Here is a 1,044,256-nt window from a genome sequence, read left to right as displayed (position 1 = left end):
GGGGGGGGGGGGGGGGCGGGAGTGAACAGCCAGTAATTGCAGTCAACTGAAGTACCGGCGGCAGAATGAGAGAGATGATAAGAATTTGGAGAGCTATAGGCAGGAAATTAGAACATAGAACACAGACAGTGCAGAAGAAGGCCATTCGGCCCGTCGAGTCTGCGCCGGCGCTTGGAACCTCACTTAAGATTCCAAGACCTCACTTCCACCCTATCCCCGTAACCCAATAACCCCTCCTAACCTTTTGTTTTGGACACTATGGGCAATGTAGGAATGTCCTAGCAAGCAGGACCTCAAAAGTAGTAATCCACTGATTATTCCCAGCTCCATGTGCAAGTGAGTACAGGAATAGGAGGACAAAGCAGATTAATACGTGGCTGAAACGATGTTGCAGGAGGGAGCGTTGGAGTTTCCTGGGACATTGGGATCAGGTCTGGAGGTAATGGAGACCATTTAGGCCGGAAAGGTTACATCTAAATGAGCCAAGACCAATTTGCCGGTGGGGTGATTTGATGGTGCGAACAGGGAGCCTTAAACCACCTTGGCAGGGACGTGAGATCCAGGAGAAAATATCAGGGAGGAATATCAATGTTCACAGAACTTTGGGAGAAATAGATAGCACTGCCGTGGGTAATAGTAAGTTATTTTGGAGTGTGAAATTGAAGAAAGGGGATTCCCTCCGGCTTCCTGCCTACCTCAATCACGCAGCAATTTTACACTGGAGCAGACAGGACCTCGAGTGAGAAACCCGCCCTTGTCCCACTTCAGACCCTCACATGGTCAATTATTATCTACTTGGGGCCTACGTTTAGGCTGGTGGGGGGATTGAGCCGGCATGGGTGATGTCTAAAAAATAATGGGCCGAGGTCAGAGAGGAGAGGTAGTTGGAGGTGGAGGGCAGACACCTCCATCCGAAGCCAGCTTCAGATGGAATGTGCTCCCCATTAACGTCCAGTGGAGTCACTGGCTCTTTGTCCCCATCCGGCCTTTTATCCAACACCCTGATTGCCCCCTTTATCACCCCCAGGCCTTCTCAACCCTCTCTGTCCTGGGCCCCCTGAAACTCACCTTTTCCTCTTCTTCCGGATTTGGTCCACTTCCTCTTCAGTCCATTGTAGCTCTTGCTGCAGGCACACGAAGGCTGTTGGCCTATCAGATTGTCCGGCAGCTCTCAAAGGTGGGACGTCCTCCCAGGTGAGGGGGCGGAGGTGCTGCCTGCAAGCACTCAACGCTCAGTCTAGTGTGAATAGGGGCTCTCGGAATCCCCGGGGATGTGTCCCCACCAACTCTTTGAAAGGCGAGAAGGGAGACGCCCATCGTGTGAAAGCTCAGGGAAGTTTGGTTAATATCAGAGTGAGTTGCGGACGCAGATAATCGCCTGGAAATATGAGGCAAGAGCTGAAACATGGCTCAAAGAAATATTAAATATTGCTGGATGAAATGAGCAGGATATTCCTCCCCCCCCCCCCCCCCCCCCCCCCCCCCCCCCCCACCCTCCCTTACATGGCTCGCCATTGGCCGCTGGCAGGTAGGGCCTGAAAATCCCACCCAAGATGTTCAGGAAACTTGGGAAAGGGGGAGGATGACAGTGTTGTTTCAGGAGAACACTGCAGCGCTGACGATAAGGAGGGATCGAGGGCACCAACCTATTCAACTGGAACTGAGAGATAAAAAAAGGTGCGATTACGTTCCTCGGTGCAGTCTATTGGCCACCAACTGGCAGGAAGAATGCAGAGGTGTGAGAATTATAGAGTAATGTTACCTGGACTTGATGGTCTGAGATATAAGGAGAGGCTGGGACTTTTTTCCCTGGATCGTAGGAGGCTTTGGGGTGATCTTATAGGGGCCTATAAAATAATGAGGAGCATAGATAAGGTAGAGAGTCGACATCTTTTCCCAAAGGTAGAGGAGTCTAGAACTAGAGAGCATAGGTTTAAGGTGAGACGGGAGAGATACAAAAGAGACCAGAGGGGAAATTGTTTTTCACCCGCAGAGGGTGGTGAGCGTCTGAAACGAGCTGCCAAGGCAGTGGTAGAGGCGGGTACAATTTTGTCTTTTAAAAAGCAGATAGACAGTTACATGGGCAGGGTGGGTATAGAGGGATATGGGCCAAATGCGGGCAAGTGGGACTAGCTTAGCGATAGAAACTGGGCGGCATGGACAGGCTGGGCTGAAGGGCCTGTTTCCATGTTGCAAACATCTATGGCTCTATAACTCTAATGATAGTAGGAATACAAAGAGCAGGGAGTGTTTCCTGAGTCTGTCAGGCGAATTGGTTTACAGCAACATGTCTCCAGTGTCAGTGAGAAAGAAGTACTGTTAGACCTTGAAATTAGGCGGGCCAGGTTTTTTAAATATTTGTTTATTCGTCCTTGGATGTTGGCATCGCCGGCTGGGCCAGCATTTGTTGCGCATCCTAATTGCCCTTGAACTGAGCGGCCATTTCAGTGGGCGGGGGCAGTTCAGAGTCAACCCCATTGTTGTGGGTCTGGAGTCACATGTAGGCCAGACCGGGTAAGGACAGCACAGTTCCTCCCCTAAAGGACATGAGTGAACCCGATGGGTTTTCCTGACAATCGACAATGATTTCATGGTCATCGTTAAGAATTTCAATTGCAAATATTATATTGAGCTTAAATTCCACCACCTGCCGTGGTGGGATTCGAAACCAGGACCCCAGAGCATTACCCTGGGTCTCTGGATTACTCATCCCGTGGCAATACGACTATGCCACCGCATCAGCAGGCGAACATTAATGATCGTTGTAGCATAAGATTCAGGCTGACTGTGTGAAAGGGCAAGGAACAGTCCACAGTTCGAATAATTAACGAGGGGAACATCGGTTTTAATGGTGTGGGAATGGATCTGACCCAAATTAGTTGGAATCAAAGATTGGCAAGTGTTACAATCCCCTGGGCTAGTGCGGGGTCAATTCCAGCCCCATTTGACCCAGAGTCACAACACAATTGAAATTAAATAATAATTCTTAGAGAAACACCCAAAGTCTTGGGCCCTGAGTTGCCCAATGACTACATTCACCTGTTTGTAAATTCAAACACAATAACTATAATTAAATAGGCAGCAAATACAACAGGTTAACTATGATCTAAATCCTGACCCCCCCCCCGCCCCGTTTAACTCACCCCGCCCTCTACATGCACACACAAGGCAGACAGACAAGCACAGAGGGGAAAAGAGGGGTGTGAAACTAATGCTGACACGATAAGGATAAGAATCTTTTATCACATGGTTGGCTTCTTGCACACCTTCCTTCAGTTTAAGCTTTCAGCTGGAGTTTCTGCTTTCAGTCGATTTTTACAGGTTCTCTGTCGTTCAGAAATACAGCAGCTATGCAGTTTTTCCAGGGAGAGAGAGAGAGAGAGACTCACAACTTCTTCTCTGAATGTCCAGGACACGACTGGGCTCTCCTTGATTCTCTAAACACCATCCCATTTGGGTAGAACCCAATCACCGCCTGTTGCTGGGCAGAATGTGGCCTTTTGACCAATTCATTGGCCACCAGTCAACCAATCAAACCAAGTCCCTCCGATCTCACGGGTGCCACAAAGTCTGAGTTCTGCCGTTCAAAGGCAAGCGCAGTGGACTATATTGCAAGTTTTGAGCTCCTCGCTTTCTCTGCTCGACTTAAAGATATCTGTCCATCAAACATCCATGGATCGAAAATGATAACGGCAAAATAAAAGAAATGGGAAATAATGGAATCAACTGGAAGGACCCTCATACAAGAAAAACTGTAACTGAATAAGACCCTGTCTTTCGAAAAAATACTTGGACAAGTGCTGGAGCTTGAGATTTGATGAGGTAGCAGAAAGGGTTAATGAGGGTGTTGCTGTTCATTTGGGATATGACGGACAAGACGTTTGATGGAGTTTTGCACAACAGACATAGAATCATAGAATTTACAGTGAAGAAGGAGGCCATTCGGCCCATCAAGTCTGCACCGGCCCTTACAAAGAGCACTCTACTCAAGCCCACGTCCCTACCCTATCCCCGTAACCCCCATTTACCCATCTACCCCGCACCCCGCCACGGGCCACACGGAGGCCCGACCGGGTCTACATCAAGACCCGACCCCAGTATCGCCCAGGGAGGGAACAGACTATGGGACCCAGCCCAACCTGCCTCAGGAAGCCCCTTCCCACCACCCAGGACCCCCAAAATGGAGGAGACCCCACGCGAGGACCCGAACGCTCCTCCTGGTGCTTGGATGTGGCGACCTACCGCTCTCCGGACCTGGAATACCTGACCGTGAAGTACCGCTCGTACTACCTTCCACGTGAGTTCACTTCAGCCATTATCACAGCGGTCTACATCCCACCCCAGGCAGAAGCGAGGAAGGCGCTGGACGAACTGTACACAGTTAGAAACAACTACGAAACAGAACACCCGGAGGCCTTGTTCATCGTGGCCGGAGACTTCAACAAGGCCAACCTCAAGAGTGTACTGCCAAAATTCCACCAGCACATCTCCTGTCCAATCAGGGGCGACAACACTCTTGACCACTGCTACTCAAAAATCAAGGGCACCTACCGTTCCATCCCCCGACCGCACTTTGGGAAATCAGACCATAAGACGGTGCTCCTTCTCCCGGCATACAAGTATGGTAAACCACTGTGTTCTGATATTAGAGGTTGTACGGTAGAACCTGCACTACAGGTTCACCTGTGGCCCCTGCATGCTAGCTCCGCCCAGGAGGCGGGGCATAAATATGCGTGGCCTCCAGCTCGCAGCCATTTTGCCAGCTGCTGTGGGAGGCCACACATCTGATACTAATAAAGCCTCAGTTTGGATTCAAATTCGTCTCCAGTCAAATTGATCGTGCCTCAATTTATTAGTATCAGAATCAGAAGATGGACCTCCAGATTAAACCAGATCGCCTGCAGCTGGATCCACACTCAAGCGACGCCAGAAAGGACTTCCAGCACTGGCTAGCTTGTTTTGAAGCGTATATCAACGCGGCGCCGACCCCTGTTCCAGAGGCTCAGAAGATCCAGATCTTATACTCCAGACTCAGCTCCAAAGTCTTCCCGCTGATCCAGGATGCGCCCAATTACGCTGATGCCATGACTCGACTCAAGGAAAATTGTGAACAGAAGACGAACACGCTCTTCGCCAGACACGCGCTCGCAACGCGTACTCAACTACCTGGTGAGTCAATCGCGGACTTCTGGAGGGCCCTGATCCCACTAGTTCGGGACTGTGACTGGCAGGACATTACAGCTAAGGAGCACTCAGATCTCCTTATGCGGGCTTTTATGACTGGGATTGGGTCTGATATTATCAGGCAGCGGCTCCTAGAAGGGGCCATGCGCGAATTCGCAGAGACTAAAACATTAGCGCTCTCCATGACGGTCGCCCTGCGCAACTTCCAGTCCTAGGCCCCGAACCGCGCGGCCCACTCCTCCTACGCTTCATGGGCCCCACACGCAGCCACCCCAGCGGGGGCGCTACCCACCCAACATGCCTGCGCTACGCGCCAGCCAGCGATCCCAGGGGGACCCCGATGCTACTTTTGCGGCCAGCTAAAACACCATCGCGAACACTCGCCCGGCCTGCGCTGCCCTTTGTAAGGCCTGCAGGAAGAAGGGCCACTTCGCTGCGGTGTGCCAGGCCCGCTCAGCGGTCGCGGTCGCCCCCACCCTCCCGGTCACGGACAATGGGCGCTGCCATCCTCCTCTCCGCCCCAGGCTATGTGCGACCAATGGGCGGCGCCATCTTCTCCTCCGAGCAACACGTGCGTTTCATGGGCGGCGCCATCTTCTCCTCCGAGCAACACGTGCGTTTCATGGGCGCCGCCATCTTGCTCCACCCCCGCAACGTGCGTTCCATGGGCGCCGCCATTTTGTAACCCCCAGGATCTCCGGGCACCGCCATCTTGTCCACCCCGCAGCACATGACACCAATGGCGTTCCAGGACCTCAACTCAACGGCTGCCTCACTACCCGACGATCAACCACGGCTCGCCTCCATGGCAATCGACCAGTCCCGACCACATAATCTGACCAACGCATCCACCAGCGTAAAAGTCAACGGCCATGTGACCTCCTGCCTACTGGACTTCGGGAACACCGAGAGCTTTGTACACACAAATACGGTAAGGTGCTGTTCCCTTAAGGTACACACTACCAATCAAAGTATCTCCCTGGCCTCTGGATCCCATCGCAGCGATCCAGGGGTACTGTACGGTCACGTTCACAGTCCAAGGCGTAGAGTTCCATGGCTTTCGCCTCTACGTCCTCCCTAACCTCTGCGCTGCACTTATCGTCGGCCTGGACTTCCAGTGCAACCTCCAGAGCCTGACCCTTAAATTCGGCGGACCCTTACCACTCCTCACTGTGTGCGGCCTCGCGACCCTAAAGGTCGATCCCCCTTCCATCTTTGCCAATCTAACTCCAGATTGCAAACCCGTCACCACCAGGAGCAGACGGTACAGCACCCAGGGTAAGGCCTTCATCAGGTCCGAAGTCCAGCGGTTGCTTCGCGAAGGCATCGTCGAGGCCAGCAACAGACCCTGGAGAGCTCAAGTGGTAGTGGTTAAATCTGGGGAGAAAAACCGAATGGCCGTGGACTACAGCCAGACCATCAACAGGTACACGCAGCTCGATGCGTACCCCCTCCCATGCATATCTGACATGGTTAACCAGATTGCACAGTACCGGGTCTTCTCAACGGTGGACCTGAAATCCGCTTACCACCAGCTCCCCATCCATAAATCGGACCGTCCACACACCGGCTTTGAAGCAGATAGCCAGCTATATCACTTCCTTAGGGTCCCCTTCGGCGTCACAAATGGGGTTTCGGTCTTCCATAGGGAGATGGACCGAATGGTCGACCGGTACGGTTTGCGGGCCACGTTTCCGTACCTAGACAGTGTGACCATCTGCGGCCATGACCAGCAGGACCACGACGCCACCTCGCTAAATTTCTCCACACCGCCACTCTCCTCAACCTCACGTATAACAAGGAGAAGTGTGTGTTCGGCACAAACCGCTTAGCCATCCTCGGCTACGTGGTCCAGAACGGAGTTCTGGGGTCCGATCCCGACTGCATGCGCCCCCTCATGGAGCTCCCCCTCCCCCACTGCCCCAAGGCCCTCAAATGCTGACTGGGGTTCTTCTCATATTACGCGCAGTGGGTCCCAAACTATGCGACAAGGCCCGCCCACTCAGATAGTCCACTCACTTCCCCCTGACGGCTGAGGCCTTCGCTCGGATCAGAGCTGATATTGCCAAAGCTGGAATGCATGCCGTAGATGAAACACTTCCCTTCCAAGTAGAAAGCGACGCATCAGACGTCGCTCTGGCCGCCACCTCAACCAGGCAGGCAGGCCCGTGGCATTCTTTTCCCGCACCCTCCATGCCTCTGAAATTCGGCACTCGTCCGTCGAAAAAGAGACCCAGGCTATCGTTGAGGCTGTGCGACATTGGAGGCATTACCTGGCCGGCAGGAGATTTACTCTCCTCACGGACCAACGGTCAGTAGCCTTCATGTTCAACAACACACAGCGGGGCAAGATCAAAAATGATAACATTTTGCGGTGGACAATCGAGCTCTCCACCTATAATTACGAGATTAGATATCGCCCTGTCAAACTCAACCAGCCCCCAGACGCCCTCTCCTGAGGTACATGTGCCAGCGCACAAGTAGACCGACTCCAGACCCTGCACGACAGCTTTTGTCACCCAGGTTTCACTCGGTTGTACCATGTCATTAAGGCACGAAATTTGCCCTACTCCGTCGGGGATGTAAGGACAATCACCAGGGATTGCCAGGTCTGTGCGGAGTGCAAGCTGCACTTCTACTGGCCGGACCGCGCGCGCCTAGCTGGTGAAGGCCTCCCGCCCCTTTGAACGCCTCAGCATTGATTTCAAAGGCCCCCTCCCCTCCTCCGATCGACACACATATTTCCTCAGTGTGATCGATGAATACTCCCGGTTTCCCTTCGACATCCCATGCCCCGACATGACATCTGCCACCGTCATTAAAGCTCTTAATTCTATCTTCACTCTGTTCGGCTTCCCCGTCTACATCCACAGTGACAGGGGATCCTCATTCATGAGCGATGAGCTACGTCAGTTCCTGCTCAGCAGGGGTATCGCCTCCAGCAGAACGACGAGATACAACCCCCAGGGAAACGGACAGGTAGAAAGGGAGAATGGGGCGGGATGGAGGGCCGTCCAGCTGGACGTGTGGTCCAGAAATCTCCCGGCCTCCCGCTGGCAAGAGGTCTTCCCTGATGCACTACATTCTATTACTCTGCACTGCCACTAACAGTACACCACATGAACGTCTTTTTGCCTTCCCCAGGAAGTCCACATCCGGGGTATCGCTCCCGACTTGGCTCACAGCTTCGGGAACCGTGCTTCTCCGTAAACATGTGCGGCTCCACATGGCGGATCCGTTGGTGGAGAGGGTGCACTTGTTCCACGCAAACCCCCAGTACGCCTACTTGGCATTCCCCGACGGCCGCCACGACACCGTCTCCCTCAGGGAACTGGCACCAGCAGGTTCCACATCCACACCACCCCCGTCGCTCCCAGCGCCACCCTCCCCTCCCCCGCCGCTCCCATCAACCTCCCTAGGACCGTCCATCCTCAACCTGCCCACCCCAGTTGATGAAGAGGATTTCGGCACGCTCCTGGAGTCAACTTCGACCACGACAGCGCCCACATCGACGTTACCACTTCGCCGATCTCAAAGAACCATCAAGGCACTGGACCGGCTGAACCTCTGACCGGCCCGTCGGATGCCAAGAGACGTGTTTTTTGCCTCTCTGTAAATATGAAAATTTCTAATTGTATCTAGCTGTCCACCACCCCCACCGGACTCAATTTTAAAAGGGGGTGAATGTGGTAAACCACTGTGTTCTGATATTAGAGGTTGTACGGTAGAACCTGCACTACAGGTTCACCAGTGGCCCCTGCATGCTAGCTCCGCCCAGGAGACGGGGTATAAATATGCGTGGCCTCCAGCTCGCAGCCATTTCGCCAGCTGCTGTGGGAGGCCACACATCTGATACTAATAAAGCCTCAGTTTGGATTCAACTTCGTCTCCAGTCAAATTGATCGTGCCTCAACAAGCAGAAACTCAAGCGAGAGAATGCGGCTAAGAAGTTCATGCAGTGCTGGCCCGAGGAAACAGAAGAGCTCTTACATGACTGCTGAGAGATCGTAGACTGGTCCATATTTAAGAACTCACCGACCAACTTAAATGAGTATGCCACCACCGTCACAGACTTCATCAGCAAATGTGTGGACGACTGTGTGCCAAAGAAAGCAGTACGTGCATTCCCCAACCATGGCTCAATCACAAGATTGACTCCCTACTGAAGGACAGGTCTGAGGCATTCAAGACAGACGACCCTGACCTACACAAGAAATCCAGGTTCGACCTCCGCAAAGCCATCCGAAATGCCAAGAGAGAATATCAAACCAAGCTAGAGTCACAGACTAGCGTTCCAGACTGTCAGTGGTTGTGGCAAGGCCTAAACAACATAACGGGATATGAAGCGAAGCCGAACAGTATCTCTGGCAGCGGTGCACCCCTCCCCGATGAACTCAATGCATTCTATGCTCGGTTCGAGCAGGAAACCAACGATCCGCTGTCGAGTGCCCCAGCAGCCCATAATTCACCCATACCCACCATCACAGCTTCCGAAGTCAGATCCGCTTTCCTGAAAGTGAACCCTCGGAAGGCGACGGGCCCAGACGGGATCCCTGGTCGTGCACTCAGAGCCTACGCGGACCAGCTGGCAGATGTGTTCGTGGACATCTTTAACCTGTCCCTACTCCACTCAGAGGTCCCCAACTGCTTCAAGAAGACCACCATCGTATCGGTACCAAAGAAGAACGAGGCAACTTGCCTCAATGACTACCGTCCGGTGGCCCTGACTTCAATCGTAATGAAATTCTTCGAGAGGTTGGTCATTAAGTGCATTACCTCCATACTCCCAGAACGCCTTGATCCACTGCAATTCGCATACTGCTGCAACCGGTCCACATCAGACACCATTTCCCTGGCCCTACACTCATCCCTAGAGCATCTCGAAAACAAGGACTCCTACATTAGACTCCTATTTACTGACTACAGCTCCGCCTTCAACACCATAATCCCAGCCAAGCTCATATCAAAGCTCCAAAACCTAGGACTTGGCTCTTCACTCTGCAACTGGATCCTCAACTTTCTGACAAACAGACCACAATCAGTAAGAATAAACAGCACCTCCTCCACAATAGTCCTCAATACCGGGGCCCCGCAAGGCTGCGTACTTAGCCCCTGTTACCCCCTGTACACACATGACTGCGTGGCAAAATTTGGTTCCAATTCCATCTACAAGTTTAGAATCATAGAAGTTTACAGCATGGAAACAGGCCCTTCGGCCCAACCAGTCCATGCCGCCCAGTTTTTACCATTAAGCTAGTCCCAGTTGCCCGCACTTGGCCCATAACCCTCTATACCCATCTTACCCATGTAACTATCTAAATGCTTTTTGAAAGACACAATTGTACCCGCCTCTACTACTACCTCTGGCAGCCCATTCCAGACACTCACTACCCTCTGAGTGAAGAAATTGCCCCTCTGGGCCCTTCTGAATCTCTCCCCTCTCACCTTAAACCTATGCCCTCTAGTTTTAGACTCCCCTACCTTTGGGAAAAGATGTTGACTATCTACCTTATCTATGCCCCTCATTATTTTATAGACCTCTATAAGATCACCCCTAAGCCTCCTACGCTCCAGGGAAAAAAGTCCCAGTCTATCCAGCCTCTCCTTATAACTCAAACCATCAAGTCCCGGCAACATCCTAGTAAATCTTTTCTGCACTCTTTCTAGTTTAATAATATCCTTTCTATAATAGGGTGACCAGAACTGCACACAGTATTCCAAGTGTGGCCGTACCAATGTCTTGTACAACTTCAACAAGACGTCCCAACTCCTATATTCAATGTTCTGACCAATGAAACCAAGCATGCCGAATGCCTTCTTCACCACCCTGTCCACCTGCGACTCCACCTTCAAGGAGCTATGAACCTGTACTCCTAGATCTCTTTGTTCTATAACTCTCCCCAACGCCATACCATTAACTGAGTAGGTCCTGGCCTGATTCGATCTGCCAAAATGCATCACCTCACATTTATCTAAATTAAACTCCATCTGCCATTCGTCGGCCCACTGGCCTAATTGATCAAGATCCCGTTGCAATCCTAGATAACCTTCTTCACTATCCACTGTGCCACCAATCTTGGTGTCATCTGCAAACTTACTAACCATGCCTCCTAAATTCTCATCCAAATCATTAATATAAATCACAAATAACAGTGGACCCAGCACCGATCCCTGAGGCACACCACTGGTCACAGGCCTCCAGTTTGAAAAACAACCCTCTACAACCACCCTCTCTGTCTTCTGTCGTCCAGCCAATTTTGAATCCAATTGGCAACCTCACCCTGGATCCCGTGAGCTTTAACCTTCTGCAACAACCTACCATGCGGTACCTTGTCAAAGGCTTTGCTAAAGTCCATGTAGACAACGTCTACTGCACTGCCCTCATCTACCTTCTTGGTCACTCCCTCAAAAAACTCAATCAAATTTGTGAGACATGATTTTCCACGCACAAAGCCATGCTGACTGCCCCGAATCAGTCCTTGCCTCTCTAAATGCTTGTAGATCCTGTCTCTCAGAATACCTTCTAGCAACTTACCTACTACAGACGTTAGGCTCACCGGTCTGTAGTTCCCAGGCTTTTCCCTGCTGCCCTTCTTAAACAAGGGCACAACATTCGCCACTCTCCAATCTTCAGGCACCTCACCTGTGGCTGCCGATGATTCAAATATCTCGGTTAGGGGACCCGCAATTTCCTCCCTAGCCTCCCACAACATCCTGGGATACATTTCATCAGGTCCCGGGGATTTATCTACCTTGATGCGCTTTAAGACTTCCAGCACCTCCTCCTCTGTAATATGCACACTTCTCAAGACATCACTATTTATTTCCCTTAGTTTCCTAACATCCATGCCTTTCTCCACCGTGAATACCGATGAGAAATATTCATTCAGGATCTCACCCAACTCTTGTGGCTCTGCACATAGATGTCCTTGTTGATCCTTAAGAGGCCCGACTCTGTCCCGAGTTACTCTTTTCCCCTTTATGTATCTGTAGAATCTCTTTGGATTCTCCCTTGCATTATTTGCCAAAGCAATTTCATGTCCCCTTTTTGCCCTCCTGATTTCCCTCTTAACTCTATTTCGACAATCTCTATACTCTTCAAGGGATCTACTTGATCCCAGTTGCTTATGTACGTCATATGCCTCCTTCTTCTTTTTGACCAGAGTCTCAATATCTCGAGTCATCCAGGGTTCCCTACTTCTACCAGCCTTGCCCTTCACTCTAAAGGGAATGTGCTTACCCTGCACCCTGGCTAACACATTTTTAAAAGCCTCCCATTTACCAGCCGTCCCTTTGTCTGCCAATAGTCTCCCCCAATCTACCTCTGCAAGTTCCTGTCTGATACCATCAAAATTGGCCTTGCCCCAATTAAGAATTTTAACTCTTGGGCCAGACCTATCATTCTCCATAGCTATCTTAAAACTAATGGAATTATGGTCACTTGTCCCAAAGTGATCCCTCACTAGCACTTCTGTCACTTGCCCTTCCTTATTTCCCAAGACGAGGTCAAGTTTTGCCCCCTCTCTAGTCGGTCCATCCACATACTGAATGAGAAATTCCTCCTGAATACACTCAACAAATTTCCCTCCATCCAAGCTCTGGCTGTCCCAGTCAATGTTGGGAAAGTTAAAGTCCCCTACTACTACCACCCTATTATTCTTGCAGCTATCTGTAATCTCCTTCCATATTTGCTCCTCAATTTCCCGCTGACTATTTGGGGGCCTGTAGTACAGTCCTACCAAGGTGATCTCTCCCTTCTTATTTTTCAGTTAAACCAAGTTTGCTGACGATACGACCATAGTGGGCCGGATCTCGAATAACGATGAGTCAGAATACAGGAGGGAGATAGAGAACCTAGTGGAGCGACAACAATCTCTCCCTCAATGCCAGCAAAACTAAAGAGCTGGTCATTGTCTTCACGAAGCAAAGTACTGTACACATCCCTGTCTGCATCAACGGGGCCAAGGTGGAGATGGTTAGCAATTTCAAATTCCTAGGGGTACTCATCACCAAAAATCTGTCCTGGTCCACCCACGTCGACGCTACCACCAAGAAAGCACAACAGCGCCTTACTTCCTCAGGAAACTAAGGAATTTCGGCATGTCCACATTAACCCTTACCAACTTTTACAGATGCACCATAGAAAGCTTCCTATCTGGCTGCATCACAGCCTGGTATGGCAACTGCTCGGCCCAGGACCTCAAGAAACTTCAGAGAGTTGTGAACATCGCCCAGTCCATCGCACAAACCTGCCTCCCATCCATTGACTCCATCTACACCCCCTGCTGCCTGGGGAAAGCAGGCAGCATAATCAAAGACCCCTCGCACCCAGCTTACTCACTCTTCCAACTTCTTCCATCGGGCAGGAGATACAAAAGTCTGAGAACACGCACGAACAGACTCAAAAACAGCTTCTTTCCTACTGTTCCCAGACTCCTAAACGACCTTCTTACGGACTGACCTGATTAACACTACACCCTGTATGCTTCACCCGATGCCGGTGTCTATGTAGTTACATTGTGTACCTTGTGTTGCCCTATTATGTATTTCCTTTTATTTCCTTTTCTTTTCATGTACGAAATGATCTTTTGAGCTGCTCACAGAAAAATACTTTTCACTGTACCTCGGTACACGTGACAATAAACAAATCCAATCCAATCCAATTTAACCTTTTTGGTCACTAAAGGTAATTTAACATGGCCAATCCACCTAACCTGCACGTCTTTGGAGTGTGCGAGGAAACCGGAGCACCCGGAGGAAACCCACTCAGACATGGGGATAACATGCAGACACCACACAGACAGTGACCCAAGCCGGGAATCGAACCTGGGACCCTGGAGCTGTAAAGCAACTGTGCTAACCACTATGCTACCGTGCTGCCCTTATGTGGAATTCGATAAAAGGGACAATAGTAGCAGCTCACACACATTCTCTCAATTGTGCCACAAACTGCAGATTCCATCACACAATTTGTACATTTGATTACAGATCGTTTTATATCAATTGGAGACAGTATCGCTTCTAACATAAAGCCCTGGGTACATGACAGTATGACACTCCCCCTTGGTATCACTCCACTCCATTCACGACCTTCCACCTTTCAACTCATTCTCAGCAGTTTTTCCAATTTTGCAATTTGCAATTCTCTCTAGATTGTTAGTATAATGTTATTAAAACAAATGTTACACGCTAGATGGATTGAAATGATTTTGATCAGTGCAGCGTTCAGGGGTGGAGCAGCAGGCTACGTTGAGTTGCTATGATCAGCCTGTCGATGGCAGGTAAAGAACTGAAACGGCTGGCAGCACTCCAGGAAGAGAAGTCGCCAGGCCCAGATGGGTTGTATCCTCGATTGCTGAGAGAGGAAAGGGAGCGTATTGCGGAGCCGTTGACAGTAATTTTCCAGGCCTCTCTGAACACAGGATTAGCCCGGTGGCTGGAGGACTGTAACTGTGACTCTGTTGTTTAAGAAAGGGGTAAAGGATAACCCAGGAAACTACAGACCTGTCAACTTGACATCAATAGTGGGAAAACCGATGGAGGCCATAATACGGGGTGAGATAAATATACACTTAGAGAAAAACAAGTTAATACTAGACAGTCAACATGACTTTGTCAAGGGCAGGTCATGTCTGACAAATTTAATTGAGTTGGTTGACGAGGTGGCACAGGCAGTAGATGAAGGTAGTGCCTTGGATGTTGTATATTTGGACATTCAGAAAGTATTTGATACAGTGCCACATGGCAGGTTGATTAGAAAATGAGGAGAGGTGGCGGTGTAGTGGTATTGTCACTGGACTAGTAAACCAGAGAGCCAGAGTGATGCTCTGGGGTCCAAGGTTCAAATCTCGCCACGGCAGATGGTGAATTGAATTCAATAAAAATCTGGAATTATAAGTGTCTAAAGATGACCATGAAACCCTTGCCGATTGTGGTAAATGCCCATCTGGTTCACCCTTTAGTGAAGGAAATCTGCCATCCTTACCTGGTCTGGCCTACATGTGGCCCACAGCAATATTAACCCTTAACTGCCCCCTCAAGGACAATTAGGGATTAGCAATAAATGCTGGCACAGCCTGCGACACCCACATCCCCTGAATAGAAATTGGAAATGTTTGGGATTGATGGATCCTTGACAGCATAAGAGATAGGAATGAGAGGACTGGTATCGATGGGCATTTCTCAAACAGACGAGTTGAAAATGGTGTTCCTCAGGGCTCAGTTTTTAGACCCTTGCTTTTTCTGATTCATATATAAATGATTTAGAAATGGCTGTTGAGGCCAAAATCTCAAAATTTGCAGATGATACTAAGCTTGGGCGAATAGTGAATTGTGAGGATGATGCTGAGCGACATTGGAGGGACATTGACAAGTTGGCCAAATGGGCAGACACCAGGCTGATGAACTTCAATACAGTGAAATGTGAGGTAATGCATTTTGGTGGAAGAAACATGGGGAGACAATCGAGGCTCAATGGTACAACTTTGAGGGAAGTACAGGAGCAGAGGGACCTCGGGGTTCAAATGCATCATTCTCTGAAGGTGGCCAGGCAAGTTGAAACAGTTGTTAAGAAGGTTGATAGCATCCTTGGGTTTATAAATAGAGGCACAGAGTATAAAAGCAAGGAAGTGATGCTACATCTCTACAAATCATTGGTCAGACCACATTTGGAGTATTGTGTTCAGTTCTGGGCATCTTATTTAAGGAAGGATGTTAAAGCCCTGGGGAGAGTGCGGAGGAGATTTACTAGAATGATACTAGGAATGAGGAATTTTAGATACAAGGAAAGATTGGAGAAATTGGGCTTGTTCTCTTTGGGGCAGAGAAGATTAAAAGGCGACCTTATTGAGGTGTTCAAAATTCTGAACAATTTTGACAGGGTAAAGAAGGATATTCTGTTTCCGCTGGTTGGTATGTCAGTGACCAGGGGGGGTCACAATTTCAAGTTGGTCAGCAAGAGAGCTCGGAATGAGGTGAGGAGAAACCTCTTTACTCAGAGAGTTGTTGGGGTTTGGAACATGCTGCCTGTGAGAGTGGTGGAGGCAGATTCCACAGGAGGTTTCAACAGAGAGCTGGACATATATTTGAAAGTGATGAATTTAGAGGGCTACAGAGAGAGGGCTGGGGAATGGGACTAGCTCTTTCGGGAGCTGGTGCAGACACGATCGGCCGAATGGCCTCCTTCTGTGCTGTAAAACTCTAGGTTTGTATTAATTACCTGTGGCAATAGGAGTACACTCCATTTCCGTTTTCCTGATAAAACATGTGGAAATACAAACTTGTAATCTATCAGTTCTTCAAGAAGTTCCTCCTGGAGAGACCGATAATCTGTGAAGTACAAAGGGGAGATTTTGTAGCATTTTAACAAAGGCCGGGCACAGTGTTTGTATTATTTGACATGCTGCATTGTAAAAATCTGCAATATTGGAATCTTCCAGCCCCAGCTCCAAGTTTGGGGAGGCTTCAACAGTGGCAGCCCTCGGTGTCAGCGTGACCAAACATTGCATTGCTCAGCACCAGCAGAGCACAGCTGGGAGCTAACTTCAAACAATGCTGTTCCAGTACCTAAACATTGCCAGTATTTTACACTCTAAAACGATGCTATTCCTGTACCAAAACAGTGCCAGTGTTATACACTCTAAAACCATGCTGTTCCTGTAACTAAACAGTGCCAGTGTTATACTCCCTAAAACAATGCTGTTCCTGTACCAAAACAGTGCCAGTGTGATACACTCTAAAACAATGCTGTTCCTGTACCTAAACAGAACCAGTGTTATACACTCTAAAACAATGCTGTTCCTGTAACTAGTCAGAGCCAATGTTCTACACTCAAAATCAATGCTGTTCCTGTACATAAACATTGCCAGTATTATACACTCTAAAACCATGCTGTTCCTGTACCTAAATAGAGCCAGTGTTATACACTCTGGAACAATGCTGTTCCTGTACCTAAACAGAGCCAGTGTGATACACTTTCAAACAATGCTTTTCCAGTACCTAAACATTGCCAGTATTTTACACTCTAAAACGATGCTATTCCTGTACCAAAACAGTGCCAGTGTTATACTCCCTAAAACAATGATGTTCCTGTACCTAAACAGTGTCAGTGTGATACACTCTAAAACAATGCTGTACCTGTACCTAAACAGTGGCAGTGTTATACACTCTAAAACAATGCTGTTCCTGTACCTAAACAGAGCCAGTGTTATACACTCTAAAACAATGCTGTTCCTGTACCTAAACAGAGCCAGTGTAATACACTCTAAAACAATGCTGTTCCTGTACCTAAACAGAGCCAGTGTGATACACAGTAAAACAATGCTGTTCCTGTACCTAAACAGTGTCAGTGTTATACTCTCTAAAGCAATGCTGTGCCTGTACCTAAACAGTGTCAGTGTGATACACTCTAAAACAATGCTGTTCCTGTACCTAAACAGTGTCAGTGTTATACTCTCTAAAGCAATGCTGTGCCTGTACCTAAACAGTGTCAGTGTGATACACTCTAAAACAATGCTGTTCCTGTACCTAAACAGTGCCAGTGTGATACACAGTAAAACAATGCTGTTCCTGTACCTAAACAGAGCCAGTGTGATACACTCTAAAACAATGCTGTTCCTGTACCTAAACAGAGCCAGTGTTATACTCTCTAAAGCAATGCTGTGCCTGTACCTAAACAGTGTCAGTGTTATACTCTCTAAAACAATGCTGTTCCTGTACCTAAACAGAGCGAGTGTGATACACTCTAAAACCATGTTGTTCCTGTACCTAAATAGAGCCAGTGTTACATACTCTGGAACAATGCTGTTCCTGTAGCTAAAGAGAGCCAATGCAATACACTCTAAAACAAGGCTGTTCCTGTACCTAAACAGAGCCAGTGTGATACACTCTAAAACAATGCTGTTCCTGTACCTAAACAGAGCGAGTGTGATACACTCTAAAACAATGCTGTTCCTGTACCTAATCAGAGCCAGTGTGATACACTCTAAAACAATGCTGTTCCTGTACCTAAACAGAGCGAGTGTGATACACTCTAAAACCATGTTGTTCCTGTACCTAAATAGAGCCAGTGTTACACACTCTGGAACAATGCTGTTCCTGTACCTAATCAGTGACAGTGTGATACACACTAAAACAATGCTGTTCCTGTATCTAAACAGAGCCAGTGTTATACACTCTAAAACAATTCTGTTCCTGTACCTTAACAGTGCCCGTGTGATACACTCTAAAACAATGCTGTTCCTGTATCTAAACAGAGACAGTGTTATACACTCTAAAACAATGCTATTCCTGTACCTAAACAGAGCCAGTGTTACACACTCTGGAACAATGCTGTTCCTGTACCTAAATAGTGTCACTGTGATACACTCTAAAACAATGCTGTTCCTGTACCTAAACAGAGCTGGTGTTATACAGTCTAAAACAATGCTGTTCCTGTACCTAAACAGAGCCAGTGTGATACACTCTAAAACAATGCTGTTCCTGTACCTAAACAGAGCTGGTGTTATACAGTCTAAAACAATGCTGTTCCTGTACCTAAACAGTGCCAGTGTTATACACTCTAAAACAATGCTGTTCCTGTACATAAACAGTGTCAGTGTTATACACTCTAAAACAATGCTGTTCCTGTACCTAAACAGAGCCAGTGTTATACACTCTAAAACAATGCTGTTCCTGTACCTAAACAGAGCCAGTGTGACAGACTCTAAAACAATGCTGTTCCTGTACCTAAACAGTGGCAGTGTGATACTCTCTAAAACAATGCTGTTCCTGGACCTAAACAGTGCCAGTGTGATACACTCTAAAACAATGTTGTTCCTGTACCTAAACAGAGCCAGTGTTATACACTCTAAAACAATGCTGTTCCTGTACCTAAACAGAGCCAGTGTTATACACTCTAAAACGATGCTGTTCCTGGACCTAAACAGTGCCAGTGTTATACACTCTAAAACAATGCTGTTCCTGTACCTAAACAGTGGCAGTGTGATACTCTCTAAAACAATGCTGTTCCTGTACCTAAACAGAGCCAGTGTGATACACTCTAAAACAATGCTGTTCCTGTACATAAACAGTGTCAGTGTGATACACTCTAAAACAATGCTGTTCCTGTACCTAAACAGTGTCAGTGTGATACACTCTAAAACAATGCTGTTCCTGTACATAAACAGTGTCAGTGTGATACACTCTAAAACAATGCTGTTCCTGTACCTAAACAGAGCCAGTGTGATACACTCTAAAACAATGCTGTTCCTGTACATAAACAGTGTCAGTGTGATACACTCTAAAACAATGCTGTTCCTGTACCTAAACAGAGCCAGTGTGATACACTCTAAAACAATGCTGTTCCTGTACATAAACAGTGTCAGTGTTATACACTCTAAAACAATGCTGTTCCTGTACCTAAACAGTGTCAGTGTGATACACTCTAAAACAATGCTGTTCCTGTACCTAAACAGTGTCAGTGTGATACACTCTAAAACAATGCTGTTCCTGTACCTAAACAGAGCCAGTGTGATACACTCTAAAACAATGCTGTTCCTGTACATAAACAGTGTCAGTGTGATACACTCTAAAACAATGCTGTTCCTGTACCTAAACAGTGTCAGTGTGATACACTCTAAAACAATGCTGTTCCTGTACCTAAACAGTGTCAGTGTGATACACTCTAAAACAATGCTGTTCCTGTACCTAAACAGTGTCAGTGTGATACACTCTAAAACAATGCTGTTCCTGTACATAAACAGTGTCAGTGTGATACACTCTAAAACAATGCTGTTGTGTACATAAACAGAGCCAGTGTGATACACTCTAAAACAATGCTGTTCCTGTACCTAAACAGAGCCAGTGTTATACACTCTAAAACAATGCTGTTCCTGTACCTAAACAGAGCCAGTGTTATACACTCTAAAACAATGCTGTTCCTGTACCTAAACAGAGCCAGTGTTATACACTCGAAAACAATGCTGTTCCTGTACCTAAACAGTGTCAGTGTGATACACTCTAAACCAATGCTGTTCCTGTACATAAACAGTGCCAGTGTGACACACTCTAAAATAATGCTGTTCCTGTACCTAAACAGTGTCAGTGTTATACACTCTAAAACAATGCTGTTCCTGTACATAAACAGAGCCAGTGTGATACACTCTAAAACAATGCTGTTCCTGTACCTAAACAGAGCCAGTGTGATACACTCTAAAACAATGCTGTTCCTGTACATAAACAGTGCCAGTGTGACACACTCTAAAACAATGCTATTCCTGTACCTAAACAGAGCCAGTGTGATACACTCTAAAACAATGCTGTTCCTGTACCTAAACAGTGTCAGTGTGATACACTCTAAAACAATGCTGTACCTGTACCTAAACAGAGCCAGTGTTATACACTCTAAAACAATGCTGTTCCTGTACCTAAACAGAGCCAGTGTTATCCACTCTAAAACAATGCTGTTCCTGTACCTAAACAGTGCCAGTGTTATACACTCTAAAACAATGCTGTTCCTGTACCTAAACAGAGCCAGTGTGATACACTCTAAAACAATGCTGTTCCTGTACCTAAACAGAGCCAGTGTTATACACTCTAAAACAATGCTGTTCCTGTACCTAAACAGTGTCAGTGTTATACACTCTAAAACAATGCTGTACCTGTACCTAAACAGAGCCAGTGTTATACACTCTAAAACACTGTTGTTCCTGTACCTAAACAGTGGCAGTGTTATACACTCTAAAACAATTCTGTTCCTGTACCTAATCAGAGCCAGTGTTATACACTCTAAAACAATTCTGTTCCTGTACCTAAACAGAACCAGTGTGATACAATCGAAAACAATGCTGTTCCTGTACCTAAACAGAGCCAGTGTGATACACTCTAAAACAATGCTGTTCCTGTACCTAAACAGTGTCAGTGTTATACACGCTAAAACAATGCTGTTCCTGTACCTAAACATTGCAAGTGTGATACACTCTAAAACAATGCTGTTCCTGTACCTAAACAGTGTCAGTGTTCAACACTCTAAAACAATGCTGTTCCTTTACCTAAGCAGTGGCAGTGTGATACACTCTAAAACAATTCTGTTCCTGTACCTAATCAGAGCGAGTGTGATACAATCGAAAACAATGCTGTTCCTGTACCTAAACAGAGCCAGTGTGATACACTCTAAAACAATGCTGTTCCTGTACCTAAACAGTGTCAGTGTTATACACGCTAAAACAATTCTGTTCCTGTACCTAAACAGAACCAGTGTGATACAATCGAAAACAATGCTGTTCCTGTACCTAAACAGAGCCAGTGTGATACACTCTAAAACAATGCTGTTCCTGTACCTAAACAGTGTCAGTGTTATACACGCTAAAACAATGCTGTTCCTGTACCTAAACATTGCAAGTGTGATACACTCTAAAACAATGCTGTTCCTGTACCTAAACAGTGTCAGTGTTATACACTCTAAAACAATGCTGTTCCTGTACCTAAACAGAGCCAGTGTTATACACTCTAAAACAATGCTGTTCCTGTACCTAAACATTGCAAGTGTGATACACTCTAAAACAATGCTGTTCCTGTACCTAAACAGTGTCAGTGTTATACACTCTAAAATAATGCTGTTCCTGTACCTAAACAGTGTCAGTGTTATACACGCTAAAACAATGCTGTTCCTGTACCTAAACATTGCAAGTGTGATACACTCTAAAACAATGCTGTTCCTGTACCTAAACAGTGTCAGTGTTATACACTCTAAAATAATGCTGTTCCTGTACCTAAACAGTGTCAGTGTGATACACTCTAAAACAATGATGTTCCTGTACCTAAACAGAGCCAGTGTTATACACTCTAAAACAATGCTGTTCCTGTACCTAAACAGTGTCAGTGTTATACACTCTAAAACAATGCTATTGCTGGACCTAAACAGTGCCAGTGTGATACACTCTAAAACAATGATGTTCCTGTACCTAAACAGAGCCAGTGTGATACACTCTAAAACAATGCTGTTCCTGCACCTAAACAGAGCCAGTGTTATACACTCTAAAACAATGCTGTTCCTGTACCTAAACAGAGCCAGTGTTATACACTCTAAAACAATGCTGTTCCTGTACCTAAACAGAGCCAGTGTGATACACTCTAAAACAATGCTGTTCCTGTACCTAAACAGAGCCAGTGTTATACACTGTAAAACAATGCTGTTCCTGTACCTAAACAGAGCCAGTGTGATACAATCTAAAACAATGCTGTTCCTGTACCTAATCAGAGCCAGTGTTATACACTCTAAAAGAATGCTGTTCCTGTACCTAAACAGTGTCAGTGTGATACACTCTAAAACAATACTGTTCCTGTACCTAAACAGTGCCAGTGTTATACACTCTAAAACAATGCTGTTCCTGTCCCTAAACTGAGCCAGTGTGATTCACTCTAAAACAATGCTGCTCCTGTACCTAAACAGAGCCAGTGTGATACACGCTAAAACATTGCTGTTCCTGTACCTAAACAGTGCCAGTGTTATACACTCTAAAACAATGCGGTTCCTGTACCTAAACAGTGCCAGTGTGATACACTCTAAAACAATGCTGTTCCTGTACCTAAGCAGTGCCAGTGTGATACACAGTAAAACAATGCTGTTCCTGTACCTAAACAGTGTCAGTGTGATACACTCTAAAACAATGCTGTTCCTGTACCTAAACAGAACCAGTGTGATACACTCTAAAACGATGCTGTTCCTGTACCTAAACAGTGTCAGTGTGATACACTCTAAAACAATGCTGTTCCTGTACCTAAACCGAGCCAGTGTCATACTCTCTAAAACAATGCTGTGCCTGTAGCTAAAGAGAGCCAATGCAATACACTCTAAAACAAGGCTGTTCCTGTACCTAAACAATGTCAGTGTGAAACACTCTAAAACAATGCTGTCCCTGTACCTGAACAGAGCCAGTGTGATACACTCTAAAACCATGTTGTTCCTGTACCTAAACAGAGCCACTGTTATACACTCGAAAACAATGCTGTTCCTGTACCTAAACAGAGCCAGTGTTATACGTCGATTTCGGCGTGAGAACAGCTGGTGAGTCAGTTTCAGCGGGAGCATTGTTGAAGGAGGTTGCTGGGAGGTAAGTCAACCTTTAAAAGCACTTGTCTTTGCAGGGGCAGGCCAGTCGATTTCAGCGTGAGTACAGCTGGTGAGTCAGTTTCAGCGGGAGCATTGCGAAGGAGGTTGCTGGGAGGTAAGTCAACCTTTAAAAGCACTTGTCTTTGCAGGGGCAGGCCAGTCGATTTCGGCGGGAGTGGAGCTGGCTGGTTAGTCAATTTCAGCAGGAGCTGAGAATTTTTCTTTTTTTTTAAATTAGTTTTTTAGGCGGGAACAGGAAGTCGACCCGCGGACGTCTGGGAAGACCCTCACCAATAAATACTGGTGGAGAGGAAACCCGAGACACTACACGTGTAGTGTCTCCCACCCACCCTCCTCCTCTAACCTAATAATAAAACCCATTGGTCGGAGGTAAGTACCATATTTTATTATATTATTATTATTTTTTATAAAAATTTAATTTTATTAAAAGCTTGATCTTGGTAGAAAGTTAGAGGAATTGCAGGGAAGGGAGTGCAATGTTCCTCCTGCAGGATGTTTGAGGTGAGGGATGCAGTTAGTGTCCCTGCTGATTTTACCTGCAGGAAGTGCTGCCATCTCCAGCTCCTCCAAGACCGAGTTAGGGAACTGGAGCTGGAGTTGGAAGAACTTCGGATCATTCGGGAGGCAGAAGGGGTCATAGATAGCAGCTTCAGGGAATTAGTTAACCAAAGATTGGAGATAGGTGGGTAACTGTAAGATGGACTGGGAAAAAACAGTCAGTGCAGGAATCCCCTGCGGTCGTTCCCCTGAGAAACAAGTATACCGCTTTGGATACTTGTGCGGGGGGGGGGGACTTACCAGGGGTAAGCCATGGGGTACGGGCCTCTGGCACGGAGTCTGTCCCTATTGCTCAGAAGGGAAGGGGGGAGAGGAGCAGAGCATTAGTAATTGGGGACTCTATAGTCAGGGGCACAGATAGGAGATTTTGTGGGAGTGTGAGAGACTCACGTTTGGTATGTTGCCTCCCAGGTGCAAGGGTACGTGATGTCTCGGATCGTGTTTTCCGGGTCCTTAGGGGGGAGGGGGAGCAGCCCCAAGTCGTGGTCCACATTGGCACTAACGACATAGGTAGGAAAGGGGACAAGGATGTCAGGCAGGCTTTCAGGGAGCTAGGATGGAAGCTCAGAACTAGAACAAACAGAGGAGGTCACTAAGATGATTGATGCAGGTAGGGCAGTAGATGTTGTCTATATGGACTTCAGTAAGGCCTTTGACAAGGTCCCTCATGGTAGACTAGTACAAAAGGTGATGTCACACGGGATCAGGGGTGAACTGGCAAGGTGGATACAGAACTGGCTAGGCCATAGAAGGCAGAGGGTAGCAATGGAGGGATGCTTTTCTAATTGGAGGGCTGTGACCAGTGGTGTTCCACAGGGATTAGTGCTGGGACCTTTGCTCTTTGTAGTATATATAAATGATTTGGAGGAAAATGTAACTGGTCTGATTAGTAAGTTTGCAGACGACACAAAGGTTGGTGGAATTGCGGATAGCGGTGAGGACTGTCTGAGGATACAGCAGGATTAAATTGTCTGGAGACTTGGGCGGAGAGATGGCAGATGGAGTTTAATCCGGACAAATGTGAGGTAATGCATTTTGGAAGGGCTAATGCAGGTAGGGAATATACAGTGAATGGTAGAACCCTCAAGAGTATTGAAAGTCAAAGAGATCTAGGAGTACAGGTCCACAGGTCATTGAAAGGGGCAACACAGGTGGAGAAGGTAGTCAAGAAGGCATACGGCATGCTTGCCTTCATTGGCCGGGGCATTGAGTATAAGAATTGGCAAGTCATGTTGCAGCTGTATAGAACCTTAGTTAGGCCACACTTGGAGTATAGTGTTCAATTCTGGTCGCCACACTACCAGAAGGATGTGGAGGCTTTAGAGAGGGTGCAGAAGAGATTTACCAGAATGTTGCCTGGTATGGAGGGCATTAGCTATGAGGAGCGGTTGAATAAACTCGGTTTGTTCTCACTGGAACGAAGGAAGTTGAGGGGCGACCTGATAGAGGTATACAAAATTATGAGGGGCATAGACAGAGTGGATAGTCAGAGGCTTTTCCCCAGGGTAGAGGGGTCAATTACTAGGGGGCATAGGTTTAAGGTGAGAGGGGCAAGGTTTAGAGTAGATGTACGAGGCAAGTTTTTTACGCAGAGGGTAGTGGGTGCCTGGAACTCACTACCGGAGGAGGTAGTGGAAGCAGGGACGATAGGGACATTTAAGGGGCATCTTGACAAATATATGAATAGGATGGGAATAGAAGGATACGGACCCAGGAAGTGTAGAAGATTGTAGTTTAGTCGGGCAGTATGGTCGGCACGGGCTTGGAGGGCCGAAGGGCCTGTTCCTGTGCTGTACATTTCTTTGTTCTTTGTTGTTTGTAGTTGTTATCTCTTGGTTGTTGCCCGTGCCACGTGATAGTGAGATGAGGAATAGGGAGAGAGAGCATTTAAACACGTGGCTACAGGGATGGTGCAGGCGGGAGGGATTCAGATTTTTGGATAACTGGGGCTCTTTCTGGGGAAGGTGGGACCTCTACAGACAGGATGGTCTACATCTGAACCTGAGGGGCACAAATATCCTAGGGGGGAGATTTGTTAGTGCTCTTTGGGGGGGTTTAAACTAATGTAGAAGGAGCATGGGAACCTGGATTGTAGTTTTAGGGTAAGGGAGAATGAGAGTATAGAGGTCAGGAGCACAGATTTGATGTCGCAGGAGGGGGGCAGTGTTCAGGTAGGTGGTTTGAAGTGTGTCTACTTCAATGCCAGGAGTATACGAAACAAGGTAGGGGAACTGGCAGCATGGGTTGGTACCTGGGACTTCGATGTTGTGGCCATTTCGGAGACATGGATAGAGCAGGGGCAGGAATGGATGTTGCAGGTTCCGGGGTTTAGGTGTTTTAGTAAGCTCAGAGAAGGAGGCAAAAGAGGGGGAGGTGTGGCGCTGCTAGTCAAGAGCAGTATTACGGTGGCGGAGAGGATGCTAGATGGGGACTCTTCTTCCGAGGTAGTATGGGCTGAAGTTAGAAACAGGAAAGGAGAGGTCACCCTGTTGGGAGTTTTTTATAGGCCTCCTAATAGTTCTAGGGATGTAGAGGAAAGGATGGCGAAGATGATTCTGGATATGAGCGAAAGTAACAGGGTAGTTATTATGGGAGACTTTAACTTTCCAAATATTGACTGGAAAAGATATAGTCCGAGTACAATAGATGGGTCGTTTTTTGTACAGTGTGTGCAGGAGGGTTTCCTGAAACAATATGTTGACAGGCCAACAAGAGGCGAGGCCACATTGGATTTGGTTTTGGGTAATGAACCAGGCCAGGTGTTGGATTTGGAGGTAGGAGAGCACTTTGGGGACAGTGACCACAATTCGGTGACGTTTACGTTAATGATGGAAAGGGATAAGTATACACCGCAGGGCAAGAGTTATAGCTGGGGGAAGGTCAATTATGATGCCATTAGACGTGACTTGGGGGGGATAAGGTGGAGAAGTAGGCTGCAAGTGTTGGGCACACTGGATAAGTGGGGCTTGTTCAAGGATCAGCTACTGCGTGTTCTTGATAAGTATGTACCGGTCAGACAGGGAGGAAGGCGTCGAGCGAGGGAACCATGGTTTACCAAGGAAGTGGAATCTCTTGTTAAGAGGAAGAAGGAGGCCTATGTGAAGATGAAGTGTGAAGTTTCGGTTGGGGCGATGGATAGTTACAAGGTAGCGAGGAAGGATCTAAAGAGAGAGGTAAGGCGGGCAAGGAGGGGACATGAGAAGTATTTGGCAGGAAGGATCAAGGAAAACCCAAAAGCTTTCTATAGGTATGTCAGGAATAAGCGAATGACTAGGGAAAGAGTAGGACCAGTCAAGGACCGGGATGGGAAATTGTGTGTGGAGTCTGAAGAGATAGGCGAGATACTAAATGAATATTTTTCGTCAGTATTCACTCAGGAAAAAGATAACGTTGTGGAGGAGAATGCTGAGCCCCAGGCTAATAGAATAGATGGCATTGAGGTACGTAGGGAAGAGGTGTTGGCAATTCTGGACAGGCTGAAAATAGATAAGTCCCCGGGACCTGATGGGATTTATCCTAGGATTCTCTGGGAGGCCAGGAAAGAGATCGATGGACCTTTGGCTTTGATTTTTATGTCATCATTGGCTACAGGAATAGTGCCAGAGGACTGGAGGACAGCAAATGTGGTCCCTTTGTTCAAAAAGGGGAGCAGAGACAATCCCGGCAACTATAGACCGGTGAGCCTCACGTCTGTAGTGGGTAAAGTCTTGGAGGGGATTATAAGAGACAAGATTTATAATCATCTAGATAGGAATAATATGATCAGGGATAGTCAGCATGGCTTTGTGAAGGGTAGGTCATGCCTCACAAACCTTATTGAGATCTTTGAGAAGGTGACTGAACAGGTAGACGAGGGTAGAGCAGTTGATGTGGTGTATATTGATTTCAGCAAAGCGTTTGATAAGGTTCCCCACGGTAGGCTATTGCAAAAAATACGGAGGCTGGGGATTGAGGGTGATTTAGAGATGTGGATCAGAAATTGGCTAGCTGAAAGAAGACAGAGGGTGGTGGTTGATGGGAAATGTTCAGAATGGAGTACAGTCACAAGTGGAGTACCACAAGGATCTGTTCTGGGGCCGTTGCTGTTTGTCATTTTTATCAATGACCTAGAGGAAGGCGCAGAAGGGTGGGTGAGTAAATTTGCAGACGATACTAAAGTCGGTGGTGTTGTCGATAGTGTGGAAGGATGTAGCAGGTTACAGAGGGATATAGATAAGCTGCAGAGCTGGGCTGAGAGGTGGCAAATGGAGTTTAATGTAGAGAAGTGTGAGGTGATTCACTTTGGAAGGAATAACAGGAATGCGGAAAATTTGGCTAATGGTAAAGTTCTTGAAAGTGTGGATGAGCAGAGAGATCTAGGTGTCCATGTACATAGATCCCTGAAAGTTGCCACCCAGGTGGATAGGGTTGTGAAGAAGGCCTATGGAGTGTTGGCCTTTATTGGTAGAGGGATTGAGTTCCGGAGTCAGGAGGTCATGTTGCAGCTGTACAGAACTCTGGTACGGCCGCATTTGGAGTATTGCGTACAGTTCTGGTCACCGCATTATAGGAAGGACGTGGAGGCTTTGGAGCGGGTGCAGAGGAGATTTACCAGGATGTTGCCTGGTATGGAGGGAAAATCTTATGAGGAAAGGCTGATGGACTTGAGGTTGTTTTCGTTGGAGAGAAGAAGGTTAAGAGGAGACTTAATAGAGGCATACAAAATGATCAGGGGGTTGGATAGGGTGGACAGTGAGAGCCTTCTCCCGCGGATGGATATGGCTGGCACGAGGGGACATAACTTTAAACTGAGGGGTAATAGATATAGGACAGAGGTCAGATGTAGGTTCTTTACGCAAAGAGTAGTGAGGCCGTGGAATGCCCTACTTGCTACAGTAGTGAACTCGCCAGCATAGAGGGCATTTAAAAGTTTATTGGATAAACATATGGATGATAATGGCATAGTGTAGGTTAGATGGCTTTTGTTTCGGTGCAACATCGTGGGCCAAAGGGCATGTACTGCGCTGTATTGTTCTATGTTCTATGTTCTATACACTCTAAAACAATGCTGTTCGTGTACCGAAACAGAGCCAGTGTTATACACTCTAAAACAATGCTGTTCCTGTACCTAAACAGAGCCAGTGTGACACACTCTAAAACAATGCTGTTCCTGTACCTAAATAGAGCCAGTGTTATACACTCTAAAACAATGCTGTTCCTGTACATAAACAGTGTCAGTGTGATACACTCTAAAACAATGCTGTTCCTGTACCTAAACAGAGCCAATGTTATACACTCTAAAACAATGCTGTTCCTGTACCTAAACAGAGCCAGTGTTATACTCTCTAAACAAATGCTGTTCCTGTACATAAACAGTGTCAGTGTGATACACTCTAAAACATTGCTGTTCCTGTACCTAAACAGAGCCAGTTTTATACACTCTGGAACAATGCTGTTCCTGTACCTAAACAGAGCCAGTGTGATACACTCTAAAACAATGTTGTACCTGTACCTAAACAGAGCCAGTGTTATACACTCTAAAACAATGCTGTTCCTGTACCTAAACAGAGTCAGTTATTAACACTCTATAACAACGATGTTCCTGTACCTAAACAGTGGCAGTGTGATACACTCTAAAACAATGCTGTTCCTGTACCTAAACAGTGCCAGTGTTATACACTCTAAAACAATGCTGTTCCTGTACCTAAACAGAGCTACTGTGATACACTCTAAAACAATGCTGTTTCTGTACCTAAACAGTGCCAGTGTTATACACTCTAAAACAATGCTGTTCCTGTACCTAAACAGAGCCAGTGTTATACACTCTAAAACAATGCTGTTCCTGTACCTAAACAGAGCTACTGTGATACAGTCTAAAACAATGCTGTTCCTGTACCTAAACAGAGCCAGTGTTATACACTCTAAAACAATGCTGTTCCTGTACCTAAACAGTGCCAGTGTTCAACACTCTAAAACAATGCTGTTCCTGTACCTAAACAGAGCCAGTGTGATACACTCTAAAACAATGCTGTACCTGTACCTAAACAGAGCCAGTGTGATACACTCTAAAACAATGCTGTTCCTGTACCGAAACAGAGCCAGTGTGATACTATCTAAAACAATGCTGTACCTGTACCTAAACAGAGCCAGTGTGATACACTCTAAAACAATGCTGTACCTGTACCTAAACAGTGCCAGTGTTATACACTCTAAAACAATGCTGTTCCTGTACAAAAACAGTGTCAGTGTTTTACACTCTAAAACAATGATGTTCCTGTACCTAAACAGAGCCAGTGTGATACACTCTAAAACAATGTTGTTCCTGTACCTAAACAGTGCCAGTGTTGTACAATCTAAAACAATGCTGTTCCTGTACATAAACAGAGCCAGTGTGATACACTCTAAAACAATGCTGTTCCTGTACCGAAACAGAGCCAGTGTTATACACTCTAAAACAATGCTGTTCCTGTACAAAAACAGTGTCAGTGTTTTACACTCTAAAACAACGATGTTCCTGTACCTAAACAGAGCCAGTGTTATACACTCTAAAACAATGCTGTTCCTGTACCTAAACAGAGCCAGTGTTATACACTCTAAAACAATGCTGTTCCTGTACCTAAACAGAGCTACTGTGATACAGTCTAAAACAATGCTGTTTCTGTACCTAAACAGTGTCAGTGTTTTACACTCTAAAACAATGCTGTTCCTGTACCTAAACAGTGTCAATGTTATACACTCTAAAACAATGCTGTTCCTGTACCTAAACAGAGCCAGTGTTATACACTCTAAACCAATGCTGTGCCTGTCCCTAAACAGAGCCAGTGTTATACACTCTAAAACAATGCTGTTCCTGTACCTAAACAGAGACAGTGTTTTACACTCTAAAACAACGATGTTCCTGTACCTAAACAGAGCCAGTGTGATACACTCTAAAACAATGCTGTTCCTGTACCTAAACAGAGACAGTGTTTTACACTCTAAAACAACGATGTTCCTGTACCTAAACAGAGCCAGTGTTATACACTCTAAAACAATGCTGTACCTGTACCTAAACAGAGACAGTGTTTTACACTCTAAAACAACGATGTTCCTGTACCTAAACAGAGCCAGTGTTATACACTCTAAAACAATGCTGTACCTGTACAAAAACAGTGTCAGTGTGAGACACTCTAAAACAATGTTGTTCCTGTGCCTAAACAGAGCCAGTGTGATACACTCTAAAACAATGCTGTTCCTGTACCTAAACAGAGACAGTGTTTTACACTCTAAAACAACGATGTTCCTGTACCTAAACAGAGCCAGTGTGATACACTCTAAAACAATGTTGTTCCTGTGCCTAAACAGTGCCAGTGTTATACACTCTAAAACAATGTTGTTCCTGTAGCTAAACAGAGCCAGTGGGATACACTCGAAAATAATGCTTTTCCTGTACCTAAACAGTGCCAGTGTGATACACTCTAAAACAATGCTGTTCCTGTACCTAAACAGTGCCAGTGTGATACACTCTAAAACAATGCTGTTCCTGTAGCTAAACAGAGCCAGTGGGATACACTCGAAAAAAGTGCTTTTCCTGTACCTAAACAGTGCCAGTGTTATACAATCTAAAACATTTCTGTTCATGTACCTAAACAGTGCCAGTGTTATATATTCTAAAACAATGCTGTTCCTGTACCTAAACAGAGCCAGTGTTATACAATCTAAAACAATGCTGTTCCTGTATCACAGAACATAGAACATAGAAAATACAGCACAGAACAGGCCCTTCGGCACACGATGTTGTGCCGAAACTTTGTCCTAGATTAATCATAGATTATCATTGAATTTACAGTGCAGAAGGAGGCCATTCAGCCCTTTGAGTCTGCACCGGCTCTTGGAAAGAGCACTATACCCAAACTCAACACCTCCACCCAACACCAAGGGCAATTTGGACATTAAGGGCAATTTATCATTGGCCAATTCACCTAACCCGCACATCTTTGGACTGTGGGAGGAAACCGGAGCACCCGGAGGAAACCCACGCAGACATGGGGAGGACGTGCAGACTCCGCACAGACAATGACCCAAGCCGGAATCGAACCTGGGACCATGGAGCTGTGAAGCAATTATGCGATCCACAATGCTACCGTGCTGCCCTTAAGAACAAATAAATCTACATTATATCATTTTACCGTCATCCATGTACCTATCCAATAGCTGCTTGAAGGTCCCTAATGTTTCCGACTCAACTACTTCCACAGGCAGTGCATTCCATGCCCCCACTACTCTCTGGGTAAAGAACCTACCTCTGATATCCCTCCTATCTCTTCCACCTTTCACCTTAAATTTATGTCCCCTTGTAATGGTGTGTTCCACCCGGGGAAAAAGTCTCTGACTGTCTACTCTATCTATTCCCCTGATCATCTTATAAACCTCTATCAAGTCGCCCCTCATCCTTCTCCGCTCTAATGAGAAAAGGCCTAGCACCCTCAACCTTTCCTCGTAAGACCTACTCTCCATTCCAGGCAACATCCTGGTAAATCTTCTTTGCACCTTTTCCAGAGCTTCCACATCCTTCCTAAAATGAGGCGACCAGAACTGTACACAGTACTCCAAATGTGGCCTTACCAAAGTTTTGTACAGCTGCATCATCACCTCACGGCTCTTAAATTCAATCCCTCTGTTAATGAACTCGAGCACACCATAGGCCTTCTTCACAGCTCTATCCACTTGAGTGGCAACTTTCAAAGATGTATGAACATAGACCCCAAGATCTCTCTGCTCCTCCACATTGCCAAGAACTCTACCGTTAACCCTATATTCCGCATTCATATTTGTCCTTCCAAAATGGACAACCTCACACTTTTCAGGGTTAAACTCCATCTGCCACTTCTCAGCCCAGCTCTGCATCCTATCTATGTCTCTTTGCAGCCGACAACAGCTCTCCTTACTATCCACAACTCCACCAATCTTTGTATCGTCTGCAAATTTACTGACCCACCCTTCAACTTCCTCATCCAAGTCATTAATGAAAATCACAAACAGCAGAGGACCCAGTACCCTGCGGTACGCCACTGGTAACTGGGATCCAGGCTGAATATTTGCCATCCACCACCACTCTCTGACTTCTATCGGTTAGCCAGTTCGTTATCCAACTGGCCAAATTTCCCACTATCCCATGCCTCCTTACTTTCTGCATAAGCCTACCATGGGGAACTTTATCAAATGCCTTACTAAAATCCATGTACACTACATCCACTGCTTTACCTTCATCCACATGCTGGGTCACCTCCTCAAAGAATTCAATAAGATTTGTAAGGCAAGACCTACCCCTCACAAATCCGTGCTGACTATCCCTAATCAAGCAGTGTCTTTCCAGATGCTCAGAAATCCTATCCTTCAGTACCCTTTCCATTACTTTGCCTACCACCGAAGTAAGACTAACTGGCCTGTAATTCCCAGGGTTATCCCTAGTTCCTTTTTTGAACAGGGGCACGACATTCGCCACTCTCCAATCCCCTGGTACCACCCCTGTTGACAGTGAGGACGAAAAGATCATTGCCAACGGCTCTGCAATTTCATCTCTTGCTTCCCATAGAATCCTTGGATATATCCCGTCAGGCCCGGGGGACTTGTCTATCCTCAAGTTTTTCAAAATGCCCAACACATCTTCCTTCCTGACAAGTATTTCCTCGAGCTTACCAATCTGTTTCACACTGTCCTCTCCAACAATATCGCCCCTCTCATTTGTAAATACAGAAGAAAAATACTCATTCAAGACCTCTCCTATCTCTTCAGACTCAATACACATTCTCCCGCTACTGTCCTTGATCGGACCTACCCTCGCTCTAGTCATTCTCATATTTCTCACATATGGGGTTTTCCTTGATCCTACCCGCCAAAGATTGTTCATGCCCTCTCTTAGCTCTCCTAATCCCTTTCTTCAGTTCCCTCCTGGCTATCTTGTATCCCTCCAATGCCCTGTCTGAACCTTGTTTCCTCAGCCTTACACAAGTCACCTTTTTCCTCTTAACAAGACATTCAACCTCTCTTGTCAACCATGGTTCCCTCACTCGACCATCTCTTCCCTGCCTGACAGGGACATACATATCAAGGACACGTAGCACCTGTTCTTTGAACAAGTTCCACATTTCACTTGTGTCCTTCCCTGACAGCCTATGTTCCCAACTTAATCTAAACAGAGCTAGTATTATACACTCTAAAACAATGCTGTCCTGCACCTAAACAGAGCCAGTGTTATACACTCTAAAACAATGCTGTTCCTGTACCTAAACAGAGCCAGTGTTATACACTCTAAAACCATGCTGTTCCTGTACCTAATAGAGCCAGTCTTATACACTCTGGAACAATGCTGTTCCTGTACCTAAACAGAGCCAGTGTTATACACTCTAAAACAATGCTGTACCTGTACCTAAACAGAGCCAGTGTGACACACTCTAAAATAATGCTGTTCCTGTACCTAAACAGAGCCAGTGTTATATATTCTAAAACAATGCTGTTCCTGTACCTAAACAGAGCCAGTGGGATACACTCTAAAACAATGATTAACAACTTACTTACCTTGCAGGTCAGCTGTTTAGTTCGGCAGCGAGAGAGAGCCGGGACTTTAGAAACAGCGCGGGAATTTGAAAAAGCGCGGGAGCTGCGAGGCAGAGTGGACCGCTTAAAAGGTCGCTGCCTGGGTGAGGTAAGTACTGATTAACAACTTACTTACCTTGCAGGTCAGCTGTTTAGTTCGGGAGCGAGAGAGAGCCGGGACCTTAGAAACAGCGCGGGAATTTGAAAAAGCGCGTGAGCTGCGAGGCAGAGGGGACCGTTTAAAAGGTCGCTGCCTGGGTGAGGTAAGTACTGATTAACAACCTACCTACCTTGCAGGCCCAGTCGATTTCAGCGGGAGCGGAGCAGGCTAGTCCATTTCAGCGGGGGCAGTGCGGTAGTGATTTCTGGGAGGGAAGTATCTCCTTTCAATTTTTTTTTTTTTTTCCATTTTAGTGTTTAAGGTGGAAACAGGAAGTCGACCCGCGGACTTCTGGGAAGACCCTCACCAATAAATTCTGGTGGAGAGGAAACCCGAGACATTACACGTGAAGTGTCTCCCTCCCGCCCTCCCCCTCCTCCTCTAAACTAATAATAAAACCCATTGGTGTGAGGCAAGTACCATATCATATATACACTCTAAATCAATGCTGTTCCTGGACCTAAACAGTGTCAATCTTATACACTCTAAAACAATGTTGTTCCTGTACCTAAACAGAGCCGGTGTGATACACTCTAAAACAATGCTGTGCCTGTCCCTAAACAGTGCCAGTGTTATACACTCTAAAACGATGCTGATTCTGTACCGAAACAGAGCCAGTGTTATACACTCTAAACCAATGTTGTTCCTGTACCTAAACAGAGCCAGTGTGATACACTCTAAAACAATGCTGTTGTGCACATAAACAGAGCCAGTGTTATACACTCTAAAACAATGCTGTTCCTGTACCTAAACAGAGGCAGTGTGATACAATCTAAAACAATGCTGATTCTGTACCTAAACAGAGCCAGTGTTATACACTCTAAAACAATGCTGTTCCTGTACATAAACAGAGCCAGCGTGATACACTCTAAAACAATGCTGTTCCTGTACCTAAGCAGAGGCAGTGTGATACAATCTAAAACAATGCTGATTCTGTACCTAAACAGAGCCAGTGTTATACACTCTAAAACAATGCTGTTCCTGTACATAAACAGTGTCAGTGTTATACACTCTAAAACAATGCTGTTCCTGTACATAAACAGAGCCAGTGTGACAGACTCTAAAACAATGCTGTTCCTGTACCTAAGCAGAGCCAGTGTTATACACTCTAAAACAATGCTGTTCCTGTACATAAACAGTGTCAGTGTTATACACTCTAAAACAATGCTGTTCCTGTACATAAACAGAGCCAGTGTGACAGACTCTAAAACAATGCTATTCCTGTACCTAAACAGAGCCAGTGTTATACACTCTGGAACAATGCTGTTCCTGTACCTAAACAGTGCCAGCGCGATACACTCTAAAACATTTCTGTTCATGTACCTAAACAGTGCCAGTGTGATACACTCTAAAACAATGCTGTTCCTGTACCTTAACAGTGCCAGTGTTATACATTCTAAAACAATGCTGTTACTGTACCTAAACAGAGCCAGTGTTATACACTCTAAAATAATGCTGTTCCTGTACCAAAACAGTGCCAGTGTTATACACTCTAAAACAATGCTGTTCCTGTACCTTAACAGTGCCAGTGTTATACATTCTAAAACAATGCTGTTCCTGTACATAAACAGAGCCAGTGTTATACACTCTAAAACAATGCTGTTCCTGTACCTTAACAGTGCCAGTGTTATACATTCTAAAACAATGATGTTCTTGTACCTAAACAGAGCCAGTGTGATACACTCTAAAACAATGCTGATTCTGTACCTAAACAGTGCCAGTGTGATACACTCTAAAACAATGCTGATTCTGTACCTAAACAGAGCCGGTGTTATACACTCTAAAACAATGCTGTTCCTGTACATAAACAGAGCCAGTGTTATACACTCTAAAACAATGCTGTTCCTCTACCTAAACAGAGCCAGTGTGATACACTCTAAAACAATGCTGATTCTGTACCTAAACAGAGCCAGTGTGATACACTCTAAAACAATGCTATTGCTGGACCTAAACAGAGCCAGTGTTATACACTCTAAAACAATGCTGTTCCTGTACCTAAACAGAGCCAGTGTTATACACTCTAAAACAATGCTGATTCTGTACCTAAACAGTGTCAGTGTGATACACTCTAAAACAATGCTGTTCCTGTACCTAAACAGTGTCACTGTTATACACTCTAAAACAATGCTGTTCCTGTACCTAAACAGAGCCAGTGTGATACACTCTAAAACAATGCTGTTCCTGTACCTAAACAGAGCCAGTGTGATACACTCTAAAACAATGCTGTTCCTGCACCTAAACAGAGCCAGTGTGATACACTCTAAAACAATGCTGTTCCTGTACCTAAACAGAGCCAGTGTGATACACTCTAAAACAATGCTATTCCTGTACCTAAACAGTGGCAGTGTTATACACTCTAAAACAATGCTGTTCCTGTACCTAAACAGTGCCAGTGTTATACACTCTAAAACAATGCTGTTCCTGTACCTAAACAGTGCCAGTGTTATACACTCTAAAACAATGCTATTCCTGTACCTAAACAGTGTCAGTGTTATACACTCTAAAACATTGCTGTTCCTGTACCTAAACAGTGTCAGTGTTATACACTCTAAAACATTGCTGTTCCTGTACCTAAACAGAGCCAGTGTGATACACTCTAAAACATTGCTGTTCCTGTACCTAAACAGAGCCAGTGTGATACACTCTAAAACAATGCTGTTCCTGTACCTAAACAGTGTCAGTGTTATACACTCTAAAACAATGCTGATTCTGTACCTAAACAGTGCCAGTGTTATACACTCTAAAACAATGCTGATTCTGTACCTAAACAGTGCCAGTGTTATACACTCTAAAACAATGCTGTTCCTGTACCTAAACAGTGCCAGTGTTATACACTCTCAAACAATGCTGATTCTGTACCTAAACAGTGCCAGTGTTATACACTCTAAAACAATGCTGTTCCTGTACCTGAACAGAGCCAGTGTGATACAGTCTAAAACAATGATTAACAACATACCTACCTTGCAGGCCCAGTCGATTTCAGCAGGAGCGGAGCAGGCTAGTCCATTTCAGCGGGGGCAGTGCGGTAGTGATTTCTGCGAGGTAAGTTACTCCTTTAAATTTTTTTTTAAATTTTAGTGTTTAAGGTGGGAACAGGAAGTCGACCCGCGGACGTCTGGGAAGACCCTCACCAATAAGTTCTGGTGGAGAGGAAACCCGAGACATTACACGTGAAGTGTCTCCCACCCGCCCTCCTCCTCCTCCTCTAACCTAATAATAAAACCCATTGGTGTGAGGTAAGTACCATATTTTATTATTGTTATTATCATTATTTTTATTTACAAAAAATTTAATTTAGTTTTTAGCCAGATCTTGGTAGAAAGTTAGAGGGATGGCAGGGAAGGTAGTGCAATGTTCCTCCTGCAGGATGTTTGAGGTGAGGGATGCAGTTAGTGTCCCTGCTGATTTTACCTGCAGGAAGTGCTGCCATCTCCAGCTCCTCCAAGACCGAGTTAGGGAACTGGAGCTGGAGTTGGAAGAACTTCGGATCATTCGGGAGGCAGAGGGGGTCATAGATAGCAGCTTCAGGGAATTAGTGACACCAAAGATTGGAGATAGATGGGTAACTGTAAGAGGGACTGAGAAAAAGCAGTCAGTGCAGGGATCCCCTGCGGTCGTTCCCCTGAGAAACAAGTATACCGCTTTGGATACTTGTGGGGGGACACAACTTACCAGGGGTAAGCCATGGGGTACGGGCCTCTGGCACGGAGTCTCTCCCTGTTGCTCAGAAGGGAAGGGGGGTGAGGAGCAGAGCATTAGTAATTGGGGACTCGATAGTCAGGGGCACAGATAGGAGATTTTGTGGGAGCGCGAGAGACTCACGCTTGGTATGTTGCCTCCCAGGTGCAAGGGTACGTGATGTCTCGGATCGTGTTTTCCGGGTCCTTAAGGGGGAGGGGGAGCAGCCCCAAGTCGTGTTCCACATTGGCACTAACGACATAGGTAGGAAAGGGGATAAGGATGTCAGGCAGGCTTTCAGGGAGCTAGGATGGAAGCTCAGAACTAGAACAAACAGAGTTGTTATCTCTGGGTTGTTGCCCGTGCCACGTGATAGTGATATGAGGAATAGGGAGAGAGAGCAATTAAACACGTGGCTATAGGGATGGTGCAGGCGGAAGGGATTCAGATTTCTGGATAACTGGGGCTCTTTCAGGGGAAGGTGGGACCGCTACAGACAGGATGGTCTGCATCTGAACCTGAGGGGCACAAATATCCTGGGGGGGAGATGTGTTTGGGGGGGTTTAAACTAATGCAGCAGGGGCATGGGAACCTGGATTGTAGTTTTAGGGTAAGGGAGAATGAGAGTAGAGAGGTCAGGAGCACAGATTTGACGCCGCAGGAGGGGGCCAGTGTTCAGGTAGCTTGTTTGAAGTGTGTCTACTTCAATGCCAGGAGTATACGAAATAAGGTAGGGGAACTGGCAGCATGGGTTGGTACTTGGGACTTCGATGTTGTGACCATTTCGGAGACATGGATAGAGCAGGGACAGGAGTGGATGTTGCAGGTTCCGGGGTTTAGGTGTTTTAGTAAGCTCAGAGAAGGAGGCAAAAGAGGGGGAGGTGTGGCGCTGCTAGTCAAGAGCAGTATTATGGTGGCGGAGAGGATGCTAGATGGGGACTCATCTTCCGAGGTAGTATGGGCTGAGGTTAGAAACAGGAAATGAGAGGTCACACTGTTGGGAGTCTTCTATAGGCCTCCAAATAGTTCTAGGGATGTAGAGGAAAGGATGGCGAGGATGATCCTGAATGAGTGCGAAAGTAACAGGGTAGTTATTATGGGAGACTTTAACTTTCCAAATATTGACTGGAAAAGATATAGTTCGAGTACATTAGATGGGTCGTTTTTTGTACAGTGTGTGCAGGAGGGTTTCCTGACACAGTTTGTTGACAGGCCAACAAGAGGCGAGGCCACGTTGGATTTGGTTTTGGGTAATGAACCAGGCCAAGTGTTGGATTTGGAGGTAGGAGAGCACTTTGGGGACAGTGACCACAATTCGGTGACGTTTACGTTAAGGATGGAAAGGGATAAGTATACACCGCAGGGCAAGAGTTATAGCTGGGGGAAGGGAAATTATAATGCCATTAGACGTGACTTGGGGGGGATAAGGTGGAGAAGTAGGCTGCAAGTGTTGGACACACTGGATAAGCGGAGCTTGTTCAAGGATCAGCTACTGCGTGTTCTTGATAAGTATGTACTGGTCAGGCAGGGAGGAAGGTGCCGAGCGAGGGAACCGTGGTTTGCCAAAGAAGTGGAATCTCTTGTTAAGAGGAAGAAGGAGGCCTATGTGAAGATGAGGTGTGAAGTTTCAGTTGGGGCGATGGATAGTTACAAGGTAGCGAGGAAGGATCTAAAGAGAGAGCTAAGACGAGCAAGGAGGGGACATGAGAAGTATTTGGCAGGAAGGAACAAGGAAAACCCAAAAGCTTTCTATAGGTATGTCAGGAATAAGCGAATGACTAGGGAAAGAGTAGGATCAGTCAAGGACAGGGATGGGAAGTTGTGTGTAGAGTCTGAAGAGATAGGCGAGATACTAAATGAATATTTTTCGTCAGTATTCACTCAGGAAAAAGATAATGTTGTGGAGGAGAATGCTGAGCTCCAGGTAAATAGATTAGATGGCATTGAGGTACGTAGGGAAGAGGTGTTGGCAATTCTGGACAGGCTGAAAATAGATAAGTCCACGGGACCTGATGGGATTTATCGTAGTATTCTCTGGGAGGCTAGGGAAGAGATTGCTAGACCATTGGCTTTGATTTTTATGTCATCATTGGCTACAGGAATAGTGCCAGAGGACTGGAGGATAGCAAATGTGGTCCCATTGTTCAAAAAGGGGAGCAGAGACAACCCCGGCAACTATAGACCGGTGAGCCTCACGTCTGTAGTGGGTAAAGTCTTGGAGGGGATTATAAGAGACAAGATTTATAATCATCTAGATAGGAATAATATGATCAGGGATAGTCAGCATGGTTTTGTGAAGGGTAGGTCATGCCTCACAAACCTTATCGAGTTCTTTGAGAAGGTGACTGAACAGGTAGACGAGGGTAGAGCAGTTGGTGTGGTGTATATGGATTTCAGCAAAGCGTTTGATAAGGTTTCCCACGGTAGGCTATTGCAGAAAATACGGAGGCTGGGGATTGATGGTGATTTAGAGATGTGGATCAGAAATTGGCTAGCTGAAAGAAGACAGAGGGTGGTGGTTGATGGGAAATGTTCAGAATAGAGTTCAGTCACAAGTGGAGTACCACAAGGATCTGTTCTGGGGCCGTTGCTGTTTGTCATTTTTACCAATGACCTAGAGGAAGGTGCAGAAGGGTGGGTGAGTAAATTTGCAGATGATACTAAAGTCGGTGGAGTTGTCGATAGTGTGGAAGGCTGTAGCAGGTTACAGAGGGATATAGATAAGTTGCAGAGCTGGGCTGAGAGGTGGCAAATGGAGTTTAATGTAGAGAAGTGTGAGGTGATTCACTTTGGAAGGAATAACAGGAATGTGGAATATTTGGCTAATGGTAAAGTTCTTGAAAGTGTGGATGAGCAGAGGGATCTAGGTGTCCATGTACATCGATCCCTCAAAGTTGCCACCCAGGTTGATAGGGTTGTGAAGAAGGCCTATGGAGTGTTGGCCTTTATTGGTAGAGGGATTGAGTTCCGGAGTCAGGAGGTCATGTTGCAGCTGTACAGAACTCTGGTACGGCCGCATTTGGAGTATTGCGTACAGTTCTGGTCACCGCATTATAGGAAGGACGTGGAGGCTTTGGAGCGGGTGCAGAGGAGATTTACCAGGATGTTGCCTGGTATGGAGGGAAATTCTCATGAGGAAAGGCTGATGGACTTGAGGTTGTTTTCGTTGGAGGGAAGAAGGTTAAGAGGAGACTTAATAGAGGCATACAAAATGATCAGGGGATTGGATAGGCTGGACAGTGAGAGCCTTCTCCCGCGGATGGAAATGGCTGGCACGAGGGGACATAGCTTTAAACTGAGGGGTAATAGATATAGGACAGAGGTCAGAGGTAGGTTCTTTACGCAAAGAGTAGTGAGGCCGTGGAATGCCCTACCTGCTACAGTAGTGAACTCGCCAACATTGAGGGCATTTAAAAGTTTATTGGATAAAAATATGGATGATAATGGTATAGTGTAGGTTAGATGGCTTTTGTTTCGGTGCAACATCGTGCGCCGAAGGGCCTGTACTGCGCTGTATCGTTCTATGTTCTATGTTCTAATGCTGTTCTGTACCTAAACAGTGCCAGTGTGATACACTCTAAAAGAATGCTGTTCCTGTACCTAAACAGAGTCAGTGTTTTACACTCTAAAACAATGCTGTTCCTGTACCTAAACAGAGCCAGTGTGATACACTCTAAAAGAATGCTGTTCCTGTACCTAAACAGAGCCAGTGTGATACACTCTAAAGCAATGCTGTTCCTGTACCTAAACAGAGCCAGCGCCCTACACTCTAAAACAATGCTGTTCCTGTACCTAAACAGTGTCAGTGTTATACACTCAAAAACAATGCTGTTCCGGTACATAAACAGTGTCAGTGAGATTCACTCTAAACCAAAGCTGTTCCTGTACCTAAACAGTGCCAGTGTTATACACTCTAAACCAAAGCTGTTCCTGTACCTAAACAGTGTCAGTGTAATACACTCTAAAACAATGCTGTTCCTGTACCTAAACAGTGTCAGTGTTATACACTCTAAAACTATGCTGTTCCTGTACCTAAACAGTGTCAGTGTTATACACTCTAAAACAATTCTGTCCCTGTACCTAAACAGAGCCAGTGTGATACACTCTAAAACAATGCTGTTCCTGTACCTAAACAGAGCTAGTGTTATACACTCTAAAACAATGCTGTTCCTGTACATAAACAGTGTCAGTGTGATACACACCAAAACAATGCGTTTCCTGTGTCTAAACAGAGCCAGTGTTATATACTGCAAAACAATGCTGTTCCTGTACCAAAATAGGGCCAGTGTTATACACTCTGGAACAATGTTGTTCCTGTACCTAAACAGTGTCAGTGTTATACACTCTAAACCAATGCTGTTCCTGTACCTAAACAGAGCCAATGTGATACACTCTAAAACAATGCTGTTCCTGTACCTAAACAGTGCCAGTGTGATACACTCTAAAACAATGCTGTACCTGTACTAAACAGTGTCAGTGTTATACACTCTAAAACAATGCTGTTCCTGTACCTAAACAGAGCCAGTGTTATACACTCTAAAACAATGCTGTACCTGTACTAAACAGTGTCAGTGTTATACACTCTAAAACAATGCTGTTCCTGTACCTAAACAGTGTCAGTGTGATACACTCTAAAACAATGCTGTCCCTGTACCTAGAATGTATCACACTGGCTCTGATTAGCTACAGGGATAGCTTTGTTTTCGACTGTATACCACTGACACTGTTTAGGTACAGGAACAACATTGTTTTAGAGTGTGTCACACTGGCTCTGTTTAGGTACAGGCACAGCATTGTTTTAGAGTGTATAACACTGGCACTGTTTAGGTACAGGCACAGCATTCTTTTAGAGTGTATCACACTGGCTCTGATTATGTACAGGAACAGCATTGTTTTAGAGTGTATAACACTGACACTGTTTCAGTACAGGAACAGCATTGTTTTAGAGTGTATCACACCGACACTGTTTAGGTACAGGTACAGCATTGTTTTAGAGTGTATAACACTGACACTGTTTCAGTACAGGTACAGCATTGTTTTAGAGTGTATCACACTGGCTCTGATTATGTACAGGAACAGCATTGTTTTAGAGTGTATAACACTGACACTGTTTCAGTACAGGTACAGCATTGTTTTAGAGTGTATCACACTGGCTCTGATTATGTACAGGAACAGCATTGTTTTAGAGTGTATCACGCTGGCTCTGTTTAGGTACAGGTACAGCATTGTTTTAGAGTGTATAACACTGACACTGTTTCAGTACAGGAACAGCATTGTTTTAGAGTGTATCACACCGACACTGTTTAGGTACAGGTACAGCATTGTTTTAGAGTGTATAACACTGACACTGTTTAGGTACAGGTACAGCATTGTTTTAGAGTGTATCACACTGGCTCTGTTTATGTACAGGAACAGCATTGTTTTAGAGTGTATCACACTGGCTCTGTTTAGGTACAGGAACAGCATTGTTTTAGAGTGTATCACACTGACACTGTTTAGGTACAGGAACAGCATTGTTTTAGAGTGTATAACACTGACACTGTTTAGGTACAGGAACAACATTGTTTTAGAGTGTATCACACTGGTTCTGTTTAGGTACAGGAACAGCATTGTTTTAGAGTGTATCACACTGACACTGTTTAGGTACAGGAACAGCATTGTTTTAGAGTGTATCACACTGGCACTGTTTAGGTACAGGAACAACATTGTTTTAGAGTGTATCACACTGACACTGTTTAGGTACAGGAACAGCATTGTTTTAGAGTGTATCACACTGGCACTGTTTAGGTACAGGAACAACATTGTTTTAGAGTGTATCACACTGGTTCTGTTTAGGTACAGGAACAGCATTGTTTTAGAGTGTATCACACTGACACTGTTTAGGTACAGGAACAGCATTGTTTTAGAGTGTATCACACTGGTTCTGTTTAGGTACAGGAACAGCATTGTTTTAGAGTGTATAACACTGGCTCTGTTTAGGTACAGGAACAGCATTGTTTTAGAGTGTATAACACTGGCTCTGTTTAGGTACAGGAACAGCATTGTTTTAGAGTGTATAACACTGGCTCTGTTTAGGTACAGGAACAGCATTGTTTTAGAGTGTATAACACTGGCTCTGTTTATGTACAGGAACAGCATTGTTTTAGCGTGTATAACACTGGCTCTGTTTAGGTACAGGAACAGCATTGTTTTAGAGTGTATAACACTGGCTCTGTTTAGGTACAGGAACAGCATTGTTTTAGAGTGTATCACACTGGTTCTGTTTAGGTACAGGAACAGCATTGTTTTAGAGTGTATCACACTGACACTGTTTAGGTACAGGAACAGCATTGTTTTAGAGTGTATCACACTGGTTCTGTTTAGGTACAGGAACAGCATTGTTTTAGAGTGTATCACACTGGCTCTGTTTAGGTACAGGAACAGCATTGTTTTAGAGTGTATAACACTGGCTCTGTTTATGTACAGGAACAGCATTGTTTTAGCGTGTATAACACTGGCTCTGTTTAGGTACAGGAACAGCATTGTTTTAGAGTGTATAACACTGGCTCTGTTTAGGTACAGGAACAGCATTGTTTTAGAGTGTATCACACTGGCACTGTTTAGGCACAGGAACAGCATTGTTATTGAGTGTATAACACTGACACTGTTTATGTACAGGAACAGCATTGTTTTAGAGTGTATAACACTGGCTCTGTTTAGGTACAGGAACAGCATTGTTTGAGAGTGTATAACACTAGCTCTGTTTAGGTTAAGGAACAGCATTGTTTTAGAGTGTATCACACTGTCTCTGTTTATGTACAGGAACAGCATTGTTTTAGAATGTATAACACTGACACTGTTTAGGTACAGGTACAGCATTGTTTGAGAGTGTATAACACTAGCTCTGTTTAGATACAGGAACAGCATTGTTTTAGAGTGTATAACACTGACTGTTTAGGTACAGGAACAGCATTGTTTTAGAGTGTATAACACTGGCTCTGTTTAGGTACAGGAACAGCTTTGGTTTAGAGTGAATCTCACTGACACAGTTATGGTCGTGGCCGCAGATGGTGACGCTATCGAGGTACGGAAACATGGCCCGCAAACTGTACCGGTCAACCATTCGGTCCATCTCCCGTTGGAAGACCGAGACTCCATTTGTGACACCTAAGGGAACCCTTAGGAAGTGGTAGAGCCGCCCATCTGCTTCGCATGCAGTGTACTAGCGGTCGTCCGGACGAATGGGGAGCTGGTGGTATGCGGAATTTAGATCCACCGTGGAAAAGACCTTGTATTGTGCAATCTGATTGACCAGATCATGTATGCGAGGGAGAGGGTACGCGCCGAGCTGAGTATACCTGTTGATGGTCTGACTATAATCGATGCCCATCCTGTGCTTCTCCCCGATCTTTACAACCACTACTTGAGCTCTCCAGGGGCTGTTGCTAGCCTCAGTAATACCTTCCTTCAGTAACCGCTGGACTTCCGACCAAATGAAGGTCCGGTCCTGGGCACTGTACCGTCTGCTCTGGGTGGCGACGGTTCGCAAAAAGGGACGGTGGATCGACCTTGAGGGTGGCGAGGCTGCAGACAGTGAGGGCCGCCGAATTTAAAAATTAAACTCTGGAGGTTACATTGGAAATCTAACCCGAGGAGCGTGGCAGCGCAGAGGTGAGGGAGGATGTAGAGGCGGAAATTTAAAAATGCCCTTCCCTGGGCCGTAAGGTTCACTACGCAGAACCCTTTGATCACTACAGAGTGAGACCCGGAGGCCAGGGAGATGTTTTGGTTAACTGGGTGGATGGGAAGAGAACAGCGCCTTACCGTGTTGGGGTGTATGAAGCTCTCAGTGCTCCCGGAGTCGATCAGGCAGGATGTCTCGTGCCGATTGATGAGCACGGTCATCGTCGTGGTCGAGAGCGTTCGGGGCCGAGACTGGTCCAGGGTCACCGAGGCGAGTCGTGGCAGAAGTTGGAGGTTTTCCTCCGGCGGTGTGTGGTCACCCGAACCGGGGTCCTGAGACTCTAGCCAAGATGGCGGCGCCCACTGATCGCACATGGCTGGGGGTGTGCAAGATGGCAGCACCCATCCGTCGCATGTGGTCCCCGGGGAACAAGATGGCGGCGCCTGGGGCCTGCACGTAGCTCTGGAACAGGAAGATGGCGGCGCCCGCTGGCCGCACGTGACTCGTGGAGAGGGTTGGGGTGGCGGTCCCGGTTCGCCCCCGGAGACCACGGTGACCACCCGGGCCTGGCATACCACCACGAAATGGCCCTTTTTGCAGGTGGAGGAGCAGCGCTGCCGGGGGTGCTTGGCTTGCCCGCAAAAATAGCAGCGGGGCCCCCCCCTGGGTTGCCTGGTAGTCGCGCAGTGCAAGCTTGTGGGGGGATGGGGAATGCATCGGAGTTGGCCGCGGAGGGATTCCACGCTACCCAAGGGGCTGCTGCGCGGTCGGGTACGTAAATGCGGGCGTTTCGGGAGGCCACATCCAGGGAGCAATCAAGGGCTTTTGCTTCCTTGAGGGGCTAGTGTCTCTTTTTCTAGCAGCTGCTGGCAGATTTGGGAGGACAGCATACCTGCAACAAAAGCGTCCCGGATCAAAAGTTCTGTGTGGTCTCTGGCCGAAACTTGTTCCCGACTAACACCAGGAGTGCGCGGTAGAATTCCTCCAGCGATTCCCCGGGGATCTGTCGCCTCATCGCTAGCAGATGTCGGGCGCAGACCTGGTTTTCTGGGCGAATATAATGTCCTTTCAGCAGGGTCATTGCGGCCTCGAAATCGTCCACATCCTCGATGAGGGTGTAGATCTCTGGGCTCACTCTCGAGTGGAGAACTTGCAGTTTCTGGTCCTCCATAGGTTCAGTCGTGGCCATCCTGAGGTACCCTTTGAAGCACGGCAGCCAGTGTTTGAAGGTTGCCACTGAGTTTGCCGCGTGGGAGCTGAGTTGCAGACACTCCGGCTTGATTCGGAGCTCCATCCTTTAAAATCTACTGCAATAAATTGATGCTCGATCAATAACTCCAGAAGCGAGATTAGAGACAATTGAAGGCTTTATTGAACTAGATGTTTCCACCAGCAGCGCAGGTACAGAAGGCAGCAGCTAGGGAGACACAGACTCTCATACTCCGCCTTACTGGGCGGAACCAGCAGGCAGGCTTCACCAATGATATTGCTGTCATCTTCCTGTTCCAGAGCCACGTGCGGGCCCCAGGCGCCGCCATCTTGTTCCCCAGGGACCACATGTGACGGATGGGCGCCGCCATCTTGCATAGGGGCTGGTTTAGCACACTGGGCTAAATCGCTGGCTTTTAAAGCAGACCAAGGCAGGCCAGTAGCGCGGTTCGATTCCTGTACCAGCCTCCCCGAACAGGCGCCGGAATGTGGCGACTAGGGGCTTTTCACAGTAACTTCATTGAAGCCTACTTTGACAATAAGCGATTTTCATTTCATTTTCATTTCTCAGGTGCCTCCCACACCAATGGTCTTACAGCATCAACCTGGGTACAGTAATACCCCTAATACCGACTACCACAATGCTGCCTTGATGACACGGGCTGTTACTCTCTCCTGCCCTGAAGTGAACCCTGTGGGCACCGACTGGGAGGAGGGGGTGCTGGGTGCCCACCCAGAACCACCCTACAGAGTGGCCACCAGCTCCGCGATGCCCTCTCCACTGACAACGCCATGTCTTGGAGTCAGCGCCCGGTACAGTGCAGCACGTTGGGGCATGTGCCACCGGCAAGTGGGCCGGAGCCCACCAGCCCCCAGAGCTCCCAGAGAATGCCCACCAGGGGCATCAAAGGTCATGGGACGCGGTAAGCAGCAGACTGCCTTCACCCCTGATGTGTATCCTGGGGGCACACCTGGGCGAAGCGGTGGAGCACGGAATGATAACTGAGAGGGCACTGGGGAAGGGGGGTGAAGGGATAGAACAGAGAACATACAGTGCAGAAGGAGGCCATTCGGCCCATCAAGTCTGCACCGACCCACTTAAGCCCTCACTTCCACCCCATCCCTGTAACCCAATAACCCCTGCTAACCTTTTGGATACTGAGGGCAATTTATCATGGCCAATCCAACTAACCTGCACATCTTTGGGGAGTGGGAGGAAACCGGAGCACCCGGAGGAAACCCACGCAGACACGGGGAGAACGTGCAGATTCCGCACAGACAGTGACCCAGCGGGGAATCGAACCTGGGACCCTGGTGCTGTGAAGCAACTGTGCTAACCACTGGGCTACCGTGCTGCCCAAATAACGGTGCAATGGTGGGGGAAGGGGTGGGGGAGGAGTTGGGGGGGATGGGGAAGGTGGGGTGGCACCATTGGGGGAGGGGGGAGTTGGGGGCACATATGTACAGCATGAAAATAAGTCGCACTCCAGAAATATGATGCCCTCTGACACTTTCCTCCACAATGCGGCCGAGCCCCCCGGGTATGGGGATCCTGGGTGCCTCTCCCTGAAACATTACTGAAACTATTTCACCATTAAAGTGTTGATTATTATTTCAAGATTTGTTCTCAGTATTTAGGGGAGAGTAACAGTTTCCTCCCTCACCTGAATCAGTTCCTTGTCCACTTGAAGAAGTTCCTTTAATGTGGGAACGCCACTCAGCTCCTGTTGGATGATCGATGGGCCTGGAGCTGGGGGCAGTTATCGACCTCCCACTTCTGAACGTTATCAGATCATCGTCCGGAGTCCCTTCAATCTCTGCTGCTGAACGATTTAAAACCCAGCACCAGGTCAGAAAGACCAGGCACACATTGCGGGCAAACATTGCGAATAATCACAAGCCTTTACCCTCCAGCTCACAGCTCCCTCCCTTCATTAACACAGATTTCTCTGCCTCTCCTCCTCGTCAATCTCTCTTTCCCTCTCCGGGTTACCCTGTCCTTCGTTCTCTGTCAATCACTCCCTGTCTGTTCCTGAGTCTGTGCCAGCCTGTGATTCACGTCAGAAATAACTTTGTAACTTCCCCAGCCTTTCCCAGGAGGTGGGAGGAGGTTAGAAAACATCAAAACCCTGAACAAGTTGGCAGAAGAGCCAAGCAGACTGGGGGTCAAGGCGTTTGGCTGCTACACTGCAAACGGCACCAACGCGGGTACAGAATTCAACATTCTTAGGCTTCTGACGCCTGGGAATGTGGTGGAGGCAGGTTCAATCGAGATAGGTTCAATCCAGATAGGTTCAATCCAGATAGGGTCAATCGAGGAAATTGGGGAGTTTTCACCAGGAAATTGGATCAAAACAATGAGTTTGCAGGACGAGGAGAAATAAAGCGGGGAGTAAATTGCTCCCACAGAGCTGACATGGACAAGACAGTGGCCTCTCCCTGTCCTTTGACCGCTCTCTCGAATGCTGAGATTCGTGGTCCCTAATTCTGCACTTATCCTTCTGCTACTCCACTATCAGCTGTGATATACCTTCTCTGAAACCCCCCTGCCCCAACCCCCCAAGTCCCCCGCCTAGTTGCTCCTTTATTCATCAACCAGCATCCCCCTCCCCTACCCCCCCCCCCCCCCCCCGGCCCCGGCTCATAACTTCCATTCCCGACTATCCGTGTATTCAATTCCCATGACTTGTGTCCCACTTTCTGCTGACTGACCTCCGACCCCCAGTGAAACACTGTGGAACATGGACACTTTGTCATTTCAGGACAAGATATACTTCACGTTCCGATGGGGAAACCCACACTGAACATTTGCCTGTGTGCTTTTCTGATGGAGGACATTAAGCGCACGGTAACTAACCCTCAGCCTGAACTCGTGTAACATTCAGCAACAAACCCACCGTCCTGAAGAATTTACATCGCCAGCAATGTTGTTTTTTCTTCTTCCCAGTTTGTTAAATAAAATCTCACTGGCTGCAGTTTACACAATGGTTCAACTGTTTAAACAGAGGGATCTGTGCTCTTTCTGTGTTGTGGACGGCGCAGTGGTTAGCATTGCTGCCTCAGGGGGCCTGGGATCGATTCCAACCTTGAATGTCTGCACGTTCTCCCCGTGCCAGCGTGGGTTTCCTCCGGGTGCTCCGGATTCCTCCCACAGTCCAAAGACGTGCAGGTTAGGTGGATTGGCCGTGATAAATTGCCCTTAGTGACCAGGGATGTGCAGGTTAATTGGGGTCGCAGGGATAGGATGGGGTATGGGTCAGGGAGAATGCTCTTTCGGAAGGTCGGAAGGTCGGTGCAGACTCGATGGGCTGAATGGCCTTCTTCTGCACTATAGGGAGTCGATGGAATTCAACTACCTTGCAAGAACACAACCAACAGCAATGTGTGTTTATGTAGCACCATTAATGTAATTAAACATTCCATCTGCAGGAATCTTGTCAAACATAATTTACTGACAGAAGTGACTCTCTCTTGACAACCAGATATCTCATGGGATGATAGTTTGTGCCTTAACAATCAAATGTTCAAATAAACTGGAGTATCATAGAATCCCTACAGTGCCGAAGGAGTCCATTCAGCCCATCGAGTCTGCGCCATTCGGCCCATCGAACCTCTGAAAGAGCACCCTACCTCGGCTCATTCCCCTGCCCTATCCCCCTAACCCCACCCAACATGCACAGTTTTGGACACGAAGGGCAATTTATCAAGGCCAATCCACCTATTCTGCACATCTTTGGGCTGTGGGAGGAAACCGGAGCACCCGGAGGAAACCCACGCAGACACAGGAAGAACGTGCAGACTCCGCGCAGACAGTGACCCAGCGGGGAATCGAACCTGGGACCCTGGCGCTGTGAAGTCACATTGCTATCCACATGTGCTACCGTGCTGCCCAAATAACGGTGCAATGGTGGGGGAAGGGGTGGGGGAGGAGTTGGGAGGGATGGGGAAGGTGGGGTGGCACCATTGGGGGAGGGGGGAGTTGGGGGCACAATATGTACAGCATGAAAACAAGTCGCACTCCAGAAATATGATGCCCTCTGACACTTTCCTCCACAATGCGGCCGAGCCCCCCGGGTATGGGGATCCTGGGTGCCTCTCCCTGAAACAGGACTGAAACTATTCACCATTAAAGTGTTGATTATTATTTCAAGATTTGTTCTCAGTATTTAGGGGAGAGTAACAGTTTCCTCCCTCACCTGAATCAGTTCCTTGTCCACTTGAAGAAGTTCCTTTAATGTGGGAACGCCACTCAGCTCCTGTTGGATGATCGATGGGCCTGGAGCTGGGGGCAGTTATCGACCTCCCACTTCTGAACGTTATCAGGTCATCGTCCGGAGTCCCTTCAATCTCTGCTGCTGAACGATTTAAAACCCAGCACCAGGTCAGAAATACCAGGCACACATTGCGGGCAAACATTGCGAATAATCACAAGCCTTTACCCTCCAGCTCACAGCTCCCTCCCTTCATTAACACAGATTTCTCTGCCTCTCTTCCTTGTCAATCTCTCTTTCCCTCTCCGGGTTACCCTGTCCTTCGTTCTCTGTCAATCACTCCCTGTCTGTTCCTGAGTCTGTGCCAGCCTGTGATTCACGTCAGAAATAACTTTGTCACTTCCCCAGCCTTTCCCAGGAGGTGGGAGGAGGTTAGAAAACATCAAGACCCTGAACAAGTTGGCAGAAGAGCCAAGCAGACTGGGCGTCAAGGCGTTTGGCTGCTACACTGCAAACGGCACCAGAGCGGGTACAGAATTCAACAGTCTTAGGCATCTGACGCCTGGGAATGTGGTGGAGGCAGGTTCAATCGAGATAGGTTCAATCGAGTTACGTTTAATCGAGGCGACTTCAATCGAGGCAGGTTCAATCGAGATACGTTCAATCGAGATAGGTTCAATCGAGGCAGGTTCAATTGAGATACGTTAAATCGAGGCAGGTTCAATCGAGGCAGGTTCACTCGAGGCAGGTTCAATCGGGATAGGTCCAATCAAGGCAGGTTCAATCGAGATAGGTTCAATCGAGGCAGGTTCAATCGAGATAGGTTCAATCGAGATAGGTTCAATCGAGATACGTTCAATCGAGGCAGGTTCAATCGAGGCAGGTTCAATCGAGATAGGTTCAATCGAGATAGGTTCAATCGAGGCAGGTTCAATCGAGGCAAGTTCAATCGAGGCAGGTTCAATCGAGATAGGTTCAATCGAGATAGGTTCAATCGTGATAGGCTCAATCAAGATAGGTTCAATCGAGATACGTTCAATCTAGGCAGGTTCAATCGAGAGAGGTTCACTCAAGGCAGGTTCAATCGAGGCAGGTTCAATCGAGGCAGGTTCAATCGAGAGAGGTTCAATCGAGATAGGTTCAATCGTGATAGGCTCAATCAAGATAGGTTCAATCGAGATAGGTTCAATCGAGGCAGGTTCAATCGAGAGAGGTTCACTCGAGGCAGGTTCAATCGAGAGAGGTTCAATCGAGATAGGTTCACTCGAGGCAGGTTCAATCGAGGCAGGTTCAATCGAGGTAGGTTCAATCGAGGCAGGTTCAATCGAGGCAGGTTCAATCGAGGCAGGTTCAATCGAGGCAGGTTCAATCGAGATAGGTTCAATCGAGATAGGTTCAATCGAGATAGGTTCAATCGAGAGAGGTTCACTCGAGGCAGGTTCCATTGAGATAGGTTCAATCAAGGCAGGTCAATCGAGATACGTTCAATCGAGGCAGGTTCAATCGAGATACGTTCAATCGAGGCAGGTTCAATCGAGATAGGTTCAATCGAGAGAGGTTCAATCGAGATAGGTTCAATCGAGATACGTTCAATCGAGGCAGGTTCAATCGAGGCAGGTTCAATCGATGCAGGTTCAATCGAGGCAGGTTCAATCGAGGCAGGTTCAATCGAGATAGGTTCAATCGAGATACGTTCAATCGAGGCAGGTTCAATCGAGGCAGGTTCAATCGATGCAGGTTCAATCGATGCAGGTTCAATCGATGCAGGTTCAATCGAGGCAGGTTCAATCGAGGCAGGTTCAATCGAGGCAGGTTCAATCGAGATAGGTTCAATCGAGATAGGTTCAATCGAGAGAGGTTCAATCGAGGCAGGTTCAATCGAGATAGATTCAATCGAGGCAGGTTCAATCGAGAGAGGTTCAATCGAGATAGGTTCAATCGAGATAGGTTCAATCGAGGCAGGTTCAATCGAGGCAGGTTCAATCGAGGCAGGTTCAATCGAGATAGGTTCAATCGAGATAGGTTCAATCGAGGCAAGTTCAATCGAGGCAGGTTCAATCGAGGCAGGTTCAATCTAGATAGGTTCAATCGAGATAGGTTCAATCGAGATACGTTCAATCGATATAGGTTCAATCGAGGCAGGTTCAATCGAGAGAGGTTCAATCGAGGCAGGTTCAATCGAGATAGGTTCAATCGAGATAGGTTCAATCGAGATACGTTCAATCGAGATAGGTTCAATCGAGGCAAGTTCAATCGAGGCAGGTTCAATCGAGGCAAGTTCAATCGAGATAGGTTCAATCGAGGCAAGTTCAATCGAGATAGGTTCAATCGAGATAGGTTCAATCGAGATAGGTTCAATCAAGATAGGTTCAATCGAGATAGGTTCAATTGAGATAGGTTCAATCAAGATAGGTTCAATCGAGGCAGGTTCAATCGAGGCCTTCACCAGGAAATTGAATCAAAACGATGAGTTTGCAGGACGAGGAGAAATAAAGCGGGGAGTAAATTGCTCCCACAGAGCTGACATGGACAAGACAGTGGCCTCTCCCTGTGACCGTTCTCTCGAATGCTGAGATTCGTGGTCCCTAATTCTGCACTTATCCTTCTGCTACTCCACTATCAGCTGTGATATACCTTCTCGGATACCCCCCTGCCCCAATCCCCCCAAGACCCCTGCCTAGTTGCTCCTTTATTCATCTGCCAGCATCCGCAACCTCCCACCCCCCTCCCCCAACCGCCGCCCCGTCTCATAACTTCCATTCCCGACGATCCGTGTATTCAATTCCCGTGACTTGTGTCCCACTTTCTGCTGACTGACCTCCGACCCCCAGTGAAACACTGTGGAACATGGTGTTATATCGGAGAGCACTGCAGATACACTTTGTCATTTCAGGACAAGATATACTTCACATTCCGATGGGGAAACCCACACTGAACATTTGCCTGTGTGCTTTTCTGATGGAGGACATTAAGCGCACGGTAACTAACCCTCAGCCTGAACTCGTGTAACATTCAGCAACGAACCCACCGTCCTGAAGAATTTACATCGCCAGCAATGTTGTTTTTTCTTCTTCCCAGTTTGTTAAATAAAATCTCACTGGCTGCAGTTTACACAATGGTTCAACTGTTTAAACAGAGGGATGTGTGTCCTTTCTGTGTTGTGGACGGCGCAGTGGTTAGCATTGCTGCCTCAGGGGGCCTGGGATCGATTCCGGCCTTGAATGTCTGCACGTTCTCCCCGTGACAGTGTGGGTTTCCTCCGGGTGCTCCGGATTCCTCCCACAGTCCAAAGACGTGCGGGTTAGGTGGATTGGCCGTGATACATTGCCCTTAGTGACCAGGGATGTGCAGGTTAATTGGGGTCGCAGGGATTGGATGGGGAGTGGGTCAGGGAGAATGCTCTTTCGGAAGGTCGGTGCAGACTCGATGGGCTGAATGGCCTCCTTCTGCACTATAGGGATTCGATGGAATTCAACTACCTTGCAAGAACACAACCAACAGCAATGTGTGTTTATGTAGCTCCATTAATGTAATCAAACATTCCATCTGCAGGAATCTTGTCAAACATAATTTACTGACAGAAATGACTCTCTCTTGACAACCAGATATCTCATGGGATGATAGTTTGTGCCTTAACAATCAAATGTTCAAATAAACTGGAGTATCATGGAATCCCTACAGTGCCGATGAAGTCCATTCAGCTGATTGAGTCTACGCCATTCGGCCCATCGAACCTCTGAAAGAGCACCCTACCTAGGCTCATTCCCCTGCCCTATCCCCCTAACCCCACCCGACATGCACAGTTTTGGACACTAAGGGGCAATTTATCACGGCCAATCCACCTATTCTGCACATCTTTGTGCTGTGGGAGGAAACCGGAGCACCCGGAGAAAACCCACGCAGACACGGGGAGAACGTGCAAGCTCCGCGCAGTCAGTGACCCAGCGGGGAATCGAACCTGGGACCCTGGAGGTGTGAGGCAGCAGTGGTAAACACTGTGCCACCGTGTCGCCCTATCCTGCCGCATCCTCTCCTGGGCACAGAACTGGATAATAATTTATACAGAGACAGACAACCGAAATGCTCATGAAAGAGTTAGGTTTTATAGAGCCTCACCAAGGTGGAATGAGGGATGAAAAGGTTCGGAAGTAAATTAGCCAGCCTGTCTGAAGGTTCAAATCAGGATTCCTCAAGAGGCTGGCATTTAGCGGGGGTTCAGCTCTGTGTTCCATGTTCTTTCCTGGGATGTGGCAGGGGCTGGTTTAGCACTTTGGGCTAAACAGCTGGCTTGTAATGCAAAACAAGGCCAGCACCGCGAGTTCAAGTCCCCTACCGGCCTCCCCGAACAGGCGCCGGAATGTGGCGACAAGGGGCTTTTCACAGTAACTTAATTGAAGACTACTCGTGACAATAAGCGATTATTATTATTATTACCACCCCTCACTGCCCCGGAGAGCAGTTGAGAGACAACCTCGTTACTCTGCACACGAACATAAGAACAGGAGCAGGAGGGGGCCATTCAGGCCCTGGTGGCTGCTCTGCTATTTAATACCATGCCAGCTGATTGCCACTTTCCTTGCTCCGTAACTCTGCACTCTCTTCTCAATTACAATGCCCTCTGACTCAGCCTCGACTATATTCAATGACCTGGCCGGCACTGCTGTCTGGGAAAGAAAATTCCAAAGACAAGTCACTCCCTGTGACATTCCTCTGCATGGGTGACCGCTGACTTTTACACTGTTCCCCCCCACCTCCCCCCCCCCCCCCCCGAGGGCTAGATTTCCATGACAGGAACATCCTCTCCGAATCTAACTCTTCAGAACCTTGGCTGAAATTCTCCGGCCGTTGGGATTATCTGTTCCTACCGACAGAGCATGCCACCCGCGGGTTTCCCAGCGGCGTGGGGCGGCTTCAACGGGAAATCCCATTGACAAGCGGCAGGAAGACAGAATCCCACCGCCAGCGAACGTCACGCCGCTGAGGAACACGCGACTGGGAGAGCGGGCAATCCTGCCCCTTGTGTTTCAATAAGATCACCTTTCGGGCTTCTAAATTCCAATGAGTATAGACCAAGAAATCAACTGAGCAAACTTTCTTTGAATTGCTTCCATTGTGAGTATCTCCTCCCTCAGTAAGGAGGACAAATGTGTACACAGAGCTGCAGTAGCTCAAGTGCACCAGTGGATAGTGAATGTTCAAGTAATCTTGGTGGTGGCACAGTGACACAGGGGTTACGTTAGGTGGGGTAATGGGGATAGGACGAGGGAGTGGGCCTGGGTAAGGTGCTCTTTTGGAGAATTGGTGCAAACTCAATGGGCTGAATGGCCCCCTTTGCATTGCAGTGATTTACAATCATAGACTTACAGTGCAGAAGGAGGCCATTCGGCCCATCGAGTCAGCACCGACTCTTTGAAAGAGCACCCCACCCAAGGTCAACACCTCCACCCTATCCCTGGAACCCAGTAACCCCACCTAACGTCGTGGACACTAAGGGCTATCTAGCATGGCCAATCCACCTAACCTGCACATCTTTGGATGTGGGAGGAAACCGGAGCACCCGGAGGAAACACACACAGATAGTGCAGGAATCCCCTGTGGTTGTCCCCCTCTCGAACAGATATCCCCCTTTGGATACTGTCGGGGGGGATAGCCTATCAGGGGAAAACAGCAGCAGCCAGAGCAGTGGCACCACGGCTGGCTCTGATGTTCAGAAGGGAGGGTCAAAGCGCAGAAGAGTAATAGTAATAGGGGACTCTATAGTCAGGGGCACAGATAGGCGCTTCTGTGGACGTGAAAGAGACTCCAGGATGGTATGTTGCCTCCCTGGTGCCAGGGTCCAGGATGTCTCCGAACGGGTAGAGGGAATCCTGAAGGGGGAGGGCAAACAGGCAGAGGTCGTTGTACATATTGGTACGAACGACATAGGCAGGAAGGGGCATGAGGTCCTGCAGCAGGAGTTCAGGGAGCTAGGCAGAAAGTTAAAAGACAGGACCTCGAGGGTTGTAATCTCGGGATTACTCCCTGTGCCACGTGCCAGTGAGGCTAGAAATAGGAAGATAGAGCAGACAAACACGTGGCTAAACAGCTGGTGTAGGAGGGAGGGTTTCCGTTATCTGGATCACTGGGAGCTCTTCCGGGGCAGGTGTGACCTGTATAAGATGGACGGGTTGCATCTAAACCGGAGAGGCATAAATATCCTGGCTGCGAGGTTTGCGAGTGTCACACGGGAGGGTTTAAACTAGTATGGCAGGGGGATGGGCACGGGAGCAATAGGTCAGAAGGTGAGAGCATTGAGGGAGAACTAGGGAATAGGGACAGTGTGGCTCTGAGGCAGAGCAGACGGGGAGAAGTTGCTGAACACAGCGGGTCTGGTGGCCTGAAGTGCATATGTTTTAATGCAAGGAGCATTACGGGTAAGGCAGATGAACTTAGAGCTTGGATTAGTACTTGGAACTATGATGTTGTTGCCATTACAGAGACCTGGTTGAGGGAAGGGCAGGATTGGCAGCTAAACGTTCCAGGATTTAGATGTTTCAGGCGGGATAGAGGGGGATGTAAAAGGGGAGGCGGAGTTGCGCTACTTGTTCGGGAGAATATCACAGCTATACTGCGAGAGGACACCTCAGAGGGCAGTGAGGCTATATGGGTAGAGATCAGGAATAAGAAGGGTGCAGTCACAATGTTGGGGGTATACTACAGGCCTCCCAACAGCCAGCGGGAGATAGAGGAGCAGATAGGTAGACAGATTTTGGAAAAGAGTAAAAACAACAGGGTTGTGGTGATGGGAGACTTCAACTTCCCCAATATTGACTGGGACTCACTTAGTGCCAGGGGCTTAGACGGGGCGGAGTTTGTAAGGAGCATCCAGGAGGGCTTCTTAAAACAATATGTAAACAGTCCAACTAGGGAAGGGGCGGTACTGGACCTGGTATTGGGGAATGAGCCCGGCCAGGTGGTAGATGTTTCAGTAGGGGAGCATTTCGGTAACAGTGACCACAATTCAGTATGTTTTAAAGTACTGGTGGACAAGGATAAGAGTGGTCCGAGGATGAATGTGCTAAATTGGGGGAAGGCTAATTATAACAATATTAGGCGGGAACTGAAGAACATAGATTGGGGGCGGATGTTTGAGGGCAAATCAACATCTGACATGTGGGAGGCTTTCAAGTGGCAGTTGAAAGGAATACAGGACAGGCATGTTCCTGTGAGGAAGAAAGATAAATACGGCAATTTTCGGGAACCTTGGATGACGAGTGATATTGTAGGCCTCGTCAAAAAGAAAAAGGAGGCATTTGTCAGGGCTAAAAGGCTGGGAACAGACGAAGCCTGTGTGGCATATAAGGAAAGTAGGAAGGAACTTAAGCAAGGAGTCAGGAGGGCTAGAAGGGGTCATGAAAAGTCATTGGCAAATAGGGTTAAGGAAAATCCCAAGGCTTTTTACACGTACATAAAAAGCAAGAGGGTAGCCAGGGAAAGGGTTGGCCCACTGAAGGATAGGCAAGGGAATCTATGTGTGGAGCCAGAGGAAATGGGCGAGGTACTAAATGAATACTTTGCATCAGTATTCACCAAAGAGAAGGAATTGGTAGATGTTGAGTCTGGAGAAGGGGATGTAGATAGCCTGGGTCACATTGTGATCCAAAAAGACGAGGTGTTGGGTGTCTTAAAAAATATTAAGGTAGATAAGTCCCCAGGGCCTGATGGGGTCTACCCCAGAATACTGAAGGAGGCTGGAGAGGAAATTGCTGAGGCCATGACAGAAATCTTTGGATCCTCGCTGTCTTCAGGGGATGTCCCGGAGGACTGGAGAATAGCCAATGTTGTTCCTCTGTTTAAGAAGGGTAGCAAGGATAATCCCGGGAACTACAGGCCGGTGAGCCTTACTTCAGTGGTAGGGAAATTACTGGAGAGAATTCTTCGAGACAGGATCTACTCCCATTTGGAAGCAAATGGACGTATTAGTGAGAGGCAGCACGGTTTTGTGAAAGGGAGGTCGTGTCTCACTAACTTGATAGAGTTTTTCGAGGAGGTCACTAAGATGATTGATGCAGGTAGGGCAGTAGATGTTGTCTATATTGACTTCAGTAAGGCCTTTGACAAGGTCCCTCATGGTAGACTAGTACAAAAGGTGAAGTCACACGGGATCAGGGGTGAACTGGCAAGGTGGATACAGAACTGGCTAGGCCATAGAAGGCAGAGGGTAGCAATGGAGGGATGCTTTTCTAATTGGAGGGCTGTGACCAGTGGTGTTCCACAGGGATCAGTGCTGGGACCTTTGCTCTTTGTAGTATATATAAATGATTTGGAGGAAAATATAACTGGTCTGATTAGTAAGTTTGCAGACGACACAAAGGTTGGTGGAATTGCGGATAGCGATGAGGACTGTCTGAGGATACAGCAGGATTTAGATTGTCTGGAGACTTGGGCGGAGAGATGGCAGATGGAGTTTAATCCGGACAAATGTGAGGTAATGCATTTTGGAAGGGCTAATGCAGGTAGGGAATATACAGTGAATGGTAGAACCCTCAAGAGTATTGAAAGTCAAAGAGATCTAGGAGTACAGGTCCACAGGTCATTGAAAGGGGCAACACAGGTGGAGAAGGTAGTCAAGAAGGCATACGGCATGCTTGCCTTCATTGGCCGGGGCATTGAGTATAAGAATTGGCAAGTCATGTTGCAGCTGTATAGAACCTTAGTTAGGCCACACTTGGAGTATAGTGTTCAATTCTGGTCGCCACACTACCAGAAGGATGTGGAGGCTTTCGAGAGGGTGCAGAAGAGATTCACCAGAATGTTGCCTGGTATGGAGGGCATAAGCTATGAGGAGTGATTGAATAAACTCGGTTTGTTCTCACTGGAACGAAGGAGGTTGAGGGGCGACCTGATAGAGGTATACAAAATTATGAGGGGCATAGACAGAGTGGATAGTCAGAGGCTTTTCCCCAGGGTAGAGGGGTCAATTACGAGGGGGCATAGGTTTAAGGTGGTGAGAGGGGCAAGGTTTAGAGTAGATGTACGAGGCAAGTTTTTTACGCAGAGGGTAGTGGGTGCCTGGAACTCGCTACCGGAGGAGGTAGTGGAAGCAGGGACGATAGGGACATTTAAGGGGCATCTTGACAAATATATGAATAGGATGGGAATAGAAGGATACGGACCCAGGAAGTGTAGAAGATTGTAGTTTAGTCGGGCAGTATGGTCGGCACGGGCTTGGAGGGCCGAAGGGCCTGTTCCTGTGCTGTACATTTCTTTGTTCTTTGTTCTTTATATGGGGAGAACGTGCAGACTCCACACAGACAGTGACACAGAGGGGAATCGAACCTGGGACCCTGGATTTGGGACCCTATCCAGCATTGGGCCCTCCACCATGTACCCTCCCCTGCACCCCCGTGACCCTATCCAGCATTGGACCCTCCGCCATGCACCCTCCCCTGCAATCCCCGTGACCCTATCCAGACATTGGGCCCTCCACCATGTACCCTCCCCTGCAGTCCCCGTGACCCTATCCAGACATTGGGCCCTCCGCCATGAAGCCTCCCCTGCAGTCCCCGTGACCCTATCCAGACATTGGGCCCTCCGCCATGCACCCTCCTGCAGTCCCCGTGACCCTATCCAGACATTGGACCCTCCGCCATATACCCTCCTGCAGTCCCCGTGACCCTATCCAGACATTGGGCCCTCCGCCATGAAGCCTCCCCTGCAGTCCCCGTGACCCTATCCAGACATTGGGCCCTCCGCCATGAAGCCTCCCCTGCAGTCCCCGTGACCCTATCCAGACATTGGACCCTCCACCATGCACCCTCCCCTACACCCCCGTGACCCTATCCAGCATTGGGCCCTCCGCCAAGCACCCTCCCCTGCACCCCCGTGACCCTATCCAGCATTGGGCCCTCCGCCATGCACCCTCCCCTGCAGTCCCCGTCACCCTATCCAGACATTGGACACTCCTCCATGCACCCTCCTGCAGTCCCCGTGACCCTATCCAGACATTGGACCCTCCGCCATGCACCCTCCTGCAGTCCCCGTCACCCTATTGCGACATTGGACCCTCTGCCATGCACCCCACTGCAGTCCCGTGACCCTATCCAGACATTGGGCCCTACGCCATGCACCCTCCTGCAGTCCCCGTGACCCTATCCAGCATTGGGCCCTCTGCCATGCACCCTCCCCTGCAGTCCCCGTGACCCTATCCAGACATTGGGCCCTCGGCCATGCACCCTCCCCTGCACCCCCGTGACCCTATCCAGACATTGGACCCTCGGCCATGCACCCTCCTGCAGTCCCCGTCACCTTATTCCGACATTGGACCCTCTGCCATGCGCCCTCCTGCAGTTCCTGGGACCCTATCCAGCATTGGACCCTCCGCCATGCACCCTCCTGCAGTCCCCGTGAGCCTATCCAGACAATAGGACCCTCCGCCATGCACCTTCCTGCAGTCCCCGTGACCCTGTCCAGCATTGGACCCTCCGCCATGCACCCTCCCCTGCAGTCCCCGTGACCCTATCGAGACATTGGACCCACCGCCATGCACCCTCTCCTGCACCCCCGTGACCCTAGCCTGCATTGGACCCTCCGCCATGCACCCTCCTGCAGTCCCCGTGACCCTATCCAGCATTGGACCTTCGGCCATGCTCCCTCCCCTGCACCCCCGTGACCCTATCCAGACATTGGGCCCTCCGCCATGCTCCCTCCCCTGCAGTCCCTGTGACCCTATCCAGCATTGGACCCTCCGCCATGCACCCTCCCCTGCACCCCCGTGACCCTATCCAGACATTGGGCCCTCCGCCATGCACCCTCCTGCACCCCCGTGACACTATCCAGCATTGGGCCCTCCGCCATGCTCCCTCCTGCAGTCCCTGTGACCCTATCCAGACATTGGGCCCTCCGCCATGCTCCCTCCCGTGCAGTCCCTGTGACCCTATCCAGACATTGGTCCCTCCGCCATGCACCCTCCTGCACCCCCGTGACACTATCCAGCATTGGGCCCTCCGCCATGCACCCTCCTGCAGTCCCCGTGACCCTATCCAGCATTGGACATTCGGCCATGCTCCCTCCCTGCAGTCCCCGTGACCTTATCCAGACATTGGACCCTCCGACATGCACCCTCCTGCAGTCCCCGTGACCCTATCCACATTGGACCGTCCGCCATGCACCCTCCCCTGCACTCCCCGTGACCCTATCCAGACATTGGGCCCTCCGCCATGCACCCTCCCCTGCAGTCCCCGTGACGCTATCCAGAAATTGGGCCCTCCGCCATGCTCCCTCCCCTGCAGTCTCTGTGACCCTATCCAGACATTGGGCCCTCCGTCATGCACCCTCCTGCAGTCCCCGTGACACTATCCACATTGGACCCTCCGCCATGCACCCTCCCCTGCACCCCCGTGACCCTATCCAGCATCGGACCCTCCGCCATGCACCCTCCCCTGCAGTCCTCGTCACCCTATCCAGCATTGGGCCCTCCGCCATGCACCCTCCCCTGCAGTCCTCGTCACCCTATCCAGCACCGGGCCCTCCGCCATCCACCCTCCCCTGCAGTCCTCGTCACCCTATCCAGCATCGGGCCCTCCGCCATCCACCCTCCCCTGCACTCCCCGTGACCCTATCCAGCATTGGACCCTCTGCCATCCACCCTCCCCTGCAGTCCCCGTGACCCTATCCAGCATTGGACCCTCCGCCATCCACCCTCCCCTGCACTCCCCGTGACCCTATCCAGCATTGGACCCTCCGCCATCCACCCTCCCCTGCAGTCCTCGTCACCCTATCCAGACTCATTTCTATTCGGCCAGCGCAATATCACAATCTTCCATTGATCTCAGGCGGGACCAAGATACATGATGCGACCATCGATTCACTCGAAGACACGTGGAGAAGTAAACCGTGGTTTTAATCAGCTTAGAACTGAGCCTGCCTGCGACCCGGTACAACACTGAATGCGGCCCCGCAGGTCAGCAGCTCTTATACTTCCTGTAAAGGGGGTGGAGCCATGGGCGGAGCCCGTACATGCCCCGACATATCCCCTGTGGGTGAAGCCACACAATGGCCCATAGGTAGAGCCCACAGGGTTAATAACATAACACAGTGCACTGGTGAATTATCAGTAATTATACATTCACCACAAGACACAGCCGCTTCCCACCCCGCCCGCTATGCTCGCACATCACGGGATAAATTCAGGCCTTTGAAAATACATTTCAAATCACTTCTTAAATATGATCAGCATGTTAAAGTGAAGATTCACTTTGAAATATAACATGGAGAATGTTGAGCTTCAAGAGTTAATTACAGAGGGTAATTCAAATGCACAAAATGCACAGATGGTTACAGATTGGGAAGGAAAATGATTGATTCTTCCTTTTGGACATCACAGGTTCAATTACACTCATTGAAGGCACAAGGTTGAATCTTCAACATCTGTTTTATTTACACAATATTTACCCATGGACGGCACGGTAGCACAGAGGTTAGCTCTGTTGTTTCACAGCTCCAGGGTCCCGGGTTCGATTCCCGGTTGGGTCACTGTCTGTGCGGAGTCAGCACGTTCTCCCCGTGTCTGCGTGGGTTTCCTCCGGGTGCTCTGGTTTCCTCCCACAAGTCCCGAAAGACGTGCTGTTAGGTGAATTGGACATTCGGAATTCTCCCTCTGTGTACCCGAACAGGCGCCGGAATGTGGCGACTAGGGGCTTTTCACAGTGACTGCATTGCAGTGTTAATGTAAGCCTACTTGTGACAATAAAGATTATTGTTATTATTTTAAATCTTAGAGAATATCATGCAGTGTTCCAGTCTCCACTCCCTCCCCAGGCCGTGCATTCCACATTCTGACCACCCCCTGAGTGAATAAAAAAACCTCAAATCCCTTCGGAATCTCCTGCCCTCACCCTAAAACAATGCCTCGTGTGATCAACCCCTCAACCAAGAGGAACAGCTGCTTCCTGGTTTCCTGTCCAAACCCCTCATACTTTCATACACCTCAATCATATCCCTCCTCAGCCTTCACCGCTCTAAAGTAATCAATCCCAGCCTATCCAGCCTCTCCTTATAGCTCAGAAGTTCCACCCCAGGCAACATCCTGGTGAATCTCCTCTGCACCCTCTCCAGTTCAAGCACCTCCTTCCTGTAGTGAGGTGACTAGAACTGCACCCAGTACTCCAGCTGTGGCCTAACCAAAGTCCTGTGCAGCTCCAACACAACCTCCCTACTCTTATATTCTATGTCACGACTGATAACGGCAAGATCCCGTCTGACTTCTTACCATCCCGATTCACCTGCTCTGCGCGCCTTCAAGGATCTGTGAACAAGTTCCCCAAGATCCATCTATTCCTCAGAGCTTCCTAGTGTCCTGCCATCCATTACATCCTCCCTTGTCCTGTTTCCTCTTCTAAAGTGCATCACCTCACACTTACCAGGGTTAAACACCATCTGCCACAGCTCTGCCCATCTGACCAACCCATCTAAAATCTTCCTGTAGCCTGCGACCCTCTTCTTCACTGTTAACCACTGATTTGATTTGATTTGATTTATTGTCACATGTACCGAAGTACAGTGAAAAGTATTTTTCTGCGGCCAAGGGAACGTATACAGTACGTACATAATGGACAAAAAGAATAATCGACAGAGAACATTGACAAATGGTACATCGACAAACAGTGATTGGTTACAGTGCGGAACAAGGGGCCAAACAAAGCAAATACGTGAGCAAGAGCAGCATAGGGTGTCGTGAATAGTGTTCTTACAGGGAACAGATCAGTCCGAGGGGGAGTCGTTGAGGAGTCTAGTAGCTATGGGGAAGAAGCTGTTCCTATGGCTGGGTGTGCGAGTCTTCAGACTTCTGTATCTTCTGCCTGATGGAAGGGTCTGGAAGAAGGCAATGCCTGGGTGGGAGGGGTCTCTGATAATGCTGTCTGCACCCTACCAATATTGATGTAATCTGCAAACTTACTAATGATCCCCCCCCCCCCCCCCCCCGGTCTCAGCTATATAATGTATATATAACAAACAACAAAGGTCCCAGCACTGATCCCTGTGGGACGTCACTGGACACCGGCCTGCAGTTACTCAAACAGCTTTCTACCACTGCCCTGTGTGTCCTATTACTGAGCCAGTTTCAGATGCATCTCAACAAGTCTCCTTGAATTCCATGTGCTTCAACCTTCTCAACCAGTCTGTCATGTGGGGCCTTGTCAACGGCTTTGCCAAAATCCATATAAACTACATCAACTACACTTCCTTCATCCATACACTCAGTCATCTTGTCAAAAATATTCTATCAAATTTGTTAGGCATGACCTCCCTCTGACAAAGCCCTGCTGACCATCCCGAATCAACCCATGTCTTTCCAAGTGGAAATTAATTGTCTCCCTCAGAATTTTCTCCATTAGCTTCCCTCGCACTGACGTGAGACTCACCGGTCTGTAACTCCCTGGTTTATCTCTCCCACCCTTTTTGAAAAATGGAACCACATTAGCTGTTCCCAGTCCTCTGGCACTGCCCCCATGGCCAGAGAGGAATTAAAACTTCCGTCAGAGTCCCTTCAATTTCCTGCCTCGCCTCGTGCACCCTGGGATACAATTCATCCGGGCCTGGGGGTGTGTCTATTTTTTAAGCCCGTCAAGGCCTCCAATACCTCCTCACATAGAAAATCGAAGCAGGAGGAGGCCATTCGGCCCTTCAAGCCTGTTCCACCATCAAGGCTGATCATCAAGTTCAATACTCCGATCCTGCCTTCCTCCCATATCCCGTAACCTCTTTTGCCCCAAGAGCTTTGTCTAATTCACTTCCTGTGTCCCACTGCTCAAGGTCCTCACAGTCCCATTCTGCAACTACATCCTCATTTTCCTGAGTGAAGGCTGATGAGAAGTATTCCTGTAACCCTAGCAACGTCCTGCTGCTTCACACACGTATTGCCCCTTGGTCTCTAATGGGCCCTACTCTTTCCCTGGTTAACCTCTTCCTCTCAATGTATTTATAGAATAACTTACGATTCACCCTCAGCTTATTGGCAAGTCCTTTTTCATGCCCCCTTTTTGCTCTTCTAAGTGCTGGTGTTCTCCAGAGCGCAGTGTTGGGACCCTTGTTTTTCTGATTTATGTAAATGATTTGCTGGGTGGCACGGTAACACAGTGTTAGCACTGTTGCTTCACAGCTCCAGGGTCCCAGGTTCGATTCCCAGCTTGGGTCACTGTCTATGCAGAGTCTGAACGTCCCCCCCGTGTGTGCGTGGGTTTCCTCCGGGTGCTCCGGTTTCCTCCCCCAGTCCAAAGATGTGCGGGTTAGGTGGATTGGCCGTGCTAAACTGCCCTTAGTGTCCAAAAAGGTTGGGCGGGGTTGCGGGGAGTGGATGGAGGTGTGGACTAAAGTAGGGTGCTCTTTTCAAGGGCTGGTGCAGACTCGTTGGGCCGAATGGCCTGCTTCTGCACTGTAAATTCGATGAAATCTATGAAAGTGGGTGTTGAGGGCAAAATCTCCAAATTTGCAGATGATACTGAGCGAGGGAGGATAGTGGTCCTGTGCTGTAAAATTCTTTGATTCTACTTTTTTTGAAACCTCTATCCTCACCTGCTGGTTACTGTTAGGTTTATCCACCATGGGCTGGATTCTCCAAAAATGGGGCTCTGTGCCCACGCCAGCGTAAGAACACCGATGTTTCACTCGGGACTTTCCTTAATGGCTACGGATACGGGGCCCTGCACTTCCGGTCCGGAGATCGTGCATGTGCACGGTGCGGCCTGCAGAATGTAGGCTCCCCCCTAGATGCGCTCGCCCGTGGATCCCTGCCGCCCGATCGCTCCCTCGGACGTCAATGAGCCCCCCCCCCCAGTGATAGATCCCCCGCCCCTCGCCCCTCGCCCCCCGCGCCCTGACCAGGGCGGCCACAGACTGAGTCCGCAGCCGCCACTCAAGGTTCCCGCTGGCCAATATGTGGTGAGAACCACGCCATCGGGAACTCGGAGAATCGCGGTGGGGTGGGGGGTGGGGGGGGGGGGGGGGGGTGGGATGTTAATGGCCTCTGTCAATCGCGTACATCAGGTGCGAGTGACTCGCGAGCGATTCTCCGTCAGCGGCGCAAGTCCTGATTTCCGGGTACATGGCCATTCTCCGCCCCCACGATTTCGGCACAGAGGCTCGGAGAATCCTGCCCCATGTCCCTTCCTGCCGCACTCTGGACAGCATCTCCCTGATTCCTACCTCGCTTAGAATCATAGAATTTACAGCGCAGAAGGAAGTTGTTCAGCCCATCGTGTGTGCACCGGCCTTTGGAAAGAGCACCCTACTAAGCCACAACTCCACCCCATCCCTGTAACCCTTTTCACAGTAACGTCATTACAGTGTTAATGTAAGCCTACTTGTGACAATAAAGATTATTATTATTGTCACGCAGACTGTTAGATTTGGCAAGAACATTGCAGTTAACATTACCTGAGATAACATTTAAAGTTGCCTGAGATACAGTTTGACTCATTGGAAATGGCAAAAATTGCAAATCAAACAAATGGAACATGAGAAAGAATTAAAGCAGCTTGAATATGAAAGAGAGAGAGCGGAAAGAGAAAGAGAGAGAGGGGAACAAGAAAAGGAGAGAGAAGAAAGGAGAAAAGAAAGAATAACCCTAGCAGAACAAAAAGAAAGAGAGTGGGAGATACAGATCATGGAAAAAGATAAAGAGAGAGAGTTTGACCTTCAGAAAATGGCCATGAAACATGACAGTCAGTTAAAATTGGCAGACGTGAAGGGAAACGTACAGTTGGATGATAGTGATGAGGATAGTGACAAAGAGCGCCAAGGCGAAGTCTTGGTGGGAATCTATTTAAATATGTCCAAGCATTGCCAAGGTTTGACGAGAAGGAGGTAGAAGCCTTTTTCATTTCATTTGAGAAGGTAGCTAAACAAATGAAATGGCCACAGGACATATGGGTATTACTGATTCAAACAAAGCTGGTAGGTAGAGCTAGTGAAGTGTTTGCGTCACTACCAGAGGAGGTATCTGAGACGTATGAGGAGGTGAAAAAATCAATCTTAGGTGCATATGAACTTGTGCCTGAAGCCTACAGACAAAGGTTTAGAAATTTAAGGAAAGAATTTGGTCAAACATACAGGAAGTTTGAAAGGCTCAAACAGAGTAATTTTGACAGGTGGATAAGGGCTTTGAAAATAGACCAAATGTATGAAGCTCTCAGAGAAATTATACTTTTGGAGGAGTTTAAAAATTAAATTCCTGATGTAGTGAGAACTCATGTGGAAGAGCAGCGGGTTAAAACTGCGAGGTTAGCAGCAGAAATGGCAGATGATTATGAATTAGTTCATAAATCAAAGTTTGGTTTCCGACATCAGTTTCAGCCTGAGGGATAGAAACTGGGGACATGAGAAATACTCAAGTGGTAAAGGTAAAGGTGATCTGATGGGAGATAATAATGAGAGTGTACCTCAGATTTTTTTTTAAAATCCAGGAGGGTGGAAAAGAAATGAAAAGGTTCAAATGTTTTCACTGTAAAAAATTAGGCCATGTAAAGTCACAGTGTTGGTGGTTGAAGAAAAGCACTGGGAAGGCTGATGTAGTAAAACAGGATAAGACAGTGGGGTTTGTTAAAGTGGTAAAGGAAAGCCCAAGTGAAGCGAAGTGCAAAAGATTGTACAGCCTGATCAAGAGGTGATTGATACGAAGGTGCCAGATCTCTTTAAAGAATTTACTTGTGTGGCTAAAGTGTACTCATGTGTATCAGGAGGAGCAGGTAAAGAAGTCACAATTTTAAGAGGTACGGGAGCTAGTCAATCTTTAATGGTAAGAGATGAGGAGGTATGTAGTTTGGGAAGAATGTTGCCAGAAAAGATGTGGAATTCAGGGTGAGACCAAGGGAACCGTGGTTTACTAAAGCAGTTGAAACACTTGTCAAGAGGAAGAAGGAGGCTTATGTAAAGATGATGTGGATGCCGGCGTTGGACTGGGGTGAGCACAGTCAGAAGTCTTACAACACCAGGTTAAAGTCCAACAGGTTTGTTTCGATGTCACTAGCTTTCGGAGCGCTGCTCCTTCCTCAGCTGAATGAAGAAGTATGTTCCAGAAGCATATATATACATGAATCTGTCTATATATATGTTTCTGGAACATACCTCTTCATTCACCTGAGGAAGGAGCAGCTCTCCGAAAGCTAGTGACATCGAAACAAACGTGTTGGACTTTAACCTGGTGTTGCAAGACTTCTTACTATGTAAAGATGAGACATGAAGGTTCAGTTCGGGCGCTCGAGAGTTACAAGTTAGCTAGGAAGCACCTAAAGAGAGAGCTAAGAAGAGCCAGGAGGGGACATGAGAAGTCTTTGGCAGGTAGGATAAAGGATGACCCGAAAGCTTTCTATAGATATGTCAGGAATAAAAGAATGTCTAGGGTAAGAGTAGGGCCAGTCAAGGACAGTAGTGGGAAGTTGTGCGTGGAGTCCGAGGAGATAGGAGAGGTGCTAAATGAATATTTTTCGTCAGTATTCACACAGGAAAAAGATAATATTGTCGAGGAGAATACTGAGATTCGGACTACTAGACTAGAAGGGCTTGAGGTTCATAAGGAGGAGGTGTTAGCAATTCTGGAAAGTGTGAAAATAGATAAGTCCCCTGGGCCGGATGGGATTTATCATAGGATTCTCTGGGAAGCTAGGGAGGAGATTGCTGAGCCTTTGGCTTTGATCTTTAAGTCAACTTTGTCTACAGGAATAGTGGCAGAAGACTGGAGGATAGCAAATGTTGTCCCCTTGTTCAAGAAGGGGAGTAGAGACAACCCCGGTAACTATTGACCAGTGAGCCTTACTTCTGTTGTGGACAAAGTCTTGGAAAGGTTTATAAGAGATAGGATGTATAATCATCTGGAAAGGAATAACTTGATTAGAGATAGTCAACACGGTTTTGTGAAGGGTAGGTCGTGCCTCACAAACCTTATTGAGTTCTTTGAGAAGGTGACCAAACAGGTGGATGAGGGTAAAGCAGTTGATGTCGTGTATATGGATTTCAGTAAAGCGTTTGATAAGGTTCCCCACGGTAGGCTATTGCAGAAAATACGGAGGCATGGGATTCAGGGTGATTTAGCAGTTTGGATCAGAAATTGGCTAGCTGGAAGAAAGCAAAGGGTGGTGGTTGATGGGAAATGTTCAGAATGACAGTACAGGCCCTTCGGCCCTCGATGTTGCGCCGACCCGTGAAACCATGCTGTAGCCCATCTATTCTATTCCCTTATCGTCCATATGTCTATCCAATGACCATTTGAATGTCCATAGTGTTGGCGAGTCCACTACTGTTGCAGGCAGGGCATTCCACGCCCTTACTACGCTCTGAGTAAAGAACTTACCTCTGACATCTGTCCTATATCTAGCTCCCCTCAATTTAAAGCTATGTCCCCTCATGCTAGACATCACCATCCGAGGAAAAATGCTCTCACTGTCCACCCTATCCAATCCTCTGATCATCTTGTATGCCTCAATTGAGTCACCTCTTAACCTTCTTCTCTCTAACGAAAACAGCCTTCCCTCATAAGATCTTCGCTCCATACCAGGCAACATTCTGGTAAATCTCCTCTGCACCCTTTCCAATGCTTCCACATCCTTCCAATAATGCGGCGACCAGAATTACACGCAATACTCCAAATGCGGCCGCACCAGAGTTTTGTACAGCTGCAACATGACCTCATGGTTCCAAAACTCAATCCCTCTACCAATAAAAGCTAACACACCGTACGCCTTCTTAACAACCCTATCAACCTGGGTGGCAATTTTCAGGGATCTATGTACATGGACATCGAGATCTCTCTGCTCATCCACACTGTCAAGAATCTTACCATTACCATTAGCCCAGTACTCTGTCTTCCTGTTTTTCCTTCCAAAATGAATCACCTCACACTTTTCTGCATTAAACTCCATTTGCCACCTCTCAGCCCAGCGCTGCAGCTTATCTATGTCCCTAACATTTAAAACATCTGATGGAGTTATTCGATCGACTTCTGGAGGCGAGTTTGAAAAGCCCGAATCACTTTCCTTGAGGAGTTTCCGATACCTTAGAGACAAAGGGAAATAATGCGATTTCTTGGCATGAGAGGGTTTGATCGATCACTTGTGCAAACATTTTGCAGCGTGATTGCTCCACTGATGGACTTGCTGAAGAACCGTCGCAAAGTTCAATGGACAGCGGACTTTCAACAGGCATTTGACTGCCTGAAAACTGTGATAACCAAAGCTCCTGTGTTGGAGAATTACAAGGGACTCTAGGATCAGATTGAACTAAATTATCTGACTGTAAAGAGAAATGCCGAGGCGTAGAGAAATGGATGGATCGTGCAAGGACCTTCTTGTTCAAAGCGACGGTCAATCGAGACGAATTTCAGTTGGAAGAAGAAGGAATAAAATGGATTATAATATTGTACCTGTTTGCGTGTGGTTTTTTTTTTGAACAAAAAGTATATTTACTGTGGCATTTTGTAAAGGATGGTGAAAAGGTGAAAAATGAAACCATCTTGAAGTTGATGGGGTTTTTTTTCTTGGGGGGGAGGTGTCACGTGAGAGTACCCTTTAGGAAATGGGTGTTTAAGAAATGTACCTTTAAGAAATGGAGCTGCTCATGTTACTGGAGTGATGTCAGAGTGTGGGTGGAGCTGAGTTCCACTTCTGCTTTTTTAGTTTCAGTTTGAGAAGAGCTTGGGCGTGTCTGTATTCTGTCTGTGAGCTGCACTGCTGTTGATCTCTGCCATCCAAAGACTATCTATGGATCATTTGGAGAACTCAGAATTGTAAAAAGGTCTCAGTATTGAATATAAATCTAATGTGCTCCTGTTTGACTGTTTGTTAAGTCTTTTGGATGGTAAAAAGGACAGCATACAGATTATTTAGTGTTTTATTCTTTGGGGGTGTATTTGATTTACTGGTTGCTAAGATGTTCACTGTTTGTTTTAAAAAGGTTAACTTGAGTTCATAGAATAAACATTGTTTTGTTTTAAAAACTACTAGTCCATTTTCTGCTGTACCACACCTGTAGAGTGGGCCGTGTGCTCCTCATACCACAATCTGTTAAAAGTTGAACCTGTGGGTCAGGTGAACCCCATGATACACTTTGGGATTCTCTAAACCATGGCCCATAACATTATTATTATTATAACCCAGTAACCCCACCTAACCTTTTGGACAATAAAGGAGTTTATCCTGGCCAATCCACCTAACCTGCACATCTTTGGACTGTGGCAGGAAACCGGAGCACCCGGAGGAAACCCACTCAGACACGGGGAGAACGTGCAGACTCCGCACAGACAGTCTTCTTGTCTTCTCTATTTCATGAGCAGCACGGTAGCACAGTGTTTAGCACTGTTGCTTCACAGCTCCAGGTTCAATTCCCGGCTTGGGTCACTGTCTGTGCGGAGTGTGCATGTTCTCCCCGTGTCTGCGTGGGTTTCCTCCGGGTGCTCTGGTTTCCTCCCACAGTCCAAAGATGTGCGGGTTAGGTGGATTGGCCATACTAAATTGCCTTTAGTGTCCAAAAAGATTGGGTGGGGTTCCTGGGTTATGGGGATAGGGTGGAGGTGTGGGCTTGGGTAGGGTGCTCTTTCCGAGGGCTGGTGCAGACTCGGTGGGCTGAATGGCCTCCTTCTGTACTGTAAATTCCATGATTCTAGTTATCAAATCTTCCCCAATTGGATCGCTTGGCCGCAGCATTTAGTTTAAAACCCTTTCTCCTCCCATTATCTGACTTGCCAGACCACTGGTGCCAGCACAGTTGAGGTGAAGGCAGTCTCAATGGTGCTGTCCCCCTTGCCCCAGTGCTGATGCCAGTGTCCCGTGAACTAAAATGCATTTCTCCCACACCAATCTGACACTCTCATCGTATTTACTCGACGTCAGTTAGCTCGTGGCTCAGGTAGTCACCCAGAGATTATTAACACCTTTGAGGTTCTGCTTTTTAATTTAGCCCCTAGATGCTCATACATTCTCAGCAGAGGCCTCTTTGCTCGTTCTACCCATGTCGTTGGCACCGACATGGACCACGATCCCTGGACCTTCCCTCCGAATGCAACACTTATCTGGCTTCTTGAACCATGGCAAATTTGCTGATCTGCCCTGCAAACATTGCTTTCCAATTGTAAGCTAGGGAACCTCAAACATTTTTTACAAAGTCTGAGGCTCCTCCACTTCTACCGGGCCCCATACTTCCCTCACTCGCAAACGGGCGCCCCGTCCCTGACCACTGACCAAATGCGAAGACCCTGACCTAAGGGGTGTGACTTCTCCCAGGTACAAAGTGTCTGGGAAAATTCCACCTCCGTCTCACCTCCCCCCCCCAGTCCCCCGGTCCCCTTTCTACCTGATAGTCCAGATGTTGCTGATTGTCTCTGTGTCCCCTTTCTATCCGTTGGTCCAGATGTTGTTGACTGTCTCTAAGTCTCCTTTCTACCTGATCATCCAGATGTTGCTGACTGTCTCTGGGTCTCCTTTATACCTGATCATCCAGATATTGCTGACTGTCTCTGGGTTCTCTTTCTACCCAATCATCCAGATGTTGCTGACTGTCTCTGGGTTCTCTTTCTACCTGATCATCCAGATGTTGCTGACTGTCTCTGGGTCCTCTTTCTACCCAATCATTCAGATGTTGCTGACTGTCTCCAAGTCCATTTTTCTCAATTCGACTGGAAACATTAATACTGTGGCTACCAGGGCAGGTCAGAGGCTGGGAATTGTATAGTGAGTAACTCACTCCCCCAAACCCCGTGCACCATGTACAAGTCAGAAGTGTTTTTTAACATGAAATGTGATCATTGGTCAGTATGTTTATTGCCCATTCCTAATTACCCTTGTGAAGGTACTGGTGAGCTGCCTTTTGAATAGCAGCCCCTGTGATGTAGGTACACCCACAGTGCTGTTAGCATAGTGGTGGTATAATGCCCTCCCCTTGCTTCGATGAGCACAGCTCCAACAACACAACACCACCCAGGGCAAAGCCCATTTGGTTGGCATCTCATCCGCCACCTTTAACAATCACTCCCTCCACCAGAGACACAGAATGGCAGCCACAGAAACATCTGCAAGATGCACTGCAGAAGTCTTACTCAACAGAAATTTCCAATCCCGCGACCTCTACTGCCAAGAATGTCAAGGGCAACAGGTACCTGGGAGCACACCTGGAACTGCCACTCACCACCCTGACCTGGAAATATATCACCGTGCCTTCACTGTCACTGGGTCAAAATCCTGGAACTCCCTTCCTAACAGCACAGTGAGTGTACCTACACCCAGGGACTGCAGCTCACCACCACCTTCACAAGGGCAATAAATGCTTGCCTAATCAGCAAGATCCGTGAAACGAATAAGCAAATAAAAAGAAATGAAGGGAGCAGACTGGAGTGGAGTATAAACACTTCATGGTGTTGTTTGGATGAATGTTTTTGTGTGATTGACTCTGTCATGTGGGAGTACCTTTAAGAAATGGATGTAAGCAATGTACCTTTAAGAAATGGAGCTGATCATATTACTGAAGTGATGTCAGAGGGTGGGGGGAGCTGAGCTGAGCTCACTTCTGCTTTCGGTTTCAGTTTGAGGAGAAAGCTGGGAGTGTCTGTGTGTTTTGCTGAGAGCTGCAAGAAGAAACAGAGCTGGTCTGTTGATGTCTGCAAATCCAAAGACTATAAATATATTGAATGTAACCTCATGTCTGTTTTTGAAGGTTGAAGACTTCTGGATGTTTAAAGGAACAGTTTGAAGGATTATTTAGCGTTGTAGTCTTTTGGGGTTATCTTTGAAGTTAATGGGTGTTAAGATATTCAATGTTTGATTTTTAAAGGTTAAATTGAGTTCATAGAATAAACATTTTTTAAAACAAAACACCATTTGTCCATGATTGCTGTATCACACCTGGAGAGTACGCCGTGTGCTTCCCACACCACAAGCTATGAAACGTTGTGGGTCGGTTGAGCTCCATGAAACACTTTGGGGTTCTGTAAACCCGGACCCATAACAACTCCATAATATTCACTACCTCCTGCAGATGTGTCCTACTCAGGCAAGACTGGTGCTACCAAGTCCATTTTGGTGATCAACATTAAAATCCCTCATCTGGAGTCCAGTCTATGCTCATTCCACCCAGTGTTTATTCCAAGTAATATTCATGGAGGAGGTGTGGAGGATTACTGATTCACCGTCTGGGGGAGGAGGGTGGTGGGTGGTAATCAGCAGGAAGTTTTCTTACCCCTGTATGACCAAATGTTGTGCGTTTTTATGATGTTTGGAGTGCATGATGAGGAATGGGTGTACGGGTCTACAGATCTTTGAAAGTGGCAACACAAGTGGACAAGATAATCAAGAACGCATATGGAATGCTTGCCTTCATTGGATGGGGCATCGATATTAAAAACTGGCAAGTCATGCTGCAGTTGTACAGAACTTTGGTAAGACCGAACTTGGAATATTGCACACAATTCTGGTCGCCACACTACCAGAAGGATGTGGAGGCTTTGGAGAGGGTGCAGAGGAGGTTTACCACGATCGTTGTCTGGTCTGGAGGGTGTTAGCTATGTGAAGAGGCTGAATAGACTCGGATTGTTTTTATTAGAAAGAAAGAGGTTGAGGGGTGAGCTGATCGAGGTCTACAGGATTCTGAGGGGCATGGATAGAGTGGATGGGCAGGCACTCTTTCTCAGGGTGGCATAGGTTTAAAGTCCATGGGGCACAGTTTAGAAGAGGTGTGCGAGGCAGGTATTCTATGCAGAGGGTGGTGAGTGCCTAGAGTGAGTTGCCAGGGGAGGCTCTGGAAGCAGATACATTAACGCCGTTCAAAAGGCATCTCGACAAACACATGGATAGGATTGGTATAGAGGGATTTTCCGGGAGCGGGAGAGAGAAAGGGAGCCGGGCGCATCGAGTGCAGCTTGGGATTCAGGTAGGTGTTTTAACTTGCCCCCAGGTTGCAGCGGCCTTCATTTTTCGGAGCGGGATCGAGAGAGGGAGCGCAGCGAGTGCAGCTTGGGATTAAGGTACGTGTTTAAACTTGCCCCCAGGTTCCAGCGGCCTTCATTTCCGGGAGCGGGAGAGAGAGAGGGAGCCGGAGCGCAGCGAGTGCAGCTTGCGATTCAGGTAGGTGTTTAAACTTGCCCCCAGGTTCCAGCGGCCTTCATTTCGGGGAGCGGGAGAGGGAGCCGGAGAGCAGCGAGTGGAGCTTGAGATTCAGGTAGGTGCTTAAACTTGCCCCCAGATTCCAGCGGCCTTCATTTCCGGGAGCGGGAGAGAGAGAGGGAGCTGGAGCGCAGCGAGTGCAGCTTGGGTTTCAGGTACGTGTTTAAACTTCCCCCCGGGTTCCAGCGGCCTTCATTTTCGGAAGCGAGAGAGAGAGAGGGAGCCGGAGCGCAGCTTGGGATTCAGGTACATGGCTAAACTTGCCCCCAGGTTCCAGCGGCCTTCAGTTTCGGGAGCGGGAGTGAGAGCCGGAGCGCAGCGCGTGCAGCTTGGGATTTAGGTAGGTGTTTAAACTTGCCCCCAGTTCCAGCGGCCTTCATTTCCGGGAGCGGGAGAGAGAGAGGGAGCCGGAGCACAGCGAGTGCAGCTTGGGATTCAGGTAGGTGTTTAAACTTGCCCCCAGGTTCCAGTGGCCCTCATTTTTCAGAGCGGGAGAGAAAGAGGGAGCCGGAGCGCAGCTTGGGATTCAGGTACGTGTTTAAACTTGCCCCCAGGTTCCAGCGGCCTTCAATTCCGGGAGCGGGAGAGAGGGAGGATGACGGATCGCAGCGAGTGCAGCTTGGGATTCAGGTAGGTGTTTAAACTTGCCCCCAGGCTCCAGCGGCCTTCATTTCCGGGAGCTGGCGAGGGAGAGGGAGCCGGAGCGTAGCGAGTGCAGCTTGGGATTCAGGTAGGTGTTTAAACTTGCCCCCAGGTTCCAGCGGCCTTCATTTCCGGGAGCGGGAGAGAGAGAGGGAGCCGGAGCGTAGCGAGTGCAGCTTGGGAATCAGGTCGGTGCTTAAGTGTTTGATTTTAACCTCTGTTTAAGTTGGGCGACTGCTAAACCCGAGACACTACACTTCTAGTGTCTCCCACCCTTCCACATCCTCTAAGCTAAGGGGGTGAGTGAATATCAGGTAAGCTCTCTGCTTTCTTTTTCTTTTATCCGCAAGTTATAGCTTCAGATTTTCGGCGGGAGCAGTGGCCAGAGGTCTGTCGGGAAGGTAAGTTTACCCTTTAAAACTTACCTTGCAGGAGAAGTGGCCTTCAGATTTTCGGCGGGAGCAGTGGCCAGGGGTCTGTCGGGAAGGTAAGCACCTGGGAGAAATTTAACTTTTCCTGGATTGGTAAGTATTGTGATTGGTAAGTAAAATCCTTATTGTTTTCACTTATTCATTATTTGATATTATATTTGTAATCAGTTAAGGTAAAGTGTAAAAATGGCAGGAGATCCCAGACCCATGTTATGCTCCTCGTGCTCAATGTGGGAGATCAGGGACGCGGCCGATGCCCCTGACTCCTTATTGTGCGGGAAGTGTGTCCAGCTGCAGCTCCTGTTAGACTGCAAGATGGTTCTGGAGCTGCGGATGTACTCACTTTGGAGCATCCGCGATGCTGAGGAGGTCATGGATAGCACGTTCAGTGAGTTGGTCATACCGCAGATTAGGGTTGGTGAGGGAGACAGGGAATGGGCGACCAAAAGGCAGAGAAAGAGCAGGAAGGCAGTGCAGGTGTCCCCTGCGATCATCTCCCTCCAAAACAGGTATACCGTTTTGGATACTGTTGGGACAGAGGACTCACCAGGGGAAGGCAGTAGTAGCCAGGCTCATGGCACCGTGGCTTGCTCTGCTGCACAGAAGGGCGGGAAAAAGACTGGCAGGGCTATAGTCATAGGGGATTCAATCGTAAGGGGAGTAGGCAGGCGTTTCTGTAGTCAAAAACGAGACTCCCGAACGGTATGTTGCCTCCCGGATGCACGGGTCAGGGACGTCTCCGATCGGCTGCAGGACATACTGAAGGGGGAGGGTGAATAGCCAGTTGTCGTGGTGCATATAGGCACCAACGATATAGGTAAAAAACGGGATGAGGTCCTACAATCAGAATTTAGGGAGTTAGGAGATAAGTTAAAAAGCAGGACCTCCAAGGTCCTATCTCAAGATTGCTACCAGTGCCACGAGACAGTCAGAGAAGAAATTCAAGAATAGTCAGAATGAATACGTGGCATGAGAGATGGTGCAGGAGGGAGGGGGTTCTGATTTTTGGGACATTGGAACCGGTTCTGGGGGCGGTGGGACCATTACAAATCGGATGGTCTACACCTGGGCAGGACTGGAACCAATGTCCTATGGGGTGCTTTTGCTAACACAGTTGGGGAGGTTTTAAACTAATGTGGCAGGGGGATAGGAACCAGATTAGGACGTTAGAGGTCAGTAAAGAGGCAGCAACTAAAGCCAGTAAGGTACTCGATAATAAACTCAATGTGACTAAGGGGAAGAGTAGACAGGGAAGCGATGATGAATGCAAAGGACAGGTGGTCTGAGGTGCATTTGTTTCAATGCGAGAAGTGTAGCAGGTAAGGCAGATGAATGTAGGGCTTGGATTAGTACCTGGGAATATGATGTTATTGGTATTACGGAGACTTGGTTGAGGAAAGGGAAAGACTGGCAACTAAATATCCCAGGGTATAGATGCTTCATGAGTGGTAGAGAGAGAAGTAAATGGGGTGGAGGAGTTGGATTACTGGTCAGAGATGACATCACAGCTGTGATTAAGGAGGACACGATGGAGGATTCGAGCACTGAGGCAATATGGGTAGAGCTAAGAAATAGGAAGGCTGCAGTAACATTGTTGGGACTTTACTACAGGCCTCCCAAAAGCAAGCGTGAAGTAGAGGTACAAATATGTAGACAGATTATAGAAAAATGTCGGATCAATAGGGTGGTCGTGATGGGAGATTTTAACTTCCCCAGCACTGAATGGGACTCATGTAGTGTTGGAGGCGTAGATGGAGCAGAATTTGTAAGGAGCATCCAGGAGTATGTATGTGAATAGTCCAACTCGGGAAGAGGCCACACTGGACCTGGTATTGGGGAATGATCCCAGCCAGGTGGTTGAAGTTTCAGTCGGTGATTACTTTGGGAATAGCGATCACAATTCCGTAAGTTTTAGAATACTCATGGACAAAGACGAGAGTGGTCCTAAAGAATGAGTTACTAAATTGGGGAAAGGCCAAGTATAACAAAATTCGGTAGGAGCTAGTGAATGTGGATTGGGAGCAGTTCTTTAAGGGTAAATCCACATTTGAAATGTGGGAGTCTTTTAAGGGAAGGTTGATTAGAGTGCAGGACAGACATGTCCCTGTGAAAATGAGGGATAGAAATGGCAAGATTAGGGAACCATGGATGACGGGTGGAATTGTGAGACTAGCTAAGAAGAAAGAGGAAGCATACATAAGATCTAGGTGACTTAAATCTGATGAAGCTTTGGAGGAATATCGGGTAAGTAGGACAAATCATAAAGCGCATTGAAGAGTACTAAAAGGGGTCTTGAAATATCTTTGGCTAACAAGGTTAAGGAAAATCCCAAAGCCTTTTATTCATATATAAAGAGCAAGAGGGTAACTAGAGAAAGGATTGGCCCACCCAAAGAGAAAAGAGGGAATTTATGCGTGGAGTCAGAGGAAATGGGTGAGATTCTTAATGAGTACTTTGCATCGGTATTCACCAAGGAGAGGGACATGACGGTTGTTGAGGCTAAGGATGGATGTTTAAATACTCTAGGTAAAGTCGGCATAAGGAAGGGGGAAGTTTTGGGTATTCTAAAAGGCATTAAGGTGGACAAGTCCCCAGGTCTGGATGGGATCTATCCCAGGTTACTGAGGGAAGCGAGGGAAGAAATAGCTGGGGCCTTAACAAATATCTTTGCAGCATCCTTGAGCACGGGTGAGGTCCTGGAGAATTGCTAATGTTGTCCCTTTGTTTAAGAAGGGTAGCAGGGATAATCCAGGGAATTATAGACCAGTGAGCTTGACGTCAGTGGTAGGCAAACTGTTGGAGAAGATACTGAGGGATAGGATCTATTCATATTTGGAAGAAAATAGACTTATCAGTGATAGGCAGCATGGTTTTGTGCAGGGAAGGTCATGTCTTACAAACCGAATAGAATTCTTTGAGGAAGTGACAACGTTAATTTATGAGGGAAGGGCTGTAGATGTCATATACATGGACTTCAGTAAGGCGTTTGATAAAGTTTCCCATGGCAGGTTTATGGAAAAAATGAAGTCGTATGGGGTTCAGGGTGTACTCGCTGGATGGATAAAGAACTGGCTGGGCAACAGGAGACAGAGAGTAGTGGTGGAAGGGAGTGTCTCAAAATGGAGAAAGGTGACTAGTGGTGTCCCACAGGGATCCGTGCTCGGACCACTGTTGTTTGTGATATACATAAATGATCTGGGCGAAGGTATAGGTGGCCTGATTAGCACGTTTGCAGATGATACTAAGATTGGTGGAGTTACAAATAGCGAGGAGGACTGTCACAGAATACAGCAAAATATAAATAGATTGGAGAGTTGGGCAGAGAAATGGCAGATGGAGTTCAATCCAGGCAAATGCGAGGTGATGCATTTTGAAAGATCTAATTCAAGAGCGGACTATACGGTCAATAGAAGAGTCCTGGGGAAAATTGATGCACAGAGAGATCTGGGAGTTCAGGTCCATTGTACCCTGAAGGTGGCAACGCAGGTCGATAGAGTGGTCAAGAAGGCATACAGCATGTTTGCCTTCATCGGACGGGGTATTGAGTACGAAAGTTGGCAGGTCATGTTACAGTTGTATAGGACTTTGGTTAGGCCACATTTGGAATACTGCATGCAGTTCTGGTCGCCACATTACCAGAAGGATGTGGATTCTTTAGAGAGGGTGCAGACGAGGTTCACCAGGATGTTGCCTGGTATGGAGGGTCCTAGCTATGAAGAAAGGTTGAGTAGATTAGGATTGTTTTCGTTGGAATGACGGAGGTTGAGGGGGGACCTGATTGAGGTCTACAAAATTATGAGAGGTATGGACAGGGTGGATAGAAACAAGCTTTTTCCATGATTGGGGGTGTCAATTACAAGGGGTCACAATTTCAAGGTGAGAGGTGGAAAGTTTAAGGGAGATGTGCGTGGAAAGTTTTTTTACGCAGAGGGTGGTGGGTGCCTGGAACGCTTTGCCAGCAGAGGTGGTAGAGGCGGGCACAATAGCATCATTTAAGATGCATCTGGACAGATATATGAACAGAGGGAGGTAGATCCTTGGAAAATAGAAGACAGGTTTAGATAAAGGATCTGGATCGGCGCAGGGTGGGAGGGCCGAAGGGCCTGTTCCTGTGCTGGAATTTTCTTTGTTCTTTAATTCTAAGCTGACAAATAACTCGATGTTGATTGCACAATTTACTAGAAAGAAATGAGGTTCAACATCATCACAACGAAAAGGCTGAGTTTTCCTTCCTGTGATTTGTTGCTACAGTGGAGTTTTGTCTCTTGTTTCTGAGTAACTTTATTGAAGTGTCTCTTATCCAACACCCTTCCCCATTCTATGTAGGGTTTTGATACAAGGTAATACACAGAACAGAGATATGTAACATTTGACGATTTTGTATAATTGACAAGGTCATTGTAGTTTGTTGGTTGATATCTGGATCTGTAGAGAAAAAAGAAAGGTTTAGTAAATGGCCTTTGGTTTGGCAGAGAAAGAACTGTCAACTAAGTTATTCCTCCTTTCCGATTTAATACACTCCCTCGCTGCTGTCTAGTACTGTGGAAATTACATTTATGAAAATGAGATTGTTATCGCAGAAAAATACCGTGATAGACTTTGTAGGAAGTTGTATTTCACCTTCTAGAGAATAGTGCTATATCTGAGATGCTGGACATGTGTGTGGTGGGGTATCGTGTATCATTCAAGCAGAATAATGCTGAACTCAAGGCACACCTCGCTTTGTGTTCCAGGCAGGAATGTTTTGGTCATTCTGCAGCCCCCATCTGCCACCCTCCTCCAGATGGAAGAATAGTGATGGAGCCAGGAGGAAGTGGGTGACGAACTGGGATAGGTGCAATGGAAAACTGGGAAGTCCCAATGAAGAGTGGAGGGAATAGAGATTCCTGACTCCAGCGAATGGCATGACACTGAGAAAAACATGGCTGTGGTATGGTGAATCCAGCCCCAGAGCTTAACAAGGTCTGGTCGGGCAGCACGATGGTACAGTGGGTTAGCCCTGCTGCCTCACGGCGCCGATCTAGTTTTGATCCCGGCTCTGGGTCACTGTCTGTGTGGAGTTTGCACATTCTCCCCGTGTTTGCGTGGGTTTCGCACCCACAACCCAAAGATGTGCAAGCTAGGTGGATTGGCCATGCTAAATTGCCTCGAATTGGAAAAAATGAATTGAGTACTCTAAATTTATTTAAAAAGGAAGAAAAAAAACCAAGGTCCTGGTCGTAGCGGTTTCATCAGTTGCTCCGAAATAAGGACGTGGGAGGTGAAGAAGCACAGAAAAGGGGAGTGTGGGTGAAGGGTTAATGGGAAACTCCCTGAAGCAGGAATTTTGAACCTCAGGTTGAATCAGTGGCTGTGAAATCAGCTCAAATGTATCAGGTCACCAAAGAAGATAGTTTCATGAGAATGTCGCTTTCAGAAATGGTTAGCTGCTCATGTTACTGCAGTGATGTCAGAGTGTGGGTGGAGCTGAGCTCTGTTTCTGCTTTTTAGTTTCACTTTGAGAAAAGCTTGGATGTGTCTGTGTTTTTGGTTTGAAGGACAAAATTCCATTCGCCGTCTTAATCACCTGTTGCACCTGTGAACCAACTTTTTGCGACTCATGCACTAGCACACCCAGGTCTCTCTGCACAACAGCATGTTTCGCTATTTTATAATTTAAATAATAATCCCTTTTGCTGTTATTCCTACCAAAATGGATAACCTCACATTTGTCAACATTGGCAGTTGGAATACAATGTTGACAAATGTGAGGTTATCCATTTTGGTGTTGCAGCTGAAGTCAGGCAAAGCAGCTGTACTGTTGATCTCTCTGCCATGAAGGACTATCTCTTGGTTATTTGGTGAATTCAGAAATTTAAATGTTCTCAGTATTGAATGCAAACCCTGATGTGCTTCTGTTTAAAGGTTGTTAAGTCTTTTGGATGTTTAAAGGACAGCTTAAATGATTACTTAGTGTTGTATTCTTTGGGTTACCTTTGAATTAATGGTTGCTAAGATATTCACTGTTTGTTTTAAAAAGGTTAACTTGAGTTCATGGAATAAACATTGTGTTGTTTTAAAAAATACTTTTCCATTTCTGCTGTACCACACCTATAGAGTGGGCCGTGTGCTCCCCTGACCACAATCTAGTAAAAGTTGTGGGTCAGGTGAACTCCATGATACACTTTGGGGTTCTCTAAACCCTGACCCTGACGGGGCTCGTCCGGGATAAAAGTGTATCCATTGGATTGGCTCAGTGAACTTAAAGACAGTGAGGGGTGAGCATATTGTGGTTGCTTTTCAGGTGTGGTATTTTAGTTTAAGTGGTGTTAGACGTTTTAGTTGCTGTGAAATGAAGAGCCTAAAGTTTGTGTTCCTTTTCAACAAATACCATTTATTTCACTTCCACAGCCTCTGCACAAAATTCTTAACAACACACCACCTGACAGAGGCCACCTGAAGCCCCTTTACATATCAGTGTCAATTAATGGATACTTAACATAAATGAGACAACTAATTGCAATGCCTCTTAACCCATTACTTAACAGTCTCCCCTTCCTTGGAGAAAAAAAAACAACATTTCAAGAAACTCAAAAACACACACATGATTTCCCCCATTTTTTTTGGACGAGAAAAAAAAACAGTCACAGAAACAAGCGCCCTTCATTAACAATATCCAAAAGTTTCTGTGAACTCGCCCCTCTTTTCGTCAAACAGTCTGAAAGTTGATAGCTCCTGTCGATCCATTTAATTTTTGTTATTTCCCCTCTGTCCAACATCTGCTTCAAACTTGCGATGTCTATCCGTAACCTCTTTTCATTGACACTTTTTGTAGAGGGCACATTTTCCCACAGGGATTTATTGTCAATGTGACAGTCAATAGGTATATTACCCAAATCCCCTAATCCCAAAATTTCTGTCAATGTCATACTTATATAAAAGGCCATATCCACCGCCTCTACAAGGCTTAACGTCTCAGCAGCCAAAGTGCTTTTTACCACTCTCCTTATTTTCTTTGTTTCCCACACAAGCGGGCAACATTTACCATTGTTCCCCAAAAGGAAAATTATAAAACCTCCTGCGCTTGAAACCCCATCACATAAATTTGTATAGGACACATCACTATAAACTATGAGTTTCAAGTGCTTAAGGTCACCTAAAACCGGGAACTTCTAAACACACTCCTGTATTTTTAGTTTGGCCAACGCTTTATTTGCTCTTATTATGTCTTCCACTTTGGGATCATTCACTTTTGTACTCAACTCTAAGACATCAAAACTCACGTCCGGTCTAGTCTGTCTACCTAACCAGTTCAATTGCCCAATTAAACTTCGAATTTGCTCTTTTTCTACCTTTGAAACCATTGCGTCTTTTTGTGAAACTCGGCCACGACTAATTGCTATTGGGGTGATGCTTTCCAAATAAGATTGCTGACGTAAAGTTGCCCCTAATTTAGTCTGTCCAATTTCCAGTCCAATATATTTAAATGCACCGGAAGCCTGACTTCCAACCCTGAATTCTTTCCTCAAACCAGAGATTACAATAGCTTCAAAATCACTAGTCCCACCCCACAAAAAATCATTGACATGCATCATAAAAATGGGGCTGGTATAGCACAGGGCTAAATCGCTGGCTTTTAAAGCAGACCAAGGCAGGCCAGCAGCACGGTTCAATTCCCGTACCAGCCTCCCCGAACAGGCGCCGGACTGTGGCGACTAGGGGCTTTTCACAGTAACTTCATTTGAAGCCTACTTGTGACAATAAGCGATTTTCATTTTCATTTCAAATGCCAGAAAGGTTTCCTTTATAGTGCCAGCAAAACATTGCAGGATCTGCTTTCAACTGGCAACAGCCTAACTTTAACAAAACTGACCTTACCGAAAATGACCAGACTCTAGATGCATCATTTAATCCATATACACGTTTGTTCAACTTCCAGAGTACCCCTTCTGTGTTAGCTGCTTCTTTAGGAGGTCGGAGAAAAATGTCTCTCTGGAGCTGATGCCCCTGCAAAAAGGCAGCTTTTATATCTATAGATTTGCATTTCCATACCTTTGTGGCTAATAGAGCCAAGAAGGTCTTTAAAATAATCTTTCCTGCTGCAGGTGAATCTACCCTTAAATCCTGATCTTCTAAGATTTCTTCAAATCCCCTTGCCACGAGCCTGGCCTTTGCCTTATAAGTTCCATCCGGAAGAACCTTTTCCGTGCAAATCCATCTGTGGGCTAGAGCTCTTTGTCCCCTATCCGGTACTTCCCTGTATACCCCAAATTCACTCCAACTGTGCAGTTCTTGCTGTTTAACTTCTTTAATAACTTTTTCATCTAATTTATTTGAAGCCACCAAAATCTCACGTGCATGTGGGCTTCTATTCCTATTAGTATTCGTAGTCTTACTCATGTTCCGAGATCTTGTCAAACTATGTCCCCTCTCCTGCCTGGTATCTCGTTCTGTACTGCTACTGCTTGATCTTTCCCTTCTGCTGTGGGATGTCCTTTCAATAGTTCTCGACTTTTTCCTGCGGACCTGTTCACTATCTGATGTACTATCTGAACTGGCACTGCGTTACTGTGCCCTCCATTTTTAGACTTCGTTTTCCCAATCCATTGTCTTGACTCCTTCCCCTGAATGCTGTACATTCAACCAATGTTTATACTTTCCAGTGGCCTTCCCTGCTCTACTAATAACAGTTGCATCCTTCCATTGACTAGACCCTTCAGGCAAGTGTGTCACTTTTGTACCAACTTTTGGCAGTTGCCCTTTGGGAAAAATGGCCTGTTCTAATTCACCAGAAGTGTTGTGTTCCTCCACAGAAACCCTGTCTATATCAGTTAATTGGTCCTCATAGTTCTGTAACACATGCGTACCAGATGACTGGTTCCTCGTCATGTCTGTCTGCTCTGTCTAAATTTGAAAATTTGTCATCTGTACCCATTATCCTTGATGAATGCACCCTAACAGTTTGATTGCCATGTTGCAAAATAATTGTTTTGCCATCTATGCCTATGATGTTCCCTGGGCCTTTCCATTCATTAGAATTGTGGCAGAGTAAGACATGCCAAGCTCCTCTCTGGAGCTGACCAGTTCAGGAAGGGGGGTCAGCAATCCTGGAATCTGCACCCGCCCACCATTTTCAAAGGGTTCCAAACACATCATGGCTCAATGAAATTTAAGCTCGTTTGGTCAGATTACTAATTCCTTGGCCACAGGTCTTAAACGCTGAAAGAGATGTAAAGAGGTGGAGGGGCGTTGGTTGGACATTTCACAGCATGAGTTCTTGGCACATAATAATAATAATAATCTTTATTAGTGTCAAAAGTCGGCTTACATTAACACTACAATGAAGTTACTGTGAAAATCCCCTAGTCGCCGCATTCCGGCGCCTGTTCGGGTACACTGAGGGAGAATTCAGAATGTCCAATTCTCCTAACAAGCACGTCTTTCGGGACTTGTGGGAGGAAACCGGAGCACCCGGAGGAAACCCCCGCAGACACGGGGAGAACGTGCAGACTCCGCATAGACAGTGACCCAAGCTGGGAATCGACCTCGAGGTCCCTGGTGCTGTGAAGCAACAGTGCTAACCACTGTGCTCCCGTGCCCCCCCCCCCCCCCCGAAGACACAGTCACAGATGGTTGAGCAATCATATTGTGGAATGTACAAGGGGCCAGAATTAGAGGAGGTTAAGTATCTTGGAGGGCTGTGGGGCTGGAGGAAGTGCAGAAATAGAGAGGCTGAGACCATGGAGGGATTTGACACAGGGATTAAAATTGTAAGGTCAAGATGTTGCTCGACCACAAGCCATTGTAGGTGAGCGAGCACAGGGGTTTTGGTGAATGGAACATGGTGCATGTTGAGACACGGGCAGCAGAGTTTTGGATGAGCTCAGCGTGTGGGAGACGGCCTGAATTGTATGCTGACCTGTACCTCTCTTGACCTCTCCACTAATGCTAAATTACCAGACTGCGTATCTGACACCCATGAGCATTAATTTCCTCCAATTAAATGTTGGCAAGATGTTCTGCATTTGGATGAATCATCGAGGGATAACAGGTAGATGAAAAGGAGGGGGGTACAAGGATCAATCCTTGTGGGGCGCCAGAGGTAACAGTCCAGGAGCAGGAAGAGAACTGTACTGAAAAATTGGAAAAATATGACATTTGAAACATGAAAGTAACACTGAGAATGCCTGAGGCTTTTAATGAAAGGGAGAAGTCCCACAAGGGGTTAACAGCAGCAGTTTGTTTGAAATGCAGACAGCTTCACAGACGTGAAGGAAAACAGCTAGGAACAATTCATTCTGATTTACAAGTTAAAAAGTAATTTGATCGACTTCAATTCTTAAGTTCAATGTAAGGGAATAGTATTTCACAATTCTTTAAGCAATTAATTATTTTATTGAACAATTAAGAAGAGCAGCCAGAATCTAAGGTTTAAAATAAGGCACAACTGTTAAGCGTGAAAACGTGCTGACACCAGTAATAGAACAAAGAACAAACAAAGAACAAAGAAATGTACAGCACAGGAACAGGCCCTTCGGCCCTCCAAGCCTGTCCCGACCATGCTGCCCAACTAAACTACAATCTTCTACACTTCCTGGGTCCGTATCCCTCTATTCCCATCCTATTCATGTATTTGTCAAGATGCCCCTTAAATGTCACTATCGTCCCTGCTTCCACCACCTCCTCCGGTAACGAGTTCCAGGCATCCACTACCCTCTGCGTAAAAAACTTGCCTCGTACATCTACTCTAAACCTTGCCCCTCTCACCTTAAACCTATGCCCCCTAGTAATTGACCCCTCTACCCTGGGGAAAAGCCTCTGACTATCCACTCTGTCTATGCCCCTCATAATTTTGTAGACCTCTACCAGGTCTCCCCTCAACCTCCTTCGTTCCAGTGAGAACAAATCGAGTTTATTCAACCGCTCCTCATAGCTAATGCCCTCCATACCAGGCAACATTCTGGTAAATCTCTTCTGCACCCTCTCTAAAGCCTCCATATCCTTCTGGTAGTGTGGCGACCAGAATTGAACACTATACTCCAAGTGTGGCCTAATAAGATAAGACAACTGATTCACAAATAAAGAAACCCATAAGATAATACGGTTACACTATAACATACACCATTTTGACGTTAAAACCTTTTAGAAAATGGCCAAGCCAGATAAGAATAGAATCAAAACGTGGTAACCTGAACATGACATTAGCTTGACCCAAAGATGACCCGGGTTAAGACTGAAAAATATCATTAAAAAAGACATATCTGAAAAGTTACTGACTAAGACACAGGCAAATTTATTGCATGTCAAGCAAAGTGAAAAAGTTCAAAGTAAATAATGGTGAGCTGGTGGAATGAAGCTGCGCTGTTGCGAGATGCCACGCTTCTAACCGATAGAAACTAGCTTTCAACTGTTAGGCTCAAGCAGCAGAGGGGAGTCATTTGTGAAGGTCAGGCTGCACAAATTGCTATAAAAACTCTGATAAGTGAGCAGAAGTTGAGAGAATCTTCCTCGGTGATGGGACGAGCAGCATCTGAAGACCGAGCAGCCCAGAGAAGCGAACAGAAGACCAAAAGTTAAAGAATAACGATTGACAAGATAGACTTGAAAGTCTTATAACTGGACCGAACAAGAAAAGATCTTTTTACCTTTCTGTAAAAGTCGTTTTTATCTTTTTAACTTGCAAATAAAGTTAAGTTTAAATTGATAACCTGAAAGAGTGGTTATTATTATTATTATGTGGAGATGCCGGCGTTGGACTGGGGTGAGCACAGTAAGAAGTCATACAACACCAGGTAAAATTCCAACAGGTTTGTTTCGATGTCACTAGCTTTCGGAGCGCTCCGAAAGCTAGTGACATCGAAACAAACCTGTTGGACTTTAACCTGGTGTTGTAAGACTTCTTACCATTATTATTAGAAAGTTTACTCTACTTAGCAAGCCGGACCCGTGTGTAAACTACTGAGCGGTAAGTAGACGGAATCTCCAAGGAAGGTATGGATTATACCGGGAGATAACTTGAAATAATAGTTTGACCTGATTGGCATCCACCTCAGTCTGCCTAGGAGTCAGGGAAAGCAAGGGAATCCCTGGATCACCATTTAGAATTACAGCGCTCCATTGACTATTGGGGGAATTCTAAGAATAGTGGTGAGGTTTTTACTTCAGAACCCATAGCCAATGGGTCTCTGGCCGTGATGAGACAGGTAAGATTGGAATCAGGTGAGAGCAGTGCAACTATCTGCAACACAGTGAAGAGATGAGATGGTTAGTGTGGAAGGGAATTTAATGAGTTGCCAATTTAGAAGCATGCTGGGAAATGCTTGACTATAGTTAACACTGCTTTTTCGTGAAAATAAGTAGGTCAGGTAACATTAACAAAGTACTGCTTAATATTCTGGTCTCGGCCTTATTATGAAAACACATTGTCCTCCGAAAGATAACAAAATGTGTACTCGAGTTGTTTTTAGCCAAGGGCAAGAACATACGTACTACGTATTTCAACTTACGTACTTTCCAACGTCTATTTAATATAAACATGCCTGTTTACTTCAAGCTGTTATTTCAGATTATAAAACATGCTTTCTTCAATCAAATCTCAGGGCGCAGTGCACTGGCTTTGCAGCTAGAACACTCTCTCTCCGCAAATATATTTGTGTAAATAAATTTCCTTAAATCGAACCTCGAGGAATTTATTATGATTTCCACGACAGTTAGCCTTGTGTAAAAGGCTCCAGGCAGGTGGAGAAAGATCAGGAGGGAAAGTTTACATTTGTCACAGACACAAATGATGTAATTTGTGACTTTGACAAGAGTTGATTCGGTGCGGTGACAATGCCTGAAACATTTCCCACAACTCATTGACTTATATCTCAGAATATGGCAGTCACCATTGCCCATGTTGCCACTGCTGTGGAAGTGACCTAGAGATTGTAGGAGGATTGATAACGTTTCCAAGTCAGGATAGTGTGCGACTTGGAGGGTAAATTGGAGGTGATGATGTTCTCTGGCACCACCCACTGTCCTTGTCCTTCTGGGTGGATGTCACAGGTTTGATAGTTAAATTGCCAAAGCCATGGCAAATGGGCTTGGGTCAATGTTTCAAACGATTGGCAGGTAGATATTTCCTCCACTACAATTTACCAGCAGTTAGATGTGAATGAAATTTGGCCCCGTCACCAACACTTTCATCCCTGGCCAGCTGACTTCAATGTCTTTACATTTATAATCGTTATTGAAGGTTCCGGTACTTACTGGTTGGAGCTGTTAGACTGTGATTGGTGGGGATGCATCCTGTGGTCGAGTAGAGGGATCATACTCATCTCTAAATGGAGAAGAAATCACTTTGAGCTTGTTGTCCAGTCACAGATCAAAAGATCATAAGAAATGGCAGATCTAGAAACATTAATTAACATTCATAGTTCAACCAAGGTGCTAGCCAGATTGATAAAGGTGGAAAAGGTTCATTTTTTCTTAGATCATGGATGGGTATCGAAGACCTGTTGGTTGCAATACAGTGCCATGGGGAACATTAAGACACTTGAGGGAACCATGGGGGGTAGGAAGTGTCTCCAGCTGTACCAGATGTGCTCAGGATTTCCAAGGGGCATCTGGAATCAGGGTGGAGCATCATGGAGGGCGAACCATCCTCAATCAAACATTGGCCACTCCACTGGCACCAAGAGTTTAGTAGGAACATAGGAATGGGAGTAGGCCATTGCCCATCGAGCCTGCTCTGACTTTCAATTAGATCATGGGTGAACATTTACCTTGATGACACTTCCCTGAGCTATCTCAATGCCCTGTGGTTTCCTTTGTTTCCAGGAATCTGTGACTTTCTGTCTTGAACATATTCAATGACTGAGCTTCCATGGCACTCTGGGATGGAGAATTCCAAAGATTCACAACCCTCTGAATAAAGAGATTTCTCCTCATCTCAGTCTTAAACGGTCTACCCCTTACCCTGAGATTATGTCCCCTTGTTTCAGACTCCAGCTAGGGGACAAATCTCCTCGACATCCACCCTGCCAGACCTTGTAAGTTTCAATGAAGTCGCCACTCGATCCTTGAAACTGTAATGAATACAGACCCAGTCTCTGCACTTAACTCTCTTTGATGTGGTTAATGTCTGGCATTGTTGGGGGGGGGGGGGGGGGGAGGGGGGGGGGGGGAGGGGGGGGGGGAGGGTAACACTCAGGTGGACTTGGCACACGGTGAGGTCCACCACGTCAGGGCCATGTTTGTCTCGACCTGTTGTAACCCATGCCCATGTGACTCCCTGCCTGGAGGACAGGAGAATCTGGTGCCTGGCTCGCTAAGTGGATGCGAATTGGTCATTGAGACCCATTTACATTCTCCCACTGACATGGGGGTGAGATTCCCGATCCCTCCGCCAGCGGGGGGAGGGGGCGGAGCATAGCGCTCGGTTCGGCGTCCAGTGTGAACCTTGATTTCGGCCGGTTGCCCGATTCTCCGCCTGATTGCGATCCGCGTTGCCGGTGTTGCGGAGCGGAGAATCCAGAATAAGGTCTCACCAAGATTCTATAAAACTGCAGTAAGACATATTTACTCCTCTACTCAGATCCCCTTTAATGGAGGTCAGCATACCTTTCACCTTCCTCATTGCTTACTGAATACTCATTGTAGCTTTTGGTGACGTGTGTACGGGTCCTTCCAGTTTGTTCCTGTGTATTACCTTATTTCCCCTTCCCTTTACTTTTGCTGTTACATTTTTGATCCACGGATGTTTAATCAACCTGCGACTTTAAGACATCTGTACGTCAACTTTAATCCAAACAGAAGAATCTAGAAGACTGCTGATTTGAATTGGTGATTGCAGGTGAACCAGTAACAATTTAAAACAAAATTTAGACTGCCCAATAATTATTTTTCAATTAAGGGCCAATTTAGCGTGGCCAATCCATGTACCCTACACATCTTTTAGTTTGTGGGGGTGAGACCCAGGCAAACGCGGGGAGAATGTGCAAACTCCACACGGGCAGTGACCCAGGGCCGGGATCGAACCCGGGTCCTCAGCGCCATGAGGCAACAGTGCTAACCACTGTGCCACCGTGCTGCTCCCTGGACCAGCACCAATGATATCAGCGAAGACTCACTTTGATTGATTTGGCTGGTGACCAATTAATTGGCTCAAAAGGGCTGTGCTCTGCCCGGTAACACGTGGTGATTGGATCTGATCCAACTGCAATGTTTCAGAGCTTCACCGGCTGGGTTTTGCTTTCAGCTTGATTGCTGGCAGCTCAGAGGAAGGACTGCTGTCCTCTCTCCTCTCTGTTGTTCTCCAGAAAGGCTGTGTTTCCGAACTGGCGGGGAGTCTGGATGAGTCTATGTACAGGAGAACCGTGCCACGCTGTACAAACAGGGGAGGACCAACCACCTCACTCAGCAGAAAGGCTGAGGCCTGGAAATAAACCATGAGCTGAAAGCAGAGTTTGATGTGAAGCAAAGGGGCCTTTCCAGGATAAGCTGTGAGTAATACATTTCTAAACTCCAGAGAACTATAGAGAATTACAGAGGGCAGCATGGTGGCACAGTGGTTAGCACTTTTGCCTCACAGCACCAGGGACCTGAGTTTAATTCCGACCTTGGGTGACTGTGCGGAGTCTGCACGTTCTCCCCGTGTCTGCGTGGGTTTCCTCCGGGTGCTCCGATTTCCTCCCACAGTCCAAAAATGTGCAGGTTAGGTGGATTGATCATGATAATTTTTCCCCTTAGTGTCTAAAAGTTTACGTGGGGTTACTGGGGTACATGGATAGGGTCGGGGTGTGGGCCTAGGCAGGGTACTCTTTCCAAGGGTTGGGGCAGACTCGATGGGCCGAATGGCCTCCTTCTGCACTGTCGAGATTCTATGATTCCATGAGAAGATAATTATGCTGCAAACCAGATATTTTAATCAGTGAGTGGGCAGTGAGGAAAGTATGCTCAAGAACCGCCATTGGAAGCAAAGACTCTTATCCTTTGACCTTCGTCCTCATTATTTTCACACCTTTTGCACCCCTCCTCCCCCGGTCTGTGTTTGTCTGTCTTGTGTGTGTGGGTAGAGGGTGGGTAAAGGGGGTAATAGGTCAGCTTATTGTTATACAGCTAATTCACTGTTTAATATTTCAATATTATTCCTGTTATAAATAAACAGTAATTGTGTTTCAACTTACAAACCCGGTGACTGTAATTATTGAGCAGCCAAGAGCCAAAGAATTTGGGAATTTTTATAATCTGCTTGTCTTGTGACTCCAGGGCATGTGGGCTGGAATTGACTGCACACCCGCCCAGGGTGTGTAACATTTGTGAACAAGGACACCATTTGCACACTCACACTACCCAAACTCACCATTGAAGAAATACTCTGCCTTTCTGTTATTTCCACCAAAGTGAATAACTTCACACTCATTCACATTGTATTCCATGTGCCATATTTTAGCCGATACACCTAGCCTTCAAATCCTCCTCACGACTCCCATTCGCCAGCTGTTTAGTGTCACCAGCAAAATTGAGAATATTTCAATTGGTCCCCACATCCAAATCATTTCTCTAGATTGGGTTATGGGTCAGGGTTTAGAGAACCCCAAATTGTATCATGGCGTTCACCTGACCCACAACTTTTAATAGATTGTGCTATGGGAGCACACGGCCCACTCTACAGGTGTGGTACAGCAGAAATGGAAAAGTAGTTTTTAAAGCAAAACAATGTTTATTCTATGAACTCAAGTTAACCTTTTTAAAACATACAGTGAACATCTTAGCAACCATCAATTCAAATATAACCCTCAAAGAATACAACACGAAGTAATCCTTTAAGCTTTCCTTTTAACATCCAGAAGACTTACAAAAGGTACACCTTTTATCAGAAGTACATCAGGTTAAAGTCGCTGCTGAAAACATTTATAATTCTGAATTCACCAAATGAACAAGAGATAGTCTTTTCATGGCAGAGAGATCAACAGTACACCCGCTCTGTCTGGCTTCAGCTCCAACACTGAAAACTAAACTAAAACACACCCTGCAGCAAACAGCCTAAAACAAAAGTAAAAAGCTGACAGACAGCCCAGCTCCACCCACACTCTGACATCACTGATAAACACCCATTTCTTAAAGGTACATTTCTTAAACACCCATTTCTTAAAGGTACTCTCACATGACAATTGTGAACAGTTGTGGCCCCAGCACTAATCCTTGTGCTACTCCAGTAATAACAGCCTGTCCTCATAGAATTACCTATTTATTCCTGCTCTCTGATTTTCTGATTTTGGCTGCCAACCACTTCTCAATACAGACTAGTATTTTTCCCCCAATCCCATGCACTCTAATATCATTTACCAATTTCCTGTGTGGGTCCTTATCAAAAGCCTTCTGAAAATCTAAATACACCACACTACTGGTTTTTCTTTATCTATGCTGCAAGAAACATCCCCCCAAAACTTCAACAGGTTTGTTAAACAGGATTTCCCTCTCATAGATCCATGTTGACTCAACACAATTTTACCACTCTTTTCTAAATGTGCGGCTATCACATCGTTTACAACTGCTGGCATCAAACTAACAGGTCTGTAATTCTTCATTCTCCCTCATCCTCTTAAATGGGGTTATATTTGCTACTTTATAATCTGAAGAACCTTTCCAGGATCTATAGAATTTTGAAAGATAACTACCCTATTAACTCTATCCATCTCCTTCAACACTGGGATGAACCTCATTTAGTGAGTGGATTTATCAGCCTCAATCCAGTTAACCTTTTAAGTACTTCCTCCTTGCTAATACGTTTTTATTGTTCCATAGTTTCACAATTCCCTTAGTTGCTTATATCTGGGAAATTTTCTGTATTTTTGTTTGCAAAGGCTGATGCAAAGTAACATTTAAATTCTCTGCCATTTTCTTGTTCTCCGCTATACATTTTCCAGTACTCACCTGCAATGGGCTCACGTTTGTTCTTTTTCATTTCCCTACATAAGCTTTTTTGGTCCACCTTTATGTTCCTTGCTAGTTTCTTTTCATATTCTCTTTTTCATTTCTTCATCAGTTTCTTGGTCCTCCTTTGCCAGATTCCAAATTGCTCCCAATCCTCAGGATTACCACTTTTTAATGCATCCTGATAAACCGCTTTGTTTGGTCGAGTAGATGGATGGTCATCTTTGACAAAGAGTGATGCAGGTTTGAAATGTTAGCTCCGTTCTCCCTCCACAGACGCTGTTTCTGTTCCATATTCCAGCATCCGCAGCAGTTTGCTTTTATGTTTGTAGAAGACATCTGCTTGGGGCTGGAGAGGAACTTGCAATGGGAGGGACTGGATTCAGTGATCATGGTCCACGTAGGTATCACTGAGAGAGGTAGAATTAGACAAGAGATTTTGCTCAGGGAATATGAGCAGATGTGGGCTAAATTCATTGGGTTAAACTACTTGAGCCACAAGAAAATTGGTTCAGAGTGAATCAGGTTAAAGAGTTAAATGTATGGCTCAAAGATTGATGTTGGAGGAACAGGTTTTGATTCATGGTGAGTCACTTGGGTAGCACGGTGGCACAGTGGTTAGCACTGCTGCCTCACAGCGCCAGGGAGCCAGGTTCAATTCCGGCCTTGGGTGACTGTGTGGAGTTTGCATGTTCTCCTCGTGTGTGCGTGGATTTCCTCCCAAAGTCCAAAGATGTGCCGGTTAGGTGGATTGGCCATGATAGATTTTCCCCTTAGTGTCCAAAGCTATGTAGGTTAGATGGTGCTATGGGATATAGGGGCTAGGCTGGGAGTGGGCCCAACTCTATCAGAGGGTAGGTGCAGACTTGAGGGGATGAATCTTCTGGACTGTAGGAATTCTATGGTTCTATGGATGTGGAGAGAATGTTTCCTCTTGTGGGGCACTGTTTAAAAATAAGGCGGAGCCTGTTTAAAACGTAGATGAGAATTCTCTCAGAAGGTGGTGCGTCTTTGGAATTCTCTTCCTGAAAGGCTGATAGAAGCAGAGTCTTTGGATATTTTTAAGCCAGCGGTGGATAGATTCTTGGTAAGCAAGGAGGTAATAGGTTATGGGGATAGATGAGATGCAAATTGGAGGTACTGTCAGATCAACCATGATCCGATTAAATGGCAGAGCAAGCTCGAGGGGCTGGATGTCCTACTCCTGCTCCTTGGCCGTATGTTTGTGTGTTCATGTTCACTCCGTCCACCACTGGCACACGGCACACAGGAGCAGCCGTGTGTACCACCAACAAGATCCATTGCAGGAACTCATCAAGGCTCCTTAAGCAGCATCTTCCAAACCCACGACCATGACCAATTAGAAGGACAAGGGCAGCAGGTTTATGGGAACGCCACCACCTGGAGGTCCCAACTTGCTACTTTTAGAACAATAATCTTTTATTGGTGTCACAAGTAGGCTTACATTAACACTGCAATCAAGTTACTGTGAAAAGCCCTAGTTGCCACATTCCGGTGCCTGTTCGGGCACACAGAGGGAGAATTCAGAATGTCCAAATTACCTAACAAGCACGTCTTTCGGGACTTTTGGGAGGAAACGGGAGCCCCCGGAGGAAACCCACGCAGACACGGGGAGAACATGCAGACACCGCACAGACAGTGACCCAAGTCGGGAATCAAACCCGGGACCCGGGACCCTGGCTCTGTGAAGCAACAATGCCAACCACTGTGCTAAGTGGTAGTAAATAGGCCTTGTTAAGAACAGTGGGGTGTTATGGGTGAGGCATTTTCCGAACCCCAAAATGTATCATGGAGTTCAACCAACCTCTCCCTTTAATGGATCTGTTGCTTTTCCGAGCACACGGCTTTTTCCCTAGGTGTGGGATTACAATTATGGACACGTGGGTTTTTAAACACAAAACACTGTTTATTCCATGAACTCAACTTAACCTCTTAAATAAACATTGGATCTCTTAACACCCCTTACTTCAAAGATAACTCAGACAATATCAGGGGCTGGTTTAGCACACTGGGCTAAATCACTGGCTTTTAAAGCAGACCAAGGCAGGCCAGCAGCACAGTTGAATTCCCGTACCAGCCTCCCCGAACAGGCACTGGAATGTGGTGACTCGAGGCTTTTCACAGTAACTTCATTGAAGCCTACTTGTGACAATAAGCGATTTTAATTTCATTTCAAATATTACAACAGTAAATAGTTCCTTCAAACTTCCAAAAGACTTCCAACGTACACCTTTAAACAGTATCACATCAGGTTAAAGGGTATATATTTTTTCTGTAGAATGGCAGAGATATATTAGCTTGGCTGACTTCAGCTCCAGCACCTTGCTTTCTTCCGGCAAACTGCAAAACTAAACTGCAGAACAAAACTGCAAAATGGCTGTCCTGACCTCAGCCCCATCCACTCTCTGACATCACTGTTTTCTTAAAGGTACATTGCTTAAACATCCATGTCTTAAAGGTACCCTCACATGACAGGGGTGATATATGCTGAAAGGTACAGGGCAAGATTTGAATAATTGTAGAGCACTTTACATTGTGTTTTGCACAGGTAATGGATGAGGTGTACGTTGAGAGGTAGCAAGAGCTAGAAAGGTTGGCTCTGCTCAGAATGTGTCGGTCGCCGGGTCTGCAGGACTGGAGTTCCAGGTTGTGGGAATAATCTGGGGTGGAGACAGCGGAAGATCTTCCCATGAATCTCTCTTTGTCCCTTCTTAAGGGGAGGCGCCTGAGGATTGGAGAGTGGCAAATGTGAACCTTTATTCAAGAAAGGAGAGAAGGACACTTCCACAATCTGCAGGCCATGTAGCTTAACATCAGCGGAGAGTAAGGTTTTATTGAAAATTAATCAACAGGTGCTTGCATTCCTGCCTGTGTTCATGACGGAGAGTGAGCATGGATTTGTAAATTTGTAAATTGTGCTTGAGGAATCTATTTGAATTTGTTGATGAAGTGACAGAAAATGCGGAAGAAGGAAATGCACTGGATGTTGACTATATGGATTCTGGAAAGGTTTCTGATAAAGTGCCACATACAAGGCTCATGGACAAAATTAAACGTTTTTTTAAATTCATTTTTTTACGAGATGTGGGTGTCGCTGGCTAGGCTAGCATTTGTTGCCCATCCCTAATTGCCCTTGAAGAGGTGGTGGTGAGCTACCTTCTTGAACTGTTGCAGATCATGGTATGTAGGTACACCCACTGTGCTTTTACATCGGGAGTTCCAGGAATTTGATCCAGTGACAGTGAAGGACGGTGAGTGACTTGGAGGGTAACTTCTAAGTGATGGTGTTCCCATCTCCTGTCCTTGTCCTTCTAGATGGCAATGGCCGTGGGCTTGGAAGGTGAACAAAGAACAAAGAAAAGTACAGCACAGGCACAGGCCCTGCGGCCCTCCAAGCCCGTGCCGACCATGCTGCCCGTCTAAACTAAAATCTTCTGCACTTCCGTGGTCCGTATCCCTCTATTCCCATCCTATTCATGTATTTGTTAAGATGCCTCTTAAACGTCACTATCGTCCCTGTTTCCACCACCTCCTCCGGCAGCGAGTTCCAGGCACCCACTACCCTGTGTAAAAAAACTTGCTTCGTACATCTCCTCTAAACCTTGCCCCTCGCACCTTAAACCTATGCCCCCTAGTAATTGACCCCTCTACCCTGGGGAAAAGCCTCTGACTATCCACTCTGTCAATGCCCCTCATAATTTTGTAGATCTCTATCAGGTAGCCCCTCAACCTCCATCGTTCCAGTGAGAACGAACCGAGTTTATTCAACCTCTTCTCAGAGCTGAGGACCTCCATACCAGGCAACATCATGGTAAATCTCTTCTGCAACCTCTCTAAAACCTCCACATCCTTCTGGTAATGTGGCGACCAGAATTGAACACTATACTCCAAGTGTGGCCTAACTAAGGTTCGATACAGCTGCAACATGACTTGCCAATTTTTATACTCAATGCCCCGGCCAATGAAGGCAAGCATGCCGTATGCCTTCTTGACTACCTTCTCCACTTGTGTTGCCCCTTTCAATGACCTGTGGACCTGTACTCCTAGATCTCTCTGACTGTCAATCCCCTTGAGGGTTCTACCATTCACTGTATATTCCCTACCTGCATTAGACCTTGCAAAATGCATTACCTCACATTTGTCCGGATTAAACTCCATCTGCCATCTCTCCGCCCAAGCCTCCAAACGATCTAAATACTGCTGTATCCTCTGACAGTCCTCATCGCTATCCGTAATTCCACCAACCTTTGCATCGTCTGCAAGCTTACTAATCAGACCAGTTACATTTTCCTCCAAATCATTTATATATACTACGAACAGCAAAGGTCCCAGCACTGATCCCTGCGGAACACCACTTGTCACAGCCCTCCAATCAGAAAAGCACCCTTCCATTGCTACCCTCTGCCTTCTATGACCTAGCCAGTTCTGTATCCATCTTGCCAACTCACCCCTGGTCCCGTGTGACTTCACCTTTCGTACCAATCTGCCATGAGGGGCCTTGTCAAAGGTGCTGCTGAAGGAGCATTGCTGAGTTCCTGTAGTACATTTTGTAGTTGGTACACACGGCTGTTACTGTGCGTCGGTGGTGGGTGGTTTGAATGCTTGTGGAAGGGGGAGCAATCAAGCGGGATGCTTTCACTGGATGGTGTCGAGCTTCATGAGTGTTGTTGGAGCTGCACTCATCCAGGTAAGTAGAGAGTATTCCATCACACTCCTGACTTGCGCCTTGTAGATGGTGGACAGCGTTGGGAGGTCAGGAAGTGAGTTATTCATCACAGGATTCCTAGCCTTTGACCTCCTCTTATAGCCACAGTATTAATGTGGCAAATCCAGTTCTGTGTCTGATCAATGGTAACCCCCAGGATATTGATAGTGAGGCTTTCAGCAATGGTATTGCCATTGAATGTCATGGGGCAATGGTTTGATTCTCTCTTAATAGAGATGGACATTGTGTGGCACACATATTACTTGCCACTTTTGTCCAGGTCTTGCTGCATTTGGACATGGACTGCTTCATTATCTGCGGAGTCGCGAATGGTGCTGAACATTGTGCAGTCATCCGCAAACATCCCCACTTCTGATCTTATGATGGAAGGGAGCTCATTGATGAAGCAGCTGAAGAAGGTTGGGCCGAGGACACTACCCTGAGGAACTCCTGCTGTGATGTCCTGGAGTTGAGATGATTGACCTCCAACCACCACACCCATCTTCCTTTGTGCCGGGTATGACTCCAACCAGCGGAGAGTTTTCCCCCTGATTCCCATTGACTCCAGTTTAGTTCGGGCTCCTTGATGCCACACTCGGTCAAACGCTGCCTTGATGTCGAGGACAGTCACTCCCACCTCACCTCTGCATTCAGGGCTTTTGTCCATGTTTGAACCAAAGCTGTAATGAGGTCAGGAGCTGAGTGACCCTGGTAGACCCCAAACTGAGGGTCCGTGAGCAGGTTATTGCTGAGTAAGTGCTGCTTGATAACACTGCTGATGACCCCTTCCATCACTTTGCTGATGATGGAGAGTGGTTATGGGCTGGGTTGGATTTATCCTGTTTCTTGTGCACAGGACACACCTGGGCAATTTTCCACATTGCCGGGTAGATGCCAGTGATGTAGCTGTACTGGAACAGCTTGGCTAGGGGTGCAGCAAGTTCTGGAGCACAAGTCTTCAGCACTATTGCCGGAATATTGTCAGGGCCCAGAGCCTTTGCAGTGTCCAGTGTCTTCAGCTGTTTCGTGATATCACCTGAAGTGAATCGTATTGGCTGAAGACTGACATCTGTGATGCAGGGGACCTCCGGAAGAGACCGAGATGGATCATCCACTCGGCATTTCTGGCTGACGATTGTTGCGAATGCCACAGCCTTGTCTTTTGCACAGATGTGCTGGGCTCCTCCATCATTGAGGATGGGGATATTTGTGGCGCCTCCTCCTCCAGTGAGTTGTTTAATTGTCCACCAACATTGACAGCTGGATGTGGCAAGACTGCAGAGCTTAGATCTGGTGCGTGCATTGTGGAATCGCTTAGCTCTGTCTGTTACTTGCTGCTTCTGCGTTTGGCACACAAGTGGTCCTGTGTTGTAGCTTCACCAGGGTGACACCTCATTTTTATGTACCCCTGGTGTTGCTCCTGGCATGCTCTCCTGCACTCTTCATTGAACCAGTAGCAGAGAAGAGTGTTGATGGAGAACACTGCTGGGCTAAGGAGCCCCTTTGTGGAGACATCTCTTCCTTGCTGATGCCTGAAGAGTGAACATGAATCAGCTTAGTTAGGAAGGAGAAGAAGAGAATCATAGAATCCCTACAGTGTGGAAGGAGGCCATTCAGCCCATTCAGTCTGCACCGACGCTTCAAAAGAGCTCCCCACCTCGTCGCACTGCCCTAGCCCTAGCCCCGTAACCCCACATAAAGGGGTAATTTATCATGGTTAATCCACCTGACCTGCACATCTTTGCGCCATGGGAGGAAACCGGAGCACCCGGAGGAAACCCACGCAGACACGGGGGAACGTGCAGACTCTGCACAGACAGTCACCCGAGGTCGGAATTGCACATGGGTCCCTGGCACTGCAGAAGGCAGTGCTCAGCACTGTGCCACCCTGCCACCCACAGATCACCATGGGAAGAAAGATACTGAAAGTCAAAGCCTCTATTTGCACTGATAAAGGAATACTCAAAACTCAATGGCTTCACAGCACAGATGCTGCATCTCAGCCGTAACACAGAGGACTGTAGACTTTTTTGCAGGCAATAGTGAAGGAGATACAACTGCATTGTATATTCCTTCAATGAAGGCCAGTCACATCTTCACCAGAATTGACATCCCCTCGTTCCCCATGAGCAACTGATTGCTCATTAGTCCGCCACATGATAGCACAGTGGTTAGCACTGTTGTTTCAGAGCGCCAGGGTTCCAGGTTCGACTCCGGGCTTGGGTCAACGTCTGTGCGGAGTCTGCACATTCTCCCCGGGACTGCGTGGGTTTCCTCCGGGTGCTCTGGTTTCCTCCCACAAGTCCCACAAGACGTGCTTGTTCAGTGGATTGGACGTTCTGATTTCTCCCTCGGTGTACCCTGTTATTGAAAATATGGGAAGATGTGTCATTTGAAACATGGAAGTCTGGCAATATCTGGTCTGAGAGAAACATGAGAGGATACAGGGAAAGATCCCACAAAGGGTTAACAGCAGCTGCCAGGGAAGGATTGTAAAATGCAGATATCCTATGTCAAGCATTAGACCTTGAGAAACAGGATTTTGAATGAAGCCAAAAACAATGGCTCACACCTTCATTAAAAGTAACTATCTTAGTCAGCAGCTGGAAAAGAAAGGATGAGATTCTCGGTGTAAAAATTTGCTAATGCCAGGTAAATTAAAGAAAACTGGAGGCTATCAGTCTACGAGAAACATAATTCAAAGCCAAAATCAAAGTCAAAATTGAGCTGAGGACACAATTGGAAAATAAAACTATAGAAATGACAGGAATTAAAAGTAACACTTCTTGAAACCAAAGCATTTTGAACACCACAGAGGACACAATGTAATCAGATCTATGAGATGAGGTTATGTCAAAATGAATGTTTAGACCAAAGATACTTCTTACAATCAAAGCAAATTAAGAGTTACTTTGCAATCAGGTCATAAAAACTAGATAACTGAGAAATATATAAAAACCCGAAGAAAAGTGGACAGCCGGCAGAGCCAGCTCTCATAGCTCGGTTCATGGGAAAGATAGGACACAGCAACCGACCTCATCAGCGAATTCATCTAAAGAAGACCAGATTTTAAAAAGAAGATTGATTGTCAAGTTGGGCCTGAAGGTCCCTTCAACCAACCAGAAGGATCCAAAAGCAAGATCTTTTTACTTTTCTGTAAAGACAGTGATTGCAACTTTTAAAAAGAGAAAAAAATATATAATAATAAAATAACTTTAAAATTTTAACCCGAAACAGTGGTTATTAGCCTACTTTACTTACTTAGCAACGCAGGACCCAGGATATCAATGCTACTGAGGGATAAGTAGGTAAAATTCTTTGGTGAAGGTATGGGTTATACCGGGAGACAACTTGAAAATATAGTTTGACCTGAATAGCACCCACTGAAGCTTGCATCGGAGTCGGGGAGTGAGAATCCCTGATCACCATTTAGAATGTCGGCCCTTTTTGGTATAGGGGGAATTCTAAGAATGGTGGTGAGTTTTTAAAAACATGGCGCCCGAACAGGGACCTAGAATATTAGAAGTTTCTAGGTAACGCGAGGCTAGAATATTAGAAGTTTCTAGTTGAGCAGAATTGGGGCTAGAGTGGGGGCTAGAATATTAGAAGTTTCTAGTTCCCAAGAAACGGTTGGAATATGAGAAGTTTCTAACCAGCACATAGGCTAGAATATTAGATGTTTCTGGTCTATGTGTGAGTCAGACTTTACCTGCCGAGTTTAGTCTGGAAAGTCATGTGTGATTGACTTTTGTAAGGATATTCTGTGGATCGAGGGGACTGAAGCTCAGGTTGGGTGTGTAAAATCAGCAGACTAGAAGATGCTGACCCTGAGATAAAGTCTGCAAGACATCTTGGTGACATCACTAAAAATCGTGCATCCATTACTGGTAAAATGAGGCCAAAAAATAAATCATCTTTAGAGTAAGCCTAGAGAAATAGGGGACACCTAGAACCTTTAGAGACCAATAACCAATCGACCCTTAACTAAAACAGGAAGATAGTGCCTTAGTCAGCCTTGGATAGGGCCCAGAAAGGGTACTTATCCTTAATTTCAGATTGCAACTGAAAGAGACAACCAGGAATGACAAATGTGATATAAAATAGTTACTTTAGAGATATTAGTTAATGTAATGTAGAGATAGGCCAGTCTAATCCTGGTGAGTTCACAGACAAAGGATTTCAGACCGCATGGCAAAGCAAAGGAAGAGGTGTGTCCACCAAAGGAGGAGAAAAGGATGCTGGGTAATAGGGGCCAGAGGAAGGGATTGGAAGTGAGCCAATTAGAGTGTATGGATAGGTCAGGAGGGGTATAGGATGACCTATGGGAATCGTGTATGTGAAACTTGATGCCATTTGAATGTATCAGTAGAGATTTATTTGTTCTACAGACTCACTTGATTCCAGATGTGTACGAAGCAAGATGTTTTTTGTACCGCTGTGAACTGAGTCAGGCTTGCAAGCCAAATAAAATAACTAATGCTCTACCTGCAAATCCATCTCGACTTTTATTGAGGCCAGACTGACGGGTAAAGACATTTGGGATTTGTCATTTGGTGCCGAAAACCCGGGATTTCTCAAGGCGGTTCTGACCAACTGCGAAATCAGAATTAGACTGATTATGAACAGGAGGATGGGAAAAAGGGGCCCACAATGTACAGCTGGAAAATGACCGCGCATTGATTTTTCCCCTCTTCTTATCGTCTGATTAGTCTGGTCACTCGCAGTTGGTACGGAAAGATCGTCTCGACGAAATCAAAGGTCAGTCTGGGGATTAGAAATTTAATTGATGGGATTTCATATTGTTGATTGGGCTTGGGTTAGGTTTTGGGTTGATGGGACATCTAAAATGATGATTCAATTCCAAGTATAAGTGTTTTTATGGCTGATGTGACTTCAGTAGATGGAGGTTCAGTTAAGTAAGTGTTTTTATGGCTGATGTGACTTCAGTAGATGGAGGTTCAGTTAAGTAAGTGTTTTTATGGCTGATGTGACTTCAGTAGATGGAGGTTCAGTTAAGTAAGTGTTTTTATGGCTGATGTGACTTCAGTAGATGGAGGTTCAGCTAAGTAAGTGTTTTTAGGGCTGATGTGACTTCAGTAGATGGAGGTTCACCTAAGTAAGTGTTTTTAGGGCTGATGTGACTTCAGTAGATGAAAGTTCAGTTCAATAAGTGTTTTTAAATCTGAAGAAGATTCAATTCCATGTGTGAGTGTTTTAAATCTATAGTTGATTAAGCTAAAATTGTACCCTTGGACTGTAATGGCGAAAAACGCAGTTCTGAGGGCTAGTTGAGATTATGGGGAATTCCTTGGATAGCACAAATGATCCAGGCATTCCACTGCAAATATTATGTGATTATGTATCCGGAGAAAGCAAAAGATTTCAGGAAAATGTCAGCAACGTTAAGGAGTAAAATGGGGATGAATGGCCACTAGGGGGCACCAAAGACCTAGAGATTATTAAGATAATTCAGGGACACATCTGGAAAAAGAGTCAAAGTATGAAAGCAAAAGAATTAATTGGATTATGGAGACAATATTGTCAAGAGGAAAGAGATAAGATCATGTTATCAAGTTGGCTAGACAATGCCTTTAAAATGGGAATTCCAATTAGTGAACAGGGTAACCAAAAAACATTGCCGGTCTTGAAAAAGGAATGTGCATTCAAAAAACGCGCAAGTAAAGACAGGAAAGGCTCGGGTCAAACAAAAGATGGGCTACGTAGTTCAATGGCTGGCCTTGAATTGACAGAAAATGATCAATTCGATGATTTAAAAATGTCAGTAAAAGTTCCGACTGCACCTGTAGCATTGCCTGCACTAATTCCAGAACCACCAGAGTATAATAATTTATATCCAGTCACTGCTCCCCAGATTCCAATCATGCCAGTAACTCCAGCCCTTTTGGTTGATAGCGTGGGTCCCGATATACCATCTTTACGATCAGTAGGGGAAGAGGAGCTCTGTTCCGCAAGCCCAGTTAGCTCTAGGACCAGATCTCGGACAGCGAGAGAAGGGCTTGATCCTAACCAGAAACAATTAAGCATACCACCTAAATCCCTCCAGACCAAGGGGAAACCGCTAATTTTGAGAACAAAGGGAGATGCCACAGATGATTTTGAAGAGAAAGAACTCCCTCTAGTGACAGGGAGGGACGTCGAAGTCTTGGAAGAACCAGAGGAAATAGCTAGAGTGCCCCCTGGTGAGACTCGGAGACAGTTGCCGATTAGGAAGATACCAAACCCGGACGCGGTGACTGCCGGGGCGCAGCCCACGATAGACGTTTACTTCCCATGGACACCCAGTGAGATGATGGCTATTATGGCTACAATCCCAGATAGAAAAAAATCTCCTGCTGCTTTCGTGGATTCCTTGAGAAGTACCATCTCAATTTATCACGCTGATTCTAGGGACCTCTGGGCCCTAGTCCAGCAGGTTTTAACCCCAGCAGAGTACTGCAATTATCTTAATCACTTGAATTATGCTAGCCACGCTGCACTTCAGCAAGCCCATGCGTTAGACGACGATAGACGGACACAAATCCTGAATGCGTTGAATAGCACATTTCAAAAGCCCATAAATATTTCTGCTATCTTAGACTTACAACCTAAGAAGATTGAAGAGCCAGAGGAATTTCTGGAGCGTTTTAATGAAATCTACCGTGGGCAGTCAGGCGACTTGCCATATCAAAATGGTCAGAATTCCCCTCAATATTGTGCTATGTTAATGCATTGCCTACCACCTTCTGTGGCTACTGCTGTGAAATGTAATAACATGAATTGGACAGAGAACGACCCTTCCCAGATGGCAAGGGCAGTCAGATTTTATTGGAAGGAGGGTGAAGGCCAGGAAGCAGGCTCAGTTACAAAGGTTAAGACTGAGTATGTAATGAAAAAGGATGATCTGCGACCCCAACAAGCGGCAGAAATGGTAGCTTACCAGCTGGGGCCCCAATATTGTGACTTTGGGTGGGTGGATCAGCGAGGGGGAGGATATCAAACCCACCCAAAAGGACCCTCAGCTCCTTTTTATGGCCCACCGTATGCATCAACAGCTTTACAACCGCCGCCCCCTCTGAGGGGCCATTGGTCTACTGGGAGACGAGGACGGGGCAGATATAGAGGGAGCAATGCATGTTTTAATTGCTGCCGTGCAGATCACTGGCAACAGGAATGCCCCTTTAAAAGACAGGCAGCAGAAGGAGATTATCCGACCCAAAGGAGGGGGTACCTACCAAGGGGAGGACAGACGAGATACACCGACTTCTCCTAGGCAGACCCTTTCCCAACACAGGATTGACTAGCTAATTTAGTCATAAGGACTCTCCAATCGGACAGGGAACCTATTATCTCTCTGCAGATAGGAGATCAACATCACTCATTTGTAATCGACACTGGAGCAGCCATGTCTTCTGTGCAATCAGAACTTCGACTACCATTATCTGACCACACGCAGCAATTGTCGGGGTTCCAAGGACAGGTGTGTGAGTATCCTATTTCTGAACCTGTAACAGTCACTTACGAGAATAAGTCTGCAGATCATCAGTTTGTAGTGACTACTGGATTGGACTGTAACTTGTTGGCTCGAGATTTACTGTGTATCTTCCAGCTACAGCTAGAGTGCGGAGACGAGGGGGTAACGGTTAAATCATGGAGGATGAGAAAACAGTGCTATATTTCTATCACCCCCCCAGTGGTGGACGTTAGACATTGAACATTCACTGCATCACGTTACCCTGGCCTATGACAGAACCGGACAAAACAGGGAGTTGGAGGACAAATACCGGCCATTAATTGGGACCGAATGGCCAGTCAAGGTTACAGTCACAGTCACGGGAAAAGAAGGTACAGCCGATTTTGTTACAATATCACCACATTTATGGCCACAGTCAGCTTCGGTAAGCCCTCATATTACACGTCGGGTCCACGACCAGTACCATGCCAGAGATCTGGGGCCTATGGTAAGGAGGGCAGTGGATCATTCGGATCCAACAGAGTACGCACTTCAAGTCATGCCGGACGGCACTGCCATAAAATATTTTGAGGTCCCTGAAACAATTAACACTCGACTGCAGCATCACTCGGGACATGATATTTTGGAATATGTCAATCCACAGGTCTGGGCGGAATACCCATCACAAGTGGGAAAGACAAATGTTACACCTATTAAGGTAATGATTAAGGATCATGTAAAGCTACCTTCCATTCGGCAATACCCCCTGAAATCCCAAGCTGTTCCATCTATCGACAAATTAATTCAAGAGCTGTTGCAATAGGGTATTTTGGTCCCTTGCCAATCAGAATGTAACACCCCCATACTTGCTGTGCCTAAACCAGCCAAACCAGACCAGTACCGATTAGTACAGGATTTACGTTCAATCAATGCCATTGTACAGCCGTTACATGCTCTCGTCCCTAACCCTGCCCACATACTGGCTCAAATTCCAGCTCAAGCCCGGGTCTTCGCCATAATTGACCTTCAGCACGCCTTCTTTGCCCTCCCACGTGCAACTGAAAGCCAATATTTGTTTGCCTTCACTTACAATGGACAGCAGTATACCTGGACCCGACTGCCACAGGGGTTCGTCAACTCACCTACACTCTTCTCCAGGTGTCTGTAGACCCAACTCCAGGCCTTGACATTGGAGCATGGTTCCACTCTAGTGCAGTATGTAAATGACATATTGGTAGCAAGTCCTGACGTGCCCAATAATAGGGATGATGTGATCCAATTATTAAACCATCTATCCTCGTTGGGTTATGTTGTCTCACAAGCAAAGGTCTTGGTGGCTCAGAGAAAGGTTAAGTTCTTAGGAGTTTTACTTACAGCCACAGAAAGAAGTCTCGAACCCAGTAGGATTGAACCAATATGCCAATTCCCCGCCCCTACAATAGCCAAGGAGGTCCGTCATTGGCTGGGTATGGTGAATTATTGGCGGCAGTGGATACCAAACATCGCTGTCTATACAAAGCTGCTGACGCCTTATACTAGTGAAGAGGGGAACTTTACTCTCACCACCGAGGCACTCGAGGCCTTCCGTTGCCTGAAGCAGGCCTTGTTACAAGCACCGGCCCTCGGGAGGCCCTTGTACGACCGACCATTCCAGATATACTGTACTGTTCTGGAAGGATGTTCAACAGCGGTACTCACCCAGCAACATGGGGACAAGCACCGGCCCGTAGCATATTACTCTTCCAAACTCGACCCAGTGGCGTTGGGCCACCCTGTTTGCACCCAGATCTTGGCAGCGATATACAATAGTTTGCAAGCTGCTGCCAATATCACTCTCCAACAGGATATTATGGTATATAGCTCCCAATCGGTAATCGCACTATTGGGGCAACTTCAAACTCAACATCTTACCGCAGCTCGTCAGAATACGTATGAGATATACCTTTTGAACAATCCACGTCTGACATTTAAATACTGTACCACGATCAATCCAGCCTGTTTTCTTAGCGGTCCCCCTGTCCATGAGGACGCACCTGGTCACGACTGTTTAGCCTTGATTCAGGAAACTACAATAAGGGACGATCTGAGTGATATTCCGTGAGAACAACCTGACATGATTATGTATGTTGATGGCAGTGCATTAATAAGCCCCACTGGCCGGAGATTGTCCGGTTATGCAATCGTAGAACAAGATGGTCTGATTCTAGAAGCGGCAGCTTTCCAGACCCCTTATTCAGCTCAACAAGCCAAACTTTTTGCCCTCACCCGTGCATGTATACTTGGGGTAGATCGTCGGGTAAATATTTACACTGACTCCCGATATGCTTTCGGGGTAGTTCATGACTTCGGACAACTCTGGAAGAATAGGGGATTCCTTACCTCGGCAGGCACGGAAATATCCCACCGGGGTTTAGTTAAGGACCTACTGCAGGCACTCCTTATGCCCGCGCAGATTTCCGTTATTAAATGCGCTGCCCACACAAATGGTAAGACCCCAGTTGACGTTGGCAATGAACAAGCAGGTTGTGCAGCGCGGACAGCCGCACAAATTCAGCAAGTGATGGTGCCTAAAATGTTAAGTCAGACTAAACCATCTACTATAAATATGTCTGCTTCTGACAAGTTAATGCCAACCATAAACAAATGTGGAAACGGTTAGGTTGTACATATGATTCTGTTTCCTCTTTATGGACCACGCCAGCACATCAGACTTGTATGTCTGAGTAACTGGCTTTATGGGTCATCGAATGTGTACACTTTGCAACTCATTGTGGGGCTCGGGGGATTAGTGATTTGTTGCTGGACACTTGGTGGCACCCTAAAATGCAGGGGTTGGCCCAGAGTATCAGTAATCGGTGTTTGATTTGTCAGCAATATAACACCGGAAAAGGTATCCCTTGTGGGATAGGGCAAACCCCGTTGCCCAGTGGTCCCTTTGAGACGCTCCAAATGGATTACATTGAGTTGGAAAGGTGTCAATGTTATAAATATGTTTTGGTCATTGTGGATGTGTTCAGCAGATGGGTCGAGGCGTATCTGACTATCGATAATAAAGCTGCTACTGTGGTTAAAGTTTAGATGCGGGAAATCATTCCCCGGTACGGTATACCAGCTCAGTTAAGTTCTGATAAAGGGCCTCATTTTATTGGACAAATTAACAAGGAGTTTTGCTCCCAGTTGGGCATACGCCAGCAGTTACACTGTGCTTACAGACCGCAGGCGGCCGGGTTGGTTGAGAGACACAATCAGACCCTCAAAACTAAATTGGCTAAATTAAGAGCAGACACGGGACTGACATGGCTTAAGTTGCTCCCCGTTGCCCTATTCCAGCTGTGGGTTACACCTGCGGGACCGGCCCGGCTCTCTCCTGCCGAGATTCTTTATGGCAGGCCTCTTAGAACTCCCTGGAGCCTGCAGGTTCCCAGACTGGTTCAGTTTCACCATATGACTGAAGAGATGACCACCAATGTTCTAGCCCTCACGCAGGTGCTCAAGAAGCTCCATGGCCAGGTCTGCGCGGCTCACCAGCCATCGCCCCCAGTACCTAGCTCACTTTCAGTCCAGCCCGGCAGTTATGTCATGATCAAAAATTGGACTAGGAAGGGGTCGGAGCCGCAATGGGACGGGCCCTTCCAAGTTCTCCTTACTACCCCCACAGCAGTTAAAGTGGAGGGGCGAAGTGCTTGGGTCCACCTCCATCACTGTAAATTGGGTCCATCTCCACTCCTGTAAAAGGTCGGTTACTAACCTGCCTCCCTTCTCCAGTGCCATTTTACAGGTGTGGAGCATGATGGGGTGGCTACGCACCGTCTGTGTGATCTACGGCCTCACCTCGCTTGGAGTGTTATTGGCGACGGATATGGGAAAGGGAAATATTATCTACATTTGTAACCCCAACCAATCTACAAGGATATTTCATCTATGCAAAGGTGATGTTCTTTGCTGCCCCCATATACGAGGACATGGTATCGACTCATGGAAGGTCGTCAAAGTTAAGGAGAATGCAGGACTCATGAAGCAATTGCACCGGTCCCGGCGATGGGAAGGGAACATTATATGGACATTGCCTTGTTTTTGGAATAAATGTCAATTTGATTTTGGATGTGTTAAGATTGGTGCAATAAAGGTAACATCAGGCCGTCAGGAGAGCGTAGGAAGAGGCTGTGAGAGAGAGAGAGAGCCTAGAGAGAGGACGGGGCGTGTGAGAAGGGACGTACAGCTAGAACGTAGGTTATCGGGAGATACACTTAATTTAGTTAAAGGCCAAACTGAGGAAAACGTGGGTAGTATGAATCTCTTCTACCAGATTTACCACCGCTTGTATGGCCAGGGACGGGTTGTCTGCTACCCGAACCCCGCAGCGGTGTCTAGGTTATTTTCTGTTTCACCGCTTTGGGGCACTCCCCAAACGGTGGTTCATTGTCAGCGTTCCGAGCCACCGCCCGAGCAAGTCACTCTTCCTTACGATCCGGGTTCAGCACCACCGGCTATTTGCCTTCCCCTTCCTCGGGATAATTCCCACTCACAGTATGATAGGCTGCAACGGTGGAGGGCGTATATACCTAGCCACTTCACTCCCAATAGGGATTCCCGGTCGTACGAGAATTGTTTCAGCAGTGAAGGATACGGCTGTTTGCTGGTAGAGGTGGAAACGAATATAACATGTCTGCTCCCCACCTGTACGGACAGGAGGTGTCATATCACCCAGGCGTCTGGCCAATGCGTTTGTTGCAACACCACTTGCGTTCCATTGAACGCCAGCCTCCAGCTCCTCTGTGGCTGGGCGAATGTCTCTCATATCACTGTTGGGACTAGGGCTTTCCGCATTGCTAGGCAGCCCGAATGGGCGTTCTAAAGCTGGATAAACTGGGCTACTGGGGGATCCTTACGCAACCGATATACTGATTGTGATGCTAGCCTGCACACGGAGCAAGGATACTACTTTTTATTCAATGGCACAGCGACCAATGTTTTGTCACCCCCATTTCCCCGCCAAATTGCTATTGGGACTCTAGTCCCTACCACAGTCCCCTGCCCTTCGGCGTGGATGCTGCATAATCAGTTAGCACGCCGGGCAGCCTCGGCTGAATTTTGCGAGAACTGGAAAAAACCTCAGGTTCTCGCACCCAACCGGGGCCACTCAGCCGGATGGGGGGTTCTGAGCGTCTTGACACTGCGAGGTGTGGGGGGTTCCTTGGCTGTCAGAAATAGGAATTATTTTATTTGTGGCCTTACCATCTTGGGAAATGAAACCTTGGGAGCCCTTGGGGCAATAACCAAGGAATTGTCTCAGCTACGGTTGTTTGCAATGCAGAACCGGTATTCTCTTGACTATCTTCTGGCCCGTGAGGGTGGGGTATGCACCATAGTACAGGGCAAGTGTATCATGGGAGTTCAGGACTTGACCGCTAACATCACTAAATTTATGGATCACATACGGGATCACCTGGACGGAATGCAGGATCCTGGTTCTTGGGGTAACTGGGGATTTGGAGGTTGGAAGGACTGGTTGATAAATATGGCCATGTATTTAGTGGTGGCTGTCGGCTGCATCTTTGTGGGCCTGGCCATCCTTAAATGTGTGATGGGTAGAATGCGGGGTGCACTGGAACAGATCAACGTCCCTAAAATCTTAGCAGTCAAAATCCATGAGGGTGCACCAGATGACGGGGGGCTACGCCAGGAATTGGAAATGCAGCGACGGATCTTTTTAGATGAGGGCCCGTAGCTATGGATTGTATAGTCCGGTTATCATGGAATGATAATAGGAGGGAATGACGAATGTGATATAAAATAGTTACTTTAGAGATATTAGTTAATGTAATGTAGAGATAGGCCAGTCTAATCCTGGTGAGTTCACAGACAAAGGATTTCAGACCGCATGGCAAAGCAAAGGAAGAGGTGTGTCCACCAAAGGAGGAGAAAAGGATGCTGGGTAATAGGGGCCAGAGGAAGGGCTTGGAAGTGAGCCAATTAGAGTGTATGGATAGGTCAGGAGGGGTATAGGATGACCTATGGGAATCGTGTATGTGAAACTTGATGCCATTTGAATGTATCAGTAGAGACTTCTTTGTTCTACAGACTCACTTGATTCCAGAGGTGTACGAAGCAAGATGTGTTTTGTGCCGCTGTGAACTGAGTCAGGCTTGCAAGTCAAATAAAATAACCAATGCTGTACCTGCAAATCCATCTCGACTTTTATTGAGGCCAGACTGACGGGCAAAGAAATTTGGGATTTGTCAGGAACAGAACTTAGAATTCCGAAAAATGGCAATTAGAATAATCCTCTTGCTCTGAAACACGGTCAAGAGAGTTGAAGCAATGAAACAAAAGTGGAAGAAATTAACAGAGGCAAAAAAATCCTGCATAAGTGAAACTTTATCATCACGGAGGGGTCTCAATTTTTGTTCAAGTAACTAAAACCCCACTGACGAGAGGTCCAAGATCTCAGTGGATAAATGAGTGTGTGTTTAATAAGGATTTGTGAAATCCTGCAAAGTAGCGATCCAAGATCTGAGTGGATGAATGAATGTGTGTCTGTCTGATAAGGAATTGTGAATTTCCTTTGGTGTTTGTATTTTTAAAAAATGTTGTATTTTGTAAAATCGAGTTTCACATCAATTGGAAGTTATAAATGGCAGGTAGAAATGTGATCAGTATTATGAGGTAGTAAATCGCATTTTCAGAACTAAATTAGTCTTAGAATAAACGGATAAAGAGTTTGTACTGGCCAGCAGTCAGCTGCTAGCAGGCTTTGAAACTGAGCATTGAAATTGATACTGCATAGCTCCGCAGGGTCCTAGTGCCCGACGAGCTCAAGATCTTCTCCAGCAAAGATAATGATGTTTAGAAAAAATACATGGAAGAAGGAGCTTTAGAGAATAAAGATTTTGGATCAAAAGAGAATTACTAGCAGTATAAGGAAATGAGAATCTGATGGCAGGAAAAGATTTAATAAAAATAGATACAGGTAAAATTAAGATATTAAAACAATTGATGACAGAGGAAGTTTGGGTGAAGCTACCAACTAAGACTGCAGGGAAAATAATCAGTGAAGCTGTAAAATGTAAAGATAAGATTGTTCAGAATCTGGGTAAACATGCAGTTGACTTAGAGAAGCATGGTGTCTGGAGCAATAGAAATTGTATCACAATTAAAACATATAACCAATTGGTGGGAAGACAGTGAATTAAAACCCGTTAGGAGCATTGATTGGACAGATGATAACGTTAAAATGTCATGTTTGGAACATACCTTCATAAAAATCCGGTCGTAATCAAAATCAAGTAATTAAAGTAAATGCAGTAGCAATATCAGGAATGCATCAGGGTAAGGTTTCAATAATTGGATCACTGAGTGAGCAAAAGGGGAGGAGTTTGAGAGTCTTCGAATCTCACTCAGGGGTGCAATGGCAAAAGGAGGAGGCTTAACAGGCTTTAATTGTATGAAGGACATAAAGGATACGGGGAGGATTCAGTTGTTGTGGTCTATGTCGGTACCAGCAACATAGGCAAGTCTAGGAGAGAGGACCTGTTTCGAGATTATAAAGAACTAGGATTCAAATAAAAAAACAGGTCCTCAAGGGTCATAATCTCCGGATTACTGCCCGAGCCACGTTCAAATTGGCATAGGGATGCAAGAAAAAGGGAAGTTAACACATGGCTGAAAGAGTGGTGTGGGAATGAGGGGTTCCTTTTCATGGGACACTGGCATCAGTTTTGGGACAGGGGGGACCTATACCGTTGGGATGGTCTCCACCTGAACCGAGCTGGGACCAGTGTTCTGGCGAAAAGAGTAAATAGGGTGGTCAATAGGACTTTAAACTAAAGATTGGGGAGGGGGGGGGGAGCGAAAGTCAGGGAACCAAGAGGTGAAGTAATCAGTGGAGAGCGTAGCTGCTTAGGAATACAAATAAAACACGAACAGACAAAACTCAAGAGTGGTTACGATAGTCCCCATCCCACAAAATATGACACAGTGTATGGAAAGGCTCAGTAAACCAAGGTCCACCACACTAAGAAAACAAAAAGGGACGGTCAATAGAGAATTAAAGGTGATATATTTAAATGCGTGCAGTGTACGGAACAAGGTAGATGAGCTTGTGGCCCAGATTGTGACAGGCAGGTATGATGTGGTAGGCATATAAGAGACATGGTTGCAGGGGGTTCAGTACTGGCATTCAAACATCCAGGGATTCACAACCTATCGAAAAGACAGGGAGGTGGGCAGAGGGGGCGGGGTTGCCTTGTTAATTAGGAATGAAATTAAATCAATAGCACTAAACGACATAGGGTCAGATGATGTGGAGTCTGTGTGGGTAGAGTTGAGGAACCACAAAGGCAAAAAAACCATAATGGGAGTTATGTACAGGCCTCCTAGCAGTGGTCAGGACCGGGGGCACAAAATGCCCCACAAAATAGAAGGTGCATGTCAGAAAGGCAAGGTCACAGTGATCATGGGGGACTTCAATATGCAGGTGGACTGGGTAAATAATGCTGCCAGTGGACCCAAGGAAAGGGAATTCACTGAATGTTTACAGGAGGGTGTTTTGGAACAGCTTGTGATGGAGCCCACGAGGGAACAGGCCATTCTGGACTTAGTGTTATGTAATGAGCCAGACTTGATTAAAGATCTTAAAGTAAGGGAGCACTTTGGAGGCAGTGATCATAATATGGTAGAATTCAATCTCCAATTTGAAAGAAAGAAGGTAGAATCAGATGTAAAGGTGTTACAGTTAAATAAAGGTAACTACAGGGGCATGAGGGAGGAACTGACGAAAATCGACTGGGAGCAGAGCCTAGTGGGAAAGACAGTAGAACAGCCATGGCAGGAGTTTCTGGGAGTAATTGAGGACACAGTACAGAGATTCATCCTAAAGAAAAGAAAGGTTATCAGAGGGAGGAATTAGGCAGCCATGGCTGACAAAGGAAGTTAGGGAATGCATCAAAGCAAAAGAGAAAGCCTACAATGTGGCAAAGAGTAGTGGGAAGTCAGAAGATTGGGAAGGCTACAAAAACAAACAGAGGATAACAAAGAGAGAAATAAGGAAAGAGAGTATCAAATATGAAGGTAGGCTAGCCAGTAACATTAGGAATGATAGTAAAAGTTTCTTTAAATACATTAAAAACAAACGGGAGGCAAAAGTTGACATTGGGCCGCTCCAAAATGACGCTGGTAATTTTGTGATGGGAGACAAGGAAATAGCTGAGGAACTGAATAAGTACTTTGCGTCAGTCTTCACAGTAGAAGACTTGAGTAATATCCCAACAATTCCGGAGAGTCAGAGGGCAGAGTTGAATATGGTAGCCATCACAAAGGAGAAAGTGCTAGAGAAACTAAAAGGTCTAAAAATTGATAAATCTCCGGGCCCAGATGGACTACATCCTAGAGTTCTAAAGGAGATAGCTGAAGGAATAGTGGAGGCGTTAGTTATGATGTTTCAAAAGTCACTGGAGTCAGGGAAAGTCCCAGAGGATTGGAAAATCGCTGTTGTAACCCCCCTGTTCAAGAAGGGAACAAGGAAAAAGATGGAAGATTATAGGCCAATTAGCCTAACCTCGGTTGTTGGCAAGATTCTAGAATCCATTGTTAAGGATGAGATTTCTAAATTCTTGGAAGTGCAGGGTCAGATTAGGACAAGTCAGCATGGATTTAGTAAGGGGAGGTCGTGCCTGACCAACCTGTTAGAGTTCTTTGAAGAGATAACAAATAGGTTAGACCAAGTAGAGCCAATGGATGTTACCTATCTTGACTTCCAAAAGGCCTTTGATAAGGTGCCTCACGGGAGACTGCTGAGTAAAATAAGGGCCCATGGTATTCGAGGCAAGGTACTAACATGGATTGACGATTGGCTGTCAGGCAGAAGGCAGAGAGTTGGGATAAAAGGTTATTTTTCGGAATGGCAACCGGTGACGAGTGGTGTCCCGCAGGGTTCAGTGTTGGGGGCCACAGCTGTTCTCTTTATATATTAACAATCTAGATGACGGGACTGGGGGCATTCTGGCTAAGTTTGCCGATGAATCAAAGATAGGTGGAGGGGCAGGTAGTATGGAGGAGGTGGGGAGGCTGCAGAAAGATTTAGACAGTTTAGGAGAGTGGTCCAAGAAATGGCTGATGAAATTCAACGTGGGCAAGTGCGAGGTCTTGCACTTTGGAAAAAAGAATAGAGGCGTGGACTATTTTCCAAACGGTGACAAAATTCATAATGCTGAAGTGCAAAGGGACTTGGGAGTCTTAGTCCAGGATTCTCTAAAGGTAAACTTGCAGGTTGAGTCCGTAATTAAGAAAGGAAATGCAATGTTGTCATTCATCTCAAGAGGCTTGGAATATAAAAGCAGGGATGTACTTCTGAAGCTTTATAAAGCATTAGTTAGGCCCCATTTAGATTACTGTGAGCAATTTTGGGCCCCACATCTCAGGAAGGACATACTGGCACTGGAGCGGGTCCAGCGGAGATTCACACGGATGATCCCAGGAATGGTAGGCCTAACATACGATGAACATCTGAGGATCCTGGGATTATATTCATTGGAGTTTAGGAGGTTGAGGGGAGATCTAATAGAAACTTACAAGATAATGAATGGCTTAGATAGGGTGGATGTAGGGAAGTTGTTTCCATTAGCAGGGGAGACTAGGACCGGGGGGCACAGCCTTAGAATAAAAGGGAGTCAGTTTAGAACAGAGATGAGGAGAAATGTCTTCAGCCAGAGAGTGGTGGGTCTGTGGAATTCATTGCCACAGAGGGCGGTGGAGGCCGGGACGTTGAGTGTCTTTAAGACAGAAGTTGATAAATTCTTGATTTCTCGAGGAATTAAGGGCTATGGAGAGAGAGCGGGTAAATGGAGTTGAAATCAGCCATGATTGAATGGTGGAGTGGACTCGATGGGCCGAATGGCCTTACTTCCGCTCCTATGTCTTATGGTCTTATGATAAGGAAAATAAACAGTTCAAAAAGAAAAAAAGGAACGAAATGTTGGCAAAAGAAATCCGGTAGTCCTGGAGAGGGCACTTCTGGGGAATTCAAACGAAGATAGAAAGTACAAATTAAAGATTAGGGCCCTCTCCACCCTTGACCTGTTCATTTGATTTTTCAGATGTGAAAAATAAATAACAGACAAACCAGTTCACAAGAAAAGAATGTTTTAGATAAGATTGGGGGGAAATTAATGATACAATTGGTTACATATTTGAGGGAATTAAATGACAAGAGCCCGTAGGAAAACTTTACGGGTTAGAAACAAATCGAAATATCAAATTATTACTGAGCAGTGAAACCTCCGGTCAGACATCTCTATTTGGACATCAGCTGATGGATGATCTGTGGTCTCCATGGGGTATGTACTACACGATGGAGTTATTAAGGGTCTCGGCAGACAGCAGTGACTGACGAGGAACCCCAATGTGATAAATGACAAAAGTTTAAGAATTTTTGTAGCTTGATGCCATGGTGGGAAATTGTTACCAATGCAGCAAACAAGATTGCATTGAAGAGCTGTAAACATTATTAAAGAAGAAATGTCATGTAAATTGGTAGGGACTGTTATGTATGATAATGGGGATATGTGTGCCATTCAAGGACCTTGATCAGCATTTCTAAACTGTGTGAATGTTTTAATAGAGGGGGAATAGTGGTAGTTTAGTGTGTTTTCTTGATTTAACTACATAGGACATCACAAATAATATTGATGTTGTTTACACGCCATATTTAGTATGTAAGGACTATTGGTCCCAAAGCCTAGAAGGGATGTGTCGATATTGTACTTTATTTTTAGTATTGAAATTGTAATAACAGTTGCAAATATGTAAAGTTGTAACACACGGTCTATTTGTGTGGTTAGATGATGAGTAATGTGTTAAGATGAGACTTAATTTTTTAAAAACTGTATTTAACAATAGGGGAAATGTATTTGGAAATAGTTATAGTTCGATGTGGTTTTGTGAATACTGTCAGCATATTGTATTGCAAATGTTGTAAGGGAAATGATAACAGATGAAAGGGATTTGAAGGAAATTTGTCAGAAATATATTCTGTCCTGTACACCAGGGGCTGGCAGACATACATGGTTCAGGACAATGTTAGACATTAATGTGGGAGAAGTCAGGGATAGAAGCAGGATCAATTGAACCTTTAAATTAATGAAGCAAGGGGTGATACATGATATTATAATTTACCATTCCGATGAGAAACGGAAAGCAATTTGGATGACAGAAAATGGGACACTTAACAGCCAGTGATGGACAAAAGACCATTTTGGTTACTGATGGACTGAGTTGTGTGCTGTTTCTAAGGGGCATGAGGAAGCTTCTACGGTGCTGCTACCCCAAGGAAGTAAAATGCTTTGGAGGTAGTGGAACACACGGATATAGCTATTGTGTTACCTTCCTGAGCAACTGCGGCTATGGTTCACAGTGATTGGACTTGAGGAAAGAACGGAAAAAATACACTGGCCTGTGAAATGGATACAATTACGAATTGATTTTGGTGCACAATTTAAAATCATAAAACATGTACATACAAAAGAGAAAGATCGGGGATAAATGTTAGTCAGTACAATTAGATGGGGGGATAATTGACCAAATGATATAGTTATGTTTCAAATGTCAAGACGGGGTGTTACTGAAAATATGGAAAGATGTGTCATTTGAAACATGGAAGTCTGGCAATATCTGGTCTGAGAGAAACATGAGAGAATGTAGGGAAAGATCCCACAAAAGGGTTAACAGCAGCTGCCAGGGAAGGATTGTAAAATGCAGATATCCTTGGTCAAGCAGGCTTAGCGAACAAGACAAACAGGATTTTGAATGAAGCCAAAGGCAATGGCTCACACCTTCATCGAAAGTAACTAACTTAGTAAGGAACTGGAAAAGAAAGGATGAGATTCCACGTGTGAAATTTTGCTAATACCAGGTAAATTAAAGAAAACTGGAGGCTATCAGTCTACGAGAAACATAATTCAAAGCCAAAATCAAAGTCAACATTGAGCTGAGGACACAATTGGAAAATAAAACTGTAGAAATGACAGGAATTAAAAGTAACACCTCGTGATACCAAAGCATTTTGAACACCACAAAGGACACAATGTAATCAGATCTATGAGATGAGGTTATGTCAAAATGAATGTTTAGACCAAAGATACTTGTTACAATCAAAAAGAGAATCAAGAGTTACTTTGCAATCAGGTCATAAAAACTAGATAACTGAGAAATATATAAAAACCCGAAGAAAAGGGGATAGTCGGCAGAGCCAGCTCTCATAGATCGGTTCATGGCAAAGATAGGACACAGCAACTGAGCTCATCAGCGAATACCTCTAAAGAAGACCAGGGGCGAAATTCTCCGGAAACGGCGCGTTGTCCGCCGACTAGCGCCCAAAACGGCGCCAATCAGATGGGCATCGCACCGCCCCAAAGGTGCGGAATGCTCCGCATCTTTGGGGGCCGAGCCCCAACATTGAGGGGCTAGGCCGGCACCGGAGGAATTTCCGCCCCGCCAGCTGGCGGAAAAGGCCTTTGTTGCCCCGGGCGGCGCATGCGCGGGAGCGTCAGCGGCCGCTGACAGTTTCCCACGCATGCGCAGTGGAGGGAGTCTCTTCCGCCTCCGCTATGGTGGAGACCGTGGCGGAGCCGGAAGGGAAAGAGTGCCCCCATGGCACAGAGCCGCCCGCGGATCGGTGGGCCCCAATCGCAGGCCAGGCCACCGTGGGGCACCCCCCGGGGCCAGATTGCCCCGCACCCCCCCAGGATCCCGGAGCCTGCCCACGCCGCCTTGTCCCGCCGGTAAGGTAGGTGGTTCAATTTACGCCGGCGGGAAAAGCAATTTATCGGCGGGACTTTGGCCCATCCGGGCCGGAGAATCGAGTGTGGGGGGGCCCGCCAACCGGCGCGGCGCGATTCCAGCCCCCGCCGAATCTCTGGTGCCAGAGACTTCGGCAACCAGCAGGGGCGGGATTCACGCCAGCCCCCGGCGATTCTCCGACCCGGCGGGGGGTCGGAGAATGTCGCCCCAGATTTTAAAAAGAAGATTGATTGTCAAGTTGGGCCTGAAGGTCCCTTCAACCAACCAGAAGGATCCAGAAGCAAGATCTTTTTACTTTTCTGTAAAGACAGTGATTGCATCTTTTAAAAAGAGAAAAAAATATATAATAATAAAATAACTTTAAAATGTTAACCTGAAACAGTGGTTATTAGCCTATTTTACTTACTTAGCAATGCAGGACCCAGGGTATCAATGCTACTGAGGGGTAAGTAGATAAAATTCTTCGGTGAAGGTATGGGTTATACCGGGGGATAACTTGAAAATATAGTTTGACCTGAATAGAACCCACTGAAGCTTGCATCGGAGTCGGGGAGTGAGAATCCCTGATCACCATTTAGAATGTCGGCCCTTTTTGGTATAGGGGGAATTCTAAGAATAGTGGTGAGTTTTTAAAAACAACCCGAACAGTGGCGCAGGAATGTGGCGACTAGGGACTTTTCACAGTAACGTCATTGCAGTGTTAATGTAAGCCTACTTGTGATAGTAATGAAAATTATTATTATTACATCAGAGCTCGGAGCTAGTTTGGGGTTAGTCATCTCTTTTAAAAATTCATTCATGGATGTGTGCCACGCTGGCTGGGCCTTGAACTGAGTGCCTTTCCAGATGGTTCCAGAGAATTTAAGAGTCAGCCACATTGCTGTGGGTCTGGAGTCATATTTATGTCTGACCAGGTAAGGATGTCAGATTCCCTTCCCTGAAGGCCGTGAGCGAACCAGATGGGTTTTTATGACAATCGACAATGGTTTCCTGGGCATTTTTAGACTTTTAATTCCAGAGCTTCATTGAATTCAAATTTACCATCTGCCCTGGCGGGATTCGAACCGGGTCCCCAGGGCATTGGTCTGATTGGTGTTGAAATGGGTATTTACACCATACTATCCCACACAAGGGGTGGGATTCTCCGAAATGGAGGCAGAGTGTTTGCGCCGTCGTGAACGCCGTCGAGGTTCACGACGGCGCGAAACGGCCCCTATCCCGACCGATTCAGGGCCCGATGATGGGCTAGGAGCGGTGCCGCGTCATTTACGCGCGCCAGGCCTTGGCGCCGCATACATGACGCGGCCGGCGCCGCATATCTGGTGTCACCCGCGCTGTTCCCGCCGGCAGCGACCGGGTGTGGACGGCGCCGGGGGGGGGGGGAACCCGACTTTTTGGGCAGGCCGCTCGGCCCATCCGGGCCAGAGAATAGCAGGGGTGCTGGAGAATCGCCATTTTGGGTGTTTTGGGCGATTCTCCGGTCTGCGCCGCGCGGAACTCGACGGGGCCGTTCTCGCCGCGTGGGAGAATCGCAGGAGGGCGTCGGACCGGCATCGCGGGAAAATTTGGCCACCCAGGCGATTCTCCCAACCAGTGCGGGAGTAGATAATCGCGCCCAGGGCTCCAGATGTTGCACGTCTGGGATCACATCTTAGTCACCTCAATGCGGGTGCTACTGTCACAAGTTGCAGCTGTGCAGCCTGACATTTCCCCGGGGTTTCAGATTCAGACAATCACTGCTGCGGCCCTTTAATTATTCTTGTCCTCAATGTTTCATTTCAGAGAGAAGACAAAAGGACCAATGGCTCTAGGGCCGAATGTAATGGAGGAGACGAGGCTAGGAGAGGTGATGTGGAACACAGCTTCAGCCCCCCCTGAGGAACAAGGGGAGCCCGAGCACGGGCAGGAGATTCAGGAGGAGAGATAAAGAGAATGGAGGCAATGTGAAATCGAAGAATTTTAAAGTCTCCTATTTACAAATAAGGGCGAGGCAACATTGAGCACATCTGCGCTTACAAACACAGATATATTCTGCCCCTTTAGTCTGCTCCACCATTTGAGAAGCTCATATAACATACAGTGCAGAAGGAGGCCTTTTGGCCCATCGAGTCTGCACCGACCCACTTAAGCCCTCACTTCCACCCTATCCCCGTAACCCAATAACCCCGCCTAACCTTTTTTGGACATTAAAGGGCAATTTAGCATGGCCAATCCACCAAACCTGTGCATTTTTGGACAGTGGGCGGAAACCGGAGCAAACCCACGCAGACACGGGGAGAACATGCAGACTCCGCACAGTGACCCAGCGGGGAATCGAACCTGGGACCCTGGCGCTGTGAAGTCACAGTTCTAGCCACTTGTGCTACCGTGCTGCCCTCTGTGTTTGTGCAGAATTCCAGGGGCATGAGGGGGGGACATGAAGGGGAACAGTTTGGTGACCCCTTAGCAGGGTGTCACTCACCTGGTGGGGAAAGGGGGCGGAGGCAATGGGATCGACAATTGGGGTGGGGGGCCTTGAGGCCGGTGAGCAGGGGCAAGGTCTAATGGCCCCAATGACAGTGATCCTTGGCGGGTGTATGGGTGGTCTGCACTCTAACTTTGAAACCTTTTCAAAATGGAGCCCCGATGTGTGTGTGTCCGGGTGTGCTGGCCTCTGTGGGTCCCACAAATCACTTGTTGACTGGTTTCACTCCAAGCACTAAACAATTGACTGACTGTGGGAGCGTTGAGATGGGATAGCAGCAGAATTGGCAGCACGATCTGCACCAGCTTTCCCATCCGCAATAACACTGAGGGGTAGGTTCTCGCTGCCAGAGTTTCTGATGTGGTGAAGAATCGTGTATTGGGTAAAAAACGCGATTGGTGCCCCATTTCAATGCTCTGGCTCCCCGCAGGCGGCAGCAGGAAGCTACCAGTCACATACCGATGGCAGGATGCAAATACTTTGGGCTGGATTCTCCAATTCTGGGGCTATGTTCCCACGCTGGCGTGGGAATGGTGGGGTTTTGTCGCAGAACAGCCACCGATTCCCTGTTTTGCCGGGGGCTAGCCTGCCGGCAGAGGAGAGCACCGGGCTCTAGCTGCCGATACGATCCGGAGAATTGCATGCACGTGGCGGCGGCGGCACCGTGCTTCCTGGCGGATTCCGCTCGCGGGATTTCGGCATCGGCAACGGTAAGATCCCGCCCTTTATTTCCTCCCATTTGCACCCGATTAACGGACTGGACTCGAGATTCTCCAGATCTCTGTATTCTCCGGCCGTCTCAGCAGAATGCACATCGGCGAGGATTGGTGTCAGCGTAGCCCTGACGCCGTTCGCCTCTCCATGGATAAAGGGGCCCCAACGTCCATTGAAGGCTTTCCTCCTGCACACAACCCAGATCCTGCCCATCCCTCCTCTGTCAGACCCCCCTATCAAACCCCCCCATCAGACCCCCCCTATCAAACCCCCCCATCAGACCCCCCTATCAAACCCCCCCATCAGACCCCCCTATCAAACCCTCCCATCAGACCCCCCTATCAAACCCTCCCATCAGACCCCCCCTATCAAACCCCCCCATCAGACCCCCCTATCAAACCCTCCCATCAGACCCCCCTATCAAACCCCCCCTTTCAGAGCCCCCCTATCAGAGGCCCCTATCAGAGCCCCCCATCAGAGCCCCCCTATCAGAGCCCCCATCAGAGCCCCCCTATCAGACCCTCCCATCAGACACCCCCAATCAAACCCACCATTAAACCCACCAGTCAGACCCCCCCATCAGACCCTCCCATCAGAGCCCCCCTATCAGACCCTCCCATCAGACCCCCCCAATCAGACCCTCCCATCAGACCCCCCATCAAACTCCCATCAACCCCCCCCTTCAGAGCCCCCCTATCAGAGCCCCCCTATCAGACCCCCCAATCAGACCCTCCCATCAGACACCCCCCATCAAACCCCCCATCAGACACCCCCTTTCAGACCCCCACATCAGACCCCCCCATCCGAATGCCCCATCAGACCCCCCAATCAGACCCCCCAATCAGATCCCCCTGTCAGACCCCCCTATCAGACCCCCCCATCAGACCCCCCCATCCGAATGCCCCATCAAACTCCCATCAGACCCCCCAATCAGACCCCCCTATCAGACACCCCCTATCAGACCCCCCCCCATCAGACCCCCCATCCGAATGCCCCATCAAACCCCCATCAGACACCCCCATTAGACCCCCCATCAGACCCCCCCTATCCGACCCCCCCCATCCGAATGCCCCATCAAACCCCCATCAGACCCCCCTATCAGACCCCACCATCAGACGCCCTCTATCCGACCCCCCCATCCGAATACCCCACCAAACCCCCATATCAGACACCCCCATCAGAGAAACCTCACACATATACGCAGAGCCCCATATGAGCCCCTCCTCTATGAGAGTCCACACCCCCCCCCCCATCACATACCGTCACCCCATCTCAGAGTATGTTGTGAAATCTAATTCGAGGAGCTGTGGCTTATTCCTCGATGTGTTATTAAAATAGTAAAAGTTATAGTCCATTGAGCCAGGGTTCCATTATGAAATCTTCCTGGAATCGTAATCCTTTTCACAATCTGTCTCCTGATCCATTCCAAACTCTCTCCTGATCACATTCCCAGTCTCTCTCCTGATCGTCTCCCAGTCTCTCTCCTGATCCTCTCCCAGTCTCTCTCCTGATCCTCTGCCAGTCACTCTCCTCATCCTCTCCCTGTCTCTCTCCTGATCACATTCCCAGTCTCTCTCCTGATCCTCTCCCAGTCTCTCTCCTGATCACATTCCCAGTCTCGCTCCTGATCCCCTCCCAGTCTCTCTCCTGATCCTCTCCCTGTCTCTCTCCTGATCATATTCCCAGTCTCTCTCCTGTTCCTCTCCCAGTCTCTCTCCTGATCACATTCCCAGTCTCGCTCCTGATCCTCTCCCAGTCTCTCTCCTGATCCTCTCCCTGTCTCTCTCCTGATCCTCTCCCTGTCTCTCTCCTGATCCTTTCCCAGTCTCTCTCCTGATCCTTTCCCTGTCTCTCTCCTGATCCTTTCCCAGTCTCTCTCCTGAGCCTTTCCCAGTATCTCTCCTGATCACATTCCCAGTCTCTCTCCTGATCACATTCCCAGTGTCTCTCCTGATCCTCTCCCAGTCTCTCTCCTGATCCATTCCCAGTCTCTCTCCTGATCACATTCCCAGTCTCTTTCCTAATCACATTCTAGTCTGTGTCTTGATCTTTTCCCAGTCTCTCTCCTGATCCTCTCCCAGTCTCTCTCCTGATCACATTCCCAGTCTGCTCCTGATCCTTTCCCAGTCTCTCTTCTGATCATTTTCCAGTCTCTCTTTTGATCCCATTCCCAGTATCTCTCCTGACCCAATCCCCATCTCTCTCTTGATCCCGTTCCTTGGTCTCTCCGTTGATCTTGTTCAACTAGTCTTTCTCATCATCCAGTCATCACAGTCTCACACAGATCCAATCCCAAATCTCTCTTCTGATCCCGTCCCAGTCTGTCTCCTGATCCTTTCCCAGTCTGTCTCCTGATCCTTTCCCAGTCTGTCTCCTGATCCTTTCCCAGTCTCTTTCCTGATCCATTCCTCAGTCTCTCGGGCTACAAGTTCATAGCTCCTTGAAGGTGGAGTTGCAGGTGGACAGAGCGGTGAAGAAGGCATTCAGCATGCTCGGTTTTATTGGTCAGAATATTGAATAGAGGATTTGGGACGTCTTGTTGAAGTTGTACAAGACATTGGTAAGCCCACACATGGAATACTGTGTTCAGTTCTGGTCACCCTATTACAGGAAGGATATTGTTAAACTAGAAAGAGTGCAGAAGAGATTTACGAGGATGCTACCAGGACTTGATGGTTTGAGTTATAAAGAGAGGCTGGATAGGCTGGGACTTTTTCCTTGGAGCGTCAGAGGCTTTGGATTGAACTTATAGAGGTCTAGAAAATAATGAGGAGCATAGATAAGGTAGATAGTCAACATCTTTTCCCAAAGGTAAGGAGTCTAAAACTAGAGAGCACAGGTTTAAGGTGAGAGGGGAGAGATACAAAAGAGACCAGAGGGGAAATTGTTCCACGCAGAGGGTGGCGAGCGTCTGGAATGCGCTGCCAGAGGCAGTGGTAGAGGTGGGTACAATTGTTTCCTTTAAAAAACAGTTAGATAGTTACATGGGCAGGGCGGGTATAGAGGGATATGGGCCAAATGCAGGCAAGTGGGACTAACGTAGTGATAGAAACTGGGCGGCATGGACAAGCTGGGCCGAAGGGCCTGTTTCCATTCTGTAAACATCTATGACTCTATTGTCAAAGGCCTTTTGGAAATATACGTAAATCACATCCACTGGTTCTCCTTTGTCTAACTTTCTTGTTACCTCCTCAAAGAACTCTAACAGATTTGTCAGACACAACCTCGCCTTGACAAAGCCGTGCTGACTCAGTCCTATTTTACCATGCACTTCCAAGTACTCTGCGATCTAATCTTTAATAACGGACTCTAAAATCTTACCAATGACCAAAGTCAAGCTAACCGGTCTATAATTTCCCGTCTTTTGCCTCCCTCCCTTCTTAAACAGCGGTGTTACATGAGCCACTTTCCAGTCCTCTGGGACCCTTCCTGCCTCCAATGATTCCTGAAAGATTACCACTAATGCCTCCACAATCTCCTCAGCTAATTCCTTCAGAACCCTGGGTTGTAGTCCATCCGGTCCAGGTGATTTATCCACCTTCAGACCTTTCAGATTCCCCAGAACCTTCTCCTTAGTAATGGTCACTGCACCCACCTCTGGCCCCTGGTTCTCCTGGAGCTCTGGCATCCCACTGGTGTCTTCTACCATGAAGACTGATACAAAGTAATTATTCAGTACCTCTGCCATTTCTTTGTTTTCTGTTATTACTTCTCCAGCCACATTTTCTAGTGATCCAATGTCTATTTTTGCCCCTCTCTTACCTTTTATATATTGAAAAAAACTCTTCCAATCTTCCATTATATTACTAGCTAGCTTGCACTCATACTTCATCTTCTCCCCCCTTATTGCTTTTTTAGTTGTCCTCTGCTCGCTTTTAAATGCTTCCCAATCCTATGGCTTCCCACTAAACCTCGCCACTTTGTATGCCTTTTCTTTTGCTTTTATGCTGTCCATGACATCCCTCGTCAGCCATGGATGCCTCAGCATGTGTCCTCCTCCTTGGGATGAATTTCTGTTGTGCCTCCCGAATAACCCCCCAAAACTCCTGCCATTGCTGTTCCACTGTCTTCCCTGCTAGGCTCCTTTTCCCATCAACTCTGGCCAGCTCCTCCCTCATGTCTTTGTAGTTACCCTTATTTAATTGTAATACCGTTACATCGTTACAGTGTGAGTCATCCTAAAGTCTGTATAACAGACAGACAGAAAGCGCACATTAGTAAGCATTGCGCAGGTCAAGGAGACACAGCCTGAGTGAGAGAGATACAGACCGAGTGAGAATTTGGTAATTTGGTGCAGTGAGGTAATTCGGTGAAGAGTGGGAGAAGGTGCTTTTTCACTACTGTTTTGTTCTCTCTCTTTCTTCGGGCCTAATTTCGGGAGCCGTTCGGAGGAGGAGGAGCAGTCTCTGTGAGTATAAAAACCTAACGGTAACTTCCTGTTTTCCAGGTTTTTTTCCAAAAGTGACGTCAGAGGGAAGCTGTGATCTGAGTGGTTGATAGCAAATCTGCCCCAAATTTAAAAAAAAAACACAGCTAAACTCATAAACTTAAATTAAACTAATTAATTAATTAGTGATGGCTGGTCAGGTGATGTGCTTGAGCTGCTTGATGTGGGAGCTGGCAGATCCCATTGTGAGCTGCAGCGACCACATCTGCAGTAAGTGTTGGCTGCTCGAAGAGCTCCGGCTCAGAGTTGATGAGCTGGAGTCTGAGCTTCAAACACTGAGGCACATGCGGGAGGGGGAGACTTACCTGGACACTGTGTTTCAGGAGGCAGTCACACCTGTCAGAGTAAGTAGTTTAAATCCTGCCAGTAGCCAGGGACAGCAGGGTGTGACTGCAAGTCAGGCAGGTAAAGGGAACCATCAGTCAGGAACTCAGGAGCCTCAGCCCTTGACCCTGTCCAACAGGTATGAGGCACTTGCTCCCAGTGTGGATGGCGAACAGGGCTGCAGGAAGGATGAGTCAGCTGACCAAGGCACCATGGTTCAGCAGGCCATTCAAGGGGAGGGAGTAAATAGGCAAGTTTTAGTTGTAGGGGATTCTATCATCAGGGGGATAGATAGTATCCTTTGTGAGCAGGATAAAGAGTCCCGCATGGTATGTTGCCTGCCCGGTGCTAGGGTGCGGGACATCTCTGACCGGCTTGAAAGGATACTGGAGAGGGAGGGGGAGGATCCAGTTGTTGTGGTCCATGTTGGTACCAACAACATAGGCAAGTCTAGGAAAGAGGACCTGTTTAGAGATTATAAAGAGCTAGGATTCAAATTTTTAAAAAAACAGGTCCTCAAGGGTCATAATCTCCGGATTACTGCCCGAGCCACGTGCAAATTGGCATAGGGAGGCAAGAATAAGGGAAGTTAACACGTGGCTGAAAGAGTGGTGTGGGAAAGAGGGGTTCCTTTTCATGGGACACTGGCATCAGTTTTGGGACAGGGAGGACCTATACCATTGGGATGGTCTCCACCTGAACCGAGCTGGGACCAGCGTTCTGGCGAAAAGAATAAATAGGTTGGTCAATAGGACTTTAAACTAAAGATTGGGGGGGGGGGGGGGGGGGGGGGGGAGTCAGGGAACTAAGAGGTGAAGTAATCAGTGGGAAGCGTAGATGCTTAGGAATACAAAAAAGCACGAAAAGACACAACTCAGGAGAGGTTACGATAGTCCCCATCCCACAAAATATGACACAGTGTATGGAAAGGCTCAGTAAACCAAGGTCCATTAAATCAATAGCACTAAATGACATCGGGTCAGATGATGTGGAGTCTGTGTGGGTAGAGTTGAGGAACCACAAAGGCAAAAAAACCATAATGGGAGTTATGTACAGGCCTCCTAACAGTGGTCAGGACCGGGGGCACAAAATGCACCACAAAATAGAAAGTGCATGTCAGAAAGGCAAGGTCACAGTGATCATGGGGGACTTCAATATGCAGGTGGACTGGGAAATAATGCTGCCAGTGGACCCAAGGAAAGGGAATTCATTGAATGTTTACAGGGGGGCTTTTTGGAACATCTTGTGATGGAGCCCACGAGGGAACAGGCCATTCTGGACTTAGTGTTATGTAATGAGCCAGACTTGATTAAAGATCTTAAAGTAAGGGAGCAGTTAGGAGGCAGTGATCATAATATGGTAGAATTCAATCTCCAATTTGAAAGAAAGAAGGTAGAATCAGATGTAAAGGTGTTACAGTAAAATAAAGGTAACTACAAGTGCATGAGGGAGGAACTGGCGAAAATCGACTGGGAGCAGAGCCTAGTGGGAAAGACAGTAGAACAGCAATGGCAGGAGTTTCTGGGAGTAATTGAGGACACAGTACAGAGGTTCATCCCAAAGAAAAGAAAGGTTATCAAAGGGGGGATTAGGCAGCCATGGCTGACAAAGGAAGTTAGGGAATGCATCAAAGCAAAAGAGAAAGCCTACAATGTGGCAAAGAGTAGTGGGAAGTCAGAAGATTGGGGAGGCGACAAAAACAAACAGAGGATAACAAAGAGAGAAATAAGGAAAGGGAGGATCAAATATGAAGGTAGGCTAGCCGGTAACATTAGGAATGATAGTAAAATGTTCTTTAAATACATTAAAAACAAACGGGAGGCAAAAGTTGACATTGGGCCGCTCCAAAATGACGCTGGTAGTTTTGTGATGGGAGACAAGGAAATAGCTGAGGAACTAAATAAGTACTTTGCGTCAGTCTTCACAGTAGAAGACATGAGTAATATCCCAACAATTCCAGAGAGTCAGGGGGCAGAGTTGAATATGGTAGCCATCACAAAGGAGAAAGTGCTAGAGAAACTAAGAGGTCTAAAAATCGATAAATCTCCGGGCCCAGATGGACTACATCCTAGAGTTCTAAAGGAGATAGCTGAAGAAATAGTGGAGGCATTAGTTATGATGTTTCAAAAGTCACTGGAGTCAGGGAAAGTCCCAGAGGATTGGAAAATCGCTGTTGTAACCCCCCTGTTCAAGAAGGGAACAAGGAAAAAGATGGAAAATTATAGGCTAATTAGCCTAACCTCGGTTGTTGGCAAGATTCTAGAATCCATTGTTAAGGATGAGATTTCTAAATTCTTGGAAGTGCAGGGTCAGATTACGACAAGTCAGCATGGATTTAGTAAGGGGAGGTCGTTCCTGACAACCTGTTAGAGTTCTTTGAAGAGATAACAAATAGGTTAGACCAAGGAGAGCCAATGGATGTTATCTATCTTGACTTCCAAAAGGCCTTTGATAAGGTGCCTCACGGGAGACTGCTGAGTAAAATAAGGGCCCATGGTATTCGAGGCAAGGTACTAACATGGATTGACGATTGGCTGTCAGGCAGAAGGCAGAGAGTTGGGATAAAAGGTTATTTTTCGGAATGGCAACCGGTGACGAGTGGTGTCCCGCAGGGTTCAGTGTTGGGGCCACAGCTGTTTTCTTTATATATGAACGATCTAGATGCCGGGACTGGGGGCATTCTGGCTAAGTTTGCCGATGATACAAAGATAGGTGGAGGGGCAGGTAGTATGGAGGAGGTGGGGAGGCTGCAGAAAGATTTAGACAGTTCAGGAGAGTGGTCCAAGAAATGGCTGATGAAATTCAACGTGGGCAAGTGCGAGTTGTTGCACTTTGGAAAAAAGTATAGAGGCATGGACTATTTTCTAAACGGTGACAACATTCATAATGCTGAAGTGCAAAGGGACTTGGGAGTCTTAGTCCAGGATTCTCTAAAGGTAAACTTGCAGGTTGAGTCCGTAATTAAGAAAGCAAATGCAATGTTGTCATTCATCTCAAGGGGCTTGGAATATAAAAGCAGGGATGTACTTCTGAAGCTTTATAAAGCATTAGTTAGGCCCCATTTAGAATACTGTGAGCAATTTTGGGCCCCACACCTCAGGAAGGACATACTGGCACTGGAGCGGGTCCAGCGGAGATTCACACGGATGATCCCAGAAATGGTAGGCCTAACATACGATGAACGTCTGAGGATCCTGGGATTATAGTCATTGGAGTTTAGGAGGTTGAGGGGAGATCTAATAGAAACTTACAAGATAATGAATGGCTTAGATAGGGTGGATGTAGGGAAGTTGTTTCCATTAGCAGGGGAGACTAGGACCGGGGGGCACAGCCTTAGAATAAAAGGGAGTCAGTTTAGAACAGAGATGAGGAGAAATGTCTTCAGCCAGAGAGTGGTGGGTCTGTGGAATTCATTGCCACAGAGGGCGGTGGAGGCCGGGACGTTGAGTGTCTTTAAGACAGAAGTTGATAAATTCTTGATTTCTCGAGGAATTAAGGGCTATGGAGAGAGAGCGGGTAAATGGAGTTGAAATCAGCCATGATTGAATGGTGGAGTGGACTCGATGGGCCGAATGGCCTTACTTCCGCTCCTATGTCTTATGGTGTTCTGGTCTTATAGTCTGATTCCAGCTTCTACCTCTCAAACTGAAATGAAAAAAATGAAAATGAAAATCGCTTATTGTCACAAGTAGGCTTCAATGAAGTTTCTGTGAAAAGCCCCTAGTCGCCACATTCCCGCGCCTGTTCGGGGAGGCCGGTACGGGAATTGAACCGTGCTGCTGGCCTGCTTCGTCTGCTTTAAAAAACAGCGAGTTATCCCAGTGTGCTAAACCAGCCACAATATTCATATTGTGGTCACTGCTCCTTCAGGGTTCCTTCACCTCAAGGTCCCTAATCAAGTCTGCCTCATTACACATCACCAAACCCAGAATTGCCTGTTCCCTAGTCAGCTCTGTCACAAGCTGCTCCAAAAAAAATCCTGATCCCATTTCCCAATCTCTCTCCTTTTCCCAGTCCCTCTCCGGAGCAATTCCCCAGTCTCTATCCCGGTCCACCCCCCATTAGCAGCCCCAGCTACATATTGTGATTGTTTTAGAAGTTGGCGGTTTGTGGAAGCCTTGTTCTCTGGGGTTTCTCTGTAGCTCTGGGATTTCTCTGCAGCTCTAGGATTTCTTACCGAATATCACAAGTCAGATTTGGAGTTGGAGAGTATAAACTCGGTTTCTGACACACAATCCCTTCCTTTGCCAGAATCTTCGAGGCAACATAGGTTAAAACTGCCAGTGTCAATATGGGCACAATGAGTGTTGGGGCAAGTTTATCTCGAGTTTCTTTATCTGGGGGAGAGAAGAGAAATAGGTCAGGCATTTCCAACATTCCCAATGATACGACACAGGCATCAGCTCATTAATAAGATTTACCCTGCAATTAGGCAATAGTTTGCATATAGTTGCTGATCATTGACTTGTGTCGCCCAATCCCCTGGGACAAACAGGAAAGTATTGCCAATGCCACAAGTCTAAAACTGATTATACTGACACAATCTGTGAAAGAGATTAACATTTCCAGACTGTGACCCTTTATCAAAACTGAGAAAAGATTGAAATGTAAAATGGGTTTGAGAAAGTTTGTTTTTAAAAATCCTTTCATGGATTGTGAGTGCCGTTGGCTGGACTCGCATTTGCTGCCCACCACCTCGTTGCTCTTGAACTGAGTGGTTGGCTCGGCTGTTTCTGAAGGTATTTAAGAGTCAGCCACATTGCAGTGGGCCTGGAGTCACATGTAGGCCAGACCGGGTAAGGACGGCAGATTTCCTTCACTAAAGGACGAGTGTGAACCAGATGGGTTTTTACAACAATTGATGGTCATTTCTTGGTCTCATCCGAACAACATGGACTGCAGCGGCTCAAGAAGGCAGCTCACCACCACCTTCTCGAGGGCAATTAGAGATGGGCAATAAATGCTGGCCTCGCCAGCAAAGCCCAGACTGATTGAGTGAATTTTAAAACTTCAAACAACAGGCCTATGTAGGACATTGTATATGTAAAGTTCCATCAGCAGTTTTCTTACTAACATGTATCAAGTGAATGTCTCATGGTGCACTTTATACTTGTGTCTTGTTACCTCAGCTTTAAGACATGAATTACCATTAAGCATTGATTTTATACATATTTTGTCTCAATTTTATGCCTGAAATAACTAATTTCTGATCAGTTTAAGGCTGTATGCCACTTTGCACTGTTAAATAATTGTTCCAACCACTAGCAGCCATGACAAAACATACACTAAAAGACTGTTCCCTTAACCAAAACATATTGTTGGAAAATATCGATTGCGCTTGACCTCAGGAGAACTCTAGAGCATGTCTCTGCACCAATCTGTTTTTCGCACAATATGTCCAAATGATAATCGCTGAGACTTGACTCCCGAAGCTCTCTGTATCAAATAAGTGGACAAAGAGATCATCTTCTGTTTTTAAAAAAATGTATTCACAAGATGTGGGCCTCGCTGGTTAGGCTAGCAGTTTTACTCATCTCTCATTGCCTTTCGGAAGGTGGGGGTGAGTTGCTTTCTTGAACCGCTGCAGCCCCTGAGGTGTAGGTACACCCACTGTGCTGTTAGGGAGGGAGCTCCAGGATGTTGCCCCAGTGACAGTGAAGGAACGGCGATATATTTCCAAGCCAGGGTGGTGAATGACTTGGAGGGGAACCTCCAGGTGGTGGGGTTCCCAGGTATCTGCTGCTCTTGTCCTTCTAGATGGCAGTGGTCGTGGGTTTGGAAGATGCTGACTAAGGAACCTTGGTGAGTTACTGCAGTGCATCTTGTAGATGGCACACACGGCTGACACTGTTTGTTTTTGGTAGGGGGTTTGAGTGTTTGTGGAAGGGGAGCAATCAAACCGGCTGCTTTGTCCTGGATGGTGTCGAGCGTCTTGAGTGTTGTTGGAGCTGCGCTCATCCAGAAAATTGGAGAGTATTCCATCTTATGGTTCCTCTCATCTTAGTATAAGATCATAGAAATTAATGCAACAGCTGGAACTTTTATAATGAGAGGCCTATTCCACAAATAATCGACATAACAGTGAACCAAAGAGGAAATGACATCAGTAGATGACCATCCGCCTTAAAAAAACGATCAGAAATTGATGACTATCAGTGACAGTCAGAGGCGAGGGTGAAGCTGGGGGTGAAGAAAGAGCATCCAGAAATGATTTTCATTGTCATATTGATTGCTTATTAAATGGGAGTCTACACCTGTCAGTAACGGTCAGTGTCAGTCTATATTTATCAGTAACTGTCAGTGTCAGCCAGTAACGGTCAGTGTCAGTCTATATCTATCAGTAACAGTCAGTGTCAGCCAGTAACGGTCAGTGTCAGTCTATATCTATCAGCAACGGTCAGTGTCAGTCTATATCTATCAGTAACAGTCAGTGTCAGTCAGTAACGGTCAGTGTCATTTTGCTCCATCAGTAACGGTCAGTATCAGTCCATATCCGCCAGTAACGGTGAGTTTCAGTCTATATCTATCAATAACGGTCAGTGTCAGTCTCTATCTATCCGTAACGGTCAGTGTCAGTCTGTATCTGTCGGTAACGGTCAGTGTCAGTCTGTAAAGGTGTCAATGACAGTCTATATTTATCAGTAAAGGTCAGTGTCAGTCTGTATCTGTCAGTAACAGTCAGTCTCAGTCTATATCTGTCAGTAATGGTCAGTCTCAGTCAGTAACTGTCAGTAACGGTCAGTTTAAGTCTGTATCTGTAAGTAACGGTCAGTGTCAGTCTATATTTATCAGTAACGGTGAGTGTCAGTCTATATCTGTCTTTTACGGTCAGTCTCAGTCTATATCTATCAGTAACGGTCATTATCAGTCTATATCTGTCAGTAATGGTCAGTGTCAGTCAGTAACGGTGTGTGTCAGTCTACATGTCAGTAACGGTGAGTGTCGGTCAGTAACGGTCAGGGTCTGTCAGTAACGGTCAGTGCCAGTCTGTATCTGGCAGTAACGGTAACTGTAAGTCAGGAACGGTTATTGTCAGTCTATATCTGTCAGTAAAGGTCAGTGTCAGTCTATATCTATCAGTAAAGATCAGTGTCAGCCTATATCTACCAGTAACGGTCAGTGTCAGCCAGTAACGGTCAGTGTCAGTTTGTCTCTATAAATAACGGTCAGGATCAGTCCATATCTGCTAGTAAAGGTCACAATCAGTCTATATCTATCAGTAACGGTCAGTGTCAGACTATATCTGTCAGTAACGGTCAGTGTTAGTCTATATCTGTCAGTAACGGTCAGTGTCAATCAGTAACGGTCAGTGTCAGACTATATCTGTCAGTAATCGTCAGTGTCAGTCTATATCTGTCATTAACGGACAGTATCAATCTATATCTGACAGTAATAGTCTATATTTATCAGTAACGGTCAGTGTCAGTCCATATCTTTCAGTAATGGTCAGTTTCAATCTATATCTGTCAGTAACGGTCGATATCCATCTATGTCTGTCTGTCTACTCAGGTTTCTGGATAACTGGGGCTCTTTCTGGGGAAGGTGGGACCTCTACAGACAGGATGGTCTACATCTGAACCTGAGGGTCACAAATATCCTGGGGGGGAGATTTGTTAGTGCTCTTTGGGGGGGTTTAAACTAATGCAGCAGGGGCATGGGAACCTGGATTGTAGTTTTAGGGTAAGGGAGAATGAGAGTATAGAGGTCAGGAGCACAGATTTGACGTCGCAGGAGGGGGCCAGTGTTCAGGTAGGTGGTTTGAAGTGTGTCTACTTCAATGCCAGGAGTATACGAAACAAGGTAGGGAAACTGGCAGCATGGGTTGGTACCTGGGATTTCGATGTTGTGGCCATTTCGGAGACATGGATAGAGCAGGGACAGGAATGGATGTTGCAGGTTCCGGGGTTTAGGTGTTTTAGTAAGGTCAGAGAAGGAGGCAAAAGAGGGGGAGGTGTGGCGCTGCTAGTCAAGAGCAGTATTACGGTGGCAGTGAGGATGCTAGATGGGGACTCTTCTTCCAAGGTAGTATGGGCTGAAGTTAGAAACAGGAAAGGAGAGGTCACCCTGTTGGGAGTTTTTTATAGGCCTCCTAATAGGTCTAGGGATGTAGAGGAAAGGATGGCGAAGATGATTCTGGATAAGAGCGAAAGTAACAGGGTAGTTATTATGGGAGACTTTAACTTTCCAAATATTGACTGGAAAAGATATAGTTCGAGTACAATAGATGGGTCGTTTTTTGTACAGTGTGTGCAGGAGGGTTTCCTGAAACAATATGTTGACAGGCCAACAAGAGGCGAGGCCACGTTGGATTTGGTTTTGGGTAATGAACCAGGCCAGGTGTTGGATTTGGAGGTAGGAGAGCACTTTGGGGACAGTGACCACAATTCGGTGACGTTTACGTTAATGATGGAAAGGGATAAATATACACCGCAGGGAAAGAGTTATAGCTGGGGGAAGGGCAATTATGATGCCATTAGACGTGACTTGGGGGGGATAAGGTGGAGAAGTAGGCTGCAAGTGTTGGGCACACTGGATAGGTGGGGCTTGTTCAAGGATCAGCTACTGCGTGTTCTTGATAAGTATGTACCGGTCAGGCAGGGAGGAAGGCGTCGAGCGAGGGAACTGTGGTTTACCAAGGAAGTGGAATCTCTTGTTAAGAGGAAGAAGGAGGCCTATGTGAAGATGCGGTGTGAAGTTTCAGTTGGGGCGATGGATAGTTACAAGGTAGCAAGGAAGGATCTAAAGAGAGAGCTAAGACGGGCAAGGAGGGGACATGAGAAGTATTTGGCAGGAAGGATCAAGGAAAACTCAAAAGCTTTCTATAGGTATGTCAGGAATAAGCGAATGACTAGGGAAAGAGTAGGACCAGTTAAGGACAGGGATGGGAAATTGTGTGTGGAGACTGAAGAGATAGGCGAGATACTAAATGAATATTTTTCGTCAGTATTCACTCAGGAAAAAGATAATGTTGTGGAGGAGAATGCTGAGCCCCAGGCTAATAGAATAGATGGCATTGAGGTACGTAGGGAAGAGGTGTTGGCAATTCTGGACAGGCTGAAAATAGATAAGTCCCCGGGACCTGATGGGATTTATCCTAGGATTCTCAGGGAGGCCAGGGAAGAGATTTCTGGGCCTTTGGCTTTGATTTTTATGTCATCATTGGCGACAGGAATAGTGCCAGAGGACTGGAGGACAGCAAATGTGGTCCCTTTGTTCAAAAAGGGGAGCAGAGACAACTATAGACCGGTGAGCCTCATGTCTGTAGTGGGTAAAGTCTTGGAAGGGATTATAAGAGACAAGATTTATAATCATCTAGATAGGAATAATATGATCAGGGATAGTCAGCATGGCTTTGTGAAGGGTAGGTCATGCCTCACAAACCTTATCGAGTTCTTTGAGAAGGTGACTGAACAGGTAGATGAGGGTAGAGCAGTTGATGTGGTGTATATGGATTTCAGCAAAGCGTTTGATAAGGTTCCCCACGGTAGGCTATTGCAGAAAATACGGAGGCTGGGGATTGAGGGTGATTTAGAGATGTGGATCAGAAATTGGCTAGCTGAAAGAAGACAGAGGGTGGTGGTTGATGGGAAATGTTCAGAATGGAGTACAGTCACAAGTGGAGTACCACAAGGATCTGTTCTGGGGCCGTTGCTGTTTGTCATTTTTATCAATGACCTAGAGGAAGGCGCAGAAGGGTGGGTGAGTAAATTTGCAGACGATACTAAAGTCGGTGGTGTTGTCGATAGTGTGGAAGGATGTAGCAGGTTACAGAGGGATATAGATAAGCTGCAGAGCTGGGCTGAGAGGTGGCAAATGGAGTTTAATGTAGAGAAGTGTGAGGTGATTCACTTTGGAAGGAATAACAGGAATGTGGAATATTTGGCTAATGGTAAAGTTCTTGAAAGTGTGGATGAGCAGAGGGATCTAGGTGTCCTTGTACATAGATCCCTGAAAGTTGCCACCCAGGTTGATAGGGTTGTGAAGAAGGCCTATGGAGTGTTGGTCTTTATTGGTAGAGGGATTGAGTTCCGGAGTCGGGAGGTCATGTTGCAGCTGTACAGAACTCTGTACGGCCGCATTTGGAGTATTGCGTACAGTTCTGGTCACCGCATTTTTGGAAGGACGTGGAGGCTTTGGAGCGGGTGCAGAGGAGATTTACCAGGATGTTGCGTGGTATGGAGGGAAAATCTTATGAGGAAAGGCTGATGGACTTGAGGTTGTTTTCGTTGGAGAGAAGAAGGTTAATAGAGGCATACAAAATGATCAGGGGGTTGGATAGGGTGGACAGTGAGAGCCTTCTCCCGCGGATGGAAATGGCTGGCACGAGGGGACATAACTTTAAACTGAGGGGTAATAGATTAATAGATATAGGACAGAGGTCAGAGGTAGGCTCTTTACGCAAAGAGTAGTGAGGCCGTGGAATGCCCTACCTGCTACAGTAGTGAACTCGCCAACATTGAGGGCATTTAAAAGTTTATTGGATAAACATATGGATGATTCTGGGAGGTGAGTAGTTAGTTTAAAAGCTCTTACCTTTACAGGAGCAGCCCATTGGATTTCGGCGGCAGCGGTGCGCAGGGGCCTTCTTGGAGGTGAGTAGTGAGTTTAAAAGCACTTACCTTTACAGGAGCAGCCCTTTGGATTTCGGCGGCAGCGGTGCGCAGGGGCCTTCTGGGAGGTGAGTAGTTAGTTTAAAAGCTCTTACCTTTACAGGAGCAGCCCATTGGATTTCGGCGGCAGCGGTGCGCAGGGGCCTTCTTGGAGGTGAGTAGTGAGTTTAAAAGCACTTACCTTTACAGGAGCAGCCCTTTGGATTTCGGCGGCAGCGGTGCGCAGGGGCCTTCTGGGAGGTGAGTAGTTAGTTTAAAAGCTCTTACCTTTACAGGAGCAGCCCATTGGATTTCGGCGGCAGCGGTGCGCAGGGGCCTTCTTGGAGGTGAGTAGTGAGTTTAAAAGCACTTACCTTTACAGGAGCAGCCCTTTGGATTTCGGCGGCAGCGGTGCGCAGGGGCCTTCTGGGAGGTGAGTAGTTAGTTTAAAAGCTCTTACCTTTACAGGAGCAGCCCATTGGATTTCGGCGGCAGCGGTGCGCAGGGGCCTTCTTGGAGGTGAGTAGTGAGTTTAAAAGCACTTACCTTTACAGGAGCAGCCCTTTGGATTTCGGCGGCAGCGGTGCGCAGGGGCCTTCTGGGAGGTGAGTAGTTAGTTTAAAAGCTCTTACCTTTACAGGAGCAGCCCATTGGATTTCGGCGGCAGCGGTGCGCAGGGGCCTTCTTGGAGGTGAGTAGTGAGTTTAAAAGCACTTACCTTTACAGGAGCAGCCCTTTGGATTTCGGCGGGAACCGGAAGTTCGACCTCTGGCAAGTCCCCCCCCCCCCAATAAATTCTGGTGGAGAGGAAACCCGAGACACTACACGTGTAGTGTCTCCCACCCACCCTCCTCCTCTAACCTAATAATAAGACCCATTGGTGGAAGGTAAGTGCCATATTATATTATATATTATTAGCATTGTGCAGGCCAAGGATTGGAGGTGGAGGAGCAGTCTCTGTCAGCGAGAGAACCTGAGAACATCTCAGAAGGTAAGCAAGTGATTTTTACTTTTATACCTTTTTTCAAATTGTGTGTGTCGGGGGGGGACAGAAAAGCTGTGACCTGAGTGGCTGGTTGGGATTCTAACCTAAATTTTTTTGACTATTTGGGAACTAATTAAACATAATAACTTAATTATAATTTAGAGGATATCTAAGCCAGAGATCGGAGGATATTATAGTTAGCTATCGCATTTCTATTAGAAATCTAGTGCTAGGAAACAGATAGTTGACAGTAACTTTGTAATTTAAAAAAAAAAAAAGTATTTATAAAAAAAAGACAAATTTTAATTTTAATTAATTGACGCAATGTCAGTTAGAGGGGTGCTGTGCTCTGACTGTGAGATGTGGCAGGTCCGGGAGGCTTCCAGCGTCCTGGATGGCTTCATCTGCAGAAAGTGCACCCAACTGCAGCTCCTCACAGACCGCATGGTTCGGTTGGAGCAGCAATTGGATGCACTTAGGAGCATGCAGGTGGCGGAAAGCGTCATAGATCGCAGTTATGTAAGTGTGGTCACACCCAAGGTGCAGGCAGAGAAATGGGTGACCACCAGAAAGGGCAGGCAGTCAGTGCAGGAATCCCCTGTGGTTGTCCCCCTCTCGAACAGGTATACCCCTTTGGATACTGTCGGGGGGGATAGCCTATCAGGGGAAAACAGCAGCAGCCAGAGCAGTGGCACCACGGCTGGCTCTGATGTTCAGAAGGGAGGGTCAAAGCGCAGAAGAGTAATAGTTATAGGGGACTCTATAGTCAGGGGAACAGATAGGCGCTTCTGTGGACGTGAAAGAGACTCCAGGATGGTATGTTGCCTCCCTGGTGCCAGGGTCCAGGATGTCTCCGAACGGGTAGAGGGAATCCTGAAGGGGGAGGGCAAACAGGTAGAGGTCGTTGTACATATTGGTACTAACGACATAGGCAGGAAGAGGCATGAGGTCCTGCAGCAGGAGTTCAGGGAGCTAGGCAGAAAGTTAAAAGACAGGACCTCGAGGGTTGTAATCTCGGGATTACTCCCTGTGCCACGTGCCAGTGAGGCTAGAAATAGGAAGATAGAGCAGACAAACACGTGGCTAAACAGCTGGTGTAGGAGGGAGGGTTTCGGTTATCTGGACCACTGGGAGCTCTTCCGGGGCAGGTGTGACCTGTATAAGATGGACGGGTTGCATCTAAACCGGAGAGGCATAAATATCCTGGCCGCGAGATTTGCTAGTGTCACACGGGAGGGTTTAAACTAGTATGGCAGGGGGGTGGGCACGGGAGCAATAGGTCAGAAGGTGAGAGCGTTGAGGGAGAACTAGGGAATATGGACAGTGTGGCTCTGAGGCAGAGCAGACGGGGAGAAGTTGCTGAACACAGCGGGTCTGGTGGCCTGAAGTGCATATGTTTTAATGCAAGGAGCATTACGGGTAAGGCAGATGAACTTAGAGCTTGGATTAGTACTTGGAACTATGATGTTGTTGCCATTACAGAGACCTGGTTGAGGGAAGGGCAGGATTGGCAGCTAAACGTTCCAGGATTTAGATGTTTCAGGCGGGATAGAGGGGGATGTAAAAGGGGAGGCGGAGTTGCGCTACTTGTTCAGGAGAGTATCACAGCTATACAGCGAGAGGACACCTCAGAGGGCAGTGAGGCTATATGGGTAGAGATCAGGAATAAGAAGGGTGCAGTCACAATGTTGGGGGTATACTACAGGCCTCCCAACAGCCAGCGGGAGATAGAGGAGCAGATAGGTAGACAGATTTTGGAAAAGAGTAAAAACAACAGGGTTGTGGTGATGGGAGACTTCAACTTCCCCAATATTGACTGGGACTCACTTAGTGCCAGGGGCTTAGACGGGGCAGAGTTTGTAAGGAGCATCCAGGAGGGCTTCTTAAAACAATATGTAAACAGTCCAACTAGGGAAGGGGCGGTACTGGACCTGGTATTGGGGAATGAGCCCGGCCAGGTGGTAGATGTTTCAGTAGGGGAGCATTTCGGTAACAGTGACCACAATTCAGTAAGTTTTAAAGTACTGGTGGACAAGGATAAGAGTGGTCCGAGGATGAATGTGCTAAATTGGGGGAAGGCTAATTATAACAATATTAGGCGGGACCTGAAGAACATAGATTGGGGGCGGATGTTTGAGGGCAAATCAACATCTGACATGTGGGAGGCTTTCAAGTGTCAGTTGAAAGGAATACAGGACAGGCATGTTCCTGTGAGGAAGAAAGATAAATACGGCAATTTTCGGGAACCTTGGATGACGAATGATATTGTAGGCCTCGTCAAAAAGAAAAAGGAGGCATTTGTCAGGGCTAAAAGGCTGGGAACAGACGAAGCCTGTGTGGCATATAAGGAAAGTAGGAAGGAACTTAAGCAAGGAGTCAGGAGGGCTAGAAGGGGTCATGAAAAGTCATTGGCAAATAGGGTTAAGGAAAATCCCAAGGCTTTTTACACTTACATAAAAAGCAAGAGGGTAGCCAGGGAAAGGGTTGGCCCACTGAAGGATAGGCAAGGGAATCTATGTGTGGAGCCAGAGGAAATGGGCGAGGTACTAAATGAATACTTTGCATCAGTATTCACCAAAGAGAAGGAATTGGTAGATGTTGAGTCTGGAGAAGGGGGTGTAGATAGCCTGGGTCACATTGTGATCCAAAAAGACGAGGTGTTGGGTGTCTTAAAAAATATTAAGGTAGATAAGTCCCCAGGGCCGGATGGGATCTACCCCAGAATACTGAAGGAGGCTGGAGAGGAAATTGCTGAGGCCTTGACAGAAATCTTTGGATCCTCGCTGTCTTCAGGGGATGTCCCGGAGGACTGGAGAATAGCCAATGTTGTTCCTCTGTTTAAGAAGGGTGGCAGGGATAATCCCGGGAACTACAGGCCGGTGAGCCTTACTTCAGTGGTAGGGAAATTACTGGAGAGAATTCTTCGAGACAGGATCTACTCCCATTTGGAAGCAAATGGACGTATTAGTGAGAGGCAGCACGGTTTTGTGAAGGGGAGGTCGTGTCTCACTAACTTGATCGAGTTTTTCGAGGAGGTCACTAAGATGATTGATGCAGGTAGGGCAGTAGATGTTGTCTATATGGACTTCAGTAAGGCCTTTGACAAGGTCCCTCATGGTAGACTAGTACAAAAGGTGAAGTCACACGGGATCAGGGGTGAACTGGCAAGGTGGATACAGAACTGGCTAGGCCATAGAAGGCAGAGGGTAGCAATGGAGGGATGCTTTTCTAATTGGAGGGCTGTGACCAGTGGTGTTCCACAGGGATCAGTGCTGGGACCTTTGCTCTTTGTAGTATATATAAATGATTTGGAGGAAAATGTAACTGGTCTGATTAGTAAGTTTGCAGACGACACAAAGGTTGGTGGAATTGCGGATAGCGATGAGGACTGTCTGAGGATACAGCAGGATTTAGATTGTCTGGAGACTTGGGCGGAGAGATGGCAGATGGAGTTTAACCTGGACAAATGTGAGGTAATGCATTTTGGAAGGGCTAATGCAGGTAGGGAATATACAGTGAATGGTAGAACCCTCAGGAGTATTGAAAGTCAAAGAGATCTAGGAGTACAGGTCCACAGATCACTGAAAGGGGCTACACAGGTGGAGAAGGTAGTCAAGAAGGCATACGGCATGCTTGCCTTCATTGGCCGGGGCATTGAGTATAAGAATTGGCAAGTCATGTTGCAGCTGTATAGAACCTTAGTTAGGCCACACTTGGAGTATAGTGTTCAATTCTGGTCGCCACACTACCAGAAGGATGTGGAGGCTTTAGAGAGGGTGCAGAAGAGATTTACCAGAATGTTGCCTGGTATGGAGGGCATAAGCTATGAGGAGCGATTGAATAAACTCGGTTTGTTCTCACTGGAACGAAGGAGGTTGAGGGGCGACCTGATAGAGGTATACAAAATTATGAGGGGCATAGACAGAGTGGATAGTCAGAGGCTTTTCCCCAGGGTAGAGGGGTCAATTACTAGGGGGCATAGGTTTAAGGTGAGAGGGGCAAAGTTTAGAGTAGATGTACGAGGCAAGTTTTTTACGCAGAGGGTAGTGGGTGCCTGGAACTCACTACCGGAGGAGGTAGTGGAGGCAGGGACGATAGGGACATTTAAGGGGCATCTTGACAAATATATGAATAGGATGGGAATAGAAGGATACGGACCCAGGAAGTGTAGAAGATTGTAGTTTAGTCGGGCAGTATGGTCGGCACGGGCTTGGAGGGCCGAAGGGCCTGTTCCTGTGCTGTACATTTCTTTGTTCTTTGTTCTTTGTTTGTTGATAATGGCATCGTGTAGGTTAGATGGCTTTTGTTTCGGTGCAACATCGTGGGCCGAAGGACCTGTATTGCGCTGTATTGTTCTATGTTCTATGTTCTATGTAACGGTCAGTGTCAGTCAGTAATGCGGCTGTTTAGCACAGGGCTAAATCGCTGGCTTTGAAAGCAGACCAAGGCAGGCCAGCAGCACGGGTCAATTCCCGGAACAGCCTCCCCGAACAGGCGCCGGAATGTGGCGACTAGGGGCTTTTCACAGTAACTTCATTGAAGCCTACTCCTGACAATAAGCGATTTTAAAAACATTTTTTTTTAATGGTCAGTGTCAGCCTATATCTGTCATATAACGATCACTGTCTGTCAGTAACGGTCAGTGTCAGCCAGTAGCTGTCAGTGTCAGTCTATAACTGTCAGTAACGGTCAGTGCCATTCAGTAACGGTCAGTGTCAGTCTATATCTGTCAGTAACAGTCAGTGTCAGTCAATAACGGTCAGTGTCAGTCTATATCTGTCAGGAACTGTCAGTGTCAGTCCCACTCGATCAGCATCGATCAGTGTCAGTCTATATCTGTCAGTGACGATCATTGTCTGTTAGTAATGGTCAGTATCAGTCAGTAACCGTCAGTGTCAGTCTATATCTGTCAGTAACGGTCAGTGCCATTCAGTAATGGTCAGTGTCAGTCTATATCTGCAGGAACGGTCAGTGTCAGTCTATATCTGTCAGTAACTGTCAGTGTCAGTCAGTAGCGGTCATTGTCAGTCAGTAACCGTCAGTGTCAGTCTATATCTGTCAGTAACGGTCAGTGCCATTCAGTAATGGTCAGTGTCAGTCTATATCTGCAGGAACGGTCAGTGTCAGTCTATATCTGTCAGTAACTGTCAGTGTCAGTCAGTAGCGGTCATTGTCAGTCTGTAACGGTCAGTGTCAGTCTATATCTGTCAGTCACGGTCAGTGTCAGTCAGTAACCGTCAGTGTCAGTCAGTAACGGTCAGTGTCAGTCCATATCTGTCAGTAACGGCCAGTGTCAGTCAGTAACAGTCAGTGTCAGTCTATATCTGTCAGTAACAGTCAGTGCCATTCAGTAACAGTCAGTGTCAGTCTATATCTATCAGTGACGGTCAGTGTCAGTCTATATCTGTCAGAAACTGTCAGTGTCTGTCAGTAACGGTCAGTGCCATTCAGCAACTTTCAGTGTCAGTCTATATCTATCAGTGGCGGTCAGTGTCAGTCTATATCTGTCACTAAAGGTCAGTATCAGACCTTCTCTATCAGGAACGGTCCGTGTCAGTCTATATCTGTCAGTATCGGTCAGTGTCAGTCTGTATCTATAAGTAATGGTCAGTGTCAGTCTGTATCTGTCAGTAACGGTCAGTGTCAGTCTATATCTGTCAGTAACTGTCAGTGTCAGTCAGTAGCGGTCATTGTCAGTCAGTAACGGTCAGTGTCAGTCTATATCTGTCAGTAAGTGTCAGTCAGTAACGGTCAGTGTCAGTGTATATCTGTCAGTCAAGGTCAGTGTCAGTCAGTAACGGTCAGTGTCAGTCTATATCTGTCAGTAACGGTCAATGTCAGTCAGTAACGGTCAGTGTCAGTCTATATCTGTCAGTCACGGTCAGTGTCAGTCAGTAACGGTCAGTGTCAGTCGATATCTGTCAGTGACGGTCAGTGTCAGTCAGTAATGGTCAGGGTCAGTCTATATCTGTCAGTCACGGTCAGTGTCAGTCAATAACGGTCAGTGTCAGTCTTTATCTGTCAGTGTCAGTCCCACTCTATCAGCATCGGTCAGTGTCAGTCTATATGTGTCAGAAACGGCCAGTGTCAGTCAGTAACAGTCAGTGTCAGTCTATATCTGTCAGTAACAGTCAGTGCCATTCAGTAACAGTCAGTGTCAGTCTATATCTATCAGTGACGGTCAGTGTCAGTCTATATCTGTCTGAAACTGTCAGTGTCAGTCAGTTACGGTCAGTGTCAGTCTATATCTGTCACTAAAGGTCAGTGTCAGTCCCTCTCTATCAGGAACGGTCAGTGTCAGTCTATATCTGTCAGTATCGGTCAGTGTCAGTCTGTATCAGTGGGAGACTAGAGGACTGGGAAATCTTTAGTGGGCAACAGAAAGCTACTAAAAAAGCTATAAAGAAGAGTAAGATAGATTATGAGAGTAAACTTGCTCAGAATATAAAAACAGATAGTAAAAGTTTCTACAAATACATAAAACAATAAAGAGTGGCTAAGGTAAATATTGGTCCTTTAGAGGATGAGAAGGGAGATTTAATAATGGCAGATGAGGAAATAGCTGAGGAAATGAATAGGTTTTTTGGGTCGGTCTTCACAGTGGAAGACAAAAATAACATGCCAGTGAGCTTAACTTCGGTAGTAGGGAAGATGCTGGAATCTATCATCAAGGAAGAAATAGCGAGGCATCTGGATGGAAATTGTCCCATTGGACAGACGCAGCATGGGTTCATAAAGGGCAGGTCGTGCCTAACTAATTTAGTGGAATTTTTTGATTAATTAACAGTGCTGTAGATAACGGGGAGCCAATGGATGTGGTATATCTGGATATCCAGAAAGCTTTTGACAAGGTTCCACACAAAGGTTTGTTGCATAATAAAGATGCATGGCATTAAGGGGCAAGTAGTAGCATGGATAGAGGATTGGTTAATTAATAGAAAGCAAAGAGTGGGGATTAATGGGTGTTTCTCTGGTTGGCAATCAGTAGCTAGTGGTGTCCCTCAGGGATCAGTGTTGGGCCCACAACTGTTCACAATTTACATTGGTGATTTGGAGTTGGGGACCAAGGGCAATGTGCCCAAGTTTGCAGACGACACTAAGATAAGTGGTAAAGCAAAAAGTGCAGAGGATACTGGAAGTCTGCAGAGGGATTTGGATAGGCTAAGTGAATGGGCTAGGGTCTGGCAGATGGAATACAATGTTGACAAATGTGAGGTTATCCATTTTGGTAGGAATAACAGCAAAAGGGATTATTATTTAAATGATAAAATATTAAAACATGCTGCTGTGCAGAGAGACCTGGGTGTGCTAGTGCATGAGTCGCAGAAAGTTGGTTTTCAGGAGCAACAGGTGATTAAGAAGGCAAATGGAATGTTGTCATTCATTGCTAGAGGGATGGAATTTAAGACTAGGGAGGTTCTGCTGCAATTGTATACGGTGTTAGTGAGGCCACACCTGGAGTATTGTGTTCAGTTTTGGTCTCATCACTTGAGAAAGGACGTACTGGCACTGGAGGGTGTGCAGAGGAGATTCACTAGGTTAATCCCAGAGCTGAAGGGGTTGGATTACGAAGAGAGGTTGAGTAGGCTGGGACTGTACTCGTTGGAATTTAGAAGGTTGAGGGGAGATCTTATACAAACATATAAGATTATGAAGGGAATAGATAGGATAGATGCGGGCAGGTTGTTTCCACTGGCGGGTGAAAGCAGAACTAGGGGGCATAGCCTCAAAATAAGGGAAAATAGATTTAGGACTGAGTTTAGGAGGAACTTCTTCACCCAAAGGGTTGTGAATCTATGGAATTCCTTGCCCAGTGAAGCAGTAGAGGCTCCTTCATTAAATGTTTTTAAGATAAAGATAGATAGTTTTTTGAAGAATAAAGGGATTAAGGGGTATGGTGTTCGGGCCGGAAAGTGGAGCTGAGTCCACAAAAGATCAGCCATGATCTCATTGAATGGTGGAGCAGGCTCGACGGGCCAGATGGCCTACTCCTGCTCCTAGTTCTTATTTTCTTATGTTCTTTTCTAGAAGCAATGGTCAGTCTATATCTGTCTATATTCACCAAAGAGAAGGAATTGGTAGATGTTGAGTCTGGAGAAGGGGGTGTAGATAGCCTGGGTCACATTGTGATCCAAAAAGACGAGGTGTTGGGTGTCTTAAAAAATATTAAGGTAGATAAGTCCCCAGGGCCTGATGGGATCTACCCCAGAATATTGAAGGAGGCTGGAGAGGAAATTGCTGTGGCCTTGACAGAAATCTTTGGATCCTCGCTGTCTTCAGGGGATGTCCCGGAGGACTGGAGAATAGCCAATGTTGTTCCTCTGTTTAAGAAGGGTAGCAAGGATAATCCCGGGAACTACAGGCCGGTGAGCCTTACTTCAGTGGTAGGGAAATTACTGGAGAGAATTCTTCGAGACAGGATCTACTCCCATTTGGAAGCAAATGGACGTATTAGTGAGAGGCAGCACGGTTTTGTGAAGGGGAGGTCGTGTCTCACTAACTTGAAAGAGTTTTTCGAGGAGGTCACTAAGATGATTGATGCAGGTAGGGCAGTAGATGTTGTCTATATGGACTTCAGTAAGGCCTTTGACAAGGTCCCTCATGGTAGACTAGTACAAAAGGTGAAGTCACACGGAATCAGGGGTGAACTGGCAAGGTGGATACAGAACTGGCTAGGCCATAGAAGGCAGAGGGTAGCAATGGAGGGATGCTTTTCTAATTGGAGGGCTGTGACCAGTGGTGTTCCACAGGGATCAGTGTTGGGACCTTTGCTGTTTGTAGTATATATAAATGATTTGGAGGAAAATGTAACTGGTCTGATTAGTAAGTTTGCAGACGACACAAAGGTTGGTGGAATTGCGGATAGCGATGAGGACTGTCTGAGGATACAGCAGGATTTAGATTGTCTGGAGACTTGGGCGGAGAGATGGCAGATGGAGTTTAATCCGGACAAATGTGAGGTAATGCATTTTGGAAGGTCTAATGCAGTTAGGGAATATACAGTGAATGGTAGAACCCTCAAGAGTATTGAAAGTCAAAGAGATCTAGGAGTACAGGTCCACAGGTCATTGAAAGGGGCAACACAGGTGGAGAAGGTAGTCAAGAAGGCATATGGCATGCTTGCCTTCATTGGCCGGGGCATTGAGTATAAGAATTGGCAAGTCATGTTGCAGCTGTATAGAACCTTAGTTAGGCCACACTTGGAGTATAGTGTTCAATTCTGGTCGCCACACTACCAGAAGGATGTGGAGGCTTTAGAGAGGGTGCAGAAGAGATTTACCAGAATGTTGCCTGGTATGGAGGGCATAAGCTATGAGGAGCGATTGAATAAACTCGGTTTGTTCTCACTGGAACGAAGGAGGTCGAGGGGCGACCTGATAGAGGTATACAAAATTATGAGGGGCATAGACAGAGTGGATAGTCAGAGGCTTTTCCCCAGGGTAGAGGGGTCAATTACTAGGGGGCATAGGTTTAAGGTGAGAGGGGCAAGGTTTAGAGTAGATGTACGAGGCAAGTTTTTTACGCAGAGGGTAGTGGGTGCCTGGAACTCGCTACCGGAGGAGGTAGTGGAAGCAGGGACGATAGGGACATTTAAGGGGCATCTTGACAAATATATGAATAGGATGGGAATAGAGGGATACGGACCCAGGAAGTGTAGAAGATTGTAGTTTAGTCGGGCAGTATGGTCGGCACGGGCTTGGAGGGCCGAAGGGCCTGTTCCTGTGCTGTACATTTCTTTATTCTTTGTTCTTTGTTGTCATTAACGGTCAGTGTCAGTCTATATCTGTCTGTCAGCAAATGCCAGTGTCAGTCAGTAACAGTCTATATCTATCAGTAACAGTCAGTGTCAGTCTATATCTGTCAGAAACAGTCAGTGTCAGTCAGTAACAGTCAGTGTCCATCTATATCTGTCAGTAACGGTCAGTGCCATTCAGTAACAGGCAGTTTCAGTTTATATATTTCAGTGACGGTCAGTGTCAGTCTATATCTGTCTGAAACTGTCAGTGTCAGTCAGTAACGGTCAGTGTCCGTCTATATCTGTCATTAAAGGTCAGTGTCAGTCCCTCTCTATCAGGAACGGTCAGTGTCAGTCTATACCTGTCAGTAACGGTCAGTGTTAGTCAGTAATGGTCAGTGTCAGACTATATTTGTCAGTAGCGGTCCACCTCAATGGATACCTGTCCGTAATGGTGAGTGTCAGTCTGTATCTCTCAGTAACGGTCAGAGTCAAACTATATGTGACAGTAACGGTCAGTGTCAGTCTATATCTATCACTAGCGGTCAGTGTCAGTCCATATTTGTCATATAACAATCATTGTCTGTCAGTAACAGTCAGTGTCAGTCAAAATCTGTCAGTAACGGTCAGTGTCTGTCAATAACGGTCAGTGTCAGTCATTAACGGTCATTGTCAGTCAGTAACGGTCATTGTCAGTCGATAGCTGTCAGTAACTGTCAGTGTCAGTCTCACTCTATCAGCACCGGTCAGTGTCAGTCTATATCTGTCAGTCACGGTCAGTGTCAGTCAGTAACGGTCAGTGTCAGTCTTTATCTGTCAGTAACAGTCAGTGTCAGTCCCACTCTATCAGCATCGGTCAGTGACAGCCTGTACCTGTCAGTAACAGTCAGTGCCGTTCAGTAACAGTCAGTGTCAGTCTATATCTATCAGTGACGATCAGTGTCAGTCTATATCTGTCAGTCACGGTCAGTGTCAGTCAGTAACGGTCAGTGTCAGTCTTTATCTGTCAGTAACAGTCAGTGTCAGTCCCACTCTATCAGCATCGGTCAGTGACAGCCTGTACCTGTCAGTAACAGTCAGTGCCGTTCAGTAACAGTCAGTGTCAGTCTATATCTATCAGTGACGATCAGTGTCAGTCTATATCTGTCAGAAACTGTCAGTGTCAGTCAGTGACGGTCAGTGTCAGTCTATATCTGTCACTAAAGGTCAGTGTCAGTCCCTCTCTATCAGGAACGGTCAGTGTCAGTCTATATCGGTCAGTGTCAGTCAGTAACAGTCAGTGTCAGTCTATATCTATCAGTAACAGTATGTGTCAGTCTATATCTCTCAGAAACTGTCAGTGGTAGTCAGTAACAGTCAGTGTCAGTCTATATCTGTCAGTAACGGTCAGTGTCAGTCTATATCTGTCAGTAACGGTCAGTATCAGTCTATATCTGTCAGTAACGGTCAGTGTCAGTCTATATCTATCAGTGACGGTCAGTGTCAGTCTATATCTGTCAGTAACGGTCAGTATCAGTCTATATCTGTCAGTAACGGTCAGTGTCAGCCTATATCTGTCAGTCACGGTCAGTGTCAGTCCATATCTGTCACTGACAGTCAGTATCAGTCAATATCCGTCAGTGTCAGTCAGTAAAGTCAGTGTCAGTCTGCTTCTGTGGGTAACGGTTCGTGTCAGTCTGTATCTTTTTTTTTAATAAACGTTTTATTGAGGTCATTTCTTTAGCAGTTTAACAGGAACAAAACCACAGTATAAATAACAAGAAAGTAAAATATCTACAGAGTGCAAATTCCGCCACTCTCTCGCGCAGGTCCTGCCATTACTTCCCCCTCTACGCTACACTAACCTAACTTACCCCACTACGCTACACTAACCTAACTTACCCCCTACGCTACACTAACCTAACTTATCCCCCTACGCTGCACTAACCTAACTTACCCCTCTACGCTACACTAACCTAACTTACCCCACTACGCTACACTAACCTAACTTATCCCCCTACGCTACACTAACCTAACTTACCCCCCTACGCTACACTAACCTAACTTACCCCACTACGCTACACTAACCTAACTTATCCCCCTACGCTACACTAACCTAACTTACCCCCCTACGCTGCACTAACCTAACTTAACCCCCTACGCTACACTAACCTAACTTACCCCCCTACGCTACACTAACCTAACTTACCCCTCTACGCTACACTAACCTAACTTACCCCCCTACGCTACACTAACCTAACTTTCCCCCCTACGCTACACTAACCTAATCCGCCCCCCCCCCCTATTCTTACGTTTAATTCCCTGCGAGGAAGTCGACAAACGCTTGCCACCTCCGGGAGAACCCTAACGGAGACCCTCTCATGGCGAACTTCATTTTTTCCAGACAGAGGAAGCCAGCCATGTGAAAGCCAGGTCTCCAATTTCGGGGGCTTTGAATCCCTCCATGTCAGCAATCTCCGCCTCCGCACTATCAGGGAAGCAAAGGCCTGCACATCCGCCCCTTTCTCCTCCTGGATTCCACCTCCCTCGCCAACAGGGCCCTGCCCACAACAAAGAAATCTATCCGGGAATACATCTTGTGAACGTGAGAGAAGAAAGAAAATTCCCTGGCTCTCGGCTGCCAAATATCCACGCCCCCCCCCCCCCCCCCCCCCCTCCCATCTGCTCCATGAACCCTAATCTCCTCCAGCCCGACCGGGGCCCCCAACCAGCTCCCCGTCCACCTTCGGGAAAGTCAGCCCATCCAAAAAGTGCCTCATCCCCTCCGGCCTCCAGGAGGTTCCGGTCTATACAACCTACTGTAAAAGTCCCGAAAGTTCTTGCTCACCCCCTCCGAATCCCCAACTAAGTTCCCATCCCCGTCAACCACTTTCCCGATTTCCCTAGCTGCCTCCCTCTTTCTGAGCTGCTGTGCAAGCAACCTTCTGGCCTTTACCCCGTGCTCGTACACCGCTCCCTTCACCTTCCTGAGCTGCTCCACTGCCCTTCCTGTAGTTAACAAACTAAATTCCGCCTGCAGCCTCCGGCGTTCCCTCAATAGCCCCGCCTCTGGAGCCTCCGCATAACTCCTGTGCACTCATAGGATCTCTCTTACCAGTCGGTCCGTTTCTGCCCTATCCGTCCTGTCCCTGTCAGCCCGGATCGAGATCAGCTTCCCTCTCACCACCGCCTTCAGCGCTTTCCAGACCACCGCTGCTGAGACGTCCCCCGTATCGTTTACCTGCAGGTAGTTCAGCATGCACTTCCCCAACCTCTCGCAGACCACTTTGTCCGCCAATAGCCCCACATCCAATCTCCAGTGCGGGAGCTGCTTACTATCCATACTGACCTGCAGCTCCACCCAGTGCGGAGCAAGGTCCAACCCCCCCCCCCCCCCCCCCCCCCCCCCGCCCAACTATCTGCTCCATGAACCCTTTCAGCTCCTTTGCCATTGCTGGCACCTTGCCCGTTCTCGAACATGACTGGTCCATGCCTGGATCAATAACCGTGTTGAAATCCCCACCCATAATCAGCCTGTGCGATCATCCCAGGTTGAGGGTCCCACTGAACTGTTAACTGTGGGAAAGGTTGACATAAACAGGGTTTATTTCTGCTGTTGCACGGTATGAAAATTCAACAATAAATGTATCCCCCACAAAAGACAAGGTAAAAGTGATATGAAAACAAAAAATGCTGAAAATGCTCAGCTGGTCTGGCAACACCTGAAGAGGGAGAAAAAAATGTCAACACGTTTTCAGCAGATGGGAGGTGATTAAAAATAGTGGGAAGGTCTGTCACAGGGTGGAAGGCAGGAGAAATTAAATGACAAAAGAGTTGTCAATGTGGCGAATGGGACAAGATGTGACCAGAGGAGGTGTGAATCGCAGAATGATGAACAGCTGCTGTCTCAAAGCAGAAACAGGAGAAAAAAGGGTTAAAATCAAAACTTTGCAAAGGAAAAGGAACCAAAATGGGGCCTGAGATAATGATGTAAAATTGTTGAACACGGTGTTGAGTCCGGGATTCTATAATGCGCCTCATCGAAAGTTGAGGCGGTGTTCGTCAAGCTCCATTGGAATAACGCTGATCAAGGACAGAGAGATCAGCAAGACATCAAGGCTAAATGAAGGAGATGCAAGCTGAAATGTTGGACACTGGAATAAAGTAGAGCGACTTCACATGTCGGGGTCATGGATTGGGGGTGGCGGAAAGTGATTGAAGTAAGTTACTGCAAAGTGTCACTAAGCTCAACAGTAGAAGCAGGTCCCCAAAAATATGTGTTTCATTGGAGAATGAAGGTTGAGGAATATTGTCAATCAATAGGGTAACATTCCATAAAATACGGGCAGGTTTATGAGAGTTGATTGTCTTTTCCCTGTCACCTTACTGACTTTGTATAAACATTTTAGAGCACCAATTATTGTTTATTTCCAATTAAGGGGCAATTTAGCGTGGCCAATCCACCTAACCTGCACATCTTTGGGTTGTGGGGGTGAAACCCACTCAGACATGGGGAGAATGTGCAACCTCCACAAGGACACTGACCCAGGGCCGGGATTCGAACCCGGCTCCTCATAGAACATAGAACAGTAGAGCACAGAACAGGCCCTTCGACCCTCGATGTTGTGCCAAGCATTGTCCGAAACCAAGATCAAGCTATCCCACTCCCTGTCATTCTGGTGTGCGCCATGTGCCTATCCAATAACCGCTTGAATGTTCCTGAAGTGTCCAACTCCACTATCATAGCCGGCAGTCCATTCCACACCCTAACCACTCTCCGAGAAAAGAACCTACCTTTGACATCCCTCCTATATCTCCCACCCTGAACCTTATAGTTATGCCCCCTTGCAACAGCTACATCCACCCAAGGAAATAGTCTCTGAACGTCCACTCTCTCTATCCCCCTCATTATCTTATAAACCTCGGTTAAGTCACCTCTCATCCTCCTCCGCTCCAAAGAGAAAAGCCCTGGCTCCCTCAACCTTTCCTCATAAGACCTATCTTGCAAACCAGGCAGCATCCTGGTAAATCTCCTTTGTACCCTTTCCAATGCTTCCACATCCTTCCTATAATAAGGTGACCAGAACTGCACACAATACTCCAAATGTGGTCTCACTGGGGTCATGTATAGTTGCAGTATAACCCCGCGGCTATTAAACTCGAGCCCCCTGTTAATAAACGCTAACACTGTGGTGAACCACTGTAATAGGAGATGTAAGGTAGGACCTGCACTACAGGTTCGCCGGTAGCTCCTGCCGGCTGGCTCCACCCACAGAGAACTGTATAAATATGCATGACCTCCAGTGCCCTGCCATTTCGCCAGCTGCAGCAGGAGGCCACGCATCTGACTGTAATAAAGCCACAGTTGTACCCAATCTGCGTCTTTGTGCAATTGACCGTGCATCAATCTATTACAGTCAGATTTTTCACAGAATGGATATCAGAATTAAGCCCGATTGCCTGCAGCTGGACCGTCACTCGCCCGACGCCAGGGAACACTTTACTCACTGGCTAGCATGTTTTGAGGCCTACATCAAGGCTGCCGCGCTGCCCACCCTTCTACTCCTTCCTACCCCTCCTGGACCCCGCCGACGACCTCCTCAGCTGGGACCCTGCCTTCCCAATACGCCTGCACCGCACGCCGTTGCACGCACCCCAGGGGTCCCCGCTGCTACTTCTGCGGTCAGCAGAAGCACCCCCGCCAACACTGCAGTTTGTAAAGCCTGCAGTAAAAAGGGCCACTTCTTGGCTGTGTGCCAGGCCCGCGCAGCCGCTGCAATCGCGCCCGCTATCGCCCCCTCCCCCACGCCAGACGCACAATGGGAGCCACCATCTTCTCCTCCCGGGTCCATGTGCAACCAATGGGCACTGCCATCTTGTCCCCCTTTGGCCACATGCGCCCCATGGGCGCCGCCATCTTGTCCCAACCCCGCAATGTGCGCACCATGGGCGCCGCCATCTTGTCACGACCCTGCAATGTGCGCACCATGGGCGCCGCGATCTTGTCCCCCACAGGGCCTCCAGACATCGGAACTGCACACGCTCGCCACCCAAAACATGCGAATGCTACCCACAGCTCGCTTCGATGACACTGGACCAATCTCGCCCGCACAACCTGGCCACCGCGTCGACGACGGTTAAAATCAACGGCCACGCGACCTCGTGCCTGCTGGACTCCGGGAGCACCGAAAGCTTCATTCACCCAGATACGGTAACGCGCTGCTCCCTTGTGGTCCACCCTGCCAATCAAAGGATCTCCCTAGCCTCCAGATCCCACTCCGTCCCGATCCGAGGCTTTTGTACAGTCACCCTCACGGTCCAGGGCGTAGAATTTAGCAACTTCCTCCTCTATGTCCTTCCTAATCTCTACGCTGCACTCATGTTGGGCCTGGACTTCCAGTGCAACCTCCAGAGCCTCACCCTCAAATTCGGCAGGCCCTCACCCCCCCTTACCGTTTGCGGCCTCGCGACCCTCAAGGTCGATCCCCCCTCCCTTTTTGCCAATCTAACTGTGGATTGCAAGCCCTTTGCCACTAGGAGCAGACGGTACAGCACCCAGGACAAGACCTTCATCAGATCCGAAGTCCAGTGGCTGCTTAAGGAGGGTATTATCGAGGCCAGCAACAGCCCCTGGAGAGCCCAAGTGGTAGTGGTTAAAACTGGGGAGAAACACAGGATGATCGTGGTCTACAGCCAGACCATTAATCGGTACACGCAGCTCGATGCGTACCCCCTCCCACGCATATCTGAAATGGTCAATCAGATTGCGCAGTACCGGGTCTTCGCAACAATTGACCTGAAATCCACCTACCACCATCTCTCCATCTGGAAGTCGTTCTGGCCATACACTCCCTTCGAGGTGGACGGTCACCTCTACCACTTCCTTAGGGTCCCTTTCGGTGTCACAAATTGGGTCTCGGTCTTCCAAAGAGAGATGGACCGAATGGTCGACCAGTACGGTTTGCGGGCCACCTTTCTGTACTGAGATAATGTCACCATCTGCGGTCATGACCAGCAGGACCACGATGCCAACCTCGATACATTCCTCCGCACTGCCACTCTTCTCAACCTGACCTACAACAAAGAGAAGTGTGTGTTCAGCACGATCCAGTTAGCCATTCTCGGCTATACGGTAGCATAGTGGATAGCACAATTGCTTCACAGCTCCAGGGTCCCAGGTTAGATTCCCGGCTTGGGTCACTGTCTGTGCGGAGTCTGCACGTCCTCCCCATGTGTGCGTGGGTTTCCTCCGGGTGCTCCGGTTTCCTCCCACAGCCCAAAGATGTGCAGGTTAGGTGGATTGGCCATGTTAAATTGTCCTTAGTGTTGGGTGGGGTTACTGGGTTATGGGGATAGGGTGGAGGTGTGGGCTTCGGTAGGGTGCTCTTTCCGAGAGCCGGTGCAGACTCGATGGGCCGAATGGCCTCCTTCCGCACTGTAAATTCTATGAAATTCTATGAAATATAGTCCAAAATGGATTTCTCGGGCCCGACCCCATGCGCCCCCTCATGGAACTTCCCCTCCCCCACTGCCCCAAGGCCTTCAAACGCTGCCTGGGGTTCTTTTCCTACTACGCTCAGTGGGTCCCAAACTATGCGGACTAGGCCCGCCCACTCATTCAGTCCACCCAATTCCCCCTCGCGGCCGAGGCACGACACGCTTTCGCCCGCATCAGAGCAGACATCGCCAAGGTCGGGATGTGCGCAGTGGATGAGTCACTGCCTTTCCAAGTAGAAAGCGATGCTTCAGACGTCGCCCTTGCCGCCACTCTAAACCAGGCAGGCAGACCCGTGGCATTCTTTTCCCGCACCCTTCATGCCTCTGAAATTCGACACTCATCCGTTGAAAAGGAGGCCCAAGCTATCGTTGAAGCTGTGCGGCATTGGAGGTATTACCTGGCCGGTAAGAGATTCACTCTCCTTACGGACCAACGGTCGGTAGCCTTCATGTTCAACAACACACAGCGGGGCAAGATCATAAATGATAAAATCTTGCGGTGGAGAATCGAGCTCTCCACCTATAATTATGAGATCTTGTATCTCCCCGGTAAACTCAACAAGCCCCCAGACGCCCTCTCCCGAGGTACATGTGCCAGCGCACAAGTGGACCAACTCCAGGCCCTACACGACAGCCTTTGTCACCTGGGGGGTCACTCGATTGTACCATCTGGTCAAAGCTCGCAATCTGCCCTACTCCGTCGAGGAAGTAAGGACAGTCACCAGGGACTGCCAGGTCTGTGCGGAGTGCAAACCGCACTTCTACCGACCAGACCATGCACGCCTGGTGAAGGCTTCCCACCCCTTTGAACACCTCAGCATGGATTTCAAAGGGCCCCTCCCCTCCACCGACCATAACACGTACATTCTCAGTGTGGTCGATGAGTACCCCAGATTCCCCTTCGCCATCCCATGCCCCGATATGACATCTGCCACCGTCATCAAGGCCCTCAGCACCATCTTCGCTCTGTTCGGTTTCCCCGCCTCCATCCACAGTGACAGGGGATTCTCATTCATGAGCGATGAGCTGTGTCAGTTCCTGCTGAGCAGGGGTATAACCTCCAGCAGGACGACCAGCTACAACCCCCGGGAAAACGGGCAAGTAGAACGGGAGAATGGGACGGTTTGGAGGGCCGTCCAGCTGGTCCTACGGTCCAGGAACCTCCCAGCCTCTCGCTAGCAGGAGGTCCTCCCTGACGCTCTGCACACCATCAGGTCACTACTGTGCACCGCCACTAATAACACACCCCATGAACATGTTTTTACCTTCCCCAGGAAGTCCGCATCTGGGGTGTCGCTCCCGACTTGGTGCGCTGCTCTAGGATAGGTCCTTCTCTGTGGGCACGTCCGACTCCATAAGGCGGACCCCTTGGTGGACAGGGTTCACCTGCTCCACGCCAACCCTCAATATGTTCCCTGACAGCCGCCAAGATACTGTCTCACTCAGGGACCTGGGACCGTCAGGTTCCACTCCAACACCACCCCCCCACACCAATGTGCCCCCCCCACCTCCCACCGCGCCGCCAATATTGACCCCACCGGACCACCCCCCCTCCCCTTTTCCACACAAGAGGATGAAGAGGACTTCTGCATGCTCCCTGAGTTCCCCGATGACTGGCCAGCATCAGCACCGCCACCACCGCCATCGGCCCCATCTCCACCACCGCCAGCACCGACTTCGCCACCGTTACGCCGCTCCCAACGAAGCACCAAAGCACCGGACCGGCTGAACCTTTGACGAACTCCGGACCGTCAACATGGACTTTTCTTTCCCTACCACTGTACATAATTGCACTAATTGTATATAGTTTCACGTCACCCCCGCCGGACTCATTCTTAACAGGGGGTGAATGTGGTGAACCACTGTAATAGGAGATGTAAGGTAGGACCTGCACTACAGGTTCGCCGGTAGCTCCTGCCGGCTGGCTCCACGCACAGAGAACTGTATAAATATGCGTGACCTCCAGTGCCCTGCCATTTCGCCAGCTGCAGCAGGAGGCCACGCATCTGACTGTAATAAAGCCACCGTTGTACCCAACTTTAGCCTTTGTGCAATTGATCGTGCATCAAACACACTATAAGCCGTCTTCACAGCTCTATCCACTTGAGTGGCAACCTTCAGAGATCTGTGGACATGAACCCCAAGATCCCTCTGTTCCTCCACATTCCTCAGAACCCTGCCGTTGACCCTGTAATCCACATTTAAAATTTTCTACCAAAATGAATCACCTCGCACTTATCAGGGTTAAACTTCATCTGCCATTTTCGGCCCAGCTCTGCATACTATCAATGTCTCTTTGCAGCCTACAACAGCCCTCCACCTCATCCACTACTCCACCAATCTTGGTGTCATCAGTAAATTTACTGACCCACCCTTCAGCCCCTCCTCCAAGTCATTGATAAAAATCACAAATAGCAGAGGACCCAGCACTGGTACACCGCTGGTAACTGGTCTCCAGTCAGAAAATTTTCCATCCACCACCACTCTGTCTTCTCAGTGCCGCGGTCCCAGTGCGAGTTACTGTGCCACATTCCGCCCCTTTCACCTGACTTCAGCAAAACGGTAGGGGCAATATTTAAAAAAAAGTTTTTAAAAAACAATTATAACTAGTTTAACTTAAATGATTAGCAATCTGCTGATATCATCCAGTAAAGTTACTTGAGACTGTTGAAATATGGTAGATAAATACAAATTGATTGTTAGTTACCTTTGTACAGACAAGTTATGCCAAGGTAGTGGGGAAATGGGGTGAGGCCAATTATTTTTCTATAATGAATAGATAAGCGGTTGGGGAGTGGGTTCCTTAAATAAAAGAAGAGGCAAGTTGAGGGAGGCATAGATTATTCAGGGGTTGGGCTATCACTGCTGCCTCACAGCGCCAGAGAACTGGTTTCAATTCCTGCCTTGGTAGATTGTCTGTGTGGCGTTTGTATGTTCTCTCCGTGTCTGCGTGGGTTTCCTCTGCGTCCTCAAGTTTCCTCCCACAGTCCAAGGATGTGCACATTAGGTGGATTGGTCATGCTAAATAGTCCCAGATGTGCAGATTAGGTGGATTGGTCATGCTAAATCGTCCCAGATGTGCAGATTAGGTGGGGTCTCAAGGATTGGGCAGGGGAGTGGGGCTAGATCGGGTGGTCTTTCAGAGGGTCGGTGCAGACTCCCTGGGGCAATTGGCCTCCTTCTACACTGTCGGAATTCTATGGTTTTATAGTTCTATCGGGCTGAAGGTGCAGCATGGCCCAGCAATATTGGACACAAGCAGGCTAGTCAATGAAGCCAATCGATTCACTTTGCTGCAGCAGAAGCAGAGTATCCAGGGGAACATACTAATCCCACAGCCCATCCTGAAGGACATTATGATCTGCTGCACATCACAATATGCAGCATGTGCTTCCATGTCACTTTGTCCTCTTTTCAATATTTGAAGATAATTGGTAAGGGGGTAGAAAAGACCAATGGAGATTTTTATGTACTACAGACTTACATGTACGCTCGGAGGCTGAGACTTCGTCACTTTCCGTCTTGTCTGGGTAGATGGCAGTAAGGGAAACATCATATAAGGTGTCAGGATCCAGGTTATCTAAAACCTGGCTGGTCTCATTCCCATTTATAATCATCTGGAAGAATAGGCATAAAGCGAAGGTCAAGATAGGTTCAGTGCATGAAACCAATTTGTTTTCTGAAAACTGATTCCCTTAATTAAATGGGGATGTTTGAATTTGATATCACTCAGGGGCCACAATGACCTTAAAATCCTTTACCAGCCCTTGGCTGCAGCCACCTTTCCCAGTGGCATTCCCTAGTGGCCATGTGGAGTATTTCTGCAGAAAATTAAATTGAAGGAATAAACTAATTTGGACTGTTTTGGCCATTGCGCCAATGCTCTTCTTTGAGTGGGTCAACTGAGCCCAACATCTTAATACTAAGGAGCATATGGTCCATGCGGAAAGCAGCTTTCTGATCACGGTGTAGTACAGTAATGCCATTCGGAAAGAATGTGCTTATGTTTTTGCAGGTTATGGTTTAAAGAGCTCATCCCACCCAATTGAGTTTTGGCAGATCTCCAAATGTTCCAGTCATTCCCGTCACTTTGCCTGTCCCTGTTGGGAATGGAAAATACCTGCCGTTTTCAATGCGATCATGCCCCCACGACCAGCAGAGAATGCAACTCATTAGCAAGTGTGGAAAGGATGACAAGGATTCAAGGAAACATCTTTGCTGGAAAGGAGGAACATTTTCATACAGAGAGATCTGTCTAACAGCGGTTTTGCTTCACACTCGCATGTTGCAAGGCAAATTTAAAAATCAGCTGGAGCTACCCAGAAGCAGAACGCATGGATTTCATCACCTCTTTTTTGTCCGTTCCCCCAGATGGAACCCAGCTGAGTCTGTAGTGGACCACATCCGGCGATCCATGATCCCAGTTAATCTGGAAACGGTTCCCCCTGATGTCCGAGAAGCGTAGGTTTGATGGTCCTCGGTCAACCACTGTGTGAGAAGAATGAGATCTTAAATGTGCACATGGAGCAGAAATGTAACAGCATCTGACAGAGTAGAAATGGTGAGGGAATAGAGGCCATGAGTAAAGAATTGAGATACTAGCACTGTTCGCCAATAACTTGCATTTATATAGTGCCTTTAATGCAGTAAAATGTCCCGAGGCACTTAAGAAAATAGAACATTGAACATTACAGCGCAATCCAGGCCCTTCGGTCCTCGATGTTGCGCCGACCTGTGAAACCACTCTAAAGCCCATCTACACCATTCCCTTATCGTCCATATGTCTATCCAATGACAATTTGAATGCCCTTAGTGTTGTCGAGTCCACTACTGTTGCAGGCAGGGCATTCCACACCCTTACTACTCTCTGAGTAAAGAGCCTACCTCTGACATCGGCCCTATGTCTATCTCCCCTCAATTTAAAGCTCTGTCCCCTCGTGCAAGTCATCAGCATCCGAGGAAAAAGGCTCTCACTGTCCACCCTATCTAATACTCTGATCATCTTGTATGCCTCAATTAAGTCACCTCTTAACCTTCTCTCTGACGAAAACAGCCTCAAGTCCCTCAGCCTTCCCTCATACACTTTGCTGCAGCAGAAGCAGAGAACCCAGGGGAACATACTAATCCCACAGCCCATCCTGAAGGACATTATGATCTGCTGCACATCACAATATGCAGCATGTGCTTTCCATGTCACTTTGTCCTCTTTTCAATATTTGAAGATAATTGGTAAGCGGGTAGAAAAGACTAATGGAGATTTTTATGTACGACAGACTTACATGTACGCTGGAAGGATGAGACTTCGTCACTTTCCGTATTGTCTGGGTAGATGGCAGTAAGGAAAACATCATAAAAGGTGTCAGGATCCAGGTTATCTAAAACCTGGCTGGTCTCATTCCCATTTATAATCATCTGGAAGAATAGGCATAAAGCGAAGGTCAAGATAGGTTCAGTGCATGAAACCAATTTGTTTCCTGAAAACCGATTCCCTTAATTAAATGGGGGTGTTTGAATTTGATATCACTCAGGGGCCACAATTACCTTAAAATCCTTTACCAGCCCTTGGCTGCAGCCGCCTTTCCCAGTGGCATTCCCTAGTGGTCATGTGGAGTATTTCTGCAGAAAATTAAATTGAAGGAATAAACTAATTTGGACTGTTTTGGTCATTGCGCCAATGCTCTTCTTTGAGTGGGTCAACTGAGCCCAACATCTTTATACTAAGGAGCATATGGTCCATGCGGAAAGCAGCTTTCTGATCACGTTGTAGTACAGTAATGCCATTCGGAAAGAATGTGCTTATGTTTTTGCAGGTTATGGTTTAAAGAGCTCATCCCACCCAATTGAGTTTTGGACGATCTCCAAATTTTCCAGTCCTGCCCGTCACTTTGCCTGTCCCTGTTGGGAATGGAAAATACCTGCCGTTTTCAATGTGATCATGCCCCCACGACCAGCAGAGAATGCAACTCATTAGCAAGTGTGGAAAGGATGACAAGGATGCAATGAAACATCTTTGCTGGAAAGGAGGAACATTTTCATACAGAGAGATCTGTCTGACAGCGGTTTTGCTTCACACTCGCATGTTGCAAGGCAAATTTAAAAATCAGCTGGAGCTACCCAGAAACAGAACGCATGGATTTCATCACCTCTTTTTTGTCCTTTCCCCTACATGGAGCCCAGCTGAGTTTGTAGAGGGCCACATCCGGCGATCCATGATCCCAGTGGACCTGCATACGGTCCGCACTGATGTTCGAGAAGCGTAGGTTTGATGGTGCTCGGCGATCCACTGTGTGAGAAGAATGAGATCTTAAATGTACATATGTAGCAGAAATGTAACAGAATCTGACAGAGTAGAAATGGTGAGGGAAGGGAGGCCATATGAGCAAAGATTTGAGATACGAGCACTGTTCGCCAATAACTTGCATTTATATAGTGCCTTTAATGCTGTAAAATCTCCCAATGCACTTAAGAACATAGAACATAGAACATAGAACATTACAGCGCAGTCCAGGCCCTTCGACCCTCGGTGTTGCGCCGACCTGTGAAACCACTCTAAAGCCGATCTACAGTATTCCCTTATTGTCCATATGTCTATCCAATGACCATTTAAATACCCTTAATGGTGGCGAGTTCATTACTGTTGAAGGTAGGGCATTCCACGCCCTTACTACTCTCTGAGAAAAGAACCTACCTCTGACATCTGTCCTATATCTATCTCCCCTCAATTTAAAGCTATGTCCCCTCATGCTAGATATCACCATCCGAGGAAAAAGGCTCTCACTGTCCAGCCTATCTAATACTCTGATCATCTTGTATGCCTCAATTAAGTCATCTCTTAACCTTCTTCTCTCTAATGAAAACAGCCTCAAGTCCCTCAGCTTTCCCTCATACACTTTTCTACAGCAGAAGCAGAGAACCCAGGGGACAAAGTAATCCCACAGCCCATCCTGAAGGACATTATGATCTGCTGCACATCACAATATGCAGCATGTGCTTCCATGTCACTTTGTCCTCTTTTCAATATTTGAAGATAATTGGTAAGGGGGTAGAAAAGACTAATGGAGACTTACATGTACGCTGGGAGGCTAAGACGTCGTCACTTTCCGTATTGTCTGGGTAGATGGCAGTAAGGGAAACATCATATACGGTGTCAGGATTCAGGTTATCTAAAACCTGGCTGGTCTCTTTCCCATTTATAATCATCTGGAAGAATAGGCATAAAGTGAAGGTCAAGATAGGTTCTGTGCATGAAACCAATTTGTTTTCTGAAAACTGATTCCCTTAATTACATAAGAACATAAGAACTAGGATCAGGAGTAGGCCATCTGGCCCCTCGAGCCTGCTCCGCCATTCAATGAGATCATGGCTGATCTTTTGTGGACTCAGCTCCACTTTCCGGCCCGAACACCATAACCATTAATCCCTTTATTCTTCAAAAAACTATCTATCTTTATCTTTAAAACATTTAATGAAGGAGCCTCTACTGCTTCACTGGGCAAGGAATTCCATAGATTCACAACCCTTTGGGCGAAGAAGTTCCTCCTAAACTCAGTCCGAAATCTACTTCCCCTTATTTTGAGGCTATGCCCCCTAGTTCTGCTTTCACCCGCCAGTGGAAACAACCTGCCCGCATCTATCCTATCCATTCCTTTCATAATCTTACATGTTTCTATAAGATCCCCCCTCATCCTTCTAAATTCCAACGAGTACAGTCCCAGTCTACTCAACCTCTCCTCGTAATCCAACCCCTTCAGCTCTGGGATTAACCTAGTGAATCTCCTCTGCACACCCTCCAGCGCCAGTATGTCCTTTCTCAAGTAAGGAGACCAAAACTGAACACAATACTCCAGGTGTGGCCTCACTAACACCTTATACAATTGCAGCATAACCTCCCTAGTCTTAAACTCCATCCCTCTAGCACTGAAGGACAAAATTCCATTTGCCTTCTTAATCACCTGTTGCTCCTGCGACTCATGCACGAGCACACCCAGGTCTCTCTGCACAGCAGCATGTTTTAATATTTTATCATTTAAATAATAATTCCTTTTGCCGTTATTCTTACCAAAATGGATAACCTCACATTTGTCAACATTGTATTCCATCTGCCAGACCCTAGCCCATTCACTTAGCCTATCCAAATCCCTCTGCAGACTTCCAGTATCCTCTGCACTTTTTGCTTTACCACTTATCTTAGTGTCGTCTGCAAACTTGGACACATTGCCCTTGGTCCCCAACTCCAAATCATCTATGTAAATTGTGAACAGTTGTGGGCCCAATACTGATCCCTGAGGGACACCACTAGCTACTGATTGCCAACCAGAGAAACACCCATTAATCCCCACTCTTTGCTTTCTATTAATTAACCAATCCTCTATCCATGCTCCTACTTTCCCCTTAATGCCATGCATCTTTATATTATGCAACAACCTTTTGTGTGGCACCTTGTCAAAGGCTTTCTGGAAATCCAGATATACCACATCTATTGGCTCCCCGTTATCTACCGCACTGTTAATTAATCAAAAAATTCCACTAAATTAGTTAGGCACGACCTGCCCTTTATGAACCCATGCTGCGTCTGTCCAATGGGACAATTTCCATCCAGATGCCTCGCTATTTCTTCCTTGATGATAGATTCCAGCATATTCCCTACTACCGAAGTTAAGCTCACTGGCCTATAATTACCCACTTTCTGCCTACCTCCTTTTTTAAACAGTGGTGTCACGTTTGCTAATTTCCAATCCGCCGGGACCACCCCAGAGTCTAGTGAATTTTGGTAAATTATCACTAGTGCATTTGCAATTTCCCTAGCCATCTCTTTTATCACTCTGGGATGCATTCCATCAGGGCCAGGAGACTTGTCTACCTTTAGCCCCATTAGCTTGCCCATCACTACCTCCTTGGTGATTTCAATCCTCTCAAGGTCCTCACCTGTCATAGCCTCATTTCCATCAGTCACTGGCATGTTATTTGTGTCTTCCACTGTGAAGACCGACCCAAAAAACCTGTTCAGTTCCTCAGCCATTTCCTCATCTCCCATTATTAAATCTCCCTTCTCATCCTCTAAAGGACCAATATTTACCTTAGCCACTCTTTTTTGTTTTATGTATTTGTAGAAACTTTTACTATCTGTTTTTATATTCTGAGCAAGTTTACTCTCATAATCTATCTTACTCTTCTTTATAGCTTTTTTAGTAGCTTTCTGTTGCCCCCTAAAGATTTCCCAGTCCTCTAGTCTCCCACTGATCTTTGCTACTTTGTATGTTTTTTCCTTCAATTTGATACTCTCCCTTATTTCCTTAGATATCCACGGTCGATTTTCCCTCTTTTTACCGTCCTTCCTTTTTGTTGGTATAAACCTTTGCTGGGCACTGTGAAAAATCACTTGGAAGGTTCTCCACTGTTCCTCAACTGTTTCACCATAAAGTCTTTGCTCCCAGTCTACCTTAGCTAGTTCTTCTCTCATCCCATTGTAATCTCCTTTGTTTAAGCACAAAACACTTGTGCTTGATTTTACCTTCTCACCCTCCATCTGTATTTTAATTTCCACCATATTGTGATCGCTCCTTCCGAGAGGATCCCTAACTATGAGATCCTGAATCAATCCTGTCTCATTACACAGGACCAGATCTAGGACCGCTTGTTCCCTCATAGGTTCCATTACATACTGTTCGAGGAAACTATCGCATATACATTCTATAAACTCCTCCTCAAGGCTGCCTTGACCGACCTGGTTAAACCAATCAACATGTAGATTAAAATCCCCCATGATAACTGCTGTACCATTTCTACATGCATCTGTTATTTCTTTGTTTATTGCCTGCCCCACCATAATGTTACTATTTGGTGGCCTATACATTACTCCTATTAGTGACTTTTTCGCCTTACTATTCCTGATTTCCACCCAAATGGATTCAACCTTATTCTCCATAGCACCGATGTCATCCCTTACTGTTGCCCGGATGTCATCCTTAAATAACAGAGCTACACCACCTCCCTTACCATCCACTCTGTCCTTCCGAAAAGTTTGATACCCTCGGATATTTAACTCCCAGTCGTGACCGTCCTTTAACCATGTTTCAGTAATGGCCACTAAATCATAGTCATTCACGATGATTTGCGCCATCAACTCATTTACCTTATTCCGAATACTACGAGCATTCAGGTAAAGTACACTTATGATGGCTTTTTTACCTCTGTTCTTAATCTTAACACCTCGATCAGTAACCTCTCCTAAGTTATATTTCCTCTCAACCTTTCTCCTAATTTTCCTTGTCGTCGAACCCACATCTTCCTGTAACAACCTGCCGTATCGCTTACCATTAATGTTTTCACTTCCCGTTTTATTTCTTTTAGTATTCCTGGTCCTATTCACTGAGCTCCCCTCAGTCACTGTACCTTGTACTGTCGCCCTTTTTGATTTTTGACTATGGCTTCTCTGCCTTACACTTTCCCCCTTACTGCCTTTTATTTCTGTCCCTGTTTTACTACCTTCCAACTTCCTGCATGGGTTCCCATCCCCCTGCCACATTAGTTTAAACTCTCCCCAACAGCTCTAGCAAACTGCAGCTCTAGGACATCGGTTCCAGTCCTGCCCTGGTGCAGACCGTCCGGTTTGTACTGGTCCCACCTCCCCCAGAATCGGTTCCAATGGCCCAGGAATTTGAATCCCTCCCTCTTGCACCATCTCTCGAGCCACGTATTCATCCTCTCTATCCTGACATTCCTACTCTGACTAGCTCGTGGCACTGGTAGCAATCCTGAGATTACTACCTTTGAGGTCCTACTTTTTAGTTTAACTCCTAGCTCCCTAAATTCAGCTTGTAGGACCTCGTCCCGTTTTTTACCTATATCGTTGGTGCCTCCGTGCACCACGACAGCTGGCTGTTCACCCTCCCCCCCCAGAATGTCCTGCAGCCGCTCAGAGACATCCTTGACCCTTGCACCAGGGAGGCAACATACCATCCTGGAGTCTCGATTTCGTCCGCAGAAACGCCTGTCTATTGCCCTTACAATTGAGTCCCCTATCACTATAATTAAATGGGGAGTTTGAATTTGATATCACTCAGGGGCCACAATGACCTTAAAATCCTTTACCAGCCCTTGGCTGCAGCCGCCTTTCCCAGTGGCATTCCCCAGTGGTCATGTGGAGTATTTCTGCAGAAAATTAAATTGAAGGAATAAACTAATTTGGACTGTTTTGTTCATTGCGCCAATGCTCTTCTTTGAGTAGGTCAACTGAGCCCAACATCTTAATACTAAGGAGCATATGGTCCATGCAGAAAGCAGCTTTCTGATCACGGTGTAGTACAGTAATGCCATTCGGAAAGAATGTGCTTATGTTTTTGCAGGTTATGGTTTAAAGAGCTCATCGCACCCAATTGAGTTTTGGCAGATCTCCAAATTTTCCAGTCCTGCCCGTCACTTTGCCTGTCCCTGTTGGGAATGGAAAATACCTGCCGTTTTCAATGCGATCATGCCCCCACGACCAGCAGAGAATGCAACTCATTCGCAAGTGTGGAAAGGATGACAAGGATGCAATGAAACATCTTTGCTGGAAAGGAGGAACATTTTCATACAGAGAGATCTGTCTGACAGCGGTTTTGCTTCACACTCGCATGTTGCAAGGCAAATTTAAAAATCAGCTGGAGCTACCCAGAAGCAGAAAGCATGGATTTCATCACCTCTTTTTTGTCCGTTCCCCCAGATGGAACCCAGGTGAGTTTGTAGAGGGCCACATCCGGCGATCCATGATCCCAGTGGACCCGCATACGGTCCGTACTGACGTTCGAGAAGCGTAGGTTTGATGGTGCTGGGACAATCACTGTGTGAGAAGAATGAGACCTTAAATGTGCACATGGAGCAGAAATGTAACAGAATCTGACAGAGTAGAAATGGCGAGGGAAGGGAGGCCATGTGAGTAAAGATTTGAGATATTAGCACTGTTCGCCAATAACTTGCATTTATATAGTGCCTTTAATGCATTAAAATCTCCCGAGGTACTTAAGAAAATAGAACATTGAACATTACAGCGCAGTCCAGGCCCTTCCGCCCTCGGTGTTGCGCCGACCTGTGAAACCACTCTAAAGCCCAGCTACACTATTCCCTTATCATCCATCTGTTTAACCAATGACCAATTAAACGCCCTTAATGTTGGCGAGTCCACTACTGTTGCAGGCAGGGAATTCCACGCGCTGACTACTCTCTGAGTAAAGAACCTACCTCTGACATCTGTCATATATCTATCTCTTCTCAATTTAAAGCTATGTCCCCTCGTGCTAACCATCACCATCCAAAGAGAAAGGCTCTCACAAGGGCAGCACGGTGGCGTAGTGGTAGCACTGCAGTCTCACGGCGCCGAGGTCTCGGGTTCGATCCTGGCTCTGGGTCACTCTCCATGTGGAGTTTGCACATTCTCCCCGTGTTTGCGTGGGTTTCACCCCCACAACCCAAAGATGGGCAAGGTAGGTGAATTGAACATGGTAAATTGCCCTTAATTGGAATAAATGAATTGGATACTGTACATTTATTCAGAAAAAGGCTCTCACTGTCCACCCTATCTAATCCTCTGATCATCTTGTATGCCTCAATTAAGTCACCTCTTAACCTTCTTCTCTCTAACAAAAACAGCCTCAAGTCCCTCAGCCTTCCCTCATACACTTTGCTGCAGCAGAAGCAGAGAACCCAGGGGAACATACTAATCCCACAGCCCATCCTGAAGGACATTATGATCTGCTGCACATCACAATATGCAGCATGTGCTTTCCATTGTAGCCACTTAAAATGGCAAACTCCCGATTCAAAATGGCGAACGGCAAAGGCTGATGGGAAAATAAGCCAACAGGACAAAAATGAGCAGCTGCAGGTTGACTGTGTAGTCACCTCTGGGAAGGCCAGACAAGATCGATACCAGTAACCACCAGTATAACAAAACACCAGACATCTGCATATTAATGAGCAATCCCCGGGAACAATAAGCAACATTTATACACACCAAGCCAACCCAGACTCATCGGCGCCAGCAGAAGCCTACACAAAGGGAGGTGAACGATCACCTCAAGACCGCCCATCGATCAAGGAATCGCTCCAGCATTGGCGAAAATCGAACCAAGTGACTTGGAACCAGGTACAGGGTCCGCCCCGAAAGGCGGGAAGCCCCTGGGGACTATAAGAATCAAGCCCAAGTTCAAATCGTTCTTTTTGACCGGATCACTCAGCAACGCGAACCAACCTTTGACAGTGACCGGTCCAGCCACCGCTGATATCCAGTAAGTCTTACTTCAATGCTCGCTACGAGATAGGCGCTCCTAGCTACCAATCTGTACCAACTTCGAATCCCGCAGGCTCAGAACCCGAACAAAAGGCCATTCGTTTCCCTGACCTGGTGGGCCAGTTCCGAGTTAAGTATTGGCCTGTTAGCAGTAGCAGTAGCTTAGACGTAGAATTTATGCATGAGTAGTGATTACTGTGTATAATAAATGTGCTTTGATTTAAATCTTACTGAGCGGTGTATTGGATTATTGATCATTACTCGGACTTGAACCACGTGGCGGTATGAGAAAGATACCTGGCGACTGAAGAGCAAAGGTGATAAAACAGAGCAATTAAACTAAGGCAAAAGTTAGCAACATTATGTCACTTTGTCCTCTTTTCAATATTTGAAGATAATTGGTAAGGGTGTAGAAAAGGCAAATGGAGACTTACATGTACGCTCGGAGGCTGAGACGTCATCACTTTCCGTCTTGTCTGGGTAGATGGCAGTAAGGGAAACATCATATAAGGTGTCAGGATTCAGGTTATCTAAAAGCTGGTTGGTCTCATTCCCATTTATAATCATCTGGAAGAATAGGCATAAAGCGAAGGTCAAGATAGGTTCAGTGCATGAAACCAATTTGTTTTCTGAAAACTGATTCCCTTAATTAAATGGGGATGTTTGAATTTGATATCACTCAGGGGCCACAATGACCTTAAAATCCTTTACCAGCCCTTGGCTGCAGCCACCTTTCCCAGTGGCATTCCCTAGTGGTCATGTGGAGTATTTCTGCAGAAAATTAAATTGAAGGAATAAACTAATTTGGACTGTTTTGGTCATTGCGCCAATGCTCTTCTTTGAGTGGGTCAACTGCGCCCAACATCTTAATACTAAGGAGCATATGGTCCATGCGGAAAGCAGCTTTCTGATCACGGTGTAGTACAGTAATGCCATTCGGAAAGAATGTGCTTATGTTTTTGCAGGTTATGGTTTAAAGAGCTCATCCCACCCAATTGAGTTTTGGCAGATCTCCAAATTTTCCAGTCCTGCCCGTCACTTTGCCTGTCCCTGTTGGGAATGGAAAATTCCTGCCGTTTTCTATGTGATCATGCCCCCACGACCAGCAGAGAATGCAACTCATTAGCAAGTGTGGAAAGGATGACAAGGATTCAATGAAACGTCTTTGCTGGAAAGGAGGAACATTTTCATACAGAGAGATCTGTCTGAAAGCGGTTTTGCTTCACACTCGCATGTTGCAAGGCAAATTTAAAAATCAGCTGGAGCTACCCAGAAGCAGAAAGCATGGATTTCATCACCTCTTTTTTGTCCGTTCCCCCAGATGGAACCCAGCTGAGTTTGTAGAGGGCCACATCCGGCGATCCATGATCCCAGTGGACCCGCATACGGTCCGCCCTGATGTTCGAGAAGCGTAGGTTTGATGGTCCTGGGAAATCAGTGTGTGACAAGAATGAGACCATAAATGTGCACATGGAGCAGAAATGTAACAGAATCTGACAGAGTAGAAATGGTGAGGGAAGGGAGGCCATATGAGCAAAGATTTGAGATAATAGCACTGTTTGCCAACAACTTGCATTTATATAGTGCGTTTAATGCAGTAAAATCTCCCGAGGCACTTAAGAACATAGAACATAGAACATTACAGCGCAGTCCAGGCTCTTCGGCCCTCGGTGTTGCGCCGACCTGTGAAACCACTCTAAAGCCCAGCTACACTATTCCCTGATCATCCATCTGTTTATCCAATGACCAATTAAACGCCCTTAATGTTGGCGAGTCCACTACTGTTGCTGGCAGGGAATTCCACGCACTTACTACTCTCTGAGTAAAGAACCTACCTCTGACATCTGTCATATATCTGTCTCTTCTCAATTTAAAGCTATGTCCCCTCGTGCTAACCATCACCATCCGAAGAAAAAGGCTCTCACAAGGGCAGCACGGTGGCGCAGTGGTAGCACAGCAGTCTCACGGCGCCGAGGTCCCAGGTTCGAGCCTGGCTCTGGGTCAGTCTCCGTGTGGAGTTTGCACATTCTCCCCGTGTTTGCGTGGGTTTCACCCTCACAACACAAAGATGGGCAAGGTAGGTGACTTGAACACGCTAAATTGCCCCTTAATTGGAAAAAATGAATTGGATACTGTAAATGTATAAAGAAAAGGCTCTCACTGTCCACCCTATCTAATCCTCTGATCATCTTGTATGCCTCAATTAGGTCACCTCTTCACCTTCTTCTTTCTAACGAAAACAGCCTCAAGTCCCTCAGCTTTCCCTCATACACTTTGCTGCAGCAGAAGCAGAGAACCCAGGGGAGCATACTAATCCCACAGCCCATCCTGAAGGACATTGTGATCTGCTGCACATCACAATATGCAGCATTTGCTTTCCATTGTAGCCACATAAAATGGCAAACTCCCGATTCAAAATGGCGAACGGCAAAGGCTGATGGGAAAATCAGCCAACAGGACAAAAATGAGCAGCTGCAAGTTGACTGTGTATTCACCTCTGGGAAGGCCAGACAAGATCGATACCAGTAACCACCAGTATAACAAAACACCAGCCACCTGCATATTAATGAGCAATCCCCGGGAACAATAAGCAATATTTATACACACCAAGCCAATCCAGACTCGTCGGTGCCAGCAGAAGCCTACACAAAGGGAGGTGAATGACCCCCTCAAGACCACCCATCGATCAAGGAATCGCTCCAGCATTGGAGAAAATCGAACCAAATGATTGGGACAAAGTCCAATCACTTGGAACCAGGTACAGGGTCCGCCCCGAAAGGCGGGAAGCCCCTGGGGACTATAAGAATCAAGCCCAAGTTCAAATCGTTCTTCTTGACCGGATCACTCAGCAACGCGAACCAACCCTTGACAGTGACCGGTCCAGCCGCCACTGATATCCAGTAAGTCTTACTTCAATGCTCGCTACGAGATAGGCGCTCCTAGCTACCAATCTGTACCAACTTCGAATCCCGCAGGCTCAGAACCCGAACGAAAGGCCATTCGTTTCCCTGACCGGGTGGGCCAGTTCCGAGTTAAGTATTGGCCTGTTAGCAGTAGAAGTAGCTTAGACGTAGAATTTATACATGAGTAGTGATTACTGTGTACAATAAATGTGCTTTGATTTAAATCTTACTAAGCGGTGTATTGGATTATTGATCATTACTCGGACTTGAACCAGGTGGCGGTATTAGAAAGATACCTGGCCACTGAAGAGCAAAGGTGATAAAACAGAGCAATTAAACTAAGGCAAAAGTTAGCAACATTATGTCACTTTGTCCTCTTTTCAATATTTGAAGATAATTGGTAAGGGTGTAGAAAAGGCTAATGGAGACTTACATGTACGCTGGGAGGCTAAGACGTCGTCACTTTCCGTCTTGTCTGGGTAGATGGCAGTAAGGGAAACATCATATACGGTGTCAGGATTCAGGTTATCTAAAACCTGGCTGGTCTCATAACCATTTATAATCATCTGGAAGAATAGGCATAAAGCGAAGGTCAAGATAGGTTCAGTGCATGAAACCAATTTGTTTTCTGAAAACTGATTCCCTTAATTAAATGGGGATGTTTAAATTTGATATCACTCAGGGGCCACAATGACCTTAAAATCCTTTACCAGCCCTTGGCTGCAGCCGCCTTTCCCAGTGGCATTCCCTAGTGGTCATGTGGAGTATTTCTGCAGAAAATTAAATTGAAGGAATAAACTAATTTGGACTGTTTTGTTCTTTGCGCCAATTGGATTGGATTGGATTTGTTTATTGTCACCTGTACCGAGGTACAGTGAAAAATATTTTTCTGCGAGCAGCTCAACAGATCATTAAGTACATGAGAAGAAAAGGGAATAAAAGAAAATACATAATAGGGCAACACAACATGTACAATGTAACTACAAAGGCACTGGCATCGGATGAAGCATACAGGGTGTAGTGTTAATGAAATCAGTCCATAAGAGGGTCATTTAGGGGTCTGGTGACAGTGGGGAAGAAGCTGTTTTTGAGTCTGTTCGTCCGTGTTCTCAGACTTCTGTATCTCCTGCCTGATGGAAGAAGTTGGAAGAGTGAGTGAGTCGGGTGGGAGGGATCTTTGATTATGCTGCCCGCTTTCCCCAGGCAGCGGGAGGTGTAGATGGAGACAATGGATGGGACGCAGGTACGTGTAATGGACTGGGCGGTGTTCAAGACTCTCTGAAGTTTCATGCGGTCCTGGGCCGAGCAGTTGCCATACCAGGCTGTGATGCAGCCTGATAGGATGCTTTCTGTGGTGCATCTGTAATAAGTTGGTAAGAGTCAATGTGGACATACCGAATTTCCTTAGTTTCCTGAGAAAGTATAGGTGCTGTTGTGCTTTCTTGGTGGTAGCGTCGACGTGGGTAGACCAGGACAGATTTTTGGAGATGTGCACCCCTAGGAATTTGAAACTGCTAACCATCTCCTCCTCGGCTCCGTTGATGCTGACAGTGGTGTGTACAGTACTTTGCTTCCTGAAGTCAATGACTAGCTCTTTAGTTTTGCTGGCATTGAGGGAAAGATTGTTGTTGCTACACCACTACACTAGGTTCTCTATCTCCCTCCTGTATTCGGACTCATCGTTATTCAAGATCTGGCCCACGATGGTGGGCCGCAATGCTCTTCTTTGAGTGGGTCAACTGAGGCGAACATCTTAATCCTAAGGAGCATATGGTCCATGCGGAAAGCAGCTTTCTGATCACGGTGTAGTACAGTAATGCCATTCGGAAAGAATGTGCTTATGTTTTTGCAGGTTATGGTTTAAAGAGCTCATCCCACCCAATTGAGCTTTGGCAGATCTCCAAATTTTCCAGTCCTGCCCGTCACTTTGCCTGTCCCTGTTGGGAATGGAAAATACCTGCCGTTTTCAATGCGATCATGCCCCCACGACCAGCAGAGAATGCAACTCATTAGCAAGTGTGGAAAGGATGACAAGGATGCATTGAAACATCGTTGCTGGAAAGGAGGAACATTTTCATACAGAGAGATCTGTCTGACAGCGGTTTTGCTTCACACTCGCATGTTGCAAGGCAAATTTAAAAATCAGCTGGAGCTACCCAGAAGCAGAAAGCATGGATTTCATCACCTCTTTTTTGTCCGTTCCCCCAAATGGAACCCAGCTGAGTTTGTAGAGGTCCACAGCCGGGGATCCATTATCCCAGTGGATCTGCAAACGGTTCGCCTTGATGTCTGAGAAGCATAGGTTTGATGGTGCTGGGACAACCACTGTGTGACAACAGGGCTGTTTGGCACAGGGCTGTTTGGCGCAGGGCTGTTTGGCGCAGGCCTGTTTGGCGCAGGCCTGTTTGGCGCAGGCCTGTTTGGCGCAGGCCTGTTTGGCACAGGGCTGTTAGGCACAGGGCTGTTTGGCACAGGGCTGTTCAGCACAGAGCTGTCTGGCACAGGGCTGTCTGGCACAGGGCTGTTTGGCACAGGGCTGTTTGGCACAGGGTTGTTTGGCACAGGGTTGTTTGGCACAGGGTTGTTTGGCTCAGGGCTGTTTGGCTCAGGGCTGTTTGGCTCAGGGCTGTTTGGCTCAGGGCTGTTTGGCTCAGGGCTGTTTGGCTCAGGGCTGTTTGGCTCAGGGCTGTTTGGCTCAGGGCTGTTTGGTACAGGGCTATTTAGCACCGTGCTGTTTAGCACAGTGCTGTTTGGCACAGTGCTGTTTGGCACAGGGTTGTTTGGCACAGGGCTGTTTGGCACAGGGCTGTTTGGCACAGGGCTGTTCAGCACAGGGCTGTCTGGCACAGGGCTGTCTGGCACAGGGCTGTCTGGCACAGGGCTGTTTGGCTCAGGGCTGTTTGGCACAGGGTTGTTTGGCACAGGGTTGTTTGGCACAGGGTTGTTTGGCTCAGGGCAGTTTGGCACAGGGCAGTTTGGCACAGGGCAGTTTGGCACAGGGCTGCTTGGTACAGTGCTGTTTGGCACAGGGTTGTTTAGCACAGAGCTGTTTGGCATAGGGCTGTTTAGCACAGTGCTGTTTTGGTCAGGGTTGTTTGGCACAGAGCTGTTAAGCACAGGGCTGTTTAGCACAGGGCTGTTTGGCATAGGGCTATTTAGCACAGTGCTGTTTGACACAGTGCGGTTTGGCACAGGGTTGTTTGGCACAGGGCTGATTAGCACAGGGCTGATTAACACAGGGCTGTTTAGCACAGGGCAGTTTGGCACAGGGCAGTTTGGCACAGGGCAGTTTGGCACAGGGCAGTTTGGCACAGGGCAGTTTGGCACAGGGCAGTTTGGCACAGGGCTGTTTGGCACAGGGCTGTTTGGCACAGGGCTGTTTGGCGCAGGGCTGTTTGGCGCAGGGCTGTTTGGCACAGGGCTGTTTGGCACAGGGCTATTTGGCACAGGGCTGTTTGGCACAGGGCTGTTTGGCACAGGGCTGTTTGGCACAGGGCTGTTTGGCACAGGGCTGTTTGGCGCAGGGCTGTTTGGCGCAGGGCTGTTTAGCGCAGGGCTGTCTGGCACAGGGCCGTTTGGCCCAGGGCTGTTTAGCGCAGGCTGTTTGGCGCAGGGCTGTTTGGCGCAGGGCTGTTTGGCACAGGGCTGTTTGGCACGGGCTGTTTGGCACGGGCTGTTTGGCACAGGGCTGTTTGGCACAGGGCTGTTTGGCACAGGGCTGTTTAGCACAGAGCTGTCTGGCACAGGGCTGTTTAGCACAGGGCTGTTTAGCACAGGGCTGTTTTGGTCAGGGTTGTTTGGCACAGGGCTGTTTAGCACAGGGCTGTTTAGCACAGGGCTGTTTGGCACAGGACTGTTTGGCACAGGGCTGTTTGGCACGGGCTGTTTGGCACGGGCTGTTTGGCACAGGGCTGTTTAGCACAGGGCTGTTTAGCACAGGGCTGTTTGGCACAGGGCTGTTTGGCACAGGGCTGTCTGGCACAGGGCTGTCTGGCACAGGGCTGTCTGGCACAGGGCTGTCTGGCACAGGGCTGTCTGGCACAGGGCTGTCTGGCACAGGGCTGTTTAGCACAGGGCTGTTTTGGTCAGGGTTGTTTGGCACAGAGCTGTTTAGCACAGGGCTGTTTGGCATAGGGCTATTTAGCACAGTGCAGTTTGGCACAGTGCGGTTTGGCACAGGGTTGTTTGGCACAGGGCTGATTAGCACAGGGCTGATTAGCACAGGGCTGTTTAGCACAGGGCAGTTTGGCACAGGGCAGTTTGGCACAGGGCAGTTTGGCACAGGGCAGTTTGGCACAGGGCTGCTTGGTACAGTGCTGTTTGGCACAGGGTTGTTTAGCACAGAGCTGTTTGGCATAGGGCTGTTTAGCACAGTGCTGTTTTGGTCAGGGTTGTTTGGCACAGAGCTGTTTAGCACAGGGCTGTTTAGCACAGGGCTGTTTGGCACAGGGCTGTTTGGCACAGGACTGTTTGGCACAGGACTGTTTGGCACAGGGCTGTTTGGCACGGGCTGTTTGGCACAGGGCTGTTTAGCACTGGGCTGTTTAGCACTGGGCTGTTTGGCACTGGGCTGTTTAGCACAGGGCTGTTTGGCACAGGGCTGTTTAGCACAGAACTGTCTGGCACAGGGCTGTCTGGCACAGGGCTGTCTGGCACAGGGCTGTTTATCACAGGGCTGTTTTGGTCAGGGTTGTTTGGCACGGGCTGTTTAGCACAGGGCTGTTTAGCACAGGGCTGTTTGGCACAGGACTGTTTGGCACAGGGCTGTTTAGCACAGGGCTGTTTGGCACAGGGCTGTCTGGCACAGGGCTGTCTGGCACAGGGCTGTCTGGCACAGGGCTGTTTGGCACAGGGCTGTTTAGCACAGAACTGTCTGGCACAGGGCTGTCTGGCACAGGGCTGTCTGGCACAGGGCTGTTTATCACAGGGCTGTTTTGGTCAGGGTTGTTTGGCACGGGCTGTTTAGCACAGGGCTGTTTAGCACAGGGCTGTTTGGCACAGGACTGTTTGGCACAGGGCTGTTTAGCACAGGGCTGTTTGGCACAGGGCTGTCTGGCACAGGGCTGTTTGGCACAGGGCTGTCTGGCACAGGGCTGTCTGGCACAGGGCTGTTTAGCACAGGGCTGTTTTGGTCAGGGTTGTTTGGCACAGAGCTGTTTAGCACAGGGCTGTTTAGCACAGGGCTGTTTGGCATAGGGCTATTTAGCACAGTGCTGTTTGGCACAGTGCGGTTTGGCACAGGGTTGTTTGGCACAGGGCTGATTAGCACAGGGCTGATTGGCACAGGGCAGTTTGGCACAGGGCAGTTTGGCACAGGGCAGTTTGGCACAGGGCAGTTTGGCACCGGGCTGCTTGGTACAGGGCAGTTTGGCACAGGGCAGTTTGGCACAGGGCAGTTTGGCACAGGGCAGTTTGGCACAGGGCTGCTTGGTACAGGGCTGCTTGGTACAGTGCTGTTTGGCACAGGGTTGTTTAGCACAGAGCTGTTTGGCATAGGGCTGTTTAGCACAGTGCTGTTTTGGTCAGGGTTGTTTGGCACAGAGCTGTTTAGCACAGGGCTGTTTAGCACAGGGCTGTTTGGCACAGGACTGTTTGGCACAGGGCTGTTTGGCACGGGCTGTTTGGCACGGGCTGTTTGGCACGGGCTGTTTAGCACAGGGCTGTTTGGCACAGGACTGTTTGGCACGGGCTGTTTGGCACTGGGCTGATTAGCACAGAGCTGTTTAGCACAGGGCTGTTTGGCGCAGGGCTGTTTGGCACAGGGCTGTCTGGCACAGGGCTGTCTGGCACAGGGCTGTCTGGCACAGGGCTGTTTAGCACAGGGCTGTTTAGCACAGGGCTGTTTAGCACAGGGCTGTTTGGCGCAGGGCTGTTTGGCACAGGGCTGTCTGGCACAGGGCTGTCTGGCACAGGGCTGTCTGGCACAGGGCTGTTTAGCACAGGGCTGTTTAGCACAGGGCTGTTTTGGTCAGGGTTGTTTGGCACAGGGCTGTTTAGCACAGGGCTGTTTAGCACAGGGCTGTTTGGCACAGGGCTGTTTAGCACAGAACTGTCTGGCACAGGGCTGTCTGGCACAGGGCTGTTTGGTACCGTGCTGATTGGCACAGGGCTGTTTGGCACAGGGCAGTTTGGCACAGGGCAGTTTGGCACAGGGCAGTTTGGCACAGGGCAGTTTAGCACAGGGCAGTTTAGCACAGGGCAGTTTAGCACAGGGCAGTTTGGCACAGGGCAGTTTGGCACAGGGCAGTTTAGCACAGGGCAGTTTGGCACAGGGCAGTTTGGCACAGGGCAGTTTGGCACAGGGCAGTTTGGCACCGTGCTGTTTGGCACAGCGCTGTTTGGCACAGGGCAGTTTGGCACAGGGCAGTTTGGCACAGGGCTGTTTGGCACAGGGCTGTTTGGCACAGGGTTGTTTGGCAGGGGCTGTTTGGCACAGGACTGTTTAGCACAGGACTGTTTAGCACAGGGCTGTTTAGCACAGGGCTGTTAGGCACAGAGCTGTTTAGCACAGGGCTGTTTGGCACAGCTATATTTGGCACAGGAATGTTTGGCACAGGACTGTTTGGCACAGGACTGTTTGGCACAGGACTGTTTGGCACAGGACTGATTGGCACAGGACTGTTTGGCACAGGACTGTTTGGCACAGGGGTGTTTGGCACAGGGCTGTTTGGCACAGGGCTGTTTGGCACAGGGGTGTTTGGCACAGGGGTGTTTGGCACAGGACTGTTTGGCACAGGGCTGTTTGGCACAATCTGTTCGGCACAGGACTGTTTGTCACAGGACTCTTTAGCACAGCGGTGTTTGGCACAGGTCTGTTTGGCACAGGACAGTTTGGCACAGGACTGTTTAGCACAGCGGTGCTTGGCACAGGTCTGTTTGGCACAGGGCTGTTTGGCACAGGACGGTTTAGAACAGTGCTGTTTAGCACAGGACTGTTTCGCACAACACTGTTTGGCACAGGGCTGTTTGGCACAGGACTGTTTGGCACAGGACTGTTTGGCACAGGACTGTTTGGCACAGGGCTGTTTGGCACAGGGCTGTTTGGCACAGGGCTGTTTGGCACAGGGCTGTTTGGCACAATCTGTTTGGCACAGGTCTGTTTGGCACAGGGCTGTTTGTCACAGGACTCTTTAGCACAGCGGTGTTTGGCACAGGTCTGTTTGGCACAGGACAGTTTGGCACAGGACTGTTTAGCACAGCGGTGTTTGGCACAGGGCTGTTTGGCACAGGGCTGTTTAGAACAGTGCTGTTTAGCACAGGGCTGTTTGGCACAGGGCTGTTCGGCACAATCTGTTCGGCACAGGACTGTTTGTCACAGGACTCTTTAGCACAGCGGTGTTTGGCACAGGTCTGTTTGGCACAGGACAGTTTGGCACAGGACTGTTTAGCACAGCGGTGTTTGGCACAGGTCTGTTTGGCACAGGGCTGTTTGGCACAGGACGGTTTAGAACAGTGCTGTTTAGCACAGGACTGTTTGGCACAGGGCTGTTTGGCACAGGGGTATTTAGAACAGGGCTGTTTAGCACAGGGCTGTTTGGGTCAGGGTTGTTTGGCACAGGGCTGTTTGGCAAAGGGCTGTTTGGCACAGGACTGTTTAGCACAGGACTGTTTAGCACAGGGCTGTTAGGCACAGAGCTGTTTAGCACAGGGCTGTTTGGCGCAGGACTGTAGAGAACATGGGTGTTTGGCACAGGTTTGTTTGGCACAGGACTGTTTGGTAAAGGGTTGTTTAGCACAGGGATGTTTGGCACAAGTCTGTTTGGCACAGGACTGTTTGGCACAGGACTTTTTAGCACAGCGGTGTTTGGCACAGGTCTGTTTGGCACAGGTCTGTTTGGCACAGGTCTGTTTGGCACAGGACTGATTCGCACAGCGGTGTTTGGCACAGGACTGTTTCGCACAGGGCTGAGTAGCAGAGGGCTGATTGGCACAGGGCTGTTTAGCACAGCGCTGTTTGGCACAGGGCTGTTTGGCACAGAGCTGTTTAGCACAGAGCTGTTTAGCACAGAGCTGTTTGGCCTAGGGCTCTTTGACACAGGGCTGTTTGACACAGGGCTGTTTGGCACAGGGCTGTTTGGCACAGGGCTGTTTGGCACAGGTCTGTTTGGCACAGGGCTGTTTGGCACAGGGCTGTTTGGTACAGGGCTGTTTGGCACATGGATGTTTACCACAGGGCTGTTTGGCACAGGGCTGGTTGGCACAGGGCTGGTTGGCACAGGGCTGGTTGGCACAGGGCTGTTTGGCACAGGTCTGTTCGGCACAGGGCTGTTCGGCACAGGGCTGTTTGGCGTAGGGCTGTTTGGCACAGGGCTGATTGGCACAGGGCTGTTTAGCACAGCGCTGTTTGGCACAGGGCTGTTTGGCACAGAGCTGTTTAGCACAGAGCTGTTTAGCACAGGGCTGTTTGGCACAGGGCTGTTTGGCCTAGGGCTGTTTGGCACAGGGCTGTTTGGCACAGGGCTGTTTGGCACAGGTCTGTTTGGCACAGGGCTGTTTGGCACAGGGCTGTCTGGCACAGGGCTGTCTGGCACAGAGCTGTTTGGCACATGGATGTTTACCACAGGGTTGTTTGGCACAGGGCTGGTTGGCACAGGGCTGGTTGGCACAGGTCTGTTTGGCACAGGTCTGTTCAGCACAGGGCTGTTCAGCACAGGGCTGTTTAGCACAGGGCTGTTTGGCAGAGGGCTGTTTGGCAGGGGGCTGTTTGGCACGGGGCTGTTTGGCACGGGGCTGTTTGGCACGTGGCTGTTTGGCCCAGGGCCGTTTGGCCCAGGGCTGTTTGGCACAGGGCTGTTTGGCACAGGGCTGTTTAGCACAGGGCTGTTTGGCACAGGGCTGTTTGGCACAGGGCTGTTTAGCACAGGGCTGTTTAGCACAGGGCAGTTTGGCACAGGGCAGTTTGGCACAGGGCAGTTTGGCACAGGGCAGTTTGGCACAGGGCTGCTTGGTACAGTGCTGTTTGGCACAGGGCTGTTTGGCACAGGGCTGTTTGGCGCAGGGCTGTTTGGCGCAAGGCTGTTTGGCGCAGGGCTGTTTGGCACAGGGCTGTTTGGCACAGGGCTGTTTGGCACAGGGCTGTTTGGCACAGGGCTGTTTGGCACAGGGCTGTTTGGCACAGGGCTGTTTGGCACAGGGCTGTTTGGCGCAGGGCTGTTTAGCGCAGGGCTGTTTAGCGCAGGCTGTTTGGCGCAGGGCTGTTTGGCGCAGGGCTGTTTGGCACGGGCTGTTTGGCACGGGCTGTTTGGCACGGGCTGTTTGGCACAGGGCTGTTTGGCACAGGGCTGTTTGGCACAGGGCTGTTTAGCACAGAGCTGTTTAGCACAGGGCTGGTTAGCACAGTGCTGTTTGGCACAGGGCTGTTTGGCACAGGGCTGTTTGGCACAGGGCTGCTTGGTACAATGCTGTTTGGCACAGGGTTGTTTAGCACAGAGCTGTTTGGCATAGGGCTGTTTAGCACAGTGCTGTTTTGGTCAGGGTTGTTTGGCACAGAGCTGTTTAGCACAGGGCTGTTTAGCACAGGGCTGTTTGGCACAGGACTGTTTGGCACAGGGCTGTTTGGCACGGGCTGTTTGGCACGGGCTGTTTGGCACAGGGCTGTTTAGCACAGGGCTGTTTAGCACAGGGCTGTTTAGCACAGGGCTGTTTGGCACAGGGCTGTTTAGCACAGAACTGTCTGGCACAGGGCTGTCTGGCACAGGGCTGTCTGGCACAGGGCTGTCTGGCACAGGGCTGTCTGGCACAGGGCTGTCTGGCACAGGGCTGTTTAGCACAGGGCTGTTTAGCACAGGGCTGTTTTGGTCAGGGTTGTTTGGCACAGGGCTGTTTAGCACAGGGCTGTTTAGCACAGGGCTGTTTTGCACAGGACTGTTTGGCACAGGGCTGTTTGGCACGGGCTGTTTGGCACGGTCTGTTTGGCACAGGGCTGTTTAGCACAGAACTGTCTGGCACAGGGCTGTCTGACACAGGGCTGTTTAGCACAGGGCTGTTTTGGTCAGGGTTGTTTGGCACAGAGCTGTTTAGCACAGGGCTGTTTAGCACAGGGCTGTTTGGCACAGGGCTGTTTAGCACAGAACTGTCTGGCACAGGGCTGTCTGGCACAGGGCTGTCTGGCACAGGGCTGTCTGGCACAGGGCTGTCTGGCACAGGGCTGTTTAGCACAGGGCTGTTTTGGTCAGGGTTGTTTGGCACAGAGCTGTTTAGCACAGGGCTGTTTGGCATAGGGCTATTTAGCACAGTGCTGTTTGGCACAGTGCGGTTTGGCACAGGGTTGTTTGGCACAGGGCTGATTAGCACAGGGCTGATTAGCACAGGGCTGTTTAGCACAGGGCAGTTTGGCACAGGGCAGTTTGGCACAGGGCAGTTTGGCACAGGGCAGTTTGGTACAGGGCTGCTTGGTACAGTGCTGTTTGGCACAGGGTTGTTTAGCACAGAGCTGTTTGGCATAGGGCTGTTTAGCACAGTGCTGTTTTGGTCAGGGTTGTTTGGCACAGAGCTGTTTAGCACAGGGCTGTTTAGCACAGGGCTGTTTGGCACAGGGCTGTTTGGCACAGGACTGTTTGGCACAGGACTGTTTGGCACAGGGCTGTTTGGCACGGGCTGTTTGGCACAGGGCTGTTTAGCACTGGGCTGTTTAGCACAGGGCTGTTTGGAACTGGGCTGTTTAGCACAGGGCTGTTTGGCACAGGGCTGTTTAGCACAGAACTGTCTGGCACAGGGCTGTCTGGCACAGGGCTGTCTGGCACAGGGCTGTCTGGCACAGGGCTGTTTAGCACAGGGCTGTCTGGCACAGGACTGTTTGGCACAGGGCTGTTTGGCACAGGTCTGTTTAGCACAGGGCTGTTTGGCACGGACTGTTTGGCACGGGCTGTTTGGCACAGGGCTGTTTGGCACAGGGCTGTTTGGCACAGGGCTGTCTGGCACAGGGCTGTCTGGCACAGGGCTGTCTGGCACAGGGCTGTTTGGCACAGGGCTGTCTGGCACAGGGCTGTCTGGCACAGGGCTGTTTAGCACAGGGCTGTTTTGGTCAGGGTTGTTTGGCACAGAGCTGTTTAGCACAGGGCTGTTTAGCACAGGGCTGTTTGGCAGAGGGCTATTTAGCACAGTGCTGTTTGGCACAGTGCGGTTTGGCACAGGGTTGTTTGGCACAGGGCTGATTAGCACAGGGCTGATTGGCACAGGGCAGTTTGGCACAGGGCAGTTTGGCACAGGGCAGTTTGGCACAGGGCAGTTTGGCACAGGGCAGTTTGGCACCGGGCTGCTTGGTACAGGGCTGCTTGGCACAGGGTTGTTTAGCACAGGGCTGTTTGGCTCAGGGCTGTTTTGGTCAGGGTTGTTTGGCACAGAGCTGTTTAGCACAGGGCTGTTTAGCACAGGGCTGTTTGGCACAGGACTGTTTGGCACAGGGCTGTTTGGCACGGGCTGTTTGGCACGGGCTGTTTGGCACGGGCTGTTTAGCACAGGGCTGTTTGGCACAGGACTGTTTGGCACGGGCTGTTTGGCACAGGGCTGTTTGGCACAGGGCTGTTTAGCACAGGGCTGTTTAGCACAGGGCTGTTTGGCGCAGGGCTGTTTGGCACAGGGCTGTCTGGCACAGGGCTGTCTGGCACAGGGCTGTCTGGCACAGGGCTGTCTGGCACAGGGCTGTTTAGCACAGGGCTGTTTAGCACAGGGCTGTTTTGGTCAGGGTTGTTTGGCACAGGGCTGTTTAGCACAGGGCTGTTTAGCACAGGTCTGTTTAGCACAGAACTGTCTGGCACAGGGCTGTCTGGCACAGGGCTGTTTGGTACCGTGCTGTTTGGCACAGGGCTGTTTGGCACAGGGCTGTTTGGCACAGGGCAGTTTGGCACAGGGCAGTTTGGCACAGGGCAGTTTGGCACAGGGCAGTTTAGCACAGGGCAGTTTAGCACAGGGCAGTTTAGCACAGGGCAGTTTGGCACAGGGCAGTTTGGCACAGGGCAGTTTAGCACAGGGCAGTTTGGCACAGGGCAGTTTGGCACAGGGCAGTTTGGCACAGGGCAGTTTGGCACCGTGCTGTTTGGCACAGGGCTGTTTGGCACAGGGCAGTTTGGCACAGGGCAGTTTGGCACAGGGCAGTTTGGCACAGGGCTGTTTGGCACAGGGCTGTTTGGCACAGGGTTGTTTGGCAGGGGCTGTTTGGCACAGGACTGTTTAGCACAGGACTGTTTAGCACAGGGCTGTTTAGCACAGGGCTGTTAGGCACAGAGCTGTTTAGCACAGGGCTGTTTGGCACAGGTATATTTGGCACAGGAATGTTTGGCACAGGACTGTTTGGCACAGGACTGTTTGGCACAGGACTGTTTGGCACAGGACTGTTTGGCACAGGGGTGTTTGGCACAGGGCTGTTTGGCACAGGGGTGTTTGGCACAGGGGTGTTTGGCACAGGACTGTTTGGCACAGGGCTGTTTGGCACAGGACTGTTTAGCACAGGACTGTTTGGCACAGGGGTGTTTGGCACAGGGCTGTTTGGCACAGGGCTGTTTGGCACAGGGGTGTTTGGCACAGGGGTGTTTGGCACAGGACTGTTTGGCACAGGGCTGTTTGGCACAATCTGTTCGGCACAGGACTGTTTGTCACAGGACTCTTTAGCACAGCGGTGTTTGGCACAGGTCTGTTTGGCACAGGACAGTTTGGCACAGGACTGTTTAGCACAGCGGTGCTTGGCACAGGTCTGTTTGGCACAGGGCTGTTTGGCACAGGACGGTTTAGAACAGTGCTGTTTAGCACAGGACTGTTTCGCACAACACTGTTTGGCACAGGGCTGTTTGGCACAGGACTGTTTGGCACAGGACTGTTTGGCACAGGACTGTTTGGCACAGGGCTGTTTGGCACAGGGCTGTTTGGCACAGGGCTGTTTGGCACAGGGCTGTTTGGCACAATCTGTTTGGCACAGGTCTGTTTGGCACAGGGCTGTTTGTCACAGGACTCTTTAGCACAGCGGTGTTTGGCACAGGTCTGTTTGGCACAGGACAGTTTGGCACAGGACTGTTTAGCACAGCGGTGTTTGGCACAGGGCTGTTTGGCACAGGGCTGTTTAGAACAGTGCTGTTTAGCACAGGGCTGTTTGGCACAGGGCTGTTCGGCACAATCTGTTCGGCACAGGACTGTTTGTCACAGGACTCTTTAGCACAGCGGTGTTTGGCACAGGTCTGTTTGGCACAGGACAGTTTGGCACAGGACTGTTTAGCACAGCGGTGTTTGGCACAGGTCTGTTTGGCACAGGGCTGTTTGGCACAGGACGGTTTAGAACAGTGCTGTTTAGCACAGGACTGTTTGGCACAGGGCTGTTTGGCACAGGGGTATTTAGAACAGGGCTGTTTAGCACAGGGCTGTTTGGGTCAGGGTTGTTTGGCACAGGGCTGTTTGGCAAAGGGCTGTTTGGCACAGGACTGTTTAGCACAGGACTGTTTAGCACAGGGCTGTTAGGCACAGAGCTGTTTAGCACAGGGCTGTTTGGCGCAGGACTGTAGAGAACATGGGTGTTTGGCACAGGTTTGTTTGGCACAGGACTGTTTGGTAAAGGGTTGTTTAGCACAGGGATGTTTGGCACAAGTCTGTTTGGCACAGGACTGTTTGGCACAGGACTTTTTAGCACAGCGGTGTTTGGCACAGGTCTGTTTGGCACAGGTCTGTTTGGCACAGGTCTGTTTGGCACAGGACTGATTCGCACAGCGGTGTTTGGCACAGGACTGTTTCGCACAGGGCTGAGTAGCAGAGGGCTGATTGGCACAGGGCTGTTTAGCACAGCGCTGTTTGGCACAGGGCTGTTTGGCACAGAGCTGTTTAGCACAGAGCTGTTTAGCACAGAGCTGTTTGGCCTAGGGCTCTTTGACACAGGGCTGTTTGACACAGGGCTGTTTGGCACAGGGCTGTTTGGCACAGGGCTGTTTGGCACAGGTCTGTTTGGCACAGGGCTGTTTGGCACAGGGCTGTTTGGTACAGGGCTGTTTGGCACATGGATGTTTACCACAGGGCTGTTTGGCACAGGGCTGGTTGGCACAGGGCTGGTTGGCACAGGGCTGGTTGGCACAGGGCTGTTTGGCACAGGTCTGTTCGGCACAGGGCTGTTCGGCACAGGGCTGTTTGGCGTAGGGCTGTTTGGCACAGGGCTGATTGGCACAGGGCTGTTTAGCACAGCGCTGTTTGGCACAGGGCTGTTTGGCACAGAGCTGTTTAGCACAGAGCTGTTTAGCACAGAGCTGTTTGGCCTAGGGCTGTTTGGCACAGGGCTGTTTGGCACAGGGGTGTTTGGCACAGGGGTGTTTGGCACAGGGGTGTTTGGCACAGAGCTGTTTAGCACAGAGCTGTTTGGCCTAGGGCTGTTTGGCACAGGGCTGTTTGGCACAGGGGTGTTTGGCACAGGGGTGTTTGGCACAGGGGTGTTTGGTACAGGGGTGTTTGGTACAGTGCTGCTTGGCACAGGGCTGTTTGGCACAGAGCTGTTTAGCACAGAGCTGTTTAGCACAGAGCTGTTTGGCCTAGGGCTGTTTGGCACAGGACTGTTTGGCACAGGGGTGTTTGGCACAGGGGTGTTTGGCACAGGTGTGTTTGGCACAGGGGTGTTTGGTACAGGGGTGTTTGGTACAGTGCTGCTTGGCACAGGGCTGTTTGGCACAGAGCTGTTTAGCACAGAGCTGTTTAGCACAGAGCTGTTTGGCCTAGGGCTGTTTGACACAGGGCTGTTTGGCACAGGGGTGTTTGGCACAGGGCTGTTTGGCACAGGGCTGTTTGGCACAGGGGTGTTTGGCACAGGGGTGTTTGGCACAGGGGTGTTTGGTACAGGGGTGTTTGGTACAGTGCTGCTTGGCACAGGGCTGTTTGGCACAGAGCTGTTTAGCACAGAGCTGTTTAGCACAGAGCTGTTTGGCCTAGGGCTGTTTGGCACAGGACTGTTTGGCACAGGGGTGTTTGGCACAGGGGTGTTTGGCACAGGGGTGTTTGGCACAGGGGTGTTTGGTACAGGGGTGTTTGGTACAGTGCTGCTTGGCACAGGGCTGTTTGGCACAGAGCTGTTTAGCACAGAGCTGTTTAGCACAGAGCTGTTTGGCCTAGGGCTGTTTGACACAGGGCTGTTTGGCACAGGGCTGTTTGGCACAGGGCTGTTTGGCACAGGGCTGTTTGGCACAGGGGTGTTTGGCACAGGGGTGTTTGGCACAGGGGTGTTTGGTACAGGGGTGTTTGGTACAGTGCTGCTTGGCACAGGGCTGTTTGGCACAGGGCTGTTTGGCGCAGGGCTGTTTAGCACAGGGCTGTCTGGCACAGGGCTGTCTGGCACAGGGCTGTTTGGCACAGAGCTGTTTAGCACAGAGCTGTTTAGCACAGAGCTGTTTAGCACAGGGCTGTTTGGCACAGGGCTGTTTGGCACAGGGCTGTTTAGCACAGGGCTGTCTGGCACAGGGCTGTTTGGCACAGGGCTGTTTGGCACAGAGCTGTTTAGCACAGGGCTGTTTGGCACAGAGCTGTTTAGCACAGGGCTGTTTAGCACAGAGCTGTTTGGCCTAGGGCTGTTTGGCACAGGGCTGTTTGGCACAGGTCTGTTTGGCACAGGGCTGTTTGGCACAGGGCTGTCTGGCACAGGGCTGTCTGGCACAGAGCTGTTTGGCACATGGATGTTTACCACAGGGTTGTTTGGCACAGGGCTGGTTGGCACAGGGCTGGTTGGCACAGGTCTGTTTGGCACAGGTCTGTTCAGCACAGGGCTGTTCAGCACAGGGCTGTTTAGCACAGGGCTGTTTGGCAGAGGGCTGTTTGGCAGGGGGCTGTTTGGCACGGGGCTGTTTGGCACGGGGCTGTTTGGCACGTGGCTGTTTGGCCCAGGGCCGTTTGGCCCAGGGCTGTTTGGCACAGGGCTGTTTGGCACAGGGCTGTTTAGCACAGGGCTGTTTGGCACAGGGCTGTTTGGCACAGGGCTGTTTAGCACAGGGCTGTTTAGCACAGGGCAGTTTGGCACAGGGCAGTTTGGCACAGGGCAGTTTGGCACAGGGCAGTTTGGCACAGGGCTGCTTGGTACAGTGCTGTTTGGCACAGGGCTGTTTGGCACAGGGCTGTTTGGCGCAGGGCTGTTTGGCGCAAGGCTGTTTGGCGCAGGGCTGTTTGGCACAGGGCTGTTTGGCACAGGGCTGTTTGGCACAGGGCTGTTTGGCACAGGGCTGTTTGGCACAGGGCTGTTTGGCACAGGGCTGTTTGGCGCAGGGCTGTTTAGCGCAGGGCTGTTTAGCGCAGGCTGTTTGGCGCAGGGCTGTTTGGCGCAGGGCTGTTTGGCACGGGCTGTTTGGCACGGGCTGTTTGGCACGGGCTGTTTGGCACAGGGCTGTTTGGCACAGGGCTGTTTGGCACAGGGCTGTTTAGCACAGAGCTGTTTAGCACAGGGCTGGTTAGCACAGTGCTGTTTGGCACAGGGCTGTTTGGCACAGGGCTGTTTGGCACAGGGCTGCTTGGTACAATGCTGTTTGGCACAGGGTTGTTTAGCACAGAGCTGTTTGGCATAGGGCTGTTTAGCACAGTGCTGTTTTGGTCAGGGTTGTTTGGCACAGAGCTGTTTAGCACAGGGCTGTTTAGCACAGGGCTGTTTGGCACAGGACTGTTTGGCACAGGGCTGTTTGGCACGGGCTGTTTGGCACGGGCTGTTTGGCACAGGGCTGTTTAGCACAGGGCTGTTTAGCACAGGGCTGTTTAGCACAGGGCTGTTTGGCACAGGGCTGTTTAGCACAGAACTGTCTGGCACAGGGCTGTCTGGCACAGGGCTGTCTGGCACAGGGCTGTCTGGCACAGGGCTGTCTGGCACAGGGCTGTCTGGCACAGGGCTGTTTAGCACAGGGCTGTTTAGCACAGGGCTGTTTTGGTCAGGGTTGTTTGGCACAGGGCTGTTTAGCACAGGGCTGTTTAGCACAGGGCTGTTTTGCACAGGACTGTTTGGCACAGGGCTGTTTGGCACGGGCTGTTTGGCACGGTCTGTTTGGCACAGGGCTGTTTAGCACAGGGCTGTTTAGCTCAGGGCTGTTTGGCACAGGGCTGTTTAGCACAGAACTGTCTGGCACAGGGCTGTCTGGCACAGGGCTGTTTAGCACAGGGCTGTTTTGGTCAGGGTTGTTTGGCACAGAGCTGTTTAGCACAGGGCTGTTTAGCACAGGGCTGTTTGGCACAGGGCTGTTTAGCACAGAACTGTCTGGCACAGGGCTGTCTGGCACAGGGCTGTCTGGCACAGGGCTGTCTGGCACAGGGCTGTCTGGCACAGGGCTGTTTAGCACAGGGCTGTTTTGGTCAGGGTTGTTTGGCACAGAGCTGTTTAGCACAGGGCTGTTTGGCATAGGGCTATTTAGCACAGTGCTGTTTGGCACAGTGCGGTTTGGCACAGGGTTGTTTGGCACAGGGCTGATTAGCACAGGGCTGATTAGCACAGGGCTGTTTAGCACAGGGCAGTTTGGCACAGGGCAGTTTGGCACAGGGCAGTTTGGCACAGGGCAGTTTGGTACAGGGCTGCTTGGTACAGTGCTGTTTGGCACAGGGTTGTTTAGCACAGAGCTGTTTGGCATAGGGCTGTTTAGCACAGTGCTGTTTTGGTCAGGGTTGTTTGGCACAGAGCTGTTTAGCACAGGGCTGTTTAGCACAGGGCTGTTTGGCACAGGGCTGTTTGGCACAGGACTGTTTGGCACAGGACTGTTTGGCACAGGGCTGTTTGGCACGGGCTGTTTGGCACAGGGCTGTTTAGCACTGGGCTGTTTAGCACAGGGCTGTTTGGCACTGGGCTGTTTAGCACAGGGCTGTTTGGCACAGGGCTGTTTAGCACAGAACTGTCTGGCACAGGGCTGTCTGGCACAGGGCTGTCTGGCACAGGGCTGTCTGGCACAGGGCTGTTTAGCACAGGGCTGTCTGGCACAGGACTGTTTGGCACAGGGCTGTTTGGCACAGGTCTGTTTAGCACAGGGCTGTTTGGCACGGACTGTTTGGCACGGGCTGTTTGGCACAGGGCTGTTTGGCACAGGGCTGTTTGGCACAGGGCTGTCTGGCACAGGGCTGTCTGGCACAGGGCTGTCTGGCACAGGGCTGTTTGGCACAGGGCTGTCTGGCACAGGGCTGTCTGGCACAGGGCTGTTTAGCACAGGGCTGTTTTGGTCAGGGTTGTTTGGCACAGAGCTGTTTAGCACAGGGCTGTTTAGCACAGGGCTGTTTGGCAGAGGGCTATTTAGCACAGTGCTGTTTGGCACAGTGCGGTTTGGCACAGGGTTGTTTGGCACAGGGCTGATTAGCACAGGGCTGATTGGCACAGGGCAGTTTGGCACAGGGCAGTTTGGCACAGGGCAGTTTGGCACAGGGCAGTTTGGCACAGGGCAGTTTGGCACCGGGCTGCTTGGTACAGGGCTGCTTGGCACAGGGTTGTTTAGCACAGGGCTGTTTGGCTCAGGGCTGTTTTGGTCAGGGTTGTTTGGCACAGAGCTGTTTAGCACAGGGCTGTTTAGCACAGGGCTGTTTGGCACAGGACTGTTTGGCACAGGGCTGTTTGGCACGGGCTGTTTGGCACGGGCTGTTTGGCACGGGCTGTTTAGCACAGGGCTGTTTGGCACAGGACTGTTTGGCACGGGCTGTTTGGCACAGGGCTGTTTGGCACAGGGCTGTTTAGCACAGGGCTGTTTAGCACAGGGCTGTTTGGCGCAGGGCTGTTTGGCACAGGGCTGTCTGGCACAGGGCTGTCTGGCACAGGGCTGTCTGGCACAGGGCTGTCTGGCACAGGGCTGTTTAGCACAGGGCTGTTTAGCACAGGGCTGTTTTGGTCAGGGTTATTTGGCACAGGGCTGTTTAGCACAGGGCTGTTTAGCACAGGGCTGTTTAGCACAGAACTGTCTGGCACAGGGCTGTCTGGCACAGGGCTGTTTGGTACCGTGCTGTTTGGCACAGGGCTGTTTGGCACAGGGCAGTTTGGCACAGGGCAGTTTGGCACAGGGCAGTTTGGCACAGGGCAGTTTAGCACAGGGCAGTTTAGCACAGGGCAGTTTAGCACAGGGCAGTTTGGCACAGGGCAGTTTGGCACAGGGCAGTTTAGCACAGTGCAGTTTGGCACAGGGCAGTTTGGCACAGGGCAGTTTGGCACAGGGCAGTTTGGCACCGTGCTGTTTGGCACAGGGCTGTTTGGCACAGGGCAGTTTGGCACAGGGCAGTTTGGCACAGGGCAGTTTGGCACAGGGCTGTTTGGCACAGGGCTGTTTGGCACAGGGTTGTTTGGCAGGGGCTGTTTGGCACAGGACTGTTTAGCACAGGACTGTTTAGCACAGGGCTGTTTAGCACAGGGCTGTTAGGCACAGAGCTGTTTAGCACAGGGCTGTTTGGCACAGGTATATTTGGCACAGGAATGTTTGGCACAGGACTGTTTGGCACAGGACTGTTTGGCACAGGACTGTTTGGCACAGGGGTGTTTGGCACAGGGCTGTTTGGCACAGGGGTGTTTGGCACAGGGGTGTTTGGCACAGGACTGTTTGGCACAGGGCTGTTTGGCACAATCTGTTCGGCACAGGACTGTTTGTCACAGGACTCTTTAGCACAGCGGTGTTTGGCACAGGTCTGTTTGGCACAGGACAGTTGGGCACAGGACTGTTTAGCACAGCGGTGCTTGGCACAGGTCTGTTTGGCACAGGGCTGTTTGGCACAGGACGGTTTAGAACAGTGCTGTTTAGCACAGGACTGTTTCGCACAGGACTGTTTGGCACAGGGCTGTTTGGCACAGGACGGTTTAGAACAGTGCTGTTTAGCACAGGACTGTTTCGCACAGGACTGTTTGGCACAGGGCTGTTTGGCACAGGACTGTTTGGCACAGGACTGTTTGGCACAGGACTGTTTGGCACAGGGCTGTTTGGCACAGGGCTGTTTGGCACAGGGCTGTTTGGCACAATCTGTTTGGCACAGGTCTGTTTGGCACAGGACTGTTTGTCACAGGACTCTTTAGCACAGCGGTGTTTGGCACAGGTCTGTTTGGCACAGGACAGTTTGGCACAGGACTGTTTAGCACAGCGGTGTTTGGCACAGGGCTGTTTGGCACAGGGCTGTTTAGAACAGTGCTGTTTAGCACAGGGCTGTTTGGCACAGGGCTGTTTGGCACAATCTGTTCGGCACAGGACTGTTTGTCACAGGACTCTTTAGCACAGCGGTGTTTGGCACAGGTCTGTTTGGCACAGGACAGTTTGGCACAGGACTGTTTAGCACAGCGGTGTTTGGCACAGGTCTGTTTGGCACAGGGCTGTTTGGCACAGGACGGTTTAGAACAGTGCTGTTTAGCACAGGACTGTTTGGCACAGGGCTGTTTGGTACAGGGGTATTTAGAACAGGGCTGTTTAGCACAGGGCTGTTTGGGTCAGGGTTGTTTGGCACAGGGCTGTTTGGCAAAGGGCTGTTTGGCACAGGACTGTTTAGCACAGGACTGTTTAGCACAGGGCTGTTTGGCGCAGGACTGTAGAGAACATGGGTGTTTGGCACAGGTTTGTTTGGCACAGGACTGTTTGGTAAAGGGTTGTTTAGCACAGGGATGTTTGGCACAAGTCTGTTTGGCACAGGACTGTTTGGCACAGGACTTTTTAGCACAGCGGTGTTTGGCACAGGTCTGTTTGGCACAGGTCTGTTTGGCACAGGTCTGTTTGGCACAGGTCTGTTTGGCACAGGTCTGTTTGGCACAGCGGTGTTTGGCACAGGACTGTTTCGCACAGGGCTGAGTAGCAGAGGGCTGATTGGCACAGGGCTGTTTAGCACAGCGCTGTTTCGCACAGGGCTGTTTGGCACAGAGCTGTTTAGCACAGAGCTGTTTAGCACAGAGCTGTTTGGCCTAGGGCTCTTTGACACAGGGCTGTTTGACACAGGGCTGTTTGGCACAGGGCTGTTTGGCACAGGGCTGTTTGGCACAGGTCTGTTTGGCACAGGGCTGTTTGGCACAGGGCTGTTTGGTACAGGGCTGTTTGGCACATGGATGTTTACCACAGGGCTGTTTGGCACAGGGCTGGTTGGCACAGGGCTGGTTGGCACAGGGCTGGTTGGCACAGGGCTGTTTGGCACAGGTCTGTTTGGCACAGGTCTGTTCGGCACAGGGCTGTTTGGCGTAGGGCTGTTTGGCACAGGGCTGATTGGCACAGGGCTGTTTAGCACAGCGCTGTTTGGCACAGGGCTGTTTGGCACAGAGCTGTTTAGCACAGAGCTGTTTAGCACAGAGCTGTTTGGCACAGGGCTGTTTGGCACAGATCTGTTTGGCACAGGGCTGTTTGGCACAGGGCTGTTTGGCACAGGGCTGTCTGGCACAGGGCTGTTTGGTACAGGGCTGTTTGGCACATGGATGTTTACCACAGGGTTGTTTGGCACAGGGCTGGTTGGCACAGGGCTGGTTGGCACAGGTCTGTTTGGCACAGGTCTGTTCAGCACAGGGCTGTTCAGCAAAGGGCTGTTCAGCACAGGGCTGTTCAGCACAGGGCTGTTTAGCACAGGGCTGTTTGGCAGAGGGCTGTTTGGCAGGGGGCTGTTTGGCACGGGGCTGTTTGGCACGGGGCTGTTTGGCACGTGGCTGTTTGGCCCAGGGCCGTTTGGCCCAGGGCTGTTTGGCACAGGGCTGTTTAGCACAGGGCTGTTTGGCACAGGGCTGTTTAGCACAGGGCTGTTTAGCACAGGGCTGTTTGGCACAGGGGTGTTTGGCACAGGGGTGTTTGGCACAGGGCTGTTTAGCACAGGGTTGTTTGGCAAAGGGCTGTTTGGCACAGGGCTGTTTAGCACAGGGCTGTTTAGCACAGGGCTGTTTGGCACAGGGCTGTTTAGCACAGGGCTGTTTAGCACAGGGCTGTTTAGCACAGGGCTGTTTGGCAAAGGGCTGTTTGGCACAGGGCTGTTTAGCACAGGGCTGTTTAGCACAGGGCTGTTTGGCACAGGGCTGTTTAGCACAGGGCTGTTTAGCACAGGGCTGTTTAGCACAGGGCTGTTTGGCACAGGGGTGTTTGGCACAGGGGTGTTTGGCACAGGGCTGTTTAGCACAGGGTTGTTTAGTACAGGGCTGTTTCGCACAGGGCTGTTTGGCGCAGGGCTGTTTGGCACAGGGCTGTTTGGCACAGGGCTGTTTGGCACAGGGCTGTTTGGCACAGGGATTTTCGGCCCAGGACTGTTTGGCACAGGGCTCTTTGAATCAGGGCTGTTTGACAACGTGTTGTTTGGCGCAGGGCTGTTTGACACAGGGCTGTTTGACACAGGGCTGTTTGGCGCAGGGGCGTTTGGCGCAGGGACGTTTTGCGCAGGGCTGTTTGCCGCAGGGCTGTTTGGCGCAGGGCTGTTTGGCGCAGGGGCGTTTGGCGCAGGGCTGTTTGGCACAGGGATCTTTGGCGCAGGGATCTTTGGCGCAGGGCTGTTTGGCACAGGGCTGTTTGGCACAGGTCTGTTTGGCACAGGGCTGTTTGGCACAGGGCTGTTTGGTACAGGGCTGTTTGGCACATGGATGTTTACCACAGGGTTGTTTGGCACAGGGCTGTTTGGCACAGGGCTGGTTGGCACAGGGCTGGTTGGCACAGGGCTGTTTGGCACAGGTCTGTTCAGCACAGGGCTGTTCAGCACAGGGCTGTTTGGCGTAGGGCTGTTTGGCGTAGGGCTGTTTGGCGTAGGGCTGTTTGGCACAGGGCTGTTTGGCACTGGGCTGTTTGGCACAGGACTGATTCGCACAGCGGTGTTTGGCACAGGACTGTTTCGCACAGGGCTGTTCAGCACAGGGCTGTTTAGCACAGGGCTGTTTGTCAGAGGGCTGTTTGGCAGGGGGCTGTTTGGCAGGGGGCTGTTTGGCACGGGGCTGTTTGGCACAAGGCTGTTTGGCACGGGGCTGTTTGGCACGGGGCTGTTTGGCACGGGGCTGTTTGGCCCAGGGCTGTTTGGCCCAGGGCTGTTTGGCACAGGGCTGTTTGGCACAGGGCTGTTTGGCACAGGGCTGTTTAGCACAGGGCTGTTTAGCACAGGGCTGTTTGGCACAGGGGTGTTTGGCACAGGGATGTTTGGCACAGGTCTGTTTGGCACAGGGTTGTTTAGTACAGGGCTGTGTAGCACAGGGCTGTTTTGCGCTGGTCTGTTTAGGCGCAGGGATATTTGGCGCAGGGCTGTTTGGCGCAGGGCTGTTTCGCACAGGGCTGTTTGGCGCAGGGCTGTTTGGCACAGGGATGTTTGGCACAGGGCTGTTTGGCGCAGGGCTGTTTGGCGCAGGGCTGTTTGGCACAGGGCTATTTGGCACAGGGATTTTCGGCCCAGGACTGTTTGGCACAGGGCTCTTTGAATCAGGGCTGTTTGACAGCGTGTTGTTTGGCGCAGGGCTGTTTGACACAGGGCTGTTTGACACAGGGCTGTTTGGCGCAGGGGCGTTTGGCGCAGCGACGTTTGCCGCAGGGCTGTTTGGCGCAGGGCTGTTTGGCGCAGGGGCGTTTGGCGCAGGGGCGTTTGGCGCAGGGGCGTTTGCCGCAGGGCTGTTTGCCGCAGGGCTGTTTGGCGCAGGGCTGTTTGGCGCAGGGCTGTTTGGCGCAGGGCTGTTTGGCGCAGGGCTGTTTGGCGCAGGGCCGTTTTGCACAGGGCTGTTTATCACAGGGCTGTTTAGTACAGGGCTGTTTAGCACAGGGCTGTTTAGTACAGGGCTGTTTAGTACAGGGCTGTTTAGCACAGGGCTGTTTAGTACAGGGCTGTTTAGCACAGGGCTGTTAAGCGCTGGTCTGATTAGGCGCAGGGATATTTGGCGCAGGCTGTTTGGCACAGGGCAGTTTGGCACAGGGATTATTGGCTCAGGACTGTTTGGCAGAGGGCTGTTTGGCAGAGGGCTGTTTGGCAGAGGGCTGTTTGGCAGAGGGCTGCTTGGCACAGGGCTGTTTGGCAGAGGGCTGCTTGGCACAGGGCTCTTTGGCAGAGGGCTGTTTGGCAGAGGGCAGCTTGGCATAGGGCTCTTTGGCAGAGGGGTGTTTTGCACAGGGCTGTTTATCACAGGGCTGTTTAGTACAGGGCTGTTTAGCACAGGGCTGTTTAGTACAGGGCTGTTTAGCACAGGGCTGTTTAGCGCTGATCTGATTAGGCGCAGGGATATTTGGCACAGGGCTGTTTGGCACAGGGCTGTTTGGCACAGGGACTTTCGGCCCAGGACTGTTTGGCACAGGGCTCTTTGGATCTGGGCTGTTTGACAGCGTGTTGTTTGGCAGAGGGCTGTTTGACACAGTGCTGTTTAGCGCAGGGCTGTTTGGCGCAGGGCTGTTTGACACATGGCTGTTTGGCGCAGGGGCGTTTGGCGCAGGGGCGTTTGGCGCAGGGACGTATGGCGCAGGGACGTTTGGCGCAGGGCTGTTTGGCGCAGGGACGTTTGGCGCAGGGCTGTTTGGCGCAGGGCTGTTTGGCACAGGGCTCTTTGGCGCAGGGCTCTTTGGCGCAGGGCTCTTTGGAGCAGGGCTCTTTGGAGCAGGGCTGTTTGGGACATGACTGTTTGGCACAGGGGTGTTTGGCACAGGGGTGTTTGGCACAGGGGTGTTTGGCACAGGGGTGTTTGGTACAGGGGTGTTTGGTACAGTGCTGCTTGGCACAGGGCTGTTTGGCACAGAGCTGTTTAGCACAGAGCTGTTTGGCCTAGGGCTGTTTGACACAGGGCTGTTTGGCACAGGGCTGTTTGGCACAGGGCTGTTTGGCACAGGGCTGTTTGGCACAGGGCTGTTTGGCACAGGGCTGTTTGGCACAGGTCTGTTTGGCACAGGTCTGTTTGGCGCAGGGCTGTTTGGCGCAGGGCTGTTTGGCGCAGGGATCTTTGGCGCAGGGATGTTTGGCGCAGGGCTGTTTGGCGCAGGGGCGTTTGGCGCAGGGCTGTTTGGCGCAGTGCTGTTTGCCGCAGGGCTGTTTGGCGCAGGGCTGTTTGGCGCAGGGCTGTTTGGCGCAGGGCTGTTTGGCACGGGCTGTTTGGCACGGGCTGTTTGGCACAGGGCTGTTTAGCACAGGGCTGTTTAGCACAGGGCTGTTTAGCACAGGGCTGTTTGGCACAGGGCTGTTTAGCACAGAACTGTCTGGCACAGGGCTGTCTGGCACAGGGCTGTCTGGCACAGGGCTGTCTGGCACAGGGCTGTCTGGCACAGGGCTGTCTGGCACAGGGCTGTTTAGCACAGGGCTGTTTAGCACAGGGCTGTTTTGGTCAGGGTTGTTTGGCACAGGGCTGTTTAGCACAGGGCTGTTTAGCACAGGGCTGTTTTGCACAGGACTGTTTGGCACAGGGCTGTTTGGCACGGGCTGTTTGGCACGGTCTGTTTGGCACAGGGCTGTTTAGCACAGGGCTGTTTAGCACAGGGCTGTTTGGCACAGGGCTGTTTAGCACAGAACTGTCTGGCACAGGGCTGTCTGGCACAGGGCTGTTTAGCACAGGGCTGTTTTGGTCAGGGTTGTTTGGCACAGAGCTGTTTAGCACAGGGCTGTTTAGCACAGGGCTGTTTGGCACAGGGCTGTTTAGCACAGAACTGTCTGGCACAGGGCTGTCTGGCACAGGGCTGTCTGGCACAGGGCTGTCTGGCACAGGGCTGTCTGGCACAGGGCTGTTTAGCACAGGGCTGTTTTGGTCAGGGTTGTTTGGCACAGAGCTGTTTAGCACAGGGCTGTTTGGCATAGGGCTATTTAGCACAGTGCAGTTTGGCACAGTGCGGTTTGGCACAGGGTTGTTTGGTACAGGGCTGATTAGCACAGGGCTGATTAGCACAGGGCTGTTTAGCACAGGGCAGTTTGGCACAGGGCAGTTTGGCACAGGGCAGTTTGGCACAGGGCAGTTTGGTACAGGGCTGCTTGGTACAGTGCTGTTTGGCACAGGGTTGTTTAGCACAGAGCTGTTTGGCATAGGGCTGTTTAGCACAGTGCTGTTTTGGTCAGGGTTGTTTGGCACAGAGCTGTTTAGCACAGGGCTGTTTAGCACAGGGCTGTTTGGCACAGGGCTGTTTGGCACAGGACTGTTTGGCACAGGACTGTTTGGCACAGGGCTGTTTGGCACGGGCTGTTTGGCACAGGGCTGTTTAGCACTGGGCTGTTTAGCACAGGGCTGTTTGGCACTGGGCTGTTTAGCACAGGGCTGTTTGGCACAGGGCTGTTTAGCACAGAACTGTCTGGCACAGGGCTGTCTGGCACAGGGCTGTCTGGCACAGGGCTGTCTGGCACAGGGCTGTTTAGCACAGGGCTGTCTGGCACAGGACTGTTTGGCACAGGGCTGTTTGGCACAGGTCTGTTTAGCACAGGGCTGTTTGGCACGGACTGTTTGGCACGGGCTGTTTGGCACAGGGCTGTTTGGCACAGGGCTGTTTGGCACAGGGCTGTCTGGCACAGGGCTGTCTGGCACAGGGCTGTCTGGCACAGGGCTGTTTGGCACAGGGCTGTCTGGCACAGGGCTGTCTGGCACAGGGCTGTTTAGCACAGGGCTGTTTTGGTCAGGGTTGTTTGGCACAGAGCTGTTTAGCACAGGGCTGTTTAGCACAGGGCTGTTTGGCATAGGGCTATTTAGCACAGTGCTGTTTGGCACAGTGCGGTTTGGCACAGGGTTGTTTGGCACAGGGCTGATTAGCACAGGGCTGATTGGCACAGGGCAGTTTGGCACAGGGCAGTTTGGCACAGGGCAGTTTGGCACAGGGCAGTTTGGCACAGGGCAGTTTGGCACCGGGCTGCTTGGTACAGGGCTGCTTGGCACAGGGTTGTTTAGCACAGGGCTGTTTGGCTCAGGGCTGTTTTGGTCAGGGTTGTTTGGCACAGAGCTGTTTAGCACAGGGCTGTTTAGCACAGGGCTGTTTGGCACAGGACTGTTTGGCACAGGGCTGTTTGGCACGGGCTGTTTGGCACGGGCTGTTTGGCACGGGCTGTTTAGCACAGGGCTGTTTGGCACAGGACTGTTTGGCACGGGCTGTTTGGCACAGGGCTGTTTGGCACAGGGCTGTTTAGCACAGGGCTGTTTAGCACAGGGCTGTTTGGCGCAGGGCTGTTTGGCACAGGGCTGTCTGGCACAGGGCTGTCTGGCACAGGGCTGTCTGGCACAGGGCTGTCTGGCACAGGGCTGTTTAGCACAGGGCTGTTTAGCACAGGGCTGTTTTGGTCAGGGTTGTTTGGCACAGGGCTGTTTAGCACAGGGCTGTTTAGCACAGGGCTGTTTAGCACAGAACTGTCTGGCACAGGGCTGTCTGGCACAGGGCTGTTTGGTACCGTGCTGTTTGGCACAGGGCTGTTTGGCACAGGGCTGTTTGGCACAGGGCAGTTTGGCACAGGGCAGTTTGGCACAGGGCAGTTTGGCACAGGGCAGTTTGGCACAGGGCAGTTTAGCACAGGGCAGTTTAGCACAGGGCAGTTTAGCACAGGGCAGTTTGGCACAGGGCAGTTTGGCACAGGGCAGTTTAGCACAGGGCAGTTTGGCACAGGGCAGTTTGGCACAGGGCAGTTTGGCACAGGGCAGTTTGGCACCGTGCTGTTTGGCACAGGGCTGTTTGGCACAGGGCAGTTTGGCACAGGGCAGTTTGGCACAGGGCAGTTTGGCACAGGGCTGTTTGGCACAGGGCTGTTTGGCACAGGGTTGTTTGGCAGGGGCTGTTTGGCACAGGACTGTTTAGCACAGGACTGTTTAGCACAGGGCTGTTTAGCACAGGGCTGTTAGGCACAGAGCTGTTTAGCACAGGGCTGTTTGGCACAGGTATATTTGGCACAGGAATGTTTGGCACAGGACTGTTTGGCACAGGACTGTTTGGCACAGGACTGTTTGGCACAGGACTGTTTGGCACAGGGGTGTTTGGCACAGGGCTGTTTGGCACAGGGGTGTTTGGCACAGGGGTGTTTGGCACAGGACTGTTTGGCACAGGGCTGTTTGGCACAATCTGTTCGGCACAGGACTGTTTGTCACAGGACTCTTTAGCACAGCGGTGTTTGGCACAGGTCTGTTTGGCACAGGACAGTTTGGCACAGGACTGTTTAGCACAGCGGTGCTTGGCACAGGTCTGTTTGGCACAGGGCTGTTTGGCACAGGACGGTTTAGAACAGTGCTGTTTAGCACAGGACTGTTTGGCACAGGACTGTTTGGCACAGGACTGTTTGGCACAGGACTGTTTGGCACAGGGCTGTTTGGCACAGGGCTGTTTGGCACAGGGCTGTTTGGCACAATCTGTTTGGCACAGGTCTGTTTGGCACAGGACTGTTTGTCACAGGACTCTTTAGCACAGCGGTGTTTGGCACAGGTCTGTTTGGCACAGGACAGTTTGGCACAGGACTGTTTAGCACAGCGGTGTTTGGCACAGGGCTGTTTGGCACAGGGCTGTTTAGAACAGTGCTGTTTAGCACAGGGCTGTTTGGCACAGGGCTGTTTGGCACAATCTGTTCGGCACAGGACTGTTTGTCACAGGACTCTTTAGCACAGCGGTGTTTGGCACAGGTCTGTTTGGCACAGGACAGTTTGGCACAGGACTGTTTAGCACAGCGGTGTTTGGCACAGGTCTGTTTGGCACAGGGCTGTTTGGCACAGGACGGTTTAGAACAGTGCTGTTTAGCACAGGACTGTTTGGCACAGGGCTGTTTGGCACAGGGGTATTTAGAACAGGGCTGTTTAGCACAGGGCTGTTTGGGTCAGGGTTGTTTGGCACAGGGCTGTTTGGCAAAGGGCTGTTTGGCACAGGACTGTTTAGCACAGGACTGTTTAGCACAGGGCTGTTTGGCGCAGGACTGTAGAGAACATGGGTGTTTGGCACAGGTTTGTTTGGCACAGGACTGTTTGGTAAAGGGTTGTTTAGCACAGGGATGTTTGGCACAAGTCTGTTTGGCACAGGACTGTTTGGCACAGGACTTTTTAGCACAGCGGTGTTTGGCACAGGTCTGTTTGGCACAGGTCTGTTTGGCACAGGTCTGTTTGGCACAGGTCTGTTTGGCACAGGTCTGTTTGGCACAGCGGTGTTTGGCACAGGACTGTTTCGCACAGGGCTGAGTAGCAGAGGGCTGATTGGCACAGGGCTGTTTAGCACAGCGCTGTTTGGCACAGGGCTGTTTGGCACAGAGCTGTTTAGCACAGAGCTGTTTAGCACAGAGCTGTTTGGCCTTGGGCTCTTTGACACAGGGCTGTTTGACACAGGGCTGTTTGGCACAGGGCTGTTTGGCACAGGGCTGTTTGGCACAGGTCTGTTTGGCACAGGGCTGTTTGGCACAGGGCTGTTTGGTACAGGGCTGTTTGGCACATGGATGTTTACCACAGGGCTGTTTGGCACAGGGCTGGTTGGCACAGGGCTGGTTGGCACAGGGCTGGTTGGCACAGGGCTGTTTGGCACAGGTCTGTTTGGCACAGGTCTGTTCGGCACAGGGCTGTTTGGCGTAGGGCTGTTTGGCACAGGGCTGATTGGCACAGGGCTGTTTAGCACAGCGCTGTTTGGCACAGGGCTGTTTGGCACAGAGCTGTTTAGCACAGAGCTGTTTAGCACAGGGCTGTTTGGCCTAGGGCTGTTTGGCACAGGGCTGTTTGGCACAGATCTGTTTGGCACAGGGCTGTTTGGCACAGGGCTGTTTGGCACAGGGCTGTCTGGCCTAGGGCTGTTTGGCACAGGGCTGTTTGGCACAGGGCTGTTTGGCACAGGGCTGTCTGGCACAGGGCTGTTTGGTACAGGGCTGTTTGGCACATGGATGTTTACCACAGGGTTGTTTGGCACAGGGCTGGTTGGCACAGGGCTGGTTGGCACAGGTCTGTTTGGCACAGGTCTGTTCAGCACAGGGCTGTTCAGCAAAGGGCTGATCAGCACAGGGCTGTTCAGCACAGGGCTGTTTAGCACAGGGCTGTTTGGCAGAGGGCTGTTTGGCAGGGGGCTGTTTGGCACGGGGCTGTTTGGCACGGGGCTGTTTGGCACGTGGCTGTTTGGCCCAGGGCCGTTTGGCCCAGGGCTGTTTGGCACAGGGCTGTTTAGCACAGGGCTGTTTGGCACAGGGCTGTTTAGCACAGGGCTGTTTAGCACAGGGCTGTTTGGCACAGGGGTGTTTGGCACAGGGGTGTTTGGCACAGGGCTGTTTAGCACAGGGTTGTTTGGCAAAGGGCTGTTTGGCACAGGGCTGTTTAGCACAGGGCTGTTTAGCACAGGGCTGTTTGGCACAGGGCTGTTTAGCACAGGGCTGTTTAGCACAGGGCTGTTTAGCACAGGGCTGTTTGGCAAAGGGCTGTTTGGCACAGGGCTGTTTAGCACAGGGCTGTTTAGCACAGGGCTGTTTGGCACAGGGCTGTTTAGCACAGGGCTGTTTAGCACAGGGCTGTTTAGCACAGGGCTGTTTGGCACAGGGGTGTTTGGCACAGGGGTGTTTGGCACAGGGCTGTTTAGCACAGGGTTGTTTAGTACAGGGCTGTTTCGCACAGGGCTGTTTGGCGCAGGGCTGTTTGGCACAGGGCTGTTTGGCACAGGGCTGTTTGGCACAGGGCTGTTTGGCACAGGGATTTTCGGCCCAGGACTGTTTGGCACAGGGCTCTTTGAATCAGGGCTGTTTGACAACGTGTTGTTTGGCGCAGGGCTGTTTGACACAGGGCTGTTTGACACAGGGCTGTTTGGCGCAGGGGCGTTTGGCGCAGGGACGTTTTGCGCAGGGCTGTTTGCCGCAGGGCTGTTTGGCGCAGGGCTGTTTGGCGCAGGGGCGTTTGGCGCAGGGCTGTTTGGCACAGGGATCTTTGGCGCAGGGATCTTTGGCGCAGGGCTGTTTGGCACAGGGCTGTTTGGCACAGGTCTGTTTGGCACAGGGCTGTTTGGCACAGGGCTGTTTGGTACAGGGCTGTTTGGCACATGGATGTTTACCACAGGGTTGTTAGGCACAGGGCTGTTTGGCACAGGTCTGTTTGGCACAGGGCTGTTTGGCACAGGGCTGTTTGGCACAGGTCTGTTCAGCACAGGGCTGTTCAGCACAGGGCTGTTTGGCGTAGGGCTGTTTGGCGTAGGGCTGTTTGGCGTAGGGCTGTTTGGCACAGGGCTGTTTGGCACTGGGCTGTTTGGCACAGGACTGATTCGCACAGCGGTGTTTGGCACAGGACTGTTTCGCACAGGGCTGTTCAGCACAGGGCTGTTTAGCACAGGGCTGTTTGTCAGAGGGCTGTTTGGCAGGGGGCTGTTTGGCAGGGGGCTGTTTGGCACGGGGCTGTTTGGCACAAGGCTGTTTGGCACGGGGCTGTTTGGCACGGGGCTGTTTGGCACGGGGCTGTTTGGCCCAGGGCTGTTTGGCCCAGGGCTGTTTGGCACAGGGCTGTTTGGCACAGGGCTGTTTGGCACAGGGCTGTTTAGCACAGGGCTGTTTAGCACAGGGCTGTTTGGCACAGGGGTGTTTGGCACAGGGATGTTTGGCACAGGTCTGTTTGGCACAGGGTTGTTTAGTACAGGGCTGTGTAGCACAGGGCTGTTTTGCGCTGGTCTGTTTAGGCGCAGGGATATTTGGCGCAGGGCTGTTTGGCGCAGGGCTGTTTCGCACAGGGCTGTTTGGCGCAGGGCTGTTTGGCACAGGGATGTTTGGCACAGGGCTGTTTGGCGCAGGGCTGTTTGGCGCAGGGCTGTTTGGCACAGGGCTATTTGGCACAGGGATTTTCGGCCCAGGACTGTTTGGCACAGGGCTCTTTGAATCAGGGCTGTTTGACAGCGTGTTGTTTGGCGCAGGGCTGTTTGACACAGGGCTGTTTGACACAGGGCTGTTTGGCGCAGGGGCAGTTGGCGCAGCGACGTTTGCCGCAGGGCTGTTTGGCGCAGGGCTGTTTGGCGCAGGGGCGTTTGGCGCAGGGGCGTTTGGCGCAGGGGCGTTTGCCGCAGGGCTGTTTGCCGCAGGGCTGTTTGGCGCAGGGCTGTTTGGCGCAGGGCTGTTTGGCGCAGGGCTGTTTGGCGCAGGGCTGTTTGGCGCAGGGCTGTTTGGCGCAGGGCCGTTTTGCACAGGGCTGTTTATCACAGGGCTGTTTAGTACAGGGCTGTTTAGCACAGGGCTGTTTAGTACAGGGCTGTTTAGTACAGGGCTGTTTAGCACAGGGCTGTTTAGTACAGGGCTGTTTAGCACAGGGCTGTTAAGCGCTGGTCTGATTAGGCGCAGGGATATTTGGCGCAGGCTGTTTGGCACAGGGCAGTTTGGCACAGGGATTATTGGCTCAGGACTGTTTGGCAGAGGGCTGTTTGGCAGAGGGCTGTTTGGCAGAGGGCTGCTTGGCACAGGGCTGTTTGGCAGAGGGCTGCTTGGCACAGGGCTCTTTGGCAGAGGGCTGTTTGGCAGAGGGCAGCTTGGCACAGGGCTCTTTGGCAGAGGGGTGTTTTGCACAGGGCTGTTTATCACAGGGCTGTTTAGTACAGGGCTGTTTAGCACAGGGCTGTTTAGTACAGGGCTGTTTAGCACAGGGCTGTTTAGCGCTGATCTGATTAGGCGCAGGGATATTTGGCACAGGGCTGTTTGGCACAGGGCTGTTTGGCACAGGGACTTTCGGCCCAGGACTGTTTGGCACAGGGCTCTTTGGATCTGGGCTGTTTGACAGCGTGTTGTTTGGCAGAGGGCTGTTTGACACAGTGCTGTTTAGCGCAGGGCTGTTTGGCGCAGGGCTGTTTGACACATGGCTGTTTGGCGCAGGGGCGTTTGGCGCAGGGGCGTTTGGCGCAGGGACGTATGGCGCAGGGACGTTTGGCGCAGGGCTGTTTGGCGCAGGGACGTTTGGCGCAGGGCTGTTTGGCGCAGGGCTGTTTGGCACAGGGCTCTTTGGCGCAGGGCTCTTTGGCGCAGGGCTCTTTGGAGCAGGGCTCTTTGGAGCAGGGCTGTTTGGGACATGACTGTTTGGCACAGGGGTGTTTGGCACAGGGGTGTTTGGCACAGGGGTGTTTGGCACAGGGGTGTTTGGTACAGGGGTGTTTGGTACAGTGCTGCTTGGCACAGGGCTGTTTGGCACAGAGCTGTTTAGCACAGAGCTGTTTAGCACAGAGCTGTTTGGCCTAGGGCTGTTTGACACAGGGCTGTTTGGCACAGGGCTGTTTGACACAGGGCTGTTTGGCACAGGGCTGTTTGGCACAGGGCTGTTTGGCACAGGTCTGTTTGGCACAGGTCTGTTTGGCGCAGGGCTGTTTGGCGCAGGGCTGTTTGGCGCAGGGCTGTTTGGCACAGGGCTGTTTGGCACAGGGCTGTTTGGCACAGGGCTGTTTGGCACAGGGCTGTTTGGCACAGGTCTGTTTGGCACAGGTCTGTTTGGCGCAGGGCTGTTTGGCGCAGGGCTGTTTGGCGCAGGGATCTTTGGCGCAGGGATGTTTGGCGCAGGGCTGTTTGGCGCAGGGGCGTTTGGCGCAGGGCTGTTTGGCGCAGTGCTGTTTGCCGCAGGGCTGTTTGGCGCAGGGCTGTTTGGCGCAGGGCTGTTTGGCGCAGGGCTGTTTGGCGCAGGGCTGTTTATCACAGGGCTGTTTAGTACAGGGCTGTTTAGTACAGGGCTGTTTTGCACAGGGCTGTTTAGTACAAGGCTGTTTAGCACAGGGCTGTTTAGCGCTGATTTGATTAGGCGCAGGGATATTTGGCGCATGGCTGTTTGGCACAGGGCAGTTTGGCACAGGGATTATTGGCTCAGGACTGTTTGGCAGAGGGCTGTTTGGCAGAGGGCTGTTTGGCAGAGGGCTGTTTGGCAGAGGGCTGCTTGGCACAGGGCTGTTTGGCAGAGGGCTGCTTGGCACAGGGCTCTTTGGCAGAGGGCTGTTTGGCACAGGGATTTTCGGCCCAGGACTGTTTGGCACAGGGCTCTTTGGATCTGGGATGTTTGACAGCGTGTTGTTTGGCAGAGGGCTGTTTGACACAGTCCTGTTTCGCGCAGGGCTGTTTGGCGCAGGGCTGTTTGGCGCAGGGGCGTTTGGCGCAGGGACGTTTGGCGCAGGGTCGTTTGGCGCAGGGCTGTTTGGCGCAGGGCTGTTTGGCGCAGGGCTGTTTGGCGCAGGGCTGTTTGGCGCAGGGCTGTTTGGCACAGGGGTGTTTGGCACAGGGGTGTTTGGCACAGGGGTGTTTGGCACAGGGGTGTTTGGTACAGTGCTGCTTGGCACAGGGCTCTTTGGATCAGGGCTGTTTGACAGCGTGTTCTTTGGCAGAGGGCTGTTTGACGCAGTGCTGTTTGGCGCAGGGCTGTTTGGCACAGGGCTCATTGTTGCAGGGCTGTTTGGCACAGGGCTCATTGTTACAGGGCTGTTTGGCGCAATGGCGTTTGGCGCAGGGGCGTTTGGCACAGGCTCGTTTGACGCAGGGCTCTTTGGCGCAGGGCTCTTTGGCGCAGGGCTGTTTGGCGCAGGGCTGTTTGGCGCAGGGATGTTTGGCGCAGGGCTGTTTGGCGCAGGGCTGTTTGGCAGAGGGCTGTTTGGCACAGGGCTTTTTGACACAGCGCTGTTTGGCAGAGGGCTGTTTGGCAGGGGGCTGTTTGGCACGGGGCTGTTTGGCACGGGGCTGTTTGGCACGTGGCTGTTTGGCCCAGGGCCGTTTGGCCCAGGGCTGTTTGGCACAGGGCTGTTTAGCACAGGGCTGTTTGGCACAGGGCTGTTTAGCACAGGGCTGTTTAGCACAGGGCTGTTTGGCACAGGGGTGTTTGGCACAGGGGTGTTTGGCACAGGGCTGTTTAGCACAGGGTTGTTTGGCAAAGGGCTGTTTGGCACAGGGCTGTTTAGCACAGGGCTGTTTAGCACAGGGCTGTTTGGCACAGGGCTGTTTAGCACAGGGCTGTTTAGCACAGGGCTGTTTAGCACAGGGCTGTTTGGCAAAGGGCTGTTTGGCACAGGGCTGATTAGCACAGGGCTGTTTAGCACAGGGCTGTTTGGCACAGGGCTGTTTAGCACAGGGCTGTTTAGCACAGGGCTGTTTAGCACAGGGCTGTTTGGCACAGGGGTGTTTGGCACAGGGGTGTTTGGCACAGGGCTGTTTAGCACAGGGTTGTTTAGTACAGGGCTGTTTCGCACAGGGCTGTTTGGCGCAGGGCTGTTTGGCACAGGGCTGTTTGGCACAGGGCTGTTTGGCACAGGGCTGTTTGGCACAGGGATTTTCGGCCCAGGACTGTTTGGCACAGGGCTCTTTGAATCAGGGCTGTTTGACAACGTGTTGTTTGGCGCAGGGCTGTTTGACACAGGGCTGTTTGACACAGGGCTGTTTGGCGCAGGGGCGTTTGGCGCAGGGACGTTTTGCGCAGGGCTGTTTGCCGCAGGGCTGTTTGGCGCAGGGCTGTTTGGCGCAGGGGCGTTTGGCGCAGGGCTGTTTGGCACAGGGATCTTTGGCGCAGGGATCTTTGGCGCAGGGCTGTTTGGCACAGGGCTGTTTGGCACAGGTCTGTTTGGCACAGGGCTGTTTGGCACAGGGCTGTTTGGTACAGGGCTGTTTGGCACATGGATGTTTACCACAGGGTTGTTTGGCACAGGGCTGTTTGGCACAGGGCTGGTTGGCACAGGGCTGGTTGGCACAGGGCTGTTTGGCACAGGTCTGTTCAGCACAGGGCTGTTCAGCACAGGGCTGTTTGGCGTAGGGCTGTTTGGCGTAGGGCTGTTTGGCGTAGGGCTGTTTGGCACAGGGCTGTTTGGCACTGGGCTGTTTGGCACAGGACTGATTCGCACAGCGGTGTTTGGCACAGGACTGTTTCGCACAGGGCTGTTCAGCACAGGGCTGTTTAGCACAGGGCTGTTTGTCAGAGGGCTGTTTGGCAGGGGGCTGTTTGGCAGGGGGCTGTTTGGCACGGGGCTGTTTGGCACAAGGCTGTTTGGCACGGGGCTGTTTGGCACGGGGCTGTTTGGCACGGGGCTGTTTGGCCCAGGGCTGTTTGGCCCAGGGCTGTTTGGCACAGGGCTGTTTGGCACAGGGCTGTTTGGCACAGGGCTGTTTAGCACAGGGCTGTTTAGCACAGGGCTGTTTGGCACAGGGGTGTTTGGCACAGGGATGTTTGGCACAGGTCTGTTTGGCACAGGGTTGTTTAGTACAGGGCTGTGTAGCACAGGGCTGTTTTGCGCTGGTCTGTTTAGGCGCAGGGATATTTGGCGCAGGGCTGTTTGGCGCAGGGCTGTTTCGCACAGGGCTGTTTGGCGCAGGGCTGTTTGGCACAGGGATGTTTGGCACAGGGCTGTTTGGCGCAGGGCTGTTTGGCGCAGGGCTGTTTGGCACAGGGCTATTTGGCACAGGGATTTTCGGCCCAGGACTGTTTGGCACAGGGCTCTTTGAATCAGGGCTGTTTGACAGCGTGTTGTTTGGCGCAGGGCTGTTTGACACAGGGCTGTTTGACACAGGGCTGTTTGGCGCAGGGGCGTTTGGCGCAGCGACGTTTGCCGCAGGGCTGTTTGGCGCAGGGCTGTTTGGCGCAGGGGCGTTTGGCGCAGGGGCGTTTGGCGCAGGGGCGTTTGCCGCAGGGCTGTTTGCCGCAGGGCTGTTTGGCGCAGGGCTGTTTGGCGCAGGGCTGTTTGGCGCAGGGCTGTTTGGCGCAGGGCTGTTTGGCGCAGGGCTGTTTGGCGCAGGGCCGTTTTGCACAGGGCTGTTTATCACAGGGCTGTTTAGTACAGGGCTGTTTAGCACAGGGCTGTTTAGTACAGGGCTGTTTAGTACAGGGCTGTTTAGCACAGGGCTGTTTAGTACAGGGCTGTTTAGCACAGGGCTGTTAAGCGCTGGTCTGATTAGGCGCAGGGATATTTGGCGCAGGCTGTTTGGCACAGGGCAGTTTGGCACAGGGATTATTGGCTCAGGACTGTTTGGCAGAGGGCTGTTTGGCAGAGGGCTGTTTGGCAGAGGGCTGTTTGGCAGAGGGCTGCTTGGCACAGGGCTGTTTGGCAGAGGGCTGCTTGGCACAGGGCTCTTTGGCAGAGGGCTGTTTGGCAGAGGGCAGCTTGGCACAGGGCTCTTTGGCAGAGGGGTGTTTTGCACAGGGCTGTTTATCACAGGGCTGTTTAGTACAGGGCTGTTTAGCACAGGGCTGTTTAGTACAGGGCTGTTTAGCACAGGGCTGTTTAGCGCTGATCTGATTAGGCGCAGGGATATTTGGCACAGGGCTGTTTGGCACAGGGCTGTTTGGCACAGGGACTTTCGGCCCAGGACTGTTTGGCACAGGGCTCTTTGGATCTGGGCTGTTTGACAGCGTGTTGTTTGGCAGAGGGCTGTTTGACACAGTGCTGTTTAGCGCAGGGCTGTTTGGCGCAGGGCTGTTTGACACATGGCTGTTTGGCGCAGGGGCGTTTGGCGCAGGGGCGTTTGGCGCAGGGACGTATGGCGCAGGGACGTTTGGCGCAGGGCTGTTTGGCGCAGGGACGTTTGGCGCAGGGCTGTTTGGCGCAGGGCTGTTTGGCACAGGGCTCTTTGGCGCAGGGCTCTTTGGCGCAGGGCTCTTTGGAGCAGGGCTCTTTGGAGCAGGGCTGTTTGGGACATGACTGTTTGGCACAGGGGTGTTTGGCACAGGGGTGTTTGGCACAGGGGTGTTTGGCACAGGGGTGTTTGGTACAGGGGTGTTTGGTACAGTGCTGCTTGGCACAGGGCTGTTTGGCACAGAGCTGTTTAGCACAGAGCTGTTTAGCACAGAGCTGTTTGGCCTAGGGCTGTTTGGCACAGGGCTGGTTGGCACAGGGGTGTTTGGCACAGGGCTGTTTGGCACAGGGCTGTTTGGCACAGGGCTGTTTGGCACAGGGCTGTTTGGTACAGGTCTGTTTGGCACAGGTCTGTTTGGCGCAGGGCTGTTTGGCGCAGGGCTGTTTGGCGCAGGGATCTTTGGCGCAGGGATGTTTGGCGCAGGGCTGTTTGGCGCAGGGGCGTTTGGCGCAGGGCTGTTTGGCGCAGTGCTGTTTGCCGCAGGGCTGTTTGGCGCAGGGCTGTTTGGCGCAGGGCTGTTTGGCGCAGGGCTGTTTGGCGCAGGGCTGTTTATCACAGGGCTGTTTAGTACAGGGCTGTTTAGTACAGGGCTGTTTTGCACAGGGCTGTTTAGTACAGGGCTGTTTAGCACAGGGCTGTTTAGCGCTGATCTGATTAGGCGCAGGGATATTTGGCGCATGGCTGTTTGGCACAGGGCAGTTTGGCACAGGGATTATTGGCTCAGGACTGTTTGGCAGAGGGCTGTTTGGCAGAGGGCTGTTTGGCAGAGGGCTGTTTGGCAGAGGGCTGCTTGGCACAGGGCTGTTTGGCAGAGGGCTGCTTGGCACAGGGCTCTTTGGCAGAGGGCTGTTTGGCACAGGGATTTTCGGCCCAGGACTGTTTGGCACAGGGCTCTTTGGATCTGGGATGTTTGACAGCGTGTTGTTTGGCAGAGGGCTGTTTGACACAGTCCTGTTTCGCGCAGGGCTGTTTGGCGCAGGGCTGTTTGGCGCAGGGGCGTTTGGCGCAGGGACGTTTGGCGCAGGGTCGTTTGGCGCAGGGCTGTTTGGCGCAGGGCTGTTTGGCGCAGGGCTGTTTGGCGCAGGGCTGTTTGGCGCAGGGCTGTTTGGCGCAGGGCTGTTTGGCACAGGGGTGTTTGGCACAGGGGTGTTTGGCACAGGGGTGTTTGGCACAGGGGTGTTTGGTACAGTGCTGCTTGGCACAGGGCTCTTTGGATCAGGGCTGTTTGACAGCGTGTTCTTTGGCAGAGGGCTGTTTGACGCAGTGCTGTTTGGCGCAGGGCTGTTTGGCACAGGGCTCATTGTTGCAGGGCTGTTTGGCACAGGGCTCATTGTTACAGGGCTGTTTGGCGCAATGGCGTTTGGCGCAGGGGCGTTTGGCACAGGCTCGTTTGACGCAGGGCTCTTTGGCGCAGGGCTCTTTGGCGCAGGGCTGTTTGGCGCAGGGCTGTTTGGCGCAGGGATGTTTGGCGCAGGGCTGTTTGGCGCAGGGCTGTTTGGCAGAGGGCTGTTTGGCACAGGGCTTTTTGACACAGCGCTGTTTGGCAGAGGGCTGTTTGGCACTGGTCTGTTTGGCGCAGGGTTATTTGGCGCAGGGCTGTTAGGCACAGGGTGGTTTGGCACAGGGATTATTGGCTCATGACTGTTTGGCAGAGGGATGTTTGGCAGAGGGCTGCTTGGCACAGGGCTCTTTAGCACAGGGTATTTAGCACAGGGGTGTTTTGCACAGGGCTGTTTAGTACAGGGCTGTTTAGCACAGGGCTGTTTTGCGCTGGTCTGATTAGGCGCAGGGATATTTGGCACAGGGCTGTTTGGCACAGGGCTGTTTGGCACAGGGCTGTTACGCACAGGGACTTTCGGCCCAGGACTGTTTGGCACAGGGCTCTTTGGATCTGGGCTGTTTGACAGCGTGTTGTTTGGCGCAGGGCTGTTTGGCGCAGGTCTGTTTGGCGCAGGTCTGTTTGGCGCAGGGCTGTTTGGCGCAGGGCTGTTTGGCGCAGGGATCTTTGGCGCAGGGATGTTTGGCGCAGGGCTGTTTGGCGCAGGGGCGTTCGGCGCAGGGCTGTTTGGCGCAGTGCTGTTTGCCGCAGGGCTGTTTGGCGCAGGGCTGTTTGGCGCAGGGCTGTTTGGCGCAGGGCTGTTTGGCGCAGGGCTGTTTATCACAGGGCTGTTTAGTACAGGGCTGTTTAGTACAGGGCTGTTTTGCACAGGGCTGTTTAGTACAGGGCTGTTTAGCACAGGGCTGTTTAGCGCTGATCTGATTAGGCGCAGGGATATTTGGCGCATGGCTGTTTGGCACAGGGCAGTTTGGCACAGGGATTATTGGCTCAGGACTGTTTGGCAGAGGGCTGTTTGGCAGAGGGCTGTTTGGCAGAGGGCTGTTTGGCAGAGGGCTGCTTGGCACAGGGCTGTTTGGCAGAGGGCTGCTTGGCACAGGGCTCTTTGGCAGAGGGCTGTTTGGCACAGGGATTTTCGGCCCAGGACTGTTTGGCACAGGGCTCTTTGGATCTGGGATGTTTGACAGCGTGTTGTTTGGCAGAGGGCTGTTTGACACAGTCCTGTTTCGCGCAGGGCTGTTTGGCGCAGGGCTGTTTGGCGCAGGGGCGTTTGGCGCAGGGACGTTTGGCGCAGGGTCGTTTGGCGCAGGGCTGTTTGGCGCAGGGCTGTTTGGCGCAGGGCTGTTTGGCGCAGGGCTGTTTGGCGCAGGGCTGTTTGGCGCAGGGCTGTTTGGCACAGGGGTGTTTGGCACAGGGGTGTTTGGCACAGGGGTGTTTGGCACAGGGGTGTTTGGTACAGTGCTGCTTGGCACAGGGCTCTTTGGATCAGGGCTGTTTGACAGCGTGTTCTTTGGCAGAGGGCTGTTTGACGCAGTGCTGTTTGGCGCAGGGCTGTTTGGCACAGGGCTCATTGTTGCAGGGCTGTTTGGCACAGGGCTCATTGTTACAGGGCTGTTTGGCGCAATGGCGTTTGGCGCAGGGGCGTTTGGCACAGGCTCGTTTGACGCAGGGCTCTTTGGCGCAGGGCTCTTTGGCGCAGGGCTGTTTGGCGCAGGGCTGTTTGGCGCAGGGATGTTTGGCGCAGGGCTGTTTGGCGCAGGGCTGTTTGGCAGAGGGCTGTTTGGCACAGGGCTTTTTGACACAGCGCTGTTTGGCAGAGGGCTGTTTGGCAGGGGGCTGTTTGGCACGGGGCTGTTTGGCACGGGGCTGTTTGGCACGTGGCTGTTTGGCCCAGGGCCGTTTGGCCCAGGGCTGTTTGGCACAGGGCTGTTTAGCACAGGGCTGTTTGGCACAGGGCTGTTTAGCACAGGGCTGTTTAGCACAGGGCTGTTTGGCACAGGGGTGTTTGGCACAGGGGTGTTTGGCACAGGGCTGTTTAGCACAGGGTTGTTTGGCAAAGGGCTGTTTGGCACAGGGCTGTTTAGCACAGGGCTGTTTAGCACAGGGCTGTTTGGCACAGGGCTGTTTAGCACAGGGCTGTTTAGCACAGGGCTGTTTAGCACAGGGCTGTTTGGCAAAGGGCTGTTTGGCACAGGGCTGTTTAGCACAGGGCTGTTTAGCACAGGGCTGTTTGGCACAGGGCTGTTCAGCACAGGGCTGTTTAGCACAGGGCTGTTTAGCACAGGGGTGTTTGGCACAGGGGTGTTTGGCACAGGGGTGTTTGGCACAGGGCTGTTTAGCACAGGGTTGTTTAGTACAGGGCTGTTTCGCACAGGGCTGTTTGGCGCAGGGCTGTTTGGCACAGGGCTGTTTGGCACAGGGCTGTTTGGCACAGGGCTGTTTGGCACAGGGATTTTCGGCCCAGGACTGTTTGGCACAGGGCTCTTTGAATCAGGGCTGTTTGACAACGTGTTGTTTGGCGCAGGGCTGTTTGACACAGGGCTGTTTGACACAGGGCTGTTTGGCGCAGGGGCGTTTGGCGCAGGGACGTTTTGCGCAGGGCTGTTTGCCGCAGGGCTGTTTGGCGCAGGGCTGTTTGCCGCAGGGGCGTTTGGCGCAGGGCTGTTTGGCACAGGGATCTTTGGCGCAGGGATCTTTGGCGCAGGGCTGTTTGGCACAGGGCTGTTTGGCACAGGTCTGTTTGGCACAGGGCTGTTTGGCACAGGGCTGTTTGGTACAGGGCTGTTTGGCACATGGATGTTTACCACAGGGTTGTTTGGCACAGGGCTGTTTGGCACAGGGCTGGTTGGCACAGGGCTGGTTGGCACAGGGCTGTTTGGCACAGGTCTGTTCAGCACAGGGCTGTTCAGCACAGGGCTGTTTGGCGTAGGGCTGTTTGGCGTAGGGCTGTTTGGCGTAGGGCTGTTTGGCACAGGGCTGTTTGGCACTGGGCTGTTTGGCACAGGACTGATTCGCACAGCGGTGTTTGGCACAGGACTGTTTCGCACAGGGCTGTTCAGCACAGGGCTGTTTAGCACAGGGCTGTTTGTCAGAGGGCTGTTTGGCAGGGGGCTGTTTGGCAGGGGGCTGTTTGGCACGGGGCTGTTTGGCACAAGGCTGTTTGGCACGGGGCTGTTTGGCACGGGGCTGTTTGGCACGGGGCTGTTTGGCCCAGGGCTGTTTGGCCCAGGGCTGTTTGGCACAGGGCTGTTTGGCACAGGGCTGTTTGGCACAGGGCTGTTTAGCACAGGGCTGTTTAGCACAGGGCTGTTTGGCACAGGGGTGTTTGGCACAGGGATGTTTGGCACAGGTCTGTTTGGCACAGGGTTGTTTAGTACAGGGCTGTGTAGCACAGGGCTGTTTTGCGCTGGTCTGTTTAGGCGCAGGGATATTTGGCGCAGGGCTGTTTGGCGCAGGGCTGTTTCGCACAGGGCTGTTTGGCGCAGGGCTGTTTGGCACAGGGATGTTTGGCACAGGGCTGTTTGGCGCAGGGCTGTTTGGCGCAGGGCTGTTTGGCACAGGGCTATTTGGCACAGGGATTTTCGGCCCAGGACTGTTTGGCACAGGGCTCTTTGAATCAGGGCTGTTTGACAGCGTGTTGTTTGGCGCAGGGCTGTTTGACACAGGGCTGTTTGACACAGGGCTGTTTGGCGCAGGGGCGTTTGGCGCAGCGACGTTTGCCGCAGGGCTGTTTGGCGCAGGGCTGTTTGGCGCAGGGGCGTTTGGCGCAGGGGCGTTTGGCGCAGGGGCGTTTGCCGCAGGGCTGTTTGCCGCAGGGCTGTTTGGCGCAGGGCTGTTTGGCGCAGGGCTGTTTGGCGCAGGGCTGTTTGGCGCAGGGCTGTTTGGCGCAGGGCTGTTTGGCGCAGGGCCGTTTTGCACAGGGCTGTTTATCACAGGGCTGTTTAGTACAGGGCTGTTTAGCACAGGGCTGTTTAGTACAGGGCTGTTTAGTACAGGGCTGTTTAGCACAGGGCTGTTTAGTACAGGGCTGTTTAGCACAGGGCTGTTAAGCGCTGGTCTGATTAGGCGCAGGGATATTTGGCGCAGGCTGTTTGGCACAGGGCAGTTTGGCACAGGGATTATTGGCTCAGGACTGTTTGGCAGAGGGCTGTTTGGCAGAGGGCTGTTTGGCAGAGGGCTGTTTGGCAGAGGGCTGCTTGGCACAGGGCTGTTTGGCAGAGGGCTGCTTGGCACAGGGCTCTTTGGCAGAGGGCTGTTTGGCAGAGGGCAGCTTGGCACAGGGCTCTTTGGCAGAGGGGTGTTTTGCACAGGGCTGTTTATCACAGGGCTGTTTAGTACAGGGCTGTTTAGCACAGGGCTGTTTAGTACAGGGCTGTTTAGCACAGGGCTGTTTAGCGCTGATCTGATTAGGCGCAGGGATATTTGGCACAGGGCTGTTTGGCACAGGGCTGTTTGGCACAGGGACTTTCGGCCCAGGACTGTTTGGCACAGGGCTCTTTGGATCTGGGCTGTTTGACAGCGTGTTGTTTGGCAGAGGGCTGTTTGACACAGTGCTGTTTAGCGCAGGGCTGTTTGGCGCAGGGCTGTTTGACACATGGCTGTTTGGCGCAGGGGCGTTTGGCGCAGGGGCGTTTGGCGCAGGGACGTATGGCGCAGGGACGTTTGGCGCAGGGCTGTTTGGCGCAGGGACGTTTGGCGCAGGGCTGTTTGGCGCAGGGCTGTTTGGCACAGGGCTCTTTGGCGCAGGGCTCTTTGGCGCAGGGCTCTTTGGAGCAGGGCTCTTTGGAGCAGGGCTGTTTGGGACATGACTGTTTGGCACAGGGGTGTTTGGCACAGGGGTGTTTGGCACAGGGGTGTTTGGCACAGGGGTGTTTGGTACAGGGGTGTTTGGTACAGTGCTGCTTGGCACAGGGCTGTTTGGCACAGAGCTGTTTAGCACAGAGCTGTTTAGCACAGAGCTGTTTGGCCTAGGGCTGTTTGACACAGGGCTGTTTGGCACAGGGCTGTTTGGCACAGGGCTGTTTGGCACAGGGCTGTTTGGCACAGGGCTGTTTGGCACAGGGCTGTTTGGCACAGGTCTGTTTGGCACAGGTCTGTTTGGCGCAGGGCTGTTTGGCGCAGGGCTGTTTGGCGCAGGGATCTTTGGCGCAGGGATGTTTGGCGCAGGGCTGTTTGGCGCAGGGGCGTTTGGCGCAGGGCTGTTTGGCGCAGTGCTGTTTGCCGCAGGGCTGTTTGGCGCAGGGCTGTTTGGCGCAGGGCTGTTTGGCGCAGGGCTGTTTGGCGCAGGGCTGTTTATCACAGGGCTGTTTAGTACAGGGCTGTTTAGTACAGGGCTGTTTAGTACAGGGCTGTTTTGCACAGGGCTGTTTAGTACAGGGCTGTTTAGCACAGGGCTGTTTAGCGCTGATCTGATTAGGCGCAGGGATATTTGGCGCATGGCTGTTTGGCACAGGGCAGTTTGGCACAGGGATTATTGGCTCAGGACTGTTTGGCAGAGGGCTGTTTGGCAGAGGGCTGTTTGGCAGAGGGCTGTTTGGCAGAGGGCTGCTTGGCACAGGGCTGTTTGGCAGAGGGCTGCTTGGCACAGGGCTCTTTGGCAGAGGGCTGTTTGGCACAGGGATTTTCGGCCCAGGACTGTTTGGCACAGGGCTCTTTGGATCTGGGATGTTTGACAGCGTGTTGTTTGGCAGAGGGCTGTTTGACACAGTCCTGTTTCGCGCAGGGCTGTTTGGCGCAGGGCTGTTTGGCGCAGGGGCGTTTGGCGCAGGGACGTTTGGCGCAGGGTCGTTTGGCGCAGGGCTGTTTGGCGCAGGGCTGTTTGGCGCAGGGCTGTTTGGCGCAGGGCTGTTTGGCGCAGGGCTGTTTGGCGCAGGGCTGTTTGGCACAGGGGTGTTTGGCACAGGGGTGTTTGGCACAGGGGTGTTTGGCACAGGGGTGTTTGGTACAGTGCTGCTTGGCACAGGGCTCTTTGGATCAGGGCTGTTTGACAGCGTGTTCTTTGGCAGAGGGCTGTTTGACGCAGTGCTGTTTGGCGCAGGGCTGTTTGGCACAGGGCTCATTGTTGCAGGGCTGTTTGGCACAGGGCTCATTGTTACAGGGCTGTTTGGCGCAATGGCGTTTGGCGCAGGGGCGTTTGGCACAGGCTCGTTTGACGCAGGGCTCTTTGGCGCAGGGCTCTTTGGCGCAGGGCTGTTTGGCGCAGGGCTGTTTGGCGCAGGGATGTTTGGCGCAGGGCTGTTTGGCGCAGGGCTGTTTGGCAGAGGGCTGTTTGGCACAGGGCTTTTTGACACAGCGCTGTTTGGCAGAGGGCTGTTTGGCACTGGTCTGTTTGGCGCAGGGTTATTTGGCGCAGGGCTGTTAGGCACAGGGTGGTTTGGCACAGGGATTATTGGCTCATGACTGTTTGGCAGAGGGATGTTTGGCAGAGGGCTGCTTGGCACAGGGCTCTTTAGCACAGGGTATTTAGCACAGGGGTGTTTTGCACAGGGCTGTTTAGTACAGGGCTGTTTAGCACAGGGCTGTTTTGCGCTGGTCTGATTAGGCGCAGGGATATTTGGCACAGGGCTGTTTGGCACAGGGCTGTTTGGCACAGGGCTGTTACGCACAGGGACTTTCGGCCCAGGACTGTTTGGCACAGGGCTCTTTGGATCTGGGCTGTTTGACAGCGTGTTGTTTGGCGCAGGGCTGTTTGGCGCAGGTCTGTTTGGCGCAGGGCTGTTTGGCGCAGGGCTGTTTAGCGCAGGGCTGTTTGGCGCAGGGCTGTTTGGCGCAGGGCTGTTTGACACATGGCTGTTTGGCGCAGGGGCGTTTGGCGCAGGGCTGTTTGGCGCAGGGCTGTTTGGCGCAGGGCTGTTTGGCGCAGGGGCGTTTGGCGCAGGCGGTTTGGCGCAGGGACATATGGCGCAGGGCCGTTTGGCGCAGGGCCGTTTGACGCAGGGCCCTTTGGCGCAGGCCGTTTGGCGCAGGGCTGTTTGGCGCAGGTCTGTTTGGCGCAGGCCGTTTGGCGCAGGGCTGTTTGGCGCAGGTCTGTTTGGCGCAGGGCTGTTTAGCGCAGGGCTGTTTAGCGCAGGGCTGTTTAGCGCAGGGCTGTTTGGCGCAGGTGTGTTTGGCGCAGGCCGTTTGGCGCAGGGCTGTTTGGCGCAGGTCTGTTTGGCGCAGGCCGTTTGGCGCAGGGCTGTTTGGCGCAGGTCTGTTTGGCGCAGGGCTGTTTAGCGCAGGGCTGTTTAGCGCAGGGCTGTTTAGCGCAGGGCTGTTTGGCACAGGGCTGTTTGGCGCTGGTCTGTTTGGCGCAGGGCTGTTTAGCGCAGGGCTGTTTGGCGCAGGGCTGTTTGGCGCAGGTCTGTTTGACACATGGCTGTTTGGCGCAGGGGCGTTTGGCGCAGGGACGTTTGGCGCAGGGACGTTTGGCGCAGGGCTGTTTGGTGCAGGGCTGTTTGGAGCAGGGCTGTTTGGCGCAGGGGCGTTTGGCGCAGGGACGTTTGCCGCATACGGCATGCTTGTCTTCATTGGCCGGGGCATTGAGTATAAGAATTGGCAAGTCATGTTGCAGCTGTATAGAACCTTAGTTAGGCCACACCTGGAGTATAGTGTTCAATTCTGGTCGCCACACTACCAGAAGGATGTGGAGGCTTTAGAGAGGGTGCAGAAGAGATTTACCAGAATGTTGCCTGGTATGGAGGGCATTAGCTATGAGGAGCGGTTGAATAAACTCGGTTTGTTCTCACTGGAACGAAGGAGGTTGAGGGGAGACCTGATAGAGGTATACAAAATTATGAGGGGCATAGACAGAGTGGATAGTCAGAGGCTTTTCCCCAGGGTAGAGGGGTCAATTACTAGGGGACATAGGTTTAAGGTGAGAGGGGCAAGGTTTAGAGTAGATGTACGAGGCAAGTTTTTTACGCAGAGGGTAGTGGGTGCCTGGAACTCGCTACCAGAGGAGGTAGTGGAAGCAGGGACGATAGGGACATTTAAGGGGCATCTTGACAAATATATGAATAGGATGGGAATAGAAGGATACGGACCCAGGAAGTGTAGAAGATTGTAGTTTAGTCGAGCAGCATGGTCGGCGCGGGCTTGGAGGGCCGAAGGGCCTGTTCCTGTGCTGTACATTTCTTTGTTCTTTGTTTGACTGGAGGATAGCAAATGTGGTCCCTTTGTTCAAAAAGGGGAGCAGAGACAACCCCGGCAACTATAGACCGGTGAGCCTCACGTCTGTAGTGGGTAAAGTCTTGGAGGGGATTATAAGAGACAAGATTTATCATCATCTAGATAGGAATAATATGATCAGGGATAGTCAGCATGGCTTTGTGAAGGCTAGGTCATGCCTCACAAACCTTATCGAGTTCTTTGAGAAGGTGACTGAACAGGTAGATGAGGGTAGAGCAGTTGATGTGGTGTATATGGATTTCAGCAAAGCATTTGATAAGGTTCCCCACGGTAGGCTATTGCAGAAAATACGGAGGCTGGGGATTGAGGGTGATTTAGAGATGTGGATCAGAAATTGGCGAGCTGAAAGAAGACAGAGGGTGGTGGTTGATGGGAAATGTTCAGAATGGAGTTCAGTTGCAAGTGGAGTACCACAAGGACCTGCTCTGGGGCCGTTGCTGTTTGTCATTTTTATCAATGACCTCGAGGAAGGCGCAGAAGGGTGGGTGAGTAAATTTGCACACGATACTAAAGTCGGTGGTGTTGTCGATAGTGTGGAAGGATGTAGCAGGTTACAGAGGGATATAGATAAGCTGCAGAGCTGGGCTGAGAGGTGGCAAATGGAGTTTAATGTAGAGAAGTGTGATGTGATTCACTTTGGAAGGAATAACAGGAATGCAGAATATTTGGCTAATGCTAAAGTTCTTGGAAGTGTGGATGAGCAGAGGGATCTAGGTGTCCATGTACATAGATCCCTGAAAGTTGCCACCCAGATTGATAGGGTTGTGAAGAAGGCCTATGGAGTGTTGGCCTTTATTGGTAGAGGGATTGATTTCCGGAGTCAGGAGGTCATGTTGCAGCTGCACAGAACTCTGGTACGGCCGCATTTGGAGTATTGCGTACAGTTCTGGTCACCGCATTATAGGAAGGACGTGCAGGCTTTGGAGCGGGTGCAGAGGAGATTTACCAGGATGTTGCCTGGTATGGAGGGAAAATCTGGAGGTTGTTTTCATTGGAGAGAAGAAGGTTAAGAGGAGACTTAATAGAGGCATACAAAATGATCAGGGGGTTAGATAGGGTGGACAGTGAGAACCTTCTCCCGCGGATGGAAATGGCTGGCACGAGGGGACATAGCTTTAAACTGAGGGGTAACAGATATAGGACAGAGGTCAGAGGTAAGTTCTTTACGCAAAGCGTAGTGAGGCCGTGGAATGCCCTACCTGCTACAGTAGTGAACTCACCAACATTGAGGGCATTTAAAAGTTTATTGGATAAACATATGGATGATAATGGCATAGTGTAGGTTAGATGGCTTTTGTTTCGGTGCAACATCGTGGGCCGAAGGGCCTGTACTGCGCTGTATCGTTCTATGTTCTATGTTCTATGTTGCACACTATTTGTCAGTATCTGTCAGTAACAGAGAATGTTGTACGCTATCTATCAGTATCTGTCAGTAACAGGCAATGATGCACACTACCTGTCAGTAACAGGTAATGTTGGACACTATATGTCAGTAACAGACAATGTTGGACTCTATCTGTCAGTAACAGAGAATGTTGGACACTATCTGTCAGTAACAGACAATGTTGGACACCAACAGTCAGTATCTGTCAGTAACAGACAAAGTTAGAACATAGAACATAGAACATTGAAAAATACAGCACAGATCAGGCCCTTCGGCCCACGATGTTGTGCCGAACCTTTGTCCTAGATTAATCATAGATTATGATTGAATTTACAGTGCAGAAGGAGGCCATTTGGCCCATTGAGTCTGCACCGGCTCTTGGAAAGAGCACCTTACCCACGGTCAACACCTCCACCCTATCCCCATAACCCAGTAACCCCACCCAACACTAAGAGCAATTTTGGACACTCAGGACAATTTATCATGGCCAATCCACCTAACCTGCACATCTTTGGACTGTGGGAGGAAACCGGAGGAAACCCACGCACACACGTGGATGATGTGCAGACTCCGCACAGACAGTGACCCAAGCCGGAATCGAACCTGGGACCCTGGAGCTGTGAAGCAATTGTGCTATCCACAATGCTACCGTGCTGCCCTTAAGAACAAATAAATCTACACTATATCATTTTACCGTAATCCATGTACCTATCCAATAGCTGCTTGAAGGTCCCTAATATTTCCGACTCAACTACTTCCACAGGCAGTGCATTCCATGCCCCCACTACTCTCTGGGTAAAGAACCTACCTCTGACATCCCCCCTAGATCTTCCACCATTCACCTTAAATTTATGTCCCCTTGTAATGGTTTGTTTCACCCGGGGAAAAAGTCTCTGAGTGTCTACTCTCTCTATTCCCCTGATCATCTTATAAACCTCTATCAAGTCACCCCTCAACCTTCTCCGTTCTAATGAGAAAAGGCCTAGCACCCTCAACATTTCCTCGTAAGACCTACTCTCCATTCCAGGCAACTTCCTGGTACATCTCCTTTGCACCTTTTCCAAAGCTTCCACATCCTTCCTAAAATGAGGCGACCAGAACTGTACACAATACTCCAAATGTGGCCTTACCAAAGTTTTGTACAGCTGCATCATCACCTCACGGCTCTTAAATGCAATCCCTCTGTTAATGAACGCTAGCACAACATAGGCCTTCTTCACAGCTCTATCCACGAGTGGCAACTTTCAAAGATGTATGAACATAGACCCCAAGATCTCTCTGCTCCTCCACATTGCCAAGAACTCTACCGTTAACCCTGTATTCCGCATTCATGTTTGTCCTTCCAAAATGGACAACCTCACACTTTTCAGGGTTAAACTCCATCTGCCACTTCTCAGCCCAGCTCTGCATCCTATCTATGTCTCTTTGCAGCCAAAAACAGCCCTCCTCACTATCCACAACTCCACCAATCTTCGTATCGTCTGCAAATTTACTGACCCACCCTTCAACTCCCTCTTCCCAGTCATTAATGAAAATCATAAACAGCAGAGGACCCATAACTGATCCCTGAGGTACACCACTGGTAACTGGGATCCAGGCTGAATATTTGCCATCCACCACCACTCTCTGACTTCTGTCGGTTAGCCAGTTCGTTATCCAACTGGCCAATTTCCCACTATCCCATGCCTCCTTACTTTCTGCAGAAGCCTACCATGGGGAACCTTATCAAATGCCTTACTAAAATCCATGTACACTACATCCACTGCTTTACCTTCATCCACATGCTTGGTCACCTCCTCAAAGAATTCAATAACACTTGTAAGGCAAGACCTACCCCTCACAAATCTGTGCTGACTATCCCTAATCAAGCAGTGTCTTTCCAGATGCTCAGAAATCCTATCCTTCAGTACCCTTTCCATTACTTTGCCTACCACTGAAGTAAGACTAACTGGCCTGTAATTCCCAGGGTTATCCCTAGTCCCTTTTTTGAACAGGGGCACGACTTTCGCCACTCTCCAATCCCCTGGTACCACCCCTGTTGACAGTGAGGACGAAAAGATCATTGCCAACGGCTCTGCGATTTCATCTCTTGCTTCCCACAGAATCCTTGGATATATCCCGTCAGGCCCGGGGGACTTGTCTATCCTCAAGTTTTTCAAAATGCCCAACACATCTTCCTTCCTAACAAGTATTTCCTCGAGCTTACCAGTCTGTTTCACACTGTCCTCTCCAACAATATGGCCCCTCTCATTTGTAAATACAGAAGAAAAGTACTCGTTCAAGACCTCTCCTATCTCTTCAGACTCAATACACAATCTCCCGCTACTGTCCTTGATCGGACCTACCCTCGCTCTAGTCATTCTCATATTTCTCACATATGTGTAAAAGGCCTTGGGGTTTTCCTTGGTCCTACCCGCCAAAGATTGTTCATGCCCTCTCTTAGCTCTCCTGATCCCTTTCTTCAGTTCCCTCCTGGCTATCTTGTATCCCTCCAATGCCCTGTCTGAACCTTGTTTCCTCAGCCTTACATAAGTCACCTTTTTCCTCTTAAGACATTCAACCTCTCTTGTCAACCATGGTTCCCTCACTCGACCATCTCTTCCCTGCCTGACAGGGACATACCTATCAAGGACACGTAGCACCTGTTCCTTGAACAAGTTCCACATTTCACTTGTGTCCTTCCCTGCCAGCCTATGTTCCCAACTTATGTACTTCAATTCTTGTCTGACAACATCGTATTTACCCTTCCCCCAATTGTAAACCTTGCCCTGTTGCACGCACCTATCCCTCTCCATTACTAAAGTGAAAGTCACAGAATTGTGGTCACTATCTCCAAAATGCTCCCCCACTAACAAATCTATCACTTGCCCTGGTTCATTACCAAGTACCAAATCCAATATTGCCTCTCCTCTGGTCGGACAATCTGCATACTGTATTACAAAAGCTTCCTGGACACACTGCACAAACACCACCCCATCCAAACTAGTTGATCTAAAGAGTTTCCACTCAATGTTTGGGAAGTTAAAGTCACCCATGACTACTGCCCTGTGAATTCTGTACCTTTCCAAAATCTGTTTCCCAATCTGTTCCTCCACATCTCTGCTACTATTGGGGGGCCTATAGAAAACTCCTAACAAGGTGGCTGCTCCTTTCCTATTTCTGACTTCAACCCATACTACCTCAGTAGGCAGATGCTCCTCGAACTGCCTTTCGACAGCTGTTATACTATCTCTAATTAACAATGCCCCGACCTTTTACCACCCTCCCTAATCTTATTGAAACATCTGTAACCAGGGACCTACAACAACCATTTCTGCCCCTCTTCTATCCAAGTTTCCGTTATGGCCACCACATCGCAGTCCCAAGTACTGATCCACCTTAAGTTCACCCACCTTATTCCTGATGCTTCTTGCGTTGAAGTATACACACTTCAACCCATCTCCGTGCCTGCAAGTACTCTCCTTTGTCAGTGTTCCCTTCCCCACTGCCTCACTACACGCTTTGGCATCCTGAATATCGGCTACCTTAGTTGCTGGACTACAAATCCGGTTCCCATTCCCCTGCCAAATTAGTTTAAACCCTCCCGAAGAGTACTAGAAAACCTTCCTCCCAGGATATTGGTGCCCCTCTGTTTCAGATGCAACCCGTCCTGCTTGTACAGGTCCCACCTTCCCCAGAATGCACTCCAATTATCCAAATACCTGAAGCCCTCCCCTCTACACCATTCCTGCAGCCACGTGTTCAGCTGCACTCTCTCCCTATTCCTAGCCTCGCTATCACATGGAACCGGCAACGAACCAGAGATGACAACTCTGTCTGTCCTATCTTTTAACTTCCAGCCTAACTCCCTAAACTCGTGTATTACCTCCACACCCCTTTTCCTACCTACGTCGTTGGTACCAATGTGCACCACAACTTCTGGCTGCTCCCCCTCCCCCTTAAGGATCCTGAAGACAGGATCCGAGACATCCCTGGCCCTGGCACCCGGGAGGCAACATACCTTCCGGGAGTCTCGCTCGCGACCACAGAATCTCCTATCTATTCCCCTAACCATTGAATCTCCTACTACTATTGCTTTTCTATTCTCCCCTCTTCCCTTCTGTTCCCCAGAGCCAGACTCAGTGCCAGAGACCTGGCCGCTAGGGCCTTCCCCCGGTAGGTCATCCCCCCCAACAGCATCCAAAACGGTATACTTGTTTTGAAGGGGAACGGCCACGAGGGATCCCTGCACTGTCTGCCTGTTTGTTTTCTTTCCCCTGACTGTAACCCAGCTATTCTTGTCCTGTACCTTGGGTGTGATTACCTCCGTGTAAGTCTTCTCTATCACCCCCTCTGCCTCCCGGATGATCCGAAGATCATCCATCTTCAGCTCCAGTTCCCTAACACGGTCTTTGAGGAGTTGGAGGTGGGTGCACTTCCCACAGGTATAATCAGTGGGGACACCGGTGGTATCCCTCACCTCCCACAGCCTACAGGAGGAGCATGCAACTGGCCGAGCCTCCATCCCTTCTTATCTTACGTAATGTAGCTGCCCTGTGGACCAACTGGACCTCCGCCCTCCGACTCTGCTCCCAGTCAGCTGCACTCTCTGTAAACTCCTGACTCTCTCCTCACTCTTTGCGGAAATGGAGGAAACAAAATGAAAGGAGCACCTTACTCCCTCCTCACCTAACTCCCTCAGTCACCAAACTCTCACTATAGCACTCAAATGCATCAAATTCAGCACTCCCTCAGTCACCAAACTCTCACTACAGCACTCAAATGCACCAAGTTCAGCACTCAGTGCAAACAAAGTCTGCACTGTAGGGGATCACTTTTATACTGTGAATCTAGCCTCCGAAAACTGGCCTTATCCAATTAACTAATTAACAAGCTCCAGCTGCAAGTATCTACAAGTAGAAGCTTTGTTTGAAGCTGATTGAAAATTCACCTTCTTCGAAAGCAAACAGCAACTTTTAAGTTAATTAACTAAATAAAATAAAGACTATACTTTAGATAAAAATGAAGACTTATACTCCCTCGGTCACCAAACTCTCACTATAGCACTCAAATGCACCAAATTCAGCACTCAGTGCAAACTGTCAGTAGCTGTCAGTATCAGTGAATGTCTGTCAGTGTCAGGGAGTATCTGTGAGTGACAGTGAGTACCTGTCAGTATCAGTGAATGTCTGTCAGTGTCAGTGAGAATGTGTCAGTGTCAGTGAGTATCAGTCAGCATCAGTGAGTAGCTGTTAGTATCAGTGAGTGACTGTGAGTATCAGTGAGTATCTGTCAGGATCAGGGAGTGTCTGTCAGTGTCGGTGAGAATGTGTCAGTGTCAGTGAGTATCAGTCAGCATCAGTGAGTAGCTGTTAGTATCAGTGAGTGACTGTGAGTATCAGTGAGTATGCGCCAGTACCAGTGAGTGTCTGGCAGTATCAGTGAGTAGCTGTTAGTATCAGTGAGTGACAGTCAGTAGCAGTGAATATCTGTGAGTTTAAGTGAGTATCTGTCAGTATCAGTGAGTACCTATCAATATAAGTGAGTGTCTGTCTGCATCAGTGAGTGTCTGTCAGTATCAGGGAGTATCTGTCAGTATCAGTGAGCACCTGTCAGTATCAGTGAGTGTCTGTCAGTGTCAGTGAGAATGTGTCAGTGTCAGTGAGTATGGGTCTGTATCAGTGAGCATGGGTCTGTATCAGTGAATATTTGTCAGCATCAGTGAGTACTTATCAATATCAGTGAGTGTCTGTCAGTATAAGTGAGTATCTGTGAGTATCAGTGTGTATGTCAGGATCAGTGAGTATCTGTCAGTATCAGGGAATATCTGTCAGTATCAGTGAGTATCTGTTAACCTCAGTGAGTATCTGTCAGTATCAGTGAGTATCTGTCAGTATCAGGGAATATCTGTCAGTATCAGATTGTATCAGTCAGTATCAGTGAGTGACTGTCAGTATCAGTGAGTATCTGTCAGTATCAGTGAGTATCTGTTAGTGTCAGTGAGTGTCTGACAGTATCAGTGAGTATCTGTCAGATTCTGTGAGTGACTGTCAGTATCAGAGAGTATCTGTCAGTATCAGTGAGTATCTGTCAGTATCAGTGAGTGACTGTCAGTATCAGTGAGTATCTGTCAGTATCAGTGAGTGACTGTCGGTATCAGTAAGTATCTGTGAGTATCTGTTAGTGTCACTGAGTGTCAGTCAGTATCAGTGATTATCTGCCTGTACCTGTGAGTGTCTGTCAGTATCAATAAGTATCTGGCAGGATCAGTGAGTATCGATCAGTATCAGTGAGTATCTGAAAGTATCAGTGTGTATCTGTCAGTATGAGTGAGTATCTGACAGTATCAGTGAGTATCTGTCAGTATCATTGAGTGGATGTCAGTATCAGTGGGTATCTGTCAGTATCAGTGAGTATCTGTCAGTATCAGTCAGTATCTGTCAGTATGAGTGAATATTTGTCAGTATCAGTGACGATGTGTCAGTATCAGTGAGTGTCTGTCAGTATCAGCGTGTATCTGTCAGTATCAGTGAGTATCTGACGGCATCAGTGAGCATCTGTCCATATCAGTGAATGTGTGTCAGTATCAGTGAGTGACTCTCATTATCAGTGAGTATCTGTAAACATCAGTGAGTTTCTGTCAGCATCAGTGAGTACCTGTGCGTGTCAGTGAGTGTGTCAGTATCAATGAGTATCGGCCAGTAACAGGGAGTATCTGTCAGTAACAGGGAGTAACTGTCAGTATCAGAGAGTATCTGTGAGGATCAGTTAGTACCTGTCAGTATCAGATAGTGTCTGTCAGTATCAGATAGTGTCTGTCAGTATCAGATAGTGTCTGTCAGTATCAGTGAGTATCTGCCAGTACCAGTGAATGTCTGCCAGTATCATTGAGTGTCTGTCAGTATCAGTGAGTGTCGGTCAGTATCTGTGAGTGTCTGTCAGTATCAGTAAGTATCTGACAATATGAGTGAGAATCAGGCAGTATCAGTGAGTGTCTGTCAGTATCAGGTTGTTTCTGTCAGTATCAGTCAGTGTATGTCAGTATCAGTGAGTATCTGTCAGTATCAGTGAGTATCTGTCAGTATCAGTGAGTGTCTGTCAGTATCAGTGAGTGTCTGTCAGTATCAGTGAGTATCTGTTAGTATCAGTGAGTATCTGACAGTATGAGTGAGAATCTGTCAGTATCAGTGAGTGTCTGTGAGTATCAATGAGTGTCTGTCAGTATCACTCAGTGTATATCAGTATCAGAGAGTATCTGTCAGTATCAGTGTGTGTCTGATTGTATTAGTGAGTGCCAGTCAGTGTCAGATAGTGTCTGTCGGTTTCAGTGAGTATCTGTCGGTATCAGTGAGAATCTGTCAGTATCAGTGAGTATCCGTCAGTATCAGGGAGTATCTGTCAGTATCAGTGAGGATATGTTAGCATTACTGAGTATCTGTCAGTGCCAGTGAGTATCTGTCAGTATCAGTGAGTAGCTGTCAGTATCAGTGAATGTGTGTCAGTATCAGTGAGTGACTCTCAGTATCAGTGAGTATCTGTAAATATCAGTGAGTATCTGTCAGCATCAGTGAGTATTTGTCAGTGTCACTGAGTGTGTCAGTATCAATGAGTATCTGCCAGTACCAGCTTGGGTCTGTCAGTATCAGTGAGTATCTGTCAGTATCAGTGAGTATCTGTCAGTATCAGGGAGTATCTGTCAGTATCAGTGTGTATATTCCAGTAACAGTGAGTATCTGTAAGCATCAGCGAGTATCAGTCAGTATAATTGCAGAAATGTCAGAATCAGTGAGCATCTGTCTGTGTGAGTGAGCATCCGGTAGTATCAGATACTATCTGTCAGTATCAGTGAGTGTCTGTCAGTATCAGTGAGTGTCTGTCAGTATCAGTCAGTACCTGTCAGTATCAGTTTGTATCTGTCAGTATCAGGGAGTATCTGTCAGTATCAGTGAGTATCTGTCAGCATCAGTGAGTATCTGTCAGCATCAGTGAGTATCTGTCAGCATCAGTGAGTATCTGTCAGCATCAGTGAGTATCTGTCAGCATCAGAGTATCTGTCAGCATCAGTGAGTATCTGTCAGTATCAGTGAGTATATGTGAGCATTAGTGAGTGTCTGTCAGTGAGTATCTGTCAGTGTCAGTGAGTATCTGTCAGTATCAATGAGTATCTGTCAGCATCAGTGAGTATCTGTCAGTGTCAGTGAGTTTCTGTCAGTCTCAGTGAGTGTCTGTCAGTGTCAGTGAGTATCTATCAATATCAGTGTGTATCTGTCAGTCTCAGAGAGTATCTGTGAGGATCCGTTAGTACCTGTCAGTATCAGTGAGTACCTGTCAGTATCAGTGAGTACCTGTCAGTATGAGTGAGTGCCTGTCAGTATCAGTGAGTGTCTGTCAGTATCAGATAGTGTCTGCCAGTATCAGTGAGTATCTGCCCGTATCAGTGAATGTCTGCCAGTATCAGTGAGTTTCGGTCAGTATCAGTGAGTGTCTGTCTGTATCAGTGAGTGTCTGTCAGTATCCGATAGTGTCTGTCAGTATCAGTGAGTATCTGCCAGTATCAGTGAATGTCTGCCAGTATCAGTGAGTTTCGATCGGTATCAGTGAGTGTCTGTCTGTATCAGTGAGTGTCTGTCTGTATCAGTGAGTGTCTGTCAGTATCAGTGAGTGTCTGTCAGTATCAGTCAGTACCTGTCAGGATCAGTGAGTGTCTGTCAGTATCAGTGAGTATCTGTTAGTATCAGAGAGTTTCTGACAGTATGAGTGAGAATCTGTCAGTATCAGTGAGTGTCTGTCAGTATCAGTGGGTAATTGTCAATATCAGTGAGTATCTGTCAGTATCAATGATTGTCTGTCAGTATCAGGGCGTGTTTCTCAGCATCAGTCAGTATCAGTCAGTATCAGTGAGTATCTGTCAGCATCAGTGAGTATTTGTCAGTGTCACTGAGTGTGTCAGTATCAATGAGTATCTGCCAGTACCAGCTTGGGTCTGTCAGTATCAGTGAGTATCTGTCAGTATCAGTGAGTATCTGTCAGTATCAGGGAGTATCTGTCAGTATCAGTGTGTATATTCCAGTAACAGTGAGTATCTGTAAGCATCAGCGAGTATCAGTCAGTATAATTGCAGAAATGTCAGAATCAGTGAGCATCTGTCTGTGTGAGTGAGCATCCGGTAGTATCAGATACTATCTGTCAGTATCAGTGAGTGTCTGTCAGTATCAGTGAGTGTCTGTCAGTATCAGTCAGTACCTGTCAGTATCAGTGAGTATCTGTCAGCATCAGTGAGTATCTGTCAGCATCAGTGAGTATCTGTCAGCATCAGTGAGTATCTGTCAGCATCAGTGAGTATCTGTCAGCATCAGAGTATCTGTCAGCATCAGTGAGTATCTGTCAGTATCAGTGAGTATATGTGAGCATTAGTGAGTGTCTGTCAGTGTCAGTGAGTATCTGTCAGTGTCAGTGAGTATCTGTCAGTATCAATGAGTATCTGTCAGCATCAGTGAGTATCTGTCAGTGTCAGTGAGTTTCTGTCAGTCTCAGTGAGTGTCTGTCAGTGTCAGTGAGTATCTATCAATATCAGTGTGTATCTGTCAGTCTCAGAGAGTATCTGTGAGGATCCGTTAGTACCTGTCAGTATCAGTGAGTACCTGTCAGTATCAGTGAGTACCTGTCAGTATGAGTGAGTGCCTGTCAGTATCAGTGAGTGTCTGTCAGTATCAGATAGTGTCTGCCAGTATCAGTGAGTATCTGCCCGTATCAGTGAATGTCTGCCAGTATCAGTGAGTTTCGGTCAGTATCAGTGAGTGTCTGTCTGTATCAGTGAGTGTCTGTCAGTATCCGATAGTGTCTGTCAGTATCAGTGAGTATCTGCCAGTATCAGTGAATGTCTGCCAGTATCAGTGAGTTTCGATCGGTATCAGTGAGTGTCTGTCTGTATCAGTGAGTGTCTGTCTGTATCAGTGAGAGTCTGTCAGTATCAGTGAGTGTCTGTCAGTATCAGTCAGTACCTGTCAGGATCAGTGAGTGTCTGTCAGTATCAGTGAGTATCTGTTAGTATCAGAGAGTATCTGACAGTATGAGTGAGAATCTGTCAGTATCAGTGAGTGTCTGTCAGTATCAGTGGGTAATTGTCAATATCAGTGAGTATCTGTCAGTATCAATGATTGTCTGTCAGTATCAGGGCGTGTTTCTCAGCATCAGTCAGTATCAGTCAGTATCAGTGAGTATCTGTCAGCATCAGTGAGTATTTGTCAGTGTCACTGAGTGTGTCAGTATCAATGAGTATCTGCCAGTACCAGCTTGGGTCTGTCAGTATCAGTGAGTATCTGTCAGTATCAGTGAGTATCTGTCAGTATCAGGGAGTATCTGTCAGTATCAGTGTGTATATTCCAGTAACAGTGAGTATCTGTAAGCATCAGCGAGTATCAGTCAGTATAATTGCAGAAATGTCAGAATCAGTGAGCATCTGTCTGTGTGAGTGAGCATCCGGTAGTATCAGATACTATCTGTCAGTATCAGTGAGTGTCTGTCAGTATCAGTGAGTGTCTGTCAGTATCAGTCAGTACCTGTCAGTATCAGTTTGTATCTGTCAGTATCAGGGAGTATCTGTCAGTATCAGTGAGTATCTGTCAGCATCAGTGAGTATCTGTCAGCATCAGTGAGTATCTGTCAGCATCAGTGAGTATCTGTCAGCACCAGTGAGTATCTGTCAGCATCAGTGAGTATCTGTCAGCATCAGTGAGTATCTGTCAGTATCAGTGAGTATATGTGAGCATTAGTGAGTGTCTGTCAGTGTCAGTGAGTATCTGTCAGTGTCAGTGAGTATCTGTCAGTATCAATGAGTATCTGTCAGCATCAGTGAGTATCTGTCAGTGTCAGTGAGTTTCTGTCAGTCTCAGTGAGTGTCTGTCAGTGTCAGTGAGTATCTATCAATATCAGTGTGTATCTGTCAGTCTCAGAGAGTATCTGTGAGGATCCGTTAGTACCTGTCAGTATCAGTGAGTACCTGTCAGTATCAGTGAGTACCTGTCAGTATGAGTGAGTACCTGTCAGTATCAGTGAGTGTCTGTCAGTATCAGATAGTGTCTGCCAGTATCAGTGAGTATCTGCCCGTATCAGTGAATGTCTGCCAGTATCAGTGAGTTTCGGTCAGTATCAGTGAGTGTCTGTCTGTATCAGTGAGTGTCTGTCAGTATCCGATAGTGTCTGTCAGTATCAGTGAGTATCTGCCAGTATCAGTGAATGTCTGCCAGTATCAGTGAGTTTCGATCGGTATCAGTGAGTGTCTGTCTGCATCAGTGAGTGTCTGTCTGTATCAGTGAGTGTCTGTCAGTATCAGTGAGTGTCTGTCAGTATCAGTCAGTACCTGTCAGGATCAGTGAGTGTCTGTCAGTATCAGTGAGTATCTGTTAGTATCAGAGAGTATCTGACAGTATGAGTGAGAATCTGTCAGTATCAGTGAGTGTCTGTCAGTATCAGTGGGTAATTGTCAATATCAGTGAGTATCTGTCAGTATCAATGATTGTCTGTCAGTATCAGGACGTGTTTCTCAGCATCAGTCAGTATCAGTCAGTATCAGTGAGTATCTGATGGTATCAGTGAGTATCTGTCCAAATGAGTCAGTAGCTGTCAGTATCAGTGAATGTGTTTCCTTCTTCATTGGAAATTCTATGAAATCATCAGTGAGTGACTCTCAGTATCAGTGTGTATCTGAAAATATCAGTGAGTTTCTGTCAGCATCAGTGAGTACCTGTCAGTGTCAGTGAGTGTGTCAGTATCATTGTGAGTATCTGTGAGCATCAGTGTGTAGCTGTCAGTACCAGTGAGTATCTGTCAGTATTAGCGAGTATTAGGATCAGTGTCAGTATTAGGGAGTATCCTTCTCCGTTCTAATGAGAAAAGGCCTAGCACCCTCAACCTTCCTCGTAAGACCTACTCTCAATTCCAGGCAACATCCTGGTAAATCTTCTTTGCACCTATTCCAAAGCTTCCACATCCTTCCTAAAATGAGGCGACCAGAACTGTACACAGTACTCCAAATGTGGCCTTACCAAAGTTTTGTACAGCTGCATCATCACCTCACGGCTCTTAAATTCAATCCATCTGTTAATGAACGCGAGCACACCATAGGCCTTCTTCACAACTCTATCCACTTGAGTGGCAACTTTCAAAGATGTATGAACATAGATCCCAAGATCTCTCTGCTCCTCCACATTGCCAAGAACTCTACCGTTAACCCTGTATTCTGCATTCATATTTGTCCTACCAAAATGGACAACCTCACACTTTTCAGGGTTAAACTCCATCTGCCACTTCTCAGCCCAGCTCTGCATCCTATCTATGTCTCTTTGCAGCCGACAACAGCCCTCCTTACTATCCACAACTCCACCAATCTTCGTATCGTCTGCAAATTTACTGACCCACCCTTCAACTCCCTCATCCTAGTCATTAATGAAAATCACAAACAGCAGAGGATCCAGAACTGATCCCTGTGGTACGCCACTGGTAACTGGGATCCAGGCTGAATATTTGCCATCCACCACCACTCTCTGACTTCTATCGGTTAGCCAGTTCGTTATCCAACTGGCCAAATTTCCCACTATCCCATGCCTCCTTACTTTCTGCATAAGCCTACCATGGGAACTTTATCAAATGCCTTACTAAAATCCATGTACACTACATCCACTGCTTTACCTTCATCCACATGCTTGGTTACCTCCTCAAAGAATTCAATAAGACTTGTAAGGCAAGACCTACCCCTCACAAATCCGTGCTGACTATCCCTAATCAAGCAGTGTCTTTCTAGATGCTCAGAAATCCTATCGTTCAGTACCCTTTCCATTACTTTGCCTACCACCGAAGTAAGACTAACTGGCCTATAATTCACAGGGTTATCCCTAGTTCCTTTTTTGAACAGGGGCACGACATTCGCCACTCTCCAATCCCCTGCTTCCACCCCTGTTGACAGGGAGGACGAAAAGATCATTGCCAACGGCTCTGCAATTTCATCTCTTGTTTCCCATAGAATCCTTGGATATATCCCGTCAGGCCCGGGGGACTTGTCTATCCTCAAGTTTTTCAAAATGCCCAACACATCTTCGTTCCTAACAAGTATTTCCTCGAGCTTACCAATCTGTTTCACACTGTCCTCTCCAACAATATCGCCCCTCTCATTTGTAAATACAGAAGAAAAGTACTCGTTCAAGACCTCTCCTATCTCTTCAGACTCAATACACAATCTCCCGCTACTGTCTTTGATCGGACCTACTCTCGCTTTAGTCATTCTCATATTTCTCAAATATGTGTAAAAGGCCTTGGGGTTTTCCTTGATCCTACCCGCCAAAAATTGTTCATGCCCTCTCTTAGCTCTCCTAATTCCTTTCTTCAGTTCCCTCCTGGCTATCTTGTATCCCTCCAATGCCCTGTCTGAACCTTGTTTCCTCAGCCTTACATAAGTCACCTTTTTCCTCTTAACAAGACAGTCAACCTCTCTTGTCAACCATGGTTCCCTCACTCGACCATCTCTTCCCTGCCTGACAGGGACATACATATCAAGGACACGTAGCACCTGTTCCTTGAACAAGTTCCACATTTCACTTGTGTCCTTCCCTGCCAGCCTATGTTCCCAACTTATGCACTTCAATTCTTGTCTGACAACATCGTATTTACCCTTCCCCCAATTGTAAACCTTGCCCTGTTGCACGTACCTATCCCTCTCCATTACTAAAGTGAAAGTCACAGAATTGTGGTCACTATCTCCAAAATGCTCCCCCACTAACAAATCTATCACTTGCCCTGGTTCATTACCCAATACTAAATCCAATATTGCCCCTCCTTTGGTCGGACAATCTACATACTGTGTTAGAAAAGCTTCCTGGACACACTGCACAAACACCACCCCATCCAAACTATTTGATCTAAAGAGTTTCCACTCAATATTTGGGAACTTAAAGTCGCCCATGACTACTACCCTATGACTTCTGCACCTTTCCAAAATCTGTTTCCCAATCTGTTCCTCCACATCTCTGCTACTATTGGGGGGCCTATAGAAAACTCCTAACAAGGTGACTGCTCCTTTCCTATTTCTGACTTCAACCCATACTACCTCAATCGGGTGATACTCCTCGAACTGCCTTTCTGCAGCTGTTATACTATCTCTAATTAATAATGCCACCCCCCCCCCCACCTCTATTACCACCCTCCCTAATCTTATTGAAACATCTATAACCAGGGACCTCCAACAACCATTTCTGCCCCTCTTCTATCCAAGTTTCCGTGATGGCCACCACATCGTAGTCCCAAGTACCGATCCATGCCTTAAGTTCACCCACCTTATTCCTGATGCTTCTTGCGTTGAAGTATACACACTTCAACCCATCTCCGTGCCTGCAAGTACTCTCCTTTGTCAGTGTTCCCTTCCCCACTGCCTCATTACACACTTTGGTGTCCTGAATATCGGCGACCTTAGTTGCTGGACTATAAATCCGGATCCCATTCCCCTGCCAAATTAGTTTAAACCCTCCCGAAGAGTACTAGAAAACCTCCCTCTCAGGATATTGGTGCCCCTCTGGTTCAGATGCAACCCGTCCTGCTTGTACAGGTCCCACCGTGCCCAGAATGCGCTCCAATTATCCAAATACCTGAAGCCCTCCCTCCTACACCATTCCTGCAGCCACGTGTTCAACTGCACTCTCTCCCTATTCCTAGCCTCGCTATCACGTGGCACCGGCAACAAACCAGAGATGACAACTCTGTCTGTCCTGGCTTTTAACTTCCAGCCTAACCCTCTAAACTTGTTTATTACCTCCACACCCCTTTTCCTACCTATGTCGGTGGTACCAATGTGCACCACGACTTCTGGCTGCTCCCCCTCCACCTTCAGGATCCTGAAGACACGATCCGAGACATCCCTGGCCCTGGCACCCGGGAGGCAACATACCTTCCGGGAGTCTCGCTCGCGACCACAGAATCTCCTATCTATTCCCCTAACCATGGAATCTCCTACAACTATTGCTTTTCTATTCTCCCCCTTTCCCTTCTGAGCCCCAGAGCCAGGCTCAGTGCCAGAGACCTGGCCGCTAGGGCCTTCCCCCGGTAGGTCATCACCCCAACAGCATCCAAAACGGTATACTTGTTTTGAAGGGGAACGGCCTCGAGGGATCCCTGCACTGTCTGCCTGTTTGTTTTTTTCCCCCTGACTGTAACCCAGCTATTCTTGTCCTGTACCTTGGGTGTGGTTACCTCCCTATAACTCTTCTCAATCACCCCCTCTGCCTCCCGGATGATCCGAAGTTCATCCAGCTTCAGCTCCAGTTCCCTAACACGGTCTTTGAGGAGCTGGAGTTGGGTGCATTTCCCGCAGGTATAGTCAGTGGGGACACCGGTGGTATCCCTCACCACCCACATCCTACAGGAGGAGCATGTAACTGGCCTAGCCTCCATCCCCTCTTACCTTACAGAATATAGCTGCCCTGTGGACTAACGAGATCTCCACCCTCCGACTCTGCTCCCAGTCAGCTACACTTCCTGTAAACTCCTGACTCTCTCCTCACTCTTTGCAGAAATGTCGGAAACAAAATGAAAGGAACACCTTACTCCCTCCTCACCTAACTCCCTCGGTCACCAAACTCTCACTATAGCACTCAAATGCACCAAATTCAGCACTCCCTCGGTCACCAAACTCTCACTATCGCACTCAAATGCACCAAGTTCAGCACTCAGTGCAAACAAAGTCTGAACTGTAGGGGATCACTTTTATAATGTGAATCTAGCCTCTGAAAACTGGCCTAATCCAATAAACTAATGAACACACTCCAGCTGCAAGTGCCTACAAGTAGAAGCTTGGTTAAAGCTGCTTGAAAATTTACCTTCTTCTAAACCAAACAGCAAGTTTTAAGTTAATTAACTAAATAAAAGAAAGACTAAACTTTAGATAAAAATGAAGCCTTATACTCCCTCGGTCACCAAACTCTCACTATCGCACTCAAAAAGCACCAAATTCAGCACTCAGTGCAAGCTGTCAGTAGCTGTCAGTATCAGTGAATATCTGCAGTGTCAATGATTATCTGCCAGTATCAGGGAGTGTATCTCAGCATCAGTGAGTATCTGACAGTATCAGTGAATATCTGCAGTATCAATGATTATCTGCCAGTATCAGGGAGTGTTTCTCAGCATCAGTGAGTATCTGTCAGTATCAGTGAGTGACTGTCAGTGTCAGTGAGAATGTGTCAGTGTCAGTGAGTATCAGTCAGCATCAGTGAGTAGCTGTTAGTATCAGTGAGTGACTGTGAGTATCAGTGAGTATGCGTCAGTACCAGTGAGTGTCTGGCAGTATCAGTGAGTAGCTGTTAGTATCAGTGAGTGTCTGTCAGTAGCAGTGAATATCTGTCAGTATCAGTGAGTATCTGTCAGTATCGCTGAGTGTTTGTCAGTATCAGTGAGTATACGTTAGTATCAGTGAGTATCTGTCAGTATCAGTGAATATCTGCAGTATCAATGATTATCTGCCAGTATCAGGGAGTGTTTCTCAGCATCAGTGAGTATCTGTCAGTATCAGTGAGTGACTGTCGGTATCAGTGAATATCTGTCCATATCAGTGAGTAGCTGTCAGTATCGGTGAATGTGTGTCAGTACCAGTGAGCGTGTGTCAGTATCAGTGAGTGTCTGTCAGTGTCAGTGAGTATCTGTCAGTGTCAGTGAGTATCCGTCAGTATCAGTGTGTATATGTTGAGTATCAGTGAGTATTTGGCAGTATCAGTGAGTGTCTATCAGTATCAGTGAATATCTGCAGTATCAATGATTATCTGCCAGTATCAGGGAGTGTTTCTCAGCATCAGTGAGTATCTGTCAGTATCAGTGAGTAACTGTCGGTATCAGTGAATATCTGTCCATATCAGCGAGTAGCTGTCAGTATCAGTGAATGTGTGTCAGTACCAGTGAGCGTACGTCTGTATCAGTGAGTATCTGTCAGTGTCAGTGAGTGTGTCAGTATCAGTGAGTATCCGTCAGTATCATGTGTATATGTCAGTATCAGTGATTGTCTGTCAGTGTCTGTCAGTGTCAGTGAGTATCTGTCAGTATCAGATGTATCTGACAGTATCAGTGAGTAGCTGTTAGTATCAGTGAGAGTCTGTAAGTATCAGTGAAAATCTGTCAGTATATGTCAGTACCTGTCAGTATCAGTGAGTATCTGTCAGTATCAGTGAGTGTCTGTCAGTATCAGTGAGTGTCTGTCAGTATCAGTGAGTATCTGTCAGTATCAGTGAATATCTGTCAGTATCAGTGAGTACCTGTCAGTATCAGAGAGTGTCTGTCAGTATCTGTGTCTGTCAGTATCAGTGAGTGCCTGTCATTATTAGTGGGTGACTGTCAGTATCAGTGAGTGTCTGCCACTATCAGTGAGTGCCTGTCAGTATCAGTGAGTATCTGTCAGTATCAGTGAGTACCTATCAGTGTAAGTGAGTATCTGTCAGTATCAATGAGTGTCTGTCAGTATCAGTGAGTATCTGTCATTATCAGTGATTATCTGTCAGTATCAGTGAATATCTGTCAGTATCAGTGAGTATCTGTCAGTATCAGTGAGTGTCTGTCAGTATCAGTCAGTACCAGTCAGTATCAGTGAATATCTGTCAGTATCAGTCAGTACCTGTCAGTATCAGTGATGTCTGTCAGTATCAGTGAGTATCTGTCTGTATCAGTGAGTGGCTGTCAGTATCAGTGAGTATGCGTTAGTATCAGTGAGTATCTGTCAGTATCATTGAGTATCCGTAGTATCAGTGGGTATATGTCACGATCAGGGAGCATCAGTCTGTATAAGTGAGTGCCTGTCAGTATCAGTGAGTATCTGTCGGTATCAGTGAGTATCTAACAGTTGGAGCGAGTGTCTGTCAGTGTATGTGAGTATCTGTCGGTTTCAGTGAATATCTGTCAGTATCAGTGATTGTCTGCCAGTATCAGTGAGCGTCTGTCAGTATCAGTGAGTACCTGTCAGTATCAGTGAGTACCTATCAGTATCAGAGAGTGTCTGTCAGTATCAGTGAGTCTCTGTCAGTATCAGTGAGTGTCTGTCAGTATCAATGAGTGTCTGTCAGTATCAGTGAGTGTCTGTCACTATCATTGAATGTCTGTCAGTGTCAGTGAGTATCTGTCTGTATCAGTGAATGTCTATCAGTATCAGTGAGAATCTGTCAGCAGTGAGTTCTGTCAGTATCAGTGAGTATGTGTCAGCATCAGTGAGTACCTATCAGTATCAGAGATTATCTGCCAGAATGTGTGAGTATCTGTCAGTATCAGTGAGTGTCTGTCAGTCTCAGTGAATATCTGTCTGTATCAGTGAGTGTCTGTCAGTATCATTGAGAATCTGTCAGTATCTGTGAGTATCTTCCAGTTTCAGTGAGTATCTGTCGGTATCACTGTGTGCCTGTCAATATCAGTGAGTATGTGTCAGCTTCAGTGAGTACCTATTAGTATCAGTGAGTGTCTGTCAGTATCAGTCAGTGTCTGTCAGTATCAGTGAGTACCCGTCGGTATCAGTGAGTGTCTGTCAGTATCAGTGAGTTTCTGTCAGTATCACGGTGTATCTGTCAGTATCAGTGAGTATCTGTCAGCATCAGTGTGTATATGTCAGTATCAGTGAACATCTGTCAGTATCAATGAATATATGTCAGTACCGGTGAGTATATGTCAGTATCAGTGTGTGTCTTTCAGTATCAGTGAGTATCCTTCAGTATCAGGTAGTGTCTGTCAGGATTAGGGAGTGTCTGTCAGTGTCGGTGAGAATGTGTCAGTGTCAGTGAGTATCAGTCAGTATCAGTAAGTATCCGTCAGCATCAGTGAGTGTCTGTCAGTATCAGTGAGTAGCTGTTAGTATCAGTGAGTGACTGTGAGTATCAGTGAGTATCCGTCAGTACCAGTGAGTGTCTGGCAGTATCAGTGAGTAGCTGTTAGTATCAGTGAGTGTCTGTCAGTTGCAGTGAATATCTGTCAGTATCAGTGAGTGACTGTCAGTATCAGTCAGTACCTGTCAGTATCAGTCAGTACCTGTCAGTATCAGTGAATATCTGTCAGTGTCAGTCAGTACCTGTCAGTATCAGTGAGTATCTGTCAGTATCAGTGAATATCTGCAGGATCAATGATTATCTGTCTGTATCAGTGATTGTCTGTCAGTGTCAGTGAGTGTCTGTCAGAATCAGTGAGTGTCTGTCAGTATCAGTGAATATCTGCCAGTATCAGTGAATATCTGCCAGTATCAGTGAGTGTCTCTCAGCTTCAGTGAGTGTCTGACAGTGTCAGTGAGTATCTGTCAGTATCAGATGTATCTGACAGTATCAGTGAGTAGCTGTCAGTATCAGTGAGAGTCTGTCAGTATCAGTGAAAATCTGTCAGTATCAGGGAGTATCTGTCAGTATCAGTGAGTATCTGTCAGTATCAGTGTGTATATGTCAGAATCAATGAGTACCTGTCAGTATCAGTGAGAATCTGTCAGCATCAGTGAGTATCTGTCACTATCAGTGAGGTTCTGTCAGCATCAGTGCGTATATATCTGTATCATTGAGTGCCTGTCAGTATCAGTGAGTATCTGTCAGTGTCAGGGAGTATCTGTCAGTATCAGTGAGTGTCTGTCAGTATCAGTGAGTATGCGTTAGTATCAGTGAGTATCTGTCAGTATCATTGAGTATCCGTAGTATCAGTGTGTATATGTCACGATCAGGGAGCATCAGTCTGTATAAGTGAGTGCCTGTCAGTGTAAGTGAGTATCTGTCAGTATCAGTGAATATCTGTCAGTATCAGTGATTGTCTGCCAGTATCAGTGAGTGTCTGTCAGTATCAGTGAGTACCTGTCAGTATCAGTGAGTACCTATCAGTATCAGAGAGTGTCTGTCAGTATCAGTGAGTCTCTGTCAGTATCAGTGAGTGTCTGTCAGTATCAATGAGTCTCTGTCAGTATCAGTGAGTGTCTGTCACTATCATTGAGTGTCTGTCAGTGTCAGTGAGTATCTGTCTGTATCAGTGAATGTCTATCAGTATCAGTGAGAATCTGTCAGTAGCAGTGAGTATCTGTCAGTATCAGTGAGTATCTGCCAGTATCAGTGAGTATCTGCCAGTATCAGTGAGTTCTGTCAGTATCAGTGAGTATGTGTCAGCATCAGTGAGTACCTATCAGTATCAGAGATTATCTGCCGTAATGTGTGAGTATCTGTCAGTATCAGTGAGTGTCTGTCAGTTTCAGTGAATATCTGTCTGTATCAGTGAGTGTCTGTCAGTATCAGTTAGAACCTGTCAGTATCTGTGAGTATCTGCCAGTATCAGTGAGTATCTGTCGGTATCACTGTGTGCCTGTCAGTATCAGTGAGTATGTGTCAGCTTCAGTGAGTACCTGTTAGTATCAGTGAGTGTCTGTCAGTATCAGTCAGTGTCTGTCAGTATCAGTGAGTTTCTGTCAGTATCACGGTGTATCTGTCAGTATCAGTGAGTATCTGTCAGCATCAGTGTGTATATGTCAGTATCAGTGAACATCTGTCAGTATCAATGAATATATGTCAGTACCGGTGAGTATATGTCAGTATCAGTGTGTGTCTTTCAGTATCAGTGAGTATCCTTCAGTGTCAGGTAGTGTCTGTCAGGATTAGGGAGTGTCTGTCAGTGTCGGTGAGAATGTGTCAGTGTCAGTGAGTATCAGTCAGTATCAGTGAGTACCCGTCAGTATCAGTGAGTGTCTGGCAGTATCAGTGAGTAGCTGTTAGTATCAGTGAATGACTGTCAGTATCAGTCAGTACCTGTCAGTATCAGGGAGTATCTGTCAGTATCAGTGAAAATCTGTCAGTATCAGGGAGTATCTGTCAGTATCAGTGAGTATCTGTCAGTATCAGTGTGTATATGTCAGAATCAATGAGTACCTGTCAGTATCAGTGAGAATCTGTCAGCATCAGTGAGTATCTGTCACTATCAGTGAGGTTCTGTCAGCATCAGTGCGTATATATCTGTATCATTGAGTATCTGTCAGTATCAGTGAGTATCTGTCAGTGTCAGGGAGTATCTGTCAGTATCAGTGAGTAGCTGTCAGTATCAGTGAATGTCTGTCAGTGTCAGGGAGTATCTGTGAGTAACAGTGAGTACCTGTCAGTATCAGTGAATGTCTGTCAGTGTCAGTGAGAATGTGTCAGTGTCAGTGAGTATCAGTCAGCACCAGTGAGTGTCTGGCAGTATCAGCGAGTAGCTGTTAATATTAGTGAGTGTCTGTCAGTAGCAGTGAATATCTGTCAGTATCAGTGAGTGACTGTCAGTATCAGTCAGTACCTGTCAGTATAAGTGAGTATCTGTCAGTATCGCTGAGTGTTTGTCAGTATCAGTCAGTACCTGTCAGTATCAGTGAATGTCTGTCAGTATCAGTGAGTATACGTTAGTATCAGTGAGTATCTGTCAGTATCAGTGAATATCTGCAGTATCAATGATTATCTGCCAGTATCAGGGAGTGTTTCTCAGCATCAGTGAGTATCTGTCAGTATCAGTGAGTGACTGTCGATATCAGGGAATATCTGTCCATATCAGTGAGTAGCTGTCAGTATCAGTGAATGTGTGTCAGCTTCAGTGAGTACCTATTAGTATCAGTGAGTGTCTGTCAGTATCAGTCAGTGTCTGTCAGTATCAGTGAGTTTCTGTCAGTATCACGGTGTATCTGTCAGTATCAGTGAGTATCTGTCAGCATCAGTGTGTATATGTCAGTATCAGTGAACATCTGTCAGTATCAATGAATATATGTCAGTACCGGTGAGTATATGTCAGTATCAGTGTGTGTCTTTCAGTATCAGTGAGTATCCTTCAGTATCAGGTAGTGTCTGTCAGGATTAGGGAGTGTCTGTCAGTGTCGGTGAGAATGTGTCAGTGTCAGTGAGTATCAGTCAGTATCAGTGAGTATCCATCAGTATCAGTGAGTGTCTGTCAGTATCAGTGAGTAGCTGTTAGTATCAGTGAGTGACTGTGAGTATCAGTGAGTATCCGTCAGTACCAGTGAGTGTCTGGCAGTATCAGTGAGTAGCTGTTAGTATCAGTGAGTGTCTGTCAGTTGCAGTGAATATCTGTCAGTATCAGTGAGTGACTGTCAGTATCAGTCAGTACCTGTCAGTATCAGTCAGTACCTGTCAGTATCAGTGAATATCTGTCAGTATCAGTGAGTGACTGTCAGTATCAGTCAGTACCTGTCAGTATCAGTGAATATCTGTCAGTGTCAGTCAGTACCTGTCAGTATCAGTGAATGTCTGTCAGTATCAGTCAGTATACGTTAGTATCAGTGAGTATCTGTCAGTATCAGTGAATATCTGCAGTATCAATGATTATCTGCCAGAATCATGGAGTGTTTCTCAGCATCAGTGAGTATCTGTCAGTGCCAGTGTGTGTCTGTCAGTATCAGTGAGTATCTGTCAGTATCAGTGAATATCTGCAGGATCAATGATTATCTGTCTGTATCAGTGATTGTCTGTCAGTGTCAGTGAGTGTCTGTCAGAAACAGTGAGTGTCTGTCAGTATCAGTGAATATCTGCCAGTATCAGTGAATATCTGCCAGTATCAGTGAGTGTCTCTCAGCTTCAGTGAGTGTCTGTCAGTGTCAGTGAGTATCTGTCAGTATCAGATGTATCTGACAGTAACAGTGAGTAGCTGTTAGTATCAGTGAGAGTCTGTCAGTATCAGTGAAAATATGTCAGTATCAGGGAGTATCTGTCAGTATCAGTGAGTATCTGTCAGTATCAGTGTGTATATGTCAGAATCAATGAGTACCTGTCAGTATCAGTGAGAATCTGTCAGCATCAGTGAGTATCTGTCACTATCAGTGAGGTTCTGTCAGCATCAGTGCGTATATATCTGTATCATTGAGTGCCTGTCAGTATCAGTGAGTATCTGTCAGTGTCAGGGAGTATCTGTCAGTATCAGTGAGTGTCTGTCAGTATCAGTGAGTATGCGTTAGTATCAGTGAGTATCTGTCAGTATCATTGAGTATCCGTAGTATCAGTGTATATGTCACGATCAGGGAGCATCAGTCTGTATAAGTGAGTGCCTGTCAGTATCAGTGAGTATCTGTCGGTATCAGTGAGTATCTAACATTTGGAGCGGGTGTCTGTCAGTGTAAGTGAGTATCTGTCAGTATCAGTGAATATCTGTCAGTATCAGTGATTGTCTGCCAGTATCAGTGAGTGTCTGTCAGTATCAGTGAGTGTCTGTCAGTATCAGTGAGTACCTATCAGTATCAGAGAGTGTCTGTCAGTATCAGTGAGTCTCTGTCAGTATCAGTGAGTGTCTGTCAGTATCAATGAGTCTCTGTCAGTATCAGTGAGTGTCTGTCACTATCATTGAGTGTCTGTCAGTGTCAGTGAGTATCTGTCTGTATCAGTGAATGTCTATCAGTATCAGTGAGAATCTGTCAGTAGCAGTGAGTATCTGTCAGTATCAGTGAGTAACTGCCAGTATCAGTGAGTTCTGTCAGTATCAGTGAGTATGTGTCAGCATCAGTGAGTACCTATCAGTATCAGAGATTATCTGCCATAATGTGTGAGTATCAGTCAGTATCAGTGAGTATCCGTCAGTATCAGTGAGTGCCTGTCAGTATCAGTGAGTATCTGTCAGTGTCAGGGAGTATCTGCCAGTATCAGTGAGTAGCTGGCAGTATCAGTAAATGTCTATCATTGTCAGGGAGTATCTGTGAGTAACAGTGAGTACCTGTCAGTATCAGTGAATGGCTGTCAGTGTCAGTGAGAATGTGTCAGTGTCAGTGAGTATCAGTCAGCATCAGTGAGTAGCTGTTAGTATCAGTGAGTGTCTGTCAGTAGCAGTGAATATCTGTCAGTATCAGTGAGTGACTGTCAGTATCAGTCAGTACCTGTCAGTATAAGTGAGTATCTGTCAGTATCGCTGAGTGTTTGTCAGTATCAGTCAGTACCTGTCAGTATCAGTGAATGTCTGTCAGTATCAGTGAGTATGCGTTAGTATCAGTGAGTATCTGTCAGTATCAGTGAATATCTGCAGTATCAATGATTATCTGCCAGTATCAGGGAGTGTTTCTCAGCATCAATGAGTATCTGTCAGTATCAGTGAATATCTGCAGTATCAATGATTATCTGCCAGTATCAGGGAGTGTTTCTCAGCATCAGTGAGTATCTGTCAGTATCAGTGAATGACTGTCGATATCAGGGAATATCTGTCCATATCAGCGAGTAGATGTCAGTATCAGTGAATGTGTGTCAGTACCAGTGAGCGTGTGTCAGTATCAGTGAGTATCCGTCAGTATCAGTGAGTATCTGTCAGTATCAGTGAATATCTGCAGTATCAATGATTATCTGCCAGTATCAGGGAGTGTTTCTCAGCATCAGTGAGTATCTGTCAGTATCAGTGAGTGACTGTCGATAACAGGGAATATCTGTCCTTATCAGTGAGTAGCTGTCAGTATCAGTGAATGTGTGTCAGTACCAGTGAGCGTGTGTCAGTATCAGTGAGCATCTGTCAGATTCAGTGAATATCTGTCAGTGTCAGTGAGTGTGTCAGTATCAGTGTGTATCTGCCAGTGCCAGTGTGTGTCTGTCAGATTCAGTGAATATCTGTCAGTGTCAGTGAGTGTGTCAGTATCAGTGTGTATCTGCCAGTGCCAGTGTGTGTCTGTCAGTATCAGTGAGTATCTGTCAGTATCAGTGAGTATCCGTCAGTATCAGTGTGTATATGTCAGTATCAGTGTGTATCTGGCAGTATCAGTGTGTATCTGGCAGTATCAGTGAGTGTCTATCAGTATCAGTGAATATCTGCAGTATCAATGATTATCTGCCAGTATCAGGGAGTGTTTCTCAGTATCAGTGAGTATTTGTCAGTATCAGTGAGTAACTGTCATATCAGTGAATATCTGTCCATATCAGCGAGTAGCTGTCAGTATCAGTGAATGTGTGTCAGTACCAGTGAGCGTGTGTCAGTATCAGTGAGTATCCGTCAGTATCAGTGTGTATATGTCAGTATCAGTGTGTATCTGTCAGTATCAGGGAGTATCTGTCAGTCTCAGGAAGTATCCGTCAGTATCAGTGTGTCTCTGTCAGTATCAGTGAGTATCTGTCAGTATCAGTGAGTATCTGTCAGTGTCAGGGAGCATCTGTCTGTATCAGTGATTGTCTGTCAGTATCAGTGACGATCTGCCAGTATCAGTGAGTGTCTCTCAGGTTCAGTGAGTGTCTGTCAGTGTCAGTGAGTATCTGTGAGTGTCAGGTGTACCTGACAGTATCAGTGAGTAGCTGTTAGTATCAGTGAGAGTCTGTCAGTATCAGTGAAAATCTGTCAGTATCAGTGAGTGCCTGTCAGTATATGTCAGTACCTGTCAGTATCAGTGAGTATCTGTCAGTATCAGTGAGTGTCTGTCAGTATCAGTCAGTACCTGTCAGTATCAGTGAATATCTGTCAGTATCAGTCAGTACCTGTCAGTATCAGTGAATGTTTGTCAGTACCAGTGAGTATCTGTCAGTATCAGTGAGTATACGTTAGTATCAGTGAGTATCTGTCAGTATCATTGAGTATCCGCCAGTATCAGTGTGTATATGTCACTATCAGTGAGCATCTGTCTGTATAAGTGAGTGTCTGTCAGTATCAGCGAGTATCTGTCGGTATCAGTGAGTATCTGTCATTATCAGTGAGTTTCTGTCAGTATCAGTGAATATCTGTCAGTATCAGTGAGTGTCTGTCAGTATCAGTCAGTGTCTGCCACTATCAGTGAGTGCCTGTCAGTATCAGTGAGTGTCTGTCAGTATCAATGAGTCTCTGTCAGTATCAGTGAGTGTCTGTCACTATCATTGAGTGTTTGTCAGAGTCAGTGAGTATCTGTCTGTATCAGTGAGTGTCTGTCAGTGTCAGTGAGTATCTGTCAGTATCAGTGAGTGTCTGTCAGTATCAGTGTGTCTCTGTCAGTATCAGTGAATATCTGTCTGTATCAGTGAGTGTCTGTCACTATCATTGAGTGTCTGTCAGTATCAGTGAGAATCTGTCAGTATCTGTGAGTATCTGACAGTATCAGTGAGTATCTGCCGGTATCAGTGTGTGTCTGTCAGTATCAGTGAGTATGTGTCAGCTTCAGTGAGTCCCTATTAGTATCAGTGAGTGTCTGTCAGTATCAGTCTGTCTGTCAGTATCAGTGAGATTCTGTCAGTATCACGGTGTATCTGTCAGTATCAGTGAGTATTTGTCAGCATCTGTGTGTATATGTCAGTATCAGTGAGTATGTGTCAGCTTCAGTGAGTCACTATTAGTATCAGTGAGTGTCTGTCAGTATCAGTCTGTCTGTCAGTATCAGTGAGATTCTGTCAGTATCACGGTGTATCTGTCAGTATCAGTGAGTATCTGTCAGCATCAGTGTGTATATGTCAGTATCAGTGAGTATGTGTCAGCTTCAGTGAGTCCCTATTAGTATCAGTGAGTGTCTGTCAGTATCAGTCTGTCTGTCAGTATCAGTGAGATTCTGTCAGTATCACGGTGTATATGTCAGTATCAGTGAATATCTGTCAGTATCAATGAATATATGACAGTACCGGTGAGTATATGTCAGTATCAGTGTGTGTCTTTCAGTGTCAGTGAGTATCCTTCAGTATCAGTGAGTATCTGTCAGTATCAGTGAGTGTCTGACAGTGTCAGTGAGTGTCTGTCAGTATCAGTGAGTGTCTGACAGTATCAGTGAGTGTCTGTCAGTATCAGTGAGTACCTGTCAGTATCAGTGAGTACATTTCAGTATAAGAGAGTGTCTGTCAGTATCAGTGTCTGTCAGTATCAGTGAGTGCCTGTCATTATCAGTCGGTGTCTGTCAGTATCAGTGAGTGTCTGCCACTATCAGTGAGTGCCTGTCAGTATCAGTGAGTATCTGTCAGTATCAGTGAGTATCTGTCAGTACCAGTGAGTGTCTGTCAGTATCAGTGTGTATCTGCCAGTGCCAGTGTGTGTCTGTCATTGTCAGTGAGTGTGTCAGTATCAATGTGTCTCTGTCAGTATCAGTGAGTGCCTGTCGGAATTAGTGAATGTCTGTCAGTATCAGTGAGTGTCTGTCAGTATCAGTGTGTGTCTGTCAGCATCAGTGAGTATCTGTCAGTATCAGATGTATCTGACAGTATCAGTGAGTAGCTGTCAGTATCAGTGAGTATCTGTCAGTGTCTGTGAGTGTGTCAGTATCAGTGTGTATCTGCCAGTGCCAGTGTGTATATGTCAGTTTCAGTGAGTATCTGTCAGTATCAGTGAGTATCTGTCAGTGTCAGGGAGCATTTGTCTGTATAAATGATTGTCTGTCAGTGTCAGTGAGTGCCTGTCAGAATCAGTGAGTATCTGTCAGTATCAGTGAGTGTGTGTCAGAATCAGTGAGTATCTAGAGTGTCAGTGTGTGTTTGTCAGTATCAGTGAGTATCTTTCAGTATCAGGGAGTATATGTCAGTCTCAGGAAATATCCGTCAGTATCAGTGTGTCTCTGTCAGTATCAGTGAGTATCTGTCAGTATCAGTGAGTATTTGTCAGTGTCAGGGAGCATCTGTCTTTATCAGTGATTGTCTGCCAGTATCAGTGAGTATCTGTCAGTATCAGTGAGTAGCTGTCAGTATCAGTCAGTATCAGTCAGTATTAGTCAGTATCTGTCAGTACCTGTCAGTACCTGTCAGTACCTGTCAGTACCTGTCAGTATCAGTGAGCATCTGTCAGTATCAGTGAGTGTTTGTCAGTATCAGTCAGTACCTGTCAGTATCAGTGAATGTCTGTCAGTATCAGTGAGTATCTGTCAGTTTCAGTGAGTGTCTGTCAGTGTCGGTGAGAATGTGTCAGTGTCAGTGAGTATCAGTCAGTATCAGTGAGTAGCTGTTCGTATCAGTGAGTGACTGTGAGTATCAGTGAGTATCCGTCAGTATCAGTGAGTGTCTGTCAGTAGCAGTGCACATCTGTCAGTATCAGTGAGTGACTGTCAGTATCAGTCAGTACCTGTCAGTATCAGTGAGTATCTGTCAGTGTCAGTCAGTACCTGTCAGTTTTAGTGAATGTCTGTCAGTGTCAGTGAATATTTGTCAGGTTCAGTGAGTATATGTTAGTATCAGTGAATATCTGTCAGTATCTGTGAGTATCTGTCAGTATCAGGGAGTGTTTCTCAGTATCAGTGAGTAACTGTCGGTATCCGTGAATATCTATCCATATCAGTGAGTCGCTGTCTGTATCAGTGAATGTGTGTCAGTATCAGTGAGCGTGTGTCAGTATCAGTGAGTATCTGTCAGTGTCAGTGAGTATCTGTCAGTGTCAGTGACTGTGCCAGTATCAGTGTGTATCTGCCAGTGCCAGTGTGTGTCTGTCAGTATCAGTGAGTGTCTGTCAGTACCAGTCAGTACCTGTCAGTATCAGTGAGTGTCTGTCAGTATCAGTGAGTATCTGTCAGTATCAGTGAGTACCTATTAGTTGAAGAGAGTGTCTGTCAGTATCAGTGTCTGTCAGTATCAGTGAGTGCCTGTCAGTATCAGTGAGTATCTTTCAGTATCAATGAGTGTCTGTCAGTATCAGTGAGTATCTGTCATTATCAGTGAGTATCTGTCATTATCAGTGAGTATCTGTCATTATCAGTGAATATCGGTCAGTATCAGTGAGTGTCTGACAGTATCAGTGAGTGTCTGTCAGTATCAGTGAGTACCTGTCAGTATCAGTGAGTAACTATCAGTATAAGAGAGTGTCTGTCAGTATCAGTGTCTGTCAGTATCAGTGAGTGCCTGTCATTATCAGTGGGTGTCTGTCAGTATCAGTGAGTGTCTGCCACTATCAGTGAGTGCCTGTCAGTATCAGTGAGTATCTGTCAGTATCAGTGAGTGCCTATCTGTATCAGAGCGTGTCTGTCAGTATCAGTGTCTGTCAGTATCAGTGAGTGTCTGTCAGTATCAGTGAGTGTATGTCAGTGTCAGTGAGTATCTGTCACTATCATTGAGTGTCTGTCAGTATCAGTGAGTATGTGTCAGCATCAGTGAGTACCTATCAGTATCAGAGATTATCTGCCAGAATGAGAGAGTATCTGTCAGTATCAGTGAGTGTCTGTCAGTATCAGTGTGTCTCTGTCAGTATCAGTGTGTCTCTGTCAGTATCGGTGAGTGTCTGTCGGAATTAGTGAGTGTCTGTCACTATCAGTGAGTGTCTGTCAGTGAATATCTGTCTGTATCAGTGAGTGCCTGTCAGTATCAGTGAGAATCTGTCAGTATCTGTCAGTATCAGTGAGTAGCTGTCGGTATCAGTGTGTGTCTGTCAGTATCAGTGAGTGTGTGTCAGTATCAGTGAGTATCTGTCAGTTTAAGTGAGTAACTATCAGTATCAGAGAGTGTCTGTCAGTACAGTGTCCGTCAGTATCAGTGAGTCTCTGTCAGTATCAGTCAGTGTCTGTCTGCATCAAAGAGTCTCTTACAGTATCAGTGAGTATCTGTCGGTATCAGTGTGTGTCTGTCAGTATCAGTGAGAATCTGTCAGTATCTGTGAGTGTCTGTCAGCTTCAGTGAGTATGCGTTAATATCAGTGAATGTGTGTCAGTGCCAGTGAGCGTGTGTCAGTATCAGTGAGTATCTGTCAGTGTCAGTGAGTATCTGTCAGTGTCAGTGACTGTGCCAGTATCAGTGTGTATCTGCCAGTGCCAGTGTGTGTCTGTCAGTATCAGTGAGTGTCTGTCAGTACCAGTCAGTACCTGTCAGTATCAGTGAGTGTCTGTCAGTATCAGTGAGTACCTGTCAGTATCAGTGAGTACCTATTAGTAGAAGAGAGTGTCTGTCAGTATCAGTGTCTGTCAGTATCAGTGAGTGCCTGTCAGTATCAGTGAGTATCTGTCAGTATCAATGAGTGTCTGTCAGTATCAGTGAGTATCTGTCATTATCAGTGAGTATCTGTCATTATCAGTGAGTATCTGTCATTATCAGTGAGTATCTGTCAGGATCAGAGTATCTGGCAGTATCAGTGAGTAACTGTCAGTATCAGTGAATATCGGTCAGTATCAGTCAGTGTCTGTCTGCATCAAAGAGTCTCTTTCAGTATCAGTGAGTATCTGTCGGTATCAGTGTGTGTCTGTCAGGATCAGTGAGTATACTTTAGTATCAGTAAGTATCTGTCAGTATGAGGGAGTATCTGTCAGTATCAGTGAGTATCTGTCGGTATCAGTGTGTGTCTGTCAGTATCAGTGAGAATCTGTCAGTATCTGTGAGTGTCTGTCAGCTTCAGTGAGTACCTGTCGGTATCAGTGTGTGTCTGTCAGTATCAGTCAGTGTCTGTCAGTATCAGTGAATATCTGTCAGTATCAATGAATATATGTCAGTACTGGTGAGTATATGTCAGTATCAGTGTGTGTCTTACAGTATCAGTGAGTATCCTTCAGTATCAGGTAGTGTCTGTCAGGATCAGGGAGTGTCTGTCAGTGTCGGTGAGAATGTGTCAGTGTCAGTGAGTATCAGTCAGTATCAGTGAGTAGCTGTTAGTATCAGTGAGTGACTGTGAGTATCAGTGAGTATCCGTCAGTATCAGTGAGTGACTGTCAGTACCAGAGAGTGTCTGTCAGTATCAGTGAGTAGCTGTTAGTATCAGTGAGTGTCTGTCAGTAGCAGTGCATATCTGTCAGTATCAGTGAGTGTTTGTCAATATCAGTCAGTACCTGTCAGTACCAGTGAATATCTGTCAGTGTCAGTCAGTACCTGTCAGGATCAGTGAGTATCTGTCAGTATCAGTGAGAATCTGTCAATATAAGTGAGAATCTGTCAGTAACTGTGAGTGTCTGTCAGTGTCAGGGAGTGTTTCTCAGCATCAGTGAGTATCTGTCAGTGTCAGTGACTGTGCCAGTATCAGTGTGTATCTGCCAGTGCCAGTGTGTGTCTGTCAGTATCAGTGAGTGTCAGTCAGTACCAGTCAGTACCTGTCAGTATCAGTGAGTACCTATTAGTAGAAGAGAGTGTCTGTCAGTATCAGTGTCTGTCAGTATTAGTGAGTGCCTGTCAGTATCAGTGAGTATCTGTCGGCATCAGTGTGTGTCTGGCAGAATCAGTGAGAATGTGTCAGCTTCAGTGAGTACCTATTAGTATCAGTGAGTGTCTGTCAGTATCAGTGAGAATCTGTCAGTATCTGTGAGTATCTGTCAGCTTCAGTGAGTACCTGTCGGTATCAGTGTGTGTCTGTCAGTATCAGTCAGCGTCTGTCAGTATCAGTGAGTTTCTGTCAGTATCACGGTGTATCTGTCAGTATCAGTGAGCATCTGTCAGCATCTGTGTGTATATGTCAGTATCAGTGAATATCTGTCAGTATCAATGAATATATGTCAGTACCGGTGAGTATATGTCAGTATCAGTGTGTGTCTTTCAGTATCAGTGAGTATCCTTCAGTATCAGGTAGTGTCTGTCAGGATCAGGGAGTGTCTGTCAGTGTCGGTGAGAATGTGTCAGTGTCAGTGAGTATCAGTCAGTATCAGTGAGTAGCTGTTAGTATCAGTGAGTGACTGTTAGTATCAGTGAGTATCCGTCAGTATCAGTGAGTGACTGTCAGTACCAGAGAGTGTCTGTCAGTATCAGTGAGTAGCTGTTAGTATCAGTGAGTGACTGTCAGTACCAGAGAGTGTCTGTCAGTATCAGTGAGTAGCTGTTAGTATCAGTGAGTATCTGACAGTATCAGTGAGAATCTGTCAGTATCAGTGAGTGACTGTCAGTACCTGTCAGTATCAGTGAGTATCTGTCAGTATCACTGAGTGTTTGTCAGCATCAGTCAGCACCTGTCAGTATCAGTGAATATCTGTCAGTGTCAGTCAGTACCTGTCAGTATCAGAGAATGTCTGTCAGTATCAGTGAGTATCTGTCAGGATCAGTGAGTATACGTTAGTATCAGTGAGTATCTGTCAGTATCAGTGAGAATCTGTCAGTAACTGTGAGTGTCTGTCAGTATCAGAGAGTGTTTCTCAGCATCAGTGAGTATCTGTCAGTGTCAGTGACTGTGCCAGTATCAGTGTGTATCTGCCAGTGCCAGTGTGTGTCTGTCAGTATCAGTGAGTGTCTGTCAGTATCAGTGAGTATCTGTCGGTATCAGTGTGTGTCTGTCAGAATCAGTGAGTATGTGTCAGCTTCAGTGAGTACCTATTAGTATCAGTGAGTGTCTGTCAGTAACAGTGAGAATCAGTCAGTATCTGTGAGTATCTGTCAGCTTCAGTGAGTACCTGTCGGTATCAGTGTGTGTCTGTGTGTCTGTCAGTATCAGTCAGTGTCTGTCTGAGTTTCTGTCAGTATCACGGTGTATCTGTCAGTATCAGTGAGCATCTGTCAGCATCAGTGTGTATATGTCAGTATCAGTGAATATCTGTCTGTATCAATGAATATATGTCAGTACCGGTGAGTATATGTCAGTATCAGTGTGTGTCTTTCAGTATCAGTGAGTATCCTTCAGTATCAGGTAGTGTCTGTCAGGATCAGGGAGTGTCTGTCAGTGTCGGTGAGAATGTGTCAGTGAGTATCAGTCAGTATCAGGGAGTGACTGTGAGTATCAGTGTGTATCCATCAGTATCAGTGAGTGACTGTCAGTACCAGAGAGTGTCTGTCAGTATCAGTGAGTAGCTGTTAGTATCAGTGAGTGTCTGTCAGTAGCAGTGCATATCTGTCAGTATCAGTGAGTGACTGTCAGTACCTGTCAGTATCAGTGAGTATCTGTCAGTATCACTGAGTGTTTGTCAGTATCAGTCAGTACCTGTCAGTATCAGTGAATATCTGTCAGTGACAGTCAGTACCTGTCAGTATCAGAGAATGTCTGTCAGTATCAGTGAGTATCTGTCAGGATCAGTGAGTATCTGTCAGTGTCAGTGAGTGTGCCAGTATCAGTGTGTATCTGCCAGTGCCAGTGTGTGTCTGTCAATATCAGTGAGTGTCTGACAGTACCAGTCAGTAGCTGTCAGTATCATTGAATGTCTGTCAGTATCAGTGAGTATCTGTCAGGATCAGTGAGTATACGTTAGTATCAGTGAGAATATCTGTCAGTATCAGTGAGTATCTGTCAGTGTCAGTGAGTGTGCCAGTATCAGTGTGTATCTGCCAGTGCCAGTGTGTGTCTGTCAGTATCAGTGAGTGTGTGTCAGTACCAGTCAGTACCTGTCAGTATGAGTGAATGTCTGTCAGTATCAGTGTGTGTCTGTCATTATCAGTGAGTATCTGTCAGTATCAGTGAATATCTGTCAGTATCAGTGGGTGTCTGCCAGTATCAGTGAGTGTCTGTCAGTATCAGTGAGTACCTGTCAGTATCAGTGAGTACCTATCAGGAAAGAGAGTGTCTGTCAGTATCAGTGTCTGTCAGTATCAGTGAGTGCCTGTCATTATCAGTGGCTGCCTGTCAGTATCAGTGAGTGTCTGCCACTATCAGTGAGTGCCTGTCAGTATCACTGAGTATCTGTCAGTATCAGTGAGTACCTATCAGTATCAGAGAGTGTCTGTCAGTATCAGTGTCTGTCAGTATCAGTGAGTGTCTGTCAGTATCAGTGAGAACCTGTCAGTATCAGTGAGTGTCTGCCACTATCACTGTGTGTCTGTCAGTATCAGTGAGTATGTGTCAGCTTCAGTGAGTACCTATTAGTATCAGTCAGTGTCTGTCAGTATCAGTGAGCTTCTGTCAGTATCACGGTGTATCTGTCAGTATCAGTGAGTATCTGTCAGCATCAGTGTGTATATGTCAGTATCAGTGGGTGTCTTTCAGTATCAGTGAGTATCCTTCAGTATCAGGTAGTGTCTGTCAGGATCAGGGAGTGTCTGCCAGTGTCGGTGAGAATGTGTCAGTGTCAGTGAGTATCAGTCAGTATCAGTGAGTATCCGTCAGTATCAGTGAGTGTCTGTCAGTACCAGAGAGTGCCTGTCAGTATCAGTGAGCAGCTGTTAGTGTCAGTAAGTGTCTGTCAGTAGCAGTGCATATCTGTCAGTATCAGTGAGTGCCTGTCAGTATCAGTCACTACCTGTCAGTATCAGTCAGGAGCTGTCAGTATCAGTGAGTGACTGTCAGTATCAGACAGTACCTGTCAGTGTCAGTGAGTATCTGTCAGTATCTCTGAGTGTTTGTCAGTACCTGTCAGTAGCAGTGAATATCTGTCAGTGTCAGTCAGTACCTGTCAGTATCAGTGAATAACTGTCAGTATCAGTGAGTATCTGTCAGAATCAGTGAGTATACGTTAGTATCAGTGAGTATCTGACAGTATCAGTGAGAATCTGTCAGTATCTGTGAGTGTCTGTCAGTAGCAGTGATTAACTGTCGGTATCCGTGAATATCTGTCCATATCAGTGAGTAGCTGTCAGTATCAGTGAATGTGTGTCAGTACCAGTGAGCGTGTGTCAGTATCAGTGAGTATCTGTCAGTGTCAGTCAGTGTCAGTCAGTGTCAGTGAGTATCAGTGTGTATCTGCCAGTGCCAGTGTGTGTCTGTCAGTATCAGTGAGTATCTGTCAGTATCAGGGAGTATCTTTCAGTATCAGTGAGTATCTGTCAGTATCAGTGTGTATATTTCAGTATCAGTGAGTATCTGTCAGGATCAGTGAGTATCTGTCAATATAAGTGAGTGTCTGTCAGTATCAGTGTGTGTCTGTCAGCATCAGTGAGTATCTGTCAGTATCAGAAGTACCTGACAGTATCAGTGAGTAGCTGTCAGTATCAGTCAGTACCTGTCAGTATCAGTGAGCATCTGTCAGTATCAGTCAGTGTTTGTCAGTATCAGTCAGTATGAGTCAGTACCAGTCAGCATCAGTGAGTATCTGTCAGTATGAGTGAGTGTCTGTCAGTATCAGTCAGTACGTGTCAGTATCAGTGAATGTCTGTCAGTATCAGTGAGTGTCTGTCAGTATCAGTGAGAATCTGTCAGTATCATTTAGTATCGGTCAGTATCAGTGAGTATCTGTTGGTATCAGTGTGTGTCTGTCAGTATCTGTGAGTATGTGTCAGCTTCAGTGAGTACCTATTAGTGTCAGTGAGTGTCTGTCAGTATCAGTCAGTGTCTGTCAGTATCAGTGAGTTTCTCTCATTATCACGGTGTATCTGTCAGTGGCAGTGAGTATCTGTCAGCATCAGTGTGTATATGTCAGTATCAGTGAATGTCTGTCAGTATCAATGATTATATGTCAGTACCGGTGAGTATATGTCAGTATCAGTGTGTGTCTTTCAGTATCTGCGAGTATCCTTCAGTATCAGGTAGTGTCTGTCAGGAATAGGGAGTGTCTGTCAGTGTCGGTGAGAATGTGTCAGTGTCAGTGAGTATCAGTCAGTATCAGTGAGTAGCTGTTAGTATCAGTGAGTGTCTGTCAGTACCAGAGAGTGTCTGTCAGTATCAGTGAGTAGCTGTTAGTATCAGTGAGTGTCTGTCAGTAGCAGTGCATATCTGTGAGTATCAGTGAGTGCCTGTCAGTATCAGTCAGTCCCTGTCAGTATCAGTGAGTATTTGTCAGTATCAGTGAGTGTCTGTCAGTATCAGTGAAAGTCTGTCAGTATCAGTGAGTATCTGTCAGGGTCAGTGAGTATACGTTAGTATCAGTGAGTATCTGTCAGTCTCAGTGAGAATCTGTCAGTATCTGTGAGTGTCTGTCAGTATCACGATGTGTTTCTCGGCATCAGTGAGTATCTGTCAGTATCAGTGAGTAACTGTCAGTATCCGTGAATATCTGTCCATATCAGTGAGTAGCTGTCAGTATCAGTGAATGTGTGTCAGTACCAGTGAGCGTGTGTCAGTATCAGTGAGTATCTGTCAGTATCAGTGAGTGACTGTGAGAATCAGTGAGTATCCGTCAGTATCAGTGAGTGTCTGTCAGTACCAGAGAGTGTCTGTCATTATCAGTGGCTGCCTGTCAGTATCAGTGAGTGTCTGCCACTATCAGTGAGTGCCTGTCAGTATCACTGAGTATCTGTCAGTATCAGTGAGTACCTCTCAGTATCAGTGAGTATCTGTCAGTATCAGTGAGAATCTGTCAGTAACTGTGAGTGTCTGTCAGTATCAGGGAGTGTTTCTCAGCATCAGTGAGTATCTGTCAGTGTCAATGACTGTGCCAGTATCAGTGTGTATCTGCCAGTGTGTGTCTGTCAGTATCAGTGAGTGTCTGTCAGTACCAGTCAGTACCTGTCAGTATCAGTGAGTGTCTGTCAGTATCAGTGAGTACCTGTCAGTATCCGTGAGTACCTATTAGTAGAAGAGAGTGTCTGTCAGTATCAGTGTCTGTCAGTATCAGTGAGTGCCTGTCAGTATCAGTGAGTATCTGTCGGTATCAGTGTGTGTCTGTCAGAATCAGTGAGTATGTGTCAGCTTCAGTGAGTACCTATTAGTATCAGTGAGTGTCTGTCAGTAACAGTGAGAATCTGTCAGTATCTGTGAGTATCTGTCAGCTTCAGTGAGTACCTGTCGGTATCAGTGTGTGTCTGTGTGTCTGTCAGTATCAGTCAGTGTCTGTCTGAGTTTCTGTCAGTATCACGGTGTATCTGTCAGTATCAGTGAGCATCTGTCAGCATCAGTGTGTATATGTCAGTATCAGTGAATATCTGTCAGTATCAATGAATATATGTCAGTACCGGTGAGTATATGTCAGTATCAGTGAGTATCCTTCAGTATCAGGTAGTGTCTGTCAAGATCAAGGAGTGTCTGTCAGTGTCGGTGAGAATGTGTCAGTGTCAGTGAGTATCAGTCAGTATCAGTGAGTAGCTGTTAGTATCAGTGAGTGACTGTGAGTATCAGTGTGTATCCATCAGTATCAGTGAGTGACTGTCAGTACCAGAGAGTGTCTGTCAGTATCAGTGCGTAGCTGTTAGTATCAGTGAGTGTCTGTCAGTAGCAGTGCATATCTGTCAGTATCAGTGAGTGACTGTCAGTACCTGTCAGTATCAGTGAGTATCTGTCAGTATCACTGAGTGTTTGTCAGTATCAGTCAGTACCTGTCAGTATCAGTGAATATCTGTCAGTGTCAGTCAGTACCTGTCAGTATCAGAGAATGTCTGTCAGTATCAGTGAGTATCTGTCAGGATCAGTGAGTATCTGTCAGTGTCAGTGAGTGTGCCAGTATCAGTGTGTATCTGCCAGTGCCAGTGTGTGTCTGTCAATATCAGTGAGTGTCTGACAGTACCAGTCAGTAGCTGTCAGTATCATTGAATGTCTGTCAGTATCAGTGAGTATCTGTCAGGATCAGTGAGTATACGTTAGTATCAGTGAGAATAGCTGTCAGTATCTGTGAGTGTCTGTCAGTACCAGAGAGTGTCTGTCAGTATCTGTGAGCAGCTGTTAGTGTCAGTGAGTGTCTGTCAGTAGCAGTGCATATCTGTCAGTATCAGTGAATGCCTGTCAGTATCAGTCAGTACCTGTCAGTATCAGTGAATAACTGTCAGTATCAGTGAGTATCTGTCAGGATCAGTGAGTATACGTTAGTATGAGTGAGTATCTGTCAGTATCAGTGAGAATCTGTCAGTATCTGTGAGTGTCTCCAGTATCAGGGAGTGATTCTCAGCATCAGTTAGTATCTGTCAGTATCAGTGATAAACTGTCGGTATCCGTGAATATCTGTCCATATCATTGAGTAGCTGTCAGTATCAGTGAATGTGTGTCAGTGCCAGTGAGCATGTGTAGTATCAGTGAGTATCTGTCAGTGTCAGTGAATATCTGTCAGTGTCAGTGAGTGTGTCAGTATCAGTGTGTATCTGCCAGTGCGTGTCTGTCAGTATCAGTGAGTATCTGTCAGTATCAGGGAGTATCTTTCAGTATCAGTGAGTATCCGTCAGTAACAGTGTGTATATTTCAGTATCAGTAAGTATCTGTCAGTATCAATGAGTATCTGTCAGTGTCAGGGAGCATCTGTCTGTATCAGTGATTGTCTGACAGTGTCAGTGAGTGTCTGTCAGTATCAGTGAGTATCTGTCAGTATCAGTGATTGTCTGACAGTGTCAGTGAGTGTCTGTCAGTATCAGTGTGTATATGTCAGTATCAGTGAGTATCTGTTAGTATCAGTGAGTATCTGACAGTATTAGTGAATATCTGTCAGTGTCAGGGAGCATCTGTCTGTATCAGTGATTGTCTGTCAGTGTCAGTGAGTGTCTGTCAGTATCAGTGAGTATCTGTCAGTATCAGTGAGTGTCTGTCAGTGTCAGTGAGTATCTGTCAGTATCAGTGAGTGTCTGTCAGTGTCAGTGGTATCTGTCTGTATCAGTGATTGTCTGTCAGCATCCGTGAGTATCTGTCAGTATCAGATGTATCTGACAGTATCAGTGAGTAGCTGTCAGTATCAGTCAGTACCTGTCAGTATCAGTGAGCATCTGTCAGTATCAGTGAGTGTTTGTCAGTATCAGTCAGTACCTGACAGCATCAGTGAGTATCTGTCAGTATCAGTGAGTGTCTGTCAGTATCAGTCAGTACCTGTCAGTATCAGTGAATATCTGTCAGTATCAGTGAGTACCTATTAGTATCAGTGAGTGTCTGTCAGTATCAGTGAGAATCTGTCAGTATCATTTAGTATCTGTCAGTATCAGTGAGTATCTGTCGGTATCAGTGTGTGTCTGTCAGTATCAGTGAGTATATGTCAGTATCAGTCAGTGTCTGTCAGTATCAGTGAGTTTCTTTCATTATCACGGTGTATCTGTCAGTGTCAGTGAGTATCTGTCAGCATCAGTGTGTATATGTCAGTATCAGTGAATATCTGTCAGTACCGGCGAGTATATGTCAGTATCAGTGTGTGTCTTTCAGTATCTGTGAGTATCCTTCAGTATCAGGTAGTGTCTGTCAGGATCAGGGAGTGTCTGTCAGTGTCGGTGAGAATGTGTCAGTGTCAGTGAGTATCAGTCAGTATCAGTGAGTAGCTGTTAGAATCAGTGAGTGACTGTGAGTATCAGTGAGTATCCGTCAGTATCAGTGAGTGTCTGTCAGTACCAGAGAGTGTCTGTCAGTATCAGTGAGTAGCTGTTAGTATCAGTGAGTGTCTGTCAGTAGCAGTGCATATCTGTCAGTCTCAGTGAGTGCTTGTCAGTATCAGTCAGTACCTGTCAGTATCAGTGAGTATCTGTCAGTATCACTGAGTGTTTGTCAGTGTCAGTCAGTACCTGTCGGTATCAGTGAACGTCTGTCAGTATCAGTGAGTATCTGTCAGGGTCAGTGAGTATACGTTAGTATCAGTGAGTATCTGTCAGTATCAGTGAGAATCTGTCAGTATCTGTGAGTGTCTGTCAGTATCAGGGAGTGTTTCTGAGCATCAGTGAGTATCTGTCAGTATCAGTGAGTAACTGTCGGTATTCGTGAATATCTGTCCATATCAGTGAGTAGCTGTCAGTATCAGTGAATGTGTGTCAGTACCAGTGAGCGTGTGTCAGTATCAGTGAGTATCTGTCAGTGTCAGTGAGTATCTGTCAGTATCAGTGAGTATCTGTCAGTATCAGTGAGTATCCACCAGTATCAGTGTGTATAGGTCAGTATCAGTGAGTATCTGCCAGTATCAGTGATTGTCTGTCAGTGTCAGAGAGTGTCTGTCAGAATCAGTGAGTATCTGTCAGTATCAGTGAGTTTCTGTCAGAATCAGTGAGTGTCTGTCAGGATCAGTGAGTGTCTGACAGTATAAGTGAGTGTCTGTCAGTGTCAGTGAATATCTACAGTGTCAGTGTGTGTCTGTCGGTATCAGTGAGTATCTGTCAGTATCAGGGAGTATCTGTGAGTATCAGTGAGTATATGTCAGTATCAGTGAGTATCTGTCAGTATCAGTGAGTGTCTGTCAGGATCAGTGAGTTTCTGACAGTATAAGTGACTGTCTGTCAGTGTCAGTGAATATCTACAGTGTCAGTGTGTGTCTGTCGGTATCAGTGAGTATCTGTCAGTATCAGTGAGTATCAGTGAGTATCAGTGAGTATCTGTCAGTATCAGTGAGTATCTGTCAGTATCAGTGAGTGTCTGTCAGTAGCAGCGAGTATCTGTCAGTATCAGCGATTGTCTGCCAGTGTCAGTGAGTGTCTGCCAGTATCGGTGAGTGTCTGTCAGTGTCAATGAGTATCTGTCAGTATCAGTGAGTGTCAGTCAGTAGCTGTCAGTATCAGTGAGTGTTTGTCAGTATCACTCAGTTCCTGTCAGTATCAGTGAATATCTGTCAGAATCAGTCAGTACCTGTCAGTATCCGTGAATGGTTGTCAGTATCAGTGAGTATCTGTCAGTATCAGGGAGAATCTGTCTGTATAAGTGAGTGTCTGTCAGTAGCAGCGAGTATCTGTCGGTATCAGTGAGTATCTGTCAGTGTCAGTGTGTATCTGTCAGTGTCAGTGAGTGTCTGTCAGTGTCAGTGAGTGTCTGTCAGTATTAGTGAGTATCTGTCAGTATCAGTGAGTATCTGTCAGTGTCAGTGTGTATCTGTCAGTGTCAGTGAGTGTCTGTCAGTGTCAGTGAGTGACTGTCAGCATCAGTGAGTATCTGTCAGTATCAGTGAGTGTCTGTCAGTGTCAGTAAGTGTCTGTCAGTATCAGTGAGTATCTGTCAGTATCAGTGAGTATCTGTCAGTATCAGGGAGAATCTGTCTGTATAAGTGAGTGTCTGTCAGTAGCAGCGAGTATCTGTCGGTATCAGTGAGTATCTGTCAGTGTCAGTGTGTGTCTGTCAGTGTCAGTGAGTGTATGTCAGTGTCAGTGAGTGTCTGTCAGTATCAGTGAGTATCTGTCATTATCAGTGAGTATCTGTCAGTATCAGTGAGTAAATGTCAGTATCAGTGAGTATCTGTCAGTATCAGTGAATATCTGTCAGTGTCAGTGAGTGACTCTTCGTATCAGTGAATATCTGTAAATTGCAGTGAGTTTCTGTCAGCATCAGTGAGTATCTCTCAGTGTCAGTGTGTCTGTCAGTATCAGTGAGTATCTGTCAGTATCAGGGAATATCTGTCAGTATCAGTGAGTACCTGTTAGTTTCAGTGATTGTCTGTCAGTGTCAGGGAGTATCTGTCAGTATCAGTGAGTATCTCTCTGTATCAGTGAGCGTCTGTCAGCATCAGTGTGTATATATCTGTATCATTGAGTGTCTGTCAGTATCAGTGAGTATCTGTCAGTATCAGTGTTTGTCTGTCAGTGTCAGGGAGTATCTGTCAGTATCAGTGACTATCTGTCAGTATCAGTAAGTATCTGTCAGTATCAGTGAGTATCTGTCAGTATCAGTGAATATCTGTCTCTATCAGAGAGGGTCTGTCAGCATCAGTGCGTATATATCTGTATCATTGAGTGTCTGTCAGTATCAGTGAGTGTCTGTCAGTATCAGTGAGTGTCTGTCAGTGTCAGTGAGAATGTGTCAGTGTCAGTGAGTATCAGTCAGTATCAGTGAGTAACTGTTAGTATCAGGGAGTATCTGTCAGTATCAGTGATTATCTGTTAAATGCAGTGAGTATCTGTCAGTATCAGTTTGAATCTGTCAATATCAGTGAATATCTGTCAGTATCACTGAGTGTTTGTCATTATCAGTGAGTATCTCTCAGTATCAGTGAGTTTCTGTCAGAATCAGTGAGTACCTGTTAGTTTCAGTGATTGTCTGTCAGTGTCAGGGAGTATCTGTCAGTATCAGTGAGTATCTCTCTGTATCAGTGAGCGTCTGTCAGCATCAGTGTGTATATGTGTGTATCATTGAGTGTCTGTCAGTATCAGTGAGTATCTGTCAGTATCACTGTTTGTCTGTCAGTGTCAGGGAGTATCTGTCCGTATCAGTGAGTACTTCTCAGTGTCAGGGAATGTCTGTCAGTGTCAGTGAGAATGTGTCAGTACCAGTGAGTGTCAGTCAGTATCAGTGATTAGCTGTTAGTATCAGTGAGTGTCTGTCAGTATCAAGGAATATCTGTCAGTACCAGTGAGTGTCTGTCAGTATCAGTGAGTAGCTGTAAGTATCAGTGAGTGTCTGTCAGTACCAATGAATATCTGTCAATATCAGTGAGCGTCTGTCAGTATCAGACATGACCTGTCAGTATCAGTGAGTATCTGTCAGGATCAGAGGGTGTCTGTCAGTATCAGTGAGTATATGTCAATATCAGTGAGTATCTGTCAGTATCAATGATTATCTGTCAGTATCAGAGAGTTTTCCTCAGCATCAGTGAGTATCTGTCAGTATCAGTGAGCAACTGTCGGTATCAGTGAGTATCTGCCCATATCAGTGAGTTGCTGTCAGTATGAGTGAATGTGTGTCAGTATCAGTGAGTGTGTGTCAGTATCCGTGAGTCTCTGTCAGTATCAGGGAGTATCTGTCAGTATCAGTGAGTATCAGTTAACCTCAGAGAGTATCTGTCAGTATCAGTGTTAATCTGTCAGTTTCAGTGAGTATCTGTCAGTATCATTGAGTATCTGTCAGTATCAATGAATATCTGTCTGTATCAATGAATATATGTCAGTACCAGTGAGTATATGTCAGTATCAGTGAGTATCTGTCAGTTTCAGATAGTACCTTTCAGTATCAGTGAGATTCTGTCCGTATCTGGGAGCATCTGTCTGTATCAGTGAGTATCTGTCAGTATTACCGAGTGTGTACCAGTATCAGTGAGTGTCTGTCAGTATCAGTGAGTATCTGTCAGCATCAGTGAGTATCTGTTAGTATTCGTGAGTCTCTGTCAGTATAAGGGAGTATCTGTCAGTATCAGTGAGTATCTGTTAACCTCAGTGAGTGTCTGTCAGTATCAGTGAGTATCTGTCAGCACCACTGAGTGCCTGTCATTATCAGTGAGTATCTGACAAGATCAGGGAGTGTCTGACAGTATCAGTGAGTATCTGTCATTATCAGTGAGTATCTGTCAGTATCAGTGAGTAAATGTCAGTATCAGTGAGTAAATGTCAGTATCAGTGAATATCTGTCAGTATCAATGAGTGACTCTTCGTATCAGTGAATATCTGTAAATTTCAGTGAGTTTCTGTCAGCATCAGTGAGTATCTGTCAGTGTCAGTGTGTCTGTCAGTATCAGTGAGTATCTGTCAGTATCAGGTAGTATCTGTCAGTATCAGTGAGTACCTGTTAGTTTCAGTGATTGTCTGTCAGTGTCAGGGAGTATCTGTCAGTATCAGTGAGTATCTCTCTGTATCAGTGAGCGTCTGTCAGCATCAGTGTGTATATATCTGTATCATTGAGTGTCTGTCAGTATCAGTGAGTATCTGTCAGTGTCAGTGAATATCTGTCAGTGTCAGTGAGTGTGTCAGTATCAGTGTGTATCTGCCAGTGCGTGTCTGTCAGTATCAGTGAGTAACTGTCAGTATCAGGGAGTATCTTTCAGTATCAGTGAGTATCCGTCAGTAACAGTGTGTATATTTCAGTATCAGTATGTATCTGTCAGTATCAATGAGTATCTGTCAGTGTCAGGGAGCATCTGTCTGTATCAGTGATTGTCTGACAGTGTCAGTGAGTGTCTGTCAGTATCAGTGAGTATCTGTCAGTATCAGTGATTGTCTGACAGTGTCAGTGAGTGTCTGTCAGTATCAGTGTGTATATGTCAGTATCAGTGAGTATCTGACAGTATCAGTGAGTATCTGACAGTATCAGTGAATATCTGTCAGTGTCAGGGAGCATCTGTCTGTATCAGTGATTGTCTGTCAGTGTCACTGAGTGTCTGTCAGTATCAGTGAGTATCTGTCAGTATCAGTGAGTGTCTGTCAGTGTCAGTGAGTATCTGTCAGTATCAGTGAGTGTCTGTCAGTGTCAGTGGTATCTGTCTGTATCAGTGATTGTCTGTCAGCATCCGTGAGTATCTGTCAGTATCAGATGTATCTGACAGTATCAGTGAGTAGCTGTCAGTATCAGTCAGTACCTGTCAGTATCAGTGAGCATCTGTCAGTATCAGTGAGTGTTTGTCAGTATCAGTCAGTACCTGTCAGCATCAGCGAGTATCTGTCAGTACCAGTCAGTACCTGTCAGTATCAATGAATGTCTGTCAGTATCAGTGAGAATCTGTCAGTATCATTTAGTATCTGTCAGTATCAGTGAGTATCTGTCGGTATCAGTGTGTGTCTGTCAGTATCAGTGAGTATATGTCAGTATCAGTCAGTGTCTGTCAGTATCAGTGAGTTTCTTTCATTATCACGGTGTATCTGTCAGTGTCAGTGAGTATCTGTCAGCATCAGTGTGTATATGTCAGTATCAGTGAATATCTGTCAGTATCAATGAATATAAGTCAGTACCGGCGAGTATATGTCAGTATCAGTGTGTGTCTTTCAGTATCTGTGAGTATCCTTCAGTATCAGGTAGTGTCTGTCAGGATCAGGGAGTGTCTGTCAGTGTCGGTGAGAATGTGTCAGTGTCAGTGAGTATCAGTCAGTATCAGTGAGTAGCTGTTAGAATCAGTGAGTGACTGTGAGTATCAGTGAGTATCCGTCAGTATCAGTGAGTGTCTGTCAGTACCAGAGAGTGTCTGTCAGTATCAGTGAGTAGCTGTTAGTATCAGTGAGTGTCTGTCAGTAGCAGTGCATATCTGTCAGTATCAGTGAGTGCTTGTCAGTATCAGTCAGTACCTGTCAGTATCAGTGAGTATCTGTCAGTATCACTGAGTGTTTGTCAGTGTCAGTCAGTACCTGTCGGTATCAGTGAAAGTCTGTCAGTATCAGTGAGTATCTGTCAGGGTCAGTGAGTATACGTTAGTATCAGTGAGTATCTGTCAGTATCAGTGAGAATCTGTCAGTATCTGTGAGTGTCTGTCAGTATCAGGGAGTGTTTCTGAGCATCAGTGAGTATCTGTCAGTATCAGTGAGTAACTGTCGGTATTCGTGAATATCTGTCCATATCAGTGAGTAGCTGTCAGTATCAGTGAATGTGTGTCAGTACCAGTGAGCGTGTGTCAGTATCAGTGAGTATTAGTCAGTGTCAGTGAGTATCTGTCAGTATCAGTGAGTATCTGTCAGTATCAGTGAGTATCCGCCAGTATCAGTGTGTATAGGTCAGTATCAGTGAGTATCTGTCAGTATCAGTGATTGTCTGTCAGTGTCAGAGAGTGTCTGTCAGAATCAGTGAGTATCTGTCAGTATCAGTGAGTTTCTGTCAGAATCAGTGAGTGTCTGTCAGGATCAGTGAGTGTCTGACAGTATATGTGAGTGTCTGTCAGTGTCAGTGAATATCTACAGTGTCAGTGTGTGTCTGTCGGTATCAGCGAGTATCTGTCAGTATCAGGGAGTATCTGTGAGTATCAGTGAGTATCTGTCAGTATCAGTGAGTATCTGTCAGTATCAGTGAGTGTCTGTCAGTAGCAGCGAGTATCTGTCAGTATCAGTGATTGTCTGTCAGTGTCAGTGAGTGTCTGCCAGTATCAGTGAGTGTCTGTCAGTGTCAATGAGTATCTGTCAGTATCAGTGAGTGTCAGTCAGTAGCTGTCAGTATCAGTGAGTGTTTGTCAGTATCAGTCAGTACCTGTCAGTATCAGTGAATATCTGTCAGAATCAGTCAGTACCTGTCAGTATCCGTGAATGGTTGTCAGTATCAGTGAGTATCTGTCAGTATCAGGGAGAATCTGTCTGTATAAGTGAGTGTCTGTCAGTAGCAGCGAGTATCTGTAGGTATCAGTGAGTATCTGTCAGTGTCAGTGTGTATCTGTCAGTGTCAGTGAGTGTCTGTCAGTGTCAGTGAGTGTCTGTCAGTATCAGTGAGTATCTGTCAGTATCAGTGTGTATATGTCAGAATCAGTGAGTATCTGTCAGTATCAGTGAGTGTCTGTCAGTAGCAGCGAGTATCTGTCAGTATCAGTGAGTATCTGTCAGTGTCAGTGTGTATCTGTCAGTGTCAGTGAGTGTCTGTCAGTGTCAGTGAGTGACTGTCAGCATCAGTGAGTATCTGTCAGTATCAGTGTGTATATGTCAGAATCAGTGAGTATCTGTCAGTATCAGTGAGTGTCTGTCAGTGTCAGTGAGTGTCTGTCAGTATCAGTGAGTATCTGTCAATATCAGTGAGTATCTGTAGTATCAGGGAGAATCTGTCTGTATAAGTGAGTGTCTGTCAGTATCAGCGAGTATCTGTCGGTATCAGTGAGTATCTGTCAGTGTCAGTGTGTATCTGTCAGTGTCAGTGAGTGTATGTCAGTGTCAGTGAGTGTCTGTCAGTATCAGTGAGTATCTGTCATTATCAGTGAGTATCTGTCAGTATCAGTGAGTAAATGTCAGTATCAGTGAGTATCTGTCAGTATCAGTGAATATCTGTCAGTGTCAGTGAGTGACTCTTCGTATCAGTGAATATCTGTAAATTTCAGTGAGTTTCTGTCAGCATCAGTGGGTATCTGTCAGTGTCAGTGTGTCTGTCAGTATCAGTGAGTATCTGTCAGTATCAGGGAGTATCTGTCAGTACCAGTGAGTACCTGTTAGTTTCAGTGATTGTCTGTCAGTGTCAGGGAGTATCTGTCAGTATCAGTGAGTATCTCTCTGTATCAGTGAGCGTCTGTCAGCATCAGTGTGTATATATCTGTATCATTGAGTGTCTGTCAGTATCAGTGAGTATCTGTCAGTATCAGTGTTTGTCTGTCAGTGTCAGGGAGTATCTGTCAGTATCAGTGACTATCTGACAGTATCAGTGAGTATCTGTCAGTATCAGTGAGTATCTGTCAGTATCAGTGAATATCTGTCTCTATCAGAGAGGGTCTGTCAGCATCAGTGCGTATATATCTGTATCATTGAGTGTCTGTCAGTATCAGTGAGTGTCTGTCAGTGTCAGTGAGAATGTGTCAGTGTCAGTGAGTATCAGTCAGTATCAGTGAGTAACTGTTAGTATCAGGGAGTATCTGTCAGTATCAGTGATTATCTGTTAACCGCAGTGAGTATCTGTCAGTATCAGTTTGAATCTGTCAATATCAGTGAATATCTGTCCCTATCAGTGAGTATCTGTCAGTATCAGTGAGTTTCTGTCAGAATCAGTGAGTACCTGTTAGTTTCAGTGATTGTCTGTCAGTGTCAGGGAGTATCTGTCAGTATCAGTGAGTATCTCTCTGTATCAGTGAGCGTCTGTCAGCATCAGTGTGTATATGTCTGTATCATTGAGTGTCTGTCAGTGTCAGGGAGTATCTGTCCGTATCAGTGAGTACTTCTCAGTGTCAGTGAATGTCTGTCAGTGTCAGTGAGAATGTGTCAGTACCAGTGAGTGTCAGTCAGTATCAGTGATTAGCTGTTAGTATCAGTGAGTGTCTGTCAGTATCAGTGAGTAGCTGTAAGTATCAGTGAGTGTCTGTCAGTACCAATGAATATCTGTCAATATCAGTGAGTGTCTGTCAGTATCAGACATGACCTGTCAGTATCAGTGAGTATCTGTCAGGATCAGAGGGTGTCTGTCAGTATCAGTGAATATATGTCAATATCAGTGAGTATCTGTCAGTATCAATGATTATCTGTCAGTATCAGAGAGTTTTCCTCAGCATCAGAGAGTATCTGTCAGTATCAGTGAGTAACTGTCGGTATCAGTGAGTATCTGCCCATATCAGTGAGTTGCAGTCAGTATGAGTGAATGTGTGTCAGTATCAGTGAGTGTGTGTCAGTATCCGTGAGTCTCTGTCAGTATCAGGGAGTATCTGTCAGTATCAGTGAGTATCAGTTAACCTCAGAGAGTATCTGTCAGTATCAGTGTTAATCTGTCAGTTTCAGTGAGTATCTGTCAGTATCATTGAGTATCTGTCAGTATCAATGAATATCTGTCTGTATCAATGAATATATGTCAGTACCAGTGAGTATATGTCAGTATCAGTGAGTATCTGTCAGTTTCAGATAGTACCTTTCAGTATCAGTGAGATTCTGTCCGTATCTGGGAGCATCTGTCTGTATCAGTGAGTATCTGTCAGTATTACCGAGTGTGTATCAGTATCAGTGAGTGTCTGTCAGTATCAGTGAGTATCTGTCAGCATCAGTGAGTATCTGTTAGTATCCATGAGTCTCTGTCAGTATAAGGGAGTATCTGTCAGTATCAGTGAGTATCTGTTAACCTCAGTGAGTGTCTGTCAGTATCAGTGAGTATCTGTCAGCACCACTGAGTGCCTGTCATTATCAGTGAGTATCTGACAAGATCAGGGAGTGTCTGACAGTATCAGTGAGTATCTGTCATTATCAGTGAGTATCTGTCAGTATCAGTGAGTAAATGTCAGTATCAGTGAGTATCTGTCAGTATCAGTGAATATCTGTCAGTATCAATGAGTGACTCTTCGTATCAGTGAATATCTGTAAATTTCAGTGAGTTTCTGTCAGCATCAGTGAGTATCTGTCAGTGTCAGTGTGTCTGTCAGTATCAGTGAGTATCTGTCAGTATCAGGGAGTATCTGTCAGTATCAGTGAGTACCTGTTAGTTTCAGTGATTGTCTGTCAGTGTCAGGGAGTATCTGTCAGTATCAGTGAGTATCTCTCTGTATCAGTGAGCGTCTGTCAGCATCAGTGTGTATATATCTGTATCATTGAGTGTCTGTCAGTATCAGTGAGTATCTGTCAGTATCAGTGTTTGTCTGTCAGTGTCAGGGAGTATCTGTCAGTATCAGTGACTATCTGTCAGTATCAGTGAGTATCTGTCAGTATCAGTGAGTATCTGTCAGTATCAGTGAATATCTGTCTCTATCAGAGAGGGTCTGTCAGCATCAGTGCGTATATATCTGTATCATTGAGTGTCTGTCAGTATCAGTGAGTGTCAGTGAGAATGTGTCAGTGTCAGTGAGTATCAGTCAGTATCAGTGAGTAACTGTTAGTATCAGGGAGTATCTGTCAGTATCAGTGATTATCTGTTAACCGCAGTGAGTATCTGTCAGTATCAGTTTGAATCTGTCAATATCAGTGAATATCTGTCCCTATCAGTGAGTATCTGTCAGTATCACTGAGTGTTTGTCATTATCAGTGAGTATCTCTCAGTATCAGTGAGTTTCTGTCAGAATCAGTGAGTACCTGTTAGTTTCAGTGATTGTCTGTCAGTGTCAGTGAGTGTCTGTCAGTATCAGTGATTGTCTGTCAGTGTCAGGGAGTATCTGTCAGTATCAGTGATTATCTCTCTGTATCAGTGAGCGTCTGTCAGCATCAGTGTGTATATGTCTGTATCATTGAGTGTCTGTCAGTATCAGTGAGTATCTGTCAGTATCACTGTTTGTCTGTCAGTGTCAGGGAGTATCTGTCCGTATCAGTGAGTACTTCTCAGTGTCAGTGAATGTCTGTCAGTGTCAGTGAGAATGTGTCAGTACCAGTGAGTGTCTGTCAGTATCAGTGAGTAGCTGTAAGTATCAGTGAGTGTCTGTCAGTACCAATGAATATCTGTCAATATCAGTGAGCGTCTGTCAGTATCAGACATGACCTGTCAGTATCAGTGAGTATCTGTCAGGATCAGAGGGTGTCTGTCAGTATCAGTGAGTAACTGTCGGTATCAGTGAGTATCTGCCCATATCAGTGAGTTGCTGTCAGTATGAGTGAATGTGTGTCAGTATCAGTGAGTGAGTGTCAGTATCCGTGAGTCTCTGTCAGTATCAGTGATTTTCTGTCAGCATCAGTGAGTATCTGTCAGCATCAGTGAGTATCTGTCAGTATCAGTGAGCAACTGTCGGTATCAGTGAGTATCTGTCCATAGCAGTGAGTAGCTGTTGGTATCAGTGAGTATCTGTCCATATCAGTGAGTGTGTCAGTATCAGTGTGTATCTGCCAGTGCCAGTGTGTGTCTGTCAGTATCAGCGAGTATCTGTCAGTATCAGGGAGTATCTGTCTGCATCAGTGAGCATCTGTCTGGAAAGGTGAGTGTCTATCAGTATCAGCGAGTATCTGTCAGCATCAGCGAGTGTCTGTCAGTGTCAGGGAGTATCTGTCAGTATCAGTGAGTACTTCTCAGTGTCAGTGAATGTCTGTCAGTGTCAGTGAGAATGTGTCAGTGAAAGTGAGTATCTGTCAGTAGCAATGAAATCTGCCTGTCTCAGTGAGTGTCTGTCAGTACCAGTGAGTGACTGTCAGCATCAGTGAGTAGCTGTTAGTATCAGTGAATGTCTGTCAGTATCAGTGAGTATCCGTCAGTATCAGTGAGTGTCTCTCAGTACCAGTGAGTGTCTGTAAGTATCAGTGAGTAGCTTTTAGTGTCAGTGAATGTCTGTCAGTGGCAGTGAGAATGTGTCAGTTTCAGTGAGTATCTATCAGTATCAGTGAGTATATCTCTGTATCAGTGAGCCTCTGTCAGCATCAGTGTGTATATGTCTGTATCATTGAGTGACTGTCAGTATCAGTGAGTATCTGTCAGTATCAGGGAGTATCTGTCAGTATCAGAGAGCACCTGTCAGTATCAGTGAATGTCTGTCAGTGTCAGTGAGTGTCTGTCAGTACCAATGAATATCTGTCAGTATCAGTGAGTGTCTGTCAGTATCAGTGAGTGTCTGTCAGTATCAGACATGACCTGTCAGTATCAGTGAGTATCTGTCAGTACCAATGAATATCTGTCAGTATCAGTGAGTGTCTGTCAGTATCAGTGAGTATATGTCAATGTCAGTGAGTGTCTGTCAGTATCAATGATTATCTGTCAGTATCAGGGAGTTTATCTCATCATCAGTGAGTATCTGTCAGTATCACTGAGTAACTGTCGGTATCAGTGAGTATCTGCCCATAACAGTGAGTAGCTGTCAGTATCAGTGAATGTGTGTCAGTATCAGTGAGTGTGTGTCAGTAGCAGTGAGTATCTGTTAGTATCCGTGAGTCTCTGTCAGTATCAGTGAGTATCAGTTAACCTCAGAGATAGTACCTTTCAGTATCAGTGAGATTCTGTCTGTATCTGGGAGCATCTGTCTGTATCAGTGAGTATCTGTCAGTATTACCGTGTGTGTATAAGTATCAGTGAGTGTCTGTCAGTATCAGTGAGTATCTGTCAGTATCAGTGAGTGTCTGTCAGTATCAGTGAGTATCTGGCAGTGTCAGTGAGTGTCTGTCAGAATCAGTGAGTGTCTGTCAGTATCAGTGAGTGTCTGCCAGTATCAGTGAGTGTCTGTCAGTACCACTGAGTGCCTGTCATTATCAGTGAGTATCTGACAGGATCAGGGAGTGTCTGTCAGTATCAGTGAGTATATGTCAATATCAGTGAGTACCTTTCAGTATCAATAATTATCTGTCAGTATCAGGGAGTGTTTCTCAGCATCAGTGAGTATCTGTCAGTATAAGTGAGTATCTGTCAGTATCAGTGAATATCTGTCTGTATCAATGAATATATGTCACTACCAGTGAGTATATGTCAGTACCAGTGAGTATATGTCAGTATCAGTGAGTATATGTCAGTTTCAGGGAGTACCTTTCAGTATCAGTGAGATTCTGTCCGTATCAGGGAGCATCTGTCAGTATTACCGAGAGTGTATCAGTATCAGTGAGTGTCTGTCAGTATCAGTGAGTATCTGTAAGTATCACGGAGTGCCTGACATTATCAGTGAGTGCCTGTCAGTACCAGTGAGTTTCTGTCAGAATCAGTGAGTACTTCTCAGTGTCAGTGAATGTCTGTCAGTGTCAGTGAGTATCTGTCAGTATCAGTGAGTATCTGTCTGTATCAGTGAGCGTCTGTCAGCATCAGTGTGTGTATGTCTGTATCATTGAGTGTCTGTCAGTATCAGTGAGTATCTGTCAGTGTCAGGGAATATCTGTCAGTATCAGAGAGTGTCTGTCAGGATCAGGGAGTGTCTGTCAGTATCAGTGAGTATATGTCAATATCAGTGAGTATCTGTCAGTATCAATGATTATCTGTCAGTATCAGGAAGTGTTTCCCAGCATCAGTGAGTATCTGTCAGTATCAGTGAGCAACTGTCGGTATCAGTGAGTATCTGTCCATATCAGTGAGTAGCTGTCAGTATCAGTGAATGTGTGTCAGTATCAGTGAGCGTGTGTCAGTATCAGTGAGCGTGTGTTAGTATCAGTGAGTATCTGTCAGTGTCAATGTGTATATGTCAGTATCAGTGAGTATCTGTCAGAATCAATGAGTATCTGTCAGTATCAGTGAATGTCTATCAGTGTCAGGGAGTATCTGTCAGTAACAGTGAGTACCTGTCAGTATCAGTGAATGTCTGTCAGTGGCAGTGAGTGTCTGTCAGTATCAGTGAGTGTCTGTCAGTATCAGGGAGTGTCTGTCAGTATCAGTGAGTATCTGTCAGTATCAGTGTGTATATGTCAGTAATAGAGAGTCTATTTCAGCGCCTGTAAGTATCTGTCAGAATCAGTGAGTATCTGTCAGAATCAGTGAGTACCTGTCAGTATCAGTGAGGGTCTGTCATCATCAGTGCGTATATGTCTGTAGCTTTGAGTGTCTGTCAGTATCAGTGAGGATCTGTCAGTGTCAGGGAGTATCTGTCAGGAACAGTGAGTACCTGTCAGTATCAGTGAATGTCTGTCAGTGTCAGTGAGAATGTGTCAGTGAGTATCTGCATGTATCATTGAGTATCTGCCTGTATCAGTGAGTGTCTTTCAGTACCAGTGAGTGTCTGTCAGTATCAGTGAGTAGCTGTTAGTATCAGTGAGTGACTGTGAGTATTAGTAAGTATCCGTCAGTATCAGTGAGTAGCTGTTAGTATCAGTGAGTGTCTGTCAGTATCAGTGAATATCTGTCTGCATCAGTGAGTGCCTGTCAGTATAAGTCAGTACCTGTCAGTATCAGTGAGTATCTGTCAGTATCAGTGAGTGTCCGTCAGTATCAGTCAGTACCTGTCAGAATCAGTGAATCTCTGTCAGTATCAGTGAGTGTTTGTCAGTATCAGTGAGTGTCTGTCAGTATCAGTGAGTGTCTGTCAGGATCAGGGAGTGTCTGTCAGGATCAGGGAGTGTCTGTCAGTATCAGTGAGTATCTGTCAGTATCAATGATTATCTGTCAGTGTCAGGGAATGTTTCTCAGCATCAGTGAGCAACTGTCGGTATCAGTGAGTATCTGTCCATATCAGTGAGTAGCTGTCAGTGAGAATCTGTCAGTGTCAGTGAGTGTGTCAGTATCAGTGTGTATCTGCCAGTGCCAGTGCGTATCTGTCAGTATCAGTGAGTATCTGTCTGGAAAAGTGAGTGTCTGTCAGTATCAGCGAGGATCTGTCGGTATCAGTGGGTATCTGTCAGTAAAAGACAGTGTGGGTCAGTACAAGACAGTGTCGGTCAGTACAAGACAGTGTGGGTCAGTATAAGACAGTATGGGTCAGCATAAGACAGTGTCTGTCAGTATAAGACAGTGTCTGTCAGTATAAGACAGTGTGGGTCAGTATAAGACAGTGTCGGTCAGTATAAGACAGTGTGGGACAGTATCAGACAGTGTGGGTCAGTATAAGACAGTGTCTGTCGGTATAAGACAGTGTGTGTCAGTATAAGACAGTGTCTGTCAGTATAAGACAGTGTGGGACAGTATCAGACAGTGTCTGTCAGTATAAGACAGTGTGGGTCAGTATAAGACAGTGTCTGTCAGTATAAGACAGTGTGGGTCAGTATAAGACAGTGTCGGTCAGTATAAGACAGTGTCTGTCAGTATAAGACAGTGTGGGACAGTATCAGACAGTGTGGGTCAGTATAAGACAGTGTCTGTCAGTATAAGACAGTGTCGGTCAGTACAAGACAGTGTGTGTCAGTATAAGACTGTGTGGGTCAGTATAAGACAGTGTCTGTCAGTATAAGACAGTGTGTGTCAGTATGAGACAGTGTGTGTCAGTATAAGACAGTGTCTGTCAGTATAAGACAGTGTCTGTCAGTATAAGACAGTGTCTGTCAGTATAAGACAGTGTCTGTCAGTATAAGACAGTGTCTGTCAGTATAAGACAGTGTGTGTCAGTATCAGACAGTGTGGGTCAGTATAAGACAGTGTGTGTCATTATAAGACAGTGTCAGTCAGTAAAAGACACTGTGGGTCAGTATAAGACTGTGTGGGTCAGTATAAGACGGTGAGGGTCAGTATAAGGCAGTGTCAGTAAGTATAAGACGGTGTGGGTCAGTATAAGACAGTGTCTGTCAGTATAAGACAGTGTGGGTCAGGAGAATACAGTGTCAGTCAGTATAAGACAGTGTGGGTCAGTATAAGACAGTGTGGGTCAGTATAAGACAGTGTCGGTCAGAAAAAAACAGTGCCTGTCAGAATAAGGCAGTGCCTGTCAGATTAAGACAGTGTGGGTCGGTATAAGACAGTGTGTGTCAGTATAAGACAGTATGTGTCAGTATAAGACAGTGTGTGTCAGTATAAGACAGTGTGTGTCAGTATAAGGCAGTGTGTGTCAGTATAAGGCAGTGTGGGTCGGTATAAGACAGTGTGTGTCAGTATAAGACAGTGTGTGTCAGTATAAGACAGTGTGTCAGTATAAGGCAGTGTGTGTCAGTATAAGGCAGTGCCTGTCAGTATAAGGCAGTGCCTGTCAGTATAAGACAGTGTGGGTCAGTATAAGACAGTGTGGGTCAGTATAAGACAGTGTCTGTCAGTATAAGGCAGTGCCTGTCAGTATAAGACAGTGTGTGTCAGTATAAGACAGTGTGGGTCGGTATAAGACAGTGTGTGTCAGTATAAGACAGTGTGTGTCAGTATAAGACAGTGCCTGTCAGTATAAGACAGTGCGTGTCAGTATAAGACAGTGCGGGTCAGTATAAGACAGTGTGTGTCAGTATAAGACAGTGTGTGTCAGTATAAGACAGTGTCTGTCAGGATAAGACAGTGTGTGTCAGTATAAGACAGTGTCTGTCAGTATAAGACAGTGTGTGTCAGTATAAGACAGTGTGTGTCAGTATCAGACAGTGACTGTCCGTATAAGACAGTGCGTGTCAGTATAAGACAGTGTGTGTCAGTATAAGACAGTGTGTGTCAGTATAAGACAGTGTGTGTCAGTATAAGACAGTGTGTTTCAGTATAAGACAGTGTGTTTCAGTATAAGACAGTGTGGGTCAGTATAAGACAGTGTGTGTCAGTATAAGACAGTGTGGGTCAGTATAAGACAGTGTGTGTCAGTATAAGACAGTGTATGTCGGTATCAGACAGTGTGGGTCAGTATAAGACAGTGTGTGTCAGTATAAGACAGTGTGTGTCAGTATAAGACAGTGTGTATCAGTATAAGACAGTGTCGGTCAGTATAAGACAGTGTGTGTCAGTATAAGACAGTGTGGGTCAGTATAAGACAGTGTGTGTCAGTATAAGACAGTGTGGGTCAGGATAAGAGATTATTAGTCAGTATAAGACAGTGTGTGTCAGTATAAGACAGTGTGTGTCAGTATAAGACAGTGTGGGTCAGTATAAGACAGTGTGTGTCAGTAAAAGACAGTGTGGGTCAGTATAAGACAGTGTGTGTCAGTATAAGACAGTGTGTGTCAGTATAAGACTGTGTCAGTCAGTATAAGACAGTGACTGTCAGTATAAGACTGTGTGTGTCAGTATGAGACAGTGTGTGTCAGTATAAGACTGTGTCAGTCAGTATAAGACAGTGACCGTCAGTATAAGACAGTGTGTGTCAGTATAAGACAGTGTCTGTCAGTATAAGACAGTGTCTGTCAGTATAAGACAGTGTGTGTCAGTATGAGACAGTGTGTGTCAGTATAAGACTGTGTCAGTCAGTATAAGACAGTGTCTGTCAGTATAAGACAGTGTGGGTCAGGATAAGAGATTATTAGTCAGTATAAGACAGTGTCTGTCAGAAAAAGACAGTGCCTGTCAGAAAAAGACAGTGCCTGTCAGAAAAAGACAGTGCCTGTCAGTATAAGACAGTGTGTGTCAGTATAAGACAGTGTCTGTCAGTATAAGACAGTGTGGGTCAGTATAAGACAGTGTGGGTCAGTATAAGACAGTGTGTGTCAGTATAAGACAGTGTCAGTCAGTATAAGACAGTGTGTGTCAGTATAAGACAGTGTGTGTCAGTATAAGACTGTGTCAGTCAGTATGAGACTGTGTCAGTCAGTATAAGACAGTGTCTGTCAGTATAAGACAGTGTCTGTCAGTATAAGACAGTGTGTGTCAGTATGAGACAGTGTGTGTCAGTATAAGACTGTGTCAGTCAGTATAAGACAGTGCCTGTCAGTATAAGACAGTGTGTGTCAGTATAACACAGTGTCAGTCAGTATAAGACAGTGTCAGTCAGCATAAGACAGTGTGTGTCAGTGTCAGACAGTGTCTGTCAGTATAAGAGAGTGTGGTTCAGTATAACACAGTGTGTGTCCGTATAAGACAGTGTGTGTCAGTATAAGACAGTGTCTGTCAGTATAAGACAGTGTCTGTCCGTATAAGACAGTGTCTGTCTGTTTAAGACAGTGTGTGTCAGTATAAGACAGTGTGGGTCAGTATAAGACAGTGTGTGTCAGTATAAGACAGTGTCTATCAGTATAAGACAGTGTGGGTCAGTATAAGACAGTGTGTGTCAGTATAAGACTGTGTCAGTCAGTATAAGACAGTGTCTGTCAGTATAAGACAGTGTGTGTCAGTATAACACAGTGTCAGTCAGTATAAGACAGTGTCAGTCAGTATAAGACAGTGTGTGTCAGTGTCAGACAGTGTCTGTCAGTATAAGAGAGTGTGGTTCAGTATAACACAGTGTGTGTCCGTATAAGACAGTGTGTGTCAGTATAAGACAGTGTCTGTCAGTATAAGACAGTGTCTGTCCGTATAAGACAGTGTCTGTCTGTTTAAGACAGTGTGTGTCAGTATAAGACAGTGTGGGTCAGTATAAGACAGTGTGTGTCAGTATAAAACAGTGTCTATCAGTATAAGACTGTGTCCGTCAGTATAAGACAGTGTCGGTCAGAAAAAGACAGTGCCTGTCAGTATAAGGCAGTGTGGGTCAGTATAAGACAGTGTCTGTCAGTATAAGACAGTGTGTGTCGGTATAAGACAGTGTGTGTCAGTATAAGACAGTGTGTGTCAGTATAAGACAGTGTGGGTCAGTATAAGACAGTGTGGGTCAGTATAAGACAGTGTGTGTCAGTATAAGACAGTGTCTATCAGTATAAGACAGTGTGGGTCAGTATAAGACAGTGTCTGTCAGTATAAGACAGTGTCTGTCAGTATAAGACAGTGTCAGTCAGTATAAGACATTGTCTGTCAGTATAAGACAGTGTGGGTCAGTATAAGACAGTGTGTGTCAGTATAAGACAGTGTGTGTCAGTATAAGACAGTGTGGGTCGGTATAAGACAGTGTGTGTCAGTATAAGACAGTGTGTGTCAGTATAAGACAGTGTCTGTCAGTATAAGACAGTGTGGGTCAGTATAAGACAGTGTCTGTCAGTATAAGACAGTGTCAGTCAGTATAAGACATTGTCTGTCAGTATAAGACAGTGTCTGTCAGTATAAGGCAGTGCCTGTCAGTATAAGACAGTGTGTGTCAGTATAAGACAGTGTGGGTCGGTATAAGACAGTGTTTGTCAGTATAAGACAGTGTGGGTCGGTATAAGACAGTGTGTGTCAGTATAAGACAGTGTGGGTCAGTATAAGACAGTGTCTGTCAGTATAAGACAGTGTCAGTCAGTATAAGACATTGTCTGTCAGTATAAGACAGTGTCTGTCAGTATAAGGCAGTGCCTGTCAGTATAAGACAGTGTGTGTCAGTATAAGACAGTGTGTGTCAGTATAAGACAGTGTGTGTCAGTATAAGACAGTGTCTGTCAGTATAAGGCAGTGCCTGTCAGTATAAGACAGTGCGTGTCAGTATAAGACAGTGCGGGTCAGTATAAGACAGTGTGTGTCAGTATAAGACAGTGTGTGTCAGTATAAGACAGTGTCTGTCAGGATAAGACAGTGTGTGTCAGTATCAGACAGTGTCTGTCAGTATAAGACAGTGTGTGTCAGTATAAGACAGTGTGTGTCAGTATCAGACAGTGACTGTCAGTATAAGACAGTGCGTGTCAGTATAAGACAGTGTGTGTCAGTATAAGACAGTGTGTGTCAGTATAAGACAGTGTGTGTCAGTATAAGACAGTGTGTTTCAGTATAAGACAGTGTGTTTCAGTATAAGACAGTGTGGGTCAGTATAAGACAGTGTGTGTCAGTATAAGACAGTGTGGGTCAGTATAAGACAGTGTGTGTCAGTATAAGACAGTGTATGTCGGTATCAGACAGTGTGGGTCAGTATAAGACAGTGTGTGTCAGTATAAGACAGTGTGTGTCAGTATAAGACAGTGTGTATCAGTATAAGACAGTGTCGGTCAGTATAAGACAGTGTGTGTCAGTATAAGACAGTGTGGGTCAGTATAAGACAGTGTGTGTCAGTATAAGACAGTGTGGGTCAGTATAAGACAGTGTCGGTCAGTATAAGACAGTGTGTGTCAGTATAAGACAGTGTGGGTCAGTATAAGACAGTGTGTGTCAGTAAAAGACAGTGTGGGTCAGTATAAGACAGTGTGTGTCAGTATAAGACAGTGAGTGTCAGTATAAGACTGTGTCAGTCAGTATAAGACAGTGACTGTCAGTATAAGACTGTGTGTGTCAGTATGAGACAGTGTGTGTCAGTATAAGACTGTGTCAGTCAGTATAAGACAGTGACCGTCAGTATAAGACAGTGTGTGTCAGTATAAGACAGTGTCTGTCAGTATAAGACAGTGTCTGTCAGTATAAGACAGTGTGTGTCAGTATGAGACAGTGTGTGTCAGTATAAGACTGTGTCAGTCAGTATAAGACAGTGTCTGTCAGTATAAGACAGTGTGGGTCAGGATAAGAGATTATTAGTCAGTATAAGACAGTGTCTGTCAGAAAAAGACAGTGCCTGTCAGAAAAAGACAGTGCCTGTCAGAAAAAGACAGTGCCTGTCAGTATAAGACAGTGTGTGTCAGTATAAGACAGTGTCTGTCAGTATAAGACAGTGTGGGTCAGTATAAGACAGTTGGGTCAGTATAAGACAGTGTGTGTCAGTATAAGACAGTGTCAGTCAGTATAAGACAGTGTGTGTCAGTATAAGACAGTGTGTGTCAGTATAAGACTGTGTCAGTCAGTATGAGACTGTGTCAGTCAGTATAAGACAGTGTCTGTCAGTATAAGACAGTGTCTGTCAGTATGAGACAGTGTGTGTCAGTATAAGACTGTGTCAGTCAGTATAAGACAGTGTCTGTCAGTATAAGACAGTGTCTGTCAGTATAAGACAGTGTGTGTCAGTATGAGACAGTGTGTGTCAGTATAAGACTGTGTCAGTCAGTATAAGACAGTGTCTGTCAGTATAAGACAGTGTGTGTCAGTATAACACAGTGTCAGTCAGTATAAGACAGTGTCAGTCAGCATAAGACAGTGTGTGTCTGTGTCAGACAGTGTCTGTCAGTATAAGAGAGTGTGGTTCAGTATAACACAGTGTGTGTCCGTATAAGACAGTGTGTGTCAGTATAAGACAGTGTCTGTCAGTATAAGACAGTGTCTGTCCGTATAAGACAGTGTCTGTCTGTTTAAGACAGTGTGTGTCAGTATAAGACAGTGTGGGTCAGTATAAGACAGTGTGTGTCAGTATAAGACAGTGTCTATCAGTATAAGACAGTGTGGGTCAGTATAAGACAGTGTGTGTCAGTATAAGACTGTGTCAGTCAGTATAAGACAGTGTCTGTCAGTATAAGACAGTGTGTGTCAGTATAACACAGTGTCAGTCAGTATAAGACTGTGTCCGTCAGTATAAGACAGTGTCGGTCAGAAAAAGACAGTGCCTGTCAGTATAAGGCAGTGTGGGTCAGTATAAGACAGTGTCTGTCAGTATAAGACAGTGTCAGTCAGTATAAGACAGTGTGTGTCGGTATAAGACAGTGTGTGTCAGTATAAGACAGTGTGTGTCAGTATAAGACAGTGTGGGTCAGTATAAGACAGTGTGGGTCAGTATAAGACAGTGTGTGTCAGTATAAGACAGTGTCTATCAGTATAAGACAGTGTGGGTCAGTATAAGACAGTGTCTGTCAGTATAAGACAGTGTCTGTCAGTATAAGACAGTGTCAGTCAGTATAAGACATTGTCTGTCAGTATAAGACAGTGTGGGTCAGTATAAGACAGTGTGTGTCAGTATAAGACAGTGTGTGTCAGTATAAGACAGTGTGGGTCGGTATAAGACAGTGTGTGTCAGTATAAGACAGTGTGTGTCAGTATAAGACAGTGTCTGTCAGTATAAGACAGTGTGGGTCTGTATAAGACAGTGTCTGTCAGTATAAGACAGTGTCAGTCAGTATAAGACATTGTCTGTCAGTATAAGACAGTGTCTGTCAGTATAAGGCAGTGCCTGTCAGTATAAGACAGTGTGTGTCAGTATAAGACAGTGTGGGTCGGTATAAGACAGTGTGGGTCAGTATAAGACAGTGTGGGTCGGTATAAGACAGTGTGTGTCAGTATAAGACAGTGTGGGTCAGTATAAGACAGTGTATGTCAGTATAAGACAGTGTCAGTCAGAATAAGACATTGTCTGTCAGTATAAGACAGTGTCTGTCAGTATAAGGCAGTGCCTGTCAGTATAAGACAGTGTGTGTCAGTATAAGGCAGTGAGTGTCAGTATAAGACAGTGTGTGTCAGTATAAGACAGTGTGTGTCAGTATAAGGCAGTGCCTGTCAGTATAAGACAGTGTGTGTCAGTATAAGACAGTGAGTGTCAGTATAAGACAGTGTGTGTCAGTAGAAGACAGTGTGTGTCAGTATAAGGCAGTGCCTGTCAGTATAAGACAGTGTGTGTCAGTATAAGACAGTGTGGGTCAGTATAAGACAGTGTCTGTCAGTATAAGGCAGTGCCTGTCAGTATAAGACAGTGTGTGTCAGTATAAGACAGTGAGTGTCAGTATAAGACAGTGTGTGTCAGTATAAGACAGTGCCTGTCAGTATAAGGCAGTGCCTGTCAGTATAAGGCAGTGCCTGTCAGTATAAGACAGTGTGTGTCAGTATAAGACAGTGTGTGTCAGTATAAGACAGTGTGTGTCAGTATAAGACAGTGTGTGTCAGTATAAGACAGTGAGTGTCAGTATAAGACAGTGTGTGTCAGTATAAGACAGTGTCTGTCAGTATAAGGCAGTGCCTGTCAGTATAAGACAGTGTGTGTCAGTATAAGACAGTGTGGGTCAGTATAAGACAGTGTGTGTCAGTATAAGACAGTGTGTGTCAGTATAAGACAGTGTCAGTCAATATAAGACAGTGTGTGTCAGTATAAGACAGTGTCTGTCAGTATAAGACAGTGTCTGTCAGTATAAGACAGTGTCAGTCAGTATAAGACAGTGTCAGTCAGTATAAGACAGTGTGTGTCAGTATAAGACAGTGTCTGTCAGTATAAGACAGTGTGCGTCAGTATAAGACAGTGTCTGTCAGTATAAGACAGTGTCTGTCAGTATAAGACAGTGTGTGTCAGTATAAGACAGTGTGGGTCAGTATAAGACAGTGCCTGTCAGTATAAGACAGTGTGTGTCAGTATAAGACAGTGTCAGTCAATATAAGACAGTGTGTGTCAGTATAAGACAGTGTCTGTCAGTATAAGACAGTGTCTGTCAGTATAAGACAGTGTCAGTCAGTATAAGACAGTGTCAGTCAGTATAAGACAGTGTGTGTCAGTATAAGACAGTGTCTGTCAGTATAAGACAGTGTGCGTCAGTATAAGACAGTGTCTGTCAGTATAAGACAGTGTCTGTCAGTATAAGACAGTGTCAGTCAGTATAAGGCAGTGTCAGTCAGTATAAGGCAGTGCCTGTCAGTATAAGACAGTGTCTGTCAGTATCAGGCAGTGCCTGTCAGTATAAGACAGTGCCTGTCAGTATAAGGCAGTGTGGGTCAGTATAAGACAGTGTCTGTCAGTATAAGACAGTGTCAGTCAGTATAAGACAGTGTCTGTCAGTATAAGACAGTGTGGGTCAGTATAAGACAGTGTGTGTCAGTATAAGACAGTGTCTGTCAGTATAAGACAGTGTCAGTCAGTATAAGACAGTGTGGGTCAGTATAAGACGGTGTGTGTCAGTATAAGACAGTGTGGGTCAGTATAAGACAGTGTGTGTCAGTATAAGACAGTGTCTGTCAGTATAAGACAGTGTCAGTCAGTATAAGACAGTGTGTGTCAGTATAAGACAGTGTGTGTCAGTAGAAGACAGTGTGTGTCAGTATAAGGCAGTGCCTGTCAGTATAAGACAGTGTGTGTCAGTATAAGACAGTGTGGGTCAGTATAAGACAGTGTGTGTCAGTATAAGACAGTGTCTATCAGTATAAGACAGTGTCAGTCAGTATAAGACAGTGTGGGTCAGTATAAGACAGTGTGTGTCAGTATAAGACAGTGTCAGTCAGTATAAGACAGTGTCAGTCAGTATAAGACAGTGTGGGTCAGTATAAGACAGTGTCTGTCAGTATAAGACAGTGTCTGTCAGTATAAGACAGTGTCAGTCAGTATAAGACAGTGTCTGTCAGTATAAGACAGTGTGGGTCAGTATAAGACAGTGTGTGTCAGTATAAGACAGTGTGGGTCGGTATAAGACAGTGTGGGTCGGTATAAGACAGTGTGTGTCAGTATAAGACAGTGTGTGTCAGTATAAGACAGTGTGTGTCAGTATAAGGCAGTGCCTGTCAGTATAAGACAGTGTGTGTCAGTATAAGACAGTGTGGGTCAGTATAAGACAGTGTCTGCCAGTATAAGGCAGTGCCTGTCAGTATAAGACAGTGTGTGTCAGTATAAGACAGTGTGGGTCGGTATAAGACAGTGTGTGTCAGGATAAGACAGTGTCTGTCAGTATAAGGCTGTGCCTGTCAGTATAAGACAGTGTGCGTCAGTATAAGACAGTGTGTGTCAGTATAAGACAGTGTGGGTCAGTATAAGACAGTGTCTGTCAGTATAAGGCTGTGCCTGTCAGTATAAGACAGTGTGTGTCAGTATAAGACAGTGTGGGTCAGTATAAGACAGTGTGGGTCAGTATAAGACTGTGCCTGTCAGTATAAGACAGTGTCTGTCAGTATAAGACGGTGTCTGTCAGTATAAGACAGTGTGGGTCAGGATAAGAGATTATTAGTCAGTATAAGACAGTGTCTGTCAGAGTAAGACAGTGTCTGTCAGAAAAAGACAGTGTGTGTCAGTATAAGACAGTGTGTGTCAGTATAAGACAGTGTGGGTCAGTATAAGTCAGTGTGGGTCAGTATAAGGCAGTGCCTGTCAGCATAAGACAGTGTGGGTCAGACTAAGAGATTATTAGTCAGTATAAGACAGTGTCTGTCAGTATAAGACAGTGTGTGTCAGTATAAGACAGTGTGTGTCAGTATAAGACAGTGTGTGTCAGTATAAGACAGTGTGTGTCAGTATAAGACAGTGTGGGTCAGTATAAGACAGTGTGTGTCAGTATAAGACAGTGTGGGTCAGTATAAGACAGTGTGTGTCAGTATAAGACACTGTGTGTCAGTATAAGACATTGTGTGTCAGTATAAGACAGTGTGTTTCAGTATAAGACAGTGTGTTTCAGTATAAGACAGTGTGGGTCAGTATAAGACAGTGTGTGTCAGTATAAGACAGTGTGTGTCAGTATAAGACAGTGTGTGTCAGTATAAGACAGTGTGGGTCAGTATAAGACAGTGTATGTCGGTATCAGACAGTGTCAGTCAGTATAAGACAGTGTGGGTCAGTATAAGACAGTGTGTGTCAGTATAAGACAGTGTGGGTCAGTATAAGACAGTGTGGGTCAGTATAAGACAGTGTGTGTCAGTATAAGACAGTGTGGGTCAGTATAAGACAGTGTGGGTCAGTATAAGACAGTGTGGGTCAGTATAAGACAGTGTGTGTCAGTATAAGACAGTGTGGGTCAGTATAAGACAGTGTGGGTCAGTATAAGACAGTGTCAGTCAGTATAAGACAGTGTGGGTCAGTATAAGACAGTGTGTGTCAGTATAAGACAGTGTGGGTCATTATAAGACAGTGTGGGTCAGTATAAGACAGTGTGGGTCAGTATAAGACAGTGTGTGTCAGTATAAGACAGTGTGTGTCAGTATAAGACAGTGTGGGTCAGTATAAGACAGTGTCAGTCAGTATAAGACAGTGTCTGTCAGTATAAGACAGTGTCTGTCAGTATAAGACAGTGTCTGTCAGTATAAGACAGTGTGTGTCAGTATGAGACAGTGTGTGTCAGTATAAGACTGTGTCAGTCAGTATAAGACAGTGTCTGTCAGTATAAGACAGTGTGTGTCAGTATAACACAGTGTCAGTCAGTATAAGACAGTGTCAGTCAGTATAAGACAGTGTGTGTCAGTGTCAGACAGTGTCTGTCAGTATAAGAGAGTGTGGTTCAGTATAACACAGTGTGTGTCCGTATAAGACAGTGTGTGTCAGTATAAGACAGTGTCTGTCAGTATAAGACAGTGTCTGTCCGTATAAGACAGTGTCTGTCTGTTTAAGACAGTGTGTGTCAGTATAAGACAGTGTGGGTCAGTATAAGACAGTGTGTGTCAGTATAAGACAGTGTCTATCAGTATAAGACAGTGTGGGTCAGTATAAGACAGTGTCTGCCATTATAAGACTGTGTCCGTCAGTATAAGACAGTGTCGGTCAGAAAAAGACAGTGTCTGTCAGTATAAGGCAGTGTGGGTCAGTATAAGACAGTGTCTGTCAGTATAAGACAGTGTCAGTCAGTATAAGACAGTGTGTGTCGGTATAAGACAGTGTGTGTCAGTATAAGACAGTGTGTGTCAGTATAAGACAGTGTGGGTCAGTATAAGACAGTGTGGGTCAGTATAAGACAGTGTGTGTCAGTATAAGACAGTGTCTATCAGTATAAGACAGTGTGGGTCAGTATAAGACAGTGTCTGTCAGTATAAGACAGTGTCTGTCAGTATAAGACAGTGTCAGTCAGTATAAGACATTGTCTGTCAGTATAAGACAGTGTGGGTCAGTATAAGACAGTGTGTGTCAGTATAAGACAGTGTGGGTCGGTATAAGACAGTGTGTGTCAGTATAAGACAGTGTGTGTCAGTATAAGACAGTGTCTGTCAGTATAAGACAGTGTGGGTCAGTATAAGACAGTGTCTGTCAGTATAAGACAGTGTCAGTCAGTATAAGACATTGTCTGTCAGTATAAGACAGTGTCTGTCAGTATAAGACAGTGTGTGTCAGTATAAGACAGTGTGGGTCGGTATAAGACAGTGTGTGTCAGTATAAGACAGTGTGGGTCGGTATAAGACAGTGTGTGTCAGTATAAGACAGTGTGGGTCAGTATAAGACAGTGTCTGTCAGTATAAGACAGTGTCAGTCAGGATAAGACATTGTCTGTCAGTATAAGACAGTGTCTGTCAGTATAAGGCAGTGCCTGTCAGTATAAGACAGTGTGTGTCAGTATAAGACAGTGAGTGTCAGTATAAGACAGTGTGTGTCAGTATAAGGCAGTGCCTGTCAGTATAAGACAGTGCGTGTCAGTATAAGACAGTGAGTGTCAGTATAAGACAGTGTGTGTCAGTAGAAGACAGTGTGTGTCAGTATAAGGCAGTGCCTTTCAGTATAAGACAGTGTGTGTCAGTATAAGACAGTGTGGGTCAGTATAAGGCTGTGCCTGTCAGTATAAGACAGTGTGTGTCAGTATAAGACAGTGTGTGTCAGTATAAGACAGTGTGTGTCAGTATAAGACAGTGTGTGTCAGTATAAGACAGTGTCTGTCAGTATAAGGCAGTGCCTGTCAGTATAAGACAGTGTGTGTCAGTATAAGACAGTGTGTGTCAGTATAAGACAGTGTGTGTCAGTATAAGACAGTGTCTGTCAGTATAAGACAGTGTCTGTCAGTATAAGACAGTGTGTGTCAGTATAAGACAGTGAGTGTCAGTATAAGACAGTGTGTGTCAGTATAAGACAGTGTCTGTCAGTATAAGGCAGTGCTTGTCAGTATAAGACAGTGTGTGTCAGTATAAGACAGTGTGGGTCAGTATAAGACAGTGTGGGTCAGTATAAGACAGTGTCAGTCAGTATAAGACAGTGTGGGTCAGTATAAGACAGTGTGTGTCAGTATAAGACAGTGTGTGTCAGTATAAGACAGTGTGTGTCAGTATAAGACAGTGTGGGTCAGTATAAGACAGTGTCAGTCAGTATAAGACAGTGTCTGTCAGTATAAGACAGTGTCTGTCAATATAAGACAGTGTGTGTCAGTATGAGACAGTGTGTGTCAGTATAAGACTGTGTCAGTCAGTATAAGACAGTGTCTGTCAGTATAAGACAGTGTGTGTCAGTATAACACAGTGTCAGTCAGTATAAGACAGTGTCAGTCAGTATAAGACAGTGTGTGTCAGTGTCAGACAGTGTCTGTCAGTATAAGAGAGTGTGGTTCAGTATAACACAGTGTGTGTCCGTATAAGACAGTGTGTGTCAGTATAAGACAGTGTCTGTCAGTATAAGACAGTGTCTGTCCGTATAAGACAGTGTCTGTCTGTTTAAGACAGTGTGTGTCAGTATAAGACAGTGTGGGTCAGTATAAGACAGTGTGTGTCAGTATAAGACAGTGTCTATCAGTATAAGACAGTGTGGGTCAGTATAAGACAGTGTCTGCCATTATAAGACTGTGTCCGTCAGTATAAGACAGTGTGGGTCAGTATAAGACAGTGTCTGTCAGTATAAGACAGTGTCAGTCAGTATAAGACAGTGTGTGTCGGTATAAGACAGTGTGTGTCAGTATAAGACAGTGTGTGTCAGTATAAGACAGTGTGGGTCAGTATAAGACAGTGTGGGTCAGTATAAGACAGTGTGTGTCAGTATAAGACAGTGTCTATCAGTATAAGACAGTGTGGGTCAGTATAAGACAGTGTCTGTCAGTATAAGACAGTGTCTGTCAGTATAAGACAGTGTCAGTCAGTATAAGACATTGTCTGTCAGTATAAGACAGTGTGGGTCAGTATAAGACAGTGTGTGTCAGTATAAGACAGTGTGTGTCAGTATAAGACAGTGTGGGTCGGTATAAGACAGTGTGTGTCAGTATAAGACAGTGTGTGTCAGTATAAGACAGTGTCTGTCAGTATAAGACAGTGTGGGTCAGTATAAGACAGTGTCTGTCAGTATAAGACAGTGTCAGTCAGTATAAGACATTGTCTGTCAGTATAAGACAGTGTCTGTCAGTATAAGGCAGTGCCTGTCAGTATAAGACAGTGTGTGTCAGTATAAGACAGTGTGGGTCGGTATAAGACAGTGTGTGTCAGTATAAGACAGTGTGGGTCGGTATAAGACAGTGTGTGTCAGTATAAGACAGTGTGGGTCAGTATAAGACAGTGTCTGTCAGTATAAGACAGTGTCAGTCAGTATAAGACATTGTCTGTCAGTATAAGACAGTGTCTGTCAGTATAAGGCAGTGCCTGTCAGTATAAGACAGTGTGTGTCAGTATAAGACAGTGAGTGTCAGTATAAGACAGTGTGTGTCAGTATAAGGCAGTGCCTGTCAGTATAAGACAGTGCGTGTCAGTATAAGACAGTGAGTGTCAGTATAAGACAGTGTGTGTCAGTAGAAGACAGTGTGTGTCAGTATAAGGCAGTGCCTTTCAGTATAAGACAGTGTGTGTCAGTATAAGACAGTGTGGGTCAGTATAAGACATTGTCTGTCAGTATAAGGCAGTGCCTGTCAGTATAAGACAGTGTGTGTCAGTATAAGACAGTGAGTGTCAGTATAAGACAGTGTGTGTCAGTATAAGACAGTGTCTGTCAGTATAAGGCAGTGCCTGTCAGTATAAGACAGTGTGTGTCAGTATAAGACAGTGTGTGTCAGTATAAGACAGTGTGTGTCAGTATAAGACAGTGTCTGTCAGTATAAGACAGTGTCTGTCAGTATAAGACAGTGTGTGTCAGTATAAGACAGTGAGTGTCAGTATAAGACAGTGTGTGTCAGTATAAGACAGTGTCTGTCAGTATAAGGCAGTGCCTGTCAGTATAAGACAGTGTGTGTCAGTATAAGACAGTGTGGGTCAGTATAAGACAGTGTGTGTCAGTATAAGACAGTGTGTGTCAGTATAAGACAGTGTCAGTCAATATAAGACAGTGTGTGTCAGTATAAGACAGTGTCTGTCAGTATAAGACAGTGTCTGTCAGTATAAGACAGTGTCAGTCAGTATAAGACAGTGTCTGTCAGTATAAGACAGTGTCTGTCAGTATAAGACAGTGTGCGTCAGTATAAGACAGTGTCTGTCAGTATAAGACAGTGTCTGTCAGTATAAGACAGTGTCAGTCAGTATAAGGCAGTGTCAGTCAGTATAAGGCAGTGCCTGTCAGTATAAGACAGTGTCTGTCAGTATAAGGCAGTGCCTGTCAGTATAAGGCAGTGTGGGTCAGTATAAGACAGTGTCTGTCAGTATAAGACAGTGTCAGTCAGTATAAGACAGTGTCTGTCAGTATAAGGCAGTGCCTGTCAGTATAAGGCAGTGTGGGTCAGTATAAGACAGTGTCAGTCAGTATAAGACAGTGTCTGTCAGTATAAGACAGTGTGTGTCAGTATAAGACAGTGTGTGTCAGTATAAGACTGTGTCAGTCAGTATAAGACAGTGTCTGTCAGTATAAGACAGTGTCTGTCAGTATAAGACAGTGTGTGTCAGTATGAGACAGTGTGTGTCAGTATAAGACTGTGTCAGTCAGTATAAGACAGTGTCTGTCAGTATAAGACAGTGTGTGTCAGTATAACACAGTGTCAGTCAGTATAAGACAGTGTCAGTCAGTATAAGACAGTGTGTGTCAGTGTCAGACAGTGTCTGTCAGTATAAGAGAGTGTGGTTCAGTATAACACAGTGTGTGTCCGTATAAGACAGTGTGTGTCAGTATAAGACAGTGTCTGTCAGTATAAGACAGTGTCTGTCCGTATAAGACAGTGTCTGTCTGTTTAAGACAGTGTGTGTCAGTATAAGACAGTGTGGGTCAGTATAAGACAGTGTGTGTCAGTATAAGACAGTGTCTATCAGTATAAGACAGTGTGGGTCAGTATAAGACAGTGTGTGTCAGTATAAGACTGTGTCAGTCAGTATAAGACAGTGTCTGTCAGTATAAGACAGTGTGTGTCAGTATAACACAGTGTCAGTCAGTATAAGACAGTGTCAGTCAGTATAAGACAGTGCGTGTCAGTGTCAGACAGTGTCTGTCAGTATAAGAGAGTGTGGTTCAGTATAACACAGTGTGTGTCCGTATAAGACAGTGTGTGTCAGTATAAGACAGTGTCTGTCAGTATAAGACAGTGTCTGTCCGTATAAGACAGTGTCTGTCTGTTTAAGACAGTGTGTGTCAGTATAAGACAGTGTGGGTCAGTATAAGACAGTGTGTGTCAGTATAAGACAGTGTCTATCAGTATAAGACTGTGTCCGTCAGTATAAGACAGTGTCGGTCAGAAAAAGACAGTGCCTGTCAGTATAAGGCAGTGTGGGTCAGTATAAGACAGTGTCTGTCAGTATAAGACAGTGTCAGTCAGTATAAGACAGTGTGTGTCGGTATAAGACAGTGTGTGTCAGTATAAGACAGTGTGTGTCAGTATAAGACAGTGTGGGTCAGTATAAGACAGTGTGGGTCAGTATAAGACAGTGTGTGTCAGTATAAGACAGTGTCTATCAGTATAAGACAGTGTGGGTCAGTATAAGACAGTGTCTGTCAGTATAAGACAGTGTCTGTCAGTATAAGACAGTGTCAGTCAGTATAAGACATTGTCTGTCAGTATAAGACAGTGTGGGTCAGTATAAGACAGTGTGTGTCAGTATAAGACAGTGTGTGTCAGTATAAGACAGTGTGGGTCGGTATAAGACAGTGTGTGTCAGTATAAGACAGTGTGTGTCAGTATAAGACAGTGTCTGTCAGTATAAGACAGTGTGGGTCAGTATAAGACAGTGTCTGTCAGTATAAGACAGTGTCAGTCAGTATAAGACATTGTCTGTCAGTATAAGACAGTGTCTGTCAGTATAAGGCAGTGCCTGTCAGTATAAGACAGTGTGTGTCAGTATAAGACAGTGTGGGTCGGTATAAGACAGTGTGTGTCAGTCTAAGACAGTGTGGGTCGGTATAAGACAGTGTGTGTCAGTATAAGACAGTGTGGGTCAGTATAAGACAGTGTCTGTCAGTATAAGACAGTGTCAGTCAGTATAAGACAGTGTCTGTCAGTATAAGGCAGTGCCTGTCAGTATAAGACAGTGTGTGTCAGTATAAGACAGTGAGTGTCAGTATAAGACAGTGTGTGTCAGTATAAGACAGTGTGTGTCAGTATAAGGCAGTGCCTGTCAGTATAAGACAGTGTGTGTCAGTATAAGACAGTGAGTGTCAGTATAAGACAGTGTGTGTCAGTAGAAGACAGTGTGTGTCAGTATAAGGCAGTGCCTGTCAGTATAAGACAGTGTGTGTCAGTATAAGACAGTGTGGGTCAGTATAAGACAGTGTCTGTCAGTATAAGGCAGTGCCTGTCAGTATAAGACAGTGTGTGTCAGTATAAGACAGTGAGTGTCAGTATAAGACAGTGTGTGTCAGTATAAGACAGTGCCTGTCAGTATAAGGCAGTGCCTGTCAGTATAAGACAGTGTGTGTCAGTATAAGACAGTGTGTGTCAGTATAAGACAGTGTGTGTCAGTATAAGACAGTGTCTGTCAGTATAAGACAGTGTGTGTCAGTATAAGACAGTGAGTGTCAGTATAAGACAGTGTGTGTCAGTATAAGACAGTGTCTGTCAGTATAAGGCAGTGCCTGTCAGTATAAGACAGTGTGGGTCAGTATAAGACAGTGTGTGTCAGTATAAGACAGTGTGTGTCAGTATAAGACAGTGTCAGTCAATATAAGACAGTGTGTGTCAGTATAAGACAGTGTCTGTCAGTATAAGACAGTGTCAGTCAGTATAAGGCAGTGTCAGTCAGTATAAGACAGTGTGTGTCAGTATAAGACAGTGTCTGTCAGTATAAGACAGTGTCAGTCAGTATAAGGCAGTGTCAGTCAGTATAAGGCAGTGCCTGTCAGTATAAGACAGTGTCTGTCAGTATAAGGCAGTGCCTGTCAGTATAAGACAGTGCCTGTCAGTATAAGGCAGTGTGGGTCAGTATAAGACAGTGTCTGTCAGTATAAGACAGTGTCAGTCAGTATAAGACAGTGTCTGTCAGTATAAGACAGTGTGGGTCAGTATAAGACAGTGTGTGTCAGTATAAGACAGTGTCTGTCAGTATAAGACAGTGTCAGTCAGTATAAGACAGTGTGGGTCAGTATAAGATGGTGTGTGTCAGTATAAGACAGTGTGGGTCAGTATAAGACAGTGTGTGTCAGTATAAGACAGTGTCTGTCAGTATAAGACAGTGTCAGTCAGTATAAGACAGTGTGTGTCAGTATAAGACAGTGTGTGTCAGTAGAAGACAGTGTGTGTCAGTATAAGGCAGTGCCTGTCAGTATAAGACAGTGTGTGTCAGTATAAGACAGTGTGGGTCAGTATAAGACAGTGTGTGTCAGTATAAGACAGTGTCTATCAGTATAAGACAGTGTCAGTCAGTATAAGACAGTGTGGGTCAGTATAAGACAGTGTGTGTCAGTATAAGACAGTGTCAGTCAGTATAAGACAGTGTCAGTCAGTATAAGACAGTGTGGGTCAGTATAAGACAGTGTCTGTCAGTATAAGACAGTGTCTGTCAGTATAAGACAGTGTCAGTCAGTATAAGACAGTGTCTGTCAGTATAAGACAGTGTGGGTCAGTATAAGACAGTGTGTGTCAGTATAAGACAGTGTGGGTCGGTATAAGACAGTGTGGGTCGGTATAAGACAGTGTGTGTCAGTATAAGACAGTGTGTGTCAGTATAAGGCAGTGCCTGTCAGTATAAGACAGTGTGTGTCAGTATAAGACAGTGTGGGTCAGTATAAGACAGTGTCTGCCAGTATAAGGCAGTGCCTGTCAGTATAAGACAGTGTGTGTCAGTATAAGACAGTGTGGGTCGGTATAAGACAGTGTGTGTCAGGATAAGACAGTGTGGGTCGGTATAAGACAGTGTGGGTCGGTATAAGACAGTGTGTGTCAGTATAAGACAGTGTGTGTCAGTATAAGACAGTGTGTGTCAGTATAAGGCAGTGCCTGTCAGTATAAGACAGTGTGTGTCAGTATAAGACAGTGTGGGTCAGTATAAGACAGTGTCTGCCAGTATAAGGCAGTGCCTGTCAGTATAAGACAGTGTGTGTCAGTATAAGACAGTGTGTGTCAGTATAAGACAGTGTGGGTCGGTATAAGACAGTGTGTGTCAGGATAAGACAGTGTCTGTCAGTATAAGGCTGTGCCTGTCAGTATAAGACAGTGTGCGTCAGTATAAGACAGTGTGTGTCAGTATAAGACAGTGTGGGTCAGTATAAGACAGTGTCTGTCAGTATAAGGCTGTGCCTGTCAGTATAAGACAGTGTGTGTCAGTATAAGACAGTGTGTGTCAGTATAAGACAGTGTGGGTCAGTATAAGACTGTGCCTGTCAGTATAAGACAGTGTCTGTCAGTATAAGACAGTGTCTGTCAGTATAAGACAGTGTGGGTCAGGATAAGAGATTATTAGTCAGTATAAGACAGTGTCTGTCAGAGTAAGACAGTGTCTGTCAGAAAAAGACAGTGTGTGTCAGTATAAGACAGTGTGTGTCAGTATAAGACAGTGTGGGTCAGTATAAGTCAGTGTGGGTCAGTATAAGGCAGTGCCTGTCAGCATAAGACAGTGTGGGTCAGACTAAGAGATTATTAGTCAGTATAAGACAGTGTCTGTCAGTATAAGACAGTGTGTGTCAGTATAAGACAGTGTGTGTCAGTATAAGACAGTGTGTGTCAGTATAAGACAGTGTGTGTCAGTATAAGACAGTGTGGGTCAGTATAAGACAGTGTGTTTCAGTATAAGACAGTGTGTTTCAGTATAAGACAGTGTGGGTCAGTATAAGACAGTGTGTGTCAGTATAAGACAGTGTGTGTCAGTATAAGACAGTGTGGGTCAGTATAAGACAGTGTATGTCGGTATCAGACAGTGTCAGTCAGTATAAGACAGTGTGGGTCAGTATAAGACAGTGTGTGTCAGTATAAGACAGTGTGTGTCAGTATAAGACAGTGTGGGTCAGTATAAGACAGTGTGGGTCAGTATAAGACAGTGTGTGTCAGTATAAGACAGTGTGGGTCAGTATAAGACAGTGTGGGTCAGTATAAGACAGTGTCAGTCAGTATAAGACAGTGTGGGTCAGTATAAGACAGTGTGTGTCAGTATAAGACAGTGTGTGTCAGTATAAGACAGTGTGGGTCAGTATAAGACAGTGTATGTCGGTATCAGACAGTGTCAGTCAGTATAAGACAGTGTGGGTCAGTATAAGACAGTGTGTGTCAGTATAAGACAGTGTGTGTCAGTATAAGACAGTGTGGGTCAGTATAAGACAGTGTGGGTCAGTATAAGACAGTGTGTGTCAGTATAAGACAGTGTGTGTCAGTATAAGACAGTGTGTGTCAGTATAAGACAGTGTGGGTCAGTATAAGACAGTGTATGTCGGTATCAGACAGTGTCAGTCAGTATAAGACAGTGTGGGTCAGTATAAGACAGTGTGTGTCAGTATAAGACAGTGTGTGTCAGTATAAGACAGTGTGGGTCAGTATAAGACAGTGTGGGTCAGTATAAGACAGTGTTTGTCAGTATAAGACAGTGTGGGTCAGTATAAGACAGTGTGGGTCAGTATAAGACAGTGTCAGTCAGTATAAGACAGTGTGGGTCAGTATAAGACAGTGTGTGTCAGTATAAGACAGTGTGGGTCAGTATAAGACAGTGTGGGTCAGTATAAGACAGTGTGTGTCAGTATAAGACAGTGTGGGTCAGTATAAGACAGTGTGGGTCAGTATAAGACAGTGTCAGTCAGTATAAGACAGTGTCTGTCAGTATAAGACAGTGTCTGTCAGTATAAGACAGTGTCTGTCAGTATAAGACAGTGTGTGTCAGTATGAGACAGTGTGTGTCAGTATAAGACTGTGTCAGTCAGTATAAGACAGTGTCTGTCAGTATAAGACAGTGTGTGTCAGTATAACACAGTGTCAGTCAGTATAAGACAGTGTCAGTCAGTATAAGACAGTGTGTGTCAGTGTCAGACAGTGTCTGTCAGTATAAGAGAGTGTGGTTCAGTATAACACAGTGTGTGTCCGTATAAGACAGTCTGTGTCAGTATAAGACAGTGTCTGTCAGTATAAGACAGTGTCTGTCTGTTTAAGACAGTGTGTGTCAGTATAAGACAGTGTGGGTCAGTATAAGACAGTGTGTGTCAGTATAAGACAGTGTCTATCAGTATAAGACAGTGTGGGTCAGTATAAGACAGTGTCTGCCATTATAAGACTGTGTCCGTCAGTATAAGACAGTGTCGGTCAGAAAAAGACAGTGCCTGTCAGTATAAGGCAGTGTGGGTCAGTATAAGACAGTGTCTGTCAGTATAAGACAGTGTCAGTCAGTATAAGACAGTGTGTGTCGGTATAAGACAGTGTGTGTCAGTATAAGACAGTGTGGGTCAGTATAAGACAGTGTGGGTCAGTATAAGACAGTGTGGGTCAGTATAAGACAGTGTGTGTCAGTATAAGACAGTGTCTATCAGTATAAGACAGTGTGGGTCAGTATAAGACAGTGTCTGTCAGTATAAGACAGTGTCTGTCAGTATAAGACAGTGTCAGTCAGTATAAGACATTGTCTGTCAGTATAAGACAGTGTGGGTCAGTATAAGACAGTGTGTGTCAGTATAAGACAGTGTGGGTCGGTATAAGACAGTGTGTGTCAGTATAAGACAGTGTGTGTCAGTATAAGACAGTGTCTGTCAGTATAAGACAGTGTGGGTCAGTATAAGACAGTGTCTGTCAGTATAAGACAGTGTCAGTCAGTATAAGACATTGTCTGTCAGTATAAGACAGTGCCTGTCAGTATAAGGCAGTGCCTGTCAGTATAAGACAGTGTGTGTCAGTATAAGACAGTGTGGGTCGGTATAAGACAGTGTGTGTCAGTATAAGACAGTGTGGGTCGGTATAAGACAGTGTGTGTCAGTATAAGACAGTGTGGGTCAGTATAAGACAGTGTCTGTCAGTATAAGACAGTGTCAGTCAGTATAAGACATTGTCTGTCAGTATAAGACAGTGCGTGTCAGTATAAGACAGTGAGTGTCAGTATAAGACAGTGTGTGTCAGTAGAAGACAGTGTGTGTCAGTATAAGGCAGTGCCTGTCAGTATAAGACAGTGTGTGTCAGTATAAGACAGTGTGGGTCAGTATAAGACAGTGTCTGTCAGTATAAGGCAGTGCCTGTCAGTATAAGACAGTGCGTGTCAGTATAAGACAGTGAGTGTCAGTATAAGACAGTGTGTGTCAGTATAAGACAGTGTCTGTCAGTATAAGACAGTGCGTGTCAGTATAAGACAGTGTGTGTCAGTATAAGACAGTGTGTGTCAGTATAAGACAGTGTGTGTCAGTATAAGACAGTGTCTGTCAGTATAAGACAGTGTCTGTCAGTATAAGACAGTGTGTGTCAGTATAAGACAGTGAGTGTCAGTATAAGACAGTGTGTGTCAGTATAAGACAGTGTCTGTCAGTATAAGGCAGTGCCTGTCAGTATAAGACAGTGTGTGTCAGTATAAGACAGTGTGGGTCAGTATAAGACAGTGTGGGTCAGTATAAGACAGTGTGTGTCAGTATAAGACAGTGTCAGTCAATATAAGACAGTGTGTGTCAGTATAAGACAGTGTCTGTCAGTATAAGACAGTGTCTGTCAGTATAAGACAGTGTGCGTCAGTATAAGACAGTGTCTGTCAGTATAAGGCAGTGCCTGTCAGTATAAGACAGTGTGTGTCAGTATAAGACAGTGTGTGTCAGTATAAGACAGTGTGTGTCAGTATAAGACAGTGTCTGTCAGTATAAGACAGTGTCTGTCAGTATAAGACAGTGTGTGTCAGTATAAGACAGTGAGTGTCAGTATAAGACAGTGTGTGTCAGTATAAGACAGTGTCTGTCAGTATAAGGCAGTGCCTGTCAGTATAAGACAGTGTGTGTCAGTATAAGACAGTGTGGGTCAGTATAAGACAGTGTGGGTCAGTATAAGACAGTGTGTGTCAGTATAAGACAGTGTCAGTCAATATAAGACAGTGTGTGTCAGTATAAGACAGTGTCTGTCAGTATAAGACAGTGTCTGTCAGTATAAGACAGTGTCAGTCAGTATAAGACAGTGTCTGTCAGTATAAGACAGTGTCTGTCAGTATAAGACAGTGTGCGTCAGTATAAGACAGTGTCTGTCAGTATAAGACAGTGTCTGTCAGTATAAGACAGTGTCAGTCAGTATAAGGCAGTGTCAGTCAGTATAAGGCAGTGCCTGTCAGTATAAGACAGTGTCTGTCAGTATAAGGCAGTGCCTGTCAGTATAAGACAGTGCCTGTCAGTATAAGGCAGTGTGGGTCAGTATAAGACAGTGTCTGTCAGTATAAGACAGTGTCAGTCAGTATAAGACAGTGTCTGTCAGTATAAGACAGTGTGGGTCAGTATAAGACAGTGTGTGTCAGTATAAGACAGTGTCTGTCAGTATAAGACAGTGTCAGTCAGTATAAGACAGTGTGGGTCAGTATAAGACGGTGTGTGTCAGTATAAGACAGTGTGGGTCAGTATAAGACAGTGTGTGTCAGTATAAGACAGTGTCTGTCAGTATAAGACAGTGTCAGTCAGTATAAGACAGTGTGTGTCAGTATAAGACAGTGTGTGTCAGTAGAAGACAGTGTGTGTCAGTATAAGGCAGTGCCTGTCAGTATAAGACAGTGTGTGTCAGTATAAGACAGTGTGGGTCAGTATAAGACAGTGTGTGTCAGTATAAGACAGTGTCTATCAGTATAAGACAGTGTCAGTCAGTATAAGACAGTGTGGGTCAGTATAAGACAGTGTGTGTCAGTATAAGACAGTGTCAGTCAGTATAAGACAGTGTCAGTCAGTATAAGACAGTGTGGGTCAGTATAAGACAGTGTCTGGCAGTATAAGACAGTGTCTGTCAGTATAAGACAGTGTCAGTCAGTATAAGACAGTGTCTGTCAGTATAAGACAGTGTGTGTCAGTATAAGGCAGTGCCTGTCAGTATAAGACAGTGTGTGTCAGTATAAGACAGTGTGGGTCAGTATAAGACAGTGTCTGCCAGTATAAGGCAGTGCCTGTCAGTATAAGACAGTGTGTGTCAGTATAAGACACTGTGGGTCGGTATAAGACAGTGTGTGTCAGGATAAGACAGTGTCTGTCAGTATAAGGCTGTGCCTGTCAGTATAAGACAGTGTGTGTCAGTATAAGACAGTGTGTGTCAGTATAAGACAGTGTGTGTCATTATAAGACAGTGTGGGTCAGTATAAGACAGTGTCTGTCAGTATAAGGCTGTGCCTGTCAGTATATGACAGTGTGTGTCAGTATAAGACAGTGTGTGTCAGTATAAGACAGTGTGGGTCAGTATAAGACTGTGCCTGTCAGTATAAGACAGTGTCTGTCAGTATAAGACAGTGTCTGTCAGTATAAGACAGTGTGGGTCAGGATAAGAGATTATTAGTCAGTATAAGACAGTGTCTGTCAGAGTAAGACAGTGTCTGTCAGAAAAAGACAGTGTCTGTCAGTATAAGACAGTGTGTGTCAGTATAAGACAGTGTGTGTCAGCATAAGACAGTGTGGGTCAGACTAAGAGATTATTAGTCAGTATAAGACAGTGTCTGTCAGTATAAGACAGTGTGTGTCAGTATAAGACAGTGTGTGTCAGTATAAGACAGTGTGTGTCAGTATAAGACAGTGTGGGTCAGTATAAGACAGTGTGTGTCAGTATAAGACAGTGTGGGTCAGTATAAGACAGTGTGTGTCAGTATAAGACACTGTGTGTCAGTATAAGACATTGTGTGTCAGTATAAGACAGTGTGTTTCAGTATAAGACAGTGTGTTTCAGTATAAGACAGTGTGGGTCAGTATAAGACAGTGTGTGTCAGTATAAGACAGTGTGTGTCAGTATAAGACAGTGTGGGTCAGTATAAGACAGTGTATGTCGGTATCAGACAGTGTCAGTCAGTATAAGACAGTGTGGGTCAGTATAAGACAGTGTGTGTCAGTATAAGACAGTGTGTGTCAGTATAAGACAGTGTGGGTCAGTATAAGACAGTGTGTGTCAGTATAAGACAGTGTGGGTCAGTATAAGACAGTGTGGGTCAGTATAAGACAGTGTCAGTCAGTATAAGACAGTGTGGGTCAGTATAAGACAGTGTGTGTCAGTATAAGACATTGTGGGTCAGTATAAGACAGTGTGGGTCAGTATAAGACAGTGTGGGTCTGTATAAGACAGTGTCAGTCAGTATAAGACAGTGTGGGTCAGTATAAGACAGTGTGTGTCAGTATAAGACAGTGTGGGTCAGTATAAGACAGTGTGGGTCAGTATAAGACAGTGTGTGTCAGTATAAGACAGTGTGGGTCAGTATAAGACAGTGTCTGTCAGAGTAAGACAGTGTCTGTCAGTATAAGGCAGTGTGGGTCAGGATAAGAGATTATTAGTCAGTATAAGACAGTGTCTGTCAGTATAAGACAGCGTGGGTCAGTATAAGACAGTGTGTGTCAGTATAAGACAGTGTGTGTCAGTATAAGACAGTGTTTGTCAGTATTAGACAGTGTGTGTCAGTATAAGACAGTGTGTGTCAGTATAAGACAGTGTGGGTCAGTATAAGACAGTGTCAGTCAGTATAAGACAGTGTCTGTCAGTATAAGACAGTGTGTGTCTGTATAAGACAGTGTGTGTCAGTATAAGACAGTGTCAGTCAGTATAAGACAGTGTGCGTCAGTATAAGACAGTGTGCGTCAGTATAAGACAGTGTCTGTCAGAGTAAGACAGTGTCTGTCAGAATAAGACAGTGACTGTCAGTATAAGACAGCGTCGGTCAGTACAAGACAGTGTCTGTCAGGATAAGACAGCGCCTGTCAGCATAAGACAGTGTATGTCAGAAGAAGATATTGTTCCTTCAATATACGTAACCTCCCGTACATAAAAGCACAACATTCCAAAACCATTTGACACTTTTTCATGTTAAATTATTGGTTCTATTAACTTTAATATAATTGATTTCAGCTGATTAATTTTACGGAGCTTGGTAACAGAGAGTTCAAACCTTTTGCCGTTGTTGTTGCTTCGGTATTTGCAACTATCGTTGTCATGGTCGCTTTAGCTGTTGAATGAAAAAAGAAAAATGAAGTGAGATTCTGTGCTCATGAAGAGGCCAACTCGCGGGTTTAGAAATCAGGCTGAGATCAGCGTCAGAATGATGTCTATCAGTGTGATTCGGTATCAGTAATTGTCTGTCCGTATGACTGTTTCAGAGCCAGTATCATTCAGTGTCTGCAAATATCACTCACTGACAGTCAGTGTCGGACAGTATAAGACTGTCAGTCAGAATAAGACAATGTTCATCAGTATCAGACAGTGACTGTCAGTATAAGACAGTGCGTGTCAGTATAAGACAGTGCGTGTCAGTATAAGACAGTGCGGGTCAGTATAAGACAGTGCGGGTCAGTATAAGACAGTGTGGGTCAGTATAAGACAGTGTGGGTCAGTATAAGACAGTGTGTGTCAGTATAAGACAGTGTGGGTCAGTATAAGACAGTGTGGGTCAGTATAAGACAGTGTGTGTCAGTATAAGACAGTGTGTGTCAGTATAAGACAGTGTGGGTCAGTATAAGACAGTGTGTGTCAGTATAAGACAGTGTCAGTCAGTATAAGACAGTGTCAGTCAGTATAAGACAGTGTGTGTCAGTATAAGACAGTGTGGGTCAGTATAAGACAGTGTCAGTCAGTATAAGACAATGTGCGTCAGTATAAGACAGTGTGCGTCAGTATAAGACAGTGTCTGTCAGAGTAATACAGTGTCTGTCAGTATCAGACAGTGACTGTCAGTATAAGACAGCGTCGGTCAGTACAAGTCAGTGTCAGTCAGTATAAGACAGTGTCTGTCAGTGTAAGACAGTGTCTGTCAGTGTAAGACATTGTCAGTCAGTATAAGACAGTGTGGGCCAGAATAAGACAGTGTGGTTCAGTATCAGAAATTATCGGTCAGCATAAGAAAGTGTCTGGCAGTATAATACAGTGTTTGTCAGTATAAGACAGTGTGGGTCATTATCAGACAGTGTGGGTCAGTATAAGACAGTGTGGGTCAGTATAAGACAGTGTGGGTCAGTATAAGACAGTGTCTGTCAGTATAAGACAGTGTGGGTCAGTATCAGACAGTGTGGGTCAGTATAAGACAGTGTGGGTCAGTATAAGACAGTGTCTGTCAGTATCAGACAGTGTGTGGCAGTATCAGACAATGTGTGTCAGTATCAGACAATGTGTGTCAGTATCAGAGAGTGTCTGTCAGTTTGCGACAGTGTCTGTCAGTATAAGACAGTGTCTGTCAGTATAACACAGTGTCTGTCAGTATAAGACAGTGTGGGTCAGTATAAGACATTGTCAATCAGTATAAGACAGTGTCTGTCAGTATAAGACAGGGTCTGTCAGTATAAGACAGGGTCTGTCAGTATAAGACAGCGCCTGTCAGCATAAGACCGTGTCTGTCAGTGTAAGACAGTGTCAGTCTGTCTAAGACAGTGTCTGTCAGTATAGGACAGTGTCTGTCAGTATAGGACTGTGTCAGTCAGTATAAGACAGGGTCTGTCAGTATAAGACAGTGTCTGTCAGTATAGGACTGTGTCTGTCAGTATAAGACAGGGTCTGTCAGTATAGGACAGTGTCTGTCAGTATAGGACAGTGTCTGTCAGTATAAGACAGTGTCAGTCTGTATAAGACAGTGTCTGTCAGCATATGACAGCGTCTGTCAGCATAAGACCGTGTCTGTCAGTACAAGACAGTGTCAGTCTGTATAAGACAGCGCCTGTCAGCATAAGACAGTGTATGTCAGTAGACGATATTGTTCCTTCAATATACGTAACCTCCCGTACATAAAAGCACAACATTCCAAAACCGTTTGACACTTTTTCATTTTAAAATTATTGGTTCTATTATCTTTTATATAATTGATTTCAGCTGATTAATTTTACGGAGCTTGGTAACAGAGTTCAAACCTTTTGCCGTTGTTGTTGCTTCGGTATTTGCAACTATCGTTGTCATGGTCGCTTTAGCTGTTGAATGAAAAGAGAAAAATGAAGTGAGATTCTGTGCTCATGAAGAGGCCAACTCGCGGGTTTAGAAATCAGGCTGGGATCAGCGTCAGAATGATGTCTATCAGTGTGATTCGGTATCAGTAATTGTCTGTCCGTATCACTGTTTCAGAGCCAGTATCATTCAGTGTCTGCAACTATCACTCACTGACGGTCAGTGTCGGACAGTATAAGACTGTCAGTCAGAATAAGATAATGTCAATCAGTATCAGACTGTGTCTGTCAGTATAAGACGTTGTCTGTCAGTATAAGACAGTGTGTGTCAGTACAAGACAGTATGGGTCAGTAGAAGACAACGTCGGTCAATAAAAGACAGTGTGGTCAGGATCAGACAGTGTGGGTCAGTATAATACAGTGTCTGTCAGTATCAGACAGTGTGGGTCAGTATCAGACAGTGTGTGGCAGTATCAGACAATGTGTGTCAGTATCAGACAGTGTTTGTCAGTATAAGACAGTGTCTGTCAGTATAGACAGTGTGGGTCAGTATAAGCGTGTGTGGGTCAGTATAAGACAGTGTCAGTCAGTATCAGACAGTGTAGGTCAGTATAAGACATTGTCTGTCAATATAAGACAGTGTCTGTCAGTATAAGACAGTGTGGGTCAGTTTCCGACCGTGTCTGTCAGTATAAGACAGTGTCAATCAGTATAAGACAGTGTCTGTCAGTATCAGACAGTGTATGTCAGTATAATACAGTGTCTGTCAGTATGAGACAGTGTCAGTCAGTATAAGACATTGTCTGTCAGTGTCAGACAGTGTCTGTCTGTATAAGACAGTATCTGTCAGTATCAGACAGTGTCAGTCAGTATCAGACAGTGTCAGTCAGTGTCTGTCAGTATCAGACAGTGTATGTCAGTATCAGACAGTGTATGTCAGTATAAGACAGCGTTGGTCAGTCTCAGACAGTGTCTGTCAGTATGAGACAGTGTGGGTCAGTATAAGACAGTGTCTGTCAGTATCAGACAATGTGTGTCAGTATCAGACAATGTGTGTCAGTATCAGAGAGTGTCTGTCAGTTTTCGACAGTGTCTGTCAGTATAAAACAGTGTCTGTCAGTATCAGACATTGTCTGTCAGTGTCAGACAGTGTCTGTCTGTATAAGACAGTATCTGTCAGTATCAGACAGTGTCAGTCAGTATCAGACAGTGTCAGTCAGTGTCTGTCAGTATCAGACTGTATAAGACAGTGTCTGTCAGCATAAGACCGTGTCTGTCAGTATCAGACAGTGTCAGTCTGTATAAAACAGTGTCTGTCAGCATAAGACAGTGTCTGTCAGTATAAGACCGTGTCTTTCAGTATCAGACAGTGTCAGTCTGTATAAGACAGTGTCTGTCAGCATAAGACAGCGTATGTCAGTGGACGATATTGTTCCTTCAATATACGTAACCTCCCGTACATAAAAGCACAACATTCCAAAACCGTTTGACACTTTTTCATTTTAAAATTATTGGTTCTATTATCTTTTATATCATTGATTTCAGCTGATTAATTTTACGGAGCTTGGTAACAGAGAGTTCAAACCTTTTGCCGTTGTTGTAGCTTCGGTATTTGCAACTATCGTTGTCATGGTCGCTTTAGCTGTTGAATGAAAAGAGGAAAATGAAGTGAGATTTTGTGCTCATGAAGAGGCCAACACGCGGGTTTAGAAATCAGGCTGGGATCAGCGTCAGAATGATGTCTATCAGTGTGATTCAGTGTCAGTAATTGTCTGTCCGTATCACTGTTTCAGAGCCAGTATTATTCAGTGTCTGCAACTATCACTCACTGACAGTCAGTGTCGGACAGTATAAGACTGTCAGTCAGAATAAGATAATGTCAATCAGTATCAGACTGTGTCTGTCAGTATAAGACGTTGTCTGTCAGTATAAGACAGTGTGTGTCAGTACAAGACAGTATGGGTCAGTAGAAGACAATGTCGGTCAATAAAAGACAGTGTGGTCAGTATTAGACAGTGTCGGTCAGTATAATACAGTGTGGGTCAGTATAGAACATAGAACATAGAACAATACAGCGCAGTACAGGCCCTTCGGCCCACGATGTTGCACCGAAACAAAAGCCATCTAACCTACACTATGCCATTATCATCCATATGTTTATCCAATAAACTTTTAAATGCCCTCAATGTTGGCGAGTTCACTACAGTAGCAGGTAGGGCATTCCACGGCCTCACTACTCTTTGCGTAAAGAAAGAATAAGACAGTGTCTGTCAGTATAAGTAAGTGTCTGTCAGTATAAGACAGTGTCTGTCAGTATCAGTCAGTGTGTGGCAGTATCAGACAATGTGTGTCAGTATCAGACAATGTGTGTCAGTATCAGACAATGTGTGTCAGTATCAGAGAGTGTCTGTCAGTTTTCGATAGTGTCTGTCAGTGTAAGACGTTGTCTGTCAGTATAAGACAGTGTGTGTCAGTATCAGACAATGTCTGTCAGTATCAGACAGTGTCTGTCAGTATAAGACAGTGTCTGACAGTATAAGACAGTGTGTGTCAGTATAAGACAGTGTGGGTCAGTATAAGACAATGTCGGTCAGTATAAGACAATGTTGGTCAGTATCAGACAGTGTGGGTCAGTAGAAGACAGTGTCGGTCAGTATCAGACAGTGTCGGTCAGTATCAGACAGTGTGGGTCAGTATAAGACAGTGTGGGTCAGTATCAGAGAGTGTGGGTCAGTATAGAACATAGAACAATACAGCGCAGTACAGGCCCTTCGGCCCACGATGTTGCACCGAAACAAAAGCCATCTAACCTACACTATGCCATTATCATCCATATGTTTATCCAATAAACTTTTAAATGCCCTCAATGTCGGCGAGTTCACTACAGTAGCAGGTAGGGCATTCCACGGCCTCACTACTCTTTGCGTAAAGAAAGAATAAGACAGTGTCTGTCAGTATAAGTAAGTGTCTGTCAGTATAAGACAGTGTCTGTCAGTATAAGACAGTGTGTGTCAGTATCAGACAGTGTGTGTCAGTATCAGACAGTGTCTGTCAGTATAGACAGTGTGGGTCAGTATAAGACAGTGTCGGTCAGTATAAGACAGTGTCAGTCAGTATCAGACAGTGTAGGTCAGTATAAGACATTGACTGTCAATATAAGACAGTGTCAGTCAGTATAAGACAGTGTGGGTCAGTTTCCGACCGTGTCTGTCAGTATAAGACAGTGTCAATCAGTATAAGACAGTGTCTGTCAGTATCAGACAGTGTATGTCAGTATAAGACAGTGTCTGTCAGTGTCAGACAGTGTCTGTCTGTATAAGACAGTATCTGTCAGTATCAGACAGTGTCAGTCAGTATCAAACAGTGTCTGTCAGTATCAGACTGTGTATGTCAGTATCAGACAGTGTATGTCAGTATCAGACAGTGTATGTCAGTATAAGACAGCGTCGGTCAGTCTCAGACAGTGTCTGTCAGTATGAGACTGTGTGGGTCAGTATAAGACAGTGTCTGTCAGTATGAGACAGTGTGGGTCAGTATAAGACAGTGCCTGTCAGTATAATGCGTTGTGGGTCAGTCTGTCAGTATAAAAGAGTGTCCATCAGTAAAAGACAGTGCCTGTCAGTATAAGAAAGTGCCTGTCAGAATAAGACAGTGTGGGTCGGCATAAGACTGTCGGTTAGTATCAGACTGTGTCCATCAGTGTCAGACAGTGTCTGTCAGTATATGACAGTGTGGGCCAGCAAAAGACAGTGTCAGTCAGAAGAAGATAGCGTATTTCAGTCTAAGGCAGAGTGGGTCAGTATAAGACAGCATCTGTCAGTTTAAGACATTATCTGTCAGTATAAGGCAGTGTGGGTCAGTATAAGACAGTGTCTGTCAGTATCAGACAGTGCCTGTCAGTAACAGACTGTGTCTGTCAGCATAAGACGTTGTCTGTCAATATAAGACAGTTTGTGTCAGATAAGATAGAGTGGGTCAGTATAAGACTGTGTGGGTCAGTATCAGACAGTGTCTGTCAGTATCAGACAGTGCCAGTCAGTAACAGACTGTGTCTGTCAGCATAAGACGTTGTCTGTCAATATAAGACAGTTTGTGTCAGATAAGATAGAGTGGGTCAGTATAAGACTGTGTGGGTCAGTATCAGACAATGTGTGTCAGTACCAGACAGTGTGGGTCAGTATCAGACAGTGTCTGTCAGTATAGGAGAGTGTCAATCAGTATCAGACAGTGTCAGTAAGTATCAGACAGTGTCTGTAGGTATCAGACAGTGTCTGTAAGTATCAGACAGTGTCAGTCAGTATCAGACCGTGTCTGTCAGTATCAGACAGTGTCAGTCAGTATCAGACAGTGTCAGTCAGTATCAGACTGTGTCTGTCAGTATCAGACAGTGTCAGTCAGTATCAGACTGTGTCTGTCAGTATCAGGCTGTGTCTGTCAGTATCAGACTGTCTTCATATGCTGTCTTCTTCTGACTGACACTGTCTTATACTGACAGACACTCTCTTATACTGACCCACACTGTCTTATACTGACCGACACTGTCTTATACTGACCCACACTGTCTTATACTGACCCACACTGTCTTATACTGACCCACACTGTCTTATACTGACCGACACTGTCTTATATTGACCGACATTGTCCTCTCCTGACAGACACTCTCTTATACTGACCGACACTGTCTTATATTGACCGACATTGTCCTCTCCTGACAGACACTCTCTTATACTGACCGACGCTGTCTTATACTGACAGACACTCTTATACTGACACACACTGTCTTATACTGACTGACCTGTCTTATACTGACAAGCACTGTCTTATACTGATAAACAGTGTCTGTCAGTATGAGACAGTGTCAGTCAGGATAAGACTGTGTCTGTCAGTATAAGACAGAGTGGGTCAGTATAAGACAGCGTCGGTCAGAATACGACAGTGTGGGTCAGTATCAGACAGTGTCAATCAGTATAAGACAGTGTGTGTCACTAAGAGACAGTGTCAGTCAGTATAAGACAGTGTCATTCAGTATCACACTGTGTCTTTCAGTATCAGACAGTGTCTGTCAGTATTATGCAGTGTGGGTCAGTGTCAGACAGTGTGTGTCAGTATAAGACAGTGTGGGTCAGTATCAGATAGTGTGGGTCAGTATAAGACAGTGTCAGTCAGTATCAGACAGTGACTGTCTGTATCAGACCGTGTCAGTCAGTATAAGACAGTCTCAGTCAGAATAAGACATTGTCTGTCAATATCAGACAGTGTCTGACAGTATCAGACTGTGTCTGTCAGTATCAGACAGTGTCTGTCAATATAGGACAGTGTGGGTCAGTATAAGACAGTGTGTATCAGTATAAGACAATGCCTGACAGAATCAGACAATGTCAGTCAGAAGAAGACAGCATCTGTCAGTATAAGACAGTGCCTGTCAGTATCAGATAGTGTCAGTCAGTATAAGACAGAGTCTGTCAGTATACGATAGTGTCTGTCACTATCAGACAGTATCCGTCAGTGTCAGTCAGAATAAGACAGTGTCTGTCAGGAGAGGACAGTGCCTGTCAATATAAGACTGTGTGGGTCAGTATAAGACAGTGTCTGTTAGTATAAGGCAGTGTAGGTCAGTATAAGACAGTGTCTGTCAGTATAAGGCAGTGTGGGTCAGTATAAGTCAGTGTAGGTCAGAATAAGACATTGTAGGTCAGAATAGGACAGTGTCTGTCAGTATAAGACAGTATGGGTCAGTATAAGACAGTGTGTGTCAGGATAAGACAGTGTGTGTCAGTATAAGACAGTGTGTGTCAGTATAAGACAGTGTGGGTCAGAATAAGACAGTGTGGGTCAGAATAAGACAGTGTGGGTCAGTATAAGACTGTGTGGGTCAGTATATGACAGTGTGGGTCAGTATAAGATGGTGTCAGTCAGGATAAGACAGTGTCAGTCAGTATAAGACAGTGTCGGTCAGGATAATGCAGTTTGGGTCAGTTTTAGACCGTGTCTGTCACTATAAGACAGTGTGTGTCAGTATCAGACAGTGTATGTTAGTATCAGACAATGTGTGTTAGTATCAGACAATGTGCGTCAGTATCAGACAATGTGCGTCAGTATCAGACAGTGTCTGTCAGTATAAGACAGTGTGGGTCTGTATCAGAGAGTGTTGGTCAGTATAAGACAGTGTCAGTCAGTATCAGACACTGTAGGTCAGTATAAGACTTTGTCTGTCAGTATAAGACTGTGTCCATCAGTGTCAGACAGCGTCTGTCAGTATAAGACAGTATGGGTCAGTATCAGACAGTGTCAATCAGTATAAGACAGTGTCTGTCAGTATAGGACAGTGTCGGTCAGTCTAAGACAGTGTCGGACAGAATAAAACAGTGTGGGTCAGCATAAGACAATATTAGTCAGTATAAGACAGCGTCGGTCAGAATACGACAGTGACTGTCTGTATAAGACAGCGTCGGTCAGTATAAGACAGTGTCTGTCAGGATAAGACAGAGTCTGTCAGTATAAGTCAGTGTCAGTCAGAATAAGATAGTGTCTGTCAGGAGAGGACAGTGCCTGTCAATATAAGACAGTGTCAGTCAGTGTAAGACAGTGCCTGTCAGTATCGGTCACTCTAGGACAGTATAAGACAGTGCCTGTCAGTGTCAGTCAGAATAAGTCAGTGTGGGACAGTGTAAGACAGTGTGGTCAGTATAAGACAGTGCCTGGCACTATAAGACAGTGCCTTGCAGTATACTAAATGGGGACTCTTCTTCCGAGGTAGTATGGGCTGAAGTTAGAAACAGGAAAGGAGAGGTCACCCTGTTGGGAGTTTTTTATAGGCCTCCTAATAGTTCTAGGGATGTAGAGGAAAGGATGGCGAAGATGATTCTGGATAAGAGCGAAAGTAACAGGGTAGTTATTATGCGAGACTTTAACTTTCCAAATATTGACTGGAAAAGATATAGTTCGAGTACAATAGATGGGTCGTTTTTTGTACAGTGTGTGCAGAAGTGTTTCCTGAAACAATATGTTGACAGGCCAACAAGAGGCGAGGCCACGTTGGATTTGGTTTTGGGTAATGAACCAGGCCAGGTGTTGGATTTGTAGGTGGGAGAGCACTTTGGGGACAGTGACCACAATTCGGTGACGTTTACGTTAATGATGGAAAGGGATAAGTATACACCACAGGGCAAGAGTTATAGCTGGGGGAAGGGCAATTATGATGCCATTAGACGTGACTTGGGGGGATATAAGGTGGAGAAGTAGGCTGCAAGTGTTGGGCACACTGTATAAGTGGGGCTTGTTCAAGGATCAGCTACTGCGTGTGTACCGGTCAGGCAGGGAGGAAGGGAACCGTGGTTTACCAAGGAAGTGGAATCTCTTGTTAAGAGGAAGAAGGAGGCCAATGTGAAGATGAGGTGTGAAGTTTCAGTTGGGGCGATGGATAGTTACAAGGTAGCGAGGAAGGATCTAAAGAGAGAGCTAAGACGAGCAAGGAGGGACATGAGAAGTATTTGGCAGGAAGGATCAAGGAAAACCCAAAAGCTTTCTATAGGTATGTCAGGAATAAGCGAATGACTAGGGAAAGAGTAGGACCAGTCAAGGACAGGGATGGGAAATTGTGTGTGGAGTCTGAAGAGATAGGCGAGATACTAAATGAATATTTTTCGTCAGTATTCACTCAGGAAAAAGATAATGTTGTGGAGGAGAATGCTGAGCCCCAGGCTAATAGAATAGATGGCATTGAGGTACGTAGGGAAGAGGTGTTGGCAATTCTGGACAGGTTAAAATAGATAAGTCCCCGGGACCTGATGGGATTTATCCTAGGATTCTCTGGGAGGCCAGGGAAGAGATTGCTGGACCTTTGGCTTTGATTTTTATGTCATCATTGGCTACAGGAATAGTGCCAGAGGACTGGAGGACAGCAAATGTGGTCCCTTTGTTCAAAAAAGGGAGCAGAGACAACCCCGGCAACTATAGACCGGTGAGCCTCACGTCTGTAGTGGGTAAAGTCTTGGAGGGGATTATATGAGACAAGATTTATAATCATCTAGATAGGAATAATATGATCATTTATAATCATCTAGATAGGAATAATATGATCAGGGATAGTCAGCATGGCTTTGCGAAGGGTAGGTCATGCCTCACAAACCTTATCGAGTTCTTTGAGAAGGTGACTGAACAGGTAGATGAGGGTAGAGCAGTTGATGTGGTGTATATGGATTTCAGCAAAGCGTTTGATAAGGTTCCCCACGGTAGGCTATTGCAGAAAATACGGAGGCTGGGGATTGAGGGTGATTTAGAGATGTGGATCAGAAATTGGCTAGCTGAAAGAAGACAGAGGGTGGTGGTTGATGGGAAATGTTCAGAATGGAGTACAGTCACAAGTGGAGTACCACAAGGATCTGTTCTGGGGCCGTTGCTGTTTGTCATTTTTATCAATGACCTAGAGGAAGGCGCAGAAGGGTGGGTGAGTAAATTTGCAGACGATACTAAAGTCGGTGGTGTTGTCGATAGTGTGGAAGGATGTAGCAGGTTACAGAGGGATATAGATAAGCTGCAGAGCTGGGCTGAGAGGTGGCAAATGGAGTTTAATGTAGAGAAGTGTGAGGTGATTCACTTTGGAAGGAAAAACAGGAATGCGGAATATTTGGCTAATGGTAAAGTTCTTGAAAGTGTGGATGAGCAGAGGGATCTAGGTGTCCATGTATATAGATCCCTGAAAGTTGCCACCCAGGTTGATAGGGTTGTGAAGAAGGCCTATGGAGTGTTGGCCTTTATTGGTAGAGGGATTGAGTTCCGGAGTCGGGAGGTCATGTTGCAGCTGTACAGAACTCTGGTACGGCCGCATTTGGAGTATTGCGTACAGTTCTGGTCACCGCATTATAGGAAGGACGTGGAGGCTTTGGAGCGGGTGCAGAGGAGATTTACCAGGATGTTGCCTGGTATGGAGGGAAAATCTTATGAGGAAAGGCTGATGGACTTGAGGTTGTTTTCGTTGGCGAGAAGAAGGTTAGGAGGAGACTTAATAGAGGCATACAAAATGATCAGGGGGTTGGATAGGGTGGACAGTGAGATCCTTCTCCCGTGGATGGAAATGGCTGGCATTGCTGGACCTTTGGCTTTGATTTTTATGTCATCATTGGCTACAGGAATAGTGCCAGAGGACTGGAGGACAGCAAATGTGGTCCCTTTGTTCAAAAAAGGGAGCAGAGACAACCCCGGCAATTTCTGTCAGTATAAGACAGAGTGTGTCAGTGTAATGCAGTGTGGGTCATAGCTTTAAACTGAGGGGTAATAGATATAGGACAGAGGTCAGAGGTAGGTTCTTTACGCAAAGAGTAGTGAGGCCGTGGAATGCCCTACCTGATACAGTAGTGAACTCGCCAACATTGAGGGCATTTAAAAGTTTATTGGATAAACATATGGATGATAATGGCATAGTGTAGGTTAGATGGCTTTTGTTTCGGTGCAACATCGTGGGCCGAATGGCCTGTACTGCGCTGTATTGATTGTTCTATGTTCTATAAGACAGAGTGGGTCAGTATAAGACAGTGTCAGACAGTGCCTGTCAATATAAGACAGTGTCAGTCAGTATCGGTCACTGTAGGACAGTATAAGACAGTGCCTGTCAGTGTCAGTCAGAATAAGTCAGTGTGGGACAGTGTAAGAAAGTGTAGTCAGTATAAGACAGTGCGTGGCACTATAAGACAGTGCCTTTCAGTATAAGACAGAGTGGGTCAGTATAAGACAGTGTCTGTCAGTATAAGACAGTGTCGGTCAGTATAAGACAGTGTGGGTCAGTGTAAGACAGCCTCGGTCAGAATAAGACCGTGTCTGTCAGCATAAAACAGTGTATGTCAGTAGACGATATTGTTCCTTCAATATACGTAACCTCCCGTACATAAAAGCACAACATTCCAAAACCGTTTGACACTTTTTCATTTTAAAATTATTGGTTCTATTAACTTTTATATAATTGATTTCAGCTGATTAATTTTACGGAGCTTGGTAACAGAGAGTTCAAACCTTTTGCCGTTGTTGTAGCTCCGGTATTTGCAACTATCGTTGTCATGGTCATTGTAGCTGTTGAATGAAAAGAGAAAAATGAAGTGAGATTCTGTGCGCATGAAGAGGCCAACTCGCGGGTTTAGAAATCAGGCTGGGATCAGCGTCAGAATGATGTCTATCAGTGTGATTCGGTATCAGTAATTGTCTGTCCGTATGACTGTTTCAGAGCCAGTATCATTCAGTGTCTGCAAATATCACTCACTGACAGTCAGTGTCGGACAGTAAAAAACTGTCGGTCAGAATAAGACAATGTCCATCAGTATCAGACTGTGTCTGTCAGTTTCAGACAGTTTCTGTCAGTATAAGACAGAGTGTGTCAGTGTAATGCAGTGTGGGTCATTATAAGAAAGTGTCTGTCAGTCTAAGACAGTATCCGTCAGCATGATACATTGTCCATCAGCATGATACATTGTCCGTCAGTATAAGACAGTGTCTTTCAGTATTATGCAGTGTGGGTCAGTATAAGACCGTGTGGGTCAGTATAAGACAGTGTCTGTCAGTATAAAACAGTACGTGTCAGGATAAGACAGTGTCTGTCAGTATAAGACAGTGTCTGTCAGTATAAGACAGTGTGTGTCAGTATATGGCTGTGTGTGTCAGTATAAGACAGTGTGTGTCAGTATAAGACAGTGCGTGTCAGTATAAGACAGTGCGTGTCAGTATAAGACAGTGTGTGTCAGTATAAGACAGTGCGTGTCAGTATAAGACAGTGCGTGTCAGTATAAGACAGTGTCTGTCAGTATAAGACAGTGTCTGTCAGTATAAGACAGTGTGTGTCAGTATATGGCTGTGTGTGTCAGTATAAGACAGTGAGTGTCAGTATAAGACAGTGCGTGTCAGTATAAGACAGTGCGTGTCAGTATAAGACAGTGTGTGTCAGTATAAGACAGTGCGTGTCAGTATAAGACAGTGCGGGTCAGTATAAGACAGTGCGTGTCAGTATAAGACAGTGCGTGTCAGTATAAGACAGTGCGTGTCAGTATAAGACAGTGCGTGTCAGTATAAGACAGTGCGTGTCAGTATAAGACAGTGCGGGTCAGTATAAGACAGTGTGGGTCAGTATAAGACAGTGTGTGTCAGTATAAGACAGTGTGGGTCAGTATAAGACAGTGTGTGTCAGTATAAGACAGTGTGTGTCAGTATAAGACAGTGTGGGTCAGTATCAGACAGTGTGGGTCAGTATAAGACAGTGTGGGTCAGTATAAGACAGTGTGGGTCAGTATAAGACAGTGTGAGTCAGTATAAGACAGTGTGAGTCAGTATAAGACAGTGTGGGTCAGTATAAGACAGTGTGGGTCAGTATAAGACAGTGTGGGTCAGTATAAGACAGTGTGGTCAGTATAAGACAGTGTGAGTCAGTATAAGACAGTGTGAGTCAGTATAAGACAGTGTGGGTCAGTATAAGACAGTGTGGGTCAGTAAAAGACAGTGTCTGTCAGTATAAGACAGTGTCCGTCAGTATAAGACAGTGTGGGTCAGTATAAGACAGTGTGGGTCAGTATAAGACAGTGTGAGTCAGTATAAGACAGTGTGGGTCAGTATAAGACAGTGTGGGTCAGTATAAGACAGTGTGGGTCAGTATAAGACAGTGTGGGTCAGTATAAGACAGTGTGGTCAGTATAAGACAGTGTGAGTCAGTATAAGACAGTGTGTGTCAGTATAAGACAGTGTGGGTCATTATAAGACAGTGTGGGTCAGTATCAGACAGTGTGGGTCAGTATCAGACAGTGTGGGTCAGTATCAGACAGTGTGTGTCAGTATAAGACAGTGTGGGTCAGTATCAGACAGTGTGGGTTAGTATCAGACAGTGTGGGTCAGTATCAGACAGTGTGGGTCAGTATCAGACAGTGTGGGTCAGTATCAGACAGTGTGCGTCAGTATAAGACAGTGTGGGTCAGTATCAGACAGTGTGGGTCAGTATCAGACAGTGTGGGTCAGTTTAAGACAGTGTGCGTCTGTATAAGACAGTGTGTGAGTGTAAGACAGTGTGGGTCAGTATAAGACAGTGCGTGTCAGTATAAGACAGTGCGTGTCAGTATAAGACAGTGCGTGTCAGTATAAGACAGTGCGGGTCAGTATAAGACAGTGTGGGTCAGTATAAGACAGTGTGGGTCAGTATAAGACAGTGTGTGTCAGTATAAGACAGTGTGGGTCAGTATAAGACAGTGTGGGTCAGTATAAGACAGTGTGTGTCAGTATAAGACAGTGTGGGTCAGTATAAGACAGTGTGGGTCAGTATCAGACAGTGTGGGTCAGTATCAGACAGTGTGTGTCAGTATAAGACAGTGTGTGTCAGTATAAGACAGTGTGGGTCAGTATAAGACAGTGTGGGTCAGTATCAGACAGTGTGGGTCAGTATAAGACAGTGTGGGTCAGTATAAGACAGTGTGGGTCAGTATAAGACAGTGTGAGTCAGTATAAGACAGTGTGGGTCAGTATAAGACAGTGTGGGTCAGTATAAGACAGTGTGGGTCAGTATAAGACAGTGTGGTCAGTATAAGACAGTGTGAGTCAGTATAAGACAGTGTGAGTCAGTATAAGACAGTGTGGGTCAGTATAAGACAGTGTGGGTCAGTAAAAGACAGTGTCTGTCAGTATAAGACAGTGTCCGTCAGTATAAGACAGTGTGGGTCAGTATAAGACAGTGTGGGTCAGTATAAGACAGTGTGGGTCAGTATAAGACAGTGTTGGTCAGTATAAGACAGTGTGGGTCAGTATAAGACAGTGTGGTCAGTATAAGACAGTGTGTGTCAGTATAAGACAGTGTGGGTCAGTATAAGACAGTGTGGGTCAGTATCAGACAGTGTGGGTCAGTATCAGACAGTGTGGGTCAGTATAAGACAGTGTGGGTCAGTATCAGACAGTGTGGGTCAGTATCAGACAGTGTGGGTCAGTATCAGACAGTGTGGGTCAGTATCAGACAGTGTGCGTCAGTATAAGACAGTGTGGGTCAGTATCAGACAGTGTGGGTCAGTATCAGACAGTGTGGGTCAGTATAAGACAGTGTGCGTCTGTATAAGACAGTGTGTGAGTGTAAGACAGTGTGGGTCAGTATAAGACAGTGTGTGTCAGTATAAGACAGTGTGGGTCAGTATAAGACAGTGTGTGAGTGTAAGACAGTGTGGGTCAGTATAAGACAGTGTCTGTAAGTATAAGACAGTGTGGGTCAGTGTAAGACAGTGTGGGTCAGTATAAGACAGTGTCTGTCAGTATAAGACAGTGTGGGTCAGTATAAAACAGTGTGTGTCAGTATAAGACAGTGTCTGTCAGTATAAGACAGTGTGGGTCAGTATAAGACAGTGTGTGAGTGTAAGACAGTGTGGGTCAGTATAAGACAGTGTGTGAGTGTAAGACAGTGTGGGTCAGTATAAGACAGTGTGGGTCAGTATAAGACAGTATCTGTCAGTATAAGACAGTGTGGGTCAGTATAAGACAGTGTGGGTCAGTATAAGACAGTGTGTGTCAGTATAAGACACTGTGGGTCAGTATAAGACAGTGTGGGTCAGTATAAGACAGTGTCTGTCAGTATAAGACAGTGTGGGTCAGTATAAGACAGTGTGGGTCAGTATAAGACAGTGTCTGTCAGTATAAGACAGTGTGGGTCAGTATAAGACAGTGTCTGTCAGTATAAGACAATATGGGTCAGTATAAGACAGTGTCTGTCAGTATAAGACAGTGTGGGTCAGTATAAGACAGTGTCTGTCAGTATAAGACAGTGTGGGTCAGTATAAGACAGTGTCTGTCAGTATAAGACAGTGTGGGTCAGTATAAGACAGTGTCTGTCAGTATAAGACAGTGTGGGTCAGTATAAGACAGTATGGGTCAGTATAAGACAGTGTGGGTCAGTATAAGACAGTGTCTGTCAGTATAAGACAGTGTGGGCCAGTGTAAGACAGTGTCTGTCAGTATAAGACAGTGTGGGTCAGTATAAGACAGTGTCTGTCAGTATAAGACAGTGTGGGTCAGTGTAAGACAGTGTCTGTCAGTATAAGACAGTGTGGGTCAGTATAAGACAGTATGGGTCAGTATAAGACAGTGTGGGTCAGTATAAGACAGTATGGGTCAGTATAAGACAGTGTTGGTCAGTATAAGACAGTGTGGGTCAGTATAAGACAGTATGGGTCAGTATAAGACAGTGTGGGTCAGTATAAGACAGTATGGGTCAGTATAAGACAGTGTGGGTCAGTATAAGACAGTATGGGTCAGTATAAGACAGTGCGGGTGTAGTAGCCAAGTATTTCAAATACAACTAGTATAGGTAAAAGATAGCTGTTTAAGCATAAATGTTGAGCCCCAGTTTTAAATACCCATTTATACAGCATAATTCACTTTTACTGAAGTCCGTTGTTCTGGCAAATGCATATTTTCAAGATAATTTAACACTGCTTGTGCTAATTGTCAAGGACAGGGACTGAATACACAGCAACATGAAGGCACCATTGTTCAGAATGCAGATAACAGCTAGGTCAGAAAAGCTAATGTTGCACATTGAAGATGGACGGCTTGCCATCAAATCAAATGTGTTTGAGTCTAACCCAAACCAATTAGGATTATATTGGGGTGTGATTAGATGACTTAAGACAGATATGAAAGTGTATAACTGAAAAGTTTCCCCCGCCATTTTAGTTTAGTTTTTCGTGTGTTGTCTGTGGTTTTATTGTCTTTGAAGGTGTGTTGTGCTGTGTTGTCTTTCTGTTAGTTTAGTCAGTTTTTGCCTTTGATTCTAGTCTCCATTTTAGTTGATGTCTTTGGGGGTTCTGTCAGTCTACCAGTCTGTGTCAGTGATGTTAGTCCACTTTTGACTTTGAGTTTGAGTTTAGCTGAAGATTAGCTCTCTCTCTCTCTTCATGTTTCATTGCCAGACTTTGACCTTTTAAAAGTTACTTTCGAGCTGGCTGCCTAAGCAAAGAAAGATAATGTCTGTAATTCTCTGAAAGCTTCGAATTGTCTACGAATTGCCTTTTAAATGACTTTCAAATTGTAATCAAGCGACTACAAATAAAACAATTCTTTTTGGCACCTGAGGAGTTTATACTGCAAATTTCTGCTGAGTTCCAGTATTCGCAAAGTGCTACTGATAACCGAATAGCAGAGATGATATAAATTCCTTCAACTATACACAGTCGAATAATACAAGGAATCGAACAACTTAACACAGTCTAAAAATATTACAAATCTTACAACTTGTCGTATTGCGCCAGGACTTGATTCATCAACTAAGCTTCCCCCAAACTTGGTGTAGTTCGACAGGTTAAGATTCCCATAAATTAAAGATTCCTATAGTCAGTATAAGACATTGCGTGTCAGTATAAGACAGTGTGTGTCAGTGTAAGACAGTGTGTGTCAGTATAAGACAGTGTGAGTCAGTATAAGACAGTGTCAGTCAGTATAAGACAGTGTGTGTCAGTATAAGACAGTGTGGGTCAGTATAAGACATTGTGTGTCAGTATAAGACAGTGTCAGTCAGTATAAGACAGTGTCAGTCAGTATAAGACAGTGTAAGACAGTGTGAGTCAGTATAAGACAGTGTCAGTCAGTATAAGACAGTGTCAGTCAGTGTAAGACAGTGTGTGTCAGTGTAAGACAGTGTGTGTCAGTATACGACAGTGTGAGTCAGTATAAGACAGTGTCAGTCAGTATAAGACAGTGTGTGTCAGTATAAGACAGTGTGGGTCAGTATAAGGCAGTGTGTGTCAGTATAAGACAGTGTGTGTCAGTATAAGACAGTGTCAGTCAGTATAAGACAGTGTGTGTCAGTATAAGACAGTGTGTGTCAGTATAAGACAGTGTGAGTCAGTATAAGACAGTGTCAGTCAGTATAAGACAGTGTGGGTCAGTATAAGACAGTGTGTGTCAGTATAAGACATGTGAGTCAGTATAAGACAGTGTCAGTCAGTATAAGACAGTGTGTGTCAGTATAAGACAGTGTGTGTCAGTATAAGACAGTGTGGGTCAGTATAAGACAGTGGGCGACATTCTCCGACCCCCCGCAGTGTCGGAGAATGGCCGTTGGCCGCCGTGAATTCCGCCCCCGCCGCCCGCCGAAGTCCCCGAAGGGAGAAAAGTCGGCGGGGAGTCAATGGCGCCGCTGACGTCGGAGAATGGCACGGGTGGGCGCAAGGCAGCCGATTTTGGGGCTGCCGATATCCTCCCGTCCGAATGGGCCGAAGTCCCGCCGACGTGATGACGGGTCACGTCGGCGTAAATCAAACCTCCTTTTAATCAGCGTCAACCTGTGCTCAAGGTTCACGCCGACCAGCGTGGAGGTGGGTGACGGCCTGGGGGGTTGGCCGCTGGGCAGGCGATGGCGTGGCCGCAGTCTGAATGCGTGGGGGAGAGGTGTGTCTAGGGTTTTGTGAGTGTGTGTGCGGCGGTGGGGGGAGGGGGTGAGGGGGTTAGAGAGGGCTGGGCTCCGGGGGAGTGCCGGGGGGGGGGGGTGAGTGCCGGGAGGGGGATGGGGGGGGGAAGAGGTCGGTGCCGGGGAGGGGGATGGGGTCAGTGCCGGGGAGAGGGATGGGGTCCGTGCCGGGGAGGGGGTTGGGGGGACGGGGTCCGTGCCGGGGAGGGACGTGGGGTCCGTGCCGGGGAGGAGGATGGGAGGACTGGGTCCGTGCCGGGGAGGGGGATGGGAGGACTGGGTCCGTGCCGGGGAGGAGGATGGGGTCCATGCCGGGGAGGGGGATGGGGTACGTGCCGGGGAGGGGGATGGGGTACGTGCCGGGGAGGAGGATGGGGTCCGTGCCGGGTTGGAGGATGGGGTCCGTGCCGGGTTGGAGGATGGGGTCCGTGCCGGGGAGGAGGATGGGGTCCGTGCCGGGGAGGGGGATGGGGTCCGTGCCGGGGAGGGGGATGGGGTCCGTGCCAGGGAGGGGGATGGGAGGACTGGGTCCGTGCCGGGGAGGAGGATGGGGTCCATGCCGGGGAGGGGGATGGGGTACGTGCCGGGGAGGAGGATGGGGTCCGTGCCGGGTTGGAGGATGGGGTCCGTGCCGGGGAGGAGGATGGGGTCCGTGCCGGGGAGGGGGATGGGGTCCGTGCCGGGGAGGGGGGGGGTTCGTGCCGGGGAGGAGGATGGGGTCCGTGCCGGGGAGGAGGATGGGGTCCGTGCCGGGGAGGAGGATGGGGTCCGTGCCGGGGAGGGGGATGGGGTCCGTGCCGGGGAGGGGGATGGGGTCCGTGCCGGGGAGGGGGATGGGGTCCGTGCCGGGGAGGAGGATGGGGTCCGTGCCGGGGAGGGGGATGGGGTCCGTGCCGGGGAGGGGGATGGGGTCCGTGCCGGGGAGGGGGATGGGGGTCCGTGCCGGGGAGGGGGATGGGGTCCGTGCCGGGGAGGGGGATGGGGTCCGTGCCGGGGAGGGGGATGGGGTCCGTGCCGGGGAGGGGGATGGGGTCCGTGCCGGGGAGGGGGATGGGGTCCGTGCCGGGGAGGGGGATGGGGTCCGTGCCGGGAAGGGGGATGGGGGGGACGGTGTCCGTGCCGGGGAGGAGGATGGGGTCCGTGCCAGGGAGGGGGATGGCGGGGGGGGCCCTGCCGGGGAGGGGGATGGGGTCCGTGCCGGGGAGGGGGATGGGGTCCGTGCCGGGGAGGAGGATGGGGTCTGTGCCGGGGAGTGGGATGGGGGGGCGGGGGGGTTCGTGCCGGGGAGGGGGATGGGGTCCGTGCCGGGGAGTAGGATGGGGTCCGTGCCGGGGAGGAGGATGGGGTCCGTGCCGGGGAGGGGGATGGGGTCCGTGCCGGGGAGGAGGATGGGGGGGGGGGGGTCCGTGTCGGGGAGGGGGATGGGGGGACGGGGTCCGTGCCGGGGAGGGACGTGGGGAGGGGGGGGTTGGGGGAGGGGCGGCGGGCAAGTGAGTTGGTCCACTGGCCAGGTGCCAGCCTCCAACAGTCGGACCCATGCGGTCCATGCCACCTGGCTGGGGGGAGGAGGGGGTATGGGCAATGATGACATGCCGTTGTTCCCCCCCCCCCCCAGGCCGTCATGTTTTCCGGTCAGCCAGCGATGTTGGCCACCGTGGCGGCAGCCGCTAATGTCCATGTTGCCCTGGGTGAGGAGGAGGAGGAGGAGCGTGCCAGAGAGGCGGCGCAGGCTGCCGCAGAGGGACAGGCGGCAGCCGCCCAGGCTGGAGGGACACCTGACCGACAGGGGGAGGAGGGGGAGGAGGACGTCACGGCCCCACGGCAACGGAGGCACCCGAGGGCGCCCCGTGTGTACCAGCCCCGGCAGTCATGCCAGGACCTCACGGACCGAGAATGCAGGAGGAGACTCCGGATGAGGCGGGAAACCGTGGCACACATCTGCCACCTGCTAGCACACCTGTCACCGCGTGGCACTGGCGGGGGACAACCTCTCCCCGTGTCCGTCAAGGTTACAGTGGCCCTGTACTTTTATGCAACGGGGTCATTCCAGGCACCAAGTGGGGACCTGTCCGGCATCTCGCAGACATCGGTGCACTGGTGCATCCGGGCAGTGACAGACGTCCCATATGCCATGGCACACCGCTACATCCGCTTCCCTGTGGACCGGGCCAGCCAAGATGCCCGGGCCGTGGGCTTCTCTGCCGTGGCCAGGTTCCCCATGGTCCAGGGTGCGATCGATGGGATGCACGTCGCCGTGCGGCCACCTGCAGATAACAGGGCCATGTTCACCAATAGGAAGGGGACCTATTCGATGAACGTACAGGTGGTCTGCGACCACCGCATGATGATCCTGTACGTCTGCGCCCGTTACCCAGGCAGTGTACACGACTCATACGTGTTGTCGCGGTCATCCATATCCGGCATATACGAGGGACGCCATCCCCGGCTGAGGGGCTGGTTGCTGGGCGACAGGGGCTACCCATTGCGATCGTGGCTGATGACGCCTATACGGAGGCCACGCAATGAGGCGGAGAACCGCTACAATGATGCCCATGTAGCGATAAGGGGAGTGATCGAGAGGTGCTTTGGCGTGCTGAAGATGCGTTTCAGGTGCCTGGACCTCTCTGGGGGCGCCCTCCAGTATCGGTCAGATAGGGTCGGCCGCATCATTGTGGTGTGCTGCGTCCTGCACAATATAGCCCAGCAGAGGGGCGATGTGCCGCAGGCAGAGGAGGGCGGAGTGGAGGAGCAGCAGGAAGAGGCACAGTCCTCCCCAAATGAGGGGGATGGGGGTAATGGTCAGGGCAGACGGGCTAGACATGGGCGGGTGGCTGTCCACCGTTACCGGCTGGGCCAGCGGGCACGGGACAGGCTGATAGCCGCCCGCTTCACTGACTAGATGGGCGTGGGAATCGGGTAGTATGGCCACAGACTGCACACCATGGCAACAGCCGACCACCCACACCCCCCCAGCCATTCACCCACCCAGCACCCTCACCCCCCTCCCCAATCCCACCCACATCACCCGCATGCACACCACCACCCCATTGCCGATGCACCTGCGGCACAACGGCCGGGCTCACACAGTTGCCGGTGGACGCGTGCCTATTGCAGGCCATGGAGGATGACGACAACCCGCCCTGCGGTGAGCTCCTGGCTCCACATCGTTGGACTATGTCTGACCCATGGCCACAGTACCACCATCCACCCGGACCATCCCTGCATGCAGCTGTGACACTGCAGCACACGGTCCCGTCCTCTGCCCGGGGGGATGTTGATGGCGGCCCAGGGGGAAGGGGGCAGACTCACCTGGGGCTGAGGTAAGACCACCCCTCACACACACACTTGCGCTCAACGTACATGACACCCCCGCACGCTTTGGACAGAACACAAAGGCAGCTTCTGGAGGTGTAACATTGACTTTAATAACGAACGGAGTTCATGCACGTGCCCTAGCCCCTAAAACTCATCTGTGCCCTGCACCCGTGCCAACTTACTCAGTGTCTAATTGTTTGGCCTTACGGACCATATGACTACGTCTACGTGGTTCCCCAGACGGTACAGCAGAACTGGAGGTGGACTCCTGTGATTCCTGCCCTCTGACACGGGATCCCTTTGGCGGCCGTTTCCTGGGGCGTCCTGGCCTAGATGGGCCAGGCTGCGGCCCGGGCGACTGGGATGGCGCGCTGCCAGCCTGTCCTGCCCGTTGCCCACCCGATGCACCTGGGACGGAAGGGGGGGGGGGTCCGAGGTGTTGCGGTGTTCCAGGACCTCCCCTACAGAGGGACCCGGGACGGACCACAGCACCTCCTCCTCCCTCGGGGTGCCCGATGGCCCCCAGGCCTCTACATGGGTGGGGAATGCGAACGGACTGGCCATCCGACGCCCCTCCGACATCTGGTGCTGCCAGTCCTGGAGGCCCGTGCTGGTATCGACAGGGGTCTGCAGGTTTGCAGCCATGGAGCTCAGGGGATTGGCAAACCCTGTCTGTGACTGTGCGACACCGGTTCGCACACGGGCAATGGCGCTGATGCCCTCAGCGATGGTCTGCTGAGACTGGGCCATGGCCTGCTGAGACTGGGCCATGGCCTGCAGAGACTGGGCCATGGCCTGCAGAGACTGGGCCATGGCCTGCAGAGACTGGGCCATGGCCTGCAGAGACTGGGTCATGGCCTGCAGAGACTGGGCCATGGCCTGCAGAGACTGGGCCATGGCCTGCTGAGACTGGGCCATGGCCTGCTGAGACTGGGCCATGGCCTGCTGAGACTGGGCCATGGCCTGCTGAGACTGGGCCATGGCCTGCAGAGACTGGGCTATGGCATTGAGCGCCTCTGCCATCTGGCGCTGGCGCTGGCTCATGGCCTCCTGTGAGAGGGCAGCCATGTCCTGGGCCACAGACGCCGCCTGCATGGAAAGCCCCAGGCCTCACAAACCGTTCCCCATGTCTGACACCGTCGCACCCATTGCCTCCACCGCGGACGCCACCCGTGCGGTGTCGGCCTGGGTGGCACGCATGACCGGCACCAATCCCAGCTCCTGGACGCGGGTGAACTCCTCCACCTGCGACTGCAGCCGCCGCAAGCTGGCCGTCACCCTCTTTGCTCGTCTCCGGTTCGGTGGTTGCATCGGATCTATGTGTGGGTGTGGTAACTCCAGGAACCCGGGATCCATCTGGGCGGCAGATGTTCACTCGGGCTGGGCTGCCCTCCGACCACCCGGCCCCTCTGCTGCTCCTACCTCCACCTGCTGTACCGGGACGGCTGTGTTGTGCGCACCAGTGAGTGTACCAGACGCCTCATCACTAAAGTGCCCAACCGAGGTGAGTGTTTCTGCGATGGTGGAGGGTGTTGGTGACAGCAGTGGCGTTGTGTTGTGCTCTTCGTCCCACTCTGAGTCCATGGCACTTTGGGGTGGCAGTTCGTCTCCGCCCATCCAATCTGTGTCACTGTCCGGTATTTCAGTTTCCAGGGTAGGGGTGTCCTGGGTAGGGGTGTCCTGGGTAGTGGTTTCGTGGCTCGGCTGTGACGGGGGCCTGTGGCTGCCCCTCTCGTCGCTGGGTGGCACACGCCCCCGTCGTCGCACCCGCACGAGACGAGGGCATCGTCTCCCTGTTGCTCCAGGTCTCTCCATCTCCAGTGGTCTCCGAGGGGCATCCTGCAGGCGTCGCATGCTGGAGGGTGCGGGTCTCTCCATCTCCAGTGGTCTCCGAGGGGCATCCTGCGGGCGTCGCATGCCGGAGGGTCCGGGTCTCTCCGTCCCCCGTGGTCTCCGAGGGGCGTCATGCGGGCGGTCTGCATCTGCGGGGATGGTTGCCTCGACGTTTGCTGCTGCGATACACAATGAAGCATGCATGGTTAGACACGCAGGCAGTGATCAGGTGATATGGGGGAGGGGGATATGGGGGAGGGGGGATATGGGGACGGGCTGTCGGTGGCTCACTTGCTGGTGGGCCCCCGACCTCTGCATCAGCAACCTCCCGGTCCTCAGGTCCGCCAGCCAGTTCCAGGGCCCTTCCCTCATGTTCGGTCAGTGGCCTCTCATCAGCGGGCCCTCCTCCAGTCCTCACATGCTCCCTGGTGTTGTGTGTGCATTTCTCCTTTGGGGAGGGGGGGGGGGAGGGTGGCAGGGGTAAAAGGCAACAGTGTTAGACAGGTATATGAATGCACACCATCGGTTGCGCGTGCATTGCAGAGGTTAAGGTTAGGGCTGGATTCACTTGGGGAAATGGGGGAAGGCGGATATGGGGGAGGGGGAAATGGGGATATGGGGGATATGGGGAGGGGGATATGGGGGAGGGGGATATGGGGAGGGGGGATATGGGGAGGGGGGATATGGGGGAGGGGGGATATGGGGGAGGGGGGATATGGGGAGGGGGGATATGGGGGAATGGGGATATGGGGGAGGGGGGATATGGGGGAGGGGGGATATGGGGAGGGGGGATATGGGGGAGGGGGGATATGGGGGAGGGGGGATATGGGGGAGGGGGATATGGGGAGGGGGGATATGGGGGAGGGGGATATGGGGGAGGAGTGATATGGGGATATGGGGGAGGGGGGATATGGGGGATATGGGGGAGGGGGGATATGGGGGATGGGGGGATATGGGGGAGGGGGGATATGGGGGAGGGGATATGGGGGAGGGGATATGGGGGAGGGGGTATATGGGGGAGGGGGGATATGGGGGAGGGGGATATGGTGGAGGGGGATATGGGGGAGGGGAGATATGGGGGAGGGGGGATATGGGGAGGGGGGATATGGAGGAGGGGGATATGGGGGATATGGGGGAGGGGGGATATGGGGATATTGGGGAGGGGGGATATGGGGGAGGGGGGATATGGGGGATATGGGGAGGGGGGATATGGGGGATGGGGGATATGGGGAGGGGGATATGGGGAGGGGGGATATGGGGGAGGGGGGATATGGGGGAGGGGGGATATGGGGGATATCGATATCGGGCTAGGGGGGGGGGAGGCTCACCCTGGCTGCTCTGACGAGGTCGTTCACCTTCTTGAGGCACTGGGTGCCTGTCCGTGGTGTCAGGGCCACAGCGGTGACGGCTTCTGCCACCTCCCTCCACAGACGCCGGCTGTGGCGTGGGGCAACTCTGCGGCCGTGCCCGGGATACAGGGCGTCCCTCCTCTGCTCCACCGCGTCCAGGAGCGTCTCAATGTCAGGAGGCTGGAACCTCGGGGCTGAGTGGCGGGCGGCCATCCGATCGGGTGTTATTGTCGGGTGGGGGGAGCAGCGCGTCCTTAATGAGACGTCACGCGGTGCGGCGTGTATGACGCCGCACGGCATGAACCACGTGAGCCAGCGTGGATAGCGTCACGTCGCTGCTAGCCCATTTCGGGCCGGAGACTTTGCGACGTTTTCGGCGGCGTGATGCAGGTGGGATTTTCGACGTTCTTGCCGCCGGGTCTTCTGTCAGTATAAGACAGTGTCAGTCAGTATAAGACAGTGTCTGTCAGTATAAGACAGTGTGGGTCAGTATAAGACAGTGTGGGTCAGTATAAGACAGTGTGGGTCAGTATAAGACAGTGTCAGTCAGTATAAGACAGTGTCTGTCAGTATAAGACAGTGTGGGTCAGTATAAGACAGTGTGGGTCAGTATAAGACAGTGTGGGTCAGTATAAGACAGTGTGGGTCAGTATAAGACAGTGTCTGTCAGTACCAGACAGTGTAGGTCAGTATAAGACAGTGTCAGTCAGTATAAGACAGTGTAGGTCAGTATAAGACAGTGTAGGTCAGTATAAGACAGTGTGGGTCAGTATAAGACATTGTCAGTCAGTATAAGACAGTGTCTGTCAGTATAAGACAGTGTGGGTCAGTATAAGACAGTGTGGGTCAGTATAAGACAGTGTGGGTCAGTATAAGACTGTGTGGGTCAGTATAAGACAGTGTCAGTCAGTATAAGACAGTGTCTGTCAGTATAAGACAGTGTGGGTCAGTATAAGACAGTGTGGGTCAGTATAAGACAGTGTGGGTCAGTATAAGACAGTGTGGGTCAGTATAAGACAGTGTGGGTCAGTATAAGACAGTGTCTGTCAGTACCAGACAGTGTAGGTCAGTATAAGACAGTGTCTGTCAGTACCAGACAGTGTAGGTCAGTATAAGACAGTGTGGGTCAGTATAAGACAGTGTAGGTCAGTATAAGACAGTGTGGGTCAGTATAAGACATTGTCAGTCAGTATAAGACAGTGTCTGTCAGTATAAGACAGTGTGGGTCAGTATAAGACAGTGTGGGTCAGTATAAGACAGTGTGGGTCAGTATAAGACTGTGTGGGTCAGTATAAGACAGTGTGGGTCAGTATAAGACAGTGTCTGTCAGTACCAGACAGTGTAGGTCAGTATAAGACAGTGTCAGTCAGTATAAGACAGTGTAGGTCAGTATAAGACAGTGTAGGTCAGTATAAGACAGTGTGGGTCAGTATAAGACATTGTCAGTCAGTATAAGACAGTGTCTGTCAGTATAAGACAGTGTGGGTCAGTATAAGACAGTGTGGGTCAGTATAAGACTGTGTGGGTCAGTATAAGACAGTGTCAGTCAGTATAAGACAGTGTCTGTCAGTATAAGACAGTGTGGGTCAGTATAAGACAGTGTGGGTCAGTATAAGACAGTGTGGGTCAGTATAAGACAGTGTGGGTCAGTATAAGACAGTGTGGGTCAGTATAAGACAGTGTCTGTCAGTACCAGACAGTGTAGGTCAGTATAAGACAGTGTCTGTCAGTACCAGACAGTGTAGGTCAGTATAAGACAGTGTGGGTCAGTATAAGACAGTGTAGGTCAGTATAAGACAGTGTGGGTCAGTATAAGACATTGTCAGTCAGTATAAGACAGTGTCTGTCAGTATAAGACAGTGTGGGTCAGTATAAGACAGTGTGGGTCAGTATAAGACAGTGTGGGTCAGTATAAGACTGTGTGGGTCAGTATAAGACAGTGTCAGTCAGTATAAGACAGTGTCAGTCAGTATAAGACAGTGTGGGTCAGTATAAGACAGTGTGGGTCAGTATAAGACAGTGTGGGTCAGTATAAGACAGTGTGGGTCAGTATAAGACAGTGTGGGTCAGTATAAGACAGTGTCTGTCAGTACCAGACAGTGTAGGTCAGTATAAGACAGTGTCTGTCAGTATAAGACAGTGTGGGTCAGTATAAGACAGTGTGGGTCAGTATAAGACAGTGTGGGTCAGTATAAGACAGTGTGGGTCAGTATAAGACAGTGTGGGTCAGTATAAGACAGTGTCTGTCAGTACCAGACAGTGTAGGTCAGTATAAGACAGTGTCTGTCAGTACCAGACAGTGTAGGTCAGTACAAGACAGTGTCTGTCAGTATAAGACAGTGTCTGTCAGTACAAGACAGGGTCTGTCAGTATAAGACAGTGTATGTCAGTATCAGACAGTGTCAGTCAGTATAAGACAGTGTATGTCAGTATCAGACAGTGTCAGTCAGTATAAGACAGTGTGTGTCAGTATAAGACAGTGTGGGTCAGTATAAGACAGTGTAGGTCAGTATAAGACAGTGTGGGTCAGTATAAGACAGTGTGTGTCAGTAGAAGACAGTGTGGGTTAGTATAAGACAGTGTGGGTCAGTATAAGACAATGTGGGTCAGTATAAGACAGTGTGGGTCAGTATAAGACAGTGTGGGTCAGTATAAGACAGTGCGGGTCAGTATAAGACGGTGTGGGTCAGTATAAGACAGTGTGGGTCAGTATAAGACAGTGCGGGTCAGTATAAGACAGTGTGGGTCAGTATAAGACAGTGTAGGTCAGTATAAGACAGTGTGGGTCAGTATAAGACAGTGTGAGTCAGTATAAGACAGTGTCTGTCAGTACCAGACAGTGTGGGTCAGAAAAGACCGTGTCTGTCAGTAAAGACAGTGTGGGTCAGTATCAGACAGTGTGGGTCAGTATAAGACCATAAGACCAAAAGACATAGGAGCGGAAGGCCATTCGGCCCATCGAGTCGACTCCACCATTCAATCATGTCTGATTTCAACTCCATTTACCCGCTCTCTCGCCATAGCCCTTAATTCCTCGAGAAATCAAGAATTTATCAACTTCTGTCTTAAAGACACTCAACGTCCCGGCCTCCACCGCCCTCTGTGGCAATGAATTCCACAGACCCACCACTCTCTGGCTGAAGACATTTCTCCTCATCTCTGTTGTAAAGTGACTCCCTTTTATTCTAAGGCTGTGCCCCCGGGTCCTAGTCTCCCCTGCTAATGGAAACAACTTCCCTACATCCACCCTATCTTAGCCATTCATTATCTTGTAAGTTTCTATTAGATCTCCCCTCAACCTCCTAAACTCCAATGAATATAATCCCAGGATCCTCAGACGTTCATCGTATGTTAGGCCTACCATTCCTGGGATCATCCGTGTGAATCTCCGCTGGACCCGCTCCAGTGCCAGTATGTCCTTCCTGAGGTGTGGGGTCCAAAATTGCTCACAGTATTCTAAATGGGGCCTAACTAATGCTTTATAAAGCTTCAGAAGTACATCCCTGCTTTTATATTCCAAGCCTCTTGAGATGAATGACAACATTGCATTTGCTTTCTTAATTACGGACTCAACCTGCAAGTTTACCTTTAGAGAATCCTGGACTAGGACTCCCAAGTCCCTTTACACTTCAGCATTATGAATTTTGTCACCGTTTAGAAAATAGTCCACGCCTCTATTCTTTTTTCCCAAAGTGCAAGACCTCGCTCTTGCCCACGTTGAATTTCATCAGCCATTTCTTGGACCACTCTCCTAAACTGTCTAAATCTTTCTGAAGCCTCCCCACCTCCTCCATACTACCTGCCCCTCCACCTATCTTCGTATCATCGGCAAACTTAGCCAGAATGCCCTCAGTCCCGTTATCTCGATCGTTAATATATAAAGAGAACAGCTGTGGCCCCAACACTGAACCCTGCGGGACACCACTCGTCACCGGTTGCCATTCCGAAAAAGAACCTTTTATCCCAACTATCTGCCTTCTGCCTGACAGCCAATCGTCAATCCATGTTAGTACCTTGCCTCGAATACCATGGGCCCTTACTTTACTCAGCAGTCATCCGTGAGGCACCTTATCAAAGGCCTTTTGGAAGTCAAGATAGATAACATCCATTGGCTCTCCTTGGTCTAACCTATTTGTTATCTCTTCAAAGAACTCTAACAGGTTTGTCAGGCACGACCTCCCCTTACTAAATCCATGCTGACTTGTCCTAATCCGACCCTGCACTTCCAACAATTTAGAAATCTCATCCTTAACAATGGATTCTTGAATCTTGCCAACAACCGAGGTCAGGCTAATTGGCCTATAATTTTCCATCTTTTTCCTTGTTCCCTTCTTGAACAGGGGGGTTACAACAGTGATTTTCCAATCCTCTGGGACTTTCCCTGACTCCAGTGACTGTTGAAACATCATCACCAACGCCTCCACTATTTCTTCAGCTATCTCCTTTAGAACTCTAGGATGTAGCCCATCTGGGCCCGGAGATTTGTCAATTTTTAGACCTCTTAGTTTCTCTAGCACTTTCTCCTTTGTGATGGCTACCATATTCAACTCTGTCCCCTGACTCTCCGGAATTGTTGGGATATTACTCATGTCTTCTACTGTGAAGACGGACGCAAAGTACGTATTCAGTTCCTCAGCTATTTCCTCGTCTCCCATCACAAAATTACCAGCATCATTTTGGAGCGGCCCAATGTCAACTTCTGCCACCCGTTTGTTTTTAATGTATTTAAAGAAACTTTTACTATCATTCCTAATGTTACTGGCTAGCCTACCTTCAAATTTGATCGTCTCTTTCCTTATCTCTCTCTTTGTTATCCGCGGTTTGTTTTTGTAGCCTTCCCAATCTTCTGACTTCCCACTACTCTTTGCCACATTATAGGCCTTCTCTTTTGCTTTGATGCATTCCCTATCTTCCTTTGTCAGCCATGGCTGCCTAATCCCCTCTCTGATAACCTTTCTTTTCTTTGGGATGAACCTCTGTACTGTGTCCTCAATTACTCCCAGAAACTCCTGCCATTGCTGTTCTACTGTCTTTCCCACTAGGGTCTGCTCCCAGTCGATTTTCGTCAGTTCCTCCCTCATGCCCCTGTAGTTACCTTTATTTAACTGTAACACCTTTACATCTGATTCTACCTTCTTTCTTTCAAATTGGAGATTGAATTCGACCATATTATGATCACTGCCTCCTAAGTGCTCCCTTACTTTAAGATCTTTAATCAAGTCTGGCTCATTACATAACACTAAGTCCAGAATGGCCTGTTCCCTCGTGGGCTCCATCACAAGCTGTTCCAAAACACCCTCCTGTAAACATTGAATGAATTCCCTTTCCTTGGGTCCACTGGCAGTATTATTTACCCAGTCCACCTGCATATTAAAGCCCCCATGATCACTGTGACCTTGCCTTTCTGACATGCACTTTCTATTTCGTGGTGCATTTTGTGCCCCTGGTCCTGACCACTGTTAGGAGGCCTGTAAATAACTCCCATTATGGTTTTTTTGCCTTTGTGGTTCCTCAACTCTACCCACACAGACTCCACATCATCCGACCCCATGTTGTTTAGTGCTATTGATTTAATTTCATTCCTAATTAACAAGGCAACCCCGCCCCCTCTGCCCACCTCTGTCTTTTCGATAGGTTGTGAATCCCTGGATGTTTAAATGCCAGTCATGAACCCCCTGCAACCATGTCTCTGTGATGCCTACCACATCATACCTGCCAGTCACAATCTGGGCCACAAGCTCATCTACCTTGTTCCGTACACTGCGCGCATTTAAATATAGCACCTTTAATTCTCTATTGACCGTCCCTTTTTGTTTTCTTAGTGTGGTGGACCTTGGTTTACTGAGCCTTTCCATACACTGTGTCATATTTTGTGGGTTGGGGACTATCGTAACCTCTCCTGAGTTTTGTCTTTTCGTGCTTTTTGGTATTCCTAAGCAGCTACGCTTCCCACTGATTACTTCACCTCTTGGTTCCCTGACTTTCCCTTCCCCCCCAATCTTTAGTTTAAAGTCCTATTGACCACCCTATTTACTCTTTTCGCCAGAACACTGGTCCCAGCTCGGTTCAGGTGGAGACCATCCCAACGGTATAGTCCCCCCTGTCCCAAAACTGATGCCAGTGTCCCATGAAAAGGAACCCCTCTTTCCCACACCACTCTTTCAGCCACGTGTTAACTTCCCTTATTCTTGCCTCCCTATGCCAATTTGCACGTGGCTCGGGCAGTAATCCGGAGATTATGACCCTTGAGGACCTGTTTTTTAATTTGAATCCTAGCTCTTTATAATCTCTAAACAGGTCCGCTTTCCTAGACTTGCCTATGTTGTTGGTACCAACATGGACCACAACAACTGGATCCTCCTCCTCCCTCTCCAGTATCCTTTCAAGCCGGTCAGAGATGTCCCGCACCCTAGCACCGGGCAGGCAACATACCTTGCGGGACTCTTTATCCTGCTCACAAAGGATACTATCTATCCCCCTGATAATAGAATTCCCTACAACTACAACTTGCCTATTTACTCCCTCCCCTTGAATGGCCTGCTGAACCATGGTGCCTTGGTCAGCTGACTCATCCTTTCTGCAACCCTGTTCGCCATCCACACATGGAGCAAGTGCCTCATACCTGTTGGACAGAGTCAAGGGCTGAGGCTCCTGAGTTCCTGACTGCTGGTTCCCTTTACCTGCCTGACTTGCAGTCACACCCTGTTGTCCCTGGCCACTAGCAGGATTTAAACTACTTACTCTGACAGGTGTGACTGCCTCCTGAAACACAGTGTCCAGGTAAGTCTCCCCCTCCCGCATGTGCCTCAGTGTTTGAAGCTCAGACTCCAGCTCATCAACTCTGAGCCGGAGCTCTTCGAGCAGCCAACACTTACTGCAGATGTGGTCGCTGCAGCTCGCAATGGGATCTGCCAGCTCCCACATCAAGCAGCTCAAGCACATCACCTGACCAACCATCACTAATTAATTAATTAGTTTAATTTAAGTTTATGGTGGGGGCAGCTTCAGCCAATCAGACACTACCCTGCACTTTTAACTGAAAAACAGCACAATTAGATTAACCACTTACCTTTCCTGGTTACCTCACTGCATCAAACTAGCAAATTCCCACTGTCTGTATCTCTCTCACTCCGGCTGTGTCTCCTTGACCTGCGCAATGCTAATAATATAATATAATAATGCTAATAATAATATAATATGGCACTTACCTCACACCAGTGGGTTTTATTATTAGGTTAGAGGAGGAGGGCGGGTGGGAGATACTACACGTGTAGTGTCTCGGGTTTCCTCTCCACCAGAATTTATAGGTTGGGGGGTGATATTCCCAGAAGTCCACGGGTCGAAAAAAATAAAACAGAAAAGAAGTGGTTTTTTTTTTATAAAGGATAAACTCACCTCCCAGAAATCACTTGCGCACCGCTTCCGCTGAAATTGACTGCAAAGGATAAACTCATATAAGACAGTATAAGACAGTGTGTGTCAGTATCTGACAGTGCGGGTCAGTATAAGACAGTGTGGGCTAGTAAAAGACAGTGTGGGTCAGTATCAGACAGTGTGTGTCAGTATCAGACAGTGTGTGTCAGTATCAGACAGTGTGTGTCAGTATCAGACAGTGTCTGTCAGTATCAGACAGTGTGTGTCAGTATAAGACAGTGTCAGTCAATATAAGACATTGTGGGTCAGTATAAGGCAGTGTCTATCAGTATAAGACAGTGTCTGTCAGTATCAGACAGTGTGGGTCAGTATCAGACAGTTTGGGTCAGTATCAGACAGTGTGGGTCAGTATCAGACAGTGTGGGTCAGTATCAGACAGTGTGGGTCAGTATCAGACAGTGTCAGTCAGTATAAGGCAGTGTGGGTCAGTATAAGACAGTGTGGGTCAGTATAAGACAGTGTGGGTCAGTAAAAGACAGTGTGGGTCAGTAAAAGACAGTGTGGGTCAGTATAAGACAGTCTGGGTCAGTATAAGACATTGTCAGTCAGTACCAGACTGTATAGGTCAGTATGAGACAGTGTTTGTCCGTATAAGACAGTGTGGGTCAGTATAAGACAGTGTGGGTCAGTATAAGACAGTGTGTGTCAGTATAAGACAGTGTGTGTCAGTATAAGACAGTGTGGATCAGTATAAGACAGTATGGGTCAGTATAAGACATGGTCAGTCAGTATAAGACAGTGTGTGTCAGTATAAGACAGTGTGTGCCAGTATAAGACAGTGTGTGCCAGTATAAGACAGTGTGGGTCAGTATAAGACATGGTCAGTCAGTATAAGACAGTGTGTGTCAGTTTAAGACAGTGTGTGCCAGTATAAGACAGTGTGGGTCAGTATAAGACAGTGTGGGTCACTTTAAGACAGTGTGGGTCAGTATAAGACCTTGTCAGTCAGTACCAGACTGTATAGGTCAGTATGAGACAGTGTCTGTCAGTATGAGACAGTGTGTGTCAGTATAAGACAGTGTGGATCAGTATAAGACAGTGTGGGTCAGTATAAGACATGGTCAGTCAGAATAAGACAGTGTCGGTCAGTATCAGACAGTGTCTGTCAGTATAAGACAGTGTCTGTCAGTATCAGACAGCGTCAGTCAGTATAAGATAGTGTCTGTCAGTATAAGACAGTGTCTGTCAGTATCAGACAGTGTCAGTCAGTATAAGATAGTGTCTGTCAGTATCAGACAGTGTCAGTCAGTATCAGACAGTGTCTGTCAGTATAAGACAGTGTCTGTCAGTATCAGACAGTGTCAGTCAGTATAAGATAGTGTCTGTCAGTATCAGACAGTGTCAGTCAGTATCAGACAGTGTCAGTCAGTATAAGGCAGTGCCCGTCAGTATCAGACAGTGTCAGTCAGTATAAGATAGTGTCTGTCAGTATCAGACAGTGTCAGTCAGTATCAGACAGTGTCTGTCAGTATGAGACAGTGTGGGTCAGTATAAGACAGTGTGTGTCAGTATAAGGCAGTGTCAGTCAGTATAAGACAGTGTGGGGCAGTATAAGACAGTGACTGTCAGTATAAGACAGTGTCTGTCAGAATAAGGCAGCGTGGGTCATTAAAATTCAGTGTGGGTCAGTATAAAACAGTGTCAGTCAGTATAAGACAGTGTCAGTCAGTATAAGACAGTGTCTGTCAGTATATGACAGTGTCTGTCAGTATAAGACAGTGTCAGTCAGTATAAGACAGTGTCTGTCAGTATAAGACAGTGTGGGGCAGTATAAGACAGTGACTGTCAGTATAAGACAGTGTCTGTCAGAATAAGACAGCGTGGGACAGAATAAGACAGCGTGGGTCATTAAAATTCAGTGTGGGTCAGTATAAGACAGTGTCATTCAGTATAAGACAGTGTCTGTCAGTATGAGACAGTGTGGGTCAGTGTAAGACAGTGTGGGTCAGTATAAGACAGTGTGGGTCAGTATAAGACAGTGTCTGACAGTATCAGACAGTATCTGTCAGTATAAGACAGTGTCTGTCAGTATAGGACAGTGTGGGACAGTATAAGACAGCGTGGGTCAGTATTAGACATGTGTGGGTCAGCATAAGACAGTGTGTGTCAGTATCAGACAGTGTGTGTCAGTATAAGACAGTGTCGGTCAGTATAAGACAGAATGTGTCAGTATAAGACAGTGTCTGTCAGTATAAGACAGTGTCTGTCAGTATAAGACAGTGTCGGTCAGTATAAGACAGTGTGGGTCAGTATAAGACAGTGTGGGTCAGTACCAGACATTGACAGTCAGTATCAGGCAGCGTGTGTCAGTATAAGACAGCGTCTGTCAGTTTCAGACAGTGTGTCATTATAAGACAGTGTCGGTCAGTATAAGACAGTGTCTGTCAGTATAAGATATTGTGGGTCAGTATAAGACAGTGTAGGTCAGTTTAAGACAGTGGGGGTCAGTATAAGACAGTGTGGGTCAGTAAAAGACAGTGTCTTTCAGTATTAGACTGTGTGTGTCAGTATTAGACTGTGTGTGTCAGTATAAGACAGTGTGTGTCAGTATAAGACAGTGTCGGTCAGTATAAGACAGAATGTGTCAGTATAAGACAGTGTCTGTCAGTATAAGACAGTGTCAGTCAGTATAAGACAGTGTCGGTCAGTATAAGACAGTGTGGGTCAGTATAAGACAGTGTGGGTCAGTACCAGACATTGACAGTCAGTATCAGGCAGCGTGTGTCAGTATAAGACAGCGTCTGTCAGTTTCAGACAGTGTGTCATTATAAGACAGTGTCGGTCAGTATAAGACAGTGTCTGTCAGTATAAGATATTGTGGGTCAGTATAAGACAGTGTAGGTCAGTTTAAGACAGTGGGGGTCAGTATAAGACAGTGTGGGTCAGTAAAAGACAGTGTCTTTCAGTATTAGACTGTGTGTGTCAGTATTAGACTGTGTGTGTCAGTATAAGACTGAGTCTGTCAGTATCAGGCAGCGTGTGTCAGTATAAGATGGTGTCTGTCAGTATAAGGCAGTGTGGTCCTGTATAAGACAGTGTCTGTCAGAATAATACAGTGTCTGTCAGTATGGGACAGTGTGGGTCAGTATAAGACAGCGTGGGTGAGTATAAGACTGTGCCTGTCAGTATAAGACAGTGTCTGTCAGTATATGACAGTTTGGGCCAGGAAAAGACAGCGTGGGTCAGTATAACACAGTGTGGGTCTGAATAACACCGTAACTGTCAGTATAAGACAGTGTCAGCCAGAATAAGACAGTGTCAGTCAGTATAGGACAGCGTGGGTCAGTATAAGACAGCGTATGTCAGTATAAGACATTGTGGGTCAGTATAAGACAGTGTGGGTCTGTATAAGACAGTGTGGGTCTGTATAAGTCAGTGTGGGTCTGTATAAGACAGTGTGGGTCTGTATAAGCCAGTGTGGGTCTGTATAAGACGGTGTCTGTCAGTATAAGACAGTGTCTGTCAGTATAAAAGACAGTGTCTGTCAGAATAAGAGAGTGTCTGATCATAACAGACAGGGTGTGTCAGTATAAGACAGTGTGGGTCAGTATAAGACAGTGTCGGTCAGTAAAAGACAGTGTGGGTCAGTATAAGACAGTGTCGGTCAGTGTAAGACAGTGTCAGTCAGTATAAGACAGTGTGGGTCAGTATCAGACAGCAGTGTGGGTCAGTATAAGACAGTGTGGGTCAGTAGGAGACAGTGTCTGTCAGTAAAAGACAGTGTGGGTCAGTATAAGACAGTGTCTGTCAGTAAAAGACAGTGTGGGTCAGTATAAGACAGTGTCGGTCAGTGTAAGACAGTGTCAGTCAGTATAAGACAGTGTGGGTCAGTATCAGACAGCAGTGTGGGTCAGTATAAGACAGTGTGGGTCAGTAGGAGACAGTGTCTGTCAGTAAAAGACAGTGTGGGTCAGTATAAGACAGCATGGGTTAGTATAAGATGGTGTGGGTCAGTATCAGACAGTTTCTGTCAGTATCAGACAGTGTGGGTCAGTAAAAGACAGTGTGGGTCAGTATCAGACAGTGTGGGTCAGTATCAGACAGTGTGGGTCAGTATAAGACAGTGTGTGTCAGTATAAGACAGTGTGGGTCAGTAAAAGACAGTGTGGGTCAGTATAAGACAGTGTGGGTCAGTATAAGACAGCATGGGTTAGTATAAGATGGTGTGGGTCAGTATCAGACAGTTTCTGTCAGTATCAGACAGTGTGGGTCAGTAAAAGACAGTGTGGGTCAGTATCAGACAGTGTGGGTCAGTATCAGACAGTGTCTGTCAGTATCAGACAGTGTGGGTCAGTAAAAGACAGTGTCTGTCAGTATCAGACAGTGTCAGTCAGTATAAACCAGTGTGGGTCAGTATCAGACAGTGTGGGTCAGTATCAGACAGTGTCTGTCAGTATCAGACAGTGTGGGTCAGTAAAAGAAAGTGTCTGCCAGTATCAGACAGTGTCTGTCAGTATAAGACAGTGTCTGTCAGTATCACACAGGGTCTGTCAGTTTAAGACAGTGTCTGTCAGTATAAGACCGTGTGGGTGTCAGTATCAGACAGTGTCAGTCAGTATAAGACAGGGTCTGTCAGTATCAGACAGTGTCTGTCAGTTTAAGTCAGTGTGGGTCAGTATACGCAGTGACTGTCAGTATAAGACAGTGACTGTCAGTATAGGACAGTGTCAGTCAGTATAAGACAGTGTCAGTCAGTATAAGACAGTGTCAGTCAGTATAAGACAGTGTGGGTCAGTACAAGAGAGTTTCAGGCAGTATGAGACAGTCTGTTTCTGTATAAGCCAGTGTCTATCAGTATAAGACAGTGTCTGTCAGTATAGGACAGTGTGGGACAGTATAAGACAGTGTGGGTCAGTATTTGACAGTGTGGGTCAGTATCAGACAGTGTGGGTCAGTATAAGACAGTGACTGTCAGTATAAGACAGTGACTGTCAGTATAAGACAGTGTCAGACAGTATAAGACTGTGTCTGTCAGTTTAAGTCAGTGTGGGACAGTATAAGACAGTGTGGGTCAGTATCAGACAGTGTGGGTCAGTATAAGACAGTGTCTGTCAGTATAAGACAGTGTGGGTCAGTATAAGAAAGTGTGGGTCAGAATAAGACAGTGTGGGTCAGTATAAGACAGTGTGGTTCAGAATAAGACAGTGTGGGTCAGTATAAGACAGTGTCTGTCAGTATAAGACATTGTGGGTCAGTATAAGAAATTGTCTGTCAGTATCAGACAGTGTCTGTCAGAATAAGACAGTGTAGGTCAGCACAAGACAGTGTCTGTCAGTATCAGACATTGTCCGTCAGTATAAGTCAGTGTGGGTCGGTAGAAGACAGTGTGGGTCAGTATAAGACAGTGTCTGTCAGTATAAGACAGTGTCTGTCAGTATAAGACAGTGTGGGTCAGTATAAGACAGTGTCTGTCAGTATAAGTCAGTGTGGGTCGGTATAAGACAGTGTGGGTCAGTATACGCAGTGACTGTCAGTATAAGACAGTGTCTGTCAGTATAAGACAGTGACAGTCACTATAAGACAGTGTCAGTCAGTGTAAGACATTGTGGGTCAGTATAAGACAGTGTCAGTCAGTATAAGATAGTGTCTGTCAGTATAAGACAGTGTGGGTCAGTATAAGACAGTGTGGGTCAGTATAAGACATTGTGGGTCAGTATAAGAAAGTGTCTGTCAGTATCAGGCAGTGTCTGTCAGTATAAGACAGTGTGGGTCAGTATAAGACAGTGTGGGTCAGTATACGACAGTGACTGTCAGTATAAGACAGTGTCAGTCAGTATAAGACAGTGTCAGTCAGTATAAGACAGTGTGGGTCAGTATAAGACAGTGTGGGTCAGTATAAGACAGTGTGGGTCAGTATAAGACATTGTGGGTCAGTATAAGACATTGTGGGTCAGTATAAGAAAGTGTCTGTCAGTATCAGACAGTGTCTGTCAGTATAAGTCAGTGTGGGTCAGTATAAGACAGTGTGGGTCAGTATAAGACTTTGTGGGTCAGTATACGACAGTGACTGTCAGTATAAGACAGTGTCAGTCAGTATAAGACAGTGTCAGTCAGTATTAGATAGTGTGGGTCAGTACAAGAGAGTTTCAGGCAGTATGAGACAGTCTGTTTCTGTATAAGCCAGTGTCTATCAGTATAAGACAGTGTCTGTCAGTATAGGACAGTGTGGGTCAGTATAAGACAGTGTCTGTCAGTATAAGACATTGTCAGTCAGTATAAGACAGTGTCTGTCAGAATAAGACACTGTCGGTCAGTATCAGACAATGTCAGTCAGTATAAGAGAGTGTCTGTCAGTATAAGGCAGTGTCTGTCAGTATAAGACAGTGTGGGTCAGTATCAGACAGTGTAGGTCAGTATAAGACATTGTCAGTCAGTATAAGACAGTGTGTGTCAGTATAAGACAGCGTGGGTCAGTATCAGACAGTGTAGGTCAGTATAAGTCAGTTTCAGTCAGTTTAAGACAGTGTGTGTCAGTATAAGACAGTGTCTGTCAGTATAAGACAGTGTGGGTCAGTATCAGACAGTGTAGGTCAGTATAAGACATTGTCAGTCAGTACCAGACAGTGTAGGTCAGTATGAGACAATGTCTGTCAGTATCAGACAGTGTCTGTCAGTATCAGACAGAGTCTGTCAGTATAAGTCAGTGTGGGTCAGTATAAGTCAGTCTGGGTCACTATAAGACAGTGTCAGTCACTATAAGTCAGTGTCTGTCAGTAAAAGACAGTGTCTGTCAGTATAAGACAGTGTCTGTCAGTATAATACAGTGTCTGTCAGTATAAGACAGTGTGGGTCTGTATAAGACAGTGTCCGTCAGTATAAGTCAGTGTGGGTCAGTATAAGACAGTGTCAGTCTGTATACGACAGTGTCTGTCAGTATAAGACTGTGTGGGTCAGTATAAGACTGTGTGGGTCAGTGTAAGACAGTGTGGGTCAGTATAAGACAGTGTGGGTCAGTATGAGACAGTGTGGGTCAGTATGAGACAGTGTGGGTCAGTATAAGACAGTGTGTGTCAGTATAAGCCAGTGTCGTCAGTATAAGCCAGTGTCTGTCAGTATAAGACAGTGTCTGTCAGTATAAGACAGTGTGGGTCAGTATAAGAAAGTGTCTGTCATTATCAGAAAGTGTCTGTCAGTATCAGACAGTGTCTGTCAGTATAAGACAGTGTGGGTCATTATAAGACAGTGTGGGTCAGTATAAACCAGTGTGGGTCAGTATAAGACAGTGTGGGTCAGTATACGACAGTGTCTGTCAGTATAAGTCAGTGTGGGTCAGTATAAGACAGTGTCTGTCAGTATTAGACAGTGTCTGTCAGTATCAGACAGTGTCTGTCAGTATCAGACAGTGTCTGTCAGTATAAGTCAGTGTGGGTCATTATAAGACAGTGTGGGTCAGTATAAACCAGTGTGGGTCAGTATAAGACAGTGTGGGTCAGTATACGACAGTGTCTGTCAGTATAAGACAGTGTGGGTCAGTATAAGAAAGTGTCTGTCATTATCAGAAAGTGTCTGTCAGTATCAGACAGTGTCTGTCAGTATAAGACAGTGTGGGTCATTATAAGACAGTGTGGGTCAGTATAAACCAGTGTGGGTCAGTATAAGAAAGTGTCTGTCATTATCAGAAAGTGTCTGTCAGTATCAGACAGTGTCTGTCAGTATAAGACAGTGTGGGTCATTATAAGACAGTGTGGGTCAGTATAAACCAGTGTGGGTCAGTATAAGACAGTGTGGGTCAGTATACGACAGTGTCTGTCAGTATAAGTCAGTGTGGGTCAGTATAAGACAGTGTCTGTCAGTATTAGACAGTGTCTGTCAGTATCAGACAGTGTCTGTCAGTATCAGACAGTGTCTGTCAGTATAAGTCAGTGTGGGTCAGCATAAGACAGTGTGGGTCAGTATAAGTCAGTCTGGGTCAGTATAAGTCAGTGTGGGTCAGTATAAGACAGTATGGGTCAGTATACGACAGTGTCAGTCAGTATAAGACATTGTGGGTCAGTATAAGACAGTGACTGTCAGTATAAGACAGTGACTGTCAGTATAAGACAGTGTGGGTCAGTATAAGACAGTGTGGGACAGTATAAGACAATGAGGGTCAGTATAAGACAGTGTGGGTCAGTATAAGACAGAGTGTATCAGTATAAGACAGTGTCTGTCAGTATAAGACAGTGTGGGTCAGTATAAGACAGTGTGGGTCAGTATAAGACAGTGTGGGTCAGTATAAGACAGAGTGTATCAGTATAAGACAGTGTCTGTCAGTATAAGACAGTGTGGGTCAGTATAAGACAGTGTGTGTCAGTATCTGACCATGTGTCAGTATAAGACAGTGTCTGTCAGTTTCAGACAGTGTGTCATTATAAGATAGTGTGTGTCAGTATAAGACAGTGTCAGTCAGTATAAGACAGTGTCTGTCATTATAAGATATTGTGGGTCAGTATGAGACAGTGTCAGTCAGTATAAGACATTGTGGGTCAGTATAAGACAGTGACTGTCAGTATAAGACAGTGTGAGTCAGTATAAGACAGAGTGGGTCAGTATAAGACAGTGTTTGTCAGTATAAGACATTGTGGGTCAGTATAAGACAGTGACTGTCAGTATAAGACAGTGTGTGTCAGTATAAGACAGTGTCTGTCAGTATAAGACAGTGTCTGTCAGTATAAGACATTGTGGGTCAGTATTAGACAGTGTTTGTCAGTATAAGACATTGTGGGTCAGAATAAGACAGTGACTGTCAGTATAAGACAGTGTGGGTCAGTATAAGACAGTGACTGTCAGTATAAGACAGTGTCAGACAGTATAAGACTGTGTCTGTCAGAATAAGACAGTGTGGGTCAGTATAAGACAGTGTCAGTCAGTTTAAGTCAGTGTGGGTCAGTATAAGACAGTGTGGGTCAGTATCAGACAGTGTGGGTCAGTATAAGAAAGTGTCTGTCAGTATCAGACAGTGTCTGTCAGAATAAGACAGTGTGGGTCAGTATAAGAAAGTGTCTGTCAGTATCAGACAGTGTGGGTCAGTATAAGAAAGTGTCTGTCTGTATCAGACAGTGTGGGTCAGTATAAGACAGTGTCTGTCAGTATAAGACAGTGTGGGTCAGTATAAGTCAGTGTGGGTCAGAATAAGACAGTGTAGGTCAGTATAAGACAGTGTCTGTCAGTATCAGACAGTGTCTGTCAGTTTAAGTCAGTGTGGGTCAGTATAAGCAGGGACTGTCAGTATAAGACAGTGACTGTCAGTATAGGACAGTGTCAGTCAGTATAAGACAGTGTCAGTCAGTCTAAGACAGTGTCAGTCAGTATAAGACAGTGTGGGTCAGTACAAGAGAGTTTCAGGCAGTATGAGACAGTCTGTTTCTGTATAAGCCAGTGTCTATCAGTATAAGACAGTGTCTGTCAGTATTTGGACAGTGTGGGACAGTATAAGACAGTGTGGGTCAGTATTTGACAGTGTGGGTCAGTATCAGACAGTGTGGGTCAGTATAAGACAGTGACTGTCAGTATAAGACAGTGACTGTCAGTATAAGACAGTGTCAGACAGTATAAGACTGTGTCTGTCAGTTTAAGTCAGTGTGGGTCAGTATAAGACAGTGTGGGTCAGTATCAGACAGTGTGGGTCAGTATAAGACAGTGTCTGTCAGTATAAGACAGTGTGGGTCAGTATAAGAAAGTGTGGGTCAGAATAAGACAGTGTGGGTCAGTATAAGACAGTGTGGTTCAGAATAAGACAGTGTGGGTCAGTATAAGACAGTGTCTGTCAGTATAAGACATTGTGGGTCAGTATAAGAAAGTGTCTGTCAGTATCAGACAGTGTCTGTCAGAATAAGACAGTGTAGGTCAGTATAAGACAGTGTCTGTCAGTATCAGACATTGTCCGTCAGTATAAGTCAGTGTGGGTCGGTAGAAGACAGTGTGGGTCAGTATAAGTCAGTGTGGGTCAGTATACGACAGTGACTGTCAGTATAAGACAGTGTCAGTCAGTATAAGACAGTGTCAGTCAGTATTAGATAGTGTGGGTCAGTACAAGAGAGTTTCAGGCAGTATGAGACAGTCTGTTTCTGTATAAGCCAGTGTCTATCAGTATAAGACAGTGTCTGTCAGTATAGGACAGTGTGGGTCAGTATAAGACATTGTCAGTCAGTATAAGACAGTGTCTGTCAGAATAAGACACTGTCGGTCAGTATCAGACAATGTCAGTCAGTATAAGAGAGTGTCTGCCAGTATAAGACAGTGTCTGTCAGTATAAGACAGTGTGGGTCAGTATCAGACAGTGTAGGTCAGTATAAGACATTGTCAGTCAGTATAAGACAGTGTGTGTCAGTATAAGACAGCGTGGGTCAGTATCAGACAGTGTAGGTCAGTATAAGTCAGTTTCAGTCAGTTTAAGACAGTGTGTGTCAGTATAAGACAGTGTCTGTCAGTATAAGACAGTGTGGGTCAGTATCAGACAGTGTAGGTCAGTATAAGACATTGTCAGTCAGTACCAGACAGTGTAGGTCAGTATGAGACAATGTCTGTCAGTATCAGACAGTGTCTGTCAGTATCAGACAGAGTCTGTCAGTATAAGTCAGTCTGGGTCAGTATAAGACAGTGTCAGTCACTATAAGACAGTGTCTGTCAGTAAAAGACAGTGTCGGTCAGTATAAGACAGTGTGGGTCTGTATAAGACAGTGTCCGTCAGTATAAGTCAGTGTGGGTCAGTATAAGACAGTGTCAGTCTGTATACGACAGTGTCTGTCTGTATAAGACTGTGTGGGTCAGTATAAGACTGTGTGGGTCAGTGTAAGACAGTGTGGGTCAGTATAAGACAGTGTGGGTCAGTATGAGACAGTGTGGGTCAGTATAAGACAGTGTGTGTCAGTATAAGACAGTGTCTGTCATTATAAGACAGTGTCTGTCATTATAAGACAGTGTCTGTCAGTATAAGGCAGTGTGGGGCAGTATAAGACAGTGTGTGTCAGTATAAGCCAGTGGCTGTCAGTATAAGACAGTGTCTGTCAGTATAAGACAGTGTGGGTCAGTATAAGAAAGTGTCTGTCATTATCAGGAAGTGTCTGTCAGTATAATACAGTGTCTGTCAGTATAAGACAGTGTGGGTCTGTATAAGACAGTGTCCGTCAGTATAAGTCAGTGTGGGTCAGTATAAGACAGTGTCAGTCTGTATACGACAGTGTCTGTCAGTATAAGACTGTGTGGGTCAGTATAAGACTGTGTGGGTCAGTGTAAGACAGTGTGGGTCAGTATAAGACAGTGTGGGTCAGTATGAGACAGTGTGGGTCAGTATGAGACAGTGTGGGTCAGTATAAGACAGTGTGTGTCAGTATAAGCCAGTGTCGTCAGTATAAGCCAGTGTCTGTCAGTATAAGACAGTGTCTGTCAGTATAAGACAGTGTGGGTCAGTATAAGAAAGTGTCTGTCATTATCAGAAAGTGTCTGTCAGTATCAGACAGTGTCTGTCAGTATAAGACAGTGTGGGTCATTATAAGACAGTGTGGGTCAGTATAAACCAGTGTGGGTCAGTATAAGACAGTGTGGGTCAGTATACGACAGTGTCTGTCAGTATAAGTCAGTGTGGGTCAGTATAAGACAGTGTCTGTCAGTATTAGACAGTGTCTGTCAGTATCAGACAGTGTCTGTCAGTATCAGACAGTGTCTGTCAGTATAAGTCAGTGTGGGTCATTATAAGACAGTGTGGGTCAGTATAAACCAGTGTGGGTCAGTATAAGACAGTGTGGGTCAGTATACGACAGTGTCTGTCAGTATAAGACAGTGTGGGTCAGTATAAGAAAGTGTCTGTCATTATCAGAAAGTGTCTGTCAGTATCAGACAGTGTCTGTCAGTATAAGACAGTGTGGGTCATTATAAGACAGTGTGGGTCAGTATAAACCAGTGTGGGTCAGTATAAGAAAGTGTCTGTCATTATCAGAAAGTGTCTGTCAGTATCAGACAGTGTCTGTCAGTATAAGACAGTGTGGGTCATTATAAGACAGTGTGGGTCAGTATAAACCAGTGTGGGTCAGTATAAGACAGTGTGGGTCAGTATACGACAGTGTCTGTCAGTATAAGTCAGTGTGGGTCAGTATAAGACAGTGTCTGTCAGTATTAGACAGTGTCTGTCAGTATCAGACAGTGTCTGTCAGTATCAGACAGTGTCTGTCAGTATAAGTCAGTGTGGGTCAGCATAAGACAGTGTGGGTCAGTATAAGTCAGTCTGGGTCAGTATAAGTCAGTGTGGGTCAGTATAAGACAGTATGGGTCAGTATACGACAGTGTCAGTCAGTATAAGACATTGTGGGTCAGTATAAGACAGTGACTGTCAGTATAAGACAGTGACTGTCAGTATAAGACAGTGTGGGTCAGTATAAGACAGTGTGGGACAGTATAAGACAATGAGGGTCAGTATAAGACAGTGTGGGTCAGTATAAGACAGAGTGTATCAGTATAAGACAGTGTCTGTCAGTATAAGACAGTGTGGGTCAGTATAAGACAGTGTGGGTCAGTATAAGACAGTGTGGGTCAGTATAAGACAGAGTGTATCAGTATAAGACAGTGTCTGTCAGTATAAGACAGTGTGGGTCAGTATAAGACAGTGTGTGTCAGTATCTGACCATGTGTCAGTATAAGACAGTGTCTGTCAGTTTCAGACAGTGTGTCATTATAAGATAGTGTGTGTCAGTATAAGACAGTGTCAGTCAGTATAAGACAGTGTCTGTCATTATAAGATATTGTGGGTCAGTATGAGACAGTGTCAGTCAGTATAAGACATTGTGGGTCAGTATAAGACAGTGACTGTCAGTATAAGACAGTGTGAGTCAGTATAAGACAGAGTGGGTCAGTATAAGACAGTGTTTGTCAGTATAAGACATTGTGGGTCAGTATAAGACAGTGACTGTCAGTATAAGACAGTGTGTGTCAGTATAAGACAGTGTCTGTCAGTATAAGACAGTGTCTGTCAGTATAAGACATTGTGGGTCAGTATTAGACAGTGTTTGTCAGTATAAGACATTGTGGGTCAGAATAAGACAGTGACTGTCAGTATAAGACAGTGTGGGTCAGTATAAGACAGTGACTGTCAGTATAAGACAGTGTCAGACAGTATAAGACTGTGTCTGTCAGAATAAGACAGTGTGGGTCAGTATAAGACAGTGTCAGTCAGTTTAAGTCAGTGTGGGTCAGTATAAGACAGTGTGGGTCAGTATCAGACAGTGTGGGTCAGTATAAGAAAGTGTCTGTCAGTATCAGACAGTGTCTGTCAGAATAAGACAGTGTGGGTCAGTATAAGAAAGTGTCTGTCAGTATCAGACAGTGTGGGTCAGTATAAGAAAGTGTCTGTCTGTATCAGACAGTGTGGGTCAGTATAAGACAGTGTCTGTCAGTATAAGACAGTGTGGGTCAGTATAAGTCAGTGTGGGTCAGAATAAGACAGTGTAGGTCAGTATAAGACAGTGTCTGTCAGTATCAGACAGTGTCTGTCAGTTTAAGTCAGTGTGGGTCAGTATAAGCAGGGACTGTCAGTATAAGACAGTGACTGTCAGTATAGGACAGTGTCAGTCAGTATAAGACAGTGTCAGTCAGTCTAAGACAGTGTCAGTCAGTATAAGACAGTGTGGGTCAGTACAAGAGAGTTTCAGGCAGTATGAGACAGTCTGTTTCTGTATAAGCCAGTGTCTATCAGTATAAGACAGTGTCTGTCAGTATTTGGACAGTGTGGGACAGTATAAGACAGTGTGGGTCAGTATTTGACAGTGTGGGTCAGTATCAGACAGTGTGGGTCAGTATAAGACAGTGACTGTCAGTATAAGACAGTGACTGTCAGTATAAGACAGTGTCAGACAGTATAAGACTGTGTCTGTCAGTTTAAGTCAGTGTGGGTCAGTATAAGACAGTGTGGGTCAGTATCAGACAGTGTGGGTCAGTATAAGACAGTGTCTGTCAGTATAAGACAGTGTGGGTCAGTATAAGAAAGTGTGGGTCAGAATAAGACAGTGTGGGTCAGTATAAGACAGTGTGGTTCAGAATAAGACAGTGTGGGTCAGTATAAGACAGTGTCTGTCAGTATAAGACATTGTGGGTCAGTATAAGAAAGTGTCTGTCAGTATCAGACAGTGTCTGTCAGAATAAGACAGTGTAGGTCTGTATAAGACAGTGTCTGTCAGTATCAGACATTGTCCGTCAGTATAAGTCAGTGTGGGTCGGTAGAAGACAGTGTGGGTCAGTATAAGTCAGTGTGGGTCAGTATACGACAGTGACTGTCAGTATAAGACAGTGTCAGTCAGTATAAGACAGTGTCAGTCAGTATTAGATAGTGTGGGTCAGTACAAGAGAGTTTCAGGCAGTATGAGACAGTCTGTTTCTGTATAAGCCAGTGTCTATCAGTATAAGACAGTGTCTGTCAGTATAGGACAGTGTGGGTCAGTATAAGACATTGTCAGTCAGTATAAGACAGTGTCTGTCAGAATAAGACACTGTCGGTCAGTATCAGACAATGTCAGTCAGTATAAGAGAGTGTCTGCCAGTATAAGACAGTGTCTGTCAGTATAAGACAGTGTGGGTCAGTATCAGACAGTGTAGGTCAGTATAAGACATTGTCAGTCAGTATAAGACAGTGTGTGTCAGTATAAGACAGCGTGGGTCAGTATCAGACAGTGTAGGTCAGTATAAGTCAGTTTCAGTCAGTTTAAGACAGTGTGTGTCAGTATAAGACAGTGTCTGTCAGTATAAGACAGTGTGGGTCAGTATCAGACAGTGTAGGTCAGTATAAGACATTGTCAGTCAGTACCAGACAGTGTAGGTCAGTATGAGACAATGTCTGTCAGTATCAGACAGTGTCTGTCAGTATCAGACAGAGTCTGTCAGTATAAGTCAGTCTGGGTCAGTATAAGACAGTGTCAGTCACTATAAGACAGTGTCTGTCAGTAAAAGACAGTGTCGGTCAGTATAAGACAGTGTGGGTCTGTATAAGACAGTGTCCGTCAGTATAAGTCAGTGTGGGTCAGTATAAGACAGTGTCAGTCTGTATACGACAGTGTCTGTCTGTATAAGACTGTGTGGGTCAGTATAAGACTGTGTGGGTCAGTGTAAGACAGTGTGGGTCAGTATAAGACAGTGTGGGTCAGTATGAGACAGTGTGGGTCAGTATAAGACAGTGTGTGTCAGTATAAGACAGTGTCTGTCATTATAAGACAGTGTCTGTCATTATAAGACAGTGTCTGTCAGTATAAGGCAGTGTGGGGCAGTATAAGACAGTGTGTGTCAGTATAAGCCAGTGGCTGTCAGTATAAGACAGTGTCTGTCAGTATAAGACAGTGTGGGTCAGTATAAGAAAGTGTCTGTCATTATCAGGAAGTGTCTGTCAGTATCAGACAGTGTCTGTCAGTATAAGACAGTGTGGGTCATTATAAGACAGTGTGGGTCAGTATAAGCCAGTGTGTGTCAGTATCAGACAGTGTCTGTCAGTGTAAGACAGTGTGGGTCAGTATAAGTCAGTGTGGGTCAGTATAAGACAGGGTCTGTCAGTATCAGACAGTGTGGGTCAGTATAAGACAGTGTGGGTCAGTATACGACAGTGTCTGTCAGTATAAGTCAGTGTGGGTCAGTATAAGACAGTGTCTGTCAGTATTAGACAGTGTCTGTCAGTATCAGACAGTGTCTGTCAGTATCAGACAGTGTCTGTCAGTATAAGTCAGTGTGGGTCAGCATAAGACAGTGTGGGTCAGTATAAGTCAGTCTGGGTCAGTATAAGTCAGTGTGGGTCAGTATAAGACAGTATGGGTCAGTATACTACAGTGTCAGTCAGTATAAGACATTGTGGGTCAGTATAAGACAGTGACTGTCAGTATAAGACAGTGACTGTCAGTATAAGACAGTGTGGGTCAGTATAAGACAGTGTGGGACAGTATAAGACAATGTGGGTCAGTATAAGACAGTGTGGGTCAGTATAAGACAGAGTGTATCAGTATAAGACAGTGTCTGTCAGTATAAGACAGTGTGGGTCAGTAAAAGACAGTGTGGGTCAGTATAAGACAGTGTGGGTCAGTATAAGACAGAGTGTATCAGTATAAGACAGTGTCTGTCAGTATAAGACAGTGTGGGTCAGTATAAGACAGTGTGTGTCAGTATCTGACCATGTGTCAGTATAAGACAGTGTCTGTCAGTTTCAGACAGTGTGTCATTATAAGATAGTGTGTGTCAGTATAAGACAGTGTCAGTCAGTATAAGACAGTGTCTGTCATTATAAGATATTGTGGGTCAGTATAAGACAGTGTCAGTCAGTAGAAGACATTGTGGGTCAGTATAAGACAGTGACTGTCAGTATAAGACAGTGTGAGTCAGTATAAGACAGAGTGGGTCAGTATAAGACAGTGTTTGTCAGTATAAGACATTGTGGGTCAGTATAAGACAGTGACTGTCAGTATAAGACAGTGTGTGTCAGTATAAGACAGTGTCTGTCAGTATAAGACAGTGTCTGTCAGTATAAGACATTGTGGGTCAGTATTAGACAGTGTTTGTCAGTATAAGACATTGAGGGTCAGAATAAGACAGTGACTGTCAGTATAAGACAGTGTCTGTCAGTATAAGACAGTGTGGGTCAGTATAAGACAGTGACTGTCAGTATAAGACAGTGTCAGACAGTATAAGACAGTGTCTGTCAGAATAAGACAGTGTGGGTCAGTATAAGACAGTGTCAGTCAGTTTAAGTCAGTGTGGGTCAGTATAAGACAGTGTGGGTCAGTATCAGACAGGGTGGGTCAGTATAAGAAAGTGTCTGTCAGTATCAGACAGTGTCTGTCAGAATAAGACAGTGTGGGTCAGTATAAGAAAGTGTCTGTCAGTCTCAGACAGTGTGGGTCAGTATAAGAAAGTGTCTGTCAGTATCAGACAGTGTGGGTCAGTATAAGTCAGTGTGGGTCAGAATAAGACAGTGTAGGTCAGTATAAGACAGTGTCTGTCAGAATAAGACAGTGTAGGTCAGTATAAGACAGTGTCTGTCAGTATCAGACATTGTCCGTCAGTATAAGTCAGTGTGGGTCGGTAGAAGACAGTGTGGGTCAGTATAAGACAGTGTCTGTCAGTATAAGACAGTGTGGGTCAGTATAAGACAGTGTCTGTCAGTATAAGTCAGTGTGGGTCGGTATAAGACAGTGTGGGTCAGTATAAGACATTGTGGGTCAGTATAAGAAAGTGTCTGTCAGTATAAGACAGTGTGGGTCAGTATAAGACAGTGTGGGTCAGTATAAGACATTGTGGGTCAGTATAAGAAAGTGTCTGTCAGTATCAGACAGTGTCTGTCAGTATAAGACAGTGTGGGTCAGTATAAGACAGTGTGGGTCAGTATACGACAGTGACTGTCAGTATAAGACAGTGTCAGTCATTATCAGGAAGTGTCTGTCAGTATCAGACAGTGTCTGTCAGTATAAGACAGTGTGGGTCATTATAAGACAGTGTGGGTCAGTATAAGCCAGTGTGTGTCAGTATCAGACAGTGTCTGTCAGTGTAAGACAGTGTGGGTCAGTATAAGTCAGTGTGGGTCAGTATAAGACAGGGTCTGTCAGTATCAGACAGTGTGGGTCAGTATAAGACAGTGTGGGTCAGTATACGACAGTGTCTGTCAGTATAAGTCAGTGTGGGTCAGTATAAGAAAGTGTCTGTCATTATCAGGAAGTGTCTGTCAGTATCAGACAGTGTCTGTCAGTATAAGACAGTGTGGGTCATTATAAGACAGTGTGGGTCAGTATAAGCCAGTGTGTGTCAGTATCAGACAGTGTCTGTCAGTGTAAGACAGTGTGGGTCAGTATAAGTCAGTGTGGGTCAGTATAAGACAGGGTCTGTCAGTATCAGACAGTGTGGGTCAGTATAAGACAGTGTGGGTCAGTATACGACAGTGTCTGTCAGTATAAGTCAGTGTGGGTCAGTATAAGACAGTGTCTGTCAGTATTAGACAGTGTCTGTCAGTATCAGACAGTGTCTGTCAGTATCAGACAGTGTCTGTCAGTATAAGTCAGTGTGGGTCAGCATAAGACAGTGTGGGTCAGTATAAGTCAGTCTGGGTCAGTATAAGTCAGTGTGGGTCAGTATAAGACAGTATGGGTCAGTATACTACAGTGTCAGTCAGTATAAGACATTGTGGGTCAGTATAAGACAGTGACTGTCAGTATAAGACAGTGACTGTCAGTATAAGACAGTGTGGGTCAGTATAAGACAGTGTGGGACAGTATAAGACAATGTGGGTCAGTATAAGACAGTGTGGGTCAGTATAAGACAGAGTGTATCAGTATAAGACAGTGTCTGTCAGTATAAGACAGTGTGGGTCAGTAAAAGACAGTGTGGGTCAGTATAAGACAGTGTGGGTCAGTATAAGACAGAGTGTATCAGTATAAGACAGTGTCTGTCAGTATAAGACAGTGTGGGTCAGTATAAGACAGTGTGTGTCAGTATCTGACCATGTGTCAGTATAAGACAGTGTCTGTCAGTTTCAGACAGTGTGTCATTATAAGATAGTGTGTGTCAGTATAAGACAGTGTCAGTCAGTATAAGACAGTGTCTGTCATTATAAGATATTGTGGGTCAGTATAAGACAGTGTCCGTCAGTATAAGACATTGTGGGTCAGTATAAGACAGTGACTGTCAGTATAAGACAGTGTGAGTCAGTATAAGACAGAGTGGGTCAGTATAAGACAGTGTTTGTCAGTATAAGACATTGTGGGTCAGTATAAGACAGTGACTGTCAGTATAAGACAGTGTGTGTCAGTATAAGACAGTGTCTGTCAGTATAAGACATTGTGGGTCAGTATTAGACAGTGTTTGTCAGTATAAGACATTGAGGGTCAGAATAAGACAGTGACTGTCAGTATAAGACAGTGTCTGTCAGTATAAGACAGTGTGGGTCAGTATAAGACAGTGACTGTCAGTATAAGACAGTGTCAGACAGTATAAGACAGTGTCTGTCAGAATAAGACAGTGTGGGTCAGTATAAGACAGTGTCAGTCAGTTTAAGTCAGTGTGGGTCAGTATAAGACAGTGTGGGTCAGTATCAGACAGGGTGGGTCAGTATAAGAAAGTGTCTGTCAGTATCAGACAGTGTCTGTCAGAATAAGACAGTGTGGGTCAGTATAAGAAAGTGTCTGTCAGTCTCAGACAGTGTGGGTCAGTATAAGAAAGTGTCTGTCAGTATCAGACAGTGTGGGTCAGTATAAGTCAGTGTGGGTCAGAATAAGACAGTGTAGGTCAGTATAAGACAGTGTCTGTCAGAATAAGACAGTGTAGGTCAGTATAAGACAGTGTCTGTCAGTATCAGACATTGTCCGTCAGTATAAGTCAGTGTGGGTCGGTAGAAGACAGTGTGGGTCAGTATAAGACAGTGTCTGTCAGTATAAGACAGTGTGGGTCAGTATAAGACAGTGTCTGTCAGTATAAGTCAGTGTGGGTCGGTATAAGACAGTGTGGGTCAGTATAAGACATTGTGGGTCAGTATAAGAAAGTGTCTGTCAGTATAAGACAGTGTGGGTCAGTATAAGACAGTGTGGGTCAGTATAAGACATTGTGGGTCAGTATAAGAAAGTGTCTGTCAGTATCAGACAGTGTCTGTCAGTATAAGACAGTGTGGGTCAGTATAAGACAGTGTAGGTCAGTATACGACAGTGACTGTCAGTATAAGACAGTGTCAGTCAGTATAAGACAGTGTCAGTCAGTATAAGACAGTGTGGGTCAGTATAAGACAGTGTGGGTCAGTATAAGACAGTGTGGGTCAGTATAAGACATTGTGGGTCAGTATAAGACATTGTGGGTCAGTATAAGTAAGTGTCTGTCAGTATCAGACAGTGTCTGTCAGTATAAGTCAGTGTGGGTCAGTATAAGACAGTGTGGGTCAGTATAAGACTTTGTGGGTCAGTATAAGAAAGTGTCTGTCAGTATCAGGCAGTGTCTGTCAGTATAAGACAGTGTGGGTCAGTATAAGTCAGTGTGGGTCAGTATACGACAGTGACTGTCAGTATAAGACAGTGTCAGTCAGTATAAGACAGTGTCAGTCAGTATTAGATAGTGTGGGTCAGTACAAGAGAGTTTCAGGCAGTATGAGACAGTCTGTTTCTGTATAAGCCAGTGTCTATCAGTATAAGACATTGTGGGTCAGTATCAGACAGTGTAGGTCAGTATAAGACATTGTCAGTCAGTACCAGACAGTGTAGGTCAGTATAAGACAGTGTGGGTCAGTATCAGACAGTGTAGGTCAGTATAAGACATTGTCAGTCAGTATAAGACAGTGTGTGTCAGTATAAGACAGTGTGGGTCAGTATCAGACAGTGTAGGTCAGTATAAGTCAGTTTCAGTCAGTTTAAGACAGTGTGTGTCAGTATAAGACAGTGTCTGTCAGTATAAGACAGTGTGGGTCAGTATCAGACAGTGTATGTCAGTATAAGACATTGTCAGTCAGTACCAGACAGTGTAGGTCAGTATGAGACAATGTCTGTCAGTATCAGACAGTGTCTGTCAGTATCAGACAGAGTCTGTCAGTATAAGTCAGTGTGGGTCAGTATAAGTCAGTCTGGGTCAGTATAAGACAGTGTCTGTCACTATCAGACAGTGTCTGTCAGTATAAGACAGTGTCGGTCAGTATAAGACAGTGTGGGTCTGTATAAGACAGTGTCAGTTACTATAAGACAGTGTCAGTCAGTATAAGTCAGTCTTGGTGAGTATAAGTCAGTGTCTGTCAGTAAAAGACAGTGTGGGTCAGTATAAGACAGTGTTTGTCAGTATAAGACATTGTGGGTCAGTATAAGACAGTGACTGTCAGTATAAGTCAGTCTTGGTGAGTATAAGTCAGTGTCCGTCAGTATAAAACAGTGTGTGTCAGTATAAGACAGTGTTTGTCAGTACAAGACATTGTGGGTCAGTTTTAGACAGTGACTGTCAGTATAAGACAGTGTGTGTCAGTATAAGACAGTGTCTGTCAGTATAAGACAGTGTCTGTCAGTATAAGACATTGTGGGTCAGTATAAGACAGTGACTGTCAGTATAAGACAGTGTGTGTCAGTATAAGACAGTGTCTGTCAGTATAAGACAGTGTCTGTCAGTATAAGACATTGTGGGTCAGTATTAGACAGTGTTTGTCAGTATAAGACATTGAGGGTCAGAATAAGACAGTGACTGTCAGTATAAGACAGTGTCTGTCAGTATAAGACAGTGTGGGTCAGTATAAGACAGTGACTGTCAGTATAAGACAGTGTCAGACAGTATAAGACAGTGTCTGTCAGAATAAGACAGTGTGGGTCAGTATAAGACAGTGTCAGTCAGTTTAAGTCAGTGTGGGTCAGTATAAGACAGTGTGGGTCAGTATCAGACAGTGTGGGTCAGTATAAGAAAGTGTCTGTCAGTATCAGACAGTGTCTGTCAGAATAAGACAGTGTGGGTCAGTATAAGAAAGTGTCTGTCAGTCTCAGACAGTGTGGGTCAGTATAAGAAAGTGTCTGTCAGTATCAGACAGTGTGGGTCAGTATAAGACAGTGTCTGTCAGTATAAGACAGTGTGGGTCAGTATAAGTCAGTGTGGGTCAGAATAAGACAGTGTAGGTCAGTATAAGACAGTGCCTGTCAGTATCAGACAGTGTCTGTCAGTTTAAGTCAGTGTGGGTCAGTATACGCAGTGACTGTCAGTATAAGACAGTGACTGTCAGTATAGGACAGTGTCAGTCAGTATAAGACAGTGTCAGTCAGTATAAGACAGTGTCAGTCAGTATAAGACAGTGTGGGTCAGTACAAGAGAGTTTCAGGCAGTATGAGACAGTCTGTTTCTGTATAAGCCAGTGTCTATCAGTATAAGACAGTGTCTGTCAGTATAGGACAGTGTGGGACAGTACAAGACAGTGTGGGTCAGTATTTGACAGTGTGGGTCAGTATCAGACAGTGTGGGTCAGTATAAGACAGTGACTGTCAGTATAAGACAGTGACTGTCAGTATAAGACAGTGTCAGACAGTATAAGACTGTGTCTGTCAGTTTAAGTCAGTGTGGGTCAGTATAAGACAGTGTGGGTCAGTATCAGACAGTGTGGGTCAGTATAAGACAGTGTCTGTCAGTATAAGACAGTGTGGGTCAGTATAAGAAAGTGTGGGTCAGAATAAGACAGTGTGGGTCAGTATAAGACAGTGTGGTTCAGAATAAGACAGTGTGGGTCAGTATAAGACAGTGTCTGTCAGTATAAGACATTGTGGGTCAGTATAAGAAAGTGTCTGTCAGTATCAGACAGTGTCTGTCAGAATAAGACAGTGTAGGTCAGTATAAGACAGTGTCTGTCAGTATCAGACATTGTCCGTCAGTATAAGTCAGTGTGGGTCGGTAGAAGACAGTGTGGGTCAGTATAAGACAGTGTCTGTCAGTATAAGACAGTGTCTGTCAGTATAAGACAGTGTGGGTCAGTATAAGACAGTGTCTGTCAGTATAAGACAGTGTGTGTCAGTATAAGACAGTGTGTGTCAGTATAAGACAGTGTGGATCAGTATAAGACAGTATGGGTCAGTATAAGACATGGTCAGTCAGTATAAGTCAGTGTGGGTCGGTATAAGACAGTGTGGGTCAGTATAAGACATTGTGGGTCAGTATAAGAAAGTGTCTGTCAGTATAAGACAGTGTGGGTCAGTATAAGACAGTGTGGGTCAGTATAAGACATTGTGGGTCAGTATAAGAAAGTGTCTGTCAGTATCAGACAGTGTCTGTCAGTATAAGACAGTGTGGGTCAGTATAAGACAGTGTGGGTCAGTATACGACAGTGACTGTCAGTATAAGACAGTGTCAGTCAGTATAAGACAGTGTCAGTCAGTATAAGACAGTGTGGGTCAGTATAAGACAGTGTGGGTCAGTATAAGACAGTGTGGGTCAGTATAAGACATTGTGGGTCAGTATAAGACATTGTGGGTCAGTATAAGAAAGTGTCTGTCAGTATCAGACAGTGTCTGTCAGTATAAGTCAGTGTGGGTCAGTATAAGACAGTGTGGGTCAGTATAAGACTTTGTGGGTCAGTATAAGAAAGTGTCTGTCAGTATCAGGCAGTGTCTGTCAGTATAAGACAGTGTGGGTCAGTATAAGTCAGTGTGGGTCAGTATACGACAGTGACTGTCAGTATAAGACAGTGTCAGTCAGTATAAGACAGTGTCAGTCAGTATTAGATAGTGTGGGTCAGTACAAGAGAGTTTCAGGCAGTATGAGACAGTCTGTTTCTGTATAAGCCAGTGTCTATCAGTATAAGACAGTGTCTGTCAGTATAAGACAGTGTGGGTCAGTATCAGACAGTGTAGGTCAGTATAAGACATTGTCAGTCAGTACCAGACAGTGTAGGTCAGTATAAGACAGTGTGGGTCAGTATCAGACAGTGTAGGTCAGTATAAGACATTGTCAGTCAGTATAAGACAGTGTGTGTCAGTATAAGACAGTGTGGGTCAGTATCAGACAGTGTAGGTCAGTATAAGTCAGTTTCAGTCAGTTTAAGACAGTGTGTGTCAGTATAAGACAGTGTCTGTCAGTATAAGACAGTGTGGGTCAGTATCAGACAGTGTATGTCAGTATAAGACATTGTCAGTCAGTACCAGACAGTGTAGGTCAGTATGAGACAATGTCTGTCAGTATCAGACAGTGTCTGTCAGTATCAGACAGAGTCTGTCAGTATAAGTCAGTGTGGGTCAGTATAAGTCAGTCTGGGTCAGTATAAGACAGTGTCTGTCACTATCAGACAGTGTCTGTCAGTATAAGACAGTGTCGGTCAGTATAAGACAGTGTGGGTCTGTATAAGACAGTGTCAGTTACTATAAGACAGTGTCAGTCAGTATAAGTCAGTCTTGGTGAGTATAAGTCAGTGTCTGTCAGTAAAAGACAGTGTGGGTCAGTATAAGACAGTGTTTGTCAGTATAAGACATTGTGGGTCAGTATAAGACAGTGACTGTCAGTATAAGTCAGTCTTGGTGAGTATAAGTCAGTGTCCGTCAGTATAAAACAGTGTGTGTCAGTATAAGACAGTGTTTGTCAGTATAAGACATTGTGGGTCAGTATAAGACAGTGACTGTCAGTATAAGACAGTGTGTGTCAGTATAAGACAGTGTCTGTCAGTATAAGACAGTGTCTGTCAGTATAAGACATTGTGGGTCAGTATAAGACAGTGACTGTCAGTATAAGACAGTGTGTGTCAGTATAAGACAGTGTCTGTCAGTATAAGACATTGTGGGTCAGTATTAGACAGTGTTTGTCAGTATAAGACATTGAGGGTCAGAATAAGACAGTGACTGTCAGTATAAGACAGTGTCTGTCAGTATAAGACAGTGTGGGTCAGTATAAGACAGTGACTGTCAGTATAAGACAGTGTCAGACAGTATAAGACAGTGTCTGTCAGAATAAGACAGTGTGGGTCAGTATAAGACAGTGTCAGTCAGTTTAAGTCAGTGTGGGTCAGTATAAGACAGTGTGGGTCAGTATCAGACAGTGTGGGTCAGTATAAGAAAGTGTCTGTCAGTATCAGACAGTGCCTGTCAGAATAAGACAGTGTGGGTCAGTATAAGAAAGTGTCTGTCAGTCTCAGACAGTGTGGGTCAGTATAAGAAAGTGTCTGTCAGTATCAGACAGTGTGGGTCAGTATAAGACAGTGTCTGTCAGTATAAGACAGTGTGGGTCAGTATAAGTCAGTGTGGGTCAGAATAAGACAGTGTAGGTCAGTATAAGACAGTGTCTGTCAGTATCAGACAGTGTCTGTCAGTTTAAGTCAGTGTGGGTCAGTATACGCAGTGACTGTCAGTATAAGACAGTGACTGTCAGTATAAGACAGTGACTGTCAGTATAGGACAGTGTCAGTCAGTATAAGACAGTGTCAGTCAGTATAAGACAGTGTCAGTCAGTATAAGACAGTGTGGGTCAGTACAAGAGAGTTTCAGGCAGTATGAGACAGTCTGTTTCTGTATAAGCCAGTGTCTATCAGTATAAGACAGTGTCTGTCAGTATAGGACAGTGTGGGACAGTACAAGACAGTGTGGGTCAGTATTTGACAGTGTGGGTCAGTATCAGACAGTGTGGGTCAGTATAAGACAGTGACTGTCAGTATAAGACAGTGACTGTCAGTATAAGACAGTGTCAGACAGTATAAGACTGTGTCTGTCAGTTTAAGTCAGTGTGGGTCAGTATAAGACAGTGTGGGTCAGTATCAGACAGTGTGGGTCAGTATAAGACAGTGTCTGTCAGTATAAGACAGTGTGGGTCAGTATAAGAAAGTGTGGGTCAGAATAAGACAGTGTGGGTCAGTATAAGACAGTGTGGTTCAGAATAAGACAGTGTGGGTCAGTATAAGACAGTGTCTGTCAGTATAAGACATTGTGGGTCAGTATAAGAAAGTGTCTGTCAGTATCAGACAGTGTCTGTCAGAATAAGACAGTGTAGGTCAGTATAAGACAGTGTCTGTCAGTATCAGACATTGTCCGTCAGTATAAGTCAGTGTGGGTCGGTAGAAGACAGTGTGGGTCAGTATAAGACAGTGTCTGTCAGTATAAGACAGTGTCTGTCAGTATAAGACAGTGTGGGTCAGTATAAGACAGTGTCTGTCAGTATAAGACAGTGTGTGTCAGTATAAGACAGTGTGTGTCAGTATAAGACAGTGTGGATCAGTATAAGACAGTATGGGTCAGTATAAGACATGGTCAGTCAGTATAAGACAGTGTGTGTCAGTATAAGACAGTGTGTGCCAGTATAAGACAGTGTGTGCCAGTATAAGACAGTGTGGGTCAGTATAAGACATGGTCAGTCAGTATAAGACAGTGTGTGTCAGTTTAAGACAGTGTGTGCCAGTATAAGACAGTGTGGGTCAGTATAAGACAGTGTGGGTCACTTTAAGACAGTGTGGGTCAGTATAAGACCTTGTCAGTCAGTACAAGACTGTATAGGTCAGTATGAGACAGTGTCTGTCAGTATGAGACAGTGTGTGTCAGTATAAGACAGTGTGGATCAGTATAAGACAGTGTGGGTCAGTATAAGACATGGTCAGTCAGAATAAGACAGTGTCGGTCAGTATCAGACAGTGTCTGTCAGTATAAGACAGTGTCTGTCAGTATCAGACAGCGTCAGTCAGTATAAGATAGTGTCTGTCAGTATAAGACAGTGTCTGTCAGTATCAGACAGTGTCAGTCAGTATAAGATAGTGTCTGTCAGTATCAGACAGTGTCAGTCAGTATCAGACAGTGTCTGTCAGTATAAGACAGTGTCTGTCAGTATCAGACAGTGTCAGTCAGTATAAGATAGTGTCTGTCAGTATCAGACAGTGTCAGTCAGTATCAGACAGTGTCAGTCAGTATAAGGCAGTGCCCGTCAGTATCAGACAGTGTCAGTCAGTATAAGATAGTGTCTGTCAGTATCAGACAGTGTCAGTCAGTATCAGACAGTGTCTGTCAGTATGAGACAGTGTGGGTCAGTATAAGACAGTGTGTGTCAGTATAAGACAGTGTCAGTCAGTATAAGACAGTGTGGGGCAGTATAAGACAGTGACTGTCAGTATAAGACAGTGTCTGTCAGAATAAGGCAGCGTGGGTCATTAAAATTCAGTGTGGGTCAGTATAAAACAGTGTCAGTCAGTATAAGACAGTGTCAGTCAGTATAAGACAGTGTCTGTCAGTATATGACAGTGTCTGTCAGTATAAGACAGTGTCAGTCAGTATAAGACAGTGTCTGTCAGTATAAGACAGTGTGGGGCAGTATAAGACAGTGACTGTCAGTATAAGACAGTGTCTGTCAGAATAAGACAGCGTGGGACAGAATAAGACAGCGTGGGTCATTAAAATTCAGTGTGGGTCAGTATAAGACAGTGTCATTCAGTATAAGACAGTGTCTGTCAGTATGAGACAGTGTGGGTCAGTGTAAGACAGTGTGGGTCAGTATAAGACAGTGTGGGTCAGTATAAGACAGTGTCTGACAGTATCAGACAGTATCTGTCAGTATAAGACAGTGTCTGTCAGTATAGGACAGTGTGGGACAGTATAAGACAGCGTGGGTCAGTATTAGACATGTGTGGGTCAGCATAAGACAGTGTGTGTCAGTATCAGACAGTGTGTGTCAGTATAAGACAGTGTCGGTCAGTATAAGACAGAATGTGTCAGTATAAGACAGTGTCTGTCAGTATAAGACAGTGTCTGTCAGTATAAGACAGTGTCGGTCAGTATAAGACAGTGTGGGTCAGTATAAGACAGTGTGGGTCAGTACCAGACATTGACAGTCAGTATCAGGCAGCGTGTGTCAGTATAAGACAGCGGCTGTCAGTTTCAGACAGTGTGTCATTATAAGACAGTGTCGGTCAGTATAAGACAGTGTCTGTCAGTATAAGATATTGTGGGTCAGTATAAGACAGTGTAGGTCAGTTTAAGACAGTGGGGGTCAGTATAAGACAGTGTGGGTCAGTAAAAGACAGTGTCTTTCAGTATTAGACTGTGTGTGTCAGTATTAGACTGTGTGTGTCAGTATAAGACAGTGTGTGTCAGTATAAGACAGTGTCGGTCAGTATAAGACAGTGTCTGTCAGTATAAGACAGTGTCTGTCAGTATAAGACAGTGTCGGTCAGTATAAGACAGTGTGGGTCAGTATAAGACAGTGTGGGTCAGTACCAGACATTGACAGTCAGTATCAGGCAGCGTGTGTCAGTATAAGACAGCGTCTGTCAGTTTCAGACAGTGTGTCATTATAAGACAGTGTCGGTCAGTATAAGACAGTGTCTGTCAGTATAAGATATTGTGGGTCAGTATAAGACAGTGTAGGTCAGTTTAAGACAGTGGGGGTCAGTATAAGACAGTGTGGGTCAGTAAAAGACAGTGTCTTTCAGTATTAGACTGTGTGTGTCAGTATTAGACTGTGTGTGTCAGTATAAGACAGAGTCTGTCAGTATCAGGCAGCGTGTGTCAGTATAAGATGGTGTCTGTCAGTATAAGGCAGTGTGGTCCTGTATAAGACAGTGTCTGTCAGAATAATACAGTGTCTGTCAGTATGGGACAGTGTGGGTCAGTATAAGACAGCGTGGGTGAGTATAAGACTGTGCCTGTCAGTATAAGACAGTATCTGTCAGTATATGACAGTTTGGGCCAGGAAAAGACAGCGTGGGTCAGTATAACACAGTGTGGGTCTGAATAACACCGTAACTGTCAGTATAAGACAGTGTCAGCCAGAATAAGACAGTGTCAGTCAGTATAGGACAGCGTGGGTCAGTATAAGACAGCGTATGTCAGTATAAGACATTGTGGGTCAGTATAAGACAGTGTGGGTCTGTATAAGACAGTGTGGGTCTGTATAAGCCAGTGTGGGTCTGTATAAGACAGTGTGGGTCTGTATAAGCCAGTGTGGGTCTGTATAAGACGGTGTCTGTCAGTATAAGACAGTGTCTGTCAGTATAAAAGACAGTGTCTGTCAGAATAAGAGAGTGTCTGATCATAACAGACAGGGTGTGTCAGTATAAGACAGTGTGGGTCAGTATAAGACAGTGTCGGTCAGTAAAAGACCGTGTGGGTCAGTATAAGACAGTGTCGGTCAGTGTAAGACAGTGTCAGTCAGTATAAGACAGTGTGGGTCAGTATCAGACAGCAGTGAAGGTCAGTATAAGACAGTGTGGGTCAGTAGGAGACAGTGTCTGTCAGTAAAAGACAGTGTGGGTCAGTATAAGACAGTGTCTGTCAGTAAAAGACAGTGTGGGTCAGTATAAGACAGTGTCGGTCAGTGTAAGACAGTGTCAGTCAGTATAAGACAGTGTGGGTCAGTATCAGACAGCAGTGTGGGTCAGTATAAGACAGTGTGGGTCAGTAGGAGACAGTGTCTGTCAGTAAAAGACAGTGTGGGTCAGTATAAGACAGCATGGGTTAGTATAAGATGGTGTGGGTCAGTATCAGACAGTTTCTGTCAGTATCAGACAGTGTGGGTCAGTAAAAGACAGTGTGGGTCAGTATCAGACAGTGTGGGTCAGTATCAGACAGTGTGGGTCAGTATAAGACAGTGTGTGTCAGTATAAGACAGTGTGGGTCAGTAAAAGACAGTGTGGGTCAGTATAAGACAGTGTGGGTCAGTATAAGACAGCATGGGTTAGTATAAGATGGTGTGGGTCAGTATCAGACAGTTTCTGTCAGTATCAGACAGTGTGGGTCAGTAAAAGACAGTGTGGGTCAGTATCAGACAGTGTGGGTCAGTATCAGACAGTGTCTGTCAGTATCAGACAGTGTGGGTCAGTAAAAGACAGTGTCTGTCAGTATCAGACAGTGCCAGTCAGTATAAACCAGTGTGGGTCAGTATCAGACAGTGTGGGTGTCAGTATCAGACAGTGTCAGTCAGTATAAGACAGGGTCTGTCAGTATCAGACAGTGTCTGTCAGTTTAAGTCAGTGTGGGTCAGTATACGCAGTGACTGTCAGTATAAGACAGTGACTGTCAGTATAGGACAGTGTCAGTCAGTATAAGACAGTGTCAGTCAGTATAAGACAGTGTCAGTCAGTATAAGACAGTGTGGGTCAGTACAAGAGAGTTTCAGGCAGTATGAGACAGTCTGTTTCTGTATAAGCCAGTGTCTATCAGTATAAGACAGTGTCTGTCAGTATAGGACAGTGTGGGACAGTATAAGACAGTGTGGGTCAGTATTTGACAGTGTGGGTCAGTATCAGACAGTGTGGGTCAGTATAAGACAGTGACTGTCAGTATAAGACAGTGACTGTCAGTATAAGACAGTGTCAGACAGTATAAGACTGTGTCTGTCAGTTTAAGTCAGTGTGGGTCAGTATAAGACAGTGTGGGTCAGTATCAGACAGTGTGGGTCAGTATAAGACAGTGTCTGTCAGTATAAGACAGTGTGGGTCAGTATAAGAAAGTGTGGGTCAGAATAAGACAGTGTGGGTCAGTATAAGACAGTGTGGTTCAGAATAAGACAGTGTGGGTCAGTATAAGACAGTGTCTGTCAGTATAAGACATTGTGGGTCAGTATAAGAAAGTGTCTGTCAGTATCAGACAGTGTCTGTCAGAATAAGACAGTGTAGGTCAGCATAAGACAGTGTCTGTCAGTATCAGACATTGTCCGTCAGTATAAGTCAGTGTGGGTCGGTAGAAGACAGTGTGGGTCAGTATAAGACAGTGTCTGTCAGTATAAGACACTGTCTGTCAGTATAAGACAGTGTGGGTCAGTATAAGACAGTGTCTGTCAGTATAAGTCAGTGTGGGTCGGTATAAGACAGTGTGGGTCAGTATACGCAGTGACTGTCAGTATAAGACAGTGTCTGTCAGTATAAGACAGTGACAGTCACTATAAGACAGTGTCAGTCAGTGTAAGACATTGTGGGTCAGTATAAGACAGTGTCAGTCAGTATAAGATAGTGTCTGTCAGTATAAGACAGTGTGGGACAGTATAAGACAGTGTGGGTCAGTATTTGACAGTGTGGGTCAGTATCAGACAGTGTGGGTCAGTATAAGACAGTGACTGTCAGTATAAGACAGTGACTGTCAGTATAAGACAGTGTCAGACAGTATAAGACTGTGTCTGTCAGTTTAAGTCAGTGTGGGTCAGTATAAGACAGTGTGGGTCAGTATCAGACAGTGTGGGTCAGTATAAGACAGTGTCTGTCAGTATAAGACAGTGTGGGTCAGTATAAGAAAGTGTGGGTCAGAATAAGACAGTGTGGGTCAGTATAAGACAGTGTGGTTCAGAATAAGACAGTGTGGGTCAGTATAAGACAGTGTCTGTCAGTATAAGACATTGTGGGTCAGTATAAGAAAGTGTCTGTCAGTATCAGACAGTGTCTGTCAGAATAAGACAGTGTAGGTCAGCATAAGACAGTGTCTGTCAGTATCAGACATTGTCCGTCAGTATAAGTCAGTGTGGGTCGGTAGAAGACAGTGTGGGTCAGTATAAGACAGTGTCTGTCAGTATAAGACACTGTCTGTCAGTATAAGACAGTGTGGGTCAGTATAAGACAGTGTCTGTCAGTATAAGTCAGTGTGGGTCGGTATAAGACAGTGTGGGTCAGTATACGCAGTGACTGTCAGTATAAGACAGTGTCTGTCAGTATAAGACAGTGACAGTCACTATAAGACAGTGTCAGTCAGTGTAAGACATTGTGGGTCAGTATAAGACAGTGTCAGTCAGTATAAGATAGTGTCTGTCAGTATAAGACAGTGTGGGTCAGTATAAGACAGTGTGGGTCAGTATAAGACATTGTGGGTCAGTATAAGAAAGTGTCTGTCAGTATCAGGCAGTGTCTGTCAGTATAAGACAGTGTGGGTCAGTATAAGACAGTGTGGGTCAGTATACGACAGTGACTGTCAGTATAAGACAGTGTCAGTCAGTATAAGACAGTGTCAGTCAGTATAAGACAGTGTGGGTCAGTATAAGACAGTGTGGGTCAGTATAAGACAGTGTGGGTCAGTATAAGACATTGTGGGTCAGTATAAGACATTGTGGGTCAGTATAAGAAAGTGTCTGTCAGTATCAGACAGTGTCTGTCAGTATAAGTCAGTGTGGGTCAGTTTCAGACAGTTTGGGTCAGTATAAGACTTTGTGGGTCAGTATACAACAGTGACTGTCAGTATAAGACAGTGTCAGTCAGTATAAGACAGTGTCAGTCAGTATTAGATAGTGTGGGTCAGTACAAGAGAGTTTCAGGCAGTATGAGACAGTCTGTTTCTGTATAAGCCAGTGTCTATCAGTATAAGACAGTGTCTGTCAGTATAGGACAGTGTGGGTCAGTATAAGACAGTGTCTGTCAGTATAAGACATTGTCAGTCAGTATAAGACAGTGTCTGTCAGAATAAGACACTGTCGGTCAGTATCAGACAATGTCAGTCAGTATAAGAGAGTGTCTGTCAGTATAAGGCAGTGTCTGTCAGTATAAGACAGTGTGGGTCAGTATCAGACAGTGTAGGTCAGTATAAGACATTGTCAGTCAGTATAAGACAGTGTGTGTCAGTATAAGACAGCGTGGGTCAGTATCAGACAGTGTAGGTCAGTATAAGTCAGTTTCAGTCAGTTTAAGACAGTGTGTGTCAGTATAAGACAGTGTCTGTCAGTATAAGACAGTGTGGGTCAGTATCAGACAGTGTAGGTCAGTATAAGACATTGTCAGTCAGTACCAGACAGTGTAGGTCAGTATGAGACAATGTCTGTCAGTATCAGACAGTGTCTGTCAGTATCAGACAGAGTCTGTCAGTATAAGTCAGTGTGGGTCAGTATAAGTCAGTCTGGGTCACTATAAGACAGTGTCAGTCACTATAAGTCAGTGTCTGTCAGTAAAAGACAGTGTCTGTCAGTATAAGACAGTGTCTGTCAGTATAATACAGTGTCTGTCAGTATAAGACAGTGTGGGTCTGTATAAGACAGTGTCCGTCAGTATAAGTCAGTGTGGGTCAGTATAAGACAGTGTCAGTCTGTATACGACAGTGTCTGTCAGTATAAGACTGTGTGGGTCAGTATAAGACTGTGTGGGTCAGTGTAAGACAGTGTGGGTCAGTATAAGACAGTGTGGGTCAGTATGAGACAGTGTGGGTCAGTATAAGACAGTGTGTGTCAGTATAAGCCAGTGTCGTCAGTATAAGCCAGTGTCTGTCAGTATAAGACAGTGTCTGTCAGTATAAGACAGTGTGGGTCAGTATAAGAAAGTGTCTGTCATTATCAGAAAGTGTCTGTCAGTATCAGACAGTGTCTGTCAGTATAAGACAGTGTGGGTCATTATAAGACAGTGTGGGTCAGTATAAACCAGTGTGGGTCAGTATAAGACAGTGTGGGTCAGTATACGACAGTGTCTGTCAGTATAAGTCAGTGTGGGTCAGTATAAGACAGTGTCTGTCAGTATTAGACAGTGTCTGTCAGTATCAGACAGTGTCTGTCAGTATCAGACAGTGTCTGTCAGTATAAGTCAGTGTGGGTCAGCATAAGACATTGTGGGTCAGTATAAGAAAGTGTCTGTCAGTATCAGGCAGTGTCTGTCAGTATAAGACAGTGTGGGTCAGTATAAGACAGTGTGGGTCAGTATACGACAGTGACTGTCAGTATAAGACAGTGTCAGTCAGTATAAGACAGTGTCAGTCAGTATAAGACAGTGTGGGTCAGTATAAGACAGTGTGGGTCAGTATAAGACAGTGTGGGTCAGTATAAGACATTGTGGGTCAGTATAAGACATTGTGGGTCAGTATAAGAAAGTGTCTGTCAGTATCAGACAGTGTCTGTCAGTATAAGTCAGTGTGGGTCAGTTTCAGACAGTGTGGGTCAGTATAAGACTTTGTGGGTCAGTATACAACAGTGACTGTCAGTATAAGACAGTGTCAGTCAGTATAAGACAGTGTCAGTCAGTATTAGATAGTGTGGGTCAGTACAAGAGAGTTTCAGGCAGTATGAGACAGTCTGTTTCTGTATAAGCCAGTGTCTATCAGTATAAGACAGTGTCTGTCAGTATAGGACAGTGTGGGTCAGTATAAGACAGTGTCTGTCAGTATAAGACATTGTCAGTCAGTATAAGACAGTGTCTGTCAGAATAAGACACTGTCGGTCAGTATCAGACAATGTCAGTCAGTATAAGAGAGTGTCTGTCAGTATAAGGCAGTGTCTGTCAGTATAAGACAGTGTGGGTCAGTATCAGACAGTGTAGGTCAGTATAAGACATTGTCAGTCAGTATAAGACAGTGTGTGTCAGTATAAGACAGCGTGGGTCAGTATCAGACAGTGTAGGTCAGTATAAGTCAGTTTCAGTCAGTTTAAGACAGTGTGTGTCAGTATAAGACAGTGTCTGTCAGTATAAGACAGTGTGGGTCAGTATCAGACAGTGTAGGTCAGTATAAGACATTGTCAGTCAGTACCAGACAGTGTAGGTCAGTATGAGACAATGTCTGTCAGTATCAGACAGTGTCTGTCAGTATCAGACAGAGTCTGTCAGTATAAGTCAGTGTGGGTCAGTATAAGTCAGTCTGGGTCACTATAAGACAGTGTCAGTCACTATAAGTCAGTGTCTGTCAGTAAAAGACAGTGTCTGTCAGTATAAGACAGTGTCTGTCAGTATAATACAGTGTCTGTCAGTATAAGACAGTGTGGGTCTGTATAAGACAGTGTCCGTCAGTATAAGTCAGTGTGGGTCAGTATAAGACAGTGTCAGTCTGTATACGACAGTGTCTGTCAGTATAAGACTGTGTGGGTCAGTATAAGACTGTGTGGGTCAGTGTAAGACAGTGTGGGTCAGTATAAGACAGTGTGGGTCAGTATGAGACAGTGTGGGTCAGTATAAGACAGTGTGTGTCAGTATAAGCCAGTGTCGTCAGTATAAGCCAGTGTCTGTCAGTATAAGACAGTGTCTGTCAGTATAAGACAGTGTGGGTCAGTATAAGAAAGTGTCTGTCATTATCAGAAAGTGTCTGTCAGTATCAGACAGTGTCTGTCAGTATAAGACAGTGTGGGTCATTATAAGACAGTGTGGGTCAGTATAAACCAGTGTGGGTCAGTATAAGACAGTGTGGGTCAGTATACGACAGTGTCTGTCAGTATAAGTCAGTGTGGGTCAGTATAAGACAGTGTCTGTCAGTATTAGACAGTGTCTGTCAGTATCAGACAGTGTCTGTCAGTATCAGACAGTGTCTGTCAGTATAAGTCAGTGTGGGTCAGCATAAGACAGTGTGGGTCAGTATAAGTCAGTCTGGGTCAGTATAAGTCAGTGTGGGTCAGTATAAGACAGTATGGGTCAGTATACGACAGTGTCAGTCAGTATAAGACATTGTGGGTCAGTATAAGACAGTGACTGTCAGTATAAGACAGTGACTGTCAGTATAAGACAGTGTGGGTCAGTATAAGACAGTGTGGGACAGTATAAGACAATGAGGGTCAGTATAAGACAGTGTGGGTCAGTATAAGACAGAGTGTATCAGTATAAGACAGTGTCTGTCAGTATAAGACAGTGTGGGTCAGTATAAGACAGTGTGGGTCAGTATAAGACAGTGTGGGTCAGTATAAGACAGAGTGTATCAGTATAAGACAGTGTCTGTCAGTATAAGACAGTGTGGGTCAGTATAAGACAGTGTGTGTCAGTATCTGACCATGTGTCAGTATAAGACAGTGTCTGTCAGTTTCAGACAGTGTGTCATTATAAGATAGTGTGTGTCAGTATAAGACAGTGTCAGTCAGTATAAGACAGTGTCTGTCATTATAAGATATTGTGGGTCAGTATGAGACAGTGTCAGTCAGTATAAGACATTGTGGGTCAGTATAAGACAGTGACTGTCAGTATAAGACAGTGTGAGTCAGTATAAGACAGAGTGGGTCAGTATAAGACAGTGTTTGTCAGTATAAGACATTGTGGGTCAGTATAAGACAGTGACTGTCAGTATAAGACAGTGTGTGTCAGTATAAGACAGTGTCTGTCAGTATAAGACAGTGTCTGTCAGTATAAGACATTGTGGGTCAGTATTAGACAGTGTTTGTCAGTATAAGACATTGTGGGTCAGAATAAGACAGTGACTGTCAGTATAAGACAGGGTGGGTCAGTATAAGACAGTGACTGTCAGTATAAGACAGTGTCAGACAGTATAAGACTGTGTCTGTCAGAATAAGACAGTGTGGGTCAGTATAAGACAGTGTCAGTCAGTTTAAGTCAGTGTGGGTCAGTATAAGACAGTGTGGGTCAGTATCAGACAGTGTGGGTCAGTATAAGAAAGTGTCTGTCAGTATCAGACAGTGTCTGTCAGAATAAGACAGTGTGGGTCAGTATAAGAAAGTGTCTGTCAGTATCAGACAGTGTGGGTCAGTATAAGAAAGTGTCTGTCAGTATCAGACAGTGTGGGTCAGTATAAGACAGTGTCTGTCAGTATAAGACAGTGTGGGTCAGTATAAGTCAGTGTGGGTCAGAATAAGACAGTGTAGGTCAGTATAAGACAGTGTCTGTCAGTATCAGACAGTGTCTGTCAGTTTAAGTCAGTGTGGGTCAGTATACGCAGTGACTGTCAGTATAAGACAGTGACTGTCAGTATAGGACAGTGTCAGTCAGTATAAGACAGTGTCAGTCAGTCTAAGACAGTGTCAGTCAGTATAAGACAGTGTGGGTCAGTACAAGAGAGTTTCAGGCAGTATGAGACAGTCTGTTTCTGTATAAGCCAGTGTCTATCAGTATAAGACAGTGTCTGTCAGTATTAGGACAGTGTGGGACAGTATAAGACAGTGTGGGTCAGTATTTGACAGTGTGGGTCAGTATCAGACAGTGTGGGTCAGTATAAGACAGTGACTGTCAGTATAAGACAGTGACTGTCAGTATAAGACAGTGTCAGACAGTATAAGACTGTGTCTGTCAGTTTAAGTCAGTGTGGGTCAGTATAAGACAGTGTGGGTCAGTATCAGACAGTGTGGGTCAGTATAAGACAGTGTCTGTCAGTATAAGACAGTGTGGGTCAGTATAAGAAAGTGTGGGTCAGAATAAGACAGTGTGGGTCAGTATAAGACAGTGTGGTTCAGAATAAGACAGTGTGGGTCAGTATAAGACAGTGTCTGTCAGTATAAGACATTGTGGGTCAGTATAAGAAAGTGTCTGTCAGTATCAGACAGTGTCTGTCAGAATAAGACAGTGTAGGTCAGTATAAGACAGTGTCTGTCAGTATCAGACATTGTCCGTCAGTATAAGTCAGTGTGGGTCGGTAGAAGACAGTGTGGGTCAGTATAAGTCAGTGTGGGTCAGTATACGACAGTGACTGTCAGTATAAGACAGTGTCAGTCAGTATAAGACAGTGTCAGTCAGTATTAGATAGTGTGGGTCAGTACAAGAGAGTTTCAGGCAGTATGAGACAGTCTGTTTCTGTATAAGCCAGTGTCTATCAGTATAAGACAGTGTCTGTCAGTATAGGACAGTGTGGGTCAGTATAAGACATTGTCAGTCAGTATAAGACAGTGTCTGTCAGAATAAGACACTGTCGGTCAGTATCAGACAATGTCAGTCAGTATAAGAGAGTGTCTGCCAGTATAAGACAGTGTCTGTCAGTATAAGACAGTGTGGGTCAGTATCAGACAGTGTAGGTCAGTATAAGACATTGTCAGTCAGTATAAGACAGTGTGTGTCAGTATAAGACAGCGTGGGTCAGTATCAGACAGTGTAGGTCAGTATAAGTCAGTTTCAGTCAGTTTAAGACAGTGTGTGTCAGTATAAGACAGTGTCTGTCAGTATAAGACAGTGTGGGTCAGTATCAGACAGTGTAGGTCAGTATAAGACATTGTCAGTCAGTACCAGACAGTGTAGGTCAGTATGAGACAATGTCTGTCAGTATCAGACAGTGTCTGTCAGTATCAGACAGAGTCTGTCAGTATAAGTCAGTCTGGGTCAGTATAAGACAGTGTCAGTCACTATAAGACAGTGTCTGTCAGTAAAAGACAGTGTCGGTCAGTATAAGACAGTGTGGGTCTGTATAAGACAGTGTCCGTCAGTATAAGTCAGTGTGGGTCAGTATAAGACAGTGTCAGTCTGTATACGACAATGTCTGTCTGTATAAGACTGTGTGGGTCAGTATAAGACTGTGTGGGTCAGTGTAAGACAGTGTGGGTCAGTATAAGACAGTGTGGGTCAGTATGAGACAGTGTGGGTCAGTATAAGACAGTGTGTGTCAGTATAAGACAGTGTCTGTCATTATAAGACAGTGTCTGTCATTATAAGACAGTGTCTGTCAGTATAAGGCAGTGTGGGGCAGTATAAGACAGTGTGTGTCAGTATAAGCCAGTGGCTGTCAGTATAAGACAGTGTCTGTCAGCATAAGACAGTGTGGGTCAGTATAAGAAAGTGTCTGTCATTATCAGGAAGTGTCTGTCAGTATAAGACAGTGTCTGTCAGTATAAGACAGTGTGGGTCATTATAAGACAGTGTGGGTCAGTATAAGCCAGTGTGTGTCAGTATCAGACAGTGTCTGTCAGTGTAAGACAGTGTGGGTCAGTATAAGTCAGTGTGGGTCAGTATAAGACAGGGTCTGTCAGTATCAGACAGTGTGGGTCAGTATAAGACAGTGTGGGTCAGTATACGACAGTGTCTGTCAGTATAAGTCAGTGTGGGTCAGTATAAGACAGTGTCTGTCAGTATTAGACAGTGTCTGTCAGTATCAGACAGTGTCTGTCAGTATCAGACAGTGTCTGTCAGTATAAGTCAGTGTGGGTCAGCATAAGACAGTGTGGGTCAGTATAAGTCAGTCTGGGTCAGTATAAGTCAGTGTGGGTCAGTATAAGACAGTATGGGTCAGTATACTACAGTGTCAGTCAGTATAAGACATTGTGGGTCAGTATAAGACAGTGACTGTCAGTATAAGACAGTGACTGTCAGTATAAGACAGTGTGGGTCAGTATAAGACAGTGTGGGACAGTATAAGACAATGTGGGTCAGTATAAGACAGTGTGGGTCAGTATAAGACAGAGTGTATCAGTATAAGACAGTGTCTGTCAGTATAAGACAGTGTGGGTCAGTAAAAGACAGTGTGGGTCAGTATAAGACAGTGTGGGTCAGTATAAGACAGAGTGTATCAGTATAAGACAGTGTCTGTCAGTATAAGACAGTGTGGGTCAGTATAAGACAGTGTGTGTCAGTATCTGACCATGTGTCAGTATAAGACAGTGTCTGTCAGTTTCAGACAGTGTGTCATTATAAGATAGTGTGTGTCAGTATAAGACAGTGTCAGTCAGTATAAGACAGTGTCTGTCATTATAAGATATTGTGGGTCAGTATAAGACAGTGTCAGTCAGTATAAGACATTGTGGGTCAGTATAAGACAGTGACTGTCAGTATAAGACAGTGTGAGTCAGTATAAGACAGAGTGGGTCAGTATAAGACAGTGTTTGTCAGTATAAGACATTGTGGGTCAGTATAAGACAGTGACTGTCAGTATAAGACAGTGTGTGTCAGTATAAGACAGTGTCTGTCAGTATAAGACAGTGTCTGTCAGTATAAGACATTGTGGGTCAGTATTAGACAGTGTTTGTCAGTATAAGACATTGAGGGTCAGAATAAGACAGTGACTGTCAGTATAAGACAGTGTCTGTCAGTATAAGACAGTGTGGGTCAGTATAAGACAGTGACTGTCAGTATAAGACAGTGTCAGACAGTATAAGACAGTGTCTGTCAGAATAAGACAGTGTGGGTCAGTATAAGACAGTGTCAGTCAGTTTAAGTCAGTGTGGGTCAGTATAAGACAATGTGGGTCAGTATCAGACAGGGTGGGTCAGTATAAGAAAGTGTCTGTCAGTATCAGACAGTGTCTGTCAGAATAAGACAGTGTGGGTCAGTATAAGAAAGTGTCTGTCAGTCTCAGACAGTGTGGGTCAGTATAAGAAAGTGTCTGTCAGTATCAGACAGTGTGGGTCAGTATAAGTCAGTGTGGGTCAGAATAAGACAGTGTAGGTCAGTATAAGACAGTGTCTGTCAGAATAAGACAGTGTAGGTCAGTATAAGACAGTGTCTGTCAGTATCAGACATTGTCCGTCAGTATAAGTCAGTGTGGGTCGGTAGAAGACAGTGTGGGTCAGTATAAGACAGTGTCTGTCAGTATAAGACAGTGTGGGTCAGTATAAGACAGTGTCTGTCAGTATAAGTCAGTGTGGGTCGGTATAAGACAGTGTGGGTCAGTATAAGACATTGTGGGTCAGTATAAGAAAGTGTCTGTCAGTATAAGACAGTGTGGGTCAGTATAAGACAGTGTGGGTCAGTATAAGACATTGTGGGTCAGTATAAGAAAGTGTCTGTCAGTATCAGACAGTGTGGGTCAGTATAAGACAGTGTGGGTCAGTATAAGACAGTGTGGGTCAGTATACGACAGTGACTGTCAGTATAAGACAGTGTCAGTCAGTATAAGACAGTGTCAGTCAGTATAAGACAGTGTGGGTCAGTATAAGACAGTGTGGGTCAGTATAAGACAGTGTGGGTCAGTATAAGACATTGTGGGTCAGTATAAGACATTGTGGGTCAGTATAAGAAAGTGTCTGTCAGTATCAGACAGTGTCTGTCAGTATAAGTCAGTGTGGGTCAGTATAAGACAGTGTGGGTCAGTATAAGACTTTGTGGGTCAGTATAAGAAAGTGTCTGTCAGTATCAGGCAGTGTCTGTCAGTATAAGACAGTGTGGGTCAGTATAAGTCAGTGTGGGTCAGTATACGACAGTGACTGTCAGTATAAGACAGTGTCAGTCAGTATAAGACAGTGTCAGTCAGTATTAGATAGTGTGGGTCAGTACAAGAGAGTTTCAGGCAGTATGAGACAGTCTGTTTCTGTATAAGCCAGTGTCTATCAGTATAAGACAGTGTCTGTCAGTATAAGACAGTGTGGGTCAGTATCAGACAGTGTAGGTCAGTATAAGACATTGTCAGTCAGTACCAGACAGTGTAGGTCAGTATAAGACAGTGTGGGTCAGTATCAGACAGTGTAGGTCAGTATAAGACATTGTCAGTCAGTATAAGACAGTGTGTGTCAGTATAAGACAGTGTGGGTCAGTATCAGACAGTGTAGGTCAGTATAAGTCAGTTTCAGTCAGTTTAAGACAGTGTGTGTCAGTATAAGACAGTGTCTGTCAGTATAAGACAGTGTGGGTCAGTATCAGACAGTGTATGTCAGTATAAGACATTGTCAGTCAGTACCAGAAAGTGTAGGTCAGTATGAGACAATGTCTGTCAGTATCAGACAGTGTCTGTCAGTATCAGACAGAGTCTGTCAGTATAAGTCAGTGTGGGTCAGTATAAGTCAGTCTGGGTCAGTATAAGACAGTGTCTGTCACTATCAGACAGTGTCTGTCAGTATAAGACAGTGTCGGTCAGTATAAGACAGTGTGGGTCTGTATAAGACAGTGTCAGTTACTATAAGACAGTGTCAGTCAGTATAAGTCAGTCTTGGTGAGTATAAGTCAGTGTCTGTCAGTAAAAGACAGTGTGGGTCAGTATAAGACAGTGTTTGTCAGTATAAGACATTGTGGGTCAGTATAAGACAGTGACTGTCAGTATAAGTCAGTCTTGGTGAGTATAAGTCAGTGTCCGTCAGTATAAAACAGTGTGTGTCAGTATAAGACAGTGTTTGTCAGTATAAGACATTGTGGGTCAGTATAAGACAGTGACTGTCAGTATAAGACAGTGTGTGTCAGTATAAGACAGTGTCTGTCAGTATAAGACAGTGTCTGTCAGTATAAGACATTGTGGGTCAGTATAAGACAGTGACTGTCAGTATAAGACAGTGTGTGTCAGTATAAGACAGTGTCTGTCAGTATAAGACAGTGTCTGTCAGTATAAGACATTGTGGGTCAGTATTAGACAGTGTTTGTCAGTATAAGACATTGAGGGTCAGAATAAGACAGTGACTGTCAGTATAAGACAGTGTCTGTCAGTATAAGACAGTGTGGGTCAGTATAAGACAGTGACTGTCAGTATAAGACAGTGTCAGACAGTATAAGACAGTGTCTGTCAGAATAAGACAGTGTGGGTCAGTATAAGACAGTGTCAGTCAGTTTAAGTCAGTGTGGGTCAGTATAAGACAGTGTGGGTCAGTATCAGACAGTGTGGGTCAGTATAAGAAAGTGTCTGTCAGTATCAGACAGTGTCTGTCAGAATAAGACAGTGTGGGTCAGTATAAGAAAGTGTCTGTCAGTCTCAGACAGTGTGGGTCAGTATAAGAAAGTGTCTGTCAGTATCAGACAGTGTGGGTCAGTATAAGACAGTGTCTGTCAGTATAAGACAGTGTGGGTCAGTATAAGTCAGTGTGGGTCAGAATAAGACAGTGTAGGTCAGTATAAGACAGTGTCTGTCAGTATCAGACAGTGTCTGTCAGTTTAAGTCAGTGTGGGTCAGTATACGCAGTGACTGTCAGTATAAGACAGTGACTGTCAGTATAGGACAGTGTCAGTCAGTATAAGACAGTGTCAGTCAGTATAAGACAGTGTCAGTCAGTATAAGACAGTGTGGGTCAGTACAAGAGAGTTTCAGGCAGTATGAGACAGTCTGTTTCTGTATAAGCCAGTGTCTATCAGTATAAGACAGTGTCTGTCAGTATAGGACAGTGTGGGACAGTACAAGACAGTGTGGGTCAGTATTTGACAGTGTGGGTCAGTATCAGACAGTGTGGGTCAGTATAAGACAGTGACTGTCAGTATAAGACAGTGACTGTCAGTATAAGACAGTGTCAGACAGTATAAGACTGTGTCTGTCAGTTTAAGTCAGTGTGGGTCAGTATAAGACAGTGTGGGTCAGTATCAGACAGTGTGGGTCAGTATAAGACAGTGTCTGTCAGTATAAGACAGTGTGGGTCAGTATAAGAAAGTGTGGGTCAGAATAAGACAGTGTGGGTCAGTATAAGACAGTGTGGTTCAGAATAAGACAGTGTGGGTCAGTATAAGACAGTGTCTGTCAGTATAAGACATTGTGGGTCAGTATAAGAAAGTGTCTGTCAGTATCAGACAGTGTCTGTCAGAATAAGACAGTGTAGGTCAGTATAAGACAGTGTCTGTCAGTATCAGACATTGTCCGTCAGTATAAGTCAGTGTGGGTCGGTAGAAGACAGTGTGGGTCAGTATAAGACAGTGTCTGTCAGTATAAGACAGTGTCTGTCAGTATAAGACAGTGTGGGTCAGTATAAGACAGTGTCTGTCAGTATAAGTCAGTGTGGGTCGGTATAAGACAGTGTGGGTCAGTATAAGACATTGTGCGTCAGTATAAGAAAGTGTCTGTCAGTATAAGACAGTGTGGGTCAGTATAAGACAGTGTGGGTCAGTATAAGACATTGTGGGTCAGTATAAGAAAGTGTCTGTCAGTATCAGACAGTGTCTGTCAGTATAAGACAGTGTGGGTCAGTATAAGACAGTGTGGGTCAGTATACGACAGTGACTGTCAGTATAAGACAGTGTCAGTCAGTATAAGACAGTGTCAGTCAGTATAAGACAGTGTGGGTCAGTATAAGACAGTGTGGGTCAGTATAAGACAGTGTGGGTCAGTATAAGACAGTGTGGGTCAGTATAAGACATTGTGGGTCAGTATAAGACATTGTGGGTCAGTATAAGAAAGTGTCTGTCAGTATCAGACAGTGTCTGTCAGTATAAGTCAGTGTGGGTCAGTATAAGACAGTGTGGGTCAGTATAAGACTTTGTGGGTCAGTATAAGAAAGTGTCTGTCAGTATCAGGCAGTGTCTGTCAGTATAAGACAGTGTGGGTCAGTATAAGTCAGTGTGGGTCAGTATACGACAGTGACTGTCAGTATTAGATAGTGTGGGTCAGTACAAGAGAGTTTCAGGCAGTATGAGACAGTCTGTTTCTGTATAAGCCAGTGTCTATCAGTATAAGACAGTGTCTGTCAGTATAGGACAGTGTGGGTCAGTATAAGACATTGTCAGTCAGTATAAGACAGTGTCTGTCAGAATAAGACACTGTCGGTCAGTATCAGACAATGTCAGTCAGTATAAGACAGTGTCTGTCAGTATAAGACAGTGTCTGTCAGTATAAGACAGTGTGGGTCAGTATCAGACAGTGTAGGTCAGTATAAGACATTGTCAGTCAGTATAAGACAGTGTGTGTCAGTATAAGACAGTGTGGGTCAGTATCAGACAGTGTAGGTCAGTATAAGTCAGTTTCAGTCAGTTTAAGACAGTGTGTGTCAGTATAAGACAGTGTCTGTCAGTATAAGACAGTGTGGGTCAGTATCAGACAGTGTATGTCAGTATAAGACATTGTCAGTCAGTACCAGACAGTGTAGGTCAGTATGAGACAATGTCTGTCAGTATCAGACAGTGTCTGTCAGTATCAGACAGAGTCTGTCAGTATAAGTCAGTGTGGGTCAGTATAAGTCAGTCTGGGTCAGTATAAGACAGTGTCAGTTACTATCAGACAGTGTCTGTCAGTATAAGACAGTGTCGGTCAGTATAAGACAGTGTGGGTCTGTATAAGACAGTGTCAGTTACTATAAGACAGTGTCAGTCAGTATAAGTCAGTCTTGGTGAGTATAAGTCAGTGTCTGTCAGTATAAGACAGTGTGGGTCAGTATAAGACAGTGTCGGTCAGTATAAGACAGTGTGGGTCAGTATAAGACAGTGTCCGTCAGTATAAGTCAGTGTGGGTCAGTATAAGACAGTGTCAGTCTGTATACGACAGTGTCGGTCAGTATAAGACAGTGTGGGTCTGTATAAGACAGTGTCCGTCAGTATAAGTCAGTGTGGGTCAGTATAAGACAGTGTCAGTCTGTATACGACAGTGTCTGTCAGTATAAGACTGTGTGGGTCAGTATAAGACTGTGTGGGTCAGTGTAAGACAGTGTGGGTCAATATAAGACAGTGTGGGTCAGTATAAGACAGTGTGGGGCAGTATAAGACAGTGTGTGTCAGTATAAGCCAGTGTCTGTCAGTATAAGAAAGTGTGGGTCAGTATCAGAAAGTGTCTGTCAGTATCAGACAGTGTCTGTCAGTATCAGACAGTGTCTGTCAGTATAAGTCAGTGTGGGTCAGCATAAGACAGTGTGGGTCAGTATAAGTCAGTCTGGGTCAGTATAAGTCAGTCTGGGTCAGTATAAGACAGTGTCCGTCAGTGTAAGTCAGTGTGGGTCAGTATAAGACAGTATGGGTCAGTATACGACAGTGTCAGTCAGTATAAGACATTGTGGGTCAGTATAAGACAGTGACTGTCAGTATAAGACAGTGACTGTCAGTATAAGACAGTGTGGGTCAGTATAAGACAGTGTGGGACAGTATAAGACAGTGTGGGTCAGTATAAGACAGTGTGGGTCAGTATAAGACAGTGTCTGTCAGTATAAGACAGTGTGGGTCAGTATAAGACAGTGTGTGTCAGTATCTGACCATGTGTCAGTATAAGACAGTGTCTGTCAGTTTCAGACAGTGTGTCATTATAAGATAGTGTGTGTCAGTATAAGACAGTGTCAGTCAGTATAAGACAGTGTCTGTCATTATAAGATATTGTGGGTCAGTATAAGACAGTGTCAGTCAGTATAAGACATTGTGGGTCAGTATAAGACAGTGACTGTCAGTATAAGACAGTGTGAGTCAGGATAAGACAGAGTGGGTCAGTATAAGACAGTGTTTGTCAGTATAAGACATTGTGGGTCAGTATAAGACAGTGACTGTCAGTATAAGTCAGTCTTGGTGAGTATAAGTCAGTGTCCGTCAGTATAAAACAGTGTGTGTCAGTATAAGACAGTGTTTGTCAGTATAAGACATTGTGGGTCAGTATAAGACAGTGACTGTCAGTATAAGACAGTGTGTGTCAGTATAAGACAGTGTCTGTCAGTATAAGACAGTGTCTGTCAGTATAAGACATTGTGGGTCAGTATAAGACAGTGACTGTCAGTATAAGACAGTGTGTGTCAGTATAAGACAGTGTCTGTCAGTATAAGACAGTGTCTGTCAGTATAAGACATTGTGGGTCAGTATTAGACAGTGTTTGTCAGTATAAGACATTGAGGGTCAGAATAAGACAGTGACTGTCAGTATAAGACAGTGTCTGTCAGTATAAGACAGTGTGGGTCAGTATAAGACAGTGACTGTCAGTATAAGACAGTGTCAGACAGTATAAGACAGTGTCTGTCAGAATAAGACAGTGTGGGTCAGTATAAGACAGTGTCAGTCAGTTTAAGTCAGTGTGGGTCAGTATAAGACAGTGTGGGTCAGTATCAGACAGTGTGGGTCAGTATAAGAAAGTGTCTGTCAGTATCAGACAGTGTCTGTCAGAATAAGACAGTGTGGGTCAGTATAAGAAAGTGTCTGTCAGTCTCAGACAGTGTGGGTCAGTATAAGAAAGTGTCTGTCAGTATCAGACAGTGTGGGTCAGTATAAGACAGTGTCTGTCAGTATAAGACAGTGTGGGTCAGTATAAGTCAGTGTGGGTCAGAATAAGACAGTGTAGGTCAGTATAAGACAGTGTCTGTCAGTATCAGACAGTGTCTGTCAGTTTAAGTCAGTGTGGGTCAGTATACGCAGTGACTGTCAGTATAAGACAGTGACTGTCAGTATAGGACAGTGTCAGTCAGTATAAGACAGTGTCAGTCAGTATAAGACAGTGTCAGTCAGTATAAGACAGTGTGGGTCAGTACAAGAGAGTTTCAGGCAGTATGAGACAGTCTGTTTCTGTATAAGCCAGTGTCTATCAGTATAAGACAGTGTCTGTCAGTATAGGACAGTGTGGGACAGTACAAGACAGTGTGGGTCAGTATTTGACAGTGTGGGTCAGTATCAGACAGTGTGGGTCAGTATAAGACAGTGACTGTCAGTATAAGACAGTGACTGTCAGTATAAGACAGTGTCAGACAGTATAAGACTGTGTCTGTCAGTTTAAGTCAGTGTGGGTCAGTATAAGACAGTGTGGGTCAGTATCAGACAGTGTGGGTCAGTATAAGACAGTGTCTGTCAGTATAAGACAGTGTGGGTCAGTATAAGAAAGTGTGGGTCAGAATAAGACAGTGTGGGTCAGTATAAGACAGTGTGGTTCAGAATAAGACAGTGTGGGTCAGTATAAGACAGTGTCTGTCAGTATAAGACATTGTGGGTCAGTATAAGAAAGTGTCTGTCAGTATCAGACAGTGTCTGTCAGAATAAGACAGTGTAGGTCAGTATAAGACAGTGTCTGTCAGTATCAGACATTGTCCGTCAGTATAAGTCAGTGTGGGTCGGTAGAAGACAGTGTGGGTCAGTATAAGACAGTGTCTGTCAGTATAAGACAGTGTCTGTCAGTATAAGACAGTGTGGGTCAGTATAAGACAGTGTCTGTCAGTATAAGTCAGTGTGGGTCGGTATAAGACAGTGTGGGTCAGTATAAGACATTGTGGGTCAGTATAAGAAAGTGTCTGTCAGTATAAGACAGTGTGGGTCAGTATAAGACAGTGTGGGTCAGTATAAGACATTGTGGGTCAGTATAAGAAAGTGTCTGTCAGTATCAGACAGTGTCTGTCAGTATAAGACAGTGTGGGTCAGTATAAGACAGTGTGGGTCAGTATACGACAGTGACTGTCAGTATAAGACAGTGTCAGTCAGTATAAGACAGTGTCAGTCAGTATAAGACAGTGTGGGTCAGTATAAGACAGTGTGGGTCAGTATAAGACAGTGTGGGTCAGTATAAGACAGTGTGGGTCAGTATAAGACATTGTGGGTCAGTATAAGACATTGTGGGTCAGTATAAGAAAGTGTCTGTCAGTATCAGACAGTGTCTGTCAGTATAAGTCAGTGTGGGTCAGTATAAGACAGTGTGGGTCAGTATAAGACTTTGTGGGTCAGTATAAGAAAGTGTCTGTCAGTATCAGGCAGTGTCTGTCAGTATAAGACAGTGTGGGTCAGTATAAGTCAGTGTGGGTCAGTATACGACAGTGACTGTCAGTATTAAATAGTGTGGGTCAGTACAAGAGAGTTTCAGGCAGTATGAGACAGTCTGTTTCTGTATAAGCCAGTGTCTATCAGTATAAGACAGTGTCTGTCAGTATAGGACAGTGTGGGTCAGTATAAGACATTGTCAGTCAGTATAAGACAGTGTCTGTCAGAATAAGACACTGTCGGTCAGTATCAGACAATGTCAGTCAGTATAAGACAGTGTCTGTCAGTATAAGACAGTGTCTGTCAGTATAAGACAGTGTGGGTCAGTATCAGACAGTGTAGGTCAGTATAAGACATTGTCAGTCAGTATAAGACAGTGTGTGTCAGTATAAGACAGTGTGGGTCAGTATCAGACAGTGTAGGTCAGTATAAGTCAGTTTCAGTCAGTTTAAGACAGTGTGTGTCAGTATAAGACAGTGTCTGTCAGTATAAGACAGTGTGGGTCAGTATCAGACAGTGTATGTCAGTATAAGACATTGTCAGTCAGTACCAGACAGTGTAGGTCAGTATGAGACAATGTCTGTCAGTATCAGACAGTGTCTGTCAGTATCAGACAGAGTCTGTCAGTATAAGTCAGTGTGGGTCAGTATAAGTCAGTCTGGGTCAGTATAAGACAGTGTCAGTTACTATCAGACAGTGTCTGTCAGTATAAGACAGTGTCGGTCAGTATAAGACAGTGTGGGTCTGTATAAGACAGTGTCAGTTACTATAAGACAGTGTCAGTCAGTATAAGTCAGTCTTGGTGAGTATAAGTCAGTGTCTGTCAGTATAAGACAGTGTGGGTCAGTATAAGACAGTGTCGGTCAGTATAAGACAGTGTGGGTCAGTATAAGACAGTGTCCGTCAGTATAAGTCAGTGTGGGTCAGTATAAGACGGTGTCAGTCTGTATACGACAGTGTCGGTCAGTATAAGACAGTGTGGGTCTGTATGAGACAGTGTCCGTCAGTATAAGTCAGTGTGGGTCAGTATAAGACAGTGTCAGTCTGTATACGACAGTGTCTGTCAGTATAAGACTGTGTGGGTCAGTATAAGACTGTGTGGGTCAGTGTAAGACAGTGTGGGTCAATATAAGACAGTGTGGGTCAGTATAAGACAGTGTGGGGCAGTATAAGACAGTGTGTGTCAGTATAAGCCAGTGTCTGTCAGTATAAGAAAGTGTGGGTCAGTATCAGAAAGTGTCTGTCAGTATCAGACAGTGTCTGTCAGTATTAGACAGTGTCTGTCAGTATCAGACAGTGTCTGTCAGTATCAGACAGTGTCTGTCAGTATAAGTCAGTGTGGGTCAGCATAAGACAGTGTGGGTCAGTATAAGTCAGTCTGGGTCAGTATAAGTCAGTCTGGGTCAGTATAAGACAGTGTCCGTCAGTGTAAGTCAGTGTGGGTCAGTATAAGACAGTATGGGTCAGTATACGACAGTGTCAGTCAGTATAAGACATTGTGGGTCAGGATAAGACAGTGACTGTCAGTATAAGACAGTGACTGTCAGTATAAGACAGTGTGGGTCAGTATAAGACAGTGTGGGACAGTATAAGACAGTGTGGGTCAGTATAAGACAGTGTGGGTCAGTATAAGACAGTGTCTGTCAGTATAAGACAGTGTGTGTCAGTATAAGACAGTGTGTGTCAGTATCTGACCATGTGTCAGTATAAGACAGTGTCTGTCAGTTTCAGACAGTGTGTCATTATAAGATAGTGTGTGTCAGTATAAGACAGTGTCAGTCAGTATAAGACAGTGTCTGTCATTATAAGATATTGTGGGTCAGTATAAGACAGTGTCAGTCAGTATAAGACATTGTGGGTCAGTATAAGACAGTGACTGTCAGTATAAGACAGTGTGAGTCAGGATAAGACAGAGTGGGTCAGTATAAGACAGTGTTTGTCAGTATAAGACATTGTGGGTCAGTATAAGACAGTGTCTGTCAGTATAAGACATTGTGGGTCAGTATAAGACAGTGTTTGTCAGTATAAGACATTGTGGGTCAGAATAAGACAGTGACTGTCAGTATAAGACAGTGTCTGTCAGTATAAGACAGTGTGGGTCAGTATAAGACAGTGACTGTCAGTATAAGACAGTGTCAGACAGTATAAGACTGTGTCTGTCAGAATAAGACAGTGTGGGTCAGTATAAGACAGTGTCAGTCAGTTTAAGTCAGTGTGGGTCAGTATAAGACAGTGTGGGTCAGTATCAGACAGTGTGGGTCAGTATAAGAAAGTATCTGTCAGTATCAGACAGTGTCTGTCAGAATAAGACAGTGTGGGTCAGTATAAGAAAGTGTCTGTCAGTATCAGACAGTGTGGGTCAGTATAAGAAAGTGTCTGTCAGTATCAGACAGTGTGGGTCAGTATAAGACAGTGTCTGTCAGTATAAGACAGTGTGGGTCAGTATAAGTCAGTGTGGGTCAGAATAAGACAGTGTAGGTCAGTATAAGACAGTGTCTGTCAGTATCAGACATTGTCCGTCAGTATAAGTCAGTGTGGGTCGGAATAAGACAGTGTGGGTCAGTATAAGACAGTGTGGGTCAGTATAAGACAGTGTCTGTCAGTATAAGTCAGTGTGGGTCGGTATAAGACAGTGTGGGTCAGTATACGCAGTGACTGTCAGTATAAGACAGTGTGTGTCAGTATAAGACAGTGACAGTCACTATAAGACAGTGTCAGTCAGTGTAAGACAATGTGGGTCAGTATAAGACAGTGTGGGTCAGTATAAGACTGTGTGGGTCAGTATAAGACAGTGTGGGTCAGTATAAGACAGTGTCAGTCAGTATAAGACAGTGTCTGTCAGTATAAGACAGTGTCTGTCAGTATAAGACAGTGTGGGTCAGTATAAGACAGTGTGGGTCAGTATAAGACATTGTGGGTCAGTATAAGAAAGTGTCTGTCAGTATCAGACAGTGTCTGTCAGTATAAGACAGTGTCTGTCAGTATAAGACAGTGTGGGTCAGTATAAGTCAGTGTGGGTCAGTATAAGACAGGGTCTGTCAGTATCAGACAGTGTGGGTCAGTATAAGACAGTGTGGGTCAGTATAAGACAGTGTGGGTCAGTATCAGACAGTGTGGGTCAGTATAAGAAAGTGTCTGTCAGTATCAGACAGTGTCTGTCAGAATAAGACAGTGTGGGTCAGTATAAGAAAGTGTCTGTCAGTATCAGACAGTGTGGGTCAGTATAAGAAAGTGTCTGTCAGTATCAGACAGTGTGGGTCAGTATAAGACAGTGTCTGTCAGTATAAGACAGTGTGGGTCAGTATAAGTCAGTGTGGGTCAGAATAAGACAGTGTAGGTCAGAATAAGACAGTGTCTGTAGGTATCAGACATTGTCCGTCAGTATAAGTCAGTGTGGGTCGGAATAAGACAGTGTGGGTCAGTATAAGACAGTGTGGGTCAGTATAAGACAGTGTCTGTCAGTATAAGTCAGTGTGGGTCGGTATAAGACAGTGTGGGTCAGTATACGCAGTGACTGTCAGTATAAGACAGTGTGTGTCAGTATAAGACAGTGACAGTCACTATAAGACAGTGTCAGTCAGTGTAAGACAGTGTGGGTCAGTATAAGACAGTGTGGGTCAGTATAAGACTGTGTGGGTCAGTATAAGACAGTGTGGGTCAGTATAAGACAGTGTCTGTCAGTATAAGACAGTGTCTGTCAGTATAAGACAGTGTTGGTCAGTATAAGACAGTGTGGGTCAGTATAAGACATTGTGGGTCAGTATAAGAAAGTGTCTGTCAGTATCAGACAGTGTCTGTCAGTATAAGACAGTGTCTGTCAGTATAAGACAGTGTGGGTCAGTATAAGTCAGTGTGGGTCAGTATAAGACAGGGTCTGTCAGTATCAGACAGTGTGGGTCAGTATAAGACAGTGTGGGTCAGTATACGACAGTCTGGGTCAGTATAAGTCAGTCTGGGTCAGTATAAGACAGTGTCCGTCAGTGTAAGTCAGTGTGGGTCAGTATAAGACAGTATGGGTCAGTATACGACAGTGTCAGTGAGTATAAGACGTTGTGGGTCAGTATAAGACAGTGACTGTCAGTATAAGACAGCGTGGGTCAGTATAAGACAGTGGCTGTCAGTATAAGACAGTGTGGGTCAGTATAAGACAGTGTGGGTCAGTATAAGACAGTGACTGTCAGTAAAAGACAGTGGGGGTCAGTATAAGACAGTGTGGGACAGTATAAGACAGTGTGGGTCAGTATAAGACAGTGTGGGTCAGTATAAGACAGAGTGTATCAGTATAAGACAGTCTCTGTCAGTATAAGACAGTGTGGGTCAGTATAAGACAGTGTGTGTCAGTATCTGACCATGTGTCAGTATAAGACAGTGTCTGTCAGTTTCAGACAGTGTGTCATGATAAGATAGTGTGTGTCAGTATAAGACAGTGTCAGTCAGTATAAGACAGTGTCTGTCATTATAAGATATTGTGGGTCAGTATAAGACAGTGTCAGTCAGTATAAGACATTGTGGGTCAGTATAAGACAGTGACTGTCAGTATAAGACAGTGTGAGTCAGTATAAGACAGAGTGGGTCAGTATAAGACAGTGTTTGTCAGTATAAGACATTGTGGGTCAGTATAAGACAGTGACTGTCAGTATAAGACAGTGTGTGTCAGTATAAGACAGTGTCTGTCAGTATAAGACAGTGTCTGTCAGTATAAGACATTGTGGGTCAGTATTAGACAGTGTTTGTCAGTATAAGACATTGAGGGTCAGAATAAGACAGTGACTGTCAGTATAAGACAGTGTCTGTCAGTTTAAGACAGTCTGGGTCAGTATAAGTCAGTCTGGGTCAGTATAAGACAGTGTCCGTCAGTGTAAGTCAGTGTGGGTCAGTATAAGACAGTATGGGTCAGTATACGACAGTGTCAGTCAGTATAAGACATTGTGGGTCAGTATAAGACAGTGACTGTCAGTATAAGACAGTGACTGTCAGTATAAGACAGTGTGGGTCAGTATAAGACAGTGTGGGACAGTATAAGACAGTGTGGGTCAGTATAAGACAGTGTGGGTCAGTATAAGACAGTGTCTGTCAGTATAAGACAGTGTGGGTCAGTATAAGACAGTGTGTGTCAGTATCTGACCATGTGTCAGTATAAGACAGTGTCTGTCAGTTTCAGACAGTGTGTCATTATAAGATAGTGTGTGTCAGTATAAGACAGTGTCAGTCAGTATAAGACAGTGTCTGTCATTATAAGATATTGTGGGTCAGTATAAGACAGTGTCAGTCAGTATAAGACATTGTGGGTCAGTATAAGACAGTGACTGTCAGTATAAGACAGTGTGAGTCAGGATAAGACAGAGTGGGTCAGTATAAGACAGTGTTTGTCAGTATAAGACATTGTGGGTCAGTATAAGACAGTGTCTGTCAGTATAAGACAGTGTCTGTCAGTATAAGACATTGTGGGTCAGTATAAGACAGTGTTTGTCAGTATAAGACATTGTGGGTCAGTATAAGACAGTGTGGGTCAGTATCAGACAGTGTGGGTCAGTATAAGAAAGTGTCTGTCAGTATCAGACAGTGTCTGTCAGAATAAGACAGTGTGGGTCAGTATAAGAAAGTGTCTGTCAGTATCAGACAGTGTGGGTCAGTATAAGAAAGTGTCTGTCAGTATCAGACAGTGTGGGTCAGTATAAGACAGTGTCTGTCAGTATAAGACAGTGTGGGTCAGTATAAGTCAGTGTGGGTCAGAATAAGACAGTGTAGGTCAGAATAAGACAGTGTCTGTCAGTATCAGACATTGTCCGTCAGTATAAGTCAGTGTGGGTCGGAATAAGACAGTGTGGGTCAGTATAAGACAGTGTGGGTCAGTATAAGACAGTGTCTGTCAGTATAAGTCAGTGTGGGTCGGTATAAGACAGTGTGGGTCAGTATACGCAGTGACTGTCAGTATAAGACAGTGTGTGTCAGTATAAGACAGTGACAGTCACTATAAGACAGTGTCAGTCAGTGTAAGACAGTGTGGGTCAGTATAAGACAGTGTGGGTCAGTATAAGACTGTGTGGGTCAGTATAAGACAGTGTGGGTCAGTATAAGACAGTGTCTGTCAGTATAAGACAGTGTCTGTCAGTATAAGACAGTGTTGGTCAGTATAAGACAGTGTGGGTCAGTATAAGACATTGTGGGTCAGTATAAGAAAGTGTCTGTCAGTATCAGACAGTGTCTGTCAGTATAAGACAGTGTCTGTCAGTATAAAACAGTGTGGGTCAGTATAAGTCAGTGTGGGTCAGTATAAGACAGGGTCTGTCAGTATCAGACAGTGTGGGTCAGTATAAGACAGTGTGGGTCAGTATACGACAGTCTGGGTCAGTATAAGTCAGTCTGGGTCAGTATAAGACAGTGTCCGTCAGTGTAAGTCAGTGTGGGTCAGTATAAGACAGTATGGGTCAGTATACGACAGTGTCAGTGAGTATAAGACGTTGTGGGTCAGTATAAGACAGTGACTGTCAGTATAAGACAGCGTGGGTCAGTATAAGGCAGTGGCTGTCAGTATAAGACAGTGTGGGTCAGTATAAGACAGTGTGGGTCAGTATAAGACAGTGACTGTCAGTAAAAGACAGTGGGGGTCAGTATAAGACAGTGTGGGACAGTATAAGACAGTGTGGGTCAGTATAAGACAGTGTGGGTCAGTATAAGACAGAGTGTATCAGTATAAGACAGTCTCTGTCAGTATAAGACAGTGTGGGTCAGTATAAGACAGTGTGTGTCAGTATCTGACCATGTGTCAGTATAAGACAGTGTCTGTCAGTTTCAGACAGTGTGTCATTATAAGATAGTGTGTGTCAGTGTAAGACAGTGTCAGTCAGTATAAGACAGTGTCTGTCATTATAAGATATTGTGGGTCAGTATAAGACAGTGTCAGTCAGTATAAGACATTGTGGGTCAGTATAAGACAGTGACTGTCAGTATAAGACAGTGTGAGTCAGTATAAGACAGAGTGGGTCAGTATAAGACAGTGTTTGTCAGTATAAGACATTGTGGGTCAGTATAAGACAGTGACTGTCAGTATAAGACAGTGTGTGTCAGTATAAGACAGTGTCTGTCAGTATAAGACAGTGTCTGTCAGTATAAGACATTGTGGGTCAGTATTAGACAGTGTTTGTCAGTATAAGACATTGAGGGTCAGAATAAGACAGTGACTGTCAGTATAAGACAGTGTCTGTCAGTATAAGACAGTCTGGGTCAGTATAAGTCAGTCTGGGTCAGTATAAGACAGTGTCCGTCAGTGTAAGTCAGTGTGGGTCAGTATAAGACAGTATGGGTCAGTATACGACAGTGTCAGTCAGTATAAGACATTGTGGGTCAGTATAAGACAGTGTGGGTCAGTATAAGACAGTGTGGGACAGTATAAGACAGTGTGGGTCAGTATAAGACAGTGTGGGTCAGTATAAGACAGTGTCTGTCAGTATAAGACAGTGTGGGTCAGTATAAGACAGTGTGTGTCAGTATCTGACCATGTGTCAGTATAAGACAGTGTCTGTCAGTTTCAGACAGTGTGTCATTATAAGATAGTGTGTGTCAGTATAAGACAGTGTCAGTCAGTATAAGACAGTGTCTGTCATTATAAGATATTGTGGGTCAGTATAAGACAGTGTCAGTCAGTATAAGACATTGTGGGTCAGTATAAGACAGTGACTGTCAGTATAAGACAGTGTGAGTCAGGATAAGACAGAGTGGGTCAGTATAAGACAGTGTTTGTCAGTATAAGACATTGTGGGTCAGTATAAGACAGTGTCTGTCAGTATAAGACAGTGTCTGTCAGTATAAGACATTGTGGGTCAGTATAAGACAGTGTTTGTCAGTATAAGACATTGTGGGTCAGAATAAGACAGTGACTGTCAGTATAAGACAGTGTCTGTCAGTATAAGACAGTGTGGGTCAGTATAAGACAGTGACTGTCAGTATAAGACAGTGTCAGACAGTATAAGACTGTGTCTGTCAGAATAAGACAGTGTGGGTCAGTATAAGACAGTGTCAGTCAGTTTAAGTCAGTGTGGGTCAGTATAAGACAGTGTGGGTCAGTATCAGACAGTGTGGGTCAGTATAAGAAAGTATCTGTCAGTATCAGACAGTGTCTGTCAGAATAAGACAGTGTGGGTCAGTATAAGAAAGTGTCTGTCAGTATCAGACAGTGTGGGTCAGTATAAGAAAGTGTCTGTCAGTATCAGACAGTGTGGGTCAGTATAAGACAGTGTCTGTCAGTATAAGACAGTGTGGGTCAGTATAAGTCAGTGTGGGTCAGAATAAGACAGTGTAGGTCAGTATAAGACAGTGTCTGTCAGTATCAGACATTGTCCGTCAGTATAAGTCAGTGTGGGTCGGAATAAGACAGTGTGGGTCAGTATAAGACAGTGTGGGTCAGTATAAGACAGTGTCTGTCAGTATAAGTCAGTGTGGGTCGGTATAAGACAGTGTGGGTCAGTATACGCAGTGACTGTCAGTATAAGACAGTGTGTGTCAGTATAAGACAGTGACAGTCACTATAAGACAGTGTCAGTCAGTGTAAGACAGTGTGGGTCAGTATAAGACAGTGTGGGTCAGTATAAGACTGTGTGGGTCAGTATAAGACAGTGTGGGTCAGTATAAGACAGTGTCAGTCAGTATAAGACAGTGTCTGTCAGTATAAGACAGTGTCTGTCAGTATAAGACAGTGTGGGTCAGTATAAGACAGTGTGGGTCAGTATAAGACATTGTCGGTCAGTATAAGAAAGTGTCTGTCAGTATCAGACAGTGTCTGTCAGTATAAGACAGTGTCTGTCAGTATAAGACAGTGTGGGTCAGTATAAGTCAGTGTGGGTCAGTATAAGACAGGGTCTGTCAGTATCAGACAGTGTGGGTCAGTATAAGACAGTGTGGGTCAGTATAAGACAGTGTGGGTCAGTATCAGACAGTGTGGGTCAGTATAAGAAAGTGTCTGTCAGTATCAGACAGTGTCTGTCAGAATAAGACAGTGTGGGTCAGTATAAGAAAGTGTCTGTCAGTATCAGACAGTGTGGGTCAGTATAAGAAAGTGTCTGTCAGTATCAGACAGTGTGGGTCAGTATAAGACAGTGTCTGTCAGTATAAGACAGTGTGGGTCAGTATAAGTCAGTGTGGGTCAGAATAAGACAGTGTAGGTCAGAATAAGACAGTGTCTGTCAGTATCAGACATTGTCCGTCAGTATAAGTCAGTGTGGGTCGGAATAAGACAGTGTGGGTCAGTATAAGACAGTGTGGGTCAGTATAAGACAGTGTCTGTCAGTATAAGTCAGTGTGGGTCGGTATAAGACAGTGTGGGTCAGTATACGCAGTGACTGTCAGTATAAGACAGTGTGTGTCAGTATAAGACAGTGACAGTCACTATAAGACAGTGTCAGTCAGTGTAAGACAGTGTGGGTCAGTATAAGACAGTGTGGGTCAGTATAAGACTGTGTGGGTCAGTATAAGACAGTGTGGGTCAGTATAAGACAGTGTCTGTCAGTATAAGACAGTGTCTGTCAGTATAAGACAGTGTTGGTCAGTATAAGACAGTGTGGGTCAGTATAAGACATTGTGGGTCAGTATAAGAAAGTGTCTGTCAGTATCAGACAGTGTCTGTCAGTATAAGACAGTGTCTGTCAGTATAAGACAGTGTGGGTCAGTATAAGTCAGTGTGGGTCAGTATAAGACAGGGTCTGTCAGTATCAGACAGTGTGGGTCAGTATAAGACAGTGTGGGTCAGTATACGACAGTCTGGGTCAGTATAAGTCAGTCTGGGTCAGTATAAGACAGTGTCCGTCAGTGTAAGTCAGTGTGGGTCAGTATAAGACAGTATGGGTCAGTATACGACAGTGTCAGTGAGTATAAGACGTTGTGGGTCAGTATAAGACAGTGACTGTCAGTATAAGACAGCGTGGGTCAGTATAAGACAGTGGCTGTCAGTATAAGACAGTGTGGGTCAGTATAAGACAGTGTGGGTCAGTATAAGACAGTGACTGTCAGTAAAAGACAGTGGGGGTCAGTATAAGACAGTGTGTATCAGTATAAGACAGTCTCTGTCAGTATAAGACAGTGTGGGTCAGTATAAGACAGTGTGTGTCAGTATCTGACCATGTGTCAGTATAAGACAGTGTCTGTCAGTTTCAGACAGTGTGTCATTATAAGATAGTGTGTGTCAGTATAAGACAGTGTCAGTCAGTATAAGACAGTGTCTGTCATTATAAGATATTGTGGGTCAGTATAAGACAGTGTCAGTCAGTACAAGACATTGTGGGTCAGTATAAGACAGTGACTGTCACTATAAGACAGTGTGGGTCAGTATAAGACAGTGTCTGTCAGTATAAGACATTGTGGGTCAGTATAAGACAGTGACTGTCAGTATAAGACAGTGTGTGTCAGTATAAGACAGTGTCTGTCAGTATAAGACAGTGTGTGTCAGTATAAGACAGTGTCTGTCAGTATAAGACAGTGTGTGTCAGTATAAGACAGTGTCTGTCAGTATAAGACATTGTGGGTCAGTGTAAGACAGTGTTTGTCAGTATAAGACATTGTGGGTCAGTATAAGACAGTGACTGTCAGTATAAGACAGTGTGTGTCAGTATAAGACAGTGTCTGTCAGTATAAGACAGTGTCTGTCAGTATAAGACATTGTGGGTCAGTATTAGACAGTGTTTGTCAGTATAAGACATTGAGGGTCAGAATAAGACAGTGACTGTCAGTATAAGACAGTGTCTGTCAGTATAAGACAGTCTGGGTCAGTATAAGTCAGTCTGGGTCAGTATAAGACAGTGTCCGTCAGTGTAAGTCAGTGTGGGTCAGTATACGACAGTGTCAGTCAGTATAAGACATTGTGGGTCAGTATAAGACAGTGACTGTCAGTATAAGACAGTGACTGTCAGTATAAGACAGTATGGGTCAGTATAAGACAGTGTGGGACAGTATAAGACAGTGTGGGTCAGTATAAGACAGTGTGGGTCAGTATAAGACAGTGTCTGTCAGTATAAGACAGTGTGGGTCAGTATAAGACAGTGTGTGTCAGTATCTGACCATGTGTCAGTATAAGACAGTGTCTGTCAGTTTCAGACAGTGTGTCATTATAAGATAGTGTGTGTCAGTATAAGACAGTGTCAGTCAGTATAAGACAGTGTCTGTCATTATAAGATATTGTGGGTCAGTATAAGACAGTGTCAGTCAGTATAAGACATTGTGGGTCAGTATAAGACAGTGACTGTCAGTATAAGACAGTGTGAGTCAGGATAAGACAGAGTGGGTCAGTATAAGACAGTGTTTGTCAGTATAAGACATTGTGGGTCAGTATAAGACAGTGTCTGTCAGTATAAGACAGTGTCTGTCAGTATAAGACATTGTGGGTCAGTATAAGACAGTGTTTGTCAGTATAAGACATTGTGGGTCAGAATAAGACAGTGACTGTCAGTATAAGACAGTGTCTGTCAGTATAAGACAGTGTGGGTCAGTATAAGACAGTGACTGTCAGTATAAGACAGTGTCAGACAGTATAAGACTGTGTCTGTCAGAATAAGACAGTGTGGGTCAGTATAAGACAGTGTCAGTCAGTTTAAGTCAGTGTGGGTCAGTATCAGACAGTGTAGGTCAGTATAAGTCAGTGTCAGTCCGTATAAGACAGTGTGTGTCAGTATAAGACAGTGTCTGTCAGTATAAGACAGTGTGGGTCAGTATAAGAAAGTGTCTGTCAGTATCAGACAGTGTGGGTCAGTATAAGAAAGTGTCTGTCAGTATCAGACAATGTCTGTCAGTATCAGACAGTGTCTGTCAGTATCAGACAGTGTCTGTCAGTATAAGTCAGTGTGGGTCAGTATAAATCAGTCTGGGTCAGTATAAGACAGTGTCAGTCACTATAAGACAGTGTCTGTCAGTAAAAGACAGTGTCGGTCACTATAAGACAGTGTCAGTCAGTATAAGACAGTGTGGGTCAGTATAAGACAGTGTCTGTCAGTATAAGTCAGTGTGGGTCAGTATAAGACAGTGTGGGTCAGTATAAGAAAGTGCGGGTCAGTATAAGACAGTGTGGGTCAGTATAAGACAGTGCGGGTCAGTATAAGACAGTGTGGGTCAGTATAAGACGGTGTGGGTCAGTATAAGACAGTGTGGGTCAGTATAAGACAGTGTGGTCAGTATAAGACAGTGTGGGTCAGTATAAGACAGTGTCTGTCAGTAAAAGACAGTGTGGGTCAGTATAAGACAGTGTGGGTCAGTATAAGAAAGTGCGGGTCAGTATAAGACAGTGTGGGTCAGTATAAGACAGTGCGGGTCAGTATAAGACAGTGTGGGTCAGTATAAGACGGTGTGGGTCAGTATAAGACGGTGTGGGTCAGTATAAGACAGTGCGGGTCAGTAGAAGACAGTGTGGGTTAGTATAAGACAGTGTGGGTCAGTATAAGACAATGTGGGTCAGTATAAGACAGTGTGGGTCAGTATAAGACAGTGTGGGTCAGTATAAGACAGTGCGGGTCAGTATAAGACGGTGTGGGTCAGTATAAGACAGTGTGGGTCAGTATAAGACAGTGTGGGTCAGTATAAGACAGTGTGGGTCAGTATAAGACAGTGTGGGTCAGTATAAGACAGTGTGTGTCAGTATAAGACTGTTTGTGTCAGTATAAGACAGTGTCGGTCAGTATAAGACAGTGTCTGTCAGTATAAGACAGTGTGGGTCAGTATAAGACGGTGTGGGTCAGTATAAGACAGTGTGGGTCAGTATAAGACAGTGTGGGTCAGTATAAGACTGTGTGGATCAGTATAAGCCTGTGTGGGTCAGTATAAGACTGTGTGGGTCAGTATAAGACTGTGTGGGTCAGTATAAGATAGTGTGTGTCAGTATAAGCCAGTGTGTGTCAGTATAAGACAGTGTCTGTCAGTATAAGACAGTGTCTGTCAGTATAGGACAGTGTGGGTCAGTATAAGACAGTGTGGGTCAGTATAAGACAGTGTGGGTCAGTATAAGTCAGTGTGGGTCAGTATAAATCAGTCTGGGTCAGTATAAGACAGTGTCAGTCACTATAAGACAGTGTCTGTCAGTAAAAGACAGTGTCGGTCACTATAAGACAGTGTGGGTCTGTATAAGACAGTGTCAGTCACTATAAGACAGTGTCAGTCAGTATAAGACAGTGTCAGTCAGTATAAGAAAGTGCGGGTCAGTATAAGACAGTGTGGGTCAGTATAAGACAGTGCGGGTCAGTATAAGACAGTGTGGGTCAGTATAAGACGGTGTGGGTCAGTATAAGACAGTGTGGGTCAGTATAAGACAGTGTGGTCAGTATAAGACAGTGTGGGTCAGTATAAGACAGTGTCTGTCAGTAAAAGACAGTGTGGGTCAGTATAAGACAGTGCGGGTCAGTATAAGACAGTGTGGGTCAGTATAAGACGGTGTGGGTCAGTATAAGACGGTGTGGGTCAGTATAAGACAGTGCGGGTCAGTATAAGACAGTGTGGGTCAGTATAAGACGGTGTGGGTCAGTATAAGACGGTGTGGGTCAGTATAAGACAGTGCGGGTCAGTAGAAGACAGTGTGGGTTAGTATAAGACAGTGTGGGTCAGTATAAGACAATGTGGGTCAGTATAAGACAGTGTGGGTCAGTATAAGACAGTGTGGGTCAGTATAAGACAGTGCGGGTCAGTATAAGACGGTGTGGGTCAGTATAAGACAGTGTGGGTCAGTATAAGACAGTGTGGGTCAGTATAAGACAGTGTGGGTCAGTATAAGACAGTGTGGGTCAGTATAAGACTGTTTGTGTCAGTATAAGACAGTGTCGGTCAGTATAAGACAGTGTCTGTCAGTATAAGACAGTGTGGGTCAGTATAAGACGGTGTGGGTCAGTATAAGACAGTGTGGGTCAGTATAAGACAGTGTGGGTCAGTATAAGACTGTGTGGATCAGTATAAGCCTGTGTGGGTCAGTATAAGACTGTGTGGGTCAGTATAAGACTGTGTGGGTCAGTATAAGACTGTGTGGGTCAGTATAAGACTCTGTCTGTCAGTATAAGATAGTGTGGGTCAGTATAAGACAGTGTGGGTCAGTAAAAGACACTGTGGGGCAGTATAAGACAGTATGGGTCAGGACAAGAGAGTTTCAGCCAGGATGAGACAGTGTGTGTCTGTATAAGCCAGTGTCTATCAGTATAAGGCAGTATCTGTCAGTCTAAGACAGTGTCTGTCTGTATAGGACAGTGTGGGACAGTATAAGACAGAATGTGTCAGTAAACGACAGTGACTGTCAGTATAAGACAGTGTGGGTCGGTATAAGACAGTGTGGCCAGTATCAGACAGTGTGGTCAGTACAAGACAGTGTGTGACAGTATCAGACCGTGTGTCAGTATAAGACAGTGCCTGTCAGTTTCAGACAGTGTGACATTATAAGACAGTGTGTGTCAGTATCAGACAGTCTGTCATTATAAGACAGTGTGGGTCAGTATAAGACAATGTGGGTCAGTATAAGACAGTGTGGGTCAGTATAAATCAGTCTGGGTCAGTATAAGACAGTGTCAGTCACTATAAGACAGTGTCTGTCAGTAAAAGACAGTGTCGGTCACTATAAGACAGTGTGGGTCTGTATAAGACAGTGTCAGTCACTATAAGACAGTGTCAGTCAGTATAAGACAGTGTCAGTCAGTATAAGAAAGTGCGGGTCAGTATAAGACAGTGTGGGTCAGTATAAGACAGTGCGGGTCAGTATAAGACAGTGTGGGTCAGTATAAGACGGTGTGGGTCAGTATAAGACAGTGTGGGTCAGTATAAGACAGTGTGGTCAGTATAAGACAGTGTGGGTCAGTATAAGACAGTGTCTGTCAGTAAAAGACAGTGTGGGTCAGTATAAGACAGTGTGGGTCAGTATAAGAAAGTGCGGGTCAGTATAAGACAGTGTGGGTCAGTATAAGACAGTGCGGGTCAGTATAAGACAGTGTGGGTCAGTATAAGACGGTGTGGGTCAGTATAAGACGGTGTGGGTCAGTATAAGACAGTGCGGGTCAGTAGAAGACAGTGTGGGTTAGTATAAGACAGTGTGGGTCAGTATAAGACAATGTGGGTCAGTATAAGACAGTGTGGGTCAGTATAAGACAGTGTGGGTCAGTATAAGACAGTGCGGGTCAGTATAAGACGGTGTGGGTCAGTATAAGACAGTGTGGGTCAGTATAAGACAGTGTGGGTCAGTATAAGACAGTGTGTGTCAGTATAAGACTGTTTGTGTCAGTATAAGACAGTGTCGGTCAGTATAAGACAGTGTCTGTCAGTATAAGACAGTGTGGGTCAGTATAAGACGGTGTGGGTCAGTATAAGACAGTGTGGGTCAGTATAAGACAGTGTGGGTCAGTATAAGACAGTGTGGGTCAGTATAAGACTGTGTGGATCAGTATAAGCCTGTGTGGGTCAGTATAAGACTGTGTGGGTCAGTATAAGACTGTGTGGGTCAGTATAAGACTGTGTGGGTCAGTATAAGACTCTGTCTGTCAGTATAAGATAGTGTGGGTCAGTATAAGACAGTGTGGGTCAGTAAAAGACACTGTGGGGCAGTATAAGACAGTATGGGTCAGGACAAGAGAGTTTCAGCCAGGATGAGACAGTGTGTGTCTGTATAAGCCAGTGTCTATCAGTATAAGGCAGTATCTGTCAGTCTAAGACAGTGTCTGTCTGTATAGGACAGTGTGGGACAGTATAAGACAGAATGTGTCAGTATACGACAGTGACTGTCAGTATAAGACAGTGTGGGTCGGTATAAGACAGTGTGGCCAGTATCAGACAGTGTGGTCAGTACAAGACAGTGTGTGACAGTATCAGACCGTGTGTCAGTATAAGACAGTGCCTGTCAGTTTCAGACAGTGTGACATTATAAGACAGTGTGTGTCAGTATCAGACAGTCTGTCATTATAAGACAGTGTGGGTCAGTATAAGACAATGTGGGTCAGTATAAGACAGTGTGGGTCAGTATAAGACAGTGTGGGTCAGTATAAGACAGTGTGGGTCAGTATCAGACAGTGTGGGTCAGTATCAGACAGAGTGTGTCAGTATCAGACAGTGTAGCTCAGTATCAGACAGTGTCAATCAGTAGCAGCCATTGCCTGTCAGTATCGGACAGTGTCAGTCAGTATAAAACAGTTTGGGCCAGGAAAGACAGCGTATGTCAGTGTAAGACAGTGTCTGCCAGTATAAGACTGTGTCTCTCAGTATAAGACGGTGTGGGTCAGTATAAGACTGTGTCTGTCAGTATAAGACGGTGTGGGTCAGTATAAGACAGTGTGGGTCAGTATAAGACACTGTGGGGCAGTATAAGACAGTATGGGTCAGGACAAGAGAGTTTCAGGCAGGATGAGACAGTGTGTGTCTGTATAAGCCAGTGTCTATCACTATAAGACAGTATCTGTCAGTATAAGACAGTGTCTGTCAGTATAGGACAGTGTGGGACAGTATAAGACAGAATGTGTCAGTATACAACAGTGACTGTCAGTATAAGACAGTGTGTGTCAGTATAAGACAGTGTCTGTCAGTATAGGACAGTGTGGGACAGTATAAGACAGAATGTGTCAGTATACAACAGTGACTGTCAGTATAAGACAGTGTGTGTCAGTATAAGAGAGTGTCAGTCAGTACAAGAGAGTGTCAGTCAGTATAAGACAGTGTGGGTCAGTATAAGACAGTGTGGGTCAGTATAAGACAGTGTGGGTCAGTATAAGACAGTGTGGGTCAGTATACGACTGTGTCTGTCAGTTTAAGACATTGTCAGTCAGTATAAGACAGTGTGAGTCAGTATAAGACAGTGTGAGTCAGTATAAGACAGTGTGGGTCAATATAAGACAGTGTGTGTCAGTATAAGACAGTGTGGGTCAGTATAAGACAGTGTGGGTCAGTATAAGACGGTGTGGGTCAGTATAAGACGGTGTGGGTCAGTATAAGACAGTGCGGGTCAGTAGAAGACAGTGTGGGTTAGTATAAGACAGTGTGGGTCAGTATAAGACAATGTGGGTCAGTATAAGACAGTGTGGGTCAGTATAAGACAGTGTGGGTCAGTATAAGACAGTGCGGGTCAGTATAAGACGGTGTGGGTCAGTATAAGACAGTGTGGGTCAGTATAAGACAGTGTGGGTCAGTATAAGACAGTGTGGGTCAGTATAAGACAGTGTGGGTCAGTATAAGACAGTGTGTGTCAGTATAAGACTGTTTGTGTCAGTATAAGACAGTGTCGGTCAGTATAAGACAGTGTCTGTCAGTATAAGACAGTGTGGGTCAGTATAAGACGGTGTGGGTCAGTATAAGACAGTGTGGGTCAGTATAAGACAGTGTGGGTCAGTATAAGACTGTGTGGATCAGTATAAGCCTGTGTGGGTCAGTATAAGACTGTGTGGGTCAGTATAAGACTGTGTGGGTCAGTATAAGATAGTGTGTGTCAGTATAAGCCAGTGTGTGTCAGTATAAGACAGTGTCTGTCAGTATAAGACAGTGTCTGTCAGTATAGGACAGTGTGGGTCAGTATAAGACAGTGTGGGTCAGTATAAGACAGTGTGGGTCAGTATAAGTCAGTGTGGGTCAGTATAAATCAGTCTGGGTCAGTATAAGACAGTGTCAGTCACTATAAGACAGTGTCTGTCAGTAAAAGACAGTGTCGGTCACTATAAGACAGTGTGGGTCTGTATAAGACAGTGTCAGTCACTATAAGACAGTGTCAGTCAGTATAAGACAGTGTCAGTCAGTATAAGAAAGTGCGGGTCAGTATAAGACAGTGTGGGTCAGTATAAGACAGTGCGGGTCAGTATAAGACAGTGTGGGTCAGTATAAGACGGTGTGGGTCAGTATAAGACAGTGTGGGTCAGTATAAGACAGTGTGGTCAGTATAAGACAGTGTGGGTCAGTATAAGACAGTGTCTGTCAGTAAAAGACAGTGTGGGTCAGTATAAGACAGTGCGGGTCAGTATAAGACAGTGTGGGTCAGTATAAGACGGTGTGGGTCAGTATAAGACGGTGTGGGTCAGTATAAGACAGTGCGGGTCAGTATAAGACAGTGTGGGTCAGTATAAGACGGTGTGGGTCAGTATAAGACGGTGTGGGTCAGTATAAGACAGTGCGGGTCAGTAGAAGACAGTGTGGGTTAGTATAAGACAGTGTGGGTCAGTATAAGACAATGTGGGTCAGTATAAGACAGTGTGGGTCAGTATAAGACAGTGTGGGTCAGTATAAGACAGTGCGGGTCAGTATAAGACGGTGTGGGTCAGTATAAGACAGTGTGGGTCAGTATAAGACAGTGTGGGTCAGTATAAGACAGTGTGGGTCAGTATAAGACTGTTTGTGTCAGTATAAGACAGTGTCGGTCAGTATAAGACAGTGTCTGTCAGTATAAGACAGTGTGGGTCAGTATAAGACGGTGTGGGTCAGTATAAGACAGTGTGGGTCAGTATAAGACAGTGTGGGTCAGTATAAGACTGTGTGGATCAGTATAAGCCTGTGTGGGTCAGTATAAGACTGTGTGGGTCAGTATAAGACTGTGTGGGTCAGTATAAGACTGTGTGGGTCAGTATAAGACTCTGTCTGTCAGTATAAGATAGTGTGGGTCAGTATAAGACAGTGTGGGTCAGTAAAAGACACTGTGGGGCAGTATAAGACAGTATGGGTCAGGACAAGAGAGTTTCAGCCAGGATGAGACAGTGTGTGTCTGTATAAGCCAGTGTCTATCAGTATAAGGCAGTATCTGTCAGTCTAAGACAGTGTCTGTCTGTATAGGACAGTGTGGGACAGTATAAGACAGAATGTGTCAGTAAACGACAGTGACTGTCAGTATAAGACAGTGTGGGTCGGTATAAGACAGTGTGGCCAGTATCAGACAGTGTGGTCAGTACAAGACAGTGTGTGACAGTATCAGACCGTGTGTCAGTATAAGACAGTGCCTGTCAGTTTCAGACAGTGTGACATTATAAGACAGTGTGTGTCAGTATCAGACAGTCTGTCATTATAAGACAGTGTGGGTCAGTATAAGACAATGTGGGTCAGTATAAGACAGTGTGGGTCAGTATAAATCAGTCTGGGTCAGTATAAGACAGTGTCAGTCACTATAAGACAGTGTCTGTCAGTAAAAGACAGTGTCGGTCACTATAAGACAGTGTGGGTCTGTATAAGACAGTGTCAGTCACTATAAGACAGTGTCAGTCAGTATAAGACAGTGTCAGTCAGTATAAGAAAGTGCGGGTCAGTATAAGACAGTGTGGGTCAGTATAAGACAGTGCGGGTCAGTATAAGACAGTGTGGGTCAGTATAAGACGGTGTGGGTCAGTATAAGACAGTGTGGGTCAGTATAAGACAGTGTGGTCAGTATAAGACAGTGTGGGTCAGTATAAGACAGTGTCTGTCAGTAAAAGACAGTGTGGGTCAGTATAAGACAGTGTGGGTCAGTATAAGAAAGTGCGGGTCAGTATAAGACAGTGTGGGTCAGTATAAGACAGTGCGGGTCAGTATAAGACAGTGTGGGTCAGTATAAGACGGTGTGGGTCAGTATAAGACGGTGTGGGTCAGTATAAGACAGTGCGGGTCAGTAGAAGACAGTGTGGGTTAGTATAAGACAGTGTGGGTCAGTATAAGACAATGTGGGTCAGTATAAGACAGTGTGGGTCAGTATAAGACAGTGTGGGTCAGTATAAGACAGTGCGGGTCAGTATAAGACGGTGTGGGTCAGTATAAGACAGTGTGGGTCAGTATAAGACAGTGTGGGTCAGTATAAGACAGTGTGTGTCAGTATAAGACTGTTTGTGTCAGTATAAGACAGTGTCGGTCAGTATAAGACAGTGTCTGTCAGTATAAGACAGTGTGGGTCAGTATAAGACGGTGTGGGTCAGTATAAGACAGTGTGGGTCAGTATAAGACAGTGTGGGTCAGTATAAGACAGTGTGGGTCAGTATAAGACTGTGTGGATCAGTATAAGCCTGTGTGGGTCAGTATAAGACTGTGTGGGTCAGTATAAGACTGTGTGGGTCAGTATAAGACTGTGTGGGTCAGTATAAGACTCTGTCTGTCAGTATAAGATAGTGTGGGTCAGTATAAGACAGTGTGGGTCAGTAAAAGACACTGTGGGGCAGTATAAGACAGTATGGGTCAGGACAAGAGAGTTTCAGCCAGGATGAGACAGTGTGTGTCTGTATAAGCCAGTGTCTATCAGTATAAGGCAGTATCTGTCAGTCTAAGACAGTGTCTGTCTGTATAGGACAGTGTGGGACAGTATAAGACAGAATGTGTCAGTATACGACAGTGACTGTCAGTATAAGACAGTGTGGGTCGGTATAAGACAGTGTGGCCAGTATCAGACAGTGTGGTCAGTACAAGACAGTGTGTGACAGTATCAGACCGTGTGTCAGTATAAGACAGTGCCTGTCAGTTTCAGACAGTGTGACATTATAAGACAGTGTGTGTCAGTATCAGACAGTCTGTCATTATAAGACAGTGTGGGTCAGTATAAGACAATGTGGGTCAGTATAAGACAGTGTGGGTCAGTATAAGACAGTGTGGGTCAGTATAAGACAGTGTGGGTCAGTATCAGACAGTGTGGGTCAGTATCAGACAGAGTGTGTCAGTATCAGACAGTGTAGCTCAGTATCAGACAGTGTCAATCAGTAGCAGCCATTGCCTGTCAGTATCGGACAGTGTCAGTCAGTATAAAACAGTTTGGGCCAGGAAAGACAGCGTATGTCAGTGTAAGACAGTGTCTGCCAGTATAAGACTGTGTCTCTCAGTATAAGACGGTGTGGGTCAGTATAAGACTGTGTCTGTCAGTATAAGACGGTGTGGGTCAGTATAAGACAGTGTGGGTCAGTATAAGACACTGTGGGGCAGTATAAGACAGTATGGGTCAGGACAAGAGAGTTTCAGGCAGGATGAGACAGTGTGTGTCTGTATAAGCCAGTGTCTATCACTATAAGACAGTATCTGTCAGTATAAGACAGTGTCTGTCAGTATAGGACAGTGTGGGACAGTATAAGACAGAATGTGTCAGTATACAACAGTGACTGTCAGTATAAGACAGTGTGTGTCAGTATAAGACAGTGTCTGTCAGTATAGGACAGTGTGGGACAGTATAAGACAGAATGTGTCAGTATACAACAGTGACTGTCAGTATAAGACAGTGTGTGTCAGTATAAGAGAGTGTCAGTCAGTACAAGAGAGTGTCAGTCAGTATAAGACAGTGTGGGTCAGTATAAGACAGTGTGGGTCAGTATAAGACAGTGTGGGTCAGTATAAGACAGTGTGGGTCAGTATACGACTGTGTCTGTCAGTTTAAGACATTGTCAGTCAGTATAAGACAGTGTGAGTCAGTATAAGACAGTGTGAGTCAGTATAAGACAGTGTGGGTCAATATAAGACAGTGTGTGTCAGTATAAGACAGTGTGGGTCAGTATAAGACAGTGTGGGTCAGTATAAGACTGTGTCTGTCAGTGTAAGACATTGTCAGTCAGTATAAGACAGTGTGAGTCAGTATAAGACAGTGTGAGTCAGTATAAGACAGTGTGGGTCTGTATAAGACAGTGTGGGTCTGTATAAGACAGTGTGTGTCAGTATAAGACAGTGTGGGTCAGTATAAGACAGTGTGGGTCAGTATAAGACTGTGTCTGTCAGTGTAAGACATTGTCAGTCAGTATAAGACAGTGTCAGTCAGTATAAGACAGTGCCAGTCAGTATAAGACTGTGTGGGTCAGTATAAGACTGTGTGTGTCAGTATAAGACAGTGTGTGTTTTTATAAGAAAGTGTCTGTCAGTATCAGACAGTGCCTGTCAGGAAAGACACTGTGTGTCAGCAAAAGACAGTGTCTGTCAGTATAAGTCAGTGTGGGTCATTATAAGTCAGTGTGGGTCAGTATAAGACAGGGTCTGTCAGTATAAGACAGTGTGGGTCAGTATAAGACAGTGTGGGTCAGTATAAGACAGTGTCGGTCAGTATTAGACAGTGTGGGTCAGTGTAAGACAGTGTGGGTCAGTATAAGACAGTGTGGGTCAGTATAAGACAGTGTGGGTCAGTATAAGACAGTGTTGGTCAGTATAAGAAAGTGTGGGTCAGTATAAGTCAGTGTGGGTCAGTATAAGACTGTGTCTGTCAGTGTAAGACATTGTCAGTCAGTATAAGACAGTGTGAGTCAGTATAAGACAGTGTCGGTCAATATAAGACAGTGTGGGTCTGTATAAGACAGAGTGGGTCTGTATAAGACAGTGTGGGTCAGTATAAGACAGTGTGGGTCAGTATAAGACTGTGTCTGTCAGTGTAAGACATTGTCAGTCAGTATAAGTCAGTGTGGGTCAGCATAAGACAGTGTGGGTCAGTATAAGAGAGTGTGTGTCAGAATAAGACAGTGTGTGTCATTATATGACAGTGTGGGTCTGTATAAGACTGTGCCTGTCAGTATAAGAGAGTGTAAGTCAGTATAAGACAGTGTGGGTCAGTATAATACTGTGTCTGTCAGTGTAAGACAGTGTGGGTAAGTATAAGACAGTGTGTGTCAGTATAAGACAGTGTGGGTCAGTATAAGACAGTGTGGGTCAGCATAAGACAGTGTGAGTCAGTATAAGACAGTGTGGGTCAATATAAGACAGTGTGGGTCTGTATAAGACAGTGTGTGTCAGTATAAGACAGTTTGTGTCAGTATAAGACAGTGTGGGTCAGTATAAGACAGTGGCAGTCAGTATAAGACAGTGTGGGTCAGTATAAGACAGTGTCAGTCAGTATAAGACAGTGGCGGTCAGTATAAGACAGTGTGGGTCAGTATAATACTGTGTCTGTCAGTGTAAGACAGTGTGGGTAAGTATAAGACAGTGTGGGTCAGTATAAGACAGTGTGAGTCAGTATAAGACAGTGTGGGTCAGTATAAGATAGTGTGTGTCAGTATAAGACAGTGTGGGTCAGTATAAGACAGTGTGGGTCAGTATAAGACAGTGGCAGTCAGTATAAGACAGTGTGGGTCAGTATAAGACAGTGTCAGTCTGTATACGACAGCGTCTGTCAGTATAAGACAGTGTGAGTCAGTATAAGACTGTGTCTGTCAGTGTAAGACAGTGTGGGTCAGTATAAGACAGTGTGGGTCAGTATAAGACAGTGTCAGTATCAGACAGTGTCTGTCAGTATAAGACAGTGTCTGTCAGTATCAGACAGTGTGTGTTAGTATAAGACAGTGCGGGTTAGTATCAGACAGTGTGGGTCAGTATCAGACAGTGTAGGTCAGTATCAGAAAGTGTCTGTCAGTATCAGACAGTGTCTGTCAGAATAAGACAGTGTGGGTCAGTATAAGACAGTGTCTGTCAGTATAAGTCAGTGTGGGTCAGTATAAGTCAGTGTGGGTCAGTATTAGTCAGTGTGGATAAGTATAAGACAGTGTCTTACAGTATAAGTCAGTGTGGGTCAGTATAAGACAGTGTGGGTTGTATACGTCAGTGACTGTCAGTATAAGACAGTGTGGGTCAGTATACATCAGTGACTGTCAGTATAAGACAGTGTGGGTCAGTATAAGACAGTGTGTGTCAGTATAAGACAGTGTGGGTCTGTATAAGACAGTGTCCGTCAGTATAAGTCAGTGTGGGTCAGTATAAGACAGTGTGGTCAGTATAAGACAGTGTCAGTCTGTATACGACAGTGTCTGTCAGTATAAGACAGTGTCTGTCAGTATAAGACTGTGTGGGTCAGTATAAGACTGTGCGGGTCAGTATAAGACTGTGTGGGTCAGTATAAGACAGTGTGGGTCAGTATAAGACAGTGTGGTTCAGTATGAGACAGTGTGTGTCAGTATGAGACAGTGTGGGTCAGGAGAAGACAGTGTGTGTCAGTATAAGACCGTGTCTGTCATTATAAGGCAGTGTCTGTCAGTATAAGACAGTGTGGGGCAGTATAAGACAGTGTGTGTCAGTATAAGCCAGTGTGTGTCAGTATAAGACAGTGTCTGTCAGTATAAGACAGTGTCTGTCAGTATAGGACAGTGTGGGTCAGTATAAGACAGTGTGGGTCAGTATAAATCAGTCTGGGTCAGTATAAGACAGTGTCAGTCACTATAAGACAGTGTCTGTCAGTAAAAGACAGTGTCGGTCACTATAAGACAGTGTGGGTCTGTATAAGACAGTGTCAGTCACTATAAGACAGTGTCAGTCAGTATAAGACAGTGTCAGTCAGTATAAGACAGTGTGGGTCAGTATAAGAAAGTGCGGGTCAGTATAAGACAGTGTGGGTCAGTATAAGACAGTGCGGGTCAGTATAAGACAGTGTGGGTCAGTATAAGACGGTGTGGGTCAGTATAAGACAGTGTGGGTCAGTATAAGACAGTGTGGTCAGTATAAGACAGTGTGGGTCAGTATAAGAAAGTGCGGGTCAGTATAAGACAGTGTGGGTCAGTATAAGACAGTGCGGGTCAGTATAAGACAGTGTGGGTCAGTATAAGACGGTGTGGGTCAGTATAAGACGGTGTGGGTCAGTATAAGACAGTGCGGGTCAGTAGAAGACAGTGTGGGTTAGTATAAGACAGTGTGGGTCAGTATAAGACAATGTGGGTCAGTATAAGACAGTGTGGGTCAGTATAAGACAGTGTGGGTCAGTATAAGACAGTGCGGGTCAGTATAAGACAGTGTGGGTCAGTATAAGACAGTGTGGGTCAGTATAAGACAGTGTGGGTCAGTATAAGACAGTGTGTGTCAGTATAAGACTGTTTGTGTCAGTATAAGACAGTGTCGGTCAGTATAAGACAGTGTCTGTCAGTATAAGACAGTGTGGGTCAGTATAAGACAGTGTGGGTCAGTATAAGACTGTGTGGGTCAGTATAAGACTGTGTGGGTCAGTATAAGACTCTGTCTGTCAGTATAAGATAGTGTGGGTCAGTATAAGACAGTGTGGGTCAGTAAAAGACACTGTGGGGCAGTATAAGACAGTATGGGTCAGGACAAGAGAGTTTCAGCCAGGATGAGACAGTGTGTGTCTGTATAAGCCAGTGTCTATCAGTATAAGGCAGTATCTGTCAGTCTAAGACAGTGTCTGTCTGTATAGGACAGTGTGGGACAGTATAAGACAGAATGTGTCAGTATACGACAGTGACTGTCAGTATAAGACAGTGTGGGTCGGTATAAGACAGTGTGGCCAGTATCAGACAGTGTGGTCAGTACAAGACAGTGTGTGACAGTATCAGACCGTGTGTCAGTATAAGACAGTGCCTGTCAGTTTCAGACAGTGTGACATTATAAGACAGTGTGTGTCAGTATCAGACAGTCTGTCATTATAAGACAGTGTGGGTCAGTATAAGACAATGTGGGTCAGTATAAGACAGTGTGGGTCAGTATAAGACAGTGTGGGTCAGTATAAGACAGTGTGGGTCAGTATCAGACAGTGTGGGTCAGTATCAGACAGTGTGGGTCAGTATCAGACAGAGTGTGTCAGTATCAGACAGTGTAGCTCAGTATCAGACAGTGTCAATCAGTAGCAGCCATTGCCTGTCAGTATCGGACAGTGTCAGTCAGTATAAAACAGTTTGGGCCAGGAAAGACAGCGTATGTCAGTGTAAGACAGTGTCTGCCAGTATAAGACTGTGTCTCTCAGTATAAGACGGTGTGGGTCAGTATAAGACAGTGTGGGTCAGTATAAGACACTGTGGGGCAGTATAAGACAGTATGGGTGAGGACAAGAGAGTTTCAGGCAGGATGAGACAGTGTGTGTCTGTATAAGCCAGTGTCTATCAGTATAAGACAGTATCTGTCAGTATAAGACAGTGTCTGTCAGTATAGGACAGTGTGGGACAGTATAAGACAGAATGTGTCAGTATACAACAGTGACTGTCAGTATAAGACAGTGTGTGTCAGTATAAGACAGTGTCTGTCAGTATAGGACAGTGTGGGACAGTATAAGACAGAATGTGTCAGTATACAACAGTGACTGTCAGTATAAGACAGTGTGTGTCAGTATAAGAGAGTGTCAGTCAGTACAAGACAGTGTCAGTCAGTATAAGACAGTGTGGGTCAGTATAAGACAGTGTGGGTCAGTATAAGACAGTGTGGGTCAGTATAAGACAGTGTGGGTCAGTATAAGACAGTGTGGGTCAGTATACGACTGTGTCTGTCAGTTTAAGACATTGTCAGTCAGTATAAGACAGTGTGAGTCAGTATAAGACAGTGTGAGTCAGTATAAGACAGTGTGGGTCAATATAAGACAGTGTGTGTCAGTATAAGACAGTGTGGGTCAGTATAAGACTGTGTCTGTCAGTGTAAGACATTGTCAGTCAGTATAAGACAGTGTGAGTCAGTATAAGACAGTGTGAGTCAGTATAAGACAGTGTGGGTCTGTATAAGACAGTGTGGGTCTGTATAAGACAGTGTGTGTCAGTATAAGACAGTGTGGGTCAGTATAAGACAGTGTGGGTCAGTATAAGACTGTGTCTGTCAGTGTAAGACATTGTCAGTCAGTATAAGACAGTGTCAGTCAGTATAAGACAGTGCCAGTCAGTATAAGACTGTGTGGGTCAGTATAAGACTGTGTGTGTCAGTATAAGACAGTGTGTGTCATTATAAGAAAGTGTCTGTCAGTATCAGACAGTGCCTGTCAGGAAAGACACTGTGTGTCAGGAAAAGACAGTGTCTGTCAGTATAAGTCAGTGTGGGTCATTATAAGTCAGTGTGGGTCAGTATAAGACAGGGTCTGTCAGTATAAGACAGTGTGGGTCAGTATAAGACAGTGTGGGTCAGTATAAGACAGTGTCTGTCAGTAAAAGACAGTGTCGGTCACTATAAGACAGTGTGGGTCTGTATAAGACAGTGTCAGTCACTATAAGACAGTGTCAGTCAGTATAAGACAGTGTCAGTCAGTATAAGACAGTGTGGGTCAGTATAAGAAAGTGCGGGTCAGTATAAGACAGTGTGGGTCAGTATAAGACAGTGCGGGTCAGTATAAGACAGTGTGGGTCAGTATAAGACGGTGTGGGTCAGTATAAGACAGTGTGGGTCAGTATAAGACAGTGTGGTCAGTATAAGACAGTGTGGGTCAGTATAAGAAAGTGCGGGTCAGTATAAGACAGTGTGGGTCAGTATAAGACAGTGCGGGTCAGTATAAGACAGTGTGGGTCAGTATAAGACGGTGTGGGTCAGTATAAGACGGTGTGGGTCAGTATAAGACAGTGCGGGTCAGTAGAAGACAGTGTGGGTTAGTATAAGACAGTGTGGGTCAGTATAAGACAATGTGGGTCAGTATAAGACAGTGTGGGTCAGTATAAGACAGTGTGGGTCAGTATAAGACAGTGCGGGTCAGTATAAGACGGTGTGGGTCAGTATAAGACAGTGTGGGTCAGTATAAGACAGTGTGGGTCAGTATAAGACAGTTTGGGTCAGTATAAGACAGTGTGGGTCAGTATAAGACTGTTTGTGTCAGTATAAGACAGTGTCGGTCAGTATAAGACAGTGTCTGTCAGTATAAGACAGTGTGGGTCAGTATAAGACGGTGTGGGTCAGTATAAGACAGTGTGGGTCAGTATAAGACAGTGTGGGTCAGTATAAGACAGTGTGGGTCAGTATAAGACAGTGTGGGTCAGTATAAGACTGTGTGGATCAGTATAAGCCTGTGTGGGTCAGTATAAGACTGTGTGGGTCAGTATAAGACTGTGTGGGTCAGTATAAGACTGTGTGGGTCAGTATAAGACTCTGTCTGTCAGTATAAGATAGTGTGGGTCAGTATAAGACAGTGTGGGTCAGTAAAAGACACTGTGGGGCAGTATAAGACAGTATGGGTCAGGACAAGAGAGTTTCAGCCAGGATGAGACAGTGTGTGTCTGTATAAGCCAGTGTCTATCAGTATAAGGCAGTATCTGTCAGTCTAAGACAGTGTCTGTCTGTATAGGACAGTGTGGGACAGTATAAGACAGAATGTGTCAGTATACGACAGTGACTGTCAGTATAAGACAGTGTGGGTCGGTATAAGACAGTGTGGCCAGTATCAGACAGTGTGGTCAGTACAAGACAGTGTGTGACAGTATCAGACCGTGTGTCAGTATAAGACAGTGCCTGTCAGTTTCAGACAGTGTGACATTATAAGACAGTGTGTGTCAGTATCAGACAGTCTGTCATTATAAGACAGTGTGGGTCAGTATAAGACAGTGTGGGTCAGTATAAGACAGTGTGGGTCAGTATAAGACAGTGTGGGTCAGTATCAGACAGTGTGGGTCAGTATCAGACAGTGTGGGTCAGTATCAGACAGAGTGTGTCAGTATCAGACAGTGTAGCTCAGTATCAGACAGTGTCAATCAGTAGCAGCCATTGCCTGTCAGTATCGGACAGTGTCAGTCAGTATAAAACAGTTTGGGCCAGGAAAGACAGCGTATGTCAGTGTAAGACAGTGTCTGCCAGTATAAGACTGTGTCTCTCAGTATAAGACGGTGTGGGTCAGTATAAGACTGTGTCTGTCAGTATAAGACGGTGTGGGTCAGTATAAGACAGTGTGGGTCAGTATAAGACACTGTGGGGCAGTATAAGACAGTATGGGTGAGGACAAGAGAGTTTCAGGCAGGATGAGACAGTGTGTGTCTGTATAAGCCAGTGTCTATCAGTATAAGACAGTATCTGTCAGTATAAGACAGTGTCTGTCAGTATAGGACAGTGTGGGACAGTATAAGACAGAATGTGCCAGTATACAACAGTGACTGTCAGTATAAGACAGTGTGTGTCAGTATAAGACAGTGTCTGTCAGTATAGGACAGTGTGGGACAGTATAAGACAGAATGTGTCAGTATACAACAGTGACTGTCAGTATAAGACAGTGTGTGTCAGTATAAGAGAGTGTCAGTCAGTACAAGACAGTGTCAGTCAGTATAAGACAGTGTGGGTCAGTATAAGACAGTGTGGGTCAGTATAAGACAGTGTGGGTCAGTATAAGACAGTGTGGGTCAGTATAAGACAGTGTGGGTCAGTATACGACTGTGTCTGTCAGTTTAAGACATTGTCAGTCAGTATAAGACAGTGTGAGTCAGTATAAGACAGTGTGAGTCAGTATAAGACAGTGTGGGTCAATATAAGACAGTGTGTGTCAGTATAAGACAGTGTGGGTCAGTATAAGACTGTGTCTGTCAGTGTAAGACATTGTCAGTCAGTATAAGACAGTGTGAGTCAGTATAAGACAGTGTGAGTCAGTATAAGACAGTGTGGGTCTGTATAAGACAGTGTGGGTCTGTATAAGACAGTGTGTGTCAGTATAAGACAGTGTGGGTCAGTATAAGAAAGTGTGGGTCAGTATAAGACTGTGTTTGTCAGTGTAAGACATTGTCAGTCAGTATAAGACAGTGTCAGTCAGTATAAGACAGTGCCAGTCAGTATAAGACTGTGTGGGTCAGTATAAGACTGTGTGTGTCAGTATAAGACAGTGTGTGTCATTATAAGAAAGTGTCTGTCAGTATCAGACAGTGCCTGTCAGGAAAGACACTGTGTGTCAGCAAAAGACAGTGTCTGTCAGTATAAGTCAGTGTGGGTCATTATAAGTCAGTGTGGGTCAGTATAAGACAGGGTCTGTCAGTATAAGACAGTGTGGGTCAGTATAAGACAGTGTGGGTCAGTATAAGACAGTGTCGGTCAGTATTAGACAGTGTGGGTCAGTGTAAGACAGTGTGGGTCAGTATAAGACAGTGTGGGTCAGTATAAGACAGTGTGGGTCAGTATAAGACAGTGTTGGTCAGTATAAGAAAGTGTGGGTCAGTATAAGTCAGTGTGGGTCAGTATAAGACTGTCTCTGCCAGTGTAAGACATTGTCAGTCAGTATAAGACAGTGTGAGTCAGTATAAGACAGTGTCGGTCAATATAAGACAGTGTGGGTCTGTATAAGACAGTGTGGGTCTGTATAAGACAGTGTGGGTCAGTATAAGACAGTGTGGGTCAGTATAAGACTGTGTCTGTCAGTGTAAGACATTGTCAGTCAGTATAAGTCAGTGTGCGTCAGCATAAGACAGTGTGGGTCAGTATAAGAGAGTGTGTGTCAGAATAAGACAGTGTGTGTCATTATATGACAGTGTGGGTCTGTATAAGACTGTGCCTGTCAGTATAAGAGAGTGTAAGTCAGTATAAGACAGTGTGGGTCAGTATAATACTGTGTCTGTTAGTGTAAGACAGTGTGGGTAAGTATAAGACAGTGTGTGTCAGTATAAGACAGTGTGGGTCAGTATAAGACAGTGTGGGTCAGCATAAGACAGTGTGAGTCAGTATAAGACAGTGTCGGTCAATATAAGACAGTGTGGGTCTGTATAAGACAGTGTGTGTCAGTATAAGACAGTTTGTGTCAGTATAAGACAGTGTGGGTCAGTATAAGACAGTGGCAGTCAGTATAAGACAGTGTGGGTCAGTATAAGACAGTGTCAGTCAGTATAAGACAGTGGCGGTCAGTATAAGACAGTGTGGGTCAGTATAATACTGTGTCTGTCAGTGTAAGACAGTGTGGGTAAGTATAAGACAGTGTGGGTCAGTATAAGACAGTGTGAGTCAGTATAAGACAGTGTGGGTCAGTATAAGATAGTGTGTGTCAGTATAAGACAGTGTGGGTCAGTATAAGACAGTGTGAGTCAGTATAAGACAGTGGCAGTCAGTATAAGACAGTGTTGGTCAGTATAAGAGAGTGTGGGTCTGTATAAGACAGGGAGTGTCAGTATAAGACAGTGTGAGTCAGTATAAGACTGTGTCTGTCAGTGTAAGACAGTGTGGGTCAGTATAAGACAGTGTGGGTCAGTATAAGACAGTGTGGGTGAGTATAAGACAGTGTGGGTCAGTATAAGACTGTGTCTGTCAATGTAAGACAGTGTGGGTCAGTATAAGACAGTGTGGGTCAGTATAAGACAGTATGGGTCAGTATACGACTGTGTCTGTCAGTGTAAGACATTGTCAGTCAGAATAAGACAGTGTGAGTCAGTATAAGACAGTGTGAGTCAGTATAAGACAGTGTGGGTCAATATAAGACAGTGTGGGTCTGTATAAGACAGTGTGTGTCAGTATAAGACAGTGTGGGTCAGTATAAGACTGTGGCTGTCAGTGTAAGACATTGTCAGTCAGTATAAGACAGTGTGAGTCAGTATAAGACAGTGTCAGTCAATATAAGACAGTGTGGGTCTGTATAAGACAGTGTGTGTCAGTATAAGACAGTGTGGGTCAGAATAAGACAGTGTGGGTCAGTATCAGACTGTGTCTGTCAGTGTAAGACATTGTCAGTCAGTATAAGACAGTGTCAGTCAGTATAAGACAGTGTCAGTCAGTATAAGACAGTGTCAGTCAGTATAAGACAGTGTCGGTCAGTATAAGACAGTGTCGGTCAGTATAAGACAGTGTGTGTCAGTATAAGACAGTGTGGGTCAATATAAGACTGTGTCTGTCAGTGTAAGACATTGTCAGTCAGTATAAGACAGTGTGGGTCAGTATAAGACAGTGTGGGCCAGTATAAGACAGTGTGGGTCAGTATAAGACAGTGTGGGTCGGTATAAGACAGTGTGGGTCAGTATAAGACAGTGTGGGTCGGTATAAGACAGTGTGGGTCGGTATAAGTCAGTGTGGGTCAGTATAAGACATTGTGAGTCAGTATAAGACAGTGTCGGTCAGTATAAGACAGTGTGGGTCAGTATAAGACAGTGTGTGTCAGTATAAGACAGTGTGGGTCAGTATAAGACTGTGTCTGTCAGTGTAAGTCATTGTCAGTCAGTATAAGTAAGTGTGTGTCTGTATAAGACAGTGTGTGTCAGTATAAGACAGTGTGAGTCAGTATAAGACTGTGTCTGTCAGTGTAAGACAGTGTGGGTCAGTATAAGACAGTGTGGGTCAGTATAAGACAGTGTGGGTGAGTATAATACAGTGTGGGTCAGTATAAGACTGTGTCTGTCAATGTAAGACAGTGTGGGTCAATATAAGACAGTGTGGGTCTGTATAAGACAGTGTGTGTCAGTATAAGACAGTGTGGGTCAGTATAAGACTGTGTCTGTCAGTGTAAGACATTGTCAGTCAGTATAAGACAGTGTGAGTCAGTATAAGACAGTGTCAGTCAATATAAGACCGTGTGGGTCTGTATAAGACAGTGTGTGTCAGTATAAGACAGTGTGGGTCAGTATAAGACAGTGTGGTTCAGTATCAGACTGTGTCTGTCAGTGTAAGACATTGTCAGTCAGTATAAGACAGTGTCAGTCAGTATAAGACAGTGTCAGTCAGTATAAGACAGTGTCAGTCAGTATAAGACAGTGTCGGTCAGTATAAGACAGTGTCGGTCAGTATAAGACAGTGTGTGTCATTATAAGACAGTGTGGGTCAATATAAGACTGTGTCTGTCAGTGTAAGACATTGTCAGTCAGTATAAGACAGTGTGGGTCAGTATAAGACAGTTTTGGCCAGTATAAGACAGTGTGGGTCAGTATAAGACAGTGTGGGTCGGTATAAGACAGTGTGGGTCGGTATAAGACAGTGTGGGTCGGTATAAGACAGTGTGGGTCGGTATAAGACAGTGTGGGTCGGTATAAGTCAGTGTGGGTCAGTATAAGACAGTGTGAGTCAGTATAAGATAGTGTCGGTCAGTATAAGACAGTGTGGGTCTGTATAAGACAGTGTGTGTCAGTATAGGACAGTGTGGGTCAGTATAAGACTGTGTCTGTCAGTGTAAGTCATTGTCAGTCAGTATAAGTCAGTGTGTGTCAGTATAAGACAGTGTGGGTCAGTATATAATAGTGTGTGTCAGAATAAGACAGTGTCAGTCAGTATAAGACAGTGTGGGTCAGTATAAGACTGTGTCTGTCAGTGTAAGACAGTGTGGGTCAGTATAAGACATTGTGGGTCGGTATAAGACAGTGTGGGTCAGTATAAGACAGTGTGGGTCAGGAGAAGACAGTGTGGGTCAGTATAAGACAGTGTGGGTCAGTATAAGACTGTGTCTGTCAGTGTAAGATTTTGTCAGTCAGTATAAGACAGTGTGAGTCAGTATAAGACAGTGTCGGTCATTATAAGACAGTGTGGGTCTGTATAAGACAGTGTGTGTCAGTATAAGACAGTGTGGGTCTGTATTAGACTGTGTCTGTCAGTGTAAGACAGTGTGGGTCAGTATAAGACAGTGTGGGTCAGTATAAGACAGTGTGGGTCAGTGTAAGACAGTGTGGGTCAGTAAAAGACAGTGTTGGTCAGTATAAGAAAGTGTGGGTCAGTATAATACTGTGTCTGTCAGTGTAAGACAGTGTGGGTAAGTATAAGACAGTGTGGGTCAGTATAAGACAGTGTGGGTCAGTATAAGACAGTGTGGGTCAGTATAAGATAGTGTGTGTCAGTAAAAGACAGTGTGGGTCAGTATACGACAGTGGCAGTCAGTATAAGACAGTGTGAGTCAGTATAAGACAGTGTGTGTCAGTATAAGACAGTGTGGGTCAGTATAAGACAGTGTGGGTCAGTATAAGACTGTGTCTGTCAGTGTAAGACATTGTCAGTCAGTGTAAGACATTGTCAGTCAGTATAAGACAGTGTGGCTCAGTATAAGACAGTGTGGGTCAGTATAAGACAGTGTGTGTCAGTATAAGACAGTGTGTGTCAGTATAAGACAGTGTGGGTCAGTATAAGACAGTGGCAGTCAGTATAAGACAGTGTGGGTCAGTATAAGACAGTGTCAGTCAGTATAAGACAGTGTCTGTCAGTATAAGACAGTGTCAGTCAGTATAAGACAGTGTCAGTCAGTATAAGACAGTGTGGGTCAGTATAAGACTGTGCCTGTCAGTATAAGACAGTGTCGGTCAGTATAAGACAGTGTGGGTCTGTATAAGACAGTGTGGGTCAGTATAAGACAGTGTGGGTCAGTTTCGACTGTGTCTGTCAGTGTATGAATGTGTCTGTCAGTGTAAGACATTGTCAGTCAGTATAAGTCAGTGTGGGTCAGTATAAGACAGTGTGGGTCAGTATAAGACAGTGTGTGTCAGTTTAAGTCAGTGTGTGTCCGTACAAGACAGTGTGTGTCAGTATAAGACAGTGTGTGTCAGTATAAGACAGTGTGTGTCAGTATAAGACAGTGTGGGTCAGTATAAGACAGTGTGGGTCAGTATAAGACAGTGTGGGTCAGTATAAGACAGTGTCTGTCAGTGTAAGACATTGTCAGTCAGTATAAGTCAGTGTGGGTCAGTATAAGTCAGTGTGGGTCTGTATAAGATAGTGTGTGCCAGTATAAGACAGTGTGGGTCAGTATATGACAGTGTGGGTCAGTATAAGACAGTGTCTGTCAGTATAAGTCAGTGTCAGTCAGTATAAGACAGTGTCAGTCAGTATAAGACAGTGTCAGTCAGTATAAGACAGTGTGTGTCAGTATAAGACAGTGTGGGTCAGTATAAGACAGTGTGGGTCAGTATAAGACAGTGTGGGTCAATATAAGACTGTGTCTGTCAGTGTAAGACATTGTCAGTCAGTATAAGACAGTGTGGGTCAGTATAAGACTGTGTCTGTCAGCGTAAGACATTGTCAGTCAGTATAAGACAGTGTGGGTCAGTATAAAACAGTGTGGGTCAGTATAAGACAGTGTGGGTCAGTATAAGACAGTGTGGGTCGGTATAAGACCGTGTGGGTCAGTATAAGTCAGTGTGGGTCAGTATAAGACAGTGTGGGTCAGTATAAGACAGTGTGGGTCAGTATAAGACTGTGTCTGCCAGTGTAAGACTTTGTCAGTCAGTATAAGTCAGTGTGTGTCAGTATAAGACAGTGTGGTTCAGTATATAATAGTGTGTGTCAGTATAAGACAGTGTCTGTCAGTGTAAGACATTGTCAGTCAGTATAAGTCAGTGTGGGTCAGTATAAGTCAGTGTGGGTCAGTGTAAGACAGTGTGTGTCAGTATAAGACAGTGTGGGTCAGTATAAGACAGTTTGCGTCAGTATAAGACAGTGTGGGTCAGTATAAGACAGTGTGGGTCAGTAGAAGACAGTGTGGGTCAGTATAAGACAGTGTGGGTCAGTATAAGACTGTGTCTGTCAGTATAAGACAGTGTGTGTCAGTATAAGACAGTGTCTGTCAGTATAAGACAGTGTGGGTCAGTATCAGACAGTGTAGGTCAGTATAAGACATTGTCAGTCAGTATAAGACAGTGTGTGTCAGTATAAGACAGTGTGGGTCAGTATCAGACAGTGTAGGTCAGTATAAGTCAGTGTCAGTCCGTATAAGACAGTGTGTGTCAGTATAAGACAGTGTCTGTCAGTATAAGACAGTGTGGGTCAGTATCAGACAGTGTAGGTCAGTATAAGACATTGTCAGTCAGTACCAGACAGTGTCTGTCAGTATCAGACAGTGTCTGTCAGTATAAGTCAGTGTGGGTCAGTATAAATCAGTCTGGGTCAGTATAAGTCAGTGTCAGTCATTATAAGACAGTGTGGGTCAGTATAAGACAGTGTGGGTCAGTATAAGACAGTGTCTGTCAGTAAAAGACAGTGTCGGTCACTATAAGACAGTGTGGGTCTGTATAAGACAGTGTCAGTCAGTATAAGACAGTGTGGGTCAGTATAAGAAAGTGCGGGTCAGTATAAGACAGTGTGGGTCAGTATAAGACAGTGCGGGTCAGTATAAGACAGTGTGGGTCAGTATAAGACAGTGTGGGTCAGTATAAGACAGTGCGGGTCAGTATAAGACAGTGTGGGTCAGTATAAGACAGTGCGGGTCAGTATAAGACAGTGTGGGTCAGTATAAGACGGTGTGGGTCACTATAAGACAGTGTCAGTCACTATAAGACAGTGTCAGTCAGTATAAGACAGTGTCAGTCAGTATAAGACAGTGTGGGTCAGTATAAGAAAGTGCGGGTCAGTATAAGACAGTGTGGGTCAGTATAAGACAGTGCGGGTCAGTATAAGACAGTGTGGGTCAGTATAAGACGGTGTGGGTCAGTATAAGACAGTGTGGGTCAGTATAAGACAGTGTGGTCAGTATAAGACAGTGTGGGTCAGTATAAGACAGTGTCTGTCAGTAAAAGACAGTGTGGGTCAGTATAAGACAGTGTGGGTCAGTATAAGAAAGTGCGGGTCAGTATAAGACAGTGTGGGTCAGTATAAGACAGTGTGGGTCAGTATAAGACGGTGTGGGTCAGTATAAGACGGTGTGGGTCAGTATAAGACAGTGCGGGTCAGTAGAAGACAGTGTGGGTTAGTATAAGACAGTGTGGGTCAGTATAAGACAATGTGGGTCAGTATAAGACAGTGTGGGTCAGTATAAGACAGTGTGGGTCAGTATAAGACAGTGCGGGTCAGTATAAGACGGCGTGGGTCAGTATAAGACAGTGTGGGTCAGTATAAGACAGTGTGGGTCAGTATAAGACAGTGTGTGTCAGTATAAGACTGTTTGTGTCAGTATAAGACAGTGTCGGTCAGTATAAGACAGTGTCTGTCAGTATAAGACAGTGTGGGTCAGTATAAGACGGTGTGGGTCAGTATAAGACAGTGTGGGTCAGTATAAGACAGTGTGGGTCAGTATAAGACAGTGTGGGTCAGTATAAGACTGTGTGGATCAGTATAAGCCTGTGTGGGTCAGTATAAGACTGTGTGGGTCAGTATAAGACTGTGTGGGTCAGTATAAGACTGTGTGGGTCAGTATAAGACTCTGCCTGTCAGTATAAGATAGTGTGGGTCAGTATAAGACAGTGTGGGTCAGTAAAAGACACTGTGGGGCAGTATAAGACAGTATGGGTCAGGACAAGAGAGTTTCAGCCAGGATGAGACAGTGTGTATCTGTATAAGCCAGTGTCTATCAGTAAAAGGCAGTATCTGTCAGTCTAAGACAGTGTCTGTCTGTATAGGACAGTGTGGGACAGTATAAGACAGAATGTGTCAGTATACGACAGTGACTGTCAGTATAAGACAGTGTGGGTCGGTATAAGACAGTGTGGCCAGTATCAGACAGTGTGGTCAGTACAAGACAGTGTGTGACAGTATCAGACCGTGTGTCAGTATAAGACAGTGCCTGTCAGTTTCAGACAGTGTGACATTATAAGACAGTGTGTGTCAGTATCAGACAGTCTGTCATTATAAGACAGTGTGGGTCAGTATAAGACAATGTGGGTCAGTATAAGACAGTGTGGGTCAGTATAAGACAGTGTGGGTCAGTATAAGACAGTGTGGGTCAGTATCAGACAGTGTGGGTCAGTATCAGACAGTGTGGGTCAGTATCAGACAGAGTGTGTCAGTATCAGACAGTGTAGCTCAGTATCAGACAGTGTCAATCAGTAGCAGCCATTGCCTGTCAGTATCGGACAGTGTCAGTCAGTATAAAACAGTTTGGGCCAGGAAAGACAGCGTATGTCAGTGTAAGACAGTGTCTGCCAGTATAAGACTGTGTCTCTCAGTATAAGACGGTGTGGGTCAGTATAAGACTGTGTCTGTCAGTATAAGACGGTGTGGGTCAGTATAAGACAGTGTGGGTCAGTATAAGACACTGTGGGGCAGTATAAGACAGTATGGGTCAGGACAAGAGAGTTTCAGGCAGGATGAGACAGTGTGTGTCTGTATAAGCCAGTGTCTATCAGTATAAGACAGTATCTGTCAGTATAGGACAGTGTGGGACAGTATAAGACAGAATGTGTCAGTATACAACAGTGACTGTCAGTATAAGACAGTGTGTGTCAGTATAAGAGAGTGTCAGTCAGTACAAGACAGTGTCAGTCAGTATAAGACAGTGTGGGTCAGTATAAGACAGTGTGGGTCAGTATAAGACAGTGTGGGTCAGTATAAGACAGTGTGGGTCAGTATACGACTGTGTCTGTCAGTTTAAGACATTGTCAGTCAGTATAAGACAGTGTGAGTCAGTATAAGACAGTGTGAGTCAGTATAAGACAGTGTGGGTCAATATAAGACAGTGTGTGTCAGTATAAGACAGTGTGGGTCAGTATAAGACTGTGTCTGTCAGTGTAAGACATTGTCAGTCAGTATAAGACAGTGTGAGTCAGTATAAGACAGTGTGAGTCAGTATAAGACAGTGTGGGTCTGTATAAGACAGTGTGGGTCTGTATAAGACAGTGTGTGTCAGTATAAGACAGTGTGGGTCAGTATAAGACAGTGTGGGTCAGTATAAGACTGTGTCTGTCAGTGTAAGACATTGTCAGTCAGTATAAGACAGTGTCAGTCAGTATAAGACAGTGCCAGTCAGTATAAGACTGTGTGGGTCAGTATAAGACTGTGTGTGTCAGTATAAGACAGTGTGTGTCATTATAAGAAAGTGTCTGTCAGTATCAGACAGTGCCTGTCAGGAAAGACACTGTGTGTCAGCATAAGACAGTGTCTGTCAGTATAAGTCAGTGTGGGTCATTATAAGTCAGTGTGGGTCAGTATAAGACAGGGTCTGTCAGTATAAGACAGTGTGGGTCAGTATAAGACAGTGTGGGTCAGTATAAGACAGTGTCGGTCAGTATTAGACAGTGTGGGTCAGTGTAAGACAGTGTGGGTCAGTATAAGACAGTGTGGGTCAGTATAAGACAGTGATGGTCAGTATAAGACAGTGTTGGTCAGTATAAGAAAGTGTGGGTCAGTATAAGTCAGTGTGGGTCAGTATAAGACTGTGTCTGTCAGTGTAAGACATTGTCAGTCAGTATAAGACAGTGTGAGTCAGTATAAGACAGTGTCGGTCAATAAAAGACAGTGTGGGTCTGTATAAGACAGTGTGGGTCTGTATAAGACAGTGTGGGTCAGTATAAGACAGTGTGGGTCAGTATAAGACTGTGTCTGTCAGTGTAAGACATTGTCAGTCAGTATAAGTCAGTGTGGGTCAGCATAAGACAGTGTGGGTCAGTATAAGAGAGTGTGTGTCAGAATAAGACAGTGTGTGTCATTATATGACAGTGTGGGTCTGTATAAGACTGTGCCTGTCAGTATAAGAGAGTGTAAGTCAGTATAAGACAGTGTGGGTCAGTATAATACTGTGTCTGTCAGTGTAAGACAGTGTGGGTAAGTATAAGACAGTGTGTGTCAGTATAAGACAGTGTGGGTCAGTATAAGACAGTGTGGGTCAGTATAAGACAGTGTGAGTCAGCATAAGACAGTGTCGGTCAATATAAGACAGTGTGTGTCAGTATTAGACAGTTTGTGTCAGTATAAGACAGTGTGGGTCAGTATAAGACAGTGGCAGTCAGTATAAGACAGTGTGGGTCAGTATAAGACAGTGTCAGTCAGTATAAGACAGTGTGTGTCAGTATAAGACAGTGTGGGTCAGTATAATACTGTGTCTGTCAGTGTAAGACAGTGTGGGTAAGTATAAGACAGTGTGGGTCAGTATAAGACAGTGTGAGTCAGTATAAGACAGTGTGGGTCAGTATAAGATAGTGTGTGTCAGTATAAGACAGTGTGGGTCAGTATAAGACAGTGTGGGTCAGTATAAGACAGTGGCAGTCAGTATAAGACAGTGTTGGTCAGTATAAGAGAGTGTGGGTCTGTATAAGACAGTGTGTGTCAGTATAAGACAGTGTGAGTCAGTATAAAACTGTGTCTGTCAGTGTAAGACAGTGTGGGTCAGTATAAGACAGTGTGGGTCAGTATAAGACAGTGTGGGTGAGTTTAAGACAGTGTGGGTCAGTATAAGACTGTGTCTGTCAATGTAAGACAGTGTGGGTCAGTATAAGACAGTGTGGGTCAGTATAAGACAGTGTGGGTCAGTATACGACTGTGTCTGTCAGTGTAAGACATTGTCAGTCAGTATAAGACAGTGTGAGTCAGTATAAGACAGTGTGAGTCAGTATAAGACAGTGTGGGTCAATATAAGACAGTGTGGGTCTGTATAAGACAGTGTGTGTCAGTATAAGACAGTGTGGGTCAGTATAAGACTGTGGCTGTCAGTGTAAGACATTGTCAGTCAGTATAAGACAGTGTGAGTCAGTATAAGACAGTGTCAGTCAATATAATACAGTGTGGGTCTGTATAAGACAGTGTGTGTCAGTATAAGACAGTGTGGGTCAGAATAAGACAGTGTGGGTCAGTATCAGACTGTGTCTGTCAGTGTAAGACATTGTCAGTCAGTATAAGACAGTGTCAGTCAGTATAAGACAGTGTCAGTCAGTATAAGACAGTATCGGTCAGTATAAGACAGTGTCGGTCAGTATAAGACAGTGTGTGTCAGTATAAGACAGTGTGGTTCAATATAAGACTGTGTCTGTCAGTGTAAGACATTGTCAGTCAGTATAAGACAGTGTGGGTCAGTATAAGACAGTGTGGGCCAGTATAAGACAGTGTGGGTCAGTATAAGACAGTGTGGGTCGGTATAAGACAGTGTGGGTCGGTATAAGACAGTGTGGGTCGGTATAAGACAGTGTGGGTCGGTATAAGTCAGTGTGGGTCAGTATAAGACATTGTGAGTCAGTATAAGACAGTGTCGGTCAGTATAAGACAGTGTGGGTCAGTATAAGACAGTGTGTGTCAGTATAAGACAGTGTGGGTCAGTATAAGACTGTGTCTGTCAGTGTAAGTCATTGTCAGTCAGTATAAGTAAGTGTGTGTCTGTATAAGACAGTGTGTGTCAGTATAAGACAGTGTGAGTCAGTATAAGACTGTGTCTGTCAGTGTAAGACAGTGTGGGTCAGTATAAGACAGTGTGGGTCAGTATAAGACAGTGTGGGTGAGTATAAGACAGTGTGGGTCAGTATAAGACTGTGTCTGTCAATGTAAGACAGTGTGGGTCAATATAAGACAGTGTGGGTCTGTATAAGACAGTGTGTGTCAGTATAAGACAGTGTGGGTCAGTATAAGACTGTGTCTGTCAGTGTAAGACATTGTCAGTCAGTATAAGACAGTGTGAGTCAGTATAAGACAGTGTCAGTCAATATAAGACAGTGTGGGTCTGTATAAGACAGTGTGTGTCAGTATAAGACAGTGTGGGTCAGTATAAGACAGTGTGGGTCAGTATCAGACTGTGTCTGTCAGTGTAAGACATTGTCAGTCAGTATAAGACAGTGTCAGTCAGTATAAGACAGTGTCAGTCAGTATAAGACAGTGTCAGTCAGTATAAGACAGTGTCGGTCAGTATAAGACAGTGTCGGTCAGTATAAGACAGTGTGTGTCATTATAAGACAGTGTGGGTCAATATAAGACTGTGTCTGTCAGTGTAAGACATTGTCAGTCAGTATAAGACAGTGTGGGTCAGTATAAGACAGTTTTGGCCAGTATAAGACAGTGTGGGTCAGTATAAGACAGTGTGGGTCGGTATAAGACAGTGTGGGTCGGTATAAGACAGTGTGGGTCGGTATAAGACAGTGTGGGTCGGTATAAGACAGTGTGGGTCGGTATAAGTCAGTGTGGGTCAGTATAAGACAGTGTGAGTCAGTATAAGATAGTGTCGGTCAGTATAAGACAGTGTGGGTCTGTATAAGACAGTGTGTGTCAGTATAAGACAGTGTGGGTCAGTATAAGACTGTGTCTGTCAGTGTAAGTCATTGTCAGTCAGTATAAGTCAGTGTGTGTCAGTATAAGACAGTGTGGGTCAGTATATAATAGTGTGTGTCAGAATAAGACAGTGTCGGTCAGTATAAGACAGTGTGGGTCAGTATAAGACAGTGTCTGTCAGTGTAAGACAGTGTGGGTCAGTATAAGACATTGTGGGTCGGTATAAGACAGTGTGGGTCAGTATAAGACAGTGTGGGTCAGGAGAAGACAGTGTGGGTCAGTATAAGACAGTGTGGGTCAGAATAAGACTGTGTCTGTCAGTGTAAGATTTTGTCAGTCAGTATAAGACAGTGTGAGTCAGTATAAGACAGTGTCGGTCATTATAAGACAGTGTGGGTCTGTATAAGACAGTGTGTGTCAGTATAAGACAGTGTGGGTCTGTATAAGACTGTGTCTGTCAGTGTAAGACAGTGTGGGTCAGTATAAGACAGTGTGGGTCAGTATAAGACAGTGTGGGTCAGTGTAAGACAGTGTGGGTCAGTAAAAGACAGTGTTGGTCAGTATAAGAAAGTGTGGGTCAGTATAATACTGTGTCTGTCAGTGTAAGACAGTGTGGGTAAGTATAAGACAGTGTGGGTCAGTATAAGACAGTGTGGGTCAGTATAAGACAGTGTGGGTCAGTATAAGATAGTGTGTGTCAGTATAAGACAGTGTGGGTCAGTATAAGACAGTGGCAGTCAGTATAAGGCAGTGTGAGTCAGGATAAGACAGTGTCGGTCAATATAAGACAGTGTGGGTCTGTATAAGACAGTGTGTGTCAGTATAAGACAGTGTGGGTCAGTATAAGACAGTGTGGGTCAGTATAAGACGGTGTCTGTCAGTGTAAGACATTGTCAGTCAGTATAAGACAGTGTGGGTCAGTATAAGACAGTGTGGGTCAGTATAAGACAGTGTGTGTCAGTATAAGACAGTGTGTGTCAGTATAAGACAGTGTGGGTCAGTATAAGACAGTGGCAGTCAGTATAAGACAGTGTGGGTCAGTATAAGACAGTGTCAGTCAGTATAAGACAGTGTCTGTCAGTATAAGACAGTGGCAGTCAGTATAAGACAGTGTCAGTCAGTATAAGACAGTGTGGGTCAGTATAAGACTGTGCCTGTCAGTATAAGACAGTGTCGGTCAGTATAAGACAGTGTGGGTCTGTTTAAGACAGTGTGGGTCAGTATAAGACAGTGTGGGTCAGTTTCGACTGTGTCTGTCAGTGTATGAATGTGTCTGTCAGTGTAAGACATTGTCAGTCAGTATAAGTCAGTGTGGGTCAGTATATAATAGTGTGTGTCAGAATAAGACAGTGTCGGTCAGTATAAGACAGTGTGGGTCAGTATAAGACAGTGTCTGTCAGTGTAAGACAGTGTGGGTCAGTATAAGACATTGTGGGTCGGTATAAGACAGTGTGGGTCAGTATAAGACAGTGTGGGTCAGGAGAAGACAGTGTGGGTCAGTATAAGACAGTGTGGGTCAGTATAAGACTGTGTCTGTCAGTGTAAGATTTTGTCAGTCAGTATAAGACAGTGTGAGTCAGTATAAGACAGTGTCGGTCATTATAAGACAGTGTGGGTCTGTATAAGACAGTGTGTGTCAGTATAAGACAGTGTGGGTCTGTATAAGACTGTGTCTGTCAGTGTAAGACAGTGTGGGTCAGTATAAGACAGTGTGGGTCAGTATAAGACAGTGTGGGTCAGTGTAAGACAGTGTGGGTCAGTAAAAGACAGTGTTGGTCAGTATAAGAAAGTGTGGGTCAGTATAATACTGTGTCTGTCAGTGTAAGACAGTGTGGGTAAGTATAAGACAGTGTGGGTCAGTATAAGACAGTGTGGGTCAGTATAAGACAGTGTGGGTCAGTATAAGATAGTGTGAGTCAGTATAAGACAGTGTGGGTCAGTATAAGACAGTGGCAGTCAGTATAAGACAGTGTGAGTCAGGATAAGACAGTGTCGGTCAATATAAGACAGTGTGGGTCTGTATAAGATAGTGTGTGTCAGTATAAGACAGTGTGGGTCAGTATAAGACAGTGTGGGTCAGTATAAGACGGTGTCTGTCAGTGTAAGACATTGTCAGTCAGTATAAGACAGTGTGGGTCAGTATAAGACAGTGTGGGTCAGTATAAGACAGTGTGTGTCAGTATAAGACAGTGTGTGTCAGTATAAGACAGTGTGGGTCAGTATAAGACAGTGGCAGTCAGTATAAGACAGTGTGGGTCAGTATAAGACAGTGTCAGTCAGTATAAGACAGTGTCTGTCAGTATAAGACAGTGGCAGTCAGTATAAGACAGTGTCAGTCAGTATAAGACAGTGTGGGTCAGTATAAGACTGTGCCTGTCAGTATAAGACAGTGTCGGTCAGTATAAGACAGTGTGGGTCTGTATAAGACAGTGTGGGTCAGTATAAGACAGTGTGGGTCAGTTTCGACTGTGTCTGTCAGTGTATGAATGTGTCTGTCAGTGTAAGACATTGTCAGTCAGTATAAGTCAGTGTGGGTCAGTATAAGACAGTGTGGGTCAGTATAAGACAGTGTGTGTCAGTTTAAGTCAGTGTGTGTCCGTACAAGACAGTGTGTGTCAGTATAAGACAGTGTGTGTCAGTATAAGACAGTGTGTGTCAGTATAAGACAGTGTGGGTCAGTATAAGACAGTGTGGGTCAGTATAAGACAGTGTCTGTCAGTGTAAGACATTGTCAGTCAGTATAAGTCAGTGTGGGTCAGTATAAGTCAGTGTGGGTCTGTATAAGATAGTGTGTGCCAGTATAAGACAGTGTGGGTCAGTATATGACAGTGTGGGTCAGTATAAGACAGTGGCAGTCAGTATAAGACAGTGTCAGTCAGTATAAGACAGTGTCAGTCAGTATAAGACAGTGTGTGTCAGTATAAGACAGTGTGGGTCAGTATAAGACAGTGTGGGTCAGTATAAGACAGTGTGGGTCAATATAAGACTGTGTCTGTCAGTGTAAGACATTGTCAGTCAGTATAAGACAGTGTGGGTCAGTATAAGACTGTGTCTGTCAGCGTAAGACATTGTCAGTCAGTATAAGACAGTGTGGGTCAGTATAAAACAGTGTGGGTCAGTATAAGACAGTGTGGGTCAGTATAAGACAGTGTGGGTCGGTATAAGACCGTGTGGGTCAGTATAAGTCAGTGTGGGTCAGTATAAGACAGTGTGGGTCAGTATAAGACAGTGTGGGTCAGTATAAGATTGTGTCTGTCAGAGTAAGACTTTGTCAGTCAGTATAAGTCAGTGTGTGTCAGTATAAGACAGTGTGGTTCAGTATATAATAGTGTGTGTCAGTATAAGACAGTGTCTGTCAGTGTAAGACATTGTCAGTCAGTATAAGTCAGTGTGGGTCAGTATAAGTCAGTGTGGGTCAGTGTAAGACAGTGTGTGTCAGTATAAGGCAGTGTGGGTCAGTATAAGACAGTTTGCGTCAGTATAAGACAGTGTGGGTCAGTATAAGACAGTGTGGGTCAGTATAAGACAGTGTGGGTCAGTATAAGACTGTGTCTGTCAGTGTAAGACATTGTCAGTCAATATAAGACAGTGTGGGTCAGTATAAGACAGTGTGGGTCAGTATAAGACAGTGTCTGTCAGTATAAGACAGTGTGGGTCAGTATAAGACAGTGTGGGTCAGTATAAGACAGTGTGGGTCAGTACAAGTTAGTGTGGGTCAGTACAAGTCAGTGTGGGTCAGTACAAGACAGTGTGAGTCAGTATAAGACAGTGTGGGTCAGTATAAGACAGTGTGGATCAGTATAAGACAGTGTGGGACAGTATAAGACAGTGTGGGTCAGTATAAGACAGTGTGGGTCAGTATAAGACAGTGTGTGTCAGTTTAAGTCAGTGTGTGTCAGTATAAGACAGTGTGGGTCAGTATAAGACTCTGTCTGTCAGTGTAAGGCATTGTCAGTCAGTATGAGTCAGTGTGGGTCAGTATAAGTCAGTGTGGGTCAGTATAAGATAGTGTGTGTCAGTATAAGACAGTGTGGGTCAGTATAAGACAGTGTGGGTCAGTATAAGACAGTGTGGGTCAGTATAAGACAGTGTCAGTCAGTATAAGACAGTGGCAGTCAGTATAAGACAGTGTCAGTCAGTATAAGACAGTGTGGGTCAGTATAAGACTGTGCCTGTCAGTATAAGACAGTGTCGGTCAGTATAAGACAGTGTGGGTCTGTATAAGACAGTGTGTGTCAGTATAAGACAGTGTGGGTCAGTGTAAGAATGTGTCTGTCAGTGTAAGAATGTGTCTGTCAGTGTAAGACATTGTCAGTCAGTATAAGTCTGTGTGGGTCAGTATAAGACAGTGTGGGTCAGTATAAGACAGTGTGTGTCAGTTTAAGTCAGTGTGTGTCCGTACAAGACAGTGTGTGTCAGTATAAGACAGTGTGGGTCAGTATAAGACAGTGTCTGTCAGTGTAAGACATTGTCAGTCAGTATAAGTCAGTGTGGGTCAGTATAAGTCAGTGTGGGTCTGTATAAGATAGTATGTGTCAGGATAAGACAGTGTGGGTCAGTATATGACAGTGTGGGTCAGTATAAGACAATGTGGGTCAGTATAAGACAGTGTATGTCATTATATGACAGTGTGGGTCAGTATAAGACAGTGTGTGTCAGTATAAGACAGTGTGGGTCAGTGTAAGAATGTGTCTGTCAGTGTAAGAATGTGTCTGTCAGTGTAAGACATTGTCAGTCAGTATAAGTCTGTGTGGGTCAGTATAAGACAGTGTGGGTCAGTATAAGACAGTGTGTGTCAGTTTAAGTCAGTGTGTGTCCGTACAAGACAGTGTGTGTCAGTATAAGACAGTGTGGGTCAGTATAAGACAGTGTCTGTCAGTGTAAGACATTGTCAGTCAGTATAAGTCAGTGTGGGTCAGTATAAGTCAGTGTGGGTCTGTATAAGATAGTGTGTGTCAGGATAAGACAGTGTGGGTCAGTATATGACAGTGTGGGTCAGTTTAAGACAGTGTGGGTCAGTATAAGACAGTGGCAGTCAGTATTGGACAGTGTCAGTCAGTATAAGGCAGTGTCAGTCAGTATAAGACAGTGTCAGTCAGTATAAGACAGTGTCAGTCAGAATAAGACAGTGTCGGTCAATATAAGACTGTGTGTGTTATTATATGACAGTGTGTGTCAGTATAAGACTGTGCCTGTCAGTATAAGAGAGTGTCAGTCAGTATAAGAGAGTGTCAGTCAGTGTAAGACATTGTCAGTCAATATAAGACAGTGTGGGTCAGTATAAGACAGTGTGGGTCTGTATAAGACAGTGTGGGTCAGTATAAGACAGTGTGGGTCAGTATAAGACAGTGTCTGTCAGTATAAGACAGTGTGGGTCAGTATAAGACAGTGTGAGTCAGTATAAGACAGTGTGGGTCAGTATAAGTCAGTGTGGGTCAGTATAAGACAGTGTGGGTCAGTATAAGAACGTGTCTGTCAGTATAAGACAGTGTGGGTCAGTATAAGACAGTGTGGGTCAGTATAAGACCGTGTGGGTCAGTATAAGACCGTGTGGGTCAGTATAAGACAGTGTGAGTCAGTATAAGACAGTGTGGGTCAGTATCAGACAGTGTGGGTCAGTATCAGACAGTGTGGGTCAGTATAAGACTGTGTGTGTCAGTATAAGACAGCGTCGGTCAGTATAAGACAGTGTGAGTCTGTATAAGACAGTGTGTGTCAGTACAAGACAGTGTGGGTCAGTATAAGACTGTGTCTGTCAGGGTAAGACTGTGTCTGTCAGTGTAAGACATTGTCAGTTAGTATGAGTCAGTGTGTGTCAGTATAAGTCAGTGTGGGTCAGTATAAGTCAGTGTGTGTCAGTATAAGACAGTGTGGGTCAGTATAAGACGGTGTATGTCATTATATGACAGTGTGGGTCAGTATAAGACTGTGCCTGTCAGTATAAGACAGTGGCAGTCAGTATAAGACAGTGTCAGTCAGTATAAGACAGTGTGGGTCAGTGTAAGACTGTGTCTGTCAGTATAACACAGTGTGGGTCAGTATAAGACAGTGTGTGTCATTGTATGACAGTGTGGGTCAGTATAAGACTGTGCATGTCAGTATAAGTCAGTGTCAGTCAGTATAAGACAGTGTGGGTCAGTATAAGAGGGTGTGAGTCAGTATAAGACAGTGTCGGTCAGTATAAGACAGTGTGGGTCTGTATAAGACAGTGTGTGGCAGTATAAGACAGTGTGGGTCAGTATAAGACTGTGTCTGTTAGTGTAAGAATGTGTCTGTCAGTGTAAGACATTGTCAGTCAGTATAATCAGTGTGGGTCAGTATAAGTCAGTGTGGGTCAGTATAAGTCAGTGTGTGTCTGTATAAGATAGTGTGTGTCTGTATAAGACAGTGTGTGTCAGTATAAGACAGTGTCAGTCAGTATAAGACAGTGTGGGTCAGTATAAAACAGTGTGGGTCAGTATAAGACAGTGTGGGTCAGTATAAGACAGTGTGGGTCGGTATAAGACCGTGTGGGTCAGTATAAGTCAGTGTGGGTCAGTATAAGACAGTGTGTGTCAGTATAAGACAGTGTGGGTCAGTATAAGACTGTGTCTGTCAGTGTAAGACTTTGTCAGTCAGTATAAGTCAGTGTGTGTCAGTATAAGACAGTGTGGTTCAGTATATAATAGTGTGTGTCAGTATAAGACAGTGTCTGTCAGTGTAAGACATTGTCAGTCAGTATAAGTCAGTGTGGGTCAGTATAAGTCAGTGTGGGTCAGTGTAAGACAGTGTGTGTCAGTATAAGACAGTGTGGGTCAGTATAAGACAGTTTGCGTCAGTATAAGACAGTGTGGGTCAGTATAAGACAGTGTGGGTCAGTATAAGACAGTGTGGGTCAGTATAAGACAGTGTGAGTCAGTATAAGACTGTGTCTGTCAGTGTAAGACATTGTCAGTCAATATAAGACAGTGTGGGTCAGTATAAGACAGTGTGGGTCAGTATAAGACAGTGTCTGTCAGTATAAGACAGTGTGGGTCAGTATAAGACAGTGTGGGTCAGTATAAGACAGTGTGGGTCAGTACAAGTTAGTGTGGGTCAGTACAAGTCAGTGTGGGTCAGTACAAGACAGTGTGAGTCAGTATAAGACAGTGTGGGTCAGTATAAGACAGTGTGGGTCAGTATAAGACAGTGTGGATCAGTATAAGACAGTGTGTGTCAGTTTAAGTCAGTGTGTGTCAGTATAAGACAGTGTGGGTCAGTATAAGACTCTGTCTGTCAGTGTAAGGCATTGTCAGTCAGTATGAGTCAGTGTGGGTCAGTATAAGTCAGTGTGGGTCAGTATAAGATAGTGTGTGTCAGTATAAGACAGTGTGGGTCAGTATAAGACAGTGTGGGTCAGTATAAGACAGTGTGGGTCAGTATAAGACAGTGTGGGTCAGTATAAGACAATGTGGGTCAGTATAAGACAGTGTATGTCATTATATGACAGTGTGGGTCAGTATAAGACAGTGTCAGTCAGTATAAGACAGTGGCAGTCAGTATAAGACAGTGTCAGTCAGTATAAGACAGTGTGGGTCAGTATAAGACTGTGCCTGTCAGTATAAGACAGTGTCGGTCAGTATAAGACAGTGTGGGTCTGTATAAGACAGTGTGTGTCAGTATAAGACAGTGTGGGTCAGTGTAAGAATGTGTCTGTCAGTGTAAGAATGTGTCTGTCAGTGTAAGACATTGTCAGTCAGTATAAGTCAGTGTGGGTCAGTATAAGACAGTGTGGGTCAGTATAAGACAGTGTGTGTCAGTTTAAGTCAGTGTGTGTCCGTACAAGACAGTGTGTGTCAGTATAAGACAGTGTGGGTCAGTATAAGACAGTGTCTGTCAGTGTAAGACATTGTCAGTCAGTATAAGTCAGTGTGGGTCAGTATAAGTCAGTGTGGGTCTGTATAAGATAGTGTGTGTCAGTATAAGACAGTGTGGGTCAGTATATGACAGTGTGGGTCAGTTTAAGACAGTGTGGGTCAGTATAAGACAGTGGCAGTCAGTATAGGACAGTGTCAGTCAGTATAAGGCAGTGTCAGTCAGTATAAGACAGTGTCAGTCAGTATAAGGCAGTGTCAGTCAGAATAAGACAGTGTCGGTCAATATAAGACTGTGTGTGTTATTATATGACAGTGTGTGTCAGTATAAGACTGTGCCTGTCAGTATAAGAGAGTGTCACTCAGTATAAGAGAGTGTCAGTCAGTGTAAGACATTGTCAGTCAATATAAGACAGTGTGGGTCAGTATAAGACAGTGTGGGTCTGTATAAGACAGTGTGGGTCAGTATAAGACAGTGTGGGTCAGTATAAGACAGTGTGTGTCAGTTTAAGTCAGTGTGTGTCAGTATAAGACAGTGTGGGTCAGTATAAGACTGTGTCTGTCAGTGTAAGACATTGTCAGTTAGTATGAGTCAGTGTGTGTCAGTATAAGTCAGTGTGGGTCAGTATAAGTCAGTGTGTGTCAGTATAAGACAGTGTGGGTCAGTATAAGACGGTGTATGTCATTATATGACAGTGTGGGTCAGTATAAGACTGTGCCTGTCAGTATAAGACAGTGGCAGTCAGTATAAGACAGTGTGGGTCAGTGTAAGACTGTGTCTGTCAGTATAACACAGTGTGGGTCAGTATAAGACAGTGTGTGTCATTGTATGACAGTGTGGGTCAGTATAAGACTGTGCATGTCAGTATAAGTCAGTGTCAGTCAGTATAAGACAGTGTGGGTCAGTATAAGAGGGTGTGAGTCAGGATAAGACAGTGTCGGTCAGTATAAGCCATTGTGGGTCTGTATAAGACAGTGTGTGGCAGTATAAGACAGTGTGGGTCAGTATAAGACTGTGTCTGTCAGTGTAAGAATGTGTCTGTCAGTGTAAGACATTGTCAGTCAGTATAATCAGTGTGGGTCAGTATAAGTCAGTGTGGGTCAGTATAAGTCAGTGTGTGTCTGTATAAGATAGTGTGTGTCTGTATAAGACAGTGTGTGTCAGTATAAGACAGTGTCAGTCAGTATAAGACAGTGTCAGTCAGTATAAGACAGTGTCAGTCAGTATAAGACAGTGTCAGTCAGTATAAAACAGTGTGTGTCAGTATAAGACGGTGTGGGTCAATATAAGACTGTGTCTGTCAGCGTAAGACATTGTCAGTCAGTATAAGATAGTGTGGGTCAGTATAAGACAGTGTGGGTCAGTATAAGACAGTGTGGGTCAGTATAAGACAGTGTGGGTCGGTATAAGACAGTGTGGGTCGGTATAAGACAGTGTGGGTCGGTATAAGACAGTGTGGGTCGGTATAAGACAGTGTGGGTCAGTATAAGTCAGTTTGGGTCAGTATAAGACAGTGAGAGTCAGTATAAGGCAGTGTGGGTCAGTATATGACAGTGTGGGTCAGTTTAAGACAGTGTGGGTCAGTATAAGACAGTGGCAGTCAGTATAGGACAGTGTCAGTCAGTATAAGGCAGTGTCAGTCAGTATAAGACAGTGTCAGTCAGTATAAGGCAGTGTCAGTCAGAATAAGACAGTGTCGGTCAATATAAGACTGTGTGTGTTATTATATGACAGTGTGTGTCAGTATAAGACTGTGCCTGTCAGTATAAGAGAGTGTCACTCAGTATAAGAGAGTGTCAGTCAGTGTAAGACATTGTCAGTCAATATAAGACAGTGTGGGTCAGTATAAGACAGTGTGGGTCTGTATAAGACAGTGTGGGTCAGTATAAGACAGTGTGGGTCAGTATAAGACAGTGTGTGTCAGTTTAAGTCAGTGTGTGTCAGTATAAGACAGTGTGGGTCAGTATAAGACTGTGTCTGTCAGTGTAAGACATTGTCAGTTAGTATGAGTCAGTGTGTGTCAGTATAAGTCAGTGTGGGTCAGTATAAGTCAGTGTGTGTCAGTATAAGACAGTGTGGGTCAGTATAAGACGGTGTATGTCATTATATGACAGTGTGGGTCAGTATAAGACTGTGCCTGTCAGTATAAGACAGTGGCAGTCAGTATAAGACAGTGTGGGTCAGTGTAAGACTGTGTCTGTCAGTATAACACAGTGTGGGTCAGTATAAGACAGTGTGTGTCATTGTATGACAGTGTGGGTCAGTATAAGACTGTGCATGTCAGTATAAGTCAGTGTCAGTCAGTATAAGACAGTGTGGGTCAGTATAAGAGGGTGTGAGTCAGGATAAGACAGTGTCGGTCAGTATAAGCCATTGTGGGTCTGTATAAGACAGTGTGTGGCAGTATAAGACAGTGTGGGTCAGTATAAGACTGTGTCTGTCAGTGTAAGAATGTGTCTGTCAGTGTAAGACATTGTCAGTCAGTATAATCAGTGTGGGTCAGTATAAGTCAGTGTGGGTCAGTATAAGTCAGTGTGTGTCTGTATAAGATAGTGTGTGTCTGTATAAGACAGTGTGTGTCAGTATAAGACAGTGTCAGTCAGTATAAGACAGTGTCAGTCAGTATAAGACAGTGTCAGTCAGTATAAGACAGTGTCAGTCAGTATAAAACAGTGTGTGTCAGTATAAGACAGTGTGGGTCAATATAAGACTGTGTCTGTCAGCGTAAGACATTGTCAGTCAGTATAAGATAGTGTGGGTCAGTATAAGACAGTGTGGGTCAGTATAAGACAGTGTGGGTCAGTATAAGACAGTGTGGGTCGGTATAAGACAGTGTGGGTCGGTATAAGACAGTGTGGGTCGGTATAAGACAGTGTGGGTCGGTATAAGACAGTGTGGGTCAGTATAAGTCAGTTTGGGTCAGTATAAGACAGTGAGAGTCAGTATAAGACAGTGTCGGTCAGTATAAGACAGTGTGGGTCAGTATAAGACAGTGTGGGTCAGTATAAGACAGTGTGGGTCAGTATATAATAGTGTGTGTCAGAATAAGACAGTGTCGGTCAGTATAAGACAGTGTGTGTTATTATATGACAGTGAGTGTCAGTATAAGACTGTGCCTGTCAGTATAAGAGAGTGTCAGTCAGTATAAGACAGTGTCAGTCAGTATAAGACTGTGTCTGTCAGTGTCAGACATTGTCAGTCAGTATAAGACAGTGTGGGTCAGTATAAGACAGTGTGGGTCAGTATAAGATAGTGTGTGTCAGTATAAGACAGTGTGGGTCAGTGTCAGACATTGTCAGTCAGTATAAGACAGTGTGGGTCAGTATAAGACAGTGTGGGTCAGTATAAGATAGTGTGTGTCAGTATAAGACAGTGTGGGTCAGTGTAAGACAGTGTCAGTCAGTATAAGACAGTGTCGGTCAGTGTAAGACAGTGTGGGTCAGTAGAAGACAGTGTTGGTCAGTATAAGACAGTGTGGGTCAGTATAAGACAGTGTGAGTCAGTATAAGACAGTGTGGGTCACTATAAGACAGTGTGGGTCAGTATAAGACAGTGTCTGTCAGTGTAAGACAGTGTGGGTCACTATAAGACAGTGTGTGTCACTATAAGACAGTGTGGGTCAGTATAAGACAGTGTCTGTCAGTATAAAACAGTGTCGGTCAGTATAAGACAGTGTGGGTCAGTGTAAGACTGTGTCTGTCAGTGTAAGACAGTGTGGGTCACTATAAGACAGTGTGGGTCAGTATAAGACAGTGTGGGTCAGTATAAGACTGTGTCTGTCAGTGTAAGACATTGTGGGTCACTATAAGACAGTGTGGGTCAGTATAAGACAGTGTGGGTCAGTATAAGACTGTGTGTGTCAGTATAAGACAGTGTGTGTCAGTATAAGACTGTGTCTGTCAGTATAAGACAGTGTCAGTCAGTATAAGACTGTGTCTGTCAGTATAAGACAGTGTGTGTCAGTATAAGACTGTGCCTGTCAGTATAAGACAGTGTCAGTCAGTATAAGACTGTGTCTGTCAGTGTAAGACATTGTCAGTCAGTATAAGACAGTGTGGGTCAGTAAAAGACAGTGTGGGTCAGTAAAAGACAGTGTGGGTCAGTAAAAGACAGTGTGTGTCAGTAAAAGACAGTGTGGGTCAGTATATGACAGTGTGGGTCAGTATAAGACAGTGTGGGTCAGTATAAGACAGTGTGTGTCAGTATAAGACAGTGTGGGTCTGTATAAGACAGTGTGTGGCAGTATAAGACAGTGTGGGTCAGTATAAGACTGTGTCTGTCAGTGTAAGAATGTGTCTGTCAGTGTAAGACATTGTCAGTCAGTATAATCAGTGTGGGTCAGTATAAGTCAGTGTGGGTCAGTATAAGTCAGTGTGTGTCTGTATAAGATAGTGTGTGTCTGTATAAGACAGTGTGTGTCAGTATAAGACAGTGTCAGTCAGTATAAGACAGTGTCAGTCAGTATAAGACAGTGTCAGTCAGTATAAGACAGTGTCAGTCAGTATAAAACAGTGTGTGTCAGTATAAGACAGTGTGGGTCAATATAAGACTGTGTCTGTCAGTGTAAGACATTGTCAGTCAGTATAAGACAGTGTGGGTCAGTATAAGACTGTGTCTGTCAGCGTAAGACATTGTCAGTCAGTATAAGATAGTGTGGGTCAGTATAAGACAGTGTGGGTCAGTATAAGACAGTGTGGGTCAGTATAAGACAGTATGGGTCGGTATAAGACAGTGTGGGTCGGTATAAGACAGTGTGGGTCGGTATAAGACAGTGTGGGTCGGTATAAGACAGTGTGGGTCAGTATAAGTCAGTTTGGGTCAGTATAAGACAGTGAGAGTCAGTATAAGACAGTGCCGGTCAGTATAGGACAGTGTGGGTCAGTATAAGACAGTGTGGGTCAGTATAAGACAGTGTGGGTCAGTATATAATAGTGTGTGTCAGAATAAGACAGTGTCGGTCAGTATAAGACAGTGTGTGTTATTATATGACAGTGAGTGTCAGTATAAGACTGTGCCTGTCAGTATAAGAGAGTGTCAGTCAGTATAAGACAGTGTCAGTCAGTATAAGACTGTGTCTGTCAGTGTCAGACATTGTCAGTCAGTATAAGACAGTGTGGGTCAGTATAAGACAGTGTGGGTCAGTATAAGATAGTGTGTGTCAGTATAAGACAGTGTGGGTCAGTGTCAGACATTGTCAGTCAGTATAAGACAGTGTGGGTCAGTATAAGACAGTGTGGGTCAGTATAAGATAGTGTGTGTCAGTATAAGACAGTGTGGGTCAGTGTAAGACAGTGTCAGTCAGTATAAGACAGTGTCGGTCAGTGTAAGACAGTGTGGGTCAGTAGAAGACAGTGTTGGTCAGTATAAGACAGTGTGGGTCAGTATAAGACAGTGTGAGTCAGTATAAGACAGTGTGGGTCACTATAAGACAGTGTGGGTCAGTATAAGACAGTGTCTGTCAGTGTAAGACAGTGTGGGTCACTATAAGACAGTGTGTGTCACTATAAGACAGTGTGGGTCAGTATAAGACAGTGTCTGTCAGTATAAAACAGTGTCGGTCAGTATAAGACAGTGTGGGTCAGTGTAAGACTGTGTCTGTCAGTGTAAGACAGTGTGGGTCACTATAAGACAGTGTGGGTCAGTATAAGACAGTGTGGGTCAGTATAAGACAGTGTGGGTCAGTATAAGACTGTGTCTGTCAGTATAAGACAGTGTGTGTCAGTATAAGACTGTGCCTGTCAGTATAAGACAGTGTCAGTCAGTATAAGACTGTGTCTGTCAGTGTAAGACATTGTCAGTCAGTATAAGACAGTGTGGGTCAGTAAAAGACAGTGTGGGTCAGTAAAAGACAGTGTGGGTCAGTAAAAGACAGTGTGTGTCAGTAAAAGACAGTGTGGGTCAGTATATGACAGTGTGGGTCAGTATAAGACAGTGTGGGGCAGTATAAGACAGTGTGTGTCAGTATAAGACAGTGTGGGTCAGTATAAGACAGTTAGGGTCAGTATAAGACAGTGTGTGTCAGTAAAAGACAGTGTGAGTCAGTATATGACAGTGTGGGTCAGTATAAGACAGTGTGGGTCAGTATAAGACAGTGTCAGTCAGTATAAGACAGTGTCAGTCAGTATAAGACAGTGTGGGTCAGTATAAGACTGTGTCTGTCAGTGTAAGACATTGTCAGTCAGTATAAGACAGTGTGGGTCAGTATAAGACAGTGTGGGTCAGTATAAGATAGTGTGTGTCAGTATAAGACAGTTTAGGTCAGTATAAGGCAGTGGCAGTCAGTATAAGACAGTGTCAGTCAGTATAAGACAGTGTGGGTCAGTATAAGACGGTGTCTGTCAGTGTAAGACAGTGTGGGTCAGTATAAGACAGTGTGGGTCAGTATAAGACAGTGTGGGTCAGTATAAGATAGTGTGTGTCAGTATAAGACAGTGTGGGTCAGTGTAAGACAGTGTGGGTCAGTATAAGACAGTGCCTGTCTGTATAAGACAGTGGCAGTCAGTATAAGACAGTGTCAGTCAGTATAAGACAGTGTGGGTCAGTGTAAGACTGTGTCTGTCAGTATAACACAGTGTGGGTCAGTATAAGACAGTGTGTGTCATTGTATGACAGTGTGGGTCAGTATAAGACTGTGCATGTCAGTATAAGTCAGTGTCAGTCAGTATAAGACAGTGTGGGTCAGTATAAGAGGGTGTGAGTCAGGATAAGACAGTGTCGGTCAGTATAAGCCATTGTGGGTCTGTATAAGACAGTGTGTGGCAGTATAAGACAGTGTGGGTCAGTATAAGACTGTGTCTGTCAGTGTAAGAATGTGTCTGTCAGTGTAAGACATTGTCAGTCAGTATAATCAGTGTGGGTCAGTATAAGTCAGTGTGGGTCAGTATAAGTCAGTGTGTGTCTGTATAAGATAGTGTGTGTCTGTATAAGACAGTGTGTGTCAGTATAAGACAGTGTCAGTCAGTATAAGACAGTGTCAGTCAGTATAAGACAGTGTCAGTCAGTATAAGACAGTGTCAGTCAGTATAAAACAGTGTGTGTCAGTATAAGACAGTGTGGGTCAATATAAGACTGTGTCTGTCAGCGTAAGACATTGTCAGTCAGTATAAGATAGTGTGGGTCAGTATAAGACAGTGTGGGTCAGTATAAGACAGTGTGGGTCAGTATAAGACAGTGTGGGTCGGTATAAGACAGTGTGGGTCGGTATAAGACAGTGTGGGTCGGTATAAGACAGTGTGGGTCGGTATAAGACAGTGTGGGTCAGTATAAGTCAATTTGGGTCAGTATAAGACAGTGAGAGTCAGTATAAGACAGTGTCGGTCAGTATAAGACAGTGTGGGTCAGTATAAGACAGTGTGGGTCAGTATAAGACAGTGTGGGTCAGTATATAATAGTGTGTGTCAGAATAAGACAGTGTCGGTCAGTATAAGACAGTGTGTGTTATTATATGACAGTGAGTGTCAGCATAAGACTGTGCCTGTCAGTATAAGAGAGTGTCAGTCAGTATAAGACAGTGTCAGTCAGTATAAGACTGTGTCTGTCAGTGTCAGACATTGTCAGTCAGTATAAGACAGTGTGGGTCAGTATAAGACAGTGTGGGTCAGTATAAGATAGTGTGTGTCAGTATAAGACAGTGTGGGTCAGTGTCAGACATTGTCAGTCAGTATAAGACAGTGTGGGTCAGTATAAGACAGTGTGGGTCAGTATAAGATAGTGTGTGTCAGTATAAGACAGTGTGGGTCAGTGTAAGACAGTGTCAGTCAGTATAAGACAGTGTCGGTCAGTGTAAGACAGTGTGGGTCAGTAGAAGACAGTGTTGGTCAGTATAAGACAGTGTGGGTCAGTATAAGACAGTGTGAGTCAGTATAAGACAGTGTGGGTCACTATAAGACAGTGTGGGTCAGTATAAGACAGTGTCTGTCAGTGTAAGACAGTGTGGGTCACTATAAGACAGTGTGTGTCACTATAAGACAGTGTGGGTCAGTATAAGACAGTGTCTGTCAGTATAAAACAGTGTCGGTCAGTATAAGACAGTGTGGGTCAGTGTAAGACTGTGTCTGTCAGTGTAAGACAGTGTGGGTCACTATAAGACAGTGTGGGTCAGTATAAGACAGTCTGGGTCAGTATAAGACTGTGTCTGTCAGTGTAAGACATTGTGGGTCACTATAAGACAGTGTGGGTCAGTATAAGACAGTGTGGGTCAGTATAAGACTGTGTGTGTCAGTATAAGACAGTGTGTGTCAGTATAAGACTGTGCCTGTCAGTATAAGACAGTGTCAGTCAGTATAAGACTGTGTCTGTCAGTATAAGACAGTGTGTGTCAGTATAAGACTGTGCCTGTCAGTATAAGACAGTGTCAGTCAGTATAAGACTGTGTCTGTCAGTGTAAGACATTGTCAGTCAGTATAAGACAGTGTGGGTCAGTAAAAGACAGTGTGGGTCAGTAAAAGACAGTGTGGGTCAGTAAAAGACAGTGTGTGTCAGTAAAAGACAGTGTGGGTCAGTATATGACAGTGTGGGTCAGTATAAGACAGTGTGGGTCAGTATAAGACAGTGTGTGTCAGTATAAGACAGTGTGGGTCTGTATAAGACAGTGTGTGGCAGTATAAGACAGTGTGGGTCAGTATAAGACTGTGTCTGTCAGTGTAAGAATGTGTCTGTCAGTGTAAGACATTGTCAGTCAGTATAATCAGTGTGGGTCAGTATAAGTCAGTGTGGGTCAGTATAAGTCAGTGTGTGTCTGTATAAGATAGTGTGTGTCTGTATAAGACAGTGTGTGTCAGTATAAGACAGTGTCAGTCAGTATAAGACAGTGTCAGTCAGTATAAGACAGTGTCAGTCAGTATAAAACAGTGTGTGTCAGTATAAGACAGTGTGGGTCAATATAAGACTGTGTCTGTCAGTGTAAGACATTGTCAGTCAGTATAAGACAGTGTGGGTCAGTATAAGACTGTGTCTGTCAGCGTAAGACATTGTCAGTCAGTATAAGATAGTGTGGGTCAGTATAAGACAGTGTGGGTCAGTATAAGACAGTGTGGGTCAGTATAAGACAGTGTGGGTCGGTATAAGACAGTGTGGGTCGGTATAAGACAGTATGGGTCGGTATAAGACAGTGTGGGTCAGTATAAGTCAGTTTGGTTCAGTATAAGACAGTGAGAGTCAGTATAAGACAGTGCCGGTCAGTATAAGACAGTGTGGGTCAGTATAAGACAGTGTGGGTCAGTATAAGACAGTGTGGGTCAGTATATAATAGTGTGTGTCAGAATAAGACAGTGTCGGTCAGTATAAGACAGTGTGTGTTATTATATGACAGTGAGTGTCAGTATAAGACTGTGCCTGTCAGTATAAGAGAGTGTCAGTCAGTATAAGACAGTGTCAGTCAGTATAAACTGTGTCTGTCAGTGTCAGACATTGTCAGTCAGTATAAGACAGTGTGGGTCAGTATAAGACAGTGTGGGTCAGTATAAGATAGTGTGTGTCAGTATAAGACAGTGTGGGTCAGTGTCAGACATTGTCAGTCAGTATAAGACAGTGTGGGTCAGTATAAGACAGTGTGGGTCAGTATAAGATAGTGTGTGTCAGTATAAGACAGTGTGGGTCAGTGTAAGACAGTGTCAGTCAGTATAAGACAGTGTCGGTCAGTGTAAGACAGTGTGGGTCAGTAGAAGACAGTGTTGGTCAGTATAAGACAGTGTGGATCAGTATAAGACAGTGTGAGTCAGTATAAGACAGTGTGGGTCACTATAAGACAGTGTGGGTCAGTATAAGACAGTGTCTGTCAGTGTAAGACAGTGTGGGTCACTATAAGACAGTGTGTGTCACTATAAGACAGTGTGGGTCAGTATAAGACAGTGTCTGTCAGTATAAAACAGTGTCGGTCAGTATAAGACAGTGTGGGTCAGTGTAAGACTGTGTCTGTCAGTGTAAGACAGTGTGGGTCACTATAAGACAGTGTGGGTCAGTATAAGACAGTGTGGGTCAGTATAAGACTGTGTCTGTCAGTGTAAGACATTGTGGGTCACTATAAGACAGTGTTGTTCAGTATAAGTCAGTGTGGGTCAGTATAAGACTGTGTCTGTCAGTATAAGACAGTGTGTGTCAGTATAAGACTGTGCCTGTCAGTATAAGACAGTGTCAGTCAGTATAAGACTGTGTCTGTCAGTATAAGACAGTGTGTGTCAGTATAAGACTGTGCCTGTCAGTATAAGACAGTGTCAGTCAGTATAAGACTGTGTCTGTCAGTGTAAGACATTGTCAGTCAGTATAAGACAGTGTGGGTCAGTAAAAGACAGTGTGGGTCAGTAAAAGACAGTGTGGGTCAGTAAAAGACAGTGTGTGTCAGTAAAAGACAGTGTGGGTCAGTATATGACAGTGTGGGTCAGTATAAGACAGTGTGGGTCAGTATAAGACAGTGTGTGTCAGTATAAGACAGTGTGGGTCAGTATAAGACAGTTAGGGTCAGTATAAGACAGTGTGTGTCAGTAAAAGACAGTGTGAGTCAGTATATGACAGTGTGGGTCAGTATAAGACAGTGTGGGTCAGTATAAGACAGTGTCAGTCAGTATAAGACAGTGTCAGTCAGTATAAGACAGTGTGGGTCAGTATAAGACTGTGTCTGTCAGTGTAAGACATTGTCAGTCAGTATAAGACAGTGTGGGTCAGTATAAGACAGTGTGGGTCAGTATAAGATAGTGTGTGTCAGTATAAGACAGTTTAGGTCAGTATAAGGCAGTGGCAGTCAGTATAAGACAGTGTCAGTCAGTATAAGACAGTGTGGGTCAGTATAAGACGGTGTCTGTCAGTGTAAGACAGTGTGGGTCAGTATAAGACAGTGTGGGTCAGTATAAGACAGTGTGGGTCAGTATAAGATAGTGTGTGTCAGTATAAGACAGTGTGGGTCAGTGTAAGACAGTGTGGGTCAGTATAAGACAGTTTGCGTCAGTATAAGACAGTTAGGGTCAGTATAAGACAGTGTGGGTCAGTATAAGACAGTGTGGGTCAGTATAAGACAGTGTGGGTCAGTATAAGACAGTGTGAGTCAGTATAAGACAGTGTGGGTCAGTATAAGACTGTGCCTGTCAGTGTAAGACATTGTCAGTCAGTATAAGACAGTGTGGGTCAGTATAAGACAGTGTGGGTCAGTATAAGATAGTGTGTGTCAGTATAAGACATTGTCAGTCAGTATAAGACTGTGTGGGTCAGTATAAGACAGTGTGGGTCAGTATAAGACAGTGTGAGTCAGTATAAGACAGTGTGGGTCAGTATAAGACAGTGTGGGTCAGTATAAGACAGTGTGAGTCAGTATAAGACAGTGTGGGTCAGTATAAGACTGTGCCTGTCAGTGTAAGACATTGTCAGTCAGTATAAGACAGTGTGGGTCAGTATAAGACAGTGTGGGTCAGTATAAGATAGTGTGTGTCAGTATAAGACAGTTTGGGTCAGTATAAGGCAGTGGCAGTCAGTATAAGACAGTGTCAGTCAGTATAAGACAGTGTGGGTCAGTATAAGACGGTGTCTGTCAGTGTAAGACCGTGTGGGTCAGTATAAGACAGTGTGGGTCAGTATAAGACAGTGTGGGTCAGTATAAGATAGTGTGTGTCAGTATAAGACAGTGTGGGTCAGTGTAAGACAGTGTGTGTCAGTATAAGACAGTGTGTGTCAGTATAAGACAGTGTGGGTCTGTATAAGACAGTTTGCGTCAGTATAAGACAGTGTGGGTCAGTATAAGACAGTGTGGGTCAGTATAAGACAGTGTGGGTCAGTATAAGACAGTGTGAGTCAGTATAAGACAGTGTCGGTCAGGATAAGACTGTGTGGGTCAGTATAAGACAGTGTGAGTCAGTATAAGACTGTGTCTGTCAGTGTAAGACATTGTCAGTCAATATAAGACAGTGTGGGTCAGTATAAGACAGTGTGGGTCTGTATAAGACAGTGTGGGTCAGTATAAGACAGTGTGGGGCAGTATAAGACAGTGTGTGTCAGTATAAGACAGTGTGGGTCAGTATAAGACAGTTAGGGTCAGTATAAGACAGTGTGTGTCAGTAAAAGACAGTGTGAGTCAGTATATGACAGTGTGGGTCAGTATAAGACAGTGTGGGTCAGTATAAGACAGTGTCAGTCAGTATAAGACAGTGTCAGTCAGTATAAGACAGTGTGGGTCAGTATAAGACTGTGTCTGTCAGTGTAAGACATTGTCAGTCAGTATAAGACAGTGTGGGTCAGTATAAGACAGTGTGGGTCAGTATAAGATAGTGTGTGTCAGTATAAGACAGTTTAGGTCAGTATAAGGCAGTGGCAGTCAGTATAAGACAGTGTCAGTCAGTATAAGACAGTGTGGGTCAGTATAAGACGGTGTCTGTCAGTGTAAGACAGTGTGGGTCAGTATAAGACAGTGTGGGTCAGTATAAGACAGTGTGGGTCAGTATAAGATAGTGTGTGTCAGTATAAGACAGTGTGGGTCAGTGTAAGACAGTGTGGGTCAGTATAAGACAGTGCCTGTCAGTATAAGACAGTGGCAGTCAGTATAAGACAGTGTCAGTCAGTATAAGACAGTGTGGGTCAGTGTAAGACTGTGTCTGTCAGTATAACACAGTGTGGGTCAGTATAAGACAGTGTGTGTCATTGTATGACAGTGTGGGTCAGTATAAGACTGTGCATGTCAGTATAAGTCAGTGTCAGTCAGTATAAGACAGTGTGGGTCAGTATAAGAGGGTGTGAGTCAGGATAAGACAGTGTCGGTCAGTATAAGCCATTGTGGGTCTGTATAAGACAGTGTGTGGCAGTATAAGACAGTGTGGGTCAGTATAAGACTGTGTCTGTCAGTGTAAGAATGTGTCTGTCAGTGTAAGACATTGTCAGTCAGTATAATCAGTGTGGGTCAGTATAAGTCAGTGTGGGTCAGTATAAGTCAGTGTGTGTCTGTATAAGATAGTGTGTGTCTGTATAAGACAGTGTGTGTCAGTATAAGACAGTGTCAGTCAGTATAAGACAGTGTCAGTCAGTATAAGACAGTGTCAGTCAGTATAAGACAGTGTCAGTCAGTATAAAACAGTGTGTGTCAGTATAAGACAGTGTGGGTCAATATAAGACTGTGTCTGTCAGCGTAAGACATTGTCAGTCAGTATAAGATAGTGTGGGTCAGTATAAGACAGTGTGGGTCAGTATAAGACAGTGTGGGTCAGTATAAGACAGTGTGGGTCGGTATAAGACAGTGTGGGTCGGTATAAGACAGTGTGGGTCGGTATAAGACAGTGTGGGTCGGTATAAGACAGTGTGGGTCAGTATAAGTCAATTTGGGTCAGTATAAGACAGTGAGAGTCAGTATAAGACAGTGTCGGTCAGTATAAGACAGTGTGGGTCAGTATAAGACAGTGTGGGTCAGTATAAGACAGTGTGGGTCAGTATATAATAGTGTGTGTCAGAATAAGACAGTGTCGGTCAGTATAAGACAGTGTGTGTTATTATATGACAGTGAGTGTCAGCATAAGACTGTGCCTGTCAGTATAAGAGAGTGTCAGTCAGTATAAGACAGTGTCAGTCAGTATAAGACTGTGTCTGTCAGTGTCAGACATTGTCAGTCAGTATAAGACAGTGTGGGTCAGTATAAGACAGTGTGGGTCAGTATAAGATAGTGTGTGTCAGTATAAGACAGTGTGGGTCAGTGTCAGACATTGTCAGTCAGTATAAGACAGTGTGGGTCAGTATAAGACAGTGTGGGTCAGTATAAGATAGTGTGTGTCAGTATAAGACAGTGTGGGTCAGTGTAAGACAGTGTCAGTCAGTATAAGACAGTGTCGGTCAGTGTAAGACAGTGTGGGTCAGTAGAAGACAGTGTTGGTCAGTATAAGACAGTGTGGGTCAGTATAAGACAGTGTGAGTCAGTATAAGACAGTGTGGGTCACTATAAGACAGTGTGGGTCAGTATAAGACAGTGTCTGTCAGTGTAAGACAGTGTGGGTCACTATAAGACAGTGTGTGTCACTATAAGACAGTGTGGGTCAGTATAAGACAGTGTCTGTCAGTATAAAACAGTGTCGGTCAGTATAAGACAGTGTGGGTCAGTGTAAGACTGTGTCTGTCAGTGTAAGACAGTGTGGGTCACTATAAGACAGTGTGGGTCAGTATAAGACAGTGTGGGTCAGTATAAGACTGTGTCTGTCAGTGTAAGACATTGTGGGTCACTATAAGACAGTGTGGGTCAGTATAAGACAGTGTGGGTCAGTATAAGACTGTGTGTGTCAGTATAAGACAGTGTGTGTCAGTATAAGACTGTGCCTGTCAGTATAAGACAGTGTCAGTCAGTATAAGACTGTGTCTGTCAGTATAAGACAGTGTGTGTCAGTATAAGACTGTGCCTGTCAGTATAAGACAGTGTCAGTCAGTATAAGACTGTGTCTGTCAGTGTAAGACATTGTCAGTCAGTATAAGACAGTGTGGGTCAGTAAAAGACAGTGTGGGTCAGTAAAAGACAGTGTGGGTCAGTAAAAGACAGTGTGTGTCAGTAAAAGACAGTGTGGGTCAGTATATGACAGTGTGGGTCAGTATAAGACAGTGTGGGTCAGTATAAGACAGTGTGTGTCAGTATAAGACAGTGTGGGTCTGTATAAGACAGTGTGTGGCAGTATAAGACAGTGTGGGTCAGTATAAGACTGTGTCTGTCAGTGTAAGAATGTGTCTGTCAGTGTAAGACATTGTCAGTCAGTATAATCAGTGTGGGTCAGTATAAGTCAGTGTGGGTCAGTATAAGTCAGTGTGTGTCTGTATAAGATAGTGTGTGTCTGTATAAGACAGTGTGTGTCAGTATAAGACAGTGTCAGTCAGTATAAGACAGTGTCAGTCAGTATAAGACAGTGTCAGTCAGTATAAAACAGTGTGTGTCAGTATAAGACAGTGTGGGTCAATATAAGACTGTGTCTGTCAGTGTAAGACATTGTCAGTCAGTATAAGACAGTGTGGGTCAGTATAAGACTGTGTCTGTCAGCGTAAGACATTGTCAGTCAGTATAAGATAGTGTGGGTCAGTATAAGACAGTGTGGGTCAGTATAAGACAGTGTGGGTCAGTATAAGACAGTGTGGGTCGGTATAAGACAGTGTGGGTCGGTATAAGACAGTATGGGTCGGTATAAGACAGTGTGGGTCAGTATAAGTCAGTTTGGTTCAGTATAAGACAGTGAGAGTCAGTATAAGACAGTGCCGGTCAGTATAAGACAGTGTGGGTCAGTATAAGACAGTGTGGGTCAGTATAAGACAGTGTGGGTCAGTATATAATAGTGTGTGTCAGAATAAGACAGTGTCGGTCAGTATAAGACAGTGTGTGTTATTATATGACAGTGAGTGTCAGTATAAGACTGTGCCTGTCAGTATAAGAGAGTGTCAGTCAGTATAAGACAGTGTCAGTCAGTATAAGACTGTGTCTGTCAGTGTCAGACATTGTCAGTCAGTATAAGACAGTGTGGGTCAGTATAAGACAGTGTGGGTCAGTATAAGATAGTGTGTGTCAGTATAAGACAGTGTGGGTCAGTGTCAGACATTGTCAGTCAGTATAAGACAGTGTGGGTCAGTATAAGACAGTGTGGGTCAGTATAAGATAGTGTGTGTCAGTATAAGACAGTGTGGGTCAGTGTAAGACAGTGTCAGTCAGTATAAGACAGTGTCGGTCAGTGTAAGACAGTGTGGGTCAGTAGAAGACAGTGTTGGTCAGTATAAGACAGTGTGGGTCAGTATAAGACAGTGTGAGTCAGTATAAGACAGTGTGGGTCACTATAAGACAGTGTGGGTCAGTATAAGACAGTGTCTGTCAGTGTAAGACAGTGTGGGTCACTATAAGACAGTGTGTGTCACTATAAGACAGTGTGGGTCAGTATAAGACAGTGTCTGTCAGTATAAAACAGTGTCGGTCAGTATAAGACAGTGTGGGTCAGTGTAAGACTGTGTCTGTCAGTGTAAGACAGTGTGGGTCACTATAAGACAGTGTGGGTCAGTATAAGACAGTGTGGGTCAGTATAAGACTGTGTCTGTCAGTGTAAGACATTGTGGGTCACTATAAGACAGTGTTGTTCAGTATAAGTCAGTGTGGGTCAGTATAAGACTGTGTCTGTCAGTATAAGACAGTGTGTGTCAGTATAAGACTGTGCCTGTCAGTATAAGACAGTGTCAGTCAGTATAAGACTGTGTCTGTCAGTATAAGACAGTGTGTGTCAGTATAAGACTGTGCCTGTCAGTATAAGACAGTGTCAGTCAGTATAAGACTGTGTCTGTCAGTGTAAGACATTGTCAGTCAGTATAAGACAGTGTGGGTCAGTAAAAGACAGTGTGGGTCAGTAAAAGACAGTGTGGGTCAGTAAAAGACAGTGTGTGTCAGTAAAAGACAGTGTGGGTCAGTATATGACAGTGTGGGTCAGTATAAGACAGTGTGGGTCAGTATAAGACAGTGTGTGTCAGTATAAGACAGTGTGGGTCAGTATAAGACAGTTAGGGTCAGTATAAGACAGTGTGTGTCAGTAAAAGACAGTGTGAGTCAGTATATGACAGTGTGGGTCAGTATAAGACAGTGTGGGTCAGTATAAGACAGTGTCAGTCAGTATAAGACAGTGTCAGTCAGTATAAGACAGTGTGGGTCAGTATAAGACTGTGTCTGTCAGTGTAAGACATTGTCAGTCAGTATAAGACAGTGTGGGTCAGTATAAGACAGTGTGGGTCAGTATTAGATAGTGTGTGTCAGTATAAGACAGTTTAGGTCAGTATAAGGCAGTGGCAGTCAGTATAAGACAGTGTCAGTCAGTATAAGACAGTGTGGGTCAGTATAAGACGGTGTCTGTCAGTGTAAGACAGTGTGGGTCAGTATAAGACAGTGTGGGTCAGTATAAGACAGTGTGGGTCAGTATAAGATAGTGTGTGTCAGTATAAGACAGTGTGGGTCAGTGTAAGACAGTGTGGGTCAGTATAAGACAGTTTGCGTCAGTATAAGACAGTTAGGGTCAGTATAAGACAGTGTGGGTCAGTATAAGACAGTGTGGGTCAGTATAAGACAGTGTGGGTCAGTATAAGACAGTGTGAGTCAGTATAAGACAGTGTGGGTCAGTATAAGACTGTGCCTGTCAGTGTAAGACATTGTCAGTCAGTATAAGACAGTGTGGGTCAGTATAAGACAGTGTGGGTCAGTATAAGATAGTGTGTGTCAGTATAAGACATTGTCAGTCAGTATAAGACTGTGTGGGTCAGTATAAGACAGTGTGGGTCAGTATAAGACAGTGTGAGTCAGTATAAGACAGTGTGGGTCAGTATAAGACAGTGTGGGTCAGTATAAGACAGTGTGAGTCAGTATAAGACAGTGTGGGTCAGTATAAGACTGTGCCTGTCAGTGTAAGACATTGTCAGTCAGTATAAGACAGTGTGGGTCAGTATAAGACAGTGTGGGTCAGTATAAGATAGTGTGTGTCAGTATAAGACAGTTTGGGTCAGTATAAGGCAGTGGCAGTCAGTATAAGACAGTGTCAGTCAGTATAAGACAGTGTGGGTCAGTATAAGACGGTGTCTGTCAGTGTAAGACCGTGTGGGTCAGTATAAGACAGTGTGGGTCAGTATAAGACAGTGTGGGTCAGTATAAGATAGTGTGTGTCAGTATAAGACAGTGTGGGTCAGTGTAAGACAGTGTGTGTCAGTATAAGACAGTGTGTGTCAGTATAAGACAGTGTGGGTCTGTATAAGACAGTTTGCGTCAGTATAAGACAGTGTGGGTCAGTATAAGATAGTGTGGGTCAGTATAAGACAGTGTGGGTCAGTATAAGACAGTGTGAGTCAGTATAAGACAGTGTCGGTCAGGATAAGACTGTGTGGGTCAGTATAAGACAGTGTGAGTCAGTATAAGACTGTGTCTGTCAGTGTAAGACATTGTCAGTCAATATAAGACAGTGTGGGTCAGTATAAGACAGTGTGGGTCTGTATAAGACAGTGTGGGTCAGTATAAGACAGTGTGGGTCAGTATAAGACAGTGTGGGTCAGTATAAGAACGTGTCTGTCAGTATAAGACAGTGTGGGTCAGTATAAGTCAGTGTGGGTCAGTATAAGACAGTGTCTGTCAGTATAAGACCGTGTGGGTCAGTATAAGACAGAGTGAGTCAGTATAAGACAGTGTGGGTCAGTATCAGACAGTGTGGGTCAGTATCAGACAGTGTGGGTCAGTATAAGACTGTGTGAGTCAGTATAAGACAGCGTCGGTCAGTATAAGACAGTGTGGGTCTGTATAAGACAGTGTGTGTCAGTACCAGACAGTGTCGGTCAGTATAAGACTGTGTCTGTCAGGGTAAGAATGTGTCTGTCAGTGTAAGACATTGTCAGTCAGTATAAGTCAGTGTGGGTCAGTATAAGACAGTGTGTGTCAGTATAAGACAGTGTGTGTCAGTATAAGACAGTGTGTGTCAGTTTAAGTCAGTGTGTGTCAGTATAAGACAGTGTGGGTCAGTATAAGACTGTGTCTGTCAGTGTAAGACATTGTCAGTCAGTATGAGTCAGTGTGGGTCAGTATAAGTCAGTGTGGGTCAGTATAAGTCAGTGTGTGTCAGTATAAGACAGTGTGGGTCAGTATAAGACGGTGTATGTCATTATATGACAGTGTGGGTCAGTATAAGACTGTGCCTGTCAGTATAAGACAGTGGCAGTCAGTATAAGACAGTGTCAGTCAGCATAACACAGTGTGGGTCAGTATAAGACAGTGTGTGTCATTGTATGACAGTGTGGGTCAGTATAAGACTGTGCCTGTCAGTATAAGTCAGTGTCAGTCAGTATAAGACAGTGTCGGTCAGTATAAGACAGTGTGGGTCAGTATAAGACAGTGTGTGTCAGTATAAGACAGTGTGTGTCAGTATAAGACAGTGTGGGTCAGTATAAGATTGTGTCTGTCAGTGTAAGAATGTGTCTGTCAGTGTAAGACATTGTCAGACAGTATAAGTCAGTGTGGGTCAGTATAAGTCAGTGTGGGTCTGTATAAGATAGTGTGTGTCAGTATAAGACAGTGTGGGTCAGTATATGACAGTGTGGGTCAGTATAAGACAGTGGCAGTCAGTATAAGACAGTGTCAGTCAGTATAAGACAGTGTCAGTCAGTATAAGACAGTGTCAGTCAGTATAAGACAGTGTCACTCAGTTTAAGACAGTGTCAGTCAGTATAAGACAGTGTCAGTCAGTATAAGACAGTGTGTGTCAGGATAAGACAGTGTGGGTCAGTATAAGACTGTGTCTGTCAGCGTAAGACATTGTCAGTCAGTATAAGATAGTGTGGGTCAGTATAAGACAGTGTGGGTCAGTATAAGACAGTGTGGGTCAGTATAAGACAGTGTGGGTCGGTTTAAGACAGTGTGGGTCAGTATAAGTCAGTGTGGGTCAGTATAAGACAGTGTGAGTCAGTATAAGACAGTGTCGGTCAGTAAAAGACAGTGTGGGTCTGTATAAGACAGTGTGTGTCGGTATAAGACAGTGTGGGTCAATATAAGACTGTGTCTGTCAGTGTAAGACATTGTCAGTCAGTATAAGTCAGTGTGTGTCAGTATAAGACAGTGTGGGTCAGTATATAATAGTGTGTGTCAGAATAAGACAGTGTCGGTCAGTATAAGACAGTCTGTGTTATTATATGACAGTGTGTGTCAGTATAAGACTGTGCCTGTCAGTATAAGAGAGTGTCAGTCAGTATAAGACAGTGTCAGTCAGTATAAGACAGTGTCAGTCAGTATAAGACTGTGTCTGTCAGTGTCAGACATTGTCAGTCAGTATAAGACAGTGTGGCTCAGTATAAGACAGTGTCAGTCAGTATAAGACAGTGTGAGTCAGTATGAGACAGTGTGGGTCAGTATAAGACGGTGTCTGTCAGTGTAAGACAGTGTGGGTCAGTATAAGATAGTGTGTGTCAGTATAAGAATGTGTCTGTCAGTGTAAGACATTGTCAGTCAATATAAGACAGTGTGGGTCAGTATAAGACAGTGTGGGTCAGTATAAGACAGTGTCAGTCAATATAAGACAGTGTGGGTCAGTATTAGACAGTGTGGGTCACTATAAGACAGTGTGGGTCACTATAAGACAGTGTGGGTCACTATAAGACAGTGTGGGTCAGTATAAGACAGTGTGGGTCAGTATAAGACTGTGCCTGTCAGTGTAAGACATTGTCAGTCAATATAAGACAGTGTGGGTCAGTATAAGACAGTGTGGGTCAGTATAAGACAGTGTGGGTCAGTACAAGTCAGTGTGGGTCAGTATAAGACAGTGTGAGTCAGTATAAGACAGTGTCAGTCAGTATAAGACAGTGTCAGTCAGTATAAGACTGTGTCTGTCAGTGTAAGACATTGTCAGTCAGTATAAGACAGTGTGGGTCAGTTAAAGACAGTGTGGGTCAGTATAAGACAGTGTGGGTCAGTATAAGACAGTGTGGGTCAGTATAAGACAGTGTGGGTCAGTATAAGACAGTGTGGGTCAGTATAAGACAGTGTGAGTCAGTATAAGACAGTGTCGGTCAGGATAAGACTGTGTGGGTCAGTATAAGACAGTGTGAGTCAGTATAAGACTGTGTCTGTCAGTGTAAGACATTGTCAGTCAATATAAGACAGTGTGGGTCAGTATAAGACAGTGTGGGTCTGTATAAGACAGTGTGGGTCAGTATAAGACAGTGTGGGGCAGTATAAGACAGTGTGTGTCAGTATAAGACAGTGTGGGTCAGTATAAGACAGTTAGGGTCAGTATAAGACAGTGTGTGTCAGTAAAAGACAGTGTGAGTCAGTATATGACAGTGTGGGTCAGTATAAGACAGTGTGGGTCAGTATAAGACAGTGTCAGTCAGTATAAGACAGTGTCAGTCAGTATAAGACAGTGTGGGTCAGTATAAGACTGTGTCTGTCAGTGTAAGACATTGTCAGTCAGTATAAGACAGTGTGGGTCAGTATAAGACAGTGTGGGTCAGTATAAGATAGTGTGTGTCAGTATAAGACAGTTTAGGTCAGTATAAGGCAGTGGCAGTCAGTATAAGACAGTGTCAGTCAGTATAAGACAGTGTGGGTCAGTATAAGACGGTGTCTGTCAGTGTAAGACAGTGTGGGTCAGTATAAGACAGTGTGGGTCAGTATAAGACAGTGTGGGTCAGTATAAGATAGTGTGTGTCTGTATAAGACAGTGTGGGTCAGTGTAAGACAGTGTGGGTCAGTATAAGACAGTGCCTGTCAGTATAAGACAGTGGCAGTCAGTATAAGACAGTGTCAGTCAGTATAAGACAGTGTGGGTCAGTGTAAGACTGTGTCTGTCAGTATAACACAGTGTGGGTCAGTATAAGACAGTGTGTGTCATTGTATGACAGTGTGGGTCAGTATAAGACTGTGCATGTCAGTATAAGTCAGTGTCAGTCAGTATAAGACAGTGTGGGTCAGTATAAGAGAGTGTGAGTCAGGATAAGACAGTGTCGGTCAGTATAAGCCATTGTGGGTCTGTATAAGACAGTGTGTGGCAGTATAAGACAGTGTGGGTCAGTATAAGACTGTGTCTGTCAGTGTAAGAATGTGTCTGTCAGTGTAAGACATTGTCAGTCAGTATAATCAGTGTGGGTCAGTATAAGTCAGTGTGGGTCAGTATAAGTCAGTGTGTGTCTGTATAAGATAGTGTGTGTCTGTATAAGACAGTGTGTGTCAGTATAAGACAGTGTCAGTCAGTATAAGACAGTGTCAGTCAGTATAAGACAGTGTCAGTCAGTATAAGACAGTGTCAGTCAGTATAAAACAGTGTGTGTCAGTATAAGACAGTGTGGGTCAATATAAGACTGTGTCTGTCAGCGTAAGACATTGTCAGTCAGTATAAGATAGTGTGGGTCAGTATAAGACAGTGTGGGTCAGTATAAGACAGTGTGGGTCAGTATAAGACAGTGTGGGTCGGTATAAGACAGTGTGGGTCGGTATAAGACAGTGTGGGTCGGTATAAGACAGTGTGGGTCGGTATAAGACAGTGTGGGTCAGTATAAGTCAATTTGGGTCAGTATAAGACAGTGAGAGTCAGTATAAGACAGTGTCGGTCAGTATAAGACAGTGTGGGTCAGTATAAGACAGTGTGGGTCAGTATAAGACAGTGTGGGTCAGTATATAATAGTGTGTGTCAGAATAAGACAGTGTCGGTCAGTATAAGACAGTGTGTGTTATTATATGACAGTGAGTGTCAGCATAAGACTGTGCCTGTCAGTATAAGAGAGTGTCAGTCAGTATAAGACAGTGTCAGTCAGTATAAGACTGTGTCTGTCAGTGTCAGACATTGTCAGTCAGTATAAGACAGTGTGGGTCAGTATAAGACAGTGTGGGTCAGTATAAGATAGTGTGTGTCAGTATAAGACAGTGTGGGTCAGTGTCAGACATTGTCAGTCAGTATAAGACAGTGTGGGTCAGTATAAGACAGTGTGGGTCAGTATAAGATAGTGTGTGTCAGTATAAGACAGTGTGGGTCAGTGTAAGACAGTGTCAGTCAGTATAAGACAGTGTCGGTCAGTGTAAGACAGTGTGGGTCAGTAGAAGACAGTGTTGGTCAGTATAAGACAGTGTGGGTCAGTATAAGACAGTGTGAGTCAGTATAAGACAGTGTGGGTCACTATAAGACAGTGTGGGTCAGTATAAGACAGTGTCTGTCAGTGTAAGACAGTGTGGGTCACTATAAGACAGTGTGTGTCACTATAAGACAGTGTGGGTCAGTATAAGACAGTGTCTGTCAGTATAAAACAGTGTCGGTCAGTATAAGACAGTGTGGGTCAGTGTAAGACTGTGTCTGTCAGTGTAAGACAGTGTGGGTCACTATAAGACAGTGTGGGTCAGTATAAGACAGTGTGGGTCAGTATAAGACTGTGTCTGTCAGTGTAAGACATTGTGGGTCACTATAAGACAGTGTGGGTCAGTATAAGACAGTGTGGGTCAGTATAAGACTGTGTGTGTCAGTATAAGACAGTGTGTGTCAGTATAAGACTGTGCCTGTCAGTATAAGACAGTGTCAGTCAGTATAAGACTGTGTCTGTCAGTATAAGACAGTGTGTGTCAGTATAAGACTGTGCCTGTCAGTATAAGACAGTGTCAGTCAGTATAAGACTGTGTCTGTCAGTGTAAGACATTGTCAGTCAGTATAAGACAGTGTGGGTCAGTAAAAGACAGTGTGGGTCAGTAAAAGACAGTGTGGGTCAGTAAAAGACAGTGTGTGTCAGTAAAAGACAGTGTGGGTCAGTATATGACAGTGTGGGTCAGTATAAGACAGTGTGGGTCAGTATAAGACAGTGTGTGTCAGTATAAGACAGTGTGGGTCTGTATAAGACAGTGTGTGGCAGTATAAGACAGTGTGGGTCAGTATAAGACTGTGTCTGTCAGTGTAAGAATGTGTCTGTCAGTGTAAGACATTGTCAGTCAGTATAATCAGTGTGGGTCAGTATAAGTCAGTGTGGGTCAGTATAAGTCAGTGTGTGTCTGTATAAGATAGTGTGTGTCTGTATAAGACAGTGTGTGTCAGTATAAGACAGTGTCAGTCAGTATAAGACAGTGTCAGTCAGTATAAGACAGTGTCAGTCAGTATAAAACAGTGTGTGTCAGTATAAGACAGTGTGGGTCAATATAAGACTGTGTCTGTCAGTGTAAGACATTGTCAGTCAGTATAAGACAGTGTGGGTCAGTATAAGACTGTGTCTGTCAGCGTAAGACATTGTCAGTCAGTATAAGATAGTGTGGGTCAGTATAAGACAGTGTGGGTCAGTATAAGACAGTGTGGGTCAGTATAAGACAGTGTGGGTCGGTATAAGACAGTGTGGGTCGGTATAAGACAGTATGGGTCGGTATAAGACAGTGTGGGTCAGTATAAGTCAGTTTGGTTCAGTATAAGACAGTGAGAGTCAGTATAAGACAGTGCCGGTCAGTATAAGACAGTGTGGGTCAGTATAAGACAGTGTGGGTCAGTATAAGACAGTGTGGGTCAGTATATAATAGTGTGTGTCAGAATAAGACAGTGTCGGTCAGTATAAGACAGTGTGTGTTATTATATGACAGTGAGTGTCAGTATAAGACTGTGCCTGTCAGTATAAGAGAGTGTCAGTCAGTATAAGACAGTGTCAGTCAGTATAAGACTGTGTCTGTCAGTGTCAGACATTGTCAGTCAGTATAAGACAGTGTGGGTCAGTATAAGACAGTGTGGGTCAGTATAAGATAGTGTGTGTCAGTATAAGACAGTGTGGGTCAGTGTCAGACATTGTCAGTCAGTATAAGACAGTGTGGGTCAGTATAAGACAGTGTGGGTCAGTATAAGATAGTGTGTGTCAGTATAAGACAGTGTGGGTCAGTGTAAGACAGTGTCAGTCAGTATAAGACAGTGTCGGTCAGTGTAAGACAGTGTGGGTCAGTAGAAGACAGTGTTGGTCAGTATAAGACAGTGTGGGTCAGTATAAGACAGTGTGAGTCAGTATAAGACAGTGTGGGTCACTATAAGACAGTGTGGGTCAGTATAAGACAGTGTCTGTCAGTGTAAGACAGTGTGGGTCACTATAAGACAGTGTGTGTCACTATAAGACAGTGTGGGTCAGTATAAGACAGTGTCTGTCAGTATAAAACAGTGTCGGTCAGTATAAGACAGTGTGGGTCAGTGTAAGACTGTGTCTGTCAGTGTAAGACAGTGTGGGTCACTATAAGACAGTGTGGGTCAGTATAAGACAGTGTGGGTCAGTATAAGACTGTGTCTGTCAGTGTAAGACATTGTGGGTCACTATAAGACAGTGTTGTTCAGTATAAGTCAGTGTGGGTCAGTATAAGACTGTGTCTGTCAGTATAAGACAGTGTGTGTCAGTATAAGACTGTGCCTGTCAGTATAAGACAGTGTCAGTCAGTATAAGACTGTGTCTGTCAGTATAAGACAGTGTGTGTCAGTATAAGACTGTGCCTGTCAGTATAAGACAGTGTCAGTCAGTATAAGACTGTGTCTGTCAGTGTAAGACATTGTCAGTCAGTATAAGACAGTGTGGGTCAGTAAAAGACAGTGTGGGTCAGTAAAAGACAGTGTGGGTCAGTAAAAGACAGTGTGTGTCAGTAAAAGACAGTGTGGGTCAGTATATGACAGTGTGGGTCAGTATAAGACAGTGTGGGTCAGTATAAGACAGTGTGTGTCAGTATAAGACAGTGTGGGTCAGTATAAGACAGTTAGGGTCAGTATAAGACAGTGTGTGTCAGTAAAAGACAGTGTGAGTCAGTATATGACAGTGTGGGTCAGTATAAGACAGTGTGGGTCAGTATAAGACAGTGTCAGTCAGTATAAGACAGTGTCAGTCAGTATAAGACAGTGTGGGTCAGTATAAGACTGTGTCTGTCAGTGTAAGACATTGTCAGTCAGTATAAGACAGTGTGGGTCAGTATAAGACAGTGTGGGTCAGTATTAGATAGTGTGTGTCAGTATAAGACAGTTTAGGTCAGTATAAGGCAGTGGCAGTCAGTATAAGACAGTGTCAGTCAGTATAAGACAGTGTGGGTCAGTATAAGACGGTGTCTGTCAGTGTAAGACAGTGTGGGTCAGTATAAGACAGTGTGGGTCAGTATAAGACAGTGTGGGTCAGTATAAGATAGTGTGTGTCAGTATAAGACAGTGTGGGTCAGTGTAAGACAGTGTGGGTCAGTATAAGACAGTTTGCGTCAGTATAAGACAGTTAGGGTCAGTATAAGACAGTGTGGGTCAGTATAAGACAGTGTGGGTCAGTATAAGACAGTGTGGGTCAGTATAAGACAGTGTGAGTCAGTATAAGACAGTGTGGGTCAGAAGAAGACTGTGCCTGTCAGTGTAAGACATTGTCAGTCAGTATAAGACAGTGTGGGTCAGTATAAGACAGTGTGGGTCAGTATAAGATAGTGTGTGTCAGTATAAGACATTGTCAGTCAGTATAAGACTGTGTGGGTCAGTATAAGACAGTGTGGGTCAGTATAAGACAGTGTGAGTCAGTATAAGACAGTGTGGGTCAGTATAAGACAGTGTGGGTCAGTATAAGACAGTGTGAGTCAGTATAAGACAGTGTGGGTCAGTATAAGACTGTGCCTGTCAGTGTAAGACATTGTCAGTCAGTATAAGACAGTGTGGGTCAGTATAAGACAGTGTGGGTCAGTATAAGATAGTGTGTGTCAGTATAAGACAGTTTGGGTCAGTATAAGGCAGTGGCAGTCAGTATAAGACAGTGTCAGTCAGTATAAGACAGTGTGGGTCAGTATAAGACGGTGTCTGTCAGTGTAAGACCGTGTGGGTCAGTATAAGACAGTGTGGGTCAGTATAAGACAGTGTGGGTCAGTATAAGATAGTGTGTGTCAGTATAAGACAGTGTGGGTCAGTGTAAGACAGTGTGTGTCAGTATAAGACAGTGTGTGTCAGTATAAGACAGTGTGGGTCTGTATAAGACAGTTTGCGTCAGTATAAGACAGTGTGGGTCAGTATAAGACAGTGTGGGTCAGTATAAGACAGTGTGGGTCAGTATAAGACAGTGTGAGTCAGTATAAGACAGTGTCGGTCAGGATAAGACTGTGTGGGTCAGTATAAGACAGTGTGAGTCAGTATAAGACTGTGTCTGTCAGTGTAAGACATTGTCAGTCAATATAAGACAGTGTGGGTCAGTATAAGACAGTGTGGGTCTGTATAAGACAGTGTGGGTCAGTATAAGACAGTGTGGGTCAGTATAAGACAGTGTGGGTCAGTATAAGAACGTGTCTGTCAGTATAAGACAGTGTGGGTCAGTATAAGTCAGTGTGGGTCAGTATAAGACAGTGTCTGTCAGTATAAGACCGTGTGGGTCAGTATAAGACAGAGTGAGTCAGTATAAGACAGTGTGGGTCAGTATCAGACAGTGTGGGTCAGTATCAGACAGTGTGGGTCAGTATAAGACTGTGTGAGTCAGTATAAGACAGCGTCGGTCAGTATAAGACAGTGTGGGTCTGTATAAGACAGTGTGTGTCAGTACCAGACAGTGTCGGTCAGTATAAGACTGTGTCTGTCAGGGTAAGAATGTGTCTGTCAGTGTAAGACATTGTCAGTCAGTATAAGTCAGTGTGGGTCAGTATAAGACAGTGTGTGTCAGTATAAGACAGTGTGTGTCAGTATAAGACAGTGTGTGTCAGTTTAAGTCAGTGTGTGTCAGTATAAGACAGTGTGGGTCAGTATAAGACTGTGTCTGTCAGTGTAAGACATTGTCAGTCAGTATGAGTCAGTGTGGGTCAGTATAAGTCAGTGTGGGTCAGTATAAGTCAGTGTGTGTCAGTATAAGACAGTGTGGGTCAGTATAAGACGGTGTATGTCATTATATGACAGTGTGGGTCAGTATAAGACTGTGCCTGTCAGTATAAGACAGTGGCAGTCAGTATAAGACAGTGTCAGTCAGCATAACACAGTGTGGGTCAGTATAAGACAGTGTGTGTCATTGTATGACAGTGTGGGTCAGTATAAGACTGTGCCTGTCAGTATAAGTCAGTGTCAGTCAGTATAAGACAGTGTCGGTCAGTATAAGACAGTGTGGGTCAGTATAAGACAGTGTGTGTCAGTATAAGACAGTGTGTGTCAGTATAAGACAGTGTGGGTCAGTATAAGATTGTGTCTGTCAGTGTAAGAATGTGTCTGTCAGTGTAAGACATTGTCAGACAGTATAAGTCAGTGTGGGTCAGTATAAGTCAGTGTGGGTCTGTATAAGATAGTGTGTGTCAGTATAAGACAGTGTGGGTCAGTATATGACAGTGTGGGTCAGTATAAGACAGTGGCAGTCAGTATAAGACAGTGTCAGTCAGTATAAGACAGTGTCAGTCAGTATAAGACAGTGTCAGTCAGTATAAGACAGTGTCACTCAGTTTAAGACAGTGTCAGTCAGTATAAGACAGTGTCAGTCAGTATAAGACAGTGTGTGTCAGGATAAGACAGTGTGGGTCAGTATAAGACTGTGTCTGTCAGCGTAAGACATTGTCAGTCAGTATAAGATAGTGTGGGTCAGTATAAGACAGTGTGGGTCAGTATAAGACAGTGTGGGTCAGTATAAGACAGTGTGGGTCGGTTTAAGACAGTGTGGGTCAGTATAAGTCAGTGTGGGTCAGTATAAGACAGTGTGAGTCAGTATAAGACAGTGTCGGTCAGTAAAAGACAGTGTGGGTCTGTATAAGACAGTGTGTGTCGGTATAAGACAGTGTGGGTCAATATAAGACTGTGTCTGTCAGTGTAAGACATTGTCAGTCAGTATAAGTCAGTGTGTGTCAGTATAAGACAGTGTGGGTCAGTATATAATAGTGTGTGTCAGAATAAGACAGTGTCGGTCAGTATAAGACAGTCTGTGTTATTATATGACAGTGTGTGTCAGTATAAGACTGTGCCTGTCAGTATAAGAGAGTGTCAGTCAGTATAAGACAGTGTCAGTCAGTATAAGACAGTGTCAGTCAGTATAAGACTGTGTCTGTCAGTGTCAGACATTGTCAGTCAGTATAAGACAGTGTGGCTCAGTATAAGACAGTGTCAGTCAGTATAAGACAGTGTGAGTCAGTATGAGACAGTGTGGGTCAGTATAAGACGGTGTCTGTCAGTGTAAGACAGTGTGGGTCAGTATAAGATAGTGTGTGTCAGTATAAGAATGTGTCTGTCAGTGTAAGACATTGTCAGTCAATATAAGACAGTGTGGGTCAGTATAAGACAGTGTGGGTCAGTATAAGACAGTGTCAGTCAATATAAGACAGTGTGGGTCAGTATTAGACAGTGTGGGTCACTATAAGACAGTGTGGGTCACTATAAGACAGTGTGGGTCACTATAAGACAGTGTGGGTCAGTATAAGACAGTGTGGGTCAGTATAAGACTGTGCCTGTCAGTGTAAGACATTGTCAGTCAATATAAGACAGTGTGGGTCAGTATAAGACAGTGTGGGTCAGTATAAGACAGTGTGGGTCAGTACAAGTCAGTGTGGGTCAGTATAAGACAGTGTGAGTCAGTATAAGACAGTGTCAGTCAGTATAAGACAGTGTCAGTCAGTATAAGACTGTGTCTGTCAGTGTAAGACATTGTCAGTCAGTATAAGACAGTGTGGGTCAGTTAAAGACAGTGTGGGTCAGTATAAGACAGTGTGGGTCAGTATAAGACAGTGTGGGTCAGTATAAGACAGTGTCGGTCAGTATAAGACAGTGTGGGTCAGTATAAGACTGTGTCTGTCAGGGTAAGAATGTGTCTGTCAGTGTAAGACATTGTCAGTCAGTATAAGTCAGTGTGGGTCAGTATAAGACAGTGTGTGTCAGTATAAGACAGTGTGTGTCAGTATAAGACAGTGTGTGTCAGTTTAAGTCAGTGTGTGTCAGTATAAGACAGTGTGGGTCAGTATAAGACTGTGTCTGTCAGTGTAAGACATTGTCAGTCAGTATGAGTCAGTGTGGGTCAGTATAAGTCAGTGTGGGTCAGTATAAGTCAGTGTGTGTCAGTATAAGACAGTGTGTGTCAGTATAAGACAGTGTGGGTCAGTATAAGACGGTGTATGTCATTATATGACAGTGTGGGTCAGTATAAGACTGTGCCTGTCAGTATAAGACAGTGGCAGTCAGTATAAGACAGTGTCAGTCAGTATAACACAGTGTGGGTCAGTATAAGACAGTGTGTGTCATTGTATGACAGTGTGGGTCAGTATAAGACTGTGCCTGTCAGTATAAGTCAGTGTCAGTCAGTATAAGACAGTGTCGGTCAGTATAAGACAGTGTGGGTCTGTATAAGACAGTGTGTGTCAGTATAAGACAGTGTGGGTCAGTATAAGACAGTGTGGGTCAGTATAAGACTGTGTCTGTCAGTGTAAGAATGTGTCTGTCAGTGTAAGACATTGTCAGTCAGTATAAGTCAGTGTGGGTCAGTATAAGTCAGTGTGGGTCTGTATAAGATAGTGTGTGTCAGTATAAGACAGTGTGGGTCAGTATATGACAGTGTGGGTCAGTATAAGACAGTGTCAGTCAGTATAAGACAGTGTCAGTCAGTATAAGACAGTGTCAGTCAGTATAATACAGTGTGTGTCAGTATAAGACAGTGTGGGTCAGTATAAGACTGTGTCTGTCAGCGTAAGACATTGTCAGTCAGTATAAGATAGTGTGGGTCAGTATAAGACAGTGTGGGTCAGTATAAGACAGTGTGGGTCAGTATAAGACAGTGTGGGTCGGTTTAAGACAGTGTGGGTCAGTATAAGTCAGTGTGGGTCAGTATAAGACAGTGTGAGGCAGTATAAGACAGTGTCGCTCAGTATAAGACAGTGTGGGTCTGTATAAGACAGTGTGTGTCGGTATAAGACAGTGTGGGTCAGTATAAGACTGTGTCTGTCAGTGTAAGACATTGTCAGTCAGTATAAGTCAGTGTGTGTCAGTATAAGACAGTGTGGGTCAGTATATAATAGTGTGTGTCAGAATAAGACAGTGTCGGTCAGTATAAGACAGTCTGTGTTATTATATGACAGTGTGTGTCAGTATAAAACTGTGCCTGTCAGTATAAGAGAGTGTCAGTCAGTATATGACAGTGTGGGTCAGTATAAGACAGTGTCAGTCAGTATAAGACAGTGTCAGTCAGTATAAGACAGTGTCAGTCAGTATAAGACAGTGTGGGTCAGTATAAGACTGTGTCTGTCAGCGTAAGACATTGTCAGTCAGTATAAGATAGTGTGGGTCAGTATAAGACAGTGTGGGTCAGTATAAGACAGTGTGGGTCAGTATAAGACAGTGTGGGTCGGTTTAAGACAGTGTGGGTCAGTATAAGTCAGTGTGGGTCAGTATAAGAGAGTGTGAGGCAGTATAAGACAGTGTCGCTCAGTATAAGACAGTGTGGGTCTGTATAAGACAGTGTGTGTCGGTATAAGACAGTGTGGGTCAGTATAAGACTGTGTCTGTCAGTATAAGACAGTGTCAGTCAGTATAAGACTGTGTCTGTCAGTGTAAGACATTGTCAGTCAGTATAAGACAGTGTGGGTCAGTTAAAGACAGTGTGGGTCAGTATAAGACAGTGTGGGTCAGTATAAGACAGTGTGGGTCAGTATAAGACAGTGTCGGTCAGTATAAGACAGTGTGGGTCAGTACAAGACTGTGTCTGTCAGGGTAAGAATGTGTCTGTCAGTGTAAGACATTGTCAGTCAGTATAAGTCAGTGTGGGTCAGTATAAGACAGTGTGTGTCAGTATAAGACAGTGTGTGTCAGTATAAGACAGTGTGTGTCAGTTTAAGTCAGTGTGTGTCAGTATAAGACAGTGTGGGTCAGTATAAGACTGTGTCTGTCAGTGTAAGACATTGTCAGTCAGTATGAGTCAGTGTGGGTCAGTATAAGTCAGTGTGGGTCAGTATAAGTCAGTGTGTGTCAGTATAAGACAGTGTGTGTCAGTATAAGACAGTGTGGGTCAGTATAAGACGGTGTATGTCATTATATGACAGTGTGGGTCAGTATAAGACTGTGCCTGTCAGTATAAGACAGTGGCAGTCCGTATAAGACAGTGTCAGTCAGTATAACACAGTGTGGGTCAGTATAAGACAGTGTGTGTCATTGTATGACAGTGTGGGTCAGTATAAGACTGTGCCTGTCAGTATAAGTCAGTGTCAGTCAGTATAAGACAGTGTCGGTCAGTATAAGACAGTGTGGGTCTGTATAAGACAGTGTGTGTCAGTATAAGACAGTGTGGGTCAGTATAAGACAGTGTGGGTCAGTATAAGACTGTGTCTGTCAGTGTAAGAATGTGTCTGTCAGTGTAAGACATTGTCAGTCAGTATAAGTCAGTGTGGGTCAGTATAAGTCAGTGTGGGTCTGTATAAGATAGTGTGTGTCAGTATAAGACAGTGTGGGTCAGTATATGACAGTGTGGGTCAGTATAAGACAGTGTCAGTCAGTATAAGACAGTGTCAGTCAGTATAAGACAGTGTCAGTCAGTATAAGACAGTGTGTGTCAGTATAAGACAGTGTGGGTCAGTATAAGACTGTGTCTGTCAGCGTAAGACATTGTCAGTCAGTATAAGATAGTGTGGGTCAGTATAAGACAGTGTGGGTCAGTATAAGACAGTGTGGGTCAGTATAAGACAGTGTGGGTCGGTTTAAGACAGTGTGGGTCAGTATAAGTCAGTGTGGGTCAGTATAAGACAGTGTGAGGCAGTATAAGACAGTGTCGCTCAGTATAAGACAGTGTGGGTCTGTATAAGACAGTGTGTGTCGGTATAAGACAGTGTGGGTCAGTATAAGACTGTGTCTGTCAGTGTAAGACATTGTCAGTCAGTATAAGTCAGTGTGTGTCAGTATAAGACAGTGTGGGTCAGTATATAATAGTGTGTGTCAGAATAAGACAGTGTCGGTCAGTATAAGACAGTCTGTGTTATTATATGACAGTGTGTGTCAGTATAAAACTGTGCCTGTCAGTATAAGAGAGTGTCAGTCAGTATATGACAGTGTGGGTCAGTATAAGACAGTGTCAGTCAGTATAAGACAGTGTCAGTCAGTATAAGACAGTGTCAGTCAGTATAAGACAGTGTGGGTCAGTATAAGACTGTGTCTGTCAGCGTAAGACATTGTCAGTCAGTATAAGATAGTGTGGGTCAGTATAAGACAGTGTGGGTCAGTATAAGACAGTGTGGGTCAGTATAAGACAGTGTGGGTCGGTTTAAGACAGTGTGGGTCAGTATAAGTCAGTGTGGGTCAGTATAAGAGAGTGTGAGGCAGTATAAGACAGTGTCGCTCAGTATAAGACAGTGTGGGTCTGTATAAGACAGTGTGTGTCGGTATAAGACAGTGTGGGTCAGTATAAGACTGTGTCTGTCAGTGTAAGACATTGTCAGTCAGTATAAGTCAGTGTGTGTCAGTATAAGACAGTGTGGGTCAGTATATAATAGTGTGTGTCAGAATAAGACAGTGTCGGTCAGTATAAGACAGTCTGTGTTATTATATGACAGTGTGTGTCAGTATAAAACTGTGCCTGTCAGTATAAGAGAGTGTCAGTCAGTATAAGACAGTGTCAGTCAGTATAAGACAGTGTCAGTCAGTATAAGACTGTGTCTGTCAGTGTCAGACATTGTCAGTCAGTATAAGACAGTGTGGGTCAGTATAAGACAGTGTCAATCAGTATAAGACAGTGTGAGTCAGTATGAGACAGTGTGGGTCAGTATAAGACGGTGTCTGTCAGTGTAAGACAGTGTGGGTCAGTATAAGATAGTGTGTGTCAGTATAAGACAGTGTGGGTCAGTGTAAGACAGTGGGTGTCAGTATAAGACAGTGTGGGTCAGTATAAGACAGTTTGCGTCAGTATAAGACAGTGTCGGTCAGTATAAGAGAGAGTGGGTCTGTATAAGACAGTGTGTGTCAGTATAAGAATGTGTCTGTCAGTGTAAGACATTGTCAGTCAATATAAGACAGTGTGGGTCAGTATAAGACAGTGTCTGTCAGTATAAGACAGTGTCTGTCAGTATAAGACAGTGTGGGACAGTATAAGACAGTGTGGGTCAGTATAAGACATTGTCAGTCAATATAAGACAGTGTGGGTCAGTATAAGACAGTGTGGGTCAGTACAAGACATTGTCAGTTAATATAAGACAGTGTGGGTCAGTATAAGACAGTGTGGGTCAGTATAAGACAGTGTGGGTCACTATAAGACAGTGTGGGTCACTATAAGACAGTGTGGGTCAGTATAAGACAGTGTGGGTCAGTATAAGACTGTGTCTGTCAGTGTAAGATGTTGTCAGTCAATATAAGACAGTGTGGGTCAGTATAAGACAGTGTGGGTCAGTATAAGACAGTGTGGGTCAGTACAAGTCAGTGTGGGTCAGTATAAGACAGTGTGAGTCAGTATAAGACAGTGTGAGTCAGTATAAGACAGTGTCAGTCAGTATAAGACTGTGTCTGTCAGTGTAAGACATTGTCAGTCAGTATAAGACAGTGTGGGTCAGTAAAAGACAGTGTGGGTCAGTATAAGACAGTGTGGGTCAGTATAAGACAGTGTCGGTCAGTATAAGACAGTGTCAGTCAGTATAAGACAGTGTGGGTCAGTATAAGACAGTGTGGGTCAGTATAAGACAGTGTGGGTCAGCATAAGATAGTGTGTGTCAGTATAAGACAGTTTGGGTCAGTATAAGGCAGTGGCAGTCAGTATAAGACAGTGTCAGTCAGTATAAGACAGTGTGGGTCAGTATAAGATAGTGTGTGTCAGTATAAGACAGTGTGGTTCAGTGTAAGACAGTGGGTGTCAGTATAAGACAGTGTGGGTCAGTATAAGACAGTGTCTGTCAGTATAAGACAGTGTGGGTCAGTATAAGACAGTGTGTGTCAGTATAAGACAGTGTGGGTCAGTATAAGACAGTGTCTGTCAGTATAAGACAGTGTGGGTCAGTATAAGACAGTGTGGGTCAGTATAAGACAGTGTCTGTCAGTATAAGACAGTGTGGGTCAGTATAAGAACGTGTCTGTCAGTATAAGACAGTGTGGGTCAGTATAAGACAGTGTGGGTCAGTATAAGAACGTGTCTGTCAGTATAAGACAGTGTGGGTCAGTATAAGACAGTGTGGGTCAGTATAAGACAGTGTCTGTCAGTATAAGACCGTGTGGGTCAGTATAAGACTGTGTGGGTCAGTATAAGACAGTGTCTGTCAGTATAAGACAGTGTGGGTCAGCATAAGACAGCGTCGGTCAGTATAAGACAGTGTGGGTCTGTATAAGACAGTGTGTGTCAGTACAAGACAGTGTGGGTCAGTATAAGACAGTGTGGGTCAGAATAAGACTGTGTCTGTCAGTGTAAGACATTGTCAGTCAGTATGAGTCACTGTGGGTCAGTATAAGTCAGTGTGGGTCAGTATAAGTCAGTGTGTGTCAGTATAAGACAGTGTGGGTCAGTATAAGACGGTGTATGTCATTATATGACAGTGTGGGTCAGTATAAGACTGTGCCTGTCAGTATAAGACAGTGGCAGTCAGTATAAGACAGTGGCAGTCAGTGTAAGACAGTGTCATTCAGTATAAGACAGTGTGGGTCAGTGTAAGACTGTGTCTGTCAGTATAACACAGTGTGGGTCAGTATAAGACAGTGTGTGTCATTGTATGACAGTGTGGGTCAGTATAAGACTGTGCCTGTCAGTATAAGTCAGTGTCAGTCAGTATAAGACAGTGTGGGTCAGTATAAGAGGGTGTGAGTCAGTATAAGACAGTGTCGGTCAGTATAAGACAGTGTCGGTCTGTATAAGGCAGTGTGTGTCCGTACAAGACAGTGTGGGTCAGTATAAGACTGTGTCTGTCAGTGTAAGACATTGTCAGTCAGTATAAGACAGTGTGGGTCAGTAAAAGACAGTGTGGGTCAGTATAAGACAGTGTGGGTCAGTATAAGACAGTGTCGGTCAGTATAAGACAGTGTCAGTCAGTATAAGACAGTGTGGGTCAGTATAAGACAGTGTGGGTCAGTATAAGACAGTGTGGGTCAGCATAAGATAGTGTGTGTCAGTATAAGACAGTTTGGGTCAGTATAAGGCAGTGGCAGTCAGTATAAGACAGTGTCAGTCAGTATAAGACAGTGTGGGTCAGTATAAGATAGTGTGTGTCAGTATAAGACAGTGTGGTTCAGTGTAAGACAGTGGGTGTCAGTATAAGACAGTGTGGGTCAGTATAAGACAGTGTCTGTCAGTATAAGACAGTGTGGGTCAGTATAAGACAGTGTGTGTCAGTATAAGACAGTGTGGGTCAGTATAAGACAGTGTCTGTCAGTATAAGACAGTGTGGGTCAGTATAAGACAGTGTGGGTCAGTATAAGACAGTGTCTGTCAGTATAAGACAGTGTGGGTCAGTATAAGAACGTGTCTGTCAGTATAAGACAGTGTGGGTCAGTATAAGACAGTGTGGGTCAGTATAAGAACGTGTCTGTCAGTATAAGACAGTGTGGGTCAGTATAAGACAGTGTGGGTCAGTATAAGACAGTGTCTGTCAGTATAAGACCGTGTGGGTCAGTATAAGACTGTGTGGGTCAGTATAAGACAGTGTCTGTCAGTATAAGACAGTGTGGGTCAGCTTAAGACAGCGTCGGTCAGTATAAGACAGTGTGGGTCTGTATAAGACAGTGTGTGTCAGTACAAGACAGTGTGGGTCAGTATAAGACAGTGTGGGTCAGAATAAGACTGTGTCTGTCAGTGTAAGACATTGTCAGTCAGTATGAGTCACTGTGGGTCAGTATAAGTCAGTGTGGGTCAGTATAAGTCAGTGTGTGTCAGTATAAGACAGTGTGGGTCAGTATAAGACGGTGTATGTCATTATATGACAGTGTGGGTCAGTATAAGACTGTGCCTGTCAGTATAAGACAGTGGCAGTCAGTATAAGACAGTGGCAGTCAGTGTAAGACAGTGTCATTCAGTATAAGACAGTGTGGGTCAGTGTAAGACTGTGTCTGTCAGTATAACACAGTGTGGGTCAGTATAAGACAGTGTGTGTCATTGTATGACAGTGTGGGTCAGTATAAGACTGTGCCTGTCAGTATAAGTCAGTGTCAGTCAGTATAAGACAGTGTGGGTCAGTATAAGAGGGTGTGAGTCAGTATAAGACAGTGTCGGTCAGTATAAGACAGTGTCGGTCTGTATAAGGCAGTGTGTGTCCGTACAAGACAGTGTGGGTCAGTATAAGACTGTGTCTGTCAGTGTAAGACATTGTCAGTCAGTATAAGTCAGTGTGGGTCAGTATAAGACTGTGCCTGTCAGTATAAGACAGTGGCAGTCAGTATAAGACAGTGGCAGTCAGTATAAGACAGTGGCAGTCAGTGTAAGACAGTGTCATTCAGTATAAGACAGTGTGGGTCAGTGTAAGACTGTGTCTGTCAGTATAACACAGTGTGGGTCAGTATAAGACAGTGTGTGTCATTGTATGACAGTGTGGGTCAGTATAAGACTGTGCCTGTCAGTATAAGTCAGTGTCAGTCAGTATAAGACAGTGTGGGTCAGTATAAGAGGGTGTGAGTCAGTATAAGACAGTGTCGGTCAGTATAAGACAGTGTCGGTCTGTATAAGACAGTGTGTGTCCGTACAAGACAGTGTGGGTCAGTAGAAGACTGTGTCTGTCAGTGTAAGACATTGTCAGTCAGTATAAGTCAGTGTGGGTCAGTATAAGTCAGTGTGGGTCTGTATAAGATAGTGTGTGTCAGTATAAGACAGTGTCAGTCAGTATAAGACAGTGTCAGTCAGTATAAGACAGTGTGGGTCAGTATTAGACTGTGTCTGTCAGTGTCAGACAGTGTCAGTCAATATAAGACAGTGTGGGTCAGTATAAGACAGTGTGGGTCAGTACAAGTCAGTGTGGGTCAGTATAAGACAGTGTGAGTCAGTATAAGACAGTGTCGGTCAGTATAGTCAGTGTGTGTCATTATATGACAGTGTGGGTCAGTATAAGACGGTGTGTGTCAGTTTAAGTCAGTGTCAGTCAGTATAAGACATTGTCAGTCAGTATAAGTCAGTGTGGGTCAGTATAAGACAGTGAGGGCCAGTATAAGATAGTGTGTGTCAGTATAAGACCGTGTGGGTCAGTATAAGACAGTGTGTGTCTTTATATGACAGTGTGGGTCAGTATAAGACTGCGCCTGTCAGTATAAGACAGTGTCAGTCAGTATAAGACAGTGTGGGTCAGTATAAGACTGTGTCTGTCAGTGTAAGACATTGTCAGTCAGTATAAGTCAGTGTGCGTCATTATATGACAGTGTGGGTCAGTATAAGACAGTGTGGGTCAGTATAAGACAGTGTGGGTCAGTATAAGACAGTGTCAGTCAGTATAAGACAGTGTCTGTCAGTGTAAGACATTGTCAGTCAGCATAAGTCAGTGTGGGTCAGTATAAGTCAGTGTGGGTCAGCATAAGACAGTGTGGGTCAGTATAAAATAGTGTGTGTCAGAATAAGACAGTGTGGGTCAGTATAAGAGAGTGTGTGTCAGAATAAGACAGTGTGTGTCATTATATGACAGTGTGGGTCTGTATAAGACTGTGCCTGTCAGTATAAGAGAGTGTCAGTCAGTATAAGACAGTGTCAGTCAGTATAAGACAGTGTGGGTCAGTATAAGACAATGTGGGTCATTATAAGACAGTGGCAGTCAGTATAAGACAGTGTCAGTCAGTATAAGACAGTGTGGGTCAGTATAAGACAGTGTGGGTCAGTATAAGACAGTGTGGGTCAGTATAAGACAGTGTGGGTCAGTATAAGTCAGTGTGGGTCAGTATAAGACTGTGTCTGTCAGTGTAAGACATTGTCAGTCAGTATAAGACAGTGTGAGTCAGTATAAGACAGTGTCGCTCAATATAAGACAGTGTGGGTCTGTACAAGACAGTGTGGGTCAGTATAAGACAGTGTCTGTCAGTATAAGACAGTGTGGGTCAGTATAAGACAGTGTAGGTCAGTATAAGACAGTGTGGGTCAGTATAAGACTGTGTCTGTCAGTGTAAGACATTGTCAGTCAGTATGAGTCACTGTGGGTCAGTATAAGTCAGTGTGGGTCAGTATAAGTCAGTGTGTGTCAGTATAAGACAGTGTGGGTCAGTATAAGACGGTGTATGTCATTATATGACAGTGTGGGTCAGTATAAGACTGTGCCTGTCAGTATAAGACAGTGGCAGTCAGTATAAGACAGTGTCAGTCAGTATAAGACAGTGTGGGTCAGTATAAGACAGTGTGGGTCATTATAAGACAGTGGCAGTCAGTATAAGACAGTGTCAGTCAGTATAAGACAGTGTGGGTCAGTGTAAGACTGTGTCTGTCAGTGTAAGACAGTGTGGGTCAGTATAAGACAGTGTGGGTCAGTATAAGACAGTGTGGGTCAGTATAAGACAGTGTGGGTCAGTATAAGTCAGTGTGGGTCAGTATAAGACTGTGTCTGTCAGTGTAAGACATTGTCAGTCAGTATAAGACAGTGTGAGTCAGTATAAGACAGTGTCGGACAATATAAGACAGTGTGGGTCTGTACAAGACAGTGTGGGTCAGTATAAGACAGTGTCTGTCAGTATAAGACAGTGTGGGTCAGTATAAGACAGTGTAGGTCAGTATAAGACAGTGTGGGTCAGTATAAGACTGTGTCTGTCAGTGTAAGACATTGTCAGTCAGTATAAGTCAGTGTGGGTCAGCATAAGACAGTGTGGGTCAGTATAAGATAGTGTGTGTCAGAATCAGACAGTGTGTGTCATTATATGACAGTGTGGGTCAGTATAAGACAGTGTGGGTCAGTATAAGACAGTGTGGGTCAGTATAAGACAGTGTGGGTCAGTATAAGACAGTGTCAGTCAGTATAAGACAGTGTCTGTCAGTGTAAGACATTGTCAGTCAGCATAAGTCAGTGTGGGTCAGTATAAGTCAGTGTGGGTCAGCATAAGACAGTGTGGGTCAGTATAAAATAGTGTGTGTCAGAATAAGACAGTGTGGGTCAGTATAAGAGAGTGTGTGTCAGAATAAGACAGTGTGTGTCATTATATGACAGTGTGGGTCTGTATAAGACTGTGCCTGTCAGTATAAGAGAGTGTCAGTCAGTATAAGACAGTGTCAGTCAGTATAAGACAGTGTGGGTCAGTATAAGACAATGTGGGTCATTATAAGACAGTGGCAGTCAGTATAAGACAGTGTCAGTCAGTATAAGACAGTGTGGGTCAGTATAAGACAGTGTGGGTCAGTATAAGACAGTGTGGGTCAGTATAAGACAGTGTGGGTCAGTATAAGTCAGTGTGGGTCAGTATAAGACTGTGTCTGTCAGTGTAAGACATTGCCAGTCAGTATAAGACAGTGTGAGTCAGTATAAGACAGTGTCGCTCAATATAAGACAGTGTGGGTCTGTACAAGACAGTGTGGGTCAGTATAAGACAGTGTCTGTCAGTATAAGACAGTGTGGGTCAGTATAAGACAGTGTGGGTCACTATAAGTCAGTGTGGGTCAGCATAAGACAGTGTGGGTCAGTATAAGAGAGTGTGTGTCAGAATAAGACAGTGCGTGTCATTATATGACAGTGTGGGTCAGTATAAGACAGTGTGGGTCAGTATAAGACAGTGTCGGTCAGAAAAAGACAGTGTCAGTCAGTATAAGACAGTGTGGGTCAGTATAAGACTGTGTCTGTCAGTGTAAGACATTGTCAGTCAGTATAAGACAGTGTGGGTCAGTATAAGACAGTGTGGGTCAGTATAAGATAGTGTGTGTCAGTATAAGACAATGTCAGTCAGTATAAGACAGTGTCGGTCAGTATAAGACAGTGTGGGTCAGTATAAGACAGTGTGGGTCAGTATAAGACAGTGTGGGTCAGTATAAGACAGTGTGTGTCAGTACAAGACAGTGTGTGTCAGTATACGACAGTGTGGGTCAGTATAAGACTGTGTCTGTCAGTGTAAGAATGTGTCTGTCAGTGTAAGACATTGTCAGTCAGTATAAGTCAGTGTGGGTCAGTATAAGACAGTATGGGTCAGTATCAGACAGTGTGTGTCAGTATAAGACAGTGTGGGTTAGTATAAGACAGTGTGGGTCAGTATAAGACAGTTTGTGTCAGTATAAGACAGTGTCAGTCAGTATAAGACAGTGTGTGTCAGTATAAAACGGTGTGTGTCAGTTTAAGACGGTGTCTGTCAGTTTAAGACGGTGTCTGTCAGTTTAAGACGGTGTCTGTCAGTATAAGACAGTGTCTGTCAGTATAAGACAGTGTGTGTCAGTATAAGACAGTGTGTGTCAGTATAAGACAGTGTCAGTCAGTATAAGACAGTGTCAGTCAGTATAAGACAGTGTCAGTCAGTATAAGACAGTGTCTGTCAGTATAAGACAGTGTGTGTCAGTATAAGACAGTGTGGGTCAGTATAAGACAGTGTGGGTCAGTATAAGACAGTGTGTGTCAGTATAAGACAGTGTCAGTCAGTATAAGACAGTGTCAGTCAGTATAAGACAGTGTCAGTCAGTATAAGACAGTGTCTGTCAGTATAAGACAGTGTGGGTCAGTATAAGACAGTGTGTGTCAGTATAAGACAGTGTGGGTCAGTATAAGACAGTGTGTGTCAGTATAAAACAGTGTGTGTCAGTATAAGACAGTGTGTGTCAGTATAAGACAGTGTGGGTCAGTATAAGACAGTGTGGGTCAGTATAAGACAGTGTGGGTCAGTATAAGACAGTGTCTGTCAGTATCAGACAGTGTCAGTCAGTATAAGACAGTGTCTGTCAGTATAAGACAGTGTCTGTCAGTATAAGACAGTGTGGGTCAGTATAAGACAGTGTGGGTCAGTATAAGACAGTGTGTGTCAGTACAAGACAGTGTGTGTCAGTATACGACAGTGTGGGTCAGTATAAGACTGTGTCTGTCAGTGTAAGAATGTGTCTGTCAGTGTAAGACATTGTCAGTCAGTATAAGTCAGTGTGGGTCAGTATAAGACAGTATGGGTCAGTATCAGACAGTGTGTGTCAGTATAAGACAGTGTGGGTTAGTATAAGACAGTGTGGGTCAGTATAAGACAGTGTGTGTCAGTATAAGACAGTGTCAGTCAGTATAAGACAGTGTGTGTCAGTATAAAACGGTGTGTGTCAGTTTAAGACGGTGTCTGTCAGTTTAAGACGGTGTCTGTCAGTTTAAGACGGTGTCTGTCAGTATAAGACAGTGTCTGTCAGTATAAGACAGTGTGTGTCAGTATAAGACAGTGTGTGTCAGTATAAGACAGTGTCAGTCAGTATAAGACAGTGTCAGTCAGTATAAGACAGTGTCTGTCAGTATAAGACAGTGTGTGTCAGTATAAGACAGTGTGGGTCAGTATAAGACAGTGTGTGTCAGTATAAGACAGTGTGTGTCAGTATAAGACAGTGTCAGTCAGTATAAGACAGTGTCAGTCAGTATAAGACAGTGTCTGTCAGTATAAGACAGTGTGGGTCAGTATAAGACAGTGTCTGTCAGTATCAGACAGTGTCAGTCAGTATAAGACAGTGTCTGTCAGTATAAGACAGTGTGGGTCAGTATAAGACAGTGTGGGTCAGTATAAGACAGTGTGTGTCAGTATAAAACAGTGTGTGTCAGTATAAGACAGTGTGTGTCAGTATAAGACAGTGTGGGTCAGTATAAGACAGTGTGGGTCAGTATAAGACAGTGTGGGTCAGTATAAGACAGTGTCAGTCAGTATAAGACAGTGTCTGTCAGTATAAGACAGTGTCTGTCAGTATAAGACGGTGTGTGTCAGTATAAAACGGTGTCTGTCAGTTTAAGACGGTGTCTGTCAGTTTAAGACTGTGGCTGTCAGTATAAGACAGTGTGTGTCCGCATAAGACAGTGAGTGTCGGTATAAGACAGTGTGGGTCGGTGTCAGACAGTATAAGACAGCGTGTGTCAGTATAAGACAGCGTGTGTCAGTATAAGACAGCGTCAGTCAGTATAAGACAGTGTCAGTCAGGTCAGTCAGTATAAGACAGTGTCTGTCAGTATAAGACAGTGTCTGTCAGTATAAGACAGTGTCTGTCAGTATAAGACAGTGTGTGTCAGTATAAGACAGTGTGGATCAGTATAAGACATTGTCTGTCAGTATATGACAGTGTCAGTCAGTAAATGACAGTGTCAGTCAGCATAAGACAGTGTGGGTCAGTATAAGACAGTGTCTGTCAGTATAAGAGAGTGTCGGTCAGTACAAGACAGTGTGGGTCAGTATAAGACAGTGTGTGTCTGTATAAGACAGTGTGGGTCAGTATAAGACTGTGTCTGTCAGTATAAGACTGTGTCTGTCAGGATAAGACAGTGTGGGTCAGTATAAGACAGTGTGGGTCAGTATTATACAGTGTGGGTCAGTATAAGACAGTGTGATTCAGTATAAGACAGTGTGTGTCAGTATAAGACAGTGTCAGTCAGTATAAGACAGTGTGTGTCAGTATAAGACAGTGTATGTCAGTATAAGACAGTGTGGGTCAGTATAAGACAGTGTGATTCAGTATAAGACTGTGTGTGTCAGTATCAGACAGTGTCAGTCAGTATAAGACAGTGTGTGTCAGTATAAGACAGTGTGTGTCAGTCTAAGACAGTGTGTGTCAGTATAAGACAGTGTGTGTCAGTATAAGACAGTGTGTGTCAGTATCAGACAGTGTGTGTCAGTATCAGACAGTGTGTGTCAGTATCAGACAGTGTGTGTCAGTATCAGACAGTGTGTGTCAGTATCAGACAGTGTGGGTCAGTATCAGACTGTGTGGGTCAGTATAAGACAGTGTGGGTCAGTATAAGACAGTGTGGGTCAGTATAAGACAGTGTGGGTCAGTATAAGACAGTGTGGGTCAGTATAAGACAGTGTGGGTCAGTATAAGACTGTGTGGGTCAGTATAAGACAGTGTGTGTCAGTATAAGACAGTGTCAGTCAGTATAAGACAGTGTCAGTCAGTATAAGACAGTGTCAGTCAGTATAAAACAGTGTGTGTCAGTATAAGACAGTGTGGGTCAATATAAGACTGTGTCTGTCAGTGTAAGACATTGTCAGTCAGTATAAGACAGTGTGGGTCAGTATAAGACTGTGTCTGTCAGCGTAAGACATTGTCAGTCAGTATAAGATAGTGTGGGTCAGTATAAGACAGTGTGGGTCAGTATAAGGCAGTGTGGGTCAGTATAAGACAGTGTGGGTCGGTATAAGACAGTGTGGGTCGGTATAAGACATTGTCAGTCAGTATAAGATAGTGTGGGTCAGTATAAGACAGTGTGGGTCAGTATAAGGCAGTGTGGGTCAGTATAAGACAGTGTGGGTCGGTATAAGACAGTGTGGGTCGGTATAAGACAGTGTGGGTCGGTATAAGACAGTGTGGGTCAGTATAAGTCAGTTTGGGTCAGTATAAGACAGTGAGAGTCAGTATAAGACAGTGCCGGTCAGTATAAGACAGTGTGGGTCAGTATAAGACAGTGTGGGTCAGTATAAGACAGTGTGGGTCAGTATATAATAGTGTGTGTCAGAATAAGACAGTGTCGGTCAGTATAAGACAGTGTGTGTTATTATATGACAGTGAGTGTCAGTATAAGACTGTGCCTGTCAGTATAAGAGAGTGTCAGTCAGTATAAGACAGTGTCAGTCAGTATAAGACTGTGTCTGTCAGTGTCAGACATTGTCAGTCAGTATATGACAGTGTGGGTCAGTATAAGACAGTGTGGGTCAGTATAAGATAGTGTGTGTCAGTATAAGACAGTGTGGGTCAGTGTCAGACATTGTCAGTCAGTATAAGACAGTGTGGGTCAGTATAAGACAGTGTGGGTCAGTATAAGATAGTGTGTGTCAGTATAAGACAGTGTGGGTCAGTGTAAGACAGTGTCAGTCAGTATAAGACAGTGTCGGTCAGTGTAAGACAGTGTGGGTCAGTAGAAGACAGTGTTGGTCAGTATAAGACAGTGTGGGTCAGTATAAGACAGTGTGAGTCAGTATAAGACAGTGTGGGTCACTATAAGACAGTGTGGGTCAGTATAAGACAGTGTCTGTCAGTGTAAGACAGTGTGGGTCACTATAAGACAGTGTGTGTCACTATAAGACAGTGTGGGTCAGTATAAGACAGTGTCTGTCAGTATAAAACAGTGTCGGTCAGTATAAGACAGTGTGGGTCAGTGTAAGACTGTGTCTGTCAGTGTAAGACAGTGTGGGTCACTATAAGACAGTGTGGGTCAGTATAAGACAGTGTGGGTCAGTATAAGACTGTGTCTGTCAGTGTAAGACATTGTGGGTCACTATAAGACAGTGTTGTTCAGTATAAGTCAGTGTGGGTCAGTATAAGACTGTGTCTGTCAGTATAAGACAGTGTGTGTCAGTATAAGACTGTGCCTGTCAGTATAAGACAGTGTCAGTCAGTATAAGACTGTGTCTGTCAGTATAAGACAGTGTGTGTCAGTATAAGACTGTGCCTGTCAGTATAAGACAGTGTCAGTCAGTATAAGACTGTGTCTGTCAGTGTAAGACATTGTCAGTCAGTATAAGACAGTGTGGGTCAGTAAAAGACAGTGTGGGTCAGTAAAAGACAGTGTGGGTCAGTAAAAGACAGTGTGTGTCAGTAAAAGACAGTGTGGGTCAGTATATGACAGTGTGGGTCAGTATAAGACAGTGTGGGTCAGTATAAGACAGTGTGTGTCAGTATAAGACAGTGTGGGTCAGTATAAGACAGTTAGGGTCAGTATAAGACAGTGTGTGTCAGTAAAAGACAGTGTGAGTCAGTATATGACAGTGTGGGTCAGTATAAGACAGTGTGGGTCAGTATAAGACAGTGTCAGTCAGTATAAGACAGTGTCAGTCAGTATAAGACAGTGTGGGTCAGTATAAGACTGTGTCTGTCAGTGTAAGACATTGTCAGTCAGTATAAGACAGTGTGGGTCAGTATAAGACAGTGTGGGTCAGTATAAGATAGTGTGTGTCAGTATAAGACAGTTTAGGTCAGTATAAGGCAGTGGCAGTCAGTATAAGACAGTGTCAGTCAGTATAAGACAGTGTGGGTCAGTATAAGACGGTGTCTGTCAGTGTAAGACAGTGTGGGTCAGTATAAGACAGTGTGGGTCAGTATAAGACAGTGTGGGTCAGTATAAGATAGTGTGTGTCAGTATAAGACAGTGTGGGTCAGTGTAAGACAGTGTGGGTCAGTATAAGACAGTTTGCGTCAGTATAAGACAGTTAGGGTCAGTATAAGACAGTGTGGGTCAGTATAAGACAGTGTGGGTCAGTATAAGACAGTGTGGGTCAGTATAAGACAGTGTCGGTCAGTATAAGAGAGTGTGGGTCTGTATAAGACAGTGTGTGTCAGTATAAGACATTGTCAGTCAGTATAAGACTGTGTGGGTCAGTATAAGACAGTGTGGGTCAGTATAAGACAGTGTGAGTCAGTATAAGACAGTGTGGGTCAGTATAAGACAGTGTGGGTCAGTATAAGACAGTGTGAGTCAGTCTAAGACAGTGTGGGTCAGTATAAGACTGTGCCTGTCAGTGTAAGACATTGTCAGTCAGTATAAGACAGTGTGGGTCAGTATAAGACAGTGTGGGTCAGTATAAGATAGTGTGTGTCAGTATAAGACAGTTTGGGTCAGTATAAGGCAGTGGCAGTCAGTATAAGACAGTGTCAGTCAGTATAAGACAGTGTGGGTCAGTATAAGACGGTGTCTGTCAGTGTAAGACCGTGTGGGTCAGTATAAGACAGTGTGGGTCAGTATAAGACAGTGTGGGTCAGTATAAGATAGTGTGTGTCAGTATAAGACAGTGTGGGTCAGTGTAAGACAGTGTGTGTCAGTATAAGACAGTGTGTGTCAGTATAAGATAGTGTGGGTCTGTATAAGACAGTTTGCGTCAGTATAAGACAGTGTGGGTCAGTATAAGACAGTGTGGGTCAGTATAAGACAGTGTGGGTCAGTATAAGACAGTGTGAGTCAGTATAAGACAGTGTCGGTCAGGATAAGACTGTGTGGGTCAGTATAAGACAGTGTGAGTCAGTATAAGACTGTGTCTGTCAGTGTAAGACATTGTCAGTCAATATAAAACAGTGTGGGTCAGTATAAGACAGTGTGGGTCTGTATAAGACAGTGTGGGTCAGTATAAGACAGTGTGGGTCAGTATAAGACAGTGTGGGTCAGTATAAGAACGTGTCTGTCAGTATAAGACAGTGTGGGTCAGTATAAGTCAGTGTGGGTCAGTATAAGACAGTGTCTGTCAGTATAAGACCGTGTGGGTCAGTATAAGACAGAGTGAGTCAGTATAAGACAGTGTGGGTCAGTATCAGACAGTGTGGGTCAGTATCAGACAGTGTGGGTCAGTATAAGACTGTGTGAGTCAGTATAAGACAGCGTCGGTCAGTATAAGACAGTGTGGGTCTGTATAAGACAGTGTGTGTCAGTACCAGACAGTGTCGGTCAGTATAAGACTGTGTCTGTCAGGGTAAGAATGTGTCTGTCAGTGTAAGACATTGTCAGTCAGTATAAGTCAGTGTGGGTCAGTATAAGACAGTGTGTGTCAGTATAAGACAGTGTGTGTCAGTATAAGACAGTGTGTGTCAGTTTAAGTCAGTGTGTGTCAGTATAAGACAGTGTGGGTCAGTATAAGACTGTGTCTGTCAGTGTAAGACATTGTCAGTCAGTATGAGTCAGTGTGGGTCAGTATAAGTCAGTGTGGGTCAGTATAAGTCAGTGTGTGTCAGTATAAGACAGTGTGGGTCAGTATAAGACGGTGTATGTCATTATATGACAGTGTGGGTCAGTATAAGACTGTGCCTGTCAGTATAAGACAGTGGCAGTCAGTATAAGACAGTGTCAGTCAGCATAACACAGTGTGGGTCAGTATAAGACAGTGTGTGTCATTGTATGACAGTGTGGGTCAGTATAAGACTGTGCCTGTCAGTATAAGTCAGTGTCAGTCAGTATAAGACAGTGTCGGTCAGTATAAGACAGTGTGGGTCAGTATAAGACAGTGTGTGTCAGTATAAGACAGTGTGTGTCAGTATAAGACAGTGTGGGTCAGTATAAGATTGTGTCTGTCAGTGTAAGAATGTGTCTGTCAGTGTAAGACATTGTCAGACAGTATAAGTCAGTGTGGGTCAGTATAAGTCAGTGTGGGTCTGTATAAGATAGTGTGTGTCAGTATAAGACAGTGTGGGTCAGTATATGACAGTGTGGGTCAGTATAAGACAGTGGCAGTCAGTATAAGACAGTGTCAGTCAGTATAAGACAGTGTCAGTCAGTATAAGACAGTGTCACTCAGTTTAAGACAGTGTCAGTCAGTATAAGACAGTGTCAGTCAGTATAAGACAGTGTGTGTCAGGATAAGACAGTGTGGGTCAGTATAAGACTGTGTCTGTCAGCGTAAGACATTGTCAGTCAGTATAAGATAGTGTGGGTCAGTATAAGACAGTGTGGGTCAGTATAAGACAGTGTGGGTCAGTATAAGACAGTGTGGGTCGGTTTAAGACAGTGTGGGTCAGTATAAGTCAGTGTGGGTCAGTATAAGACAGTGTGAGTCAGTATAAGACAGTGTCGGTCAGTAAAAGACAGTGTGGGTCTGTATAAGACAGTGTGTGTCGGTATAAGACAGTGTGGGTCAATATAAGACTGTGTCTGTCAGTGTAAGACATTGTCAGTCAGTATAAGTCAGTGTGTGTCAGTATAAGACAGTGTGGGTCAGTATATAATAGTGTGTGTCAGAATAAGACAGTGTCGGTCAGTATAAGACAGTCTGTGTTATTATATGACAGTGTGTGTCAGTATAAGACTGTGCCTGTCAGTATAAGAGAGTGTCAGTCAGTATAAGACAGTGTCAGTCAGTATAAGACAGTGTCAGTCAGTATAAGACTGTGTCTGTCAGTGTCAGACATTGTCAGTCAGTATAAGACAGTGTGGCTCAGTATAAGACAGTGTCAGTCAGTATAAGACAGTGTGAGTCAGTATGAGACAGTGTGGGTCAGTATAAGACGGTGTCTGTCAGTGTAAGACAGTGTGGGTCAGTATAAGATAGTGTGTGTCAGTATAAGAATGTGTCTGTCAGTGTAAGACATTGTCAGTCAATATAAGACAGTGTGGGTCAGTATAAGACAGTGTGGGTCAGTATAAGACAGTGTCAGTCAATATAAGACAGTGTGGGTCAGTATTAGACAGTGTGGGTCACTATAAGACAGTGTGGGTCACTATAAGACAGTGTGGGTCACTATAAGACAGTGTGGGTCAGTATAAGACAGTGTGGGTCAGTATAAGACTGTGCCTGTCAGTGTAAGACATTGTCAGTCAATATAAGACAGTGTGGGTCAGTATAAGACAGTGTGGGTCAGTATAAGACAGTGTGGGTCAGTACAAGTCAGTGTGGGTCAGTATAAGACAGTGTGAGTCAGTATAAGACAGTGTCAGTCAGTATAAGACAGTGTCAGTCAGTATAAGACTGTGTCTGTCAGTGTAAGACATTGTCAGTCAGTATAAGACAGTGTGGGTCAGTTAAAGACAGTGTGGGTCAGTATAAGACAGTGTGGGTCAGTATAAGACAGTGTGGGTCAGTATAAGACAGTGTGGGTCAGTATAAGACAGTGTGGGTCAGTATAAGACTGTGTCTGTCAGGGTAAGAATGTGTCTGTCAGTGTAAGACATTGTCAGTCAGTATAAGTCAGTTTGGGTCAGTATAAGACAGTGTGTGTCAGTATAAGACAGTGTGTGTCAGTATAAGACAGTGTGTGTCAGTTTAAGTCAGTGTGTGTCAGTATAAGACAGTGTGGGTCAGTATAAGACTGTGTCTGTCAGTGTAAGACATTGTCAGTCAGTATGAGTCAGTGTGGGTCAGTATAAGTCAGTGTGGGTCAGTATAAGTCAGTGTGTGTCAGTATAAGACAGTGTGTGTCAGTATAAGACAGTGTGGGTCAGTATAAGACGGTGTATGTCATTATATGACAGTGTGGGTCAGTATAAGACTGTGCCTGTCAGTATAAGACAGTGGCAGTCAGTATAAGACAGTGTCAGTCAGTATAACACAGTGTGGGTCAGTATAAGACAGTGTGTGTCATTGTATGACAGTGTGGGTCAGTATAAGACTGTGCCTGTCAGTATAAGTCAGTGTCAGTCAGTATAAGACAGTGTCGGTCAGTATAAGACAGTGTGGGTCTGTATAAGACAGTGTGTGTCAGTATAAGACAGTGTGGGTCAGTATAAGACAGTGTGGGTCAGTATAAGACTGTGTCTGTCAGTGTAAGAATGTGTCTGTCAGTGTAAGACATTGTCAGTCAGTATAAGTCAGTGTGGGTCAGTATAAGTCAGTGTGGGTCTGTATAAGATAGTGTGTGTCAGTATAAGACAGTGTGGGTCAGTATATGACAGTGTGGGTCAGTATAAGACAGTGTCAGTCAGTATAAGACAGTGTCAGTCAGTATAAGACAGTGTCAGTCAGTATAAGACAGTGTGTGTCAGTATAAGACAGTGTGGGTCAGTATAAGACTGTGTCTGTCAGCGTAAGACATTGTCAGTCAGTATAAGATAGTGTGGGTCAGTATAAGACAGTGTGGGTCAGTATAAGACAGTGTGGGTCAGTATAAGACAGTGTGGGTCGGTTTAAGACAGTGTGGGTCAGTATAAGTCAGTGTGGGTCAGTATAAGACAGTGTGAGGCAGTATAAGACAGTGTCGCTCAGTATAAGACAGTGTGGGTCTGTATAAGACAGTGTGTGTCGGTATAAGACAGTGTGGGTCAGTATAAGACTGTGTCTGTCAGTGTAAGACATTGTCAGTCAGTATAAGTCAGTGTGTGTCAGTATAAGACAGTGTGGGTCAGTATATAATAGTGTGTGTCAGAATAAGACAGTGTCGGTCAGTATAAGACAGTCTGTGTTATTATATGACAGTGTGTGTCAGTATAAAACTGTGCCTGTCAGTATAAGAGAGTGTCAGTCAGTATATGACAGTGTGGGTCAGTATAAGACAGTGTCAGTCAGTATAAGACAGTGTCAGTCAGTATAAGACAGTGTCAGTCAGTATAAGACAGTGTCAGTCAGTATAAGACAGTGTGTGTCAGTATAAGACAGTGTGGGTCAGTATAAGACTGTGTCTGTCAGCGTAAGACATTGTCAGTCAGTATAAGATAGTGTGGGTCAGTATAAGACAGTGTGGGTCAGTATAAGACAGTGTGGGTCAGTATAAGACAGTGTGGGTCGGTTTAAGACAGTGTGGGTCAGTATAAGTCAGTGTGGGTCAGTATAAGAGAGTGTGAGGCAGTATAAGACAGTGTCGCTCAGTATAAGACAGTGTGGGTCTGTATAAGACAGTGTGTGTCGGTATAAGACAGTGTGGGTCAGTATAAGACTGTGTCTGTCAGTGTAAGACATTGTCAGTCAGTATAAGTCAGTGTGTGTCAGTATAAGACAGTGTGGGTCAGTATATAATAGTGTGTGTCAGAATAAGACAGTGTCGGTCAGTATAAGACAGTCTGTGTTATTATATGACAGTGTGTGTCAGTATAAAACTGTGCCTGTCAGTATAAGAGAGTGTCAGTCAGTATAAGACAGTGTCAGTCAGTATAAGACAGTGTCAGTCAGTATAAGACTGTGTCTGTCAGTGTCAGACATTGTCAGTCAGTATAAGACAGTGTGGGTCAGTATAAGACAGTGTCAATCAGTATAAGACAGTGTGAGTCAGTATGAGACAGTGTGGGTCAGTATAAGACGGTGTCTGTCAGTGTAAGACAGTGTGGGTCAGTATAAGATAGTGTGTGTCAGTATAAGACAGTGTGGGTCAGTGTAAGACAGTGGGTGTCAGTATAAGACAGTGTGGGTCAGTATAAGACAGTTTGCGTCAGTATAAGACAGTGTCGGTCAGTATAAGAGAGAGTGGGTCTGTATAAGACAGTGTGTGTCAGTATAAGAATGTGTCTGTCAGTGTAAGACATTGTCAGTCAATATAAGACAGTGTGGGTCAGTATAAGACAGTGTCTGTCAGTATAAGACAGTGTCTGTCAGTATAAGACAGTGTGGGACAGTATAAGACAGTGTGGGTCAGTATAAGACATTGTCAGTCAATATAAGACAGTGTGGGTCAGTATAAGACAGTGTGGGTCAGTACAAGACATTGTCAGTTAATATAAGACAGTGTGGGTCAGTATAAGACAGTGTGGGTCAGTATAAGACAGTGTGGGTCACTATAAGACAGTGTGGGTCACTATAAGACAGTGTGGGTCAGTATAAGACAGTGTGGGTCAGTATAAGACTGTGTCTGTCAGTGTAAGATATTGTCAGTCAATATAAGACAGTGTGGGTCAGTATAAGACAGTGTGGGTCAGTATAAGACAGTGTGGGTCAGTACAAGTCAGTGTGGGTCAGTATAAGACAGTGTGAGTCAGTATAAGACAGTGTGAGTCAGTATAAGACAGTGTCAGTCAGTATAAGACTGTGTCTGTCAGTGTAAGACATTGTCAGTCAGTATAAGACAGTGTGGGTCAGTAAAAGACAGTGTGGGTCAGTATAAGACAGTGTGGGTCAGTATAAGACAGTGTCGGTCAGTATAAGACAGTGTCAGTCAGTATAAGACAGTGTGGGTCAGTATAAGACAGTGTGGGTCAGTATAAGACAGTGTGGGTCAGTATAAGATAGTGTGTGTCAGTATAAGACAGTTTGGGTCAGTATAAGGCAGTGGCAGTCAGTATAAGACAGTGTCAGTCAGTATAAGACAGTGTGGGTCAGTATAAGATAGTGTGTGTCAGTATAAGACAGTGTGGTTCAGTGTAAGACAGTGGGTGTCAGTATAAGACAGTGTGGGTCAGTATAAGACAGTGTCTGTCAGTATAAGACAGTGTGGGTCTGTATAAGACAGTGTGTGTCAGTATAAGACAGTGTGGGTCAGTATAAGACAGTGTCTGTCAGTATAAGACAGTGTGGGTCAGTATAAGACAGTGTGGGTCAGTATAAGACAGTGTCTGTCAGTATAAGACAGTGTGGGTCAGTATAAGAACGTGTCTGTCAGTATAAGACAGTGTGGGTCAGTATAAGACAGTGTGGGTCAGTATAAGAACGTGTCTGTCAGTATAAGACAGTGTGGGTCAGTATAAGACAGTGTGGGTCAGTATAAGACAGTGTCTGTCAGTATAAGACCGTGTGGGTCAGTATAAGACTGTGTGGGTCAGTATAAGACAGTGTCTGTCAGTATAAGACAGTGTGGGTCAGCATAAGACAGCGTCGGTCAGTATAAGACAGTGTGGGTCTGTATAAGACAGTGTGTGTCAGTACAAGACAGTGTGGGTCAGTATAAGACAGTGTGGGTCAGAATAAGACTGTGTCTGTCACTGTAAGACATTGTCAGTCAGTATGAGTCACTGTGGGTCAGTATAAGTCAGTGTGGGTCAGTATAAGTCAGTGTGTGTCAGTATAAGACAGTGTGGGTCAGTATAAGACGGTGTATGTCATTATATGACAGTGTGGGTCAGTATAAGACTGTGCCTGTCAGTATAAGACAGTGGCAGTCAGTATAAGACAGTGGCAGTCAGTGTAAGACAGTGTCATTCAGTATAAGACAGTGTGGGTCAGTGTAAGACTGTGTCTGTCAGTATAACACAGTGTGGGTCAGTATAAGACAGTGTGTGTCATTGTATGACAGTGTGGGTCAGTATAAGACTGTGCCTGTCAGTATAAGTCAGTGTCAGTCAGTATAAGACAGTGTGGGTCAGTATAAGAGGGTGTGAGTCAGTATAAGACAGTGTCGGTCAGTATAAGACAGTGTCGGTCTGTATAAGGCAGTGTGTGTCCGTACAAGACAGTGTGGGTCAGTATAAGACTGTGTCTGTCAGTGTAAGACATTGTCAGTCAGTATAAGTCAGTGTGGGTCAGTATAAGACTGTGCCTGTCAGTATAAGACAGTGGCAGTCAGTATAAGACAGTGGCAGTCAGTATAAGACAGTGGCAGTCAGTGTAAGACAGTGTCATTCAGTATAAGACAGTGTGGGTCAGTGTAAGACTGTGTCTGTCAGTATAACACAGTGTGGGTCAGTATAAGACAGTGTGTGTCATTGTATGACAGTGTGGGTCAGTATAAGACTGTGCCTGTCAGTATAAGTCAGTGTCAGTCAGTATAAGACAGTGTGGGTCAGTATAAGAGGGTGTGAGTCAGTATAAGACAGTGTCGGTCAGTATAAGACAGTGTCGGTCTGTATAAGACAGTGTGTGTCCGTACAAGACAGTGTGGGTCAGTAGAAGACTGTGTCTGTCAGTGTAAGACATTGTCAGTCAGTATAAGTCAGTGTGGGTCAGTATAAGTCAGTGTGGGTCTGTATAAGATAGTGTGTGTCAGTATAAGACAGTGTCAGTCAGTATAAGACAGTGTCAGTCAGTATAAGACAGTGTGGGTCAGTATTAGACTGTGTCTGTCAGTGTCAGACAGTGTCAGTCAATATAAGACAGTGTGGGTCAGTATAAGACAGTGTGGGTCAGTACAAGTCAGTGTGGGTCAGTATAAGACAGTGTGAGTCAGTATAAGACAGTGTCGGTCAGTATAGTCAGTGTGTGTCATTATATGACAGTGTGGGTCAGTATAAGACGGTGTGTGTCAGTTTAAGTCAGTGTCAGTCAGTATAAGACATTGTCAGTCAGTATAAGTCAGTGTGGGTCAGTATAAGACAGTGAGGGCCAGTATAAGATAGTGTGTGTCAGTATAAGACCGTGTGGGTCAGTATAAGACAGTGTGTGTCTTTATATGACAGTGTGGGTCAGTATAAGACTGCGCCTGTCAGTATAAGACAGTGTCAGTCAGTATAAGACAGTGTGGGTCAGTATAAGACTGTGTCTGTCAGTGTAAGACATTGTCAGTCAGTATAAGTCAGTGTGCGTCATTATATGACAGTGTGGGTCAGTATAAGACAGTGTGGGTCAGTATAAGACAGTGTGGGTCAGTATAAGACAGTGTCAGTCAGTATAAGACAGTGTCTGTCAGTGTAAGACATTGTCAGTCAGCATAAGTCAGTGTGGGTCAGTATAAGTCAGTGTGGGTCAGCATAAGACAGTGTGGGTCAGTATAAAATAGTGTGTGTCAGAATAAGACCGTGTGGGTCAGTATAAGAGAGTGTGTGTCAGAATAAGACAGTGTGTGTCATTATATGACAGTGTGGGTCTGTATAAGACTGTGCCTGTCAGTATAAGAGAGTGTCAGTCAGTATAAGACAGTGTCAGTCAGTATAAGACAGTGTGGGTCAGTATAAGACAATGTGGGTCATTATAAGACAGTGGCAGTCAGTATAAGACAGTGTCAGTCAGTATAAGACAGTGTGGGTCAGTATAAGACAGTGTGGGTCAATATAAGACAGTGTGGGTCAGTATAAGACAGTGTGGGTCAGTATAAGTCAGTGTGGGTCAGTATAAGACTGTGTCTGTCAGTGTAAGACATTGTCAGTCAGTATAAGACAGTGTGAGTCAGTATAAGACAGTGTCGCTCAATATAAGACAGTGTGGGTCTGTACAAGACAGTGTGGGTCAGTATAAGACAGTGTCTGTCAGTATAAGACAGTGTGGGTCAGTATAAGACAGTGTAGGTCAGTATAAGACAGTGTGGGTCAGTATAAGACTGTGTCTGTCAGTGTAAGACATTGTCAGTCAGTATGAGTCACTGTGGGTCAGTATAAGTCAGTGTGGGTCAGTATAAGTCAGTGTGTGTCAGTATAAGACAGTGTGGGTCAGTATAAGACGGTGTATGTCATTATATGACAGTGTGGGTCAGTATAAGACTGTGCCTGTCAGTATAAGACAGTGGCAGTCAGTATAAGACAGTGTCAGTCAGTATAAGACAGTGTGGGTCAGTATAAGACAGTGTGGGTCATTATAAGACAGTGGCAGTCAGTATAAGACAGTGTCAGTCAGTATAAGACAGTGTGGGTCAGTGTAAGACTGTGTCTGTCAGTGTAAGACAGTGTGGGTCAGTATAAGACAGTGTGGGTCAGTATAAGACAGTGTGGGTCAGTATAAGACAGTGTGGGTCAGTATAAGTCAGTGTGGGTCAGTATAAGACTGTGTCTGTCAGTGTAAGACATTGTCAGTCAGTATAAGACAGTGTGAGTCAGTATAAGACAGTGTCGGACAATATAAGACAGTGTGGGTCTGTACAAGACAGTGTGGGTCAGTATAAGACAGTGTCTGTCAGTATAAGACAGTGTGGGTCAGTATAAGACAGTGTAGGTCAGTATAAGACAGTGTGGGTCAGTATAAGACTGTGTCTGTCAGTGTAAGACATTGTCAGTCAGTATAAGTCAGTGTGGGTCAGCATAAGACAGTGTGGGTCAGTATAAGATAGTGTGTGTCAGAATCAGACAGTGTGTGTCATTATATGACAGTGTGGGTCAGTATAAGACAGTGTGGGTCAGTATAAGACAGTGTGGGTCAGTATAAGACAGTGTGGGTCAGTATAAGACAGTGTCAGTCAGTATAAGACAGTGTCTGTCAGTGTAAGACATTGTCAGTCAGCATAAGTCAGTGTGGGTCAGTATAAGTCAGTGTGGGTCAGCATAAGACAGTGTGGGTCAGTATAAAATAGTGTGTGTCAGAATAAGACAGTGTGGGTCAGTATAAGAGAGTGTGTGTCAGAATAAGTCAGTGTGTGTCATTAGATGACAGTGTGGGTCTGTATAAGACTGTGCCTGTCAGTATAAGAGAGTGTCAGTCAGTACAAGACAGTGTCAGTCAGTATAAGACAGTGTGGGTCAGTATAAGACAATGTGGGTCATTATAAGACAGTGGCAGTCAGTATAAGACAGTGTCAGTCAGTATAAGACAGTGTGGGTCAGTATAAGACAGTGTGGGTCAGTATAAGACAGTGTGGGTCAGTATAAGACAGTGTGGGTCAGTATAAGTCAGTGTGGGTCAGTATAAGACTGTGTCTGTCAGTGTAAGACATTGCCAGTCAGTATAAGACAGTGTGAGTCAGTATAAGACAGTGTCGCTCAATATAAGACAGTGTGGGTCTGTACAAGACAGTGTGGGTCAGTATAAGACAGTGTCAGTCAGTATAAGACAGTGTGTGTCAGTATAAGACAGTGTGGGTCAGTATAAGACTGTGTCTGTCAGCGTAAGACATTGTCAGTCAGTATAAGATAGTGTGGGTCAGTATAAGACAGTGTGGGTCAGTATAAGACAGTGTGGGTCAGTATAAGACAGTGTGGGTCGGTTTAAGACAGTGTGGGTCAGTATAAGTCAGTGTGGGTCAGTATAAGACAGTGTGAGGCAGTATAAGACAGTGTCGCTCAGTATAAGACAGTGTGGGTCTGTATAAGACAGTGTGTGTCGGTATAAGACAGTGTGGGTCAGTATAAGACTGTGTCTGTCAGTGTAAGACATTGTCAGTCAGTATAAGTCAGTGTGTGTCAGTATAAGACAGTGTGGGTCAGTATATAATAGTGTGTGTCAGAATAAGACAGTGTCGGTCAGTATAAGACAGTCTGTGTTATTATATGACAGTGTGTGTCAGTATAAAACTGTGCCTGTCAGTATAAGAGAGTGTCAGTCAGTATATGACAGTGTGGGTCAGTATAAGACAGTGTCAGTCAGTATAAGACAGTGTCAGTCAGTATAAGACAGTGTCAGTCAGTATAAGACAGTGTCAGTCAGTATAAGACAGTGTGTGTCAGTATAAGACAGTGTGGGTCAGTATAAGACTGTGTCTGTCAGCGTAAGACATTGTCAGTCAGTATAAGATAGTGTGGGTCAGTATAAGACAGTGTGGGTCAGTATAAGACAGTGTGGGTCAGTATAAGACAGTGTGGGTCGGTTTAAGACAGTGTGGGTCAGTATAAGTCAGTGTGGGTCAGTATAAGAGAGTGTGAGGCAGTATAAGACAGTGTCGCTCAGTATAAGACAGTGTGGGTCTGTATAAGACAGTGTGTGTCGGTATAAGACAGTGTGGGTCAGTATAAGACTGTGTCTGTCAGTGTAAGACATTGTCAGTCAGTATAAGTCAGTGTGTGTCAGTATAAGACAGTGTGGGTCAGTATATAATAGTGTGTGTCAGAATAAGACAGTGTCGGTCAGTATAAGACAGTCTGTGTTATTATATGACAGTGTGTGTCAGTATAAAACTGTGCCTGTCAGTATAAGAGAGTGTCAGTCAGTATAAGACAGTGTCAGTCAGTATAAGACAGTGTCAGTCAGTATAAGACTGTGTCTGTCAGTGTCAGACATTGTCAGTCAGTATAAGACAGTGTGGGTCAGTATAAGACAGTGTCAATCAGTATAAGACAGTGTGAGTCAGTATGAGACAGTGTGGGTCAGTATAAGACGGTGTCTGTCAGTGTAAGACAGTGTGGGTCAGTATAAGATAGTGTGTGTCAGTATAAGACAGTGTGGGTCAGTGTAAGACAGTGGGTGTCAGTATAAGACAGTGTGGGTCAGTATAAGACAGTTTGCGTCAGTATAAGACAGTGTCGGTCAGTATAAGAGAGAGTGGGTCTGTATAAGACAGTGTGTGTCAGTATAAGAATGTGTCTGTCAGTGTAAGACATTGTCAGTCAATATAAGACAGTGTGGGTCAGTATAAGACAGTGTCTGTCAGTATAAGACAGTGTCTGTCAGTATAAGACAGTGTGGGACAGTATAAGACAGTGTGGGTCAGTATAAGACATTGTCAGTCAATATAAGACAGTGTGGGTCAGTATAAGACAGTGTGGGTCAGTACAAGACATTGTCAGTTAATATAAGACAGTGTGGGTCAGTATAAGACAGTGTGGGTCAGTATAAGACAGTGTGGGTCACTATAAGACAGTGTGGGTCACTATAAGACAGTGTGGGTCAGTATAAGACAGTGTGGGTCAGTATAAGACTGTGTCTGTCAGTGTAAGATATTGTCAGTCAATATAAGACAGTGTGGGTCAGTATAAGACAGTGTGGGTCAGTATAAGACAGTGTGGGTCAGTACAAGTCAGTGTGGGTCAGTATAAGACAGTGTGAGTCAGTATAAGACAGTGTGAGTCAGTATAAGACAGTGTCAGTCAGTATAAGACTGTGTCTGTCAGTGTAAGACATTGTCAGTCAGTATAAGACAGTGTGGGTCAGTAAAAGACAGTGTGGGTCAGTATAAGACAGTGTGGGTCAGTATAAGACAGTGTCGGTCAGTATAAGACAGTGTCAGTCAGTATAAGACAGTGTGGGTCAGTATAAGACAGTGTGGGTCAGTATAAGACAGTGTGGGTCAGTATAAGATAGTGTGTGTCAGTATAAGACAGTTTGGGTCAGTATAAGGCAGTGGCAGTCAGTATAAGACAGTGTCAGTCAGTATAAGACAGTGTGGGTCAGTATAAGATAGTGTGTGTCAGTATAAGACAGTGTGGTTCAGTGTAAGACAGTGGGTGTCAGTATAAGACAGTGTGGGTCAGTATAAGACAGTGTCTGTCAGTATAAGACAGTGTGGGTCTGTATAAGACAGTGTGTGTCAGTATAAGACAGTGTGGGTCAGTATAAGACAGTGTCTGTCAGTATAAGACAGTGTGGGTCAGTATAAGACAGTGTGGGTCAGTATAAGACAGTGTCTGTCAGTATAAGACAGTGTGGGTCAGTATAAGAACGTGTCTGTCAGTATAAGACAGTGTGGGTCAGTATAAGACAGTGTGGGTCAGTATAAGAACGTGTCTGTCAGTATAAGACAGTGTGGGTCAGTATAAGACAGTGTGGGTCAGTATAAGACAGTGTCTGTCAGTATAAGACCGTGTGGGTCAGTATAAGACTGTGTGGGTCAGTATAAGACAGTGTCTGTCAGTATAAGACAGTGTGGGTCAGCATAAGACAGCGTCGGTCAGTATAAGACAGTGTGGGTCTGTATAAGACAGTGTGTGTCAGTACAAGACAGTGTGGGTCAGTATAAGACAGTGTGGGTCAGAATAAGACTGTGTCTGTCACTGTAAGACATTGTCAGTCAGTATGAGTCACTGTGGGTCAGTATAAGTCAGTGTGGGTCAGTATAAGTCAGTGTGTGTCAGTATAAGACAGTGTGGGTCAGTATAAGACGGTGTATGTCATTATATGACAGTGTGGGTCAGTATAAGACTGTGCCTGTCAGTATAAGACAGTGGCAGTCAGTATAAGACAGTGGCAGTCAGTGTAAGACAGTGTCATTCAGTATAAGACAGTGTGGGTCAGTGTAAGACTGTGTCTGTCAGTATAACACAGTGTGGGTCAGTATAAGACAGTGTGTGTCATTGTATGACAGTGTGGGTCAGTATAAGACTGTGCCTGTCAGTATAAGTCAGTGTCAGTCAGTATAAGACAGTGTGGGTCAGTATAAGAGGGTGTGAGTCAGTATAAGACAGTGTCGGTCAGTATAAGACAGTGTCGGTCTGTATAAGGCAGTGTGTGTCCGTACAAGACAGTGTGGGTCAGTATAAGACTGTGTCTGTCAGTGTAAGACATTGTCAGTCAGTATAAGTCAGTGTGGGTCAGTATAAGACTGTGCCTGTCAGTATAAGACAGTGGCAGTCAGTATAAGACAGTGGCAGTCAGTATAAGACAGTGGCAGTCAGTGTAAGACAGTGTCATTCAGTATAAGACAGTGTGGGTCAGTGTAAGACTGTGTCTGTCAGTATAACACAGTGTGGGTCAGTATAAGACAGTGTGTGTCATTGTATGACAGTGTGGGTCAGTATAAGACTGTGCCTGTCAGTATAAGTCAGTGTCAGTCAGTATAAGACAGTGTGGGTCAGTATAAGAGGGTGTGAGTCAGTATAAGACAGTGTCGGTCAGTATAAGACAGTGTCGGTCTGTATAAGACAGTGTGTGTCCGTACAAGACAGTGTGGGTCAGTAGAAGACTGTGTCTGTCAGTGTAAGACATTGTCAGTCAGTATAAGTCAGTGTGGGTCAGTATAAGTCAGTGTGGGTCTGTATAAGATAGTGTGTGTCAGTATAAGACAGTGTCAGTCAGTATAAGACAGTGTCAGTCAGTATAAGACAGTGTGGGTCAGTATTAGACTGTGTCTGTCAGTGTCAGACAGTGTCAGTCAATATAAGACAGTGTGGGTCAGTATAAGACAGTGTGGGTCAGTACAAGTCAGTGTGGGTCAGTATAAGACAGTGTGAGTCAGTATAAGACAGTGTCGGTCAGTATAGTCAGTGTGTGTCATTATATGACAGTGTGGGTCAGTATAAGACGGTGTGTGTCAGTTTAAGTCAGTGTCAGTCAGTATAAGACATTGTCAGTCAGTATAAGTCAGTGTGGGTCAGTATAAGACAGTGAGGGCCAGTATAAGATAGTGTGTGTCAGTATAAGACCGTGTGGGTCAGTATAAGACAGTGTGTGTCTTTATATGACAGTGTGGGTCAGTATAAGACTGCGCCTGTCAGTATAAGACAGTGTCAGTCAGTATAAGACAGTGTGGGTCAGTATAAGACTGTGTCTGTCAGTGTAAGACATTGTCAGTCAGTATAAGTCAGTGTGCGTCATTATATGACAGTGTGGGTCAGTATAAGACAGTGTGGGTCAGTATAAGACAGTGTGGGTCAGTATAAGACAGTGTCAGTCAGTATAAGACAGTGTCTGTCAGTGTAAGACATTGTCAGTCAGCATAAGTCAGTGTGGGTCAGTATAAGTCAGTGTGGGTCAGCATAAGACAGTGTGGGTCAGTATAAAATAGTGTGTGTCAGAATAAGACAGTGTGGGTCAGTATAAGAGAGTGTGTGTCAGAATAAGACAGTGTGTGTCATTATATGACAGTGTGGGTCTGTATAAGACTGTGCCTGTCAGTATAAGAGAGTGTCAGTCAGTATAAGACAGTGTCAGTCAGTATAAGACAGTGTGGGTCAGTATAAGACAATGTGGGTCATTATAAGACAGTGGCAGTCAGTATAAGACAGTGTCAGTCAGTATAAGACAGTGTGGGTCAGTATAAGACAGTGTGGGTCAATATAAGACAGTGTGGGTCAGTATAAGACAGTGTGGGTCAGTATAAGTCAGTGTGGGTCAGTATAAGACTGTGTCTGTCAGTGTAAGACATTGTCAGTCAGTATAAGACAGTGTGAGTCAGTATAAGACAGTGTCGCTCAATATAAGACAGTGTGGGTCTGTACAAGACAGTGTGGGTCAGTATAAGACAGTGTCTGTCAGTATAAGACAGTGTGGGTCAGTATAAGACAGTGTAGGTCAGTATAAGACAGTGTGGGTCAGTATAAGACTGTGTCTGTCAGTGTAAGACATTGTCAGTCAGTATGAGTCACTGTGGGTCAGTATAAGTCAGTGTGGGTCAGTATAAGTCAGTGTGTGTCAGTATAAGACAGTGTGGGTCAGTATAAGACGGTGTATGTCATTATATGACAGTGTGGGTCAGTATAAGACTGTGCCTGTCAGTATAAGACAGTGGCAGTCAGTATAAGACAGTGTCAGTCAGTATAAGACAGTGTGGGTCAGTATAAGACAGTGTGGGTCATTATAAGACAGTGGCAGTCAGTATAAGACAGTGTCAGTCAGTATAAGACAGTGTGGGTCAGTGTAAGACTGTGTCTGTCAGTGTAAGACAGTGTGGGTCAGTATAAGACAGTGTGGGTCAGTATAAGACAGTGTGGGTCAGTATAAGACAGTGTGGGTCAGTATAAGTCAGTGTGGGTCAGTATAAGACTGTGTCTGTCAGTGTAAGACATTGTCAGTCAGTATAAGACAGTGTGAGTCAGTATAAGACAGTGTCGGACAATATAAGACAGTGTGGGTCTGTACAAGACAGTGTGGGTCAGTATAAGACAGTGTCTGTCAGTATAAGACAGTGTGGGTCAGTATAAGACAGTGTAGGTCAGTATAAGACAGTGTGGGTCAGTATAAGACTGTGTCTGTCAGTGTAAGACATTGTCAGTCAGTATAAGTCAGTGTGGGTCAGCATAAGACAGTGTGGGTCAGTATAAGATAGTGTGTGTCAGAATCAGACAGTGTGTGTCATTATATGACAGTGTGGGTCAGTATAAGACAGTGTGGGTCAGTATAAGACAGTGTGGGTCAGTATAAGACAGTGTGGGTCAGTATAAGACAGTGTCAGTCAGTATAAGACAGTGTCTGTCAGTGTAAGACATTGTCAGTCAGCATAAGTCAGTGTGGGTCAGTATAAGTCAGTGTGGGTCAGCATAAGACAGTGTGGGTCAGTATAAAATAGTGTGTGTCAGAATAAGACAGTGTGGGTCAGTATAAGAGAGTGTGTGTCAGAATAAGTCAGTGTGTGTCATTAGATGACAGTGTGGGTCTGTATAAGACTGTGCCTGTCAGTATAAGAGAGTGTCAGTCAGTACAAGACAGTGTCAGTCAGTATAAGACAGTGTGGGTCAGTATAAGACAATGTGGGTCATTATAAGACAGTGGCAGTCAGTATAAGACAGTGTCAGTCAGTATAAGACAGTGTGGGTCAGTATAAGACAGTGTGGGTCAGTATAAGACAGTGTGGGTCAGTATAAGACAGTGTGGGTCAGTATAAGTCAGTGTGGGTCAGTATAAGACTGTGTCTGTCAGTGTAAGACATTGCCAGTCAGTATAAGACAGTGTGAGTCAGTATAAGACAGTGTCGCTCAATATAAGACAGTGTGGGTCTGTACAAGACAGTGTGGGTCAGTATAAGACAGTGTCTGTCAGTATAAGACAGTGTGGGTCAGTATAAGACAGTGTGGGTCACTATAAGTCAGTGTGGGTCAGCATAAGACAGTGTGGGTCAGTATAAGAGAGTGTGTGTCAGAATAAGACAGTGCGTGTCATTATATGACAGTGTGGGTCAGTATAAGACAGTGTGGGTCAGTATAAGACAGTGTCGGTCAGAAAAAGACAGTGTCAGTCAGTATAAGACAGTGTGGGTCAGTATAAGACTGTGTCTGTCAGTGTAAGACATTGTCAGTCAGTATAAGACAGTGTGGGTCAGTATAAGACAGTGTGGGTCAGTATAAGATAGTGTGTGTCAGTATAAGACAATGTCAGTCAGTATCAGACAGTGTCGGTCAGTATAAGACAGTGTGGGTCAGTATAAGACAGTGTGGGTCAGTATAAGACAGTGTGGGTCAGTATAAGACAGTGTGTGTCAGTACAAGACAGTGTGTGTCAGTATACGACAGTGTGGGTCAGTATAAGACTGTGTCTGTCAGTGTAAGAATGTGTCTGTCAGTGTAAGACATTGTCAGTCAGTATAAGTCAGTGTGGGTCAGTATAAGACAGTATGGGTCAGTATCAGACAGTGTGTGTCAGTATAAGACAGTGTGGGTTAGTATAAGACAGTGTGGGTCAGTATAAGACAGTGTGTGTCAGTATAAGACAGTGTCAGTCAGTATAAGACAGTGTGTGTCAGTATAAAACGGTGTGTGTCAGTTTAAGACGGTGTCTGTCAGTTTAAGACGGTGTCTGTCAGTTTAAGACGGTGTCTGTCAGTATAAGACAGTGTCTGTCAGTATAAGACAGTGTGTGTCAGTATAAGACAGTGTGTGTCAGTATAAGACAGTGTCAGTCAGTATAAGACAGTGTCAGTCAGTATAAGACAGTGTCAGTCAGTATAAGACAGTGTCTGTCAGTATAAGACAGTGTGTGTCAGTATAAGACAGTGTGGGTCAGTATTAGACAGTGTGTGTCAGTATAAGACAGTGTCAGTCAGTATAAGACAGTGTCAGTCAGTATAAGACAGTGTCTGTCAGTATAAGACAGTGTGGGTCAGTATAAGACAGTGTGTGTCAGTATAAGACAGTGTGGGTCAGTATAAGACAGTGTGTGTCAGTATAAAACAGTGTGTGTCAGTATAAGACAGTGTGTGTCAGTATAAGACAGTGTGGGTCAGTATAAGACAGTGTGGGTCAGTATAAGACAGTGTGGGTCAGTATAAGACAGTGTCTGTCAGTATCAGACAGTGTCAGTCAGTATAAGACAGTGTCTGTCAGTATAAGACAGTGTCTGTCAGTATAAGACAGTGTGGGTCAGTATAAGACAGTGTGGGTCAGTATAAGACAGTGTGTGTCAGTACAAGACAGTGTGTGTCAGTATACGACAGTGTGGGTCAGTATAAGACTGTGTCTGTCAGTGTAAGAATGTGTCTGTCAGTGTAAGACATTGTCAGTCAGTATAAGTCAGTGTGGGTCAGTATAAGACAGTATGGGTCAGTATCAGACAGTGTGTGTCAGTATAAGACAGTGTGGGTCAGTATAAGACAGTGTAGGTCAGTATAAGACAGTGTGGGTCAGTATAAGACTGTGTCTGTCAGTGTAAGACATTGTCAGTCAGTATAAGTCAGTGTGGGTCAGCATAAGACAGTGTGGGTCAGTATAAGATAGTGTGTGTCAGAATCAGACAGTGTGTGTCATTATATGACAGTGTGGGTCAGTATAAGACAGTGTGGGTCAGTATAAGACAGTGTGGGTCAGTATAAGACAGTGTCAGTCAGTATAAGACAGTGTCTGTCAGTGTAAGACATTGTCAGTCAGCATAAGTCAGTGTGGGTCAGTATAAGTCAGTGTCTGTCAGTATAAGACAGTGTGGGTCAGTATAAGACAGTGTGGGTCAGTATAAGACAGTGTGTGTCAGTACAAGACAGTGTGTGTCAGTATACGACAGTGTGGGTCAGTATAAGACTGTGTCTGTCAGTGTAAGAATGTGTCTGTCAGTGTAAGACATTGTCAGTCAGTATAAGTCAGTGTGGGTCAGTATAAGACAGTATGGGTCAGTATCAGACAGTGTGTGTCAGTATAAGACAGTGTGGGTCAGTATAAGACAGTGTAGGTCAGTATAAGACAGTGTGGGTCAGTATAAGACTGTGTCTGTCAGTGTAAGACATTGTCAGTCAGTATAAGTCAGTGTGGGTCAGCATAAGACAGTGTGGGTCAGTATAAGATAGTGTGTGTCAGAATCAGACAGTGTGTGTCATTATATGACAGTGTGGGTCAGTATAAGACAGTGTGGGTCAGTATAAGACAGTGTGGGTCAGTATAAGACAGTGTGGGTCAGTATAAGACAGTGTCAGTCAGTATAAGACAGTGTCTGTCAGTGTAAGACATTGTCAGTCAGCATAAGTCAGTGTGGGTCAGTATAAGTCAGTGTGGGTCAGCATAAGACAGTGTGGGTCAGTATAAAATAGTGTGTGTCAGAATAAGACAGTGTGGGTCAGTATAAGAGAGTGTGTGTCAGAATAAGTCAGTGTGTGTCATTAGATGACAGTGTGGGTCTGTATAAGACTGTGCCTGTCAGTATAAGAGAGTGTCAGTCAGTACAAGACAGTGTCAGTCAGTATAAGACAGTGTGGGTCAGTATAAGACAATGTGGGTCATTATAAGACAGTGGCAGTCAGTATAAGACAGTGTCAGTCAGTATAAGACAGTGTGGGTCAGTATAAGACAGTGTGGGTCAGTATAAGACAGTGTGGGTCAGTATAAGACAGTGTGGGTCAGTATAAGTCAGTGTGGGTCAGTATAAGACTGTGTCTGTCAGTGTAAGACATTGCCAGTCAGTATAAGACAGTGTGAGTCAGTATAAGACAGTGTCGCTCAATATAAGACAGTGTGGGTCTGTACAAGACAGTGTGGGTCAGTATAAGACAGTGTCTGTCAGTATAAGACAGTGTGGGTCAGTATAAGACAGTGTGGGTCACTATAAGTCAGTGTGGGTCAGCATAAGACAGTGTGGGTCAGTATAAGAGAGTGTGTGTCAGAATAAGACAGTGCGTGTCATTATATGACAGTGTGGGTCAGTATAAGACAGTGTGGGTCAGTATAAGACAGTGTCGGTCAGAAAAAGACAGTGTCAGTCAGTATAAGACAGTGTGGGTCAGTATAAGACTGTGTCTGTCAGTGTAAGACATTGTCAGTCAGTATAAGACAGTGTGGGTCAGTATAAGACAGTGTGGGTCAGTATAAGATAGTGTGTGTCAGTATAAGACAATGTCAGTCAGTATCAGACAGTGTCGGTCAGTATAAGACAGTGTGGGTCAGTATAAGACAGTGTGGGTCAGTATAAGACAGTGTGGGTCAGTATAAGACAGTGTGTGTCAGTACAAGACAGTGTGTGTCAGTATACGACAGTGTGGGTCAGTATAAGACTGTGTCTGTCAGTGTAAGAATGTGTCTGTCAGTGTAAGACATTGTCAGTCAGTATAAGTCAGTGTGGGTCAGTATAAGACAGTATGGGTCAGTATCAGACAGTGTGTGTCAGTATAAGACAGTGTGGGTTAGTATAAGACAGTGTGGGTCAGTATAAGACAGTGTGTGTCAGTATAAGACAGTGTCAGTCAGTATAAGACAGTGTGTGTCAGTATAAAACGGTGTGTGTCAGTTTAAGACGGTGTCTGTCAGTTTAAGACGGTGTCTGTCAGTTTAAGACGGTGTCTGTCAGTATAAGACAGTGTCTGTCAGTATAAGACAGTGTGTGTCAGTATAAGACAGTGTGTGTCAGTATAAGACAGTGTCAGTCAGTATAAGACAGTGTCAGTCAGTATAAGACAGTGTCAGTCAGTATAAGACAGTGTCTGTCAGTATAAGACAGTGTGTGTCAGTATAAGACAGTGTGGGTCAGTATAAGACAGTGTGGGTCAGTATAAGACAGTGTGTGTCAGTATAAGACAGTGTCAGTCAGTATAAGACAGTGTCAGTCAGTATAAGACAGTGTCAGTCAGTATAAGACAGTGTCTGTCAGTATAAGACAGTGTGGGTCAGTATAAGACAGTGTGTGTCAGTATAAGACAGTGTGGGTCAGTATAAGACAGTGTGTGTCAGTATAAAACAGTGTGTGTCAGTATAAGACAGTGTGTGTCAGTATAAGACAGTGTGGGTCAGTATAAGACAGTGTGGGTCAGTATAAGACAGTGTGGGTCAGTATAAGACAGTGTCTGTCAGTATCAGACAGTGTCAGTCAGTATAAGACAGTGTCTGTCAGTATAAGACAGTGTCTGTCAGTATAAGACAGTGTGGGTCAGTATAAGACAGTGTGGGTCAGTATAAGACAGTGTGTGTCAGTACAAGACAGTGTGTGTCAGTATACGACAGTGTGGGTCAGTATAAGACTGTGTCTGTCAGTGTAAGAATGTGTCTGTCAGTGTAAGACATTGTCAGTCAGTATAAGTCAGTGTGGGTCAGTATAAGACAGTATGGGTCAGTATCAGACAGTGTGTGTCAGTATAAGACAGTGTGGGTTAGTATAAGACAGTGTGGGTCAGTATAAGACAGTGTGTGTCAGTATAAGACAGTGTCAGTCAGTATAAGACAGTGTGTGTCAGTATAAAACGGTGTGTGTCAGTTTAAGACGGTGTCTGTCAGTTTAAGACGGTGTCTGTCAGTTTAAGACGGTGTCTGTCAGTATAAGACAGTGTCTGTCAGTATAAGACAGTGTGTGTCAGTATAAGACAGTGTGTGTCAGTATAAGACAGTGTCAGTCAGTATAAGACAGTGTCAGTCAGTATAAGACAGTGTCTGTCAGTATAAGACAGTGTCTGTCAGTATAAGACAGTGTGGGTCAGTATAAGACAGTGTGTGTCAGTATAAGACAGTGTGTGTCAGTATAAGACAGTGTCAGTCAGTATAAGACAGTGTCAGTCAGTATAAGACAGTGTCTGTCAGTATAAGACAGTGTGGGTCAGTATAAGACAGTGTCAGTCAGTATAAGACAGTGTCTGTCAGTATAAGACAGTGTGGGTCAGTATAAGACAGTGTCTGTCAGTATCAGACAGTGTCAGTCAGTATAAGACAGTGTCTGTCAGTATAAGACAGTGTGGGTCAGTATAAGACAGTGTGGGTCAGTATAAGACAGTGTGTGTCAGTATAAAACAGTGTGTGTCAGTATAAGACAGTGTGTGTCAGTATAAGACAGTGTGGGTCAGTATAAGACAGTGTGGGTCAGTATAAGACAGTGTGGGTCAGTATAAGACAGTGTCAGTCAGTATAAGACAGTGTCTGTCAGTATAAGACAGTGTCTGTCAGTATAAGACGGTGTGTGTCAGTATAAAACGGTGTCTGTCAGTTTAAGACGGTGTCTGTCAGTTTAAGACTGTGGCTGTCAGTATAAGACAGTGTGTGTCCGCATAAGACAGTGAGTGTCGGTATAAGACAGTGTGGGTCGGTATAAGACAGTGTCAGACAGTATAAGACAGCGTGTGTCAGTATAAGACAGCGTGTGTCAGTATAAGACAGCGTCAGTCAGTATAAGACAGTGTCAGTCAGGTCAGTCAGTATAAGACAGTGTCTGTCAGTATAAGACAGTGTCTGTCAGTATAAGACAGTGTCTGTCAGTATAAGACAGTGTGTGTCAGTATAAGACAGTGTGGATCAGTATAAGACATTGTCTGTCAGTATATGACAGTGTCAGTCAGTAAATGACAGTGTCAGTCAGCATAAGACAGTGTGGGTCAGTATAAGACAGTGTCTGTCAGTATAAGAGAGTGTCGGTCAGTACAAGACAGTGTGGGTCAGTATAAGACAGTGTGTGTCTGTATAAGACAGTGTGGGTCAGTATAAGACTGTGTCTGTCAGTATAAGACTGTGTCTGTCAGGATAAGACAGTGTGGGTCAGTATAAGACAGTGTGGGTCAGTATTATACAGTGTGGGTCAGTATAAGACAGTGTGATTCAGTATAAGACAGTGTGTGTCAGTATAAGACAGTGTCAGTCAGTATAAGACAGTGTGTGTCAGTATAAGACAGTGTATGTCAGTATAAGACAGTGTGGGTCAGTATAAGACAGTGTGATTCAGTATAAGACTGTGTGTGTCAGTATCAGACAGTGTCAGTCAGTATAAGACAGTGTGTGTCAGTATAAGACAGTGTGTGTCAGTATAAGACAGTGTGTGTCAGTCTAAGACAGTGTGTGTCAGTATAAGACAGTGTGTGTCAGTATAAGACAGTGTGTGTCAGTATCAGACAGTGTGTGTCAGTATCAGACAGTGTGTGTCAGTATCAGACAGTGTGTGTCAGTATCAGACAGTGTGGGTCAGTATCAGACTGTGTGGGTCAGTATAAGACAGTGTGGGTCAGTATAAGACAGTGTGGGTCAGTATAAGACAGTGTGGGTCAGTATAAGACAGTGGCAGTCAGTATAAGACAGTGTCAGTCAGTATAAGACAGTGTGGGTCAGTATAAGACAGTGTGGGTCATTATAAGACAGTGGCAGTCAGTATAAGACAGTGTCAGTCAGTATAAGACAGTGTGGGTCAGTGTAAGACTGTGTCTGTCAGTGTAAGACAGTGTGGGTCAGTATAAGACAGTGTGGGTCAGTATAAGACAGTGTGGGTCAGTATAAGACAGTGTGGGTCAGTATAAGTCAGTGTGGGTCAGTATAAGACTGTGTCTGTCAGTGTAAGACATTGTCAGTCAGTATAAGACAGTGTGAGTCAGTATAAGACAGTGTCGGACAATATAAGACAGTGTGGGTCTGTACAAGACAGTGTGGGTCAGTATAAGACAGTGTCTGTCAGTATAAGACAGTGTGGGTCAGTATAAGACAGTGTAGGTCAGTATAAGACAGTGTGGGTCAGTATAAGACTGTGTCTGTCAGTGTAAGACATTGTCAGTCAGTATAAGTCAGTGTGGGTCAGCATAAGACAGTGTGGGTCAGTATAAGATAGTGTGTGTCAGAATCAGACAGTGTGTGTCATTATATGACAGTGTGGGTCAGTATAAGACAGTGTGGGTCAGTATAAGACAGTGTGGGTCAGTATAAGACAGTGTGGGTCAGTATAAGACAGTGTCAGTCAGTATAAGACAGTGTCTGTCAGTGTAAGACATTGTCAGTCAGCATAAGTCAGTGTGGGTCAGTATAAGTCAGTGTGGGTCAGCATAAGACAGTGTGGGTCAGTATAAAATAGTGTGTGTCAGAATAAGACAGTGTGGGTCAGTATAAGAGAGTGTGTGTCAGAATAAGTCAGTGTGTGTCATTAGATGACAGTGTGGGTCTGTATAAGACTGTGCCTGTCAGTATAAGAGAGTGTCAGTCAGTATAAGACAGTGTCAGTCAGTATAAGACAGTGTGGGTCAGTATAAGACAATGTGGGTCATTATAAGACAGTGGCAGTCAGTATAAGACAGTGTCAGTCAGTATAAGACAGTGTGGGTCAGTATAAGACAGTGTGGGTCAGTATAAGACAGTGTGGGTCAGTATAAGACAGTGTGGGTCAGTATAAGTCAGTGTGGGTCAGTATAAGACTGTGTCTGTCAGTGTAAGACATTGCCAGTCAGTATAAGACAGTGTGAGTCAGTATAAGACAGTGTCGCTCAATATAAGACAGTGTGGGTCTGTACAAGACAGTGTGGGTCAGTATAAGACAGTGTCTGTCAGTATAAGACAGTGAGGGTCAGTATAAGACAGTGTGGGTCACTATAAGTCAGTGTGGGTCAGCATAAGACAGTGTGGGTCAGTATAAGAGAGTGTGTGTCAGAATAAGACAGTGCGTGTCATTATATGACAGTGTGGGTCAGTATAAGACAGTGTGGGTCAGTATAAGACAGTGTCGGTCAGAAAAAGACAGTGTCAGTCAGTATAAGACAGTGTGGGTCAGTATAAGACTGTGTCTGTCAGTGTAAGACATTGTCAGTCAGTATAAGACAGTGTGGGTCAGTATAAGACAGTGTGGGTCAGTATAAGATAGTGTGTGTCAGTATAAGACAATGTCAGTCAGTATCAGACAGTGTCGGTCAGTATAAGACAGTGTGGGTCAGTATAAGACAGTGTGGGTCAGTATAAGACAGTGTGGGTCAGTATAAGACAGTGTGTGTCAGTACAAGACAGTGTGTGTCAGTATACGACAGTGTGGGTCAGTATAAGACTGTGTCTGTCAGTGTAAGAATGTGTCTGTCAGTGTAAGACATTGTCAGTCAGTATAAGTCAGTGTGGGTCAGTATAAGACAGTATGGGTCAGTATCAGACAGTGTGTGTCAGTATAAGACAGTGTGGGTTAGTATAAGACAGTGTGGGTCAGTATAAGACAGTGTGTGTCAGTATAAGACAGTGTCAGTCAGTATAAGACAGTGTGTGTCAGTATAAAACGGTGTGTGTCAGTTTAAGACGGTGTCTGTCAGTTTAAGACGGTGTCTGTCAGTTTAAGACGGTGTCTGTCAGTATAAGACAGTGTCTGTCAGTATAAGACAGTGTGTGTCAGTATAAGACAGTGTGTGTCAGTATAAGACAGTGTCAGTCAGTATAAGACAGTGTCAGTCAGTATAAGACAGTGTCAGTCAGTATAAGACAGTGTCTGTCAGTATAAGACAGTGTGTGTCAGTATAAGACAGTGTGGGTCAGTATAAGACAGTGTGGGTCAGTATAAGACAGTGTGTGTCAGTATAAGACAGTGTCAGTCAGTATAAGACAGTGTCAGTCAGTATAAGACAGTGTCAGTCAGTATAAGACAGTGTCTGTCAGTATAAGACAGTGTGGGTCAGTATAAGACAGTGTGTGTCAGTATAAGACAGTGTGGGTCAGTATAAGACAGTGTGTGTCAGTATAAAACAGTGTGTGTCAGTATAAGACAGTGTGTGTCAGTATAAGACAGTGTGGGTCAGTATAAGACAGTGTGGGTCAGTATAAGACAGTGTGGGTCAGTATAAGACAGTGTCTGTCAGTATCAGACAGTGTCAGTCAGTATAAGACAGTGTCTGTCAGTATAAGACAGTGTCTGTCAGTATAAGACAGTGTGGGTCAGTATAAGACAGTGTGGGTCAGTATAAGACAGTGTGTGTCAGTACAAGACAGTGTGTGTCAGTATACGACAGTGTGGGTCAGTATAAGACTGTGTCTGTCAGTGTAAGAATGTGTCTGTCAGTGTAAGACATTGTCAGTCAGTATAAGTCAGTGTGGGTCAGTATAAGACAGTATGGGTCAGTATCAGACAGTGTGTGTCAGTATAAGACAGTGTGGGTTAGTATAAGACAGTGTGGGTCAGTATAAGACAGTGTGTGTCAGTATAAGACAGTGTCAGTCAGTATAAGACAGTGTGTGTCAGTATAAAACGGTGTGTGTCAGTTTAAGACGGTGTCTGTCAGTTTAAGACGGTGTCTGTCAGTTTAAGACGGTGTCTGTCAGTATAAGACAGTGTCTGTCAGTATAAGACAGTGTGTGTCAGTATAAGACAGTGTCAGTCAGTATAAGACAGTGTCAGTCAGTATAAGACAGTGTCTGTCAGTATAAGACAGTGTCTGTCAGTATAAGACAGTGTGGGTCAGTATAAGACAGTGTGTGTCAGTATAAGACAGTGTGTGTCAGTATAAGACAGTGTCAGTCAGTATAAGACAGTGTCAGTCAGTATAAGACAGTGTCTGTCAGTATAAGACAGTGTGGGTCAGTATAAGACAGTGTCTGTCAGTATCAGACAGTGTCAGTCAGTATAAGACAGTGTCTGTCAGTATAAGACAGTGTGGGTCAGTATAAGACAGTGTGGGTCAGTATAAGACAGTGTGTGTCAGTATAAAACAGTGTGTGTCAGTATAAGACAGTGTGTGTCAGTATAAGACAGTGTGGGTCAGTATAAGACAGTGTGGGTCAGTATAAGACAGTGTGGGTCAGTATAAGACAGTGTCAGTCAGTATAAGACAGTGTCTGTCAGTATAAGACAGTGTCTGTCAGTATAAGACGGTGTGTGTCAGTATAAAACGGTGTCTGTCAGTTTAAGACGGTGTCTGTCAGTTTAAGACTGTGGCTGTCAGTATAAGACAGTGTGTGTCCGCATAAGACAGTGAGTGTCGGTATAAGACAGTGTGGGTCGGTATAAGACAGTGTCAGACAGTATAAGACAGCGTGTGTCAGTATAAGACAGCGTGTGTCAGTATAAGACAGCGTCAGTCAGTATAAGACAGTGTCAGTCAGGTCAGTCAGTATAAGACAGTGTCTGTCAGTATAAGACAGTGTCTGTCAGTATAAGACAGTGTCTGTCAGTATAAGACAGTGTGTGTCAGTATAAGACAGTGTGGATCAGTATAAGACATTGTCTGTCAGTATATGACAGTGTCAGTCAGTAAATGACAGTGTCAGTCAGCATAAGACAGTGTGGGTCAGTATAAGACAGTGTCTGTCAGTATAAGAGAGTGTCGGTCAGTACAAGACAGTGTGGGTCAGTATAAGACAGTGTGTGTCTGTATAAGACAGTGTGGGTCAGTATAAGACTGTGTCTGTCAGTATAAGACTGTGTCTGTCAGGATAAGACAGTGTGGGTCAGTATAAGACAGTGTGGGTCAGTATTATACAGTGTGGGTCAGTATAAGACAGTGTGATTCAGTATAAGACAGTGTGTGTCAGTATAAGACAGTGTCAGTCAGTATAAGACAGTGTGTGTCAGTATAAGACAGTGTATGTCAGTATAAGACAGTGTGGGTCAGTATAAGACAGTGTGATTCAGTATAAGACTGTGTGTGTCAGTATCAGACAGTGTCAGTCAGTATAAGACAGTGTGTGTCAGTATAAGACAGTGTGTGTCAGTATAAGACAGTGTGTGTCAGTCTAAGACAGTGTGTGTCAGTATAAGACAGTGTGTGTCAGTATAAGACAGTGTGTGTCAGTATCAGACAGTGTGTGTCAGTATCAGACAGTGTGTGTCAGTATCAGACAGTGTGGGTCAGTATCAGACTGTGTGGGTCAGTATAAGACAGTGTGGGTCAGTATAAGACAGTGTGGGTCAGTATAAGACAGTGTGGGTCAGTATAAGACAGTGTGGGTCAGTATAAGACTGTGTGGGTCAGTATAAGACAGTGTGTGTCAGTATAAGACAGTGTGTGTCAGTATAAGACAGTGTCAGTCAGTATAAGACAGTGTCAGTCAGTATAAGACAGTGTGTGTCAGTATAAGACAGTGTGTGTCAGTATAAGACAGTGTGTGTCAGTATAAGACAGTGTGTGTCAGTATAAGACAGTGTGTGTCAGTATAAGACAGCGTGTGGCAGTATAAGACAGTGTCAGTCAGTATCAGACAGTGTCTGTCAGTATACGACAGTGTGCGTCAATATAAGACAGTGTGGGTCAGTATAAGACAGGGTCTGTCAGTATAAGACAGGGTCTGTCAGTATAAGACAGGGTCTGTCAGTATAAGACAGGGTCTGTCAGTATAAGACAGTGTGTGTCAGTATAAGACAGTGTGTGTCAGTATAAGACAGCGTGTGTCAGTATATGACAGTGTCAGTCAGTATAAGACAGTGTCAGACAGTATAAGACAGTGTCAGACAGTATAAGAAAGCGTGTGTCAGTATAAGACAGCGTGTGTCAGTATAAGACAGTGTCAGTCAGTATAAGACAGTGTGTGTCAGTATAAGACAGCGTGTGTCAGTATAAGGCAGTGTCAGTCAGTATAAGACAGTGTGTGTCAGTATAAGACAGTGTGTGTCAGTATAAGACAGTGTGTGTCAGTATAAGACAGTGTGTGTCAGTATAAGACAGTGTGTGTCAGTATAAGACAGTGTGTGTCAGTATAAGACAGTGTGTGTCAGTATAAGACAGTGTGTGTCAGTAGAAGACAGGGTGTGTCAGTATAAGACAGTGTGCGTCAGTATAAGACAGTATGCGTCAGTATAAGACAGTGTGCGTCAGTATAAGACAGTGTGCGTCAGTATAAGACATGTCTGTCACTATCAGACAGTGTCTGTCAGTATAAGACAGTGTCTGTCAGTATAAGACGGTGCCTGTCAGTATAAGACGGTGTCTGTCAGTTCAAGAAGATGTCTGTCAGTATAAGACGGTGTCTGTCAGTATTAGACAGTGTGTGTCAGTAGAACACAGTGTCAGTCAGTATAAGACAGTGTCTGTCCGTTTAAGACGGTGCCTCTCAGTATAAGACAGTGTGTGTCAGTAGAACACAGTGTCAGCCAGTATAAGACAGTGTCTGTCACTATAAGACAGTGTGGCTCAGTATAAGTCAGTGTGGGTCAGTATAAGTCAGTGTCAGTCAGTATAAGACAGTGTCTGTCAGTATAAGACAATGTCTGTCAGTATTAGACAGTGTGAGTCAGTATAAGACAGTGACTTTCAGTAGCAGGCAGTGTCTGTCAGTAGCAGGCAGTGTCTGTCAGTATCAGACAGAGTCTGTCAGTATAAGACAGTGTGGGTCAGTATAAGACAGTGTGGGTCAGTATATGACAGTGTCTGTCAGTATAAGACAGTGTCTGTCAGTATAAGACAGTGTGGGTCAGTATAAGACAGCCTCTGTCAGTATAAGAGAGCGTCTGTCACTATAAGACAGCGTCTGTCAGTATCAGACAGAGTCTGTCAGTATCAGACAGTGTGGGTCAGTATAAGACAGTGTGTGTCAGTATAAGACAGTGTCTGTCAGTATAAGACAGTGTGTGTCAGTATAAGACAGTGTGTGTCAGTATAAGACAGTGTGTGTCAGTATAAGACAGTGTGTGTCAGTATAAGACAGTGTGTGTCAGTATAAGACAGTGTGTGTCAGTATAAGACAGTGTGCGTCAGTATAAGACAGTATGCGTCAGTATAAGACAGTATGCGTCAGTATAAGACAGTGTGTGTCAGTATAAGACAGTGTCTGTCAGTATAAGACAGTGTCTGTCAGTATAAGACGGTGCCTGTCAGTATAAGACGGTGTCTGTCAGTTTAAGAAGATGTCTGTCAGTATAAGACGGTGTCTGTCAGTATTAGACAGTGTGTGTCAGTAGAAGACAGTGTGTGTCAGTATAAGACAGTGTGTGTCAGTAGAACACAGTGTCAGTCAGTATAAGACAGTGTCTGTCACTATAAGACAGTGTGGCTCAGTATAAGTCAGTGTGGGTCAGTATAAGTCAGTGTCAGTCAGTATAAGACAGTGTCTGTCAGTATAAGACAATGTCTGTCAGTATTAGACAGTGTGAGTCAGTATAAGACAGTGTCTGTCAGTATAAGTCAGTGTCTGTCAGTAGCAGGCAGTGTCTGTCAGTAGCAGGCAGTGTCTGTCAGTATCAGACAGAGTCTGTCAGTATAAGACAGTGTGGGTCAGTATAAGACAGTGTGGGTCAGTATATGACAGTGTCTGTCAGTATAAGACAGTGTCTGTCAGTATAAGACAGTGTGGGTCAGTATAAGACAGCCTCTGTCAGTATAAGAGAGCGTCTGTCACTATAAGACAGCGTCTGTCAGTATCAGACAGAGTCTGTCAGTATCAGACAGTGTGGGTCAGTATAAGACAGTGTGTGTCAGTATAAGACAGTGTCTGTCAGTATAAGACAGTGTGTGTCAGTATAAGACTGTGTGGGTCAGTATAAGACTGTGTTTGTCAGTGTAAGACAGTGTGTGTCAGTGTAAGACAGTGAGGGTCAGTGTAAGGCAGTGTGGGTCAGTGTAAGACAGTGTGGGTCAGTGTAAGACAGTGTGGGTCAGTGTAAGACAGTGTGGGTCAGTGTAAGACAGTGTGTGTCAGTATAAGACAGTGTGGGTCAGGATAAGACACTGTGTGTCAGTATAAGACAGTGTGTGTCAGTATAAGACAGTGTCTGTCAGTATAAGACAGTGTCTGTCAGTATAAGACAGTGTCTGTCAGTACCAGACAGTGTCTGTCATTTTCCGACAGTTTATGTCAGTATCAGACAGTGTCTGTCAGTATAACACAGTGTCGGTCAGTATATGACAGTGTCTGTCTGTCAGTATACGACAGTGTCTGTCAGTATATGACAGTGTCGGTCAGTATATGACAGTGTCTGTCAGTATAAGACGTTGTGGGTCAGTATAAGACAGTGTCAGTCAGTTTAAGACAGTTTATGTCAGTATCAGACAGTGTCTGTCAGTATAAGACAGTGTCTGTCAGTATAAGACAGTGTCTGTCAGTATAAGACAGTGTCAGTCAGTATAAGACAGTGTCAGTCAGTATAAGACAGTGTCAGTCAGTATAAGACAGTGTGGGTCAGCATAAGACAGTGTGGGTCAGTATAAGACAGTGTGGGTCAGTATAAGACAGTGTGGGTCAGTATAAGACAGTGTGTGTCAGTATAAGACAGTGTCAGTCTGTATAAGACAGTGTCTGTCAGTATAAGACAGTGTGGGTCAGTATAAGACAGTGTGGGTCAGTATAAGACAGTGTGGGTCAGTATAAGACAGTGTGGGTCAGTATAAGACAGTGTGGGTCAGTATAAGACAATGACTGTCAGTATAAGACAGTGTCAGTCAGTATCAGACAGTGTCAGTCAGTATCAGACAGTGTCAGTCAGTATCAGACAGTGTCTGTCAGTATCTGTCAGTATAAGACAGTGTGGGTTAGTATAAGACAGTGTGGGTTAGTATAAAACAGTGTGTGTCAGTATAAGACAGTGTGTGTCAGTATAAGACAGTGTGTGTCAGTATAAGACGGTGTCAGACAGTATAAGACAGTGTCTGTCCGTATAAGACAGTGAGGGTTAGTATAAGACAGTGTCAGTCAGTATAAAACAGTGTCAGACAGTATAAGACAGTGTCTGTCCGTATAAGACAGTGTGGGTTAGTATAAGACAGTGTCAGTCAGTATAAAACTGTGTCTGTCAGTATCAGACAGTGTGGGTCAGTATAAGACAGTGTGGGTCGGTATAAGACAGTGTGGGTCGGTATAAGACAGTGTGGGTCAGGATAAGACAGTGTGGGTCAGGATAAGACAGTGTGTGTCAGTATAAGACAGTGTGTGTCAGTATAAGACAGTGTCTGTCAGTATAAGAGAGTGTCTGTCAGTATAAGACAGTGTCTGTCAGTACCAGACAGTGTCGGTCAGTATATGACAGTGTCTGTCTGTCAGTATACGACAGTGTCTGTCAGTATAAGACAGTGTGGGTCAGTATAAGACAGTGTCAGTCAGTATAAGACAGTGTCAGTCAGTATAAGACAGTGTCTGTCAGTATAAGACGGTGTGTGTCAGTATAAAACGGTGTCTGTCAGTTTAAGACGGTGTCTGTCAGTTTAAGACGGTGTCTGTCAGTTTAAGACTGTGGCTGTCAGTATAAGACAGTGTGTGTCCGCATAAGACAGTGAGTGTCGGTATAAGACAGTGTGGGTCGGTATAAGACAGTGTCAGACAGTATAAGACAGCGTGTGTCAGTATAAGACAGCGTGTGTCAGTATAAGACAGCGTCAGTCAGTATAAGACAGTGTCAGTCAGGTCAGTCAGTATAAGACAGTGTCTGTCAGTATAAGACAGTGTCTGTCAGTATAAGACAGTGTCTGTCAGTATAAGACAGTGTCTGTCAGTATAAGACAGTGTGTGTCAGTATAAGACAGTGTGGATCAGTATAAGACATTGTCTGTCAGTATATGACAGTGTCAGTCAGTATAAGACAGTGTCAGTCAGCATAAGACAGTGTGGGTCAGTATAAGACAGTGTCTGTCAGTATAAGAGAGTATCGGTCAGTACAAGACAGTTTGGGTCAGTATAAGACAGTGTGTGTCAGTATAAGACAGTGTGGGTCAGTATCAGACTGTGTGGGTCAGTATAAGACAGTGTGGGTCAGTATAAGACAGTGTGGGTCAGTATAAGACAGTGTGGGTCAGTATAAGACAGTGTGGGTCAGTATAAGACAGTGTGGGTCAGTATAAGACTGTGTGGGTCAGTATAAGACAGTGTGTGTCAGTATAAGACAGTGTGTGTCAGTATAAGACAGTGTCAGTCAGTATAAGACAGTGTCAGTCAGTATAAGACAGTGTGTGTCAGTATAAGACAGTGTGTGTCAGTATAAGACAGTGTGTGTCAGTATAAGACAGTGTGTGTCAGTATAAGACAGCGTGTGGCAGTATAAGACAGTGTCAGTCAGTATCAGACAGTGTCTGTCAGTATACGACAGTGTGCGTCAATATAAGACAGTGTGGGTCAGTATAAGACAGGGTCTGTCAGTATAAGACAGGGTCTGTCAGTATAAGACAGGGTCTGTCAGTATAAGACAGTGTGTGTCAGTATAAGACAGTGTGTGTCAGTATAAGACAGCGTGTGTCAGTATATGACAGTGTCAGTCAGTATAAGACAGTGTCAGACAGTATAAGACAGTGTCAGACAGTATAAGAAAGCGTGTGTCAGTATAAGACAGCGTGTGTCAGTATAAGACAGTGTCAGTCAGTATAAGACAGTGTGTGTCAGTATAAGACAGCGTGTGTCAGTATAAGACAGTGTCAGTCAGTATAAGACAGTGTGTGTCAGTATAAGACAGTGTGTGTCAGTATAAGACAGTGTGTGTCAGTATAAGACAGTGTGTGTCAGTATAAGACAGTGTGTGTCAGTATAAGACAGTGTGTGTCAGTATAAGACTGTGTGTGTCAGTATAAGACAGTGTGTGTCAGTATAAGACAGTGTGTGGCAGTATAAGACAGTGTGCGTCAGTATAAGACAGTATGCGTCAGTATAAGACAGTGTGCGTCAGTATAAGACAGTGTGCGTCAGTATAAGACATGTCTGTCACTATCAGACAGTGTCTGTCAGTATAAGACAGTGTCTGTCAGTATAAGACGGTGCCTGTCAGTATAAGACGGTGTCTGTCAGTTTAAGAAGATGTCTGTCAGTATAAGACGGTGTCTGTCAGTATTAGACAGTGTGTGTCAGTAGAACACAGTGTCAGTCAGTATAAGACAGTGTCTGTCCGTTTAAGACGGTGCCTCTCAGTATAAGACAGTGTGTGTCAGTAGAACACAGTGTCAGTCAGTATAAGACAGTGTCTGTCACTATAAGACAGTGTGGCTCAGTATAAGTCAGTGTGGGTCAGTATAAGTCAGTGTCAGTCAGTATAAGACAGTGTCTGTCAGTATAAGACAATGTCTGTCAGTATTAGACAGTGTGAGTCAGTATAAGACAGTGACTGTCAGTAGCAGGCAGTGTCTGTCAGTAGCAGGCAGTGTCTGTCAGTATCAGACAGAGTCTGTCAGTATAAGACAGTGTGGGTCAGTATAAGACAGTGTGGGTCAGTATATGACAGTGTCTGTCAGTATAAGACAGTGTCTGTCAGTATAAGACAGTGTGGGTCAGTATAAGACAGCCTCTGTCAGTATAAGAGAGCGTCTGTCACTATAAGACAGCGTCTCTCAGTATCAGACAGAGTCTGTCAGTATCAGACAGTGTGGGTCAGTATAAGACAGTGTGTGTCAGTATAAGACAGTGTCTGTCAGTATAAGACAGTGTGTGTCAGTATAAGACAGTGTGTGTCAGTATAAGACAGTGTGTGTCAGTATAAGACAGTGTGTGTCAGTATAAGACAGTGTGTGGCAGTATAAGACAGTGTGCGTCAGTATAAGACAGTATGCGTCAGTATAAGACAGTGTGTGTCAGTATAAGACAGTGTCTGTCAGTATAAGACAGTGTCTGTCAGTATAAGACGGTGCCTGTCAGTATAAGACGGTGTCTGTCAGTTTAAGAAGATGTCTGTCAGTATAAGACGGTGTCTGTCAGTATTAGACAGTGTGTGTCAGTAGAAGACAGTGTGTGTCAGTATAAGACAGTGTGTGTCAGTAGAACACAGTGTCAGTCAGTATAAGACAGTGTCTGTCACTATAAGACAGTGTGGCTCAGTATAAGTCAGTGTGGGTCAGTATAAGTCAGTGTCAGTCAGTATAAGACAGTGTCTGTCAGTATAAGACAATGTCTGTCAGTATTAGACAGTGTGAGTCAGTATAAGACAGTGTCTGTCAGTATAAGTCAGCGTCTGTCAGTAGCAGGCAGTGTCTGTCAGTAGCAGGCAGTGTCTGTCAGTATCAGACAGAGTCTGTCAGTATAAGACAGTGTGGGTCAGTATAAGACAGTGTGGGTCAGTATATGACAGTGTCTGTCAGTATAAGACAGTGTCTGTCAGTATAAGACAGTGTGGGTCAGTATAAGACAGCCTCTGTCAGTATAAGAGAGCGTCTGTCACTATAAGACAGCGACTGTCAGTATCAGACAGAGTCTGTCAGTATCAGACAGTGTGGGTCAGTATAAGACAGTGTGTGTCAGTATAAGACAGTGTCTGTCAGTATAAGACAGTGTGTGTCAGTATAAGACTGTGTGGGTCAGTATAAGACTGTGTTTGTCAGTGTAAGACAGTGTGTGTCAGTGTAAGACAGTGAGGGTCAGTGTAAGGCAGTGTGGGTCAGTGTAAGACAGTGTGGGTCAGTGTAAGACAGTGTGGGTCAGTGTAAGACAGTGTGGGTCAGTATAAGACAGTGTCTGTCAGTATAAGACAGTGTGTGTCAGTATAAGACTGTGTGGGTCAGTATAAGACTGTGTTTGTCAGTGTAAGACAGTGTGTGTCAGTGTAAGACAGTGAGGGTCAGTGTAAGGCAGTGTGGGTCAGTGTAAGACAGTGTGGGTCAGTGTAAGACAGTGTGGGTCAGTGTAAGACAGTGTGGGTCAGTGTAAGACAGTGTGTGTCAGTATAAGACAGTGTGGGTCAGGATAAGACACTGTGTGTCAGTATAAGACAGTGTGTGTCAGTATAAGACAGTGTCTGTCAGTATAAGACAGTGTCTGTCAGTATAAGACAGTGTCTGTCAGTACCAGACAGTGTCTGTCATTTTCCGACAGTTTATGTCAGTATCAGACAGTGTCTGTCAGTATAACACAGTGTCGGTCAGTATATGACAGTGTCTGTCTGTCAGTATACGACAGTGTCTGTCAGTATATGACAGTGTCGGTCAGTATATGACAGTGTCTGTCAGTATAAGACGTTGTGGGTCAGTATAAGACAGTGTCAGTCAGTTTAAGACAGTTTATGTCAGTATCAGACAGTGTCTGTCAGTATAAGACAGTGTCTGTCAGTATAAGACAGTGTCTGTCAGTATAAGACAGTGTCAGTCAGTATAAGACAGTGTCAGTCAGTATAAGACAGTGTGGGTCAGCATAAGACAGTGTGGGTCAGTATAAGACAGTGTGGGTCAGTATAAGACAGTGTGGGTCAGTATAAGACAGTGTGTGTCAGTATAAGACAGTGTCAGTCTGTATAAGACAGTGTCTGTCAGTATAAGACAGTGTGGGTCAGTATAAGACAGTGTGGGTCAGTATAAGACAGTGTGGGTCAGTATAAGACAGTGTGGGTCAGTATAAGACAGTGTGGGTCAGTATAAGACAATGACTGTCAATATAAGACAGTGTCAGTCAGTATCAGACAGTGTCAGTCAGTATCAGACAGTGTTAGTCAGTATAAGACAGTGTCTGTCAGTATCTGTCAGTATAAGACAGTGTGGGTTGGTATAAGACAGTGTGGGTTAGTATAAAACAGTGTGTGTCAGTATAAGACAGTGTGTGTCAGTATAAGACAGTGTGTGTCAGTATAAGACGGTGTCAGACAGTATAAGACAGTGTCTGTCCGTATAAGACAGTGAGGGTTAGTATAAGACAGTGTCAGTCAGTATAAAACAGTGTCAGACAGTATAAGACAGTGTCTGTCCGTATAAGACAGTGTGGGTTAGTATAAGACAGTGTCAGTCAGTATAAAACTGTGTCTGTCAGTATCAGACAGTGTGGGTCAGTATAAGACAGTGTGGGTCGGTATAAGACAGTGTGGGTCGGTATAAGACAGTGTGGGTCAGGATAAGACAGTGTGGGTCAGGATAAGACAGTGTGTGTCAGTATAAGACAGTGTGTGTCAGTATAAGACAGTGTCTGTCAGTATAAGAGAGTGTCTGTCAGTATAAGACAGTGTCTGTCAGTACCAGACAGTGTCGGTCAGTATATGACAGTGTCTGTCTGTCAGTATACGACAGTGTCTGTCAGTATAAGACAGTGTGGGTCAGTATAAGACAGTGTCAGTCAGTATAAGACAGTGTCTGTCAGTATAAGACAGTGTCTGTCAGTATAAGACGGTGTGTGTCAGTATAAAACGGTGTCTGTCAGTTTAAGACGGTGTCTGTCAGTTTAAGACGGTGTCTGTCAGTTTAAGACTGTGGCTGTCAGTATAAGACAGTGTGTGTCCGCATAAGACAGTGAGTGTCGGTATAAGACAGTGTGGGTCGGTATAAGACAGTGTCAGACAGTATAAGACAGCGTGTGTCAGTATAAGACAGCGTGTGTCAGTATAAGACAGCGTCAGTCAGTATAAGACAGTGTCAGTCAGGTCAGTCAGTATAAGACAGTGTCTGTCAGTATAAGACAGTGTCTGTCAGTATAAGACAGTGTCTGTCAGTATAAGACAGTGTCTGTCAGTATAAGACAGTGTGTGTCAGTATAAGACAGTGTGGATCAGTATAAGACATTGTCTGTCAGTATATGACAGTGTCAGTCAGTATAAGACAGTGTCAGTCAGCATAAGACAGTGTGGGTCAGTATAAGACAGTGTCTGTCAGTATAAGAGAGTATCGGTCAGTACAAGACAGTTTGGGTCAGTATAAGACAGTGTGTGTCAGTATAAGACAGTGTGGGTCAGTATCAGACTGTGTGGGTCAGTATAAGACAGTGTGGGTCAGTATAAGACAGTGTGGGTCAGTATAAGACAGTGTGGGTCAGTATAAGACAGTGTGGGTCAGTATAAGACAGTGTGGGTCAGTATAAGACTGTGTGGGTCAGTATAAGACAGTGTGTGTCAGTATAAGACAGTGTGTGTCAGTATAAGACAGTGTCAGTCAGTATAAGACAGTGTCAGTCAGTATAAGACAGTGTGTGTCAGTATAAGACAGTGTGTGTCAGTATAAGACAGTGTGTGTCAGTATAAGACAGTGTGTGTCAGTATAAGACAGCGTGTGGCAGTATAAGACAGTGTCAGTCAGTATCAGACAGTGTCTGTCAGTATACGACAGTGTGCGTCAATATAAGACAGTGTGGGTCAGTATAAGACAGGGTCTGTCAGTATAAGACAGGGTCTGTCAGTATAAGACAGGGTCTGTCAGTATAAGACAGTGTGTGTCAGTATAAGACAGTGTGTGTCAGTATAAGACAGCGTGTGTCAGTATATGACAGTGTCAGTCAGTATAAGACAGTGTCAGACAGTATAAGACAGTGTCAGACAGTATAAGAAAGCGTGTGTCAGTATAAGACAGCGTGTGTCAGTATAAGACAGTGTCAGTCAGTATAAGACAGTGTGTGTCAGTATAAGACAGCGTGTGTCAGTATAAGACAGTGTCAGTCAGTATAAGACAGTGTGTGTCAGTATAAGACAGTGTGTGTCAGTATAAGACAGTGTGTGTCAGTATAAGACAGTGTGTGTCAGTATAAGACAGTGTGTGTCAGTATAAGACAGTGTGTGTCAGTATAAGACTGTGTGTGTCAGTATAAGACAGTGTGTGTCAGTATAAGACAGTGTGTGGCAGTATAAGACAGTGTGCGTCAGTATAAGACAGTATGCGTCAGTATAAGACAGTGTGCGTCAGTATAAGACAGTGTGCGTCAGTATAAGACATGTCTGTCACTATCAGACAGTGTCTGTCAGTATAAGACAGTGTCTGTCAGTATAAGACGGTGCCTGTCAGTATAAGACGGTGTCTGTCAGTTTAAGAAGATGTCTGTCAGTATAAGACGGTGTCTGTCAGTATTAGACAGTGTGTGTCAGTAGAACACAGTGTCAGTCAGTATAAGACAGTGTCTGTCCGTTTAAGACGGTGCCTCTCAGTATAAGACAGTGTGTGTCAGTAGAACACAGTGTCAGTCAGTATAAGACAGTGTCTGTCACTATAAGACAGTGTGGCTCAGTATAAGTCAGTGTGGGTCAGTATAAGTCAGTGTCAGTCAGTATAAGACAGTGTCTGTCAGTATAAGACAATGTCTGTCAGTATTAGACAGTGTGAGTCAGTATAAGACAGTGACTGTCAGTAGCAGGCAGTGTCTGTCAGTAGCAGGCAGTGTCTGTCAGTATCAGACAGAGTCTGTCAGTATAAGACAGTGTGGGTCAGTATAAGACAGTGTGGGTCAGTATATGACAGTGTCTGTCAGTATAAGACAGTGTCTGTCAGTATAAGACAGTGTGGGTCAGTATAAGACAGCCTCTGTCAGTATAAGAGAGCGTCTGTCACTATAAGACAGCGTCTGTCAGTATCAGACAGAGTCTGTCAATATCAGACAGTGTGGGTCAGTATAAGACAGTGTGTGTCAGTATAAGACAGTGTCTGTCAGTATAAGACAGTGTGTGTCAGTATAAGACAGTGTGTGTCAGTATAAGACAGTGTGTGTCAGTATAAGACAGTGTGTGTCAGTATAAGACAGTGTGTGGCAGTATAAGACAGTGTGCGTCAGTATAAGACAGTATGCGTCAGTATAAGACAGTGTGTGTCAGTATAACACAGTGTCTGTCAGTATAAGACAGTGTCTGTCAGTATAAGACGGTGCCTGTCAGTATAAGACGGTGTCTGTCAGTTTAAGAAGATGTCTGTCAGTATAAGACGGTGTCTGTCAGTATTAGACAGTGTGTGTCAGTAGAAGACAGTGTGTGTCAGTATAAGACAGTGTGTGTCAGTAGAACACAGTGTCAGTCAGTATAAGACAGTGTCTGTCACTATAAGACAGTGTGGCTCAGTATAAGTCAGTGTGGGTCAGTATAAGTCAGTGTCAGTCAGTATAAGACAGTGTCTGTCAGTATAAGACAATGTCTGTCAGTATTAGACAGTGTGAGTCAGTATAAGACAGTGTCTGTCAGTATAAGTCAGTGTCTGTCAGTAGCAGGCAGTGTCTGTCAGTAGCAGGCAGTGTCTGTCAGTATCAGACAGAGTCTGTCAGTATAAGACAGTGTGGGTCAGTATAAGACAGTGTGGGTCAGTATATGACAGTGTCTGTCAGTATAAGACAGTGTCTGTCAGTATAAGACAGTGTGGGTCAGTATAAGACAGCCTCTGTCAGTATAAGAGAGCGTCTGTCACTATAAGACAGCGACTGTCAGTATCAGACAGAGTCTGTCAGTATCAGACAGTGTGGGTCAGTATAAGACAGTGTGTGTCAGTATAAGACAGTGTCTGTCAGTATAAGACAGTGTGTGTCAGTATAAGACTGTGTGGGTCAGTATAAGACTGTGTTTGTCAGTGTAAGACAGTGTGTGTCAGTGTAAGACAGTGAGGGTCAGTGTAAGGCAGTGTGGGTCAGTGTAAGACAGTGTGGGTCAGTGTAAGACAGTGTGGGTCAGTGTAAGACAGTGTGGGTCAGTGTAAGACAGTGTGTGTCAGTATAAGACAGTGTGGGTCAGGATAAGACACTGTGTGTCAGTATAAGACAGTGTGTGTCAGTATAAGACAGTGTGTGTCAGTATAAGACAGTGTCTGTCAGTATAAGACAGTGTCTGTCAGTATATGACAGTGTCTGTCTGTCAGTATACGACAGTGTCGGTCAGTATATGACAGTGTCGGTCAGTATATGACAGTGTCTGTCAGTATAAGACGTTGTGGGTCAGTAGAACACAGTGTCAGTCAGTATAAGACAGTGTCTGTCCGTTTAAGACGGTGCCTCTCAGTATAAGACAGTGTGTGTCAGTAGAACACAGTGTCAGTCAGTATAAGACAGTGTCTGTCACTATAAGACAGTGTGGCTCAGTATAAGTCAGTGTGGGTCAGTATAAGTCAGTGTCAGTCAGTATAAGACAGTGTCTGTCAGTATAAGACAATGTCTGTCAGTATTAGACAGTGTGAGTCAGTATAAGACAGTGACTGTCAGTAGCAGGCAGTGTCTGTCAGTAGCAGGCAGTGTCTGTCAGTATCAGACAGTGTCTGTCATTTTCCGACAGTTTATGTCAGTATCAGACAGTGTCTGTCAGTATAACACAGTGTCGGTCAGTATATGACAGTGTCTGTCTGTCAGTATACGACAGTGTCGGTCAGTATATGACAGTGTCGGTCAGTATATGACAGTGTCTGTCAGTATAAGACGTTGTGGGTCAGTATAAGACAGTGTCAGTCAGTTTAAGACAGTTTATGTCAGTATCAGACAGTGTCTGTCAGTATAAGACAGTGTCTGTCAGTATAAGACAGTGTCAGTCAGTATAAGACAGTGTCAGTCAGTATAAGACAGTGTCAGTCAGTATAAGACAGTGTGGGTCAGCATAAGACAGTGTGGGTCAGTATAAGACAGTGTGGGTCAGTATAAGACAGTGTGGGTCAGTATAAGACAGTGTGTGTCAGTATAAGACAGTGTCAGTCTGTATAAGACAGTGTCTGTCAGTATAAGACAGTGTGGGTCAGTATAAGACAGTGTGGGTCAGTATAAGACAGTGTGGGTCAGTATAAGACAGTGTGGGTCAGTATAAGACAGTGTGGGTCAGTATAAGACAATGACTGTCAGTATAAGACAGTGTCAGTCAGTATCAGACAGTGTCAGTCAGTATCAGACAGTGTCAGTCAGTATAAGACAGTGTCTGTCAGTATCTGTCAGTATAAGACAGTGTGGGTTAGTATAAGACAGTGTCAGTCAGTATAAGACAGTGTCAGTCAGTATAAGACAGTGTGGGTCAGCATAAGACAGTGTGGGTCAGTATAAGACAGTGTCTGTCCGTATAAGACAGTGAGGGTTAGTATAAGACAGTGTCAGTCAGTATAAAACAGTGTCAGACAGTATAAGACAGTGTCTGTCCGTATAAGACAGTGTGGGTTAGTATAAGACAGTGTCAGTCAGTATAAAACTGTGTCTGTCAGTATCAGACAGTGTGGGTCAGTATAAGACAGTGTGGGTCGGTATAAGACAGTGTGGGTCGGTATAAGACAGTGTGGGTCAGGATAAGACAGTGTGTGTCAGTATAAGACAGTGTCTGTCAGTATAAGACAGTGTGTGTCAGTATAAGACAGTGTGTGTCAGTATAAGACAGTGTGTGTCAGTATAAGACAGTGTGTGTCAGTATAAGACAGTGTGTGGCAGTATAAGACAGTGTGCATCAGTATAAGACAGTATGCGTCAGTATAAGACAGTGTGTGTCAGTATAAGACAGTGTCTGTCAGTATAAGACAGTGTCTGTCAGTATAAGACGGTGCCTGTCAGTATAAGACGGTGTCTGTCAGTTTAAGAAGATGTCTGTCAGTATAAGACGGTGTCTGTCAGTATTAGACAGTGTGTGTCAGTAGAAGACAGTGTGTGTCAGTATAAGACAGTGTGTGTCAGTAGAACACAGTGTCAGTCAGTATAAGACAGTGTCTGTCACTATAAGACAGTGTGGCTCAGTATAAGTCAGTGTGGGTCAGTATAAGTCAGTGTCAGTCAGTATAAGACAGTGTCTGTCAGTATAAGACGGTGTGTGTCAGTATAAAACGGTGTCTGTCAGTTTAAGACGGTGTCTGTCAGTTTAAGACGGTGTCTGTCAGTTTAAGACTGTGGCTGTCAGTATAAGACAGTGTGTGTCCGCATAAGACAGTGAGTGTCGGTATAAGACAGTGTGGGTCGGTATAAGACAGTGTCAGACAGTATAAGACAGCGTGTGTCAGTATAAGACAGCGTGTGTCAGTATAAGACAGCGTCAGTCAGTATAAGACAGTGTCAGTCAGGTCAGTCAGTATAAGACAGTGTCTGTCAGTATAAGACAGTGTCTGTCAGTATAAGACAGTGTCTGTCAGTATAAGACAGTGTCTGTCAGTATAAGACAGTGTGTGTCAGTATAAGACAGTGTGGATCAGTATAAGACATTGTCTGTCAGTATATGACAGTGTCAGTCAGTATAAGACAGTGTCAGTCAGCATAAGACAGTGTGGGTCAGTATAAGACAGTGTCTGTCAGTATAAGAGAGTATCGGTCAGTACAAGACAGTTTGGGTCAGTATAAGACAGTGTGTGTCAGTATAAGACAGTGTGGGTCAGTATCAGACTGTGTGGGTCAGTATAAGACAGTGTGGGTCAGTATAAGACAGTGTGGGTCAGTATAAGACAGTGTGGGTCAGTATAAGACAGTGTGGGTCAGTATAAGACAGTGTGGGTCAGTATAAGACTGTGTGGGTCAGTATAAGACAGTGTGTGTCAGTATAAGACAGTGTGTGTCAGTATAAGACAGTATCAGTCAGTATAAGACAGTGTCAGTCAGTATAAGACAGTGTGTGTCAGTATAAGACAGTGTGTGTCAGTATAAGACAGTGTGTGTCAGTATAAGACAGTGTGTGTCAGTATAAGACAGCGTGTGGCAGTATAAGACAGTGTCAGTCAGTATCAGACAGTGTCTGTCAGTATACGACAGTGTGCGTCAATATAAGACAGTGTGGGTCAGTATAAGACAGGGTCTGTCAGTATAAGACAGGGTCTGTCAGTATAAGACAGGGTCTGTCAGTATAAGACAGTGTGTGTCAGTATAAGACAGTGTGTGTCAGTATAAGACAGCGTGTGTCAGTATATGACAGTGTCAGTCAGTATAAGACAGTGTCAGACAGTATAAGACAGTGTCAGACAGTATAAGAAAGCGTGTGTCAGTATAAGACAGCGTGTGTCAGTATAAGACAGTGTCAGTCAGTATAAGACAGTGTGTGTCAGTATAAGACAGCGTGTGTCAGTATAAGACAGTGTCAGTCAGTATAAGACAGTGTGTGTCAGTATAAGACAGTGTGTGTCAGTATAAGACAGTGTGTGTCAGTATAAGACAGTGTGTGTCAGTATAAGACAGTGTGTGTCAGTATAAGACAGTGTGTGTCAGTATAAGACTGTGTGTGTCAGTATAAGACAGTGTGTGTCAGTATAAGACAGTGTGTGGCAGTATAAGACAGTGTGCGTCAGTATAAGACAGTATGCGTCAGTATAAGACAGTGTGCGTCAGTATAAGACAGTGTGCGTCAGTATAAGACATGTCTGTCACTATCAGACAGTGTCTGTCAGTATAAGACAGTGTCTGTCAGTATAAGACGGTGCCTGTCAGTATAAGACGGTGTCTGTCAGTTTAAGAAGATGTCTGTCAGTATAAGACGGTGTCTGTCAGTATTAGACAGTGTGTGTCAGTAGAACACAGTGTCAGTCAGTGTAAGACAGTGTCTGTCCGTTTAAGACGGTGCCTCTCAGTATAAGACAGTGTGTGTCAGTAGAACACAGTGTCAGTCAGTATAAGACAGTGTCTGTCACTATAAGACAGTGTGGCTCAGTATAAGTCAGTGTGGGTCAGTATAAGTCAGTGTCAGTCAGTATAAGACAGTGTCTGTCAGTATAAGACAATGTCTGTCAGTATTAGACAGTGTGAGTCAGTATAAGACAGTGACTGTCAGTAGCAGGCAGTGTCTGTCAGTAGCAGGCAGTGTCTGTCAGTATCAGACAGAGTCTGTCAGTATAAGACAGTGTGGGTCAGTATAAGACAGTGTGGGTCAGTATATGACAGTGTCTGTCAGTATAAGACAGTGTCTGTCAGTATAAGACAGTGTGGGTCAGTATAAGACAGCCTCTGTCAGTATAAGAGAGCGTCTGTCACTATAAGACAGCGTCTCTCAGTATCAGACAGAGTCTGTCAGTATCAGACAGTGTGGGTCAGTATAAGACAGTGTGTGTCAGTATAAGACAGTGTCTGTCAGTATAAGACAGTGTGTGTCAGTATAAGACAGTGTGTGTCAGTATAAGACAGTGTGTGTCAGTATAAGACAGTGTGTGTCAGTATAAGACAGTGTGTGGCAGTATAAGACAGTGTGCGTCAGTATAAGACAGTATGCGTCAGTATAAGACAGTGTGTGTCAGTATAAGACAGTGTCTGTCAGTATAAGACAGTGTCTGTCAGTATAAGACGGTGCCTGTCAGTATAAGACGGTGTCTGTCAGTTTAAGAAGATGTCTGTCAGTATAAGACGGTGTCTGTCAGTATTAGACAGTGTGTGTCAGTAGAAGACAGTGTGTGTCAGTATAAGACAGTGTGTGTCAGTAGAACACAGTGTCAGTCAGTATAAGACAGTGTCTGTCACTATAAGACAGTGTGGCTCAGTATAAGTCAGTGTGGGTCAGTATAAGTCAGTGTCAGTCAGTATAAGACAGTGTCTGTCAGTATAAGACAATGTCTGTCAGTATTAGACAGTGTGAGTCAGTATAAGACAGTGTCTGTCAGTATAAGTCAGTGTCTGTCAGTAGCAGGCAGTGTCTGTCAGTAGCAGGCAGTGTCTGTCAGTATCAGACAGAGTCTGTCAGTATAAGACAGTGTGGGTCAGTATAAGACAGTGTGGGTCAGTATATGACAGTGTCTGTCAGTATAAGACAGTGTCTGTCAGTATAAGACAGTGTGGGTCAGTATAAGACAGCCTCTGTCAGTATAAGAGAGCGTCTGTCACTATAAGACAGCGACTGTCAGTATCAGACAGAGTCTGTCAGTATCAGACAGTGTGGGTCAGTATAAGACAGTGTGTGTCAGTATAAGACAGTGTCTGTCAGTATAAGACAGTGTGTGTCAGTATAAGACTGTGTGGGTCAGTATAAGACTGTGTTTGTCAGTGTAAGACAGTGTGTGTCAGTGTAAGACAGTGAGGGTCAGTGTAAGGCAGTGTGGGTCAGTGTAAGACAGTGTGGGTCAGTGTAAGACAGTGTGGGTCAGTGTAAGACAGTGTGGGTCAGTATAAGACAGTGTCTGTCAGTATAAGACAGTGTGTGTCAGTATAAGACTGTGTGCGTCAGTATAAGACTGTGTTTGTCAGTGTAAGACAGTGTGTGTCAGTGTAAGACAGTGAGGGTCAGTGTAAGGCAGTGTGGGTCAGTGTAAGACAGTGTGGGTCAGTGTAAGACAGTGTGGGTCAGTGTAAGACAGTGTGGGTCAGTGTAAGACAGTGTGTGTCAGTATAAGACAGTGTGGGTCAGGATAAGACACTGTGTGTCAGTATAAGACAGTGTGTGTCAGTATAAGACAGTGTCTGTCAGTATAAGACAGTGTCTGTCAGTATAAGACAGTGTCTGTCAGTACCAGACAGTGTCTGTCATTTTCCGACAGTTTATGTCAGTATCAGACAGTGTCTGTCAGTATAACACAGTGTCGGTCAGTATATGACAGTGTCTGTCTGTCAGTATACGACAGTGTCTGTCAGTATATGACAGTGTCGGTCAGTATATGACAGTGTCTGTCAGTATAAGACGTTGTGGGTCAGTATAAGACAGTGTCAGTCAGTTTAAGACAGTTTATGTCAGTATCAGACAGTGTCTGTCAGTATAAGACAGTGTCTGTCAGTATAAGACAGTGTCTGTCAGTATAAGACAGTGTCAGTCAGTATAAGACAGTGTCAGTCAGTATAAGACAGTGTGGGTCAGCATAAGACAGTGTGGGTCAGTATAAGACAGTGTGGGTCAGTATAAGACAGTGTGGGTCAGTATAAGACAGTGTGTGTCAGTATAAGACAGTGTCAGTCTGTATAAGACAGTGTCTGTCAGTATAAGACAGTGTGGGTCAGTATAAGACAGTGTGGGTCAGTATAAGACAGTGTGGGTCAGTATAAGACAGTGTGGGTCAGTATAAGACAGTGTGGGTCAGTATAAGACAATGACTGTCAGTATAAGACAGTGTCAGTCAGTAACAGACAGTGTCAGTCAGTATCAGACAGTGTTAGTCAGTATAAGACAGTGTCTGTCAGTATCTGTCAGTATAAGACAGTGTGGGTTAGTATAAGACAGTGTGGGTTAGTATAAAACAGTGTGTGTCAGTATAAGACAGTGTGTGTCAGTATAAGACAGTGTGTGTCAGTATAAGACGGTGTCAGACAGTATAAGACAGTGTCTGTCCGTATAAGACAGTGAGGGTTAGTATAAGACAGTGTCAGTCAGTATAAAACAGTGTCAGACAGTATAAGACAGTGTCTGTCCGTATAAGACAGTGTGGGTTAGTATAAGACAGTGTCAGTCAGTATAAAACTGTGTCTGTCAGTATCAGACAGTGTGGGTCAGTATAAGACAGTGTGGGTCGGTATAAGACAGTGTGGGTCGGTATAAGACAGTGTGGGTCAGGATAAGACAGTGTGGGTCAGGATAAGACAGTGTGTGTCAGTATAAGACAGTGTGTGTCAGTATAAGACAGTGTCTGTCAGTATAAGAGAGTGTCTGTCAGTATAAGACAGTGTCTGTCAGTACCAGACAGTGTCGGTCAGTATATGACAGTGTCTGTCTGTCAGTATACGACAGTGTCTGTCAGTATAAGACAGTGTGGGTCAGTATAAGACAGTGTCAGTCAGTATAAGACAGTGTCTGTCAGTATAAGACAGTGTCTGTCAGTATAAGACGGTGTGTGTCAGTATAAAACGGTGTCTGTCAGTTTAAGACGGTGTCTGTCAGTTTAAGACGGTGTCTGTCAGTTTAAGACTGTGGCTGTCAGTATAAGACAGTGTGTGTCCGCATAAGACAGTGAGTGTCGGTATAAGACAGTGTGGGTCGGTATAAGACAGTGTCAGACAGTATAAGACAGCGTGTGTCAGTATAAGACAGCGTGTGTCAGTATAAGACAGCGTCAGTCAGTATAAGACAGTGTCAGTCAGGTCAGTCAGTATAAGACAGTGTCTGTCAGTATAAGACAGTGTCTGTCAGTATAAGACAGTGTCTGTCAGTATAAGACAGTGTCTGTCAGTATAAGACAGTGTGTGTCAGTATAAGACAGTGTGGATCAGTATAAGACATTGTCTGTCAGTATATGACAGTGTCAGTCAGTATAAGACAGTGTCAGTCAGCATAAGACAGTGTGGGTCAGTATAAGACAGTGTCTGTCAGTATAAGAGAGTATCGGTCAGTACAAGACAGTTTGGGTCAGTATAAGACAGTGTGTGTCAGTATAAGACAGTGTGGGTCAGTATCAGACTGTGTGGGTCAGTATAAGACAGTGTGGGTCAGTATAAGACAGTGTGGGTCAGTATAAGACAGTGTGGGTCAGTATAAGACAGTGTGGGTCAGTATAAGACAGTGTGGGTCAGTATAAGACTGTGTGGGTCAGTATAAGACAGTGTGTGTCAGTATAAGACAGTGTGTGTCAGTATAAGACAGTGTCAGTCAGTATAAGACAGTGTCAGTCAGTATAAGACAGTGTGTGTCAGTATAAGACAGTGTGTGTCAGTATAAGACAGTGTGTGTCAGTATAAGACAGTGTGTGTCAGTATAAGACAGCGTGTGGCAGTATAAGACAGTGTCAGTCAGTATCAGACAGTGTCTGTCAGTATACGACAGTGTGCGTCAATATAAGACAGTGTGGGTCAGTATAAGACAGGGTCTGTCAGTATAAGACAGGGTCTGTCAGTATAAGACAGGGTCTGTCAGTATAAGACAGTGTGTGTCAGTATAAGACAGTGTGTGTCAGTATAAGACAGCGTGTGTCAGTATATGACAGTGTCAGTCAGTATAAGACAGTGTCAGACAGTATAAGACAGTGTCAGACAGTATAAGAAAGCGTGTGTCAGTATAAGACAGCGTGTGTCAGTATAAGACAGTGTCAGTCAGTATAAGACAGTGTGTGTCAGTATAAGACAGCGTGTGTCAGTATAAGACAGTGTCAGTCGGTATAAGACAGTGTGTGTCAGTATAAGACAGTGTGTGTCAGTATAAGACAGTGTGTGTCAGTATAAGACAGTGTGTGTCAGTATAAGACAATGTGTGTCAGTATAAGACAGTGTGTGTCAGTATAAGACTGTGTGTGTCAGTATAAGACAGTGTGTGTCAGTATAAGACAGTGTGTGGCAGTATAAGACAGTGTGCGTCAGTATAAGACAGTATGCGTCAGTATAAGACAGTGTGCGTCAGTATAAGACAGTGTGCGTCAGTATAAGACATGTCTGTCACTATCAGACAGTGTCTGTCAGTATAAGACAGTGTCTGTCAGTATAAGACGGTGCCTGTCAGTATAAGACGGTGTCTGTCAGTTTAAGAAGATGTCTGTCAGTATAAGACGGTGTCTGTCAGTATTAGACAGTGTGTGTCAGTAGAACACAGTGTCAGTCAGTATAAGACAGTGTCTGTCCGTTTAAGACGGTGCCTCTCAGTATAAGACAGTGTGTGTCAGTAGAACACAGTGTCAGTCAGTATAAGACAGTGTCTGTCACTATAAGACAGTGTGGCTCAGTATAAGTCAGTGTGGGTCAGTATAAGTCAGTGTCAGTCAGTATAAGACAGTGTCTGTCAGTATAAGACAATGTCTGTCAGTATTAGACAGTGTGAGTCAGTATAAGACAGTGACTGTCAGTAGCAGGCAGTGTCTGTCAGTAGCAGGCAGTGTCTGTCAGTATCAGACAGAGTCTGTCAGTATAAGACAGTGTGGGTCAGTATAAGACAGTGTGGGTCAGTATATGACAGTGTCTGTCAGTATAAGACAGTGTCTGTCAGTATAAGACAGTGTGGGTCAGTATAAGACAGCCTCTGTCAGTATAAGAGAGCGTCTGTCACTATAAGACAGCGTCTGTCAGTATCAGACAGAGTCTGTCAGTATCAGACAGTGTGGGTCAGTATAAGACAGTGTGTGTCAGTATAAGACAGTGTCTGTCAGTATAAGACAGTGTGTGTTAGTATAAGACAGTGTGTGTCAGTATAAGACAGTGTGTGTCAGTATAAGACAGTGTGTGTCAGTATAAGACAGTGTGTGGCAGTATAAGACAGTGTGCGTCAGTATAAGACAGTATGCGTCAGTATAAGACAGTGTGTGTCAGTATAAGACAGTGTCTGTCAGTATAAGACAGTGTCTGTCAGTATAAGACGGTGCCTGTCAGTATAAGACGGTGTCTGTCAGTTTAAGAAGATGTCTGTCAGTATAAGACGGTGTCTGTCAGTATTAGACAGTGTGTGTCAGTAGAAGACAGTGTGTGTCAGTATAAGACAGTGTGTGTCAGTAGAACACAGTGTCAGTCAGTATAAGACAGTGTCTGTCACTATAAGACAGTGTGGCTCAGTATAAGTCAGTGTGGGTCAGTATAAGTCAGTGTCAGTCAGTATAAGACAGTGTCTGTCAGTATAAGACAATGTCTGTCAGTATTAGACAGTGTGAGTCAGTATAAGACAGTGTCTGTCAGTATAAGTCAGTGTCTGTCAGTAGCAGGCAGTGTCTGTCAGTAGCAGGCAGTGTCTGTCAGTATCAGACAGAGTCTGTCAGTATAAGACAGTGTGGGTCAGTATAAGACAGTGTGGGTCAGTATATGACAGTGTCTGTCAGTATAAGACAGTGTCTGTCAGTATAAGACAGTGTGGGTCAGTATAAGACAGCCTCTGTCAGTATAAGAGAGCGTCTGTCACTATAAGACAGCGACTGTCAGTATCAGACAGAGTCTGTCAGTATCAGACAGTGTGGGTCAGTATAAGACAGTGTGTGTCAGTATAAGACAGTGTCTGTCAGTATAAGACAGTGTGTGTCAGTATAAGACTGTGTGGGTCAGTATAAGACTGTGTTTGTCAGTGTAAGACAGTGTGTGTCAGTGTAAGACAGTGAGGGTCAGTGTAAGGCAGTGTGGGTCAGTGTAAGACAGTGTGGGTCAGTGTAAGACAGTGTGGGTCAGTGTAAGACAGTGTGGGTCAGTGTAAGACAGTGTGTGTCAGTATAAGACAGTGTGGGTCAGGATAAGACACTGTGTGTCAGTATAAGACAGTGTGTGTCAGTATAAGACAGTGTGTGTCAGTATAAGACAGTGTCTGTCAGTATAAGACAGTGTCTGTCAGTATAAGACAGTGTCTGTCAGTACCAGACAGTGTCTGTCATTTTCCGACAGTTTATGTCAGTATCAGACAGTGTCTGTCAGTATAACACAGTGTCGGTCAGTATATGACAGTGTCTGTCTGTCAGTATACGACAGTGTCGGTCAGTATATGACAGTGTCGGTCAGTATATGACAGTGTCTGTCAGTATAAGACGTTGTGGGTCAGTATAAGACAGTGTCAGTCAGTTTAAGACAGTTTATGTCAGTATCAGACAGTGTCTGTCAGTATAAGACAGTGTCTGTCAGTATAAGACAGTGTCAGTCAGTATAAGACAGTGTCAGTCAGTATAAGACAGTGTCAGTCAGTATAAGACAGTGTGGGTCAGCATAAGACAGTGTGGGTCAGTATAAGACAGTGTGGGTCAGTATAAGACAGTGTGGGTCGGTATAAGACAGTGTGTGTCAGTATAAGACAGTGTCAGTCTGTATAAGACAGTGTCTGTCAGTATAAGACAGTGTGGGTCAGTATAAGACAGTGTGGGTCAGTATAAGACAGTGTGGGTCAGTATAAGACAGTGTGGGTCAGTATAAGACAGTGTGGGTCAGTATAAGACAATGACTGTCAGTATAAGACAGTGTCAGTCAGTATCAGACAGTGTCAGTCAGTATCAGACAGTGTCAGTCAGTATAAGACAGTGTCTGTCAGTATCTGTCAGTATAAGACAGTGTGGGTTAGTATAAGACAGTGTCAGTCAGTATAAGACAGTGTCAGTCAGTATAAGACAGTGTGGGTCAGCATAAGACAGTGTGGGTCAGTATAAGACAGTGTCTGTCCGTATAAGACAGTGAGGGTTAGTATAAGACAGTGTCAGTCAGTATAAAACAGTGTCAGACAGTATAAGACAGTGTCTGTCCGTATAAGACAGTGTGGGTTAGTATAAGACAGTGTCAGTCAGTATAAAACTGTGTCTGTCAGTATCAGACAGTGTGGGTCAGTATAAGACAGTGTGGGTCGGTATAAGACAGTGTGGGTCGGTATAAGACAGTGTGGGTCAGGATAAGACAGTGTGTGTCAGTATAAGACAGTGTCTGTCAGTATAAGACAGTGTGTGTCAGTATAAGACAGTGTGTGTCAGTATAAGACAGTGTGTGTCAGTATAAGACAGTGTGTGTCAGTATAAGACAGTGTGTGGCAGTATAAGACAGTGTGCATCAGTATAAGACAGTATGCGTCAGTATAAGACAGTGTGTGTCAGTATAAGACAGTGTCTGTCAGTATAAGACAGTGTCTGTCAGTATAAGACGGTGCCTGTCAGTATAAGACGGTGTCTGTCAGTTTAAGAAGATGTCTGTCAGTATAAGACGGTGTCTGTCAGTATTAGACAGTGTGTGTCAGTAGAAGACAGTGTGTGTCAGTATAAGACAGTGTGTGTCAGTAGAACACAGTGTCAGTCAGTATAAGACAGTGTCTGTCACTATAAGACAGTGTGGCTCAGTATAAGTCAGTGTGGGTCAGTATAAGTCAGTGTCAGTCAGTATAAGACAGTGTCTGTCAGTATAAGACAATGTCTGTCAGTATTAGACAGTGTGAGTCAGTATAAGACAGTGTCTGTCAGTATAAGTCAGTGTCTGTCAGTAGCAGGCAGTGTCTGTCAGTAGCAGGCAGTGTCTGTCAGTATCAGACAGAGTCTGTCAGTATAAGACAGTGTGGGTCAGTATAAGACAGTGTGGGTCAGTATATGACAGTGTCTGTCAGTATAAGACAGTGTGGGTCAGTATAAGACAGCCTCTGTCAGTATAAGAGAGCGTCTGTCACTATAAGACAGCGTCTGTCAGTATCAGACAGAGTCTGTCAGTATCAGACAGTGTGGGTCAGTATAAGACAGTGTGTGTCAGTATAAGACAGTGTCTGTCAGTATAAGACAGTGTGTGTCAGTATAAGACTGTGTGGGTCAGTATAAGACTGTGTTTGTCAGTGTAAGACAGTGTGTGTCAGTGTAAGACAGTGAGGGTCAGTGTAAGGCAGTGTGGGTCAGTGTAAGACAGTGTGGGTCAGTGTAAGACAGTGTGGGTCAGTGTAAGACAGTGTGGGTCAGTGTAAGACAGTGTGTGTCAGTATAAGACAGTGTGGGTCAGGATAAGACACTGTGTGTCAGTATAAGACAGTGTGTGTCAGTATAAGACAGTGTGTGTCAGTATAAGACAGTGTCTGTCAGTATAAGACAGTGTCTGTCAGTATAAGACAGTGTCTGTCAGTACCAGACAGTGTCTGTCATTTTCCGACAGTTTATGTCAGTATCAGACAGTGTCTGTCAGTATAACACAGTGTCGGTCAGTATATGACAGTGTCTGTCTGTCAGTATACGACAGTGTCGGTCAGTATATGACAGTGTCGGTCAGTATATGACAGTGTCTGTCAGTATAAGACGTTGTGGGTCAGTATAAGACAGTGTCAGTCAGTTTAAGACAGTTTATGTCAGTATCAGACAGTGTCTGTCAGTATAAGACAGTGTCTGTCAGTATAAGACAGTGTCAGTCAGTATAAGACAGTGTCAGTCAGTATAAGACAGTGTCAGTCAGTATAAGACAGTGTGGGTCAGCATAAGACAGTGTGGGTCAGTATAAGACAGTGTGGGTCAGTATAAGACAGTGTGGGTCAGTATAAGACAGTGTGTGTCAGTATAAGACAGTGTCAGTCTGTATAAGACAGTGTCTGTCAGTATAAGACAGTGTGGGTCAGTATAAGACAGTGTGGGTCAGTATAAGACAGTGTGGGTCAGTATAAGACAATGACTGTCAGTATAAGACAGTGTCAGTCAGTATCAGACAGTGTCAGTCAGTATCAGACAGTGTCAGTCAGTATAAGACAGTGTCTGTCAGTATCTGTCAGTATAAGACAGTGTGGGTTAGTATAAGACAGTGTCAGTCAGTATAAGACAGTGTCAGTCAGTATAAGACAGTGTGGGTCAGCATAAGACAGTGTGGGTCAGTATAAGACAGTGTCTGTCCGTATAAGACAGTGAGGGTTAGTATAAGACAGTGTCAGTCAGTATAAAACAGTGTCAGACAGTATAAGACAGTGTCTGTCCGTATAAGACAGTGTGGGTTAGTATAAGACAGTGTCAGTCAGTATAAAACTGTGTCTGTCAGTATCAGACAGTGTGGGTCAGTATAAGACAGTGTGGGTCGGTATAAGACAGTGTGGGTCGGTATAAGACAGTGTGGGTCAGGATAAGACAGTGTGTGTCAGTATAAGACAGTGTGTGTCAGTATAAGACAGTGTCTGTCAGTATAAGAGAGTGTCTGTCAGTATAAGACAGTGTCTGTCAGTACCAGACAGTGTCGGTCAGTATATGACAGTGTCTGTCTGTCAGTATACGACAGTGTCTGTCAGTATAAGACAGTGTGGGTCAGTATAAGACAGTGTCAGTCAGTATAAGACAGTGTCTGTCAGTATAAGACAGTGTCTGTCAGTATAAGACGGTGTGTGTCAGTATAAAACGGTGTCTGTCAGTTTAAGACGGTGTCTGTCAGTTTAAGACGGTGTCTGTCAGTTTAAGACTGTGGCTGTCAGTATAAGACAGTGTGTGTCCGCATAAGACAGTGAGTGTCGGTATAAGACAGTGTGGGTCGGTATAAGACAGTGTCAGACAGTATAAGACAGCGTGTGTCAGTATAAGACAGCGTGTGTCAGTATAAGACAGCGTCAGTCAGTATAAGACAGTGTCAGTCAGGTCAGTCAGTATAAGACAGTGTCTGTCAGTATAAGACAGTGTCTGTCAGTATAAGACAGTGTGGGTCAGTATAAGACAGCCTCTGTCAGTATAAGAGAGCGTCTGTCACTATAAGACAGCGTCTGTCAGTATCAGACAGAGTCTGTCAGTATCAGACAGTGTGGGTCAGTATAAGACAGTGTGTGTCAGTATAAGACAGTGTCTGTCAGTATAAGACAGTGTGTGTCAGTATAAGACTGTGTGGGTCAGTATAAGACTGTGTTTGTCAGTGTAAGACAGTGTGTGTCAGTGTAAGACAGTGAGGGTCAGTGTAAGGCAGTGTGGGTCAGTGTAAGACAGTGTGGGTCAGTGTAAGACAGTGTGGGTCAGTGTAAGACAGTGTGGGTCAGTGTAAGACAGTGTGTGTCATATAAGACAGTGTGGGTCAGGATAAGACACTGTGTGTCAGTATAAGACAGTGTGTGTCAGTATAAGACAGTGTCTGTCAGTATAAGACAGTGTCTGTCAGTATAAGACAGTGTCTGTCAGTACCAGACAGTGTCTGTCATTTTCCGACAGTTTATGTCAGTATCAGACAGTGTCTGTCAGTATAACACAGTGTCGGTCAGTATATGACAGTGTCTGTCTGTCAGTATACGACAGTGTCGGTCAGTATATGACAGTGTCGGTCAGTATATGACAGTGTCTGTCAGTATAAGACGTTGTGGGTCAGTATAAGACAGTGTCAGTCAGTTTAAGACAGTTTATGTCAGTATCAGACAGTGTCTGTCAGTATAAGACAGTGTCTGTCAGTATAAGACAGTGTCAGTCAGTATAAGACAGTGTCAGTCAGTATAAGACAGTGTCAGTCAGTATAAGACAGTGTGGGTCAGCATAAGACAGTGTGGGTCAGTATAAGACAGTGTGGGTCAGTATAAGACAGTGTGGGTCAGTATAAGACAGTGTGTGTCAGTATAAGACAGTGTCAGTCTGTATAAGACAGTGTATGTCAGTATAAGACAGTGTGGGTCAGTATAAGACAGTGTGGGTCAGTATAAGACAGTGTGGGTCAGTATAAGACAGTGTGGGTCAGTATAAGACAATGACTGTCAGTATAAGACAGTGTCAGTCAGTATCAGACAGTGTCAGTCAGTATCAGACAGTGTCAGTCAGTATAAGACAGTGTCTGTCAGTATCTGTCAGTATAAGACAGTGTGGGTTAGTATAAGACAGTGTCAGTCAGTATAAGACAGTGTCAGTCAGTATAAGACAGTGTGGGTCAGCATAAGACAGTGTGGGTCAGTATAAGACAGTGTCTGTCCGTATAAGACAGTGAGGGTTAGTATAAGACAGTGTCAGTCAGTATAAAACAGTGTCAGACAGTATAAGACAGTGTCTGTCCGTATAAGACAGTGTGGGTTAGTATAAGACAGTGTCAGTCAGTATAAAACTGTGTCTGTCAGTATCAGACAGTGTGGGTCAGTATAAGACAGTGTGGGTCGGTATAAGACAGTGTGGGTCGGTATAAGACAGTGTGGGTCAGGATAAGACAGTGTGTGTCAGTATAAGACAGTGTGTGTCAGTATAAGACAGTGTGTGTCAGTATAAGACAGTGTCTGTCAGTATAAGAGAGTGTCTGTCAGTATAAGACAGTGTCTGTCAGTACCAGACAGTGTCGGTCAGTATATGACAGTGTCTGTCTGTCAGTATACGACAGTGTCTGTCAGTATAAGACAGTGTGGGTCAGTATAAGACAGTGTCAGTCAGTATAAGACAGTGTCTGTCAGTATAAGACAGTGTCTGTCAGTATAAGACGGTGTGTGTCAGTATAAAACGGTGTCTGTCAGTTTAAGACGGTGTCTGTCAGTTTAAGACGGTGTCTGTCAGTTTAAGACTGTGGCTGTCAGTATAAGACAGTGTGTGTCCGCATAAGACAGTGAGTGTCGGTATAAGACAGTGTGGGTCGGTATAAGACAGCGTCAGACAGTATAAGACAGCGTGTGTCAGTATAAGACAGCGTGTGTCAGTATAAGACAGCGTCAGTCAGTATAAGACAGTGTCAGTCAGGTCAGTCAGTATAAGACAGTGTCTGTCAGTATAAGACAGTGTCTGTCAGTATAAGACAGTGTGTGTCAGTATAAGACAGTGTGGATCAGTATAAGACATTGTCTGTCAGTATATGACAGTGTCAGTCAGTATAAGACAGTGTCAGTCAGCATAAGACAGTGTGGGTCAGTATAAGACAGTGTCTGTCAGTATAAGAGAGTGTCGGTCAGTACAAGACAGTGTGGGTCAGTATAAGACAGTGTGTGTCTGTATAAGACAGTGTGGGTCAGTATAAGACTGTGTCTGTCAGTATAAGACTGTGTCTGTCAGGATAAGACAGTGTGGGTCAGTATAAGACAGTGTGGGTCAGTATAAGACAGTGTGGGTCAGTATAAGACAGTGTGATTCAGTATAAGACAGTGTGTGTCAGTATAAGACAGTGTCAGTCAGTATAAGATAGTGTGTGTCAGTATAAGACAGTGTATGTCAGTATAAGACAGTGTGGGTCAGTATAAGACAGTGTGATTCAGTATAAGACTGTGTGTGTCAGTATCAGACAGTGTCAGTCAGTATAATACAGTGTGTGTCAGTATAAGACAGTGTGTGTCAGTATAAGACAGTGTGTGTCAGTCTAAGACAGTGTGTGTCAGTATAAGACAGTGTGTGTCAGTATAAGACAGTGTGTGTCAGTATCAGACAGTGTGTGTCAGTATCAGACAGTGTGTGTCAGTATCAGACAGTGTGTGTCAGTATCAGACAGTGTGGGTCAGTATCAGACTGTGTGGGTCAGTATCAGACAGTGTGGGTCAGTATAAGACAGTGTGGGTCAGTATAAGACAGTGTGGGTCAGTATAAGACAGTGTGGGTCAGTATAAGACAGTGTGGGTCAGTATAAGACAGTGTGTGTCAGTATAAGACAGTGTGTGTCAGTATAAGACAGTGTCAGTCAGTATAAGACAGTGTCAGTCAGTATAAGACAGTGTGTGTCAGTATAAGACAGTGTGTGTCAGTATAAGACAGTGTGTGTCAGTATAAGACAGTGTGTGTCAGTATAAGACAGTGTGTGTCAGTATCAGACAGTGTTTGTCAGTATAAGACAGTGTGTGGCAGTATAAGACAGTGTCAGTCAGTATCAGACAGTGTCTGTCAGTATACGACAGTGTGCGTCAATATAAGACAGTGTGGGTCAGTATAAGACAGGGTCTGTCAGTATAAGACAGGGTCTGTCAGTATAAGACAGTGTGTGTCAGTATAAGACAGCGTGTGTCAGTATATGACAGTGTCAGTCAGTATAAGACAGTGTCAGACAGTATAAGACAGTGTCAGACAGTATAAGAAAGCGTGTGTCAGTATAAGACAGCGTGTGTCAGTATAAGACAGTGTCAGTCAGTATAAGACAGTGTGTGTCAGTATAAGACAGTGTGTGTCAGTATAAGACAGTGTGTGTCAGTATAAGACAGTGTGTGTCAGTATAAGACAGTGTGTGTCAGTATAAGACAGTGTGTGTCAGTATAAGACAGTGTGTGTCAGTATAAGACAGTGTGTGGCAGTATAAGACAGTGTGCGTCAGTATAAGACAGTATGCGTCAGTATAAGACAGTGTGCGTCAGTATAAGACAGTGTGCGTCAGTATAAGACATGTCTGTCACTATCAGACAGTGTCTGTCAGTATAAGACGGTGCCTGTCAGTATAAGACGGTGTCTGTCAGTTTAAGAAGATGTCTGTCAGTATAAGACGGTGTCTGTCAGTATTAGACAGTGTGTGTCTGTAGAACACAGTGTCAGTCAGTATAAGACAGTGTCTGTCCGTTTAAGACGGTGCCTCTCAGTATAAGACAGTGTGTGTCAGTAGAACACAGTGTCAGTCAGTATAAGACAGTGTCTGTCACTATAAGACAGTGTGGCTCAGTATAAGTCAGTGTGGGTCAGTATAAGTCAGTGTCAGTCAGTATAAGACAGTGTCTGTCAGTATAAGACAATGTCTGTCAGTATTAGACAGTGTGAGTCAGTATAAGACAGTGTCTGTCAGTAGCAGGCAGTGTCTGTCAGTAGCAGGCAGTGTCTGTCAGTAGCAGGCAGTGTCTGTCAGTATCAGACAGAGTCTGTCAGTATAAGACAGTGTGGGTCAGTATAAGACAGTGTGGGTCAGTATATGACAGTGTCTGTCAGTATAAGACAGTGTCTGTCAGTATAAGACAGTGTGGGTCAGTATAAGACAGCCTCTGTCAGTATAAGAGAGCGTCTGTCACTATAAGACAGCGTCTGTCAGTATCAGACAGAGTCTGTCAGTATTAGACAGTGTGGGTCAGTATAAGACAGTGTGTGTCAGTATAAGACAGTGTCTGTCAGTATAAGACAGTGTGTGTCAGTATAAGACTGTGTGGGTCAGTATAAGACTGTGTTTGTCAGTGTAAGACAGTGTGTGTCAGTGTAAGACAGTGAGGGTCAGTGTAAGACAGTGTGGGTCAGTGTAAGACAGTGTGGGTCAGTGTAAGACAGTGTGGGTCAGTGTAAGACAGTGTGTGTCAGTATAAGACAGTGTGGGTCAGGATAAGACACTGTGTGTCAGTATAAGACAGTGTGTGTCAGTATAAGACAGTGTGTGTCAGTATAAGACAGTGTCTGTCAGTATAAGACAGTGTCTGTCAGTACCAGACAGTGTCTGTCAGTATCAGACAGTTTATGTCAGTATCAGACAGTGTCTGTCAGTATAACACAGTGTCGGTCAGTATATGACAGTGTCTGTCTGTCAGTATACGACAGTGTCTGTCAGTATATGACAGTGTCGGTCAGTATATGACAGTGTCTGTCAGTATAAGACGTTGTGGGTCAGTATAAGACAGTGTCAGTCAGTTTAAGACAATTTATGTCAGTATCAGACAGTGTCTGTCAGTATAAGACAGTGTCTGTCAGTATAAGACAGTGTCAGTCAGTATAAGACAGTGTCAGTCAGTATAAGACAGTGTGGGTCAGTATAAGACAGTGTGGGTCAGTATAAGACAGTGTGGGTCAGTATAAGGCAGTGTGGGTCAGTATAAGACAGTGTGTGTCAGTATAAGACAGTGTCAGTCTGTATAAGACAGTGTGGGTCAGTATAAGACAGTGTGGGTCAGTATAAGACAGTGTGGGTCAGTATAAGACAGTGTGGGTCAGTATAAGACAGTGTGGGTCAGTATAAGACAATGACTGTCAGTATAAGACAGTGTCAGTCAGTATCAGACAGTGTCAGTCAGTATCAGACAGTGTCAGTCAGTATAAGACAGTGTCTGTCAGTATCTGTCAGTATAAGACAGTGTGGGTTAGTATAAGACAGTGTGGGTTAGTATAAGACAGTGTGTGTCAGTATAAGACAGTGTGTGTCAGTATAAGACAGTGTGTGTCAGTATAAGACGGTGTCAGACAGTATAAGACAGTGTCTGTCCGTAAAAGACAGTGAGGGTAAGTATAAGACAGTGTCAGTCAGTATAAAACAGTGTCAGACAGTATAAGACAGTGTCTGTCCGTATAAGACAGTGTGGGTTAGTATAAGACAGTGTCAGTCAGTATAAAACTGTGACTGTCAGCATCAGACAGTGTGGGTCAGTATAAGACAGTGTGGGTCGGTATAAGACAGTGTGGGTCGGCATAAGACAGTGTGGGTCAGGATAAGACAGTGTGTGTCAGTATAAGACAGTGTGTGTCAGTATAAGACAGTGTGTGTCAGTATAAGACAGTGTCTGTCAGTATAAGAGAGTGTCTGTCAGTATAAGACAGTGTCTGTCAGTACCAGACAGTGTCGGTCAGTATATGACAGTGTCTGTCTGTCAGTATACGACAGTGTCTGTCAGTATAAGACAGTGTGGGTCAGTATAAGACAGTGTCAGTCAGTATAAGACAGTGTCTGTCAGTATAAGACAGTGTCTGTCAGTATAAGACGGTGTGTGTCAGTATAAAACGGTGTCTGTCAGTTTAAGACGGTGTCTGTCAGTTTAAGACGGTGTCTGTCAGTTTAAGACTGTGGCTGTCAGTATAAGACAGTGTGTGTCCGCATAAGACAGTGAGTGTCGGTATAAGACAGTGTGGGTCGGTATAAGACAGTGTCAGACAGTATAAGACAGCGTGTGTCAGTATAAGACAGCGTGTGTCAGTATAAGACAGCGTCAGTCAGTATAAGACAGTGTCAGTCAGGTCAGTCAGTATAAGACAGTGTCTGTCAGTATAAGACAGTGTCTGTCAGTATAAGACAGTGTCTGTCAGTATAAGACAGTGTCTGTCAGTATAAGACAGTGTGTGTCAGTATAAGACAGTGTGTGTCAGTATAAGACAGTGTGGATCAGTATAAGACATTGTCTGTCAGTATATGACAGTGTCAGTCAGTATAAGACAGTGTCAGTCAGCATAAGACAGTGTGGGTCAGTATAAGACAGTGTCTGTCAGTATAAGAGAGTGTCGGTCAGTACAAGACAGTGTGGGTCAGTATAAGACAGTGTGTGTCTGTATAAGACAGTGTGGGTCAGTATAAGACTGTGTCTGTCAGTATAAGACTGTGTCTGTCAGGATAAGACAGTGTGGGTCAGTATAAGACAGTGTGGGTCAGTATTATACAGTGTGGGTCAGTATAAGACAGTGTGATTCAGTATAAGACAGTGTGTGTCAGTATAAGACAGTGTCAGTCAGTATAAGACAGTGTGTGTCAGTATAAGACAGTGTATGTCAGTATCAGACTGTGTGGGTCAGTATCAGACAGTGTGGGTCAGTGTAAGACAGTGTGGGTCAGTATAAGACAGTGTGGGTCAGTATAAGACAGTGTGGGTCAGTATAAGACAGTGTGGGTCAGTATAAGACAGTGTGGGTCAGTATAAGACAGTGTGTGTCAGTATAAGACAGTGTGTGTCAGTATAAGACAGTGTCAGTCAGTATAAGACAGTGTCAGTCAGTATAAGACAGTGTCAGTCAGTATAAGACAGTGTGTGTCAGTATAAGACAGTGTGTGTCAGTATAAGACAGTGTCTGTCAGTATAAGACAGTGTGGGTAAGTATAAGACAGTGCGGGTCAGTATAAGACAGTGCGAGTCAGTATAATACAGTGTCTGTCAGTATAAGACAGTGTGGGTCAGTATAAGACAGTGTGGGTCAGTATAAGACAGTGTGGGTCAGTATAAGAAAGTGTGTGTCAGTATAAGACGGTGTCAGTCAGTTTGAGACGGTGTCAGTCAGTATGAGACGGTGTCTGTCAGTATGAGACGGTGTCTGTCAGTATGAGACGGTGTCTGTCAGTATGAGACGGTGTCTGTCAGTATAAGACAGTGGCTGTCAGTATAAGGCAGTGTGTTTCAGTAGAACACAGTGTCTGTCAGTATAAGACAGTGTCTGTCAGTATAAGACAGTGTCTGTCAGTATAAGACAGTGTCAGTCAGTATAAGACAGTGTATGTCAGTATCAGACAGTGTCTGTCAGTATAAGACAGTGTCAGTCAGTATAAGACAGTGTCTGTCAGTATCAGACAGTGCCTGTCAGTATAAGACAGTGTCTGTCAGTATAAGACAGTGTGGGTCAGTATATGACAGTGTGTGTCAGTATAAGACAGTGTCTGTCAGTATAAGACAGTGTGGGTCAGTATAAGACAGTGTGGGTCAGTATAAGACAGTGTGGGTCAGTATAAGACAGTGTGGGTCAGTATAAGACAGTGTGGGTCAGTATATTACAGTGTGGGTCAGTATATGACAGTGCCTGTCAGTATAAGACAGTGTGGGTCAGTATAAGACAGTGTGGGTCAGTATAAGACAGTGTCTGTCAGTATAAGACAGTGTCTGTCAGTATAAGACAGTGTGGGTCAGTATAAGACAGTGTCTGTCAGTATAAGACAGTGTGTGTCAGTATAAGACAGTGTGTGTCAGTATAAGACAGTGTGGGTCTGTATAAGACAGTGCGGGTCAGTATAAGACAGTGCGAGTCAGTATAAGACAGTGTCTGTCAGTATAAGACAGTGTCTGTCAGTATAAGACAGTGTGGGTCAGTATAAGACAGTGTGTGTCAGTATAAGACAGTGTGTGTCAGTATAAGACAGTGTCTGTCAGTATAAGACAGTGTCTGTCAGTATAAGACAGTGTGGGTCAGTATAAGACAGTGTCTGTCAGTATAAGACAGTGTGTGTCAGTATAAGACAGTGTGGGTCAGTATAAGACAGTGTGGGTCAGTATAAGACAGTGTCTGTCAGTATAAGACAGTGTGGGTCAGTATAAGACAGTGCGGGTCAGTATAAGACAGTGCGAGTCAGCATAATACAGTGTCTGTCAGTATAAGACAGTGTGGGTCAGTATAAGACAGTGTGGGTCAGTATAAGACAGTGTGGGTCAGTATAAGAAAGTGTGTGTCAGTATAAGACGGTGTCAGTCAGTATGAGACGGTGTCAGTCAGTATGAGACGGTGTCTGTCAGTATGAGACGGTGTCTGTCAGTATGAGACGGTGTCTGTCAGTATGAGATGGTGTCTGTCAGTATGAGACGGTGTCTGTCAGTATAAGACAGTGGCTGTCAGTATAAGGCAGTGTGTTTCAGTAGAACACAGCGTCTGTCAGTATAAGACAGTGTCTGTCAGTATAAGACAGTGTCAGTCAGTATAAGACAGTGTCTGTCAGTATCAGACAGTGTCTGTCAGTACCAGACAGTGTGTGTCAGTATAAAACGGTGTCTGTCAGTTTAAGACAGTGTCTGTCAGTATAAGACAGTGTCAGTCAGTATAAGACACTGCGGGTCAGTATAAGACAGTGTCAGTCAGTATAAGACAGTGTCAGTCAGTATAAGACAGTGTCAGTCAGTATAAGACAGTGTCAGTCAGTATAAGACAGTGTCAGTCAGTATAAGACAGTGTCAGTCAGTATAAGACAGTGTCTGTCAGTATAAGACAGTGTCAGTCAGTACAAGACAGTGTCTGTCAGAAAAAACAGTGTGGGTCGGTATAAGACAGTATCAGTCAGTATAAGACAGTGTCAGTCAGTATAAGACAGTGTCTGTCAGTATAAGACAGTGTCTGTCAGTATAAGACAGTGTGGGTCAGTATATGACAGTGTGTGTCAGTATAAGACAGTGTCTGTCAGTATAAGACAGTGTGGGTCGGTATAAGACAGTATCAGTCAGTATAAGACAGTGTCAGACAGTATAAGACAGTGTCAGACAGTATAAGACAGTGTCTGTCAGTATCAGACAGTGTCTGTCAGTATCAGACAGTGTCTGTCAGTATAAGACAGTGTGGGTCAGTATATGACAGTGTGTGTCAGTATAAGACAGTGTCTGTCAGTATAAGACAGTGTGGGTCAGTATAAGACAGTGTGTGTCAGTATAAGACAGTGTGTGTCAGTATAAGACAGTGTCAGTCAGTATAAGACAGTGTCTATCAGTATAAGAGAGTGTGTATCAGTAGAACACAGTGTCAGACAGTATAAGACAGTGTCTGTCAGTATAAGACAGTGTGGGTCAGTATAAGACAGTGTGTGTCAGTATAAGACAGTGTGTGTCAGTATAAGACAGTGTGGGTCAGTATAAGACAGTGTGGGTCAGTATAAGACAGTGTGGGTCAGTATAAGACAGTGTCTGTCAGTATAAGACAGTGTGGGTCAGTATAAGACAGTGTGGGTCAGTATAAGACAGTGTGGGTCAGCATAAGACAGTGTGGGTCAGTATAAGACAGTGTGTGTCAGTATATGACAGTGTGTGTCAGTATAAGACAGTGCCTGTCAGTATAAGACAGTGTGGGTCAGTATAAGACAGTGTCTGTCAGTATAAGACAGTGTCTGTCAGTATAAGACAGTGTGGGTCAGTATAAGACAGTGTCTGTCAGTATAAGACAGTGTGTGTCAGTATAAGACAGTGTGGGTCAGTATAAGACAGTGTCTGTCAGTATAAGACAGTGTGGGTCAGTATATGACAGTGTGGGTCAGTATAAGACAGTGTGTGTCAGTATAAGACAGTGCGGGTCAGTATAAGACAGTGTGAGTCAGTATAAGACAGTGTCTGTCAGTATAAGACAGTGTCTGTCAGTATAAGACAGTGTGGGTCAGTATAAGACAGTGTGGGTCAGTATAAGACAGTGCGGGTCAGTATAAGACGGTGTCAGTCAGTATGAGACGGTGTCAGTCAGTATGAGACGGTGTCTGTCAGTATGAGACGGTGTCTGTCAGTATGAGACGGTGTCTGTCAGTATGAGACGGTGTCTGTCAGTATAAGACAGTGGCTGTCAGTATAACACAGTGTGTGGCAGTATAAGACAGTGTCAGTCAGTATAAGACAGTGAGTGTCAGGATAAGGCAGTGTCAGTCAGTATAAGACAGTGTATGTCAGTATCAGACAGTGTCTGTCAGTATCAGACAGTGTCTGTGAGTATCAGACAGTGTCTGTCAGTATAAGATAGTGTCTGTCAGCATCAGACGGTGTCTGTCAGCATCAGACGGTGTCTGTCAGTATCAGACAGTGTCTGTCAGTATAAGACAGTGTCAGTCAGTATGTGACAGTGTCAGTCAGTATGAGACAGTGTCTGTCAGTATCAGACAGTGCCTGTCAGTATAAGACAGTGTCTGTCAGTATAAGACAGTGTCAGTCAGTATGTGACAGTGTCAGTCAGTATGAGACAGTGTCTGTCAGTATCAGACAGTGCCTGTCAGTATAAGACAGTGTCTGTCAGTATAAGACAGTGTGGGTCACTATATGACAGTGTGTGTCACTTTAAGACAGTGTCTGTCAGTATAAGACAGTGTGGGTCAGTATAAGACAGTGTGGGTCAGTATAAGACAGTGTGGGTCAGTATAAGACAGTGTGTGTCAGTATATGACAGTGTGTGTCAGTATATGACAGTGCCTGTCAGTATAAGACAGTGTGGGTCCGTATAAGACAGTGTCTGTCAGTATAAGACAGTGTCTGTCAGTATAAGACAGTGTGGGTCAGTATAAGAGAGTGTCTGTCAGTATAAGACAGTGTGTGTCAGTATAAGACAGTGTGGGTCAGTATAAGACAGTGCGGGTCAGTATAAGACAGTGCGAGTCAGTATAAGACAGAGTCTGTCAGTATAAGACAGTGTCTGTCAGTATAAGACAGTGTGGGTCAGTATAAGACAGTGTGGGTCAGTATAAGACAGTGTGGGTCAGTATGAGACGGTGTCAGTCAGTATGAGACGGTGTCAGTCAGTATGAGACGGTGTCTGTCAGTATGAGACGGTGTCTGTCAGTATGAGACGGTGTCTGTCAGTATGAGACGGTGTCTGTCAGTATAAGACAGTGGCTGTCAGTATAAGGCAGTGTGTTTCAGTAGAACACAGTGTCTGTCAGTATCAGACAGTGTCTGTCAGCATAAGACATTGTCTGTCAGCATAAGACATTGTCTGTCAGTATAAGACAGTGTCAGTCAGTATAAGACAGTGTGGGTCAGTATAAGACAGTGTCAGTCAGTATAAGACAGTGTGGGTCAGTATAAGACAGTGTCAGTCAGTATAAGACAGTGTCAGTCAGTATAAGACAGTGTCAGTCAGTATAAGACAGTGTGGGTCAGTATAAGACAGTGTGTGTCAGTATAAGACAGTGTGTGTCAGTATAAGACAGTGTGGGTCAGTATAAGACAGTGTGGGTCAGTATAAGACAGTGTGTGTCAGTATAAGACAGTGTCTGTCAGTATAAGACAGTGTGGGTCAGTATAAGACAGTGTGGGTCAGTATAAGACAGTGTGGGTCAGCATAAGACAGTGTGGGTCAGTATAAGACAGTGTGTGTCAGTATATGACAGTGTGTGTCAGTATAAGACAGTGCCTGTCAGTATAAGACAGTGTGGGTCAGTATAAGACAGTGTCTGTCAGTATAAGACAGTGTCTGTCAGTATAAGACAGTGTGGGTCAGTATAAGACAGTGTCTGTCAGTATAAGACAGTGTGGGTCAGTATAAGACAGTGTGGGTCAGTATAAGACAGTGTCTGTCAGTATAAGACAGTGTGGGTCAGTATATGACAGTGTGGGTCAGTATAAGACAGTGTGTGTCAGTATAAGACAGTGCGGGTCAGTATAAGATAGTGTGAGTCAGTATAAGACAGTGTCTGTCAGTATAAGACAGTGTCTGTCAGTATAAGACAGTGTGGGTCAGTATAAGACAGTGTGGGTCAGTATAAGACAGTGCGGGTCAGTATAAGACGGTGTCAGTCAGTATGAGACGGTGTCTGTCAGTATGAGACGGTGTCTGTCAGTATGAGACGGTGTCTGTCAGTATGAGACGGTGTCTGTCAGTATAAGACAGTGGCTGTCAGTATAACACAGTGTGTGGCAGTATAAGACAGTGTCAGTCAGTATAAGACAGTGAGTGTCAGGATAAGGCAGTGTCAGTCAGTATAAGACAGTGTATGTCAGTATCAGACAGTGTCTGTCAGTATCAGACAGTGTCTGTGAGTATCAGACAGTGTCTGTCAGTATAAGATAGTGTCTGTCAGCATCAGACGGTGTCTGTCAGCATCAGACGGTGTCTGTCAGTATCAGACAGTGTCTGTCAGTATAAGACAGTGTCAGTCAGTATGTGACAGTGTCAGTCAGTATGAGACAGTGTCTGTCAGTATCAGACAGTGCCTGTCAGTATAAGACAGTGTCTGTCAGTATAAGACAGTGTCAGTCAGTATGTGACAGTGTCAGTCAGTATGAGACAGTGTCTGTCAGTATCAGACAGTGCCTGTCAGTATAAGACAGTGTCTGTCAGTATAAGACAGTGTGGGTCACTATATGACAGTGTGTGTCACTTTAAGACAGTGTCTGTCAGTATAAGACAGTGTGGGTCAGTATAAGACAGTGTGGGTCAGTATAAGACAGTGTGGGTCAGTATAAGACAGTGTGTGTCAGTATATGACAGTGTGTGTCAGTATATGACAGTGCCTGTCAGTATAAGACAGTGTGGGTCCGTATAAGACAGTGTCTGTCAGTATAAGACAGTGTCTGTCAGTATAAGACAGTGTGGGTCAGTATAAGAGAGTGTCTGTCAGTATAAGACAGTGTGTGTCAGTATAAGACAGTGTGGGTCAGTATAAGACAGTGCGGGTCAGTATAAGACAGTGCGAGTCAGTATAAGACAGAGTCTGTCAGTATAAGACAGTGTCTGTCAGTATAAGACAGTGTGGGTCAGTATAAGACAGTGTGGGTCAGTATAAGACAGTGTGGGTCAGTATGAGACGGTGTCAGTCAGTATGAGACGGTGTCAGTCAGTATGAGACGGTGTCTGTCAGTATGAGACGGTGTCTGTCAGTATGAGACGGTGTCTGTCAGTATGAGACGGTGTCTGTCAGTATAAGACAGTGGCTGTCAGTATAAGGCAGTGTGTTTCAGTAGAACACAGTGTCTGTCAGTATCAGACAGTGTCTGTCAGCATAAGACATTGTCTGTCAGCATAAGACATTGTCTGTCAGTATAAGACAGTGTCAGTCAGTATAAGACAGTGTGGGTCAGTATAAGACAGTGTCAGTCAGTATAAGACAGTGTGGGTCAGTATAAGACAGTGTCAGTCAGTATAAGACAGTGTCAGTCAGTATAAGACAGTGTCAGTCAGTATAAGACAGTGTGGGTCAGTATCTGACAGGGTGTGTCAGTATAAGACAGTGTCAGTCAGTATAAGACAGTGTCAGTCAGTATAAGACAGTGTGGGTCAGTATCAGACAGGGTGTGTCAGTATAAGACAGTGTCTGTCAGTATCAGACAGTGTGGGTCAGTATAAGACAGTGTGGGTCAGTATAAGACAGTGTCAGTCAGTATAAGACAGTGTCAGTCAGTATAAGACAGTGTCAGTCAGTATAAGACAGTGTGGGTCAGTATAAGACAGTGTCAGTCAGTATAAGACAGAGTCAGTCAGTATAATACAGTGTCTGTCAGTATAAGACAGTGTGTGTCAGTATAAGACAGTGTGTGTCAGTATAAGACAGTGTGTGTCAGTATAAGACAGTGTGTGTCAGTATAAAACAGCGTCTGTCAGTATAAGACAGTTTGTGTCAGCATAAGACAGTGAGTGTCAGGATAAGACAGGGTGTGTCAGTATAAGACAGTGTCAGTCAGTATAAGACAGTGTGTGTCAGTATAAGACAGTGTATGTCAGTATCAGACAGTGTGTGTCAGTATAAGACAGTGTCAGTCAATATAAGACAGTGTCTATCAGTGGAAGACAGTGTGTGTCAGTAGAACACAATGTCAGTCAGTAGAAGACAGGGTGTGTCAGTAGAAGACAGGGTGTGTCAGTATAAGACAGTGTGTGTCAGTATAAGACAGTGTGTGTCAGTATAAGACAGTGTGTGTCAGTAGAAGACAGGGTGTGTCAGTATAAGACAGTGTGTGTCAGTAGAAGACAGTGTGTGTCAGTATAAGACAGTGTCGGTCAGTATAAGACAGTGTGTGTCAGTAGAAGACAGGGTTTGTCAGTAGAAGACAGTGTAGGTCAGTAGAAGACAGGGTGTGTCAGTATAAGACAGTGTGTGTCAGTAGAAGACAGGGTGTGTCAGTATAAGACAGTGTGTGTCAGTATAAGACAGTGTGTGTCAGTATAAGACAGTGTGTGTCAGTAGAAGACAGTGTGTGTCAGTAGAAGACAGTGTGGGTCAGTATAAGACAGTGTGTGTCAGTATAAGACAGTGTGTGTCAGTATAAGACAGTGTGTGTCAGTATAAGACAGTGTGTGTCAGTAGAAGACAGGGTGTGTCAGTATAAGACAGTGTGTGTCAGTATAAGACAGTGTCTGTCAGTAGAAGACAGTGTGGGTCAGTATAAGACAGTGTGTGTCAGTAGAAGACAGTGTGGGTCAGTACAAGACAGTGTAGGTCAGTAGAAGACAGGGTGTGTCAGTATAAGACAGTGTGTGTCAGTATAAGACAGTGTGGGTCAGTATAAGACAGTGTGGGTCAGTATAAGACAGTGTGTGTCAGTAGAAGACAGTGTGTGTCAGTATAAGACAGTGTGGGTCAGTATAAGACAGTGTGGTCAGTATGAGACAGTGTGTGTCAGTATAAGGCAGTGTCTGTCAGTATAAGACAGTGTGGGTCAGTATCAGACAGTGTGTGTCAGTAGAAGACAGTGTCTGTCAGTATAAGACAGTGTAGGTCAGTAGAAGACAGGGTGTGTCAGTAGAAGACAGTGTGTGTCAGTATAAGACAGTGTGGGTCAGTATCAGACAGTGTGTGTCAGTAGAAGACAGTGTGTGTCAGTATAAGACAGTGTCTGTCAGTATAAGACAGTGTGTGTCAGTATAAGACAGTGTGGGTCAGTATAAGATAGTGTGTGTCAGTATGAGAGTGTGTGTGTGTCAGTATAAGACAGTGTGGGTCAGTATAAGACAGTGTGGGTCAGTATAAGACAGTGTGGGTCAGTATCAGACAGTGTGTGTCAGTAGAAGACAGGGTGTGTCAGTATAAGACAGTGTGGGTCAGTATAAGACAGTGTGGGTCAGTATAAGACAGTGTGGGTCAGTATCAGACAGTGTGTGTCAGTAGAAGACAGTGTGAGTCAGTATAAGACAGTATGGGTCAGTATAAGACAGTATGGGTCAGTATAAGACAGTGTGGGTCAGTGTAAGACAGTGTGTGTCAGTATAAGACAGTGTGAGTCAGTATAAGACAGTATAGGTCAGTATAAGACAGTCTGGGTCAGTATAAGACAGTGTGGGTCAGTGTAAGACAGTGTGTGTCAGTATAAGACAGTGTGAGTCAGTATAAGACAGTATGGGTCAGTATCAGACAATGTGGTCAGTATAAGACAGTGTGGGTCAGTATAAGACAGTGTGTGTCAGTATAAGACAGTGTGTGTCAGTATAAGACAGTATGGGTCAGTATAAGACAGTGTCTGTCATTATAAGACAGTGTCTGTCAGTATAAGACAGTGTGTGTCAGTATAAGACAGTGTGGGTCAGTGTAAGACAGTGTGTGTCAGTAGAAGACAGTGTGTGTCAGTATAAGACAGTGTGTGTCAGTATAAGACGGTATGGGTCAGTATAAGACAGTGTGTGTCAGTATAAGACAGTGTGGGTCAGTGTAAGACAGTGTGTGTCAGTATAAGACAGTATGGGTCAGTAAAAGACAGTGTCAGTCAGTATAAGACAGTGTGTGTCAGTATAAGACAGTGTAGGTCAGTATAAGACAGTGTGTGTCAGTATAAGACAGTGTCTGTCAGTAGAAGACAGTGTGTGTCAGTATAAGACAGTGTGGGTCAGTGTAAGACAGTGTGTGTCAGTATAAGACAGTATGGGTCAGTAGAAGACAGTGTGTGTCAGTATAAGACAGTGTAGGTCAGTATAAGACAGTGTGTGTCAGTATAAGACAGTGTCTGTCAGTAGAAGACAGTGTGTGTCAGTATAAGACAGTGTGGGTCAGTGTAAGACAGTGTGTGTCAGTATAAGACAGTATGGGTCAGTATAAGACAGTGTCAGTCAGTATAAGACAGTGTGTGTCAGTATAAGACAGTGTGGGTCAGTATAAGACAGTGTGGGTCAGTATAAGACAGTGTGTGTCAGTATAAGACAGTGTCTGTCAGTATAAGACAGTGTGTGTCAGTAGAAGACAGTGTGGGTCAGTAGAAGACAGGGTGTGTCAGTATAAGACAGGGTGTGTCAGTATAAGACAGTGTCTGTCAGTATAAGACAGGGTGTGTCAGTATAAGACAGTGTCTGTCAGTAGAAGACAGTGTGTGTCAGTATAAGACAGTGTGTGTCAGCATAAGACAGTGAGTGTCAGGATAAGACAGGGTGTGTCAGTATAAGACAGTGTCAGTCAGTATAAGACAGTGTCTGTCAGTATAAGACAGTGTGTGTCAGTATAAGACAGTGTCAGTCAGTATAAGACAGTGCCTGTCAGTATAAGACAGTGTGGGGCAGTATAACACAGTGTCTGTCAGAATAAAACAGTGTGTGTCAGTATAAGACAGTGTCTGTCGGTATAAGACAGTGTCTGTCAGTATCAGACAGTGTGCGTCAGTATAAGACAGTGTGTGTGTGTCAGTATAAGACAGTATCAGTCAGTATAAGACAGTGTGTGTCAGGATAAGACAGTGGGTGTGTGTCAGTATAAGACAGTATCAGTCAGTATAAGACAGTGTGTGTCAGTATAAGACAGTGTGGGTCACTATAAGACAGTGTGGGTCACTATAAGACAGTGTGGGTCAGTATAAGAGAGTGTCTGTCAGTATAAGACAGTGTGTGTCAGTATAAGACAGTGTGGGTCAGTATAAGACAGTGCGGGTCAGTATAAGACAGTGCGAGTCAGTATAAGACAGAGTCTGTCAGTATAAGACAGTGTCTGTCAGTATAAGACAGTGTGGGTCAGTATAAGACAGTGTGGGTCAGTATAAGACAGTGTGGGTCAGTATGAGACGGTGTCAGTCAGTATGAGACGGTGTCAGTCAGTATGAGACGGTGTCTGTCAGTATGAGACGGTGTCTGTCAGTATGAGACGGTGTCTGTCAGTATGAGACGGTGTCTGTCAGTATAAGACAGTGGCTGTCAGTATAAGGCAGTGTGTTTCAGTAGAACACAGTGTCTGTCAGTATCAGACAGTGTCTGTCAGCATAAGACATTGTCTGTCAGCATAAGACATTGTCTGTCAGTATAAGACAGTGTCAGTCAGTATAAGACAGTGTGGGTCAGTATAAGACAGTGTCAGTCAGTATAAGACAGTGTGGGTCAGTATAAGACAGTGTCAGTCAGTATAAGACAGTGTCAGTCAGTATAAGACAGTGTCAGTCAGTATAAGACAGTGTGGGTCAGTATCTGACAGGGTGTGTCAGTATAAGACAGTGTCAGTCAGTATAAGACAGTGTCAGTCAGTATAAGACAGTGTGGGTCAGTATCAGACAGGGTGTGTCAGTATAAGACAGTGTCTGTCAGTATCAGACAGTGTGGGTCAGTATAAGACAGTGTGGGTCAGTATAAGACAGTGTCAGTCAGTATAAGACAGTGTCAGTCAGTATAAGACAGTGTCAGTCAGTATAAGACAGTGTGGGTCAGTATAAGACAGTGTCAGTCAGTATAAGACAGAGTCAGTCAGTATAATACAGTGTCTGTCAGTATAAGACAGTGTGTGTCAGTATAAGACAGTGTGTGTCAGTATAAGACAGTGTGTGTCAGTATAAGACAGTGTGTGTCAGTATAAAACAGCGTCTGTCAGTATAAGACCGTTTGTGTCAGCATAAGACAGTGAGTGTCAGGATAAGACAGGGTGTGTCAGTATAAGACAGTGTCAGTCAGTATAAGACAGTGTGTGTCAGTATAAGACAGTGTATGTCAGTATCAGACAGTGTGTGTCAGTATAAGACAGTGTCAGTCAATATAAGACAGTGTCTATCAGTGGAAGACAGTGTGTGTCAGTAGAACACAATGTCAGTCAGTAGAAGACAGGGTGTGTCAGTAGAAGACAGGGTGTGTCAGTATAAGACAGTGTGTGTCAGTATAAGACAGTGTGTGTCAGTATAAGACAGTGTGTGTCAGTAGAAGACAGGGTGTGTCAGTATAAGACAGTGTGTGTCAGTAGAAGACAGTGTGTGTCAGTATAAGACAGTGTCGGTCAGTATAAGACAGTGTGTGTCAGTAGAAGACAGGGTGTGTCAGTAGAAGACAGTGTAGGTCAGTAGAAGACAGGGTGTGTCAGTATAAGACAGTGTGTGTCAGTAGAAGACAGGGTGTGTCAGTATAAGACAGTGTGTGTCAGTATAAGACAGTGTGTGTCAGTATAAGACAGTGTGTGTCAGTAGAAGACAGTGTGTGTCAGTAGAAGACAGTGTGGGTCAGTATAAGACAGTGTGTGTCAGTATAAGACAGTGAGTGTCAGTATAAGACAGTGTGTGTCAGTAGAAGACAGGGTGTGTCAGTATAAGACAGTGTGGGTCAGTAGAAGACAGGGTGTGTCAGTATAAGACAGTGTGTGTCAGTATAAGACAGTGTGGGTCAGTATAAGACAGTGTGGGTCAGTATAAGACAGTGTGTGTCAGTAGAAGACAGTGTGTGTCAGTATAAGACAGTGTGGGTCAGTATAAGACAGTGTGGTCAGTATGAGACAGTGTGTGTCAGTATAAGACAGTGTCTGTCAGTATAAGACAGTGTGGGTCAGTATCAGACAGTGTGTGTCAGTAGAAGACAGTGTCTGTCAGTATAAGACAGTGTAGGTCAGTAGAAGACAGGGTGTGTCAGTAGAAGACAGTGTGTGTCAGTATAAGACAGTGTGGGTCAGTATCAGACAGTGTGTGTCAGTAGAAGACAGTGTGTGTCAGTATAAGACAGTGTCTGTCAGTATAAGACAGTGTGTGTCAGTATAAGACAGTGTGGGTCAGTATAAGACAGTGTGTGTCAGTATGAGAGTGTGTGTGTGTCAGTATAAGACAGTGTGGGTCAGTATAAGACAGTGTGGGTCAGTATAAGACAGTGTGGGTCAGTATCAGACAGTGTGTGTCAGTAGAAGACAGGGTGTGTCAGTATAAGACAGTGTGGGTCAGTATAAGACAGTGTGGGTCAGTATAAGACAGTGTGGGTCAGTATCAGACAGTGTGTGTCAGTAGAAGACAGTGTGAGTCAGTATAAGACAGTATGGGTCAGTATAAGACAGTATGGGTCAGTATAAGACAGTGTGGGTCAGTGTAAGACAGTGTGTGTCAGTATAAGACAGTGTGAGTCAGTATAAGACAGTATAGGTCAGTATAAGACAGTATGGGTCAGTATAAGACAGTGTGGGTCAGTGTAAGACAGTGTGTGTCAGTATAAGACAGTGTGAGTCAGTATAAGACAGTATGGGTCAGTATCAGACAATGTGGTCAGTATAAGACAGTGTGGGTCAGTATAAGACAGTGTGTGTCAGTATAAGACAGTGTGTGTCAGTATAAGACAGTATGGGTCAGTATAAGACAGTGTCTGTCATTATAAGACAGTGTCTGTCAGTATAAGACAGTGTGTGTCAGTATAAGACAGTGTGGGTCAGTGTAAGACAGTGTGTGTCAGTAGAAGACAGTGTGTGTCAGTATAAGACAGTGTGTGTCAGTATAAGACAGTATGGGTCAGTATAAGACAGTGTGTGTCAGTATAAGACGGTATGGGTCAGTATAAGACAGTGTGTGTCAGTATAAGACAGTGTGGGTCAGTGTAAGACAGTGTGTGTCAGTATAAGACAGTATGGGTCAGTAAAAGACAGTGTCAGTCAGTATAAGACAGTGTGTGTCAGTATAAGACAGTGTAGGTCAGTATAAGACAGTGTGTGTCAGTATAAGACAGTGTCTGTCAGTAGAAGACAGTGTGTGTCAGTATAAGACAGTGTGGGTCAGTGTAAGACAGTGTGTGTCAGTATAAGACAGTATGGGTCAGTAGAAGACAGTGTGTGTCAGTATAAGACAGTGTAGGTCAGTATAAGACAGTGTGTGTCAGTATAAGACAGTGTCTGTCAGTAGAAGACAGTGTGTGTCAGTATAAGACACTGTGGGTCAGTGTAAGACAGTGTGTGTCAGTATAAGACAGTATGGGTCAGTATAAGACAGTGTCAGTCAGTATAAGACAGTGTGTGTCAGTATAAGACAGTGTGGGTCAGTATAAGACAGTGTGTGTCAGTATAAGACAGTGTCTGTCAGTATAAGACAGTGTGTGTCAGTAGAAGACAGTGTGGGTCAGTAGAAGACAGGGTGTGTCAGTATAAGACAGGGTGTGTCAGTATAAGACAGTGTCTGTCAGTATAAGACAGGGTGTGTCAGTATAAGACAGTGTCTGTCAGTAGAAGACAGTGTGTGTCAGTATAAGACAGTGTGTGTCAGCATAAGACAGTGAGTGTCAGGATAAGACAGGGTGTGTCAGTATAAGACAGTGTCAGTCAGTATAAGACAGTGTCTGTCAGTATAAGACAGTGTGTGTCAGTATAAGACAGTGTCAGTCAGTATAAGACAGTGCCTGTCAGTATAAGACAGTGTGGGGCAGTATAACACAGTGTCTGTCAGAATAAAACAGTGTGTGTCAGTATAAGACAGTGTCTGTCGGTATAAGACAGTGTCTGTCAGTATCAGACAGTGTGCGTCAGTATAAGACAGTGTGTGTGTGTCAGTATAAGACAGTATCAGTCAGTATAAGACAGTGTGTGTCAGGATAAGACAGTGGGTGTGTGTCAGTATAAGACAGTATCAGTCAGTATAAGACAGTGTGTGTCAGTATAAGACAGTGTGGGTCACTATAAGACAGTGTGGGTCACTATAAGACAGTGTGTGTCAGTATAAGAAAGTATCAGTCAGTATAAGACAGTGTCTGTCAGTGTAAGACAGTGTCTGTCAGTATAAGACAGTGTCTGTCAGTATAAGACAGTGTCTGTCAGCATGAGACAGTGTCTGTCAGTATAAGACAGTGCGTGTCAGTATAAGACAGTGTCTGTCAGTATAAGACAGTGTGTGTCAGTATAAGACAGTGTGTGTCAGTATAAGACAGTGTGTGTCAGTATAAGACAGTGTGTGTCAGTATAAGACAGTGTGGGTCAGTATAAGACAGTGTGGGTCAGTATAAGACAGTGTGTGTCAGTATGAGAGTGTGTGTGTGTCAGTATAAGACAGTGTGCGTCAGTATAAGACAGTGTGGGTCAGTATAAGACAGTGTGGGTCAGTATCAGACAGTGTGTGTCAGTAGAAGACAGGGTGTGTCAGTATAAGACAGTGTGGGTCAGTATAAGACAGTGTGGGTCAGTATAAGACAGTGTGGGTCAGTATCAGACAGTGTGTGTCAGTAGAAGACAGTGTGAGTCAGTATAAGACAGTATGGGTCAGTATAAGACAGTATGGGTCAGTATAAGACAGTGTGGGTCAGTGTAAGACAGTGTGTGTCAGTATAAGACAGTGTGAGTCAGTATAAGACAGTATGGGTCAGTATCAGACAATGTGGTCAGTATAAGACAGTGTGGGTCAGTATAAGACAGTGTGTGTCAGTATAAGACAGTGTGTGTCAGTATAAGACAGTATGGGTCAGTATAAGACAGTGTCTGTCATTATAAGACAGTGTCTGTCAGTATAAGACAGTGTGTGTCAGTATAAGACAGTGTGGGTCAGTGTAAGACAGTGTGTGTCAGTAGAAGACAGTGTGTGTCAGTATAAGACAGTGTGTGTCAGTATAAGACAGTATGGGTCAGTATAAGACAGTGTGTGTCAGTATAAGACGGTATGGGTCAGTATAAGACAGTGTGTGTCAGTATAAGACAGTGTGGGTCAGTGTAAGACAGTGTGTGTCAGTATAAGACAGTATGGGTCAGTAAAAGACAGTGTCAGTCAGTATAAGACAGTGTGTGTCAGTATAAGACAGTGTAGGTCAGTATAAGACAGTGTGTGTCAGTATAAGACAGTGTCTGTCAGTAGAAGACAGTGTGTGTCAGTATAAGACAGTGTGGGTCAGTGTAAGACAGTGTGTGTCAGTATAAGACAGTATGGGTCAGTAGAAGACAGTGTGTGTCAGTATAAGACAGTGTAGGTCAGTATAAGACAGTGTGTGTCAGTATAAGACAGTGTCTGTCAGTAGAAGACAGTGTGTGTCAGTATAAGACAGTGTGGGTCAGTGTAAGACAGTGTGTGTCAGTATAAGACAGTATGGGTCAGTATAAGACAGTGTCAGTCAGTATAAGACAGTGTGTGTCAGTATAAGACAGTGTGGGTCAGTATAAGACAGTGTGGGTCAGTATAAGACAGTGTGTGTCAGTATAAGACAGTGTCTGTCAGTATAAGACAGTGTGTGTCAGTAGAAGACAGTGTGGGTCAGTAGAAGACAGGGTGTGTCAGTATAAGACAGGGTGTGTCAGTATAAGACAGTGTCTGTCAGTATAAGACAGGGTGTGTCAGTATAAGACAGTGTCTGTCAGTAGAAGACAGTGTGTGTCAGTATAAGACAGTGTGTGTCAGCATAAGACAGTGAGTGTCAGGATAAGACAGGGTGTGTCAGTATAAGACAGTGTCAGTCAGTATAAGACAGTGTCTGTCAGTATAAGACAGTGTGTGTCAGTATAAGACAGTGTCAGTCAGTATAAGACAGTGCCTGTCAGTATAAGACAGTGTGGGGCAGTATAACACAGTGTCTGTCAGAATAAAACAGTGTGTGTCAGTATAAGACAGTGTCTGTCGGTATAAGACAGTGTCTGTCAGTATCAGACAGTGTGCGTCAGTATAAGACAGTGTGTGTGTGTCAGTATAAGACAGTATCAGTCAGTATAAGACAGTGTGTGTCAGGATAAGACAGTGGGTGTGTGTCAGTATAAGACAGTATCAGTCAGTATAAGACAGTGTGTGTCAGTATAAGACAGTGTGGGTCACTATAAGACAGTGTGGGTCACTATAAGACAGTGTGTGTCAGTATAAGACAGTATCAGTCAGTATAAGACAGTGTCTGTCAGTGTAAGACAGTGTCTGTCAGTATAAGACAGTGTCTGTCAGTATAAGACAGTGTCTGTCAGCATGAGACAGTGTCTGTCAGTATAAGACAGTGCGTGTCAGTATAAGACAGTGTCTGTCAGTATAAGACAGTGTGTGTCAGTATAAGACAGTGTGTGTCAGTATAAGACAGTGTGTGTCAGTATAAGACAGTGTGTGTCAGTATAAGACAGTGTGGGTCAGTATAAGACAGTGTGGGTCAGTATAAGACACTGTGGGTCAGTATAAGACAGTGTGGGTCAGTATAAGACAGTGTGTGTCAGTATAAGCCAGTGTGTGTCAGTATAAGCCAGTGTGTGTCAGTATAAGACAGTATCAGTCAGTATAAGACAGTGTGTGTCAGTATAAGACAGTGTCTGTCAGTATAAGACAGTGCGTGTCAGTATAAGACAGTATCAGTCAGTATAAGACAGTGTGTGTCAGTGTAAGACAGTGTCTGTCAGTATAAGACAGTGTCTGTCAGTATAAGACAGTGTGTGTCAGTATAAGGCAGTGTGTGTCAGTATAAGACAGTGTCTGTCAGTATAAGACAGTGTGTGTCAGTATAGGACAGTGTCTGTCAGCATGAGACAGTTTCTGTCAGTATAAGACAGTGTGTGTCAGTATAAGACAGTGTGTGTCAGTATAAGACAGTGTGTGTCAGTATAAGACAGTGTCAGTCAGTATAAGACAGTGTCTGTCAGTACAAGACAGTGTCTGTCAGTACAAGACAGTGCCTGTCAGTATAAGACAGTGTCTGTCAGTATAAGACAGTGTGGGTCAGTATAAGACAGTGTCTATCAGTATAAAACAGTGTGAGTCTGTACAAGACAGTGTGGGTCAGTATAATACAGTGTGGGTCTGTATAATCATCTTTGTGACCTCCTCGAAAAACTCTATCAAGTTAGTGAGACACGACCTCCCCTTCACAAAACCGTGCTGCCTCACGCTAATACGTCCATTTGCTTCCAAATGGGAGTAGATCCTGTCTCGAAGAATTCTCTCCAGTAATTTCTTTGCCACTGAGGTGAGGCTCACCAGCCTGTAGTTCCCTGGATCATCCTTGCTACCCTTCTTAAACAAAGGAACAATGTTGGTTATTCTCCAGTCCTCCGGGACATCACCTGAAGACAGTGAGGATCCAAAGATTTAAGACAAGGCCTCAGCAATTTCTTCTCTAGCCTCCTTCAGTATTCTGGGGTAGATCCCATCAGGCCCTGGGGATTTATCCACCTTAATATTTTTCAAGACGCCCAACACCTCGTCTTTTTGGATCTCAATGTGACCCAGGCAATCTACACACCCTTCTCCAGACTCAACATCTACCAATTCCTTCTCTTTGGTGAATACTGATGCAAAGTATTCATTTAGTACCTTGCCCATTTCCTCTGGCTCCACACATAGATTCCCTTGCCTATCCTTCAGTGGGCCAACCCTTTCCTAGGCTACCCTCTTGCTTTTTATGTACATGTAAAAAGCCTTGGGATTTCCCTAAACCCTATTTGCCAATGATTTTTCGTGACCCCCTTTTGCCCTCCTGACTCCTTGCTTAAGTTCCTTCCTACCTTCCTTATATTCCACACAGGCTTCGTCTGTTCCTAGCCTTCTAGCCCTGACAAATGCCTCCTTTTTCTTTTTGACGAGGCCTGCAATATCTCTCGTTATCCAAGGTTCCCGAAATTTGCCGTATTTATCCTTCTTCCTCACAGGAACATGCCGGTCCTGAATTCCTTTCAACTGGCATTTGAAAACCTCTCACATGTCAGATGTTAATTTGCCCTCAAACATCCGCCCCCAATCTAGGTTCTTCAGTTCCTGCCTAATAATGTTATAATTAGCCTTCCCCCAATTTAGCACATTCACCCTAGGACCACTCTTATCCTTGTCCACCAGCACTTTAAAACTTCCTGAATTGTGGTCACTGTTCCCGAAATGCGCCCCTACTGAAACTTCTACCACCTGGCCGAGCTCATTCCCCAATACCAGGTCCAGTACAGCCCCTTCCCCAGTTGGACTATCTACATATTGTTTTAAGAAGCCCTCCTGGATGCTCCTTACAAACTCTGCCCCGTCCAAGCCCCTAGCACTAAGTGAGTCCCAGTCAGTATTGGGGAAGTTAAAGTCTCCCATTACAACAACCCCATTGCTTTTACACCTTTCCAAAATCTGTCTACCTATCTGCTCCTCTATCTCCCGCTGGCTGTTGGGAGGCCTGTAGTAAACCCCCAACATTGTGACTGCACCCTTCTTATTCCTGATCTCTACCCATACAGCCTCGCTGCTCTCTGAGGTGTCCTCTCGCAGTATAGCTGTGATATTCTCCCGAACAAGTAGCGCAACGAGCCACCCCTTTTACATCGCCTCTATCCCGCCTGAAACATCTAAATCCTGGAACGTTTAGCTGCCAATCCTGCCCTTCCCTCAACCAGGTCTCTGTAATGGCAACAACATCATAGTTCCAAGTACTAAGCTCCAAGTTCATCTGCCTTACCCGTAATACTTCTTGCATTAAAACATATGCACTTCAGGCCACCAGACCCGCTGTGTTCAGCAACTTCTCCCCGTCTGCTCTGCCTCAGAGCCACACTGTCCCTATTCCCTAGTTCTCCCTCAATGATCTCACCTTCTGACCTATTGCTCCCGTGCCCACCCCCCTGCCATACTAGTTTAAACCCTCCCGTGTGACACTAGCAAACATTGCGGCCAGGATATTTATGCCTCTCCAGTTTAGATGCAACCCGTCCTTCTTATATAGGTCACACCTGCCCCGGAAGAGCTCCCAGTGGTCCAGATAATGGAAACCCTCCCTCCTACACCAGCTGTTTAGCCACGTGTTTATCTGCTCTATCTTCCTATTTCTAGCCTCACTGGCACGTGGCACAGGGAGTAATCCCGAGATTACAACCCTCGAGGTCCTGTCTTTTAGCTTTCTGCCTAGCTCCCTGAACACCTGCTGCAGGACTTCATCCCCTTCCTGCCGATGTCGTTAGCAACAATATGGACAACGACCTCTGCCTGTTTGCCCTCCCACTTCAGGATGCCCGCTATCTGTTCTGAGACAGCCTGGGCCCTGGTACCAGACCAGGCAACATACCATCCTGGAGTCTCTTTCACGTCCACAGAAGCGCCTATCTGTGCCCCTGACTATAGAGTCCCCTCTGACTATTGCTCTTCTGCGCTTTGTCCCTCCCTGCTGAATATCAGAGCCAGCCGTGGTGCCACTGCTCTGGCTGCTGCTGTTTTCCCCTGATAGGCTCTCCCCCCCCGCGACAGTATCCAAAGGGTTATACCTGTTAGAGAGGGGGACAACCACAGGGGATTCCTGCACTGACTGCCTGCCCTTTCTGGTGGTCACCCATTTCTCTGCCTGCACCTTGGGTGTGACCACATTTATATAACTGCGATCTATGACGCTTTCCGCCACCTGCATGCTCCTCAGTGCATCCAACTGCTGCTCCAACCAAACCATGCGGTCCGTGAGGAGCTCCAGTTGGGTGCATTTTCTGCAGATGAAGCCATCCGAGACGCTGGAAGCCTCCCGGACCTGCCACATCTCACAGTCAGAGCACTGCACCCCTCTAACTGACATTGCGTTAATTAATTAATTAATTAAATTAAAAATAAAAAGTTATTGAATTTTTAAAAAAGTTACTGTTAACTACGTTTCCTAGCACGAGATTTCTACTATAAATGTAAATGCTAAATACAGTACTCTCCGCTCTCTGGCTTAGATACCCCTCTAAATGATGATTAAGTAATTAATTAATTATATTTAATTAGTTTAACACTGTTTAATTTTTGAATTTAGTGCCGATTACCAGCCAATCAGGTCACAGCTTTCCTGTGACGTCACTGTTCATTCGCCGTCCCACCCAGGCGGAACACTCAGAATAGCAGAATAGCAATTAAGGGGCAATTTAGCGTGGCCAATCCACCTAGCCTGCACATCTTTGGGTTGTGGGGGCAAAACCCACGCAAACACAGGAAGAATGTGCAAACTCCACACGGACAGTGACCCAGAGCCGGGGTCGAACCTGGGTCCTCGGCGCCATGAGACTGCAGTGCTAACCACTGCGCCACCGTGCTGCCCTGGGGTACGTTTTTACATCACTTACCTGTTCCTAAGCTGCTCCCCGGCTCTCTCTCTCTGTCCCGCTCCCGGGAATGAAGGCCGCTGGAACCTGGGGGTACGTTTTTCTATCACTTACCCTTTCCCAAGCTGCTCCCCACATAAACACAACACTGCGAACCCGACTGACAATTTTTAATTACTTTTGTTAATTTTGATATAACTGATTAAATGCTCATTAAATGTGCGCGTCTTGGTGAGCGGGACTTCCGACCTTGATCTATTGTGGTACCTGGGACAGTTGTGATCAGCGTTGTCTGTTGAGTTGTAACTGTTGAATGACAAGAGAAAAATGAAGTGAGATTCTGTGCTCTTGGAGAAGCGAACATGCGGGTTTAGAAATAAGGCTGAGATTCGCATGAGAATAGCGTCTCTCAGCGTGATTCAGTATCGGTAATTGTCTGTCAGTATCACTGTTTGAGAGCCAGTATCATCCAATGAAACATACATAGAAGCAGGAGGAGGCCATTCAGCCCTTCTAACCTGCTCCGCCATTCATTATGGTCATGGCTGATCATCACGTTGGGCAGCACGGTGGCGCAGTGGGTTAGCCCTGCTGCCTCACGGAGCCGAGGTCCCGGGTTCGATCCCGACTCTGGGTCACTTGCATGTGGAGTTTGCATATTCTCCCCGTGTTTGCGTGGGTCTCGCCCGCACAACCCAAAGATGTGCAGGCTCGGTGGATTGGCCACGCTAAATTCCCCCTTAATTGGAAAAATTGAATTGGGTACTCTAAACTTTAAAAAAAATGGCTGATCATCAAGTTCAATAGCCTGATCCCTCCTTCCCCCATATCCCTCGATCCCTTTAGCCCCAAGAGAAATGTCGAGTTCCTTCTTCAAATTACGTTTGGGTCTTAATTACTTTCTGTGGTAGCGAATTCCACAGATTTACAACTCTCTGGAAGAAGAAATTTCTCCTCACCTCAGTCCTAAAAGGTTTGCCCCTTATCCTTAAACTGTGGCCCCTAGTTCTGGACTCCCCCACCATTCTTTCTGAATCTACCCTGTGTAATCCTGCTAAAATTTTATAACTTTCTTTGAAATTTCCTCTCACTGTTCTAAACTCCAATGGACATAATCTTCACCAATTTAATCTCTTCATATGACAGTCCTGCCATCCCAGGAATCATCCTGGTAAACCTTCGCTGCACTCGCTCCATAGCAAGAACATCCTTCCTCAGATAGGGACACCAAAACTGAACACAATACTCCAGGTGCGGCCTCATCAATACCCGATACAATTGCGGTAAAACATCTCTATTCCTATACTCCAATCCTCTCACTATGAAGGCAAACATACCATTTGCCTTCTTTACTGCCTGCTGTACCTGCGTGCTCACTTTCAGTGACTGGTGCATGAGGACACCAAGGTCTCGCTGAGTATCCACATTTCTCAATTTACACCCATTCAAATAATAATCTGCCTTCCTATTTTTGCTACCGAAGCGGATAACCTCACATTTTTCCACATTATACTGCATCTGCCATGTATGCACCCACTCACTCAGCCTGTCCAAATCCCGCTGAAATATCTCAGCATCCTCCTCACAGCTCACCCTCCCACCCAACTTTGTACCATCTGCAAATTTGAAGAAAATACATTTAGTTCCCTCGTCCAAATTGTTAATATGCAGTGTGAACAGTTGGGGTCCAAGCACAGATCCCTGCGGTACCCCACTAGTCACTGCTTGACAATCGGAAAAATACCCATTTAATCCAACTTTTTGCTTTCTGTCTGCTCACCAGCTTTCTATCCATCTCAAGACACGACCCATAATCCCATGTACTTTAACTTTACATATTAATCTGTTGTGTGAGACCTTGTTGAAAGCATTCATAATGTCTAAATAAACCACCTCCACCGGTTCTCCCTGGTCAACTCTACTAGTTACATCTTCAAAGAATTCTGATAGATTTCTCAAGCATAATTTTCCTTCCGTAAATCCATGCTGACTTTGTCTGATTACACCACTGCTTTCCAAATGCTCTGCTATGAAATCCTTGATAATGGACTCCGACAACTTCCCTCCGACCGATGTTAGGCTCACTGGTCTATAGTTCCCTGTTTTCTCTCTCCCTCCCTTTTTGAATAGCGGGGTTATATTAGCGACCCTCCAATCTGTAGGATCAATTCCAGAATCCAAAGAATTTTTAAAAATGAGTACCAATGTATCTATTGTTTCTAGAGCCACTTCCTTAACTACTCTGCGATGAAGATTATCAGGCCTTGGAGCTTTATCTGTCGTCAATGCCATTAATTTCCAAAAAACATTCCTCTGCTAATACGAAGGTACGATTTTTGTTCCTCAGCCATTTCTATCGCTCAGTGTCTGCAAAAATCAGTCAGTGCCAGCCAATATTGTTCAGAAAATATTATGTCAGTCAGTAAAAGACAGCGACTCCACCTCCTCCTGGGCAAGGCTAAGCCTCCAGCAGCTCAAAGTGGTGCACAGAGCGCACCTAATGAGACCCCGTGTGAGCAGGTTCTTCTCGGACGTGGAGGATAAATGTTGGACAGTGCCAGGGTGGCCCGGCCAACCACACCCACATGTTTTGGGCCTGCCCCAGACTTCTCGGGTTCTGGACAGCCTTCTCCGAGGCGATGTCCAAAGTTGTGAGGGTGAGGGTGGAGCCGTTCCCGGGAGTGGCAGTCTTCGGTGTGTCGGAACAAACAGACCTACATGTGGGGAAAAAGGCCGGAGCCCTGGCTTTTGCATCCCTAATCGCGCAGCTGAGAATCCTGCTCGGTGCACACCTGTTTGAATTTCGCCATATGGGCGGCACGGCAGCACAGTGGTTATCACTGTTGCTTCACAGCGCCAAGGTCCCAGTTTTGATTCCTGGTTTGGCTCACTGTCTGTGCAGAGTCTGCGCGTTCTCATCGTGTCTGCATGGGTTTTCTTCGGTGCCCCAGTTTATAGATACGTAGAAGATAGGAGCAGGAGGAGGCCTTTTGGTGCCAGCGCACAAGTGGACTGACTCCATTTCGTCAAGGCCCGCAACCTGCCCTACTCCATTGAGGAGGTCTGGACTGTCACCAGAGGCTGCCAGGTCTGCGCAGAGTGCAAGCCGCACTTCTACCGGCCAGTCTGAGCGCACCTGGTGAAGGCCTCCTGCCCTTTCGTGTGCCTCAGCGTGGACTTCAAAGGACCCCTCCCCTCGACCGACCACAACATGTACTTTCTGAACGTGATTGACGAACACTCCCGGTACCCTTTTTGCCATCCCCTGCCCCTATATGACTTCTGCCACAGTAATCAAAGGCCTACACAACATCTTCACTCTGTTCGGTTTCCCCACCTACATCCACAGTGATCGGGGATCCTCTTTTATGAGCGATGAGCTGCGTCAGTTCCTGCTCAGCAAGGGGATCGCCTCGAGCAGGACGACCAGCTACAACCCCCGGGGAAACGGGCAGGTGGAGAGGGAGAACGGGACGGTCTGGAAGGCCGTCCTGCTGGCCCTGCGGGCTAAAAATCTCCCAGTCTCCCGCTGGCAGGAGGTCCTCCCCAACGCCCTCCACTCCATCCGATCGCTCCTCTGCACCACGACCAACGAGACCCCTCACGAACGTGTGTTTGCCTTCCCCAGGAGGTCCACCTCCGGGGTCACGCTCCCAACATGGCTGGCAGCTCCTGGACCTGTCCTCCTCCGGAAGCATGTGCGGACCCATAAGTCGGACCCCTTGGTCAAAAGAGTCCACCTCCTACACGCGAACCCGCAGTACGCATACGTGGCACACACCGACGGGCGCCAGGACACAGTCTCCCTCCGGTACCTGGCACCCACCTGATCCCCACCCACGGCCCCCGACCTGACATCGCCCCCCCCCCCCCCTGGCTGCCTCATTCACTCCTGCACCACTCACCCTCCCTCCAGCGCACCTCACCGCAGCCCCCGCCCCAGCAGGATCCGTCCTCCCACTGGATCCACTCAGGGGTGATGAAGACGAGGACAACACGCTCCCGGAGTCACAGGTGACCAAGTCGGCGCCCACATCACCACCTGGACGGAGGCGATCGCAGAGGAGGGTCAAGGCCACTGACAGACTGAACTTGTAATGTTTTCCACCACCCCCGCCGGACTCTTTTTTTAACAGGGGGTGAATGTGGTAGTCACATGCAGTATTATATGTATTACGGTAAGGCTCATGTAATAGAGGTATATGGGTAAATCCCTGCCTGCTGGCTCCGCCCAGTAGGCGGGGTATTGTGGTAATTGATAGTGCATCAAGCTCCAACAACACTCAAGAAGCTCAACACCATCCAGGACAAAGCAGCCCCGCTTGATTGCTCCCCCTTCCACAAACATTCAACCGCTCCACCCCCTTCAACATCCAGCAGCAGCTCCTCTCAGATGAAGCAGTGTTTCACTTGCACCTCCTCCAATTTGGCTGACTGTATTCACTGCTCCCAATGCAGCCTCCTGATAATGATACAGCCAAACATGCACAGGCTGAAAAAAATGAAGCTTGTTGTCATTGGATCAGAGCCCATGTACCTGAACTGTGATGTGAAAATTGAGTGGAATTGTTCAGTGACCTCAGATGGAGAACACACAATGAGCCAGACGTAGGAAGACAGAGCAGACTGAACAATGACCGTCATGGAACATAGAACATTCAGTGCAAAAGGAGGCCATTTGGCCCATCGAGTCTGCACCGACCCAATTATTCACCCTATCCCTGTAACCCAATAAGCCCTGGTAAACTTTTTGGTCACTGAAGACAATTTATCATGGCCAATCCACCTAACCTTTGGACTGTTGGAGGAAACCGGAGGAAACCCACGCAGAGAACGTGCAGAATCCGCACAGACAGTGACCCAGCGGGGAATCGAACCTGGAACCCTGGCGCTGTGAAGCCACAGTGCTATCCACTTGTGCTACCCACTTGTGCTACCGTGCTGCTCAACAGCAACAACACAGTAAATAACTGATTGATTACCTGGGCCTGTGTCGTTCATCGGCCCACTGTCAACGCTGCCGCCTGCCCCAGGAGTATTGCAAAATGGAGGACCCCAGCCTTCGTCACAGTGACAGTTGTCATTGCTGTTACAAATCTGAAACAAAATACACAGCGGTTAACGTTGCTGAATTGGGAGGAGATAGATTTACAGAAAGGGACATAGATCATAGAATTTACAGTGCAGAAGGAGGCCATTTGGCCCATCGTGTCTGCACCGGCTCTTTGAAAGAGCACCCTACCAAAGCCCACACCACCACCCTATCCCCATAACCCAGTAACCCAACCCAACACTAAGGGCAATTTTGGACACTAAGGGCAATTTACCATTGCCAATCCACCTAACCTGCACATCTTTGGACTGTGGGAGGAAACCGGAGCACCCGGAGGAAACCCACGCACACACGGGGAGAACGTGCAGGCTCCGCACAGACAGTGACCCAAGCCGGGAATCGAGCCTGGGACCCTGGAGCTGTGAAGCAATTGTGCTAACCACTATGCTACAGTGCAGCCCCCATAGTTAACAAGTTTAGAGAGACACAGAAATGGAGTCAAGAGAGGAATTGTCCAGGAGCTGGAGTTTTATCGACGATGGTCAGGGGGCAGTCAGCAGAGTGCCAGGACCTCAGCGCTGGGAGGGACCCTGGGTCCGAACATCCACTGTTACTTTAACAATGACGTTCTGCCAATAAAAGAATCAGGTTGGGGCTGTCCACTGATTATTCCCCAGTGTTCAACTCCAATCATCTGGGTGGTGTCCAGACCTGGACTGATAGTTAAAGGTGACTTAGAATTTACATAGAATTTACAGTACAGAAGGAGGCTGTTCGGCCCATCAAGTCTGCACCGGCTCTTGGAAAGAGCACCCTACCCACATCCACACCTCCACCCTATCCCCATAACCCAGTAACTCCGCCCAGCACTAAGGGCAATTTTGGACACTAAGGGCAATTTATCATGGCCAATCCACCTAACCTGCACATCTTTGGACTGTGGGAGGAAACCGGAGCACCCGGAGGAAACCCACGCAAACCCACGGGGAGGATGTGCAGACTCCGCACAGACAATGACCCAGTCACTGTCTGTGCGGAATCTGAAAATCCTCCCCGTGGGTTTGCGTGGGTTTCCTCCGGGTGCTCCGGTTTCCTTCCCACAGCCATCTCTTTTAGGACTCTGGGATGCATTTCATCAGGGCCAGGAGACTTGTCTACCTTTAGCCCCATTAGCTTGCCCATCACTACCTCCTTGGTGATAACAATCCTCTCAAGGTCCTCACCTGTCATAGCCTCATTTCCATCAGTCACTGGCATGTTATTTGTGTCTTCCACTGTGAAGACCGACCCAAAAAACCTGTTCAATTCCTCAGCCATTCCCTAATCTCCCATTATTAAATCTCCCTTCTCATCCTCTAAAGGACCAATATTTACCTTAGCCACTCTTTTTTGTTTTATAACTACCAGCACGGTAGCATGGTGATTAGCACAATTGCTTCACAGCTCCAGGATCTCAGGTTCGATTCCCGGCTTGGGTCACTGTCTGTGCGGAGTCTGCACGTTCTTCCCGTGTGTGCGTGGGTTTCCTCCGGGTGCTCCGGTTTCCTCCCACAGTCCAAAGATGTGCAGGTTAGGTGGATTGGCCCTGATAAATTGCCCTTAGTGTTGGGTGGGGTTACTGGTTTATGGGGATAGGGTGGAGGTGTTGACCTTGGGTAGGGTGCTCTTTCCAAGAGCCGGTGCAGACTCGATGGTCTGAATGGCCTCCTTCTGCACTGTAAATTCTATGATATTTGTAGAAACTTTTACTATCTGTTTTCATATTCTGAGCAAGTTTACTCTCATAATCTATCTTACTCTTCTTTATAGCTTTTTTCATAGCTTTCTGTTGCCCCCTAAAGATTTCCCAGTCCTCTAGTCTCCCACTGATCTTTGCTACTTTGTATGTGTTTTCCTTCAATTTGACACTCTCCCTTATTTCCTTAGATATCCACGGTTGATTTTCCCTCTTTTTACCGTCCTTCCTTTTTGTTGGTATAAACCTTTGCTGAGCACTGTGAAAAATCACTTGGAAAGTTCTCCACTGGTCCTCAACTGTTTCACCATAAAGTCTTTGCTCCCAGTCTACCTTAGCTAGTTCTTCTCTCATCCCATTGTAATCTCCGTTGTTTAAGCACAAAACACTAGTGCTTGATTTTACCTTCTCAACCTCCATCTGTATTTTAAATTCCATCATATTGTGATCGCTCCTTCCGAGAGGATCCCTAACTCTGAGATCCTGAATCAATCCTGTCTCATTACACAGGACCAGATCTAGGACCGCTTGAGTTGTTGTGGGTTTCTGAGCTGGACGAGAACAAAGAACAAAGAACAAAGAAATGTACAGCACAGGAACAGGCCCTTCGGCCCTCCAAGCCCGTGCCGACCATACTGCCCGACTAAACTACAATCTTCTACACTTCCTGGGTCCGTATCCTTCTATTCCCATCCTATTCATATATTTGTCAAGATGCCCCTTAAATGTCCCTATCGTCCCTGCCTCCACTACCTCCTCCGGTAGTGAGTTCCAGGCACCCACTACCCTCTGCGTAAAAAACTTGCCTCGTACATCTACTCTAAACTTTGCCCCTCTCACCTTAAACCTATGCCCCCTAGTAATTGACCCCTCTACCCTGGGGAAAAGCCTCTGACTATCCACTCTGTCAATGCCCCTCATAATTTTGTATACCTCTATCAGGTCGCCCCTCAACCTCCTTCGTTCCAGTGAGAACAAACCGAGTTTATTCAACCGCTCCTCATAGCTTATGCCCTCCATACCAGGCAACATTCTGGTAAATCTCTTCTGCACCCTCTCTAAAGCCTCCACATCCTTCTGGTAGTGTGGCGACCAGAATTGAACACTATACTCCAAGTGTGGCCTAACTAAGGTTCTATACAGCTGCAACATGACTTGCCAATTCTTATACTCAATGCCCCGGCCAATGAAGGCAAGCATGCCGTATGCCTTCTTGACTACCTTCTCCACCTGTGTAGCCCCTTTCAGTGATCTGTGGACCTGTACTCCTAGATCTCTTTGACTTTCAATACTCTTGAGGGTTCTACCATTCACTGTATATTCCCTACCTGCATTAGCCCTTCCAAAATGCATTACCTCACATTTGTCCAGGTTAAACTCCATCTGCCATCTCTCCGCCCAAGTCTCCAGACAATCTAAATCCTGCTGTATCCTCCGACAGTCCTCATCGCTATCCGCAATTCCACCAACCTTTGTGTCGTCTGCAAACTTACTAATCAGACCAGTTACATTTTCCTCCAAATCATTTATATATACTACAAAGAGCAAAGGTCCCAGCACTGATCCCTGTGGAACACCACTGGTCACAGCCCTCCAATTAGAAAAGCATCCCTCCATTGCTACCCTCTGCCTTCTATGGCCTAGCCAGTTCTGTATCCACCTTGCCAGTTCACCCCTGATCCCGTGTGACTTCACCTTTTGTACTAGTAAAGGGAGTGCTTCACTGTCAGTGGGTCTGTACTGATGGAGTGCTGCACTGTCAGAGGGTCAGTACTGAGAGAGTTACACATATAGGGCTTTGATAGTTTTGGGACTGGGCTGAGAATATTAAAGGAAGTATTTCAGGATAGGGATCCACTGAATGTGAGTGAGTTCGCGGCTGATGGGTAATGAGTGTTGACTAACAAGAGAAAATCTTTCTTGGTCCGAAACTGCTCATCATCTTGAACCCTTCTATCATATCCCTTCTTGTGAGCGAAATGGCCAGGGTTGCGGCCTTTCCGTCAACTTCATTCCTTAAGTTAAGGGCAGCACGGTAGAATGGTGGTTAGCACAATTGCTTCACAGCTCCAGGGTCCCAGGTTCGATTTGAGGACATTAACAGAGCGGTAGATAACAGGGAGCCAATGGATGTGGTATATCTGGATTTCCAGAAAGCCTTTAACAAGGTGCCACACAAAAGGTTACTGCATAAGATAAAGATGCATGGCATTAAGGGGAAAGTAGTAGCATGGATAGAGGATTGGTTAATTAATAGTGGTAAAGCAAAAAATGCAGAGGATACTGGAAGTCTGCAGAGGGATTTGGATAGGCTAAGTGAATGGGCTAGGGTCTGGCAGATGGAATACAATGTTGACAAATGTGAGATTATCCATTTTGGTTGAAATAACAGCAAAAGGGATTATTATTTAAATGATAAAATATTAAAACATGCTGCTGTGCAGAGAGACCTGGGTGTGCTAGTGCATGAGTCGCAAAAAGTTGATTTACAGGTGCAACAGGTGATTAAGAAGGCAAATAGAATTTTGTCCTTCATTGCTAGAGGGATGGGGTTTAAGACTAGGAAGGTTATTCTGCAATTGTATAAGGTGTTAGTGAGGCAACACCTGGAGTATTGTGTTCAGTTTTGGTCTCCTGACTTGAGAAAGGATGTCCTGGCACTGGAGGGTGTGCAGAGGAGATTCACTAGGTTAATCCCAGATCTGAAGGGGTTGGATTACGAGGAGAGGTTGAGTAGACTGGGACTGTACTCGTTGGACTTTAGAAGGATGAGGGGGGATCTTATAGAAACATATAAGATTATGAAGGGACTAGATAGGATAGATGCGGGCAGATTGTTTCCACTGGCGGGTGAAAGCAGAACTAGGAGGCATAGCCTCAAAATAAGGGGAAGTAGATTTAGGACTGAGTTTAGGAGGAACTTCTTCACCCAAAGGGTTGTGAATCTATGGAATTCCTTGCCCAGTGAAGCAGTAGAGGCTCCTTCATTAAATGTTTTTAAGGTAAAGATAGATAGTTTTTTGAAGAATAAAGGGATTCAGGGTTATGGTGTTCGGGCCGGAAAGTGGAGCTGAGTCCACAAAAGATTAGCCATGATCTCATTGAATGGTGGAGCAGGCTCGAGGGGCCAGGTGGCCTACTCCTGCTCCTAGTTCTTATGTTCTTATTCCTCCACTTCTGGTAGCATTGCCCAGCATTGGGACCATATCTCGAGCTGACAACAGTAACAATTTACACTCATTTAGCACGTTTCACCCAGTCAACTGCCCCATGTACTCAAACAGAATTCTTATCAAACTAAATGTGACACCGACGACACACAGCTTGCAAATGGGGCGGCGCCTGTCTGCCGGCACAAAGAGTCTGTGGAGGGAAATGCCGGAAGTTCTCATCAGCGACACTTTGAAAAGCACAATCTGACTTGACAGAGCAGACACTCGATTCCAGAAGGATGGATTTTAAGAACTCGGCAAATTACAATTCACGTCAATAATTCAATGAGGAGAATGACATTTTACGTTATTTCCAATGGGGATGTGAACATTGTTGTCAAGGGCACGTATCACTGTCCAAAAATACTTCCTCCAGTGCCCAATGGGAGTACAAAGAACAAAAACAAAGAACAAAGAAATGTACAGCACAGGAACAGGCCCTTCGGCCCTCCAAGCCCGTGCCGACCATACTGCCCGACCAAACTACAATCTTCTACACTTCCTGGGTCCGTATCCTTCTATTCCTGTCCTATTCATATATTTGTCAAGATGCCCCTTAAATGTCCCTATCGTCCCTGCTTCCACTACCTCCTCCGGCAGCGAGTTCCAGGCACCCACTACCCTCTGCGTAAAAAACTTGCCTCGTACATCTCCTCTAAACCTTGCCCCTCTCACCTTAAACCTATGCCCCCTAGTAATTGACCCCTCTACCCTGGGGAAAAGCCTCTGACTATCCACTCTGTCTATGCCCCTCATAATTTTGTATACCTCTATCAGGTCGCCCCTCAACCTCCTTCGTTCCAGTGAGAACAAACCGAGTTTATTCAACCGCTCCTCATAGCTTATGCCCTCCATACCAGGCAACATTCTGGTAAATCTCTTCTGCACCCTCTCTAAAGCCTCCACATCCTTCTGGTAGTGTGGCGACCAGAATTGAACACTATACTCCAAGTGTGGCCTAACTAAGGTTCTATACAGCTGCAACATGACTTGCCAATTCTTATACTCAATGCCCCGGCCAATGAAGGCAAGCATGCCGTATGCCTTCTTGACTACCTTCTCCACCTGTGTTGCCCCTTTCAATGACCTGTGGACCTGTACTCCTAGATCTCTTTGACTTTCAATACTCTTGAGGGTTCTACCATTCACTGTATATTCCCTACCTGCATTAGACCTTCCAAAATGCATTACCTCACATTTGTCCGGATTAAACTCCATCTGCCATCTCTCCGCCCAAGTCTCCAGACAATCTAAATCCTGCTGTATCCTCAGACAGTCCTCATCGCTATCCGCAATTCCACCAACCTTTGTGTCGTCTGCAAACTTACTAATCAGACCAGTTACATTTTCCTCCAAATCATTTATATATACTACAAAGAGCAAAGGTCCCATCACTGATCCCTGTGGAACATCACTGGTCACAGCCCTCCAATTAGAAAAGCATCCCTCCATTGCTACCCTCTGCCTTCTATGGCCTAGCCAGTTCTGTATCCACCTTGCCAGTTCACCCCTGATCCCGTGTGACTTCACCTTTTGTACTAGTCGACCATGAGGGACCTTGTCAAAGGCCTTACTGAAGTCCATATAGACAACATCTACTGCCCTACCTGCATCAATCATCTTAGTGACCTCCTCAAAAAACTCTATCAAGTTAGTGAGACACGACCTCCCCTTCACAAAACCGTGCTGCCTCTCACTAATACGTCCATTTGCTTCCAAATGGGAGTAGATCCTGTCTCGAAGAATTCTCTCCAGTAATTTCCCTACCACTGAAGTAAGGCTCACCGGCCTGTAGTTCCCGGGATTATCCTTGCTACCCTTCTTAAACAGAGGAACAACATTGGCTATTCTCCAGTCCTCCGGGACATCCCCTGAAGACAGCGAGGATCCAAAGATTTCTGTCAAGGCCTCAGCAATTTCCTCTCCAGCCTCCTTCAGTATTCTGGGGTAGATCCCATCTGGCCCTGGGGACTTATCTACCTTAATATTTTTTAAGACACCTTTTTGGATCACAATGTGACCCAGGCTATCTACACCCCCTTCTCCAGACACATCTACCAATTCCTTCTCTTTGGTGAATACTGATGCAAAGTATTCATTTAGTACCTCGCCCATTTCCTCTGGCTCCACACATAGATTCCCTTGCCTATCCTTCAGTGGGCCAACCCTTTCCCTGGCTACCCTCTTGCTTTTTATGTACATGTAAAAAGCCTTGGGATTTTCCTTAACCCTATTTGCCAATGACTTTTCGTGACCCCTTCTAGCCCTCCTGACTCCTTGCTTAAGTTCCTTCCTACTTTCCTTATATGCCACACAGGCTTCGTCTGTTCCCAGCCTTTTAGCCCTGACATAGAACATAGAACATAGAACAATACAGCGCAGTACAGGCCCTTCGGCCCACGATGTTGCACCGAAACAAAAGCCATCTAACCTACACTATGCCATTATCATCCATATGTTTATCCAATAAACTTTTAAATGCCCTCAATGTTGGCGAGTTCACTACTGTAGCAGGTAGGGCATTCCACGGCCTCACTACTCTTTGCGTAAAGAACCTACCTCTGACCTCTGTCCTATATCTATTACCCCTCAGTTTAAAGTTATGTCCCCTCGTGCCAGCCATATCCATCCGCGGGAGAAGGCTCTCACTGTCCACCCTATCCAACCCCCTGATCATTTTGTATGCCTCTATTAAGTCTCCTCTTAGCCTTCTTCTCTCCAACGAAAACAACCTCAAGTCCGTCAGCCTTTCCTCATAAGATTTTCCCTCCATACCAGGCAACATCCTGGTAAATCTCCTCTGCACCCGCTCCAAAGCCTCCACGTCCTTCCTATAATGCGGTGACCAGAACTGTACGCAATACTCCAAATGCGGCCGGACCAGAGTTCTGTACAGCTGCAACATGACCTCTCGACTCCGGAACTCAATCCCTCTACCAATAAAGGCCAACACTCCATAGGCCTTCTTCACAACCCTATCAACCTGGGTGGCAACTTTCAGGGATCTATGTACATGGACACCTAGATCCCTCTGCTCAGCCACACTTTCAAGAACTTTACCATTAGCCAAATATTCCGCATTCCTGTTATTCCTTCCAAAGTGAATCACCTCACACTTCTCTACATTAAACTCCATTTGCCACCTCTCAGCCCAGCTCTGCAGCTTATCTATATCCCTCTGTAACCTGCTACATCCTTCCACACTATCGACAACACCACCGACTTTAGTATCATCTGCAAATTTACTCACCCACCCTTCTGTGCCTTCCTCTAGGTCATTGATAAAAATGACAAACAGCAACGGCCCCAGAACAGATCCTTGTGGTACTCCACTTGTGACTGTACTCCATTCTGAACATTTCCCATCAACCACCACCCTCTGTCTTCTTTCAGCTAGCCAATTTCTGATCCACATCTCTAAATCACCCTTAATCCCCAGCCTCCGTATTTTTTGCAATAGCCTACCGTGGGGAACCTTATCAAACGCTTTGCTGAAATCCATATACACCACATCAACTGCTCTACCCTCGTCTACCTGTTCAGTCACCTTCTCAAAGAACTCAATAAGGTTTGTGAGGCATGACCTACCCTTCACAAAGCCATGCTGACTATCCCTGATCATATCATTCCTATCTAGATGATTATAAATCTTGTCCCTTATAATCCCCTCCAAGACTTTACCCACTACAGACGTGAGGCTCACCGGTCTATAGTTGCCGGGGTTGTCTCTGCTCCCCTTTTTGAACAAAGGGACCACATTTGCTGTCCTCCAGTCCTCTGGCACTATTCCTGTAGCCAATGATGACATAAAAATCAAAGCCAAAGGTCCAGCAATCTCTTCCCTGGCCTCCCATAGAATCCTAGGATAAATCCCATCAGGTCCCGGGGACTTATCTATTTTCAGCCTGTCCAGAATTGCCAACACCTCTTCCCTACGTACCTCAATGCCATCTATTCTATTAGCCTGGGACTCAGCATTCTCCTCCAAAACATTATCTTTTTCCTGAGAAATGCCTCCTTTTTCTTTTTGACGAGGCCTACAATATCACTCGCCATCCAAGGTTCCCGAAAATTGCCGTATTTATCTTTCTTCCTCACAGGAACATGCCGGTCCTGTATTCCTTTCAACTGACACTTGAAAGCCTCCCACATGTCAGATGTTGATTTGCCCTCAAACATCCGCCCCCAATCTATGTTCTTCAGTTCCCGCCTAATATTGTTATAATTAGCCTTCCCCCAATTTAGCACATTCATCCTCGGACCACTCTTATCCTTGTCCACCAGTACTTTAAAACTTACTGAATTGTGGTCACTGTTACCGAAATGCTCCCCTACTGAAACATCTACCACCTGGCCGGGCTCATTCCCCAATAGCAGGTCCAGTACCGCCCCTTCCCTAGTTGGACTGTTTACATATTGTTTTAAGAAGCCCTCCTGGATGCTCCTTACAAACTCCGCCCCGTCTAAGCCCCTGGCACAAAGTGAGTCCCAGTCAATATTGGGGAAGTTGAAGTCTCCCATCACCACAACCCTGTTGTTTTTACTCTTTTCCAAAATCTGTCTACCTATCTGCTCCTCTATCTCCCGCTGGCTGTTGGGAGGCCTGTAGTATACCCCCAACATTGTGACTGCACCCTTCTTATTCCTGATCTCTACCCATATAGCCTCACTGCCCTCTGAGGTGTCCTCTCGCAGTATAGCTGTGATATTCTCCCGAACAAGTAGCGCAACTCCGCCTCCCCTTTTACACCCCCCTCTATCCCGCCTGAAACATCTAAATCCTGGAACGTTTAGCTGCCAATCCTGCCCTTCCCTCAACCAGGTCTCTGTAATGGCAACAACATCATAGTTCCAAGTACTAATCCAAGCTCTAAGTTCATCTGCCTTACCCGTAATGCTCCTTGCATTAAAACATATGCACTTCAGGCCACCAGACCCGCTGTGTTCAGCAACTTCTCCCCGTCTGCTCTGCCTCAGAGCCACACTGTCCCTATTCCCTAGTTCTCCCTCAATGCTCTCACCTTCTGACCTATTGCTCACCTATTCCTCCCCTGCCATACTAGTTTAAACTCTAGTAAGTTTCTAATTGAGGCAAAACGGAAAAGAAAATTAAGGGGAGGCTTCAGAGCAGCGGGACAGTGGGAGAAGGGAGAGAGTGAGCGCATCGGGAGAGTGAGAGCAGCGGGAGAGTGAGAGCAGGTGGAGAGTGGGAGCAGGGGGAGAGTGAGCGCAGCGGGAGAGTGAGAGCAGCGTGAGAGTGAGAGCAGCGTGAGGGTGAGAGCAACGGGAGAGTGAGAGCGGCGGGAGAGTGAGAGCAGAAGGAGAGTTGGAGCAACGGGAGAGTGAGAGCAGGGGGAGAGTGAGAGCAGCGGGAAAGTTAGAGCAGTGGGAGAGTGAGCGCAGAAGGAGAGTGGGAGCAGCAGGAGAGTGAGAGCAGGGGGAGAGTGAGAGCAGCAGGAGAGTGAGTGCAGCGGGAGGGTGAGAGCAGCGGGAGAGTGAGTGCAGCCGGATGGTGGGAGCAGCGGAAGAGTGGTAGCAGTGGAAGAGTTATAGCAGGGGGAGAGTGAGAGCAGGGGGAGAGTGAGAGCAGGGGGTGCAGCGGGAGAGTGGGAGTAGGGGGAAAGTGGGAGCATCGGGAGAGTGGGAGCAGCGGGAGAATGAGAGCAGCGGGCGAGTGAGAGCAGTGGGAGAGGGAGAGCAGCGGCAGCAGCGGTAGAGAGAGCAACAGGAGGAAGGGGAGAGTGAGAGCAGGGGGAGAGTGGGAGAAGGGGGAGAGTGGGAGCAGGGGGAGAGTGGGAGCAGAGGGAGAGTGGAAGCTGTGGGAGATTTAGAGCAGTGGGAAACTGATAGCAGCCGGCCAGTGGGAGCAGCGCGAGCAGCGGGGGAGAGAGAGCAGCGGGATAGTGAGAGCAGCGGGTGAGTGAGAGCAGCGTGAGAGTGAGAGCTGGGGAGAGTGGGAGCAGCGGGAGAGTGGGAGCAGCGGGAGAGTGGGAGCAGCGGGAGAGTGGGAGCAGCGGGAGAGTGGGAGCAGCGGGAGAGTGGGAGCAGCGGGAGAGTGGGAGCAGCGGGAGAGTGGGAGCAGCGGGTGAGTGGGAGCAGCGGGAGAGTGGGAGCAGCGGGAGAGTGGGAGCAGCGGGAGAACGGGAGCAGTGGGAGAGTGGGAGCAGTGGGACAGTGAGAGCAGGGGGAGAGTGTGAGCAGCGGGAGAGTGAGAGCAGCGGGAGAGTGGGAGCAGTGGGAGACTGAGAGCAGGGGGAGACTGAGAGCAGGGGGAGACTGAGAGCAGCGGGAGAGTTAGAGCAGGGGGAGAGATGGAACAGCGGGAGAGCGGGAGCTGGGAGAGAATGAGAGCAGCGGGAGAGTGAGAGCAGCGGGAGAGTGGGAGCAGCGGGTGAGTGAGAGCAGGGGGTGAGTGAGAGCAGGGGGAGAGTGAGAGCAGGGGGAGAGTGAGAGCAGGGGGAGAGTGAGAGCAGCGGGAGAGTGAGTGCAGCGAGCGCTACTTGTTCGGGAGAATATCACAGCTATACTGCGAGAGGACACCTCAGAGGGCAGTGAGGCTATATGGGCAGAGATCAGGAATAAGAAGGGTGCAGTCACAATGTTGGGGGTATACTACAGGCCTCCCAACAGCCAGCGGGAGATAGAGGAGCAGATAGGTAGACAGATTTTGGAAAAGAGTAAAAACAACAGGGTTGTGGTGATGGGAGACTTCAACTTCCCCAATATTGACTGGGACTCACTCAGTGCCAGGGGCTTAGACGGGGCGGAGTTTGTAAGGAGCATCCAGGAGGGCTTCTTAAAACAATATGTAAACAGTCCAACTAGGGAAGGAGCGGTACTGGACCTGCTATTGGGGAATGAGCCCGGCCAGGTGGTAGATGTTTCAGTGGGGGAGCATTTCGGTAACAGTGACCACAATTCAGTAAGTTTTAAAGTACTGGTGGACAAGGATAAGAGTGGTCCGAGGATGAATGTGCTAAATTGGGGGAAGGCTAATTATAACAATATTAGGCGGGAACTGAAGAACATAGATTGGGGGCGGATGTTTGAGGGCAAATCAACATCTGACATGTGGGAGGCTTTCAAGTATCAGTTGAAAGGAATACAGGACCGGCATGTTCCTGTGAGGAAGAAAGATAAATACGGCAATTTTCGGGAACCTTGGATGACGAGTGATATTGTAGGCCTCGTCAAAAAGAAAAAGGAGGCATTTGTCAGGGCTAAAAGGCTGGGAACAGACAAAGCCTGTGTGGCATATAAGGAAAGTAGGAAGGAACTTAAGCAAGGAGTCAGGAGGGCTAGAAGGGGTCACGAAAAGTGATTAGCAAATAGGGTTAAGGAAAATCCCAAGGCTTTTTACACGTACATAAAAAGCAAGAGGGTAGCCAGGGAAAGGGTTGGCCCACTGAAGGATAGGCAAGGGAATCTATGTGTGGAGCCAGAGGAAATGGGCGAGGTACTAAATGAATACTTTGCATCAGTATTCACCAAAGAGAAGGAATTGGTAGATGTTGAGTCTGGAGAAGGGGATGTAGATAGCCTGGGTCACATTGTGATCCAAAAAGACGAGGTGTTGGGTGTCTTAAAAAATATTAAGGTAGATAAGTCCCCAGGGCCTGATGGGATCTACCCCAGAATACTGAAGGAGGCTGGAGAGGAAATTGCTGAGGCCTTGACAGAAATCTTTGGATCCTCGCTGTCTTCAGGGGATGTCCCGGAGGACTGGAGAATAGCCAATGTTGTTCCTCTGTTTAAGAAGGGTAGCAAGGATAATCCCGGGAACTACAGGCCGGTGAGCCTTACGTCAGTGGTAGGGAAATTACTGGAGAGAATTCTTAGAGACAGGATCTACTCCCATTTGGAAGCAAATGGACGTATTAGTGAGAGGCAGCACGGTTTTGTGAAGGGGAGGTCGTGTCTCACTAACTTGATAGAGTTTTTTGAGGAGGTCACTAAGATGATTGATGAAGGTAGGGCAGTAGATGTTGTCTATATGGACTTCAGTAAGGCCTTTGACAAGGTCCCTCATGGTAGACTAGTACAAAAGGTGAAGTCACACGGGATCAGGGGTGAACTGGCAAGGTGGATACAGAACTGGCTAGGCCATAGAAGGCAGAGGGTAGCAATGGAGGGATGCTTTTCTAATTGGAGGGCATAGGTTAAAGGTGAGAGGGGCAAGGTTTAGCGTAGATGTACGAGGCAAGTTTTTTACGCAGAGGGTAGTGGGTACCTGGAACTCGCTACCGGAGGAGGTAGTGGAAGCAGGGACGATAGGGACATTTAAGGGGCATCTTGACAAATATATGAATAGGATGGGAATAGAAGGATACAGACCCAGGAAGTGTAGAAGATTGTAGTTTAGTCGGGCAGTATGGTCAGCACGGGCTTGGAGGGCCGAAGGGCCTGTTCCTGTGCTGTACATTTCTTTGTTCTTTGTTCTTTGTTTGAGAGCAGGGGGAGAGTGAGAGCAGCGGGAGAGTGAGAGCAGCGGGAGAGTGAGAGCAGCGGGAGGGTGAGAGCAGGGTGCGAGTGAGAGCAGGGGGATAGTGACAGCAGCGGAAGAGAGAGATCTGCGGGAGAGTGGGAGCAGCCGGAGAGTGGGAGCAGCCGGAGAGTGGGAGCAGAGGGAGAGTGGGAGCAGCGGGAGAGTGAGAGCAGCGGGAGACCGGGAGAGAGAGAGCAGCGGGAGTGTGGTACCAGTGGGAGAGTGAGAGCACGGGAAGAGCCTGCGCAGCGGGAGAGTGAGAGCAGTGGGAGCAGGGGGAGAGTGAGAGCAGGGTGAGACTGAGAAGCGGGAAAGTGAGAGCAGCGGGAACAGCGGCAGAGTGAGAGCAGCAGGGGCAGTGGGAGAATGAGAGCAGCGGGAGAGTTTGAGCAGGGGGAGACTGAGAGCAGGAGGAGAGTGTGAGCAGCGGGAGTGAGAGCTACGGGTGAGTTGGTGCTGCGGGAGAGTGGGAGCAGGGGAGAGTGGGAGCAGCGGGACATTGAGAGCAGCGTGAGTGTGGGAGCAGCGGGAGCAGCTGGAGAGTGCGAGCAGCGGGAGCAGGGGGAGATTGAGAGCAGCAGGAGAGTGAGAGAAGGGGGAGAGTTGGAGCAGAGGGATAGTGAGAGCAGGGGAGAGGGAAAGCAGCGGGAGAGTGAGAGCAGCGGGAGCAGGGGCAGAGTGAGAGCAGCGGGAGAGTGAGAGCAGCGGGAGGGTGAGAGCAGGGGGAGAGTGAGAGCAGCGGGAGCAGGGGGAGAGTGAGAGCTGGAGGAGAGTCAGAGCAGGGGGAGAGTGAGAGCAGCGGGAGAGTCAGAGCAGCAGGAGAGTGAGATAAGTGGGAGCAGCGGGAGAGTGTGAGCAGCGGGAGAGTGTGAGCAGCGGGAGAGTGTGAGCAGCGGGAGAGTGTGAGCTGGGGGAGAGTGAGAGCTGGGGGAGAGTGAGAGCAGGGTGAGAGTGAGGGCAGCAGGAGAGTGAGAGAAGTGTGAGCAGCGGGAGCAGGGGGACAGTGAGAGCAGGGAGAGAGTGGGAGCAGGGTGAGAGTGGGAGCAGAGGGAGAGTGGGAGCAGCGGGAGAGAGAGAGCAGCGGGAGCAGCGGTGGAGAGAGAGCAGTGGGAGCAGAAGGACAGTGGGAGCAGTGGGAGAGTGAGAGCAGCCGGAGAGTTAGAGCAGCGGGAGATTTAGTGGGAGCAGGGGGAGAGTGGGAGCAGGGGGAGAGTGAGAGCAGGGGAGAGATGGAGCAGTGGGACATTGGGAGCAGCTAGAGAGTGGGAGCAGGGGTGGAGTGAGAGCATGGGGAGAGTGAGAGCATGGGGAGAGTGAGAGCATGGGGAGAGTGGGAGCAGGGGGAGAGTGAGAGCAGCGGGAGAGTGAGAGATGCGGGAGGGTGAGAGCTGCGGGAGAGTGGGAGCAGGGGGAGATAAGGGCAGCGGGAGAGTGGGAGCAGCCAGAGACTGAGAGCAGCAGGAGAGTGAGAACAGGGGGAGCAGCGGGAGAGTGAGAGCAGTGGGTGAGTGAGAGCAGGGGGAGAGTTAGAGCAGCGGGAGAGTGACAGCGGTGGGTGAGTGAGAGCAGGGGGAGAGTAAGAGCAGCGGGTGAGCGTGAGCATTGGGAGAGTGGGAGCAGCGGCAGCAGCGGGAGAGAGAGCAACGGGAAAGTGCGGGCAGGGGAGAGTCAGAGCAGCCGGAGAGTGAGCGCAGCGGGAGAGTGAGAGCAGCGAGAGCGTGGGAGCAGCGGGAGAGTGGGAGCAGCGGAGAGTGAGAGCAGCGGGAGAGCGGGAGCAGCGGGAGAGTGGGAGCAGCGGAGAGTGAGAGCAGCGGGAGAGTGAGAGCAGGCAGAGAGTGAGAGCTACGGGAGAGTTTGCGCAGCGGGAGAGTGAGAGCAGAAGGAGAGTGGGAGCAGCGGGAGAGTGAGAGCAGTGGGAGAGTGATCGCAGGGGGAGAGTGAGAGCTACGGGAGAGTTATAGCAGGGGGAGAGTGAGAGCAGAAGGAGTGCGGGAGCAGCGGGAGAGTGACAGCAGCGGGAGAAAGAGAGCAGTGGGAGAGTGAGAGCTATGGGAGAGTTAGAGCAGCGGGAGAGTGAGAGCAGAAGGAGAGTGGGAGCAGCGGGAGAGTGGGAGCAGTGGGACTGTGAGAGCAGGGGCAGAGTGAGAGCAGGGGCAGAGTGAGAGCAGGGGCAGAGTGAGAGCAGCAGGAGAGTGGGAGCAGTGGGAGAGTGAGAGCAGGGTGAGAGTGGGAGCAGCGGGAGAGTGAGAGCAGGGGGAGAGTGGGAGCAGCGGGAGAGTGTGAGCAGCGGGAGAACGGGAACAGTGGGAGAGTGGGAGCAGTGGGACAGTGAGAGCAGGGGGAGAGTGTGAGCAGCGGGAGAGTGAGAGCAGCGGGAGAGTGGGAGCAGTGGGAGAGTGAGAGCAGGGGGAGACTGAGAGCAGCTGGAGAGTTAGAGCAGGGGGAGAGATGGAACAGCGGGAGAGCGGGAGCTGGGAGAGAATGAGAGCAGCGGGAGAGTGGGAGCAGCGGGAGAGTGGGAGCAGGGGGAGAGTGGGAGCAGGGGGAGAGTGGGAGCAGGGGGAGAGTGGGAGCAGGGGGAGAGTGAGAGCAGGGGGAGAGTGAGAGAAGGGGGAGAGTGAGAGCAGGGGGAGAGTGAGAGCAGGGGGAGAGTGAGAGCAGGGGGAGAGTGAGAGCAGGGGGAGAGTGAGAGCAGGGGGAGAGTGAGAGCAGGGGAGAGTAAGAGCAGGGGGAGAGTGAGAGCAGGGGGAGAGTGAGAGCAGGGGGAGAGTGAGAGCAGGGGGAGAGTGAGAGCAGGGGGAGAGTGAGAGCAGGGGGAGAGTGAGAGCAGGGGGAGAGTGAGAGCAGGGGGAGAGTGAGAGCAGGGGGAGAGTGAGAGCAGGGGGAGAGTGAGAGCAGGGGGAGAGTGAGAGCAGGGGGAGAGTGAGAGCAGGGGGAGAGTGAGAGCAGGGGGAGAGTGAGAGCAGGGGGAGAGTGAGAGCAGGGGGAGAGTGAGAGCAGGGGGAGAGTGAGAGCAGGCAGAGAGTGAGAGCTACGGGAGAGTTTGCGCAGCGGGAGAGTGAGAGCAACCGGAGAGTTAAAGCAGGTAGAGAGTGAGAGCAGAAGGAGTGCGGGAGCAGCGGGAGAGTGACAGCAGCGGGAGAAAGAGAGCAGTGGGAGAGTGAGAGCTATGGGAGAGTTAGAGCAGCGGGAGAGTGAGAGCAGAAGGAGAGTGGGAGCAGCGGGAGAGTGGGAGCAGCGGGACTGTGAGAGCAGGGGCAGAGTGAGAGCAGCGGGAGAGTTAGAGCAGGGGGAGAGATGGAACAGCGGGAGAGCGGGAGCTAGGAGAGAATGAGAGCAGCGGGAGAGTGAGAGCAGCGGGAGAGTGGGAGCAGGGGGAGAGTGGGTGCAGCCGGATGGTGGGAGCAGCGGGAGAGTGGTAGCAGTGGAAGAGTGATAGCAGGGGGAGAGTGAGAGCAGCGGTTGCAGCGGGAGAGTGGGAGTAGGGGAAAATTGGGAGCAGGGGGACAGTGGGAGCATCGGGAGAGTGGGAGCAGCGGTAGAGTGAGAGCAGCGGGAGAGTGAGAGCAGTGGGAGAGTGAGTGCAGCAGCAGCAGTGGGAGAGAGAGCAACGGGAGGAAGGGGAGGGTGAGAGCAGGGGAGAGTGGGAGCAGGGGGAGAGTGGGAGCAGGGGGAGAGTGGGAGCAGAAGGAGAGTGGGAGCTGCGGGAGGTTTAGGGCAGTGGAGACTGATAGCAGCCGGCCAGTGGGAGAAGCGCGAGCAGCGGGGGAGAGAGAGCTGGGGAGAGTGAGAGCACCCGGAGAGTGAATGCAGCGGAGAGTGGGAGCAGCGGGAGAGTGGGAGCAGCGGGAGAGTGGGAGCAGCGGGAGAGTGGGAGCAGCGGGAGAGAGAGAGCAGGGGGAGAGTGGGAGCAGCGGGAGAGTGAGAGCAGCGGGAGCAGGGGGGGAGTGAGAGCAGCGAGAGCGGCGGCAGAGTGAGAGCAGCAGGGGCAGTGAGAGAATGAGAGCAGCGGGAGTGTTTGAGCAGGGGGAGAGTGAGAGCAGGAGGAGAGTGTGAGCAGCGGGAGTGAGAGCTACGGGTGAGTTGGTGCTGGGGGAGAGTGGGAGCAGGGGAGAGTGGGAGCAGCGTGAGAGTGGGAGCAGCGTGAGTGTGCGAGCAGCGGGAGCAGGGGGAGAGTGAGAGCAGCAGGAGAGTGAGAGAAGGGGGAGAGTTGGAGCAGAGGGATAGTGAGAGCAGGGGAGAGTGAGAGCAGCGGGAGAGTGAGAGCAGCGGGAGAGTGAGAGCAGCGGGAGAGTGAGAGCAGCGGGAGAGTGAGAGCAGCGGGAGGGTGAGAGCAGGGGGAGAGTGAGAGCAGCGGGAGCAGGGGGAAAGTGAGAGCTGGGGGAGAGTCAGAGCAGGGGGAGAGTGAGAGCAGCGGGAGAGAGCAGCAGGAGAGTGAGAGCAGCAGGAGAGTGTGAGCAGCAGGAGAGTGAGATAAGTGGGAGCAGCGGGAGAGTGTGAGCAGCGGGAGAGTGTGAGCAGGGGGAGAGTGTGAGCAGGGGGAGAGTGTGAGCAGGGGGAGAGTGTGAGCAGGGGAGAGTGTGAGCAGGGTGAGAGTGTGAGCAGGGGGAGAGTGTGAACAGGGGGAGAGTGTGAGCAGGGGGAGAGTGAGAGCAGGGGGAGAGTGAGAGCAGGGGGAGAGTGAGAGCAGGGGGAGAGTGAGAGCAGGGGGAGAGTGAGAGCAGGGGGAGAGTGAGAGCAGGGGGAGAGTGAGAGCAGGGGGAGAGTGAGAGCAGGGGGAGAGTGAGAGCAGGGGGAGAGTGAGAGCAGGGGGAGAGTGAGAGCAGGGGGAGAGTGAGAGCAGGGGGAGAGTGAGAGCAGGGGGAGAGTGAGAGCAGGGGGAGAGTGAGAGCAGGGGGAGAGTGAGAGCAGGGGGAGAGTGAGAGCAGGGGGAGAGTGAGAGCAGGGGGAGAGTGAGAGCAGGGGGAGAGTGAGAGCAGCGGGAGAGTGAGTGCAGCGGGAGAGTGAATGCAGCGGGAGAGTGAGTGCAGCGGGAGAGTGAGTGCAGCGGGAGAGTGAGAGCAGCGGGAGAGTGGGTGCAGCCGGATGGTGGGAGCAGCGGGAGAGTGATAGCAGGGGGAGAGTGAGAGCAGCGGTTGCAGCGGGAGAGTGGGAGTAGGGGAAAAGTGGGAGCAGGGGGACAGTGGGAGCATCGGGAGAGTGGGAGCAGCGGTAGAGTGAGAGCAGCGGGAGAGTGAGAGCAGTGGGAGAGTGAGTGCAGCAGCAGCAGCGGGAGAGAGAGCAACGGGAGGAAGGGGAGGGTGAGAGCAGGGGAAAGTGGGAGAAGGGGGAGAGTGGGAGCAGGGGAGAGTGGGAGCAGAAGGAGAGTGGGAGCTGCGGGAGGTTTAGGGCAGTGGAGACTGATAGCAGCCGGCCAGTGGGAGAAGCGCGAGCAGCGGGGGAGAGAGAGCTGGGGAGAGTGAGAGCACCCGGAGAGTGAATGCAGCGGAGAGTGGGAGCAGCGGGAGAGAGAGAGCAGGGGGAGAGTGGGAGCAGCGGGAGACTGAGAGCAGCGGGAGAGTGGGAGCAGCGGGAGAGAGAGAGCAGGGGGAGAGTGGGAGCAGCGGGAGAGTGAGAGCAGCGGGAGCAGGGGGGGAGTGAGAGCAGCGAGAGCAGCGGCAGAGTGAGAGCAGCGAGAGCAGCGGCAGAGTGAGAGCAGCAGGGGCAGTGAGAGAATGAGAGCAGCGGGAGAGTTTGAGCAGGGGGAGAGTGAGAGCAGGAGGAGAGTGTGAGCAGCGGGAGTGAGAGCTACGGGTGAGTTGGTGCTGGGGGAGAGTGGGAGCAGGGGAGAGTGGGAGCAGCGTGAGAGTGAGAGCAGCGTGAGTGTGCGAGCAGCGGGAGCAGGGGGAGAGTGAGAGCAGCAGGAGAGTGAGAGAAGGGGGAGAGTTGGAGCAGAGGGATAGTGAGAGCAGGGGAGAGTGAGAGCAGCGGGAGAGTGAGAGCAGCGGGAGAGTGAGAGCAGCGGGAGGGTGAGAGCAGGGGGAGAGTGAGAGCAGCGGGAGCAAGGGGAAAGTGAGAGCTGGGGGAGAGTCAGAGCAGGGGGAGAGTGAGAGCAGCGGGAGAGTGAGAGCAGCAGGAGAGTGAGAGCAGCAGGAGAGTGAGAGCAGCAGGAGAGTGAGATAAGTGGGAGGAGGGGGAGAGTGTGAGCAGGGGGAGAGTGTGAGCAGGGGGAGAGTGAGAGCAGGGGGAGAGTGAGAGCAGGGGGAGAGTGAGAGCAGCGTGAGAGTGAGGGCAGCAGGAGAGTGAGAGAAGTGTGAGCAGCGGGAGCAGGGGGACAGTGAGAGCAGGGAGAGAGTCAGAGCAGGGGGAGAGTGGGAGCAGAGGGAGAGTGGGAGCAGCGGGAGAGAGAGAGCAGCGGGAGCAGCGGTGGAGAGAGAGCAGCGGGAGCAGAAGGACAGTGGGAGCAGCGGAAGAGTGAGAGCGGCGGGAGAGTGAGAGCGGCGGGAGAGTGAGAGCAGCCGGAGAGTGAGAGCAGCCGGAGAGTGAGAGCAGCCGGAGAGTGAGAGCAGCGGGAGATTTAGTGGGAGCAGGGGGAGAGTGAGAGCAGGAGAGAGATGGAGCAGCGGGACATTGGGAGCAGCTAGAGAGTGGGAGCAGGGGTGGAGTGAGAGCATGGGGAGAGTGGGAGCAGGGGGAGAGTGAGAGCAGCGGGAAAGTGAGAGATGCGGGAGGGTGAGAGCTGCGGGAGAGTGGGAGCAGGGGGAGATAAGGGCAGCGGGAGAGTGGGAGCAGCCAGAGACTGAGAGCAGCAGGAGAGTGAGAACAGGGGGAGCAGCGGGAGAGTGAGAGCAGTGGGTGAGTGAGAGCAGGGGGAGAGTTAGAGCAGCGGGAGAGTGACAGCGGTGGGTGAGTGAGAGCAGGGGGAGAGTAAGAGCAGCGGGTGAGCGGGAGCATTGGGAGAGTGGGAGCAGCGGCAGCAGCGGGAGAGAGAGCAACGGGAAAGTGCGGGCAGGGGAGAGTCAGAGCAGCCGGAGAGTGAGCGCAGCGGGAGAGTGAGAGCAGTGAGAGCGTGGGAGCGCGGGAGAGTGGGAGCAGCGGAGAGTGAGAGCAGCGAGAGAGTGAGAGCAGCGGGAGAGTGGGAGCAGCGGAGAGTGAGAGCAGCGGGAGAGTGAGAGCAGGCAGAGAGTGAGAGCTACGGGAGAGTTTGCGCAGCGGGAGAGTGAGAGCAGAAGGAGAGTGGGAGCAGCGGGAGAATGAGAGCAGTGGGAGAGTGAGAGCTATGGGAGAGTTAGAGCAGCAGGAGAGTGAGAGCAGCGGGAGAACGGGAACAGTGGGAGAGTGGGAGCAGTGGGAGAGTGGGAGCAGTGGGAGCAGTGGGAGCAGTGGGAGAGTGGGAGCAGTGGGAGAGTGGGAGCAGTGGGAGAGTGGGAGCAGTGGGAGAGTGGGAGCAGTGGGAGAGTGGGAGCAGGGGGAGAGTGGGAGCAGCGGGAGAGTGGGAGCAGTGGGAGAGTGAGAGCAGGGGGAGACTGAGAGCAGCGGGAGAGTTAGAGCAGGGGGAGAGATGGAACAGCGGGAGAGCGGGAGCTGGGAGAGAATGAGAGCAGCGGGAGAGTGGGAGCAGGGGGAGAGTGGGAGCAGGGGGAGAGTGAGAGCAGGGGGAGAGTGAGAGCAGGGGGAGAGTGAGAGCAGGGGGAGAGTGAGAGCAGGGGGAGAGTGAGAGCAGGGGGAGAGTGAGAGCAGGGGGAGAGTGAGAGCAGGGGGAGAGTGAGAGCAGGGGGAGAGTGAGAGCAGGGGGAGAGTGAGAGCAGGGGGAGAGTGAGAGCAGGGGGAGAGTGAGAGCAGGGGGAGAGTGAGAGCAGGCAGAGAGTGAGAGCTACGGGAGAGTTTGCGCAGCGGGAGAGTGAGAGCAGAAGGAGAGTGGGAGCAGAAGGAGAGTGGGAGCAGCGGGAGAGTGAGAGCAGTGGGAGAGTGATCGCAGGGGGAGAGTGAGAGCTACGGGAGAGTTATAGCAGGGGGAGAGTGAGAGCAGAAGGAGTGCGGGAGCAGCGGGAGAGTGACAGCAGCGGGAGAAAGAGAGCAGTGGGAGAGTGAGAGCTATGGGAGAGTTAGAGCAGCGGGAGAGTGAGAGCAGAGGGAGAGTGGGAGCAGCGGGAGAGTGGGAGCAGGGGCAGAGTGAGAGCAGCGGGAGAGAGAGAGCAGCAGGAGAGTGGGAGCAGTGGGAGAGTGAGAGCAGGGTGAGAGTGGGAGAAGCGGGAGAGTGAGAGCAGGGGGAGAGTGGGAGCAGCGGGAGAGTGTGAGCAGCGGGAGAACGGGAACAGTGGGAGAGTGGGAGCAGTGGGACAGTGAGAGCAGGGGGAGAGTGAGAGCAGCGGGAGAGTGAGAGCAGCGGGAGAGTGGGACCAGTGGGAGAGAGAGAGCAGGGGGAGACTGAGAGCAGCGGGAGAGTTAGAGCAGGGGGAGAGATGGAACAGCGGGAGAGCGGGAGCTGGGAGAGAATGAGAGCAGCGGGAGAGTGAGAGCAGGGGGAGAGTGAGAGCAGAAGGAGAGTGGGAGCAGCGGGAGAGTGAGAGCAGTGGGAGAGTGATCGCAGGGGGAGAGTGAGAGCTACGGGAGAGTTATAGCAGGGGGAGAGTGAGAGCAGAAGGACTGCGGGAGCAGCGGGAGAGTGACAGCAGCGGGAGAAAGAGAGCAGTGGGAGAGTGAGAGCTATGGGAGAGTTAGAGCAGCGGGAGAGTGAGAGCAGAAGGAGAGTGGGAGCAGCGGGAGAGTGGGAGCAGTGGGACTGTGAGAGCAGGGGCAGAGTGAGAGCAGCGGGAGAGAGAGAGCAGCAGGAGAGTGGGAGCAGTGGGAGAGTGAGAGCAGGGTGTGAGTGGGAGCAGCGGGAGAGTGAGAGCAGGGGGAGAGTGGGAGCAGCGGGAGAGTGTGAGCAGCGGGAGAACGGGAACAGTGGGAGAGTGGGAGCAGTGGGACAGTGAGAGCAGGGGAGAGTGAGAGCAGCGGGAGAGTGAGAGCAGCGGGAGAGTGAGAGCAGCGGGAGAGTGGGAGCAGTGGGAGAGAGAGAGCAGGGGGAGACTGAGAGCAGCGGGAGAGTTAGAGCAGGGGGAGAGATGGAACAGCGGGAGAGCGGGAGCTGGGAGAGAATGAGAGCAGCGGGAGAGTGAGAGCAGCGGGAGAGTGAGAGCAGGGGGAGAGTGAGAGCAGGGGAGAGTGAGAGCAGGGGGAGAGTGAGAGCAGGGGGAGAGTGAGAGCAGGGGGAGAGTGAGAGCAGGGGGAGAGTGAGAGCAGGGGGAGAGTGAGAGCAGGGGGAGAGTGAGAGCAGGGGGAGAGTGAGAGCAGGGGGAGTGTGAGAGCAGGGGGAGAGTGAGAGCAGGGGGAGAGTGAGAGCAGGGGGAGAGTGAGAGCAGGGGGAGAGTGAGAGCAGGGGGAGAGTGAGAGCAGGGGGAGAGTGAGAGCAGGGGGAGAGTGAGAGCAGGGGGAGAGTGAGAGCAGGGGGAGAGTGAGAGCAGGGGGAGAGTGAGAGCAGGGGGAGAGTGAGAGCAGGGGGAGAGTGAGTGCAGCGGGAGAGTGAGTGCAGCGGGAGAGTGGGTGCATCCGGATGGTGGGAGCAGCGGGAGAGTGGTAGCAGCGGTTGCAGCGGGAGAGTGGGAGTAGGGGAAAAGTGGGAGCAGGGGGACAGTGGGAGCATCGGGAGTGTGGGAGCAGCGGTAGAGTGAGAGCAGTGGGAGAGTGAGTGCAGCAGCAGCAGCGGGAGAGAGAGCAACGGGAGGAAGGGGAGGGTGAGAGCAGCAGGAGAGTGGGAGCAGGGTGAGAGTGGGAGCAGGGTGAGAGTGGGAGCAGGGTGAGAGTGGGAGCAGCGGGAGAGTGAGAGCAGCGGGAGAGTGTGAGCAGCGGGAGAACGGGAACAGTGGGAGAGTGGGAGCAGGGGGAGAGTGTGAGCAGCGGGAGAGTGAGAGCAGCGGGAGAGTGGGAGCAGTGGGAGAGTGAGAGCAGGGGGAGACTGAGAGCAGCGGGAGAGTTAGAGCAGGGGGAGAGATGGAACAGCGGGAGAGCGGGAGCTGGGAGAGAATGAGAGCAGCGGGAGAGTGGGAGCAGGGGGAGAGTGAGAGCAGGGGGAGAGTGAGAGTAGGGGGAGAGTGAGAGCAGGGGGAGAGTGAGAGCAGGGGGAGAGTGAGAGCAGGGGGAGAGTGAGAGCAGGGGGAGAGTGAGAGCAGGGGGAGAGTGAGAGCAGGGGGAGAGTGAGAGCAGCGGGAGAGTGAGTGCAGCGGGAGAGTGAGTGCAGCGGGAAAGTGAGAGCAGCGGGATGGTGGGAGCAGCGGGAGAGTGGTAGCAGTGGAAGAGTGAGAGCAGCGGTTGCAGCGGGAGAGTGGGAGTAGGGGAAAAGTGGGAGCAGGGGGACAGTGGGAGCATCGAGAGAGTGGGAGCAGCGGTAGAGTGAGAGCAGCGGGAGAGTGAGAGCAGTGGGAGAGTGAGTGCAGCAGCAGCAGCGGGAGAGAGAGCAACGGGAGGAAGGGGAGGGTGAGAGCAGGGGAAAGTGGGAGAAGGGGGAGAGTGGGAGCAGGGGGAGAGTGGGAGCAGAAGGAGAGTGGGAGCTGCGGGAGGTTTAGGGCAGTGGAGACTGATAGCATCCGGCCAGTGGGAGAAGCGCGAGCAGCGGGGGAGAGAGAGCTGGGGAGAGTGAGAGCACCCGGAGAGTGAATGCAGCGGAGAGTGAGAGCAGCGGGAGAGTGGGAGCAGCGGGAGAGAGAGAGCAGGGGGAGAGTGGGAGTAGCGGGAGAGTGAGAGCAGCGGGAGCAGGGGGGGAGTGAGAGCAGCGAGAGCAGCGGCAGAGTGAGAGCAGCGAGAGCAGCGGCAGAGTGAGAGCAGCAGGGGCAGTGAGAGAATGAGAGCAGCGGGAGAGTTTCAGCAGGGGGAGAGTGAGAGCAGGAGGAGAGTGTGAGCAGCGGGAGTGAGAGCTACGGGTGAGTTGGTGCTGGGGGAGAGTGGGAGCAGGGGAGAGTGGGAGCAGCGGGAAAGTGAGAGCAGCGTGAGTGTGCGAGCAGCGGGAGCAGGGGGAGAGTGAGAGCAGCAGGAGAGTGAGAGAAGGGGGAGAGTTGGAGCAGAGGGATAGTGAGAGCAGGGGAGAGTGAAAGCAGCGGCAGAGTGAGAGCAGCGGGAGCAGGGGCAGAGTGAGAGCAGCGGGAGAGTGAGAGCAGCGGGAGAGTGAGAGCAGCGGGAGGGTGAGAGCAGGGGGAGAGTGAGAGCAGCGGGAGCAGGGGGAGAGTGAGAGCAGCGGGAGAGTGAGAGCAGCAGGAGAGTGAGATAAGTGGGAGCAGCGGGAGAGTGTGAGCAGCGGGAGAGTGTGAGCAGCGGGAGAGTGAGAGCAGGGTTGAGAGTGAGAGCAGCGTGAGAGTGAGGGCAGCAGGAGAGTGAGAGAAGTGTGAGCAGCGGGAGCAGGGGGACAGTGAGAGCAGGGAGAGAGTCAGAGCAGGGGGAGAGTGGGAGCAGAGGGAGAGTGGGAGCAGCGGGAGAGAGAGAGCAGCGGGAGCAGCGGTGGAGAGAGAGCAGCGGGAGCAGAAGAACAGTGGGAGCAGCGGAAGAGTGGGAGCAGCGGAAGAGTGAGAGCGGCGGGAGAGTGGGAGCAGTGGGAGAGTAAGAGCAGCCGGAGAGTGAGAGCAGCGGGAGATTTAGTGGGAGCAGGGGGAGAGTGGGAGCAGGGGGAGAGTGAGAGCAGGGGAGAGATGGAGCAGCGGGACATTGGGAGCAGCTAGAGAGTGGGAGCAGGGGTGGAGTGAGAGCATGGGGAGAGTGGGAGCAGGGGGAGAGTGAGAGCAGCGGGAGAGTGAGAGATGCGGGAGATAAGGGCAGCGGGAGAGTGGGAGCAGCCAGAGACTGAGAGCAGCAGGAGAGTGAGAACAGGGGGAGCAGCGGGAGAGTGAGAGCAGTGGGTGAGTGAGAGCAGGGGGAGAGTTAGAGCAGCGCGAGAGTGACAGCGGTGGGTGAGTGAGAGCAGGGGGAGAGTAAGAGCAGCGGGTGAGCGGGAGCATTGGGAGAGTGGGAGCAGCGGCAGCAGCGGGAGAGAGAGCAACGGGAAAGTGCGGGCAGGGGAGAGTCAGAGCAGCCGGAGAGTGAGCGCAGCGGGAGAGTGAGAGCAGCGAGAGCGTGGGAGCGCGGGAGAGTGGGAGCAGCGAGAGAGTGAGAGCAGCGAGAGAGTGAGAGCAGCGGGAGAGTGAGAGCAGCGGGAGAGTGTGAGCAGCGGGAGAGTGAGAGCAGCAGGAGAGTGAGAGCAGCGGGAGAGTGAGAGCAGCGGGAGAGTGAGAGCAGCGGGAGAGTGAGAGCTACGGGAGAGTTTGCGCAGCGGGAGAGTGAGAGCAGAAGGAGAGTGGGAGCAGCGGGAGAGTGAGAGCAGTGGGAGAGTGATCGCAGGGGGAGAGTGAGAGCTACGGGAGAGTTATAGCAGGGGAGAGTGAGAGCAGAAGGAGAGCGTGAGCAGCGGGAGAGTGACAGCAGCGGGAGAAAGAGAGCAGTGGGAGAGTGAGAGCTATGGGAGAGTTAGAGCAGCGAGAGCGTGAGAGCAGAAGGAGAGTGGGAGCAGCGGGAGAGTGAGAGCAGCGGGAGAGTGAGAGCAGCAGGAGAGTGGGAGCAGTGGGAGAGTGAGAGCAGGGTGAGAGTGGGAGCAGCGGGAGGGTGAGAGCAGGGGGAGAGTGGGAGCAGCGGGAGAGTGGGAGCAGCGGGAGAGTGAGAGCAGGGGGAGAGTGGGAGCAGCGGGAGAGTGTGAGCAGCGGGAGAACGGGAACAGTGGGAGAGTGGGAGCAGCGGGACAGTGAGAGCAGGGGGAGAGTGGGAGCAGCGGGAAAGTGAGAGCAGCGGGAGAGTGGGAGCAGCGGGAGAGTGAGAGCAGGGGGAGACTGAGAGCAGCGGGAGAGTTAGAGCAGGGGGAGAGATGGAACAGCGGGAGAGCGGGAGCTGGGAGAGAATGAGAGCAGCGGGAGAGTGAGAGCAGCGGGAGAGTGGGAGCAGGGGGAGAGTGAGAGCAGGGGGAGAGTGAGAGCAGGGGGAGAGAATGAGAGCAGCGGGAGAGTGGGAGCAGGGGGAGAGTGAGAGCAGGGGGAGAGTGAGAGCAGGGGTAGAGTGAGAGCAGGGGGAGAGTGAGAGCAGGGGAGAGTGAGAGCAGGGGGAGAGTGAGAGCAGGGGGAGAGTGAGAGCAGGGGGAGAGTGAGAGCAGGGGGAGAGTGAGAGCAGGGGGAGAGTGAGAGCAGGGGGAGAGTGAGAGCAGGGGGAGAGTGAGTGCAGCGGGAGAGTGAGTGCAGCGGGAGAGTGAGTGCAGCGGGAGAGTGAGTGCAGCGGGAGAGTGAGTGCAGCGGGAGAGTGAGTGCAGCGGGAGAGTGAGTGCAGCGGGAGAGTGAGTGCAGCGGGAGAGTGAGTGCAGCGGGAGAGTGAGTGCAGCGGGAGAGTGAGTGCAGCGGGAGAGTGAGTGCAGCGGGAGAGTGAGTGCAGCGGGAGAGTGAGTGCAGCGGGAGAGTGAGTGCAGCGGGAGAGTGAGTGCAGCGGGAGAGTGAGTGCAGCGGGAGAGTGAGTGCAGCGGGAGAGTGAGTGCAGCGGGAGAGTGAGTGCAGCGGGAGAGTGAGTGCAGCGGGAGAGTGAGTGCAGCGGGAGAGTGAGTGCAGCGGGAGAGTGAGTGCAGCGGGAGAGTGAGTGCAGCGGGAGAGTGAGTGCAGCGGGAGAGTGAGTGCAGCGGGAGAGTGAGTGCAGCGGGAGAGTGAGTGCAGCGGGAGAGTGAGTGCAGCGGGAGAGTGAGTGCAGCGGGAGAGTGAGTGCAGCGGGAGAGTGAGTGCAGCGGGAGAGTGAGTGCAGCGGGAGAGTGAGTGCAGCGGGAGAGTGAGTGCAGCGGGAGAGTGAGTGCAGCGGGAGAGTGAGTGCAGCGGGAGAGTGAGTGCAGCGGGAGAGTGGGAGCAGCGGGAGAGTGAGTGCAGCAGCAGCAGCGGGAGAGAGAGCAACTGGAGAAAGGGGAGAGTGGGAGCAGGGGGAGAGTGGGAGCAGAAGGAGAGTGGGAGCTGCGGGAGGTTTAGAGCAGTGGAGACTGATAGCAGCCGGCCAGTGGGAGAAGCGCGAGCAGCGGGGGAGAGAGAGCTGGGGAGAGTGAGAGCACCCGGAGAGTGAATGCAGCGGAGAGTGAGAGCAGCGGGAGAGTGGGAGCAGCGGGAGAGAGAGAGCAGGGGGAGAGTGGGAGCAGCGGGAGAGTGAGAGCAGCGGCAGACCGGGAGCAGCGGCAGACCGGGAGCAGGGGGAGAGTGAGAGCAGCGGGAGAGTGGGAGCAGTGGGACAGTGAGAGCAGTGGGACAGTGAGAGCAGCGGGAGAGTGAGAGCAGCGGGAAAGTGACAGCAGCGGGAGAGTGAGAGCAGCGGGAGTGTGAGAGCCGGGGGAGAGTGAGAGCAGCGGGAGAGAGAGCTGCGGGAAAGTGGGAGCAGGGGGAGAGTGGTAGCAGCCGGAGAGTGGGAGCAGCGGGAGAGTGTGAGCAACGGGAGCAGGGGGAGAGCGAGAGCAGCGGGAGGGTGAGAGCAGGGGAGAGTGAGAGCAGCGGAGGAAAGAGAGCTGCGGGAGAGTGGGACCAGGGGCAGAGTGGGAGCAGCGGGAGAGTGGGAGCAGCGGGAGAGTGAGAGCAGCGGGAGCAGCGGGAGAGAGAGAGAGCAGCGGGAGAGTGGGAGCAGGGGGAGAGTGAGAGCACGGGGAGAGTCTGAGCAGCGGGAGAGTGTGAGCAGCGGGAGCAGGGGGATAGTGAGAGCAGGGGGATAGTGAGAGCAGGGGGATAGTGAGAGCAGCGGGAGAGTGAGAGCAGCGGGAGGGTGAGAGCAGGGGAGGGTGAGAGCAGGGGGAGAGTGAGAGCAGCGGGAGCACGGGAAGAGTGAGAGCAGGGTGAGAGTGTAAGCAGCGGGAGAGTGACAGCAGGTGGTTAGTGAGAGCAGCGGGAGAGTGAGAGCAGGGGGAGAGTGAGAGCAGGGGGAGAGTGAGAGCACCGGGAAAGTGAGAGCAGCGGGTGAGTGAGAGCAGCGGGAGAGTGAGAGCAGGGGGAGAGTGAGAGCAGGGGGAGAGTGAGAGCAGGGAGAGAGCGAGAGCAGCGGGAGAGCGAGAGCAGCGGGAGAGCGAGTGCAGGGGGAGAGTAAGATCAGGGGTAGAGTAAGATCAGGGGGAGAGTGAGAGCAGCGGGAGAGTGAGATCAGTGGGTGAGTGAGAGCAGTGGGAGAATGAGTGCAGCCGGATGGTGGGAGCAGCGGTAGAGTGAGAGCAGCGGGAGGGTGAGAGCAGGGTGCGAGTGAGAGCAGGGGGAGAGTGACAGCAGCGGAAGAGAGAGTTCTGCGGGAGAGTGGGAGCAGCCGGAGAGTGGGAGCAGCCGGAGAGTGGGAGCAGCCGGAGAGTGGGAGCAGCCGGAGAGTGGGAGCAGAGGGAGAGTGGGAGCAGCGGGAGAGTGAGACCAGCGGGAGCAGGGGGGGAGTGAGAGCAGCGAGAGCAGCGGCAGAGTGAGTGCAGCGAGAGCAGCGGCAGAGTGAGAGCAGCAGGGGCAGTGAGAGAATGAGAGCAGCGGGAGAGTTTGAGCAGGGGGAGAGTGAGAGCAGGAGGAGAGTGTGAGCAGCGGGAGTGAGAGCTACGGGTGAGTTGGTGCTGGGGGAGAGTGGGAGCAGGGGAGAGTGGGAGCAGGGGAGAGTGGGAGCAGCGGGAGAGTGAGAGCAGCGTGAGTGTGCGAGCAGCGGGAGCAGGGGGAGAGTGAGAGCAGCAGGAGAGTGAGAGAAGGGGGAGTGTTGGAGCAGAGGGATAGTGAGAGCAGGGGAGAGTGAAAGCAGCGGGAGAGTGAGAGCAGCGGGAGCAGGGGCAGATTGAGAGCAGCGGGAGAGTGAGAGCAGCGGGAGAGTGAGAGCAGCGGGAGAGTGAGAGCAGCGGGAGAGTGAGAGCAGCGGGAGGGCGAGAGCAGGGGGAGAGTGAGAGCAGCGGGAGCAGGGGGAGAGTGAGAGAAGCGGGAGAGTGAGAGCAGCAGGAGAGTGAGAGAAGTGGGAGCAGCGGGAGAGTGTGAGCAGCGGGAGAGTGTGAGCAGCGAGAGAGTGTGAGCAGGGGGAGAGTGAGAGCTGGGGGAGAGTGAGAGCTGGGGGAGAGTGAGAGCAGCGTGAGAGTGAGGGCAGCAGGAGAGTGAGAGAAGTGTGAGCAGCGGGAGCAGGGGGAGAGTGAGAGCAGGGAGAGAGTCAGAGCAGGGGGAGAGTGGGAGCAGAGGGAGAGTGGGAGCAGCGGTAGAGAGAGAGCAGCGGGAGCAGCGGTGGTCGAGAGAGCAGCGGGAGCAGAAGGACAGTGGGAGCAGCGGGAGAGTGAGAGCAGCGGGAGAGTTAGTGGGAGCAGGGGGAGAGTGGGAGCAGGGGGAGAGTGAGAGCAGGGGAGAGATGGAGCAGCGGGACATTGGGAGCAGCTAGAGAGTTGGAGCAGGGGTGGAGTGAGAGCATGGGGAGAGTGGGAGCAGGGGGAGAGTGAGAGCAGCGGGCGAGTGAGAGATGCGGGAGGGTGAGAGCTGCGGGAGGGTGAGAGCTGCGGGAGAGTGAGAGCAGGGGGAGCAGCGGGAGAGTGAGAGCAGTGGGTGAGTGAGAGCAGGGGGAGAGTTAGAGCAGCGGGAGAGTGACAGCTGTGGGTGAGTGAGAGCAGGGGGAGAGTAAGAGCAGCGGGTGAGCGGGAGCATTGGGAGAGTGGGAGCAGCGGTAGAGTGGGTGCAGCGGGAGAGTGAGAGCAGTGGGAGAGTGAGAGCAGTTGGAGAGTGAAAGCAGTGGGAGAGTGAGAGCAGGGGGAGAGTGAGAGCAGTGGGTGAGTGAGAGCAGTCGGAGAGTGAGAGCAGCGGCAGCAGCGGGAGAGAGAGCAACGGGAAAGTGCGGGCAGGGGAGAGTGAGAGCAGCGGCAGCAGCCGGAGAGTGAGCGCAGCAGGAGAGTGAGAGCAGCGAGAGCGTGGGAGCAGCGGGAGAGTGGGAGCAGCGGAGAGTGAGAGCAGAAGGAGAGTGGGAGCAGCGGGAGTGTGACAGCAGCGGGAGAAAGAGAGCAGTGGGAGAGTGATAGCAGCGGGAGAGTGAGAGCAGTGGGAGAGTGATCGCAGGGGGAGAGTGAGAGCTACGGGAGAGTTATAGCAGGGGGAGAGTGAGAGCAAAAGGAGAGTGGGAGCAGCGGGAGAGTGGGAGCAGTGGGACTGTGAGAGCAGGGGCAGAGTGCGAGCAGTGGGAGCAGTGGGAGAGTGAGAGCAGGGTGAGAGTGGGAGCAGCGGGAGAGTGAGAGCAGGGGGAGAGTGGGAGCAGCGGGAGAGTGAGGGCAGGGGGAGAGTGGGAGCAGCGGGAGATTCAGAGCAGCGGGAGAGAGCGTGCAGTGGGAGAGTGAGAGCAGGGAGAGTGTGGGAGCAGTGGGAGAGTGAGAGCATCGCGAGAATGAGAGCAGTGCGACAGTGATAGCAGGGGGAGAGTGAGAGCTACGGGGAGTTAGAGCAGTGGGACTGTGAGAGCAGGGGCAGAGTGAGAGGAGCGGGAGAGTGAGAGCAGCAGGAGAGTGGGAGCAGTGGGGGAGTGAGAGCAGGGTGAGAGTGGGAGCAGCGGGAGAGTGAGAGCAGCGGGAGAGCGAGAGATGCGGGAGGGTGAGAGCTGCGGGAGGGTGAGAGCTGCGGGAGAGTGGGAGCAGGGGGAGATAAGGGCAGCGGGAGAGTGGGAGCAGCCAGAGACTGAGAGCAGCGGGAGAGTGAGAGCAGGGGGAGCAGCGGGAGAGTGAGAGCAGCGGGAGAGTGAGAGCAGTGGGTGAGTGAGAGCAGTGGGTGAGTGAGAGCAGGGGGAGAGTTAGAGCAGCGGGAGAGTGACAGCAGGGGGAGACTGAGAGCAGCAGGAGAGTGGGAGCAGCGGGAGTGTGAGAGCAGCGGAAGAGTGAGAGTAGCGGGAGAGTGAAAGCAGGGGAGAGTGGGAGCAGGGGGAGAGTTGGAGCAGCGGGAGAGCGGGAGCAGGGGGAGAGTAAGAGCAGCGGGAGAGTGGGAGCAGCGTGAGAGTGAGAGGTCCGGAGAGTGGGAGCAACTGGAGCAGTGGGAAGTGAGTGCAGCGGGAGAGAGCGTGCAGTGGGAGAGTGAGAGCAGGAGGAGTGTGGGAGCACTGGGAGAGTGAGAGCTGGGGGAGAGTGAGAGCAGCGGGAGAGTGAGAGCAGGGGGAGAGTTGGAGCAGCAGAGAGTGAGAGCAGTGGGAAAGTGAGAGCAGTGGGAGAGTGAGAGCAGAAGGAGATTTGGAGCAGCGGGAGAGTGGGAGCAGTGGGACAGTGAGAGCAGGGACTGAGTGAGAGCAGTGGGAGAGTGAGAGCAGAAGGAGATTTGGAGCAGCGGGAGAGTGGGAGCAGTGGGACAGTGAGAGCAGGGGCAGAGTGAGAGCAGAGGGAGAGTGAGAGCAGCAGGAGAGTGAGATAAGTGGGAGCAGCGGGAGAGTGTGAGCAGCGGGAGAGTGTGAGCAGGGGGAGAGTGAGAGCTGGGGGAGAGTGAGAGCAGGGGGAGAGTGAGAGCAGCGTGAGAGTGAGGGCAGCAGGAGAGTGAGAGAAGTGTGAGCAGCGGGAGCAGGGGGAGAGTGAGAGCAGGGAGAGAGTCAGAGCAGGGGGAGAGTGGGAGCAGAGGGAGAGTGGGAGCAGCGGTAGAGAGAGAGCAGAGAGAGCAGCGGGAGCAGAAGGACAGTGGGAGCAGCGGGAGAGTGAGAGCAGCGGGAGAGTGGGAGCAGTGGGAGAGAGAGAGCAGCCGGAGAGTGAGAGCAGCGGGAGAGTTAGTGGGAGCAGGGGGAGAGTGGGAGCAGGGGGAGAGTGAGAGCAGGGGAGAGATGGAGCAGCGGGATATTGGGAGCAGCTAGAGAGTTGGAGCAGGGGTGGAGTGAGAGCATGGGGAGAGTGGGAGCAGGGGGAGAGTGAGAGCAGCGGGAGAGTGAGAGATGCGGGAGGGTGAGAGCTGCGGGAGGGTGAGAGCTGCGGGAGAGTGGGAGCAGGGGGAGATAAGGGCAGCGGGAGAGTGGGAGCAGCCAGAGACTGAGAGCAGCGGGAGAGTGAGAGCAGGGGGAGCAGCGGGAGAGTGAGAGCAGTGGGTGAGTGAGAGCAGGGGGAGAGTTAGAGCAGCGGGAGAGTGACAGCTGTGGGTGAGTGAGAGCAGGGGGAGAGTAAGAGCAGCGGGTGAGCGGGAGCATTGGGAGAGTGAGAGCAGCGGGAGAGTGAGAGCAGGGGGAGAGTGAGAGCAGGGGGAGAGTGAGAGCAGGGGGAGAGTGAGAGCAGTCGGAGAGTGAGAGCAGCGGCAGCAGCGGGAGAGAGAGCAACGGGAAAGTGCGGGCAGGGGAGAGTGAGAGCAGCGGCAGCAGCCGGAGAGTGAGCGCAGCGGGAGAGTGAGAGCAGCGAGAGCGTGGGAGCAGCGGGAGAGTGGGAGCAGCGGAGAGTGAGAACAGAAGGAGAGTGGGAGCAGCGGGAGTGTGACAGCAGCGGGAGAAAGAGAGCAGTGGGAGAGTGATAGCAGCGGGAGAGTGAGAGCAGTGGGAGAGTGATCGCAGGGGGAGAGTGAGAGCTACGGGAGAGTTATAGCAGGGGGAGAGTGAGAGCAAAAGGAGAGTGGGAGCAGCGTTAGAGTGGGAGCAGTGGGACTGTGAGAGCAGGGGCAGAGTGCGAGCAGCGGGAGAGTGAGAGCAGCAGGAGAGTGGGAGCAGTGGGAGAGTGAGAGCAGCGGGAGAGTGAGAGCAGCGGGAGAGTGAGAGCAGCGGGAGAGTGGGAGCAGCGGGAGAGTGAGAGCAGGGGGAGAGTGGGAGCAGCGGGAGAGTGAGGGCAGGGGGAGAGTGGGAGCAGCGGGAGATTCAGAGCAGCGGGAAGTAGTGCAGCGGGAGAGAGCGTGCAGTGGGAGAGTGAGAGCAGGGAGAGTGTGGGAGCAGTGGGAGAGTGAGAGCATCGGGAGAATGAGAGCAGTGGGACAGTGATAGCAGGGGGAGAGTGAGAGCTACGGGGAGTTAGAGCAGTGGGACTGTGAGAGCAGGGGCAGAGTGAGAGGAGCGGGAGAGTGAGAGCAGCAGGAGAGTGGGAGCAGTGGGGGAGTGAGAGCAGGGTGAGAGTGGGAGCAGCGGGAGAGTGAGAGCAGCGGGAGAGCGAGAGATGCGGGAGGGTGAGAGCTGCGGGAGGGTGAGAGCTGCGGGAGAGTGGGAGCAGGGGGAGATAAGAGCAGCGGGAGAGTGGGAGCAGCCAGAGACTGAGAGCAGCGGGAGAGTGAGAGCAGGGGGAGCAGCGGGAGAGTGAGAGCAGTGGGTGAGTGAGAGCAGGGGGAGAGTTAGAGCAGCGGGAGAGTGACAGCAGGGGGAGACTGAGAGCAGCAGGAGAGTGGGAGCAGCGGGAGTGTGAGAGCAGCGGAAGAGTGAGAGTAGCGGGAGAGTGGGAGCAGGGGAGAGTGGGAGCAGGGGAGAGTGGGAGCAGGGGGAGAGTTGGAGCAGCGGGAGAGCGGGAGCAGGGGGAGAGTGAGAGCAGCGGAAGAGTGAGAGCAGCTCAAGAGGGACAGCAGCGGGAGAGTGGGTGCTGGGATAGAGTAAGAGCAGCGGGAGAGTGGGAGCAGCGTGAGAGTGAGAGGTCCGGAGAGTGGGAGCAACTGGAGCAGTGGGAAGTGAGTGCAGCGGGAGAGAGCGTGCAGTGGGAGAGTGAGAGCAGGAGGAGTGTGGGAGCACTGGGAGAGTGAGAGCTGGGGGAGAGTGAGAGCAGCGGGAGAGTGAGAGCAGGGGGAGAGTTGGAGCAGCAGAGAGTGAGAGCAGCGGGAAAGTGAGAGCAGTGGGAGAGTGAGAGCAGAAGGAGATTTGGAGCAGCGGGAGAGTGGGAGCAGTGGGACAGTGAGAGCAGGGACAGAGTGAGAGCAGTGGGAGAGTGAGAGCAGAAGGAGATTTGGAGCAGCGGGAGAGTGGGAGCAGTGGGACAGTGAGAGCAGGGGCAGAGTGAGAGCAGAGGGAGAGTTAGAGCAGCAGGAGAGTGGGAGCAGTGGGAGAGTGAGAGCAGGGGGAGAGTGGGAGCAGCAGGAGAGTGAGAGCAGGGGGAGAGTGGGAGCAGCGGGAGAGTGAGAGCAGCGGGAGCAGCGGGAAGTGAGTGCAGCGGGAGAGAGCGTGCAGGGGGAGAGTGAGAGCTGGGGGAGTATGGGAGCAGTGGGAGAGTGAGAGCTGGGGGAGAGTGTGAGCAGCAGGAGAGTGAGAGCAGGGGGAGAGGGTGAGCAGCAGGAGAGTGAGAGCGGTGGGAGAGTGAGAGCAGCGGGAGCAGGGGGAGAGTGGAAGCAGGGAGAGGGTGAGAGCAGGGGATGAGTGGGAGCAGGGGGATAGTGGGAGAAGGGGGAGAGTGGGAGCATCGGACGGTTAGAGCAGGGGGAGAGTTGGAGCAGCGGGACATTGGAAGCATCTGGAGGGTGGGAGCAGGGGTGGAGTGAGAGCAGGGGGAGAGAGTCAGTGCAGGTGGAGAGTGTGAGCAGCGGGAGAGTGAGAGCTGGGGGAGAGTGTGAGCAGCAGGAGAGTGAGAGCGGTGGGAGAGTGAGAGCAGCGGGAGCAGGGGGAGAGTGGGAGCAGGGGGAGGGTGAGAGCAGGGGATGAGTGGGAGCAGGGGGATAGTGGGAGAAGGGGGAGAGTGGGAGCAGGGGAGGGTTAGAGCAGGGGGAGAGTTGGAGCAGCGGGACATTGGAAGCTTCTGGAGGGTGGGAGCAGGGGTGGAGTGAGAGCAGGGGGAGAGAGTCAGTGCAGGTGGAGAGTGTGAGCAGCGGGAGAGTGAGAGATGCGGGAGAGTGGGAGCAACGGGAGCAGTGGGAGACTGAGAGAAGCAGGAGTGTGGGTGCAGCGGGGGAGAGAGAGCAGCGGGAGCAGGGGTAGAGTGAGTGCAGCAGGAGAGTGAGAGCAGGGAGAGGGTGAGAGCAGCGGGATAGTGAGAGCAGCGGGAGAGTGACAGCAGGGGGAGACTGAGAGCAGCAGGAGAGTGGGAGCAGCGGGAGTGTGAGAGCAGCGGAAGAGTGAGAGTAGCGGGAGAGTGAAAGCAGGGGAGAGTGGGAGCAGGGGGAGAGTTGGAGCAGCGGGAGAGCGGGAGCAGGGGGAGAGTGAGAGCAGCGGAAGAGTGAGAGCAGCTCAAGAGGGAGAGCAGCGGGAGAGTGGGTGCAGGGATAGAGTAAGAGCAGCGGGAGAGTGGGAGCAGCGTGAGAGTGAGAGGTCCGGAGAGTGGGAGCAACGGGAGCAGTGGGAAGTGAGTGCAGCGGGAGAGAGCGTGCAGTGGGAGAGAGCGTGCAGTGGGAGAGTGAGAGCAGTGGGAGAGTGAGAGCAGTGGGAGAGTGAGAGCAGTGGGAGAGTGAGAGCAGTGGGAGAGTGAGAGCAGTGGGAGAGTGAGAGCAGTGGGAGAGTGAGAGCAGTGGGAGAGTGAGAGCAGTGGGAGAGTGAGAGCAGTGGGAGAGTGAGAGCAGTGGGAGAGTGAGAGCAGTGGGAGAGTGAGAGCAGCGGGAGAGTGAGAGCAGGGGCAGAGTGAGAGCGGTGGGAGAGTGAGAGCGGTGGTAGAGTGAGAGCAGCGGGAGAGTGGGAGCAACGGGAGCAGTGGGAGACAGAGAGAAGCAGGAGTGTGGGTGCAGCGGGGGAGAGAGGGCAGCGGGAGCAGGGGGAGAGTGAGAGCAGCAGGAGAGTGAGAGCAGCAGGAGAGTGAGAGCAGCGGGAGTGTGAGAGCAGCGGAAGAGTGAGCGCAGCGGGAGATTGAGAGCAGGGGAGAGGGAGAGCAGCGGGAGGGTGAGAGCAGCGGGACAGTGGGAGCAGGGGGAGAGTTGGAGCAGCGGGAGAGTGAGAGCAGCGGGAGAGTTCGATCATGGGGAGAGTTGGAGCAGCGGGAGAGCGGGAGCAGAGGGAGAGTGAGAGCAGCGGGAGAGTGGGAGCAGGGAGAGAGTAAGAGCAGCGGGAAAGGGGAGCAGCGGGAGAGTGAGAGCAGCGGAAGAGGGAGAGCAGCGGGAGAGTGGGAGCAGGGGGAGAGTGGGAGCAGGGGGAGAGTGAGAGCAGCAGGAGAGTGGGAGCAGCCGGAGAGTGGGAGCAGCGCAAGAGGGAGAGCAGCGGGTGAGTGAGAGCTGCGGGAGAGTGAGAGCAGAGAAAGCGTGAGAGCAGGGAGAGAGTGTGAGCAGCGGGAGCAGCGGGAGTGTGAGAGCAGCAGGAGAGTGGGAGCAGCCGGAGAGTGGGAGCAGCGCAAGAGGGAGAGCAGCGGGTGAGTGAGAGCTGCGGGAGAGTGAGAGCAGAGAAAGCGTGAGAGCAGGGAGAGAGTGTGAGCAGCGGGAGCAGCGGGAGTGTGAGAGCAGCGGGAGAGTGAGAGCAGCGGGAGAGTGGGAGCAGCGGCAGCAGAGTGAAAGAGAGCAACGGGAGCAAGGGGAGAGTGGGAGCAGCGGGAGAGTGGGAGCAGCGGGAGAAAGGGAGCAGTGGGAGAGTGAGAGCAGCCGGTCAGTGGGAGAAGCGCGAGCAGCGGGAGAGTGGGAGCAGGGGGAGAGTGAGAGCAGCTGGTGAGTGAGAGCAGGGAGGGAGTGCGAGCAGCGGGAGAGTGGGAGAAGGGGGAGAGTCAGAGGAGGGGGAGAGGGGGAGCAGAGGGAGAGTGGGAGCAGCGGGAGAGTGAGAGCAGCGGGAGCAGCTGCGGAGAGAGAGCAGCGAGAGCAGAAGGGCAACGGGAGAGTGAGAGCAGCGGGAGAGTGAGAGCAGCGGGAGCAGCGGCGGAGAGAGAGCAGCGAGAACAGATGGACAATGGGAGCAGCGGGAGAGTGAGAGCAGCGGGAGAGTGAGAGCTGCGGGAAAGTGGGAGCAGTGGGAGAGTGAGAGCAGTGGGAGAGTGAGAGCAGCGGGAGCAGCGGGTTAGTGAAAGCAGCGGGTGAGTGAGAACAGCGGGAGAGTGAGAGCAGGGAAGAGAGAGAGCAGCAGGATAGTGAGAGCAGACGGAGAGTTAGAGCAGGGGGAGAGTGAGAGCAGGGAGGGAGTGAGAGCAGCGGGAGAGTGGGAGAACGGGGAGAGTGAGAGGAAGGGGAGAGTGAGAGCAGCAGGAGAGAGAGCTGCGGGAAATTGGGAGCAGGTGCAGAGTATTAGCAGCGGGAGAGTGGGAGCAGCGGGAGCGTGGGAGCAGCGGGAGTAGGGTGAGAGTGAGAGCAGCGGAAGAGTGAGAGCAGCGGGAGGGTGAGAGCAGAGGGACAGTGGGAGCAGCGGGAGGGTGAGAGCAACGGGAGCAGAGGGAGAGTGAGAGCAGAAGGAGAGTGAGAGCAGAAGGATAGTGAGAGCAGGGGGAGTGTGAGAGCAGCGGGAGAGTAAGAGCAGCGGGAGAAGGGGAGAGTGAGAGCACCGGGAGAGTGAGAGCAGCGAGAGCAGGGGCAGAGTGAGAGCAGCGGGAGAGTGAGAGCAGCGGGAGAGTGAGAGCAGCGGGAGAGTGAGAGCAGCGGGAGCAGGGGGAGAGTGGGAGCAGCGGGAGGGTGAGAGCAGGGGGACGGTGAGAGCAGGGGGACGGTGAGAGCAGGGGGACGGTGAGAGCAGGGGGACGGTGAGAGCAGGGGGACGGTGAGAGCAGGGGGACGGTGAGAGCAGGGGAACGGTGAGAGCAGGGGGAGAGTGAGAGCAGCGGAAGAGAGAGAGCTGCGGGACAGTGGGATCAGCGGGAGAGTGGGAGCATCGGGAGAGTGAGAGCAGCGAGAGAGAGAGAGCAGCGGGAGGGTGGGAGCAGGGGGAGGGTGAGAGCAGCGGGAGCACGGGGAGAGTGAGTGCAGGGTGAGTGTGTGAGAAGCGGGAGAGTGAGAGCAGCGGGTGCAGGGGGGAGTGAGAGCAGCGGGAGAGTGAGAGCAGCAGGAGCAGGGGGAGAGTGAGAGCAGCGGGAGAGAGAGAGCTACGGGGAGAGTGGGAGCTGGGGGAGAGTAGGAGTAGGGGAGGGTGGGAGCAGCGGGAGAGTGAGAGCAACGGGAGTGTGGGAGCAGCGGGAGCAGCGGCGGAGAGAGAGCTTCGGGAGCAGGAGGACAGTGGGAGCAGAGGGAGGGTGAGAGCAACGGGAGCGGGGGAGAGTGAGAGCAGAAGGAGAGTGAGAGCAGGGGGAGAGTGAGAGCAGCGGGAGAGTAAGAGCAGCGGGAGCGGGGGAGAGTGAGAGCACCGGGAGAGTGAGAGCAGCGGGAGCAGCTAGAGAGTGGGAGCAGGGGTGGAGTGAGAGCAAGGGGAGAGTGGGAGCAGAGGGAGAGTGAGAGCAGTGTGAGAGTAAGAGCTGGGGGAGAGTGAGAGCACGGGGAGAGTGAGGGCAGCGGGAGCATGAGAGCAGCAGGAGAGTGAGAGAAGTGGGAGCAGCGGGAGAGTGAGAGCAGCGGGAGAGTGGGAGCAGCGGGAGCAGGTGTAGAGTGAGAGCAGCGGGAGAAGGGGTGAGTGGGAGCAGGGGGAGAGTCAGAGCAGGGGGAGAGTGGGAGCAGAGGGAGAGTGGGAGCAGCGGGAGCAGCGGCGGAGAGAGAGCAGCGGGAGCAGAAGGACAGTGGGCGCAGCGGGAGAGTGAGAGCAGCGGGAGAGTGAGAGCAGCGGGAGAGTGAGAGCAGCGGGAGAGTGAGAGCAGCGGGAGAGTGGGAGCAGCGGGAGAGTGGGAGCAGTGGGAGAGTGAGAACAGCGGGTGATTGGGAGCAGTGGGTGAGTGAGAACAGCGATAGAGTTAGAGCAGGGGGAGAATGAGAGAAGCGGGAGGGTGAGAGCAGCGGGAGAGTGGGAGCAGGGGGAGATAAGGGCAGCGGGAGAGTGGGAGCAGCGGGTGAGTGAGAGCAGGGGGAGAGTAGGAGCAGCGGGAGTTTGAGAACAGCGGGAGAGTGGGGGCATGGGGACAGTGAGAGCAGCGGGAGAGTGAGAGCAGTGGGAAAGTGAGAGCAGGGGGTGCGAGAGCAGCGGGTGAGCGGGGGCAGTGGGAGAGTGGGAGCAGCGGTAGTGTAGGTGCAGCGGGAGAGTGAGAGCAACGGGAGAGTGAGAGCAGGGGGAAAGTGAGAGCAGCGGGTGAGCGGGAGCAGCGGGAGAGTGGGAGCAGCGGGAGAGTGGGAGAAGCGGGAGAGTGAGAGCAGTGGGAGAGTGAGAGCAGCGGCAGCAGCGGGAGAGAGATCAATGGGAGAGTGCGAGCAGCGGAGAGTGCGAGCAGCCGGAGAGTGAGCGCAGCGGGAGAGTGGGAGCAGCGGGAGAGTGAGAGCAGCGGGAGAGTGGGAGCAGCAGCAGAGTGGGAGCAGCGGAGAGTGAGTGCAGCGGGAGAGTAAGAGCAGGGGCAGAGTGAGATCTACGGGAGAGTTAGCGCAGCGGGAGAGTGAGAGCAGAAGGAGAGTGGGAGCAGCGGGAGAGTGAGAGCAGCGGGAGAGTGAGAGCAGCGGGAGAGTGAGAGCAGCGGGAGAGTGAGAGCAGTGGGAGAGTGAGAGCAGGGGGAGAATGAGAGCTGGGGGAGAGTGACAGCAGTGGGAGAGTGACAGCAGCTGGAGAGTTACAGCAGGGGGATAGTTGAAACAGCGGGAGAGTGTGAGCAGCGGGAGCAACGGGAGCAGCGGGAGAGTGAGAGCAGCGGGAGACCGGGAGCAGTGGGAGAGTGGGAGCAGTTGGACAGTGAGCGCAGGGGAAGATTTAGAGCAGCGGGAGAGTGAGAGCAGCGGGTGAGTGGGAGCCGTGGGAGAGTGAGAGCAGGGGGAGAGTGACAGCAGGGGGAGAGTGACAGCAGCGGGAGAGTTAGAGCAGGGGGAGAGTTGGAACAGCGGGAAAGTGAGAGCAGCGGGAGCAGGGGGAGGGTGGGAGCAGTGGGAGAGTGAGAGCAGCGGGAGAGTGGGAGCAGCGGAGAGTGAGAGCAGCGGGAGAGTGAGAGCAGCGGGAGAGTGAGAGCAGGGGGAGAGTGAGATCTACGGGAGAGTTAGCGCAGCGGGAGAGTGAGAGCTACGGGAGAGTTCGAGCAGCGGGAGAGTGAGAGCAGAAGGAGAGTGGGAGCAGCGGGAGAGTGAGAGCAGCGGGAGACCGGTAGCAGTGGGAGAGTGGGAGCAGTTGGACAGTGAGCGCAGGGAGGAGATTGAGAGCAGCGGGAGAGTGAGAGCAGGGGGAGAGTGAGAGCAGGGGGAGAGTGACAGCAGCGGCAGAGTTAGAGCAGGGGGAGAGTTGGAACAGCGGGAAAGTGAGGGCAGCGGGAGCAGGGGGAGAGTGGGAGCAGCGGGAGAGTGAGAGCAGGGGGAGAGTGAGAGCAGGGGGAGAGTGAGAGCAGGGGGAGAGTGAGAGCAGGGGGAGAGTGAGAGCAGGGGGAGAGTGAGAGCAGGGGGAGAGTGAGAGCAGGGGGAGAGTGAGAGCAGGGGGAGAGTGAGAGCAGGGGGAGAGTGAGAGCAGGGGGAGAGTGAGAGCAGCGGGAGAGTGAGAGCAGCGGGAGAGTGAGAGCAGCGGGAGAGTGAGAGCAGCGGGAGAGTGAGAGTAGCGGGAGAGTGAGAGCAGCGGGAGAGTGAGAGCAGCGGGAGAGTGAGAGCAGCGGGAGAGTGAGAGCAGCGGGAGAGTGAGAGCAGCGGGAGAGTGAGAGCAGCGGGAGATTGAGAGCAGCGGGAGATTGAGAGCAGCGGGAGATTGAGAGCAGCGGGGGCAGCGGGAGAGTGAGCGCAGGGGGAGAGTGGGAGCAGGGGGAGAGTGGGAGCAGGGGGAGAGTGGGAGCAGGGGGAGAGTGGGAGCAGGGGGAGATTGGGAGCAGCGGGAGATTGGGAGCAGCGGGAGATTGGGAGCAGCGGGAGATTGGGAGCAGCGGGAGATTGAGAGCAGCGGGAGATTGAGAGCAGCGGGGGCAGCGGGAGAGTGAGCGCAGGGGGAGAGTGGGAGCAGTGGGAGAGTGGGAGCAGCGGGAGAGTGTGAGCAGGGGGAGAGTGGGAGCAGGGGGTGAGTGGGAGCAGGGGGAGAGTGGGAGCAGGGGGAGAGTGGGAGCAGGGGGTGAGTGGGAGCAGGGGGTGAGTGGGAGCAGGGGGTGAGTGGGAGCAGGGGATGAGTGGGAGCAGGGGGTGAGTGGGAGCAGGGGGTGAGTGAGAGCAGGGGGAGAGTGAGAGCAGGGGGAGAGTGAGAGAAAGGGGAGAGTGAGAGCAGGGGGAGAGTGAGAGCAGGGGGAGAGCGAGAGCAGGGGGAGAGTGAGAGCAGGGGGAGAGTGAGAGCAGGGGGAGAGTGGGAGCAGGGGCAGAGTGGGAGCAGGGGGTGAGTGGGAGCAGGGGGTGAGTGGGAGCAGGGGGTGAGTGAGCGCAGGGGGAGAGTGAGAGCAGGGGGAGCGTGAGAGCAGGGGGAGAGTGGAAGCAGGGAGAGTGTGGCAGGAGCGGGAGAGTGGGAGCAGGGGGTGAGTGAGAGCAGGGGGTGAGTGAGAGCAGGGGGTGAGTGAGAGCAGGGGGAGAGTGGAAGCAGGGAGAGTGGGAGCAGGGGGAGAGTGAGAGCAGCGCGAGAGTGAGAGCAGGGGGAGAGTGGAAGCAGGGAGAGTGTGGCAGGAGCGGGAGAGTGGGAGCAGGGGGAGATTGAGAGCGGCATAGTATCATGGAATAGGCTGATACAATCCATAACCTGCAGAGATTGACCATTTGCCCCATTCTCACCGACCCTCTGAAAGAGCAGCCTACCGAGGCTCAATCGAGCACCCTATGACCGTGACACTACCGAGGCGCAGTTTAGGTTGTCCGATCCACCTAACCTGCACATCTTTAGACTGTGGATGGAAACCGAAGCAGCTGGAAAATCCAGAAACATGGAGAACGTACAAACTCCACAGAGAGAGTCACATAGAACATAGAACATAGAAAATACAGCACACAACAGGCCCTTCGGCCCACGATGTTGTGCCGAACCTTTGTCCTAGATTAATCATAGATTATCATTGAATTTACAGTGCAGGAGGAGGCCATTCTGTCCTTTGAGTCTGCACCGGCTCTTGGAAAGAGCTCCCTAGCCAAACTCAACACCTCCACCCAACACCAAGGGCAATTTGGACATTAAGGGCAATTTATCATTGGCCAATTCACCTAACCCGCACATCTTTGGACTGTGGGAGGAAACCGGAGCACCCGGAGGAAACCCACGCAGACACGGGGAGGACGTGCAGACTCCGCACAGACAATGACCCAAGCCGGAATCGAACCTGGGACCATGGAGCTGTGAAGCAATTGCGCTATCCACAATGCTACCGTGCTGCCCTTAAGAACAAATAAATCTACACTATATCATTTTACCGTAATCCATGTACCTATCCAATAGCTGCTTGAAGGTCCCTAATGTTTCCGACTCAACTACTTCCACAGGCAGTGCATTCCATGCCCCCACTACTCTCTGGGTAAAGAACCTACCTCTGATATCCCTCCTATATCTTCCACCTTTCACCTTAAATTTATGTCCCCTTGTAATGGTTTGTTCCACCCGGGGAAAAAGTCTCTGACTATCTACTCTATTTATTTCCCTGATCATCTTATAAACCTCTATCAAGTCGCCCCTCATCCTTCTCCGCTCTAATGAGAAAAGGCCCAGCACCCTCAACCTTTCCTCGTAAGACCTACTCTCCATTCCAGGCAACATCCTGGTAAATCTTCTTTGCACCTTTTCCAGAGCTTCCACATCCTTCCTAAAATGAGGCGACCAGAACTGTACACAGTACTGCAAATGTGGCCTTACCAAAGTTTTGTACAGCTGCATCATCACCTGACGGCTCTTAAATTCAATCCCTCTGTTAATGAACGCGAGCACACCATAGGCCTTCTTCACAGCTCTATCCACTTGAGTGGCAACTTTCAAAGATGTATGAACATAGACCCAAGATCTCTCTGCTCCTCCACATTGCCAAGAACTCTACCGTTAACCCTGTATTCCGCATTCATATTTGTCCTTCCAAAATGGACAACCTCACACTTTTCAGGGTTAAACTCCATCTGCCACTTCTCAGCCCAGCTCTGCATCCTATCTATGTCTCTTTGCAGCCGACAACAGCCCTCCTTACTATTCACAACTCCACCAATCTTCGTATCGTCTGCAAATTTGCTGACCCACCATTCAACTCCCTCATCCAAGTCATTCATGAAAATCACAAACAGCAGAGGACCCAGAACTGATCCCTGCGGTACGCCACTGGTAACTGGAATCCAGGCTGAATATTTGCCATCCACCACCACTCTCTGACTTCTATCGGTTAGCCAGTTTGTTATCCAACTGGCCAAATTTCCCACTATCCCATGCCTCCTTACTTTCTGCATAAGCCTACCATGGGGAACTTTATCAAATGCCTTACTAAAATCCATGTACACTACATCCACTGCTTTACCTTCATCCACATGCTTGGTCACCTCCTCAAAGAATTCAATAAGATTTGTAAGGCAAGACCTACCCCTCACAAATCCGTGCTGACTATCCCTAATCAAGCAGTGTCTTTCCAGATGCTCAGAAATCCTATCCTTCAGTACCCTTTCCATTACTTTGCCTACCACCGAAGTAAGACTAACTGGCCTGTAATTCCCAGGGTAATCCCTAGTTCGTTTTTTGAACAGGGGCACGACATTCGCCACTCTCCAATCCCCTGGCACCACCCCTGTTGACAGTGAGGACGAAAAGATCATTGCCAACGGCTCTGCAATTTCATCTCTTGCTTCCCATAGAATCCTTGGATATATCCCGTCAGGCCCGGGGGACTTGTCTATCCTCAAGTTTTTCAAAATGCCCAACACATCTTCCTTCCTAACAAGTATTTCCTCGAGCTTACCAATCTGTTTCACACTGTCCTCTCCAACAATATCGTCCCTCTCATTTGTAAATACAGAAGAAAAGTACTCGTTCAAGACCTCTCCTATCTCTTCAGACTCAATACACAATCTCCCGCTACTGTCCTTGATCGGACCTACCCTCGCTCTAGGCATTCTCATATTTCTCACATATGTGTAAAAGGCCTTGGGGGTTTCCTTGATCCTACCCGCCAAAGATTGTTCATACCCTCTCTTAGCTCTCCTAATCCCTTTCTTCAGTTCCCTCCTGGCTATCTTGTATCCCTCCAATGCCCTGTCTGAACCTTGTTTCCTCAGCCTTACATAAGTCACCTTTTTCCTCTTAACAAGACATTCAACCTCTCTTGTCAACCATGGTTCCCTCACTCGACCATCTCTTCCCTGCCTGACAGGGACATACATATCAAGGACACGTAGCACCTGTTCCTTGAACAAGTTCCACATTTCACTTGTGTCCTTCCCTGCCAGCCTATGTTCCCAACTTATGCACTTCAATTCTTGTCTGACAACATCGTATTTACCCTTCCCCCAATTGTAAACCTTGCCCTGTTGCACGTACCTATCCCTCTCCATTACTAAAGTGAAAGTCACAGAATTGTGGTCACTATCTCCAAAATGCTCCCCCACTAACAAATCTATCACTTGCCCTGGTTCATTACCCAGTACTAAATCCAATATTGCCCCTCCTCTGGTCGGACAATCTACATACTGTGTTAGAAAAGCTTCCTGGACACACTGCACACACACCATCCCATCCAAACTATTTGATCTAAAGAGTTTCCACTCAATATTTGGGAAGTTAAAGTCGCCCATGACTACTACCCTATGACCTCTGCACCTTTCCAAAATCTGTTTCCCAATCTGTTCCTCCACACCTCTGTTACTATTGGGGGGCCTATAGAAAACTCCTAACAAGGTGACTGCTCCTTTCCTATTTCTGACTTCAACCCATACTACCTCAATCGGGTGATACTCCTCGAACTGCCTTTCTGCAGCTGTTATACTATCTCTAATTAATAATGCCACCACCCCCCCCCACCTCTTTTACCACCCTCCCTAATCTTATTGAAACATCTATAACCAGGGACCTCCAACAATCATTTCTGCCCATCTTCTATCCAAGTTTCCGTGATGGCCACCACATCGTAGTCCCAAGCACCGATCCATGCCTTAAGTTCACCCACCTTGTTCGTGATGCTTCTTGCGTTGAAGTATACACACTTAAACCCATCTCCGTGCCTGCAAGTACTCTCCTTTGTCAGTGTTCCCTTCCCCACTGCCTCATTACACGCTTTGGCGTCCTGAATATCGGCTACCTTAGTTGCTGGACTACAAATCCGGTTCCCATTCCCCTGCCAAATTAGTTTAAACCCTCCCGAAGAGTACTAGAAAACCTCCCTCCCAGGATATTGGTGCCCCTCTGGTTCAGATGCAATCCGTCCTGCTTGTACAGGTCCCACCTTCCCCAGAATGCGCTCCAATTATCCAAATACCTGAAGCCCTCCCTCCTACACCATTCCTGCAGCCACGTGTTCAACTGCACTCTCTCCCTATTCCTAGCCTCGCTATCACGTGGCACCGGCAACAAACCAGATATGACAACTCTGTCTGTCCTGGCTTTTAACCTCCAGCCTAACTCCCTAAACTTGCTTATTACCTCCACACCCCTTTTCCTACCTATGTCGTTGGTACCAATGTGCACCACGACTTCTGGCTGCTCCCCCTCTCCCTTAAGGATCCTGTAGACACGATCCGAGACATCCCTGGCCCTGGCACCCGGGAGGCAACATACCTTCCGGGAGTCTCGCTCGCGACCACAGAATCTCCTATCTATTCCCCTAACCATTGAATCTCCTACAACTATTGCTTTTCTATTCTCCCCCTTCCCTTCTGAGCCCCAGAGCCAGACTCAGTGCCAGAGACCTGGCCGCTAGGGCCTTCCCCCGGTAGGTCATCTCCCCCAACAGCATCCAAAACGGTATACTTGTTTTGAAGGGGAACGGCCACGAGGGATCCCTGCACTGTCTGCCTGTTTGTTTTTTTTCCTCCTGACTGTAACCCAGCTATTCTTGTCCTGTACCTTGGGTGTGATTACCTCCCTGTAACTCTTCTCAATCACCCCCTCTGCCTCCCGGATGATCCGAAGTTCATCCAGCTTCAGCTCCAGTTCCCTAACACGGTCTTTGAGGAGCTGAAGTTGGGTGCACTTCCCGCAGGTATAGTCAGTGGGGACACCGGTGGTAGCCCTCACCACCCACATCCTACAGGAGGAGCATGTAACTGGCCTAGCCTCCATCCCCTCTTACCTTACAGAATATAGCTGCCGTGTGGACTAACTAGATCTCCGCCCTCCGACTCTGCTCCCAGTCAGCTACACTTCCTGTAAACTCCTGGCTCTCTTCGCACTCTTTGCGGAAATGTCGGAAACAAAATGAAAGGAGCACCTTACTCCCTGCTCACCTAACTCCCTCGGTCACCAAACTCTCACTATCGCACTCAAAAAGCACCAAATTCAGCACTCCCTCGGTCACCAAACTCTCACTATCGCACTCAAAAAGCACCAAATTCAGCACTCAGTGCTGTAGGTTATAATCAAACCCGTGCCCCTGGCTCTGTTAGTCAGCAGTGCTAACCACTTTTCCACCGGCTGGCAGGAAATATGCACCAAATTTGAAAAAAGAAGAACATTTTATCAAAACGAATTCGTTAACCAAGTAGAGGAGTAGCTAAACTGGTGGGCGGTGATTCGTGCATTTGCCATTTCATATTTATCGTAGAAATCTAGCGTTAGAGATCAATAGTGATTGTAACTTAATTTAATGTGTATTTATTTCAAATGAATTAATTACTGCTAGAAATGGCAGTTGGCGGGGTAACGTGGTTCACCTGTGAGATGTGGGAAAACAGTCACATTCCAGAATTCCGGAGCACTTCATCTGCAGGAAATGTACCCAATTGCAGCTCCTCACAGATCACATGGATCAGTTGGAACAGCGATTAAATGCACTTAGGAGCATGCAAGTGGCAGAAAGCGTCTTAGGCAGGAGTCTTAGAGATGTGGTCAGACCCAAGGGGCAGGCAGATAAATGGGTGGCCGCTAGACGAGACAGGCAGTCGGCGCAGGAATCTCCTGTCGTCATCACCCAATCTCACAAGTATATCCTTTTGGATACTGTTGGGGTGCGAGGGGGGTGGGGGGGGAGGGGGGGGGGGTGGCTGATCAGAGACAAACAACAGCAGCAGCCGCAGCAGTGGCCCACAGTTTGCCCTGTTGTTAAGAAGAGAGGGTCAAAGGGCAGAAGAGCAATAGTCAAAGGAACTCCATAGTCAGGGGTACAGGTAGGAGCTTTTGTGGCTGTCAAAGAGACTCCAGAATGGTATGTTTCATCCCTGGTGCCAGGGTCAAGGATGTCACTGGACGGCTGCAAGGCATCCTGAAGGGGGACGGTGATAAAGCAGAGATCATGGTACATGTTGGTACCAATTACATAAGTAGAAAGAGGGATGACGTCTTGCATCAGGTATCAGGGATCTCGGCAATAGACTAAAATGCAGGACCTTTCGGGTTGTAATCTTTGGATTACTCCCACTGCCACGTGCTTGCGAGTATAGGAATAGGAGAATAGTGCAGATGAATGCGTGGCTTAAGAGTTGGTGCAGGGGGGAGGGTTTTAGGTGGGACCTGTACAAGCGGGACGTTCTACATCTAAACCAGAGCGGGACTAATATCATTGCTGGTGGGTTTACTAGTGCTGTTGGGAGGAGTTTAAACTAATTTGGAAGGGGGAGGGGACGCAGACTGTAAGCAGAATAGGGACACAGCATAACACAGAAAATCAGTCAGGTCAGAGGGAATACAGCGGTAGTAGGTTTCAAGGGTTAAAACGAGGCTGGATGGCCCCTACTTTAATGGCAGGAGTATTACAGGTAAAACGGATGAGTTAATGGAGAGAGTTAGAACGTGGAATTGCGATATAGTAGCCATCACAGAGATATGCTTGAGGAACGGGCAGGATTGGCAGCTCAACATCCCGGGACATAGAATCTTCAGGCGAGACAGAGGACGGGTATGAGAGGAGGAGGCATTGCATCATTAGTTTAGGAAGCAATGAATGCAGTAAGGAGAGATGATATCTTGGAAGGGGCATCAAATGAAGCTGCTACATTGCTAGGTGTTTATTATAGACCCCCCCCCCCCCAGATAGTCAGCGGGAAATGAGGAGCAAATATGTGTGCAATTAGCAGAGGGGTACGTAAATATTTCAACTTTCCCAAATTGGTGAGGTCACAGCTGGAGAATTGTATGTAATTCTCGTAGCCACATTATAGGAAGGATGTGATTGCACTGGAGGGGGTGCAGAGGAGATACACCAGGATGCCTGGGATGGAGCATTAAAATTATAAAGAGAGGTTGGATAGGCCTGGGTTGTTTTCGCTGGAGCAGAGAAGACTGAGGGGCGACCTGATCGAGGTGGACAAGATTATGAGGGGCCTGGACAGGGTGGATAGGGAGCAGCTGTTCCCCTTAGTTGAAGGGTCAGTTACGAGGGGGTGGTGGCGGTGAGGGGCAGGCTGTTTAGGGCGGATTTGAGGAAAAAACTTTTTCCCCAGATGGTGGTGAGGGTCTGGAACGCCCGGCCTGGGAGGGTGGGAGAGGCCGGTTACCTCACATCCTTCAAAAAGTATCTGAATGAGCACTTAGCACATCTTAACATTCCAGGCTACGGGTCAAGTGTTGGCAAATGGGATCAGGTGGGCAGGTCAGGTGTTTTTCATGCATTGGAGCAGATTCGATGGGCCGAATGGCCTTTTCTGCACTGTATTATTGTGTGATTCAGTCATCACTGTGGATTGAAGATCCTTGTCTCCGAGTCAGTGAGCTGGAGACTGAGATACGGACACTGTGATGCATCGGGAAGGGGACAGTTACCTGACCACATTCTACCAGGCAGCACTCCGACACCCTTGGGTCGGGCCTTCTGATTTAGTCAGTGGCCAGGGACAGGAGTGTGCAGCTATGAGTGAGGTGACGCACGGGGGGCCAGAACATAGACGTGGAGGAGACTCGGCCATCGCAATTGTCCAACTTGGTTTGAAGTATTTGCAGCTTTCATGAATTCAATTAATGGCTGCAAGGTGGAGAGGTGAACTGGACAGGACCGAGGAAGCCATTCACGTGGAGGTGAGAGGGATGCGGTCAGGCACAGTTAACAGCAATGGGAATGTAGTGGTAGGTAAGGGGACAGGGCAATTCTCTGCAACCGAGAGCTGGGATCCACAAAGCTGCCTGGCCTGCCACGTACTAGAGTTCAGAACATCTACTCAGGGCTGGGCAGGAGCTGGGAGAGAGAAAGTGGAAGGTCCAGTGCTTCAGATCGGGCCCAACAGCAGAGCTGGAACTGGGAAAGAAGTTCAGCTGATGGAGTATTAGCAGCTAGGGGCGTACATTAAACAGCATGTACCTCAAAGAGAATACTTTCTGGAATACTGCCTAAAGAAAAGCAAATCGGCAATGGGTCAATAACGTAAGAGTTACATGTGTGGCTCAAAGTTTGGATTGGGAAGATCGGGTTTAAATTCATGAGACACTGGTACTATTGTTGGGGAAATTGTTGAGGGAGTTGAAGGGTGGGTCAGTAAATTTGCAGACGATACGAAGGTTGGTGGAGTTGTGGATCATGAGGAGGGCTGTTGTCGGCTGCAAAGAGCTGGGATGCAGATCTGGGCTGAGAAGTGGCAGATGGAATTTAACCTTGAAAAGTGTGAGGTTGTCAATTTTGGAACGACAAATATGAATGCGGAATACAGGGTTAACGGTAGAGTTCCTGGCAATGTGGAGGAGCAGAGAGATCTTGGGGTCTATGTTCATACATCTTTGGAAGTTGCCACTCAAGTGGATAGAGCTGTGAAGAAGGCCTATGGTATGCTAGCGTTCATTAACAGAGGGATTGAATTTAAGAGCCGTGAGGTGATGATGCAGCTGCACAAAACCTTGGTAAGGCCACATTTGCAGTTCTGGTCGCCTCATTTTAGGAAGGATGTGAAGCTTTGGAAAAGATTTAAAGGAGATTTACCAGGATGTTGCCTGGAATGGAGAGTAGGTCTTACGAGGAAAGGTTGAGGGTGCGAGGCCTTTTCTCATTAGAACGGAGAAGGATGAATTGAAAATGAAAATGAAACTCACTTATTGTCACAAGTAGGCTTCAATGAAGTTACTGTGAAAAGCCCCTAGTCGCCACATTCCGTCGCCTGTTCGAGGAGGCTGTTACGGGAATTGAACCATGCTGCTGGATTGCCTTGGTCATCTTTAAAAACCAGCGATTGAGCCCAGTGTGCTAAACCAGCCCCAGGCTGAGGGGAAACTTGATAGATGTTTATAAGATGATCAGGGGAATAGATAGAGTAGACAGTCAGAGACCTTTTCCCTGGGTGGAACAAACCATTACAAGGGGACTTAAATTTAAGGTGAATGGTGGAAGATATAGGGGGGATTTCAGAGGTAGGTTCTTTACCCAGAGAGTCGTGGGGGCATGGAATGCACTGCCTGTGGAAGTAGTTGAGTCAGAAACATTGGGGACCTTCAAGCGGCTATTGGATAGGTACATGGAATACAGTAAAATGATGGGGTGTAGATTAACTTGTTCTTAATCTAGGACAAATGTCCGGCACAACATCGTGCCTGTTCTGTACTGTATGTTCTATGTTCTATGAAAGTGGGACCTGTACCATTGGGCTGGTCTGCACCTGAATCACGCTGGGACCAGTGTTCTGGCAAGAGAAATGGTGGTCAGAGTGTGACAGGAGGGGACAGAGTGGACACACCAAAAAGTCCACCAACGGATAAGGTGAGACATTACGAACAAAAATTAAAATAACTAAATGCTTTGTATCTGAATGACCACAGCATTCTTGACAAAACAGAGAAATCAACAGCACAAATAGAAGTAAATCTTCATGGAATCTTTACAGTGCAGAAGGAGGCCATTCGGCCCATCAAGCCTGCAGCGGCCTTCCGAAAGAGCCCTCGATCTAGGCCCTCTCTCCTGCTCTATCTGCCTAACCTTGTGCATTGACCATGGCCAAAGGACAATAATGTGTGAGTGGGATGGGTGGGGCGAGTTGGCAGGTGGAGTACAATGCTGGAACGTGTGAAGCTGTCCATTTTGAGTAGAAAATCAGCACATGATGTAAATGGAGAAAGGTTTCCAAACTCTGGGGTACCCTTCGTGGCCTGATCCATGAATCATGAAAAGTTAGTCTGCAGGTACAGCCTGTGATTGCAAAGGCAAATTGAATGCTGTCATTTACTGCGAAGGGAATGGAATATAAATGTCGGGACGTTTTGCTCGACTTGTACAAGGCGTTGGTGAGACACATCTATAGTACCGAGTACCGTTTTGGTCTCTGTGCTTAGGTGAGGCTATAAATGTGATAGACGCAGTGTAGAGAATGTGCCAAAGACTGAAACCTGGAGTGAAGGGATTATTTTTGGAAATGTTGTACAGGCTGAGACTGTATCCATTGGCGTTTAGAAGATTGGGCGATAATTTTATTGAAAGTTATACTATCCTACACTTCAAGGTAAGTGTCACATCTGCAATTATTTTCTCTGCCACTGTCTGGACTGCTCTCAAGCTTCCAGTCACGGTTGTCTTTACGTGGGGTCAGAAAAGGGGGGGGGGGGGCGGAGGTGGGGTCTGGGGGTGGGGGGTGGGGGGGTTCCTTTATGTACAGGGGTTCCTTGTGCGAGGGTCTCCCGATTACAGGATTACCTGTGGGGGGTCTCCCGATTACAGGCGTACCTGTGGGGGTCTCCCAATTACAGGCATACTTGTGGGGGTCTCCCGATTACAGGATTACCTGTGGGGGGTCTCCCGATTACAGGCGTACCTGTGGGGGTCTCCCAATTACAGGCATACTTGTGGGGGTCTCCCGATTACAGGCGTACCTGTGGGGGTCTCCCAATTACAGGTGTCCCTGGCCGGGTCTCCCTATAACAGGGGTCCATGAGGGTGTGCGTGAGGGTGGAGGGGAGGGGGGTCAGGTAGAGTGGTGGTGGGCAGGCAGTGCATTGTGGGTGAGGTGGCCCACAGTTGGGCTCAGTTGGCTGAATGGCTGGTTCGTGTGTCACAGCGAGGCCAGCAGCGTGGGTTCAATTCCCCTCCCTGCTGAGGTTATCCATGGAGACCCCACCTTCTCAACCTTGCCTTTCGCCTGAGGTGTGGTGACCCTCGGGTTAAATAGCCACCTTTCAGCCCTCCCCTCAAACGGGAAAGCAACCTGTGGTCATCTGGAACTACGGCAACTTTACCTTTACCTTTGCATCATTGGAGTTCTCCTCTGCAGAGAGTGGTGGAGACAGTGTCAATGAATATTTTCATGCGGAGGTACAAAGGTTGTGTAATAACGAGAGAGAGACAAAGATTACTGGAGGTAGGGGGAATATGATCAGATCAGCCCTGGGTATTATTGGATGGCGGAGCAGGCTCTCGGGGGCAGAATGGGTTGCTCCTAATTCGAATGTTGATTTGTTCACATCTTGGAGAGTTGCATCCTTGGACAAAGCTGCAGAAATGGGCAGGAATACGGTCAATGGAGGGATTGGAAAGGAAGGCGAACATTCCGACATGGCTGCGTTTGTTCACCGAGAGTGGAAATATAGGTGAGTGAGCAGAGTGTGCTCGGTTAGGGCAGGGGCAGAAGAGATTCGGAGAAGCTCAAGTTCACTGAAGGTGAAAGATGGACTTCCTCGGGCTGTGCTGGGATAGTCGAGTCTGGCAGTAACAAGACATTAATGAGGGCTTCAACAGCCGATGACCTGGGGCAGGGTGTGAGTTTAAATGTTATGGAGGTAGAAATACGCGGTCTTTGTGACATGTGCTTGGGTTTAAATACAATTTAGCTCAGCTTCTGACAAGCGACAGCAGGTTGGGTACAATTGGTGACAAGTGAAGATGGATAATGGCTTTATTATTCCCAATACCTGTCAGGATGGAACTGTCATTGTGGAAATCATACCAGCAGTCAGACAATTCAAAGTCAGGGTGGGATTGAGGAAAGTAGAGCTGGATGTTGTCGACCCACAGATTGACAAGGGGCAGTATGCTAATGACAAAAAGGCATCCCTGAGCTCTGGACGTTCCTGCCCTAAACCTCTCTGTCTTCCTCACTCTCCTCTTTTGGTGACATTCAAAAAAATAGAAACAACTTTGAGTAAATGTCACCTGTCATAAAATCTCCTTTTGTGTCAAATTGTGTTTGCTAACACTCCTGTGAACTGCATTGGTGAGGTTGAAAGTGCCATGTGGTTATCTGCAATTTGAATGAGTTTCCTCTACATTTTCAGGCATTGACCACATCAAAGAGATGTAAGTGCATTCCAAGCACTAAGTACATTCCAATCACTGTGGACAGCTCGCAATTCATTTACCATTACCTTTGGTTCTTTTATCAATTCTCTACCTTAACTCTTATTTCCGACCCTTTTACGAAGGGAAACAATGTCATAGGACCATAGAATTTACAGTGCAGAAGGAGGCCATTCGGCCTATCGTGTCTGCACCGGCCCTTGGACAGAGCACCCTATTTAAGCCCACACCTCCACCTTATCCCCATTACCCTGTAACCCCACCTAACCTTTCTGGACACAAGGGATAATTTAGCATGGCCAATCCATCTAAGCTGCACATCTTTGGACTGTGGGAGGAAACCGGAGCACCCGGAGACACGGGGAGAACTTGCTGACCCCACACAGACAGTGACCCGAGGCCGGAATTGAACCAGGGACCCTGGAGCTGAGAGGCAGCAGTGATAACCACTGTGCCCCCCCCCCCGTGCTGCTCCTTATTAACACTGATTATATTAAACAACCCCATAAAATCTCACTTTAATCTTCACAAATATAAAGACTTCAGTTTCTCCTTAATCCTCATCTATCTGTCATTGTTACCATAACAATAAGATTCTTTTGCATCCTTTCCAAATCTTTGATATTTCTTCTGTAGGGTGATGCCCAGGATCAAATACATTGTTGCATCTGATACCAAATAAATAATCAATAGAGGCTGAGCATTTCAACATTATTAGTCCATTTTCCGCGACTAAATCTATCAGCATCATGAATGGAGCATGAATTGTTTCATACCCCATGATTATGGCATTTCTTGTCACAGTCATCAACTTGAAATACTATCGGATCTTCACATTTTTGGTCCTTGCAGACCTGTGCAATAGATAATTGAATAACAGTGTCAGCACGTTAGCAGTGTCATGAGGCTCTACAAATGGGCCAGTCAGGAATAATAACAATCTTTATTAGTGTCACAAATCGGCTTACATTAACAGTGCAATGAAGTTACTGTGAAAAGCCCCTAGTCGCCACATTTCGGCACCTGTTCGGGTACACAGAGGGAGAATTCAGAATGTCCAATTCACCTAACAAGCACGTCTTTCGAAACTTGCGGGAGGAAACCGGAGGAAACCCACGCAGACACGGGGAGAAGGTGCAGACTCCGCACGGACAGTGACCCAAGCCGGGAATTGAACCGGGACTCTGGCACTGTGAAGGTACAGTGCTAACCACTGTGCTACCGTGCCGCCCAGTATTCAGCTCCAGGTGGTTTGAATCCAACCCGGTTCCGAACAGGGTCAGGGTGCACTCATACAAAAATAAAATGCCACAGATGCTGCGCACTCGAAATAAAAAGGGAAACCGCTTGAAATACTCCGCAGGTCAGGCAGCAGTGGAGGGCAGAAATAGAGGGAATGTTTGAAAATCGAGAGCCAAACTAAATGTCGAGGATTCAGAGGGAAATTGAAAGAGAAATAAGAGCCGGAAAAAGGAAGCTTCAGCTGGAGGAACCATGTCGGCAAGCACAAAGACAACAGCTGGTCACTGAGCTGGGGAATTTGGTGGGCGAGGTGATTTTCAGGGTTAAAGGGCAGCACGGTAGCCTTGTGGATAGCACAATTGCTTCACAGCTCCAGGGTCCCAGGTTCGATTCCGGCTTGGGTCACTGTCTGTGCGGAGTCTGCACATCCTCCCCGTGTCTGCGTGGGTTTCCTCCGGGTGCTCCGGTTTCCTCCCACAGTCCAAAGATGTGCAGGTTAGGTGGATTGGCCATGATAAATTGCCCTTAGTGTCCAAAATTGCCCTTAGTGTTGGGTGGGGTTACTGGGTTATGGGGATAGGGTGGGGGTGTTGACCTTGGGTTGGGTGCTCTTTCCAAGAGCCGGTGCAGACTCGATGGGCCGAATGGCCTCCTTCTGCACTGTAAATTCTATGATAATCTATGAAATGTAAGAGTTCACCTCTTCCGAAATTTAAAGTTACATTTTCATTCAGCCTTCTGTCAGGAGTAAACAAGCTCCCTAGTGAAGTGGCAGCTGAAGTTAGTTGATCAAGTAGTGAGATTGAACGAGATTCTCCAGCCAGCGATGCTGCCTCATCCCTGTAGAGTTTCAACCGCTGTAAATGCACATGGCCGAACTAAGCAGACAAACTCTGTAAGCATGAAGACGGCAGCTCATCACAGAGTGCGGACAAAGGAATTGAATGAGTGAGTGAATTATTTTAAATTCAATTAATTTGATTACTAGGCCAGCATTTGCTGCCGATCCCAATTGCCCTTGAGAATGCAGTGGTGTGCGTTTCATAAATTAATTCACGGCATGTCGACAACGCTGACGGGGACAGCATTTATTGCCCATCCTGAATTGCCATTGAGAAGACAGCAGTGAGCTGATTTCTTGAACCGTTGCAGTCCATGTGGTGCAGGTGCACCCACAGTGTTGACAGGGAAGATAATAATAATCTTTATTAGTGTCACAAGTAGGCTTACATTCCCACTGCAATGAAGTTACTGTCAAAATCTCCTAGTCGCCACACTCCGGCGCCTGTTCGGGTATGACGAATGTGATATAAAATAGTTACTTTCGAGATATTAGTTAATGTAATGTAGAAATAAGCCACTTTGATTCTGGTTAGTTTATAGACAAAGGATTTTAGACCGCATGGAAAAAGCAGGAAGAGGTGTGTCTACGAGAGTGATGCTGGATTGATAGGGGCCGGAGAAAGGGATTGGAAATGAGCCAATCAGAATAGATCAAACAGGTCAGGAGGGACATAGGATGACCTATGGGCGTCGAGTATGTGAAACTTGATGCCATTTGAATGTATCAGTACTGATCTCTTTGTCTGGGACATTCACTTAGTCCCGGAGCTGCAGAGAGCAACATGTTATCTGTATCACTGTGGACTAAGTTTAGCTTGCAAGCTGAATAAAATAACTAATGTTATACCTGCAAATCCATCTCGACTTTTATTGAGGCCAGACTGACGGGTAAAGAAACTTGGGATTCAACATTTGGTGCCGAAAACCCGGGATTTCTCAGGGCGGTCCTGATCCAACTGCGAAATCAGAATTAGACTGATTATGAACAGGAGGATGGGGAACAAAGGGCCCTCAATGTAGAACTGGAAAACGACCGCGCATTGATTGTTCCCCTCTTCTTATCGTCTGATTAGTCTGGTCACTCGCAGTTGGCACAGAAAGACCGCCTCGACGAAATCAAAGGTCAGTCTGGGGATTAGCATTTTAATTGATGGGATTCAACAGGTACACTGAGGAAGAATTCAGAATGTCCAATTCACCTAACAACACGTCTTTCGGGACTTGTGGGAGGAAACCGGAGCGCCCGGAGGAAACCCACGCAGACATGGGGAGGATGTGCAGACTCCGCACAGACAGTGACCCAAGTGGGAATCAAAGCTGGAACCCTGGCGCTATGAAGCAACAGTGCTAACCACTGTGCTATTGTCACTGTGCCAGTTATCTAGAGGCCCTGAGGGCACCCAGGTTTGAGTGCCACCAATTTGAGTTTGTCGCTGGTGGAGGGATTGGATGTCTGTGGAAGGGGGAGCAATCAAATGGGCTGCTTTGTCCCGAATGGTGTTGAGCTTCTTGAGTGTTGTTGGAGATGCCAGGCAAGTGGAAATTATTCCATCACACTCCTGACTTCTGCCTTGTAGATGGTCGCGACACGACGGACTTCCAACAGAAACTCAGCACCCATGGACCAGTTGAACCAGGAACATTCCTCGTTACAATGGACGTCTCGGCACTCTACACCAGCATCCCCCATGACGACGGCATTGCTGCAACAGCCTCAGTACTCAACACCGACAACTGCCAATCTCCAGACGCAATTCTGCAACTCATCCGCTTCATTCTGGATCACAACGTCTTCACCTTCGACAACAAGTTCTTCATCCAGACGCACGGAACAGCCATGGGGACCAAATTCGCACCCCAATACGCCAACATCTTCATGCACAAGTTTGAACAGGACCTACTCACCGCACAGGACCTTCAACCGACGTTATACACCAGATACATCGATGACATTTTTTTCCTTTGGATCCACGCCGAAGAATCACTGAAACGACTACACGATGACATTAATAAGTTCCATCCAACCATCAGATTCACCATGGACTACTCTCCAAAATCAGTTGCATTCTTGGACACACTCGTCTCCATCAAGGACGGTCGCCTCAGCACTTCGCTTTACCGCAAACCCACGGATAACCTCATGATGCTCCACTTCTCCAGCTTCCACCCTAAACACATTAAAGAAGCCATCCCCTATGGACAAGCGCTCCGTATACACAGGATCTGCTCAGACGAGGAGGAGCGTAACAGACATCTACAGACGTTGAAAGATGCCCTCGAACGGGATATGGCACTCGACTCATCGATCGACAGTTCCAACGCGCCACAGCGAAAAACCGGACCGACCTCCTCAGAAGACAAACATGGGACACAACCGACAGAATACCCTTCGTCGTCCAGTACTTCCCCGGAGCGGAGAAACTACGTCATCTTCTTCACAGCCTTCAACACGTCATTGATGACGATGAACATCTTGCCAAGGTCATCCCCACACCCCCACTAGTTGCCTTAAAACAACCGCGCAACCTCAAACGAACCATTGTTTGCAGCAAACTACCCAGTCTTCAGAACAGGGACCACGACATCACACAACCCTGTCATGGCAATCTCTGCAAGACGTGCCAGATCATTGACATGGATACCACTATTACACGTGAGAACACCACCCACCAGGTACGCGGTACATACTCGTGCGACTCGGCCAACGTTGTCTACCTCATACGCTGCAGGAAAGGATGTCCCGAAGCAGGGTACATTGGCGAGACCATGCAGACGCTGCGACAACGAATGAACGGACATCGCGCAACAATCACCAGGCAGGAATGTTCCCTTCCAGTCGGGGAACACTTCAGCAGTCAAGGGCATTCAGCCTCTGATCTCCGGGTAAGCGTTCTCCAAGGCGGCCTTCAGGACCCGCGACAACGCAGAATCGCCGAGCAGAAACTTATAGCCAAGTTCCGCACACATGAGTGCGGCCTCAACCGGGACCTGGGATTCATATCGTATTACATTCATCCCCCACCATCTGGCCTGCAAAATCCTACCAACTGTCCTGGCTTGATACAATTTACACCTCTTTAACCTGGGGTTACCCCATCTCTGGATCTGTAAAGATTTAATCACCTGCTAATGCTCGCATTCCTAGCATTGTTCGGCATCTTTGAATTTGTCTATATATGTGTTTCTGGAACAGACCTCTTCATTCACCTGAGGAAGGAGCAGCGCTCCGAAAGCTAGTGACATCGAAACAAACCTGTTGGACTTTAACCTGGTGTTGTAAGACTTCGTACTGTGCTCACCCCAGTCCAACGCCGGCATCTCCACATCATTGTAGATGGTGGACAGGCTTTGGCGGGTTCAGCGAAATGCGGAATTAGAAATCTAATGATGAGCGTGAAACCATTGCCGTAAAAATTGACCTGGTTCATCAATGTCTATTAGGGAAGGAAATCTGCCACTTTTACCTGATCTGACTGACATGTGACTCCAGATCCACAGCACCATGGTTGACTGTTAAATGCCCTCTAAAATGGGCAATAATGGCATTCATTTCAAGGAATTTTGCCTCCGTTTTCACAGTGGAGGACAGTACCATTCCGATAGGAAGGGCAGTTCAGAGGTAATAGAAAGGATGGAACTTGGAACAATCAGCATCAATAGGGAAACGGTACTGAACAAACTCTGGGATTGAGGGCAGACAAGTCCCCAGTGCCGGATGGCCTACATCTTCGGGTATTAAAGGAAGTGGCAGCAGAGTTAGCAATGGAGAATCCCATCCATTGGATCCAATGTTTATAATATTCCAAAATTCCCTGGACACGGGAAAGGTTCCAGTGGATTGGAAAAATGCGAACGTAACGCCTTTATTCAAAAAGGGAAAGAGGTGGAATGTGGGAAATTACAGACCAGTTAGTTTGACATCTGTTGTTGAAAATTGTTAGAATCAATCATTAAGATCGTAATATCAGGACATTTGGAAAGTCAAATCGCTATCCATGAGAGTCAACATGGTTTTATGAAGGGCTAATCACGTTTGACTAATTTGTTTGAACACTTCAAAACAGATTATGGATAGGTGTGGAGGTCTCAGGGTAGTTGTCATGGGTGACTTTAACTTTCCAAATATTGATTGGAACATCTATAGGTCGAACAGTTCATATGGGGCAGTTTTTGTACAGTGTGTGCAGGAGCGTTTCCTAACACAATATGTGGATAGGCCGACAAGAGGGCGGGGGGGCACATTGGATTTGGTACTGGGTAATGAACCGGGCCAAGTGTTAGATTTGTTTGTGGGAGAGCACTTTGGAGATAGTGACCACAATTCGGTGTCTTTCACTCTTGTAATGGAGAGGGATAGGGCCATACGGCAGGGCAAGGTTTATAATTGGGGGGAGGGGTAATTATGATGCAATTAGGGAGCATAAGATGTGAACAGAAACTGTCAGGGAAAGGCACAAATGAAAAGTAGGGCCTGTTCAAGGAACAAATACTGTGTGTCCTTGATAGGTATGTCCCTGTCAGGCAGGGAGAAAATGGCCGTGTGAGGGAACCATCGTTCACAAAAGAGGTTGAATGTCTTGTCAAGAGGAAAAAGGAAGCGTATGTAAGGATGATAAAACAAGGTTCAGTTGGGTTGCTTGAGGGTTACAAGGAATGAGCTAAACAAAAAAGGGCTTAGGAGAGCTAGGAGGGGGCATGAGAAGTCCTTGGTGGATCGGATCAAGGAAAATTCCAAGGCATTTTACTCTTATGTGAGACATATAAGAATGACCAGGGTGAGGGTAGGGCCGGTCAAGGACAGTACTGGGAACTTGTGCATGGAGTCAGAAGAAATAGGAGAGGCATTGAATGAATACTTTTCTTCAGTATTCACAAAGGAGAGGGGCCATGTTTTTGAGGATGAGAGTGTGATTCAGGCGGGTAGGCTGGAGGAGGTAGATGCTCTGAGGAAGGATGTATTAGCTATTTTGAAAAACCTTAGGGTCGGCAGGTCCCCTGGGCCAGATGGGATATATCCTAGGATTCTTTCGGAGGCAAGGGATGAGATTGCAGAGCCTTTGGCTTTGATCTTTGGGTCCTCACTGTCCACGGGGATAGTGCTGAAGGACTGGAGAGTGGTGAATGTTGTTCCTCTGTTCAAGAAAGGGAATAGGAATGACCCTAGTAATTATAGGCCGGTTAGTCTTACTTCGGAGGTCGGTAAATTAATGGAAAAGGCCCTGAGGATAGGATTTATGACCATTTGGAAAGATGCAGCTTAATCCGGGATAGTCAACACGGATTCGGGAAGGGTAGGTCTTGCCTCACAAATTTGATTGAATTCTTTGAGGAGGTAACTAAGTGTGCAGATGAAGGTAGAGCAGTTGATGTCGTATGCATGGATTTTAGTAAGGTATTTGATAAGGTTCCCCATGGTCGGCTTATGAAGAAAGTAAGGAGGTGTGGGATAGAGGTGAATTTGGCCAATTGGATAAGTAACTGGCTATCGCACAGAAGACAGAGGGTGGTGGTGGATGGAAAGTTTTCAGACTGGAGACCAGTTACCAGCGGTGTACCACAGGGAGCAGTGCTGGGTCCTCTGCTATTTGTGATTTTTATCAATGACTTGGAGGAGGGGGCTGGAGGATGGGTCAGTAAATTTGCTGATGATACCAAGATTGGTGGAGTAGTGGAAGAGGTGGAGGGCTGTTGTAGGCTGCAAACAGACATTGATAGGATGCAGAGCTGGGCCAAAAAATGGCAGATGGAGTTTAACCCTGATAAGTGCGAGGTGATTCATTTTGGTAGAAAAGTTTGAATGTGGATTACGGGGTCAACGGCAGGGTTATGAGGAATGTGGAGGAACAGAGAGATCTTGGGGTTCATGTCCACAGATCTCTGAAGGTTGCAACTCAAGTGGATAGAGCCGTGAAGAAGGCCTATAGTGTGTTAGCGTTTATTAACAGGGGGCTTGAGTTTAAGAGCCGCGGGTGATGCTGCAACTATACGTGACCCTGGTGAGACCACATTTGGAGTATTGTGTGCAGTTCTGGTCACCTCACTATAGGAAGGATGTGGAAGCATTGGAAAGGGTGCAAAGGAGATTTACCAGGATGCTGCTTGGTTTGCAGGATAGGTCTTATGAGGAAAGGTTGAGGGATCTAGGGCTTTTCTCTTTGGAGCGGAGGAGGATGAGAGGCGTCTTAATAGAGGTTTATAAGATGATGAGGGGGATAGATAGAGTGGACGATCAGAGACTATTTCCTCGGGTGGATGTAGCTGTTACAAGGGGACATAACTATAAGGTTCAGGGTGGGAGATATAGGAGGGATGTCCGAGGTAGGTTCTTTACTCAGAGAGTGGTTAGGGTGTGGAATGGACTGCCTGCTGTGATAGTGGAGTCGGACACTTTAGGAACTTTCAAGCGGTTATTGGATAGGCACATGGAGCATCCAGAATGACAGGGAGTGGGATAGCTTGATCTTGGTTTGGGACAATGCGCGGCACAACATCGAGGGCCGAAGGGCCTGTTCTGTGCTGTACTGTTCTATGTTCTCTGTTCTTCGAAGATGTAACAAGCAAAGTGGATAATGGGGATCCTGTAGATATAGTGTATCTGGAATTCCGGAAGGTGTTTGATAAGGTGCCGCACAGAAGGCTAATTCACAAGGTGAGATCACATGGGATTAGGGGTAATTTATTAGCTTGGATAGAAGACTGACTGACGTACAGGAGACAGAGAGTCGGGGGAAATGGGTCTTTTTATATCAGCCTTGATAGAATGGCAGAGCAGACTTGATGGGCCGAATGGCTTAATTCTGCTCCTATATGAAATGGACTTATGATTTTGTAAGCCATAGAATCATAGAGGATTATAGCATGATAACCGGCCCTTTGGCCCAACTTGTCCATGTTTTTACCGCTAAGCTAGTCCCTCTATACCCAGCTTTCCCATGTAACTGCTTTTTAAAAGACAAAATTGTACCCGCCTCTACCACTGCCTCTGTTAGCTCGGTCCAGAAACTCACCACCCTCTGTATGAAAAGTAGCAAATATTAACTGCGTAATTGTAATTCTGTGTGCTGAAGGTTTATTTCTTTCGTCAACAAATATTTCTATTTTAATGTTTAAAATCCCAAAACGTGTCACTGGAATCTGAATTCAGGAAATTTTTATTCCCATTGTCAGACTGCACAAAATAAGGATAGTCATATGTGGGCCACGTTTTCCTTGGGGTTTAATTTGTGTAGCAAGTAAAATCTGCTGTCATAAAATATTAAACCACTGAAAGTAATAATCTTTGACGAATAGGAAAGGATTTATCCCTGAAGATAAAAAGATGCATTCCCAAGGTGCTTCCACAGTCCGGATGGGAATGAAGACGGCATCAGTGGTTCCTTGTGTTTTTCTGAGGCCTGGTTGAGGGAAGGGCAGTATTGACTCCCAATATTGACTGGGACTCACTTAGTGCCAGGGGCTTAGACGGGGCGGAGTTTGTAAGGAGCATCCAAGAGGGCTTCTTAAAACAATATGTAGACAGTCCAACTAGGGAAGGGGCGGTACTGGACCTAGTATTGGGGAATGAGCCCGGCCAGGTGGTAGATGTTTCAGTAGGGGAGCATTTCGGTAACAGTGACCACAATTCAGTAAGTTTTAAAGTACTGGTGGACAAGGATAAGAGTGGTCTTAGGATGAATGTGCTAAATTGGGGGAAGGCTAATTATAACAATATTAGGCGGGAACTGAAGAACATAGATTGGGGGCGGATGTTTGAAGGCAAATCAACATCTGACATGTGGGAGGCTTTCAAGTGGCAGTTGAAAGGAATTCAGGACCGGCATGTTCCTGTGAGGAAGAAGGATAAATACGGCAATTTTCGGGAACCTTGGATGACGAGAGATATTGTAGGCCTCGTCAAAAAGAAAAAGGAGGCATTTGTCAGGGCTAAAAGGCTGGGAACAGACGAAGCCTGCGAGGAATATAAGGAAAGTAGGAAGGAACTTAAGCAAGGAGTCAGGAGGGCTAGAAAGGGTCACGAAACGTCATTGGCAAATAGGGTTAAGGAAAATCCCAAGGCTTTTTACACGGACATAAAAAGCAAGAGGGTAGCCAGGGAAATGGTTGGCCCACTGAAGGATAGGCAAGGGAATCTATGTGTGGAGCCAGAGGAAATGGGCGAGGTACTAAATGAATACTTTGCATCAGTATTCACCAAAGAGAAGAAATTGGTAGATGTTGAGTCTGGAGAAGGGTGTGTAGATAGCCTGGGTCACATTGAGATCCAAAAAGACGAGGTGTTGGGTGTCTTAAAAAATATTAAGGCAGATAAGTCCCCAGGGCCTGATGGGATCTACCCCAGAATACTGAAGGAGGCTGGAGAGGAAATTGCTGAGGCCTTGACAGAAATCTTTGGATCCTCGCTGTCTTCAGGGGATGTCCCGGAGGACTGGAGAATAGCCAATGTTGTTCCTCTGTTTAAGAAGGGTAGCAAGGATAATCCCGGGAACTACAGGCCGGCGAGCCTTACTTCAGTGGTAGGGAAATTACTGGAGAGAATTCTTCGAGACAGGATCTACTCCCATTTGGAAGCAAATGGACGTATTAGTGAGAGGCAGCACGGTTTTGTGAAGGGGAGGTCATGTCTCATTAACTTGATAGAGTTTTTCGAGGAGGTCACTAAGATGATTGATGCAGGTAGGGCAGTGGATGTTGTCTATATGGTAGACTAGTACAAAAGGTGAAGTCACACGGGATCAGGGGTGAGCTGGCAAGGTGGATACAGAACTGGCTAGGCCATAGAAGGCAGAGAGTAGCAATGGAAGGATGCTTTTCTCATTGGAGGGCTGTGACCAGTGGTGTTCCACAGGGATCAGTGCTGGGACCTTTGCTCTTTGTAGTATATATAAATGATTTGGAGGAAAATGTAACTGGTCTGATTAGTAAGTTTGCAGACGACACAAAGGTTGGTGGAATTGCGGATAGTGATGAGGACTGTCGGAGAATACAGCAGGATTTAGATTGTTTGGAGACTTGGGCGGAGAGATGGCAGATGGAGTTTCATCCGGACAAATGTGAGGTAATGCATTTTGGAAGGTCTAATGCAGGTAGGGAATATACAGTGAATGGTAGAACCCTCAAGAGTATTGAAAGTCAAAGAGATCTAGGAGTACAGGTCCACAGGTCATTGAAAGGGGCAACACAGGTGGAGAAGGTAGTCAAGAAGGCACACGGCATGCTTGCCTTCATTGGCCGGGGCATTGAGTATAAGAATTGGCAAGTCATGTTGCAGCTGTATAGAACCTTAGTTAGGCCACACTTGGAGTATAGTGTTCAATTCTGGTCACCACACTACCAGAAGGATGTGGAGGCTTTAGAGAGGGTGCAGAAGAGATTTACCAGAATGTTGCCTGGTATGGAGGGCATTAGCTATGAATAAACTCGGTTTGTTCTCACTGGAACGAAGGAGGTTGAGGGGAGACCTGATAGAGGTATACAAAATTATGAGGGGCATAGACAGAGTGGATAGTCAGAGGCTTTTCCCCAGGGTAGAGGGGTCAATTACTAGGGGGCATAGGTTTAAGGTGAGAGGGGCAAGGTTTAGAGTAGATGTACGAGGCAAGTTTTTTACGCAGAGGGTAGTGGGTGCCTGGAACTTGCTACCGGAGGAGGTGGTGGAAGCAGGGACGATAGTGACATTTAAGGGGCATCTTGATAAATACATGAATAGGATGGGAATAGAGGGATACGGACCCAGGAAGTGTAGAAGATTGTAGTTTAGTCGGGCAGCATGGTCGGCACGGGCTTGGAGGGCCGAAGGGCCTGTTCCTGTGCTGTAGATTTCTTTGTTCTTTGTTCTTTCTCTATGGATGGCACAAGTACAAGGAACAGGAACAGGCCCTTCGGCCCTCTAAGCCTGCGCTGACCATGCTGCCCATGTAACATAAAATCTTCTACACTTCCGGGGTCCATATCCTTCTATTCCCATCCTATTCATGTATTCGTCAAGATGCCCCTTAAACTTCACTATCGTCCCTGCTTCCACCACCACCTCCTCCAGCAACGAGTTCCAGGCACCCGCTACCCTCTGTGTAAAGAACTTGCCTCGTACATCTCCTCTAAACCTTTCCCCTCGCACCTTAAACCTGAGCCCCCTAGTAATTGACTCTTCCACGCTGGGAAAAAGTTTCTGACTATCCACTCTGTCCCTGCCCCTCATAATCTGGTAGACCTCTATCAGGTCGCCCCTCAACCTCCGTCGTTCCAGTGAAAACAAATTGAGTTCCTCTCCTCATAGCTAATACCCTCCACACCAGGCGATATCCTCGTAAACCTCTTCTGCACCCTCTCTGAAGCCTCCACATCCTTCTGGTAGTGTGGCGACCAGAATTGAACACTATACTCCAAGTGTGGCCTAACTAAGGTGCTATAAAGCTTCAACATGTCTTGCCAACCGATGAAGGCAAGCATGCCGTATGCCTTCTTGACTACCTCCTCCACGTGCGGTGCCACTTTCACGGTACAAATGGTTCCATGAGCTTTGTCAGCGGCTCCAACCAGCAGACTGAATTGCAAGACCTCGCCTTGCACTTGGTGACACTCCGATATCCCTGCGGCACCCGTTATCCCTGGGGCAACCGACAGAGAATATCTAATCAAAGGACCCAGTAAATGGCAATAGTTCATGATCGGGTCATCCGGAAGACTAAGACGGTGACATTGTTCAAAGTATAGGTTCAGAATGCAATTGTTAGGCACACACATCCGGTGGCCAATCAGTACTCCTGCATCCGTGTACACTGGACAACAGTTTTTGCAGTGTCTTCTCACCTCTGGGTGGGTGCTGGGAGAAATTTGGCGGACATGGGGCTGGATTCTCAGCACCCCGACGCTGAATTAGCAGCTGGTGCCGGGCCGTAGAATCCGTTTTGGCTCACAAATTCGGAACTGCCGCCGGTTCCCCGACTCTCCGGGCCCTGAAAAGCAGCGTACTCTCCGAGCGCGCCGCGCCGCGTATCGCTGACATGCGGCCATTGCTGGAGGTCCGCTCCTGTGGCCCTTTCACACCTGTTTTCCTGTCCTGAAAGGCCACAGTTTTTACGAAGGCTTGGGACATAGTCCCTATAATGGGGAATCAAGCCCAAGGACTCATGGGACTCCACATTGTCAATAAAGTCCATGTGCATTCTGCCCAGGTTTCCCCATCGGAATGGGGAATGAAGCTTCAGCTTTTGGGTTGCGTTCACATCTGGCATCATCTGTGGCAGAGTCAGGCCCGATCTGCCATCAAAGCTTTGAATTCAGGGTGATGGTTCTCACCTGCTCGGGTCTTACGAAGTGGGGATGATTAACCGCTCTGTGGACCCTGCAAGGGCGGGGGAAGCTTCAGCAATGTTTGCTTTGTATAAATAGTGCTGAGTTCTGGACAGCCTCCTTCGGGGCCACGTCCAGGGTTGTGGCGACACAGAGCAGTTCACCGGAACAAGGAAAAGAAAGAAAGGGGGAAGCTTAGAAGAGATGGGGTGATTGCACCCAGGAGAAACACGGGAGACAGGCACGAGAGGGAATCTATAAGAGACCGTTATGCTTGCAAATTAATACCGGAACCACAATTTATATAAACTGCTGTAAATATGTGTTTTGGCCACGTCTTGCAATGTAAGGTTCTGTTGTTACATTTGTTGGTTGGAACTCCTCTTGCTGGGCCACGTGAATTTGTGACATAAAATGTGAAAAGTTGAATAAAAATCGATATTTTTTGGAATTGATTGTGCTGGCTGAATGGCTTACCTCGCCGGAACTGCACCTTGTCCCATCCTGAATCATGAAGTCAGTGTAGGCATCCCGATAATAAGAGTATTGCCTCCTGCAGCCAACCCTGAAGGAACCACTCTCCACTCGGCTTCCCGGTAATCCGGTTTGCCGTGTCACACGGCACTGGAGTCGCCCACAGAGTGCATTGCTGCAGGTTAGAAAGAAGAAACTCAGGTCTTTTAGATTCACAATTCAGGAAAGTCACAAAGTTTTGACAAAGAGTCATCCAGACTGGAGACGTTAGCTCCCTTCTCTCTCTCCACAGATGCTGTCAGACCTGCTGAGATGGTCCAGCATTTACTGTTCTTGTATAAGTCTGAATGTGTGCCCGCGATTATTCCTGGATTTACCTGGAGACAGGCCTGGCATTAAATAGGGTTCAGGCACAGATGGCAGAGGAGAATTAGAAGCTGAAGTTCAGGGTATGCCCCCTCACCCGGAGAGAGAGAGAGACAGTCTTGCACAGGGGTTCAATCGAAAGCAGGAATGATCCAGAGTGGAGCCAGGATCCTGGATTCTCCTATTCTGCGGCTAGGCACCGACCCCGACAGACAATCCGTGGAGTTCCAGGACAGGGAAATCGGCACCAATGCCTCACTGATCCCACTACGGGTGAGGGCCTAGCACCAGAGCACAGAATGAAAAAATGAAATGAAAAATGAAAAATCGCTTATTGTCACAAGTAGGCTTCAAATGAAGTTACTGTGATAAGCCCCTAGTCGCCACATTCCGGCGCCTGTTCGGGGAGGCTGTTACGGGAATTGAACCGTGCTGCTGGCCTGCCTTGGTCTGCTAAAGCCAGCGATTTAGCCCTGTGCTAAACAGCCCCTTGGCCAGAGAATTGCCGGTTCCCGGGCCGCGCATGCGCAAGGCTGACAAGCTGCAGCCGCGCACGCCACCGGTCACGCCGAGAAACATGACGGCGGCCCTACTGGACCGTGCACCCACCCACCCCGACCCCACAGCCCACCCCCTGGCAACCCCCCACACCCCACCCCGAGCAGAAGCCCCCGGGCCAGCGGCACGGATCCCGGTAAAACGTGGGAGCGCTGGACACTGTCGGCAGCAGGCACGCCAGGTTCCTGACTGCTGGAACCACACGTGGCCCTCGGAAACTCAGCCCATCGACGGCGCAGCACCGTGAGGTGACTGGCTGACGATGCAGCAACTGCTTTGTGACTGCTCTCGGCGCGTGGCCCGGTTACACCGATTTGGAGGCGACGGAGCATCGCGCACCCGCATCAAACCGGCGCCTGCCCGGATTCCGGCTTCGGGAGCCATTCTCCCACCGATCGCCGATCACGATTTTGTCGTCGGGCTCCGGAGAATCCCACCCCATGTCAGCCCGAAACAGGATTGTCACAGAGCAGAGCAGGAGTGGACCTGGACAGAGTCTGATACAGAACAGGCGCAGAGTGGAGTCAGGAGAAGGAATGGACTGGGATGGAGTCGGGAACAGGAATGGACTGGGATGGAGTCGGGAACAGGAATGGAGTGGGATGGAGTCGGGAACAGGAATGGACTGGGATGGAGTCGGGAACAGGAATGGACTGGGATGGAGTCAGGAGCACGAATGGACTGGGATGGAGTCGGGAACAGGAATGGGCTGGGATGGAGTCGGGAGCAGGAATGGACTGGGATGGAGTCGGGAACAGGAAGGGACTGGGATGGACTCGGGAGCAGGAATGAACTGGGATGGAGTCGGGAACAGGAATGGACTGGGATGGAGTCGGGAGCAGGAATGGGCTGGGATGGAGTCGGGAACAGGAAGGGACTGGGATGGACTCGGGAGCAGGAATGAACTGGGATGGAGTCGGGAGCAGGAATGGACTGGGATGGAGTCGGTAACACGAATGGACTGGGATGGAGTCGAGAGCAGGAATGGACTGGGATGGAGTCAGGAGAAATAATGGACTGGGATGGAATCGTGAGCAGGAATGGACTGGAATGAGGTCGGGAGCAGGAATGGACTGGGATGGAGGCGGGAGCAGGAATGGACTGGGATGGAGTCGGGAACAGGAATGGACTGGGATGGAGTCGGGAACAGGAATGGACTGGGATGGAATCGTGAACAGGAATGGACTGGGGTGGAGTCGGGAACAGGAATGGACTGGGATGGAGACGGGAACAGGAATGGACTGGGTTGGAGTCAGGAGAAGTAATGGACTGGGATGCTGTCGGGCGTAGGAATGGGCTGGGATGGAGTCGGGAGCAAGAATGGACTGGGATGGAGTCAGCGGAGATGGGAGCAGGAATGGATTGGAATGGAGTCGGGAGCAGGAATGGAATGGGATGGAGTCGGGAGCAGGAATGGACTGGGATGCAGTCAGCAGAACAAATGGACTGGGATGGATTCAGGAGCAGGAATGGACTGGGATGGAGTCTGGAGCAGGAATGGACTGGCATGGAGTCGGGAGCAGGAATAGGCTCGGATGGAGTCGGGAACAGGAATGGGCTGGGACAGAGTCGGGAACAGGAATGGACTGGGATGGAGTCGGGAACAGGAATGGACTGGGATGGAGTCGGGAGCAGGAATGGAATGGGATGGAGTCGGGAGAAGGAATGGACTTGGAAGGAGTCAGCAGCACGAATGGACTGGGATGGAATAGGAACAGGAATGGACTGGGATGGAGTCGGGAACAGGAATGGACTGGGATTGAGTCGGGAGCAGGAATGGACTGGGATGGAGTCGGGTGCAGGAATGGAATGGGATGGAGTCGGGAGCAGGAATGGACTGCGATGGCGTCGGGAGCAGGAATGGACTGGGATGGAGTCGGGAGCAGGAATGGACTGCGATGGAGTCGGGAACAGGAATGGACTGGGATGGAGTCGAGACCAGAAATGGATTGGGATGGAGGCGGGAAGAGGAATGGAATGGGATGGAGTCTGGAGCAGGAAAAGACTGGGATGGAGTCGGGAACAGGAATGGACTGGGATGGAGTCAGCAGCAGGAATGGACTGGGATGGAGTCGGGAACAGGAATGGACTGGGATGGATCGGGAACAGAAATGGACTGGGATGTAGTCGGGAACAGGAATGGGATGGAGTCGGGAACAGGAATGGACTGGGATAGAGTCGGGAACAGGAATGGACTGGGATTGAGTCGGGAGCAGGAATGGACTGGGATTGAGTCGGGAGCAGGAATGGAATGGAATGGAGTGGGGAACAGGAATGGATTGGGATGGAGTCGGGAGCAGGAATGGACTGGGATGAAGTCAGCAGCAGGAATGGAGTGGGATGGAGTCGGGAGCAGGAATGGACTGGGATGGAGTCTGGAACAGGAATGGCCTGGGATGGAGCCGGGAACAGAAATGGACTGGGATGGAGTCGGGAACAGGAATGGACTGGGATGGAGTCGAGACCAGAAATGGATTGGGATGGAGTCGGGAAGAGGAATGGAATGGGATGTAGTCCGGAGCAGGAATGGACTGGGATGGAGTCGGGAGCAGGAATGGACTGGGATGGATCGGGAACAGAAATGGACTGGGATGGTGTCGGGAACAAGAATGGAATGGGAAGGATCGGGAACAGAAATGGACTGGGATGGTGTCTGGAACAAGAATGGAATGGGATGGAGTCGGGAACAGGAATGTACTGGGATGGAGTCGGGAACAGGAATGGACTGGGATGGAGTCGGGAACAGGAATGGACTGGGATTGAGTCGGGAGCAGGAATGGACTGGGATGGAGTCGGGAGCAGGAATGGAATGGGATGGATTCGGGAGCAGGAATGGACTGGGATGGAGTCGGGATCAGGAATGGAATGGGATGGAGTCGGGAGCATGAATGGAATGGGATGGAGTCGGGAGCAGGAATTGACTGGGATGGAGTCAGCAGCAGGAATAGGCTGGGATGGAGTCGGGAACTGGAATGGACTGGGATGGAGTCGGGAACAGGAATGGACTGGGATGGAGTCAGGAGAAGTAATGGACTGGGGTGGAGTCGGGAACAGTAATGGACTGGGATGGAGCCGGGAACAGGAATGGACTTGGTTGGAGTCAGCAGCAGGAATGGACTGGGATGGAGTCGGGAACAGGAATTTACTGGGATGGAGTCAGCAGCAGGAATGGATTGGGATGTAGTCGGGAACAGGAATGGAATGGGATGGATCGGGAACAGAAATGGACTGGGATGGAGTCGGGAACAGGAATTTACTGGGATGGAGTCAGCAGCAGGAATGGACTGGGATGTAGTCGGGAACAGGAATGGACTGGGATGGAGTCGGGAACAGGAATGGACTGGGATGGAGTCAGCTGCAGGAATGGACTGGGATGGAGTCGGGAACAGGAATGGAATGGGATGGCGTCGGGAGCAGGAATGGAGTGGGATGGTGTCGGGAGCAGGAATAGACTGTGATGGAGTCTTTAGCAGGAATGGACTGGGATTGAATCAGGAGCAGGAATGGACTGGGATTGAATCAGGAGCAGGAATGGACTGGGATGGAGTCGGGAACAGGAATCGACTGGGATGGAGTCGGGAACAGGAATGGACTGGGATGGAGTCGGGAACAGGAATGGAATGGGATGGCGTCGGCAGCAGGAATGGATTGGGATTGAATCAGGAGCAGGAATGGACTGGGATTGAATCAGGAGCAGGAATGGACTGGGATGAACTCAGGAGCAGGAATAAACTGTAAGGGCTAACGAAGTGTCTAGAGTAGCCACTCGAAGGAGCTACAGTTACAAGTATATAAGGCAGTGACTAAGCCTTGTGGAAGAGTGTGTACAGGAGTTAGCTAGAGAGAGTCAGAAGTGCAGATAGTGTAAGTGAGAGCAGATCATAGATTGTACAGTATTGCATTTAGCTGTAGATGAGTCTAGTTAAAATGTTAATAATCAACTGTGTATCCCTTCGGAGTACATGTGAAATCTAAATTAGTAGAGTTAATAAATTTAGAGCTTCATTTAAGTTCAAGCTATTCTGTGGTCTTTGTATACACTTCGCCAAGCTTTCACAAACAAGCAACAGAAAGAACACCACAGAATGAAAATGAAATGAATTAAATGAAAATCGCTCATTGTCACGAATAGGCTTCAATGAAGTTACTGTGAAAAGCCCCTAGTCGTCACAAACCGGCGCCTGTCCGGGGAGTTTGGTACGGGAATTGAATCGTGCTGCTGGCCTGCCTTGGTCTGCTTTCAAAGCCAGTGATTTAGCTCAGTGTACTAAACCAGCCCCTGGGCTGGTATGCAGACTTGGATGGAGTCGGGAGCAGGAATGGAATGGGATGGATTCGGGAGCAGGAATGAACTGGGATGGAGTCGGGATCAGGAATGGAATGTGATGGAGTCGGGAGCAGGAATGGACTGGGATGGAGTCGGGAGCAGGAATGGACTGGGATGGAGTCGGGAACAGGAATGGACTGGGATGGAGTCAGCAGCAGGAATCGACTGGGATGGAGTCGGGAACAGGAATGGACTGGGATGGAGTCGGGAACAGGAATGGACTGGGATGGAGTCAGGAGAAGTAATGGACTGGGTTGGAGTCGGGAACAGTAATGGACTGGGATGGAGCCGGGAACACGAATGGACTGGGTTGGAGTCGGGAACAGGAATTGACTGGGATGGAGTCGGGAACAGGAATGGATTGGGATGGAGTCGGGAACAGGAATGGAATAGGATGGAGTCGGGAGCAGGAATGGACTGGGATTGAGTCGGGAGCAGGAATGGACTGGGGTGGAGTCTGCAGCAGGAATGGAATGGGATGGAGTCGGGAGCAGGAATGGAATGGGATGGAGACGGGAACAGGAATGGACTGGGGTGGAGTCTGCAGCAGGAACGGAATGGGATGGAGTCGGGATCAGGAATGGACTGGGATGGAGTCAGCAGCAGGAATGGACTGGGATGGAGTCGGGAACAGGAATTCACTGGGATGGAGTCAGCAGCAGGAATGGACTGGGATGGAGTCGGGAACAGGAATGGACTGGGATGGAGTCGGGAACAGGAATGGACGGGGATGGAGTCAGCAGCAGGAATGGACTGGGATGGAGTCGGGAACATAAATGGAATGGGATGGCGTCGGGAGCAGGAATGGAATGGGATGGAGTCGGGAGCAGGAATAGACTGGAATGGAGTCAGTAGCAGGAATGGACTGGGATTGAATCAGGAGCAGGAATGGACTGGGATTGAATCAAGAGCAGGAATGGACTGGGATGAACTCAGGAGCAGGAATTGACCGCAAGGGCTAATGAAGTGTCTAGAGTAGCCACTCGAAGGAGCTACAGTTACAAGTATATAAGGCAGTCACTAAGCCTTGTGGAAGAGTGTGTACACGAGTTAGCTAGAGAGAGTCAGAAGTACAGATAGTGTAAGTGAGAGCAGATCATAGCTTGTACAGTATTACAATTAGCTGTAGATGAGTCTAGTTTAAATGTTAATAATCAACTGTGTATCCCTTCGGAGTAAATGTCGAATCTAAGTTAGTAGTGTTAATAAATTTATAGCTTTATTTAAATTCAAGCTATTCTGTGGTCTTTGTAAACACTTCGCCAAGCTTTCACAAATAAACAACAGAAAGAACACCACAGAATGAAAATTAAATGAATGAAATGAAAATCGCTCGTTGTCCGAGTAGGCTTCAATGAAGTTACTGTGAAAAGCCCCTAGTCGTCACAATAGGCGCCTGTTCGGGGAGGTTGGTACGGGAATTGAACCGTGCTGCTGGCCTGCCTTGGCCTGCTTTCAAAGCCAGTGATTTAGCTCAATGTACTAAACCAGCCCCTGGGCTGGTATGGAGACTGGGATGGAGTTGGGAACAGGAATGGACTGGGATGGAGTCGGGAGCAGGAATGGACTGGGATAGAGTCGGGAGCAGGAACAGACTGAGATGGAGTCGGGAGCAGGAATGGAATGGGATGGATTCGGGAGCAGGAATGAAACGGGGTGGAGTCGGGAGCAGGAATGGAAATGGGATGGAGTCGGGAGCAGGAATGGACTGGGATAGAGTCGGGAGCAGGAACAGACTGGGATGGAGTCGGGAGCAGGAATGGACTGGGATGGAGGTAGGGGCAGGAATGGACTGGGATGGAGTCGGGAGCAAGAATGGATTGGGATGGAGTTAGGATCAGAAATGGACTGGGATGGAGTCGGGAGCAGGAATGGACTGGGATGTAGTCAGGAGCAAGAATGGACTGGGATGGAGTCAGGATCGGGAACAGACAAGTCAAGGAGTCGCGAGCAGGAATGGACTGGGATGGAGTCAGGATCAGGAACAGACTGGGATAGAATCGGGAGCAGGAATGGACTGGCATGGAGTCAGGAGCAGTAATGGACTGGGATGGAGTCGGGAGCAGGAATTGAATGGGATGGAGTCGGGAGCAAGAATGGACTGGGATGGAGTCGGGAGCAGGAATGGACTGGGATGGAGTCGGGAGCAGGAATGGACTGGGATGGAGTCGGGAGCAGGAATGGACTGGGATGGAGTCGGGAGCAGGAATGGACTGGGATGGAGGTAGGGGCAGGAATGGACTGGGATGGAGGTAGGGACAGGAATGGACTGGGATGGAGGTAGGGGCAGGAATGGACTGGGATGGAAGTAGGGGCAGGAATGGACTGGGATGGAGTCGGGAGCAGGAATGGACTGGGATGGAGTCGGGAGCAGGAATGGACTGGGATGGAGGTAGGGGCAGGAATGGACTGGGATGGAGGTAGGGGCAGGAATGGACTGGGATGGAGGTAGGGGCAGGAATGGACTGGGATGGAGGTAGGGGCAGGAACGGACTGGGATGGAGTCGGGAGCAGGAATGGACTGGGATGGAGGTAGGGGCAGGAATGTACTGGGATGGAGGTAGGGGCAGGAATGGACTGGGATGGAGGTAGGGGCTGGAATGGACTGGGATGGAGGTAGGGGCAGGAATGGACTGGGATGGAGGTAGGGGCAGGAATGGACTGGGATGGAGATAGGGGCAGGAATGGACTGGGATGGAGGTAGGGGCAGGAATGGACTGGGATGGAGGTAGTGGCAGGAATGGACTGGGATGGAGGTAGGGGCAGGAATGGACTGGGATGGAGTCGGGAGCAGGAATGGACTGGGATGGAGGTAGGGGCAGGAATGGACTGGGATGGAGGTAGGGGCAGGAATGGACTGGGATGGAGGTAGGGGCTGGAATGGACTGGGATGGAGGTAGGGGCAGGAATGGACTGGGATGGAGGTAGGGGCAGGAATGGACTGGGATGGAGGTAGGGGCAGGAATGGACTGGGATGGAGGTAGGGGCAGGAATGGACTGGGATGGAGGTAGGGGCAGGAATGGACTGCAAACGATGACAGCCATTTTGTGTCACAAGAGGAAGAGCAATCTGCTCCATTCCAGCAGATCAGTCAGTTCTCATCATTCACGGCCCACACACTCACACACCCGTTACACATCCACTGGGATCTCCCTGAATGCCAGCTCAGGGGACACCACCACTCGCCTATCCACATATATCTTCATTGCCGCTGTGAGTCATGTCCTCATCATGTCCATGGACCCATTCACCACCCGCACATTCCTGCCATGCAACCCACTGCCTTGCGTGTGTCCCGCTTACACTCTCTCCATGTGTCTTCTTTCAGGACAGACTGGCACACAAGAAAAGAGAGAGGTCCCAATCTGGTGATTAAATGCTCAACATCACGTTCCTCACAGACATTGAAAAGAGAATGACCCAGTTGTCCGGTGATGATGTGGACCATTCCCGTGCTGATGGTGAGTTTGCGTCTGCACAACCAAGGGTTAGGATTCCAGGCCAGATTCCAATTTGTTGTTGGGATTCTCGGCCAGATCCCAGTTTTTGTTGGGATTCCAGACCATTTCCCAGTTTTTGCTAATTTCTGGACCAGATTCCAATTTTTGCCAGGATTGCCGACCAGATTCCAGTTTTTATTAGGATTCCGGACTAGATTCCAGCTTTCTTAGAATTCGGGACAAGATTCAATTTTTTATTCAGATTCCGGACCAGATCCCTTTTTTGTTGGGATTGCAGACCAGATCCCAGTTTTTGTTAGATTCTAGACCAGATCCCAGTTTTTGTTAGGTTTTGTCATGTGAGAGTACTTTTAAGACATGGGTGTTTCAGCAATGTACCTTTAAGAAAACAGTGATGACAGAGAGTGGGTGGGGCTTGGCTTTAGGTCAGCCATTTTGCAGGTTTTTAGTTTCAGTTTTAAAAAGTGCCTGGCTGGTTTTGCTGAGAGCAGTTTTGAAAAGTGCCTGGCTGGTTTTGCTGAGAGCAGTTTTGAAAAGTGCCTGGCTGGTTTTGCTGAGAGCAGTGTTGCAAAGTGCCTGGTTGTTTTGTTGTGAGCTGATTAAAAGGAGAAAGCCAGTTTGAAAAGAGCTGGGTGTGTGTCTGTGTTTTGCAGTGAGCTGGATTTCTGCCATGAAAGACTATCTCTGGATCATTTGGGTGATTTAAACTTATAATAGTGAAGCCTTTAACCTGATGTGATACTGTTTAATGGTGTTAAGTCTCTTGGAAGTTTCAAGGAATATTTTAAGGAGTTATTTACTGTTGCAATATTTTCTGAGTTATCTTTGAAGTAAGGGCTGTTAAGAGATCCAATGTTTATTTAAAATGTTAAGTTGAGTTCATGGAATAAACAGTGTTTTGTGTTTAAAAACCCACGTGTCCATAATTGTAATCCCACACCGAGGGAAAAGCCGCGTGCTAGGAAAAGCAACAAATGCATTAAAGGGAGAGGTTGGTTGAACTCATGATACATTTTGGGGTTCTGAAAACGCCTCGCCCATAACAGCTTCTAGACCAGATCCCAGTTTTTGTTAGCATTCTGGACCAGATCCCAGTTTTTGTTAGCATTCTGGACCAGATCCCATTTTTTGTTAGGATTCCAGACCAGATTCCATTTTTTGTTTGGCTATTGTCCAGATCGTGCCCTCATTGTCGACAACTGCCGCTATATATTTTCCAACCCAATATATTTCAAAATCTAGTCATTAATAAAGTTAGCAAATTTGGGTTACTTGCTGATCTCTGTGCAGACCGGTGGAGAAAGACCCTTTCAGGAACAATCTGTTAATCTTTCTGTCTTGTTAGACTCAAATCCTATGGGCAACTGTTAAAACTCCGAACAAGCCTGGCTCCTCCCATTAATTACATTATCCATATCCCATTAAGTTGTACCATGACCTGCTTAGCTGGGATTAAACACAATCCCTCGTAAATTATGTACAAGATCCGTCTTTCAATAAACAATATTCCATTAACCAAAGAAGCAAATGATTAAAATCAATGATGCCTTCACCTTTACGACACCCTAATTACAACTTTAGCAGACATACTGCCTGTATGTAATTGGATCCAGGGTTTTAATAACATTCCTACAACAAAAATATGAAATATAACAATTTCCTACATTTATCACACCTCCCCCATAAAAAATGGACCAACCATATGAAAATATGGCTTTGTTTCCGAAGTATAAATCCCATTCATTGCCAAATACTACCATTACACTATACGATACATTTCTCATCATATTTTTGCATCCAAATTTAAACATCAATATAGTCCATTTCAGTCTTTCTTTCCCAACTTTGAACATTCCATTTTTCTCACACTTCAAATTCCTGATAAATCTTCAGCAAACCTCTTCCTGCTACATATATAATTGTCATGTTAAATGGTTGTAGCAACGAACTCCATCCAAACAGTCTTGCATTTTGATCTTTGAACTTCTGCAGAATCCGCAGCAGACGGTCGTCTGAATAAAGAATTGTCTCTGATGAATTGTTGGCAACATAAATGTCAAAATGTTGCTGTGCCAGTACCAAACTCAATGGGCTGGATCCTCCGAACTTGCGTTCGGGGCGGGGGCGGAGAATCCACTTTCACGCCGAAATCGGGCCCGGCGCCGGTCCAGCGATTCTCCGGGACCTGAGTATCGGCGTGATCGCGGAGTACGCCGCGCGGCTGGGGTGCCATTGCCAGAGGCCCGGCCAGCGATCCTCCGCTCGCGACCGGCCGAGTTACCGACGGCGTGGAACTAACCACCTATTGCCGGTCGGGATGCTGGCGTGGCAGCTGCGGACTCAGTCCGTGGCCTCCCTGATGGGGGCCGGGGGGATTGGACAATGGGGGGTGTGCCGGGGAGTGCTTGTACGCGGGGTACTGCAGGGCACCGGCAAGCACCAAAGCCATTTTCAGCAGTCCAATGCACCGCTCAATTACAGCACGGGTGGCAGTGTGGGCGTCATTATTAAGGGTTCCTGCCTCTGTCTCAGGTCTCGGCAAGGCAGCATCAGTCATATCCTCGTTGGGTATCCCTCGTCTCCCAGAAGCCAACCCATGATCCTGGGTTGGTCCTCGAACCACTGGAGATCTCCAAGCGCCGCAGGGTGCAGCTGTAAACCAAGCTCCAATGGTAAGGGGCTCGCACTGTAAGGGTCCTTCCTACTTATTCACTGTTTATTCCCCTGGTTCCTCGTTCTTCTATTTTGCTGTTATTATTTTGATTCATGGATACATAGACACAGAGAAGATAGGATCAGGAGGAGGCCTTTTGGCCCTTCGAGCCTGCTCCGCCAATCATCACCATCATGGCTGATCATCCAACTCAATAGCCTAATCCTGCTTTCTCCCCATAGCGTTTGATCCCATTCACCCCAAGTGCTATATCCAGCCACCTCTTGACTATATTCAAAGTTTTAACATCAACTCCTTCCTGTGGTAATGAATTCCACAGGCTCACCACTCTTTGGGTGAAGAAATGTCTCCGTATCTCTGTCCGAAATGGTTTACCCTGAATCCTCAGGCTGTGACCCCTGATTCTGGACACACCCATCATTGGTCACATCTTCCCTGCATCTACCCTGTCTAGTCCTGTTGGAATTTTATATGTCTCGATGAGATACCCCCTCATTCTTCTGAACTCCAGCGAGAACAATCCCAACGTAGTCAATCTCTCCTCCTATGACAGTCCCGCCATCCCTGGAATCAGTCTGGTAAACCTTCTCTGCACTCCCTCGATAGCAAGAACATAATTACTTGATGATTAATGGACATAGGTCTTGAAGACAAGCCTCCTGTATCTTTAGTTCAGACTGGAGAATCCAGAAGGCTGAGCTGATTTTGACAGAAGCTGCAGACCGACCGGCATCAATGAGAGAAATGGGCCAGGACACGGTTTGATTGATTTGGCTGGTGACCAACCAACTGGCCCAAAAGGCTGTGACAGGTGGTGATTGGATATTATTCCACCGGAATAGCAAGGGGCAGCACGGTAGCATTGTGGATAGCACAATTGCTTCACAGCTCCAGGGTCCCAGGTTCGATTTTGGCTTGGGTCACTGTCTGTGCGGAGTCTGCACGTTCTCCCCGTGTCTGTGTGGGTTTCCTCCGGGTGCTCCGGTTTCCTCCCACAGTCCAAAGATGTGCAGGTTAGGTGGATTGGCCACGATAAATTGCCCTTAGAGTCCAAAATTGCCCTTAGTGTTGGATAGGGTTACTGGGTAATGGGGATAGGGTGGGTGGTGTTGACCTTGGGTAGGGTGCTCTTTCCAAGAGCGGGTGAAGACTCGATGGGCCGAATGGCCTCCTTCTGCACTGTAAATTCTATGAAATTCTATGAATGCTTTTCAGAGTTCCAAGGAACAAGAGGGATAAAAGGAAATGGGTGACGACCAGGAAGTCTAGGGAGAACGGGTACTTGGTGCAGGAGTCCCCTGGGACCCGCTCACACATCGGTGCTCCATTTTGAAGCTGATGAGGATGCGGTTACCTCAGAAGAGTGCAGTCACAGCCAAGATCTGGGCGTCACAAGTGGCCTGACTGTGCGGGAGGCGGTGGGGGGGGGGAGAAGAAAGGAAGAGCAATAGTAACAGGAGTTTCATCAGTCAGGGGAGCAGACAGGCATTTTGGTGGCCAAAGACGTGACTCCGGGGTGATGTGTTGCCTCACAGGTGCCAACGTCAGAGATGTCACTGAACGGATGCAGGGCATCCTGAAGGGGGAGGGTGAAAAATCAAAGGTCGTGTTACACATTGGTAAAAACGATATGGGTAGAATGCAGGATGAGGTCTTGCATCAAGAATGCAGGGCGCTAGGCAGTAGATTAAACAGCAGGACCGTGAAGATTGTAATCTCTGGATTACGCCCGGTGCCATGTGTTAGTGAGTATAGAAATAGGAGAATAGCGCTGATTAATGCGTGGCTCAAGGGTTGGTGCAGGAGGGAGGGTTTCAGATTCCTGGACCATTGGGACTGTTTCTGGGAAGAAGGTGAGAGGTGTACTCACCTCCTCACTTGCCCTGGTAGCCATTGCGCCAGCTTCCAGTTAGGAGTACTAAACGATGCCCGCGTGACTTCCAGAGGGGAGTCAAGTAATTCCCAGGAGGCCATTGCACTCGCCTTCAATCTCGTTAATGAGATTGAAATAAATGCAAATTAGGGTTGATGATATTCTCACCATTTGAAATTAAATGAAAATCGCTCATTGTCACAAGTCGGCTTCAATGAAGTTACTGTGAAAAGCCCCTAGTCGCCACATTCCGGCGCCTGTTCGGGGAGGCCGGTACAGGAATTGAACTGCTGGGCCTTGCTCTGCATTACAAGCCAGCTGTTTAGCCCACTGTGCTCTTTGTGGGCGAGATTCAGGCCTCACCATTGGGGTCGGGTTACACTAATTGCAAAATGGTTTGCTCCTGGCACAAAGCTCAATTTTGCCCTCGCCGGCTATTCAACCGGTGCGCCCCCATCTGCGCTGGGAGCACCTTTGCACTTCCTAGTTTCCCCACATAAACGTCTTTACGGCAGTAACACATCTTTGAGGTCACTCTGATTCTTCCCCAGAAGGTAACTCGGTAATTCATCCCAATTTCTTATTGCTTCCTCTCTGTCCAATCTCGTTTAAGGAATATCGGGCTGGACTCTCCAATTTTCAGACCAAGTGACGACGCCGGCGTGCAAATAGTTTTCGACCGAAAAAACGGCGCAAAAGTTGCACAGATTCAGCAAGTCGAAATGGGCCTGCACCAGCCCCACGTGGAACGCAACCAATTCCATGCAAAACGGTGCCGGATCCTCGGCCCCATGATTGGCTCACACGCCGCACCCCCCCCCGCCCCCCCCCCCCCACCCCCCCCACCCCCCCCCCCCCCCCCCGCACACACTGTCCCAGCCAACAAGATGGCTGAAGGAGAGCAGTGCCATGGTTCAGGGACGCCGAGCTGGACACCCTCCTGGATGACGTGGAACAGATAAGGATGACCCTGTACACTGGCCCGGGAGGAAGGCCGTCAGGCGCCGCCGTTCAGCGTGCCTGGGCGCAGGTGGCAGAGACGGTCAGTGCCGTGGGCATCGTCGCCCGGGCAATAATGCAAAGCCGGAAGAAACTCCACGACCTCCTCAGGGGGCCAGGGTGAGTAGGCAGCGCTCTGACCCTAACACTAACCCCGCCCCACCACCCACACATACCCGTACATGCCCCCCCCACCCCCACCAGGGGAACGGCAGAACCCCCACCCTGCCCCCCATGCCAGCCACCATATCCAGGTGCCCTGGCCACTGAGGTCACCATCTCCCCAACCCCTGGGCTGCTTGTGCAGAATGTCTAACAGTTGTGCTGTTAGAAGTCAGTGTACCATCGCTGGGGGTGGGAAAAGAGTGGAGTGGAACCACCAGACCTGTGACCCCTCACCGTGCCCGAGTAGAGGGCACTAGACGTGGTCGGCGGTCTGGAGGAAAGGGAGCTCGCCGAGGCGGAGTCCGGCGGTGGGCGAGCAAGTGAGGTCCTGCTTCATTGGAGATCCCCATGCCACATGTGTGGACAACCCCCTCACCCCCCTCACCCGCCTCACCCCAAACCCCACTCACACCTCACTCCCTTCACCCTCTCTCCCAACTCACACACACCCACTCCCTCACCCGCCTCACCCCAAACCCCACTCACACTCACCCCTTCACTCCCTCACCCGCCTCACTCCAAACCCCACTCACACCTCACTCCCTTCACCCTCTCTCCCAACTCACACACACCCACTCCCTCACCCGCCTCACCCCAAACCCCACTCACACTCACCCCTTCACTCCCTCAGCCACCTCACCCCAAACCCCACTCACACCTCACTCCCTTCACCCTCTCTCCCAACTCGCACACACCCACTCCCTCACCCGCCTCACCCCAAACCCCACTCACACTCACCCCTTCACTCCCTCACCCGCCTCACTCCAAACCCCACTCACACCTCACTCCCTTCACCCTCTCTCCCAACTCGCACACACCCACTCCCTCATCCGCCTCACCCCAAACCCCACTCACACTCACCCCTTCACTCCCTCACCCGCCTCACTCCAAACCCCACTCACACCTCACTCCCTTCACCCTCTCTCCCAACTCGCACACACCCACTCCCTCACCCGCCTCACCCCAGACCCCACTCACACTCACCCCTTCACACCCTCACCCGCCTCACTCCAAACCCCACTCACACCTCACTCCCTTCACCCTCTCTCCCAACTCGCACACACCCACTCCCTCACCCGCCTCACCCCAGACCCCACTCACACTCACCCCTTCACTCCCTCACCTGCCTCACCTCAAACCCCACTCACCCCCTTCCCCCCCCCCCCCCCAACTCGCACACCCACACAACCCTCAAGAGTTGTACCCCCCTCACCCCCATCAGCCCCACCGCCGGTCCGTTGTCTAATCATACATGTCGCCCTGTGTCTTACAGGATCTGTCGGAGATGTGGCTGGTACATCGGGAGCCCCCGCTCCCAGCCAGAGCCAGTGCACCCCAGGCGGCCGAGCATTGATGGGGAGAGCAGCTCGGACACCAGCCCTCCATCCCAGACTCAGGACACCCCAGAGCTCCGGCCGGAGGAGGACATGGACTTTCCGTCACAGCTTCTCCAACACCCTCCACCATCCCAGAGACACTCACCTCGGTCGGGCACTTTAGCAAAGAGGCTCCTGGGACACTATCTGGTGCGCACCACACAGCTGCTCCGGTACAGCAGGTGGACGTAGGAAGTCCAGAGGTGGCGGAGAGTCAGAGGGCAGGTCGATCCCGGGGACTAGCTGCCACCCAGATGGGTCAAAGAACAAACAAAGAACAATGAAAAGCACAGCACAGGAACAGGCCCTTCGGCCCTCCAAGCCTGCGCCGACCATGCTGCCCGTCTAAACTAAAATCTTCTGCACTTCCGGGGTCTGTATCCTTCTATTCCCATCCTATTCATGTATTTGTCAAGATGCCCCTTTAAATGTCACTATCGTCCCTGCTTCCACCACCTCCTCCGGTAGCGAGTTCCAGGCACCCACTACCCTCTGCGTAAAAAACTTGCCTCGTACATCTCCTCTAAACCTTGCCCCTCTCACCTTAAACCTATGCCCCCTAGTAATTGACCCCTCTACCCTGGGGAAAAGCCTCTGACTATCCACTCTGTCTATGCCCCTCATAGTTTTGTAAACCTCGATCAGGTCGCCCTTCAACCTCCGTCGTTCCAGTGAGAACAAACCAAGTTTATTCAACCGCTCCTCATAGCTAATGCCCTCCACACCAGGCAACATTCTGGCAAATCTCTTCTGCACCCTCTCTAAAGCCTACACATCCTTCTGGTAGTGTGGCTACCAGAATTGAACACTATACTCCAAGTGTGGCCTAACTAAGCTTCTATACAGCTGCAACATGACTTGCCAATTTTTATACTCAATGCCCCGCCAATGAAGGCAAGCATGCCGTATGCCTTCTTGACTACCTTCTCCACCTGTGTTGCCCCTTTCAGTGACCTGTGGACCTGGACACCTAGATCTCTCTGACTTTCAATACTCTTGAGGGTTCTACCATTCACTGTATATTCCCTGCCTGCATTAGACCTTGCAAAATGCATTACCTCACATTTGTCCGGATTAAACTCCATCTGCCATCTCTCCGCCCAAGTCTCCAAACGATCTAAATCCTGCTGTATCCTCTGACAGTCCTCATTGCTATCCGCAATTCCACCAACCTTTGTGGGCCCCGAGCCCCTGGAACATCCAGTCTCACCCACAGTGGAGATGCGGTCAGAGAGCCAGGGACAACAAGAGGGGATGATGGCCGGCGTCCAGAAGTTGCGGGCGCAGGTGGAGGAGTCGATCAGTGTGCAAGAGCAGGTGGGGTGGAGCTGGTCATGTGTGCCACCCCGGCCGAGGCCGCACGGGTGGCTTCCGTGGTGGAGGCAATGGGGAAGATGGTGTCGGATATGGGTCAGCGTGTCTAAGCTCTGGGGCATTCTGTGCAGGTGCTGGCCGAGGCCCAGGACAGGGCTGCCCTCTTACAGGCAGCCATGTGCCAGAGCCACCTGGAGATTGCTGCGGTGCTGCTCAGCCTGGCCTAGTCACGGCAGGCCATTGCTGAGAGCATTCCTGGCATTGCCCAGGCGCTGGCCGACGTGTCACATTGAGTGGCCCAGTCCCAGAGGGAGGTGGCCCAGTAACTGGCTGATGTGGTACAGATCCACAGGGTGGTGGCACAGCCACAGTGTGATGTGGCCCAGTCCCAGGCAGAGATGGTCCACTCCCTGTGCTTCATGGCCACTAGCATGCAGACCCTGCTCGAGACCAGTGCGGGCCTCCAGGACTGGCAGCGCCCGGTGGTGTGGGGCCCTGAAGGGATGGCTCCGCTCGCATCCCCATCCCATGGAGTATCCCAGGTGCCATTGGGCACCTCCAGGGAGGGGGAGGTGATGTGACCCACGCCGGTGGCTCCCGCAGGGGAGGTGCCGGAAGAGCGCAGCACCTCGGACTCCTCCCCTCCTGTCCCTGGTGGGTCTGGTGGGCAGCGGGCAGAACAGGGTGGCACCACGCACCCGGGACACCCGAGCAGCGGCCGGGCCAATCCAGGCTGCGCTACCCCAGGAGATGCGCGCCAACGGTTCCCTCGTCGCGGGGCAGGAGTCACAGCGACCCGCCTCCACTCCTGCTGCACCGTCTGGGGAACCACCTCGGTGCAGTGTTGGGGCCCGTAAGGCCAGAAAGTTAGACACCAGTTAAGTTGGCACGGGTGCAGGGCACAGTTGAGTTACAGGGGCTGGGGCACAGAGTGCATATGCTTCTCCACATTAAACACCTGTGAACAGCGTTGAAACCTGCCTCGGAGCTCTGTCTGATGGGTCAGAGGGTGGGCTGGTACGGGCTAGCTGGGGGGGGGGGGGGGGGACCAGTGCAGTCCCTGTGGGAGGAACGTGCTCCCCACCCTCCTTCCACCCCCCTAGTCCCGACCATCACCAGCAGCCCACCCCAGGGATTCGACAGGACCGTGTGAGGGACTGGCCAGCTCGTATGCAAGGATCACCCAGGTGGAAGGTGCTACTGTCAGACATGAGTCAGACTTTGTCATATGATGTGGAGCATGGAGCCCATCGCAGAACTGATAGCCACGTGTTCTATTAGGGAGGGATACCACACAATTAATTTGGAGCCCAGTAAAAGGTTCCTCAAATACCGGAATCTGTGGCATGTATCGCAAAATTCAATTACATCTTTATGCAGTCCAGGCCGATAAAAATGTCTTTGTATTTTTCCCTGTCTTTTCCTTTCGCCTCACTGACCCCCGACTGGAACCTCCTCTGCTACCCACTAAATCTCCTTTCCACAACCTACCGGTAATACCACTTGATGACCTTCTGCCCATTTTGCATCTGCCTGAATATGTGACGGTTTCCACTTCCTGATTAATGCATTATTTCTAATGTAATAACACTCGGGTATAGACTCAGAATCCAATTCTGTGTATGATTACAAATACGACTGCATTATTTCTGAATCCTTCTGTTCTAATTCCACCAATTTTCCTGAACTAAAGATATTTGTTTCGTCCATCATCGGCTCTTGTTCATCAACAACCATCTCGTCAAAGATTGTTTGTGATAACTGAAACTCAGCCTTCCCATCTCTGCTCCTTGATTCCTCCTCCTCCTGTCTCAATCTGGGGCTTTGTGATCTTGTTGCAACCTCACCTGGAAACACCCAGGATATGCTTCTTGCAACACCTCAGTTGGTTGACTTTTCAACCACAGTAGGCATCACTGCAACTGTACCAGCTGTACCATTACCGAGGATAAACTGTACCTGTTGATTTATTAACTAATTCAAAATCATCTGCCAGCTCTGCTGCCCGTCTAGCAGTTTTAACACTTTGCTCGTCCTCATGAGTTCTTAGTACTGGGGGAAATTAATCTTTATTCCTCAAAAAGAAAACATTTCCCTAAGAGTTTGATATATTCAGTCTATTTTGAATATTCTTACCACTTATCAAAATTATTTAATTTAATAATTTCAAATTCTATATATGTTTGACCTTATTCTTTCCCACAGGGCCTGCACTGGTCCACCCCCCCCCCCTCCCCCAGACAGCCCCCTATTTCCTTCTTTCTAAACTTCTGTCTGCAAGATTCTGACAAAACTTCATATGCACATTAGATGGCTTTTATCATCTCATCATACTCCCTAGATACCTCCTCTGATAATGCTGTAAACACTTTATCAGCTCTAGCTACTACCTTTGTTTGAACCAAAAATACCCTCACGGATTTTGGACACTTCAATTGTTTAGCTATTTCTCAAATGACATAAAAAAGGCTTCCACATCTTTCACGGCAAACATTGGCAGTACTTGAATATATTTAAACATATCTTCACTAGGCTTTTGACTTTCTAAACGTACCTAAATTAATAATAATTAATAATCTTTATCATTGTCACACGTAGGCTTACATTAACACTGCAATGAAGTCACAGTGAATAGCCACTCATCGCCACATTCCATCGCCTGTTCGGGTACACAGAGGGAAAATTCAGAATTTCCAAATTAACTAACAGCACGTCTTTTGGGGCTTGTGGGAGAAAACCGGAGCACCCGGAGGAAACCTACGCAGACACGAGGAGAACGTAACAGCCTCCCCGAACAGGCGCCGGAATGTGGCGACTAGGGGATTTTCACAGTAACTTCATTTGAAGCCCACTTGTGACAATAAGCGATTTTCATTTCACGTGCAGACTACGCACAGTCAGTGACCCGAGCCGGAAATCGAACCTGGGTCCCTGGTGCTGTGAAGCAACAGTGCTAACCACTGCGCTACCGTCCCATCCAGTGTCATTCCCTGAATGCATTCGTGAACCTGATGGGCGAAAATTAGCCTGACACTGGGGATCACTAGTTAGCTACATTACCTTGACGTCACCGTCTCCCCCATAAGAGAGGATTTCTAAGGAGAAGAATCAATATGTGATGCAATGAGAGCTGTATAATATCAACGGTTCATCTTGATTCTTGCTGTTTTAATCAGGAAAGCCAGATGAAGTGGGAGGGATCTTTATTTTCTCATCCAGGCCAGATCCTGTCCCAGACAAGCTGAATATTTTGAGGATTTTCTGGTCTCAATACAGGCTGCCAAAGACGCTTGATGTTTGCTAACTGTCTGGGTTTCATGGGTCTCAGGAAATCCAGCAGTAGGAGGAGGCTAAAACCCACTTCTGGAAAGTGTGAGGAATGCAGGAATTTCAGGTTATTGTGTTATAGGGTTAATAGCCTGTCATGGTGTGTGTATGATTGCTGCAGTCATGTTACTTTTAAAATCCTGGTTTGCAAGGTTTCCTTCGTGTGTGTGGTGGAGTGGGGCGGGGGGGGGGGGGGGTTCAGAGGTGCAATTAAAGTATTGTAAAAGCTTGGGATAAAGGATTTTTGTTTGGATTAAGGTGATTCCCCGTGGAGTCGTTCATTGGAAACATTGAATGCAGTTGGTGAAATGACTGGAAGTTAAATATCCAAGGGTATCAGACTATACGAAAGGTAAGGGCGGTGGTGTAGCTTTGTTGTTTAAGGATGGCATCCGGGCAATAGTAAGGGATGATATTGGTGCTATGGAGGACAAGGTTGAATCAATTTGTGTGGAAATCAGGAATAGTAAAGCGAAAAGGTCACTGATAGGAGCAGTCTATAGGCCACCAAATAATAACAGGATGGTAGGGAAGGCAATAAGCAAAGAAATAACGGATGCATGTAGAAATGGTACAGCGGTTATCATGGGAGATTTTAATCTGCATATCGATTGGCTTAACCAGGTTGGCAAAGGCAGCCTTGAGGAGGAGTTTATAGAATGTGCCCGGGATAATTTCCTGGAACAGTATGTAATGGAACCTACAAGGGAACAAGCGGTCCTAGATCTGGTCCTGTGTAATGAGGCAGGATTGATTAATGATCTCATAGTTCGGGATCCTCTTGGAAGGAGCGACCACAATATGGTGGAATTTAAAATACAGTTGGAGGATGACAAGGTAAAATCAAACACTCGTGTTTTGTGCTTAAACAAAGGCGATTGCAATGGGATGAGAGAAGAACTAGCTAAGGTAGACTGGGAGCAAAGACTTCATGGTGAAGCAGTTGAGGAACAGTGGAGAACCTTCCGAGCGATCTTTCACAGTGTTCAGAAAAGGTTCATACCGACAAAAAAGAAAGACGGTAGAAAGGGGAAAAATCGACCGTGGATATCTAAGGAGGTGAGGGAGAGTATCAAATTGAAGGAAAAAACATACAAAGTGGCAAAAAATTAGTGGGAGACGAGAGGACTGGGAAGTCTTTAGGGGACAACAGAAAGCTACTAAAAAAGCCATAAAGAAGAGTAAGGTAGACTATGAAAGTAAACTGGCTAAGAACATAAAAGCAGATAGTAAAAGCTTCTACAAATATATAAGACAAAAAAGAGTGCCTAATGTAAATATTGGTCCTTTGGAAGATGAGAAGGGAGATTTAATAATAGGAGACGGGGAAATGGCTGAGGAGCTGAACAGGTTTTTTGGGTCAGTTTTCACAGTGGAGGACACAAATAACATGCCAGTGACTGATGGAAATAAAGATATGATAGGTGAGGACCTTGAGATGATTGTAATCACTAAGGAGGCAGTATTGGGCAAGCTAATGGGGCTAAAGGTAGACAAGTCTCCTGGCCCTGATGGGATGCATCCCAGAGTGTTAAAAGAGATGGCTAGGGAAATTGTAAACGCAATAGTGATAATTTATCAAAATTCACTAGACTCTGGGGTGGTCCCAGAGGATTGGACAGTAGCAAACGTGACACCACTGTTTAAAAAAGGAGGTTGGCAGAAAGCGGGTAATTATAGGCCTGTAAGCTTATCTTCGGCTGTAGGGAAAATGCTGGAATCTATCATTAAGGAGGAAATAGCGGGGCACCTGGAGGGAAATTGTCCCATTGGGCAGACGCAGCACGGGTTCACAAAGGGTAGGTCGTGTCTGACTAATTTGGCAGAATTTTTTGAGGACGTTACCAGTGCAGTAGATAACGGGGAGCCAATGGATGTGGTATATCTGGATTTCCAGAAAGCTTTTGACAAGGTGCCACACAAAAGGTTGCTGCATAACCTAAAGATGCATGGCATTGAGGGTAAAGTGGTAGCATGGGTAGAGGATTGGTTAACTAACAGAAAGCAGATATTGGGGATAAATGGGTGTTTCTCTGGTTGACTACCTGTAACTAGTGTGGTATCCTCAAGGATCAGTGTTGGGCCTGCAGTTGTTCACAATTTACATAGACGATTTGGAGTTGGGGACCAAGTGCAATGTGTCAAAGTTTGCAGACGACACTAAGATGAGTGGTAAAGCAAAAAGTGCAGAGGATACCGGAAGTCTGCAGAAGGATTTGGATAGGTTAGGTGAATGGGCTAGGGTCTGGCAGATGGAATTCAATGTTGCCAAGTGTGAGACTATCCATTTTGGGAGGAATAGCAGCAGAATGGATTATTATTTAAACGGTAAGATGTTAAAACATGCTGCTGTGCAGAGGGACCTGGGTGTGCTGGTGCACGAGTCGCAAAAAGTTGGTGTGCAGGTGCAACAGGTGATTAAGAAGGCTAATTGAGTTTTGTCTTTCATCGCTAGAGGGATGGAGTTCAAGACTAGTGAGGTTATGCTGCAATTGTATAGGGTGTTGGTGAGGCCGCATCTGGAGTATTGTGTTCAGTTTTGGTCTCCTTACCTGAGAAAAGACATATTGGCACTGGAGGGAGTGCAGAGGAGATTCACTAGGTTGATCCCAGAGTTGAGGGGATTAGATTATGACGAGAGGTTGAGTAGACTGGGACTGTACTCATTGGAGTTTAGAAGGATGCGGGGGGATGTTATTGAGACATATAAAATTATGAAGGGAATCGATAGGATAGATGCGGGCAGGTTGTTTCCACTGGTCGGGGAAAGCAGAACTAGGGGGCATAGCCTCAAAATAAGGGGAGGTAGATTTAGGACGGAGTGTAGGAGGAACCTCTTCACTCAAAGGGTTGTGAATCTCTGGAATTCCTTGCCCAGTGAAGCAGTTGAGGCTCGTTCTTTAAACGTTTTTAAGAAAAAGATAGATGCCTTTCTAAAGAATAAAGGGATTCGGGGATATGGTGTACGGGCCGGAGAGTGGAGCTGAGTCCACAAAGATCAGCCATGATCTCATTAAATGGCGGAGCAGGCTCGAGGGGCCAGATGGCCTACTCCTGTTCCTAGTTCTTATGTTCTTATGATGTAACTAAGGGGAGGAACTGGGTTAGCAGGCAGTCTAGCAGAGAAGCAGAGGTTGTTCCGATAGTTACTGAAAGTCCAAGCATGAGGATAGATTCTGAAGGCTGGAGACCCTGCATTGTTCTGACAAGATTCAAGTCTGTCTCGTAAAAACAGTCGCAAAGAACGTGCTTTGAGCAGGAATGTGTGGATCTGCTAACGGTATTTAAATGTGGATTGGGAGCTGAGATGGTTCTGTTGATTGAGTGGAAGTAAAGATAGCAGTTAAATGTTATTGCATCACGGCATTGAATAGTATTGTTTAAGGGGTAATTGTAAGTTATTTTCTGGTGCGATGTGAAATATATTGTAATGCTCTGTTGATAAAAAAGTTTGTTTTGATTTACCATATCCCTGTTTCTTTGTAAAATCACTCCGGGAGTGAGGTAGCCTTTCCCCACAGTCTTACACAACTAAAATTATTTCCGTCCATTATCCCAGTCACTGTTGGACTCGGGCCTGGGCTCATACTAAAATAGAGATGCCTTTACAGCAGTTATTGCAGACCAAAAGGAGGTGTTTCCCCTCCACCAACAAGCTTGTTTGCTTACCTGTCAGCTATCCAACCCAATCAGCCCCAGATCAATCAACTGACCCCCCCCCCCCTCTGATTAGACCACACCTCCCCCATGGAGTTAGAGATTGAATCCCCCCCCCTCCCGCCTGCCCCCTCCCTTACACGCACACAAATCCCCAGGGACCGGGGTCAAATATACAAGTACAAATATATTCACTAATTCATAAAAATGTACAAACACACAGACGCATTCACACAGAAACACTCACAAAGTACAAAAACGCATGATGGTTTCCCAATCATTCACATGTGCATAGCCAAACCCTCCGGTTGGCTATCGATGAGCTATTTTTGTGGGAAGGGCATGGAGAGACACTATAGATAAGGAGTAACATGTTCAAAGGCTGCAGGAGGAGAGGGACCTCGGTGTGCATTGATCATTGAACACGGCGGGAGTGGGCCGAGGTAGCGTTCTCTTTCAGCGCATCGCGCAGACTCGATGGGCCGAATGGCCTCCTTCTGCACTGTGGTCATTCTATCGTTCTAATTCTAGGATAGGTGGAAAGACGTGTAGGGGGGACATGAGGGAGGACCTGGCCAGAGTTGATTGGAAAAGGAGCCCAGCAGGGAAGACAGTGGAACAACAATGGCAGGAGTTTTGGGGGGGTTATTCGGGAGGCACAACAGAAATTCATCCCAAGGAGGAGGAAGCAAGCTAGGGGGAGGACAAGGCATCCATGGCTGACGAGGGAAGTCAAGGACAGCATAAAAGAAAAATAAAAAGCATACAAAGTGGCGGGCTTTAGTGGAAAGCCAGAGGATGGGGAAGCCTTTAAAAGCGAGCAGAGGACAACTAACAAAAGCAACAAGGGGGTGGGGGGGGGGACCTGTCCAAGTGTGGCATAACTAAGCTTCTATACAACTGCAACATGACTTGCCAATTTTTATACTCAATGCCCCGGCCAATGAAGGCAAGCGTGCAGATAGGGCAGTAGATGTTGTCTATATGGACTTCAGTAAGGCCTTGGACAAGGTCCCTCATGGCAGACTGGTACAAAAGGTGAAGTCAGACGGGATCAGGGGTGAGCTGGCAAGATGGATACAGAACTGGCTAGGTCAGATAAGTCAGAGAGTAGCAATGGAAGGGTGCTTTTCTAATTGGAGGGCTGTGACTAGTAGTGTTCCACAGGGATCAGTGCTGGGACCTTTGCTGCACGGTAACATTGTGGATAGCACAATTGCTTCACAGCTCTAGCATCCCAGGTTCGATTCCGGCTTGGGTCACTGCCTGTGCGGAGTCTGCACATCCTCCCCGTGTGTGCGTGGGTTTCCTCCGGGTGCTCCGGTTTCCTCCCACAGTTCAAAGATGTGCAGGTTAGGTGGATTGGCCATGATACATTGCCCTTAGTGTCCAAAATTGCCCTTAGTGTTGGGTGAGGTTACTGGATTATGGGGATAGGGTGGAGGTGTTGACCTTGGGTAGGGTGCTCTTTCCAAGAGCCGGTGCAAATTCGATGGGCCGAATGGCCTCCTTCTGCACTGTAAATTCTCTGATAATCTATGCCGTATGCCTTCTTGACTACCTTCTCCACGTTTGTTGCCCCTTTCAGTGACCTGTGGACCTGTACACCAAGATCTCTCTGACTTTCAATACTCTTGAGGGTTCTACCATGCACTGGATATTCCCTACTTGTATTAGACCTTCCAAAATGCATTACCTCACATTTGTCCGGATTAAACTCCATCTGCCATCTCTCCGCCCAAGTCTCCAGACAATCTAAATCCTGCTGTATCCTCCGACAGTCCTCATCGCTATCCGCAATTCCACCAACCTTTGTGTCGTCTGCAAACTTACTAATCAGACCAATTACATTTTCCTCCAAATCATTTATATATACTACAAAGAGCAAAGGTCCCAGCACTGATCCCTGTGGAACACCACTGGTCACAGCCCTCCAATGAGAAAAGCATCCTTCCATTGCTACTCTCTGCCTTCTATGGCCTAGCCAGTTCTGTATCCATCTTGCCAGCTCACCCCTGATCCCGTCTGACTTCACCTTTTGTACCAGTCTGCCATGAGGGACCTTGTCCAAGGCCTTACTGAAGTCCATATAGACAACATCCACTGCCCTATCTGCATCAATAATCTTTGTGACCTCCTCGAAAAACTCTATCAAGTTAGTGAGACACAACCTCCCCTTCACAAAACCGTGCTGCCTCTCGCTAACACGTCCATTTGCTTCCAAATGGGAGTAGATCCTGTCTCGAAGAATTCTCTCCAGTAATTTCCCTACCGCTGACGTAAGGTTCACCGGCCTATAGTTCCCTTGATTAACTTGGCTACCCTTCTTAAACAAAGGAACAACATTGGCTGTTCTCCAGTCCTCCGGGACATCACCTGAAGACAATGAAGATCCAAAGATTTCTGTCAAGGCCTCAGCAATTTCCTCTCCAGCCTCCTTCAGTATTCTGGGGTAGATCCCATCAGGCTCTGGGGACTTATCCACCTTAATATTTTTCAAGACGCCCAACACCTCGTCTTTTTGGATCACAATGTGGCCCAGGCTATCTACACACCCTTCTCCAGACTCAACATCCGCCAATTCCTTATCTTTGGTGAATACTGATGCAATGTATTCATTTAGTATCTCGCCCATTTCCTCTGGCTCCACACATAGATTCCTTCCCCTGTCCTTCAGTGGGCCAACTCTTTCCCTGGCTACCTTCCTGCTTTTTATGTACGTGTAAAAAGCCTTGGGATTTTCCTTAACCCTATTTGCCAATGACTTTTCGTGACCCCTTCTAGCCCTCCTGACTCCTTGCTTAAGTTCCTTCCTACTTTCCTTATATTCCACGCAGGCTTCGTCTGTTCCCAGCCTTTTAGCCCTGACAAATGCCTCCTTTTTCTTTTTGACGAGGCCTGCAATATCACTCGTCATCCAAGGTTCCCGAAAATTGCCGTATTTATCTTTCTTCCTCACAGGAACATGCCGGTCCTGTATTCCTTTCAACTGCCACTTGAAAGCCTCCCACATGTCAGATGTTGATTTCCCCTCAAACATCCGCCCCCAATCTAGGTTCTTCAGTTCCCACCTAATATTGTTATAATTAGCCTTCCCCCAATTTAGCACATTCACGTTAGGACCACTCTTATTCTTGCCCACCAGCACTTTAAAACTTACTGAATTGTGGTCACTGTTCACGAAATGCTCCCCGACTGAAACTTCTACCACCTGGCCGAGCTCATTCCCCAATACCAGGTCCAGTATAGCCCCTTTGTGAGTTGGACTATCTACATTTTGTTTTAAGAAGCCCTCCTGGATGCTCCTTACAAACTCTTCCCCGTCTAAGCCCCTGGCACTGAGTGAGCCCCAGTCAATATTGGGGAAGTTGAAGTCTCCCATCACAACAACCCTGTTGCTTTTACTCCTTTCCAAAATCTGTCTACCTATCTGCTCCTCTATCTCCCGCTGGCTGTTGGGAGGCCTGTAGTAAACCCCCAACATTGTGACTGCACCCTTCTTATTCCTGATCTCTACCCACATAGCCTCGCTGCTCTCTGAGGTGTCCTCCCGTAGTACAGCTGTGATATTCTACCTAACCAGTAGCGCAACTCCTCCAGCCCTTTTACCTCCCCCTCTATCCCGCCTGAAACATCTAAATCCTGGAATGTTTAGCTGCCAATCCTGTCCTACCCTCAACCAGGTCTCTGTAATGGCAACAACATCATAGTTCCATATACTAACCCAAGCTCGAAGTTCATCTGCCTTACCTGTTATACTTATGAAATATGAGTGCTAATAGCTAGTAATATAAAAGAAGATAGGAAGAGTTTCTTTCAATCTTTAAAAGGTAAGAGAGAGGCAAAAATAGACATTGGACAACTGGAAAACGTGGCTGGAGAAATCATTATAGGAAACAAAGAAATGGCAGACAAACTGAATAGTTACTTTGCATCAGTCTTCACGGTGGAAGACACCAGTGGGATGCCAGAGCTCCAGAAGAACCAGGGGGCAGAGGTGAGTGCAGTGACCATTACTAAAGAGAAGGTCCTGGGGAAACTGAAAGGTCTGAAGGTGGATACGTCACCTGGACTGGACGGACTACACCCCAGGGTCCTAAAAGAGATAGCTGAGGAGATTGTGGAGTCATTAGTGATGATTTTTCAGGAATCACTGGATGTAGGAAGGGTCCCAGAGGACTGGAAGGTGGTTCATGTAACACCACCGTTTAAGAAGGGAGGCAGGCAGAAGATGGGAAATTATAGGCCGGTTAGCCTGACTTCAGTCACTGGTAAGATTTTAGAGTCTGTTATTAAAGATGACATTGCGGAGTACTTGGAAGTGCATTGTAAAATAGGACTGAGTCAGTACGGCTTTGTCAAAGGGAGGACAAATCTGTTAGAGTTTATTGAGGAAGTAACAAGGAAGTTAGACAAAGGAGAACCAGTGGACGCAATGTATTTAGAGTTCCAGAAGGCCCTTGGCAAGGTGCCGCATGGGAGACTGTTAAATAAGTTAAGAGCTCATGGTGTTAAGGGTAAGATCCTGGCATGGATAGAGGATTGGCTGACTGGCAGAAGGCAAAGAGTGGGGATAAAGGGGTCTTTTTCAGGATGGCAGCCGGTAACTAGTGGTGTGCCTCAGGGGTCTGTGCTGGGAACACAAATTTCACAATATACATTAATGATCTGGAAGAAGGAACTGAAGGCACTGTTGCTCAGTTTGCAGATGATACAAAGATCTGTAGAGGAGCAGGTAGTATTGAGGAAGCAAGGGGGCTGCAGAAGGATTTGGACAAGCTAGGAGAGTGGGAAAAGAAGTGGCAAATGAAATACGATGTGGAAAAGTGTGAGGTTATGCACTTTGGAAGGAGGAATTTAGGCATAGACTATTTTCTAAATGGAGAAATGCTTCGGAAATCAGAAGCACATAGTGACTTTGATGTCCTCGTTCATGATTCACGTAAGGTTAACATGCAGGTTCAGTCGGCAGTTAAGGGAGGCAAATGCAATGTTAGCATTCACGTCAAGAGGGCTAGAATACAAGACCAGGGATGTACTCCTGAGGCTGTATAAGGCTCTGGTCAGACCCCATTTGGAGTATTGTGAGCAGTTTTGGGCCCCGTATCTAAGGAAGGATGTGCTGGCCTTGGAAAGGGTCCAGAGGAGGTTCAAAAGAATGATCCCTGGAATGAAGAGCTTGTCGAATGAGGAACGGTTGAGTACTCTGGGTCTGTACTCGTTGGAGTTTGGAAGGATGAGGGAGGATCTTATTGAAACTTACAGGATACTGCGAGGCCTGGATAGAGTAGACGTGGAGAAGATGTTTCCACTAGTAGGGGAAACTAGAACCAGAGGACACCATCTCAGACTGAAGGGACGATCCTTTAAAACAGAGATGAGGAGGAATTTCTTCAGCCAGAGGGTGGTGAATCTGTGGAACTCTTTGCCGCAGAAGGCTGTGGAGGCCAAATCACTGAGTGTCTTTAAGACAGCGATAGGTAGGTTCTTGATTAATAAGGGGATCAGGGGTTATGGGGAGAAGGCAGGAGAATGGGGATGAGAAAAATATCAGCCATGATTGAATGGCGGAGCGGACTCGTTGGACCGAGTGACCTCATTCTGCTCCTATGTCTTATGGTCTTATGGAGAGAGCAGTTAATAAAACAAATAGCGCTCAGCTTTATCAGCAAGGGCACAGAGGGCAAGGGCAAGGATTTAGACAAGACAGCAGCTCGACCTCAGCTGGTGTATTGTGTACAGTTCTGGGTGTCACACTGGAAAGAAAAGTAAAGTCACCACAGTCCCAGATGACCATAGGCGGCTTTCCCCTTTTGAGAGGAAGAGGGTGATTTAACCTGAGGATCACCGCACCTCAGGCCCACAACCTTAGTCGGTAAGACCACGCTGCTGGCCTCACTCTGCATCACAAACCAGCTGTACAGCCAACTGAGCTAAACCAGCCAGGTGCAAAGGCATTGGAGAGAGCGCAGAAGAGGTTTACAAGAAAGGTTCCAGGGATGAGAAACTTCAGTGAGGAGGATGGATTGGAGAGGTTGGGACTGTTCTCCTTGGAGAGAAGGCGGCTGAGGGGAGATTCGATCGAGATGTTCAAAATCACGAGGGGGCTGGACAGAGTAGACAGGGAGAAACTGTTCCCATTCGTAAAGAGCGAGAGGGGCACAGAATGAAGATGATTATTAAAATCACACAGCAAGTGGGTGGGATCTGGATTGCACTGTCACAAAATGTGGTGGAGGCAGGTTCAATCGAGACTCTCAAGCAGGGAATTCGATGATCATCCGAATAGAGACAATGTGCGGGGGTGCGGGAGAGAGGCAGGGGAATGGCGATGAAGTCATAATGCTCCTTTGGAATGTCAGTGAGGATGTGACTGGCTGAATGGCCTCCTCCTGCACAGTAACAGTTCTGTGATCTGTCAATGCGGCACCTGGTTTTTGTTCAAGTTGCTTTCACGCTGCGCCGCAATGTTGCTTATTTCCCCCCACAATACTTCATTACAGGATCGACTGTGTTGTAATTTAGAACAAGATAAAATAGCACATTTTTTAAATGATGCTGAGCCAACAATTTCTTGCTGGAAATTCTGAACAAACTGAATGGTGGCATTCCAACTCACTTTGCTGAACACTTTAGAAACTGGCCTTTTGGTCCCCTTCCACAGTGTCCACTTCTACTCCCTAAGGCATTCGCGGTCTGGTAGCATCTTTCATCTGAGGCTTGCACACCTGTCAGAGAGAAATCGGGGTGGTTATGGGCATGACTATTCAAAGATGCAAAATGTTCAGAACAGATCGGGGAGGAATAGGGAGGGTTGAGGATGCAGTACCAAGGGGAGTGTGGGAAAGGGAGGATTTTTTTGTTTATACACGGTATGTGGGTGTCACTGGCAAGAGTGCGTGGTACATTACCCATCCCTAATTACCCTTGAGAATGTGGGGGTGAGTTGCCTTCTTGAACTTTTGCAGTCCATCTGGTCTAGCTTCACCCACAATGCCGTTGGGGAGCAGGTTCCAGGATTTTGATCCAGCGACATTGAAGAATCGGCGATATATTTCCAGGAGGTTAGTATACAAAATTAAAGCGAATGGGATTGGGGCTAATATTGTATCCAAATGGCCATCAAAGATGGCATCCTGCATGGGATGCTGGGAATAATTGGCCAAGTTGAAGGACAAGCAGGCTGCAGCTCAAACAAACATTGATGAATAAGCTGCAGCCCAGACTCTACAGTACACAGGAAAAGGGCCATCTCCAGGCCATCCCAGGGAGTATATATCTATTCTGTCAATCAAACGTGTTTACCAGACACAGTGGCACCTAAACTCATTGTTTGGAAGGGCCAACCTGCCCCCAACACTTGCAGGCATGGCCACTGAGTGCACGACCTCGAAATCGATGCGGCAGCCCCTGGTTGGACTTGACTGACCGCGGTGATCGAGCCCCGATCAATTGATTGGCCATGATACAGAGACCGCCTAAAAGGGATGCAAAATCCAAGCAGGTTAAAAGGTGTTGCACCAACTTAGAATCACTCTCTGCAGCACAAACGGATTGATGGTGACCTTCACCGGCCAACACAAGGATGGCCATCACCCGACCAACCAAAGGAAGCCCAGAGCCAGGAACTGACTAGACCAAAGACCAGACACCGAGGATTACAGGGTTCAGCACACAGATAACGGCCAATGTCTGTCTGATATTTGCTGGGCACTCTTAAGTTATGATGTGGAGATGCCGGCGTTGGACTGGGGTGAGCACAGTAAGCAGTCTTACAACACCAGGTAAAAGTCCAACAGGTTTGTTTCGATGTCACCAGCTTTCGGAGCTCTGCGCCTTCCTCACAGCGCTCCGAAAGCTAGTGACATCGAAACAAACCTGTTGGACTTTTACCTGGTGTTGTAAGACTTCTTACTGTACTCTTAAGTTAAGTCAATGTCTTGAATGAACTTGCAGTACTCTGTAGTGTAACTTATGTTGATGGTGTGATTGTTTAACTACAACATTGTATGAATGCAAATGCATACTGTTTGATTTAAACCAATAGACTTACAGCCATTTGTCCACGGGTTAAGACGCACTGTGGTAGCAACAATATATTGGCCTGGATTGAGAATGGTTCATCAGAGAGGAACCAGGGAAAAGGAATAAAAGGTATTTGTTGAAGGGCGATCCGACAGGGTCAGACCTTGGGTCCTAGCCATTCCGAATATACATCAATGATTTTGATCAGAGAATCTAATGTAATAATTCCAAATTTACTGACCACACAAATGAGGTGGGAATGTGAGTGGTGAGGAGGATGTTACGAGGCTTTTCATGGTGATTTGGGCAAGTTGAGTCAGTGGACAAATTCATGGCGGATGCAGTTTAATGTGGATCAATGTGAAGTTAGCTACTTCGGACAGAGCAACAGATGCAAAGTATCATTTAAATGGTGATGGGTTGGGAAATGTTGACGGCCAAAGGGGTCTGGTTGGCCTCTTAAACCAGTCACTGAAGGGCTGAATGGCGTTCTCCTGCTCCTATTCCAATGTTCATACGTCAGGGTGATGAGTGACTTGGAGGGGAACCTCCAGGTGGTGGTGTTCCCAGGTATCTGCTGCTCTTGTCCTTCTAGATGGTAGTGGTCGTGGGTTTGGAAGGTGCTGCCTAAGGAGCCTTGGTGAGTTCCTGCAGTGCATCTTGTAGATGGTACACACGGTGGTGTACACACTGTTCGTCGGTGGTGGAGAGAGTCAATGTTTGCGGAAGACGTGTCAATAAAGCGGGGCTGCTTTGTCCTGTATGGTGTCGAGCTTCTTGATTGTTGTTGGAGCTGCACTCATCCAGCAAGTGGAATCCATCACACTCCTGACTTGTGCCTTGTAGATGGTGGGCAGGCTTTGGGGGGGGGGGGGTCAGGAGGTGAGTTACTCGCCGTAGGTTTCCTAGCCTTTGACCTGCCCTAGTAGCCACAGTATTAGTGTGGCTAGTCCAGTTCAGTTTCTGATCAATGGTAACCCTCAGGATGTTGACTGTGAGAGATTCAGTGATGGTAATGCCATTGAATGTCAAGGGGCGATGGTTCGAATCTCTCTTATTGGAGATGGTCATTGCCTGACACTTGTGTGGCGCGAATGTAACTTGCCGCTTGTCAGACCGAGCCTGGATATTGTCCAGGTCTTGCTGCATTTGGACATGGACTGCTTCATTATCTGCGGAGTCGCGAATGGTGCTGAACATTGTGCAGTCATCCGCAAACATCCCCACTTCTGACCTTATGATGGAAGGAAGGTCACTGAGGAAGCAGCTGAAGGTGGTTGGGCCGAGGACACTACCCTGAGGAGCTCCTGCAGTGATGTCCTGGAGCTGAGATGATTGACCTCCAACCACCACACCCATCTTCCTTTGTGCCGGGTATGACTCCAACCAGCGGAGAGTTTTCCCCCTGATTCCCATTGACTCCAGTTTAGCTCGGGCTCCTTGATGCCAAACTCGGTCAAATACTGCCTTGATGTCGAGGGCAGTCACTCCCACCTCACCTCTGGAGTTCAGCTCTTTTCTCTAGGTTTAAACCAAGGCTGTGATTAGGTCAGGAGCTGAGTGACCCTGGGCGGAACCCAAACTGAGTGTCCGTGAGCAGGTTATTGCTGAGTAAGTGCTGCTTGATAGCACTGTTGATGGCACCTTCCATCACTTTGCTGATGATGGAGAGCAGACTGATGGGGCGGTAATTGGCTGGGTTAGATTTCCCCGTTTTTTGTGCACAGGACACACCTGGGCAATTTTCCACATTGCCGGATGGCTGCCAGTGTTGTTGCTGGACTGGAACAGCTTGGCTAGGAGTGCGGCAAGTTCTGGAGCACAAGTCTTCAGTATTATTGCCAGGATATTTTCAGGACCCATAGCCTTTGCAGTATCCAGCGCCTTCAGCCGTTTCTTCATGTCACGTGGAGTGAATCAAATTTACTGGAGATTGGTATATGTTGGCTGGATTCTCCGTTTTGGAGACTATGTCCCAATGGTGTCGTGAAAACTGTGGTCTTTTATGTCAGGAAGCATGGCACCAAAAGGTCACAGATTCACGGTCTTGCAGGGGACTAGCAGGCAGCCATCGTGGAGCTCCCCACTCCAGCTGCCGAGACTGCCCCCCACCCCGCGCCCCCGCACGCCGATACGCAGCCTCCAGCGGTCGCGCCTTGCTCCATGGCAGACTCAGGCCATGGACCTGGACCGCCGAAATAGTGCCTCGCATCGGCTGCTCGCCCGACCCGGATCGCCCGCACACATAGCCCCCAGTCCCGAAGGAACCCGCCCCCGCCCTCCATTCGGCCCTCCCCCGACTGTGCCGGCCCCGGGCTGAGTCCGCAGCCGCCTCGAGAGGATCCTGTACGGCAGGACCAGGTTAGAACAACGCTGTCGGGGATTCGGCCGGTCGGGGACAGAGAATCGTGGGGCGCGCCTCAGGCAATGGCCTGAGACAGTGGATACTCGGCGCGGCGTACACCTCGAGTATGCCGCTTTTTGGGAGGTTGAGAATAGCGGAACCGGCGCCAGTCCGGATTTCGTACGGGAAAACGGATTCCCCATTCCGTCGCTGAATGCGATTTCGCTATCGTGGTGCGGACAAACCAGCCCGTGTGATGTTCAGTTCCTCTCACTGTAAGATAAGGTCACCATAGTCCCAGATTGTTTGTTATTTACTGCACAGAAAGAGGCCATTTGCCCCATCGTGACTGCACCAGCTCTCGAAAGAGCAACCTAGCTCACAGCCCTCCAAACTGATCACTTTCAAATATATTTCCAGCTCTCTGTTGAAACCTCCTGTGGAATCTGCCTCCACCACTCTCACAGGCAGCACATTCCAAACCCCAACAACTCTCTGAGTAAAGAGGTTTCTCCTCACCTCACTCCCAGCTCTCTTGCTGACCAACTTGAAATTGTGACCCCGCCCCCCCCCCCCCCCCCCCCTGGTCACTGACATACCAATTAGCGGAAACACAATATCCCTCTTTACCCTGTCAAAATTGTTGAGAGTTTTGATCGCCTCAATAAGGTCGCCTCTTAATCTTCTCTGCCCCAAGGAGAACAAGCCCAGTTTCTCCAATCGTCCTTGTATCTAAAATTCCTCATTCCTGGTATCATTCTAGCAAATCTCCTCCATACTCTCTCCAGGAATTTAACATCCTTCCTTTAATAAGGTGCCCAGAACTGAACACAATACTCCAAATATGGTCTGACCAATGATTTATAGAGGTCCTTGCTTTTATACTCTGTGCCTCTATGTATAAACCGAAGAATGCTATCAGCCCTCTTAACAACTGTTTCAACTTGCCTGACTGTGGTAGTCACCACTAACTATGTTAGATGTAGTGGGGTCAGGCTCCTGTGCTAGAGGTGCATGGGTAAATCCCTGCCTGCTGGCTCCGCCCAGTAGGCGGGGTATAAATGTGTGTGCTCGCCGGGGCTGCAGCCATTCTGGTTCCAGCTTCAGGAGGCCACACATCTTTGCTCAATAAAGCCTCGATTATTCACTACTCTCCTCTTTGTAGTAATTGATAGTGCATCAATTTATTGAGCAAAGATTTTAAAATGATGGAACTTCGCATCAAAGAACAAAAGAACAAAGAAATGTACAGCACAGGAACAGGCCCTTCGGCCCTCCAAGCCCGTGCCGACCATACTGCCCGACTAAACTACAATCTTCTACACTTCCTGGGTCCGTATCCTTCTATTCCCATCCTATTCATATATTTGTCAAGATGCCCCTTAAATGTCCCTATCGTCCCTGCTTCCACTACCTCCTCCGGTAGCGAGTTCCAGGTACCCACTACCCTCTGCGTAAAAAACTTGCCTCGTACATCTACTCTAAACCTTGCCCCTCTCACCTTAAACCCATGCCCCCTAGTAATTGACCCCTCTACCCTGGGGAAAAGCCTCTGACTATCCACTCTGTCTATGCCCCTCATAATTTTGTATACCTCTATCAGGTCGCCCCTCAACCTCCTTCATTCCAGTGAGAACAAACCGAGTTTATTCAACCGCTCCTCATAGCTTATGCCCTCCATACCAGGCAACATTCTGGTAAATCTCTTCTGCACCCTCTCTAAAGCCTCCACATCCTTCTGGTAGTGTGGCGACCAGAATTGAACACTATACTCCAAGTGTGGCCTAACTAAGGTTCTATACAGCTGCAACATGACTTGCCAATTCTTATACTCAATGCCCCGGCCAATGAAGGCCAGCATGCCGTATGCCTTCTTGACTACCTTCTCCACCTGTGTTGCCCCTTTCAATGACCTGTGGACCTGTACTCCTAGAACTCTTTGACTTTCAATACTCTTGAGGGTTCTACCATTCACTGTATATTCCCTACCTGCATTAGACCTTCCAAAATGCATTACCTCACATTTGTCCGGATTAAACTCCATCTGCCATCTCTCCGCCCAAGTCTCCAGACAATCTAAATCCTGCTGTATCCTCAGACAGTCCTCATCGCTATCCGCAATTCCACCAACCTTTGTGTCGTCTGCAAACTTACTAATCAGACCAGTTACATTTTCCTCCAAATCATTTATATATACTACAAAGAGCAAAGGTCCCAGCACTGATCCCTGTGGAACACCACTGGTCACAGCCCTCCAATTAGAAAAGCATCCCTCCATTGCTACCCTCTGCCTTCTATGGCCTAGCCAGTTCTGTATCCACCTTGCCAGTTCACCCTGATCCCGTGTGACTTCACCTTTTGTACTCGTCTACCATGAGGGACCTTGTCAAAGGCCTTACTGAAGTCCATATAGACAACATCTACTGCCCTACCTGCATCAATCATCTTAGTGACCTCCTCGAAAAACTCTATCAAGTTAGTGAGACACGACCTCCCCTTCACAAAACCGTGCTGCCTCTCACTAATACGTCCATTTGTTTCCAAATGGGAGTAGATCCTGTCTCTAAGAATTCTCTCCAGTAATTTCCCTACCACTGACGTAAGGCTCACCGGCCTGTAGTTCCCGGGATTATCCTTGCTACCCTTCTTAAACAGAGGAACAACATTGGCTATTCTCCAGTCCTCCGGGACATCCCCTGAAGACAGCGAGGATCCAAAGATTTCTGTCAAGGCCTCAGCAATTTCCTCTCCAGCCTCCTTCAGTATTCTGGGGTAGATCCCATCAGGCCCTGGGGACTTATCTACCTTAATATTTTTTAAGACACCCAACACCTCGTCTTTTTGGATCACAATGTGACCCAGGCTATCTACACCCCCTTCTCCAGACTCAACATCTACCAATTCCTTCTCTTTGGTGAATACTGATGCAAAGTATTCATTTAGTACCTCGCCCATTTCCTCTGGCTCCACACATAGATTCCCTTGCCTATCCTTCAGTGGGCCAACCCTTTCCCTGGCTACCCTCTTGCTTTTTATGTACGTGTAAAAAGCCTTGGGATTTTCCTTAACCCTATTTGCTAATGACTTTTCATGACCCCTTCTAGCCCTCCTGACTCCTTGCTTAAGTTCCTTCCTACTTTCCTTATATGCCACACAGGCTTTGTCTGTTCCCAGCCTTTTAGCCCTGACAAATGTCTCCTTTTTCTTTTTGACGAGGCCTACAATATCACTCGTCATCCAAGGTTCCCGAAAATTGCCGTATTTATCTTTCTTCCTCACAGGAACATGCCGGTCCTGTATTCCTTTCAACTGACACTTGAAAGCCTCCCACATGTCAGATGTTGATTTGCCCTCAAACATCCGCCCCCAATCTATGTTCTTCAGTTCCCGCCTAATATTGTTATAATTAGCCTTCCCCCAATTTAGCACATTCATCCTCGGACCACTCTTATCCTTGTCCACCAGTACTTTAAAACTTACTGAATTGTGGTCACTGTTACCGAAATGCTCCCCTACTGAAACATCTACCACCTGGCCGGGCTCATTCCCCAATACCAGGTCCAGTACCGCCCCTTCCCTAGTTGGACTGTTTACATATTGTTTTAAGAAGCCCTCCTGGATGCTCCTTACAAACTCCGCCCCGTCTAAGCCCCTGGCACTAAGTGAGTCCCAGTCAATATTGGGGAAGTTGAAGTCTCCCATCACCACAACCCTGTTGTTTTTACTCTTTTCCAAAATCTGTCTACCTATCTGCTCCTCTATCTCCCGCTGGCTGTTGGGAGGCCTGTAGTATACCCCCAACATTGTGACTGCACCCTTCTTATTCCTGATCTCTACCCATATAGCCTCACTGCCCTCTGAGGTGTCCTCTCGCAGTATAGCTGTGATATTCATCAAACCTGATCGCCTACAGCTGAGCCCTCAAGCAGCCAACGCTCCATCCGCTTTTGACCACTGGCTAGCCTGCTTCGAAAGCTACCTCCGAACATCCGCTGAAGAATCCTCGGACGCAGAGAAGCTCCAGGTCCTTTATTCACGGGTGAGCCCTGACATTTTTCCTCTCATACGGGATGCGGCCACTTAAGCTGAAGCAATGGAGCTCCTGAAAGGACTTTACGTTCGGTCGGTCAACAAACTATATGCCAGGCACCTTCTGTTCACGAGACAGCAACTCCCCGGTGTGTCCCTACACGATTTCTGACGTACCTTGCACATCCTGGCAAGGAACTCTGACTGCCAGGCAGTTTCGGCAGTCCAGCACACAGAACTTTTAATCAGAGATGCTTTTGTTACGGGCATGGGGTCGGCGTACATCCGCCAGCGCCGATTGGAAGGGGAGTACGCTTGACGTTACGGGAACCAGGCAGCTTGCAAACTCGTTAATAGTGGCCTCCCATAACGTCCAGTCGTACGCCCCCGACCGCACGGCACCCTCATGGGCATCGTGGGACCCACCAACTACCGACCCCAGCCCACCGCACGCCTGCGCCGCGAGGCAGCCAGCCAACCCCGGGGGGCCCTAATGCTACTTCTGCGAGCAGAACAAACACCCCCGGCAGCGCTGCCCGGCGGAGAGCGCAACCTGCAACGGCTGTGGAAAAAGGGACATTTTGCCGCTGTTTCTAGGCCCAGCGTTCCTACACCCTCCACCTGCGGCCCGTGGGTGCCGCCATTTTAATGCCGCCAGCCATGTGCGCGCCGTGGGCGCCGCCATCTTCGGCGCCATTTTGGACGGCACCTCAGGACCCCTGCTCGTCGGGAAGCTCGTCTGGCCACTCATCACCTGCCACCACCACTGACCAGCCCGGGGCCTCCCAGCATCAGCCGCAGCTCGCCTCGATCACCCTCGACCAGTCTTGGATACACAACCTCGCAACCGCAACGACAACGGTGAAAATCGATGGGCACGAGACGTCCTGCCTTTTTGACTCCGGGAGCACGGAAAGCTTCATCCACCCCACTACGGTAATGCGCTGCTCCCTCGCAGTACAACCCGTGAGCCAGAAAATCCCCCTGGCCTCCAGATCCCATGCCATGGAAATCCGGGGGCACTGCATCGCGACCCTCACCGTCCAGGGCATAGAACATAGAACATTATAGCGCAGTGCAGGCCCTTCGAGCCTCGATGTTGCGCCGACCTGTGAAACCACTCTAAAGCCCAGCTACACCATTCCCTTATCGTCCATATGTCTATCCAATGCCCATTTAAATGCCCTTAGTGTTGGCGAGTCTAATACTGTTGCAGGCAGGGCATTCCACGCCCTTACTACTCTCTGAGTAAAGAACCTACCTCTGACATCTGTCCTATATCTATCTCCTCTCACTTTAAAGCTATGTCCCCTCGTGCTAGACATCACCATCCGAGGAAAAAGGCTCTCGCTGTCCACCCTATCCAATCCTCTGATCATCTTGTATGCCTCAATTAAGTCACCTCTTAACCTTCTTCTCTCTTACGAAAACAGCCTCAACTCCCTCAGCCTTTCCTCATAAGATCTTGCCTCCATACCAGGCAACATTCTGGTAAATCTCCTCTGCACCCTTTCCAATGTTTCCACATCCTTCCTATAATGCGGCGACCAGAATTGTACGCAATACTCTAAATGCGGCCACACCAGAGTGTTGTACAGCTGCAACATGACCTCATGGCTCTGAAACTCAATCCCTCTACCAATAAAAGTGAACACCCCGTACGCCTTCTTAACAACCCTCTCAACCAGGTGGCAACTTTCAGGGATCTATGTACATGGACACCGAGATCCCTCTGCTCATCCACACTGCCAAGAATCTTACCATTAGCCCAGGACTCTGTCTTCCTGTTATTCCTTTCAAAATGAATCACCTCACACTTTACTGCATTAAACTCAATTTGCCACCTCTCAGCCCAGCGCTGCAGCTTATCTATGTCCCTCTGTAACTTGTAACATCCTTCCACACTGTCCACAACTCCACCGACTTTAGTGTCATCTGCAAATTTACTCACCCATCCTTCTACGCCCTCCTCCAGGTCATTTATAAAAATGACAAACAGCAGTGGCCCCAAAACAGATCCTTGTGGTACACCACGAGTAACTGGACTCCAGTCTGAACATTTCCCATCAACCACCACCCTTTGTCTTCTTCCAGCTAGCCAATTTCTGATCCAAACTGCTAAATCACCCTGAATCCCATCCGTATTTTCTGCAGTAGCCTACCGTGGGGAACCTTATCAAACGCATTACTGCCATATACACCCCATCAACTGCTTATCCCTCATCCACCTGTTTGGTCACCTTCTCAAAGAACTCAATAACGTTTGTGAGGCACGACCTACCCTTCACAAAACCGTGTTGCTATCTCTAATCAGATTATTCCTTTCCAGATGATTATCCATCCTATCTCTTATAAACCTTTCCAAGATTTTGTCCACAACAGAAGTAAGGCTCGCTGGTCTATCGTTACCGGGGTTGTCTCTACTCCCCTTCTTGAACAAGGGGACAACATTTGCTATCCTCCAGTCTTCTGGCACTATTCCTGTAGACAAAGATGACTGAAAGATCAAAGCCAAAGGCTCAGCAATCTCCTCCCTAGCTTCCCAGAGAATCCTAGGATAAATCCCATCCGGCCCAGGGAACTTATCTATCCTTTGCCACTTTCTTACACAACAGAGTCACATTTACAATCTTCCAGTCCCCTTGGGACTAATTCTGTGTTCAGAGAGACCTGGAATATTACTGACAAAGGCTCCGCAATATACTCCCTTACTGATCTCAGCAATCGAGGATGCAGCCCACCCGGGCCTGCTGACTTCTCAACCGGGAAAACTGCCAGCCTTTCTCACACCACATGATGACCAAGGATGACCATTGGCTGCTTTCCCCTTTGAGGGGGAGAGCTGACTGGTGGTCATTTTAACCGTGTTGCTTATGCTGTTGGGCACATGGCTGAAGAGATGGTGTGAAGGGGAGTGTTACAAATCCGTGGGGCATCGGCTCCGGTTCTGGGCGAGGTGGGACCTGCACAAACTGGACGGAGATACTTGCTCGAGCGGTTGGGGAGGGTTTCCACTAATATGGTAGCCGCCAGTGGTGCCTCCACCCCCCACCCCCCACACCCACTCCGGGCGATCAGCGAGGAAACAACGTTCGCCGCACAGAGTTTAGCAACTTCCGGCTCTACATCCTCCCCCACCTCCGCGCTGCCCTGTTACTCGGTCTGGACTTCCAGTGCCACCTCCAAAGCTTAACCCTAAAATTCGGCGGACCCCTAGCCCCCCCACACCATATGTGGCCTCACGACCCTTAAGGTCAATCCATCTTCCTTGTTTGCAAACCTCACCCCGGATTGCAAACACGTCGCCACCAGGAGCAGACGGTACAGTGCCCAGGACAGGACCTTCATCAGGTCGGAGGTCCAGCTGCTTCTGCAGGAAGGCATCATCGAGGCCAGCCACAGCCCCTGGAGTGCCCAAGTGGTAGTAGTAAAGACTGGGGAAAAACACAGGATGGTCATTGACTACAGTCAGACCATCAATCGGTAAACGCAGCTCGACACGTACCCCCTCCCACGCATATCTGATATGGTCAATCAGATTGCACAGTACCGGGTCTTCTCCACAATGGACCTGAAGTCCGCCTACCACCAGCTCCCCAGCCGCCCGGAGGATCGTCAATACACTGCGTTCAATGCAGCTGGCCGCCTCTATCACTTCCTTAGGGTTCCCGTCGGCATCACTAACGGGGTCTCGATCTTCCACCGTGAGATGGACCTAATGGTTGACCGGTACGGACTGCGGGCCACGTTCCCGTACCTAGACAACGTCATCATCTCCGGCCATGATCAGCAGGACCACGACGCTAACCTTCTCAAATTTCTCCACACCGCCAAACTCCTTAATCTCACGTACAATAAGGAGAAGTGCGTGTTCCGCACCAACCGCTTCACCATCCTTGGCTATTTTGTGGAAAATGGAGTTCTAGGGCCCGATCCCGACCGCATGCACTCCCTCATGAAACCCCCCTTCCCCCACTGCCCCAAGGCCCTGAAACGATGCCTGGGGTTCTTCTCCTGTTATGTCCAGTGGGTCCCGAAGTATACGAACAAGGCCCGCCCACTCATTCAGTCCACAGTCTTTCCCCTGACGGCCGAGGCTCATCAGGCCTTTAACTGCATCAAGGCAGACATCGCCAAGGCCACGATGCACGCGGTCAACGAGTCCCTCCCCTTTCAGGTCGAGAGCAATGCATCGGACGTAGCTCTGGCCGCCACCTCAACCAGGCAGGCAGGCCCGTGGCATTCTTTTCCCGCACCCTCCATGCCTCCGAAATTCGGCACTCCTCTGTCGAAAAGGAGGCCTAGGACATTGTGGAAGCTGTGCAACATTGGAGGCATTACCTGGCCGGCAGGAGATTTACTCTCCTCACTGACCAACGGTCGGTTGCCTACATGTTCAATAATACACAGCGGGGCAAGATCAAAAACAACAAGATCTTGAGGTGGAGGATCGAGCTCTCCACCTACAATTATAATATTTGTATCGCCCCGGGAAGCTCAACGATGCCCTATCCCGAGGTACATGTGTCTGCGCACAAGTGGACTGACTCTGGGCTCTACACGCTGGCCTCTGTCACCCGGGTGTCACCCGGTTCTTCCATTTCATCATGGCCCCCAACCTGCCCTACTCCATTGAGGAGGTCAGGACTGTCACCAGAGACTGCCAGGTATGCGCGGAGTGCAAACCGCACTTCTACCGGCCAGATCGAGCGCACCTGATGAAGGCCTCCCGCCCCTTTGAGCGTTTCAGCATGGACTTCAAAGGGCCCCTCCCCTCCACCGACCGAAACACGTACTTTCTGAACGTGGTCGACGAGTACTCCCGGTTTCCCTTCGCCATCCCATGCCCCGATATGACGTCTGCCACAGTCATTAAAGCATTCAACACCATCTTCGCCCTGTTCGGTTTCCCCACCTACATCCACAGCGATCGGGGATCCTCCTTTATGAGCGATGAGCTGCATCGGTTCCTGCTCACAAGGGCATTGCCTCGAGCAGGACGACCAGCTACAACCCCCGGGGAAACGGGCAGGTGGAGAGGGAGAACGGGACGGTCTGGAAGGCCGTCCAGCTGGCCCTACGGTCTAAGAATCCCCCGGTCTCCCGCTGACAGGATGTCCTCCCTGACGCGTTCCACTCCATCCGATCGCTCCTCTGCACTGCGACTGAGACCCCTCACGAACGTGTGTTTGCCTTCCCCAGGAAGTCCACCTCCGGGGTTTCGCTCCCAACATGGCTGGCAGTTCCTGGACCCGTCCTCCTTCGCAAACACGTGCGGATCCACAAGTCGGACCCGTTGGTCGAAAGAGTCCAACTACTGAACGCGAACCCGCAGTACGCCTACGTGGCACACACCGACTGGCGCCAGGACACAGTCTCCCTCTGGGACCTGGCACCCGCTGGATCCCCACCGACGACCCACCACCCGACAGGCCCTCCGGTTGCCCCTGCGCCACTCCCCCTCCCCCCAGCGCACCTCACCGCAGCCCCAACCCCAGAAGGATCCGTCCTCCCATTGGTTCCACTCGGGGACGATGAAGACGAGGACAACACGCTCCCGGAGTCACCGGTGACCAAGTCGGCGCCCGAATCACCACCAGGACCGAGGCGATCACAGCGGTGAATCAAGGCCCCCGACAGACTGAACTTGTAGATTTTTCCACCACCCCCGCCGGACTCTTTCTTTTTAACATGGGGTGAATGTGGTAGTCACCATTAACTATATTAGATGTAGTACGGTGCGACTCCTGTACTAGAGGTACATGGTGTAAATTCCCTGCCTGCTGGCTCCGCCCAGTAGGCGGGGTATAAATGTGTGTGTTCGCCGGTGCTGCTCCCATTCTGGTTCCAGCGACAGGAGGCACAACATCTTTGCTCAATAAAACCTCGATTATTCCACTACTCTCGTCTTTGTAGTAATTGATATTGCATCAGTGACCACCTTCAGAAAATGATGCACTTGAACCTCGAAGCCCCTCTGCTCCTGTACTCCCCTCAAAGTTGTTCAATTGAGCCTCGGTTGACTCCCCATGTTTTTCTACCAAAATGCATCCCTCGCGTTTCTCACAAGTTCAGAAATTCTCAGAAATCCATCTGCCAGGTGTCCATTTGGCCAACTTGTCAATGTCCCTCTGACGTCATTCAGCGTCATCCTCACAATTCACTATTCTCCCAAGCTTAGTATTTGGAGATTTTTCCCTCAACACCCATTTCTAAATCATTTATATAAATCTGTAAAAACAAGGGTCCAACACAGCCCTGGGGAGGACCACTTTCAACTCGTCTCCAGTCTGAGAATTGACCATTTATACCGACCCTCTGTTTCCTATCTCTCAGCCAACTTCTAATCCATGCTGCCAAGGATCCATCAATCCCAAACATTTTTAATTTGCTAACCAACCTGCCATGTACTGTATCAAATGCTTTTTGAAAGTCCAAATATGCAACATCCACGGCACTACCCTCATCCACTGTATCCCCTCGTCAAAAAACTCAATTAAATTGCCAGACATGACATGCCCTTGACAAAGTCATGTTTACTGTCTGGTATTATTAACTTGTTTTTCTCTGTGTATGTTTATCTCAGCCCGTATTATGGCCTCCATCAGTTTTCCCACTATTAATGTCAAGTTGCCAGGTCTGTGGTTTCCTGAGTTATCCTTTCTTAAACAACAGAGTCACATTTACAATCCACCAGTCCCCTTGGGACTAATCTTGTGTTCAGAGAGACCGGGAATATTACTGACAAAGGCTCCGCAATATACTCTCTTCCTGATCTCAGCAATCGAGGATGCAGCCCCCCCGGGCCTGCTGACTTCTCAACCGGGAAAACTGCCAGCCTTTCTCACACCACATGATGACCAAGGATGACCATTGGCTGCTTTCCCCTTTGAGGGGGAGAGCTGACTGGTGGTCATTTTAACCGTGTTGCTTATGCTGTTGGGCACATGGCTGAAGAGATGGTGTGAAGGGGAGTGGTACAAATCCGTGGGGCATCGGCTCCGGTTCTGGGCGAGGTGGGACCTGCACAAACTGGACGGCGATACTTGCTCGAGCGGTTGGGGAGTGTTTCCACTAATATGGGAGCCACCAGTGGTGCCTCCACCCCCCACCCCCCACACCCCCTCCGGACGATCAGTGAGGAAACACCGTTCGCCGCTGATGCACGATCAATGACCACTAAAGCGAGGCTGTAGTCTAACTTAAGGCTTTAATAAGCGAGATGTTTCCTCCAGCAGCTCAGGTACAGAATGAAGGCTGCCGTGGTGGTATGGGCTCTTATACCCCGCCTAGAAGGGCGGAGCTACCATACATCCTAACCAATAGAAAGCATACAGTTTCCACCAATGGTGCTCCAGCCTATCAGGTACCGTAATACCTATAATACCACATTCACCCCCTGTTAAAAAAGAGTCCAGCGGGGGTGGTGGCCTAATACTACAAACATGGCAACGTGGTAGAATTAGTTATGGAGGTACTGTAATACCTCCGTACAGCGTTTTGTAACTATTTACAATTCTGAAAGCTATGTACATTTGATGGTTTACAGTTTACAGTTTACAATTTAAAATGAAGCAATCAGTCGATCGGGGGCCCTGGTCGTCCGCTGTGATCGTTGGAGCTTCGGCTGTGACTCCGTTGGAGGCTCGGGCGTCTGTGGCTCCGGGAGCGTGGCTTCGATCTCCATGGCAGCTTCGGCACACCTAGACGGCGCTGGTGGGGAAAACGGTTTACCTGGGAAGGGAGCGCCTGCGGGGAGCGTCGGTGGGTGGGGGGGGGGGCTAGATGGGGCCGGCGGAAGGACCGATCCTCCTGTGAGGTGCCCCGGTGGAGGGGAGGGTGGGACTGGTGGCTGGAATGTGTGTGGAGTTCCGGCGGGCGCCAGGTCCCGTAGGGAGACCATATCTTGTCGGCTGTCAGGGTACGCCATGTAGGCATACTGAGGGTTAGCGTGGAGGAGATGGAGCCTCTCGGCCAATGGGTCTGACTTGTGCGCCCGCACGTGTTTTCGGAGCAGGATGGGTCCGGGTGCTGCCAGCCAGGTCGTGAGCGAGGTCTCAGAGATGAACTTCCTGGGGAAGACAAGGAGCCGTTCATGAGGTGTCTGGTTGGTGGTCGTACAAAGCAGTGACCGGATGGAGTGGAGGGCATCCGGGAGGACCTCCTGCCAGCGGGAGACTGGGAGGTTCCTGGATTGTAGGGCCAGTAGGACGGTCTTCCAGACCGTTCCGTTCTCCCTCTCTACCTGTCCGTTACCCCGGGGCTTGTAACTGGTCGTCCTGCTCGAGGCGATGCCCTTGCTGAGCAGGAATTAACGCAGTTCGTCGCACATAAAAGTGGACCCCCTATCACTATGTATGTAAGCGGGGAACCCGAACAGTGCAAAGATGCTATGGAGGGCCTTGATGACGGTGGTTGCAGTCATGTCGGGGCAGGGGATGGCGAATGGGAACCGGGAGTACTCGCCGATCACGTTCAGGAAGTACGTCTTGTGGTCGGTGGAGGGGAGGGGGCCTTTGAAGTCCATGCTGAGGCGTTCAAAGGGACGTGAAGCCTTTATCAGGTGCGCTTCCTCTGGCCGGTATAAGTGCGGTTTGCACTCCGCGCAGATTTGGCAGTGTCTGGTGGCTGTCCTGACCTCCTCGATGGAGTAGAGCAGGTTACGGGTCTTGCCAAAATGCAAAAAGTGAGTGACCCCCGGGTGGCAGTGGTCCTTGTGGAGGGCTCGGAGGCAGTCCACTTGTGCGGTGGCACATGTTCCGCGGGACAGGGCGTCAGGAGGCTCATTAAGCTTCCCGGGACGATACAAGATCTCGTAGTTGTAGGTGGAGAGTTCGATCCTCCACCGCAAGATCTTGTCATTTTTTATCTTGCACCGCTGTGCATTATCAAACATGAAAGCAACCGACCCGTGGCCGTTGGTCAGTGAGGAGCGTGAATCTCCTGCCGGCCAGGTCATGCCTCCAATGTCGCACAGCTTCTACTGTGGCCTGGGCCTCCTTTTCGACTGAGGAGTGGCGGATTTCGGAAGCATGGAGGGTACGTGAGAAGAAGGCCACCGGTCTGTCCACTTGGTTGAGTCTGGCCGCCAGAGCTATGTCAGATGCATCGCTCTTGACCTGTAAAGGGAGGGACTCGTCGATGGCGTGCATCGTGGCCTTTGCAATGTGTCTGAAGGCCTGGCGGGCCTCTATCGACAGGGGTAAAGCTGTGGATTGGATCATGGGAAGTGCCTTGTCCGCATAGTTGGTCAGCCACTGGGCGTAGTAGCTGAAAAACCCTAGGCAGCGCTTCAGGGCCTTGGAGCAGTGAGGGACGGGAACTCCATAAGGGGGTGCATGCGTTCAGGGTCGAGGCTTATAACTCCATTTCGCACTACGTAGCTGAGGATGGCTAGGCGGTCGGTGCTAAACACGCATTTATCCTTGTTGTATGTAAGGTAAAGGATTTTTGCGGTCTGGAGAAATTTTCGGAGGTTGGTGTCGTGGTCCTGCTGGTCATGGCCGCAGATGGTGACATTATCGAGATACGGGAATGTTGCCCGTAAACCGTACCGGTCAACCATTCGGTCCATCTCGCGCTGGAAGACCGAGTCCCCGTTGGTGGCACCGAAGGGAACCCTTAAGAAGTGATAGAGCCACCCATCTGCCTCGAAGGCAGTGTATTTGCGATCACTAGTGCGGATGGGGAGCTGGTGGTAGGCAGACTTGAGATCCACCGTGGAGAAGACCTTATAATGCGCGATCGTCTTTACCAGGTCGGATATGCGGGGGAGAGGGTGCGCACCCAGCTGCGTAAACCTGTTGATGGTCTGACAGTAGTCGATGACAATCCTATGCTTATCCCCGGTCTTTACCACGACTACTTGAGTTCTCCAGGGGCTGTTACTGGCTTCAATGATCCCTTCCCTCAGTAGCCTTTGGACCTCTGACCTAATAAAGATCCGCTCCTGGGCTCCTGGTGGCGACGGGTTTGCAAACCGGGGTGAGGTTCGCAAACAGGGAAGGCGGGTCGACCTTAAGGGTCGCGAGGCCGCAGACAGTAAGGGGGGTATAGGGCCGCCGAATTTGAAGGTTAGACTTGGGAGGCTACACTGGAAGTCTAAACCCAGGAGTGTAGCCGCGCAGAAGTGGGGAAGGACGTAGAGACGGAAATTTTTGAACTCCCTTCCCTGGACTGTGAGGTTTGCTACACAGAACCCCTTTATCTCCACTGAGTGGGAACCGGAGGCCAGGGAGATTTTTTGATTAACGGGGTGGATGAGGAGAGAACACCGCCTTACCGTGTCAGGGTGCATGAAGCTCTCCGTGCTCCCAGAGGCGATTAGGCAGGACGTCTCGTGCCCGTTGATGAATACGGTCATTGTAGCAGTTGAGAGTGTTCGAGGCCGGGACTGATCCAGGGTCACCGAGACTAATCGCAGCAGTTGAGAGTTCTCTTCGGGCAGTGCGTGGTCAGCCGAGCAGGGGTCCTGGGGGTTCATCCAAGATGGCGTCTCCCATTGGTCGCACATGGCTGGGTGTGCACAAAATGGCGGCGCCCATCCCCCCAACGTGGCGTCCGCGGAACAAGATGGCGGCGCCTGGGTACCACACGTGGCCCTGGAATAGGAAGATGGCGGCGACCGCTGGCCGCACGGGGACTGTGGAGACGTTTGTCGTTGCAGTCCACATTCCCCGCCGGAGACCGCGGAAACCGAACGGGCCTGACATACCCCACAAAATGGCCCTTTTTGCCGTATCCCTGGCAGGTGGATGCGCGGGCCGGACAACGCTGGCGGGGGTGCCTGGCCTAACCGCAAAAGTAGCAGTGGGGACTCCCGAGGGTTTCCAGGCCGCCTTGCAGCGCAGGCCTGTGGGGGGATGGGGGAAGTCTCGGGGTCGGCCGCCGAGGTGTTCCACTCTGCCCAGGGGGCTGCCGCACGGTCGGGAACGTAAGCGCGGGCGTTCCTGGAGGCCACATCCAGGGAGCCTGCAAGAGCCCGTGCCTCCCTGAGACCCAGAGTGTCTTTTTCTAACAGTCACTGGCGTATTTGTGAGGATAGCATACCTGCCACGAAAGTGCCCCTGTCTAAGAGTTCAGTGTGTTCGCTCGCTGAAACTTGTGGGCAGCTGCATTTTCTCCCCGACACCAGGAGTGGGCGGTAGAATTCTTCCAGCGATTCCCCAGGGGTTTGTTGCCTTGTTGCAAGCAGGTGCCGGGCGTAGACCTGGTTTACCGGGCAAACATAATGTCCTTTTAGCAGCTCGATTGCTGCATCGAAGTCTTCTGCTTCCTCGGTGAGGGTGTAAATCTCCGGGCTCACCCTTGAGTGCAGGACTTGCAGTTTCTGCGCCCCCGTGGGTTTGTTGTTGGCCGTCCCGAGATACCCTTTAAAGCACGCCAGCCAGTGCTTGAAGATTGCCGCTGAGTTCGCCGCGTGGGGGCTGAGTTGCAGACACTCCGGCTTGATTCGGAGCTCCATCCTTTCTTCTTAAAAAAAAACTAGCTTATTAAATTGATGCACGATCAATGACCACTGAAGCAATAATTAGCTAGATGTTTCCCCCAGCAGCTCAGGTACAGAATGAAGGCTGCTGGGGCGGCACGGGCTCTTATACCCCGCCTAGCAGGGCGGAGCTACCATATAACCTAACCAATAGAAAGCATACAGTTTCCACCAATGGTGCTCCAGCCTATCAGATACCGAAATACCCATAATACCACAGCCGCACATAAATATGACTCCTCGTTCGGTCCCACAGCCAAAGACGCGCAACCAAGGTGAAAGAGCAGGCACCTCCTCCACCGCCTCCCACCGACAGGCCCCCTCCTCCGCCACCTCCCTCCGACAGTCCTCATCCCCCTCCACTTCCCTCCGACAGGCCCCCTCCTCCTCGTCCACCTCCCTCCGATAGGCCCCCTCCTCCTCCTCAACAACCACCGACAGGCCCCCTCCTCCACCTCCTCCTCCTCCACCTCCGCCACATCCCTCCGACAGATCCACTCCTCCTCCTCAACCTCCCTCTGACAGGCCCCCTCCTCCTCCACCTCCCTCCGACAGGCCCCTCCTCCTCCACCTCCCTATGACAGGCCCCCTCCTCCTCCACTTCCCTCCGACAGGCCCCCTCCTCCTCCACCTCCCTCCGACAGGCCCCCTCCTCCACCTCCCTCCGACAGGCCCCCTCCTCCTCCACCTCCCTCCGACAGCCCCACCCTCCTCCACCACCCTCCGATAGGCCCCCTCCTCCTCCTCAACAACCACCGACAGGCCCCCTCCTCCACCTCCGCCACATCCCTCCGACAGATCCACTCCTCCTCAACCTCCCTCCGACAGGCCCCCTCCTCCTCCACCTCCCTCCGACAGGCCCCTCCTCCTCCACTTCCCTCCGACAGGCCCACTCCTCCTCCTCCTCCTCCACCTCCCCCGACAGGCCCCCTCCTCCTCCACTTCCCTCCGACAGGCCCCCTCCTCCTCCTCCTCCACCTCCCCCCGACAGGCCCCCTCCTCCTCCACCTCCCTCCGACAGGCCCCCTCCTCCTCCACCTCCCTCCGACAGGCCCCCTCCTCCTCCACCTCCCTCCGACAGGCCCCCTCCTCCTCCACCTCCCTCCGACAGGCCCCCTCCTCCTCCACCTCCCCCGACAGGCCCCCTCCTCCTCCACCTCCCCCGACAGGCCCCCACCTCCTCCTCCACCTCCCTCCGACAGGCCCCCTCCTCCTCCACCTCCCTCCGACAGGCCCCCTCCTCCTCCACCACCTCCCTACGACAGGCCCCCTCCTCCACCACCTCCCTACGACAGGCCCCCTCCTCCTCCCCCACCTCCTCCACCTCCCACCAACAGGCCTCCTCCTCCTCCACCTCCCCCCCGACAGGCACCCACCTCCTCCACCACCTCCCTACGACAGGCCCCCTCCTCCTCCACCTCCCTCCGACCGGCCCCCTCCTCCCCCTCCACCTCCCTCCGACAGGCCCACTCCTCCTCCACCTCCCTCCGACAGGCCCCCTCCTCCTCCACCTCCCTCCGACAGGCCCCCTCCTCCTCCACCTCCCTCCGACAGGCCGCCTCCTCCTCCACCTCCCTGCAACCGGCCCCCTCCTCCTCCACATCCCTCCGACAGGCCCCCCTCCTCCTCCACCTCCCTCCAACAAGCCCCCTCCTCCTCCTCCACCTCCTCCGATGTGTCTTCGGATGATGGCGAACGTTAACATCAGGACGAGAGTTACCGGGATTGACCTGTGAGCTTCCCGTGAGCCGTGAGGAATATGAGTGTGCCCCCCTTAGGGGAGTGATGGACTCCAACAGAAAAGCCAGATGGGAGCTGAGCGCGATTTGCCCCGGACGGGACCTGGAGTCGACGGTGTCTGTAGTTTAATTTGTAATAAGATAAGTTTCTTTATGCCTCTCATTTTGGACAAAGTGCAAGAGAAAATGTGCAAGACAAAGTGTGTGAGCCCTTAATGTCGACATTCAGAATCAAGAATTATGGGGGTTTTGGTGCTCAGGCCCAATGAATTGCGTGCAGACGCGTGCTCGGAGTGTCGCTGTGCAATGCCCTGTACTCACCGACGCCCCAGAACTCCTCGCACTGGTTAGTGAGTTTTGGGCACAGGCCCATGTAACAGACACTTAAACCGCTGCAAATTCTGCCATGTTTCGTGAAGGTGTTGTCAGGGCAATGCGGAGAATTTCCTGAGCAGTACTCCAGCAAGTCGCATTCTCCGGCTAACGGTCGACAAATTGTTCCTGCTGGAAGAAACTGGCACACAAAAAGGAGCAAGTGAGATGCAGTGAATTTTAGTGGGACAAAGTTCCGAGCAGGTGGGGGAATGAAATCAACCCACCAACGCCCAGGTGCATTGTGGGTCATGGGAATGTGCATCCCTGGCTCGGGAATTTGTAAGGGTGGACCTTGGCGATTTTTCACTTTCACAAGTGTGGCCGTGGGCAGAGAGAAGCCGGTTGAACGTCGGCCAGCTTTCCCCGCCAAACTCTCAAACACTTTGGAAAAGCAATGGAGGGGCAGCTCTGAATGAGCCCGCTTGCCTGCCCCCTGCCCCCCTCCCCAATATCGCCAGAAACCTCAACTCCTGGAGATTGCACCACCCATTTTTATAGAAATGTTTTTTTCAAAAGGACCCTGCCCCGGAAATATGAGACCCCGCCCCATTTCCCCGCTATCCATCCGCTAGGGACACTGCTGGTCTCTTACCCCAAGGGACCCTCCCCAACCCAAGCTTTCCCACCAGAAGCGTCCAACCACCCCTCACCCAGTGTCATAATATACACCAGTATATCATGGTGCAGACATACACTGATGGACACACAGCAAGACTAATCAACACACACAACACCGCAGCCAATCACCAGTTAGAGAACACGCACTATAAAGACAGGGGGCATCAGAGTTCACGATCATTGGAGCTGCAGCTTCCTAGTAGGACAGAGCTCACAGCCTGCAACACAGACATTCACCATGTGCTGAGTGCATCGACTGGTTAGGACAAGGCAAAGGTCTTTAGTTAAAGCTAGTATCGTATTTCCCCACAGTTCAAGTACGTTTAAAAGTTAACCTTTTGATAAAATAGTGTTGCACTACTTCAAGTGTTGGTGACCTGTATGTGATCCAGAACACCCAACGCATCACCCAGTACTGCCCCCTCTCCTCCATCCCCCAGGGAACATCCCCACACTGAAACTCCCACACTCCACAGGCCATACCTACCTGTGCACCCCAGCCCTGCCCCCCTCCCCCCCACAAACATTCGCCCCCCTCCCCACCCTGCAGAACCTCCACCATCCCAAACCTCCCAAAGAACGCCCCAACCAGCACGTCCACGGCAGTGCCTGAGTACGCCGCCGGCATCCCCCCCCCCCGGCACACCCCCTCCCCCACGGAAGTCTCCCCCAACAAACACCCCCCCGGCACTCCCACCCCCCTCACCCCACATGGCACAACCACCCCCAGCAATCCCCACCCCCGGTACCCCCCCTCTCCCCGGCACTCTCCCCCAACAAACCACCCCCCCCCTCGGGACTCCCCCCCTCACCCCAAACGGCACCACCACCCCCAGCAAACCCCCCCTCACCACCTCACCCGGCACTCCCCCCTCCCCCCCGGCACTCTCCCCCAACAAACCCCCCCTACCTCCCCATGGCACTCCCCCCCTCGCCCCACATGGCACCATCACCCCCAGCAAGCCCCCCCAGCAGCCCCATTCCCCCAGGCACTCTGTGAGTGGGGGAGAGTGTGGTCTGTGATGCTCGATCAATAACTCCAGAAGCGAGATCGGAGACAATTGAAGGCGTTATTACACTCGATGTTTCCCCCAGCAGCGCAGGTACAGAAGGCAGCTGCTGGGGCGACACGGGCTCTTATACCCCGCCTTGCTGGGCGGAGCCAGCAGACAGGCTTAACCAACGAGAACAGAGTCCCTTCTACACCAATGGTCTTCCGACATTACAGAGTACCGTAATACCTCTAATACTGACTACCACATTCACCCCCTGTTAAAAATAAGTCCGGCGGGGGTGGTGGCTCTGGCGGGGGTGGTGGCCTCGCGTTCCAGAGTGGTAGAAGTAAAGGTTATGAAGGTACCTGGTATACTTCCGTGCAGTGTTTCGCCTCATTCCATTGCAACTATTTGCAAAGTGTATTTACATTTCAGAATGAAGCAATTAGTCGGTCGGGGGCCCTGGTCGTCCTCTGCGATCGTCGTACCTTTGGTGGTGACGCAGGCAGCGGCCCGGACATCTGTGGCTCCGGGAGTGTGGCTTTGGCTTCTTCGGCAGCTGCTTCATCAGGAGGCTCGTTTAGCCTCCCGGGACGATACAAGATCTCATAGTTGTAGGTGGAGAGATCGATCCTCCACTGTAAGATCTTATCGTTCTGTATCTTGCCCCGCTGTGCATTATCGAACATGAAAGCAACCGACCGTTGGTCAGTGAGGAGAGTGAATCTCCTGCCGGCCAGGTAATGCCTCCAATGCCGCACAGTTTCTACTATGGCCTGAGCCTCCTTTTCAACGGAGGAATGACGGATTTTTGAGGCATGGAGGGTGCGTGAGAAGAAGGCCACGGGCCTGCTCGCTTGGTTGAGGGTGGCCGCCAGAGCTACTTCGGACGCGTCGCTCTCGACCTGGAAGGGGAGGGACTCGTCGATGGTGTGCATCGTGGCCTTTGCAATGTCTGCTTTGATGCGGCTGAAGGCAAGGCGGGCCTCTGCCGACAGGGGAAAAACCGTGGATTGGATGAGCGGGCAGGCCTTGTCTGCGTAGTTGGGGACCCACTGGACATAATAAGAGAAAAACTCTAGGCAGCGTTTCAGGGCCTTGGAGCAGTGAGGGTGGGGGAACTCCATAAGGGGGCGCATGCATTCACGGTCTGGGTCTATAACTCCATTTTGCACTACGTAGCCGAGGATGGCTAGGCGGTCGGTGCTGAACACGCATTTATCCTTGTTATATGTGAGGTTAAGGATTTTTGCGGTCTGGAGGAATTTTCGGTGTCGTGGTCCTGCTGGTCATGGCCGCAGATGGTGACATTATCGAGATACGGGAATGTTGTCCGTAAACGGTACCGGTTAACCATTCGGTCCATCTCGCGCTGGAAGACCGAGACCCCATTAGTGACACCGAAGGGAACCCTTAGGAAGTGGTAGAGCCGCCCATCTGCTTCGAAAGCAGAGAATTTGTGGTCGCTAGGGCGGATTGGGAGCTGGTGGTAGGCAGACTTTAGATCCACCGTGGAAAAGACCTTGTAACGCGCGATCGTCTTTACCAGGTCGGATATGCGGGGGAGAGGGTACGCGTCCAGCTGCGTAAACCTGTTGATGGCCTGACTGTAGTCAATGACCATCCTATGCTTATCCCCGGTCTTTACAATCATAGAATTGACAGTGCAGAAGGAGGCCATTCGGCCCATCGAGTCTGCACCGGCTCTTGGAAAGAGCACCCCACCCAAGGTCAACACCTCCACCCTATCCCCATAACCCAGTAACCCCACCCAACACTAAGGGCAATTTTGGACACTAAGGCCAATTTATCATTAGCCAATCCACCTAACCTGCACAACTTTGGACTGTGGGAGGAAACCGGAGGAAACCCACGCAGACACGGGGAGGATGTGCAGACTCCGCACAGACAGTGACCCAAGCCGGAATCGAACCTGGGACACTGCAGCTGTGAGCTCTCCAGGGGCTGTTGCTAGCCTCAATGACACCTTCCCACAGTAATCGCTGGACCTCCGACCTAATAAAGATCCGATCCTGGGCACTGTACCATCTGCTCCTGGTGGCGACGGGTTTGCCATCCAGGGTGAGGTTCGCAAACAGGGAAGGAGGATCGACCTTGAGGGTCGCGAGGCCGCAGACAGTGAGAATCAGCGGGATTCTACATCAGCGGGAATCTCCGTCAGCGGGAATCTCCGTCAGCGGGATTCTCCGTCAGTGGGATTCTCTGTCAGCGGGAATCTCTGTCAGTGGGATTGTCCGTCAGCGGGATTCTCCGTCAGCGGGATTCTCCGCAGGCGGGATTCTCCGTCAGCGGGGTCCTCCGTCAGTGGGATCATCTGTCAGTGGGATTCTCTGTCAGTGGGATTCTCCGTCAGCGGGATTCTCTGTCAGTGGGATTCTCCGTCAGCGGGATTCTCTGTCAGCGGGATTCTCTGTCAGTGGGATTCTCCGTCAGCGGGATTCTCTGTCAGTGGGATTCTCTGTCAGTGGGATTCTCCGTCAGCGGGATTCTCTGTCAGCGGGATTCTCTGTCAGCGGGATTCTCTGTCAGTGGGATTCTCCGTCAGCGGGATTCTCTGTCAGCGGGATTCTCTGTCAGCGGGATTCTCTGTCAGCGGGATTCTCCGTCAGCGGGATTCTCTGTCAGCGGGATTCTCTGTCAGCGGGGTTCTCTGTCAGCGGGATTCTCTGTCAGCGGGATTCTCCATCAGCGGGATTCTCCCCCCGCGGGGTTCTCTGTCAGCGGGATTCTCTGTCAGCGGGATTCTCCGTCAGTGGGATTCTCTGTCAGCGGGATTCTCTGTCAGCGGGATTCTCCGTCAGCGGGATCCTCTGTCAGCGCGATTCTCTGTCAGCGGGATTGTCCATCAGCGGGATTGTCCGTCAACGGAATTGTCCACCAGTGGGATTCTCTGTCAGCGGCATTCTCGGTCAGCGGGATCCTCTGTCAGCGGGATTCTCCATCAGCGGGATTCTCCATCAGCGGGATTCTCCATCGGCAGGATTCTCCATCAGCGGGATTCTCCATCGGCAGGATTCTCCATCAGCGGGATTCTCCATCAGCGGGATTCTCCATCAGCGGGATTACCCATCAGCGGGATTGTCCATCAGTGGGATTGTCCGTCAGCGGGATTGTCCGTCAGCGGGATTGTCCGTCAGTGGGATTGTCCATCAGCGGGAGTCTCCGTTTGCGGGATTCTCCGTCAGCGGGATTCTCCATCAGCGGGATTCTCTCTCAATGGGATTCTCTGTCAGCGGGATTCTCCGTCAATGGGATTCTCCGTCAGCGGGATTCTCTCTCAATGGGATTCTCCATCAGCGGGATTCTCTGTCAGCGGGATTCTCTGTCAGCGAGATTCTCGGTCAGCGAGATTCTCGGTCAGTGAGATTCTCTCAATGGAATTCTCTGTCAATGGGATTCACCGTCGGCGGGATTCTCTGTCAATGGGATTCTCCGTCAGCGGAATTCTCCGTCAGCGGGATTGTCATTCAGCAGGGTTCTCCGTCAGCGGGATTCTCCGTCAGCGGGATTCTCCGTCAGCGGGATTCTCCGTCAGCGGGATTCTCTGTCAGTGGGATTCTCTGTCGGCGGGATTCACCGTCAGCAGAATTCTCCATCAGCGGGATTCTCCGTCAGCGGGATTCTCCGTCAGCGGGATTCTCCCCCCGCGGGATTCTCTGCAGGCGGGATTCTTGGACAGTGGGATACTGGCCCCCCCCCCCCGCAGGATTCTCCGTCAGCAGGATTCTCCATCAGCAAGATTCTCCCTCAGCGGGATTCTCCGTCAGCGGGATTCTCGGACAGCGGGTTTTTCGGACAGCGGGATTTTCGGACAGCGGGATTCTCCCCCTGCGGGACTCTCTTTCGGCGGGATTGTCCATCGGCGGGATTCTCCATCAACGGCATTCTCTGTCAGCGGGATTCTCTGTCAGTGGAATTCTCCCCCCCCCCCCACAGGATTCTCTGTCAGTGGAATTCTCCCCCCCCCCCCCCACGGGATTCTCTGTCAGCGGAATTCTCCATCAGTGGGAATCTCTGACAGTGGAATTCTCTGTCAGCGGGATTCTCTGTCAGCGGGATTTCGGTCAGTGAGATTCTCTGTCAATGGGATTCTCTGTCAGCGGGATTCTCTGTCAATGGGATTCTCTGTCAGTGGGATTCTCCGTCAATGGGATTCTCTGTCAGCGGGATTCTCTGTCAGCGGGATTCTCTGTCAGCGGGATTCTCTGTCAGCGGGATTCTCTCTCAATGGGATTCTCCATCAGCGGGATTCTCTGTCAGTGGGATTCTCTGTCTGCGAGATTCTCCATCAGCGGGATTCTCGGTCAGCGGGATTCTCTGTCAGCGGGATTCTCTGTCAGCGAGATTCTCGGTCAGCGAGATTCTCGGTCAGTGAGATTCTCTCAATGGAATTCTCTGTCAATGGGATTCACCGTCGGCGAGATTCTCTGTCAATGGGATTCTCCGTCAGCGGAATTCTCCGTCAGCGAGATTGTCATTCAGCAGGGTTCTCCGTCAGCGGGATTCTCCGTCAGCGGGATTCTCCCCCCGTGGGATCTCTGTCAGTGGGATTCTCCATCAGCGGGATTGTCAATCAGCAGGATTCTCCGTCAGTTGGATTCTCTGTCAGCGGGATTCTCCCCCCGCGGGATTCTCCCCCCGCGGGATTCTCTGTAGGCGGGATACTCACCCCGCGGTATTCTCCGTCCGCAGGATTCTCGGACCGCGGGATTCTCGCCCCCCCCCCCCCCCCCCCCCCCGCGGGATTCTCCGTCAGCAAGATTCTCCGTCAGTGGGATTCTCCGACAGCGGGATTCTCCCCCTGCGGGATTCTCTGTCAGCGGGATTCTCTGTCGGTGGGATTCTCCATCAACGGGATTCTCTGTCAGTGTGATTCTCTGTCAGCGGGATCCTCTGTCAGAGGAATCCTCCCCCCACTGGATTCTCTGTCGGCGGGATTGTCCATCAGCGGGATTGTCCGTCAACGGGATTGTCCATCAGCGGGATTCTCCATCAACGGGATTCTCTGTCAGTGTGATTCTCGGTCAGCGGGATCCTCTGTCGGCAGGATTCTCCATCAGCGGGATTCTCCATCAGCGGGATTTTCCATCGGCAGGATTCTCCATCAGCGGGATTCTCCATCAGCGGGATTCTCCATCAGCGGGATTACCCATCAGCGGGATTCTCCGTCAGCGGGAATCCCCGTCAGTGGGAATCCCCGTCAGCGGGATTCTCCGTCAGCGGGATTCTCTGTCAGTGGGATTTTGTGTCAGCGGGATTCCCTGTCAGTGGGATTCTCTGTCAGTGGGATTCTCTGTCAGCGCGATTCTCTGTCAGCGGGATTCTCTGTCAGTGGGATTCTCTGTCAGTGGGATTCCCTGTCAGTGGGATTCCCTGTCAGCGGGATTCTCTGTCAGTGGGATTCTCTGTCAGCGCGATTCTCTGTCAGCGGGATTCTCTGTCAGTGGGATTCCCTGTCAGCGGGATTCTCTGTCAGTGGGATTCTCTGTCAGCGCGATTCTCTGTCAGCGGGATTCTCTGTCAGTGGGATTCTCTGTCAGTGGGATTCTCTGTCAGCGGGATTCTCTGTCAGCGGGATTCTCCGTCAGCGGGATTCTCTGTCAGTGGGATTCTCTGTCAGCGCGATTCTCTGTCAGCGGGATTCTCTGTCAGTGGTAGTCCCTGTCAGCGGGATTCTCTGTCAGCGGGATTCTCCATCAGCGGGATTCTCCATCAGCGGGATTCTCTGTCAATGGGATCCTCTTTCAGCGGGATTCTCGGTCAGCGGGATTCTCTGTCAGTGGGATTCTCTGTCAGTGGAATTCTCTGTCAGCGGGAATCTCCATCAGCGGGATTCTCCATCAGCGGGATTCTCCCCCTCCCCCGTCGGATTCTCCATCAACGGGATTCTCCATTAGCGGGATTGTCCTCCCCCCCGCGAGATTCTCTGTCGGCGGAATTCTCCATCAGCGGGATTTCGGTCAGTGAGATTCTCTGTCAATGGGATTCTCTGTCAGCGGGATTCTCTGTCAGCGGGATTCTCTGTCAATGGGATTCTCTGTCAGTGGGATTCTCTGTCAGTGGGATTCTCCGTCAATGGGATTCTCCGTCAGCGGGATTCTCTCTCAATGGGATTCTCCATCAGCGGGATTCTCTGTCAGTGGGATTCTCCGTCAATGGGATTCTCCGTCAGCGGGATTCTCTCTCAATGGGATTCTCCATCAGCGGGATTCTCTGTCAGCGAGATTCTCTGTCAGCGAGATTCTCGGTCAGCGAGATTCTCGGTCAGCGAGATTCTCTCAATGGAATTCTCTGTCAATGGGATTCACCGTCGGCGGGATTCTCTGTCAATGGGATTCTCCGTCAGCGGAATTCTCCGTCAGCGGGATTGTCATTCAGCAGGGTTCTCCGTCAGCGGGATTCTCCGTCAGCGGGATTCTCCCCCCGTGGGATCTCTGTCGGTGGGATTCTCCATCAGCGGGATTGTCAATCAGCAGGATTCTCCGTCAGTTGGATTCTCTGTCTGCGAGATTCTCCATCAGCGGGATTCTCGCTCAGTGAGATTCTCTGTCAATGGGATTCTCTGTCAGCGGGGTTCTCTGTCAGCGGGATTCTCTGTCAGCGGGATCCTCGGTCAGCGGGATTCTCTGTCAGCGGGATCCCCGGTCAGCGGGATTCTCTGTCAGCGGGATTCTCGGTCAGCGGGATTCTCTGTCGGCGGGATTCTCCATCAGCGGGATTCTCCCTCAGCGGGATTCTCCATCGGCAGGATTCTCCATCAGCGGGATTCTCCATCAGCGGGATTCTCCATCAGCGGGATTCTACATCAGCGGGAATCTCCGTCAGCGGGATTCTCCATCAGCGGGATTCCCTGTCAGTGGGATTCTCTGTCAGTGGGATTGTCCGTCAGCGGGATTCTCCGTCAGCGGGATTCTCTGTCAGTGGGATTCTCTGTCGGCGGGATTCACCGTCAGCAGAATTCTCCGTCAGCGGGATTCTCCGTCAGCGGGATTCTCCCCCCGCGGGATTCTCCCCCCGCGGGATTCTCTGCAGGCGGGATTCTCGGACAGTGGGATACTCGCCCCCCCCCCCCCCCCCCCCGCAGGATTCTCCGTCAGCAGGATTCTCCATCAGCAAGATTCTCCCTCAGCGGGATTCTCCGTCAGCGGGATTCCCGGACAGCGGGATTTTCGGACAGCGGGATTGTCCATCGGCGGGATTCTCCATCAACGGAATTCTCTGTCAGCGGGATTCTCTGTCAGTGGAATTCTCCCTCCCCCCACGGGATTCTCTGACAGTGGGATTGTCCATCAGCGGGATTGTCCGTCAACGGGATTGTCCATCAGTGGGATTGTCCGTCAGCGGGATTGTCCGTCAGCGGGATTGTCCATCAGCGGGATTGTCCATCAGCGGGATTCTCCGTCAGCGGGATTCTCCGTCAGCGGGATTCTCGGTCAGCGGGATCCACTGTCAGCGGGATTCTCCATTGGCAGGATTCTCCCTCAGCGGGATTCTCCATCAGCGGGATTCTCCATAAGCGGGATTACCCGTCAGCGGGATTACCCGTCAGCGGGATTCTCGGACAGCGGGATTCTCTGTCAGCGGGATCCTCTGTCGGCGGGATCCTCTGTCAGTGGGATTCTCTGACAGTGGGATTCTCGGTCAGCGGGATTCTCTGTCAGCGGGATCCTCTGTCAGTGGGATTCTCTGTCAGTGGGATTCTCTGTCAGTGGGATTCTATGTCAGCGGGATTCTCTGTCAGCGGGATTCTCCATCAGCGGGATTCTCCATCAGCGGGATTCTCTGTCAATGGGATTCTCTGTCAGCGGGATTCTCTGTCAATGGGATTCTCTGTCAGCGGGATTCTCTGTGAGCGGGATCCTCGGTCAGCGGGATTATCTGTCAGCGGGATTCTCCATCAGCGGGATTCTCTGTCAGCGGGATTCTCTGTCAGTGGGATTCTATGTCAGCGGGATTCTCTGTCAGAGGGATTCTCTGTCAGCGGGATTCTCTGTCAGAGGGATTCTCTGTCAGAGGGATTCTCTGTCAGAGGGATTCTCTGTCAGAGGGATTCTCTGTCAGAGGGATTCTCTGTCAGCGGGATTCTCCATCAGCGGGATTCTCCATCAGCGGGATTCTCTGTCAATGGGATTCTCTGTCAGCGGGATTCTCTGTCAATGGGATTCTCTGTCAGCGGGATTCTCTGTGAGCGGGATCCTCGGTCAGCGGGATTATCTGTCAGCGGGATTCTCCATCAGCGGGATTCTCGCTCAGTGAGATTCTCTGTCAATGGGATTCTCTGTCAGCGGGGTTCTCTGTCAGCGGGATTCTCTGTCAGCGGGATCCTCGGTCAGCGGGATTCTCTGTCAGCGGGATCCTCGGTCAGCGGGATTCTCTGTCAGCGGGATTCTCGGTCAGCGGGATTCTCTGTCAGCGGGATCCTCGGTCAGCGGAATCCTCGGTCAGCGGGATCCTCTGGCAGCGGGATTCTCCATCAGCGGGATTCTCTGTCATCGGGATTCTCGGTCAGCGGGATCCTCTGGCAGCGGGATTCTCTGTCATCGGGATTCTCTGTCAGCGGGATCCTCGGTCAGCGGGATCCTCTGGCAGCGGGATTGTCCATCAGCGGGATTCTCCATCAGCGGGATTCTACATCAGCGGGAATCTCCGTCAGCGGGATTCTACATCAGCGGGATTCTCCATCAGCGGGCTTCTCCATCAGCGGGATTCTACATCAGCGGGAATCTCCGTCAGCGGGATTCTCCATCAGCGGGATTCCCTGTCAGTGGGATTCTCTGTCAGTGGGATTGTCCGTCAGCGGGATTCTCCGTCAGCGGGATTCTCCGTCAGCGGGATTCTCCGTCAGCGGGATTTTCTGTCAGTGGGATTCTCTGTCAGTGGGATCATCTGTCAGTGGGATTCTCTGTCGGTGGGATTCTCCATCAACGGGATTCTCTGTCAGTGCGATTCTCCATCAGCGGGGTTCTCTGTCAGCGGGATCCTCTGTCAGCGGGATCCTCTGTCAGCGGGATCTTCTGTCAGCGGGATCCTGTCAGCGGGGTTCTCTGTCAGCGGGATCCTCTGACAGCGGGATTCTCTGTCGGTGGGATTCTCCATCAACGGGATTCTCTGTCAGTGCGATTCTCCGTCAGCGGGATTCGCAATCAGAGGGATTCCCTGTCAGTGGGATTCTCTGTCAGTGGGATTGTCCGTCAGCGGGATTCTCCGTCAGCGGGATTCTCCGTCAGCGGGATTCTCTGTCGGTGGGATTCTCCGTCAGCGGGATTCTCCATCAACGGGATTCTCTGTCAGTGCGATTCTCTGTCAGCGGGATTCTCTGTCAGCGGAATCCTCCCCCCACTGGATTCTCTGTCGGCGGGATACTCCATCAGCGGGAATCTCTGTCAGTGGGATTGTCCATCAGCGGGATTGTCCATCAGCGGGATTGTCCGTCAACGGGATTGTCCACCAGTGGGATTCTCTGTCAGCGGGATTCTCTGTCGGCGGGATCCTCTGTCAGCGGGATTCTCCATCGGCAGGATTCTCCATCAGCGGGATTCTCCATCAGCGGGATTTTCCATCGGCAGGATTCTCCATCAGCGGGATTCTCCATCAGCGGGATGCTCCATCAGCGGGATTACCCATCAGCGGGATTCTCCGTCAGCGGGAATCCCCGTCAGCGGGAATCCCCGTCAGCGGGATTCTCCGTCAGCGGGATTCTCTGTCAGTGGGATTTTGTGTCAGCGGGATTCCCTGTCAGCGGGATTCTCTGTCAGTGGGATTCTCTGTCAGCGCGATTCTCTGTCAGCGGGATTCTCTGTCAGCGGGATTCTCCATCAGCGGGATTCTCTGTCAATGGGATTCTCTGTCAGTGGGATTCTCTGTCAGCGGGGTTCTCTGTCAGCGGGATCCTCTGACAGTGGGATTCTCTGTCGGCGGGATCCTCTGTCGCCGGGGTTCTCTGTCAGCGGGATCCTCTGACAGTGGGATTCTCTGTCAGCGGGATTCTCTGTCAGTGGGATTCTCTGTCAGTGGGATTCTCTGTCAGTGGGATTCTCTGTCAGTGGGATTCTCTGTCAGTGGGATTCTCTGTCAGTGGGATTCTCTGTCAGCGGGAATCTCGATCAGCGGGTTTCTCCATCAGCGGGATTCTCCGTCAGCGGGATTCTCTCTCAATGGGATTCTCCACCAGCGGGATTCTCTGTCAGTGGGATTCTCTGTCAGCGAGATTCTCGGTCAGCGAGATTCTCGGTCAGTGAGATTCTCTCAATGGAATTCTCTGTCAATGGGATTCACCGTCGGCGGGATTCTCTGTCAATGGGATTCTCCGTCAGTGGAATTCTCCATCAGCGGGATTGTCATTCAGCAGGGTTCTCCGTCAGCGGGATTCTCCGTCAGCGGGATTCTCCCCCCGTGGGATCTCTGTCGGTGGGATTCTCCATCAGCAGGATTGTCAATCAGCAGGATTCTCCGTCAGCTGGATTCTCCGTCAGCGGGATTCTCCCCCCCGCGGGATTCTCTGTAGGCGGGATACTCACCCCGCGGTATTCTCCGTCCGCAGGATTCTCGGACCGCGGGATTCTCGCCCCCCCCCCGCGGGATTCTCGGACAGCGGGATTCTCTGTCAGCGGGATCCTCTGTCGGCGGGATCCTCTGTCAGTGGGATTCTCTGACAGTGGGATTCTCGGTCAGCGGGATTCTCTGTCAGCGGGATCCTCTGTCAGTGGGATTCTCTGTCAGTGGGATTCTCTGTCAGTGGGATTCTATGTCAGCGGGATTCTCTGTCAGCGGGATTCTCCATCAGCGGGATTCTCCATCAGCGGGATTCTCTGTCAATGGGATTCTCTGTCAGCGGGATTCTCTGTCAATGGGATTCTCTGTCAGCGGGATTCTCTGTGAGCGGGATCCTCGGTCAGCGGGATTATCTGTCAGCGGGATTCTCCATCAGCGGGATTCTCTGTCAGCGGGATTCTCTGTCAGTGGGATTCTATGTCAGCGGGATTCTCTGTCAGAGGGATTCTCTGTCAGCGGGATTCTCTGTCAGAGGGATTCTCTGTCAGAGGGATTCTCTGTCAGAGGGATTCTCTGTCAGAGGGATTCTCTGTCAGAGGGATTCTCTGTCAGCGGGATTCTCCATCAGCGGGATTCTCCATCAGCGGGATTCTCTGTCAATGGGATTCTCTGTCAGCGGGATTCTCTGTCAATGGGATTCTCTGTCAGCGGGATTCTCTGTGAGCGGGATCCTCGGTCAGCGGGATTATCTGTCAGCGGGATTCTCCATCAGCGGGATTCTCGCTCAGTGAGATTCTCTGTCAATGGGATTCTCTGTCAGCGGGGTTCTCTGTCAGCGGGATTCTCTGTCAGCGGGATCCTCGGTCAGCGGGATTCTCTGTCAGCGGGATCCTCGGTCAGCGGGATTCTCTGTCAGCGGGATTCTCGGTCAGCGGGATTCTCTGTCAGCGGGATCCTCGGTCAGCGGAATCCTCGGTCAGCGGGATCCTCTGGCAGCGGGATTCTCCATCAGCGGGATTCTCTGTCATCGGGATTCTCGGTCAGCGGGATCCTCTGGCAGCGGGATTCTCTGTCATCGGGATTCTCTGTCAGCGGGATCCTCGGTCAGCGGGATCCTCTGGCAGCGGGATTGTCCATCAGCGGGATTCTCCATCAGCGGGATTCTACATCAGCGGGAATCTCCGTCAGCGGGATTCTACATCAGCGGGATTCTCCATCAGCGGGCTTCTCCATCAGCGGGATTCTACATCAGCGGGAATCTCCGTCAGCGGGATTCTCCATCAGCGGGATTCCCTGTCAGTGGGATTCTCTGTCAGTGGGATTGTCCGTCAGCGGGATTCTCCGTCAGCGGGATTCTCCGTCAGCGGGATTCTCCGTCAGCGGGATTTTCTGTCAGTGGGATTCTCTGTCAGTGGGATCATCTGTCAGTGGGATTCTCTGTCGGTGGGATTCTCCATCAACGGGATTCTCTGTCAGTGCGATTCTCCATCAGCGGGGTTCTCTGTCAGCGGGATCCTCTGTCAGCGGGATCCTCTGTCAGCGGGATCTTCTGTCAGCGGGATCCTGTCAGCGGGGTTCTCTGTCAGCGGGATCCTCTGACAGCGGGATTCTCTGTCGGTGGGATTCTCCATCAACGGGATTCTCTGTCAGTGCGATTCTCCGTCAGCGGGATTCGCAATCAGAGGGATTCCCTGTCAGTGGGATTCTCTGTCAGTGGGATTGTCCGTCAGCGGGATTCTCCGTCAGCGGGATTCTCCGTCAGCGGGATTCTCTGTCGGTGGGATTCTCCGTCAGCGGGATTCTCCATCAACGGGATTCTCTGTCAGTGCGATTCTCTGTCAGCGGGATTCTCTGTCAGCGGAATCCTCCCCCCACTGGATTCTCTGTCGGCGGGATACTCCATCAGCGGGAATCTCTGTCAGTGGGATTGTCCATCAGCGGGATTGTCCATCAGCGGGATTGTCCGTCAACGGGATTGTCCACCAGTGGGATTCTCTGTCAGCGGGATTCTCTGTCGGCGGGATCCTCTGTCAGCGGGATTCTCCATCGGCAGGATTCTCCATCAGCGGGATTCTCCATCAGCGGGATTTTCCATCGGCAGGATTCTCCATCAGCGGGATTCTCCATCAGCGGGATGCTCCATCAGCGGGATTACCCATCAGCGGGATTCTCCGTCAGCGGGAATCCCCGTCAGCGGGAATCCCCGTCAGCGGGATTCTCCGTCAGCGGGATTCTCTGTCAGTGGGATTTTGTGTCAGCGGGATTCCCTGTCAGCGGGATTCTCTGTCAGTGGGATTCTCTGTCAGCGCGATTCTCTGTCAGCGGGATTCTCTGTCAGCGGGATTCTCCATCAGCGGGATTCTCTGTCAATGGGATTCTCTGTCAGTGGGATTCTCTGTCAGCGGGGTTCTCTGTCAGCGGGATCCTCTGACAGTGGGATTCTCTGTCGGCGGGATCCTCTGTCGCCGGGGTTCTCTGTCAGCGGGATCCTCTGACAGTGGGATTCTCTGTCAGCGGGATTCTCTGTCAGTGGGATTCTCTGTCAGTGGGATTCTCTGTCAGTGGGATTCTCTGTCAGTGGGATTCTCTGTCAGTGGGATTCTCTGTCAGTGGGATTCTCTGTCAGCGGGAATCTCGATCAGCGGGTTTCTCCATCAGCGGGATTCTCCGTCAGCGGGATTCTCTCTCAATGGGATTCTCCACCAGCGGGATTCTCTGTCAGTGGGATTCTCTGTCAGCGAGATTCTCGGTCAGCGAGATTCTCGGTCAGTGAGATTCTCTCAATGGAATTCTCTGTCAATGGGATTCACCGTCGGCGGGATTCTCTGTCAATGGGATTCTCCGTCAGTGGAATTCTCCATCAGCGGGATTGTCATTCAGCAGGGTTCTCCGTCAGCGGGATTCTCCGTCAGCGGGATTCTCCCCCCGTGGGATCTCTGTCGGTGGGATTCTCCATCAGCAGGATTGTCAATCAGCAGGATTCTCCGTCAGCTGGATTCTCCGTCAGCGGGATTCTCCCCCCCGCGGGATTCTCTGTAGGCGGGATACTCACCCCGCGGTATTCTCCGTCCGCAGGATTCTCGGACCGCGGGATTCTCGCCCCCCCCCCGCGGGATTCTCCGTCAGCAAGATTCTCCGTCAGCGGGATTCTCCGACAGCGGGATTCTCCCCCTGCGGGATTCTCTGTCAGTGCGATTCTCTGTCAGCGGAATCCTCCCCCCACTGGATTCTCTGTCGGCGGGATTCTCCATCAGCGGGAATCTCTGTCAGTGGGATTGTCCATCAGCGGGATTGTCCGTCAACGGGATTGTCCACCAGTGGGATTCTCTGTCAGCGGCATTCTCGGTCAGCGGGATCCTCTGTCAGCGGGATTGTCCGTCAGCGGGATTCTTCTTCGGCAGGATTCTCCATCAGCGGGATTCTCCATCAGCGGGATTTTCCATCGGCAGGATTCTCCATCAGCGGGATTCCCCATCAGCGGGATTCTCCATCAGCGGGATTACCCATCAGCGGGATTCTCCGTCAGCGGGAATCCCCGTCAGCGGGAATCCCCGTCAGCGGGATTCTCCGTCAGCGGGATTCTCTGTCAGTGGGATTTTGTGTCAGCGGGATTCCCTGTCAGCGGGATTCTCTGTCAGCGGGATTCTCTGTCAGCGCGATTCTCTGTCAGTGGGATTCTCTGTCAGCGCGATTCTCTGTCAGCGGGATTCTCTGTCAGTGGTAGTCCCTGTCAGCGGGATTCTCTGTCAGCGGGATTCTCCATCAGCGGGATTCTCCATCAGCGGGATTCTCTGTCAATGGGATTCTCTGTCAGCGGGATTCTCTGTCAATGGGATTCTCTGTCAGCGGGATTCACTGTGAGCGGGATCCTCGGTCAGCGGGATTATCTGTCAGCGGGATTCTCCATCAGCGGGATTCTCGCTCAGTGAGATTCTCTGTCAATGGGGTTCTCTGTCAGCGGGATCCTCGGTCAGCGGGATTCTCTGTCAGCAGGATCCTCGGTCAGCGGGATTCTCTGTCAGCGGGATTCTCGGTCAGCGGGATTCTCTGTCAGCGGGATCCTCGGTCAGCGGGATTCTCTGTCAGCGGGATTCTCGGTCAGCGGGATTCTCTGTCAGCGGGATCCTCGGTCAGCGGGATTCTCCATCAGCGGGATTCTCGCTCAGTGAGATTCTCTGTCAATGGGGTTCTCTGTCAGCGGGATCCTCGGTCAGCGGGATTCTCTGTCAGCGGGATCCTCGGTCAGCGGGATTCTCTGTCAGCGGGATTCTCGGTCAGCGGGATTCTCTGTCAGCGGGATCCTCGGTCAGCGGGATTCTCTGTCAGCGGGATTCTCTGTCAGCGGGATCCTCGGTCAGCGGGATCCTCTGGCAGCGGGATTCTCCATCAGCGGGATTCTCTGTCAGTGGGATTCTCTGTCAGCGGGATTCTCTGTCAGCGGGATCCTCGGTCAGCGGGATCCTCTGGCAGCGGGATTCTCCATCAGCGGGATTCTCTGTCAGTGGGATTCTCTGTCAGTGGGATTCTCTGTCAGCGGGATTCTCCGTCAGCGGGTTTCTCCGTCAGCGGGATTCTCCGTCAGCGGGATTCTCCGTCAGCGGGATTCTCCCCCCGCGGGATTCTCTGCAGGCGGGATTCTCGGACAGTAGGATACTCGCCCCCCCCCCCCCCCGCCCCCCCCCCCCGCAGGATTCTCCGTCAGCAGGATTCTCCATCAGCAAGATTCTCCCTCAGCGGGATTCTCCGTCAGCGGGATTCCCGGACAGCGGGATTTTCGGACAGCGGGATTCTCCCCCTGCGGGACTCTCTTTCGGCGGGATTGTCCATCGGCGGGATTCTCCATCAACGGAATTCTCTGTCAGCGGGATTCTCTGTCAGTGGAATTCTCCCCCCCCCCCACGGGATTCTCTGTCAGCGGAATTCTCCATCAGTGGGAATCTCTGACAGTGGGATTGTCCATCAGTGGGATTCTCCGTCAGCGGGATTCTCTGTCAGCGCGATTCTCTGTCAGTGGGATTCTCCGTCAGTGGGATTCTCTGTCAGCGCGATTCTCTGTCAGTGGGATTCTCTGTGGGTGGAATTCTCCGTCAGCGGAATTCTCCGTCAGCGGGATTCTCCGTCAGCGGGATCCACTGTCAGCGGGATTCTCCATTGGCAGGATTCTCCCTCAGGGGGATTCTCCATCAGCGGGATTCTCCATAAGCAGGATTACCCGTCAGCGGGCTTACCCGTCAGCGGGAGTCTCCATCAGCGGGATTCTACATCAGCGGGAATCTCCGTCAGCGGGATTCTCCATAAGCAGGATTACCCGTCAGCGGGCTTACCCGTCAGCGGGAGTCTCCATCAGCGGGATTCTACATCAGCGGGAATCGCCGTCAGTGGGATTCTCTGTCAGCGGGATTCTCTGTCGGCGGGATTGTCCATCAGCGGGATTCTCTGTCAGCGGGATTCTCTGTTGGCGGGATTCTCCGTCAGCGGGATTCTCTGTCAGCGGGATTCTCTGTCAGAGGGATTCTCCGTCAGTGGGATTCTCTGTCGGTGGGATTGTCCATCAGCGGGATTCTCTGTCAGCGGGATTCTCTGTCAGTGGGATTCTCTGTCAGAGGGATTCTCTGTCAGCGGGATTCTCTGTCAGAGGGATTCTCCGTCAGTGGGATTCTCCGTCAGTGGGATTCTCTGTCAGCGGGATTCTCTGTCGGTGGGATTCTCTGTCAGTGGGATTCTCTGTCAGCGGGATTCTCTGTCAGCAGGATTCTCCGTCAGCGGGATTCTCTGTCAGCGGGATTCTCCGTCAGCGGGGTTCTCTGTCAGCGGGATTCTCCATCAGCGGGATTCTCCATCAGCGGGATTGTCCGTCAGCGGGATTGTCCATCAGCGGGATTCTCCGTCAGCGGGATTCTCCGTCAGCGGGATTCTCCATCAGCGGGATTCTCCATCGGCAGGATTCTCCATCAGCGGGATTCTCCATCGGCAGGATTCTCCATCAGCGGGATTGTCCATCAGCGGGGTTCTCCGTCAGCGGGATTGTCCATCAGCGGGATTCTCCATCAGCGGGATTGTCCGTCAGCGGGATTGTCCATCAGCGGGATTCTCCGTCAGCGGGATTCTCTGTCAGCGGGATTCTCCATCAGCGGGATTTTCCGTCAGCGGGATTCTCCATCAGCGGGATTCTCCATCAGCGGGATACTCCCCCACGGGATTCTCTGTTGGCGGGATTCTCCGTCAGTGGGATTCTACCCCCACGGGATTCTCTGTCGGCGGGATACTTGGTCAGCGGGATTCTCCCCCCGCGGGATTCTCTGTTGACGGGATACTCCATCAGCGGGTTTCTCAGTCAGCGGGATTCTCCACCCGCGTGATTCTCTGTTGGAAGGAGTCTCCGTCAGCGGGATACTCCCCCCACTGGATTCTCAGTCGGCGGGATTCTCCCCCCGCGGGATTCTCGGTCGGCGGGATTCTCCCCACCGCGGGATTCTCAGTCGGCGGGATTCTCCCCCCGCGGGATTCTCTGTCAGTGGGATTCTCTGTCAGCGGGATTCTCCATCAGTGGGATTCTCCATCAGCGGGATTCTCCTCCCCGCGGGATTCTCTGTAGGCGGGATTCTCACCCCACGGTATTCTCCATCCGCGGGATTCTCCGTCAGCGGGATTCTCGGACAGCGGGATTCTCCCCCCCCCGCGGGATTCTCTGTCGGCGGGTTTGTCCATCGGCGGGATTCTCCGTCACCAAGATTCTCCGTCAGCGGGATTCTCTGTCTGCGGTATTTTTTTTCAGCGGGATTCTCCCCACACGGCATTCTCCATCAGCGGGATTCTCCATCAGCGGGATTCTCTGTCAGCGGGATTCTCTGTGAGCGGGATTCTCCTTCGGCAGGATTCTCCATCAGCGGGATTCCCCGTCAGCGGGATTCTCCATCAGCGGGATTCCCCGTCAGCGGGATTCCCCGTCAGCGGGATTCCACATCAGCAGGATTCTCCGTCAGCGGGATTCTATGCCAGCGGGATCCTCTATCAGTGGATTCTCTGTCTGTGGGATTGTCCATCAGCGGGATTCTCCGTCAGCGGGATTCTCCATCAGCGGGATTCTCCATCAGCGGGATTCTCCATCAGCGGGATACTCCCCCCCCACGGGATTCTCAGTTGGCGGGAATGTCCGCCAGTGGGATTCTCTCCCCATGGGATTCTCTGTAAGTGGGATACTCTGTCAGCGGGATTCTTGGTAAGCGGGATTCTCCACCCGCGTGATTCTCTGTTGGAAGGAGTTTCCGTCAGTGGGATTCTCCCCACCGCGGGATTCTTGGTCAGCGGGATTCTCCCCCCGTGGGATTCTCTGTCGACAGGATACTCCATCAGCGGGTTACTCAGTCAGCGGGATTCTCCACCCGCGTGATTCTCTGTTGGAAGGAGTCTCCGTCAGCGGGATTCTCCCCCCCCCACTGGATTCTCTGTTAGTGGGATTCTCCCCACTGCGGGATTCTCTGTCAGTGGGATTCTCCCCACCGCGGGATTCTCGGTCGGCGGGATTCTCCCCCCGCGGGATTCTCTGTCAGTGGGATTCTCTGTCAGCGGGATTCTCCATCAGCGGGATTCTCCATCAGCGGGATTCTCCCACCCCCGCGGGAATCTCTGTAGGCGGGATTCTCACCCCACGGTATTCTCCGTCTGCGGGATTCTCCGTCAGCGGGATTCTCGGACAGCGGGATTCTCCCCCCCCCCCGCGGGATTCCGTCGGCGAGTTTGTCCATCGGCGGGATTCTCCGTCCGTGGGATTCTCCGTCACCAAGATTCTCCGTCACTGTGATTCTCGGACAGCGGGATCCCCCCCCCCCCCACGCGGGATTCTCTGTCGGCACGATTGTCCAACGGCGGGATTCTCCGTCAGCGGGATTCTCTGTCTGCGGGATTCTCCCCACATGGCATTCTCCATCAGCGGGATTCTCCATCAGGGGGAATCTCTGTCAACGGGATTGTCCGTCAGCGGGATTCTCTGTCGGCGGGATTCTCTGTCAGCGGGATTGTCCATCAGCGGGATTGTCTGTCAGCGGGATTGTCTGTCAGCGGGATTGTCCGTCAGCGGGATTGTCCATCAGCGGGATTGTCCATCAGCGGGATTGTCCATCAGTGGGATTGTCCGTCAGCGGGATTGTCCGTCAGCGGGATTGTCCATCAGCGGGATTGTCCATCAGCGGGATTGTCCGTCAGCGGGATTGTCCGTCAGTGGGATTGTCCGTCAGCGGGATTGTCCATCAGCGGGATTGTCCGTCAGTGGATTGTCCGTCAGCGGGATTGTCCGTCAGTGGGATTGTCCATCAGAGGGATTGTCCGTCAGCGGGATTGTCCATCAGCGGGATTGTCCATCAGAGGGATTGTCCGTCAGCGGGATTGTCTGTCAGCGGGATTGTCCGTCAGCGGGATTGTCCATCAACGGGATTGTCCATCAGCGGGATTGTCCGTCAGCGGGATTCTCCATCAGTGGGATTCTCTGTCAGCGGGATTGTCTGTCAGCGGGATTGTCCGTCAGCGGGATTGTCCGTCAGCGGGATTGTCCGTCAGCGGGATTCTCTGTCAGCGGGATTGTCCGTCAGCGGGATTGTCCGTCAGCGGGATTGTCCATCAGCGGGATTGTCCATCAGCGGGATTGTCCATCAGCAGGATTCTGCGTCAGCGGGATTGTCCATCAGCGGGATTGTCCGTCAGCGGGATTGTCCGTCAGCGGGATTGTCCATCAGCGGGATTGTCCGTCAGCGGGATTGTCCGTCAGCGGGATTGTCCATCAGCGGGATTGTCCGTCCGCGGGATTGTCCGTCAGCGGGATTGTCCGTCAGCGGGATTGTCCGTCAACGGGATTGTCCGTCAGCGTGATTGTCCGTCAGCGGGATTGTCCGTCAGCGGGATTCTCTGTCAGCGGGATTGTCCATCAGCGGGATTGTCCGTCCGCGGGATTGTCCGTCAGCGGGATTGTCCGTCAGCGGGATTGTCCGTCAACGGGATTGTCCGTCAGCGGGATTGTCCGTCAGCGGGATTGTCCGTCAGCGTGATTGTCCGTCAGCGGGATTGTCCGTCAGCGTGATTGTCCGTCAGTCGGATTCTCTTTCAGCAGGAATCTCTGTGAACGGGATTCTTTGTCAGCGGGGTTCTCTGTGAGCAGGGGCGAAATTCTCCGTTATCGGCGGAAACTCCGCCGATCGGCGCAAAAAACGGCGCAAATCCCACTTGCGTCACGTCATAAAAATGGGCCGATAGTCTGCGGCCCTAAATGGGCTAGCAGCGACGTAACGGGATCCGCGCTTGCGCAGTGGTTCACGCCGTGCAGCGTCATACGCGCTGCACGGCGTGACGGCTCATAAGGCCGCGCAGCTCCCCCCCACCCGACCGGAACAGCCGACCGCAACACCCGACTTGATGGCTGGCCGCCGCTCAGCCCCGAGGTTCGAGTCACGCGATGTGGAGGCGCTCCTGGATGCGGTGGAGCAGAGGAGGGACGCCCTGTATCCCGGGCACGGCCGCAGAGTTGCCCCACGCCACAGCCGGCGTCTGTGGAGGGAGGTGGCAGAGGCCGTCACCGCTGTGGCCCTAACACCACGGACAGGCACCCAGTGCCACAAGAAGGTGAACGACCTCGTCAGAGCAGGCAGGGTGAGCGTCCCCCATATCCCCCCTCCCCCATATTCCCCCCTCCCCCATATCCCCCCTCCCCCATATCCCCCCTCCCCCATATCCCCCATATCCCCCCTCCCCCATATCCCCCCTCCCCCATATTCCCCCCTCCCCCATATCCCCCCTCCCCCATATCCCCCCCTCCCCATATCCCCCCTCCCCCATACCCCCCCTCCCCCATATCCCCCCTCCCCATATCCCCCCTCCCCCATATCCCCCCTCCCCCATATCCCCCATATCCCCCCTCCCCCATATCCCCCCTCCCCCATATCCCCCATATCCCCCCTCCCCCATATTCCCCATATCCCCCCCTCCCCCATATCCCCCCTCCACCATATCCCCCATATTCCCCCCTCCCCCATATCCCCCCTCCCCCATATCCCCCATCCCCCATATCCCCCCTCCCCCATATCCCCCCTCCCCCATATCCCCCCTCCCCATATCCCCCATATCCCCAAGTGAATCCAGCCCTAACCTTAACCTCTGCAATGCACGCGCAACCGATGGCGTGCATTCATATACCTGCCTAACACTGTTGCCTTTTACCCCTGCCACCCCCCCCCCACCCCCCCCCCCCCCCCAGGAGAAGCGCGCACACAACAATAGGGAGCATGTGAGGACTGGAGGAGGGCCCGCTGATGAGAGGCCACTGACCGTACACGAGGAAAGGGCCCTGGAACTGGCTGGCGGACCTGAGGACCGGGAGGTTGCTGATGCAGAGGTCGGGGCCCCACGAGCAAGTGAGCCACCAACAGCCCGTCCCCATATCCCCCCTCCCCTATATCCCCCTCTCCCGTATCACCTGATCACTGCCTGATGTCTAACCATGCATGCTTCATTGTGTATCGCAGGACCAAACGTCCAGGCACCCATCCCCGCAGATGCAGACCGCCCGCAGGATGCCCCTCGGAGACCACGGGAGACGGAGAGACCCGCACCCTCCAGCATGCGACGCCCGCAGGATGCCCCTCCGAGACCACGGGAGACGGAGAGACCCGCACCCTCCAGCATGCGACGCCCGCAGGATGCCCCTCGGAGACCACGGGAGACGGAGAGACCCGCACCCTCCAGCATGCGACGCCCGCAGGATGCCCCTCGGAGACCACGGGAGACGGAGAGACCCGAACCCTCCAGCATGCGACGCCCGCAGGATGCCCCTCGGAGACCACGGGAGACGGAGAGACCCGAACCCTCCAGCATGCGACGCCCGCAGGATGCCCCTCGGAGACCACGGGAGACGGAGAGACCTGGAGCAACAGGGAGACGACACCCCCGTCACGTGCGGGAGCGACCACCCAGCGATGAGGGGGGCAGCCACAGGCCCCCGTCACATCCGAGCCAGGACACCACTACCCAGGACACCACTATCCAGGACACCCCTACCCGGGACACCACTACCCAGGACACCCCTACCCGGGACAGCACTACCCGGGACAGCACTACCCGGGACAGCACTACCCAGGACACCCCGACCCGGGAAGACGAAATACCGGACAGTGACTCAGAGTGGATGGGTGGAGACGAACCCCCACCCCAAAGTGCCATGGACTCAGAGTGGGACGAAGAGCACGACACAACGCCACTGCTGTCACCAACACCCTCCACCATCGCAGAAACACTCACCACGGTTGGGCACTTTAGTGATGAGGCGTCTGGTACACTCACTGGTGCGCACAACACAGCCGTCCCGGTACAGCAGGTGGAGGTAGGAGCAGCAGAGGGACCGGGCGGTCGGAGGGCAGCCCAGGCCAAGCGAACATCTGCCGCCCAGATGGATCCCGGGTTCCTGCAGTTACCACACCCACACAGATCCGATGCAACCACCGACACGGAGACGAGCGAATAGGGTGACGGGTGGCTTGCGGCGGCTGCGGTCGCAGGTGGAGGAGTCCACCCGCGTCCAGGAGCTGGGAGTGGTCCCGGTCATGCGTGCCACCCAGGCTGACACCGCACGGGTGGCGTCCGCGGTGGAGGCAATGGGTGCGACGGTGTCAGACATGGGGAACGGTTTGCGAGGCCTGGGGCCTTCCGTGCAGGCGGCGTCTGTGGCCCAGGAAATGGCTGCCCTCTCACAGGAGGCCATGAGCCAGTGCCAGCGCCAGATGGCAGAGGCGCTCAACGCCATAGCCCAGTCTCAGCAGGCCATGGCCCAGTCTCAGCAGGCCATAGCCCAGTCTCTGCAGGCCATGGCCCAGTCTCTGCAGGCCATGGCCCAGTCTCAGCAGGCTATCGCTGAGGGCATCGGCGCCAGTGGCCATGTGCGAGCTGGCGTCGCACTGTCGCAGACAGGGTTCGACAACCCCCTGGGCTCCATGGCTGCAAACCTGCAGACCCCTGTCGATACCAGCACGGGCCTCCAGGACTGGCAGCGCCAGATGTCGGGGGCGCGTCGGATGGCCAGTCCGTTCGCATCCCCCACCCATGTAGAGGCCTGGGGGCCATCGGGCACCCCGAGGGAGGAGGAGGTGGTGTGGTCCGTCCCGGCTCCCTCTGTAGGGGAGGTCCCGGTACACCGCGACACCTCGGACTCCCCCCCTTCCGTCCCAGGTGCATCGGGTGGGCAACGGGCAGGACAGGCTGGCAGCTCGCCATCCCAGTCACGGGATCAGTTGACCCAGTCTCAACAGCCCATATCCCCTCCTCCCCCCAGCCAGGTGGCATGGACCGCATGGGTCCAACTGTTGGAGGCTGGCACCTGGCCAGGTGGACCAACTCATTTGCCCTCCCATCACCCACCCGGGCACGGACCCCCCCCCCCCCAACCTCCACCCCAGCACGGACCCCCCCCCCAACCTCCACCCTGGCACGGAACCCCTCCCCAACCCCCAACCTCCACCCCAGCACGGGCCCCCCCCCCCCAACCTCCACCCCGGCACGGACCCCCTCCACAACCCCCAACCTCCACCCCAGCACGGACCCCCCGACAACCTCCACCCCGGCACGGAACCCCTCCCCAACCCCCAACCTCCACCCCAGCACTGACCCCCCCCCCCAACCTCCACCCCGGCACGGACCCCCTCCCCAACCTCCACCCCGGCACGGACCCCCCCCCAACCTCCACCCCGGCACGGACCCCCTCCCCAACCCCCAACCTCCACCCCGGCACGGACCCCCTCCCCAACCCCCAACCTCCACCCCAGCACGGACACCCCCCAACCTCCACCCCGGCACGGAACCCCTCCCCAACCCCCAACCTCCACCCCAGCACGGACCCCCCCCCCAACCTCCACCCCGGCACGGACCCCCTCCCCAACCCCCAACCTCCACCCCGGCACGGACCCCCTCCCGGCACTCCCCCGGAGCCCAGCCTACTCTAACCACCCCCCCCCCCCCCGCCGCACACACACACAAGCCGAGACACACCTCTCCTCAGGCAATCAGTCTGCGGCCACGCCATTTCCTGCCCAGAGCCAACCCCCCAGGCCGTCACTCACCTCCTCGCTGGTCGGCGTGAGCCTGGAGCACCGGGTCACGCCGATGAAAAGGAGGTTTGATTGACGTCGACGTGAACGGTCATCACGTCGACGGGACTTCGGCCCATCCGGAAGGGAGAATATCGGCAGGCCGAAAATCGGCTGCCTTGCGCAGACCCGTGACATTCTCCGCGGCAGCGGCGCCATTAATGCCCCGCCGACTTTTCTCCCTTCGGAGACTTCGGCGGGGGCGGGATTCACGGCGGCCAACGGCCATTCTCCGACCCGGCGGGGGTCGGAGAATGACGCCCCGGGTTTCTCTGTCAGCGGGATTCTCCTTCGGCAGGATTCTCCATCAGCGGGATTCTCCGTCAGCGGGATTTCCCGTCAGCGGGATTCTCCATCAGCGGGATTCCCCGTCAGCGGGATTCTCCGTCAGTGGGATTCTACATCAGCGAGATTCTATGTCAGCGGGATTCTACATCAGCGAGATTCTATGTCAGCGGGATTCTCCGTCAGCGGGATTCTCTGTCAGCGGGATTCTCCGTCAGTGGGATTCTACATCAGCGAGATTCTATGTCAGCGGGATTCTCTGTCTGTGGGATTCTCCGTCAGCGGGATTCTCCGTCAGCGGGATTCTCTGTCAGCGGGATTCTCTGTCAGTGGGATTCTCTGTCAGCGGGATTCTCTGTCAGCGGGATTCTCTGTCAGCGGGATTCCCTGTCAGCGGGATTCTCTGTGAGCGGGATTCTCTGTCAGCGGGATTCTATGACAGCGGGATTCTCTGTCAGCGGGATTCTCTGTCAGCGGGATTCTCTGTCAGCGGGATTCTCTGTTAGCGGGATTCTCTGTCAGCGGGATTCTATGACAGCGGGATTCTCTGTCAGCGGGATTCTCCGTCAGCGGGATTCTCCGTCAGCGGGATTCTCCGTCAGTGGGATTCTCCATCAGCGGGATTATCTGTCAGCGCGATTCTCTGTCAGCGCGATTCTCTGTCAGCGCGATTCTCTGTCAGCGCGATTCTCTGTCAGCGCGATTCTCTGTCAGCGCGATTCTCTGTCAGCGGGATTCTCTGTCAGCGGGATTCTCTGTCTGCGGGATTCTCCATCAGCGGGAATCTCTGTCAGCGCATTCTTTGTCAGTGGGATTCTCCATCAGCGGGATTCCCTGTCAGTGGGATTCCCTGTCAGCGGGATTCCCTGTCAGTGGGATTCTCTGTCAGCGGGATTCCCTGTCAGTGGGATTCCCTGTCAGTGAGATTCCCTGTCAGCGGGATTCTCTGTCAGCGGGATTCTCTGTCAGCGGGATTCCCTGTCAGTGGGATTCTACATCAGCGAGATTCTATGTCAGCGGGATTCTACATCAGCGAGATTCTATGTCAGCGGGATTCTCCGTCAGCGGGATTCTTTGTCAGTGAGATTCCCTGTCAGTGGGATTCTCTGTCAGCAGGATTCTCTGTCAGCGGGATTCTCTGTCAGTGCGATTCTGTGTCAGCGGGAATCCCCGTCAGCGGGATTCTCCGTCAGCGGGATTCTCCGTCAGCGGGATTCTCCGTCAGCGGGATTCTCTCTCAGCGGGATTCTCTGTCAGTGGGATTCTCTGTCAGTGGGATTCCCTGTCAGGGGGATTCTCTGTCAGTGAGATTCCCTGTCAGCGGGATTCTCTGTCAGCGGGATTCTCGGTCAGCGTGATTCTCTCCCCCCGCGGGATTCTCTGTCAGTGGGATTCTCTGTTAATGGGATTCTCTGTCAATGGGATTCTCCATCAGCGGGATTCTCCGTCAGCGGGATTCTCCGTCAGTGGGATTCTACTTCAGCAGGATTCTCTGTCAGCGAGATTCTCCGTCAGCGGGATTCTCCCCCTCCCCGCGGGATTCTCTGTAGGCGGGATTCTCACCCCACGGGATTCTCCGTCCGCGGGATTCTCCGTCAGCGGGATTCTCTGTCAGCGGGATTCTCCGTCAGCGGGATTCTCTGTCAGCGGGATTCTCCGTCAGCGGGATTCTCCGTCAGGGGATTCTCTGTCAGTGGGATTCTCTGTCAGTGAGATTCCCTGTCAGTGGGATTCTCCATCAATGGGATTCTCCGGCAGCGGGATTCTCTGTCGGCAGGATTCTCCGTCAGCGGGATTCTCCATCAGCGGGATTCTCCATCAGCGGGATCCTCCCCCCACGGGATTCTCTGTTGGCGGGAATCTCTGTCAGTGGGATACTCCCTCAGCGGGATTCTCGGTCAGCGGGATTCTCCCCCCCGTGGGATTCTCTGTCAGTGGGATTCTGTGTCAATGGGATTCTCCGTCAGCAGGGGCAAAATTCTCCCCAAACGGCGCGATGTCCGCCGACTGGCGCCCAAAACGGCGCCAATGAGACGGGCATCGCGCCGTCCCAAAGGTGCGGAGTGCTCCACATCTTTGGGGGCCGAGCCCCAACATTGAGGGGCTAGGCTGATGCTGGAGGGATTTCCGACCGGCCAGCTGGTGGAAACGGCCTTTGTTGCCCCGCCAGCTGGCGCGGAAATGACATCCCCGGGCGGTGCATGTGCGGGAACGTCAGCGGCCGCTGTCAGCTTCCCGCGCATGCGCGTTGGAGGGAGTCTCTTCCGCCTCCGCCATAGTGGAGACCGTGGCGGATGCGGAAGGGAAAGAGTGCCCCCACGGCACAGGCCCGCCCGCGGATCGGTTGGCCCCGATCATGGGCCAGCCACCGTGGGTGCATCCCCCAGGGCCAGATCACCCCGCGCCCCCCCCCAGGACCCCGGAGCCCGCCCACGCCGCCTGGTCCCATCGGGAAGAGAGGTGGTTTGACTTGTGCCGTGATACAGGCATCCCAGCAGCGGGAATTTAGCACATCGTGGGCCGGAGAATCGCCGGGCCGGGGGGGGGGGGGGGTTGGTGGGGGGGTGGGGGGGTGGGGGGGGGCGATAGCGGCTACAGAGCGGGCCTGGCACACTGGCCCTTCTTCCCGCAGGCTTTACAAAGAGCAGCACGGGCCGGGCAGCATGAGCGGGGGTGCTTCTGGTGGCCGCAAAAATAGCATCGGGGGACCCCGGGATTGGCTGGCTCGCGTGCAGCGCGGGCGTATTGGGTGGGCAGCGCCCCCGCTGGGGCAGCTGTCTGGGGTCCACGAAGCGTGGGAGGGGTGGGCCGCGCGGCTGAGGGTGGAGGACTGAACATTGTGCAGGGCGACCGTCATGTGGAGCGCTCGCGTTTTAGTCTCTGCGAGGTCGCGTGTGTCTCCTTCTAGGACACACGCGACCTCTGCCGGAGGGACAGGCAATTTATCGGCGGGACTTTGGCCCATCCGGGCCGGAGAATCCAGCGGGAGGGCCCGCCAACCGGCGCGGCCCAATTCCCGCCCCCGCCCAATCTCCGGTACCGGATACTTCGGCAACCGGCGGGGGCGGGATTCACGGCAGCCCCCGGCGATTCTCCAACCCGGCGCGGGGTCGGAGAATGTCGCCCCAGGATTGTCCATCAGCGGGATTCTCCATCAGCGTGATTCTCCGTCAGCGGGATTCTCCATCAGCGGGATTCTCCATCAGCGGGATTCTCCATCAGCGAGATTCTTCCCCCCCCCCCCCCGCGGGATTTTCTGTCAGCGGGATTCTCTGTCAGTGGGATTCTCCATCAGCGGGATTCTCCATCAGCGGGATTCTCCATCAGCGTGATCCTCCCCCCCGCGGGATTCTCGGTCAGCGTGATTCTCTCCCCCCGCGGGATTCTCTGTCAGTGGGATTCTCTGTTAATGGGATTCTCTGTCAATGGGATTCTCCATCAGCGGGATTCTCCGTCAGTGGGATTCTCCATCAGCGGGATTCTCTGTCAGCGGGATTCTCCGTCAGCGGGATTCTCCGTCAGTGGGATTCTACTTCAGCGGGATTCTCTGTCAGCGGGATTGTCCCCCTCCCCGCGGGATTCTCTGTAGGCGGGATTTTCACCCCACGGGATTCTCCGTCCGCGGGATTCTCCGTCAGCGGGATTCTCGGACAGCGGGATTCTCTGTCAGCGGGATTCTCCCCCCCCCCCGCGGGATTCTCTGTCGGCGGATTTGTGCATCGGCGGGATTCTCTGTCAGCGGGATTTTCCGTCAGTGGGATTCTCTGTCAGTGGGATTCCCTGTCAGTGGGATTCCCTGTCAGTGGGATTCTCCATCAGCGGGATTCTCTGTCAGTGGGATTCCCTGTCAGTGGGATTCCCTGTCAGTGGGATTCCCTGTCAGTGGGATTCCCTGTCAGTGGGATTCTCCATCAATGGGATTCTCCGGCAGCGGGATCCTCTGTCGGCAGGATTCTCCGTCAGCGGGATTCTCCATCAACGGGATTCTCCATCAGCGGGATCCTCCCCCCACGGGATTCTCTGTTGGCGGGAATCTCTGTCAGTGGGATACTCCCTCAGCGGGATTCTCGGTCAGCGGGATTCTCCCCCCGTGGGATTCTCTGTCAGTGGGATTCTGTGTCAATGGGATTCTCCGTCAGCAGGGGCAAAATTCTCCCCAAACGGCGCGATGTCCGCCGACTGGCGCCCAAAACGGCGCCAATGAGACGGGCATCGCGCCGTCCCAAAGGTGCGGAGTGCTCCACATCTTTGGCGGCCGAGCCCCAACATTGAGGGGCTAGGCTGATGCTGGAGGGATTTCCGACCGGCCAGCTGGTGGAAACGGCCTTTGTTGCCCCGCCAGCTGGCGCGGAAATGACTTCCCCGGGCGGTGCATGTGCGGGAACGTCAGCGGCCGCTGACAGGTTCCCACGCATGCACAGTGGAGGAAGTCTCTTCCGCCTCCGCCATAGTGGAGACCGTGGCGGATGCGGAAGGGAAAGAGTGCCCCCACGGCACAGGCCGCCCGCGGATCGGTTGGCCCCGATCATGGGCCAGCCACCGTGGGTGCATCCCCAGGGCCAGATCACCCCGCGCCCCCCCCCAGGACCCCCGGAGCCCGCCCACACGCCGCCTGGTCCCATCGGGAAGAGAGGTGGTTTGACTTGTGCCGTGATACAGGCATCCCAGCAGCGGGAATTTGGCACATCGTGGGCCGGAGAATCGCCGGGCCGGGGGGTGGGGGTGGGGGGGGGGGGGGGGGGGGGGGGGGTGGGGGGGGGGGGGGGGGTGGTTGGGGGGGGGGGGGTGTGGGGGGGGGGCGATAGCGGCTACAGAGCGGGCCTGGCACACTGGCCCTTCTTCCCGCAGGCTTTACAAAGAGCAGCACGGGCCGGGCAGCGTGAGTGCTTTCTGGTGGCCGCAAAAAATAGCATCGGGGGCGACCCCGGGATTGGCTGGCTCGCGTGCAGCGCAGGCGTATTGGGTGGGCAGCGCCCCCAGCTGGGGCAGCTGTCTGGGGTCCACGAAGCGTGGGAGGGGTGGGCCGCGCGGCTGAGGGTGGAGGACCTGAACATTGTGCAGGGCGACCGTCATGTGGAGCGCTCGCGTTTTAGTCTCTGCGAGGTCGCGTGTGTCTCCTTCTAGGACACACGCGACCTCTGCCGGCGGGACAGGCAATTTATCGGCGGGACTTTGGCCCATCCGGGCCGGAGAATCCAGCGGGAGGGCCCGCCAACCGGCGCGGCCCAATTCCCGCCCCCGCCCAATCTCCGGTACCGGATACTTCGGCAACCGGCGGGGGCGGGATTCACGGCAGCCCCCGGCGATTCTCCAACCCGGCGCGGGGTCGGAGAATGTCGCCCCAGGATTCTCCATCAGCGTGATTCTCCGTCAGCGGGATTCTCCATCAGCGGGATTCTCCATCAGCGAGATTCTTCCCCCCCCCCCCCCCCCCCCCGCGGGATTCTCTGTCAGTGCGATTCTATGTCAGCGGGATTCTCCATCAGCGGGAATCTCCGTCAGCGGGATTCTCTGTCAGTGGGATTCTCGGTCAGCGGGATTCTCCGTCAGCGGGATTCTCTGTCAGCGGGATTCTCTGTCAGCGGGATTCTCTGTCAGTGGGATTCTCCGTCAGTGGGATTCTCTGTCAGCGGGATTCTCTGTCAGTGGGATTCTCTGTCAGCGGGATTCTCTGTCAGTGGGATTCTCTGTCAGTGGGATTCTCCGTCAGCGGGATTCTCTGTCAGCGGGATTCTCTGTCAGCGGGATTCTCCGTCAGCGGGATTCTCTGTCAGTGGGATTCTCTGTCAGCGGGATTCTCTGTCAGTGGGATTCTCTGTCAGCGGGATTCTCTGTCAGTGGGATTCTCTGTCAGCGGGATTCTCCATCAACGGGGTTCTCCCTCAGTGGGATTCTCCATCAGCGGGATTCTCCGTCAGCGCGATTCTCTGTCAGCGGGATCCTCCATCAGCGGGATCCTCTATCAGCGGGATCCTCTGTCAGTGGGATTCTCTTTCAGCGAGATTCTCTGTCAGTGAGATTCCCTGTGGTCGTGTCACCTCTGTGTGTATCGTGAATGTCCATTGGTCGTATCCTATCCAACTGATCTATTAGTTGAGTGTGTGTGTGTGATGTCTCTGGTGCTCCCTCTAGTGGCTAGCTAGCCTACATGCATTTACATTGATGCACATCATCACAGCGGGTCAGTATATGTGGGTGGGAGTGTTCATGTGTTGGTGCATGGCAGTGCATATCCGTGTGTGGTGGTGCATGGCGGTGCATATCCGTGTGTGGTGGTGCATGGAAGTATGTGTTTGGCGATAAGTGTCAGTCTGTGACGGTGCATGACAGTGTGCGGCGGTACATGTTGGTGTGTCTGGCAGTATATGAGTCAGTGTGTGGTGGTGCATGTCAGTACGAGTCAGTGTGTGGAGGTGAGTAGAGGTGCGGGCGTTGAAAGTCGGTGTGTGGCTGTGCGTGGTGGTATATGTCAGTGTGTGGCGGTGCGTGTCAGTGTGTGATGGTGCATGGCGGTGCGTGTTGGTATATGTCGGTGTGTGGTGGTTTATGTCAGTGTGTGGCGGTGGGTGGTGGTTTATGTCAGTGTGTGGCGGTGGGTGGTGGTTTATGTCAGTGTGTGGCGGTGCGTGTCAGTGTGTGATGGTACATGGCGGTGCGTGGTGGTATATGTCGGTGTGTGGCGGTGGGTGGTGGTTTATGTCAGTGTGTGGCGGTGCATGTCAGTGTGTGATGGTGCATGGCGGTGCATGGTGGTATATGTCATGTATGACAGTGCATGATGGTGCGCGACGGAACATGTCAGTGTGTGATGGTGCATGTCAGTAAGTGTCAGCGTGTGGAGGTAAGTAGAGGATCGTGGCAGTGCATGGAGGTGTGTGGAGGTGCTAACTCACTCACTGCCACTCTCACTCCAACCCACTCACTCAGTCACTCACTCACTCCAATCACTCACTCAACTACACACTCCAATTCACTCACTCAGTCACTCACACTATCAGTCACTAATTCCCTCCCAATCACTCACTCAGCCACTCATTCCCAATCATTACTCAGTCACTCGCTCGCTCCCTCACAAAATCTCACTCACTCCCTCACAATTACTCACTCAATCACTCCCTCCCACTCACTCACACACTCCCACTCACACACTCAGTCAGTCACCCACACCCACTCACTCACTCCTACTCACTCCCACTCACTCACTCCCACTCACTCATTCCTACTCACTCACTCCCACTCACTCCTACTCACTCACTCCTAGTCACTCCCGCTCACTCACTCAGTTACTCCCTCCCTCACAATCACTCACACACTCCCACTCACTCACTCACTCCCACTCCCACTCATTCACTCCCACTCATTCACTCCCACTCACTCACTCCCACTCACCCACTCCCACTCACCCACTCCCACTCACCCACTCCCACTCACCCACTCCCACTCACTCACTCCCAATCACTCATTCCCAATCACTCATTCCCAATCACTCATTCCCAATCACTCACTCCCACTCATTCCCACTCACCCACTCCCACTCACCCACTCCCACTCACCCACTCCCAATCACTCACTCCCAATCACTCACTCCCACTCACCCACTCCCAATCACTCACTCCCAATCACTCACACACCCACTCCCACTCACTCATTCCCAATCACTCATTCCCAATCACTCATTCCCAATCACTCACTCCCACTCATTCCCACTCACTCGCTCCCACTCACTCACTCTGTCACTCCCTCCCTCACAATCACTCACTCAGTCCCACTCACTCAGACTCACTCACTCCTACTCACACGCTCCGACTCACCCACTCCCACTCACTCACTCCCACTCATTCACTCCCACTCACTCCCACCTCACTCACTCATCCGCTCCCAATCACACACTCCCACTCACTCACTCCCACTCATTCCCACTCACTCCCACTCACTCACTCCCACTCATTCACTCCCACTCACTCCCACCTCACTCACTCATCCGCTCCCAATCACACACTCCCACTCACTCACTCCCACTCATTCCCACTCACTCCCACTCACTCACTCCCACTCACTCACTCTCACTTAGTCACTCCCACTCACACTCTCCCACTCACTCACTCCCACTCACTCCCACTCACTCCCAGACACTAACTCTCACTCAATCACTGATTCACTTCCACTCACTCACACTCATTCAATCACACACTCCCTTACTCATTCACTCCCGCTCACTCACTCACACTCACTCACTCACACTCACTCACTCACTCCCACTCACTCACTCCCACTCACTCACTCCCACTCACTCACTCCCACTCACACCCACTTACACATTCGCTCACTCACTCACGCCCACTCATTCACCCCCACTCACTCAATCCCATTCACTCACTCCCACTCACTCAGTCACTCCCACTCACTCACTCCCACTCACTCACTACCACTCACTCACTACCACTCACTCACTACCACTCACTCACACACTCCCACTCACTTACGCACTCCCACTCACTCACACCCACTCAGTCACACTCTCACTCCCACTCATTCACTCCCACTCACTCACTCCCACGCACTCACTCCCGCGCACTCTCTCACCTACTCATTCAACCAATTCATTCCCACTCACTCACTCACTCCCACTCACTCACTCACTAACTCCCACTCACTCACTCCATCCCACTCCCTCCCACTCACTCTCACTCTCTCCCACTCACTCACTCTCACTTACTCACTCCCACTCACTCACTCACTCCTACACACTCACTCACTCCCACTCACTCACTCACTCATTCCCAGTGACTCACTCCCACTCACTCACTCCCTCACTCCCAGTCACTCACTCACTCGCACTCACTCACTCCCACTCAAACCCATCCACTCGAACTCACTCACTCACACTCACTCACTCCCACTCACTCCCAGATTCACTCACTTCCGCCCTCTCACTCTCACTCACTCCCACTCACTCCCACTCACTCACACACTCCCACTCACTCACACACTCCCACTCACTCACACACTCCCACTCACTCACTCAATCACTCACTCAATCCCTCCCACTCACACTCACTCCCACCCACTCAATCCCTCCCACTCTCACTCACTCCCACTCACTCACTCCCACTCACTCACTCCCACTCACTCACTCCCACTCACTCACTCACTCCCACTCACTCACTCACTCACACTCACTCACTTACTCCCACTCACTCACTCACTCATTCCCAGTGACTCACTCCCACTCACTCACTCCCTCACTCCCAGTCACTCACTCACTCGCACTCACTCACTCCCACTCAAACCCATCCACTCGATCTCACTCACTCACACTCACTCACTCCCACTCACTCCCAGATTCACTCACTTCCGCCCTCTCACTCTCACTCACTCACTCACTCCCACTCACTCACACACTCCCACTCACTCACACACTCCCACTCACTCACTCCCACTCAATCACTCAATCCCTCTCACTCACTCCCACTCACTCACTCATTCCCAGTGACTCACTCCCACTCACTCACTCCCTCACTCCCAGTCACTCACTCACTCGCACTCACTCACTCCCACTCAAACCCATCCACTCGATCTCACTCACTCACACTCACTCACTCCCACTCACTCCCAGATTCACTCACTTCCGCCCTCTCACTCTCACTCACTCACTCACTCCCACTCACTCACACACTCCCACTCACTCACACACTCCCACTCACTCACTCCCACTCAATCACTCAATCCCTCTCACTCACTTACTCACTCCCACTCACTCACTCCCATTAATTCACCCACTCACTTCCACTCACTCCCACTCACTCACTTACTCCCACATTCACTCACTCACTCCCACTCACTCACTCCCACTCACTCCCACTCACACTCCCCCACTCACTCACCCCCACTCACTCCCACTCACTCATTCATTCCCACTCACTCACCCCCACTCACTCCCACTCACTCACTCACTCCCACTCACTCCCACTCACTCACTCACTTCCACATTCACTCACTCACTCCCAGTCACTCACCCACTCCCTCTGAGTGACAGAGTGAGTGATTAGGAGTGAGTAGTTGAGTGAGTGATTGGAGTGAGTGACTGAGTGTGTGGGAGTGAGTGTGAGTGGGAGTGAGTGAGTGGGAGTGAGTGTGTGTGTGAGTGAGTGACTGAGTTAGTGAGTGAGTGGGAGTGAGTGAGTGAGTGAGTGGGAGTGAGTGAGTGGGAGTGAGTGAATGGGAGTGAGTGAGTGGTTGAGTGAGTGGTTGGAGTGAGTGATTGGAGTGAGTGAGTGAGAGGGAGTGAGTGAGACTCACTCACTCCCACTCACTCACTCACTCCCACTCACTCACTCACTCCCACTCACTCAATCACTCCCACTCACTAACTCTCACTCACTCACTGATTCACTTCCACTCACTCACACTCATTCAATCACTCACTCCCTTACTCACTCACTCCCGCTCACTCTCCCACACCCACTGACTCACTCATTCCCACTCACTCACTCAATCCCACTCACGCAACAACTCACTCACTCCCTCCCACTCACTCCCTCCCACTCACTCCCACTCACCCACTCCCTCCCACTCACTCCCTCCCACTCACTCCCTCCCACTCACTCCCTCCCACTCACTCCCTCCCACTCACTCCCTCCCACTCCCTCCCACTCACTCCCTCCCACTCACTCCCTCCCACTCACTCCCTCCCACTCACTCCCTCCCACTCACTCCCTCCCACTCCCTCCACTCACTCACTCTCACTTACTCCCACTCACTCACTCTCACTCACTCACTCCCACTCACTAATTCCCGCTCACTCACTCACACCCACTCACTCACTCTCACTCACTCACTCCCACATTCATTCACTCACTCCCACTCACTCACTGTTACTCACTCACTCTGACTCACTCACTCCCACTTACTCACTCCCACTTACTCACTCCCACTTACTCACTCCCACTCACTCTCACTCACTCCCACACACTCACTCACTCCCACTCACTCACTCCCACTCACTCACTCACTCCCACTCACTCACTCACTCCCACTCACTTACTCACTCCCACTCACTCCCACTCACTGACACACTCACTCACACTCACTCAATCAATCCCACTCACTCATTCCCTCTCACTTACTCACTCCCACTACACTCACTCCCACTCACTCACTCACTCACTCCCACTCACGCACTCACTCCCACTTACTCACTCACTCCCACTCACTCACTCCCATTCACTCACTCCCACTCACTCACTCCCACTCACTCACTCACTCACTCCCACTCACTCACTCACTCCCACTTACTCACTCACTCCCACTCACTCACTCCCACTCACTCACTCACTCACTCCCACTTACTCACTCACTGCCACTCACTCACTGCCACTCACTCACTCTCACTCACTCACTCACTCCCACTTACACACTTCCACTCAATCACTCACTCCCACTCACTCGCTCACTCACTCCCACTTACTCACTCACTGCCGCTCACTCACTCCCACATTCACTCACTCACTCCCACTCACTAACTCTCACTCACTCACTGATTCACTTCCACTCACTCACACTTATTCAATCACTCACTCCCTTACTCACTCACTCCCGCTCACTCACCCACACCCACTGACTCACTCACTCCCACTCACTCACTCCCACTCAATCACTCAATCCCTCTCACTCACTTACTCACTCCCACTCACTCACTCCCATTAATTCACCCACTCACTTCCACTCACTCCCACTCACTCACTTACTCCCACATTCACTCACTCACTCCCACTCACTCACTCCCACTCACTCCCACTCACACTCCCCCACTCACTCACCCCCACTCACTCCCACTCACTCATTCATTCCCACTCACTCACCCCCACTCACTCCCACTCACTCACTCACTCCCACTCACTCCCACTCACTCACTCACTTCCACATTCACTCACTCACTCCCAGTCACTCACCCACTCCCTCTGAGTGACAGAGTGAGTGATTAGGAGTGAGTAGTTGAGTGAGTGATTGGAGTGAGTGACTGAGTGTGTGGGAGTGAGTGTGAGTGGGAGTGAGTGAGTGGGAGTGAGTGTGTGTGTGAGTGAGTGACTGAGTTAGTGAGTGAGTGGGAGTGAGTGAGTGAGTGAGTGGGAGTGAGTGAGTGGGAGTGAGTGAGTGGGAGTGAGTGAGTGGTTGAGTGAGTGGTTGGAGTGAGTGATTGGAGTGAGTGAGTGAGAGGGAGTGAGTGAGACTCACTCACTCCCACTCACTCACTCACTCCCACTCACTCACTCACTCCCACTCACTCAATCACTCCCACTCACTAACTCTCACTCACTCACTGATTCACTTCCACTCACTCACACTCATTCAATCACTCACTCCCTTACTCACTCACTCCCGCTCACTCTCCCACACCCACTGACTCACTCATTCCCACTCACTCACTCAATCCCACTCACGCAACAACTCACTCACTCCCTCCCACTCACTCCCTCCCACTCACTCCCACTCACCCACTCCCTCCCACTCACTCCCTCCCACTCACTCCCTCCCACTCACTCCCTCCCACTCACTCCCTCCCACTCACTCCCTCCCACTCCCTCCCACTCACTCCCTCCCACTCACTCCCTCCCACTCACTCCCTCCCACTCACTCCCTCCCACTCACTCCCTCCCACTCCCTCCACTCACTCACTCTCACTTACTCCCACTCACTCACTCTCACTCACTCACTCCCACTCACTAATTCCCGCTCACTCACTCACACCCACTCACTCACTCTCACTCACTCACTCCCACATTCATTCACTCACTCCCACTCACTCACTGTTACTCACTCACTCCCACTTACTCACTCCCACTTACTCACTCCCACTTACTCACTCCCACTCACTCTCACTCACTCCCACACACTCACTCACTCCCACTCACTCACTCCCACTCACTCACTCACTCCCACTCACTCACTCACTCCCACTCACTTACTCACTCCCACTCACTCCCACTCACTGACACACTCACTCACACTCACTCAATCACTCACTCAATCCCACTCACTCATTCCCTCTCACTTACTCACTCCCACTACACTCACTCCCACTCACTCACTCACTCACTCCCACTCACGCACTCACTCCCACTTACTCACTCACTCCCACTCACTCACTCCCATTCACTCACTCCCACTCACTCACTCCCACTCACTCACTCACTCACTCCCACTCACTCACTCACTCCCACTTACTCACTCACTCCCACTCACTCACTCCCACTCACTCACTCACTCACTCCCACTTACTCACTCACTGCCACTCACTCACTGCCACTCACTCACTCTCACTCACTCACTCACTCCCACTTACACACTTCCACTCAATCACTCACTCCCACTCACTCGCTCACTCACTCCCACTTACTCACTCACTGCCGCTCACTCACTCCCACATTCACTCACTCACTCCCACTCACTAACTCTCACTCACTCACTGATTCACTTCCACTCACTCACACTTATTCAATCACTCACTCCCTTACTCACTCACTCCCGCTCACTCACCCACACCCACTGACTCACTCACTCCCACACACTCACTCACTCCCACTTACACATTCGCTCACTCACTCACGCCTACTCATTCACCCCCACTCACTCACTCCCACTCACACACTCCCACTCTCTCACTCAGTCCCACTCATTCACCCCCACTCACTCACTCCCACTAACTCACTCCCACTCACTCACTCCCTCACTCCCACTCACTTCCACTGACTCACTCACACTCACTCACTCATACACTCCCACCCATTCACTCAATAACTCACTCAATCTCACTCACTCACTCCAACTCACTCACACACTCACACTTACTCACTCACTCACTCCCACTCACTCCCACCCACTGCCACATTCACTCACTCACTCCCACTCACTCACTACCACTCACTCCCACTCACTAACTCACTCCCACACACTCACTCCCACTCACTCCCTCACTCACTCCCACGCACTCACTCTCACTTAGTCACTCACACTCACTCTCCCATTCACTCACTCCCACTCACTCACTCATTCACTCCCACTCAAACCCACTTACTCACTCACTCACTCACTCCCATTCACTCCCACTCCCTGCCACTCATTCCCACTCACTCCCACTCACTCACTCACTCCCACTCACTCATTCCCACCCACTCTATCTCACTCACTCACTCCCACTCACTCACTTCCACATTCACTCACTCACTCCCACTCACTCACTCTCAATCACTCACTCACTCCCACCCACTCTATCTAACTCACTCACTCACTCCCACTCACTCCCACTCACTCACTCACTTCCACATTCACTCACTCACTCCCAGTCACTCACCCACTCCCTCTGAGTGACAGAGTGAGTGTTTAGGAGTGAGTAGTTGAGTGAGTGATTGGAGTGAGTGACTGAGTGTGTGGGAGTGAGTGTGAGTGGGAGTGAGTGAGTGAGTGGGAGTGAGTGAGTGGTAGTGAGTTAGTGAGTGAGTGGGAATGAGTCTGTGAATGAGTGAGAGAGTGAGAGTGAGGGAATGAGTGGAAATGGGTGAGTGAGTGAGTGGGAGTGAGTGAGTGAGTGAGTGGGAGTGAGTGAGTGGGAGTGAGTGAGTGGGAGTGAGTGAGTGGGAGTGAGTGAGTGGTTGAGTGAGTGGTTGGAGTGAGTGATTGGAGTGAGTGACTGAGTGAGAGGGAGTGAGTGAGACTCACTCACTCCCACTCACTCACTCACTCCCACTCACTCAATCACTCCCACTCACTCACTCCCACTCACTCACTGATTCACTTCCACTCACTCACACTCATTCAATCACTCACTCCCTTACTCACTCACTCACGCTCACTCACCCACACCCACTGACTCACTCATTCCCACTCACTCACTCAATCCCACTCACGCAACAACTCACTCACTCCCTCCCACTCACTCCCTCCCACTCACTCCCACTCACCCACTCCCTCCCACTCACTCCCTCCCACTCACTCCCTCCCACTCACTCCCTCCCACTCACTCCCTCCCACTCCCTCCCACTCTCTCCCACTCACTCCCTCCCACTCACACCCTCCCACTCACTCCCTCCCACTCACTCCCTCCCACTCAATCCCTCCCACTCACTCCCTCCCACTCACTCCCTCCCACTCCCGCCCACTCACTCACTCACTCCCACTCACTCACTCTCACTCACTCACTCCCACTCACTAATTCCCGCTCACTCACTCACACCCACTCACTCACTCTCACTCACTCACTCCCACTCACTAATTCAGGCTCACTCACTCACTCCCACTCACTCCCACTCACTCACTCACTCCCACATTCATTCACTCACTCCCACTCACTCACTGTTACTCACTCACTCTCACTCACTCACTTCCACTTACTCACTCCCACTTACTCACTCCCACTTACTCACTCCCACTCACTCTCACTCACTCCCACACACTCACTCACTCCCACTCACTCACTCCCACTCACTCACTCACTCCCACTCACTCACTCACTCCCACTCACTTACTCACTCCCACTCACTCCCACTCACTGACACACTCACTCACACTCACTCAATCACTCACTCAATCCCACTCACTCATTCCCTCTCACTTACTCACTCCCACTACACTCACTCCCACTCACTCACTCACTCACTCCCACTCACTCACTCACTCCCACTTACTCACTCACTCCCACTCAAACCCACTTACTCACTCACTCACTCACTCCCATTCACTCCCACTCCCTGCCACTCATTCCCACTCACTCCCACTCACTCACTCACTCCCACTCACTCATTCCCACCCACTCTATCTCACTCACTCACTCCCACTCACTCACTTCCACATTCACTCACTCACTCCCACTCACTCACTCTCAATCACTCACTCACTCCCACCCACTCTATCTAACTCACTCACTCACTCCCACTCACTCCCACTCACTCACTCACTTCCACATTCACTCACTCACTCCCAGTCACTCACCCACTCCCTCTGAGTGACAGAGTGAGTGTTTAGGAGTGAGTAGTTGAGTGAGTGATTGGAGTGAGTGACTGAGTGTGTGGGAGTGAGTGTGAGTGGGAGTGAGTGAGTGAGTGGGAGTGAGTGAGTGGTAGTGAGTTAGTGAGTGAGTGGGAATGAGTCTGTGAATGAGTGAGAGAGTGAGAGTGAGGGAATGAGTGGAAATGGGTGAGTGAGTGGGTGTGAGTGTGTGTGTGAGTGTGTGACTGAGTTAGTGAGTGAGTGGGAGTGAGTGAGTGAGTGGGAGTGAGTGAGTGGGAGTGAGTGAGTGGGAGTGAGTGAGTGGGAGTGAGTGAGTGGTTGAGTGAGTGGTTGGAGTGAGTGATTGGAGTGAGTGACTGAGTGAGAGGGAGTGAGTGAGACTCACTCACTCCCACTCACTCACTCATTCCCACTCACTCAATCACTCCCACTCACTCACTCCCACTCACTCACTGATTCACTTCCACTCACTCACACTCATTCAATCACTCACTCCCTTACTCACTCACTCACGCTCACTCACCCACACCCACTGACTCACTCATTCCCACTCACTCACTCAATCCCACTCACGCAACAACTCACTCACTCCCTCCCACTCACTCCCTCCCACTCACTCCCACTCCCTCCCACTCACTCCCTCCCACTCACTCCCTCCCACTCACTCCCTCCCACTCACTCCCTCCCACTCACTCCCTCCCACTCCCTCCCACTCTCTCCCACTCACTCCCTCCCGCTCACACCCTCCCACTCACTCCCTCCCACTCACTCCCTCCCACTCACTCCCTCCCACTCACTCCCTCCCACTCCCTCCCACTCACTCACTCTCACTCACTCACTCCCACTCACTAATTCCCGCTCACTCACTCACACCCACTCACTCACTCTCACTCACTCACTCCCACTCACTAATTCAGGCTCACTCACTCACTCCCACTCACTCCCACTCACTCACTCACTCCCACATTCATTCACTCACTCCCACTCACTCACTGTTACTCACTCACTCTCACTCACTCACTTCCACTTACTCACTCCCACTTACTCACTCCCACTTACTCACTCCCACTCACTCTCACTCACTCCCACACACTCACTCACTCCCACTCACTCACTCCCACTCACTCACTCACTCCCACTCACTCACTCACTCCCACTCACTTACTCACTCCCACTCACTCCCACTCACTGACACACTCACTCACACTCACTCAATCACTCACTCAATCCCACTCACTCATTCCCTCTCACTTACTCACTCCCACTACACTCACTCCCACTCACTCACTCACTCACTCCCACTCACTCACTCACTCCCACTTACTCACTCACTCCCACTCACTCACTCCCACTCACTCACTCACTCCCACTCGCTCACTCACTCACTTCCACTTACTCACTCACTGCCACTCACTCACTGCCACTCACTCACTCACTCCCACATTCACTCACTCACTCCCACTCACTCACTGCCACTCACTCACTCACTCCCACTCACTCACTCACTCCCACTCACTTACTCACTCCCACTCACTCCCACTCACTGACACACTCAGTGAGTGGGTGTGAGTGTGTGTGTGAGTGTGTGACTGAGTTAGTGAGTGAGTGGGAGTGAGTGAGTGAGTGAGTGGGAGTGAGTGAGTGGGAGTGAGTGAGTGGGAGTGAGTGAGTGGGAGTGAGTGAGTGGTTGAGTGAGTGGTTGGAGTGAGTGATTGGAGTGAGTGACTGAGTGAGAGGGAGTGAGTGAGACTCACTCACTCCCACTCACTCACTCATTCCCACTCACTCAATCACTCCCACTCACTCACTCCCACTCACTCACTGATTCACTTCCACTCACTCACACTCATTCAATCACTCACTCCCTTACTCACTCACTCACGCTCACTCACCCACACCCACTGACTCACTCATTCCCACTCACTCACTCAATCCCACTCACGCAACAACTCACTCACTCCCTCCCACTCACTCCCTCCCACTCACTCCCACTCCCTCCCACTCACTCCCTCCCACTCACTCACTCCCACTCACTCACTCATTCCCACTCACTCAATCACTCCCACTCACTCACTCCCACTCACTCACTGATTCACTTCCACTCACTCACACTCATTCAATCACTCACTCCCTTACTCACTCACTCACGCTCACTCACCCACACCCACTGACTCACTCATTCCCACTCACTCACTCAATCCCACTCACGCAACAACTCACTCACTCCCTCCCACTCACTCCCTCCCACTCACTCCCACTCCCTCCCACTCACTCCCTCCCACTCACTCCCTCCCACTCACTCCCTCCCACTCACTCCCTCCCACTCACTCCCTCCCACTCCCTCCCACTCTCTCCCACTCACTCCCTCCCACTCACACCCTCCCACTCACTCCCTCCCACTCACTCCCTCCCACTCACTCCCTCCCACTCACTCCCTCCCACTCACTCCCTCCCACTCCCTCCCACTCACTCACTCTCACTCACTCACTCCCACTCACTAATTCCCGCTCACTCACTCACACCCACTCACTCACTCTCACTCACTCACTCCCACTCACTAATTCAGGCTCACTCACTCACTCCCACTCACTCCCACTCACTCACTCACTCCCACATTCATTCACTCACTCCCACTCACTCACTGTTACTCACTCACTCTCACTCACTCACTTCCACTTACTCACTCCCACTTACTCACTCCCACTTACTCACTCCCACTCACTCTCACTCACTCCCACACACTCACTCACTCCCACTCACTCACTCCCACTCACTCACTCACTCCCACTCACTCACTCACTCCCACTCACTTACTCACTCCCACTCACTCCCACTCACTGACACACTCACTCACACTCACTCAATCACTCACTCAATCCCACTCACTCATTCCCTCTCACTTACTCACTCCCACTACACTCACTCCCACTCACTCACTCACTCACTCCCACTCACTCACTCACTCCCACTTACTCACTCACTCCCACTCACTCACTCCCACTCACTCACTCACTCCCACTCGCTCACTCACTCACTTCCACTTACTCACTCACTGCCACTCACTCACTGCCACTCACTCACTCACTCCCACATTCACTCACTCACTCCCACTCACTCACTGCCACTCACTCACTCACTCCCACTCACTCACTCACTCCCACTCACTTACTCACTCCCACTCACTCCCACTCACTGACACACTCAGTGAGTGGGTGTGAGTGTGTGTGTGAGTGTGTGACTGAGTTAGTGAGTGAGTGGGAGTGAGTGAGTGAGTGAGTGGGAGTGAGTGAGTGGGAGTGAGTGAGTGGGAGTGAGTGAGTGGGAGTGAGTGAGTGGTTGAGTGAGTGGTTGGAGTGAGTGATTGGAGTGAGTGACTGAGTGAGAGGGAGTGAGTGAGACTCACTCACTCCCACTCACTCACTCATTCCCACTCACTCAATCACTCCCACTCACTCACTCCCACTCACTCACTGATTCACTTCCACTCACTCACACTCATTCAATCACTCACTCCCTTACTCACTCACTCACGCTCACTCACCCACACCCACTGACTCACTCATTCCCACTCACTCACTCAATCCCACTCACGCAACAACTCACTCACTCCCTCCCACTCACTCCCTCCCACTCACTCCCACTCCCTCCCACTCACTCCCTCCCACTCACTCCCTCCCACTCACTCCCTCCCACTCACTCCCTCCCACTCACTCCCTCCCACTCCCTCCCACTCTCTCCCACTCACTCCCTCCCACTCACACCCTCCCACTCACTCCCTCCCACTCACTCCCTCCCACTCACTCCCTCCCACTCACTCCCTCCCACTCACTCCCTCCCACTCCCTCCCACTCACTCACTCACTCCCACTCACTCACTCTCACTCACTCACTCCCACTCACTAATTCAGGCTCACTCACTCACTCCCACTCACTCCCACTCACTCACTCACTCCCACATTCATTCACTCACTCCCACTCACTCACTGTTACTCACTCACTCTCACTCACTCACTTCCACTTACTCACTCCCACTTACTCACTCCCACTTACTCACTCCCACTCACTCTCACTCACTCCCACACACTCACTCACTCCCACTCACTCACTCCCACTCACTCACTCACTCCCACTCACTCACTCACTCCCACTCACTTACTCACTCCCACTCACTCCCACTCACTGACACACTCACTCACACTCACTCAATCACTCACTCAATCCCACTCACTCATTCCCTCTCACTTACTCACTCCCACTACACTCACTCCCACTCACTCACTCACTCACCCCCACTCACTCACTCACTCCCACTTACTCACTCACTCCCACTCACTCACTCCCACTCACTCACTCACTCCCACTCGCTCACTCACTCACTTCCACTTACTCACTCACTGCCACTCACTCACTGCCACTCACTCACTCACTCCCACATTCACTCACTCACTCCCACTCACTCACTGCCACTCACTCACTCACTCCCACTCACTCACTCACTCCCACTCACTTACTCACTCCCACTCACTCCCACTCACTGACACACTCACTCACACTCACTCAATCACTCACTCAATCCCACTCACTCATTCCCTCTCACTTACTCACTCCCACTACACTCACTCCCACTCACTCACTCACTCACTCCCACTCACTCACTCACTCCCACTTACTCACTCACTCCCACTCACTCACTCCCACTCACTCACTCACTCCCACTCGCTCACTCACTCACTTCCACTTACTCACTCACTGCCACTCACTCACTGCCACTCACTCACTCACTCCCACATTCACTCACTCACTCCCACTCACTCACTGCCAGTCACTCACTCTCACTCACTCACTCACTCCCACTTACTCACTCCCAATCACTCCCACTCAATCACTCACTCCCACTCACTCACTCACTCATTCCCACTCACTCACTCACTGCCACTCACTCACTCACTCCCACATTCACTCACTCACTCCCACTCACTCACTGCCACTCACTCACTGTCACTCACTCACTCCCACTTACTCACTCCCACTCACTCTCACTCACTCACTCACTCCCACTCACTCACTCACTTCCATGCACTCACTCTCACTCACTCACTCCCACTCACTCCCACTCACTCACTTCCACATTCACTCACTCACTCCAACTCACTCACTTTCACTCACTCACTCCCACCCACTCTATCTAACTCACTCACTCACACCCACTCACTCCCACTCACTCACTCACTTCCACATTCACTCACTCACTCCCACTCACTCCCTCTCACTCACTCACTCCCACTCACTAATTCCCGCTCACTCACTCACTCACACCCACTCACTCACTCTCACTCACTCACTCCCACTCACTAATTCAGGCTCACTCACTCACTCCCACTCACTGACTCACTCCCACATTCATTCACTCACTCCCACTCACTCACTGCTACTCACTCACTCACTCTCACTCACTCCCACACACTCACTCACTCCCACTCACTTACTCACTCCCACTCACTCCCACTCACTGACACACTCACTCACACTCACTCAATCACTCACTCAATCCCACTCACTCATTCCCTCTCACTTACTCACTCCCACTACACTCACTCCCACTCACTCACTCACTCTCTCCCCCCTCACTCACTCACTCCCACACTCACTCCCACTTACTCACTCACTCCCACTCACTCACTCCCACTCACTCACTCATTCCCTCTCACTTACTCACTCCCACTACACTCACTCCCACTCACTCACTCACTCACTCCCACTCACTCACTCACTCCCACTCACTCACTCACTCACTCCCACTTACTCACTCACTCCCACTCACTCCCACCCACATTCACTCACTCACTCCCACTCACTCACTGCCACTTACTCACTCCCACTCAATCACTCACTCCCACTTACTCACTCCCACTCAATCACTCACTCCCACTCACTCCCACTCACTCGCTCAGTCACTCCCGCTTACTCACTCACTCACACTCACTCACTCCCTTCCATCCACTCTCACTCACTCACTCACTCCCACTCACTCACTCACTCCCACGCACTCTCACTCACTCACTCCCTTCCATCCACTCTCACTCACTCACTCACTCCCACTCACTCACTCACTTCCATGCACTCACTCTCACTCACTCTCACTCTCACTCACTCCCACTCACTTCCACTCACTCCCACTCACTCCCACTCACTAATTCAGGCTCACTCACTCACTCACTCCCACTCACTCACTCCCACTCACTCACTCCCACTCACTCACTGCCACTCACTCACTCTCACTCACTCACTCACTCCCACTTACTCACTCCCACTCACTCCCACTCACTCACTGCCACTCACTCACTCTCACTTACTCACTCACTCCCACTTAATCACTCCCACTCAATCACTCACTCCCACTCACTCCCACTTACTCCCACTCACTCACTCCCACTCACTCACTCCCACTCACTCCCACTCACTCACTGCCACTCACTCACTCTCACTTACTCACTCACTCCCACTTAATCACTCCCACTCAATCACTCACTCCCACTCACTCCCACTCACTCGCTCACTCACTCCCGCTTACTCACTCACTCACACTCACTCACTCCCTTCCATCCACTCTCACTCACTCACTCACTCACTCCCACTCACTCACTCACTCCCACGCACTCTCACTCACTCACTCCCTTCCATCCACTCTCACTCACTCACTCACTCACTCCCACTCACTCACTCACTTCCATGCACTCACTCTCACTCACTCTCACTCTCACTCACTCCCACTCACTTCCACTCACTTCCACTCATTCCCACTCACTCCCACTCACTCCCACTCACTAATTCAGGCTCACTCACTCACTCACTCCCACTCACTCACTCCCACTCACTCACTCCCACTCACTCACTGCCACTCACTCACTCTCACTCACTCAATCACTCCCACTTACTCACTCACTCCCACTTACTCCCACTCACTCACTCCCACTCACTCACTCCCACTCACTCCCACTCACTCACTCCCACTCACTCACTCCCACTCACTCCCACTCACTCAATCACTCACTCAATCCCTCTTACTCACACTCACTCACTTACTCACTCCCACTCACTCACTCACTCCCAAACTTCCATGCACTCCCACTCACTCACTCTCACTCACTCCCAGTCACTCACTCTCACTCACTCACTCCCACTCACTAATTCAGGCTCACTCACTCACTCACTCCCACTCACTCGCTCCCACTCACTCACTCCCACTCACTAATTCAGGCTCACTCACTCACTCCCACTCACTCACTCACTCCCACGCACTCTCACTCACTCACTCCCTTCCATCCACTCTCACTCACTCACTCCCACTCACTCACTCACTTCCATGCACTCCCACTCACTCACTCTCACTCACTCCCAGTCACTCACTCTCACCCACTCACTCCCACTCACTAATTCAGGCTCACTCACTCACTCACTCCCACTCACTCACTCCCACTCACTCACTCACTCCCACATTCACTCACTCACACTCACTCACTGCCACTCACTCACTCTCACTCACTCACTCACTCCCACTCCCTCACTCCCGCTCTCACTCACTCACTCCCACATTCACTCACTCACACTCACTCACTCACACTTACTCACTCCCACTCACTCCCACTCACTCACTCACTCCCACTCACTCACTCCCACTTACTCACTCACTCCCACTCACTCAACAGTAACAACAGTTACAACAAAAAGATGTAGAAATAAAATGGATATATCAGAAAGCATATACGGAAGAGGAATCTGAGAGTATACCAGAGTGTTATTACCGTTAAAGTGATGTCTTGATGAGAAAATGGAGACCTTTACATATGCAGGTGGATGAAAAGTGGGCAGAAGTTCATCAAATAGTATTACCGGTAGGTTATAGAAAGGAGGTGTTGCAAGTGGCACACGAGGTACCAGTGGGGATCAGGAAATCCAAAAACATTTTTATTGGCCTGGACTACATAAAGGTGGAGTTAAATTTTGTCAATCATGTCACACATGTCAAGTGATAGGGAAACCTCAAGCAGTGATAAAACCAGCGCCGTTAATACCCATCCCAGCATTTGAGGAATCTTTTACCGGGGTCCTAATCGATTGTGTAGGGCCGCTTCTTAAAACAAAAAGTGGGAATCTTTGGGCGGGATTCTCCCCCCCCCCCCCCCCCCCCCCACGCCCGGGTCGGAGAATCGGCGGGGGGTGCCGTGAATCCCGCCGGCCGCAGAATTCTCCGGCACCGAAAATTCAGCAGGGGCGGGAATTGCGCCGCGCTGGTCGGCGCCCCCCCCCCCCCGGCGATTCTTCGGCCCAGCGATGGGCCGAAGTCCCGCTGCTGTCATGCCAGTCCCGTCGGCGTGAATCAAACCACCTACCATACTGGCGGGACTGGCAGCGTGAGTGGGCTCCGGGGTCCTGGGGGGGGGGCGCGTGGCGATCTGGCCCCGTGGCGTGCCCCCACGGTGGCCTGGCCTGCAATCGGGGCCCACCAATCCGCGGGCGGGCCTGTGCCGTGGGGGCACTCTTTTCCTTCCGCCTCGGCCATAGCCTCACGATGGCCGATGTGGAAGTGACACCCCACCTCTGCGCATGCGCGGTGATGACGTCTACAGCCGCTGACGCTCCCGCGCATGTGGGACTTCCGCCGGCCGGCAGAGTCCCTTCGGCCCCGGCGGGCATGGTGCCAAAGGCCTTTCCCACCGGCGGCGGCGCGCCAACCACTGGGCATGGGCCAAGTCCCTCAAGGTGAGGGCTTGTCCCCTAAAGGTGCGGAGAAATCCACACCTTTGGGGACTCGACGCCGGAGTGGTTCCCGCCACTCCATCCCGCCGGGACCCCCGCCCCACCGGGTAGGGGAGAATCCCGGCCAAAATCTTTTGACTATGATGGATGTGTCTACTAGGTTTCCAGAGGCCATTCCTGTCCGTAATATCACAGCTAAAAAGATTGTGGAGGAGTTACTTAAATTTATTTGCTCGATATGGACGACCCACAGAAATTCAATCGGATAAAGGATCATATTTTACCTGAAAGTTATTCAGAGAAGTTATGGTTAGTTCAGGAATAAAACAATTTAAATCAGCTGTGTACCATCCAGAACCGCAGGGAGAGTTAGAAAGGTGGCAGCAGACATTAAAGACAATGTTGAGGGCTTATTGTCAAAGATTATCCAGAGGATTGGGATAAAGTTCTGGCTAAGTTTGCCGATGATACAAAGATAGGTGGAGGGGCAGGTAGTATGGAGGAGGTGGGGAGGCTGCAGAAAGATTTAGACAGTTTAGGAGAGTGGTCCAAGAAATGGCTGATGAAATTCAACGTGGGCAAGTGCGAGGTCTTGCACTTTGGAAAAAAGAATAGAGGCATGGACTATTTTCTAAACGGTGACAAAATTCATAATGCTGAAGTGCAAAGGGACTTGGGAGTCCTAGTCCAGGATTCTCTAAAGGTAAACTTGCAGGTTGAGTCCGTAATTAAGAAAGCAAATGCAATGTTGTCATTCATCTCAAGAGGCTTGGAATATAAAAGCAGGGATGTACTTCTGAAGCTTTATAAAACATTAGTTAGGCCCCATTTAGAATACTGTGAGCAATTTTGGGCCCCACACCTCAGGAAGGACATACTGGCACTGGAGCGGGTCCAGCGGAGATTCACACAGATGATCCCAGGAATGGTAGGCCTAACATACGATGAACGTCTGAGGATCCTGGTATTATATTCATTGGAGTTTAGGAGGTTGAGGGGAGATCTAATAGAAACTTACAAGATAATGAATGGCTTAGATAGGGTGCATGTAGGGAAGTTGTTTCCATTAGCAGGGGTGACTAGGACCCGGGGCCACAGCCTTAGAATAAAAGGGAGTCACTTTAGAACAGAGATGAGGAGAAATTTCTTCAGCCAGAGAGTGGTGGGTCTGTGGAATTCATTGCCACAGAGGGCGGTGGAGGCCGGGACTTTGAGTGTCTTTAAGACAGAAGTTGATAAATTCTTGATTTCTCGAGGAATTAAGGGCTATGGAGAGAGAGCGGGTAAATGGAGTTGAAATCAGCCATGATTGAATGGTGGAGTGGACTCGATGGGCCGGATGGCCTTACTTCCGCTCCTATGTCTTATGGTCTTGTGGTCTTAAAGGAATTCCATTCGTACTGTTTGCAATTAGGGATGCAGCTAATGAGTCAACCAAATTTAGTCCTTTTGAACTAATTTGGGGTCATGAGGTAAGAGGACCACTTAAATTGATTAAAGAATAATTGGTGGGTGAGAAATTGGAAATTACACAATTGGATTACGTGTCAAATTTTAGAGAACGATTAAATAGAACAGGTGAATTGGCTGGACAACATTTCAAAGTTGCACAAAATGTGATGAAACGGGTAGCGGACAAGAAATCCAAAGTTCGTTGTTTTGCCAGTCGAGATAAAGTTTTAGTGTTGTTACCAGTGTTAGGGGAGCCTTTAAAAGCTAGGTTTTGTGGACCGTATCAGTTTTAAAGGAAATTAAGTGAGGTGAATTATGTGGTAAATACACCAGATAGAAGGAAGACTTGCCGAGTGTGTCATGTGAATCTGCTTAAAAGGTACTTTGAAAGGGAAGGAGTGGAAAAGGAGGTTTTAATCATTCTAACTCAAAGTGATGGACCAAATCCAGATTAAATTGGAAAATGAGGATATTCTTAAAAATTGGGGTGAATTGTTAAGTTACCTTCCAGAGGAAAAACGAACTGACCTGAAAGAGTTATTGATATCACATGGGCAAGTTTGTAGAGATAAACTGGGAAGTACGAAAATGGCTATGCATGATGTAGATGTGGGAAATGCTGTTCCTATCAAACAACATCCATATAGGCTTAACCCTTTAAAATTGGCACAGGTTAACAGAGAGATTGAGAGTATGCTGAAGAATGCATAATTGAAGTGGGTTGCAGCCAATGGAGCTCACCCATAGTGATGGTACCTAATCCAGATGGTACCCAACGGTTGTGTGTGGACTATCGAAAGGTGAATGCAGTTACAAGAACGGACTCTGATCCTATCCCACGTTTGGAGGATTGCATTGAGAAAGTGGGAAAATCCACTTTTATTTCCAAATTGGATTTACTTAAAGGTTACTGGCAGGTACCTTTATCCGAAAGGGCGAAGGAGATTTCAGCTTTTGTGACTCCAGATGGTATATACCAATTCAAAATTATGCCATTTGGCATGAAAAACGCCCCAGCCACATTTCAACGGTTAACTAACAAAGTTGTTTCAGGATTACCCAATTGTGCGGTATACATCGACGATCTGGTTATTTTTAGTCAGACATGGAAAGAACACTTAAAACATCCGATGGAGTTATTCGATCCACTTCAGGAGGCGGGTTTGGTGATAAACATAGCCAAAAGTGAATTTGGAAAAGCCCAAGTCACTTTCCTTGGCCATACAATCGGACAGGGTCGACTGTCCAACAGGATGTGAAAACGAAAGTTATTGGGGAGTTTCCGATATCCTCGACACAACGGGAAATAATGCGATTTCTAGGTATGAGTGGATTTTACTGGAAATTTGGATTAAATTTTAGCAGTGTGATCGCTCCACTAACAGACTTGCACAGGAAGCGTAACAAATCCCAGTGGAGAGCGGAGTGTCAACAGGCATTTGACGGCCTGAAGGCTGTGTTAACCACTGCTCCTGTGTTAGTCATCACAAATTATACCAAACCATTCAAAGTGGCTGTTGATGCGAGTGATGTGGGCGTGGGTGCGGTGCTTCTACAAGACGACGATGAAGGGATAGAGCGGCCTGTTGGTTATTTTTCAATGAAATTGAATCCTCACCAGAAAAAGTATTCGACGATTGAGAAGGAGACTTTGAGTTTGGTACTGGCTTTGCAACATTTTCACATTCATGTGACCAGCAGTCCGTCTGACACCATTATATATACTGATCATAATCCGTTGACGTTTTTGGAGCGATTCCGGAATAACAATGCGAGGCTGTTTCGCTGGAGTTTATCGTTACAGCCATTTCATTTAAAAATAGTACATGTGGCAGGACGGAAAAACGTGATAGCCAATGCATTGTCACAAATGTGATGAACGGAAGGATTTCGGTTGGAGGAAGAAGAATGGGGAAAAATGGGCTATATTATTATACCTGTTTGCGTGTGTTGGTTTTTTTTGAACCAGTAAAGTGTTTTTACTGTGTGCATTTCTTAATTGATGGCGCAAAGGTGAAAAATGAAACCATCTTGAAGTTGATGGTATATTTTTTTTTCTTGGGGGGGGAGGTGTCATGTGAGAGCACCTTAAAGATAGGGATGTTCAAGCAATGTACCTTTAAGAAATGGAGCTGATCATATTACTGAAGTGATGTCAGAGGGTGGGGGGAGGTGAGCTCACTTCTGCGTTTTGAGTTTCAGTTTGAGAAGGCAGCTGGGAGTGTCTGTGTGTTTTGCTGTGAGCTGCATGAAGAAACACAGAGCTGGTCTGTTGATTTCTGCAATCCAAAGACTATAAATATATTGAATGTAACCTAATGTGCTCCTATTTTTGAAGGTTTGAAGTCTTTTGGATGTTTAAAGGAACAGTTTGAAGGATTATTTAGTGTTGTAGTCTTTTGGGGTTATCTTTGAAGTAATAGGTGTTAAGATATTCAATGTTTGTTTTAAAAGGGTTGACTTGAGTTCATAGAATAAACATTGTTTTGTTTTAAAATTCACTTGTCCATAATTGATTTATCACACCTGGAGAGTACTCCGTGTGTTTCCCACACCACTATCTATTAAAAGTTGTGGGTCGGTTAAACACCATGAAAGACCTTGGAGTTCTGTAAAGCCGGACCCATAACAAGAGAAAGAGAGAGAGGCAAAAGCAAAGCGATTTACACAGCAGCTGATCTGGATAGGCAATAATGAAAGGGATCACTATAGTTTGTGGAACAGATGCGGGGGAGGTGGTATTGTCACTGGACAACTCGACCAGAGACCCTACCTGTTGCTCCAGGGACTGCGGTTCGAATCCCACCATGGTAGCCGGCGAAATTTGAAATCAGTACAAATCTGGAATTGTTGTAAAAAACCATTTGGTTCGCTCTTTCAACCGGTCCATGGCCCTGTAGCTCACAACACAATGCACCTCCGCGTTTCTCGCCCCTTCTATCGTTTCCTCTCCCTGAGGGAAGAACATCTTTCCCCCTCACCTCCGTGGTTTACCCTGGGGGGGGGGGGGGGGGGGGGGAGGGGGGAAATCCCGCCACGATGGCAGCTCCCCCCACTCGAGAGGGGGCTGACTTACCCCGCGTTAACCTGGGTTAACCTGAGGGTCCCCACCCCTCAGTCGAGGGGAAGGGTTGAGAAGGCGGGGCCTTCACGGATCACCTCAGCCTGCCGCCAACCCGTCGTTAACGGACCTCCGCGACTCTGAACGTCCCTCGGGAATGGGCAATCGAATGCCGGCCCACATCCACCTCCCATGAACGATAGGAAAAAAAAGTTAATCTTGCCACTGAGTGGCTGAGGGACACTTTGAGGTGGGTGAGCGGTGCGGTGGAGGGGAGGGGGGGTGACCATGGTCCATGTTGGCATTAACAACATAAGAAGAAGGGACAAATTGCTGCAGGAAGAAACAGCTGAACCCAGCAGTCCCCGGATTATTCCCGGGAAAAAGAAAAAGTGATCTTGGAAATTGGGCGGGGCACTTGAATGAAGGCTGGAGGTACCGTGCACGATGGCTGGTTTCAGATTCGACATAAGGCCCAGTTCCGATGGGCGGCAGAGCACAAACAAACCAGACAAACTACACCTAAGTAGATCTTACATCACACTTATCACAGCAGTCGTGCAAGTCGGAACACTTTGCACCAGGTTGCAACAGGCATGTTGCTGCGTCACAGCAGGGATCGTTGCAATCCTGAAGGAGAAACAAAGAGAAGAAAAGGAAACACTGGTGAGTGAGGAATAGATACTCTGTACATCACTAATAGATTATTGGTCAGAGGACATTGTGGACGGGGCTGGGAAATCAGAGACAGAATTCTCTGGACGTCGCAATTCAATTTTCCTGCACACCACCACACCCCCTCCAACCCCCGAGGGGTTTCCCAGGCGTATGGGGAGGTTTCCATGGGAACAGTGGGCCGTCGGGAAAAATTCGGCTGGGGTGGGGCGGGGGGGGGAGAGAATGCAGCCCAGGGTAACACCTCCACTGAGATAGTGGGAGCAATTCTCCCAGAACGATTCTGGGCGAGATTCTTTGTCCCGGCAACTGGCCAATGTGTGGGGGGGGGGGGGGGTGGGGGGGCTTCCCACTGCGGGGCCCCCCTCCCCCACCCACGCCGTCGGCAAATCCGCGGGCGTGAGTGCGCGGCCGCCGAAATGAATCCAGCCCTCGAAATGTTGACCCTGCTGGGAAAAGCAGTGAGACTCCTGTGCGGTGGATCGGTACGAACCTGATCGCGACCCAGCCACCATGGGGCTGGTTTAGCACACTGGGCTAAATCGCTGGCTTGTAAAGCAGACCAAGGCAGGCCAGCAGCACGGTTCAATTCCCATACCAGCCTCCCCGAACAGGCGCCGGAATGTGGCGACTAGGGGCTTTTCACAGTAACTTCATTGAAGCCTACTTGTGACAATAAGCGATTTTCATTTCATTTAGACATTCATTTGCAGCTTGGGGAGATTCCTGCAGGAACAGGGATGTGGGGGAGCTAAAGATGCAGGTTAGGCTGGCTCCCTGGGGATGGGGACACCTATCACAGCACTCCCAATTATAACCAGCCCCCGACCCTACTGGCTGGGTACAATTGGATACCCCATGATGGTCTTTTAGGCTTCGTCAACTAATTATACTGAAGAAAGGAACCCAGGGACCTCGTGGTAGGGGCTCTGCCCAAACCAAACAATAAGCAACAGAAACATACCAAACAAAACTGGCAAGTCATGCTACAGTTGTTTAGAACCTCGGTAAGGCCGCACTTGGAATATTGTGCACAATTCTGGTCGCCACACTACCGGAAGGATGTGGAGGCTTTGGAGAGGGTGCAGAGGAGGTTGCCTGGTCTGGAGGGTGGTAGCTATGCTGAGAGGCTGAATAGACTCGGACTGTGTTCATTTGAAAGTGGATGGGCAGGCACTCTTTCCCAGGGTGGAGGAGTCAGTCACCAGGGGGCATAGGGTTAAGGTCCGTGGGGAAAGGTTTAGAGGAGATGTGCGAGGCAGGTTTTTTACACAGAGCGTGGTGAGTGTCTGGAATGCGTTGCCAGGGGGGTTGTAGAAACAGATAGATTAACGGCATTCAAAAGGCAGCTTGACAAATGCATGGATAGGATTGGTACAGAGGGATACGGCACTAGGAGTTGCTGAGGGTTTTTGCAAAGGGTGGTATCATGACCGGTACAGGCTTGGAGGGCCGAAGGGCCTGTTCATGTGCTGCACTGTTCTTTGTTCTTTGATTGACCAATTTAATCGATTGATCAAGTTTATTCGATTGACCAAGATGCCACATATTGGTCAGAATGTTGGGTGGAGTTCTCCCAAAACATGACTGCGTCATATCAGCCAAGAAAATTGGTGCGAATCACGCCGGCTTGTCCAGCATAATTCCCATCAGGAACTTGCTCACGTAGCCAATTTTCTGGAGGGAGGATGATTGTACCGGCACTGAGAGAGGCAACCTCGAAAGACACCCACTGACCCGCTTCACAGAGATTGGCGAGCCATTTTCAATGCGGAACCCAATCTCAAGTTGGCGGATCAGACAAATCCCCCACTAATATCGCAGACATTGATTTTCAGTCTCCCACAGTCCCCAATCATCCTCGCCAACATTAATCCCCCTGCCGCCCTACTCCCCCCTCCCCCACCCGCCGCCCCGCAAGGATCTCTGGCATCAGGACGCTCCTAATGGGTATCTCTTAAGACCAACCGGCATCTGGTCCTCCACCCCGCAGTCGCTGTAACCATGACCCTCCACAAGACCACAAGACATTGGAGCAGAATTAGGCCACTCGGCCCATCGAGTCTGCTCTGCCATTCAATCATGGCTGATATTTGCTCATCCCCATTCTCCTGCCCTCTCCCCGTAACCCCTGATCCCCTTATTGATCAAAAACCTATCTATCTCTGTCTTAAAGACACTCAGTGAATTGGCCTCCATAGCCTTCTGCGGCAAAGAGTTCCACAGATTCACCACCCTCTGGCTGAAGAAATTCCTCCTCATCTCTGTTTTAAAGAATCGTCCCTTTAGTCTGAGATAGTGTTCTCTGGTTCTAGTTTTTCCTACAAGTGGAAACACCCTCTCCACGTCCACTCTATCCAGGTCTCGCAGTATCCTGTAAGTTTCAATAAGATCCTCCCTCATCCTTCTAAACTCCAACGGGTGCAGACCCAGAGTCCTCAACCGTTCAAACTATGACACCCCCCCCCCCCCATCATGCCCCCGCTCATGCCCCTTCATGCCGCACCAGATTGTAGGCCTTGACAATTTTGAAGGTCCCACCCCTTTCAAGCCCCTCGCCATTCAGGCCCACCCCCTTGGCAGTGCCAAACTGGCGGGGCGTGAACCAGATCACGTCTGCTGCAATGGGTATGGGCATCGCACACGGTCGGTACTCAGTGCGAACCACGTTTGGGGTCCTCCCACCATTCTTCTGACATGCTGGGACTTGGGGCAGGCACTGCACAGTCAGAGAATCGACCCCATTGCGCACATATAGGGCCCGTTTCTCCCGGGAAATGACTGCTGTTTTGGGAAGGAATCACGGGGTGATTTCCATGGATGGGCACGGTCCAGATCACAATCCACCCACACATGGGCCAAAGAAATGATGCCGCACATGAATCACACTGAGCCAAACTGCCCAGGCTTCTAACTCCTCTGACTCGGGCACCACTGTAGCATAGTGGTTAGCACAGCTACTTCACAGCTCCAGGGTCCCAGGTTCAATTCCCGCCTGGGTCACTGTCTGTGCGGAATCTGCACATCCTCCTCGTGTGAACAAAAGAACAAAGAACAAAGAAATGTACAGCACAGGAACAGGCCCTTCGGCCCTCCAAGCCTGTGCCGACCATGCTGCCCAACTAAACTACAATCTTCTACACTTCCTGGGTCTGTGTGCGTGGGTTACCTCCGGGTGCTCCGGTTTCCTCACAGTCCAAATATGTGCAGGTTAGGTGGATTGGCCATGCTAAATTGTCACTTAGTGTCCATAAAATGTTAAATGGAGGTTACTGGTACACGGGGTAGAGTAGATACGTGGGCTTCAGTAGGGTGCTCTTTGTAAGGGCCGGTGCAGACTCGATGGACCGAATGGCCTTCTTCTGCACTGCAAATTCTATGATTCTATGACTCGGGTTCACTGCTAACAAGGCGGAGCAGCCTTTAATCGCTTCCTCAGCACTGGCGCCCACTCAATCCAGCAGGATGGCAGCTCGGAGACCTGGCCATGGAGGAGATCGGGGAACCCGGTACCCTGAGCTGGGGGGGGGGGTGCAGGTAGGAGACCCCAGAGTGCAGAGACAGAACCTGCCAGGGGAGCAGTGGCAGCTGTTGTTAGTGCCAGCACCATGACCAGAAGGTTTGCTATCCAATGTAGGAAGAGCTGTATGGGCAAGTTACCACGTCTCTCCTCTAGCCTGCCACCTCTGGACACTGCCCCCCCCCCCCCCCCCCCCCCCGCCCCCCCACCACCACCAATCCGCTGGCTGCCACTCACAGCCTCCCTACTTCCGACCTCCAAGCTTGTTGGCCAGAACCCCCTGGCACTCACCATCACAATCCCTTTCTGTCTCGGCACTGTGCCCACACATGCCACCTGCTGTAGAGCCCCTGACCCGCCAGACATCCGGTTCACAATGCTCTTTTGTTGTCCCCACAGGAGAAGATGGCCCACAATAAGAGAGAGAGGCGATGCTGGGGCTCCTCACGTTGCATGGGTGCTCCCCTATGAGGAACGGGCCCTGGGGATTACGGGGTCGGCCGAGGAGAGAGCAGGGACTGACATTGAGTTCGCCCTGCGTCGGAGAAGCGAGGATCCACTCAACCTTCACCGTGGTAACCTCTCCGAAGTGAGTTGTTGATGTCCCTGTCCCTTCTCCTCCCCGTTTACTGAACCCTTATCTTCCAGGATCACCCTCTGATGAACCTGGGCCACCCGGAGTCGTTCCCCACCCCCCACGCCACCCAAGACACCACCAAGGAGGGGAACGCCCAGGGAAACACCGACAATGAATCCCAGCTGTTCTCTGCATCATCCACCAACGGAGAGACACACAGCTTGCCGGGCAAGATGGTTTCTGGGTCACTGCTGCAAGGGTCCTATCTGGTTATCCCCCGTTTATTCCCTTCTTTATCCGTTCTTTTTGTTCTACCGTTAATATTTTTGATTCATGGGCGATTAATGGACATGTGTCTTTGAGGCAAGTGGCCTCTGCCTTTAATTCAAGCAGAGGATTTCAGCAGCAGGAGCGGTCACTGTGTTAGTCGGAACTGGTTCATACTGGAGCTGTTGACTGACTGGCACCAATGACGGATATTGGCTCGTACTCAGTTTGATTGATTTGGCTGATGGTCGATGAATTGATCCAAAGGGCTGTGCTCTGCCCGGTAACAGGGGGAGATTGGATCTGACCGCTCTGGAATGTTTTTCAGAGTCCAATGGCTTGAGCTTGCTTTCAGTTTGACTCCTGGCAACCTCAAGGGCAGATCTGTTACTCTCTCCTCTCTGTTTTCCTCCAGAAAGGTGGTGTTTCTGAACGGGCACAGAGACTGGATGAATCTGTTTCGAGGAGAATCATTACAGATCGTGAAAGCAAAGTCCAGAATCAGCTAACTTTCCCAGAAAACCTGGTGTGAATCATCTATCTTTCTCCAGGAGGCCTGCTGCCTGCGAGTGCTGCCTGTGAGTGCTCCTGCGAGTGCTGCCTGTGAGTGCTCCTTCGAGTGCTGCCTGTGAGTGCTCCTGCTCCTGCTGCCTGTGAGTGCTGCCTGCGAGTTCTGCCTGCGAGTGCTGCCTGTGAGTGCTCATTCGATTGCTGCCTGTGAGTGCTCCATTGAGTGGTGCCTACAAGTGCTGCCTGTGAGTGCTCCTTCAAGTGCTGCCTGCGAGTTCTGCCTGCGAGTGCTGCCTGCATGTGCTGCCTGCGAGTGCTGCCTGCAAGTGCTGCCTGCGAGTGTTGCCTGCGAGTGCTCCTTCGAGTGCTGCCTGTGAGTGCTCCAGTGAGTGCTGCCTGCGAGTGCTGCCTGCGAGTTCTGTCTGCGAGTGCTGCCTGTGAGTGCTCCTTCGATTGCTGCCTGTGAGTGCTCCTTCGAGTGGTGCCTACAAGTGCTGCCTGTGAGTGCTCCTTCGAGTGCTGCCTGCGAGTTCTGCCTGCGAGTGCTGCCTGCGAGTGCTGCCTATGAGTGCTCCTTCGAGTGCTGCCTGTGAGTGCTCCTTCGAGTGCTGCCTGCGAGTGCTGCCTGCGTGAGAGTGTGTGAGAGGATGTGATGGTGAGAGGGAGTTAGAGTGGGAGAGGATGTGTGTGTGAGAGAGTGGGTGAGTCTGAGAGATGGTGTGAGTGTGAGAGAGGATGTGAGTGTGAGAGAGGGGGTGAGTGTGTGAGAGGCTGTGAGTGAGACAGAGGATTTGAGTGTGAGAATATGTGAGCGTGAAAGGGTGTGAGTGTGAGAGAGGATGTGAGTGTGAGAGAGTACGTGAGTGTGAGAGAGTACGTGAGTGTGAGTGGGTCTGAGTGTGAGAGCGGGTGTGCGTCTGAGTGTGAGAGAGTGTGTGAGCATGAGCAGGTGTGAGGGCGGGTGTGAGAGCGTGTATGAGTGTGAGAGGGCATGAGTGTGAGAGGGTGTGAGCGTGAGAGAGTTAATCAGTGTGAGAGAGGATGTGAGTGTGAGAGGATGTGAGTGTGAGAGCGGGTGTGAGTGTGAGAGCGGGTGTGAGTGTGTGAGATGGTGTGAGTGTGATAGCGTATGTGAGTGTGAGAGGGTGTGAGTGTGAGAGCGGGTGTGATTGTGAGAGAGAGTGTGAGTTTGAGAAGGTGTGATTGTGAGCGGGTGTGAGAGGGGGTGTGAGTGTGAGAGGGTGTAAGTATGAGAGGGTGTGTGAGGGAGAGTGCGAGGGTGAGAGGGTGTGAGTGTGAGAGAGGGTGTGAGTGTGAGAGTATGTGAGTGTGAGAGGGTATGAGTGTGAGAGAGGGTGTGAGTCTGAGAGAGGGTGTGAGTGTGCGAGGGTTTGAGTGTGAGAGAGGGTGTGAGTGTGAGAGAGGATGTGAGTGTGAGAGTTGTGAAAGTGAGAAAGGATGTGTGTGCGAGAGGGTGTGAGTGTGAGACAGGATGTGAGCGTGAGAGGGTGTGAGTGTGAGAGATGGTGTAAGTGTGAGAGATGGTGTGAGTGTGAGGGAGGTTGTGAGTGTGAGAGAGGGGGTGAGTGTGAGAGAAGTTGTGAGAGAGAGAGGATGTGAGTGTGAGAATATGTGTGGGAGCGAGGGTGTGAGTGTGAGAGAGGTTGTGAGTGTGAGAGAGGATGTGAGTGTGAGAGAGTAAGTGAATGTGAGTGGGCCTGAGTGTGAGAGCGTGTGTGACTGTGAGTGTGAGAGAGTGTGTGAGCGTGAGAGGGTATGAGTGTGAGAGCGGGTGTGAGTGTGAGAGAGGGTGTGAGTGTGAGAGAGGATGTGAGTGTGAGAGGATGTGAGCGTGAGAGCGGGATTGAGTGTGTGAGAGGGTGTGAGTGTGAGAGCGTATGTGAGTGTGAGAGTGTGTAAGTGTGAGAGCGGGTGTGATTGTGAGAGTGGGTGTGATTGTGAGGAGGTCTGAGTGTGAGAGAGGGTGTCAGTGTGAGAGAGGCTGTGAGTGTGAGGGTGTAAGCGTGAGAGCGGGTGTGAGGGAGGGTCTGAGGGTGAAAGGGTGTGAGTGTGAGAGAGAGTGTGAGTGTGAGAGAGTTTGTGAGTGTGAGAGGGTATGAGTGTGAGAGAGGGTGTGAGTGTGAGAGGGTATGTGAGTGTGAGAGTGTGTGAGTGAGAGCGGGTGTGAGTGTGTGAGAGGATGTGCGTGTGAGAGGGTGTGAGTGTGAGAGAGGATGTGAGTGTGAGAGTGTGAGAGCGGGTGTGAGTGTGAGAGAGGGTGTGAGTGTGTGAGGGTGTGAGTATGAGAGACACTGTGAGTCTGAGAGAGGGTGTGAGTGTGAGAGTGTGTGAGAGTGAGAGAGGATGTGAGTGTGAGAGGGTGTGAGTGTGAGAGTGGATGTGAGTGTGAGAGTGTGTGAGTGTGAGAGCGGATGTGAGTGTGAGAGAGGGAGTGGGTATGAGAGGGTGTGAGTGTGAGCGAGAGTGTGAGTGTGAGAGAGGGTGCAAGTGTGGAGAGGATGAGTGTGAGACTGTGTGAGAGTGAGAGAGGGTGTGAGTGTGAGAGAGGATGTGAGTTTGAGAGAGTGAGTGTGAGAGTGTGTGCGAGGATGTGAGTGTGAGAGGGTGTTAGTGTGAGAGAGGGTGTGAGTGTGAGAGAGGATGAGTGTGAGACTGTGTGAGAGTGAGAGAGGGTGTGAGTGTGAGAGATGATGTGAGTTTGAGAGGGTGTGAGTATGAGAGTGTGTGCGAGGATGTGAGTGTGAGATGGCGTGAGTGTGATAGAGGATGTGAGTGTGAGCGGGTGTGAGTGTGAGAGAGGATGTGCGTGTGAGAGAGGATGAGTGTGAGAGTGCGTGAGTGTGAGAGAGGATGTGAGTGTGAGAGGGAGTGAGATTGGGAGAGGATGTGTGTGTGAGAGAGGTTGTGAGTGTGAGAGATGGTGTGAGTGTGAGAGATGGTGTGAGTGTGAGAGAGGTTGTGAGTGTGAGAGAGGGGGTGAGTGTGAGATAAGTTGTGAGTGAGAGAGAGGATGTGAGTGTGAGAATATGTGAGGGAGCGAGGGTGTGAGTGTGAGAGAGGTTGTGAGTGTGAGAGAGGATGTGAGTGTGAGAGAGTATGTGAATGTGAGTGGGCCTGAGTGTGAGAGCGGGTGTGAGTGTGAGTGTGGGAGAGTGTGTGAGCGTGAGAGGGTATGAGTGTGAGAGCGGGTGTGAGTGTGAGAGAGGGTGTGAGTGTGATAAGGCGTGAGTGTGAGAGAGGGTGTGAGTGTGAGAGAGGATGTGAGTGTGAGAGAGGATGTGAGTGTGAGAGGATGTGAGTGTGAGAGCGGGATTGAGTGTGTGAGAGCGTGTGAGTGTGAGAGCATATATGCGTGTGAGAGGGTGTGAGTGTGAGAGCGGGTGTGATTGTGAGAGGGTGAGAGTGTGAGAGCGGGTGTGATTGTGAGAGTGGGTGTGATTGTGAGAAGGTCTGAGTGTGAGAGAGGGTGTCAGTGTGAGAGAGGGTGTGAGTGTGAGAGGGTGTAAGCGCGAGAGCGGGTGTGAGGGAGGGTCTGACGGTGAAAGGGTGTGAGTGTGATAGAGGGTGTGAGTGTGAGAGAGTATGTGAGTGTGAGAGGGTATGAGTGTGAGAGAGGGTGTGAGTGTGAGAGGGTATGTGAGTGTGAGAGGGTGTGAGTGTGAGAGCGGGTGTGAGTGTGTGAGAGGATATGAGTGTGAGAGGGTGTGAGTGTGAGAGGGTGTGAGTGTGAGAGAGGATGTGAGTGTGAGTGTGTGAGTGTGAGAGCGGGTGTGAGAGAGGGTGTGAGTGTGTGAGGGTGTGAGTGTGAGAGCCAGTGTGAGTCTGAGAGAGGGTGTGAGTGTGAGAGGGTGTGAGTGTGAGAGTGGATGTGAGTGTGAGAGTGTGTGAGTGTGAGAGCGGGTGTGAGTGTGAGAGAGGGTGTGGGTATGAGAGGGTGTGAGTGTGAGCGAAAGTGTGAGTGTGAGAGAGGGTGTGAGTGTGAGAGAGGATGAGTGTGAGAATGTGTGACAGTGAGAGAGGGTGTGAGTGTGAGAGAGGACGCGAGTTTGAGAGAGTGAGTGTGAGAGTGTGTGCGAGGATGTGAGTGTGAGAGGGTGTGAGTGTGAGAGGGTGTGAGTGTGAGAGAGGATGAGTGTGAGACTGTGTGAGAGTGAGAGGGTGTGAGTGTGAGAGTGTGTGAGAGTGAGAGAGGGTGTGAGTGTGAGAGTGTGTGAGAGTGAGAGAGGGTGTGAGTGTGAGAGGGTGTGAGTGTGAGAGGGTGTGAGTATGAGAGTGTGTGAGAGTGAGAGAGGGATCAATGCCTGTGAGCAAAGATGGCTATTCCGCTTCTCGATTCCCCACAGAAGCCCTTCCGCCAGTTTCATGTTTTTCACACGGAGTACCAATCAGCACCACTGTGAGCACTTGCTGGGGAGACCACTGAATGACAGGAGGCCGTTGGATATGCAGTGGGTCCCATTAATTGTATGGAAATAGGGCTCAAGTGGTGATAATTGGTTTCTCTCGACGCTACAGTGAGATCCCGATTTCACCAGGGGTGCGGACTGGTTACATCGCACACTGTTTGGTGCCTGGCGCGTCTCCTGTATAATAATAATAACCTTTTGTTGTCTCACGTACAAAATTAGTGTGAAAAGCCCCTAATCACCACATTCCGCCGCCTGTTCGGGTAAGCTGGTGTGGGACTTCAACTGGCGCAGCTGGCCATCACAAACCAGATGTCTAGCCCACTGAGCTAAACCGGCCCCATTTCACCTAGAGGTATTTCACATCTGCCGCTATTCACCGGCCTCGTTACACTTGAGCACGAGCGTACCGAAGCCGGAAGATCACGCCCGATGTTTCCTCCTGTGGCAGAATCTGAAATTAGGGGTCACTCATTAAATATACGGGGTCGCTCATTTTAAACAGATGAGGGAAATTCTTTTCTCTGAGGGTCGTGAGTCTCTGGAACTTTCCGGATCTCTCTTCCTCAAAAGGCGGTGGGATCGGACTGCGGAATTTTCCGTCGGCGGGATCTCCGCTTCACCGGCAAGGCACCCACGCCCGTAGGTTACCCAGTGGCGTGGAATGGACACAATGCGAAACCCCATTGGCCGGCTGCCGGAACGCAGGATTGCCCTGCCAGCGTGGGCACATTGCGCCGGATGGAGAATCGTTCAATATTTCTAAGGCGGAGCTCGATAGATTTCTGATTAACAAGGAGAGGAAAAGTTATCGGGGTTAGGCAATAATACAAAGAACAAAGAACAAGGTAAAGTACAGCACGGGAACAGGCCCTTCAGCCCTCCAAGCCTGTGCCGACCATACTGCCCGTCTGAACTAAAATGCCCTACCCTTCCAAGGACCATATCCCCAATCGAAGCTAATCAATGTGCTACCATGCCAGAATAACCATCCCATCCCTACCCCTCTATTTCCATCCTATGCATATATTTATCAAGACGCTCCTTAAATGTCAATATTGTCCCTGCTTCCAGCACCTCCGTCAGAAGCGGATTCCAGGCTCCCACCACCCACTGTGTAAAAAACATGCCTCGAACATCTCCTGGCACGGTAGCACAGGGGTTAGCACAGTTGATTCACAGCTCCAGGGTCCCAGGTTCGATTCCGGCTTGGGTCACTGTCTGTGCGGAGTCTGCACGTTCTCCCCGTGTGTGCGTGGCTTTCCTCCGGGTGCTCCGGTTTCCTCCCACAGTCCAAAGATGTGTAGGTTAGGCGGATTGGCCATTTTAAATTGTCCCGTAGTGTCTAAAAAGGTTAGGAGGGTTACTGGGAAAGGGTGGAAGTGTGGGCTTGAGTAGGGTGCTCTTTCCAAGAGCCGGTGCAGATTTGATGGGCCAAATCCACTGTAACGTCTGTGATTTAAACCTTGCCCCTCGTACCTTAAACCAATGCCCCCTAGTAATTGACCCCCTCTACCCCGGGGAAAAGCCTCTGACTATCCACTCTGTCTATGCCCCTCATAATTTTGTAGACCTCTATCAGGTCGCCCCTCAACCTCCGTCGTTCCAGTGAGAACAAACCGAGTTTATCCAACCTCTCCTCATAGCTAATGGAACATAGAACATGCTGTGCAAAAGGAGGCCATTCGGCCCATCGAGTCTGCACCGACCCACTTAAGCCCTCACTTCCACCCTATCCCCGGAACCGAATAACCCTTCCTAACCTTTTTGGACACTAAGGGCAATTTAACATGACCAATCCACCGAACCTGCACGTCTTTGGACTGTGGGAGGAAACCGGAGCACCCAGAGGAAACCCACGCAGACATGGGGAGAACTTGCAGACTCTGCACAGACAGTGACCCAAGCCGGGAATCGAACCTGGGACCCTGGAGCTGTGAAGACACAGTGCTATCCACTTGTGCTACCGTGCTGCCCCAAACACCATACCAGGCAACACCTGGTAAATCTCTTCTGCACCCTCTCTAAAGCCTCCACATCCTTCTGGTCGTGTGGCGACCAGAATTGAACACTATACTCCAAGTGCGGCCTGACTAACGTTCTATAAAGCTGCAACATAACATGCCAATGTTTAAACTCAATGCCCTGGCCGTTGAAGGCAAGCATGCCGTATGCCTTCTTGACTACCTTCTCCACCTGCGTTGCCACATTCAGTGACCTGTGTACCTGTACACCCAGATCTCTCTGTCTGACAAGACTCTTCTGGGTTCTGCCATTTACTGTATATTTCCCATCAGTATCAGACCTTCCAAAATGCAACCAGGGGCTTATTTAGCACAGTGGGCTAAACAGCTGGCTTGTAATGCAGAACAAGGCCAGCAGCGCGGGTTCAATTCCCGTTCCGGCCTCCCTGAACAGGCGTCGGAATGTGGCGACTAGGGGCTTTTCACAGTAACTTCATTGAAGCCTACTTGTGACAATAAGTGATTATTATTACCTCACATTTGTCCAGATTAAACTCCATCTGCCATCTCTCCACCCAAGTCCCCAACAGATCTATATCCTGCTGTATTTTCTGACGGTCCTCATCGCTATCCGCAATTCCACCAACCTTTGTATCATTCGCAAACTTACTAATTAAACCTCCAAATCATTTACATATATTACAAACAGCAAAGATCCCAGCACTGATCCCTGAGGAACGCCACTGGTCACAGCCCTCCATTCAGAAATACACCGTTCCACTGATAGCGTCTGGCTTCAATGACCTAGCCAGTTCTGTATCCACCTTGCCAGCTCACCCCTGGTCCCGTGTGACTTCACCTTTTGTACTAGTCTACCATGAGGGACCTTGTCAAAGGCCTTACCTGAAGTCCATGTAAACAACATCCACTGCCCTACCTGCATCAATCATCTTCGTAACTGCCTCGAAAAACCCAATCAATTTAGTGAGACACGACCTCCCCTTCACAAAACCATGCTGCCTCTCGCTAATACGTCCAACCTATATCCAAGTGGGAGTAGATCCTGAGAAGAATCCTCCCCAATAATTTGGAGTTGCGGCCACAATCAGATCAGCCATGATCTTGTTGACCGGTGAAGCAAGTTCGAGGGGCCGAGTGGCCTACTCCTAATTTGCATGTTGTCATGTGAGAGTACTTTTAAGACATGGATGCTTAAGCAATGTACCTGTAAGAAAACAGTGATGTCAGAGAGTGGGTGGGGCTGAGGTCAGGTCAGCCATTTTGCAGTTTAGTTTTGCAGGTTTTTAGCTGCAAGTTTAAAAAGCAGCGGGTGGGTGTCTGTGTGTGTCCAGAGAGCTGCAGGAAGAAAGCAAGGTGCTGGAGCTGAAGTCAACCAAGCTCATATATCTCTGCCATTCTACAGAAAATATATATATCCTTTAACCTGATGTGATACTGTTTAAAGGTGTTAGGTCTCTTGGAAGTTTCTAGGAACATTTTAAGGAGTTAGGTACTGTTGCAATATTTTCTGAGTTATCTTTGAAGTAAGGGGTGTTAAGAGATCCAATGTTTATTTAAGATGTTATGTTGAGTTCATGGAATAAACAGTGTTTTGTGTTTAAAAACCCACATGTCCATAATTGTAATCCCACACCTAGGGAAAAAGCCGCGTGCTAGGAAAAGCAACAAATACATTAAAGGGAGAGGTTGGTTGAACTCCATGATACATTTTGGGATTCTGAAAACGCCTCGCCCATAACAGTGTTTGGTTTTTCCTTACCGCAACTAGGCCGCAGTCACACTCTTCGTTTTTCTCCACATGCTTGTTTCCGCATACTACGACCCCAACTTTCCTGTCGAGGTTTGGCAAATTGAAAAGACACGGCCCTTGACCACGGGTCAACATTAGCTCGAAGTGATCCAAACTGCAGCTGCTGAAGGTATTCAGCACTCTTGATCTGAAGATAAAGATTGAGAAGAAAGTGAAAGGCGCGTCCTCATCCCTTCACAATTCACCGCAGGCATTGCTGTAATAAACACGGGTGATGCAGGCATTTCAGAAACCAACTTTGATCACCCAGAGAATGTCATAATGTCACAAGACTCAATATTGGGTGTTCATGGTGACACCGAAGTGAAGTTGGTGCTATTGAGGTTGGGATAAGGAAGCTGGCTTGTTCTTTATGGCCATTCTCTCACAGAGGGTGGCACGGTAGCACAGTGGTTAGCACTGATTCGTCACAGCTCCAGGGTCATTGGTTTGATTCCCGGCTTGGGTCGCTGTACGTGTGGAGTCTGCACGTTCTCCCCATGTCTGCGTGGGTTTCCCCTGGATGCTCCGGTTTCCTCCCATAGTCCAAAGACGTGCAGGATAGGTGGATTTGCCATGTCCAAAAGGTTTCGGTGGGGTTCCTGGGTTACGGGGATAGGGTGGAGGTGTGGGCTTAAGTGGAGTGTTCTTTCCAAGGGCCGGTGCAGACTGGATGGGCTGAATAGCCTCCTTCTGCACTGTAAATTATGTGATTCTATGATTCTATGAGGGAGTGAATTGAGCAGGGCCAATATTGCTGGATCTGTCGTCCAGTCGCCCTGTCTAATGCTTTGGTGTTGAAATCCCACAACGGGAGCTGGTGGAATTAGCAAAAGGCAACCTGGGATTGACAGTTAGTCTCAATCATATTGACAATCCTCGATTATCGTAAAACTCAACTGGTATATTCCTCTCTCCTCACCCAGCGACTCCAGAACCACAGCAATGCCCTCTGCAATGGCCAATCACGCCACTCATTCACGCAACAAGCACGTCTTCCGGTTAACTGTTTTTCAGTTAAAGGTTTTGTGTCTAATTGTTTGGAGCTGCCCCCAGCCTAATTGCTGAGTGGCAGTTATCTGTCAATCACCTGAAGCCTGACTAGAGGCCAAGGTGCGAATTGCATGTGTCTGTATGAAGCTTAACTAGTGAGAGCAATCTCAGTTTAGCTGGGTTCTATCTAAGAGAGAGGCATAAAGCGCACACTCAGTCAGCTTTGCACACGTGAAGTTAGAGACAGCCTGGGTGAGAGAGCCCAAGTGAGGATTAAAACATGGTCATTTGGATGCAATGTGGTTCGTCAGTGCGGAGTGTGGGGAGGGGCTTTTTCCCTTTCATTTTGATTTCTCTCTTCTGGTTTTGTAACTGGTAGTCTGCAGAGAGAGATCCAGAGAGCAACCTGGGAAGGTAAGTGATAAAAATGCCTTTTCAACTTGTTTGGGGGGGGGGGGAAACTGAAGTGACATCACAGTAAAGGGCAGCACGGTAGCATTGTGGATAGCACAATTGCTTCACAGCTCCAGGGTCCCAGGTTCGATTCCGGCTTGGGTCACTGTCTGTGCGGAGTCTGCACATCCTCCCCGTGTGTGCGTGGGTTTTCTCCGGGTGCTCCGGTTTCCTCCCACAGTCCAAAGATGTGCAGGTTAGGTGGATTGGCCATGCTAAATTGCCCTTAGTGTCCAAAATTGCCCTTAGTGTTGGGTTGGGTTACTGGGTTATGGGGATAGGGTGGTTGTGTGGGCTTGGGTAGGGTGCTCTTTCCAAAAGCCGGTGCAGACTCGATGGGCCGAATGGCCTCCTTCTGCATTGTAAATTCTATGATAATCTATGATAAAGCTGTGCCCTGATTTGCTGATAGGGAATCTGTTAAATTTGGGGGGGGGGGGGGGGGGAAATAATTGGAAAACTAATTAAAACTGGTTAATTAACTCGGTAGAGGGTGAACAAATCCTGAGGCAGAGATAAGTATTTAGCATTTAATTTTACAGTAAAGATTTAGCATCAGGGCCATATAGTTAATTGTAACTTAATCGAATTAAAATGTAAGTATTTAATTTGAATTAATTAACTAGTGCATAAATGACACTCAGCAGGATGCAGTGCTTTATCTGTGAGATCTTCCAGCGTTCCGGTCGACTACATCTGCAGCAAGTGTAACCAATGGTAGCTCCTCACAGACCACGTGGTTCAGTTGGATCAGCAGTTGCATGCACTTAGGAGCATGCAGTTGGTGGGAAGCATCATAGATAGGAGTTATCGAGATATGGTCACACCCACAGTGCAGGAAGACAGATGGGTGCCGCTAGAAAGGGCAGGCAGTCAGTGCAGGGATCCACTTTGGCTGTCCCCATCTCTAACAGGTGTGCCGTTTTGAATACTATTGGGGGGGATAGCCTATCAGGGGAAAACAACAGCAGCCAGAACAGTGGCATCACAACAGGCTCTGATGTTCAGCAGGGAGGGTAAAAGCGCAGAAGAGCAATAGTCAAAGGGGACTCTATAGCAAGTGCCACAGATAGGCGCTTCTGAGGAAGTGAAAGAGACTCCAGGATGGTATTAGCCTCCCTGGTGCCAGGGTCAAGGATGTCTCTAAACGAACAGAGGACATCCTGAAGGGGGAGGGTGAACAGCCAGAGGTTGTAATACACATAGGTACTAACGACATAGGCAGGAAGAGTGATGAGGTCCTGCAGAAGGAGTTCAGGGAGCTAGGTAGTAAGATAAAAGCAGGACCTCTCGGGTTGTAATCTCAGGATTACTCCCTGTGCCACGTGCCAGTGAGGCTAGAAATAGGAGGATAGTGCAGCTAAACACGTGGCTAAACTGGTGGTGCAGGAGAGAGGGTTTCAGATTTCTGGACCACTGGGATCTCTTCCAGGGCAGGTGGGACCTGTACAAGGAGGACGGGTTGCATCTTAACTGGAGGGGAGGTTTGCTGGAGTCACTCGGGAGGATTTAAACTAATATGGCAGGGGGTGGGAACCAGAATGGAGCTTAGGAGGTGTAATAACTGAATGGGAAATAGAGAACCAAACTAAGAGATAACATCACCCTCAGGCAGAGCAAAAAAGGTGACAAGTGTGAAAAGGGAGGTGGCTAATGCAGCATTGAGGGTGCTGTACCTAAATGCGCGCAGCATACGGAACAAGGTAAATGAGCTTGTTGCGCACATTGAAATTGGCCGGTACGATGTTGTGGGCATCGCAGAGACGTGGCTGCAAGGGGATCAGAGCTGGGATCTAATATACAAGGATATGTGTCCTATCGAAAGGACAGGCAGGTGGGCAAAGGGGGTGGGGTTGCATTGTTAGTAAGGAATGAAGTTAAATCGATAGCAAGGAGCGAGAGAGGATCAGAAGGCGTAGAATCTCTGTGGGTAGAGATGAGGAATCGCAAAGGTAAAAAGACCCTGATGGGAGTTATGTACAGGCCCCCTAGCAGTAGTCAGGATTTGGGTCAGAAAATAAATCAGGAGATAGAAAAGGCGTTTAAAAAAGGCAATATTACAATAATCATGGGGGACTTCAATATGCAGGTGGACTGGGAAAATCAGGTTGGTAGTGGATCCGAAGAAAAGGAATTTGTGGAATGTCTAAGAGATGGTTTTTTGGAGCAGTTTGTGACAGAGCCTACTAGGGAACAGGCAATTCTGGATTTGGTGATGTGCAATGAGGTAGACTTGATTAGGGACCTGAAGGTGAAGGAACCCTTCGGGAGCGGTGACCACAATATGATAGAATTTACCCTGCAGTTTGAGAGGGCGAAGCTGGAATCAGATGTAACAGTATTACAATTAAATAAGGGTAACTACAAAGACATGAGGGAGGAGCTGGCCAGAGTTGATTGGAAAAGGAGCCTAGCAGGGAAGACAGTGGAACAGCAAGTGCAGGGGTTTTTGGGGGTTATTAGGGAGGCACAACAGAAATTCATCCCAAGGAGGAGGAAACATGCTAAGGGGAGGACAAGGCATCCATGGCTGACAGGGGAAGTCAAGGGCAGCATAAAAGCTAAAGAAAAAGCTTACAAAGTGGCGAGGAATAGTGGGAAGCCAGAGGATTGGGAAGCCTTTAAAAGCGAGCAGAGGACAACTAAAAAAGCAATCAGGGGGAGAAGATGAAATATGAGTGCAAGTAGCTAGTAATGTAAAGGAAGATAGGAAGAGTTTTTTAAGAGACAAAAGACTTTAACTTTCCAAATATTGACTGGAAAAGATATAGTTCGAGTACAATAGATGGGTCGTTTTTTGTACAGTGTGTGCAGGAGGGTTTCCTGAAACAATATGTTGACAGGCCAACAAGAGGCGAGGCCACGTTGGATTTGGTTTTGGGTAATGAACCAGGCCAGGTGTTGGATTTGGAGGTAGGAGAGCACTTTGGGGACAGTGACCACAATTCGGTGACGTTTACGTTAATGATGGAAAGGGATAAGTATACACCGCAGGGCAAGAGTTATAGCTGGGGGAAGGGCAATTATGATGCCATTAGACGTGACTTGGGGGGGATAAGGTGGAGAAGTAGGCTGCAAGTGTTGGGCACACTGGATAAGTGGGGCTTGTTCAAGGATCAGCTACTGCGTGTTCTTGATAAGTATGTACCGGTCAGACAGGGAGGAAGGCGTCGAGCGAGGGAACCGTGGTTTACCAGGGAAGTGGAATCTCTTGTTAAGAGGAAGAAGGAGGCCTATGTGAAGATGAAGTGTGAAGTTTCGGTTGGGGCGATGGATAGTTACAAGGTAGCGAGGAAGGATCTAAAGAGAGAGCTAAGACGAGCAAGGAGGGGACATGAGAAGTATTTGGCAGGAAGGATCAAGGAAAACCCAAAAGCTTTCTATAGGTATGTCAGGAATAAGCGAATGACTAGGGAAAGAGTAGGACCAGTCAAGGACAGGGATGGGAAATTGTGTGTGGAGTCTGAAGAGATAGGCGAGATACTAAATGAATATTTTTCGTCAGTATTCACTCAGGAAAAAGATAATGTTGTGGAGGAGAATGCTGAGTCCCAGGCTAATAGAATAGATGGCATTGAGGTACGTAGGGAAGAGGTGTTGGCAATTCTGGACAGGCTGAAAATAGATAAGTCCCCGGGACCTGATGGGATTTATCCTAGGATTCTATGGGAGGCCAGGGAAGAGATTGCTGGACCTTTGGCTTTGATTTTTATGTCATCATTGGCTACAGGAATAGTGCCAGAGGACTGGAGGACAGCAAATGTGGTCCCTTTGTTCAAAAAGGGGAGCAGAGACAACCCCGGCAACTATAGACCGGTGAGCCTCACGTCTGTAGTGGGTAAAGTCTTGGAGGGGATTATAAGGGACAAGATTTATAATCATCTAGATAGGAATGATATGATCAGGGATAGTCAGCATGGCTTTGTGAAGGGTAGGTCATGCCTCACAAACCTTATTGAGTTCTTTGAGAAGGTGACTGAACAGGTAGACGAGGGTAGAGCAGTTGATGTGGTGTATATGGATTTCAGCAAAGCGTTTGATAAGGTTCCCCACGGTAGGCTATTGCAAAAAATACGGAGGCTGGGGATTGAGGGTGATTTAGAGATGTGGATCAGAAATTGGCTAGCTGAAAGAAGACAGAGGGTGGTGGTTGATGGGAAATGTTCAGAATGGAGTACAGTCACAAGTGGAGTACCACAAGGATCTGTTCTGGGGGCCGTTGCTGGTTTGTCATTTTTATCATGACCTAGAGGAAGGCACAGAAGGGTGGTGTGAGTAAATTTGCAGGATGATACTAAAGTCGGTGGTGTTGTCGATAGTGTGGAAGGATGTAGCAGGTTACAGAGGGATATAGATAAGCTGCAGAGCTGGGCTGAGAGGTGGCAAATGGAGTTTAATGTAGAGAAGTGTGAGGTGATTCACTTTGGAAGGAATAACAGGAATGCGGAATATTTGGCTAATGGTAAAGTTCTTGAAAGTGTGGCTGAGCAGAGGGATCTAGGTGTCCATGTACATAGATCCCTGAAAGTTGCCACCCAGGTTGATAGGGTTGTGAAGAAGGCCTATGGAGTGTTGGCCTTTATTGGTAGAGGGATTGAGTTCCGGAGTCGAGAGGTCATGTTGCAGCTGTACAGAACTCTGGTCCGGCGCATTTGGAGTATTGCGTACAGTTCTGGTCACCGCATTATAGGAAGGACGTGGAGGCTTTGGAGCGGGTGCAGAGGAGATTTACCAGGATGTTGCCTGGTATGGAGGGAAAATCTTATGAGGAAAGGCTGACGGACTTGAGGTTGTTTCGTTGGAGAGAAGAAGGCTAAGAGGAGACTTAATAGAGGCATACAAAATGATCAGGGGGTTGGATAGGGTGGACAGTGAGAGCCTTCTCCCGCGGATGGGATATGGCTGGCCACGAGGGGACATAACTTTAAACTGAGGGGTAATAGATATAGGACAGAGGTCAGAGGTAGGTTCTTTACGCAAAGAGTAGTGAGGCCGTGGAATGCCCTACCTGCTACAGTAGTGAACTCGCCAACATTGAGGGCATTTAAAAAGTTTATTGGATAAACATATGGATGATAATGGCATAGTGTAGGTTAGATGGCTTTTGTTTCGGTGCAACATCGTGGGCCGAAGGGCCTGTACTGCACTGTATTGTTCTATGTTCTATGTAAGAGAGGGGCAAAAATAGACATTCGAGCACTAGAAAATGTGGCTGGAGAAGTAATAATAGGAAACAAAGAAATGGCAGAGGAACTGAATAGTTACTTTGCATCAATCTTCACAGTGGAAGACACCAGTGGGATGCCAGATCTCCAGGAGAACCATGGGGCAGAGGTGAGCGCATTGACCATTAATAAGGGAGAAGGTTCTGGGGAAACTGAAAGGTCTGAAGCTGGATAAACCACCTGGGCTGGATGGACTACAACCCAGGGTTCTGAGGAGATTGTGCAGGCATTGGTGGTGATTTTTCAGGAGTCACATGAGGCAGGAAGGGTCCCAGAGGACTGGAAAGTGTCTAATGTAACACCGCTGTTTAAGACGGGAGGGAGGCAGAAGATGGGCGATTATAGGCCGGTTAGCCCTGACTTCGGTCATTGGCAAGATTTTAGAGTCCATTATTAAAGATGAGATTGTGGAGTACTTGGAAGTGCATGGTAAAATAGGACAGAGTCAGCACGGCTTCGTCAAGGGGAGGTCATGTCTGACAAATCTGTTAGAGTTCTTTGAGGAGGTAACAAGGAAGTTAGACAAAGGAGAACCAGTGGAAATTATTTATTTCGATTTCTAGAAGGCCTTTGACAAGGTGTCGCATAAGTTAGGAGTCCATGGTGTTAAGGGTAAGGTCCTGGCATGGGATAGAGGATTGGCTGACTGGCAGAAGGCAGAGAGTGGGGATAAAGGGGTCTTTTCAGGATGGCAGCCGGTAACTAGTGGTGTGCCTCAGGGGTCGGTGCTGGGACCACAACTTTTCACAACATACTTTAATGGTCTGGAGGAAGGACTGAAGACACTGTTGCTAAATTTGCAGATTGTACACAGATCTGTAATGGGGCAGGGAGTATTGTGGAAGCAGGCGGGCTGCAGAAGGATTTGGACAAGCTAGGGAGAGTGGGCAATGAAGTGACAAATGGAATCCAATGTGCAAAAGTGTGAGGTTATGCACTTTGGAAGGAGGAATTTAGGCATAGACTATTTTCTAGATGGGAAGATGCTTAGGAGATCAGAAACACAAAGGGACTTGGGGGTCCTTGTTCACGATTCTCTTAAGGTAATGTGCAGGTTCAGTCAGCAGTTAGGAAGGCAAATGCAATGTTAGCATTCATGTCGAGAGGGCTAGAATACAAGACCAGGGATGTACTCCTGAGGCTGTATAATGCTCTGGTCAGACCCCATTTGGAGTATTGTGAGCAGTTTTTGGGCCCCGTATCTAAGGAAGGATGTGCTGGCCTTGGAATGGGCCCAGAGGAGGTTCACAAAAATGATCCCTGGAATGAAGAGCTTGTCGTATGAGGAACGGTTGAGGACTCCTGGGTCTGTACTCGTTGGAGTTTAGGATCAGGGGGGATCTTATTGAAACTTCCAGGACACAGCGAGGCCTGGATAGAGTGGACGTGGAGAGGATGTTTCCACTTGTAGGAAAAACTAAAACCAGAGAACACTATCTCAGACTAAAGGGGAACGATCCTTTAAAACAGAGATGAGGAGGAATTTCTTCAGCCAGAGGGTGGTGAATCTGTGGCTCTCTTTGCCGCAGAAGGCTGTGGAGGCCAAATCACTGAGTGCCTTTCAGACAGAGATAGATAGGTTTTTGATCAATAAGGGGATCAGGGGTTATGGGGAGAAGGCAGGAGAATGGGGATGAGAAAAATATCAGCCATGATTGAATGGCGGAGCAGACTCGATGGGCCGAGTGGCCTAATTCTGCTCCATGTCTTATGGGCTTATGGACTTGTGGGAGGAAACCGGAGCACCCGGAGGAAACCCACGCAGATACAGGGAGAAAGTGTAGACTCCGCACAGACGGGACCCTGGAGCTGTGAAGCAACAGTGCTAACCCCATGCCACCGTGGCACAAATTATCATGTTATGAAATGAAAATCGTTTATTGTCACAAGTAGGCTTCAATGAAGTTACTGTGAAAAGCCCCTAGTCGCCACATTCCGGCGCCTGTTCAGGGAGGCCGGTACGTGGAATTGAACCCCGCGCTGCTGGCCTTGTTCTGCATTACAACTTGCGGAAATGACATCTCCGGGCGGCGCATGCGCGGAGCGTTAGCGGCCGCTGACGGAATTCCCGCGTATGCGCAGTGGAGGGAGTCTCTTCCGCCTCCGCCATGGTGGAGGCCGTGGCGAAGGCGGAAGGAAAAGGGTGCCCCCACGGCACAGGCCCGCCCGCGGATCGGTGGGCCCCGATCGCGGGCCAGGCCACCATTGGGGCACCCCCCGGGGGCCAGATCACCCCGCGCCCTGCCCAGTAACCCGCGCCGCCTTGTCCCGCCGGTAAGAGAGGTGGTTTGATTCTTGCCCCATAGCTGAGGCAACATCCTGGTGAATCTCTCTCCAGTGCAATCACATCCTTCCTATTGTGTGGCAACCAGAATTGCACCCAGTACTCCAGCTGTGATCTAACCAGCGTCTTATACAGCTCCATCAGAACCTCCCTGCTCTTATATTAAATTGTGGAAGGTGCCGGTTTGACACCGAGGGCGCGATTCTCCGACCCCCCATCAGGTCGGAGAATCGCCGGGGGCTGGCGTGAATCCCGCCCCTGCCGTGTCCCGGATTTTCCGCCACCAGAGATTCAACGGGGGTGGGATTCGGGCCGTGGCCGGTTGCCGGAATCGCGCCGGTTGGCGGGCCCACCCCCGGTGATTCTCCAGTCCACGATGGCCGAGTCCCGCCGCTGTCAAGCCACGCCAGCCGGCGTGGATTGAACCACCTTTCGAACGGCGGGACAAGGCGGCGCGGGCGGGCTCTGGGTTCCTGGGGGGGGGGGCATGGGCGATCTGGGCCCCGGGGCATGCCCCCACGGTGGCCTGGACCGCGATCGGGGCCCACTGATCCACGGGCGGGCCTGTGCCGTGGGGGCACACTTTTCCTTCCGCCTTTAGGGCAGCACGGTAGCATAGTGGATAGCACAATTGCTTCACAGCTCCAGGGTCCCAGGTTCGATTCCGTCTTGGGTCACTGCCTGTGTGGAGTCTGCACATCCTCCCCGTGTGTGCGTGGGTTTCCTCCGGGTGCTCCGGTTTCCTCCCACAGTCCAAAGATGTGCAGGTTAGGTGGATTAGCCATGATAAATTGCCCTTTGTGTCCAAAATTGCCCTTAGTGTTGGGTGGGGCTACTGGGTTAAGGGGATAGGGTGGAGGTGTTGACCTTGGGTAGGGTGCTCTTTCCAAGAGCCGGTGCAGACTCGATGGGCCAAATGGCCTCCTTCTGCACTGTAAATTCTATTCTATTCTATTCACCATGGTCTTCACTATGGCGGAGGCAGAAGACACCCCCTCCACTGCGCATGCGCGGGGATGCCATGAGCGGCCGCTTACGCTCCCGTGCATGCGTCGCACGGCAAAGTCATTTCCGCGCCAGCTGGCGGGGCGGAAATCAGTCCGGCGCGGGCCTCGCACCTCAAGATGAGGGCTCAGCCCCTCAAGATGCGGAGAATTCTGCATCTTTGGGGAGGCGCGATGCCAGACTGATTCGCAGCCGTTTTTGGCGCCGGTCAGCGGACATCGCGCCGATTGCGGAGAATCCCGCCCCCGCCCCGAATCAAGATTCTCCGCCCCCCCCTGAAATCAACGTCAATACTAATGCATGGCACGCATCATTGGAACAGCAGCCGGGATTCTCCCCTACACGGCGGGGCGGGGGAATCCGGCGTAATGGAGTGGCGGTAACCAAACCGGCATCGCGCCGCCCCAATGGTGCGGAATTCTCCGCACCTTTAGAGGCCAAGCCCTCACCTTGAGGGGCTAGGCCCGCACCAGAATGATTTCCGCCCCGCCGGCTGCGGGAAAGGCCTTTGGCGCCACACCAGCCGGCGCCGAAAGGACTTCGCCGGGCGACGCATGCGCGGGAGCGTCAGCAGCCGCTCACGGCATCCCTGTGCATGCGCAGTGGAGGGGGTCTCTTCCGCCTCCACCATAGTGGAGACCATGGTGAAGGCGGAAGAAAGAGAGTGCCCCCACGTCACAGGACCGCCCGCCGATCGGTGGTCTCCGATCCCAGGCCAGGTAACCGTGAGGGCACCCTCTGGGGCCAGATCGCCGAACCCCCCCCCCCCCCCCCCCCCCCCCCCAGGACCCCGGAACCCGCCCGCCCCGTTTGCTCCCGCCGGTAAGGTAGGTGGTTCAATCCACGCCGGCTGGCGAGGGTTGGCAGCGGCTGGACTTTGGCCCATCGCGAGCCGGAGAATCGCCGGGGGGTAGCCCGCCGACTGGCACGGCGCGATTCCTGCCCCCGCCGATTCTCTGGTGGTAGAGAATTCGGGACACGGCGGGGCGGGATTCATGCCAGCCCCCGGCGATTCTCCGACCCAGCGGGGGGTCGGAGAATCGCGCCCAGCGTTCGCATATCATTATATGGGGGGCTTCTGCCAGGGCTGGGGGGAGTAGTGGGGGGTGGCCAGGAGGTGGGCTGTGGGGTTGGGGTGGACGGATGCGCAACACCATTATCGCGGCCGGCAAGGCAGCCATGCCGCTGACAGCCCGCTTTAAACCTGGTGCCCTGGGATGTATGGGTGCCCCCCCCCCCCCCCCCCCCACCAGGGCGCTCCCCTCTGGCCCCAGCCTACCCATCAGCTGTGTGTAGGAGGTGTATTGTTTAAGCGCGGCTGCAAGTGTCCAACACAGACCCAGCGATTCCGCATTGTTTTCCGTGGGTTTCAAAGGTGTTCCACGAGGCTCCGGTCCTAGCCCTTCTGACGTGAAAGTCTACATATTTTTCGTTGATGTCAGCATTTAGACTCAGAAAGGGATAATACGGCCCATAGATTATCAGGCCGTTATTCACGTTTAACTATTGCATGTTTTAACTCCTTTCTTGCTCTAAAGTAACAGTTAGTGTGTTTTACTTACCTGTGAGTCATTGACGCAGTCTCGGGCCAAAGATCGTGAAAACCTCAAAAGAATTATTGGTTAATTCACTTATGTTTGTGACTCCGGTCAAGAAGGGGCTGAAATTAATCGCGCCCTAGCCCTGGGTGTCATGACATAATAATAACCTTTAATTGTCACAAGTATGAAGTTACTGTGTAAAGCCCCTAGTCGCCACATTCCGGCGCCTGTTCGGGGAAGCTGGTACGGGAATTGAACCCGCACTGCTGGCTGTGCCATTTAATGCAATCACATTACGCATGCATAGCTGAGTTTCAATCCATCCTAATGTATTCATCTCTGCAGGGGTTGTTGACGCATCTGTGAAGAGGACTGGGTTTATTTATCTTCAATGTTGCATGAGCATATCAAAGATATCATTTAATAATGATGTCAACTTAAAATGTGATTATAGGGCTCAAGGGTTCTGTGTATAATGAATAGCAGGTGAGTGGGCATGGGAGGGGCAGGGTGTAAGGCGTAATATGGGGACTGAATGGATGGAGGTTGTGACAGGGTTCAGATGTATACAGAATGGGTGAATAGGCATAAGTGGTAATGGGGCATAAGGGTGGTGTGGTGAGGTAGGTGAGAGGGATGCGGTGGGTCAGGGCTCCGCTCCCAATTTAATATTTAAACCACCCCACAAGGACACTGGTGCCAGTCATATTGAGTTCCGCTTGAGGATCATCCACTAAACAGGGCAGCACAGTAGCATTGTGGATAGCACAATTGCTTCACAGCACCAGGGTCCCAGGTTCGATTCCGGCTTGGGTCACTGTCTGTGCGGAGTCTGCACGTTCTCCCCGTGTGTGTGTGGGATTCCTCCGGGTGCTCCGGTTTCCTCCCACAGTCCAAAGATGTGCAGGTTAGGTGGATTGGCCATGATAAATTGCCCTTAGAGTCCAAAATTGCCCTTAGTGTTGGGTGGGGTTACTGGGTTATGGGGATAGGGTGGAGGAGTTGACCTTGGGTAGGGTGCTCTTTCCAAGAGCCGGTGCAGACTCGATGGGCCGAATGGCCTCCTTCTGTACTGTAAATTCTATGAAACACTTTTTCAGGACATTTTGTAAATACTTCATTTTCTGTTTTGAATTCTTGTTACAGATTGCAGTGGGAAAAAGATCAAACTCCTCACGTTAAAGCTGCATTCATGATGCATCTCTGGTTCCCGGCTGAACAGGTACAAGCCAGCTTTCGATCATCATGCCCTATTCCCAGAGTGTGAGCAATCGAATGGGCTATAGTCATAGCACGATAGTTCCTGTTTGGCCGAGGATCCTAAAAGGGAGGAAATGGAAAAAATGAAATTATGAAATGAAAATCGCTTATTGTCACAAGTGGGCTTCAAAAATGAAGTTACTGTGGGCGCCTGTTCGGGGAGGCTGGTACGGGAATTGAACAGTGCTGCTGGCCTGCCTTGGTCTGCTTTAAAAGCCAGCTATTTAGCCCTGTGCTAAACCAGAGAAGGGAATTTTGATGAAAATACGTTGCATAGAAGGACATAAATGCTTCACACTGCCTCATCACCAGGATGATCATACACAGGGGTATGATGGGATAGTTGTAATATCCCTGGACTAGTCATCAAGAGGCCCAGGCTAATGTTTAAGGACATAGGCCCAAATCCCTCCGGAGCATGTGGTGAAATTTAAATTCAATTGATAAATCAGGAATTGAAAGCTAGTCTCTGTAATCGTACCCATGGAACTATCAATTGTTGTAAAAAACCATCCTTCTCTGGTCTGGCCTACATGAGGTTCCAAACACACAGCAATGTGGTTGAGGCTCAAGTACCCCCTGAAAGGCCGAGTCAGCCTTTTGGTTCATGGACAATTAGAGACAGCTATTTATTATGATCATGGATCATCATCAAGTTCAATAAACTGATTCCTACTTCCCCTGGGATCCCTTGATCCCTTTCGCCCCAAGAGCTATATCTAATTCCTTCTTGAAATTACACAACGTTTTCACCTCAATCTACCTTCTGTGGTAGTGAATTCCACAGATTCACCACTCTCTGGGTGAAGAAATTTCTCCTCACCTCTGTCCTAAAATGTTTACCCCTTATCCTCAAACTGTGGCCCCTAGTTCTGGACTCCCCCACCACCGGGAACATTCTTTCTGAATCTACCCTGTCTAATCCTGCTAGAATTGTATACCTTTCTATGAGATCCTCTCTCACTCTTCTAAACTCCAATGAATATAATGCTAACCGAGGGTTCTCTCACAACTAGATTGCCAACTAATCCTTTCTCATTGCACAACACCCAGTCCATGGTGGCCTGTAACCATCCCGTACAAACTACATAAATTACTCCTATGGAACAAAATGAAATGAAAATCGCTTATTGTCACAAGTCGGCTTCAATGAAGTTACTGGGAAAAGCCCCTAGTCGCCACATTCCAGCGCCTGTTCGTGGAGGCTGTTACTGTGACTAATTTGACTCACCCAATCTTTCTGCAGATTAACGTCACCCATAATCACAGATGTTCCTTTATCACATACATCTCTGAATTCCTGTCCAATATTATTCCCAACAGAACCACTGCAGTTTGGTGTTCTGTATACCACACCGACGAATGTTGTTTGCCCCTTGATGTTTCTTATCTCAGCCCAGAGAGATTCCTCCTGATCTGTGCTGTTTTATTTCCTCAATATTGTACCCTTACCTTCTTTGATCGAGAATGCAATCCACCAACATTTCTTTCCGTCTGTCCTTGCTAAAAACTGAGTAGCCTCAATGTTTATCTTGGAGCCATGTCTCCCTACTCCCAACGATATCATATCCTTGCTGCAGCAGCACTTGGAGTTTCGGCGGGAGCGGCGTGCAGGGGCTGCCGGTGGGAGCGGCGTGCAGGGGCTGCCGGTGGGAGCGGCGTGCAGGGGCTGCCGGTGGGAGCGGCGTGCAGGGGCTGCCGGTGGGAGCGGCGTGCAGGGGCTGCCGGTGGGTGAGTATTTGAGTTTGAAACACTTACCTTGCAGGAGCAGCACTTGGAGTTCCGGCGAGAGCGGCGTGCAGGGGCTGGCGGTGGGTGAGTATTTGAGTTTGAAACACTTACCTGGTCCCGTTTCTGTTCTTCTTTGCTGTGTTATTTATTTATTTATTTTTCTAACGCGGGAACCGGAAGTTCGACCCCCCCCACCAATAAATTCTGGTGGAGAGGAATCCCGAGACACTACACGTGTAGTGTCTCCCACCCGCCCTCCTCCTCTAACCTAATAATAAAACCCATTGGTGTGAGGTAAGTACCATATTATATTATATTATTATTTTTTCTTTTTTTTTTAAACATTTATTTATTAGCCAGATCTTGGTTGGAAGTTAGTGAGATGGCAGGGAAGGGAGTGCAATGTTCCTCCTGCAGGATGTTTGAGGTGAGGGATGCCGTTAGTGTCCCTGCTGATTTTACCTGCAGGAAGTGCTGCCATCTCCAGCTCCTCCAAGACCGAGTTAGGGAACTGGAGCTGGAGTTGGATGAACTTCGGATCATTCGGGAGGCAGAGGGGGTCATAGATAGCAGCTTCAGGGAATTAGTTACACCAAAAATTGGAGATAGATGGGTAACTGTAAGAGGGACTGGGAAGAAACAGTCAGTGCAGGGATCCCCTGCGGTCGTTCCCCTGAGTAACAAGTATACCGCTTTGGATACTTGTGGGGGGGGGGGGGACTTCCCAGGGGTAAACCATGGGGTATGGGCCTCTGGCACGGAGTCTGTCCCTGTTGCTCAGAAGGGAAGGGGGGGAGGAGCAGAGCATTAGTAATTGGGGACTCAATAGTCAGGGGCACAGATAGGAGATTTTGTGGGAGCGAGAGAGACTCACGTTTGGTATGTTGCCTCCCAGGTGCAAGGGTACGTGATGTCTCGGATCCTGTTTTCCGGGTCCTTAAGGCGGAGGGGGAGCAGCCCCAAGTCGTGGTCCACATTGGCACTAACGACATAGGTAGGAAAGGGGACAAGGATGTCAGGCAGGCTTTCAGGGAGCTAGGATGGAAGCTCAGAACGAGAACAAACAGAGTTGTTATCTCTGGGTTGTTGCCCGTGCCACGTGATAATGAGATGAGGAATAGGGAGAGAGAGCAAGTAAACACGTGGCTACAGGGATGATGCAGGCGGGAGGGATTCAGATTTCTGGATAACTGGGGCTCTTTCAGGGGAAGGTGGGACCTCTACAGACAGGATGGTCTACATCTGAACCTGAAGGGTACAAATATTCTGGGGGGGAGATTTGTTAGTGCTCTTTGGGGGGGGGGGGGTTAAACTAATACAGCAGGGGCATGGGAACCTGGATTGTAGTTTTAGGGTACGGGAGAATGAGAGTATAGAGGTCAGGAGCACATATTTGACTTCGCAGGAGGGGGCCAGTGTTCAGGTAGGTGGTTTGAAGTGTGTCTACTTCAATGCCAGGAGTATACGAAATAAGGTAGGGGAACTGGCAGCATGGGTTGGTACCTGGGACTTCGATGTTGTGGCCATTTCGGAGACATGGATAGAGCAGGGACAGGAATGGATGTTGCAGGTTCCGGGGTTTAGGTGTTTTAGTAAGCTCAGAGAAGGAGGCAAAAGAGGGGGAGGTGTGGCACTGCTAGTCAAGAGCAGTATTACGGTGGCGGAGAGGATGCTAGATGGGGACTCATCTTCCGAGGTAGTATGGGCTGAAGTTAGGAACAGGAAAGGAGAGGTCACCCTGTTGGGAGTTTTCTATAGGCCTCCTAATAGTTCTCGGGATGTAGAGGAAAGGATGGCGAAGATGATTCTGGATAAGAGCGAAAGTAACAGGGCAGTTATTATGGCAGACTTTAACTTTCCAAATATTGACTGGAAAAGATATAGTTCGAGTACATTAGATGGGTCGTTTTTTGTACAGTGTGTGCAGGAGGGTTTCATGACACAATATGTTGACAGGCCAACAAGAGGCGACTTTGGATTTGGTTTTGGGTAATGAACCAGGCCAGGTGTTGGATTTGGAGGTAGGAGAGCATTTTGGGGACAGTGAACACAATTCGGTGACGTTTACGTTAGTGATGGAAAGGGATAAGTATACACCGCAGGGCAAGAGTTATAGCTGGGGGAAGGGCAATTATGATGCCATTAGACATGACTTGGGGGGGGGGGGATAGGTTGGAGAAGTAGGCTGCAAGTGTTGGGCACACTGGATAAGTGGAGCTTGTTCAAGGAACAGCTACTGCGTGTTCTTGATAAGTACGTACCGGTCAGGCAGGGAGGAAGGCGTCGAGCGAGGGAACCGTGGTTTACCAAAGAAGTGGAATCTCTTGTTAAGGGGAAGAAGGAGGCCTATGTGAAGATGAGGTGTGAAGTTTCAGTTGGGGCGATTGATAGTTACAAGGTAGCGAGGAAGGATCTAAAGAGAGCTAAGACGAGCAAGGAGGGGACACGAGAAGTATTTGGCAGGTAGGATCAAGGAAAACCCAAAAGCTTTCTATAGGTATGTCAGGAATAAGCGAATGACTAGGGAAAGAGTAGGACCAGTCAAGGACAGGGATGGGAAGTTGTGTGTGGAGTCTGAAGAGATAGGCGAGATACTAAATGAATACTTTTCGTCAGTATTCACTCAGGAAAAAGATAATGTTGTGGAGGAGAATGCTGAGACCCAGGCTATTAGAATAGAAGTGTTGGCAATTCTGGACAGGCTGAAAATAGATAAGTCCCCGGGGCCTGATGGGATTTATCCTAGGATTCTCCGGGAAGCCAGGGAAGAGATTGGTGGGCCTTTGGCTTTGATTTTTATGTCATCATTGGCTACGGGAATAGTGCCAGAGGACTGGAGGATAGCAAATGTGGTCCCTTTGTTCAAAAAGGGGAGTAGAGACAACCCCGGCAACTATAGACCGGTGAGCCTCACGTCTGTTGTGGGTAAAGTCTTGGAGGGGATTATAAGAGACAAGATTTATAATCATCTAGATAGGAATAATATGATCAGGGATAGTCAGCATGGCTTTGTGAAGGGTAAGTCATGCCTCACAAACCTTATCGAGTTCTTTGAGAAGGTGACTGAACAGGTAGACGAGGGTAGAGCAGTTGATGTGGTGTATATGGATTTCAGCAAAGCGTTTGATAAGGTTCCCCACGGTAGGCTATTGCAGAAAATACGGAGGCTGGGGATTGAGGGTGATTTAGAGATGTGGATCAGAAATTGGCTAGCTGAAAGAAGACAGACGGTGGTGGTTGATGGGAAATGTTCAGAATAGAGTTCAGTTACAAGTGGCGTACCACAAGGATCTGTTCTGGGGCCGTTGCTGTTTGTCATTTTTATCAATGACCTAGAGGAGGGCGCAGAAGGGTGGGTGAGTAAATTTGCAGACGACATTAAAGTCGGTGGTGTTGTCGACAGTGCGGAAGGATGTGGCAGGTTACAGAGGGACATAGATAAGCTGCAGAGCTGGGCTGAGAGGTGGCAAATGGAGTTTAATGTAGAGAAGTGTGAGGTGATTCACTTTGGAAGGAATAACAAGAATGCGGAATATTTGGCTAATGGTAAAATTCTTGGAAGTGTGGATGAGCAGAGGGACCTAGGTGTCCATGTACATAGATCCCTGAAAGTTGCCACCCAGGTTGATAGGGTTGTGAAGAAGGCCTATGAAGTGTTGGCCTTTATTGGTAGAGGGATTGAGTTCCGGAGTCGGGAGGTCATGTTGCAGCTGTACAGAACTCTGGTCCGGCCGCATTTGGAGTATTGCGTACAGTTCTGGTCACCGCATTATAGGAAGGACGTGGAGGCTTTGGAGCGGGTGCAGAGGAGATTTACCAGGATGTTGCCTGGTATGGAGGGAAAATCTTATGAGGAAAGGCTGATGGACTTGAGGTTGTTTTCGTTAGAGAGAAGAAGGTTAAGAGGAGACTTAATAGAGGCATACAAAATGATCAGGGGGTTGGATAGGGTGGACAGTGAGAGCCTTCTCCCGCGGATGGATATGGCTGGCACGAGCGGATGTAGCTTTAAACTGAGGGGTAATAGATATAGGACAGAGGTCAGAGGTAGGTTCTTTACGCAAAGAGTGGTGAGGCCGTGGAATGCCCTACCTCCAACAGTAGTGAACTCGCCAACATTGAGGGCATTTAAAAGTTTATTGGATAAGCATATGGATGATAATGGCATAGTGTAGGGTAGAAGGCTGTTGTTTCGGTGCAACATCGTGGGCCGAAGGGCCTGTACTGCGCTGTATTGTTCTATGTTCTATCCCTTTCCATTTATCTGTGCAACTGATTAATCCATTTTATTTTGAATGCTCTGCGCATTCAGGTATAATACCTGAAGGCTAGTCCTTTTAACGTTCCTTGTCCCGTCCCTACTGTTCTTTACGGTGCTGTTATCTGATACAGGCCCTTGATTTCTCTGCCTATCACTTTTCTTATTCTCCTTGTGTGTTTTTCTCTTGTTCTTGATTCCCCCGGCTCTGATTCTTAAATAGGTTCCCATCACCCTCCGCCATATTGTTTAAATCCTCCCCAGCTGTTCGACACTGTACTCCCCAAGGACATCAGCGATAACAGAGAGAGAAGTTGCAGCCGTTCTGGAAGAGATATTTAAAAGGCTTCTGCCCAGTTCCTTCTCAGAACGAAAACTGAAAGCAAAAGTGGAGCCTGCCTTAGAACATAGAATTTACAGTGCAGAAGGAGGCCATTCGGCCCATTGAGTCTGCACCAGCTCTTGGAAAGAGCACCCTACCCAAGGTCAACACCGCCACCCTATCCCCATAACCCAGTAACCCCACCCACCACTAAGGGCAATTTTGGACACTAAGGACAATTTATCATGGCCAATCCACCTAACCTGCACATCTTTGGACTGTGGGAGGAAACTGGAGCACCCGGAGGAAACCCACGCACACACGGGGAGGATGTGCAGACTCCGCACAGACAGTGACCCAAGCTGGAATCGAACCTGGGACCCTGGCGCTGTGAAGCAATTGTGCTATCCACAAGGCTACCGTGCTGCTCTCCAATCTCCTGAAAGGCTCTACCAATCCCTGGCCAGTCAAAAAATGCAGCCTTCAGTTTGAGGGGGGGGGGTTTCAGTTCAATACCAAAATGTACTATTTGTTTTTAAATAAGCAGCTGGACATGCGTTAAAATGAAAACAGGACCAGACAAGGTTTTAAAGGGGGTTCCTTACAACATGTCTTATTGTTTCATTGAGAGCAAATTTCTCCTCTCTCAGTGGACCTGCTCTCAGTGCAGGATTTGTTCTACCAAAGACAATTCTACCTTTAATGAAATCATATTTTAACCTGCCCAAACTCAAATGATTTAGTGAGCTGTGTTTCTACATTCAGGGGATGTCCCGGAGGACTGGAGAATAGCCAATGTTGTTCCTCTGTTTAAGAAGGGTGGCAGGGATAATCCCGGGAACTACAGGCCGGTGAGCCTTACTTCAGTGGTAGGGAAATTACTGGAGAGAATTCTTCGAGACAGGATCTACTCCCATTTGGAAGCAAATGGACGTATTAGTGAGAGGCAGCACGGTTTTGTGAAGGGGAGGTCGTGTCTCACTAACTTGATAGAGTTTTTCGAGGAGGTCACTAAGATGATTGATGCAGGTAGGGCAGTAGATGTTGTCTATATGGACTTCAGTAAGGCCTTTGACAAGGTCCCTCATGGTAGACTAGTACAAAAGGTGAAGTCACACGGGATCAGGGGTGAACTGGCAAGGTGGATACAGAACTGGCTAGGCCATAGAAGGCAGAGGGTAGCAATGGAGGGATGCTTTTCTAATTGGAGGGCTGTGACCAGTGGTGTTCCACAGGGATCAGTGCTGGGACCTTTGCTCTTTGTAGTATATATAAATGATTTGGAGGAAAATGTAACTGGTCTGATTAGTAAGTTTGCAGACGACACAAAGGTTGGTGGAATTGCGGATAGCGATGAGGACTGTCTGAGGATACAGCAGGATTTAGATTGTCTGGAGACTTGGGCGGAGAGATGGCAGATGGAGTTTAACCTGGACAAATGTGAGGTAATGCATTTTGGAGGGGCTAATGCAGGTAGGGAATATACAGTGAATGGTAGAACCCTCAAGAGTATTGAAAGTCAAAGAGATCTAGGAGTACAGGTCCACAGATCACTGAAAGGGGCTACACAGGTGGAGAAGGTAGTCAAGAAGGCATACGGCATGCTTGCCTTCATTGGCCGGGGCATTGAGTATAAGAATTGGCAAGTCATGTTGCAGCTGTATAGAACCTTAGTTAGGCCACACTTGGAGTATAGTGTTCAATTCTGGTCGCCACACTACCAGAAGGATGTGGAGGCTTTAGAGAGGGTGCAGAAGAGATTTACCAGAATGTTGCCTGGTATGGAGGGCATAAGCTATGAGGAGCGATTGAATAAACTCAGTTTGTTCTCACTGGAACGAAGGAGGTTGAGGGGCGACCTGATAGAGGTATACAAAATTATGAGGGGCATAGACAGAGTGGATAGTCAGAGGCTTTTCCCCAGGGTAGAGGGGTCAATTACTAGGGGGCATAGGTTTAAGGTGAGAGGGGCAAAGTTTAGAGTAGATATACGAGGCAAGTTTTTTACGCAGAGGGTAGTGGGTGCCTGGAACTCACTACCGGAGGAGGTAGTGGAGGCAGGGACGATAGAGACATTTAAGGGGCATCTTGACAAATATATGAATAGGATGGGAATAGAAGGATACGGACCCAGGAAGTGTAGAAGATTGTAGTTTAGTCGGGCAGTATGGTCGGCACGGGCTTGGAGGGCCGAAGGGCCTGTTCCTGTTCTGTACATTTCTTTGTTCTTTGTACATTCACGTACTAATCAATGCACTCTTTTCACATTCCGTCCTAATGTGGTGTACATAGCGTTCATAAGTTACGCTGACTTGGAGTTCAAAATGGATTAATTTGAAGAGCTTCATCAGTCCGTAAGCAAGAAGAGGTTTTGCATTTGCGTTCCGCTTTATTTCTGGTGCCATGAATCCGGCCACCTCAGTTTTGGTGCAATCCAATTCTCCATTAGTTAAGCCTCAGCAAGAGAGAGAGCTGCAGACAGGATGCAGGAATGGCAGGCTCGTCACAGTGCCAAACATCATCAATGAGACCTGTGTGATCTTCCACCAGGGACTATACTCCAAGCCCACGGAAGGGGAGTCGAAGATGAATCCGCATCCTGAAGGGCTGGAGGAGGAAGGGAAACAGGAACTGGAGGTACCGCTGTGACTGAGGGAGGTCATGGAGAGCTTCAGCTCCATGCAGTTGGGGAAGCCACCAGATCCGCATGATTCCCAGTGACTTCAATAAGCATTTCACAGGAGCACTTGGCCTCAGCCCTGCTGTCTATGCTGGCCAGGCCTCGATATCACTGATCCCTGAAGAAAAACACATACCGATAGGGTGTGCGTCATACAGACCCATCTTACTCCTAAACACTGAAGCCAAAGACCTGGTGAAGGATCTGGCAAGGGGACTGGAGAGTTGCACGCGGAAAGTCCACGCCGAAGATCAGCGGGCTTTGTCAAGGGCAGACAGACAACGGCAAACATCCGATGCCCGGGGAACGTGATTATAGCCCCACCCGGAGTGGAGACATCAGACACAGGTTAGGACTGCGACAGCGTGATTTATAAAGAGCGAGAGCTGAGAGCCAGAACGGAGATTTAAAAAGAGCAGGAGCTGAGAGTCAGAGCTGAGATTTAAAAACAGCGGGAGATGAGAGCCAGAGCGGAGATTTATAAAGAGCTGGAGCTGAAAGTCAGAGGAGATTTAAAAAAGAGCGGGAGCTGAGAGTCAGAGCAGAGATTTAAAAACAGCGGGAGATGACAATCAGAGCGGAGATGTATAAAGAGCTGGAGCTGAGAGTCACAGCGGAGATTTAAAAAGACAGGGAGCTGAGTGTCAGAGTGGGTGATTAATAAAGAGCGGGAGCAGAGAGTCAGCGGAGATTTATAAAGAGCGGGAGCTGAGAGTCACAGCAGAGATTTAAAAAGAGCAGGAGCTGAGAGCCGGAGCGGAGATTTAAAATGAACGGGAGCTGAGATTCAGAGCAGAGATTTAAAAAGAGCAAGAGCTGAGAGTCAGAGCGGAGATTTGAAAAGAGCAGGAGCTGAGAGTCAGCAGAGATTTAAAACAGTGGGAGCGGAGAGTCAGAGCGGAGATTTATAAAGAGCGGGAGCTGAGAGTCAGAGCGGAGATTTATAAAGAGCGGGAGCGGAGAGTTAGTGCGGAGATTTAAAAAGAGCGGAAGCTGAGATCAGAGCGGAGATTTATAAAGAGCAGGTGCTGAGAGTCAGAGACGAGATTTATAAAGAGCGGGAGCTGAGTCAGTGTTGGTGATTTATAAAGAGCGGGAGATGAGAGTCAGATCGGAGATTTAAAAAGAACTGGAGCCAGGGCAGAGGTTTCAAAAGAGCAGGAGCTGAGAGTTTGAGCAGATGTATAAAAAGAGCGCAAGCTCCGAATCAGAGCGGAGATTTGAAAAGAGCGGGAGCTGAGAGTCAGAGCGGAGTTTTAAAAAGAGTGGGAGCTGAGAGTCAGAGTGGAGATTTATAAAGAGCGGGAGCTGAAGGTCAGAGCTGAGGCTTAAAAAGAGTGGGAGCTGAGAATCAGAGCGGAGATTTGAAACGAGCGGGAGCTGAGAGTCAGAGCGGGTGATATAAAAAGAGCGGGAGCAGAGAGTCAGAGCGGAGAAGGGGCTGGTTTAGCACACTGGGCTAAATCGCTGGTTTTTAATGTAGACCAAGCAGGCCAGCAGCACGGTTCAATTCCCGTACCAGCCTCCCCGAACAGGCGCCGGAATGTGGCGACTAGGGGCTTTTCACAGTAACTTCATTGAAGCCTACATGTGACAATAAGCGCTTTTCATTTTCATTTCATGTAAAAAGAGCTGGAGCTGAGAGTCACAGCGGAGATTTAAAAAGACAGGGAGCTGCGTGTCAGAGTGGGTGATTTATAAAGAGCGGGAGCAGAGAGACAGCGGACATTTATAAAGAGCGGGAGCTGAGAGTCACGGCAGACATTTAAAAAGAGCGGGAGATGAGAGTCACAGTAAAGATTTTAAAAGAGCAGGAGCTGAGAGCCGGAGCGGAGATTTAAAAAGAACGGGAGCTGAGATTCAGAGCAGAGATTTAAAAAGAGCAGGAGCTGAGAGCCAGAGCGGAGATTTAAAAAGAGCTGGAGCAGAGAGTCAGAGCGATGATTTTTAAAGAGCAGGAGCTGAGAGTCAGCAGAGATTTAAAACAGTGGGAGCGGAGAGTCAGAGCGGAGATTTATAAAGAGCGGGAGCTGAGAGTCAGAGCGGAGTCTTATAAAGAGAGGGAGCGGAGAGTCAGAGTGGGTGATTTATAAAGAGCAGGACCTGAGAGTCAGAGCGGAAATTTACAAAGCGAGGATGCTGAGAGTCAGAGCGGAGATTTATAAAGAGCAGGAGCTGAGAGACAGAGTGGAGATTTAAAAAGAGCGGGAGCTGAGAGTCAGCAGAGATTTAAAACAGTCGGAGCGGAGAGTCAGAGCGGAGATTTATATAGAGCGGGAGCTGAGAGACAGAGTGGAGATTTAAAAAGAGCGAGACTGAGAGTCAGCAGAGATTTAAAACAGTGGAAGCTGAGAGTCAGTGTGGAGATTTATATAGAGCGGGTGCTGAGAGTCAGAGAGGTGATTTATAAAGAGCGGGAACCGAGAGTGAGAGCAGAGATTTAAAAAGAGCGGGTGCTGGGAGTCAGAGTGGAGATTTAAAAAGAGCGGGAGATGAGAGTCACAACAGAGATTTAAAAAGAGCAGGAGCTGAGAGTCAGAGCGGACATTTAAAAAGAGCTGGAGCTGAGCGTAAGAGCGGCGGTTTAAAAAGAGCGGGAGCTGAGAGACAGAGCGGAGATTTATAAAGAGTGGGAGCTGAGTCTGAGAGGGAGATTTAAAAAGAGCGGAGCTAAGACAGAGAGGGAGATTTAAAAAGAGCGGGAGCGGAGAATTATAAAGAGTGTGAGCTGAGAGTAAGAGCGGAGATTTATAAAGAGCGGGAGCTGGGCGTCAGAACTGAGGCTTAAAAAGAGTGGGAGCTGAGAGTCAGAACGGACATTTTAAAAAAGCGGGATCTGAGAGTCAGAGCGGAAATTTAAAAAGAGCGGGAGCTGAGAGTCAGAGCGGAGATTTATAAAGAGCGGGAGCTGAGAGTCAGAGCGGAGTTTTAAAAATAGTGGGAGCTGAGAGTCAGAGCGGAGATTTATAAAGGGCGGAAGCTGAGGGTCAGAGCTGAGGCTTAAAAAGAGTGGGAGCTGAGAGACAGAGCGGAGTTTTAAAAAAAGCGGGAACTGAGAGTCAGAGCGGAGATTTATAAAGAGCGGAAGCTGAGGGTCAGAGCTGAGGCTTAAAAAGAGTGGGAGCTGAGAGTCAGAGCGGAGATTTTAAAAAAGCTGGATCTGAGAATCAGAGCAGAGATTTAAAAAGACCAGGAGCTGAGAGTTTGAGCGGAGAAGGGGCTGATTTAGCACACTGGGCTAATTCGCTGGCTTTTAACGCAGACCAAGCAGGCCAGCAGCACGGTTCAATTCCCGTACCAGCCTCCCCGAACAGGCGCGGGAATGTGGCGACTAGGGGCTTTTCACAGTAACTTCATTGAAGCCTACTTGTGACAATAAACGCTTTTCATTTTCATTTCATGTAAAAAGAGCTGGAGCTGAGAGTCACAGCGGAGATTTAAAAAGACAGGGAGTTGAGTGTCAGAGTGGGTGATTTATAAAGAGCGGGAGCAGAGAGTCAGCGGAGATTTATAAAGAGCGGGAGCTGAGAGTCACAGCAGAGATTTAAAAAGAGCGGGAGATGAGAGTCACAGCAGAGATTTAAAAAGAGCAGGAGCTGAGAGCTGGAGTGGAGATTTAAAAAGAGCGGGAGCTGAGATTCAGAGCAGAGATTTAAAAAGAGCAGGAGCTGAGAGCCAGAGCAGAGATTTAAAAAGAGCTGGAGCAGAGAGTCAGAGCAGAGATTTATAAAGAGCGGGAGCTGAGAGTCAGAGCAGAGATTTAAAAAGAGCGGGAGCAGAGAGTCAGAGCGGAGATTAAAAAAGAGCTGGATCTGTGAGTCAGAGCGGAGATTTATAAAGATCGGGAGTTAAGAGTCAGAGCAGAGATTTAAAAAGAACGGGAGCTGAGAGTCAGAGCGGAGATTTAAAAAGAACGGGAGCTGAGAGTCAGAGCAGAGATATAAAAAGAGCGGAGCTGAGAGTCAGAGCGGAGATATAAAAAGAGCGGGAGCTGAGAGTCAGAGCGGAGAAGGGGCTGGTTTGGCACACTGGGCTAAATCGCTGGCTTTTAATGTAGACCAAGCAGGCCAGCAGCACGGTTCAATTCCCGTACCAGCCTCCCCGAACAGGCGCCGGAATGTGGCGACTAGGGGCTTTTCACAGTAACTTCATTGAAGCCTACATGTGACAATAAGTGCTTTTCATTTTCATTTCATGTAAAAAGAGCTGGAGCTGAGAGTCACAGCGGAGATTTAAAAAGACAGGGAGCTGCGTGTCAGAGTGGGTGATTTATAAAGAGCGGGAGCAGAGAGACAGCGGAAATTTATAAAGAGCGGGAGCTGAGAGTCACAGCAGACATTTAAAAAGAGCGGGAGATGAGAGTCACAGCAGAGATTTTAAAAGAGCAGGAGCTGAGAGCCGGAGCGGAGATTTAAAAAGAACGGGAGCTGAGATTCAGAGCAGAGATTTAAAAAGAGCAGGAGCTGAGAGCCAGAGCGGAGATTTAAAAAGAGCTGGAGCAGAGAGTCAGAGCGATGATTTTTAAAGAGCAGGAGCTGAGAGTCAGCAGAGATTTAAAACAGTGGGAGCGGAGAGTCAGAGCGGAGATTTATAAAGAGCGGGAGCTGAGAGTCAGAGCGGAGTCTTATAAAGAGCTGGAGCGGAGAGTCAGAGTGGGTGATTTATAAAGAGCAGGACCTGAGAGTCAGAGCGGAAATTTACAAAGCGAGGATGCTGAGAGTCAGAGCGGAGATTTATAAAGAGCAGGAGCTGAGAGACAGAGTGGAGATTTAAAAAGAGCGAGACTGAGAGTCAGCAGAGATTTAAAACAGTGGAAACTGAGAGTCAGTGTGGAGATTTATTAAGAGCGAGAGCTGAGAGCCAGAGCGGAGATTTATATAGAGCGGGTGCTGAGAGTCAGAGAGGTGATTTATAAAGAGCGGGAACCGAGAGTCAGAGCAGAGATTTAAAAAGAGCGGGTGCTGGGAGTCAGAGTGGAGATTTAAAAAGAGCGGGAGATGAGAGTCAGCAGAGATTTAAAACAGTCGGAGCGGAGAGTCAGAGCGGAGATTTATATAGAGCGGGAGCTGAGAGACAGAGTGGAGATTTAAAAAGAGCGAGACTGAGAGTCAGCAGAGATTTAAAACAGTGGAAACTGAGAGTCAGTGTGGAGATTTATTAAGAGCGAGAGCTGAGAGCCAGAGCGGAGATTTATATAGAGCGGGTGCTGAGAGTCAGAGAGGTGATTTATAAAGAGCGGGAACCGAGAGTCAGAGCAGAGATTTAAAAAGAGCGGGTGCTGGGAGTCAGAGTGGAGATTTAAAAAGAGCGGGAGATGAGAGTCACAACAGAGATTTAAAAAGAGCAGGAGCTGAGAGTCAGAGCGGACATTTAAAAAGAGCTGGAGCTGAGCGTAAGAGCGGCGGTTTAAAAAGAGCGGGAGCTGAGAGACAGAGCGGAGATTTATAAAGAGTGGGAGCTGAGTCTGAGAGGGAGATTTAAAAAGAGCGGAGCTAGACAGAGAGGGAGATTTAAAAAGAGCGGGAGCGGAGAATTATAAAGAGTGGGAGCTGAGAGTCAGAGCGGAGATTTTAAAAGAGCGGGAGCTGAGAGTAAGAGCGGAGATTTATAAAGAGCGGGAGCTGGGCGTCAGAACTGAGGCTTAAAAAGAGTGGGAGCTGAGAGTCAGAACGGACATTTTTAAAAAGCGGGATCTGAGAGTCAGAGCGGAAATTTAAAAAGAGCAGAAGCTGAGAGTCAGAGCGGAGATTTATAAAGAGCGGGAGCTGAGAGTCAGAGCGGAGTTTTAAAAAGAGTGGGAGCTGAGAGTCAGAGCGGAGATTTATAAAGAGCGGGAGCTGAGGGTCAGAGCTGAGATTTAAAAAGAGCGGGAGCTGAGAGTCAGAGCGGAGAAGGGGCTGATTTAGCACACTGGGCTAATTCGCTGGCTTTTAACGCAGACCAAGCAGGCCAGCAGAACGGTTCAATTCCTGTACCGGCCTCCCCGAACAGGCGCGGGAATGTGGCGACTAGGTGCTTTTCACAGTAACTTCATTGAAGCCTACTTGTGACAATAAACGCTTTTCATTTTCATTTCATGTAAAAAGAGCTGGAGCTGAGAGTCGCAGTGGAGATTTAAAAAGACAGGGAGTTGAGTGTCAGAGTGGGTGATTTATAAAGAGCGGGAGCAGAGAGTCAGCGGAGATTTATAAAGAGCGGGAGCTGAGAGTCACAGCAGAGATTTAAAAAGAGCGGGAGATGAGAGTCACAGCAGAGATTTAAAAAGAGCAGGAGCTGAGAGCTGGAGTGGAGATTTAAAAAGAGCGGGAGCTGAGATTCAGAGCAGAGATTTAAAAAGAGCAGGAGCTGAGAGCCAGAGCAGAGATTTAAAAAGAGCTGGAGCAGAGAGTCAGAGCAGAGATTTATAAAGAGCGGGAGCTGACAGTCAGAGCAGTGATTTAAAAAGAGCGGGAGCTGAGAGTCAGAGCGGAGATTTATAAAGAGCGGGAGCTGAGAGTCAGAGCGGAGGTGTAAAAAAAGAGGGCGCAGAGAGTCAGAGCAGAGATTTAAAAAGAACGGGAGCTGAGAGTCAGAGCGGAGATTTATAAAGAGCGGGAGCTGAGTGTCAGAGCGGAGATTTATAAAGAGCGGGTGCTGAGAGTCAGCGCGGAGATGTAAAAAGAGCTGGAGCAGAGAGTCAGAGCGGAGATTTGAAAAGAACGGGTGCTGAGAGTCAGAGCGGTGATTTATAAAGAGCGGGAGCTGAGAGTCAGAGCGGAGATTCAAAAAGAATGGGATCTGAGAGTCAGAGCGGAGATGTTAAAAGAGCTGGAGCAGAGAGTAAGAGCGGAGATGTAAAAAGAGCAGGAGCTGAGAGTCAGAGTGGAGATTTAAAACTGTGGGAGCGGAGAGTCAGAGCGGAGATTTATAAAGAGCGGGAGCTGAGAGTCACAGCGGAGATTTATAAAGAGCGGGAGCTGAGATCAGAGCGCAGATTTATAAAGAGCGGGAGCAGAGAGTCAGCAGAGATTTATAAAGAGCGGGAGCTGAGAGTCCGAGCGGAGATTTAAAACGATCGGGAGATGAGAGTCACAGCAGAGATTTAAAAAGAGCAGGAGCTGAGGGTCAGAGCGGAGATTTTTAAAAACCGGGAGCTGAGAGTCAGAGCGGCAGATCTAAAAAGAACGGGAGCTGAGAGCCAGAGCGGAGATTTAACAAGAGATGCAGCTGACAGACAGTGCGGAGATTTATAAAGAGTGGAAGGTGAGAGTCAGCAGATATTTATAAAGAGCTGGAGCTGAGAGTCAGAGTGGAGATTTATTAAGAGCGGGAGCTGGGACAGAGCGCAGATTTAAAAAGAGCGGGAGCTGAGAGATAGCAGAGACTTAAGAAGAGTGGGAGCTCGAAGTCAGAGCGGAGATATATAAAGAGCCGGAGCTGAGAGTCAGATCGGAGATTTATAAAGAGCGCGTGCTGAGAGTCAGAACGATGATTTTTAAAGAGCAGGAGCTGAGAGACAGAGTGGAGATTTAAAAAGAGCGGGAGCTGAGAGTCAGCAGAGATTTAAAACAGTGGGAGCTGAGAGTCAGTGCGGAGATTTATTAAGAGCAGGAGCTGAGAGTCAGATCGGAGATTTATAAAGAGCGCGTGCTGAGAGTCAGAGCGATGATTTTTAAAGAGCAGGAGCTGAGAGACAGAGTGGAGATTTAAAAAGAGCGGGAGCTGAGAGTCAGCAGAGATTTAAAACAGTGGGAGCTGAGAGTCAGTGCGGAGATTTATTAAGAGCAGGAGCTGAGAGTCAGATCGGAGATTTATAAAGAGCGCGTGCTGAGAGTCAGAGCGATGATTTTTAAAGAGCAGGAGCTGAGAGACAGAGTGGAGATTTAAAAGAGCGGGAGCTGAGAGTCAGCAGAGATTTAAAACAGTGGGAGCTGAGAGTCAGTGCGGAGATTTATTAAGAGCAGAGCTGAGAGTCAGAGCGGAGATTTATATAGAGCGGGAGCTGAGAGACAGAGTGGAGATTTAAAAAGAGCGAGACTGAGAGTCAGCAGAGATTTAAAACAGTGGGAGCTGAGAGTCAGTGCGGAGATTTATTAAGAGCGAGAGCTGAGAGCCAGAGCGGAGATTTATATAGAGCGGGTGCTGAGAGTCAGAGCGGTGATTTATAAAGAGCGGGAACCGAGAGTCAGAGCAGAGATTTAAAAAGAGCGGGTGCTGGGAGTCAGAGTGGCGATTTAAAAAGAGTGGGAGCTGAGAGTCAGAGCGGAGATTTATAAAGAGCGGGAGCTGAGGGTCAGAGCTGAGGCTTAAAAAGAGAGGGAGCTGAGAGTCAGAGCGGAGATTTAAAAAAAGCGGGATCTGAGAGTCAGAGCGGAAATTTAAAAAGAGCGGGAGCTGAGACTCAGTGCAGTGATTTAAAAAGAGCAGAAGCTGAGAGCCAGAGCGGAGATTTAAAAAGAACGGGAGCTGAGAATCAGAGCAGAGATTTAAAAAGAGCAGAAGCTGAGAGTTAGAGCGGATGTATAAAAAGAGTGGGAGCTGAGAACCAGAGCGGAGATTTGAAAAGAGCGGGAGCTGAGAGTCAGAGCGTAGAAGGGGCTGGTTTAGCACACTGGGCTAATTCGCTTGCTTTTAACGCAGACCAAGCAGGCCAGCAGAACGGTTCAATTCCCGTACCAGCCTCCCTGAACAGGCGCGGGAATGTGGCGACTAGGGGCTTTTCACAGTAACTTCATTGAAGCCTACTTGTGACAATAATCGCTTTTCATTTTCATTTCATGTAACAAGAGCTGGAGCTGAGAGTCGCAGTGGAGATTTAAAAAGACAGGGAGTTGGAGTGTCAGAGTGGGTGATTTATAAAGAGCGGGAGCAGAGAGTCAGCGGAGATTTATAAAGAGCGGGAGCTGAGAGTCACAGCAGAGATTTAAAAAGAGCGGGAGATGAGAGTCACAGCAGAGATTTAAAAAGAGCAGGAGCTGAGAGCCGGAGCGGAGATTTAAAAAGAGCGGGAGCTGAGATTCAGGGCAGAGATTTAAAAAGAGCAGGAGCTGAGAGCCAGAGCGGAGATTTTAAAAGAGCTGGAGCAGAGAGTCAGAGCACAGATTTATAAAGAGCGGGAGCTGAGAGTCAGAGCAGAGATTTAAAAAGAGCGGGAGCAGAGAGTCAGAGCAGAGATTAAAAAAGAGCTGGATCTGTGAGTCAGAGCGGAGATTTATAAAGATCGGGAGTTAAGAGTCAGAGCAGAGATTTAAAAAGAACGGGAGCTGAGAGTCAGAGCGGAGATTTAAAAAGAACGGGAGCTGAGAGTCAGAGCGGAGATTTAAAAAGAACGGGAGCTCAGAGTCAGAGCAGAGATTTAAAAGCAACGGGAGCTGAGAGACAGAGCGGAGATATATAAAGAGCGGGAGCGGAGAGTCAGAGCGGAGATTTATAAAGAGCGGGAGCTGAGAGTCAGAGCGGAGTCTTATAAAGAGCGGGAGCGGAGAGTCAGAGTGGGTGATTTATAAAGAGCAGGACCTGAGAGTCAGAGCGGAAATTTACAAAGCGAGGATGCTGAGAGTCAGAGCGGAGATTTATAAAGAGCAGGAGCTGAGAGACAGAGTGGAGATTTAAAAAGAGCGGGAGCTGAGAGTCAGCAGAGATTTAAAACAGTCGGAGCGGAGAGTCAGAGCGGAGATTTATATAGAGCGGGAGCTGAGAGACAGAGTGGAGATTTAAAAAGAGCGAGACTGAGAGTCAGCAGAGATTTAAAACAGTGGAAGCTGAGAGTCAGTGTGGAGATTTATTAAGAGCGAGAGCTGAGAGCCAGAGCGGAGATTTATATAGAGCGGGTGCTGAGAGTCAGAGATGTGATTTATAAAGAGCGATAACCGAGAGTCAGAGCAGAGATTTAAAAAGAGCGGGTGCTGGGAGTCATGGTGGAGATTTAAAAAGAGCGGGAGATGAGAGTCACAACAGAGATTTAAACAGAGCAGGAGCTGAGAGTCAGAGCGGACATTTAAAAAGAGCTGGAGCTGAGCGTAAGAGCGTCGGTTTAAAAAGAGCGGGAGCTGAGAGACAGAGCGGAGATTTATAAAGAGTGGGAGCTGAGTCTGAGAGGGAGATTTAAAAAGAGCGGAGCTGAGACAGAGAGGGAGATTTAAAAAGAGCGGGAGCGGAGAATTATAAAGAGTGGGAGCTGAGAGTCAGAGCGGAGATTTATAAAGAGCGGGAGCTGAGGGTCAGCGCGGAGATTTAAATAGAGTGTGAGCTGAGAGTCAGAGCGGAGATTTTAAAAGAGCGGGAGCTGAGAGTAAGAGCGGAGATTTATAAAGAGCGGGAGCTGGGCGTCAGAACTGAGGCTTAAAAAGAGTGGGAGCTGAGAGTCAGAACGGACATTTTAAAAAAGCGGGATCTGAGAGTCAGAGCGGATATTTAAAAAGAGCAGAAGCTGAGAGTCAGAGCGGAGATTTATAAAGAGCGGGAGCTGAGAGTCAGAGCGGAGTTTTAAAAAGAGTGGGAGCTGAGAGTCAGAGCGGAGATTTATAAAGAGCGGGAGCTGAGGGTCAGAGCTGAGGCTTAAAAAGAGTGGGAGCTGAGAGTCAGAGCGGAGATTTTAAAAAAGCTGGATCTGAGAATCAGAGCAGAGATTTAAAAAGACCAGGAGCTGAGAGTTCGAGCGGATGTATAAAAAGAGTGGGAGCTGAGAATCAGAGCGGAGATTTGAAAAGAGCGGGAGCTGAGAGTCAGAGCGGAGAAGGGGCTGATTTAGCACACTGGGCTAATTCGCTGGCTTTTAACGCAGACCAAGCAGGCCAGCAGAACGGTTCAATTCCCGTACCAGCCTCCGCGAACAGGCGCGGGAATGTGGCGACTAGGGGCTTTTCACAGTAACTTCATTGAAGCCTACTTGTGACAATAAATGCTTTTCATTTTCATTTCATGTAAAAAGAGCAGGAGCTGAGAGTCGCAGTGGAGATTTAAAAAGACAGGGAGTTGAGTGTCAGAGTGGGTGATTTATAAAGAGCGGGAGCAGAGAGTCAGCGGAAATTTATAAAGAGCGGGAGCTGAGAGTCACAGCAGAGATTTAAAAAGAGCGGGAGATGAGAGTCACAGCAGAGATTTAAAAAGAGCAGGAGCTGAGAGCTGGAGCGGAGATTTAAAAAGAGCGGGAGCTGAGATTCAGAGCAGAGATTTAAAAAGAGCAGGAGCTGAGAGCCAGAGCAGAGATTTAAAAAGAGCTGGAGCAGAGAGTCAGAGCAGAGATTTATAAAGAGCGGGAGTTGACTGTCAGAGCAGAGATTTAAAAAGAGCGGGAGCAGAGAGTCAGAGCGGAGATTAAAAAAGAGCTGGATCTGTGAGTCAGAGCGGAGATTTATAAAGATCGGGAGGTAAGAGACAGAGCAGAGATTTAAAAAGAACGGGAGCTGAGAGTCAGAGCAGAGATTTAAAAAGAATGGGAGCTGAGAGTCAGAGCAGAGATTTAAAAGCAACGGGAGCTGTGAGTCAGAGCGGAGATATATAAAGAGCGGGAGCGGAGAGTGAGAGCGGAGATTTATAAAGAGCGGGAGCTGAGAGTCAGAACGGAGATTTATAAAGAGCGGGACTGAGAGTCAGAACGGAGATTTATAAAGAGCGGGAGCGGAGAGTCAGAGCGGAGATTTTTAAAGAGCGGGAGCGGAGAGTCAGAAAGGAGATTTTTTAAGAGAGGGAACGGAGAGTCAGAGCGGAGATTTATAAAGAGCGGGAGCTGAGAGTCAGAGCGGAGATTTATAAAGAGCGGGAGCCGAGAGTCAGAGCGGAGATTCAAAAAGAATGGGAGCTGAGAGTCAGAGCGGAGATGTAAAAAGAGCTGGAGCAGAGAGTAAGAGCGGAGATGTAAAAAGAGCAGGAGCTGAGAGTCAGAGTGGAGATTTAAAACTGTGGGAGCGGAGAGTCAGAGCGGAGATTTATAAAGAGCGGGAGCTGAGAGTCACAGCGGAGATTTATAAAGAGCGGGAGCTGAGATCAGAGCGCAGATTTATAAAGAGCGGGAGCAGAGAGTCAGCAGAGATTTATAAAGAGCGGGAGCTGAGAGTCCGAGCGGAGATTTAAAACGATCGGGAGATGAGAGTCTCAGCAGAGATTTAAAAAGAGCAGGAGCTGAGGGTCAGAGCGGAGATTTTTAAAAACCGGGAGCTGAGAGTCAGAGCGGCAGATCTAAAAAGAACGGGAGCTGAGAGCCAGAGCGGAGATTTAACAAGAGATGCAGCTGACAGACAGTGCGGAGATTTATAAAGAGTGGAAGGTGAGAGCCAGCAGATATTTATAAAGAGCTGGAGCTGAGAATCAGAGTGGAGATTTAATAAGAGCGGGAGCTGGGACAGAGCGCAGATTTAAAAAGAGCGGGAGCTGAGAGTTAGCAGAGACTTAAGAAGAGCGGGAGCTCGAAGTCAGAGCGGAGATATATAAAGAGCCGGAGCTGAGAGTCAGATCGGAGATTTATAAAGAGCGCGTGCTGAGAGTCAGAACGATGATTTTTAAAGAGCAGGAGCTGAGAGACAGAGTGGAGATTTAAAAAGAGCGGGAGCTGAGAGTCAGCAGAGATTTAAAACAGTGGGAGCTGAGAGTCAGTGCGGAGATTTATTAAAAGCAGAGCTGAGAGTCAGAGCGGAGATTTATATAGAGCGGGAGCTGAGAGACAGAGTGGAGATTTAAAAAGAGCGAGACTGAGAGTCAGCAGAGATTTAAAACAGTGGGAGCTGAGAGTCAGTGCGGAGATTTATTAAGAGCGAGAGCTGAGAGCCAGAGCGGAGATTTATATAGAGCGGGTGCTGAGAGTCAGAGCGGTGATTTATAAAGAGCGGGAACCGAGAGTCAGAGCAGAGATTTAAAAAGAGCGGGTGCTGGGAGTCAGAGTGGAGATTTAAAAAGAGTGGGAGCTGAGAGTCAGAGCGGAGATTTATAAAGAGTGGGAGCTGAGGGTCAGAGCTGAGGCTTAAAAAGAGTGGGAGCTGAGAGTCAGAGCGGAGATTTTAAAAAAGCGGGATCTGAGAGTCAGAGCGGAAATTTAAAAAGAGCGGGAGCTGAGACTCAGTGCAGTGATTTAAAAAGAGCAGAAGCTGGGAGCCAGAGCGGAGATTTAAAAAGAACGGGAGCTGAGAATCAGAGCAGAGATTTAAAAAGAGCAGAAGCTGAGAGTTAGAGCGGATGTATAAAAAGAGTGGGAGCTGAGAACCAGAGCGGAGATTTGAAAAGAGCGGGAGCTGAGAGTCAGAGCGTAGAAGGGGCTGGTTTAGCACACTGGGCTAATTCGCTGGCTTTTAACGCAGACCAAGCAGGCCAGCAGAACGGTTCAATTCCCGTACCAGCCTCCCCGAACAGGCGCGGGAATGTGGCGACTAGGGGCTTTTCACAGTAACTTCATTGAAGCCTACTTGTGACAATAAACGCTTTTCATTTTCATTTCATGTAACAAGAGCTGGAGCTGAGAGTCGCAGTGGAGATTTAAAAAGACAGGGAGTTGGAGTGTCAGAGTGGGTGATTTATAAAGAACGGGAGCTGAGAGTCACAGCAGAGATTTAAAAAGAGCGGGAGATGAGAGTCACAGCAGAGATTTAAAAAGAGCAGGAGCTGAGAGCCGGAGCGGAGATTTAAAAAGAGCGGGAGCTGAGATACAGGGCAGAGATTTAAAAAGAGCAGGAGCTGAGAGCCAGAGCGGAGATTTAAAAAGAGCTGGAGCAGAGAGTCAGAGCACAGATTTATAAAGAGCGGGAGCTGAGAGTCAGAGCAGAGATTTAAAAAGAGCGGGAGCAGAGAGTCAGAGCAGAGATTAAAAAAGAGCGGGATCTGTGAGTCAGAGCGGTGATTTATAAAGATCGGGAGTTAAGAGTCAGAGCAGAGATTTAAAAAGAACGGGAGCTGAGAGTCAGAGCGGAGATTTAAAAAGAACGGGAGCTGAGAGTCAGAGCGGAGATTTAAAAAGAACGGGAGCTGAGAGTCAGAGCAGAGATTTAAAAGCAACGGGAGCTGAGAGACAGAGCGGAGATATATAAAGAGCGGGAGCGGAGAGTCAGAGCGGAGATTTATAAAGAGCGGGAGCTGAGAGTCAGAACGGAGATTTATAAAGAGCGGGACTGAGAGTCAGAGCGGAGATTTATAAAGAGAGGGAGCGGAGAGTCAGAGCGGAGATTTTTAAAGAGCGGGAGCGGAGAGTCAGAACAGAGATTTTTTAAGAGAGGGAACGGAGAGTCTGAGCGGAGATTTATAAAGAGCGGGAGCTGAGAGTCAGAGCGGAGATTTATAAAGAGCGGGTGCTGAGAGCCAGAGTGGAGGTGTAAAAAAAGCGGGCGCAGAGAGTCAGAGCAGAGATTTAAAAAGAACGGGAGCTGAGAGTCAGAGCGGAGATTTATTAAGAGCGGGAGCGGAGTGTCAGAGCGGAGATTTATAAAGAGCGGGTGCTGAGAGTCAGAGCGGAGATGTAAAAAGAGCTGGAGCAGAGAGTCAGAGCGGAGATTTGAAAAGAACGGGTGCTGAGAGTCAGAGCGGAGATTTATTAAGAGCGGGAGCTGAGAGTCAGAGCGGAGATTTATAAAGAGCGGGAGCTGAGAGTCAGAGCGGAGATGTAAAAAGAGCTGGAGCAGAGAGTCAGAGCAGAGATGTAAAAAGAGCAGGAGCTGAGAGTCAGAGTGGAGATTTATATAGAACGGGAGCTGAGAGACAGAGTGGAGATTTAAAAAGAGCGAGACTGAGAGTCAGCAGAGATTTAAAACAGTGGGAGCTGAGAGTCAGTGCGGAGATTTATTAAGAGCGAGAGCTGAGAGCCAGAGCGGAGATTTATATAGAGCGGGTGCTGAGAGTCAGAGCGGTGATTTATAAAGAGCGGGAGCTGAGAGTCAGAGCGGAGATGTAAAAAGAGCTGGAGCAGAGAGTCAGAGCGGAGATGTAAAAAGAGCAGGAGCTGAGAGTCAGAGTGGAGATTTATATAGAACGGGAGCTGAGAGACAGAGTGGAGATTTAAAAAGAGCGAGACTGAGAGTCAGCAGAGATTTAAAACAGTGGGAGCTGAGAGTCAGTGCGGAGATTTATTAAGAGCGAGAGCTGAGAGCCAGAGCGGAGATTTATATAGAGCGGGTGCTGAGAGTCAGAGCGGTGATTTATAAAGAGCGGGAACCGAGAGTCAGAGCAGAGATTTAAAAAGAGCGGGTGCTGGGAGTCAGAGTGGAGATTTAAAAAGAGTGGGAGCTGAGAGTCAGAGCGGAGATTTATAAAGAGCGGGAGCTGAGGGTCAGAGCTGAGGCTTAAAAAGAGTGGGAGCTGAGAGTCAGAGCGGAGATTTTAAAAAAGCGGGATCTGAGAGTCAGAGCGCAAATTTAAAAAGAGCGGGAGCTGAGACTCAGTGCAGTGATTTAAAAAGAGCAGAAGCTGAGAGCCAGAGCGGAGATTTAAAAAGAACGGGAGCTGAGAATCCAAGCAGAGATTTAAAAAGAGCAGAAGCTGAGAGTTAGAGCGGATGTATAAAAAGAGTGGGAGCTGAGAACCAGAGCGGAGATTTGAAAAGAGCGGGAGCTGAGAGTCAGAGCGTAAAAGGGGCTGGTTTAGCACACTGGGCTAATTCGCTGGCTTTTAACGCAGACCAAGCAGGCCAGCAGAACGGTTCAATTCCCGTACCAGCCTCCCCGAACAGGCGCGGGAATGTGGCGACTAGGGGCTTTTCACAGTAACTTCATTGAAGCCTACTTGTGACAATAAACGCTTTTCATTATCATTTCATGTAACAAGAGCTGGAGCTGAGAGTCGCAGTGGAGATTTAAAAAGACAGGGAGTTGGAGTGTCAGAGTGGGTGATTTATAAAGAGCGGGAGCAGAGAGTCAGCGGAGATTTATAAAGAGCGGGAGCTGAGAGTCACAGCAGAGATTTAAAAAGAGCGGGAGATGAGAGTCACAGCAGAGATTTAAAAAGAGCAGGAGCTGAGAGCCGGAGCGGAGATTTAAAAAGAGCGGGAGCTGAGATACAGGGCAGAGATTTAAAAAGAGCAGGAGCTGAGAGCCAGAGCGGAGATTTAAAAAGAGCTGGAGCAGAGAGTCAGAGCAGAGATTTAAAAAGAGCGGGAGCAGAGAGTCAGAGCAGAGATTAAAAAAGAGCTGGATCTGTGAGTCAGAGCGGAGATTTATAAAGATCGGGAGTTAAGAGTCAGAGCAGAGATTTAAAAAGAACGGGAGCTGAGAGTCAGAGCGGAGATTTAAAAAGAACGGGAGCTGAGAGTCAGAGCGGAGATTTAAAAAGAACGGGAGCTGAGAGTCAGAGCAGAGATTTAAAAGCAACGGGAGCTGAGAGACAGAGCGGAGATATATAAAGAGCGGGAGCGGAGAGTCAGAGCGGAGATTTATAAAGAGCGGGAGCTGAGAGTCAGAACGGAGATTTATAAAGAGCGGGACTGAGAGTCAGAGCGGAGATTTATAAAGAGAGGGAGCGGAGAGTCAAAGCGGAGATTTTTAAAGAGCGGGAGCGGAGAGTCAGAACAGAGATTTTTTAAGAGAGGGAACGGAGAGTCAGAGCGGAGATTTATAAAGAGCGGGAGCTGAGAAGCGGAGATTTATAAAGAGCGGGTGCTGAGAGCCAGAGCGGAGGTGTAAAAAAAGCGGGCGCAGAGAGTCAGAGCAGAGATTTAAAAAGAACGGGAGCTGAGAGTCAGAGCGGAGATTTATTAAGAGCGGGAGCGGAGTGTCAGAGCGGAGATTTATAAAGAGCGGGTGCTGAGAGTCAGAGCGGAGATGTAAAAAGAGCTGGAGCAGAGAGTCAGAGCGGAGATTTGAAAAGAACGGGTGCTGAGAGTCAGAGCGGTGATTTATAAAGAGCGGGAGCTGAGAGTCAGAGCGGAGATATATAAAGAGCGGGAGCTGAGAGTCAGAGCGGAGATTTAAAAAGAACGGGAGCTGAGAGTCAAAGCGGAGATGTAAAAAGAGCTGGAGCAGAGAGTCAGAGCGGAGATGTAAAAAGAGCAGGAGCTGAGAATCAGAGCGGAGATTTATAAAGAGCGGGAGCTGAGAGTCAGAGCGGAGATTTAAAAAGAACGGGAGCTGAGAGTCAAAGCGGAGATGTAAAAAGAGCTGGAGCAGAGAGTCAGAGCGGAGATGTAAAAAGAGCAGGAGCTGAGAGTCAGAGTGGAGATTTATATAGAGCGGGAGCTGAGAGACAGAGTGGAGATTTAAAAAGAGCGAGACTGAGAGTCAGCAGAGATTTAAAACAGTGGGAGCTGAGAGTCAGTGCGGAGATTTATTAAGAGCGAGAGCTGAGAGCCAGAGCGGAGATTTATATAGAGCGGGTGCTGAGAGTCAGAGCGGTGATTTATAAAGAGCGGGAACCGAGAGTCAGAGCAGAGATTTAAAAAGAGCGGGTGCTGGGAGTCAGAGTGGAGATTTAAAAAGAGTGGGAGCTGAGAGTCAGAGCGGAGATTTTAAAAAAGCGGGATCTGAGAGTCAGAGCGGAAATTTAAAAAGAGCGGGAGCTGAGACTCAGTGCAGTGATTTAAAAAGAGCAGAAGCTGAGAGCCAGAGCGGAGATTTAAAAAGAACGGGAGCTGAGAATCCAAGCAGAGATGTAAAAAGAGCAGAAGCTGAGAGTTAGAGCGGATGTATAAAAAGAGTGGGAGCTGAGAACCAGAGCGGAGATTTGAAAAGAGCGGGAGCTGAGAGTCACAGCAGAGATTTAAAAAGAGCAGGAGCTGAGAGCCGGAGCGGAGATTTAAAAAGACAGGGAGTTGAGTGTCAGAGTGGGTGATTTATAAAGAGCGGGAGCAGAGAGTCAGCGGAGATTTATAAAGAGCGGGAGATGAGAGTCACAGCAGAGATTTAAAAAGAGCAGGAGCTGAGAGCCGGAGCGGAGATTTAAAAAGAGCGGGAGCTGAGATACAGGGCAGAGATTTTAAAAGAGCAGGAGCTGAGAGCCAGAGCGGAGATTTAAAAAGAGCTGGAGCAGAGAGTCAGAGCAGAGATTTAAAAAGAGCGGGAGCAGAGAGTCAGAGCAGAGATTAAAAAAGAGCTGGATCTGTGAGTCAGAGCGGAGATTTATAAAGATCGGGAGTTAAGAGTCAGAGCAGAGATTTAAAAAGAACGGGAGCTGAGAGTCAGAGCGGAGATTTAAAAAGAACGGGAGCTGAGAGTCAGAGCGGAGATTTAAAAAGAACGGGAGCTGAGAGTCAGAGCAGAGATTTAAAAGCAACGGGAGCTGAGAGACAGAGCGGAGATATATAAAGAGCGGGAGCGGAGAGTCAGAGCGGAGATTTATAAAGAGCGGGAGCTGAGAGTCAGAACGGAGATTTATAAAGAGCGGGACTGAGAGTCAGAGCGGAGATTTATAAAGAGAGGGAGCGGAGAGTCAGAGCGGAGATTTTTAAAGAGCGGGAGCGGAGAGTCAGAACAGAGATTTTTTAAGAGAGGGAACGGAGAGTCAGAGCGGAGATTTATAAAGAGCGGGAGCTGAGAAGCGGAGATTTATAAAGAGCGGGTGCTGAGAGCCAGAGCGGAGGTGTAAAAAAAGCGGGCGCAGAGAGTCAGAGCAGAGATTTAAAAAGAACGGGAGCTGAGAGTCAGAGCGGAGATTTATTAAGAGCGGGAGCGGAGTGTCAGAGCGGAGATTTATAAAGAGCGGGTGCTGAGAGTCAGAGCGGAGATGTAAAAAGAGCTGGAGCAGAGAGTCAGAGCGGAGATTGGAAAAGAACGGGTGCTGAGAGTCAGAGCGGTAGATCTAAAAAGAACGGGAGCTGAGAGCCAGAGCGGAGATTTAACAAGAGATGCAGCTGACAGACAGTGCGGAGATTTATAAAGAGTGGAAGGTGAGAGCCAGCAGATATTTATAAAGAGCTGGAGCTGAGAATCAGAGTGGAGATTTAATAAGAGCGGGAGCTGGGACAGAGCGCAGATTTAAAAAGAGCGGGAGCTGAGAGTTAGCAGAGACTTAAGAAGAGCGGGAGCTCGAAGTCAGAGCGGAGATATATAAAGAGCCGGAGCTGAGAGTCAGATCGGAGATTTATAAAGAGCGGGTGCTGAGAGTCAGAGCGGAGATGTAAAAAGAGCTGGAGCAGAGAGTCAGAGCGGAGATTGGAAAAGAACGGGAGCTGAGAGTCAGAGCGGCAGATCTAAAAAGAACGGGAGCTGAGAGCCAGAGCGGAGATTTAACAAGAGATGCAGCTGACAGACAGTGCGGAGATTTATAAAGAGTGGAAGGTGAGAGCCAGCAGATATTTATAAAGAGCTGGAGCTGAGAATCAGAGTGGAGATTTAATAAGAGCGGGAGCTGGGACAGAGCGCAGATTTAAAAAGAGCGGGAGCTGAGAGTTAGCAGAGACTTAAGAAGAGCGGGAGCTCGAAGTCAGAGCGGAGATATATAAAGAGCCGGAGCTGAGAGTCAGATCGGAGATTTATAAAGAGCGCGTGCTGAGAGTCAGAACGATGATTTTTAAAGAGCAGGAGCTGAGAGACAGAGTGGAGATTTAAAAAGAGCGGGAGCTGAGAGTCAGCAGAGATTTAAAACAGTGGGAGCTGAGAGTCAGTGCGGAGATTTATTAAAAGCAGAGCTGAGAGTCAGAGCGGAGATTTATATAGAGCGGGAGCTGAGAGACAGAGTGGAGATTTAAAAAGAGCGAGACTGAGAGTCAGCAGAGATTTAAAACAGTGGGAGCTGAGAGTCAGTGCGGAGATTTATTAAGAGCGAGAGCTGAGAGCCAGAGCGGAGATTTATATAGAGCGGGTGCTGAGAGTCAGAGCGGTGATTTATAAAGAGCGGGAACCGAGAGTCAGAGCAGAGATTTAAAAAGAGCGGGTGCTGGGAGTCAGAGTGGAGATTTAAAAAGAGTGGGAGCTGAGAGTCAGAGCGGAGATTTATAAAGAGTGGGAGCTGAGGGTCAGAGCTGAGGCTTAAAAAGAGTGGGAGCTGAGAGTCAGAGCGGAGATTTTAAAAAAGCGGGATCTGAGAGTCAGAGCGGAAATTTAAAAAGAGCGGGAGCTGAGACTCAGTGCAGTGATTTAAAAAGAGCAGAAGCTGGGAGCCAGAGCGGAGATTTAAAAAGAACGGGAGCTGAGAATCAGAGCAGAGATTTAAAAAGAGCAGAAGCTGAGAGTTAGAGCGGATGTATAAAAAGAGTGGGAGCTGAGAACCAGAGCGGAGATTTGAAAAGAGCGGGAGCTGAGAGTCAGAGCGTAGAAGGGGCTGGTTTAGCACACTGGGCTAATTCGCTGGCTTTTAACGCAGACCAAGCAGGCCAGCAGAACGGTTCAATTCCCGTACCAGCCTCCCCGAACAGGCGCGGGAATGTGGCGACTAGGGGCTTTTCACAGTAACTTCATTGAAGCCTACTTGTGACAATAAACGCTTTTCATTTTCATTTCATGTAACAAGAGCTGGAGCTGAGAGTCGCAGTGGAGATTTAAAAAGACAGGGAGTTGGAGTGTCAGAGTGGGTGATTTATAAAGAACGGGAGCTGAGAGTCACAGCAGAGATTTAAAAAGAGCGGGAGATGAGAGTCACAGCAGAGATTTAAAAAGAGCAGGAGCTGAGAGCCGGAGCGGAGATTTAAAAAGAGCGGGAGCTGAGATACAGGGCAGAGATTTAAAAAGAGCAGGAGCTGAGAGCCAGAGCGGAGATTTAAAAAGAGCTGGAGCAGAGAGTCAGAGCACAGATTTATAAAGAGCGGGAGCTGAGAGTCAGAGCAGAGATTTAAAAAGAGCGGGAGCAGAGAGTCAGAGCAGAGATTAAAAAAGAGCGGGATCTGTGAGTCAGAGCGGTGATTTATAAAGATCGGGAGTTAAGAGTCAGAGCAGAGATTTAAAAAGAACGGGAGCTGAGAGTCAGAGCGGAGATTTAAAAAGAACGGGAGCTGAGAGTCAGAGCGGAGATTTAAAAAGAACGGGAGCTGAGAGTCAGAGCAGAGATTTAAAAGCAACGGGAGCTGAGAGACAGAGCGGAGATATATAAAGAGCGGGAGCGGAGAGTCAGAGCGGAGATTTATAAAGAGCGGGAGCTGAGAGTCAGAACGGAGATTTATAAAGAGCGGGACTGAGAGTCAGAGCGGAGATTTATAAAGAGAGGGAGCGGAGAGTCAGAGCGGAGATTTTTAAAGAGCGGGAGCGGAGAGTCAGAACAGAGATTTTTTAAGAGAGGGAACGGAGAGTCTGAGCGGAGATTTATAAAGAGCGGGAGCTGAGAGTCAGAGCGGAGATTTATAAAGAGCGGGTGCTGAGAGCCAGAGTGGAGGTGTAAAAAAAGCGGGCGCAGAGAGTCAGAGCAGAGATTTAAAAAGAACGGGAGCTGAGAGTCAGAGCGGAGATTTATTAAGAGCGGGAGCGGAGTGTCAGAGCGGAGATTTATAAAGAGCGGGTGCTGAGAGTCAGAGCGGAGATGTAAAAAGAGCTGGAGCAGAGAGTCAGAGCGGAGATTTGAAAAGAACGGGTGCTGAGAGTCAGAGCGGAGATTTATTAAGAGCGGGAGCTGAGAGTCAGAGCGGAGATTTATAAAGAGCGGGAGCTGAGAGTCAGAGCGGAGATGTAAAAAGAGCTGGAGCAGAGAGTCAGAGCAGAGATGTAAAAAGAGCAGGAGCTGAGAGTCAGAGTGGAGATTTATATAGAACGGGAGCTGAGAGACAGAGTGGAGATTTAAAAAGAGCGAGACTGAGAGTCAGCAGAGATTTAAAACAGTGGGAGCTGAGAGTCAGTGCGGAGATTTATTAAGAGCGAGAGCTGAGAGCCAGAGCGGAGATTTATATAGAGCGGGTGCTGAGAGTCAGAGCGGTGATTTATAAAGAGCGGGAGCTGAGAGTCAGAGCGGAGATGTAAAAAGAGCTGGAGCAGAGAGTCAGAGCGGAGATGTAAAAAGAGCAGGAGCTGAGAGTCAGAGTGGAGATTTATATAGAACGGGAGCTGAGAGACAGAGTGGAGATTTAAAAAGAGCGAGACTGAGAGTCAGCAGAGATTTAAAACAGTGGGAGCTGAGAGTCAGTGCGGAGATTTATTAAGAGCGAGAGCTGAGAGCCAGAGCGGAGATTTATATAGAGCGGGTGCTGAGAGTCAGAGCGGTGATTTATAAAGAGCGGGAACCGAGAGTCAGAGCAGAGATTTAAAAAGAGCGGGTGCTGGGAGTCAGAGTGGAGATTTAAAAAGAGTGGGAGCTGAGAGTCAGAGCGGAGATTTATAAAGAGCGGGAGCTGAGGGTCAGAGCTGAGGCTTAAAAAGAGTGGGAGCTGAGAGTCAGAGCGGAGATTTTAAAAAAGCGGGATCTGAGAGTCAGAGCGCAAATTTAAAAAGAGCGGGAGCTGAGACTCAGTGCAGTGATTTAAAAAGAGCAGAAGCTGAGAGCCAGAGCGGAGATTTAAAAAGAACGGGAGCTGAGAATCCAAGCAGAGATTTAAAAAGAGCAGAAGCTGAGAGTTAGAGCGGATGTATAAAAAGAGTGGGAGCTGAGAACCAGAGCGGAGATTTGAAAAGAGCGGGAGCTGAGAGTCAGAGCGTAAAAGGGGCTGGTTTAGCACACTGGGCTAATTCGCTGGCTTTTAACGCAGACCAAGCAGGCCAGCAGAACGGTTCAATTCCCGTACCAGCCTCCCCGAACAGGCGCGGGAATGTGGCGACTAGGGGCTTTTCACAGTAACTTCATTGAAGCCTACTTGTGACAATAAACGCTTTTCATTATCATTTCATGTAACAAGAGCTGGAGCTGAGAGTCGCAGTGGAGATTTAAAAAGACAGGGAGTTGGAGTGTCAGAGTGGGTGATTTATAAAGAGCGGGAGCAGAGAGTCAGCGGAGATTTATAAAGAGCGGGAGCTGAGAGTCACAGCAGAGATTTAAAAAGAGCGGGAGATGAGAGTCACAGCAGAGATTTAAAAAGAGCAGGAGCTGAGAGCCGGAGCGGAGATTTAAAAAGAGCGGGAGCTGAGATACAGGGCAGAGATTTAAAAAGAGCAGGAGCTGAGAGCCAGAGCGGAGATTTAAAAAGAGCTGGAGCAGAGAGTCAGAGCAGAGATTTAAAAAGAGCGGGAGCAGAGAGTCAGAGCAGAGATTAAAAAAGAGCTGGATCTGTGAGTCAGAGCGGAGATTTATAAAGATCGGGAGTTAAGAGTCAGAGCAGAGATTTAAAAAGAACGGGAGCTGAGAGTCAGAGCGGAGATTTAAAAAGAACGGGAGCTGAGAGTCAGAGCGGAGATTTAAAAAGAACGGGAGCTGAGAGTCAGAGCAGAGATTTAAAAGCAACGGGAGCTGAGAGACAGAGCGGAGATATATAAAGAGCGGGAGCGGAGAGTCAGAGCGGAGATTTATAAAGAGCGGGAGCTGAGAGTCAGAACGGAGATTTATAAAGAGCGGGACTGAGAGTCAGAGCGGAGATTTATAAAGAGAGGGAGCGGAGAGTCAAAGCGGAGATTTTTAAAGAGCGGGAGCGGAGAGTCAGAACAGAGATTTTTTAAGAGAGGGAACGGAGAGTCAGAGCGGAGATTTATAAAGAGCGGGAGCTGAGAAGCGGAGATTTATAAAGAGCGGGTGCTGAGAGCCAGAGCGGAGGTGTAAAAAAAGCGGGCGCAGAGAGTCAGAGCAGAGATTTAAAAAGAACGGGAGCTGAGAGTCAGAGCGGAGATTTATTAAGAGCGGGAGCGGAGTGTCAGAGCGGAGATTTATAAAGAGCGGGTGCTGAGAGTCAGAGCGGAGATGTAAAAAGAGCTGGAGCAGAGAGTCAGAGCGGAGATTTGAAAAGAACGGGTGCTGAGAGTCAGAGCGGTGATTTATAAAGAGCGGGAGCTGAGAGTCAGAGCGGAGATATATAAAGAGCGGGAGCTGAGAGTCAGAGCGGAGATTTAAAAAGAACGGGAGCTGAGAGTCAAAGCGGAGATGTAAAAAGAGCTGGAGCAGAGAGTCAGAGCGGAGATGTAAAAAGAGCAGGAGCTGAGAATCAGAGCGGAGATTTATAAAGAGCGGGAGCTGAGAGTCAGAGCGGAGATTTAAAAAGAACGGGAGCTGAGAGTCAAAGCGGAGATGTAAAAAGAGCTGGAGCAGAGAGTCAGAGCGGAGATGTAAAAAGAGCAGGAGCTGAGAGTCAGAGTGGAGATTTATATAGAGCGGGAGCTGAGAGACAGAGTGGAGATTTAAAAAGAGCGAGACTGAGAGTCAGCAGAGATTTAAAACAGTGGGAGCTGAGAGTCAGTGCGGAGATTTATTAAGAGCGAGAGCTGAGAGCCAGAGCGGAGATTTATATAGAGCGGGTGCTGAGAGTCAGAGCGGTGATTTATAAAGAGCGGGAACCGAGAGTCAGAGCAGAGATTTAAAAAGAGCGGGTGCTGGGAGTCAGAGTGGAGATTTAAAAAGAGTGGGAGCTGAGAGTCAGAGCGGAGATTTTAAAAAAGCGGGATCTGAGAGTCAGAGCGGAAATTTAAAAAGAGCGGGAGCTGAGACTCAGTGCAGTGATTTAAAAAGAGCAGAAGCTGAGAGCCAGAGCGGAGATTTAAAAAGAACGGGAGCTGAGAATCCAAGCAGAGATGTAAAAAGAGCAGAAGCTGAGAGTTAGAGCGGATGTATAAAAAGAGTGGGAGCTGAGAACCAGAGCGGAGATTTGAAAAGAGCGGGAGCTGAGAGTCACAGCAGAGATTTAAAAAGAGCAGGAGCTGAGAGCCGGAGCGGAGATTTAAAAAGACAGGGAGTTGAGTGTCAGAGTGGGTGATTTATAAAGAGCGGGAGCAGAGAGTCAGCGGAGATTTATAAAGAGCGGGAGATGAGAGTCACAGCAGAGATTTAAAAAGAGCAGGAGCTGAGAGCCGGAGCGGAGATTTAAAAAGAGCGGGAGCTGAGATACAGGGCAGAGATTTTAAAAGAGCAGGAGCTGAGAGCCAGAGCGGAGATTTAAAAAGAGCTGGAGCAGAGAGTCAGAGCAGAGATTTAAAAAGAGCGGGAGCAGAGAGTCAGAGCAGAGATTAAAAAAGAGCTGGATCTGTGAGTCAGAGCGGAGATTTATAAAGATCGGGAGTTAAGAGTCAGAGCAGAGATTTAAAAAGAACGGGAGCTGAGAGTCAGAGCGGAGATTTAAAAAGAACGGGAGCTGAGAGTCAGAGCGGAGATTTAAAAAGAACGGGAGCTGAGAGTCAGAGCAGAGATTTAAAAGCAACGGGAGCTGAGAGACAGAGCGGAGATATATAAAGAGCGGGAGCGGAGAGTCAGAGCGGAGATTTATAAAGAGCGGGAGCTGAGAGTCAGAACGGAGATTTATAAAGAGCGGGACTGAGAGTCAGAGCGGAGATTTATAAAGAGAGGGAGCGGAGAGTCAGAGCGGAGATTTTTAAAGAGCGGGAGCGGAGAGTCAGAACAGAGATTTTTTAAGAGAGGGAACGGAGAGTCAGAGCGGAGATTTATAAAGAGCGGGAGCTGAGAAGCGGAGATTTATAAAGAGCGGGTGCTGAGAGCCAGAGCGGAGGTGTAAAAAAAGCGGGCGCAGAGAGTCAGAGCAGAGATTTAAAAAGAACGGGAGCTGAGAGTCAGAGCGGAGATTTATTAAGAGCGGGAGCGGAGTGTCAGAGCGGAGATTTATAAAGAGCGGGTGCTGAGAGTCAGAGCGGAGATGTAAAAAGAGCTGGAGCAGAGAGTCAGAGCGGAGATTGGAAAAGAACGGGTGCTGAGAGTCAGAGCGGTGATTTATAAAGAGCGGGAGCTGAGAGTCAGAGCGGAGATTTATAAAGAGCGGGAGCTGAGAGTCAGAGCGGAGATTTAAAAAGAACGGGAGCTGAGAGTCAAAGCGGAGATGTAAAAAGAGCTGGAGCAGAGAGTCAGAGCGGAGATGTAAAAAGAGCAGGAGCTGAGAGTCAGAGCGGAGATTTATAAAGAGCGGGAGCTGAGAGTCAGAGCGGAGATTTAAAAAGAACGGGAGCTGAGAGTCAAAGCGGAGATGTAAAAAGAGCTGGAGCAGAGAGTCAGAGCGGAGATGTAAAAAGAGCAGGAGCTGAGAGTCAGAGTGGAGATTTATATAGAGCGGGAGCTGAGAGACAGAGTGGAGATTTAAAAAGAGCGAGACTGAGAGTCAGCAGAGATTTAAAACAGTGGGAGCTGAGAGTCAGTGCGGAGATTTATTAAGAGCGAGAGCTGAGAGCCAGAGCGGAGATTTATATAGAGCGGGTGCTGAGAGTCAGAGCGGTGATTTATAAAGAGCGGGAACCGAGAGTCAGAGCAGAGATTTAAAAAGAGCGGGTGCTGGGAGTCAGAGTGGAGATTTAAAAAGAGTGGGAGCTGAGAGTCAGAGCGGAGATTTTAAAAAAGCGGGATCTGAGAGTCAGAGCGGAAATTTAAAAAGAGCGGGAGCTGAGACTCAGTGCAGTGATTTAAAAAGAGCAGAAGCTGAGAGCCAGAGCGGAGATTTAAAAAGAACGGGAGCTGAGAATCCAAGCAGAGATGTAAAAAGAGCAGAAGCTGAGAGTTAGAGCGGATGTATAAACAGAGTGGGAGCTGAGAACCTGAGCGGAGATTTGAAAAGAGCGGGAGCTGAGAGTCACAGCAGAGATTTAAAAAGAGCAGGAGCTGAGAGCCGGAGCGGAGATTTAAAAAGACAGGGAGTTGAGTGTCAGAGTGGGTGATTTATAAAGAGCGGGAGCAGAGAGTCAGCGGAGATTTATAAAGAGCGGGAGATGAGAGTCACAGCAGAGATTTAAAAAGAGCAGGAGCTGAGAGCCGGAGCGGAGATTTAAAAAGAGCGGGAGCTGAGATACAGGGCAGAGATTTAAAAAGAGCAGGAGCTGAGAGCCAGAGCGGAGATTTAAAAAGAGCTGGAGCAGAGAGTCAGAGCGGAGATGTAAAAAGAGCAGGAGCTGAGAGTCAGAGCGGAGATTTATAAAGAGCGGGAGCTGAGAGTCAGAGCGGAGATTTAAAAAGAACGGGAGCTGAGAGTCAAAGCGGAGATGTAAAAAGAGCTGGAGCAGAGAGTCAGAGCGGAGATGTAAAAAGAGCAGGAGCTGAGAGTCAGAGTGGAGATTTATATAGAGCGGGAGCTGAGAGACAGAGTGGAGATTTAAAAAGAGCGAGACTGAGAGTCAGCAGAGATTTAAAACAGTGGGAGCTGAGAGTCAGTGCGGAGATTTATTAAGAGCGAGAGCTGAGAGCCAGAGCGGAGATTTATATAGAGCGGGTGCTGAGAGTCAGAGCGGTGATTTATAAAGAGCGGGAACCGAGAGTCAGAGCAGAGATTTAAAAAGAGCGGGTGCTGGGAGTCAGAGTGGAGATTTAAAAAGAGTGGGAGCTGAGAGTCAGAGCGGAGATTTTAAAAAAGCGGGATCTGAGAGTCAGAGCGGAAATTTAAAAAGAGCGGGAGCTGAGACTCAGTGCAGTGATTTAAAAAGAGCAGAAGCTGAGAGCCAGAGCGGAGATTTAAAAAGAACGGGAGCTGAGAATCCAAGCAGAGATGTAAAAAGAGCAGAAGCTGAGAGTTAGAGCGGATGTATAAAAAGAGTGGGAGCTGAGAACCAGAGCGGAGATTTGAAAAGAGCGGGAGCTGAGAGTCAGAGCGTAGAAGGGGCTGGTTTAGCACACTGGGCTAATTCGCTGGCTATTAACGCAGACCAAGCAGGCCAGCAGAACGGTTCAATTCCCGTACCAGCCTCCCCGAACAGGCGCGGGAATGTGGCGACTAGGGGCTTTTCACAACTTCATTGAAGCCTACTTGTGACAATAAACACTTTTCATTTTCATTTCATGTAACAAGAGCTGGAGCTGAGAGTCGCAGTGGAGATTTAAAAAGACAGGGAGTTGGAGTGTCAGAGTGGGTGATTTATAAAGAGCGGGAGCAGAGAGTCAGCGGAGATTTATAAAGAGCGGGAGCTGAGAGTCACAGCAGAGATTTAAAAAGAGCGGGAGATGAGAGTCACAGCAGAGATTTAAAAAGAGCGGGAGCTGAGAGTCAGAGCAGAGATTTAAAAAGAGCGGGAGCAGAGAGTCAGAGCAGAGATTAAAAAAGAGCTGGATCTGTGAGTCAGAGCGGAGATTTATAAAGATCGGGAGTTAAGAGTCAGAGCAGAGATTTAAAAAGAACGGGAGCTGAGAGTCAGAGCGGAGATTTAAAAAGAACGGGAGCTGAGAGTCAGAGCGGAGATTTAAAAAGAACGGGAGCTGAGAGTCAGAGCAGAGATTTAAAAGCAACGGGAGCTGAGAGACAGAGCGGAGATATATAAAGAGCGGGAGCGGAGAGTCAGAGCGGAGATTTATAAAGAGCGGGAGCTGAGAGTCAGAACGGAGATTTATAAAGAGCGGGACTGAGAGTCAGAGCGGAGATTTATAAAGAGAGGGAGCGGAGAGTCAGAGCGGAGATTTTTAAAGAGCGGGAGCGGAGAGTCAGAACAGAGATTTTTTAAGAGAGGGAACGGAGAGTCAGAGCGGAGATTTATAAAGAGCGGGAGCTGAGAGTCAGAGCGGAGATTTATAAAGAGCGGGTGCTGAGAGCCAGAGCGGAGGTGTAAAAAAAGCGGGCGCAGAGAGTCAGAGCAGAGATTTAAAAAGAACGGGAGCTGAGAGTCAGAGCGGAGATTTATTAAGAGCGGGAGCGGAGTGTCAGAGCGGAGATTTATAAAGAGCAGGTGCTGAGAGTCAGAGCGGAGATGTAAAAAGAGCTGGAGCAGAGAGTCAGAGCGGAGATTTGAAAAGAACGGGTGCTGAGAGTCAGAGCAGTGATTTATAAAGAGCGGGAGCTGAGAGTCAGAGCGGAGATTTATAAAGAGCGGGAGCTGAGAGTCAGAGCGGAGATTTAAAAAGAACGGGAGCTGAGAGTCAGAGCGGAGATGTAAAAAGAGCTGGAGCAGAGAGTCAGAGCGGAGATGTAAAAAGAGCAGGAGCTGAGAGTCAGAGTGGAGATTTAAAACAGTGGGAGCGGAGAGTCAGAGCGGAGATTTATAAAGAGCGGGAGCTGAGAGTCACAGCGGAGATTTATAAAGAGCGGGAGCTGAGATCAGAGCGCAGATTTATAAAGAGCGGGAGCAGAGAGTCAGCAGAGATTTATAAAGAGCGGGAGCTGAGAGTCCGATCAGAGATTTAAAACGATCGGGAGATGAGAGTCACAGCAGAGATTTAAAAAGAGCAGGAGCTGAGGGTCAGAGCGGAGATTTTTAAGAACCGGGAGCTGAGAGTCAGAGCGGCAGATTTAAAAAGAACGGGAGCTGAGAGCCAGAGCGGAGATTTAAAAACAGATGCAGCTGACAGACAGTGCGGAGATTTATAAAGAGTGGAAGGTGAGAGTCAGCAGATATTTAAAAAGAGCTGGAGCTGAGAGTCAGTGTGGAGATTTAATAAGAGGGGGAGCTGGGACAGAGCGCAGATTTAAAAAGAGCGGGAGCTGAGAGTTAGCAGAGATTTAAAAAGAGCGGGAGCTCGAAGTCAGAGCGGAGATATATAAAGAGCCGGAGCTGAGAGTCAGTGCGGAGATTTATAAAGAGCGGGAGCTGAGAGCCAAAGCGGAGATTTATAAAGAGGGGGAGCTGAGAGCCAGAACGGAGATATATAAAGAGCAGGAGCTGAGAGTCAGATCGGAGATTTATAAAGAGCACGTGCTGAGTGTCAGAGCGATGATTTTTAAAGAGCTGGAACCGAGAGTCTGAGCAGGGATTTAAAAAGAGCGGGAGATGCGATCACAGCAGAGATTTAAAAAGAGCAGGATCTGAGAGTCAGAGTGGTGAATTAAAAAGAGCGTGATCTCACAGTCAGAGCGGAGATATTTAATGAGCCGGAGCTGAGAGCCAAAGTGGAGATTCATAAAGAGGCGGAGCTGAGAGTCAGAGTGGGGATTTATAAAGAGTGGGAGCTGAGAGTATGAGCGGAGATTTATAAAGAGCGGGAACCGAGAGTCTGAGCTGAGGTTTAAAAAGAGCGGGAGATGAGAGCCAGAGCGGAGATTTAAAAAGAGTGGGAGCTGAGAGCCAGAGCGGAGATTTATAAAGAGCGGGTGCTGGGAGTCAGATCGGAGATTTATAAAGAGCGCGTGCTGAGAGACAGAGCGGTGATTTATAAAGAGCAGGAACCGAGAGCCAGAGCAGAGATTTAAAAAGAGTGGGAGATGAGAGTCACAGCAGAGATTTAAAAAGAGCAGGTACTGAGAGCCAGAGTGGAGATTTAAACAGAGCAGGAACTGAGAGTCAGAGCGGACATTTAAAAAGAGCTGGAGCTGACAGTAAGAGCGGAGGTTTAAAAAGAGCGGAGCTGAGTCAGATAGGGAGATTTATAAAGAACGGGAACTGAGGGTCAGCGCGGAGATTTAAATAGAGTGTGAGCCGGGAGTCAGCGCGGAGATTTAAAAAGAGCAGGAGCTCAGAGTCGGAGCGGAGTTTTAAAAAGAGTGGGAGCTGAGGGGCAGAGCGTAGATATAAATAGAGTGTGAGCTGGGAGTCAGAGCGGAGATTTAAAAAGAGCAGTAGCTCAGAGTCAGAGCGGAGTTTTAAAAAGAGCGGGAGTTGAGGGTCAGAGCGTAGATTTATAAAGAGCGAAGCCAGAGTCAGAGCAGAGATTTAGAAGGAGCGGGAGCCGAGATTCCGAAAGGAGTTTTAAAAAGAGCGGGATCTAAGAGTCAGAGTGGAGATTTAAAAAGAGCGGGAGCTGAGGGTCAGAGCGGAGATTTATAAAGAGTGAAGCTCAGAGTCAGAGCGGAGATTTAAAAGGAGCGGGAGCTGAATGTCAGATCGTAGATTTATAATGAGCGAAGCACAGAGTCAGAGCGGAGATTTAAAAGGAGCGGGTGCAGAGAGTTCGAATGGAGTTCTAAAAAGAGCGGGGTCTGACAGTCGGAATGAAAATTTAAAAAGAGCGGGATCTGAGAGTCAGAACGGAAATTTAAAAAGAGCGGGAGCTGAGAGTCAGAGCGGCAGATTTAAAAAGAACGGGAGCTGAGAGCCAGAGCGGAGATTTAAAAAGAGCTGGAGCAGAGAGTAAGAGCGGACATTTAAAAACAGCTGGAGCAGAGAGTCTGAGCGGAGATTTTAAAAAAGCAGGAGCTGAGAGTCAGAGCGGCAGATTTTAAAAAAGATGCAGCTGACAGACAGTGCGGAGATTTATAAAGAGTGGAAGGTGAGAGTCAGCAGATATTTAAAAAGAGCTGGAGCTGAGTGTCAGAGTGGAGATTTAATAAGAGCGGGAGCTGGGACAGAGCGCAGATTTAAAAAGAGCGGGAGCTGAGAGTCAGCAGAGATTTAAAAAGAGCGGGAGCTCGAAGTCAGAGCGGAGATATATAAAGGGCCGGAGCTGAGAGTCAGTGCGGAGATTTATAAAGAGCGGGAGCTGAGAGCCAAAGCGGAGATTTATAAAGAGGGGGAGCTGAGAGCCAGAACGGAGATATATAAAGAGCTGGAACCGAGAGTCATTGCAGGGATTTAAAAAGAGCGGGAGATGAGATCACAGCAGAGATTTAAAAAGAGCAGGAGCTGAGAGCCAGAGTGGAGATTTAAAAAGAGCGGGAACTGAGAGTCAGAGCGGACATTTAAAAAGAGCTGGAGCTGAGAGTCAGAGTGGAGGAACAAAAAGAGCGGGTGCTGAGAGTCAGAGCAGAGATTCAAAAAGAGCGGGAGCTGAGTCAGAGAGGGAGATTTATAAAGGGCAGGTGCTCAGAGTCAGAGTGGTGATTTAAAAAGAGTGTGAGCTCAAGTCAGAGTGGAGATATTTAAAGAGCCGGAGCTGAGAGCCAAAGTGGAGATTCATAACAAGGCGGAGCTGAGAGTCAGAGTGGGAATTTATAAAGAGTGGGAGCTAAGAGTCAGAGCGGAGATTTAAAAAGAGCTGGAGCTGAGAATCATCGCGAAGATTTAAAAAGAGTGGGAGCTAAGAGTCAGAACGGAGATTTAAAAAGAGCAGGTGCTCAGAGTCAGAGTGGTGATTTAAAAAGAGCGTGAGCTCACAGTCAGAGCGGAGATATTTAAAGAGCCGGAGCTGAGAGCCAAAGTGGAGATTCATAAAGAGCCGGAGCTGAGAGTCAGAGTGGGGATTTATAAAGAGCGGGAGCTGAGAGCCAAAGTGGAGATTCATAAAGAGCCGGAGCTGAGAGTCAGAGTGGGGATTTATAAAGAGTGGGAGCTGAGAGTCAGAGCGGAGATTTAAAAAGAGCTGGAGCTGAGAATCAGAGCAAAGATTTAAAAAGAGCGGGAGCTGAGAGTCAGAGCGGAGATTTATAAAGAGCGGGAGCTCAGAGCCAGTGCGGAGACTTCTAAAGAGTGGGAGCTGAGCGTTAGAGCGAAGATTTATAAAGAGCGGGTACCGAGAGTCCGAGCAGAGATTTAAAAAGAGCGGGAGATGAGAGCCAGAGCGGAGATTTAAAAATAGTGGGAGCCGAGAGCGAGAGCGGAGATGTATAAAGAGCGGGTGCTGGGAGTCAGATCGGAGATTTATAAAGAGCGGGAACTGAGAGTCAGAGCGGACATTTAAAAAGAGCTGGAGCTGAGAGTAAGAGCGGAGGTTTAAAAAGAGCGGAGCTGAGTCAGAGAGGGAGATTTATAAAGAGTGTGAGATGAGAGTCACAGCAGAGATTTAAAAAGAGTAGGAGCTGAGAGTCAGAGCGGAGATTTTTAAAAACGGAGCTGAGAGTCAGAGTGGCAGATTTAAAAAGAACGGGAGCTGAGAGTCAGAGCAGTGATTTAAAAAGAGCTGGAGCAGAGAGTCAGAGCGGAGATTTAAAAAGAGCGGGAGATGAGAGTCATAGCAGAGATTTATAAAGTGCAGGAGCTGAGAGTCAGAGCGGAGATTTAAAAAAACCGGGAGCTGAGAGTCAGAGCAGCAGAATTAAAAAGAACGGGAGCTGAGAGCCAGAGCGGAGATTTAGAAAGAGCTGGAGCAGAGAGTCAGAGCGGAGATTTAAAAACAGCTGGAGCAAAGAGTCAGAGCCGTGATTTAAAATGAGCGGGAGCTCAGAGTCTGAGCGCAGATTTTAAAAAAGCGTGAGCTGAGAGTCAGAGCGGCAGATTTAAAAAGAGATGCAGCTGACAGACAGTGCGGAGATTTATAAAGAGTGGAAGGTGAGAGTCAGCAGATTTTTAAAAGAGCTGGAGCTGAGAGTCAGAGTGGAGATTTAATAAGAGCGGGAGCTGGGACAGAGCGCAGATTTAAAAAGAGCGGGAGCTGAGAGTCAGCAGAGATTTAAAAAGAGCGGGAGCTGGAAGTCAGAGCGGAGATATATAAAGAGCCGGAGCTGAGAGTCAGTGCGGAGATTTATAAAGAGCGGGAGCTGAGAGCCAGAATGGAGATTTATAAAGAGCCGGAGCTGAGACTCAGATCGGAGATTTTTTTTTTTTTTTGATAAATGTTTTATTGAAAATTTTTTCCCAAACAACAATTTTTCCCCTCTTACAAAGCAAACGCAACAATAACAATACAGAAATTTTAAACAATACACAAGTAACAAAACCCCTTTATCTTTGACCTAAACTAAACCCCCCCCTCCCCCTGGGTTGCTGCTGCTGGTCATCTGTCTTCCCTCTAACGTTCCCCTAGGTAGTCGAGAAATGGCTGCCACCGCCTGGTGAACCCTTGAGCCGATCCTCTCAGGGCAAACTTTATCTGCTCCAGTTTAATGAACCCCGCCATATAATTTACCCAGGCCTCCAGTCCGGGGGGTTTCGCCTCCTTCCACATGAGTAGGATCCTGCGCCGGGCTACTAGGGACGCAAAGGCCACAACGTCGGCCTCTTTCGCCTCCTGCACTCCCGGCTCTTCCGCAACTCCAAATAGAGCTAACCCCCAGCCTGGTTTGACCCGGGCCTTCACCACCCGCGAAATCACTCCCGTCACTCCCTTCCAATACCCTTCCAGTGCCGGGCATGCCCAAAACATATGTGCGTGGTTTTCCGGGCTCCCGCCACACCTCCCACATTTGTCCTCCACTCCAAAGACCCTGCTCAATCTTGCTCCCGTTATGTGTGCTCTATGTAGCACCTTAAATTGAATCAGGCTAAGCCTGGCGCATGAGGAAGAGGAATTTACCCTGCTTAGGGCATCAGCCCACATACCCTCCTCTATCTCCTCCCCTAGTTCTTCTTCCCACTTTCCTTTTAGTTCGCCCACCGACTCCTCCCCCTCTTCCCTCATCTCTTGGTAAATCTCTGACACCTTGCCCTCTCCGACCCACACCCCTGAAAGCACCCTGTCCTGTATCCCCTGTGTCGGGAGCAACGGAAATTCCCTCACCTGTTGTCTAGTAAATGCCCTCACCTGCATATATCTCAAGAAATTTCCCCGGGGCAACTTATACTTTTCCTCCAATGCTCCCAAGCTCGCAAAAGTCCCATCTATAAATAAATCTCCCACCCTCCTAATTCCCAACTGGAACCAGCTCTGAAATCCTCCATCCATTCTTCCTGGGGCGAACCTATGGTTGTTCCTGATTGGGGACCCCACCAGGGCTCCCCGCACCCCTCTCTGTCGCCTCCACTGTCCCCAGATATTCAATGTTGCCGCCACCACCGGGTTCGTGGTAAACTTTTTAGGTGAGATCGGTAGCGGCGCCGTCACCAGCGCCTCTAAACTCGTCCCTTTACAGGACTTTCTCTCCAGTCTTTCCCACGCCGCTCCCTCACCCTCCATCATCCATTTACGTATCATTGCCACATTGGCGGCCCAATAGTAATCGCCCAAGTTCGGTAGTGCCAATCCTCCTCTGTCCCTACTACGCTGAAGGAACCCCCTCCTTACTCTCGGAACTTTCCCTGCCCACACGAAGCTCGTGATGCTCCTGTCTATTTTATTAAAAAAGGTCTTAGTGATTAGTATAGGGAGACATTGAAATACAAATAAGAACCTCGGGAGGACCATCATCTTAATTGCTTGCACCCTGCCCGCCAGCGATAGAGGCTGCATGTCCCACCTCTTGAAGTCCTCCTCCATTTGTTCTACCAACCGTGTCAGATTAAGTCTGTGCAAGGTTCCCTAGCTCCTAGCGATCTGAATCCCCAGGTATCGGAAGTTTCTTTCCACTTTCCTTAGAGGCAAGCCTTCTATCTCTCTACTCTGGTCCCCTGGATGTATCACAAATAATTCACTCTTCCCCATGTTTAGCCCATACCCCGAGAAATCCCCGAACCCCCTCAAAATTCGCATAACCTCTATCATTCCCCCCGCTGGGTCCGACACGTATAACAATAGGTCATCCGCATATAACGAGACTCGGTGTTCTTCTCCCCCTCTAATCACCCCTCTCCATTTCCTGGAGTCTCTCAACGCCATGGCCAGAGGTTCAATTGCCAACGCGAACAACAATGGAGACAGCGGGCATCCCTGTCTTGTTCCCCTATATAGTCGGAAATACTCCGATCTATGTCGACCTGTAACTACGCTTGCCGTTGGAGCCCCATAAAGAAGTCTAACCCAGCTAATAAACCCGTTCCCAAACCCAAACATCCATAACACTTCCCATAAATACTCCCACTCCACCCTATCAAATGCCTTCTCTGCGTCCATTGCCGCCACTATCTCTGCCTCCCCCTCCACTGGGGGCATCATTATCACCCCTAATAGTCGTCGCACGTTAACATTCAGTTGTCTCCCTTTTACGAACCCTGTCTGGTCTTCGTGCACCACCCCCGGGACACAGTCCTCTATCCTCGATGCCAGTACCTTTGCCAACAATTTGGCGTCCACGTTCAACAATGAAATGGGTCTATAGGACCCGCACTGCAACGGATCTTTATCCCTCTTCAAAATGAACGATATCGTCGCCTCCGACATCGTCGGGGGTAGAGTCCCCCCTTTCCTGGCCTCATTGAACGTCCTCACCATCAACGGGGCCAACAAGTCCACATATTTTCTGTAATACTCCACCGGGAACCCGTCTGGTCCTGGGGCCTTCCCTGCTTGCATGCTTCCCAGTCCCTTAATAACCTCGTCCACCCCAATCGGTGCCCCAAGGCCTACCACCCCCCGCTCCTCCACTTTCGGGAACCTCAATTGGTCCAGGAACTGCCGCATCCCCTCCTCTCCCTCTGGGGGTTGAGACCTATACAGTTCCTCATAGAAGGTCTTGAACACCTCATTTATCTTTCTTGCCCTTCGCACCGTGTCTCCCCTTTCGTCTCTAATTCCTCCTATCTCCCTCGCTGCTGCCCTCTTTCGCAGTTGGTGCGCCAACAGGCGACTAGCCTTTTCCCCATATTCATACCTCCTCCCCTGTGCCTTCCTCCACAGTACCTCCGCCTTTCTGGTGGTCAGAAGGTCAAATTCCGTCTGGAGTCGTCTCCTCTCCCTGTACAATTCCTCCTCCGGGGTCTCTGCAAATTCCCTATCCACCCTTAAAATCTCCCCCAGTAATCTTTCCCTTTCCTTCGCCTCTGTTTTCCTTTTGTGGGCCCCAATGGAGATCAGCTCTCCTCTGACCACCGCTTTTAGTGCTTCCCATACCACTCCCACAGGGACCTCGCCGTCGTCATTGACCTCCAGATATCTCTCAATACACCCCCGCACTCTTGCACACACTCCCTCATCCGCCATCAGTCCCACATCTAATCGCCAGAGTGTTCTCTGCTCCCTTTCCTCTCCTAATTCCAGGTCCACCCAATGTGGGGCATGATCCGAAACCGCTATGGCTGAGTACTCAGCTTCTTCCACCCTAGAGATCAACGACCTTCCCAAAACAAAAAAATCTATCCGGGAGTACACTTTATGGACATGGGAGAAGAAGGAAAACTCCCTAGCCCTAGGTCTAAGAAATCGCCATGGATCCACTCCCCCCATTTGGTCCATAAACCCCTTAAGTACCTTGGCCGCTGCCGGCCTTCTTCCGGTCCTTGAGCTGGATCTATCTAGCCCCGGGTCCAGCACCGTATTAAAGTCCCCTCCTAAAATCAAGTTTCCTACCTCCAGGTCCGGTATACGCCCCAGCATCCGTCTCATAAATCCCGCATCGTCCCAGTTTGGGGCATACACGTTAACCAACACGACCTCCATTCCCTCCAGCCTGCCACTCACCATTACATAGCTACCTCCGCTATCTGCTACGATGTTCTTTGCTTCAAATGCGACCTGTTTCCCCACCAAAATGGCCACCCCTCTATTCTTTGCGTCCAGTCCTGAGTGGAACACCTGTCCCACCCATCCTTTCCTTAGCCTAACTTGGTCCGCCACCTTTAGGTGCGTCTCTTGGAGCATAACCACGTCTGCCCTTAGTCCTTTCAAATGCGCGAGCACTCTGGCCCTTTTTATCGGTCCGTTCAGGCCTCTCACGTTCCACGTGATCAGCCTCACTAGGGGGCTACCTGCCCCCCTCCCGTGTCGACTAGCCATTACCTTCTCTAGGCCAGTCCCATATCGTGCCACCGCGCTCCCGCTCGCTCCCCCAGCGTCGCACACCATCCCCGCCCACCCACTCTTTAGCCATTTCCTTTTGGATTTCCGCAGCAGCAACCCAGTTGTCCCCCCCTCCCTCCCCCCCTCCCCGCTAGATCTCTTTCCAGCATGATTGCTCCCCCCATATTACTTCCGTAAGTCAGCTGACTTCAACTGACCCCGGCTACTCCTGCTCATTCCTCGACCCCCCCCATGTGGGGAACTCCCATCCGCCTTGCGCCTGTCTTCCCGCCTTATTCTTTCTGGTGCGGGAACATCCCTTTACCTGACCCGCCTCTTATGGCGCAGCTCCCTTTCCCCTCCCCCTCCCCTTCCCCATTCTCCAACTATGTCCCGTCTTTCCCCCCTCACCGGCGCCCACATTTCCCCAATGTCTCCCCCCTTCCCTGTTTACTTCTCAATTAACTTCCACCGTAACATTAACAATAACATTTCCTGCAGCATCAGTCCCTCAGTTCCGATCCAATTTCTCTTCTTTGATGAAGGTCCATGCTTCCTCCGCCGTCTCGAAATAATGGTGTCTCTCCTGATACGTGACCCATAGTCTTGCCGGCTGCAGCATCCCGAACTTCACCTTCCTTTTATGCAACACCTCTTTGGCTCGGTTGAAGCTCGCCCTCCTTCTCGCCACCTCCGCACTCCAATCCTGGTATACCCGTACCACTGCATTCTCCCATCTGCTACTCCGCACCTTTTTAGCCCATCTCAGGACCTCTTCTCTATCCTTAAGGCGGTAAAATTGCACGATTATCGCCCTGGGTGGTTCTCCCGCTTTTGGTCTTCTCGCCGGAATCCGATTTGCCCACTCCACCTCCAAGGGGCCCGTAGGGGCCTCAGCACCCATCAGTGAGCTCAGCATCGTACTTGCGTACGCTCCACAGTCCACTCCTTCCACACCCTCAGGGAGACCCAGTATCCGAAGGTTCTTCCTTCGCGCTCCATTTTCTAGGGCTTCGATCCTTTCAGTACACTTTTTATGAAGTGCCTCGTGCGTCTGTGTCTTAACCGCCAGGCCCAGGATCCCGTCCTCAATATCTGTCACCTTCTGCTCCACCACACGGAGCTCTGTCTCCTGGGTCTTTAATGTCTCCTTGAGCCCCTCAATTGCCTGTAGCAACGGGGTCAGCACCTCCCTCTTCAGCAGCTCCACGCACCGTCTCACAATTTCATGCTCAGGCCCCCATGTCGCCTGCGCTTTCTCCGCCGCCATCTTGTACTTCTCTCTTTCTGACCCTTTGGTCGACGATTCCTCGCCCTGCAGCCGCCGCCGCCGGTTTTTTCCTCCTTTGTTTGGGGGGGACTCCCTTCTCACACGCCCCACACCGGGTTGTGTCGTCGAAAAATTCCCCGTTGGGGCTCTTAAAAGAGCCCGAAGGTCCGTCGGAGCTGGAGCCGCCGAAGCGTGCGGCTAGCTAGGCATCACCGCAACCGGAAGTCCCTTCAGTGGCCTTGATGAGGTCTTTTCACAGTTGTTCCCTCTGCTGCTAGAATTCACTTTTGATACAGGCCCTCAGGTCAGCTTGCAGCTTTAAGCTTGCCCTTCCCCCGCCTGCATGCTGGAAGAGGCCATGTTTATCCTGCAGTTGCAGCCAAATCTTTTACTGTTTCTGCGTGTGTCTGGCAACCAAGAGACATACCCTTCCTGGGGGACACTGTCGGGGGAATATTGCAGCCTTCTTCCCACACCGGGAAATGTCAAACAAATGCCGTGGGGGCCCTGTAAAAGAGCCCAAAAGTCCGTTCCAAGCAGGAGCTGCCGAATATGCGACCTAGCTCTGCATAGCCGCACCCGGAAGTGCCAGATCGGAGATTTATAAAGAGCGCATTCTGAGAGTCAGAGCGATGATTTTTAAAGAGCGGGAACCGAGAGTCAGAGCAGGGATTAAAAAAGAGCGAGAGATGAGAGTCACAGCAGAGATTTAAAAAGAGCAGGAGCTGAGAGCCAGAGTGGAGATTTAAAAAGAGCGGGAACTGAGAGTCAGAGCGGAGATATTTAAAGAGCCGGAGCTGAGAGCCAAAGTGGAGATCCATAAAGAGCCGTGGCTGAGAGTCAGAGTGGGGATTTGTAAAGAGCGGGAGCTGTGAGTCAGAGCGGAGAATTAAAAAGATCTGTAACTGAGAATCAGAGCGAAGATTTAAAAAGAGCGGGAGCTGAGAGTCAGAGTGGACATTTATAAAGAGCGGGAGCTGGGAGCAAGAGCGCAGACTTCTAAAGAGCGGGAGCTGAGAGTCAGAGCGGAGTTTTAAAAAGAGTGGGAGCTGAGTGTCAGAGCGGAGATTTATAAAGAGCGGGAGCTGAGGGTCATGGTGGAGGTTTAAAAAAAGCGGGAGCTGAGGGTCAGAGCGTAAATTTATAAAGAGCACTTGCTGAGAGTCAGAGCGCAGATTTAAAAGGAGCGGGAGCAGAGTGTCCGAACGGAGTTTTAAAAAGAGCGGGATCTGAGAGTCAGAGCGGAGATTTATAAAGAGCGGGAGCTGGGAGCAAGAGCGGAGACGTCTAAAGAGCGGGAGCTGAGAGTCAGAGCGGAGATTTATAAAGAGCTGGAGCTCAGAGTCAGAGCGGAGTTTTAAAAAGAGGGGGAGCTGAGTGTCAGAGCGGAGATTTATAAAGAGCGGGAGCTGAGGGTCAGGGCGGAGGTTTAAAAAGAGCGGGAGCTGAGGGTCAAAGCGTAAATTTATAAAGAGCGCTTGCTGAGAGTCAGAGCGGAGATTTAAAAGGAGCGGGAGCCGAGAGTCAGAACGGGGTTTTAAAAAGAGCGGGAACTGAGAATCAGAGCGGACATTTAAAAAGAGCTGGAGCTGACAGTAAGAGCAGAGGTTTAAAAAGAGGGGAGCTGAGTCAGAGAGGGAGATTTATAAAGAGTGGGAGCAGAGAGTCAGCGGAGATTTATAAAGAGCGGGAGCTGAGAGTCCGAGCAGAGATTTAAAAAGGTCGGGAGATGAGAGTCACAGCAGAGATTTAAAAAGAGTAGGAGCTGAGAGTCAGAGCGGAGATTTTAAAAAAGCGGGAGCTGAGGGTCAGGGCGGAGGTTTAAAAAAAGCGGGAGCTGAGGGTCAGAGCGTAAATTTATAAAGAGCGCTTGCTGAGAGTCAGAGCAGAGATTTAAAAAGAGCTGGAGCAGAGAGTCAGAGCGCGGATTTAAAAACAGTGGGAGATGGGAGTCGCAGCAGAGATTTAAAAAGAGTAAGAGCTGAGTGTCAGAGCGGAGTTTTATAAAGAGCGGGAGCTGAGGGTCAGGGCCAAGGTTTAAAAAAAGCGGGAGCTGAGGGTCAGAGCGTAAATTTATAAAGAGCGCTTGCTGAGAGTCAGAGCGGAGATTAAAAAGGAGCGGGAGCCGAGAGTCCGAACGGAGTTTTAAAAAGAGCGGGATCTGAGAGACAGAGTGGAAATTTAAAAAGAGCGGGATCTGAGGGTCAGAGCGGTGATTTATAAAGAGCGAAGCTCAGAGTTAGAGCGGAGATTTAAAAGGAGCGGGTGCTGAATGTCAGATCGGAGATTTATAAAGAGCGAAGCACAGAGTCAGAGCGGAGATTTAAAAGGAGCGAGTGCCGAGAGTCCGAACGGAGTTCTAAAAAGAGCGGGATCTGACAGTCGGAATGAAAATTTAAAAAGAGCGGGTTCTGAGAGTTGAACGGAAATTTAAAAAGAGCGGGAGCTGAGAGTCAGAGCGGCAGATTTAAAAAGAACAGGAGCTGACAGCCAGAGCGGAGATTTGAAAAGAGCTGGAGCAGAGAGTCAGAGCGGAGATTTAAAAACAGCTGGAGCAGAGAGTCAGAGCCGTGATTTAAAAAAAGCGGGAGCTGAGAGTCAGAGCGGAGATTTAAAAGGAGCGAGTGCCGAGAGTCCGAATGGAGTTCTAAAAAGAGCGGGATCTGACAGTCGGAATGAAAATTTAAAAAGAGCGGGTTCTGAGAGTTGAACGGAAATTTAAAAAGAGCGGGAGCTGAGAGTCAGAGCGGAGATTTAAAAACAGCTGGAGCAGAGAGTCAGAGCCGTGATTTTAAAAAAGCGGGAGCTGAGAGTCTGAGCGGAGATTTTAAAAAAGCAGGAGCTGAGAGTCAGGGCGGCTGATTTAAAACGAGATGCAGCTGACAGACAGTGCGGAGATTTATAAAGAGAGGAAGGTGAGAGTCAGCAGATATTTAAAGAGCCGTAGCTGAGAGCCAAAGTGGTGATTCATAAAGAGCCAGAGCTGAGAGTCAGAGTGGGGATTTGTAAAGAGCGTGAGTTCACAGTCAGAGCGGAGATATTTAAAGAGCCTGAGCTGAGAGCCAAAGTGGAAATTCATAAAGAGCCGGAGCTGAGAGTCAGAGTGGGGATTTGTAAAGAGCGGGAGCTGAGGGTCAGGGCGGAGGTTTAAAAAAAGCGGGAGCTCAGGGTCAGAGCGTAAATTTATAAAGAGCGCTTGCTGAGAGTCAGAGCGGAGATTTAAAAGGAGCGGGAGCCGAGAGTCCGATCGGAGTTTTAAAAAGAGTGGGATCTGAGAGTCAGAGTGGAAATTTAAAAAGAGCGGGAGCTGAGGGTCAGAGCGGAGATTTATAAAGAGCGAAGCTCAGAGTCAGAGCGGAGATTTAAAAGGAGCGAGTGCCGAGAGTCCGAACGGAGTTCTAAAAAGAGCGGGATCTGACAGTCGGAATGAAAATTTAAAAAGAGCGGGATCTGAGAGTCAGAACGGAAATTTAAAAAGAGCGGGAGCTGAGAGTCAGAGCGGCAGATTTAAAAAGAAGGGGAGCTGAGAGCCAGAGCGGAGATTTGAAAAGAGCTGGAGCAGAGAGTCAGAGCGGAGATTTAAAAACAGCTGGAGCAGAGAGTCAGAGCCGTGATTTAAAAAGAGCGGGAGCTGAGAGTCTGAGCGGAGATTTTAAAAAAGCAGGAGCTGTGAGTCAGAGCGGCAGATTTAAAAAGAGATGCAGCTGACAGACAGTGCGGAGATTTATAAAGAGTGGAAGGTGAGAGTCAGCAGATATTTAAAAAGAGCTGGAGCTGAGAGTCAGAGTGGAGATTTAATAAGAGCGGCAGCTGGGACAGTGCGCAGATTTAAAAAGAGCGGGAGCTGAGAGTCAGCAGAGATTTAAAAAGAGCGGCAGATCGAAGTCAGAGTGGAGATATATAAAGAGCCGGAGCTGAGAGTCAGTGCGGAGATTTATAAAGAGCGGGAGCTGAGAGCCCGAACGGAGATATATAAAGAGCAGGAGCTGAGAGTCAGATCGGAGATTTATAAAGAGCGCGTGCTGAGAGTCAGAGCGATGATTTTTAAAGAGCTGGAACCGAGAGTCAGAGCAGGGTTTAAAAAGAGCGGGAGATGAGATCAGAGCAGAGATTTATAAAGAGCGGGAGTTGAGAGCCAGAACGGAGATATATAAAGAGCAGGAACTGAGAGTCAGATCGGAGATTTATAAAGAGCGCGTGCTGAGAGTCAGAGCGATGATTTTTAAAGAGCGGGAGCTGAGAGTCAGAGTGGAGATTTATAAAGAGCGTGAGCTGAGAGTCAGAGCGAGACTTCTAAAGAGCGCGAGCTGAGAGTCAGAGCGGAGATTTATAAAGAGCAGGAACCGAGAGACAGAGCAGAGATTTAAAAAGAACGGGAGATGAGAGCCAGAGCGGAGATTTAAAAAGAGTGGGAGCTGAGAGCCAGAGCGGAGATATATAAAGAGCGGGTGCTGGGAGTCAGATCGGAGGTTTATAAAGAGCGCGTGCTGAGAGTCAGAGCGGTGATTTATAAAGAGCGGGAACCGAGAGTCAGAGCAGAGATTTAAAAAGAGTGGGAGATGAGAGTCACAGCAGAGATTTAAAAAGAGCAGGATCTGAGAGGCAGAGTGGAGATTTAAAAAGAGCAGGAACTGAGAGTCAGAGCGGATATTTAAAAAGAGCTGGAGCTGATAGTCAGAGCGGAGGTATAGAAAGAGCGGAGCTGAGTCAGAGAGGGAGATTTATAAAGAATGGGAACAGAGGGTTAGCGTGGAGATTTAAATAGAGTGTGAGCTGAGAGTCAGAGCGGAGATTTAAAAAGAGCAGGGGCAGAGAGCCAGAGTGGAGATTTAAAAAGAGCAGGAACTGAGAGTCAGAGCGGACATTTAAAAAGAGCTGGAGCAGAGAGTAAGAGCGGAGGTTTAAAAAGAGCGGAGCTGAGTCAGAGAGGGAGATTTATAAAGAGTGGGAGCAGAGAGTCAGCGGAGATTTATAAAGAGCGGGAGCTGAGAGTCCGAGCGGAGATTTAAAAAGATCGGGAGATGAGAGTCACAGCAGAGATTTAAAAAGAGCAGGAGCTGAGAGTCAGAGCGGAGATTTTAAAAAAGCGGGAGCTGAGAGTCAGAGTGGCAGATTTAAAAAGAATGGGATCAGAGAGTCAGAGCAGAGATTTAAAAAGAGCTGGATTAGAGAGTCAGAGCGGAGATTTAAAAAGAGCGGGAGATCAGAGTCACAGCAGAGATTTATAAAGAGCAGGAGCTGAGAGTCAGAGCGGAGGTTTTAAAAAAGCGGGAGCTGAGAGTTAGAGCGGCAGGTTTAAAAAGAAGGGGACCTGAGAGCCAGAGCGGAGATTTAAAAAGAGCTGGAGCAGAGAGTCAGAGCGCGGATTTAAAAACAGTGGGAGATGGGAGTCGCAGCAGAGATTTAAAAGGAGGAAGAGCTGAGTGTCAGAGCGGAGTTTTATAAAGTGCGGGAGCTGAGGGTCAGGGCCAAGGTTTAAAAAAAGCGGGAGCTGAGGGTCAGAGCGTAAATTTATAAAGAGCGCTTGCTGAGAGTCAGAGCGGAGATTAAAAAGGAGCGGGAGCCGAGAGTCCGAACGGAGTTTTAAAAAGAGCGGGATCTGAGAGACAGAGTGGAAATTTAAAAAGAGCGGGATCTGAGGGTCAGAGCGGTGATTTATAAAGAGCGAAGCTCAGAGTTAGAGCGGAGATTTAAAAGGAGCGGGTGCTGAATGTCAGATCGGAGATTTATAAAGAGCGAAGCACAGAGTCAGAGCGGAGATTTAAAAGGAGCGAGTGCCGAGAGTCCGAATGGAGTTCTAAAAAGAGCGGGATCTGACAGTCGGAATGAAAATTTAAAAAGAGCGGGTTCTGAGAGTTGAACGGAAATTTAAAAAGAGCGGGAGCTGAGAGTCAGAGCGGAGATTTAAAAACAGCTGGAGCAGAGAGTCAGAGCCGTGATTTTAAAAAAGCGGGAGCTGAGAGTCTGAGCGGAGATTTTAAAAAAGCAGGAGCTGAGAGTCAGGGCGGCTGATTTAAAACGAGATGCAGCTGACAGACAGTGCGGAGATTTATAAAGAGAGGAAGGTGAGAGTCAGCAGATATTTAAAGAGCCGTAGCTGAGAGCCAAAGTGGTGATTCATAAAGAGCCAGAGCTGAGAGTCAGAGTGGGGATTTGTAAAGAGCGTGAGTTCACAGTCAGAGCGGAGATATTTAAAGAGCCTGAGCTGAGAGCCAAAGTGGAAATTCATAAAGAGCCGGAGCTGAGAGTCAGAGTGGGGATTTGTAAAGAGCGGGAGCTGAGGGTCAGGGCGGAGGTTTAAAAAAAGCGGGAGCTCAGGGTCAGAGCGTAAATTTATAAAGAGCGCTTGCTGAGAGTCAGAGCGGAGATTTAAAAGGAGCGGGAGCCGAGAGTCCGATCGGAGTTTTAAAAAGAGTGGGATCTGAGAGTCAGAGTGGAAATTTAAAAAGGGCGGGAGCTGAGGGTCAGAGCGGAGATTTATAAAGAGCGAAGCTCAGAGTCAGAGCGGAGATTTAAAAGGAGCGAGTGCCGAGAGTCCGAACGGAGTTCTAAAAAGAGCGGGATCTGACAGTCGGAATGAAAATTTAAAAAGAGCGGGTTCTGAGAGTTGAACGGAAATTTAAAAAGAGCGGGAGCTGAGAGTCAGAGCGGCAGATTTAAAAAGAACAGGAGCTGACAGCCAGAGCGGAGATTTGAAAAGAGCTGGAGCAGAGAGTCAGAGCGGAGATTTAAAAACAGCTGGAGCAGAGAGTCAGAGCCGTGATTTAAAAAAAGCGGGAGCTGAGAGTCTGAGCGGAGATTTTAAAAAAGCAGGAGCTGAGAGTCAGGGCGGCTGATTTAAAACGAGATGCAGCTGACAGACAGTGCGGAGATTTATAAAGAGAGGAAGGTGAGAGTCAGCAGATATTTAAAGAGCCGTAGCTGAGAGCCAAAGTGGTGATTCATAAAGAGCCAGAGCTGAGAGTCAGAGTGGGGATTTGTAAAGAGCGTGAGTTCACAGTCAGAGCGGAGATATTTAAAGAGCCTGAGCTGAGAGCCAAAGTGGAAATTCATAAAGAGCCGGAGCTGAGAGTCAGAGTGGGGATTTGTAAAGAGCGGGAGCTGAGGGTCAGGGCGGAGGTTTAAAAAAAGCGGGAGCTCAGGGTCAGAGCGTAAATTTATAAAGAGCGCTTGCTGAGAGTCAGAGCGGAGATTTAAAAGGAGCGGGAGTTGAGAGTCCGATCGGAGTTTTAAAAAGAGTGGGATCTGAGAGTCAGAGTGGAAATTTAAAAAGAGCGGGAGCTGAGGGTCAGAGCGGAGATTTATAAAGAGCGAAGCTCAGAGTCAGAGCGGAGATTTAAAAGGAGCGAGTGCCGAGAGTCCGAACGGAGTTCTAAAAAGAGCGGGATCTGACAGTCGGAATGAAAATTTAAAAAGAGCGGGATCTGAGAGTCAGAACGGAAATTTAAAAAGAGCGGGAGCTGAGAGTCAGAGCGGCAGATTTAAAAAGAAGGGGAGCTGAGAGCCAGAGCGGAGATTTGAAAAGAGCTGGAGCAGAGAGTCAGAGCGGAGATTTAAAAACAGCTGGAGCAGAGAGTCAGAGCCGTGATTTAAAAAGAGCGGGAGCTGAGAGTCTGAGCGGAGATTTTAAAAAAGCAGGAGCTGTGAGTCAGAGCGGCAGATTTAAAAAGAGATGCAGCTGACAGACAGTGCGGAGATTTATAAAGAGTGGAAGGTGAGAGTCAGCAGATATTTAAAAAGAGCTGGAGCTGAGAGTCAGAGTGGAGATTTAATAAGAGCGGCAGCTGGGACAGTGCGCAGATTTAAAAAGAGCGGGAGCTGAGAGTCAGCAGAGATTTAAAAAGAGCGGCAGATCGAAGTCAGAGTGGAGATATATAAAGAGCCGGAGCTGAGAGTCAGTGCGGAGATTTATAAAGAGCGGGAGCTGAGAGCCCGAACGGAGATATATAAAGAGCAGGAGCTGAGAGTCAGATCGGAGATTTATAAAGAGCGCGTGCTGAGAGTCAGAGCGATGATTTTTAAAGAGCTGGAACCGAGAGTCAGAGCAGGGTTTAAAAAGAGCGGGAGATGAGATCAGAGCAGAGATTTATAAAGAGCGGGAGTTGAGAGCCAGAACGGAGATATATAAAGAGCAGGAACTGAGAGTCAGATCGGAGATTTATAAAGAGCGCGTGCTGAGAGTCAGAGCGATGATTTTTAAAGAGTGGGAGCTGAGAGTCAGAGTGGAGATTTATAAAGAGCGGGAGCTGAGAGTCAGAGCGAGACTTCTAAAGAGCGCGAGCTGAGAGTCAGAGCGGAGATTTATAAAGAGCAGGAACCGAGAGACAGAGCAGAGATTTAAAAAGAACGGGAGATGAGAGCCAGAGCGGAGATTTAAAAAGAGTGGGAGCTGAGAGCCAGAGCGGAGATATATAAAGAGCGGGTGCTGGGAGTCAGTTCGGAGGTTTATAAAGAGCGCGTGCTGAGAGTCAGAGCGGTGATTTATAAAGAGCGGGAACCGAGAGTCAGAGCAGAGATTTAAAAAGAGTGGGAGATGAGAGTCACAGCAGAGATTTAAAAAGAGCAGGATCTGAGAGTCAGAGCGGAGATTTTAAAAAAGCGGGAGCTGAGAGTCAGAGTGGCAGATTTAAAAAGAATGGGATCAGAGAGTCAGAGCAGAGATTTAAAAAGAGCTGGATTAGAGAGTCAGAGCGGAGATTTAAAAAGAGCGGGAGATCAGAGTCACAGCAGAGATTTATAAAGAGCAGGAGCTGAGAGTCAGAGCGGAGGTTTTAAAAAAGCGGGAGCTGAGAGTTAGAGCGGCAGGTTTAAAAAGAAGGGGACCTGAGAGCCAGAGCGGAGATTTAAAAAGAGCTGGAGCAGAGAGTCAGAGCGCGGATTTAAAAACAGTGGGAGATGGGAGTCGCAGCAGAGATTTAAAAAGAGGAAGAGCTGAGTGTCAGAGCGGAGTTTTATAAAGTGCGGGAGCTGAGGGTCAGGGCCAAGGTTTAAAAAAAGCGGGAGCTGAGGGTCAGAGCGTAAATTTATAAAGAGCGCTTGCTGAGAGTCAGAGCGGAGATTAAAAAGGAGCGGGAGCCGAGAGTCCGAACGGAGTTTTAAAAAGAGCGGGATCTGAGAGACAGAGTGGAAATTTAAAAAGAGCGGGATCTGAGGGTCAGAGCGGTGATTTATAAAGAGCGAAGCTCAGAGTTAGAGCGGAGATTTAAAAGGAGCGGGTGCTGAATGTCAGATCGGAGATTTATAAAGAGCGAAGCACAGAGTCAGAGCGGAGATTTAAAAGGAGCGAGTGCCGAGAGTCCGAACGGAGTTCTAAAAAGAGCGGGATCTGACAGTCGGAATGAAAATTTAAAAAGAGCGGGTTCTGAGAGTTGAACGGAAATTTAAAAAGAGCTGGAGCAGAGAGTCAGAGCGGAGATTTAAAAACAGCTGGAGCAGAGAGTCAGAGCCGTGATTTAAAAAGAGCGGGAGCTGAGAGTCTGAGCGGAGATTTTAAAAAAGCAGGAGCTGTGAGTCAGAGCGGCAGATTTAAAAAGAGATGCAGCTGACAGACAGTGCGGAGATTTATAAAGAGTGGAAGGTGAGAGTCAGCAGATATTTAAAAAGAGCTGGAGCTGAGAGTCAGAGTGGAGATTTAATAAGAGCGGCAGCTGGGACAGTGCGCAGATTTAAAAAGAGCGGGAGCTGAGAGTCAGCAGAGATTTAAAAAGAGCGGCAGATCGAAGTCAGAGTGGAGATATATAAAGAGCCGGAGCTGAGAGTCAGTGCGGAGATTTATAAAGAGCGGGAGCTGAGAGCCCGAACGGAGATATATAAAGAGAAGGAGCTGAGAGTCAGATCGGAGATTTATAAAGAGCGCGTGCTGAGAGTCAGAGCGATGATTTTTAAAGAGCTGGAACCGAGAGTCAGAGCAGGGTTTAAAAAGAGCGGGAGATGAGATCAGAGCAGAGATTTATAAAGAGCGGGAGTTGAGAGCCAGAACGGAGATATATAAAGAGCAGGAACTGAGAGTCAGATCGGAGATTTATAAAGAGCGCGTGCTGAGAGTCAGAGCGATGATTTTTAAAGAGCGGGAGCTGAGAGTCAGAGTGGAGATTTATAAAGAGCGGGAGCTGAGAGTCAGAGCGAGACTTCTAAAGAGCGCGAGCTGAGAGTCAGAGCGGAGATTTATAAAGAGCGGGAACCGAGAGACAGAGCAGAGATTTAAAAAGAACGGGAGATGAGAGCCAGAACGGAGATTTAAAAAGAGTGGGAGCTGAGAGCCAGAGCGGAGATTTAAAAACAGCTGGAGCAGAGAGTCAGAGCCGTGATTTAAAAAGAGCGGGAGCTGAGAGTCTGAGCGGAGATTTTAAAAAAGCAGGAGCTGTGAGTCAGAGCGGCAGATTTAAAAAGAGATGCAGCTGACAGACAGTGCGGAGATTTATAAAGAGTGGAAGGTGAGAGTCAGCAGATATTTAAAAAGAGCTGGAGCTGAGAGTCAGAGTGGAGATTTAATAAGAGCGGCAGCTGGGACAGTGCGCAGATTTAAAAAGAGCGGGAGCTGAGAGTCAGCAGAGATTTAAAAAGAGCGGCAGATCGAAGTCAGAGTGGAGGTATATAAAGAGCCGGAGCTGAGAGTCAGTGCGGAGATTTATAAAGAGCGGGAGCTGAGAGCCCGAACGGAGATATATAAAGAGCAGGAGCTGAGAGTCAGATCGGAGATTTATAAAGAGCGCGTGCTGAGAGTCAGAGCGATGATTTTTAAAGAGCGGGAGCTGAGAGTCAGAGTGGAGATTTATAAAGAGCGGGAGCTGAGAGTCAGAGCGAGACTTCTAAAGAGCGCGAGCTGAGAGTCAGAGCGGAGATTTATAAAGAGCGGGAACCGAGAGACAGAGCAGAGATTTAAAAAGAACGGGAGATGAGAGCCAGAGCGGAGATTTAAAAAGAGTGGGAGCTGAGAGCCAGAGCGGAGATTTATAAAGAGCGGGTGCTGGGAGTCAGATCGGAGGTTTATAAAGAGCGCGTGCTGAGAGTCAGAGCGGTGATTTATAAAGAGCGGGAACCGAGAGTCAGAGCAGAGATTTAAAAAGAGTGGGAGATGAGAGTCACAGCAGAGATTTAAAAAGAGCAGGATCTGAGAGGCAGAGTGGAGATTTAAAAAGAGCAGGAACTGAGAGTCAGAGCGGATATTTAAAAAGAGCTGGAGCTGATAGTCAGAGCGGAGGTATAGAAAGAGCGGAGCTGAGTCAGAGAGGGAGATTTATAAAGAATGGGAACAGAGGGTTAGCGTGGAGATTTAAATAGAGTGTGAGCTGAGAGTCAGAGCGGAGATTTAAAAAGAGCAGGGGCAGAGAGCCAGAGTGGAGATTTAAAAAGAGCAGGAACTGAGAGTCAGAGCGGACATTTAAAAAGAGCTGGAGCAGAGAGTAAGAGCGGAGGTTTAAAAAGAGCGGAGCTGAGTCAGAGAGGTAGATTTATAAAGAGTGGGAGCAGAGAGTCAGCGGAGATTTATAAAGAGCGGGAGCTGAGAGTCCGAGCGGAGATTTAAAAAGATCGGGAGATGAGAGTCACAGCAGAGATTTAAAAAGAGCAGGAGCTGAGAGTCAGAGCGGAGTTTTAAAAAGAGTGGGAGCTGAGTGTCAGAGCGGAGATTTATAAAGAGCGGGAGCTGAGGGTCATGGTGGAGGTTTAAAAAAAGCGGGAGCTGAGGGTCAGAGCGTAAATTTATAAAGAGCACTTGCTGAGAGTCAGAGCGCAGATTTAAAAGGAGCGGGAGCAGAGTGTCCGAACGGAGTTTTAAAAAGAGCGGGATCTGAGAGTCAGAGCGGAGATTTATAAAGAGCGGGAGCTGGGAGCAAGAGCGGAGACGTCTAAAGAGCGGGAGCTGAGAGTCAGAGCGGAGATTTATAAAGAGCTGGAGCTCAGAGTCAGAGCGGAGTTTTAAAAAGAGGGGGAGCTGAGTGTCAGAGCGGAGATTTATAAAGAGCGGGAGCTGAGGGTCAGGGCGGAGGTTTAAAAAGAGCGGGAGCTGAGGGTCAAAGCGTAAATTTATAAAGAGCGCTTGCTGAGAGTCAGAGCGGAGATTTAAAAGGAGCGGGAGCCGAGAGTCAGAACGGGGTTTTAAAAAGAGCGGGAACTGAGAATCAGAGCGGACATTTAAAAAGAGCTGGAGCTGACAGTAAGAGCAGAGGTTTAAAAAGAGGGGAGCTGAGTCAGAGAGGGAGATTTATAAAGAGTGGGAGCAGAGAGTCAGCGGAGATTTATAAAGAGCGGGAGCTGAGAGTCCGAGCAGAGATTTAAAAAGGTCGGGAGATGAGAGTCACAGCAGAGATTTAAAAAGAGTAGGAGCTGAGAGTCAGAGCGGAGATTTTAAAAAAGCGGGAGCTGAGGGTCAGGGCGGAGGTTTAAAAAAAGCGGGAGCTGAGGGTCAGAGCGTAAATTTATAAAGAGCGCTTGCTGAGAGTCAGAGCAGAGATTTAAAAAGAGCTGGAGCAGAGAGTCAGAGCGCGGATTTAAAAACAGTGGGAGATGGGAGTCGCAGCAGAGATTTAAAAAGAGTAAGAGCTGAGTGTCAGAGCGGAGTTTTATAAAGAGCGGGAGCTGAGGGTCAGGGCCAAGGTTTAAAAAAAGCGGGAGCTGAGGGTCAGAGCGTAAATTTATAAAGAGCGCTTGCTGAGAGTCAGAGCGGAGATTAAAAAGGAGCGGGAGCCGAGAGTCCGAACGGAGTTTTAAAAAGAGCGGGATCTGAGAGACAGAGTGGAAATTTAAAAAGAGCGGGATCTGAGGGTCAGAGCGGTGATTTATAAAGAGCGAAGCTCAGAGTTAGAGCGGAGATTTAAAAGGAGCGGGTGCTGAATGTCAGATCGGAGATTTATAAAGAGCGAAGCACAGAGTCAGAGCGGAGATTTAAAAGGAGCGAGTGCCGAGAGTCCGAACGGAGTTCTAAAAAGAGCGGGATCTGACAGTCGGAATGAAAATTTAAAAAGAGCGGGTTCTGAGAGTTGAACGGAAATTTAAAAAGAGCGGGAGCTGAGAGTCAGAGCGGCAGATTTAAAAAGAACAGGAGCTGACAGCCAGAGCGGAGATTTGAAAAGAGCTGGAGCAGAGAGTCAGAGCGGAGATTTAAAAACAGCTGGAGCAGAGAGTCAGAGCCGTGATTTAAAAAAAGCGGGAGCTGAGAGTCTGAGCGGAGATTTTAAAAAAGCAGGAGCTGAGAGTCAGGGCGGCTGATTTAAAACGAGATGCAGCTGACAGACAGTGCGGAGATTTATAAAGAGAGGAAGGTGAGAGTCAGCAGATATTTAAAGAGCCGTAGCTGAGAGCCAAAGTGGTGATTCATAAAGAGCCAGAGCTGAGAGTCAGAGTGGGGATTTGTAAAGAGCGTGAGTTCACAGTCAGAGCGGAGATATTTAAAGAGCCTGAGCTGAGAGCCAAAGTGGAAATTCATAAAGAGCCGGAGCTGAGAGTCAGAGTGGGGATTTGTAAAGAGCGGGAGCTGAGGGTCAGGGCGGAGGTTTAAAAAAAGCGGGAGCTCAGGGTCAGAGCGTAAATTTATAAAGAGCGCTTGCTGAGAGTCAGAGCGGAGATTTAAAAGGAGCGGGAGTTGAGAGTCCGATCGGAGTTTTAAAAAGAGTGGGATCTGAGAGTCAGAGTGGAAATTTAAAAAGAGCGGGAGCTGAGGGTCAGAGCGGAGATTTATAAAGAGCGAAGCTCAGAGTCAGAGCGGAGATTTAAAAGGAGCGAGTGCCGAGAGTCCGAACGGAGTTCTAAAAAGAGCGGGATCTGACAGTCGGAATGAAAATTTAAAAAGAGCGGGATCTGAGAGTCAGAACGGAAATTTAAAAAGAGCGGGAGCTGAGAGTCAGAGCGGCAGATTTAAAAAGAAGGGGAGCTGAGAGCCAGAGCGGAGATTTGAAAAGAGCTGGAGCAGAGAGTCAGAGCGGAGATTTAAAAACAGCTGGAGCAGAGAGTCAGAGCCGTGATTTAAAAAGAGCGGGAGCTGAGAGTCTGAGCGGAGATTTTAAAAAAGCAGGAGCTGTGAGTCAGAGCGGCAGATTTAAAAAGAGATGCAGCTGACAGACAGTGCGGAGATTTATAAAGAGTGGAAGGTGAGAGTCAGCAGATATTTAAAAAGAGCTGGAGCTGAGAGTCAGAGTGGAGATTTAATAAGAGCGGCAGCTGGGACAGTGCGCAGATTTAAAAAGAGCGGGAGCTGAGAGTCAGCAGAGATTTAAAAAGAGCGGCAGATCGAAGTCAGAGTGGAGATATATAAAGAGCCGGAGCTGAGAGTCAGTGCGGAGATTTATAAAGAGCGGGAGCTGAGAGCCCGAACGGAGATATATAAAGAGCAGGAGCTGAGAGTCAGATCGGAGATTTATAAAGAGCGCGTGCTGAGAGTCAGAGCGATGATTTTTAAAGAGCTGGAACCGAGAGTCAGAGCAGGGTTTAAAAAGAGCGGGAGATGAGATCAGAGCAGAGATTTATAAAGAGCGGGAGTTGAGAGCCAGAACGGAGATATATAAAGAGCAGGAACTGAGAGTCAGATCGGAGATTTATAAAGAGCGCGTGCTGAGAGTCAGAGCGATGATTTTTAAAGAGCGGGAGCTGAGAGTCAGAGTGGAGATTTATAAAGAGCGGGAGCTGAGAGTCAGAGCGAGACTTCTAAAGAGCGCGAGCTGAGAGTCAGAGCGGAGATTTATAAAGAGCAGGAACCGAGAGACAGAGCAGAGATTTAAAAAGAACGGGAGATGAGAGCCAGAGCGGAGATTTAAAAAGAGTGGGAGCTGAGAGCCAGAGCGGAGATATATAAAGAGCGGGTGCTGGGAGTCAGATCGGAGGTTTATAAAGAGCGCGTGCTGAGAGTCAGAGCGGTGATTTATAAAGAGCGGGAACCGAGAGTCAGAGCAGAGATTTAAAAAGAGTGGGAGATGAGAGTCACAGCAGAGATTTAAAAAGAGCAGGATCTGAGAGGCAGAGTGGAGATTTAAAAAGAGCAGGAACTGAGAGTCAGAGCGGATATTTAAAAAGAGCTGGAGCTGATAGTCAGAGCGGAGGTATAGAAAGAGCGGAGCTGAGTCAGAGAGGGAGATTTATAAAGAATGGGAACAGAGGGTTAGCGTGGAGATTTAAATAGAGTGTGAGCTGAGAGTCAGAGCGGAGATTTAAAAAGAGCAGGGGCAGAGAGCCAGAGTGGAGATTTAAAAAGAGCAGGAACTGAGAGTCAGAGCGGACATTTAAAAAGAGCTGGAGCAGAGAGTAAGAGCGGAGGTTGAAAAAGAGCGGAGCTGAGTCAGAGAGGGAGATTTATAAAGAGCGGGAGCTGAGAGTCCGAGCGGAGATTTAAAAAGATCGGGAGATGAGAGTCACAGCAGAGATTTAAAAAGAGCAGGAGCTGAGAGTCAGAGCGGAGATTTTAAAAAAGCGGGAGCTGAGAGTCAGAGTGGCAGATTTAAAAAGAATGGGATCAGAGAGTCAGAGCAGAGATTTAAAAAGAGCTGGATTAGAGAGTCAGAGCGGAGATTTAAAAAGAGCGGGAGATCAGAGTCACAGCAGAGATTTATAAAGAGCAGGAGCTGAGAGTCAGAGCGGAGGTTTTAAAAAAGCGGGAGCTGAGAGTTAGAGCGGCAGGTTTAAAAAGAAGGGGACCTGAGAGCCAGAGCGGAGATTTAAAAAGAGCTGGAGCAGAGTCAGAGCGCGGATTTAAAAACAGTGGGAGATGGGAGTCGCAGCAGAGATTTAAAAAGAGGAAGAGCTGAGTGTCAGAGCGGAGTTTTATAAAGTGCGGGAGCTGAGGGTCAGGGCCAAGGTTTAAAAAAAGCGGGAGCTGAGGGTCAGAGCGTAAATTTATAAAGAGCGCTTGCTGAGAGTCAGAGCGGAGATTAAAAAGGAGCGGGAGCCGAGAGTCCGAACGGAGTTTTAAAAAGAGCGGGATCTGAGAGACAGAGTGGAAATTTAAAAAGAGCGGGATCTGAGGGTCAGAGCGGTGATTTATAAAGAGCGAAGCTCAGAGTTAGAGCGGAGATTTAAAAGGAGCGGGTGCTGAATGTCAGATCGGAGATTTATAAAGAGCGAAGCACAGAGTCAGAGCGGAGATTTAAAAGGAGCGAGTGCCGAGAGTCCGAACGGAGTTCTAAAAAGAGCGGGATCTGACAGTCGGAATGAAAATTTAAAAAGAGCGGGTTCTGAGAGTTGAATGGAAATTTAAAAAGAGCGGGAGCTGAGAGTCAGAGCGGAGATTTAAAAACAGCTGGAGCAGAGAGTCAGAGCCGTGATTTTAAAAAAGCGGGAGCTGAGAGTCTGAGCGGAGATTTTAAAAAAGCAGGAGCTGAGAGTCAGGGCGGCTGATTTAAAACGAGATGCAGCTGACAGACAGTGCGGAGATTTATAAAGAGAGGAAGGTGAGAGTCAGCAGATATTTAAAGAGCCGTAGCTGAGAGCCAAAGTGGTGATTCATAAAGAGCCAGAGCTGAGAGTCAGAGTGGGGATTTGTAAAGAGCGTGAGTTCACAGTCAGAGCGGAGATATTTAAAGAGCCTGAGCTGAGAGCCAAAGTGGAAATTCATAAAGAGCCGGAGCTGAGAGTCAGAGTGGGGATTTGTAAAGAGCGGGAGCTGAGGGTCAGGGCGGAGGTTTAAAAAAAGCGGGAGCTCAGGGTCAGAGCGTAAATTTATAAAGAGCGCTTGCTGAGAGTCAGAGCGGAGATTTAAAAGGAGCGGGAGCCGAGAGTCCGATCGGAGTTTTAAAAAGAGTGGGATCTGAGAGTCAGAGTGGAAATTTAAAAAGAGCGGGAGCTGAGGGTCAGAGCGGAGATTTATAAAGAGCGAAGCTCAGAGTCAGAGCGGAGATTTAAAAGGAGCGAGTGCCGAGAGTCCGAACGGAGTTCTAAAAAGAGCGGAATCTGACAGTCGGAATGAAAATTTAAAAAGAGCGGGATCTGAGAGTCAGAACGGAAATTTAAAAAGAGCGGGAGCTGAGAGTCAGAGCGGCAGATTTAAAAAGAAGGGGAGCTGAGAGCCAGAGCGGAGATTTGAAAAGAGCTGGAGCAGAGAGTCAGAGCGGAGATTTAAAAACAGCTGGAGCAGAGAGTCAGAGCCGTGATTTAAAAAGAGCGGGAGCTGAGAGTCTGAGCGGAGATTTTAAAAAAGCAGGAGCTGTGAGTCAGAGCGGCAGATTTAAAAAGAGATGCAGCTGACAGACAGTGCGGAGATTTATAAAGAGTGGAAGGTGAGAGTCAGCAGATATTTAAAAAGAGCTGGAGCTGAGAGTCAGAGTGGAGATTTAATAAGAGCGGCAGCTGGGACAGTGCGCAGATTTAAAAAGAGCGGGAGCTGAGAGTCAGCAGAGATTTAAAAAGAGCGGCAGATCGAAGTCAGAGTGGAGATATATAAAGAGCCGGAGCTGAGAGTCAGTGCGGAGATTTATAAAGAGCGGGAGCTGAGAGCCCGAACGGAGATATATAAAGAGAAGGAGCTGAGAGTCAGATCGGAGATTTATAAAGAGCGCGTGCTGAGAGTCAGAGCGATGATTTTTAAAGAGCTGGAACCGAGAGTCAGAGCAGGGTTTAAAAAGAGCGGGAGATGAGATCAGAGCAGAGATTTATAAAGAGCGGGAGTTGAGAGCCAGAACGGAGATATATAAAGAGCAGGAACTGAGAGTCAGATCGGAGATTTATAAAGAGCACGTGCTGAGAGTCAGAGCGATGATTTTTAAAGAGCGGGAGCTGAGAGTCAGAGTGGAGATTTATAAAGAGCGGGAGCTGAGAGTCAGAGCGAGACTTCTAAAGAGCGCGAGCTGAGAGTCAGAGCGGAGATTTATAAAGAGCGGGAACCGAGAGACAGAGCAGAGATTTAAAAAGAACGGGAGATGAGAGCCAGAACGGAGATTTAAAAAGAGTGGGAGCTGAGAGCCAGAGCGGAGATTTAAAAACAGCTGGAGCAGAGAGTCAGAGCCGTGATTTAAAAAGAGCGGGAGCTGAGAGTCTGAGCGGAGATTTTAAAAAAGCAGGAGCTGTGAGTCAGAGCGGCAGATTTAAAAAGAGATGCAGCTGACAGACAGTGCGGAGATTTATAAAGAGTGGAAGGTGAGAGTCAGCAGATATTTAAAAAGAGCTGGAGCTGAGAGTCAGAGTGGAGATTTAATAAGAGCGGCAGCTGGGACAGTGCGCAGATTTAAAAAGAGCGGGAGCTGAGAGTCAGCAGAGATTTAAAAAGAGCGGCAGATCGAAGTCAGAGTGGAGATATATAAAGAGCCGGAGCTGAGAGTCAGTGCGGAGATTTATAAAGAGCGGGAGCTGAGAGCCCGAACGGAGATATATAAAGAGCAGGAGCTGAGAGTCAGATCGGAGATTTATAAAGAGCGCGTGCTGAGAGTCAGAGCGATGATTTTTAAAGAGCTGGAACCGAGAGTCAGAGCAGGGTTTAAAAAGAGCGGGAGATGAGATCAGAGCAGAGATTTATAAAGAGCGGGAGTTGAGAGCCAGAACGGAGATATATAAAGAGCAGGAACTGAGAGTCAGATCGGAGATTTATAAAGAGCGCGTGCTGAGAGTCAGAGCGATGATTTTTAAAGAGCGGGAGCTGAGAGTCAGAGTGGAGATTTATAAAGAGCGGGAGCTGAGAGTCAGAGCGAGACTTCTAAAGAGCGCGAGCTGAGAGTCAGAGCGGAGATTTATAAAGAGCGGGAACCGAGAGACAGAGCAGAGATTTAAAAAGAACGGGAGATGAGAGCCAGAGCGGAGATTTAAAAAGAGTGGGAGCTGAGAGCCAGAGCGGAGATTTATAAAGAGCGGGTGCTGGGAGTCAGATCGGAGGTTTATAAAGAGCGCGTGCTGAGAGTCAGAGCGGTGATTTATAAAGAGCGGGAACCGAGAGTCAGAGCAGAGATTTAAAAAGAGTGGGAGATGAGAGTCACAGCAGAGATTTAAAAAGAGCAGGATCTGAGAGGCAGAGTGGAGATTTAAAAAGAGCAGGAACTGAGAGTCAGAGCGGATATTTAAAAAGAGCTGGAGCTGATAGTCAGAGCGGAGGTATAGAAAGAGCGGAGCTGAGTCAGAGAGGGAGATTTATAAAGAATGGGAACAGAGGGTTAGCGTGGAGATTTAAATAGAGTGTGAGCTGAGAGTCAGAGCGGAGATTTAAAAAGAGCAGGGGCAGAGAGCCAGAGTGGAGATTTAAAAAGAGCAGGAACTGAGAGTCAGAGCGGACATTCAAAAAGAGCTGGAGCAGAGAGTAAGAGCGGAGGTTTAAAAAGAGCGGAGCTGAGTCAGAGAGGGAGATTTATAAAGAGTGGGAGCAGAGAGTCAGCGGAGATTTATAAAGAGCGGGAGATGAGAGTCCGAGCGGAGATTTAAAAAGATCGGGAGATGAGAGTCACAGCAGAGATTTAAAAAGAGCAGGAGCTGAGAGTCAGAGCGGAGATTTTAAAAAAGCGGGAGCTGAGAGTCAGAGTGGCAGATTTAAAAAGAATGGGATCAGAGAGTCAGAGCAGAGATTTAAAAAGAGCTGGAGCAGAGAGTCAGAGCGGAGATTTAAAAAGAGCGGGAGATCAGAGTCACAGCAGAGATTTATAAAGAGCAGGAGCTGAGAGTCAGAGCGGAGGTTTTAAAAAAGCGGGAGCTGAGAGTTAGAGCGGCAGGTTTAAAAAGAAGGGGACCTGAGAGCCAGAGCGGAGATTTAAAAAGAGCTGGAGCAGAGAGTCAGAGCAGAGATTTAAAAACAGCTGGAGCAGAGAGTCAGAGCCGTGATTTAAAAAGAGCGGGAGCTGACAGTCGGAATGAAAATTTAAAAAGAGCGGGATCTGAGAGTCAGAACGGAAATTTAAAAAGAGCGGGAGCTGAGAGTCAGAGCGGCAGATTTAAAAAGAAGGGGAGCTGAGAGCCAGAGCGGAGATTTAAAAAGAGCTGGAGCGGAGAGTCAGAGCGGAGATTTAAAAAGAGCTGGATCAGAGAGTCAGAGCGGAGCTTTAAAAAGAGCGGGAGATGAGAGTCACAGCAGAGATTTATAAAGAGCAGGAGCTGAGAGTCAGAGCGGAGATTTAAAAAAAGCGGGAGCTGAGAGTTAGAGCGGCAGGTTTAAAAATAAGGGGAGCTGAGAGCCAGAGCGGAGATTTAAAAAGAGCTGGAGCGGAGAGTCAGAGCGGAGATTTAAAAACAGCTGGAGCAGAGAGTCAGAGCCGTGATTTAAAATGAGCTGGAGCTGAGAGTCTGAGCGCAGATTTTAAAAAAGCGTGAGCTGAGAGTCAGAGTGGCAGATTTAAAAAGAGATGCAGCTGACAGACAGTGCGGAGATTTATAAAGAGTGGAAGGTGAGAGTCAGCAGATATTTAAAAAGAGCTGGAGCTGAGAGTCAGAGTGGAGATTTAATAAGAGCGGCAGCTGGGACAGTGCGCAGATTTAAAAAGAGCGGGAGCTGAGAGTCAGCAGAGATTTAAAAAGAGCGGCAGATCGAAGTCAGAGTGGAGATATATAAAGAGCCGGAGCTGAGAGTCAGTGCGGATATTTATAAAGAGCGGGAGCTGAGAGCCCGAACGGAGATATATAAAGAGAAGGAGCTGAGAGTCAGATCGGAGATTTATAAAGAGCGCGTGCTGAGAGTCAGAGCGATGATTTTTAAAGAGCTGGAACCGAGAGTCAGAGCAGGGTTTAAAAAGAGCGGGAGATGAGATCAGAGCAGAGATTTATAAAGAGCGGGAGTTGAGAGCCAGAACGGAGATATATAAAGAGCAGGAACTGAGAGTCAGATCGGAGATTTATAAAGAGCACGTGCTGAGAGTCAGAGCGATGATTTTTAAAGAGCGGGAGCTGAGAGTCAGAGTGGAGATTTATAAAGAGCGGGAGCTGAGAGTCAGAGCGAGACTTCTAAAGAGCGCGAGCTGAGAGTCAGAGCGGAGATTTATAAAGAGCGGGAACCGAGAGACAGAGCAGAGATTTAAAAAGAACGGGAGATGAGAGCCAGAACGGAGATTTAAAAAGAGTGGGAGCTGAGAGCCAGAGCGGAGATTTAAAAACAGCTGGAGCAGAGAGTCAGAGCCGTGATTTAAAAAGAGCGGGAGCTGAGAGTCTGAGCGGAGATTTTAAAAAAGCAGGAGCTGTGAGTCAGAGCGGCAGATTTAAAAAGAGATGCAGCTGACAGACAGTGCGGAGATTTATAAAGAGTGGAAGGTGAGAGTCAGCAGATATTTAAAAAGAGCTGGAGCTGAGAGTCAGAGTGGAGATTTAATAAGAGCGGCAGCTGGGACAGTGCGCAGATTTAAAAAGAGCGGGAGCTGAGAGTCAGCAGAGATTTAAAAAGAGCGGCAGATCGAAGTCAGAGTGGAGATATATAAAGAGCCGGAGCTGAGAGTCAGTGCGGAGATTTATAAAGAGCGGGAGCTGAGAGCCCGAACGGAGATATATAAAGAGCAGGAGCTGAGAGTCAGATCGGAGATTTATAAAGAGCGCGTGCTGAGAGTCAGAGCGATGATTTTTAAAGAGCTGGAACCGAGAGTCAGAGCAGGGTTTAAAAAGAGCGGGAGATGAGATCAGAGCAGAGATTTATAAAGAGCGGGAGTTGAGAGCCAGAACGGAGATATATAAAGAGCAGGAACTGAGAGTCAGATCGGAGATTTATAAAGAGCGCGTGCTGAGAGTCAGAGCGATGATTTTTAAAGAGCGGGAGCTGAGAGTCAGAGTGGAGATTTATAAAGAGCGGGAGCTGAGAGTCAGAGCGAGACTTCTAAAGAGCGCGAGCTGAGAGTCAGAGCGGAGATTTATAAAGAGCGGGAACCGAGAGACAGAGCAGAGATTTAAAAAGAACGGGAGATGAGAGCCAGAGCGGAGATTTAAAAAGAGTGGGAGCTGAGAGCCAGAGCGGAGATTTATAAAGAGCGGGTGCTGGGAGTCAGATCGGAGGTTTATAAAGAGCGCGTGCTGAGAGTCAGAGCGGTGATTTATAAAGAGCGGGAACCGAGAGTCAGAGCAGAGATTTAAAAAGAGTGGGAGATGAGAGTCACAGCAGAGATTTAAAAAGAGCAGGATCTGAGAGGCAGAGTGGAGATTTAAAAAGAGCAGGAACTGAGAGTCAGAGCGGATATTTAAAAAGAGCTGGAGCTGATAGTCAGAGCGGAGGTATAGAAAGAGCGGAGCTGAGTCAGAGAGGGAGATTTATAAAGAATGGGAACAGAGGGTTAGCGTGGAGATTTAAATAGAGTGTGAGCTGAGAGTCAGAGCGGAGATTTAAAAAGAGCAGGGGCAGAGAGCCAGAGTGGAGATTTAAAAAGAGCAGGAACTGAGAGTCAGAGCGGACATTCAAAAAGAGCTGGAGCAGAGAGTAAGAGCGGAGGTTTAAAAAGAGCGGAGCTGAGTCAGAGAGGGAGATTTATAAAGAGTGGGAGCAGAGAGTCAGCGGAGATTTATAAAGAGCGGGAGATGAGAGTCCGAGCGGAGATTTAAAAAGATCGGGAGATGAGAGTCACAGCAGAGATTTAAAAAGAGCAGGAGCTGAGAGTCAGAGCGGAGATTTTAAAAAAGCGGGAGCTGAGAGTCAGAGTGGCAGATTTAAAAAGAATGGGATCAGAGAGTCAGAGCAGAGATTTAAAAAGAGCTGGAGCAGAGAGTCAGAGCGGAGATTTAAAAAGAGCGGGAGATCAGAGTCACAGCAGAGATTTATAAAGAGCAGGAGCTGAGAGTCAGAGCGGAGGTTTTAAAAAAGCGGGAGCTGAGAGTTAGAGCGGCAGGTTTAAAAAGAAGGGGACCTGAGAGCCAGAGCGGAGATTTAAAAAGAGCTGGAGCAGAGAGTCAGAGCAGAGATTTAAAAACAGCTGGAGCAGAGAGTCAACATCTTTTCCCAAAGGTAGGGGAGTCTAAAACTAGAGGGCATAGGTTTAAGGTGAGAGGGGAGAGATTCAGAAGGGCCCAGAGGGGCAATTTCTTCACTCAGAGGGTAGTGAGTGTCTGGAATGGGCTGCCAGAGGTAGTAGTAGAAGCGGGTACAATTGTGTCTTTCAAAAAGCATTTAGATGGTTACATGGGTAGGATGGGTATAGAGGGTTATGGGCCAAGTGCGGGCAGCTGGGACTAGCTTAATGGTAAAAACTGGGCGGCATGGACTGGTTGGGCCGAAGGGCCTGTTTCCATGCTGTAAACTTCTATGATTCTATGATTCTATGAGAGTCAGAGCTGTGATTGAAAATGAGCGGGAGCTGATAGTCTGAGCGGAGATTTTAAAAAAGCGTGAGCTGAGAGTCAGAGCGGCAGATTTAAAAAGAGATGCAGCTGACAGACAGTGCGGAGATTTATAAAGAGTGGAAGGTGAGAGTCAGCAGATTTTTAAAAGAGCAGGAGCTGAGAGTCAGAGTGGAGATTTAATAAGAGCGGGAGCTGGGACAGAGCGCAGATTTAAAAAGAGCGGGAGCTGCGAGTCAGCAGAGATTTAAAAAGAGTGGGAACTCGAAGTCAGAGCTGAGATATATAAAGAGCCGGAGCTGAGAGTCAGTGCGGAGATTTATAAAGAGCGTGAGCTGAGAGCCAGAACGGAGATTTATAAAGAGCGGGAACCGAGAGTCAGAGCAGAGATTTAAAAAGAGTGGGAGATGAGAGTCATAGCAGAGATTTAAAAAGAGCAGGATCTGAGAGCCAGAGTGGAGATTTAAAAAGAGCAGGAACTGAGAGTCAGAGCGGATATTTAAAAAGAGCTGGAGCTGATAGTAAGAGCGGAGGTTTAAAAAGAGCGGAGCTGAGTCAGAGAGGGAGATTTATAAAGAATGGGAACTGAGGGTTAGCGCGGAGATTTAAATAGAGTGTGAGCTGAGAGTCAGAGCGGAGATTTAAAAAGAGCAGGAGCTGAGAGCCAGAGTGGAGATTTAAAAAGAGCTGGAGCTGAGAGTAAGAGCGGAGGTTTAAAAAGAGCGGAGCTGAGTCAGAGTGGGAGATTTATAAAGAGTGGGAGCAGAGATTCAGCGGAGATCTAAAAAGATCGGGAGATGAGAGTCACATCAGAGATTTAAAAAGAGCAGGAGCTGAGAGTCAGAGCGGAGATGTAAAAAAAGCGGGAGCTGAGAGTCAGAGTGGCAGATTTAAAAAGAATGGGAGCTGAGAGTCAGAGCAGAGATTTAAAAAGAGCTGGATCAGAGAGTCAGAGCGGAGCTTTAAAAAGAGCGGGAGATGAGAGTCACAGCAGAGATTTATAAAGAGCAGGAGCTGAGAGTCAGAGCGGAGATTTAAAAAAAGCGGGAGCTGAGAGTTAGAGCGGCAGGTTTAAAAATAAGGGGAGCTGAGAGCCAGAGCGGAGATTTAAAAAGAGCTGGAGCGGAGAGTCAGAGCGGAGATTTAAAAACAGCTGGAGCAGAGAGTCAGAGCCATGATTTAAAATGAGCTGGAGCTGAGAGTCTGAGCGCAGATTTTAAAAAAGCGTGAGCTGAGAGTCAGAGTGGCAGATTTAAAAAGAGATGCAGCTGACAGACAGTGCGGAGATTTATAAAGAGTGGAAGGTGAGAGTCAGCAGATTTTTAAAAGAGCTGGAGCTGAGAGTCAGAGTGGAGATTTAATAAGAGCGGGAGCTGGGACAGAGCGCACATTTAAAAAGAGCGGGAGCTGAGAGTCAGCAGAGATTTAAAAAGAGCGGGAGCTCGAAGTCAGAGCTGAGATATATAAAGAGCCGGAGCTGAGAGTCAGTGCGGAGATTTATAAAGAGCGGGAGCAGAGAGCCAGAACGGAGATATATAAAGAGCCGGAGCTGAGAGTCAGATCGGAGATTTATAAAGTGCGCGTGCTGAGTCAGAGCGATGATTTTTCAAGAGCGGGAACCGAGAGTCAGAGCAGGTATTTAAAAAGAGGGGGCGATGAGAGTCACAGCAGAGATTTAAAAAGAGAAGGAGCTGAGAGCCAGAGCGGACATTTAATAAGAGCTGGAGCTGAGAGTCAGAGCGGAGGTTTAAGAAGAGCGGGTGCTGAGAGTCAGAGCAGAGATTTAAAAAGAGCGTGAGCTGAGTCAGAGAGGGAGATTTACAAAGAGCGGGAGCTGAGAGTCAGAGCGGAGATTTAAAAAGAGCAGGTGCTCAGAGTCAGAGCGGTGATTTAAAAAGAGCGTGAGCTCACAGTCAGAGCAGAGATATTTAAAGAGCCGGAGCTGAGAGGCAAAGTGGAGATTCATAAAGAGCCGGAGCTGAGATTCAGAGTGGGGATTTGTAAAGAGCGGGAGCTGAGAGTCAGAGCGGAGATTTACAAAGAGCTCGAGCTGAGAATCAGAGCGAAGATTTAAAAAGAGCGGGAGCTGGGAGCAAGAGCGGAGGCATCTGAAGAGCGGGAGCTGAGAGTCAGAGCGGAGATTTATAAAGAGCGGGAACCGAGAGTCAGAGCTGAGATTTAAAAAGAGCGGGAGATGAGAGCCAGAGGGGAGATTTAAAAAGATTGGGAGCTGAGAGCCAGAGCGGCGATTTATAAAGAGCGGGTGCTGGGAGTCAGAGTGGACATTTAAAAAGAGCTGGAGCTGAGAGTAAGAGCGGAGATTTATAAAGAGCGAAGATCAGAGTCAGAGCGGAGAATTAAAAGGAACGGGAGCCATGGGTACGAACGGATTTTTAAAAAGAGCGGGATCTGAGAGTCAGCGCGGAAATTTAAAAAGAGCGCGAGCTGAGAGCCAGAGCGAAGAATTAAAAAGAGCTGGAGCTGAGAGCCAGAGCAGAGATATAAAAGAACGGGAGCTGAGAGCTTAAAAAATGTGGGAGCTAAGAGCCAGAGCGGAGGTATAAAAAGAGCGGGAGCGGAGAGTCAAAGCGGGTGATTAAAAAGGAGCGGGAGCTGAGAGTCAGAGCGAAATTTAAAAAGAGCGGGAGCTGAGGGTCAGAGTGTAGATTTATAAAGAGCGAAGCTCAGAGTCAGAGCGGAGATTTAAAAGGAGCGGGCACAGAGGGTCGGAGCGGAGATTTGTAAAGAGCGAAGCTCAGAGTCAGAGCGGAGATTTAAAAGGAGCGGGCACAGAGGGTCGGAGCGGAGATTTGTAAAGAGCGAAGATCAGAGTCAGAGCGGAGATTTAAAAGGAACGGGAGCCATGGGTATGAACGGATTTTTAAAAAGAGCGGGATCTGAGAGGCAGAGCGGAAATTTAAAAAGAGCGGGAGCTGAGAGTCAGCGCGGAAATTTAAAAAGAGCGGCAGCTGAGAGTATGAGCGGAAATTTAAAAAGAGCGGCAGCTGTGAGTCAGAGTTGAGATTTAAGTAGAGCGTAGCTGAGAGCCAGAGCGAAGATTTAAAAAGAGCTGGAGCTGAGAGCCAGAGCAGAGATATAAAAAGAGCGGGAGCTGAGCGCTTAAAAATAGTGGGAGCTAAGAGCCAGAGCGGAGGTATAAAAAGAGCGGGAGCGGAGAGTCAGAGCGGGTGATTGAAAAGGAGCGGGAGCTGAGAGTCATAGCGGAGATTTAAAAAGAGCTGGAGTTGTGAGCCACAGGGGAGATAAAAGTGGAGCGGAGCTGAGAGTCTGAGCGGAGATTTAAGAATAGTGGGAGCTGAGAGTCAGAGCGGAGATTTATAAAGAGCGGGAGCTGCGGGTCAGAGCGGAGATTTATAAAGAGCGAAGCTCAGAGTCAGAGCGGAGATCTAAAAGGAGCGGAATCCGTGAGTCCGAACGGTGTGTTAAAAAGAGCGGGATCTGAGAGTCAGAGCGGAAATTTAAAAAGAGCGGAAGCTTAGAGTCAGAGTGGAGATTTAAGTAGAGTGGGAGCTGAGAGCCAGAGCGGAGATTTAAAAAGAGCGGGAGCTGAGAGTCAGAGCGGAGATTTATAAAGAGCGGGAGCTGATAGTCAGAGCGGAGATTTAAAACGAGAGGGAGCTGAGAGTCAGAACGGAGATTTATAAAGAGCGAAGCCCAGAGTCAGAGCGGAGATTTAAAAGGAACGGGAGCCAAGAGTTCGAACGGCATTTTAAAAAGAGAGGGATCTGAGAGTCAGAGCAGAAATTTTAAAAGAGCGGGAGCTGAGAGGCAGAGCGGAAATTTAAAAAGAGCTGGAGCTGAGAGTCAGAGCGGAAATTTAAAACAAGCAGGAGCTGAGAGCCAGAGCGGAGATTTAAAAAGAGCTGGAGCTGAGAGCCAGAGCGGAGATATAAAAAGAGCAGGAGCTGAGAGATTAAAAAGAGTGGGAGCTAAGAGCCAGAGCGGAGGTTTAAAAAGAGCGGGAGCGGAGAGTCAGAGCTGGTGATTAAAATTTTTAAAAGAGCGGGAGCTGATAGTCAGAGCGGAGTTTTAAAAACAGCGGCAGCTGAGAGTCAGAGTGGAGATTTATAAAGAGCAGGAGCTGAGGGTCAGAGCGGAGGTTTAAAAAGAGTGGGAGCTGAGTGTCAGAGCGGTGATTTAAAAAGAGCGGGAGCTGAGAGTCAGAGCGGAGATTTAAAAAGAGTGGGAGCTGAGAGTCAGAGCGGAGGTTTAAAAAGAGTGGGAGCTGAGAATCAGAGCGGAGATTTAAAAAGAGCGGGAGCTGAGGGTCAGAGCGGAGGTTTAAAAAGAGTGGGAGCTGAGAGTCAGAGCGGAGATTTAAAAAGAGTGGGAGCTGACAGTCAGAGCGTAGATTTATAAAGAGCAGGAGCTGAGGGTCAGAGCGGAGATTTAAAAACAGCTGGAGCTGAGAGCCAGAGCGGAATTTAAAAAGAACTGGAGCTGAGAGCCAGAGCGGAGATATAAAAAGAGCGGGAGCTTAGAGTCAGATTGGAGATTTAAGTAGAGCGGGAGCTGAGAGCCAGAGCGGAGGTTTAAAAAGTGTGGCAGCTGATAGTCAGAGCGGAGATTTATAAAGAGCTGGAGCTGAGGGTCAGAGCGGAGATTTATAAAGAGCGAAGCTCAGAGTCAGAGCAGAGTTTTAGAAAGAGCGGGATCTGAGAGTCAGAGCGGAAATTTAAAAAGAGCGGAAGCTTAGAGTCAGAGTGGAGATTTAAGTAGAGTGGGAGCTGAGAGCCAGAGCGGAGATTTAAAAAGAGCGGGAGCTGAGAGTCAGAGCGGAGATTTATAAAGAGCGGGAGCTGATAGTCAGAGCGGAGATTTAAAACGAGAGGGAGCTGAGAGTCAGAACGGAGATTTATAAAGAGCGAAGCCCAGAGTCAGAGCGGAGATTTAAAAGGAACGGGAGCCAAGAGTTCGAACGGCATTTTAAAAAGAGAGGGATCTGAGAGTCAGAGCAGAAATTTAAAAAGAGCGGCAGATCGAAGTCAGAGTGGAGATATATAAAGAGCCGGAGCTGAGAGTCAGTGCGGAGATTTATAAAGAGCGGGAGCTGAGAGCCCGAACGGAGATATATAAAGAGCAGGAGCTGAGAGTCAGATCGGAGATTTATAAAGAGCGCGTGCTGAGAGTCAGAGCGATGATTTTAAAGAGCTGGAACCGAGAGTCAGAGCAGGGTTTAAAAAGAGCAGGATCTGAGAGGCAGAGTGGAGATTTAAAAAGAGCAGGAACTGAGAGTCAGAGCGGATATTTAAAAAGAGCTGGAGCTGATAGTCAGAGCGGAGGTATAGAAAGAGCGGAGCTGAGTCAGAGAGGGAGATTTATAAAGAATGGGAACAGAGGGTTAGCGTGGAGATTTAAATAGAGTGTGAGCTGAGAGTCAGAGCGGAGATTTAAAAAGAGCAGGGGCAGAGAGCCAGAGTGGAGATTTAAAAAGAGCAGGAACTGAGAGTCAGAGCGGACATTCAAAAAGAGCTGGAGCAGAGAGTAAGAGCGGAGGTTTAAAAAGAGCGGAGCTGAGTCAGAGAGGGAGATTTATAAAGAGTGGGAGCAGAGAGTCAGCGGAGATTTATAAAGAGCGGGAGATGAGAGTCCGAGCGGAGATTTAAAAAGATCGGGAGATGAGAGTCACAGCAGAGATTTAAAAAGAGCAGGAGCTGAGAGTCAGAGCGGAGATTTTAAAAAAGCGGGAGCTGAGAGTCAGAGTGGCAGATTTAAAAAGAATGGGATCAGAGAGTCAGAGCAGAGATTTAAAAAGAGCTGGAGCAGAGAGTCAGAGCGGAGATTTAAAAACAGCTGGAGCAGAGAGTCAACATCTTTTCCCAAAGGTAGGGGAGTCTAAAACTAGAGGGCATAGGTTTAAGGTGAGAGGGGAGAGATTCAGAAGGGCCCAGAGGGGCAATTTCTTCACTCAGAGGGTAGTGAGTGTCTGGAATGGGCTGCCAGAGGTAGTAGTAGAAGCGGGTACAATTGTGTCTTTCAAAAAGCATTTAGATGGTTACATGGGTAGGATGGGTATAGAGGGTTATGGGCCAAGTGCGGGCAGCTGGGACTAGCTTAATGGTAAAAACTGGGCGGCATGGACTGGTTGGGCCGAAGGGCCTGTTTCCATGCTGTAAACTTCTATGATTCTATGATTCTATGAGAGTCAGAGCTGTGATTGAAAATGAGCGGGAGCTGATAGTCTGAGCGGAGATTTTAAAAAAGCGTGAGCTGAGAGTCAGAGCGGCAGATTTAAAAAGAGATGCAGCTGACAGACAGTGCGGAGATTTATAAAGAGTGGAAGGTGAGAGTCAGCAGATTTTTAAAAGAGCAGGAGCTGAGAGTCAGAGTGGAGATTTAATAAGAGCGGGAGCTGGGACAGAGCGCAGATTTAAAAAGAGCGGGAGCTGCGAGTCAGCAGAGATTTAAAAAGAGTGGGAACTCGAAGTCAGAGCTGAGATATATAAAGAGCCGGAGCTGAGAGTCAGTGCGGAGATTTATAAAGAGCGTGAGCTGAGAGCCAGAACGGAGATTTATAAAGAGCGGGAACCGAGAGTCAGAGCAGAGATTTAAAAAGAGTGGGAGATGAGAGTCATAGCAGAGATTTAAAAAGAGCAGGATCTGAGAGCCAGAGTGGAGATTTAAAAAGAGCAGGAACTGAGAGTCAGAGCGGATATTTAAAAAGAGCTGGAGCTGATAGTAAGAGCGGAGGTTTAAAAAGAGCGGAGCTGAGTCAGAGAGGGAGATTTATAAAGAATGGGAACTGAGGGTTAGCGCGGAGATTTAAATAGAGTGTGAGCTGAGAGTCAGAGCGGAGATTTAAAAAGAGCAGGAGCTGAGAGCCAGAGTGGAGATTTAAAAAGAGCTGGAGCTGAGAGTAAGAGCGGAGGTTTAAAAAGAGCGGAGCTGAGTCAGAGTGGGAGATTTATAAAGAGTGGGAGCAGAGATTCAGCGGAGATCTAAAAAGATCGGGAGATGAGAGTCACATCAGAGATTTAAAAAGAGCAGGAGCTGAGAGTCAGAGCGGAGATGTAAAAAAAGCGGGAGCTGAGAGTCAGAGTGGCAGATTTAAAAAGAATGGGAGCTGAGAGTCAGAGCAGAGATTTAAAAAGAGCTGGATCAGAGAGTCAGAGCGGAGCTTTAAAAAGAGCGGGAGATGAGAGTCACAGCAGAGATTTATAAAGAGCAGGAGCTGAGAGTCAGAGCGGAGATATATAAAGAGCCGGAGCTGAGAGTCAGATCGGAGATTTATAAAGTGCGCGTGCTGAGTCAGAGCGATGATTTTTCAAGAGCGGGAACCGAGAGTCAGAGCAGGTATTTAAAAAGAGGGGACGATGAGAGTCACAGCAGAGATTTAAAAAGAGAAGGAGCTGAGAGCCAGAGCGGACATTTAATAAGAGCTGGAGCTGAGAGTCAGAGCGGAGGTTTAAGAAGAGCGGGTGCTGAGTCAGAGCAGAGATTTAAAAAGAGCGTGAGCTGAGTCAGAGAGGGAGATTTACAAAGAGCGGGAGCTGAGAGTCAGAGCGGAGATTTAAAAAGAGCAGGTGCTCAGAGTCAGAGCGGTGATTTAAAAAGAGCGTGAGCTCACAGTCAGAGCAGAGATATTTAAAGAGCCGGAGCTGAGAGGCAAAGTGGAGATTCATAAAGAGCCGGAGCTGAGATTCAGAGTGGGGATTTGTAAAGAGCGGGAGCTGAGAGTCAGAGCGGAGATTTACAAAGAGCTCGAGCTGAGAATCAGAGCGAAGATTTAAAAAGAGCGGGAGCTGGGAGCAAGAGCGGAGGCATCTGAAGAGCGGGAGCTGAGAGTCAGAGCGGAGATTTATAAAGAGCGGGAACCGAGAGTCAGAGCTGAGATTTAAAAAGAGCGGGAGATGAGAGCCAGAGGGGAGATTTAAAAAGATTGGGAGCTGAGAGCCAGAGCGGCGATTTATAAAGAGCGGGTGCTGGGAGTCAGAGTGGACATTTAAAAAGAGCTGGAGCTGAGAGTAAGAGCGGAGATTTATAAAGAGCGAAGATCAGAGTCAGAGCGGAGAATTAAAAGGAACGGGAGCCATGGGTACGAACGGATTTTTAAAAAGAGCGGGATCTGAGAGTCAGCGCGGAAATTTAAAAAGAGCGCGAGCTGAGAGCCAGAGCGAAGAATTAAAAAGAGCTGGAGCTGAGAGCCAGAGCAGAGATATAAAAGAACGGGAGCTGAGAGCTTAAAAAATGTGGGAGCTAAGAGCCAGAGCGGAGGTATAAAAAGAGCGGGAGCGGAGAGTCAAAGCGGGTGATTAAAAAGGAGCGGGAGCTGAGAGTCAGAGCGAAATTTAAAAAGAGCGGGAGCTGAGGGTCAGAGTGTAGATTTATAAAGAGCGAAGCTCAGAGTCAGAGCGGAGATTTAAAAGGAGCGGGCACAGAGGGTCGGAGCGGAGATTTATAAAGAGCGAAGATCAGAGTCAGAGCGGAGATTTAAAAGGAATGGGAGCCATGGGTACGAACGGATTTTTAAAAAGAGCGGGATCTGAGAGGCAGAGCGGAAATTTAAAAAGAGCGGGAGCTGAGAGTCAGCGCGGAAATTTAAAAAGAGCGGCAGCTGAGAGTATGAGCGGAAATTTAAAAAGAGCGGCAGCTGTGAGTCAGAGTTGAGATTTAAGTAGAGCGTAGCTGAGAGCCAGAGCGAAGATTTAAAAAGAGCTGGAGCTGAGAGCCAGAGCAGAGATATAAAAAGAGCGGGAGCTGAGCGCTTAAAAATAGTGGGAGCTACGAGCCAGAGCGGAGGTATAAAAAGAGCGGGAGCGGAGAGTCAGAGCGGGTGATTGAAAAGGAGCGGGAGCTGAGAGTCATAGCGGAGATTTAAAAAGAGCTGGAGTTGTGAGCCACAGGGGAGATAAAAGTGGAGCGGAGCTGAGAGTCTGAGCGGAGATTTAAGAATAGTGGGAGCTGAGAGTCAGAGCGGAGATTTATAAAGAGCGGGAGCTGCGGGTCAGAGCGGAGATTTATAAAGAGCGAAGCTCAGAGTCAGAGCGGAGATTTAAAAACAGCTGGAGCTGAGAGCCAGAGCGGAATTTAAAAAGAACTGGAGCTGAGAGCCAGAGCGGAGATATAAAAAGAGCGGGAGCTTAGAGTCAGATTGGAGATTTAAGTAGAGCGGGAGCTGAGAGCCAGATCGGAGGTTTAAAAAGTGTGGCAGCTGATAGTCAGAGCGGAGATTTATAAAGAGCTGGAGCTGAGGGTCAGAGCGGAGATTTATAAAGAGCGAAGCTCAGAGTCAGAGCAGAGTTTTAGAAAGAGCGGGATCTGAGAGTCAGAGCGGAAATTTAAAAAGAGCGGAAGCTTAGAGTCAGAGTGGAGATTTAAGTAGAGTGGGAGCTGAGAGCCAGAGCGGAGATTTAAAAAGAGCGGGAGCTGAGAGTCAGAGCGGAGATTTATAAAGAGCGGGAGCTGATAGTCAGAGCGGAGATTTAAAACGAGAGGGAGCTGAGAGTCAGAACGGAGATTTATAAAGAGCGAAGCCCAGAGTCAGAGCGGAGATTTAAAAGGAACGGGAGCCAAGAGTTCGAACGGCATTTTAAAAAGAGAGGGATCTGAGAGTCAGAGCAGAAATTTTAAAAGAGCGGGAGCTGAGAGGCAGAGCGGAAATTTAAAAAGAGCTGGAGCTGAGAGTCAGAGCGGAAATTTAAAACAAGCAGGAGCTGAGAGCCAGAGCGGAGATTTAAAAAGAGCTGGAGCTGAGAGCCAGAGCGGAGATATAAAAAGAGCAGGAGCTGAGAGATTAAAAAGAGTGGGAGCTAAGAGCCAGAGCGGAGGTTTAAAAAGAGCGGGAGTGGAGAGTCAGAGCTGGTGATTAAAATTTTTAAGAGAGCGGGAGCTGATAGTCAGAGCGGAGTTTTAAAAACAGCGGCAGCTGAGAGTCAGAGTGGAGATTTATAAATAGCAGGAGCTGAGGGTCAGAGCGGAGGTTTAAAAAGTGTGGGAGCTGAGTGTCAGAGCGGTGATTTAAAAAGAGCGGGAGCTGAGAGTCAGAGCGGAGATTTAAAAAGAGTGGGAGCTGAGAGTCAGAGCGGAGGTTTAAAAAGAGTGGGAGCTGAGAATCAGAGCGGAGATTTAAAAAGAGCGGGAGCTGAGGGTCAGAGCGGAGGTTTAAAAAGAGTGGGAGCTGAGAGTCAGAGCGGAGATTTAAAAAGAGTGGGAGCTGACAGTCAGAGCGTAGATTTATAAAGAGCAGGAGCTGAGGGTCAGAGCGGAGATTTAAAAACAGCTGGAGCTGAGAGCCAGAGCGGAATTTAAAAAGAACTGGAGCTGAGAGCCAGAGCGGAGATATAAAAAGAGCGGGAGCTTAGAGTCAGATTGGAGATTTAAGTAGAGCGGGAGCTGAGAGCCAGAGCGGAGGTTTAAAAAGTGTGGCAGCTGATAGTCAGAGCGGAGATTTATAAAGAGCTGGAGCTGAGGGTCAGAGCGGAGATTTATAAAGAGCGAAGCTCAGAGTCAGAGCAGAGTTTTAGAAAGAGCGGGATCTGAGAGTCAGAGCGGAAATTTAAAAAGAGCGGAAGCTTAGAGTCAGAGTGGAGATTTAAGTAGAGTGGGAGCTGAGAGCCAGAGCGGAGATTTAAAAAGAGCGGGAGCTGAGAGTCAGAGCAGAGATTTATAAAGAGCGGGAGCTGATAGTCAGAGCGGAGATTTAAAACGAGAGGGAGCTGAGAGTCAGAACGGAGATTTATAAAGAGCGAAGCCCAGAGTCAGAGCGGAGATTTAAAAGGAACGGGAGCCAAGAGTTCGAACGGCATTTTAAAAAGAGAGGGATCTGAGAGTCAGAGCAGAAATTTAAAAAGAGCGGGAGCTGAGAGGCAGAGCGGAAATTTAAAAAGAGCTGGAGCTGAGAGTCAGAGCGGAAATTTAAAACAAGCAGGAGCTGAGAGCCAGAGCGGAGATTTAAAAAGAGCTGGAGCTGAGAGCCAGAGCGGAGATATAAAAAGAGCAGGAGCTGAGAGATTAAAAAGAGTGGGAGCTAAGAGCCAGAGCGGAGGTTGAAAAAGAGCGGGAGTGGAGAGTCAGAGCTGGTGATTAAAATTTTTAAAAGAGCGGGAGCTGATAGTCAGAGCGGAGTTTTAAAAACAGCGGGAGCTGAGAGTCAGAGTGGAGATTTATAAAGAGCAGGAGCTGAGGGTCAGAGCGGAGGTTTAAAAAGAGTGGGAGCTGAGTGTCAGAGCGGTGATTTAAAAAGAGCGGGAGCTGAGAGTCAGAGCGGAGATTTAAAAAGAGTGGGAGCTGAGAGTCAGAGCGGAGGTTTAAAAAGAGTGGGAGCTGAGAATCAGAGCGGAGATTTAAAAAGAGCGGGAGCTGAGGGTCAGAGCGGAGGTTTAAAAAGAGTGGGAGCTGAGAGTCAGAGCGGAGATTTAAAAAGAGTGGGAGCTGACAGTCAGAGCGTAGATTTATAAAGAGCAGGAGCTGAGGGTCAGAGCGGAGATTTAAAAAGAGCGGGAGCTGAGAGCCAGAGCGGAAATTTAAAAAGAGCGGGAGCTGAGAGCCAGAGCGGAGATTTAAAAACAGCTGGAGCTGAGAGCCAGAGCGGAATTTAAAAAGAACTGGAGCTGAGAGCCAGAGCGGAGATATAAAAAGAGCGGGAGCTTAGAGTCAGATTGGAGATTTAAGTAGAGCGGGAGCTGAGAGCCAGAGCGGAGGTTTAAAAAGTGTGGCAGCTGATAGTCAGAGCGGAGATTTATAAAGAGCTGGAGCTGAGAGTCAGAGCGGAGATTTATAAAGAGCGAAGCTCAGAGTCAGAGCAGAGTTTTAGAAAGAGCGGGATCTGAGAGTCAGAGCGGAAATTTAAAAAGAGCGGGAGCTGAGAGTCAGAGCGGAAAGTTTAAAAGAGCAGGAGCTGAGAGTCAGAGCGGAGATTTATAAAGAGTAGGAGCTGATAGTCAGAGCGCAGATTTAAAAAGAGTGGGAGCTGAGAGTCAGAGCGGAAATTTAAAAAGAGGGGGAACTGACAGTCAGAGCACAGATTTTAAAAGAGCAGGAGCTGTGGTCCAATGTCTATTCTTGCCTCTCGCTTACCTTTAATCTGTCAAAAAATTTCATGCTATCTTCTTTCTATTACTAGCTAGCTCACATTCATATTTCATCTTCACCCCCTTATCAGGACATCTAATCACCCTGCTCTTTTAAATCTCCGCTCTGACTCAGCTCCTGCTCTTTATAAATCTCCGCTCTGACTCTCAGCTCTCTCTCCTTTTAAATCTCCGCTCTGACTCTCAGCTCTCGCTCTTTATAAATCTTAGTTGTCCTCTGCGTGTTTTTACAGGCATCCCAATAATCTGCCTTGCACCTAAACCTCGCCATTTTGTATGCTTTTTTCTTTGCTTTTATGCTGCCCTTGATTTACCTCGTCAACCATGGATGCCTCGTCCTCTACTTGGCATGTTTCCTCCTCCTTGGGATGAATTTCTGTTGTGCCTCCATAATAACCCCCAAAAACCCCTGCCATTGAAGTTCCACTGTCTTCCCCGCAAGGCTCCTTTTCCAATCAACTCTGGCCAGCTCCTCCCTCATGTCTTTGTAGTTACCCTTATTTAATTGTAATACCGTTACATCTGATTCCAGCTTCTCCCTCTCAAACTGCAGGTTTTTTAAAAATTTGTTCACGGGACGTGGGGTCGCAGGCTGTGCCAGCATTTATTGCCCACCCCTAATTGCCCTTGAGGGGACAGTTAAAAGTCAACCACTTTGTTGTGGGTCTGGAATCACATGTAGGCCAGGCCAGGTAAGGACGGCAGATTTCCTTCCCTGAAGGACTTTAGTGAACCAGATGGATTTTTCCGACAATCGATAATGTTTTAATTCAAGTTTTTTATTGAATTCAGATTTCACCATCTGCAGTGGTGAGATTTGAACCTGGGACTCCAGAGCATTAGACTGGGTTCACTCGTTCAGTGACAGTACCACTACTCCATCTTCTCCCCTGTTGGATTCGAACACATTGTGGTCACTCCTCCCGAAGGGTTCCTTCACCTTAAGTTTCCTAATCAAGTCTGCCTCGTTACACATCACCAAATCCAGAATTCCTTGTTCTCTAGCAGGCTCTACCACAAGCTGTTCCAAAAAAACATCTCTTAGACATTCCACAAATTCCCGTTCTTGTGATCCACAACCAACCTGATTTTCCCAGTCCACTTGCATATTGAAGTCCCCCATGATTATTATAATATTGCCTTTTTTACATGCCTTTTCTGTCTCCTGATTTATTTTCTGCCCCACATCCTGACTCCTGCTAGGGTCCCTGTACATAACTCCCGTCAGGGTCTTTTTACCTTTGCGATTCCTCAACTCTACCCACAGAAAATCTACGCCTCACCATCTTAAAACGTTTCTTGCTATTGATTTAAGATCATTCCTTTTTTTGCAATAAATCTTTTCAATGGCATTTTCAACATTATGTACATTGACGTTCGTCTTTATTTGTTGTACAGAGTAACGAGAAAAAAAAGCTTTTGTCTTACGTTACTTTACTTACAGATTGCTGCCGTCTAGCTCAGCGTGCCCTATCCCACATCTTGCGCCCCGCCAGCCCTCCCTCCACATCACCCCCCGACCACCCCCTTGCTATCCTCCCTGATTAATCCCTTTTCCTCGCTTCCCCCTTTTTCTTCGCCCTTTGTCAGCTTCAAAGAACAAAGAACAATACAGCACAGGAACAGGCCCTTCCGGTCATGATTCCAACCTTTGCCAAAACCCACTACACTTACTTGTGCCGTCTCCATCTATACCCATCCTAGCCATGGACTTGTCAAGATGCTTTTTGAACGCTGTTAATCTATCTGCTTCCACAAGCTCGCCTGGCAACGCGTTACAGGCACTCACAACCTTCTGTGCAAAAAACCTGCCTTGCTCATCTCCTCTAAACTTTGTTCCATGGACCATAAACCTATGCCCCCTGGTGACTGACCCCCTACACCCACCCTGGGAAAGAGTGCCTGCCCATCCATTCTATCCATGCCCCTCATAATCTTGTAGACCTCGATCAGGTCACCCCTCAACCTCTGTCTTTCGAATGAAAACAGTCCGAGTCTGTTCAGCCTCTCCACATAGCTCACACCCTCCAGACCAGGCAACATTCTGGTAAACCTCCTCTGCACCCTCTCCAAGGCCTCCACATCCTTCTGGTAGTGTGGCGACCAGAATTGCGCGCAAAATTCCATGTGCAGCCTTACAAGGGTTCCACACAACTGCAGCATAAGAACATAAGAACTAGGAGCAGGAGTCGGCCATCTGGCCCCTCGAGCCTGCTCCACCATTCAATGAGATCATGGCTGGTCTTTTGTGGACTCAGCTCCACTTTCCGGCCCGAACACCATAACCCTTAATCCCTTTATTCTTCAAAAAACTATCTATCTTTATCTTTAAAACATTTAATGAAGGAGCCTCTACTGCTTCACTGGGCAAGGAATTCCATAGATTCACAACCCTTTGGGCGAAGAAGTTCCTCCTAAACTCAGTCCGAAATCTACTTCCCCTTATTTTGAGGCTATGCCCCCTAGTTCTGCTTTCACCCGCCAGTGGAAATAACCTGCCCGCATCTATCCTATCTATTCCCTTCATAATCTTATATGTTTCTATAAGATCCCCCCCCCCAAGCATGACTTGCCAGTTTTTATACTCGATGCCCCGTCCAATGAAGGCAAGCATTCCGTATGCTTTCTTAACTATCTTGACTACTTGTGTTGCCACTTTCAAAGATCTGTGGACCTGCACAGCCAGATCTCTGACTTTCTATATTCCTAAGAGTTTTGCCATTTACGTTATATTTCCCCTCTATGTTAGACCTAACAAAATGCATTACCTCACATTTGTCCAGATTAACCTCCATTTGCCATTTCTCTGCCCAAGTCTCCAACCTGTCTATGTCCTGTTGTATCCTCTGACAATCCTCTCCACCAACCCTGGGTGTCATCCTTGAACTTACTAATCAGACCAGCTACATTTTCCTCCAAATCCTTTGTGTACACCAGAAACAACAGAGGCCCCAGCACTGATCCCTGTGGAACGCCACTAGTTACAACCTTCCATTCATAAAAACACCCATCTACTGCTACCCCCCCCCCCAGTCTTCTGTGACCGAGCCAGTTCTGTATCCATCTTGCCACCTCACCTCTGATCCCATGTGACTTCACCTTTTGTACCAGTCGGCCATGAGGCACTTTGTCAAAGGCATTACTGAAGTCCATCAAAACACCATCCACCGCCCTCCCCTCATCAATCATCTTTCTCACCTCCTCAAAAAACTCGATCAAGTTAGTCAGGCACGGCCTCCCCTTCACAAAACCATGCTGTCGATCACAAATGCGTCCATTTGTTTCCAAATGGGTAAAAATCCTGTCCCTGAGAATTCTCTCCAATAAATTACCGACTATCCAGAGGCTAGATTCACAGGAGAAAAGTGATCCCCTACAGTGCAGACTTTGTTTGCACTGAGTGCTGAACTTGGTGCATTTGAGTGCGATAGTGAGAGTTTGGTGACCGAGGGAGTATAAGGCTTCATTTTTATCTAAAGTTTAGTCTTTCTTTTATTTAGTTAATTAAATAAAAGGTGTTGTTTGGTTTAGAAGAAGGTGAATTTTCAATAAGCTTTAAACAGGCTTCTACTTGTAGGCACTTGCAGCTGGAGCTTGTGAATTAGTTAATTGGATTAGGCCAGTTTCAGAGGCTAGATTCACAGTATAAAAGTGATCCCCTACAGTGCAGACTTTGTTTGCACTGAGTGCTGAATTTGGTGCATTTGAGTGCGATAGTGAGAGTTTGGTGACCGAGGGAGTGCTGAATTTGGTGCATTTGAGTGCGATAGTGAGAGTTTGGTGACCGAGGGAGTTGGGTGAGGAGGGAGTAAGGTGCTCCTTTCATTTTGTTTCTGACATTTCCGCAAAGAGTGCGAAGAGAGCCAGGAGTTTACAGAAAGTGTAGCTGACTGGGAGCAGGGTCGGAGGGCGGAGATCTAGTTAGTCCACAGGGCAGCTATATTCTGTCAGGTAAGAGGGGATGGAGGCTAGGCCAGTTACATGCTCCTCCTGTAGGATGTGGGTGGTGAGGGATACCACCGGTGTCCCCACTGACTATACCTGCGGGAAGTGCACCCAACTTCAGCTCCTCAAAGACCGTGTTCGGGAACTGGAGCTGAAGCTGGATGAACTTCGGATCATCCGGGAGGCAGAGGGGGTGATTGAAAAGAGTTACAAGGAGGTAACCACACCCAAGGTGCAGGACAAGAATAGCTGGGTTACAGTCAGGGGGGAAAAAACAAACAGGCAGAAAGTGCAGGGATCCCTCGTGGCCGTTCCCCTTCAAAACAAGTATACCGTTTTGGATGCTGTTGGGGGGGATGACCTACCGGGGGAAGGCCCTAGCGGCCAGGTCTCTGGCACTGAGTCTGGCTCTGGGGCTCAGAAGGGAAGGGGGAGAATAGAAAAGCAATAGTTGTAGGAGATTCAATAGTTAGGGGAATAGATAGGAGATTCTGCGGTCGCGAGCGAGACTCCCGGAAGGTATGTTGCCTCCCGGGTGCCAGGGCCAGGGATGTCTCGGATCGTGTCTTCAGGATCCTTAAGGGGGAGGGGGAGCAGCCAGAAGTCGTGGTGCTCATTGGTACCAACGACATAGGTAGGAAAAGGGGTGTGGAGGTAATAAACAAGTTTAGGGAGTTAGGCTGGAAGTTAAAAGCCAGGACAGACAGTGTTGTCATCTCTGGTTTGTTGCCGGTGCCACGTGATAGCGAGGCTAGGAATAGGGAGAGAGTGCAGTTGAACACGTGGCTGCAGGAATGGTGTAGGAAGGAGGGCTTCAGGTATTTGGATAATTGGAGCGCATTCTGGGGAAGGTGGGACCTGTACAAGCAGGACGGGTTGCATCTGAACCAGAGGGGCACCAATATCCTGGGAGGGAGGTTTTCTAGTACTCTTCGGGAGGGTTTAAACTAATTTGGCAGGGGAATGGGAACCGGATTTGTAGTCCAGCAACTAAGGTAGCCGATATTCAGGACGCCAAAGCGTGTAATGAGGCAGTGGGGAAGGGAACACTGACAAAGGAGAGTACTTGCAGGCACGGAGATGGGTTGAAGTGTGTATACTTCAACGCAAGAAGCATCAGGAATAAGGTGGGTGAACTTAAGGCATGGATCGGTGCTTGGGACTACGATGTGGTGGCCATCACGGAAACCTGGATAGAAGAGGGGCAGAAATGGTTGTTGGAGGTCCCTGGTTATAGATGTTTCAATAAGATTAGGGAGGGTGACATTATTAATTAGAGATAGTATAACAGCTGCAGAAAGGCAGTTCGAGGAGTATCACCCTATTCAGGTAGTATGGGTTGAAGTCAGAAATAGGAAAGGAGCAGTCACCTTGTTAGGAGTTTTCTATAGGCCCCCCAATAGTAGCAGAGATGTGGAGGAACAGATTGGGAAACAGATTTTGGAAAGGTGCAGAAGTCATAGGGTAGTAGTCATGGGCGACTTTAACTTCCCAAATATTGAGTGGAACACTTTAGATCAAATAGTTTGGATGGGGTGGCGTTTGTGCAGTGTGTCCAGGAAGCTTTTCTAACACAGTATGTAGATTGTCCGACCAGAGGAGGGGCAATATTGGATTTAGTACTGGGTAATGAGCCAGGGCAAGTGATGGATTTGTTAGTGGGGGAGCATTTTGGAGATAGTGACCACAATTCTGTGACTTTCACTTTAGTAATGGAGAGGGATAGGTACGTGCAACAGGGCAAGGTTTACAATTGGGGGAAGGGTAAATACGATGTTGTCAGACAAGAATTGAAGTGCATAAGTTGTGAACATAGGCTGGCAGGGAAGGACACAAGTGAAATGTGGAACTTGTTCAAAGAACAGGTGCTACGTGTCCTTGATATGTATGTCCCTGTCAGGCAGGGAAGAGATGGTCGAGTGAGGGAACCATGGTTGACAAGAGAGGTTGAATGTCTTGTTAAGAGGAAAAAGGTGACTTATGTAAGGCTGAGGAAACAAGGTTCAGACAGGGCATTGGAGGGATACAAGATAGCCAGGAGGGAACTGAAGAAAGGGATTTGGAGAGCTAAGAGAGGGCATGAACAATCTTTGGCGGGTAGGATCAAGGAAAACCCCAAGGCCTTTTACACATATGTGAGAAATATGAGAATGACTAGAGCGAGGGTAGGTCCGATCAAGGACAGTAGCGGGAGATTGTGTATTGAGTCTGAAGAGATAGGAGAGGTCTTGAACGAGTACTTTTCTTCTGTATTTACAAATGAGAGGGGCGATATTGTTGGAGAGGACAGTGTGAAACAGATTGGTAAGCTCGAGGAAATACTTGTCAGGAAGGAAGATGTGTTGGGCATTTTGAAAAACTTGAGGATAGACAAGTCCCCCGGGCCTGACGGGATACATCCAAGGATTCTATGGGAAGCAAGAGATGAAATTGCAGAGCCGTTGGCAATGATCTTTTCGTCCTCACTGTCAACAGGGGTGGTACCAGGGGATTGGAGAGTGGCGAATGTCGTGCCCCTGTTCAAAAAAGGGACTAGGGATAACCCTGGGAATTACAGGCCAGTTAGTCTTACTTCGGTGGTAGGCAAAGTAATGGAAAGGGTACTGAAGGATAGGATTTCTGAGCATCTGGAAAGACACTGCTTGATTAGGGATAGTCAGTACGGATTTGTGAGGGGTAGGTCTTGCCTTACAAATCTTATTGAATTCTTTGAGGAGGTGACCAAGCATGTGGATGAAGGTAAAGCAGTGGATGTAGTGTACATCGATTTTAGTAAGGCATTTGATAAAGTTCCCCATCGTAGGCTTATGCAGAAAGTAAGGAGGCATGGGATAGTGGGGAATTTGGCCAGTTGGATAACGAACTGGCTAACCGACAGAAGTCAGAGAGTGGTGGTGGATGGCAAATATTCAGCCTGGATCCCAGTTACCAGTGGCGTACCGCAGGGATCAGTTCTGGGTCCTCTGCTGTTTGTGATTTTCATTAATGACTTGGATGAGGGAGTTGAAGGGTGGGTCAGTAAATTTGCAGACGATACGAAGATTGGTGGAGTTGTGGATAGTCAGGAGGGCTGTTGTCGGCTGCAAAGAGACATATATAGGATGCAGAGCTGGGCTGAGAAGTGGCAGATGGAGTTTAACCCTGAAAAGTGTGAGGTTGTCCATTTTGGAAGGACAAATATGAATGCGGAATACAGAGTTAACGGTAGAGTTCTTGGCAATGTGGAGGAGCAGAGAGATCTTGGGGTCTATGTTCATACATCTTTGAAAGTTGCCATTCAAGTGGATAGAGCTGTGAAGAAGGCCTATGGTGTGCTCGCATTCATTAACAGAGGGGTTGAATTTCAGAGCCGTGATGATGCAGCTGTACAAAACTTTGGTAAGGCCACATTTGGAGTACTGTGTACAGTTCTGGTCGCCTCATTTTAGGAAGGATGTGGAAGCTTTGGAAAAGGTGCAAAGAAGATTTACCAGGATGTTGCCTGGAATGGAGAGTCGGTATTACTAGGAAAGGTTGAGGGTGCTAGGCCTTTTCTCATTAGAACGGAGAAGGATGAGGGACGACTTGATAGAGGTTTATAAGATGATCAGGGGAATAGATAGAGTAGACAGTCAGAGACTTTTTCCCCGGGTGGAACAAACCATTACAAGGGGACATAAATTTAAGGTGAAAGGTGGAAGATATAGGAGGGATATCAGAGGTAGGTTCTTTACCCAGAGAATAGTGGGAGCATGGATGCACTGCCTGTGGAAGTAGTTGAGTCGGAAACATTAGGGACCTTCAAGCAGCTATTGGATAGGTACATGGATTATGGTAAAATGATATAGTGTAGATTTATTTGTTCTCAAGGGCAGCACGGTAGCATTGTGGATAGCATAATTGCTTCACAGCTCCAGGGTCCCAGGATCGATTCCGGCTTGGGTCATTGTCTGTGCGGAGTCTGCACGTCCTCCCCGTGTCTGCGTGGGTTTCCTCCGGGTGCTCCGGTTTCCTCCCACAGTCCAAAGATGTGCGGGTTAGGTGAATTGGCCAATGATAAATTGCCCTTAATGTCCAAATTGCCCTTGGTGTTGGGTGGAGGTGTTGAGTTTGGGTGGGGTGCTCTTTCCGGGGTCCGGTGCAGACTCGGGGGGCCGAATCGCCTCCTTCTGCACTGTAAATTCAATGATAATCTATGATTAATCTAGGACAAAGGTTCGGCACAACATCGTGGGCCGAAGGGCCTGTTCTGTGCTGTATTTTCTATGTTCTATGTTCTATGTACCGGCGTGAGGCTCATTGGCCTAAAGTTTCCGGGATTACCTCTGCTACTTTTCTTAAACAGCCGTGCTACATTTGCTATTCTCCAGTCCTCTGGGATCTCACCTGGATAATCCAGAGAACCACAAGCCAGTGAGCCTTACGCCAGTGGTAGGGAAATTACTGGAGAGAATTCTTCGAGACAGGATCTACTCCCATTTGGAAGCAAGTGGCCATATCAGCGAGAGGCAGCACGGTTTTGTGAAGGGGAGGTCGTGTCTCACTAACTTGATAGAGTTTTTCGAGGAGGTCACTAAGATGATTGATGCAGGGAGGGCAGTGGATGTTGTCTATATGGACTTCAGTAAGGCCTTTGACAAGGTCCCTCATGGTAGACTAGTACAAAAGGTGAAGTCACACGGGATCAGGGGTGAGCTGGCAAGGTGGATACAGAACTGGATAGGCCATAGAAGGCAGAGAGTAGCAATGGAAGGATGCTTTTCTCATTGGAGGGCTGTGACCAGTGGTGTTCCACAGGGATCAGTGCTGGGACCTTTGCTCTTTGTAGTATATATAAATGATTTGGAGGAAAATGTAACTGGTCTGATTAGTAAGTTTTCAGACGACACAAAGGTTGGTGGAATTGCGGATAGCGATGAGGACTGTCAGAGGACACAGCAGGATTTAGATTGTCTGGAGACTTGGGCGGAGAGATGGCAGATGGAGTTGAATCCAGACAAATGTGAGGTAATGCATTTTGGAAAGTCTAATGCAGGTAGGGACTATACAGTGAATGGTAGAACCCTCAAGAGTATTGACAGTCAGAGAGATCTAGGTGCACAGGTCCCCAGGTCACTGAAAGGGGCAATACAGGTGGAGAAGGTGGTCAAAAAGGCATACGGCATGCTTGCTTTCATTGGCCGGGGCATTGAGTATAAAAATTGGCAAGTCATGTTGCAGCTGTATAGAACCTTAGTTAGGCCACACTTGGAGTACAGTGTTCAATTCTGGTCGCCACACTACCAGAAGGATGTGGAGGCTTTAGAGAGGGTGCAGAAGAGATTTACCAGGATGTTGCGTGGTATGGAGGGCATTAGCTATGAGGAGAGGTTGAATAAACTCGGTTTGTTCTCACTGGAATGACGGAGGTTGAGGGGCGACCTGATAGAGGTCTACAAAACTATGAGGGGCATAGACAGAGTGGATAGTCAGAGACTTTTTCCCAGGTTAGAGGGGCCAATTACTAGGGGGCATAGGTTTAAGGTGAGAGGGGCAAGGTTTAGAGGAGGTGTTCGAGGCAAGTTTTTTACACGGAGGGTAGTGGGTCCCTGGAACTCGCTGCCAGAGGAGGTGGTGGAAGCAGGGACGATAGTGACGTTTAAGGGGAATCTTGACAAATACATTAATAGGATGGGAATAGAGGGATACGGACCCCGGAAGTGGAGAAGATTTTACTTTACTCGGGCAGCATGGTCGGCGCAGGCTTGGAGGGCCGAAGGGCCTGTTCCTGTGTTGTACTTTTCTTTGTTCTTTGTAGCCAATGAGGATACAAAGATGTCAGTCAAGGCCCTAGCAATTTCTTCCCTTGCTTCCCTCAGTATTCTGGGGTAAATACCATCCTGCCCAGGAGACTAATCTCCCTTCATATATTTTAAACGACCCAATACCTCCTCCTCTTCGATGTCAACATGACCCAGACTGTCCACACGCCCTACCCAAGAATCAACTTTCACAAAGTCCCATTCTTTGGTGAACTTTCTTTCTCCTCTCTGATCCTCCTGGTTCCCCCTCTACCTGCTGTTGTTGGCCTCAAACAGGTTTTGTTGGAACTGGCTGACAAACTGCCCCCATGCAGTGAAGAAGCCTTCCTCCGACCCTCGGATGGCGTACTTAATCTTCTCCAGGGGGAGAAATTCCGAGAGGTCAGCGAGCCAGTCTGCAGCTGTGGGTGGTGCTGCCGATCGCCAGCCGAGCAGGATTCTCCGGCGTGCGATTAGGGAAGCGAAAGCGAGGGCGTTGGCCCCCGTCCCCATGTGTAGCTCTGGCTGCTCCTATACCCCGGAGATTGCCATAATGGGCATGGCTTCACCCTCACCCCCACAACCCTGGACATTGCCTTAGAGTAGGCTGTCCAGAACCCAGCAAGCTTGGGGCAAGCCCAAAACATGTGGGTGTGGTTGGCCGGGCCCCTCTGGCACCGCCAGCATTTGTCCTCCACCTCCGGGAAGAACTTGCTCTTTCGGGTTCTGGTCAGGCGGGCTCTGTGCACCACTTTGAGCTGCATTAGGTTTATAGCCTTGCGCATGAGGAAGTGGAGCTCACCCTGCTCAGTGCTTCGTTCCAGAGTCCCCATCCTACCTCTGTCCCCAGTTCGTACTCCCATTTTTGTCTGGTCTCGTCCAGTGGAGTCCGGGCTCTGTCCAGTAGCTGTCCGTATATTTTCCGACAGAGTCCCCCTTCTTTACTGTCCATGGTTATCAGGTCCTCTAATAGTGTCGTCTCCGGTGCCCTGGGGTATCTTACTGTTTCTTTGCAGAGCAAATGTTTTATTTGCTGGTGTCTCATTTCCTGTCCTGCAGGCAATTCCTATTCCTCCCGTCAGTTCGTTCAGGGTCGCTCGTCTGCGCCCTACATCGAGGTCCCTGACTGTCAGCGTTCCCCCCTCCTGTCTCCATTTTTTAAATGTTGCGTCTAGCATGGCTGACGGGAATCTGTGCTTACCACAGATGGGGGCCAAGGGGGCCATCCCGCTCAGCCCAAAATGTTGTCTTAAATGGCCCCACGTTTTCAGCGTGGCCTCTACCACTGGGCCCGTTGTGTATTTTTCCGAGGGGGGTGGGAGCACTCGCGTGGTCAGGGCCCGGAGGGTCGTTCCCTTGCAGGAGGCCTCCCCCATCTGTACCCACTCCGAGATGGGTTTGCGTACGTATCCCCTCACCCTTTCCGCAGTTGCTGCCCAGTGGTAATATTGAACGTTTGGCAGTGCCAGGCCTCCCTTAACTTTCCTTCTTTGCAGTGTTGGTTTGGAAACTCTCAGATACTTGCGTCCCCGCGCGCACACACACACACACAAATGCCATAATTAAGTTATCTAGGTTCTGAAGAAAGCCTTGGGGATGGAGATCGGAATGGATCCAAACAGGAAGAGGAACCTTTGCAGTACGTTCATCTTGATCGTTTGCACTCTCCCCGCCAGGAAGAGTGGGAGTGAGCCCCATCTCTGTAGGTCGTTTTTTACTTCCTCCACCAGGCTGGTCAGGTTCCACTTGTGGATCTGTGCCCAGTCTCAGGCTAGCTGCATCCCCAGGTGCAGGACTCTATTTTGGGCCGTTTTAAACGGGAGTCCCTGCAGCTCTGTCCCTCCCCCGTTTGGGTTCACTGGGAATGCCTCGCTTTTACCCACGGTGAGGTTGTAACCTGAGAAGGTTCAGAACTCTCTCGGGATCCGTATGATTACTTTCAGGTCTTACTATGGCTTTGAGATGTCATCTACACAGAGTGAGACTCTGTGCTCTCTGTCTCCTCTCCGGATGCCCTTCCAGTTTTTCGCACTCCGTGCGGCTATCGTCAGGGGTTCGATTGCGAGCGCAAACAGAATGGGGGATGGGGGGCATCCTTGCCTTGAGCCTCTGTGCAGCTGGAAGTATTCAGAGCTGGTGGTATTGGTTCAAACCCTCGTCTTCGGAACATTGTATCTGAGCCTCACCCAGGCTGTGAACCCCGCTCCTAGCCCAAACCATTCCAGTTCCATTGAGGAGGTACTTACACTCGAATTTTCTGCGTCCAGGGAGACGATCACCTCTGGTGTTCTCTCCCCGGGAGGGGAGGGGGGGGGAAAGTGCCCCTTGTCAGCGAGTCTGCAAACATGTCCCCTACATGTGGGGCCAGGGGCGGTATACATTTTTTGTAGAAGTCCGCCGGGAACCCGTTGGGTCCTGGTGCCTACCCGCCTGCATGGAGCTGATGCTCTCCATGATTTAGAACACAGAACAGACAGTGCAGAAGGAGGCCATTCGGCCCATCGAGTCTGCACCAACCCACTTAAGCCCTCACTTCCGCCCTATCCCCGTAACCCAGTAACCCCTCCAAACCTTTTTGGTCATTAAGGGCAATTTAGCATGGCCAATCCACCTAACCTGCACGTCTTTGGACTGTGGGAGGAAACCGGAGCACCCGGAGGAAACCCACGCAGACACGGGGAGAACATGCAGACTCCGCGCAGACAGTGACCCAGTGGGGAATCGATCCTGGGACCCTGGTGCTGTGAAGCCACAGTGCTAACCACTATGCTACCGTGCTGCCCAGGTCTATTCGTGCTTCCAGCTCCCCCCGTCTGTCTACCCCCACCACTGGTAGTTCCAGTCTGTCTAGGAACTGTTTCATTCCTGCATCCCCGTTGGGGGGGCTCGGAGGTGGACAGTCTCTGGTAGAAGGTCTTGAATACTTGATTGACCTCTTTTGGTTCCGCAACAATCTGCCTCTGCCATCCTTGACCTGCGCTATTTCCCTTGTGGCTGCCTGCTTTATCAGCTGGTGAGCCAATAGGTGGCCAGCCTTGTCTCCGTTGTCATAGAAGGTCCCCCGTGTCTGGTGGAGTTGGTACACTGCTTTCCTAGTGGATACCAGGTAAAAGTCCTTTTGCAGCTTTTTCCTCTCCACCAGCAGCTCTACGGTCGGGGCCTCGGAATATTTCTACTGACCTCCAAAATGGAGTCGATCAGCTGTTGCCTGGCCACCCTCTCTTCCCTATCTCTGCGCGCCTTCTTGGCTATTAATTCCTCCCGGATCATACCCTTCAATACCTGCCAGAACGTGGAGGGTGAGACCTCCCCTTTCTGGTTGTTAGTCACGTACTCGCCTATGGCCTGTTTTCTGGCAGAAGGCCTTGTTGGCCAGGAGGCCCGTGTCCAGCCTCCCTCTGGGGCGCTGGGCCCGGCTTGTCTCCAAACTCACATCCATGTAGTGTGGAGCGTGGTCGGAGATGAGGATAGCGGAGTATTCCGCTCCTACTATTCCTGGAAGCACCGATTTCCCTACTCACAACAGTGGTTTGTGCACTTGTGAAAAGAACGAGAATTCTTTTTCTTCTGGGTGTAGGAAGCCCCATGGATCCACCACCTCCATCTGTCCCATAAATGCTTTCAGTTCCTTAGCCATGCTTGTCTTTTTCCCCGTTCTGGGGTTTGATCAGTCGGTCAGTGGGTCCTGTGCACAGTTAAAGGTACCCCCCATAATCAGTCGGTGTGTGTCAAGGTCCGGGATTTCTGCCATGGTCTTTTTTATAAAGTCTGAGTTGTTGCAGTTGGGGCTGGTTTAGCACAGTGGGCTAAACAGCTGGCATGTAGTGCAGAACAAGGTCAGCAGCGCGGGTTGAATTCCTGTACCAGCCTCCCCGAACAGGCGCCGGAATGTGGCGACTAGGGGCTTTTCACAGTAACTTCATTGAAGCCTACTTGTGACAATAAGCAATTATTATTATTTACCAGTACGCCGGGTGCCCCTTCCAGGACACCGCTGACCATGACGTACCATCCCCCTGAGTCTGTAACCTCCCCAATCTCCGTAAATCACGTCCTTTTGCTGATCAGTATGGCCACTCCGCTATCCCTCATCCCGTAGCATGAATGTTACGTCTGTCCCACCCAGCCCTTCCTTACCAGCAGTCGGTCCTTCTCCCTCAGGTGTGGCTCCTGTAAGTAGACTGGGCGCGATTCTCCGAAATGGAGACAGAGTGTCCGCGCCGTCGTTAACGCCATCGCGACGGCGCAAAATGGGCGGGGGTGGGGGGGGGGGGGGCGGGGGGGAGGGCACTACCGATTCTGGCCTCCACAGGGGGCCTGCACGGCGCTGGAGCGGTTCACGCTGCTCCAACCTCCCTTCCCAGTGCCAACTGGGTGCCGCGCCACCCCGCGCTGCGCAGTTGGGCAGTGCCAGCCTGCGAATGCGTGCGGGACTTCCTCAGTGCGCCGGCCGCGACACAACATGGCGTGGGGGTTCAGGGGCCGGCCGCGTAATAAAATAGGGCCGGGGTTGGAGAGGCCTGCCCGTGGATCGGTGGGCCACGATCGTGGGCCAGACCCCGTCGGAGGCACCCGTAGTGAAGGAGTGCCCTTCCCCGCCTCACAGGCTGCCCCCCGACCCTACGCGCAGAGTTCCCGCCGGCTGCGAGCAGGTGTGAATGGTGGCGGGGGGCCTCTGCCGTTTCCGCGCGGCCACTCGGCCCATCAACTGGAGAATCGGCAGCCCAGCCGCGGACAGCGCCCCGCGACTGGCGCCACACCAAACGCGCCGGCGCCGATTCTCCGCTCCTCAGAGAATCGTCTGCCGGCGTCGTACCAGCGCCGTGGGAAAAAAGGGCGCAAACGGCGATTCTCCCATCCGGCGCGGCATGGGAAAATCACAATGTCCACCTTCAGGCTTCTCAGGTGGGCGAAGACTCTGGATACCTTACGTTCCAGGTGGGGGACATCTGACTCCCGCTGGTCCCGCCATACTTACCTGGTGGACACGCCCCTGCGCTCCGGGGTTTCCCTTTGTCGAGGGGGCACCTAACATGACGGCCAAAAGTGTGTACGCCACATGGGTACGCCCCTGCACTCCGGGGTCTCCCTTTGTTTGGGGAACCTCCAAAGTAGCTGTTTGTGGTGCCATCTTGATTCCACGGCCTGCTCCATGCCGGTTGAGGACTTTGTCTCTTTCGCTGCCAACTCTTTCCTATCCTTCTGCCCTTCTTCTGTTCTGTGAGTCCCCGCCCGTCCCCACCTTCCCCCCCACCCCCCCCCTTCCCCTCCCTACCCGCCTCACTTACCTCCCCCTTGTATTAGCCCCACTTTCCGTCCCGCCCACCCCCACCTTGGCCAGTCGGGGAAAAGATCCTGAGGTGGGTCCGGCAGATACAGTGCTGCTGATGGGAACAACACGGAATACGGGTCCATCAGGACATCGAGGCTGACCTCGCGAAAAATAGGGGCGAACTGAATCAGGCAAAATGGGCACTCTACAAGAGAGGGCTGCCTTTACTGCCTGTCTTCCCGTGCTAGTCCTCCCTGCTAGTATGGTGGATCCTCTACCTGGGCGAATCTCACCCTGTCTCCGTTCCCTCCCTCGACGGCGAATCTCTTTCCCCTATCCTCACTTTCCTCTCACTGCCGTCCTACTTTAGTCCGAGAACGAGGCAGCACAGTCCCGCACATACACAGTGAGAACAAGGCAGCACAGTCCCGCACAACACGCAGAGAACGAGGCAGCACAGTCCCGCACAAACACACAGAGAACGAGGCCGCACAGTCCCGCACAAACACACCGAGAACGAGGCAGCGCAGTCCCGCACAAACACATCGAGAACGAGGCAGCACAGTCCCGCACAAACACACCAAGAACGAGGCAGCACAGTCCCGCACAAAAACACCGAGAACGAGGCAGCACAGTCCCGCACAAACACACCGGGAACGAGGCAGCATAGTGCCGCACAAACACACCGAGAACGAGGCAGCACAGTCCCGCACAAACACACCGAGAACGAGGCAGCACAGTCCCGCACAGAAACACCGAGAAGGAGGCAGCACAGTCCCGCACAAACACACCGAGAACGAGGCAGCACAGTCCCTCACAAACACACCGAGAACGAGGCAGCACAGTCCCGCACAAACACACCGAGAACGAGGCAGCACAGTCCCGGGCAAACACACCGAGAACGGGGCAGCACAGTCCCGCACAAACACACCGAGAACGAGGCAGCACAGTCCCGCACAAACACACCGAGAACGAGGCAGCACAGTCCCGCACAAACACACCGAGAACGGGGCAGCACAATCCCGCACAAACACACTGAGAACGAGGCAGCACAGTCCCGCACAGAAACACTGAGAACGAGGCAGCACAGTCCCGCACAAACACGCAGAGAACGAGGCAGCACAGTCCCTCACAAACACACTGAGAAGGAGGCACCACAGTCCCGCACAAACACACTGAGAACGAGGCAGCACAGTCCCGCACAAACACACCGCGAAGGAGGCAGCACAGTCCCGCACAAACACACCGAGAACGAGGCAGCACAGTCCCGCACAAACACACTGAGAACGCGGCAGCGCAGTCCCGCACAAACACACCGAGAAGGAGGCAGCACAGTCCCGCACAAACACACTGAGAACGAGGCAGCACAGTCCCGCACAAACACACCGAGAACGAGGCAGCACAGACCCGGGCAAACACACCGAGAACGCGGCAGCACAGTCCCGCCAAACACACCGAGAACGCGGCAGCACAGTCCCGCACAAACACGCAGAGAACGAGGCAGCACAGTCCCGCACAAACACACCGAGAACGTGGCAGCACAGTCCCGCCAAACACACCGAGAACGCGGCATCACAGTCCCGCACAAACACGCAGAGAACGAGGCAGCACAGTCCCGCACAAACACGCAGAGAACGAGGCAGCACAGTCCCGCACAAACACGCAGACAACGCGGCAGCACAGTCCCGCACAAACACACCGAGAACGAGGCAGCACAGTCCCGCACAAACACACCGAGAAGGAGGCACCACAGTCCCACACAAACACACCGTCGACGAGGCAGCACAGTCCCGCACAAACACACCAAGAACGGGGCATACAGTCCCGCACAAACACACCGAGAACGCGGCAGCACAGTCCCGCACAAACACACCGCGAAGGAGGCAGCACAGTCCCGCACAAACACACCGAGAACGAGGCAGCACAGTCCCGCTCAAACACGCAGAGAACGAGGCAGCACAGTCCCGCAGAAACACACCGAGAACGAGGCAGCACAGTCCCGCACAAACACACCGAGAACGAGGCAGCACAGACCCGCACAAACACAGCGAGAAGGAGGCAGCACAGACCCGCACAAACACACCGAGAACGAGGCAGCACAGTCCCGGACAATCACACCGAGAACGAGGCAGCACAGTCCCGGACAAACACACCGAGAACGAGGCATCACAGTCCCGCACAAACACACCGAGAACGAGGCAGCACAGTCCCGGACAATCACACCGAGAATGAGGCAGCACAGTCCCATGTAAACCAGAGTCCGTACAGCAGATCTTCGTTCCGTTTCTTCCACCACCTTGTGACTTATTCCCAGCTGCCCTCACCGTTGCTGCATCTGTTCCTTTTCTGGACTGTTGGTTTTCACGAACTCCGCGGCCTCCGCCGGGGTGCCGCAGGAATGTTCTTTCCCTTAATAAGTTACCCAGAGTCTGGCCGGGAACAACATGCGGAACCTCAGCCCTCTCTTGTAGAGCGTGTTGAGTTTTGGCCGGGGCGACCTGTGAGTCTTGTCTCGGTCCCGACCAGCATTCGGGCGATGTCGGGCAATGGGTCCCTTTCCGCCACCCCCTCTGGCAGGCCCACAGCCTGGACCTGTTGTCCTGCTCCGCTGCCTTTCCCCTCAGGTTGCCTTGGGCCGCCACCAACCTCTTCACCTCGGTCTCCAGAGCCACGGTCCTGTCACTCTGGTCAATTCCCGCCCTTTCCACGTCAAGGATTGTCTTTCCTGGTCTTCCAACTTCTGTCCCAGGCCGTCTACCGTGCCTGGAGGACACCTGACCACCTCCTTCGCCACCTCTTTCACTGCCACCTGGGGTTCCATTTGGATCGCCTCCCTCATTGCCGCCAGTTCTTTTTTAAGAAATGTCTGCCATCCCTCTCCCCGGTGTCGTGTGGGGTAGGGGAGGGGGGACGGGGACGTCGCTGCCTGCTGGTGCTCCTCTGTTCGCGTCACCCTCTGTCTTGTCTCGGCGGGGCCTCCGCCTCGCCTCGTGTGCCCGCTGCTCCGTCTGCTTGCTGCTGCTGCCCCGTGCCACCGCCTCTGCCTTCTCGCCGGCCTTTTGCGCTACCGTTTGCCGGCATCTTCTCTTCTGCGTCTGCACTTCTAATGCCTCTTGGGTTTTTCGGAGTTTTGGGTGGCTTTTCTGAGCCAAGAATCCTGGAAAATCTGCTGTTTTGGGTCCGCTTGGGAGGTTAGGCACCTGGGGCGAAATTCTCCGGTATCGGCGCGATGTCCGCCGACTGGCGCCCAAAACTATAGGTATGTCAGGAATAAAAGAATGACTAGGGTAAGAGTAGGGCCAGTCAAGGACAGGGATGGGAAGTTGTGTGTGGAGTCTGAAGAGATAGGCGAGATACTGAATGAATATTTTTCTTCAGTATTCACTCAGGAAAAAGAGAATGTTGTGGAGGGGAATGCTGAGACCCAGGCTATTAGAATAGATGGCATTGAGGTACGTAGGGAAGAGGTGTTGGCAATTCTGGACAGGCTGAAAATAGATAAGTCCCCGGGTCCTGATGGGATTTATCCTAGGATTCTCTGGGAGGCCAGGGAAGAGATTGCTGGACCTTTGGCTTCGATTTTTATGTCATCTTTGGCAACAGGAATAGTGCCAGAGGACTGGAGGATAGCAAATGTGGTCCCTTTGTTCAAGAAGGGGAGTAGAGACAACCCCAGCAACTATAGACCGGTGAGCCTCACGTCTGTTCTGAGTAAAGTCTTGGAGGGGATTATAAGAGACAAGATTTATAATCATCTAGATAGGAATAATATGATTAGGGATAGTCAGCATGGCTTTGTGAAGGGTAGGTCATGCCTCACAAACCTTATCGAGTTCTTTGAGAAGGCGACTGAACAGGTAGACGAGGGTAGAGCAGTTGATGTGGTGTACATGGATTTCAGTAAAGCATTTGATAAGGTTCCCCACGGTAGGCTATTGCAGAAAATACAGAGGCTGGGGATTGAGGGTGATTTAGAGATGTGGATCAGAAATTGGCTAGCTGAAAGAAGACAGAGGGTGGTGGTTGATGGGAAATGTTCAGAATGGAGTCCAGTCACAAGTGGCGTACCACAAGGATCTGTTCTGGGGCCGTTGCTGTTTGTCATTTTTATCAATGACCTAGAGGAGGGCGCAGAAGGGTGGGTGAGTAAATTTGCAGACGACACTAAAGTCGCTGGTGTTGTCGACAGTGCGGAAGGATGTAGCAGGTTACAGAGGGACATGGATAAGCTGCAGAGCTGGGCTGAGAGGTGGCAAATGGAGTTTAATGTAGAAAAGTGTGAGGTGATTCACTTTGTAAGGAATAACAGGAATGCGGAATCTTTGGCTAATGGTAAAGTTCTTGGAAGTGTGGCTGAGCAGAGGGATCTAGGTGTCCATGTACATAGATCCCTGAAAGTTACCACCCAGGATGATAGGGTTGTGAAGAAGGCCTATGGAGTGTTGACCTTCATTGGTAGAGGGATTGAGTTCCGGAGTCATGAGGTCATGTTGCAGCTGTACAAAACTCTGGTACGGCCGCATTTGGAGTATTGCGTACAGTTCTGGTCACCGCATTATAGGAAGGACGTGGAAGCTTTGAAGCGGGTGCAGAGGAGATTTACCAGGATGTTGCCTGGTATGGTGGGAAAATCTTATGAGGAAAGGCTGATGGACTTGAGGTTGTTTTCGTTAGAGAGAAGAAGGTAAAGAGGAGACTTAATAGAGGCATACAAAATGATTAGGGCGTTAGATAGGGTGGACAGTGAGAGCCTTCTCCCGCGGATGGAAATGGCTGGCACGAGGGGACATAGCCTTAAACTGAGGGGTAATAGATATAGGACAGAGGTCAGAGGTAGGTTCTTTACGCAAAGAGTGATGAGGCCGTGGAATGCCCTACCTGCTACAGTGGTGAACTCGCCAACATTGAGGGCATTTAAAAGTTTATTGGATAAGCATATGGATGGTAATGGCATAGTGTAGGTTAGATGGCTTTTGTTTTTTGACTTCCCATGTCGGTGCAACATCGTGGGCCGAAGGGCCTGTACTGCGTTGTGTCGTTCTATGTTCTATATAACGGTGCAAAATCAGTCGGGCATCGCGCCGCCCCAAAGGTGTGGAATGCTCCGCATCTTGGGGGTCCGAGCCCCAACCTTAAGGGGCTAGGCCCGCGCCGGACGAATTTTCGCCCCGCCAGCTGGCGGAAAAGGCCTGTGGTGCACCGGCTGGCGCGGAAAAGACATCTCCGTGCAGCGCATGCGCGGGAGCGTCAGCGGCCGCTCACGGCATCCCCGCGCATACGCAGTGGAGGGAGTCTCTTCCGCCTCTGCCATGGTGGAGACCGTGGCGAAGGCGGAAGGAAAAGAGAGCCCCCACGGCACAGGCACGCCCGCGGATCGGTGGGCCCCCATTGTGAGGCAGGCCACCGTGGGGGCACCCCCCGGGGCCACATCGCCCCGCGCCCCCCCAGGACCCCGGAGCCTGCCCGCGCCGCTTTGTCCCACCGGTAAGAGAGGTGGTTTAATCCAAATCGGCGGGACAGGCATTTTACCTGCGGGAGAATCGCGGGGGGGGGGGGGGGGGGGGGGGGGGGGGGGCCAAGCGGAGCAGCGCGATTCCCGCCCCCGCCGAATCTCCGGTGCCAGAGAATTCGGCAACTGGCGGGGGCGAGATTCACGCCAGCCCCCTTGGGCGAAATTCTCCCCCAACGGCGCAATGTCCGCCGACTGGCGCCCAAATCGGCGCCAATCAGACGGGCATCGCGCCGTCACAAAGGTGCGGAATGCTCCGCATCTTTGGCGGCCTAGCCCCGACATTGAGGGGCTAGGCCGGCGCCGGAGGGATTTCCGCCCCGCCAGCTGACGGAAATGGCGTTTGTTGCCCCGCCAGCTGGCACGGAAATGCGGCGCATGCGCGGGAGCGTCAGCGGCCGCTGACAGTTTCCCGGCACATGCGCGGGAGCGTCAGTGGCCGCTGACAGTTTCCCGGCACATGCGCAGTGGGGAGAGTCTCGTCCGCCTCCTGCCATGGTGGAGGCCATGGCGGAGGCGGAAGGGAAAGAGTGCCCCCACGGCACAGGCCCGCCCGCGGATTGGTGGGCTCCGATCGCGGGCCAGGCCACCGTCGGGGCACCTCCCGGGGTCAGATCGGCGGGAGTTCGGCCCATCCGGGCCGGAGAATTGAGCGGGGTGTCCCGCCAACCGGCACGGCCCGATTCCCGCCCCCGCCCAATCTCTGGTACCGGAGACTTCGGCGGGGGCGGGGGCGAGATTCACGGCGGCCAGCGGGGGGTCGGAGAATGACGCCCCAGAAGTCCGATTTAAGTTCATTCCTTACGAACAATGCAGCCTTGCGCCCTCCGCCCAACTTGCTGTCCTTTCAAATGGACACATATCTTTGTATATTTAGATTCCAGCCCGGGACCCTGGTGCTGTGAAGCAACAGTGCTAACCACTGTGCCACCGTGCCACCCGACCTATCGAGCTGAATCCCACTCCGGGATCTGACTTGTCCAATCGTAACATCAGCTCGGATTATAACGTTGTACTTTCAAACATCGATCTCACCTGAGCGGACACTGATTGAAAGTAACCTGTTGAAACATTGCACGGAATAACAACATAAACATCCTTATTCCCCTCGGAGGGGGCACCTCAAAACCCTCCCATCAAGCTTACTGCTTAACATTAGTTTTAGGTCAGCTCATTTGACAAGGCCAGTGTGTTACCCAAAGTCCACATGAACTGGGGAGGTCAAAGGAGAAATGGGAAGCTCACCGTTACGATTCCTCCACCAAACTTTCTTGTGCACACTCCTCCATAGCGTGTCATGGTTGAAAGTCCAGATCTAATTGTGCCTCTGTAAAAGAGAAATCAGCGTTCAAAGAGAAGGTGCGAGAATCAAGGAACAATGACCAATCTCCCATGACGGGAATAACCCGATAATATTTTTCAAGGACGTTGAACGAACTTCATGGTCTTCGTGACTGATGCACCCTGAAATTGGGACTGAGCTTGGATGTTAGTCTGAGACTTTGCCCAAGGGACTGATAAGAAAAACATCTCTACTGTATCCCAAAAGGAGACAATTACATCTTTTTGTTGGAATGGTTCTTGCCTAGCACTTTGATTCAGAGAACGGTTCCAGTCCAGCCCATCATTTGGGTGATGGTTTTGAGCAAGAGATTCTTAGCTCGCCCCACACCCCTCACTTCTCCCCACCAACCTGCAGATGTCGTTTCTTTCCAGAGAAGTATGCAATGTTTGACTCTGTTTCCGCCACAAAGAACAACAAAGAACAAAGAAATGTACAGCAAAGGAACAGGCCCTTCGGCCCTCCAAGCCCGTGCCGACCATGCTGCCCGACTAAACTACAATCTTCTACACTTCCTGGGTCCGTATCCCTCTATTCCCATCCTATTCATGTATTTGTCAAGATGCCCCTTAAATGTCCCTATCGTCCCTGCTTCCACCACCACCTCCGGTAGCGAGTTCCAGGCACCCACTACCCTCTGCGTAAAAAACTTGCCTCGTACATCTACTCTAAACCTTGCCCCTCTCACCTTAAACCTATGCCCCCTAGTAATTGACCCCTCTACCCTGGGGAAAAGCCTCTGACTATCCACTCTGTCTAGCCCCTCATAATTTTGTATACCTCTATCAGGTCTCCCCTCAACCTCCTTCGTTCCAGTGAGAACAAACCGAGTTTATTCAACCGCTCCTCATAGCTAATGCCCTCCATACCAGGCAACATTCTGGTAAATCTCTTCTGCACCCTCTCTAAAGCCTCCACATCCTTCTGGGAGTGTGGCGACCAGAATTCAACACTATACTCCAAGTGTGGCCTAACTAAGGTTCTATACAGCTGCAACATGACTTGCCAATTCTTATACTCAATGCCCCGGCCAATGAAGGCAAGCATGCCGTATGCCTTCTTGACTACCTTCTCCACCTGTGTTGCCCCTTTCAATGACCTGTGGACCTGTACTCCTAGATCTCTTTGACTTTCAATACTCTTGAGGGTTCTACCATTCACTGTATATTCCCTACCTGCATTAGACCTTCCAAAATGCATTACCTCACATTTATCCGGATTAAACTCCATCTGCCATCTCTCCGCCCAAGTCTCCAAACAATCTAAATCCTGCTGTATCCTCCGACAGTCCTCATCGCTATCCGCAATTCCACAAACCTTTGTGTCGTCTGCAAACTTACTAATCAGACCAGTTACATTTTCCTCCAAATCATTTATATATACTACAAAGAGCAAAGGTCCCAGCACTGATCCCTGTGGAACACCACTGGTCACAGCCCTCCAATGAGAAAAGCATCCTTCCATTGCTACTCTCTGCCTTCTATGGCCTAGCCAGTTCTGTATCCACTTTGCCAGCTCACCCCTGATCCCGTGTGACTTCACCTTTTGTACTAGTCTACCATGAGGGACCTTGTCAAAGGCCTTACTGAAGTCCATATAGACAACATCCACTGCCCTACCTGCATCAATCATCTTAGTGACCTCCTCGAAAAACTCTATCAAGTTAGTGAGACACGACCTCCCCTTCACAAAACCGTGCTGCCTCTCACAAATACGTCCATTTGCTTCCAAATGGGGGTAGATCCTGTCTCGAAGAATTCTCTCCAGTAATTTCCCTACCACTGAAGTAAGGCTCACCGGCCTGTAGTTCCCGGGATTATCCTTGCTACCCTTCTTAAACAGAGGAACAACATTGGCTATTCTCCAGTCCTCCGGGACATCCCCTGAAGACAGCGAGGATCCAAAGATTTCTGTCAAGGCCTCAGCAATTTCCTCTCCAGCCTCCTTCAGTATTCTGGGGTAGATCCCATCAGGCCCTGGGGACTTATCTCCCTTAATATTTTTTAAGACACCCAACACCTCGTCTTTTTGGATCTCAATGTGACCCAGGCTATCTACACACCCTTCTCCAAACTCAACATTTACCAATTTCTTCTCTTTGGTGAATACTGATGCAAAGTATTCATTTAGTACCTCGTCCATTTCCTCTGGCTCCACACATAGGTTCCCTTGCCTATCCTTCAGTGGGCCAACCCTTTCCCTGGCTACCCTCTTGCTTTTTATGTACGTGTAAAAAGCCTTGGGATTTTCCTTAACCCTATTTGCCAATTACTTTTCGTGACCCCTTCTAGCCCTCCTGACTCCTTGCTTAAGTTCCTTCCTACTTTCCTTATATTCCACGCAGGCTTCGTCTGTTCCCAGCCGTTTAGCCCTGACAAATGCCTCCTTTTTCTTTTTGACGAGGCCGACAATATCTCTCGTCATCCAAGGTTCCCGAAAATTGCCGTATTTATCCTTCTTCCTCACAGGAACATGCAGGTCCTGAATTCCTTTCAACTGCCACTTGAAAGCCTCCCACATGTCAGATGTTGATTTGCCCTCAAACATCCGCCCCCAATCTATGTTCTTCAGTTCCCGCCTAATATTGTTATAATTAGCCTTCCCCCAATTTAACACATTCATCCTAGGACCACACTTATCCTTCTCCACCAGTACTTTAAAACTTACTGAATTGTGGTCACTGTTACCGAAATGCTCCCCTACTGAAACATCTACCACCTGGCCGGGCTCATTCCCCAATACCAGGTCCAGTACCGCCCCTTCCCTAGTTGGACTGTCTACATGCTGTTTTAAGAAGCCCTCCTGGATGCTCCTTACAAACTCTGCCCCGTCTAAGCCCCTGGCACTAAGTGAGTCCCAGTCAATATTGGGGAAGTTGAAGTCTCCCCTCACCACAATCCTGTTGTTTTTACTCTTTTCCAAAATCTGTCTACCTATCTGCTCCTCTATCTCCCGCTGGCTGTTGGGAGGCCTGTAGTAAACCCCCAACATTGTGACTGCACCCTTCTTATTCCTGATCTCTACCCATATAGTCTCACTGTCCTCTGAGGTGTCCTCACGCAGTACAGCTGTGATATCCTCCCGAACCAGTAGCGCAACTCCACCTCCCCTTTTACATCCCCCTCTATCCCGCCTGAAACATCAAAATCCTGGAACGTTTAGCTGCCAATCCTGCCCTTCCCTCAACCAGGTCTCTGTAATGGCAACAACATCATAGTTCCAAGTACTAATCCAAGCTCTAAGTTCTTCTGCCTTACCCGTAATACTTCTTGCATTAAAACATATGCACTTCAGGCCACCAGACCCGCTGTGTTCAGCAACTTCTCCCTGTCTGCTCTGCCTCAGAGCCACACTGTCCCTATTCCCTAGTTCTCCCTCAATGCTCTCACCTTCTGACCTATTGCTCCCGTGCCCACCCCCCTGCCATACTAGTTTAAACCCTCCCGTGTGACACTAGCAAACCTCGCGGCCAGGATATTTATGCCTCTCCGGTTTAGATGCAACCCGTCCTTCTTATACAGGTCACACCTGCCCCGGAAGAGCTCCCAGTGGTCCAGATAATGGAAACCCTCCCTCCTACACCAGCTGTTTAGCCACGTGTTTAGCTGCTCTATCTTCATATTTCTAGCCTCACTGGCACGTGGCACAGGGAGTAATCCCAAGATTACAACCTGCTGCAGGACCTCATGCCCCTTCCTGCCTATGTCGTTAGTACCAATATGTACAACGACCTCTGCCTGTTTGCCCTCCCCCTTCAGGATGCCCTCTACCCGTTCGGAGACATCCTGGACCCTGGCACCATGGAGGCAACATACCATCCTGGAGTCTCTTTCACGTCCACAGAAGCGCCTATCTGTGCTCCTGACTATAGAGTCCCCTATTACTATTACTCTTCTGCGCTTTGACCCTCCCTTCTGAACATCAGAGCCAGCCGTGGTGCCACTGCTCTGGCTGCTGCTGTTTTCCCCTGATAGGCTATCCCCCCCGACAGTATCCAAAGGGGCATTTGTTCGAGAGGGGGACAACCACAGGGGATTCCTGCACTGACTGCCTGCCCTTTCTGGTGGTCACCCATTTCTCTGCCTGCACCTTGGGTGTGACCACATTTACATAACTGCGATCTATGACGCTTTCCGCCACCTGCATGCTCCTAAGTGCATCCAATTGCTGCTCCAACCGAACCATGCGGTCTGTGAGGAGCTCCAGTTGGGTGCATTTTCTGCAGATGAAGCCATCCGGGATGCTGGAAGCCTCCCGGACCTGCCACATCTCACAGTCAGAGCACTGCACCCCTCTAACTGACATTGCGTCAATTAATTAAAATTAAAATTTAAATTTTTTTTATTTTAAAAAAAAATATATATCTTTTAATTTCAAAGTTACTGTTGACTATCTGTTTCCTAGCGCTAGATTTCGAATAGAAATGCGAAAGCTAAATATAGTACTCTCCGATCTCTGGCTTAGATATCCCTCTAAATTATAATTAAGTAATTATGTTTAATTAGTTACCAATGCTCAGTTTTTTTAATTTAGTGTAGATTCCCAACCAGCAACTCAGGCCACAGCTTTTCTGTGATGTCACTTCAGTTTCCCCCCGACACACACAATTTGAAAAAGGTATAAAAGTAAAAATGAGTAAAAATCACTTACTTACCGTCTCACCTTTTGAGTGTCTTAGATGTTCTCAGGTTCTCTCCCTGACAGAGACTGCCTGTAGTGTGAGTAACAGTGCCGGACGGGAGTACTGTGAGTAACAGTGCCGGCAGGGAGTACTGTGAGTAACAGTGCCGGCAGGGAGTACTGTGAGTAACAGTGCCGGCAGGGAGTACTGTGAGTAACAGTGCCGGCCGGGAGTACTGTGAGTAACAGTGCCTGATGGGGGTGCTGTGAGTAACAGTTCCGGCCGGGAGTACTGTGAGTAGCAGTGCCGGCAGGGAGTACTGTGAGTAGCAGTGCCGGATGGGAGTACTGTGAGTAACAGTGGCGGCCGGGAGTACTGTGAGTAACAGTGCCGGCCGGGAGTATCGTGAGTAACAGTGCCGGATGGGAGTACTGTGAGTAACAGTGCCGGCAGGGAGTACTGTGAGTAACAGTGCCGGCAGGGAGTACTGTGAGTAACAGTGCCGGCCGGGAGTACTGTGAGTAACAGTGCCGGCAGGGAGTACTGTGAGTAACAGTGCCGGCAGGGAGTACTGTGAGTAACAGTGCCGGCAGGGAGTACTGTGAGTAACAGTGCCGGCAGGGAGTACTGTGAGTAACAGTGCCGGACGGGAGTACTGTGAGTAACAGTGCCGGCAGGGAGTACTGTGAGTAACAGTGCCGGCCGGGAGTACTGTGAGTAACAGTGCCTGATGGGGGTGCTGTGAGTAACAGTTCCGGCCGGGAGTACTGTGAGTAGCAGTGCCGGCAGGGAGTACTGTGAGTAGCAGTGCCGGATGGGAGTACTGTGAGTAACAGTGGCGGCCGGGAGTACTGTGAGTAACAGTGCCGGCCGGGAGTATCGTGAGTAACAGTGCCGGATGGGAGTACTGTGAGTAACAGTGCCGGCTGGGATTACTGTCAGTAATCGTGCCGGCCAGGAGTACTGTGAGAAACAGTGCCGGCCTGGAGTACTGTGAGTAACTGTGCCAGCCATGAGTACTGTGAGTAACAGTGCCGGCTCGGAGTACTGTGAGTAATAGTGCCGGCTGGGAGTACTGTGTGTAACAGTGCCAGCCGAGAGTACTGTGAGTAACAGTGGCAGCCATGAGTACTGTGAGTAACAGTGCCGACCGGTAGTACTGTGAGTAACAGTGCCGGGTGGGAGTACTGGGAGTAACGGTGCCGTTCGGGAGTGCTGTGAGTAACAGTGCCGGTCATGAGTACTGTGAGTAACAGTGCAGGCTCGGGGTACTGTGAATAATAGTGCCGGCCGGGAGTACTGTGTGTAACAGTGCCGGCCGAGAGTACTGTGAGTAACAGTGCCAGCCATGAGTATGGTGAGTACCAGTGCCGACCGGTAGTACTGTGAGTAACAGTGCCGGCAGGGAGTACTGCGGGTAACTGTGCCAGCCATGAGTACTGTGAGTAACAGTGCCGTATGGGAGCACTGTGAGTAACAATGCCGTAAGGGAGTACTGTGAGTAACAGTGCCGGCTGAGAGTACTGTGAGAAACAGTGCCGGCCGGTATTATTGTGAGTAACAGTGCCAGATGGGAGTACTGTGAGTAACAGTGCCGGCCGGTGTTATTGTGAGTAACAGTGCCAGAAGGGAGTACTGTGAGTAACAGTGCCGGACGGCAGTACTGTGAGTAACAGTGCCGGACGGGAGTAAAGTGAGTAACAGTGCCAGAAGGGAGTACTGTGAGTAACAGTGACGACCGGGAGTACTGTGAGTATGAGTGCCGGCTGAGAGTTCTGTGAGTAACAGTGCCGGCTGAGAGTACTGTGAGTAACAATGCCGGACGGGAGTACTGTGAGTAACAGTGACGGCCGGGAGTACTGTGAGTAACAGTGCCGGCTGGGAGTACTGTGAGTAACAGTGCCGGTTGGGAGTACTGTGAGTAACAGTGGCGGCTGAGAGTACTGTGAGTAACAGTGCCGGCTGGGAGTACTGTGAGTAACAGTGCCGGCTGGGAATACTGTGAGTAACAGTGCCGGAGGGGAGTACTGTGAGTAACAGTGCCGGACGGGAGTACTGTGAGTAACAGTGCCGGCCGGGAGTACTGTGAGTAACAGTGCCAGCCATGAGTACTGTGAGTAACAGTGCCGGATGGGAGTACTGTGAGTAACAGTGCCGGCTGAGAGTACTGTGAGTAACAGTGCCGGACGGGAGTACTGTGAGTAACAGTGCCAGCCATGAGTACTGAGTAACAGTGCCGGCCGGGAATACTGTGAGTAACAGTGCCGGCTGAGAGTACTGTGAGTAACAGTGCCGGACGGGAGTACTGTGAGTAACAGTGCCAGCCATGAGTACTGTGATTAACAGTGCCGGCTGAGAGTACTGTGAGTAACAGTGCCGGACGGGAGTACTGTGAGTAATGGTGCCGGCCGGGGTACTGTGAGTAACAGTGCCGGCTGGGAGTACTGTGTGTAACAATGCCGGACGGGAGTATTGTAACAGTGCCAGCCATGAGTACTGTGATTAACAGTGCCGGCTGAGTGTACTGTGAGTAACAGTGCCGGACAGGAGTACTGTGAGTAACAGTGCCGGACGGGAGTACTGTGAGTAACGGTGCCGGCCGGGGTACTGAGTAACAGTGCCGCACCGGGCTTCTGTGCGTAACAGTGCTGGAAGAGGGCGTAGAAGGATGGGTGAGTAAATTTGCAGATGACACTAAAGTCGCTGGAGTTGTGGACAGTGCGGAAGGATGTTCCAAGTTACAGAGGGACATAGATAAGCTGCAGCGCTGGGCTGAGAGGTGGCAAATGGAGTTTAATGCATAAAAGTGTGACGTGATTCATTTTGGAAGGAATAACAGGAAGACAGGGTACTGGGCTAATGGTAAGATTCTTGGCAGTGTGGATGAGCAGAGAGATCTCGGTGTCCATGTACATTGATCCCTGAAAGTTGCCACCCAAGTTGAGAGGGTTGTTAAGAAGGCATACGGTGTGCTAGCTTGTATTGACAGAGGGATTGAGTTTTGGAGCCATGAGGTCATGTTGCAGCTGTCCAAAACTCTGGTGCGGCCGCATTTGGAGAATTGCGTGCAATTCTGGTCACCGCATTATAGGAAGGATGTGGAGGCTTTGGAGCGGGTGCATAGGAGATTTACCAGAATGTTGCCCGGTATGGGGTGAAGATCTTATGAGGAAAGGCTGAGGGACTTGAGGCTGTTTTCGGTAGAGAGAAGAAGGTTAAGAGGTGACTTAATTGAGTTGTACAAAATGATCAGAGGATTGGATAGGGTGGACAGTGAGAGCCTTTTCCCTCGGATGGTGATGTCTAGCACAAAGGGACATAGCGTGAAATTGAGGGGAGATAGATATAGGACAGATGTCAGAGGTAGGTTCTTTACTCAGAGAGTAGTAAGGGCGTGAATGCCCTGCCTGCAAAAGTAGTGCCCTCGCCAACACTAAGGGCATTCAAATGGTCATTCGATAGACATATGGACGAAAAGAGAAACGTCTAGGTGCGATTGAGAGTGATTTCACAGGTCGGCGCAACAGCGAGGGCCGAAGGCCCTGTACTGCGCTCCAATGTTCTATGTTCCATGTAACCGTGCCGGACAGGAAATACCATGAGTAACATTGCAAGCCGGGAGTACTGTGAGCAACAGTGCCGGCTGTGAGTACTGTGAGTAACAGTGCCGGCCGGGAGAACTTTGAGTAACAGTGCCGTCGAGGAGTACTGTGAGTAACAGTGCCGTCGAGGCGTACTGTGAGTAACAGTGCCGGTCAGGAGTACTGTGAGTAACAGTGACGGCCGGGAGTTCTGTGAGTAACAGTGCCGTCCGGGAGTACTGTGAATAACAGTGTCGGCCGGGAGTACTGTGAGTAACAGTGTCGGCCGGCAGTACTGTGAGTAACAGTGCCAGCCGGGATTATTGTGAGTAACAGTGCCGGTCAGGTGCACTGTGAGTAACAGTGCCAGACGGGAGTACTGTGAGTAACAATGCCAGGCGGGAGCACTGTGAATAACAGTGCCGGTCGGGTGTACTGCGTGCACCAGTGCCGGACGACATACAATGAGTAACAGTTCCGGACGGGAGTACTGTGAGTAACACTGTTTGACGGTAGTACTGTGAGTAACAGTGCCGTCCGGGGGTACTGTGAGTAACTGTGAGGCCGGGAGTCCTGTGAGTAACAGTGCCGGCCGGGATTATTGTGAGGAACAATGCCGGCCCGGAGTACTGTGAGTAACAGTGCCGGCTGGGATCCTGGCACTTGTGCTACCGGCTGTCCTAAAGTGCCGGAAGGGAGTACTGTGAGTAACAGTGCCGGACGGGTGTACTGTGAGTAACAGTGCCGGCCGGGAGTACTGTGAGTAACAGTGCCAGCCGAGAGTACTGTGAGTAACAGTGCCGGACGGGAGTACTGTAAGTAACAGTGCCGGACAGGAGTACTGTGATTAACAGTGCCGGCTGAGAGTACTGTGAGTAACAGTGCCGGACGGGAGTACTGTGAGTAACAGTGCCGGACAGGAGTACTGTGAGTAACAGTGCCGGACAGGAGTACTGTGAGTAACAGTGCCGGACGGTAGTACTGTAAGTAACAGTGCCGGACAGGAGTACTGTGATTAACAGTGCCGGCTGAGAGTACTGTGAGTAACAGTGCCGGACGGGAGTACTGTGAGTAACAGTGCCGGATGGGAGTACTGTGAGTAACAGTGCCGGCTGAGAGTACTGTGAGTAACAGTGCTGGCCGGCAGTACTGTGAGTAACAGTGCCAGCCATGAGTACTGTGAGTAACAGTGCCGGATGGGAGTACTGTGAGTAACAGTGCCGGCTGAGAGTACTGTGAGTAACAGTGCCGGACGGGAGTGCTGTGAGTAACAGTGCCAGCCATGGGTACTGTGAGTAACAGTGCCGGCTGGGAATACTGTGAGTAACAGTGCCGGCTGAGAGTACATAGAACATAGAAAATACAGCTCAGAACAGGCCCTTCGGCCCACGATGTTGTGCCGAACGTTTGTCCTAGATTAATCATAGATTATCATTGAATTTACAGTGCAGAAGGAGGCCATTCGGCCCTTTGAGTCTGCACCGGCTCTTGGAAAGAGCACCATACCCAAACTCAACACCTCCACCCAACACCAAGGCCAATTTGGACATTAAGGGCAATTTATCATTGGCCAATTCACCTAACCCGCACATCTTTGGATTGTGGGAGGATACCGGAGCACCCGGAGGAAACCCACGCAGACACGGGGAGGACGTGCAGACTCCGCACAGACAGTGACCCAAGCCGGAATCGAACCTGGGACCCTGGAGCTGTGAAGCAATTGTGCTATCCACAATGCTACCGTGCTGCCCTTGAGAACAAATAAATCTACACTATATCATTTAACCGTAATCCATGTACCTATCCAATAGCTGCTTGAAGGTCCCTAATGTTTCCGACTCAACTACTTCCACAGGCAGTGCATTCCATGCCCCCACTACTCTCTGGGTAAAGAACCTACCTCTGATATCCCTCCTATATCTTCCACCTTTCACCTTAAATTTATGTCCCCTTGTAATTGTTTGTTCCACCCGGGGAAAAAGTCTCTGACTGTCTACTCTATCTATTCCCCTGATCATCTTATAAACTTCTATCAAGTCGCCCCTCATCCTTCTCCGTTCTAATGAGAAAAGGCCTAGCACCCTCAACCTTTCCTCGTAAGACCTACTCTCCATTCCACGCAACATCCTGGTAAATCTTCTTTGCACCTTTTCCAAAGCTTCCACATCCTTCCTAAAATGAGGCGACCAGAACTGTACACAGTACTCCAAATGTGGCCTTACCAAAGTTTTGTACAGCTGCATCATCACCTCACGGCTCTTAAATTCAATCCCTCTGTTAATGAACGCGAGCACACCATAGGCCTTCTTCAAGCTCTATCCACTTGAGTGGCAACTTTCAAAGATGTATGAACATAGACCCCAAGATCTCTCTGCTCCTCCACATTGCCAAGAACTCTACCGTTAACCCTGTATTCCGCATTCATTTTTGTCCTTCCAAAATGGACAACCTCACACTTTTCAGGGTTAAACTCCATCTGCCACTGCTCAGCCCAGCTCTGCATCCTATCTATGTCTCTTTGCAGCCGACAACAGCCCTCCTTACTACCCACAACTCCACCAATCTTCGTATCGTCTGCAAATTTACTGACCCACCCTTCAACTCCCTCATCCAAGTCATTAATGAAAATCACAAACAGCAGAGGACCCAGAACTGATCCCTGCGGTACGCCACTGGTAACTGGGATCCAGGCTGAATATTTGCCATCCACCACCACTCTCTGACTTCTATCGGTTAGCCAGTTTGTTATCCAACTGGCCAAATTTCCCACTATCCCATGCCTCCTTACTTTCTGCATAAGCCTACCATGGGGAACTTTATCAAATGCCTTACTAAAATCGATGTACACTACATCCACTGCTTTACCTTCATCCACATGCTTGGTCACCTCCTCAAAGAATTCAATAAGATTTGTAAGGCAAGACCTACCCCTCACAAATCCGTGCTGACTATCCCTAATCAAGCAGTGTCTTTCCAGATGCTCAGAAATCCTATCCTTCAGTACCCTTTCCATTACTTTGCCTACCACCCAAGTAAGGCTAACTGGCCTGTAATTCCCAGGGTTATCCCTAGTCCCTTTTTTGAACAGGGGCACGACATTCGCCACTCTCCAATCCCCTGGTACCACCCCTGTTGACAGTGAGGACGAAAAGATCATTGCCAACGGCTCTGCAATTTCATCTCTTGCTTCCCATAGAATCCTTGGATATATCCCGTCAGGCCCGGGGGACTTGTCTATCCTCAAGTTTTTCAAAATGCCCAACACATCTTCCTTCCTAACAAGTATTTCCTCAAGCTTACCAATCTGTTTCACACTGTCCTCTCCAACAATATCGCCCCTCTCATTTGTAAATACAGAAGAAAAGTACTCGTTCAAGACCTCTCCTATCTCTTCAGACTCAATACACAATCTCCCGCTACTGTCCTTGATCGGACCTACCCTCGCTCTAGTCATTCTCATATTTCTCACATATGTGTAAAAGGCCTTGGGGTTTTCCTTGATCCTACCCGCCAAAGATTGTTCATGCCCTCTCCTAGCTCTCCTAATCCCTTTCTTCAGTTTTCTCCTGGCTATCTTGTATCCCTCCAATGCCCTGTCTGAACCTTGTTTCCTCAGCCTTACATAAGTCACCTTTTTCCTCTTAACAGGACATTCAACCTCTCTTGTCAAGTACTGTGAGTAACAGTGCCGGACGGGAGTACTGTGAGTAACAGTGCCAGCCATGAGTACTGTGATTAACAGTGCCGGCTGAGAGTACTGTGAGTAACAGTGCCGAACGGGAGTACTGTGAGTAACGGTGCCGGCCGGGAGTACTGTGAGTAACGGTGCCGGCCGGGAGTACTGTGAGTACCAGTGCCGGACAGGAGTACTGTGAGTAACAGTGCCGGATGGGAGTACTGTGAGTAACAGTGCCGGCCGGGAGTACTGTGAGTAACTGTGCCGGACGGGAGTACTGTGAGCAACAGTGCCGGACGGGAGTACTGTGAGTATCAGTGCCAGCCGGGAAAACTGTGAGTAACTGTGCCGGACGGGAGTACTGGGAGTAACTGTGCCGGACGGGAGTACTGGGAGTAATAGTGCCGGACGGGAGTACTGGGAGTACCAGTGCCGCACAGGAGTACTGTGAGTAACAGTGCCGGATGGGAGTACTGTGAGCAACAGTGCCAGACGGGAGTACTGTGAGTATCAGTGCCGGTTAAAGTACTGTGAGTAACAGTGCCGGCCAGAAGTACTGTGAGTAACACTGCCGGGCAGGAGTACTGTGAGTAACAGTGCCGGGCAGAAGTACTGTGAGTAACACTTCCGCACGGGACTAGTGTGAGTAACAGTGCTGGCTGGGAGTACACTGAGTAACATTGCCGGTTGGGAGTACTGTGAGTAACGGTGCCGGCCTGGAGTACTGTGAGTACCAGTGTCGGCCGAGAGTAACAGTGCCGGATTGGACTACTGTGGTTAACAGTGCCGGACAGGAGTACTGTGAGTAATAGTGCCAGATGGGTGTACTGTGAGTAACAGTGTCGGCCTGGAGTCCTGTGAGTAACAGTGTCGGCCTGGAGTACTGTGAGTAACAGTGCCGGATGGGAATAATGTGAGTAACAGTGCCGGACGTGAGTACTGAGAGTAACAGTGCCGGATTGGATTACTGTGAATAACAGTGCCGGACGGGAGTACTGTGAGTAACAGTGCCGGACTGGAATAATGTGAGTAACAGTGCCGGCCGGGAGTACTGAGAGTAACAGTGCCGGATTGGATTACTGTGGATAACAATGCTGGACGGGAGTACTGTGAGGAACGGTGCCGGCCGGGTGTTCTGTGAGTAACAGTGCTGACCGGGAGTACTGTGAGTTACAGTTCCGGACGGGACTCCTGTGAGTAACAGTGCCGTCCCGGAGTACTGTGAGTAACAGTGCCGTCCCGGAGTACTGTGAGTAACAGTGCCGGCTGGGAGTACTGGGAGTAACAGTGCCAGACGGGAGTACGGGGAATAACAGTGCCAATCCTGGAGTACTTTGTGTAACAGTGCCGGCTGGGACTCTGGCACTGTGAAGCTGCAGTGAAACCGACTTGTACTACTGTGCTGCCCTAGAGTGCCGGACGAGAATGCTGTGAGTAACAGTGCCGGCCAGAAGTACTGTGAGTAACAGTGCCGGGTTTGACTACAGTGATTAACAGTGCCGGACGGGAGTACAGTGAGTAACAGTCCCGGCCGGGAGTACTGTGAGTAACAGTGCCGGACTGGAATAACGTGAGTAACAGTGCCGACAGGGAATACTACAAAGAACAAAGAACAAAGAAATGTACAGCACAGGAACAGGCCCTTCGGCCCTCCAAGCCCGTGCCGACCATACTGCCCGACTAAACTACAATCTTCTACACTTCCTGGGTCCGTATCCTTCTATTCCCATCCTATTCATATATTTGTCAAGATGCCCCTTAAATGTCCCTATCGTCCCTGCCTCCACTACCTCCTCCGGTAGTGAGTTCCAGGCACCCACTACCCTCTGCGTAAAAAAACTTGCCTCGTACATCTACTCTAAACCTTGCCCCTCTCACCTTAAACCTATGCCTCCTAGTAATTGACCCCTCTACCCTGGGGAAAAGCCTCTGACTATCCACTCTGTCTATGCCCCTCATAATTTTGTATACCTCTATCAGGTCGCCCCTCAACCTCCTTCGTTCCAGTGAGAACAAACCGAGTTTATTCAATCGCTCCTCATAGCTTATGCCCTCCATACCAGGCAACATTCTGGTAAATCTCTTCTGCACCCTCTCTAAAGCCTCCACATCCGTCTGGTAGTGTGGCGACCAGAATTGAACACTATACTCCAAGTGTGGCCTAACTAAGGTTCTATACAGCTGCAACATGACTTGCCAATTCTTATACTCAATGCCCCGGCCAATGAAGGCAAGCATGCCGTATGCCTTCTTGACTACCTTCTCCACCTGTGTTGCCCCTTTCAATGACCTGTGGACCTGTACTCCTAGATCTCTTTGACTTTCAATACTCTTGAGGGTTCTACCATTCACTGTATATTCCCTACCTGCATTAGACATTCCAAAATGCATTACCTCACATTTGTCCGGATTAAACTCCATCTGCCATCTCTCCGCCCAAGTCTCCAGACAATCTAAATCCTGCTGTATCCTCAGACAGTCCTCATCGCTATCCGCAATTCCACCAACCTTTGTGTCGTCTGCAAACTTACTAATCAGACCAGTTACATTTTCCTCCAAATCATTTATATATACTACAAAGAGCAAAGGTCCCAGCACTGATCCCTGTGGAACACCACTGGTCACAGCCCTCCAATTAGAAAAGCATCCCTCCATTGCTACCCTCTGCCTTCTATGGCCTAGCCAGTTCTGTATCCACCTTGCCAGTTCACCCCTGATCCCGTGTGACTTCGCCTTTTGTACTAGTCTACCATGAGGGACCTTGTCAAAGGCCTTACTGAAGTCCATATAGACAACATCTACTGCCCTACCTGCATCAATCATCTTAGTGACCTCCTCGAAAAACTCTATCAAGTTAGTGAGACACGACCTCCCCTTCACAAAACCGTGCTGCCTCTCACTAATACGTCCATTTGCTTCCAAATGGGAGTAGATCCTGTCTCGAAGAATTCTCTCCAGTAATTTCCCTACCACTGAAGTAAGGCTCACCGGCCTGTAGTTCCCGGGATTATCCTTGCTACCCTTCTTAAACAGAGGAACAACATTGGCTATTCTCCAGTCCTCCGGGACATCCCCTGAAGACAGCGAGGATCCAAAGATTTCTGTCAAGGCCTCAGCAATTTCCTCTCCAGCCTCCTTCAGTATTCTGGGGTAGATCCCATCAGGCCCTGGGGACTTATCTACCTTAATATTTTTTAAGACACCCAACACCTCGTCTTTTTGGATCTCAATGTGACCCAGGCTATCTACACACCCTTCTCCAGACTCAACATCTACCAATTCCTTCTCTTTGGTGAATACTGATGCAAAGTATTCATTTAGTACCTCGCCCATTTCCTCTGGCTCCACACATAGATTCCCTTGCCCATCCTTCAGTGGGCCAACCCTTTCCCTGGCTACCCTCTTGCTTTTTATGTACGTGTAAAAAGCCTTGGGATTTTCCTTAACCCTATTTGCCAATGACTTTTCAAGACCCCTTCTAGCCCTCCTGACTCCTTGCTTAAGTTCCTTCCTACTTTCCTTATATGCCACACAGGCTTCGTCTGTTCCCAGCCTTTTAGCCCTGATAAATGCCTCCTTTTTCTTTTTGACGAGGCCTACAATATCACTCGTCATCCAAGGTTCCCGAAAATTGCCGTATTTATCTTTCTTCCTCACAGGAACATGCCTGTCCTGTATTCGTTTCAACTGACACTTGAAAGCCTCCCACATGTCAGATGTTGATTTGCCCTCAAACATCCGCCCCCAATCTATGTTCTTCAGTTCCCGCCTAATATTGTTATAATTAGCCTTCCCCCAATTTAGCACATTCATCCTCGGACAACTCTTATCCTTGTCCACCAGTACTTTAAAACTTACTGAATTGTGGTCACTGTTACCGAAATGCTCCCCTACTGAAACATCTACCACCTGGCCGGGCTCATTCCCCAATACCAGGTCCAGTACCGCCCCTTTCCTAGTTGGACTGTTTACATATTGTTTTAAGAAGCCCTCCTGGATGCTCCTTACAAACTCCGCCCCGTCTAAGCCCCTGGCACTAAGTGAGTCCCAGTCAATATTGGGGAAGTTGAAGTCTCCCATCACCACAACCCTGTTGTTTTTACTCTTTTCCAAAATCTGTCTACCTATCTGCTCCTCTATCTCCCGCTGGCTGTTGGGAGGTCTGTAGTATACCCCCAACATTGTGACTGCACCCTTCTTATTCCTGATCTCTACCCATATAGCCTCACTGCCCTCTGAGGTGTCCTCTCGCAGTATAGCTGTGATATTCTCCCGAACAAGTAGCGCAACTCCGCCTCCCCTTTTACATCCCCCTCTATCCCGCCTGAAACATCTAAATCCTGGAACGTTTAGCTGCCAATCCTGCCCTTCCCTCAACCAGGTCTCTGTAATGGCAACAACATCATAGTTCCAAGTAGTAATCCAAGCTCTAAGTTCATCTGCCTTACCCGTAATGCTCCTTGCATTAAAACATATGCACTTCAGGCCACCAGACCCGCTGTGTTCAGCAACTTCTCCCCGTCTGCTCTGCCTCAGAGCCACACTGTCCCTATTCCCTAGTTCTCCCTCAATGCTCTCACCTTCTGACCTATTGCTCCCGTGCCCACCCCCCTGCCATACTAGTTTAAACCCTCCCGTGTGACACTAGCAAACCTCGCGGCCAGGATATTTATGCCTCTCCGGTTTAGATGCAACCCGTCCATCTTATACAGGTCACCTGCCCCGGAAGAGCTCCCAGTGGTCCAGATAACGGAAACCCTCCCTCCTACACCAGCTGTTTAGCCACGTGTTTGTCTGCTCTATCTTCCTATTTCTAGCCTCACTGGCATGTGGCACAGGGAGTAATCCCGAGATTACAACCCTAGAGGTCATGTCTTTTAACTTTCTGCCTAGCTCCCTGAACTCCTGCTGCAGGACCTCATGCCCCTTCCTGCCTATGTCGTTAGTACCAATATGTACAACGACCTCTGCCTGTTTGCCCTCCCCCTTCAGGATTCCCTCTACCCGTTCGGAGACATCCTGGACCCTGGCACCAGGGAGGCAATATACCATCCTGGAGTCTCTTTCACGTCCACAGAAGCGCCTATCTGTGCCCCTGACTATAGAGTCCCCTATTACTATTACTCTTCTGCGCTTTGACCCTCCCTTCTGAACATCAGAGCCAGCCGTGGTGCCACTGCTCTGGCTGCTGCTGTTTTCCCCTGATAGGCTATCCCCCCCGACAGTATCCAAAGGGGTATATCTGTTCGAGAGGGGGACAACCACAGGGGATTCCTGCACTGACTGCCTGCCCTTTCTGGTGGTCACCCATTTCTCTGCCTGCACCTTGGGTGTGACCACATTTACATAACTGCGATCTATGACGCTTTCCGCCACCTGCATGCTCCTAAGTGCATCCAATTGCTGCTCCAACCGAACCATGCGGTCTGTGAGGAGCTGCAGTTGGGTGCACTTTCTGCAGATGAAGCCATCCGGGACGCTGGAAGCCTCCCGGACCTGCCACATCTCACAGTCAGAGCACAGCACCCCTCTAACTGACATTGCGTCAATTAATTAAAATTAAAATTTGTCTTTTTTTTTTTAAATACTTTTTTTTTAAATTGCAAAGTTACTGTCAACTATCTGTTTCCTAGCACTAGATTTCTAATAGAAATGCGATAACTAACTATAATACTCTCCGATCTCTGGCTTAGATATCCTCTCAATTATAATTAAGTTATTATGTTTAATTAGTTCCCAAATACTCAAATTTTTTTAAAATTTAGGTTAGAATCCCAACCAGCCACTCTGGCCACAGCTTTTCTGTGATGTCACTTCAGTTTCCCCCGACACACACAATTTGAAAAAAGGTATAAAAGTAAAAATCACTTACTTACCTTCTGAGTGTCTGAGATGTTCTCAGGTTCTCTCGCTGACAGAGACTGCTCCTCCACCTCCGATCCTTGACCTGCACAATGCTCATAATATAATAATATAATATGGCACTTACCTTACACCAATGGGTCTTATTATTAGGTTAGAGGAGGAGGGCGGGTGGGAGACACTACACGTGTAGTGTCTCGGGTTTCCTCTCCACCAGAATTTATTGGTTTGGGGGGTGGGGGGGGGGGACTTGCCAGAGGTCGAACTTCCGGTTCCCGCCTTATATAAAAACAAATAAAACAGAAAAGAAGAACAGACACGGGACCAGGCAAGGCTTTTTAAATTCACTACTCCAAGAACACTACTCACTGTTAGTAACAGTGCCGGCCTGGAGTACTGTAAGTAACAGTGCCGGCCGAGAGTACTGTGAGTAACAGTGCCGGCCGGGAGTACTCTGAGTAACAGTGCCGGCTGGGACCCTGGTGCTGTGAAGCCACAGTGCTACCCACTTGTGCTGCCGTGCTGCCCTATAGTGCCGGACGGGAGTAATATGAGTAACAGTGCCGGCTGTGAGTACTGGGAGTAACAGTGCCGACTGGGAGTACTGTTAGTAACAGTGCCGGCCCGGTGTACTGTAAGTAACAGTGCCGGCCGGGAGTACTGTGAGTAACAGTGCCGGCCGAGATTACTGAGTAACTGTGCCTGATCAGGGACAGTGAGTAACAGTGCCGGCCGGGTGTACTTATGAGTAACAGTGCGGGCCGGGAGTACGTTGAGTAACAGTGCCGGCCGGGATTACTGAGTAACAGTGCCTGATGAGGGTACTGTGAGTAACAGTGCCGGCCCGGTGTACTGTGAGTAACAGTGCCGGCCGGGAGTACTGTGAGTAACAGTGCCGGCCGGGATTGCTGAGTATCAGTGCCTGATGAGGGACAGTGAGTAACAGTGCCGGCCGGGTGTACTGTGATTAACAGTGCCGACCGGGAGTACTGTGAGTAACAGTGTCGGCCGAGAGTATTGAGAGTAACAGTGCCGGATTGGACTACTGTGAGTAACAGTGCCGGCCGGGAGTACTGTGAGTAACAGTGCCGGCCGGGATTACTGAGTAACAGTGCCTGATGAGGGTACTGTGAGTAACAGTGCCGGCCGGGAGTACTGTGAGTAACAGTGCCGACCGGGAGTACTGTGAGTAACAGTGTCGGCCGAGAGTACTGAGAGTAACTGTGCCGGATTGGACTACTGTGATTAACAGTGCCGAATGGCAGTAATGGGAGTAACAGTGCCAGCCGGGAGTACTGTGAGCAACCGTGCTGGCCGGGATTACTGTGAGTAACCGTGTGGCCGGAAGTACTGTGAGTAACAGTGCTGGCCGGGAGTACTGAGAGTAACAGTGCCGACTGGGAGTACTGTGAGTAACAGTGTCCACCTGGAGTATTGTGAGTAACAGTGCCGGCTGCGAGTAATGTGAGTAACAGTGCCGGCTGGGAGTACTGTGAGTAACAGTGCCGGCTGGGAGTACTGTGAGTAACACTGCCGACCGGGAGTACTGTGAGTAACAGTGCCAGACAGGAGTACTGTGAGTAACAGTGCCGGCCGGGTGTACTGTGAGTAACAGTGCCGGCCGGGAGTACTGTGAGTAACAGTGCCGGCCGGGATTACTGTGAGTAACAGTGCCGGCCGGGTGTACTGTGAGTAACAGTGCGGGCCGGGAGTGCTGTGAGTAACAGTGCCGGCCGGGATTACTGAGTAACAGTGCCTGATGAGGGTACTGTGAGTAACAGTGCCGGCCGGGTGTACTGTGAGTAACAGTGCCGGCCGGGAGTAATGTGAGTAACAGTGCCGGCCGGGAGTACTGTGAGTAACAGTGCCGGCCGGGATGACTCAGTAACAGTGCCTGATGAGGGTACTGTGAGTAACAGCGCCGGCCGGGCGTACTGTGAGTAACAGTGCCGGCCGGGAGTACTGTGAGTAACAGTGTCGGCCGAGAGTACTGAGAGTAACAGTGCCGGATTGGACTACTGTGATTAACAGTGCCGAATGGCAGTACTGTGAGTAACAGTGCTGGCCGGGAGTACTGTGAGTAACAGTGCCGGACTCGAGTACTGTGAGTAACAGTGCCGGACAGGACTCCTTTGAGGAAACGTGCAGGACGGGAGTACTGTTAAAAACAGTGCAGGCCGGGATCAGTGTGAGTAACAGAGCCGGCCGGGATCAGTGTCAGTAACAGTGCCGGCCCAGAGTACTGTGAGTAATAGTGCCGGATGGGAGTACTGTGAGTAACAGTGCCGGCCGGGACTTTGGCACTGTGAAGCTGCAGTGCTACCCATTTGTGCTACCGGCTGTCCTACAGTGCCGGAAGGGAGTACTGTGAGTAACAGTGCCGGACGGGTGTACTGTGAGTAACAATGCCGGACAGGAGTACTGTGAGTAACAGTACCGGATGGGAATACTGTGTGTACCAGTGCCGGACTGGAGTACTTTGAGTAACAGTGCCGCATAGGAGTACTGTGATTAACAGTGCCGGCCGGGAGTACTATGAGTAACAGTGCCGGACAGGATTACTGTGAGTAACAGTGCCGGCCGGGAGCACTGTGAGTGGCAGTGCCGGCCGGGAGCACTGTGGGTAACAGTGCCGGACGGGAGCACTGTCAGTAACAGTGCCAGCCGAGAGTACTGAGAGTAACACTACCGGGCAGGAGTACTGTGAGTAACACTGCCGCACGGGACTAGTGTGAGTAACAGTGCTGGCCGGGAAGACAGTGAGTAACATTGCCGGACGGGAGTACTGTGAGTAACAGTGCCGGATGGGAGTACTGTGAGTAACAGTGCCGGCCTGGAGTACTGTGAGTACCAGTGTCGGCCGAGAGCAACAATGCCAGATTGGACTACTGTGAATAACAATGCGGGCCGGGAGTACTGTGAGTAACAGTGCCGACCAGGTGTACTGTAAGTAACAGTGCCGACCGGGATTACTGTGAGTAATAGTGCCGGATGGGAGTACTGTGAGTAACAGTGCCGGACGGGAATAATGTGAGTAACAGTGCCAGCCGGGAGAACTGAGAGTAACAGTGCCGGATTGGATTACAGTGAATAACAGTGCCGGACGGGAGTACTGTGAGTAACAATGCCGGATTGGATTACTGTGAATAACAGTGCCGGACGGGAGTACTGTGAGTAACAGTGCCGGCCAGGAGAACTGTGAGTAACAGTGCCGACCAGGATTACTGTGAGTAACAGTTCCGGACGGGAGTCCTGTGAGTAACAGTGCCGGCTGTAAGTACTGTGAGTAACAGTGCCGTCCCGGAGTACTGTGAGCAACAGTGCCGGCTGGGTGTACTGTGAGTAACAGTGCCGGCCGGAGGTACTGTGAGTAACAGTGTCGGCCGAGAGTACTGAGAGTAACAGTGCCGGATTGGACTACTGTGATTAACAGTGCCGAATGGCAGTACTGTGAGTAACAGTGCTGGCCGGAAGTACTGTGAGTAACCGTGTGGCCGGGAGTACAGTGAGTAACAGTACTGGCCGGGTGTACTGTGAGTAACAGTGCCGGACGCGAGTACTGTGAGTAACAGTGCCGGCAGGGAGTACTGTGAGTAACAGTGCCGGACAGGACTCCTTTGAGGAAACGTGCAGGACGGGAGTACTCTTAGAAACAGTGCAGGCTGGGATCAGTGTGAGTAACAGAGCCGGCCAGGATCAGTGTCAGTAACAGTGCCGGCCCAGAGTACTGTGAGTATCAATGCCGGCCCAGAATAGTGTGAGTAACAGTGCCGGCCGGGATTACTGAGTAACAGTGCCGGATGGGAGTACTGTGAGTAACAGTGCCGGCCGGGACTTTGGCACTGTGAAGCTGCAGTGGTACCAACTTGTGCTACCGGCTGTCCTACAGTGCCGGAAGGGAGTACTGTGAGTAACAATGCCGGACAAGAGTACTGTGAGTAACAGTGCCGGATGGGAATACTGTGTGTACCAGTGCCGGACAGGAGTACATTGAGTAACAGTGCCGGGTAGGAGTACTGTGAGTAACAGTGCCGGCCGGGAGTACTGTGAGTAACAGTGCCGGACGGGAGTACTGTGAGTATCAGTGCCGGACTAAAGTTCCGTGAGTTACAGTGCCTGTCGAGAGTACTGTGTGTAACAGTGCCAGCCGGGAGTACTGTGAGTAACAGTGCCGGCCGGGAGCACTGTGAGTGGCAGTGCTGCCCGGGAGCACTGTGGGTAACAGTGCCGGACGGGAGCACTGTCAGTAACAGTGCCAGCTGGGAGTACTGAGAGTAACACTACCGGGCAGGAGAACTGTGAGTAACACTGCCGCACTAGTGTGAGTAACAGTGCTGGCCGGGGAGACAGTGAGTAACATTGCCGGACGGGGGTACTGTGAGTAACAGTGCCGGATGGGAGTTCTGTGAGTAACAGTGCCGGCCGGGAGTACTGTGAGTAACAGTGCCGGCCTGGAGTACTGTGAGTACCAGTGTCGGCCGAGAGCAACAGTGCTGGATTGGACTAATGTGAGTAACAATGCGGGCCGCGAGTACTGTGAGTAACAGTGCCGACCAGGTGTACTGTGAGTAACAGTGCCGACCGGGATTACTGTGAGTAATAGTGCCGGATGGGAGTACTGTGAGTAACAGTGCCGGACGAGAATAATGTGAGTAACAGTGCCGGCCGGGAGAACTGAGAGTAACAGTGCCAGATTGGATTACTGTGAATAACAGTGCCGGACGGGAGTACTGTGAGTAACAGTGCCGGGCGGGAATAATGTGAGTAGCAGTGCCGACGGGAGTACTGTTAGAAACAGTGCAGGCCGGGATCAGTGTGAGTAACAGAGCCGGAAGGGATCAGTGTCAGTAACAGTGCCGGCCCAGAGTACTGTGAGTATCAATGCCGGCCCGGAATAGTGTGAGTAACAGTGCCGGCCGGGATTACTGAGTAACAGTGCCGGATGGGAGTACTGTGAGTAACAGTGCCGGCCGGGACTTTGGCACTGTGAAGCTGCAGTGCTACCCACTTGTGCTACCGGCTGTCCTACAGTGCCGGAAGGGAGTACTGTGAGTAACAATGCCGGACAGGAGTACTGTGAGTAACAGTGCCCGACGGGAGTACTGTGAGTAACAGTGCCGGCCGGGAGCACTGTGAGTGGCAGTGCCGGCCAGGAGCACTGTGGGTAACAGTGCCGGACGGGAGCACTGTCAGTAACAGTGCCAGCCGGGAGTACTGAGAGTAACAGTGCCCGACGGGAGTACTGTGAGTAACAGTGCCCGACGGGAGTACTGTGAGTAACAGTGCCGGCCGGGAGCACTGTGAGTGGCAGTGCCGGCCGGGAGCACTGTGGGTAACAGTGCCGGACGGGAGCACTGTCAGTAACAGTGCCAGCCGGGAGTACTGAGAGTAACACTACCGGGCAGGAGTACTGTGAGTAACACTGCCGCATGGGACTAGTGTGAGTAACAGTGCTGGCCGGGAAGACAGTGAGTAACATTGCCGGACGTGAGTACTGTGAGTAACAGTGCCGGATGGGAGTACTGTGAGTAACAGTGCCGGCCTGGAGTACTGTGAGTACCAGTGTCGGCCGAGAGCAACAGTGCCGGATTGGACTACTGTGAGTAACAATGCGGGCCGGGAGTACTGTGAGTAACAGTGCCGACCAGGTGTACTGTGAGTAACAGTGCCGACCGGGATTACTGTGAGTAATAGTGCCAGATGGGAGTACTGTGAGTAACAGTGCCGGCCTGGATTACTGTGAGTAATAGTGCCAGATGGGAGTACTGTGAGTAACAGTGCCGACCGGGATTACTGTGAGTAATAGTGCCAGATGGGAGTACTGTGAGTAACAGTGCCGGACGAGAATAATGTGAGTAACTGTGCCGGCCGGGAGAACTGAGAGTAACAGTGCCGGATTGGATTACTGTGAATAACAGTGCCGGACGGGAATAATGTGAGTAACAGTGCCGACCGGGATTACTGTGAGTAATAGTGCCAGATGGGAGTACTGTGAGTAACAGTGCCGGCTGAGAATAATGTGAGTAACTGTGCCGGCCGGGAGAACTGAGAGTAACAGTGCCGGACGGGAGTACTGTGAGTAACAGTGCCGGACGGGAATAATGTGAGTAGCAGTGCCGGACGGGAGTATTGAGAGTAACAGTGCCGGATTGGATTACTGTGAATAACAGTGCCGGACGGGAGTACTGTGAGTAACAGTGCTGGCCAGGAGAACTGTGAGTAACAGTGCCGACCGGGATTACTGTGAGTAACAGTTCCGGACGGGAGTCCTGTGAGTAACAGTGCCGTCCCGGAGTACTGTGAGCAACAGTGCCGGCTGGGTGTACTGTGAGTAACAGTGCCGGCTGGGTGTACTGTGAGTAACAGTGCCGGCTGGGTGTACTGGGAATAACAGTGCCAATCCTGGAGTACTTTGTGTAACAGTGCCGGCCGGTGCTCTTAGAATCATAGAATCATAGAAGTTTACAGCATGGAAACAGGCCCTTCGGCCCAACCAGTCCATGCCGCCCAGTTTTTACCATTAAGCTAGTCCCAGTTGCCCGCACTTGGCCCATAACCCTCTATACCCATCTTACCCATGTAACTATCTAAATGCTTTTTAAAAGACACAATTGTACCCGCCTCTACTACTACCTCTGGCAGCCCATTCCAGACACTCACTACCCTCTGAGTGAAGAAATTGCCCCTCTGGGCCCTTCTGAATCTCTCCCCTCTCACCTTAAACCTATGCCCTCTAGTTTTAGACTCCCCTACCTTTGGGAAAACATGTTGACTATCTACCATATCTCTGCCCCTCATTATTTTATAGACCTCTATAAGATCACCCCTAAGCCTCCTACGCTCCAGGGAAGAAAGTCCCAGTCTATCCAGCCTCTCCTTATAACTCAAACCATCAAGTCCCGGCAACATCCTAGTAAATCTTTTCTGCACTCTTTCTAGTTTAATAATATCCTTTCTATAATAGGGTGACCAGAACTGCACACAGTATTCCAAGTGTGGCCGTACCAATGTCTTGTACAACTTCAACAAGACGTCCCAACTCCTGTATTCAATGTTCTGACCAATGAAACCAAGCATGCCGAATGCCTTCTTCACCACCCTGTCCACCTGCGACTCCTTCAAGGAGCTATGAACCTGTACTCCTAGATCTCTTTGTTCTATAACTCTCCCCAACGCCATATCATTAACTGAGTAGGTCCTGGCCTGATTCGATCTGCCAAAATGCATCACCTCACATTTATCTAAATTAAACTCCATCTGCCATTCGTCGGCCCACTGACCTAATTGATCAAGATCCCGTTGCAATCCTAGATAACCTTCTTCACTATCCACTGTGCCACCAATCTTGGTGTCATCTGCAAACTTACTAACCATGCCTCCTAAATTCTCATCCAAATCATTAATATAAATCACAAATAACAGTGGACCCAGCACCGATCCCTGAGGCACACCACTGGTCACAGGCCTCCAGTTTGAAAAACAACCCTCTACAACCACCCTCTGTCTTCTGTCGTCCAGCCAATTTTGAATCCAATTGGCAACCTCACCCTGGATCCCGTGAGCTTTAACCTTCTGCAACAACCTACCATGCGGTACCTTGTCAAAGGCTTTGCTAAAGTCCATGTAGACAACGTCTACTGCACTGCCCTCATCTACCTTCTTGGTCACCCCCTCAAAAAACTCAATCAAATTTGTGAGACATGATTTTCCACGCACAAAGCCATGCTGACTGCCCCGAATCAGTCCTTGTCTCTCTAAATGCTTGTAGATCCTGTCTCTCAGAATACCTTCTAGCAACTTACCTACTACAGACGTTAGGCTCACCGGTCTGTAGTTCCCAGGCTGTTCCCTGCTGCCCTTCTTAAACAAGGGCACAACATTCGCCACTCTCCAATCTTCAGGCACCTCACCTGTGGCTGCCGATGATTCAAATATCTCTGTTAGGGGACCCGCAATTTCCTCCCTATCCTCCCACAACATCCTGGGATACATTTCATCAGGTCCCGGGGATTTATCTACCTTGATGCGCTTTAAGACTTCTAGCACCTCCTCCTCTGTAATATGCACACTTCTCAAGACATCACTATTTATTTCCCTTAGTTTCCTAACATCCATGCCTTTCTCCACCGTGAATACCGATGAGAAATATTCATTCAGGATCTCACCCAACTCTTGTGGCTCTGCACATAGATGTCCTTGTTGATCCTTAAGAGGCCCTACTCTGTCCCTAGTTACTCTTTTCCCCTTTATGTATCTGTAGAATCTCTTTGGATTCTCCTTTGCATTATTTGCCAAAGCAATTTCATGTCCCCTTTTTGCCCTCCTGATTTCCCTCTTAACTCTATTTCGACAATCTCTATACTCTTCAAGGGATCCACTTGATCCCAGTTGTTTATGTACGTCATATGCCTCCTTCTTCTTTTTGACCAGAGGCTCAATATCTCGAGTCATTCAGGGTTCCCTACTTCTACCAGCCTTGCCCTTCACTCTAAAGGGAATGTGCTTACCCTGCACCGTGGTTAACACATTTTTAAAAGCCTCCCATTTACCAGCCGTCCCTTTGCCTGCCAACAGTCTCCCCCAATCTACCTCTGAAAGTTCCTGTCTGATACCATCAAAATTTGCCTTGCCCCAATTAAGAATTTTAACTCTTGGGCCAGACCTATCATTCTCCATAGCTATCTTAAAACTAATGGAGTTATGGTCACTTGTCCCAAAGTGATCCCTCACTAACACTTCTGTCACTTGCCCTTCCTTATTTCCCAAATGAAGACGAGGTCAAGTTTTGCCCCCTCTCTAGTCGGTCCATCCACATACTGAATGAGAAATTCCTCCTGAATACACTCAACAAATTTCCCTCCATCCAAGCCCCTAATGCTATGGCTGTCCCAGTCAATGTTGGGAAAGTTAAAGTCCCCTACGATTACCATCCTATTTTTCTTGCAGCTATCTGTAATCTCCTTACATATTTGCTCCTCAATTTCCCGCTGACTATTTGGGGGCCTGTAGTACAGTCCTATCAAGGTGATCTCTCCCTTCTTATTTTTCAGTTCCACCCATATAGATTCAGTGCGCGAACCCTCGGATATATCCCCTCTAAGTACTGCCGTAATGTTCTCCCTAATCAAAAACGCCACTCCCCCTCCTCTCTTACCTCCTGTTCTATCCTTTCTATAGCATCTGTACCCGGAACATTGAGCTGCCAGTCCTGCCCCTCCCTTAGCCATGTTTCAGTCATAGCTATAATATCCCAGTCCCATGTGCCCATCCATGCCCTGAGTTCATCCGCTTTGCCCGTCAGGCCCCTTGCATTGAAAAAAATGCAGTTTAATGTAGAATTTCCTTGCTCTCTGCCCTGCTTCCTCTGGTCATGCTTTACACACTCTCCCTTCCTGCCTTTTGTTTCCATCCCCACTGACTTCCTATATCGGTTCCCATCCCCCTGCCTCATTAGTTTAAACCCTCCCCAACTGCACTAGCAAACACACCCCCGAGAACATTGGTTCCGGTCCCACCCAGATGCAGACCGTCCGATTTGTACAGGTCCCACCTCCCCCAGAACCGGTCCCAATGTCCCAGGAATTTGAAACCCTCCCTCTTGCACCATCTCTCAAGCCACGTATTCATCCTAGCTATCCTGTCATTCCTACTCTGACTATCACGTGGCACTGGTAGCAATCCTGAGATTACTACCTTTGAGGTCCTACTTTTTAGTTTAACTCCTAACTCCCTAAATTCAGCTTGTAGGACCTCATCCCGTTTTTTACCTATATCGTTGGTGCCTATATGCACCACGACAGCTGGCTGTTCACCCTCCCCCTCCAGAATGCCCTGCAGCCGCTCCGAGACATCCTTGACCCTTGCACCAGGGAGGCAACATACCAACCTGGATTCTCGTTTGCGTCCGCAGAAACACCTGTCTATTCCCCTTACAATTGAATCCCCTATCACTTTTGCTCTGCCACTCTTTTTCCCGCCCTTCTGTGCAGCAGAGCCAGCCACGGTGCCATGAACCTGGCTGCTGCCACCTTCCCCTGGTGAGCCATCTCCCCCAACAGTTTCCAAAACGGTAAATCTGTTTTGGAGGGAGATGACCGCAGGGGATCCCTGCACTGCATTCCTACTCTTCCTCTGTCTGTTGGTCACCCATTCCCTATCTGCCTCAGTAATTTTAATCTGCGGTGTGACCAACTCACTGAATGTGCTATCCACAACTTCCTCAGCATCGCGGATGCTCCAAAGTGAATCCATCCGCAGCTCCAGAGCGGTCAAGCGGTCTATCAGGAGCTGCAGTTGGACACACTTCTTGCAGATGAAGGAGTCAGGGACACCTTCACTGTGAAGCTGCAGTGAAACCGACTTGTGCTACTGTGCTGCTCTAGAGTGCCGGACGAGAATACTGTGAGTAACAGTGCCGGCCTGGAGTACTGTGAGTAACAGTGCCAGCCGGGAGTAATGTGAGTAACAGTGCCGGCTGTGAGTACTGTGAGTAACAGTGCCGACTGGGAATACTGTTAGTAACAGTGCCGGCCTGGAATACTGTGAGTAACAGTGCCGACTGGGAGTACTGTGAGTAACAGTGCAGGCCTGGAGTATTGTGAGTAACAGTGCCGGCTGTGAGTAATGTGTGTAACAGTGCCGGCTGTGAGTACTAAGTAACAGTGCCGACTGGGAGTACTGTTAGTAACAGTGCAGGCCTGGAGTATTGTGAGTAACAGTGCCGGCTGTGAGTAATGTGTGTAACAGTGCCGGCTGTGAGTACTAAGTAACAGTGCCGACTGGGAGTACTGTGAGTAACAGTGTCGGCCTGGCGTATTGTGAGTAACAGTGCCGACTGGGAGTACTGTGAGTAACAGTGTCGGCCTGGAGTATTGTGAGTAACAATGCCGGCCGGGAGTACTGTGAGTAACAGTGTCGGCCGAGAGGACTGAGAGTAACAGTGCCGGATTGGACTACTGTGATTAACAGTGCCGAATGACAATACTTTGAGTAACAATCCCGGGCGGGAGTACGGGGAATAACAGTGCCGACCGGTAGTACTTTGTGTAACAGTGCCGGTCGGGACTCTGGCACTGTGAAGCTGCAGTGAAACCGACTTGTACTACTGTGCTGCCCTAGAGTGCCGGACGAGAATGCTGTGAGTAACAGTGCCGGCCTGGAGTACTATGAGTAACAGTGCCGGACGGGAGTGCTGTGAATAACAGTGCCGGCCGGGAGTACTGTGAGTAACAGTGCCGACTGGGAGTACTGTGAATAACAGTGCCGGACGGGAGTAATGTGAGTAACAGTGCCGGCCGGGAGTGCTGTGAGTAACAGTGCCGGCTGGGAGTACTGTGAATAACAGTGCCGGCCGGGAGTACTGTGAATAACAGTGCCGGACGGGAGTACTGTGAGTAACAGTGCCGGCCGGGAGTACTGTGAGTAACAGTGCCGGACGGGAGTAATGTGAGTAACAGTGCCGGCTATGAGTAACAGTGCCGGCCAGGAGTACTGTGAGTAACAGTACCGGCTGGGATTACTGGGAGTAACAGTGCTGGCCTGGAGTACTGTGAGTATCAGTGCCGGCCGGGAGTACTCTGAGTAACAGAGCCGGCTGGGCCCCAGGCGCTGTGAAGCCACAGTGCTACCCATTTGTGCTGCCGTGCTGCCCTACAGTGCCGGCCGGGAGTACTGTGAGTAACAGTGCCGGCCGGGAGTACTGTGAGTGACAGTGCCGGCCTGGAGTACTGTGAGTAACAGTGCCAGCTGGGAGTACTGTGAGTAACAGTGCCGGCCGGGAGTAATGTGAGTCACAGTGCCGGACGGGAGTACTGGGAGTAACAGTGCCGGCCGGGAGTACTGTGAGTGACAGTGCCGGCCTGGAGTACTGTGAGTAACAGTGCCAGCTGGGAGTACTGTGAGTAACAGTGCCGGCCGGGAGTAATGTGAGTCACAGTGCCGGACGGGAGTACTGGGAGTAACAGTGCCGGCCTGGAGTACTGTGAGTAACAGTGCCGACTGGGAGTACTGTGAGTAACAGTGTCGGCCTGGATTATTGTGAGTAACAGTGCCGGCTGCGAGTAATTTGAGTAACAGTGCCGGCCGGGAGTACTGTGAGTAACAGTGTCGGCTGAGAGTACTGAGAGTAACAGTGCCGGATTGGACTACTGTGATTAACAGTGCCGAATGGCAGGACTGTGAGTAACAATGCCGGCCGGGAGTACGGGGAATAACAGTGCCAACCGGGAGTACTTTGTGTAACAGTGCCGGCCGGGACTCTGGCACTGTGAAGCTGCAGTGAAACCGACTTGTACTACTGTGCTGCCCTAGCGTGCCGGACGAGAATGCTGTGAATAACAGTGCCGGCCAGAAGTACTGTGAGTAACAGTGCCGGGTTGGACTACTGTGAGTAACAGTGCCGGATGGGAGTGCTGTGAGTAACAGTGCCGGACGGGAGTATTGTGAGTAACAGTGCCGGATGGGAGTGCTGTGAGTAACAGTGCCGGACGGGAGTACTGTGAGTAACAGTGCCGGATGGGAGTGCTGTGAGTAACAGTGCCGGACGGGAGTACTGTGAGTAACAGTGCCGGCTGGGAGTACTGTGAATAACAGTGCCGGCTGTGAGTAACAGTGCCGGCCAGGAGTACTGTGAGTACCAGTGCCGGCTGGGAGTGCTGTGAGTACCAGTGCCGGCTGGGCGTGCTGTGAGTAACAGTGCCAGCCGGGAGAACTCTGTGCAACAGTGCCGGCTGGGCCCCAGGCGCTGTGAAGCCACAGTGCTACCCATTTGTGCTGCCTTGCTGCCCTACAGTGCCGGCCGGGAGTACTGTGAGTAACAGTGCCAGCTGGGAGTACTGTGAGTAACAGTGCCAGCTGGGATTAATGTAAGTCACAGTGCCGGCCTGGAGTACTGTGAGTAACAGTGCCGACTGGGAGTACCGTGAGTAACAGTGCCGGCCGGGAGTATTGTGAGTAACAGTGCCGTCCGGGAGTACTGGGAGTAACAGTGCCGGCCAGGAGTACTGTGAATAACAGTGCCGGACGGGAGTAATGTGAGTAACAGTGCCGGCTGGGAGTACTGTGAGTAACAGTGCCGGACGGGAGTAATGTGAGTAACAGTGCCGGCTGTGAGTAACAGTGCCGGCCAGGAGTACTGTGAGTAACAGTACCGGCTGGGATTACTGGGAGTAACAGTGCCGGCCTGGAGTACTGTGAGTATTAGTGCCAGCCGGGAGTACTCTGAGTAACAGTGCCGGCTGGGCCCCAGGCGCTGTGAAGCCACAGTGCTACCCATTTGTGCTGCCGTGCTGCCCTACAGTGCCGGCCGGGAGTACTGTGAGTAACAGTGCCGGACGGGAGTACTGTGAGTGACAGTGCCGGCCTGGAGTACTGTGAGTAACAGTGCCAGCTGGGAGTACTGTGAGTAACAGTGCCGGCCGGGAGTAATGTGAGTCACAGTGCCGACTGGGAGTACTGTGAGTAACAGTGCCGGCCGGGAGTACTGTGAGTAACAGTGCTGACTGGGAGTACTGTGAGTAACAGTGCCGGCCGGGAGTACTGTGAGTAACAGTGTCGGCCGAGAGTACTGAGAGTAACAGTGCCGGATTGGACTACTGTGATTAACAGGGCCGAATGGCAGGACTGTGAGTAACAATGCCGGCCGGGAGTACGGGGAATAACAGTGCCAACCGGGAGTACTTTGTGTAACAGTGCCGGCCGGGAGTATTGTGAGTAACAGTGCCGGCCGGGGGTACTGGGGTAACAGTGCCGGCCGGGAGTACTGTGAGTAACAGTGCCGGACGGGAGTACTGTGAGTAACAGTGCTGGCCGGGAGTACTGTGAGTAACAGTGCTGGCCGGGAGTACTGTGAGTAACAGTGCCGGCTGGGGGTAGTGTGAGTAACAGTACCAGACGGGTGTACTGTGAGTATGAAGTACCTTGCAACAACAAATTTAAAACTGGGGGTAAAACACAAAAAGAAACCTCAGGTTTGCCATGTTTTGGGGAGAAAGAAAGCAAAGTCGTGCTAAAAATTGTACCACATCCTTCACACGCTGGTACTTCCATTTTAAATATGCCAGGATCATAAGACCCAAAGAACTAGGAGCAGGAGTTGGACATTTGGCCCCTCGAGCCTGCTCCACCATTCAATGAGATCATGGCTGATCTTTTGTGGACTCAGCTCCACTTTCCGGCCCGAACACCATAACCCTTAATCCCTTTATTCTTCAAAAAACTATCTATCTTTACCTTAAAAACATTTAATGAAGGAGCCTCTACTGCTTCACTGGGCAAGGAATTCCATAGATTCACAATCCTTTGGGTGAAGAGGTTCCTCCTAAACTCAGTCCTATATCTACTTCCCCTTATTTTGAGGCTATGCCCCCTAGTTCTGTTTTCACCCGCCAGTGGAAACAACCTGCCCGCATCTATCCTATCTATTCCTTTCATAATCTTATATGTTTCTATAAGATCCCCCCTCATCCTTCTAAATTCCAACGAGTACAGTCCCAGTCTACTCAACCTCTCCTCGTAATCCAACCCCTTCAGCTCTGGGATTAACCTAGTGAATCTCCTCTACAGTCCCTCCAGTGCCAGTACGTCCTTTCTCAAATAAGGAGACCAAAACTGAACACAGTACTCCAGGTGTGGCCTCACTAACACCTTATACAATTGCAGCAGAACCTCCCTAGTCTTAAACTCCATCCCTCTAGCAATGAAGGACAAAATTCCATTTGCCTTCTTAATCACCTGTTGCACCTGAAAACCAACATTTTGCGACTCATGCACTAGCACACCCAGGTCTCTCTGCACAGCAGCATGTTTTAATATTTTATCATTTAAATAATAATCCCTTTTGCTGTTATTCCTGCCAAAATGGATAACCTCACATTTGTCAACACTGTATTCCATCTGCCAGACCCTAGCCCATTCACTTAGCCTCTCCAAATCCCTCTGCAGACTTCCAGTATCCTCTGCACTTTTTGCTTTACCATTTATCGTAGTGTTGTCTGCAAACTTGGACACATTGCCCTTGGTCCCCAACTCCAAATCATCTATGTAAATTATGAACAGTTGTGGGCCCAACACTGATCCCTGAGGGACACCACTAGCTACTGATTGCCAACCAGAGAAACACCCATTAATCCCCACTCTTTGCTTTCTATTAATTAACCAATCCTCTATCCATGCTACTACTTTCCCCCTAATGCCATGCATCTTTATCTTATGCAACAACCTTTTGTGTGGCACCTTGTCAAAGGCTTTCTGGAAATCCAGATGTACCACATCCATTGGCTCCCCGTTATCTACCGCACTGTTAATGTCCTCAAAAAATTTCACTAAATTAGTTAGGCACAACCTGCCCTTTATGAACCCATGCTGCATCTGCCCAATGGGACAATTTCCATCCAGATGCCTCGCTATTTCTTCCTTGATGATAGATTACAGCATCTTCCCTACTACCGAAGTTAAGCTCACTGGCCTATAATTACCCGCTTTCTGCCTACCTCCTTTTTTAAACAGTGGTGTCACGTTTGCTAATTTCCAATCCGCCGGGACCACCCCAGAGTCTAGTGAATTTTGGTAAATTATCACTAGTGCATTTGCAATTTCCCTAGCCATCTCTTTTAGCACTCTGGGATGCATTCCATCAGGTCCAGGAGACTTGTCTACCTTTAGCCCCATTAGCTTGCCCATCGCTACCTCCTTGGTGATAACAATCCTCTCAAGGTCCTCACCTGTCATAGCCTCATTTCCATCAGTCACTGGCATGTTATTTGTGTCTTCCACTGTGAAGACCGACCCAAAAAACCTGTTCCGTTCCTCAGCCATTTCCTCATCTCCCATTATTAAATCTCCCTTCTCATCCTCTAAAGGACCACATCCTCCAAAGGATCGTTTGGCACTGTGGGACCATTTGATGAGAACACAGAGCAACAGAGCTCATCTACAGACAGATTCAACTATTTTCATCAGAGGAACAAGATAGCAGCAGATAGAAAAGTTCCAAATTTACAGAGCATATTGGGGGAAAACGTTTACCCTCCAGAGGAGTTTGATACAGCCAGAAAAGCCAGGCACGAAAACCTACGATGAAGTAACAGAATAATGCAGTCCCATGGTTCACCGAAACCTTTCGACGTTGCAGAAAGATTTAGCTTTCATCAGTGCAACCAAGGAGAAGGTGAATCAACTGCCCAATTTGTAGCTCCCCTGAAAAGACTGGCTGATCACTGCAAATTTGGGAATGTGTTGAACAATACCTTCAGAGATAGATTAGTCTGCGTTTTGAGAAGCATAGCTGTTCCAAAATGCTTGTTGGCTGAAAGCAATCTTTGGAAGTTGCTTTATCCATGGAATTAGCAGCCAAAGGAACTCAACAGTGGAGCACAAGGAGTCAGAAGCTGTCAGCCGAGATACAAACGAGACCAGAGGGAAAATTCTTCACACAGAGTGTGGTGAGCGTCTGGAACGAGCTGTCTGGGGCAGTGGTAGAGGTGGGTATAATGTTTTCCTTTAAAAAACAGTTAGACGGGCAGGGTGGGTATAGAGGGATATGGGCCAAATGCGGGAAAATGGGACTAGCTTATTGATAGAAACTGGGCAGCGTGGATCAGCTGGGCCGAAGGGCCTGTTTCCTTGCTGTAAACATCTGTGACTCTACAAATCCAAACACAGGCACAGATTCACACTTGCTATAGGTGAGCAAAAAAATACCGAACCCTCAGAAGCAAATTGTTGGTGCACAACTGAGAGTCCACCAGCCCGCATGGAAAATGAGCAATAAAATCGACCGGAACGGAGAACTGCGCTTTTCTGTGAACTCAGACACCTAAACATTGATGTCACTGCCCTGCAAGGGACCCGAAGAGCAGGAGAGGTGCAGCTGAGGGAGGATGTCAGCAGTTACACCTTTCCCAGGGGAGGTAAACTCAAGAATGAGTCCAGTATGCATGGAATTGGTTTCACCATCAAGAACACACAAGTCAACCGACTCTGAGATCCTTTCGGCATCAACGAGCGCCTCATGACCCTCCATCTACAACTTGCCAAGAACCAGCAGGCAACAGTCATGAATGCCTACACCCCAACCCTTGTGGCCAATGATGAGCCCAAAGAAGGCTTCCTCTCCATCCTCGACACCATACTCTCCCACATTCCCAATGAAGATATGATCATTCTCCTTGGGGAATTAAAGAGTTGGAAAGAAATCCCAAATCTGGAAAGGGACCAACAGAAAGCAAGGAATTGGGAATTGTAACTCCAACAGGGCTCGCCAAATGTGTGGACTACCACCTTGTCATCGCTAACACAGTGCTCTGCCAAAAATACAAGTTCAAGACTCCCCGGAGACATCCACGGTCAAAACGTTGGCACACGATCGACTTCATCATCGGCCTAGCCAAGACCAAAAGGATGCCCTCATCACCAAAGTTCTGATCAGCGCAGATTACTGCTGGACAGAACAGCGGCTCATCCACTCCTCTATGTCCATCAAACTCCACCAGGAGCAACGCAGTATGGAGGAACAGCTCAGAATAAAAGATCGCCATTGAGCCACTTGAAGAGCTAAGCATCTAGTGAACGTCCAACAATATCGTCTCCCAAATCTCCAACGTGTCCATTCTAATGGAGTGGAGGAGAACTGGAAAGAGCTGAAGACAGCGATCATCTCAAAACTGTGAAGAAACTACCGGCTACAAGACCAGGAACCACCAAGACTGGTTGAACGAGAATGACCGCACCATCCAAAACCTCATCGGCAAGAAGCGGAAAGCTCTCTGTCCCTAGCAAAATAACATGGTGAAGAGTATAGCTCATCAATTAGCCAAGGTGGAGATACAGAGATGAACTAGGGAAATCAAGAACGAATGGTAGACTGAGAGAGTTAAGGAGCTGCAACTCCTCGCTGAGAAGCATGACCCCCAGGTTACGTCAGTGCCAACAAGGCAATATATGGACCCAATATTCTAGGCCTCAAACCGCTGCAGAGTAAGCTTGAGAGACAGAAGAAACATTGTCCTTCTGATGGAGGGAACACTTCTAGGAACTCCTAAACCGTGATACAATCATAGATGAGGACGTATTTGAGGAATCATAGAATTTACAGTGCAGAAGGAGGCTATGTGGCCCATCGAGTCTGTACCGGCACTAAGCCCACACTTCCATCCTATCCCCATAACCCAATAATACCACCTACTTTTTGGACACTAAGGGGCAATTTAGCATGGCCAATTGACCTAACTTGCACATCTTTGGACTGTGGGAGGAAACCGGAGCACCCGGAGGAAACCCGCGCAGGCACGGGAAGAACGTGTAGACTCCACACAGACAGTGACCCAAGCCTTCCGGAAAACCAGTGTGGCTTCCGAGCCGAACCGTGGAACAGCGGACATGATTTTCACTGCGCGGCAACTTCAAGAGAAATGCCAGGAGCAGCATCCACCACTTTCGACGGCCTCCATCGATCTGACCAAGGCTTCTGACTCAGTCAATCAGGAGGTGCTATGGAAGATTCTGTCAAAAGTCGGGCTGTCCAGAGTATTGATCAACATCCTCCGACTCCTCCACAACAAGATGTCGGCGATAATCCTCGCCGACAGAAATAAGACAAACCTTCAAGGTCAAGACTGGCGTCAAGCAGGGATGTGTCATCGACCCCGCCCTTTCCTCCATCATCATCACCATCATCCTTCACCTTCCCAGGACAAACTTCCCAGTGGAGCGGACATCATCTACGGGATGGACGGAAAACTTTTCAACCTCAACCAATTGAAATCCAAGAAGAAAAAACACTGACGTGCCTTGTGGAACTTCAGTGTGCAGATGACATCATCTCTCAGAAGTGAATCTCCAAGCCTTGTGTCATGTGACAGTACCTTTAATAAAGGGGTGCTTATCAAATAGCTGCAGTGATGTCAGAGTGTGGTTGGAGCTGGGCTGTCTGTCTTTCACTTTCGTCTTTGAGCAGGCAGCTACAGTGTGTGTTTAGTTTCATTTTCCGAGTTGGATAGCTGCAGGCAAAGCCAGCAGGTGTATAATGATCTCTCTCTCTACAAGCTACAGAATGTCTTCAGCTCATTTGAGGATTTCAAAGTAATACCTGTTTCTGTGGAGATTTAAACCTGCTGTCTTTCTTTGAAAAGGGGTTAACATATGGATGTTGCTAGGAAAGATTAACATTACTTCTAGAGTACTGTATTCTTTGGGGGTGTATTTGAGTTGATAGTGGCTAAGATGTTTACTGTACATTTATAAAATGTTAACTGGAATCATAGAATAAACATTGTTTGTTTCAAAAGTGCTTTAGATCTCTGTTGCATCACACCTGTAGAGTGAGCCCTTGTGCTCCCCATAACCGAAATCTATTAAAAGTTGTGGGTCAGGTTAACTCCATGATACACTTTGGGATTCTCTAACCCCTGGCCCATAACACTAGCTTGACACCTTCGAGGAAACATATCAAAGAATTGGTCTCAGCTTCAACCTCAAAAAGGCTCAAGTCCTTCATCAACCCGCCCCAGGGCAACATATGGTCTCTCTCTCCATCAAGATCAATGGAGAAACCCTACCAAATGTAGAATATTTCCCCTACCTGGGGAGCCAGGTAAGGCTGATATTGATGCAGAGATCCAACATGGTATCCAATCCACAGTAAGCAGGACGCATGGACGATAAGTAGAAATTAATGAATAAGATTTATTGAAATACAGATCCAAAAATTCTCCCCTAAGGGTCTCCGTCCCGACCTGCACCAAGGTCGGGGCCTTTATACATGTTGGGGCTCTCCATGTAAAGGGGAAATTCATATTATGGGGAGGTCATAGGAAACCATATGGTCCTGGGACCTCCATCGGGGTTATAAGAGTATCCACTCCGCAAGGGCCTCCTTCGGAAGCCTAAGGACTTTGACAACCATGACGTTCGTGCTGACGCCAAGATCCTCGTGGTCAAGGCGGTCATCTTCCCAACTCTTCCCCCACTGCTCAGAAACTTAGACCATGTACAGAGTCACCTCAAGACCCTGGAGAGGTACCATCAACGCTGTCTGAGATGGATTCTCCGCATCAGCTGGGAGGGCAGGTGCACTAACATCAGTGACCTTGAAAGAGCCAAGAGCATCAAGGCCATGATCACCCAAAACCCAGTCTGCTGGGCCGACCATGTGCTTACAATGTCAGAGTCCTGACTGACAGCAAATCTTCTACACCCAGCTAAAGAAAGGCTTCCGAGCAAGAGGAGGACAAAGGAAGCACTTTGTAGACACCCTGAAGGCTCACTTCAACAAATGCAGCATAGGCGTCAATGCCTGGGAGATCAGAAGAGATCTACTTCAGAAGAACCTCCCGATTAAAGGGAGACAATTCTTCAAGGACACCCGGCGGCAAAAGGAAATCCGGAGAAGGATCCTGAGAAATGGATAGCAGTGATCTAGAATCCCACCTCCTGGAAACACTTGTCAAATGTAGGGTCGGAGATGGTCCTCTAGGATCGGGCTCATCGGCCGTGGGGAAACTGAATAAAGGGAAAGCGCCCACCTGGTACAAAAAGGGCATGGTAAGATTCTCGATTCACAGTCCGAAGGAGAACTGTCATTAATGGTACTGGATATTCGTGATGAAACAAATCAATATTGGATGAGTCCATTGCCGGGCGGTCAGCCTCCCGGTGAAGACGGATGTGGGCGCTGGGGCAGTCATCTCGTTGCTACCAGGAATTGTTTAATACGAAAAGCTCCGACATATTCCTCTGCAACCCTTGAAGGTCGTGTTAAAAACCTACACTGGAGAAGGAGTTCCGTTGAAGGCCGCATTGATGCAACAGTGCGATTAGATGGACAGACGGCAGATTTCTTCCTGTACAAAGTGAAAGGACATTATCCGGCACCAATGGGAAGAACTTGGCTGGAAAAGGTCAGATTAAATTGGAATGAGGTAAATCTCAAGACAGATTCCATAGAATCCCTACAGTGCAGACGGAGGCCACGAGGCCCATCGAGTTTTCATCGGGCCTCTGAAAGAGCACCCTACCCAGGCCCACTCTCTCTCCCTATCTCAGTAACCCCACCTAACCTGCAAATCTTTGGACAATAAGTGACAATTTAGCATGGCCAATCCACCTAACCTGCAGGTCTTTGGACCGAATCAGGTCTATCCAAGCTCTTGAAGAAACACGCCATTGTCTTCAACAGTGAGCTGGGAAGCATGAAGGATATCTCAAAAAAGCTGAAGATCAAGGAAGAAATTCAGGCAATTTGCTGAAAAGTTCGTCATTTCCATACGCAATCAGACCTAAGGCACAGGCAGAATCAGAATGGCCAGTCAGAACGAGAGCCCTTGAACCCTTTAACGTGAGTGATTGGGCTACGCCGAACAGACCTGTGATAAGAAAATACGGAGTGACATGCATTTGTGGTGATTTTAATGTCACTATTAACCTTGTACTGTGTGCAGAGCAGTATTCTCTGCCCTTGATTGATGACCTATTAGCTGGGCTGGATGGAGACCAACGCTTCAGTAGATCAATCATATCTTCAAATGAATGTGGCGCAATGGTTAGCATTGCTGCCTCACGCTGCTGAGGACCAGGGTTCGATCCCGGCCCCGCGTCACTGTCCGTGTGGAGTTTGCACATTCTCCCCGTGTCTGCGTGGGTCTCAATTTTAAAAAGACCTGTTTATTCCTGCTCTTTACTTCCTGTCTGCCAACCAGTTTTCTATCCATCTCAATACACTACCCCCAATCCCATGCACTTTAATTTTACACTTGGGACTTTGTCAAACACCTTCTGAAAGTTTAAATAGACCACACCCAATGGCTCTCCTTCATTAATTCTACGAGTTACATCCTCAAAGAATTCCAATAGATTTGTCAAGCATGATTTCCCCTTCATAAATCCATGTTTACTCTGTCCGAACCTGCCAATGTTTTCGAAATGCTCTGCTATAAAATTATTGATAATGGATTCGAGAATTTTATCCACTACTGACGTCCCTGCTTTCTCTCGACCCCCCTTTCTAAATAATGGAGTTACATTAGCCACTCTCCAATCTGCAGGAACTGATCCAGAGTCCATGGAATCCTGGAAGATGACCATCAATGCATCCACTATTTCTCGAGCCGCTTCCTTACGTACTCTGGGATGTAGATTATCAGGCCCTGGAGACTTATCAACCTTCAGTCCCATTAATTTCCCCAACACTATTTCTCTACTAAGATTAATCTCCTTCAATTCCTTCCTCTCACTAAACCCTGCGTTCCCCAACATTTCTGGTATCTGATTTGTGTCCTCATTTGTGATGACATAATCAAAGAATGTATTTAGTTGGTCAGCCATTTCTTTGTTCCCTTTTATACATTCCCCTGTTTCTGACTATAAGGGATCTACATTTGTCTTCACCAATCATTTTCTCTTCACGTACTTATAGAAGCTTTTACAGTCAGTTGTTATGTTCTCTGCAAGCTTACTCTCGTACTCTATTTTCTCCTTCTTAATAAATCCTTTGATCTTTCTTTTCTGAATTCTAAACTTCTCCCAATCCTCAGACCTGTTGCTTTTCTTGGCCAAATTGTATGCTTCTTCCTAGGATCAAATACTATCTATAATTTGCCTTATAAGCCATGGATTGGCCACCTTCCCCATTTTACTTTAGTGCCAGACAGGAATAAACAATTGTTGCAATTCCCCCATGCATTGCTGGGCATTGCCTATGCACCGTCATCCCATTAACTAATGTTGGCCAATCGATCATGGTCAACCCATGCCTCATCATCATAGTTTCAAAGAACAAAGAACAAAGAAAATTACATCACAGGAACATTCCTTTATTAAGATTCAGGACCCTAGTCTCAGAATCAACTACTTCACTCTCCATCTGGATGAAAAATTCTATCATATCATGGTCACTCATCCCCAAGGTGTCTCTTACAGCCAGATTGGCAATGATTCCGTTTTCATTACACAGTACCCAATCAAGGATGCCTGTTCTCAACCTATTGATTCAGAAAGCCATCCTGCATACCCTCCAGAAATTCCTCCTCAATGGTATTGTTGCTAATTTGATTTGCCTAATCTATAGACGGAACAAGGTAAATGAGCTTGTTGCGCACATTGAAATTGGCCGGTACGATGTTGTGGGCATCACAGAAACGTGGCTGCAAGGGGATCAGGGCTGGGATCCAAATATCCAAGGATATGTGTCCTATCGAAAGGCAGATGGACAAAGGGGGCAGGGTTGCATTGCTAGTACAAAGAACAAAGAACAAGGAAATGTACAGCACAGGAACAGGCCCTTCGGCCCTCCAAGCCCGTGCCGACCATGCTGCCCGACTAAACTACAATCTTCTACACTTCCTGGGTCCATATCCCTCTATTCCCATCCTATTCATGTATTTGTCAAGATGTCCCTTAAATGTCACTATCGTCCCTGCTTCCACCACCTCCTCCGGTAGCGAGTTCCAGGCACCCACTACCCACTGTGTAAAGAACTTGCCTCGACATCTCCTCTAAACCTTGCCCCTCGCACCTTAAACCTATGCCCCCTAGTAATTGACCCCTCTACCCTGGGGAAAAGCCTCTGACTATCCACTCTGTCTATGCCCCTCATAATTTTGTAGACCTCTATCAGGTCGTAATAAAGTTGAATCGGATAGCAAGGAGCGATATAGGATGCGGACCCCGGAAGTGCAGAAGATTTTAGTTTAGACAGGCACCATGGTCGGCACAGGCTTGGAGGGCCGAAGGGCCTGTTCCTGTGCTGTACTTTTCTTTGTTCTTTGTTCTTTGGTTGTTCATGTTAATAATTGATAGTTGTGTTGTACTGTTTATAGTTTTGGGGACCATTGATTTAAAGGAGGAGGACATGTGTATTCAAAGTGTGTGTGTGTTTCCTCGCTGGCAGCCTTGCAACGGAACTGGGGCCTTTTAAGAGATCGATCGCAAAACATCACCGGAGTCATCGGCCGTTTGCACAGACTCAGGTTCAATTCCCACCACGGCAGCTGGTGGAATTTAAATTCGATGAATAATTATGCAACGTAAAAGCTCGTCTCAGTATTGGTGAAACTATCGTCGATTGTTGGACAAACCCATCTGGTTCATTTTCAGCCCTTTAGTGAAGGAAATCTGCCATCTGACCTGGTCTGGCCCACACGGGACCCCAGACTGACAGTCATGTGGTTGACTCTTGACTGCCCTTGAAATAGGTAATTAGGAACGGCAAATATTTAATGGATGAAAAGTTATGTTGGGGTCCTTTTGAGAAGTGAGTCACGTTACCGCTGGGGACATGTCAGGTGCACAGGCTTTAGACCAATTTTGTCTTTAAGCCTGCGAGCATGCACAGCTTCAGATAAATGAAAAACCCTCCCTGTCGAGTTACAGCAATCCACAAGTTGTAAAATCTTTGGTTCTGATTGTGACCTATGTAAAAGGCCCAGGACAGAACAGGTAAGAAATGCTGAGCTTGAAAAGAATAAAAACAATCTCTTCTGACACCTTCAGTGATTTGTGACCCGTGTCCTTCTGCTCCTGTAGTCTCTTTAGGTTTGTTTTATGTTGTCTAGGCTTGTTCTTTCAGCAAAATTGATCACATCTCTGCATTAAACTTCATCTGCCACTTGTCTGCCCATTCCACCATCTTGTCGCAATGCTCCCGAGGTCATCCAAAATGTTTAAAATGTCCCCTGCACACCCAAGTCCATGTCATTAAGATCGAACCAGAAAAGGCAAGGGACCTGACACTGATCAGATCATAGAATTTACAGTGCAGAAGGAAGCCATTTGGCCCATTCAGTCCGCACCGGCCTTTGGAAATAGCACCCCACTTATGCCCACATCCGTAACCCAGTAACCCCCACCTAACCTTTTTTGGACTCTAAGGGCAATTTAGCATGGCCAATCCACCTAACCCGCACATCTTTGGACTGCGGGAGGAAACCGGAGCACCCAAAGGAAACCCACGCAGACACGGGGAGGACGTGCAGACTCCGCACAGACAGTAACCCAAGCCAGGAATTGAACCTGGGACCCTGGAGCTGTGAAGCTACTGTGCTAACCACTGCACTACCGTGCCGCCCTGTGTTACTGTGCCACCCTGTTACCATGATGTTGATCACGGTACAAAGGTCAAGCTGTTTTATGAGGCAATCACATTTATTTGGCACCAAAAATCCAGCTTTTTGAAACAGTGGGTGGACAAGTGAATCCTTCGCATCTCCACAGGTGCTGAAATGGGTCAGCCCTGGGTGTGCCGCTACTTAAGTGGGTAACAGTAAAATCAGAGTCCAGCAAAGGTTTCCAATCAAAAGCCAAGTTGATGTTACTGGTTAGTACAAAGAAACCGTATAAAGTTGGGACAGAGACCGGGGGTATGTGGGGAGGATGTGTCCACTAGTGGGGAATCTAGAACTGGGGGTCACAGTTTAAAAATAAGGGGTTATTCATTTAGGACAGAGATGAGCAGAAATTATTTATTTCAGAGGGTTGTAGTCTTTGCAACTCTCTTCCACAATGCAGTCAGAATCTTTGATATATTTTTAACGCAGAGCTCGATAGATTCTTGATTAACAAGAAGGTGAAAGATTATCAGGTTAGCAGGAGTGTGGGATTGAGGTCACAATCAGATCAGCTGAGATCCTATTGATTGGCAGTGCAGGCTCGAGGGGCCGAATGGCCTACTCCTGCTCCTCATTCATCTGTTTCTGTCACTCAGAGAGCTAGAGAGGTGGAACTTTGCATCCACTCTCACTGTGTCTTTAAACTGGGGGGATGGAGGCAGACATCAGGGGAGGGGCAGGGTTCAGACCTCGGGGGAGGGGCAGGGTTCGGACCTCGGGGGAGGGGCAGGGTTCGGACATCGGGGGGGGGGGCAGGATTTGGACATCAGGGGAGGGGCAGGGTTCAGACCTCGGGATGGGCAGGGTTTGGACATCGGGAGGGGCAGGGTTCGGACATCGGGGGGGGGGGGGCTGGACATCGGGGGGATTGGACATCGGGGGGGATTGGACATCGGGGGGGTTCGGACATCGGGGGGGGTTGGACATCGGGTGGGGTTGGACATCGGGGGTAGTTGGACATCGGGGGTAGTTGGACATCGGGAGTAGTTGGACATCGGGGGGGTTCGGACATCGGGGGGGTTCGGACATCGGGTGGGGTTGGACATCGGGGGTAGTTGGACATCGGGGGTAGTTGGACATCGGGGGGGTTCGGACATCGGGGGGGTTGGACACCGGGGGGGTTGGACATCGGGGGTAGTTGGACATCGGGGGGGACATCGGGGGGGGTTTGGACATCGGGGGGGGTTTGGACATCGGGGGTGTTGGACATCGGGGGGGTTGGACATCGGGGGGGTTTGGACATCGGGGGGGATTGGACATCGGGGGGATTGGACATCGGGGGGGGATTGGACATCGGGGGGGATTGGACATCGGGGGGGGATTGGACATCGGGGGGGGGTTTGGACATCGGGGGGGGTTTGGACATCGGGGGGGGATTGGACATCGGGGGGGGATTGGACATCGGGGGGGGTTTGGACATCGGGGGGGGTTGGACATCGGGGGGGTCGGACATCGGGGGGGACACGGGGGGGTTGGACATCGGGGGGGGGGTTGGACATCGGGGGGGGTTTGGACATCAGGGGGGTTCGGACGTCGGGGGGGGGGTTCGGACATCGGGCGGGGTTTGGACATTGAGGGGGACATCGGGGGGGGTTGGACATCGGGGGGGTTTGGACATCGGGGGGGGTTGGACATCGAGGGGGTTGGACATCGGGGGGGGTTGGACATTGGGGGGGTTGGACATCGGGGGGGGGTTGGACATCGGGGGGGTTGGACATCAGGGGGGTTTGGACATCGGGGGGGTTGGACATCGGGGGGGGTTGGACATCAGGGGGGTTTGGACATCGGGGGGGGTTGGGACATCGGGGGGGTTCGGACATCGGGGGTTTTGGCTATCGGGGGGGTTGGACATCGGGGGGGATGGACATCGGGGGGGGGTTGGACATCGGGGGGGATGGACATCGGGGGGGGGACATCGGGGGGGTTTGGACATCGGGGGGGGTTGGACAGCGGGGGGGGTCATCGGGGGGGTTTGGACATCGGGGGGGTTTGGACATCGGGGGGGGGTTGGACAGCGGGGGGGGTTGGACAGCGGGGGGGGGTTGGACAGCGGGGGGGGTTGGACATCGGGGGGGTTTGGACATCGGGGGGGGGTTGGACAGCGGGGGGGGGGGGTTGGACATCGGGGGGGTTGGACAGCGGGGGGGGGTTGGACATCGGGGGGGTTGGACATCGGGGGGGGTAGGAGAGTCAGACATCAGGTGGGGGCATGTTGCGGGTTTAGGACTGGGGCGTGTTGGTGGGGGGTTATCGGATGATTAAAGCGGTGGGCGGGGGCACAGTTATTCTGTCGGTTGGGTGGCGGGGCTCGTGTGGAGTCCGGCCGGGTGTTCAAGCCGAGATATGGAGTTGGGAATACTGAGGAGGGGTGGGATTCTTAATTGGAGGGGGGGGGTAATGGGGGGGTGCACCACGTGGGGTTCTGTCTGAGTATTTTATACTGTTAACCCTGAAGATGGAAATGGTTTTAATCCTTCCAACTGAGTTGGCGCTTGGGAGGGGTTCAGGGGTCAACCCGGGAGTGTCGACAGAGAAATGGCGTCCCGATCTCCTGACTGCGGAGTTCCAGCGAGCGGACCTCCAGAATGCAGAAAACGGGTCTTAGTGAGACCTCGGCCATGTGGAGACCCCGACCTACCTGGACGGATGTTCCGTGGCACAGTGTTTCTCAGCCCTCTGACCACCGGGAAACACCCAGCTCATTGCCCACGCTATGGGAGTCTGGTCCCATTCAGGTCGGCCGTGCCCAGACTGTTGGATGTGATTTTGCAATGGGGCAGCACTTGGCGAAAAATGTTGAGTGCACTAATATTTATAAAATGCTGATTGATGACAATCAGTCGTGTTGAAAAGCAGCTCATTAACCCTTCCAGAGAAGCAACATACATTCATATAGAAGGGAGCCACGTTCTCCCCGTGTCTGCGTGGGTTTCCTCCGGGTGCTCCGGTTTCCTCCCAGAGTCTAAAGACGTGCTGTTAGCTGGATTGGCCACGCTAAATTTCCCTTTGTGTCCAAAAAGGTTAAGTGGGGGTTACTGGGTTACAGGGATAGGCTAGAGACGTGGGCTTGAGTAGGGTGCTCTTTGTAAGGGCCGGTGCAGACTTGATGGGCCGAATGGCCTCCTTCTTCAGTGTAAATTGTATGATTCGACGAACAGACCCTGTTTAAGCGTCCCGCCTTTATCAAATTACACAGAACCAGTCCATAGTTCCCACTTCCTTTCTCCAGAGCAACACCTTGTCGAATCTGAGTCAACCAGCCAACCAATGAGCACCTCTTACTCCTGTCATAAACATTCTTGCGGCCGTTTTGAAATTTGACATTTCTGTGCTTATCCGAATGAATGCAAAACGCAAACCTTTCACAGCACTCTCTTTTTGGGAACAATCAAAACAAGAAATGTCATTTGGTGTGCAGGGTTAGTCTGCGATGAGAGAGTTCAGTGTGCGGTACTCACAGCAAAAGCTGAGCATTGTCGTTGGGAATCCGGTATGAAAGGTCGTTTTCTCTCCACTTTAGGAATTTTTCCAGGTTACCTCCTAGGTTATTTGTCAGGGTGATTGGATCTACAGTCCAGGCTTCTACTCCAATCAGTACAATGCGGATGTTCAATGGCCTAAAGTACTGGAGATAAGAAAGGAGTCAGGAAGTCAGGTGACTGGATTTACCAGAAATAGAACGGCGGTGGGGGGGGCACTAAACAGGCTGACGATCGAAATTTCAGAGGGAAACTGAAAAGGGAAAATCAAAGATGCAAAGATGAGAAGAGATTGGCAGCTAGTGTGGGGGAAATCCCAAAATCTTTTCCAACTCCACAGACAGTAAAAATGTTCCCAGGGGAGAGATGGAAAGTGGCTAATGCCACACCACTGGTATGGCAACTGCTCGGCCCAGGACCGCAAGAAACTTCAGAGAGTCGTGAACACCGCCCAGTCCATCACATGAACCTGCCTCCCATCCATTGACTCCATCTACACCTCCCGCTGCCTGGGGAAAGCGGGCAGCATAATCAAAGATCCCTCCCACCCGGCTTACTCACTCTTCCAACTTCTTCCATCGGGCAGGAGATACAGAAGTCTGAGAACACGCACGAAAAGACTCAAAAACAGCTTCTTCCCCACTGTCACCAGACTCCTAAATGACCCTCTTATGGACTGACCTCATTAACACTACACCCTGTATGCTTCATCCGATGCCAGTGCTTATGTCCAATCCAATCCAATCCAAGAAGGGAGGGAGGCAGAAGACGGGAAATTATAGGCCGGTTAGCCTGACTTCATTCATTGGTAAGATTTTAAGGTCCTTATTGAAGATGAGATTGCAGAGTACTTGGAAGTGCATGGTAAAATAGGACTGAGTCAACACGGCTTCATCAAGGGGAGGTCGTGTCTGACAAATCTGTTAGAATTCTTTGAGGAGGTAACAAGGAAGTTAGGCAAAGGAGAACCAGTTATTTAGATTTCCAGAAGGCCTTTGACAAGGTGTCGCATAGGAGACTGTTAAATAAGTTAGGAGTCCATGGTGTTAAGGGTAAGATCCTGGCACGGATAGAGGATTGGCTGACTGGCAGAAGGCAGAGAGTGGGGATAAAGGGGTCTTTTTCAGGATGGCAGCCGGTGACTAGTGATGTGCCTCAGGAGTCTGTGCTGGGACCACAACTGTTCACAATATACATTAATGATCTGGAAGAAGGAACTGAAGGCACTGTTGCTCAGTTTGCAGATGATACAAAGATCTGTAGAGGGGCAGGTAGTATTGAGGAAGCAAGGGGGCTGCAGAAGGACTTGAACAGCTCGGAGAGTGAGCAGTGAAGTGGCAAACAAAATAAAATGTGGAAAAGTGTGAGGTTATGCACTTTGGAAGGAGAAATGGGAAGATATTTAGGAAATCAGAAGCACAAAGGGACTTGGGAATCCTTGTTCACGATTCTATTAAGGTTAACGAACAGGTTTAGTCGGCAGTTGGGAAGGCAAATGCAATGTTAGTATTCATGTCGAGAGGGCTAGAATACAAGAGCAGGGATGTACTTCTGAGGCTGTATTAGGCTCTGGTCAGACCCCATTTGGAGAATTGTGAGTAGTTTTGGGCCCCGTATCTAAGGAAGGATGTGCTGGCCTTGGAAAGGGTCCAGAGGAGGTTCACAAGAACGATCCCTGGAATAAAGAGTTTGTTGTATGAGGAACAGTTGAGGACTCTGGGTCTGTACTCGTTGGAGTTTAGAAGGACGAGGGGGGATCTTATTGAAACTTACAGGATACTGCGAGGCCTGGATAGAGTGGACGTGGAGAGAATGTTTCCACTTGTAGGAAATACGAGAAGCAGAGGACACAATCTCAGACTAAAGAGACAATCCTTTAAAACAGAGATGAGAAGGAATTTCTTCAGCCAGAGGGTGGTGAATCTGTGGAACTCTTTGTCGCAGAAGGCTGTGGAGGCCAAATCACTGAGTGTCTTTAAGACAGAGATAGATAGGTTCTTGATCAATAAGGGGATCAGGGGTTATGGGGAGAAGGCAGAAGAATGGGGATGAGAAAATATCAGCTACGATATTTCATTTCATTCATGGCGGAGCAGATTCGATGGGCCGAGTGGCCTAATTCTGCTCCTATGTCTTATGGGTTCATGGTTTTATGGAGCACATTCATGATAAACATTGGGATAGGTGCGTTGTAGCAGAGAGAGGAGCAGAGGTGGGAAAATCAGTGTTTCACATCGGTTTTCTGGAGGAAGAGGGTGCTTTTACATCACAGCGGAAGCAGAGAAAAATGAAATGAAAATGAATGAAAATCGCTTATTGTCACAAGTAGGCTTCAAATGAAGTTACTGTGAAAAGCCCCTAGTCGCCACATTCCGGCGCCTGTTCGGGGAGGCTGGTATGGGCCAACACGCCGGAGGCTGTCAGATCTCATCGACAGAGGTGTTGTCTGCTCACAGTCGAAGATGGAGGAGGGAAAATCTCCCATGTGCCTCTGATGATGGCGCCATGTAATCGCGTGACACACTATACAGAAGACACTATACAGAAGGGCATTGGTTACAAGACACAGGCATTACAGCAAACCATAATCCACTTGCGTTTAGTGAAAAATGTAAAACATTTAAAGGATCAGGGGTTATGGGGAGACGGCGGGCGAATGGGGATGAGAAACATATCAGCCATGATTGAATGGGGCAGCACGGTAGCGCAAGTGGATAGCACTGTGGCTTCACAGCTCCAGGGTCCCATGTTCGATTCCCGGCTTGGGTCACTGTCTGTGCGGAGTCTGCACGTCCTCCCCGTGTCTGCGTGGGTTTCCTCCGGGGGCTCCGGTTTCCCCCCACAGTCCAAAGATGTGCAGGTTAGGTGGATTGGCCATGATAAATTGCCTTTATTGACCAAAAAAGGTTAGGAGGGGTTATTGGGTTACGGGGATAGGGAGGGCTTAAGTGGGTCGGTGCAAACTCGATGGGCCGAATGGTCTCCTTCTGCACTGTATGTTCTATGTTCTAATGGCAGAGCAGACTCGATGGGCCGAATGGCCTAATTCAGTTCCTATGTCTCATGGTCTTATGGAATGCAACATCCTTTTTGGAGTTTGTTGTTGCAACCTTTCGATGTTCAAATGGTACATATTCCTGGAAAGGGCAATATAATTGCAGATGCATTGTCACCCGAATTGGTCAATATAAGAAACACAAGCAACTTAGCTTGTGGGAAAGGAAGGATGAATCAATGTGTGTTTTGAGTCATGTACCTTGGTATGAAACATCCATGTAATGATGTCTTATCCCTCTAACGGGGAGGTATGTTAGAGTCCTTTTGATTTCCCTTAATTTGCATTTCTTTTGCTTTATTTTATTATTTTCGGACCGTGGACTAATCGGAATGTGCCTTAAAGTAATGAACTTAATTTGAGGCAGCCGGTGAGTCAGGACAGCGTGGTCCAAGAATTGTTGTTTGGAGAGAAAACAGACTCGGGGGCGTTGAGTGAATCTTAAGGACCAGCTCTGGACGAAATCTGTTTGATTAGCTGGCTGGCAACCTGTGGATTGATCAGGGACAGTGTTCTGGCTGACAACAGTCAGTGATTGGTTCCTGCTGGATGCTCCTGAGAAAACGAGTGATTAGACCATGAATGAGGAAGGGCCTTCTCTCTCTCTGCAAGGACTGATTTACTGGGTTTTTTTAATTAAATTTAGAGTACCTTATTATTTTCTGTCCATTTAAGGGGCCATTTAGTGCGGCCAGTCCATCTAACCAGCACATCTTTGGACTGTGTGGGGTGAAACCCACGCAGACACGGGGAGAATGCAATTTCCACATGGAGAGGTGATCCAGGGCCGGGATTCGAACCCGTGTCCTCAGCGCCGCAGTCCAGTGCTAACCACTGCGCCACGGGCCGCCCTGCTTTAAAACCAGTGAGTGACTGGCACATCTTCACGATATAGTGGAAATGATCTTGAATCTACAAAGACAGTGGATAGCCTTGCCAGAGAAAATCCTCCCAAGCTTACAAAGAAGAAGCATCAAAACGAAAGCTTGAACTCCTGAAAGACATTAACTGAAAACCATCATGGATTGGATTGGATTGGATTTGTTTATTGTCACGTGTACCGAGGTACAGGGAAAAGTATTTTTCTGCGAGCAGCTCAACAGATCATTAAGTACATGAGAAGAAAAGGGAATAAAAGAAAATACATAATAGGGCAACACAACATATACAATATAACTACATAAGCACTGGCATCGGATGAAGCATACAGGGTGTAGTGTTAATGAGGTCAGTCCATAAGAGGGTCATTTAGGAGTCTGGTAACAGCGGGGAAGAAGCTGTTTCTGAGTCTGTTCGTGCGTGTTCTCAGACTTCTGTATCTCCTGCCCGATGGAAGAAGTTGGAAGAGTGAGTAAGCCGGGTGGGTGGGGGGGATCTTTGAAGTGTAGATATAATGCATCATAGTGCATTGGAGGTCTTTTGTCCTTCTTATTTTATCATCATTTTTCTTCCATCTCCACCACCCTTTCCCTCTATGTTGTCTGTGTATGTGTGTATATATTTATATACATATCCATGTAGTGTGGGGTAAGTTGGAAAGGGATAAGGTTGGGTCCTGGGTATTAATCTAATAATCTTTTATTAATGTCACAAGTAGATTTACATTAACACTGCAATGAAGTTACTGTGAAAATCCCCTATTCGGGAATCAGTTCCATTTTTGTCGGTTTAATTATATTACTGTTAAATAATAAAAGGTTATTTGTGTTAAATATACAAACCTGGTGATTATTGAGCTGAACTAACATCCTCAAGTATTTTAATATAACATCTAATTTCACTTTTAGTAGTAATGATCTTTCTTAGTGTCACAAGTAGGCTCACATTGACACTGCAATGAAGTTACTGTGAAAAGCCCCCCGTCGCCACATTCCGGCGCCTGTTCGGGTACACAGAGGGAGAAGTCAGAAAATCCAATTCACCTAGCAAGCACGTCTTTCGCGACTTGTGGGAGGAAACCGGAGCACCCGGAGGAAACCCACGCAGACACGGGGAGAACGTGGAGACTCCGCACAGACAGTGACCCAAGCTGGGAAACGAACCCCGGACCCTTGAGCTGTGAAGTCACAGTGCTAACCACGGTGCTACCATGCCGCTTGGGTCATGACTCAGGGTTGAGTGATCTGGAATTGACTGCACACTGTTGTGTTCTGCTGTTTCGTGTAAGCTGCTTCCTTGATGCATGCTTTGACAAAGGAAGCTCCCGAGTCGGAGATAGGTTTAACACATTTATTGAACTGTTAACAATTCTCCTACTTGAGTTTAACTCTCCTGCTAATCTAACTGTAGTAACTCAGTCTATCTAAACCAGTCTGCTCTAAGCCTCGTGCTGGGTGTGATGCTTCTGATCAACCCTGTATCACTCTATAGATGTCTGTCTGTGGAAAGAGACAGAGCATGTGTGCCCTGTCCTGATATATGGGTTGTGTAATGCCCCCTTGTGGTAGTGTCACCTCTGGGTATCTTGACTGCCCATTGGTCGTGTCCTATTCTAAGTGTTCATTAGCTGCATGTCTGCATGTCTGCATGTCATGACGTCTCTGGTGCTCCCTCTAGTGGTTACTTAGTTGTAGTGTATTTACATTAACCCCTTGTGCATGTACAGTGATGCACATCACCACACACACCAGCCTGAGGCATCATGACAAAAGTAGGTTTTAGTGCGGAAAGAAGTGTAGAGCAGGAGAGGGAGACAGGGCACAGATGGAGTCGCAGCACAACGTGGGAGAGGGAATCTGAGCTCGGTCTCCATACTCACCGAATCCACTAATTTTATAGTTTCAACCACTTCTGCCTCAACAGCCGCTTGTGTGTTGCCAAGTTTAACTGTCTGAAAGAAAAACAAATGATTGGTGATGAGTCATCAAAATACCTCCTTCATAGCCACCATGATCTTCAGAAGATCTAAGCCAATCCCCATGGTCCTCGATGATAAAACAACACAGCTCATCAGAACACCCCGTCCATTGTGTGTCTGGACTTTGCTCGACTGATTAATACCACTTCAAGTGCTCTCTATCCTTTCAAACTCCAATTGCCTTCTGCAAGTTTCTATTCAATCTGCTGGCCCTTTCCTGGCAGACACTGCAGTCTCAATCAAGAGGACTCGTTGGTGGAGAACGACCTTCAGTTCTGGTCGAACTATTATAAAAAGAATGCAGAGGCACTGCGGAGATTGCAGAAGCATTTTACCAGATTAACCCCAGAAATGTGTGGGGATACATATTAGTAAAGGTTTATAATAATGGGGATACATATTAGTAAAGGTTTATAATAATGGGGATACATATTAGTAAAGGTTTATAATAATGGGGATACATATTAGTAAAGGTTTATAATAATGGGGATACATATTAGTAAAGGTTTATAATAATGGGGATACATATTAGTAAAGGTTTATAATAATGATAATCTTTTATTGTCACAAGTATGAAGTTACTGTGAAAAGCCCCTAGTCGCCACATTCCGGCGCCTGTTCGGGGAGGCTGGTACGGGAATTGACCCCGCGCTGCTGGCCTTGTTCTGCATCACAAACCAGCTGTCTAGCCCACTGAGCTAAACCAGCCACAATAGGCCAGGTCATCTTTCGCTTGAGGATATGTGACTGAGGGGTGTCCTGATAGAGGTCAGGGGCTGGATTCTCCATTTCTGCGACTAAGTGTTGACGCCAACGGAGAATCTGCGGACTCCTGCGACAGGAAAATCGATGCCGCACCTGCACATATTGCGCTACCGGTGAGGGGCTGGCACTGGTGCCGCATGGAACAGCACGGGTTCCCACGGGAAACGGTGCAGGATTCGCCGGGTCCCTGATCGACACTCGCAGGGCTGACAAGCTGCAGCAGCGCTTAAACATACCCACCCCACACTGATCAAAATCAGAATGATGGGGACAGGCTGTGCTGGAGCGCCCTTACAGCTGATGGGTCGGCTGGGGCCAGAGGGCACCGGGGCGGAAACCTCATTGGCCGGCTGGCATGACGGAGAAGCCCGCTGCCAGCGGGGACGCGTCACACCAGAAAACTGGTGTGACGGGGTGGAGAATACCAGCCATAGACATTTACAGCACAGAAACAGGCCCTTCGGCCCATCGTGTTTGTACTGGTCACCATCAAGCACCTATCTATTCGAATCCCATTTTCCAGAATTCTGGCCGTAATGCTGTGTGCGCAGTCTTTCAAGTGCTCATCTAAATGCTCCAAAGAGATACTCCAAAGAGATGCCCTCTAGGGGAGGCAGTGGCGCAGTGGTATTGTCACTGGACTGGTGATCCATACACTCAGCTCCCAGGTTCAAATCCCACCACAGCAGGCAGTGGAAATTGAATCCAATAAATGTCTGGCCTTGAAACCATTGCCGATTGTTGTAAAAACCCAACTCGTTCACAAATGGGTAGCACAGTGGTTAGCACCAGGGTCCCAGGATCGATTCCCGGCTTGGGTCACTGTCTGTGCGGAGTCTGCACGTTCTCCCCGTGCCTGCGTGGGTTTCCTCCGGGTGCTCCGGTTTCCTCCCACAAGTCCCGAAAGACGTGCTGTTAGGTGAATTGGACGTTGTGAATTCTCCCTCTGTGACCCGAACAGGCGCCGGAGTGTGGCGACTAGGGGATTTTCGCAGTGACTTCATTGCAGTGTTAATGTAAGCCTACTTGTGACAATAAAGATTATTAAATAAAGATTATCAATGACCTTTAGGGAAGGAAATCTGCCGTCCTTACCCGGTCTGGCCTACATGTGACTCCAGACCCACAGCAATGTGGTTGACTCGTAAACACCCTCTGAAATGACCGAGCGAACCTCTCAGTTGTATCAAAACAGCTACAAAGTCAGTAAAAAGGAATGAAACCGACGGACCACCCGGCATCGACCCAGGCACTGGAAACGATAACGTCAAACCCAGCCCTGTCGACCCTGCAACGTCCTCCTTACTAACAACTGGGGGCTTGTGCCAAAGTTGGGAGAGCTGCTCACAGACTAGTTAAGCAACAGCCTGACACAGTCACACTCACAGAATCATAGCTTACAGACAGTGTCCCAGACACCACTATCACCATTCCTGGATATGTCCTGTCTCACCGGCAGGACAGACCCAGCAGAGGGGCTGGCACAGTGGTATACAGTCGGGAGGGAGTTACCCTGGGAGTCCTCAACATTGAGTCTGGACCCCATGAAGTCTTGTGGCTTCAGGTTAAACATGGGCAATGAAACCTCCTGCTGATTACCACGTACCGGCCACCATCAGCTGATGAATCAGTTCTCCTCCATGTTGAACACCACTTGGAGGAAGCACTGAGGGTGGCAAGGGCACAGAATATACTCTGGGTGGGGACTTCACTGTCCATCACCAAGAGTGGCTCGGTAACACCACCACAGACCCAGCTGGCCGGGTCCTAAAGGACAGAGCTGCTAGACTGGGACTGCAGCAGGTGGTGAGGAACCAACAAGAGGGAAAAACATACTTGACCTCATCCTCACCAATCTGCCTGCTGGGGACACATCTGTCCCTGACAGTATCGGTAGAAATGACCACCGCACTGTCCTTGTCGAGCCAAAATCCCGTCTTCACATTGAGGACACCCTCCATCGTGTTGTGTGGCACTAGCACCGTGCTAAATGGGACAGACTTCGAACAGATGTAGCAACTCAAGACGGGGCATCCACGAGCCACTGTGGACATCAGCAGCAGCAGAATTGTGTTCAACCACAATCTGTAACCTCATGGCCCGACATATCCCCCACTCCACCATTACCACCCAGCCAGGGGATCAGCCCCGGTTCAATGAAGAGTGCAGGAGAGCATGCCAGGAGCAACATCAGGCAGACTGAAAAATGAGGTGTCGCCCTGGTGAAGCTACAACACAGGACCACTTGTGTGACAAACGCAGAAGCAGCAAGTACCAGACAGAGCTAAGCGATTCCACAATGCACGCACCAGATCTAAGCTCTGCCATGCTGCCACATCCAGCTGTCAATGGTGATGGACAATTGAACAACTCACTGGAGGAGGAGGCTCCACAAATATCCTCCATCCTCAATGATGGAGGAGCCCAGCACATCTGTGCAAAAGACCAGGTTGAGGCATTCGCAACAATCTTCAGCCAGAAATGCCGAGTGAATGATCCATCTCGGTCTCCTCCGGAGGTCCCCTGCATCACAGGTGTCCGTCTTCAGCCAATACGATTCACTCCACGTGATATCAGGAAACGGCTGAAGACACTGGACACTGCAAAGGCTCTGGGCCCTGACAATATCCCGGCAATAGTACTGAAGGCTTGTGCTCCAGAACTTGCTGCACCCCTAGCCAAGCTGTTCCAGTACAGCTACAACACTGGCATCTACCCGGCAATGTGGAAAATTGCCCAGGTGTGTCCTGTGCACAAGAAACAGGATAAATCCAACCCAGCCAATTATCGTCCCATCAGTCTGCTCTCCATCATCAGCAAAGTGATGGAAGGAGTCATCAACAGCACTATCAAGAGGCACTTACTCAGCAATAACCTGCTCACGGACGCTCAGTTTGGATTCCACCAGGGTTACTCAGCTCCTGACCTCATTACAGCCTTGGTTCGAACATGGACAAAAGAGCTGAATACCAGAGGTGAGGTGAGAGTGACTGCCCTCGACACCAAGGCAGCATTTGGCCGAGTGTGGCGTCATGGAGCCTGAGCTTGATGTAGGAGCGGTTTCAAGACCTGTGTATTGAGTCAGCTTCCACGTGGGGATATTCTCTGTGGCTCAGCTCAGTACAAAGAGGAACAAACACGACAACCTGGACAAGATGGCTATTTAATCAAGCTTGTTACGTGTACATGGAGAACAGACTGGATATTGGCCAAGACCTGTTCTACCAACCAAAGAGCAGAACACAGTCCTTCTACAACATTCAAAAATCAATAGCCCACCCCACTTGGACGCAATCCAATCCCTGAAGCTGCTACTTTTAAACTTATCCAATAGAATTGCAAGCAATGTTTAAACTTCACCCAATGGAATTGCAAGCAGCACATGTTTGATCCACATCCTGACAACTGTGTACAATCCCAGCAGCCTGTGCACAATCCCAGCAGCCTGTGCACAATCCCAGCAGCCTGTGCACAATCCCAGCAGCCTGTGCACAATCCCAGCAGCCTGTGCACAATCCCAGCAGCCTGTGTACAATCCCAGCAGCCTGTGTACAATCCCGGCAGCCTGTGTACAATCCCAGCAGCCTGTGTACAATCACAGCAGCCTGTGTACAATCCCGGCAGCCTGTGTACAATCCCAGTAGCCTGTGTACAATCCCAGCAGCCTGTGTACAATCCCGGCAGCTTGTGTACAATCCCAGTAGCCTGTGTACAATCCCGGCAGCCTGTGTACAATCCCGGCAGCCTGTGTACAATCCCAGCAGCCTGTGTACAATCCCGGCAGCCTGTGTACAATCCCAGCAGCCTGTGTACAATCCCAGCAGCCTGTGTACAATCCCGGCAGCCTGTGTACAATCCCAGTAGCCTGTGTACAATCCCAGCAGCCTGTGTACAATCCCGGCAGCCTGTGTACAATCCCAGCAGCCTGTGTACAATCCCAGCAGCCTGTGTACAATCCCAGCAGCCTGTGTACAATCCCAGCAGCCTGTGCTGACTGTGAGAAACAGAACAACAGAACCAGCACCCTGAATTGTTTCACAGATACAGGGTGTCACAAGTACTGTCCCTTTGGTCAAATGAACTATCCTAAATCACATTTGAGTACTTATTACTGCTATGTCCTAAAATTACATGTTTAATGGTTAATAATGATTACTCAGTTCTATAATTAATCTCAATTCTTAACAAAATATCTCATGTAAAACTACTCTAGTGGCATGCTAACAATTCAGCTTTAAGAGGTATCATCGCTGAACCCCCCCCCTTCAAGCTAAACTGGAGTCAATGAGAATTAGGGAATTAGAGACCAGACCCAATAAGATGTCTGGGCAGGATCTGCTACCACCTCTGACATGCCCAGGTCCAGGGGGCAATCGCTAGCAAGCATGTCACCCAAGTGCCTATTTGACATGGGTGCCCTTCATCAAAAGGACATGGCTCCACTCCCTGAATGTGCAGTTGATGTGCGACCATCAATTGCACATCATGCACGTTGCACCCAATACCCTGGGTGTGAACGACTCATACATCCTGGCCACTCAGCAGTGTCCAGCACCTTCGAGGCTCTGCCTTGGGTGAGGGGTTAGCTATTGGGCGACAAGGTTTACGCGCTGAGATCATAGCTAATGATGCCTGAGTGGAGGCTTGAAACTGAGGCGAAGAACTGCTATAATGATAATCACAAAGCAACCAGGAGCGTCAATGAGCGACAATGAGCGAGGCATCAGCAACCTCAAGGTGCGCCTCCGATGCCTGGTCTGCTCTGCTGGGGCTCTTCACTACAGCCGCGAGAGGGCCTCGAGCATCGTGGTGGCCTGCTGCGTCCTGCACAACAGCGTGGGGCAGGGAGACAACATGCTGGAGGAGGAGGAAAAACGACAGGCCTCATCTGACGAGGGTGTCCAGGAAGAATGACCCACAAGAGGAAGCATCGTCTCCATGTCTACCTCATCCAGACCTTTTAACATCTGTACACCTCGATTAGATCTTCCCTCATTCGACTAAACTCTCCTGAATTTGGCCTAATCTGTTCAATCTCTCCTCATATGACAAACACCTCATCTCCTCTGAACTGCCTCCAATGCCACTACACTTTTCATCAAGTAAGGGGACCAAAACTGCACAATACTCCAGGACTTCCGACTTCAAACTCCCCCCAGTAAATCTCCCTTCACCCGAGACCCTCAACCCTTCCCTCCCCCTCAGTCCATCCACCATCCCCCTCCCTCAGTCCCTACACCCCTCCCCTCTCCCTCAGTCCCTCCATCCCTCCACTCTCCCTCAGGCCCTCCACCCCTCCCCTTTCCCTCAGTCCCTCCACCCCTCCCCTCTTCCACAGTCCCTCCACCCCTCCCCTCAGTCCATCCCCCCTTCCCTCCCCCTCAGTCCATCCCCCTTCCCTCCCCCTCAGTCAATTCCCCCTTCCCTCCCACTCAGTCCCTCCACCCCTCCTCCCTCCCTCAGTCCCTCCACCCCTCCCCTCCCCCTCAGTCCCTCCAGCCCTCCCCTCCCCCTCAGTCCATCCCCCCTTCCATCTCCCTCAGTCCATCCCCCCTTCCCTCCCCCTTAGTCCCTCCACCCCTCCACTCTCCCTCAGTCCCTCCACCACCCCTCCCCCTCAGTCCTTCCACCCCTCCCCTCAGTCCATCCGCCTTCCCTCCCCCTTAGTCCCTCCACCCCTCCACTCTCCCTCAGGCCCTCCACCCCTCCCCTTTCCCTGAGTCCCTCCACCCCTCCCCTCTCCCACAGTCCCTCCACCCCTCCCCTCAGTCCATCCCCCCTTCCCTCCCCCTCAGTCAATTCCCCCTTCCCTCCCACTCAGTCCCTCCACCCCTCCTCCCTCCCTCAGTCCCTCCACCCCTCCCCTCCCCCTCAGTCCTCCAGCCCTCCCCTCCCCCTCAGTCCATCCCCCCTTCCCTCCCCCTTAGTCCCTCCTCCCCTCCACTCTCCCTCAGTCCCTCCACCCCTCCCCTTTCCCTCAGTCCCTCCACCCCTCCCCCTCCCTCAGTACATCCACCCCTCCCCCTCCCTCAGTCCCTCCACCCCTCCCCTCTCCCTCAGTCCCTCCATCCCTTCGCTCCCCCTCAGTCCATCCACCCTCCGCTCTCCCTCAGTCCCTCCACCCCTCCGCCCTCCCACAGCCCATCCCCCATTCCCTCCCCCTCAGTCCCTCCACCCCTCCCCTCTCCCTCAGTCCCTCCACCCCTCCCCTCCCCATCAGTCCATCCCCCCTTCCCTCCCCCTCAGTCCCTCCACCCCTCCCCTCCCTCAGTACATCCACTGCTCCCCCTCCCTCAGTACATCCACCCCTCCCCCTCCCTCAGTCCCTCCACCCCTCCCCTCTCCCTCAGTCCCTCCATCCCTCCCCTCTCCCTCAGTCCCTCCATCCCTTCGCTCCCCCTCAGTCCATCCACCCTCCGCTCTCCCTCAGTCCCTCCACCCCTCCGCCCTCCCTCAGTATACCCACTCCTCCCTTCTCCCTCAGTCCCTCCCCCCTCCCCTCCCCCTCAGTCCCTCCACTCTTCCCCTCCCCATCAGTCCATCCCCCCTTCCCTCCCCCTCAGTCCCTCCACCCCTCCCCTCCCTCAGTACATCCACTCCTCCCCCTCCCTCAGTCCCTCCACCCCTCCCCTCTCCCTCAGCCCCTCCACCCCTACCCTCTCCCTCAGTCCCTCCACCCCTCCCCTCCCTCAGTACATCCACTCCTCCCCCTCCCTCAGTCCCTCCACCCCTCCCCTCTCCCTCAGTCCCTCCACCCCTACCCTCTCCCTCAGTCCCTCCACCCTCCCCTCTCCTTCAGTCCCTCCACCCCTCCGCCCTCCCTCAGTCCATCCACCCCTCCCCTCTCCCTCAGTCCATCCCCCCCTTCTCTGCCCCTCAGTCCCTCCACTCCTCCCCTCTCCCTCAGTCCCTCCACCCCTTCCCTCCCCCTCAGTCCATTCACCCTCCCCTCTCCCTCAGTCCCTCCACCCCTCCGCCCTCCCTCAGTCCATCCACCCCTTCCCTCTCCCTCAGTCCATCCACCCCTCCCATCCCCCTCAGTCCCTCCACCCCGCCCCTCTCCCTCAGTCCCTCCACCCCTCCCCTCTCCCTCAGTCCCTCCATCCCTCCCCTCTCCCTCAGTCCCTCCCCTCCTCCCTTCTCCCTCAGTCCATCTGCTCTCCCCTCTCCCTCAGTCCCTCCAACCCTCCCCTCTCCCTCAGTACATCCACCCCTCCTCTCTCCCTCAGTCCCTCCACCCCTCCCCTCTCCCTCAGTCCATCCACCCTCCCCTCTCCCTCACTCTATCCCCCCTCCCCTCTCCCTCAGTCCATCCCCCCTCCCCTCTCCCTCAGTCCCACCACCCCTCCCTTCTCCCTCAGTCCATCCACACCTCCCCTCTCCCTCAGTCCATCCCCCCTTCCCTCCCCCTCAGTCCCACCACCCCTTCCCTCTCCCTCACTCCATCCCCCCCTCTCCCTCAGTCCATCCCCCTTCCCTCCCCCTCAGACGCTCCACCCCTTCCCTCCCCCTCAGCCACTCCACCCCTCCCCTCTCCCTCAGTCCCTCCACCCCTCCCCTCTCCCTCAGTCCCTCCACCCCTTCCTTCCCCCTCAATCCCTGCACCCCACCCCTCTCCCTCAGTCCATCCCACTTCCCTCCACCTCAGTCCCTCCAACCCATCACTCCCCCTCAGTCCCTTCACCCCTCCCCGCTCCCTCAGTCCATCCACCCCTCCACTTTCCCTCAGTCCCTCCAACCCTCCCCTCTCCCTCAGTCCCTCCACCCCTACCCTCTCCCTCAGTCCCTCCACCCCTCCCCTCTCCCTCAGTCCAGCAACCCCACCCCTCTCCTTCAGTCCCTCCACCCCTCCGCCCTCCCTCAGTCCATCCACCCCTCCCCTCTCCCTCAGTCCATCCCCCCCTTCTCTGCCCCTCAGTCCCTCCACTCCTCCCCTCTCCCTCAGTCCCTCCACCCCTTCCCTCCCCCTCAGTCCATTCACCCACCCCTCTCCTTCAGTCCCTCCACCCCTCCGCCCTCCCTCAGTCCATCCACCCCTTCCCTCTCCCTCAGTCCATCCACCGCTCCCATCCCCCTCAGTCCCTCCACCCCGCCCCTCTCCCTCTGTCCCTCCACCCCTCCCCTCTCCCTCAGTCCCTCCACCCCTCCCCTCTCCCTCAGTCCCTCCACTCCTCCCTTCTCCCTCAGTCCATCTACTCTCCCCTCTCCCTCAGTCCCTCCAACCCTCCCCTCTCCCCCAGTACATCCACCCCTCCTCTATCCCTCAGTCCCTCCACCCCTCCCCTCTCCCTCAGTCCATCCACCCTCCCCTCTCCCTCACTCTATCCCCCCTCCCCTCTCCCTCAGTCCATCCCCCCTCCCCTCTCCCTCAGTCCATCCACCCTCCCCTCTCCCTCAGTCCATCCCCCCTTCCCTCCCCCTCAGTCCCTCCACCCCTTCCCTCTCCCTCACTCCATCCCCCCCTCTCCCTCAGTCCATCCCCTTCCCTCCCCCTCAGCCGCTCCACCCCTCCCTCCCCCTCAGTCACTCCACCCCTCCCCTCTCCCTCAGTCCCTCCACCCCTCCCCTCTCCCTCAGTCCCTCCACCCCTTCCCTCCCCCTCAATCCCTGCACCCCACCCCTCTCCCTCAGTCCATCCCCTTCCCTCCACCTCAGTCCCTCCACCCCATTACTCCCCCTCAGTCCCTCCACCCCTCCCCTCTCCCTCAGTCCATCCACCCCTCCACTTTCCCTCAGTCCCTCCACCCCTCCCCTCTCCCTCAGTCCCTCCACCCCTACCCTCTCCCTCAGTCCCTCCACCCCTCCCCTCTCCCTCAGTCCAGCCACCCCATCCCTCTCCTTCAGTCCCTCCACCCCTCCGCCCTCCCTCAGTCCATCCACCCCTCCCCTCTACCTCAGTCCATCCCCCCCTTCTCTGCCCCTCCGTCCCTCCACCCCACCCCTCTCCCTCAGTCCCTCCACCCCTTCCCTCCCCCTCAGTCCATTCACCCTCCCCTCCCCCTCAGTCCATCCACCCTCCGCCCTCCCTCAGTCCATCCACCCCTTCCCTCTCCCTCAGTCCATCCACCCCTCCCATCCCCCTCAGTCCCTCCATCCCTCCCCTCTCCCTCAGTCCCTCCACTCCTCCCTTCTCCCTCAGTCCATCTACTCTCCCCTCTCCCTCAGTCCCTCCAACCCTCACCTCTCCCTCAGTCCATCCACCCCTCCCCTCTCCCTCAGTCCATCCCCCCCTTCTCTGCCCCTCAGTCCCTCCACTCCTCCCCTCTCCCTCAGTCCCTCCACCCCTTCCCTCCCCCTCAGTCCATTCACCCACCCCTCTCCTTCAGTCCCTCCACCCCTCCGCCCTCCCTCAGTCCATCCACCCCTTCCCTCTCCCTCAGTCCATCCACCGCTCCCATCCCCCTCAGTCCCTCCACCCCGCCCCTCTCCCTCTGTCCCTCCACCCCTCCCCTCTCCCTCAGTCCCTCCACCCCTCCCCTCTCCCTCAGTCCCTCCACTCCTCCCTTCTCCCTCAGTCCATCTACTCTCCCCTCTCCCTCAGTCCCTCCAACCCTCCCCTCTCCCTCAGTACATCCACCCCTCCTCTATCCCTCAGTCCCTCCACCCCTCCCCTCTCCCTCAGTCCATCCACCCTCCCCTCTCCCTCACTCTATCCCCCCTCCCCTCTCCCTCAGTCCATCCCCCCTCCCCTCTCCCTCAGTCCCTCCACCCCTCCCCTCTCCCTCAGTCCATCCACCCTCCCCTCTCCCTCAGTCCCTCCACTCCTCCCTTCTCCCTCAGTCCATCTACTCTCCCCTCTCCCTCAGTCCCTCCAACCCTCCCCTCTCCCCCAGTACATCCACCCCTCCTCTATCCCTCAGTCCCTCCACCCCTCCCCTCTCCCTCAGTCCATCCACCCTCCCCTCTCCCTCACTCTATCCCCCCTCCCCTCTCCCTCAGTCCATCCCCCCTCCCCTCTCCCTCAGTCCATCCACCCTCCCCTCTCCCTCAGTCCATCCCCCCTTCCCTCCCCCTCAGTCCCTCCACCCCTTCCCTCTCCCTCACTCCATCCCCCCCTCTCCCTCAGTCCATCCCCTTCCCTCCCCCTCAGCCGCTCCACCCCTCCCTCCCCCTCAGTCACTCCACCCCTCCCCTCTCCCTCAGTCCCTCCACCCCTCCCCTCTCCCTCAGTCCCTCCACCCCTTCCCTCCCCCTCAATCCCTGCACCCCACCCCTCTCCCTCAGTCCATCCCCTTCCCTCCACCTCAGTCCCTCCACCCCATTACTCCCCCTCAGTCCCTCCACCCCTCCCCTCTCCCTCAGTCCATCCACCCCTCCACTTTCCCTCAGTCCCTCCACCCCTCCCCTCTCCCTCAGTCCCTCCACCCCTACCCTCTCCCTCAGTCCCTCCACCCCTCCCCTCTCCCTCAGTCCAGCCACCCCATCCCTCTCCTTCAGTCCCTCCACCCCTCCGCCCTCCCTCAGTCCATCCACCCCTCCCCTCTACCTCAGTCCATCCCCCCCTTCTCTGCCCCTCCGTCCCTCCACCCCACCCCTCTCCCTCAGTCCCTCCACCCCTTCCCTCCCCCTCAGTCCATTCACCCTCCCCTCCCCCTCAGTCCATCCACCCTCCGCCCTCCCTCAGTCCATCCACCCCTTCCCTCTCCCTCAGTCCATCCACCCCTCCCATCCCCCTCAGTCCCTCCATCCCTCCCCTCTCCCTCAGTCCCTCCACTCCTCCCTTCTCCCTCAGTCCATCTACTCTCCCCTCTCCCTCAGTCCCTCCAGCCCTCACCTCTCCCTCAGTCCATCCACCCCTCCCCTCTCCCTCAGTCCATCCCCCCCTTCTCTGCCCCTCAGTCCCTCCACTCCTCCCCTCTCCCTCAGTCCCTCCACCCCTTCCCTCCCCCTCAGTCCATTCACCCACCCCTCTCCTTCAGTCCCTCCACCCCTCCGCCCTCCCTCAGTCCATCCACCCCTTCCCTCTCCCTCAGTCCATCCACCGCTCCCATCCCCCTCAGTCCCTCCACCCCGCCCCTCTCCCTCTGTCCCTCCACCCCTCCCCTCTCCCTCAGTCCCTCCACCCCTCCCCTCTCCCTCAGTCCCTCCACTCCTCCCTTCTCCCTCAGTCCATCTACTCTCCCCTCTCCCTCAGTCCCTCCAACCCTCCCCTCTCCCTCAGTACATCCACCCCTCCTCTATCCCTCAGTCCCTCCACCCCTCCCCTCTCCCTCAGTCCATCCACCCTCCCCTCTCCCTCACTCTATCCCCCCTCCCCTCTCCCTCAGTCCATCCCCCCTCCCCTCTCCCTCAGTCCCTCCACCCCTCCCCTCTCCCTCAGTCCATCCACCCTCCCCTCTCCCTCAGTCCATCCCCCCTTCCCTCCCCCTCAGTCCCTCCACCCCTTCCCTCTCCCTCACTCCATCCCCCCCTCTCCCTCAGTCCATCCCCTTCCCTCCCCCTCAGCCGCTCCACCCCTCCCTCCCCCTCAGTCACTCCACCCCTCCCCTCTCCCTCAGTCCCTCCACCCCTCCCCTCTCCCTCAGTCCCTCCACCCCTTCCCTCCCCCTCAATCCCTGCACCCCACCCCTCTCACTCAGTCCATCCCCTTCCCTCCACCTCAGTCCCTCCACCCCATTACTCCCCCTCAGTCCCTCCACCCCTCCCCTCTCCCTCAGTCCATCCACCCCTCCACTTTCCCTCAGTCCCTCCACCCCTCCCCTCTCCCTCAGTCCCTCCACCCCTACCCTCTCCCTCAGTCCCTCCACCCCTCCCCTCTCCCTCAGTCCATCCACCCTCCCCTCTCCCTCACTCTATCCCCCCTCCCCTCTCCCTCAGTCCATCCCCCCTCCCCTCTCCCTCAGTCCATCCACCCTCCCCTCTCCCTCAGTCCATCCCCCCTTCCCTCCCCCTCAGTCCCTCCACCCCTTCCCTCTCCCTCACTCCATCCCCCCCTCTCCCTCAGTCCATCCCCTTCCCTCCCCCTCAGCCGCTCCACCCCTCCCTCCCCCTCAGTCACTCCACCCCTCCCCTCTCCCTCAGTCCCTCCACCCCTCCCCTCTCCCTCAGTCCCTCCACCCCTTCCCTCCCCCTCAATCCCTGCACCCCACCCCTCTCCCTCAGTCCATCCCCTTCCCTCCACCTCAGTCCCTCCACCCCATTACTCCCCCTCAGTCCCTCCACCCCTCCCCTCTCCCTCAGTCCATCCACCCCTCCACTTTCCCTCAGTCCCTCCACCCCTCCCCTCTCCCTCAGTCCCTCCACCCCTACCCTCTCCCTCAGTCCCTCCACCCCTCCCCTCTCCCTCAGTCCAGCCACCCCATCCCTCTCCTTCAGTCCCTCCACCCCTCCGCCCTCCCTCAGTCCATCCACCCCTCCCCTCTACCTCAGTCCATCCCCCCCTTCTCTGCCCCTCCGTCCCTCCACCCCACCCCTCTCCCTCAGTCCCTCCACCCCTTCCCTCCCCCTCAGTCCATTCACCCTCCCCTCCCCCTCAGTCCATCCACCCTCCGCCCTCCCTCAGTCCATCCACCCCTTCCCTCTCCCTCAGTCCATCCACCCCTCCCATCCCCCTCAGTCCCTCCATCCCTCCCCTCTCCCTCAGTCCCTCCACTCCTCCCTTCTCCCTCAGTCCATCTACTCTCCCCTCTCCCTCAGTCCCTCCAACCCTCACCTCTCCCTCAGTCCATCCACCCCTCCCCTCTCCCTCAGTCCATCCCCCCCTTCTCTGCCCCTCAGTCCCTCCACTCCTCCCCTCTCCCTCAGTCCCTCCACCCCTTCCCTCCCCCTCAGTCCATTCACCCACCCCTCTCCTTCAGTCCCTCCACCCCTCCGCCCTCCCTCAGTCCATCCACCCCTTCCCTCTCCCTCAGTCCATCCACCGCTCCCATCCCCCTCAGTCCCTCCACCCCGCCCCTCTCCCTCTGTCCCTCCACCCCTCCCCTCTCCCTCAGTCCCTCCACCCCTCCCCTCTCCCTCAGTCCCTCCACTCCTCCCTTCTCCCTCAGTCCATCTACTCTCCCCTCTCCCTCAGTCCCTCCAACCCTCCCCTCTCCCTCAGTACATCCACCCCTCCTCTATCCCTCAGTCCCTCCACCCCTCCCCTCTCCCTCAGTCCATCCACCCTCCCCTCTCCCTCACTCTATCCCCCCTCCCCTCTCCCTCAGTCCATCCCCCCTCCCCTCTCCCTCAGTCCCTCCACCCCTCCCCTCTCCCTCAGTCCATCCACCCTCCCCTCTCCCTCAGTCCCTCCACTCCTCCCTTCTCCCTCAGTCCATCTACTCTCCCCTCTCCCTCAGTCCCTCCAACCCTCCCCTCTCCCCCAGTACATCCACCCCTCCTCTATCCCTCAGTCCCTCCACCCCTCCCCTCTCCCTCAGTCCATCCACCCTCCCCTCTCCCTCACTCTATCCCCCCTCCCCTCTCCCTCAGTCCATCCCCCCTCCCCTCTCCCTCAGTCCATCCACCCTCCCCTCTCCCTCAGTCCATCCCCCCTTCCCTCCCCCTCAGTCCCTCCACCCCTTCCCTCTCCCTCACTCCATCCCCCCCTCTCCCTCAGTCCATCCCCTTCCCTCCCCCTCAGCCGCTCCACCCCTCCCTCCCCCTCAGTCACTCCACCCCTCCCCTCTCCCTCAGTCCCTCCACCCCTCCCCTCTCCCTCAGTCCCTCCACCCCTTCCCTCCCCCTCAATCCCTGCACCCCACCCCTCTCCCTCAGTCCATCCCCTTCCCTCCACCTCAGTCCCTCCACCCCATTACTCCCCCTCAGTCCCTCCACCCCTCCCCTCTCCCTCAGTCCATCCACCCCTCCACTTTCCCTCAGTCCCTCCACCCCTCCCCTCTCCCTCAGTCCCTCCACCCCTACCCTCTCCCTCAGTCCCTCCACCCCTCCCCTCTCCCTCAGTCCAGCCACCCCATCCCTCTCCTTCAGTCCCTCCACCCCTCCGCCCTCCCTCAGTCCATCCACCCCTCCCCTCTACCTCAGTCCATCCCCCCCTTCTCTGCCCCTCCGTCCCTCCACCCCACCCCTCTCCCTCAGTCCCTCCACCCCTTCCCTCCCCCTCAGTCCATTCACCCTCCCCTCCCCCTCAGTCCATCCACCCTCCGCCCTCCCTCAGTCCATCCACCCCTTCCCTCTCCCTCAGTCCATCCACCCCTCCCATCCCCCTCAGTCCCTCCATCCCTCCCCTCTCCCTCAGTCCCTCCACTCCTCCCTTCTCCCTCAGTCCATCTACTCTCCCCTCTCCCTCAGTCCCTCCAGCCCTCACCTCTCCCTCAGTCCATCCACCCCTCCCCTCTCCCTCAGTCCATCCCCCCCTTCTCTGCCCCTCAGTCCCTCCACTCCTCCCCTCTCCCTCAGTCCCTCCACCCCTTCCCTCCCCCTCAGTCCATTCACCCACCCCTCTCCTTCAGTCCCTCCACCCCTCCGCCCTCCCTCAGTCCATCCACCCCTTCCCTCTCCCTCAGTCCATCCACCGCTCCCATCCCCCTCTGTCCCTCCACCCCGCCCCTCTCCCTCTGTCCCTCCACCCCTCCCCTCTCCCTCAGTCCCTCCACCCCTCCCCTCTCCCTCAGTCCCTCCACTCCTCCCTTCTCCCTCAGTCCATCTACTCTCCCCTCTCCCTCAGTCCCTCCAACCCTCCCCTCTCCCTCAGTACATCCACCCCTCCTCTATCCCTCAGTCCCTCCACCCCTCCCCTCTCCCTCAGTCCATCCACCCTCCCCTCTCCCTCACTCTATCCCCCCTCCCCTCTCCCTCAGTCCATCCCCCCTCCCCTCTCCCTCAGTCCCTCCACCCCTCCCCTCTCCCTCAGTCCATCCACCCTCCCCTCTCCCTCAGTCCATCCCCCCTTCCCTCCCCCTCAGTCCCTCCACCCCTTCCCTCTCCCTCACTCCATCCCCCCCTCTCCCTCAGTCCATCCCCTTCCCTCCCCCTCAGCCGCTCCACCCCTCCCTCCCCCTCAGTCACTCCACCCCTCCCCTCTCCCTCAGTCCCTCCACCCCTCCCCTCTCCCTCAGTCCCTCCACCCCTTCCCTCCCCCTCAATCCCTGCACCCCACCCCTCTCACTCAGTCCATCCCCTTCCCTCCACCTCAGTCCCTCCACCCCATTACTCCCCCTCAGTCCCTCCACCCCTCCCCTCTCCCTCAGTCCATCCACCCCTCCACTTTCCCTCAGTCCCTCCACCCCTCCCCTCTCCCTCAGTCCCTCCACCCCTACCCTCTCCCTCAGTCCCTCCACCCCTCCCCTCTCCCTCAGTCCAGCCACCCCATCCCTCTACCTCAGTCCATCCCCCCCTTCTCTGCCCCTCCGTCCCTCCACCCCACCCCTCTCCCTCAGTCCCTCCACCCCTTCCCTCCCCCTCAGTCCATTCACCCTCCCCTCCCCCTCAGTCCATCCACCCTCCGCCCTCCCTCAGTCCATCCACCCCTTCCCTCTCCCTCAGTCCATCCACCCCTCCCATCCCCCTCAGTCCCTCCATCCCTCCCCTCTCCCTCAGTCCCTCCACTCCTCCCTTCTCCCTCAGTCCATCTACTCTCCCCTCTCCCTCAGTCCCTCCAACCCTCACCTCTCCCTCAGTACATCCACCCCTCCTCTCTCCCTCAGTCCCTCCACCCCTCCCCTCTCCCTCAGTCCATCCACCCTCCCCTCTCGCTCACTCTATCCCCCCTCCCCTCTCCCTCAGTCCATCCCCCCCTCCCCTCTCCCTCAGTCCCTCCACCCCTACCCTCTCCCTCAGTCCCTCCACCCCTCCCCTCCCTCAGTACATCCACTCCTCCCCCTCCCTCAGTCCCTCCACCCCTCCCCTCTCCCTTAGTCCCTCCACCCCTACCCTCTCCCTCAGTCCCTCCACCCTCCCCCTCCTTCAGTCCCTCCACCCCTCCGCCCTCCCTCAGTCCATCCACCCCTCCCCTCTCCCTCAGTCCATCCCCCCCTTCTCTGCCCCTCAGTCCCTCCACTCCTCCCCTCTCCCTCAGTCCCTCCACCCCTTCCCTCCCCCTCAGTCCATTCACCCTCCCCTCTCCCTCAGTCAATTCCCCCTTCCCTCCCACTCAGTCCCTCCACCCCTCCTCCCTCCCTCAGTCCCCCCACCCCTCCCCTCCCCCTCAGTCCTCCAGCCCTCCCCTCCCCCTCAGTCCATCCCCCCTTCCCTCCCCCTTAGTCCCTCCACCCCTCCACTCTCCCTCAGTCCCTCCACCCCTCCCCTTTCCCTCAGTCCCTCCACCCCTCCCCCTCCCTCAGTACATCCACCCCTCCCCCTCCCTCAGTCCCTCCACCCCTCCCCTCTCCCTCAGTCCCTCCATCCCTTCGCTCCCCCTCAGTCCATCCACCCTCCGCTCTCCCTCAGTCCCTCCACCCCTCCGCCCTCCCACAGTCCATCCCCCATTCCCTCCCCCTCAGTCCCTCCACCCCTCCCCTCTCCCTCAGTCCCTCCACCCCTCCCCTCCCCATCAGTCCATCCCCCCTTCCCTCCCCCTCAGTCCCTCCACCCCTCCCCTCCCTCAGTACATCCACTGCTCCCCCTCCCTCAGTACATCCACCCCTCCCCCTCCCTCAGTCCCTCCACCCCTCCCCTCTCCCTCAGTCCCTCCATCCCTCCCCTCTCCCTCAGTCCCTCCATCCCTTCGCTCCCCCTCAGTCCATCCACCCTCCGCTCTCCCTCAGTCCCTCCACCCCTCCGCCCTCCCTCAGTATACCCACTCCTCCCTTCTCCCTCAGTCCCTCCCCCCCTCCCCTCCCCCTCAGTCCCTCCACTCTTCCCCTCCCCATCAGTCCATCCCCCCTTCCCTCCCCCTCAGTCCCTCCACCCCTCCCCTCCCTCAGTACATCCACTCCTCCCCCTCCCTCAGTCCCTCCACCCCTCCCCTCTCCCTCAGTCCCTCCACCCCTACCCTCTCCCTCAGTCCCTCCACCCCTCCCCTCCCTCAGTACATCCACTCCTCCCCCTCCCTCAGTCCCTCCACCCCTCCCCTCTCCCTCAGTCCCTCCACCCCTACCCTCTCCCTCAGTCCCTCCACCCTCCCCTCTCCTTCAGTCCCTCCACCCCTCCGCCCTCCCTCAGTCCATCCACCCCTCCCCTCTCCCTCAGTCCATCCCCCCCTTCTCTGCGCCTCAGTCCCTCCACTCCTCCCTCTCCCTCAGTCCCTCCGCCCCTTCCCTCCCCCTCAGTCCATTCACCCTCCCCTCTCCCTCAGTCCCTCCACCCCTCTGCCCTCCCTCAGTCCATCCACCCCTTCCCCCTCCCTCAGTACATCCACCCCTCCCCCTCCCTCAGTCCCTCCACCCCTCCCCTCTCCCTCAGTCCCTCCATCCCTCCCCTCTCCCTCAGTGCCTCCATCCCTTCGCTCCCCCTCAGTCCATCCACCCTCCGCTCTCCCTCAGTCCCTCCACCCCTCCGCCCTCCCTCAGTATACCCACTCCTCCCTTCTCCCTCAGTCCCTCCCCCCCTCCCCTCCCCCTCAGTCCCTCCACTCTTCCCCTCCCCATCAGTCCATCCCCCCTTCCCTCCCCCTCAGTCCCTCCACCCCTCCCCTCCCTCAGTACATCCACTCCTCCCCCTCCCTCAGTCCCTCCACCCCTCCCCTCTCCCTCAGTCCCTCCACCCCTACCCTCTCCCTCAGTCCCTCCACCCCTCCCCTCCCTCAGTACATCCACTCCTCCCCCTCCCTCAGTCCCTCCACCCCTCCCCTCTCCCTCAGTCCCTCCACCCCTACCCTCTCCCTCAGTCCCTCCACCCTCCCCTCTCCTTCAGTCCCTCCACCCCTCCGCCCTCCCTCAGTCCATCCACCCCTCCCCTCTCCCTCAGTCCATCCGCCCCTTCCCTCCCCCTCAGTCCATTCACCCTCCCCTCTCCCTCAGTCCCTCCACCCCTCCGCCCTCCCTCAGTCCATCCACCCCTTCCCTCTCCCTCAGTCCATCCACCCCTCCCATCCCCCTCAGTCCCTCCACCCCGCCCCTCTCCCTCAGTCCCTCCACCCCTCCCCTCTCCCTCAGTCCCTCCATCCCTCCCCTCTCCCTCAGTCCCTCCCCTCCTCCCTTCTCCCTCAGTCCATCTGCTCTCCCCTCTCCCTCAGTCCACCCAACCCTCCCCTCTCCCTCAGTACATCCACCCCTCCTCTCTCCCTCAGTCCCTCCACCCCTCCCCTCTCCCTCAGTCCATCCACCCTCCCCTCTCCCTCACACTATCCCCCCTCCCCCTCCCTCAGTCCATCCCCCCTCCCCTCTCCCTCAGTCCCTCCACCCCTCCCTTCTCCCTCAGTCCATCCAGCCCTCCCCTCTCCCTCAGTCCATCCCCCCTTCCCTCCCCCTCAGTCCCACCACCCCTTCCCTCTCCCTCACTCCATCCCCCCCTCTCCCTCAGTCCATCCCCCTTCCCTCCCCCTCAGACGCTCCACCCCTTCCCTCCCCCTCAGCCACTCCACCCCTCCCCTCTCCCTCAGTCCCTCCACCCCTCCCCTCTCCCTCAGTCCCTCCACCCCTTCCTTCCCCCTCAATCCCTGCACCCCACCCCTCTCCCTCAGTCCATCCCACTTCCCTCCACCTCAGTCCCTCCAACCCATCACTCCCCCTCAGTCCCTTCACCCCTCCCCTCTCCCTCAGTCCATCCACCCCTCCACTTTCCCTCAGTCCCTCCAACCCTCCCCTCTCCCTCAGTCCCTCCACCCCTCCCCTCTCCCTCAGTCCAGCCACCCCACCCCTCTCCTTCAGTCCCTCCACCCCTCCGCCCTCCCTCAGTCCATCCACCCCTCCCCTCTCCCTCAGTCCATCCCCCCCTTCTCTGCCCCTCAGCCCCTCCACTCCTCCCCTCTCCCTCAGTCCCTCCACCCCTTCCCTCCCCCTCAGTCCATTCACCCTCCCCTCTCCCTCAGTCCATCCACCCTCCCCTCTCCCTCACACTATCCCCCCTCCCCCTCCCTCAGTCCATCCCCCCTCCCCTCTCCCTCAGTCCCTCCACCCCTCCCTTCTCCCTCAGTCCATCCAGCCCTCCCCTCTCCCTCAGTCCATCCCCCCTTCCCTCCCCCTCAGTCCCACCACCCCTTCCCTCTCCCTCACTCCATCCCCCCCTCTCCCTCAGTCCATCCCCCTTCCCTCCCCCTCAGACGCTCCACCCCTTCCCTCCCCCTCAGCCACTCCACCCCTCCCCTCTCCCTCAGTCCCTCCACCCCTCCCCTCTCCCTCAGTCCCTCCACCCCTACCCTCTCCCTCAGTCCCTCCACCCTCCCCTCTCCTTCAGTCCCTCCACCCCTCCGCCCTCCCTCAGTCCATCCACCCCTCCCCTCTCCCTCAGTCCATCCCCCCCTTCTCTGCGCCTCAGTCCCTCCACTCCTCCCTCTCCCTCAGTCCCTCCGCCCCTTCCCTCCCCCTCAGTCCATTCACCCTCCCCTCTCCCTCAGTCCCTCCACCCCTCCGCCCTCCCTCAGTCCATCCACCCCTTCCCTCTCCCTCAGTCCATCCACCCCTCCCATCCCCCTCAGTCCCTCCACCCCGCCCCTCTCCCTCAGTCCCTCCACCCCTCCCCTCTCCCTCAGTCCCTCCATCCCTCCCCTCTCCCTCAGTCCCTCCCCTCCTCCCTTCTCCCTCAGTCCATCTGCTCTCCCCTCTCCCTCAGTCCACCCAACCCTCCCCTCTCCCTCAGTACATCCACCCCTCCTCTCTCCCTCAGTCCCTCCACCCCTCCCCTCTCCCTCAGTCCATCCACCCTCCCCTCTCCCTCACACTATCCCCCCTCCCCCTCCCTCAGTCCATCCCCCCTCCCCTCTCCCTCAGTCCCTCCACCCCTCCCTTCTCCCTCAGTCCATCCAGCCCTCCCCTCTCCCTCAGTCCATCCCCCCTTCCCTCCCCCTCAGTCCCACCACCCCTTCCCTCTCCCTCACTCCATCCCCCCCTCTCCCTCAGTCCATCCCCCTTCCCTCCCCCTCAGACGCTCCACCCCTTCCCTCCCCCTCAGCCACTCCACCCCTCCCCTCTCCCTCAGTCCCTCCACCCCTCCCCTCTCCCTCAGTCCCTCCACCCCTTCCTTCCCCCTCAATCCCTGCACCCCACCCCTCTCCCTCAGTCCATCCCACTTCCCTCCACCTCAGTCCCTCCAACCCATCACTCCCCCTCAGTCCCTTCACCCCTCCCCTCTCCCTCAGTCCATCCACCCCTCCACTTTCCCTCAGTCCCTCCAACCCTCCCCTCTCCCTCAGTCCCTCCACCCCTCCCCTCTCCCTCAGTCCAGCCACCCCACCCCTCTCCTTCAGTCCCTCCACCCCTCCGCCCTCCCTCAGTCCATCCACCCCTCCCCTCTCCCTCAGTCCATCCCCCCCTTCTCTGCCCCTCAGCCCCTCCACTCCTCCCCTCTCCCTCAGTCCCTCCACCCCTTCCCTCCCCCTCAGTCCATTCACCCTCCCCTCTCCTTCAGTCCCTCCACCCCTCCGCCCTCCCTCAGTCCATCCACCCCTTCCCTCTCCCTCAGTCCATCCACCGCTCCCATCCCCCTCAGTCCCTCCACCCCGCCCCTCTCCCTCTGTCCCTCCACCCCTCCCCTCTCCCTCAGTCCCTCCACCCCTCCCCTCTCCCTCAGTCCCTCCACTCCTCCCTTCTCCCTCAGTCCATCTACTCTCCCCTCTCCCTCAGTCCCTCCAACCCTCCCCTCTCCCTCAGTACATCCACCCCTCCTCTCTCCCTCAGTCCCTCCACCCCACCCCTCTCCCTCAGTCCATCCACCCTCCCCTCTCCCTCACTCTATCCCCCCTCCCCTCTCCCTCAGTCCATCCCCCCTCCCCTCTCCCTCAGTCCCTCCACCCCTCCCCTCTCCCTCAGTCCATCCACCCTCCCCTCTCCCTCAGTCCATCCCCCCTTCCCTCCCCCTCAGTCCCTCCACCCCTTCCCTCTCCCTCACTCCATCCCCCCCTCTCCCTCAGTCCATCCCCCTTCCCTCCCCCTCAGCCGCTCCACCCCTCCCTCCCCCTCAGTCACTCCACCCCTCCCCTCCCCTCTCCCTCAGTCCCTCCACCCCTCCCCTCTCCCTCAGTCCCTCCACCCCTTCCCTCCCCCTCAATCCCTGCACCCCACCCCTCTCCCTCAGTCCATCCCCTTCCCTCCACCTCAGTCCCTCCACCCCATTACTCCCCCTCAGTCCCTCCACCCCTCCCCTCTCCCTCAGTCCATCCACCCCTCCACTTTCCCTCAGTCCCTCCACCCCTCCCCTCTCCCTCAGTCCCTCCACCCCTACCCTCTCCCTCAGTCCCTCCACCCCTCCCCTCTCCCTCAGTCCAGCCACCCCATCCCTCTCCTTCAGTCCCTCCACCCCTCCGCCCTCCCTCAGTCCATCCACCCCTCCCCTCTACCTCAGTCCATCCCCCCCTTCTCTGCCCATCCGTCCCTCCACCCCACCCCTCTCCCTCAGTCCCTCCACCCCTTCCCTCCCCCTCAGTCCATTCACCCTCCCCTCCCCCTCAGTCCATCCACCCTCCGCCCTCCCTCAGTCCATCCACCCCTTCCCTCTCCCTCAGTCCATCCACCCCTCCCATCCCCCTCAGTCCCTCCATCCCTCCCCTCTCCCTCAGTCCCTCCACTCCTCCCTTCTCCCTCAGTCCATCTACTCTCCCCTCTCCCTCAGTCCCTCCAACCCTCACCTCTCCCTCAGTCCATCCCCCCTTCCATCCCCCTCAGTCCATCCCCCCTTCCCTCCCCCTTAGTCCCTCCACCCCTCTCCCTCAGTCCCTCCACCACCCCTCCCCCTCAGTCCTTCCACCCCTCCCCTCAGTCCATCCCCCCTTCCCTCCCCCTTAGTCCCTCCACCCCTCCACTCTCCCTCAGGCCCTCCACCCCTCCCCTTTCCCTGAGTCCCTCCACCCCTCCCCTCTCCCACAGTCCCTCCACCCCTCCCCTCAGTCCATCACCCCTTCCCTCCCCCTCAGTCAATTCCCCCTTCCCTCCCACTCAGTCCCTCCACCCCTCCTCCCTCCCTCAGTCCCTCCACCCCTCCCCTCCCCCTCAGTCCTCCAGCCCTCCCCTCCCCCTCAGTCCATCCCCCCTTCCCTCCCCCTTAGTCCCTCCACCCCTCCACTCTCCCTCAGTCCCTCCACCCCTCCCCTTTCCCTCAGTCCCTCCACCCCTCCCCCTCCCTCAGTACATCCACCCCTCCCCCTCCCTCAGTCCCTCCACCCCTCCCCTCTCCCTCAGTCCCTCCATCCCTTCGCTCCCCCTCAGTCCATCCACCCTCCGCTCTCCCTCAGTCCCTCCACCCCTCCGCCCTCCCACAGTCCATCCCCCATTCCCTCCCCCTCAGTCCCTCCACCCCTCCCCTCTCCCTCAGTCCCTCCACCCCTCCCCTCCCCATCAGTCCATCCCCCCTTCCCTCCCCCTCAGTCCCTCCACCCCTCCCCTCCCTCAGTACATCCACTGCTCCCCCTCCCTCAGTACATCCACCCCTCCCCCTCCCTCAGTCCCTCCACCCCTCCCCTCTCCCTCAGTCCCTCCATCCCTCCCCTCTCCCTCAGTCCCTCCATCCCTTCGCTCCCCCTCAGTCCATCCACCCTCCGCTCTCCCTCAGTCCCTCCACCCCTCCGCCCTCCCTCAGTATACCCACTCCTCCCTTCTCCCTCAGTCCCTCCCCCCCTCCCCTCCCCCTCAGTCCCTCCACTCTTCCCCTCCCCATCAGTCCATCCCCCCTTCCCTCCCCCTCAGTCCCTCCACCCCTCCCCTCCGTCAGTACATCCACTCCTCCCCCTCCCTCAGTCCCTCCACCCCTCCCTCTCCCTCAGTCCCTCCACCCCTACCCTCTCCCTCAGTCCCTCCACCCCTCCCCTCCCTCAGTACATCCACTCCTCCCCCTCCCTCAGTCCCTCCACCCCTCCCCTCTCCCTCAGTCCCTCCACCCCTACCCTCTCCCTCAGTCCCTCCACCCTCCCCTCTCCTTCAGTCCCTCCACCCCTCCGCCCTCCCTCAGTCCATCCACCCCTCCCCTCTCCCTCAGTCCATCCCCCCCTTCTCTGCCCCTCAGTCCCTCCACTCCTCCCTCTCCCTCAGTCCCTCCACCCCTTCCCTCCCCCTCAGTCCATTCACCCTCCCCTCTCCCTCAGTCCCTCCACCCCTCCGCCCTCCCTCAGTCCATCCACCCCTCCCATCCCCCTCAGTCCCTCCACCCCGCCCCTCTCCCTCAGTCCCTCCACCCCTCCCCTCTCCCTCAGTCCCTCCATCCCTCGCCTCTCCCTCAGTCCCTCCCCTCCTCCCTTCTCCCTCAGTCCATCTGCTCTCCCCTCTCCCTCAGTCCCTCCAACCCTCCCCACTCCCTCAGTACATCCACCCCTCCGCCCTCCCTCAGTCCATCCACCCCTCCCCTCTCCCTCAGTCCATCCCCCCCTTCTCTGCCCCTCAGTCCCTCCACTCCTCCCTCTCCCTCAGTCCCTCCACCCCTTCCCTCCCCCTCAGTCCATTCACCCTCCCCTCTCCCTCAGTCCCTCCACCCCTCCGCCCTCCCTCAGTCCATCCACCCCTTCCCTCTCCCTCTGTCCATCCACCCCTCCCATCCCCCTCAGTCCCTCCACCCCGCCCCTCTCCCTCAGTCCCTCCACCCCTCCCCTCTCCCTCAGTCCCTCCATCCCTCCCCTCTCTCTCAGTCCCTCCCCTCCTCCCTTCTCCCTCAGTCCATCTGCTCTCCCCTCTCCCTCAGTCGCTCCAACCCTCCCCTCTCCCTCAGTACATCCACCCCTCCTCTCTCCCTCAGTCCCTCCACCCCTCCCCTCTCCCTCAGTCCATCCACCCTCCCCTCTCCCTCACTCTATCCCCCCTCCCCTCTCCCTCAGTCCATCCCCCCTCCCCTCTCCCTCAGTCCCTCCACCCCTCCCTTCTCCCTCAGTCCATCCACCCCTCCCCTCTCCCTCAGTCCATCCCCCCTTCCCTCCCCCTCAGTCCCACCACCCCTTCCCTCTCCCTCACTCCATCCCCCCCTCTCCCTCAGTCCATCCCCCTTCCCTCCCCCTCAGACGCTCCACCCCTCCCCTCTCCCTCAGTCCCTCCACCCCTCCCCTCTCCCTCAGTCCCTCCACCCCTTCCTTCCCCCTCAATCCCTGCACCCCACCCCTCTCCCTCAGTCCATCCCACTTCCCTCCACCTCAGTCCCTCCAACCCATCACTCCCCCTCAGTCCCTTCACCCCTCCCCTCTCCCTCAGTCCATCCACCCCTCCACTTTCCCTCAGTCCCTCCAACCCTCCCCTCTCCCTCAGTCCCTCCACCCCTACCCTCTCCCTCAGTCCCTCCACCCCTCCCCTCTCCCTCAGTCCAGCCACCCCACCTCTCTCCTTCAGTCCCTCCACCCCTCCGCCCTCCCTCAGTCCATCCACCCCTCCCCTCTCCCTCAGTCCATCCCCCCCTTCTCTGCCCCTCAGTCCCTCCACTCCTCCCCTCTCCCTCAGTCCCTCCACCCCTTCCCTCCCCCTCAGTCCATTCACCCTGCCCTCTCCTTCAGTCCCTCCACCCCTCCGCCCTCCCTCAGTCCATCCACCCCTTCCCTCTCCCTCAGTCCATCCACCGCTCCCATCCCCCTCAGTCCCTCCACCCCGCCCCTCTCCCTCTGTCCCTCCACCCCTCCCCTCTCCCTCAGTCCCTCCACCCCTCCCCTCTCCCTCAGTCCCTCCACTCCTCCCTTCTCCCTCAGTCCATCTACTCTCCCCTCTCCCTCAGTCCCTCCAACCCTCCCCTCTCCCTCAGTACATCCACCCCTCCTCTCTCCCTCAGTCCCTCCACCCCTCCCCTCTCCCTCAGTCCATCCACCCTCCCCTCTCCCTCACTCTATCCCCCCTCCCCTCTCCCTCAGTCCATCCCCCCTCCCCTCTCCCTCAGTCCCTCCACCCCTCCCCTCTCCCTCAGTCCATCCACCCTCCCCTCTCCCTCAGTCCATCCCCCCTTCCCTCCCCCTCAGTCCCTCCACCCCTTCCCTCTCCCTCACTCCATTCCCCCCTCTCCCTCAGTCCATCCCCCTTCCCTCCCCCTCAGCCGCTCCACCCCTCCCTCCCCCTCAGTCACTCCACCCCTCCCCTCTCCCTCAGTCCCTCCACCCCTCCCCTCTCCCTCAGTCCCTCCACCCCTTCCCTCCCCCTCAATCCCTGCACCCCACCCCTCTCCCTCAGTCCATCCCCTTCCCTCCACCTCAGTTCCTCCACCCCATTACTCCCCCTCAGTCCCTCCACCCCTCCCCTCTCCCTCAGTCCATCCACCCCTCCACTTTCCCTCAGTCACTCCACCCCTCCCCTCTCCCTCAGTCCCTCCACCCCTACCCTCTCCCTCAGTCCCTCCACCCCTCCCCTCTCCCTCAGTCCAGCCACCCCATCCCTCTCCTTCAGTCCCTCCACCCCTCTGCCCTCCCTCAGTCCATCCACCCCTCCCCTCTACCTCAGTCCATCCCCCCCTTCTCTGCCCCTCCGTCCCTCCACCCCACCCCTCTCCCTCAGTCCCTCCACCCCTTCCCTCCCCATCAGTCCATTCACCCTCCCCTCCCCCTCAGTCCATCCACCCTCCGCCCTCCCTCAGTCCATCCACCCCTTCCCTCTCCCTCAGTCCATCCACCCCTCCACTTTCCCTCAGTCCCTCCACCCCTCCCCTCTCCCTCAGTCCCTCCACCCCTACCCTCTCCCTCAGTCCCTCCACCCCTCCCCTCTCCCTCAGTCCAGCCACCCCATCCCTCTCCTTCAGTCCCTCCACCCCTCCGCCCTCCCTCAGTCCATCCACCCCTCCCCTCTACCTCAGTCCATCCCCCCCTTCTCTGCCCCTCCGTCCCTCCACCCCACCCCTCTCCCTCAGTCCCTCCACCCCTTCCCTCCCCCTCAGTCCATCCACCCTCCGCCCTCCCTCAGTCCATCCACCCCTTCCCTCTCCCTCAGTCCATCCACCCCTCCCATCCCCCTCAGTCCCTCCATCCCTCCCCTCTCCCTCAGTCCCTCCACTCCTCCCTTCTCCCTCAGTCCATCTACTCTCCCCTCTCCCTCAGTCCCTCCAACCCTCACCTCTCCCTCAGTCCATCCCCCCTTCCATCCCCCTCAGTCCATCCCCCCTTCCCTCCCCCTTAGTCCCTCCACCCCTCTCCCTCAGTCCCTCCACCACCCCTCCCCCTCAGTCCTTCAACCCCTCCCCTCAGTCCATCCCCCCTTCCCTCCCCCTTAGTCCCTCCACCCCTCCACTCTCCCTCAGGCCCTCCACCCCTCCCCTTTCCCTGAGTCCCTCCACCCCTCCCCTCTCCCACAGTCCCTCCACCCCTCCCCTCAGTCCATCACCCCTTCCCTCCCCCTCAGTCAATTCCCCCTTCCCTCCCACTCAGTCCCTCCACCCCTCCTCCCTCCCTCAGTCCCTCCACCCCTCCCCTCCCCCTCAGTCCTCCAGCCCTCCCCTCCACCTCAGTCCATCCCCCCTTCCCTCCCCCTTAGTCCCTCCACCCCTCCACTCTCCCTCAGTCCCTCCACCCCTCCCCTTTCCCTCAGTCCCTCCACCCCTCCCCATCCCTCAGTACATCCACCCCTCCCCCTCCCTCAGTCCCTCCACCCCTCCCCTCTCCCTCAGTCCCTCCATCCCTTCGCTCCCCCTCAGTCCATCCACCCTCCGCTCTCCCTCAGTCCCTCCACCCCTCCGCCCTCCCACAGTCCATCCCCCATTCCCTCTCCCTCAGTCCCTCCACCCCTCCCCTCTCCCTCAGTCCCTCCACCCCTCCCCTCCCCATCAGTCCATCCCCCCTTCCCTCCCCCTCAGTCCCTCCACCCCTCCCCTCCCTCAGTACATCCACTGCTCCCCCTCCCTCAGTACATCCACCCCTCCCCCTCCCTCAGTCCCTCCACCCCTCCCCTCTCCCTCAGTCCCTCCATCCCTCCTCTCTCCCTCAGTCCCTCCATCCCTTCGCTCCCCCTCAGTCCATCCACCCTCCGCTCTCCCTCAGTCCCTCCACCCCTCCGCCCTCCCTCAGTATACCCACTCCTCCCTTCTACCTCAGTCCCTCTCCCCCTCCCCTCCCCCTCAGTCCCTCCACTCTTCCCCTCCCCATCAGTCCATCCCCCCTTCCCTCCCCCTCAGTCCCTCCACCCCTCCCCTCCCTCAGTACATCCACTCCTCCCCCTCCCTCAGTCCCTCCACCCCTCCCCTCTCCCTCAGTCCCTCCACCCCTACCCTCTCCCTCAGTCCCTCCACCCCTCCCCTCCCTCAGTACATCCACTCCTCCCCCTCCCTCAGTCCCTCCACCCCTCCCCTCTCCCTCAGTCCCTCCACCCCTACCCTCTCCCTCAGTCCCTCCACCCTCCCCTCTCCTTCAGTCCCTCCACCCCTCCGCCCTCCCTCAGTCCATCCACCCCTCCCCTCTCCCTCAGTCCATCCCCCCCTTCTCTGCCCCTCAGTCCCTCCACTCCTCCCTCTCCCTCAGTCCCTCCACCCCTTCCCTCCCCCTCAGTCCATTCACCCTCCCCTCTCCCTCAGTCCCTCCACCCCTCCGCCCTCCCTCAGTCCATCCACCCCTCCCATCCCCCTCAGTCCCTCCACCCCGCCCCTCTCCCTCAGTCCCTCCACCCCTCCCCTCTCCCTCAGTCCCTCCCCTCCTCCCTTCTCCCTCAGTCCATCTGCTCTCCCCTCTCCCTCAGTCCCTCCAACCCTCCCCACTCCCTCAGTACATCCACCCCTCCGCCCTCCCTCAGTCCATCCACCCCTCCCCTCTCCCTCAGTCCATCCCCCCCTTCTCTGCCCCTCAGTCCCTCCACTCCTCCCTCTCCCTCAGTCCCTCCACCCCTTCCCTCCCCCTCAGTCCATTCACCCTCCCCTCTCCCTCAGTCCCTCCACCCCTCCCCTCTCCCTCAGTCCCTCCATCCCTCCCCTCTCCCTCAGTCCCTCCCCTCCTCCCTTCTCCCTCAGTCCATCTGCTCTCCCCTCTCCCTCAGTCGCTCCAACCCTCCCCTCTCCCTCAGTACATCCACCCCTCCTCTCTCCCTCAGTCCCTCCACCCCTCCCCTCTCCCTCAGTCCATCCACCCTCCCCTCTCCCTCACTCTATCCCCCCTCCCCTCTCCCTCAGTCCATCCCCCCTCCCCTCTCCCTCAGTCCCTCCACCCCTCCCTTCTCCCTCAGTCCATCCACCCCTCCCCTCTCCCTCAGTCCATCCCCCCTTCCCTCCCCCTCAGTCCCACCACCCCTTCCCTCTCCCTCACTCCATCCCCCCCCTCTCCCTCAGTCCATCCCCCTTCCCTCCCCCTCAGACGCTCCACCCCTTCCCTCCCCTCAGCCACTCCACCCCTCCCCTCTTCCTCAGTCCCTCCACCCCTCCCCTCTCCCTCAGTCCCTCCACCCCTTCCTTCCCCCTCAATCCCTGCACCCCACCCCTCTCCCTCAGTCCATCCCACTTCCCTCCACCTCAGTCCCTCCAACCCATCACTCCCCCTCAGTCCCTTCACCCCTCCCCTCTCCCTCAGTCCATCCACCCCTCCACTTTCCCTCAGTCCCTCCAACCCTCCCCTCTCCCTCAGTCCCTCCACCCCTACCCTCTCCCTCAGTCCCTCCACCCCTCCCCTCTCCCTCAGTCCAGCCACCCCACCTCTCTCCTTCAGTCCCTCCACCCCTCCGCCCTCCCTCAGTCCATCCACCCCTCCCCTCTCCCTCAGTCCATCCCCCCCTTCTCTGCCCCTCAGTCCCTCCACTCCTCCCCTCTCCCTCAGTCCCTCCACCCCTTCCCTCCCCCTCAGTCCATTCACCCTCCCCTCTCCTTCAGTCCCTCCACCCCTCCGCCCTCCCTCAGTCCATCCACCCCTTCCCTCTCCCTCAGTCCATCCACCGCTCCCATCCCCCTCAGTCCCTCCACCCCGCCCCTCTCCCTCTGTCCCTCCACCCCTCCCCTCTCCCTCAGTCCCTCCACCCCTCCCCTCTCCCTCAGTCCCTCCACTCCTCCCTTCTCCCTCAGTCCATCTACTCTCCCCTCTCCCTCAGTCCCTCCAACCCTCCCCTCTCCCTCAGTACATCCACCCCTCCTCTCTCCCTCAGTCCCTCCACCCCTCCCCTCTCCCTCAGTCCATCCACCCTCCCCTCTCCCTCACTCTATCCCCCTTCCCCTCTCCCTCAGTCCATCCCCCCTCCCCTCTCCCTCAGTCCCTCCACCCCTCCCCTCTCCCTCAGTCCATCCACCCTCCCCTCTCCCTCAGTCCATCCCCCCTTCCCTCCCCCTCAGTCCCTCCACCCCTTCCCTCTCCCTCACTCCATCCCCCCCTCTCCCTCAGTCCATCCCCCTTCCCTCCCCCTCAGCCGCTCCACCCCTCCCTCCCCCTCAGTCACTCCACCCCTCCCCTCTCCCTCACTCTATCCCCCCTCCCCTCTCCCTCAGTCCATCCCCCCTCCCCTCTCCCTCAGTCCCTCCACCCCTCCCCTCTCCCTCAGTCCATCCACCCTCCCCTCTCCCTCAGTCCATCCCCCCTTCCCTCCCCCTCAGTCCCTCCACCCCTTCCCTCTCCCTCACTCCATCCCCCCCTCTCCCTCAGTCCATCCCCCTTCCCTCCCCCTCAGCCGCTCCACCCCTCCCTCCCCCTCAGTCACTCCACCCCTCCCCTCTCCCTCAGTCCCTCCACCCCTCCCCTCTCCCTCAGTCCCTCCACCCCTTCCCTCCCCCTCAATCCCTGCACCCCACCCCTCTCCCTCAGTCCATCCCCTTCCCTCCACCTCAGTTCCTCCACCCCATTACTCCCCCTCAGTCCCTCCACCCCTCCCCTCTCCCTCAGTCCATCCACCCCTCCACTTTCCCTCAGTCCCTCCACCCCTCCCCTCTCCCTCAGTCCCTCCACCCCTACCCTCTCCCTCAGTCCCTCCACCCCTCCCCTCTCCCTCAGTCCAGCCACCCCATCCCTCTCGTTCAGTCCCTCCACCCCTCTGCCCTCCCTCAGTCCATCCACCCCTCCCCTCTACCTCAGTCCATCCCCCCCTTCTCTGCCCCTCCGTCCCTCCACCCCACCCCTCTCCCTCAGTCCCTCCACCCCTTCCCTCCCCCTCAGTCCATTCACCCTCCCCTCCCCCTCAGTCCATCCACCCTCCGCCCTCCCTCAGTCCATCCACCCCTTCCCTCTCCCTCAGTCCATCCACCCCTCCCATCCCCCTCAGTCCCTCCATCCCTCCCCTCTCCCTCAGTCCCTCCACTCCTCCCTTCTCCCTCAGTCCATCTACTCTCCCCTCTCCCTCAGTCCCTCCAACCCTCACCTCTCCCTCAGTACATCCACCCCTCCTCTCTCCCTCAGTCCCTCCACCCCTCCCCTCTCCCTCAGTCCATCCACCCTCCCCTCTCGCTCACTCTATCCCCCCTCCCCTCTCCCTCAGTCCATCCCCCCTCCCCTCTCCCTCAGTCCCTCCACCCCTCCCCTCCCTCAGTACATCCACTCCTCCCCCTCCCTCAGTCCCTCCACCCCTCCCCTCTCCCTCAGTCCCTCCACCCCTACCCTCTCCCTCAGTCCCTCCACACCTCCCCTCCCTCAGTACATCCACTCCTCCCCCTCCCTCAGTCCCTCCACCCCTCCCCTCTCCCTCAGTCCCTCCACCCCTACCCTCTCCCTCAGTCCCTCCACCCTCCCCTCTCCTTCAGTCCCTCCACCCCTCCGCCGTCCCTCAGTCCATCCACCCCTCCCCTCTCCCTCAGTCCATCCCCCCCTTCTCTGCCCCTCAGTCCCTCCACTCCTCCCCTCTCCCTCAGTCCCTCCACCCCTTCCCTCCCCCTCAGTCCATTCACCCTCCCCTCTCCCTCAGTCCCTCCACCCCTCCGCCCTCCCCCAGTCCATCCACCCCTTCCCTCTACCTCAGTCCATCCACCCCTCCCATCCCCCTCAGTCCCTCCACCCCGCCCCTCTCCCTCAGTCCCTCCACCCCTCCCCTCTCCCTCAGTCCCTCCATCCCTCCCCTCTCCCTCAGTTCCTCCCCTCCTCCCTTCTCCCTCAGTCCATCTGCTCTCCCCTCTCCGTCAGTCCCTCCAACCCTCCCCTCTCCCTCAGTCCCTCCACCCCTTCCCTCCCCCTCAGTCCATTCACCCTCCCCTCCCCCTCAGTCCATCCACCCTCCGCCCTCCCTCAGTCCATCCACCCCTTCCCTCTCCCTCAGTCCATCCACCCCTCCCATCCCCCTCAGTCCCTCCATCCCTCCCCTCTCCCTCAGTCCCTCCACTCCTCCCTTCTCCCTCAGTCCATCTACTCTCCCCTCTCCCTCAGTCCCTCCAACCCTCACCTCTCCCTCAGTCCATCCCCCCTTCCATCCCCCTCAGTCCATCCCCCCTTCCCTCCCCCTGTCCCTCCACCCCTCCACTCTCCCTCAGTCCCTCCACCACCCCTCCCCCTCAGTCCTTCCACCCCTCCCCTCAGTCCATCCCCCCTTCCCTCCCCCTTAGTCCCTCCACCCCTCCCCTCTCCCACAGTCCCTCCACCCCTCCCCTCAGTCCATCACCCCTTCCCTCCCCCTCAGTCAATGCCCCCTTCCCTCCCACTCAGTCCCTCCACCCCTCCTCCCTCCCTCAGTCCCTCCACCCCTCCCCTCCCCCTCAGTCCTCCAGCCCTCCCCTCCCCCTCAGTCCATCGCCCCTTCCCTCCCCCTTAGTCCCTCCACCCCTCCACTCTCCCTCAGTCCCTCCACCCCTCCCCTTTCTCTCAGTCCCTCCACCCCTCCCCCTCCCTCAGTACATCCACCCCTCCCCCTCCCTCAGTCCCTCCACCCCTCCCCTCTCCCTGAGTCCCTCCATCCCTTCGCTCCCCCTCAGTCCATCCACCCTCCGCTCTCCCTCAGTCCCTCCACCCCTCCGCCCTCCCACAGTCCATCCCCCATTCCCTCCCCCTCACTCCCTCCACCCCTCCCCTCTCCCTCAGTCCCTCCACCCCTCCCCTCCCCATCAGTCCATCCCCCCTTCCCTCCCCCTCAGTCCCTCCACCCCTCCCCTCCCTCAGTACATCCACTGCTCCCCCTCCCTCAGTACATCCACCCCTCCCCCTCCCTCAGTCCCTCCACCCCTCCCCTCTCCCTCAGTCCCTCCATGCCTCCCCTCTCCCTCAGTCCCTCCATCCCTTCGCTCCCCCTCAGTCCATCCACCCTCCGCTCTCCCTCAGTCCCTCCACCCCTCCGCCCTCCCTCAGTATACCCACTCCTCCCTTCTCCCTCAGTCCCTCCCCCCCTCCCCTCCCCCTCAGTCCCTCCACTCTTCCCCTCCCCATCAGTCCATCCCCCCTTCCCTCCCCCTCAGTCCCTCCACCCCTCCCCTCCCTCAGTACATCCACTCCTCCCCCTCCCTCAGTCCCTCCACCCCTCCCCTCTCCCTCAGTCCCTCCACCCCTACCCTCTCCCTCAGTCCCTCCACCCCTCCCCTCCCTCAGTACATCCACTCCTCCCCCTCCCTCAGTCCCTCCACCCCTCCCCTCTCCCTCAGTCCCTCCACCCCTACCCTCTCCCTCAGTCCCTCCACCCTCCCCTCTCCTTCAGTCCCTCCACCCCTCCGCCCTCCCTCAGTCCATCCACCCCTCCCCTCTCCCTCAGTCCATCCCCCCCTTCTCTGCCCCTCAGTCCCTCCACTCCTCCCTCTCCCTCAGTCCCTCCACCCCTTCCCTCCCCCTCAGTCCATTCACCCTCCCCTCTCCCTCAGTCCCTCCACCCCTCCGCCCTCCCTCAGTCCATCCACCCCTTCCCTCTCCCTCAGTCCATCCACCCCTCCCATCCCCCTCAGTCCCTCCACCCCGCCCCTCTCCCTCAGTCCCTCCACCCCTCCCCTCTCCCTCAGTCCCTCCATCCCTCGCCTCTCCCTCAGTCCCTCCCCTCCTCCCTTCTCCCTCAGTCCATCTGCTCTCCCCTCTCCCTCAGTCCCTCCAACCCTCCCCACTCCCTCAGTACATCCACCCCTCCGCCCTCCCTCAGTCCATCCACCCCTCCCCTCTCCCTCAGTCCATCCCCCCCTTCTCTGCCCCTCAGTCCCTCCACTCCTCCCTCTCCCTCAGTCCCTCCACCCTTTCCCTCCCCCTCAGTCCATTCACCCTCCCCTCTCCCTCAGTCCCTCCACCCCTCCGCCCTCCCTCAGTCCATCCACCCCTTCCCTCTCCCTCAGTCCATCCACCCCTCCCATCCCCCTCAGTCCCTCCACCCCGCCCCTCTCCCTCAGTCCCTCCACCCATCCCCTCTCCCTCAGTCCCTCCATCCCTCCCCTCTCCCTCAGTCCCTCCCCTCCTCCCTTCTCCCTCAGTCCATCTGCTCTCCCCTCTCCCTCAGTCGCTCCAACCCTCCCCTCTCCCTCAGTACATCCACCCCTCCTCTCTCCCTCAGTCCCTCCACCCCTCCCCTCTCCCTCAGTCCATCCACCCTCCCCTCTCCCTCACTCTATCCCCCCTCCCCTCTCCCTCAGTCCATCCCCCCTCCCCTCTCCCTCAGTCCCTCCACCCCTCCCTTCTCCCTCAGTCCATCCACCCCTCCCCTCTCCCTCAGTCCATCCCCCCTTCCCTCCCCCTCAGTCCCACCACCCCTTCCCTCTCCCTCAGTCCATCCACCCCTCCCCTCTCCCTCAGTCCATCCCCCCTTCCCTCCCCCTCAGTCCCACCACCCCTTCCCTCTCCCTCACTCCATCCCCCCCTCTCCCTCAGTCCATCCCCCTTCCCTCCCCCTCAGACGCTCCACCCCTTCCCTCCCCCTCAGCCACTCCACCCCTCCCCTCTCCCTCAGTCCCTCCACCCCTCCCCTCTCCCTCAGTCCCTCCACCCCTTCCTTCCCCCTCAATCCCTGCACCCCACCCCTCTCCCTCAGTCCATCCCACTTCCCTCCACCTCAGTCCCTCCAACCCATCACTCCCCCTCAGTCCCTTCACCCCTCCCCTCTCCCTCAGTCCATCCACCCCTCCACTTTCCCTCAGTCCCTCCAACCCTCCCCTCTCCCTCAGTCCCTCCACCCCTACCCTCTCCCTCAGTCCCTCCACCCCTCCCCTCTCCCTCAGTCCAGCCACCCCACCTCTCTCCTTCAGTCCCTCCACCCCTCCGCCCTCCCTCAGTCCATCCACCCCTCCCCTCTCCCTCAGTCCATCCCCCCCTTCTCTGCCCCACAGTCCCTCCACTCCTCCCCTCTCCCTCAGTCCCTCCACCCCTTCCCTCCCCCTCAGTCCATTCACCCTCCCCTCTCCTTCAGTCCCTCCACCCCTCCGCCCTCCCTCAGTCCATCCACCCCTTCCCTCTCCCTCAGTCCATCCACCGCTCCCATCCCCCTCAGTCCCTCCACCCCGCCCCTCTCCCTCTGTCCCTCCACCCCTCCCCTCTCCCTCAGTCCCTCCACCCCTCCCCTCTCCCTCAGTCCCTCCACTCCTCCCTTCTCCCTCAGTCCATCTACTCTCCCCTCTCCCTCAGTCCCTCCAACCCTCCCCTCTCCCTCAGTACATCCACCCCTCCTCTCTCCCTCAGTCCCTCCACCCCTCCCCTCTCCCTCAGTCCATCCACCCTCCCCTCTCCCTCACTCTATCCCCCCTCCCCTCTCCCTCAGTCCATCCCCCCTCCCCTCTCCCTCAGTCCCTCCACCCCTCCCCTCTCCCTCAGTCCATCCACCCTCCCCTCTCCCTCAGTCCATCCCCCCTTCCCTCCCCCTCAGTCCCTCCACCCCTTCCCTCTCCCTCACTCCATCCCCCCCTCTCCCTCAGTCCATCCCCCTTCCCTCCCCCTCAGCCGCTCCACCCCTCCCTCCCCCTCAGTCACTCCACCCCTCCCCTCTCCCTCAGTCCCTCCACCCCTCCCCTCTCCCTCAGTCCCTCCACCCCTTCCCTCCCCCTCAATCCCTGCACCCCACCCCTCTCCCTCAGTCCATCCCCTTCCCTCCACCTCAGTTCCTCCACCCCATTACTCCCCCTCAGTCCCTCCACCCCTCCCCTCTCCCTCAGTCCATCCACCCCTCCACTTTCCCTCAGTCCCTCCACCCCTCCCCTCTCCCTCAGTCCCTCCACCCCTACCCTCTCCCTCAGTCCCTCCACCCCTCCCCTCTCCCTCAGTCCAGCCACCCCATCCCTCTCCTTCAGTCCCTCCACCCCTCTGCCCTCCCTCAGTCCATCCACCCCTCCCCTCTACCTCAGTCCATCCCCCCCTTCTCTGCCCCTCCGTCCCTCCACCCCACCCCTCTCCCTCAGTCCCTCCACCCCGTCCCTCCCCCTCAGTCCATTCACCCTCCCCTCCCCCTCAGTCCATCCACCCTCCGCCCTCCCTCAGTCCATCCACCCCTTCCCTCTCCCTCAGTCCATCCACCCCTCCCATCCCCCTCAGTCCCTCCATCCCTCCCCTCTCCCTCAGTCCCTCCACTCCTCCCTTCTCCCTCAGTCCATCTACTCTCCCCTCTCCCTCAGTCCCTCCAACCCTCACCTCTCCCTCAGTACATCCACCCCTCCTCTCTCCCTCAGTCCCTCCACCCCTCCCCTCTCCCTCAGTCCATCCACCCTCCCCTCTCGCTCACTCTATCCCCCCTCCCCTCTCCCTCAGTCCATCCCCCCTCCCCTCTCCCTCAGTCCCTCCACCCCTCCCCTCCCTCAGTACATCCACTCCTCCCCCTCCCTCAGTCCCTCCACCCCTCCCCTCTCCCTCAGTCCCTCCACCCCTACCCTCTCCCTCAGTCCCTCCACACCTCCCCTCCCTCAGTACATCCACTCCTCCCCCTCCCTCAGTCCCTCCACCCCTCCCCTCTCCCTCAGTCCCTCCACCCCTACCCTCTCCCTCAGTCCCTCCATCCCTCCCCTCTCCCTCAGTTCCTCCCCTCCTCCCTTCTCCCTCAGTCCATCTGCTCTCCCCTCTCCGTCAGTCCCTCCAACCCTCCCCTCTCCCTCAGTACATCCACCCCTCCTCTCTCCTTCAGTCCCTCCACCCCTCCGCCCTCCCTCAGTCCATCCACCCCTCCCCTCTCCCTCAGTCCATCCCCCCCTTCTCTGCCCCTCAGTCCCTCCACTCCTCCCCTCTCCCTCAGTCCCTCCACCCCTTCCCTCCCCCTCAGTCCATTCACCCTCCCCTCTCCCTCAGTCCCTCCACCCCTCCGCCCTCCCCCAGTCCATCCACCCCTTCCCTCTACCTCAGTCCATCCACCCCTCCCATCCCCCTCAGTCCCTCCACCCCGCCCCTCTCCCTCAGTCCCTCCACCCCTCCCCTCTCCCTCAGTCCCTCCATCCCTCCCCTCTCCCTCAGTTCCTCCCCTCCTCCCTTCTCCCTCAGTCCATCTGCTCTCCCCTCTCCGTCAGTCCCTCCAACCCTCCCCTCTCCCTCAGTACATCCACCCCTCCTCTCTCCCTCAGTCCCTCCACCCCTCCCCTCTCCCTCAGTCCATCCACCCTCCCCTCTCCCTCACTCTATCCCCCCTCCCCTCTCCCTCAGTCCATCCCTCCTCCCCTCTCCCTCAGTCCCTCCACCCCTCCCTTCTCCCTCAGTCCATCCACCCCTCCCCTCTCCCTCAGTCCATCCCCCCTTCCCTCCCCCTCAGTCCCACCACCCCTTCCCTCTCCCTCACTCCATCCCCCCCTCTCCCTCAGTCCATCCCCCTTCCCTCCCCCTCAGACGCTCCACCCCTTCCCTCCCCCTCAGCCACTCCACCCCTCCCCTCTCCCTCAGTCCCTCCACCCCTCCCCTCTCCCTCAGTCCCTCCACCCCTTCCTTCCCCCTCAATCCCTGCACCCCACCCCTCTCCCTCAGTCCATCCCACTTCCCTCCACCTCAGTCCCTCCAACCCATAACTCCCCCTCAGTCCCTTCACCCCTCCCCTCTCCCTCAGTCCATCCACCCCTCCACTTTCCCTCAGTCCCTCCAACCCTCCCCTCTCCCTCAGTCCCTCCACCCCTCCCCTCTCCCTCAGTCCAGCCACCCCACCCCTCTCCTTCAGTCCCTCCACCCCTCCGCCCTCCCTCAGTCCATCCACCCCTCCCCTCTCCCTCAGTCCATCCCCCCCTTCTCTGCCCCTCAGTCCCTCCACTCCTCCCCTCTCCCTCAGTCCCTCCACCCCTTCCCTCCCCCTCAGTCCATTCACCCTCCCCTCTCCTTCAGTCCCTCCACCCCTCCGCCCTCCCTCAGTCCATCCACCCCTTCCCTCTCCCTCAGTCCATCCACCGCTCCCATCCCCCTCAGTCCCTCCACCCCGCCCCTCTCCCTCTGTCCCTCCACCCCTCCCCTCTCCCTCAGTCCCTCCACCCCTCCCCTCTCCCTCAGTCCCTCCACTCCTCCCTTCTCCCTCAGTCCATCTACTCTCCCCTCTCCCTCAGTCCCTCCAACACTCCCCTCTCCCTCAGTACATCCACCCCTCCTCTCTCCCTCAGTCCCTCCACCCCTCCCCTCTCCCTCAGTCCATCCACCCTCCCCTCTCCCTCACTCTATCCCCCCTCCCCTCTCCCTCAGTCCATCCCCCCTCCCCTCTCCCTCAGTCCCTCCACCCCTCCCCTCTCCCTCAGTCCATCCACCCTCCCCTCTCCCTCAGTCCATCCCCCCCTCCCTCCCCCTCAGTCCCTCCACCCCTTCCCTCTCCCTCACTCCATCACCCCCTCTCCCTCAGTCCATCCCCCTTCCCTCCCCCTCAGCCGCTCCACCCCTCCCTCCCCCTCAGTCACTCCACCCCTCCCCTCTCACTCAGTCCCTCCACCCCTCCCCTCTCCCTCAGTCCCTCCACCCCTTCCCTCCCCCTCAATCCCTGCACCCCACCCCTCTCCCTCAGTCCATCCCCTTCCCTCCACCTCAGTCCCTCCACCCCATTACTCCCCCTCAGTCCCTCCACCCCTCCCCTCTCCCTCAGTCCATCCACCCCTCCACTTTCCCTCAGTCCCTCCACCCCTCCCCTCTCCCTCAGTCCCTCCACCCCTACCCTCTCCCTCAGTCCCTCCACCCCTCCCCTCTCCCTCAGTCCAGCCACCCCATCCCTCTCCTTCAGTCCCTCCACTCCTCCGCCCTCCCTCAGTCCATCCACCCCTCCCTCTACCTCAGTCCATCCCCCCCTTCTCTGCCCCTCCGTCCCTCCACCCCACCCCTCTCCCTCAGTCCCTCCACCCCTTCCCTCCCCCTCAGTCCATTCACCCTCCCCTCCCCCTCAGTCCATCCATCCTCCGCCCTCCCTCAGTCCATCCACCCCTTCCCTCTCCCTCAGTCCATCCACCCCTCCCATCCCCCTCAGTCCCTCCATCCCTCCCCTCTCCCTCAGTCCCTCCACTCCTCCCTTCTCCCTCAGTCCATCTACTCTCCCCTCTCCCTCAGTCCCTCCAACCCTCCTCTCTCCCTCAGTCCCTCCACCCCTCCCCTCTCCCTCAGTCCATCCACCCTCCCCTCTCGCTCACTCTATCCCCCCTCCCCTCTCCCTCAGTCCATCCCCCCTCCCCTCTCCCTCAGTCCCTCCACCCCTCCCCTCTCCCTCAGTCCATCCACCCCTCCCCTCTCCCTCAGTCCATCCCCCTTCCCTCCCCCTCAGTCCCTCCACCCCTTCCCTCTCCCTCACTCCATCCCCCCTTCTCCCTCAGTCCATCCCCTTCCCTCCCCCTCAGCCGCTCCACCCCTTCCCTCCCCCTTAGTCACTCCACCCCTCCCCTCTCCCTTAGTCCCTCCACCCCTCCCCTCTCCCTCAGTCCCTCCACCCCTTCCCTCCCCCTCAATCCCGGCACCCCACCCCTCTCCCTCAGTCCATCCCCCTTCCCTCCACCTCAGTCCCTCCACCCCATCATTCCCCCTCAGTCCCTCCACCCCTCCCCTTTCCCTCAGTCCATCCACCCCTTCCTTCCCCCTCAGTCCATCCACCACTTCCCTCTCCCTCACTCCCTCCACCCCTCCCCTCCCCCTCAGTCCATCCCCCCTTCCCTCTCCCTCACTCCCTCCACCCCACCCCTCCCCCTCAGTCCAACCCCCTTCCCCCTCCCTCAGTCCCTCCACCCCTCCCCTCCCCCTCAGTCTATCCCCCCTTCCCTCTCCCTCAGTCCCTTCACCCCTCCCCTCTCCCTCAGTTCATCCACCCCTCCCCTCTCCCTCAGTCCATCCACCCCTCCCCTCTCCCTCAGTCCATCCACCCGTCCCCTCTCCTTCAGTCCCTCCACCCCTTCACCCCCCCTCAGTCCATCCACCCCTTCCCTCTCGCTCACTCCATCCACTCCTTCCCCCTCACTCAGTCCCTCCACCCTTACCCTCTACCCCAGTCCCTCGCCCCCTTCCCTCTCCCTCAGTCCATCCACTCCTTCCCCCTCCCTCAGTCCCTCCACCCCTTCCACCTACTTCAGTCCCTCCACCCCTTCCCCCTCCCGCAGTCCATCCACACCTTTCCCCCTCCCTCTGTCCCTCCACCCCTCCCCTCTCCCTTAGTCCCTCCACCCCTCCCCTCCCCCTCAGTCCCTCCACCCGTCCCCTCCCCGTCAGTCCATCACCCCTTCCCTCCCCCTCAGTCCATCATCCCTTCCCTCCCCTCAGTCCATCCCCCTTCCCTCCCCCTCAGTCCCTCCACCCCTCCCCTCTCCCTCAGTCCCTCCACCCCTCCACTCCCCCTCAGTCCCTCCACTCCTCCCCTCCCCCTCAGTCCATCCCCCCTTCCCTCCCCCTCAGTCCCTCCACCCCTCCCCCCCACTCAGTACATCCACCCCTCCCCCCTCCCTCAGTCCCTCCACCCCTCCCCTCTCCCTCAGTCCCTCCACCCATCCCGTCTCCCTCAGTCCCTCCACCCATCCCGTCTCCCTCAGTCTCTCCACCCCTCCGCCCTCCCTCAGTCCATCCACCCCTCGCCTCTCCCTCAGTACCTCCACTCCTCCCCTCTCCCTCAGTCCATCCCCCCTTCTCTGCCCCTCAGTCCCTCCACCCCTCCCCTCTCCCTCAGTCCCTCCACCCCTTCCCTCCCCCTCAGTCCATCCACCCTCCCCTCTCCCTCAGTCCCTCCACCCCTCCGCCCTCCCTCAGTCCATCCACCCCTTCCCTCTCTCTCAGTCCATCCACCCCTCCCATCCCCCTCAGTCCCTCCACCCCGCCCCTCTCCCTCAGTCCCTCCACCCCTCCCCTCTCCCTCAGTCCCTCCATCCCTCCCCTCTCCCTCAGTCCCTCCACCCCTCCCCTCTCCCTCAGTCCATCCACCCCTCCCCTCTCCCTCAGTCCATCCCCCCTTCCCTCCCCCTCAGTCCCTCCACCCCTTCCCTCTCCCTCACTCCATCCCCCCCTCTCCCTCAGTCCATCCCCCTTCCCTCCCCCTCAGCCGCTCCACCCCTTCCCTCCCCCTCAGTCACTCCACCCCTCCCCTCTCCCTCAGTCCCTCCACCCCTCCCCTCTCCCTCAGTCCTTCCCTCCCCCTCAATCCCTGCACCCCACCCCTCTCCCGCAGTCCATCCCCCCTTCCCTCCACCTCAGTCCCTCCACCCCTCCCCTTTCCCTCAGTCCATCCACCCCTTCCTTCCCCCTCAGTCCACCCACCCCTTCCCTCTCCCTCACTCCCTCCACCCCTCCCCTCCCCCTCAGTCCATCCCCCTTCCCTCTCCCTCACTCCCTCCACCCCTCCCCTCCCCTCAGTCCATCCCCCCTTCCCTCTCCCTCAGTCCCTCCACCCCTCCCCTCCCCCTCAGTCCATCCCCCCTTCCCTCTCCCTCAGTCCCTCCAGCCCTCCCCTCTCCCTCAGTTCATCCACCCCTCCCCTCTCCCTCAGTCCATCCATCCCTCCCCTCTCCCTCAGTCCATCCACCCGTCCCCTCTCCTTCAGTCCCTCCACCCCTTCCCCCCCTCAGTCCATCCACCCCTTCCCTCTCGCTCACTCCATCCACTCCTTCCGCCTCACTCAGTCCCTCCACCCTTACCCTCTACCTCAGTCCCTCGACACCTTCCCCCTCCCTCAGTCCATCCACTCCTTCCCCCTCCCTCAGTCCCTCCACCCCTTCCACCTACCTCAGTCCCTCCACCCCTTCCCCCTCCCTCAGTCCATCCACACCTTTACCCCTCCCTCTGTCCCTCCACCCCTTCCCCCTCCCTCAGCCCATCCACTCCTTCCCCCTCCCTCAGTCCCTCCACCCCTTCCACCTACCTCAGTCCCTCCACCCCTTCCCCCTCCCTCAGTCCATCCACACCTTTCCCCCTCCCTCTGTCCCTCCACCCCTTCCCTCTCCCTCAGTCCATCCCCCTCCCCTCTCCCTCTGTCCATCCCCCTTCCCTCCCCCTCAGTCACTCCACCCCTCGCCACTCCCTCAGTCCCTCCACCCCTCCCCTCTCACTCAGACGCTCCACCCCTTCCCTCCCCCTCAGTCGCTCCAACCCTCCCCTCTCCCTCAGTCCCGCCACCCCTTCCCCCCCCTCAGTCCATCCACCCTTCCGCCTCCCTCAGTCCCTCCACTCCTCCCCTCTCCCTCAGTCCCTCCACCTCTTCCCCCTCCCTCAGTCCCTCCACTCCTCCCCTCTCCCGCAGACACTCCACCCCTGCCCCCTCCCTCACTCCATCCACACCTTCCCCCTCCCTCAGTCCCTCCACCCCTTCCCCCTCCCTCAGTCCCTCCACCCCATCCCCCTCCCTCAGTCCCTCCACTCCTCCCCTCTCCCTCAGTCCTTCCACCTCTCCCCCTCCCTCAGTCCCTCCACTCCTCCCCTCTCCCTCAGACACTCCACCCCTTCCCCCTCCCTCACTCCATCCACACCTTCCCTCTCCCTCAGTCCATCCATCCGTTTCCCCCTCCCTCAGTCCCTCTACTCCTTCCCCCCCTCAGTCCATCCACTCCTTCGCTCTCCCTCAGTCCCTCCGTCCCTTCCCCTCTCCCTCACTCTATCCACCCCTTACCTCTCCCTCGCTCCATCCACCTCTTCCCCCTCCCTCAGTCCCTCCACCGCTCTCTCTTCTTTTGTTCTGTGTTCTTCTTTGTACATCTAAACTGGAGGGGCACGAATGTCCTGGCTGGGATGTTTGCTAGTGTCACTCGGGAGTATTTAAACGAATATGGCAAGGAGGGTGGGAAGAAGAGCATTAGCTTAGAAGCTGTCATAACTGAAGGGGAAATAGAGAACAAAAATAATAGGACATCACCCTCAGGCAGAGTAAGAAGGGACGTGGTCAATGCAGGGCTGAGGGTGTTGGACCTCCAATGAAAAAATGAAAATCGCTTATTGTCACAAGTAGGCTTCAAATCCACCCCTTCTGGGGCTGTTTAGCACAGGGATGAATCGCTGGCTTTGAAAGCAGACCCAGGCAGGCCAGCAGCACGGTTCAATTCCCGTAACAGCCTCCCCGAACAGGCGCCGGAACGTGGCGACTAGGGGCTTTTCACAGTAACTTCATTGAAGCCTACTTGTGACAATAAGCCATTTTCATTTCATTTTCAAATGGAGTTACTGCGGAAAGCCCCGAGTCGCCCCATTCTGGGGCCTGTTCGGGGAGGTTGGTACGGGAATTGAACCGTGCTGCTCGCCTGCCTTGGTCTGCTTTAAAAACCAGCGATTTAGCCCAGTGTGCTAAACCAGCCTCATGCTAAACCAGCACCTTAATGCGCGCAGTATATGGAACAAGGTAAATGAGCTTGTTGCGCACATTGAAATTGGCCGGTACGATGTTGTGGGCATCACAGAAATGTGGCTGCAAGGGGATCAGGGCTGGGATCTAAATATACAAGGATATGTGTCCTATCGAAAGGACAGGAAGTTGGGAAAAGGGGGTGGGGTTGCATTGTTAGTAAGGAATGAAGTTAAATTGATAGCAAGTAGCGATATAGAGTTGGAAGGCATAGAATTGCAAAGGAAAAATGACCCTGACGGGAGTTATGTACAGGCCCCCGAGCAGTAGTCAGGATGTGGGTCAGAAAATAAATCAGGAGACAGAAAAGGCATGTAAAAATGGCAATATTACAATAATCATGGGGGACTTCAATATGCAGGTGGACTGTGAAAATCAGGTTGGTCGTGGATCCCAAAAAAACAAATTTGTGGAATGTTTAAGGGATGTTTATTTTGGAGCAGCTTGTGACAGAGCCTACTAGGGAACAGGCAATTCTGGATTTGGTGATGTGTAACAAGGCAGACTTGATTAGGGATCTTAAGGTGAAGGAACCCTTAGGGAGCAGTGACCACAATATGATAGAATTCACCCTGCAGTTTGAGACGGGGAAGCTGCAATCAGATGTAACGGTATTACAATTAAATAAGGGTAACTACAAAGACATGAGGGAGGAGCTGGCCAGAGTTGATTGGAAAAGGAGCCTCGCAGGGAAGACAATGGAACAGCAATGGCAGGGGTTTTTGGAGGTTATTCGCGAGGCACAACAGAAATTCATCCCAAGGAGGACAAGGCATCCATGGCTGACGAGGGAAGTCAAGGACAGCATAAAAGCAAAAGAAAAACATACAAAGTGGCGAGCTTTAGTGAGAAGCCAGAGGATTGGGAAGCCTTTCAAAGCGAGCAGAGGACAAATAAAAAAGCAATAAGGGGAGAGAAGATAATAGGAGTGCAAGTAGCGAGAAATATAAGAGAAGATAGGAAGAGATTCTTTCAATATATAAAAGGTGGAAGACACCAGTGGGATGCCAGAGCTCCAGGAGAACCAGGGGGCAGAGGTGAGTGCAGTCACCATCACTATGGAGAAGGTTCTGGGGAAACTGAAAGGTCTGAAGATGGATAAATCAACCGGGACCGGATGGACTTCACCCCAGGGTTATAAAAGAGATAGCTGAGGAAATTGTGGAGGCATTTATGGTGATCTTTCAGGAATCACTGGAGCAGGAAGGGTCCCTCAAGGATGGAAAGTGGCTAACGTAACACCACTGTTTAAGAAGGGAGGGAGGCAGAAGATGGGAAATTATGGGCCGATTAGCCCGACTTAGGTCATTGGTAAGATTTTAGAGTCCATTATTAAAGATGAGATCGCAGAGTACTTGCAAGTGCATGATAAAATAGGACTGAGTCAGCACGGCTTCGTCAAGGGGAGGTCATGTCTGACAAATCTGTTAGAGTTCTTTGAGAAGGTAACAAGGAAGTTAGACAAAGGAGAACCAGTGGACGTGAGTTATTTAGATTTCTAGAAGGCCTTTGACAAGGTGCCGCATAGGAGACTGTTAAGTAAGTTTCGAGCTCATGGTGTTCAGGGTATGATCCCGGCATGGATAGAGAATTAGCTGACTGGCAGAAGGCAGAGAGTGGGGATAAAGGGGTCTTTTTCAGGGTGGCAGCCGGTGACTAGTGGTGTGCCTCAGGGGTCTGTCCTGGGACCACAACTTTTCACAATGTACATGAATGGTCTGGAAGAAGGTACTGAAGGCGCTGTTGCAAAGTTTGCAGATGATACAAAGATCTGTAGCGGGACAGGTAGTCTTGAGGAAGCAGGCGGGCTGCAGATGGACCTGGACAGGCTAGGAGAGTGGGTAAAGAAGTGGCAGATGGAATATCATAAGACCATATGACATAGGAGCAGAATTAGGCCACTCGGCCCATCGAGTCTGCTCCGCCATTCAATCATGGCTGATATTTTCTCATCCCCATTCACCTGCCTTCTCCCCATAACCCCTGACCCCCTTATTAATCAAGAACCTATCTATCTCTGTCTTAAAGACACTCAGTGATTTGGCCTCCACAGCCTTCTGAGGCAAAGAGTTCCACAGATTCGCCCCCCTCTGGCTGAAGGAATTCCTCCTCACCTCTGTTTTAAAGAATCGTCCCTTTAGTCTGAGATTGTGTCCTCTGCTTCTAGTTTTTCCTACAAGTGGAAACATCCTCTCCACGTCCACTCTATCCAGGCCTCGCAGTATCCTGTAAGTTTCAGTAAGATCCCCCCTTATCCTTCTGGACACCAATGAGTACAGACCCAGAGTCCTCAACTGTTCCTCAAACGACAAGTTCTTCATTCCTGGGATCATTCTTGTGAACCTCCTCTGGACCCTTTACAAGACTTCTAGTTTTTCCTACAAGTGGAAACATCTCTCCAAAACAGAGATGAGGAAGAATTCCTTCAGCCAGAGGGTGGTGAATCTGTGGAACTCTTTGCCGCAGAAGGCTGTGGAGGCCACTTCATTGAGTGTCTTTAAGACAGAGATAGATAGGTTATAAATTAATAAGAGGATCAGGGGTTATGGGGAGAAGGCAGGATGAGAAAATATCAGCCATGATTGAATGGCGGAGCAGACTCGCTGGGCCGAGTGGCCTCATTCTGCTCCAGTGTCTTATGATGTTATTTTCAACATGTTCAGAGAAGCAACTCACCATTGCTGTGTCTGTCACAACCACCAGCTCGTAGTATTTCATCTGTGTCAGCAGTGACCTTTTTGCCTGAAGGAAAAGAAAATCTCAGTCAGCTTGAGATGCAATCCTGGCCGTGACTCCGGCTGGGAGGGAGCCAATTACAAGCCAAGTCACTTGGATCAAACCCTTTAAAAAAATTTACACAACGGTATTAACCTCTTGCTGTGTCATTATTCCCATTTTTGTTTCCAATCAATTCACAGTATGTGGCAAGACCAGCATTTACAGCCCATCCCTAATTACTCTTCAGAAGGTGGCGGTCAGCGGCCTTCCTGAGCCGCTGCAGTCCATGTGGTGCAGGTACACCCACTGTGCTGTTAGGGAGGGAGTTCCAGGCTGTTGCCCCAGTGATGTGAAGGAACGGAGATATATTCCCCAGTCAGGGTGGGTGAGTGACTTGTAGGGGACCCTCCAGGTGGTGGGGTTCCCCGGTATCTGCTGCTCTCGTTCTCCTCGATGGTAGTGGTCATGACTTTGGAAGGTGCTGCCTCAGGAACCTTGGTGAGTTTCTGCAGTGCATCTTGTAGATGGTGCACACGGCTGCCACTGTTCGTCGGTGGTGGAGGGTGTGAATGTTTTTGAAAGGGGTTTTGTTCTGGATGGTATCGAGCTTCGTGGAGCTGCACTCATCGAGGGAAATGGAGAGTTTTCCATTACACTCCTGGATTTGTGAGAAATGAACATTCTGTGTTGTTTTTGTGTTGTTTTTACATGTATATACTCTGGTTCACAATTAAGATGTCAACAATGAAACATGATGGGAAAATTAACATGTCAAGTTCTGAGTAAGCTATAGTGAGCGAATTATTATAACGATGTACCAGGATGACCTTCGGGGAAGAACGGAATGAACAATAACAGAACTTGCTAAGCAAGGGGGAGATAGCAGGTGCAAGCAGGGGGCCTCATTCTTATCTTTAACTGCCGGTCCAAGGATGTACCAGGAGCGGATAGAACTCACTATGCAAGGGAGAGACCAAATAAGGGATCACTGATAAGAGAACTGCCCTTTCTATAGTTTGTGGGATGTGTTTCTCAGGGATGGTTTCCCACGGATTGTATTTTCATGGATTGTATATAACAAAGTGATGGTGTGTGAATTCTGTGTGTCTGCTGTTGCTTACTGGAGGCACCCGCTCTTGCAAGATCGATAATAAATACTTCTTCAGAATTTGACTAAGTGTAAATCTTTTATTAAGTGAGCAGTGTTTCTCACACTCCTGACTTGTGCCTTGTAGGTGGTGAACAAGCTTTGGGGAAGTGAGTTACTCACCGCAGGGTTCCCAGCCTCTGACCTGCCCTGGTAGCCACAGTATTTATATGGTGTGGTAAAATGGCCAAAAGCCTGAATTTTAGGCCCAATACAGATTGGACATTTTCAATTAAACAACAGTCAGAACCACAGAGTGGATTGATGGGAATTCTAAGACAGGTTGGAATGCGCTGGACAGAGACCGAGAGCTGGGGTAAGTCTGGTCCTACCCTGCAAACAAGACATCGGAAGATAATTGGTCCAATTCAAATGGATCGATTGTTATAGATTGCCCAGATGAAGCCAGACTTTCTGGCACCTCGGTCACCTTATACAGGATCAGGTTATGTGCGAACAATGTACCTGCAGATGGGCCCCTGGGGATGGGTTCCTGGTGTCTTGCAGAGTTGCAATCAGGAATTCCAATGGGTGTTGTGACCCCACCGCAGGTCCTCTTTGCCTGAGGACCAGAGAACGTTCCGGGAAGACACGAAGAGGGGGACAAAGGCCGACCACCCAGGGCCCTCTCGAGCAGAGACTCGGTGCTGAGGTAGCAGAGGAGATTCGGTGACAGATCGGGGGAGAGAAGGAAGCAGCGAGCGAAACCCACCGTCCCAGATGACGGCCCTGAGACAACCGTGACTCAGAGAATTGGACCCACAGCTCAACTGAATTCATCAGTTTGGGTCGTATGAAGAATCTTAGGATTATTATTGGTTGGGATAATTTAAGGGGGATAACTGCTTTACTGTGCTTAATAATAAATCTCGTTCAATCATAAACTTGTGTTTGTCCTTTGTTCATCTAGCAGTGAAAGAGACCTGGGTAAAACGTTTCGCGAATAAACTTGCCCAAGTAATCGAGGTTCTACAGACAACATTGGTGTCCCTCTGGGTGGCCTTTGATAAGAAGTGACTTTGTTACTTTGAATTTCAACCCACCAACCTTGTGTCCTCCACATCCAGTCTGAGCCTGAACTAAGAGGGCGATCACCCCATGTGACGGACCGGATTCATGTGGGTGGACGTCTGGCGACGGGGATGTGCAGAGCTGTCGCACACAAAGTGTCGCTCCTCCAAAGGATGAGAAAATAGGCACTTTGAATAGAAATTAGCCTGCAAAAACTGGACGAAAACATCACCGCACCCTGAACAGCAGGAGCAGAAATGTCAGGGAGCAGCAGTTCCAGGGGCTGCAACGAAACAAAGACCGGCAGCAAAGGACAAGAGAACTGATATGCCATCAATCAAGGCGGAGAACGCAGAGTGAATTAACTATGGCTTTAATTGACTTACAACAGAGCTGGCAGCGTGCCCCAGAATGAGGCAGTGTGAGAGGTCGCAGCTTACATACCCAGGCCCTAGGGGGAGGAGCCACGGGCAGAGCCAAAACTGTACAACATGTAATATAGTAGCAACACTGTACAACACGCCACACTGTGGCAGCACACTACAACACAGTCATTTCACCACATTCACCCCCTGTTTAAAAAAAAGTCCGGCGGGGGGGTGAAGTGAACAAGTTCCATCAGAGATTGAGCCTGACGGGGGCTTTGATTGTCTGCCGTGACCGCCTCAGTTCCGGCTGTGGTGTGGGTATCGAAGTCGGCTGAAGGGTTGAGGCCTGCGTGTCCGGGAGCAAGGCAGCTTCTGTGTTCTCAGGCGGGTGGGCAGCAACGGGGGAAGGGGGTATAGGGTCGGGTCGAGTAGTAGTGGAGAGGGGAGGAATAGGGTCGGGAACGCCGATGACAGTCGCTGGGGAACCTGCGGGTGCCAAATCCCGAAGGGAGACTGTGTCCTCCAGCCCGTCATGGTGAGCCACACAGGCGTACTGGGGATTTCACATGGAGTACCCTCTCGACCAGAGGATCTAACTTATGAGTCCTCACATGTCGTCGGTGGAGGACGGGCCACGGAACCGTCAGCCAGGTCGGGAGCGAGACCCCTGAGGTGGACCTTCTGGGGAAGGCAAACATCCTCTCGTGGGGGTCACATTAGTAGCGGTGCAGAGAAGCGACCGGATGGATTGGAGCGCCTCGGGAAGGACCTCCTGCCAGCGGGAGACTGGAAGATCTCTAGACCATAGGGCAACAAAGACGGCTTTCCAGACCGTCGCGTTCTCCCTGTCCACCTGCCCGTTCCCCCGGGGGTTGTAGCTGGTTGTCCTGCTCGAGGCGATGCCCTTGCTGAGCAGGAACTGGCGCAGCTCATAACTCATGAAGGAGGAACCCCAATTGCTATGGATGTAAGTGGGGAAACCGAACAAGGTGAAGACACTGCTCAGGGTCTTGATGACTGTGGCAGAGGTCATGTCTGGGCATGGGATGGCGAAAGGGAAGCATGACTACTCGTCAAGGATGTTGCGGAAGTACACGTTACAGTTAGTGAAATCAATGCTGAGCCGTTCAAAGGGGCGTGAGGCCCTTACCGGGCGTGCTCTATCCGGCCGATAGAAGTGTGGTTTACACTCCGCGCACACCTGGCAGTCCCTGGTCATGGTCCTGACCTCCTCGATGGAGTAAGGCAGGTTGGGGGCATTGATATAATGGAAAAGCCGGGTGACCCCCGGGTGACAGAGGCCATTGTGGAGGGTCTACTTGTTCGCTGGCACAAGTACCGTGGCAAAGGGCATCTGGGGGCTCATTAAGCTTCCCAGAACGATACTGGATATCATAGCTGTAGGTGGAGAGTTCGATCCTCCACCTCAGTATCTTATCGTTTTTGATTTTTTTTCCCCGTTGTGCGTTGTCAAACATAAAGGCTACTGACCGTTGGTCGGTGACGAGGGTGAACCTCCTAGCAGCTAGGTAGTGCCTCCAATGCCGCACAGCTTCCACGATGGGCTTCCTTTTCGACAGAGGAGTGTCGAATCTCGGAGGTGTGAAGGGTTCCAGAGAAGAACGCACTGGCCTGCCCGCCTGGTTGAGGGTAGCAGCCAGGGTGACGTCTGACGCAGCGCTCACTATCTGGAAGGGGATGGACTCGTCCACCGCGCGCATGGCGGCCTTAGTGATATCGGCCTTGATGCGGCAGAAGGCCGAGCGGGCCTCAGCCGTCAGGGGAAATGTAGTGGTTTTAATAAGTGGGCGGGCTTTGTCCACGGAGTTAGGGTCGCGAGGCTGCATATGGTGAGCGGGGGCAGGGGCCCCCCGAACTTAAGAGTTAGGCTCCTGAGGTTGCACTGGAAGTCGAGTCCCAAATGGAGAGGAGCGCAGAGTTCTGGGAGCACATACAGTTGAACATTAGCATACTCAGCGCCCTGTATCGCTAGGGTTGCGGTAGTGCACCCTTGGATTTGCACCGAGTGCGACCCAGAGGCGAGGGATATGGTTTGTTGCGTCGGGAATATTGGGAGCGAGCAGCGTCTTACCATTTCCGCGTGAATTAAGCTCTCTGTGCTCCCGGAGTCGAAAAGGCAAGGTATCTCGTACCCGTTAACCCGGACGGCCATCATGGAGCTCCGGAGGTGCTGAGGTCGCGATTGGTCCAGGGTGACCGCGTTGAGTTGTGGGTAGCCGGCGGCGTGATCGGAGGCGCTGGGGCGGCCCCGCGATGGCTGTCCGTGTAAGTCGTACGCATCGAGCGGCGTAGCAGATGGCGGCCAAGATGGCGGCCCCCGTTGGTCGAGCGTGGCGGGCAGTGAGGAAAATGGCGTCCAAGATGGAGGCCCCCATGGATCGCACGTGGCCGGCCGCGTGTGGGAGGATGGCCAAGATGGCGGCCCCCATGAGTCGCACGTGTTGTGCGGAGGTGGAGTCGGCAGACATGCTGCCACCATGCGGGGTCTGCGGGCCTGTGAGTCTGTGGATCAGGTCTGTGAGTTCGAGTTCTTAGACCTGGCCAGGCAGACCTTGGCGAAGTCTCCTTTTCGCCCGCAGCTGCTGCAGTTCGCATTGCGGGCCGGGCAGTGCAGTCGGGGGTGTTGGGACTGGACGCAAAAGTAGCAGGGTAGCCCCCCCATGATGGGCGGGCGGCTGCGCGGCCCAGGCCTGGGGTAGTCTCTGGACGGGGGCCCACGAGGGGGTCGCGTGATCGGCCGGGAACACAGTAAGGCTCTGAAAGGCGGCCTCCAGAGAGGTAGCCAGTTTTACCGTGTCGTCCAGGTCCTGGGCCCCTTTTTTGAGCAGGCGCTGTCTCACATAGTTCGATCGAACACCCGCCACGTAAACGTCTTGGACGGCGAGCTCCATGTGCTGAGTGGCCGTAACGGCCTGGTAGTTACAGTTGCGCGCGAGGGCTTTGAGGTCGCGTAGGTAATCATCTAGCGACTCCCCGGGGCGCTGGCGGTGAGTGGTGAAGACGTGTCGCGCGTATACCTCGTTCACAGGCCGCACATAGAGGCGTTCGAGTAGTGCGAGGGCCTCTGTATAGGAAGCGGCTTCGTCGAGCTGGACAGAAATGTGATGGCTCACCCGTGCGAGGAGGAGGCTCAGCTTCTGTTCATCAGTGACGGATGGCGTGGACGACGCGGCGAGAGAGGCCTTGCAGCATCGAAGCCAGTGCGAAAAAAATTATTTCGCCTCCGCGGCCTGTGGATCGAGTTCCAGTCTGTCAGGTTTGAGGGCTGATTCCATAGTAGTATTTTAAGCTGATTAAATTGATGCGACCATCGATTCACTCGAAGACACGTGGAGAAGTAAACCCTGGTTTTAATCAGCTTAGAACTGAGCCTGCCTGCGACCGGTACAACACTGAAGGCGGCCCCCCAGGTCAGCAGCTCTTATACTTCCTGTAAAGGGGGTGGAGCCATGGGCGGAGCCCGTACATGCTCCGTACGGATCAGTTCTGGGTCCTCTGCTGTTTGTGATTTTCATTAATGACTTGGATGAGGGAGTTGAAGGGTGGGTCAGTAAATTTGCAGACGATACGAAGATTGGTGGAGTTGTGGATAGTGAGGAGGGCTGTTGTCGGCTGCAAAGAGACATAGATAGGATGCAGAGCTGGGCTGAGAAGTGGCAGATGGAGTTTAACCCTGAAAAGTGTGAGGTTGTCCATTTTGGAAGGACAAATATGAATGCGGAACACATGGTTAACAGTAGAGTTCTTGGCAATGTGGAGGAGCAGAGAGATCTTGGGGTCTATGTTCATACATCTTTGAAAGTTGCCACTCAAGTGGATAGAGCTGTGAAGAAGGCCTATGGTGTGCTCGCGTTCATTAACAGAGGGATTGAATTTAAGAGCCGTGAGGTGATGATGCAGCTGTACAAAACTTTGGTAAGGCCACATTTGGAGTACTGTGTACAGTTCTGGTCGCCTCATTTTAGGAAGGATGTGGAAGCTTTGGAAAAGGTGCAAAGAAGATTTACCAGGATGTTGCCTGGAATAGAGAGTAGGTCTTACGAGGAAAGGTTGAGGGTGCTAGGCCTTTTCTCATTCGAACGGAGAAGGATGAGGGGCGACTTGATAGAGGTTTATAAGATGATCAGGGGAATAGATAGAGTAGACAGTCAGAGACTTTTTCCCCGGGTGGAACAAACCATTACAAGGGGACATAAATTTAAGGTGAAAGGTGGAAGATATAGGAGGGATATCAGAGGTAGGTTCTTTACCCAGAGAGTAGTGGGGGCATGGAATGCACTGCCTGTGGAAGTAGTTGAGTCGGAAACATTAGGGACCTTCAAGCAGCTATTGGATAGGTACACGGATTACGGTAAAATGATATAGTGTAGATTTATTTGTTCTTAAGGGCAGCACGGTAGCATTGTGGATAGCACAATTGCTTCACAGCTCCAGGGTCCCAGGTTCGATTCCGGCTTGGGTCACTGTCTGTGCGGAGTCTGCACGTCCTCCCCGTGTTTGCGTGGGTTTCCTCCGGGTGCTCCGGTTTCCTCCCACAGTCCAAAGATGTGCGGGTTAGGTGAACTGGCCAGTGATAAATTGCCCTTAATGTCCAAATTGCCCTTGGTGTTGGGTGGAGGTGTTGAGTTTGGGGAGGGTGCTCTTTCCAGGAGCCGGTGCAGACTCAAAGGGCCGAATGGCCTCCTTCTGCACTGTAAATTCAATGATAATCTGTGATTAATCTAGGACAAAGGTTCGGCACAACATCGTGGGCCGAAGGGCCTGTTCTGTGCTGTATTTTCTATGTTCTATGTTCTATGCCCCAACATATCCCCTGTGGGTGAAGCCACACAATGGCCCATAGGTAGAGCCCACAGGGTTAATAACATAACACAGTGCACTGGTGAATTATCAGTAATTATGCATTCACCACAGGGATCCTCTGGGCATAGTAGGGGAAAAGCCCTCGGCATTGTTTGAGGACCTTGAGGCTGTGGGGAAGGGGAAGTTCTGTGAGAGGGCGCATGCGGTCGGGGTCGGGCCCTAGGACTCCGTTTTCCACGACATAACCGAGGATGGCTAGCCGGAATGTGTGGAAATCGCACTTCTCCTTGTTGTAGGTCACGTTAAGTTGCTGGGCAGGGTGGAGGAATTTCTTGAGGTTAGCGTAGTGGTCCTGCTGGTCATGACCGCAGATGGTGACATTATCTAAGTATGGGTATGTAGCCCACAGCCCGTACTGGTCCACCATTCGGTCCATCGCTCGCTGGAAGACCGAGACCCCATTGGTGACGCCGAAGGGAACCCGGAGAAAGTGGTAGAGGCGACCAGCTGCCTCGAAGGCCATGTACTGCCGGTCTTCCGGGCGGCTGCCTCGAAGGCCGTGTCCTGGCGATCCTCCGGGCGGCTGCCTCGAAGGCCGTGTCCTGGCGGTCATCCGGGCGGCTGCCTCGAAGGCCGTGTCCTGGCGATCCTCCGGGCGGCTGCCTCGAGGGCCGTGTCCTGGCGGTCCTCCGGGCGGCTGCCTCGAGGGCCGTGTCCTGGCGGTCACCCGGGCGGCTGCCTCGAAGGCAGTGTCCTGGCGATCCTCCGGGCGGCTGCCTCGAAGGCAGTGTCCTGCCGGTCTTCCGGGCGGCTGCCTCGAAGGCCGTGTCCTGGCGATCCTCCGGGCGGCTGCCTCGAAGGCCGTGTCCTGGCGATCCTCCGGGCGGCTGCCTCGAAGGCCGTGTCCTGGCGATCCTCCGGGCGGCTGCCTCAAAGGCCGTGTGCTGGCGATCCTCCGGGCGGCTGCCTCGAGGGCCGTGTCCTGGCGGTCCCCCGGGCGGCTGCCTCGAAGGCAGTGTCCTGGCGATCCTCCGGGCGGCTGCCTCAAAGGCCGTGTGCTGGCGATCCTCCGGGCGGCTGCCTCGAAGGCCGTGTCCTGGCGGTCCTCCGGGCGGCTGCCTCGAAGGCCGTGTCCTGGCGGTCCTCCGGGCGGCTGCCTCAAAGGCCGTGTGCTGGCGATCCTCCGGGCGGCTGCCTCGAAGGCCGTGTCCTGGCGATCCTCCGGGCGGCTGCCTCAAAGGCCGTGTGCTGGCGATCCTCCGGGCGGCTGCCTCGAAGGCCGTGTCCTGGCGGTCCCCCGGGCGGCTGCCTCGAAGGCCGTGTCCTGGCGATCCTCTGGGCGGCTGCCTCGAAGGCCGTGTCCTGGCGGTCCTCCGGGCGGCTGCCTCGAAGGCCGTGTACTGGCGATCCTCCGGGCGGCTGCCTCGAAGGCCGTGTCCTGACGATCCTCTGGGCGGCTGCCTCGAAGGCAGTGTCCTGGCGGTCCCCCGGGCGGCTGCCTCGAGGGCCGTGTCCTGGCGATCCTCCGGGCGGCTGCCTCGAAGGCCGTGTCCTGACGATCCTCTGGGCGGCTGCCTCGAAGGCCGTGTCCTGGCGGTCCTCCGGGCGGCTGCCTCGAAGGCCGTGTCCTGGCGATCCTCCGGGCGGCTGCCTCGAAGGCCGTGTCCTGGCGGTCCTCTGGGCGGCTGCCTCGAAGGCAGTGTCCTGGCGGTCCTCTGGGCGGCTGCCTCGAAGGCCGTGTCCTGGCGGTCCTCCGGGCGGCTGCCTCGAAGGCCGTGTCCTGGCGATCCTCCGGGCGGCTGCCTCGAGGGCCGTGTCCTGCCGGTCCTCCGGGCGGCTGCCTCGAAGGCCGTGTCCTGGCGGACCCCCGGGCGGCTGCCTCGAGGGCAGTGTCCTGGCGATCCTCCGGGCGGCTGCCTCGAGGGCCGTGTCCTGGCGGTCCCCCGGGCGGCTGCCTCGAGGGCAGTGTCCTGGCGATCCTCTCGGGGGCGGCTGCCTCGAGGGCAGTGTCCTGACGATCCTCTGGGCGGCTGCCTCGAAGGCCGTGTCCTGGCGATCCTCCGGGCGGCTGCCTCGAAGGCCGTGTCCTGGCGGTCCCCTGGGCGGCTGCCTCGAAGGCCGTGTCCTGGCGGTCCCCCGGGCGGCTGCCTCGAGGGCCGTGTCCTGGCGGTCCCCTGGGCGGCTGCCTCGAAGGCCGTGTCCTGGCGGTCCCCCGGGCGGCTGCCTCGAGGGCCGTGTCCTGGCGGTCCCCCGGGCGGCTGCCTCGAAGGCAGTGTCCTGGCGATCCTCTGGGCGGCTGCCTCGAAGGCAGTGTCCTGGCGATCCTCTGGGCGGCTGCCTCGAAGGCCGTGTCCTGGCGGTCCCCCGGGCGGCTGCCTCGAGGGCCGTGTCCTGGCGGTCCTCCGAGCGGCTGCCTCGAAGGCAGTGTCCTGGCGATCCTCTGGGCGGCTGCCTCGAGGGCAGTGTCCTGGCGATCCTCCGGGCGGCTGCCTCGAAGGCCGTGTCCTGGCGGTCCTCTGGGCGGCTGCCTCGAAGGCCGTGTCCTGGCGGTCCTCCGGGCGGCTGCCTCGAGGGCAGTGTCCTGGCGATCCTCCGGGCGGCTGCCTCGAGGGCCGTGTCCTGGCGATCCTCTGGGCGGCTGCCTCGAAGGCAGTGTCCTGGCGGTCCTCCGGGCGGCTGCCTCGAGGGCCGTGTACTGGCGATCCTCCGGGCGGCTGCCTCGAGGGCCGTGTACTGGCGATCCTCCGGGCGGCTGCCTCGAAGGCAGTGTCCTGGCGATCCTCCGGGCGGCTGCCTCGAGGGCCGTGTCCTGGCGATCCTCCGGGCGGCTGCCTCGAGGGCAGTGTCCTGGCGGTCCCCCGGGCGGCTGCCTCGAGGGCCGTGTACTGGCGGTCCTCCGGGCAGAGAGGGAGCTGGTGGTACCCAGACTTCAGGTCCATGGTGGAGAAGAACCGGTACTGCGCAATCTGATTGACCATGTCAGATATGCGGGGGAGGGGGTACGTGTCGAGCTGTGTGTATCGGTTGACCGTCTGACTAGTCGATGACCAAGACTTCTCCCCAGTCTTGACGACCACCACCTGAGCTCTCCAGGGGCTGTTACGGCCTCTGTGATCCCTTCCCGCAGGAGCCGCTGAACCTCCGACCTGGTGAAGGTCATGTCCCGAGCACTGTATCGTCTGCTCTTAGTGGCGACGGGCTTACAGTCTGGGGTGAGGTTGGCGAAGAGCGAGGGAGGGGTGACCCTAAGGGTCGAGAGACTACAGGCGGTGAGTGGGGGCAGGGGTCCATCGAACTTCAGGCTGATACTCTGGAGGTTGCACTGGAAGTCGAGACCCAGAAGAACTTCCGCGCAGAGGTGTGGGAGGACGTAGAGCCTAAAACTTTTGAAATCTACGCCCCATACCGTGAGAGTCACGACACAGTACCTACGGATTTGCACGGTATGCGACCCAGAGACCAGGCAGATTCTCTGGGCTGTAGGTAAAACGGGAAGGGCGCAGCGCCGTACCGTGTCCGGGTGTTTGCAGCTGTCTGTGCTCCCGGAGTCAGAAAGGCAGGCCGTCTGGTGGCCGCTGATCCGGACCGCCATCATAGATTTAGCGATGCCGCGAGGCCGAGACTGGTCCGGGGTGATGGAAGCGACCACGGGACGAAGGGGGGGCTTCGGACGGCGGGGGGGGGCTTCGGACGGTGGGGGGGCTTCGGACGGCGGGTGGGGGCTTCGGACGGCGGGGGGGGGGCTTCGGACGGCGGGGGGGGCTTCGGACGGCGGGGGGGGCTTCGGGCGGCAGGGGGGCTTCGGACGGCGGGGGGGGCTTCGGACGGCCGGGGGGGCTTCGGACGGCGGGGGGCTTCGGACGGCGGGGGGCTTCGGACGGCGGGGGGGGGGGCTTCGGACGGCGGGGGGGGCTTCGGACGGCGGTGGGGGCTTCGGACGGCGGGGGGGGCTTCAGACGGCGGGGGGGGGCTTCTGACGGCGGGGGGCTTCGGACGGCGGGGGGGGGGGGCTTCGTACGGCGGGGTGGCTTTGCACAGCGGGGGGCTTCGGACGGCGGGGGGCTTCGGACGGCGGGGGGCTTCGGACGGCGGGGGGCTTCGGACGGCGGGGGGGCTTCGGACGGCGGGGGGGGGGCTTCGTACGGCGGGGGGGTTTTGTACGGCGGGATGGCTTTGCACAGCGGGGGGGGTTTCGGACGGCGGGGGGCTTCGGACGGCGGGGGGGGCTTCGGACGGCAAGAAACACGACTATCCAAACAGGGCAATTTATCACGGCCAATCCACCTAACCTGCACATCTTTGGACTGTGGGAGGAAACCGGAGCACCCGGAGGAAACCCACGCACACACGGGGAGGATGTGCAGACTCAGCACTGACAGTGACCCAAGCCGGAATCAAACCCAGGACCCTGGAGCTGTGAAGAAATTGTGCTATCCACAATGCTACCGTGCTGCCCCAATCACCATGTCCAGGCCCTGAAGTGCACTGAGGGATTGTTTTGGTGGCCAGACATAGACCGAGATGTGCGGCATTACGTCAATAACTGCATAGTCTGCGCCCAAAACAATGCTGACAAATATGCCCAAAGGGAGATCTGAGATACACCTGACCCGGGAAGGCCCCTGGACTGATTTACAGACTGACTACATCGGTCCCTACGACCCGGCACAGGAAGTTACACCCTGGTCAGCATTGGCACTTCAGTAAGTGGGCCGAGGCCTGTCTCATTGGGACCAATATGGCCAAAGTCCCGGCAGGTCTCCAGTGCAGCAAATCCTCTCTAGGTGGGGCCTCCTTCGCAGTTTCGATTCGGACCAGACACTGACTTCACCGCCCAGGCAATGCAGCAGTAATGAAGGTGTTTGGAATCTGACAAGAATTCCACATTGCGCATCGTCCTCAATCCAGCGGGATAGTGGGGAGGATAAACCACACCCTTGAGGAAATGATCCGTGAGGACTTCCAACAGAACAACCACACCTGGAGCAAAGTCCTGCCCTTTGTCCTTCTGATAGTGAGGAACTCAGTTTCCACCTCCACCGGGTTCACCCCCGTCCCCCCCATGTAGTCATGGCCGGGCGGCCAATGAGAGGGATCGAGCTCCTCCTCGGGTGGATGTATCTGAACGCGAGCTCGCTGTCCTTAACCATGAGACCGCAGTCAGACACCACTGGGAATTCCAGAGCTTCACAACTGACAGCAGCGAGTACAGTGGGGAAAAGGGAAGCTGAGCAATGTGACGGCAGGAGAACCCCATTGGTATGAGGCCTGGATGAAAGTAATGCTCCAAGTCTTCCAGCCTGGCACATTCCTATCCCCCAGATACACAGGACCCTGACCAGCGGTAGATAAGGAGGGTCCAACCGGGTATTCACGGATTCCAAATGAACCAAATGAAGGCCTTCGGTTCCCAAAACAACTTCCACCAGCTCCATCTCACACTTGAAGGGATTGAGGAAGTAGACCCTGACTCCCCACCTCCCCCAACCCTCCGGAAACACCTGGTACCGGGACCCCCGGAAACACCTGGTACCGGGACCCCGCAGCACCTGCTACCGGGACCCTCGCAGCACCTGGTACCGGGACCCCTGGAGCACCTGGTACCGGGACCCCCGCAGCACCTGGTACCGGGACCCCCGCAGCACCTGGTACCGGGACCCCCAGGAGCACCTGGTACCAGGGTCCCCGCAGCACCTGGTACCGGGACCCCCGGAGCACCTAGAACACGCTCCGACCGGGAGACAGTGGAGATCAGGTTCCAGTTGCCAGAACCCGGCCACTTAGATCACCACCTCAAAGGGAATACAGCGCAGCGGGTTAGCCATGCTGCCTCACGGCACCGAGGACCCGGGTTCGATCCCGGCTCTGGGTCACTGTGGATTTTCCACATTCTCCCCGTGTCTGCGTGGGTTTCGCCCCCACAACCCAAAGAGGTGCAGGCTAGGTGGATTGGCCGCGCTAAATTGCCCCTTAACTGGAAAAAATGATTGGGTACTCTAAATTTATTTTTTAAAAAGGGAATACAGAGACTCTGCCAGCGCAAATTGCAAATAAATGTATAATGCTCATTTGGACCACCCAGGGCCATCTCGAGCAGAGACTCAGTGCTGAGGTAGCAGAGGACATTCGGTGACAGATCGGAGGGCAGAGGGAAGCAGCGAGCGAAACCCACCGTCCCAGACGACGGCCCTGACTCAACCGTGACCCAGAGAATTGGACCCACAGCTTGACTGAGTTCATCAGCTCGGGTAGTATGAAGAATCTTGGGATTATTATTAGTTGGGATCATTTAAGGGGGATAACTGTTTTACTGTGTTTAATAATACATCTGGCTCAATCATGAACTTGTGTTTGTCCTTTGTTCATCTCGCAGTGAAAGACACCTGGGTAAAATATTTCAGGAACAAACTGGTCAAAGTAGCTGAGATTTTACAGATAATAATGGCTAGTCCAGTTCAGTTAGTGATCAATAGTAACCCCCAGGATGTTGATTGTGGGGGATTCAGCGATGGTAATGACATTGAATGTCAAGGGGTGGTGGTTAGATCCTCTCTTGTAGGAGATGGTCATTGCCTGGCACTTGTGGTGTGAATGTAACTTGCCCCTTGTCAGCCCGAGCCTGGATATTGTCCAGGTCTTGCTGCATTTGGACAGGGACTGCTTCATTATCTGCGGAGTCGCGAATGGTGCTGAACACATTGTGCAGCCATCCGCAAACATCCCCATTTCTGACCTTATGGTGGAAGGGAGGTCATTGATGAAGTAGCTGAAGATGGTTGGGCCGAGGACCCTCCCCTGAGGAACTCCTGCAGTGATGTCCTGGAGCTGAGATGACTGACCTCCAACCACCACAACCATCTTCCTTTGTGCCGGGTATGACTCCAACCAGTGGAGAGTTTTCCCCCTGATTCCCATTGACTCCAGTTTAGCGAGGGCTCCTTGATGCCGCACTCGGTCAAATGCTGCCTTGATGTCACTCTCACCTCACCTCTGACATTCAGCTCTTTTGTCCATTGATGCACGATCAATGACCACTAAAGCGAGGGTGTAGTCCAACCGAAAGCTTTAATAAGCTAGATGTTTCCCCCAGCAGCTCAGGTACAGAAAGAAGACTGCTGGGGCGGCACGGGCTCTTATACCACACCTTGCAGGGTGGAGCTACCATACAGCTTGACCAATAGGAAACATACAATATCTATCAATGGTGTTCCAGCATTCCCAGGTACCGTAATACATCTACACAGACGACCACATTCACCCCTTGTTAAAAAAGAGTCCAGCGGGGGTGGTGGCTTGATATTACAACATGGTAACTTGGTAGAAGTTATAGTTATGGAGGTACCGTAATACCTCCATGCAGCATTTTGTCTTATTGTCGTAACTATTTACAGATTCACAATTAACTCTATACACTTTAAAATGAAGCAATCAGTCGATCGGGGGCCCTGGTCGTCCTCTGTGATCGTCGAAGATCTGGTGGTGACTGCGTTGGAGGCTCGGGCATCTGTGACTCCGGGAATGTGGCCTCGATCCCCATGGCAGCTTCAACACCCCCAGACGGCGCTGGTGGGGAAAACGGTTGATCTGGGAAGGGAGCGTCTGCGGGGTGCATCGGTGGGTGGGTGGGCCTAGACAGGGCCGGCGGAAGGATCGATCCTCCTGGGAAGGGGGAAGCTGTAAGGTGCACCAGTGGGAGGGAGGGCGGTACTGGTGGCTGGGGTGTGCGTGGGGATCCGGCGGGCACCAGGTCTCGTAGGGAGACCGTATCTTGCCCGCCGTCGGGGTACGCCACATAGGCGTACTGGGGGTTAGCGTGGAGAAAATGGACCCTCTCGTCCAACAAGCCCGACTTGTGCGCCCGCACGTGTTTTTGGAGCAGGATGGGTCCGGGTGCTGCCAGCCAGGTCGGGAGCGAGGTCTCAGAGGAGAACTTCCTGGGGAAGACAAGGAGACATTCGTGAGGTGTTTGGTTGGTTGTGGTACAAAGCAGTGACCGGATGGAGTGGAGGGCATCCGGGAGGACGTCCTGCCAGCGGGAGACTGGGAGATTTCTGTACCGTAGGACCAGTAGGACGGTCTTCCAGACCGTTCCGTTCTCCCTCTCTACCTGTCCGTTACCCCGGGGGTTGTAACTGGTCATCCTGCTCGAGGCAATGCCCTTGCTGAGCAGGAATTGATGCACTTCGTCGTTCATCAAGGAGGACCCCCTATCACTGTGTATGTACGCGGGGAACCCGAACAGTGCAAAGATGCTATGGAGGGCCTTGATGACGTTCATGTCGGGGCAGGGGGTGGCGAATGGGAACTGGGACTACTCGTCAATCACATTCAGGAAGTACGTGTTGCGGTCGGTGGAGGGGAGGGGGCCTTTGAAGTCCATGCTGAGGCGTTCAAAGGGACGGGAAGCCTTTATCAGATGCATTTTCTCTGGCCGGTAGAAGTGCGGTTTGCACTCCGCGCAGATTTAGCAGTCCCTACTGGCTGTCCTGACCTCCTCGATGGAGTCGGGCAGGTTGCGGGTCTTGGTAAAGTGGAAGAAGCGAGTGACCCCCGGGTGGCAGAGGTCCTCGTGGAGGGCTCGGAGGCGGTCCACTTGTGCGTTGGCCTGTTAATGGTCTGACTGTAGTCGATGACCATCCTATACTTCTCCCCGGTCTTTACCACCACTACTTGAGCTCTCCAGGGACTGTTGCTGGCTTCAATGACTCCTTCCCTCAGTAGCCTTTGAACCTCTGACCTAATAAAGATCCGATCCTGGGCACTGTACCGTCTGCTCCTGGTGGCGACGGGTTTGCAATCCGGGGTGAGGTTCGCAAACAGGGAAGGAGGATCGACCTTGAGGGTCGCGAGGCTGCAGACAGTGAGAGGGGGTATAGGGCCGCCGAATTTGAAAGTTAGACTTTGGAGATTGCACTGGAAGTCTAACCCTCGGAGTGTGGCCGCGCAGAGGTGGGGAAGGATGTAGAGCCGGTAATTTTTAAAATCCCTTCCCTGGACCGTGAGGTTATCTACATAAAACCCCTTTGTCTCTACTGAGTGGGAACCTGAGGCCAGGGAGATTTTTTGATTGACCGGGTGGACGGGAAGAGAACAGCGCCTTACCATGTCGGGGTGTATGAAACTCTCCGTGCTCCCAGAGTCGATTAAGCAGGACATCTCGTGCCCGTTGATTAGTACTGTTGTTGTAGCAGTTGAGAGTGTTCGAGGCCGGGACTGGTCCAGGGTCACTGAGGTTAATCACAGCAGCAGTTGAGTGTTTTCTTCAGGCAGTGTGTGGTCAGCCGAGCTGGGGTCCTGGGAGTCCATCCAAGATGGCGGCGCCCATTGGTCGCACATGGCTGGGGGTGCACAAAATGGCGGCGCCCATCCATCGCACGTGGCATCCGCGGGACAAGATGGCGGCGCCCGGGGGCCGCACATGGCCCTGGAGGAGGAAGATGCGCACGGGGATTGTGGAGAGGGTTGTGGTGGTGGTCCGCATTCGCCACCAGAGACCGCAGCGACCGCAAGGGCCTGGCATACCGCCACGAAGTGGCCCTTTTTACCGCGTCCCTTGCAGGTGGATGCGCGGGCCGGACAGCGCAGCCGGGGGTGCTTGGCCCGCCCGCAAAAGTAGCAGCGGGGCCCCCCGGGGTTGCCAGGCCGCCTTGCAGCACAAGCTTGTGGGGGGATGGGAGATGTCTCGGGGTCGGCTGCGGAGGGGTTCCACGTTGCCCAGGGGGCTGCCGCGTGGTCGGGGACGTAAGCGCGGGTGTTTTGGGAGGCCACATCCATGGAGCCTGCACGGGCCCGTGCCTCCTTGAGGCCTAGGGTGTCTTTCTCCAGCAATTGCTGGCGGCTTTGGGAGGACAGCATACCTGCCACAAAAGTGTCCCGGATCAAGAGTTCTGTGTGGTCGCTCGCCGAAACTTGCGGGCAACTGCAGTTTCTCCCCAACTCCAGGAGTGCACGGTAGAATTCTTCCAGCGATTCCCCAGGGATTTGTTGCCTCGTTGCTAGCAGATGTCGGGCGTAGACCTGGTTTACCAGGCGAATATAATGTCCTTTTAGCAGCTCCATTGCTGCATCAAAGTCGTCCGCGTCCTCGATGAGGGTGTAAATTTCCGAGCTCACCCTCGAGTGCAGGACTTACAATTTCCGCTCTCCCGTGGGTGTGTTTTTGGCCGTTCCGAGATATCCTTTAAAACACGCCAGCCAGTGCTTGAAGATTGCCGCTGAGTTCGCCGCGTGGGGGCTGAGTTGCAGACACTCCGGCCTGATTCGGAGCTCCATCCTTTTAAATCTAGCTTATTAAATTGATGCACGATCAATGACCACTAAAGCGAGGGTGTAGTCCAACTGAAGGCTTTAATAAGCTAGATGTTTCCCCCAGCAGCTCAGGTACAGAAAGAAGGCTGTTGGGGCGGCACGGGCTCTTATACCCCGCCTTGCAGGGCGGAGCTACCATACAGCTTGACCAATAGGAAACGTACACTATCTACCAATGGTGTTCCAGCATTACCAGGTACCATAATACCTCTACACAGACTACCACATCCATGTTTGAACCAAGGCTGTGATTAGGTCAGGAGCTGAGTGACTCTGGGCGGAACCCAAACTGAGGGTCCGTGAGCAGGTTATGGCTGAGTAAGTGCCGCTTGTTCGCACTGTTGATGACTCCTTCCATCACTTTGCTGATGATGGAGAGCAGACTGATAGGGCGGTAATTGGCTGGGTTGGATTTATTGTTTCTTGTGTACAGGACATAACCGGGCAATTTTCCACATTGCCGGGTAGATGCCAGTGTTGTAGCTGTATCGGAACAGCTTGGCTGGGGGTGCAGCAAGTTCTGGAGCACAAGTCTGCTGCTGATGGTCCACAACACCTCATGGATGCCCAGTCTTGAGTTGCTAGATCTGGTCGAAGTCTATCCAATTCAGCACGGTGATAGTGCCACACAACACGATGGAGGGTGTCCTCAATGTGAAGACGGGACTTTGTGTCCACAAGGACTGTGCCGTGGTCACCTCTACCGATACTATCATGGACCAGGCAACATCCTACTAAACCTCCTCTGCACCCTCTCCAAAGCCTCGACATCCTTGTGTGGTGACAGGGAGTGCAGAAAACATGCTCCATGAAGTGAATTGAGGTTGTGGGATTCACTTCCAGAATTAGTTGTTGATTCTGAAGCTTTGGCAACATATTTGTTGAGACTAGACGGGTAGATTAAGGAAATGGGAGCATGGCACACAAATAGGAGTTGGACATTTTCCTTGTTTAGAGGGTGGTGCCCGATCAGAATGTTGGGCTGAATAGGGGCCGGGATTCTCCAACAGGCCCCGCAGGGTCGGAGAATCCCCAGGGGGAGGAGCGAATCCCGCCCCGCCGCCGGCTGCCCTATTCTCCGGTGCCGTTTTTCAGGGGGCGGCGGATTCCCGCCACGCCAGTCGGGGCCGCCCCCAGTGATTCTCCGGGCCCCGATGGGCCGAGAACCGTCCAGTTTTGCCCAGTCCCGGTGGCATGTATTACTCACTTCACGCAACGCGGGACCTGGCAGGTAAGTGTGCGGAGGCAGTCCTGGGAAGGACGCTGGGGGATCCGACCCTGGGGGGGTCCCCACGGTGGCCTGGCCACGATCGGGCCTACCGATCCTGTGGGCAGGCTGTTTCCGCCGGGGCCTTCTTTCCTTCGCGCCGGGACCCTTTCGGGCTCCGCCATATTGCCCGGGAGCCGGCGCGGAAAAGAGAACCCCCGCGCATGCATGTAAATACGCTGGCCGGTCCGCGCATGCGCGAGATCACGCCGGCCGTTCCGCGCATGCGCAAACTCGAGCTGGCTGAAGCGGCGCCAACCACTCCGGCGTCAACCTAGCCCCTGAAAATTTGAAGAATTCCTCACTTTCGGGGGCTGTTGATGCCGGAGTGGATGCCACCGGTTTTCCCAGTCCCCAGAAGGGAGAATCCCGCCCAGGTTGTTTACAAGGCTGTAGTTTCTCAGTTAATCATTTGGTTTCTTTCAGTTATTTAGTTGTGCTGCTCATTACTCACCCGATGTAATGGATAAATGTCATCAGTCACATTTGACTCGGTGGGGGTATCTGTGGTTTCGCAGTCACTGGGTGGTGAGGGGAGGTCTTCAGGTCGGTATACAAAATGGCGGCCATCTTTGTCTCCCTCAAGATGTTCAATGACGTAAGTTCGATTACTGAAAACAATCAGTGCACTGGAGGAGAGAGAGAGAAAACACTCTTATCCTGGTGAAAGAGAAATAAATCTGAACTATCAGAGAGAGTAACTCATGCCCTGCTCAATAAATCATTTCCAACTATATTTACTTTTTTACTCATTCGATTCAAGAATGAACCGCTGACTAGGCCAACATTTATTGTCCGCCCCTAATTGCCCTTCAACAGGTGTTGGTTAGCTGCCTTCTTGAACTGCTGCAGTCCATGAGATGCAGACGCATCCACAGTGCTGTTAGGGAGGCAGATCTAGGATTTTTCCCCAGTGATTGTGAAGGAACGGCTGTGTGACTTGGAGGGGAACCTCCAGGTGGTAGGGTTCCAAGGTATCTGCTGCTCTTGTCCTTCTAGATGGTAGAGGTCGTGGGTTTGGAAGGTGCTGTCTAAGGGACCTTGGTGAGTTCCTGCAGTGCATTTTGTAGATGGTACACACGGCTGCCACTGTTCGTCGATGGTGGAGGGTTTGAATATTTGTGGAAGGGGGATCAATCAAGCTTTGTCCTGGATGGTGTCGAGCTTCTTGAATGTTGTTGGAGCTGCGCTCATCCAGGCAAGTTTTGAGTATTCCATTACACTCCCGACTTGTGCCTTGTGGACAGGCTTTGGGGGGGTCAGGAGGTGAGTTACTTGCTGCAGGATTCCTAGCCTTTGACCTGCCCTGGTAGCCACAGTATGAATGTGGCTAGTCCAGTTCAGTTTCTGATCAATAGTAACCCCCAGGATGCTGATTGTGGGGGATTCAGCAATGGTAATGACATTGAATGTCAAGGGGCAATGTCTAGATCCACTCTTATAGGAGATGGTCATTGCCTGGCACTTGTGTGGTGTGAATGTAACTTGCCACATAGAACAGCGATGATTGATCTCCAACCACCACAACCATCTTCCTTTGTGCCGGGTATGACTCCAACCAGCGGAGAGTTTCCCCTGATTCCCATTGACTCCAGTTTAGCGAGGGCTCCTCGATGCCGCACTCGGTCAAATGCTGCCTTGGTGTTGAGGGCAGTCATTCTCCCCTCACCTCCGGCATTCAGCTCTTTTGTCCATGTTGGAACCAAGGCTGAAATGAGGCCAGGAGCTGAGTGACCCTGGCGGAACCTAAATTGATGATCAGTGGGCAGGTTATTGCTGAGTAAGTGCCGCTTGAGAGCACTGTTGGTGACTCCTTCCATGCTGCCTGGGGGAGGGGGGGGGGGGGGGGGGTGTTACAGAGAAGGGTTACTAAATTACTCCCAGGGATGAGGGGATTATCCTGTGGTGACAGGCTGAGAAAATTCAGCCTAAATTCTTCTATATTTACAAGATTGAGCGGTGGTCTCATTGAAACATTGTGAAGGGCCTTGATAAGAGTTTGCTTCTGTTGGTTGGGAATCTCAAACATGGGACTTCCGGGTGCGGCGATGACCAGCTGAGTCGCACGTTTCGGCAGCTCCCTGTGAAACGGACTTTTGGGCTCTTGATAGGAGCCCCAACGGCAATTTTGACGGCTAAAAACACTGTGCGGTAAACCAGAAGGGAATCCCCCCTGGATACGGATGGAAAAAGGAGAGGGAAGTGGCCAGATTGCAGTGGATCCTTTAGAACAGCGGCAAGGAAGGCAAGCAAAAACCAAGATGGCGTCGGAAGGTGGCAGTTTAACATGGGGCCCTGAACAACAAGAGTTCTTGAAATGCTGTGTGGAAGAGATCAAAAAGGAAATGAAGAAAGAGCTGTTGGCCCCGATACTACAGGCGATCGAAGGGCTAAAGGAGGAACAAAAGACCCAGGAGCGGGAGCTTCGGGTTGTGAAGGCAAAGGCAGCCGAGAATGAGGACGATATACAGGGCCTGGTGGTGAAGACGGAGACGCAGGAGGCACATCAGAAACGATGTGTGGAAAGGTTGGAGGCACTGGAAAACAATGCAAGGAGGAACAACCTGAGGATTCTTGGTCTTCCTGAAGGTGTGGAGGGAGCGGACGTCGGGGCATATGTGAGCACGATGCTGCACTCGTTAATGGGAGCGGAGGCGCCGGCGGGTCCGTTGGAGGTGGAGGGAGCATACCGAGTGATGGCGCGAGGACCGAGAGCAGGAGAAATTCCCAGAGCCATAGTGGTGAGATTCCTCCATTTTAAGGATAGAGAAATGGTCCTTAGATGGGCGAAGAAAACTCGGAGCAGTAAATGGGAGAACGCGGTGATCCGCATTTATCAAGACTGGAGTGCGGAGGTGGCGAGAAGGAGGGCGAGCTTTAATCGGGCCAAGGCGGTGCTTCATAAAAAGAAGATAAAATTTGGAATGCTGCAACCGGCAAGACTGTGGGTCACATATCGAGAGAGGCAACACTACTTTGAGACGGCGGATGAAGCGTGGACTTTTATTGTGGAAGAAAAACTGGAATGAGCGGGTTATTAAAAAGAACGTTCGAACAAAGTGGTGGGGCGAATGTGGGGGGCAAAGAGGGGTTTTATGTACTAATCCTGCGATGTGGTAACTTTTCTCTCTCCCACAGGTGGTGATGGGGGGAGGAGGGGAGGTGGAGGAGATGGGGCGTTGGCCATTGGGGGCGGGGCCAAGGGAGAAGCGCGGGCTTGGTTCCCGCGCTATGATAATCATGGCGGGAATAGAGAAGCAGGAAGGAGGGGGCGTCGCACGGTGCGAGCCGAGGTCACGGGGGGAAGCCGAGGTCAGCCAGCGTTTGCTGACTTCTGGGAGCAACATGGGGGGAGTAATTACGCTAGCGGGGGATCTAGCGGGGGGGGGGTGGGAGGGGGGAATTACTGGGTTGCTGCTGCTGGGGAGAGGGGGGAGCTGGTATGGGAGAGGATGGGCGGGGGGGCACCGCCTGGGGGAGATACAGCTGCGTGGGAACCGGGTGAGGAGCTGGAAAAAGGTGATGGCTAATCGACAAGGGGGAGGGGGGTAGGAAGCCCCCCAACTCGGCTGATCACGTGGAACGTGAGAGGGCTGAACGGGCCGATAAAGAGGGCACGGGTACTCGCACACCTTAAGAAACTTAAGGCAGATGTGGTTATGTTACAGGAAACGCACCTGAAACTGATAGACCAGGTTAGGCTACGCAAAGGATGGGTGGGGCAGGTGTTCCATTCGGGGCTAGATGCGAAAAACAGGGGGGTGGCTATATTAGTGGGGAAGCGGGTAATGTTCGAGGCAAAGACTATAGTGGCGGATAACGGGGGCAGATACGTGATGGTGAGTGGCAAACTACAGGGGGAGACGGTGGTTTTGGTAAACGTATATGCCCCGAACTGGGATGATGCCAATTTTATGAGGCGGATGCTAGGACGCATTCCGGACCTAGAGATGGGAAAGCTGATAATGGGGGGAGATTTTAATACGGTGTTGGAACCAGGGCTGGATAGGTCGAAGTCCAGGACTGGAAGGAGGCCGGCAGCAGCCAAGGTACTTAAAGATTTTATGGAGCAGATGGGAGGTGTAGACCCGTGGAGATTTAGCAGACCTAGGAGTAAGGAGTTCTCGTTTTTCTCCTATGTCCATAAAGTCTACTCGCGAATAGACTTTTTTGTGCTGGGTAGGGCATTGATCCCGAAGGTGAGGGGAACGGAGTATACGGCTATAGCCATTTCGGATCACGCTCCACACTGGGTGGACTTGGAGATAGGGGAGGAAACAGGAGGGCGCCCACCCTGGAGAATGGACATGGGACTAATGGCAGATGAGGGGGTGTGTCTAAGGGTGAGGGGGTGCATTGAAAAGTACTTGGAACTCAATGATAATGGGGAGGTCCACGTGGGAGTGGTCTGGGAGGCGTTGAAGGCGGTGGTTAGAGGGGAGCTGATATCAATAAGGGCACATAAAGGGAAGCAGGAGAGTAAGGAACGGGAGCGGTTGCTGCAAGAACTTTTGAGGGTGGACAGACAATATGCGGACGCACCGGAGGAGGGACTGTACAGGGAAAGGCAAAGGCTACATGTAGAATTTGACTTGCTGACTACAGGCACTGCAGAGGCACAATGGAGGAAGGCACAGGGTGTACAGTACGAATATGGGGAGAAGGCGAGCAGGTTGCTGGCACACCAATTGAGGAAAAGGGGAGCAGCGAGGGAAATAGGGGGAGTGAGGGATGAGGAAGGAGAGATGGAGCGGGGAGCGGAGAGAGTGAATGGAGTGTTCAAGACATTTTATAAAAAATTATATGAAGCTCAACCCCGGATGGGAGGGAGAGAATGATGGGCTTCTTGGATCGGCTGGAATTTCCCAAGGTGGAAGAGCAGGAAAGGGTGGGACTGGGAGCACAGATCGAGGTAGAAGAAGTGGTGAAAGGAATTAGGAGCATGCAGGCGGGAAAGGCCCCGGGACCGGATGGATTCCCAGTCGAATTCTATAGAAAATATGTGGACTTGCTCGCCCCGGTACTGACGAGGACCTTTAATGAGGCAAAGGAAAGGGGACAACTGCCCCCGACTATGTCTGAAGCAACGATATCGCTTCTCTTAAAGAAGGAAAAGGACCCGCTACAATGCGGGTCCTATAGACCTATTTCCCTCCTAAATGTAGATGCCAAGGTCCTGGCCAAGGTAATGGCAATGAGAATAGAGGAATGTGTCCCGGGTGTGGTCCACGAGGACCAAACTGGGTTTGTGAAGGGGAGACAGCTGAACACGAATATACGGAGGTTGTTAGGGGTAATGATGATGGCCCCACCAGAGGGAGAAACGGAGATAGTAGTGGCGATGGATGCCGAGAAAGCATTTGATAGAGTGGAGTGGGATTATTTGTGGGAGGTGTTGAGGAGATTTGGTTTTGGAGAGGGGTATGTTAGATGGGTGCAGCTGTTGTATAGGGCCCCAGTGGCAAGCGTGGTCACGAATGGACGGGGATCTGCATATTTTCGGCTCCATAGAGGGACAAGGCAGGGATGCCCTCTGTCCCCATTATTGTTTGCACTGGCGATTGAGCCCCTGGCGATAGCGTTGAGGGGTTCCAAGAAGTGGAGGGGAGTACTTAGGGGAGGAGAAGAGCACCGGGTATCTTTGTATGCGGACGATTTGCTACTATACGTGGCGGACCCGGCGGAGGGGATGCCAGAAATAATGCGGATACTTGGGGAGTTTGGGGATTTTTCAAGGTATAAATTGAACATGGGGAAAAGTGAGTTGTTTGTGGTGCATCCAGGGGAGCAGAGTAGAGAAATAGAGGACCTACCGTTGAGGAAGGTAACAAGGGACTTTCGTTACCTGGGGATCCAGATAGCTAAGAATTGGGGCACATTGCATAGGTTAAATTTAACGCGGTTGGTGGAACAGATGGAGGAGGATTTCAAGAGATGGGATATGGTATCCCTGTCAATGGCAGGGAGGGTGCAGGCGGTTAAGATGGTGGTCCTCCCGAGATTCCTCTTTGTGTTTCAGTGCCTCCCGGTGGTGATTACGAAGGCTTTTTTAAAAAGGATTGAAAAGAGCATCATGGGTTTTGTGTGGGCCGGGAAGACCCCGAGAGTGAGGAAGGGATTCTTACAGCGTAGCAGGGATAGGGGGGGGCTGGCACTACCGAGCCTAAGTGAGTATTATTGGGCCGCTAATATTTCAATGGTGAGTAAGTGGATGGGAGAGGAGGAGGGAGCGGCGTGGAAGAGATTAGAGAGGGCGTCCTGTAGGGGGACTAGCCTACAGGCTATGGCGACAGCCCCATTGCCGTTCTCACCGAGGAACTACACCACAAGCCCGGTGGTGGTGGCTACACTGAAGATTTGGGGACAGTGGAGACGGCATAGGGGAAAGACTGGAGCCTTGGGGGGGTCCCCGATAAGAAACAACCATAGGTTTGCCCCGGGGGGAATGGATGGGGGATATGGAATGTGGCAAAGAGCAGGAATAACGCAACTGAAAGATCTGTTTGTGGATGGGAAGTTCGCGAGTCTGGGAGCGCTGACTGAGAAATATGGGTTGCCCCAAGGGAATGCATTCAGGTATATGCAACTGAGGGCTTTTGCGAGGCAACAGGTGAGGGAATTCCCGCAGCTCCCGACACAAGAGGTGCAGGACAGAGTGATCTCAAAGACATGGGTGGGGGATGGTAAGGTGTCGGATATATATAGGGAAATGAGGGACGAAGGGGAGACTATGGTAGATGAACTAAAAGGGAAATGGGAAGAAGAGCTGGGGGAGGAGATCGAGGAGGGGCTGTGGGCAGATGCCCTAAGCAGGGTAAACTCGTCGTCCTCGTGTGCCAGGCTAAGCCTGATTCAGTTTAAGGTATTACACAGGGCACATATGACTGGAGCACGGCTCAGTAAATTTTTTGGGGTGGAGGATAGGTGTGCGAGGTGCTCGAGAAGCCCAGCGAATCATACCCATATGTTTTGGTCATGCCCGGCACTACAGGGGTTTTGGATGGGGGTGACAAAGGTGCTTTCAAAAGTAGTAGGAGTCCGGGTCGAACCAAGCTGGGGGTTGGCTATATTTGGGGTTGCACAAGAGCCGGGAGTGCAGGAGACGAGAGAGGCCGATGTTTTGGCCTTTGCGTCCCTAGTAGCCCGGCGCAGGATATTGCTAATGTGGAAAGAAGCCAAGCCCCCGGGGGTGGAGACCTGGATAAATGACATGGCGGGGTTTATAAAGCGAGAGCGGATTAAGTTCGTCCTAAGGGGGTCGGCTCAAGGGTTCACCAGGCGGTGGCAACCGTTCGTCGAATACCTCGCAGAAAGATAGACGGAATGGGAAAAAGAAGGCAGCAGCAGCAGCCCAGGATCGGGGGGGGGGGGGGGGGGGGGGGGGGAGGAGGAACCAGAAGGACTCTCAGGGTTGTTAATATATACTGTATAGTATGTATAGGTCGTTGCTACAGATAATTATATATTGGACTGTTAAATTATATTTTTGGAGAGTGTTACTTGTGACAAGGCAGTTGCCAATTAGGGCTAGTTTTCATTTTTGTTATTTATTATTTATTCATTTTTTGTTTATAAAATAGGTCATTGTTATTTGTGTTGTTATAATATTGTGTAAAGGATGCACAATGTACTGTGTTGGTTGACCAAAAATTTTCAATAAAATATTTAATTAAAAAAAAGGGAATCTCAAACATGGGGCACAGTCACAGGATGAAGATCTGATCATGAAGGACTGAGATGAGGAGAAATTATGTCACTTCGAGGGCTGCGAGTATTTGGAATTTTCAAACCCAGAGGGATTTGAGTGTTCCGTAACTGACCACATTTCAGGCTGGAAGAGACAGATTTATAATCTATATTAATGACTTAGACAAGGGAAGCAAATGCACGATTTGCACAATACAGGCGGGAAGTGGTGAGGATGACACAAAGAGACCACAAGGGAAATAAAACTTGGCAGCTGGAATATAACACCGGAAATTGCGAAGTTGTGCACTTTGGTAGGAAGAATAAAGAAGCTGAATATTATTTAAATGGAGAGAGATTGCAGAAAGCTGCAGCACAGAGGGATTTGTGGTCCTCGTGCTTCAATCACAAAAAGCAAGTTCAGCAGGTAATCGGGGAGGCCAATGCAGTGTTGGCCTTTATAAAACGAGGGAAGTCTTGCTCAACCTATGCAAGGCATTGGTTAGACCACACCTGGAATACTGTGAGCAGTTTTGGTTTCATTATCTACAAAGGTTTTACTGACATTAGAGGTTGTCCAGAGAAGGTTCACTAGGTTGATCCCAGGTATGGAGGGATTTTCTTGAGCAGAGAGGTTGAGTAAGTTGGGCCTGTCCTCATTGGAGTTTAGAAGAATGAGAGGTGACTTTATTGAGACATATCGGATTCTCAGGGGGTTTGACGGGGGAGATGCTGAGAGAACCCTTATGGGAGAGTCTAGGACCAGAGGACATAGTCTCAGAGTAAGGGGCAGGTTTAGCACAGTGGGCTAAACAGCTGGCTTGCAATGCAGAACAAGGCCAGCAGCGCGGGTTCAATTCCCGTACCGGCCTCCCCGAACAGGTGCCGGAATGTGGCGATGGGGGCTTTTCACGGTAACTTCATTGATTGAGCCCAGTGTGCTAAACCAGCCCCTGTATTTGATGCGCCTGACACCAAAGCACTGCTCTTCTCAAAGCACAATCCTGGCAGGACACAGCCAGGAGGAGAAGAGAAATGTTTCAGGGATGTGCTCAAAGCATCCGTCAAGAGATCAGACATACCCACAGACTCATGGGAGACCCTGCTTTGTGGCCAATCAAAATGGAGAAGGCTCACTCAGGAAGGCACTGAACTTATTGGCAGTCTTTGTCGGGAACATGAAGAAGCAAAATCGAAGGTTCCGGAGGGAGTATACTGTGGTAAACCACTGAACATACATTACATGTATTGCGGAACACTGCCAGTGTACTCCAGTCATTACAGTAAATCCCAGCCTGCTGGCTCTATCCAGCAGGCTCTGTATTAAAGTGTATGCTCTCCTGCACTGCCCCCATTCTTGGGTCCAGCTGCCGGAGGCTTTACACCGAGCACAATAAATTGATGCACCATCAATGACCACGAGACGAATGGTGAACCATTGTGGCTGGTCGGCGGTGGCGGGGGTATCGGCGGCCAGCGTACGGTCAGGCGAGCAGGAGTCCTGGGGTGCGTTCCAAGATGGCGCAGAAGATCCATCTCCCAACCCTTCAAGCCCCACCTGTCCCCCACGTGGTCTAGTCTGCAGATTCACGTCAGACTCATCACCCATTGAACCGGAGCGGAAACAAAGTCAACCTCACTCTGAGGGACTGTCTTAGAGAGAATCCTCACTGTGAATAAATACCTCCCACCACAGTCAGACAGTCACCTTTACCCAATTGAACTAGCAGCCGATAGGTTAAAAATGGGAATATTTAAGCCCACAGAAAAGAGGAAAAAACCCAAGAATTAATTGTCAGTCTTTTTACCTGAGTCCTGAGCAGGTGCTTGCAGAGACCTGGGATCCAGGGAATCTTCTGATGGAGCCTTGGTAGTAACAGTGATGCTGTAGGAAGATGGTTAAACGTCAGACTAAAACCTCTGAAATATCAGCACATCCCAAGAGAACACATTGACAATTCTTCTTCAATATATTAAACAGCATTACCACCAGAGAACCAATGTATCAAAGACACTGAGCGAGCATTCTAGGGGTGGCAGGGGGAACTCTAGTTTCACTGAGATGGGGAGTGATTCTCACAGGGAGGTGAAAACGTGTTCTGGTGCTGGTGTGAAGGTTCACAGATATTGGCCTAATCATGACCCCTCTCCCCAGCATCACCATTGACATCACCGGTTAGACGAGCTATTTCCCATTGGCTCAGGTCCCATTCCGTATAACGTTTCAAACATTGAAATAAAAGCAAAATTGTGTAGAGACTGAACATCTGAAATTTTAAACAAGTGCAGGGAAAACCCGGCAGGTCTGGAAAAGAGATGAATCATTGTAATGGAAACGTTTGCTCAGTCTCTCTTCATAAGACAGTCGCACCATCCCCGGAACAAGCCTGATGAACCTCCCGCAATGACAAGAATATCCTTTCTGAGGTAAGGGGACCAAAACTGCGCCCAGTACTCCAGGGGCAGTCTAAGCAGACTTCTATATAACTGAAGCAAGACCTGACTGATGCACTATCAATTACGACGAGACGAGAGTAGAGAGTAATCGAGGCTTTATTACACAGAGATGTGTGGCCTCCTACAGCTGCTGCCGAAATGGCTGCAGCTCGGAGAGCACACACATTTATACTCCGCCTACTGGGCGGAGCCAGCAGGCAGGGTTCTACCCCCGTACCTGTAGTACAGGGGCCTTACCGTAATACCCATATATACAATATAATACAACAGTGGTGACTACCACACTGACTCCTCCTGTACTCAAACCCTCTCGTGATAAAGGCATGTCAGAATTCAGTGACTTTCACACCTGGACACACAGGTCCCATTGTACATTTACACTTGGTCAATTCTTACAATTTAGGAAATATTTTGCACATCTGCTCCTTCTCCCAAAGTGGACTATCTTACATTATTCCACATTATATTCCATCTGCCATGTTCTTGCTCACTCATGGGACACGATTTTTGCGGCTGCTTCCGCTGGGAGCGCAAACATCAATAATCACGCTGGCAAGATTTTGTTTTGCGATTAGCCCCGCCCCTCGCTGGTGATGAAACGAGGATCCTGATATCTATAAATGTAGATATAATCAGCGGGCTTCCCGCCATATCTACCCCAGGATGGTATGTTGCCTCCCTGGTGCCAGGGTCCAGGATGTCAGTTAGAGGGGTGCTGTGCTCTGACTGTGAGATGTGGCAGGTCCGGGAGGCTTCCAGCGTCCCGGATGGCTTCATCTGCAGAAAGTGCACCCAACTGGAGCTCCTCACAGACTGCATGGTTCGGTTGGAGCAGCAATTGGATGCACTTAGGAGCATGCAGGTGGCGGAAAGCGTCATAGATCGCAGTTATGTAAATGTGGTCACACCCAAGGTGCAAGCAGAGAAATGGGTGACCACCAGAAAGGGCAGGCAGTCAGTGCAGGAATCCCCTGTGGTTGTCCCCCTCTCGAACAGATATACCCCTTTGGATACTGTCGGGGGGGATAGCCTATCAGGGGAAAACAGCAGCAGCCAGCAGTGGCACCACGGCTGGCTCTGATGTTCAGAAGGGAGGGTCAAAGCGCAGAAGAGTAATAGTAATAGGGGACTCTATAGTCAGGGGCACAGATAGGCGCTTCTGTGGACGTGAAAGAGACTCCAGGATGGTATGTTGCCTCCCTGGTGCCAGGGTCCAGGATGTCTCCGAACGGGTAGAGGGCATCCTGAAGGGGGAGGGCAAACAGGCAGAGGTCGTTGTACATATTGGTACCAACGACATAGGCAGGAAGGGGCATGAGGTCCTGCAGCAGGAGTTCAGGGAGCTAGGCAGAAAGTTAAAAGACAGGACCTCGATGGTTGTAATCTCGGGATTACTCCCTGTGCCACGTGCCAGTGAGGCTAGAAATAGGAAGATAGAGCAGCTAAACACGTGGCTAAACAGCTGGTGTAGGAGGGAGGGTTTCCATTATCTGGACCACTGGGAGCTCTTCCGGGGCAGGTGTGACCTGTATAAGAAGGACGGGTTGCATCTAAACCGGAGAGGCATAAATATCCTGGCCGCGAGGTTTGCTAGTGTCACACGGGAGGGTTTAAACTAGTATGGCAGGGGGGTGGGCACGGGAGCAATAGGTCAGAAGGTGAGAGCATTGAGGGAGAACTAGGGAATAGGGACAGTGTGGCTCTGAGGCAGAGCAGACAGGGAGAAGTTGCTGAACACAGCGGGTCTGGTGGCCTGAAGTGCATATGTTTTAATGCAAGGAGCATTACGGGTAAGGCAGATGAACTTAGAGCTTGGATGAGTACTTGGAACTATGATGTTGTTGCCATTACAGAGACCTGGTTGAGGGAAGGGCAGGATTGGCAGCTAAACGTTCCAGGATTTAGATGTTTCAGGCGGGATAGAGGGGGATGTAAAAGGGGAGGTGGAGTTGCGCTACTTGTTCGGGAGAATATCACAGCTGTACTGCGAGAGGACACCTCAGAGGGCAGTGAGGCTATATGGGTAGAGATCAGGAATAAGAAGGGTGCAGTCACAATGTTGGGTGTTTACTACAGGCCTCCCAACAGCCAGCGGGAGATAGAGGAGCAGATAGGTAGACAGTTTTTGGAAAAGAGTAAAAACAACAGGGTTGTGGTGATGGGAGACTTCAACTTCCCCAATATTGACTGGGACTCACTTAGTGCCAGGGGCTTAGACGGGGCGGAGTTTGTAAGGAGCATCCAGGAGGGCTTCTTAAAACAATATGTAAACAGTCCAACTAGGAAAGGGGCGGTACTGGACCTGGTATTGGGGAATGAGCCCGGCCAGGTGGTAGATGTTTCAGTAGGGGAGCATTTTGGTAACAGTGACCACAATTCAGTAAGTTTTAAAGTACTGGTGGACAAGGATAAGAGTGGTCCGAGGATGAATGTGCTAAATTGGGGGAAGGCTAATTATAACAATATTAGGCGGGAACTGAAGAACATAGATTGGGGGCGGATGTTTGAGGGCAAATCAACATCTGACATGTGGGAGGCTTTCAAGTGGCAGTTGAAAGGAATACAGGACCGGCATGTTCCTGTGAGGAAGAAAGATAAATACGGCAATTTTCGGGAACCTTGGATGACGAGTGGTATTGTAGGCCTCGTCAAAAAGAAAAAGGAGGCATTTGTCAGGGCTAAAAGGCTGGGAACAGACGAAGCCTGCGTGAAATATAAGGAAAGTAGGAAGGAACTTAAGCAAGGAGTCAGGAGGGCTAGAAGGGGTCACGAAAAGTCATTGGCAAATAGGGTTAAGGAAAATCCCAAGGCTTTTTACACGTACATAAAAAGCAAGAGGGTAGCCAGGGAAAGGGTTGGCCCACTGAAGGATAGGCAAGGGAATCTATGTGTGGAGCCAGAGGAAATGGGCGAGGTACTAAATGAATACTTTGCATCGGTATTCACCAAAGAGAAGGAATTGGTAGATGTTGAGTCTGGAGAAGGGGGTGTAGATAGCCTGGGTCACATTGTGATCCAAAAAGACGAGGTGTTGGGTGTCTTAAAAAATATTAAGGTAGATAAGTCCCCAGGGCCTGATGGGATCTACCCCAGAATACTGAAGGAGGCTGGAGAGGAAATTGCTGAGGCCTTGACAGAAATCTTTGGATCCTCGCTGTCTTCAGGGGATATCCCGGAGGACTGGAGAATAGCCAATGTTGTTCCTCTGTTTAAGAAGGGTAGCAAGGATAATCCCGGGAACTACAGGCCGGTGAGCCTTACCTCAGTGGTAGGGAAATTACTGGAGAGAATTCTTCGAGACAGGATTCTACTCCCATTTGGAAGCAAATGGACGTATTATTGAGAGGCAGCACGGTTTTGTGAAGGGGAGGTCGTGTCTCACTAACTTGATAGAGTTTTTCGAGGAGGTCACTAAGATGATTGATGCAGGTAGGGCAGTAGATGTTGTCTATATGGACTTCAGTAAGGCCTTTGACAAGGTCCCTCATGGTAGACTAGTACAAAAGGTGAAGTCACACGGGATCAGGGGTGAGCTGGCAAGGTGGATACAGAATTGGCTAGGCCATAGAAGGCAGAGAGTAGCAATGGAGGGATGGTTTTCTAATTGGAGGGCTGTGACCAGTGGTGTTCCACAGGGATCAGTGCTGGGACCTTTGCTGTTTGTAGTATATATATGATTTGGAGGAAAATGTAACTGGTCTGATTAGTAAGTTTGCAGACGACACAAAGGTTGGTGGAATTGCGGATAGCGATGAGGACTGTCGGAGGATACAGCAGGCTTTAGATTGTCTGGAGACTTGGGCGGAGAGATGGCAGATGGAGTTTAATCCGGACAAATGTGAGGTAATGCATTTTGGAAGGTCTAATGCAGGTAGGGAATATACAGTGAATGGTAGAACCCTCAAGAGTATTGAAAGTCAAAGAGATCTAGGAGTACAGGTCCACAGGTCATTGAAAGGGGCAACACAGGTGGAGAAGGTAGTCAAGAAGGCATACGGCATGCTTGCCTTCATTGGCCGGGGCATTGAGTATAAGAATTGGCAAGTCATGTTGCAGCTGTATAGAACCTTAGTTAGGCCACACTTGGAGTATAGTGTTCAATTCTGGTCGCCACACTACCAGAAGGATGTGGAGGCTTTAGAGAGGGTGCAGAAGAGATTTACCAGAATGTTGCCTGGTATGGAGGGCATTAGCTATGAGGAGCGGTTGAATAAACTCGGTTTGTTCTCACTGGAACGAAGGAGGTTGAGGGGAGACCTGATAGAGGTATACAAAATTATGAGGGGCATAGACAGAGTGGATAGTCAGAGGCTTTTCCCCAGGGTAGAGGGGTCAATTACTAGGGGGCATAGGTTTAAGGTAAGAGGGGCAAGGTTTAGAGTAGATGTACGAGGCAAGTTTTTTACGCAGAGGGTAGTGGGTGCCTGGAACTCGCTACCGGAGGAGGTGGTGGAAGCAGGGACGATAGGGACATTTAAGGGGCATCTTGACAAATATATGAATAGGATGGGAATAGAAGGATACGGACCCAGGAAGTGTAGAAGATTGTAGTTTAGTCGGGCAGCATGGTCGGCACGGGCTTGGAGGGCCGAAGGGCCTGTTCCTGTGCTGTACATTTCTTTGTTCTTTGTTTGTTTGTTCTCACATTTAGAATTATTCCCTCACCGGCGTGACATCACGATGGCTGGATTTACAATCGGTGTTTAAAACTGTGATCCAGGTCAATGGAAGCTGCAGGGGACGCACAGATATAGCCCCCGGGGAGGAGAGGGATATGCCCAGGCAGTACCCTGGCATTTCCTCCCCAGCAGAGCACCATCACCCTGGCACTGCCCTCTGGCACCCTGGGACTTTCCCCTGGAACCCCGGCATATCCTCCTGGCACCCTGGCACTGCTCCATGGCAATGCCCTCTGACACCCTGGTACTGCTCCATGGCAATGCCCTCTGACACCCTGGTACTGCTCTGTGGCAATGCCTCCTGACACCCTGGTACTGCTCCATGGCAATGCCCTCTGACACCCTGGCACTGCTCCGTGGCAATGCCCCCTGACACCCTGGTACTGCTCCATGGCAATGCCCCCTGACACCCTGGTACTGCTCCGTGGCAATGCCCCTGACACCCTGGTACTGCTCCATGGCAATGCCATCTGACACCCTGGGACTGTTCCGTGGCAATGCCATCTGACACTCTGGTGCTGCTCCATGGCAATGCCATCTGACACGCTGGTACTGCTCCATGGCAATGCCCCCTGACACCCTGGTACTGCTCCGTGGCAATGCCCTCTGGCACCCTGGTACTGCTCCATGGTAATGCCATCTGACACGCTGGTACTGCTCCGTGGCAATGCCCCCTGACACCCTGGTACTGCTCCGTGGCAATGCCCTCTGGCACCCTGGTACTGCTCCATGGTAATGCCATCTGACACGCTGGTACTGCTCCGTGGCAATGCCCTCTGGCACCCTGGTACTGCCCGCTGCCAGGGAGCATTGCCAGGGGTCCCTCTGCGGTGGTCCATTGGGTGGGTTCCCATATCACTTGGGGGGTGGTTCTCCTTGTGTGTGTCACTGGGGCGAGCCCCCGAGTCCGTGGGTGGATCTCCATGTGCGAGTAACGTTGAGGGGGGTGGCGTCCTCTTTCCTCTATTGGAGATTGGGGTGGCCTCGGGGTTTGCGGCTGCCAGCTCTCTCCGGCCCGTCTTGCCTCGCCCGGCGTGATGCCGTGAGTCACATTTGCAGGTGGGACACCCTAGGTCACCTCCCGGACTCAGAGGATGGTTGAGGGCCAGCATTCCACTGAATCCCAGTCGGATGCTAAGCTCCCGGATGCTGCCCGAACACCGATGTTGGAACCGCAAAGACAAATCTGGGAACGCCAGGCTGGATGCAGTCAACATATCGTAACGTCCGAAGGTGGAGTCCGTCTGATGTCATTGTGCTGACACACAAGCGGAATGATGTCAACACTGATAGAGCGACGGCCGTCCTGACGTCCTTGGTCCAGGCCACAGGGCCTGCGGTGCTCCAGGAGTAGCACACCATCGCTGATTGGCTGACTGAGCCCCAAATCTGCATTGCACTATGACAATCAAACTCACACATGAAAACGATGTGCATTAAATGGAGATTGACCTCCTTGAGCCAGCATTCTGCCACGTGTGGTGCTGCGGTTATATCCGGTTGTCGGCTGTTGTAGCCAGTGAAATGTTGGTAAAGTTCAAGAAAATGCTGCACAATCTGAGGCGTGGAACAAACACCCTTTCACAAGTATTATCACATTGCAGAAAGGCCACTTCCTCCTGAGGTCAGTCTAACCTCCTCGGATGAGATCATAGTGACATAAGAGTGTATACACTCATTCAAAGAGCAAAGAACAATACAGCACAGAATAAGGCCAACCTTTGCCAAAACCCTCAGCAACTCCTTGTGCCGTATCGCTCGATATGCATCCTATCCATGCATTTGTCAAGTTGCCTTCTGAACGCCGTTAATGTATCTGCTCCCGCAACCTCCCCTGGCAACGCATTCCAGACACTCACCAACCTCTGCGTAAAAAACCTGCCTCGCACATCTCCTCTAAACTTTGCCCCACGGACCATAAACCTATGCCCCCTGGTGACTGACTCCTCCACCCTGGGAAAGAGTGCCTGCCCATCCACTCTATCTATGTCCCTCATAATCTTGTAGACCTCTATCAGGTCGCCCCTCAACCACTGTCTTTCTAATGAAAAGAGTCCGAGTCTATTCAGCCTCTCCACATAGCTAACACCCTCCAGCCCAGGTAAACCCTCCTCTGCACCCTCTCCAAGGCCTCCACATCCTTCTGGTAGTGTGGGAACCAGAATTGTGCGCAATATTCCAAGTGCGGCCTTACCAAGGTTCTATACAACTGCAGCATGACTTGCCAGTTTTTATACTCGATGCCCCGTCCAATGAAGGCGAGCATTCCGGATGCTTCGTGACTACCTTGTCCACTTGTGTTGCCACTTTCAAAGATCTGTGAACCTGTACGCCCAGATCTCTGGCTTTCTATATTCCTAAAACTTTTGCCATTTTCTGTACATTTCCCCTCTATGTTAGACCTCCCAAAATGCATTACCTCACATTTGTTCGGATTAAACTCCATTTTCCATTTCTCTGCCCAGGTCTCCAACCTATCTATGTCCATTGTGTCCTCTGACAATCCTCAACTCTGTCTGCCAGAGAGAAAAAGGTTTTACACACAAGTAGTTGGGGTGCGGAATGCCCCTCCTGGAAATGTGGTGGAGGCAAGTTCAATCAGGGCATTCAGGAGGGAATTAGATGATTGTTTGTTTAGAGCGATGTGCAGGACAAAGGGGAAAAGGCAAGGGCATGGCACAAAGCCATGATGCTCGGTTGGAACAATGATGGGCTGAATGGCCTCCTCCCGCACCGTAACAATTCTGTGATTTTATGATTCAAGTGGATCACTGAGATAAGGATGAGAGCAGCGGGGGTGTATGAAAAAGTATAATAATAATCTTTATTGTCACAGGTCGAAGGGCCTGTACAGCGCTGTAATGTTCCATGTTCTATGTAAGTAGGCTTACATTAACACTGCAATGAAGTTACTGTGAAAATCCCCGCGTCGCCACATTCCGGCGCCTGTTCGGGTACACAGGGAGAATTCAGAATGTCCAATTCACCTAACAAGCACGTCTTTCGGGACTTGCGGGAGGAAACCGGAGCGCCCGGAGGAAACATAAAATACTAAAAGGACTGATAAAGTAAACACAGACCAAATGTTCCCCCCTTGTGGGGTAATCTAGAACGAGAGGTCACAGGTATAGATTGAGAGGTGGTAGATGTAAAACTGAGTTGAGGAGGAACTACTTCTCGCAAAGGGCGGTGAATTTGTGGAACTCGCTGTCCCATAGTGCGGTGGAATCTGAATCATTAAACACTTTCAAGAAGGAGATAGATATATTTCTGATTTTTAAAACGGATTAAAGGGATGTGGGGAGCAGGTGGGGACGTGGATTTGAGGTCAGGAAGAGATCAGCCAGGATTTGATTGAATGGGGGAGGAGGCTCGAGGGACTGAATTGCTGACTTCTGCTGCTAATTCCTATTCCGATGAAGATGGTAAGCTGGGCCCAGCATGGAGGACACTGGTTAAAGTGGATCATCATTGTATCTTGTCATCGCCTACCTGGAACTTCACGTTTCATGTTGCACGCCTGCCTTGTTTGGTCAGTACACTGGGCGGAATTCTCTCAGCCTGGGGCCACCGGAGAATCCGAATCGCCCAACGCCGCCCCGACGTTGGTGTGGTTGACGTGGTGCCAGTCAAACGCCGAGTCCCGCTGGCGCCTGTACTCCTGCGCCATGTTGCGTTGGGGCCGGCGCGGACAAGGGAGACACCGCGCATGGGCGGATATCGCGCCGGTGGGACTGCGCATGCGCGGGTTCGTGCCGGACCCGCTGCGCATGCACGCTTCCCCCGGCGCCCATTCCACGGCCATTTCAGCAGCTGGAGCGGCGTGAACCTGCAGGGGCCAGAATTGCTGATCCTGAGGCCGTGTTGACACCGTCGGGAACCGCGGCGGAGATCCCGTCCCGTCAACACTTAGCCTCAGGATCAGAGAATCCCGCCCACTGTTCTCTACCCCTGCTCCCTCATCTTCTTCACCCTCATCCCTCTCAATGCCCTCGCAATTGGAGGACATGTGAAGCTCGTCCATGTCAGCAGCTGGCAAGATCCCCTCCTTTGCAGCATCAGATTGTAAGGTGCAGCAAGCCACAATGATATGTGAGGCCCTCTGAAGATTGGAATGGACAGCGTCACTTGATCAACCAGACATTCAAATCCCACCTTCATCGCTCAATGTCACAGCATGAACAGGGTTATACCTTCCCCTGAGAGACTGTCAGGCCACTGAACGGCTGTTATCTGCCATGTTTTCAGTGGGTAGCCAATCCAGAATGTGCTGAGATCCCTCGAAAATCTGTGCAGTTGCCTCAGGATTTCCGAGTTACAGCAACTTCCTGGGTATCTGGAAGATAATGGACTGAATTCGCTGTTTCAGCGGCTAAGTGCCGGCTGAAACGGCGAATTAGCGGGTGTTTTACCACGCCAAAATCAGCGATGCCGGGACCGGGGGGGCTAGCGGCGGCGTCGGGTGAGCAGCTGGTTCGTGATGGAAAGCGAGGCCAGCAGCGTGGGTTCCATTCCCGTCTCCGACTTGCCCCTCACCTGAGGTGTGATGATCCACAGATTCAATCACCACCAGTCAGCTCTCTCTCTCTCAAAAAGGAGAGCGCAGCACGTGTTACTGACAGTTAATAGGCTGGGTTCGGCGCTTCGTCATTGGGCAGAGAGCCGTTCAAATTTGAAAAAGGTTTTGTCTGAGAAACGGCGGAGAAATCGAAGTTTGAGCACCCATGCCCCGCCCTCCCGCGATGCCCCGCCCTCCCGCGTCCCGCCTTCCCGTGATGCCCCGCCCTCCCGTGATGCGCCGCCCTCCCGTGATGCCCCGCCCTCCCGTGATGCCCCGCCCTCCCGCGATGCTCCGCCCTCCCGTAATGCGCCGCCCTCACGTGATGCTCCGTCCTCCCGCGATGCCCCGCCCTCCCGCGATGCTCCGCCTTCCCGTGATGCGCCGCCCTCCCGTGATGCTCCGCCTTCCCGTGATGCGCCGCCCTCACGTGATGCTCCGCCCTCCCGTAATGCGCCGCCCCCACGTGATGCTCCGCCCTCCCGTGATGCGCCGCCCTCCCGCGATGCCCCGCCCTCCCGCGATGCTCCGCCTTCCCGTGATGCGCCGCCCTCCCGCGATGCTCCGCCCTCCCGTAATGCGCCGCCCCCACGTGATGCCCCGCCCTCCAGCGATGCTCCGCCCTCCCGCGATGCCCCGCCCTCCCGCGATGCTCCGCCTTCCCGTGATGCGCCGCCCTCCCGCGATGCTCCGCCTTCCCGTGATGCGCCGCCCTCACGTGATGCTCCGCCTTCCCGTGATGCCCCGCCCACCCGCGAAGCTCCGCCCTCCCGTGATGCCCCGCATCTCTTAGGCAGAAGTCACATTGGCGCAAGTATTGACAAGTGAGAGCTGGGCGCCATGGCTCTTCAGGGGGAGTGAGAAGGAAGGAAGACTCTGTACAATGGTCGGGCTTGCTGAGGAGAGGAGCGACTTGGTGCCAAGTCCATGGACCTGGTATGTGCTCCCTGGGACCCGGGTGGTCTGGGTCGTTGCTGCCGTCGATGTTTCAAACCCTTTGGTACAAGGTGCAGGCCCCTGATGCTCCCTCTGCTGATGCTCTGGTCATTTGGGAGCCCACCCAGGCCGCCCCTCTGGAAACCCTCAGACTCCGGCTGACCCATCACCGGGAGGAGTTTGAGGGTGGCAGCGGAGGAGTTTGAGGGTGGCAGCGGAGGAGTTTGAGGGTGGCAGCGGAGGAGTTTGAGGCTGGCAGCGGAGGAGTTTGAGGGTGGCAGCGGAGGAGTTTGAGGGTGGCAGCGGAGGAGTTTGAGGGTGGCAGCGGAGGAGTTTGAGGGTGGCAGCGGAGGAGTTTGAGGGTGGCAGCGGAGGAGTTTGAGGGTGGCAGCGGAGGAGTTTGAGGGTGGCAGCGGAGGAGTTTGAGGGTGGCAGCGGAGGAGTTTGAGGGTGGCAGCGGAGGAGTTTGAGGGTGGCAGCGGAGGAGTTTGAGGGTGGCAGCGGAGGAGTTTGAGGGTGGCAGCGGAGGAGTTTGAGGGTGGCAGCGGAGGAGTTTGAGGGTGGCAGCGGAGGAGTTTGAGGGTGGCAGCGGAGGAGTTTGAGGGTGGCAGCGGAGGAGTTTGAGGGTGGCAGCGGAGGAGTTTGAGGGTGGCAGCGGAGGAGTTTGAGGGTGGCAGCGGAGGAGTTTGAGGGTGGCAGCGGAGGAGTTTGAGGGTGGCAGCGGAGGAGTTTGAGGGTGGCAGCGGAGGAGTTTGAGGGTGGCAGCGGAGGAGTTTGAGGGTGGCAGCGGAGGAGTTTGAGGGTGGCAGCGGAGGAGTTTGAGGGTGGCAGCGGAGGAGTTTGAGGGTGGCAGCGGAGGAGTTTGAGGGTGGCAGCGGAGGAGTTTGAGGGTGGCAGCGGAGGAGTTTGAGGGTGGCAGCGGAGGAGTTTGAGGGTGGCAGCGGAGGAGTTTGAGGGTGGCAGAGGAGGAGTTTGAGGGTGTCAGCGGAGGAGTTTGAGGGTGGCAGCGGAGGAGTTTGAGGGTGGCAGCGGAGGAGTTTGAGGGTGGCAGCGGAGGAGTTTGAGGGTGGCAGCGGAGGAGTTTGAGGGTGGCAGCGGAGGAGTTTGAGGGTGGAAGCGGAGGAGTTTGAGGGTGGCAGCGGAGGAGTTTGGGGCTGGCAGCGGAGGAGTTTGAGGGTGGCAGCGGAGGAGTTTGAGGGTGGCAGCGGAGGCGTTTGAGGGTGGCAGCGGAGGCGTTTGAGGGTGGCAACGGAGGAGTTTGAGGGTGGCAGCGGGGAGTTTGAGGGTGGCAGCGGAGGAGTTTGAGGGTGGCAGCGGAGGAGTTTGAGGGTGGCAGCGGAGGAGTTTGAGGGTGGCAGCGGAGGGGTTTGAGGGTGGCAGCGGAGGAATTTGAGGGTGGCAGTGGAGGACTGTATGAAGGTGGATTTGGGGGGGGTTAAGAGGGGTCTGTTTTGATCCCCTTGGGGGCCAAGGACTATGCTCTAAATGATTCCCCCCTCCCTTTACCTCAATGTACAAACTCCCCCCGTAATTGGGTAGGTAATAATTATTGTGTGTACTATAATAAACCTTTGTTCATGGCGATCCTTACCACGCGTTCCTGCGTCGCTTCTGTTGGATTCTACAGGGTGAAGGGGGCGTGGGTGTTGGGAAGCATGGCCGGGATTTTTCCTTTTTGGAGACTGAGACCCCACACCCGCCGTAAAATGAGCGAGAATCACTCCGGGCGTTTTCCTCGCCAGCGGGTCCGCGGATGCGCGCGGCGGCCCACCTCACGCAGGCGTCACCGACATGGCGACATGGAGCCACACAGCGGGCCCGCGCGGAGGAAGGTAGGTCCCTCCCAGATCGCGGTGGCCCCCGATTGCGGGCCTGGCTACCGCTGACGCCCCCTCCCGGACACAGATTCCCCCCGCCCCCACCAGGATCGCCACCACGGCCGCGGGTCCCATCTCCCGGGTGGTACCAGATGTAAACCATGCCAGCGGGAGTCCGGCTGGTCGCCCGCGGAGAATCGCCGTGGGGGCCTATTTCAGCGGCCTCGACTGGCACCGCGGCGACTGCGCTGTGCGCGACTGGCGCCGATTCTCCACCAGAGAATTGGCAGCCCAGTGTCGGAGCGGCGTGGCGGGAATCTCGCACGCCCCCCGGCGATTCTCCGACCCGGCACGCTCGGAGAATCCCGGCCCTGAACATTAATTTGTATTGTTTTATTAATTGTTTCGAATTAAATGTTCTCATCCACAGAGATAAACCTTGAAATGGGCCTGCCTCTGTTTCTGGGCCATGCCCACCTCTGGCCTTCCTCCAAAGACACCTCGGTAAGGCCAGGATTTGGGGGGAATGAGTGAACCAGATGTTTTTTTTACAACAAGCGACAATGATTTCATTGTCATTATCAGACTTATAATTCCAGATATTTTTATTGAAATCAAATTTCACCATCTATCGTAGTGGGGTTCGAACCTGGGTCCCCAAAGCATTACCCTGGGTCCCTGGAATACAAGTCCAGTGACAATACCACTATGCCACCGGCTCCCCTAAATGCTTGGAGTTTGGATCACAGGGTAAGGAAAATTCACAATATATCTCTCAACAACACTCCAGCGATCAGTGCCAGGGCTGATATCTAAAGAGTGGAAACTTGGACAATGTACAGGACTGACCCTGATACCCGAGATGTTTCATATAATTAACACTCACCAGAGGGGTGGGGAGGAACTAAAAGACTGAAATAAATGCTCGATCAGTATGTTTAAGTCAGTTTGATCTAAGTTTGCAAGATATAACTCACCAGTTTTGCGCCCTTCTCTGTCAGCAAAGTCCCATTGGAACCATAGTATAATTTCTGGAACTCTCTCGGCACAAGGACACTGCGGGAAAAGAGCAAAAAGTGACAATTTCTGTCCAGGCGGAGAGCAGGGTTTATACATTTCAGAATTTAACTTTTAGTTTAGGAGTGAGATTTGTAGAGATGTGGGAGCTTCTGACCAAAGGACGGATATTTAAAAGGTTTGAGTGTTGCCACCTTAAGACGTCAGAGTTTGAAGTGTAAGATCAGAAAGGTCAAAGGCCTTTCTCTCGGCTTCATAATGGTGTCAATATATTTGGGGAGCATTCCTGTCGAAGCCAGGTATTTCTAATACAACTAGTATAGGTAAAAGATAGCTGTTCAAGCATAAATATTAAGCCCCAGTTTTAAATACCCATTTAAAAATGAGAATTTCAGCACCCATAACCTCAGGTCATCTCAAAACATATAGCTTCAATAGATACATGAAACAGCATAATTCCATCATAGATTAAAACAGCACAGTTGCAAGACAATTTGACACTGCTTGTGCTGCTGTCAAGGACAAGGGCTGAATTTCATGGCAACGAGGTGGCAGGATTCCAGTGCAGCTTGTAGAGCATTGAATCAAATATATATTTGATTCCAGCTTTCTCGACATGAAGTCTCCATTGTTACATTAGCCAAGCTAGCTTAAAACCAGTTTTTGTTGGTAAAGATTAAGCAGAATATCTCATTCCTTAACATAGACAAGTATGCAGATACGCAACATTTAAAGCTAATGTTGCACATTGAAGATGGACGGCTTGCGGTCAAACCAAATGTGTTTGAGTCTAACCCAAACCAATTAGGATTATATTGGGGTGTGATTAGATGATTTAAGACAGATATGAAAGTGTATAACTGAAAAGTTTCCGCCCGCCATTTTAGTCTGTCTTTAATTCTGAGTCTGTCAGTCTGTCAGTCAGTCTGTTAGTCTGATTAGTCTGTTAGTCTGTCTTTAATTCTCTGCGTCTGTCAGTCTGTTAGTCTGTCAGTATGTCTTTGTAGTGATGTAGTGTTTTAATGTGTTTCTATAGTAGTGTTCTCTCTCTCTCTCTTTTTCATGTTTCATTTCCAGACTTTGACCTTTTAAAAGTTACTTTCGAGCTGTCTGCCTAAGCACGAAGATAATGTGTTGATTCTCTGAAAGCTTCAAATTGTCTACGAATTGCCTTTTAAATGACTTTCAAATTGTAATCAATAGAAGACAAATAAAATAATTCCTTTTGGCACCTGAGAAGTTTTAACTGAAGTTTCTGCTGAGTCCCAGTATTCGCAAAGTGCTACTGGTAACCGAATAGCAGAAATGTTATAAATTCCTTCAACTTTACACAATCGAATAATACTAGGAATCTAACAACTTGGCGTAGTCCAGAAATATTATTAGATCTTTCAACTTGTCGTAGTTCGGCAGGAATAGATCCTTCAAATCCAGATTCCTTCAATTCCCCTCTCATTGTTAGAATTTGTTTTATTCTTTCACGCCCTGTGACCATGGCTGGCAAGATCAGTGCTTGTTCCCCATCCCGAATTGTCATTTAACTGAGTGGTTTTTAAGGGGGTTTCAGATGGCAATTAATAGTCAATCACATTGCTGAGAGTCTGGAGTGACACAGAAATGTAGAAATATGGCTATTGGAGCAGAAGTAAGTCATTCAGCTATTCGAGCCTGCTCCGCCATTCAATCAGATCATGGCTGATCGCTTCCAGATCTCAAATCCACCTCGGCCTCTTCCCCATGTCCTTAATGACTCCGATTCCACCGCACTATAATAATAATCGCTTATTGTCACAAGTAGGCTTCAATGAAGTTACTGTGAAAAGCCCCTAGTCGCCACATTCCGGCGCCTGTTCGGGGAGGCTGGTACGGGAATTGAACCTGCGCTGCTGGCCTTGTTCTGTATTACAAGCCAGCTGTTTAGCCCACTGTGCTAAACTATGAGGCAGCGAGATCCACAAATTCACCGCCCTCTACGAGAAGTAGTTCCTCCTCATCTCAGTTTTACATCTACCGCCTCTCAACCTCTATCCGTGACCTCTCATTCTAGATTACCCCACAAGGGCGAATATTTGGTCTACATTACTTTTTCAATCCCTCTTAGTATTTTATATACCTTGATCAGATCCCTATCATTCTTCTAAACTCCAGCGCGTAGAAACCAAAACTATATAAGCCTGGAATCAATCTGGTGACCCTCCTCTGAACTGCCTCCAATGCCACCTCATACCTCCTCAAATAAGGAGACCAAAACTGGACACAATACTCCAGATGTGGTCTCACCAACACCCTATACAATTGCGACAACACTTCTCTACTTTTATACTCCAGTCCTTTTGCAATAAACGCTAACATTCCATTTGCCTTTTTAATTATGTGCTGTACCTGCATACCGACTTTCTGTGATTCATGAACAAAGACACACACATCCCTCTGCCCAGATGTGTTTTGAATCTGCTTTCCATTCGGGTAATAATTTGCCTTTCTATTTTTTTGGCCAAAATTGATAATCTCACATTTATCCACATTAAACTCTATCTGCAAAATGTTGGCCCAATCTTCGAGCCTATCTATATCATAGAATCATAGAATTTACAGTGCCTAAGCAGGCCATTCGGCCCATCGGGTCTACCCTTGGAAAGAGCTCCCTACCTAAACCCACACCTCCACCCCATCCCCGTAACTCAACCTAACCTTTTTTGGATATTAAGGGCAATTTAGCATGGCCAAATCATCTAACCTGTACATCTTTGGCCTGTGGGAGGAAACCGGAGGACCCGGAGGAAACCCACGTACACACGGGGAGGATGTGCAGACTCCGCACAGACAGTGACCGAAGCCGGGAATCGAACCTGGCACCCTGGAGCTGTGAAGCAACTGTGCTAGCCACTGTGCTACAGTGCCCCCCCCCAATCTGTAAAATCTGTAGCTCCTCTTCACTGCCTGCTTTCCCACCTATTTTGCTACGTTACACTCCGTCCCTGCTTGCAGGTTATTTATGTAGATTGTAAACAGTTGTGGTCTGAGGACTGACCCCTGCGGCACCCCCACTAGTTACAGCTCACCAGCCAGAGAAGGACCCATTTAACCCAACCCTCGTCTTTCTGTCAGCCAGCCAATCCTCAATCCAGTCTAGTACTCTACCCCCAATCCCCTGCGATCTCACTTCTGGATCAATCTTTTATGCGGCACCTTATCAAACACCTTCTGGAAGTCTAGATATACCACATCCACAGGTTCCCCATTATCCACCTTGCCGTTTATGTCCTCAAAGAACTCTAGCAAGTTTACCAAGCATGACGTACTTTCATAAAACCACGCTGACAATGGTGGATTGAGATTCGTCTTTCCAAATGTTCAGTCATCTCCTCCTTAATGATTGATTCCAGCAACTTCCCCACCACAGGGGTCAAGCTAACTGGTCTATAGTTTCCTACTTTTTGCTTCTCTCCCTTTTTGAATCAGGGCATCACATTAGCGTGTTTCCAATCCACTGGGACCCTTCCAGAATCCAAGCAATTCTGAAATATCATAACCAATGCATCCACTATCTCTGCTGCCACTTCCCTTAATATCCTCGGGTGCAGGCCATCGGGTCCAGGAGACTTAACTGCCCTTAATCCCATCAGTTTATTCAATACCATTTCCCTAGTGATGGTTATTGTACCAGGTTCCTCTGCATTAACTGCAGTTTTGAGAATTTTTTAATTATCTTCTACCCTGAAGACAGAGGCAAAATATTGGTTCAGTGCCTCCGCCAACTCTTTTTTAAAAATTTGTCCATGGGATGTGGGTGTCTCTGGCTGGGCCATCATTTATTGCTCGTCCCTGAGGGCATTTAAGAGTCAACAACATTGCTGTGGGTCTGGAGTCACACGTAGGCCAGACCGGGTAAGGACGGCAGATTTCCTCCCCTAAAGGACATTAGTGATCCAGATGAGTTTTTTCGGCAAGTGACAATGGTTTCATGGTCATTTTCTAGACTTTTAATTCCAGATTTTCATTGAATTCAAATTTTACCATCTGCCATAATGGGATTTGACCGTGGGTCCGCAGAGCATGATTCTGGGTCTCTGGATTCCGAATCAGGTGGAAACACCACAACACCACCGCCTCCCCTAATGGGGTTCCCATTATTACCTCACCAGTATCATCTTCTAAAGGGCCAATATTTACTTCAGCTATTCTCTTCCTCTTTATAGAAGCTTTTGATATCAGTGTTTATATATTCTGCTATTTTCTATTCGTAGTTTAATTTAGCTCTTTTGATTTTAGTTTTAGGATCATTTTGCTGAACCTTAAAGTTCTGCCAATGCTTCAGCGTACCACTAGCTTTTAGTATGCCCTAGTTTTTGTCTTTATGTCATCCTTGGCTTCCTTGTTTAGCCATGGAACATTTTTCATCCTTTTACAATTCCACCGCCTCATTAATATACTTTAATTGAGAGGAGTTTCATATCTCCCTGAACATCCGCCATTGTCCCTCAATTGCCCAACCCTCAATTATCCGTGCCCAATCTGCTTGCGCCAACTCTTTCCTCAGGCCTGTATAATTACCTCTGCCCAATGCTAAAACTCTAACATCCCGGCACTCGGTCTTCTCTCACTCAATCTGAATTTGAAAATCCAGCATGCTGTGATCACTCCTTCCAAGAGGATCCTTAACGCCAAGACTATTTATCAACCCTTCTTTGTTACATAATATTAAATCTAAAATAGCCTGCTCCCTGGTTGGCTCCATACATATTGCTCTGAGTAACAATCCCTCATACAGTCTATGCAATTTCCCTCGAGGCTACCTTGCCAATTTGATTAATCCAGTTATATGCATATTAAAATCACCCAGGATTACCATTATGCCGGTCTCATAAACCCTAATTATTTTTTGGTTTATACCAGTATTGGGGCTGTAAATTACTCCTATCAAGAAGTTTTTTTCCCCTTGTTTTTGATTTCCACCCAGATTAATTCAACATCTTGGCCCTTGGTGTCAATATCATTTCTTAATACAGCCTTGATGTCATCTTTAACCAATAAAGCACTCCTTTTCCATCCTGTCTATCCTTTGGGAATACTGAGTATCCTTGGACATTCGACTCCCAGTCCCTGTGCTCCTGTAACTGTGTTTCAGTGATCCCCACCAAATCATACCCATTTGTCTCTATTTATGCCGTTGGCTCATTGACCTTATTCCGAATACTGCGTGTATTTAGGCAGAAGATTTGTAAATGTGTTCTGCTAATTTATTTTTCCCTTGCAGGATTGTCTCATGCACTACGCTTTTCCCACAATCTGACCTCCTTTATTAATCTCTGATAACATTCAGCCTCATCCCCATCTTTCACTCTCACAGTCTCCTTACACTTTGATTTTTTTTACATTTCCTTTCCCCTCCGTAGTTGTTAGACCGACCCTGCCTGTCAATCCTATTAACCTCTACCTTCTCCTCACATGCTGACCTGCTGCTTTGATTCCTATTAACAATTATACTTCTTGTAGTTTTCACCTTCCCTTCCCCAGCCTTTGCTAGTTTAAAGTCCCTGTGACCATCCTATATACCCTGTCAGCCAGAACTCTGGTCCCAGATGGGTTCAGGTGGAGACCGTCCCAACGTTACAGATTCCTTCCTGTCCCAATACTGATGCAAGTGCCCCATGAAGTGGAGCCACTTTCTCTCCTTTAGCCACGTATTTACTTCCCTAATTTTCTCATCCCTGTGCCAGTTTGCACGTGGCTCTGATAGTAATCCAGAGATTATAATCCTTGAGGACTTGTTCTTTAATTTGATTCTCAGTTCCCAATAATCCCCCAACAGGTCCTCTTTCCTTGTTTTGCCAATGTGAGCCACAACAACTGGATGCTCCCCCTCCCACTCCAATATCCTTTCCAGCCTGTTAGAGATGACCCTCACCCTGGCACCGGGCAGGCAATATACCATGTGGGACTCTCAATTCTGCTTACAAAGGATGTTATCTATCCCCCTAATTATAGAATCTCCCACAACTACGACTTGTCTTTTTGCTCCCACCACTTGAATGGCCTTCTGTACCATGGTGCAGTGGTCGGCTAGCTCATCTTCCCTCGAGCCCATTTCCTCATCCACACAGGGAGCATGTACCTCGTACCTGTTGGACAAGGTCAAGATCTGAGGCTCCTCCGTCCCTGAATTCAGGATCCCTCTACCTGCCTCACTTAGAATCACACTCTGTGTCCCTGACCACTGACCAAATTTGAGGTACTAACCAAAGGAGTGTGGCTGCCTCCTGAAGCAAAGCTTCCAGGTAACTCTCCCCCACCCTGCTGTGCCGCAGTGTCTGAAGCTCAGACTCCAGCTCATCAACTCTCAGCTGAAATTCCGCAAGCAACAAACACTTGCTGCAGATGTCGTCACTGCAGCTCGGAATGAGATTGACCAACTCCCACATCATACAGCTACTGCACATCGTCTACCCAGCTCCCACATCACACAGCTACAGCACATCGCCTGCCCAGCTCCCACATCACACAGCTACAGCACATCGCCTGCCCAGCTCCCACATCACACAGCGACAGCACATCGCCTGCCCAGCTCCCACATCACACAGCTACAGCACATCGCCTGCCCAGCTCCCACATCACACAGCGACAGCATATCGCCTTCTGTAAGGTTTCGGGCAATTCGGCCCTTTTGGAAAAACTCAGAGACTGTAAACTGACTTTTCAGCCAAGATAACAGAACCAGTTTTCCCAGCAGGCTTGGCCCGCTGAGCTGAGTAGGGACATAAGTACATAAATATTTACAAACACCCCCCTAGGAGCTACAAGGAAGAAGGAGCCAGACAACAAGATAACATCAAGACACAGACAAAGGGGCACGGGAATACACAGGAGGCTTGCATGCAAGCAGGACAATGGGATGGTCATAGCCCCATGCAAATGTAAATGACCTGGCCTCCACCAGAGCAGAATCCAATTAACACCCCATCAACATAGCGAGGTGAGAATAGCAGCCATCTCCGGAGCAGCTGGAAGACACTGAAATTCTCCACAGAAGAGCCTAACCTCGTTAAACTAGAAATCAGACTGTCTGAGTCCAGCATATTGCGCTGGAAAAGCCCCTAGAAAATCAGCGGTAGAGAAAAACCAAGTTGGAGGCGGACCTGGGGGAGGTACTCCAATCTTGACAGGAGCTACCGGCAGAAACTCACTGGGAGGAGGGGGGCGGAGCCAGCGCCAAATTCAAATCGCGCAGGTCTGAAAAAAACCAAGTTGGAGGCGGACCTGGGGGAGGTACTCCAAGCTTGACAGAAGCTGCCGGCAGAAACTCACTGAAAGAAGGGGGTGGAGCCAGCGCCAAATTCAAATCGCGCAGGTCTGCCTAGCTGGAAGAAGCGGACCTGCAAGGAATACCCGGAAACATACAGCTCTGACCGGCTCAAAGGGGGCGGGACCAGCGGGAACTTTAAAACTTACCTTTTTCAATGCAAAAGGGGCTGGCCGATCACAGAACAAAGCCAGGTAAAGCAATATAAAAGGGGCTGTGTTTTCAATTGGGGGTCTCTTGGTTCTTGGCTCGACCTCTGCACCCCTGACTTGACCTCTGCAGCCTGTGACCGTAAGTACTCTGCAGCAGCTTGCGAAACTCCCTTGACTTTAATAGTGGTTGAGGCTTTGGGGAAGGGAACTTGTTTTGTGCCTTATGATATTGCTAAAACCTGTGTAATCATAAGAATTTTCGTTGTGTCCGCTATATTACCTTTGAATAGACTTAGTTGTATTAGAGCATAAGATTTTATTGTGTTTCTTCTGTTGATGATTTTGACCTGGGTTTTACAATAAACCTTGATTTGATGATAATTGGAGTCGTTTAAATTCTTCAATCCTTCACCAGCGATCTCTGACCAAGTCATTGTTAAAATACTCCTCACCTTAATTCCGGGTTCAAGAATCGAGGGTCATCTTGAGCGATTCACTCAGGACAGACTGCTGGTTAGGAAATAAACAGCAGTGTCCTATTCTCTCTCTTGGGAAAGCTACTCTAGTGGAGTAGGAACCGGGTGGGTGTTGCCCCACCGGCAAGAGAGAGAATCACCTGGGTATTGGTAGGGGTCTGGAGATCTGTGTGATATAAGTCTCAGGCTGTCGGTTAGGAATAAACGGCAGGCTTGAATCAGTGCTCTCTTCAGTGGAAGTGTCCCAGTGCGACATCCCCTGGCCTCTGAAGTTTCAGTGCCAGCTGGAGAGAGACACACACAGACATCCAAACCCCAGATATCGGCCCAGTAGCGGAGATGGCACCCTCTACACAAAGCTTCCAGGTAACTCTCCCCCACCCTGCTGTGCCGCAGTGTCTGAAGCTCAGACTCCAGCTCATCAACTCTCAGCTGAAATTCCGCAAGCAACAAACACTTGCTGCAGATGTCGTCACTGCAGCTCGCAATGAGATCTACCAACTCCCACATCATACAGCTACTGCACATCGCCTGCCCAGCTCCCACATCACACAGCTACAGCACATCGCCTGCCCAGCTCCCACATCACACAGCTACAGCACATCGCCTGCCCAGCTCCCACATCACACAGCGACAGCACATCGCCTGCCCAGCTCCCACATCACACAGCTACAGCACATCGCCTGCCCAGCTCCCACATCACACAGCGACAGCATATCGCCTGCCCAGCTCCCACATCATACAGCTACAGCACATCGCCTGCCCAGCTCCCACATCATACAGCTGCAGCACATCGCCTGCCCAGCTCCCACATCATACAGCTACAGCACATCGCCTGCCCAGCTCCCACATCATACAGCTACAGCACATCGCCTGCCCAGCTCCCACATCATGTAGCTATAGCACATCGCCTGCCCAGCTCCCACATCATACAGCTACAGCACATCTTCTGCCCAGCACCCACATCATACAGCTACAGCACATCGCCTGCCCAGCTCCCACATCATGTAGCTAGAGCACATCGCCTGCCCAGCTCCCACATCACACAGCTACAGCACATCGCCTGCCCCGCTCCCACATCATGTAGCTAGAGCACATCGCCTGCCCAGCTCCCACATCATACAGCTACAGCACATCGCCTGCCCAGCTCGCACACCATGTAGCTAGAGCACATCGCCTGCCCAGCTCCCACATCATACAGCTACAGCACATCGCCTGCCCAGCTCCCACATCATACAGCTACAGCACATCGCCTGCCCAGCTCGCACACCATGTAGCTAGAGCACATCGCCTGCCCAGGTCCCACATCACACAGCTACAGCACATCGCCTGCCTAGCTCCCACATCATACAGCTACAGCACACCGCCTGCCCAGCTCCCACATCATACAGCTACAGCACATCGCCTGCCTAGCTCCCACATCATACAGCTACAGCACATCGACTGCTGAGCTCCCACATCACACAGCTACAGTACATCACCTGCCCAGCTCCCACATCATACAGCTACAGCACATCGCCTGCCTAGCTCCCACATCATACAGCTACAGCACATCGCCTGCCTAGCTCCCACATCATACAGCTACAGCACATCGACTGCCGAGCTCCCACATCACACAGCTACAGTACATCACCTGCCCAGCTCCCACATCATACAGCTACAGCACATCGCCTGCCTAGCTCCCACATCATACAGCTACAGCACATCGCCTGCCTAGCTCCCACATCATACAGCTCCAGCACATCGCCAGCCCAACTCCCACATCATACAGCTACAGCACATCGCCTGCCCAGCTCCCACATCATACAGCTGCAGTGCATCGTCTGCCCAGCTCCCACAGCAGACAGCTGCAGCACATCGCCTGCCCAGCTCCCACATCATAAAGCTACAGCACATCACCTGCCCAGCTCGCACATCACACAGCTACAGCACATCGCCTGCCCAGCTCCCACATCATACAGCTACAGCACATCGCCTGCCTAGCTCCCACATCATACAGCTACAGCACATCGACTGCTGAGCTCCCACATCACACAGCTACAGTACATCACCTGCCCAGCTCCCACATCATACAGCTACAGCACATCGCCTGCCTAGCTCCCACATCATACAGCTACAGCACATCGCCTGCCTAGCTCCCACATCATACAGCTACAGCACATCGACTGCCGAGCTCCCACATCACACAGCTACAGTACATCACCTGCCCAGCTCCCACATCATACAGCTACAGCACATCGCCTGCCCAGCTCCCACATCACACAGCTATAGCACATCGCCTGCCCAGCTCCCACATCACACAGCTACAGCACATCGCCTGCCCAGCTCCCACATCACACAGCGACAGCACATCGCCTGTCCAGCTCCCACATCACACAGCTACAGCACATCGCCTGCCCAGCTCCCACATCACACAGCGACAGCATATCGCCTGCCCAGCTCCCACATCATACAGCTACAGCACATCGCCTGCCCAGCTCCCACATCATACAGCTGCAGCACATCGCCTGCCCAGCTCCCACATCATACAGCTACAGCACATCGCCTGCCCAGCTCCCACATCATACAGCTACAGCACATCGCCTGCCCAGCTCCCACATCATGTAGCTATAGCACATCGCCTGCCCAGCTCCCACATCATACAGCTACAGCACATCTTCTGCCCAGCACCCACATCATACAGCTACAGCACATCGCCTGCCCAGCTCCCACATCATGTAGCTAGAGCACATCGCCTGCCCAGCTCCCACATCACACAGCTACAGCACATCGCCTGCCCCGCTCCCACATCATGTAGCTAGAGCACATCGCCTGCCCAGCTCCCACATCATACAGCTACAGCACATCGCCTGCCCAGCTCGCACACCATGTAGCTAGAGCACATCGCCTGCCCAGCTCCCACATCATACAGCTACAGCACATCGCCTGCCCAGCTCCCACACAGCTACAGCACATCGCTTGCCCAGCTCGCACACCATGTAGCTAGAGCACATCGCCTGCCCAGCTCCCACATCACACAGCTACAGCACATCGCCTGCCTAGCTCCCACATCATACAGCTACAGCACACCGCCTGCCCAGCTCCCACATCATACAGCTACAGCACATCGCCTGCCTAGCTCCCACATCATACAGCTACAGCACATCGACTGCTGAGCTCCCACATCACACAGCTACAGTACATCACCTGCCCAGCTCCCACATCATACAGCTACAGCACATCGCCTGCCTAGCTCCCACATCATACAGCTACAGCACATCGCCTGCCTAGCTCCCACATCATACAGCTACAGCACATCGACTGCCGAGCTCCCACATCACACAGCTACAGTACATCACCTGCCCAGCTCCCACATCATACAGCTACAGCACATCGCCTGCCTAGCTCCCACATCATACAGCTACAGCACATCGCCTGCCTAGCTCCCACATCATACAGCTCCAGCACATCGCCAGCCCAACTCCCACATCATACAGCTACAGCACATCGCCTGCCCAGCTCCCACATCATACAGCTGCAGTGCATCGTCTGCCCAACTCCCACAGCAGACAGCTGCAGCACATCGCCTGCCCAGCTCCCACATCATAAAGCTACAGCACATCACCTGCCCAGCTCCCACATCACACAGCTACAGCACATCGCCTGCCCAGCTCCCACATCATACAGCTACAGCACATCGCCTGCCTAGCTCCCACATCATACAGCTACAGCACATCGACTGCTGAGCTCCCACATCACACAGCTACAGTACATCACCTGCCCAGCTCCCACATCATACAGCTACAGCACATCGCCTGCCTAGCTCCCACATCATACAGCTACAGCACATCGCCTGCCTAGCTCCCACATCATACAGCTACAGCACATCGACTGCCGAGCTCCCACATCACACAGCTACAGTACATCACCTGCCCAGCTCCCACATCATACAGCTACAGCACATCGCCTGCCTAGCTCCCACATCATACAGCTACAGCACATCGCCTGCCTAGCTCCCACATCATACAGCTACAGCACATCGCCTGCCCAGCTCCCACATCACACAGCTACAGCACATCGCCTGCCCAGCTCCCACATCATACAGCTACAGCACATCGCCTGGCCAGCTCCCACATCACACAGCTACAGCACATCGCCTGCCCAGCTCCCACATCATGTAGCTAGAGCACATCGCCTGCCCAGCTCCCACATCACACAGCAACAGCACATCGCCTGCCCAGCTCCCACAGCAGACAGCTGCAGCACATCGCCTGCCCAGCTCCCACATCATAAAGCTACAGCACATCGCCTGCCCAGCTCCCACATCACACAGCTACAGCACATCGCCTGCCCAGCTCCCACATCATACAGCTACAGCACATCGCCTGCCCAGCTCCCACATCACACAGCTACAGCACATCGCCTGCCCAGCTCCCACATCATACAGCTACAGCACATCGCCTGGCCAGCTCCCACATCACACAGCTACAGCACATCGCCTGCCCAGCTCCCACATCATGTAGCTAGAGCACATCGCCTGCCCAGCTCCCACATCACACAGCTACAGCACATCGCCTGCCCAGCTCCCACATCATACAGCTACAGCACATCGCCTGCCCAGCTCCCACATCATGTAGCTAGAGCACATCGCCTGCCCAGCTCCCACATCACACAGCTACAGCACATCGCCTGCCCAGCTCCCACATCATGTAGCTAGAGCACATCGCCTGCCCAGCTCCCACATCATACAGCTACAGCACATCGCCTGCCCAGCTCGCACACCATGTAGCTAGAGCACATCGCCTGCCCAGCTCCCACATCATACAGCTACAGCACATCGCCTGCCCAGCTCCCACATCATACAACTACAGCACATCGCCCGCCCAGCTCCCACATCATACAGCTACAGCACATCGCCTGCCCAGCTCGCACACCATGTAGCTAGAGCACATCGCCTGCCCAGCTCCCACATCATACAGCTACAGCACATCGCCTGCCCAGCTCCCACATCATACAGCTACAGCACATCGCCTGCCCAGCTCCCACATCATACAGCTACAGCACATCGCCTGCCCAGCTCCCACATCATACAGCTACAGCACATCGCCTGCCCAGCTCCCACATCATACAGCTACAGCACATCGCCTGCCCAGCTCCCACATCATACAGCTACAGCACATCGCCTGCCTAGCTCCCACATCATACAGCTACAGCACATCGCCTGCCTAGCTCCCACATCATACAGCTACAGCACATCGACTGCCGAGCTCCCACATCACACAGCTACAGTACATCACCTGCCCAGCTCCCACATCATACAGCTACAGCACATCGCCTGCCTAGCTCCCACATCATACAGCTACAGCACATCGCCTGCCCAGCTCCCACATCACACAGCTACAGCACATCGCCTGCCCAGCTCCCACATCATACAGCTGCAGCACATCACCTGCACAGTTCCCACATCATACAGCTACAGCACATCGCCAGCCCAACTCCCACATCATACAGCTACAGCACATCGCCTGCCCAGCTCCCACATCATACAGCTGCAGTGCATCGTCTGCCCAACTCCCACAGCAGACAGCTGCACCGCATCACCTGCCCAGCTCCCACATCACACAGCTGCAGCACATCGACTGCCGAGCTCCCACATCACACAGCTACAGTACATCACCTGCCCAGCTCCCACATCATACAGCTACAGCACATCGCCTGGCCAGCTCCCACATCATACAGCTACAGCACATCGCCTGCCTAGCTCCCACATCATACAGCTACAGCACATCGCCTGCCCAGCTCCCACATCACACAGCTACAGCACTTCGCCTGCCCAGCTCCCACATCATACAGCTGCAGCACATCGCCTGCCCAGCTCCCACATCATACAGCTGCAGCACATCACCTGCCCAGCTCCCACATCACACAGCTGCAGCACATCACCTGCCCAGCTCCCACATCATACAGCTGCAGCACATCACCTGCCCAGCTCCCACATCACACAACTGCAGCACATCGCCTGCCCAGCTCCCACATCATACAGCTACAGCACATCGCCTGCCCAGCTCCCACATCACACAGCTACAGCACATCGCCTGCCCAGCTCCCACATCATACAGCTGCAGCACATCGCCTGCCCAGCTCCCACATCACACAGCTACAGCACATCGCCTGCCCAGCTCCCACATCATACAGCTACAGCACATCGCCTGCCCAGCTCCCACATCACACAGCTACAGCACATCGCCTGCCCAGCTCCCACATCATACAGCTACAGCACATCGCCTGGCCAGCTCCCACATCACACAGCTACAGCACATCACCTGCCCAGCTCCCACATCATGTAGCTAGAGCACATCGCCTGCCCAGCTCCCACATCACACAGCTACAGCACATCGCCTGCCCAGCTCCCACATCATACAGCTACAGCACATCGCCTGCCCAGCTCCCACATCATGTAGCTAGAGCACATCGCCTGCCCAGCTCCCACATCACACAGCTACAGCACATCGCCTGCCCAGCTCCCACATCATGTAGCTAGAGCACATCGCCTGCCCAGCTCCCACATCATACAGCTACAGCACATCGCCTGCCCAGCTCGCACACCATGTAGCTAGAGCACATCGCCTGCCCAGCTCCCACATCATACAGCTACAGCACATCGCCTGCCCAGCTCCCACATCATACAACTACAGCACATCGCCCGCCCAGCTCCCACATCATACAGCTACAGCACATCGCCTGCCCAGCTCGCACACCATGTAGCTAGAGCACATCGCCTGCCCAGCTCCCACATCATACAGCTACAGCACATCGCCTGCCCAGCTCCCACATCACACAGCTACAGCACATCGCCTGCCCAGCTCCCACATCATACAGCTACAGCACATCGCCTGCCCAGCTCCCACATCATACAGCTACAGCACATCGCCTGCCCAGCTCCCACATCATACAGCTACAGCACATCGCCTGCCCAGCTCCCACATCATACAGCTACAGCACATCGCCTGCCTAGCTCCCACATCATACAGCTACAGCACATCGCCTGCCTAGCTCCCACATCATACAGCTACAGCACATCGACTGCCGAGCTCCCACATCACACAGCTACAGTACATCACCTGCCCAGCTCCCACATCATACAGCTACAGCACATCGCCTGCCTAGCTCCCACATCATACAGCTACAGCACATCGCCTGCCCAGCTCCCACATCACACAGCTACAGCACATCGCCTGCCCAGCTCCCACATCATACAGCTGCAGCACATCACCTGCACAGTTCCCACATCATACAGCTACAGCACATCGCCAGCCCAACTCCCACATCATACAGCTACAGCACATCGCCTGCCCAGCTCCCACATCATACAGCTGCAGTGCATCGTCTGCCCAACTCCCACAGCAGACAGCTGCACCGCATCACCTGCCCAGCTCCCACATCACACAGCTGCAGCACATCGACTGCCGAGCTCCCACATCACACAGCTACAGTACATCACCTGCCCAGCTCCCACATCATACAGCTACAGCACATCGCCTGGCCAGCTCCCACATCATACAGCTACAGCACATCGCCTGCCTAGCTCCCACATCATACAGCTACAGCACATCGCCTGCCCAGCTCCCACATCACACAGCTACAGCACTTCGCCTGCCCAGCTCCCACATCATACAGCTGCAGCACATCGCCTGCCCAGCTCCCACATCATACAGCTGCAGCACATCACCTGCCCAGCTCCCACATCACACAGCTGCAGCACATCACCTGCCCAGCTCCCACATCATACAGCTGCAGCACATCACCTGCCCAGCTCCCACATCACACAACTGCAGCACATCGCCTGCCCAGCTCCCACATCATACAGCTACAGCACATCGCCTGCCCAGCTCCCACATCACACAGCTACAGCACATCGCCTGCCCAGCTCCCACATCATACAGCTGCAGCACATCGCCTGCCCAGCTCCCACATCATACAGCTGCAGCACATCACCTGCCCAGCTCCCACATCACACAGCTGCAGCACATCACCTGCCCAGCTCCCACATCATACAGCTGCAGCACATCGCCTGCCCAGCTCCCACATCATACAGCTACAGCACATCGCCTGCCCAGCTCCCACATCATACAGCTACAGCACACCGCCTGCCCAGCTCCCACATCATACAGCTACAGCACATCGCCTGCCCAGCTCCCACATCATACAGCTACAGCACATCGCCTGCCCAGCTCCCACATCATACAGCTGCAGCACATCGCCTGCCCAGCTCCCACATCATACAGCTACAGCACATCGCCTGCCCAGCTCCCACATCATACAGCTACAGCACATCGCCTGCCCAGCTCCCACATCATACAGCTACAGCACATCGCCTGCCCAGCTCGCACACCATGTAGCTAGAGCACATCGCCTGCCCAGCTCCCACATCACACAGCTACAGCACATCGCCTGCCCAGCTCCCACATCATACAGCTACAGCACATCGCCTGCCCAGCACCCACATCACACAGCTGCAGCACATCGCCTGCCCAGCTCCCACATCATACAGCTACAGCACATCGCCTGCCCAGCTCCCACATCATACAGCTGCAGCACATCGCCTGCCCAGCTCCCACATCATACAGCTACAGCACATCGCCTGCCCAGCTCCCACATCACACAGCTACAGCACATCGTCTGCCCAGCACCCACATCAAACAGCTGCAGCACATCACCTGCCCAGCTCCCACATCACACAGCTGCAGCACATCACCTGCCCAGCTCCCACATCATACAGCTGCAGCACATCACCTGCCCAGCTCCCACATCACACAACTGCAGCACATCGCCTGCCCAGCTCCCACATCATACAGCTACAGCACATCGCCTGTCCAGCTCCCACATCACACAGCTACAGCACATCGCCTGCCCAGCTCCCACATCATACAGCTGCAGCACATCGCCTGCCCAGCTCCCACATCATACAGCTGCAGCACATCACCTGCCCAGCTCCCACATCACACAGATGCAGCACATCACCTGCCCAGCTCCCACATCATACAGCTGCAGCACATCGCCTGCCCAGCTCCCACATCATACAGCTACAGCACATCGCCTGCCCAGCTCCCACATCATACAGCTACAGCACACCGCCTGCCCAGCTCCCACATCATACAGCTACAGCACATCGCCTGCCCAGCTCCCACATCATACAGCTACAGCACATCGCCTGCCCAGCTCCCACATCATACAGCTGCAGCACATCGCCTGCCCAGCTCCCACATCATACAGCTACAGCACATCGCCTGCCCAGCTCCCACATCATACAGCTACAGCACATCGCCTGCCCAGCTCCCACATCATACAGCTACAGCACATCGCCTGCCCAGCTCGCACACCATGTAGCTAGAGCACATCGCCTGCCCAGCTCCCACATCACACAGCTACAGCACATCGCCTGCCCAGCTCCCACATCATACAGCTACAGCACATCGCCTGCCCAGCACCCACATCACAAAGCTGCAGCACATCGCCTGCCCAGCTCCCACATCATACAGCTACAGCACATCGCCTGCCCAGCTCCCACATCATACAGCTGCAGCACATCGCCTGCCCAGCTCCCACATCATACAGCTACAGCACATCGCCTGCCCAGCTCCCACATCACACAGCTACAGCACATCGTCTGCCCAGCACCCACATCAAACAGCTGCAGCACATCGCCTGCCCAGCTCCCACATCATACAGCTACAGCACATCGCCTGCCCAGCTCCCACATCACACAGCTGCAGCACATCGCCTGCCCAGCTCCCACATCATACAGCTACAGCACATCGCCTGCCCAGCACCCACATCACACAGCTGCAGCACATCGCCTGCCCAGCTCCCACATCATACAGCTACAGCACATCGCCTGCCCAGCTCCCACATCACACAGCTGCAGCACATCGCCTGCCCAGCTCCCACATCATACAGCTACAGCACATCGCCTGCCCAGCACCCACATCACACAGCTGCAGCACATCGCCTGCCCAGCTCCCACATCATACAGCTACAGCACATCGCCTGCCCAGCTCCCACATCATACAGCTGCAGCACATCGCCTGCCCAGCTCCCACATCATACAGCTGCAGCACATCGCCTGCCCAGCTCCCACATCACACAGCTACAGCACATCGTCTGCCCAGCACCCACATCAAACAGCTGCAGCACATCGCCTGCCCAGCTCCCACATCATACAGCTACAGCACATCGCCTGCCCAGCTCCCACATCACACAGCTGCAGCACATCGCCTGCCCAGCTCCCACATCATACAGCTACAGCACATCGCCTGCCCAGCACCCACATCACACAGCTGCAGCACATCGCCTGCCCAGCTCCCACATCATACAGCTACAGCACATCGCCTGCCCAGCTCCCACATAACACAGCTGCAGCACATCGCCTGCCCAGCTCCCACATCATACAGCTACAGCACATCGCCTGCCCAGCACCCACATCACACAGCTGCAGCACATCGCCTGCCCAGCTCCCACATCACACAGCTACAGCACATCGCCTGCCCAGCTCCCACATCATACAGCTGCAGCACATCGCCTGCCCAGCTCCCACATCATACAGCTACAGCACATCGCCTGCCCAGCACCCACATCACACAGCTGCAGCACATTGCCTGCCCAGCTCCCACATCATACAGCTACAGCACATCGCCTGCCCAGCTCCCACATCATACAGCTCCAGCACATCGCCTGCCCAACTCCCACATCATACAGCTACAGCACATCGCCTGCCCAGCTCCCACATCATACAGCTGCAGGGCATCGTCTGCCCAGCTCCCACATCACACAGCTACAGCACATCGCCTGCCCAGCACCCACATCATACAGCTACAGCACATCGCCTGCCGAGCTCCCACATCACACAGCTACAGCACATCGCCTGCCCAGCTCCCACATCATACAGCTACAGTACATCACCTGCCCAGCTCCCACATCATACAGCTACAGCACATCGCCTGTCCAGCTCCCACATCACACAGCTACAGTACATCACCTGCCCAGCTCCCACATCAGACAGCTATAGCACATCGCCTGCCCAGCTCCCACATCATACAGCTACAGCACATCGCCTGCCCAGCTCCCACATCACACAGCTACAGCACATCGCCTGCCTAGCTCCCACATCACACAGCTACAGCACATCGCCTGCCTAGCTCCCACATCATACAGCTACAGCACATCGCCTGCCCAGCTCCCACATCATACAGCTACAGCACATCGCCTGGCCAGCTCCCACATCACACAGCTACAGCACATCGCCTGCCCAGCACCCACATCACACAGCGACAGCACATCGCCTGCCCAGCTCCCACATCATACAGCTGTAGCACATCGCCTGCCCAGCTCCCACATCATACAGCTACAGTACATCACCTGCCCAGCTCCCACATCATACAGCTACAGCACATCGCCTGTCCAGCTCCCACATCACACAGCTACAGTACATCACCTGCCCAGCTCCCACATCAGACAGCTATAGCACATCGCCTGCCCAGCTCCCACATCATACAGCTACAGCACATCGCCTGCCCAGCTCCCACATCACACAGCTACAGCACATCGCCTGCCTAGCTCCCACATCACACAGCTACAGCACATCGCCTGCCTAGCTCCCACATCACACAGCTACAGCACATCGCCTGCCCAGGTCCCACATCATACAGCTACAGCACATCGCCTGGCCAGCTCCCACATCACACAGCTACAGCACATCGCCTGCCCAGCACCCACATCACACAGCGACAGCACATCGCCTGCCCAGCTCCCACATCATACAGCTGTAGCACATCGCCTGCCCAGCTCCCACATCATACAGCTACAGCACATCGCCTGCCCAGCACCCACATCACACAGCTACTGCACATCGCCTGCCCAGCTCCCACATCATACAGCTACAGCACATCGCCTGCCCAGCTCCCACATCACACAGCTACAGCATATCGCCTGCCCAGCTCGCACACCATGCAGCTGCAGCACATCGCCTGCCCAGCTCCCACATCATACAGCTGCAGCACATCGCCTGCCCAGCTCCCACATCACTACAGCTACAGCACATCGCCTGCCCAGCTCCCACATCACACAGCTGCAGCACATCGCCTGCCCAGCTCCCACATCAGACAGCTATAGCACATCGCCTGCCCAGCTCCCACATCACACAGCTACAGCACATCACCTGCCCAGCTCCCACATCACACAGCTACAGCACATTGCCTGCCCAGCACCCACATCATACAGCTACAGCACATCGCCTGCCCAGCTCCCACATCATACAGCTACAGCTCTTCGCCTGCCCAGCTCCCACATTATACAGCTACAGCACATCGCCTGCCCAGCTCCCACATCACACAGCTCCAGCACATCGCCAGCCCAACTCCCACATCATACAGCTACAGCACATCGCCTGCCCAGCACCCAAATCATGCAGCTAGAGCACATTGCCTGCCCAGCTCCCACATCGTACAGCTGCAGCACATCGCCTGCCCAGCTCCCACATCGTACAGCTGCAGCACATCGCCAGCCCAACTCCCACATCATACAGCTACAGCACATCGCCTGCCCAGCACCCAAATCATGCAGCTAGAGCACATTGCCTGCCCAGCTCCCACATCGTACAGCTGCAGCACATCGCCTGCCCAGCTCCCACATCGTACAGCTGCAGCACATCGCCTGCCCAGCTCCCACATCCTACAGCTGCAGCACATCGCCTGCCCAGCTCCCACATCGTACAGCTGCAGCACATCGCCTGCCCAGCTCCCACATCATACAGCTACAGCACATCGCCTGCCCAGCTCCCACACTACACAGCTACAGCACATCGTCTGCCGAGCTCCCACATCATACAGCTACAGCACATCGCCTGCCCAGCTCCCACATCATACAGCTACAGCACATCGCCTGCCCAGCTCCCACATCATACAGCTACTGCACATCGCCTGCCCAGCTCCCACATCATACAGCTACAGCACATCGCCTGCCCAGCTCCCACATCATACAGCTACAGCACATCAACTGCCCAGCTCCCACATCATACAGCTACAGCACATCACCTGCCCAGCTCCCACATCATACAGCTACAGCACATCGCCTGCCCAGCTCCCACATCGCACAGCTACAGCACATCGCCTGCCCAGCACCCACATCACACAGCTACAGCACATTGCCTGCCCAGCACCCACATCACACAGCTACAGCACATCGCCTGCCCAGCACCCACATCACACAGCTACAGCACATTGCCTGCCCAGCACCCACATCACACAGCTACAGCACATCGCCTGCCCAGCTCCCACATCATACAGCTACAGCACATCGCCTGCCCAGCTCCCACATCATACAGCTACAGCACACCGCCTGCCCAGCTCCCACATCATACAGCTACAGCACATCGCCTGCCCAGCTCCCACATCATACAGCTACAGCACATCACCTGCCCAGCTCCCACATCACACAGCTGCAGCACATCGCCTGCCCAGCACCCACATCATACAGGTACAGCACATCGCCTGCCCAGCTCCCACATCACACAGCTACAGCACATCGCCTGCCCAGCTCCCACATCACACAGCTGCAACACATCGCCTGCCCAGCTCCCACATCATACAGGTACAGCACATCGCCTGCCCAGCTCTCACATCACACAGCAACAGCACATCGCCTGCCCAGCTCCCACATCACACAGCTGCAACACATCGCCTGCCCAGCTCCCATATCATACAGCTACAGCACTTAATACTCACCGCTCCGTTGCACCGCACTCCCAGACTGCTCCCTGGAGACAAGGCCGTGAATCCCCAAGGCGAGTTCCTTAATACTCACTGCTCCGCGCTCCGAGACAGCTCACTGGAGACTAGGCCCCGAATCCCTGAGGTCACTTACTTAATACTCACCCTCCGCGTCTACTCCCTGGAGACTGGGCGCCGAGGTGAGTTCCTTAATACTCACCACTCCACCCTCCGAGACAGTTCACTGGAGACAAGGCCGTGAATCCCCGAGGTGAGTTCCTTAACACTCACCACTCTGCCATCCGAGACTGCTCCCTGGAGACTAGGCCATGAATCCCCGGGGTGAGTTCCTTAATACTCACCACTCCGCCCTCGGAGACTGCTCCCTGGAGACTAGGCCTTGAATCCATGAGCTGAATTATTTTATTCTCACTGCTCCGCTCTCCCAGACTGCTCCCTGGAGACTAGGCCATGAATCTCCGAGGTGAGTTCCTTGATACTCTCCACTCCGCCCTCCGAGACTGCGCACTGGAGACTAGGCCGTGAATCGCTGAGGTGAGTTACTTTATACTCCCTGCTCTGCCCTCCGAGACTGATCCACGGAAACAAGGCCTCGAATCCCCGAGGTAAGTTACTTTATACCCACCACTCCGCTCCGCTCTCCGAGGTTGCTCCCTGGAAACAAGGCCGTGAACCCTGAGGTGCATTACTTTATACTCACAGCTCCACCCTCTGAGACTGCTCCCTGGAGACTAAGCCCCGAATCCCCGAGTTGAGTTACTTTATACTCACAGCTCCGCCCTCCAAGACAGCTCCCTGGAGACTAGGCCATGAATCCCCCAGTGAGTTACTTTATACTCACCGATCCGCCATGATCATAATCAATCGTGGAGCAGGCTGGATGGGCAAATGGCCTCCTCCTGCTCCTATTTTCTCTGCTTCTATGTATTCAATTTGCCTCATAATAAATTAAAACTTTCTACTAACATTCCTAATGACTTGCTGTACCTGTATACCAGCCTTTTGTGATTCATGCACAAGATCCTCTGCACCTTCGAGCTCTGCAATCTATCATTGTTTAGATCATTCGCTTCTTTTTTATTCTTCCTGCCAAAATGGCCAATTTCACATTTGCCCACAATGTACTCAATTTGCCAAAGTTTCTTCCCACTCACATACCCCACTTATGTCAGTTTGTGGCCTCTTTATGCCCTCTTCACAATTTACTTTCCGACCTATCTTTGTCATCAGCAGATTTAGCAGCCATCCCTTCAGCCCCGTCATCCAAGTCATTGGATCACTGATCCCCATGGAACACCACTCGTTGCATCTTGCCAACTTGATAAAGACCCATTTGTGCCGACTCTCACTTTCCTCTTACCCAACCAATCTTCTATCCATGCCGATATGGTTCCCCCGACACGAAGCCTTTTATTTTCCGCAATAACATTATGATGTGGCACCTTATCAAATGCCTGCTGGAAATCTAAGTGCAGTACATCCACCGGTTTCCCTTTATCTACAGCACAGATTACTCCTTCAAAGAATTCCAATAAATTTGTTAAACATGATTTCCCTTTCACAAAACCATGTTGACTCAGCAAAGGTTGTGCCCGGCATGCACTGCTTTCAGAACAATTATTTTAATTTTAATAATCTTTAGTGTCACAAGTAGGCTTACATTAACACTGCAATGAAGTTACTGTGAAAAGCCCTGAGTCGCCACATTCCGGCGCCTGTTCGGGTCACAGAGGGAGAATTCAGAGAGAGAGAGAGAGAACAAGAGTGTCCCTTTCACTTTCAAGGTCTAAACGGTTCTGCCCAGTTCTCTCAAAAAGCATCACGCAGGAGCCAATCACTGATCGTTGTCAGGCAGAACACTGTCCCAGGCCAACCCACTGGTTGCCAGTTAACCAATTGATGCTTCAAATCTGGTTCCTGAGATCCACTGGTGTGCCTGGTGCTGTACGGCGGCAAAGTGGTTCACACTACTGCCTCACAGCGCCAGAAACATGGGTTCAATTCCGGCCTTGGGTCGCTGTCTGTGTGGAGTTTGCATGTTCTCCCCGTGTCCAGGGGTGTGTAGGTTGGTTGGAGTTATCGGATTACGGAGTTGGGGGGGGGGGGGGGGGGGGGGCGGTGGATAGTGGGTTTATGTACGGTGCTCTTTCAGAGGGTTAGTGCAGACCCGATGGGCCGAACGGCCTCCTTCTGAACAATAGGAGTTCTATGATTCTATGCTCCTGCCATGCTCTCCTGCACTCTTCATTGAACCGGGGCTGATGCCCTGGCTGGGCGGTAATGGTGGAGTGGGGGATATGCCGGGCTAGGAGGTTACAGATTGGGGTTGAACACAATTCTGCTGCTGCTGATGTCCCACAGTGGCTCGTGGATGCCCCGTCTTGAGTTGCTAGATCTGTTCGAAGTCTATCCCATTTAGCACGGTGCTAGTGCCACACAACACGATGGAGGGTGTCCTCAATGTGAAGACGGGCCACTCTGTGCCCTTGCCACCCTCAGTGCTTCCTCCACGTGGTGGTCAACATGGAGGAGTATCGATTCATCAGCTGATGGTGGCCGGTACGTGGTAATCAGCAGGAGGTTTCCTTGCCCATGTTTAACCTCAAGCCATGAGACTTCATGGGGTCCAGGGTCCATGTTTTTTTAATAACTTTAGAATACCCAATTAATTTTTTTCCAATTAAGGGGCAATTTAGCGTGTCGATTCCACCTACCCTGCACACCTTTGGGTTGTGCGGGCGAAACCCACGCAGACACGGGGAGAATGTGCAAACTCCACACGGACAGTGACCCAGAGCCGGGATCGAACCTGGGACCTCGGCGCCGCGAGACTGCAGTGCTAACCACGTGCGCCACCGTGCTGCCCTCAGAGTCAACGTTGAGGACTCCCAGGGCAACTCCTTCCCGACTGTGTACCGCTGTGCCGCCACCTCTGCTGGGTCTGTGCTGCCAGTGAGACAGGACATACCCAGGAATGGTGGTGTCTGGGACGTTGCCTGTAAGGTATGATTCTGTGAGTGTGACTATGTCAGGCTGCTTGATTAGTCTGTGAGACAGCTCTCCCAACTTTGACACAAGCCCCCAGATGTTGGTCACAGGGTTTTATAGACTAGACCGGGCTGGGTTTTCCGTGGTTGTTTCTGGGGCCTCAGTCGATGACAGGTGATCAGCCCAATGCAATTCCTTTTCATAGACTTTATAGCAGTTTTGATACAACTGAGTGGTTGGCTCGGCCATTTCAGAGTCAACCACATTGCTGTGGGTCTGGAGACACATGTAGGCCAGGCCGGGTAAAGACGGCAGATTTCCTTCCCTGAAGGACATTAGTGAACCAGATGGGTTTTTACAACCATCGACAAGGGTTTCATGGTCACCTTTATTGCCACGAGCTTTTTCTTAAATTCCAGATTTATTCGGTGAAATTAAATTGCGCCAGCTACCTTTGGTGAGATTTGAACCCATGTCCCCAGGGCCCCTGGGCCTCTGGCTTACTTGTCCGAAGACATTACCATTTACCGCCACCTCCCACTTGGGAACCTGCCAAGAGCACTGCTCCAGTTTTCTGACTTCAGCTGTACAGTGTCCTCCCCCTCCGCATCCTTCGAGGTGAACACAACCTCCTGCACTTCATCAGGTTTCAAGGTAGCCCCACTTTGTTGTGTGAGACTGTGTAGAGTGCAGCTCAGTCATTCTGGAGGCCCTCGCTGGATGGCACTCTCCAGTACTCGTAATGATCTAGGTGCTGGAAATTCATTTTCAGAAGGACAATTATTCAGGAGCAGCCAAGCTGGCAATGTATCATTGCCTTAGTCTTCATAGCAGGTTTCCCAGTATTCCCAGGGTTTTGAGTCATGCAAGAGCCTCGAACAGGTACGGCAGTTGTGAACGCTGAAGGTGTTTCATGGAAATAGGCACACAATGAAAGATGACTTTCATTTTCATATAGACTGACACATTCGATCTAGCCTGAACAATTTCAAAGACAAGTTTGTGGAATGCTGTCATCAAAGTTTCTTCGAGGAATACGTGGTGGAACCAACTAGAACATGAAATATTTTGATTGGCTACTGAAATGAAAATGAATGAAAATCACTTATTGTCACAAGTAGGCTTCAATGAAGTTACTGTGAAAAGCCCCTAGTCGCCACATTCTGGCGCCGGTTCGGGGAGGCTGATACGGGAATCGAACCGCGCTGCTGGCCTGCCTTGGTCTGCTTTAAAAGCCAGCGATTTAGCCCAGTGTGCTAACCAGCCCCTGTGCAATCAAGCAGAGTTAATTAATAATGAGGTCAATGATCCACTGGGAAAGAGTGATCATAATACAATTGAATCCCAGGTTAAGTTTGAAAATGATATGCTCCGATTGCAAACAAGAATCTTAAACTTAAACAAAACCAATTACATAGGAATAAGGGGAGAAGTGGCCGAACGTATTTGGTAAGTAGGTCAAAGGGCAAGCAGGTATATGAATGGTGGGAAACATACAACAAAACAATTTTTAAAATACATTGCACCGAAAAACAAATGAAGACCGAGAAATACCCATCTGTATTTCACTCAGGAAGTTAAGGATAATATAAGATTGAAAGAAAAGACTTTTAATGTTGCAATAAAACAGAACAGTAGCAAGTCTCAGGGCTTCTCACTGGAACGACAGAGGTTGAGGGGCAACCTGATAAGAGGTCTACAAAATTATGAGGGGCATAGACAGAGTGGATAGTCAGAGGCTTTTCCCCGGGGTAGAGGGGTCAATTACTAGGGGGCATAGGTTTAAGGCTTAGAGGAGATGTACGAGGCAAGCTTTTTACACAGAGGGCAGTGGGTCCCTGGAACTCGCTACCGGAGGAGGTGGTGGAAGCAGGGGCGATAGTGACATTTAAGGGGCATCTTGACAAATACATTAATAGGATGGGAATAGAGAGATACGGACCCAGGAAGTGTAGAAGATTGTAGTTTAGTCGGGCAGCATGGCCGGCACGGGCTTGGAGGGCCGAAGGGCCTGTTCCTGTGCTGTACTTTTCTTTGTTCTTTGAAGTATTTCAGAAACCAGCAAAGGGACACCAAAGAAGTGTGACCTGGGAGATACTTCCAGAAAGGTGGTTCAATGGTGACATTCAAAATGAATTGGACAAATGCCTGAAGGGGAACATTTCCAGGGGTGTGAGGAATAAGCAGGAGTGGGGATGATGGAGCAGCTTCTATAAAATAACCATGCTCAGGTACAAGGGCAGAATGGCATCATTCTGTGCATTGATTCTGTGACAAACTCCGAGGCCAGCTACAGTATGCATTTTAAACTGGTACAGAGCAAAACACTATTCTATTGTTCAGCTTCTGTACAAGATACCTTTCCATTAAATATGAAAGAGGAACTACGGAATGAAATCCATCCACAAGTCACAGTGAAAATTCATGCCGTGTCCTTTGTCACACAAAGCGAGGTTTACTTACATCTTTCTGCTGAGGTCCAATATTAAATCCTCGCCCTCCAGCTCCAGTAAAATGCTGATGTGGTTTGGATAATTCCTCTGCGTAGGGCACAAACAATTACTCACTATTAGACATGATTCACAATATATATTCATGACTCAGATGAGGGAACTAATTGTCATATCTCCAAATTTACAAAGGACACAAAGTTGGGTGGAGGGTGAGCTGTGAGGAGGATGCAGAGATGCAGTATGATTTGGACAAGTTGGCATGAGTGGGCAAATGAATGGCAGATGAAGTTTAATTTGAATAAATTTGAGGTTATCCACTTTGGTAGCAAAGCCAGTAAGGCAGATTATTATCCGAATGGCCATAAATTGAGAGAGGAATGTGCAAAGAGACCTGGGTGTCCTCGAACACCAGTCACTGAAGCTGAGCAGGCAGGAGCAGCAGGTGGTAAAGAAGAATAATGGTATGTTGGTCTTCAATGCGAGAGGATTCGAGTAAAGGAGCAGGGATGTCTTGCTGCAATTATACAGGGCCTTGGTGAGGCCACACCTACAATATTGTGTGGAGTTTTGGTCTCTTTATCTGAGGAAGGATGCTCTTGCTCTTGAGGGAGTGCAGCAAAGGTTTACCAGACTGATTCCTGGGATGGTGAATTGACGTATGAGGAGAGAGTGAGCCAATTAGGATTATTCGCTGGAGTTCAGAAGAATGAGGGAGGATCTAACAGAAACCTATAAAATTCCTGCAGGATTCCTACAACAGGACATTGACAGGATGCAGAGATGGGCTGAGAAGTGCAGATGGAGTTCAACCTTGATAAATGCGAAGTGATTCATTTTGGAAGGTCGAATTTGAATGCTGGATACAGGGCTAAAGGCAGGATTCTTGGAAGTCTGGCGGAACAGAGGGATCTTGCGGTCCACGTACATAGATCCCTCAAAGTTGCCACCCAGGTTGATAGGGTTGTTAAGAAGGTGTATGGTGTGTTGACTTTCATTAACAGGGGCATTGAGTTTAAGAGGTTTTACTGCAGCTTTATAAAACTCTAGTTAGACCACACTTGGAATATTGTGTCCAGTTCTGGTCGCCTCATTACAGGAAGGATGGGGATGCTTTGGAGAGGGTACAGAGGAGATTTACCAGGATGCTGCCTGGACTGGAGGGCATGTCTTATGAAGAAAGGTTGAGGGAGCTAGGGCTTTTCTCACTGGAGCGAAGAAGGCAGAGAGGTGACTTGATAGAGGTGTACAAGGTGATGGGAGGCATGGATAGAGTGGATAGCCAGAGACTTTTCCCAGGGTGGAAATGGCTGTCACGAGGGGACAGAATTTTAAGGTGATTGGGAGAAGTCAGGGGTTGTTTCTTTACACAGAGAGTGGTGGGCGTGTGGAATGCACTGCCAGCAGAGGTGGTGGAGTCAGAGTCATTCGGGACATTTAAGCGACTCTTGGACAGACACATGGACAGCAGTAAATTGAAGGGGTGTAGGTTAGGTTGATCTTAGATTAGGATAAATGGTCGGCACGATATCGTGGGCTGAAGGGCCTGCACTGTGCTGTACTGTTCTATGTTCTATGAATAGACAGGGTAGATGCAGGAAGGATGTTCCTGATGGTGGGTGTGTCCAGAACCAGGGGTCACAGTCTGAGGATATGGGGTAGACCATGTAGGACAGGGATAAGGAGAAATTTCTTCACCCAGAGAGTGGTGAGCCTGTGGAATTCGCTACCACAGGAAGTAGTTGAGGCCAAAACATTGTGAGCGAGATTCTCCACTCCCGCGCCGAAGTGCCCACGCCGTCGTGAACGCCGCCGGGATTCACGACGGCGCGAAACGGCCCCTCTCCCGACCGTTTCAGGGCCTGATAATGGGCTAGGAGCAGGGCCGCGTCTTCTACACGCGCCAGGCCTTGTCGCCACGTAAAGGCAGCGCCGCATACATGACGCGGCTGGCGCCGCATAACTGGCGACACGCGCGCATGCGTGGTTGCCGTCCTCCCCGAGTCCGCCCCGCAAGAAGATGGCGGACGGATCTGGCGGGGCTGCGGAAGGAAGGAGGTCCTCCTTCAGAGAGGACGGCCCGACGATCGGTGGGCACCGATCGCGGGCCACCCCACATTTGAGGTACCCCCCGTTGCAGGATCCCCCCCTCCCCGCCCCCCGCAGGCCGCCCCCCCCAGCGTTCCCGCGCTGTTCCCGACGGCAGCGACCAGGTGTGGACGGCGCTGGGGGGAACCCGCCGTTTTGGCCTGGCCGCTCGGCCCATCCGGGCCTGAGAATAGCAGGGGTGCCGGAGAATCGCCATTTTGGGTGTCTCCGGCGATTCTCCAGCCTGCGGCCCGCGGAACTCGACGGGGCCGTTCCTGCCGCTTAGGAGAATCGCGGGAGGGCGTCAGACTGGCGTCGCGGGAAATTTTGGCGGCCCAGGCGATTCTCCCAACCGGCGCGGAGAATCTCGCCCCGTGTGTTTGAAATGGCACTCAGTTTCTTCAGCCACTGAGCTCTCTGGTCAAGGGCAATTAGCGATGGGCCTTGCCAGCAATATCCATCCTCTCATCCCGTAAGTGAATCAAATATACCCGGCTTTCCAGCAATTAATTTTTACTTATTTATCCGATTCCTTTTCGAAAGCCACAAAAGAATTTGTTTCCGCCACCAATTTGGATACTGTCTCCCAAACCTTAACGATTCATTAGTGACCCCAGGACAACATGATACAGCCATATAAATATTATAGCACTGGTCACAATCTCTCCAGCACTCTGTCTCATGCTGTCTTACACTCTCTCACTCTCATTCGCTCTCTTACTTGGTCCACTGTCCAGCCTTGTCCCATAACCCCCAGAGTCTCCAGCCAGCTCCGCGCCCCCGGAATGGTCATCACAACTGGTTTTCTAGCGAGCGCCACGCCACACTGCCGGGTGTGGGGGATGGGGGGTGGGGGAATACTTTGTGGGCGGATGCTATGATGTGGATCCCTTTAATTATATTAAAATATATTCAAATTCATGGAAATTTGGTTCGTGCCCTCGCTGAGTGTGAACCTTTCATAGAATTTACAGTGCAGAAGGAGGCCATTCGGCCCATCGAGTCTGCACCGGCCCTTACAAAGAACAACCCACTCAAACCCACGTATCTAACCTATCGCCGCAACCCAGCAACCCCCACTTAACCTTTTTTTGGACACTAAGGGCAATTTAGTATGGCCAATCCACCTAACCCGCACATCTTTGCACTGTGGGAGGAAACCGGAGTACCCGGAAGATTCCACACACGGGGAGAACGTGCAAACTCCTCACAGACAGTGACCCAGTGGGGAATCGAACCTGGGACCCTGGAGATGGGAAACAATTGCGCGAACCACCATGCTACCGTGCCGCCATTGATTACGTCACGGAGGGGGGGGGGTGGCAGGGAGGATCTCAAACTGAGATCTCGCCGACGTAAATCCCATTTTTGGCAGCTCAGAAGCCATAACAGGTTTAAATGCCTACAGCGAATGGGGTCGGTAGATCCTGCCCACAGTATTAATATAGTTGGTCCATTTCAGTTTCTGGTCAATGGTAACCGTGAGGATGTTGATTGTGGGGGATTCAGCGATGGTAATGCCATTGAATGTCAGGGGAAGATGGTTGGATCCTTTCTTGTTGGAGGTGGTCATTGCCTGGCTCTTGTGTGGAATGTAGGACTTTGGGGCCATTCAAGCCTTCCTCGCAATTCATTCAGAGAGGGGGCGGGGTTGCCTTGTTAATTAGGAATGAAATTAAATCAATAGCACTAAACGACATAGGGTCGGATGATGTGGATTCTGTGTGGGTAGAGTTGAGGAACCACAAAGGCAAAAAAACCATAATGGGAGTTATGTAAAGGCCTCCTAACAGTGGTCAGGACCGGGGGCACAAAATGCACCACAAAATAGAAAGTGCATGTCAGAAAGGCAAGGTCACAGTGATCATGGGGGACTTCAATATGCAGGTGGACTGGGTAAATCATGCTGCCAGTGGACCCAAGGAAAGGGAATTCATTGAATGTTTACAGGAGGGCTTTTTGGAACATCTTGTGATGGAGCCCACGAGGGAACAGGCCATTCTGGACTTAGTGTTATGTAATGAGCCAGACTTGATTAAAGATCTTAAAGTAAGGGAGCACTTAGGAGGCAGTGATCATAATATGGTCGAATTCAATCTCCAATTTGAAAGAAAGAAGGTAGAATCAGATGTAAAGGTGTTCCAGTTAAATAAAGGTAACTACAGGGGCATGAGGGAGGAACTGACGAAAATCGACTGGGAGCAGAGCCTAGTGGGAAAGACAGTAGAACAGCAATGGCAGGAGTTTCTGGGAGTAATTGAGGACACAGTGCAGAGGTTCATCCCAAAGAAAAGAAAGGTTATCAGAGGGGGGATTAGGCAGCCATGGCTGACAAAGGAAGTTAGGGAATGCATCAAAGCAAAAGAGAAACCTATAATGTGGCAAAGAGTAGTGGGAAGTCAGAAGATTGGGAAGGCTACAAAAACAAACAGAGGATAACAAAGAGAGAGATAAGGAAAGAGAGGATCAAATTTGAAGGTAGGCTAGCCAGTAACATTAGGAATGATAGTAAAAGTTTCTTTAAATACATTAAAAACAAACGGGAGGCAAAAGTTGACATTGGGCCGCTCCAAAATGACGCTGGTAATTTTGTGATGGGAGACGAGGAAATAGCTGAGGAACTGAATAAGTACTTTGCGTCAGTCTTCACAGTAGAAGACATGAGTAATATCCCAACAATTCCGGAGAGTCAGGGGACAGAGTTGAATATGGTAGCCATCACAAAGGAGAAAGTGCTAGAGAAACTAAGAGGTCTAAAAATTGATAAATCTCCGGGCCCAGATGAGCTACATCCTAGAGTTCTAAAGGAGATAGCTGAAGAAATAGTGGAGGCGTTAGTTATGATCTTTCAAAAGTCACTGGAGTCAGGGAAAGTATCAGAGGATTGGAAAATCGCTGTTGTAACCCCCCTGTTCAAGAAGGGAACAAGGAATAAGATGGAAAATTATAGGCCAATTAGCCTAACCTCGGTTGTTGGCAAGATTCTAGAATCCATTGTTAAGGATGAGATTTCTAAATTCTTGTAAGTGCAGGGTCGGATTAGGACAAGTCAGCATGGATTTAGTAAGGGGAGGTCGTGCCTGACAAACCTGTTAGAGTTCTTTGAAGAGATAACAAATAGGTTAGACCAAGGAGAGCCAATGGATGTTATCTATCTTGACTTCCAAAAGGCCTTTGATAAGGTGCCTCACGGGAGACTGCTGAGTAAAATAAGGGCCCATGGTATTCGAGGCAAAGTACTAACATGGATTGACGATTGGCTGTCAGGCAGAAGGCAGAGAGTTGGGATAAAAGGTTCTTTTTCGGAATGGCAACCGGTGACGAGTGGTGTCCCGCAGGGTTCAGTGTTGGGGCCACAGCTGTTCTCTTTATATATTAACGATCTAGATGACGGGACTGAGGGCATTCTGGCTAAGTTTGCCAATGATACAAAGATAGGTGGAGGGGCAGGTAGTATGGAGGAGGTGGGGAGGCTGCAGAAAGATTTAGACAGTTTAGGAGAGTGGTCCAAGAAATGGCTGATGAAATTCAACGTGGGCAAGTGCGAGGTCTTGCACTTTGGAAAAAAGAATAGAGGCGTGGACTATTTTCTAAACGGTGACAAAATTCATAATGCTGAAGTGCAAAGGGACTTGGGAGTCCTAGTCCAGGATTCTCTAAAGGTAAACTTGCAGGTTGAGTCCGTAATTAAGAAAGAAAATGCAATGTTGTCATTCATCTCAAGAGGCTTGGAATATAAAAGCAGGGATGTACTTCTGAAGCTTTATAAAGCATTAGTTAGGCCCCATTTAGAATACTGTGAGCAATTTTGGGCCCCACACCTCAGGAAGGACATACTGGCACTGGAGCGGGTCCAGCGGAGATTCACACGGATGATCCCAGGAATGGTAGGCCTAACGTACGATGAACGTCTGAGGATCCTGGTATATTCATTGGAGTTTAGGAAATTGAGGGGAGATCTAATAGAAACTTACAAGATAATGAATGGCTTAGATAGGGTGGATGTAGGGAAGTTGTTTCCATTAGCAGGGGAGACTAGGACCCGGGGGCACAGCCTTAGAATAAAAGGGAGTCACTTTAGAACAGAGATGAGGAGAAATTTCTTCAGCCAGAGAGTGGTGGGTCTGTGGAATTCATTGCCACAGAGGCCGGTGGAGGCCGGGACGTTGAGTGTCTTGAAGACAGAAGTTGATAAATTCTTGATTTCTCGAGGAATTAAGGGCTATGGAGAGAGAGCGGGTAAATGGAGTTGAAATCAGCCATGATTGAATGGTGGAGTGGACTCGATGGGCCGAATGGCCTTCCGCTCCTATGTCTTCTGGTCTTCTGGTCTTATTTGATGGCTGATCTGATCCTCGTCTCAATTCCAGTTTGTTGACTGTCCCCTATCGCCGTTGACTCCTTCTTCATTAAACTAACTCAGCCTTGAATAAATTCAATGACCCATCCTCTACTTCCTTCTGCGGACGAGAATTCCACAGACTAACAATTCTCTGAGAGAAAACGTGTGGCGTGAATGTAACTTGCCACTTGTCAGCCCGAGCCTGGATATTGTCCTGGTCTTGCTGCATTTGGACACGGACTGCTTCATTATCTACGGAGTCGCGAATGGTGCTGAACACATTGTGCAGTCATCCGCAAACATCCCCACTTCTGACCTTATGATGGAAGGAAGGCCATTGGTGAAGCAACTTGAATCTAGGACACCATCCTATGGTGGGCTGAGATATGGCGAATGGAGTTCGATACAGATAAGTGTGAGGTGTTGCATTTTGGAAAGTCAAATCAAGGTTGGTCTTTCACGTCGAATTGTAGGACCTTGGGGAGTATCGTGGAACAGAGGGACCCTGGAGTTGAGGTGCACGGTCCTCTAAAGGTGGAGTCACAGGTAGATAGAGCAATGAAGAAGGCTTTTGGCATGCTGGCCTTCATCAGTCAGGGCATTGAGTACAGAAGTTGGAAAGTTATGTTGCAGTTGTACAGGACATTGGTGAGGCTGCACCTGCAGTATTGTGTTCAGTTTTGGTCGCCTTGCTGTAGAAAGATGTTATTAAACTGGAGAGAGTGCAGAAAAGATTGACAAGGATGTTCATAGAATCCCCACAGAAGGCCATTCGGCCCATCGAGTCTGCACCGGCCCTTGGAAAGATCACCCTACTTAGGCCCACACTTCCACCCTATCCTCGGAACCCAGTAACCCCACCTAATCTTTTGGACACTAAGGGGCAATTTAACATGGCCAATCCATCTAACCTGCACCATATATTTGGGCTGTGGGAGGAAACCGGAGCACCCGGAGGAAACCCACGCAGGCACTGGGAGAACGTGCAGACTCCGCACAGGCAGTCACCTGAGGCTGGAATTGAACCCGGGTCCCTGGAGTTGTGAGCCAGCAGTGCTAACCACTGTGCCACCGTGCCTTCAGTACTCAACGGATTGAGTTATAGGGAGAGATTGAACAGGTTAGGACCTTTTTCTTTGGAGCGTGAGACTGAGGGGCGACCTTGTAGAGGTGTATAAGATCATGAGAGGCATGGATAGGGTGAATGCACTCAGCCTTTTTCCTAGGGATGCGGGGGGGGGTGGTGGAGTGAACAGCCAGTAATTGCAGTCACCTTAAGTACCGGCGGCAGAATGAGAGAGATGATAAGAATTTGGAGAGCTATAGGCAGGAAATTAGAACATAGAACACAGACAGTGCAGAAGAAGGCCATTCGGCCCGTCGAGTCTGCGCCGGCGCTTGGAACCTCACTTAAGATTCCAAGACCTCACTTCCACCCTATCCCCGTAACCCAATAACCCCTCCTAACCTTTTGTTTTGGACACTATGGGCAATGTAGCAATGTCCTAGCAAGCAGGACCTCAAAAGTAGTAATCCACTGATTATTCCCAGCTCCATGTGCAAGTGAGTACAGGAATAGGAGGACAAAGCAGATTAATACGTGGCTGAAACGATGGTGCAGGAGGGAGCGTTGGAGTTTCCTGGGACATTGTTCTCAACCCTCTCTGTCCTGGGCCCCCTGAAACTCACCTTTTCCTCTTCTTCCGGATTTGGTCCACTTCCTCTTCAGTCCATTGTAGCTCTTGCTGCAGGCACCCGAAGGCTGTTGGCCTATCAGATTGTCCGGCAGCTCTCAAAGGTGGGACGTCCTCCCAGGTGAGGGGGCGGAGGTGCTGCCTGCAAGCACTCAACGCTCAGTCTAGCGTGAATAGGGGCTCTCGGAATCCCCGGGGATGTGTCCCCACCAACTCTTTGAAAGGCGAGAAGGGAGACGCCCATCGTGTGAAAGCTCAGGGCAGTTTGGTTAATATCAGAGTGAGTTGCGGACGCAGATAATCGCCTGGAAATATGAGGCAAGAGCTGAAACATGGCTCAAATAAATATTGAATATTGCTGGATGAAATGAGCAGGATATTCCTCCCCCCGCCCCCCCCCCCCCCACCCTCCCTTACATGGCTCGCCATTGGCCGCTGGCAGGTAGGGCCTGAAAATCCCACCCAAGATGTTCAGGAAACTTGGGAAAGGGGGAGGGTGACAGTGTTGTTTCAGGAGAACACTGCAGCGCTGACGATAAGGAGGGATCGAGGGCACCAACCTATTCAACTGGAACTGAGAGATAAAAAAAGGTGCGATTACGTTCCTCGGTGCAGTCTATTGGCCACCAACTGGCAGGAAGAATGCAGAGGTGTGAGAATTATAGAGTAATGTTACCAGGACTTGATGGTCTGAGTTATAAGGAGAGGCTGGATAGACTGGGACTTTTTTCCCTGGATCATAGGAGACTTTGGGGTGATCTTATAGGGGCCTATAAAATAATGAGGAGCATAGATAAGGTAGAGAGTCGA

The 1,044,256-nt window shown here is 49.2% G+C and overlaps 1 protein-coding gene across 1 annotated transcript; it reads right to left on the bottom strand.

Moving 5' to 3' along the window:
* Positions 1-81,787: 81,787 nt before the first annotated feature.
* On the bottom strand, positions 81,788-1,038,203 carry LOC140409438 (disintegrin and metalloproteinase domain-containing protein 9-like). Its single transcript, XM_072497871.1, has 33 exons — positions 1,038,132-1,038,203; positions 1,035,336-1,035,412; positions 1,008,154-1,008,232; positions 994,538-994,614; positions 985,498-985,672; positions 966,077-966,142; positions 920,130-920,201; positions 914,296-914,462; positions 867,904-867,985; positions 763,465-763,607; positions 750,757-750,934; positions 737,574-737,666; positions 682,184-682,376; positions 660,857-660,965; positions 630,143-630,314; positions 617,068-617,145; positions 562,732-562,846; positions 558,017-558,055; positions 313,239-313,295; positions 304,819-304,875; positions 303,204-303,260; positions 301,259-301,315; positions 172,683-172,810; positions 171,819-171,951; positions 169,799-169,938; positions 165,188-165,320; positions 164,264-164,403; positions 163,400-163,532; positions 162,469-162,608; positions 161,605-161,737; positions 133,512-133,671; positions 90,748-90,817; positions 81,788-81,942 (listed from the first exon to the last, which is right to left on the bottom strand). The coding sequence occupies exons 1-32, from the start codon at positions 1,038,201-1,038,203 to the stop codon at positions 90,760-90,762; spliced, it is 3,513 nt and encodes a 1,170-aa protein (XP_072353972.1). The 3' UTR covers positions 81,788-81,942; positions 90,748-90,759.
* Between the last annotated feature and the right edge of the window lie 6,053 nt (positions 1,038,204-1,044,256).

The sequence above is a fragment of the Scyliorhinus torazame genome, chromosome 3 (assembly GCF_047496885.1).
Source record: "Scyliorhinus torazame isolate Kashiwa2021f chromosome 3, sScyTor2.1, whole genome shotgun sequence".
In the NCBI taxonomy this organism is placed as follows: Eukaryota; Metazoa; Chordata; class Chondrichthyes; order Carcharhiniformes; family Scyliorhinidae; genus Scyliorhinus; species Scyliorhinus torazame.
This window is presented reverse-complemented; position numbering and strand designations above follow the sequence as displayed.

Excerpts from the sequence above, each read along its gene's own strand:
- LOC140409438 (XM_072497871.1), bottom strand. The coding sequence starts at position 1,038,203 with ATGACCATTCCGGGGGCGCGGAGCTGGCTGGAGACTCTGGGGGTTATG. Across the intron at positions 617,146-630,142 it reads CAAGGTGCAGTTCCGGCGAG|GTCTGCAAGGACCAAAAATG; the intron begins GTAAGCCATTCA and ends TCTATTGCACAG. Across the intron at positions 172,811-301,258 it reads AGCAACAACAACGGCAAAAG|GACCATCAAACCTACGCTTC; the intron begins GTTTGAACTCTC and ends CTGATTTCCCAG.